This window comes from Mirounga angustirostris, unplaced genomic scaffold (assembly GCF_029215605.1).
Source record: "Mirounga angustirostris isolate CCGP_5_RB_7025 unplaced genomic scaffold, mMirAng1.0.hap1 SCAF_1, whole genome shotgun sequence".
NCBI classification, from domain to species: Eukaryota; Metazoa; Chordata; class Mammalia; order Carnivora; family Phocidae; genus Mirounga; species Mirounga angustirostris.
Window position 1 is genome coordinate 122,787,344 of NW_026991709.1, and position 938,242 is coordinate 123,725,585.

The window sequence follows — 938,242 nt, forward strand, 5'->3', positions numbered from 1 at the left end:
TAACCTTAGGGAGAACTTTTAGGATCTAATATCTCTGTGGTAAAAAAACATTATCTGAAGTTCCATAATTCCTTTGGTTTCTCTTTCTTCTGTTAAATTCAACAAAAATTCAATTTAATGCTTTTTTTCTTTTTCTAAAAATATAGAGTAAGATCCAATTTTTACAAAAGTATTCTGCATTTTTCATTCCATTTACACATATAAAGAGCTACCTGGAATGATATGCACCTGAAGTTACTAGGTTACCTCTTGACAGGATGAGGTGATATTTTTGTTCTTTTTTTTTTTTTGCTTACATATTTTATATTTAACATATGTTACTTAAGTAAGAACAACAAAGTCATTTAGTCTTACACACTTAAATACTAGATTGCAAAATTAGTCACAAAATCCTCCCATTTCTATATGCATGCCCCTTTGCAATATGACTTTGCAGCTCCATCATTAAGGGGCAGAATCTACTTCCATATCTCTGAATCTGAACTGCTCTTATGATTTGACTTGTGCTAATCCAGTAGAATGTGGCAGAAATAACATATGACTTCTGAACATAGGCTTCAAAAAGCCTTGCAGCTTCTTCTCTCGCCTTATTAAGATTACTTTCCTGAAACTGCCATATGAAGAAGCCTAAACCAAATTACTGGAGAGGCCAAGCAGCAGAGTTGAGGAGTCAAAGCCCCCTAGACTAGCCAGCTGACAACCAGCACCAACATGTGTGAACGAGGACATCTTAGACCAGATATCCCCCAGTAGAGCTACCAGATGATTAAGGTGACTGAGTGACCCCAAATGAGGCCTGCAGAAAAGCTGCCCTGCTGAGCCCAACATAAATTGCTGCCCCCACCAAATTGTGAGCAAATAAAACAGCTATTGTTTTAAGCTGCTAATTTTGAGGTGGTTTGTTATGCATCAGTAGATAACGGATCCATGTCAACACAGGTTCAGTGTGCTAAAACATGGTCAGGCTTTCAATTTAAATGGAAGACTAAGCACATATATTTGTCTCCCAAGTCCACTGAGCCAACATTAAAATAATACAAAAGGAATAAAGTCATAAGAACAAATTCCAACTGGACAAGACTGAGTCATATGCTCAGGGATAAACCAAATCTCTGGCCAAGAGAATGAGACCACAGTGCTTGGCTTGTAATACCATGATTTACCCCCAGGTCTGAGAGGGGATCAGCATAGGGCTTGGCAGATGCTAAATACCCAAAATACTAGAGGTCTTCCAGAAAGGAAATAATGAGGGTCACTCACATCTACCGACCAGTTAAATTATGAAAACCATATTCCACCAAAAATTTTTCTAAGCAATAGCTGAACCCTGAGAAGTGAGATCTACTTTACATAGAATCAAATATCAAATCCATATCTATAGAGGAAAGAAGTGGAAAAGGGACCAAGAAAAGAGACATATGCGGAATAATCATAAAAACAGAAGACACTAGCAGCAGTGTATTCATTCAACCACAAGTATTTATTGAGTGACTACTATGTGCTAGACACTATAAATACACAGAAACCAAAGGAAAACACTGCAAGAAAAAGACAATGCTAAGGTCGTCAAATGCTGTAAAGAAGTCAAAGAGAGTGAGGTCTGACAAAGGGCCAGCGGCTACAATGAAGGATGGGAGTCCTTGATTACTCTGGAGAGTACAATTTTCGTAGACAACTAAAGGTGGATGAAGATAGTGAAAGTTATGGGGAGAAAGTGAATACAGAAGTTATAAGACTACATATTTAGAAACTTGGGGGGGGTGATAAAAAGGTAAGGAATAGGATAGCAATCACAGGGAGCAGCTGAATCAAGTAAAGGCTTTATTAAGGTAGCAGATTTGTTGAAGACAGAGAACTTGAGTTTGAATAGAGGGAAAGACAAGCAGATGTATATAGACTTTGATGTCCTTAGGTGAAATGGAGAGAAAACAGGGCCATCTTATTAGAATGGTCCAGATCTCTCAGCAAAGAAGGAATGATCTATTTCAGTAGATCCCTCTGTGTGACCAATTCAGAGAATCTGAAGCCTAGAGGGTGGCTCTTGGATGTTTTCCACCTTCCTCACCCCCAATAGATAGAAAACTTGGCCCAGAATAACAGCTTGTGGCCACCTAGTGTTGTGCAATCAGAGGTATTGCCTATCCCAATCCCCAACTAGGAAACATCTAAAATGATTCCAGGGATCTACATCTCCTGGTATGCATGCCCTTGCCTAATGCCCTCCTCTTGAGTGTGGGCTAGCCTACTGAGTCACTCTTTATGAATAAAATATGACAAAAGTGATGAGATGTCACCTCCAGGATTACGTTAAAAAAAGACTTTGTCTTTCTGTTATGCTTGTCCTCTTACTCCAAAGAAGCCAGATACGACGTTCTTATCTGTCCTAAGGGAAGGACCACATGTGAAGAGAAGGGAAGGTTCTAGGCAACAGTGAGCAAGGAACTGAGGTCACTCAGTCCAACAACCCATGAGGAACTTAATCCTGCCAAAAGTCTTGTGTGCAAACTTAGAAGTGAATCCTTCCCCAGTCTGGCCTTGAGATTACTGCAGTCTTAGTCCACACTAACTGCAGCCTGGTAAGAGACCCTGAACCCTGGAAAATCACATGTGGATGACTTAATGTAAACTTTGAGACAGTAAGTATTTCTTATGTTACTAAATTTGGGATAATTTGTAACATACGGATAGATAACAAATTACACCTGATATCACAGTTCTAACAAGATCTAACAAAGCATCTCAACAAAGGGTTTCACTGGATCCCGGGATGATAGCCCCTAGTATTACAGATAATCTCCAAAATACCATTTTTCCCTCTCAAGAATATAATAGAGATACTTTCTAAGACTAGAAATATACTTTACTTAAGCTCTGTCATTTTCCATGTTTCTAAATTCTCAGAACCACCTTACTCATCATCCAAAGACTAGTTCCTTCCACAGGGAAAGTGCTTCTCATGTGAGGTCTCCTCCTATTCCCCATCTCCATACTCCTGCCCCACTTGAATACTGATTGCCCCAGCCCCCGAAGCCCCTTATTTCTTTCGTACTCTCCAATGTCAGCTATCTATTACTGTGTAACAAACCACCCCAGAACTTAATGGCTTAAAATACCATTAATGTATTTTTTTTTCACAATCCTGTGCCTTGCTGGTCTCACCTGGACTAACACATGCAGCTGGAGGGTCTGCTTGATGCTCAACTCAGCTGGGGCAGTGAGGACAGCTGGGATTTCTGGGCTGCTCTCTTAACGTGTGTCTTAGCCTCAAGGAGACCATGCCAAGCAGGGCTTACATACAAGGTGGAGGCAGCACTCCGAGAAGGTAAGCCCTCATGCACAAGCATTTTATCAAGCTTCTGCTTGCTTTATGGATGCTGATGTCCCATTGGTCAAAGCAAGTCACATGACCAAGGCCAGCCTAAACGTGGAAGGGAACTACAGGAGCATGGGTAGTGGCTGCAGGTGCTGGGATGCAAGTTATTCACTGAAGGGGAATTCGGAGGAGCAAACTACCCCAATCTCTTAACTCAGTCCTAACCAGCATTCCTAGATTAATCTTCCCCAAACACCTGTTCCATTATTCCACACCCTTGCTCAATCCTCTCCTGGATTCCATGAGGCATTGAACAACTTCTCTCAAACCCACCCTGTGGATAAAATGTGGAATAAATGTTACATTTAGGGAAGAAGCAGTCCTGCTGTGTGTGTTATATGCTATTCATTGATCACATCTGAAAATTACAATCAACCAGGTAACCAGAGGATAGAAGATGGGAAGGGATCTCAAAACCAACTCGTCTGAGTGTACAAACTGTCCTTCATGTCTTTATTCCTAGTCCCAGTCTACAGTGTGTTAGGCCTATAAATATTGATGGGTGGATGGATGGATGGATGGATGAGTTAAAGTGGGAGCACTGAATGAGGATTCTTAGAGCAGTTGTTCTCAAATTTAAGCATTAATCAGAAGCACCTGGAGGACTTGTTGAACCACAGATTTCAGAGACCCATGCCCTAATTGAGGGAAGGAAGGCTGAGAATTTGCATTTCTAGCAAGTTTCCAGGTGATACTAACATTGCAAATCGGGGGCCACACTTTCAGAACCCCTGACCCAGAGAAGAGATCAAGGGAAGACATACTATCATTCAAATATCTGAAGAACTGCTGTGGCCCAGAGAAAGCTGATTTGTTCTGGGTGGCTCCAGGATTTGGAAAGTTACCTGGGGGTAGATTTCGATTCAACATTAAAACATGTTTTCTGATAACTAGAGTTAACAATGGAATGGTTCTCCCCACCCTCTCCTGCCTCTTTTCCTGCCTTCCCTTAACTTCCCTCCTACTACCATACTCCTGTTTCAATAACAAGTTTACAGCCCTAGCTGAGAGTGAGGATCTCACATTTCCACAATCAGAAATGTCCCTCTCCCAGGAACAAAATGTCAGCAATTTTTCTGAATACAATCTTAAGAGGGGAGAGAAAGAATCAGGCTCTAAAATATCCATTTGTCTCATTTTGTGCTGTAATATTATCATGAGTTTTGGCTCAGGTAAGCAAAACAATCTACATTTGGCCATTTCTGTATGTTTATCCCATGCAGCTAATTTCTAATAAAAAATCCAATCCCATTTTAACATGACACCATTTTGTTTCCCTGTGGAATTATACGAACATTTGTAACAATTTTGCTTTTGAACAGTGTGCCAAACAGGAAATGCTGATAACACAATTTCTTAACACACACCAAGTACACAGGTTACACAAAAGCTGATTCTGTTTTAGCTCTTTTGAGAGGCTGTTTAAAAGTTAAGTTCCCCTTAATGAAACAGCAAGAAAAGGGGCTTTGCTTTTCTTCTCTCAGCATACCGGCTTTCCTTTCTTTGTGAGCTTATGTTTTCCTTCTTCCTCGTGTTATCTCTGTTTCCTGCTCATCTCAACTTGATGACATGTTGCTGAGACAACTAAGTCGCTAACCTTCTTAACTTGGCTTTTGTTCTGTGCTTGAGTGTGTTTAGGAGGGATATTTTCATTTCTCTTAGAACACTCTGTGTGTGCTCTGAGGAGGGCTGTTAGACCTGAAGGCGGAGAACAAGGGAGTCTTTTTAAGTGCTTGCTATTCAAATCGCCTTTTTACTTCCTTTAAGCCCATCATTTGTACAGGGTAGGGCACTCGTGGAAGTCTCCCTTGCTGCCTATGGTCAGGATTAATTTACTCAGTGATGTCCTGTGCATTCCAGCCCAGACTCCTTTAGGGGAAGGGAAGGTCTGAAGACAAGCAGCATACAAGTGGCCATCACCCCAGTTCCTTTATTTTCTCATCGCCTTGCCAAAAGTGGGGAAGCAGCTTAACTTTAAAATAATTACTCTGCAGTGCCTTTATCTATTTGCTTATCAGATAAAATAAGAATGGATATAAACAAAACCCTCATTGGCCTACCTCCACACTGAGCTGTCTGTAATACTAAAATAACCCTTTGTTTATTTGCCTGGGCTCCCTCCCTCCCCCACACCACCCTGGGCTGCTCTCCTTGAGGTCTAACCTCTGTCTTTTCTACCTTTGCCCCCCTGGAGTTAATCTTCCCGCTCACATAGTGAGTGCATAACAGAGAGCTCCTCCTGCTGCAGAAGTAAATGGATAGGAACAGCAGATCCTAGAAAGTCATTTCTTTTTTTTTTTTTAACGATTTTATTTATTTATTTGAGAGAGAGAGAGAATGAGAGAGAGAGAGCACATGAGAGGGGGGAGGGTCAGAGGGAGAAGCAGACTCCATGCCGAGCAGGGAGCCCGATGCGGGACTCGATCCAGGGACTCCAGGATCATGACCTGAGCCGAAGGCAGTCGCTTAGCCAACTGAGCCACCCAGGGACCCTAGAAAGTCATTTCTTAAGACACAATTACTGAAAGGTAGTTTTCAAAGCTCAAGTTTAATTCTGTTGATACAAACTCACCTCACTATATTGAAATTGAGATGGAGAAAGAATATTGAGTTTAGGAACAATGTTTAAACCACCTTCAAAATATCTTACTTGTCTAAATCACTTTTCAAGCAGATTGTGATGTTGTTTGTTCATTTATTTATTTTACAATTGTAATTTCAGGTGTCACCTCCATAGATGTCGCCAGATTTCCAATCTCTGGAGTTTCCTTTCCCATATCCAGATGTCTAGTGACTTCTACGACAGTGCTCACAGCCACCTCTGGCTCCTCCCCCTGCTGAACTCTCAAGGTCTGTTTATCTCTCTATTGCCAATGGTAGGTCTCTTAACTAAGCTTCCAGTTGATTTAAAGGTGGAGCATAGGCCCTTTATCTTTGCTTCCCCAAGTCAAGCACCAAGACGGGTATATACAGGTGACTTAGAGAAGTTCAGGCTTGGGCTCAGCTAGGTCACAACATATACAACAAATACTTTTCACTCCTTTCCTTCCCAGGAACAATTACCTGACCCACTCTGGAACACTGAGGTAGTTCCAGCCCTCTGTATGCACTCAGGGAAGGGCTGGAGAAAGAGGCAGATTGTCTTTTGAGCAGCTAAAGAAGATCTTGAAGTTCCTACAAAGAGCTGAGCTTTCTGGGAAGGAAAAGGAATTGTGATTTCCAAGATCTAGAACTTAGAACACTTCCACACTATCTGTGAAATAAATTCAAGAATGGGGTAGAATGCAATACTGACATAAGAGCCATTTTCCTGCCTGACAATAAAAAAAAATTTTTTTAATAAAAATAAAATACCTTCCTGGTCTTGGGGAAAAGAGCCTGGAAGAAGAAGGGACCCCAAAAGAAAAAGGGACCAGTGCCACACTTTCCAGAGCAGAGCCTGGGAGAGACTGCCAGCCTCATAGAGAGGTTCTGCATTTGAAAGGCCATAGCATGACCAGGGGAGCCACATTACAAGGTAGGAACATGGCTGCAGGGACCTCCTCAGAGGGAGGAATACAAGCCTCAATGAAGCAAGAGCTTGAGTTTACAGGCACTCCAAAATGTGCCCACTCCAATTACAATCAACCAATCAATTGATAACCTTTTCATTGAGATAAAATTTATATAGCATAAATTCACCGTGGTAACCATTTTTATCAGATATTGTTGGCTACCTCCCTCCTAGATCCTTATATGGTCCCAGAGAAACTGAGATTCTTGGACACTAGGCACAAAAACACTGAGAGTAATTTCTACGTATCAATGTTCACTGCCCTAGTGAGAGCTACTGCATCTCTCCAGTAGCCCTCTCCAAATACCCAGGATGATAAAGCTTTAGCTTCTCCTTTGACATCACACCAGAACACACATCTCTGGCCTGACTCAGTCAACCCTTCTTCTATTCACTAGATTAGTCAGTTTTGCTACATCATGCCTCAGTAACAAATAGCCTCTAAACTCAGCAGCTCCTCAAGAAAGTTTCTTTCAACATGTGAGAAATTTCAGTTGATGGTGGTGATAGTTGGAACTTAATCAGAAAATATGTGAAAAACATAGTACTATCTACCTTGTCACTTTATTCTTCCCTATAGGTAAGTTTATTTCAATACTAGATTTTAAGTTGTTTGAAGGCAAGGATTCGAATGTGCCTACTCCTCGTGTTTCCTTCACTTTACCTGGAGTGTGCTTAATTAAATATCTGTTGAATGAACCAACGAATAAACGAATCTATTGGAGAACTGTGAACAGGTATGTGAGTTAATAGGCATGAGACTTTACATTAAGCTTTCTTGTTAAATGGCAATTAAATGCATTGACATTCATTATAGCCTGAATATATTGAGAATCTAATTGCTCACATGTTGCCCATCCAATCTCTAGTTATTTCAATGACAACTTGATGTCTTTCTGACATACTTATTGTACCTGGATCAATGGCTATTTAACTGCTAATTGATCTTTTATTAACATATAATAACTCTTATTAAATCTAAATTAAAGTCTTAATTGAGACACTTTATCTGCAGTGTTTCAACATACAATCCTCGTAACATAATGGATAATCGACAGAAAAGCTAGTAACATATTATCTGTCACCTTTCTCATTGACCTCAGAACAGATTTTCAGCTTGAAGATTTTTTTCACTTCATTAAGAACAGAGTGGCAACTACACCCAGGAATGCATCAACAACATCAAATTTCTCAGTTTCCACACACAGAACTAGTTCCCCAGCCTCTGCTTTCTTCCTCACCCCTCAAATGAGGCCACTTGGCCACCAACAGCAATCAATGCACACTATTCCTTTAAACACAAATAGGGCCAGCACACAACCAAAGAGGCTGCTGTAAGTAATAATGACACCCTTCCCTGCTCCCGAACTACCCTTTCCTTCACCCCCAAACTGACCTGCTCTTCTTACCATGTGACTCTGCCCAGTCAAAGGGATAGTCCTATCCCTTGGTCTGCCACTTGGGCAACAGCTAACCTTGCTGAATCAGCCCAATTTCCTCCTCTTACTTACCTTTGTCTAATCTCTGCAGTAATGTTCCTAAATTCTACTGCCCCACCAGGGCCAGGCAGCTAGCCCTGATAAGATACATTATCTGAGGCCAATCCTGACCTCAGCTATCAGTTCACACTTGTGCTGATCTGTACCCAACCTTGAGTCCTGGTTCTCTTGACTAGGTTTCTGGCTGATCACCCTGTCCATGGAGTATGGTTTTAGTATCTTATCTATTTTCCATTCCCTGAATAATGCCAGCCCTCTTCTGGTGTCTAGGACTTCACTAGCTGCAGTCACACTTCTCTGGTGCTCACAAGATACCTACATTTTTAAGGGCCACTTGTTTCTGGATTCCCCACTATTGTGGATACCAGATAGCCTACACAGCATCCTCTCCCCACATCATCCCCAACAAAAGCCCCTCTCTCACATAGCCCATGATGCTCAGGGTAAGCAAATGGCTCCCCCCAACTCCAGTAATGAGCCTGAGCATCCAAAGGAAACCTCATCCTCCTTGCTAGTAACTGGTTCAAGAATGAGCCAGTGAGGATCGACTTGCTAGAATCTTCTAGAAAAGTGCTTCCTTGTTTCTCTGGGAGACCATCCCATAGGGACACTCTCACACTTCCTCTGGACATTATCATATCCATACACAATGCCATACACCTGTCTCAGGATAATGCTGGCGTGCAGGAGAAGCAGAATGAAGAAAAAACATAGAAATGCAACCTAAACCACTGGATAAATCAACCCTGAAGCCAGACCTGCCTGTGGGGTTCCAGTTATATAACTGAATAAATTTCCTTTCTGTTTATGTCCATTGCACTGGAGTTTTTAAGGTATGTACACTGTTTTTAGACATAATGCTATTGCACACTTTATAGACTACAATATAGTGTAGACATAATGTTCATATCTGCTGGGAAACAAAAAAATTCATTTCACGTGTTTTATTGTGATATTCATTTTATTGTGGTGGTCTGGAACAAAACCCACAATATCTCTGAGCTATGCCTTTACTGTAATAAAAGCTTTATGAGCCTCTCTCTCTCTCAAAATATCTCTGTACTGCACTCACCCTTCTACTTGTGATGATGTGAGATGACAAAATGCCCACGTGGAGATGAAGTGAGGGGAATGTGATGTCAGAAAGAGGACCATCAGCTTCCAGACCATGGTTGACCTAAGGTAACTGAAACTGCAGAAAGTGAAAACGCAGATCAAGGGGAGTACTGTAGAGATTATTTGCTTTTTTTTTTTAGTCCATTATATTTTTCTATCCATAGTAGGAACAGGTGTCATTATGGGCTAAATTTAATTGTGAAACAAACTAAGTGTCTTAGTTGTCACAGTGTCCTCATCTGTGCTGTTATCCTATCTTTCAGTGCCCACTCCCCCATTCCTCCACCCATTTCCTAGCCCTACACTACTTTTTTTGCCACTCCCAGTGCCAGAAACAGTCCCTGACGCTGTTATCCATGGCATTATGTGTTTGCATGACATTCGTCCAACAAGTCTGCTCACTTCTCTCATAAAGAATATGAATTTTTATTTTTATTAAGGTGCTGTTCTTTCAACTAGGTAAGTGACCAGGTGTACCCTCCTATTTAAACATTTAAAAATCACTAGTCGTAGAGCCTTTCATTTTCCAACTCCCTCTCCTGCACTCCTCCTCAGAGTCATGACCACAGGCAGACACATCCTCTATGCCAGGCCAGCTCCCACTTACTTTAAACAGCCAACCAGTTCATATGGTGCCCCACTTGCCTACCACAAAATCCTCATAACAATGAGTTGTACAACATTTTCATTCTCATGTCCAACTCCTCTCACTCAACTATGAGCTCCTCATGAACAGAGACCATGGATTATTTCTTTGTATGCCCAGAGACCACCACAGTGTCTAGCAGGTAAGAGCTCCTAATAATTAAATGAATGGATGGGTAGATGGACTTTTGTATAAAAATGGAATAGTTGTAAGGAAAGCATATATTTTCTAATTCACTAATTACTATCTTTATTTGGCAACATGATCCAGATATAGAATAAGATTTCTTATTATTATATCATTTGTTATTTTGGTATAATTTACATACCAAAAATGCACCGGTTTTAAGTTTACAGTTCAATGAATATTGATAAATAGATCAATGGAACAGGATAAAATGTCCAGAAATAGGCCCACATACACGGGCAATTAATTTTTGACAAAGATGCCAAAGTACTTCAACAGGGAAAGAAAGTCTTTTCAACAAATGATGTTGGAACAATTGAATATGGGAGGAAAAAATGAACAAAACTCCCACCTCACACCGTACATAAAAATTAGAGATGGGTAACAGCTCTAAAAGTAAAGTTTAAACTACAAAAGTTAAAAAAAGGAAACAAATCTTCATAACCTTGGGCCAGATACAAAATGCCTTTGTTATAAAAGAAAAAATAAATTGTTCCTCAACAAAATTTGTTAATTCACTCATCAAAGATACTATTAAGAAAATCAAAAAGGATAGATGATTTTTAAAACTTCAAAAATACGCAGTTTTTTTTCTACAGGTACTTTTTCTCCTTAAATTTCAACTTTCACTCTCAGACCCAATAACCTTCCATTCTGACTCCATCTGTAAATCATAAATCCAAGCCCCCATATCTTCCAGTCTCTCTCAAGACCCTTTTGGCTAAGGGCAACCATTTTCTCCTTCCTTTGACTTTGGAGATTAGAGGATGAAAGTAGAGTAGAAAGATAATCTCTGCCATTCTCTCTGACTTCTTAAAATCCATGTTTGTCTTTCTTCCAGTCAGATAAAAGGTAACACTTGGCAATTGTAGTTTTGCACTGCTACCTCCTCTAACTCATTGGACTGTTTCACCTCCTTTGCAGATTCCTATATGAAAACAAAATGATTCATACAGACAGCTCAAAATCATTTTTAACTAACTATGCTCATAAAATCTCTACATCTTAAGGGATATGGATGCTTCCTTTTGAATATTTAGTTTGAAAAATTCTGAGCATAAAAGAATTGCTTTACAGCCAGAATCTTAGAACACGTATCTTTAATATGGATGAAATTGAATGTTTTGATTTTAAAAGTTGTAAGGATCAAAATAGATCTCACATGTGAAAATGAGTTGTAAACTGCAATGCCTGAGAGACATATATGGCATTTCAGACTTCAATTTCTGAAACATGGCACAGTAGATACTCGAAGTTCTCTCATTCTAAAATACAACTAGATCCTGGATAAACTATAGCAAATACACTTTTTAGTTCATTACTAGACTCTGTAGAAACATAACCTCAATGAGAAGGAAAAAAGACAGCAAGTTGAACCTAGTGCTGGAAACTTGGGCAGTAAGTAAATACAAAAGGATTTCCCTGACTGAAAATGTTCACATTACTAACTTCATATCTGCTATTGGAAAACTGAGCCTGGGCCCTCACTGAAGTGCTGAACCTGTATTCCGGCATTATCCCAGGACACTCAAAGGGAGTTAAACTATTTTCAGTTCGATAATTCTCCCTGGCTCCCAGCAGATATAAAGAAAAAAAATACTTTATGAAAAAGACACGTCCATATATTGGGCCCTCAGAAGTCTTACAGATTAGAGACAACAAAATATAAGCTCACAATAAAAAATTTCAAAATTCACACAAAGAAACAAGCACATATAAGAATCAGCAGAAACCCAAAAACATAGTTGTTACCCAAGTACTTTAAATATTCTCAAAAGTAGAATTTGAAATAACTCTTATGAAATGATGGAAGAAATAAAAGGTAAAACCAAAAGGTATCAAAAATGACCTAATAGATTTTTTTAAAGGCCAATTTTATTACTTTAAGAACTAAAAACATAATCATTGAAATTAAAATTTAATGGATGGATTAAACATCGGGTTAGCCACATCTGAAAAAACAACAATGAACTGAAACATGGAGCTGAAAAAATAATCTCAGTTATAGCACCAAAACAAAGGAGATGAAAACATAAGAGGTTAAGAGATGTGGGCAAGACAGTAACAGGCATCCAGAGTATACCAGAATAAAAGAATAGAGAGAATGGTGGGAAAGAAATATTGAAGAGAAAATAGCTGAGAATTTTCCAGAACTGATGAAAAACATTACCCTTCAGAATTAAGAAGCATATCATATACTAAGCAGGATAAATAAATATAAATCAACAGAAACATAATGGTGAAACTTGGACCACCAAAGACAAGAAGAAGATCTTGAAAGCATTCAAAAAGCAGAAAAACAGGTGACCTACAAAAGACAGAAAATGGACAATACTGATTTCCCAACTGCAACAATGAAACCTTGAAATTAGTGGAATAATGTCTTCAAAGTGCTGAGAGAAGATGACTGTCAATCTGGAGTTATGTGCAGCAGAACTATCATTGAGATAAACAAAAATTGAGGATGTATCACCAAGAGAATTCAGTAAGGAACTTCTAAAATATGTGCTTCAGGGCTCAAATGCTCTTTTATCCAAGGCATGCATTCTCAGTGAGGTTATATCACCCTGTAGGGAGAGGAAATGTGTTCTTAGCAGGCAAAAGAACAAAAACAGTCTTACTCTACTTATGTATAAAGCACAGGTAAACCTAAGACAAATATACAGTATACCTATGGTATTAAAATTGATTGGGGGAGGGAGAGGGAGCAATAAGAACAAAAAATCTCAAAAGTCTCCTTGGCAGTAGGGGCAATAATGAAAAGAAGGTTGAGAATTCAGTTTTAGAATTAATAGGAGAATTTCTTAAGGTGGCTAGACTTAAGATCAATATACAAAAATCAGTTGTATTTCAATATACTACCACAAGAAATTAGAAAATGTAAGTCAAAAAAACATAATTTATAATAGCAACAAATAATATAAGTCTAACCAAATATATGTAAAAACTTGATGGAGAACTGTACAAAACTTTACCAAAAGTCATTAAAACAAGCTAGATGAAATGGAGAGATACCCCATGTTTGTATTTAAGAAAGCTCAAAATCTTAATGTTAATTATCTCCAAAAAGATTTATGGATTCACTGTAAATTCAAATCAGATTTGGGTGTTTTTTTTTTATGTTTTCTCTTTTTAGTTAGTTTTTATCTGAGTTTTTATTTGACACACAATGTTAGATTAGTTTCAGGTACATAACATTAGGGATTCAACATCTCTATATATTACGCTATGGTCATCACAAGTGTAGCTGTCACCTGTCACCACACAACATATTATACTATATTCTCTATGCTGTACCTTTTATTCCTGTGACTTATTCATTCAATAACTGGAAGTATCTTCCACTACATTTCACCCATTTTGCCCATTCCCAACGCCCACCCCTCCGGTAACCATAGTTTGTTCTCTGTATTTATGGGTCTGTTTCTGCTTTTTGTTTGTTTGTTCATTCATTTGTTTTGTTTTTTAGATTCCACAGGTAAGTGAAATCAGATGGTATTTGTCTTTCTCTGTCTTTTTCACTTAGCATTACACTCTCTAGATCCATCCATGCTATCACACATGGCAAGATCTCATCCTTTTTTATGGTTACATAATATTCCTCTGTGTGTGTGTGTGTGTCAATTCATCTTCTTTATTCATTCATCTGTTGATGGACACTTGAATTGCTTAAATTTATATGAAAGAGTACAGTGTCCCAAGACACTCCTAAAGAATAAATTTGGGGACATTGTGCTATCCAAAAGCATGACATCTCATAAACTAGAGTACTGAAGGTAGGGCAGTGTTGGCACAAGGATCAAAAAAGTGATTGATGGAATAGCATAGAGAAACCCAGAAACAGCCCCTGCATATGTGTGGATAGAGAATGCTTTATACCCACATTGCCAGTAAAAGCATCATTGCTTCTCGCTGGTTTTCCTGGACCAATTGCTGTGGTCTGCACTATCTGTGGATCTGATGGCTTATGTGTCATGGCACCACCTCTAGATTCAGAGAAGAGTCAGCCCCAATCAAGCCACAAGGACTGAGAGTGGGGAAGGGAGAGCCCCAAAAAGGAAAAAGAGGCAACAATAAACAAAAAAAGGGTAATGGATGCAAAGAGGAGATAGAAAAAAAAAGTCCAACCACACATGCTACAGACCAGTCCTCATAAAAGTGACATCCTTAGTTGATAAGAGGAACATGGATGTTGGCACGAAGTACTCACAATGTGCCACACAGGCCCACAGACATGTGCATAAGTAAGGGGGCTGTTAGTTTCATTTGTGCCCTTGTTTGATTACCATCTCTTTTGCTTTCAGGTGAATTCTTTAGTCCCATTTTGGGTCCTTAAATCAGCATCTTAGAAAGCATCTTTTTTTCACAACCCAGGCCTCTGGCTCATTATCTCCTAACATTTTCTCAAAAGAACATATTTTCTTCTTACTGTCCTATCGAAGCATTTCCCAAAGTATGTTCTGCAGAATCCAAATGCTTGAGGTGTTTCTGGGTATTCGATTTTTTTAATCCATTATAAAATAAGACTGGGAACAGTTTACTCATGTCTTGACTGCCATACCACTAGACCCTGAATCTCTTAACATGACAATGGGCATTGAGAATCTCCTAGAATGGGACCTGATGTCTGAACTCCTACCACTCACATCCCCTCACAGCAGTGACCCAGGATACCCTCTCTTCTTCAGGTGGTGATAACCATTAAGAATGGAACTTCTTTAAAGATTCTAGGGAGCAGCTTCCCCTTGGATGTTCCCCCATGCTGGAGACATTCCCAAAAAAAACATTCCCTGGAGCCATCAGCTCCAGGTCACAGAGTCTGCCCCATCACAGCAACATATCTGGCCATCCAGCTGTTTCTCAGGCCTCATGTGACCTGCCTGGAACAATAAACCTACTGAAGTACTTTCTCAATTTCTCTACTTTCTCAATTTTCTTTGATGGGGTTATAGTTGTTTTATAATAAAATTTTTAAGTATTTCTAAAACTTAATCTTAACATAGTTTTGAGTTAAGGACTATTATTCCAAATAGACATCCACATAGAATTTTCATGAGTAGCCTCTTTAGGAACTATTAGTTTGGAGTAGAAAGAATACAGTATTAAAACAAAGGATCTAGGTTCCAGTTCTGGCTTCTCCAATCCTATCAAAGTGAGCTTTAAGAAGGTGCATTAATTGCCAAACCTCAGTTTTCTCATCTGTACATGGGGATAGTGTGATGTACCTAAGGCACTGTTGTAATTCTGTTATCTATATAAACACATTCGATTCTCACAACAACCCTCGGAAGCTAGGACCATCTCCAGGTAATTATTACCTCCTTTTTACAGAAGAGGCTGGCTGAGGCATAGAGAAAATAAATAACTTGCCCAAGGTCACATACCTAAATGGGTGGCCCAGCCTGGGTTTTTTGTTTTGTTTTGTTTTGTTTTTTTATTCTTATGTTAATCCCCATACATTACATCATTAGTTTTAGATGAAGTGTTCCATGATTCATTGTTTGTGCATAACACCCAGTGCTCCATGCAGAATGTGTCCTCCTCAATACCCACCACCAGGCTAACCCATCCTCCCACCCCCCTCCCCTCTAGAACCCTCGGTTTGTTTTTCAGAGTCCATCATCTCTCATGGTTCGTCTACCCCTCCGATTTCCCCCGCTTCATTCTTCCCCTCCCGCTACCTTCTTCTTCTTCTTTTTTTTTTTTCTTAACATATATTGCATTATTTGTTTCAGAGGTACAGATCTGAGATTCAACAGTCTTGCACAATTCACAGCGCTTACCAGAGCACATACCCTCCCCAGTGTCTATCACCCAGTCACCCCATCCCTCCCACCCCACCCCCCACTCCAGCAACCCTCAGTTTGTTTCCTGAGATTAAGAATTCCTCATATCAGTGAGGTCATATGATACATGTCTTTCTCTGATTGACTTATTTCGCTCAGCATAATACCCTCCAGTTCCATCCACATCGTTGCAAATGGCAAGATCTCATTCCTTTTGATGGCTGCATAATATTCCATTGTATATATATACCACATCTTCTTTATCCAGTCATCTGTCGATGGACATCTTGGCTCTTTCCACAGTTTCAGCCTGGGTTTTAACACAGAGAGCTGTTTGGAGCCTATACCCTTGACCACACTTTCTGCTGCCTCCTAACTGAGACTGTACACAAATGAAGTAAGACAGTGCATGTCATGTCCCGGCCCAACTTCCAAACTATTAAGTGCCAAGTAGAAAGGGATGATTTACAAACTTATATCCTCTTTACTGGGCTTGGTCTCTGACAATACTCAGTTAAAACACTGCACTACCAAAATACATCTGCATGGTTGGTAACAAGCCACTGCCTCAAACCCTTTCCCAAGATTTCCCCTGATCTCCTTAGATCCAGAAACTAGAGGGTTTCCCCTTGTCCAGCAAACAATGTCCAGATTCAGAACAAACATTTGAAACATCACCCTGCACAGGAAATAACAGAAGACACCTGGTGAGTGAGTGGAGCTCAGGAAACCAAACCCAAAGTCATGTCCTTGGTAGATAGTAAAAATTTAACTTGGACCGCGGTCTGCCTGATTACAAAGCCGTGGTCTGTGCTCCAAGCGACAGGGCACCCACGAGCATCAGTATCTGCGGCACTTGAAGCCTGAGAGCCAGAACACAGACTCAAGAGCCTAGATGAAAATCCCAACTGCTTACCTGGCTTGCAATTTCCCCCATCATCCCATCTCCCTGACCTCATCGCTACCTCTTTCTCCACACTCCAGCTGCAATGGCTCCTTTCTGTTCCTTGGCCATACTTGGTTTCTATGGCTTGGAAAGCTCTTCCAGCAGACTCTCACATTCTGACTTCTCATCATTCAGGTCACATCATAAATGTCACCTCCTCAGAGAGGACTTCTCAGGCCACCACACCTAAGACTGCTATTCTCCCAACCACCACACCCTTCTCACAATCATCTGAAGAATTATCCCTTGTTTTTTGTTCTTTGTTTTGCTTCACTCTCACTAGCACGTAAATACCATGAAGCCAGGGACCGGGTCTCTCTTTTTCATCCTGTATCCACAGCTCCTAGCACATTTTTGAATAAATGAGTGTGGAGCAAGTATGGATATTCAGGAAGTGATATCCCACTGGCTAAAGCAGGCCAAGGCCAGACACCTTTAAAATACAGCAAAAAACACCCAAAAAATTCTGGCAGAGGTTCATCCTCTTTCCAACATTAAGTAAGCACCTGCTATGTGCCAGGCACTGTCCTAAGTACTGGGGGAACAGAGGGAAACAGCAAAAATCCCTGCCTTCATGAAGTTTATCTAGTATGAGAATTCAGGTAACAAGTATACACCTGAGTAAAACATATCAAATGGCAGATGGTGACAAGTGCTAAGGACAAGAATGAAATATGAAGCAGAATTAGGAGGTATAGGGTCCTGGGAGTGTACAACACTAAGCAGAGGAGTCATTTAAAGCCCCGGAGGCTGGGAGCCATGTGGGTATCTGGAGAAAGAACATTCCACATGGAGGAGACAGGAAGCACAAAGACCCTGGTGTAAATATGCCTGGTATATTCAAGGAAAAGCAAGGAGACTAGAGTGGAAGTGGATGCAAGGCAACCCTGAGTGAGATGGGAATCACTGGAGGGATTTGAGGAGAGGAGAGACATGCTCTGCTATTAGAGTATAGACTGAAGGGAACAGCAGAAGGCAGCTGAAGCACAGAGAGCGGCTCAGAGACTACTGTATTGCAATAACACAAGCAAGAGATCCTGGCAGCTTGGACCAGAGTGATAGGTGTGGAGGTAGAGGGAAGTGGTAGAATTCTGAGCATCTGAAGTTGGAGCCAATAAACAGATGTGGTGAGAAAAAGAGAAGACAGTAACAATTGGCAGAGATACTTCTGAATCTTTTTGTTAATAATGACACAGGCTTAGGAGCAAGAAGAACTAGACCTGCCAGTGGGGGAAAGGAGCAGGTAGAGAAAGATGGGACTGGGACTAAGGGCAGGAACCCCAGAGGCCAGGTGGGGAGACACAGCACCACCAGACAAGATGGGGGGCGGAGCATGGAAAAAGTCTTTCTGGCCGCCCCTGCCTCAGAGAAGCTCTATCTCTAAAGCATCTTTTTGAGAAGGCGAACACCCTGACATTCAAAGCTGACTTCATGGGCATGTGGCCTGTGCAGCCTCACAGGGACCTCCACTCAGAAGGCGCCCTGCATTTGATTTAATGCTCTGTGGTCACTGTCCTGAAATTCATGATTTTAATAAGGAGCCCCACGTTTCCATTTTGCACTGGACCTTGCATATTATACAGCCAGTTCTTCTAACAGTGCCCTGCACTTACTTGCTACCACATTTATAAAGTCTCCCGGTACGACATTTTTTGGGAAAAGCTGAGATGACGATGTTGAAAGAGCCTTTGGAAACTCCCGGGAAAGGAAATACTATGTTGGTCTGTTCTCTGAGCAGCACACTGACGACTCCAGGAACATTAGCACACAGCCCTGGACCACTGGGCTGGACCATTAGCACACAGCCCTGGACCAAAGGGCCTCGTTGGCCTCTTTAAAAGAAAAAAGGACGGGGCGCCTGGGTGGCTCAGTTGGTTAAGCGACTGCCTTCGGCTCAGGTCCTGATCCTGGAGTCCCGGGATTGAGTCCCGCATCGGGCTCCCTGCTCAGCAAGGAGACTGCTTCTCCCTCTGACCCTCCTCCCTCTCATGCTCTATCTCATTCTCTCTCTCAAATAAATAAATTAAAAAAAAAAAAAGAAGAAGAAGAAGAAGCTGACCGGGGCGCCTGGGTGGCTCAGTTGGTTAAGTGACTGCCTTCGGCTCAGGTCATGATCCTGGAGTCCCGGGATCGAGTCCCACATCGGGCTCCCTGCTCGGCAGGGAGTCTGCTTCTCCCTCTGACCCTCCTCCCTCTCATGCTCTCTATCTCATTCTCTCTCAAATAAATAAATAAAATCTTAAAAAAAAAAAAAAAAAACTTAAAAGAAAAAAGGACAAGAACGATACAAACAATGTCTCTGGCGGAAAAATACAGCATTCCATCTTTCCACAGTTCATCCCTGCCCTCCAGAAACAAATGAGTCAAGGAATGGTCCCAGCAACCAAGGTTGTCATTTTGATTGGTGCCAAAAATTGGGACCCAGCCATGGTCTTATGATTGAGTCTGCAGAAAGGAAAACAGTAATACTGATTTATCTGTTCATTCTCTTTACTCAGTCTTCATCCATTTACCCAGACTGGCCATAGCAACTAAACACTAGAAAATTAAATTTAAAACAACTCCTCTACTCTAGGTACTCATTCTCCTTTCTCTGCTGCTAGGGCTATGGCTCCAACAAGCTAAAGCCTCTGTTAATTTCATTTTTTAAATATTGTGCAATCCACTAAGGAGTGGGGGGAAACGAGTACTCACAAAAATAATGTTGGAATATATAAACCCCAAAACTGCAAGATTGACAGAATTTTTTTCTTTAAGGATGGTTGTTTTGGCACCACTGTGGAGCATTTCAAAAAAAAAAAATGGCAATGGCAGCTTATTAAGCAGGTAGACACATCTTACAGCATCAGAATAATAAATATCATTTCATCCTCATGCAGCATCCTGTGGTGCAGCCCAGCCACTCCCTCCACAGGACAAAAACATGGGGCAGAACCTCTCCCTGTGACCTATGCTAAGATTCAGAAAGCTAGAGTGTTTACATTTATATTGGGGTCTCTTTAATACAGAGCCAATCAATTAATAACCAAAAAGATATTGATTACCTACTAGGTACAAGCACTATACTCATACTATTAAAAAAGGAAGATTAGGGCTTGTTCTCCAAGGGCATAGCACTGAGCTGAATTTTGCAGAACTGCTCTGATGTACAGAACCCATGATGGACAAGTCATAGAATGTTTTCAGTAATTACTGCCTTGGTTATATCAGTGCCCCAGACACCCAACTCCAAAGCTCCTAATATGAGATCCTTCTTTACATCACATTTCTAAACCCTATTGTAAAATGATGCTATGACCTTCTCTCTCTCTCTCACACACACAGATATGCACACACCTAGGTGTGCACACATATACACAGTTGAAAAGGGAAAAAATGCCAGACATTGGAGAAAGAGCTGATAACTGGCACACTAACAAGACAATCAAATTTTAAAGTCATTCTTAATGGAAAGGATTCAGGGTTTTGTGCCTAGAGTAGAACACAAAAGAGCACGGACACAGGTTACACTAACATTAGCAGCAAAAGCTAACTTGGTCCAAAGGAGGACACTGGAACCTCTTGCAATTAACTGTGTAAATACCTCCTGTTGCCTTGCATTCAGCATGAGATTTATGGTTGTCTCTGAATAAGCCCATCAAGATGGAAATATTCGTCTATCTGAACAGAAAGATGTCATTAGAGTGCTTTCATTTGAGGTCACTTATGCCTAGTTCCCCCATGGAACTGGCAATCCATATTGGGGTTTGGGAGCAAAGCCTGGCTATTAGCAAAGTACCATTGTCCCCACCTTGCTACTCGTGTCTATCCCACAGAAGGTCAGATTCTTCCTTTTCTTCTGAAACAAGATCCAAGAAACCCAATCATGTCACTTTACATTCAGAGTGGGTAAGAAAAAAATATTAAGAATTAACTTATTTGCTTATAAGAATTAGTTCTCCCTGGGTTAAAATGACAAACTAAGACAAAAATCCAGCTTTCCTTGGCAATTAACTAATGGGACTTGAAAGGATGCCCTTCCTCCAGCAGGTGTTTTTGGCATACTGAATTAACAACAGGAGATAAAGTTAGTGTTTTTATGACCCAATTTTCAGTGCATACCCTTGTTTTGAGATAAGACAAATGATACACTTTAAAAGACTTTCCTTCAATCAGATCTGTACCTATGTTTCTAAAATAAGAGGTTATATTAAAGGAAATTTATGTCCCATTGCCACTCCTTTATAATACATTAAGTACTTTGAAAGTCATTACTTGTTTCTCTTCAAAAGAGAATTGAATTTAAGAAGGAAGCTTATCTAAGTTCTTTAAGATTTGGAAAGTAATTACGGAGATAGGCCTGTATTCATTTCAAGTGAAAATTTTACTTAAACACGGGAAGCCACATGATTAAAAATGAAGGTTCTTTAAAATGCTTTAAATTTTACTTTGCAAATTAAAAAAAAAAAAAAAAAAGGTGATCCCAGAAAAGTGTAGCTCCTCTTGAGACTGTTTCCAAAAACAACCCTCTGACCCAACGCTGACTATGTCCTTCCATAATCACAGCTCTGGAATCAACTTTGTTTGCAAGACAACCGAATAATCTCCCGAGACTGCAAAGGACATTAGAGAGTGTTGCATTTATTACCTTAAAGGTTGTGAACTACAGATGTCCAGATGATACACAGTGTTATTTTTTTTAAATAATGCACATTTAAATTAGAGAACAAACAGCATCATTTGGGGTCCATTGTAAGTCGTTGACATTTATTAATATCTTTCTCCTCTTTTCTATGGTACTACTTGTTTTTTAGTACATTAAAGCCAACATACTTGAAAAAGATGTACATGATAACCTCCAGGACTGCCTGGTAAAGAGTATCTTCCTCTTGGTGCCTGGCTACAGACCTATTCTAGTAAGTTTAGTCAACTCAGATGGTTAACTGGCCTCAGTACATCACAAAGCAGTCCTTTCAGGGTCTTGCCAGAAACTGGAAACAAGAAATGGAATCAGCTATCAAAATTTTGGCCTACAAAAGCCACCAGGGTCCATTTTAGTTTATAAACCATTTTTACCAGAACTTCAAGGAAAGGAAACGTTCTTACAGAAAATGTTTCAAGGAGGGAAGAAAGGAAAGCCACCAACTAATTTTACTAAGTTTATAGCAAATTTGATAACAAAACTAGAGAAGTACAGTGCAATAAATGACAATTATAGAATAGTCTTACATAATTACTAAAATAGATGAAAGAGTCCTAAAATATTAACAAATTAATTAAACCCAATAGTATATTTTCTTAATGACATCATAATCTTTTGGGGCTTATCCCAAGATGCAAAGAAAGTTCAACATCAGAAAATCTATTAAGATAGAACTCCCATTGGGGGAAATCAGAGGGAGAGAGGAACCATGAGAAACTATGGAGTATAAGAAACAAACTGAGGGTTCTAGAGGGGAGGGGGTAGGGGATGGGTTAGCCCGGTGATGGGTATTAAAGAGGGCACGTATTGCATGGAGCACTGGGTGTTATACGCAAACAATGAATCACGGAACACTACATCAAAAACTAATGATGTAATGAACGGTGACTAACAACACAATAAAATAAAATTTAAAAAAAAGATGTAACTCCCATTAATAAGTGAGGTGGGGGGGGACCTCAGTACGTGCTAACAAGTCATTTGTCAAAATTAAACATTCATTTGTGACTTTTTAAGCTCTGAACTATGAATAGAAGGGAATTTTCTTAATATGATAAGAAAAAAGGTATCCACCAAAAACCTAGAGCAGACATAACACATAATGATGGAAATTTAGAAAGACTGTCATTAAAGTCAGAAATACAATAAAGATACCTGCTCTCCCTGCTGCTGTTCATTGTTGTGGATGTGCTAGGCAATGTAGTAAGACAAAGGAGAGAAAAATAAAAGTTTGGAAAGAAAGATACCAAATTGCCACTATTTGCAACTATTATTTTCCATGTATAAATGCAGGATAATCTACAAACCAAATATTAGAAGCAACAAGAGAGTTTTGCTGGCTACAAAATCAATATACTAAAATCAGTAACATTCCTAGCAAAAACAATAACCAGCAACCAATAACAACTTTTAAATACAATAGGGTGTATATGCATTTGCAATTCACAATAGCAGCAAAAATTTTAAGGAAACTAGGAATAAATCTAACAAAGGATTTTAAGAAACAATTATAAAATGTTATGAAAGGATAAAAGAAGCCTTGGATAAATAAGATACACCTTGTTCATGGATGAGAAACTGAATAAAGATGTAATTTTTTCCAGTAAGATCAATGTGATTCTAGTCCCAGTTAACAGAGTGGAACTTAGCAAGTTAATTCTGAAGTTCATGTAGAAAAAGTAAAGTTCTAAAAAGAGATAATACAATTCTGAAAAAGAGCAAGAGTAGTGGCGCTGGCAGATACCAAGATATCATAAACTTTATAGTAATTAAAACAGTTGGTACTAGTGAAAAGATAGAGATTAGTGAAACAAATAGGAAGCCCAGAAATATGGTAAATGATAGATTGGCTCACTGGTAGGAGGGAAAGGATAAAATATTCAGCTAAAAATGCTGGAAAAGGGATGCCTGGGTGGCTCAGTTGGTTAAGCGTCTGCCTTCGGCTCAGGTCATGATCCCAGGGTCCTGGGACTGAGTCCTGTATCAGGTTCCTTGCTTAGCAGGGAATCTGTTTCTCCCTCTGCCTGCCGCTCCCCTTTCTTGTTCTCTCTCTCTGACAAACAAGTAAATAAAATCTTTTTTTTAAATGCTGGAAAATTTGGCTTTTTATCTGGAAAATGAAAACAAACAATAACATTATACTACACATAAAAATAAATTCCAGATTAATTAAAAATATGTGAAAATCAAAAATTTAAACTGTAGAGAAAAATAAAGCAAAATTGGCTTCCAATTAAAGATAGAAAGTCAAATGCATATGTTAGTATTTGCTTCCTCCTTAAATTGCAGTAAGATAACAATCAATGGACTTCCAAGACATGAAACCACAAAAATAAAAGGAATGGAAAGATTAACAGCAGCAGCATAAGTCGTAATCTGAAAAACAGATGGGTAAGCAGTAATTTACTTAACAGACCCCAAGAAGCCAAATTCTAAACTGGCAGTGAAGACATCAAGAAGCAACCTGATTTACTGGATAGAATCTCAAAAAGTTTATCAATTGGCTTTACCAGTACCACTAGATGTGAGAGTAACAATGAGTTATAAACAAGAAAACTGGTTAAAGTCTTTTTAGGAAGCATTTAGACCCTCAAGTCCCCATCCTCACTCTGCCAGCAAGGGAAACGGCCCATCCCTGACCCTGTAGTTTATTTGTGGAGAGGGTAAGATTAAAAGTCTATGGATTGAGGGACACCAGCCTAGTTGAGGAAAAGGGTACCTTATGAAAACAGGAAGATTAAAGTAAACATTTTAATTCTGAAGGTTGAGACTCTTGGCTTATTTTCTCCATTTAGTTCCCAGAATTCTGATAGACAGCCTTATATATTATGTTCCAGTCCAGAACATAAAAAGCTCTTCTAGGGGAAAGTCCCACAAAAAATATCTAAAGAATATTACACTGGGAGTTTCTAAATACAATTTCCCAGTCCGTTCTTCCTATAGTGATGCCTAGTTAGCAAGTCCCAATCAGGTTTAGTGCCCCATTCAAATACAAGAGTACAGCCAAGGAGCCAAGGATCCCCAGCTGTTTAAAGAAGTCCTAATTGAAAGACCGAAGCTAAAAAGGCAATTTGAAGGAAACAGACTCTATGTGAGAAGAATAACACTTTTAAAACTATTATTAGTATCATTACAGACATAAGACACTATATATATCCATGAACTAATAATAAGATGCCATATTTTTAAATGAGAAAAGAAGTTTTTTTAAGACCCTTGGAAATTATAAAAATAGCAAAAATGAAAAACCTCATTTTGAGGGTTAAAAGATAAAGTTGAAAGATCATCCCTTAAAGTAGAACAGAGAACTAAAGAGATGGAAGATAAAAGAGAAACTATAAAACCTTGAGAGGAAATTATTACAGAAATAATTCAAAAATTTTCAAGGAACTGAAGAATATGCATTTCCAGACTAAATGTACCCTGTAACTGCTCAGAACAATGGATGACAATTAACACACATCAGGACACACCATCATGAAATTTCAGAACACTAGAAGATCCTCTAAACTTCCATAAAGGAAATACAATAAGGAGAGGTGTCAAACAAAGAACAATTATCAGAATAGCTTCACAGGCATAAATAACAACACTCTAAAAGTAGAAGACTGTGGAGCAATACTTTTAAATTTTTTCTGAAGGAGGGGCGCCTGGGTGGCTCAGTCAATTAAGCGTCTGTCTTCAGCCCAGGTCATGATCCCAGTGTCCTGGGATCGAGTCCCGCCTCGGGCTTCCTGCTCAGCAGGGGAGGCCTGCTTCTCCCTCTCCCTCTGCCTGCCACTCTGCCTACTTGTGTTCTCTCTCTATCTCTCTGTCAAATAAATAAATAAATAATCTTTAAAAAAAATTTTTTTTCTGAAGGAAAATGATTTTCAATCTAAAACTATATATTCAACAAAAGTATTATAAGTATGAGGGCAAAATAGGGCATTTTTAGACATTCAAGTTCTTGAAAAATTTCTCTCCCATGAATTAGTTTTCAGGAAGCTACTGTAACATGGTCTTTGCCAAAACAAAGAAATAAACAAAAAAGAGGAAGATACGGGATATAGGAAAGAGGAAATCCAATACTGGATAGGCACAAGGAAAATTCTTAGGATAACAGATGTGCTGCCAGTATAAAGGTAATCGGTGCTGATTGGAGGAGGTCTCCCGGGGACGCTTCTTCAAGAAGATGACTTTGGCAGAATACCTGATATATTTGAACAAATCGAGAAGAGAGTTTTATATATTCATACAATTAAATACTATACAGAAATTCAGATGAATCAACATACACACATATCTCAATATGGGAAGATTTAGAAGACAAAATATTGAGTGAAAAAACAATAAGAGTACCATGAGCATTGTGACACCATTTGCATTTTTTTTTTAAATAATTCATGGTAGGGGTCTGGGTGGCTGTCTGTTAAGCGTTTGCCTTCAGCTCAGGTCATGATCCCAGGGTCCTCAGGCTCCCTGCTCGGCTCTTCTCCCTCTCCCTCTGCTCCTCCCCCTGCTTGTGCTCTCTCGCACGCGAACTCTCTCTTAAATAGATAAAATCTTTAAAAATAATAATAATAATAATTCATGGTACTAGAAACACTGTAGGCTTTTGTTGGGGGGGTTGGGGAGAACCAAGGTATAAAGTTCATTTTTCTATGGGAAGGGGAATGTGAATGGCACTGGGGAGGAAAAATAAAGGGGACCTCAATTTTAACTGTAAGGTACCATCATTGCTTTTAAATGGTTTTTAAAACCTAAAGCAAGAATATCTATGTGTTACTGTTAGTTAATTCTGGGTACTGAGTATACAAGTATTGATTTTACATTGATCTTCCTATTTTTTCTGTATTTTTCTTTTCCAGAAAGGAAAGGAGGAGGGATTAAAAAAGAAGACAAGTGCTACGATCACAGCCTTTCCAAGGGCCTAGGCTGAAGGGCCAGCAAACAGGGGCCAGATAACACGGGCCCATTCCCACTGCCCTTCCTAACTTAAGTCTTCTCTTCATCTTGTTCAGTACCTTGCTTACAACAGAACACAGCTGTTCTGCAAGGTGCATGTTTCATTTTTCAAATAAAATCCCTTTTTAAATCTCAGCTTTTTGTTGTTGTTGTTGTTGTTTTCTCAACATAGCCCATTGAATTGTGCCTCATCAACAATCCATGAGTAGGAAGGGCGCCTCACTCCCTTTAACAGCAGAAAACTGAGACTCTGCAATGATGGTTTGGGAGAGGGCTTGGAAATTAAAACATAGTTAACCATTCATATTATTACTTAGTATAGCTGTTACTTTGATGGAAAAAATATCAATAGCCATCGACTCTCACTTGCTTGCTCTCATCTACATCTAGCAAAGTACTGCCATGCTTAAAGATTCTACCCAAACCTGGTGGCAGCTACCTCAAAGACAGGTAAGTACCTAGGAGGAAAGCAACATGACTTGAGGTTGCTCTTTCAATATCACCTAAAAAGTGATAGGAAATATCATAGTGATCAAGGGGCTTGGGAGAAGGTAATGCAAAGAAGGCATTTGTTCTGTTTAACATAGAGATTTGCCCTTGGCCATGAAAGGGTCTGCTAAATACTCAGCTTCAAGTGTATGTTCACAGCTTCTACAGAAAGCCAAAAAGCTGAGCCTACAGATACCAGTGCATATGGTCTCAGATATACTCGAAATAGTTCATCATCATACTCTTTCATTTGATTTGGAACTGGAAGAATTGCAAAGAAGACAAAATGAAAGGTACTGGACAGTTATCCTTTCTCCATTAAAAAAAATAATAACTTTGAAGTTTGGTGAGAATGTTGTGTGCCTGGGTTCAGGTCGTGCTTATATTCACGGACGCTTGATGGATTTCTGGCTTCAAATGTTTTATCAAGACAATCCACCTTGTAGCAATCTCCAAAGAAGACTGTGTGGCTCTATTAAGTCCGCAATTTGCTTTTTAAAAGTGACTAAATATGCCTTTTCACAACAACGACAAGTCATCTCCCTCCTGGAGCCAACAGAGTTTGTCACCCAGCTTCCCCTGCTTTTCAAAACCAGCCATCAAAAAGCAAAGAAATGTCATGACTTTGGAGCGGTCAGAAAGCTCTTAAGCCGCAGTGCAGGCTATTTCTCCTTTTGTGGCACAGAAAAGAGTGGACAGACACAATGAATAAATAATCCCATTGTACTTACAAATGTGTAACAATCCTTCAAAATGAGGTGAGGAACAAAGATAGGAGATTGCAAAGCAGCCCTGGTCTTAACAGCTTGCAATTCCAGGGCCTAAACTGCTTTTGCAAACACAAACACACACACAGCAACCATGAGAAAATAAAAATTAAAAATGGCATCTGATTCAGAATGCGAAGAGGCTCAGCCTAAATGACCTTCTGTGTAATTCACTTTGGACACCTTCAGCCTCAGTGGCTAAAGGCAGCCAGTCTGGGCCAAGGTTAACACCTTAAACTATTCAAAATAACTGACTTTGAAATAATCATCAGGGTCAACAGTTGTTGCTAAAAACACCTCTTCATCATTTTTACTTCACCGCAGCCTTTCCTTTCCCTTAAAAGAAGACTTGTTGTCGGATGTTCTAGCATTTGTGCAAGGCCTCCATTTTTCATCTCTGGTGCCTACATCCACCCGCTCTCCACCTTGAACTGCAGAATCCAGGGCAAGAGCAGGTGTGAGGTCCCAGTAGAGAAGGTCTAACACTGGGTGGAACAGCCACTACTGGAGACACAGATGGCGGAAGCTCAAGCCAGAGATTCAAGGGTTCACAGAAAACACAGGGAATCTCAGGAACTCGGAACTTCAAATGGCCTTAAAGAATTAACAACTGCAAACTTTTTTTTAAGATTTTATTTATTTATTTGTAAGAGAGCACACATAAACAGGGGGAGAGGCAGACAGAGGGAGAGGGAGAAGCAGGCTCCCCACTGAGCAGGGAGTCCAATGTGGGGCTCGATCCCAGGACCCCAGGATCATGACCTGAGCCAAAGGCAGATGTTTAGCTGACTGAGCCACCCAGGAGCCCCCAAACTGCAAACTTTTAATTGTATTTTTAAAGAAAGTGGGTGGGATGATGCAGCTTGGCATAAACAAACAAAAAAAAAAGAACTCTACATTAAGATAGATTTTTGTACAAAAAAATGAGTGTTTTATTCTCTTTTCACAAGACAAAAAAAAAGTGTTTTCTTACTTTGTAGGCAAAGTATAAGTAGAATTTGAAAACTAGAAATGTTAGGTATGGAAGCAGGATTGCCCGGTGTTCATCTCCATGATGGAAGGGGATGTGGGCTGGCCTCATTCCCGCCCCGCAGAGCTTGGTGCTCTTCTTAAACCATATCTGGGTACCAAATTTGATACTCCCATTCATGTAGAAGAATATCTGTCCTAAGAAAACGTAGTAACACTATGTCTAAGCACTTTTCTTCAACAAAGAAAGTTCAAAGAATTGTATTTAGTACTGCATACAATGTATGTTTCTTTCTTCCATTGATTCACTGATTTTTAGATCAATAAATATTTACTAAGTAACTTCTCAAGTCCAGCCACTGTGTTGGGCATAATATAAAATTATATGTAATTTTAGGTGTCCCATATAATTTTGAAGAAGACATGGCCTTTGCCCCCTCAGAATTTATAATTTCAGACTGCATTAGAAGAAAGAAAGGATGTTGCATGTGGCAATGTGAAAATCCTTAGCAGCTAGTCAGGATTAGTGGCCTCTCAAAATTAGATACACAAATGGCTGTTTGTCCCAGTGAAAGGCTATCACTGAGCCCAGGATTTTTCCTTGGTCTATTTTTGGCTTCTTCTTTCCCCAGCTTCATTAAGTTTTCATCCCCAGCTGCTGCCAGAGTCCTAACCACCTCAGGGAAACCAGAAAGCCTGAACTTCATTAAGGCAGCAAAGAAGATTAAGAATACGGCCCATAGTTGTGGTTCCCAAACTGTGTGCTGGGGTACCCCAGGATGCTACAATAAACACATATGGATGGTTTGAATTTTCAAGGGAAACAGGGATATGTGTTAGGCCCTGTGCAAACTACTACTACAGATGTGTGTATATATAGAGAGAGAGAGGTTTTTTTAATTTCCTATACCCTTACAGTTCTAAGTATTCACATTTTTCTTCTGAATTACATTATCATTGCATTTACCATCACACAATTATATGAAGCAATATAAATTATCATATATTTTGATATCATATATTTTGATATATGATTATTAAACATATTGCATTTCACTGAATCTACTACATCACTGATTTTAGAATACATTTTTTTTTTTAATATATATCTCTAGGGGGAAAAAGTCCTGCCAATTAAACCATGATGTAATGCTTTCTTATCATTTTGGCTTTTTTTTAGATATATTGGAAGAGCTCTTTTAACTTTAGACATAGATTTTAATTATATATTATTCTTATGCATTCATAAAAAAGGTAATATAAATGAAATAAATTGGCTACAGTACTCCTACAACATCTTCACAGTCAGAATTTAGGTCTTCTGAATCAATTTTCAACTAAGACATTAATGATCACAGTTTCCTATCCGTTTCATCCTCTGTGCTGTCAAGAACATTGGAGAAGCAACATTTCTCATAAGAGTGCTCCACTATTGTCTCTGGGATTTTCTTCCAAGCCACAGACACCATTCCATAAGTTTTTATTCTGGAGCTTTCTTACTTGGAATTGTCAGGCTATTTATGGCATATGAATAGCATATAACAACTTCATGACTGAGATCTACCTGAAAGAATTATAAGATGCCACTGACTATGAGACACATCTTGATTTCAGACACAGTCAATGTTATCATAGACATAATAATTATGTCTGTAATGCTACCCTAGGTAAAAATGAAGGTGGAGGCCAGGGACAAGGGGCACATATCAATTTTGATGAAAGTGAAGAGTCATTAACCAACGGAGTAGTGAAAGGATTTTTAACCCAGTCACTAAAGCCTGTCACTTTTTCAACCAAAAACCTTTTGTTTGTTGCCACCAGAGATTTATCCATCATGAAACAAAGCACCATGATCAAGAGAGAGGTATGCCTATGTTCTCTAAAGTAAGAGGAAATGAGAAAGGAGAATCTGCCGACCTCAGTTATGTTACCAGGCAGATAAACATTAGGAAAGAAGATACATGGAGTCTGGGCACCTAAACTCTCCGTGTGTCCTCTTGCTGCATAGAAAGTCACCAGCTATCCCCAGGAGTGCACATTCACCGGTCTGAAAACTACAACACCAGGGTGACTTGATGTCTAAAGTGCAAGGCAGCGAAATCTCTTAGAGGTCTGGCCTGGAATGGGTAGACTACCTCATTGCTCCTACATACCTAGGACTCCCTCATGGAAGGCACGATGTCTTAAGAGAGGCCTCAATTCCCAGAAACACCATGATCTACAAAGTTGAAGTAATGCCAGGCTCTCCCTCCATCCCATGGGCCAAGAACCAAAACTGAGACAAAAGAAGAACCCCTCCTGGTACTTTAGCAAGACAAATATTGGTATTTTCCCCCCACATAGAGCTCTCCTGCTTCTGTCACAGTTTTTGTTCCGAAGACCCATCACATAAACATCTAGCCAGGGAGAGTGCCTAGATGCTTATGAAAATGCATGATGTTTTAAAAATGTTCTTCTGTGCTTTAATCCCCCTTTAAAATTAATGTTCCTAATTCCTGAGGCTGCTGAGATAGGATCTCAGCCATCTGCCCTTGCTGGTTCCTATGGCATCCTCTGATTAAACAAAGGGGGCCAGCTGAAGGTGCAGGGGTTTTATTTTACAGGAGCCCACACATTCTCCACAGGCCTCATTGAGGAATATAAGATGTTTTTTAAATTGATTTTTTTTTTAAACTAAATGAACAAATTGTCTTCTTCATCTCCTCTTGGTTAGAGAACTGGAAAAGAGACTCCCAAGACTTCTGGTATTTTCCATATTCACAATTTCAGACATGACTTCCCCCCAGCAGCTCCCTGTCTCTGTAAAAATGGTGTTTCCATGATTGCACAATCCTTTGTCCACTCCCTTGTCATCTCTCTGATACTATATTCTATAGGTACAGTGATGCCCCTGACCTTTCCCCTTCTCTGAGAATTCAAACAATAGTACTGTAAAACATGATATAAAATAAATAAAACCATCCTATAGAATTTACAAAGTGAATACTCTATTCCAGGGAGACATCTGATCTAACTACTTTAGCAGATTCAAGTTTTTACAAGCCTCAAAATCATATTTACCAAAAGAAATGTAACTTCATTTTCTGTAACTCCATTCAATTTGATCTCCCATTTCCATCTGACAGCAGCAAACAATTTAGTCACATCCGAGTAAATTCAAATTAGTGATCACTCATTTTAAGCTTAACTCAAATTTTGTGGGTCCCTTGTCTTCCACCCCACCCTATCCCCCATTTTGTATCCCCTTTTTACTGAGGGTAGCTGCAAAGTTCCCGAGATAGCCCCAGAGCTCAGAGTGTGGGAGTGAGCATGGAAGGGGCCTCTGGGCCATGGCCACCTTCATCCATCTGTCAGCATCCACTGGCATGAGCTCTTCACCTTTTATCAGCCATTAATATGCTTCTCCTGGGCACATGGGGACTTTCTGATGCTCCCCCAGTGGCAATCTATTCCTAAGCCATTGTGGCCTGGGGAATATTAGCAAGGCTGCCACTTCTAAAGTTCCAGATGATAAATAGGTTACAAGTCATTACTATTTTTGGAAACCCAAATTTATAGGTGTTTCTAGGTACCCCTCCTAGATCCACCCCAAGGCAGTGCACAGGGGAGGAACCTCACTCCCACTTCTAACTTCTTCCTTCTTTCCCAACTCCATCTCCTTCCCTCTGGACCTATCACCTTGGGTACCAGTTCTCAGTGGGAGTGGTACTGCCCCCACATGGCAATTTCGAAAATTTGTGAGGGCATTTCCCCAAGAACATTTTATCTTGAAAGCTTTCAAATCTGTAGAAGAATTGCAAGAATAGAACAGTAATTACCTTGATGATCAAGAAATGTGACATTAATACTATTATCTATTACACAATTTGTTATTTAAATGTCCTCAATTATCCCAATGTAGCTGGTTTTGAGTTCCATCCAGGATTTAACTAAAGATCATAACTGAATTGAGTTATCAAGTCTCTTTAATCTCCTTTAATCTAAAATAGTTCTGGCACTTCGTGGGCAGGAGCCATGAATAAAGTCATCTCACAATGCATGGGATGGTCCCACCAATAGGATATTGTTCTACATCCCACATGACTTTTTGAAGATTTCCCCCAGACATTCATATCAGTTTAAAAAATCATTTATATGGTGGGAGGAAACTTTTGGAGGTGATGGATATGTTTATGGCACAGATTATGGTGAGGGTTTTAGGAGTTTATACTTATCTCCAAACTCATCAAATTATAAACATTAAATACGTACAGCTTTTTGTATGTCAATCATACCTCAATAAAGTAGGGTTTTTTTAAAGCAAATAATAATAATAAACAAAATGTAAATGAAAAAGTAAAAAATAATTTATAATTATCTGTACTTAGAGATTAATTCCATTTTACATATAAACACAAAGTAATTTTTATACACTGAATTTTCAGGAACAGCAACAATATAAATTAAGAGAAGGCTATACCTTGTTTTGTTAGAAATTTTTTCAAGTTTATTTCCCAAAAGTATGTCACTAATGGCAGTGTCATTCATAATAATTAAGTCACCACATGATGGCTCTGTATCAGTCTGTGTTCAAGTCTGTCACTTTCACAGCAGTTCTGTTTCCAAGTTCAAGCATCAAACTACGTTAATACATCTGCTAGTGTAGTGGTGTCCAAGCACTTAAATGTTGAAATGTATGTTTAATTTTATGTTGCTTTTACTTTATTTCTCTTTTGTGTTCAGTTAGGGCATTGTATTGGTTTTTGCTTTTTTTTTCTTCTAGGTAGGCGGTACTTACCTATCATTTTATTTCAGGATAATAAGGGGGACTTCACAAAGTACCACTTATAGAAAGAGATTTCAAATGAATTGCTTAAAATGTGTAAGTTAATCAAGGAAATGTGTACATAGTAATTAAGGAATTATTAATTATATTTAAATGTAATGCTCATATTAAAGTCATGTTTTCTAAAACAGTCTTTTTTTTAGCTTTTATTTATTTATTTTTTATTTATTTATTTTTTTGTAGTGCTCAATGATTCATTAGTTTAGAACATTGCATACAGAAGTGTTTGCGGATAAAATGCTCCCCTGCCTGGTCTGCACTCCTTCACCTACTGCATCAGCAGCATCCCTGTCTGGCTCCTCTCCATGGAAAGCTTCACCTCCCTAGTGGAGAAGATGGAGCTAACCCAGAGTGAATCAGCTCAATGCCCACCTCCAGCACCTATGAATCGGGCCAGATGGCAAGACATGAGGAGCTCTTCCCTCCTACACAAAGCCAATCCCCTCCTCAAACCTGGGTCTAACACCCTCCCCTCCAGGACCCTTCCCTTTCTGCATCTCCAGCTTCACTAAAGGTCCCACTCCCTCCGTGCCCTCTCTCTAGCTCCTCTCAAGCCCTGCTTGCCCCTTAACTACCCTCAAGTCCTCCCCTTTTGTTCAGTCCGTCAGACTGTTTCATTTATTTTCACTTCTTTGCTCCCCACTTACGCTGAAACCTGCTTTCTGCCCCGTCATGTCACAGACCTGCTCTCACAAAGCACACCAATGGCCTTGACTGCCAGATCCCACAGGTTCTTTCGAGGCCTGAGTGATGACCGAGTGGAACTTTCTGCCAAGTTGCATGCATGTTTCATGTTTTCCTGCAGTGATCCCTCACATTTCCTCACCTGCCCACCTCTTCCTCCCCCTCCAGCTCTCCTAGAAGCTTTCCCTGAACCCTCAGGTACATCCGTGTGCCCTTCCTTTGGCCCTCACTCCCATCTTAACAATTATTATATGTTAAAAGTACTTCCTGGAGGGCAGGGACCAGCTCTCATTTACCTCACCAGGGTCTGGCGCTAGGTAGGCCAGGTGTTTCCTGGGCTGAGCTGAATGTCTGAAGGCAACACACCCGACAATGTCCTGGCTTGCTCTGGACACCTTGCGGTGCTACAACCACAAGTTTTTGTCACAGTTTGGCGCCAGCACACGTGAAGAGTCATTACAGGCTTTGGGACCCCCTCAACGTGATCCACTGAACTAAGAGATTCGGAAAGAAACAAGTCTGTTTCATCATCTGTGCTCAGGTGACATTTCAGATAGCTTTGAGTCCCCACTCCGCATATACACTCGCGGAGGGTGTATGTGTGATGAGGCAAGGAAAGTTGAGGCAATCTCACTTAGACCACATATAAAAAGAGCACAAAAGACCTATCAATTCCCTCTACTTGTGCCTGAACATTGCAGTTGAGAGTAAAAACCAAGTGCATTTTTCTCCACCACATATGCCTCCTCTACCATTAAGGGTCAAGGGGAGTGGATAGAACCCATCCAGGGCAGAAGCTTTTCTTCTTTCTCTCCCAATGCCCCCAACAACTTGCTTATTAGCTCCTTGCTCAGAAGAAACACTCAATAAATAAAATGAAATTTAAACCAAAATCATGAAGATTTACACCTCATTGTTTTGTTGTTGTTGTTGTTTTTCCCTCTGAAAGAGCTGGAATTTTCAGGGAATAAAATCATATATATCTTCTGATTAGTAATTAATGACAGACAATTCACAATTCCTGTATTAAAATTGTACTTTAAAATGCAAAATTAGTCAACTCTCTCACTTAGGGAGCAGAGGGGTTTTCTGGAATCCAACCAAGTCTGCCTCTCTCAGTACATTTCCCTGCTAGCAATGCTCTTAGGAATCAAATGTGGTTTATTTCATTTTAAGTCACCTTTTTTTTCAATTCAGGAAAATGAATGTTGGAGCCAGATAAGAAACTATAGTCTGCTTTCAAGAAGGTTACAAGAAAACTGCATCTTGCATTACTAATCCTTTATCTTCATGTTAACAAAAAGATTACTGACACATTTTTGAATGAAAGAAAATAAAATAACAAATGCATCTTAGGAAATGTGTAACTTTCGTGCAACACACAAATCAGTTGTTAAATATTTTTTAAATGAAGGAAAATGCATAATAAATTTTTCCTTTGGAAGTAAAGAAACCAACTTTTGGGGATAAAAGAGAAAAAAAAGAAAACTAAGATTGGGAATCATCCTTTCATAGAAAGGAGGATATGAATTAAATGACTATACCTATAACTTCTTAATCGATATCATGTTTCCTAGGAATGATTTTATTAGCCCGCATTAAGTGTTTTGTGAGGGGAAACGTTTCAGAGGCTGTCTCTGTGCTTCTCTCCTACAAAGTCAGACTCCATCTCCCAGAGTTCCCTAAAGAAGGTTCTAGAAGACAGAAGCCAGCCAGATACATTTGTCCAAGAACCTCAAGAACAGCGCCAGAGATAGAGAGGTGACTCAAACCAATTAGCAATGCTGACCAAATTGGCCCCACAGCATGGGGTCCAGTTAGGACCTCCATCTTTGGCAGCAGACAGATCTGCCCTCACTCTCACTCACAAATTGGACGTCTTCAGCAAGTTTCCTAATCTCTCTGTGCTTCAGGCTCCTTACCATTTATAAATTGGAGATAACAATATACCTACCAACAGAGAATTAAATGAGTTAATAGTCATTCTTAGAACAGTACCCAGTGCCCAGTAAGCACTATATAAGTATTTGATAGATTAAATAATTAAATAAAGAAAACACAATTGCACGCAATAAAAGATAGTCACTATTTTTGAGCAAGGAAAAGAAAGCCTGAGAGCTGCAGATGACAGGGTGGAGGAATGTTGAAGGAAATAGGATTGGCCCCTCCCTCAAAAGATGACACATGCCACCGACAGGATTCAGAAGATCTGGAGGGGCACCTGGTTGAGGGGTTTGTTTTTCTTTAGAGGTGGTCAAAGATGCTTAAGTCCACTTTAAATGTTAGTTTTTCAGTGATGGCATGATAATCTAATAAGAAGAAATACTTTATACCAAAGTTGTTCTGAGTACTTTTTATATCATCTCACTTGATCTTACAACAAGGTAGATATTATTATTCCCATTTTACAGATGAGGAAACTGGGGCACAGAGCATTTAAGTAACTTTTCCAAGGTTGGTAAGCAAGTTATAAAATCTCATTACCAAATATATGCATGATAATTTGTCATTTATTTAAGTTTTCACTGTATTATCTCATTTAATAACTATGAGATAAATGTTCTTTATAGATGAAACTCAAAATAACTGTGAAATACGTATTGTGTATGTGTCTCAAAAAAATACGGTATGTTCTTCTACAACTCAGGTTTCTGTAATGCAAATTAGTTCATACAAGACTGGAAAATAGAGAAACGATGTTAATTTAACATAGAAGTCATGTTAGTTCGTGCACAATTTTTGCCAACATTTTCATGTTTCTCAGCGAATATAGCAAGCTAGGAAGAAATATGGTATATCTGATGCCCATCATTCATCCGAAGCTCTTTCCAGCTCAGACTACCTCCTCTGTCTCAGATGTGCTATTGCACGCTTCTTTCCAGCTTTATTTTCCCTTGTTTCTGCAACCCATCATCCTTAACACTTCCTTATCTGTACTTCCACTGAGCATTTTTTTAGGGTAAGGCCCAGATTTGCTGCAGTATTTTTCATCTATCAGGGATTTAGCATGTCTTTTCTACTGTGCTAATATTCTTACAAGATTGCAGTTGATTTTCAGTGTTATGGTGACAAAGTTGTGAGTGGTCTGTTTTTCACCCCATTTTCCTACAACCCCTGTTATTTCTAGTGTATGATTTTGTAGAATGTGGGGTTTTTCAAGAATGCTCACATTATTACAGAAATGCCTGTTAAAAAATGAAATGTTTGAACTAGCTCACTACTGTCTTTTTTTTTTTTTAAGATTTTATTTATTTATTCATGAGAGATAGAGAGAGAGAGAGGCAGAGGGAGAAGCAGGCTCCCCGCAGAGCGGGGAGCTCGACGCGGGATTCGATCCCAGGACCCTGGGATCATGACCTGAGCTGAAGGCAGACGCTTAACCGACTGAGCCACCCAGGTGTCCCTCACCACTGTCTTTTTTATGTATGTCATATTCTAATCAACAACAGCAGTGGGTAGATTTGTAGTTAAGGTTTTTTTTAAAAGATTTATTTACTTATTAGAGAGAGAGAGCATAGGCACATTCACAAGCGGGGGGAGGGGCAGAGGGAGAGGAAGAATCTCAAACAGACTCCTCACTGATCACTGATCACAGAGCCCAACGGGAGGGCTCAATCCCCCTGAGATCATGTCCTAAGCCAAAATCCAGAGTCAGGTGCTTATCCGATTGAGCCACCCAGGCGCCCCTGTGGTTAAGTTTTTAATGGTCTGAGATGACCAACAAACCAATATTGTTAGATTTTTTAATTAGGCCAGAAGATGGAACAAAATAAAATCCTGGGGAAGAATTCTTTCAAATGCCTCTCCCTTGTCAGATCTAATTCTGCTTTTGTGGGGTCTCAGCTATCCACTCCCCTCCAAGAAGGGGGTAGCGACATGATTTGTTACCAGTCCACACATTGATTGGGCCATAATTACCATGGGTGAGGCCACTGAATCTCAAAAGGCTGCACTCACTTTCCGGCATCCTCCTCCTCTTAATGCAAAAGAAATAGAAATCCTGCCAGGACCACAGAGGAGCCCTATTGCTTCTTTGTCTCTTCCTTCTCACACACACAGCTGGAAGAGGAAGTTAAGTTCCAGGCTGTTCTACAGATATGACTATATCCATCCCTCAATACATCTATTTCATTTCTCCACATGACCAACCAGAGGGCAGTAAGAATTCCAAAATTTTGATTCTTGGAAGATATGGGAAAACCCACTTAGGTCTCAGGCCCATGCAATATGCTTTAACCCAGGCTTTTCCAGAGAACCTGAATGGAAATATCAGCATAAACAGCTGATTTTAACAGGAATTGGGAGGTAGGGCGGTGCGTAATATTACCCAAAGGTCTCCAGAGGAATGGAACCAGCAGGATGGAGACCTGGAGAGAGGAGGAGGGGAGAGAGAGAGAGGGAGAGAGAGAGAGGGAGTGAGAGGAAGGTAGATAAAGACAGAGATTACGAGGAATTGGCTCATGATCGTGGAAGCTCAGAAGTCCCACAATATGCTGTTTACAAGCTAGAGAACCAGGAAAGCTGGTGATGTAATTCAATTTGAGTCCAAAGGCCTGAGAACCAGGGGAGCCAATGGGTTTAAAACCCAATGGGCTTAAATCCAAGGACTGAAGAAGATAAGAAAAGATGTCCCAACTCAACAGTGAGGCAGGAAGTTAAAGGGGTAAATTTCTCCCTCTTCCATGTTTTTGTTCTGAGTCCTCAATGGATTGAATGATACCCATCCACACTGGGGAAAGTAACGTACTTTACTGAATCCCCTGATTCAAATGTTAATCTCATCCAGGAACACCCTCACATCCATACCCAGAAATAATGTTTCAGCTGGCACCCCTTGCCCAGCCAAACTGACACACAAAATTAACCATCACAAGGAGTGGCTGGCAGGGCAGGACTTAGGCACATTTGGGTCTCTAGTCATAGTATCAATATATACCACAAAATCGGACCCATAACAACAAACCCAAGACTGGAGCCTTACCAGGTTACCATTATAGAATGATATGTATATATTACTGGCCTTCCAGCTAGGTTACCAAAACACAGTAGCATGTCTTTAAAGTCACAGCCTCACCACCAGCTCCCCAGAAGCAGCAGTGCTTGTGTCCCTTACTACCTGTGTGAAGGCCGAAGCTTCACCACCCAACATACTTTTTCAACCCTGGAAAAAATGCTTAGGAAATGAGCAACTAATCATCCTAATAGTTCAGATGATGTTATCATATTCATTATTTCCTTACAGAGACATTCCCAAGGAATCCGCTGAGTGTTCACCATTTGAACCTACATATTGGAGAAAGGTTAAGAGGTCTTTTAATTCTAATTAAACAATCAGTAAACTCTGAGTAGAAAACAACAGTGGAAAAAAACTGTTTTACGTGTGAGGAAAACACTTAATGAAAGGAGCCCTCTAGAGAAAAAAATAATAATAAGGGGCAAGGACTGTGGAAACTGAGATGTTCCATATAATAAATCACCATATTTATTTGCCTGGCTAGTCTCTTCCTCTGGAGACACCCCTTCCCTGGCCTATGTGGACCTGAGAGGCTGTCAATCACAGGGAACTCTCTCTTCCTCCCCCATCTGCATAGGCATGGGCTTGAAACATAGTCTGGTCAGTCAGAATTCCCACCCACCTCCCAACCCACAACTGTGATTTTCTCAGGGACAGGCATGTGACACAACTCAGACCAATTAAATTCTTCACCAGGACTTTCCTGGTAGAGCCACTAAGAAAGAATGTTTCTTGCCTTGAGGGTCATAGTGCTGGAAGGAAGTAAGATTGGAACCTCCACCACCTTATCTGAGAGGAGTAAAGGGGAAAATATGTCTATTAAAAGAAGGGGGGAAAAAATGAGGTCAAGAGAGAAAAGAAGCAAAGTTAAGAAATTCCATCTGAAAAAGTTCTGCTGACAACTAATGGTCACTTGGATCCAAGTGAGCCTTAATCCAGGTCTCTACCTCCGACTTCCAAGTTCAATGGGCCAATAAACTCCCCTATCTGCATAAGCCAATTTGAATGTGGCCCCTTCCACTTATAATTGAAAGACTGCTGGCTAATACAAAGACACTTCTGCTATTGTGCAAAGAAGAATTTATCAGAACAAGAAAGACCCCACACCCAGGAATTTTCTGGATAAAATGTCCTATTAAAATAACAATAAATCACCTTTTACAGATGCCCAATGCAATCCACCTAAATATCTTATTGTCATATATTACTACTCACTAATGGGCTCAGGTATGAGGTTTAGGGCTGCCTAAAATAGATAAAAAAATGAAAAAGGATTCTACAGAATCTCCAAATATCCTTCTGGGGAAAACTGCAAGGCTTAGGTGTTCTAGAATATCTCCTCTATAACCTGTGAGAGACTACATTCACTCAGCTTCTAATCCTGCTTTCCCAACTGGACTAATTAAAAAACAAAAGGAGCTAGCACTAACTGGCACATGAACTATGCCAGACACTACGGGGGGTTTGACCCATGCCATCTAGTCTTCATAGCAAGCCTATAAGATAAGAATTACCTATTTGGCAAAGGAAACCAAGACTCAAAGGTTTAGTGACATGCCTAAGGCTACACAGCTAGTACATGGCAGAGCCAAAAATTAAAACTTGTATCTGTATGAATCCAAATCCCATGTTCTTTCCAGTTCAGGAAGCCAGGATACCCAGTTCCACTACCATTTCTTGGAGGATACAATAAGCATGACAATGGATATAGCAGGAAAGCCTCAGTACAGTTAAACCATCATTTACCAGGCTTGCCAGTTGTTGTGAAGAAAGACACATGCATCAGGATCTCTACCCTCATGGAGAATACAATACCGTAGAGGGAAACAGACCATTACACAAACTACTGCACTTCAAGTATGAATGAGTGCAAAGTCATGTGGGATCCTGAAGAGGGAAAGACAGATTCCAACTGGGGATGGCAAAGGAATACTTTAGGGCGAAGGAATTTAACCTGAACTTAAGAATGAGTGGGATTCCAACAGGCTGATAGAATACAATAGGGAGGCTTTCTCCTTTGACTAAAGCATCATATGAAGTTGGCTAAATGTACCCTTGTACTGTCTGGATGGAACAAGGGGCTGAAGGGGATGAGACAATGTATTGATCAGAATGGGCTAGTTTATGCTACAGTAACACACAACCCCAAGATCTCAGTATCTTGAAACAATAACATATATCTTGTTCAACTACATGTTCACCATGGTTGGCTAGAGACTCTTCTTCATGTCTCTTTCATTCTACGATGCAAGCTGATGAAGCAGCCTCTATCAGGAATGTTGCTGGCCATCACAGGAGAGGGCAAGAGATCTCTGGAGAGTTTCATGCCATCATTTAAATGCTCCAGATTGGAAGTAACTCCTATCACTTTTGGAAGTCAGACCAGCAAACATGAAAACATTGATTAAGCAGCTATTACATGTTAAGCATTATACCAAGCACTAAGGATTCAAAGGTGAATAATATAGTGTCTCATCTTCAAGGAGCTCACAATCTTATGGTAGTGAATGGTACATATTATGGACTGAATTATGTCCCCCCAAAATTCATATATTGAAGCACTAACCCCAAATATAACTACATCTGGAGATAGGGCCTTTAAAGTAATAATTAAGGTTAAATTAGGTAACAAGGGTGGGGCCCTAATCCAATAAACATGGTGTCCTTATAAGAAGAGAAGGAGACACCAGAACTCTCTTGCTTTCGGTGCACACAGAGGAAACACCATGTAAGGACATAGTGAGAAGGCAGCCATCTGCAAACCAAAGAGAAACATTTTGCCAGAAACCAATCCTGGTGCTTCACCAGCCTCTAAAACTGTGAAAAAATTAATCTTTGTTGTTTAAGCTACTCAGTCTGTGATATTCTATTATGGGAGCCAACCAGACCAATACAATGCGTAAGCAGATAATTATAACATGATGTGGTAAGTACAATGATCCATATACACATATGGGCACGTAGGGGAAAAGGCCCCTTCAGTGATGACACAATAACCACAAGTCACCCTGATCCTATAACCTCACACAGAGCCCAGGAGCAGAGCCCTGCCTCTACTTGGAGGCAAAGATTCAGGAACATCAGGTAGCTTCAACAACCAGTCGTGGTTTAGCAGGTCCTCCTGTGACTCAAGGCAAGCACTAGGCAGAAAGATTCTTAAAAAGATGTCCAAAGTTTACCTCCTTAAGGATAAGCATGAAAGAGAACATGCCAAGGCTGATACTATTGCCGACTGCCATATTATCCTCTTTGGTCGTCAGCCTCTTCACACTGCAGCCCTATAAAAGCAATAATTTTCTGAGAGACTCAAGAATTCCACTTTATATTGGATAAAAGCAATATACAGAATAAGCGCAATTCATGGAATGCAAGCATTTCTATTTTGTCTTTCTGTATCCCTTTAAAATTTATTCAGTAGAGTAAGTACTTCCGCCCCTATATAAAACTCATGCTGGTTCCATGACTTTTCTAATGATTTGTGAGAAAAAAAGGCCTACAGGTACAGTTTCAAAAGGGCAGTGAGAATATCTAGTCCCATGTATAGTCAAAACTTCTAACTTCATTTGAAGTTACAGCTGTTCTTTCCCTCCTTAGCACTGGCTCGCTACCTCAGAAGAGGGGATAGTTGACTTCCATCTTTCTTGCTCACCTCTCTTATTTTCCAGCTGCTGTTTCTGACTTTCAAGACTGGGGGCACAGGGAAAGAAGGGTGAGGGGAGCAGAAAGGTGTTACTTGACTGACACTATCCTAAGTTCCATAGTTATTACTCATGGCATATCCTACCCCGATTCCCCTGTGAAGCACTTTTACACATATTCAGAGTTTCCCACTGATTTCTCACCTACAGTGTCCACCTCTAGTCCAGTTGGTCACTTTCCTGTGTCCACAAACCCTGGGCAGTCTACCTCCAATTTCTGTCACTTGGGTCACATTGACCCTTCCAGAAGCCCCTATTGGATGGGATTCAGCTCCTTCATACACATACAGTCATCTAGCCCTTAGGAAACATTCATGCCCCTCTGTCCTGACATGGGGTGATCCCAACACAGACACTGCCTCAAATCATCCATCAGTAGTTAGACAGTCCATGTCTCACTATTTTAAGACTTACCCAGTGGGAGCCAGACAGAAAGCCACTGTCACTGGGTCATAGAAAGTAGTCCATTGACATGCCTCTTTCTAGGCTTGAGGCAAAGTTAGGCATAAGTTACCCCTCCCATGGTGAGGACAGGGGCTACTCACAATGAAGATCTTATCAAAGAAATTCTCTTCAGAAATTCTCTCTAATCTCCAAAAACCCAATTGTTTTCATCCCTAATGTGAATGTATATTTAAGAGACAGAAAAATAGCTTTTAATATTTTCTCCAAAAATTTGCATCATAGTTTGGCCCCTTGCTATGGTATCTGTCACTCACAGTCTTTGAGTTTCAGTTAAAACTTCCAATTTAATATTCAGTTACTCAAACTGTGGTGGGCAGAATTGCCTGCATCCCTGAAGAACCACACCAGGAAGCCAGGTGTTTCAAACAAGATGCCCCCATGAGACCTGAACCCAGGTTCACTACTGAATTAACATCACAGAAGGACTCCTCTTTCTTTGTGGGGCTTCATTCAAAGAACTAATCCTGTCCAGTCTCTTCACTCTCTTTGGTCTCACTAATCCTGATTTTGAAGTGTTCGGGTTCTAGAGTCAAGGGCTGATACCTGTGTCATTCAAATCAATGCAAAGCAATAAGATTAGAACTCATAAGAAAAGATGACGGCACCCCAAAAGACCCATGAATTTGGAAATTTATAAAAGACACTTCTAAATAAGCCATGGAACAAAGAAGTCACCAAAGTACAGAACATTTATAATTGAATGATGGAAAAGCTCCATATCAAAATTTGTGAGATATACCTAAAGAGGTACTTAGAGGAAAATTTGTAGTCTTGAATGCATATTTTAAAAAAAAGAAAAATAGAAAAGCAACAAAGTAGGCATCCACCACAAGAAGACAGGAGAAGAAACAAGTAAAATCAAAGAGTAGAAGGACAGAAATAAAAAATAATAAAATAATAATAAATAAAAGAAGAAATTAATGAAACTGACGACAAAAGAAAGTAGGAGCTGGAGCACTTGGGTGGTTCAGTTGGTTAAGTGATTTCGGCTCAGGTCATGATCTCAGGGTTGTGAGATCAAGCCCAGTGTTGGGCTCTGTACTGGGCATGGAACCTGCTTGGGATACTCTCTCTCCCTCTTCCTCTGCCCCTCCCCCAGCTCCACACCTGCTTGCGCTTGCACTCACACACTCTCTCTCTCTTTCTCTCTAAAAAGAAAAAAAGAAAGAAAGAAGAAAGAAAGAAAGAAAGAAAGAAAGAAAGAAAGAAAGAAAGAAAGAAAGAAAGAAAGAAAGAAAAGAAGGAAGGAAAAGAAAGAAACAATAAAATAAATCTCTGGCAAGACTGACCAAGGAACTAAAAATAAAAAAGAAAGTATACAAATATAATACTAGAAATTCTTTGAAAAAAATAATAAACACAGATTCAGTAGATATTTACAAATCAAAAGGAAATGATATAGAAAACTTTACGCCAGTCAGTTGAAAACTGAGAGGACATGAAAAAGCTAAATTGCCAAAATTGTCTAAAGAAGAAATAGAATATTGAAATAGAACCATAGTCAGTAAAAGCATCAAAACCTGACAGTTCTACAATTAAATTTGATCAAACTTTTTTTTTTTTTAAAGATTTTATTTATTTATTTGCCAGAGAGAGAGAGAGGGAGAGTACAAGCAGGGGAGCAGCAGGCAGAAGGAGAAGCAGGCTCCTCGCTGACCAGGGCGCCCAATGTGGGACTCGATCCCAGGACCCTGGGATCATGACCTGAGCCCAAAGCCCGCTTAACTGACTGAGCTACCCAGGCGCCCCTGATCAAACTTTCAAGAAGCAGATAACTCCTACCTTATCAAATTGTCCCAAAGCATAGAAAAAGGGGAAGGGTGCTCAACTCATTTAACGAAGCTTGTATAACCTTGATACAAAACAGGAAAAGGAGATATCAAGGAGGAAAAATTGTAGGTTAATCTCTCTTTTGAATAAAGACTTGAAAATAGTAAATAAAATATTAGCAAAGTGAATAAAGAAAAATATGAAAAACTTAGGTGATGACTAAGTAGTTCATTCCAGTACACAAGGATGTTCTAACAGTCAAAAATCCTTTAAGTACTTCACAAAATAAGTTATCCAAATGGCCAATAAGCATACAAAAAAGGTGTTTAATATTAGTCATCAGGAAAACGCAAATTAAAATCACAATGAGATACCACTCCATACCCACCAGAAAGGCTAAAATTAAAGACTAACAATACCATGTGTTGACAAGGATATGAAGCAACTGGAATTCTCATTTGTTGCTGATGAAGGTGAAAAATGGTAAAACTACTTTGAAAGGCTATTTGGCATTTTCTTACAAAATTAAATATATTTCATAGTCCAGAATTATGTCTCACGTCACAATTACATAATTAACATAATTTATTATAAAATAATTAATCTAAATATTAATTTTCTAATATACCATAGTTTAGAGAACATGTTTGCAATATAAATAACCAACAGATAAATATTATCAGGATATGTAAAGAGTAATATGTAAAGAAAAATATGAGAATAATCTAACAGAAATAGATGAAAAGTCAATTCTATAAAAGGAAAATTCAAATGCACTGTTAGGAAAATGTAAATTAAAACAACAAATTTCACCAAATAATCAAATTGTCAGTTGCACAAGTGGGAACAGGCCATTCCAGGTAGGAAAAATAGCATGTGCAAAAGCATCTAACAGTATGAGAACATATTTATACCTCCATTTACGTTTCTGTCTGTAGAGAGCAGCAAAAATTTTACATGCAAGTAAACATCAAATCTGGACAAAGAAATACCTTTCTCTGCATTCCCTGGGACAAAGCCACATGGAAGTCTAGTGGCTCAGCTAACAGAGGCTCCCCAGTCACAGGCATGCGTAGGATTCTGGAGGTCTGTCTCATGGGCCGTGCCTATCTCTTCCCATATTAACAAGTGAGTTCCAAACCATTCATCCATTTGTCCTGTGGGATGAAAGGACTGAATCAGACACAACCAGCACATGGGATTACTTCTTGCCTCCCTCTTGCAAAGGCTGCCCCTTCCTGGCCTAGTTCCAGGAACATCTGACTTTCAGAGGATCCTTGTGCCGTGTCCTCCGTGCTGACCTTCTCCAGCATTAGCAGTATATTATAGCTAAGGCTGTATTATCTCAGAAGTCCAAAACACAGACAAAAACAACTTGTGAAGAAAGTAGAAAGCATACAGGGGAAAGTAAAATTATACATCCCCAATGTGTTGCCAAACAAAAAAAATTCTTTCTTTTTTTTTTTTTTTTTAAGATTTTATTTATCTATTTGAGAGAGAGAGAGAATGAGAGACAGAGAGCATGAGAGGAAGGAGGGTCAGAGGGAGAAGCAGACTCCCTGCCAAGCAGGGAGCCCAATGCGGGACTTGATCCCGGGACTCCAGGATCATGACCTGAGCCGAGGCAGTCGCTTAACCAACTGAGCCACCCAGGCGCCCGTAAAAAAATTCTTTCATTATCTACTTGTTCATCATTATATTATTGTCTCTATCTATCTGGTTAATTGCAGATTTTCTAAACTTCACTGAAATTTTACTAGTTAAAAAAAGTACAGGTAATCATGGAAATGGAAATATGTTAGCCCAAGAAATGAAGATTTAGGGCCATGTGTGACTTTTGGCATCACTTGCATACAGGGGGATAAGAACAAAAATATCAGAGGCCTAAGTAAAATCCTGTGGTGGAAAGAAGGAGAGCAGGATCAGGTCTGCATGGTGGTGGGGAGGGAAGGAACATTCAGCACCAGCCCCACAGGCAGCAACTAGTTCCTTTGCCTGTGGAGCCCAGCCCTGGGTGAAGTTGACTGTACGAATGGAAAGAACAGCCTATAATGTGGATTAACACAGGAACTCATCCACCCAACTAATTATATCTTGTTTGAAAGTTAAGAGTCATAGGGTCAGGGGCAAAACTGAGATTCACCCATCAGCGGGACCCTCTCTCTCTCTTATTTTAGAAATAAATAGCAACAGCAGGAGAAGTATAAAAGGGATAGGTTTTAAAGGCCAAGTTGAAGAGCAGAAAGAAAATGAGGTAAAGGCAGCTGTTGCAAGCGGGCTCATTAAGGCAATGTGTTTATGAAATATAAAAGCTGCTGGAGGATTTTTACTCCAGGACCCTCCACGCAGAAGCCCTGGTGGGGGAGTTGAGTACATCTGGGGGGCTCCTGAGGAACGCTGAGAGTGACTGGGCCTAGAGAGCCCTCACTTCACCAAACCAGAATCAGCCCAGATGAATCACATGAAGCGAGACCATGTTCCTCAGCCTTTTTCCATTATCATCCCTCGATGCAGCCATTTTAGGTATTTTTTCCCTATTGCTCCCCCCATTAGATTTTAATACCACAGATAGGCTATAAATCTGTTTATGTAATACATACATATTTGTACTGTATACATACAAAAAGTCAGATTTCTTCTTTTTTTTTCTTTTTTTTTCCCCAATCACCAATTTTCACCCCCTTCGGAGCAAAGAATGTGTGCCCTAGCCCCAACTGACTCTTTCCCTCCATCATGCCTTGGATAGAATTTTCTTATAACCACAACCAATAGAATAAATTAAATTATATTTTTATAGAACAAGCACAACAAGCAAATTAGCCAGGAATAGATTTATTATCCTGATCTAATCATTTCAATACTTAATGACACTCACATGCATCTAGTGGCAGGTAACCAAATTGCAGAAGTACAGGTGAAATGGAGAATCAATCAGCTCTAAAGTAGTTTTGTGTTTATCATAAAAATCTCAGAGATAGCTGTCTCACCCCACCTTGAAGATCACCCTTAGAATCTATATTCTGCATAGCCTTACCAACCAAGAAGATTTTGTCATACTTTCTGACCACAGTTAGGAGTGTGGAATAAAAATAAGTTTTGTTTTTATAAAATTTTCCAAATGTAAATCATAATACAAAATGTAATACGATTTTGGGGGGCCATATTTTCTCAAAATCCTGATACAGCATTCCTAGTGGTGGGGGTAGGGTACCCATTTGAAAATCGCTCTTCTGGAAAAATTGACTTAATGAACGTAAGGCAAACATCTCAAAGTTAGCCTGAAAACAACTGGTTAAAGTCAACTACACAACCAACTGTTTCCCAAAGGATCCACTTGCTTGATTCAACTATATCTTTCCAAATTGGTCTGCATTATAATAGTTGTAATAATGGTTACCATCATTCCAGTAACAGAGAAGTTAAGTGCTGCAGCTGTAGAAAACGAGGCTTAAGGTGATCGTACCTCGTCCAAGCCCACAGGGCTAATTAGAGTGATTGAGTTGCAGTTCGAATCTAGCTCTGCCTAGCCAGAAAGCCCACATTTAACCACAGCAGTCTCTGCCTTTGTGTAGACAAAGCCTTGGTAGATTGAAGTGTTAAATGTTTCTGCTAAAATATAAGCTGTGTCACTCAACTTTGTGGATTTTTGAAAAATCTGGACAACAGCTCCATCCTTCTAAAATCAAGCAGGTTGGAAAAGCTGCTGGAAAGATTTGTTCTCAAATCTGAGACCCACTCCAAGAGGGTGTGCTCAGAGTTCAGCAGACAATGAAAAATCATCCCTAGCTCGACCCACTAACAATCGGTGCGCACAACTCCGGCTCTCTATCAACCTCCCGGCTCCAGCCAGCTAAGAGGACTCTCTGCTTTGCATGCGACTGCACAGAGGCAATTTATTTTCTCATTGGAAATGGTGAAGCTGAGAGAGCAGAGCCGTGTCACACATGGGGGAGCCACCACTATAGGGAACAGAAGCTCCTTCCAGCTTGGCTTAGCTGCCATCTTCTAGGCTGCTGTTGATAGCAGCGAGAATGGTGCATACCCAATCCCTGTCTCAAGCAGGATTGAGAGTGTCTCAAATCCCTGCCTTCTTAGAGAGAATAATGGCAAGGGTTCGTGGGGGAGAATGGGAGGGGAACCTCTCCCTTGAAACTCTGACTATTGGGCTCCTTAAAGATGGATTAGCATTTCAGAGATTTATTCAGTTTCTTGGGTAGAGAAGCTGACTCACAGATACTATAAGTTTGGGTGTGATAGCTTAAAGCTAAATCTGTGTCCTCAAACAGAATCTCAAACCAATAATTAAAGGAGGCACAATGGAGTGCTGTGATAACCCCAAAACTCCATAAATAATGAAGTCACACCCCTCTTATCCAACAGTCAAACATCAAACACCCTCAGCCATCCAGAGCATCTGAAAACACCCAAGTATCCCCAGCAGTCACCCTGCACAGACAGAAATTAAAAGCCAGAGAGAGCTTGAGAGGAAAGATTAGAGGAAGAATGACATGACTGGTGAGTTTGCAATGAAAGGCGCTCCTTCATAGGTAAACACTGGCTCTAAAAACCAAGTGCCATTAAGAGCAAAAAGAAGGAATGGGAAAGAAAATGAGAATACACAAAACCCAAATCCTAGAAACACACTAAGAGTAACACTGCCTGATAGAAGTATGTGAGCCACAAAAGCAAGCTCTGTGTGTAATTGTAAATGCCCAATATATCCAAGATACACATTCCAACATATAATCAGTATTTTTAAATTATAGATTTTACATTCCTTTTTTTAATACTAAAAACTTCCAAATCCAGTATGTATTTTACACTCACAGGACAGCCCAGTTTGGACCAGCCACACTGCAAGCACTCAATAGTGCAATGTGACAAGCATCTCATATACTGGTAGAAAATTCTTAGCCATATGCTCAAGGGAATCACAAAGAGTGACACAAGGACATTTCGTTGCAGCATTGCATGTAAGTAATAAAAAATTGTAAAGAATCTAAATGTCCATCAAAAGGTGACTAGATTGTCTAATTTTACTGTATTAAATAATGAAATACAAAGGAGTCATTAAAATGAACAAATTGAATCTAAATATATCACCATGACATTTCTTCAAAACATAACAGTGAATGACAAAAGCAGTCTGCAGAATCATGCATATAGCATACCTTTAGGTAAAGTTTTAGAAATACCCCCACATGATGGGTATTAAGGAGGGCACTTGTTATGATGAGCACTGGGTGTTGTATGTAAATAATGAATCACTGCATTCTCCTCCAGAAACCAATATTGCCCTGTATGTTAACTACCAAAAATTTAAATCAAAAAAAATTTTTATTGAAAATGATTTTTAAAAATAAAAAATAAAGTAATTAACCTTACACTTTTTTTTACTTTTAATAAAAAAATACCCCACAAAAGCAATATATTATTTTTGAAAGATATATAATGCAGTGAAAATATAATATCAGAAGGAATAGTCACAGACTTTAAGAAAGTGGTTAGTTCTGGGCAAGGAGAAAGGAAGGAAGGAGGGAGAGAAAGGAAGGGGTTTTAAGATAGCTACAAAGAGTCCTCCATTGAATGTGTAATGTTTTATGTATTTAAAAACTAATCTGGGGTGCCTGGATGGCTCAGTCGTTAAGCGTCTGCCTTCAGCTCAGGTCATGATCCCAGGGTCCTGGGATCGAGTCCCACATCGGGCTCCCTGCTCTGCAGGAAGCCTGCTTCTCCCTCTCCCACTCCCCCTGCTTGTGTTCTGCTCTGGCTATGTCTCTCTCTGTCAAATAAATAAATAAAATCTTAAAAAGTAAAAATAATAAAAATAAAAAATAAAAAAAATAAAAAATAATCTGGCACAAACATAACAAAATGTTAAAATGCTAAATCTCAGTGGTGGGTACAAAAATCCTCATTAAGTTAATTTCAGTTCTTTTCTGTAGGTTTCCTATGTTTTGTGAAAGAAGGAAAGAGGAAGGGGGAAAAAAGGAGAAGACACACGATCACAACAACAACAAAAAAGAGACAAAATAGTGTGAACAACCCAGCGCAGGATTCAGGGTCACATTCTACCGGCCTCCTGCAGACAGCAGGACCCACTTGACCTTCACTAATGATGCCAAGTATCTGTTGCACTGCAGCCAAGTGCAAATGAAGCTGGGCATTCAGAGATACTCCTGAACCTACTGAAAAAGAAAATACTGTCTAGTTTTTTACACACTCTAACAAGGCAGAAAAGCATTTTCTTCAAAAGAATCTATGATAAAAGATTTACACAGAACTTTCAGCACATAAAAGGGTTAACTTGACCTTCAGCCCTCTGGAACCCAGGCCTAGCAGATCCCCTATTTGGCAACAATGTCTAACTGATGAGTTAGGTTTTCACACAGCCCACACAGCCACTCCCTGGCTTTATCACACCAGGCTGCACCTCCTCATTCGTAACTTTGCACTTGGCGCATCTACTCCTGGTCCACAACACAAATCTATAATCAATCTCTCTCTCTCTCCCCCACCTGCCTTCTTTCCCTTTCTTCCTCTCTCTCTCCCCATTTGATTCTGCCTCTTTTCCTCCCTGCTGAGCGTGTTTGACTCTCAGGCCAGCGAGGATTCTGTGGATTTGGTGTCCTCCACAAATCTGAAGAGTTCATTGTCCTTCATCCCTTTCTGGTCATCTATTACAGATGCATCAAAACACTGACCCCACGAGGTCCCCACTTTTAGCACTTCTGTATCCATGAGGTCCCCATTTATCCCTAACCTTGTTTATTATCTCTGTGCCTGGTTCTTCTCTTGGATAAAAACGGCTTCCTCAGTTCCATGGAAACAGCATTCAGTGTTAAACACTATCAGAGATTTATTGTTTAGTGGGATCTTTTTAAGTTTATGCAATTACCACACCACACAACTTTTTCTGACAACCTCACCAAAAAGGAAAAGGGGGAAAAAAAAAAAAAAAATATATATATATATATATATTCAGTGAGGCACAAGCTTTTACTCTGGAAACCAGTTTCCCAATCTGACAAATTAGTTTGCACTCTCTGGTGAATCTATTTCAAGTTTTCTGGGTATCCAAGGAAGACCAGCCAGCATAAGGTTTTCAGGGTCTTTTGGACTTTCTAAGGAATGGTTATTTATAAGCTGAATTCCTCTGCTTTCATTGGGAGATGTGGCATCAGAGAAAGAGCCCCATTTCCTTAAAGGAGCGGTTCTTACTTTATACTCCTGGTTTTAAAAAATTTTTCAAGACAAATTCCTGTGTTATTTAATAAACATTCCAAATAGCCTGTCATGAATCACAGAATTCTTTGAAATTCGTTTATTTTAATAAAGGTTAGCATTTTAGCTGTTCATAAATATAAACTACTAGGAAAGGAGAGGTAAAACATTTCATTTTTCACCATCCAAACAGTCATTTTTAAATGATTCGAATAAGTCTTTAAATCCTATGATTCTATTAGAGCTTTCAACTCAGGGGCATTGCTCATACATGATAGCGCCACAGAAATAAAAGCAGAAAAGCCCTAGATGTGCTTCACTAATTCGAAAAAACAAGTATGACCGTTTAAGGGGCTCCTGGACAATCTAAATATATCGAAATAGAATTTCATCTTTCCCCTAGAAGCAACCCAGGACGACACTGCAGGAAGAAATGTCCTGCGTCTCTCAGCCCTTCCTTTCCCACAAACTGGAGAGTTTATCTTCAGTGGAGCCCAGAGAAAGACAGACATTGTTTTCAAAGAGGAGAAGCCTATTCACCCAAATGCTTTCAGGGTCTGGAGGCAAAACACAAATTGTATTCTGGGGGAAAATAAATAAATAAATAAGTCCCTTTCTAAAATCTTTTAAAGCAGACTCTAGCTGAATAGTGGGTAGATTTTGTTTTGTTCTCTATTTTCATACTTTGCTACCAAGAACATAAATGAATCTGTAACCCTCTGTCAGTGAGTTTCTCCTTTCTTCCTCTCCTTGCCCTCTTCAGATCACTCTTCTTCCCTTTTATGCCCTATTTTCAGATAGCCTTCTTCTGAATTTGTTCCTCCAGAAAAATAGCAACATATTTGTCTTTGGCGCCCTCTTATGGTTACTTTATTATTATAACGGCATGTTGCAGTATTTTAGGGAAGAGTAAATCCTCAACAAGGAACTTTGCCATTTTAAGGCTGAAAAGCCATAAACAAATTCACTTTAATCTGTTTGTACAGAATGCCAATAAACCACTCATCCAACCAGTCAAGGACAAAACCTCAAGCCCAAATAGGCCCAAAGGATACGCCCTCCATCTTAGGTACTGCTCCTTTTCCCCATGCTGTGCAAAGGATGTGAGAATTCCATGTTGTTCACTGTTAGCCAAGTCCCAGAGACTAATCCTAGCTTCACGCCTCCATATTTTTCACTCATTCCTGTCTCAGACGTTTTCTTCCACAGGTCCAAAGCCTTTTCATTCACAGCAGTGATTCTCCTCCCAGTGAAACAAGCCCTATGTGATGTGTGATTGTGCTCCTGTCTCTGAGCCAATCACAGCACCTGGCGCACACTCCACCCCTTCCCCAACTGTCCCCAGCGCTGCGTACCCGCCAGCAGACTCCAGCACGCTTTGCAAGTTGCAGCTGAAAAGCCATCTTCTCTGACCTCCCAGGATGGGGTTGGCTGCACCTTATCTCGCGGTTACTTCATAATTCATACAGAGCTCCATGACGGTTATTGACCAGTTGGGGCACATTTCCCAGAGTGAGTTCTATAGAACTTACCTCCCATTCTGTGAGATGTTCCATGAGAAAAGGGCTCTGTGAACAAATACATTTGGAAATGCAATGAAACATACTATGTCCCCTTCTTGAATAGTATGCACAAAACTATACTTTGGGACACATTGCTTTTTCGTCACGCTGGCACACCAGACTCCTCGGTAGGAGGCCAGCACTCTGTGTGACACTCCTCCCTTCACAGAGAGCTCAGAGAACCCTCCTACGTCAGAAGCATGAATCAGCACCAAGGCTACCTCATGCTTCTAAGTGGCCTGAACTGATTTTCTTGCCAACCACCTGAACTCCTGACACTCTGCCCCCCACCCCACTGCTGTCTACCCAGGCATCAGAAACTTGTTCAGCTCTGGGCCTTTGACACACAACTCCCTGATTCTTCTGTTTACATGGGTAGAGACTCCTAGGAACCTTGACCTGCAGCACTGTGTGACTCGGTGACTCCTTCTGCCTGGTCACTGTCCCACCATCCCTGTCCTCTCTCCCTCTGCAAGCCTCAGCCACTCGCCCCCTGTAGAAAACACTCTCTTTCAGGAGAACAGAATGGCACTTTAGTCAATTTTGTCTTCCTGTATCTCCAGAATCTTCCCACTTCCTTCTGACCCCACCAACATATATTCAGGCCACCTCATCTCTCCCCGGATGACTACAAGCTTGTTGCCTGCTTCCACTCTTTCTTCTATCCATAAAAGGCAAATCTGATCATGTCCTTTCCCCTTCACAAAACCTTGAAATGATTTCCTGTTACTATCAGGATTAAGACCCAATCTCTCAAAGGTTGAAACCCTGCTGAACTCCTCAGCTTTGTCCCACCATCTCTTGACCCACATGGTACAGCCACAAGGAAAATGTTTAGGTCCCTAAAATACCACTTTTCTCTCATGCCCAGCAGACACTACTCTGTCTGGAGCTCTCTTCCCCTCCTGGGCACTCCCGCATGGCTCATCCCACCCATTCTTTACCCTTGTCTGAACCTCACCTCCCCTAGTGGCCTGACTCATATGCTCCCTTGGATTAGGTCTGACCACCTCCCCCAGTCCTTCCCATTGCCCCTTGCACTCTGTCTGTTATAAAACTCATCTCACTTTAAGTAACTGCTTAATGTATTCTAATTTGTTAATGTCCATCTCCCCCCACTCAGAGCAGACACCAAGAGGTCAGAGGCCAGGTCTGTCTGGCTCACTGCTCCATCCCCAGAATGCAGCACAGGACCTGTCGCATGACAGTGGTCAGTGAACATTTGTTGAATGGATTCTGGATCACACGGTTTCCTTGTAGCCACAGAACATGCACTTTACCCCAACAGTAATATTATGGCCTATTTCAGTGTGAAGCCTCCTTAAATATCATGCAAAGAAAGCCGTTTCTCTATGCTTCCTTAAAATGACTATCCCAGGGGCTCCTGGGTGGCTCAGTCAGTTGAGCATCCAATTCTTGATTTCAGCTCAGGTCGTGATCTCATGCATCTGAGATGCATGCACTCTGAGGCTCTGCACTCAGCGGGCAGTCTGCTTGAGTATTCTCTCCTTCTGCCTCCCCCAACTCTCTCTCTCTCTCTAATAAATAAATAAATCTTTTTTTAAAATGACTGTCCCAAATTTGAATCAAGCCTAAAATAAATTGAATTCTACATCAGCAGAAGGGTCTTCCTCTTCCATATTATCTAACCCCCTCCAGTTGAGGTCAAAATTGTGATAAGAACATTTTTCATATCTAACATTGCAGAGTTTAAGTGCTTTTACGTGTATTATTGCACAATGTAAAATCACATTATTTCTGTGTAATTTTATACACACAATTGCCAGCTACTGTTTTTTTAAGTGGATTTCTCTTTGGATCTGAAAGTGACTCCTCATCTATATCAATTCAGGTAATCAGATCATCAGAAAGACCCTGAAGCTTTCAACACTCGGTGACAGAATATGGTAGACCAATAACTTCAAAAGTTCTGAAGGAAAAATTATTCTTTATGTCAAATTATTTCTACTTGACCAAACTATCAGTTGAGTGAGAAGGTACAATAAAGACATTTTCAGAGATTTAAGGATTCAAGATTTGTCTTCCCATATATTGTTCTCAGACAATTACTAGAAATTTTGCTTTGGCAAAAGGAGGGAGTAAACCAAAAAGAGGATAACATAGGATCCAGGAAACAAGTGATGCAGACAAGAAGAGTGGTGAAGGGGAGCCTGAGGATTCCAGCTAGGGACTGGAGAACAAGACTACAGACTAGAACAGGAAGACAGACGGGAGGGCATTGAGCACAGTTGTATGGGTTGTGTCCACCCACAGGCGCTCCACCCAGAAGATCACCGGGGCTGAGATCCAGTGCGTGCTTGACTCTCCAAGTCAGGTATTCTGAGGAGAGCTGAGGACCCAAGTTCTCTATTAGCTTGTGGCATCCCTGAAAGGCAGCTGTGGGAGGAGAAGGGAGGAGAAGTGGAATTGATAGAATGTTTGGAACTCTTAAGGGTTTGAAAAAAATTATTGGTAAATTCGTTGGACCATTTGGATGGCTTAAAACTACAGAAATTTATTTTCTCTCAGTTCTGGAGGCTAGAAGTTTGAGATCAAAGTGTTGGTAGGGTTGGTTTCTTCTAAGGCTTCTCCTTGGCTTACAGATGGCTGCCTTCTCCCTGTGTCCTCACATGGTCTTCCCTCTGTATGTGTCTGTGTCCTAATTTTTTTTATATGGACACCAGTTATATTGGATTACAGCTCACCTTAATGACCTCATTTTTACTTAATCATCTCTCTAAAGGTCCTATCTCCAAATACAGTCACATTCTACGGTCCTGAAGGTTAGGGCTTCAACATATGAATTTGGGGAGGGGGCCATAATTCAGCCCATAAAAGTCACGTAGTAAACTAAATAAGTGAAAAAAATAAATAAATAAAGCAGCTATCAACTCAAGGAAAAATAAAGTTGTAGTAGAAATGATCACAGTAGACTATCTGGTCAGTAGCAAACAATATTTACATTGTCCTTACAGTGTAAACACTAAGTTCTTCTTTTTAGTTATTGAAGTACAGTTGACACACAATGTTAACACTGACTAAACCAAAGTTTGTACTACTGAGAGAATGAAGGGTGGCGAAAGTGTAGGAGACAGAAGAAAGTAGGGACTTATAAAATCCTCATTCAACGTAAAGGAAAGGTAACATAATATCCCAAACAGGTTATTCAAGAAAGAGTTGAACAAGATTATTGAGAGATGTGGAGGTAAACACTCAAATAGCTCAAGTGGTTGAAAGTAGCTGTATTTGGTGAGAAGGAATCAGGGTGGGGAGGGCTGGAGAAAGGAAACTACTATATTTTATTATAAGCATTTTGTGCTATTCAATGTTTTAACTATGTGAAGATAGATATGACTGGTTAAAAAATAATTTGAAGTTTATGGGGCGCCTGGGTGGCTCAGATGGTTAAGCGTCTGCCTTCGGTTCAGGTCATGATCCCAGGGTCCTGGGATCGAGCCCTGCATTGGGCTCCTGGCTCAGCAGGGAGCCTGCTTCTCCCTCTCCCTCTGCCTCTCTCCTTGCTCATGCTTTCTCTCTCTCTCTCTCTCTCTCTCTCTCTCTCTCTATCTCAGATGAATAAATAAAATCTTAAAAAAAGAAAGCTAAAAATAAATAATTTGAAGTTTAGCTTTTAAGTAACTCAGATTTTAACACATTTGGGAGGTTGCTGAAACAGATTCATGCTACTGTGTCAATTTATTTGTGTGGCAAAATTCAGAATAGTCACCTCTCACCTCTGTTTAATTGAAATACATTCTAAGCTGCAAAAGCTGCTATTTAAAATCTTCTACTGTTTGCAACTACTTATTTGTGTGGGTTGGAATTTTCTCAATATTTGCAGCCAAAACAAAATTCAGAAATGAACTGCATTTTGAGTTTGTAAAGCCACACTAATCACCCAGAACCTGATTTCATATGTATGTGTTCATGGAAACCGACCCATTGTTCTTATTAACTTTGTAATAAATAAATGTTTTATGTTTTTCTTGATATAAATGTATTATAATAAAATGCTTTTTCTCTTCCATTATTTTTTATTTCAAATAATGATAGGAAAGACATTTAGGAAGGCTGATCTTAGCTGGGAGCCCCTTTTCCCTTTATCCACTTTAGATTCCCAACATAGATTGAAATTTCCAAGCATTTCATCACTGCAACAAGATGCCAGCAAGTGGGAGTGCAGGTGGGGACAGTCCCTGGAGTCCACCGCCTATGCCAAGGAAGGTCTGTAATCGTCCATCTCTCCTAGTTTCAGTAAGTCATACAGCTTTGAAATTCCAAGCTTTACGCCCATTTTTACATAAATGATACAATGAATGATCTTTTCAGCTCCTTTGTAATACTCACATGCAAATGTAAAGGCAAGATACTGACCCAGGGTCAGCTGGGTAAAAAAAATTCTTTATAGAATTATGCTCAAACAGTTCTTAAAATCTTAGTAGCAAAGCCAATAATAACTTTATGCTGATGTGAAGGAAAGCATCTTTGAAACAGTTTCTAATCAAAGTTCCTGCCCAGTTGCAAGTTGATTTTTGAAGTTTCTTAGAATTCAGGATGGTCACCAAGCTATTGCTAAGTGTTTCTATAGTTACTTATTTACTAAAGAAACAGGATAGAGGATTACACATATCTGTGATCCTTCTCTTCCCTGTAAAGATGTGCAGAGACTAAGACATTAAATATCCAGGAGTTGAACATTAGACCCAAATTTTTTAGAAACAAACAAACCTCCACTAGTATGACATTTTGTTTACAGGCAAGAGCTAATTTTTCAGGGCTAGAGAGGATTCTTTTTTTTTGAGTCCATAGTCTAGAGAGGATTCTTTTTAACTGAAGTGTAGTTGACATATTAAATTAGTTTCAGGTGTACAACAATTATATACATTATGAAATGCTCATGATGATAAGGGTATTACAATATTATTGACTATATTCCCTATGCTGTTCTTTTCATCATTGTGGCATATTTATTTTATAACTGGAACTTTACCTCTTAATCCCCTTCACCCATTTCCTCCATTCTCCCAACCCTCTCCCCTTGGACAACCACTAGTTTGTTCTTTATATTTATGAGTCTTTTTCTCTTTTTGAGGAGAGGGGGTTGTTAATTGTTTCATTTTTTAGATTCCACATATAAGTGAAAATATATGTCTTTCTCTATCTGGCTTTTTTTACTTAGCATAATACCCCTGAGGTCAATCCACGTTGTGGTGAATGACAAGATTTCATTTTTATATGACTGAGGAATATTCCAGTATATATATGTGTGTGTGTATATATATGTGTGTGTGTATACACGTGTATATATGTGTGTGTGTATATATATATGTGTGTATATATATGTGTGTGTATGTGTGTGTGGATACACACACATCTTCTTTATCCATTCAACTATTGAGGAACATGGCTTGCTTCCATATCTTGGCTATTGTAAATAATGATACAATAAACATAAGAGTACATATATCTTTCTGAATTGGTGTTTCCTTATCTTCAGGTAAATACCCTGAAGTGGAATTACTGGATCATACTGGTAGTTCTATTTTCAGTTTTTTGAGGAATCTCTATACTCTTTTCCACAGTGGCTGCACCAGTTTGCATTCCCATCGATGGTGCATGATGGTTCCCTTTTCTCCACATCCTCACCAACACTTGTTTGTTTTTGTTTTGTTTTTCTTTTTAAGATTTTAGTTACTTAGTTAGTTAGTTGAGAGAGAGAGAGAGAGAGTGAGCGGGAGGAGAAGCAGAGGGAGAGGGCAGGGGAAAGAATCTCAAGCAGACTCCGTGCTGAGCACAGAGCCCAACACAGGGTTCAGTCTCATGACCCTGAGATCACAACCTGAGCCAAAACCAAGAGTTGGACTCTTAACCAACTGAGCCACCCAGGTGCCCCTAGGCTTGTTTTTTCTTGTCTTTTGGATACTAGCCATTCTGACTGATATGAAGTGATATCTCATTATGGCTTTAATTTTCATTTCCCTGATGATTAGTGATATTGAGTGAGAGTTTTAATATCTTCCCAGATGATCAGTATTCACCTCTGGATATTTCCACCTGCTGGTTAGTATTTCCTTCACCATTATCATAATCATCATTGTCAGTATTACTTCTCACTAGGGCACATAAACAGTAGTAAATTGCCTCAAGCACAAATAAACCTCTGTTCTCACATTTTTATGAACTTACAAATTAAAACTTTACAAACTTATAAACTAAAAATGTAATGGTATATTAAGACCAGCAGTGGTAAACTCAAATGCCCATAGAGACCAGGCACATAATGTATGTGTGGAAGATACATATGAAAAACATATACTCTGCCTAAATTCCGTTCCCACTATACTTCTTCCAGCTGACTGTTGCCACATTGGGATTAGATTCCAAATTTGCCCAATATTCTGACTTTTCAAGAGACGGTGGAATTTTTTATTTTTATGTGAAATATAACTTTTATATTTGGCAATCAAGTCCAAGTTTTTTAAACATTTAAACTCTTGGTTTTGGCCCAGGTCAATGATCTCATGGGTCATGGGATCGAGCCCTGTGTCAGGCTGCATGCTCAGCAGGGACTCTGCTTGAAGATTCTCTTCCTCTGCCCCACCCCCCACTCATGCATGCACTCTCTCTCAAATAAATAAATAAATCTTTTAAAAAATTTGTAAGTTTTGCAAAATAAGTCTGTTGACTTGACTCATCCCTGGGGCTGGAGTTTCAGCTTCAGACTTAGACAGTGATAATAGAGTCGCTTTCCACTGATTAAGTTATAAACTATATCATAGACAGTGTTAACAAACACTTCTAAGTAAAATGGACCCAAATGTTACCAACCTAAACTCTTACCAGTCTATACTTTGAAGAGTGACTTGGGGTTTTTTTTTTCTCCTACCTACAGACTGCTTCAAGCTATGACCTTGTTTTGACTGGACCCTCTGGCTGGTTATATTTTGTCTGTTGGTCCTCAGCTCCATTCCCACCATTTATGTTCTGCTTCATATCACAGAGGACTAAACATCTGCAGACTACAATTCCCACACTCATTTCCCAGCTGAATTCCAGTCAAGTTCAGCCAATGGGAAGCACTGGAAGAGAGTGAAGAGCAGGAAGAGAACAGAAGCCAGTGTTCATTTTCTCTCCCTCCCTCCCTCCACACCTCTTCTCCTATCCACACCACCACTTTTAGCAGTCTACCCCAGCGGTGACTAAGCCTCAGAGTAGCTAAGCCTGGGTATCAACTTCAAAGCAGGAGCCTCAGGAGTCTTCTGGTTCCAGATCACCCTATTTCCCCTTTTTTTCCTCCAGCCATGCCTCTTTGAGTAACCTCACCTTCCCCTGTTTTGTTTTTCTAGCCCTTCCAACATCCTTATTACCAATTCCTAGGTAAATTTTTCTCTCTTGAGGGGCACCTGGGTGGCTCAGTCATTAAGCATCTGCCTTTGGCTCAGGTCATGATCCCAGAGTGCTGGGATCAAGCCCCGCGTCGGAGTCTCTGCTCAACGGAGGGCCTGCTTCTCCCTCTCCCACTCCCCCTGCTTGTGTTTCCTCTCTCGCTGTGTCTCTCTCTGTCAAATAAATAAATTAAAACCTTTAAAAAAAAAGAAAGAAAATTTTTCTCTCTTGAAATGCCTGAGAATTTTTTTTCCTGTGTTAAGCCTGACTATTCAAGTACTCACATTTTTTTGTGTACATTCAGTTGTATAAATAACATTTAGTCATGAAATTTAGTTACATCTGCAAGGCATACTTTGCACCCCTGCCATTCTTCCTAAAACTCCAGGAAACTTCTTCTTCCAAAATCAACTTAGCTGCCACTCCATCAAAAGTTCTTGAAGTGGAAATTAAGGCAGTTTTCCCAATTTTGCCTTATGATACAAATTGCTTGGGGTGTTTGCTTAAAAGCAGTTTCTCAACCCTTCTGTAAACCTGATGGCTCAAATTTCCTGCTGTAGAAATCTGCACTTCTTACAAGCACTCCAGGGGATTCCAACCCTAGACAAGCTTGGGAATCTCTCGTAAGGACCACACATTCTATGGGTGATTCCTATGCCCATTCATAATTAAGACCCAATGTTAACTAAACTCATTGTGATAATCATTTCACAAGATATGTAAGTCAAGTCATTATGCTGTACACTTGAAGCTTATACAGTGCTATATGTCAATTCTGTCTAAATAAAACTGGAAAACAAGAGAGGCAATAAGTGTACTGAATGTTAAAGAGTGAATGGTAAATCAATGAAATAATTTGTAGAGAGCAAAAATTAAAATTAAATAATTAATACCCTCTGCCCAGACAGTCATCTTAGCTTAAGTGGGCAATTCAAGGCATCATCTCCCTGCTGGGCACTTTTCCAGATAAAAAGCTAATGGCCACTGACAGCTTTACTTTTTTAAGACAAAATTAATCTACCAAAATTATGTAAATAGCAATAAAATTATCTAAGAATTTAAAAACTGGGACTATGTCATTGAAATGAATGGGTTTAAGAATTGGAAAGACTTGGATTTAAAAAGCAATGATTATCGTTTAGTAAGTATATAACATACAGCAAGCTATTTAACCTCTTAGAGCTATAGTCTTCTGTAAAATGAGAATAGTACCATCTACTTCACAGAACTGTTCTGAGGATTAAGTGAAAATGTGTATAAATTACCTAGCATGGTCCCTGGCCCATAAAATGTAGCCAATAAATATCTGCTCCTTTCCCAACCCATAAGAAGAATGCCGGATTTGTGCTACATCTGTGTTGTGTCAACCTACCTGAGCTAGAACTACATTTCCCCAAATCTCCTTTCCTGCATAATCCTGAGTAAGCATGGAACTCAAGAGACATTGTACTGGAGATTTGGAAGATGGGAAGGAAGAAGCTATATTGCCTGTACACAATAAACAATATAAACAGATTGTGGTAAGTGAAAGGGGGCAATGTGATAGTAAATAAATGGGAGAAGGAGAGTATGGAATTGTTACCTTACACAGGATGGTCTAGGAAGCCCACTCTAAGGAAGTAACATTTGTCCCCTGATGCCTCAAGGATAAGCTGATGATCAAGCTGGGAACAGAGCAACCCAGGCAGAGAGAACTGTGAATGTAAAGACTTAAAGGTAGGTCAGACCATGGCTGGCTTAAGAAACAGAAAAGGGGGGTACCTGGGTGTCTCAGTCAGTTAAGCATCTGCCTTCAGTTCAGGTCAATCTCAGGGTCATGGGATAAAACCCCACATCAGGCTCCCTGCTCAGCGGTGAGCCTGCTTCTCTCTCTCCCTCTGCTGCTCCCCCTGCTTGTACCTCTCACCTTTCCTCTCTCTCTCTCTCTCTGAAATACATAAATAAAATCTTAAAAAAAAAAAGAAAGAAAGAAAGAAAGGAAACAGGAAAGGGTCCAGTTTGCCCCCAGCATCTGAAGTAAAACAGAGAATGGCACTAGGGGACGGTGGAGATTTGGGCAGAAGCCAGCCATGTAGAGCTTTATTAGGCTGTGTCTTTTTTTTAAAGTTTAGATTTTATTCTATATGTAAGGACCCCTGATGTGTTGGGGGTAGGGATGGCATAATGTGACATAATCCTTTTAATGTTTTTTGAAAGATCACTGCTTTCATGTCTTTTAGACTACCAAATATTTTTTAACTTAAATAATAAATATCAAGCGTTAAAGAATATAGGGAAACAAGAACAGTCATAGTGCTGGTGGGAATGTATTTCCATTTTAGAGAGCAGTTTGACAGTTTCAGGTAAAATTAAAAATGTATTACCAAATGGTCCAGCACTTACATTCATTCCTGGAATCTGACAGAGAAATTCTCAACTATTGCACAAAAAGACATGTCTAAGGCTGCACATAGTAGCACTCTTGAAACAATCAAATATTAAAGGCAGTGAACTATTGATCAATGAAGAAATAAAATGAGGCATATCCAGCCAATGCAATTCTATTCAATAATTAAATGAATTTGATCTCTATCAATATGTAAATGTTTAAAACATGCAAAACAAAAAAAGGCAAAAAAATAATTAAAAAAAATAAAACATGCAAAGCAATACTAGACATAGACATGCTAGACTTTGTATACAAATATGGGAAATAAACGTATAAAAATGTGGACAAGCAAGACACATAACAAGTACATCATTGTGGTTGCATTAAGAAAAGAAGAAAAGGGGGCGCCTGGGTGGCTCAGTCATTAAGCGGCTGCCTTTGGCTCAGGTGAGGATCCCAGGGTCCTGGGATCAAGCCCCACATCCAGCTCCCTGCTCTGGGGGAAGCTTGTTCTCCCTCTCCCACTCCCCCTGCTTGTGTTCCCTCCCGCTCTGTGCTCTCTGTCAAATAAATAAATAAAATCTTTAAAAAAAAGGAAAAGAAGAAAAGGAAGATGAGTGACGTCAGCAAAGATGGCCAAATAAGGCATCCCTCACTCATATTCCACCTCAACAATAATTTGGCAACCATCCACAGACAAAAGCGCCTTTGCAAGCATCCAGATCAGAGGAGTAAAATTGTCTTTGTTTGCAGATGACATGAGATATATAGAGAGAGAAAACCCTAGAGACTCTACAAATGAACTATTACAACTCATGAATGATTTCAGTAAAGTTGCAGGAAAGAAAATCAACATTGAAATATCAGTTGCATTTCTACTCACTAAAAACAGAATATATGAAATAGTAATAAAGAAAACAATCCTATTTACAACAGCATCAAAAAGATAAAAATATTTAAGAATAAATGTAACCAAGGAGGTAAAAGATCTGTACATGGGAAACCACAAAATTTTGATAAAAGAAATTGGAGAAGAGATAAATAAATTGAAAGATATACTATTTGTAGAATTAATATTGTTAAAGTGTCCATACTATTCAAAGCCACTTACACATTCAACATAATCTCTACAAAATTCCAATGGTATTTTTCACAGAAATAGAAAAAAAAATTGAAAATTTATATGGAACCACAAAAGATCCCAAATAGCCAAAGCAACCTTGAGAAAGAACAAAGCTCGAGGCATCACACTTTCTGATTTTAAACTACACTACAAAGCTACAGAATTAAAATAGTATGGCAATGGCATAAAAACTGACACACAAACCAATGAAATAGAAATGACAGCCCAGAAATAAACTCATGTACATATAACCAATGAATATTTGACAAGGAAGCCAAGAATACTCAATGAAGAGAGAATAGTCTTTTCAGTAAGTGATACTGGGAAAACTGGATAATCACATGCAGAAGAATGAATTTGGACCCCTATCTTATACCCCTTACAAAAATTAACTCAAAATAGACTAAGGACTTAAACATAAGACCTGAAACCATGAAACCCCTAGGAGAAAACATAGGGAAAAAAGCTTCTTGACATTGGTTTTAGCAATGACTTTTTGGATATAATACCAAAAACACAAGCAACAAGAGGAAAAATAAATAAGTGGAACTACATCAAACTATGGAGTTTCTAAAAAAAAAAAAAAAAAAAAAGGAACAATCAACAAAATGAAAAGGCAATCCATGAAATGGGAGACAATATTTGCAAATCATATACCTGATAAGGGACTAATATCCAAAATATATAAGGAACTCATATAACTCATTTGCAAAAATAATAATAATACCTTTTAAAAATAATCTGATTTTAAAATGGACAGAAGATCTGAATAGATATTTTTCCAGAGAAGATACAGATGGCCAATAGGTACATGAAAAGATGTTCGACATCACTTATCACCAGGGAAATAGAAATCAAAACCAGATGAGATGTCACTTCACCTCTGTTAGAATGGCAATTTTCAAAAAAAAACAGATAACAAGTGTTGGTGAGGATGTGGAGACAAGGGGACCCCTGTTGGTGGGATTGTAAATTGGTACAGGGATTATGGAAAACAGCATGAAAGTTCCTGAAAAAAAGCAAAAATGAACATATGATCCCATAATCCCACTTTTGAGTGTATATCCAAAGAAAATGAAGTAACTATCTTAAAGAGGTATCTGTACTCCTGTTTTTATTATAGCATCATTAACAATGGCCAAGATATGGAAGCAACCTAAGTGTCCATTGATGGAAGAATGGATAAAACAATCATACATACACACAATATACAATGAAATATTATTCAGCCATAAAAAAAAGAAATCTTGCCATTGGTGACAACATGGGTGGACCCTGAGGGAATTATGATAAATGAAACAAGTCAGAGAGAGAATGACAAATACTATACGATGTCACTTATATGCAGAAATCTTAAAAAGCCAAACTCATAGAAACAGAGTAGAATTGTAGTTACCAGGGCTGGGGAGTAGAGGAAATAAGGAGTTGTTGGTCAAAGGGTACAAACCTGCAGGTCTAAGATGAATAAGTCTGGCTGTCTTTCTTTTTTAAGATTTTATTTATTTTTTTTAAAGATTTTATTTATTTGAGGTAGAGAGAGAGAGCAAGAGAGAGAGCATGAGCAGGGGGGCAGAGGGAAAGGGAGAAGCAGACTCCCCGCTGAGCAGGGAGCCTGATGTGGGGCTCAATCCCAGGACCCTGGGATCATGACCTGAGCTGAAGGCAGACGCTTAACCGACTGAGACACCCAGGCGCCCCAGGATTTTATTTATTTATTTGAGAGAAAGTGAGAGAGAGAGAAGGATCAGGGGGAGGGGCAAAGGGAGAGGGAGAAGCAGACTCCCCGCCGAGCAAGGAGCCCAACGTGGGGCTCAATCTCACAACCCTGAAGTCATGATGTGCCAAAAACAAGAGCTGGATGCTCAACTGATTGAGCCACCGAGGGACGCCACCATAGATGGGTGGGAGAGGGCTAGATGGGGGATGGGTATTAAGGAGGGCCCTTGTTATGGTGAGCACTGGGGGTTGTATGTAAGTGATCTATCACTGAATTCTATTTCTGAAACCAATATTGCACTGTATGTTAACTAATTAGAATTTAAATAAAAATTTTAAAAAGTGGTTGAAATGGTAAAAAATTTTTTCTAATGTGTTTATTCTTTTTTCCCAGCTTTATTGAGATGTGATTGACAAATAACATTATGCAAGTTTAAGGTACAATGTGTACCATATGATGATTTGATACACATATATATTGCAAAATGATTGCTGCAATAAGGCTAGTTAAAGCATCCATCAATTTGCATAACTACAATTTTTTATTTTGTGGTGAGAACATTGAAGATCTTCTCTTTTAGCAACTTTCAAGTATATAATACAGCATTGTCAACTATAGCCACCATGCTGAATATAAGATAGCTGGAACTTTGGGGCACCTGGGTGGCTCAGTCCATTATGTGTCCGTCTTCGGCTCAGATCATGATCCCGGAGTACCAGGATTGAGCCCCATATCAGGCTCCCTGCTCAGCAGGGAGTCTGCTTCTCCCTCTCCCTTCAGCAGTCTGCTTGTCTCTCACCCTCGCCCCTGCCCCTCCCCCTCTCCCACACTCTCTCTCTTTCTCAAATAAATAAATAATTTTTTTTTTTTAAAAAAGTCTCAGGGTGCCTGGGTGGCTCAGTCGTTAAGCGTCTGCCTTCAGCTCAGGTCATGATCCCAGGGTCCTGGGATCGAGCCCCACATCGGGCTCCCTGCTCAGTGGGAAGCCTGCTTCTCCCTCTCCCACTCCCCCTGCTTGTGTTCCCTCTCTCACTGTGTCTCTCTCTGTCAAATAAATAAATAAAATCTTCAAAAAAAATAAAAATTAAAAAATTAAAAAGTCTCTTATGATTTGTTTCCCCCTTTCTTTTCCCCTTCCCATATATTCATCTGTTTTGTTTCTTAAATTCCACATATGAGTGAAATCATATAGTATTTGTCTTCCTCTGACCGACTTATTTCACTTAACATAATCCACTCTAGCTCCACCCACGTCATTGCAAATAGGAAGATTTCATTCTTTTTGATGGTTGAGTAATAAATAGTCCATTACACACACACACACACACACACACCATCTTTATCCATTCTTCAGTCAATGGACAATGGACATTTGGGCTCTTTCCACGGTTTGACTATTGTTGATAATGCTGCTATAAACATTGGTGTGCATGGACCTCTTCAAATCTGTATTTTTGTATCCTCTGGGTAAGTACCTAGTAGTGTAATTGCTAGGTCAGGGGTAGTTCTATTTTAACTTTTTGAGGAACTTCCACACTGTTTTCCAGAGTGGCTGCACCAATTTGCATTCCCACCAACAGTGCAAGAGGGTTCCCCTTTCTCCACATAATCACCAACACCTGTTGTTTCTTGTGTTGTTAATTTTAGCCATTCTGACAGGTGTAAGGTGGTATCTCATTGTGTTTTTGATTTACATTTTCTTGATGATGAGTGATGTTGAGCATCTTTTCATGTGTCTGTTAGCCATCTGGATATCTTCTTTGGAAAAGTGTCTACTCATGTCTTCTACCCATTTCTTAACTGGGTTGTTTTTTGGGTGTTGAGTTTGATAATTTTTTGTAGATTTTGGATACTGACCCTTTATCAGAAATGTGGTTTGCAAATATCTTCTCCCATTCCATAAGCTGCCTTTTAGGTTCTTTTATTGTTTCCTTTGCTGTGCAGAAGCTTTTTATCTTGATGAACTCCTAATAGTTCATTTTTGCTTTTTTTCCCTTGTCTGTGGTGATGTGTCTACTAAGAAGTTGCTATGGTCAAGATCAAAGAGGTTGCTGCCTGTGTTGTCCTCTAAGATTTTGATGGTTTCCTGTCTCACATTTAGGTCTTTCATCCATTTTGAGTTTATTTTTGTGTCTGGTGTAAGTAAGTGGTCCAGTTTCATTCTTCTGCATGTTGCTGTCCAGTTTTCCCAACACCATTTGTTGAAGAGACTGGCTTTTTCCATTGGATATTCTTTCCTGCTTTGTCAAAGATCAGTTGACCATATAGTTGTGGGTCCGTATCTGGGTTTTCTATTCTGTTTCTCTGATCTATGTGTCTTTGGGCTAGTACCATACTATCTTGATGACTACAGTGTTGTCATATAGCTTGAAGTCCGGAATTGTGATGCCTCTAGATTTGCTTTTCTTTTTCAAGATTGCTTTGGCTATTCAGGGTCTTTTGTGGTTCCATACAAATTTTAGAATTGTTTGTTCTAGCTCTGAAAAATGCTGCTAGTATTTTGATTGGGATTGCATTAAATGTGTAGATTGCTTTGGGTAGTATAGACATTTTAACAGTGTTTGTTCTTCCAATCCATGAGCATGGAATATTTTTCCATTTCTTTGTGTCCTCTTCAATCTCTTTTGTAACTGTTCTATAGTTTTCAGAGTACACATCTTTTACCTCTTTGGTTAGGTTTATTCCTAGGATTTTGGTGTAATTGTGAATGGGAGTGACCCCTTCATTTCTTTCTCTGCTGCTTCATTATCGGTGTATAGAAATGCAATAGATTTCTATACATTGGATTTATATGCTGCAACTTTGCTGAATTCAGGTATTAGTTCTAGCAATTTTTTGGTGGAGTCTTTTTGAGTTTTCTACATAGAGTATCATGTCATCTGCAAATAGTGAAAATTTGGCTTCTTCCTTGCTGATTTGGATGCCTTTTATTTCTTTTTGTTATCTGATTGTTGAGGCTAAGACTTCCAGTACTCTGTTAAATAGGTATGGTGAGAATGGACAGCCATATCTTATTCCAAACCATAGAGGAAAAGCTCTCAGCTTTTCCCCATTGAGGATGATATTAGCTGTGGGACTTTCATATATGGCCTTTATGATGTTGAGGTATGTTCCATCTATCCCTGCTTTGTTGACAGTTTTTGTCAAGAATGGATGCTGTATTTTGTCAAATGTTTTTTCTGCATCTATTGAGAGGACCATATGGTTCTTACCCTTTCTTTTATTAATGTGGTGTATCACATGGACTGATTTGTGAATACTGAACCACCCCTGCAGCTCAGGAATAAAACCCACTTGATCGTGGTAAATAATTCTTTTAATGTACTGTTGTATTCGATTTGCTAGTATCTTGTTGAGAATTTTGCATCCATGTTAATCAAGGATATTGGCCTATAATTCTCCCTTTTAGTGGGGTCTTTGCCTGGTTTGGGGATCAAGGTAATGCTGGCCTCAGAGAAGGAGTCTGGAGTTTTCCTTCCATTTCTATTTTTTGAAACAGCTTCAGAAGAATAGGTATTAACTCTTCTTTAAATGTCTGGTAGAATTCCCCCTGGGAAGCCTTCTGGTGCCAGACTTTTGTTTGTTGGAAGTACTGATTCAATTTCTTTGCTAGTATGGGTCTGTTCAAATTTTCTACTTCTTCCAGTTTCGGTTTTGATTGTATGTTTCTAGGAATTTGTCCATTTCTTCCAGATTGCCCAGTTTGTTGGCATAAAATTTTTCATAATATTCTCTTATAATTGTTTGTATTTCTGTGGTGTTGGTTGTGATCTCTCTTTCATTTGTAATTATATTTCTTTGGGTCCTTTCTATTTTCTTTGGGATAAGTCTGGCTTGGGGTTTATCAATTTTATTAATTCTTTCAAAGAACCATTTCTTAGTTTCATTGATTTGCTTTACTGAGGTTTTTTTGTTTCTTTTTTTTTTTAAGATTTTATTTATTTATTTGAGAGAAAGAGAGAGAGACAGAGAAACAGCATGAGAGGGGAGAGGGTCAGAGGGAGAAGCAGGCTCCCCGCTGAGCCAGGAGCCCGATGTGGGACTCGATCCCAGGACCCCGGAATCATGACCTGAGCCGAAGGCAGTTGCTTAACCAACTGAGCCACCCAGGCGCCCAAGGTTTTTTGTTTCTATATTGTTTATTTCTGCTTTAATCTTTATTATTTCCCTTCTGCTGGCTTTAGGCTTTATTTTTCTCTTCCTCCTCTAGATTCTTTAGGTTTAAGGTTAGGTTGTATATTTGAGACTTTGCTTGCTTCTCGAGGTAGGCCTGTATTGCAATATACTTCCCTCCTAGGACTGCCTTTGCTGCATCCCAAAGGTTTTGGACTGTCATGTTTTCGTTTTCATTTGCTTCCATGTACTTTTTTATTTCCTCTTTAATTTCCTGGTTAACCCATTCATTATTTAGTAGGATGTTCTTTAACCCCTATGTATTTTTGGTCTTTCCAAATTTTTTCTTGTGGTTGACTTCAAGTTTCATAGCATTGTGGTCTGAAAATATGCATGGAAAGTCTCAATCTTTTTGTACTTGTTGAGGGCTGATTTGTGACCCAGTATGTGATCTATCCTGGAGAATGTTCCATGTGCACTTAAAAAGAAAGTGTATTCTGCTGCTTTAGGATGAAATGCTCTGAATATATTAAGTCCATCTGATCCAGTGTGTCATTCAAAGCCATTGTTTCCTTATTGATTTTCTGCTTAGATGATCTGTCCTTTGCTATAAGTGGGGTGTTAGAGTCCTCTACTATTATTATTATCAATGAGTTTATGATTGTTATTAACTGATTTATATATTTGGGTACTCCCAGGTGGGGGCATAAATATTTACAATTGTTAGATCATCTTTATAGATAGACCCCTTAATTATGATATAATGCCCTTCTTCATCAACCCAGGGGATCCTCAGTCCTGGTTCCTACTCCCAAGTCTCTGCCCTCCTTTCCCACCAGAGCACCAACAAGCCCACCAGTGACCCTGGCAATGGTGCTGACCTCTGAAACTTGAGACTCTGCACTCTGCTATTTTAAAAAAACTTGGAGTATATAAACCTTCTTTTCCCAGTCAGTGGTTTTGGGGAAGTTTTCCTTGTGCAATCCCCTATGCACGTTTTCACTCTTCCTCTCTCTTTTTTTTCTCACTCCTCTCTCTCTGATTAGGACTCCCTCCCCTCCCCAGACCACGGCTCTTTTCTCTCCCAAACCAACTTTCTGCAGCTCCTACCTTCCATGAAGTAGTTATTTGTTCTGCTTGTAGACATGCAGCTTTGTTCTCTCAGTCCTTAGATCAATTTCTTGGGTGTTTAGAATGATTTGATATTTATGTATCTGTGTTCAAGGGAGGCTGCAAGCTTAGGGTCACCCTACCCCTCCACCATCTTAACCCTATCCCCTAAAATTTTTTTAAGAAAAGGAAGGAAAGGGGGAATGGCCATGGGAAGAAGACATGAAGAGGTTTAACTTAACTGATATTATTTTACTTCTTTAGAAAAATAAAGTTTGAAGTAAAAACGCCCAAACATTAACATTTGTTCATTCAGGTATCATGTTGTTATTACCGTACTTTACTGTGGTTTCAGTCTTTTTATATATTTAACCTAAGACTCTGGTTTCATAGAAGAGCAAGAGTAGAAGCAGAAGTCACAGAGAAGGCTATGAACAGTGGTCCATGAAAAAGTGATGGTGCCTTGGATTAGGGTGGAGATATTAAAGATGGAGAGAAGCCAAAACATTCCAGATGTATTTTAGATTATTTGCTAATGGTTTGGATAGGGTGAGGGACAGATAAGATTTTAAATGACTCCTAGGTTTAGAGCTCAAACAACTGAGAGGATGACATTTCTGAAGATTCAGAAAACCTAAAGAAGAAGGGGTCATAGGGAAGGATGTTAAAAATCCAGAGTTTGGGCACCTGGGTGGCTCAGTTGGTTAAGCGACTGCCTTCGGCTCAGGTCATGATCCTGGAGTCCCTGGATCAAGTCCCGCATTGGGCTCCCTGCTCAGCAGGGAGTCTGCTTCTCCCTCTGACCCTCCCCCCTCTCATGTGCTCTCTCTCATTCTCTCTCTCTCAAATAAATAAATAAAATCTTTTTAAAAAAAAATCCAGAGTTTAAGTAAATTGTACCTAGTAAGTCTGAGAGGTGAATTAAACATCTAAGTGGAAATGTCAAGCATGCATATCTGAACCTGGTGTTCAAGGGAGAGGTCAGGGATGGAGATCCAACTAGGAAGTTATCAGTATATAGTGGTATCTAAGCTGTAAGACTGGATGAGTTCATGAAGAGAGAAAATGTGGAAAAGGAGAAAGGCAGGAACAAGCCCAGTGGCATTTCTATACTATCCTAGTAGTCCTGGAGGAGCTAGTGAAGGTAGGGCAGAAACGCTAGAAGTAAAACCAGAAAACGAGGAAAAGGTGGTATCATAGAAATGAATATAGGAACAAGTTAAATGAAAATAAAGGTAAATTAGATTTGGCAACATAGTCATTGGTGACCTTGATAAGAACAGTATATAACAGCAGAGTAGAGGCAAAAGCCAGTAGAATGATGAGTGAATGAACTTCTCCATTTATTTGAAAGATTTCATAATATAACTTAATTTTTATTTTAATGTTAACTCTTACATGGGAAAAAAGAAAATGGAGACAGCAGGAGTAGACAACTCAAAAAGTTTTGCTCAGAAAAGGAGCACAGATGGGGTTGTGACTACAAAGGAAATTGGTATCAAGGAAGGTGTGGTGTTTGATTTGGCTCTGTTTCATTTCAAGATGGGAGATATTTACGCATGTACTTATAGGCCTTCAGGAGTGATCCAGTAGTATGGGACAGATTGAAGATACAGGAAGGAAAAGAAGGATTGCTGCAGGAACAGAGGCCTAAGGAAGATGAGAGGGGGGAAGGATTCTAGCATTCATTGAAGTATGCTTCTTCCACTGTAGCAAAAGACAGAGAATGTCAGTACAGGAGCAGAGAGACTTGAATATTTGGCTCTGGAGAAACAAGAGTGTTCCCGAAGGATGTAGTGAGGTCACTGACCAACCAAGGAGGAAAGGAAATGAGGCAGGAGGTTGGAGAAGGAAAACTAAGAATTTGTCACCATAGACCTCTTAAAAAAAAAAAAAAAAAAGATTTATTTATTTATTTTTAGAGAGAGAGAGTACAAGCAGAGGGAGGAACAGAGGCAGAAAGAGAGAGAGAATCTCAAGCAGACTCCCCAGTGAGTCCAAAGCCCAACGCAGGGCCCTATCTCACAAACCCGAGATCATGACCTGAGCTAAAATCAAGAGTCTGACACTTAACCAACTGAGCCATCCTGGCACCCCATCCACAGACCTCTCCTTTTAAATAAAAAAAAAAAAGGCTAAAGAAAATTCTCCAAAGAGAAAGGAAATGATAAAGAAGGAAACTTAGAACATCAAAAAGGAAGAAAGAACATGGCAGCTAAATTGTGGGTAAATAAAATAGACTTCTTCTACACTGGAATGGTCTAATTTATCATTGATAGTGAAGCAAAAATTATAGAATCATGTGGTTCTAATATAGATTCCTCTAAGAGGAATATATAGAGGAAATATTTAAATAAGTGGGATAGAGTAAAGGGACATAAAAAGAGGCAAGGTTTCTAAGCTCCCCTCAAACTGGTAAAATAACAACATCAATAGACTGCAATAAGTTATGTGTATTTATAATGTAATATCTAGAGCAGCCACTAAAAAAATCTATACAAAAAGATACACTCAAAAACACCGTACATAAATTAAAACGGAATTCTAAAAAATGTTCAAAAAACCCATAGGAAGGCAGGAAAAAGAAAACAGAATAAAGAGGAAACAAAAAATAAAATGGGAGGCTTATTAACATATCAATATTTACATATCAATCATTACATTAAATATAAATGATTTTAATGTACTAATTAAAAGACTAAGATTGGCAGAGTGGATTTAAAAATCTGACCCAACTATATGCTATCTACAAGAAACACACTGCAAACATAATGATATTGGCAGGTTGAAATAAAATAATAGAAAACTATATATCATACAAACAGTAACCAAGGAAAGCAGGAGTGGACTTCAGGCAAAGAAAATTACCAGAGATGGGGAAGGACATTATATAAGGATAAAAGGGCCAATCCACCAAGAAGACAGCAATTCTAAACATGTATACACAAAACAGGAGTGCTGCAAGATATGTAAGACAAAAACTGAAAAAAGAAAGAGACAAATCCTTAATTATTATTGGAGACTTCAACAACCCTCTTTTAGCAATTTATAGAACTAGACAAAAAATAAGATATAAAGGAACTCAACAACACATTCAACCAACAAGATCTAATCAATATTTATGGAACACTCCACCCAATAATGGCAGAATACACATGTTTTTCAAGGGCTCATGGAACATATACCAAGACAGATCATGTCCTGGGCTATAAAATAAACCTCAAAAATCTAAAAGAATTAATATCTTAAGAGTGTACTCTACAACCACAGTGGAATCAAACTAAAGTTCAATAACAGAAAGATAAAGGAAAAATTTTAAAATACTGGGAAACTAAATAACATACTTCCAAATAATCCTTAGATCAAAGATGAAATCTCAAGGAAATAAAAAAAAATTAATTGAGCTGAATGAAAATAAAAACACAAACTATCAAAATGTGTGGGACGTAGCTACAACAGTGCTTAGAGGAAATTTTATAGCACTAGGGGTAACAGTCTAAAATCAGTAATCTAGGCTCCCAACTCAAGAACCAAAACAAGAAAAGCAAAATAATCCCAAAGCAAGTGGAAGAAATGACATAATAAAGATAAGAGCAGAAATCAATGACACTGAAATCAGTAAAACATTAAAGAAAAATCAATGAAACAAAGAGCAGTTTCTTTGAATAGACTGATAAAATTGATAAACTTCTAACAAGATTGAGAAGGAAGAAAAGAGAATACACAAGTTACCAATATCAGGAATTAAATAGGGGATATCACTATAGACCATGCAAACATCAAAAGAAAAGTAAAAGACCACCACAAACAACTCCACACACATACATAACAATAGATGAAATGGCCCACTTTCTCAAGAAACACAAAGTACCACAATTCACCCAATATAAAATAAGTAATTGGAATAGCCTTGTAATTGTTGAGAAAATTGAATTCATAATTTAAAAACTACTTAAAAAAAGAAACTTTCAGGCCCAGAGGATTTCACTGGAGAATCCTACCAAATATTTAAGGAAGAATTAATACCAATTATACACAATCTCTTCTAGAAAATAGGAGGATACATTTTCTAATTTGTTTTATGAAGCTGGTATTAACCTAATGCCAAATCCAGACAAAAACAATACCAAAAAATAAAACTACCAACCTATATCCCTTATGAGAACAGATGCAAAAACCCTTAAAATAATATTAGCAAATAGAATTCAACAGTTTGTTAAAAGAATGATATATCATGATTAAGCGGGATTTTTTTCCAGGGATGCAAAGCTGGTTCAATATTCAAAAATCAATGTAATCCACCACATTAGCAGGTTAAAGAAGGTAAATCATATGATCAGTCAGTGCAGAAAAAGCACTGGACAAAATCCAATACTCATTCATGATTTTTTTTAAATCTCAGAAAACTAAGAATAGAGGAAAACATCCTCAAATTGATAAAGATCATATTAAAAAAAAAAAAAACTACAGTTAACATCATATTTACTGGGAAAAAACTGAATGTGTTCCCCTTCAGGTCAGTAATGAGATGAGGATGTCTGCTCTCATCATTCTTACTCAACATAATGCTGTAGGTTCTAACCAGGGCAGTAAAGCAGGAAAAGGCATACCTATCAAAAAGGAAGAAATAAAACTATCCCTATTTGCAGATTACATGATTACCTACATAGAAAAACCCAAGGAATTAAAAAAAAAAAAGAAAAAACCTTCTAAGAACTAACAGGTGAATTCAACAAGGTCACAGAATATCAAATAAACAGAAAAATCTCAGTTGTGATTCCATATACTAACAATGAACACATGGACACCAAATTTAGAAATAGAATACTATTTAAAATCTCTCAAAAAAATTAAATACTTAGGTGTAAATCTAATGAAACATACAGGACTTGTATTCTTAAAAATATACAATGCTAATAAAAGAAATTAAGGAAGTCTAAATAAATGGAGAGGTATACCATTATTTATGGATTGGAAGATTCAGCATGGTAAAGATGTCAACTCTCCCCAGGTTGATATATAGTTTAATGCAATTCCTACCAAATCCCAGCAATATTTTTTGCAGATATAAACCAGATTATAAAATTTACATAGAAAAAGCAGAAGAACTAGAATAATTAAAACTATTTTTGGAAAAAAGAAGACATTGGGAGGAATCAGTTTACCCAATTTCAAGACTATTATATAGCTACAATAATCAAGACCACGTGCTCTTATACAGAAAGAGATTCAGTGGCATTGTCCTAGATAGGGTGGATGAAAGAAGAAAGATCACACACATGATATTTTAGTTGACCTTGGCCAAAAGTTTGAAATGCTCTAAATGCAGAATCCTTGGAGATGTTTCAACAGTGTGATATACATTCAGTGAGTCTATATAACATGGTATACCTGAATAAAAAACAAAACATCAAGTCTCTCATTTATCTTTGAAACTGAAGGACAAATATCTGAATTTTTCATTTGCTCTTACTTAAATTGTTCATTAAGTTTGCTTTAAGAAAAAAAAAAATAGAAAACATGAAATTCCATAGAAAAGAAAAAGCTAGTTGTTCTGCAAATATCCAGATGGATGAGTGTGCTGATTTCAATAGAGAAGATAAATGTAAATGTACGTTGTGGGGAATTAGAAATTTTGATTAGATTTACTGGATGTAAATTAAATTTCTACCTCTAATAAGATGGTAAGGCACATATTAAGGGAGAAACTGCAAGGAAATTACACTGGTTATATTTTACAGGGTATTTTTCCTAACAATACTGACAAAGATTTGCAGCTAAAAAGGCAAAAGTGCATTTATGTTACATCACTACAAGTCTGAAAGGGAAAAGAGCTGATGGAGGGCCAGTCTTTCTGTCCTTGGTGGTGCTAAGGAACTAGAATGAACCAGAGCACTCCTGTGGAGGTTAATGAGTCAGAACCATACCCAAGTCAGTTAACCAATCCCAGATTGAACCACCTGCTCCAAATCTAAGGAACATGGCAGCCAACAGCTTGTCAGCGCCCAAAACCCCTCACTGTTCTTCAGGAGACTTTTCTCAGGCTCACCCACCCCTGAAACTTGCAAATCACCTACGGCCTATGACCCAGCAGGTCACCTGCCTGCGCATTAAAATCCTGGAGGAGAGTGAAGACAGCTTCTGGAGGAGACACCCAGATCCGGGCAAAGATTTTCCCTCGGGCTTCTCTGCAGCCAGCAAGCATGAGCCTGAGTCTGTGACTGGAACCCTCCTCCAGAGCATCAGTTTTTTCATGGAAAAACGGCATCAATGGCTAGGATCTCAGCTTTCAGCAGCTTCTCCTGACACTAGCCATGACTCAGGCAAATCAGACCAAAATTTACCTAATGCCTCAGCAGACTCCTCAGGCAGTAGCCAAGAGATGGTGCAATAGCCCGGGCCCCACAAGAAACAAGCAGCTCCAGATCTGCCTACAACAGACACAGAGTATGATTCCCAGCCCCAGGATGTCCTGGGCATCAGGCAGCTAGAAAGGCCCCTGCCCCTCACCTCTGTGTGTTACCCCCACACCTCCCCAGAGCTCTCAGGTCCTCTCAGTTTGAACGTCAGAGGTATCCAGTATGTGCACAGATGCTGCCTCCCAACCCTCCCCTGCATGTTCAGTGAAACTGTCATTACCATTATTCTGGAGTCCCTATCAGCAGGTGCCATGTGGCCACGACCACCCCCAAGCAGCCTACCAGCAAGTGGTCCAGCCGGCTGTATGTGGGCAGCTCCTACCTGGAGCCAGCATGACGGGCTTGCACCCTGTGCAGAAGGTCCTGAACTACCCCAGCCCCTGGGACCAAGATGAGAGGCCTGGACAAAGAGACCACTCCTCCCCAAGGCTCCCGAGGGACCAACTATATAACCAGCCACCTAATCCAGCTGGAGTTCCTGAGGAGTCCTTGGGGTATCCTGCAGAGTTGAGACCACCAGATCCCCAGGCTCCATCCCCAGCTGCTGTCCCTAGACCCCCTAGTAACCTTCCAGCCAGAGGAACTCTGAAAACAAGCCATTTGCCAGAAGAATTACGGAAAGTCTTTATCACTTATTCTATGGACACAGCCATGGAGGTGGTGAAATTCGTGAACTTTTTGTTGGTAAATGGCTTCCAAACTGCAATTGACATATTTGAGGATAGAATCCCAGATATTGATATCATTAAGTGGATGGAACGCTACCTTAGAGAAAAGACAATGATGATAATTGTAGCAGTCGGCCCCAAATACAAACAGGATGTGGAAGATGCTGAGTCACAGCTAGGCAAGGATGAGCATGGCTTACATACTAAGGACATTCATTGAAGGATGCAGATTAAGTCCATAGAACAAGGAAGCATGACTTTCAGATTCATCCCTGTGCTCTTCCCAAATGCTAAGAAGGAGCATATGCCCACCTGGCTTCAGAGCACTCACGTCTACAGCTGGCCCAAGAAGAGAAACACCGTGCTACTGCAGCTCAGAGAGGAAGAGTACATAGCCCCTCCCTGGGGGCCTCTGCCCGCCCTTCAGGTGGTGCCCCTGTGAGCCCCTCTGTCCCCAGACCCCTGGGGCCATGCCGCGTGTGGGGCCCTGTTCCGACAAGCACTCTTCCAGCAGAGGCTGTTTGCCATCCCCCTCAGAGGGCTCCTCCCTACCCCAGAAGACCTGTCCTGCAGAGCACTCTTGCTGTGGAGACCTTCATAGACCCTGCCTTTCAAACAGAGGCCGTAGCTGCTCTGTATTCCCTACTTCTGACACCCCCAGCATGTTGCTCCTAACAGTCTGATGTGTCCGTTCTGGGCCTCTCCCTGCTTAGCAAGTAGATAATATAAATGATGTTGCAATAAATGTAAAAGACCACAAATACCATCCCAATCCTTAAAGCTACTTTTATGAGTTAGCCAGATACTCGTGTGTCCTCAGACCAACCTGATTCATGAACAAATAATAAAATGTGTAAAATATAAAAATAAAAAAAAAAAGCTGATAGAAATGTGTCTTTCAAAAATAGCCATCATCTTCCTGAAAACAAGCTGGGATTGAATAAACCTAGTGACAGACAGTCTGGCCTCCCTATTCCAGTGTTATACAAAGACCGTAAGTATGGGGAAGACCAAGAAATGGGTCACCTGCTTTTGCAGATTGCTGTGGACATGCTAAACAAGGCATCAAAGTAATCAGTAGCACCTGGCCCCTCTTTAAACATTAAGCACATTTAAAACAGTGGTTCTTAAATTTCACATCCTTCCGGAAATGCCTAGTAGGTTTGGTAAAGCTCAGATTGCTGGGCCCCACCCCCAGAGTATCTGATTCCTAGGTCTGGGGTAGAGCCTGAGAGTCTGCATTTCTAACAAGTTCCCAGATGCTGCTGACCCAGGGACCACACTTGAAGAGCCACTGATTTAGAGGAATTTACACACCTGTTTGGCACATAGGGACATTATAACAAGAAAAAGTTTCTCTGGAGATGTGCTGGTATGCTTCCCTTTATCAAATACAATGTGTTTCCCTTCTAGGAAGCCCAGAACTATATTTTTAAGATCAATTATATTAAAATATCAGCTAAAGTTTGAGGTACATCTGTAGTCCTGTCCCTCAGTGGCTTCTCTCTTTATTGAAAAATACTTCTGTTTCTTTTAAGAGGAATACAGGGTAGAATGAATGAATGAATGAACGAACAAACTAACGAATGAATGAACTAATGAACAAACTCTCATTGCACTTTAATTTCTGAGCTAGAAAAATAGGACTTGGAAGCCAGCAGTACTAACTATAAGCCTTAAAATTTGACATTACCTTGATAAAGTTCCAGCTGCCAACCAACTGTCCCACAGGCTTCCGCTATTCCCCTCTGCTAAGCTAGAGAAAGGGCCAATGAAAGAAGTTCAGGACATCCCCTTGGGCTTTGATTTGGAGCCGGTTCACCCTGCCAATCCCACACACCTGGCTTGCAAGTATGAGGCAGACGATGCATTAATGCATAGATGACATAGCTCTGGACCAGTACTTAGCTCGTGAGCCACAGAGCCAGGTTCCCACTGACTGCCTTTTATTGCTCTGGCTGCTGCAAGGCTCTAATCAAAACCAGCTTTTGAATTCTCCATTGAGACATTTTCTCTGGGCCTACTCTACTGCAGACAGCCACAGCAAAAACAGCCTCGAGTGAGAGTCAAGCAAACCCGTCAGTCACTCCCCAGGAACAGTCACAGCTTTGGCAAGGATCCTACCACCTGCCAGGGACTTCATCAGCCTCTGTTCCCAGATGCATGGTCCCTTCAGCAACACCACTCTTCCTCTCATTCACACAAAACACATATGCACACAAATGCATACACACACATACACAAACACTCTTTCTAGGGCTGCTTTACAAACTGCTGGGCATAAGGTTTTAGAATGTCACTTATAACAGGAGTCAATAACCACATGCACAAACTAATCTGGAAAATAAAAAGACTGAATTTTGATATATGTTTTCTCTAATCATAATCAGGCTATTTTGGCTAATTGTTAACTTGCTATCAGCTGAATTCAACCTATAGTTTTTCAAAGTGTTCCTTGTCAACCGATTTCAACCAAGGGTTTTCTTTACCTGGAGTTGGCAGGGTGTAGACTCAGGCAGAGCAACCCGACAGGGAGTTTGAAATAATCGGGTGTGTGTTGCCTGAAGGGAGGAGGATCTTGGAATGCTGAGCCACATAGCCTGGAGGGAGGCTCCTGATAACAATAGCTACCATTAGTCAGCACCTCCCACGTGCCAGATATTTTATCTTGCATTTAACCCTCACCAACAGCACTACAGGATGTGTATCACCATCCCCATCTACAGATTCTGAAGCCCAGAGGCTAAATGACTGAAGCTGGTAAATGACAGAACCAGATTCTACCCTTTCAACTCCAGAAACTACCCTTCTCTTACACACTGCTGGTTTCCTTCTAGGCTCATCATGAACCTCATTTCCTATTACCTTCTTTTTTTTTTTTTTTTTTAAGATTTTATTTATTTATTTGAGAGAGAGAGAATGAGAGACAGAGAGCACGAGAGGGAAGAGGGTCAGAGGGAGAAGCAGATTCCCTGCTGAGCAGGGAGCCCGATGTGGGACTCGATCCCGGGACTCCAGGATCATGACCTGAGCCGAAGGCAGTCGCTCAACCAACTGAGCCACCCAGGCGCCCCTTCCTATGACCTTCTAATCATGGTGCCACCACCTACATCAAATTCCAAAGCTATTTTGAAAGATAAAAAAAATAATAATGAAAACAGATTAAATGTATATTGGCTTCTGAACTGATTCTTACTAAAATTAAAAGATGCATTTGTGTCCAGATAATGGCTGTGTTTTTGTTTTTTCTTTCTTATCTAGGCTCCTCATCTCCTAGTGGCTAGAACTAATGGAGGCATTTAAATGCACAAGCACATACACATGAGGACACACTGACAGACTGCTAAATTTGCCTGTCTAGCATCTACCCTCAATCTTATCCTTGCAGTTGAACAGGGCTAGTCCCACCAATCCACTAGGTATTAACAGCCATGGGGATTTGTTCAGGGACAGGTCCCTAATTCAAGTTGACCTAATCCTCATTCCCAGGATTTTTTCCAAAGCAACCAAGAAGACACCCTATGTCCATAGGATATAAACCTGGAGAGGAGACTGCCTGAAGACCACATAAAGAAGGACAGTGCAGAGACATGGGGACACAGTCCTAATGACATTGTCCAAGGCCCTGAAGCCAGCATGCCTCACGCTAACTACCCCTGGACTTTTCAGTTATATGAGATAACACAATGCTATTTGGTCTTAAACCAAACAGATGGGTTTTCCGTCACTTAGAATTGAATGAGCTCTGATGGGGCGTTTATCTAAAAGCCCCAGGTCTTAGCAGACAGCACCCACTGGGGTCTGGTCCCTGCTTCCCTCTGTGCTTGCTTTGGTTGGGTTCTTTCAGTTTAAAGAATTCAAATAGGTGAATCACAGACCTGTACCTCTGAAACAAATAATACATTATATGTTAAAAAAATGAAGAGGAAGAAGATAGCAGGAAGGAAAAAATGAAGCAGGGGAAATCGGAGGGGGAGATGAACCATGAGAGACTGTGGACTCTGAGAAACAAACTGAGGGTTCTAGAGGGGAGGGGGGTGGGGGGATGGGTTAGCCTGGTGATGGGTTTTAAAGAGGGCACGTTCTGCATGGAGCACTGGGTATTATACGCAAACAATGAATCATGGAACACTACATCAAAAACTAATGATATACTGTATGGTGATTAACATAGCATAATAAAATTTTTAAAAAAACATAATTCAAATACGTTTGAGTCAGAGGAGGAGCACTGTAAGGCTATCGGTGGAGTGCTGAGGAGGAGGAAAGGATGTGAACTCCAGGAAAAAAGATTCTGGTTGAATCAGTCTCTACCCACAGAAAAAGAGGAACTGCAGGATTGAGTGATTTCCACTTTGCCACTCTGCCCTTAGAGGAGTCAGCTATTGTCAAGTATCTTCTCTCCCTGGGGTTTGTCTATTGAAGTCACCCCACTGCTTATTCCTTCAACCTGCCATTTCTCTGCCTTGAGTCCCCATAACTTTGTCCACGATCCCTCTTGACTACCAGTCTTCCTCAAGGCTCCTCTTCACACAGCGTTTAAACTTCAACTCTTAGCCCCTCAAAGCCTCTTTCTCTTGGCATTTCCTAGTCCACAATCCTGAAAAAAAAAAAAATCGGATTGACCCAGCTCCTCTTTATGTGCAGGACAACCTCACAGGTTGCTGACCAGCCTACAAAGTGGCTGCCCTTTTGGGTCAGTAAGCACTTCTGATCCAATCAACTTTGGACAGGGGTGAAATCCGTTGCTTTTACTTAAAAGGAACTGTGAGCAAGACAAGTACCATGACTGACTTCTCTAGTGTACCCTCTCCTCCCCCAGCTCTGCCAATGGGTGCTTTTCTTTCTACCTATAATACCTTTTCTTCCCTCTCCCTCTTTTGGTGAAAAAGTCATCTCAATCACCTCTTCCAGGAAGAGGCTGTGTTAGGTTCTCCCTGCACAATGCTACCTCCATCATAGTACCAATCACGTGCTAATATTGTACAGATAACCGGATAATGATTTAATATTGTAATTTTGATATCATTTTCTCTAGGACTACCTGATATCTCAAGGTTCCCCTCTCTTTGAGAAGCTAGACTTCAGGAACATAGGAAAAAATAAATAATGTATTCTTGGCTTTTGTACTTCAAAAATCCATTTAGGGCTCATAAATCTGGGTTTCATATACTGAGAAAGAAAAAAGCAGCCCCTGACATTTGGGAGCTGGCTTAATACTTTCAGCCTGGCCTTGGTTTTGCTAGGAGCTGGCCCGGCACCCAGAGATAGGTCTGGGTATTCTCCTGTAAATCATAAAAAGTTTCATAGAATGTCAGTATCAGACAAGGCTACTATGAAACCATAATGGATCAAGACAAAAACAAGACCAGTCCATACTCATGTCTGAACACAGTGAAAACACAAATCTTTCCAGGCCACAAAGATACCCAATATCTCCCTCCCCCAGTTAATATGAATGACTGCTGCTTCTTTACCAATTATAGCTTTAGTCTCTGTCTAATCTTCCCTCCTGCTAGATAAAATATATTAAGATACCCAATCATAGAATTACCCTACTTCCTGACAGCATCCAATCCAGAGCAAAATCCCCATTTTCTTAAACCCTTTCAAAATCTCTTAACACAAGCCCAAATTCTATAATAAGTCCTTTCTAACACCCTCTTACCGACAACACCTTGATTCTTTACGGTATGTGTTCTCCCTCACTGCACCAAATAATAAGCCAAATTTGTTCTACTACAAGTATGTTCCTCCTGGTCTTGGCTGGAGGGCATTGACATTCTAAGCTCTGAAGAAGTCAAGTCATAGTTTATGCCATAAATTAAAAGATTTGAAAGAATGTGTGTGGTCAAAGACATTCAAAGACAGTTTTTTCCCAATCCCCACTCATAGTAGACTGCATAATATTCTATAATCTGTGGAGCTGAGTCAAAGGGGAGAGAAGGTCAAAGGGAAACACATTGTCATTATGCTACTGAAAAATAAGTACACTCTGTGGGAATACTGGGACATCAAAAACCAGTACTGTAATGACCAAGTAGAAAGGAAGAAACGTGGACCCTCTTGGGTCCCTGAGAGGGATACCCATGCCATTTACTCTACCACCTCTCCCCACCTACCTCCACCAACCCCCACACACACCAAACCAAGTCTTTTGGAGGCAGCGTACATAATAGAATTGCCAGATCGATCTGGAGATCCAAGAGTAAGAAGGATTGGGCTCAGTTACCAGGTTAAGTCCCATAATTGGCAAAAACCATGGAATTTCCCAAAGCTCAGCATCAGGGCTCTCTGAACCCAGCCATTTAGGGATTTTTATGTAGATTTCATTATATAGGTGATTGATAAAATTACTGACCATTAGTGATTGAACTCAATCTCCAACTGAGATGTCTGGGTATAGCAATGGACCTGGAAATTCCAAGCTTCTAATCAAAGTTTGGTCTTTCTGGTGAGCAGCCTCCATCCTAAAAGATGATGTCTAAGGACCTGCCAACAGTTGCCTCATTAGCCTAAACTCAGGTGTAGTTGAAAAGGGCTTGTTACAATTAACAAAAGATGTTCCTATCACTTTTATCTCTCAGGAAATTCCAAGGAGCACTGTGCCAAGAACAGAGACAAAGATAAAATATATATTTCTTATTATACCATACCAGCACAGCACATGGAACAGCCAACTGTCTGCGGATAACCAAGACTATTGTGAGAGCAGCTAAGACCCAGATCTGAAAAGGCCTTGTGGTTAGGATAAAGAATTACAGCCGCCATCTATGTGGACCAGCCCTTATGGAGGAGACAGAAATGAGATGAGATGCTCATCAGTTGCAGGGTGGAAGATAAAATTAATTTCTCCTCGGCCTGGGCATTCTGATGCCCCCCAGAACTCAATTCAACCCCATGGAAGGAGAAGGGCCAGGAAATCCTGAAGTGACCAAGATTACTTACATTGACTGAAATAAAGTATCATTTGTTGTTAGAATAAAAGTTCAAAATAGAAATTAAGTTCTGTTCTGGAAAAATTAAAACAGTTTCACTTCTGGGCACCTGAGCTTGTTTAATGAGATCAACTCACTATTATCACTGCTCTAGGCTGCAGGTATTTTAAGTCTATGGACTAAAAGTCATGTCCACAATACTTGTCTGTCTCCCTCACTAAACTCTAAGTCCTTGGAACATTAGAACCCATATTATTTGTATTGACCCACCAGTGCCTATCACGGTGCAGGTTTTGCATTTGCCCTGGATCAGCCATTTGCCAGCTACACATCCTTAGGAAAATTGTTTAATTGCTTTGAGATCCTATTTCCTCACCTTAAAATTAAGGGAATCTACTGGCAAAAATAAAGCACGTGTTTTCACCAATTATAGCAAGGACTAGTATTACATTGATAATAAGTATGCATTGTAGAATATTTTAAGAAAATGTGTTTTTCTATTTTATAACTATATACTAATCAGAACTGGGTTAACTAGATTCAACTACTCCTTTAATCCAAGGGATTCGGAGTAGTCCTTAGGGAACCTAATTTAATGACTAGATAAGGCAAATTTGTAATTAGTGTATCAACTGCTTATATGGAATTAAGTCTTTCCAAAGTGCTTGAAGGTACTTGAAACAGTTTATCTTTAGTAGACCAACTGTTCCCAAACCTGGCTCATCATCAGAATCATATATGGAACTTTTTAATCACAGATATCCCTGGGCCCACCATGGAGATTTTGATTCTGTGGGTCTTGGTAGGCTCTGGAAACTTCCCATTTAAAAAGTTTCCCAGGAAATTCCAGTGATCAGCCAGGTAAGAGAATTACTGCTTTAAAAAAAATTCACTAGACAATGGAAACTCCAACCATATTTGAATTATTATAGATTTCATATTAATTTCTCTTTTTATTTTCTATTAGAACATGTTTCTTTTTTCAATTGGCACACTACCAGTGAATGCTATGTCTGGGAGTTGTTTCAAAATAAGCTGGAGAGTTGAGAAATGGGCTGGGGGAGTAGGATAAAATGAAACAATATGGGCCATGAGTTGATAATTGTTGAACCTGGGGCAGGTATTTTGTTTTGTTTTTATTCTCTCTACCTTTGTATGTATTTGGAACGTTCTATGACAAAAAGTTTTTACAAATAAAACTGAGGTATATGAATGAGTAAAGCCTCCTGCTTCCCTTCTCATAATTTCATTCCCCAATAATAACTACTATAAGCTGCTGTGTATCCTTCTAGTTACTTTTGGTGTGTGCTCTATATGAATTTCCTTTTTTTATTATTCCACTTATATGCCAACCTTTTGCCAGATCTTGTAATGAAACTGGTTCGAGAGATGTGCCTGAGAACTTTTCACAGGGAAATCACTGCAATCCCATCACCAACCTTCCTCCTGTTTTTCTCACTTCCACCATCTCCTGTTTCTCCCATGGCAAACAAGGCGGCCCTTTAAATCCCAATCTACCTGCCTGGGAGCAATTACTGCTTTTTTTTTTTTTTTCACAGCCCATAGGACCGGGTCTCCTCTAATTCTCCTCTCCTTGGGACCTATAAGATGGATGAATGGATGGATAGATAGACAGATAGATGATAGATAGATAGATAGATAGATAGATAGATAGATAGATAGATAGATAGATAGATGATAGAAGAGGTGAAATGAGAAAGAGAGCGAGAGAAAGAATGCTTCCAAATACTTAGGTCATCACCTGAATTTCTCCCTTATAATCCAGATATATTTGGCTCCATGTATTCACAGGCAGAGAAACATACAATTCTATGTGCACATCCTAGCATGAGTGCACACACACACACACACAAACACACAAACACACAAACACACATATAAATCTCTTTTGACCCTATCGTGTACATACTTTGAAAAGTTTGTTAGAAGAACCAGCCTGGTAATAATTCACTGCACCTCATGTATAATAAGCAGAAATGCACCGGCCTTTATGATGAATTGCCAGGGTAACACAGGGACATCTTGTTTGCATTTCAATGCACCAAGTGTCAGATTCTTATTTCATTACTCGCTGGCACATTAGTGGACGGTTTTTAATTTCTTTTTTTTTCCCCTTTAGCAAAGCTCCATGGAGACCTCTCGCTTTTGCCACTTGCATCAGGAGCAAGGTTGCATTATTTTTAAATGCTATAGTGTCTGGGTCTCACTTGAAATGTTGCTGAATTAACAAAATAAATGATAGCATATTACCAGCAGTTCTATCTGGCTTTTTTTTTAACACAAAATTTCTCTTGCTTTTATTGAACTCATTCTATAAAAGGGGGTTTGGAAGATTTGTGGCATCTTCTTCGTATTTTAAACTGGAAGGTATTGTTTTTAGTAATTTTTTTTTTCTTTTACCCAGGTTCACACTGTTCCTTCTACAAGAAGCTATTCTCGGAGGAACTGTGGTTCTGAATTACCTTGTAATCTGCTGGGAGCTGCTGGCTGTTCAGACCTACCATGAAGTCCCTTGACCTGCCCCACATTCAAGGCAGCAGTCTAAATGTGGATGCCATATAGACTAAGAGCGTTTGGTTTGGTTTTGTTTTTTCAAAATTCTACCAAAAATGTGAATGGAATTTTCTTCCTAATATCTTCCCATATACATAATGAGATTTAATGGAATGTTCTTTAGAGCAGTGATTCTCAAGCTTTAGGGGCATCAGAATCACCTGGAGGGCTTGTTAAACTACACATGGTTGGGCCCCACCCCCAGAGTTTCTGATTCAGTAAGGTCTGAGGTAAGATCTGAGAATTTGCATTTCTAATAAGGTCCCGGTTGATGATGATACTACTGATCAGGAAATATACTTTGAGAACCACTCTAAGGTTATAAGCCCAGTTCTATCATTTACCTTCTGCATGGTCTTGGGAAAGTTACTTCACCTCTCTGAGATCTAAGAGTCCTCATCAATAAAATAGAGATGGTAATGGCACTTTCCTCTAAAGCAACTGTTAGAGAAAATGAACCAATAAATATAAAGCACCAAGAACAATGCCAGGCACATGGTAAGCCCTCAACAGATATTAATTCTTTTCCCTTCCTCTTCTTCTCCTCATGGAAGGGAGATGAGAGGTCCTCTAGTCCAATTCTCCACACGATGCAGGAGTCGCTCCTCCAACCTGCCTGCTGTAATCACTTAGCTCCTATCTGGTCACCTCCAGATATGGGGACCTCCCTATTTCAGGGAAATCTTCTGCTTTGTGGCCTGCTGTCATTGGTAGAAAGTTATGCTGAAAGTTGAAACATATTTCTCTGAAATTACATGCTCCTGCCCTCCTGAGTCACAGAGAATAAATCTTGCCTATAATCTTGAAGTTTTTCATTCGGGACATCCTACAGGCTTATCAATCTGATAAGTGGGCTTCGAACAGAAGCAGGTCTTAAACGGCTTGGTACCCTCTGTTGTGTTTATTAATGACTTCAGTGATGGATTCATTCATTTATTCATTCTCTCACTAGGCAAAGTATGTGAGAAGAGCTCTGCTAAAGAAAAGCTGGCAAAATGGATAGAAACTGGACTGTGCAACTCAGGGAGGCCAGACTAAGAGGTTTAAGCTTTATTGTTTGGTAGTGGGAGGCCTTTGACTAGTTTCAAACCAGAGAGGGAAATGGTCAGATTTGTATTTTATAAGATCACACTGACAAGAGTTTGAAGAATACGTTGCTTGTGGTGAGACTGGAGCCGAGGAGACTAGGTTATAAAGAAGAATGAACAGGAGAGATGTCAAAATGATAGAAAGAACAGGACTTGGTCATCATTTGCATGGGAAGGTTAAAGGAAAGGGGGTGTCTAAGATGATGTCCAAGGCCCTGGCGGCTGAACAAAGGGTTGACATTTACTGATAAATGTAATACTTAAAGAGTATCAGGTTTTCTAGGAAATAATCAATCCAATTTGGGACATGTTAAGTTTGAAACACTTCTAGAACATCCCATAGGCAGTTGAACACATAGGTATGAAATCTCAGTACATCTATAATACAATATGAACTACAGATGTGGGAGTCAAGGATTTATATTTTATAGCTAGTATAGATTCCTATAATATAGAATATAGAATTCTAAATACAGGATAATAATTCCATAATTATAGGAATGGGAAAAAAAAAAAAAAAACACTCAGGGTCAGAGAGGAAAGAAGAGGACCAGGACACAACTTTGAGGAACAGCAACATCGGAAGGGCAGAGAAACCAAAAGGAATCCACCAAGGACAGCCGAACAGATGGAAAACACAGAAGAAAACAATAACACAGAAGCCAAAGAAGAAAACCAAGAAGAGCTATGTGGTCAACAGTATCTGTTACCACAGTGAGAACTTCAGGTAAATACTAAAAGAGGCCCATTGGATGTGGCAATCCAGAGTGGATCTTGGTGAGCAAGTGTTTGTGGAGTAAATGTGGTAAAAACTAGGGAGTTGAGCTCATGTGAAAAAAAGAGGGAATGAGAAACTTGAGACAGAGTATACTAACTTCAAAGAGCTTGGAAGGAATGGAGAGACAGAATAGGTCAAGGAAGAAATTTTTTAAGATTTTATTTATTTATTTATTGAGAGAGAGAGAGAGCACCCAGATGTCCATCGACTGATAAATGGATAAAGAAGATATATATATGTATGTATGTATATATATACACACACATACATTATATATACACCATACACTATACTATGTATCTATACATTATATATATCTATACATACATGTATGTATATTATATATATATACACATATATATATAATATTACTCAGCCATCAAAAAGAATGAAATCTTACCATTTGCAATGATGTGGGTGGAACTAGAGGATATTATGCTAAGTGAAATAAGACAATCAGAGAAAGACAAATATATGATCGCACTCATGTGGAATTTAAGAAACAAAACAAATGAACATAGGGGAAGGGAGGGAAAAATAAAATAAGATGAAATCAGAGAGGGAGACAAACAGTAAGAGACCCTTAATGCTAGGGAACAAAATGAGGATTGCTAGAGGGGAAGTGGGTGGGGGGATAGGGTAACAGGGTGATGGGCATTGAGGAGGGTACTTGATGTAATGAGCACTGGGTGTTATATGAAGTGATGAATCACTAAACTCTACTTCTGAAACTAATAATATACTATATGTTAATTGATTTTAAACAAAAAAAAAAGATTTTGTTTATTTATTTATTTAGAAAGAGAGCACCCATGAGCAGGGGGAGGGGCAGGGGGGAGGGAGAGAGAGAATCTCAAGCAGACTCCATGCTGAGTGTGGAGCCAGACATAGGGCTTGATCTCATCACCCTGAGATCATGACTTGAGCCAAAATCAAAAGTCAGATGCTTAACCAACTGAGCCACCCAGGGGCCCCAGAAAGAATTTTTTAATATCAGAGAAAAATTAGTGAAGTGGAAACCAGCAACCGTGGCCAATACTTCTTGTGAGTTCATGTATGTGTTTATGGCTGAACCTTTGTGACTGACAGACATTAGTCACAGCAAAGTCAAGAATAATAAGATGATTTGGAGCAATGGAGAACTGAGCTTTGACTTGATGCCCAAACTATGCTGACTTGTAGGAAAACAAAAATACTGTTAATTTTCAGGTTACTGCCTCTAAACTCAGGGTTTCCACAGTTCGTGTCTAGAAAATCTAGCCATGCCTTCTTAAGAATACTAATGTTCAAGCCTGGAGAAGGAAGAAGGAAGATGACTCCCACATCAGGTGATAGGCATCTGCTCCATCGCTTTGCCACAAGCCATGCCATGAGAGTAAAGCCAGCTCTGGAGAGCAGCTTCTCTGCCAAATATTCACCCATGACCTCTTCACATCTATTCTCTTGCTCTATCTCCCACTCTCATCCACCAGCAATCTTTCTCCCTGGCTCCAGTAAGTGTCTCCCACCTTCCTCATTTTGTTGACCCATTTTTGTTGACCCCATTTTTCATCTCCCCACTCCTACCTTTAGTGTACCCCCAGTTTTTAAAACATTCTTAAGTTTGGCAACCAAACCAACTCCAGGTAAAGGATAAACTCCCTGGCCTGTTACCCCCACCAGAGCACACCACCGCCAGACCAGGCACAGCTCCCATCAGGAAAGGGGATGAGAGAGCTTAAGGGTATATATTACCCTAACTACACCTCTACACTTATGTCCCCTACAGCTCAGAACAATGTCTTATACATGAGTCCTTGATAATTATTTATTAAATTGAAATTACCTGGTGGTCCTCTCCTTTACTGTATTCTCTTCCAGTTCCCCAGGACAGAAGTGATTCACACTGTCCTAGGACTCTCAGAGCACCCATCTCATGAGTAAAGGCCGTAACTAGACCTTTAGTGAAGCAGACTCCCAACAAAGTGGCATGCATAGCTCACTACTCCCCAACAGAGGAATTTTCATGTAGGTGCCCAAGGCCACTCAACTAGTATATGACAGAACCAGCATTTGGGCCTGGCTCATCTGGTCCCATAGTCTGTTCTCTTCAAGACTTACAGACTGTGCTGTCTTCATTTATCTACATGAGATGGTACACAGAGGGGAATGTCCTACCCCCAAAGATCTCCCATACTCTGCAGGCATTATGCACTGTCCCTGAAGAAGCTTTCAGGACTATACTCATCAAGAGATCCCACTGATCTGCCTAGGCCTGGGACTAGGGTGAAATGAGTCTGACTCTGCATGTGCATGACCCTGTGAGTAAATGCCTCCTTAAATTTTGCACCATAGAAGTCTCAGTCACCTCACCCTGGTCCTGGCCCTAGATTCTCCTAAGGATCTCCTTTTTGTTATCTTTCAAAAATACTATTTGAAGATACACAAAATTATCTCATTTCTGGAGTGACACCACCCACATGACTAAGACATCCCTCAGTTGTGTCCCCCCCACCCCACCTCAACAACAATTTGGCATTCATCCACAGACAAAAGTGTCTTTGTGGTAGCTGTCAGATCCAGCACCCATTTGCCAAGGGACCTGGGAGGAGCATACCCACCCATGCATCAGATAATAGGCATAGAGACCTCTTTCCTGACTGCGTACCCTGTAGTGACCCATAAACCAGCTCCAGTCGGTCTCAGCTGTGGTCTGGGAACCCCTGGAAAACAGTCTTTGACAATTACCCAGGGATGAAAGAGCCTTTGTGGAAGTCCAGGTTTCCAGTGAAGGCGTTCCAGCATACCACTGGAGGAAAAAAAAATACTAGTTTGAATGCACTGGAAAGGATAAGAGGAACAGTTTGCTTTACCTGCATCATCCTTTACCCAAGACAGCACAGTTCAGGGCCAAGAGACATCTCGGCCTATGATTTTCCTTTGGGGAGAAATGAGAGCATGTGAGTGAACACCTGGCCTCCCTAGCTGTGCAGGATGCTGCCAAGTAGGCCCATTCCTCTCACTTCATCCAAAACCTTGAGTCATGAGCTTCATGAGTAAAGGGCAGAAAGACAGTAGGAAAGCAGGAGATAGGAATCCTGGAGAACATTAAAGGGATGTGTCAAGGACTCCATCAAACCCACCCACAAGTGCTGGAACACCTGGCCCACACATCCCCACAACTGGCACATGGGCATCCTCAATGTTCTGTGAGCCTCACCCACACATACCCCGACCCAGTGGCCAACTCTCAAGGCATGCTACCAATGGCAGTGAGAGCAAGCTTTGGCAGATGCCTAGTAAGTAGGCATAGAAAGGCAGCCCAAACCTACAGGCCTGGGAGGTCCATAAACTTGAGATTTCATGCCACCTTCAGTAAAACAAAAGGGAAGCTATTAGCACTTGATCCTATCTGTTGCAGAGAAAAGGCATACAAGGTTAAGAATTCTGCCACAAGACCTACACTGTTGGTGGGACTGCAAGCTGGTGCAGCCACTCTGGAAAACAGTATGGAGGTTCTTCAAAAAGTTGAAAATAGAGCTACCAAACGATCCAGCAATTGCACTACTGGGTATTTACCCCAAAGATACAAATGTAGGGATCTGAAGGGGTACGTGCACCCTGATGTTTATAGCAGCAATGTCCACAATAGCCAAATTGTGGAAAGAGCCAAGATGTCCATCGACAGATGAATGGATAAAGAAGATATGGTATATATATACCATGGAATATTATGCAGCCATCAAAAGGAATGGAATCTTGCCATTTGCAACAACGTGGATGGAACTGGAGGGTATTATGCTGAGCGAAATAAGTCAATCAGAGAAAGACATGTATCCTATGATCTCACTGATATGAGGAATTCTTAATCTCAGGAAACAAACGGAGGGTTGCTGGAGTAGTGGGGGGTGGGAGGGATGGGGTGACTGGGTGATAGACATTGGGAGGGTATGTGCTATGGTGAGTGCTGTGAATTGTGTAAGACTGTTGAATCACAGATCTGCACCTCTGAAGCAAGTAATACATTATATGTTAAAAAAAAAGAAGAAGAAGAAGAAGATAGCAGGAGGGGAAGAATGAAGGGGGGGAATCAGAAGGGGAGATGAACCATGAGAGACTATGGACTCTGAAAAACAAACTGAGGGTTCTAGAGGGGAGGGTGGGTGGGAGGATGGGTTAGCCTGGTGATGGGTATTAAAGAGGGCACGTTCTGCATGGAGCACTGGGTGTTATATGCAAACAATGAATCATGGAACACTACATCAAAAACTAATGATGTAATGTATGGGGATTAACATAACATACCAAAAAAAAAAAGAAGAAGAAGAATTCTGCCACAAGAGGGAGCAAGAAGTGTGGAATAGGTGTATCCCTAGAAGGTCTAAGAAAGCCTCAGAATCCCTAGCAGGACTAATGAAAGGTATTCCTCTCCTGAAGTCAGTTAGTAAAGACAGGTGGAGATGACTGTGACTTCAAATACAAAGACAGCAACTCAGAATTCAAGGAACATGAAAAATCAATGAAACATGACACCACCAAAGAGTCACAATAATCTCCTAGTAATTAACCCCCAAAATACAGACATCTGCAATTTGTCCAATAAAGAATTCAAAATAACTGTTTTAAGGAAGCTCAGTAAGCTACTAGAAAACAGAGAAAGACAATTCAATGAAACAAAGAAAAAAATTCTCAGTAAGGAAAGAATAGTCTCTACCATAAATGGAGTTGGGGAAACTGGAATGCAGGAGAATAAAACTGAACCGCTATCTTACACCTCTCACAAAAATTAACTCAAGATGGATTAAAGATTTAAACATAATATCTGAAACCACAAAACTCCTAGAAGAAAACATAAGGAAAAATCTTCACATTGGTCTTGGCAACAATTTTTTTGGATATGACACAAAAAGCACAAGCAACAAAAGCAAAAGTAAGTAAGTGGGACTACATTAATCTGAAAACTTCTGCACAGCAAAAGAAACAACCAACAAAATGAAAAGGCAACCTAAAATATATTCGCAAATCACATATCTGATAAGGAGTTGATATCAAAAATACATAAGGAACTCATAGAACTCAGTAGCAGTAATAATTTAAAATTTAAAATAATCCAATTTAAAATGAGCAGAAGATCTGAAGAGACATTTTCCCAAGAAGACATACAAATGACCAACAGGTACTTAAAAGGATGCTCAACATCACTAATCAGTTAATAGAAATCAAAACTATAATGAAGTATCAACTCACACCTGTTTCAATGGCTGTCATCAAAAAGACAAGAGATACACAAGAGGTAAGTGTTGGCAGGATGTGGAGAAAAAGGGAGCTTTTGTGCATTGATGGTGGAATGTAAATTGGTACAGCCACTATGGAAATAGCAGGAAGATTCCTTAAAAAATTAAAAATGGAACTACCATATGATCCAGAAATACCACTTCTGGGTATATATCCAAAGGAAATGAAATCAATATCCCAAGGGATACCTGCACTCTCGTGTTCATTGCAGCATTATCACAATAGCCAAGATATGGAAACAACCTAAGTGTTCCTGTACAGATGAATGGATAAAGATTTTGTCTCTATTCCTATCTATCTATCTATCTATCTAGATCTATTTCTATCTACCTCTCTATCTAGATAGATCTCTATCTAGATCGAGAGAGAGAGAGAGAGAGAGAGAGAGAGAGATACACAGAGATAGTAGAGATAAAAATTCAGCCAGGAGAAAGAAGGAAATCCTGCTATTTGCCACATGGATGGACCTTGACGGCATTATGCTAAGTGAAATAAATCAGAGACAGAATGACAAATACTATATATTCTCACTTAGAGGTAGAATCCAAAAAAGCCAAACGCATAGAAACAGAGATTAGAATGGTGATTGCCAGGGGCTGGGGCGGGGGGGGGGGGGGGGATGAAGAGATGTTGGTCAAAGGGCATAAACTTCCAGTTATAAGATTAATAAGTTCTGGGGATCTAGTGTACAGATTGGTGGCTATAGTTAGCAGTACCATATTCTATACTGAAAGTTGCTAAAAGAGTAAGCTTCTGTTGGTGGGAATGCAAGTTGGTACAGCCACTTTGGAAAACAGTGTGGAGGTTCCTCAAAAAAATTTAAAAATAGAGCTACCGGGGCGGAGCAAGATGGCGGAGGAGTAGGAGACTTGGATTTCGTCTGGTCCCAGGAATTCAGCTGGATAGGGATCAAACCATTCTGAACACCTACAAACTCAACAGGAGATCGAAGAAAGGAATAGCAACAACTCTCTGAACAGAAAAGCGACCACTTTCTGGAAGGTAGGACGTGCGGATCAGTGAATCCGAGGCGATATTCGGGAGGATAGATGGTGGGGGAGGGGCCTCCGTCCGCCGCTTCTGGCAAGTGATAGAGCCGCGGAGCACAAAATCGGAACTGTTAAAAGTCTGCTCCGCCGAGGGACGTCACTCTGGTGGCTAAGCGGGGGGTGGAACCCTCCGGGACAGTGTGGTCTCAGGACCCTCGGGGTCACAGAAAGACCGGGGGTCCCTGAGTGTGGCAGAGCTCCCAGGTATCGGAGAGGGAAGCCGGCTGCAGAGGCGGAGCCCAGGCGCGGGCTCTCAGCTCGGGGTGGCCCTAAACCGTGATCCGCGGCACCGTCGGGCCCCTGCTCCTCCAGCAGGGACCCAACAAGCGGCAGATCCGGGGAGACTCACCTTCTTCCCCGGGGAGGAGCCGCGCGGGAGCGCACTGCGGGGATCTGCTGGGTTTGGAGACTCCACCCGGGGTCGGGTGCCAGAGATAGAAACGCGCAGTCACAGGCCGGGTGAGCATGGAGTGCGGCTGGAGAGCGGGGAGACGGGAGTGACTGACTGCTTTTCTCTGGGGGCGCACTGAGGAGCGGGGCCCTGAGTTCTTGGCTCCTCCGGGGCAGAGATTGGGAGGCCGCCATTTTCACTCTCCGCCTCCAAAGCTGTACGGAAAGCTCGCAGGGAACAAAAGCCCCGGAGAGCAAACCCGAGCAGATGACTTAGCCCGGAGGGGGCAAGGGCGGGGCAATTCCGCCTCCGGCAGAGACATTTGGAAACCACGGCAACGGGTCCCTCCCCCAGAAGATCAGCGAGAACAGCCAGCCAAGACCGAGTCTACCGATCAATGAGAACGGCAGAACTCCAGAGCTAGGGGAATACAGTGCATAGAATTCATGGCTTTTTTACCATGATTCTTTAGTCTTTCAAAGTTAATTTTTTTTTAACTGTCTTTTTTTTTTTTCTTTTTGAATTTTTCTTTTTCCCTTTTTCAACCAACATCTTATCAATCCCTTTTTTTAAAAAAAAAAAAACATTTTTATTTTTCATTTTTCGAGTCATATTCTATCCCTTCATAGTAGTTACCCGTATTTTTGGCTTATATATATAAGTTGTTCTCTCTTTAAAATTTTGAGATAGTTTCTTCTAACAGATTAAAATATACCCTAAATCTCTAGTATATGGTGTTTTCTATTCCCCTGCCTGATCACATCCTCTCCCTTTTTTTTTACTTTTTTCTTTTTTAAATTCTCTTCTTTCTTTTTTCAAACAACTTCTTATCAATTCCTTTTATAAAATTTTTTATAATTTCCATCTTTACAGTCATATTCCATCCCTTCATCATATCAACCCTTATTTTTGTATATATATGTTTTTCTTTCTTTAAAATTTTGGGAGGCACTTTCTCCTAAAAGACCAAAATACACCCCAAATCTAGTGTGTGGCACTGATCTATATACCAGCCTGATCATATTTGATCACATTCTGCTTTTTTTTGTTGTTGTTGTTTTGTTTATTTTTGTTTTTATCTTTATCTTTTTCTTTTTCTTTTTTCTCTCTTTCCCTTTCTTATCCCACTGCTTCAGGTCTTTTCTGATTTGTTTAGAGTATATTTTCTGGGGACGTGGTTACTCTGCTAGCATTTTGTTCTCTCATTAATCTATTCTCCTCTGCACAAAATGACAAGATGGAAAAAATCACCTCAACAAAAAGAACAAGAGGTAGTACCGACTGCCAGGGACCTACTCAATACGGACATTAGTACGATGTCAGATCTAGAGTTCAGAATCATCACTTTAAAGATACTAGCTGGGCTTGAAAAAAATATGGAAGTTATTAGAGAAACCCTTTCTGGAGAAGTAAAAGAACTAAAATCCAACCAAGTAGAAATCAAAAAGGCTATTAATGAGGTGCAATCAAAAATGGGGGCGCTAACTGCTAGAATAAATGAGGCAGAAGAGAGAATCAGTAATATAGAAGATGAAATGATGGAAAATAAAGAAGCTGAGAAAAAGAGAGATAAACAATAACTGGATCACGAGGGCAGAATTGGAGAGATAAGCGACACCATAAGACGAAACAACATTAGAATAATTGGGATCCCAGAAGAAGAAGAAAGAGAGAGAGGGGCAGAAGGTATAATGGAGCAAATTATAGCAGAGAACTTCCCTAATTTGGGGAAGGAAACAGGCATCAAAATCTAGGAAGCACAGAGAACCCCTCTCAAAATCAATAAAAATAGGTCAACACTCCAACATCTAATAGTAAAACTTACGAGTCTCATAGACAAAGCAGCTCGGGAGAAGAGATCTGTAACCTACAATGGTAGAAACATTAGATTGGCAACAGACCTATCCACAGAGACCTGGCAGGCCAGAAAGGACTGGCAGGATATATTCAGAGCACTAAATGAGAAAAATATGCAGCCAAGAATACTATATCCAGCTAGGCTGTCATTGAAAATTGAAGGAGAGATAAAAAGCTTCCAGGACAAACAAAAACTAAAGGAATTTGCAAACACAAAACCAGCCCTACAGGAAGTCTTGAAAGGGGTCCTCTAAGCAAAGAGAGAGCCTAAAAGAAACATAGACCAGAAAGGAACACAGACAATATACGGTAACAGTCACCTTACAGGCAATACAATGGCACTAAATTCCTATCTTTCAATAGTTACCCTGAATGTAAATGGGCTAAATGCCCCAATCAAAAGACACAGGCTATCAGACTGGATTAAAAAACAAGACCCATCGATATGCTGTCTGCAAGAGACTCATTTTAGAACCAAAGACACCCCCAGATTGAAAGTGAGGGCGTGGAAAACGATTTACCATGCTAATGGACACCAAAAGAAAGCTGGGGTGGCAATCCTTATATCAGACAAATTAGATTTTAAACCAAAGACTATAATAAGAGATGAGGAAGGACATTATATCCTACTTAAAGGATCTATCCAACAAGAAGATCTAACAATTGTAAATATCTATGCCCCTAACATGGGAGCAGCCAATTATATAAGGCAATTAATAACAAAAGCAAAGAAACACATTGACAACAATACAATAATAGTGGGGGACTTTAACACCCCCCTCACTGAAATGGACAGATCGTCTAAGCAAAAGAGCAACAAGGAAATAAAGACTTTAAATGACACACTGGACCAAATGGACTTCACAGACATATTCAGAACATTCCACCCCAAAGCAATGGAATACACATTCTTCTCTAGTGCCCATGGAACATTCTCCAGAATAGATCACATCCTAGGTCATAAATCAGGTCTCAACCGGTACCAAAAGATTGGGATCATTCCCTGCCTATTTTCAGACCACAATGCTTTGAAACTAGAACTCAATCACAAGAGGAAAGTCAGAAAGAACGCAAATACATGGAGGCTAAAGAGCATCCTGCTAAAGAATGAATGGGTCAACCAGGAAATTAAAGAAGAATTAAAAAAATACATGGAAACCAATGAAAATGAAAACACAACTGTTCAAAATCTTTGGGATGCAGCAAAGGCAGTCCTAAGAGGAAAGTATATAGCAATACAAGCCTTTCTCAAGAAACAAGAAAGGTCTCAAGTACACAACCTAACCCTACACCTAAAGGAGCTGGAGAAAGAACAGCAAATAAAGCCTAAACCCAGCAGGAGAAGAGAAATAATAAAGATCAGAGCAGAAATCAATGAAATAGAAACTAAAAGAACAGTAGAACAGATCAACGAAACTAGGAGCTGGTTCTTTGAAAGAATTAACAAGATTGATAAACCCCTGGCCAGACTTATCAAAAGAGAAGAGAAATGACCCAAATCAACAAAATCATGAATGAAAGAGGAGAGATCACAACCAACACCAAAGAAATACAAACAATTATAAGAACATATTATGAGCAACTCTACGCCAGCAAATTAGATAACCTGGAAGAAATGGAGGCATTCCTGGAGATGTATCAACTACCAAAACTGAACCAGGATGAAATAGAAAACCTGAACAGACCTATAACCACTAAGGAAATTGAAGCAGTCATCAAAAATCTCCCAAAAAACAAAAGCCCAGGGCCAGATGGCTTCCCAGGGGAATTCTACCAAACATTTCAAGAAGAATTAATACCTATTCTTCTGAAACTGTTCCAAAAAATAGAAATGGAAGGAAAACTTCCAAACGCATTTTATGAGGCCAGCATTACCTTGATCCCAAAACCAGACAAAGACCCCATCAAAAAGGAGAATTACAGACCAATATCCCTGATGAACATGGATGCAAAAATTCTCACCAAAATACTAGCCAATAGGATCCAACAGTACATTAAAAGGATTATTCACCACGACCAAGTGGGATTTATATCTGGGCTGCAAGGTTGGTTCAACATCCGCAAATCAATCAATGTGATACAATACATTAACAAAAGAAAGAACAAGAATCATATGATCCTCTCAATAGATGCAGAAAAAGCATTTGACAAAGTACAGCATCCTTTCTTGATCAAAACTCTTCAGAGTATAGGGATCAAGGGTACATACCTCAATATCATAAAAGCCATCTATGAAAAACCTACAGCGAATATCATTCTCAATGGGGAAAAACTGAGAGCTTTCCCCCTAAGGTCAGGAACATGGTAGGGATGTCCACTATCACCACTGCTATTCAACATAGTATTGGAAGTCCTAGCCACAGCAATCAGACAACAAAAAGAAATCAAAGGCATCCAAATTGGCAAAGAAGAAGTCAAACTCTCATCCTTTGCAGATGATAGGATACTTTATGTGGAAAACCCAAAAGACTCCACCCCAAAACTGCTAGAACTCATACAGGAATTCAGTAAAGTGGCAGGATATAAAATCAATGCACAGAAGTCAGTGGCATTCCTATACACCAACAACAAGACAGAAGAAAGAGAAATTAAGGAGTTGATCCCATTTACAATTGCACCCAAAACCATAAGATACCTAGGAATAAATCTAACCAAAGAGGCAAAGAATCTGTACTCAGAAAACTACAAAATACTCATGAAAGAAATTGAGGAAGACACAAAGAAATGGAAAAACGTTCCATGCTCATGGATTGGAAGAACAAATATTGTGACGATGTCAATGCTACCTAGAGCAATCTACACATTCAATGCAATCCCCATCAAAATACCATCCCCTTTTTTCAAAGAAATGGAACAAATAATCCTAAAATTTGTATGGAACCAGAAAAGACCCCAAGTAGCCAGAGGAATGTTGAAAAAGAAAAGCAAAGCCGGCGGCATCACAATTCCAGACTTCCAGCTCTATTACAAAGCTGTCATCATCAAGACAGCATGGTACTGGCACAAAAACAGACACATAGATCAATGGAACAGAATAGAGAGCCCAGAAATGGACCCTCAACTCTATGGTCAACTCATCTTCAACAAAGCAGGAAAGAATGTCCAATGGAACAAAGACAGTCTCTTCAACAAATGGTGTTGGGAAAATTGGACAGCCACATGCAGAAGAATGAAACTGGACCATTTCCTTACACCACACACAAAAATAGACTCCAAATGGTTGAAAGACCTCAATGTGAGACAGGAGTCCATCAAAATCCTAAAGGAGAACACAGGCAGCAACCTCTTTGACCTCAGCCGAAGCAACTTCTTCCTAGAAACATCGCCAAAGGCAAGGGAAGCAAGGGCAAAAATGAACTATTGGGACTTCATCAAGATAAAAAGCTTTTGCAAAGCAAAGGAAACAGTCAACAAAACCAAAAGACAACCGACAGAATGGGAGAAGATATTTGCAAAGGACATATCAGATAAAGGGCTAGTATCCAAAATCTATAAAGAACTCATCAAATTCAACACCCAAAGAACAAAGAATCCAATCAAGAAATGGGCAGAAGACATGAACAGACATTTTTCCAAAGAAGACATCCAAATGGCCAACAGACACATGAAAAAGTGCTCAATATCACTCGGCATCAGGGAAATCCAAATCAAAACCTCAATGAGATACCACCTCACACCAGTCAGAATGGCTAAAATTAACAAGTCAGGAAATGACAGATGTTGGCGGGGATGCGGAGAAAGGGGAACCCTCCTACACTGTTGGTGGGAATGCAAGCTGGTGCAGCCACTCTGGAAAACTGTATGGAGGTTCCTCAAAAAGTTGAAAATAGAGCTACCATATGATCCAGCAATTGCGCTACTGGGTATTTACCCCAAAGATACAAAAGTACGGATCCGAAGGGGTACGTGCACCCCGATGTTTATAGCAGCAATGTCCACAATAGCGAAACTGTGGAAAGAGCCAAGATGTCCATCGACAGATGAATGGATAAAGAAGATGTGGTATATATATACAATGGAATATTATGCAGCCATCAAAAGGAATGAGATCTTGCCATTTGCAACAACGTGGATGGAACTGGAGGGTATTATGTTGAGTGAAATAAGTCAAACAGAGAAAGACATGTATCATATGATCTCACTGATATGAGGAATTCTTAATTGCAGGAAACAAACTGAGGGTTGCTGGAGTGGGGGGTGGGGTGGGAGGGATGGGGTGACTGGGTGATAGACACTGGGGAGGGTGTGTGCTCTGGTAAGCGCTGTGAATTGTGCAAGACTGTTGAATCTCAGATCTGTACCTCTGAAACAAATAATGCAATATATGTTAAGAAAAAGAAGAAGAAGGTAGCGGGAAGGGCAGAATGAAGCGGGGAAAATCAGAGGGGTAGACGAACCATGAGAGACAATGGATTCTGAAAAACAAACTGAGGGTTCTAGAGGGGAGGGGGGTGGGAGGATGGGTTAGCCTGGTGGTGGGTATTGAGGAGGGCACATTCTGCATGGAGCACTGGGTGTTATGCACAAACAATGAATCATGGAACACTTCATCTAAAACTAATGATGTAATGTATGGGGATTAACATAAGAATAAAAAAAATAATAAAATAAATTAAAAATAGAGCTACCCTATGACCCAGCAATTGCACTACTGGGTATTTACCCCAAAGACACAGATGTAGTGAAAAGAAGGGCCAGATGCATTCCAATGTTCATAGCAGCAATGTCCGCAATAGCCAAACTGTGGAAAGAGCCAAGATGTCCATTGACAGATGAATGGATAAAGAAGATGTGGTCCATATATACAATGGAATATTACTCAGCCATCAGAAAAGATGAATACCCAACTTTTACATCAACATGGATGGGACTGGAGGAGATTATGCTAAGAGAAATAAGTCAAGCAGAGAAAGTCAATTATCATATGGTTTCACTTATTTGTGGAACATAAGGAATAACATGGAGGACATTAGGAGAAGGAAGGGGAAAATGGGGGGGGGTATTGGAGGGAGAGATGAACCATGAAAGACTATGGACCTGAGAAACAAACAGGGTTTTAGAGGGGAAGGGGGAGGGGGGATTGGTTAGCCCAGTGATGGGTATTAAGGAGGGCACGTACTGCATGGAGCACTGGGTGTTATATGAAAACAATGAATCGTGGATCACTACATCAAAAACTAATGATGTATTGTATGGTGACTAACATAACATAATAAAATTGAAAAAAAAAAAAAGAGTAAGCTTCGGGGCGCCTGGGTGCCTCAGTCATTAAGCGTCTGCCTTCGGCTCAGGTCATGATCCCGGGGTCCTGGGATCGAGCCCCACGTTGGGCTCCCTGCTCCGCGGGAAGCCTGCTTCTCCCTCTCCCACTCCCCCTGCTTGTGTTCCCTCTCTTGCTGTCTCTCTCTGTCAAATAAATAAATAAAATCTTAAAAAAAAAAAAAAGAGTAAGCTTAAATGTTCTTACCACAAAAAAAGAAATGGTAATCATGTGAGGTGATGGAGGTGTTAACCAATCCTAATGTGGTAATCATTTCACAGTATGGAAGGTAATCAAATCACCATGTTGTATACTTTAAACTTACACAATGTTGTGTATCAACTATACCTCAATAAAGAGAGAAAAAATTAGCTCATTCTTATAAACTTATTTCTACTTTTCAGCAGTCTTGTGTATGTACATAGAAGCCCCAAGGTAAGTAGCAGAAGATACTCAGCATGCTGCTTGAGCCAAGGTGCTGTCAAAGGAAGGAAGTCAAACCTGTGTGAAGCCATTTGTTGTGGTTGATCCTATAATAAGGAATGAAAGTAAGAGAATATGAAGTGTCCAAAATGAGAGATTTTTTCACTTTCCTTTATCATACCATTTAATTTGCAGGGATTTTTTTTTTAATAATAAGCATGTGTTATATTTATAATGATAACATATAGTGAGGATTTTTTTTTAAATAAATCTCTATTTGCAATGGAGGAGTCCCTTGCCAGGTACTCTACAATTCTTTTTGAGCTAATTTCTACATTATAACTGACCTTGAGGACCAACTATGTGGCAGGCCTGAAGACATGGGCCATAGCCTTGTAGAGGGAAGAATTTCTGTGGACTTCCATGGGATTCAACTTAGATTCTTTGTTCCTTGTATACAAGTGCCCTTCCACACACACACACGGGGCCAATTTTCATGGCTTTAAGTAAATTTTAAATTTGCCAACAATTCCTAAATTTGTCTCTGCAACCCAGACCTCATCTCAGAGCTGCAGATTCTGTATATCCAACTGCCTGCCTGACATTTTCTTTCTTTTTTTTTTTTTAAGATTTTATTTATTTGACAGAGAGAGAGCACAAGCAGGGGGAGCAGCAGAGGGAGAGGGAGAATCAGGCTTCCTGCTGAGCAGGGAGCCCGATGTGGGGCTCGATCTCAGGACCCTGGGATCATGACCTGAGCTGAAGGCAGATGCTTAACTGGCTGAGCCACCCAGGCGCCCCTGGAGATGGGATTTTTAAAGAGATAATTAAGTTAAAGTGAGATTATTAGGGTGGGCCCTAATCCAATATGACTGGTGTCTTCATAAGAAGAGAAAATGTGGTCACCAACACTTACAAAGAAAAGACAATGGGAAGACACAGGAGTATATGGCCATCTACAAAGCAAGGAGAGGCCTGGAACAGATTCTTCCCTTAGAAGAAACCAATCCTGCCAACACCTTGATCTTGGATATCCAGCCTCTAGAACTGTAAGACAATAAATTTCTGTTGTTTAAACCATCCAGTCTTTGGAACTTTGTTACAGCAGCCCTAGCCAACTAATACACCTTATAAGCAGTTGGTACCACCAACCTCCAGTAGCTGAAAGCCAGGAATCTGACAGTCCCGAAATGCCTTCTTGCTCACCCCCAAAATCCAACCTATAACTGAGTCCTGTTGTGTCAACCTACAAAATACATCTCAGCCTGTCTACTGTTCTCCATTGCCACCATCTGGCCCAAGCCACCGTATCTATTGACAGGAACTGTATCAGCAGCCTGATGACTCAGCATGGTTCTTGGCAGTCACCCCTAGCAGAGTAGGAATGGACCTTTGAGTGGAAACGTGAAATTGCCTAAAGTTAGCTAAACAGGAGAGGGGTGGTTAGGGGCAGATGGTAAAGAGGCAGGGGTCACAACTTTTGACAGGTCCTGTGCCAGCAGCAGAGTGGGCCTCTGGCTTTTGGCCAATTCTGACCTATTTAGGCTTATTCTGACCCTCATTACCTGCCTCATCCTTTGGGCTTGACCTCACAGGGCAGACTTCGGATCCAGGGCCCTCAAGGCCTGTGGACCCATTGGTTCTTCCAAGACCCTCAGCACTTGAAGGTGTCTAGCACCCTGCTGCCAGCTTTCGGTTCTGCCTCTACCACCAGCTCCTTCCCAGAGCTTCTGGGCCTGAGCCTCACCCCTCAGGACACTCCTCAGGCTCAGCCCCTCCACCGATGCTAGGCATGCCCTTATGTTGATGGTTCCCCAGCACCTATAAAAGAAAGGCCAATGCCCTCCCCTGTGACACAGTACACAACCAGCTGGGCCCTGCTTACTTCACCAGCCTTGTCTTCTATATTCCCCCCTCCTCTCTTCAACACTCTAGCATCTACTTGTCTCCCAAATAGGCCACTCAGTTTCATACTTCCATGGTTGGTTCATGCTGTCCCCTCTGCCTCGAATGCTTTTCCTCTACTTTTACTCCTGGCTTCTCCAGTTTGTTCCTTGAGACTCAGATCAGATGACTACCCTCCTCCATATTCCATCCCTCACCCTCCTATGCCAGTTCTTGATGTCTCCTCATCCTGCTCCTGGATTCCCTTCGCTCTCTGACTTGACCCGTTATACCTTAGGTATTTATTTTTTTCATCTTTGACACTAAATTGTGAGCTCTTTGAGGGCACAGACCACCTCTTATTGACCGCTGTACCCCCAAGCCTAACATAATTGCTCCCATACAGTAGGTGTCGAGTAAGTGTTGGTTGAGCCAGGCTGGCCCGATTCCCAGACCCAGCGTACCCCGTGTCCCAGGCACCAGCGCACAGCCGGGTGACATGTTTCACCCTCTCCACAGTGGGGTGTCTGACTGCTGCCTTTCCTGAACCGAGTCACATGATAGCTGCTCTAAATGAAGTACACAGGTAGCGTAGCCTAGATGGCTTTTTAAAGTTTCTCAAGGAAGAGAAAATTGTGAAATGCCCCACTGGGGCCAAGAAGCAATCTCTCCTAGTCCAGACTTGCGCCCAAAGCCAGCTGCTTGGGCCGGGAGATAACGGGGCCCCATGCTGAGCTGCCACCAGCAGACTCAGAAAAGTAACAAATTGACAACATTCAGGAAGAAGAATCCTCATTTCCAATAGTATCATCTATACCCTGTGGCATAAAGCACCTCCTGCCTTATTAACGTCTTTTACATTTTTTAGTGCTGAGTCCAAGGTGAAAGGGAGGAGGGGGAGAAGGTACGTCTGTACCGGAGTCCTTTAGGAACCAGGAAAATGCCGTGGCAGAGATGAATTGTAGACCCAGAAATAGCATTTTTTGGATGAAATGTATAATGTTCACTCTTTTTCAAAAAAAAAATGTTTAATACAGCCCAAATGACATCATATCAGGTCAGACAGAGCAGAAGGAAGGAAGAAAAATACTGAGCATGAGAAGGATTTAATATAGACAGGAGCTTTCCAGAATGGATTCCACACTGCACACACAAAAGACCAGAAAGAAAAATCTTCATCAAAAAAGGAATCTCCCCTTACCTCTGTTAAATACCAGCTGGATTTACTTAGGGTTTTTAACTATCTGCTCCAAATCCTCAAATACTAACATCAGAACTTGAAGGAAAAGAATGTTTATCTAGTCAAGCTTCCCCCACCCCACAGGTATGCTTGTGAAGTAGGGTGGTTCCTTATCATATTCACTAAGCCCAGTGTAATTCACTCACCCAGAACCCCTCCAAGTCCCTCCCCTGCCTTCCTCATTGCCTAGGACTCTGGTTCCCATGTTCCCCACCCCTGAAATCACTAGCAGTCTTATGTGTCACTGAATTATAGAATTCTAGAGATGAACATGTCCCCATTAGTATTCTCTTGGTCGCAAGTAACTGTAGCCTACTCAAACTAGTTTAAGCAAAGAAAAGCGAGGGGGAGATTTTATTTACTTTAAGGCCACTAAGCTGTCTTACAGAACCCAAGAGGGAAAATGTAGCCTTTCTCAGGAAAGAACTGGAAGGTGGAACTGGAAGTCATCATGATTTCAACTCCATCTCTCATCTCTGATTCTCTCTGCAAAGCTGCTTCACTGTCCTGTTTCTGCAGACTGGCATTTCCTGATCCTCAGCCCACAGGGCAGACTGTGTAACCCACAGCTCCTAAGGCATCATGTTGCAGCTCCTTAACAAAATAACTGGCTGCCCCCGCTCTCCAGTTCAATTCCACATTCCTGGAGAAGGGAACCTAATATGGCCTAGCTTGAGTTAGGTACCATTTCTGTCCCAGTCAACTGTGGCTAAGAGGAAACAACCTGCAGTGCATACAGCTGCCTTGGGCTCACCCAGAGCATCTGGAAGCAGTTCCCAGGGCAGAGGTGTTTGTGTGCTAAGGTCCAGAACCAGCACTGTACCGTGTGGACCACTGTGTCTCACCTAACTCTAACACGGCACTAATCCTGTCCAGTCTCTGCCCAGAAATCTGAACCAAGTGAGGAAAGAGAAGGTGTTTGGGAAAGGGATTCAAGAGACAGATACAGATAGATAAAGTATAGGCATCAAGAGATGCCAAGGAATGAAAAAGCAAAACAACTGTTTTGGCATGGTTTTCAAATAATCATTTATGAAGAAAGAAACCATAATCATGGCTGAAATTTCAGACAGCTAAAGAAGGGAGATGCAGCACTGTCGTCAAGAAACAATTCACACACTGACATGCAGAGCACTAGAAGGGCAGAGATGGTACAACTGAAGTGTTTTCATCCACTGAGTTATACAAAGGTGCTTATAATTTTGTTTTCCTTTTTCTATCTTGATGAAAAACTCTGGATTTTCTTAATACTATAGAACTAATAAATCCTGATATGCATAGCATTACTGTTAAGGATTCTTTCACGTTTCTATTTTAATTAAGTTGAACCATGTATAAGTGCCATTTTCATAAGCCAAAACTGACAAATATCAGCAATTGCAAAATAACATTTTTCAAAATAATACAGACACATCCTTTTAAACAGAACTACAGACTTACCAGTCTTCAGTATTACCACTACACCCATGATCCCAGCTTCCCGGAGACAACCATTTTCAGCTCTTTCAACCAATTCTTCTGATTGCTTATTTCTAAATAATATTAATATATTCTTATTTCTTGATATTTCTATTTTATACTTTATATGTCAGCCTCCTGCTGTGGATGATATGAACCATCTCAATACCACCAAACACATCAGATAACATACCAGTTCCAGTAGTTTTCTTGGAGACATTCCTACCGGAGACTTCCAACCTTCTGCTCAAATTTCACCTGGTGCTCTCTAGACCTACAAACCAGCTGCAATGCTGGAACTTCTCTTCCCCATCATCTGGGAACTCCCCTTGCCTCTCTCCTGTGCTGCCTCTCCCCACATTGACTTGATGTTCTCCTCTTTCTTGGTTTGCAGTCTCGCTCTGTGGAGCACACACCCAGCAGCACTCTGAACATCATGCAAAGGAGATTCATTTGTAAGAACTTGCATGTCTGCAAATGTCCTTCTACCTTCAATCTTGATTGATGGTTTGGCAGAATATGGAACTCAGAATATTGAAATGTATCTGTCCTAGAATTCTGAAAGCACTATCTTCCTTCTTCCAGGGTTTCTACTGATAAGTTCCATGCCATTCTGATTCCTGTTGTATGTAACCTACCTATTCTCCTAAGATGATTTTAAACCCTTCTCAACTCTGTTCCTTCATTTTGCTGAGCCTATAAATCCAGAAGTTCCTGTCCTGGAAATTATCTTGTATTATTTCTGCAAATTTCTCTTGCATTATTTCTTTAATAGTTTCCTCTCCTCCAGTTTCTTTCTTCTCTCTTTGGGGCTCGATCTAGTCAAATATTGACGTCTTGAACTGGTTCTCCAGTTCCATCTTTTCTTTCCTATTTTCTCTTTTATTTTTTTATTCTATTTCTAAGAGACTATCTTCCATGTTACCTTCCTCAGTGTTGTCATCTGACTCACTAACTGAATATATCATTTTTATCATATTTTAAATCCCAGGAGCACATCCATGTCATATCCCCTCTTGTCTTTCTAAGGATACCTCACATAACATTACCTCTTATCTCTCTGAGGATATTTAATTAAATTATAGGGAGTATTTTTTTTTTAAAGCTTTCTTCATTCTTTCTTAATTGTGTTTCTTCAGAGTTACCTTTTCCTATTTGCTTGTTTGGGTCACTATCTTTTCTATGAGAGATTTTTTACAAATGTCTGATGATCTTTAGTTGTCCATCTAAAAGTGAAGTCCTAAAAAGCTGACTGGCAGTTCTGTGTGTTTAGGAGCAGCTTGTTGACTTCTGGGCTTTACAGCAGGGGATCAGGCAATGACCCAGGCACTTTGTGTGCGGGATTCCAAATACCAATGTCTGGAGATCTGGTCTCTCTTGTATTCTTTGTCCTTGTGGGTTTGTACCTTCTTAATTCCTTCTGGCATTTCAGTGAGATTTGAGTAAGAAAAAGAAATAAGCATACAGACCCATCACCTTGAGCTGCAAGTGCTGTATTACACTTCCGACCATTAATGTTTCTTTCTAGGAAATAAGAGTTCACATGCCTCCTGTGTGTCTCCAATACCGTGTTTCTGCCTGCTGGTGAATCAGCCCTCAGAAGTTGAGGATGTCCCCTTAGCTTTTCCTCCTGTGTCTCTGCAGCCATCTCACTGGGTAGAAACCACTTATGGATTCTCACTGGTTTTTCTAATTCCTTGAATGCAGAAAACAGTCAGCATTTTGGGGAACTGACTCACCATCTCTTCCTCCTTCCTGCTTTAGCTGAAGCAGCAGGGATCTCTTTGCCAGAATGCATTTATTTATTGCCTGTATAGTTAACCTGGTTCTCACAGCCCCACCTAGTCACCAATCCAGTGTGACTCTGGGCCTGTCATGCCTTATGGGGCCCTTCTTTGCCGCCACCCAGACCCAGGCAAGGAACATAGGCTTCCTGTGGGAAGTAGGGTGATTTGGGGGAGGGGGATTAGAAGCATCTGCTTTAAAACAACTCTGGGTTTTGCCCCAGCTTGATCAAATATTCAACCTCTCTAGACTTAATTTCTTCATGTGTGAAATGGAGATAACATCAGTAATACTGAAATAATATTTCAAAGCATTAGTTGATACGTGGCTGTATAGGATACAGTGACTACTCTCCCACCCATGTTTTGCAACTAAAGGGAAGGACATCCACTGATGTAGCAACAGTTACCTTTGAGAACAAATGTGCTGCATTCTTTATCTTTTAAGGTCAAAGGACACTTCCTGGGTGTAAGACAAGAAAACTTGTAAATGGAGATGCAATAGAGAAAGCAGATTTGGCCTTGTACTTCACAGCAAATGAAAGAGTTCCAAGATGTAGAAGGAAAGAGTTTGGGAAGAAAGAAGGAGACACCCTCTAGGAACCTAACTCCCTGCCTCTCATCCCTGGGGCAGGCCCAGGCTGGGCAGAGAGGCTCTGAGAGTGGAGGGGCCTGTGCCCTGCTCATCCTAGAGCTCTGAAAGGTGGCCAGCAGCCTTGTGGAGATGACAGTGAGGGGCTATAGGTGTGGCTGTAGAAGTCCCAGGAGTTTCCATGGGCGTGAATGGAAAGCAGAAGTTTGATGGAAAGAATGAGCACCTGAGAGTTAGCCTGGGAGTAACCATATAGCACAGGGAAATGGGACCCATGGCTGAGGCTGGGGAGGACAGATCAGAGGAAATTCTCTACAATTAAGCTCAGGGTGACAAGGCCAGAAGTAGGGCCAAGTCAAAAGAAGAAGATAACCCTACTCCCAGACTAAGTACAAACTCAGATGGGAAGAGAGACAAAGAGGAACATCTGTAGGAGATACTTCATCGGTGAGGCAACCGCAGGCCAGATGCCCACCAACTCGATGCCACCAGGTCCTAAAGGCTCCCTTGAACAAAATGCATGAGTATGGGTGCAGGGGGAGCAGCAGACCTTGAAATGTTTACATTTTAAACTAGAAGTGGGAAAAAAATTAATATGTTGGGTTGAAAAGGCTTAAAACTATACTACATTACTTTTTTTTTCTAGCAGCAGGAATAAAGATTTGCAAACTGAGTTCAATGTTAGAGAAATCTTTAAAGTTTAATTTCTTCTCATCCAAGTCTTAGAAGCTGTTGTGACTATAAAAGTCATGGCCATTGTGTTTGCTTCATGTAGGTTCTAACCATGATTAAATGGGTTCTGTCTATGAAGTCCCTAACACTGGGGCTGGCACATAAAAAGAAATCAAAAATGTTGGTAACATCCATTAGCCTTTGTCTGCCTCTTCCAGAGTTAAGACTAGTGCGCCTAGAAAAATAATGCAGGGAGCAAACACTCTCAGCCTGGGAGCGGTGCTCAACCCTGCTTGCCTGTATCCTCCAGGCAGAGGAAGCTTCCCAGACACTGATAACCCTACCCCCATATTTTTTTTCTGCAGAGCAGGCCAAGCTGGGCTTCTGGCTCTGACCCCTGTGGCCTAATGCTTTCCCTCTGCCAACCACACTCTGAGTTCTCACTTTGCCCAGAACACCACCATTTAGAGGTTCACCGAATCATCCTCTTTTTTCCAACTTCAATATGAAGCCTACTGTACACCCACAGTCACTCTGCTAAGAATGTTAGATAAATAATGCAGTTTACCCAGACGCTGTGTGTTCAATTCAGCTTGCTTTAAAGAGATGATGTGGAAAGACCGCAACTGCAGAAGGACAAATTCAAAATGGCCAGAATGAGCCGGTCCTGTTGAGAAGTTCCTTCTACCATCAGGAGGGTCCTAATTTCATACCCAGGTAACGGGTTGCTTCCCTCATTTTATAGGCCTTCGGCTAGGTCTGCAATCTGATGTATCAATTTCTTTCTTCTAAGAAATGATGAGCTACTAGGCAGCAGAAGATGAGATTTTCAGGAGAAAGTTAAAGGAATTTTATAGCCTGCTTTTGTCATCCATACCACCCGATGACAGCTGGCCTCCATAAATACTTATTAAAATTAATATTGTTTGAGCAAGTCAAAAGAGAAGAAAACATTTCTGCAAGCCTATGCATAACATAACTCTCCCCTGCACAGAGCCTGGGACCATACATGATAGCATCGCACGATGGGTTGTAATGCTGTTGTGATGGAAAGACCATTGTGCCAGGCATGAATAAACTCTGTCCAAATGGCCTTTTGGACTAACACTCCCAGTTTTAGGATCTGACAGTTCATATATTCCACCTCTGTGATTTACCAGAAGCATCCACACACGTAATATTACCATCTGGTTATTGTGCCAATGATTTGGTAAAATCTCAAGTCAAACCAGCCCTAGCCCAGGACACAGCTACAAGTCTTCGGTCAGCACCTGCTATTACCTATGTAATACATCAAAGCCTTTGGTCCCTGATCCAGAACTACAAAGAAGCCATGTCAACATGGACTGTCTACAATCAGTTAAAGTGCTCTCTGGTGCACTTGTCAACTAGAATGGTAATGCTCACATATATGGTACATCATAATTTACAAAGGCACTTTGCCCAACTTTATTCCAATTAATCCTCACAGCATTATAAAAATAAGTATCTTTATCCCTATTTTATAGGAAACTGGGGCTCATAGAAAATAAGTGATTTGCTCAAGGTTGCAGAGTTAGTCAGTGGTAAAGCCAGAATTTGTACCAGGTCCCTGATGTTGTATCTGCGCTTGTTCCAGCAGACCCTTGTGGATTGCAGCAGGGCATAGTGATGTCATTCCCAGCCATTCGCTTTTGCCCATGACCTCCCCCATCTTTCAGGCAGTAGTTAGGGCAGTCTTGGCCTACTGCATTGGAAAGGACGGGCATAAAAGAAAAGAACAAAAAAGTGAGTTTCCAGCTTTCAAGTTGAAAATAGAATTTTGGAATTTTGGCAGCAAAAATAGCAGGCAATCTCCAAATCCTGCCTTTTGAGTACAAAAAGGCAGCATTCTATAAACAGTAGAATTAAGAAAACATGCCTGAGGAAGAGCAAGTCAATTCCCTACCCAAAACCCCACAGGCCAGAAGGAGGCAGAGAGACAGAGGGAGAGTCACAGATAAATGCAGAAGTGGGGGCCCAGCACCCCAGGCGGGTGTTCTAGGTCGAGGAGCTAGACCTCTCCTGTGGATAGACTCTGAGGTCTCCACCTCCTGGCACTCATGCCTCTGCACAATCCCCTCCCCTTGAGCGTGAGCTGGATCTGTGACTTGCTTCCAACTAATAGAATATGGCAAAGGTGACCGAATGCACATGATCATGTGGATGTGATTGCACGGCCTACCATTTTAGTGCCGATCTCTTAAGGAGACAGTCTCCCCTGCTAAATGAAAAGCCAACTGCCATGCCGTGAGCATCCCTGTGGGAAGGACTGCATGACAAGAAACTGAGCGCACCCTCCAACCAACAGCCAGCTGTTGGCTCAGTCTGGCAGCCTACAAGGAACTGAGTGCTTTCAGAGACCCTGTGAGCTTGGAATAAATGTTCCCCTGACTGAGCCTCCAGTGAGCGAGAGCCCAGCCCTGGCAGCGCCTCCACGGCAGCCTTACAAAGGACTCAGCTAAGCCGTAGCCAGACTCCTGACCCGCAGAAATCAGGAGCTAATATCCAGGTCTTGTTTTAAGCCTCTAGGTTTGTGGTAATGTTTGTTGTGCAGCAACCGAAAACTAACACAGATTAGCTCAGGGGCCTGTGGGAGCAGGGATGCATGTCACTCCCAACTAAGGCCCAACAGGGCTAAGGGGGGTCCTTGAGAGCTTCACAGCCCCACTGTGGTACAGACCCAGCAGAGGGCAATGATGGAGGGCATGTCTCAGCAAAAAGGGCCTGGCAGAGCTACCCCGGAGTCCTCCTCAGCCCTGCAGAAGTTCCAGAGTTCATGTAAGGGGCTCAAGGATATAACTGAAGAGGCACAGCAGACAAGGAGGAGCTTTGCGGTCAGAACAAAGGAGGCACAGGCCAATGACACAGACATCTCTGCATGTGCCAATAACCACAGCAGAGGGGTTAGAGTTACATACCCCAGATGCAGCATGGACTCTTGCTGTGACCAGAGACCAAGAGCTCATCTTCAAGCTGAGACATGTCCAACTCCCTGGACTTGGTGCCACTCCAGGGACAGGGTGGGAGGTGGGGCAAGAATGCTGAACAATTCTGTTCAAACTGGGAATGGCTGCGGTTACCTGGAAATGACTAGGATGCATGTTCTGCCCTCAGGGGAGGAGGAGGACCGGTAAACAACCTGCTATTGCAGACTGAGGAGTGCTGGAATAGCAGGAAAGGCAGCGGTCTTGGGGATGTGCAGGACAGGTCAGTAAAGGCTTCCTGGAGGAAGTGACACCTGAGTTGAGATTTAGAGGACGAATTAAAGTGAGGTTCTATGAATATAAGATTCCAAACTTTTATGGCTCTATGAATTTAAGTTTTCAAAGTTCTACGATTCTTTTTTGCTGAAGTCTGAAGATCAAAGGCTCCCTGCCGGCGCTGTTATCTCCTGGGCCCCGCTTGGGAGTGGAGGAAACACAAACTAATATATCTGAAATGTAGCTGAATCAGACTCCTAGTCCTCCTAATTTCCCACATCTCCGTCATCTCTGCCTGGAGGGCTTTCCTCCTTTTTTAATTTACTCTTTTATTTTAATAAAAGTTTCACACGCACACAATTTCAAGTGTCAAATCATTTTTGTAAAACTTGTATGAAAAATAGCAGTTGCACACACTGCCCCATCCCACCCCCCTTTCTCACCACCCAGGGGAACCTGCTTTCAACTTTTAGAAGATTATTTTGGACTTTTCTCCTCTCCATCTGTAAGTAACATGCTGATGTTGCTAGTTCTTGATTTTTCAGATGCACCATCCACTGTTTCCTAACATGGAAACTGAGACTTTTTCTGCCACTCTCTCCAACCCCACCACACACACACCTACTTCCTAGTCCCATTTACCCAATATTGTTGATATATAATTGTAAATTCGATATATTCAGTGTTTACGTTATTATGATCAGGTAACACTATCCACAACTGAGTCATGGGGCTTATGAAATATGGTAACTTTACCTTTTTTTTTATTATTGTTATGTTAATCACCATACATCATTAGTTTTTGATGTAGTGTTCCATGATTCATTGTTTGTGTATAACACCCAGTGCTCCATGCAGAACATGCCCTCTTTAATACCCATCACCAGGCTAACCCATCCCCCCACCCCCCTCCTCTCTAGAACCCTCAGTTTGTTTCTCAGAGTCCATAGTCTCTCATGGTTCGTCTCCCCCTCTGATTTTTCCCCCTTCATTCTTCCCTTCCTGCTATCTTCTTCTTTGTTTTTTTTTTAACATATAATGTATTATTTGTTTCAGAGGTACAGGTCTGTGATTCAACAGTCTTACACAATTCACAGCACTCACCATAGCACATGCCCTCCCCAATGTCTATCACCCAGCCACCCCATCCCTCCCACCCCCCCACCACTCCAGCAACCCTCCATTTGTTTCCTGAGATTCAGAATTCCTCATATCAGTGAGGTCATATGATACATGTCTTTCTCTGATTGACTTATTTCTCTTAGCATAACACCCTCCAGTTCCATCCACGTCGTTGCAAATGCAAGATTTCATTCCTTTTGATGGCTGCATAATATTCCATTGTATATATATACCACATCTTCTTTATCCATTCATCTGTCGATGGACATCTTGGCTCTTTCCACAGTTTGGCTATTGTGGACATTGCTGCTATAAACATTGGGGTGCACGTACCCCTTCGGATCCCTACATTTGTATCTTTGGGGTAAATACCCAGTAGTGCAATTGCTGGATCATATGGTAGCTCTATTTTCAATTTTTTGAGGAACCTCCATACTATTTTCCAGAGTGGCTGCACCAGCTTGCATTCCCACCAACAGTGTAGGAGGGTTCCCCTTTCTCCGCATCCCCGCCAACATCTGTCGTTTCCTGACTTGTTAATTTTAGCCATTCTGACTGGTGTGAGGTGGTATCTCATCGAGGTTTTGATTTGTATTTCCCTGATGCCGAGCGACGTTGAGCACTTTTTCATGTGTCTGTTGGCCATTTGGATGTCTTCTTTGGAAAAATGTCTGTTCATGTCTTCTGCACCTTTCCTGATTGGATCATTGGTTCTCTGTGGTTACTTTACTTTCTAATACATTTTGTTTTCCCTGGAGTTTATGACTGTCTTGGTCTTTCATTTGCTTTGTTTTCTATACCCTTAGCATTAATTTATCTGTAAACTCTCCTTCTCAATATGTTCAAGCTCATTAGGCATTTTATCATTTTTATCTTCTTGAATAATTCTCTGCCAGTCTCCTGACCCACTCCAGTAATCTGACCGGTTTGCATGACCATCATCTAGGGATTTTTCTTCACCATCAACCTGGGGATTCCTTTGTTTCTCTCCCGTGTTGGAATCTCTGTTTCCTGTATCCCAGTTTGTAATGCCATATCCCATTTCACCATCTTTTGTACACACACACACACACACACACACATACATGCTTTCTGGCTTCAGTGTGCTTTTGCTTCTAACAACCAACACCTGCAGCTCCAGAGAACAAAGTGTCTTAGAATTTTCATCCCTTACCCAACACTCCCCAGAGCAGCTCTTATCTATTGATAGACAAGTATGAGAGCATGCAAGCCAACTCCTTTGTTCAGGTTGGGACAACTCTAAAGTAACTTATACTCCAGCATTCTCCAGCAGGATCAGACTGATTTCTGCCTGGAATCACACCTTGCCTGGCTTCCTCTATTTCCTTGTCCTGCTTTCTCCACTCCCTTCTAAATCTCCTTAATAAATCACTTGCACGAGAATCCACACCTCCGAGTCTTCAAGGCAGCCCAATCTGAAATACACATCCTGCTTTTGCTTGGTTTAATCTCTTGGTTTGTTGGAGTACAACTTCCTGTAGCTTCCTGAGAAAGAGCATATGGTAAATAAACATTTTTTTTAACCATCTCTGTTTGAAAATGTCTTATTCTACTGGCACACTTAACTGATGGTTTGGCTGGTGTGTTAGTTTTGTGTGTCAACTTGGCTAGGCTGTGGTACTCAGTTACTTAATCAAATGCTAATCTAGATGTAGTTGTGAAAAAAATTTTATAGATGTGGTTAACCTCTATAATCCTTTGACTTTAAATAAAAGAGACTGCCCTCAGTATTGTGGGTGAGCCCCATCCAATCCATAGAATGGCCTTAAGTGTAAAAACAGGCTTCCTGAAGAAGAAGAAATTCTGCCTCAAGACTGCAACATTAATTCCTGCCTGCATCTCTAGCCTGCCTACAGAGTTCAGACTTACCAGCTCTCCCACAGTCACATGAGCCAATTCCTTAAAAGAAAAATCCATTTATATATTTCCATAAATATGTACAATTATACACTTATATACCCAATAGGATATATCGTGCCCATTGGCTCTATTTCTCTAGAGAACTCTGATACTGCTGGGCAGCAGAGTCCTCTCATTCTAATGTTTTGATGGGATTATTTCAGCATCCTATGCTACCTCCCAGTGCTGCTGTTGAGAAGTCCAGTATTATTCAATTCCTGATCCTCACTATAGAACCTGATTTTTCTCTGAATCTTTCTTCATCCTTATTGTTCTGAAATTTCATGATGTGTCTTAGAGTCAGTTGATTTTCTTTCATTGTGTTTGACACTCAGCAGGACCTCTCGATTTAGATACTTGAATTTTTAATTCTTCAAAATTCTCTCGTTTCTTTAATGATACAGTCTTCTTTGTTGTCTCCATTCTCTTTTTTCAGGGACTTTTATTATTTGGATGTTGGACCTCCTATACTCGTCCTCTAACTTTCTCGTATTGTCCCTCCTATTTTCTATCACCAGACTTTTTCTTCTATCTTTGAGAGATTTCACCATAGTTTTCTTCTAATCCTTCTATTGAGTTTATAATTTCATCTCACATTTTTAACTTCTAATAGTTGTTTAATAATTATATTTTGTTTCATTAATGAAACAAGCTTTTGGCTCTCTGAAGATATTAGAGGTAGTTGTTTTTCACACTTTTGCCTACTACAGACTATTTACTCAAAATACTTGTATATTTTAGTCTCTCTCTTACATGTAAGATTTCTTCACAGTGTGGATATCCTAGACTATCTGCTTAAGAGTATGACCCTAAAAAGTTGAGTGGAAGTCCCAAGTATGTGGCAGAGTTCATGAACCATCATCTTCATAGTAGGGTGATCTGGCTGAGCTGTTTGTCAGAGGACCCTGGTTTCAGTGTCTTTAAGTCTTTCCACTTATCTGCCAAGCTTACATTCTGAAATTTTGTATATCCCTAACACAGGCTATTTTATAGATACCCTATCTGAAATAGCCCTGACCGAAGGCAGAGGGCTGAGATTAATGACCTGTGATGTTCTCTCCCTCCTATGTATCCATAGAATGTGTTATCCAATCAATGACAAATCCCAAAAAGGTGATAAGGGATGTAAGAGATACATCTCGTCTCTGTAGAGTCATACCACATGACAAAATGAGCCTAGAGAAAGGAAAGATAGAGTCTTCAAGCATCTGGGATTCAGAACCAATCCTGATTTGAACTCCAGTTCATGCATCCTCCCCCTCTAGCAACATCATGGTGTAGTGGGGGGAAATATGGGCTTTGGCTCCATAGACCAATGGTAATTCCTGTTTTAGCCACTTCCCAGACATGTGAGCCAAGACAAATTACTTAGTGTCTCTAAGAATTAATTTTTCCTTTGGAAATCCAGGTTGGGAGTCAATCCCATTGTCCCCCAGGACCCTAGACATCCTCTGCCATTAGCCCAATCCATACCATGACTGTCTGCTTACTTGCCTCTCACCTTATGCTGACCATATGCTTGTGAATGACAGGGGCTGGGGCATTTATCACTGGGCTACATAGGCAGCCCAAGACCTTGAACTCAATGACTGTTGGATCAATGTTCATTCTCTTCCCTTTTATTTCCCTCTATAAACTAGGAACCAGAATCTCTGGAAGACTTGATTTTTCAGTTTGCTTATAGGTAAAGAATACTGAGCACAGGAAGAAAATCAAGAAGAAAAATAGAGAGGAGGTGACAGACTGAGAGGAAGAAGCAACCAACTGGAAGAAACTTAAGAAAAGACAAAATTTAGCATATGTCCAAACCATGATTTAAAAAAAAAAAAAAATGAAGGAGGATTGGGAGAAAAGAAGGACAGAGGATACAGGTAAATTTGGATTCTGGGAAAGAAAAACAGAACTATATGATTACAAGGCTGTAATATCTAAGCTGGCTGAACGCGAGCTTCGACTTTATGCTGTCATATTGGTTTTGCCCAAAATTCTCCTTTTCACTTAATTGGTCCTACCCCACATTCCACCCATGTGATTTCCTCAATTGTTGCCATTTCCTTCCATGAATTTACCTTCCTATCTCTGCCACAGTTGATTGAGTTAGTGGTAGGCACCCATGGTCTAGGCCAATGACAGCCCTTCCTCAGAATGTTATTCATCAGTGCATACTTAAAGAAACAAAACTCAGGTGCTCTCAGAAGCTGTTTCTCACCATGCGGAGAAAGCTCATTCACAGAAAGAACCAGGGAAGGAACACTGGCCATGTCCAAGACCACAAATTGAATTGTTCCTGAAACCCCACTGTTCTCCTTCCCTTTCAACAGTATAATAGTCCAATCTTAATTGATGTGCAAGAGCCAATAAGTCTCTCCATTTGCCTAAGTCTGCTCAAGATGAGTCCCCATCACTTGTAACCAAAATTGTCCTAGTTAACAAGACATATATAAAGAAAGACTGTGATAAAAGCCTGTACTCTTCATATACTTAGAAACATTTATACATGTGCAAATATCTTCAATCTTGCTAAGTCATTAAAGCAGGTCTAGGAAGAAGATGCTACTTATCTCTGTTTGTTACCAGGGACCCGCAGGAAATTAAACATAGCAAAAATCCCTCCTCTAAGTGTCCATGTTTCCAACTTCAGACTGTCCTTCCTTTCCATTAATCCCTCCTTCAGTCTCCTGCACCACCAGTTCAAACCTTAGATAGCCTGTGTCTTTTGATTGGGGTATTTAGCCCACGTAAGTTAACTATTGAGAGATATGAATTTAATGCCATTGTATTGCCTGTAAGGTGACTGTTACTCTATATTGTCTGTGTTCCTTTCTGGTCTATGTTGCTTTTAGGCTCTCTCTTTGCTTAGAGGACCCCTTTCAATATTTCTTGTAGGGCTGGTTTCGTGTTTGCAAATTGCTTTAGTTTTTGTTTGTCCTGGAAGCTTTTTATCTCTCCTTCAATTTTCAATGACAGCCTAGCTGGATAGAGTATTCTTGGCTGCATATTTTTCTCATTTAGTGCTCTGAATATATCATGCCAGTCCTTTCTGGCCTGCCAGGTCTCTGTGGATAGATCTGTTGCCAATCTAATGTTTCTACCATTGTAGGCTACAGATCTCTTCTCCCGAGCCGCTTTCAGGATTTTCTCTTTGTCTCTGAGACTCGTAAGTTTTACTATTAGATGTCGGGGTGTGGACCTATTTTTATCAATTTTAAGAGGGGTTCTCTGTGCCTCCTGGATTTTGATGCCTGTTTCCTTCCCCAAATTAGGGAAGTTTTCTGCTATAATTTGCTCCAATATACCTTCTGCCCCTCTCTCTTTCTTCTTCTTCTGGGATCCCAATTATTCTAATATTGTTTCGTCTCATGGTATCGCTTATCTCTCGAATTCTGCCCTCATGATCCAGTTATTGTTTATCTCTCTTTTTCTCAGCTTCTTTATTTTCCATCATTTGGTCTTCTATATCACTGACTCTCTCTTCTGCTTCATTTATCCTAGCAGTTAGCGCCCCCACATTTGATTGCACCTCACTAATAGCCTTTTTGATTTCAACTTGGTTAGATTTTAGTTCTTTTATTTCTCCAGAAAGAGTTTCTCTAATAACTTCCATGCTTTTTTCAAGCCCAGCTAGTATCTTTAAAATCGTCATTCTGAACTCTAGGTCTGACATCATACTAAGGTCCGTATTGAGTAGGTCCCTGGCAGTTAGTACTACCCTTTGTTCTTTTTGTTGAGGTGATTTTTTCCATCTTGTCATTTTGCCCAGAGGAGAATAGATGAATGAGAGAACAAAATGCTAACAGGGTAACAACGCCCCCAGAAAATATACTCTAAGCAAATCAGAAAAGAGCTGAAACCGGGGGGAAAGAAAGAAAAAAGATAAAGATAAAAACAAACAAAAACAAAACAAAACAAAAAAAACAGAATATGATCAAATATGATCAGGCTGGTGCATAGATCAGTGCCACACACTAGATTTTGGGCATATTTTGGTCTGTTAGAAGAAAGTGCCTCCCAAAATTTTAAAGAAAGAAAAACTTATATATGTACAAAAATAAGGGTTGATACGATGAAGGGATGGAATATGACTGTAAAGATGAAAATTATAAAAAATTTTATAAAAGGAATTGATAAGAAGTTGTTTGAAAAAAGAAAGAAGAGGATTTTAAAAAAAAGAAAAAAAGGGGGAGAGAATGTGATCAGGCAGGAGACTAGAACAAAGCCATACACTAGAGATTCAGGGTATATTTTAATCTTTTAGAAGAAACTGTATCTCAAAATTTTCAAGAGAGAACAACTTATATATATATGCCAAAAATAAGGGTAACTACTATGAAGGGATAGAATATGGCTCTAAAAATGAAAAATAAAAATGTTTTTTAAAAAAGGGATTGATAAGATGTTGGTTGAAAAAGGGAAAAAGAAGAATTTAAAAAAAAAAGACAGTTAAAAAAAATTAAGAGAGACTTAATTAAAAATTTTAAAAAATTAAGAAAGACTAAAGAATCATGGTAAAAAAGCCATGGATTCTATGTGCAGTATTCCCCTAGCGCTGGAGTTCTGCCATTCTCATTGATCAGTACACTTGGTCTTGGCTGGCTGTTCTCGCTGATCTTCTGGGGGAGGGGCCTGTTGCCGCAGTTCCCAAATGTCTTTGCTGGAGGCGGAATTGCCCCTCCCTTGCTGGCTCCAGGCTAAGTAATCTGCTCGGGTTTGCTCTTGGGAGCTTTTGTTCCCTGCAAGCTTTCCGTACAGCTTTGGAGGCTGAGAGTGAAAATGACGGCCTCCCAATCTCCGCCCCAGAGGAGCCGAGAACTTGGGGCCCCACTCCTCAGCGAGCCCCCGGAGAAAAGCAGTCAGTCTCTCCCGTCTCCCCGGTCTCCGGCCACACTCTGTGCTCACCTGGCCTGTGACCAAGCATTTCTATCTCTGGCACCCAACCCCGTGTGGAGTCTCCAAACCCAGTAGATCCCTGCAGTGCGCTCCCGCGCCTCTCCTCCCCAGGGAAGAAGGGGAGTCTCCCTGGATCTGCCGCTTGTTGGGTCCCTGCTGGGGGAGCAGTGGCCCGACTGTGCCCTGGATCACGGTTTATGGCAACCCCGAGCTGAGAGCCCGCTCCTCGGCTCCGTCTCTGCAGCCGGCTTCCCCGCTCCGATACCTGGGAGCTCTGCCGCACTCAGGCACCCCTGGTCTTCCTGTGACCCCGAGGGTCCTGAGACCACACTGTCCCGTGAGGTTCCACCCCCCGCTTAGCCACCGGAGCGACGTCCCTCAACGGAGCAGACTTCTACAAGTCCCGATTTTGTGCTCCGAGGCTCTATCACTTGCCAGAGCGGCCGACGGGGCCCCCTCCCCCGCCGTCTATCTTCCTGAATATCACCTCGGATTCACTTCTCCGCATGTCCTACCTTCCAGAAAGTGGTCGCTTCTCTGTTCAGAGAGTTGTTGCTATTCTTTTCTTCGATCTCCTGTTGAGTTCATAGGTGTGCAGAATGGTTTGATCCCTATCCCGCTGAATTCCTGAAACCAGACAAAATCCAGGTCTCCTACTCCTCCGCCATCTTGCTCCACCCCAAACCTTAGAGATTGTTTCTTTCCTCCTCTTTGACATCACATCCAAAAAAATCATCACTTCCAGATTCTACAAGTTTTGAAAGACTATTCCTTCTCTAAAACTGATACCCATCATCTGTCTTCCAAATATTGGAAGTTAAAAAAGGATGTTTCCAGTTTCAGTCAAGAAAGAGTAAACATATTCCAGCCTCTACCTCCCACTAAATGCAATAAAAAATCCTGGCCAGAATGCACAGAGCAGCTATCGTCTGAGAACTCTGGAAAGTAAATGGTGGCAGGTAGATTGGGGAAGGAAAGCAGAACTCAAAGAACCACCAAAAAGAATGGTGAGTTTTCTGGTTTTACCCTTCAGTGTCTCTGAGCCCAGATTCAAAGGCAGTCAAAAGCCTGGAACTGTGCACCAGATGAGGACAGAAAGAACTCCAAAGAGAAACCATCTATATTTCTGTTCTGGGGCATGAGAAAGCAAATCCCTACAGATCTGATAGAGTGGGAGAAATCCCTTGGGTCAGTGGGCTTTGTTCTTTCCACTCTCTCACTCCCTAGCCCCTAGGCAATTTCATGGCAATACTGTAGATGGAAGCAGTAGCCAGGTAGGCACCTAAAATTGTGAAATAGAGCCCTTCTCTCTGACCAGAAAAACTGAGGTCTCCACAGTAAGGGGAGAATCCCCACCGCTTTCTCTCTCTCTCTCTCTCTCTCTCTCTCTCTACCTTTTCCCTCATTTCATGGTTCTGGACAGACACAGTCACAGGAAGTACATGGCAGAGTGGCCCAGCTCACTAGCCAGAGGACCAGGAGTGGAGGACCTTAGGAGCCAACAAGTGTCTAGGGAGACCCAACCCCCAGCCACAGGGACAAGTCCTGATAGGCCTAACTTCAGCAAGCCATTGGTCTCATTCCCCTTGACAGTGATTGGTTTAGGAATGACACGGAATGCAATTCTGGCCAATGAGAAATGAAAGGAAGGCTACTCATCGTGAGGGCACAGGCAGGTTTTGGTAACGGTTTCTCTTCAAAGGAGAGAGGAAAAGTCCTGATCCTAGGTGTCATGTCCATGGACTAGAGCCACAGCAGCTGTGTTGGAACCACCATTAAAGTTGATACTCTGAGACTGGCAGAATGGAAAAATGGAAAGAACCTTCAGCCATGAAATTAACCAGTCTGGAGCTGCCCTGCCTGTGGGCTTTTTCTTATAAGGAATAATCATTTTTTTCTGTTTTCTGAGTAAACTGAGGCAAGACTTTCTGGAACTTGCAGTCAAGTTACCTAAGAGTAATACCTTATAAGACACATCATGGCAAAAAGATTGCTAGACCAGGGACATAAAGTCAGATCTTCACCCAAACCTGCCCTCATTCTATATTGTTTTAGGTTCATTCTCCAAACCCTGGAGCAGAGGATCACTTGATCTTCCTCAAGGTTCACAGGATATATTAACTTTAGGGAAAAGCGAGAAGTTTGTATCTGGAACAGAGTGGGAAACTCCCCTTCTTCCAGGCCATTCACAGATATTTGCAGCATCCTTACACTGGCTTTCTGTGCAGGCAGCAGGCCCTACCACAGGTGATGACCCAACTACAGTAATAGGAGCAGTACAGAAATACTGAGGTCAGCTCTCCAAGGAAAGGTGGAAGCACCCTATGTGTTAGAAAAGAATTCACTACTGGATTATGCATGTAATGAAGTTTTAACCACCAGTTTTTTGTTTTGTCAAATAGATGTTTGACAAATGTTTAAATAAATAATTTTATAGGAAAAAATATCCCAGGAATTTAAAACACCCAGATATTTACATCTATCTATGTTTTTTCCAGACTCATCAAAGCACAGACACCATGTATATGAAGTTTGTAAGAGTGGCTAGTCTATTCTGCATTCTGTTTTGCTTGCAGGTAGCACTGTGATGTATACACATTTTCACATATGACTCAGTTCACATGTGTCTCAATTTTAGTGGTCATGGGGAATTCTGATATACTGTGGTTCTCTTAAGCATTCCCACTTACTAGGCATTTTGGTCACTTTCCGTCTTTCCATATTATGAACTTGATGCCATAAATATCTTTGTATAAACAACTTTTCTTTTCATTTGGATTACTACCTTAGGGCGCATTCTCAAAAGTGGGATTACCAACTCAAAGGATATGAATGCTTTCATAGTTTCTATTACAAATTGCCAACTTACACTTCAAAAAAATAGGAACAAATTACAGATTGGCCACTAATGTGTGTGGGTTTCAATGGAGAATCTAATATAACAGGTTTTATCTACCTTATTTTTTTTGTTGGCACTCAATAGCTGTTCAAACCTGCATTTCTTCAGTTATGATTCAGGTTGAACATCTTTCATGTTAGTTTCCTATTTGTAGACAATCAAACAAACAAACAGACATTTTGATAGAGCAAATCTATCCACTAGGATGGTATGGCAACATTATAAATTGTAAAGGCAATACTAATGAAAGATGTTACCTGTCATTCTTTGTATGTAAACAATATCTGCATATTTTTTTATACATTTTCAAGTAGAGTCTGGGTCTTAACCATAAATTTGCGTAATTCTGTTTCTATTTTGGACCATAAGCTTTATTCATAATGCTTAAAATAATTTTCTAAGTTATTTCATTTAGATCTTCTTTTGCTACCAAAAGTCAAAATTCTTTTGTAGTTGATTTGATTTGCCTTGTTTCTGATGATATCTTCTATTGCTTTAAATATCTGAATATATTTCTCCTCCATTGTAGAAATAAATATGCTATTTCATCCTCTCTTGATTTTTTTATGGCTTGTTTCACGGTCATTTGTAAGATGCAAACCTGAGGTAAATTTCATTACTGCCTGGACTTCTGACTTACACTGCCAAATTCTTCCATTACAACATTAACTGAGGATAAGAACACCCAGACATTTAGTTCTGTGCATGGTGGGTTGGGACAGAGCAACTCAGAGTTCAGGATGCTACAGTACCATATGCTTCACCCTTTTACAGGATTCCTTACAAACCAGAAAGAATAAGTAAAATGGTGTTCATAAGCATCTTGAGATGAAAAAAATGCGCACGCACACACACACGTTTTAACGCATGTCTTTCTGCATATTTCTTACAACTGCATGTGAATCTACAATGATCTCAAAGCAAAAAGTTTAATTGAAAAAAAAATTTTTTAATTCATGCAAACTTAGTAAGATATTTTCTTTTAAATAAATAAATTTCCAGATTCACACCCTGACTCTCACCTAAAGTCCAGAAGCTTGCAGTATGGCTATTCTTTATCAGTTTCTGTACTCTGGGCGAGAGCCGCCAAATACTAGGGTCTTTATCCTCAACCTCCCATTATTTGAAGAATCAGCTCTCAAACACTACAAGGTTAAGGCCAAGGCAGGTTTAAAAGTGTTGGGTGTTAACCAAATTGCCAAATATTTATTAAGGACCACACCAATCTTGATTGAAAGTTGGGCACCAGCTTTCAAGTAAACAACTTGTAGCAGAGAAAATTAATATTTTAAAGCTGCCAACAGCTTCTTCCCCCTGCTACAGGTGAGGCTGGGGAACTGTCATTGTGGTAACCAAGTGGCTTTTGCATCCTAAAGTTTAGGTCGGAATTTGTCCTTGGGCAGGTCTTCCCTTTCTTCTTTCTACGGTGACCTTTTTAGTCATGCAGACAGAGATAAAGCAATTTCTTACCCGTTTTCCTGCAAACAGCCCTGAACTAGTCAGGGCTTCGGATGTTAAGCATTCTGTTCGCTAATGAAAATTCGGTTTATATTTAAGCAGGACTGTGCCCTTGCAAATAAATTATTTTAAAATATGAATTTAAACTGTCCAGTCCCTTAAAATTATTGCTTGTTCATGAGCGATATTTCCTTTCTTATCTATCTCCAGGGGTTTTCTTCCCAGTAAATTGCCAGACCAGCTCCTGCCAGGAGAAACATGGGGCCTGATAGTCTTCTCACAGTGAGGAAAGCAGACCTGGGCTGAGCCTGGCAACCGCTCCCAGACTAGCCAGTTGGGACCCCACACCTGGGGCTGCCTCTGCTGCTGTTGCTGCCTCTATCCCAGAGGCCCCTGGCCCTGAGCCAATCCAGCCATTAGGAGCACAGGTCTGGGTTTGAATCCCCCAATGCCACCACTGTACCCCCATGTGACTTTGGGCAACTCACTTTACCTCTCCTGACTCAGTTTCTTCATTTTCAAAATGGAGAAAGTAATACCCACTAGTTAGTTTCCTCCCCCTGTCCCCGACCTTGGATTGGTCTATGGCTCTGCCATTCTGTACATAGGAGCTGAAATCCAGTTGGCCAAAGGGGATGAACAAGAGAAATGATCCCTCTAACCACCCCACCACCACCCCAATATACCAGCAGAACCAGTTCTCTGTGGCAGCCACCCAGAAGCTGCTAAGTGTGGGGAGAGCCTAGGACTACCTGCAGCAGAGGGATATTGCCTTGTGCCTAGAGCCTCAGCTTGTCTGCCTTCCTTGTGATCCGCCTCTCCTCCTAGGTGCATGGAATTACAGCTGACTCCAAGGCTGACCCTTGGTCTTCCTCACATCCTGGCCAAGGAGGCATGAAGATCCCTGGGGGGCAAATAGCCTCTGCTCAGTGGGCCGCCCTCTCTGAGCTATTTGTTCCAGCCCCTGCTCAGGTGGACTTCTTGCGCCAGGACTCATACCTACAGGCTCCCCACCTCCCTATCTTGCTGGATCATCCTTCTGCTCCTTGAACGAAATCTCCCCACACCCGTAGCTCCCTGCAGTCCCCTCACCATACACACACACACACACACACACGCGGGAGTACTCTGCCCAGATCCCCTCTACCAGTACTGTCTGCCATTACCAAGATTCCTTCCCTGTGTGCTTTGCTTCAGAAAGCTCTCACCCTGCAGTCTTCAAAGAATGAGCCCTGGGCTACTGAAACCTTTCCCCAGGCACAAGGATAGACAGAGTGCCTGGGAGTTTATGCCCTTGGGGTACCAGTGCATGACTGGGGCAGTATGAGAGCCACTTTCCTTGCCTCAATGAGAGACAAAATGAGAGGTGATTTGCGCTCCAGAGCAGCACAAAGGATCCTGCCAAGGCTGCAACCTCGCCCAAATCACATTGTGTAGCTTCCTCTTCTTCCCCACCCCGCTTCACCTACTCCCTTACATGTCTCCCCTGGGAGCACTTCCTGAATAAATCACTGGCACGCTCCCTTTCATCTCAGGATCTGCTTCTGGGCAACCTAAGACACAAAACTAGCTTGTCACACACTCTGATGAGATGCAAGTCCAACAATGCGAACCCACTCAACTGTGTGTTCTCAGGTTTGCGTGTATGGGCACATGCATGTGCATATTCACGTGGGAGCGTGAGAACAGCCATGTTGGCACGGAAGTATGTAAGCGGATAGGTGTGCTGCTTGAGTGAGTATAGGCATATTCTGGGGGACAATGGTGTTTGCCTGTATTTGTATGTGTGTCCAGATCTGTGTGTGTTTCTCTTTGCAAATGTGGATGTAACTGAGGAATGTGTGTGTACCAATATGTGTGCATACTGGAAGTGGTAGGGGTATATACACACCGTGCGCACGTGTCTAGCTCCCCTACCAGGGGGTTACAAGCAAAAGTAACATGCAGCTCCTGAACATCTCCACAGCCGACAGAGCCTATATCCTTCGAACAGGGCAGCAAACAGCTGGGTCTTGGGCCCTTTCACATGTCCAGAAACGCAGCCTCAGTTCTCAGTTAAGCAAACACAGGCTCCACTTCCATACAAAGTCCACTGACACAGCAATGAAAGACTTGGGAAAGAGGGGAATCCTGTGGTAAATGAAACCCGGACCCCTAGGACTGAAGATACCCACTCCATTTGACTATTTTTAGTATAATTGGGTGCTTGGGGAGCTAGGCCCACCCCCACATCCTCCCAACGTGCTTGGCAGACAATCTCCCACTTAGTTTTGTAAACTTAGGCAAGTTTTCATCCTCTCTGTGCCTCAGCTCCCTCATCTGAAAATGAGGATAATGGTAGCATCATTAGGTAATAATAGTATATTTACTGTACTCATTTATTAGGGTTGCCAGAACACTATACCACAAACTGAGTAGCTCAAACAACAGAAACTTACTGTTTCCTAGTTCCCGTGGTTGGAAGTCTGAAATCATGGTGTCGGCAGGGTTGGTTCTTTCCGAGGCCTCTCTCCTTGGCTCGTAGATGGTCATTTTCTCCCTCTGTCTTCACCTCATCTTCCCTGAAAGCATATCTATGTGTCCAAATTTTCCCTTTTCATCAGGACACCAGTCATCTTGGATTAGGGCCCATCCTAGTGACTTCACTTTAACTTGATTATCTCTGGAAAGACCCTATCTCCAAATAAGATCAAATTCTGAAGTACTAGGATTAGAACTGGGGACACAATCCAATCCCTAACATTTACCTTATAAGGTTGTTATGAGGTTAAAATGAGGTAGTTTTTGGAAAGGGCTTATCTCGGGGCCTGGCATATAGTAAGCCCTATGATACATCTTGCTATGATAATGATGATGAATTATATCAACTTCAGAATTTTTTTGCCCTGTAATAATAAGATGTAAAAGTGGTTGCATAATAGTTGTAGGACAAAATATAAAAAGCTTTATAATACAAAAGGTGAAAGAAAAAACAAAATCCATCAAAAAGAGTTTACTCTGGTTATTATGAGACCAATTTCCAACAGTTTGTGGAGTATTTGAGCCTAGTTTATGTGCCACAAAACTGAACATTCCAGGTGGGCAAAATGGACCCACTATTCAAGAACTTTTGTTTTAAGATTTTATTTATTTACTTGAGAGAGAGAGAGAGAAAGTGGGCACAAGCAAGGGGAGGGGCAGAGGGAGAAGTAGGCTCCCCCTGTTCAAGAACTCTTAAATGTTTGTCCAATCACCTCTACAAGGTACACTTTCCCACTGCTGCTCAAGATAAACAAGCAAAACCAACCCAGACTGAAAATCATCAGTAAAGAGACAGAAAATGGGTCCTTGCCTCAAGACATCTCTTTTTTTCATTAAAATTTTTTCTTTTTTTTCAGCCCTGAGATGACAGAACCCAAGCAAAAAGAGAAGAGATCTTTGAGTGCATTGTTGAGTTTCAGGCTCAGGGGAGCTTCTGGGATAAATACTATAATGGTGTGTTTATATTGTGTGGGCCACTGAAAGCCCTGCATCTACTGCTGGCCAGAAGGAAATGGAAATTACTTCCTCCAGGACCCCTGGCAGGAACACAGTGGCTGGGCTTGCGGAATGAACCACACAGTGGTAGTGTTCAGTGGAAGACCCCTGAGCTGAATTCCAGTGTGCATCATCCCCAGCTCCACTTCCAATCACTGACCAGCACCTGCAGTTTGCCCCTGTGGCTTGGGGTGGCATCTGCACCCACAGGCCAGGCGTGGCCATCATTGCTGCCTCAGCCAGCCAGCTAATGCTTCAAAGGGCTGGGTGAGGGGCATCTGGGTGGCGCAGTGGGTTGAGCATCTGACTCTTGGTTTTGGCTCAGGTCATGATCTCAGGCTCCTGGGATTGAGCCCCACGTCAGGCCCCATGCCCAGCATGGAGTCTGCTTGAGATTCTCTCCCTCTCCCTCTGCCCCACCCATTCATGTTGCTGCCTCTCTCTCAAAAATAAATAAATAAAATCTAAAGAAAAAGAATAATCTAATGCAGTTATTAATGTAAACAGGTCATTTAAGACTTGGATAAATATTGCATCAGATGTATTCAGTTATAAGTAAAAGAAAATCTAGCTAACTAATTCAAACAAATACAGGCATTTATTTTTTTTGCTAACAAGAAAATGGAGAAAAGGTGATCGTAGAGTTGGTTTGTCAACCTAGTGATGCCATCAAGGAACCAAGAATGTCTGTCTTTCCATGTTCCCATCTTTGGCTTGTTGGCTGTTGGCTTTATTGCTTGCAGCCTGACAGTTGCAAGATGGCTGTCCCTAGTAACACCACCTCCTCCCTCTGTTTCTCCAACCAAGGAGTGGGAGCAGCTTCCTGCTATTGCTCATTTCTGGGTTGTTTCTTCCATCCACTGCTTGTCTTCTCAACAACTCTACCTCCTGCTGAAACAATTTCCTGCATTAAATTCTTTCTGTTGCAATAACCAAAGTGATTTTGTTTTCTCAATTAAAACCTGACTGGCCATGTAGTTAACACAGTAACAAACTCATATCCCTAAGGAGCAACACTTTAAAAGCACATACTTATGGAGAAAAAGGAAGATCATTTTTAGTAAAAGTTAACAAAACTCAAAGTAGGCAATAAGAAAATAATATTGAAAATGAGTCATGTGATCATATGACGATGGTTGTACCCTCGACAAATGAGAAGGTGGAAGAGGCCAGCACCCCTTCTAGCTCATTCCATACAGGGCACTGGGACAAGGGAAGGACTGCAGCTCAAATTCAGCCTGTGCTTCACTCACTGCATTATATACCCCACATGGGGCTCTTCTCCCAAGGAAAGGGCCCTTTTTTATAACTTGCACAAGGGTTTCCTTAATTTTCATTGGCTAGCCTTGGTGCTCTCTAGAGTTGCCAAAAGTTATGGCAGGCAGGACAATGAAGAAGAACACACACACACAAAAAATCAACAGAGCATAAAACAAGGCCCACCTGAACCCTACAGTTTTATTTTTCATTTTTTTTAGTTCAATTAATTAACATATATTTTTGGTTTCACAGGTACAGGTCTGTGATTCGTCAGTCTTATATAATACCCAGTGCTCATTACATCGCATGCCCTCTTTAATGTCCCCTCACCCAGTTACGCCATCCCTCCACCCACCTCCCTTCAGGCAACCCTCAGTTTGTTTCCTACGATTAAGACTCTCTTATGGTCTGTCTCCATCCCTGGTTTCATCTTGTTTTATTTTTTCCTCTCTTCCCCTATGATCCTCTGTTTTGTTTCTTAAATTCCATATATCAGTGAGATTGTATGATAATTGTCTTTCTCTGACTGACTTATTTCGCTTACCATAATACCCTCTAGTTCCATCCATGTCATTACAAATGGTAAGATTTCAATTTTTTGATGCCTGCATAGTATCCCATTGTGTGTGTGTATGTATATATATATATATACACCACATCTTCTTTATCCATTCATCTGTTGATGGACATTTGGGCTCTTGGGAACATTGCTGTTATAAACACTGGGGTGCAGGTGCCTCTTCGGATCACTACATTTGTATCTTTGGGGTAAATACCCCAGTGCAATTGCTGGGTCATAGAGTAGCTCTACTTTCAACTTTTTGAGGAACCTCCATACTGTTTTCCAGAATGGCTGCACCAGCTTGCATTCCCAACAGTGTAGGAGGGTTCCCCTTTCTCTGCAACCTTGCCAACATCAATCGTTTCCTGACTTGTTAATTTTGGCCATTCTGACTAGTGTGAGGTGGTATCTTATTGTGGTTTTGCTCTGTATTTCACTGATGCCAATTAATGTTGAGCATTTTTTCATCTGTCTGTTGGCCATTTGGATGTCTTCTTTGGAGAAATGTCTTCTGCCCATTTCTTGATTGGATTATTTGTTCTTTGGGTGAAAATTTTATTTATTTATTTGAGAGAGAGAGAGCATGAGCAGGAGGAGGGGCAGAGGGAGAGGGAGAAGCAGGCTCCCCACTGAGCAGGGAGCCCTGATGCAGGGCTTGATCCCAGGAACCTGGGATCATGACCTGAGCCAAAGGCAGACACTTAACCGACTGAGCCACCCAGGTGCCCCTAAAGAGCTTTGTTTAAAGTTTTTAATACTCCAAGAACACAAGGGGAAAGGACTTTTAAGAAGGAGGCTCCCTGTCCAGAGGCAAGGCTGTGGTAGTAAAATATGTAAAGTCCATCCTCTGGAGGGGCAGAGAGAGGCAGTGACTACAGCCGGCCCCTGCTGGAAGGCACCTTGTTAGAAGGAGACCCACACTTTTGACAAGTGGCCTATTCCCCATAGCTGCAGCCTTCTTTTCTTATCTCTGTCATTTGAGAGGGTGGCCTCAGAAATTAGAAAATCAGCTTTGACCTCTGATGGCCCTAATAATTCCCCCTATAAAACAGCAGGACTCCAGAGACCGAGACAGGCCTAAAGTACACACAGTTATTTGTGGGCATCCTCAAGGGGAGCCTGCCAGGTACTTGTAAGTTGGTCTATGCATTTGCCACCAAGCATCAGCCCTCCCTTCGTCTGGACCCCACATCTAATTTGTCCCTATCGCCCTGCCCACAAGGAGCCTCACCTATGCCAGCCCAGGGAGGGATGCCTTCATCCAGGCCACAGGTGCTCTGACAGGTGATTCCAAAGCCACCCTCCAGAGGTGCCCTCATGTGCTGAGCCCCATGCAGAAGTGGGGAAATGGTCTCTTCCCAGCTCTATGCCTCTCCTTATCACCTGGGTCCCAAAGCAGCTTTGTCAGCTCCCAGGGTCTCACCAGGTAAGCCCCATCAACTCCTAAAACACCTCCACCCCCACCCCCAGGCCTGGGCAACCTGGAGGAAACAGGCACCAGCAGGGACCTCTGTGTCTTCCAGGGGTCCCCCACTCTCAGCCCACGGGGCCTCATGCCCAATCCACTGAGCTGAACTTTAAGCAGACACCAGGCCACCCACCCAGTCTCCTCCTGTTCCTTTTTACATCTCCTGCCTCCAAAAACACCTCTATGCTCTTCCAGTTACAAAGCAAGAATTCCCAGATACTGATGTGTCTGAGAGAGAGACAGAGAATGCTATCTACATCAGTAGTCGACAGAAGACACTCTGGTACACTTGGCAGAAGTAGGCCAGGGAGGTCTCTCCTCAACAGGGGAAGGCATTAAGCAGGGGCTATGCAGAGTTCAAAGAAATCCTGGCATTTACTGCCTCCTGTTTGACCTGCAGTCCTGTTGGTGGCGCAGCAATGTCCTGGAGCAGCGGGTACTCTGGCAGGGGGCAGAGAGGCAGACAGCCTCCACGGGGAAAATGGGGTCTGGGAGGTTGCTATCCAGCTCCCTTCCCTCTCTGCTCCTGTCTCTCCTCTCTTTCTCTCTTCTCCTTTTCTTTGCCTTAATTTTTACCTGCTTCTCCTTCCTGCTCCTTAGCTTCTAACCATTGCTCTTCCTCTACTTCCCTTCTCATTCTACTTTCTCTCCAGCCCCTCTGTTGGACAGAGCACTTTTCTATATGCTGTTGGAAGTGAAAAAGAATTAAGTAACACTGGCCCCACCCTTAGGGGTTAGTGAGATTACCAAAGGGGGGAAAAAATCTGCTTGCAGAGCCAAGCAGAAGGGTAGGACCGGGTCAGATATGCCTTTGACCCTCTGAAGTGTTTCTTCGGCATCCACCTGTTAGGACAGCCTTGTGGGAAGACATGGCCCAAAGAGATAGTCCCATGGGACCCTTCTGGATCAGTTCAGCTGACAAAGGAAGAATTTTAGAACACTTGCAGTTGTCTGCTCAGTGACACAACTGAATTTATCTAATAAAAAATAAGAGAGCAAAGAATTTTCTGTAAGGGACTCTTCTTTTTTAAAATATTACAGAGTCCTGCTTGAATATGTTTTTAAAGAAAAGTCTTTTTTTTTTTTTTTTAAGAAAAGTCTTTTGAAAAGCCTCACGTACCTTATTGTCAAAAGCACTATCAGAGACAAGGCCCAAAGACTATAAGGAAGACCACAAACACTATAAATAGGAGTTTAAAAATTCATTCAACAAATGTGATCAACTTAAGTTTTATAGTCAGACAGAAGGGAGCTAGACATTAGAAAAGTACTCCTTTCTAATTGGGAAAGGTCCATCCCCAGGATTTCTGAGGTCAACATAGAGGAGTGCTTCTCTTTTGTGCCAGGGAAGATGGACTCAGGCTTATGGAGCATAGAGTTATTTTCTCCCTTATATGAAGAGGCAGAGATCTGGGCTCTCAGGGAAAGCTAAGCCCTGGAGGAGGCACAAAACTTCCCACGCTGTCTAAATGTGATAGACCAATGTTCTGGCACATCCCAGACAAAACGAGCAAGAACCAGGGATGGGTAAACAGAAGCAAATTGGTTCTTCCTATATTTTTGTGTTTCTTTAAATCTTACCCTAAACATGGTAGTGTATCTAAGAGTTAACTCTGTAGTGTTTGGAAAACACAAAAACTTTGGAAAAGGAAGCTAAATTCTCTCTCAGCTTCCCAAGGCCATGGCAAGCCCAGCCAGCTGTGGACCCCTGCAATTCTCAGTGGGCACCTGAACTGGAAGCATCCAGCTTAGGAGGATGCCTAGAATTGTCTGGCTAACCTAAAAGTTAACAGCAAATAGCACGACTCCTACCTACCGGAGGCATGGGGGGCGGGGGTCAAGAAAATGGCTGCCTAATCAGACTAAAGACTTAGACAAAGCAAAGGGGAAATGGAGAACAGCCCACGTTTTCCTGTTGATAGCCAATAGCTGCTTCTACCACGCCTTTGGATTAAGATTGATGGACAGGAGAACTACCTTCTGCCAATTAATTCCAGAGTATAATTTGTAGCCTGGTCCCATCCTGGAAGATCCTGGGCTGCTAACAAACCATGACACTGCTTTAATTTCTCCTTTGCCCCCACACTTTATTAAAACCTGGAGTGGGTTCCATCAAATATCCCTTCAAGGGAAAAACAGAGAGGCAGAGAAGTGGAGCAACATTTGTCTCGATGCTATATGAAAGATTAGAGTTTGCTGGATAAAGAGGGAGAAGGGAGGGGGTAGGAATTCTTGTGAAACACACGCACGCACAGGGACACACACACACGCACACACACACATTTCTCTTTTGCAATGACCTCCTTATGCCCCATCCATCAGCCTGGGGTTGGCTTATTCTAACTAGCAGATTCCTTTATTCTGTATAACAGGCCCATCAGACACAATCTGCATGCCAATTACTGGCACAGACCCCTTGATACCAAAAAATGGAAATTAGCTGTCAAGGAAAGGCTTCAGCCGGCCAGGTCTCTTTCTTGCTCTCTATTTCCAGCTCATATACACACTCACTCTGCTCAGCGCCTGGCTCTCACCAGGGAGTCCCCAGTGGAAAAAGTCATCTAAAAAATACAAACATATTTTATTGTTATTAGTATTAGTTGCTGACTTTCTCAGTACAATGTGAAATTCACCAGTGGGCAAAAGCTGCTTAGGGCAGAAATGGGTGAGAGAGGTTGATTTCTGATAATTGCATTTCTTTGGGAGCAGATCAAGGCGTCCCATGAAAGGACATTCAAAGAAATGTGAGGATAAGGGCAAAAGAAAACAGACAAGGAATGGGATTCTGTAACCAAGATAACAATCGGAACTTTCACACTTAGGAATGGGCCTAGGCAGAGTTGAGAGGACAGAGGTGAGACAAGCTCCATGAACAAGCCTGCATGACTGCCTTGCATCCTAATAAGCTCTCACAAAGCCAGGCTGCGGCCAACCTGGAGAGCTTCCTATGGACACAGAATCACTCCCGTGTGTTTTCAACCCAACCTAAGCCTGCTGCCCCCAAGGTTTCTGTCCTTATGCTCCCAGAATCTCCAAAAGAGCACATTTTATTATTGTTCCTCTTCTCTTTTTTCCAAAGTGAGTCACGGAGGGAGGGAGTTTATTTTCCACTGTCAAAGGTCAGGGGTCCATGTTGAATCTCATTTGGTGGGACAATGGAATCCATCTGGATTGCTGTGACCTCAGAGTTGTACCCTGGAAAATTCAGGGCACCCCCTTCATTCAGGGATACATCCAACCTAATGTCAGAGAGGACTTTATCCTTAAAATTTTTAATAAGGAGTATCTTTGTATTAAAAGTTTAGTTGTATGGATCCATCCAACAATAATATGTTTCATGAAATATTTTCATTATCACACAATTCAATACTTGCTCAAAATCTGGATTCCTTCATTGGCAATTTGAAACTGTCTTTACTTCTAAACAAATTGTCTCTTCCTCCCATGCATTCTTAGAGCTAAAGTTGTCAGCCAGGAAAATCTGGAGTTTTTTAAAATGCACATAAAATAAAATAAAATTTTCAGAACATGATGTAAAAACAGCTTAATTTGTCCACCTGAATTCCTACTACATTCCTCACACCTAAATGTTCAATATGTGGAAACAATGAAGTTATGAATGCCAGGAGCTCAAGTGGCACTACAAATAGGTTGGTGAAGATACATAGTTTGACCTTGAGGAGCTCAAGGTCAGACCTAGTCAAAATCCTTCATCACTCATTTCCTGTCCCTATATGTATTTTTGTAGTTGGTGTTAACAAATGAGTTTCCTTGGCTTCCACCAGAGGATGGCTTATGTATTCCTGCACCCAAATGCTCTTCTTTAAGCTCCCAGTCTTGAGTTACTGGATTTACAGAAAGCTATTTACTTTCTCATCACCCAGAGTGCTCCTTTGGAGCAATTTGGTTTAGGATCTTATGACATTTAAGGCTTCTAACCACATCACTTCAGGGATGCTTCAGGATGCATTTCTAGTTTTCCTCCTACTTCTCTGACTGCTCCTTCTCATCCTTCTTTGAAGATTCTTCTTCCATTCCTTAAACATTGGTATGCCTCTGGATCTGTCCCAGGTTCTCCTCCTTCTCCTTCTTCTCCTCCTTCAGTCTCTAGGACAACAGAAGCAAGGAGAGGGGCACCTGGGTGGCTCAGTCGGTTAAGTGGCCAACTCCTGATTTCCACTCAGGTCATGATCTCAGCTTCCTGGGATTGAGCCCCATGGTTTCAGTGTTGGTGTTGGCAGGGAGCCTGCTTCAGGATTCTCTCTCCATCTGCCCCTCCCCATGCTCACCCACACTATCTCTTTCTCTCTCTCTCAAATAAATAAATCCAAGAAAGAAAGAAAGAAGAAAGAAATTAAGAAAGGAAGGAAGGAACGAAGGAATGAAGGAAGGAAGGAACGAAGGAACGAAGGAAGGAAGGAAGAAAAGGCAAGGAGAGTCAAAGCAGACCCCCAGGTTTCTGGCTTGAGCAACTGGACAAATACAAGTCATTCTAGTTAGGCATCCTTGGTTGCAAGGAACAGAAATCCATTTAAACTAGCTTAAGAAAAGGATTTTTATGAGGCCATGAAGCATCTCAGAGAAATGCAGAAAAGGGAAGGTGAAACCAAGGCCACTCCAAGACACACTCTCACCTCCTCTCCCATTAGTGGCTCCTCAACTTCTCTGACTACCTCCACTCCCCTTCCTGTCCTCTAATCAGCTACCTCTAAGTTGCCCCCTTTCCCAAACTTCATCTAGCCCTTCACTGCCACCCCAGACACGGCTCTCCCATAGTCTTTCTGCTCCAGTGCCTACCATGAACTGAAAACTTCCTTGGTATCACTTAGATTCCCCTGAGTGGCATCTGACCAGCCCAACTCACATTTTGTGTTCCAGGCAAGCTTAGCAACGAACTCCCCTTAGATAAGGTGCACATCCCTGTGCCAATCAGCTATGACTGGGGCAGGGCCAGATGGCCTGCTGCCTATGTAGGAGGGACTATGGGTGGAGGAAGATTCTCTAAGAAGAGAGTCTTAGTGAGACAGTTATCCCCAAATGTGCCAAATACAGCGGTATCATTAAACAGAGAGACTAATTCTACAAATATTCATTGTGAAAATGCTAAATGCTCAGCAAGAGAAGACAGCTGAGGCTTATGGCTCTGCCATTTTGGAGGGGATAGACTCAAAAGGACCAGCAGAAGAAGCAGAAGTTTCCATTTGGGAGAAGAGAGTTTTGAGAAGTGTATTGGTTTTTTTATTACTGCTGTAACAAATTACCACAAACTCACAATGCAAACAATGCAAATTTATTCTCTCATAGTCCTAGAGGTCAGAAGTCTGAAATGGGTCTTATGGGGCTAAAATTAAGATATTGGCAGAGCTGTGTTCCTTTTGAAGGCTCTACAAACAACTCCATCCCTTGCCTTTTCTAGCTTCTGGAGGCTGCCAGCATTCCTTGGCTCATGACCTGGCATTACTCTGGCCTCTTTTTCCATCATTTTGGGTCCTTCCCTGAATTGGACTCTTCTGTCTCCCTCTTTTCCTTATAAGAAGCCTTGTGATTACATTGGGACCACCCAGATAACCCAGGATGATCTCCCCATCTCAAGATCCTTAACTTAATTACATCCGCAAAGTCCTTTTTGTCATGTAAGGTAACATATTTACAGGTTCCAGGGATTAGGAAGGACATTATTCTGTCTACCAGTTGAAGGATATGATGGTCACAGAGGACCAAGCCTGTCACTGGTCTGAGGAAAAGCCCCCGAGTCTAGACATAGCCTCATCTGTATCCTTCAAAATACTGGTTTTCACAAAATGGGAGGAGAGGAAATTAAATGTGAAAAGATTAGAGGTATGCAGGTGGTAGAGAAAAGGAGGCAGAAATGCTGCTCACTCAGAAAAGTCCAGCAATGGAAGATGAAGAAAGGACTATAGTCTGGGGGAGAATCAGGCCAAAGGGAGATAAGGAATAACAGAGTCACTGACGTATGAAAGGTGGAGGCAGAGACCCCTCTGAGTCATGGGGAGATAGAAACAGACCAAGCCTTGGGGTGTCCAGGATCAAAGGCACCTCTATGGAAATGCTATAGAGGGGCCCCAAGAGGAAAAGTTCAACATGACTCTTAGCGTATCCAGCTGAGGTGAGATGTTGACTCAACCTCCTTTACTCTCATGAAAAGGCCTGGAGGTCTGGATAAGGAACAAGAAAGCAAACAGTGGAGATGGTGGGTTGGCAGCTCAGCAGGATGGTTTCATGGTGGATCTGGAAAGTGATCAATGCAGGGCTGCTAGAGACAGAGAGGGTAGAAAAGACGGAGAAGCCAAGGAAGGCTGGGGAGTGGAGAACTGAAGTGGGAAGGGGAGACAGCAGCCTATGTAAGCATTCCACTCAGGGAGGGATGGAATGCATGGAAGAATGAAGAGCACCATAGGCATGGTGCTGCTGGTCTGCTGAGTGTTGTATAGGACGTGGGGCTGAACAGGTGGCTGTGATTAGATGGGGGAGGCTGGAGATGAACAGTGTCACATCACTAACCATGCCACACCCTTAAGGCGCACAGAGTTGCATGGATGAAAGTTACTGGCTTTCCTAGATGATCCACTTGCTTACCACAGTTCAATTAGCCTCCCGCCACCAGGAAAGAAAGGACTCAAGGTTATCCCATCAACTTCAATCATTATGTAGCCCTATATCTTTCTTTGGTGGGGTGGGGGGTGATTATAAAAAACATCTTGAGTGACTCAATTCAAGAAAACCTGAAATACACCGTCTCCACTTGCCATGCAACTGTTTATCCACGCTTGTCAGATGGACGTTGGCAGAAAGCACACTTCTTCCCCAGAGAAAAGAAAGATGTCACTAAAATTATCTTGGACTCCATAGGTAACATTAGTATAGCCAGACTGCAAAGCATCAAGTGCCAATTTACATGGTAGCTTCTGTTGTGCTAAATGAAAGAAATCGTACCCTTGTTGCGCCAATGATGTAGGTAAGAAAACTACCCCCACCGTGGGCCTGGAGCTGGGCTGCACATGGGCCCAGGGGCCAATTATCTGCTCATGTAGGTGGATTCTTTGCTGCTTGGCTCTAGAGGAAAATGCATCTTACATAAGGTGCTGCTCCATAGATAAGTCTGTTGTTAATATGTCTCAGACTGCCTTTGCCATGGCTATTATCACAGACACATGCGACGTACATCTTTTTTATCGGTGTGCATTGTACTTGTGGTAAAAAAAACAAATAAATAAAAAAGGAAAAGAGACCACAGGTCATTTGTTATTTTTAAAAAAAGAAAAAAAATTTCGCTACAGATTCAACCCATACCGCATATTATCCCCGATGAATAAAACTGGAACATCAAACATGAATTAATCAAATTTGTGGGTTTTTCAAAATGGACTTTTCCATAGTTTAGCGTGATTCAGGAGGTACTTGCAGGGCATTATGGCCAAGTTGAATGAACTTGTTAAATGCTACCTGTTACAATTCTACCCCTTCATTACTGTTTTAAAATGTACAGAGTAATTTCCTCCCCCACTGCAAAAGAAAAAAAAAACAGAGGATTTGGTACTACACTTTTTTCTTTTTTAAGATTTATTTATTTATTTGAGAGAGAAAGAGAGTGTACACGTGCGTGTGAGCGAGTGGGGGGAGGAGCAGCGGGAGGGAATCCTCAAGCAGGCTCCCCATTGAGCACAAAGCCCGATGTGGGGCTCAATCCCAGGACCCCGGGTTCATGACCTAAGCTGAATTCAAGTTGGCTACTTAACCAACTGAGCCACCCAGGCGCTCCTGGTAATGCACTCTTAGCTGAGAGAATGGAGGCCCAGTGTGAATCTGGGCCATTTCTTCTTTAATATCCAAGAACTGATCAGTCTAGGGAAACTGAGGCAGTTCAACCTGACGTTTGTTCCAATAGAAGCCAATTGTGCAGCAGAGTGGACCCCAGCTGCATTGTTAGGGAACTTTTGACCCTCCTCTGAAGACCCTGACCTGCCTGGGCAGGCGGGGGTGGGGGGGCGTCCAGAATTGTGGGAAACTATTTGAGGGTGTTCAGGCAATAACACATTTCCCCATTTTCCTGGACCCAGGAAGGCAGATACTTGAAGGATAACTAGTGATGAAACCACCCAAGGCAGCCAGGGCCAGGAGCCCCGGAGGCTGAAGAAGCCCCAGTGAGTTAAGAGTAACCATGTCTCTGGGCCTCCGTATCCCTATCTATGAGAGGCCCAGAGTGGATTCAATGCGCAGTGACATCCTCCATGCCGACTGTATGCGTCCAATGCCTAAGGGCCAGGTTTCACAATCACTATAGCGTGTCCTCTCTATACATTTCTGGGCTTCCTTCCTCAGCAGGGAGCAGCTGAGGTGCTAGCTGGGGATCCCACTGAAGCTCTGGCTGAGCCCTCATCCCCAAGCAAAGCCCAGATCCCAGACTGGAGTTGATACTAAGAGGAAGGGATCTTCTATGAGGCACAGAATCTCCAGAAAGTTGGGTCTGAGGACATGGGTAGAGACTGGAGAGTCGGGCCTCCGAAAGGAAGATGAAACCGCAGTGTAGTCTGGCTGAGAGTTTTGTTCATCACTTGCCCAAGAGGGTGGGCACTGATGGCTCCAGTTTCAAACAACACGCACAAGGGCTGAGGGAGGACCTGTGGAGGGGACACTCTCAATGCTCCACACAGATCCTCTAGGATCTCTTTCAACATTCCTGTGCACCTCTCTCCCGGCTGCACTACGCTTTTGCCCTAATGGCCCGCATTGCCCTTCTGGAACTCAGATCCTCCAAACGGACATCAGTTTACAAGTCCTAGACAGGACTGAATGCTAGGAAAGAGTCTTAGATATTTTCCAGAGCTTGATCCAGACCACCAGAATTCTCTCTAGCCTCTAACTCCTGTATTCCCAGCACTCTCTAACCCCCTCACCTCTTTGGTGATACCATGACCCAACTCATTGCCTGCCAATCAGTGAACCATATTTATGTTGCCTTCTACATACCACTGAGCATAAAATGGTTAAATCAGAAACCCCAATATCCCCACCCCAACCCCCCCACACACACACATACCCCCTCTTCCTTACCCTCAACTGCTAGCGCCTGGGGGCATATTTAATGGTGTCTGCCATATAGAAAGTGCCATGGTACCTGAGTTTTGTCCCAGACCCAAGAGGAAGACTCTACCCAATGTAATTTAAAATGCCCCTCCCATTGTAGATTGTAGCAGAAAGAACACTAAGCAGGGCAAGGTACCCAACCTCCAGACACCAGAAACAGGCTGAGTGCTCATTCAGGGAGAGAGGCCAAGGAATGAGAGAGAGCAAAAGAATGAGAGAATGGGAGGGGGCAAGGCCCACACAGCCCCTCCACTCACCCCTCCTGTCAGGCTGACAACCATTCATTCCACACTGTCCTGAAGCAAGAACTCTGCATTCATTCATTTGAAAATAGAGTAATTGCCTATGTGCCTATCCATAGAAATCAACAAATAAAGAGTTAATATTTACAGATTTACTTTGAGTATCTACAGATACAAAGGAGCTTTCTGTCAACAATAAAAGTAACTAGGTCCAAAGTGAGTTCAAAATTGAACACATTATACCACTGGCCTCTTAGTCCATTGGATAAGGATAGCAAGTCAGCTTGGGGCCCTTGAGGGGACCCTACTTAGTTATGCAAATTAAGGCCTTCTATAATATAATATTTTATATTTGGAAAGAGGATGCTGAGGCCCCATAGGGATATAAGGTGTATAGTACCTGATGCCCTGGAGGAGTGTAACAGGGCTGTATGGCCCTGTGAAGGCATGCCTCTGCTAGAGACCCCTAGATCTGCAGAGCTCAGAAGGAAGATGGACTCACGGGGTAGGTAGAAACATTAAAGCAAGAGGATAGAATTTTTTTTTCAAGATGGTAATCAGACTCCCACATAAGAATCTTAAAACAAGAAATCAACATTTCAGTCTAAATAGAGTGGACCATGAAAGAGGCTTGGCACACACTGGAAGAGAGAAGTAAGGCTATTTTATTGGCAACCCTTGGGGTGGGGGGGGAGTGGAGAGGGGGATCTACAAGTTCCCTCAAGAGCTTCCTACCAGCCCTGCACCCACTATCCTTAGAGGTCAACTGCAGAGAACGTCTACTGAGACCACATTCCAGAGTGCCTGCTCACTCCTCCATTTACTCTTATCACTGCATAAAGTCCTGGATTGAAGAGCTACCCTAGATATGTTTAATACTGATTCAGTCAAGATTCTGGAGTCCAGAGTAGCAACCACTTGTTAGACCCTCTGCCCCACTGACTTGCCCCCGGACTGAGGAGAAATGCTCCTCCGGGTCCGGCCTCCCCCTGCAGCCGGGGGAGAGGCCCAGTCCCCAACTGCTGAGAACGAACTGAGAGAATGCCTGGCCCTCCATGGCAGTCCTGGGTCCCTGGCGGCCCCCATGGCACCTCTCTCTCCCCACCCCGCCCCCTCGTCGGCATGTGAAGCGACCATGTCTGCTGCGCCAGGCCTCACAATTCACACAGGAATCCACCTCGCAATCCAGCGCACAGCATCACTCGGTCTGCGTTACCTCTCCATAATAATCTCATATATCAAAGCTGGGAGAGACCCCGGCTCTGCCTGTGAGCGACTCCGTTAGACGCTGAATATCATTATCAGAGCCCCTCGCTCCCTCGGCTTCGTATGCAAACTCCTGAGCTCCCTGGAGTCCTTCCCGAGAAAAGTGCCCTGCTCCACGGACATCTGTTATTTTGCAGGTGAGGACGCTGAGGCTCCACCGAGACCGAACCAAATTAACGGCAGCCACGAATTGGCGGCAACCAAGACCTACATTGACACCTAGTGGCCTCTCTGGGAACTACAGGCGCTCTGGCGGGTTGCTCGGGAAGGGGCTCGGAAACCTGAACAATGCCACTGGTCTAGATACTAATATCCAGGAAAAGGACTGAATGGGAAACAAATATTTACTTTCAACACCGCTGTGGTGATAGACAAACCCACACGTTATGCTTAAATATCTTAACTTGGCAAGGAGAGGGAGAAATTGAAGCCATGACTCTCTCATCCCATCTCAGGATAAAGGCAGGTCATTGAGAAAGAGAAATGGAGGAATTGAATCGAACACGTAAGTGGAATATGTCCTACATATACTCACACAAATGTGCAAAGATAGTCACTGCAGCAGTGTTTGGATTTAAAAAAGAAAAGAGGGCGCCTGGGTGGCTCAGTCAGTTAAGCGTCTGCCTTTGGCTTAGGTCATAATTCCAAGGTCCTGGGATGGAGCCCCCCCAACCATTGGGACTCAGCTCTTCAGGGAGTCTGCTTCTCCCTCTCTCTCTCTGCAGCTCCCCCTGCTGCTCCCCCGGCTTGTTCTCATTCTCTCTCTCTCTGTCAAATAAATAAATAAAATATTTAAAAAATAAAGAACAGAACCTAATAAGACCATATACACATATGTAACAATATATAACAGTATATATGACAAGTCATACATATATACACATATGTGTGTATATACATACATTATACATGATACAACTTTTTTGTTATTGTTACATAGCTCAGTTTTACCTTTATTTGGAGTTTCCTTTCCTCCCAATGGCAGAAAGTAGAATCGTGGTCTGTCCGGGATGAAGTCAGGCATTTTATATTTAAACTTAGTCAATGCATAAGTTTTCTTTCCTTACCTCCGCCCTTAGATTTAGGGGCCTATCTCATATCACATTTTAAGGGGAAGGTGTCTGTTCCCCAAATCTCCAAATGAAGGTTTATCACTGACCCCTCAGTTCCTGAGTCCCCAAACTTTATCTCGAGAGTTCTAGAACACCTTGTATGTGATATCTAACCCCCTTGTTCATATTTAATAATCTCTTGGTCTCATTGTAAAGATGCTATTCCCTCTTTACCTCTTCAATATGTAACATGATGTTAAACTTAAAAGTAATATCCAAATATTATAACTGTCACCCATTGAGAAGCTATAAAAAGGGTTGAGTTGTTGGAAATTTCAAAGGATTTGTGAGGAAGATGTCTCTGGAGAGCTGCTGGAGTGCTCTGAGTTTCACTGCTGGGGAAAGGTGAAGTGGGGGCAATTTATCTCTAAAGCCCAACTTTAGAATTCCATGCAGAGAGGCTGAAATGTGCTCGCTGCTGTTGGGGAACAAAGAGGGTGGGTGCCTGGCTCACTCTGAGGAGGTCAAAGGGCCTGTGAATCCAGAGTAGATGGCAACATCTGGGAAAACCAGATGCCAAGGAGGAAAGTGTTGCTGTGTACTAGTTTGGGTTCTCCACAGAAACAGAACTAGATAGATAGACAGATGATAGATAGATAATACGGAAATCGGTTCACATGATTATGGAGGATGAAAAGTCCCAAGATCTGCCGTTGGCAAGGAGAGCAATGTTGTAAGTTGCAGTCGAGTCCCAGTCTGAAGGCAGAAGGAGACTGACATCCCCGCTTGAAGACCGGCAAAGAGAGAATTCTTTCTTACTCAGCCTTCTTACTCTCTTCAGGCCTTCAGTGGATTAGATGAGGCTCACATACCCTGGAGAGGGCAATCTGCTTTACTCAGTCTACCAATTCAAATGTTAATCTCATCCAGAAACACCTTCACAAACACACCCAGAATGTTTATCCAAATATCCGGGTACCCCATGGCCCAGTCAAGTTGAAACAAAATTAACCATCACAAGCCCACTCCTTGTCAATTTGTCATTCATATGCCTCTCCTTAAAACATGCTTTATCTCCAAATAAAGATTATAACAAGGTCATAATGCCACCCAACATGATATAACTATCCCGCATACAACTAAAACCGCACTAATTCTCAAGGAGATAAAGTCCCTGTGTACTGTTTACTTCTCTCTGATATCCCATAACTTAAATACCATGATATAAAGTCAATATATCTTATGTTGCATGATAAAGGAATAAAAGAGGGAAGAAAACAAAGATATTTGCTTTATACACTCATACACACCTATAAACATATCCATAACACAATAAGGAGGAATACTTGAGACAGACTCCTCATTTCTGTATCTGGTCATGTGGTATTTATAACATCTTCTTCTGCTACCCGTTTCCTTTGCCTTCAACAAGTACCTCACCTGGCGCTTTACCTGCTGAAGTGACTCAAACGCTCATTCCTGAAAGATCTGGGCCATTAGTGGTCCTGCCTGGGTTGGACTGTTACGGTTTTCCACTGAGCTTAATCACAGCACATGGTAATAGTAGGAGATACCCTAAGGGATCTCCTGTATTCCATACACTTTGTTACCTCCACTGTGGAGTAGGAGTCCAGTTTCCCTTGGTGGTCAAGATCAGCCAGCACAGTAACTCCTTCCTTTGCCTGTTGATTCAGAGATATGAGGACTATAAAGTAGCCACACAGTGGTCTTAACTTCCAGTTCAATAGTGGAGGCTTTCCTCCCTCTGTAACTAAGTCCTCTAGGCCAACAGAGCATAAGGTCATGAGAACAGGAAACACAAAAATTTTGCTATTGGGTCACTAGAGGTAATAATGAGTGGTGCCACTCCCATTTCCACCTCTTGATTCTTGGGCCCTTGAATGTTGGCTTGGGAAAAAAGGTACTACTTTATATGGGACACTGATTCAGAGAATAAATAGTCTTGTGAAGAGCCTTACCCTAGTCCTGCAAAGGTATTGCCATCTAGTTGGTACCATAATTGAGTCTTCAAAAGGCCATTCCATAGTTCCATCAAGCCATGTGCTTTGGGATGGTTTAGAACATGGTAAGATCAATGAATTCCACATATGCATGGGTTCATTGGCAGCACTTTTTTTGCTGTGAAGTTCCTTGATCAGAAGCAATTCTGGAGGCACCTGGGTGACTCAGTCAGTTAAATGTCTGACTCTTGATTTCAGCTCAGGTCATGATCTCTGGGAAGTGAGATGGATCCCCGAGTCAGGCACCATACTCAGCACAGAGTCTGCTTGAGATTCTCTCTCTCCCTCTGCCTCTGCCCCTCCCCCTGCTTATGTTTTTTCCCTCTCTCTCTCTCCCTCTCTCTCTCAAATAAATGAATAAATAAAATCTTAAAAAAAAAAGAAGAAGAAAAAGAAGCAATACTGTGTGGGATACCATGACAGTGGATAAGGCATTCTGTAAGTCCATGGGTGGTTATTTTGGCAGTACACAGGGAAGGCAAATCCATAAGCAGAATAAGTGTCTATTCCAGTAAGAAAAAAGTTCTGCCCCTTCCATGATGGAAGTGATCCAATGTGATCAACCTGCCACCAGGTCACAAGCTAATCACCCCAGGGAATAGTGCTATATGGCATTCAATGTTGGTCTCTGCTGGAAGACTGAGCACTATCAGTGGCCAAAGCAAGGTTGGCCTTGGTGAGAGAAATCCATGTTACTGAGTCTATGCATAACCTCTATCCCTGCCACCATGGCCACTTCATACATGAGTCCATTGAATCGTGACAGGAATGACTGGGGAAAGAGGCTGAATGGAATCCACCTAATGGATCATCCTATCAACCTGATTATTACAATCTTCCTCTTCTAAAGTCACCATTTGGTGAGCATTCAGTGGGACACAAATATCTTCATGTTTCTTGCCCATTCAGAGGCAAGAAACACATATCCACATATCTCTTCCCCAAATTTTTTGTTACCAATTTTTCAATCATGTTCCTTCCAAGTCCCTAACCATCCAGCCAAACCATTGGCTACAGCCCATGAATCAGCATATATTCACACATCTGGCCATTTCTCCTTTCCAAGCAAAGTGAACTACCAGGCACACTGCTCAAATTCTGCCCACTGGGAGGATTTCCCTTCACCACTGTCCATCAGGGATGTCCCAGAGAGGAGCTATAGTGCTACAGCTGTCCACTTTTGGATAGTGCCTGTATAATTATAAACCAGGCCCAAATCTTCTCTTCTTCTGATCATAGGGAACTCCCCATGAGGCCAAAGGTACAGGCTGAAAGGGAAAAGTCAATGTAGCAAGAGTGGGGATCATGGACATTTGGGCTACTTCCTCATATAACTTGTGTCTTCTGCACCTGCTCGGGCCCAATCACAGATATATATGCCACTTCCATTTGATGATGGAGTACTGTTGTGTCCAACTTTATGGCTTGGGGTGTCAGATAACACCCAGTTCATGATTGGCAGCTCAGCCGTGTGGTAAGTTTGTTGCCCATAGTTAAGCGTTTAATCTCTACTAAGGCCCAGGAGCAGGCCAAGAGCTGCTTCTCAAAAGGAATGTAGTTATCTATTGAAGATCCAGAACTTTGCTCCAAAATCCTAAGGGCCTGTGCTGTGATTCACTTGCAGGGGCATGTAAAAAGTTCCAAACAGCATCTCTATCTGCCGCTGATGGTTTTAAGCCCTACTGGATCTGCAGAAGCATATGGCCCAAGCAGCAGAGCAGTTTGCACAGCAGCCTAGCCCTGTTGTAGAGCTTTCTCTTGTCTGGGCCCCACTCATAACTAGCAGCTTTTTGGGCCCCTGTAAGTGGGCTAGAGTAACACACCCAAATGAGGAATATGTCGCCACATGTGAGGCCAGATGCCTTGGAAAAGATATCTCAACATGTCCTACACTACTGGACCCCTAGAAATTTCACTGAGATAGAAGGCCCCTGAATTTTAATCAGATTTATTTCCCACCCTCTGACACACATATATTTGACCAATAAGTCTAGAGTAGTTGCTACTTCTTGTTCACTAGATCCAATTAGCATAATGTCATCAGTGTAATGGATCAGTATGATACCTTATAGAAGAGAAAGGTGATCAAGATGTCTTTGAATTAAATTATGACACAGGGCTAGAGAGTTGATATACCCTTGAGGTAGGACAAGGAAGGTGTACTGCTGGCCTTCCCAGGCAAAAGCAAACTGCTTTGGTGATCTTTACTAGCAGGTATTGAGAAAAAAGCAATGGGAAAAATCAATAGCTGCACACTAGGTAACAGGGATGGGTTGGTTTGCTCAAGCAATGAAACCCTGTCTGGTACAGCAGGTGCACCTGGAGTCACAACCTGGTTAAGCTTACGATAATCCATAATCCACTGTCATTCTCCAAGATCCATCTGTCTTCCAAATAGGTCAAATAGGTGAGTAAAATGGCGATATAGTGGGAATCACCACCCCTGCTTCTTTCAAGTCCTTTATGGTAGCACTAGCCTCTGCAATCCCTCCATGAACTTGGTATTGTTTTTGATTTACTATTTTCCTATGTAGGAACAGTTCTACTCAGCCTTTCCCATCCTAATAGTCTTCATTCCACCAATTAGGGAACCAGTGTGGGGATTCTGCCAGCTGCTAAGTATATCTATTCCAATTATTCATTCTAAAACAAGGGAAATAAACACAGGATGTGTTCAAGGTCCCAATGGGCCCACTATGAGTCAAATCTAAGTTAAAACTCCATTAAATCACCTGACCTCCAGGGATGCCTGGATGGCTCAGGTGGTTAAGCAGTTGCTTTCAGCTCAGGTCATGATCCCAGGGTCCTGGGATCAAGTCCCATATTGGGCTCCCTGCTCAGCAGGAAGCCTGCTTCTCCCTCTGCTTGCTGCTCCCCCTGCTTGTGCTTGCACTTTCTCTCTCTCTGACAAATAAATAAATAAAATCTTTTAAAAAAAAAAAATCACCTGACCTCCATAACTCCCTATCCTTGACTAGTGGACCACAGTGACATTTTGGGTCTCCTGGAGTTAATGTCAATTCAGAGTCATGTCCAGTAGTCCCCAACAGCTCTGATTATTTCCTTTTCCCCAGTGCACAGTTGCCCTCCTAAAGGCTATAAATCCCTTTGGGGAAGACTGGGAAGAAGATTAACAGTGTACATTTTTGGTTGTGTACCAGGGTCCTTCCTAAAGGAGACCTAGCCTCCCCTTCATTCAAGGGGTTCTGGGTTTATAAACTGGCTCAAGTTTGGGAATTGATTGAGGAGCTATGACTCTGTTTTTATGATTCAGGTTAAACTTGTTCACTTGACTTAGAACTTTTATCATACAGACCAAGTAAAAATTTAGTAGGTTTCCTGTCTACTTTCACTTCTACTTTCACACCATGAGCAACTAGCCAATGCCATAGGTCAGTCTGAGTTGGACTATTCTTGATTGCTGCTTGCTTTTTTTTTTAAGATTTTATTTATTTACTTGACAGAGAGGGACACAGCGAGAGAGGGAGCACAAGCAGGGGGAGTGGGAGAGGAGAAGCAGGCTTCCCGCCGAACAGGGAGCCCGATGCGGGGCTCGATCCCAGGACCCTGGGATCATGACCTGAGCTGAAGGCAGATGCTTAATAACTGAGCCACCGAGGCACCCCTTGATTGCTGCTTTGACTCTGCTGTCCACTGCAGTAACTACACTCACCTTGCCTTTGGCAGCTGAGTGCCACCACTTTTGCTCACTGTGAGCCACCTTTTGGTCCATGTTTATGTTAACAAACAAATTGTTAGAGCCCTTCCTAACTCCTTGAGCTTGCAGCATAAATGCAGAATCTCTGTTTAGTGAGCCTGTATCAATAAATTCGACATGATCCAAATTAATGTTCCTTCCACTATTACCACACACCCTCAACATCCATTCCCACGTGTTCCCCAGATTTCTGTCTACACAAATTAGAAAACTCAAGTAGTCTTTTGGAGTGTAGTGCATCTCCTCACGGGTCACACTTGGTACCTCACCTTTAGGAACTGCTGGGATTTGAGTCTAGTTATAGGTCTAGAAGCCAAGGTGGGAGGTGGCTATGGGGCCTGAGAAACTCACCATTGTCTTGCATGGCAACTGCCTCAGGGGTGGCCATTATAGCTTCCTCAGCCAATGCAGAGTTAATTCTCTGAGTAGGGAATCACTACCACTAGGGGTGGGAAGGCAGCTTCTACTGGGGGTAGGGAGGCCTCTTCCACAAGCAAAAAAGATTCATCAACATTTGGGGGCTCAAGGTCCCCAGCTTCATCAGGAACTTCCTAGACACCTCCAATTCAACCTACAGGATCCCATTCTTTCCCAGTCTATGCCCTTACTTTAATACCCTACAAGGCTGGGTGTTCAATTTACATTATAATTCAGCCAATTGCAGGGTAAGATTCTGCATTTGATTTTCAGCAATTTCAACTCTTCCGCTATAGTAGATAAGAGTCTCCTTCAGGGTACACATAGAAGCTTTCAGGTGATTTATGTGGCATTTGAGCTGGGAATTCAAATCCCTGAGCTCATCCTTTTCTTTTGACACTTTGTCCAGCAACATTAGAAGCAACCAGCCAACCTCATTAGATTTGTTATTTTTCAAAAAAATGTTAGAAAATACTAAATACACAGTTACCCAACTCCTTGTTTATTAGTGGTTGATTAAGAATGTCCAATAATGATATTTTGCACATCTTTATTGGCAAATTATGCCATGGATTGTCAGTGTCCTCTTTACTATAGGAAATAGAGTCATTAGCATGTTTAAACCTAATTAGAGAACCAATTCCAGAAACCCCCAAACCGATTCAGAAAATTCATCCTTAAAATTCTGTTCCTCTAGAACCACTCTCAGTACCAAAATCTGTATTAGTGTGGGAGTTAGAGATGGATCAATAGATAGATAATAAGGAATTGGCTCATGGGATTATGGAGACTAAGAAGTCCCAGGATCTGTACTTGACAAACTAGAGACCCAGGAGAGCAATGGTGTAAGTTCCAGTCCGAGTCTGAAGGCAGGAGAAGACTGATATCCCAGCTTGAAAACAGTCAAGCAGAGAGAGAATTCTTTCTCACTCAGCCTTCTTATTCCATTCAGGACTTCACTGGATTGGATGAGCCTCACCCACATTGGAGAGGGCAATCTGCTTTACTCAGTCTACCAATTCAAATGTTAATCTCATTCAGAAAAACACTCACTGACACAACCAGAATAATGTTTATCCAAATATCTGGGCATTCCCATGTCCCAGTCAAGTTGACACATAAAAGTAACCATCAAAAGCTGGAAAAATTAAATTCATTGCCTATATCATGGACTTACAGTCTGAGAATTTCAACAGAAAAGCTTACAAAGAGCTCATGAAAGCGTCCATAGGAGAAGGAAATCAGCTTTAAATCTCAACCAGTCCCAGGGAACCCAAACTGAGCTTTCAACTGTTCCAAACAAGTAAGTCCCTTCCTGAGCCCCCTTTCCACTCTATCCTTCTTGAAATCCAATCTCAGATGGGCCCATAATGGCAGCAGGTGCAGGAAGAGGAGGTAAAAAAGAAATGGAAACAGACCACACACTTCCCTGAAGTAAGGAACCCAACCTGCTAAAGACAAAAGCAGCTTTCTCTCTCATAAGAGTTCAATGTTTTTAATACTGGGAATAGGCAGTTTTAATTATGAATTGAATTAAAGTGACTGTGTTAAAGTGACTATAGAGCTTTCTATCACCTAAGAGTGACCCAAGAAGTCATCAACTGACAAGGAAAAAAAACTGCCCACCCAGGTAAATTTTAAGGGAGGATGGAGATACCCCATGAGTCAGTAGATTTTCAAAGTATCCATTATTTCCATCTCTTGTGTTATGAATTTTTCTGGTTGCTGAGTCTGAAATATGCCTCATAATGAATTTCATCATGCCCTTTGTCATTTTTATATTATAGCTCATTCTGCATGGCAGTGTTTTCCATGAAAAAGTCCTTCTATGGTAGATACTTCTGCAGCTATCTTAGCCTATTCCTCCTAGTTTACACACTCGGGACTAGGTCTTATGGAGTTTCAAGTGTTTTCTCTAAGCCAATAAAATTCCTGATGCTTTTCCCCTGTGCAGAACTAGGTCAGACAAAGATGCCCCTTTTTCTTCCCGCACCATGGGCAAGCAGCACACTTCTGGAGTGTTTTCAGTCCCCGTTCACTAAACAGACAAGACAACCAGCCCCAACCTCAGCTTAAGGCAGTGAGCATGGCTCCATTCTCCTGCCAAGCTTGGGGTATACTTATTTCCATTCCCACATGAGCTTTGAAGCCCAACCTATATCTACACCCAGTTCCTTCTACCCTTGGGCTATCCTTATTCAGCTTACTCTATAGGTTTATTCTTCACTATTGGTCCACAAAGATTGTGAGTGTGTGTATATGTGTGTGTGATCTATCATTCCTCTGTTTGGAGGAGGTTACAGAGAGGGTTTGATGTGTGCTCACTCCATCATCTTGATCAGATGTCTTCCAGTCATGCCTCAGACACTAGTGAGCTAGACAAGCAGGATATATGCCCCAGCCCCAAGTCACCTCAGTTTTGCAACAGAGTGAACAAGCCCATCTCTGCAAGTAACTACATTTTCCCTCAGTGATGGGAAGAACTTGCTTGCTTTTTATTGGCTTTGGCAGAAATCCCTCCCTCTCTTGTCCTGCCTGCCCAGAAGAGGGGACACCTCTCCATGAGAGCTGATGGAGGACAGACTGTTCCACATTCCGGAGAGCCCCAGTGCCAGAAGCTTCCTTAAGCCCTCCCTCTCACAGTGGGACACTTCAGAGATGATTCAGGACTTTCAGATAAAATCTCAGGTGCAAATGCTGATACCACATATGTGAGCCTGCTACTCCCACAGGCTCAGAAGGCTCTGTGCCTCCAATGTGCTGCTCTCACCAGGCTCCCATTCTTTCCGGGGGCTGCATCATCAGCCCAGCCTGGCTTATCAGCCCAAACTCTGAATCTCCAACAACGAATTAGGGTCAGAAAAACAAGAAGAGGGGCCTGAGCACTCCCACTGGGGCAGGTGGAGAGTCCAGACCCAGAGAGGCAACATGGATGGCTCAGGAACTACATTTGCTTAGGAGAGAAGCAGCCCATACAGCCACAGCCCTCCCACCTCGGCAGCCGTACGTCACCCTCCCCGAGAGCTGAGCAAGTGGCCAATCAGCAAGAAGCTCAGCTGACTAGAACCACTGCGAACCAACTGTACACCAGACACTGCGCTAAAAACTTTACATATGTTTTCTCATTTACTCATCTACCCATCCTGATGGAAAGTAATGTCAGTTCCATTTTTCAGATGAGTAACTGAAGCTCAGAGAAGTTAAGAAATTCGCTGAAGATCACACAGCTATTAAGTGATAGAGCCATAATTCAAACCCAGGGGGTCTGAAGCCTGAAGCCGCATTATTGGTCCCTCTGCTCCCAGTGCCTCTGGCAGTGGGGTTCTCCAGGATGTTAAGCTGGTCCACCCCACGTCAGCTCCCACAGAGTGGTGTCCACCTTCCTGGGAGGGACAAGAAGAACGTGGACCTCAGTGTAGGCAAGGGGGAGGGAAGGAAGGCTGTATCATGGAAGGAGAGAGCAATCCCCCAACGCCACAGAGGCAGAACAAGAGGACCCTCAAGGACCCCATTTGGACTTGCTGTCTGATGGGGTCCCAGGGCTCACCCGCAATCAAAGCTCCCAGGTGTCTCTTACTGGAGGGTCGCCCAACGGTCCCGTACAGCCCCACCCTGGAAAGGCAGTCCAGATGCCTCCAGCTCTGCCTTGAGGGAGATTACGGGCATTTGTGTCATTTAGGGCTTGGCATTAGGCAGACGCCGAGTAACCCCAGCAGCCCGCGTCTCTGACCCAGGCTCTCCTTACAGTTGCCTGGTGCAGCTCCCTCGCTCCTCTGACCTGCACTGTGGCATCTGCACAGCCCGCACTGGGCCAGGCAGCCTTTGGCTGCTGGGACCTCCGGGCCTTTTGGGTTCAGACCAGTCCCAGAAAGGAAGGTGATGTATGGCTGCTGAGGCCTGAGGGGCGGGGCTGACGGGCTACTTCTGTGTGGTTCCTGAGCCATCCACGTTGCGTGCATATCCCTGGGTATAGAGAGTGCCCACTCCCTGAAAATCTTTCTTTTCTAGTAGTAGCTTTATACCAGCACCAGTCAGTCCCCACTCAGAACGGCTACCTGACATGGTTAGGGCTCCTGCAGAAAGCAAGGCTCCCAGGTGTCTGTCACTGGAGGGTTCCTGGCCAGCCCATGTGGGGCCCCACCCTGACAAAGCAGCCCACATGCCTTCAGCTCCACCCCCCGGGGAAATATGCACACTTGTGTAGGTGAAGGCGTGGAGTTAGGCAGATGCTAGGTAGTCCCTGAAGCCCCTTCCTATAAGCAGGCCTCACCCGACAGAGTTCTGTTCCAGGGCCCTGGCTCCCCTGTGCTGCCCCCGCATGCAGGGTCCCAGTTCACACACTGCACCTTGTTAGCAGGCCGTGGGCTGCAGGGGACACCCCCAGGCCCATGGGACACTGGCAGGACCCTCCCCCCACCAGCTGAATGGCCTCAGGGTGTAGAGAGCTCACACCCCAAAGATATTTCCAACACTCCATTTAAAACTGGTCCCTGCTTGGACCAGCTGCCTGCCTGGTCCGAGGCTCCTCCCTCAGTCAAGGCTCCCAGGTGTCTCTTATTGAAGGATACTCTGACCTTCCCACGCAGCCCCACCCTGGCAAGGGAGCCCATATTCCTCCAGCTCTGCCCCCAGGGGAATATGCGCATTTGTGTAGGTGAGAGCTGGCAGCCTTGAACCCCCCACAGCTCGCAGCAAATTTGTAGGGCATCTCCGGACACTTGCCCTGCACCAGGTCCCTGGCTCCCCTGACATGCATGGTTCATGCATGCCCAGCACACACCCTGTCGGCCTGCCCGGGGCAGCCCGGGGCCTCCAGGCCTGTGGGGTCAGGTCGGTCCCAAACCACCTGCGCGGCCTCCTGAGTGAAGGGAGTCCAACCCCGCAAAATTTCTCTGAGGCGGCTGCTCTAAAGGGGCAACAGTCAGTCCCCATTTGGACAGGCTGCCTGCTAGGGTCCCCGGCTTACCAGTCATCAAGGCTCCCAGATGTCTCTAGGGAATGGTACCTGGGCAGCCCACCAGGCCTCGCCCTGGCCAGGCAGTCCAGACTCGTCCAGCTTCTCTTTCAGGGGGATTATGTGCATTTCTGTAGCTAGGGCTTGGAATTAGGCATTGCCAGGTAACCACAGTAGCTCCCTCAGGGAACCCAGCCTCTTCCTCCAGCTGCCGTGTTTCCGGCGCTGGCTCCCCGGACCTGCGCGGCTCCCGCCTGCGCAGTACACACCCCATCGGCCCACCCAGTGCAGCTGCGGCCCTCCGGGCCTGTGGAGCGCAGCCAGGTCCCAAACCACCCGCACAGCCTCCTGTGTGGAGGGATCCCACGCCCCGAACATCTTTCAGAGGTAGCAGCCTTTAACTTGCAACAGTCAGACCCCATTTGGGCTGCCTGATGGGGCCCAGGGGTTTGCCCACTTTCAAGGCTTCCAGGTATCTCTTGTTGGGTGGCACCTCAACCGTCCAGCACAGCCCCACCCTAGCAAGGCAGCCCAGGTGCCTCCAGCTCTGCGTTCAGGGGTGCATGCACATTTATGTAGGTTAAGGCTTGGAATGAGGCAGATGTCGCGGGACCCCAAGTACCTGCTCCTGTGATCCAGCTTCTCCCTGCAGCTGCCCTGTTCCAGAGGCTTGGCTCCCCGACCTGCAAGGCCTCGCACGCTCATTCCGACCCCATCAGCCTCGGGGAGCTTGGGCACGCAAGGCCTGTGGCACTCGGGCCGATCCTCAACCCCTTGTGCCCATGGTCATAGCAAGGAACCAGCTACATTAGGACAAAAATGTATCTAAACAGGAGCAGGCTCCAGCTCAGTGTTCTGAATCCTAGCAAGCTTCTGAATAATTGCAGGGTTTTGTTCTCCTTTTCTTTTGTTGTTGTTTTTTCGTTTGTTTTCTGAACAGCAGATTACCACTGACCCCCAACCTGCCCCAGGAGATCCTTCTTCAAGTCGTCTGAGGACCCCACATGCGTCCTTGTTAACATTCCCCGAGTCAGTCTGGCATGCTGCATCTGCTACCCCAGCCACTGCTGACTTTCTCTCCTTGATTCTTTCCTCCTGGACCCATGCTTTTGGAAGGAGTAGGCTGCCCCGTCCACTCCTTCCCAATTCCTTTCGAAGCTCTGGGCAGTGGAACCCTCAGCCCCCACATTTAACACAGCCGTCCTGCCAAACCCAATGGCCTCTTCCCTGTATGGCACAGGAGGCTGACAATCAACCCCTCCCCTGCTCCCCCGCTTGCAGTTCAGCTCCCTCGAGTTCCAGGAAACTGCAAAGCTGAAGAGACAGAACAAACTGACGGACCCTCAATCCTCTGCTCACACCTCCCAACCTCCCTCCACACAGCCAGCCCCTCGTGCTCTGGGACTGCTGCTCCCACTGCTTTCTGGGACATGTAGCACCCCAAACCTCCTATATTCCAAAACACAGTCATTATCCTTGCCCCAAGCACAGGCCACTCCGCCTTCCCAGTCTGTCATTCTCCCAGTTTCTCAGGCCCTGGACTCAGGAGTAATTCCTACCTCCTCTGTCTCCTTCATTGGTGATGCACATTGACTACAAACAGGGTCAACCGCATAATTTGTGGGGCCCCTTGTGCATGAAGCAGAAAAAATGTCATTAAAGGCATATAAAAAGTTTTTCCCTTTCTTCTGTGATCTTTTTCTATGCCTGTCATGGTGGTTTTTATTTGCTGTTTAATGTGTTCTAAGTAAAAAAAAAAATTTTTTTTAATTTTAATTAGTACAAATTTTACCTCTCATTTTTACACTGCAAATATCAGAGCATTTAGCTGTTGCATGGAGTCACCAAAACTACATAATTCCTATTTCCTGCCTTGTCCCCAGAGAGTGCCACAAGCTGGCCAGAAGAGACAAACACAAGCCAGACTCAGGAAGTTTGGAAGGCCAGGATCCATTAAACCTTAATTACTAAACATCAACTTTATGGGTCTTCTTAATACATGAGTATCATCAAAGATACTTCCGTTGGATTTTGATATTTTTATGTGGCCCTGTCTGACTCAGGGTTATAACTTACAGGGTCAATCCACTTCTGTTCCCTTGAAATAGAAAAATTCCTCCTGACTGAGACATTCGTGCTTATTAGTCTCTGTTTTCTATGTCTATGCAATCGAGAAGACAGTAATCCAACAAAACACTTTTTTTTTAACCTTCTCTTAGTCTACATGATTTAGATGCACTCTGAATTCCATTTTATACCCATGACTTCAGGTTTACTATATGTCAACGGACCTCAGCCAATACTCTTATTTCTGATGTTCAAGTTGTCTCAATTTTGGCAGTGGGAGCCCCTTCTAGATTGGTTCTTATGTCCTTTTGATTCCATCAATCCGTTTAAACTCTCCTGCTTCCTGTTCTTGTTGTTTAGCTGTTCAGTTTCATCTTGAACTTTCGGAATCTGCCATTTCTCCCAAGTGCTTTCAATGGGAAAAGAGAACTACAGGCTGGAATGAGTGTGCTGAGATGCGCTGTCGGGTGACACGTTTCCCTGGCCACTTCAACAGACGAAGAGACAAAACACATGTTTTCAGTTTACAATTTTTGTTCTTTTAAAAGTATGAGTTCATATCGATGTTTCCAGTTCAGTTCTAACAATACAGTATTCCTACTCAAATCCTTGATTCTACAATGGTACTTCCTTCTCTTTTATGCCAAAAAAAATCTAGAATCCTAACAAAATAAATACAATCGCCTATTTTATTTGTCTGAAAAGAAAGTAATTCTAAAATAGCTTTACAACATTAATGCAAACTATCTAATTACCTAACAAAGGTTCAATTTTTCTAATACTTATTTTTTGTTTGTTTCTAGGTGCATTCCACTAAGGATTTGCCAAAAAAAAAAAAAAAAGTCTTTGCTCTAGAGTCACTTATAATCTCTCACATTTGGCTCTGTGAGTCCTTATCTGGCATAGAGTTTTGGTTCGACCATTTTCCTTCATTTTCAATCTGAGAGCCCTAGCATTACAACAGCCAACCAACCAAAGCTCTTAGGAGCTGGAGACTGGCAGCCACGAGGAGAAAGAAGGCCCTCTGTGACACAAGATGATGGCGAGAACTCCAACACTATAGTGGCCAAAATTCTGCACGATGGTTGCATTTCACCATTATCTGCCCATCTACCATGGCTTAACCCAGAGGTATAATATCAAGAGAGGTACACATGAGTTCTGCCTCCTGTTAATTAACCTATCCAATCTATATTACTTTCATGTATTCGGTTGTTTTTTGTTTGTTTGTTTGTTTTGTAAAATCCTGTTCTAATCTTCTAAGCTTTTTAATTTATCTTCCTCCTTTTATGAACTATAAATCCACCCTTCTTTTATAATGTTCAACATTCCCTTACCAGTCTAATATACTGTGTTATGTATTGTTACCTCAAGGTTAGCAGTGAAGAATCAAAGTCAATTAGCAGTATCTTAAGTCCAGTCAAAGCTCTTAATTTTCTCACAAGGGGATCAAATTATTTATGATTATCCAACAGTACCTATAAATGCTGTATATTAAGATTTCACCTGAAATTCCTTTTGACTCATGGATCAAAATTCAGATTTTGCTTCATATACATTATCATTGCCCTTATTTTAATTATTGATCAACAGAGAGTAAAACTCCAAATTTTCTGAAGTCTCTGGAAAATACAATTACCAATTACCTTCACTTTATACAAAATTCAAACTTGCCAAAGCCAAATAAGAATGTCATAAAATACAACCAGATATACTTCACTAAAGTTTCAATTAAAAATACATAACCATAACCAGGGATGCCTGGGTGTCACAGTCAGTTAAGCATCTGACTCAGGTCACCATCTCAGGGTTGGGAGATCCAGCCCTGTGCCTGGCTCTGCGCTCAGCATGGGACTCAGCGCACAGGACTCTCCCTCTCCCTCTGCCCCTACCCCCCCACACTCTCTCTCTCTCTCTCAAATAAATAAATAAATCTTTAAAAAAATAAAAATACATTACCAGATATATCAAATTATATCACAATCTTTTAGTAACTGAAAAAAAAAGTTATCAGATTATTTCACCTTTAAACCATTCTCAGAAAGTTCAAGAAGAAAATTTTACAAATTCATAAAATTTCCAGATTATGTGGGTTCTCAAAGAACCTTTCATAAAAGCTATCAGTGTTTAGAAATCATAGCACACTGCCTCATGGGACACAGCTAGTTAATGTTAGAGGAGACATCCAAATTCTGCCCCAGAATCAAATAAGCCATGCCCTAAATTCCTGACTTTGCATTCTGTAGGAGCCGCATTTATGACTTCAAGTGAATCACAAATTGAATTTAAGGTAAAATTATTTGAATTTAAGGTAAAAAGATACATTATCTGGTTTCAATTATCAAAATCGTTAATACCTTTTAGAAGTTTTAAATGGTGTCTAATTCAAAAACTCTGATTTGGGAATAAATGTTTTTGGGGGGATGTGATTTTTGGGGGGGGGGTGTGATTTTTTTAAATGAGTCATTAGCCAAGGAAAGAGCGGGCCCCACCTCGGGCACACACCCTGCTGATCCCATACACATCCCTAGCACCTGCATGGTTAGAACCACACCTCAGACCCAAGCTGCTGACTAGCAGTTCTTCAACTTGCAGCGAGGTAGGGAGGGAAGGAAGGAAGAAGGAAGGAAAAAAAATGAAGGGAAAGGAAGGAAGGAGATGAATCCTTTTTTCTGACAGTTTTTCTCAGGAACTGAAACGGAACTGCTTACAGTTACACATATTTAAATTGTAGCATCTACTCGCTGCCATCTGCTAACTTAAAACTCTTCATTTAAAATACAGTAATTCTTCACCCCACTGGCAATCCTCCATAATCTAGGCTTAATCTGAGGAGAAGGCGCTATTCCGTTTTGATCTAGTTCCAATTGCAAGACTCAGACGTGAAGGCGAGAGAGTGGAGCGTTAACTTCCTGACACGAGCCTCACCTGCGAAGGCTCTTCGGCCTCACTAATGTAGGCGGGATGATATCCGAGGGCCCTAGTTCTGGGGTAGGATTTCCTAAGGCTAGAAACCTAAGGTGGTGTCTGTAGGCTTCATCTTGCACCGAGGCAGTTTGGCAGAGACGTGACTCCGGCATGTCCAGGAAATGAGGAGCCATGGGGTCCCTTCATAGATGAGTGGCTTAAAATACAGGAGCAAAATGTAGCAGTTATTGACGTTTGTACAGACACTCATTTTTCTAACAGCCAGGAGTTTTTCAATAGTTTTTAAAAATTTCCCCCAGGGGGTCCAGTGAGGGACCAGGGACAAGTGCCACCTTCACAGTAAGAGCGTTTGTGCTTTTGCTCTTGAGGCTTTTTGCAGGTACCCAAGAACACTCCTACTCAGTTTTCCCTCCAGGATCCTTAATGGTTTTTTGTTTTGTTTTGTTTTGTTTTGTTTATTTATCTGTGAGAGAGAGAATGAGAGACAGAGAGCACGAGAGGGAGGAAGGTCAGAGGGAGAAGCAGACTCCCCGCCGAGCAGGGAGCCCGATGCGGGACTCGATCCCGGGACTCCAGGATCGTGACCCGAGCAGAAGGCAGTCGCTCAACCCGGGACTCCAGGATCGTGACCCGAGCAGAAGGCAGTCGCTCAACCGACTGAGCCACCCAGGCGCCCCCCTTAATGGGGTTTTACAAACTCTCCTGGGCTTGCAGCTTCTCACTGAGGGAGGCAGGAAGGGCTCTATCTTCCTTTTGGGAGCCTCCTGCTCCCACTTCAGGCAAGAATGGGCTTTTTCCAGGCTTTTTTGTTAGATGCTTGAGGACCTCGGGGCCCCTGGAACCCACAAGACAAACTGTAACTTGGGGTCAGATCTTGTATGCCAGGTTCAAATTTTACAGGGTAGGTGCCACCGTGCCAAAGTTTGATATGACTACCCTCTCGTGAACCATGGCCTGAGGAACACCCCAGAAAGTCAGTCTAGTTCAAGAATAGGCTAGAAAGATGACACACAGGAAAAATAAAAATTCAGAAAACTCTTTTTTTTTTTTTTTTTTAAGAAATAAGGAAGGATAGCACAGAGGAAAAACGGACACAGAGTGAGGCCGAAGCAAGGGCCGAGTAGGGAGGGAAAGCCACGCGGACAGAGCCCGAGTGAGGATATGGCTGCCACTAAATTCTGAATCCACTAATGACAGTGGAGGTTTGTTAGGGGCCAAGCCCATGGAAGTTCTGTAATTGAGTTCTCGTTCTAGGAAATGTGTCTGAGTTTTTCTTTCTCCATCCCTGAAACTTGGCTCCCAAGGAGGGAGGACTTTTTGCAGAACTCAACACAAGGTGGCGCCAGACACCCGCGGACTTAATGAGGTCCCCCTTCCAGGTGGGCGCCAGAAGCTTTGCGAAAGTTCCCTGAAGGGATCAATCAAGTCAGTCCAGATTCAAAGGAAATGGAGAGCTCTGAATCCACAGAGAATTAGCCTACGGATAAAATAAGGCACACAGAAATAAGATATATATATACGTATATTATATATATATATATGATATATATATTATATACACACACATATATATGTAAAAGATGGGGAGAAGTAGCACAGAGGCTAAACAGACAAACTGAACCTACGAAACCTCTGTAAAAGGAAAATAAAGGCACGTCCCTGCGAATCCCTGGCAGGCCAGGAGACGGGCAAGTGCAGAAGGCCTGGAAGTGAGGAGCAGCCAGTAAAGGGGCTCTTGCAGATGTCCTGAGGGGATAGAGTCGCAGCTTGGGCCAGGGACTGGTGGCAGTGGAGAACAATGCCTTCTGACTGAGGTATTTACATTCACCAGTATTCTTCATTGACATGGTGAGTCAATAAACCCAACATGACTGCATAACAAGACTCAATTGAAATGCATTCTATTCGTCTTTTCTGAGAATTCACTGTACTAGCTTTGCTCTTTTTATGGGTTATTGTGGGCTCATGACATTTCAAATGTGCTGATGTCAGCCAGTATTCTCATTTTGATGCTCACACTGGCCCAACTTTGGCCGGTGGGGACCCTTTTAGCTTTCAAATGCCCCGGTTATTTCAGGGTTTGCTTCTGGCCCAGCAACGTGTTAGGTGTTCTGAGATTGCCTCATAGTCTTCTGCCCCAGACCAGACATGGGATCAGACATTGTTCCAAGAAACCCTGGTTCCTTTTGGGAGAGAAATAGCATTAAGAACCATAATGTAGGCATGAGGGTGCATTATGTGCGTTATGGGGTAACATTGCTACTGGGCCATTTTGATGGGGAAAAAAAGCCAGAAAAGAAATATATTTTAATTACATGTTTTACAAAGGCATGACTTCATATTGATATGCTCAATTCAGTTCTAACAACACACTGCTCCCACTCAAATTTGTGCATCTACAGTTAGCCTTCCCTTTCACCAATCTTGAAATCTAGGTTCCTATCAAAATAAACATAATTATTTACTTGCTCTGACAACTTAAGAGAATAGTTCCAAAAACAAACAAAAATACACTATCAATAAAAATAGTACAAATACTAAATAAAGTTTTTGTTTTGGACTGCAGACTCCTAAAGATTTGTTGCCAAAGTACTCGGTTCTAGAGCCACTTGTAATCTCCCCACCTCGTGTGGCTATATAAGGATGGAACTGAGAGATAGTTGTGGTCCACTCGTTTCCATTCACTTGCACTTAGAGGAAGCTGCAACCTGCCCCCACCCTTCATTTTCTGCTCTACCTTTTCATTTTTCATAGGACTTGTACACTCCCAATATACCAGATCATTCACTTTTAAAAAGTAATTGCTATCATTATTTGGTTTTGTATTATTTTGCTGTTATTCTTTCCCCTTCCCCCGGTGGAAATGTAAACTCCATGGAGCAGGGGGGTTTTGTTCAACTGGACTCTGAAAGCTGTTCCCTGAGGACAGGGCTGAGAGAGCTGGGCTTGATTCTGGGGGCAGGGGTTTTCTACAGGGTTGAGTGCAGAGATGCGCAGTCTTCCTGTTCTGTTGTAGTTATTAACTGTGCCCCTTTTCACTCCTTAAAGTGTCATAGTTTAAAGAGCCAGGTGATGTGGGTAAAAGGAGAGGAGGCCTGGGGAGTCAGGATATAAACACTCCAGGAGGGAATAACCAGCTGCAGAGGAGGGAGCCCCTCTACTATGGGGAACTAGCTCAATCTCTAATGCATGGCTGGACCTCAGTAAATGCATGTTTAGGAACTGGGAAGACAACAGAATAATAGAGAGAAATTTTTATATACATATATATGCCAGCAGGAATGGATAAGCATTGGGGCAAATTGTGAGAGGCACTCAAGCAGAGGGAAATCAAGGGTGATTTCTGGGTTCTAGGCCTGGATAGGTGACAGAGGGATAGCAGTCCCAGGGCGGAGGGGCAAGGAAGTGGGATGGGGGAGAGTGATGACCAGGATAGTGGTATAGCCTTTATTTTTGCACACTGAAAATATGTTCCCAGTTTAGGCTAAATATAAAATTAACACATACTCTTCATGAAAAAGCCCAACAACACAGAAGCATACATGATGGTACTAAGGAAAAGATCTTCAGCACTACCATCCTTCTGGAGAGCCCACCCTCTGGCTACTTGAGACCCCACCAGGAAGAGAGGGGGTTGTAGGCCTCTATCTTACAGGAGAAACACCTGGTTGAAGTAGTTAGATTGTCCCCACCTCTGGGCTGGCTGGAAGGGGCCCAGGAAGTTGGTGTGGAGACAAACCAACTCAGAGGCCCCAAAGCTGGGGGCTAAGAAGGGAGGCACAGGCCTTGCCCATCAATCCCTTCACTTCTCAAGAAACTTCCCTCTCCATTCCTTCTCTAACCCTGATTCTTTTCCTCACCTGGTAGGGAGAGGGGAAGGAAGAGGCTTCCAAAGGTGGGTCCTGGATGAACATGCTGGAAGGGGCTGAGGACAGACACCCTGAGTGAGCTATCTTAAGGAGGAGAGGTACCCAAAGGGATTTCCTGTGGAGCACCGTGACCAGGTGAGGCTTTGGCCAGCTGCACCGGTCAGGGTTCTCATGAGGCCAGAAGCTGCCTGCCACTCTTTCCCTGTCCCATCTCCTACGTCCTCTACCTGGGGTCACCCCCACAACTCCTGACCAATGGTGGCCTTCAGGAGCCTCTCACTTTGATGATGTAACTAGAACACCAAAGATCACTTTTTTGGAAGAAACCAAAAAGATTACCCAAGGTGACCCCTTTCTCTTTTTAATTCTATACTTTAACAACTCTACAGGTGAAAGGAACACAGCAAACACCACATTTATTATCGACATCCTTCTGTATTCTCTCCTCGAACACACACATTCTACCTGCTGCCTTCAGTGGGCATATGTTATTTACCCTTTACAATATCTCATGTATGCACAGCACGTCCCATTTTCCACGGGCCTGTGGCCTCCTTCTAGGGCATGTATTGTAGAGCTGGCTGAGCCATTAACCCCCGCACAGGCATTTGGCTTGAAGTGAAGTCAACACTGTTGTAGCCAGCCTTCCTTTCCTCATCAAGGTTTCCTCTAGGAAAGTGGGCTCTCCAAGTCAACTGGTGGAAAGAGTTTTTATCATTCTCATTACAATTTTTATCCTGCTCTGCAGAAAAGTTGAACCAATCACAATGTACAGTACTGCCAGTTTCCCAAAGCTCTGCAAGTGCCAGATATATATAGTGGTTTCACAGTTGTATGGTTAATTCCCCCATTTTACAGATGAGAAACTGAGGACCAGAGAAACCAAGCTACTTTCTCCAGGGTCATTCAGTCAGTGAAGGGCAGACAGACCTAGTTCTAGAGGTCTCATCTCCTGACCCCCCTCAGTGCTGTGTCTGCCAAACCAGTCTGCCTCTGACAGTCGCCTCTAGACATGGACACAGCAGGCTCTTCTTGCTTTCCTTGTCCTTTGTTGGTGGTGGAAAACAGCTACAGGGCCTTCCCCCTCATGGCTCCTGTGCCGTGCCAGTCAGATTCTCAGTTTCAATGGAGACCTTCCCCAGCCTGCTAGAGCCAGACCCTGAAGGGTTCCTCAGAAGACAGCACGGCTGTGGCACAGGCTTCCACCTCTTCCCTCCTGCAGCTGATTAACTTCTGGGGTGAATTGGTTATTTTCTGGAAAAAAAAATAATTTTCATCACTATTCATTAGAGGAATGGTAGCAGCAATAGGGTAGTAGCCACAATTACAGAGAATGTCACAGAAATCCCAGCTACTTGGTTAACTTTCAAGCAGCAAAAAACCCCAAAGGCAGTTCTAATCCCTGGTTCAGGGGCTTCCAACATTGACTTTGATCATCCCCCAGTTCAGTGACCGGCAGATCTCTCAGGGCCCTGATATGTCAGTGTTCCTCTCTCTGGGACGCTGCCCCACAAAAGCCCAGAAGGTAATTCTGGTCAAAAAAATCTAACCTTCCAGCAGAGAACTCTGAAAATAATGACCTGGGGTGAGATGCTCAATGTACAGCACATGGCAGTGTGCCCAGTCCAGAGATGGGACTCCATAAACAGGAGTCCCTTCCCACTCATATTCATGTTCCTACCATCTTCTCTCAGCAACCCCAATAAAAGGCAGGTGTCAACATTTCAGAGAGACTCTCCCCACTGTTGCTAGCCTGCTCACCCCCACCAAATTCATTAGGTTCTTCTACAGTTCTTTCCCATGGCCCTTCCTGTCATCACTCCAAAGAGAGGCACATGGACACAGCAAATAGGCACAACGGGTTCCTCAACCTCTGTCCTGGGAAACATTAGCTTCATGGAGCCAGGGGCCCTTGATCCTTGTTTGTAAAGAGGCGGCTGTGGAGCTCAGGCCTAGTGTTCATGAGCAAATAACAGGGAAGGACCACATACACACAGGGTTCACTGAGGGGGAGTGTCAGTGTGGAGACCATAACTCACTGCTGCTGTTCTAGTCAGATCCTTAGGATACCAGCCACCTAAATCTGCAGTCATCCTATTTGATTATTTTTTTAACTTTAGAGAAGTACTGTCCAATGGAAACATAATTTGAGCGATATAAACAATTTAAAATTCTCCAGTAGCACATTTTAAAAAGTAAAAAGAGGGCGCCTGGGTGGCTCAGTTGGTTAAGCGACTGCCTTCGGCTCAGGTCATGATCCTGGAGTCCCAGGATCAAGTCCCGCATCGGGCTCCCTGCTTGGCGGGGAGTCTGCTTCTCCCTCTCCTGCTCCCCGCTCTTGTGCTCTCTCTCTCACTCTCTCTCTCAAATAAATAAATAAAATCTTTAAAGAAAAAAAAGTAAAAAGAAACAGGTGAAATTAATTTTAATAATGCATTTTATTATTAAAATAGTATTTAACTTATGATCTATATAAAAACATTAATGCTTTTTTTAAAATCCGTGTGTACTTTACAGTACATCTCGATTTGGACTAGTTACATTTCAAGTGCTTAAGAGTCACCTACGGATAGTGGCTACCATATTGGACAGTGTAGTTCTAGAACATGAAAGTAAGACACATAATCTCAGAAGTTCAGAAGATGTAAAACTATTGTCCCATAGGTTAGAATAAACTTTCAAGCAAGGTTCAGTTGATTTTTTTATTTGAATTACTTTTCAACATTTAAAAAATCAGGAGATCTCTCATAAATGTTTGGATTTCTGGCTTCTCATTTAAAACTTGGAGATCTGGTGGGGTGCCTGGGTGGCTCAGTCAGTTGGGCATCTGACTCTTGATTTCGGCTCAGGTCATGACCTCGGGATCATGAGATCAAACCCTGCATCAGGCTCTGCACTCAGTGGGGAGTCTGTTTGGGATTCTCTCCCTCTCCCTCTGCCCCTCCCCAACACACACACACTCTCTCTCTCTTTCTCTCTATAAAATAAATAAATAAATCTTAAAAAAAAAAAAAAAAAAAAAACCTTGGAGATCTGGTAGCATTGGCTCACATTTCCTATTAGCAACATGCTAGAGCTGAAAAACAGCTGCCTTCTTCAGCTGAAACATGTTTGTCATGGTCCCTACCATTTCCCCCTATCCAATTATGTTCACTGCGGTGCACGCTTTGTGTGTGTGTGTGTGTGTGTGTGTGTGTACCTCTCTGGGCCTCAGAGGCATCAGAGCTCACAAACTCTACTTTCTATGAAGTACACAAAGCCAAACCTGGGATGACCCACTGAAGAATGACTAACTTGGAGCCGTCTTTATACTTGCTACCTACATTATAATGGAATGTGACAGCAAAAAGAGAAAGAATAAAGTGAGCCACAGCAAGGAAAGGGAGACCCTTTAGTACCAAAGCCTCCATCCCCATAAAGAAATGATGGATGAAAGACAATGAAAAGAAATAATACTTTAAAATAGGGACTATACACTGAGCATTCTTGATGTAATTTTCTTTGCATATATATCTTTGCTCTAGACTATTACTTGGTAATATAAATTTGAATGGAAAGAAAATCTTAATGGTGTATTTCAGAGTGTAACCATCACCAACCGTGAAATTATAGATGTAGACATAAAATGTTTAATCCAAACAGATAAATTAAACACACACTCAATAGGGATTTTTGAAGAATTGTCAAGGATTTCCACTTGGTAATTTCCCATGGTTTAATTGGAAAGATGCATGGGTTTTGCAAGGATGGCTGGAAGTTACTTTTTAATACTTTGGAGGATTATCTATAACTAAGGTAAATGTTGCAGTGCAGCTAGGCTATGCTAAAGTCAAGGCTGAGGCAGAGAAGGAGTAGTGGTGACATACAGCTCCAGAATCTGTTTGGGATTTAATGGACACTAGTGATCAATTTCTCATACAGCATTGTGGGAAATACATATACTCAGAGAAATTGTCCACTTAAAAAATTGAGGGAGAAACAATAAAAATTAAAAACCTTATGGAAAGAAATGCACATAGAATAGACACTAGAACAATGTAGGGAGGATGGTAAGGAGAACAGAGAAGCAAAAGGTAGTCAAAGGTAGTGGTATCTATCTCCAATGGATGAAAGTGGCCACACACTCTTATAGAATATCCCTATTTCTGGTCCCCTCTAAAATTGTTAGGTTTTCTCCAAAAGCTATGTATAGGGTGTGGCTCATAATGTATTCGGATCCCTAGGAGCTCTTGCCATTTAAGGGCTCTTCTTGTGCACCTGAAATTCTATAAGCAACTGACCCTTTACATGGTTCTCTCCCTGGCCCTTTGCTCTGTCACTCACTATGGGTCCTGGAAGGATTCTACTGCCCCTGACCCTGAGGTAGGGAGGAACTTCTGCTGAGCTGCTGAATGTAGACCCAGAAGAAGAAAAATGAGAGAGGGTGTTAGGAATGGAATACCCTGTGAATAGAGGGTAAGCATGAGGAACAGAGTTGAGAGGAAAACCATAAAAGGTGACTAATTGATGGAGTTCAGCTAAGGAAGGCTGAATTTTTTTTGCCACATGTGGAAAAGAAGAGCTGTGACCACCTCAGCCAGGGATGCTCCACTCCCATTATCATTTTGGGTTGGTCCAGGACCTCTTCTTTGACTCCAGGGTGCTGCTTCTACTTACAGTGGAGGAGCACCAATCAGACCAATCCTCCTACAGATAATAACTTTAAAAACTGATCAAGGGGTGCCTGGGTGGCTCAGTTGGTTAAGTGTCTGTCTTCGGCTCAGGCCATGATCCCAGAGTCCTGGGATCGAGCCCCGCATTGGGCTCCTTGCTCAGTGGGGAGCCTGCTTCTCCCCATCCTCTGGCTTGTGCTCTCTCTCGCTATCTCTGTCTCTCTCAAATAAATAAAGAAAATATTTTTTATTTTATTTTATTTTTTTTTTTTAAGATTTTATTTATTTGAGAGAGAGAGAATGAGAGACAGAGAGCATGAGAGGGAAGAGGGCAGAGGGAGAAGCAGACCCCCTGCCAAGCAGGGAGCCGGATGCGGGACTCGATCCCGGGACTCCAGGATCATGACCTGAGCCGAAGGCAGTTGCTTAACCAACTGAGCCACCCAGGCGCCCCAAGAAAATATTTTTAAATAAAAATAAATAAAATAAATAAAATAAAAACTGATCAGAATATAAAATTAACTTCCTTAAGTCGCTGGCAAGCAACCAAAAGTTGGCACTTGGTAGGAGGTAACATCACTGGGTGAGTTTCACAGTTCCTTGTCTGAGGGCAAGTCTGAGGTGCCACAAACAGTGACAGATACAGGTACAAACACAAAAGTTAGAAAGTGAGAGGACCGGGGTTAAGTGTTAATGAACCAAACATTCCAATTAAATGGCAGAGATTATTGGAATGGATTTATTTAAAAAAAATTTTTTAAGACCAACATATGCTGCTACAAGAGACATACTTTAAATATGAGGACACAGATACGTGTCGAGTAAAGATGTGGAAAGAAGATATGCCACACAAACAGTAAACAGTGCAGAGCAATACTGATAACAGGATAAGGAATATTGCCAGAGATAAAGAGGAACATTTCGTGATGATAAAAGACTCAATTACTGAAGAAGACATGTCAACAATGTATGCAACCAAAACAGAGCATCAAAATACATGAAGGAAAAGTTGACAAACGTAGAAACAGACACATCCACACTCCTAGTTGGAGATTTTGTTGTCTCCCTCACAATGACTAACAGAACCATACCAAAATATCTGAACGGGATTATCAAACACTTTGACCCGACTGATATTTATAAAACACTACTCCAACAAGTGCAGAATACACATCCTTTAATGGTCCTGGCAATTTTTAGCCCTGGGGTTCTTGGCTGAAGGGGAAAAGGCCCGCCCTGCCCCGCTGTGTTCACACCATGGTGCCTTCATGGTTAGCAGTGAACCATTTAATCATTCAGAGTGGCTGGCAGGGCGCTGATGAAATGCACATTGGTAAGCAATTATGCAAGAGGAAAAATGAAATGAGTCAATGTACGTAAAGCCTTAGAACAATGCCTGGTGCTTAACTCTGCCCTAGAGTCGGCTAAAGTTAGGACTACATAGAAGCGCTGGAAAGAAACAGAGAAATGACATTAGGATAACAAGGTGAAGGGGTGTCCTGGAGAATGGGTCACAGGGAGGATTACTCCCCCATGCAGCAAGAACATGGCACTCACTCTCAGGGCCATGCGGATATCACAAGAGTGACTCCTTCCAGCGTGACTCCAGGCTGATAAGGAACTACAGGCAGTTCTGAGTCTAGTTGCCTCTGAGACGCCGACTGCTACCTCCCTCTTCCCAGGAGAGAACTGTGAGAAATCCCTGAGGTGACAGGGATGGGTTTGTTTGTGTTTGGTTTTGCTCAGTTTTGTTTTGTGCTGCTTTATGTATTGAGGTCTAGGGGTGGGTAGAGGGCACAGGAGGTAGGAAAATGGAACAAAGGGAGCTGCTGGAGGCCTGCTTTTGCTTTTCTCCCACCCTGGGGTGGGCACAGGACCTACCTGCACTGGAGACTCAAACGTGTGGCCCAGTGCCCACAGTTCATGCTTCACACAATACACTTTGCCCTGGGAACCAATGAGGCTCTTGGCGTATGAATTGAATATGTTGGGCTGGAACATACTACTGGATGTAGCTGCTGTTTTAATTATGGCAAGGAACCAAGAGTCCTTGCAGGCCAGTCTAGAACAGTAAGGCTGCGCGTGACTCTCGAAATGCCGAGCATCCCGGCTGGCGTAACACACCTGCTCTCCTGGCTGTGCCAGGTCCTAAGGGCAAGCATCAGTGGCCTGACGGGAGCCTGAGGACGGTCACCACTCCCTGGAGAAGGGGGTTCTCTCCCAGCCCCACTGATTAGAAGTGAATTTCTATAAATCCTCTTCTCTTCTCTTCATGCAAAAGCTTGTAAAGCCACAGACTAAGGCTCAAACCGCATCTGGTCAGCGTCATGCCAAAAGGAAAAAAGAATACCATTACCAAGGTGTCGGGGAGCACCACCACGGGGCAACAGGAGTTCCGGAGCAGCCGCCCCATTTTCCAGACGGAAAGGGGCACAACCACAAGGATCAGCATGAAGCCAACAAACGCAAACAGGGCCAGCACCAGGGGGAGGGTCTCTCCTAGAGGTGAAAAGATGAGGGCAATCTTAGGAGACAACAGTGAAGATGAACTCACCAGTCCTGGCCTGTCTCACTTTCCTGGAGCTGGCTCTGCATGTCGGCTGAGATGGCAGATGCCAACATCCTGAGATTTGATATATGCCTTAGTGACTAAAATTACCACCATTAAAGCCATTTTTTTTTAGAATTCAGAGGAAGGCATTGTTTCCAGAAAGCCCCAGGGGAGACTGAACTCTTGTTCTTGGGAAGGGAAAGGGAGTTAAGCCACTGGCTGTGTTAGCATGAACCTCGGTGCAGCTGCCAGGAGGAAGGCAGAGGGCCAGGGCCCCGGCAGGATGAGGGGGAGGGGCCGGAAGAGAACAGCACCGAAGGGAGCTGGGCGGTAACTGAAAACAAAATGTGTTTCACAATTTGCTCTTGGCATTGACTCACATTGTGGAGGAGAATCCTGACTTCGGAAAACAGTCACGTGGTAACTGCGAGCCATCAAGCCCCTGCTAATTGTTATGTGACTTACCCCAGGTCACACAGGCAGCGCTGGCTCCAAAGCCCAGGGTCATTCTACTAAGTAAATGTATCGGAAAGTGCCAGGTGTGAGCATCTGGAGATGCAGAAGGGGTGACCGCTTACGTCCCCATCTTGCTGTTCTATGTAACGTGGAGCAACTCCTGCAGCCCCTGTAGGTCAGACTACTCACCCACCATGTGAAGGGCGCACGGCCAAGGAGGCCGCAGAGAAGATGGTGGTATCACATAGTGGCCGGGGGCACTGTGCTTTCTCTCAATGCTTTTGGAAGATACTTCGGCAGTACCCATCAAGAGATAAACAAACGTTCGCACCCTTTCATTTACTCCTCTGAGTGGCTTCCAAAAAATAGTTTCAAGGAAGGAAACAATTATATGCATAAAGCAGTTCCTAGCAACATCTGGATTAGGGCAACAGCCTCCCAACCAGTCTCTGTCCACCCACAGCGGCATACCTCCACCTCCAGGCATGCTCTGGTGTGTTTTGTTCATAGCACGTCCCACCAAGTGAAACTATCTCATTTGTTTACTTGTTTGTAGCCTGTCTCCCCAGCGAGAGGATAAGCTCCTATGAGGGCAAGGACTTCCCTGCTGCATCCCAGTGACCAGGCCAGCATTTGGCACACAGTCAATGCTCAATAAGTAGTCACTGAATGAATGAATCAATCAACCAAGGAACATCATCATCATGACCTAAAACATAGAAATGATCTAAATACCCCCAAATAGGAGATGATTTAATATCTTATAAGACATCAGCACGGTAGCTCAGGAAGTCAGCTATTAAAATGGGAATTGGGATATAACCCAATTTGTTCACCACGGCATGATATAGTGGCAAGACTGGAAAGCACAGAATATATCTGTTAGTAGGAGGATGGTTGCATCTATTTTGGCACATCGATAAATTCACTTATTATGCATCTTCTTTAAAAAATGAGGTAGATCCACATGTACTGATATGAAAAGATGATCCCAATATACTTCTAAGTGAAAACAAGTAAGGTGCAGAATGGTAAGCACAGTACAGTCCCATCTGTGCCTGTGAGCATTGGTATCACACAACGACGGGAGGATTAAATGTCAAACCTGTCAGAGGAAACCTCCTGCGTGGTGTGGGGGAGAATGGAGAACATGCACCTCTCACTTTACATACTTCTGTGTTGTCTGAATTATTTTTTTAAGATTTTGTTTATTTATTTATTTGATAGAGAGAGAGCACAAGCAGGGGGAGCAGCAGGCAGAGGGAGAAGGAGAAACAGGCTCCCCGCTGCACCCCTGTGTTGTTTGAATTCGCTAACAAACTTGACCTAAATGATTTTTTTTAATTTTTTTTTTTAAGATTTTTATTTATTTGCGAGAGAAACAATGAGAGACAGAGAGCATGAGAGGGAGGAGGGTCAGAGGGAGAAGCAGACTCCCTGCCGAGCAGGGAGCCCGATGCGGGACTCGATCCCGGGACTCCAGGATCACGACCTGAGTTGAAGGCAGTCGCTTAACCTACTGAGCCACCCAGGCACCCAACCTAAATGATTTTTAAAAGTAGCATAAAATAGTAATCAGAAAATCCATGTGGAAATATGATGGATGTGATATTTGTGAAAAAGCAAGCACAGAGTGTGTGTGCAACATGACTACAGTGTGTGTCTATACATGGACGGTGATGGAACAATCACACCACCTTGCAGAGCAGTCTGGGAACAGCGGTCCAAATTCAAATGTGCATGCCTCTGACCAGGCAGCTCTACTTCCAGGAATTTATCCTTCAAATATATACACACCAGCAAAATGATCCATATACAAGGTAATTAATTAAAGCATTGCCTGTAAGAGCAAAATATTGGGAAAAAAAGAAACGCCCACCAATGAAAGACTAGTTAAATTTGTTATCCATCCATACAACTATATACTGTGAGGTTGTAAGGAAGGATGAGAAAGTTCTTTATCAATATGGAAAAATCTATAAGATATATAAAGCAAAAAGGACAAGATCCAGAACAATGCATAGAATATGGTACCATCTGTGCTAAAAAGAAGGGAAATATATATATATTCTCTCATTTATTTCTTATGCATTTAAAAAGCTTTAGAAGGATGGGGCACCTGGGTGTCTCAGTCAGTTAAGCATCTGCCTTTAGCTCAGGTCATGATCTCAGGGTCCTGGGATTGAGCCCCGCATCAAATCCCACATCAGGCTCCCAGGGAGTCTGCTTCTCCCACTCCCTCTGCAGCAGCCCCTGCTTGTGCTCTCTTGTTCTCTCTCAAATAAATAAATAAAATCTTTTTAAAAAATAAAAATAAAAATCTTTAGAAGGATATACAAGAAGCTAATGGGGGGGGTGCTGGAATTGCAAGGATTGGGGAAGAATAGAAAGGAGTTTCCACATGTATCTTGTATTTTTTGAATCATATGAAAGTACTAAATTTTTTAAATAATAATTCTTTAAAGATGAAAAAGTTATACACAAAAATGTCAGTGATATTTGAGTAGCAAAATCGTGGGATGTGGGGTTTTGTTTTGTTTCTTTTCAGAGGAATTTTTAACACTGTAGGGTTTCAGACTATAAAAAATTCAAGGGCTGTGGTGCCTGGGTGGCTCAGTCGGTTGAGCGTCTGACTCTTGGTTTCAGCTCAGGTCATGATCTTGGGGTCCTGGGATCGATCCTGTGTCAGGCTCAGCTCTGAGCGCGGAGTCTGCTTAGGATTCTCTTTCCCTCTCCCTCTGCCCCTCCTGCTCATGCTCTCTCTCTCTAAAATAAATAAATCAAATAAATAAGTAAATATTAAAAATTGAAAGAAGAAATATTAAGTCAAACAGAACTCTGTAGACTTTCCACCATGTCCCTTCCAGCGGAAAGCAGCGGTGACATAGAGCGGGGGGCCTCCTTGCAAGGTCTGACTCTCATACCCCTGGCTGCTCCTCTGGCACCTCCAGCCCACTCTGGTTCCCAGGCCATTGCCATCGGGGTAAACCAGACTTTCACCACACCTTCACCACAGACACCCACCCGGCTGGGGGGCAGGTCAGTGAACCCTAGGGGAAACTCAGAACCAAAGGACCCCAGCAGGCAGCCAAGCATCCACCAGGAGGGGCTGTGGCCTGTGCAGGACTCCAGGGAACAGGCAGGCCATCCGTACCTTGCACCTTGACACACTCTGCCTGGCTGAAAGGACTGTGCCTCCTGATGGCCTTCACGAACGTCTGGACCTTCACACAGTATGCAGCCCCTGGTTCCATGGTTTCCAGGTGCACCGGAATGCCCCTGCTCCTCACCACTTTGACATGTTCCTTTAGGAGACCAGAAAACAATTACAGCCTGGGGGGAGCAGAACAGGAAAGGGCAAGAAGAGCCAAGGAAGGAAAGTTCTAGATACTTCCTTTCTGGGATGCATCGAGAATGTTCCCTCTCATTCATTTATTCAGTCATACTTATTTATTTATTTATTAAGCACCTCCTACATGCCAGTTTCTATTATAGGCCCTGAGGTATATAGCACTGAACCAAAAAAGTGCCTGTTCTTGTGGAGCTGATGTGGGGGGCGACAGACAATGTGTGACACATGTCAGGGGGTGATGGGGCTGTGAAACAAAAGGAAGCAAGGCAAGGAGGTAGGAAGAGGAGGAGGCACTCAACAGAGTGGTTAGGGAAGTCCTCTCTCATAGGGTCACATTTGCACAAACACCTGAAGGTCAGAGACCTGATGAGCCGGGGGCGTGGCATGGCCAGTGCTGCCTCAGTGCTGCATAGGAGCAGGGGAGCTGGCGGGCTATGTCTGCTCCCGCGTTCATCCATCTACCCACCTGTCCATCCATCTGTATTCCCCTCCATCTCCACCCGCCCACGGAAGCCTGGGCTCCACGTTTGAACCTGTGGAGGCTTATCTGGGCCAAGCCCCCGTGACTCAGGGTACATGTTCCTCTCCCGGCCCTGGCCCTGCCTGTTACCGAGGCTGAGGAGTGGGCTCCATCCCAAAGAATCTGAGGGGGCTGCATGCCTCCTCCTGCCCAGGTCCCGATCTGTCCGTCATACTACTCCATCTGCCTGGCTGGCAATGTCCTGTCCTACCGCTGGGCCCTGACCCAGCAGGAATAAGTACCGGAAACCATTGTTATTGCTTGCCCCACCTACACGTATCACCTTTCAGGGGATCCTCCCTGTCGAGTAGGTGGAAGGACATGTGCTTTGCACCCCAGATACTGCTATGAGGTCAGGGGTAGCCTAGGCCAGCTCTGTTCACAGATTCCATGAAAGCCCCTTACTACATCCTATCCAGACTTATAATAAAGCCCGTTTTCCTTGTGCTGGCAGGAATAGCCTTTGCAAATCATCCCGGACAGGGTGTCCAGCAGGTCTGACTATCCCTCAGTTCCTGCTCAAGCTCTAGCCCTTCTGTTCGTTTGGCCAATCACTCTGGGAGTGCGGACATCCCACCCAACCCAGTCGGCAGCCAACTATCCCACAGGAGGATGGGCAGTGCCCCACCTAGGCATTCTGGGTGGCCAATTAGCTGATAATCAGACAGGTTTATTCACAAGCCAGCTCCTGGCTCTCTGCCCTGACTTCTGCACCCTACCCAGATACACACCCTTGAGAGGCTTGTGCCAGTCTCATACACTTTTGAAATCATCTAGATGACCTGGAACACCCTGGTCTGCTCCACCTAAACCTGCCAGGGAGAATGGCTGAGAAGCCAGGCTGAGGAGGGAGAAGAAATGCACTGAGAGGTACTGTAAATCGTACTATGTTTGAGTTTAGGGCAAAGAGGCAACGCCCATACTTCAGCAAGTCTGACCTGAGCCTGCGGCAGACCCACACAATTCTTTGAAGAGGAGGCTCTAGGATTGTCAGTGTATTCACATCTCTCCTTTCCCACCCCCCGCACCCAGGCCTGCTCGTGCTCAGGCCACCCCTAGATAGTGAGCACTTCAGGGGACAGCTTTCCTCACCCACCTCTCAGAGGTCTGTGTCTCCTTCCCTGAGGCCTGACTCCAAGGCCAAGGCTGGAAGTCTCACCTTGGCACCAGGCTCCCTCCTCCAGTAAGCCACAAGGAACTCAAACTGGGGCCCCAGGTCTTCCAGCTTAATAACCAGGTGGAAGCCATCCTTGGTGACCTCCATCACAGGCGGTGTGAGGGTGGCTGTTGGCAAGACAAGGGGAGAATCAAAGCCAGTTCCAGACAGGGCTGGTTTCTGTCCTGAAAGACCAGAACCAAGTCATCAATAGAAACATGCTGGGGTGTAAGGAAGGGGGCGGGGTGTGGATGGAACTCCCCAGCATGCAGAAGCCATACCATCATCCCCCTTATCTGAGATCTCGCTTGCTGGGGTTTCAGTTACCTGTGATCCGGAGGGAAGCCCATGGTCCTCCTTCTGATATATGCTCAGAAGGTCAATACACAGTGCCTGAGTCATTCCCTTCACTCCTCCCCTAGGCATTTTAGCATCTCACATTATCACAAGAAGGAGGAGGACCAGTCTAGCACAATAAGATAACTTTGAGACAGGAGACCACATTCACATAACTTTTATTACAGTGTAATTGTTATAATTGTTCTTCTATTATTATTGTTGTTAATCTCTTACTGGGACTAATTTATAAATTCGACTTTATCCTAAGTATGTATGTACAGGAAAAAGCATAGTATATATAGGATTTGATACTCTTCTCAATTTCAGGCATCCACTGGGGGTCTTAGAATGTATCCCCTGCAAATAAGGGGGATACTGTATACCAATACTCTCTTGTATTTAGCAGGTACTCAGTAAATGCTTTTTGAATGATGAGCAAATTTTTTTTAAGTGACAAAGACTTAAAATACAATTCTCTTTTTTCACTCCTCTCCTTGACCATAGTAAAGTCTTCTGCTCCTTCTTCAGGAGGCACACATACTCAAGAAAAGTGACTGAATACTCAGGTAAACATCTCTTTCTGTTTTAAAATTTTATAACCCGTGCTCCTCTTTTTACTTTTTTGGCAGAAACTGTTCCTCACCCTGACCCATCTAAGTGAGCAGATGCTATTTCTTAATGCTTGCCAAACACCTGCATGAGCTGAGGTCTATATTGAACAGTTGGGTCCTTTCTTTGCCCCTTAGGAATGAACATTACCTGCAGGGACATGTGTATCTCTGTAGCTCAAAGAGATCAGTAATATATACTAGCTGCTGATGACTTTCAAGCATTAGGAAATCAGCAGCCTGTGGATGGATGGGCCATTCTATTCTCAGTCCAAGAATTCTTCACTTCATATTTCTAAGGGGGATGTTAGAAAGTCAGAGGGCTTTACAAATTCCAATAATCAACTCTAGAAATTACAGCTTAAGCACAAACACCCATATTTCACATTGTTGGATCCCATACAGGATGGCCAGCAGCCGCTGTGGATCCTTTCCCATCAGCAGACCAAGAACAGAAGGGCACACACAGGCAGCCTCCAGTCCCTGGCTACTGATGACGGATCCATACTGGCCTGTCAGATCTAAGCACTGCGGGACCAGAAGGGTTACCCCAATGGTTGGCCTTGGCTTGGGAAGTGCAGTGGGGTGTGTTCTGGGTTAAATCCCCCTGCACTGGGGTCAGGGGGGAATTTAGAGGAAAAGCAGTTCCTGGGGGGAGTTTTTGGAGAGCAGAGCATTTCCTGGCATTTGAAGAGCTGCCTGGATAGGAGACAGGAGACCTGGGGAAGTCATAGACCAACTGTGCAAAACATAACCAGTTCAGTTCAGAAGCTTCAGTTTTAAGTAAACATGATTAAAACTGGATCCTCTCTTCTCCAAATTTATTGAGAGTAGAATTAGAGAAAAGGGCCTAACATCATTTCAGTTCAGAGGAAAATTTCTGATGGCATTGTGGCAGGAACCTCTGTCCTGTGACTCTACATACTTATTTCATCCATCCAGCAGGCTTGGGAAGGCACACACTATTCCTGTTGTTCAGATGATGTAACTGAGCCTCAGAGAAGTTATGTGACTTGCCCAGAGTCACACAGTGAACAGCCAGAATTTGAGCCCATGTCTTTCCACACTTGTAGACTCTGCTGTCTGGGGGTATTTAGCCTCCATAGGAGTGGATCTCAAATCCAGCTATATATGAGAACAACCTGAGGAAATTGTAAACTCCCAGTAACAGAATGCACACAGATCATTTAAATTAGACTCCCTGGGGATGGGCCCCAGACAGGTGGTTCTAAAGCTCTGCTGTAACTGGGGAATGTGTAATCAAGGTGAAGAACCTCTGCTCTCAACAAGGCTTCCCCTGAAGAGGAGAGCCTTTTCAGAAGAGCCTTAAAACAAGATTTTTCACATGCCTGCAGAGAAGTTGGGGTGGCCTTTTTCAAAGACAAAAGAACAGATGTAATGCCCCTATAGGAGTCAGGACTCCATCCTCACTCCGTAGCTAACTCTGCCTGCACAGGGATCACATAGGATGACATCTTCTACCTTCTGGTGCAGATCCAGAGGCTCCTTCCTGTTCCTCAGCTTCTCCTGCAGTAAGACCCTGTTTATACTGGTCTTCTCAGGCACAAGTTATTACTGCACGCCCCTGCCCATGTAGTTTTACAAGCACTTTAGCTCCATCTGACCTGTACCTTCCTTTCCAACAATAGCTGCCAGTTCCCAGCAATGGTCTTGACTAGAGACCCAGGCTCCTAGGAGCTGAAGAGAGGTGGTGCTGGGTGCTGCCTGGGCACTGAACCCTCCAGTGCCCCTCAGCCTCCCCCAGTGCCTTGCACTGGGATCCCACTGCCTCTGCTGTATCCTCTCAGTGACTGGGGAGAGACGCCTGGGCAGAGAAACCCACATTTTGCACCAAAATTCCTATCGGTATCCCATTCTGGTGGTCCCACTCTGCCCCCACCTCTTCCCTCCTCTGCTCTCTGGCTCTCGGCTCCAAGCATCCATTGGGCAATAATAATAGAACACTCACCAATAGCTGAGTGCTATGATAGGACAGCACTGCCCTGAACATTTACACATCTCACCTTATATAGTCCCCAAAACCACCCAGCGAGGCCCTACCTACAGGTGAGGAGGCAGCGAGTCAGCTATCGAGTGGCTGAGCTGGGATTTGAATTATACCTGTCTGACTCAAGAGGGCCAACTGCCCCTTCAAATCTGTCTTCACCTTCCTCGGCCCCTTCCAGCTTGGGCTCCCTGACCTGCTGAATCCTCCTGATTTCTACCCAATCTTATATACTCCTCAGTAACGTTTGACTCATCCTATTACAATAGATGCTGCCCCAAAACTTTCTTTGTCCTCACTCACAGCAGAGGATCTTCAGCTACATCAAGAAAACAGAGATCACCAAAGGCCTTTTCCCTTGCCTTTCCCCCAGCTCCAACCTGGTCACATTATTGCCTGTGCCTCTCAGAGGAGGAGCTACCTTCTCCTTGCCCCCTCCACTCAATCCTCCACCTAGCAGCCCCACCGCCATCCCTAATATTCCATGAAGCCATTTTCCCAAAGACCCATTTAGGGCCCTCCTTCAGACCTATCAGCAGCCCTTCTTCCCTCCATGATGCTACCTGCCATTCCCTCCATTCACTTTTTAAGCCCCGAGGTTTCCCAGGATCCTGTCCTGGGTTCTCTTTGTCCTCATATCTTCTCCCTGGACAATGTCATCTGTTCCCAAGCCTTTAGCTATTAATTTTGTGTTGTATCTGATCTTGGCCTGCCTGAGCCCCAGGGCCTGATTTCTAGCTGCCAATCAGACATCTGTGGCATCTATCTTATAGTAGCCTCGATCTCAAAGAGCCCAAGGCCAGGAGTGTCTCCTATTCCTCCTAGGTTTTCTGTCTTGGATGATGTTCTCACCAACCACAACTGGAAGCTGGACAGCATCATCGTCTCTCCCCACTCCATCTCCCAATAACTGGTTCCGAAGCTCTGTCCTTTCTAACTCATCCATGTCTCTCAAATGTGTCCTCTCCTTCCTGTCCTGTCCCTCACTTCTAGGATCAGGACCAGCCTTGGCTCAGCTGGAATGACAATGCCCTCCTCACTCTTCCCCTGCCCTGCAGACTTGTCCCCAGTTCACTTTCCACACCTCATTCAGAGAGATTGGTGTAGAAAACAGACCTGGCCTAAACCCCCTCTTCTTCCATGACTCCCCTCTACTGATTTTGAAAAGTTTCATGTCAAAGCCCTTCACCACGTGACCAGCCCTTGCTCCTGCTGTTCCCCAAACAAACACACCCTTTTATACACTGGCCATTAGTTGCACTCTTGCCATATTTGGCCACGCATCTGGATTCTTCCCATAGTTTTTTCTCACTCATTCTCCAGGTACTATTACTGTAGAAAAGTTATTCATTTCCCAGTGACGGTTTCTGGTGAGTCTGATAAATGTATAGATCCTATTGCACGAAGAAGCTGTTCACACAGGCAACAAAGACAAGGTTAAGGAGGCACCAGATGGGAGGCAATGTAAGATGTACTGAGGCATGATCAAGGTAGGAAGAAGCAGTGCTAACTCTACCTCCCCACTTCAGAACAGCTTTCTTTCCATGTTCCCCACCACCTGCAGACCCCGACAGAGACAGTCAGGAATGACTTCCAAAGTCTCTTTCAAAATGAGAGGGTGTGTGGGAAGAAGTTGGTAATTTTTTAAATGGACCCATTAGGACTGTGTGTGTTCATGGTACTCTGGCTTTGCAAGGCCAATTTGAGGCTAACAAGAATCCTGACAGTCTCAGTGAATTTGGTTCCTGAAGATGAGGCCAATGGGAGTGGGAGAGTAAGAAGAGAAGCGCCTTACTTGAGTTTCGGTTAAAGGGATGCTGCAGGGTGCTCCAGGCTGAGGTCTGTGAGCCCAGGGTGGCCCTGACACGGAGCTTGTACGGCACAGTGGCAGTGATGTCATCGGTGATGTCACACTCAGGACCTTCAGTGGGTGAGCACCAGCTGCCGGGGATCCAGATGTGGCTCATGTACAGGCTCTCATACTCTCTGGCCAAGAAGAGCAGGGCACAGCGTCACACCAGCCCCTTTTACACAGGCTCAATGACAGGTGCAAGTAACTGCTTCATTCACCTACTTTTTATGGGTCAGCAAAGCAAGCATTTGCTCCACACTCCAGTTCCTCCACTCTCATCCCTCACCAACCATCCATTCTTTCTTAGTCCTTTTATCACCAACCAAGGGAAACATAGGCGTAAACCCCAGTCTGTCCTGGCTTCTCCATCTCTGCAGCACCCCCTCAATCTCAGCTGCTGTCATCCCTGGCCTTGCTATGGTCTCCTGACTGATCTTCCAGCTTCGACTCCTGCCATTCTTCAAACCATTCATCACTCAACAGACCGTGACATTTCTCTCCTTACTGGCTTCCAAAGCACTCAAAATGGAATCCAAACTCTTTCCTGTGGCTGGAAGACTCTCTGGCCTTCTCTCTCACTCTGCCCCTAAACATGATGCTCCCTCTACACTGGCCTCCTTGCCATTCCTCCCACATGCCGAGCTCTTGTTACTGTAGGACCTTTGACTGCCTGTTCACTGTCTCAAATGTTCCATCCCTGCTGTTCATTGGTTGGCTCCTCCTGTCCTTCAGATACCAGCTTAAACATCACCTCCTCAGAAAACATCACCTCCTACCTTCCCTGACCACCTAATTTTTTTAATTTAAATTCAATTAGCCAAGGTATAGTACATCATTAGTTTTTGATATAATGTTCAATGATTCATTAGTTCAGTATAACATCCAGTGCTCATCACACCTGAACCTAATTAAAAGGAGCCTCAGAGTCGACTCTCTATTGCATCAGCCTTTAGCTTCCTCTAGCACGGAATACTATCTGAGGCCACCTCGAGCAGTGCTGCCCAATAGAACACGTTCTATATCAGTGTTGTTCACTGTGGTAGTCACTAGCCACGTGTGGCTATCAAGAACTTGAAATGTGACTGGTATGAATGAAAAACAGACACTTTAATTTAATGTAATTTTAATAAATTTAAATTTAAATAGCTCTCTGTGTCTAGTGCTACCACACTGGACAGTGCAGATCTAGTGTATATATGTCTTTACCCTTCTACTGTCTGTCTCCTCTTCTAAATGTAAGCTCCCCATATCTAGAAACCTTGTCAACTGTACCCCTGAGTCTAGAGGAATGTCTACACACATAAGTGCTCAGTTTGTATTTACTGTTCATGAAACAGATTGAGCGCCTTCTGTGTCCCTGTCCCTCCTCAACAGCTCTCAGAGCCTGGACACCTGGAGAAGAGCAGAGTCCTGCTTGGCCCCAGGTCCAGCTGACCTTTAGGGTCATGATTTATTTTGGTTCCTACGGGCATGCTCTAAGTCAGGAAAACTGAGGTCTCCTCCCACTTCCAAAGGATCTGCATCTCCAATGATTTATCCATCTCAAGTCAGAATCAAACTCATTTCTTAAGATTTTCTTTAGCATTGGACAGTTGGCTCACTGTTGAAAAGAAGCTCTACCAAAATGTGTTTATACACACTTATATTCCCAGAGAGTTCATGGTCAAATCCACAGGACAATTTTCCTTGCTTCTTCAACTGTCCTAATGCCCATGCAGAGGAGGAGACAGTTCATGGGAAATAACCTATCTCTGGACTCACAAAGTCTCCTTGAGCTCTGGAATGAGGACTGTACCTCCAGGAATCAACTACTCTTTAAAGGGAGAAAAATTAGAAGCAAAAAAACTCACCCCTGGTACTCGACAAAATAGTATATTATTTCTCCAGGCACAGTCACTGGGCTCCACGTCAAGAGATGCTTCATGTTGGTTGATTGTACAGAAAGGTTCTGAGGGGCAGGCAGGACGGTCACTCCATCTGGGTTTGAGGCATTTAGACAGGCTGACATGTGGGTTCGTATCAGAGGAATGTCACAGCTTCAAATTAGTTTCTAATGAAAGGCCTCACATGTTAATGAACGAGAAACAATTCTAATTTCATCATACTTATGTTGATGCTAAATTTTTGCTATCGTCATTGTAATTCTGCCTTTGGTGATAAATGGCATATTAACATTAATAATAATAATGGCTAATATTATGAGTATTTACTATGTTCTATCTAGGCCACATGGTAGATTGTTACATGATTATCTCATTTAATCTTCATGATCATATGGGGAGGTAAGGACCATTGGTTTCTCCATTGTACAAATGAGAAAACTGAAGCACATTATTTACAACTTCTATGTCAGATCCACCTAGATGCAGGCCTTGGCTCTGCCACTTACTAACCATGTGACCAAACCAATGCAGGCTCCTGCCACTTTCTCATTACCTCCTTCTCCGCTACTGCCATCCTCGGGGACGAAAACACATCCCTTCACATCCCCCAAGAAGCCAAATGGGGCATCAGCTGCCAGCTGGGAAGTGCAGGTTCAGGTCTGCTGTGGAAGGAATCCAATCCAGAAGGGCACCAAGCCAGATCAGAGACTCCACCAGGCAGACCACAGGCCCTAAGCCAGGTGGGACCCACACATCTCCTCACACAGGTGTGTGTGGTGTGCCCAGAGTGTGCCCAGAGTGGGTCTGCAGTTTTCACGCAGAATCAAAGAGACCTGTGGAAATGAACCTGCACTCCTAAGGAGGTGGGCAGTCCTGGGGTCCATCCTTGCATGCAACCCAGGGTGCAATCTGGATCTTCTGTTATGGCCCTTCTCCTCCCACTTTTACACACTTCTCTTTTAATGCCTAACACCTGCCTCCCTTTGCTGTTACAACTGCAGTGATAACATCGATAACAGTGTGGGAGGAATGGGGGCCCTCACCCGGGGTCTTTTCATCTCTGTGCCTGTCTCCAGATTGGCACCTGTTGTTCGTTATCAAGCCCTGTGACCACGAGGGGATGGGGAGCTGCTGGGGACATCCTGCCTGATGCCCTTGCTTCTCTGATGTAGGACCCTGGTGATACACCTCCATCTCAGTCACAGCATCCATAGCCTGCCCTGCAAGGAAACACCTGGGGTACCCATAGGGAGGCTTTCTACCCTCCCCACTCAACTTTGCAATCACCCAAGGGATGAAAAGGAAAAGAGCCAGCTGCAGTGGGATGGCACAGGAGGGTGGAGCATGGTCCTCTCCAACATCCTTCCTCTGGTAAAGTATACAACACATTTCTCTGGTCAGATATATGGGTATTATATAGCTATGTCAATGTACAACTATAATTAGTGATTTTTAAACTCTCAAAAATTAAATCTCCAGGCCCAGATGCTTTCACTGGAGAATGCCACCAATTATTAAAAAATAAATAAATAAATAAACACCAATTTTACACAACCTCTTAAAAAAATAGAAGAGAAAACCTTTCCAACTTATTTTATGAAGCTAGCATTACCCTGAAACCATAATCAGACAAAGATAGTGTGTGTTTTTAAAAACAAAAACAAAACCCAACAGAACAATGTATCTCATGCACTTAGATGCAAAAATCTTCAACAAAATACCAGCAATACAAATTCAATAACGTATAAAAAAGATCATACACCATGACCAACTGGGATTTATTCCAGGTATGCAAGGTTAGTTCAACATTTGAAAATCAATTAATGTAATCCACCATATCAATAAACTAAAGAAGAAAAATCATACAGTCAATAAAATCTAACACTCATTCGTGATGTAAAAAAGAAAACATCTCTCTTCAAGTTAAGAACAGCAGGGAGTTATCTCAATTTGATAAAGACCATCTATAAAAAACCTACAGCTGGTATCTTACGTAATGGCGAAAGACTAAACGCTTTCCCCCTAAAATCAGGAACAAGGTAAGGATGTTTACTCTCACCACTTTTATTCAACATAGTACTGAAAGTTGTAGCAACTGCCATAAGGCAAACAAAAGATGTAAAAGGCTTTACAGATTGGAAATGAAGCAATGAAACTCCTCCTGTCTGCAGTAACATGATAGGCTATATAGAAAATCCCAGGGAATTGGGGTACCTGGCTGGCTCAGTCAGTAGATCATGCAACTTTGGATCTCAGGATTGTGAGTTTGAGCCCCACATTGGGTGTTAGGTAATACTTAAAAAAAATAAAAGCAGAGGGGCGCCTGGGTGGCTCAGTTGGTTAAGCAACTGCCTTCGGCTCAGGTCATGATCCTGGAGTCCCGGGATCGAGTCCCGCATCGGGCTCCCTGCTCAGCAGGGAGTCTGCTTCTCCCTCTGACCCTCCTCCCTCTCATGCTCTCTGTCTCTCATTCTCTCTCTCTCAAATAAATAAATAAAATCTAAAAAAATAAAAAATAAAAATAAATAAAAGCAGAAAGAAAGAGAGAGAGAAAGAAAGAAAAAAGAAAGAAAACCCCATGTAATCTACAAAAAACAAGACAAAACAAAAACTTCCTAAAACTAATAAGTGAGTTCAGCAAATTCATAGGATACAAGATAAACAAAAAATTAATTGTACTTCTACATATTAACAATGAACACTTATACACCAAAGTTAGAAATACTATTGACAATCACTCAAAAAAAAAAAAAAAAAAAGAAATACTTAGGTATAAACCTAGCAAAACATATCTAGGATTTGTATGGAAAAAACTCCACAATGCTGGTGAAAGATTTCAAAGAAAATCTAAATAAATGGAGAGACATACTGTGTTGATGGATGGGACAATTCAACATAATTAAAACGGTAATTTCCCCCAAATTGATATACAGGTTAAATGTAATTCCTATCGAAATCCATCAAGGGTTTTTGTAGATATAGACAAGTTTTTTCTAAAATACATAAGAGGTAAAGGAACTAGAATAATTAAGACAATTTTGAAAAATAATAAAATGAGAGGAATAAATCTACCCAATTTCAAGACTTACAGTAATTGAGACTATTATGGTTTGGCAAAAAAAAAAAAAAATAGACATTTAGATCAATGAAACACAATAGAGGTCCCAGAAATAGACCTACATAAATATGCTCAAATGATTTTTGGCAAAGGTACAAAAGTAATTCAGTAGAAGAAGGATAGCCTTTTCAACAAACAATACTAGATCAATACGACATCTGTAAGACAAATAATAATTCTAATAAATCCCAGCCTAAATTCCACACCTTATTTAAAAATGAACTCAAAATGGATCATAGACTTAATGTAAAATGTAAAACTCTAAAACTTTTAAGAAAAAACATTAAGAAAATTTTCAGGGCCAAGCAGAGTTGATACCAAAAGCAAGATTCATAAAAGGAAAAATTTATAATTTAACATTATCAAAATTAAAACCCTTTGCTCTGCAAAAGAACCTATTAAAAGAATGAGAAGAGAGGCTACAGAGTGGGAGAAAATCTTTGCAAGCTACGTAGCTCACAAAGGACTCATGTCTAGAACATATAAAGAACTCTCAAAATTCAATAGTATAAAAGCAAATAATAATTAGAAAATGGGCAAAAGACATGAAGAGACATTCCACTGAAGAGTACATACAGATGGCAAAAAAGTACATGAACAGATGTTCAACATCCTTAGCTATTAGGAAAATGCAAATTAAAACCACAATAAAATAGCACTATACAGCTATCAGAATGGCTAAAATTTAAAAAAAAAAAAAAAGCCTGGTGAAAATGCAGAGAAACTGGATCACTTACACATTGCTGGTAGGAATGTAAAATGGTATTAGCCACTCTGGAAAATATGTTAGCAGTTTCTCATAAAACTAAACTTGTGATTACTATATAACCCAGCAATTTCACTCTTGGGCATTTATTCCAAAGAAATGAAAACTTATATCACAAAAGATCTGCACATAAATGTCCATAGACAAACTGGAATTAGCTCATATGTCCTTCAAGAGCTAAATAGTTAAACAAACTATAGTATATCCATCCATGGAATACTATTCAGCAATAAAAAGGAACAAACGAATGATACACAAAACAACTTAGGGAATCTCCAAGGAATTTTGCTGAATGAAAAAAGCTAATCCCAAAAGTTACATACTATATGATTCTATTTATATAACATTTTTGAAATGATAAAATTTTAGAAATTGAGAATAGATTAGTGGTTACCAGGGGTTAGTAACAGTGGGGAAGGGAAAGCGGTAAGAGGGAGGTGGGTATAGTTATAAAAGGCAACAGAAGGTATCATTGTGATGTTGGAAAAGTTCAGTATGTTAACTGTGGTGGTAAATACACAAAGCTATATACACAAATGAGTACAAGTCAAACTGGAGAAATCAGAATAAGATGGGATTATATCAATGATGTCAAAATCCTGGTTGTGATATTGTGCTATCATTTTGCAAAATACCACTGGGGGAACCTGGGCTCCCTGTATTATTTCTTATAATTTCATATGAATCTAGATTTTCCTCAACAAATTTTCAATTAAAAAATACAACTATGAAGTCATCACACTAAAAAAAATAGTATTAATTATGATTATCTGAATGACAGGATATATTTTAAAAGATCATGATGGGATAAACTCAGTATGAAATGTACCTAGGAAAAACATAAAGTTCTACAATTAGATCCAGTCAATTAAATCAGTGAGGGTGACCTGTTTAGGGGGAGTGACCTGATGATTAGGGCACTCAAGGATTTAAGCAACACACCCTGAGGTTGAATTACTGGGTATGTCTTTCTTCATGGGGGGCGCCCAGGCGGGAAAACAGCAAAAGATGTTCCAACTTTCAGGTGGCCCCATTATGTTAATGCAATAATTTGCACTCGCGTTACTCTCTTCTACTTGTGAATTTCCAAATCTAACTTGATTACGGGCAAAATACTCAGTGTCATTCCTGTATCAAAATGAAAACTGCTGCTTCTTGAGGCACCTGGGTGGCTCAGTTGGTTAAGCATCTGCCTTCAGCTCAGGTCATGATCTCAGGGTCCTGGGATCTCAGGTCCACTTATACACAGATCTCTTTTGATAAATACAGTACAATACTATAATGTATTCTCTCTTATGACTTTCTTAATGACATTTTCTTTTTTCTAGTTTACCTCATTATAGAATAGAGGATATAATACATATAGCATTCAAAATATGTGTTAATCAATGGTTTATGATAAGACTTGGTAAGACTTCTGGTCAATAGCAGCCTATTAGTAATTAAGTTTTGGAGAATTCAAAAGCTATATGGGAGGGCACCTGGGTGGCTCATTGGTTAAGCATCTGACTCTTGATTCTGGCTTAGGTCATGATCTCAGGGTGGTGAGATCAAGTCCCAAGTGGGGCTCCATGCTCAGCAGGGAGTCTGCTTCTCTCTCTCTCTCTCTCAATCTCTCTCTCTCTGCTCCTACCTTTGCTCATGCGCTCTCTAAAATAAATAAATAAAATCTTTTTTAAAAATCTAAAAAAAAAGTTATAATGGATTTTTTATTACACCAGGATTGGTGTGTTGTTCAAGGCTCAACTGTATAGTCAAGGGGAAAGAGGAGAGTAAACTTCAAGGGTGAACAGGAAAGACAGATTAGCCGCAGTAAGGAGGGTGACAAACCTGAAAGAATTAGATCTTCAGCCACATTGGATGAGGGTTCTCACCAGAGTTGGAGAGAGATGCTGGAACCCTCTGTATAATCTTTTGGTTCCTTGTAAATATTTGTGCTCTTGTTTCTATAGAACATTGTACTTTTCTCATTCTAGCAGTCTGACTCAAGTATCTTAAGAAAGATCATTGGGTGGAGCTCCTTTGGGTGTTTCCAACAGGGACTTGAGCCTGGTGACAGTGACCTATTAAGATTCAGTGCGGGCAAAACTAAGCAACATATTTTGCACAGAGCTTCATTTACAATGCTGATCTCTCTCTCTTGCAGCTTATTAAGTGTTCTACTGCTGTTGTAACAAATTACCACAAATTTAGCATCTTGTAAAACAACACAGATTTATTATATTACAGTTCTGTAGGTCAGAAGTCTGACACAGGTCTCCAGGGGCCTGTGAGTTGGCAGGACTGCATTTCTTCTAGAAGCTCTGGGGGAGAATCTGTTTCTTTGACATTCCAGCTTCTAGAGGCCGCCTACATTCCTGCTCAAGGTCCCCGTCCTCCATCTTCAAAGTCAACAATGGCTGATTGAGTCCCTTTCATGCTTCAAATTTCTCCTGCCTTCTCTTCTGTCTTCCCATCTCTCTCTCACTGCATCCAGAAAAGGTTCTCAGTTTTTAAGGACCCATGTATTAGATTGGGCCCACCCTGATAATCCAGGATAATCTCCCCATCTCAAGATCCCATACTTAATATTAGTCACATCTTTAAAATTCCTCTTTCCAGGGGCACCTGGGTGGCTCAGTCGGTTAAGTGTCTGCCTTTGGCTCAGGTCATGATCCCAGGGTCCTAGGATCGAGTCCTGCGTCAGGCTCCCTGCTCAGTGGGGCCTGCTTTTCCCTTTCCCCCTGCCCCACCCGTCCCCCACTCCACAGCTCATGCTCTCTATTTCTCTTCTCTCAATAAAATTCCTTTTTCTGGGGCGCCTGGGTGGCTCAGTCGTTAAGTGTCTGCCTTGGGCTCAGGTCATGGTCCCGGGGTCCTGGGATCAAGCCCCGCATCAGGCTCCCTGCTCAGCGGGAAGCCTGCGTCTCCCTCTCCCACTCCCCCTGCTTGTGTTCCCTCTCCCGTTGTGTCTCTCTCTGTCAAATAAATAAAATCTTTAAAAAAAAATTCCTTTTTCCATGGAAGGTGACATAGCACAGATTCCAGTAATTAGAGCATGCACATCTTTGGAGAACCATTTTCCTGCCTACAACGTGGGGCTTGCACTATAGAGGATACTGGTACTATAAACTGACACTATGCGCTCAAATTTCTTCCTCAAACATCGTCAATTATTGCAAGAGAATTACTTTGTATGTGACCAGAAGAAGAAAAGACCAATGCTGAACTAGGACATGGCTGCTAAGCAGGCTGCTGGTACCACTTGCTGCTTGAGTAACTGATGTCTACATCCCAGCTTTAAAAGGTGTGTAAATTCATGCCTCAGGAAAGTGATAGAATACTTCATGGTCTTAAAGTACAGTCTTTGGATCAGCAGCATCACATTACCCAGAAGTTTATTAGAAATACAGACTCTCTTGGGGCACCTGGGTGGCTCAGTCGTTAAGCATCTGCCTTCGGCTCAGGTCATGATCCCAGGGTCCTGGAATCGAGCCCCACATCGGGCTCCCTGCTCAGCGGGAAGCCTGCTTCTCCCTCTCCCACTCTCCCTGCTTGTGTTCCCTCTCTCGCTGTATCTGTCAAATAAATAAAATCTTTAAAAAAAAAAAAAGAAAAAGAAATACAGACTCTCAGGGTGCTTGGGTGTCTCAGTTAGTTAAGCATCAGACTCTCAATTTCAGCTAAGGTCATGATCTCACGGTTGGGAGGTCAAGTCCTGCGTCCAGTCCCCCAAGTCGGGCTCCATGCTCAACGGGGAGTCTTCTTTCCCTTTCCCTCTGCCCCTCCCACCATCCTCAAATAAATAAATAAATCTTAAAAAAAAAAAAGAAAGAAAGAAATCTAGACTCTGAGGTGCAACCTATGCCTTACTGAACCAGAATCTGCATTTTAACAAGATCCCCAGGTAATTCATATGCACATTAAAGTTTGAGAAACATGGGTCCAGAAGCCATTCTCAAACTTGGCTGCCCATTAGAATCACTAGAGAAATGGTTTTGTTTGTTCCTTAAGTCTTATTTTATTTTTTAAAAGATTTTACATATTTATTTTGAGAGAGAGCGAGCACGGGGGGAGTGGCAGAGGCAGAGGGAGAGGGAGAATCTCAAGCTGACTCCACACTGAGTGCAGAGCCTGATGCAGGGCTCGATCCCAGGACCCCAAGGTAATGACCTGAGCCGAAATTAAGAGTCCAATGCTAACTGACTGAGCCACGCAGGCTCCCCTGTTAAGTTTTATTTTTAAATAATTTCAGACTTAGGGGCACCTGGGTGGCTCAGTCGGTTGGGCATCTGGCTCTTGGTTTCAGCTAGGGTCATGATCTCAGGGTCATGGCATTGAGCCTCCCAGTGGGCTCCCTGTTCAGCGGGTAGTCAGCTTGAAAGATTCTCTCCCTCTGCCCCTCCCCCCACTCGTTCACGTGCTCTAGCTCTCTCTCAAATAAATAAATCTTAAAAAAATAATTTCAGACTTAGAGAAGAGTTGCAAAAATAGTACAGAGAGCTCCCATATACCCTCTACTTCAGCTTTCCATGTATACATAACCATAATATAATATGAAAATTAAGATATTAACATTGGTACACTATCATTAATGAAGCTTTAGTCTTTATTTAAATGTGACCAGTTTTCCCCTAACGTCCTTTCTTTTTTCCTAGGAACCAATCCAGGATCCCACATTTGGTTATCATATCTAGTTAGTCTCCTCCAATCTGTTCTCAATCTTTGTCTTTGTGACCTTACCTTTAAGAGTACTAGTCACAGGGACACCTGGGTGGCTCAGTCGTTAAGCGTCTGCCTTCGGCTCAGGTCATGACCCCAGGATCCTGGGATCGAGCCCCGCATGGGGCTCCCTGCTCAGCGGGAAGCCTGCTTTCTCCTCTCCCACTCCCCCTGCTTGTGTTCCCTCTCTCACTGTCTCTCTCTCTCTGTCAAAATAAATAAAAATCTTAAAAAAAAAAAAAAAAAAAAGAGTACTAGTCAGGGAGAAGAGTCCAAAATCTCGGAGGAGGAGGAGACCTTAATTTCATCTGGTCCCAGGGAATTCAGCTAGATAGCTATCCAATCATTTTGAACACCTGCTAACTCAATCGGAGATCAAAGAAAAGAACAGCAGAAATTCTATGAACAGAAAAGCGACCACTTTCTGGAAGGTAAGACGTTCAGAGAAGTGAATCTGAGGTGATATTTGGGAAGATAGACTGATGGGAGAGGGAGCCAGCTACGGGCAAGTGATAGAGCAGCAGAGCACAAAATCGGAACTTTTAGAAGTCTGCTCCAGTTTGGGACATCACTCAGGCAGCTAAGCGGGGGGAGGGGGGGGCTCGCTGGGACAGTGGGTCTCAGGATCCTCAGGGTCACAGAAAGACCAGGGGTGCCTGAGGTGTGGCAGAGCTCCCGGGTATCAGAGCAGGGAAGCTGGCTGCAAAGAGTGAACCCAGGAGTGGGCTCTCAGTTCACCGTAGCCATAAACCGAGATCCCTGGCAGAACCGAGGAGACCCTACTTCCTCCCCTGGGAGGAGCAGCCTGGGAGTGCGCTGCAGGAATCTGCTGGGTTTGGAAACTCCAAGGGGTCACGTGCCTGAGATAGAAACGCTTGGTCACAGGCCAGAGAAGCACATAGTGTGGCGGGAGACCGGGAGAGAGAGAAAACTGAGGGCTCACTGAGGAGTGGGGCCCCGGGCTCTTGGCTCCTCCAGGGCCAGAGACTGGGAAGCCGCCATTTTCATTCTTGTCCTCTAAAGCTGCACGGAGAAAGCCTTCAGGGAACAAAAGCCACATAGAGCAAACCAGAGCAGCTTACTTAGCCTGGCCCCTAGCAAGGGTGGTTCAGTTCCGCCCAGGACAAAGACATTTGAGAATCACTGCAACAGGCCCCTCCCCCAGAAGATCAGCGAGAACAGCCAGCCAAGACCAAGTTTACTGATCAATGAGAACGGCAGAACTCCAGCACTAGGGGAATACTGCATATAGAAGTCATAGCTTTTTCCCCATGATTCTTTAATCTTTCAACTTTAATTTTTTTAATTTTCTTTATTTTTTTTAATTTTTCTTCTCCCCTTTTCAACGAACTTATTTTATCAACCCCTTTTAAAAATCTCTTTTAATTTTCATTTTTGCATTTACATTCTATCCCTTCATTGTATTTAATTTTATTTAAGTTTTTCTTTCTTTAAAATTTTGGGATGCAGTTTCTTCTAACAGACCAAAATACACCGAAAATCTAGTATATGGCTCTGTTCTATTCACCCGCCTGATCATATTCTCTTTTTTTCTTCTTCCTTTTTTTTGTTCAATTCTTTTTAATTTTCATCTTTACAGTTACATTCTATCCTTTCAATGTATTTAATTTTATTTTTGTATATAGAAGTGTTTCTTTCTTTACAATTTTGAGATGTAGTTTCCTCTAACAAACTGACCAAAATACACTCAGGAGTTAGTGTATTGCTCTGTTCTGTTCACCTGTCTGTTTATATCCTTTCTTTTTTTTATTATTGTTGTTCTTTTTCTCTTTTGATTTTCTTGTCTTTTAATTTCCATTTTTACAGTTACATTCTATCCTTTCATTGTATTTAATTTTACTTTTGTACATATATAAGTTTTTCTTTCTTTATACCTTTGGGATCTAGTTTTCTAAAAAACAGACCAAAATATACAGAATCCAGTGTATTGCTCTATTCTGCTCAACTGTCTGATTAAATTCTCCTTTTTCCTCCCAGTTTTGGGTCTCTTCTGATTTGTTTAGTGTATATTTCTCTGGGGTCGCTGTTGCCATTTTAGTATTTTGTTCTCTTGTTCTATTCTTCTCTGGACAGAATGACAAGATGGACAAACTCAACTCAAAAAAGAGAAGAAGAGGCAGTACTGACTGCCAGGGACCTAATCAATATGGACATGAGTTCAGAATAATGAACCAGAGTTCAGAATAATGATTATAAAGATACTAGGTGGGCTTGAAAAAAGCATAGAAGACACTAGAGAATCCTTTTCTGGAGAAATGAAAGAACTAAAATCTAACCAAGTCGAAATCAAAAAGGCTATTAATGAGGTGCAATAAAAAATGGAGGCTCTAACTGCTAGGATAAATGAGGCAGAAGAGAGAATTAGTGATACTGAACACCAAATGATGGAAAATAAAGAAGCTGAGAAAAAGAGAGATAAACAACTACTGGATCATGAGGGCAGAATTCGAGAGATAAGTGATACCATAAGATGAAACAATATTAGAATAATCGGGATCCCCAAAGAAGAAGAAAGAGAGAGAGGGGCAGAAGGTATATTAGAGCAAATTATAGCAGAGAACTTCCCTAATTTGGGGAAGGAAACAGGCATCAAAATCCAGGAGGCACAGAGAACCCCCCCCCTCAAAATCAATAAAAATAGGTCAACACCCCAACATCGAATAGTAAAACTTACGAGTCTCAGAGACAAAGAGAAAATCCTGAAAGCAGCTCAGGAGAAGAGATCTGCAACCTACAATGGTAGGTTCATTAGATTGGCAAAAGACCTATCCACAGAGACCTAGTAGGCCAGAAAGGACTGGCATGATATATTCAGGGTGCTAAACGAGAAAAATATGCAGCCAAGAATACTTTATCCAGCTAGGATGCCATTCAAAATAGGAGTGATAAAAAGCTTTCAGGACAAACAGAAACTAAAAGAATTTGTGATCACTAGACCACAAATACAATAAATATTGAAAGGGGTCCTCTAAGCAAAGACAGAGACCAAAACTAACATAGACCAGAAAGGAACAGAGACAATATACAGTAACAGTCACCTTACAGGCAATACAATGGCACTAAATTCGTATCTCTTAATAGGTACTCTGAATGTAAATGGGCTAAATGTCACAATCAAAAGACGAAGGGTATCAGACTGGATAAAAAAGCAAGACCCATCGATATGCTCTCTGCAAAAGACTCATTTTAGACCCAAAGACACCTCCAGATTTAAAGTGAGGGGGTGGAAAATCATTTACCATGCTAACAGACTTTATCAAAAGAAAGCTGGGGTGAAGGGGCGCCTGGGTGGCTCAGTTGGTTAAGCGACTGCCTTCGGCTCAGGTCATGATCCTGGAGTCCCGGGATCGAGTCCTGCATCGGGCTCCCTGCTCGGCAGGGAGTCTGCTTCTCCGCCTGACCCTCTTCCCTCTCATGCTCTCTGTCTCTCATTCTCTCTGTCTCAAATAAATAAATAAATAAAATCTTTAAAAAAAAAAAGAAAGAAAGAAAGTTGGGGTGGCAATCCTTATATTAGACAAATTAGATTTTAAACCAAAGACTGTAATAAGAGATGAGGAAGGACAGTATATCATAATTAAAGTGTCTATCCAATAAGAGGATCTAACAATTGTAAATATTTATGCCCCTAATATGGGTGCAGCCAATTATTTAAGCCAATTAATAACAAAATCAAAGAAACATATTGATAATAATACAATAATAGTAGGGGACTTTAACACCCCAATCACTGCAATGGACAGATCATTTAAGCAGAAGATCAAGGAAATAAGGGCTTTGAATGACACACTGGACCAGATGGACTTCAAAGATATATACAGAGCATTCCATCCTAAAGCAACAGAATACACATTCTTCTCGAGGGTAAATGGAACATTCTCCAGAATAGATAACATCCTGGGTCATAAATCAGGTCTCAACTGGGACCAAAAGATTGGGATCATTCCCTGCATATTTTTGGATCACAGTGCTTTGAAACTGGAACTCAAGTCACAAGAGGAAAGTTGGAAAAAACTCAAATACATGGAGACTAAAGAGCATCTTACTAAAGAATGAATGGGCCAACCAGGAAATTAAAGGAGAGTTAAAAAAAAAAATTCATGGAAACAAATGAAAATGAAAACACAACTCTTCAAAATCTTTGGGATGCAGCAAAGGCAGTCCTAAGAGGAAAGTATATAGCACTACAAGCCTTTCTCAAGAAACAAGAAAGGTCTCAAATACACAACCTAACTCTACACCTAAAGGAGCTGGCGAAAGAACAGCAAATAAAGCCTAAACCCAGCAGAAGAGAAATAATAAAGATTAGAGCAAAATCAATGAAATAGAAACCAAAAGAACAGTAGAATAGAACAACGAAACTAGGAGCTGGTTCTTTGAAAGAATTGATAAGATTGATAAACCTCTGGCCAGACTTATCAAAAAGAAGAAAAAGGACCCAAATAAATAAAACCATGAATGAAAGAGGAGTGATCACAACAAACACTGAAGAAATACAAACAATTATAAGAACATATTATGAGCAACCGTATGCCGACAAATTAGGCAATCTGGAAGAAATGGATGCATTCCTAGAGACATATAAACTACCAAAACTGAACCAGGAAGAAATAGAAAACCTGAACAGAACCATAACCATCAAGGAAATTGAAGCAATCATCAAAAATCTCCCAACAAACAAGAGTCCAGGGCCAGATGGCATCCAGGGGAATTCTACCAAACATTTAAAGAAGAATTAATACCTATTCTTCTAAAGCTGTTTCCAAAAATAGAGATGAAAGGAAAACTTGCAAACTCTTTTTATGAGGCCAGCATTACCTTGATCCCCAAACCAGCTAAAGACCCCATCAAAAAGGAGAATTACAGACCAATATCCCTGATGAACATGGATGCAAGATACTACCCAATAGGATCCAACAGTACATTACAAGGATTATTCACCCTACCAAGTGGGATTTATTCCTGGGCTGCAAAGTTGGTTCAACATCCGCAAATCAATCAATGTGATACACTACATAAATAAAAGGACAAGAATCGTATGATCCTCTCAATAGATGCAGTAAAAGCATTTGACAAAGTACAGCATCCTTTCTTGATTAAAACTCTTCACAGTGTACATACCTCAATATAAAAGCCATCTATGAAAATCATTCACAATAGGGAAAAGCTGAGAGCTTTTCCGCTAAGGTCAGGAACGTGGCAGGGATGTCCAGTATCACCACTGCTGTTCAACATAGTACTATAAGTCCTAACTTCAGCAATCAGACAACAAAAAGAAATAAAAGGCATCCGAATTGGCAAAGAAGAAGTCAAACTCTTACTCTTTGCAGATGCCATGATACTCTATGTGGAAACTCAAAAGACTCCACCCCAAAATTGCTAAAACTCATACAGGAATTCAGTAAAGTGGCAGGATATAAAAATCAATACACAGAAATCAGTTGCATTTCTATATACCAACAATGAGACAGAAGAAAGAGAAACTAAAGAGTCAATCCCATTTACAATTGCACCCAAAACCATAAGATACCTAGGAATAAACTTAACCAAAGAGGGAAAGGATCTGTACTCAGAAAACTATAGAACACTCATGAAAGAAATTGAGGAAGACACAAAGAAATGGAAAAACATTCAATGCTCATGGATTGGAAGACAAATATTGTTAAAATGTCTAATGCTACCTAGAGCAATCTACACATTCAAAATACCCTCAACTTTTTTCAAAAAAATGGAACAAATAATCCTAAAATTTGTATGGAACCAGAAAAGACCCCGGATAACCAGAGGAATGTTGAAAAAGATGGTGGCATCATAATTCCAGATTTCAAGCTCTATTACAAAGCTGTAATCATCAAAACAGTATGGTTCTGGCACAAAAACAGACACATGGATCAATGGAACAGATTAGAGAACCCAGAAATGGACCCTCAAGCTCTAGGGTCAACTAATCTTTGACAAAGCAGGAAAGAATATCCAATGGAAAAAAGACAGTCTCTTCAATAAATGATGTTGGGAAAACTGGACAGCCACATGCAGAAGAATGAAACTGGACCATTTTCCTACACCATACACAAAAATAGACTCAAAATGGATGAAAGACTAAAATGTGGGACAGGAATCCATCAATATCCTTGAGGAGAACACAGGCAGCAACCTCTTCAACCTCAGCCGCAGCAACTTCTTGCTAGACACGTCTCCAAAGGCAAGGGAAACAAAAGCAAAAATGGGACTTCATCAAGATAAAAGCTTTTGCACAGCAAAGGAAACAGTCAACAAAACCAAAAGACAACTGACAGAATGGGAGAAGATATTTGCAAATGACATATCAGATAAAGGGCTAGTATCCAAAATCTATAAAGAACTTATCAAACTCAACACCCAAAGAACAAATAATCCAATCAAGATGACATGAACAGACGTTTCTGCAAAGAAGACTTCCAAATGGCCAACAGACACATGAAAAAGTGCTCAACATCACTCGGCAACAGGGAAATCCAAATCAAAACCTCAATGAGATACCACCTCACACCAGTCAGAATGGGTAAAATTAACAAGTCAGGAACTGACAGATGTTGGCGAGGATGCAGAGAAAGGGGAACCCTCCTACACTGTTAGTGGGAATGCAAGCTGGTGCAGCCACTCTGGAAAACAGTATGGAGGTTCCTCAAAAAGTTGAAAGTAGAGCTACCCTATGACCCAGCAATCGCACGACTGGGTATTTACCCCAAAGATACAAATGTTGTGATCCGAAGGGGCATGTGTACCCCAGTGTTTATAGCAGCAATGTCCACAATAGCCAAACTACAGAAAGAGCCCAGATGTCCAACAACAGATGAGTGGATAAAGACACACACACACACACACACACACACACACACACACACACACACAGAGGAATATTATGCAGCCATCAAAAATGAAATCTCAGGCGCCTGGGTGGCTCAGTTGTAAAGCGTCTGCCTTCGGCTCAGGTCATGATCCCAGGCTCCTGGGATCAAGTCCCACATCGGGCTCCCTGCTCGCAGGAAGCCTGCTTCTCCCTCTCCCACTCCCCCTGCTTGTGTTCCTGCTCAGGCTATCTCTCTGTCAGATAAATAAATAAAATCTTTAAAAAAAAAATGAAATCTCACCATTTGCAACAACATGGATGGAACTCGAGGGTATTATGCTAAGTGAAATAAATCAGTCAGAGAAAGACAATTATCATATGATCTCACTCATGTGAGGATCATAGGGGAAGAGAGGAAAAAATAAAACAAGACAAAATCAGAGAGGGAGACAAACCGTAAGAGACTCTTAATTTCAGGAAACAAACTGAAGGTTGCTGGAGGGGAGGGGGGTAGGGTAATGGGGTAACTGGGTGATGGACATTGGGGAGGGCACATGATATAATGAGCACTGGGTATTATATAAGACTGATGAATCACAGGCCTGAACCCCTGAAACAAATAATACATTATATGTTAATTTTAAAAAGAATAGTAGTCAGTTGTTTTGTAGAATATTCCTCAGTTTGAGTTTGTCTGATATTTTCCCATAATTTGACTGAGGTAATACATTTTTAGCATGTATTCACAGGGAGTACATGATGTTAATGTCTTATTGCAGGTGATGTTAACCTTGGTCACTTGGTTAAGGTGGTGTCTCTACTATAAAAGTTACCATTTTCCCCCTTTATAATTAATAAATAACTTAGGGGACATACTTTGACACTGTGTGAATATTCTGCTTCTCAAACTTTTATCCATTAATTTTAGCACTTACTAGTGGCTATTATTTGCAACAATTATTGCTGTGATGTTCTAATTAACCATGATTTACTATTTATTAATTGGAATTCTGTAAGGAAGAGCTGTTCCTTCTCCACTATTTATTCACTCAGTCATTGATTCATTCATTCATTCATTCAACTACTTATATTAGTATGGGGTCATGAATATTTATTTTATTCTATTGTTACTTTGTTACTCAAATTATTCCAGCTTTGGCCATTGGGAGCTCTTTCAGATTGTTGTTCTGTTTGTTTTTTGTTTTGTTTTTTTTTTAAGATTTTACTTATTTATTGGACAGAGAGAGAGCACAAGCAGGGTGAGTGGCAGAGGGAGAGGGAGAAGCAGGCTACCCGCTAAGCAGGAAACCCGATATGGAGCTCTATCCCAGGACCCTGGGATCATGACCCGAGCCAAAGGCAGATGCTTAATGGACTGAGCCACCCAGGTGCTCCTTCAGATTGCTTCTTGTGTCCTTTTTATTTACTCCCACTCCTCAATCTCTTTTTACATGTTATTTTTATTAATAGAATTTTTATTTTTGGAATAATTTTAGATTTACAGAAAAAACTTCAGACAGTACACACAGAGTTTCTACATATCCTTCACCCAGCTTCCCCTAATACTAACATCTTACATAACCATGATGTATTTGTCAAAACTAAGAAACCAACATTGGTACATTACCATTAACCAAACTCTACACTTACTTGAATTTCGTCTGTTTTTCCACTAATGTTCTTTTTTCCAATCCAGGATCCAATCCAGAATACTCATTTCATTTAGGACTCCATCCTTTTTTGAGTACTTTCTTACTTCCCACAAATGCTCCAGACTTGTCCTGTATTTTCTCTGCCCAGTCCTGGAATTAACCACTTCTCTAAGGAGCCCCAGCCAGGAGTTTTGAAAAATTCCAATGCCCAGGAAGCACCCTAGATTAATTCAGAATCTCTGGCTGTGAAACCCAGGCATTCAGTTTTAAAAGCTCCCCAGGTGATTACAATGTGCATTTGAGACTGAGTACCACTAATGCAGACCTTACCTCTCATTGCCAAAGAATAGCTGAAACTATAATGTTAGGTTCCCAAATGTCAAAGACTTAAATGTATTTCCCAGCAGGCTCTATGTTCCCTGAAGACAAGGGACTCCAATTTGTTCTTCTATAATCAGCCCCTAGACCAGAATCCAGCACACAGAAGGTACCAGAAATACCAAATGAATGAAAACTAAGTAAGTGAATCAGGTCTTGGCTCCCTTAGTGAATTTAGCCTCAGCCTGACTTCCTTTTTCCTAATCCCCTATCTATCTTACATTAGACAGTTTTGCTGCTAAGTAAAGGCTACCCACCTCAAAGCCCTTGGGCAAATTTTCCAGACAGAAATCCTTGTATCTCCTCCCTAGAATGATGCCAATGCTGGCTTCCTCCCACTGGGTCTACTATCAACTCCTTCATTTGGGTCCCCTTCTGCCACTTCTACTTCTAATAGCCCTTATAGCAAATGCTCAGAAAAGGTAGCAGCATCTTTATTCCCTGTACTTCGTCTGTCCTCCCTTTTCCTAGCCTGCTTCAGTGTCTCAGCTTCTGCAGAGAGCACAGGCTCTGGAACCAGCCAAACCAGAGTCAAATCTCAATTCTCCCACTTACTAGATGTATACATTTGGGCAAATTACTGAACCTCTCTGAATCTCTGTTTCATAGTATGTAAAATGGTGATAATACCACATACTTTGCAGGATTGTGAGAAGTCAAGAGAACATTTTTGCTAAACTAGAGCACAGTGTGAGCTCAGAAATGGCCACTGTGATTGTGGTTGCTGCTATTGTTATTGATGTAGTGGGTAGTAGTAGTAGTGGAAAGAGTAGTAGTGGGAGTGGTGGTGGTGGTAGCAGGGATCAGTTTCCTGAATCACACACTATCATTTGGGAGGGTCAGGGCAAGGCAAATGAATTCTATAAAGGTGAGCAAGAACTTCTACCCGTCTGTCCAGGGATCTAGAGTAACTAACAGAAGTTCATTTAGAATTTGCAGAATTCATTGCAATCACCTACACCATCCAGAGGAAATAGTCAAAATTGCACAAAGGCAACCTCGGCTAAAGCAATTATGTGCTAAGAACACCACCTGTTTACGTAACCCACAGATAATAATTAACATGGGGGGGTGGCACACATTGACATCTTCAGAGTGCTTTTGTTTGCATCACCTCATTTAATTAAAACACCTCCCAATTTCAAGGTGGCTTTTTTTTTTTTAACCATTTCATTGATGAAGAAAATGAAGTTGTATGATATAGTCACTGAGCTAGCAAGCGATGGAGTCAAAACTCACACAGGCCTCTCTGGCTCTGACATCCTTGTGGTTTCCTCTACTGGTTTGTTTTTGTTTTTTTCTGTATAGGTTTATAGGTGGCAGAAGAGCACACTCATTTCCAGGTCTGTTTGAAACAAGAGTTTCAGAAAAGGCTTAAAAGACTGGACTGCCTCACTGAAGAAATGTCAAATTTAAAAATGGGTGAAGGGAGTCAAAATGTAAAAATTTCCAGTTTTAAGTGAAATCGGTTAAGTGCTAGGGATGTAATGTACAGCATGGTGACTAAATAATACTGTATTGCATATTTTGAAGTATTTAAATAGTACTGTATTGCATCACAAGAAAAAAAATGTGTAACTGTCACCAGCTAGACTCCAAGACCTGCCATTTACTGCCCACCTGCTTATACTCACTAACCTTCGTCTTGTATTTTTCCTTAAGCTCTCTTTCTGGCTTACCTCTTAACTCAGGCAAATGAAACCCAAAACCACACCCAGGGGATGGCGACTGCCCTGACAACACCTTCCACTGCCCCAGACCACCCAGACTGTTTGAGCTAAACCCCAGGCTAGTGCCTACGGAGATGGACCATGGAGTGACCTCTGGAATGACCAGCAATTACCTTTACTTCATTGTGATACTAAAATCTCTGCCCAAGGAGGAGCACTTGCCTCATTTATATAACATACAATGTGGGCCTAGGCATGTTTCCTTAAGGCACATGTGCAACCTTATGCCCACCTCTATATACCATGACAGGGCTTTCCTATCGAAAATATTCATTCTAACTCTAAACAAAAAGAACCCATTCACCCTGGTAGAGTAACCGCTTTGGAAGCCATTCACCATGATCTCCTTATTTGCTGCAAATAAAAGTTTTCTTTGCGCAACAAATTAACTTGGTGCAGTTTCTGACTCGTCAAGGAGCCAACTCACATTGGTTCGGTTACACAACTCTGTATGATGGATGTTAACTAGATTTATTATGGTCATCATTTTGCAATATATACAAATACCAAATCATTATGGTGTATACCTGAAAGTAATATAATGTTATATGTCAATTACACCTCAGTAAAAGAAAAAGAATCCGGGAAAAAAGTGTTGAGCCTTCCCCTTCTCATTTAGCCTCCCCATATTCTCCCTCTGGCTTACTGGGGGTGTGTTTTTCTGGCAACTTGTTTCACCAATAGTCAGTCAGCTAACTAACCAAATAACCAACATGATTAGCCTATGCTAGGAGCTGTGAGGACACCAGAAAAGATGTCCAGGCCTTTCCCTCAGGCCAGTGCAGGAAACAGAAGTAACCCACCTAAGCAGAGTATGTGGGTCAAGGGTCAAAGGAGAGAGAAGTCTGGGAAGAGTCTAAAGGGGGAGGGAATGATGATGGGAGTATGGGCTCGAGATGGGGAAAGGAACTGGAGATGGTGCTTTGGTAGGAAATAACAATCATAAAGCTGGGAGGAAGAAATGAGGGTGTTACAGGTCAATTGTGAAGACAGCAGCTACCTGTGGTTCCTATTTGTTGTCAAAGAACAGTGGGGAATAGAGTTGAGGCCTGAATAGGCTGGGTCATGAAACAAACAGCAGATTTGAATGCCATGTGCTGAACAATTGGGAGCTGCGAAGTTTTTGAGCTAGGAAGGGACATTATAAATTTGATGTTAAAGCCATTCTAAACATTTGCAAATCGCTTTAGACTAATTTGTTGCCTGATTTAAACTAAAACAATTAGTCCTCAGTGTTGAAAGAAAGAAAGAAAGAAAAGAAAAAAGAGAAGACAGAAAGTACTCAAGGCTCCCACCAACACTGCAAAGCGCCCAGTAACTTGGAGCATTAAAATTAGAAATTTCTCTTGAAAGTGTTTTGACATGAAGAAACATCAAAGACTAAGGAGCTTCAATTTTGGAACAACAAAGCATGTAGGTACGCAGCCAGGAATGGAGCAGAGAAAATTATATAATCTTACTGGTAGGGAAAATACTCCAAACCAAATTTTTAAAAATGCTATGGAGTACCTAACTGCTACTTTTTCTGCAGTGACCAGGAGAAATCCAATTTTTGTAAGTCTTATACCCAATACTAAGGTTGCAAATTAAGCCTTTTTATTCATATATATTTTGTTAGAATCTTTATTTTACTTTAACCTGTCCTTACAGTTAACATCTCCAAGGCACACACAGAGAAACCAAGATAACCATGTTGTACTTTTAAAACCAGATGAGATAAATAATAAAATGCATGGAGCTCTGCTAATCTTTAGACTATCTGTTTTGATACTTTATCTTTCCAAATTGTTCTGTGATCATTAGGAAAGAGATTTTCGAACAGAAGGCAGGCTTTTGCTTTGTGAGTGGGGATGAAGGTTTAAGATGTGAGAAACATTCTTAAAAACAGACATAAGATGTTCTAAACATATATTGAAACTCCAAACTCTGCTAAAGCATTTTTCACCTTCTTAACCTATATTTGAATCCCAAGCTATTGGCTATATTCTAATTCATACTTACCTATGAGTAAACAAGGTATCAAGGCGTAGAAAAACCACATGATAAGACTTGTCAAGATTTCTTCTAAAACCACAGAGAGGGTCTGTGTTTGGCAGATTCAGCTCGACCTGGAACACTGTTTCCTTCCAGAATGAAGCATTCTGTCCATCTCAGCCATCCTTGCTTCAGAATGCAGATGTTGGAGCTGAGGTCTGAGTTGCCATGAAGACTGAATTGTTCTAGAAAGAGGAGCCAGCCCAGACAGCTCAGAAAAGAGGAGCCAGCCCAGACAGCTCCCTCCTTTCTGTCCAAACCCAGATATTACATCAGAGGGAGTGGCCTAGGAGAGTTCCAGAGAAAGGGTAACTCTGAGGAGCTTGAGAATCTGCCTAGGAGAGATAGCTGACCAAGGCTCTGTCCTGGGGGACCCTGGATGTCCCTAGAAGCCTCATGGCGGTGAGCAAGCAAGATTATTTTACCCTCTCCTCAAATAGCTATCCTATCTTCTTCCAAGTCTCCATCTTGTGAGTTCATTCAAACTGGGTACTTACTAGCTCCTTTTGCTACATACTCCAGAAAAAGTAAAGAAGTTAAAAAAATATATCTTTTAAAAAGTCAGAAGGTGAATATTATAGCTTTATATTTGTTTATATTTGCAAAAAGAAAACCTGGAAGGAGATACAGAAACTACCAAGATTGGTTACCTTGGAGCAGAGTGGGAATCAGCAAGATGGAGGAGAAAAATGGGACCAAGACTCCTTGCAGTATATCTTTGTTTGGGGATTTTTTTGAAATTTGTTTTTTATTTTGGTAAAATACACATAACATAAAATTTATGTTCTTAACTATTTAAAAAAATTTATTTAAATTCAATTTAATTAACATACACTGTATTATTAGTTTCAGAGGTAGAATTTAGTGATTCATCAGTTGCATATAACACCAAGTGCTCATTACTTCAAGTGTCCTCCTTAATATCCATCACCCAGTTACCCCATCCCCCACCCATCCCCCCTCCAGCAACCCTCAGTTTATTTCCTAGAGTTAAGAGTCTCTTATGGTTTGCTTCCCTTTCTGTTTTCATCTTATTTTATTTTTCCTTCCCTTCCCCTATGTTCATCTGTTTTGTTTCTTAAATTCCACGTATGAGTGAAATCATATGGTATTTGTCTTTCTGACTTCCTTCTTAACCATTTTTAAGTGGTATTAATATATTCAAATTGTTGTGCAACCATCACCACCATCCGTCCCTATAAATCTTTTCATCTTGTGAAACTGAAACTCCATACCAATTAAACAGTAACTCCCCATTCTCCCCTCCCCTTAGCCCCTGGCAACCACCATTATACTCTCTGCCTTTATGATTTTGACTACACTAAGTATCTCATATAAATGGAATCATGCAATTACTTGTCTTTTTCTATGACTGATTTATTTTGCTTAGCATAATGTCCTCAAGATTCACCCACGTTGTAGCATATTACAGAATTTCCTTCCTTTCTAAAGCTAAATAATATTCCATTGTATGTACATACCACATTTTGCTTATCCATTCATTGACCCATCAATGGACATTTGAGTTGCTTCCACTTTTTAGCTATTGTGAATAATGCTGCTATGAACATGGGTGTACAAACATCTCTTCAAGACCTACTTTCAATTCTTTTGGGTGGTGCATATCTTTTTGTACTGTTTGATGTAAGCATTAGTGGGGTGCATTAGTGGGAGAACATGGGTTTTAGAGTGCCACAGATTTTGGTTCCAGTTTCAGAATTTATTTCCATTATACCCTTTGGGAAAATTATTTATTCATTCAACAAATATTCACTAACGGCCTACTGTGTACTAGAATCTGGGAATTCAATAGACCCTGTCCTAAACCAATAACTTTTCAACTGGTGGTGAATATAGGTATGGGAATAATCATAAATCAATACTGAAGATAAAATGACAGAAATATCCACAAAGAAATATAGGAGCATTAAGGAGAAATACCTAACCTAGCCTGGAGGATTAGAGAAAGCTTCCTGAAAGAGGTGACTTTTAACCTGAGTGTTAAATGCTGAAAAAAATTAGCCAGGCATGGTGTACTTAGGAAACCACAAGAAGTTTCGTTCAACTGAAGAGCAAGATTGGGTGGCAAGAAATGAGGCTCAAAGGCAGACAGAACCAGGATTCCAGACAGCTTTGAATGCTTTGTTGAAGAGGTTAGAGTTTATCCTGAGAGCAATGAAGGTCAAAAGAGGGGTTAAAACCTCAAATCTCATCATGTTATTCCCTGAATTGGAGGTTTAAAAAGTTTATGACTAGAGTGGAGAAAACAGTGGAAGGGACAAAACTGGAGGGAGGAGGGCAAGGAATAAACTATGCTGGTCAGTGAGGTGAGAGATACTGTTGGCTTCCACTAGGCTTTCCCAGGTCTGTAGAGAGAAGTGACTAAATTCAAAAGATGAAGGAGGTAGAATTGATAGCTCTTAGATATAGAGTGGATTAGGAGGGTGGAGGAGGAAAACATGACTTTCAGGTTCTAGGTTTGAGTAACTGGGTGGATGGCAGCACCTCAATCAAAATAATGGAAAGGACGGGCGCCTGGGTGGCTCAGTCATTAAGCGTCTGCCTTCGGCTCAGGTCATGGTCCCAGGGTCCTGGGATCGAGCCCCGCATCGGGCTCTCTGCTCCGCGGGAAGCCTGCTTCTCCCTCTCCCACTCCCCTTGCTGTATTCCCTCTCTTGCTGTGTGTCTCTGTCAAATAAATAAATAAAATCTTTAAAAAAAAAATGGAAAGGAGGAGGGAGAGGTGAGGTCAGGCTAGGTAGGGTTGGGGGTGGTACAGAAGGTTTCATGTGTTCACCTTGATACACTTCAATTTGACATGCTTCTATGGGCAGCAGCAGTCTCTAGTAGTTAATGATCTTTGCCTCAACTCTTATGGGTGTCAAGGATATGGCACCATTTCCCCTACCTTCAGCATTCCAGCGGTAGCAGAGACCAGGAAGTGGGTGAAAACATGCAAGGAGAGTATGTAGATTAAGGAGACACGTGAACGTGCTCTTGGAGAAGACCTATATATAAGGACCAGCACAGGAAAAAAGATATGGAGATATAGGGAGAAAAAATAGGTCAGAGAGTTAGCCCTGGAGCAAACTGTGGTCCTGGAAATGATGAAGGATGGGGAAATCAAGGAGGAGTGCGGAAGAGTCATTGAGTTGATCACTGAAAAATGTCCCCTCGATTTAGCCCCTGGAAGGCCATTTGTAATCTCAGTAAGAAGAGTTTCAGTGGAGAGACTGGCTCATGGGATAGTTGTAGGTTGAGGAGTGAATAGGGAAAGTAGTACTCCTTTGATGTGAATGGGAAGAAAGCAACTCCATGAGCCTCATTGGTTCATTTACAAAATAGATAATGTCTTACATAATAGTTGTGGGATTAAAGAATGCAGGCAAAGCGCAATTAGCCCAGTGCCAGGAACACAGTAGTCTTCACAAATGCTGTATTAACCATGTTAACAACAGGGGCGCCTGGGTGGCTCAGTCGTTCGTTAAGCATCTGCCTTCAGATCATGGCTCAGGTCATGATCCCAGGGTTCTGGGATCGAGCCCCGCATTGGGCTCCCTGCTCGGCGGGAAGCCTGCTTCTCCCTCCCCCACTCCCCCTGCTTGTGTTCCTGCTCTCGCTGTCAAATAAATGAATAAAATCTTTTTTAAAAAATGTTAACAATAAATACACAGGCCCCTGGCTGGCTCAGTCAGTGGAGCATGCAACCTTGATCTCGGGGTTGTGGGTTCGAGTCCCACGCTGGGTGTAGAGATCACTTAAAAATAAAATCTTAAAAAAAAAAAAAAAACAATATATACATTGGGGATTATTCACTTTGGCTGGTCCTTTGCAGGCTCCCCATCTTACGGTTCGGCCCCTGGATCAGCAAAGAAAGGCTTCCAGTTGAAGATAACTATTAGAGGGTAGTTAAAAGAAGGCTCTGGAGACAACTGTCTGGGTTGGCATCTAGGCTCTGCCACTTACTAGTTGTATTTTTTAGGAAAGTCATTTAAACAGTCTGTTTTAGTGTCTTCATCTGTAAATTGGAGACCATAGTACCTAATTCATAGGGCTGTTGTGAGGACTAAATAGGATGGTATACTTAGAATGGGATCTGGCAAAGTAAGTGTACAGTAAATATTACCTGTATATTTTTTACTACATCATGGTCAAGAACACTTGGTGCATGTTCTCCTTGATCCCAGCACTGAGTCAGTGGCCACATCTGTGCCTTGACCTCTGGTCACCAGCTGCTTCTACACAGTCTCTCACTGCTCTCCTAGCTTCTGATCCTGGCCCCCTCTGCCTTTGGGTCTGGACACACCCCAGTTTGGGGGTGCTTCATACATACTGGTGTTAACACCTGTCCCCACTTTTACTTTTCTTCTCCCACTCCTGGCTTCCTGATCCCTCTATCCTAAGTCCATTTCTGCCCACAATTTCCACATGTTAAAAGCTAACAATAAAAGTCAATGAGTACTGGGTATCTACTACCTGCCAGGAATTGTCCCTGAAGGTTTTCCATAATTATAAAGACATTATACAAGAGACAATTCCGACTTTTCAGATGAAGACACAGAGCTCAGAGAAATTTATTTATTGTAGATCACAGAGCTAATCAGGGATGGAGACAGGAATTCCAACTGAGGTTTGCCTAACTCCAAGTCCTTTACACTCACCTTACTGCCCCACAATGTGTCTAAGGAGCACAGTGGGGTAAGTGATCCCGGAAATTAGCAAAGGTTTTAGGGAATAGACAAATCTCAATATGGAATCCTAAGGATCTACCAATTTAGATTTGGGTAGGAGAGATGCATTCAGTTTAGCCACTGGGCCAGTGGCATGAGCCAGGCTCAAGGACCGAAAAGTTAAAGGGAATACAGACTGAGGATGGAAAGGAAAAGGTCCATAAACAGAAAATGACAGACAGAACAACACTCATTTACTTATGCTGTAGGGGAAGCAGGAGAGTTGTTCAACAGAACTTGGGTCTTAGGATAGTTAGCTCTACTTGGGCATGGGTTCCTGTCAAGATGCCCATCTGCCATGCTGACAAGACAGTACTACTGAGTTTTCACAAGCCACTGCAAGGAGAGCTTCCGTCTTGGGCTCAGCATACCTCAAGGGACACTGAGGGGTAATGCTACCTGCCTGCCACAGCTTTTGAATGACAGTCCCTGTCAGGACTGTTTCATGACTCAAGGAATTCAGATCATCACCTCTGCCTGCCATTGGGTGAGAACTTCTGGAGGGTTGTGCCTCACCTTCCCTTGCCTAGACACCCCCACTCTGATCTTGCCTTCCTCTTCTGGCTCTGAGGTACTTCTTTCTACACCTCCTCATCAGCTGGTTGTGGTCTCTTGCATGCAACATGCTCAAACTATCCGCTAACCTGTTTCCTGCACTTCTCAGGTTAATTTCCACTGCTTTCCAGAGTTGAAGGATCATCTATATCTGAAGATGAACTGCTGGAAGAATGGACCTATTTCCTACTATAAGCAAGTGCAGTCTAGAAATAGGAATTTTTTTCCTATTACACTACTTGACACTTAAGTATTTGATATTTAATTATGGAAGAAAAAGCAAGAAGAGAAAAGGTTTTTATGGAAAGGTAAAGACGCAGTGGGGAGGGATAAGGAGGTTGATGATCAAAGAAGAGATTCCTAAGCTCTCTGAGCTCTGTAGGGCTGGGACTAGAAATGAAGCAAGGAGGGGGGAGGGGGCAGTAGGGCCACCACTCTTAGGGTTGTGCAAGTGCAGGATAGGTCCTGGTGCTCTGGCATGGACTACATGGTCAATTACTCCATTCCAATAACCATTCCTTGCCCTACTTAGCACAGAATTCCCTTCCCTTTACCAAGATTCCTAACTTGTGTCCTGTGTTTTTAGCACATCTGACAGTTGTAATCCAGTCTCAATTTTTCTTTCCTTCCTTCCTCCCTCCCTCCGTTTGTTTTTGGAAGTAACACAGGGTATTCCCCTTGTCTTATACTTTTTTTTTTTTTTAAAGATTTTATTTATTTGACAGAGAGACAGCAAGAGTGGGAACACAAGCAGGGGGAGTAGGAGAGGGAGAAGCAGGCGCAGGGAGCCAGATGCGGGGCTCGATGCAGGGCTCGATTCCAGGACCCTGGGATGATGACCTGAGCCGAAGGCAGACACTTAACGACTGAGCCACCCAGGAGCCCCTGTCTTAGACTCTTCTAACTCCTGCTTCCACTGAGTCTGCTCCAGATGTAATTTCCACTTTCAAGCTCTGGTTTTCAGGGTTCTTATAGCCCTTTTTCACCTCCTCTGAATATACTTTCCAATTTCCTAAGTTTATTGTCTGGCCACCAGCAGAGAGAACCAGGAATTTAACCTTCCTTAACCTCAATTCTTTCCTTTGGGTGTGATCAATTAAAAACTTTGTCAAAGTTCTTCTTCCTGTAGTTAGAATTGATTTTTTTTCAATGTGACATCCCCCAACAACTTCTCTTAAGATGGAGAATCAAGCTTTATTCAGAACAGCCCTTTGAGTTGAAAGTTCTATACTTAAATGCCATTTTACTCAATTTTAAAAAATTGAAAACCAGAAACAATGCTCTGCAATAGTGAAGATTGTACTATAATTTTTAAATGGCTACAGTTGCTGTATTTTCACTCAACCACCGGTTTAATCCTGGTCAGTCATCAGTGATTCTATTAAGTGGAGCACACAATATGCTCAAAGGTCAATTTTTTTTATTAGAGGCGTCCTTTGATCACCCTATATAAATTAACACCCCACTTCTCACTCTCAGCCTCCTCAACCTGCTGCTCTATTCTTTCTTTAGAGCACTTCACTGTTAGGCATCTCTTCACTAGCAATATAAATTTTATGACAGCTTTTAGACAGATTTGTCTATTTTCTTCAGTATCATATTGCTAGCTCAAAACTCTGACACGTGAGCATTCAAATATTTGAGGTGAGTTGGTTGGATGGCTGGATGATGGATAAGTATCTCCAAAAGCTAAACACTGACACATAATCATACATATATAATAGTTCAAATAATATTCTTTTCATCTTGGCACCAAGTGATTAGCATATACCCTGAGGAAATCAGTATTTGTTTTCTGTAACATTCCTCTTATCTATAGTCTAGAAAACATATCAAAACAAGTAAAATTTGGCATTACATACTCCTAGAAACAACGTGCTTATTCAGGGATTACAAATTTCTTCCATAAGAGCCCAAGAAAATCAATTCAATAATCGTTCTTCTAAAACAGGTTAACACTTCAGTCTCATTATGGAACCCAAATATCTCCATAATTATCCAAAGGCTATCTGCAACTTCTCTATATAGTCTCAGATACAAATCTTCTTAGAGTCAGCCCAGAGATTTATTTAAAACAACTAGGTATCTTTACCTTAGATGTCTATTTTTAATTGTCTATTTATATTTTCCTGCTTGAAAGTCATTATTATTCCAAAAGGTACCAAAAAACTGGACAAAAGGAAATTGACTACTCTCTCTTCTGTAGTTATAACTAAAAATGAAATTTACATTATTCCAGAATACTGAGCCCAGTTTTACCTAGCCTTAAAAGCTAATTTGAGTGAAACATTTAAAAATCAGCCAGACCAGTAGATAAATTAAATGTTTGTGCTAAGCCACTGTGAGCAACAGACCAATTCTGAAATATTCGATAATAAAAGTACTCTGGCCAGCAAACATAATCTTAAAAAGACACTTTGGTTTAAAAATTTACCTCTGTGAACATGGCCGATTGTAACTGAAACTCCTCCCGTTCTTCAAAACCTCACACACTCAATTTAGGTTCTACTCATTAAACAAAAAAGTCTCAGCAAGCTGTATACTTTCAGATCAAAAAACACCTCAGTGGTAAACTAGAAAAATATATTTCGGTTCCTTTCGGTTACATGACTTGGTTTAGGTCATGTAACAGCAAGAAATTAGGGTGTGGAGTATGCATAGTATGCTGGTCTGCACGTGTTTAGAAGATGACAGAGTTGAGTCATATAAACTCGCTAAACCAATAGAACCAGCTTATCAGAAGAGAGGAGCTTCCTACCTTGCTTCACAGTAGAATCAAATAATGGTTTTCCCCAGCAGTGTTGCATTTTTTAAAAAGTCCACTGGATGCTGTTCAGAACATAAAATGAAGATGTCATCTTATATCAAATGTCCTTTAAAGAAGAAGTGACTACAGTTGTGAAGCCATTTGGAAACAGTTAAAAGATCTATCTGATCTATCTATCTATATACACAATACAAAGGGCCCCCTTATCGTGGAGCAAAATATTAAAGTGGAAAGGCTAAATCATGTTGTAATGCTACATTCCTAATTTGTTGATTTGGACATTGCATCTGAGGTGTTTCTGAAAAATAAGTTTCCAGATTCTAAACCAAAAACTCCATGTTACAGGAAATAGGGCCTAACAACGACTGCATTTGGAGATGAGAACTAGGGAGATAAGGGTTGGAAAGGAGACTTTTACACTTTTTTTTTTTAACCATGTACATTAATAAACATAAAGGGACCATTCACATTAGGTTCCATCCAATAGTCACCTTGTGGGAATTCAATTCCAGTACTGTCAGCTTATTACTCAGGGGAAACCAAAACTAAATTTTATGTTAAATTCCCCAATTTTTAAGTGTGAACAATTCCTTTTTTTGTACAGTGTGGGCTGAACTGTATTCCTATTTGGTTGTACCCTGAACAGGGCACCTAGCCAAGATGTGGGAGGGGGCAGTGGTGAAATTTGGACTTTTCTACAAGGAAAAAGGCTGGTCGTGCATTTGGGCAGGGGGTGAAGGGTAAGAGGTGCCTTTTCCTAATTCTCACAAGTTACACTGACAGCAGTGCCCCTGCTTCTTTGCAATCTCTGGAGTAGAAGACAGGATGGGAGCATTAAAGCTGGAGATAATTTATGTACCTGTATCTATAAGGATGGCCTTTTTCTACCAACCCAAGTTGCTCATCTGCCAGCAATAGCAATGGATTAGTTAGCCTTCCTGTTTTTAGTGATATATCTGTGACACTGTCTTTAATTGTGCTTCATACCTGTGTTACTGTGTATAGTAAAAGATACATTGTATGTGTTCATACACATTCAGCTGAATCCTAAGTACCTATGACCAATTAATAGATACTGCAACAATAGCCTTTCATTACTGAACTTATATAAAGTTCTCAAATAACTTCTTCCAAGATTTTGGAGAAGTTATTTATAGAAGTGGGTTAGGCAGGGTTAAGTGTGTTATCTGTGTTCAAATTGATAGCTAAGTGTCTCCTCGTTATGTAGAAGAAAATTTCTGTAAATATGCTCTTCCCCAGAACTCTTTACCTGTTTTTTTTTAATGTAAGACTTAATTTATTTTAGAGAGAGAGAACGAGAGCACAAGAGGGAGAGAATCTCAAGCAGAATCCCTGCTGAGCAGAGCCCAATGCAAGGCTTGAGCCCACGACCCTGAGCTTATGACCTGAGCCAAAACCAAGAGTTGGACACTCAACTGAGCCACCCAGGCTACCCCCAGAACTCTGAGTCTAAAACAAGCAGACAGATGGCAGTGTGTCACCAAACAGAATGTATCAGGCTGGGAATAAGGAAACCTAGTTTCTAATACAAGCCCTGCTACTCACTAGCTATATAGATGTTTTTTAAGGTTGTTCTGATTCTTAAGAAAATTGCTTCGAGTAAAATTAGGGTTTATAAAAACAGTCATTGATATAAGGGTTGGTTGAAGACTTTTTAAAAATCGATAAAAAGTTTAAGTACAAAATTCCGTAGTTCCCAGTGAGGTTTTTGTCCCAGTATAATAACAGCACACAATAGGTATTACTGGCTCATCAACTCCCTGGCATTTTGCAGCCCACCTGTGCATGCACAGGAGAGGGACTAAAGAAGGACTTGAGAAACTACAGGATACCTGAAAGAAGAAAAATGTGGCAACAGAAAAAGAAAAGATGAGTGATGACACCTTTTGTATCTGTGTGGAATACATTTTCTCTTGCTTGATTTAACAAATGTTAAAGTTCTATAGCCTGGTTTGCCTGCCTCACTTCCTGGATGCTGTTCAAGCTTTGTTTTGTTGAACAACCAGATGGCCAACTTGTGGAAGATAAGTAAATGCAGTGCTTGTTAAAATGGTCGTGTGGGCTATCTGGGAACTCTCTAGTTATTATGAATCTAATTATGGCACAGAAATGTGCAATCTACTTCCAGTGCTACTCCATTCCTAGCTGCTTTCTCAAAATCCTTAACATAAGCTCAGTGGGGTTTGCTATAAATACAGTTCATGTCTGTGATACAAAAGATTAATTGCTTTTTTTTTAAACAAACCTCTTAAAAAAAAAAAAAGGAAGACTGGGGGGGAAAAATGGAGAAAAAGAAAGCATCATCAAATGTTTGTTTAAATAAAAAGATGTTTACTACCTAGTCATATTTTAACACTTTGAAACTATTTTCTTCAACTTATATTCAAGTGATTTTACAGCAAAAAAGGTAAGCACACGACTTTTATTTCTATTACAGTCTACTAATAATCATTTCAATAAACAAAGGGAGACTGACAAAGATAATGAAATATGAACTAAAAGGCTTTAAAAAGCGGATGTAATGAAAATGAAAAATTGTACATCAAAGTCTTAATTATATTTGCTAACTCCTGTTGCTTAGTGGGAGAAGCCAGGGCTGCCACCCAGTGGCAATGTCAGTCTTAAATGATTTTAAGATTTAAAGAACTAAATATTTAATATTAAAAAAAAAACCCAAACTAAAAACCTCAGGAATTAGACAACTTCAATTTTAACATCAGTAATATTGGTATATTAAATACTTATCTATAACATATTAAAGAACAGAAAACATTCATTTGCTTAGGCAGCACTGGGGAAATTTTTGAAAATACCATATGATTTCCTACTAAGTTATATGGTTTTAGTAAGTATTTTAATTAATATATTGAAGGTTACTTTGCTTAAATTTAAATTCCAGAATTAATAATGGGGGGGGTTCACAAAATACAGTTGTTTTCTTCTATGACCTGCAGAAGTAGATTCAATACTCCATAAAAGCCTCTCATCCATACACCCAAACTTCTGCTTAGTAACAAAAACATAACAGAAACCCTCCAAAAAGTAGATTTTAAAAATAACTTTCTCTAACCATTTGGCACATCCCATCTTTTCCTCAGGTATAATCCATTTTAGTGTCTTAGTCAACAAAACCCAAAGCTGAAAGGAGGAAATGAAAATAGTAGAAATACTACTACGCCTGATAATTACTGACGTTTAGAGGTGGGAGGGAAACCAAGTATCTCACGGCCTCCTATTTCCCCAATATCTGGCCACAGCTTTTTTCACACTGACACAGATATACCCCAATACAAGATGCTTTGGTAAAATAACACTAGGGGAAAAAGTAATATATAACACTAGAGCATCCATTTACAGTTTGAAAAGCTAAGTATCTCAGAGACTGCTTTATTCTCTTAAATAACCAGATAAGAAGCACCCCCCCAAAAATCCTAGAAATTTAGAGATTTTTGTTTCCAACAGCTGTAAATTAAAAGTGTACAAGATACGTTTTTAAACGTATGTCCTATTTGTTTTGCTTTACAATGAAGACAATGAATAAATTTTTTAAAATGGCAGACACAACATACTTGATATTTACAATGGCTTACAACAAATACCTGAAAATAATTTCTAATTTTCCATTTATTATTGCTATTTAGTCAAAGAAAAAAACATTGTCCAAGAAATTTATTTTAGCATATGCCATATACTGATATAATAATTTTATATGAAGAGAAACCATTGCAGAAGTGACAAATACGGTGCCCGTACAAGGAAATAAAGAAAATAAACCAATAAATTCTTCCATGTAAAGACTTTTGATCTGCATTATTTTTTTCAAAATATAAAACCTTAATATTAGAAGCAAAGAGAAAAACAGCAAAGAAAACAATAAAACAGAAGACCAAGGATAAGGAACTGCTTTGTGCAGATGCTTTGCATACGTAGTATATATGTATGGGCTGAGTTATAATAAAAATACTTATGTATTATAGTCAATTCTCATGTAGGGTCAGAAAGCAATTTCCAATCAAACATGACTGGACTGACATTTTCTCAGTCTTTAATTACATGACGAATTATAGCTGTGAGGCAGTCACTTCTGGTCAGCATTATCATGACAAATGCTTGATAAGATACAGTTTTTCTCCTTGTTCACTTGTGAAAATTGGTGCCTTTTTGTAATGTTCTACAAGTTCTTCCATGGTGCTGAATTTACGCTGCCCAATGCAGTAGACAGTCTCTTTTAGTTGGACTTTAAAATGCTTGTTTTTCCCTTGTGCTTTTAGTGATACAGAGAAATCATTTGGCTAAAAGAGAAAAAAAACACATAGGGTAAACATTTTTTTTTTTTTTAAGATTTCATTCATTTATTTAGCAGAGAGAGAGAGCGAGAGCAGGAACACAAGCAGGGGGAGTGGGAGAGGGAGAAGCAGGCTTCCCGCCGAGCAGGGAGCCCGATGCGGGACTCGATCCCAGTACCCCGGGATCACGACCCGAGCCAAAGGCAGACGCTTAACAACTGAGCCACCCAGGCGCCCCAGGGTAAACATTTTGAAAGACATCCATTTTATATTAGACTATTAACAGTAAGTGCTCAAATTTTAGCTAAGTACTAGGCACTATGCTAAATTATTTACATAGATTATCTCCTTTATACCTCCAACCAACCCCTTTCAGAGATGAGAAAATCCAGGCCAAGAGAAGCTAAGTTGCTCAAAATCATCCATCTAGTTAATAAGAGAGCCAGGATTCAAACTCAAGCAGTCAGACTCCAAAGTCTCTCTCTCTTTTTTTTTTTTTTAAAGATTTTATTTATTTATTTGACAGAGAGACACAGAGAGAGAGGGAACACAAGCAGGGGGAGTGGGAGAGGGAGAAGCAGGCTTCCCGCTGAGCAGGGAGCCCGATGAGGAGCTTGATCTCAGGACCCTGGGATCATGCCTGAGCCGAAGGCAGATGCTTAACGACTGAGCCACCCAGGCGCCCCAACTCCAGAGTCTCTTAAATAATATGCTCTAACACCCACAGCAAATCCTTTAGTTTAAAGTTTAACATCTGAAGCACAACAGCTATCTTCTCTCCTGCCAGACAACTGGAGAAACACATGAGAAAACATAAGCTAATGTGAGCTAATAGTAGCTATCTTACAGACTAGCTGAGACAATGTTCTGAATTCTCAAAGATGATAGACACTAATGAGAGGTCATAAACTCAAATGCCTACAAGGGTAAAAAGACATGTAAACAAGTGACAGGGTGGATAGAGAGAAGGAACAGTGCATGGCCAATCTAAAGGAGGTGGCCACTTAGCTGTGATTGTTGCCTTGTAGGAATAGGGGCAATGCTGGCAGGCCTTCCAATTTTAAAAGGAAGTCTGTCATCTGAATTTTTATAATAAATCTCTCAGTATTTAAATACTGGTAACAAATTCGAATGTTTAAAAAACATTGCTCAGGGGCGCCTGGGTGGCTCAGTCGTTAAGCGTCTGCCTTCGGCTCAGGTCCTGGGATCGAGCCCCGCATCGGGCTCCCTGCTCCGCAGGAAGGCTGCTTCTCCCTCTCCCACTCCCACTCCCCCTGCTTGTGTTCCCTCTCTCGCTCTCTCTCTGTCAAATAAATAAATAAAATCTTTAAAAAAATAAAAAAATAAAATAAAAATAAAAAACATTGCTCAGGTCAAACACAGTATGCCTGTTTGAGATCTTTACTTTAAAAATTCTACTGCTAAAAATAATGGTGTATTTTGGATAATATCTATGCTCAATTACCCACCACAAGAAAAAACAGTGTTCTGTAATCGAGCTACTTTCTTAGGTTTTTTGTTTTGTTTTGTTTTGTTTTAAGATTTTATTTATTTATTTGAGAGAGAGAATGAGAGACAGAGAGCATGAGAGGGGGGAGGGTCAGAGGGAGAAGCAGACTCCCTGCCGAGCAGGGAGCCCGATGCGGGACTCGATCCAGGGACTCCAGGATCATGACCTGAGCCGAAGGCAGTCGCTTAACCAACTGAGCCACCCAGGCGCCCCTGTTTTGTTTTGTTTTAACCTAATACTTTTCTGAACAGTCTAAAAGTCTCCTTTTATATAATTACTGACAAAGTTTCAAACAGTGGGCTTCTTGGAAACATCCTATACCTATGGTTACTCTTACCACCTGCTCTGAGGTCACTCACTTCCTAACCCCTCTTGCCCATTGCTTGTCCTGGAAAGCAGGGTTAAGTCAGGCATCTAACAGAAAACAAATCCCACCACTCTTCCCTATCATCGATCCTGCTCTTCCTTAGGGGTTATGTATAGGCCCCATTTCCTGAACTTCATATCAAGCAGTTCAATTAGCCTTGGTTTCTCCTTCTCTACTTTCTTCCCTCCCTCTTATAAACATATATACACCATATGCATGTGTACACACACACACACACCAAACAGATAGGTTTTCTTCCGACTTTCAACCTTTTACACAATCACACGTTCACTTTTGTACAACTCCATACACAGAAACAAAACCAATACTAATGTTTTGAAAAGTGGAAAAGTAGTGGTATCCTTTTAAAAGGAAAAATAAAGACCATTTTAAAGGGAAATAAATATCATCAAATTCTAATATCCTAAACATTAACCAAAAGAGCCCATATAATTATTATTCAATTTTTATGGTTTTATACTTTTACTGTTTTACTAGTATTGGAAAAAATGTATCTTTTATTGCAAATGCATTTCAAATACAGTGAGTATTAAAATAGGTTTTTGAGGTAAATAATTTAAGGGTTTCCAACTTCCAAACAACCAATCTATGAAGAAAGTTAAAACTTAATTTTTTTAATTTAGGGATTTCCTTTACTAAGCATGACAGCACATCCAATATGCATTTAAGAAATGTTTTCCCAGGTGTGCCTGGATGGCTCAATCAGTTAAGCGTCTGACTTAGGATTTCATCTCAGGTCATGACCTCATCTCAGGTCATGATCTCAGGGTTGTGAGATCAAGCCCCACATTATGCTCTGCGCTGAGCGTGAAGCCTGCTTAAGATTCTCTCTCTCCCTCTGCCCTTTCCCCCACTCATGCTCTCTCTCTTTTTCTCAAAAAAAAGTATTTTCCCAGTTTAGTTCATTGTGTTGTTTTACTCTGAAGAAGCCATGGTTCAGTTTTCTCCATCTTTCAGTTTAACGCAAGAGGAGGTATTTCAGAAAGGCAAGACAAACAGAATTAAACAAGGCCAAATAATCCAGTGTAGTTATCACTGCTAGGGCTATATTTTATCCAAAATAAATACAAGTGTAAAGAACACTGATTTCAGGTTCAGAACATCTAAATGTATGTCCCAACTTATCACCTGGTTAATTTTAGGGAAGAAACTTAACCCTTCCAATCTTCTATTATTTTTTTAATACTCAGAGCTCTATTTCCATTTATTTGAAAACCAACTTACCGAAGATTCACTATCACGAATGAGGAAATCACCTTCATGCCCTCTTTCATTTAATGCCATTTCTGCTTGATGCCTGGTGACTTTCCCATAATACCATGGATTGCCAGCAAACTTTCCAGTGAGTGAAGGCCTAATGTAATCACACTGCGGAGGTGATGGTTCCAAACCTGAGGTTAATGGATTATTCTGCATAATGGTAACATAGTTTTTTGGCACCAGACCAACCATTCCATTGATCTTCCTGCATTTCCACCATTCAGGGTCATTTTCAGGCTTTTCAATAACATCCATTACATCTCCTTTCTCAAAATTAAGTTCTTCATCATTGGACGAACTGAATGGGTAAAGAGCCTGTACCACATGCAACACTTGCCCGGTATTTAGGTTATTGACAACTGCTGCTAATTTCTCTGACAGAGAACCCACATGGTCACCCAAAGGACTGTCACCTTCCTCAGTTACATAGTTTGAAGGGAACCATCCAACTTGTCCATTGTAGCTACCCCGCCACCACCCATCACTGCATTTCTCCATGACGATCACCTTTGTCCCTTTTATCAATGATAATTCATCCTCTCTCTCTGCCATGTAGTTAAATTTCACATAAGCAGGCATGTTGAGGTCATAGAGACGTTCCCCTGGGTCAACAAAGCTATCATCAGCAGGAGATGCAGAATCTGGCACACTATGTTTTCTTTTCACTTTTCCAATGCCTGTTCACATAAAAAAAGAGTAATAAGAAGAGAATATAAGATAATGAAAACCAAAAAACCCAATTTATTCATTCTTTAAAAAGGATCTTCACCTCTGGAGCTCTTTCAGCCTTTAAACTTGTAGATAACAAATTTCTTTTTTTCCTTTATTTTACATCTTCATGACTTATTTTATAATTGGAAGTTGTACCTTTTGACTTCCTTCACAAATTCTTTTCATAACCAAACATGTAAATGCAGTTATTACATGACAGTTTACCTTCTCACTTTTCTCTCAAAGGTGTTGAAATAATTGTATAACATAATGATAGTTTTCCTAAATTTAACAAAATTTCTTCCAAATGTAAATATAGATTATTTCTCTCATATCTACAATCTAAGTACATATTCTTGTCTTACTTTTATCAACCTAATTTTGCAATTAGCTGTATGGAAACAGAACAATAAATTATAACTTGATATGTAATATAAGATTGTAGTTATGTCTGGGTAATCCTTCCATTTGCTTTCTTAGTTCCCAGGTTCATGTTGCTCTATTTTCCTCATTATGTTTATTTTAAAATAATACATTATTTCCTTGTTTGTCTACCCTCACCCTGTTCACATGCAAGCTACAGAAGAGCAGGGATTTTTGTTTACTTTGTTCACAGATATAACACCAAGGATCTCATACAGTGCTTAGTATACAGTAGATGCTTAATGTATATTTGTTGAAAGAAATGAGAAAAGCACCACATGGTACTACCATCATAAATGTATGCTACGTCAATTTTTGTCATGTGTTTTCACTACTGATCATTTCTTAGCACATGATTTTGTGTTCTGCTTTTACTGAGAAAACAGAGGCATTCCTAGATAAAACTTCTTGTACCTTCCCACAATCTCAAAACTCTTTCTTATTACCCTCACTCTTTTTCTTCATGCAAGTTTCCAATCTCTGATCCTCCTGGGTTTTTAAATATCACCTTTCCTGCCTCTTTTGGGACTCTTGGCCATCCTTGTTTCCCTCCTACTCAGTCCCTTCTACAGTCTAAAATCATACTCACAGATCACTTCTATTCCAAAATAAAGTTACATCAATTCTGCTACTCCTTTTGAATTACACCATTCTTTAAAAAGCTGCCTCTTTTTTTCCTTCAACCTCTTCACCATTCATTCACTCCTAACTCCTTATGATCTGGTCCTTTAATCTCTACCATTCTACCAAACTACTCAATTAAGCCATTCTTATAAAAACTGTGTCATCTCTTTACTGCCAAATCAGTACCTTTAGAGCCCTCATTCTTTTTAAACTCTCTATGCAGCAACTAAGATCATAGATTATTCTATTGTTTTCTCCTTTAACTCCCTTGAGAGTCTCCTGTCTTACCTTTTTAGATATTCTTGTGTATCTCTGTCTGGGCTCCTCTAAACCTTGTTATAAAATTGTATTGTACTTATTTTCTTGCCTTCCTTAATATGAGAGTGAGTTTCCTGGCAGAAAATTGGATATTAATACCTTTGTTATCTCCAGCACCCACACAATAGGAACAAGTGAATGTTTGCTGAATGAAAAGGTGAATAGATTCCTCAGTTGAAAGTGTTTCCCAAGATATGATGCCTGGACTTCCTTTCTACTTCAAGGATATCTTATACTTTTATTTTCTGTAACTTCTGTATAGAAGGTTCCAAGGTCTCTTTGCAGGTCTAAGCTCTTTCTGGAATTCAAGCACTACAATTCCAACTGTCACTAGACATCTACAGATTGTACTATTAGCACCTCAAATACAACACACATGTCCAAATAAAAATAACCTCTCCCATGCCCATAAATCAATTCCCTGCCTCCCAATTTCCTTACTAGTGGTTAATGATATCCTGAAAAATCTCCAAATCAGGGATTTCTGGCAGAGTAGGGAATTCTAGGGCTCCATCCATCCAAAAAAAAAACAATTAATATGAGCTGGCAGATAATGTCAGAATCAACTTTTACAGAACTCTGGAATCTAATAAAAAAAAAAAACCTTACAAAAACTAGGGCAAGGATTAGTGAAAAAAGAAGTTGCTGCTTTGTAGTAAGAGAATGCTGTGGCATTTTAAATTGCCTGTCTACCATCTCTTACATCCCAAATCAGTAGTGGCTTTGAGGACAGCAACTGGCAATCCTAATGCCAGAGAAAGCAATACAGATCTTATTCTCAAAGAATTGTGATGCTGGGTTTCACAACCTATCTGGCAGCCACGTGAAGGATTGGCACAAAGGCTTGCCTTGGTTTCACTGGACCTGGAACATTCTCATTCTTTTACTGCAATCATTTAATTGATGCAGCAGCCTGGGGCAAGGGACAACAACTGGGACAAGGAACAGACAGAACGAAAACGCTGGGAAGGAAAAGACAGAACACCCAACTTCAGAGGCCACACATGACAAAGAATACAGACTTTACAAAAATAGCTTAGAAAACTCACTAAACAAGCAAACAACAACCTATAATAAAAAGCAACAAACCCTAGGAAGGGCGTAGAATCTGATGATAGAAGAAAAAACTGTCAACCAAGAATTCTATACCCAGCAAAACTGTCCTTCAAAACCAAAGGAGAAATTAAGACACTCCTAAACAAAAACTGAAGGAGCAAGAAATGCTACAGAAAGTTCTCCATGCTAAAATGAACAGACATGGGAGCCTGGGTGGCTCAGTTGGTTAAGCAACTGCCTTCAGCTCAGGTCATGATCCTGTAGTCCCAGGATCGAGTCCCACATCGGGCTCCCTGCTCAGCAGGGAGTCTGCTTCTCTCTCTGCCCCCTTCCCCCTCTCATGCTCTCTCTCTCATTCTCACTCTCTCGACTAAATAAATAAAATCTTTTAAAAAAATAAAATAAAATGAAAAGACACTAAACAGTAACTTGAAGCCATATGAAGAAATAAAGAACAATAGTAAAGGTAGCTTCATTCATAAATATAAGAGTCAGTAATATTATATTTTTGGCTTATAAATCCTTTTTTCCTATATGATTTAAGATACAAACGTATAAAACAGTAATTTTAAATCTAGGTTAATGGGCATACAACGTATAAAGATGGAATTCTAGGGGGAGCCTGGGTGGTGCAGTTGGTTAAGCATCACCCTTGTTCAACATCAGCTGGCAACATGTGCATCAGGCAACTCAAGATTTTTGCCACTTTGTACATGTCCACAAAAGCACCACAATTATCAATTTGGGCTTAGAAATAAATTTTAGCAAGTAGGCAAATTCACAAATATGGAACCTGCAAAAAATAGGGATCATCTAAACTTTTTTTTTTTAAAGATTTTATTTATTTATGTGACAGAGAGAGAGAGATAGTGAGAGCAGGAACACAAGCAGGGGGAGTGGGAGAAGGAGAAGCAGGCTTCCCGCTGAGCAGGGCTCGATTCCAGGACCCTGGGATCATGACCTGAGCCGAAGGCAGACGCTTAACGACTGAGCCACCCTGGTGCCCCCAAAATAGGGATCATCTATACTAACAAACAATATAGCAGCATATTCATAGGAATGTATATCATGACAAAGGGTATTTGTCCTGGGAATGGAAGAGTAGTTCATCTATTCAACAATATGAAAATCAATATTATATACCACATTAATATAAGGAAGGAAAAAAACACACGTGACCATTTCAAATGATGTAGAAAAGCACTGGATAAAATCTAACATTCTTTCATGATAAAAAGTATCAGCCAACTAGGAATACAAGGGAATTTCCTCAACATCATAAAGGGCATTTATTAAAAAAAAAAAAAAAAAAACCTGAAGTTACCATCACACTCAATAGTAAAAGACTGAAAGCTAAGATCAGGAATAAGACATGGATACCCTTTCAGCCACTTCTATTCAACAGTGTACTGGAAGTGCTAGCCAGGGCAAGTAAGCAAGAAAAAGAAATAAAAGAGATCCAAACAAGAAAGGAAGAAGTAAAATAATCTTTATTTGCAGATGACATGACCATATATACAGAAAATCCTAAAAAAACCCACACCAAAAGAACGTTAGAGGAAACAAATTTATCAAGGTTGCAAGATACAAAATCAACACACAAAAAACAGTTGCATTTCTATACACTAGCAGTGAACAATTTGAAGAGGAAATTGAGAAAACAATTCCATTTATAATAGCATTAATAATAAAATACACAGGTTAAGTTTTTTAATCAAGGAGGTACAAGACCAGTATACTGAACACTACAAAATATTGCTGAAATTAAAGTAAATCTAAATAAATGAAAAGACATTGTGTTTATGGATTTGAGGGTTCAATATTTTTAGATGGCAATACTACCCAAAGTGATCCATAGATTCCATGTAATCCTTATCAAAGTTCCAATACTCCTTTTTTGCAGAAATGGAAATGCTGATTCTAAAATTCATATGGAATTGCAAGGCACACCAAATAACCAAAACAATCCTATGAAATGAAAACAATGGGGCACCTGGGTGGCTTAGTTGGTTAAGCAATGACTCTCGATTTCAGCTCAGGTCACAATATTAGGGTTGTGACATCGAGCCTCGTGTTGGGCTCCATACTGGGCATGGAGCCTGCTTAAGATTCTCTCTCTCTCTCCCTCTCCCTTTGCCCCCAACCCCCGAAAATGAAAAAATGAAAACAAAACTGGAGGATTCACACTTCCCAATTTCAAAACTCACTTCTAAGCCACAGAGTAATCAAAACAGTATGGTACTAGCACAAAAGGACAGACCTATAGACCAAAAGAATAGAGCTGAGAGTCCTGAGATAAACTCATACATCCATGGTCAATTGATTTCAACAAGGGTGCCAAGACCATTTAATGGAGGAAACAACAGGCTCTTCAACAAATGGTGCTGGAAGAAATGGATATCCATGTACAAAAGAATGAAGCTATACTCCTACCTCGCATGACAAAAAAAAATTAACTCAAAATGGATCAATTACTCAAATATAAGAGTTAAAATTTTAAAACTATCAGGGAAAATCTTTATGACCTGGGAGTTAGCAATGAATTCTTGTGACCCCAAAAGCACAAGCAATAATAATTAAAAAAAGATTACAGTCTAAGGTCTATATCCAGAACATATAAAGAACTCTTAGAACCCAGAAACAAAAAGAACCTACTTCAACAACAGGCAAAGGACTTGAACAAACACTTCCCCAACAAAGATATACAAATGCCCCCAAAACACATGAAAAGATGTTCACCATCTTTGTTGAAATGCAAATCAAAACACAATGAAATACCACTTTACACCTATCAGGATATCTGTAACAAAACCAAACCAAACTAAAAAAAAAAAAAAAGAAAATAACAAGTGTTGATGGGGATATGGATAAAACTGGAACCCTTCCTACCCTGTTGACCAAAATGTAAAATGGTACAACTGCTGTGGAAAACAATTTAATGTTCCCTTCAAAATGTTAAAAAACATAATTACCACATGATCCATTAATTCCACTCCTAGGTATATACTCAAAAGAACCAAAAATACATATCCAAACACTTGTACACAAATGTTCACAGCTTCACTATACACAATAACAAAAAGGTAGAAACAACCCAAATGCCCATCAACAGATTAATGGATAAACAAAATGTGGTATATATCCATATAATGGAGTATTATTCAGCCATAAAAGGGATGAAGTACCGACACATGCTACAACATAGATGAACCTCAAAAACAGGATGCCAACTGAAAGAAACCTGACACAAGAGATCACATATTGTATAATTCCATTTACATGAAATAGCCAGAATGGGTAAATTCATATATACAGAGAGCAGATTAGCAATTGCCAGGGGATGAAGGGAGGGTATAATGGGGAGTGACTGCTTAATTGGAATAGGGTTTTCTTGGGTGATGAAAATGGTTTGGAATTAGACAGATGTGATGGTTGCACAACACTGTTAGTATACTAAATACCACTGAAACGTACACTTTAAAATGATTTTGTTATACGAATTTTACCTCATAAAAATTTTTTCTTAGAAGATTCCCACATAAAATCCGTATTTCCTTTCTGCCAACACTTTCCATTCCCACTATTCCCATGCTATTTCAGGCCCATTTTGTTGTGTTTGAGTCTTCAATAACCCTCTAAACTAGTTTCCTTACTAATCCAATCTGTCCCACTCCAACCCATCATCCATAAATACAGTTGCAATCACATGACATTATTGCTCAGAAGTCAACAGTGGCTCTTTATTGACTATCAAATTAAGAGAAATACTCTTCCTAGAATCTATAGCCCTCTCCAGAATGTCCTCACTCTTCCTTTCTAGGCTTATGGTATAGAGTACTGAAAAGAGCAAAGACTTTGTAATTCTTTTTAAAAGATTTTATTTATTTGACAGAGAGAGAGAGCACGCACGCACAAGGAGGGGGAGCGGCAGGCAGAGGGAGAAGCAGGCTCCCCGCTGAGCAGGGAGCACGATGCAGAACTTGATCCCAGGACCCCAGGATCACAACTCAAGCCAAAGGCAGACGCTTAACCAAATGAGCCGCCCAGGCGTCCCAAAAAACAGCATAGACTTTGAATGAGTCTTTGGGTTCAAATCTCAGCTATACCACTTACTGTGGAAACCTGAGCAAACTATTTCACTTTTCTGAGCTTATAAATGGAGAAAACACCACTTACTGTCACAGTGTTATAAGAAGTGAATAAATTTTTAAAAAGTGAATGTAAAATAATAGCATATTACATATATTAATTGTTAAATAAAATATTCTTTCTGTAATAACCTGCAATGAAACTATGCTAAATCTCAATAAAAATGGGCCACTTAAAAACCCAGGAATAAATAATATTTCAACCTTCAAGATTTTGTTTGCCTTGTTTGCTAGTTTCTTTCCAAAACCTATTAAAACTTCTGCCTGGGGCGCCTGGGTGGCTCAGTTGGTTAAGCGACTGCCTTCGGCTCAGGTCATGATCCTGGAGTCCTGGGATCGAGTCCCACATCGGGCTCCCTGCTCAGCAGGGAGTCTGCTTTTCCCCCTGACCCTCCCCACTCTCATGCTCTATCTCATTCTCTCAAATAAATAAATAAAATCTTTAAAAAAAAAAACAAAACAAACAAACAAAAAAAACTTCTGCCTATTGGGGTACCTGGGTGGCTTGGTCGGGTAAGCATCTGCCTTAGGCTCAGGTCATGATCCCCGGGTCCTGGGATTGACCCCCCGCATCAGGCTCCCTGCTCAAAAGGGAGCCTGCTTCTCCCTCTCCCTCCCCTCCCCTCTGTTGCTCCCCCTGCTTGTGTTCTCTCTGTCACATACATACATACATACATACATACATAAAATCTAAAAAAAACAAAAACAAAAAAAACTTCTGCCTATCAAAAATCTACCCATTCAAGAAGCGCCACTTCAAATAACAATTTTATTTTATTCACTTCCCATTTTGTGTTTTCCAACATCCTTCATTTCCCACCATCATCTCCCAATAATGTAAGCTCTCCTTTTTAAAGCACTCTAGTACTTTGTACTTGTGAGGTACTTGTATCATAACATTTCTTGTGTTTGTCTTTTAAGCTTATCTACTATAGCCAGCAGCTTCCAGAAAGGAAGAGCATTCCATGTCTCACTGATTTTTTTTCATTTCCTATACTATTTAGAACTGTGCATATACCAGATGCTCAATAAATGTTAGGTTGATTAAAACTGAAGAGTGATATAAGCAAATACAAATTTAAACTTGAAGCTAACGGCTAGTTCCAAAATGTTTTTTTTTAATTCTGAAAAAGATGCCTAAGACTAATTATATATTGTCAAAAAAAAGAATGAAGAATTTTTGGACAGACCCACCCATTAAACTTCCAAGTGGAAAAACACCAAAAACAACCTATTTTAATTGCAGAGGCCAGAAATATTTCAGGGAAAAAAACAAAAGCTTAGAATATTTGTTTCCTATGCAGCACAAAGCCCTCTCTGATCTCATGAGCATTTCTTTAACCTCATACTAATGCTAAGACATATAAGCTCCTCAGTACCCCAAAGCCCCAGACCTTTTCAAGACTCTGAGTCTTTGCCTAGGACGTTTTTTTTTTTTTCACCTCAAACACATGCCACCCTCATTCTTCAAGACTCAAACAAGGTATCTTCTTCTCACTGGAGATTTCCCTCTCTCCCCAAACAGAACAGATGTATTTCTCTTTTGTGCCACTACTATTCTTTGTAAATATTTTTAATGTAATGTTTGATCCTCTGTATACCAATATTTACTTCTTTGAGAACAAACACGTGTTTAATCACTGCTCCATCCCCAATGCCTAGCCCATATTAAGTGTTCCATTAGTGTTTATCATGTGACTGACAAATATATGCATAATCAATAGGCTGCTTTTCTCTCCCCTACTTACAATTCTTTGAGAAGAACCTGTTTATTGCCCCTTTGTCTCTACTGCTACAAAATGGTCTTTCCAATTTCCTGTTACCAATGAGAGAATCCATGGAAAAGTACTTTACAAAATTATGCAAATGTAAAATATCAGTATCTCTTAATTTCTCAATCAGCAACAATGAGATCATCAGCAACAATGAGATCATTCACAACAAGCAGGCGCCCCCCCCATCAAGGTATTAACTTTTCTAAATTCTTCTCAACTTCATAGTTAGTTCACAATCCTCCTAATCTTAGTCCCCCTTGCATCAAATCTTTCTAATCCATTGCTTATCTGATTCTAATTCTTTCTCTACTCTTTAGTCATAATGGGTACACTAGGAAAACTCTAACAAAATTTTAGTCCTGCTACTTACTGGTTCATCTGATCTTCATTGAGTTATTTAATCTTCATTTAACTCCAGTTTCCAGGTTTGTGAAATGGTGGTGTGTAGAAAGTACCTACCTTCTAACATTGGTTTAAAGAATATACGTAAAGTCCCCAGCACATTACATAGCACAGAGCTGTTAATCAATGGTAGTTATTACTCCTAGTGCTTCTGGCATTTAATTTTTCAAAAACACTTAAAATCTTTATTATTGCATTTTATAGCTAGACTTGGCCAGGGTTGGGAGGGAATGCTCAGGTCTGAGCACTGAAGATGTGCTCACTCAACAATGAGGTAGTCATTTTTATCATTAGCTTTGTTCAAAGAAAAACCAAGTGTTAGTATAGCTTCCAATCTGCCCCTCACTCCTACCCACTGATCTTACTTCTTTCCTCCTATAACACTGTTTCTTGACCAAAACAATGTATTATTAACTCCTCCAAGTTTTTAAGAATCTGTTTAAGCATTGTGAATATTCCACTCACATGACAGTTGTCTTTTTCCTAAGGCAAATCTTTTTACACATAACTACTTTTATATAACCTGGTTTCCAAATCCTTGATATGCTGGACGCCAGTATTTGGAAGCATCCAAGTTTCTCAATACCACTGTTAAAGTATACCTATCCAAAGTGGATAAACTATGTCATGTCTCATTTGGCCAGCACACAGAAAAAGTAGCTATTTGCATCCTTTCACTTGAACGACATAGATCTATCATGCACTGCACTGAAATTCTTTAGCACCCACAATATCATAGCAGTCTTTCTTTTTTTTTAATTTTTAGAGCGGGGGGAAGGGCAGAGGGAGAGGGAGAGAGAATCTTAAGCAGGCTCCACACCTAGTGTGAAGCCCAATGCGGGGCTCAATCCCACGACCCCGAGATCATGACCTCATAGCAGCTCTTACTCATATAAAATCCTGCCAGGCCAGGTTCTCAGTTATCTTTTCAATTCCCTTTAAAAACTTAATGTAGAGGGGCACCTGGGTGGCTCAGTCGTTAAGCATCTGCCTTCAGCTCAGGTCATGATCCCAGGGTCCTGGGATCAAGCCCCACAACAGGCTCCCTGCTCTGTGGGAAGCCTGCTTCTCCCTCTCTCACTCCCCCTGCATGTGTTCCCTCTCTTGCTGTGTCTCTGTCAAATAAATAAATAAAATCTTTAAAAAAAAAAAAAAAACCTTAATGTAGAATTTTACATTATAATGTCTGTCCCTATTCACCTTATTTATTTCTATCTCAGTTTCTACCTTTCTTTTTTTTTTAAGATTTTATTTATTTATTTGACAGAGACACAGTGAGAGAGGGAACACAAGCAGGGGGAATGGGAGAGGGAGAAGCAGGCTTCCTGCCGAGCAGGGAGCCCGATGCGGGACTCGATCCCAGGACCCTGGGATCATGACCTGAGCCGAAGGCAGCTGCTTAACCGACTGAGCCACCCAGGCGCCCCTCAGTTTTTACTTTTCAAATATATATCTGAACTAAATTTATTAGTTATTCTTTTGGCCTCAGTCTTCTTTTCTTTAAGCATGTCATCTTCCCTCCATCTAAATCACTGACTAAATAAATGTTCAACAGAATGAGGCCAAAGAAAGTATTACTGATTCTAATTCTTTAAGGAACTGTAGTTCTGGTTTTTACATTCCTACTTCTTCAAAACCAGCTTCTCCCTCATGGATTTTCCCTTGATTTCTATCACATGTTAAGACTTATCAGTTTTTTTTTACCAGGACTGTAAGACTTTTAGAGTTAGAAGGGACATTCCATGATCATCTAGTCTTGCCCAACTCTCCTTCACAAATAATAAGAAATCAGGAAAGTTTAGTTATATACCCCTTGCCACATGGTTAAATAAGTGGTACATCTGGGAGCAAAACTAGGGAATTCTAAATACAAATATATGGTGTTCTTTCCATTACGAGTTTTTATTTAAATTTTTGTATTTTTATCTGTTCATTTCATCTACATGAAATAAGATAAATTATTATTATTATTCTGTTTTATCTAAAATACTGTACCTCTTTGTTTACTCTAGCCACCACACAAGGAGCACATTTACTGTATCTTCTACTGCAAAGCAAAATAAATACAAATTTTGGGTTGCTGCAGGTAATGAAAAAAGGAGTATCTTGGTTGCAAATCTCAAACCCTGACCCTCAGGTCTACAAATGTATGTAAGATTATCGACTTTCTGAGACAACAGAGAGAATGATAATTTTATCACTGTATTGATGGTATATAATGAATCACTGTATCAATGATTCTTTTTACACCATTTCTGGTTGATTTATGGTCACTTATGACCACCAAGTGACCATCACTTATGACCAAACCAAGATATGAAATCCACTGTATTAATATTAAATAACAACCTCCATCTACCTCCTCACCATGTAAATTCTATGCAAGTTAGTCTTAGTTTTTCATTCTATGATTTTTGTCTGGCTTGCAGTAGGCTCTCAAGAAAAATATGTTGATAAAACAAATGAATAAATTAATAACTTTCCAAAAGGAAAACTAACCCAAAAAGTGGATCTAAAAATGTATTAACTTGGGCACCTGGGTGGCTCAATTGGTTAAGCAACTGCCTTCGGCTCAGGTCATGATCCTGGAGTTCCAGGATCGAGTCCCGCATCGGGCTCCCTGCTCGGCAGGGAGCCTGCTTCTCCCTCTGACCCTCCCCCCTCTCATGTGCTCTCTCTCTCATTCTCTCTCTCTCAAGTAATAAATAAAATCTTTAAAAAAATTTAAAAAAAATAAAAATAAATAAAAATAAATAAATAAAAATGTATTAACTTTCCAAAAAGTAAACAAAAGAGAGATATTCCAGGATTCACTTGGCCACCAAAGTTAACTAAAGAAACAAATGAATCTTAATATTACAATTACATATTCTTTCTCAACAAAGTACTTGCTCCTTTTCCATTCTGACTGAAAATGAAATCTCAACAGGTTACTCTTTGTTTCCTTAGATTCCTTATGCATGAGACTTCTACAACAACTCCTCTGTTCATTTTTCTAGAAACACCAAACAAATGTTCAAAGAGATCAAATCAAGTTCACTATCATAAGATCATAAAAAGGCCATTAGCAAATATACACATTAGGCTCTGGTAAGTTAGTATCAGTATTACATTATGACCTGGACTCAAAACAATCCCAATAATTCACTAGTTTCTTTCAGTGTTTTCATTTTCTTTGTATGCAGCTGCTCTCAAGACTCATTTCAAAATATCAAATCTCACAATTACCAAAAGAGCCATTTCTAGCAATCCTACATTAAATCAAAACATTCTCTTTACTGCTTTATCTTCTATATTGTTCCTCTAAAATCTAAGTAAAAAGTACTAAAACAATGTTAATTCAAATACTGAGGATGAAGGAACTTGCTCACGTAATACTTTCTTTCCTCATATTTTTAATGTTATAATTTAATTCACTTCAAACGTCTATGCTAAGTTCAAAGTTACCAAATTAAAACTGCAAACTCATTTATATCCTTTTTCTCTTTATTTTTAAACACTGATACTAAAACATTTTAAAACCATATTACTTATCAAGTCAAAACTAATATTATTTGAAGTATCACCAATCATTTAGCTTATGTTTCATAAACAGTATAAAGCACCAGTCTATTATATAAACATACCAGGTTCCATACAGTTTTTCTTTAAATTCTTTAAAGTAAAAAATCGAATTCAAAAACTACAAGAAAACTATGGATTTAATAAACAGATGAACTTACTGAAAAAATCTTTAAAGACGTTTAACCAATCCATTTTGAATAAAAAGCCCGTGTTCCTTTTGTCAGTTTGTTAACACAGCTCAGGATAATTCTCAGTGAGCTTCCTGGTCTGTTCTGCAACACTGAAACTCCCCACACCCAATCCATGTGACTTGGCCTACACCCAGGCAATAGAAAGTTTTTCTGAGGCTTCTCTCTTTCTAAAACTTTCCCCCCACTGAACTTTAACAGAACCTGTAAAACAAGTATATCATCATGGCCACAAATGTGACCTTTATTATTCAAACTTATTTTGGAAGACGTTTTAAAGCATATATTTTCAATAGTTGAAAATATATTCATACATTCACTCTCTCCTTTGTTTTCTCCTTTTCTTTCTTATTTTTCAAACAATGTCTCCACCAGCACAATCATTGTAAAACAAATCCATTAACCACATAGGACATTTAAGTTATCAAAAAGGGGTTCAGAAATTCTGAGAAAAAGAAGGCTATCTGATACAAAAGCTGGAATTACATCATTATATAGGAGAACTAAAGATCATTAACTTAAAACAATGTTTTCAAGTATCCTGCAATATAGGCAGCAATAACTATAATACAGTAATAAAGTTAACAGAGATATTCTAGGACTTAAATGGATATAGTCTTTCCAAAATCGTCTCAATAATATCAGAAAATAGTATGGAAGGTTTCCCAGGCGTATTAACAAATAATAAAAATTCTATCCAGTTGGGCTTTTTAAGTTTATATGCAGTAATATCTAAAACTGGGATATATTTCCATTTTGCTCTATGATATTACGTTTTTCATGATCTTCTGTTTAAACATTTGCTCTAGTCCCAGGAAACTAGTATCCTTTTAAAAAGGAACAAAAAAGTCTACCTAAGTGTAGCCCTAATCCTTTTTGTGCCTTCATCACTATGAGGCATACTTCCTTCATAGAAGTTACCTTAATTTTCCCTAATATCTCTGATCTACATGCTTTAAATAAGTGTCCAATATTTACAAAATCAGAAGTTCCTGGCTCTAACTATGGTCTCTTCAGCTTGTCAAGGATAATCTCTTTCTGATTTGTCCTTCACTTAAAAACTAATAATAATGGTCTTATTTGCTAATTATTAAAATCTTAATAAAAGGTAACCTCAAATACAGCAGTTAAAAGTCATGGTGAAAATCAGATTAATAACTCCCTTTATTAAACTACCTTTAGAATACTAGAAATGTTATTCACTCACAAACCAATATTAAAATATTTTATATTTGAGTCGTACTATATTTTGGTTTTGGCTATTTTACAGTGTTAAAAATAAAAGACTGGTCATCTATTGCTGGTATCTGAAAGAACACTCTAGAATAACAATAATGCTGAATAAAAAATAAAGCTAATATAAAGCAGTTGGTCAATAGTATTTCATATTTGTCAGTCATGCCACATTACTCCCAAACTATTTCTGCAAAGAGAAATTTTACTTTCTCATCCACATATATACAAAGAACCATTAAGTAACAGCATGTTTGCCTGAATACCAAAAATGAAATTCTGTCCCTCCCATTCCTTCCTGTCAGCCAAGTAGGAGTTTAATTAAAAGAAAAAAGAAAGAGGCCAGTCCTCATCTGTGCATATTTCCTTCCTATCAGCTCAGCCAAGCCCACTGTGAAGCAGGTTCCATTATCTCTGGCCCTAATGGAGAGCTAGTAAAAACAAACAAACTTTACACAGTTAGAGGAAGAAAAAGGGGGAAAAAAGAAAAACAAAATAAGAAATCAGCTTTGTAGATGGTAATCTACAGTAATAATGCACAATTTAAAACTCTCTTATCAAATGCAAAAACAAAATGATGGTTTGTTTTTAAAAGCAAAATTCAAAATGTAAGCTATTAAAGGTTAAAATACAGCAATGTGCCATGTTAAAAAAAAAACTGCCTTAATGCCAAGGAGGCAATTCTGAATCTCCCTCATTTATCCCTGTCTCAATTAGATGCAGAATTTACCTAAACCCCAACAGGCACTCACAGTTCAAGGGGTCCCGGCTAGAGGATCAGATTCAGTCCGCTCATGGGCACCACCCTGGTCTGGCCCTTGAACACCAGCTAGATTTATAGAAACTGCCCACTAACACTTATGGCCTTTACTGCTCTTCTGACTTGGCTGAATCCCTGCTATGAGCAAACCTACCTGGCCTAGCTGAAATTCTAGTCTTGGCCTTTTCTAGTCAATTCTGCCCAATGCTGCCAAAATTCTATACAAAGAACCAAGCTCTAGCATCCATTTAAAAGAAAGTATTATTGGTGTTTTAATACAAAAATAACTTACCTAAGGTATCCTTTAGATTTTTTACAATAGATGCTTTCCGAGCACTGTTTTTCCTCTCCACATAGTTAGAAGGCACAAAACCCGTTTTATTCATGGAGTTTCGAACTCGCCACCAGGACTTAGAGTCATCCAGAAGCCATAATCTCTCATTCTTCTTGATGTCCAGCTCTTGTTCTTGTTGGGCCACATAATCAAATTTGGCTACTACCACCACTTCTTCTGCCATCTTTCAGCAGCTTCAGCTACACTGTAACCACATATAAAACATTTTTATAAGGTCTAGGAGTGGTCTAAATGCTTTTCAAAAAAGATACACGTAAAAACCTAAGAGAACTGAAAGGTTGAAAGGAAAAAATATGAAAAAAAACAAACAAAAACAGGCAATACTAATACTAATAAAGACAAAACTGCTGTAGCTATATTAATAATACACAAAAAGAGCAAACCATTTAGGCAAACCATTACCAGTAATAGAGAAGTTCACTACACAATTGAAGGTTTTATTAAATATACATAACAGCCAAACTTATATGTACCTATTAACATAGTTCCAAAATAGACTGACAGAACCACAAAAAAAATGTGACAAATCCATTATCACAGAGGACAATTTTTAACCTTATCTCAGTAATAAGGATACAAAAAAATTAGTAAGACTAGATAAGAACTGACATCAAAACCATTGAGTCTGATCTAATAAATAGACACCAATATTACTTCTAAACAGAATACAAATGGAACATATATAAAAATTACCAATGTGAGGTGATAAAGTCTCAGTAACTTTCATGTACTTGGTATCCCACAACCATATTCTCTGACAATCATTATAAAAAGAGCTTGTTAAAAACCTCCTGTTTGGGAACTTCTAAAACTTCATGTGTCAAAGAAGAAATTATAATAGCATTGTGAAAATACTTAGAGGACTAAAATAACAAAAAGACTTTATATAATCAAACTTGTCAGATGCAGCAAAAGGAATATATAGAAAGAGATTCTAGTTGTAAATAGTTACATCAGAAAAGAAAATCCTGAAATAAATTAATGAACTGAATGTCTTAAGCAGTTAGAAACATAGAATAATATAAAGTAGAAAAAATGAAATAATACAAATAAAAGTAGAATTTCATGAAACAAAACGATATAGAAGAAAGGCTCAACAGAACAAAAAGGTAATTCTTTGTCATGACTAACAAAATGGACATAGTTCTGGCAAGACTTATAAATGAGAAAAGGAAAAAACACACCCAAATACTAGTAATAAAAAGGGAGCCATAATTAGAGATGCTGCAGACATTCAAATCACCTGGCAATATTAAAAATAACTTTATCAATAAATCTGAAACTAAAATATACAAATTCATAGAAAAATAAAAATTAAAAAAGTAGTAACATTTAATCAGTCATTAAGAAATCTTCCCATAATGAACATCAGGACCACTCGGTTTACACGCAAGTTCTATTAAAATTCAAAGAACAAGGGCACCTGGGTGGCTCAGTTGGTTAAGCGACTGCCTTCAGCTCAGGTCATGATCCCAGGGTCCTGGGATCGAGTCCCACATCGGGCTCCCGGCTTGGCGGGGAGCCTGCTTCTCCCTCTGACCCTATCCCCTCTCATGCTGTTTCTCTCTCTCTCTCTCTCTCTCTCTCTCTCAAATAAATAAATAAATAAAATCTTTTAAAAAAAAAATTCAAAGAACAAGTAGTTCCAATTTATACAAACTCTTTCAGAAGAAAGAAAGGAAAATTACAAGCCTAACTCACTCTTGAATTTATTAAGATGAGCTCCCTGCTTTCTTCAGAGATTATTTTACATAAACAGCTACCCTGGCTTAGCAAGCAAATCAAATAGTTTTGGATCTTGAATTGCATTCTCTTTTCTTTCTTTCTTTTTAAGATTTTATTTAATTTGTCAGAGAGAGAGAGAGCACACATGCACAAGCAGGGGGAGCGGCGGGCAGAGGGAGAAGGCGGCTCCCCCTGAACAGAGAGCCTGATACAGGACTCAATCCCAGGATCCTGGGATCATGACCTGAGCTGAAGGCAGAAGCTTAACCAACTGAGCCACCCAGGTGTCCCAGCATTCTCTTTTCTCAACAAGGAAGCAAGTTGTTCAATATTCTCAAAGAAATGCATTTTAATCTACAATTCAACATCCACTAGTATTAAAGTGTAGATACTTTGTGTTTATAAGGTAGATGCTTTTTGGGTGGCACTGCAAGGCCTCAAAACCTACCACACATTCTTCTGTAAGAATGGCTCAAGTACGTACAGCAGTGAAATTAACTAATGCTAAAATAAGAGGATGATGTGGTATTCAAAAAAAATGAACAGAGAAACCAGAAAAATCAATTTGTATTCTTGCATTTTTTTCTGTTTGAAATTACTTGCAAATAAAAAGTTATAATCAAGTCTTAATTATTACTAGCACATGATGCAAAAAATTTACAACAATGAATGATGACTTTCTGAGGCAACAGAAAGCAGAGAGGGTTTTTTTCCAGGCATACTTGAACACTGACTCTGATTCCTTCCCTGTGGGAACCTGCACACACACACCCTTATAATTAATCTATAAATTTAATCCTAGGCCCCAAAGGAATTTATTTTGAAACTTGACAAAACTGACTTTAAAATTTACCTAAAAGAGTAATCACATAAAACCAGCAAATGACATTCTATAGAAAATTAGAGTTGATATGACACTGAAGGTTGTATACCCAGAATTTTCTAGTTTCCTATCAACATCCCAATGATCCTTCCAGTTGTCACCTTACTATTATTGTATTAGCCATGCAACTTGTGGGGACTGACCCTAGTTTCTAAGCTGTATTTGGGTTAGTCAAAGCTGTCTCCTCCAATCATAAGGATAATAAGGGAATGCTACAAACAATCCACACACACGAATTCAACAACTTAGAAGAAATGGACCAATTCTTCAAAAAACACAAAGTACCAAAACACACTCAATATGAAATAGATAATTTGAATAGCCCTGTCACTATGCAGGAAATTAAATTCATAACTTGAAAACTCCAAGTTTTCCCCCCAAAAGAAATCTCCAGGTCTAGATGGCTTCTCAAGAATTCTACCAATTATTTAAAGAATTTACACCAATTCTACATAATCCCTTCTAGAAAATAGCAGAGGGGAAATACTGCCCAATTTATCTTTGAAATTGATATTAACTTATGTCAAAACTACACAACAGTATAAAAAGAGGAAACTACCAATCAATATCCCTCATTAAAACAGATGCAAAAATCCTTAACAAAATACTAGCAAATAGAATTCAGCAGTATATAAAAAGAACTAATACTCCATGACCAAGTAGGGTTTTTTCCAGGGATGCAAAGCTGGTTCAATATATAAAATTAATCAGTATAATTCACCACATTAACAAGCTAAGAAAAATCATATGAGCATATTACTCAATGCAGAAAAAGCATCTGACAAAATTTAACCCCCATGATAAAAGTTCTCAGAAAAACAGAAATAGAAGGGAACTTCCTCAACCTGATAAATAGGATCTACAAAAACCTACAGCTAACAACATACTTAATGGTAAAAGACAGATGCCTTCCTCCTACAATCAAGAACAAGGCAGATACCTGCTCTCACTATTCTCACTCAACAAAGTGCTGCAAGTTTTAGCCAATTCAGCAAGGCAAGAAAAGGATATAAATGGCATACAGATCAGAAAAGAAGAAATAAAACTCTCCTTATTTGCAGATGACATGACTGATTACAGAGAAGATTCTAAAAGCTACAAACCCCCCCCAAAAAAACAACCCCCCCCAAAACCCTCCTAGTACTAACTAGTGAATTCAGCAAGGTTGCAAGACACAAGATGAACATGCTAAAATAAATTGTATTTCTATATACTATCAATGAACACATGGACACCAAAATTAAAAATGCAGTACCATTTATAATTACTAAAATAAAAAAGGAAAAAAAATGAAAGAGGTGCAGGGGCGCCTGGGTGGCTCAGTCAGTTAAGCATCTGCCTTTGGCTCAGGTCATGATCCCAGGATCCTGGGATCAAGTCCCACATCAGGCTCTCTGTTCACCTTCTTCTCCCTCTGCCTGTGCGTGCGGCTCTCTCTCTGACAAATGAAAGAAAAGAAAAGAAAGAAAGAAAAGATAATGCTATTCAATATCCAAAACTAAAAGCTGAATTTATTTGCTCCCTGCTCTGTGGGGAGCCTGCTTCTCCCTCTGTTTGTGTTCTCTCTGTCAGATAAATGAATAAAATCTTTAAAAAAAAAAAAAAATGAAAGAGTTGCAAACCTAACAAAACATGAAGGAGACTGTATGTTGAAAACTATCCAATGCAGATGAAAGAAATTAAAGATCTAAATAAAAGTGTTTTTGAAATGGAAGACTCATAAGGATGCTATTTTTTCCCAAATTGATACATAGGTTTACATAATTCTTATCAAAGTCCCAGCAAAAGTTTTTTGTATATATAGACACTACTATTCTATAACTTAGATGGAAAGGCAAAATAACTAGAATAGCTAAAACGTTTTAAAGTTAAAATAAAATGGGGGAAACTTATTATATAACTAGAGTAGTCAAGATTGCATGGTATCAGCAAAGAAACAGACATGTGTATCAATGGAAAAGAGAACCCAAGGGGCGCCTGGGTGGCTCAGTCAGTTAAGCGTACCTTCAGCTCAGGTCATGAGCCCAGGGTCCTGGGATTGAGTTCTGCATCAGGCTCCTTGCTCAGCAGGGCATTTGCTTCTCCCTCTGCCTGCCACTCTCCCTGCTTGTGCACCCTCTCTCTGGCCCTCTCTCTGAATTACAAAAAGTAATTCAGTGGGGTGGAGGGAAGCTTTCTCAACAAATGTTGCTAAAGTAAAACGACATCAATAACCCCTGCCCCTGCAAAAAAAGTACAAGACCTAATCTCACACCTTATACAAACACAAACTCAACATGAATGACAACCTTAAATGTAAAACTATGAAACTTTAAGAAAAATATATAGGAGAAAATCTTCAGGATACAGAGCTAGAAAAAGAGTTCTTAGACATGACACCAAGAGCAAGATCCATAAAGGAAAAACTCAATAGTAGAAAAACAAATTCAGTTAGAAAACGAGCAAAAGACATGCAGACATTCACTGAAGAAGATAAAATAGAGATGGCAAACAAAGACATAAAAAGATGTTCATCGGGGCGCCTGGGTGGCTCAGTTATTAAGCGTCTGCCTTTGGCTCAGGTCATGATCCCAGGGTCCTTGGATCGAGCCCCGCATCAGGCTCCCTGCTCCGCGGGCAGCCTGCTTCTCCCTCTCCCACTCCCCCTGCTTGTGTTCCCTCTCTTGCTGTGTCTCTGTCAAATAAATAAATAAAATCTTAAAAAAAAAAAAGATGTTCATCAGCAGCAGCTATTAAGAAAATGCAAATTAAAACCATGTTGAAATGTCACTACACACCTATCAAAATGGCTAAAATAAAAGAGTAATAATACCAAATGCTGATAAAGATATGCTGAAACTGGATCACTCATACACTGCTGATGAGAATATGTTAAATGACACAGATGCTCTAAAAAAAGTTTGGCAGCTTCTTATAAAATTAAACATGCAACTACCATACCAACCAATTGTATTCCTGGCATTTATCCCAGAGAAATGAAGACTTTTACTCACACAAAAACTTTTACATAAATGTTTATATCCACTTTATTTGTAATAACCAAAAACGGTAAACCACTCAGAAGTCCTTCAACAACAGAATGGTTAAACATACTGTGGTATATTCCATACCAAGGAATATCACTCAGCAATAAAAAGGGAAAAAATGATAGATACACGCAATAACCTGAATGTATCTCCAAGGAATTATGCTGAGTGACAAAAAAAACAAAAACAAAAAAACCCCCCGAAATAATAAAAAAACAAAAACAAAACACCAATCCCAAAGTTTATACACTGTGTAACTCCATTTATATGACATTCTTGAAATGACAAAATTATTTTGATTGCCTGGGGTTAAGGAGGGAGTTGGAGTTGGAGGGAAGCGGGGGTGGTTATAAAAGGGCAACATCAGGGATTCTTGTGGTGATGAAAATGTTCTGTCTCGACTGTATAAATATTAATATCCTGGTTGTTATACTGTACTATACTTTTGCCAGATGTCACCACTGGGAGAAACTAAGTAAGGGAGACACTGGATCTTTTTAGTTAAGTTGTAAGATTTCTTATGACGGCATGTAGATCTATAATTATCTCAAAATTAAAAGTTTAAAATAAAATACACTGATTCAAGATAAAAAAGCAAAACAAAAAATAAAATACAGAAATAATATGTTCACATTCCTGAAGTAAGGAAGTCTTTTAATACCATGATTTCAGTGTTAGAAACTATAAAATGAAAAATGTTTAACTTTTATACAGCAAAGGATATTAGTACCTACTGCTGCTGTTAACAAATTATCACAAACTTAGTGACTTAAAACAACACGAATTATCTTACAGCTCTGGAGGTTATAGAGGTATGAAATGGGTCTTATGGGCTAAAATCAAAGTGTGAGCAGTGTTGTGTTCCTTCTGGTGGCTACAGGGGAAAATCTAATCCTTGCCATTTCCAGGTTCTAGAAGCGGTCTACATTCCTTGGCTCATGATTACATCACCCTGACCTTTAGTGTGATCCTCCCATCTATTTTGCTCACTTTAACCCTTCTGCCTCCCCCTCATAAGGACCTTTATAATTTACAGTGGGTCCATAACAATAATACAAAATAATCTCCCCATTTCAAAATCCTTAACATATGCAAAGTCTCTTTAACTACGTAAGGTAACATATTCACAGGTTCTGGACAACAGGATGTGTACATCTTTGGGGGAGCCTTTATCATACCTATCACCAACATCAACAAACAATGAGACTAAGTTTAAAAATTGGCAAAGAACAAAGAGCAATTATGTAAGAGAAAGGACAAAGATCCTGAATGTTCTTATATAATTAAAGAAATGAAAACGAAAATCAAGGTTTTATTCTTTGTCAGAGTAACAGAAAAAAACCCAAGGCTTATTTTGTAAGAATGTACAAAATAAGCCTTCCACTACATACATATTGGCATTATTAAACTAAAAATTGATATAAAGCTTAACTTTTTTAATTATGTAAATTTTCAACACATACAAAGTAAGGAATAGTATAATGAACCCCGTATCTATCACCCAACTTCAATTATCAATAATCTGACTTTGCAATTCACTGGAATCCTATGATTTCACCTATAAATACAAACAGATAAGAACACATACCCCACAAAAATTGACAAATCAAGGAGTCTTTTACCTTTTTTGCCATGGACCCCCTCCCCATAGCAAAAAGGTTAAGTCTGGTAAAACCTATAAATCCTACTCAGAATGAGGTTTTAAATGCATAAAAATACATGACATTGCAAATAAAATAAACTATACTGAAATTCAGTTAATATATTTTTTAAAAACTTGTACTGTTAAAAATATAAGTACTTCTTTATTAAGAGCACCTGCAACTATTCTTTCATTTCATCTGAGTGTATTTAAATAAAAAGTCTTTTATAGTTGGTCTGAACCAGGATCTAAACTAAGTCTGTATATTAATGTTTTATATCTCCTTAATCTATATAACACAGTTCTCTTTCCCCACTATTTTCATGCCATTTATTTGTTGAAGAACCTGGCTTCATTTGTCCTGTAGCACTTCCCACACTGTGCATTTGATTGAGGTGCATCCTCATGGTATTCCTTTATCTCCCCTATTTCCTGTAAATTGGTAATTTTATCTAGAGGCTTTACTGCCCCACTCTCACCCCAGATTCTTTTGTTGCTGTTGGTGCAAGAAACTTTAAAGATGGGGCGCCTGGGTGGCTCAGTCAGTTGAGCATCTGGCTTTAGTTCAAGTCATGATCCCGGGGTCCTGGGACAGAGCCCAGTACCCCGCTCCCTGCTCTACAGGGAGCCTATTTTCCCTCTCAAACTCACTCTCTCTCTGTCAAATAAATAAAATCTTTAAAAAAAAAAAAGAATACTTCATAGATATTCTTGAGAACTACTTACTGCCGTAATACAGGAAGCACCCTATGTCTGGCTGATATTTAAAATGAATGGTGGATACAGTAGTATCAAACTGATTCACCTACCAAGTTCCCCATCAAACCTTCATCTAAGGGTTTTATCAGCCACTGATGATCACTGCCCAGATCTACCATTTCCAAAATGATTTGCTAGCTGTACCTGCTTTTAGAAATTGCGAATGTTTTACTAAGAACATTTTGATTACACTAATACACAGACCCTACAAGAAAGGCAGAATATATGTTTCTGTGTTTAGAACACCAAATAACTAGATAAACAGCTAGATTCATTTGTTTCCACTTTTTGGAGCTCACTTTATTTTTCCTTTTAAAAATTTAATTATTTTTAAAGTTTATTAATTTATTTAAGTAATCTCTACACCCAATGTTGATCTCACAAACCCAAGATCAAAAGTTGCATGCTTTTCTGAATGAGCCAGTCAGGTGTCCCTAAAATTTAATTTTATTTCATTATTATATAAAGCATTTAGACGGTTCTAAAAGTGTATCAATCAAACAAGGTACATTCAGAGAGTTCTGCTTCCATACTCACCTTCTCTCTCTTTTCTCTCCCTCTCCCTAGAGGATAACCATTTTTTATTGGTTTTGGTTTATTGTTGCTTTTCAAATATGTAAAAGAAAACACATGTAAATTGGAAATTCTAATTTTCACACCCCCTCACAACAAAACATGTACACACACAAAGGGAGGGGCACACTATGTATTGTCTGAACCTTGCTTTAGGCTTAACAATATATCCTGAACATCATTCCACAGCAGTATGAGTTCTTTTCTAATATAACTACTGCACAGTACTTTATCATCATGGAAGTATCTCAGTTCCCTCAACTAGACCTTACTGATCGACAATGAGTTGTTTCCAGCCTTCTGATAAAAACCAGTGCTGCAATGAATAGTCTAATATACATGTCATTTTGTTTTTCTGTTGGTGAACCTTTGGGTTAAAGTCAGAGAAGTAAGAATGCTGAATTAAAGCTTAAGGTTTACATAATTTTGTGAGATAGTGCCAAATACCCTGTCCATAGGTTCTTCAACCTTTTATATTTTCCACAATATATGGGAGCGATTATTTCCTCACAGCATTACCAACAAACTATAGATTTTGGATTTCTGCCAGATAAGGAAGAAATGATATTTGAAAGCAGTTTTTAATTGTATTTCTCCATCACAGTGAAATTAAGCACCTTTTCCCAAATTTAAGGGACATTTACTTTTGTTTTTCTGTGTGGACTACCTGTTTACATCTTTTGCCCATTTTCCCAAGGTATGGCTTTTCTTTTCCAATTTTTAGAAGCTCTTTATATAGTAGGAATACTTGCCCTTTGTCTTTGATATAAATTTTTTTCAGTCATATGTCTTTTTAACTTGGTTATTATATTTTACGTACAAAATTTTTGAAGACCAACTTGACAATAATTGTCAAAATCTTACATGCACATTTCTATGAATCAGCAATCTACATACTACAGGAAAAAATAATGCAAGTATCCAAAGTCATGTATGTAAGAATGTTCGCTGGGGCAATGCTCATAACTGTGAAAAATAAGGAATAAAATGTATACCAAGAGTGTCTAAACTGTAAGTACTGGCATGGTAAAATGACCAATAAATACTAAGCAAAAATGCAAATTCTAAAGCAACAGGATTATAATTCTATTTTTTAAAAAAAACTCCCATTCATGTATTTCTATGTGCATTAAAAAGTTCTGGGAGGATGGGCGCCTGGGTGGCTCAGTCGTTAAGCGTCTGCCTTCAGCTCAGGTCATGATCCCAGGGTCCTGGGATCGAGTCCCACATCGGGCTCCCTGCTCCGCGGGGAGCCTGCTTCTCCCTCTCCTGCCCCCCCTGCTGCCCCCCCTGCTTGTGTTCCTGTTCTCACTGTCTCTCGCTGTCATATAAATAAATAAAATCTTAAAAAAAAAAAAAAAAAGTTCTGGGAGGATATACATCAAATTGTAAAAGTCGCAGCCTCAGTGAGTGGTAAGACTGGTAAAACTTAGTCCATACTCCACAGATATGTGTGGTTTGAATATTTTACAAAAATATTACTCTACTTTAAAAAAAAAAATTACTATAAAAAGAGAAAACCAACTGAAAACTATAACTAATAGGAACTGGAAGCCAAAACACAAAGTAGGTGTGAGGAAACATGGAGAAAGTATGAGGAAAAAGAAATGAGAGGGACCGGAGGGAAAAAGAAATGAGAGAGAAATAAGGGTATAAAGTAAATCTGTTTTATCACAGAATCACAACTAAAACCTATACAATTAGAACCTAAAGCAAAGCAAAAAAAAAAAAAAAAAAAAAAAACCCACAAGAAACAAAAACATACAAAAACAAAACAAAAAACACTAATAAATTAACTTTCCTTTGATGACTATTTCTTCAGTTAAGTAGCAGATAAAAAAGCTAACGAATTCAGAGTCCAGATAATAGGGAAAACTATCTTTAAACAAAGAAATAGGGATATGACATGCTTACACTACAAGAGAGACAGCAACTGAGGCCAAATTCTTTTAACAGCCATTTCCCTACTGATCTTTTAGTCAAGCTTAGTTCAAATTATATAAATTGAATATGGTATAACTGCACTATTCTTTGATCCAGCCAAGAGGCCTGGTTGTAAAGGTGGTCACTTAACATTCTATATTCTCCTACAAAAGTTTCAGCTCCATGTTTTCAACTACACTCATGAAATTTATAGTTGGATGCTCCTGGACCCTACTCTTGCTTTCAGGAACTGGATTCCTGGCCTTTTGTTTGTGTCCTTGTACCTGGCACCTGAACCCAGGAGCCTTACCAACCAGTGCCCAATTCCTGCCTGATATCAAGTATCAGCTTTCTTTGCTAGAACGTGAACTGCCTATTTTGATCCCCACTGATTGCCTGCCCTGCTCTGATAATACAAATATCATGGACCCTGGAATTGACATCAGTCCCTTTACAGTACTCACATCCTGCCTGCCTTTTCTTCCTGGGATTATTTCCTGATCTCAGTTTGTTTTTCAAATTCACCTCCAATCTCATTCCCAAACTAGACCTATACACACTTGCTGATCATACTCCTGGCCTTTCCTGATCTGGATATTACAAGAATAGGACCAAACTGAAAGTAAAGAACTCAATTATTTCAGTGTCACTAAGGACAATACAGATTTTACTATTCTAGAGACCTGCATAAATTATCACTCTTTATTACTGGAAAGGGATCAGCAGATTAAATTGCAGAATACCTACTGGCTTACAATCAGAGGTCTTTATAACCTTTCACAAAGGCTGGGAGTTGTTAAAAATATGTAACTCTACACCAACGAATGTTTACTGAATGTACATAATTCAGGTATTAACCTAGCATTCCCCTCACAATAATCCTTTGAAGTATTATCCTCACTTTACAAAATATGATATAAAGAAGTTAAATGACTTTTAAACCTTAGAAAATAAGTGGTGGAAACTGGGAGAAAATGCATGTTCTTTTCACCTCCCCAAAATTCATGTGTTTGTTTTTTTTTTTAATTTTAATTCCAGTACAGATAACACAGTGCTACATTAGTTTCAGGTGTACAATATAGTGATTCAACAGTTCTATTCATTACTCAGTGCTCATCATGATAACTGTACAAGTCGGTGTACTTTTGATTACCATGCTGCTTTTTTTTTTTTTTTTTTTAATACTTGTAGCAAGAATTACTATCAAACTCCACTCACTGGGCCAGAGACCCTTGTGGTGTTAGTGAAAGACTTGCCTCTCATGTAGCACAATATCTACACTTGTGAGTTCACTGGCCAGCCAGTGGCCTCAACTCCAAGCTCTAACAATGTGTAGTACCATGCTGCCTCTTAAAAACCAGAAAATAAGGGTACAGGTTATAAATGCATGGAAACCAACTGCCTACTAAATCAGAAATTCTCAAACTATTTAGTCTCAAAACCCCTTTACATACTTACAAATTGAAGACCCAAAAAGGTTTTGTTTATGTTGGTTACATCGATCAATATTTACCACACTGGGAATTAAAAGTGAAAAAATGTTTGGATATTTTTAAATTCAATTAAATATAATATTTAATGCAATACAGAACATTTTTATGAAAATTATATTTTCCCAAACAAAAACATTAGTGAAAAGAGTGCTGCTATTTTACATTTTTGCAAATCTTTTTAATGTCTGATTTAATAGATTCTCGTATCTGTTTCTGCATTTAATGTACTGCAACATACTATTCTGGTTGAAAAGAAAACTTGGTACCACACAAATGTGTAGTTGTAAAAAGAAGAATAGTTTTAAGAGTCTTTTCAGATAATTGTGGATATTCTACACTAAAACTTGACAAGTGGTACAGTTTCTTAAACACTAGTTTGTAATGTGGAATCTAAAACTTTACCAAGTAAACTTTCCCACACAGTTATGTTAAAATTCATTGGCCTAAGTATTTTTAGTTCCAGGGGAAATGGGTATAAGCCCACTGCAGCCTCTCTCTCCAACTGATTACAACTAAAATCTCCAGAAAAAATACAAAGAATCAGCTCCTGAGGACTCTGAAAAGTAAATAATAACAGGAAGATTGGGAAAGGAAATCAATCTGAAAAAAGACCAATACATCAACAATAAATTTCCTTTTGGTTCTCCCCTTCTGTTTTATTTTCTGGCTTTGACTCAAAGGTAGGCATAACAGGAAATTTAATAGCAGGTACAGTCAGGAAAAAGCTCAAGAGAAGCTCATTAGGCCAAAAAACAGGGGGGAAAGGCTCTTGAAAGTCAGAAGACTGGGTTAAATCCTTGAGGTTTTATTTCTTCTTTTCTCCCCCTCTCCCAGTGCTGTCCCCAGGCTAGCCTCAGTTATGGATCTGCACCACTGCCACAATGGTGGAGATGTCACATACAATAAGACCCCAAGAGAAAACCTATCTTCTGGATAAAGGAAGATTAAAAGTAACCAGCTGGTAGTGGGAAATAACCACTATCTCACCAATTCACCCTGAAGTTGAGCACAGCCATACCCAGAATTGAGTAACAACATGAAAGACTAAAACTCAAGAAAACCCAACCTTTCTGGTAAAAGGAACCAGGAAGAGGATTGCTGAGGATAGGTAAATATGGGGAAAACTGCCATGAGAAAAGAGCTGGTGAAGGTAATCTATGACAAAGACTCTCTTCTTGAATAGTCAGGCTCCTCTAAGCCCTCTTCTTGACTAGGCCTCAATCTTGGCCTATTAAAAACTGCAGGCTCTTAGCATAAAGACTTTGTCCACACTCCCACACTAAGAGACTTGAACAAACACTAGCATCGTTTCTAATGGGTTAAGGCCACATGCCTTGGATGACAACTCCAGTCCATAAGTCCCTGCATGAGGAAGCTTGATATTACAAGAATTTACTGTTTGCTCCAGCCCAAACTTGGTGATAGGAAGAGAGGTACCTATAACCCCCTTAGAGCAGTTACTTTAGAAAGCTTGAAATTATAAATATTTCCACTGCCCCTTTGAAATATAAATCTTCTACCACCTAAAGATGTCTTCTCAGAACTGAGAGCCATCTCTTTAAAATGTAAACATTCAATGGGGCACCTGGGTGGCTCAGTTGGTTAGGTATCTGACTCTTGGTTTTGGTTCAGGTCATGATTTCAGGGTCATGCGATCAAGCCCCACACTGGGCTCCACACTGGGTGTGGAGCCTTCTTGGGATTCTCTCTCTCCCTCTCCACACACACTCCCTCAAATAAGTAAATAAATAAATAAATAAAATGTAATAAATAATCAGATAAATAAATAAAATGTAAACATTCAATGAGATATGACTCATTCTTGCTCCCAGTCCCTGTAGAGGGCAGGGGCCCAACTTTGGTGGACACCTTGCTCTAATTTGTACCACATCTCTTGTCATAAAGATAAGTTTGTTTCTCCTCTGGGTAAGTGTCAATTACAAATCCAGATGGCCTAGTCAGGCAGACTAATTAAAAAAACATGAAAACTTAAGTACAAAATAACTACCACCCAAGTTCCAGGCCATCCCTGACTATTATAGATAACACAGAGACTCAAACATTACAGCAAAGGTTTAGAAAATGAAACTGATGCTGGCACTACTGCCCACAAAAAGCAAAAAGATTGGTTTGAATCTAATCAGATTGATGCCTGCTAAAACAACAGCAAAATAAAAATTCTCCAAAGGATTTTAACAGGATCCAAAGTCTCACAAAATTGTATTTAAAATGTCCAGTATACAATCTAAAATTATCCAAAATACAAAGCAGCAGGAAAATCTGGCCAACAAGAGTTGGAAGAAAAAGACAACCAACAGATGCCAACCAAGAAATGACCCAGATGTTGGAATTATCAAAAGACTTAAAAGCAGCTGTTATAAAACAAACAACAACAAAGCAGCTGTTCATGTCCCAGAAGGTAAAGTGAACACTCTTGAAACAAAGATAAATCTCATCCGAGAAGGAGAAGCTATTAAACAAAAACAAATGGAGGAAATTTAGAACTAAAAATCACAATATTTGAAATAAAAACTTCACTGGAGAGGCTGAATAGCAGGGTCAAGACGACAGATGTATTAATTTCCTACAGCTGCTGTAACAAATTACCACAAACCAGGTGGTTTAAAATAACAAATTAATTGTGATAGACCTAAAGATATCAATCAAGGACTCAATCAAGGAATCTGAAATCAAGGTGTTAACAGGGCTGTACTACCTCTGAAGGCTCTAGGGAAGAATGTGCACTTTACCTCTTCCATCTTCTGGTGGCTGTGAGCATTCCTTGTAGCTACATCACTCTAACTCTGCCTCTGTGGCCACACTGCCTCTTCCTCCTCTTCTATTAAATCTCCCCCTGCCTCGTTAGGCCACATGTCACTAGATTTGGGGCTCAACAGATAATCCAGGATATTCTCTACCTTTCAAAATCCTTAATGTCATTAATCACACCTTTTGCCATGTGAAGTAATATTCATAAATTCCAGGGATTAAGAAATGAATATATCTTTTTGGAGGTTGCCATTCAGCATACTACAACAGAAGAAAGATGATATGAACCTGAAGACAGATCAATACCAATTATCCAAGCTGAAGAACAGAGTAGGGAGAATATTTGGAAAAGGAACAGGGCTTCAAGGACCAAAGGGACAATATCAAAAGAGCTACTATTCATTCTGTGAAGTCCCTAAAGAAAAGATAATGGTACAGAAAAAAATACTTGAAGAAACAGTGGTGGAAATTTTCTGAAAGTGTGCGAAGGACTTAAATTTATAGAAACTAAGCAAACTCCAAACAGGACAAACTCAGACCATGTCCAGGCACATCATAATCTAACTGCTAAATACCAAAGGTAAAAGGAAAAATCTTGAAAGCAGCCACAGAAGAACAACATAGTATATACATGGCAGTGGTTCTTAATTGGGGATTATGTCACATCCAAGGAGATATTTAACAATGTCTGGAATCAATTTTCATTGTCACAACTATAGAGAAGGGGACAGGATGGTGCTAGTAGGGAAGGCCAGGAATACTGCTAAACATCCTATAATAAACAGGACAGCCCTCCACAATAAGGAATAATCCAGTCCAATGTGCTAAGGTTAAGAAAACCTAATACAGGAGCAATTTGAATGACTAAGGATTTTTCATCAGAAACCATGACCCGTATCTGAAAAATGCTGAAAGCAAGCAACCAACAACCCAGAATTCTATATGCAGTGAAAATATCCTTCAGGAATGAAATGACATAAAGACATTCTCAGATGAAGAAAAACTAAGCCATTCTGTTGCCCAGTGGATTGCCTCTAATAGAAATGTAAAGGAAGGTCTTAAGGCTAAAAGAAAAGTGATTATCAGAGGGAAACATGAAACTTCAGCAATGAAGAAAAAGCAAAAAAATGGTAAATATCTGGATGAATATAATAAGATTCTTTTTCATCCCTTAAATTCTTTAAAACACACAAAGCTCTTAAAAGGGAATATTATAATACTAACACGGGGGGTTTCACAAATGTAGAATTCATATGACAATTATCATATAAAGTGGGGAGGGCAATGGGACCTATATGGCTGTAAGGTTTTATGTTCTATTTTAAATGGTAAAATATAAATTCTAGATATACTGTGAAAAGTATATTATAATCTTTAGGGCAATCACTAAAAAAAGGTAGGACAAAGAGATATAACCAAAAACCAGTAGATACAATAAAATGGATACTGAAAAAAGTGCTCAAATAATCCAAAAGAAGACAAGAAAAGACCAGAGGAACAAAAAAGCCCACAAGAAATAGATAACACATAATTAAGCTCAAATATATCAATAATTACATTAAATAAATGATCTTACATTAATTAAAAGACAGAGAGGTGATCAGACAAATTAACAAAGACTCAACTGTCATCAGAAACCTATTTTGAATATAATGATACATAGCATAAAAGTAAAAGGATCATACAAACAGGAATCAAAAGAAAACTGGAGCTGCTATATAAATATACGACAAAGTAGATTTCTGAACAAGGAAAATTACCAGGTAGAGACACATGAGATAATGATAAAAAAGTCAATTCATCAAGATGACATAACAATTCTGAATGTATATATACTTAATAGAGCTGCAAAATATATAAAGCAAAAATGATCAATATGGAAAGAAGTAAATAAATCCACTATTCTTAAAAACTGCAACTACTTTCAGTAATCCATAGAACAAGTAGAAAAGCAGCAAAAAAAATAGATTTAAACATCATCATCAACCAACTGAATCTAACTGACCTTTATACAACACTGAACTCTACAGCAGCATAAACGTCTTTTCAAGTGCACATGGAATATTCACCAAGACAGATATATTCTGGACCATAAAATAAACTTTAATGAATGTGAAAGAATTGATATTGCACAGCATACGTTCTCTTGACTGTGATGGAATTAAACTAGGAAGTCAGTATCAGAAAGATAACTAGAAAATCTTTAAGTATTTGGAAATCAGACAACACACTTCTAAACAACTCATGTATCAAAAAGGAAAACTCAAGAGAAATTAGAAAATATTTTGAACTAAGTAAAAATGAAAACACAACATATAAAAATTTGTTAGATGCAACTAAAGTAGTACTTATAAGGAAATTTATGGTATTAATTGCCATTAATAAAATGTTAGAAAACAAGTCCCAAATCAATAATGTAAGCTTCTAAGGGGGCACCTGGGTGACTCTGTCGGTCAAGCATCCAACTCTTGATTTCAGCTCAGGTCTTGATCTCAGAGTCATGAGTTCAAGCCCCACACTGGGCTCCAAAATAAGTAAATAATAACAATAACAATAATAACATAAGCTTCTGTTGTAAGAAACTAGAAGAAGAGCACATTAAACCCAGAGGAAACAGAAGGAAGGACATAATAAAGATCAGAAATCAGTGAGACTGAAACAAAAATTAGAGAAAACCATTGAAACCAAAGATGTTCTCTGAAAAGACCAAGAAAATTGATAACTCTGTAGCAAGAATGACTAAAAAGACAAATTTACCAATGTCTGAAGTGAAAGAAACATAAAACATAAAACATAAAAACATAATAAGAGAATACTATTGGTATGGTCTGAATGTGTCTCCCCAAAATTAATGTTGAAACCTTAATCCCCATAAGGTGATAGTTATTAGGAAGTAGGGCCTTGGGGCGCCTGGGTGGCTCAGTTGGTTAAGCAACTGCCTTCGGCTCAGGTCATGATCCTGGAGTCCCGGGATCGAGTCCCATATCGGGGGGGGGGGGGGGGTGTCCTTGCTCAGCAGGGGGTCTGCTTCTCCCTCTGACCCTCCCCCCTCTCATGTGCTCTCTCTCTCTCATTCTCTCTCTCAAATAAATAAATAAAATCTTTAAAAAAAAAAAAAAAAGGAAGTAGGGCCTTTGGGAATGCATTAGTCCCTAAGGCTGGAGCTCTGAACAATGGGATTAGTACTTTTGTAAAAGAAATCCCACACAGATCCCTAGCCCTTTCCACCATGTGAGGATATAAGAAGCCTGCAACATGGAGGAGGGAGGGACTCACATGACCATGCTGGCACCCTGATCTCAGACTTCCAGCTTCCAGACCTGTTTTCTGTTCCAGAAATAAGTTTCTGCTATTTATAAGCCACCCAGCCTACGGTATTTTGTTTTACTAGCTCAAACATAGTAAGACAGAAAATTGGTACCAAGAATTGAGGGTGTGGTTGTTAAAGAGATACGTAAAAATGTGGGAGTGGCTTTCAACTAGATAATGGGCAGAACCTGGAAGTACACACTAGAAAAATTCTACATTGCCAAGAACAGACTGTTAGGTGCAAATTCTTCTGAAGGCTCAGAAGTGGAGAGCTATAGGGAAAGCCTCAATCCTCTTTTTTTTTAAAGATTGTATTTATTTGAGAGAGAGAGGGAGTGCACACACACACAAGTCAGGGGAGGGGCAAAGGGAAAGGGAGAAGCAGACTCCCCACTGAGCATGGAGCCTGATGCAGGGTTTGATCCTGGGACCCTGAAATCATGACCTGAGTTGCAGTCAGATGCTTAACTAACTGAGCCACACCCAGGTGCCCCAAGCCTCAGTCCTCTTAAGAGAATACCTAAGTGCTCATGAACAGAATGTTGGCTGAAATACAGACAGTGTTAAAAAAGAGACAACAGGCCCAAATTGGAGTTGCTCCTGCTAAGCCCCACAACAACAAACTAAGACTAAGGCTCAATACTTAACATAACTGCAGTTTCAGTCCCTCCCAGATATGTAACCTTTAACCAGTCAATCTGGAATTACCTGGTCAGCACCAGTGAGGTAATCCACCCAACAGACAGACCGTTCCATCCTCCAAAAGGAAGGTGACCTTATCTGAAACAATCCACTCTTTGCTAGAAACTTCCTTTTCCTGCCTCTCTCTGCCTATAAAAATCTTTAATTTTGTATAGCTCTTTGGAACTCCTTTCTATCTGCTAGATGAGATGCTGTCCAATTCATGAATCGTCAAATAAAGCCAATAAGATCTTTAAATTTACTCAGTTGAATTTTGTTTTTTAACAACAATAAAGGCCAATCTGATGATGTCTCAGAGAGAAATGAGGTACATGTTATTGGAAACGGAAGGAAAAGTGATCCTTGTTATAAGATGGCAAGGCACTTGGCTGAACTTTAGTCATGTCCCAGTGTTTTGTGGAAGGGTAGAACTTGTAAGGATGAAATGACTGAGGCCATTTCTAAGCAAAGTGTTGAAACTGTGGCTTGGCTTCTCTTGAATGCTTATAGTAAACATGGAAAAAAAAATACCTTAAAGATGGAATTGTTAATCAAAAGGGAAATTAATTTAAAAGGTAGAAAATTCTCAGCCTGCTATAGTGCAGAAAAAATGAGAAACACATTCAGAACCAAACACTAAGAGTGTTCTAAGAGGCAAGATCCTTTGATAGAGATTAGTATGGGTATGAACATCAGATTCAATTAGCCGCCCCAGCAGGAAGCAGCCAATCTGAACTCGAAAGAGACAAGAAGGAATTAAGAAAGACTGTCAAGTTTTCTTGATTGTATAGGATGCAACCATAGAGCTATTCCACTGCAAACATGAGCTATTCTTCAAGACAAGGGAAGAAGGACCCAAAAGGTGGCTCAGAGATCATTAAGGCTGCTTCCCCCATTTCAAAAGAGGAGGCTATCACCTGGGTTTCAACAGGCTGGATGACTCCCCGCCCAAAGCTGTGGCGGCCAGGCCAGTAGAGCCACTGGTATATTATTCCGCCCTAGGAAGCACTGCCTCAAGCTGTGCTCAGAAAAGCCATGGAACAAAAATATTTAAATATTTAACATTTTTAAACTGTCAAATACTTGAACAGATACTTCACCAAAGAAGACAGAGGTTTCTCCCACTATCTGAAAGTAGAGCATTCCTATGAAACCTTCCAGAAGCCAAAATGACATGAAGTGAAGCATATCCCCTGCTTTCTTAAAGTTCAAGTCACACCACTTTGCTTTTACTAAAGACCTACATTAGTACCTGTTTTCACCAAACAAAAGAAATCTGAAGAGGATTTTCACTTTTACCAAAAAAAAAAAAAAAAAAAAAAAAGCCGTTACCATACTAATGTACGTCTTAAGTGGCATAATGTGAACTTTTGGAAAGAGGGGATACTGTACAAGGATGAAATACAAGCACATGTGAAGATCTTCAACATCATTAGTCATTACAGAAATGCAAATTAAAACCACAAAGTGATATCACAACACAGCCAATTAAATAGCTTCAAAAGATAAGAGAGGTAGTAAAGAGAGAGGGGAAGGGAGGGAGGGAGGGGAAAGAGGTAGAGGAGGAGGAGAGAGAGGTAACACAAACAGTACCAGGTGCCAGTGAGGATGCAAAACAATGGGGGAACTCATACATTGATAGTGGGGATGCAAAACAGTATAGCTACTGTTTTATATAGTTACTAAGGGTAACAGTTTAGCAGCTTCTTATAAAGTTAAACATACATTACCATATATGATCTCATCGAACCAGACTCAAAAGGCTATGTATGACATTCTGGACTACAAAGCATGAAGGGTGAAGAATTTAGATGTGGTGATTACATTAACTGTGTCAAATCTCAATCACACTCCAAAAAGTGTCAGTCTTACTAAATGTAAACTAAAATATATAGCAAAAATATTCACTGCTCAGTCTTGTACTTTAAATGGACCTGTTTATACTCACTTATGATTTTGTAGCATCATGCAATATACATTCACTAAGTTTTGCAGATCTTCAAATGTTGACATCTAATTTATTATAAAATATCATTGCATTCATACAGCCTCTGGAAACTCCAGAGTGAAAATGGAAATTAATATCTCAGTACAATGAAAATAGTCTGGCTTTGTAGACTCCTTAAAAGGTACTTTAAGAACCTCTAGAGAATTGCTAATCTAAATACAGAAATCATAACATCAGGCCAAACACCTAAAAACATATTCTTCCCCAACCTACTTTTACAAATTCATTGGGTATATCTATATATTAAATGACACTAAGTTTGTCAAATCATTTTACCAAATCATATTGTGTATGATACGTAAACTATAAGGAAAGATATAGTTTGCTATGTATATAGGCCATGATAAATATGACCATTTTTGGCAAGCCAGATGTTACATTGGAAAAGTAAGGAACCAGCTAGTGACAGAAAAAAATTCTAAAGAGAAATCTCTCATGCTAACACAAAGGCAATTTTAGATTCTTTTATAGTTTAACACATAACTTGACAATTTCCTGTTTCTGATTAAAATCAGCAGAGTGACAATACCCAAGTGACTAACTCCGGAAGTTTGGTTGGGTTACAGATCTTTCGGTAAACAATGAAGGGGGAAAAAAATCCCCAAATAACTAACTTCAATGTACTGTAAGTAATGCAAAAAAGACAAGGCAATTCATAAGATGATTTTATTCTATTCAATGTTTTAAACCCTACTATCTTATCAAGTAATTTTAATTGTTAAACACTCTTAGAATGAAACAACATGGGTAAGAATCCATCATGGGGAAAATAAAAAATTATAGGCTAGTCTGAAATAAAGGCTCCTTTAAAAATCAAGCTTTTTTTTTTTTTTTTTTTAAAGAATAGGTCAAATAAAATGCTATCTATTTATTTTTGGAAATATCACTTTGAAAATCCAATATAAGCAAACACAAAATACAACACAGGCAAAAGTCCCGTGCATATCAAAATTTATTCATTTATTCCTTCAACAAAATGTTTACTGAGTAGTTATAGACTAGGAGGACACAGAGCTACGGCCTTAAAGTAAAAAAAGGCTTATCAAGCAAAACATGCTCTCAAAAAATATCAACCGTAGGGGCGCCTGGGTGGCTCAGTTGGTTAAGCGGCTGGCTCTTGATTTCAGCTAAGGTCATAATCTCAGGATCCTGGGATGGAGCCCTTTGTAGGACTCCCCGCTGAGTGGGGAGTCTGCTTCAGGATTCTCTCTCCCTCTGCCCCTCCCCCCTAAAATAAATAAATCTTTAAAAAATATCAACTTTAATTCTATTTTTCAACAACTTATTAATGCCTTACATACATAAAGCATTAAACCCTATATGATTATTTTGTCAGGTACCAAAAAATTTTACTTATTACTCTGAATTACAGTAAACTGTACCAAGATCACCTTAAGAACATATCACCATTCTATAATCTGAAGAATATTACATTTTATATAATCTAAAGAAGAAGACATTATATGTTACCACTGAAGTAAAAGAAATGAAATAATCTTGCTAAAATTGCTAAATGATGAGCAATTATTGTATAATCCACCAACTATGAAAAAATAACATAATAAAGAATTTAATGTCATAATTAATACAACAAATGTAAACCATTAACTGATTTAACCCTTACTGTACTACATGGCATTTAAACATAAATGGGTGGATGACTGACTGTACTCACTTTTTTTTTCTTAAAGATTTTATTTATTTATTTGAGAGTGAAAGTGAGAGAATGGGCAGGGAAAGCAGCAGAGGGAGAGGGAGAAGCAGACTCCCTGATGAGCCTGGGATCATGACCTGAGCCAAAGGCAGACGCTTAACCGACTGGGCTACCCAGGCGCCCCTGTACTCAGGTTCTTAATGTATATTTTTACAACTGTGGTACATGTGATGGGCTGAATTTTTTCCCGTCCAAAATTCAGATGCTGACATCCTATCCTCTAGTACCTCAGAATGTGACTCTACTTGGAGATAGGGTCTTTAAAGAGCTAATTAAGTAAAATGAGGTCATTAGGGTAGGCCCTAATCCAGTATGACTGGTGTTATTATAAGAAAAGCTGATTAGGGCACCTGGGTGGCTCAGTTGGTTGGGCGACTGCCTTCGGCTCGGGTCATGATCCTGGAGTCCCGGGATCGAGTCCCGCATCGGGCTCCCTGCTCGGCAGGGAGTCTGCTTCTCCCTCTGACCTTCCTCCCTCTCATGCTCTCTGTCTCTCATTCTCTCGCAAATAAATAAATAAAATCTTTAAAAAAAAAAAAAAAAAGAAAAGCTGATTAGAATACAGACACACTCTGTGGGAAGACCATATGAAGACACTGGGAGAAGACAACCATCTACAAGTTAGAGAGAGAGGCCCTCAGAAGAAACCAACCCCGGATGACAACTTGATCTTAGACTCTAGCAACCACAATTTTGAGACAATAAATTTCTGTTGTTTAAGCCACCCAGTCCATGATACTTTGTTATGGCAGCCCAAGCTAACTAATACAATACAAGTAAAATTTACCATCTGAGCTGTTTTCAAGTGTCCAGTTCAGTGGCATTAAGTACATTCACAATGTTGTACAACCACCACCACTATCCATCTCATGAATAACTCTCATCTTGCAAAAGTGAAACTCAATACACTTTAAATGATAACTTTCCAATACAGCCCAACTACCAATTAAAATTAAGTGTAAGAGATGAATAGTTGTTTTTGGGCAGGCATCCTCAAAATATTTAATTCCAATTCACTTTGACTTAAGAAACAACCAGAGGATATGTTCCAGCAAATCAAAGGAGTAAAACAAGAAAAAAGAAGACAAAGGATCTAAGAAGCAGGAAAACCAATGAAGAAAAGCAAAAGGAATTTTCAGAATGCTAGCAAAAGTAAATTAAGATCTGAAGCAGATTAGAATAAATAGTCCAACCTGGAGTAAGATTCTGGAAAAAAAAAAAAGAAAAAAAAATGGTAAGATTATCTGACAGGACTATGTGAAAAATTATATACAAATACAAATTTTATAGAACTGCTGGAGAGTGTGGGAAGACTTAGATATAAATTCAAAAACAATGAGGAAAATTCTAAATGTGAACCATATAAATTTCTTATAAATTTCAGAAAAACTAAATTACACAAGAAAGACAATAATAGGAGGTGGGTCAGCTATAAACAATATATGTTTATATAGTCATAATGATAAAAATGCTGAATATGAATATATAATTTTATTAAGACAATGGGGCTAAGAAAGATTAAGAAAATAAATGGAGGCACCTAGCTGGCTCAGTAGGTAGACAATTTAATAATAGGAGGTGGGTCAGCTATAAACAATATGTTTATATAGTCATAATGATAAAAATGCTGAATATGAATATATAATTTTATTAAGACAATGGGGCTAAGAAAGATTAAGAAAATAAATGGAGGCACCTAGCTGGCTCAGTAGGTAGAGCAAGTGACTCCCAATCTCAGGGTTGTGAGTTCAAGCCCACGTTGGGTGTAGAGATTATTTAATAAATACATACATGCATACAAACCCTCATTTATCTTAACAGAAAATCAGTAGATGTCTAAAATTAATGAATCAGGAGATAATACTAACAATTATATGCTTTTTATTTATCAAAGTAATACATGAATGTAGTTTAAAATGTCAAATAATGCTATAAGGCCTATAACAAAAGTAACAGTCCTTTGTTCTCCTCCCGCTTTTTCTTCCTGCTTGTCTCAAGAAGTAATCACTTTCAACTTTTTAAGCTATTGCTTCTGGAACAGCTCAAAAAAGTTTAAAGTGATTACTTCTTGAGGCAAGGGGGTAGAAAAAGGAGAGCAAAGGACTGCTGTTTTTGTTACTAGGCCTTTTAGCACTATTTGAAACTTTAATCTACATTCATATATTACTTTGATAATTTAAAAAATTAATTTAGAAAACCTCACTGATCCCTTAAAAATCAAAATTAAATCAAAATGTTAAATAGCTAGCTGACTTTTAAGCTGTACCAGTATCTATTTTCTCTTCTTTTCATAATAGTGTCTCAACTTCGTTCTCAGAAACTATCCTCTCCATCCCCACCCCCAATTCTATTTTGACATTCTTTAAGTGGAGTTCCAAGACCTCAGGGGTACTTACTATATGCAATTCATACATGGCCAATCAGAATATTAAATTCCCTTAATTCCTGAGACTAGTGACAAATGGGCTTAAAACTCAAGTTGTTCATTCAGAAAGACTCCTGGGATGTATACAGGGGTTACTGGTAAGATACTCTCTCTTTTCCCAACAGACTTAAACCTGAAAGCAGAGTAAATGTCACCATATAGAACCTGACAATGAAGGAGAGAGGTGCACAGAGATTAGATTCCATTTTTTAAGCCTCCGAATCTAATTATTCCTCAACCTAGAACCTATCTCTGGATATTTCATTTCATAAGCCAAAATTACTTTTCTGTTAAAACAAACAAATAGGGCCAATATATGATAACAGGTACCTGAACAGACTATCAAATTTATTTTTTTGAAGTTTATTTAAGTAAGCTCTTTATTTAAGTAAGCTCCAACTCACAATCCTGAGATCAAGAGTTGCATGCTCTTCCAACTGAGTCAGCGAGGTGCCCCTAGAGTATCAAATTTAAAAGAAAAAAGAAAACTGTGTAAGGAAGATTTCAGACAAGGGTGCCTGGGTGGCTCAGTCGGTTAGGCGTCTGCCATTGGCTCAGGTCATGACCCCAGGGTCCTGGGATCAAGCCCTGCATCAGGCTCCCTGCTCAGCGGGAAGCCTGCTTCTCCCTCTCCCTCTGCTGTTCCCCCTGCTTGTGTATTCTCTCTCTCTCACTCTGTCAAATAAATAAATAAAATCTAAAAAAAAAGACTTCAGACATAAGAAAAATGCAAAAACAAGAATAAAAAAAATGATGGAGATTAAGGAAGCCCAAATACTAGCAAGTATAAATATTCCCAAATTTAACAACTGTGTGTGTGTGTAAACACTCTGGAACAGGTTTAATGTAAGCTGATACTGAACACTATGTGGAGCTTATAAACAACCAAATAACTGATTTTACCAAGCTTTCAACTTGTTTATTATTCATCTTTGGGCCCTACTATGTGCGAGGCACAGTATGAGCTATCCAGCTTACAAAGCTAAATCTTACCCCTAACCCTCATAAACAAACATGTCCTTTACTTAAGGGGAATAGAGCTCAACTAGGTGACTGCACCCTCAAAAACAAAATGGAATTCAGAAACTAGAGAAAAAGGCCATGACAGTAAAAGCAGAAGATTTGGGTTAATCTCTTAGGTCTTTGTTACTATTACCTCTAAAGTGTTTCCATATTTGGCTGTGTGAGTTATAAAAGAGAAGGAATGAGAGGTATGTCTAGATTCTCTAACTAGCCAGCCAAGTTGAAAGAACCCCCAAGGGGTTGTGGATGAAAACAGCTTTAAAAGCACAGAGGAAACTACAGCCTCTGAGATCTGATTGAAGGAAAAAAAGGAGTACAGGAACCAATCCAGGCCTGAAGACAGAACACCCCACACTGTTCTCACAAAACATGAGGTAATGCTCCATAGGTACTTGCAAACCGTTAGATTACCACATACCGAGGGCTAGGTCTTAAGGGATAATTCTCTTCTACATCACTCCATCTAGCTTCCTCAGGCTATCCTTAATCTGCAGGGCTGGGAGGTGTCTCCTAGGATTATTTGACATTTTAAACCATGTTCAAATATTACTCTGATAAATAAGGATCTTGCAAGTGCAGGGTCTGCATCTAAGAGTGACTGCCTCCTTCAATTTTGTACCCTAGGCAACTTGCTTGCCTCACTCTAGTCCCAGCCTCGCTTCACTGTTCCTATAAATAAAATATGCTTAACAAACTGGGGTTGCCATTAAACTGCCTTGCCATTAACTATGAGTCAGGGAATGTCATATTAACTGAAACTCCATTTTCTTATTTGTAAAATAAGAGAACTGATTAAGATTATATCAAAAAAGTCTCTTGAGTTATATCAAAACTACAATCAATATCAAAACTATCTCCTTAAATTATCTGGACTTTGTACTGTGTTTTCTAATTTTTTCATCATCTTAATCCTTTGGTATTCCAGTCCTTACTCTTTAATAGACTCTACTTACTGTATTTCTTTAAAGTGTTGCTCCAAGTTGTACATATTTCCAAAAGAAAACACAGAGCACAGGGGACAGTGGAACTATCATTTCCCCATGCTGTACAGTATAAATAGGGTTCAGATTATATCATCACATTTAGCAACCATATTCTCCTAACATACATACACTAAACTTGTGGTAACCTGAACTCTCAGACATATTTAATATGCGATTAATCATGACATTTGAGTATTTTTCACATTAACTGCTGTGCTTAAATCTATTTCCCCCTCATGCCCTCCATGTTAATTGTACTTCCTGTTACCTTTTGGCTTATGCATGCAATAGGACCTATGAGTTACAGGGAACTAGTACACTATTACTTATAATTCCTAGGTGTGAAAATGCTTTCTAAAGTACTGTACTCATCTACCCCATAGGCACTTCACACTTAACTACATTTCCCTTTGGAGCTTCTGCTTCTGCGTTTTATAATTTGGTGAACAGTACCACCATTATAATCCAGCTATCTGGATTAATGAACCCCAACTCAGTCAATCCCCGCATTTCAAGTCATGTCTTTTTACCTCCTTCACAGGACTCAAATGAATCCATGTATCTCCACACTCACTACCACTACCTTAGTAGTAACGAAAGCAATTGCCTCCTTAAGGGGTCTCTCCATTTCCATTCTCACACTCTTCCAGCTGGAAGCATTTAGTTTTCTTCTTAGGGGAAAAAAAAGAGGATCAGAAACAAGAATCCCTCCTTTAAGTGTCTGCTATCTAAACTTGAAGGTCTCAAATGTATTTGCTTTGAGGTATAATCTGGAAAACAAGGGGGAAAAGATTAAGAACTCTTTGAAACTATAATGAAACTTTCTTTTGTAAAGTTATGAGAAGATTCTGGGAAGATGGTGGAGTAGGAAGCACCAAGAATATGTCTCCCCACCTAGACAACAATGTACTAGCAGAATCTGTCTGATTTAATGATTTTAGAACTCTGGAGTCTACTCCAAGGCTTGAAACTTCCAGAGGAAGTTATGAGCTGTAAATTTTGGTTAATTTCAGCTCTTAGCTCAGCAATGGCTACACATCTTCCACTCCCAGGCACCTATCAGGTAGCTGTGCATTAGTTCGAAGAGCAGCTTGCAGGGAACTAAGGTGAGCAGTAAGGATCCTGTCATCCAAATATCAGGGATCTATGCTGACAGCTGCCTGATGCGTCTGATCACTGAGGTGCTGACAAAGAGGCAGTCACTGATGTGTCTGCACACACATACACACACACACACACCCCCAATTACGTAAGCCCTTCTCCCTCAGGCTGAGGGAAATCTAAAGGGCTGGTGCCTTTTTTAACTTTCTCCTTTCAGGAGCTAGACAATAAAGAACTAGTATTAGGGGAATTAAGAAAATCACCACACATATCCAGAAAAAGGCACAAGTTCTGTGAAGATCTGAGGAAAGTTTAAGTTTATACCTCAAAGTGATTCCTGGCACAGAGACCGCCTACGACAATAAAAACAAAACCCCAGCAAAACCTGGGGAAGAGAGACAATCTGATTTTCAGATATAATTTCAGATATATATTTCAGACATAATACTAGATATAATTTCAGATATATATTTCAGACATAATACTAGATTCAAGCATCCAGTTTTCAACACACACACACACACACACACACACACACACACGGGATTCAAAGAAACAGGAACATTCCCATTCAAAGGGAAAAACCAACAGCAACTATCCTGGAGAAAGACCAGCTAACAAACCCACTAAACAAAGACTTTAAACAAACATCTTAAAGATACTCTTTGGTTAAAGAAAGATGTGGAGAAAATAAAGAAAATGATCTAAAGAAATAGAAAACCTAAGAAATTCTCCACCTGAAAGGTACAATTACAAAAATGAAAAATTCACCAAAGGGATTTTAAGGCAGATTTGAACAGGTGAAAGAACGAATCAGAGCATGGAGACACGGAGAAAATGACTTAAGTAAACAGAGAATAAAGGATCTGTGGGATACCAGGAAAAGAACCAACAGATTGTTGTGGGAGTATGAGAAGAAAAAGAGGGAGACTAAAAGGCCAAAAAGATTATTTGAAGAAACCATGGCTGAAAATGTCCCAAATTTGATGAAGTACATGCATTTAAACATCCAAGAAGCTAGGGGTGCCTGGCTGGCAAGGTCAGTGGAGCATGAGACTCTAGATTTCCAGGCCGTGAGCTTGAGCCCCACGTTCAGTGTGGAGATTACTGAAAAAAATAAAATTTTTAAAAAAACAAACAAAACATCCCAGAAGCTCAACAAACTCAAAGTAGGATAAATTCAGAGATCTATACTGAGATACACTATGAATGAAAATACTGAAAGACAGAGAATCTTTTTTTTTTTTTTAAAGATTTTATTTATTTATTTGAGAGAGAGAATGACATAGAGATAGCATGAGAGGGGGGAGGATCAGAGGGAGAAGCAGACTCCCTGCTGAGCAGAGAGCCTGATGTGGGACTCAATCCCGGGACTCCAGGATCATGACCTGAGCCAAAGGCAGTCGCTTAACCAACTGAGCCACCCAGGCGCCCAACAAAGAGAGAATCTTGAAAGCAACAAGAGTGAAGTGAATCATTACACAAAAGGGATCCTCAGTAAGATCACCAAGAAATTTCTCATCAGAAACTTTGGAGGATAGAAGACAGTCCGGGTGACCCTTGAACAACTCAGGGATTGGGGCCCTGACCCCTGCACAGTCAAAAACTTGACTCCCCCAAAATTTAACAACTAATAATCTATTGCTGACCAGAAGCCTCATTGATAACATAACAGTTAACACTATTTTGTATATTATATGTATTATATACTGTATTCTTAAAGCAAACTAGATGAAAAAAAATGTTATTAAAAAAATCTAAGGGGGGGCGCCTGGGTACCTCAGTCTGTTAAACGTCCGACTCTTGATTTTGTCTTAGGTCATTATCTCAGGGCTGTGAGGTCGAACCCTGCGTCGGGCTCCATGGCCAGGTTATGATTCTCTCTCTCCCTCTGCTCTTCCCCCACTTTTTCTTTCTTTAAAAAAAAAAAAATTCATCAGAGAAAATACATTTACAGTACTGTACTATAAAATATCTGCATATAAGTTGACCCACATGGTTCAAAATCATGCTGTTCGAGGGTCAACTGTAGGTTGACATATTCAAAATACTGAAAGAAAAACTGTCAACTAAACTCCAGTGTTCAACAAAACTGTCCTTCAAAAGTGAGGGAAGAAATTAGGATATTCCCAGATAAACAAAAGCAAAGCAAGTCTGTTACTATTAGACCCGCCCTGCAAAAAATGTAAAGGAAGTACTTCCTGAGTTGAAATGAAAGGATACTAGACAGTAATTCGAAGTCATATTAAGAAATACAGATCTCAATAAAGGTAAATATATGAGCAATTATAGAAGATGGAATTACTGAAAATTCAGTATGTAACTCTATTTTTTGTTTTCTCTATGACTTAAGACACTAATAACTTTTAAAAACACTTATTAGTCTAAAGGTACTATTATTGTAACTTTGGTTTATAACTCTACATTTTGCTTTTTACACAATGCATTAAAAAATACAATTATTGGGTGGCCTGGGTGGCTCAGTCGGTTGAGCATCTGACTCTTGATTTTGGCTCAGGTCATGATCTCAGGGCTGTGAGATCAAGCCCCGCGTCAGGCTTCGTGCTCAGTGCAGAGTCTACTTGTCCCTCTCCCTCTGCTCACCCCCCACCCCTGCTTGCACATGCGCACTCTCTCTCTCTCTCTCAAATAAATAATTAAATAAATAAAATCTTTTAAAAAACCACACAATTATTAGTCTATGTGTTTGGACACCTAAATGTTTAAAGATGTATTTCTGTGACATCAATAACTGAAAGAGGGTGAGAATGGAGCTGTATAGGAGCAAAGTTTTTCTGTTATCTAAATTAAGCTGGTGTAAATTCAGCAAAAGTAGCAGGATATAAAATCACACAAAAATCAGTTGCATTTCTAACACTAACAATGTTGGTAAACACTGTCAATGAATAATCTGAAAAGGAAATTAATTAAACTACTTGACCATTTACAAAAGCATCAGAAAGGATAAAATACTTAGGAATAACCTTAATTAAGGAAGGGAAAGATCTGTACAATGAAAACTACAAAGCACTGCTGAAACAAATTAAAGAAGACCTAAGTATACAATACCAAGAGTGAACCATAATGTAAACTATGGACTTTGGGTATTATGATGTGTTAACATAGGTTCATCAATTGTAACAAACGTACCACTCTGGTGGGGAATGTTGATAATGGAAGAAGCTATGCATGTAAGGGGTAGGGAGTATCTGGGAAATCTCTATCTTCCCCTCAATGTTGCTGTGAAACTAAAACTGATCTAAAAACAAACAAACAAACAAACCTCAATTGAAAAAAAAAGGAAAGAAAAGACATAACTAAATGGAAAAACATCCCATGTTCACAGATTGGAAGACTTAAAATTGTTAGGATGTTAAGACGTCAATACTATCTAAAGCAATCTACAGATTCAATACAATCCCTAAATTTACAAGAAAAACATTAATCTTCAACCACCACATGAGTCTCTAATTTAGTTATATTAAAAACTGAAAGATCAAGAAGTCAAAACATCAATAAGGATATAGAATACTTGACCAGCAAAATTAGTAAGTTTAATCTGACAGTTACATAGAGAACCTTCCAACAAACAAAAAAAGGATATAATTATTTTCAAGTACACTTGGAACATTTTCAAAAACTGATAATGACAAAGAAAGACACAAAATAATTTCAAACAACTTATACCTAGGACTGCACTCTCTGTCCATAATATAATGTTGAAATCACCAATAAAACATTTTTAAATGTTTAGAAACTTAAAAACAGACTCCTAAACAAAAAGAAAATCACAATAGAAATCATAAAGAAGTGAGTGACAATAAAAGTACAACACTATCTAAATGTGGAGTTCAGCTCAAATAATAGCCTCGTTGCATTTGTAACTAAACATTAAGAATGAATATGCTTAACACATTTTTTAAAGATTTATTTATTTGAGATGGAGACAGCAAGCACATATGCAAGCGAGGGGGGCAGCAGAGGAAGAAGGAGACAGAGAATCTCAAGCAGACTCCCCACAAAGCCCGACGTAGGGCTTGACCTCACGGCCCCGAGATCATGACCTGAGCTGAAATCAAGAGTTGGACCTTTAACTGACTGAGCCACCCAGGCACCCCTTAATTAACACTTTTAATCAAGAAACTAGAAAAAAGCAACAAAGTTAACCAAAAGAAAGCATAAGTGTATTAATCATGTTTTTAATTTTTTTCTATATTTATGATGGTCTGACATGGCAGGGTCCTTTGAACCCAAGGAGGAACTGTCCTTCCCAGGGTTACCTAATTCCTAGAGAGAGAAAAACAACTTGCCTGAGAACACATCTCTGATGCACAATCAACCTATCCAAAGCCTATACCCCCTTAACCAACATCTCCTTTCAAAAAAATTCTCACATACCAAACTGGTATGCCCACTAACTCATCCTGCGGCCAGGTACTAGAAAACTAAAGATCACCCGTATCACCCAGAACTATAAATTATTCAAACTATCCAAACCTCAACTTGCTCAGGCTTGCCTGTCCTTCCTCAATTCCTTCCCACTTAACCATAATCAAAGCTCTGGACATGCTTTTCCCTTGCTCCTTCTGCTTCCTCGCCAACCCTGGTGCTTCCCCAAGGCAACTGTGAGTAAAACCTTTTCCTTCTGACAGTCATTCCCATTCTGTGTGTCTTACTCTCCCTAATTAAAACAAATCCTGGATATATTTCAAGACAATAAGGGAAATAAAGAACAGAAATTAATAAAATGGGAAAAATCAGAAAAAAAAAAAATCCCAGAGAAGGGAAGAAGAGTTTCTCAAACCTAGAAATCAAAATTTAACTATAAAGGAAAAAAACTAATATGGAAAAGGTTAACAAATGAGTACATTAAATCCTCTTCTTTCCTTGAATTAAGTTATGAGATGTAATCTATACGTAACTGATTTTAAGTGTAGAGTTTAATGAGTCTTGGCAAATGTATAAAATTGTGTAACCTATACCACAATCAAGCTCTAAAACACTTTTTATCACCCCCAAAAGTTCCCTTGTGCCCCTTTACAGCCAATTCCCTCCCCACTGGCAATTACTGATGAGCTTTCTGTCACTATAGTTTGCCTTTTCTTGAATTCCTTATAAATGAAATATTAGCTGACCATATTAAAATTTAAAACTCCTGTTCATCAGATTCCCCATTATCAAAAACATCAACTTACTTTTGAAAAATGTAATTAAAAAGTCTTACTAAAATTGACTGATTTCTGGGGTGCCTGGGTGGCTCAGTTGGTTAAGCAACTGCCTTCGGCTCAGGTCACGATCCTGGAGTCCCGGGATCGAGTCCCGCATCGGGCTCCCTGCTCAGTGAGGAGCCTGCTTCTCCCTCTGACCCTCCCCCCTCTCATGTACTCTCTCTCATTCTCGCTCTCTCAAATGAATAAATAAATCTTTAAAAAAAATTAAAATAAAAATAATAAAATAAAATAAAATTGACTGATTTCTAGCAGGATTAGGATCATTACAGAATACCAATAGCAACTTATCAGACATAGAGCTGAACAGGTGGCATGATGGGAATGGGACTCTTGCATTCTGAAAGGCAGCAGAATTTACACTCACTTAAATGGGACTGCATTCTCTGTCCAAAGTGTCCCTCAACATTCATAGTACCTCTGCCCAGCAACATCATCCAACAGCTTCAAAATGCTTACCAAAATCCATCACGACATCACCCCAAACCAAAAGATCTATTTAGTGGTGAAGTATTTGATCATGGCATCCACTGGTCCTACACATATCACATCACCAGGAAACTGACTAAAAGAATGATGGAATGTTATACTAAAAGTTCAGCTAAACAGTCACCTTATTGGTCCCCTAGGATGCAGTATATGCACTGAAACAATGGCTATGGTGTTATATCCCTAATATCTAGAATGCATGAGTCCAGAAACCAAGGCACAGAAGTTAGACTGACTCTTCACCATCAATCCCAGTAACTCACTTGTGGAATGTGGGTTACTCATTCCAATGATTTAAAACCTCTCCTGTATTAGAGGTCCTGAAGGTAATGCTTCCACCAGAAGACACACTGATGGTTCCACTGAGCCTGAAAGGTATGACCACTACTTGGTCACTTTGGGTTCCTTGTGCTGACAGACAAGCAAGCATAAGGGAAATCTAGAATGGGTGGTGAAAGAAGGAAATGATTAATATTTATTCCTGCTTCAATACCAGTTGCAGCAGCAGGCAGCACTAGTTTGCACCTTAACCCTGTTAAGAGCCTGCAGTGACTCAATGATGGATTAGAATTAATGCAGGGTCCAAGCAGAGCTGAGCAGAGCAAGAAGTAGATTTGTGGTAACTTGCTAAATAGCAGTAGGAAGCTAATACAGATAGAATCAAAGAAGAGGTCAACAGCAAGAGGTAGATTCTATCAGAAATCTCTTAAATTTCATCTTCATGCTGTCCACCTGTCCTTTGATGCTAGCTGTAACAGTAGTTTCCTACTGCTGGGTAACAAATTGCCACATATTTAATGGTTTAGAACAACACAAATCTGTTATCTTAAAGTTCTAGAGATAAGAATTTCAAAACAGGCTTTACAGAACTAAAATCAAAGCCTGCATTCCTTCAGGAGCTGTAGGGGAAAATCCATTTCTTATCTATTCCAACCTCTAGAGGCTGCCTGTATTCCTTGGCCCCGTGCCACATCATGACTTCTGCTTCCATTATCACATCTCCTTCTTGGACTGACATTCCTGCCTACCTCTTATTTAAAAAAAGAAGCTCTTTGTGATTACACTGGACCCGCCCAGATAACCCAAGAAAATCTCACTATCTACAAAATCCCTTTTGTGATGCAAGGTAACATATTAACAGGTTTAGAGGATTAGGATCTTTGAGAGACCATTATTCTGACCCCCACACTTGTCATAAGCTAAAGCTATTGCTTTCGGGTAAGTTTTGACTTATTTCCCAGGCCAAATTCACTGTGATTCATTTGCTTTCTGCCCTGTGCTTTTCTGAGGCCATGAAGTAAGACACCACAGGGAACCAACGCACTTGTCTGGCTCTTATGTGGAGTCCTAAAGTGTTAAAGTGAAGGTGAAAGAATTTACATGCCACTAGGGCAATGTGAACTGATGGAGAACAGGAGCAGACAACAGTTTCTCCTGTCCATCCATAAGCAGACAATTAGAGGAGCATCTAGATCCTCAGAAGTTCCCACTAGGATGGAGCCCTAGTTGCCATAGCAGTGAGTAACTCAATAATATATTCTTGTACTGGCTTTTCTTCTTTTCCTGTTTCCCATTTACTCTGGCCCCTTATTCTTATTTCCTAGGATCACCTGCCAAATAAATTACCTACACACAACTCCTTGCTTTTAGACTAATTTAGGGTAGATGTTGGGGAGGAGACATAGTTAATACAGATAAAGAGTTTTAGACACATAAATGAGAACACGATGATTTAATAAAGTGAAAGCTACATTCAGAGTAGGGTATCTAGTGTTGACAATGTCACTCTATAACTGGGTCAAATCTCTTCCTCAAATTTTATTTATCAACTGAAAAATGAATGGCTTAACTTCCATGATTATAGTTCCTTTCATCTCAAATCTCTTATGACACAGTGAACAGTATTAAGAATTGGTGCAAGAGGACTGGAGAAAGACAGAGTTGAGAGATTATCACCAAAGAGGCCTGCCAAGGAAATTTTTCAAATAAGTCAGTCAGAAGGTAATGTGGTCTAGATTCAAAAAGCAATAGAGAAACCAGAACCCTCATACACTGTTGGTGGAATGTAAAATCATAGAGCCACTTTGGAAAACAGTTCAGCAGTTCTTGAAAGGCGAAACATAAGTTACCCTATAGCCCAGGAATTCCACTCCTAGTTATACGACCAAAATAAATGAAAACATATATTCACATAAAAACTTAGAAAATGAAGTTGACCCTTACCTTACACTATATCCAAAAATAACTTAAAATGCATCAAAGACCCAAATAAGCTACAATCATAAAACAGAAGAAAACGAGGCAAAAGCATCACAACATTGGATTTGGCAATAATTTCTTGGATCCGACTATAAAAGCACAGGCAACAGAAGAAAAAAACAGATAAACTGGACATCATCAAAACTAAACTTTTTTGTGCATCAAAAGACATTATCATGGAATGGGAAATAATATTTGCAAGCCATATAACTGATGCGGGATTGATATCCAGAATATATAAAGAACTCTTACAACTCAACAACAAAAAAACCAAACAATCCAGTTAAAAAATAGACAAAGGACCTGAACAAGACATTTCTCCAAGGAAGATACACAAATGACCAATAAGCACAAAAAAAGATGTTCAACATCACTAATTATTTAAAAAATGCAAATCAAAACCACAATGAGATAACACCTCACACACAATAGGACAGCTATTATCAACTATTGTCACTATTATCAAAACACAGAAAATAAGTATTAGAAGACATGGGGAAATTAGAACCCTTGTGTATTGCTGGTAGGAATGTAAAATGGTGCAGCCACTGTGGAAAACAGTTTAGCCTTTCCCCAAAAAATAAAAAGCAGAATTATCATATGATCCAGCCAAAAAAAAAAAAAAAAAATGAAAGCAAGGTCTTGAATAGGTATTTACACACCCATATTCAGAACACCATTATTCACAATAGCGAAAAAGCAGAAGCAACCAAGCGTCCACCAACAGATGTATGGGTAAATAAAATGTGATATATACGATCAGTGGGATGTTACCAGCCTTTAAAAAGAAGGAAATTTTGACACGTTACAACATGTGTATGTCTGTGAAGACATTACATTAAGTTAAATAAGCCAATTAATAAAGGACAAATATTGTATGACTCTATTTATGTAGGGTTCCTAGAGTAGTCAAATATGTAGAGACTGAAAACAGAATGGTGGTTGCCAGGGGGACTGGAGGAATGAAATAGGAACTTAGTGTTTAATGGATAGAGTTTCACTGAGGAAGATGAAAAAGTTCTGGAAATATATGGTGGTGATGGTTGCACATCAGTGTGAATGTACTTAAAGCCACAGAACTATACACTTTAAAAAGGTTAAAACGGTTAATTTTATGTTATGTATATTCTACCACAATTATAAAAAAAAACATAAATGTTCATATCAGTATTAGTCTTAATAGTCAAAAGGGAGAACCCAACCCAAATGTTCATCAAATGATGAATGAATAAATAAAATGTGGTATATCCATACAATGGAATATTATTCAGCAATAACAAGGAATGAAGTATTGATGCATGCTTTAACATAGATGAACCTTAAAAACATACAGTAAGGGATAGAAGCCAGTCACAAAGGACCACATATTGTAGGATTCCATTTATGTAAAATGTCCAGAATGAGCAAACCCATAGAGACAGAAAATAGATTAATGGTTGCCTAGGGCTGGGAACAGGAGAGGCTAGAGGGTGATGACTAACAGGAAGGGGATTTCTTTAGGGGGTGATGTAAATGTTCTAAATAGTGATGACGGTTGCAAAACTCTGAAAATACTAAAAGGCACCGAATCATATACTTTAAATGGGTGAATTGTATAGTATGTGAAATGTAACTAAATACAGCTTTTTTTTTTCCTTTAAGCCAACAAGCCAACAAGTGACTGAATGGAATTGTAACATAAAGCAAAGGGATGAATAAAAGGTAACTATGAGAGGATAGAAACACCAGTTTAAATTCTTGCTCTGAAAAAAATAAATATATAAATTCTTGCTCTGCCATTTATTATCTGTGCGACACTGAGCAAGGTATTTAACCTTTCTGTGCTTTAGTAACACCTACCTACAGGGTGGCTAAGAAAATTAAACAAAATAATACATAAAACACTTCCCACCCTTACCCTCCTACCTAATGCTAAAAATTCCACCACCAGCTGTATGGATATAAATTCAGTGATAATTATATCTGAATTTTACAATCAGGAATTTATGTTTCTCCCAGGTAGCAAATAACCTAAAAGTCACAAATTATATGCTGTCAAAGCAATTTATTTTAATTTTAATTCCAGTACAGTTAACATACAGTGTAATATTAGTTTCAGGTATACAATATAGTGATTCAACAATTCCATACATCACCCAGTGCTCATCACTACAAGTGTACTCCTTAATCCCCAACAACTATTTCACCCATCTCCCCCCCACCCCCCCTCTGGTAAACATCAATTTGTTCTCAAGAGTGAGGAGTCTATTTCTTGGCTTGTCTGGTTTTTTTTCCCTTGCTGGTTTATTTTGTTTCTTAAATTCCACATGTAAGTGAAATCATATGGTATTTGTCCTTCTCTTTTTTTCACTTAGCATTATACTGTCTAGCTCCATCGATGTTACTGCGAATGGCAAGATTTCCCTCTTTTTTATGGCTGGATAATATTCCATTATATATATATATACCACATCTTCTTTATCCATTTATCTATCGATGGACATTTGGGTGACAAAGCAATTTTCAACTGTTAATTCACTGCCAGCTGAAACCTGATACAAGGGAAAGATAAACTTAAGTAGCTCTTTTCACCAATTATCTCTCAACTTCTTTTTCTCTCCCCTTGCATCTTCTTTCCTTACCTACCTGCCTTTTTACCTTATCCTTTATTCCAAAGTTATATTCTTACTTAGACTGCTAATGATCATGAGAAAGGCAGCAATAACTTATTTTTTCCATTATAATAGATGTTTAGGAAAAAAATTATCATACAAGATACAAACCGCTACCAAACTCTACTCAGCTAACCCACCAAAGTTCCGTAAACAAAAAGATGAGCAAACTTTAAAAGATGAGAATAAAAAGGAATGTAACAAGCTCCCACTTTCCCTTGTGTAAATGACTCTCATACCTGTTTACCTGGAGATAGAAGCCTGTGGCAACTGGAATTTCTCCATACTACCCAAAACCAAGTTCCACTACCAAAAAAAAGATTCTTTAAGTTGGTGTTAATGCAATTTGACATATTAAACTATGCTTCTAATTTAAATATATTCTCATTTCATTTCAATGTTAAATAATAATTTACTCAAACTATTTTAAAGGACAATGACTTTCAAAAGGGCACGTACATTATAAATGCTTCCGGAATAAGATTCAGTAGGATATGGTTAAGCAGCATAAACAGATGAACTGCCATTGTTTTGCTATGATTCTGCATACTTTCAGATCAGAAAATTCCTACTAAAAACACTTCAATAAAAATTAATAAATGTTCTCTCTATATAAGCTTTTAGTACAATTCTAACTTACTGTAACATTTAAAAAGAACATACCTCTAAAGAAAGTTGCTACAGAAGCCCAGAAGCCTTTTCTCCAACTACAAACTTAATACCTCCTTAATCCCTAACTGTATTGTCTCATTGCATTTCACTTCAGAAGTGTTTACGGGACACAGTACAATAAGTATGTTAAGTGCTTTTAATATAATATGTTAATAATTCTCACAACAATCTTACGAAGCAGATATTAATATCATCATTTTATAATCTCCATGAAAGATAACACTTCAGAACCTTCAAATACATATCACAGTATGTGTATGTATTTGTAGAAGCAGCCAAGCTAACCATCCCTCTTTCCTAAAATTCTTTCTGGTTTCCTTAACCTATACTCAACAGGTTCACTTCCTTCTTCTCCACCCACTCCTCCTGGTCTCCATTTGTGGCTCCTCTTTTTTCTCCCCTTAAGTCATCTGTTCTTCTCAATGTATACCCTTTCTCTCAACAGATCATACATTTTTATGGCTTCATCTTATCCCTGTTGGCCGGCTGACTTCCAAATCTATAATTCCAAGTGTGTTCTCTAATTCAAAGTACTTACTATTCCTCAAAATTTCTACACTGAATACCACAAATTCAACATGCATCAACCCTAACCCATCATTATCTCCAAAAAGCCAACTCTTCTAACCTCCTTACTAATCCCGGTTAATTACAGACCACTATCATCCCATTCTCCCAGACTCCCTGCTTAAGTCACACAGCAATTTGTGTTGGATTTTCCTTTGAAATGTCCCTCGTTCATTCTTTTCTGTTCCACTGATACTGCATCCACTAAAACCCAAACCCTCAACAATTCATCCAAATTACTGTAAGAGCTCTTGGTTATTACCCACTCCAGTCTCTTTACTTCAGTTTGTGTATAATAGTCTTTCATTCATACAACACATTTACAAAATGACTAGCATATGCTAAGTACTGACTGGGTGCAGCAGGGATAGAAAAGTGACAAAGAGAGATATCTCCTTCTAGGACACAGCAAAGGCAAACAAAATGTTCAAATAAAAAAATTATATATTGTGATAAACACAGTGCTTTCAAAAAAGAGAAAAGGAGGGCTATTTTAGATACTTGAGTTAGAGATGGATTTTAAGCTGACATTTTAAGATGAAAACGAGGCAGTGATGTAAATATTTAGAGTGGTCCAAGCAAAGGAAACCACAAAACACATAGGTTCTAGGAAGGAAAAAGCTTGGCACGTTTTGGGAAATGACCTAGTCTAATGTAGCTTGAGAATAATAATGGAGAAAGTAATACAAAAGAAGGATGAAACAGACACAGGCTAATTTTATTCCATGTATTAAAAAGAAGTTATTAAAGAGTTTTAAGCAGGGGAGTTCTAATCCAGTAAACACTGTGAGAGACTGCTAGTGCTCCTTAAGGTCTCTGTTCTCCTCTCCTTTATTAGCACACGGCTATACTACATCTTCCAGCCACCTGTGTAGTTAGGTGGGATCATGTGACTCAGTTCTAATCGATGGAATGTGGGTGAAGGTGATATATGCCACTTCCAGCCTGGGGCTAAAAGCTTCTTCCATAACATCTTCTCTTTTCAAAACAACCCCAAAAGCTATATGGTAATAACAGTGATGACTTAAAAAAGAAAGAGGAGGGGCGCCTGGGTGGCTCAATTGGTTAAGTGTCCAATTCTTGATCTCGGCTCAGGTCTTGATCTCAGGGTTTTAAGTTCGAGCCCCACGTTGGCCTCCACACCCGACATGGAGCCTACTAAAAAAAAAAGAAAAAGAAAAAGAAAAAAAAGGATAAAGAGCCTGTGTCCCTGAATGACTGCATGGAACAGAAGTATCCCAACTCCTACTCCATCACACACATACACTGGGCTGTAATGTGAGAAAGTATTATAAACTTCCATTGTGTAAACCACTAAGATTTGTTAATTAGGGCTGTTAGCATACCATCACTAATACAGAAATCTTAATTTCCCTGCCTGCTCTATCAAGAAGGAGTCAAAAGGAAAGAGAAAAACAACAGAAATTTAAAAATCAGTTAAGACTCAACAATCACCCAATGAAAAAACAAAGAACTTAAATAGACATTTCTCCAAAGATATACAAATGGCCAACATAGTAGAGGATGCTCAACATCACTAATCATTAAAAAAATGCAAATAAAAACCACAATGAGTTAGTGCCCTATATCCACCCATTACGATGACTACTATCAGAAAGAGAGAGAAAAAAAATAACAAGGGTTGGTAAGGATTTGGAGAAATTGGCATCTTTGTGAACTATTGGTAGGAATGTAATGGTAGAGAGATCATTCCTAGAGACATGAATTTGTGAAAAATCCACCTATCAATACTATTTAAAATCACAGGACTGAATGGGATCACCTATGAGAGAGTACAAGAGAGAAATAATTTCAGGACAAAGTTCTAAAATGCCAATATAAAAAACTAAGCAAATGAAAGATAACACTAATTCAACTCCAATTTTTCTGCCAATTGCCTAAATTAGATATACAGCCACCAGGTATTCTATTGTTATCTTTCACTGTCCTAAAACTGGCAACACCTTCTCACCTGCTCAAATCTGGACTCACTGCTCTTTTATCAGATAATCAGCATTTGGGGAGTCCTTTTTACTATGACCTTAGGGATGCCCTTTATCTCTCTAGAATGTGATTTCCGGTTTTCTGTATCTTTCACCTTCTCTTTTATGGAGGTTTTTTCCTTCCTTTTGTGGGTGGAGCAAATCACACAACAGCTTTCTGAAGAAGTAAGGAAGAGAAATTTTTGGAGACCTTGCATGTCTGAAAACGTCTACACTCTAAACTTATGCTTAAAAATTTGGCTGGGGGGTGCCTGGGTGGCTCAGTCAGTTAAGCGTCTGCTTTCAGCTCAGGTCATGATCCCAGAGACCTGGGATCAAGCCCCATGTCAGGCTCCCTGCTCAGCAGGGAGTCTGCTTCTCCCTCTCCCTCTGCTCCTTCTCTCTCTCTCTCACTCTCAAATAAAATCTTAAAAAAATTAAAATTAAAATTAAAATATTTGGCTGGGAACAGAATTCTAGCTTGGAAATCATTTTACCTCAGATTTTGAGAGCACTGCTCACTATCTTCTGGCTTGTGAGGCTGCAGCTGAAAATACTCAATCTCTGCAATATGACCCATTTCCCCCACCTCTGGAAGTTTACAGGATCTTCTTTGTCTTACGTATTTCAGACTTTAAGGACATACCTCAGCATCTATACGTACTAGTTAGTTATTGCCCCTGGCTTCAAACCTACTTCTCTACTCTGCTTTGTAACGCTGGGTGGCTGGAACCCTCTAAATCACATTTCTCCTTTGCTAGCTGACTCCCTATTAGACTTGGAGAATCATATAAGGGTCACAAGAAAGACATGAGAAGACTAAAGAGGGAACAGGAGAGATACTCCTTCAGTTCAGCATCAACCATCAACAACAACCTTCACTCTGGCAACAGCAAAGATTCCAGCAGCAGCAGTTGGCCCCAGTTAGCAATTTTTTGCTTTTGTGTTTTTCCTGCCATTCACAGAGCAGCCCCATCAAGGCAGAAGTCGGAGTTTCAGCTCCTTGGGGCCACTCTTCATGTTTCTAAATTAATCTCAGTATCTTTTCTTTGCTCTCCCAGCCCTATGGGGCTAGTAATTACTTCCTACAGTTACTATCTCTATGAGACCTGAGTGCTCCCTTATCACATTTTCAGTTCTCCAATTATCCAGTGTATTGGTTTCTGAGGGCTGCTATAACAAAGAAACACAAACTGTGTTGGCTTAGCACAAAAATCCATCTCACAGTTACGGAAGCCAGTAGCCCAAAATCAAAGCACTGGCAATGCCCTCTCTAAGGCACTAGGGAAGGATCTGTTCCAGGCCTCTCCCCTAGCTTCTCATAGCCTCAGGTATTCCTTTGCTTGTAGATGGCCATCTTCTCTCTATACTTGTGTCTAAATTCCTCTACTGTTATTTAAGAATACCAGTCACATTGGATTAGGGCACACTCTACTGAGCTCACTTTAACTTGATTACCTCTGTAACGACTCTATTTCCAAATAAGGTCACATTCTGAGGTGCTGGAGGGCTAGGACTTCAACACATCTTTTTGGGATAACACAATTCAACCCATAAGATGGCTAAACAATTCTTTGTATTAAATTCTGTTATAATAGGTTGTGTGATCTCCAGTTTCCTGACTAGTCCTAGATTGATAGTATACATTTATTTTCATCCATTTTCCTGAGTACCCAAAGGCCTCTCAATCTGCAAAATGATGTTCTTCAACTCTGAGGATTTTTCTTGTTTCGCTAATATTTCTTCTCTTTTCTCTGTTCTCACTGGCACTTCTGTTAGATGAAGTTGACCTCCTGGACTGACCTTTTATCTTTATATAACCTATTTTCCTCTACTTCAACTTCCTTTCTTCTATGGAATGTTTTTTCTTACTATTATGCTCTAATTTTCAAGAATTCTTTTTTATTCTGAAAAAAAAAATTTTTTTTTTGGTCTCTTATATTAAAAGCTTTCTTCATGAATCCTGATGATCCTTGATTGTCTGCTAATATTTAAAAGTAGGGCCCTAGGGGCAGCCTAGCTGGCTGTTGGTAGAGCATGTGACTTTTGATCTCAGGATGGTGAGTTCAAGCCCCACGTTTGGCATAGAGATTACTTAAAACAAATAAAATAAAAGGTCCTGGGCTAGAATTGCTGCAAGCACAGAAATCATCATTCAGATCATGATCTAAGGCCAAAAATCAAAACAAAACAAACAAACAAAAACTTGCTTGGATTGAATTACAATTATTAAAAGTAATTATGGAAAATGAACCAGACCACAAAAATGTGGAACAGAGCCTCTGTGCCAAGACTGTTGAAGAAGAGCTGAATAAGTCTTTCAATCTTGAAGTTTTGCTTTCAAAATTCTCTTACATAGATCTAGACAATGAACTAGAGTTCAAAAATGATCTGATTGATGACACGGACTTTGATATTCCTCAAGATGATACTCCTCCAACACTGGAAAGCATACTCAGACTGATGATGAAGAGGAGTCTTTTGTTCTTGAGGATCCTACACTGTTAAAACATTGATACTATTGATTCTCACTCCTATGATACTTCGTCTATGGCAACTTCAGATAGTGGGGATAGTACCAACTTAAAAAGGAAGAAAAAATTACCAGATTCTTTTTCATCCCATCAGTCAGTTACGTGACACTCATTTTTGAAGGGAAATTCTGACCAGGTAGTGTTTGCAGCTGACAAAGTGGATGCTGGCTTGCCTACTGAAATTGCAGTGTCCAGTCTGATAGCAGTGGGTACATCTCCTGGATTGGCTTTAATATGTGATCAGAATCAAGCTTTGCAACTGTCTAGGTAACACTAGTGTTGGAGGTCAGTATGGACCCATTTCTGCCTTCAGTATCAGCAATGACTACTCAAGACTTCTCTGTGGCTTTGCTAAAGCAAATGTGGGATTTGGCCAATGGAAAACTTCTTCTAAGATCAATAAGAGATGTTCATCCTCCAGGAACAGCAATATTGCATATTAAGTTTACAGATTATACAACTCTTACAATTTGCAATGACAGCAGAGGCTCTGTTTTTAAATTGACGTTTAAAGACATATTATTATTATTTGAGAGAGAGAGAGAGAGAGAATGAGCGAGTGAGAGAGCAGGAGAGGAGGGAGGGGCAGAGGGAGAGGGAGAAGCAGACTCCCCGCTGAGCAGGGAACCCAACTCAGGGCTTGATCCCGAGACTCCGAGATCATGACCTGAGCCAAAGGCAGACGCTTTGCCTTTGGGCCACCCAGGCACCCTTTGAATTGACATTTAAGAAAGTGATGGGAGTGAGAACATGTGAATGCAGGGTCTGTTCAGTGGTTCCAAGGGTGAAGTTCGCTGTACTGAGCCTCTCCCCTCTAAGCCTAAGTTGAAAGATCATCCCATCACACAGTTTTCCTTGGTCAAGGCATTCTTAACAAAGATACTGATCATTGGATTGAAACAATCCTTGAAAGTGTAGGTGACTTTTCCCTATGGACAGATTGTCCCAGTGTTCCACTGCTGGCGTGACACTTCATGGCAGTGCATAATTACGTGAATCCCATGCTTGACTTTTGCAGAGATGTTATTCATCTGCTACTGGTTAAAAGATGAATCTGGAGCAATTTACTTATAAACAAAAGCATCTTCACCTATACCATGACGTGAATAAACTCACGTACAGTTGTGCTCTTGGACAGTGTGAAGAAGTTCCATGTGACTGATCAGCAGACTCCAGAGGAACTGGAAACAGTGGAGATCTCAGAAGTTCAGTTGGTCTATAACAGCAGCCATTTCAAATCACTAGCCAGCAGAGGAAATGTTAACTAGGCATTGCCTACGGTTGGAAAGAAGGCTTATCAATCCACTAGTAGCTATGATTGTCAAATCTTTTCTTTAGGGACAAAATCTGTTTATGTGATGATGCCGAGAAGGTGGAGAGAGTGGATCATCTCCTGAAACAAGACTGTCTTACAGAAGCCCTGGCTCTTGCATAGTCTTTCCATGAAGGAAAAGCAAAAGCAGTAGTGGGATTATCAGGGGATGCCAGTAAGCAAAAGCAAAAGCTGTGGTTACAGATCAGATGGTAGAAATCCTATTCCAGTATGCAGATCAAGCTCTGAAAAAGTATCCAGACCAGGGAAAAATCTAAGCAATGGAGTAGCATTTTTAGGACAGGGTGCCTGTCATAGTTGCTTACTGCCTGCTACTACAGCAGAAGAATCTTTTATTTAGCTAGATGTAAGACAAATTGAGAATTCAGTGTCCAAAGGAGTGTTTCTGGAGTGCCCTGAGCCATGTATTTTAAGTGACAAATTGGTGGGGATGACCCCCCAGGTAACAAAAGACTGACTGTTAATTTCCAAGATACAAAGTTAATGGAAAATGTGGAAGCCCTCATTGTACATATGGATATCATCAGCCGATTCAGCAAGTGAATTTATAAAAAATTTACTAATATACAGAATATCATTTCTTTATTGATTATACTTACCTCACTTGCCTCCCATCAACCCCAATTATTTACTGAGCACTTTTGGTAAGACATCTCTTAAATCTGTTTTTGTTGAGTATATTTCTTAGGACTGTTCTTTAATGAATGCTAGATTATAAACTCCTGCAAAACAAGAGTCTTCTATTTCTTTGATATCCCCCACAGCACTAAGCATAAGGTTTACATCTGGTAGTTGCTCAATAAATGCTTATTGGTTAAAAAAATAAAATAAAGTAAAACAAAAGTAGGGCCCTAAAAGCTGATTGTAAATAACTTACAACTTATCCCCTTGGGCTGGTTAAGAGAAGCATCTTCTAAGTTGTTACTTGATTGCCAGAATCCTGGGAGCAATACAGGAGAAGAGGCCTTGGTAAAAGTCCCAATATTGAGTACATTTACTTAATTGAGATGTTTTCTATAGGACACCTGGTCTTCGATTGCGTCTAGTGCCCACCCCTCTCTCAGAAACACTCTGTTTTGTCCTCTCAGAGGATAATCTTCAGTCTTCTGCTGGGACAATAAAGAAGGCAAGCACTTATTGCTGGGACAACAAAGAAGGCAAGCACAAATTGATGAAGAGATCTAGGTTTGAGCGCCTTTTTTGCCTTTTTTTTTTTTTTTGCTTGAGATATAACTCACTATACAACTGACCCATTTAAAGCATACAATTCAATGGTTTTACTATATTCACAGAGTTGTGCCACAATCACAATAGATTTTAGAACATCTTTATCCCACCAGAAAGAAGCCCATACCCTTGAGCAGTCATTTCCCATTTCCTTCTAATCTCCCCTACTCCAATCCCCAGGCAACCATTAATTTACTGTCTGTCTCTATATATTTGCTTTTTCTGGACATTTCATACAAATGGAATCCTAAATCTGTGGTCTTCTGTGACTGGCTTCTTTCACTTAGCATGCCTTCAAGGTTCATTCATGTTAAAATATGTATCAAAACTTCATTCTATTTACTCCAAATAGTATTCCATTATGTGGATTTGCATTTTATTCATACATTTACCAGTTGCTGGACATTTGGAAATCTTTCTACCTTTTGGTTATTATGACTGAGCTGCTACTTAAACAGACTTTCAAGCAATCTTTCTATTTTTAGCAACACTCTCACCCCCTCTTCAACAAAAGTACCTGATGCTGCCAATTCATGAGCCTGAGTATTCTTTTCCATTTTTTCTATTTCCAGTTTAGGACTGAACATTTTTAAGCCTACTAGGAAGTTTCTATCAGTCTGTTTGCTTTCCAGCTTCCCAATTTTACTGTTTCTTCCATTCTCTTTACCTGTGTAGTTCAATTCTTTGCCTGGGTGGCTCAATCGTTAAGCATCTGCCTTCGGCTCAGGTCATGGTCCCAGGGTCCTGGGATCAAGCCCACATCGGGCTCCCTGCTCGGCGGGAAGCCTGCTTCTCCCCCTCCCACTCCCCCTGCTTGTGTTCCTTCTCTCGATGTCTCTCTCTGTCAAATAAATAAATAAAATCTTTAAAAAAAAAAAAAATAACCTTTATTATCACCTTGGTGGGCTTTGGAGGGGAGTAAATGCACTTTCACTCATCCATCTTTACCCACAAGTCCTTTCAATTATTTTTATCCTTTATTCTTACACATACATTTTAAGGCTCTGCACTTTGCTTTAACTATGACTTACCTATATATCCCTTAAGTTATATCATATTTTCATCACTCAGTTCAAAACAGTTGCATGTTATTTCTTTAATTCCTGGGTTACTTACTTAGAAGTATACTGTTTAGTTTCCAAATAGCTGACAATTTTCTAGTTATTTTTTATAATTAATTTCCGGCTTAATTCCAACATGTCAGAGCACATACTCCAGAATTAATTATTTCCATGTTTTTTTATGGTCCAGCATATGTCAATTTGGGGAAAATTTCCACAGGCACTGGGAAAAAAATCTGTATTCTGCAAGTGCTGGGTGAAATGTTATATGCATATCAATTAGACTCATTTGTTACTGATGTTGTTCAAATCTGATTTTTTTTTTTTTTGTCTTAGTGTTCTAGTAATTACACAGAAGAGGGTATGCTAAAATATCTCATATGTTGCTTATGGATTTATTGAATTCTTTTAGTTCTGTCAGTTTTTTGCCTACATGGTTGGCAAAAATTAGAATAATAATGCTGTTAAGGAACACTATTTGTCGTTAAATGTGTAAATTGATGTTTTTCTGAAGAGCAGTCTGGCAACGGCAACATCAAAAACATATTCTGAAACCAGTTATTTTACATCTAAAAATTGATTCTAAAGCCCTTAATGTGCACCAAACACTACTTAGCAGCCAAATGGATTTATGAATCTTCATTTAAATCTTATAATAATCCTTTGATTAGGTATCATCCCCATATTACAGAGGAGAAAAATGAGGCTTATAAAGGCCTATGCCCAAAAAACAGTGATGAAGCCTATACTGGAATTTAAGCTAATTCCAGAATCTCTAAAGTAGAAAACAAGATGTAGCATATGATCCTATTTTTTTAAAGTGAGCATGAGTCTGTATATTCCCTGAAAACTCTGAAATACACGTATTAAAAAATAACAGCGATAAATACCTGAGAAGAGACTGCTCATACAATTAAGACTAAACATAACTGAGTTTTTTGGCAGCCAGAAATTAAAAAGACATTTTATTTTTTTTCCTATAACAATGTAATCCTGTTTCTCCCACTGTGACATGTGGCTTACATTAATTTTCCCTCTCATTTCTGACATCAGGTAGAAAAATACAATTTTACATATATCTGTATATATGTATAAAAACACACACTTACACATGTATGTGTATGTGTATTACTGCCTAGAACAGCTTCCTGCCTAGAACCAAAATTATTCTGCCAGTTATGATTTACCAACTACAGAGAGGGCTCATGAAAATGACTCATTTAAAGTATGACTTGAGCCTGCTGTCAATGTAACAACTGCCCTTTCCCCATTCTTCACAATATACATGCCTAAGTTCTGCACTTACATGACAAGACAAAGAACAATGCATCCATAAATATATATATTCTATGTTCCATGACTCATTTCTTCAACATTTTGCTTATCCTACTCTTTGAGATTTTTTTTTTTAAGATTTTATTTATTTGACAGAGAGAGACACAGCGAGGCAACACAAGCAGGGGGAGTGGGAGAGGGAGAAGCAGGCTTCCCGCACAGCAGGGAGCCCAATGCAGGGCTCGATCCCAGGACCCAGAGATCATGACCTGAGCCAAAGGCAGACACCCCTCAACTCTTTGAGATTTTACTTTAAAAATCTCCTATCTCTGATAATTGAGTATAACCTACCAATTCTTAGTCATAACTTCCACAATATGCACTAGGCTAAATTAAAACAAAGAGCTTCAGGGGCACCTGGGTGGCTCAGTCAGTTAAGCATCTGCCTTTGGCTCAGGTCATGATCCTGGAGTCCCGGGATTGAGCCCTGTATCAGGATCCCCACTCAGCAGGGAGTCTGCTTCTCCCTCTGCCCTCACCCTGCTTGTGCTCTCTCTCTCAAATAAATAAATAAAATATTTAAAAAAACAAACAAACAAAAAAACCCCAAAGAGCTTCAGGAAGTTCCAAGATTACAAACTAAAGCCTGAGTTGGAGTAAAGTAGTAGTCTAGAAACAGCCTTATTAAAGGAAATCAGAAACTTTGTAACAAGGACAGGGTAAGGCAACTTTTTCTCTAAAGGGCCAGACAGTAAATATTTTAGGCTTTGTGGGCCACACACAGTCTCTGTCACATAGTCTTCTTTTCTTACAACCCTTAAAAAATGTAAAATCATTCCTGGCTTTGGGCAGTACAAATAAGGTTTTTGAGAGGTTCCAATTAAAATAGTGGATTTAACACATTAGTTTTTTTTTTAAGGAAATTAACACAGTAGGCAAAATATACAGGAAAGCAAGCAATAGCAACAAATTTTTGTAACCTAAAAAGACAGATGGACAACTAGTTACTACCTCAGTGAATTCCAGAAAGGTGAACCCTACCCCAGGAGTTGAAAAACCCAACTTATACCCTGGAATCCTCAAGAGTCAGGAATTGGCAGCACCTGCTACTGCTTAAACTGAGAAAAGAGGGGGTTAAATAAGGAAGACCGGGTGAAAGCTAAGAAGTGGTTAAATCCTTAGAAGTTTCCTCCCCAAATATACCTAATGGTAGGCTACACAACTCTGAACTGGGATCACCAGATAGAACTAAAAATCTGTGTACCCTACCAAAAGTGGGGAATGAGAAATCCAGTCCCTCACACATACACCCCCCCCCCCCCCCACACACACACACACGAGGGCGGCCAAACCTTCAGCCGTCAAGAAAATTGTTTTCCCTCAAGAGGAAAGACCTCCCAGACATCAGGGTTTTCTCAAAAAAAAAAAAGGCTCACTTGGACCACCATGCAATGAAGTTTAAGACCCCATCAATTCAAGCTTTCAATCTCAAGATAACATCCAAGGATTACTGACACCTCAAGCAACATAAAAGTTAGAAACCAATTTAGAAGAGAGTCCCCAAGAAGAAACAAGGGCAAAAAAAAAGTCATTTTTATACCCTCGGAAAGTAGAGAAGAAAATGTATCCATGAAACTAGCAAAGGATACTCTCTATAAAAAAAGAATTTTTAAAGAATAAAGAGTTCTTGGGAAATCAAAATCTTGCTGGAAAAAATGAAAAATTCAGCAGAAGGCTTAGGAAATAAAGTTAACAAAACCTCTCATATAATATAGAGTAAAAACACTAGGAGATGAAAACTAAAGAAGAAAAACAAATACCAAAGGACTAGTCTGAGATACAAACAGAACTAGCAGAAATAACAAAATTATCAGAGAGAGAAACAAAAGGAAGGAGAGGAAACTATTATTATAGACTGAATTATGTCGTCTCCCTGCCCCCCCCATTCATGTTGAAGCCTCAACCCCCAAAGGGGAGGATGAGGAAGAGAGAGGTAACTCCCTATACAGAAAGGCTTTGTAAGGACACAGTGAAAAAGCAGCTGTCTAGAAGCCAGATAGCACCTTGATCTTGGACTTCTTAGCATTCAGAACTGTCAGAAAATAAGTTTCTGTTGTTTAAACCACCCAGTCTGTGTTATTTTGTTATGGCAGCCCTAGGTGACTAATATAATCATCAATGAAATAATTCAAGAAAATTTCCCAGAACTAACATAATTTTGCAGGTTTGAGGGGCACAATGAGTATGCAAGAAAACGCACAAAAATAGATGTACGCCAAGTCACACCATCATGAAATTTCTGAATACAAGAGATACAAAATTCCAAAAAAGCAAAAAAACATTAGGATCAGGAATCAGAATGTTTTCAAAATTCTCAAAAGGATCACAAACCAGAAAACAATGGAGAGATGCCTTGCGAATTCTGAAAGTAAATTATTTCTGAAAGTAAATTATTTCTAACCCAGAATTCATTACCCAGCAAAATCCCATGGGAAGACCAAAAAAAAGAGGGCATTTTATTAATACAAGATCTCAGTCTTTCACAGGAATCTACTATGGGATATATTCCACCAAAGGAGGGGTCAAACCAAAAAAAGAACTACATGATTCACAGGAAATAAGAGATTTAACACAGAAGAAAGGCAAGGGGAGTCACTAGTCTTATGGTAAAGGGAAAAATTCCAGAAAACTACTATGGAGACAGAAAGCTGCTCCCAGCAGGTTCAAAAACTGCTAGACAAGAAAAGAGTAACTATACTCACAGGTATACATACACAAAAGAAATGACTGTGTATGTCCACTGGAACACTTATAAGTAAATGTATATATAACAGCTTTATTCACAATAGCTTAAAAACTAGAAACAAACCAAATATCTATTAATGGTGAATTTTTTTTAATTGTATATTTCATCCAGCAGAAAACTACTATCAGTAAAAAAGACCAACTATTGCTATACCCAACATCACAGGTGAATCTCACAAACACAATTATTAAGCAAAAGTAGTCACCCACAAGAGTGTATATTCTATGGTTCCATTAAGTTCAAGAACAGACAAAAATGATACAGGTCAGAACAATAACTTTTGGGGATAGGAAATAGTGAATGAGAGGACACATGAGAGAGCTTTCTGGAGCACTGGAAATGTTCTATACCTTGATCTGGGTGATGGATAGGTGTCTACAAATACAATGAAATTTGTGTACTTTGCTATTTTAAAAAATTTAAATGATACTTTAACAAGTTTTTAAAGAAATCAATGACATTTTCAATTGCATCATCCCACAACAGGAATTAATCAAAGGGAAAAAAAAATCTAAGGCTTTATGTACAAAGATCTTTATTTCAGAATTATTTTTACAAAGAAAAAAACACCTGGAAATATTATTTAAATAAATGAGTGCCATGCAAACCCTGGGTTTTTCTGGTGTGAGAAATTATCTGGCCTTTATTACCAGCAGCCAAAAGGGAGCCATCTGCCCAGTGGGAAGAGCATGTTCACAGGTTCTAAGGCAAAAAAATCTTGGCTACTGAAGGGAAAAGGGGGGGAAGGGAGAATGGCAAGAGATGCAGCTAGAAGTAGCCAAATCATGGAAGGCCTTTTTAAGAATACAGAGGGGTGCCTGGCTGGCTCAGTCAGTGCACGCAACTCTTGTTCTCAGGGTTATGAGTTTAAGCCCCAAATTAGGTGCAGTTATTACCTAAAAATAAAATCTTTAGAAGAAAAAAATATGGAAAAGAAATGAAAAAAAAAAAAATCCATAGAAAAATTAAAGTAACTGACTTCCCAGGGCAGAATTCTGGGGGAAGGGGCTGTACACAAAGTATTCTAAATGTTTCTAAAAATAAAAAATGTTATCATGCAAGAACATTTAGTACCTGGAAGCGATCAAGAATTTCTAAGGAAAATTTTCCAAAGTCTCATTTAATTAATAGAATGTTTTTGTGGTAAATATAAATTTTTGTTTTGCTGGAATGCTCAAAAAATACAGGGCATATTAAATTCTTTGTTATATCAATTATTTGAGTTTATCTAAATACAACATGATTTGGAAATATGTACTGAAATTTTTGGAAGGCTGATTGTTAAAAAGCAACAAAAAAAGCTCTTTAGATGCATCCGTTTTTTAAAAGCCATAATCTCACTGCTTTATTCGATTGGTCTGTTTCAAGAAAAGTAGAATTATCCATACCATACTTACGTCCAACTCAGCAATCCTTAAATACAATTTCAGGAATAAAGAATGAGAGAATCAGTGTTTCAACAGTTTATTTTAGCAGATTATTTACTTAAACAAAAAACAAGCCATTATAAACAACCCAAAAATAGAAAAACAGCTTCTAACCTGTTTAAAACCCAAAGGGTAAAACATTTCTTCCAGAAATATTTCACCTGATAGTTTTCTGTGCTATCTTCCACTACTCAACTCTTGCTACGTAAGTGTAAAAAAACAACAAAAACCAAGGCAACCCTATGTTGCCACTATAACAGAAACTTTAGAGTTAAGAGGAAAAAAAGGTCAAGAGCAAATATATAAAAGCTCTCTGACTTCCCAAAAGAACAAATGTTTTCAGAATATTTTGCTCAATAAACAGATTGCTCAATAATCAGGTTTCTGACAGATGAATAAGAGGGCAAAGTAGCAAAATGTAAAAGTGTTGCTGTTCTAAGAATCTAAAAGAGAAAAAGAACATTTGGCTGGATCATTAAATTTAGTTATGGGATAAACCCTGCAGGTTTCCTCCAAACCACTGCAATGTTCACATCTACTTTGAAAGTACCCAAATATTCAGTCTCTTTGAACTAAGAGATTCAAACAAACTAAACTCCAGGAGTAAAAATTCTAAGAGATCCATTCACTTTTTAATGAATCACGGACTCCACTATAGAGATGAGAATATTATTTTTGTTAATGCTGTTAATACATCTAACAAGCAAAGAAAAAGACTTTAAATCAGTTTTAATTATTTAAACAATCCAAGTTATGAAGATCCCACTGCCCTCACATACAAGTTTTGAATGTATGGAAGGTGTAAAGATACAGAATGCAAAATAACGTGAAGCAAACAATAAAAAAACTGCATTGCAAGAGATGAAAAATAGTATAGGGGCGCCTGGGTGGCTCAGTTGGTTAAGCGTCTGCCTCAGGTCATGATCCCAGGGTCCTGGGATCGAGCCCCGCATCGGGCTCCCTCCTCAGCGGAAAGCCTGTTTCTCCCTCTCCCACTCCCCCTGCTTGTGTTCCCTCTATCTCTGTGTCTCTCTCTGCCAAATAAATAAAAATCTTTAAAAATATATATATATAGTATAGCTTCTTAGGAAATACATAGGAAAAAAAAGTTTTTTAAAGAATACACAGACCAAGGGGCACCTGGGTGTTTCAGTCAGTTAAGCGTCTGCCTTCAGCTCAGGTGATGATCCTGGAGTCCCAGGATGGAGCCCGTATTGGGCTCCCTGCTCAGCGGGGAGTGTGCTTCTCCCTCTGCCCCTCACCCTGCTTGTGCGCTCACACTCTCTCAAATAAATAAAATCTTAAAAAAAAAAAAAGAATACACAGACCTTGAGTTAGGAAATCAAGCTTTGAGTTTCAGCTCTGCCACCATCATTAGATGTGTGAATTTTTGTGTAGTTATTCTGTATGGCTTTCATTTTCCTTACCTATAAAACAAAAGGTTGTAATTCCAATGTTCCCACAGTATTGTTCCATGATATTATGACACAAGTCCACATAAGCTTAAAAAAAAAAAAAACCAAAGGAATGATAAAACAGTAAGGGCAACAGGCTCAAAGGAAAGTAACAATACAGAGAACAGAAAGATCTGGAAGGCTGCACTGAATTCAGGACCAAAAATGAAACTTCAACAAAATATGACTTCATTTGCTACTTTGGAAACTTGGGGGCGGGGGGGAAGGGATTTCTTTTAAAGAATAGGCAGGCTATGCATAGGCAATCAAATTCTCAACAGACAAAGGTAGAAAAACAAACTCTAAATGAGAATGATAGACTGGTTTAGGATGGTCAGCTCTCATAGAGAAACAGTGCTGTCATAAGAAAAAAATAGGTATTGAGCAGACTTTTAGAAGACTAGGAATTCTGAGGTATACTCTATAAATAACAGGGAGTTATCGCTGGTTTCACAGTGAGGGACATGGGGAAACATAATTTTAAGATTAAGATGGAAGGCAGGGCATAATGAGTAGAGAGAAAAGGTAGGCAGAAAACCCAATTACAAGCTAGTGGAAAGGAATATATCTCAAAGAAATTTCCAAAAAATGGCTGACAAAAATTAGCCAATGATATGTGGATAGAGGATGTCAAAGACAAAACCAAGGTTTGTGTCTGGGTAGCTGCAAGTGTAATGTTACCAAAACAAAGTCAGCCTATGGAATCAGTAAAATGAGGATCATCCAGATAGAATTACTGCCTTAATTAAATAATCTTTAAATATCAGCTGTCTTCCCGAGGCGCCTGGGTGGCTCAGTCAGTTGAGTGACCAACTCTTGGTTTTGGCTCAGGTCAAGATCTCAGGGTCATGAGACCCAGCCCTAATGCCCAAATCACACTCTGTGCTCAGCAGGGAGTGTGCTTGAGATTCTCTCCCTTTCACTCTCCCTCTGCCACTCCCGCCCCCTCACCCAAGTGAGCAGGCCAGCACTCTCTAAATATTTTATTTTATTTTTTTTAAGATTTATTTATTTATTTGAGAGAGCGAGAATGAGAGAGAGTACATGAGAGGGGGGAGGGTCAGAGGGAGAAGCAGGCTCCTCGCCGAGCAGGGAGCCCGATGCGGGACTCGATCCCGGGACTCCAGGATCACGACCCGAGCCGAAGGCAGTTGCCTAACCAACTGAGCCACCCAGGCGTCCTGTAAATATTTTAAAATAAGTATCAGTTGTCTTCCTAAAACAGCACACCCAAGTATTTATGAAGAATTTCTTAAATGCTTATAGTGATTTCACGAGTTTCCTCCAATTTTACTTATTGACTAAATAACAAATCATTCAGTCTTCTGATGTAGGTACAGAATATTTGGTATTTTTCCATATTATAAAGGCAAGTAAATTGTAAAAGTTATTAAAGTATGATACTATGATAAAAAATGGACTGCATTCTGTATTTATTAAATGAAGTCCTCCTGACAAGTGATTTATAACAATAATCACATTAAATCTACCTTGAGCTTTTGGCAAGAAAGTCCTCAACGGTCCAAAATAAAAATAAACCCAGAAGCATAAAGTACCATTCAGTATCTAACAAAACATTCTGTGTATGCTTCAAATTTTATTTATATGGACCTGAAAACACTGGTAAAATCTGCACTAAAAGATAATGCACAGAAAAATAAAGCGAACAATTTAAAATTTAATATGTGAACAAGCACAGCTGAGTCTCCAGCACTCTGCGAATAGGGTTTAACTGATATTATAGCTAATTCCTCCAAATCACAATTTTCCCAAAAAAGAAAATTCCACAGTCCATGATCAAGATGGAATGAAAACTACTATTAATCAACCAATGCATATTCCTTGTAGCTATCAAACTGTGAATGGTATTCCTTGTTACTATCAAACTGTGAATGGGAGCCTACTTAAGAACTGAATATAACTGACAATTATCAAACAAACAAAACCTTCTTGGATTATTTCCCCATTTCACCTCGCTGAAGATTAAGATTTTAGGAACAGTGCTTTCCAGATGCTTAGTAAATTGTACAGTTCGTTTTTCATCAATCTACCAAAGTAAGACTTTTAAAAATGAATACCTCTTGCAACATTTACCCGTTTTGACCAGACACTGAGCTTCTTTGCTCACCACCCAAGATGGGATTCGAAATTCTCAACTTTTCTTTCCTAACTCCTATGTTTTCTTACCAAATCTAACGGGTGAAATTATTTTTAGGTGACCAGCTCATCCGTTCGACAATAACTAAGCGCCTATAATGTTACAGTTCTCAGCCCTAAAAAAATCCAGCTTCCCGAGCTTCTAACGGCAAATTTAACTTTTATGAAAACACCACAGAACGTCACAAAACCATTACTTAGTTTTTGTTTTTTGTTTTTTTTTTTTTACCGGATATATTACACTTAAGTCAAAAGCTCACAGCCGAAGCAACAAGCAAGCGTACGAAACTACAGCAGGTCCGTATGATTAAATTAACCTCGATTTCCCGAGAACGGGGGAAACTGCTGGGGCTGGGGGGAGGGGCCCAGGGAGCATCCCAAGGACGTCCACCCTCAGCACAGGTTACGGCCCCCTCCCCTCCTGCAGGGCTGGAGGTGAGTGCGCCCGTCCCCTCCTCTACCACGTCCCTACCTTCCCCCGCCTCGGATTACGCCACAACAGACAAGAGGACTTTTTAGGGAGAGAAAGAAACGGGAGCGCGAGCGCCGCACACTCGACCTCCCAGCCTCGCAGGAGCGGCCGGCCGGAGCGAGGCCTGGGGCTGCGCGGTCCCGGGCACTGGCCAGAGGATCGCGCGGAGCCGCGATGCAAACGCCCAGGCCCGGCCAAGCGGCCTCCCCGCCCCCTCCGGCTCAGCTCAGGGCCGGCAGACGGCGCCCAGGGGGCTAACTTCGCCGGAGAAGAGGAAGCAACGCAGCGAGTAACAGGCTATGTGGACGCACGGGGAGAGGAAAGGCTGTCTGTGCGTCTGCCTACTGGCAGGACCGTCTCACCTTCCCTCTGCCGGGCCCGTGCGGCCCCAGCTCACCTGAGGAGGGCACCGGGAGACCGCCGCGGCCGCCGCGATGGCCGTTACGGCACGAGGCCTCCGCTCAGCCGCCGCGTAGCTCTCGGGAGAGGGGCGGGACGCGCGCGGCGGGCGGGCGGGGCTCCGGTGCCGACTGGCCGGGAGGCCGTGGGCGGATCCGCGCGGGCAGGAAACCCCCTCCCGGCGCAATCCGATAGGTTCAGTCGCTCCTTTTTCTCCTATCCCTGAAGCGAGAGCTGTCTGCGCCGCGCTCGGATTGGGCCGGCCCGCCTGTCAATCAAGTGCTGTGCTGGGCGTGGATCAAGCTGAGGCTGTCCAGCGGAGAGTGAGCGAGAGGGTGAAGAGTGCCTGGCCTGGCCTGGCTCTTGTCGTTTTTGCCTCTCCGGTTGCTGTAGCCGATTACTTTGGGCCTTCCTCCTCAGCGCCACATTAGACTCCGCAGCAGAAATTACTGCTTCCCTAGTTCAGCCCCAGCTGTTCTGGGAGCTTCTTCCTGGTTTCTGCATTAAAGAGGGTCTTGCCCAACAGAAGGTTTTTAGGGGCAGGGAGAGAAAATGAAAAACAAACCAAAAGGCCTGGAAATGGGAACCTGAGAGAAAAATGTAAGATGTACGGTTAATTTGAGCCACAAACCGAAATAAGATGACTCTAAGGGCCTTCCAGGTGCCCTGGTGCGTGGATAGCTTCCAGTCTCAGCTGTGGTAGCCATGCTGTGAGGAGGACAATGACCTTCGGTGCCAAGTGTGCCCATTCTTAGCGGCCCAGTCCCAGCCACCTGCCCGGTCATCACTAAGTTGGTTCTCCCCACTCCAGTACTGCAGCCCCCCACCTCAACCTGCCTCATGCCTTCTGAACCATCTTTGTGGCTCGGCTCCGCTTAGGCGTCGCCTCCTCAGGGAAACCGGCTGGGTTGGATACTTTTCATGGAGCACAGGTATTTTCCCCAAACAAGCTGTTGAGTTGGTCCGTATCCCCACGTAGATGGTAAACTCATTAAGTCAGGAACCATGTCAGTATTTTTCCCTACTGCCAACTACATAGATGGTAAGTAAATATTGTTTAAGGTGTTAATACAGCTTCCTTTCCCTTCTTTAATCCTGGCCTAACTGTAAGTCCCAAGGGTTCACATTCTTCTGCATTTAACTTCAAAATTATTATTTTTTTTAAAGGATTTTATTTATTTATTTGAGAGAGAGAGAGAGGATAAGAGAGACAGCACGAGAGGGGGAGGGTCAGAGGGAGAAGCAGACTCCCTGCCGAGCAGGGAGCCCGATGCGGGACTCGATCCCGGGACTCCAGGATCATGACCTGAGCCGAAGGCAGTCGCTTAACCAACTGAGCCACCCAGGCACCCTAACTTCAAAATTATTCATTTGAGTTCTGAGGTATGTGGTTTGGTTGCCATTATTTAGGACCACAAGGTCAAGCACAGATCACCTTCCACCCCTTCCTGGCTTCAAGTTGGCTCTGGCAAGTAAACCATGAAACTCTGGGCAACAGCTACTGTATGTCTATATCCCATTATTAGCATCCAAAGTGAATAATATAAGTGAACTTCAAATTTATTCTAATGGTCTAAATTCCTTTGCATATTTATAATGGCTACTATGGACTGAGTTTGTCCCCTCACAAAATTCATATGTTGAAGCCCTAACCCCTAATGTGACTGTATTTGAAGACAGGGCCTTCAGGAGGTACTTAAGGTTGATATAAGAGTGGGGCCCTACTACTATAGGATTAGTGTTCCTGTAAAAAGAGACAGCAGAGAGCTTGCTCTCTATCTCCACCATGAGAGGAGTGAGAAAGGGCCATGTGCAAGCCTGGAAGAGAGCTCTCACCTGTAATTGACCATGATGGCATACTGATGTGGGACTTCAGCTTCTAGAACCAGGAGAAATTAAATTTCTGTTGCTGGTATTTTGTTATTGGCAGCTCAAGCTAATACAATAGTTTTATTTGTTGATACATCTTATAAAGTTTATGGATTGAGATGCTATTATATTCATTTTTTAAGCTGGAGAAATGATTGTCCAGAGGTGAAAACTGTTTCTCCAAAATCATACAACAAACTGTTAGCAAAACCTGGCTCAGTTCAATTCGACTTATATATTTAACATGTGATGGGTTGGGGGTGTTTATACAAATACAACAGGTAAAGTGGTTCCTGCCATCAGGTAGCTTATACCACTGCCGTAAGTGGGGAAAATAAACCCAGAAAAATATGCTGAAGTTGTAAGTTTAGATTTTATTTTGTAAGTGAATACGTATTTTGAATGAACCAGTGGTCTGAACAGACCCTTCACAAGATTTTGATCTAGATCTCTTGACTACTGTGTGCCACCTATTTAAGCAATAGAAGAAATAAGGGAAAGAGCTTTCTTTTAAAAGGGTTTTTAGTTCCCTGTAAACATGTTTTTTCCTTTTAGTTTTCCTTCTTTAAGTTTCCTCATCACCCATTCTTACCAGGAAATTTAAAAAAAAAAAAAAAAGAAAGAAAGGGGTGCCTGGGTGGCTCAGTCTTTAAGCATCTACCTTCGGCTCAGGTCATGATCCCAGGGTCCTGGGATCGAGCCCTGTGTCAGGTTCCCTGCTCAGTGGGGAGCCTGCGTCTCTCTCTCCCACTCCCACTGCTTGTGTTCCCTCTCTTGCTGTGTCTCTCTCTGTCAAATAAATAAATAAAATCTTTTAGAAAGAAAGAAAGAGAGAAAGAAAAGAAAAGCTCAAAAAACATATGAAAAGGTGAAGGAATTGAAGGAAAAAAAGAAATAGCGATGAAACAAGAAAGCATTGGGTAGAAAGTAGATAGGCAAAAGCCACATATGAAATTGCAGTATGGTAACTTAGAAGGAATGGAGTTACATGTTCTTATGGGGTGGAAGTTGTCCCAGAGACTTCCTTCCATACACCCTGTCTCCCCAACTTCCAAATATTAACATTCACATGGCTTCTTCTTCCCCTCTTTTAGCAGAACTCAAACCAAAAATGGGAATCACCCCTGCTAATTATTGCTGAGTGGCCCAGGGACTAGCCAGAATCATGTGACAATAATATTTAGACCAAAACTTATGACCTATGGACTGGAAACGGGGCTTTGGATAGGGATAGCTAATCTGTCTAGGATAAAAACATGTAGGCAGCTCACTTTATTAATCCTGAAGGAAAGGATTTGGGAAGACAGGAAGGGGAAAATAAGCCTCCATGTCTCAAGATCTTTCCCAGGAAACTTGATAGCTTATAGTTAGAAATGATTAGAGGATGATCTGGTTTAGCATCACTGCCAGGTAGGACTGTTTAGGGCAACAACAACAAAAAAGCCCTACTTACTAATCAACAAGAAGTAACTAATCACAAGCTTGACTGTGAAGTATAGAAATTAGTGGACCCTGGTAACTAAATTTAATTTCTGGACTGAGTATTGTTATGCTTTTATGGGAATTAATTCAACAAAAATTTATTGAGTCCACTCTGTGGTAGGCACTATAATAGGTGCTGGAAATCTAAAGATCAGTCTTAACTGAAAGGAGTTCAATCCAGTGTCAGAGAATGAGATTTAAATATATTTATTATTAATATAGTTAATACAGCTATAAAAATGTATAGGGGGACATTAAACCACAGGGGGATTTGTATGGTCAGGCTAGTCAGGCAAATAAGTAGGCAAAGAAGAGATGGGTTTTCCACATAGAGGGGCCTGCATTTAAAAAGGTATTACACAATTGAAAAGGTATTACACAATATTGCTGAAGGAAGTCTCTGGGACAACTTCCACCCCATAAGAACATGTAACTCCATTCCTTCTAAGTTACCATACTGCAATTTCATATGTGGCTTTTGCCTATCTACTTTCTACCCAATGCTTTCTTGTTTCATCGCTAAAGATGACTAGAAAAGTAAGCAATAGCAGGTTATAGGAGTTAAGGACCTTAGCCTTTATCCTATGGGGGATAAGAAGCCATCAGAGCGGTATTCTTCACCACTTTATTTTTTGTTTTGTTTTGTTGTTGTTGTTGTTTTTTAAGATTTTATTTATTTGAGAGAGAGAATGAGATAGAGCATGAGACGGGAGAGGGTCAGAGGGAGAAGCAGACTCCCTGCTGAGCAGGGAGCCCGATGCGGGACTCGATCCCAGGACTCCAGGATCATGACCTGAGCCGAAGGCAGTCGCTTAACCAACTGAGCCACCCAGGCGCCCTATTCTTCACCACTTTAAAATGTCATTCTATTCTTTTCTGGCCTCCAGTGTTTCTTCTTTTTTTTTTTTTTAATTTTATTTTATTATGTTATGTTAGTGACCATACAATACATCATTAGTTTTTGATGTAGTGATCCATGATCCATTGTTTGCGTATAACACCCAGTGCTCCATGCAGTATGTGCCCTTCTTAATACCCATCACCAGGCTAACCCATCCCCCCCACCCCCCTCCCCTCTAAAACCCTCAGTTTGTTTCTCAGAGTCCATAGTCTGTCATGGTTCATCTCTCCCTCTGATTTCCCCCTTTCATTTTTCCCTTCCTTCTCCTACTGTCCTCCATGCTATTCCTTACGTTCCACAAATAAGTGAAACCATATGATAATTGACTTTCTCTGCTTGACTTATTTCACCTAGCATAATCTCCTCCAGTCCCGTCCATATTGATGTACAAGTTGGGTATTCATCTTTTCTGATGGCTGAGTAATATTCCATTGTATATACGGACCACATCTTCTTTATCCATTCATCTGTTGAAGGGCATCTCGGCTCTTTCCACAGTTTGGCTCTTGCGGACATTGCTGCTATGAACATTGGGGTGCATATGGCCCTTCTTTTCACTACATGTCTTTGGGGTAAAGACAAAGACACTACGTGTCTTTGGAGTAAATACCCAGTAGTGCAATTGCTGGGTCATAGGGTAGCTCTATTTTTAATTTTCTGAGGCACCTCCACACTGTTTTCCAAAGTGGCTGTACCAGCTTGCATTCCCATCAAGAGTGTAAGAGGGTTCCCCTTTTTCCACAATTTCTCCAACATTTGTTGTTTCTTGCTTTGTCAATTTTTGCCATTCTAACTGGTGTAAGGTGGTATCTCAGTGTGGTTTTGATTTGAATTTCCCTAATGGCTAATGATGATGAACATTTTTTCATGTGTCTGTTAGCCATTTGTATGTCTTCTTTGGACAAGTGTCCGTTCATGTCTTCTGCCCATTTTTTGACTTGATTATTTGTTTTTTGAGTGTTGAGTTTGAGAAGTTCTTTATAGATCATAGATACCAGCCCTTTATCTGTAGTGTCATTTGCAAATATCTTCTCCCATTCTGTGGGTTGCCTCTTTGTTTGGTTGACTGTTTCCTTTGCTGTGCAGAAGCTTTTTATCTTGATGAAGTCCCAAAAGTTCATTTTTGCTTTTGTTTCACTAGCCTTTGGAGATGTATCTTGAAAGAAGTTGCTGTGGCCGATGTCGAAGAGGTTACTGCCTATGTTCTCCTCTAGAATTTGGATGGATTCCTGTCTCACATTGAGGTCTTTCATCCATTTTGAGTTTATCTTTGTGTATGGTATTAGAGAATGGTCCAGTTTTATTCTTCTGCATGTAGCTGTCCAATTTTCCCAGCACTATTTATTGAAGAGACTGTCTTTTTTCCATTGCACATTTTTTCCTGCTTTGTCAAAGATTATTTGACCATAGAGTTGAGGGTCCATATCTGGGCTCTCTATTCTGTTCCATTGGTCTATATGTCTGTTTTTGTGCCAATACCATGCTGTCTTGTGATCACTGCTGTGTAATATAGCTTGAAATCGGGCAACATGATGCCCCCAGCTTTGTTTTTCTTTTTTCAACATTTCCTTGGCAATTCAGGGGCTTTTCTGATTTCATACAAATTTTAGGATTGTTTGTTCCAGCACTTTGAAAAATGTCATTGGAATCTTGATCGGGACGGCATTGAAGGTATAGATTGCTCTGGGTAGCATAGACATTTTAACAATGTTTATTCTTCCGATCCATGAGCATGGAATGTTTTTCCATCTTTTTGTGTCTTCTTCAATTTCTTTCCTGAGTATTCTGTAGTTCCTAGAGTATAGATCCTTTACCTCTTTGGTTAGGTTTATTCTGAGGGTCTTATGGGTTTTGGTGCTATTGTAAATGGAATCATTTCTCTAATTTCTCTTTCTACAGTTGCATTGTTAGTGTATAAGAAAGCAACTGATTTCTGTGCATTGATTTTGTATCCTGCCACATTACTGAATTGCTGTATGTGTTCTAGTAATTTGGGGATGGAGTCTTTTGGGTTTTCCACATAAAGTATCATGTCATCTGCGAAAGGAGAGAGTTTGACTTCTTCTTTACCGATTTGAATACCTTTTATTTCTTTTTGTTGTCTGATTGCTGTTGCTAGGACTTCTAGTACTATGTTGAACAATAGTGTGAGAGTGAGGCCTCCAGTGTTTCTGATGAGAAGCTGTCTTACTGTTTTCCTGTATGTCATATGTCTTTTTTTCTTTTTCTTTTTTTTTTTTTTAAAGATTTTATTTATTTATTTGACAGAGAGAGACATAGCGAGAGCAGGAGCACAAGCAGGGGGAGTGGGAGAGGGAGAAGCAGGCTTCCCGCAGAGCAGGGAGCCCGATGTGGGGCTCGATCCCAGGACCCTGGGATCATGACCTGAGCCGAAGGCAGACGCTTAACGACTGAGCCACCCAGGCGCCCCTTTTCTTCTGCTTTTAAAGTTTTGTTTCTTTATCTTTGTTTATCAGCAGTTGCACTATGTTTCTAGGTGTGGTTTTCTTTGTATTTATGCTGCTTGGGGTTCACTTATTTCCCTGGATCTGTGGATTACTGGCTCATATTGTTGTTTCCTTTTATCAAATTTAGAAATCTTTTGGCCAGTATTTCTCCAAATATTTTTTTCTGCCCCTTTCCCTCTCTCTCCTTTTCTGAGACTACATTTACACTTACGCTAGACTTCTTAGTCCTTAGTACAGGTCATTCCAGGCTCTGTTCATTTTTTTTCAAAACTTTTTCTTTCTATGCTTCAATTTGGATAATTTCTTCAGTTTGGATAGTTGAGAGCCAGTGTCTGGTAATTCCTGGAAAATCTGAACATTAACATCTTCCCAAAAGCACAGATACCCTACTAATGATTGTGGGCTATTTGGGGAAAGGTTTAGAGACATATTAGTCAAGAAGACAGAAATCACAAGATATTATAACAGAAAGAATCTAGTATTGGGTATTGATGGACTGAAAAAGCAAAAAGGGAGCACTGCAGTAGCCCAGAGGTGATAACTGTACAGAGCAGCTACCACCTTTAGGGCAAGTGAAAAAGAGAGGTCAAGGTTGGACTATAAGCTGTCTGAAGCTCAGAGGAATGACCCAGGTGAGCTATAGCTCAGATCCCAGAAAGGATGCTGTTTATCTGGTCCTCCTCCTACTAAGAGGGATATGATGAGGCTGCTGGGGGATGGAGGAGTGCCAAAAGAAGCTCAAGGCTGAGATCAGTTGCTGCTGCTGGAGCAAAGGGATATTGCTTATTGCTGGGGTAACATTGACAGAAACTGCAAACCAATGGAAAGGAGGAAATCCTTTCTCCCCTTCTCCTGTCTTCTAGTCTCCCTCTAATGCCCTTTATTGATGGAACCTAGTGAGACACCAGCCAGTATAGGAAAAATATAATTTGCAAGGTCTGAGCCATAGCATCACAGAGGTTAGTACAGAAGAGTGAATTTGGAGTTAAAAAAACTCAATAACAATAACAATAGCTTAATAACCATATCAACATTTGTTGTGCTAAATTAGTAAAATTGCCCAAATTAGACCCAGATTAATGCTACCTGATATGCTTTTACTGACTTTTATGCCCTTTTGAAAAGAATTTCAAGTTACCATGTTGTGTCAATTTTCTGCTATACCGTGATTCCTGTTAGTGTCTTTTTTCAGGGGTAAGGATTACCTTTACTGCAGCTCACACATATATTTGCTACAAAATCATAAACAAGGGCAGTTTTGGAAAAGATCTGTAAAACTGAGGGTAAGTAGATCCTGCCCCAACATTAAGTCTCCCACCATCAGGCACAAAATGTCATGGACCGTCTAGAATCCAATCTTCTCCCTACTTCCATTTCCTATGCATTACCTAAGGTAGCCATAGCAAAGGGAAGAGCAATTTCCTGTTTGAAAGTAGGACAACCACTATGGTCATTGAAAAACCAGCTGTTTTCCTTTGTTCCCTCTTTCTTGCCTCAACTCAGGCTCCCTTACCCAACCTAGTCACCTCTAGTTTCTAATGTAAATAGATGACAAATCAGGGCTTGGTATTAAGCATTTCACCCTATTGTGTCCTTTTCACCAATGAAGATTTTTGAATATTGAAAGATTTTTATTAAACATTTGTAGAACATTGTGCATGAACATTTTTTTAAGGCCACAGAAGTTCCATTGGAAAGGGGTCATTTCCTCAAGTATTATGTTTTTTAGTGATGAAAGTTAACATTATCCTACCACAATTACCTTTTGTTAATAACAGTAGAGACACTGGGTTCATGGTGTTTCACATATTTAATATTTGTTTTTTAACATATTAGACTAGAATAAATTTTCTACATCTGCATATATTAATTTTATATGCCACCCTGTCAGTTATACAACACAAGACATTTATAGGTAAACATTAAAATGGCAGTGTACCTATTAATAACTAAATGTTAACAAGATAATAATCAAGTATTCATTTAATGGGAGAGTCTAAAATTTCCTGATAATCCTGCCTTCTTAAATTCCTCCAATAAAGTTTATAACCAGCAAGGACAAAAACACTAATCATAATGATTACCCCTCCAAAAACATCATAGACACTAGGAAATATGTGTAACACTAGAAGCTGCAAGACCATAGCTACTACAATCTCCAGGTGTTGTACTGTGCTGACCAAAGCTGGATGGAATTTGTCCAAAGCATAATAAACTCCTAAGAATGCTGCAGTGGAACAGACGCATATGGCAATGAGATAACTCCAGGTTTCTCCATCTAATGGGATGATGGGTTCTTGAAGAACAAACATAGTAGATATTCCCCAGATTGTCCCAGTCCAACCAAAGGTAAACAGTGCAGTCCACATGCTGATCTTCTCCTTAATAGATCTGTATACTATCATGGAAAGAGCAGTGGTCAGTCCAGCCATCACGGTCATAGTGTACCCAAAGGCTTCTTTCCAGGCATTTAACAAAGAATTGTCTTCATCAACAATGTTGGGGATCATGACAAGACAAACACCTAAGATGCTGCAAACAACTGTAGCCATGTCAACATAAGCCATTTTCTCATCTACAAGTAAAAAAGCCAGAATGGCACTGAAGACTGTGGTTGTGGCTCTCCACATAGTGGTCCCATTGCTGGGAGGAACTATTGAAAATGATGTATAAGCACAGGTGATAGAAATGACATTGCATACGCCGTAAAAGAAGAGTCGTAATCTGTATCCACTGGGTCCAAAGGGGGCCTCTTGGTAGTAACATACAACTAGCACAGATAAGACCTGCAAGACAGAACGGATAAAAATCAGCTCTAGAGACGGAACTTTAGAACGATCAGAAACCAGCCTAGTGATAAGAGCTACACATCCATGAGCCAAAGCAGATCCAAACAGCACTATCCACATTTTTCTGGATTGAAAAATATTTTTTTCTGCAAAGCTCTGGAATTGTCCAAAATCATTGGTCATTGGGTCTTCTGTTGGCGGAGGTCGAGTATCCATGGTTCCAAAGAAAGTTCTTCCTTTTCTTTTCATTTCACTCAGCAGGCCTTTCTTTGGATTTTCTTCCATAAAATTTCCATAGTCTTCATTGATTTCTTCATATCCGTCATCCCCAGGCTGGGGATAATGGGAAGTATATTTCACCATCACCGTGTTGGGATGTATTTTCACCCGTTTTTTAACTGGATATTTTTTGGAGGGAGAAGTATCCATTTCTTCAGATAATCAATTCTATGTAAGAAAAAAAAAGAGATAAATGTACATACTCAGTTGAAATTTAGTTTTGATTTCTATTACAATCATACGCACCAATTTAATCATAGAAAGTAGAGGTTGTAAAAAACCTGCATTTTTCACTCTCATCTGACACCTGCCCCTACTTCTCCTTCTGCTTATTCTTTGTCTCATTCAGCTGTTACTTATCTTTGCACTACAAACAACTGAAATTTTTCATTCATCTTTTCATTCCTACCTGTTTCCCCACTCATCCAGTAAGAAAAACACAGAAAAGTAAATAACTTAGATAAAACCTTTCCTTTTCATTGTGTTCCTCTATCTATATTATAAATTTTAAACAGGTAAGTCCAAAGTTTTTTGTATTATCACTTCTGTATAATATCACAGTTAGCTTTATAGTACAAATTACAGTCTTTTTAACATTTATTCTGGACTCCTCATACATATTTATATATATAGATAGATCAAAATAAGAAAATAAGTAAAATGGATTTAGTGACAGTCATGCATTGTTGGTGTGTACTACCTTTCTGATAAGCAATTGGTCAATATATTTTAAGATTTTAACTGAAACTACCCTTTAATTTAGCAATATCACTTCTAAGAGTTTATCCTAAAGATATGATCACTTATGTGTTTTAAAAAAAGGAAAAAATAATATATTTTTATATATGCTTATATAACATAAAGGAATTATGGAAAGATAAAAATAAACTAATAATTGTTAGGGTGGAACAGGGAACAAGAGTGGAAGAAAACATTTATACTATATACATTTTTGTATTTTTATTTTTGAATCACAATATTGTTCAAAAAATGAAATTACAAACTAAAACAAGATGTTCATCTGTTAAGAAAAAGCATACAAAAAAGTGTAGAAAAAATGAGTAGGAGGGTTCACTGTAGCTTACCACAATGACCCTTCATACAATGGAATACTATGCTATACATCCATTAAAAATGACGATGCAGATCTTTATTGACACAAATGTCCACGACATTTTGTTAAGTGGGAAAAAAGCTTGTTGTAAGGATTAAATGAGATAATGCATATAAAGAATTTGCCACCGTACTGACATATCATGAACTCTCAGTAAATGTTAACAAGAATTCAGCTTCCTTTCTTTCACCTTTCACCCTTCTTGAAACACTGGGTATCTTCTACGTTGTTATTCTTTCTCCAAGACTTGTATTTGTTCACTCAGTTCTCTTTCCTGTTTGTTCTTTTTTTCTAAGAACAATTTCTTCTTTGATTCTTCCCCTCCCCTCTGAAAAAAAAAATTTTAAAAAAGGACTAAACCTTTTTGTTGTTGTTGTTTTTGTCCTTATGACATACTTCCTGTCCTTGCCAAGAACTCACCAGTTCCAGGATCTTAAACCATGGTCTAGAAATCAAATCCTATTTAGTTCTTTGACACCATCTGGGTAGCCAACTGTTTCATTCCTCTTTACTCTTTTTTCTTCTAAATGACACTATCTTCAGGTGGAAGAAATCATTTTTAAAAAACACCACCTGTGCCTCCAAATTCTTCATTTTCCTAACCTGGACCTCCCACTTGCAGTCCTTCCTACATATTACTATCAAGCTAGTCTGATGTTTTTTTATTCCAATTTGTATCAAATTGTGACTTCAGCTTCAATAATCCCAAATTGAATGTCTTGGTCTCCCAAATAGATTTTCCTTCCCTAACTTAAAGTGATTTTCTCAATACCTCACTGAATTTATGTTTGCAATACCACCATTTCTCCAGTTCCCCAAGTTAGAAACCAAGGAATATTCTGAATTATCCTTTCTGCTATCACACTTCTATTTGGTCATCAATCTTATTGTTCTTGTCTTTGAAATATTTCTCAGATTTTTCCTTCTCCAATTCCATTTTACCTTTGTAATTCTGGATCAGGTTATTGTTAATTCCTATTTAGAATATTGCAATAGCATCCTAACTAGCCCCAATCTTTCTCCCTTAAAGTCCATCTATGTTATACCACTATCACTTTAATCTGTCTTTTAAAGATTCAAAACAAAAAACTTCCCTTAAGCTTCCCCATTTATTTTTTTTCTTCCTTGTCTAACATCTGCAGTAGTTCTAATTTTGTAATCTAATCATTTTTTTGTTTAAAGATTTTATTTATCCATTTCACAGAGGGAGAGAGAGAGAGCACAAGCAGGTGGAGCGGGAGGGAAAGGGAGTAGCAGGCTCCCCGCTGATCAGGGAGCCCAATGCAGGCCTTGATCCCAGGACCCCAGCATCATGACCTGAGCCAAAGGCAGACACAACCGAGTGAGCTACCCAGGCGCCTCTAATCATTTTGTTATTTAGGTGTCTCAACTCAGTGCTGAGTTTCGTCTCTAGTCATTGTACCCAAATTTACTATGTTAAATCTCCTTTCCTTGCTAGTCAGTGTCTTGCTGACATCTCTGTTAGAACCCATAACTTCTGATGTGCTGTCCATTGTTAAAATTTTGTCTTATATCCATTCAAAGCTTTCCCATTTCCGATTGCAGGCCAGATTTGTAGCTCCAGGGTCATGGATAGGGAGAGGATGTGGTCTGCCATTTTACTCCTCTCATTCCCTCCCTTTGGAGTCTGCGGGAGGGCGATGTAGTCTGCCTCTGGGACACCTCCTCCATCTCTCTATTCTAGGCTCCAGCTCTCCTGGTGTATTGGCACAGGGAAGAAGGAAAAAGAAAGGGATGCATGTTTTATATTTGCTGTTGTTGCGTGATGGCTTTTTGATGTGGAAACTTGGCTGGCTGAACTACATTCCCCAGTTATTTAATCAAACATTAATATAGGTGTTGCTGTGGAGGCATTTTGCAGATGTGATAAAAGTCCTCAATCAGAGGCATCTGTGTGGCTCAGTTGGTTAAGCCTCCAACTCTTGATTTCAGCTCAAGTCATGATCTCAGGGTCATGAGATTGAGCCAGCGTCCAGCTCTACACTGGGCATGGAGCCTACTTAAGATTCCTCTCCTGCTCCCTCTGCCCCACCCCCCAACCCCCACCACTCACACATGCCCTCTCTCTCTAAAAAAAAAAAAAAAAAAAAAAAAAGTCCCTAATCAGTTGGCTTTAGGTTAATCAAAATAAAGTCTATTCTGTATGGGCCTGACCTGATTGGGTAAGCCCTCTGAAAGAGGGCTTAGGCCTGGGGCGCCAGGGAGGCTCAGTCTTTAAGCTCAGGTCATGGTCCCAGGGTCCTGGCTTAGAGCCCCGCATCGATCTCCCTGCTCAGCGGGAAGCCTGCTTCTCCCTCTCCCTCTCCCTCTCCCTCTCCCCCTGCTTCTGTTCCCTCTCTTGCTGTGTCTCTCTCTGTCAAATAAATAAATAAAATCTTAAAAAAATAAAAATAAAAGAGGGCTTAGGCCTTTCTTGAGCTTGGAGATTCCAAACAGTTGATGCCCTTGGAGTCCCAGGCTGCTCATGATCTTCTCCTTACTGTTTGTGGGCAAGAAGCTTCAGCCTGTGCTTATGGGGTTCCAACATGCTCTTGATCTTCTCTTCCTGGCTGTCTGCCCTAAATACCTCAGACTCTTTTATTTAGCCCCCACAATTATATTAGCCAATTCCTTGTAATAAATCTCTTACTGGTTCTGGACCTCACTCTGATAACATGTTGGAAATCACTCCTTCATTGTTGTCTTTGTTTCTCTGTTAACTCTGATAGATCACTGATACTCTCTAGGTTATAGGTATCCAAATGCAGGCTATCTTGGGTAAATTTTGTAGGGCCCCCCTAATGCATAAATCCCTGATGTGAGAGCACCTCCTGCCATAGGGCTTATGGCCCACAGATTTTTGTTGTTTGGTCCTCTTCCTTGTTGGACAGCTCTCTTGGGCAGGCACCAACAGTATCCACTTGGTCCCAGGAAATTCACATATCCTTACCACTCCAGTGAGTGTCCGGACCATTTGCCGCTGCCCCCTTCTCTCCAATTTTATTTCTCTTTGTTCAGGCAAGCAAAGGGCAAATTAAAATGTGCTGTCTAAACAGACTTCCAAATGGAGAATGAGAAGGCACACTCAATCATTGCACATAATGATCTGGTAATCTTCACAGCTAGAAGGGGGGACTTGCCTCTCCTTTCTCCCATCAGGAAAAAGCGTAACATTTTTCTTAAACCAAAGACCCATAACAGATAATATGATCGCTGTAACAGACTGTATTTTTCCAAAGAGAACCACAAATCTAGTATCTCCCATACTTGATGTTTGGGATTTTTTTAAATGTGAATTTAACATTATTAAATAGAGAGGTGGAGTCTATATTCCCTCACATTAAAAGTAAGTAGGCTTTTGTGACGATTTCAACCAATAGAGTATGGCAGAAGTGACATATTGTGACTTCTGAGGCTAGGTCATAAAAAGTGATATAGCTATGCCTTCCTAGCTGCAATACTTTTGCTTGGAGCTCTGAGCCAACAGATAAGCAGTCTGACTGCTCTGAGGCTACCAAGGTATGAGGAAGCTCAAACTAGCCCATGTAGAGAAACCACATGGTAGTCCTTATGTAGTCCTGAGACTATATAAAGAGAGAAATTCCTGGCCAACCCCCTCCAACTGCTCCAACTGTAGCCACCCATCTGACTTCAAGTATATAAGAGACCCTGAGTCAGAATCTCCCCGCCAAGTCCTTCCCAAATTCCTGATCTACAGAAACTATGATAGATAATAAAATGATTGTTGTTTTAAGCTACTCAGCTTTAGAATGATTTGTTACCTACAGTAGATAACTAGAATACCCCACTGTGCTTCCCAGTATTTTAAGGAATGGGAAGGAATAGTGATCTCAGTGATAGTTAAAGTGAAAGGCCTCTTATTTCTGGCCCTAATTGATGCGCTTTAGAAAGTGGAACATTTTGGGGCACCAGGGCGGCTCAGTCAGTTCAGTGATCTCTACTGGGGTCTCCATCTCAGGGTCATGAGTTCAAGCCCTGTGTTGGGCTCCACACTGGGCGTGGAGCCTACTTAATAAGAAAGGAAGGAAGGAGGGAAGGGAAGGGAAGAAGGAGGAAGGGGGGGGAAGGAAGGAGGGCAGGAAGGAAAGGAAAGGGAAGGGAAAGGAAGGGGAAAGGAGAAAGGAAAGGAAAGGGGTACATTTTGCCCTTCATTTTAGAATCATGGATGTTTATTCCAAAGTAAGAGAAAAGTTTTATTCTACATCCTGTTAGGCATACATTAGTATATTTAATCCTAGTCCAACTGCATACTTTAAACTATTCTTTGCACTGTGCAATTTCTGTTCTTTTCTGTCAATGGATTAGTCTATGACAGATATATTCCAGGTATTTCTAAGCACTATTAATATTATATTGTGCCCCACTGATTCAAAAATAATCTTATACTGAAGAGATACATAAAAATCTTCTTCAGTCTCTCTAGTTTTCATTTAATTTCAGGTTTCATGAATACAGTTCTTAAACAGAACCTGAAATCCTAACTAGTTCTTACATTTTTGCACGTGTAAGTCAATGTATGTTCATTTCAATAAATATTAATTGAGGTACCATAAGCCCAGCACCACGCTAGGCTCTATAAATATGAAGATAAAACAGGCATGGTCCCTGCACTCATAGAGCTCACAAACTGTGGAAGAGACAAAGTCAAAATTTAATATTTTAATAAGTTTATAATGCAATCTACATGAAATTCAAGGAGCTGCTAGAGCACATACAAAGGGCATCTAACCCAAACAGGGGAGTCTTAGCAAGTTTCCAGGTGAAAAGGATACCTGAATTAACTATACACATATGTAACAATTTATCAAGTATAGAGGAGAAAAAAATTTTTTTTCTAGAGATAATAAATTTAAAAGTCAGAAATGTTGGTTTTGAGTTCTGGCTCTGCCACCAACGAGAGTAATAATCATGTCTATTTTAAGAGTTTTAAATGGTAATTATTGGGATCCTTTGATTCAGCTCTCTTCAAAATCAGTTTGTCTTTTTAATGATTTCACACTTTTAGTATTTTGATATATCCCATGCAAGACCACTGTGCAGTTCAGTGATCACAACTTTCTACCCCCTGTTGAGAGTTGTTCTGACCAATGCGCCAATTCTACTTCTTCCTCACAGAGACAAAGAGTCTCAACTAATCTCACGGCTCCAAGCTCCCCTAACAAAGATTTATGTGAGAAGGTGCCCTCCAAGGCAGAAGTGTACATTTCAGTTGTGTAGAACAACTCAGCTGAGTAGAGGGAATATGAAACAATAGGACCAGAGGACCAGCCTGCCTGGCTACAAATGTACCAACCCGAAATGCTCAACACAAATGGATTAAAAGGACACATAATTTGGTGTCTGCTTGAACAATGGGGACAATTCAGTGTGGCAAGCCTGAAAACAATATTTTTGTCCAAAAGAGGCACTGTTTCCTAAGCTACATTCTACAACACGAGGCCCATGATCAATTCTCTCGTAAGGCTGAGAAACTTAACACTGATGAGCCTACTGTCTTGGTAGGAATCCATGGGAAAATCCCCTCATGATACCTAAAGCAAATGCTACTTGATAGTGAGTTTCTTTCTTTAGTTACCAGAATGATCCCTATAGTGGTGAAAAGTCTTAGCTATAGGGGTGACTGGGTGGCTCAGTCAGTTAGGCATCTGACTTCAGCTCAGGTCATGATCTCGGGGTCCTGGAATTGAACCCTGCATCAGGTTCCCCACTCACTGGGGAGTCGGCTTGTCCCTCTCCTTCTGCCCCTCCCCCTCCCCATTGGTGCTCTCTCTGTCTCTCTTTCTCAAATAAATAAAATCTTTTTTTAAAAAAAGTCTTAGCTATAAATCTGGCTACTACAATTTGATTATAATATAGTGGTTTAAATGTAAGTACTAACGTGATAGTTAAAACATAAATAAAATTGGCTTTTAAATAAATATAAAGAACTGATAGGTTACTACCTTATACCCGAGCAGTCTAGCCCTAAGATACCTTATTACCTCAATTTGCTTGGACAGTCTTGTCCCTGAGTGAAAATGAAAAGACTTCACCTAATTGATCACCTAAAAGGGAGGACACAACAACCACCTTTCCAGGATATCATGAGACATCAGGACATGCACAGGGTCTGTACTGTTAAATATACCTCCTGAGACCTGCTGAGAGAAGCCATTCTTCCCTCCAAGTTGATGAAAAGGGGCCCACATTCTAACGCTCCAAAGGCTATCAGCATGATTCTACCCATCTTTAGGCTAAGCCCTGGCTGGCATAACCCTTGACACTCCTCTTTGAATAGGGATTCTTCTCTCTTCCCCACTGCAACTCCTAAAGATCAGGAAGGACTAAAGGCAGCATTTAAGTTTGCTTGTACTTTATTAATACTCTTTGAGCCTGTATCTTTATGTAAAGGTACACTGCTTTAGAGGAAAAAGAACTTGTTTCTAAACTCTCACCTCTCTTACTAGAAAATCACTTCTTAAGTAAACTAATAGAGTTTGAAAGACAGGAATATTGATAATAAGTGAGAAATAACAGAGTAGAAGGTAAAGGACATGTCCTATCTTGTATCAGGCACACTTAGGATGTGAAGAATTTATCATGAGGAATTAAATTTCTTAGAAGGTGTGATAATATTCATGTTGCATCTAAGTGGCAAATAATCAAAATGAACCAAGTATATAATCAAATCATGAAACAGAACAGTTGATGAAGATAATAAAAGAGGGACTACAGGAAAAGCTAATGGCACATCAATCAAATACTTAGATTATATATATATAGGAACCCATCATAGGCAAATTTGACAGAAAAATAAATAATAAAAGAGGAGACATACAGCCTAGTAGTCTCCTATGGTAAGCCAACTGAATATGATATGACCTCTATAAAAATATAAAATGAAATTTCAGAGCAAATTCTGGACAGAATCATTCTAAGTCAGATGTATTACTTAGGACATATATACCATATGTAATTGCAGAACTTTCGATAAAAACATCACTCATATTGCATCAGATTATTGCTTGACAAAGAACAGTCCATTTACATCTCTCTTAGGAAAAAAATGTAAGGCAAATAATATTTCCCCTTTTGTAACACTTAGATTAAAGCATTCTTGCAATGAGCTATCAGAAAGAGACTAAGGAGACAAAGAAGACCTTGATTTAGCCAGACATTGTGACAATACTTTCAGCACTCTAACAGAAACAATCAGAAATAGGATAAAAAGCAAGAATAGGAAATCAAATAGAATAAAGAAAGGCAAAACTAATAGCTCTAAAATCCAGTGAAAACAGAAGGAAAGATGAAGAAAATAGTAGCAATACCATCAATAGCCAGACATATTGATATTTATGATATTGTGCTAAGCACTAAACATGGGCCAACTCAGCTTTGTGAGGAAGTGAAACCTTAGGAGGCTTAGGAGTAGGGGAGCACTGGGGAGGGGTGGAACATTCAAAATTTGGAGAAAGCCAATTGCCTACCTCACTTTAAACTGACAGAACTTAAAAGGAGATAAAAGAAAGTATTCACTTTAGGAAATTAATTTGATAGACATTATTGAACACACTCTATGTGAAGGGCATCAGGTAGGCAATGTGGAGCAGGTTAGTAGGTTCTATTGTTGAAAAGAATTTCTTCCAGTGGTTGTCTAGAACTTTGTAACACAGTACCCTAAATTAGTCTCTCCGCCCTACTTTTCTTTCCTTTCCTCTTCCCAAGCCCCTCCCTCTTTCCCTACTTTACCTTCTCAACTTTACTCCCATCCCCCACAGGAGCTCTGACATTCTAGCCCAGGAGTAGCTACCACTTACTCATGCAAATGATCTCACAAAAAATATTTATTTCATTGCCTTAAACAAAGCATTATCACTGTCAGAATCACATTCTGCTTTCAGAATAGCCAAAACTATTTTCATTTTCCTGAAATCATAAGTTCTCTGACAGGTGATAGGGGTGATGATGACAAAATACCTGTATAGGAAGTAGGAGAAAAATCTCAATCACATGACCACTCCTGCCACTGAAAATCTCATCCTAAAACCTGGCTTCCTGCCATCCAAACTAATTGTACACATTTTCATCCTCTGGGACTTTTCCCTGTGCCACTTGGTACTCAGCCTCTGCCTCCTCTTAATCTCTTTGTGTATGACAGCATTAAGTTTTAGAAAGTAGTGGTTCCTGGGTGCCTGGGTGGCTCAGTTGGTGAAGCGTCCAACTCTTGATTTCAGCTCAGGCTCAGGTCATGATCTCAGGGTTGTGAGATGAGCTCTACATCATGCTCCGTGCTGAGTATGAAACCTGCTTGGGATTCTCTCTGTCCCTCTCCCTCTCCCCCCTCCTCCTTTCTTTCTCGCTCTCTCTACCCCTCTCTAAAGAAAAAGTAGTGGTTCCTCCAGTATGTGTTTGGTGAGCAGGGGTTGGGAGTAGGGGAGGACAACCTATGTGCCTCAACAGATGAATGAATAAAGAAAATGTGGTATATTCATACAATCAAATATTATTCAGCCATAAAAACGAATGAAGTTCCAATATATACTACAACATGGACAACCCTTGAAGGCATTATGCTAATTAAATAAGCCAGACACAAAAGGACAGCTGTTGTATAATTCCACTTAAATGAGGTATTTAGAATAGGTAAATTCATAAAAAGAGGAACTAGGTTAGAACTTACCAGGTACTGGGAGGAGAGGAAATGGGAAATTATGCTTAATAGTTATAGAGTTTCTGTTTGGGGTAAGGAAAATGGTTTGGAAATAGTAGTGATGGTTGCACAACATTGTGAATGTAATTAATGGCATTGAATTATACACTTAAACAAGGCTAATATGGTAATTTTTGTGTTATGCATATTTTACCACAAGTTTTAAGTTTTAAAAAGGGGTGGGAGGGGCACCTGGGTGGCTCAGTTGGTTAAGCGACTGCCCTCGGCTCAGGTCATGATCCCGGACTGCCAGGATGGAGTCCCGCATCGGGCTCCCTGCTGTCAGCAGGGAGTCTGCTTCTCCTCTGACCCTCCCCCCTCTCATGCTCTCTCTCTCTATCTCATTCTCTCTCTCAAATAAATAAATAAAATCTTTTAAAAATAAATAAAAATAAAAAGGGGTGGGGGGCAGAGTTGTGGTTTCTCCTGCGTGGCTTGGGGGAGAGGGGGAAGCAATGCTAGGCACTGGTATTTTTTAAAACCTCCCTAGTAATCCTAATGTATAATTTTCTTGTGTAAGAACCACCTAATAGATTATCTAAGGGCCCTTCCGGCTTTAAGATTTAACAATTCCATGTGCTGCTGCATGACTGAAGAAGACAGAGTAGCACAGAGCTGGAAATTTAAAACAAAACAAAACAAAACAAAATGAATACTGAAGCCAGACTGCCTGGATTTGAATCTTAGCTACAGAACTTATTAAATTTGTGTAACTTCTTTGCCTATTTCCTCTTCTATAAAATTGCGATAAGGATAATATTACCTCATAGGGTAGAATGAGACTACTAAATTAGTTAAAACAGGGATGCCTGGGTGGCTCAGTTGGTTGGGTGTCCGACTCTTGGTTTCAGCTCGGGTCATGATCTCAGGGTTGTGGGATTGAGCCCCACGTCAGGCTCCATGCTCAGCACCGGGTCTGTTTGAGATTCTGTGCCTTTCCCTCTCCATCTGCCCCTCCCCCTGCTGGCTGTCTCTCTCTGTCTCTCTCTCTCTCAAATAAATAAATAACATCTTTAAAAATAAATAAATAAATAAATAAATAAATAAATAAATAAATAAATAAATAAATAAATAAATAAACAAACAAACAAACCAGTTAATACACACAGAACATTTTGTATCTGGCATCTAGCAAGTGCTCAATATATTTTAGTTTTTCTTTCACATTATTCTATCTGTCTGGAATGACCTGGTCCTCCCCCTTTTTGTCCTTGTCTCTCTGTTGAGCTCACATTTGTGCTTTAGTGGTGTGCTCAAGCATTACTTCCTCCTTTGCACTCTTCCTTGGCCTCTCCCATCTTTGTGCCCCCACTGTCCCTGAATTCATTTGTTTATATCCTGTCTTTCACACCAGATGGCACACTTCTTGATAGACTTTCTCACCATTTTATCCTCAGCCCCTAACACAGTACCTGGAACATACTGGCACTCAATAAATGTTTGTGGACAGAATATTTCAAAACCAAGAGGGAGACATGGAAAAGAATAGGGAATGATGTTAAGACTACTGACATCCCGGGAATGCCTAGGTGGCTGTCGGTTAAGCATCTGCCTTCGGCTCAGGTCATGATCCCAGGGTCCTGGGACCGAGTCCCACATCGGGCTCCCTGCTCAGCAGGGAGCCTGCTTCTCCCTCTGCCTGTCGTTCCCTCTGCTTGTGCTCTCACTCGCTCTGACAAATTAATTAATTTTAAAAAAACCTACTGATATCTCAAATAGCAAAAGCAAACTTGAGAAAGAAGAACAAAGTTGGGGGTGTCATGCTCCCTCCCAGCTATAAAATAAGTAAGTCATGAGGATGAAGAATACAGCATAGGAATATAGTCAATAATATCGTAATAACTTTGTATGGTGACAGATGGTAACTAGATGTGAGGATCAATTTGTAATGTTTAAACTATCAAACCACTATGGTGTACACCTGAAACTAATATGATATTGTATGTCAATTATACTTCAATAAAAAAGAAAAAGAAAAAAGAATACTGACATCTGTATAGGATCTTACAGGCCCAGATAGTATCTCTTAGTATCTCTCTTAGTATCTGCTCAGTCATTGGTAGTATTAGGTAACTGAAAACCTTGTTTCCCTTGATAATTAAAACTACAGAAATGTTCAGAAGAACTTTCCCTATTTTCTGCCTTTATCCTCTGTTTTAGTGAAACTTCTCCAGAGAAACAATCAATAGGATATGCATATACAGGCATACCTCAGAGAAATTGCGGGTTCAGTTCCAGGCCACCACAATAAAGCAAATACCGCTATAAAACAAGTCAAATGAATTTTTTGGTTTCCCGGTGCATATAAAAGTTATGTTTACACTGTACTATAGTCTATTAAGTATGCAATAGTGTTATATCTTTAAAAATGTACATTCCATTAATTTTAAAATATTTTATTGTCAAGAAATTCTAATCATCATGTGAGCTTTCAGCAAGTCATAATCTTTTTACTGGTGGAGGGTTTTGTCTCGAGGTTGAGGGCTGCTGATAGATTAGATGGTGGTTGTTGAAGTTTGGGTTGGCTGGGGCAATTTCTTAAAATTAGACAATGAAGTTTGCCACATCAGTTGGCTCTTCCTTTCACAAATGATTTCTCTGTAGCATGTGATGCTGTCTGATAAGCATTTTATCCACAGTAGAACTTCTTTCAAAATTGGAGTCAAGGTGCACTGGGTGGCTCAGTCATTTAAGCGTCTGCCTTCGGCTCAGGTAATGATCACAGGGTCCTGGGATCAAGCCCCACATTAGGCTCCCTGCTCAGTGGGGAGCATGCTTCTCTCCCTCCCTCTGCTGCTCCGCCTACTTGTACTCTTTCTCCCTGTCAAATAAATAAATAAAATCTTAAAAAAAAAAAAAACTTGAAACCCCAAAAAACAAAATTGGAGTCAATCCCCTCAAACCCTGCCACTGTTTTATCAGCTAAGTTTATACAATACTCAATCCTTTGTTGCCATTTCAACAATCTTCACATCTTCACCAGTAGTAGGTGCCATTTCAAGAAACCACTACTTTGCTCATCCTTATGAAGCAACTCCTCATCCATTAGTTTTATCATGAGATTGCAGCGATTCCATCACATCTTTAGGCTCCACTTCTAATTCTAGTTCTCTTGCTATTTCTACACATTTGTAGTTAACTTCCTCCACTGAAGTCTTGAACCCCTCAAAGTCATCCATGGGGGTTAGAATCAACTTCTTCCAAACTCCTGTAAATGTTGTTATTTTAACCTTTTCCCATGAATCACAAATGTTCTTAATGGCATCTAAAATGGCAAATCTCGGGCGCCTGGGTGGCTCAGTCGTTAAGCGTCTGCCTTCAGCTCAGGTCATGATCCCAGGGTCCTGGGATCGAGTCCCGCATCGGGCTCCCTGCTCGGCAGGAAGCCTGCTTCTCCCTCTCCCATTCCCCCTGCTTGTGTTACTGCTCTCGCTATCTCTCTCTCTGTCAAATAAATAAATAAAATCTTTAAAAAAAATAAAAAAATAAAATGGCAAATCTCAGGGTGCCTGGGTGGCTCAGTTGGTTAAGCATCTGTCTTCGGCTCAGGTCATGGTCCCAGGGTCCTGGGATCCAGCCTTGCATTGGGCTCCCTGCTTAGCGGGGAGCCTGCTTCTCCCTCTCCTTCCCACTTGTGCTCTCTCCCGCTCTCTCTCTCTCTCAAATAATAAATAAAATCTTTTTAAAAAAATTAATAAATAATAAAATAGCAAATCTTCTGAAGCACTTCAATTTACTTGCCCAGAGAAATCACTATGTATGTCACCTATAGCCCTATGAAATGTATTTCTTTTTTTTTTAAGATTTTTTAAATTTATTTGAGAGAGAGCTCGAGTGGGGCGGGGGGGAGGAGAAGAGGGAGAGGGAGAAGCACACTCCCTGCTGAGCAGGGAGCCCAATGCAGGCTCAATCCCACGACCCTGAGATCATGAGCTGAGCTGAAGGCAGATGTTTAACTGACTGAGCCACCCAGGTGCTCCTTGAAATGTATTTCTTAAATAGTAAGACTTGAAAGTTGAAATTACTCCTTGATCCATGGGCTTCAAAATGGATGTTGTGTTAGCAGGCATGAAAACAACATTAATCTTATACATCTTCATCAGAGCTCTTGGGTGACTAGGTACATTGTCAATGAGCAATAATATTTTGAAAGGAATCTTTTTTTCTGAGCAGTCGCTCTCAATAGTGGACTTAAAGTATTCCATAAACCATGTTGTAAACAGATGTACTATTGTCCAGGCTTTGCTGTTCCATTTAGAGGACACAGGCAGAATAAATTTAGCATAATTCTTAAGGGCTCTAGGATTTTTGGAGTGGTAAATGAGCATTGGCTTCAACTTAAAGTCACCAGCTGCATTGGCCCTAACAAGAGGGTCACTCTGTCCTTTGAAGCTCTGAAGCCAGGCATTGACTTCTCCTCTCTAGCTATGAAAGTCCTAGATGGAATCTTCTTCCAATAGAAGGCTGTTTTTATCTACAATGAAAATCTGTTGTTTAGTGCAGCCACCTCATTAAGATCTTCTGGATAATTTGCTGCAGCTTCTACAACAGCACTTGCTGCTTCACCTTGCACTTTTATGTTATGGAGATGGCTTCTTTCCTTAAACCTCATTAACCCACTTGTGCTAGTTTCAAGATTTTCTTTTGAAAGTAGCTTCCTCACCTCTCTCAGCCTTCACAGAATTGAGGAGAGTCAGGGCTTTGCTCTGGATAGGCTTTGGCTTAAGGGAATGTTATGACTGGTTTGATCTTCTATCAAGACCACTAAAACATTCTCCCATATCAGCAATAAGGCTGTCTTGCTTTGTTATCATTTGTGTGTTCCCTGGAATATCTCTTTTAATTTCCTTCAAGAACTTTTCCTTGGCATTCATCATTTGGCTAACTTTTTGGCACAAGGGGCCTAGCTTACAACCTATCTTGGCTTTCAACAGGCCTTCCTCATTAAGCTTAATCACTTATAGCCTTTAATTTAAAGTAAGAGACATGTGACTCTTCCTTTCACATGAACACTTACAGGCCATTGTGGGGTTATTAATTAGCCTAATTTTAATATTGTATCTCAGGGAATAAGGAGGCCTGAGGAGAGAGAGAAAGATGGGGGAACGGCTAGTCAATGGAGCAATCAGAACCCATACAATATTTATTGATTAAGCTTGCCATCTTCTATGGACATGGTTCATGGAACCCCAAAACAGTTACAATAGTAACATCAAAAATCACTGATCACAGATCATCATAACAAATATATCAATAATGAAAAAGTCTGAAATATTGTGAAAATTACCAAAATGTGACACAGACATGAAATGAGCAAATGTTGTGGGGAAAAAATGACACCAATAGACACAAAGTTGCCACAAACCCTCAATTAATAAAAAATGCACTATCTGTGAAGCACACTAAAGCAATGTGCAATAAATGAAGTATGCCTCTATACATATACAGAGATTTATTTTAAGGAATTGATTCACGTGACTGTGGTGCCTGACAAAACCAATATTTTCAGGGTAGGCCAGCAGGCTGGAAGCCTAGGGAAGAGCTGCGGTTCAAACTCAAAATATCTGAATTCCCTTCTCAGCAGATATTAGTCTTTTCTTTTAAGGCCTTCATCTGATTTGTTGAGGCCCACCCACATTATGGAAAGCAATCTGCTTTACTCAATTCTAGGGATTTAAGTGTAAATCTCATCCAAAGACCCCTTCATAAAAACATGTAGAATAGTCTTCAACCAGCCAAGTTGACACATGAAATGAATTATCACAGCCTCATCCTCTTCTTGTCCTCCACATGCACAAAAGTTCTGGCTATTTCAAACTATAGGAAACTCTTCCAAAATGTCATGGTATTGCATGCCTCTGGGTTTTTACATATGCTATTCCTTCTTTATGGAATACTCTTTTCCTGCTTTTTCACCTCGTAAATTCCTGCGCATTCTTCAAGGCTCAGATTAAATATCACCTTCTCTGGAAAATTTCCCTAGGCCTACCTCTTATCTCCATCTAAGTTAGATGCCCACCCTCATTCTTTCATTATACCTTCGATCATAGAATTTATTGCTTTGAACTATAACTGTGTTTTTGTCTTTCTCTCCCTCTAAACCTGTGAGAGTTTTCACCCCACATGTATTAAAATTAGGTATTATCGATTTTTATATCTTCAGCACCTAGCACAGTGTTTGGCATGAGACAGGTGTTCAGTAAGTGTTTGTTGAATCAATGAGTGGACTATTTTTTTAATGAAGCAAATTTTGTTAAGAACAAAATTAAGTAATAATATAAACGAATTTAAATGGCTCAAATAACTCAAGTAAGGAAACTTATCCACTAAAACACTTTAAAGTCCTTAATATTTCAATAATAATAAGACATTATAGTGTGCAGTTTGGCTATTAAGAGAATTTGTTTAGAGACGATGGGCTCTGAAAGACTAAGGGTTCTAGAGGGGAGGGGGATGGGGGGATGGGTTAGCCTGGTGATGGGTATTAAGGAGGGCACGTTCTGCATGGAGCACTGGGTGTTATGCACGAACAATGAATCATGGAACACTATATCAAAAACTAATGATGTAATGTATGGTGATTAACATAACAATAAAAAAATTTTTTTAAAAAGAAAATTTGTTTATTTAGCATCTCTACCTCTGGCTCTATTTCTGCTGATAGATCTCCCATATTTCTTTCTTTTAATACTAAATTTCTCAGACTTAACTGGAGGTGTTCCTTAAGTAATGTGTATCTCCTTTTCTTAATTAAACCACTGTCAATCAAAGAGGAAGGGTGCTGGAGATACATATCTCAGCATTTCCAGGCTGAACTTAACTGCTATGTCCCTGCTTCCCAGTGCACGCCTCACAAATTGGCCAAGTCAGGTGAACCCCACCACCACAAAGTCACAGCAGTCCCTTATCAAGCTTCCCTAGGCCTGCTCAGAATAAGCTTCTGACTCAGGAGCTATCTACCACCATCAGATCTCTACATAAAAAATTATTTTTTGTTTACTCCTAGTACAAAAGCAATATATTTTTATTATAGAAAAATTCAGAAATGTGGGAAAGCAAACAAATAAAATAAAAACTATTCATAATTCTACCACCCAGAGATAACTACTGATCCTTCCAAGCCTTTTTCTATTTGTGAATATTTTTTCCAAAAATGGCATCAAACACCATATCCCAGTTTATAACTTCCCCATTCTATTTATCAATACATTGCAAATATTTTTCCATGTCACTAAATATTCTATAACATCATCTTTAATGGCTAGTTAATAAGGGCTTTGAACACAATAGGTCACTCATTAGCTTTCTGAGAGCTAAAAACACAAATGGGATGACCAGCTGCCACTGATCCTTTGTGCAGGGATAGATCCATAACCATCATGGGAAAAGCCACATATGTGAAAATGAACAGATAAAAATTTTGAAGTTTTCCCACTGAATATAAATGAAGAAATGGGTTTTGGTGGCCAGGGGAAAATTGTAAAAAAAAAAAAAAAATAGGAGATAAATCAAGACTATTCATGTTTGTCTCTTTGTTCTCCATTCAGAACATCACTTATGGAGAGAAACTAGCTGAGACTAAAAGTAAAATAAAGTGCTTCTTCATTCATATTTTGTGTGTTTATTTAGGATCGATACACTGTTTGGTTTTGAAAGGATTTGAGGCAACCATCAATTAGAGTTAAAGGAAAAATGAAACCACAGGAAATACCAAGAACAGATGCTTCCATGCACCTGGGACATACTCTTTTGGATTGTTTGGCCCTGAATATGGCTCTAGATTCTCTAATTATAATGATAGCTATATTTATTTAGCCCCATCTCTGTGCCAGGCGTGACTAAGAACTTCGTTTCCTCATTTAAAGGTAGAAAAGAACTCTGTGCAGTAGGTATTATAATCTCCATTTTACATATGAGGAAATAGGTTCTGAGAGTTTGGGTGACTTGCCAGTTAGTGAGTGACATAACCAGTTGATGGTATGGACAAAATTCAGATCCAGGTCTGCCTTCCCAAGCCCTTTCTTCTATACTACAATGCAAAGTAATCATCCATGGTAGGCAGAATAATGCCTCCCCCATACACCCCCACCAAAATATCCACATCCTAATTCCCAGAAGCGGTCAATATATTACCTTATATGACTAAGGGGAATTAAGGTTGCAAATGGAATTAAGCTTCAAATCAAATGACCTTAAAATAGGGGACTTTCCTGGATTATCTGATTGGGCCTAATGTAATCACAGGTGATTAAAAGTGGAAGACAGAGACAGAAAAGTCAGAGGAGATGTGACAACAGAAGCAAGGTCAGAGTGATGCAATGTGAGAACTCAACCTGCTGTTGCTAGTATTGAAGACAGAAGGGGATCATAAACCCAGGAAGGTGGACAGCCTCTGAAAGGCAAGGAAATGGATCCTTCCCTAGAGTCTGCAGAAAAGAATACACCCTGCCAACACTATGTGATATCTATACTGGACCTCTGACTTACAGAATTGTAACATAATACTCCTGTTGTTTTAAGCCATCAAGTTTGTGGTAATTTGTTATAGCAGCGAACAGAAAACTCATACACCATCATTCTGTGAATGTCTAAAGATCAGATTTGTATTCTTAGAAGACCCACATGCTTAGTACAAATATGGACAAAAGAACTGCCTGCATGTAAAACCATGAGTGTTCCTAGAAAATAATTTTTGATCTTCTTAAGGTCTAGAAAAATGTTGGATAAGACTACAAAGTTCAAGTGACATGGACAAGATTATTTTTGCCTAAGATAGAAACTACTTGCTGGCTTGCCTGCCCCTGAAATACTGTTTGAATGTCTGCTTTTAAGAACCACATCCTCATGGATCATCTAGAAAAAAAGTGAATTATAAAGCATCTCTTAATGGCTGAGCTAACTGGCCTGGTGAATATAGTTATTAAATATTGAATCAGAACTTTGGTTAGATGCCATCAAATAGGATTTTGGATTAATAACCAATACTGGACAATAAATTTAACCAATTCAGGAGGCAGCAGATCTGAATTTTAATTCTGTCTCCATCATTTTCTACCTGTGCATACATCACTTAGCCTTTCTAAACCTTAGTTTCTCCATCTGCAATATTGGTTGATACTACCAACTTGAAAGGGTTATTAACATGGATTTAATGAAAATACAGATCAAAAGTACATAGCAGGTGCTCAATAAATACTAGCTTGCTTTCTTCCTATTGGTCAAATACTGTGGAGATTTTGACATTAGCATAGAAGAAAGACTTCTTTTTCTCTCTGCTGTGTCTATAGCAAGAAGGTTATTATACACAGTTTATGAATTGCTAGATTAGGAATTTTTTAAAGGATAAAAAAAATCATGCATTCAAGGAAGTATGCCTGGAGGCCCAACTTGAAATCTGTTCCTCCAGCTCTTCTTATGATTTTGGAAACTTCTGATTTCTTGTATTATATCTTTCTGATTCAAAGAGGTAGAGTGATTTTTGTTATCTGTAACTAAACCTTGTCTGATACACAGATACATTAGTGTACCATGTAATATTTAAAATTGAATCCCACCAATCAAGGAACCTTTCCTGCCTACTCTGCTTGTCACAATATTATTTTAATACAGATTCTAATAAAGCATTAATATTTTGAAATTTATGGAAAAGTATTCATACAATGCTGGTCTAATGAATCAAAAACTGAAGATAATTCCTTAAGTTGCTCTTAATTCTTTTATTGATGGGATAGGATGGTGTATAACAGTAATTCATAGCAGACAATTTGCCTACATTTTGTTCCTCGTGTAGTTGTTGTTTGGGGAAAATAGCCTACAATTTATCAAGAAAACTAGAGTAGACTTTTGAAAGAATCAACCAGAATTGGTTGGCAGTCTAGGGTAATAATAACATAAGATTTCCTTAAAGATGAGTAGACAGCACTTTGAGCTCATACTGAAGAAATACATGTCAATTGTGGTAAACGAGGACTTAGGGCTGCTAATTAGAATAGAATCTGAATAATTCCTTCAAGCCATTTTCTACTGGGACCTTTTAAATTTTATGTGATTACTTAGATAGCTCTCTGGAAATGCAATTATCAAGGCAATTTGTTTTCTTATAACTCCCTTGCACACTCTGTCTACTCTCCCAAACACTTTTACTCAAATCTTCATCTAGGCCCAGCTAGCAAATTCCAGGACAAGGGACAAGTATTAAAAATCACCGAGACCTCTAATTTTTAAAGTGCTTTTTCTGAGAAGACTCAGAGCCACGGAGAATTGGGGAGCTGCCACAGTATGACTCCACCTCCTCACACATTCACGCTGGGCAGGACTTGTCAACACATCCCAAGTTTTCTGGTTTGTGCACAGCCTAAGGTGGCTCCTTTAATCTGCAATGTCCACTCCTTCAACAGACTCAGACACCATCTAAAGGGTCACGCCAAAGTCAGAATCTCCCTTGTGGCCTGTGAGTTCCATGAAGACAAGAGAGTTCTCATTCCTATTTATGTTCCTGGCACATAAAACACATTTAATAAATGTTGATAGAACAAAACAAAGCTCAGTCCTGAACTGCATTCTACAGCTGCTCCTTGAACTTTTTCCCATCATGCTATCAGTTCTCATAAGTTATGCTGTTCATTCTCCTATTTCTATTCTGATTTCACCTTTGAGATGGTCCTTAGACCGTTATCTTTGTCACTCAGCTGCAATTTTGACTCTCTGAGCTGGGGACACTGGTTCCAGATCCCTGAGGAACCCATCCTGATGTGGGCTGCCCCTGAAGTCTCTGTTGGCCCCATGCTGGCCCAGAATTGTCAGAATAAAGCAGCAAGGATTCACCTGCGACAGGGGTCAGCATCTCTGCAAATTTCTTGGGTTGAGAGAACTTTCATTTGTGTTACATCATCAAAGAATTTTCAATCTAAAAATAGGAAAGCCCTTGAACCTCATTTTTCATATCTCCTTGTCATTTGAAGCTGATCCTGAACTCTCCAGCAAGAAAGAAATAAGAAAATGGCAATAAAATCAGACTGAATGAATGGAGTGAGGGTATTTATGAAAGGGTGGCATTGAGTATTTGGAATATAAAAGACAAAAAATTATTGGTGTTACCATTTTTTCCATTCTCAAAATGTTTTGGTGGCTATACTTTGAATTCTCTTAAGAGTAATAAATACTGGGTGCCTGAGTGGCTCAGATGGTTAAGTGTCTGCCTTCGGCTCAGGTCATGATCCCAGAGTCCTGGGATCGAGTCCCGCATCAGGCTCCCTGCTCCGCGGGAAGCCTGCTTCTCTCTCTGCCTCTCTCTCTCTCTCTCTCTGTCTCTCATGAATAAATAATTATAAAAAAGAGTAATAAATATTAATATATTAGACATAGCTTTATGAAATAAGGGTTCTATCTTCATTTATTTCAAAACACTTCAAAGTCATCATCCGAATATTTACCAGAGTATTAAGACATTTTATTAAATGGTGTTAAATATGATTGCTTAATTACTTAGTACTTTTCATTTATACTAGCCAAAAGAGATTATCTTCCACGATTTTGATTTTTTGGAGTCAAAGAATACAATTTTAGTTTTTATAATGTTTTAAGTTTTTATTTAAAAATAGTTACTTAACATATAGTGTAATATTAGTTTCAGGAGTAGAATTTAGTGATTCATCACTTACATATAACACCCAGTGCCCATCACAGTAAGTGCCCTCCTTAATACCCATCGCCCATTTAGCCTATCCCCTGCCCACATCCCTTCCAGCAACCCTGTTATAATTTTAGAATGGACTTTAAATTGGCTATAAACTTGAGTTTTACCCCCATGATTTGTAGACATGATTGTAGGTGGAAACTCTTGGGTATTTACCCTGAAAATGTTATTTGGGGGGTTGCTAGGGATGAATTCTGACTTTTATGTTCACATTACCGACCAGTAAGAAACATCTCGGCTCAAAAATTAGTAGGATATGAAGTCTTTCACCCTACTCATAAGCATCTTGTTATTGAGGGAAAATAATTTACGCCAAGTCTAGAATCTGGTATTGGTGCTCTGACCCTGTTAGTCCAGCCCTTGGATAGGGTTCAATTCTGTATTGCTGTAGCAATAGCTAGCTTTCATTTCTGTAGCCATTGACTGCACCTCCTGACCCTGCTAACCATCTCACAAATTCATCTTCTTGCTTAGAAAAATCAAGGGAGGAATGTGGAAGAATAAGTCCAAATCCACCATCATCACTGTACTTTGCTGATGACAGGTCAATGAGGTAACATCCTCTGTGAGGGTCATTGCCTGCAGTGCTAATAAATGCACAACAGCACCAGAACTGCACGACAGCTCGCCCATTCCAGGCTAGAAGAGATTTGGGGCACATGGGCTGAATGATAAGCTCCTCAGCATGTTAGCTAACATAAGCTTAAAAGAGGGATACTTAGGTGAGAAAGAATCCTTATTCTGGGCTGAAAAGCAGAAGCTGCCCAAGAGGGGGTGGGTCAGGGCTGCTTTGATAGGGCTGAGCCAGGCTACAGCCTGTGGCACAGCAGGCTGGGCTGGGGATGAAGGCTGCTTAGTTGATCTAAGAAAGGCAGTGAATATCGGATGCTGAGTGGGCCAGGCTGTGAGGAGTGAGGGAGCTGGGAAGAGTTGGGCTAAGCTGGGATACAAGAGTTTAGGAGAGAGACCTGAGGATTTTGCTGGGCTATGCCAGATTGGGTTATAGGAGAGGAGAAAATTGCCGCTAAGAGACGTGGAGATGAGGTGAAGTAAGGAGACAGATTTGATGGGATGGACGTGGGGTGAGGGGAGAGGTAGGAAGGAGAAATGGGCCAGATGCACCAAACAGGAGGCTTAGCCCAAGTGTGAGCTGGAGACTCAGCTGACAGTTCTACAGCGAAAAGTTAGTGAAGGGATAGTCAGAGGTTATCAGCTGTTTTGAGAGCCGCTGGGAATCAACAGCTAGCTGTGGGAGGGACAAAGACCGAGGGGGGAAAAAAAAAGAACTAAATGAAAGCAAAAAGTGGAAAAGGGAAAGCGGTGGAAAAGGGCAAGTTGGGAAGGGAGTTATCAGTTTGGTTAGAGCTAGGCTGAACATTCTCTCCTGCCATCAGCTTGGGGGCAACTGTGCCTGTTGCTGTGTAGGCAAAATCAAGGTGAGGAGCCTGGCTCCCCTGTGCTCAATTGTGGTTGATGACTTTGGTGGACTGTAATGAACCATGCACACCAGGAAAGGAAAAAGTTAACTGAGGTTGAAAGAAAGCCTTATTTGGCCGTTTTCAAACAAGCAGGTTGATTTAGCTTGTGTGAAGGCAATGATGCCTGATTTGGAGCAAAGCAATTTATGTTGTACCATTTTAAAATCCATTCTGGCACACTGTGATGAATATGTCGGCTGGCAGCTAAGAACTTGCTGGAATGTAAGAGTCTTTCACCATTTATAATAGACACTTCCCTTTCCAGGAAAGAGCTTTTCTAATCTCTGAAGCAGTGGACCTATCAATTTGCATAAACTATGACATTCTCAGTGAACACATATTTATCATCTACCACTTACTTTCCTCCTGTCTTTTAAAAAAAGGCAGAATCAGTCAGCAGTGAATCAGCACCTTTAAAATCAGTTGTGCTGAGTGAATCCGTTAAGAGTGGCTGGGGGCCATTGTTAGAAGGGGAAGGGGCAGGAATAAAATGATCCTTTTCTATTTCCATGATCTTTTTTATATGTACATAAATAATGGTTAAGCCACCAATTAGGTTAGATGCTAATTAAATGTAATGTAAAACAGATTATAGGGCTGTTCTGATATGCTTGTTAAAGTATGATTGATTGCTTATTCCTTACCTAATTCTCATGAGAAAGGATCAAACAGCCCAGGTGAGTTCAAAGAAGCCTACCAACCCCCACCCCCAGGACTTGCACCAGTCCCTGAACAAAAAAAGGAACACCGAGGATCAATAGAGTCTACTCTCAAATCCCTGAAACGCTACATGCACCACCTGCTCACATTTACCCTGTTCTTGCTGCTGTTTATCCATGAGAAAGCCAAGCCTGAAATCCCTCTTGAGGCTAAGACTTATGGAAATGCCAAATGAATTAGATCAAAATTTTACAAATTTGGTTTCTTTTAATCATAACTGAGTTTTCATACTATAGACATCACTCAGTGAAATTACAACTCAGTCACATATACCATATACTATAATTCATTAAACTCAAATGAGAAAAAACAAGAAACGGACCAAATGTCATCTTGCTTCAAACCAAACCATAAATCATATTTTGAGTAAAACGTGACAACACCTGGTTGGTTAAGGTGCATACCTAGATTTATTAAAATCACTCCCTTAAAATTAGAGAATATACACACATATATATAATGCTACTACAAAGTTGAAGAGACTTTGCAAAGTCCCATCATTGGCAGGGACATTGTATATGAAGGACAAGCATTGTATATATAATCCATCTTATTAAGAGTTACTTTTACCAGCAACATGTATCAAAATGTTAAATGTGTGAACTCTTGACCCAGCAATGCCATTTCCAGGAGGAATATATCCCAAGGAGATCACTAGTAAAGTACATAAAGATAGCATGCAAGGATATTCATCATGGCTTTCTTCACACAATAAAAAAATTGAAAATAGCTTCATTACCCTCTAATAGGGGACTGGTAAAATGAAAACATCAATGCAATATTATGCAGTCATCCAAAAAGTTAATATATACGTAGACATGATGACATAAAAAAAACTTCATGTCACATTGTCAAGTAAAAAGAAAGGTATAAAAGAATATTCATGGTATGATTTTTTAAATATAAAACAATTTATACTGTGGATGGCAGAATTTCCGTTTTTCAGTACTTTCTTCTTATTACTTTTTGTTTCATTTTCTACCTAAGTATGTGTTTATTTCATATACTGGGGGGTGTGGCGGGGGGAAATCAAGCAATTTTCATCAGAGGGAAAAAAAAAAACATTACACTGTATTTCAGTCAGACCAGAATAGTCACCCAGGAAGCCAAATATAGCTCTTGTACGTCTGTCTGTACCTTCTGTTGGAAGCAAAACTGTGGATAAACAGTATCATGGAGCGAATTTGAATGGATGATGTCTAGAACGCAAACCAAAACAGAGGTGAAATACTACATAAACTAAGGAGGATTCCTTTATCACACTTGGTGTTTGAATTAATTCATTGTGCACGTGTGTGTTTATTACTATATTTTCATGGCTAACAAAAAAATAATGTCAATTCAAACGGCAGCAAATAATATAACTACGATTGTTTTTTCTTACATAAGTTTACCACCCCATAAATCTTTGTGTTAATGTGGGAAAATGTGACCTGAACAGATGGACCTCATGCTGTTTTCTAAAATACAAACAGATTTCTGATCTTCTGGACCAGGAAATGAAGTCAGCACTAAAACAACATACAGTATCATCCATCTCCTAGAATTTCAATTTAAGAAGCTGCTAATAAAAGCAGTATTTCCCTCTTTACAAATACAGCACAGTGATAAGTTTGTGTCTTAATGGAATGTGTTTTAGACATAGTAACAAAACACAGTGGGATATTAGTGGTGCTGGAGAAGGCAGTTGACTGAACCCTGAACCACACCAATTTCGGAGAATTCCTTCACTGTGGGTCTTGGCAGGTGGCAGCATCTGGCTCCCTCCACCCTTCATTCTCCAAGTTTCTCACAGAAGGGACATCCCTGAGGACTGCTACTCAGCCTGCTTAAATCTTCATCTCATTAGCCCAAGGGCCCCTTTTCCTTGTGCCTCTTCACAGGAGCAGTTTCACAAATAGATGCCCTTAGGCTTGAAGACCCAATAAAAAGCTCTCTGTCAAATAACTGGCAGGGTTTTTTTTTTTTTTTTCCTGCTCTACCACTTTCTAGCTGTGTGACTTAAGGCTGGGAGGAGGCTGAGGGGGCCAGCAGGACTGGGTCTGAGGAGGAGTTGGGGCCAAGGAGGTGGCCCATGAGGCCAGGGTATTAGTTATATAAAGGGAGAATGAGCTGATAATTAAATATTGAAGATAATGGAGGGCCAAATTTCTTATCATCAGAAAGGAAATTTCAAATAGAAAAAGAATGAAGACTAGAAGGAGCCTTGTGGTATTGTAGGGGAGGTGAAGATATTAAACTCATGGGTTTTAATATGAATAGATGACTAGGTATAGAAATAGATATAGATGTATGTGCATATGTGTTTGTGAGTTTCCTGGCTCTGTCTGCTAAAATGGTCTAAAAGCAATGACATCCCATTATTAATAACCACACCTAGCACCCAGATCTTGCATTGTCTACTAAAAGGAACCATGGCTCCCTGGAGAACTACTTTTGAAATGACTGAAATGGTTGGGTAAGAATAAGAGAAACAAGATAAGCCTGAAACATCTTACACCAGAAAGTACTCCAAGAATAAAATAGAGATGTCAGAAGAACACAAGAACCGGCTTGAATGGGACTTGAACAGCCAAATCTCTGACAATTTTAGCATCAAAATCAATAATGACAGTGGGTTAAAATCCAATGAATAAAACAGAAATCTACAAGTCCATGCTTATGTAAATAAATGAATTAACAAATAAATAAAAAGAGAAAACTCTTCCTTATAATAAAATACCAACTAATAAATGTAAAATAAATGTGGACCTGGAAAAATTGCCATTTGGCAATCATCATAATAATAATTTTTTCAAGCAAGAATCATAAAATAAGTGACTGAAAGTTTGTTGAAGAACAGGATGTTTACATAATCTCAAAGAATCTTCCCACAAAATGCTTATTAATTACCAAGGGAAAATTAATAACTTTACAGTGAAGAAGTTATCACCTTAACCAGATCATCAAAATTAACATCAACTGCAAATCTTTATTAATTAGATACACTGAGAACACAAAATCTCTATCATATTCCTGCCAAAATTGCATAACTTGCATCTAATCATGAAGAAACATAGACAAACCTAAAGTGAGGGACATTCTACAAAATGGCCTGAACTTTGTTTTGTTTTGTTTTAAAGATTTTATTTATTTGAGAGAAAGAGCAAGAGAGAGAGAGAGTACACCGAGCACAAGCGGGGGCGGGGCCGGGGTGGGGGAAGAAGCAATCTGCCCGCAGAGCAGGGAGCCCGACGCTGGGCTCTATCCCAGGACCCTGGGATCATGACCTGAGCTGAACAAAATGGCCTGAACTTTCAAAAATGTCAAGATTATTAAAGACAAGGAAGGAATCAGGAACTGTCACAAATTAAAGATTAAAGATACATGACAATTAATGAAACTCATAATCCTGGATTTGATTCTAGACCAGAAATAAAAAATATTTTTCCAAAGAGTAAATTATTGGAGGGGCGCCTGGGTGGCTCAGTCAGTTAAGCGTCAGACTCTTGATTTCGGCTCAGGTCATGATCTCAGTGTCTTGAGATGAAGTCCCGGCAGACTCCACGCTAAGCAGGGAGTCAGCTTGAGACTTCTCTCTTTCCCTCTGCCCTGCTATCTCTGCCCCCCCCACCACAACACACACACTCTCCCTCTCTTCTCTAAAATAAATAAATAAATTAATTAATTAATTAAATCTTTTTAAAAAGGTAAATTATTAGAACAAATGGAAAATTCTCAATAAGGTCTGTGGATTTGATGGTAGAATTTTAACGGTTAAATTCCTCATTTTCGTTATAATACTGTGGTTATACAGAAGTGTCTTGTTTTTAGGGAAAATATTTAAGTATTGAGGGTTAATTAGGAATCACATCTGCAACTTTCAGTCAGTTCAGAAAAAAAAGAGAAAGAGAATATGAATGAATGAAAAAACAAATGTTGTAAAATACTTACAAGTGGAGAAAATGGGGTGAAGGATATATGGGAGTTATCCTTCACCCAGAAGTTCCTTGGGCTACATGTGCAACTTCCTTATAAGTTTGAAATTATTTCAAAGTAAAATGTAAAAAAATAAATTGGGGATTACAGTATCTATCTCATAGATAAATAGTTGTTGGGAGAAGTACATGAGTTAATACATGTGGTATGCTTAAAACAGCTAGGTACATAGAAAATGCTAAATAAATGTTAGTAATGATGGTGGTGGTGATAGTCGTGATGTAGTCCTGAACTCACAACTCATTTGAATCAGGACAAGTTGACTCTGGGTCACTTACTTCTTTCCTCTTTTTAGATTTAATTTAGAAACTGAAATAATATTTATTTGCTTTTGAGATGCTAACAACATTTTTTTTAAAGATTTATTTATTCATTCGAGAGAGAGAGAGAGCACGAGGGGGAGGAGCAGAGGAAGAGGGAGAGAGAATCTCCAGCAAATTCTGCACTGAGCATCTGCACTGAGCATGGCGCTCCATGCGGGGCTCGATCTCACAACCCTAAGATCATGACCTGAGCTGAAACCAAGAGTAGGATGCTTAACTGATTGCACCACCCTAGTGCCCCGAGGTGCTAACAACATTATTAAACTTGTTTATTGCATTTAAGTACATAGTGTTCATGCAGAATAATATTTTACAAATTGGTGTCCTCAAGCAAAAAACATGTTAGTAATATTTTTTAAGTAATCAAGATCAAGTTTTTGAAAAGTCATTTTCACCCTTCACTAATTTAGGCATTATTGTGATAATGAGAATATATATCTTTATATATCTACATATACAATGTATACATTAATGTATATATTTAATATAGGGTAACCATATACAATACTATAATAATATACATAGAAGTAAAGACCATGAGACTTGAAAAAGATTTGGGGAGTCATCTACTCCAATTCCTTTGCAGGTACATCTTTCTCCACTTATGACGGTGTTACATCCTGATAAACCCATCATAATTTGAAAATATGGTAAGTCAAAAATGCACTTAATACACCTAACCTACAGAACATCATAGCTTAGCCTAGCCTACCTTAAATGTCCCTGCATTAGCCTACAGTTGAGCAAAATCATCTAACACAAAATCTATTTTATAATCAAGTATTGAATATCTCATGTAATTTATTGAATACTGTACTGAAAGTGAAAAACAGAAGAGTTGTAAGTATCAGTTGTTCACTTTCATGATCATGTGGCTGACTGGGAGCTGTGACTCGCTGCTGCTGCCCAGCATCACCAGAGAGAACCATACCACATATTGCTAGCCCGGGAAAAGATCAAAATTCGAATTGGAAGTATGGTTTCTAATGAATGCATATAGCTTTGCACCATCAGACAGTTGAAAAAATAATAAGTCAAATCTGTATATCCTCTACAGCATCCCCAACGGATAGCACCGAATCTGTTTGAACACCTACAATGACAGGAAGCTCACTCCCTTTCAAGGCAGCCACCTGAGAGTCATTCTAATTGTTAGAAAATTATTTTTTTTTAAAGATTTTATTTATTTTTTGACAGAGAGAGACACAGCGAGAGAAGGAACACAAGCAGGGGGAGTGGGAGAGGGAGAAGCAGGCTTCCCACGGAGTGGGGAGCCCGATGTGGGGCTAGATCCCAGGACCCTGGGATCATGACCTGAGCCGAAGGCAGACGCTTAACAACTGAGCCACCCAGGCGCCTCTAGAAAATTATTTTTTAACATTGTGTCAGAATCTTTCTCCATATAATTTCCAGAGGCTGTTCCTATGTATTTCCTCTGGGGTCACTAATTAATTCCCTCTTCCACATGACAACGTTTCAATATCAGAACTATTTCCTACCTTCTACATTGCAGGTCCCCCATTATAAGTTTTTTTCTTCTCCAAACTGAAAACCTTCTCTTTTTTTCAATTATTCCATGTGTAATCGTGGTTTTCCATCTTTTCACCATCTTAAACACTCTTCTCTGAACATACACCAGGTTTTATAATCTCTCCTATTCTAGAGATTGTTTCTATGGGAGCAGCCTAGATCACAGCATCTATTCTGGAAGCTTCATGCATCCACATTTATTCCTTCATTCAGTCAATATTAACTGAGTGCCCATGATGTGGAAGGCACTATCTAAGACATTATGAGAGATAAGATTAAGAAGACATAAGCTTTCTCTTAAAAAATGTACATGTTCAGGGCACCTGGGTAGCACAGTCGGTTAAGTGTCCGACTCTCAGTTTCGGCTCAGGTCATGATCTCAGGGTTGTGAGATCGAGCCCCATGTCGGGCTCTGCACTCAGCCCAGAGTCTGCTTAAGACTCTCTCTCTCCCTCCACTCCTCCCCCCACGCATGTACACATGCTCTCTCTCTCAAATAATAAATAAATAAATAAATAATTTTTAAAAAATAAAAAAATAAATAATGTACATGTTCATTTGGGAGAAATAATATATGGTTACAAGTGCCACAAAACAGACACAACAAGTTCTATATACATAAAAGGAAGGAAATTATACAATTAAATATGTATTTGCTTTAACATCAGAGTACTAAAGAACAAAGCTACAGTCATGACAATGCCAGACTGGGCCTATTTTGTTTGTGGATAGTATGAGAATTGGTAAAAAACAGAAGGTTGGGATTTAAACTATATTAAAAGAGAAAATTCCAAATTAGGAGAATTATACAGATTCAGAAGACAGAGAGTTTATATAGTCCATTTACCACTGAAAGCTCTGACAATAGAATGAATAATCATTTGTCCAGAGTGATTTACATGCAATTCTAGAAAGGCAAAATAAACAAACTAGACTATTATACACTAGGCTTATACCAAGTGCTTTACATGTAATGTTTTACTTAATCCCACAACAACCCTAACAAGGTAGGCACTAATATTATTCGCTCTTAAAATAAGAATTCATGGGATGCCTGGGTGGCTCAGTCGGTTAAGCGTCTGCCTTCGGTTTAGGTCATGATCCCCGGGTCCTGGGATCGAGCCCTGCATTGGGCTCTTTGCTCAGTGGGAAGCCTGCTTCTCCCTCTCCCTCTGCCTGCCGCTCCTCCTGCTTGTGCTCGCTCGCTCGCTCTCTCTCTCTGACAAATAAATAAATAAAATCTTAAAAAAAAATTCAGTGAAACTCAGCCAGGTACAGTGACTTGCCCAAGCTTACAAGGGTGCTAAACATGGCAGCCAGGCTTCAAATCCAAACCCTCAGCCTCCAGCCCAACTTGAGGCCATCAACTACCCCACAAAGAAATCTCTGGCAAATCTCCAAACACATCCTCACAATGTTCCTAGTGACTTATTTGGAGAAGCCTCTCACTGAACAATCTGTTTCTCCTTTGGCTTTAAGAACACTTTCTACAGGATTCTGTTATAGTCCTTGACATATGGTATCACTCTGAGTTGTATACGTAACACTAACCCCTGAAAAAGTGTTACATTCCAAGAACAGAGATATGTCCTTATCTTTTTCTCCGTGTCCCCAGGTCCTAGGGGCAATACCGGACTCAACAAACGCTACAAGTCCTCTGGCATAGCTGGCCTGCTTTGGAGAAAATCACCCTCTTAACCAGAGACCACTAATTCTGGGTCTAATTGGTTGTGGTGCTGAGCTCTGGTTATCACATTTCTGCAACCTGACTCTCTCTTCTATCTCCTAACCTTAAATTTAAGGGAATCCAAGAAATAATTTGAGTATCTGGCTTTGGTTCACCACTAGCTTCAGCAGCCTTATTCACCATTGGGATTCTCAACCCTATTTAGAGCAATGGCTCAGCCAGAGTTACAGAGAGACCAGGGCGAAATAAATGGGAAATTACCTAATATTTCTACTTTCCTTCATCAAGTTCTTAAAGTCAAAGTCAGAGTTCAGTAAAGCTGCTGCTATTTTGGGTCTTAAATAAAAGGAAAAAGATACCAAATGATTTTGATACAGTCAGGAAATGATTAAATGAACTTTAGTAAAGATAGGCATATGAATTGAGTTCCTATATAACTATCAAATAGTGTTAAGTGCACATAAAGTGCTACATATGCCTACTGGTCACATATAATTCTATTACAGCAATGACTATAAGAGAAAGAGTGAATAAACAATTTAACCTGTGGTAATGTCATATAAGCCAAAATTTTAAAATTACATATGTATATTAAAATTTATAGGGCAAAATAAAGTTTTAGTCCACAGAAGAAAAAAAAACTCTGTGACCTCAGCTCATCTTTGACATTTCCTAAAAAGTAGAAGGCTATTTCCTGTGTCTAGACTAGAAGGCAGATGGATGAAAAGTGAGAAAGGAGAGATACTGGAGTGATTATCATTCTCCTACCCACACCCAAAACAGTGACCAGCAGACACTGACTGTTGGTGTAACACTTTAGTTACTTGGAGAATCATTGCTAAGTGCAGAATGGCAGCAAAAAATATGTGTGGTGATAACAAGGGTACTTTGCCTGATTCTACAATCAAAATTATTCAGGAGGAATATGAAATAAGAAGGAAGATATAGTAGTGGCCCACAACATCCTGGAACTGTGATTTATCAGAGTGTTTAAGAAATATCATCCATAGTGCAGGTGGCCTTAGCAAGGAAAATGAAATAAAACTCTCCTCACCAATGAAATGTTTAAAAGTGCTCAGAAAAAAAAAAGGCCTGGTTAATGCCAACATCTTTTTCCTCACCAACAAATTCTAATGCCAAACTGGAAAATTATATTTCTACTCAGGTCACCAGGAGGCAAAAACTCTTCAAGCATCTAATAATTGGGGGGGGGGGGGTGAGAGGGGTGTCTAATCCTCATGATAACCAGACTGTCAGATTGCTAGATAAGTCAAAAACTGCTGAGATCAGCTAGGAAGTCTGAAGCATGGATAGCAACGCTATCCAAGTTAAAAGGTAATTGGGGGATTCAGCTATCCATTTGAATTAAAAATATTGTGAAAATTAACTTTACAAGCTCCCATTAAACTTATATTTAATAAGTGGATTATTTACATCTTCACATATTCTCATTAATTTTGTCTTTGAAAAGACTCTAATTTATGTTAAAGTATGAAAAAAAGGTATGATTAATCAGTCAATCTCCCTTCCAATCTCCCAAATACTATTTTATCTTGTGACTGAATTTACTAACTCCCATTTCTAATAGGTAAAACAAAAATGTTAGACATATTAATTAAATGAAACCAGGGTGATCATTGCCCCTCTTCAGTTCCTTCGGCCCCTCTACTTACAACTACCCACCCCCTGCTGGAGCTGATTGATAGATCTACCAACACAAATAGACAAAACCTATTAGATCCTATTAGAAGCAGAATTGGTGACTATCGAAATACAATATGGTTCTAAGTTCTACTCCTTAGTAAATTTAATTGTGCTCTCTCACTAGAGAATATTTTTATAATCTTGTGATGGGGAACTAGGGTATTGTTCTAAATGTAATATCAAGGTGAAAAATCACAAAGATGGACAGATTTGTCTCCATGAAAATTTAAATCTTCTGTGCAGAAAAAAGAAACCGTAAAAAAATTTGTGACTAAAAACAATAGCAACAAAGGGTCAATAGCTTTCATATAAAATGGACTCTTAAAAACTCAAAAAAAATTGGGCAAAGGCCATGAATAGGTAATTCACAAAAAAAGAAATATAAATAACCAACAGACATATGGAAAGATGCACAATTTCTATAAAAATCACAGAAACAAGGGCACCTGGGTGGCTCAGATGGTTAAGCGCCTGCTTTCGGCTCAGGTCATGATCCCAGGGTCCTGGGATCAAGTCCCGCATCGGGCTCCCTGCTCAGCAGGGAGCCTGCTCCTCCCTCTGCCTCTGCCTCTCTCTCTCCCTCTCCCTGTCTCTCATGAATAAATAAATAAAATCTTTAAAAAAAATCACAGAAACAAGAGTGAGATATCTGTTTTGCCCCTTAAGTGAGGAAAATGGAAAAGTTTGATTATCTCTAGCATGAATGAAGAATCATGCGCTATTTTCTGCAGGGAAAAATTTTACAGGAATTTTGGAGAACACACAACATGTACCAAAATGCAAAGTGTGCATTCTCCCTAATCTACCAATTTCGTTTAGGACTTTATTCTAAGGAAATAATACCATTACACAGAGGTATATTAAAAGAATGTTCAATACAGCATTGTTTTTATTATTAAAAAGTTGTAAAGAATCTGTACTTAAGTGGGATGTTGATTAATTCAATACTTCCATGTGTCAGATGGGAAGATAGTTATGTCTTCTGTGGAAAAAATAACAGAAAAATAGATACAATATGATTCTATTTATGATACACCAAATTTAAGATGCACAATTTTTCACATTTCTAAACTTAAAATGTATCTTACAATTGACAACATCTTACATTCAATGAAATGTGTCTTTATTTATGAATTTAATAATCTGGAAGGTTTTTTTAAAAGATTGTATTTATTTGAGAGAGAGAGAAAGAGAATGCGTGTGCGTGAGGGGTGAGGGGGCAGAGGAAGAGGGAGAAGCAGACTCCCTGATGAGCAGAAAACCCCAGGCAGGGCTTGATCCCAGAACCTAGAGATCATGACCTGAGCTAAGGGCAGATGCTTAACTAACTGAGCCACCCAGGTGCCCCAATAATCTAAAGGTGTTTATTCCAAACTAATATTCATGGTTACCTGTGGAGAATAGCCTACTAGAGGGCTTTATTTTCTACTCTGGTATTGATCCCAATTTTTTTATAATCAGCTATATTTTAGAATTTATTATATAAAAACAATAAAATTATTCCCATTTGGCTGTTCTAAAATGTTTTTAAAACCCAGAAAGAAAATAATATAGGATAGCTCATCAATACCCCAATAACCATTCTTTTATTTTTGTGGAAAAAGTTACTTTGATCCATAATGGATACAAAAAAGTAGTATGTGGGTTTTTTTGTTCTCTTTAAGGTATTTGACCAACCTTATGTGTGCACATTCTTATGAACTTCAATGACATGAATTCCTAATTTGGCTAAAAAGTGGACTTTTGTCATATTTTCTCTATACAAAAAAATACTCTACAAAAAGAATAGCTCCTTTTTAAAAAGATTACATACTAACTAGTTTAAAAATACTACAGACTCTACAGCATTTTAAGAAAAAACACATTCATTAAGTATTTAGAAATTAAATATATCATGTTAAAAGGTTCAAACTGAGGGCGCCTGGGTGGCTCAGTTGGTTAAGCGACTGCCTTCGGCTCAGGTCATGATCCCGGGGTCCTGGGATCGAGTCCCGCGTCGGGCTCTCCGCTCTGCAGGGAGCCTGCTTCTCCCTCTCCCACTCCCCCTGCTTGTGTTCCCTCTCTCGCTGAGTCTCTCTGTCAAATAAATAATAAAAATAAAAAAAAATCTTTAAAAAAAAAAAAGGTTCAAACTGAGTAATGTGTTACCTCTCATAGAGGACGAGCCTCTGTAAATCTGAGTTAAAAATAAATAACTACTTCTTACAACACGATCTTCAATGGAATGTTACATCTAGCAATGAATTTACTAAAAAAGGAAGATGGGAGTATAACCTAGAGTTTAAAAAATAATCTTTTATAAAACCATAAAATATGGTAGATTATCTTTCAATAGAGAGGGGTGAAATACTGAAATAAATGCCAGAAACTAAAGAAAAAAATACATATATATATTTGACTACATAAAAATTGAAATTTTCTATACAGCATAAAATACCATAAAGTTTAAAAATAAAAAAAATCAAGAAAAAATTGCAACATATGTAACGAAGTCCTTACTATACAAAGAGCTCCTACAAATAAGAAACAATATAAGCACACCAAGAGAAAATAAGGCTGGAAACTCACAAAAGAAGAGATAAGTATGACCAATATATATATGAAAACATGTTCTTTTTTGCCTATCCAATTGGAAAATACTTTTAAAAGACTGATAGAATCTAATAACCTAATTTTGGTGATAGTATAAGGACATTGACATTCTAATTCAGTATTTATAGTGGTATATATTGGTACACATTTTCTGTAGCACAATCTGGAAATAGTGTTCTTCCAATAAATATTTCATTAATACTTATGTTTAAAATGTACCTACCCATTGAACTGACAATTTCACTTCTAGGAATTTGTTCTAAGAATACAATGAAACAAGTGCACAAATGTTTGTTCAAATATGTTATTTGCAGAATTGTCTGTAATAGCAAAAAACTGGAAATACATAAATGTTCATTATTATGGTATTGTTTAAATAAATTATGTTCTATCCATGTAATGCAATATTATGCAACCCTTAATAATGACATTAATGATAAATTATATAATGCAAATGCAAGATCAATCCACTTAAAATGCATGTATGTTCCCCTAAAAGAAAATCTATTTACAATGGTTTTCTCTGGTTTTATGCATTCCTCTATTACCTAAATTTCTTACGATGAGCATACACTTTATGAGAGAAAAGCCATAGATATTAATGTTTTGAAAAATACATATGTAATCTTTAAGGAGTCCACAAACCATATACCACCAGTATATTTGAAACTACCGGCATTATGATATATCTTAGTCATATTTTCTTCAGATTATAACTTTCTATAAGATTGTTATCTACATATTGTTCTCTTTAAATTTTTCATTAATTCTTTCTGTTTAAACTTCCTTCCTTTATACATATTAAAATATGTATAAACACTTAATTGCTCAGCATAATACCAAACACTTTAATCCACAGGTTCTGTGGCTTTGGAACAGATGATTGTGAAAATGAATGGTTCTGAAGAGTTCAGAAAAACCAGAGGTGTCCAAAAAAAAAAAGATGAATTACAAATAAGTTCTGGAAAAAAGTGTAACTTTTAGCACATGATGGTGTTGAAAACGGATGAGTGTATTTACATGTAAATTATATTTGTGTGCATATACACATACATGTATCCTAGATGTATACATGAGAGTTTATGTTTCTCACCGTGAGTACTTGCATGTAGGTAATCAAACCTATTATATATATGCTTTATTTGCACCCCCAAGGGGAGCTACATTTTCCTTCACCTTATCTTCAGTAAACTAGCACCTAACCCATCTACAAAGGTTTTCAGTGTCTGGCAGGCTCTATTCTGGCACCTGCTTTGGAGATGGGCCATTTTTGGCAAAGGTTCAGGGCAGAAGGGCAAGGCAGGCCCCAGCCGGGGAAGTGAACCTACGAAGGCGCTTTAGGCACTTACTTCAGCACCAAGGACACGGGCAACCCCAATCAAAATCATTTCAGGCGGAATTGCCCTCGGAAACTGCCTCTCTCATGCCGCCCCCAACCGTCTCCACCCAGTGCTATCTCCGGACCCTCAGTCGTTACTCGGACGCAATCTTTCCATCTCGCTCTTCGCCAAGCCCGGCGAAAGAATGGACGGAGATGCAGGGCCCCACTCGCCCCAACACGAGTCTCCTTCCAGCTGGTCCGCGCGACCCTTCCATCCCCTTCCTCCTCCCATAAGAGTCCAAAGGGGAGCACACAGTGTAGAAACTCTTCAGCGCCCAGAGACCGGTCAGGGAGAGTTCCTGTTTCCCTCCCCAGGCCTGGGGAAGCTGAGTGCACTTGCCCTGCGCCTCTAGCCAACACACCTGGCAATAATCGGCCCTTCCACCACTACTCCTTGCCCCCGGCTTTCGTCGAGGAAAAATTTCTACAAAGCATTTATTCTCCATGAAAATCTCAACCCATATAGACGGGCGTACAAGAGTCATAGACATAAGAAAGAAAAATACTAACTCTCGGCTGTTTCTAAAACCAGCAATTTTTAAAGTTTGGATTTGAAACCGTTCTCATGACGCTGCAGGGATTCACCCTTGTTTGGGTGGGCTCCTGGGCCAGAGGAAAGCAACAACCCTAGCCTTTATCATGGAGGCTGGGGAAAGGCCTATAGGTGCTATGGTGGCAGAAAACGGGGGCGCAGGGGCCCTAGTTGATGCTAACCCTGCTGACCCAGTGTCCCGGTTCTCCAGGAAAGCAGTGCAGGGAACTGCGGGGACCGCGGCCCTTCTGACGTCCAACAGAGCCCCCTACGAAGGTTTGTGAAGGGGGCGGGGTGCTTCGCCCCGGGCCCCCACCCAACCCCAAAAGAGGGGCTCTGCCCCTTAGGTGCCACGGCTAAAAGTGGCTATGTGGGGTTCGGGGTCGGCTCTCACTCCTTTCGGGTGGGGCGGCCCGACAGGCAGCGACAAGGTGCCAGTCTGCCGCTGCCGCCTGACTCCGGGGCCCGGTTACCTGTGTGTCACGGCGAGGAAGGTGCGCGCGGCGCTCCGCGGCAGGGAATGCCCGCTACCGCGCGCCTAGTCCAGCCTCTACCGCGACTGCGGCCGCCGTGCGCTTCGCCAGGAAAAACGCGGCCAGGGCTGCTGAGGCCGCCAGGCGGGGCGTGGAGGGGGCGCAGCGGGTGCGGACACTGCGCCTGCGCTCTCTGCTGCCCGCCCCCCAGCGCTGCCCCGGCCAGCGTCGAAGACGGCCAGGGACGCCCAGGATTTGTGCCTGAGCCGAGCGACTTCCCCCTACCCGCGCGATGGGAGGGTCTAACGCTCCAGGAAACTGCCTGCCCCGGACCCCTTTAGCCTACGCCCTTTGGAGACAGCAGGATTGAAGCAATTGATTGTCAGCCAGGGTGACGTGGTCTTCTGGAAGGGGGCAGGGAGGCAGCTTCAGTCCATTTCAAGCGGTCTGTTCGTGTTTAAAAGTCGCAAGTCGATGCCTCGATATTTAAAAATATGTCTTGCGTCCGTAAATCGTGGCTGGGGAAGGGCTTTGGGCATCCCCAAGTCCACCTGACATTTTACCGAGGAAATCTCTGACGGAGGGGTCTTGACATTGCAGAGCTGGTTCCTGGACTCAGGTTTATATACCGCAATCCCCTACTGAATGAATATAGTCTCTTGGAAACAGAACTGGTCATAAAAGCAATGGTCTAGATAGGTCAAGAGGACAGGCAGGGAGGCTGTTACTTCCCTAGGCCAGGTAAGAAAGAGCGAGGCCTGAACCAAGGTGCTAGCTGTGGGAAAAGATAGAATGTGACTGCTGGTTTTTCTTCTGTCTCTCCAGATCCACTCTCCACCTTGCTCTGACTCAGGGCTGACCTTTATGGACTACATTAGTTGTTCTATGACTTTCACTTGGTTTTGGCCAATGGGAGGCATCTGCAGGAGATCGCAAGGCAGGATAGTATTCAGGACCTCCCCCTGTGTCCACCCAGGGCCAGCTCTGTTAGCAGTGGCTATATTCTTTATCTGGAAGCCATTACTCCAATCCTGCGGTCCTCTCCTATAGTTCTCTCTGGTTCTGTACCACTCACACTGCCCTTGCCCCCTCAGGAATGGGGCTGGTAATGGCTCACAGAAGTTTCCTTTAACCCTTCCCACTTCTTTTAAAAAGTACCTTCCTTAAATTCTCCTCAACCACCCCCTGGGTGTACCATGACATCTTTTCCGTACCATCTTTTTCCTACCATTCCAGGACACTATAATAGATTTTACTTCACTGTGGTTGGGAAAATTCATGAGAAAACAAAACAAAAAATGTGAAAGAAAAATGGGGCTTTTAAAAGGTGAGATGTCTCCCAAAGTCATCTTGACAGTTCCCTGGGCTCTAGGCAGCCAATCATACAAGGTGGTCTCCCCGATGGGTTCCCCAGTGTGAGTGACAGTTTGAATAGACTCAAGAAAGGAATTCAGACCCCTTGTAACCAGTGTGTTCACAAAGGAGCTAGAGATCATCTGAGTGTCCAGCATAATAGAACTTTTGGATGCCTCTTGATGTAAAGAGACAATCTAGATCTTTATGGAGCAAGTGCTGGTGCTTTCCCAACTGCAGCTGGGCTGCTTTTGAATGAGTCAATATTCTTAGGACACTTAAAAGAGCCCTAGGCACAGTGTCTGAAAAATGTGTTTATGAAGGAGTTGCTGAGTGAAGCAGTTGTCGATGAGAGTCTCTGGCTGTTTCTGTAGAAAACCCAAAGAATATTCCCAAAGCGGCAGGGGGGGAGGGGGGTATATAAATGGCAATAGAGTAACCCTAGCACTCCATATCAGCTTGGACCTAACCATTACTCTGGCTTGTAAAAACAATCAGATTGGTTTAACTAGTTTCTTTCCCCACTCCCCTTCAAAAACCAAACAGACAAAGCAAAACAAGGCACTATTGTAGCAAAACTTAACCAAAGGGAACCCTAGGAGTAGCTGTTTGCAAACAGAATTAACATTCAAGCAAACACACTATTTGTACTGAATACAAATGACACCAGAACAGAAAATTTAACATGTATTTTCAGTCTTTCACCCTTTTGAAGAGAAAGGCTCCTTTGTTGTTCAGAAAACAGCCTGGGCATTAATTGCACTGATCTAGATAAGGAAAAGAGGTACAGAAGCAGAGGAGCCTCAGAAGGCTACAAAACTCAGCCAGATTTTATGTTTCTCTCGGAAGAAGGGGTTGGGGGAAGAGAGCCAGAAAAGTTTTGAGTCTGGAAGCGAGAAAAACAAAGATGTAGAGTGAGCCAAGTTTAGGAGAGAAGGTTTCTGAGAGATTTGAGAGAGTAAGACTAGGGAGTTAGCATAGCTGCCATTCTGAATGACACTGAGAGACACTGAGAAACAGGGGAAAGGATTTTTAGATGTTTTGTTATAGGTAATAAATGGAGTTCTTTTGTTCATTGAGGGATTTTTCTTGCAAGTGTCAAAAACTCAAACTGACTTAAGAAAAGGAATATTTGTAGCTTAATAATTGAAAAATCCAAATCTGGATAGATGCTTCAGGTATGGCTGGATCCAAAGTACAAACAATGTCATCAGGATATGGTCTCTATTCACTTTGACTCAAAGAGTTTATTCTCATTTAGTGATTTCTTCCTACCTGCCCACCTTTCTCCAGTGTTCAATTTATGTCATCCTTATAGCTGACCATTCCAGTAGAAAAAAGAGCATTTACTTCCATGTAGTCCCAATAAAATCTTGGGATTATGTCTCATTAGCAAATTCTGGATCATACACCAACCAGATGCCTTAGTCTGGGGACAAAGAATGTGGGACAGCTTGTTCTCCAAAGGAAAATCAAGGTTCTGTTATCAGAAAAAATCATATAGTGATGAGCAGGTGAAAAAAGGACATGTATACTACATGTATCTCTCAAAGAAACTTCAGTTAAGATTCATATTGTTTTTCAATTTTTTTTATATTAGACAAGTGCTTCTTTTGAAAATGACATCATGTTGACAGAAGAAAGTAGCTGAAATGTTCTTTCAACCTAAAAAATAAAGTGTAATGTCTTGCTGTTCCTATAGAAAGAGGTACCAGAAAAGTTTTTTTTTTTAAGATTTTATTTATTTATTTGACAGAGAGAGAGAGAGCACAAGCAGGGGGAGTGGCAGGCAGAGGGAGAGGGAGAAGCAGGCTCTCCGCTGAGCAAGGAGCCTGACGCAGGGCTTGATCCCAGGACTCCGAAGGCAGCCACTTAACCGACTGAGCCACCCAGGCGCCCCAAAAAAGATTTTTTAATGTATTTTGTTCTGAGTTTCCATATACACACAGCTTTTATGTGAGTAAAAAGGCCCATTTTTAATCTGAGAAAACAATTCAGATCCCTTAAAGCCCAAAGAAGTTCCTAGAGTTTCTGATTACCATTGTGGAAATACTTGCTTCTCCCATCAGCACCACTACAACTTAACTCTCATAATCAGACATAAAGCTCAGTACTTGTAGCACTTTGGCCTAAACAACTAAGATTTAGTTTGTATACCCATACAGGAAGGCACAGAGTAACACCCTATTTTAGGAGCTTTCAGACTTTTATCAGCCTCAGGTACCTGGCACATCACCACATATCTTGAAATAAGTGAGGCAACTTGCTATCACAAAGTATAAGCACTTGCCTTGGTCTTCAAATTATGTATAAAATGAAAGGCACCAACCATTAAGCACAGCTATCTGTTTTTCCCCAATCAATTCTTTGTTCACTACTATTTACTACTCTAGTACCACATTTTTTCACTTCACCACTTACTAGCTCTGTGCTTCAGATTTTTATCAGGTAAGGGGATAATAATTACTACACAGGGCTATTGTATGGATTAAATTCATTAATACATGCAAAAGGCTTAGGACAGTGTCAGGCACCCATAAGCACTAAATGAATGTTTGCTATTATGATAACAGAGGTCAAAAAGTAAATCCTTCTAGATATGTAAAATGAGTGGAAAAGTCTAGATGGTGGGTATGTCTGAAGAACATGCTGTATAGGAGAAGAGTTGCTAATTCAGCTTCAGAGACCATAAGGAAATGTAAATTCAGTGTTAAAAGATTTTAAGATTTTTTAAATGGGGGTAGAAATCTTGATTTTTTTTGTGTTAAAATTTCTGATTATTAAAAATGCAAAATTGTAGGGGCGCCTGGGTGGCTCAGTCATTAAGCGTCTGCCTTTGGCTCAGGTCATGATCCCAGGGTCCTGGGATCGAGCCCCGGCTCCCTGCTCGGCAGGGAGTCTGCTTCTCCCTCTGCTTCTCCCCCTGCTTGTGTTCCCTCTTTCACTGTCTCTCTCTCTGTCAAATAAATAAATAAAATCTTTTAAAAAAATACAAAATTACATTCATGATAAAAAAAAAAAAACCAACAAACTAGGAATAGGAGGAAACTATCTCAACATAATAAGGGCCATATATGAAAACCCACAGTTAACATTATACTCAATGGTAAAAGACTGAAAGCTTTCCCTCAGGAATAAGACAAGGATGCCCACTGTCACCACTTCTATTCAGCATGATACTACAAGTTTTAGCCAGAGCAATTAGGCAAGAAAAAGAAACAGTATCCAAATTGGAAAGGAAGAAGTAAAATGATTTCTGGTCACAGACAACATGAGTTTATATGTATAAAACCTTAAATACTCTACCAAAGAAAACTGTTAGAACTAATAAATGAATTGGCAAAATTGAAGGATGCAGAACGAATGTTTAAAAATCAGTTGCATTTCTATATACTAACAATGAACAATCTAAAAAAGAAAGTTAAGAAAACAACTCTACTTACAATAGCTTCAAAAAGAATAAAATCGTTAAGACTAAACAACAGTTAAGACAAAAGGTTTATACACTAAAAATTATAAAACATTGCTGAAAGAAATTAAAGACACAAATAAATGGAAAGACATCCCATGTCCATGGACTATAAGACTTAAATTTACTAAGATGTCAATACAACCCAAAGTGATCTACAAATTCAATGCAATCCCTACCAAAATCTCAATGATGTTTTTGCAGAAATAGAAAAATCCATCCTAAAATTCATTATATTTATATATATAAATATATATATATTTATAAATATATATATATTTATATATATATAAATTCAATATATTACATATTATGTGTAGAAATAAGGAGATGTGGACGCACAGGAAACTTAAGAAATCCTGAATAACCAAAACAATCTTGAAAATGAAGAACAAAATTGGAGGTCTCATATATCCTAATTTCAAAACTTACCACAAAGCTACAGTAATCAAAACAGTGTGGTAGTAGCACAAGGAAGGAAATTCTGATCCTTGCTACAACATGGAAGAACCCTAAGGACATTAGGCTAAGTAAAATAAACCAGTCACAAAGGACAAATACGGCATGAATCTACTTACATGAGGTACCTAGGGTAGTCGAATTTATAGAGACTGAAAATAGAGTGGCAGTACCAGGGGCAGGGTGGGTGGGAGAATGGGGACTTAATATTTAAGGGGTACAGAATTTCAGTTGGGGAAGATAAAAAGTTCTGGAAATGGAGTGTTGATGGTTGCACAACAATGTGAGTATACTTAATGCCAAACCAAAAATAAAAAATTACAGGAGGAATCGCCAATAGGGAGAGCAAGCAGATGCAACAGGGAAGATTATCTTTGGCCCTACTTGGTTCTCACTGGCACTATGGATCCCCATGATGTCTCACTATGACCCCCAGAGAACACCCAACCAGGTAATTTGCCTGAAGCTTTCGGCTACAAGGTTACTTTGCTGCTACCATGACAACCCTCTAGCCGGACCAACTAGCACCATCAGCTACTTTCTGTATCCCTCACAGTGCTTGCAGGAACCTCTAGATACCTTCCATACCTTATAGGAGTATCAATAGAGTCACAGTGTCAACTTAGCTCTCTCTCTATCTTGTCTATGTCACACTGTATTTGGATTTCACTCTGTTTTCATCATCCTATGTTGGTGCAGAGCCACCCTGTGAAGCCTTCTGCTCCCACATTTTGAAATAGAGTGTAGAACCCAAGCCCCTCTACTTTCAGCTTTCTCCACAGTCTATTTAATAATAGCCATACTGGAATTTCTGCCAGGAAGGTTAAAGTCACAATACAAGAGTCTGCCTGCTTACTCCCACTTTCTCTCTCTCTTTCTTCTCTTTTGTGCACTCAAGTAGAAAATCGAACTTTGACTCTTTTTTTTTTTCTCATTAAATTCCTTTTTTAAGAATCCTAATCCTCCCCGCCCTCATAGTTGGTAGATACCTTTGGCTGACTAGAGAGGTCATAAACATAGAAATGCAAAAAAAAAAAAGAAAAAGAAAAAGAAAAAAATTAAAAGAGTATTGGGTATATTCTTTTAAATTAAGTAAAACAGATGATTTGGGCAAAAGGGAATATAATTGCTCATGTAGCTGAACAGTCTGGAGTTTCAGGCCAGACTTAATCCAAATGCTGAAATGATGGAGTCAGGTCCCAGTTTCTCACTTTCTCAAATCCACATCTTCATCATTGGCTCTATTTGACAGCCTTCTCCCCTTGAAGTTTCAAGATGACCAGCAGAGATGCCAGGACCCATATGGTTCCCTGTTCACGTGAAAGGAGGAAGAGCACTTTCCTTGTCCAACTTGCTGAGCCAAAGTCCTCATCTTAGTCTGATTGCACCTGTGTTTATTACCTTAAGATACACACCATATCCCATATCTTATATCCCATTCCTAAAGCAGAAAAGCAATGCGTCAAGTCCCCCTGAAGCCTGTGGACCATAGGAATAAACATTAGATACTATTACCAAGAAAAGGGGGAATGTGTGTTGAGTGGCCAAAGACAGCAATGTCCACTACCAATGATATCTTCCAGATCTGATTCGACCTGCTGCTCAACAAGTACTTATTGAACAAAATATTTTTTAAAATGCAGAACAGACATAACTTAATCTTAGCAACTCTTCCTCTCAGTACAGATCATTTCTGACTCCTGATTCTTGTTCTGGGAAATTTCTTTCTAAATAATATCCTAGGGTCTGCACTTCATACACCCAAACCCACCTATCTCCTGGGAGTCCTGGGCCACTTCTCCCATCAGTTTCTGTTCTTGCCCTAGGCCTTGGTCTGAAACCTGGGTGGTTCCTAATCAGGAGCCAGCACCCAGCACCACCTGTCGTGTGTGCAGGCTGCCAGTCTGTGTGTCCACGTCTCTTTAATGATCATTAAATGGTTCATAAACCACCTTACAGCCCAAACAGAGTTTACTCTAATTTTTATCACATTGATTATTATTACATATAAAAATATATGTAATATATTATTATAATATATAATATATATTATTTATTTTATATATTAATGTATAATAAACATATGTTTATTGATATATGTAACATATTAATAAAAATATATATTGTATGGGTCTCTGCTTAGATTTGACGTGCACACCCTCACAAACAAAAGGAGTGGGTCTGCTGGGAGGAGGGAGTCACCAAGGCTAGGCCCCATGGAAGTACTGAAGGTATAGGTGGGTCGCCTGGCTTCCCATTGATCGTTATCACATATATTTTAAATACCTGTTGTAAGCAATCACACCTCAAGTTTTAAAATGAAAAATTCTTTGAGGATTAGTGAAGAGAGAAAAGAAGTTATTTTGCATATATTTCTCAGAAGAGAGAAAAGGAAGTGTAGTGGCAGTTTGCTGTTGTTCTTTGTGTTTAGAGAGGGACTAGAGGGGTGAGCTGACAGAGGGGCAAAAGTAGGAAGCCAGGGTAAGCCACCTCTACCCCTAGTATTTCCACTGGGCCTAGCCTTGGTGACCCTCACCTTCCAGCAGACCCCCCTCCTCCTTTTGTTTGTGAGTGTTTTCACAATCAAATCTAAGCAGAGAGACCCATATATTACATATTATGTGTAGAAATAATCAATGTGATAAAAATTAGAGCAAACTGTGCTTCAGCTGTAAGGTGGTTTATGAACCACTTTAATGATCTTTAAGGAGATGTGGACGCACAGACTGGCCATCTGCCCACACAGCAGGTGGTGCTGGGCAGGACTCCTGACTAGAGGATGGTAGACTTGAATTCTATTGTTAGCTCTGCTCCTCGGCAGCTGTTTGCTTGAACAAATCAATTAACCCCTCTGGACCTACCAGTTCCTCAACTCTAAAATAGCAGGGTTAAACTTGACGTTCTCTAAACTCTTTTCACCTCCAGCATTCTAAAATTTTCTAAGAAATCCATTTTGTTTTTAACAGTTCCTGAATGAGAAGTTATCAGCTCCTGCTTTTCTAGAGCAGGAAAGATCACAAAGAAATACTCCTTCAGGCTGAATGGGATTAAGGAAGAGATGTAGTGCAGATAGGGGGCTGCAGAGTGATCAGGATCATGAAGGACAAGTTCCTATGGTGGGTCCTGACTCTCCTCTAAGGAGTCTTCATGTACAGCCTCAAGAGGCTATGTGGACTGAACTGCAAGAATCCCCATGCTCTTTGGCTGAGGAGAGGTTGCATTTTCCAGGTTCATGGGATTCCCTTCTTCCGAAGTTCCTCCAAGGATCTAGGCCTCACTCCCACAACCTCTGTTTTCTGGAGGAGAGCTCTAACTAGGGTGAAGCATCCAAGGTTTTCTCCTATGACATCTAAATTAAGATGACAAATAGAAAGCATGAAGTAACCTCCACTCTCTCTCAAAATCTCATGAAAACAAGTAGGAAGGGATTTTTTAAAAAGGCATAAATCCACAAAGACAAAGAGAAAAAGAGACAAAAACAACTACATTTTGGAAGTTAGAAAACCCTTGAACAAGCAACAACTGGCTTAACAGTCTCTAGTAAAATAAATCCTAAATCAATGATGAAAGATAAGAAGCAGTCTGATTTACACTGTAAAACCCAAGGGGCTCATGAATTGACAGCTCCAGGTACCTCTGGAAGTGGGGCTGAAGTAAGGAGTTGAGATAAAAGAGATTGACTGAAAGTTCTTTTAAGAAGCTGTTAGCTCCTCAGATGCCTTTCCCAATCCACACAGCAGGAAAACTACCTCTCTCCAGCCCTAGTGGGAGGCTGGAGGCCTTTCCTCCAAGAGTGAAGAGGAATGTTCTCTGGAGAAGGAAAATCTAAGGGTCTACACTGGCAGAATCAGGCACAACTGAGGATAGGGTAATCCATATGGAAAACAGGAGGATAGGAACATTTACATACTGAATAGTGAAACTACCAGGCCTCTTCTCCCTCTCGGCTCCCAGAATACTGGCAGCCAGGCCTGTACCATCCAGGAGACTGGAAGATCTTCCTCTGATCATTTTGAAAAGCTCAAGAGAAAGACTTCAAAATTCTGACATAGGGATTTGCTAACCAATTGGCCCTGCTAGCCTGTTTAACAGTGAAATCCACCATTGACAAGCCCCAAACCATGTTCTCAGAGGCTCCAGTCAGCTTTTTATGCCCCATCTTAAATATGAGCAGAGGCCAAGGATCACCACACATCTAAAGAAAACCTCAGAGAGACCAAAACAAACAGATAAAGATAACTTTGAAGAGGGCGCCTGGGTGGCTCAGTTGGTTAAGCGACTGCCTTTGGCTCAGATCATGATCCCGGAGTCCTGGGATCGAGTCCTGCATCGGGCTCCCTGCTCGGCGGGGAGTCTGCTTCTCCCTCTGACCCTCCTCCCTCTCATGCTCTCTGTCTCTCATTCTCTCTGTCTCAAATAAATAAATAAAATCTTAAAAAAAAAAAAAAGATAACTTTGAAGAAACAGAGCCTATTCAGGGGAGGAAAAAAGTTTTTTGATTATCAAAGTTCTCAGATGGATATTACATCATTGAAAGAAGAAAAGAATGTATTTATCAAAAGGGATTTAGGGGCACCTGGCTGGCTCAGTTGGTTAAGCGTCTCACTTAGTTTTTGTTTTTTTTTTAAGAATTATTTATTTATATGAGAGAGAAACAGAGAGAAAGAGAGAACGGAAGCAGGGTGAGGGCAGAGGGAGAAGCAGACTCCCTACTGAGCAGGGAGCTCGATGCAGGTCTTGATCCCATGACTCCAGGATCATGACCTGAGCCGAAGGCAGACACTTAACTGACTGAGCCACTCAGGCGCCCCTTAATTTTAGATTTTAATTGATTTCGGCTCAGGTCATGTTCTCAGGGTCCTGGGATTGAGACCCGCGTCCTGCTCCACACTCAGTGGGGAGTCTGCTTGAGGATTCTCTCCCTCTCTCTCCCCTCGCTCACATGTTCTCTTGCTCTCTCTCACTCTCTCTCCCTCTCTCTCTAAATAAATAAATATTTTTAAAAGGGGATTTATCAAAAGGAAAAGGGTGTACTTATACAAAGGGAGCCTTAAAATTTTAAATGTGATAGTAGAAATTTTTTTTAAACTTAATAAAAAGACTGAAAGAGCCAGTCCCCCATGATATGGAAACAAAAGGACAAAAGATGGAATACTGGTAAGAAAAGATAGGAAAATTAGAAGGCAAGACAATCTGAAAAGGTAAGAAAATTAGAAGACCTGCTCAGGAAGTCCAATATCCAAATAAAGAGTCCAAAAAGAGAGAACAGAAAGCACAGAAGGAAGGGAATAATTCTTGAAATAATTCAGGACAATATTCTAGTTTACAGATTTAAAGGGCCTATAGAGTACCCAGCACAGTACTCTAAAATAGGCTCTCATCAAGGGATATTTTAGTGAAATTTCAAAACCCTGGGAACAAACAGAACATCTTCTAGCTTCTAGAAAGAAATGAATAAAAAAATTTAAATAGGCCATATAAAAAAAATCAGGAATCAGAGTTTTTGAGCTTCTTAACAAAGCAGCTCTGATGTGTTCAGAGCTTCCAACCAAATTTTCAGTATTCCACTCTTAAATATGAGTTAAAGACAGAAGCCAAAGAAAAATTGTAAATGATGATAGCAGAAGACTGATCCCAATCTAAAAGTCTAAAACTCCCTCCCCTCTCCACCACTCCCTGAGCAGCCACTGGGATCTTAGATGGATCCAGAGCCAAAGACCTGCCTGGGAGCCTTCCCTTTATTCTTCCCTTAGGCTCCATCTCTGCAATAACCACCCTTCTGTGTTCGTTGTCCCATTCTCTCTCTCTCTCTCCCACCCTCCCTCTCTTTCTCTCTCTCTCTCCCTCTTTCTTTCTCTCTCTCTCTCTCTCACTAGCTTGATTTGAGGGGTTCAATCATGCTGCTTTTCTTGATAGCAAACATTATTAATTATGGCTCTGTCTAGGAAATGGGCAAAGATCCCAAGAGCTCAGGCTTTGACAGTAGGGAGCTGCACTTCTTTGTGGACAAAGAATCAGACTGGATTTAATGACAAGTTCTAAATTGGTATAAGACTTTCCCATTTCCTTGAAACATAATGCTCCATTGATTGCAAGCTGAGTCATATATTGAGCCTGCTTCTCACAGTCAGCAGGAAGTGTAATTCCTGAATGACTCCCAGCAGACATTTATAGATTTTTCAGTCTGTTGAGTTATAAAAAATACCCAAAGTCTTTTTTTTTTTTTGCCTGAAGACCTTTAAATAAATTTTGATCTCAACAGCTAAGTCATTGAACATAATTATATGCAACACACTGGGAGTAATCTGCATAGAAGCAAGAGTTGAGGTAATGAGGTCAGAAGAAATATCAAGTGTGAAAGAAACAAAGAACAGAAGACTGAGGACTAGAGTTTCACCTTCCAGTTTGCTCTTATTTAAGAGACAGAAGAAAGAACCATTCACAGAAAGAGAGAGGGCAAAGATGGGAATAAGAACTTGGTTAGCATACCAGGACAGAAATTAAAGAGATTACATGAAGAAAGGGTGGAGGGCAGAGTAAAATATGGTGAGGAGGCCAAAAAAAAGGGATGTGGCAGACCCAGTCAGTGCTCTATCCAGATAGCCTCAGGTCTTATAGGATAGGATGCCTGACTCCAATTGTCTAAGGGCCTTTGGCTGCCCCAGCAGTGTCTAACCAGAAACACTGGGGAATTGATGCTTTCCTGTCCTCACTCCAATGCAGCAACCTCCAACCAATGACTGACTAGAGTTTATGTATAAACATCCCAATCCCACACCCCTTAGGATAACTCTGAGCCCATGCTCTATGCTGAGTCTCAGAATGCCCAGGCAAGATTAAGTTCTAGTTACGGTGGTAACTGACTTGAGAGGGCACCATTTATTGACTTCCTTCCTTTTTCTTTCTTACTTCCCTACACTCCTACTGATCCTTCCCCACATCATCTCCAAAAGACTGGAATGAGAAAAGGCCATTGATAAGATAGCATGCAGGTCCTTGAAAGATCAAGGTCAGTAGAATGGAACAGGCAGAAGTCATACTACTGGATTCTGAGGGGACAGTTGGAAATGAGGAATTGGAGACAGAAATAGAAAATAACTCCTTCCTGAAGTTTAACATTTAGTTGAGGGAAGGAAATGGAGAAATTATTAATGGGGCAATGGGATCGGGCCAAAAAAAAAATTGGTGTTTGCATCTATCTAGGAGAGATCCAATGCATATTTTTTAGACGTTTAACTCTAGGGCCATTTATGTCTTCCTGGAAGCTTCCCTCCCTTTCTAGTTTCACTTTCCACCTCTCTTCTATTTTTATCATCTCTTTGGCCAGCTTCTCTTCTTTGCCCAGACTTAAGTGTTTGTTTTCCTAAGGATTCTGCACTTGGCCCTCTCCTCATCTCTTTCTACACTATCTCTTTGGTAATCTAATCCTCTACCATGATTTGAATGTCCACCTATACAGTACTGATTTCCTAAATTTGTATCTTTAACCCAGACCCTTTTCCTGGGCTTCAGACCCATGTACTCAACAGCCTACTTTATAATTATTCCTATCTATCCAGCAGGCACATCAGATTAATCATGCAAAAATTGAACTTGCCATCTTCTCAATTTCATTTTTTCTTTGCATTTGATTGGTAGAGGTACTACCATTTATCCAGTTAGGCATATCAATCAAATGCAAAGTGGGACTCATCCTGAACCTGACTCTCTCTCTCTCATCACCTTAATCCAATCAATCATTAAGTTGAATAAGTCCTTTCCTTTTCTTTAACATCTGCCAAGACTACCCATTCCTTCTATCTCCACTGTTCTTGCCTGAGTTCAGGCCATTATCATCTCTTGCTGGACCATAAAGCTCTCCTAAATGGTCTCACTGCTTTTAGTCTTAACTCCTTCAGTACATTCTTCACACTCCTGCCAAATTTTTCCTGCCACATAAATCATTTCCAGGCCTTCGTGGTGTGTGTGTGTGCGTGCGTGCATGTGTGTGTGTGAGAGAGAGAGAGAGCCTCTTTAGAGGGGTGAGAGATGTTCATGGTCAGAGTTAGGGAAAATTGTGCTAAGGACCCAGTCTGAAAAATATCAGACTTCTGGGTCCATTTGCATTTCCCTTGCAGTAAGTTCAAAACAAGAATCTGCCCACTATCACTAAAGATAATGACTCCATTGGAATTTTTCCCTGGGATCAGCCCCTGTGAATCAGGATAGAGATAAGGAAAGACATCCCCTGGTATTTTTCATCTATTGGTGATAGCCACCAGCAGAGGGCCTAAGGTTAAGAAGTAGAGCTGAATGAGGGTCATGATATAAACACAGAAAGTTCAAGGTACAAGAGCCCTTCTAAGACAAACATCTTCAAGTTTAAGGCAAAGGCCAACGTGGCAAGCCACAAGAAGGGGATTTCTTTCTCTTAGAAAATTCTTACCTAGAAAGTTTGTTCTGGACTAGGGAGGGAGACATTCCCATCCCAGCTCCCACACAGGTCAGCAATTACATCTCCTAAGACAGTGGTCTTCAACTTGAGGCATGTGCAGCCCTAAAAGCCCATGAAGACTTTACAAGGGGTTCAAAGTCAAGATAATTCTAAGAGAATCAATTTTCAGATCCTCAACTTTCTTATTTCTTTTGTTCTAAATGATTGCTGTGGGTTAGTATCTTGCAGGTTCTCTTTTCCTACCTACTGTTTTACAGTTATCCTTCTCCCTCTTTCCAAAAGAAAGGCACATTCCTCACCCATCTTGGATCTCACAGTGGTGCACCAAAAAAGAGTGTGCATGTGTTGTGGAGGATTTGATGTTTTGGTTTTGGAGCTGAGAAAGTGAACCACTGGATAACACAACTTTCTGTCAGCCAGGTGTTTCCTATCCTTCCTTCAACAAAATTCAAGTTATCAGCTGATCATCTCAACAAAAAATAATTTTGTATATTATACTGTTAGTTTTGGGCCTATAACTTAAGAGGACTTTGAAGCATTGAGTGATATTTGCTTATAACAAATGCTTTCCATTTCCATCATCTTATTTATATAAATAAGATTTCCCAATTCTTACTTGTATATAAACAAAGAATATGATTGATGCTGAATGCTGTCTTATTCCAGCAATAAGTAATTTGCAGCCATGCATTTCTGAACCAATTTTTTAAATAGCCCTCCACCTCATTAATAAACTTATTCTGATAAATTTTAATTTTATGTTTAATATTACTTATCAAAGTTTGTGATATATTTTTGTTGTTTTGATCAATTATGTACTTATATTAATTGTAGTGATAACTCAATCCAAAAGAAATGTTTAATTAAAGTCTAATGGTCATAGCAAATGTTTTTAAATTCCACTTCAACTTATATACATGACTTTTGTCACAGGGAAGTATAAAATTGTGATCAATAAAAGCCTTTCAAGAATGAAATATATTAGAATAAAATTCTGTGGAGGAAGTAAAATGGAATATAAGTTAAAGGAGGAGAAAAAGAATGATGTAAAATTTCCTGCTGAAAAAGAGGTGAATCATATATTTTAAGTGGAGATTGGTTGAAGGAGGGGATTGCTTTGGTATTTAGATTCCACTGGATTCATTTTAAAAAATTATGTGACAGTTTATTTTAAAATGCCAATATTTACAAAGTACCAGAAAACATATCCTTTGCAATGATTAAACTTACGATAAACATTTTAAAGATCAACTTAAAAATATGCAAGGGGATACACAGTTTTCAAATTCTTTGGGGGAACTTACGAGCAAAATTGTTTGAAGACCACTGAGTTAGGATTCTGCAACTCAAGCCAATTTTTGTTCTGTTTTGTCCTAAATTAACCGAGACCACAAAGGCACCACGGTAAAAGGGCTCCTGGTCCTGATAACTGCTCATTAGTCCTGAGGATAAACTTCTTAGCATTGAGCCAGGCTCATAAAGCTCTATCTGCCTATTTCACATGCAATCGGCTTCATATTTGGCCAGCCACCTCTCTTCCCCCTTACTTTTCACTCTGCCTCCTCCGTGAAGTCCAAACCAGAGCTATACAAGATCCTTGCAACTCCCCAAAACCTCCGTCACATTTTATACCTCAGGGCTTTGCTCAAGCTGCTCCCTCTGCCTGGAATGCCCTTCACCTCTCCCCTCACTTCCTCATCTCCATCCAACAGTAAATTTCTCCCACAAACTGTCATTCATAACTGACCCTTAATTTAGGATGACCTACCATCCAGTTTGCTCAGGACTGAGAGATTTCCTTGGAACGAGGGACTTTCAGTGCTGAAACCAGGAAAGTCCCATCCTGGTTGGCCACTCTACTATTTTATGTGCAAGGGACTCACCGTTGGGCTTGGGCAAAGTGACCCCAACTTTAGGTTGTTAATTTATGTCTTCTCCCTTCTGACCGATTTCTCACCTGGGGAAGACAATCACTCTTCCATATTCCAAGAGCACTTTCTCAGGATAATACAATTCAGATGCTGTAAGCATTTAAGTTACTCGATTCCCAATTACCAATTCACACTTCAAAAAGCAGTTCTTTTGCGATCTTAAATTAATTAATTGAACTCTTTAAACTTGCATATTCAATTCCTACCAGTGCATGCATGCCTTAGATCATCACTTCAAAATAATTTATCTACAAAGATTGGGGCTCCTAATCTCCTAAAAATAAGTTCAAGAGAAACATTGTAAATTTTCTGTGAATATATGAATGTGTGTTTGGGGATGTGGAAGATAGAAGTTTGAGTCTAACCCTTAAGAGAGTTTCCAGAATTCCCCCAGATCAGAATGTGGTCAGGAGAGGAGAATCCATAGAGACATGTTACCTAACTGAGCCTCAGTATCCAATCTGTACAGTAACCACAGTAACACCTATTTTATTGAATTATTGAAAGGATTAAGAGAGGCAGTGTAACAACGTGGTTAGGAGCACAGATTCGGGAGCTAGGCAGCCTGGGTTTGAATTTTGTCTTTATGGCTTACTGGCTGTGTGACCTTGAACAAGTCACTTAACATCTCTGTACCTCAATTTATTTATCTGTAAAATGGGAATAACAATAGAAGCTGCTTCCTAGGCTTGTTATGAGGATTAAATGAATGAATGTGTGTGAAGTGCTTAGAACAGCGCCTGGCACATAGTAAGTGATCCATAAGTGTTTGTCAAATCAGTGCGTGGTAAGTGCCTGGAACATTAATAGGCACTGAGGAAATGGAAGCTATTATTGTATTTATAGGCATTCTTTCTTAGAATAACTGGATTCAACAGAAGTTCAACAGATTACTGAACCGTGAGAATAGATTTTCTAACTCTCCACTGAGAGTCCTTTGTTCAAATTATTTAGGGCTCACTGAGAAAAGACTTTGAGAGGACAGTTGTGTTTTGTTTTCATTTTTGTTTTTTTGCATCACTAAGAAAATCTGACAATTGACAGCAGAATTATTTTAAATAAATTGTTTTATATTTACAAGGCTATTCCTGAAGTTTTCACTGCAAGTGTTTTATTTCCGTCAATGTTCTGCTTGCCCAGGAAGGAAAGCCAGCATAGGCAGCACGGTTCAGGGTCCAGGTCAGCGGCAGCCTTCCCCAGCAGGGCTCCCCTTGGTACACAGGACGGTGAAACCAATTTTGGATTACCATGGTAACTAAGGGAGCGTCTAGAAAATTTTCCAAATGAAACATTCATTCAGGGCATCAACAGGCATGGCCCTGGGGCAGGGAGGTGGAGCGGGGAGGGGTGGGAAGATAAAAATGTAGTGTCCCTGACCCAACCAAGTTCACAAGTCTGTGGGGGAGAAAGAGTGCAAAATAATCATTACCTTGTTTTCCTTGATTTAAAGATGCTTTTTTTTTCCCCTTCACATTTTAAAGCTTCTGAAATTATGTGTTGTTGAATGAGTTCATTTAATGTTATGAGGTCCCCTGACCTAGATATCTATTATTAACTTAATAGAATCAAAGACATCTTACAATCTGTAACTTTTTGGAACTGAAAAAATGTGGCATATTAGTGTGCCATGTGCTATAACTGAAGCTCATACAAAGGACAGAAGGGGCCAAGCAGTCGGGGGGAGCAGGGAAGCTGCCTGAGTGGAGTGGAACTCTCTAGGAAGCTTTTCGCAAGCTTCTCTCTTGGTTCTGAAGTATTTGGATGCAGAAAAAGATACAGGATTCTATCAGCAGGATGCAAATCAAATTGCCTTCTCTTCTCTCTGTGTCCCCTTCTCTATTAAGTAAACATGGCACACCAGCCTCACCTTATAACACACAGATGACAGAGAGACGGGAGAATCAGGACTTGGTGGTGGCAAGGGAGCACTGCCAAGTTTTCAAGAGAAGGCAGAAGTTCGGAGTTCTATGAAGCATCTCTTGATTTGGTGGTGCTGGCATTTAAGTGAAACTTTAAAACCATCGAGCAGGCCAAACAAAACTTACTTGTGGGCCAGATTTGGCCCAGCAGCTAACAACTTGCAGCCTCCGCTCAGAAACTTGGGCATTAAGCTCTGAGTTTCAGCAAGACCTAGAACAGGAAAAAAGGTGTGGGGCTATTAGGAACCTGAAAATAGGCAAATGGTTCATCAGACTTAGGGGTCATTCATCTTCCTAATTGTACAGATGGGGAAACTGAGTCTTGAGAAGAGAAGTGCCCAAGGGCACACAGTTTCGGGCAACAGGTGGCACTTGCAGCAAGAACAAGGAGACTCTTGAAAAGCGCACTCACCAGCAGGCCTGCCGGGCACTCACTCCTCTCCCCTAGGTCTCCCTTCTGCTTCTGTGTTTCTGTCCTCTAGTTTGCCACTGTGACTGATTGGTATGTCCTCTATTGAACTCTGGATACTCCCCATTGGATCCCTGGGGACTGTCCTGGGCTTCATCTGGAGTCTCTACACTGACTTCTTGGCCAGGAGCTGGTGCTATTTCTGAGCCTGCTGGCACTGTCGTCCCAAGGCTTCCCGCTGGGCCTGTCTCAAGCCCCACCTGCGCTGGCTGTGACACGCAGGGAGGAAGGGCCACAAATAGGGCTTGATCTCAATCTGCCTGAGTCCCGTGCTCCATCCACTCAGATACACTACTTCCCAGGATTAGCATTTCCCTGTGGAAAGAAAAGGTGAATTTGAATGTCATTTTGTGTCTGTGAACTATAAAGTGAATTTGCGAGCATTTCGATTTTTGCTCTTTTTTTGCCATCTCATAGTCAGGGCCAATCCTGGCCTTACCATTAGGCCCAGCAGGTAGAGCCCATAGGGTCCATGATACTTTTTAGAGTCCATGAAAGTTTTAATTTTAATTTTCTTGATCTTAGCCAAAAGGCCGAGAAGCGATTTTTTTAAATTTTCTTTTAAAACCAGAATAAAAATAAATATAATAATAATGATTTATACAAACATACATAGTGCCATTGAACTGTATACTTAAAAACAACTAAAATGGTAATTTTTGGGCGCCTGGGTGGCTCAGTTGGTTAAGCGACTGCCTTCGGCTCAGGTCATGATCCTGGAGTCCCGGGATCGAGTCCCGCATCGGGCTCCCCGCTCGGCAGGGAGTCTGCTTCTCCCTCTGACCCTCCCCCCTCTCATGCTCTCTCTATCTCATTCTCTCTGTCTCAAATAAATAAATAAAATCTTTAAAAAAAACCAAACAAACAACTAAAATGGTAACTTTCATGTTATGTATATTTTACCACAATAAAAAAAAAGTGAATCCAGCCTGGATTATATTAACCTTTTCACCAACACAGTCTTTTTTTGAAGTATAGTTGACGCACGATGTTAAGTTTCAGGTATATAACATGGTGATCGGACACCTCTATATGCTGTGCTGCGCTCACAAGTGTAGCCACCATCTGTCACCACACAAGGTTATTACAATACCATTGACTATAGTCCCTATGCTGTACCTTTCATCCCTGTGGCTTATTAATTCCATGACTGAAAGCCTGTACCTCCCCCTTTCCTCAGGCAACCACCAGTTTGTTCTCTGTATTTATGTGTCTGTTTCTGTAATTTGACAACACAGTCTTAAAATATAATTTTTGATAGTTTTTAAGGGAGGAAGGGGTCCCAAAATTCAGAAGTGCCCAGGGCCCATGACAGTCATAAGTCAATCCTGCTAGTAGTGAGTGGTTGGCTAATTCATATCAATGATAAATTTAGTATTTAAGGACCAAATCATGTGGACTGAACTTTCACTGGCTCATGGTTTCGAGGGCCTAATCACGAAGGTTACACACCATGACCCAGGTTCCCAACATCTGCTCCCTGGTGACAGCTACAGAGCTTGTTCAGGTGAAATGCTGAATACTGTGGCTCTGAGAGCCCGATTAGTTCCAGTCTCCAAAGTATAGTTCTCCCACATCTTAGCACAGCAAGACAGACAGTTGGAGGCAGTCAGTTTTACTCCAAATGGCATTTTTGACACTTTTTAAAAATTAACAGTCTCTCTCTTGGACCAGCAAAACAGTCTTTGGTGGCTATTCCTGACTTGACTTTGCTCCTATCCAACCCAGTGTGACCTTTGTCAATATGTATCTCCCTGGAATAAGATTATTCACTGACTCCCAAAATTTTCACTATGTCATAAGGCTTGATGGAAATCCCACTTTTACTCAGGACAAGTAAAATAAACTAACTAAAACCTTCTTTACTTTGGGCTGGAATTGTACCAACATGCTTAGTACAATTAATATATTTTGAGAAAACAAGTGGGTTTTTCTTCCAGATGCATAGTTTGTGTTGCAGTGAGGTCGTTCACACAGTCCCTTGGGGGAGAAATCATGAATATGCACCTGGAAAGCATGGGGGGGGGGTGTCCCTGGAAGTGTCTCGGCAGAGTTTGTCTGATCCTTCTGGAAGGGCAATGTCACTCCAGCCACAGAGAAATTACTGACTGGCTGAGAGCAGGAGAAGGGGTGGGGGACAATGAAGAAACATCACATTAAAATTCAATGCAAAGTGAAAGCTTGTCTTGAGCAAGGGTGAATGACTCAGCAAGAAACCTTTTTCCTGGATTTTAGTTACTGCTCTCTGCAATTCCTATATTAAATAAAAAAGCAGATTCTCATTATCCACTTGAAGTAATTCCACCACTCACCAGATGGCAAATAAGCAACAAACACATTTCTTAGAATATTTTTTAAATCCCAAAATGAAAGCACTGCTTAGGATTACAAATACTTGGCAGATTTGGTCATTGAGAGGGAATTGGCCTTTGGCAGAGTGAAAGAGGTTTTGGTTCTGATGTCTAGTTCTACTTGTTTGTTCATCTCTGTAATGCATAGTTATCATTTCACATTCCTACACTCAATCCCCTTTCCTCTGGTAACAGTTACCAACAACCACCCTCACCCCCAATTTTTCTTGGGAAATAATAAATACACACACAGTCCACTCAATTTATTTATAGGCTGTGCTATTCTGGACATAGGGGTTTACAGCAGTGAACAAATCAAAGTCCTTGATGAAACATCTTCAGGAATTCAGGTTTACGTGGTATAGGTGGGCATGTGGTCTGGATTATCCCTTAGCATAATCTCTCCCCTTAAGCATTCATTCGGTAACTGGTTCAGAAATGTGCATGTGTCTTAGATGGGGTTCCCTAGAAGCAGAACCTGAGGCAAGGATTCAGACATAAGAAAGAGAGTGCTCTCAGGACAAACATGCAGGGGTCTGAGGGAAGCAAGGTAGAGAAGATAAAGGAGCCAGGCAGAGAGCTGATTTCAGGTAACGCCCATATTTAGCCTGATTTTGTATATGGAAGGGGAAGCTTGCCTCTGGAACACAAATTGTGTTAGAGTTGTTTCTGCCTTGAGGCAAGGGAGCTGCCCCTTTATAACTTGTTATCTGTTAGTAGTTGGTCTAGAGATAGAGGCTGTGTAAACTTCCAGGCATCCCTGGGCTAAGAGGTTCTTATCAGCCCAGGGCAACTCTCATTAAGTCAAGGTCACAGGTTTAAACTGCCGGCCACAGCTCTGAAACAGCTGTAGGTGGTGGGAAGAGGGGTAAGGAAGGGAAGAGGTACACCAGCTGACAGAGCGATCTGGGTGGAGCACCAAAAGCCTCTCCTACTGCATGTGTCCCAACCAGGCTAATCTTAGTGAGAGTCTGTTCTGGAACTTCTGTTGGAACCACTGGGAAAATAATCTCTCCTTTTGCTCGTTGTGAAATCAGTAGGATGCATGCCTGCAGCTGCTTAAGCCCACAAAGAGTCAACTGAGAGGAAACAAGTTTAGAGAAATAGAGACAGGATTCTGATAACATTGTTTGAATCTCACAACCAGCTATACAATCAGGCACACGGCCTTGGCTGCAATGTCCAGTTAGGCAGAGTGTGAAAGGTGATGAGTCCCAGGAGCACAAATATTTGAAGGAAGAGCCAAGAAGCTCTTATGGAGGATGCTGAGAGGTCAGAGGAGTAGGAGCCAAATACAAAAAGAGGTTTTGAGCCTGTGTCCGTAAGACTTGCATAAATTCTTTTGCAGAATTAGTTTTGTGAAATAATTCCAGGTGGCACATTCCCCCTTTTTCAAGATCTTTGGGACTATGAAATGGACACGTGTGTACTTTTGCCTCCATGCTAATACCCCCTACTTGGAGATTCTGATTGTATAGCTCCTGCTCATCCTGTAATCCCACCTCCTCTGGCCACATTTTCTTAGAACCAATGAAAACTAGGGGATGCCTGGGCGGCTCAGTCAGTTAAGCATCTGCCTTCAGCTCAGGTCATGATCTCAGGGTCCTGAGATCGAGCCCTGCTCTGTGGGGTGCCTGCTTCTCCCTCTACCTCTGTCCCCCCTTCCCACTCGTGATCTGTCTCACACTCTCTATTGCAAATGGATAAATATAATCTTAAAAAGAAAAAAAAGAACCAATGAAAACTAACCTAAAGGCAACCAAACTCTCTGGATAATTTAAGCTGAAAAGCCCAATGATTGTCTCTGATGGACATTTTTTTTTTAAAGATTTTATTTATTTATTTGACAGAGAGAGAGATAGCGAGAGTAGGAACACAAGCAGGGGGAGTGGGAGAGGGAGAAGCAGGCTTCCCGTCGAGCAGGGAGCCCAATGTGGGACTCGATCCCAGGACCCTGGGATCATGACCTGAGCCAAAGGCAGACGCCTAATGACTGAGCCACCCAGGCGCCCTCTGATGGACATTTTAACTAAAAAAGCCATAGAGTGTGGGCCTAAATCAGCACAGGGAAAAGCCAGCACCACAGCCAGTAGGAAGGTAAAATAATGGGAGAAGAGGCACCTTGGAAAGACAGAAGAAACGGTCCTCACAGAGAAACAGGTTAATAAAGCAAATACAAAAGAAGCAGAAACCAAGACTCATGCAACTTCATGTGAACTAGAAGGGTAGCTTTGTGTCCTTTCTATTTTCAATCCTGTGTCACCGGCACAGCCTCATTTCCTGCCCCCAGATGCATAAGACATTGTCCATTGGCCTCTTAGAATAATGCATCCTTCTCAGAAGCTACTTCAAGTGGCCTTCTGTTCTATTACAAGTCCTGTCTGAAATATGAGACAGAATGCTTATCGCATCTATGTGGCCTGTTAAATGGATGTATATTACATTTAGACAGTATCATAGATTGATTTATTGGCAACAATTCTTCACCTTCGCCTGCATCCACACCCTTTGCCATGTGACTTTGACGTCCCTCTCATTAGAAGCAGAGTGTATTTCTCCTTACTGTATGACTTGCTTTGATCAAAAGGATATTAGCAGACATTATGCAAGCAGAAGCTTCAAATATGCTTATGCTGTTGGCCTGCCCTCTTATTACCTCCGCCATCACCATGAGAAAAACTGTCCCCCGGTAGCTATTGGTACATCAGCCTGAGCCCCAGAGTGAACACATATGCGGCATATCTGAACCTGACTCTCGATGAGCAGCCAAGCACAGGTGAACCCACAGCTTGAAGCAGAGCCAGCCACCTAAATCCAGTCTTGATCAGTCAACTCCGAGACACACAAGCAAGAATAAACGAGTTTGGGATGATTTGCTACACAGAATTACTGTGACTATAGCCCACTGATAGGTACACTGACAATTCCTGGAATATCCCAGCCCAGCAATGCTATTATACCTTTCCTAGACATACTGAAATTTCCGTGGCCTTCCCCCTCAGTTCCCTGGGGTACCTGTGTGGTGGGCTCAGGTTTGTGCATCAGGCCTCATAATATCCCAGCTGTCATGAAGCTCTGCTGGACACATGACCATTGGTTCTCCTCAGGGCTCACTCTAAAAAAACATCATTCTTGGGGTGCTTGGGTGGCTCAGTTGATTAAGCGTCCAACTCTTGGTTTCAGCTCCAGTCGTAATCTCAGAGTCATGGGATCGGGCCCCATATCCAGTTCCATACTCAGCACAGAGTGCTTATCCTTCTCCTTCTCCTCCTCCCCCTACTCTCCCTCTCTCTCTCAAATAAATAAATAAAATCTTTAAAAACAAACAAACAAAACCCCACATCATTCTTCAAGCTCGCAGCTGAACTCTAACAAGCCCTCATCTATAGCTAGTGCTGAATTTTGGAGCCTAACAGTAAAGCAGTGCCAACTACCTTCTTTCTGCCACAGCCAGGCCAAGAAAGAGTTAAGAAGACCACCAGATACTCATAGGTAATTTACATAAATTATTTCATTTAATCCTCATAGTAAGTCTTAAAATATATATATTTAAAAATGTTATATTGTCGGGGCGCCTGGGTGGCTCAGTTGGTTAAGCGACTGCCTTCGGCTCAGGTCATGATCCTGGAGTCCCTGGATCGAGTCCCGCATCGGGCTCCCTGCTCGGCAGGGAGTCTGCTTCTCCCTCTGACCCTCCCCCTTCTCATGCTCTCTCTCTCTATCTCATTCTCTCTCTCAAATAAATAAATAAATAATCTTTAAAAAAATGTTATATTGTCTCCATTTTCCATTAGAGGTTGAGAGAACTTGAGTGGTGTGACCAGGGTCATCCAGCTGGTTAATGGAAGAATGAATCAGGACTCAGTTGGTGTTCTTTCCTCTGTATAGGTCCTAAATCCCAAAGTGTCCAGTGCCCTTCAGGACATATCAACTTAACCTAGCTTAGATTTTCTTACTTCAGAGGAAAGATTAAGTGAGATTAAGGTGGCAGAAGACTGGGGATTAGAATCCAAACTTCATGACTGAAATTGAGGACATGTTCAGGGCACCGGGCTGCCCCAGCTCTTGGAAGGGACTAAAATTCTTTGGCCAAGGAAAGAGTATTTATTTAACAAGGTCAGCCACACTGTAAGAGAAACACAAAACCTGCCTGGTGATTGTCCAGTGCATCCCAGTTTATGGAGCATTTTCACATCTAAGATACTCTTCAAGACTCACACCAGCCCTGGAGGCCACCAATTCCTGTGCCCTCTGCCAATTCTCCCTGGACTCTCATGACTGAGTGTCCATTCAAAACAGAATTGAGACGGGAAGAGGGCCAGTTTCCGGGCTGACCTGTCAGTTTTGCATCTTGGCTACATGCAAGCCGAGAGAGGCTCTTCTCAGAGGCTGCAGCCGCATTCTGCATGCCAGCTAGGCTGCACTCAGCCTCTGTGGGCTCTGAGTGCCTTTCATTTCAAGGAGCTGCCAGCAGGCTGAGGGCCAGAAGATCCCATTAAGGAATATGAAACATATGCTTCATGGCTTCTTTGTTGCTGTTAAGAAGACCAAAGAATTAACCGTAAGTTAGTTTCTAGAAGTGAACAAAGGTGGTACCAGAATCAAGAGCGCAAGAGAAAACACCAATTTAAAAAACTTACAAAATCCAAACTTGAAGAGATTGTAAAGTTTCAAGCTGTTGGCCAACTGGCAACCTTACAATGACTTTTCTCTCCCTTCTTCATACTCCAAAGTTTGGAAATGTTATTTTTGAGACATATCTTCCAAGCATTAGCAATATTTTTGCAAGACTAGTTAGTGATGCATGAGAAATTCCAATAGAACTTTAAAAAATTGAAGCTAAGATTCCCCAACTGTATTTTTACTTTACTTTTTTTAAAATTAGTTTCAGAGGTAGAATTTAGCGACACATCAGTTGCATATAATACCTAGTGCTCATTTAATCAAGTGCCCTCCTCAGTGTCCATCACCCAGTTACCCTAATCCTTCCACCCTTCTCCCCTCCAGCAGCCCTCAGTTTGTTCCTTAGAGTTGAGCATCTCTTATGGTTTGCTCTTCTTAAATACAATGTCAAAGGCTACCTCCTTTCATCTGGACAGCTGGGCCATTCAGCTCTGGTGAGTTTCCCCTTTGTTAATGTCATGGATATGCCATGGTGAGCACTACTCAGATCCCCTTCAATGCAGGGTTGCAGCCCCAACTGCCAGATATGCTGTTGGCAGACAGTCTTAGACAGTCTTTAGCCATCAGTCCCTTCAGGGATGGTCTCATCTGTAGAGATTAGCCTCAACCAGGGGCAGTTTTTCAGGCCTGGCCATACCCAGTGAATAAAGATGCAGAAAATAAAATTCTGGCCCCTTCAACCTAACTTTGGCAAACTTTGAAGGGCCATTCTCACTCTGCAACTTCCTTTGAGGGAGCCAAGGCAACAGTTGGGCTTGCATCACAGGTTGATTTCTCCCTCTGTCAGCTTCCTTCCCTTTCCTTCAGCAGGAATTGATCTCAAGGGCACTTCCTGGTAAACACCAGCACACTAAACTCCCCCTCAGATCTGCTTCCTAGAAAATATAATTTGAGATAGTAAACTGTTTCCATATTTTTTCAACTTTTAAATAGACAATTTTTTAGAGCAGGTATAGGTTCACAGCAAAATTGAGCAGGAGGAATAAGGGTTTCCTCTATACTCTCAGCCTACCACACACATTGCCTCTCCCACTATCAAAATCGCACAGAAGCATGGTTCATTTGCTGCAGATGATAAGCCTACACTGACATCATTATCACTCAAAGTCCATAGTTTATATCGGGTTCTATAGGTTTTGACAAATGTTTAATGACAGTATCCACAATTACATTGTCATACAAAACAGTTTCATTGCCTTAAAAATCATTTGTGCTTGCCTATTCATCCCTCCCTCCATCCTTTATCCCTGGCAACCACTGGTCTTTTACTGCCTCCATAGTTTTGCCTTTTCCATAATGTCATATGGTTGGAATCATGCAGTATATAGCCTTTCAGATTGGCTTCTTTCACTCAGTAATATGCTTTAAGCTTCCTCCATGTCTTTTCATGGCTTGATTGTTCATGGATTTTTTAGTGCTGAGTAATAATCCGTTGTCCAAATGTACCACAGTTTATTTATCCATTCATCTTCTGAGGGATATCTCGGTTGCTTCCAAGTTTTGGAAATTATGAATAAAGCTGCTGTCAACATTCCTATGTAGGTTTTTTGTGAAGATAAGTTTTCAACTCATTTGGATAAATACCAAGGAGTGTGATTGCTGGATCATATGGTAAGAGTATATTTATTTTTGTAAGAAACTGCCAAATTGTCTTCCAAAGTGGCTGAACCATTTGCATTCTAACAAGCAATGTACGAAGGTTCCTGTTGCTCCACATCCTTGTCAGCATTTGGTATTGTCAGTGTTCCAGATTTTGGCCATTCTACTAGGTATGTAGTGGTATCTCATTGTTGTTTCAGTTTGAATTTCCCTGGTGACATATGATGTAGAGCATCTTTTCATATGCTTGTTTGCCACTATATATTTTCTTTGGTGAGGTATCTGTTAAGGTCTTTGGCCCATTTTTTTATTTGGGTTGTTTGTCTACTTACTGTTGCATTTTAAGAATTCTTTGTATATTTTGGATAATAGTCCTTTATCAGATGTGTCTTTTGCAAGTATTTTCCCCCAGTCTGTGGCTTGTCTTCTAATTCTTTTGACATTGTCTTTTGCAAAGCAGAAGTTTTTAATCTTAATGAAGTCCAACTTATCAATTATTTCTTTCTTGGATTATATCTTTGGTGTTGAATCTAAAAAGACGTCACTATACCCAAGGTCATCTGGGTTTTCTCCTCTGTTAACATCTAGGAGTTCTGTACTTTTGCATTTCACATTTAGGTCTGTGATCCATGTTGAGTTAATTATTTGTGAAAGATGTAAGATCTATGTCCAGTTGTTCCAGAACCATTTACTGAAAAGACTATATTTTGTTTGTTATACCACCTTTGCTTCACGTCAAAGATCATTTGACGATATGAGAGTCTATTTCTGGCCTCTCTATTCTGACCTATTTGTCTTTCTTTTGCCAATATCACATTGTCTTGATTACTGTAGCTTTACTCTTAGGTCTTGAGGTTGGGTAATGTCAGTCCTCTTTGTTCTACTCCTTCAATATTATATTGGCTACTCTGGGTTTTTGCCTTTCCACATAAACTTTGTTTATGGTTTTAAATTCTTAATTGTATTTTTTCCACCTTTATTGAGATATAATTGACATAAAATACTGTTTAAATTTAAGGTGTACAATTTGATGATTTGATATACGTGTATATTGCATATTGTGTGCCACGATAATACACCCTTTGCCTCACATATTTACTGTTTTTGTTGTTGTTTGTTGAAATATAGTTGACACACAATATCACATTAATTTCAGGTGTACAACATAGTGATGTGACAAGTTTATACATTATGCTATGCTCCCAAGTGTAGCTACCATCTGTCACTATACAGTGCTATTACAATATCATTGACTGTATTCTCTATGCTGTATGTTTTATTCCCATGAGTTATTCATTCCATAACTGAAAGCCTGTATCTCCCAATCTCCTTCACCCATTTTGCCCATCCCCAACTCCCTCCCCTCTGGCAACCATTAGTTTGTTCATTTTGTTCTCTGTATTTAAGGGTCTGTTTCTGCTTTTGTTTTGTTTTTTAGATTCACATATAAGTGAAATCATATGGTATTTGTTTTTCTCTGTCTGGCCTATTTTACTTAGCATAATACTGTCTAGATCCATCTATGTTGTCACACATGGCAAGATCTCATCCTTTTTATGGCTGAGTAATATTCCAGGGTGTGTGTGTGTGTGTGTGTGTGTGTGTGTATCTTCTTTATCCATTCATCTATCCATGGATGCTTGGGTTCCTTCCATATCTTGGCTCTTGTAAATAATGCTGCAATAAACATACAGGTGCGTATATCTTTTTGAATTAGTGTTTTTGTTTTCTTTGGGTAAATACCCAGTAGCAGAATTACTGGATTATATGGTATTTCTATTTTTAATTTTTTGAGGAATCTTTATAATGTTTTCCACAGTGGCTGTACCAATTTACATTCCCACCAACAGTGCATGAGGGTTCCCTTTTCTCCACATCCTCACCAACACTTGTTATTTCTTGTCTTTTTTATTCTAGCCATTCTGACAGGCATAAGGTGATATTTCATTGTGGTTTTGATTTGCATTTCCCTGATAATTAGTGATGTTAAGCATCTTTTCATGTGTCCGTTGGCCATTTGTATGTCCCCTTTGGAAAAATGTCTATTCAGGTCCTCTGCCCATTTTTTAATTGGATTATTTGTTATTTTGGTGATAAGTTGTATAAGTTCTTTACATGTTTTGAATATTAACCCCTTATTGGGTATATCGTTTGCAACTATCTTCTCCCATTCAGCCAGTTTGCCTTTTCATTTTATCTATGGTTTTGTGTTGTTGTTCTTTTGATGAGAACATTTAAGATTTATTCCCACTGCACCTTTCAAGTATACAATGCAGTATTGTTAACTATGGTCACCAGGTCCCTGGAACTAATTCATCTTACAATTATAAATTTGTACCATTTGCAGGATGCCTGGGTGGCTCAGTGGGTTAGGCGTCTGCCTTCGGCTTAGGTCATGATCCACAGGTCCTGGGATCAAGTTCCACATAGGGCTCCTTGCTCAGCAGGGAGCCTGCTTCTCCCTCTGCCTCCCATTTTTTAGAGTACCTTTTCATTTTATTGATTGATTCTTTTGCTGTACAAAGCTTTTTCTTTCTTTTTTTTTTTTAAGATTTTATTTTTAAGGAATCTACACCAAACGTGGGGCTCAAACTCACAACCCAGAGATCAAGAGTCACACACTCAACCAACTGAGCCTGCCAGGTGCTCCTGCAGACGTTTTTTCATTTGATGTAGTCCCACTTGTTTATTTTTGCTTTTGTTCCTTTTGCTTTTGGTGTCATAGCCAAAAAATTGATGCCAAGACTGATACCAAGAAGATTTTCTCTATGTTCTAGGAGTTTTTCTAGGATTTTTATGGTTTCAAGGCTTATGTGTAAATCTTCAATCCATTGTAAAGCAGTTTTTGTGAGTGATATAAGATAGGGATCCAATTTCATTCTTTTTGTGTGTGAATATCCAGTTTTCCTCGCATCTTTTATTGAACAGATTATCCTTTCGCCATTGCATATTCTTGGCTCTCTTGTCAAATAGTAGTTGACAGTATATGTGTGGGTTTATTTCTGGACTTTGAATTCTGTTCCACTGGCTCATGTGTCTGTTTCTATGCCAACCATATTGTTTTGATTACTATAGCTTTGTATTATAGTTTGAAATCAGGAATTGTGATTCCTTAATCACAATTAAAGATTAATTGTGATTCCCAAAGGATTGCCTTCGCTATTATGGAGACTTTAATACTTTCAAATTAATTTTATGGTTGTTTTTTCATTTCTGTGAAAATACCATTGGAATTTTGATAGGGATTGCTTTGAATCTATAGGTGGCTTTGGTTAGTATGGACATCTTAATAACTCTTTTTTTTTTTTTTAAAGATTTTATTTATTTATTTGAGAGAGAGAATGAGACAGAGAGCATGAGAGAGGGGAGGGTCAGAGGGAGAAGCAGACTCCCTGCTGAGCAGGGAGCCCGATGTGGGACTAGATCCCGGGACTCCAGGATCATGACCTGAGCTGAAGGCAGCCGCCCAACAGACTGAGCCACCCAGGCGCCCAATAACTCTTTCAATCCATGAACATAAGAGATCTTTCCATTTGTTTGTATCTTCTTCAATTTCTTTCATCAATATCTTATAGTTTTTGGTGTACAGAACTCTTACTTCCTTGGCTAAATTTATTCTTAAGTAGTTTATTGTTTTTGAGACTATTGTAAATGGGACTGTTTTCTTTATTTCTTTTTCAGATAGTTCATTGTTAGTATATAGAAATGCAACTGATTTTTTTGTATGTTGACTTTTGAGATTTTAGTGAATTAGTTTATTAGTTCTAACAGGTTTTGGTGAAATCCTTAGGGTTTTCTATATATAAGATTATATCATCAGCAAATAATGACAGGTTTAATCCTTCCCTTCCAATCTGGATTCCTATTATTTCTTTTGCTTGCCTGATTGCTCTGGCTAGTACTTCCAGGACAGTGTTGAATAAAAATGGTAAGAATGGACACTCTTGTCTTGTTCCTGATCTTAGAGGGAAAGCTTCAACCTTTTACCATGGCGTTTGTTGTTAGCTGTGGGTTTGTCATTTACAACTTTTACATTGTTGAGATGTTTCTGCTATACCCAATTTTCTGGGAGTTTTTATCATAAAAGTATGCTGAATTTTGCCAAATGCTTTTTCTGCATCTCTTGAGATCATTGTAAAATTATTGTCTTTCATTCTATTTTTTTTTTTAAGATTTTTTTTATTTATTTGACAGAGAAAGACACAGCGAGAGAGGGAACACAAGCAGGGGGAGTGGGAGAGGGAGAAGCAGACTCCCTGCCGAGCAGGCAGCCCGATGCGGGACTCGATCCAGGGACTCCAGGATCATGACCTGAGCCGAAGGCAGTCACTTAACCAACTGAGCCACCCAGGCGCCCCTGTCTTTCATTCTATTAACGTGGAGTATCATATTTTTGACTTGTGTATGTTGAACATTCCTTGCATCTAGGGATAAATCCCACTTGATCATGATGTATGATCTTTTTAATGTGCTGCTGAATTTAGTTCGCTGGTGTTTTGCTGAGAATTTTTACATCTATATACATCAGGGATATTGACCTGTAGTTTTCTTTTCTTGTAGTGTTTTTATCTGGCTGTGGTATCAGAGTAATGCCGGTCTTGTAAAACGAATTTGAGAGTATTCCTTCCTCTTCAATTGTTTTGGAAGAATTTGAGAAGCATTGATATTAATTCTTCTTTAAATATTTGGTCATATTCACTCATGAAGCTGTCTGATCCTGGGCTTTTCTTTGTTGGGAGGATTTGATTATGGATTCAATCTCTTTTTAGTCTGCTCAGATTTTCTATTTCTTCATGATTCAATCTTGGTAGGTTAAATGTTTTTAGGAATGTGTCCATGTTTTCTTGGTTGTCCAATTTGTTGATATAATTTTTCATAGTAGTCTCTTTTGATTCTTTGTATTTCTTTGATATCAGTTTTAATGTCTCCTCTTTCATTTATAATTTTATTTGAGTCTTCTCTTTTTCTCTTGGTAAATCTAGCTAAGGTTTGTCGATTTTGGTTATTTTTTCAAAAACCAACTCTTAGTTTTACTGATACCTTCTATTATTTTTCTGCTCTCTATTTCATTTGTATCTGTCCTGATCTTTGTTATGTCCTTCATTCTGCTGACTTTGGGCTTCGTTTGTGCTTCTTTTTCTAGTTCCTTTAGATGTAAAATTATGTTGTTTATTGGAGATCTTTCTTTTTTTTTTAATGTAAGCATTTATTACTATAAACTTCCTTCTTGTCACAGCTTTTGCTATATGCCATAAATTTTGGTATATTGTGTTTCCATTTTCATTTGTCTCAAGGTAACTTTTTACTTCCCTTTTGATTTCATCTTTGACCCATTAGTTGTTCAGGAGTATGTTGTTTAATTTTCACATATTTGTGGATTTTCCAGTTTTCCTATTGTTATTGATTTCTAGCTTCATACCGTTATGGTCAGAAAAGATATTTGGTATGATTTCAGTCTTTTTAAATTTGGTAAGACTTGTTTTATTTTTATTTTGTATTTTTAAAGTGTTTTTTTTTAGGATATTTATTTATTTGAGAGCGAGAGAGAGAGAGCAGAAGCAGGGGTAGTGGCAGAAACAGGCTCCCCACTGAGTAGGGAGCCTGACGCAAGGCTCAATCCCAGGACCCTGGGATCTTGACCTGAGCTGAAGGCAGAATTTTAACTGACTGAGCCATCCCGGTGCCCTGCTAAGACATGTTTTATGACCTAACATATGATCTCTCCTGGAAAATGTTCTATGTGCTCTTGAGAAGAATGTGTATTCTACTGCTATTAGGTGGAATGTTTTGTATATGCCTGTTAGATACATTCGGTCTAAATTAGAGTTCAAGTCCAATGTTTCCTTATTATTTTTCTGTTTGGATGATCTTTCTATTGTTGAAAATGGGGTACTGGAGTTTCCTATCACTATTGTATCATTATCTATTTCTCTCTTCATGTCTGTTAGCAATTGCTTAGTATATTTAGGTGCTCCAATATTGGATATAGAGTGAATGAGTGGGAGGGACAGAGGGAGAGAGAGAATCTGAAGCAGGCTCCATGTCCAGCGTGGAGTCCTAAGAGGGGCTTGATCTCATGACCTTGATATCATGACCTGAGCCAAAAGCAAGTTGGACAGTTAACCAACTGAGCCGTCCAGGTGCCATTCTTGTTACAGTTTTGGATTTATCAGTACAGCTATCCCTGCTCTCTTTTGGTTTCCATTTGCAGGGAACGTCTCTTTCCATCCCTTCACTTTGAGCTTACATGTGACCTTGAAGCTGAGTGAGTCTTTTGTGGGCTGCATATAATTGGTTTTTTAAAATCTATTCAGGGGCACTTGGGTGGCTCAGTCAGTTCAGCGTCTGCCTTCAGCTCAGGTCATGATCCCTGGCTCGAGCCCCACGTCAGGCTCACAGTCTGCTTCACCCTCTCCCTCTGCTCCTCCCTGCCCCACTCGTACTCTCTCTCTCTCTCTCTCAGAAAAATAAATAAATCTTTAAAAATCTATTCAGCCATTCCATGCCTTTTGATTAGAGAATTTTATTTATTTCCATTTAAAGTAACTACTGATAGGCAAGGACTAACCATTCCCATCTTATTAACTGTTTTTTGTAGTTCCTTTGTTCTTTCTTCCCTTTTTGCTGCCTTCTTTTGTGAATTGATGATTTTCCATAGTGGTATACTTTGATTCCCTTGTCTTTATCTCATGTGTATCTGCTATAGGTTTTTGTTTTGTGGTTACTCTGAGGCTTACTTGAAATATCTTATATCTATAATAATCTATTTTAAGTTGGTGACAACTTCAACCATATACAAAATCTCTACCTTTTTACTATCCCCTTCCATTTTATGTTTTTGATGTCACAATTTACATCTTTTTATATTGTGTTTCCATTAATAAATTATTGTAGCTATAGCTATTTACAATACTTCTGCTCTCTAGCCTTTATTCTAGAGTTAAGTGGTTAACAAACCACCATAGTACAGTATTAAAGTATTCTGAATCTGACTATATACTTACCTACCTTTGCTGGTGTGTTATATATTTTCATGCTAATAATTAGAATCCTTTTGTATCAGTTTCAAGAACTCCTTTAATCACTTCTTGCAGGTCTAGTGGGGATGAACCTTCTCAGTTTTCGTTTTGGGAAAGCCTTTATCTTGTTTTCATTTCTGAAAGACAACTTTGCCAAGTAAAGTATTCTTGGTAGCAAGTTTTTTTTTTCTCCCCACACTTTGAATATGTCATCCTGCTCTCTTGGCCTGCAAGGTTTCTGCTGAGAAATCCATCTATAGCTTTATGGGGTTTCTCTTATATGAGAGAATTATTTTTTTCTTTTGCTGCTTTAAAAATCTTTTCTTTGTCTTTGATTTTAAGCAGTTTTATTATAATGTGTCTTTGAGAAGGTTGTTTTGGATTGAAATTTTGGGATGACCTATTAGCTTCATAAACTTGGATGTCCAAATTTCTCTCTAGGTGTGGGAAGTTCTCAGACATTATTTCTTTGAATAAGCTTTGAATAAGCTTTCCACCCCTTTTTCTTTCTCTTCTCCTCCTGGGATTCCACTAATGCATAGATTGTTTATTTTAATGATGTCCCATGGGACCCATAGGCTTTCTATCGTCCCTTTTTTATTGTTGTTTTCTTCTAACAGGATAATTTCAGATGATCTGTCTTTGAGAACACTGATTTTTTTTCTTCTGTTTGGTCCAGTCTTCTGCTAAAGATTTCTATTGAATTTTTCAGTTCAGTCATTGTTTTCTTCAACTCCAAAATTTGTGAGAATTTTTTATGTTTTTTATCTCTTTGTTGAAACTTCTTATTTTGTATTGTTTTCCTGATTTCATTAAATTGTTTTCTGTGCTCTCTTGTAGCTCTCTGAGCATCTTTTTTTTTTTTTAAGATTTTATTTATTTATTTGAGACAGAGAGAATGAGAGACAGAGAGCATGAGAGGGAGGAGGGTCAGAGGGAGAAGCAGACTCCCTGCCGAGCAGGGAGCCCGATGCGGGACTCTATCCCGGGACTCCAGGATCATGACCTGAGCCGAAGGCAGTTGCTTAACCAACTGAGCCACCCAGGCGCCCTCTCTGAGCATCTTTAGAAAATTATTTTGAATTATTTGTCAGGCAATTCATGTATCTCTATTTCTTTGCGGTCAGTTACTAAGAGTTTATTTTATTTATATATTTATTTATTTTTTTGGATGTAGTGTTCCATTATTCATTGTTTGTGTATAATACCCAGTGTTCCATTCCACATGTGCCCTCTTTAAAACCCCAAACCAGGCTAACCCATCCCCCTACCCCCTCCCCTCTAGAACACTCAGTTTGTTTCTCAGAGTTCATAGTCTCTCATGGTTCGTCTCACCCTCTGATTTCCCCCCCTTCATTTTTCCCTTCCTACTATTTTCTTTCTTTTTTTTAAAATATATAATGTATTGTTTGTTTCAGAGGTACAGGTCTGTGATTCATCAGTCTTACACAATTCACAGCGCTCACCATAGCACATACCCTCCCCAATGTCTATCACCCAGCCACCCCATCCCTCCCACCCCACCACCATTCCAGCAAACCTCAGTTTGTTTCCTGAGAATAAGAATTCCTCATATCAGTGAGATCATATGATACATGTTTTTCTCTGATTGACTTACTTCGCTTAGCAAATACCCTCCAGTTCCATCCACATCGGCAAGATTTCATTCCTTTTGATGGCTGCATAATATTCGACTGTTTGTGTGTGTGCGTGTGTGTGTGTGTGCATATACCACATCTTTATCCATTCATCTGTCGATGGACATCTTGGCTCTTTCCACAGTTTGGCTATTGTGCACATTGCTGCTATAAACATTGGGGTGCACATACCCCTTCGGATCACTACATTTGTATCTTTGGAGTAAATACCCAGTAGTGCAATTGCTGGATCGTTGGGTAGCTCTATTTTCAACTTTTTGAGGAACCTGCATACTGTTTTCCAGAGCGGCTGCACCAGCTTGCATTCCTACGAACAGTGTAGGAGGGTTCCTCTTTCTCCATATCCTCGCCAACATCTGTTGTTTCCTGACTTGTTAATTTTAGCCATTCTGATTGGTGTGGGGTGGTATCTCATTGAGGTTTTGATTTGGATTTCCCTGATGCTTAGCAATGTTGAGCACTTTCTCATGTGTCTGTTGGCCATTTGGATGTCTTCTTTGGAAAAATGTCTGTTCATGTCTTCTGCCCATTTCTTGATTGGATTCTTTGTTCTTTGGGTGTTGAGTTTGATAAGTTCTTCATAGATTTTGGATACTAGCCCTTTATCTGATATGTCCTTTGCAAATATCTTCTCCCATTCTCTCGGCTGTCGTTTGGTTTTGTTGATTGTTTCTTTTGCTGTGCAAAAGCTTTTTATCTTGATAAAGTCCCAATAGTTCATTTTTGCCTTTGCTTTCCTTGCCTTTAGCTATGTTTCTAGGAAGAAGTTGCTGCGGCTGAGGTCGAAGAGGTTGCTGCCTGTGTTCTCCTCTAGGATGTTGATGGACTCCCGTCTCACATTTAGGTCTTTCAACCATTTTGAGTCTATTTTTGTGTGTGGTGTAGGGCAATGGTCCAGTTTCATTCTTCTGCATGTGGCTGTCCAATTTTCCCAACACCATTTGTTGAAGAGACTGTCTTTTTTCCATTGGACATTCTTTCCTGCTTTGTCAAAGATTACTTGACCATAGAATTGAGGGTCCATTTCTGGGCTCTCTATTCTGTTCCATTGATCTATGTGTCTGTTTTTGTGCCAGTACCCTACTGTCTTGATGATTAGAGCTTTGTAATAGAGCTTGAAGTCCGGAATTGTGATTGTTGTTTCCTTTTTCAACATTCTTCTGGCTATTCGGGGTCTTTTCTGATTCCATACAGATTTTAGGATTAATTGTCACATTTCTTTGAAAAAAGTGGATGGTATTTTGATAGGATTTCATTAAATGTGTAGATTGCTCTAGGTAGTATAGACATTGTAACAGTATTTGTTCTTCCAATCCATGAGCATGGATCGTTTTTCCATTTCTTTGTGTCTTCCTCAATTTCTTTTGTGAGTATTTTAGTTTTCTGAGTATGGATTCTTTGCCTCTTTGGTTAGATTTATTCCTAGGTATCTTATGGCTTTGGGTGCAATTGTAAATGGGATTGACTCCTTAATTTCTCTTTCTTCTGTCTTGTTGTTGGTGTATAGAAATGCCACTGATTTCTGTGCATTGATTTTATATCCTGCCACTTTACTGAATTCCTGTATGAGTTCTCGCAGTTTTGGGGTGAAGTCTTTTGGGTTTTCCACATAAAGTATCATATCATCTGCAAAGAGTGAGAGTTTGACTTCTTCTTTGCCAATTTGGATGCCTTTTATTTCTTTTTGTTGTCTGATTGCTGTGGCTAGGATGTCTAGTACTATGTTGAATAGCAGTGGTGATTATAGTTCTGACCTTAGGGGGAAAGCTCTCAGTTTTTCCCATTGAGAATGATATTCGCTGTGGGTTTTTCAGAGATGGCTTTTATGATATTGAGGTATGTACCCTTATCCCTACATTCTGAAGAGTTTTAATCAAGAAAGGATGCTGTACTTTGTCAAATGCTTTTTCTGCATCTATTGGGAGGATCATATGGTTCTTGTTCTTTCTTTTATTAATGTATTGTATCACATTGATTGATTTGCAGATGCTGAACCAACCTTGCAGCCCAGGAATAAATCCCACTTGGTTGTGGTGAATAATCCTTTTAATGTACTGTTGGATCCTATTGGCTAGTATTTTGGTGAGAATTTTTGCATCCATGTTCATCAGGGATATTGGTCTGTAATTCTCCTTTTTGATGGGGTCTTTGTCTGATTTGGGGATCAAGGTAATGCTGGCCTCATAAAATGAGTTTGGGAGTTTTCCTTCCATTTCTATTTTTTGGAACAGTTTCAGAAGAGCAGGTATTAATTCTTCTTTAAATGTTTGGTAGAATTCCCCTGGGAAGCCATCTGGCCCTGGGCTTTGGTTTGTTGGGAGATTTTTAATGACTGCTTCAATTTCCTTAGTGGTTAAAAGTCTGTTCAGGTTTTCTATTTCTTCCTGGTTCAGTTTTGGTAGTTGATACATCTCTAGGAATGCATCCATTTCTTCCAGATTATCTAATTTGCTGGCATAGAGTTGCTCACAATATGTTCTTATAATTGTTTATATTTCTTTGGTGTTGGTTGTGATCTCTCCTCTTTCATTCATGATTTTATTTATTTGGGTCCTTTCTCTTTTCTTTTTGATAAGTCTGGCCAGGAGTTTATCAATCTTACGTATCTTTCAAAGAACCAGCTCCTAGTTTCATTGATCTGTTCTACTGTTCTTTTGGTTTCTATTTCATTGATTTCTTCTGTGATCTTTATTATTTCTCTTCTGCTGGGTTTAGGCATTATTTGATGTTCTTTCTCCAGCTCCTTTAGGTGTAGGGTTAGGTTGTGTATTTGAGACATTTCTTGTTTCTTGAGAAAGGTTTGTATTGCTATATACTTTCCTCTTAGGATTGCCTTAGCTGCATCCCAAAGATTTTGAACAGTTGTATTTTCATTTTCATTTGTTTCCATGAATTTTTTAAATTCTTCTTTAATTTCCTGGTTGACCCATTCATTCTTCAGTAGGATGCTCTTTAGCCTCCATGTATTTGAGTTCTTTCTGACTTTCCTCTTGTGATTGAGTTCTAGTTTCAAAGCATTGTGGTCCAAAAATATGCAGGGAATGATCCCACTCTTTTGGTCCCAGTTGAGACCTGATTTGTGACCTAGGATGTGATCTATTCTGGAGAACGTTCCATGGGCACTAGAGAAGAATGTGTATTCTGTTGCCTTGGGGTGGAATGTTCTGAATATATCTGTGAAGTCCATTTGGTCCAGTGTGTCATTTAAAGTCTTTATTTCCTTGATCTTTTGCCTAGATGATCTGTCCATTTCAGTGAGGGGGGTGGTAAAGTCCCCTACTATTATTGTATTGTTGTTGATATGTTTCTTTGCTTTTGTTATTAATTGGCTTAAATAATTGGCTGCACCCATGTTAGGGGCACAAATATTTACAATTGTTAGATCTTCTTATTGGATAGACCCTAAGTAGGATATAGTGTCCTTCCCTATTTCTTATTACAGTCTTTGGTTTAAAATCTAATTTGTCTGATACAAAGATTGCCACCCCAGCTTTCTTTTGATGTTCATTAGCGAGGTTTTTCCACCCCCTCACTTTCAATCTGGAGGTGTCTTTGCATCTAAAATGGGTCTCTTGCAGACAGCATATTGATGGGTCTTGGTTTTTTATCCAATCTGATACCCTATGTCTTTTGATTGGGGCATTTAGCCCATTTACATTCAGGGTAACTATTGAAAGATATGAATTTAGTGCCATTGTATTGCCTGTAAGGTGACTGTTACTGTATAATGTCTGTGTTTCTTTCTGGTCTATGTTACTTTTAGACTCTCTCTTTGCTTAGAGGACACCTTTCAATATTTCTTGTAGGGCTGGTTTCGTGTTTGCAAATTCCTTTAGTTTTTGTTTGTTCTGGGAGCTTTTTATCTCTCCTTCTATTTTCAATGACAGCCTAGCTGGATATAGTATTCTTGGCTGCATATTTTTCTCATTTAGTGCTCTATTAAATATATCATGCCAGTCCTTTCTGGCCTGCCAGGTCTCTGTGGATAGGTCTGCTACCAATCTAATATTTCTACCATTGTAGGTGACAGAACTCTTGTCCCAAGCTGCTTTCAGGATTTTCTCTTTTTCTCTGAGACTCGTAAGTTTTACTATTTGATGTCGGGGTGTTGACCTATTTTTATTGATTTTGAGGGGGGTTCTCTGTGCCTCCTGGATTTTGATGCCTGTTTCCTTCCCCAGATTAGGGAAGTTCTCTGCTAATATTTTCTCCAATATACCTTCTGCCCCCCTCTCTCTTTCTTCTTCTTCTGGGATCCCAATTATTCTAATATTGTTTCATCTTATGGTATCACTTATCTCTCAAATTCTGCCCTCATGATACAGTAGTTGTTTATCTCTTTTTCTCAGCTTCTTTATTTTCTATCATTTTGTCTTCTATATCACTAATTCTCTCTTCTGTCTCATTTATCCTAGCAGTTAGAACCTCCATTTTTTATCGCATCTCATTAATAGCTTTTTTGATTTTGAATTGGTTAGATTTTATTTCTTTTATTTCTCCAGAAGGGAATTCTCTGGTATCTTCCATGGTTTTTTCAAGCCCAGCTAGTATCTTTATAATCGTCATTCTGAAATCTAGTTCCAACATCTTACTAATGTCCGAATTGATTAGGTCCCTGGCAGTCGGTACTGCCCCTTGTTCTTTTTTTTGAGGTGAGTTTTTCCATCTCGTCATTTGTCCAGAGGAGAATAGATGAATAGAGAACAAAATGCTAACAGGGTAACAACGACCCCAGAGAAATATACACTAAATAAATCAGAAGAGATCTGAAACCAGGGGGGAAAGAAAGGCAAAGAGAGAAAAAAAAAAAGAAGAATATGTTCAAATATGATCAGACTGGTGAATAAATCAGTGCTGCACACTAGATTATGGGTGTATTTTTGTCTGTTAGAAGACACAGCCTCCCAAAATTTTAAAGAAAGAGAAACTTGTATATGTACAAAGATAAGGGTAAATATGATGAAGGGATGGAATATGACTGTAAAGTAGAAAATTATAAAAGATTTTATAAAAGGAATTGATAAGAAGTTGGTTGAAAAAAGAAAGAAGAGAAATTTAAAAAAAAGAGGGGGAGAGAATGTGATCAGGCAGGAGACTAGAACAAAGCCATACACTAGAGATTCAGGGTATATTTTAGCCTGTTACAAAAAACTGTATCCCAAAATTTTAAAGGGAGAACAATGTATATATATATACCAAAAATAAGGTTAACTAAAATGAAGGGATAGAATATGACTCTAAAAATGAAAAATAAAAAAGATTTTTAAAAAAGGGATTGATAAGATGTTGGTTGAAAAAGGGAAAAAGAGTAATTAAAAAAAAAAGAAAATTAAAAAAATTAACTTTGAAAGACTAAAGAATCATGGGGAAAAAAGCCATGAATTCTATGTGCTGTATTCCCCTCATGCTGGAGTTCTGTCATTCTCATTGATTGGTAAACTTGGTCTTGGCTGGCTGTTCTTGCTGGTCTTCTGAGGGAGGGGCCTGTTGCCTTGGTTCTCAAATGTCTTTGCTCGAGGTGGAATTGCCCCACCCTTGCCGGGTCCTGGCTAAGTAATTGCCTTGGTTTGCTCTCCGGAGCTTTTGTTCCCTGCAAGCTTTCCATACAGATTTGGAGGATGAGTGTGAAAATGGAGGCCTCCCAATTTCCACCTCAGAGGAGCCGAGAACTTGGGGCCCCACTCCTCAGTGAGCCCCCAGAGAAAAGCAGTCAATCACTCGCTTCTCCATGGTCTCCAGTTGCACTCCGTGCTTACCTGGCCTGTGACCGGGTGAGCTTAATAAATGTCTCCATAAGTGTCATTGACAAGATATTTGTAGTCATTGATTGCTTACATTGATTCAGAAAGAAAAATATGCAATTCTGACCCTGATAGCTTGCTATTAAATTTTTATCCCTAGAAATTCCCTATTACTCAGATTAAAGAGAATATCCAAAAGCTTCTGGAAATGGATAACTGTGGCTGCCTCTGGAAAGGAGAAATAAGATGTCAAGGGAAAAGGAAAGGCACATAACTTTTACTTTTTTAATTGGTTGCATGCCTGTAATATTTCTCTTAAAAAGTTCTTTTTTAGAAATAACTTGGTTATAAAAAACATGCACTGAAAGATTATAGGAAGTGATTTGAATATGTTTTCATTATATATATAATGCCCCCCAGTTACCAGCTGGCAAAAGAAAGAGAATCTCTGTAAAAGAGTAGAAAAGATGAAAAATTTTTATGTGATAAATTAGGTATAATACACAGTGGGGGGGAAAAAGGCATTTTGAAACTCTAGGAAAAACAAAGCCATATAAGTAGTTTATGGCCCAAATATGAAGCATAAATATTTGGGCAATTGATAGTAAGGGAAGAGAATCCATTTGATCTTCATGTTCTGCACATTTTCCTTTGAGTGACTTTCTAGTGGTTCTGACAGAAGTTTGTTGAGAAGAAAATGTAATCTTGGCACTCTTCTTAGCCTGGAAGTTGGCTGTTAACTTTGCGTTACCCAGAGGACAGAATAGAAAAGACTTATTGATTATGTTTAAGGGAGGTGAGTGGAAGGTGAGAAGGAAGAATGGCAGTAGTAAAATTGGAGAGTTGAAATACTTTCTATCTATGGTTGAAATATTATCTAGAGTTTCACAGTATATTATTAAAAGTTTCAAAGATAACCAACAAAAAAGCTAAAATGACTGTAACTGTTAAACTTTGAAGTGGATGTTAGCATAATCCTTACCTTTTATAGCTAGGAGTCATTAGATATTGTGTAAAGCTGATATGAGCATATTTAGAAATACTTAAGTAATCACAAACAAACAAAAACATGTAAAAGAGGTTGGCCCTGGGGATTGATCCTAGAAGTAGAAAGGGTTATAATATTTGTTGCTTTTCATCATAAATTCTTTTGTGCTAATGTTCTGTTACAATTTAATTTGTTTCCTTTTATTTATTGCCATGTGTGCATTTCTTTGGGAAAAAAATAGATGCTGGTTTAAACTGGGTCAGGCTTCATTTCAGATCTTTTAAAATAAGCAATGATTTGGAAATTCCAAGTACACCAAGAAACTTGGAGTAAGCAATTGGTTGTTCTACTGATATTTTATTCTCTACCTTAAGGATTATATAAGAATCCTTAGCTCCTATCCACATTAGCTTTAGCCCTCTGCTTATGAGATTTCTTTTTTAAGTGTCTGAGTAGTTCTGATCCTCCATTTTGGGGGGATAAGATTTTGCCTGCAACCAGGTTATTGATTCTGAAGGAGGAGGTATTCTGGTCCCTCTTTTTTTAAAATTTTATTTTATTATTTTATTTATTTATTTGACAGAGAGAGAGACACAGCAAGAGAGGGAACACAAGTAGGGGGAGTGGGAGAGGGAGAAGCAGGCCTCCTGCTGAGCAGGGAGCCCGATGCGGGGCTTGATTCCAGGACACTGGGATCATGACCTGTGCCAAAGGCAGATGCTTAACAACTGAGCCACCCAGGCACCTCTATTCTGGTCCCTCATATTACCAGCCTTGGTAATTGAGTGCTCATGTTTAGAAGGAATTGTGTTTTTAGTATTAAAAAAAGAATGGAAGGGGTACCTGGGTGGCTCAGTTGGTTTAGTGTCCGACTCTTGATCTCAGCTCAGGTCTTGATCTCAGGGTTGTGAGTTTAAGCCCTGTGTTGGTCTCCATACTGTGTGTAGAGCCTACTTAAAAAAAAAAAAAAAAAAGGAATGGGAAAACCACAGGTTAATCTGATAGTTAGGCCTTACACATTATTACCACCAGTTGGTAGCACACCTTAATTGCAAGAGTAGGAAAGAAAGGAAAACCATTTCTGATTTTTGCAAAGGTCTAGCAATACAAGTAACAGCAAATGTCCTGTAGCCAAGTGAAAATGTGAAGGAAGAATACTTCATTTTGGGAGAGTAAAATGAGGCAGTGATCATGATCCCTAAAATACTGTTACAAATATTCACGTGGTTTGTAAAAGTAGTGAAAGTGAAGAGTGAGAAAGCATAATCAGGAGACCTCTCTTTGGTCTAAATATCTAATAGCTGCACCTAGAACTCTGTAAAAGGGTTGGAGAAGGGAAGAATCATGAATAAAACGTTACTTTGAAAAGTCTTTCTTATAAGATCTATATGAGGGGGGCGCCTGGGTGGCTCAGTCAGTTAAGCATCTGCCTTCAGCTTGGGTCATGATCCTGGAGTCCTGGGATCGAGCCCCACATTGGGCTCCCTGATCAGTGGGGAGTCTACTTCTCCCTCTGCCCCTCACCCTGCTTGTGTTCTCTCTCTCACTCTCTCTCAAATAAATAAATAAAATCTTAAAAAAAATCTATATGAGGAAAACTATAAAACTCTGATGAAAGCAATCAGAGAAGAACCACATAAATGGAGAGATAGTCCATGTTCATGGATAGGAAAATACAATATCATCAAGATGTCAGTTCTTCCCAACTCGATCTATAGATTCAATGCAATTCAAAAAAAATCCCAGCAAGTTATTTTATGGATATCAGTACACTGATTCTAAAGTTTACATGGAGAAACAAAAGACCCTGAAAAGCCAGCACAATATTAAAGGAGAAGAACAAAGTTGGAAGACTGATGCTACCTGACTTCAAGACTTACCATTAAGCTACAGTAATCAAGACAGTATGATATTGGCAAAAGAATAGACAGGTCAATGGAATAGGGAGTCCAGAAATAAACTCCCATAAATATAGTCAACTGGTCTTTGACAAAGGAGCAAAGGTAGTAAAATAGAAGAAAAGATAGTCTTTTCAATAAATGGTTCTGGAACAACTGGACATCCACAGGCAAAAAAAAAAAATCTAGACAGAGATCTTACATCTTTCACAAATAATTAACCCAACACACATCACAGCATCACAGACCTAAATGTGAAATGCAAAACTACAGAACTCCTAGATGTTAACAGAGGAGAAAACCTAGATGGCCTTGGGTATAGCGATATCTTTTTAGATTCAACACCAAAGATATAATCCAAGAAAGAAATAATTGATAAGTTGGACTTTATTAAGATTAAAAACTTCTGCTTTGCAAAAGACAATGTCAAAAGAATTAGAAGACAAGCCACAGACTGGGGGAAAATACTTGCAAAAGACACATCTGATAAAGGACTATTATCCAAAATATACAAAGAATTCTTAAAATGCAACACTAAGTAAACAAACAACCCAAATAAAAAAATGGGCCAAAGACCTTAACAGATACCTCACCAAAGAAAATATATAGTGGCAAACAAGCATATGAAGAGATGCTCTACATCATATGTCACCAGGGAAATTCAAACTGAAACAACGAGATACCACTACATACCTAGTAGAATGGCCAAAATCTGGAACACTGACAATACCAAATGCTGACAAGGATGTGGAGCTACAGGAACCTTCGTACATTGCTTGTTAGAATGCAAATGGTTCAGCCACTTTAGAAGACAATTTGGCAGTTTCTTACAAAACTAAATATACTCTTACCATATGATCCAGCAATCACACTCCTTGGTATATATCCAAGTGAATTGAAAACTTATGTTCACAAAAAAAACCTACATAGGAATGCTGATAGCAACTTTATGCATAATTTGCAAAACTTGGAAGCAACCAAGATATCTCTCAGTAGTTGAATGGATAAATAAATTGTGATACATCTGGACAATGGATTATTACTCAGCACTAAAAAAACCCATGAACAATCAAGCCATGAAAAGACATGGAGGAAGCTTAAAGCACATTATTGAGTGAAAGAAGCCAATCTGAAAGGCTACATACTGCATGATTACAATTACATGACATTCTGGAAAAGACAAAACTATGGAGACAGTAAGATCAGTGGTTGCCAGAGGTCAGGGAGAAGGAAGGATGAATATACAGAGCACAGATTTTTTTGGCAATGAAAATACTAGTATGTTATTATAATGATGGATGTATATCATTACGCATTTGTCCAAACCCACAGAATATACACCACCAAGGGTGAACCCTAAGGTAAACTACATACATTGGGTGATTATGATGTGTCAATATAGGTTCATCTTTGGTAACAAATGTATCATTCTGGTGCATAATGTTGATAATAGGGAAGGAGGCCATTCGTGTGTGGGCAGGGGGTATAGGGGAAATCTCCATTCCTTCCTCCTTCCATACCTTCCTTTATTGTACCTAAAACTGCTCTAAAACCATAAAGTCATTAAAATAAAAAAAGACTTTCGTGAAAGCAATACCATCATTATCATCATGAAAACAAGTTGGCTGAACATCTTTCACTTTAAGCAGAACTCTAAGGTCAATAGAATAATTTGGAAATCTTCATGCTAAAATTATCCAAAGTGGAAAAAGACAAATTTTAAAGTTACTCGGCCATCTAAATAGTCACAAACTAGGGATGCCTGGCTGGCTGTCAGTAGAGCATGCGACTCTTGAACTTGGTCATGAGTTTGAGCCCACATTGGGTGTAGAGATTACTTAAATAAATAAATAAATAAATAAATAAATAAATCTTTTATAAATAAATAAATAGTCACCAACTAGCTCTTTGTATTAAAAGGCAAAGTTCTTCATGGTATTCGTTAATAAATGTTAACCATTTATTCTGCGATGCATTTATATTACACTTACAATACATTGATGTGTAATTCTATAAATGCAATTTTTAAATATATAATATTAAGTATCTACTTTTGTACCAGGTTGGCTAAGAATTGAGTTGAAATAAAACTAATGGGTATGTGTCTTCCTTTTTAGACATCTAACCTACCAAGGATGAAACTTCAAAGTGGGCCCGGGCTCATTTCAGATCATTTGAAATGAGCAATGAGGTAGAATTCCAAGGTCACCAAGAAATATGGACTAAGCAAATGGTTGCTCTACCAATACTTTATTCCCAACTCTAAATAATTTTTTAAAAAGTTTTTTTTTTTTTTAAAGTAGGCTCCATGCCCAGTGTGGAGCCAACATGGGACTTGAATTCATAAGACCTGAGCTGAGATCAAGAGTCAGAAGCTTAACCGACTGAGCCACCCAGGCACCCCTACCCTAAATAATATTTAAGAATCTTTAGCTACTATTCACACTAGTTTCAGATATCCCTTTTGATATTTTGTTCATACATATAGCTTGAAGCTGTTCATGAAAACGGTGGTATTTGAAAATCTTTGCCAAGAATTTTGGAATCTTGATTAAGAATTTCACAAAAGCAGAGGCTCCTGGGAGATGTGTGATTCCGGAACAAAGTCAACACATTATAACCATTACTTTATCAAATAGCTAAACTTTAAATGTACCTATTGTTTGCTTGCATTTATTATTTTTCAGACTAAATCAACTAATATGAAGAATTTGTGAAGAAAGAGACAGAAATCGGAAAAAGATTAAGTCATTTCTTGCATACCATTAAGTATTTCTGATTATATTTTGTGAAACATAGGAATCACAGAAAGCTTTTGTGCATTTTTAAAAGGGTGGTGAATGAAAGACAAAGACTTTTTAGAAGGCTATTTTACTTGTTATGGTATAAGATAATGGGATTTGGTGGTAGTGGGGGGCAGTAACAGCCTTGAATGAGATTAAAGCAGTGGGAGAAAAAGCAAGAAATCTGAATGAGGATATCATGGGAGTTGGGCTATTTTGAAGGAAAAGAGTCAAGTCTAGCCCTACAATTTAGAACCTAGGAGACTAAGTAATTATTTATAAACACCAGCTCAACTATTGAGTTAAGTGAGAGGGCAAAATAAAGAAAATTTTAGATTTCTCTAAACTCAGAAAGTTGACTACCCATGCCCTTGGATATTTTTAAAAATTGCTAAGAAGTTCTTAGCAAGATAAAAACAACACGACAATAATACCAATGACATTTCTATATAATTGTTAATTTGTTTAGTACTCATAGCAACTCTATGAGATAGGTACTATTGTTTTTTCCAACAACTGAGGAAACTGAGGCACAAAGAGATTTGTCCAAGGTCACACAGCTTTCTAGAGCAGTACAGTTCCAAAGTCCTTGTTCTTAATTATTACACTGAGATTACAATGTTAAGAGAAATTAGGAAATTTGAATTTTAAAAAAGCATCATTTTAAATGTTTAAATTTTGAGCTGGAGCTTCCTGGCAAGTAAGCTGAACATGAGGAATCTTAGTTGAGGAAAAATCAGAAACAGTAATTTTGGGAGACTTTTGAAGTGAAAGAATGTAGTGGAGGACAGAGAGTTAGGAGTTGAACCGTGGGATGGAAGAAAGGAGGAGGAGCTAGCAAAGGAATAAGACCAGTAAACCAGGTAGGTTGTAGGTACCAGGAATTGTCTTAAAATAAAGGGAAATAGGATTTTAAGGAGGGGCTAGGGATTGGGTATGTCAAGAAAATGAGGAATGAGAAAATGGTTGGAAACTAGTAGAACTCTGTTGATCTTTTTTTTTTTTTAATTTAAAGATTTTATTTATTTATTTGAGAAAGAGCATGAGCCAGAGGAGGGCCAAGCAGATACCCTCCTCAGTGGGGAGCCCAATCCCAGGACCCTGAGATCATGACCTGGGCCTAAGGCACTAAGCCACCCAGGTGCCCCCTAGCCACACTTTACATACTTGGTTGTCAAGGGCCATTTCTTTCACTGCAGAAAGTTCTGACAGTGCTATGCATGATCTGACAGGTGGGGAATTCAGTACTTCACAAATCAGAAACACAACAGCAGTAGAGCCAAAAGATCTCACATTTATTATTGAACCAACCTACTGGTGCAGAGGCATAGTCACAGAGAAAAATCATTTCCATGATAAGACAAGTCTATGGCCAGGTAGGAAGGATGTTTACAGAATGATAGAACACATGATCTTCACACAGCTTAATATGTGTGCCAATTAAGTGTGTCATCTCATGATGTGTGACGCCTTATAGACCCAGCTTGGTTCTTCTCCAGTGCCTCCTCTTAGAGTTGTACCTGATCTTATTACCAGTTTTCATCCAAATCCTCTGGGGAATGGGGCGATTCTGCTTGTTTCTTGGCCTGGAATCTCTTGATTCTGAAAGTCTTGTGAGAAGACATGGCGAGAAGCAGCCAGCCACACACAGCAGGATGGCGGCGAAAAAGAGAAAAGTAGAACTCTGTTGATCTTAAAATGTAATTTCATTTTGCTGTTATGAAGTCTGATTAATACAAGGTAAGGAATAAAGGGTAAATGAAGGCGGTGACTGCTTTTCAGAAATGTGACTGGGAAAGGAAGGTTGATAATACAGTAACTGGAGAGAATAGTAGCACTGAAATTTTAAAAAAAGACCATGGAAACTGTGTGCTGAAAAGCAGAAAGGAAGAAGCTGGTGGATAAGCACATTGAAGATACAAGACCTTACAAAAGTAGTGGTGGAAGGAAGTGGGAAGGGATAGCATACATAGTCCAAGAAAGACTGGCTTTGGAAAGGGGAGAACAGGTTGATTTGGTGAGAATTTTTCAGATCATGAACAGAATGTGACTACAGATACTTCAAGATGGAGAGACTATCAAACTGGAGAATTTGTAGTCCCATAGATTTGATCCCTGGAAACTAAATGAAGTTATCTATTAGTATGGATTGCGACCGGCAATAATAACAAGGAAAGCTGGAAATAGTCTTTGCAAAGAATATAAAAGAAACCAACCAGAGATGTGTGTGCGTGTGTTTAGATGGGTTGCGACTTCCTCCAGTGAAATAGCCATACACTTCGTGACCTTTTGAGAAAGAAAACAAAAACGGGTAATTTACTGGAGATGGGCTGAGGACTGTAAAGGAATCGAGCGATGCTAACGCAATATTAAAAGAGCTGGCTCTAGCAACAGAGAATTTAGTCACAAGTGGAGCTGATGACCTGGGAGATTAAGGATTCACTTTTGTATTGAAAAGTTGTGAGCAGGTGAAAGGTAGGAGCCACAGCCACGGAAAGGCGGGTAGGAAGAGGCGACGTTCAAGGGCGTATTTTGGTCATGATCTCACGTTAGTCAATTCTCACGTCCATTTCAGAGCCACTGAAAGTAGTCCTGTGCTGTGGGAGGAGAGATCGCATTCCAAAGCTGAGGCTCTATTTTCCCAGTCTAGCTACATTCCTTTTTCACTAACTAGCCAATGCTGCCGCCTTATGCAAAGCCGGCACTAAGGAGTGAACCTGCTTTACAGAGGCAGGGACGACGCCAATCGGCCTGGGGCAGGCACTGTAGCGTCTAAAGCGACATGGGATGGCCTAAACAGTTCTCGAAACCTTTTCACTCTCACTCGCGAAAACGCCTGGCCAACAGTCAACAATAAATAGCTAACACAATGCTAAGCTCGGAGACCCTCTTTAAACCCAGGAGAGGCGGGAGAAGGGTTTGGCTCCTTCACTGCCTTCCCGTTTCCGCAAAGCGCGTCCCGGACGTGGGGTGGGGACAGCACGAGCCAGGCGGAGCTGCAGGGAAACACCAGTCTCCAGCCCTGAGGAGGGGCCTCACTGAAGGGGCCGGGGGCGGGTCTCCCTCCCAGGTCTCGGAGAAGCTCCGAAAATGGCGGGCGGCAACTCGGCTAGCCGGGCGCGCAGGCGCCACCGTGGCCGTCCTTCCGCCAGCCTCGGGCGACTCAAGAACCGTCCACAACGTCCTCACCGAGAGGTATCCGCCGATTGCGATTGGCTGAGCTAGGCTACCGCTCCGTGCGGGGGCGGGGCCTCCACGCAGCGGCCACGTTTCCCGCCCCGCTGGTGCGCGTGCGTGCAATCCCCACAGGAAAGCGTTTGCGCGCGTCCCCGCCGCGGCCCCCAGCTCGCGCCTCAGCTCCCTCCCTTTTCCGGGCAGGCCCGTCCCGTCAGCTAGGCAGTAAGCGTCGCGGCCAGCAGAGGGCGGTCCGGACCCAAGTCTGCAGCGGCGCCATTGGCGTGTGGAAAATGCCACCAGATGGCGGGTTAGGATTGCAGCTCCGTTGAAGGCGCGGCCCCCGCTCCCGAACCCCCGGCGACCACCCCGTAACAACCCCCCCACATCGGGAATAACACACCGGAGACTTTTGGGGGGAAACTAGGTCGACGGCCGGCGGCGCCCGGCTGGGCAGCTGAGGTGAGTGCGGGCGGCGGCGACGGCGGCGGGGGGCGGGAAAGGGGGAATGCGGCGGCAGCGGCGCGGGGGCTGGAAGCGCGGATCCAAGATGGAGGCCGGGCGAGAGCGAGGGAGCGAGGGAGCGAGGGAGCGCGAGCGAGGAGCGGGCGGGCGGGCGGGCGGGCCGGGCGCGGGCCCCGCGCGGGGGAGGGAGGCCGCGCGGGCCTGTGCGGGGCGCGGCAGTCGCTGGCTGTCCGGGCGCCCGGGGGGGGCGCCTGTGGGCGCGGCGGGCACCCCGGAGCCCTAGTTCCTCCCCACCCCTCCCGCGGGCCCCAAGATTCTGCCCCCGCCCGCTCGGGCACTACGGCGACGGGCGCGGAAGCCTTTGTGGCGCGCTCGGGCCCGCCGCCAAGCCCGCCCTCCGCCCCCCGCCCGGACTCTCGGGACTCGTCCGCACCCGGCGGGGCCGGGCCGAGGCGGGCTGGTGCGAATGCCGTCCGCCGCCCGCCGCCCTGCGTTTCTGCGGTGTTTTAGCGGCGGCGGCGTCACATGACAACGAGCTCGCCTCAGCGGAGGGGCCTGGGGGTCGCTCGGCGTGGCGGCCGGCCGAGACGTCTTCTTGGTGGGGTGGGGCAGGGGGCTGGCGACTGGGGGAGAAGGGGCGTCGAAGCCGGGCTTTCCCGCTGTCTGCCCTCCCCGCCCCCGACGGAGGCCTCCCTGTGAAACGTGTTCAGGCCAGAGCACTGCCCCGCTAGTTTGCCAATTCCCCGGGAGAAGAGGCCAATAAAAGTTGTTTTCCCTCCTTTCTCGGGGTGGGGGCGGGGTGAAGAGCTGGGAAACTGGAGTGCCTGGAGTTGGACCGGGGCCTCGATTGGAGGGTCTGAACTGGGTGCTTCTTGTGTGCTTTAGGGACTTAAAAAAATTTTCAGGTCTTAGGATTGTCACGTCACCCTTTCTACCCACATTGGAAATGTTATCGATTCTCTTCACATTGTAGAGAATCGTGCCCGGGGCGTATAAATCATGGGATGGTTTGGAAGCTTATAGACCCAAAACAATGTTGTTTGTGACGATAGCGAATTATTTGCTGTTAAAGCTCTTGTTAAGATGATGAATATAGTTTATTCCTAATCGTGGTCGTGACTAGAAAGGACTATATTTCCCATCTTCTTAGGGAAATACAGTGTTTGTGAAAGTATTTGAATTGGTGTAGAGAAAGTTCTCTGATCTGTGATTTATGTGGAATTTGAATATGACTCTACCTTTTAGTTTTCCGTGTGTTTTTAAGAAAATTGCAAATTTTGATGGTGAACTATACCTAGGGAAGCATACACAACAGTGAAATTAAAAACGTTTATTGTCTGATATATTGTACTGTATTTTCATATTTATAGTGATTCAGATTTTAAAAAATTGCAGAAGGGGGGAAATACTGAAAGATCCGGAAAGGTTGTCTGCTTGCTTTTGATTTTTGTGAACACTTGTAACACAAATTGCTTGTTTTCTAAATAAAGTTCTGGAAAACCTACAGGTGTTCTAAATTTTTTTCTTTGTATTTTTCAAAATTATTTTAAATTTAATCAAGTGGTTTACCAATGGTCATTTTTACAACCAAACTACTTTGAGTGGAAATTTCTCAGTATCCACTTTAGTTTTGGTGTTCTGACAGAGCTAGGAGATACTGAAATGGATGTGAAATGTGGGAAATTATGTTACTTGGATTCATTCCGTTGAAGACCATAATATAATTACTGTTGATTTGAATGGCTCTTTTAAAGCCTTAAGGGGGGCTGTGGTGTAGGGGAAAGAGCCCTGGACTGAAGTTACTTTAAACATTCCCTAGGTTTGTCATCTTTGGGGTGTCACTCTTTGAGGTTTACTTATCACTAAAATGAGGGTACTAAATTGTAGTTGTTTAACAAGATGTGTATGGAAAGAGCCCTTCTTAATAGTTAAAGCTTGAAACATTTTATGCAGTTTTAGCCTTTTCCAAACCTTGATTCTGGATCAGTGTAGCTTCATAATCAATGCTGTGAGGCGATCTAAGGCACCCTGAGGAAAAAGGTACATTTCTTTGTAGCCTGGGTGCAGGGGTACAAGAGCACCTGGCTCTAGGGGTCCCAAACAGACTAGGTCCAGCCACTTGCTGCTGACAGAATCCAAAGGCAGAGAGACGAAAGGTGGTGAAACAAAGTTTATTTCGGTGAGGCCAACACTGGAAGAACTGTCTCTCCCAAATGTTCAAACTTCTAAGTTTATATAAGGCAAATGTGGATGAAAGATGGTTGAGTACATGCAGGTGGGCAGTGAAGGTCAGGTCAGTCATTGTCTTAGGGTCCGTCTCCTGCGGTCTTGGTGGCTCCGGGCAGTCCTTATTGCTTGTGGGTGTAGTTTTGGTTCTTATCAGGAATGCTTTGCCAGTAGGGTGTTTTGCTTGAGTTAAGAGATAGCCAGAAAGAGGAGCTTAATTAATAAAGTACAGACTGAGGTTAAAATGGAGGTAGCTAAAGCCCTGTTTCATCTTCCCCTTTTTTTCTTTGATGTTTAGTCCTGTAGTGAGGGAGTGTATTCCTTTTCTTTTGATGTATAGCAAAGTACAACAGATTTAGCAGCTTAAATAACACCCAGTTATTGTCTCACAGTTTCTGGAGGTGAGAAATCTGGGTACTTTGTAGCAGGACTTTGTACAGCATCTCACCAGATCATCTCATCAAGATGTCAGCTGTGGCTGACAGTTTTTATTTGAGGTTCAGGGTGTTCTTCCAAGCTCAGTACTTGTTGGCACAGTTAATTTCCTGAGGCTATAAGTCCCTCTTCTTAATAGCTTTTGGTTAGGTTACCACCAGTGCACATAGCAGTTCACGTGTGACTACTGTTGCTTTTATTCAGACAAGCAGGAGCCAGTCTCCTTGACTTCCTCTGTCTGTGACCTCTAGACTCTCCTTTAAGACCCCCTTTTTAAAGCTCATCTGGTTCGGTCAGACCCACCCAGGATAATTTCATTTTGGGCCACTCGACTGATTAGGGACCTTAAATACATATGCAGAATCTATTTGCCATATAACAACCACTGCAGTGATGCTATCCCATTATATTTACAGGCCTCCCCACAGTCAAAGGGAGGGGAATTTATAGGGTGTGGCTCATTGAGGGTTCTTAGAATTTTGTCTGCCATTGGGAAAGAAGTATTTTTACTTTTGCCTTCTTAGAATCTGGAAATACATAGGAGAGAACAGAGGGAGAGCAATAACCCACTTGACAAGTTTATTCATATGTCTTTAAACCTTTTCTTTCCCATATTTCCTGGTATCTCACTTTAAGTGCCTCTATGAAAACATTTTATTGTATTTAGAGGAAATTAAAAACTAAAATTAAAAATAAACTTTAGGTAATAAAAAAGGCAATAGATTATGTAATTATCATTATTCCTTGTATTGTTTTACCCATTTTAGAGATGAGATTGAGTCTTGTAAGATTTTAATGCTTAAAATCACACCTCCTATTAAGTGACAGGTAGATTCACACTCATTGCACCTTAGTTCACAGTTTGTGAGGAAGAAATTTTTATGAAAAAATTATTTGAAAGGATTAGAGTAGGGATATTATTGGTGAACAAAGAATGTAGCAGAAGTTGGGTCATGATATGTGGGATGTTTTGAGTCTAAGAAGAAAAATATTTTCAAGAGGAGGCAATTAGTTTTAGTTAAGGATATCAAGCTTTAAAGAATATAACCAAGGAGTTAAAATTGTGAGGGATATACAACTTAATTTCTTTATAGAGAGGGGATATAGTAGGGGCTTGGTAAATCTTTGTTAGCTGAATAAACATATAAATCTTTAGAATTAAGATGTCTCTAGCTACTGTGACACTCCTTAGGGAAAGGTAGAAAGCAGAGACCTAAAAGAATGCTCTTGCATAAACTCTAGAATGAGATGAGTCTTGAGATGGGAATTAGGGTAATGTGTCTAGAGAAGGAGGGGTCAGTTTTCTGTCATTTCAATAGTTAAGAGTATAGGATCCCAGCTTCCTGTCTTAGTGCTGAGAGAAACTTGTTTTATTGAGAAATGTGATTCTTTTAAAGTGAGCTTTAAGTAGGTCATAAATCAGTTGGTTTTATAGAATCTTTTCTTCATATAATTCACCCCTTATTGTTTCCTTCAGGTTTTTTTTCCTTCCCCTCTTCTAATTCTGTTTTTGCCAGTTTGTGCTTGAAGGACATCTCAGGTCCTACTTTCATAAAATACATTCCTTTGTGCTATGGGCCTAAATGGTGCCCAAATAAGTTGCCCAAATGTCTCTTTAGAGTTTTGCTGTAATGAAACAGCTATAAAAATGGCTTTTAACTTGCTAGAAGCTCACAGTTAACAAAAACATTTTATATCGTGACCCAGTACAAACACATACACAGTGGAAATAAAAGTTTCAAGAAATAACATTTAACCTTTATGTAGTGCCCTCTGATATTTTCTGATTTTGTTTTTTAAATTAAGAATGTTGGTTGCAACTCACCTAAGTGATACCATGACTCAAAGTTGGAAAAGCAGTGAATCTTGGTAATCGGAGTAGTACAAAGTAAAACCATAAGAAGAAACCATTTCACTTCTATCAAATTGGCAAACATTAAGCATTCTGATAATATCAAGTGTTGGTGAGATGTGGAGAAATTATACTCCCGTTTTTGGCAGGAGTCTAGACTGACACAATCATTTTGCACAAAAATTTGTTTTATCTAGTAAGTTGAAGATAACGTGAATAAAAATGTTCACAATAACCTTGCTTCCAGTAGCCAAAATTTACTTTTTATTTATTTATTTATTTTATTTTTATTTATTTTTTTAAAGATTTTATTTATTTATTTGACAGAGAGAGAGCAAGAGCAGGAACACAAGCAGGGGGAGTGGGAGAGCGAGAAGCAGGCTTCCTGCCGAGCAGGGAGCCTGATGTGGGACTCGATCCCAGGACCCTGGGATCATGACCTGAGCCGAAGGCAGACGTTTAACGACTGAGCCACCCAGGCGCCCTTATTTATTTATTTTTAAACATTTTATTTGTCAGAGAGAGTGTGCATACACACAAGCAGGGGTAGTGGCAGGCAGAGGGAGAAGCAGGCTCCCCGCCGAGCAAGGAGCCTGTTGTGGGACTCCATCCCAGGACCCTGGGATCATGACCTGAGTGGAAGGCAGACGCTTAACTGACTGAGCCACCCAGGCATCCCAGTAGCCAAAATTTAGAAACAAAGTGTCCATCAGTGGTAGAATGGATAAATGGTGGTTTTCAAAAGTTAAAATAACCTTGATTCGTAGGTTAATTTCACGTGGTCACAGAGTATTATACTTTTTATATTTAATGTTAGGGATTTGGGGATATTCATGAAGGGTATTGCTTTGTAGTTTTCTTTGGTTGTAATGTCTTTGTCAGGTTTCAGTGTAACAATTATGATGGTGTCAGAAAGTAGATTGGGAGGTGTTCCTTTATTTACTGAAAGAATTTGTTTAACATTGATATTAATCCTTAATGGAATGTTTACTAGAATTCACCAGTGATACCATCTAGACTTGGAATTTTCTTTGTGGGAAGGTTTTTGGTAATAGTCAAATTCAATTTTGTTAGTAGACCTATGGCTATTCAGATTTTGTTTCATCTTGTCAGTTTTGGTAAGTTGTATTTTTAAAGACATTTGTTCATCTCATTTCATTTATTGATATAATTATTTACATGGTTCCATTGTTATCCTTCTAATGTCTGTAGGATCTGTAGTGATATCTCCTCTTTAATTTCTTGTGTTGTTAGTATGTTCTTTCTTTTTTTCTTGACTGGTATCATTCTTGGTTTACCAATATTATTATCTTTTCAAGTAATAACACTCCTAGTTTTCTCCATTTATTTTCTCTATCTCATTTGTTCTTTTCCTTGTAATTTTCTGTCTTCCACATGTTTGCTCTTTTTTTCTAGCTTAAAGTGGAATCTTAAGTCATATATTTTAGACATTTCTTGTTCTTTATTTTTTTTTTTATTTTTTTATTTTTTAAAGACTTTATTTATTTATTTGAGACAGAGAATGAGAGACAGAGAGCATGAGAGGGAGGAAGGTCAGAGGGAGAAGCAGACTCCCTGCCGAGCAGGGAGCCCGATGCGGGACTCGATCCCGGGACTCCAGGACCATGACCTGGGCTGAAGGCAGTCGCTTAACCAACTGAGCCACCCAGGCGCCCCATTTCTTGTTTTTTAATTTAAGCATTCAGAACTGTCACTTTTCCTGTAAGCACTGCTGTATTCCACAAATTTTGATATGTTGTATTTTTGTTATTCAGTTTGAAATAATTTCTAGTCTGCTTTGTAATTTCTTCTTTGACATATGGATGTTTAATTTTCAGGGTGCCTCGGTGGCTCAATTCGTTGAGCAACTGCCTTTTCAGCTCAGGTCATGATCCTGGAGTCCCGGCATTGGGTCACGTGTCAGGCTCCTTGCTCAGCAGGGAGTCTGCTTCTCCCTCTGACTCTCCTCCCTCTCATGCTGTTTCTCTCTCATTCTCTATCAAATAAATAAAATCTTTATTAAAAAAGTGTTTATGGGGCGCCTGGGTGGCTCAGTTGTTAAGCGTCTGCCTTCAGTTCAGGTCATGATCCCAGGGTTCTGGGATCAAGCCCCACATCGGGCTCCCTTCTTGGCGGAGAGCCAGCTTCTCCCTCTCCCACTCCCCCTGCTTGTGTTCCCTCTCTCGCTGTCTCTCTGTCAAATAAAATCTTAAAAAAAAAAAAAAGTGTGTTTAATTTTCAAGTACTTGGGATGATTTTAGATATCTTATTATTGATTTTAACTTAATTTCTTTTTGAGGTCAGAATATATTCTGTGTGATTTTAATTCGTTTAAATTTACTGAACCTTGTTTCATGGTCTGTCTTGGTAAATGTGCCTTTCACAGTTGAAAATAATGTATCGTGCAGTTGTTGGGTATAGTATTCTGTAAATATCAGTTAGATTAAGGTGTTTTGGTAGCATTTTCAAATCATTTGTGTATTTGCTGGTGTTTTTTGTTTGTTCTGTTTTGTTTTGTTTGGAGGGGGATGTAGTTTTATCAGTTGCTGAGAGGTTAGAATATCCAACTGTGACCTCAGTCATAGTTGCCTATTTCTTGCAATTGTCTTTTTCTCCTCTAATTTTGTCAATTTTTGTCTCATGTGTTTTGAAGATGTGTTATTAAGCACGTACAATATATAATATGTCTTCTTGATGAATTGATCTTTTTATCATTTGAAATATTTCTTTTTCTCTCTGGTAATACTCTTTTTTTTAGGTCTGTTTTATGTGATGTTAATATAACCACTTCAACTTTCTTGAACTTACTATTCCCATTATGTATCTTTTTTCACTGATTTACTTAAAAACTCATTTTCTTCGTGTTTCACTTGTACCTCTTAAAGGCAGCATATGGTGGTTTTTTCTTTTTTTAAAAAAGATTTCATTTATTTATTAAAGAGAGAGAAAGCACAGGCAGGGGGAACGGTAGGCAGAGGGAGAAGCAGGATCCCCACTGAGCAAGGACCCTGATGCAGATGCAGGACTTGATCCCAGGACCCTGGATCGTGACCTGAGCTGAAGGCAGACGCTTAACCAACTGAGCCACCCAGGCATCTCGTGTTTTGCTTTTTTCTGATAATATGGAAGAATCTCTCTTTCATTTATAGTAAGCATTGATTATGTGCTAATGCCTGTCATGAATGGTTAAAGGCCTGCGATTTTATTGTACTTGAAGGCTAACAAGTTAACCTGCCACAGTTTAATGGATGCTGGTGGGAGCCATGAGGCTCCCTGATCAGAGAAGAGAACAGCGCACTACAGCAATAGCAGTAGTGGTAAGTGGTGGTGTTCATACTGTATAGTATCCTGTAGTGTTGTAGACTAATTGTCCCAAGACCATACAGCTAACAGATGACAGAATCAGCATTTGCATCAGATCTCTGAGCCCCAGTTTGCACACACTAGTGTGAAGATATGACATCTGCACATGCAGTAGGTTGGTTACAGGAGAGGAATCTGAGGCTTAGGGAAACTTGAATCCTTATAATGGATAGTAAGCATGTCTCTTTCCAACACTGTTCATTATGTAGATAATCTTGAAAGGTTTGGGACACAGGCATTCAGTGCCTCTGTTTTCAAGACATGTAGAAAAGTAAAAGACCCATGGAGAATTGCCTCCTAGAACTGCCCATTGAATTTTCTTAGTTTTCCCTATGTTGTTTGTGATTAAGGTTTCCTTATATTTCTCACATGGCTGCAATGCAGCTTTTCAGCTCTATATCTGTAGTGTGCTTCTCTTTGAGTTTTATGCTTTCAGCAAATTGGATTACATTCTTGTATCCTAGTCCATCTCCCCATGTCTTTGTTCTGGTGTTATATGTGTATAAGAAAATATTCATTGAGTATTTACTATGTACCAATAAACATTTTACAATAACAAAGCAACAAAACAAACTAATAGGAATAACACATGAAATGCTGTGGAGGGGGTTAGATTCAAGATACTTTGGAAGCAGAACTTGCAAAATTAAGGGGAGATGGCCTTCTCCCTGTCAGTTCCCCCCCCAAAATAATAAATACATTATGTTTTGGAAGTGATAAGAGTCAGAAGAGTTTTTCAGCAGAGTCCCTTTATTTTCTGATTAGAATAATGTTAATAATTAAATATTCCCTGTACTGTTTTTAGGCTTTTTGGGAAAATTTCTCTTCATAGTTGTTGAATTGTTTCAAAGTCCAGGTAGATGTTTGAGACACCATTGCCTATCTTCTCAATCTTAGGCAGACAAAATATGCTTTATACATAGTCAGGCATAAACATGACCTGATTGTCTCTCTTGAGGTACTTCATTCCTTCTTTTATTCTAAAGCTTTGTTGACCCTGATTGTATCAGGTTATTATTTTTCCTGTCTCAGTTACAGCACTGAGAGGTAGGTTTCTTCTGTTCTCTAGTAGTGATAGTATAAAGTAGCAAATGTGCAGAAATTTTTATGACATAACACAGGATATAAAAGCTAAAGTTGTCGTAAGTTGTGTTGTACTTTATTGTTCAAGCTTAAATTACAGTTTGGGATGAAAATGCCTTAGCGTGTATCTTGTGTTGCAAGGGATAGTGAAAAAATTCATATGTTTACACATGAAGGAAGCACTGTCACATGATAAATGGCTCAGAAAGCCATTGTTCAAGAGAGTTCCTGGCACCTGAGTCACACTGCTTGTGTTAAATTCTGATGCAGCCCCTTCCTAGGTGTGTAAACGTGGGTGAGTTCTTTAATAACCTCTCTTATCCTCATTTACAGAGGGTACAGAGAGGTACTACAGAGCCTCTCATCTCTGAAGTGGGAATAAAAGCATACTTCTGTCATGGGTTGTTGTAGAAGTTAAAGAGTTAGTTTTTAACTATTAGACTGTATTGCATTGCACATAAATTCTAAGGACATTAATCTTAAATTTAAAAGGTGAATAAAATTATAGATAAATAATGAGGTTACTTTCCAGAAGCAAAGCATTTTAATTAATTGGTTCTTATCAGCACATAGAACTAGCAGTAGATTAAAACTTTATTAATGAGAATGGTCAGAGGATGAGATATTCTGGTTAATTGAGATGAGGGTTATAGCCAGAGTTTTCTGCTTATTGTTAAACATATTTCAAAAGTTGAGCTCTTTTTTTCTTTCTTAAGAAAGTACTACATCTTGGAAAGGTATTATAATGCCTTCTTGGTAATTGAGAAATTTTGATGGCTGTATCAGTATTATTATTTATAAATATTAGTTTTGCATGTATAATTTTGCAAACAGACTAGGAATGAATTTTATCGAGCAGATTATGTTTAAAGTTACTGCTTTGAGTAAGTTGCTAGATAAAATGATAGATGACTACTTTTTCCTCTCATAAAAGTGAGGTACAGGTACAAAACCCTGGTTAATCTATGTTTTTAAGTTATGGATATTTAGTATTTTATTTAGGTTTTTTTGGGGGGGCTTGAACTATGACCCTGAGATCAAGACCTGAGCTGAGATCAAGAGTCAGACGCTTAACTGACTGAGCTACCCAGGTGCCCTGTTTAGTATTTTATTTTATAAATGTAAAGGAAGCATGGTGTAGGGGAGAGAAAGACCTGAGTTTTAATTACAGCTCTACCACTTATTGCCATGTGTCTTTGAATCATTACTTCTCTGGACCTCAGTTTCTTCATTGTAAGCTTAGTGTCTTGGACCTAGTTTCCAAAATTCCTGTAAATTTTTTAGTGCCTACGGAAATAATCAGGAAATCAGCTCTGAATCAGATAATGCAGAGGTTTTTTTGAAAGTCTTTAATTTTGGAAAACTCAAGTGCATTTTCAGCAGGCTCCTTTTGCCTTCAGCAGGCTCTTTTTGCCTTTGATCTCCCATTGGTTATTAAAAAAAATTGTGCTTTCTCCTAGCTGATAAGTATATAGACCAAAACGTTAATATTTAGATAGTATTTATAGCTTTTGGTGCCAGCTATGGGTGTGTGTTTACTTCTTTGTTTGGAAAGAGATAGATTAGCAAGTGTTTTCATATTTTATCCATTGTAAGTCACTCATACATTTATTGAAATCTACAGTGAGCCATACACTGTATGTATAAAGACATTGTTGTTCTGTGTACAGAGAAAGCAGTGTATGATTCAGAACTTAGGTGATACCTTCTCCAAAAGTCCTTTCCTGATAACCTGATTCCTCCTTCTTTCCTCTCCCTCCTTTCCTGATATCCAGGGTTGGTCTAAGTGCTCTTCATTTGTGTTTTAGTAGTAATGCTGTGCCAGGGCTATCATGACTGTGGAATTGGTGCTCTACATAAAGGTACCTGGCTAAGATGGTGGGTGGTGGCTGAGATCCAGATTTTATTCTGCTTGATAGACTGTCCATTTGCTTTTTTCACCTTTTTAAATTCACCTGTCCAAAAGAGGCCTTTTTCCCTAATTCTTACAGAGTCTATGTGTGCTAGCATTAGTGTACCATTAAGAACATTCTATAGTGGTTTTTTTTCTAGCCAAGTTTTATAGTAGGTAATAAGTGCCTCGAGGTGATTTGTTGAAGTGAGCAAGTACTTCCTGAAGGTGAATTCTTATATCAGTTTTGAAAGAACAGTGAAAGTTAGCCAGTCAAGAATGGTATGATGGAGATAGGAATGCCATTTTAGGTGAATATAAAGGGACCAGGTTGTGATCTAGTGTTGACCAGTGGGTTCTCAAAGTGTGGTCCATGCACCAGCAGTGTCACTATTATCTGGGAGCTTGTTAAGGAATGCATGTTCTGGGGCACCTGGGTGGCTCAGTCGTTAAGCGTGTGCCTTCGGCTCAGGTCATGATGGGATCGAGCCCCACATCGGGCTCCCTGCTTGGCGGGGGGCCTGCTTCTCCCTATCCCTCTCTCTCTCCCCCTGTTTGTGATCCCTCTCTCTCTGTGTCTGTCAAATGAATAAATAAAATCTTAAAAAAAAAAAAAAAAGAATGCATGTTCTTGGACCTCTCCCCAGTTCAACTGAATTAGAAATTTTGCAAAGCCAACAATTTTTTTTTTCCACATTTTTTTAATTTTATTCTTATGTTAATCCCCATACATTACATCATTAGTTTTAGATGAAGTGTTCCATGATTCATTGTTTGTGCACAACACCCAGTGCTCCATGCAGAATGTGCCCTCCTCAATACCCACCACCAGGCTAACCCATCCTCCCACCCCCCTCCCCTCTAGAACCCTCAGTTTGTTTTTCAGAGTCTATCGTCTCTCATGGTTCGTCTACCCCTCCGATTTCCCCCGCTTCATTCTTCCCCTCCCACTACCTTCTTCTTCTTCTTCTTTTTTTTTTTTCTTAACATATATTGCATTATTTGTTTCAGAGGTACAGATCTGAGATTCAACAATCTTGCACAATTCACAGCGCTTACCAGAGCACACACCCTCCCCAGTGTCCATCACCCAGTCACCCCATTCCTCCCACCCCACCCCCCACTCCAACAACACTCAGTTTGTTTCCTGAGATTAAGAATTCCTCATATCAGTGAGATCATATGATACATGTCTTTCTCTGTTTGACTTATTTCACTCAACATAATACCCTCCAGTTCCATCCACGTGGTTGCAAATGGCAAGATCTCATTCCTTTTGATGGTTGCATAATATTCCATTGTATATATATACCACATCTTCTTTATCCATTCATCTGTCGATGGACATCTTGGCTCTTTCCACAGTTTGGCTATTGTGGACATTGCTGCTATAAACATTGGGGTGCACGTAGCCCTTCGGATCCTTGCTTTTGTATCTTTGGGGTAAATACCCAGTAGTGCAATTGCTGGATCATATGGTAGCTCTATTTTCAACTTTTTGAGGAACCTCCATACAGTTTTCCAGAGTGAAAGCCAACAATTTTTAACAGGTCTTTCTGGTGTCTTTGATACAGGCTGAGGTTTGAGAGGCACTACTATACCCCACTTGTTGATGAAGCATTAGTTCAGTGTGTGTTCAGAGCATTGGTTCACGTAGGAGTGATTAAAATACAGAGCTGAAAGTAGTGATGAGAGTTCCTAGTGTGCCAAACTGAAGAGTTTGAACTTTGTCTGTAGGCCAGTGGCTGCACATTAGAATCACCTGGGAGCTTAAAAATATACCAGTGGCTCCGATCTACCCCAGATCAACAGACACCAAATCTCTGAGTTTCTGATGCATAGCAAGGGTTGCGAACTATGTAATTGTCAGATTTGGTTACTGATTATAATAGTATATATGTTTATTGAGGATGTGTCAAAATACTTAGTAGCATAAAGTAATTAAATAGCACAGCAGTCTTATTTTGGTATTATTCCCATTTCACAGATGAGGTAGAGAGGTTAAGTACCTTTTCCCAGTCTTACTTAGCTAGAAAGTGGTGGGTTTGAATCCAGGGTTTTGTGACTAAAGTCTAATCTCCTAAAACAAATCTTTTTTTATTATTCTATTTTATTTTATTTATTTTTTTAAAGATTTATTTATTTCAGAAAGAGAGAATAAGCAGGAGGGGCAGAGAATCCCAAGAAGACTCTGTGCTAAGTGCGGAGCTGGCTGCAGGGCTTGCCCATGACTCTGACCCCGAGATCATGATCTGAGCTGAAACCAAGAGTCCGAGGCCCAACTGACTGTGCCATCTTGGTGCCCCCAAAGCAGATCTTTTTTTAAACCAGGCTTCATGCACTTAGATTGGAAAATATCACATCTTTATCTTCACTAACCTGTAAGTGAGATTTGGCATTTTGTTTGATTTTTGTATGTGAGCAGCACATCACAGTTGCGCTAGCAGTACCTGTACTTTTGTTACTAATAGAAATAACTATTTTCATATTAAATTACAGATGTCACAGATGTCCCAAAATACCATTTATCATAATCTGTACTTTAAAATCAGGCTAATTGTTAGATACAACTTTAGATCTTTTATTTACTATGTTAGAGAAGCTTATATTAGTTTGCCACAAATTTGCTTTTTTAATTTGTTAATAATATATTAATAATTCTTTTTCTAAGCGTGGTACCATTTGCTGAGAGAGAGTTTAGTGGATAGCTTGATGTGTAGGGTGGACAGGGAATGAAAAAATCCCATGTTTGGTTATCTCTCAGAAGGAGATCCTTAGAGATACTCTCCTCTTTCCCACTCTTCTTTGACTTGTTAAATAGGACTGAACCCCAAGTTCTTCATTACACATCAGAGTTAGTAGATTTAAAAAATGCCTTGGGCCTAGAGAGTGCTTTTTCTAACACTTCTTAAAAAATTAGAGAAGAAAATGATATGCATTATCTCACCAGGCATTTTCTCTTTTTAAAGGTTTTATTTATTTATTTTTGCAGGAGAGAGTATGCGCATGCACACAAGCACGAGGGGGGGGGAGGGGCAGAGGGAGAAGCAGACTGCCTGCCGAGCAGGGAGCCTGTTGCGGGGATCCTAGGACCCTGGGATCATGACCTGAGCCAAAGGTAGACGCTTAACTGACTGAGCCACCCAGGCACCTTTACCAGGCATTCTAACTATGCTGTGGTCTGATACAGTGTTGTTCAGTAGAACTTTCTGCAGTGGTGTGTATGTTTTGTATGTGTGCTGTCTGGTATGGTAGTTATTAATGAAAATGATGCAAAGAAGCAAAATAGTGTAACAGTAGCTAACAGCAATGTAATATTAAATAATAGCTAATAGGTTTTCTTATATAACAGACACTGTTCTAAGCATTTTAATATGTTATGTAATTCTTACAGTAACCCTGTGAAGTGGGTACTATTGTTAAGTCTCAGCTTGTAGATGAGGAAACTGAAGCACAGAGAAGTTCAGTGATTTTTCAAAGGTCACATAGCTAGTAATTAGCAGAAAGAGGATTCAGACCTTGGCAGTTTGGCTTCCTTTATGTTCCTTTTGTAATACACTCCTTTATCACTTTCTTCAAATCCACAGATGCAAATACAGAATATTGTCAGAAACAGTATTTTAGAGGGTTTAAGATAAATCATTTTGTTCTAATTATTAACTAAATATTGTGTAATACTTTGTAGTACTTTGCCCTTTGTTATTTGAATCTAATCATGAACTCAATTTACTATTTTATTTCCTATAAGTAGATTTGTGTTAGATGTAGTAGGTGTTTTTAGTAACTAACACTGATATTATTTAAACAGCAATTTAGATCTCCCCCTGGGTTAATTTAAAGCTAGGTTCAAAAATGAACGTTAATATGGTTATTCTGTTTACTGACACTAATTGCAATGTACTTCTGAGGTCATTTTGTGATGAATTGGTTTTGTTTAATGGATATTGGGCTTTCCCTAATCAATGTATGTGAATAACTTAAGCTGTGTTACACCCAGTATGTTATGTCTGTGGAGGTTCAGAAGGGGGAAGGTATCTTTTAGGGACAGAGTTCTATTCTTAACCATATTCAGAGCAAGCTGGTGGTAGAATGAGATTAAAAGGGGCAAGAGAAGTGGCTTTTTTTGTGGCGCCTGACTGTTCAGTCAGTAGAGCATGCAACTCTTGATCTCAGGGTTGTGAGTTCAAGCCCCTCCATTGGGCATGGAGCCTAATTAAAACAACAACACAATGAAGCGGCATTTTTCGTTTATCTGCTATAGGCATTGTGCTTGGTGCTCTACCTGCATAGCCATCATTTATTGAATACAGGCTGTTTATCACACCTTTCTAGTGCTTTAGGTTTATTACATATGACATTTAATCTCTACATAATCCTTCAGAGAATATAATGTTGGTAAAGATATTTTACAAATGAGGGCTTTGTTAGGCTCTTCCTTTCCCTTCCATTCTCCTTCCCTCCACTTCAAAGGGAAATGATGGTAAATACAGGTGGGGAATGAGTTGGGGGTGGTGCTGAAATTATCATTGATGCCAACTCACCTGGTACTTAAGGTTCTCCAGTTATAAGTTTGTTCATATCATTTTGGCTAGGTATTAGAAATAAGACAGACAAGGTGTTTGTGCTCATGTGAGATTATTATTAAACATAATAATCATATACTGATTATGCTATGTTGATGCATATACTAATAAATGCTATAAAGGGAATACGTTAGTTACTGTCATGGGTAATAATGGGATACATACATAATACAGTCAGGAAAGGCATTTTCCAGGACATGAAATTTGAGCTGAGACATTCAAGAATGGTCCAGGCACAAGGCAGAGCAGAAGCAAAGTCTCTGTAGCAGAAAGGGCTGTGGTATTTTAGGAAGTGAGAGAAGGTCATAGTGACTAGAGGGAGCATAATGCAGGAAGGGTGTTAGTGGCATCACATGAGGCTAGAGAGGTAGATCAGAATCTGGATTATGTAGGGTGTATTTGGGTTAGTAAGGGCTCTAATGAGTGCAGATTTTATTATAAATAAGGAGAGCAACTATTGGAAAGTTTTCAGCAGAGGAACCACTAGAGAACCACTCTAGTTCAGTGGTTCTCAACAGGTATTTTGTTTCCCAGAGGACATTTGGCAATGTCTGCAGACAGTTCTGGTTGTCACAACTGGGGGTGATGGTATATGCTACTGGCCTTAGTGGATAGAGGCCAGGGATGCTGCTAAACATTCTGCAGTGCACAGGATGGCCCCCTACAACAAGGAATTATTACCCCAATATGTTAATAGTGCCAAGGTTGAGAAGTTATGCTCCAGCTGCTGTGTGAATATTAGATTGCAGTGGCGGTGGAATGGAGGAGAGAAATGTTAGGTTGTATTGATGTCCAGGTGACAGGTGATAGTGCCTTGGACTATGGTTATAATAGGGGTAATAATGAGATGTGTTCTGATTCGATATGTGTTGTGGAGGTAGAGCAGGTGATGAGGGAAAGGAATGAGTCAATGATTTCCAAGTTTCTGACTTCAATAATTGAGTGAATGGTGGTGCCATCCTAAGATGCGGAAGACTGGAGGGAAGACCAAGAATGAAGAGTTCTGATTTTTAAAATCTTATTTCACAGAATCTGAGTTACTATTAATAGAAGACACAACACTATTTTACATACAATGAGAAAAAAACATAAGCCATAATGCCTGTACAGCCTGTAATTGGTCACAGCAGCCACTCATTTGTTGAAATTTTTTATCTATTCTCAGAGATTTGACAGGTTCTTTTGCCTTCATTTGCACTGCTTGGCATGTGATAGCTTGTCCTTTTGTGTGTATTTTGCAACAAAATACAATCAGGTACATCTACGTGTGGCTGTTCTCATATCCCATAATTCACTTTATTGTTGCTTTACAAGAAAACATGGAGTTGGGATTACTGCTAGCAATAATGAATGTTTGATTTGCTAATCTCTGTTTTTGTACTTTTGTACATATTAACTGTTCATTTCAATGCCAAATTATAGAATATTTTTAAGACATTTTAAAGGTATTTAAAGTCAGCATGCATGAAACTAACAATGCACATAACTCAGATGATGACATGGTGAACATCTATGACAGTTCATGTTTGAACAATGACAGCTCTATTTACTGTCTAGCACACTTATAAAATGCCATTGATTGTGAGATGTATTTTTACCTCAAAGATGTTAAAATAAGGGGAAAAATTTACACATAGAATGGGTGAAATATACAAGATGGTATGAAACTTCCTATACCACTCTATTTTACATATGATATGGGTAGAAATGGATGAATAGTACCACTGATGGTAGTAGTGTTAATAGTATGAATGGTTTTTGTGTTAGGAAAACTTACCTTGTAAGGAAATCCCTGGGAGGTGAAGATTTGCATTTGCAATGAACTGTTCAGACAGTGTTAGAATTTGTTGAATAGGTAAAGAGGGCAACAAGTAGATAGTTCTTAGGCAATATTGTATAAGCTAAGTGATAAAATTAAAGGAATGAAACTGTGTACATGTGTGTTTTGAGGGGGTATGCCAGTACTAGCAGAACAATTAGTACAGAGTAAAGTTGTAGGTGGCAAACGTATCTTAATTTTGGCCAGAGAACCTAACCTCCATTTTTTCACACTACACAGTAAGTTCTAGTTTAATTTACATAGCTTTGAAAAACCAATTGCTAATAGTTTTGCTGCATTGTGTTAAAAGGATGGTAACCATCACCTAAAACAAACATACTGAAATTTTATTAACCAAAGCAAAGTTCCTATACCTAAAATGGTGCATGCATGCATGTGTGAGTATAATTTCTTTGATGTACAAAACCCAAATCTTTTACCACTACTACCCTTCAGCAGGAACATAGCTGTGGCACTCTAGTCCAAGCCATAGCCAGACATCACAGAAACATGAGGTACTCCTGTCATGTCTGATAGTAATTTTTTTTTCTAATTAATTTCCCCAAATGATCATGGTTTTTTTGTTTGTTTTTTGAGATTATCTGTTGAGAGAAAAATAATTGATTTGTTAAGTTGCATATACCCTACTATGACTTTATTTTACTTGTTTGGCACTTAATTAGGTACTACTAGTACTGTGATAAATTATGATAATTCAGTAGTGGCTTTCTTTACTATTCCATGTCTTCAGGGAAGGGACATGGCTTTTGTGTGGTCCATAGCAGCAGAGCACAGTGCCGGGCAAAGTAATAGACATTCAATAAATAGTACTTAGGTTCATCCAAATTGAGCAATTTAGATTTCTACCAAAGACTATGCTTGACGACAGATGTTGGCGAGGATGCGGAGAAAGGGGAACCCTCCTACACTGTTGGTGGGAATGCAGGCTGGTATAGCCACTCTGGAAAACAGTATGGAGGTTCTTCAAAAAGTTGAAAATAGAGCTACCCTACGACCCGGCAGTTGCACTACTGGGTATTTATCCCAAAGATACAAATGTAGTGATCCAAAGGGGCACGTGCACCCCAGTGTTTATAGCAGCAATGTCCACAGTAACTATGGAAAGAGCCTAGATATCCGTCAACAGATGAATGGATAAAGAAGATGTGGTATATATATACAATGGAATATTATAGAGCCATCAAAAATGAAATCTTGCCATTTGCAATGACATGGATGAAACTAGAGGGTATTATCCTAAGCGAAATAAGTCAATCAGAGAAAGACAATTATCATATGATCTCAATGATACATGGAATTTGAGAAAGAAGGCAGAGGATCATAGGGGAAGGGAGGGAAAAATGAAACGACGAAACCAGAAAGGGAGACAAACCATAAGAGACTTTCTTTTTTAAAGATTTTATTTATTTATTTGACAGAGAGAGAGACAGCAAGAGAGGGAACACAAGCAAGGGGGAGTGGGAGAGGGAGAAGCAGGATTCCCGCCGAGCAGGGAGCCTGATGCGGGGCTCGATCCCAGGACGCTGGGATCATGACCTGAGCCGAAGGCAGACGCTTAATGACTGAGCCACCCAGGCACCCCAAGAGACTCTTAATCTCAGGAAACAAACAGGTTTGCTGGAGTGGAGGGGGGTAGGGAGGGATGGGGTGGCTGGGTGATGGACATTGGGGAGGGTATATTCTATGGTGAGTGCTGTGAATTGTGTAAGACTGATGAATCACAGACCTATACCTCTGAAACAAATAATACATTATATGTTAATTAAAAAAAGAAAAGAAAAAATATTTTTTAAAGATTTTATTTAAGAGAGAGAGTGCGTGCACACATGAGTGGGGGTGGCGCAGAGGGAGAGGGACAAGCAGACCCTTGCTGAATGGGGAGCTGCCTGGGGTTGGGGAGAACTCGATCCCAGGACCCTGATATGATGACCTGAGCTGAAGTCAGATGCTTAGCCGTCTGAGACACTCAGGCACCCCTACTCCTTTTAATTAGAGATTATCACATTATAGCTTCAGATATGCTGATATCTTTCTTTCCTGAGATTCTTTTATTGTGGCTGTTTGTTTCTACATCTTTTCAGTCACCCTTTCTCAGTCTGCTTCATTCATTCATTTATTATGTGCTGTTACTGACCAGTTTCATTCTAAGTTCAAGCTAGACAGAACTTGGAAATAGGGAATAATTTTGTCATATGACTTCACTTTAAGCAGATACACATGCACAAATTCTTGTCTGTTAAAGGATGTTATATTGATGTGTGGGGTGACTGATTTGATTATAGTAAGGTTTTTGGTTAAAGGTTCACTGGTTCACTAAAAAATTTGGAAGCTTTTGGAGCGCCTCGGTGGCTCAGTCGGTTAAGCATCTGCCTTTGGCTCAGGTAATGATTTCAGGGTCCTGGGATTGAGCCTGGTGTCAGGCTCCCTGCTCAGTGGGAAACCTGCCTCTCCCTCTGCCCCCTTCCCCTGCTCATGCTCTCGTTGTCTCTCTTAAAATGAATAAATAAATAAATAAAAAATCTTAAAAAAAGTTGGAAGCTTCCTTTGTTGATTCAAAATATCATTGGATTTACTTAGAAATGTTGAGGAACATATAGATTTGCAATTATAATACTTCAAACATTTGAACTTTTTTCCATCTGGAGACCTTTCTAGTTCTCTCAGAAAAGGAAATTTGAATTGTTAGGAGCAATTCATTTTCTAAAATAATAATAAGAAATAGTACTTGGCTGTAAAAGACCTCTTCATGAATTTTTGCATATTTTGAACTTTTGAAAAATTAAAAAAAATTATTTTAGAGTGCATTTGTGTGAGTGGGGGGTGGGGGGATGGGCAGAGGGAGAGAATCTCAAGCAGACTCCCTGCTGACCATGGATCCTAAAGTGGGAGGAGGGGGCTCAATCTCATGACCCTGAGATCATGAACTGAGCCGAAATCAAGAGTCAGATGCTTAACCAACTGAGCCATCCAGATGCCCCTTGAAAAAAAATTTTTTTTTTTTAAACGTGGACACTGATAGTTTCTTTTCAGTCTCCTGGAGTCTTTTAGTCCTTTGATAGCTTTTGTCCCCCTTCTGCTTTAATTTTCTTATCTAGCCTGGAACCTTACTTAGCTTTTGAAATATGTTGAGCTGCTTTGCACTTTTGTCTCTTTATTGCCTTTGTCTAATAGCCACAGATCAGTTCATCTTTCTTATTTCTATGTACCTGGTTCTGAGCTACTAAGGACATCTGGAGAAAATTACAATTTTTCAGCCTGGAGCCACTAAATATTCATGCTCTCTAATCTTAATTGGACCCTCAGTATTACCCAGTAATCCTTTTTTATTCCTAGTTGTTTCTCATTTCTCATAGCAGTTATTAAAACATTTTTACTATAACAGAGTACTTCATTTCTCTTTCTCAGTAGATGACCATATCTATTCATTGAGAAACTTGGATTTTTTTTTTTTAAGATTTTTTATTTATTAATTTGACAGAGACACAGTGAGTGAGGAACACAAGCAGTGGGAGTGGGAGAGGGAGAAGCAGGCTTCCCGCGGAGCAGGGAGCCCAATGTGGGGCTCGATCCCAGGACCCTGGGATCATGACCTGAGCTGACGGTAGACGGTGAACAACTGAGCCACCCAGGCACCCCAAGAGAAACTTGGATTTAATTATTATTTTAGTTCTGGAAGATGTTGAGATGATTGAAATGAGGTTAGATAGAGATTACCCTGATGTTTGCTGTGCCCATCCTATGGAGGCATACAGCAAACCAAGATATAAATTTTAGAACAAAATTTAAAATACGTATCTTTGGGGTAATTTTGGTTGACGCTACTGTGGGCTAATTTTAGTATAAAATCACTTTTTCAATTACAGTTACATTCTCAGAGTAGTTTTGTGTTTGAAATTTAAGATTAAAGGACGTTCTTTGTTGTGTAAGAGGTTCTAAATATCTTATGCTAACTTTTAAAATTGCAGTACAACATATTAATACATAAAGTACACTACTTATAAGCTTGGTGAATTTTTACCCATGTAATCTCTTAGATCAACATATAAAACATTTCCAGCACTCCGGGAAGTTTTCTATATCTCTTCTCAGTTATCTTTCCCTCCAACCCCCCCTACCTGTTCCAACTTTTGTAGCCACCAGTTAAGTTTGTACTTTGTCTAGCTTCTTTTGCTTTAACATGTTTTTTGTGAGATTCATCCATATCGTGGCATGTATCAGCAGTTCTTTTTTTATTCCTATGTAGTATTCTGTGTGAATATACCAAAATGAATTAATTTATTCTTTTGTACATGGACATTTGGGCTATTTTCCTTTTTTGGCTATTGTGACAAAGCTTTTGTGAACATTCTTGTTCAGTTTTCTTGGTGAACATAAATCCTCATTTTTTTTGTGTAGTTATACCTAGAATGGAATGTTTGGAAAGTTTGCATATGTTTAGAGAAATATACTTCTCGATATCACTTTTATAGTGGAACCAAACATTAGCTATCTATTATCACCCTGCCTGTCTATAAGCAGTGTCATTCCTTTTGATAAAGAATATAAAAAGAAAAAAAAAAAAAGAATACAAAAAGAGCATTAAATAGATTTTATAGCAAGATTCTGAAAGAAGGCACTTCTTTGTTTTCATTTACTTATGAAATTAAAATTCTTCATTTGGTTCTAAATTAAACTACTTATTTCTGTTAGTACTTCTTTCCTTATTGCTTATAAATCTTCTATTCCTTTATTAAAATTTGAACATTTTTCTCTGTCATGGTCTATTTGGATCCCTGTGAGATTATCTTTCTTATTTATTAGAGGATTTCTCTGACTGCTCATAAGACCAGAAAATAATCATTGGTTTTCCTGGCAGAAACATACGCCTTCTTGGTTTTATTGGGTTGGCCTTTTAGAGACTTGCAGTGAATGAAGTAGAAGAACTGTTGGATTCAGAGACTAAAGACCTGGATTTTAATCCAGGTCCGTGTTTATTAGCAGCATGTCCTTTTATAAATTACTTTTACCTCACTTCCTCACTTGTATTGGGAATAAACATGTATGTCCTGGTCATTTCAGAGGATGTTGGCTAGTAAATGAGCTAATGTAACAGTGCTCTGTAGACTATGAAATATGAATATAAGCAGTTGTCTTTTTGGGGGGACATTTTGTACATTCGCGGATTTCTAAGCATTCATTTAGTTTGTAAAACAAAATACAAGTTTCAGAGGCATAGAGCAGGACAGTATAGAGTGTCTCTCGGGAAGGCTTACTGCCCGATGAGTAAGTTCTAAGTGTGGCAGGTACTGATGAACTATGTACCAAATTCTGGTTCTCAGAATTGGTATGCTCAGAAGTTCAATTTATTATTTACATCTAGGAGTGATGTAGGTTTCAAGTGATTTCAAGTCCGAAGAATAAACCAGGGTATCATATTACTGATATGCATTGAGAAATGTAACTTTCCAGTGAAATAGTCCACCTATGCTCACCTTTCAGTGTCTTCTCTTGTAGGAAGACCGGTATCAAACACAGATTATAATCTGAAGATTCACCAGTAAACCTGGAATGAACCCAAAGCGAGTTGGATCATTTTAGTTGTCAGTGTTATTGAGCTGTGATAGCCTGACAAATCTGTCTGCACTGTAGCAGATCTGGGTCAGTACACTCTATCCAGGGACAGTGTTGGAGACAAACTGCCAAATTTAATTTGTTTGAACACTCCTCACTATTCAGTTAATTCAGTTTCAGCTTTCATTATAGTCATGGACAAGATCTGGGTCCTGCTTCCCATGCCACCTTCTTTGGATTTTGTGTATTTACTTTCTTCCTTCTGCAGATGATTTATCTTATGTTTAAGTCTTACTAATTTAATTCTCACCATAACTTTCAGTTTAAAGGAACCTTTTCTGTGTGTCCATATACTGCTTCACTAATGAATTGAATGTATCCTTGCAAAGTTGAGTAAGATACATGTAGCTTCTAGTGCACCCTTCTGGATGTAGGAAGAATACGGATTTTGTAGTCAAACCTGGATTTCAGTATTGGCTCTGTCATCTATTTAGCTGAGACCTTGGTCCAGTTACTTCTTTAAGATCCATCTATCTATTAATCTATCATCCTAGAGGCATGATAGTCCTCCTCCTCCTCATTGCCTCTTTCCCCTTCTCCATCACAGTATGTAATTTACATAACATGAAATACTCTCATTTTTAAATACATAATTTAGGGATTATTAGTTAATTTGCAAAACTATGCAGTCATCACCACAATTGACTTTTACAATATTTCCATCACCCCGAAGAGAAACTGCACCATTTGCAGTCACTTACTGAACTAAGCTATTTTTTGTATCTATAAATTTGTCTTCTTGGGACATTTCATATAAATGGAATCATACAATATGTTGTCTTATGTTTGGCTTCTTTCATTTGACAGTGTTTTTAAGGATGGTCCATGTTATAGCATGTTTCGGGACTTTACATTTTATTGCTGAAGAGTATTCCATTTGTTTATTCACCAACTGACAGACATTTGAGTTTCCACTTTTTGGCTCTCGGAAGTAATGCTGCTATGACCATTTGTATACAAGTCTTGGTGTAGACCTATTTCGTTTCTCTTCCCTTGATACCTAGGAGTGGAAGGAATTGCTGGGTCATACAGTAAATTTATGTTTGGCATTTAAGAAGTTGCCAAACTTTTTAAAAGGGTATATATATACTTTCTAAAATGTAAAGTGATAACTTTACATGTCTGCTTACCATTGTATGAGGGTTTTAGCTTTCCTATTCTTTTTATCAGAATATTTAGGATGTTTATTTGATTAGATTTCAGTATCACACATGACAGTAACTGCTGTCAGTGAATAAGAATCATAGCATCACAGGATTTTACTACTCCAGCTAGGGAAAAAAACCCCCAAATTCCACTTATATCAATATAATGCTGAATATTTTAAAAACCTAGATTTTCTACTAGGTGAATGTGATTACTTGAAAAATTTCAATACAGAAAAAAATTTCAATACAGAAAGAAAAATTTCAATTCAGGAGAAATTTAACTTTTGTTAAATTTCAGTAAAGGACTCCATAGAACAGTGGTAAAAATTTATCACTTTATTAAAAACAACTTAAAATAAAACCTTTCAATTATAGAAAACTTAAAACATGCAGATGAAGATAGAAGAGTTTAGTGAATCCTCACATACTCATCATCCAGCTTCAGAATTGTTCTCATGTCCAGTCTTCTTTCATCTATACCCATATCAGCAACCCTCTCCCCCATATTATTTTGAAGCAAATCCTAGACATCTTAAACATTGCCATTGTCATATCTAAAGCTATTAGTAATTCTTTATTAATAAGAATTTATTACTTTTGAAAAGTGAAATGGAGAAAGAAAAATTTAAATATGTCTATTTAAAAATAGAAACACTTAAAAAATAGGTTCCCAATCTCAGGAATTGGAGTGCTTTTATATAAATATATGAGGTTTTTTTTTTTTTTTTTTTTTTTAGAAATCTCTCTCTCTCTTTTTTTTTTTAATTATGTTGATGCAGTGTTCCATGATTCATTGTTTGCGTATAACACCCAGTGTTCCATTCAGTAAGGAATCTCTTCCTTTTTAGGGGATTTTTAGGTTGTGTATCTTTCTCTCCTCCTCCAGAGTGAGGCTGGGTTATATTATCATTTGGTCCATTTACATGAGAATAAATGTTTTTGGAACATGGGATGAGGTTAGAAGGAGTTTGGCACTATTGTTTATTATTTAGTAGACTCCACACTGGGCGTGGGGCTTGAACTCACTACGGACTCTGAGGTCAAGAGTCATATGCTCTACTGACTGAGCCAGCCAGGCGCCCTGAAATTTGCCATTTCTTTCTTTTCTTTTCTTTTTTTTTTTTTTTAAGATTTTATTTATTTATTTATTTGAGACAGACAGAATGAGAGAGAGCATGAGAGGGAGGAGGGTCAGAGGGAGAAGCAGACTCCCTGCCGAGCAGGGAGCCCGACGCGGGACTCGATCCCGGGACTCCAGGATCATGACCTGAGCCGAAGGCAGTCGCTTAACCAACTGAGCCACCCAGGCGCCCTTTTTTCTTTTTTTTAAAAAAGATTTTATTTACTTATTTGACAGAGAGAGACACAGCGAGAGAGGGAACACAAGCGGGGGGAGTGGGAGAGGGAGAAGCAGGCTTCCCGCTGAGCAGGGAGCCCAATGAGGGGCTCGATCTCAGGACCCTGGGATCATGACCTGAGCCGAAGGAAGACGCTTAATGACTGAGCCACCCAGGTGCCCCAAATTTGCCATTTCTAATAGGAATTCACTTTATTGCTGCTTTAAGGAAATTATTTTTATTATTTTCATTCAAAATTGAATTGCTTTAAAAATTAATTTTTTTTTTTAAAGATTTTATTTATTTATTTGTCAGAGAGAGAGAGAATACAAGCAGGGGGAGTGGCAGGCAAAGGGAGAAGCAGGCTCCCTGCTGAGCAATGAGCCTGATGCAGGACTCGATCCCACATGACCTGAGCCAAAGGCAGATACTTAACTGACGGAACCACTGGGGCATCCCTAAAATTTAAATTCTTTTTTTTTTTTTTAATTATAAGCATTTTTTTTTTTAAAGATTTTATTTATTTATTTATTAGAGAGTGAGCGAGAGAGAAACAGCATGAGAGAGGAGAGGGTCAGAGGGAGAAGCAGGCTCCCCGCTGAGCCGGGAGCCCGATGTGGGACTCGATCCCAGGACCCTGGGATCATGACCTGAGCCGAAGGCAGTCGCTTAACCAACTGAGCCACCCAGGCGCCCCCTAAAATTTAAATTCTTAAGTGTTACTTTCTATAACATGATTCCTGATTTAGATTATAGATTCGCTGGATAGTCTCAGATCCATGGTCTGTTTTTTTTGTTTGTTTGTTTTCTGAAAACGCTACAGTTTTTCTTTCCCTGACATGTAGAATTGATTTCTTATTAGTACTAAAGTGTCTATAACATCAAAGTCAGTGGTACCTATTTGTGGTAAATGTGGGCTTTGATTTTAGTTTCACTACTGACCCAAATGGGCTACTCTGCTTTTTTGAGCCTCAGTTGACTTGTGACATGGAGGTATTATAATATCTGTTCTTTATTCACTCATGATTGTCCGAAGGATAAAATGAAAAGTTAACTAAGTGCATGTAGATTATTTTTTGGGTGTAGGTGTTAGGTTAGGGTTAACAATACTCTGTGGCTTTATGCTCCATGCGTTTACAAAACAGAAATGGAGACAGTGCAACTATTTATTAAGTGCCTGTTATGTACAATTGTGATAAGCCATTTAAACAAATTCCCTCTTAATCTGAAAGGACAATGCTGGAAGGGATATATTATCTTTTTTCCAAACCAAGGCTCAGAAATGTGAAATAATTTGCGGAAGGTGTATATTGTTTCTTCACTTTATGTATGAGGAAACTAAGGCTTGGAAAAGTGTAATAATTTGGATAAAGTCTTACAACTAGTTAGTGTCAGAATTTGAGCCCACAGCAGCTTTAATTTGAAAGTGTATGCTTCTTTCTACTATGGCCGGTTGTATAGGAGGGAGGGAATGAACAGATGTTTTAACACTCCCCCCTCCCCCACATGTTGAAATGTTAAAAGCTGCTTTAGCTAATTACAAGATAGTTTTAATATAGCTATATTTGTGGGTTTGGTCAGTAATTTATTTAGGCTTTACAGAAGAGTAGAACTTGTTTGAGTCATATTTTGTTATCTACATGGCTAAATTGGGTTTGTAGGATAAGCATCATAGAAGCAAATGGTCAAAGTTACGGGTAATAGCATTATTTTCAGAATTTCAGTTATTCAGGTACAGATGTCATCAGTTCTGCAGTATGTATTTACCACTATTGTTATTTACTTAGTGTCTTTTTATGTTGTAGTTTTCCCCCTGAGTTCATTTCAGAAGGAAACTAGAGTGTGTATTATAGTGAGTGGGAAACTAGTGTCACTTGCCATAAATAGAAAGTAACTCTTAAAATCAATAAACAAGGGGCACCTGGGTGGCTCAGTCGTTAAGCGTCTGCCTTCGGCTCAGGTCATGATCCCAGGGTCCTGGGATCGAGCCCCGCATCGGGCTCCCTACTCCGCGGGAAGCCTGCTTCTTCCTCTCCCACTCCCCCTGCTTGTGTTCCCTCTCTCCTGTGTCTCTCTCTGTCAAATAAATAAATAAAATCTTTAAAAAAAAAAATCAACAGCTATAACAAAAACTTGGTTAGTGTAGCACCTGTAACTGTTTCATTTAGCCACCAGTGGTTTGCATTATCACTCTTTGGAAAACTCAGATTTGGAAGATTTAACCTTAAGGATTTTATCATTTTCCAAGATAAAACAAACTGATAAAGATTGATCAAAAGAAAGTGCAGGCATTCATAGTGTAGCAGATCTGAGCAATGGTCAAGAAAGAATTCTTGAGATATTGTATGGTGCAACTTAGTAAGTTTATTTAAGTAGCATGGGGAGAGGACCCGTGGGCAGAAAAGGCTGCACTTTTTGCTATATGAAGCTGGTGGTTATATGCTTATTGCTCAAGGGGGAGGGGATGTGCAGGGAGTATTAAATCATAAATGTTTCTTTGATTTTCTCCTGGTGAAACTACTTTAGCAAGATTTCTCTGGTGCTTATCATTCAGTTTGATATTAACTAGTGGTGAGATAATAACAGGAAGTCATGAGATGCCTTAAGGATGTAGCAGCCAGCATGTATTTGATCTTTATTCAAACTTGCGGGTTATAGGTCAGCCTTCCGGGCTAAAGGTGAACATTTCTCTACTTCCATGCCTCATCAGTACTAAGTAAGAGGAAGACCAGAGCAGAAACCATTTGTGACTAGACCAAAAGTGACCTCTTTAAGTGATGGGAACCATCATAAGTGGTTCATGTCAACTTATATATACCTTTCATATATTTTTTAGCTATAGTAATTGTCTGAAATGTCTAGTACACTTTTCACATTTATATGCCTTTTGAGAAGAACTTTGTGAAATAAAGCACATAAAATGCATTAAACATAAATGTACTATTTAAATATTAATTAATTATATATTATATATATTATATATTATATATTAATTAATATATAAATATTAAATTGTAAACACTGAAATTCTAATTTGGTCAAGGACAAGAACATTGTCAGCACTGAAGAAACTCCTCCACTGCTTGCCTATTTGCATTAAAGCTCCATCCCTTTCCCCTAAATGAACCATTAGCCTGACTTTTGTGGTTATAATTTTCTTGTTTTGAAAAAACATTTCTACCTCCTAAGTCTGTATCTCTAAATACTATATAGTTTGGCTTTGTCTATTTTTGAGTTTCATGTAGACAGAACCACTCTCTATTATTTGTGTATTGTTTCATTCAGTAGCACATTTGTAAGATTTATCATGTTTTGTGGATCTCTAGTTCATTTTTATTAGTTTAGTATTAAATTGTGTGATTATACCACAGTTTATCCATTTTACTGTTGATGTTTATTAGATAATTTTCATTTTGGGGCCATTACAAATAATGCTTCTTAAAACACAGCTGTGTATGTTTTTAATGCACATGTGTAGCCATTTCTGTTGGATCTGTGTCTAGGAGTAAAATCTCCTGGTCCTAAGATATGTCATCGGTAGAAAATACCAGGTAGTTTTCCAAAGTGGTTTTACCAAACTTTATTTTGTTTTTTTAAAGATTTTTAAAAATCATTTGAGAGAGAGAGAGTGAGTGAGAGTATAGGCTGGGGGCCGGGGGAGGGTCAGAGAAAGAAGCAGGCTCCCTGCTGAGTAGGGAGCCCAATGTGGGACTCCATCCCAGGACCCTGGGATCATGACCTTAGCCAAAGGCAGATGCTTAACTGATGGAACCACCCAGGCGTCCTGAAACTGGGATACTTTAATCAGGAGTTCTATAGCAAAATTTTTGTGAGCAAAATTTTTTGTAAACAAAATTTCATTCTAGTTCCAAGTCAAACTGTCCAAGTCGTCTCCAGCATTTATAAAGCCTGAGAGATCCAAGATACTACACAAAATAATTGTTTTTGGTAGTGTCATCTTCCTTTTGTTTTTAAAGGAAGCTGGACAGTGATTATTATGTATTGAAATAGAAATGTATTTCACATGGCCATTTCACTTATTTCAACTTGGTTGAGTTGATTATATTTTTCTGTATTTGGCTTTTAGTTGCATTTATGTTTTTAGCTATTATAAAAATAGTTTAAGCTTAAATAATATGGTTTATTTACTAATTTTTAGTTTTAGATTTATCTTGGCAAACTTTACTTTGCGTTCATTTCTTCTGGTTCATGCTGTGACTCTTTACTACACATTTTTTGGGGGGTTGTAGGGGTGAATTAACAATAATATATATACCAATATAGGAAACAGTGAAACTGTTTATTTCATATTAGTGTTTGATAGTTTGTATTGGTTTTCCAGCAATTAAAAAAAATAGAGGTGAAATTCATACAACACAATTACTTAAAGAATACAATTCCCTGGTATTTAGTCTGGTGGTACTGTTGTAGATCACTATCTTTTTCTAGTTTCAAAATGTTTCCATCACATCAGAAGAATATCCCCATATTCATTAAGAAAACATTCCATGTTCCCCCAACCCCTGTCAAAAATCAGTCCTCTGGCAACCACTTACCTGCTTTCTCAGTGGATTTGCTTATTCATGATACTTTATATAAATTGAATCATTTAATATGTATCTAGCTTCTTTCACTTAGTATAATGTTTTCGAGATTCATCCAAGTTGTAGTTTGTATCAGTATTTATTCCTTTTCCTGGTTGAATGATAATCTATTATATGTATATACCACAATTTTATTTGTTCATTTGATGTACATTTTGGCTGTCATCAATAATGCTGTGATAAATACTTGTGTACAAATTTCTGTGAACATATTTTTTCATTTCTCCTGGGTATATACTCAGTAGTGGAACTGCTGGATCATATTATTAATTCTGTGTTTAGGTTTTTGAGGAACTGCCAAACTATTCTAGACAGTGCACCATTTTACATTTTTGCCATCAATGTAGGAGTCCTGTTGCTCCACATCATTGCGAACGCATGTCATTTTTATTGTTCTGATGAGACCAAAAAAAAAAAAAAATCACTGTTTAGATTATGTAGTTATATAGTAAGTTTTCAAATTGAGACATATGAACCCTCCAACTTTTTCTTTTTTAATATTGCTTTGACTATATAGGGCCTTTGCAATTCCATATGAATTTGAGGATTGATTTTTTTTCCCATTTCCTCATCCTAGTGGATGTGACATACTTGTAGTTTTGAATTTCATAATGACCGATGAAGTTGAGTATTTTGTTATGTGCTTGTTGGCCAATTGTACATTTTTGGGGAAAAAAAAGTCTTTTCAAATCCAGTGCTCATTTTTAAAAGTTGAATTTTTTGTCTTTTTGTTGTTGAGTTAAAAGAACTCTATCTGGGTACTAGACCCTTACCAGATACATGATTTGCAAATGTTTTCTCCATTTCTGTGAGTTATCTTTTAATCTGCTTTGTAGTTTCCATAGTTTTTAAGTTTCATGAGGTACAGTTAATCTTTTTTTTCCTTTAAGTACTTCTGCTTTTGGTGTCATAATCTAAGAAATAATCGCTAACTCCAAGGTCATAGATTGACCCTGTGTATTCTTCTAAGAGTTTCATAGTTTTAGCCTCCATGTTTAGGTATTTGAACTATTCTAAGTTTTATATGTGGTGTGAAGTAAGAGTCCCAACTTCATTCTGTCCCATGTGGATATTAAATTATCCCAACATCTTTTGTTGAAGAGACTGCTAGGAAGCTTCCTTCTATTCTTAGGTTTCTGAGTATTGTTTTTAGCATGATAGAGTGTTGAACTTTGCTCAATGCTTTTTTGGGCAAATGATCATGTGGGTTGTTTTGTTTTATTTTGTTTTTTCCTTTTCTGTTAATTTAGTTTATTACATTGGTGATACTGTGTTGAACTATTCTTGCATTCCTGGGATAAGTCTTACTTGGTCATGGTATATAATTCTTTTAATACGCTATTGTATTTGGTTTGCTAATATTTTGTTGAGGGTTTTTGCATGTATATTATATAATATACTTTATACATATATATTATGTTTTTTGCATGTATATTTATAAAGAACATTGGCCTAGTGTGTGTGTGTGTGTGTGTGTGTGTGCGGTATCTTTGTCTAGCTTTGGTATCAGGGTAGTGTTGCTCTCATAGAATGTGTTAGAAAGTACTTCCTATTGTAATTTATGGAAGAGTTTGGATAGGATTTGTATTAGCTCTTTTTTAATTTTGAAAACTTACTAATTTTCTATTGAAGTATTATTGACATACATTATATTAGCATCAAGTGTACAAAATGATTAGATATTTGTGTAGATTGTAAAGTAATCACCACAGTAAGTCTGGCTACCATCTGTTACCATACAAAGTTAAAAAAAATTTTTTTTCTTGGGGCGCCTGGGTGGCTCAGTTGGTTCAGTGACTGCCTTTGGCTCAGGTCATGATCCTGGAGTCCCGGGATCGAGTCTCACATCGGGCTTCCTGCTCAGCAAGGAGTCTGCTTCTCCCTCTGACCCTCCTCTCTCTCATGCTCTCTGTCTCTCATTCTCTCTCTCTCAAATAAATAAAATCTTTAAAAAAAAAATAAAAAAAATTTTTTTTTTCTTATGGGAACTTTTAAGATTCACTTTCTTCACATCATTTAAATTTGCAGTACAGTATTATTGACTATAGTCATTATGCTATGCATTATATCCCCATGTCTTATTTTATAACTGGAAGTTTGTACCTGTTGATCTCCTATACCCACATTGTTTACCCCCAACATTTCTCGCCTCTGGCATCCACCAGTCTGTTTTCTATATGTATGAGTTTTGCTTTGTTTTGTTTTGTTTTTAGATTCCACCTAGGAGTGAAATCATATGGTATTTGTTTTTCTCTGTTTGACTTATTTCACTTAGCATAATAACCCATAAGGTCCATCCGTGTTGTCACAAATTGCAAGATTCCATTCTTTTTGTGGCTGAGTAGTATTCCATTGTGTGTATCCACATTATTTATTACTTATTTCTTTATTTAATGTTAATCCTGTATTTTTTTAGTGTGGGGGGGTTAGGGCCAGAGGGAGAGGGAGAGAGAGAATCTTAAGCAGGCTCCATGCCCAGCGTGGAGCCCGATGCAGGGCTTGATCTCACAATCCTGAGATCATGACCTGAGCCAAAATCAAGAGTTGGATGCTTAACAGCCTGAGCTACCCAGATATGCCTATACCACATTTTCTTTATCCATTCATCCATTCGTGGACATTAGGTTGCTTCTGTATTTTGGCTATTGTAAATAATGCTGCAGTGAACACAGGGATGCGTATATCTTTTCCAGTTAGAATTTTCATTATCTTTCGGGTAAATATCTTTATCTTCCACAGAGGTAGAATTACTGGATTGTATGGTCGTTCTATTTTTAACTTTTAAAGGAACCTCTGTACTGTTTTCCATAATGACTGTACTGGTTTGCATTTCCTCAACAGTGGATGAGGGTTCCCTTCTCACCAAACCTTGTAATTTCTTGTCTTCTTAATAACAGCCATTCTGACAGGTGTAAGATGGTATCTCATTGTAGTATTTTTGTTTTTTGTTTTGTTTTGTTTTACCATCTTAACAGGTCAGTTGTATTAAAACAATATGCACCTTGTAACTGATCTTTAGAACTTCTTTTATCTAACAAAATTAAAACTGTACACATTGAACAACAATGTCCCCTTCTCCTATTCCCAGCCCCTGGTAACAACCACTGCTCTATTTTCTCTCTCTGATTTTGACAACTCTAGGTACTTCATATAGGTATAATCATACAGTGTTTGTCTTTTGTTTTAACTTAGCATAGTATCCTTAAGGTTTATCCAGGTGGTAGCATATAACAGGATTTCCTTCATTTTTAAGAATGGATATCATTCCATTATGTGTATATACCATATTTTCTTTTTTTTTAATTTAATTTTTTTTTAGTCATCTCTGCACCCAGCGTGGAGCTCAAACTCATGACCTCAAGCTCAAAAGTCACATACATGCTCTATGGACTGAGCCAGCCAGCCAGCCAGCCATCCGATACCAGATTTACTTTATTCATTTGTTGTTGGATATTTAGATTGATTTAGATTGATTCCTGCTTTTGGCTCTTGTGAATTGTGTTGCAACATTGGTGTGCAAATATGCTTTGTAGTTTTGATTTGTATTTCCCTAATGATGAGTGATGTCTTGAGCAACTTTTCATGTGCCTTTTAGCCATCTGTATGTCTTCTTGGGAAAAATGTCTTGTCAGCTCCTCTACCCATTTTTATTTTTAAATAAAAATTTTTTTCCATCCCATTTTTTTTTTTTTTTTTTAAGATTTTGATTTATTTGAGAGAGAAAGCAAGTGCACGAGCAGGGGGAGGGGCAGAGTGAGAAGCAGGCTCCCCTCTGAGCAGGGAGCCTGATGCAGGGCTCGATCCCAGGACCCCAAGATCGTGACCTGAGCTGAAGGCAGCCACTTAACTGACTGAACCACCCAGGTGACCCCATGTCCATTTTTTAATAGTTGTATGAGTTCTTTAGGATATTAACCCCTTTATCAGATACATGATTTGCAAATATCTTCTCCAGATCAGTAGTTACCCTTTTTATTTTGTTGATGATTTTCTTTGCTGTGCAGATGCCTTTTAGTTTGATATAGTCCCACTTGTTTATTTTTGCTTTTGCTGCCATTGCCTTTGGAGTCAGATCAGAAAAATAGGCAAGATTGATATCAGGGAGCTTAACACCTATCTTTTCTTTTATGGTTTTATGTTTTTTAGTCTTACCCTTCTGATCTTTAATCCACGTGAGTTAATTTTTGCTTATAATGTAAGGTAGTAGTCCAGTTGCAGTCTTTTGGCAAGTGGCTGTCCAGTTTTTCCAGCTATGTTTATTGAAGAGATTTGTACTTTCTCCAGTGTATATTCTTTTCTACTTTGTCTTGAATTAGTTGAACATGTATATATGGATTGATTTCTGGGCTCTCTTTTCTGTTCCATTGCTCTTTGTGTCTATTTTTATGTGAAAATTACACTATTTTGATTACTATAGCTTTGTAATATAGTTTGAATTCAGGGAGTGTGATGCCTCCAGCTTTGTTCTTCTTTCTCAAGATTGCTTTGGCTATTTGGGATCTTTGCGGTTCCATACAAATTGTAGGATTTTTTATTCTGTTTCCGTGAAAAATGTCATGGGAATTTTGATAGGGATATATTGAATCTGTAGATTGCTTTGGGTAGTGTGGGCATTTTAACAGTATTCTTGCAGTCCATGAGCATGGACCATCTTTCCATTTATTTGTGTTTTCTTTAGTTTCTTTCATCAATTTCTTAAGTTTTCAGTGTATGTGTTTTTCATCTCTTGCGTTAAATTTATTCCTACCTATTTTATTCTTTTTGATATAATTGTAAATGGGATTTTTTTCTTAATTTCTCTTGCTGGTAGTTTGTTGGTGTATAAAAATGCAACATGTATGTACCCTGCAGTGTTACTGAATTCATTTATTAATTCTAACAGTTTTTTGGTGGAATCTTTAGGGTTTTCTTTCTTTCTTTTTTTTTAAAGATTTTATTGAGAGGGAGAGAGCACAAGTAGGGGGAGGGGCAGAGGGAGGGAGAGAGAGAGAGAGAGAGAAGCAGACTCCCCTGCTCAGTGGGGAGCCCGATGCAGGACTCAATCCCAGGATTCTGGGATTATGATCTGAGCCAAAGGTAGCAGTTTAACTGACTAAGCCACCCAGGCGCCCCTTTAGGGTTTTCTATATAGGAAGTGTCTGCAGATAGTTACAGTTTTACTTCTTCTTTTCCAATTTGTTTGACCTTTCTTTCTTTCTCACATGTAATTGCTCTGGCCAGAACTTCCAGTACTAGTGGTGATTGGGCATCCTTGTGTTCCTCATCTTTTTTTTTTTTTTTAAGATTTTATTTATTTTTGTTTGAGAGCAAGTGAGAGAGGGAGACAGAGCACAGAGGGAATGGGACAGGGAGAGGGAGAAGCAGACACCCTGCTGAATAGAGAGCCTGATGCGGGGCTCAATCCCAGGACCCGGAGACCGCGACCTGAGCTGAAGGCAGACACTTAACTTACTGAGCCACCCAGGTGCCCCCCCCTTCTTAAAACGATTCATTTATTTATTTTAGAGAGAGAGAGAGAGAGTGAGAGCATGAGCCCGGGGAGGGGCAGAGGGAAAGGGAGAGAATCTCAAGCAGACTCCCGGCCAAGCACAGAGCCAAACACAGGGATCCATTTCATGACTCCAAGATCATAACTTGAGCCAAAATCAAGAGTTGAATGCTTAATCGACTGAGCCACCCAGTCACCCTATGTTCCTTATGTTAAAGGAAATATGATGTTAACTACGGGTTTGCCATATATGGCCTTTATCATGTTGAAGTGTGTTCCATCTGTACACGCTTTGTTAAAAGTTCTTATTATGAATGGAAGTTGAATTTGTCAAATACTTATCTGCATCTGTTGAGAAGATCATAAGATTTTTATTCTTCATTTTGCTAATATGGTGTCTCTCATTGATTTGGGAATGTTGAACAATCTTTGCATCCCTGGAATAAATCCCACTTAATTATGGTGTATGATTCTTTTACTGTGTTGTTGAATTTGTTTTGCTAATATTTTGTTGAAGATTTTTACAACTGTGTTCATCAGGGATATTGGTTGGGAATTTTCTTTTTTGTGTGTGTGGTGTTCTTGTCTAGTTTGGTATTAAGGTATACTGACCTCATAAAATGAGTTTGGAAATGTTCCTTCCTTTTCAATTTTTTGGGAAATTTGTGAGAAGGATAGATAGTAAATCTTTGAATGTTTGCTAGAATTCACCAGTGAAGTTGTCTGGCTCTGGACTTTGGTTTGTTAGGAAGTTTTTGATTACTAGTTCAATCTCCTTACCCATAATTGGTCCCTTCAGATTTTCTGTTTCTTCATGATTCAGTCTTGGAAGATTGTATGTTTTTAGGAATTTATGCATTTCTTCTAGAATGTCCAGTTTGTTGGTGTGTAATTGTTCACAGTGGTCTCTAATGATCCTTTTTATATTCTTGGTACCAGTTGTAAGTCCTGTTTAATTTCTGACTTTATTTGAGCCCTCTTTTTTTGTTGGTAAGTCTGACTAAAGTTTTGTGAATTTTCTTTTTGGAGAATCAGCTCTTAGTTTCATTTATCTTTTTTCTTTTTAGTCTCCATTTCATTTATTTCTGCTCTGATCTTTATTAATTCGTTCTTTCTACTAACATTGGGCGTCACTTGATTTTCTTTTTCTGATTACTTGAAATGTAAGGTTAGATTGTTTATTTGAGGGTTTTTTGTTTCTTGAGGTAGGCCTGTATTGCTATAAACTTCCCTCTTAGGACTGCATCTGCTGCATTCCATAGATTTTGGTATGTTGTACTTCAGTTTTCATTTGTCTCAAGGTGTTTTTTATTTCTCCCTTGATTTCTTTGTTGACTCATTGGTTGTTCAGTAGCATGTTGTTTAGTCTACACATATTTGTGATTTTTTAGTTTTTTTTCTTGCAGTTGATTTCTAGTTTCATATCGAGATAGGAAAAGATGCTTGATATAATTTCAGTCTTAAATTTATTGACAATTATTTTGTGGTCTAACATATGATTTATCTTGGAGAATGTTCCATGCGCACTTGAAAAAACTGTATTCTGCTGTTGGATGGAATTTTCTATATATGTTTATTAACAAGTTTTTGTGAACTAATATGTTAAGGCCATTGTTTCCTTATTGATTTTTTGACTGGATGATCTATCCATTGATGTAAGTGGGGCATTAAAGTCTCCCACTATTGCGTTGCTATCAATTTTTCCACTTATTTGTTTATTTTAATTTTTATTAAACAGATTTTATTTATTTGAGAGAGAGAGCGCACGAGCGAGACTGGTAGGAGAGCACGAATGGGGTCAGGGAGGGGGTCAGGGAGAGGGGCAGAGAGAGAGAGAGAAGGAGACTCCCTGCTGAGCAGGGAGCCCGATGCTGGACTCTATCCTAGGACCCTGGGATCATGACCTGAGCCAAAGGCAGCCACTTAACCGACTGAACCAGGGGCCCCTCAGTTTTTCCATTTAGATATGTTAATATTTGCTCTCTATATTTAGGTGTTCCTATGTTGTGTTCATGAATATTTACAAATGCTGTAAATATTTCTTCTTGCTGGATTGACCCCTTTATCATTATATAATGCCTATATTTGTCTTTTATTATTACAGTCTTTGTTTTAAAGTCTGCTTTGTCTGATATAAGTAATAATTATCCCAGCTTTCTTTTGGTTTTCATTTGCATGAAGCATCCTTTTCTATTGTTTTACTTTCAGTTTGTATCCTTTTCCATTTCTTCACTTTCAGTTTGTGTGTGTCCTTAACATCTGAAGTGAATCTCAGGTAGGCAGCATATAGATGGGTCTTGTTGTTTTTAAAGATTTATCTATTTATTTTAGAAAGAGAGAGCAGGGAGAGGGACAGAGGGAGAGGGAGAGAATCCCTAGCAGATTGCCCCCCTCCCCCAAGGACAGAGCCTGATGCAGGGCTTGATCCCAGGACCCTGAGATACGACCTGAGTTGAAACCAAGAATCAGATGCTTAGCTGACTGAGGACAACCCCCCCCCACACCGGGTCTTGTTGTTTTAAATCTATTGAGGCACTTTTTGTCTTTTAAAGTATTTAGTTCCTTTAGGTTTAAACTAGTTATTAGTGGGTATGTACTTATTGTCATTTTGTTGTTTCTTTGTTTTGTGGTTCCTCTCTATTCCTTCTTGTCTTGTTTTCTTCCCTTTTGGTTTGATGACTCTCTACTTAAGGGATAGCAAGTTAATTTTCTACTTTCAACCTAATGATAGTTAAGTTTGAATGCATTCTAAAGCTCAGTATTTTCACTTCTCTTCCCCACATTTTATGTTTTTAATGTAACATGTTGCATTTTAAAATTTTGTGTATATCTTAACTATTATAATTATAGTTACTTTTACTACTTCTGCTTTTTAATCTGCATACTAGATTAATAAGTGATTAATCCACTACCTTATCTTATATGTACCTTTATCAGTGAGATTTTTGCTGTCATATGTTTTTTTTTAAAAGATTTTATTTGATGGGGCGCCTGGGTGGCTCAGTTGTTAAGTGTCTGCCTTCAGCTCAGGTCATGATCCCAGGTCCTGGGATTGAGCCCTGCATTGAGCTCCCTGCTCTGCAGGAAGCCTGCTTCTCCCTCTCATACTCTCCCTGTGTTCCCTCTCTCGCTGTGTCTCTCTCTGTCAGATAAATAAATAAAAGATCTTTAAAAAAATTTATAAAGATTTTATTTGAGAAAGAGAGTGCACGAGTGTTGGGGGAGGGGCAGAGGGAGAGGGAGAAGCAGACTCCCTGCTGAGCAGGGAGCCCAGTGGGGACCTCGATTCCAGGACCCTGAGATCATGACCTGAACCAAAGGCACACGCTTAACCAACTGAGCCATCCAAGTGCCCCTCATATGTCTTTTTCTTACAGTGTTTTTTTCTACTTGTAGAAATGCGCTTTGAATATATTATGCATCTCCCTTTTGGTATGCAAAGATTCTGCTGAGAAATGTGATAATAGTCTTATGGGGGTTCCCTTGTATATAATAAGTGGTTTTAATGCTTTTAATATTCTCTCTATATTTAACTCTGGACATTTTAATTGTAATGTGTTGTGGTGTGGGTCTCTTTGGGTTTATCTTGTTTGGAACTCTGGGCTTCCTGGATCTGGGTATTTGTTTCCTCCTACAGGTTAGGGAAGTTTTCAGCTATTTTTTAAAATAAGTGTTCTGCCGGTGGGTGCCGTGGCTTAGTTGGTTAAAGCGCCTGTCTAGTAAAATAAGTGTTCTGCCCCTTTCTCTCTCTTCTTTCTGGAATCCTTATAATGTGAATGTTATTTTGCCTAATGTTGTCCTATAGGTCCCTTAAGCTAGCTTCAATTTTTAAAATTATTAATTTTTTTGGTTCTCTCTTTTGGTGAATTCCACTGCCCTGTCTTCCAGATCATGGATTGCTTCTTCTGCTTCATCTAGTCTATTGAACCTTTCTGCTATAGTTTTCAGTTTGCTTATTGTATTCTTCAGATTTGAGACTTTGGTACTTTCTTATATTTTCTGTTTCTTGCTGAAGTTTTTGCTGTATTCATTGATTCTTCTCCTGAGTTCAGTGAACATCATTATGAACATTATTTTGGACTCTTAATCAGGTGAATTACTTAATCTCCATTTCACCAATGTTTTTCTCTGGGGTTTTATCTTGTTCTTTTGTTTGGAACATATTCCTCTGTCTCCTCCTGTTGTCTGACTCTCCGTGTTTGTGTTTGGGTATTAAGGAAAACAGCTCTCTCTCCCAGGTAAGGAGTGGCCTTGTGTAGGAGATGAACCTTATCCTTTAAACAAAATTGCCATAGCTCTTGGCTTTCTCTTCAGTCTTTGTAATTGTCTAAGCAGCCTGATTTATTCTTCATAGGTCCAGTTGTTGAGGAAGTGCCAAGATCTGTGAGTATTCCAGAGGGAGGGATCTCATTCTGCCTCTAGTTTCAGGCTATGTAGAAACTAGACCTGTAGGCAGCAGCTTTTAATTTATCAGAGATATATACAGTCCAGTGGGATGGCATTCACAAATCATGCTGGACTCCAGACCAGGCAGTCTGGATGTGTCCCCTTGGTGACAGTTGCAAAAATCAGGGCTCCTGGAGAGTATGAACTCTTGTGGGAGATACCAGCAAGCTGTAGCAAGGCCAAGCAGGAACGCAAAGGTGGCATCCACTGGCCTACATTCCCTGAGAGCACATTTGTAGCCTCTTTGTGACTGGTAATTCTGAGTCATTCTCTTTAGACTGAAGCTTCAGTACAAGTAAATAGACCTCTGCACAGGAAGACTGGAGATATGTCTTGTTCTGCTGTCTCTGCACTGCCCTGTGGGTGGTAAAGTGCCAAGAACTGTGTCTCTGATTGTTTCAGACCCATCAAGGCCAGAAGCACAATCCTCTGTGGCCATTAGGACAAGGCATTAAAGGGCATACGCTGTGTGGGCTGTGCACAGCTGCTGGCATTGGCAGGGTAGTGAGCGTCGTATGGGAGCAGAGTGTGCTTAACAGATGTTAGCAGGTTAGAGGGAGGAGAGTGCAAATACAGCTCCTGCCAGAAGTGGCGCTAGTAAGGTATGAGGACTGTGCAAAAATGGTGCCTGTCAGTGCTTCTGTCCCTGAAAGGAGTTCTAACAGGCTCCTGCTTCTCTGGCAGGTGCTTTAATATTAGCAAGTGAATCTTCAATTATGCTCTAGGAGTTTTTCAAACTGCCTCTTTTGTGCTGGCCCCTCGGGCAAGTGAGTCCTTATGTGAGCCCTTTAATAGTGAAATCTCTGTTCCCTACAGCCCCTATGGTCCTCTCGGATATACCTCATTGGTTTCAGAGCTTGACATTTTGAGGGCTTATCTCTGGTGAAGGTCTCAAGAGTTGAGGTGCCTGATGTGGATCACAAACCCCTCGTTTCTCAGAGAGCAACTCTGTATTTGTGAGAAGATTGTATTTTGTCATGCTCAGGGTGGGATTTTTGAGGAGACTCTGCTTATCCTTCAGGTCTTGATGTAGCCCTTTTATCCTTTGTTGTGGAGGAGCAGTTCAGCTAGTTTTTGGATCTTTTTCAGGGGTAATTTTATATGTAGCTGTATATTTTGTGTGTCTGTGGGAGGAGGTGAGTTCAGATCTTCCCACACTGCCATCTTGAACCACCTCCAATGTTCTTTTTACAATTATTTGGTAGAATTCACCAGTGAAGCCATCTAGACCTGAGCTTTTCTTTGTTTGGAAGTTTTTGATTATTGATTTTCCTGTTATATAACGGCATGTTGAGGTTTTTTTTCTTCTTGAGGTAGTTTTGGTAATGTCTGTGTTTTTACACATTTGTCCTTTTTCATTTAGATTAGTTTGTAAGCGTATAATCATTCATAGTGTTCTCTTATAGTCCTTTTATATTCTGTGAGATTAGTAGTACAGTAGTCCTTCGTTCCTTCTTATCCATGGGGATACATTCCTAGACCCCCAGTGGCTGCCTGAAGTTACAGATAATTCCCAACTCTACATATAGTATGTTTTTTCTCATACATACACAGCTATGATATTCCTAGTTTATAAATTAGGCACAGTACGAGATTAACAACAATAAATGTAAAATAGGACAATTATAGCAGTTTACTCTAATGAAAGGTATGAGAATGTGGTCTTCCAGAATACATTATATTATGCTCATCGTTTTTCTTGTGATGACATGAGATAAAATGCCTACATGATGAGATGATAAAATGCGTACATGATGAGACGGGGTAAGGTGAATGACATTGTTTGTGACATAGCATTAGGCTACTATTTATCTTCTGATAAGTCAGAAGGAGGATCACCTGCTTTTGGACCATGGTTGACCACAGGTATTTGAAACAGCAGAAAGCAATAAGGGTGTGGGGGCTAGGGGGCTGTTATAATGTCCTTACTTTCATTTCTGATCTTATTTATTTACATTTTGTCTATTTTTTCCATAGTCTAGTTAAGGATATGTTAATTTAAAAAAACTAATTTTTAGTTTGTTGATTCTATTTTTCTTTTCTCTATTAACCTTTGCTTTAGTTTTTATTATTTCCTCCTTTATGCTGGCTTTGGGCTTAGTTTGCTCTTTTTCTAGTTCCTTAAGGTATAAAGTTAGACTATTGGTTTGAGATAGTTATTCATTTTTTTTTTTTTTTAAGATTTGATTTATTTATTTGACAGAGAGAGACACAGCAAGAGGGGGAACACAAGCAAGGGGAGTGGGAGAGGGAGAGGGAGAAGCAGGCTTCCCACTGAGCAGAAAGCCTGATGCGGGGCTCGATCCCAGAACCCTGGGATCATGACCTGAGCCGAAGGCAGATACTTAACGACTGAACCACCCAGGAACCCCAAGTTCTTCATTTTTAATGTAGGCATTTATAGCTATAAATTATTTTCTAAGTACTGCTTTTGTTGTATCCTAATGTTTTGGTAACGTTTGTATTTTCATTTTCATTAGCCTCAAGTTGCTTTCTAATTTCCTTGTGATTTATTCTTTGAATTATTTCTTATTTAAGAGTGGATTCATGTTGCTAATTTTCCAGTTTTTCTTCTGTTATTTCTAGTTTCATTCCATTGTGGTTGAAGAAAATACCTTGTTAGGTTTCAGTGAATTTAAATTTATTGAGGATTGTTTTGTTGCCTAACGTATAGTCTATCCTCGAGAATGTTCCATGTATACTTGAGAAGAGTGTGTGTTCTGCTCCTGTTGGGTGGGATGTTGTGTACATGTCTGTAATACCTGGTTGATTTATAGTATTGTTCAGGTCTTTGGTTTCCTTATTGATCTTCTGTCTAGATTCTCCAGCCATTGCTGAGAGTGGGCCTTTTGAATCTCAAAGTATCAAAATTTACATTATGATTCAACTGTTTCTCCTTCCAGTTCTCATTGTTTGTGTTTGTATTTTGGGGCTTTTTGCTTGCTTATAATTGTTATTTTCTTGTCATATTAATCCTTTTGTCAATATCCAGTATCTGTCTTTCGTAACACTTTTTGGCTTAAAATGTATTTTGTTTGCTATTAGCATTGATATGCCAGTTCTCTTTTGGTTATTATTTGCATGAAAGATCTTTTTTTCATTTTTATTTTCAAGGTATTTGTGTTTTTGGGTCTATAATAAGTTCCTTATAAGGAGCATATTATGGGATCATATTTTAAAACCAATTTTGGCAATCTGTGTCTTTTAATTGATGAATTTAAGGCTTTTACATTTACAGTGTTTACTGGTAAGAACTACTTCCACTTTGCTATTTGTATGTGGTCACTGAAGCTTCTGTTTTATTATCTTTGTGGTCAGGCAGTGACCCAGTAGTTCCTTGAGTGCTTGGATCCCGTAAAGAAAGAAAAAAAAAAGGGGGGCGCCTGGGTGGCTCAGTTGGTTAACCGACTGCCTTCAGCTCAGGTCATGATCTTGGGGTCCTGGGATCGAGTCCCACATCAGGCTCCCTGCTCGGCAGGAAGCCTGCTTCTCCCTCTGACCCTCCCCCTGCTTGTGTTCCCTCTCTCGCTGTCTCTCTCTCTGTATCAATTAAATAAATAAATAAAATCTTTAAAAAAAAAGAAAAAAGTCTGGGGCACCTGGGGGGCTCAGTCGGTTAAGTGTCTGCCTTGGCTCAGGTCATGATCTCAGGGTCCTGGGATCGAGTGCTACATCGGGCTCTCTGCTCTGCGGAGAGCCTGTTTCTCCCTCTCCTCCTGCTCTTCTTTCTCTCTCTGTCAAATAAATAAATAAAATCTTAAAAAAAAAATGCTCTAAACTCTTAAAAAAAAAAGTCTTAAATTTCTTTGACAGATGTTGCCCAGGAAGCCATGTAGCCCAGTGGAATTGAAATAGTGGCTGGCCTCTGTACTAGTCCCACAGATATCTACCAGGCAGATCAAAACACATAACCCCATTTTTTGGGAGAGATTAGGTCCTTATTGTCCACCCTGGCACTGGTAGGCTTCACCAGGAATGTAAGCTGCCATACCTACAGATTTTTTGCCTCCATGCTGGTAGTTGGGGAAATGGTGGCTGCTACACAAAATGCAGAAATTCACCAAAGTTTACCAGCCTCTTTCTTCATTAAGCACTCTTGTGTTATTGCAGTTGTTTGACTAGACTCCAGAGTTCTGAAATAATTGATTCTAATAGTTCTTGCCAGCTCAATATTGTTTCAGTGGGACTGATTCTTAGAGCTGCTTTCTCTGCCATTTTCTGTGACCTTGGCCTTTACTTTTATATGCGGTTGACCCTTGAGCAATAGGAGTTTGAACTGTGCAGTCCACTTATATGTGGATTTTTTTGGTAAATATGATATAGTACTGTAAATGTATTAACTATGACTTTTTAAATATGATTCTTAATATTTTCTTTTTTTAGTTTACTTTTATTGTAAGAATACAGTAGGTAATAATACAACATACAGAATATTTATTAGTTGACTGTTTATGTATGGTAAGGCTTCTGATCAGTACTAGGCTGTTAGTAGTAGTAGTTAAGTTTGGAGGAATCAAAGTTATATGTGGATGCTTGACTGTACAGGTCAGTGCCCCAACCCCCATGTTGTTCAAGGGTCAGCTGTATTGACATTTTATCTACACAATATACTGGCCAAAGTCTGAATGAAGCTGAATAATTGAAGTGAATTTTAAGTTTAATTGTAAGTGAACATATAACTATTTATAAAGTTATATTTGCTGATTTAATTTAACATTTAACTTAATATTGGCCAATATTGGGTGGAAATAATTTCAATGTATTAGTGATTTTTATTTTAAATAAATGTAAAAGAATAGCCATATTAGATTTGAATCAACAATGAAAATCTAACTTGTATAGTAAAATTATGAGGGCAAGGAAGTGGTTCTTCATATTTTATGATGTTAATTAATAGACTTCATTTGAAGTTTCAGTGGGTAAAAAGAATGTTTTTGTAAATTGATGATAGCTACTTTTTATTGAGCTACTGCTGTATTCTTAGAACATCAAAAGATGCATTAGGTGGTCTGTTTTTATCCTCATATCATCCCTACAAGGTAGGTATTTAATCTTTCCAGTTGAGAAAGTTGATGCTTAGGGAGGTTAAGTGTATTTATTTGGTGGGGGAGTGGGGCGGGAGCAGCATACCAGGTGTTAAGTCATAGAGGTAGGAAACAAGTTCAGGTCTTTCTAGTTTTTTGTACTTTACTGAGCTGCTTTTGATAATGGCATATAATGACTTTTAGGACTTATCAGAAAAGGTTGAATGAGAACTACTTATTGTGGGTAGGACAGTTTTCCTATAATGAGATGTTAGGTACTGATGTTTTCATTGAAGGAGCGATTCTTTTTTGATAGTTTTTTTTTTTTTTTTACACAGTTGACCTTTGAACAACATAGGTTTGAACTGCATAGGTACACTTATATACTGATTTTTTTCCAGTACAGATACTGGAAAACTTTTTAGAGATTTGGGACAATTTAAAAAAACTTGCTCACAAACCACAAGCCTAGAATTATCGAAAAAGTTAAGAAAAGATAAACCTTAAGAAAGGTCTGTATGAATGCATAAAGTATACGTAGATACTCATCTATTTATCATTTGCTACCATAAAATATGCACAGATCTGTTATAAAAAGTTAAAATTTGTCAAAACTTATGTATACAAATACTTATAGACCATACTTGGTGCCATTTGCAGTCAAGAGAAATGTAAATAAACATAAAAATGCAGTATTAAGTCGTAACTGCATAAAATTAACTGCGGTACATAACAGTACTATTGTAGTAATTTCATAATGACCTCATGTTGCTACTGTGGTGAGCTCAAGTGTTGTATCTACTTAGAACACCAGGTGACATTAATCATCTCTGCGTGAGCAGTTCATCTTTCCAGTAAATTGCATATCGCAGTAAAAAGTGATCTCTTGCGGTTCTCATGTGTTTTTCATTGTGTTTAGTGCATAAACTTTGAATAACACCGTGGGACCCATATGAAGTGCCACTAGTGATGTTGGAATTGCTCCCAAGAAGCAGAGAAGAGTCATTACATTACAAAAAATATTTGAATTGCTTGATATGTACTGTAGATTGGGGTCTGTAGCTGGGTTGCCCACCATTTCAGTATAAATGATTCTAGCATAAGGGCCACTGTTTAAAAAAATGAAAAAAGGAAATTCATGAAGTTGTTGTAGTTAGCCAGCAGGCATAAAAACCTTGCACTTTTTGCAAAATACCTTATTTCGTATTGAAAATGCAGCTTTTATGAGGATGCATGATTGCTGTAAGAATGGTGTACCTGTATAGATTCTAATATGACTTGAGAAAAAGTGAAGTCATTACATGACATTCTTAAGCAAAAGGAAGGTAAAGGCTCTGAGGCTGGAGAATTTAATGCCAGCAAAGGATGGTTTGATAGTTTCAGAAAGTGGTTTGCCTTAAAAAATGTCAAGAGAATAGGAGAAGCAGCTTCTGTTGACCAAGAGACAGCAGATGAGTTCCCAGATGCATTAAAAAATACTTGAGGAGAAAGGATACCTGCCTGAACAGGTTTTTAATGCAGACAGAAATGCCTTATTTTCGGGGCGGGGGGTAGCCACAAAGGACATTTATTAGTAAGGAAAGCAGTGAGCACCAGGAATTAAAGCAGGAAGGGATAGGCTAACTTAACTGATCAGGACTGTCCTTCTCTGTAAAGCCACTAACACCCAAGCCTTGAAGGGAAAAGAGCTACCAGCTGCCAGTCTTGGTTGTACAACAAGAAGGCCTGGATAGTGAGAATCCTTTTTCTGGATTGGTTTCATCAGTGCTTTGTCCCTGAAGTGAGGAAGTACGTTTGCCGGTAAGGGACTGCTTTTGAAAGTTCTTTTAATATTGGACCTTGCCCGTGGCCACCTAGAATGCCATGACTTGAACACCAGTGGCACTGGAGTGATCTGCTTGTCCCCAAACACATCTCTAATTCAACCTCTAGATCAGGGGATCATAAGGACCTTTAAGGCTCATTACACACAGCACTTTGTGGAAAGAATCAATACTGTGGAAGAGAACCGTGAAAGAGAGAACATGAAAGTCTAGTCTAGAAGGATTACGCCGTTGAAGATGGATGGCAAGAACTGTGTGAGATGCTTTTGTGTCATTATCATTTCCTAAGGATTCATTGTGTAGAACATTGTGTGCAAGACTTGTATAGAAATGGATAGCCTATCCTTACATAGGTATAGGGTGAGTAATATTTAATAATAATTTAGTAATGTGTTAGTTTTCCCACTGTTTTAAAACTTTGCTTTTGAAGAATTACATTACTGTAAAATAATGCTTCTCTCGTAATTGGAGAAATTGCATGTCAGCATTATCACAAGTAAGTGTTTTTTTTTTTTTAAAGTAACAATGTTTCCAGTGCTGTGTTATGAACATGACTAATATTGTATGGTTTAACAGTTTTATAATGATTTTGTTAGTGTATATATGTAATTATATTAGTGTATAGTATATTAGTGTATATTTGTTAGTGTATAGGCTAGGCTACCATGAAGCAATTGCACTGACTATGCTAGGCTTTCATAAAGAAAGCATATTGTTGGGCGCCTGGGTGGCTCAGTTGGTTAAGCGACTGCCTTCGGCTCAGGTCATGATCCTGGAGTCCCGGGATCGAGTCCCGCATCAGGCTCCCTGCTCGGCAGGGAGTCTGCTTCTCCCTCTGACCCTCCTCCCTCTCATGCTCTATCTCATTCTCTCTCTCAAATAAATAAATAAAATCTTTAAAAAAAGAGAAATCATATTGTTGCTTCTTTGTTATCAGTGATGAATTGTTATATCTGTAAATAAATATGAATTTCTTTTTCATATTATCTTTTCATTTTTGATGTCTAGTATTAATATGTAAAACATTTATAGTGTTTTGTATCATATAAGACGATATTGATTTAGGTATTGACAGATGATTCATCTTGTAAAGAGATGACATAAACTTACAGTATCGATTAATACAGCATAGTATTATGAATGTATTTTCTCTTATGATTTTCTTGACATTTTTTCTTTAGCTTACTTTATTGTAAGACTACAGTATGTAATACATATAATGTACAAAAAATGTGTTAATCAGCTCTTTATATTACTGGTAAAGCTTCAGTTCAACAGTTCAGTAGGGTATATGTGAATATTTGTACAAGGAGGGTGAAAGGTTTGCTGCCTCTAACTCCTGCATTGTTCAAGGGTCAACTGTATGTATACACACATAGACATTTGAGGATAGAATATCGCTGGTGGTGTGTCAACTAGAGGTTAGGATTTAATCAGGAACCAAAAAGTTAAAGGATAAATATCAGTTTTCACAAAAAGTTTAATATACCTTTTTCCAGACAAATTGAATATTTTATTTTATTATTAATATTATTTTAAAGATTTTACTTATTTATTTGACAGAGAGAGAGAGAGCACAGGTAGGCAGAGTGGCAGGCAGAGGGAGAGGGAGAAGCAGGCTCTCTGCTGAGCAGGGAGCCAGACATGGGGCTCGATCTCAGGACCCCAGGATCATGACCTGAGCCGAAGGCAGCCGCTTAACCGACTGAGCCACCCAGGCGCCCCCAAATTGAATATTTTAAAAATAAAATATACTTAAACCTTTTTTGAAGATGTAGTCATTCAAGATAGGGACTGTTATATCTACTTAAAATATTTGAGATAGCACATTTATTTTTTTTTTAACTTTTTCTTGAGAGAACTTGTTTCAGTTTCTTGCTTGTAATCCTGTTGTAAATAACAGAAACATTGGTTCATATATTCTGTAGCTGGAAGGGACTTTAGAAGTAATTTAGTTCTGTATGCCCATTTTACAGATAAGAAAACTGAATTTGAAACTCAGTTGAAAACTGAATTTATTGAGGTTAGATCACAGATCCTTTTTCTTAAGTCCTCTAAATTGCTCAAGATTAGGAGTGGAGGTTAGCATGCGCACCCAGAAATCATTTTCTATAAATAACAATTCTAGTCAAAGCTTTCTAGACAGGAAAAAAACATTTTGGGAAGTATGTCAAAAACAAGGACATTGTCATATTATAGGCATGTAGGAGAACATAGTAGCATGTCTGAGAAGGGGAAGAATAAACTGTTCCTTTTTAACAGTGCAATTTTGAATATTCCAAAGTAGATTTATAGGCATTAGCAGGTAAGAGGAAGAATGGAGGAGGATGTAACATGGTAACAAGCATAGAATTTTGAAGTTGGTCATATGTAGACATGGTGTGGCTGCTTGATAGGGTCCTTATTATTTCTTAGGAATAATCAAATCTATTTGTTATTAACTTCTTACTGGTTCCTCTGAAAATATTTTTCATTTAGAAAAACCTGAATATAGAGATTTAAAGATTATGAATCACAAGCTGTAGTTGTTATTTTGTATGTTTTAATTCAGTGGTTGTCAGTCTAGTGATTGGGGTTGTATTACATCAGAAATGTCTAGGGAGGAGCATCTGGGTGGCTCAGTCATTAAGCGTCTGCTTTTGGCTCAGGTCATAATCCCAGGGTCCTGGGATTGAGCCCCGCATCAGGCTCCCTGCTCCTCAGGAAGCCTGCTTCTCCCTCTCCCACTCCCCCTGCTTGTGTTCCCTCTCTCACTGTGTCTCTCTCTGTCAAATAAATAAAAAAATCTTTAAAAAAAAATGTCTAGGGAGGTTCTTTTGAGAAGCATATATCCATTTATGTCTCCCTCTGGTAAATCAGAATATGTAAATGTGTATGGTCAGAGTAGAGAGGAAGATACTATTTATGTTTTGGAAAAAAACTACCCAGGGACTTAACTCTGCATCAGCTCCCTACCTGCTTACCAAAAAAGGGGTTAAAAAAGAAAAAGAAAAAGAAATAAAGTCTTCTGTCAAAAAATGAACAAACAAACAAAAAATAGAAACAGACCTATAAATATGGAGAACAAACTGAGAGTTGCCAGATGGGAGGGGATTGGAGGGATGGGCAGGATGGGTGAAGGGGAGTGGGAGATACAGGCTTCCAGTTACGGAATGAATAAGTCATGGGGATAAAAGGTACAGCATAAGGAATGTAGTCAGTAGTATTATAATAGTGTTGTATGGTGACAGGTGGTGGCTACACTTGTAGTGAGCATAGCAAAATGTATAGACTTGTCATATCACTCTGAAATTAATGTAACATTGTGTGCCAACTATAATTCAATTAAAAATTAAATTATTCTATATAATCACTTTACTTATTAAAGTATTTAATATAAAAAATCTTCTATAGAAGAAAGTAATTTGGCTGGGGTCTGAGCAAGAAAGTTTTAAAATAAGGATGAATAAAGATGAAGGATGGGAGCTTTAAGATATGTTTACTTAAAACTGAAATGGATTGTTTTGGAGAGGAGATGTGATGTGGAATGATGTATTGCAGAGAAGGAGTTGTCCAGTTATCTTTAGGAAAAAAAAATAGAAGTGGTCCGTGAATCTTATAGGTACACAGAAGTGAAATTTGGGTAGCAAACAAACTACAAAAGATAGAATGAGGGGACTGGCCTTTTTATTTAAAAAATTTTTAATTAAAAAATGGATTCAAATACGTGTTTACCAGGTGACAGGCTCTGTTGTAGGTAAATCAGTAAACAAAGAAGGCAAAGATCTCTGTCCTAATGGAAGTTACATTTCAGGTTGGGGAGGAGGGCACAGTATAAACAATAGGTAAGCATAAATAAATGAGAATTGATAAGTATTCTTGTGAAAGAAAAAAGTAGAGCAAGGTAAAGGGGATGGAGAGTGTTGTTGGGTGGTGGAAGGTTGCAAATTTGATTACAGTGGTAACAATAAACCTATTGAGAATGAAAGACCTGAAGGAGTAAATGTCTGATGTAGGTATCTGGTGGTGAGGAAGGAGCTTTGCAGATATCTGGTAGTGATATCAGTGTAGGAAGTTGAATAATACAAACCAAGAGTTTAGGAAAGATTTCTAGGCTAGAGATATAAAAATGAGGTCATCATTTTAGATGATTTTGAAAACTTTAAGACTAGGGGTTATCTGTAGGTACTGAGTGTCCTTAGAGAAGACACAGAGAAGCAGGCCATGTGATGACAATAGACATGGGGAGAAGATGATGTGAAGATGAAAGCAGAGATTAGAATGAAGCAGGCCGCAAGCCAAGGAACACTTGGAGCCAGCAGAAACTGGAAGAGGCAAGGAAGGACTCTCCTCTAGAGCCTTTGGAGGTAGCAGGGCCCTGCCTATATCTTGATTTTGGACTTCCTGCCTCCAGAACTGTGAAAAATAAATTTCTTTTGTTTTAGCCACCAAATTTTTTTTTTTTTTAAAGATTTTATTTATTTATTTGACAGAGAGAGAGACACAGCGAGAGAGGGAACACAAGCAGGGGGAGTGGGAGAGGGAGAAGCAGACTTCCCGCGGAGCAGGGAGCCTGATGCGGGGCTCGATCCCAGGACCTGGAATCATGACCTGAGCCGAAGGCAGATGCTTAACGACTGAGCCACCCAGGCGCCCCTTAGCCACCAAATTTGTGATCATTTGTTATGGCAGCCCTAGGGAACAATAAAGGCTCATACTATACATCTTTTTCTACATCTTTTAACTTTCTATTTTGAGCATCTTTCATGTTATTGTGTATGGATAGATTTTGTTCTTATGTAACAATTGCCTCCTATATCCATAGGATGGATCTATTATGCATGGCATGTCCATGCATTGTGTAGCATGGACATTTAGTTTATTCTAATTTCTAATCCTTGGGTGCCTGGGTGGCTCAGTCTTTAAGCATCTGCCTTCGGCTCAGGTCATGATCCCGGGATCCTGGGATCAAGCCCCACATCGGGCTCCCTGCTTGGCGGGAAGCCTGCTTCTCCCTCTCCCACTCCCCCTGCTTGTGTTCCCTCCCTGGCTGTGTCTCTCTTTGTCAAATAAATAAATAAAATCTTAAAAATAAATAAAAATATTCTAATTTCTAATCCTTCAATATACAATTGTGGTGTAGATTTGTGTTTTTCAGGTATATTTCTGTCAAAATCCTAGATCTGCCAAATACGCCCTCATAAAAGACTGTTTCAATTTATATTCCCACCTTTAGTTTGAGTGTTGCTAACACTGAATATTATGAATCTTTAATTTATGGATAAAAAATAGTATATTACTATTTTCTTTAGCTTATTACCTCTAATTACCTCTAATTAATCTAAATTAAATATTTTGTCATGCTTGACCATTTGTAAAGCTTCCTAAAAATGAAGTTCATTGTTTAAAAGAAAATACCAGGGGCGCCTGGGTGGCTCAGTTGGTTAAGAGACTGCCTTCGGCTCAGGTCATGATCCTGGAGTCCCGGGATCGAGTCCCGCATCGGGCTCCCTGCTCGGCAGGGAGTCTGCTTCTCCCTCTGACCCTCTTCCCTCTCATGCTCTCTGTCTCTCATTCTCTCTGTCTCAAATAAATAAATAAAATCTTTAAAAAAAAAAAAAAAAAAAAAAAATAAAAGAAAATACCAGTTATTTAATAGACTTTTTTAAGAGACATGAATAACTTTCTTTTCTTTGCAGTTGGCAGTTATCTTCCTTCATTAGTTTAATCAAATTCAAGGATAAGCCTACTCTAACATAAAATGCTGGAAAAAAAAAGAGGGCTTTGTAACCTAGTAAGACAAAAGTAGAACTTGTGAATGTAGTTTGACGTGTTGAACTTAAAATATCAAGTAGTCTTGCAGTGATAAAATTGTTTACCTCACAGAAGACTGGTACCTTGTGACCATTAGAAAACCACTTTTGGCATGAACTGCAGCTCTTACTACTTAAAATCGTGAGTTCTAGATACAACTTTCTCACACCACTCTTCTTTGAACCCTATGCCTAGATTTCTGATTTTCTTTCTCTTCCTCCTCCTCCTTCATCATCTTTTTTTTTTTTTTTTTGGTATTTCAAACTACACTCTTGTATGTGTGTGTAGATTTAATGCATGAAAGATAACCTTTTATCTTTTTCTCACAGTGTTGGGAAATTATCCTGTATCTTTTCTTCAGGAAAATTATGGCTTAGTTTATCAGTGAAAGTATGGATGTAAACCATGACAGGGACCTTTCATAATAAAAATCCTGTATCTTGTGAAAGTAAAAGAAATCATCATAGTGATCTTAATTAAAATATATTCAGGGCATCTTAGATTATTTTAAATGAAGATAACTGAAGAAGAAAAACTTACTGTTCCTATCTATAAGAATTGATTTAACAGAAAATATGAGTACTGAATGGAATTGCCACTTGATACCCACTTTGAAACTAAGTAATGAGTTACTTAAGAAACTCCTATATAAACTATTTCTTCCAACACTGAGGATTTGATTCATCCCATGGCTTTTCTTTTAATAAGTGTCCTATTGTGCTAGACTGATGTCTTTTGATTCATAGATCTCTGAAAGATGGCCCAGATTTAGTGTGTTCTGTCTAAAACTATTCTGATATATTTATTTAATTTAGAATACTTAGTAAGTTTTGTACAACTTTGTTCAAATTTACAAAAATTTTTATATCCTTATTTCTTTCTACTTTTTCTTAGGTCTGCCAGAGAAAATAGGGTGAAAAACGGCAAATTGTCATAACGTGAGGAAAGGCTAAATAGCATTTTGGAAATGGTACATGATAAGGCAAGTCAACAGCGTTTAGGAATGAATGTGAATGAAGGAGCTTTTAAAGTTCTTGTCTTGTGAGATGTGAACATAGTTATGAAGGACACTTAAAAACATTGAAGGAAGTGAAGAGCATCAGGCCAATATAGTCAAAGTAAGATGAGAAAATGCAATTGACTAATTCTCTAAAAAGGAGCAATTAGGTTTATTCACTGCAAAGACAAATGGTTAGCAAATCTAGAGGCTGTGAAAACTGTAAGCACCAATAGACAAAGTATTTTCTAAAACAGGTAGTTCACTTCTGTTCAGATGTTTATGTGAACAAAATAGGAAACAACTTCTTGATTCTTCAGAAAAGCCCATGTAATTGAATTGTTAAATACAGAAGGTCAGGAATGAAGATTTTTTTGCCTAAGTCTCCATGGGACCAACATCTTTGTCAGCATTTATTATTCTCAAACCTTCTAAAATCCCTCACAGATTTTTACAAAGAGGAACCCCAATTTTACAGGAGACTATATTTCCTGAAGCAATGATTTCCATGCTTTATGTAGGTTAAAATAAGAGCAAAGTGTGTTCTCCACATACTTATTTACTATTTTATGGTATGAAAAAGTATTCTGAGAAAATTATATCTTCAGGAAGGGATCACCTTAAGAATTACTTTGCAACTATTCCAGGAGTAGATCTTAAAAAGTGGGGGAGGGGGTCAATCACTGCTCTTTAGGAATTAATCTAATAAAATAGCATTGAAAGGTAGGAGGGTAGGGCGCCTGAGTGGCTCAGTTGGTTAAGCGACTGCCTTTGGCTCAGGTCATGATCCTGGAGTCCCTGGATCAAGTCCCGCATTGGGCTCTGTGCTGGGCGGGGAGTCTGCTTCTCCCTCTGACCCTCCCCCCTCTCATGTGCTCTCTCTCATGCTCTCTCTCTCAAATAAATAAATAAAATCTTTAAAAAAAAAAAAAAAGAAAGGTAGGAGGGTAAAGGCTTACGTCTTGACTTTGTTGCTTTTTACTTGATTTTTGAGCAAATCATGTTGCTCCTTTAATTAGTTTCCTGTTCTGTAAATTGATTAGTGATGAGTGTTAATAGGGCTAAGAGAATGTATCTGAAAGTGATTTGTAAACTATCAAGTGATACATATGTAAAGATGCTTTGTTACATATACACATATAGTCTGCTTTTAAAGATTCTAATTGGAAAGCCAGGGGGAAGTAGAAAAAAGGAAAACAAATGTTTAGGGGCACCTGGGTGGCTCATTTGGTTAAGCGTCTTGATTTTGGCTTAAGCCATGGTCTCAGGGTCATGAGATTGAGCCCCAAGTCCAACTCCTGTGCTGCACATGGAGCCTAAGATTCTCTCTCTCCCTCTCTGCCCCTCCCCCCTCTTAAAAAAAAAGGTTTAAAAGTGGAATCTTATACTAAAATTTCAAATAAAATTTTATCTTAGTTTTTAAGTTTTACAAAGAGTGATGCCAAGATGAGCTGTTTATAGCAAGAGTTGGCATTTGGCTCAATGATCATTTACTTTTCTTCAACAAATGTTTTAAAATCAAAACAAGACCTGTGTTAGTGCTAAATGTCTAATGATTATTTATATAGTTATGTGTATATCATAAAAGAATATATGACTGCAGATACCTGACTTGCACTAAATGTACCTCATGTTTATTTAAACATTTTCTGTGTAGTAATTTCTATAAATATATGCTACAACTCTTCTATTAAACAAGATACACATCCAGGGAATGCAGTCAACCTGAGGAAGTTTTTGTCCCTTCATTTTCTATTCCTCCTTAGTTGCATAATTCCACATTTTGAAATGTCTGGGTTGTGTCTAATTTCAAAGAGTTCATGTAGATGAAGTTTACCACGGTAATAAAAAAGTACAGTGCATTGTGGTAGCAGGTGGTAGTCAGTATTTGTAATAGAATGCTTATTTTTCAAACCAGAGGTCCTTGGGTTACTGACATTAGAAACAACTGGAGTGCTTGTTAAAAATCTCTGATGCCTATCTAAGACTTACTGAATCAGAATCAATCTTGGTTCTACATTGGAATTTATGGAGAGTTTTAAAAATACTGATGGCTGGGGGCGCCTGGGTGGCTCAGTCAAAAAAAAAAAAAAATACTGATGGCTGAATCCCACCCCAAGAGAATTTGATTTAATTGTCTGGGTTGTGGATAGTGTTTCTTAAACTGTATTAAAATTACCTGGAGAGCTTCTTAAAATGGAGATTGTTGGGCTCCAAACTGAGAGTTTGTGATTCAGTTGGTCAGGGGTGGGGCCTTGGAATTTTGCAATTCTTGTAAGTTGCCAGGTGATGTTGTTACTAATCCTGGGACCACACTTTGAAAACTGTACTCTGAGGATGTAAACCACCTGTTTAATTTGGAGACTATGTAAAATAAAAGGAAGAAACTAGTAAGTCCACAAGGAACATAGGAAATGTAATAGATTTCAAAGTAAAAACTGTTAAGTTTGGTAAACTCTCAACTTCAATTTATAAAGCAAGAATATTACTATATTCATTATATTCATAATCTAAAATCTTCAGAGTTCATTTATAATGAAAAATCCTAAATATCATAAATAATAACTTAGCAAAAAGAATATCCTCAGAGATGTTAAAGCAAACAAATGTTATCTCAGTCAGGTTTATTGAGGTAAACATACAGTAAAATTTACTCTTTCATGAGTTTTGACAAATGGATCAATTGTGCAACCATCAACAGAATCAAAATGTAGGAGTTCTAATTCTGTCATGTCCCTGTATGGTCAGCTCCTTCTCTAACCTCAGTTCCTGAGAATTCCTCATTTCTTTTCTCACTTTAATAGTTCTGCCTCTTTCAGAATGTCATAAAAATGAAATCATCTAATATATAACCTTTTCATTTAGGCTTCTTTCACTAAACATAATGCATTTGAGATTCACTCACGTTGTTGTGTTTATCAGTCCGTCCCTCCCTCCCTTCCTTCCACAGTTCAGATTCACAGCAAAATTGAGCTGAAAGTGTAGAATTCACATACAGTCCCTACCCTCATACATACACAGCCTTGTCATTAGCAACAGTGGTTCATTGTTTCTAATCAGTGAACCTATGCCGACATGTCATTTTCACCAAAAGTCCATAGTTTACATTAGGATGAATCCTAGTTCATTCTTGCTATTGTACATGCTGTGAGTTTTGACAAAAGTATAATGGTATGAATCCACCATTTATAGTGTCATACACAATAGTTTCACTGCCCTAAAAATCTGTGATTTTCCTATTCATCCCCTTCTACTCCTTTAACCCCTGACAGCCACTGATCTTTTTAATGTTCCCCATAGTTTTGCCTTTACCAGAATGCCATAGAGTTGGAATCACAGTATGTAGTTGAATTTCAGTTTGGCTTTTTTTTCTCTTAGTAATATGCATTCAAGCTTCCTCCGTATCTTTTCATGACTTGATAACTCATTTCTTTTTATTGTTGAATAATACCTTGGTTTATTCACCTGTTTAGGACATTTTGGTTACTTATAAGTTGTAGCAGTTATGAATAAAGCTGCTATAAACATCCATGTGTAGATTTTTATATGAACATATGTTTTCAGTTCATTTGGATAACTTTCAGTTACTGGATTATATGGTAAGAGTATGTTTAGTTTTGTAAGAAACTGCCAAATTATCTTCCAGGTGGATGTACCATTTTGCATTCCTGCCAGCAGTGTAAGAGAGTTCCTATTGCTCTACATGCTCGTCAGCATTTGATGTTGTCAGTGTTTTAGATTTTGGCTATTCTAATACATGTGTTAGTATCTTGTTTGATATTCAATATCTTTTCATATGCTTATATGCCACCTATATATCTTCTATGAGGTGTCTGCTCAGATCTTTTGCACAATTTTTAATTGGATTGTTTATTTTTCTTACTGTTGGGTTTTAGGAATTTTTTGTATATTTTAGATACAGTCCTGTATCAGATATTTGTTTGCAGATATTTTCTGTCAGTCTTGGCTTTGCTTATTTTCTTGACACTGTCTTATGCAAAGCAGAAGTTTTAAAATTAACAAAGTCCAACTTATTTTATTTTATTTTTTTTTCCTGAACTGTGCCTTCGGTATTGTATCTAACATGTCATCTCCAAACCTAATGTCATCTAGATTTTCTCCAGTGTTAACTTCTGAGAGTTTTATACTTAGGTACTTTACATTTAGGCCTGTGATCTATTTTGAATTAATTTTTGTGAAGGCTGTATGTGTCTAGATTCTGTGTGTGTATGTAACTGGGTATGCACATGTGTGTGTATTAATTTATTCCAGTACTGTTTGTTGAAAAGATTCATTTTTTTTTTTTCCATTGTATTACCTTTACTCCTTTGTTAAAGATTGGTTGATTATATTTGTTGGTCTGTTTCTGGGGCCTCTTTATTGTTTTATTAATCTAGTTGACTGTTCTTTTGCCAATATCATACTGTCTTGATTACTGTAGATATATATTGTTTTAAAGGTGGGTACTGTCATTTTCTTGAGTTTGTTCTTTTTTAAATGTTGTTGGCTATTTAGGATCTTTGGCCTCCTCATTGAAAACTTAGAACCAGTTTGTGGTATACTTGCCAAATTACTTGCTGGGATTTTGGTTGGGGTTGTGTTCAATCTCTAGATTAAATTGGGAAGAGCTGACTGACATCATAACAATATTGAGTTTTCCTATCCATGAACATGGAATAATTCTTCATTTATTTGGTTCTTGGAGTTCTTTCATCAGAGTTTTATAGTTTTCTTCATATAGTATCTTGCCTATAGTTTTAAAGATTCATACCTAAGTCTTCCTTTTTTGGGGGGGTGCTAATGTAAAAGGCGAAAGATTTATGCGATCTGAAGAGAAACCAGAGTATTGTGTAAATGGTATTGTGTTTTTAATTTCAAATTCCACTTGTTCATTGCTGGCATATGGGAAAATGATTGGCTTTTGAATATTTTTTTTTTAAAGTTTTTTTTTTTTTTTTTTTTTTTTGAGAGAGAGAATGAGAGACAGAGAGCACGAGAGGGAAGCAGGTCAGAGGGAGAAGCAGACCCCCAGCTGAGCAGGGAGCCCGATGTGGGACTTGATCCCGGGACTCCAGGATCATGACCTGAGCGGAAGGCAGTCGCTTAACCAACTGAGCCACCCAGACGCCCTGGCTTTTGAATATTAACCTTGCATCCTGCAACCTTGCTGTAACTGCTTATAAGTTTAGGGGTTCTTTATTCTTTCAAGTTTTCTACATAGACAGTCATGAAATCTGCAGATAAAGACATTTGTTTTATTTTTTTTCATTCTGTATACCTTTAATTTCCTTTTTTTGGTCTTACTGCATTAACCAGGACTTCTAGTACAGTGTTGAGAAAGAGTGATGAGAAGGGACATCCCTGCCTTGTCCTGATTTTAGCGGGAGAACTTCCGGTTTCTCACCATTAAGTATGAGTTTAGCTGTAGATTTTTTTTTTAATTATGTTAAAATACATGTAACAAAAAATTGGTCATCTTAAATTTTTAAATGTGAAAATACTAAATACTACTGAAATGTACATTCTTGTACAACCAATCTCAATTCTTTTCATATTGTAAAACTGAAACTATACCTATTAAACGACTCCCTATTTTCCCTTTCCCACAGCCATTGGCAGTCTACCATCATTTCTGCCTCTATGAATTTGATTATTCTAGGTACCTTATATGAGTAGAGTCATATAATATTTGTATTTTTGAGATTGGTTTATTTCACCTAGCATAATGTCCTCAAGGTTTGTCCATGTTGTAGCATGTGTAGTTCATTCCTTTTTAAGGGTGAATAGTATTCCACTGAATGTATATACCACGTTGTTATCCATTCATCCACCCGTTTGTGTTGCTTCCACATATTGGTATTGTTAATAATGCTACTCTGAATGTGGGTGTACAATACCTCTTTGTTACCCTGCTTTTAGTTCTTTTGGGTATATACTCAAAAGTGGCATTGCTGGATATTTTATGTCATCTTTAATTTCTTTCAGCAGCATTTTGTAGTTTTTAGTGTACAAGGCTTTTGCCTCCTTTATTACATTTATTCTTAAGTATTTTATTCTTTTTGTTGATACTATAAATGAAATTGTCAGTTTAATTTCAAATTATTCACATTTAGTGTATGGAAACACAACTGATATTTCTGTGCTGATATTGTATCATACAACTTTACTAATTTTTTTATTAGTGCTAAAATTTTTTGTGTGTGGAATCTTTAGGATTTTCTACATATAATATGTCATCTACAAGTAGAGACAGTTTTAGTTCTTTTCCAATGTGGATGCCATTTATTTCTTTTTCTTGCCTAATTGCTGTGGCTTTTACTACTTAGGACTTCTAGTACTGTGTTGAATAGAAGTGGTGAAAGTGTAGGCATCCTTAACCCCTTCTAGATTTTAGAAAAAACTTTGAGTCTTTCACTATTGAGTGTAATGTTAGCTATGGGTTTTTTTCATATATGGTCTTTTTATGTTGATGTATCTCCTTCTATTCCTTATTATTGAATGTTTTTAATCATGAAAGGGTGTTGAATTTTTAAAAATTCTTTAACTGCATCAGCTGGTATGGTCATATAATTTTTCCCTTTCATCCTGTTAGTGTAGGAGGGGCTCATGGCTGACTTAGTACAGCGTGTGACTCTTGATCTCAGGTTGTGAGTTCAGGCCCCATGTTGAGTATAGAGATTGCATTCTCTTAGTGTGGTGCATTACATTGATTTTCGTATGTTGAACCATCTTTGCTTTCTGGGAATAAATCCTATTTCGTTATGGTGTATAGTTCTTTTAATATGCTCTTGAGTTTAATTTGCTAGTGTTTAGTTGAGTCTTGAGACTTTTTTTTATTAAAAATTTTTTTAAAGATTTTATTTATTTGTCAGTGAGGGAGGAGAGCATGCGCACGCATGCAAGCAGGGGGTGTGGCAGGCAAAAGGAGAAGCAGGCTCCCTGCTGAGCAAGGAGTCCGATGTGGGGCTTGATCCCAGGGTTCTGGGATCAAGACCTGAGCCGAAGGCAGACGCTTAACCATTGAGCCACCCAGGCGTCCCAAGTCTTGAAACATTTTAAAAAATAAAGTTATTTTTGTTTATATAATCCAGTCTTAGTAAATGCCAGGGGTTATGTTCAGTTTTTAAATGGAGAGTTTGTATTGCATGGTATTTCTTATTTATGACCTCATGCTATATCCTACCTTATTTGGATTATGCCTGAGTTAAGTGAATTTATTGTTACCCTAAAGCTACAGGCAGCTCCATAATATAACTGAAGGGCTTAATTTCACATTTGAGCAACAGGGATTAATTTCACATATGCTAGTTTAAATCATACAATTAAATATTGGTGAGTTTGATACTGTTTTCAGTTCTGGTATGTAAGATGCGTATTCTGGGGTACCTGGGTGGCTCAGTTGGTTAAGCGTCTGCTTTTGGCTCATGTCGTGATCCCAGCGTCCTGGGATCTAGCCCCAGGTTGGGCTCCCTGCTCAGCGGGGAGTCTGCTTCTCCCTCTCCCTCTGCCTGCTGCTCCGCCTGCTTGTGCTCCTTCTCTCTCAAATAATCAATCAAACAATCAGTCTTTTAAAAAAAGATGTGTATTCTGCAACTAGGGCATAGGTAAATTGTCATCACATTCTGAATTATAATTCTTAGATTAATATAATTTTAGTCTAAGAGATATCATAATTTGAAAAGATTTTATTTTCCTCAATATAATTCAATTGATACTTCATATTCATTTTTCGTATTTGTGTATTAACACTAAATTTTTAGTGTATGTGCTACAACCAATGTTTGTGTGTTTTTTTTTAAATTATATGTAAGTATTTCTTTCATCTTTATATTTGGCAAAATTTATATCTTGATGTATCTGCTTAAGATGGAAAAATACTGGTTTATAATTTTACATAAAGACATAAATGAGAATTTATCCCCTGTGCCATTCTTTTTGGCTTGGTTCTCAACTTTTGCTTCCCACTGCATCAGATCTACCCCCACCTCAAACTAAATCTGGTAAATAGCATAGTATTCTATATTGCTCCGTATATTTATCTTTCTGTTCATATAATTTTTTTTTTTTTTTTTTTTTTGTGCAAAAAGGTTTTATTAAAGCATGGAGACAGGAACCATGGGCAGAAAGAGCTGCTGTCCTCTGTTCATATAATCTTATACAAATAATTGTATTCCCAATTATATATATATAGGCTTGTTGTCATGATGAGTTTAAAAAAATGGAATCATACATACTTGTTTGCAACTTTCTGTTTTTATTAATACCTCAGAGAAATTCCCCATCTAAGGTATAATTCTGCTGTCTATCTAATGTGTAACTCTAATTATGTTATTTTTACGACGCTATGTTAAATGTTTCGTGGTGTGTTGTGTAAAATTTATTTAAGCATTCCCACATTTATGGGAATATTATTTCCAGTTCTTTGGTATTTTAAACAAGGATGCATCTTTGAATATGTTCTTACTTCCAGATGCTTACATTTCTGTGGGATAGATTTGCAGTAGTAGAATTGCTGGGTTGAAGGTAGGTGTTGCCAAATAGCTCTCACAAAAATTTTCTAGTAGCAATGTGTGAGAACACTTTTTCCCATATGTCTCTGCCAGAAATTGGACTATAGTTTTTAAAACATTTGCCAGTCTAATAGGTGTAATGTTGCACTTTTAATCTGAATTTTCCTGAGTATTAATGATTTTGAACCTCTTTTCTTGTGTTTGTGGACATTTGTGCATACTCTTTTCTGAATCAGTCTTTTCATATCCTTTGCCGAAATCCTTTTTCAAATTGTAGGAGCTCACTGTGTGTTAAAACATTAATACCCTTTACCTGTGTTGCAAATGTTTTTATTTTTCCCCAGATATAAAAACTTTTAATTTATATGAATTCCTTTATACTTTCTAGTTTCGAGTTGTGAATAAGATGTTGCCCCTACTCTTCTCCCACAGATTTTTATTTACAATTTTTATTTTCAATTTTATTTACAATTTCTTTACAATTCATGTTCATCTTGAGTTTATTTTTGTAAGTCTTACAACATTAGGGCACTCAGGTTTTTTCCTACAAGATTACTAGCCCTCTTTAAAAAATTAAGTAGGTCATTCATTTCCCACTGATTTGAGTGATTGCCCTTACTTTATTCAAAATTTTCATTTTTGTGGTATTCTTTTTCTTGTCTATTGTTTTATTGATAGTATTCTGTTTTTATATTAATACTGTATTGAGTTTTCTTTGATGACCTGTTTTGATACTTGAAGCAGGTTCAACTTACACTTTTTCATCTTTGGTTGGTCTGCCGTTAGTTCTTAAATATAAATGTGATAATTTCTTCCTTAAAAATAGAACAAAACCCTTTGGATTCTAATTTGAATTACATGAAATATACTAATATAGGGGACAACTGACATTTCTACAGTAGTCCTTTCCAAATATATAGTGTTTATGCCTTTTAGAGTGTATAGGGGTACCTGGGTGGTGCAGTTGGTTGAGCATCCGACTCTGGGTTTCAGCTCAGGTCGTGATCTCAGGATCCTTCAACTGAGCCCCTTGTTAGGCTCCACACTCAGCATGGAGTCTGTCTGAGATTCTCTTTTCCTCTCCCTCTCTCATTCATGCGTGTGCGCGCGCTCTCAAATAAATCCTAAAAAAAAAAAAATGTATAGTTTCTATATATTAGTGCCAAATTAATCATTCAGAAAGTATTATATAGGTCTTGTTGTAGTGAGAACATTTTAATCTCACTTCAATTTCAGTGATTTTTTTCCTTTAATATAGAAGCTGTTGATTTTGTGTTGCTCTTTTCTCCAGCCACTCAACTAGTGAATGGATAAACAAAATATGGTATATTCATATGATGAAATATTATTTAGTCATAAAAAGGAATGAATACTGATTCATGCTGTAGCGTGGATGAACCTTGAAGGCATTAACGCTAAGTGAAAGAAGCCAAGCCCAGAAGTTCATATAATGTGTAATTCCATTTATATGAAATGTTGAGAGTAGGTAAATCCAAGGAGGCAGAAAGTAAATTAGTGATTGAAAGATTAATAGATTAGTGATTTGGGATGATGAAAATATTCTGGAATTAGACAGTGGTGATGATTCAACCTCGTGAATACACTAAAAACTACTGAATTGTATACTTTAAAAGGATTTTATGGTATGTGAATTATATCTCAATTTTTAGAAAGAAGTAGTGACTGTGTAATTGTATGTTAGCGTTGAATTTGGTGTCAGATATCAGAAAACCAGATGGCACTGGCTTGATAAAATAGGACTTTATTTTTCTTACATAATTGTTATTGATTGACTAGTACAGTGATATCAGGACAGATATTTCCATGATTAAATCTTGGCCTCTCTTTCATGTTTGCATATGGCTTTTATGGCTCCAGGGACTGGGTTATAGAGGAAAGGAAGCAACAGTGACTGTACCAGGGACTCCAAAGCAGTCTTCATGTCCCATTGGCTAGACTTTTTAAATGGTCACTTGTGGCTGGAAGTTGGTTGGGGAAAAGATGGTGGAGAGTGAGAATTAGGTCAGAACCTTCCTGAGACAGTGAGCTTTCCTGTCTAGATCCTTATTTTGACTAATGTTATTTATTGTTTCACAGTTGGAAAAGGACATTTGTTGTTGGTTTCTAGTCTCAGTTATATTTAAGTGGTTTTCCCAGCTCACTCAGTTTCTTCTTTTTTAAAGTTCTCTACATTTTCAGGGGTTGTCTGTAGCAATTTATGAAAAAGGGAAGAGGGAACGAATTATTCAAGACTCCATTTTGGCTTTTTTTTTTAAAGCTTTATTGAATTAGAATTGACATACCATAAAGTGTACATATTTACAGTGTATAATTTATTAAGTTTTGACATAAGTGTACACCTATAGATCATCAATCACCCCAATCAGGATACTTTTTAAAAAATTAGTGTCCTCTTTTAAATTGAAATATGATTAATATATAACATAATGTTAGTTTCAGGTATATTATGTAATGATTTGGTATTTCTGTATATAGTTTAAAATTGGGAAGGGTGGTCCCTCCTTTTTTTCTTTTTTTCTTTGGCTATTTAGGGTGTTTTGTGGTTCCATTCAAATTTTAGGATTGTTTGTTCTATTTCTGTGAAAAATGCCATTGGAATTTTGATAGGGATTGCATTGAATCTGTAGGTTGATTTGGATAGTATGGACATTTTAATATTAATTCAGTACGTGAACATGGGATATCTTTGCATTAATTGTGTCTTAAGTATCATTCATCAGTGTCTTGTAGTTTTCAGCGTGCACTTGGTTAAATTTGTTCCTAGGTATTTTACTTTTACTTTTTTTTTTTTTTAAAGATTTTATTTATTTATTTATTTGAGAGAGAGAATGAGAGAGAGAGAGCAGGAGAGGGGGGAGGGTCAGAGGGAGAAGCAGACTCCCTGCCGAGCAGGGAGCCCGATGCAGGACTCGATCCTGGGACTCCAGGATCATGACCTGAGCCGAAGGCAGTCGCTTAACCAACTGAGCCACCCAGGCGCCCGGTATTTTACTTTTTCTAATGTAGTTATGAATGGGATTCTTCTCTTGATACTTCTTACAGTGAACTTTATTAGAGAAATAGTGTTATACCATGTGTAGATTTTAAGTGTATGTTTTTTTGTTTTTATTTTTGAGTATATTTGACATGCAATGTTACGTTAGTTTCAGGTGTACATGTATAATTTTAGTTTTGACAAACATACGCATTTTTTATTTTTTAAGATTTTATTTATTTGACAGAGAGAGACAGCGAGAGCAGAAATATAAGCAGGGGGAGTGGGAGAGGGAGAAGCAGGCTTCCCGCCGAGCTGGGAGCCCGACGTGGGGCTCGATCCCAGGACCTTGGGATCATGACCTGAGCTGAAGGCAGATGCTTAACAACTGAGCCACCCATGCGCCCCCAAATGTATGCATTTTTATAACCACCACCAGCATGGTCAGATGAAAAACATTTCCAGCACTCCGGAAAGTTTCGTCATGCTCCTTCCCAGTCCTTTACCCCACCATTGCCCTTATCTTAGCTAACAACAGTTCTGTTCTCACTATATTGGATAAAATTTTTAAATAGAATTTCTTTTAGATAGAATCATATTGTGTGTACTGTTTTGGCTTCTTTTGGTGAGACAGTGTCTTTTAAGAGTCATTCATGTTGTTGCATTTATCAGTAGTTCATTCTTTCTTTATTGGTGTATAGCATTCCATTGTATGGATATACTCAGTCTGTTTATTCATTCACCTGTTGTTGGACATTTAGGTTGTTATCAATTTAGGGCTATTTTGAATAAATCTCTTTTTGAACACTTGTGTGCAAGTCTTTTTGTGGGTTTAAGTTTTTATTTCCACAAATAACATCTGTTTATGTTACCTAAAATGGCTCTGTATGACTACATTACCATTATTATATTAGGAAAATCACAGTTATATTTTACTGTAATATTTATTCCGTATTCATATTTACCCAGTTGATTCCAGAAGTCTTTCATCGTGCCCCTCCCCACTTGTGTGTGAGGGTAATGGACTACATCAAGGCCCATAGTTGTTATGTCTTTGTTTTCTTTTAATATAGAATAACTCCCTCCCTTTTCCCTCTGTGATACTTTTTATTTTAATTTTCTAAAGATATATTTTATTTATTTTTGAGAGAGCGAGAGAGTAAGAGCGTGCTCAGGTGGGGTGGGGGGCAGAAGGAGAGGGAGAAGGAGAGAAATCTCAAGCAGACTCTCCACTTTGTGTGGAGCCTGTCTTGGGGCTCTATCTCATAACCCTGAGATCATGACCCAGGCCAAAATCAAGAGTCGGATGCTTAACTGACTGAGCCACCTGCTTGCCCCAAGATACTGACTTTTAAAATAGATAAGGCTGCTTATTTTTAAAATGTCCTAACCTGGTTTTTTTTTTTTTAAGAATAAGGAATTTTTTTTTTTTTTTTAAAGATTTTGTTTATTAGAGAGAGAGAGAGCATGAGCTGGGGTAGCGGCAGAGGGAGAGGGAGAAGCAGGCTCTCCACTGAACAGGGAGCCCAGTGCAGGGCTTGATCCCAGGTTAAGCGGATGCTTAACCTACTGAGCCACCCAGGTGCCCCGTTCCTTTATTTCTGTATTTCTCATGAACTGCAAATTCAGTTCAGGCTAAATCCTTGATTAATTTATGGTCAAACATTTTTCTTTTTGCAGAGATAGTTTATGGATGATGTTGTATACTTTATATTCCATCACTTCAGGGGAACATGAAGTCAGTATTTTCCCACTGTGATAATGAATCTGATCACTTATTAGTAAGATGGTAAGATTTGCCAGATCTTTCCCTTTGAAATTTGTAAAGTGATATTGACGATATCTTTCATGTAATGGTATTAGAAACCATGGGTGATCCTTACCCGAATCAGTTATTTCATTAAGGAATGAAAAATGGTAATTTTCTACTTCTTTTATTTTGTCTACATTTATTAGCAGCTATTCTTTTATTAACAGATTTTTTTTTATTAGCAAAGAATTTTTTCTCTACAACCAGGGGTGAACGATAGCTCTGCCTAAACATGCAGGGAAAATGGTTAATTCCTTACCTTTAATTAATAATTTCTTCAGAATAAGTTTTTCTTCTGTACATTCTTATTGTAGCAAATCAGTTTCTCTTTGTCTTTTTTGAGTACCTTTGTGGATTTATTTACATTTTCTATAATCAATTATGGTTATTACTTTTGATGTTAAAATTATTTGAAATTTATGGGGCGTCTGGGTGGCTCAGTCGTTAAGTGTCTGCCTTCGGCTCAGGTCATGATCCCAGGGTCCTGGAATCGAGCCCTGCATCGGGCTCCCTGCTCCGCGGGAAGTCTGCTTCTCCCTTTCCCACTCCCCCTGCTTGTGTTCCCTCTCTTGCTGTGTCTCTCTCTGTCAAATAAATAAAATTTTTTAAAAAATTATTTGAAATTTAGCCAGTGGGTTTCTTTTATGCCCGGAGACAACAAAATTGGAGACCAAGAAGCAGTGTCATCTAATGGGTAGGCTTTGAACAAACGAAATCTTTTCTCTCTTCCTAGGTATCGGTTCTAATAAAAGATGGAAATACTGAGGTAGTGACATTATATATATACATACAACATACTATAGGGCTGTTGGGCCCAATTATATTACAGTTTTTTAAACTTTTTATCAGGCAGTCATTTCTGATGACCTAAATTCATCTTTGTATAACCTTCAACCTTATTTTAGATCTTATGACTTATGTGTCCTATTTGTATTATAATTAGTACTCCTTTTCCCTCCCCCAATAAAATATAGGATAAGAAAGGAAATATGTAATCATCCTGGGCTCAATACATACTCAACTTTAAGGGTGAAGAGATTTTAAGGTAAAAACTAGGACTAAGAATCTCCAGTAAACACAGTCATTTAGTCTGTTTGAAAGCTAGTATTAGTTTTATTGCAGCTTATCTTTTTGCATTTATTGCAGTTATTTATAATAAATAGATAAAATAAATGCAATGTATTTATTGCAGCTATTACATTTATCTGTTTATCGTCTAACCTTTTGGTACGTTGCTAACTCTTGTGATTTCCGCCCCCATTTCTGACAGCCCAACTGTGCAGCTTTAACTGGTCTAAATACAATTTTGCTGTTTCTAGAAGTTTAAGAGTAAACTGGTTCACCCTCTGTCTTTAAGGTCACCTACTATCTTATCTTTCTTATTCCGCTTTCCAATTTGGTAGAAAATAGCTATCTCTTCATTGGGATGTACCATTTATTAGGATAATGCTCAAAGTGTAATGACAGTGGTGAAGCCACTATTAAGAGTAGATAACATCATGTTTTGATTTTGGGAGTCATGTGTTCTTCCATCTTCTTTCTTCTGGGTTGATGAGCTTGGATACTCCATGTTGGTATGCTCTGTGTAGTCTTGTTTTTCTTAGTATCTGAACTACCAGTTTAGGTCACCTCTTTACTATGACCTTTGTCTAACAATATACTTGTATTTCAAGATCTGAAGTTTACCTGCTATACTAATTCTCTTTGTATCCTGTGACTAACTTGTGGGTGTGTGGGCATGTGTGTGTGTATATGTGTGTGTGTGTGTGTGTGTGTTGGGGTTGGGATGGAGTGGTTGGTACTTTTTGCTAAATGCTTACCTTGTTCCAAGTTCTCTAGTTTTTTATTTTTACATCACGATGCAATGCTTTATTAATTTCTGTGTTTCATTGTAAACTTCCAGTGGATATGTGTGGATGTCAAAAATAGAAAATAGCAAGATTTTGTTAGTCTTTTTCTTTCTCTGAATTGCACTGTTTTAAAAATGTACATCCAATATATACATATACACCTATTTAGGCATATTATACATCTGGAAAGATACAGACAAAATTGGTCACAGTGGGTCCACTTGCCTCTGGGGTCAGGGATTGTAGAAGTTTTACTTTTCACTATATATCCTCATATACCTTTTAACCCCCATTCTCCAAATTTAAGATCTTCTGTCATGTCAAAACACACGTATCTGTGTGTGCACACATATCCATTTAAAATGCTGTTTCCACCTTAACTAATGCATCATAGCAGGAGCAGTAATTTTTCACTTTGTAGGTTTTATTTTTGTGGGATAGTCTAAATTCTCATGACATTTCTGTTATTCTAGTTGGGCACATGTGTGTTGTTTACAATACCAGCTATGGCTCAGGGGAATCCTTGCTTTGGTAAGCAACCACCACAACAACAAACAGAGAAGTATTTCTGAATATTTATTTGAGTGAAATTATAGAAAAGTGTTTTTTTGGTGAATGGGTTATGTGAGTCAGCTCATGTTTCATTATCTTGTAAGTAAGTCACTCAGGTGAGAACATTAATTTATTCCTTTATTTCTTTCGTTCTGTACTTAAATCAGTGAATTCATTCCTTCTATTTTTCCAGTCTTTCTTATTTTATCTTTACATTTTTCTTAATGCTATCAAAGGCGTATCTAGAGATATGGTAGGTTCAGACATTAACTTTTAGCCTTTATTTCCTAATTGTCTACATTTGTGAAGATAGTAGGCTATATTGAGAACCAAATAGAATATGAGATATACTGCCTGTCATAGGTATATAAAGCATCTGGAAGAGAAAAGATACTAGCTATCTTTTTTTTTTTTTTGTAATTTATTTTAAAGAGAAAAAAATCTCATTAAATATTAAGAGTTTCTTTGTTTTTGTGTTGTTTCTGGCATAGTCTTTATAGATGTGAAACAAAAACATAAAAAATCCACCAAGAGCTGGAATATACATCCATTATTGAAACCCTTAACTATGGATCAGTTAACATGCCAACATGTATTGGGATGTGTGATTTTTCTTGAAAATACAGGTTGATTAAAAAAATTGAGAAATTGGGGCACCTGGGTGGCTCAGTCGTTGAGCGTCTGCCTTCGGCTCAGGTCATGATCCCAGGGTCCTGGGATTGAGCCCCGCATCGGGCTCCCTGCTCTGTGGGAAGCCTGTTTCTCCCTCTCCCACTCCCTCTGCTTGTGTTCCCTCTTTCGCTGTGTCTCTGTCAAATAAATAAATAAAATCTTTAAAAAAAAAAAAAATTGAGAAATTTTTTTTAGCTCTTCAAAGTGAATGTACTTTTGTTCTGGTAAATTAGGGTCTTAGTAGAATGTGTGAATCTTGCAGTATCATCTAAAAATCACTTAATTATGAATCAGTGTTTTTCCCTGGCTTAGCCACTTACTCTCTTGGTGACCTTGACCTCATACATCAAATTCTGCATTTATGAAATGGTAATACTAGAAGCTTTCTTGGCTACAGGGTTGGGAAAACTAAGAGATAATACGTAATTACGTGTTTTTAACCACAGACGTTGCTGGTAATTTTGAATGATTCTATAAAATTGAAATGATAAGTGAATAACTTGACTAAGTTATTGCTGACATTTATATATAGAAATCATTGAAAATTTCCTGAAAATTATGTGATATGTTTTATTTTTGTGCTAAGTCCCATGATTTCATTAGTCAAATGTAAAGATGTTATAGGGAATAAAGGTATATATTGTGTCTTAACAAAGAGAGTGCTCTTTGAAGTAAATATTACGATTTGTAAATTTTTTTGTTACTAGTTAATAGAAACTAAGTAATTTTGTGTAGTAATATAGCACTGAAGTTTTGAGAAGACTCAGTTTGTCAGTTCAGGGCCTTTTAAAGTTTTTAATTAATATAAGGATTTACTTATTTATTTTATTTTAGAGAGCATGAATGGAAGGGGCAGAGGAAGAGGGAGAGAGAATCTCAAGCAGATTCCACACTGAGCATGGAGCCCAATGAGGGGCTCGATCTCAGGATACTGAGATCACGATCCCAGCCGAAATCAAGAGTCAGTGGCTTAACCAACTGTGCAACCCAGGTGCCTCAGGGCCTTTTTTTTAAAAAAAATACAAAATTTTAAAAGAGTTTAATTTTCCTACTTACCAGAATCTCATAATGTGAGTTGTAAGTAGTAAATACAAGTAAGCAAAAAGAAAAAAAGTTAAGCTCTTACCACCAGTAGGTAGCCATTATTAAAACATTTTGATGTTTATCCTTTTAAACTTCTTGGTGTGTGTTGCAGGCTCAGGCTTATACACAAACGCAAAAGTTAATTCTAAACATGTTTGTTACTTTTTTCATTTAAAAGTTAACTTCTTGTGGGGGGCCTGGGTGGCTCAGTTGTAAAGTGTCTGCCTTTGGCTCAGGTCATGATCGCCTGGGTCCTGGGATCGAGCCCCACATCAGGCTCCCCACTCAGCGAGGAGCCTGTGTCTCCCTCTCTCTCTGCCTGCTGCTCTCCCTTCTTGTGCTCACTCTCTGTCAAATAAATAAATAAAATCTTTAAAAAGAATAAAAGTTACTTTTTGTGACAGATGATTTTTGGATTCTTTTTAGCATTATGGTCCTCAGTTCAAACAGATCTTACGGAGAAATGCAGTAAATTAAATAGATAAATTTGGATCTGCTTTGGTTGAAGGCAGCATGGAAATACAAAGCCTCAGTGTTTGGCTTTCTTCACTAGCCCAAAGAGTCTGCCTTGGAGGTACCTCTTCTGAAGAACTCTGTGCTTCCTATAGGATGCATAGTTGAAAATTTCTGCTAAATATTTTTAATGGCTGCAGAGTATTCCCTTCTGTGACACCTGTGTTTCTTGAAGGAAACCTGCCTTGAGGAATGTTGTTAGCTGACACACTCCAGCTAGAGAGTCTTTGGGATTTGGTGCTGTACTGAGCCATGCCACCACCATTCTCCCTGGGCAGCTCCTTGCCATTTCTTCTGAACTTGGGACTTCTCTGTGGGCAGTCTTTGCACCCAAATTCCTTATTGGGCTGGCAGACAGAGCTGCAGTGATCTGAGGCTTAACACAGTCATCAAACCTGCATTGCAGCCATATGCTCTCTCTGCTTATTCAACTTATTCTCCCTAGGCATTTCTCACAAAGAAGTTCTTACACTTCTAACTCCATCTTGGTTCTACTTCCCAGACAACCTGACCTGACACACATCCATGTGTATGTGGTGTTTTTTTAATACATATTTTTAAGAGTTACAGATAATAATGTTCATGGTTTTAAAAAAGCAGAGAAAGGCACAGAATGAAAACTGCAGTACCCTCCTTTCTCCCAACCCTCATTTTTATACCTAAGTCATATTCTCACTTATATCATTATTTCCTGATTTATCATCATTTTCTTACTCTTCTGAAATATAAGGGGATTAGTGTATCTAGCATTTCTTTTATCTTTCCTCCCCCATCTTTTAACTAGTGATATTTTTACCTTGTCAAGACTTTATTTATATTTAATATCTGTAATTTGGACTTTGACTATAAATTGACTTTAAAAATTGAAGTTCAACAATAGTATTAGCCATATTATAATTACTTAAATGTAATTTAGTCCTGAACCAAATGATTTGGTGAAACTTTAAAGGAGGAATTATCTTAGCTCTGCCAAGGAAAATTCAAATTTCATTCTAGATGCTCAACTTTTTCTGTTCCTTTTGTTCATGTTGTCTTCTTCAGTGGGTTAAGAACACAAGCCATACTACTTGGGGTTGAATCCCAGCATCAACAGTTACTGGTAATGTGATCTTGAATAACTTAATTAAGCTCTCTGCATTAAGATTTGAATTGCAAAATTGGTATAACAGTTCTTATTATTAGTTTTCTATTGCCATTGTAACAAATTACTGCAACTTAGCATCTTTCAGTGCTTATATGCCAGAAATTCAGTGCGTTAGGCTGAGTCTCTGTAAAGTCTTACAAGGCCCCAATCTGTTGGTAGGGCTGGTTTCTTTTTGGAAGCTTTAGGAGAGAATCTTTCCTTGATCATTCAGATGGTTGGCAGAATTGATTTATAAGAAGTTGTAGGACTCAACTCCCATTTCCTTGTTCACTGTTAATGTGGGGAGGGGAGTCATTCGCAGCTTCTAGAGACCAGGGTGAGCGGCAGGCAGGGGAGAAGCAGGATCCCCACTGAGCACGGAGTCCGATGTGGGGCTCAATCCCAGGACCCTGGGATCATGACCTGAGCCAAAGGCAGCAGCTTAACGGACTGAGCCACCCAGGTGTCCCTAATCTCCCTATTTTTAAATTCCCAACTCTTTTGCGATATAACGAGAGATTGTGGTGGGGCCAACATCTTGCCTACCACAGTCCTCCCTCAGGCTTCTGTGCTCCATATCTAGCTCATAAAAAATACATTCACCTCATCCCATGGTCTCCAAAATCTCAACCTATTACAGTATCAATTCAGAGTTTAAAAATTTCATCTAAATCTCATCAGCTCCTAAGTCCCAAGTCTTGTATCTAAATCAGCTATGGGGGAAACTTTCTATCTGTGGATTTACCTATGAAACTAAAGAAACTGTTTCCTCCAAAAATACAATGGTGAGACAACTTTAGGATGACAGTTATAGACAATTTGGTTTAAAAAGGGAGATAATAGAAAAAAGGAGTCACAAGTTTCTAGTAATTTCAAAGACCAGCTAGAAAACACTAGATTTCAAGGCCTGGGAATAATCCTCTATAGTTTGCAGCTTTACCTTCTGGGCTTACCCTCTCTTGTTATTTTTGTAGGTTTTTCATCTTTTGTTTTTCCTCAGATTTGGTAATTCTTGGTTGTCTATGCATATTTATGAAAGATTAAGTTGGTTAGTTTATGGTAACTGACTGGCCTGAGTTTGTCTGCTGTAGGTTTGTTTCATTCATAGGTCTCTTTCTAGACTGTGGCATGTGGTAGGTTTCTTTATTTACTGTAAGACATGCATTCTCAAAGGGGTAAAAATTGGTTGGGGGGGTAAATTTTTTTATGGATAAGCCACAGATATACATACAGTATGCAAACAGATACACAGTGTATCTGTGGTACTAAAATTTTATGGAGGTTATGTTTGAGGGGTAAATGTCTAAAAAAACTCCATGGAGGTCAATAATGGAAAGAAAGGTGGGGAAATAGTGCTTGTATGATTGAGGAGGAGGCAGGCTGTTAGGTACCCACAATTGTCAAACTAATCATGGCTTATCTGGGAGAATGGGAATGCTTCAATGCCTCAAGTGCTGCTCTGCTTTTCTTTCAGGCCTCGACATCCACCCTAGGCGCCCTCCACTGAATGGCACGCTGTATTTAGAGCTTTAGCTTTCTAACTTTAAAAACTGTGATCCATAGTATAAAATGTTTTACATTGTTAACTTAGTACACACATATATATGAATTTATAAATACATAACTGAGCAAATTTTCATGAAACAGTATATATTCTCACTTTGTATTTTCTGTTCTATCTGTTCTAGATCCTTAAATTGCTAGTTGTACTCACCAAAATTATTTCAAACCTATAGTTTGAAGAACACTTTAGATTAGTACTTGGGCTTAATCCTGAGGCTGACAGCCATTGCTCTCAGCCCTTTCTCTTTAAGCAGGGAGAGGAGAGGCCTAGTTAAGTCATTTGGAATGCAGTTCTTTAATTACTGATTTACTTAGTTTATATCCTTGATGAAATCCCACCTCCACCTCTTGCTCATTATGTTTTAAGCTTAGAGCCTCTCTTTGGCTTTGTTGGGAAGACCCAAACTACTATCTTGGTTTCAGTTTCCTTTGTTCACTTTTTTTTAATCTGATCTCATTCATTATATTTTCAAGGTGTTACCCAAAATTTCTGATCTGTTGATAGAATGCTTTTTCTCCCATACATTTATAATTTGATTTATTTTCTTTCTGAGTTTGTTAAAAATAGAACAAAAATAGAATAAACAACTTCCTGTTGTTACTGGAAGACCAGGAGTTGGAGAAAAGACAGATTTGTGTACTCAGTCTGCTATCTTGAATTGGAAGTCCTATGGTTTAACAGTTCTCAAGTGTTATATTTTGGTGTTTCCCAATTTTTCTAAAAGCTTATTATTAAACTGCATGCATAGCCATGATTATAATATCTTGACTACCTTTGTGACATATATCTAGCTACATGTAAAATCTTTAATTCCCCTTTTCACTGGTACTAATTGATTGGGTCATGGTTAAGTGAGGCTGTTTCTGGTGAAGCTGTCAGAGGTCTTTTGAATTCCAGTTCTGCCACTTATTAGCTCTTTGCCTTTAGGCAAATTATCTCATTTCTCTGTACCTGTTTGCTTATTCTAAAGCAAGGATAACAGTATGGACTTCATAGGGATGTGAGAATTAAATGTTAGGGCATGTGAAGAAAGCTCTTAGGACAGTGCTTATCATGTAATAAGCATTTAATAATTGTTATTTGTCTATATCATCATCATAGCCATACTCATCCACACACATATATATCCTTTTGCTTAAAAAGAAAATCACAGAGTTAGCTAAACTAAGAGAAAGGGTGAGATGTGACTAGAGAAACAGGAGTTTGTTGGGATGAATCGTTGGAGATTACAAACCATATTCACTTACATGTGCTTCATGGATAATAATAGTTAAAGGTCAGGAATATAGAGTCAGAGTCAGTTAGAACATTGATCCTACAACTTACTGGCTATATGACCTTGGGTAAGTTTTCTATGCCTCAGTTTCACCATCTTTAAAGTGGAGAAAATAAGGGATATTTTGACTGTCCCATGAATTAACACATGCAGATTGCTTAATTGTACTTAAGGGATATTTTGACTATCCCATGAATTAACATGCAGATTGCTGAATAATGTACTTAGCTGTTAGTAGTATTAACATTTTGTGAGGATTTTGAATTCAGTGTTTGGTCGTGTTCAGAGTTTGTGTAAGTATTAGGAATGCAGGGTTGAATAAAGGGTGAGATTTTTATATGGAAAAGAGAAAGGGAGAGATTTTTATATGGAAAAGAGAACAGAGATTTTTATATGGAAAAGAGAAAGAAAAGTACTATGTACTTCCACTGTAGAGATGGACTAGAATTTAGGACAAAGGAATTATCTAGGTTAGAAAATACTTCGTTAATAAAATAATACTTCAGTCATTGGGCCTTCTAGGGTTGTTCGGAGGTCTTAGGAGCCACACCTGGTTATTGCGATGGTGACTTGTTGCTAATTCTCTCACTTAACAGCCTTTCAATCAATTTCTGTCTTTCATCCTTGTTATACCTTATTTTCTGAATTTCTGCTTTAGTTAAGAGTAGTTAGTACTCAGTTTTTTAATCCTTCCTTTGAAGTTGTACAAAATTTAAAGTTAAAATATGGAAGGAACAGTATCTTATGTCATGCAATTTATAGTTTCTTTAAAAAGAAGTTTTTAGTCAAAATATTTTCCTTTCCAGCTTTTGAGTATTACATAGGTTAGTAGCCATTTCAGTATGTTTTATCCAGTAATCCTATTTGTAGCAATTTTTTCTTAATTACATAACACTTTGAATAATACTTTTTATGCATTGTTTATTTACATGAGTTAAATGTTTGAGTATAGTTTAAGAAATAGATTTCTTAAGACTGCTCAGTTTTGTTTATTTTTCCCTTTAATTATGGACATTCATTTAGTATCAATTTTGAGGTTTACAGAGAGAAGGTTTTTTTTGAAAGTTTTTTATTGCAGAATTGCACACTGTTCAAATGACTTCACTGGTTAACCATGGCTAACTGTGCCATCTCTTTATGAGAAGGAATTCCCCCAGGATAATCTTGGAAGAAGAGAGATGTCTGTTTATCTCTGATAAATTGCTAAAATAATGATTTTTCTTGAAAACAGTAGATTTTTATGTTTAATATTTGCCTGTACATCTTTTCATTACCTGTGAAGTGTGTGTTTGACACACACACACACACACATACATACATACACATGCTATATGTATGTTGAAAACATTTTGGTCTACCATATTTAGGGCCAACTTTTTCATTGGTAAAATTGCATGAAAATTTGGCAGTTTATTACAGCATATGGTCTTTCATCCATTACTCTTGATGGTCCACTGCCGAATGTAGTTCTGATCATTCTTTACTATATCAATTTTGTGTATTACTAAACAATGGTATTCAGTCATTCTGTGTTACTAATTACAGGCTTGCAAATTTTGAAATTTACAACCACAATAGCATTTGGTTCAAGAATATCAAATACCCCTTTTGTTATGAAGTAGTTGCCCTGTTAAGGTAGTTTTTTGTTTCATTTGGGTAATATGCTATGCTGAGCTTTGGTTGTTAATTGATAGATGTGGTATCCTCTCTGTGAGAGCTTTTAAAATGCATAACACGTATTTCGGAAAGCAGCTGTTGCTATGGCAACTCTCGGGTCACTTGCAGCTCAGCTTACATGATTGGCTGTTAATGGAGTCTAATATGCTTGAGAAGAGAATCGAGCAAATGAAAGAGGGTTTTGAAGGAATTCCCTTAAACCTCTTGAAGTTTAACTGAAAAGCACATGAAAATTTAACACTTATATTACTGTTTTATACAATTGTATTGGAAGTAGTTTTATGAATAATGAAGGTGAGATAGGACAAATTTTTGGAAAAAATAATTTTCTGAACCCTTTGAAGAATGTTGGAAGCTTGTGCTGTCACTTTTTTCCATTTTACTATTGTTTAAAGAAATGTTCTCACAGCTATCAGTTACATTTTGTATTCTACCCTCTGTAGCACCTACCTCAGAGGAGTTAATTAGATTGAGGCATGAGAAGGTTGTTAATTGTGCAGGGTCAGAAAGAATGGTAAAACCAGGAATCATGTGTAAATTCACTCTGGTTGTGTGAGTTAGAGTCTGCTCTGACTTGAATTCTTAAAGTAGTCCCATGAATCTGCCTCTCTTTAGGGGTATGTGAATGGTGTGAAACGGGAGTGTGGTGTTATGTACTTTGGATTTTGAGGCCTATAAAGTAACTAAAATGAAGTCTAATTGAGAACCACCATAGTAAAAATTAATAGAGCCATGCAAAATGACATAGTAATATCTATCTTGTTAAATGATGGCATTTTCATCAGCATCTACCACCTACTTTGTAACTGTGGTACTAGAATGAGGACAATTTTACTAATTTTGGCAGTTAAATAGTATTAAATGTAATTAAACTATATTATGGAATTTAAAGTTTAGATTAAATGCATTAAAATAGTAAATTAACATCATTTTAGAGTGATTTTACTTTGTAAAACCCATGTCAGCTGGCTAGCTCAGCAAGCGTAGGAAATAGGACTATGACATATAGTTTATTTTAAGTATCTGCTGTTTCTACTTTATATTAGGGTTTTAAAAGAATTATTGATTATGGTGGTAGTGTTGAAATTGATACACTAAATAAATTATAGCTATTGGTATGTATAGTTCTATTAGATTTTCTGATTTTGTTAGCAAAAATAATTGAAAAAAAAAAATCAGCGTGGGTCACCTGGGTGGCTCAGTCGTTAACTGTCTGCCTTCGGCTCAGGTCATGATCCCAGGGTCCTGGGATCGGGCCCTCATCAGGCTCCCTGCTCTGCGGGAGGCCTGCTTCTCCCTCTCTCGCTCCCCCTGCTTGTGTTCCCTCTCTCACTGTGTCTCTCTCTGTCAAATAAATAAAATCTTAAAAAAAAAATTAGCGCTTACTAACACCCTAAATTACCTTTGATTTATTATTTTCTTTATTAAGGAAATACTTTGAAATATTAAAGAAAAACTTTTCATAATAGACTGCATATATAAGTATAGAGTATCCTCAATTCTATTTTGATAGAACACTTTAGTCGTTCAGGAAACACCTTCTAGACACTAAAATCTGTAAGTTCATCATCATTTTGACCTTTGGAAATATATTTAAATAAAATTTTATTTTTAAATGCTTTGGGCAGTTCTGGTAGTACTGGATTATTCTGTTACCTAATGTAATTATCGATAGTGCTTGCATTTTATATTTAATATCAGGAAATATAAAGTAGAGGAAGTTACATATAAATCTGTAATTCATAGTTAGCCACTGTCAACATTATAGTGCATTTCCTTTTCAATCTTTTTTTTTTTTAAGATTTTATTTATTGTGCTCACTTCGGCAGCACATATACTAAAAAAAAGATTTTATTTACTTATTTGACACAGAGAGAGACAGCTAGAGAGGGAACACAAGCAGGGGAAGTGGGAGAGGGAGAAGCAGGAGAGGGAGAAGCAGGCTCCCTGCCAACCAGGGAGCCCCATGCAGGGCTCGATCCCAGGACCCTGAGATCATGACCTGAGCTGAAGGCAGACACTTAATGATTGAGCCACCCAGGTGCCCCTCCTTTTCAGTCTTTTTGTGCACATGAGCATATATAAAACATATATAGTAGAGGCCATTCTTTACATGTTTTCCTTCTATATCATAAATATTTTATGTTTAATTTTCTACAAATACCATTTTTAATGATATATAAAAATGTTTCATAAGTAAATGCTCTCCATTTGTAGGGCGCAGTTTCTTTCAGGGTTTTTTAAATTGTTTCTGGGTTTTTTTTTGCTAGTTCAGGACAGATAAACACCTTTGCTACATGTAAATATGTTTACATTTATTTTTATTTTAGGATAGAATGATAGGATAGGAGTCATTGAATCAAAGATTATAGAATTTTAAGGGTTTCAATATGTATTATTTGTTTTGTAGAACTTTTAATATTTTTGACTTTGAAGTTTTTAAAAATTTACTTGTTGAACTTCAAGTGCAGAGGATTGAATTAATCTTGTCCTCAGCTCATGAAATATGGTAATTCTTGAGTTGTTCAAGGTGTTGCTTTCATTTTATTTTTTATCTGCATTATCCACTCTTTTTTGTCTTCTCCCGTAGGCATTCATTTAATATGTTTGATATATATATATATATATATACATTTATTTTTATGCATTCTTATAAAACTTGTGGATTTTTTTTCAAGTTCTTGTTCATTGAATCTAATATCTTCCATAGTGTGTATTAGTATTCCATAGTGTGCATCTGCCATGTTTCACTTAACCATTACCCCAGTGCAGTGATGAACACCGTGATTCCTCCAGCTTCCTATTTCAGACAATTCTGAAAAAGAGCATCCTCATATCATCTGCTATGGATATGTATTCTCCAACTGAGTTAGGTATATATATATATATACATACACCCAGTTTCACTAAATACTGCCATATTACTCCTCTGAGTAGTTGTACCAATCTTTACTCCCAGTAGGGGTATATGAGGATTCCTTTATTTCTACTACAGATAAATCCCAATACCAGTATGCTGTGTCCTGTCAAAATTAGTAGGAAAGGTAGGTAGAATTTTTTTTCATCTCACTGCTTACCTCCAGGTTCCAGAAGTGTAATTGTTTTCCAGTAACTTCTTTTCAGACTTTCCAGGCTTGTATCATTTCAGTGTTTTGTCAAGTATAATAGTGAAGTGTTTAAGAACATGTACTCTGGATCCAGTCAGCTTGGAGTTGAATCCTGGCTCTGTTGTTTAGTAGTTGTGTGACCGTGGGCCTTGCATAGGGTTGTTTCAGTTTTGTAATTTGTAAAATGAAGTTAAGAGAAGTTTCCTGCCTTTGTAAATATATGTATAATGTTAGAATAGTGGTGGGGCATGCAGTAAATGCCTTATAAGTAGGTTACTGTTACTAAGTTAAAAATCCAGCTGAAATTTAGAATGAAATTGCATTAAAATGATACATTTGAGGGAGAAATTACATCATAAATTGTCCCCTCCAACAGCATGGAATAGCTCTCTGTTGATCAAAACTTTCTATGTATTTTAATGAAATTAGATCGTCTTTTGTTTCTTCATGGTAATCATTCTTGATCCCTAGTTCTTAATCACTAGTTCTTAATTTTGTCTTGGGGGGGCAAAATTTGATATTGTCTGAAGATATATTCAGAGCTTGGGAGATGCTCTTGCATCTAGTGGGTAGAAGCCAGGGATGTTGCTAAACATCCTGTAGTACATAGGCTAGCCCCCAGTTATCCAGCTCAGTGTTAATAATGCTGTGGTTAGAAATCCTGTTTAGATACATGGTTTTGTTGCTGTTGTGAATGGTGTTCATTTTATTTTCTAATTGATTATTGCTATTTGAGGTAAATGTTACGGATTTTTCTGTTACCTTGTGTCTGGCAGTCTAGCTGAACTTTTCTCATTGTCTGTAGATTCTGATAATTTTTCTGTGTAGATGATATGGTCTCTTTCCTTCTAATTTCTCTTTCTTCCTTTCCCTCTTCTCTATCTTTCTTCTCATAGTATTGACAAAGACCTTTACTTACTGTTAGGTTAAATGGTAGCAGTGAGAGTGGGCATATTTGTATTGTTCCCAACTTGGTGGAATGAGTTTAAAGTTTCTTAACATTTAGTAATACCAGAAATATGAGGGTATCAATCTCATTTTACTTTGCCATTATTATTACCACTTAAGGTGTGTTCTTGAGAGAAGAATGCTTAACTTCACTATTGAACAAAGACATGCGGTAAAGCAATAATGAAATGATGTTTTGTATTTCACTAGTGATAATCAAGAATATTTCTACAAGTGCTTTAGTCATTTTTCCTCTGTATCTTTGTCTTTTACCAGTTTTTTTGTTTTGGTGTTTTTATAAGTTATGACTTATTCAAATGTTAACACTTTGGCTTTTTTGGGGGGGATAGTTTTAGCTTGCTTATTTGTTTTGACGTGCAGAAATTTAATTTTTAAAGAAGTCTAATCTTCTTATCTTAATCCTTGATAAGATCTTTTATTGCTTTTAGGCACAAGAAGATCCTTAATTTCCTGAAACTTTCTTCTGTCTGTGACATTTTCCTGGTTAAACAAGGGTATACTTATCGGTCCTTTTTCCTTTGTTCTAAATCGCTCACTACCTGACTTCCATTGTTACTTTTTCTCCTGAAATGCTAGATTCCCTTGTTCCATGCTCATTGGTTTACATAGAGCTCGGGATTTTTTGGAGGTACCTCAGGCGCCATTGGAGATATGGCACTGAGGTTTCAGCTTGATAAATGGACAGGGCTTCAGACTTCCTACCCAGATTATTTTTGTGTTGGACATTCCTGACTGAATGATCCACTGTTAGAATGATCCAGTTCCTCTTCTAAGACCGAGCCTATTATTGTCACCCTTTCTCCTGCAGGGGTGCTTCCTTCCCCAATTCTTTATTTTGCTTCCTTTTTCCTCCCTTCTTCTGTTTCTTCCACCATTCTCTCATGTGTAGAATTTGAAATATATTGCTTTCAGTGGCACTTTTTGATCCACCTCATCCAGTTCACTGCTAAGAGTTACCAGTTTGGTCTTTATATTATTTCTTAAACTTACCTCTGTTTGCTTGCTGCTAGCACCACGGTTGAGTTTCTTCACATCTCCTGCCAGTATTATCATAATTGCTTTGTAATTGGTTTTCTTATATCTAGGCTTTAATCCCTCTAGTCTTCCCCATACCCTGCCTGAAATTAATATTTATAAAATACAGCTTCATTGGACAAAATAAAGTCTTGAGTTTCCTGAACTGACATTGAAGGCCTTTCACAGCTTGGCTAGGCTGTAGGAGGTGTGTATATGTAGGTATATGTATATGTAACGCCATAGTAATGTATTCCTAACAAGTTATATTCAGGTCTGTATAGATATTCAAAAAATATCTTATATTTCATTCTTATCACATATGTAATATTTATTTACAGTAAGTACAGAGAAACAAAAGCAAGGAATAAAAGTTGTCTATAATTTTACTATTCAGACATAATCATTAGTCAGGTCTTATTTAAAATTGCAGAAGAGTTGACTTTATTTTCGTATTTATCCTATATATGTTTTGTTAAGTTTGTGTATAACTTTTAATTTTTGTGTTATTATGAACTCTGGAATCTTTATTTTTTATTGTTTTCTTTGTATAAAAATTTACTCATTTTTCTATATTTTATTGGCTGTCTTACTGAAGTTCTTATTAACTCTAACTGGACTCTTTAAATTTAACATACAAAATGGTGAGTAGAATGTTTCAGGGAGGAAATAGTTTGATCAAAGGCATGAAGGTATGAAACAAAGGTGCTTAGGGTGAACTACAGGTAGTTTGGAAATAAGGCTAGGAAGAGCCAGATTGTTAAGATTTTTGCTTCCTTTGCTTAGGAACTTGAATTTTATCCTAGAAGTGATGGGAAGTTATTTGAAAAATTTTAAACAGAGGTCTTGTTGATTAAATTAATATTTCAAATAATCCAGTCAGATTATAGGATGGAGGATTGAATTGAGGGAAACAAGAAGACTAGGAGACTATGGGATACTGGGAGCCTTTATTAGTGCAGTGTGAGTAGGATTAGAGAGGAAAGGATAGATTTTAAGGTGCATTTTATTGGTAAAGTGGGCAAGATTCAAGGGAGTCAAGGCTGATCTCAGGGTTTCTGATTTTCCACCTTGTGTGACAAGATGGTGAGATGAATAATTTTAAGGAAAAACATAATTTTAAAATTTAATTTTATGAAATTAATGTTTTTTTTAAGGGAGGTGAGTTACTATTCAGAAGAAAAGCTCATTTGATGGCATGTCGTGACAAAAGTCTTAATTTTGCAGCTAAGAAAATGTACATATGAAGCAATAATAAAATCCTATCTGAAAAAAAGATTTTGCAGTTTAGATACTTTAAAAGTTAGCATTAACAACCTTTTTTTAAAAAAAAGTAATCTCTACACCCAATGTGGGGCTTAAACTTTGTAACCCAAGATCAAGAATGGCATGCTCCAACAACTGAGCCAGCCAGGTGCCCCACATTAACAACCTTTTAAACTGCCTGACATACCTAAAGGATTCATTACTTCCACATCCCATTTAATGTTGCCAGGGCAAGTGTTGGGGAATGTTTGGGAGGTTGGGAAGGGGCGTCTGCTCCCCACCAACCTAGGTGACTTAATGACTTCAGTGGTGGTTAAAAACTATGATCTACAGACAAGCAGATTCTTAAATACAGAGAACTGTGGTTGCCAGAAGGGGGGTAGGTGGGGAAATGGGTGAAATAGGTAAAGGGGATTAAGAGGTACAAAATTCTAGTTATAAAATAAATGAGTTATGGGCCCCTGGGTGGCTCAGATGGTTAAGCGTCTGCCTTTGGCTCAGGTCATGATCCTTGGGTCCTGGGATGGGGCCCCATCAGGCTCCATCAGAAGCATCCCTTCAGAAGCAGTGGGGAGTCTGCTTCTCCCTCTCTCTCTTTCTCTCTCTGTCAAATAAATAAATAAATCTTTTAAAAAATGAGTTACGGAGCTGAAAAGTACAGCATAGGAAATATAGTCTGTAACATTGTAATTACGTTTTATGGTGACTACACTTATCCTGGTGAGCATTGAGGAATGTATAGAATTGATGAGTCAATATGCTATACACTTGAAACTAATATAACATTGTATATCAGTTATAATTTAATAAACGTGTCTTACAATGTAAAAACAAACCATGGTCTAGTTTAAAGGGGTCTATGATAAAGGTAGAGATCTGTGTTTTTTATTATTATGCACTTTTTATTAAGGAAAATTTCAAGCATATGCAAAAGTAGATGGAATTGTATAGTGAACCACTGTATAACTATTACCCAGCTTCAATATTTATAAACTCAGTATTTTTTCATGTGTACACTTCCAGTTCTTTATTCATTTGAACCAAATCTGTGACATCATATCATTTCATCAGTAAATAATTTAGTTGGTATCTATAAAAGATGGTAACTTCAAAAACCATTAAAAGCGTCAGTAATAGTTTTATAATATCATAAAATATTTCCTAGTGATTTTCTTGTAATGGTAGTTTCAGCAGAGAATTAGAGGTAAGATAAGATTTTTTTTTAATTTTAATTTTTATTTATTTATTTATTTATTTTTTAAGATTTTATTTATTTGAGACAGAGAGAATGAGAGAGACAGAGAGCACATGAGAGGGGGGAGGGTCAGAGGGAGAAGCAGGCTCCCTGTCTAGCAGGGAGCCCGATGCGGGACTCGATCCCGGGACTCCAGGATCATGACCTGAGCCGAAGGCAGTCGCTTAACCAACTGAGCCACCCAGGCGCCCAAGATTTTTTTTTTTAATTTTACAGCTTTTTTTTTTGTTTCTTTGTTTTTGTTTTTTGAGTGAGAGAGCATGCAAGCTGGGGGCAGGGTTTGGGCAGAGGGAGAGGGAGAGAGAGACTCCTAAGCAGGCTTCATTCCCAGCACAGAGCCTGATAAGGGGCTCAATCTCACAACCTGAGCTGAAATCAAGAGTCAGACGTTTAACTGACTGAGCCACCCAGGCTCCCCAAGATTTTTTATTTTAAACTAGGGGAGGGACTGAGAAAATTTCTCTCTCTAGGAAGGAAAACAGGGAGTGTGGTACCGACAAGGATGGGGGGCTACATTCTTTATGTTTTAAGTGATAGGGGACACTTGAACGGTTTGTAGGCTTGGGGAAAGAGATAGTAGAAAATGAAATACTGATATTGGGGGGGATGGAGCAAGAACAAGAGGAAGGAGATCTTATTTATTGTGATAACATTGAAGGACAAAGAATAAATGAGGGAAAGGCAAAAAGTTGAGCAGATAGTTCATAACTAATGACCTTATTTTTTGTTTTTTTAAATGAACTTCAGGGAAGGTGGAGGTTGGCCATAGGAAAGGGTTTTAAGATTGGTGAAAATTTGTAATAGTTATTGAAGAGAATGGGAGAGGGAGTCCATCATAGACAAATAAAAAGATTGCTTTAGAAGGATTAAGATTCCACCTGAAATTGGAGATCAAAATTTAGAGTAGTATAAATTTTCATGTCTCTGTGGTCCTTTTTCCAACACCCCTCAGTCTCTTGGTTGTTAAGAGAAGATAGTTTGTGGGGTTATTTTAGGCTTAGACTTTTACATGAAAAGCCCTACAGAAGAATCTGGGGGTAAAACATGTTGATGAGGAAGTGGCTTAGGAGATCATTCATGTATATGCTTACTAAGGAAAGGATATGACAAAGGGATAAGTAGTCAGCATAAGGAATGTATGAAATTGAGGTGCAGATACAAGGATTATGTGGGCACAAGAAAGTTGTGAATATTGGAAGATAGGCTGTGTGAAGTCTTCAGAATTGATAAGGTTCAGGAATCTTGAAACATGGGTTTTAGATAACTGTTTCCCATGGTGGTAGGACATATGGTAGGACAGAAATCTGACCAAGATGCAGACATCTTCAGTGAATGTGAAGAGCAGTGCTAGGTGATCAGGAAGTGAGTAGATGACACTGGTGAGGAAGATTAGAAGGTGGTATACAGATAGAGGGTGGGAGCAATAATGGTTTAGGAAAGATGGTGGGTAACTAAGAGAATTCAGAGTGTGGAATAATATTTGTCCTAGTTTTCAGCTGAGTTCAAAATGGCTAAGATTTTTCTATATGAAGATGTCTGAGACCTTTGCCTTACCATAAAGCTCAAGATAGTCATGTATAAATATAAAACGGGGCAATTTTGTAAATAGGTGCCATGAATGCCAGGTCAGTATAATTCTAGGAAACTTTTGAAGATTTATCACTTCATTCTGTGAATGTAACATTTGAAATGTTAAAGAGATACAGAAATACACAAGAAGAGGGAAATGTGGTGGTGATATAGGTGAAACGGGGGTCAGGCGTGGTATGAGCACTGGAAATTGGGGCTGAAGACAACAAAACTTCCCATTTTACCTATAATAGAGCATGTGGGTAGGGGTAGTTGGAGAAGAAAGATAGTAAGTTTTAGCACCAAAAAAGCCTACTACCGGCATATGTTTAGCCTTTTCACTAAATTGTCCTAAGTAACACCTTGCTTTCCCATAAAAGAATATCCCTTATAGCCCTTTTGGGGGTGGGGAGATAACAGCAATGTTCCTCTGAACAGTGAAATCAAGGGAGACTTTAGTATAATTTAGGTTTACCATTCAGTATGCTTAAGTATTTTGGAATTTAATGTAAAACATCAATTTTCCTAGACACTTATACATGGACTCATTCATACTCTGCAGATTCTAGTTAGTAGAGGTTTTTCTGTAGTCTCTGGAATGCCTAATGTTTAATAAGAGCGTGTGACTGAAATATTTCATGTTTGTAAGAACTGAGACATAAGAAATGAGTCTAGTAAACTGGTAATGAAATATAACAGACTGATTAAACCTGATCATTGTGTTAAACTATATTAAGCTACAACAATGACAATATCCTAGAATTTTGTACTTAGTACAATAGTTTTTGTACCTTCACCAACTCCCTGAATCACTATCATGGATGGTAGTAAGCTTGGCAGTGGGGAATGCTAGAGAAATAAAGAGAAGAAACCTGACCAGAGTCATCCCTGGAGTATATTTAATCAAGATGATTGCCTGGGGCAGCTGGCATGCATGGTGCTTCAGTGAGTAGTGATGAAAGTGTATGGCTATGATTGTTCTGAGACTTTTATACATACACATCACCTAACTTTCTGCTGTACCCTCAATTTTACAGTCAATGGGATTCTGAGAAACTTTCTATTGGAATGATTCAATCTCCTTGTAACTTTTTTTTCTCCCTCAGGTCAATTTTCCCCTAATTGTGAGCATAGTATTTACTTCACAGTAAATATACAACTGTGTAATCTATAGTTTCATATCATAACAGTACATTATCTTGACTTAGCTTACAATTATTAAGTTAGTGTTTTTTGTATTTCATGGTTTGTGATCAGCAAACTCTCATGATATGATTATGGGCTATACAAATTTAAATTATCCACAATGAAATAGCATAATATAAACATTAAATGTCTAACATTTTGATGTCCAAAAACAATTTTTTTAAAAGATTTTATTTATTCATGAGAGACAGAGAGGCAGAGGTGGCAAGAGAAGCAGGCTCATGCAGGACTTGATCCCAGGACCCTGGGATCATGACCTGAGCCGAAGGCAGATGCTTAACCGACTGAGCCACCCAGGTGCCCCAGATGTGCAAAATTTGATCAAAGAATCACGTAATTTCAAAGTTGTTATGTCTAATAAATTGTCAGCTCTCTGTACCATTGCCACGTATGTAGCCATATTACTTAAATAAACAGATACTTTGATTGTCAAGAATAATCACTACCCCAACCTTCTACTTTGGCCATTACACTTGTATATCCTTCAAGTCAGTCCAGTATTACCCCCTTAGAGAGTCTGAGACCTCCTTTTAAAGTACTTTATAACCTCATATCACTTCTTACAATCTGAAATTGTCATGTTTATCCTTTCATTTATTGTCTGATTCCATGAACTAGAAACACTATCTTCTTAAAGACAGATTTCATCTCATTTGTTTACTATTTTGTTCAGCACTTAGGATGTTGCATAGCATATAGGAGTTGCTCAGCAAACATTTTAAAGTGGTTTTGAGTAAGTAATTTCTGAACAGAACTCTTATGGGGGCGTCTGGGTGGCTCAGATGGTTAAGCATCTGCCTTCAGCTCAGGTCATGATCTCAGGGTCCTGGGATTGAGCCCCGCATCAGGCTCCCTGCTTGGCGGGGAGCCTGCTTCTCCCTCTGCCTCTGCTGTTCTCCCTGCTTGTGCTCTCTCGCTCTCTCTGTCAAATAAATAAAATCTTAAAAAAAAAAAAATTCTTATGAGATAGAGGAGTGTTGTGGGCTAATTTGTGCACCCCAAAAGGTATGTTGAAGTCCTGTGGATATGCCCATATTTGGAAATAGGGTCTTTACAGATGTAATTAAGTTAACATGAAGTCATACTCAGGGTGGGCCCTAATCCAGTAGACTGGTATCCCTATAAAAAGGGAAAATGGAGACTCAGGGAGGAGAACTATGTGAAGACATAGAAACACACAGACATGGGGGAAGACAGCCATTTAAAGATGGAGGCAGAGATTGGGGTTATGCTTGCAGCAGGCCAAGAAATGCTGGAGGATATCAGAAGCTGGAAGAAGCAAGGAAGGATTCTCCCCTAGAGGCTTCCAAAGGGAACATGGCCCTGCCAACATCTTGATTTCGAACTTCTAGTCTCCAGAATGTGAAATAATAAATTTCTGTTGTTTAAAACCACCCAGTTTATAGTACTTTGTTGTGGCAGCCTCAAGGAACCAATACAAGGGAAGGGCCTTAGAAATGCAAATGTAAGCATAAAGGATAAAAGAACATGCTCCTATTGTTGAAGCCTCTGGCTTTTAGCATTCTTTGGTTAGTAATATTTTTTTTTTTTTAAAGATTTTATTTATTTATTTGAGAGAGAGAATGAGATAGAGCATGAGAGGGGGGAGGGTCAGAGGGAGAAGCAGACTCCCCGCCAAGCAGGGAGCCTGATGCGGGACTCGATCCTGGGACTCCAGGATCATGACCTGAGCCGAAGGCAGTCGCTTAACCAACTGAGCCACCCAGGCGCCCTGGTTAGTAATATTTTTAATGGCTTTGAACATTTTTGGCATTTTGAGGCATGTAAAAATATTGGATTTATCAGATGGTTTCTTTTTTTCCCCTGAAAGGACTTATTGAAATTCCATTTGTTCCACATAACAGTCTCATGGAACTCTATGAGATATGAAAATAGTTTTGTTTAAATATTATAATTTGATTATAATTAGGAAAAATAGTTATCATAATCTCGATCTTAAAGAGATAGAGACCAAATTGAGTAGGGGAGGGGAGGAGTAACCTACATAGCACCAATGCCCAGTTTTTGTTAAGTGAATTAGGGCGCCTGGGTGGCTCAGTTGGTTAAGCGACTGCCTTCGGCTCAGGTCATGATCCTGGAGTCCCGGGATCGAGTCCTGCATCGGGTTCCCTGCTCAGCGGGGAGTCTGCTTCTCCCTCTGACCCTCCCCCCTCTCATGTGCTCTCTCTCTCATTCTCTCTCTCAAATAAATAAAAAATAAAATCTTAAAAAAAAAAAATAAACATAAACGCATGTTTTGAACCTGGAGAGAAAGTGGGAAGATCATATGATAAAATGTTACCTGGTTTTTCCTTCATGTTCTTGGATGTTTTAATGTGTTTCATTTTAGTATACAGTTTGGCAGTTTGGATTCTTATTCTTCCCTCCAGAAATAATTTTAGTCTTTAAGTTGCAAAAATAATACACAAGTTTCTCCTCTGTACCCTTCACCGGCTTCCCCAAATGCCAGTATCTTTCATAACCACAGCATAATCATCAAACACAGAGAATTAACCGATACCACACTGTTAACTAATATGCAAGCGTTATTCATATTTTATCAGTTGTCCCATTGATGTCCGTTTTCTGATCCAGGATCCAGGCTGGAATCACAAACTGCATTTAGTTGTCATATCTCTTCTCTAACATAGCACAGTTCCTCAGCATTTCTAAGTCTTTCATGATCTTGACACTTTTGGAGAATACTGGCCCGTAATTTTGTAGCATGCCCCTCAGTTTGGGTTTAAGTGAGTATCCTGTGGTTAAATTCAAGTTTTTTTTGGCAAGAATACCACAGAGCTGAAGTTGTACCCTTGTTTGTTCTTAATATTAGCGGGAGCCCCTGCTGATATATCTCATTATTAGTGGTGTTAACTGTGATCCCTTGGTTAAGGAGGGTTTTGTCAGATTTCTCCACTGTAATATTACTATTCTCTTCTTTGTAATTAATTAGTATCTTGTGGGGAGATACTTTCAGACTGTATAAGTTTTTTACTATACTTTTGCCTATCAGTTTTAGTATCTATTTAATGACTCCTGCCTGAAAAAATTACCTTTATCAAGCGTAAATCTTTATTTATTTATATATTTTTTAAAGATTTTATTTATTTATCTGACAGAGAGAGAGAGAGAGAACAAGTAGGCAGAGAGACAGGCAGAGGGAGAGGGAGAAGCAGGCTGCCCGCTGAGCAGGGAGCCCGATGCGGGGCTCAATCCCAGGACCCTGGGATCATGACCTGAGCCGAAGGCAGACGCTTAACCAGCTGAGCCACCCAGGCGCCCCAAGCGTAAATCTTTAAAATAGTACTTGTTGGTGGATTAGTAGATTTGAAGAAAACTTAACACATAGCTCTCCCTGGATTTCAGGTAACAACACAAAATTATATATTTTATTATTTATTAACCAATATTTGTTCAGACTTTCCAATTGTAAATGAACTTTCTAAACCAGTCCACAAAGTAACAAACCACTACAATTTCCTATCTTTCATCTGGTTTGGACCTCAGTCCTTAAAGTTCATTTAGTCATAGGGATTAAGAACCCATTTCTTCCTAATCATGGTCCCATAGAATTTGTTTTTACACTTCTTCATCAAACTTAATAGGCATATATTCTTTCTCTAGAAATTTAGAATCTGCCTATTATGGTCTCTGTGTATTTTTTCTGTCTTTCTGAATTTTAAGTTCCTTAAGAGTGGGTACCATAATTTGAACATTTTTGGGTACTAACATTGTCTAACACTGACTTACATTTAGTAGATTTTAAGTACCAGGGAGGGTATGGAATGGAGGGCTCCAAAACAAGATGGCGTTGGCTTTTTAAGTTTGTGGGTGTTTTTTCCCCATGAAACTAAGCATATAGAAAACTATTTCAGAATGTCTCCTGAAGACTACAGATTCATCTCTAGCCCAGAAAACAGAAATGTGCATGCTGCAGTGAGAAAGGTTTATTATGGTGTTCTTGTTTCAAAATTAGAATTAGTATTATAGAGCTTAGTGTTGAATTAATGTTGTACAGAATTAATGTTGTACAGAGTTAATAAAAGATGGAGACAATGATTATATGGAAAGTGGATAAGGCATTAAACTTGAGCTATAAATTATGGTTCAGATTTTAATTTTTAACTTTTGTTTATTTAAAGTTTTATTTACTGGATTAATATAGTCACATATTTTGAGGGGAGCTGGAAAAAAAAAGGTTGGCTTTTAGTGATGTTTTCTTCACCAGATTAAAAATAATTACCATTTGTGCTTTTGTTAAATTTTATAATGTTTTCTTAGGACTGTAGTAAGACAATGGTAGTTTCAACGGTTGAAATAATTAGTTTAAAAATTTATTTATTTATTTTAGAGAGAGAGTGCGTGTGAGAGCAGGAGCGGAGGGGGAGGGAGAGAACCTCAGGCTGACTCCCCGCTGAGAGCAGAGTCTGACTCAGGGCTTGGTCCCATCCCTGAGATGATGACCTGAGCCTAAATCAAGAGTCAGACACTTATCCGACTGAGCCACCCAGGTGCCCCAACTTGAAATAATTTTTATATGAAAATCATGGGGCTTTACAAGTTAAGTATTTTGATAAGTTTTTTTTAAGAAGTCTTTTTCCTGTAAGTATTTTTGTTTTTGCACTCATTTCTTTAACAGTGGATGTTTATTTGTTTTAGCCAGAGGACATGTTTGGAATATTTTTATTGTTCTCCATCTGGAGTCACTAAACTGGTTATATATACTGTTTTTCATAATGAAGTTGTTAGTTGTCAGACAATTCTTATTTGTATGAGTCAGTATATCCATTAGGAAAATATTTAAATGAATGTAATTTTTTGCTGGGGAGAAGTTAAACGGTGGTGGTTGAATTTTAGAAAAACTTTAAAGGATCACAATGCAGTTTTCATATAAAGCACATGGAAATACAAGTTTCAGTAATTTTTACAAACAGGCTGTCAGTTTTCTATTTCCACGTATTTTACATGTGGTGCAGTGTGGTTTAGTATGAGGGAACTTTATTTTCTTGGAGTTCCTTTTTACTTGCTGGTTATTTGAAAGGCTGATGGTACTTTTTTTTTTTTAAGTTTTTATTTTAATCATCTGGTGCTCATCTCCATCAGTGCACTCCTTAACCTCCATCACCTGTTTCACCTCTCACCTTGCCTACCTCTCCTCTGATAACCATTAGTTTCTTGTCTGTAATGACAAGAAGAGTCTGTTTCTTGGTTTGTCTTTCTCTTTTTTTTTTCTTTGTTTCTTAAATTTCGAGTGAATGAAATAATATGATATTTGTCTTGATCTGACTGACTGACTTCACTTAGCATTATACTCTCCAATTCATCCATGTTGCAGATGGCAAGATTTCATTCTTTTTTATGGCTGTATTAAATTCTGTTGTGTTTGTATAACACGTCTTCTTTATCCCCTTATCATGGACATTTGGGCTCTTGGACATTTGGGCTCCTTCCTATCTTGGCTGTTGTAAATAATGCTGCTATAAATGCAGAGGTGTGTATATCACTTTGAATTAGTGTTCTTTGTGTTTTTTCGGTAAATACCCAGTAATGTGATCACTGGATCATAGGGTAGTTCTATTTTTAACTTTTTGAGGAACTTCCATACTGTTTTCCATAATGGCTGCACCAGTTTGCATTCCCACCAGCAGTGCATGAGGGTTCTTTCTCCACATTCTTGCCAACACCTCTTGTTCCTTGTTTTTTTTTTTTTTTTACTTTAGCCATTCAGACAGGTGTGAGGTTATATCTATTGTAGTTTTGATTTGCATTTACCTGATGATGAGTGATGTTGAGCATGTTTTCATATGTCTATTGGCCATCTCTGTGTCTTCTTTGGAGAAATGTCTGTTCATGTTTTCTGACTCCTTTTAATTGGATTATTCATTTTTTGGGTGTTGAGTTTTATAAGTTATTTTATATATTTTAGATACTAACCCTTTATTGGTTATGTCATTTGTAAATATCTCCTTCCATTTTTTAGGTTGCCTTTTAGTTTTGTTGATTGTTTCTCTTTTTTTTTTTTTTTTTTTTTTAAGATTTTATTTATTTATTTGACAGAGAGAGACACAGCGAGAGAGGGAACACAAGCAGGGGGAGTGGGGGAGGGAGAAGCAGGCTTCCCGCCGAGCAGGGAGCCCGATGTGGGACTCGATCCCAGGATCCTGGGATCATGACCTGAGCCGAAGGCAGACGCCCAACGACTGAGCCACCCAGGCACCCCATTGTTGATTGTTTCTCTTTGGCATGCAGAAGCTTTTTATTTTGATGAAGTCCCAATAGTTTATTTTTGTTTTTGTGTCCCTTGCCTAGGGGACCTATCTAGAAAGAAATTCCTGTGGCCACTGTCAGAAGAATTACTATGTGTGTTTTCTCTTCTAGGAGCTTTATGTTTTCAGATCTCACATTTAAGCCTTTAATCCATTTTGAATTTATTTTTGTGTATGGTGAAGAGACTGTTTTTTTTTTCCCCATTGGATACTCATTCTTGCTTTGTTGAAGATTAATTGACCATATAATTGTGGGTTTATCTCTGGATTTTCTATTCTGTTCTGTTGATCTATGTGTGTGTTTTTGTGCCAGTACCACACTGTTTTGATTACTACAGCTTTGTAATATAACTTGAAGTCCAGAATTGTGAAGCTTCCAGCTTTGCTTTTCTTTTTCAAGATTGCTTTGGCTATTTGGGGTCTTTCATGGTTCCATACGAATTTTAGGACTTTTTTTTTTTTTTTTTTTAGTTCTGTGAAAAGTGCTCTTGGTATTTTGAATAGGGATTGAATTAAATGTGTAGATTGCTTTGTGTAGTATAGACATTTTAACAGTATTTGTTCTTCCAATCCACAAGCATGGAATGTTTTCCCATTTGTTTGTGTGGTCTTTAGTTTCTTTCATTAGTGTTTTATAGTTTTCAGAGTACAGGTCTTTCCTTGGTTAGGTTTATTCCTAGGTATCTTACTATTTTGGGGGGCAATTGTAAATGAGATTATTTTCTTAATTTCTTTTTCTGCTGCTTCATTAGTGGTGTATAAAAATGCAGCAGATTTCTACACTGATTTTGCATCCTGCAACTTTACTGAATTTGTTTATCAGCTCTAGCAGTTTTTTGGTGAAGTCTTCTTTCAGATTTTCTATATATGGTATTGCGTCATTTGCAAATAGTGAAAGTTTTACTTCTTATTGATTTAGATGCCTTTTATTCTTTTTATTTCTTTTGTTGTCTGATTGCTGAGACTAGAACTTTATGTTAAATAAAAGTGATGATAGTAGACATCTTTGTCTTGTTCCTGACCTTAGGGAAAAGGCTCTCAGTTTTTCCCCATTAAGGATAATGTTAGCTGTGGGTTTTTCATATATGGCCTTTATTATGTTGAAGTGTGTTCTTTCTAAACCTACTTTGTTGAGGGTTTTTATTATGAATGGAAGTTGTACTCTGTCAAATGCTTTTTCTGCATCTTGTGAAATGATCATATGGTTCTTACCCTTTCTCTTGTTGATGTAATGTATCGTGTTGTTTGATTTGTGAATAATGAACCACCCTTGCAACCTAGGAATAAAACCCACTTGATCATGGTGAATGATTTTTTTAATGTATTGTTGGTTTCGGTTTGCTCGTATTTTGTTGGGGAATTTTGCATTTGTGTTCATCAGAGATACTGGCCTGTAGTTCTCTTTTTTTGTGGTGTCTTTATCAGGTTTTGGTATCAGGGTAATGCTGGCCTCATAGAATGAATTTGGAAGTTTTCCTTCCTTGTTTATTTTGTGGAATAGTTTGAGAAGTATGGTTATTAACTATTCTTTAAATATTTGGTAGAATTCATTTATGAAGCTATCTGGTCCTGGTTTTTTGTTTGTTAGGAGTTTTTGATTACTGATTCAGTTTCATTGCCAGTAGAGTTGGTCTTTTGAAAATTTCTATTTTCCTCCTGTTTCAGTTTTGGTAGGTTATATGTTTCTAAGGATTTCTCCATTTCTTCTAGGTTGTTTAATTTGTTGTCATATAGTTTTCCATAGTATTTTCTTATAATTGTATTACTGTGGTATTGGTTGTTTTGTCTCCTCTCTTATTTGTGATTTTATTTATTTGGTTCCTTTCTCTTTTTTTCTTGATAAGTCTGGCTAAAAGTTTTCTCAATTTTACTGATTTTTTCCAAAGAACCGGCTTCTTGTTTTATTGGTATGTTCTAATGTGTTTTTAGTTTCTATATCATGTATTTTTGTTCTAATCTTTATTATTTCCCTCTGTTGATTTTAGGTTTTGTAATTTTTCTAGCTCCTTTAGGTGTAAGGTTAGGTTGTTTATTTGAAATCTTTCTTGCTCTTTGAGGTAGGCCTGTATTGCTATAAACTGTTTTAGAACTGCTTTTGCTATGTCCAGAAGGTTTGAAACCATTATGTTCATTTTCATTTGTTTCTATGTACTGTTTTATTTCTTCCTTGATTTATTGGTTGACCTATTCATTGTTTAGTAGCATGTTATTTAACCTCTATGTATTTGTGGTCTTTCCACATTTCTTCTTGGGTTGATTTCTAGTTTCATAGCATTGTGGTCAGAAAAGATGCACAATATGACTCTGATCTTTATAATTTGTTGAGCCTTATTTTGTGGCCCAATATGTGATCTGTTCTGGAGAATAATCCATGTACACTTGAAAAGAAGGTGTATTCTGCTATTTTTTTGGTTTTTGTTTTTAAAGATTTTATTTATTTGAGATAGCGAGAGAGAGCATGAGTGGAGGGGAGGGCAGATGGAGAGGGAGAAGCACACTCCCTGCTGAACAGGGAGCCTGATGCGGGTTTGATCCCAGGACCCTGAGATCATGACCTGAGCCAAAGGCAGATGCTTAACCAGCTGAGCCACCCAGGCACCCCTATTCTGCTGTTTTAAGATGAAATGTTCTGAATATATCTGTTAAATCCATCTAGTCCAATGTGTCATTAAAAGCTATTGTTTCCTTGTTGATTTTCTGTTTAGATGATTTGTCCGTTGATGCAAGTGGAGTAAAAAGTCCCCAACTGTTACTGTATTACTATTGATTAGTTCCTTTATGTTTCTTATTAACTGTTTTATGTATTTGGGTGCTCCCATTTGGATGCATAAATATATTTACAGTTGTTAACATTCTCTTGTTGGATTGTCCCTTTTATTATTATATAGTGTCTTGTGTCTTTTGTTAACAGTCTTTGTTTTAAAGTCTATTTTGTTTGATAGAAGTATTTCTACTCTTGCTTTCTTTTGACATCCATTTACATGATCAATGTTTCTCCATCCCTTCACTTTCAATCTGCAGGTGTCTTTAGGTCTGAAATGAGTCTCTTGCAGGCAGCATATAGACGTGTCTTTTTTTTTTTTTAATCCATTCTGTCACACTATGTCTTTTGATTGGAGTGTTTAGTCCATTTACATTCAAAGTAATTATTGATAGATATGTATTTATTGCCATTTTATTACTTGTTTTGTTATTATTTCTGGAGATTTTCTCTGATCCTTTCTTGTCTTTCTCTCATGGTTTGCTGGGGTTTTTTGTGTTTGTGTGGGTTTTTTTTTAGTGATATATTTGGATTTATTTCTCTTTATTCTTTGCATATTTATTAGTGTTTTTTTAATTCCAGTAGGTTGGTATATAACATCTTCTGCATAGAGTAGTCTTTATTTATATTAAGTTGATGGTTAAATGCGAAACCCTTCTATATTTTTCTCCTCCCCATGTGCAAGGTATATTGTATCATATTTTATATCCTTTTATTTTTTTGAGTTCCTTGACTGATTTTTTTCACAGAAACGTTCATTTTTGTTGCTTTTCTATTTCCTACCCTACACTATCATTTTTGGTCTTCCCTTTCTACTGAAAGAGTTCCCTTTAATATTTCTTGGAGGACTTGTTTAGTGATCATGAATTCCTTTAGTGTTTGTCGGGGAAACTCTCTATCACTTCTTCTATTCTGAATGACAGCATTGCTGGATAGAGTATTCTTTGTTGTTGTTTTTTTCCCTTTCAGCACTTTGAGTATATCATGCTACTCCTTCCTGACTTGGAAAATTTCTGCTGAAAAATCTGCTGGTATCCTTATGGGATTTCCTTTGCATGTAACTGTCTTTTTTTTTTTTTTCTTTTCTTGCCGCTTTTAATATTTTTTCTTTATCAGTATATTTTCCTTTTAATTTACAATATGTCTTGGTGTATAGATCTGTTTTTGTTGATTTTGTTGGTGGTTCTCTGTGCCTCCTGGATCTGAATATCTGTTTCTTTCCCCAAATGAGGAAATTTTCAGCTATTATTTTTTCAAATAAATTCTCTGCCCCCTTTCCTCTTTCTTCTTCTTCTGGGACTTTTGCAATATGAATATTATGATGTTTGATGAAGTCATTGAGTTTCCTAAGTCTATTCTCATATTGCCTAATTCTTTTTTTTCTTCTTGTTCAGCTTGAGTACTTTCCATTAATCTGTCTTCTAGATTATTTATTCATTCCTCTGCTTCTTCCAGCCTGTTGTTCATTACATCAAGTGTGTTTCTCATTTTGTTTATTGGACCGTTTATCTCTGTGTTATTCCTTATCTTCGTGTTAATGGTCTCACTGATGTTCTCTACTCTGTTCTCAAGTTCAGTGAGTATCCTTATGATTATTGCTTTAAATTCTCCATCAGGCATATTACTTAAATTTGTTTTGCTTAGATATCTGGCTGTGGCCTTGTCCTGTTCTTTCGTTTGGGAGAAATTCCTCTGTCTTTTCATTTTATCTAAGTCTCTGTGCCTGTTTCTCTCTGTTAGGAGAGTCAGCTGTGTTTCCTGTTCTTGAGCGTAATGACCTGTAGTGCCCTGCAGTGTAGTGTCCCCTGTTCTCCAGGGCACTCCAGTGTGTCCTGGCCACTTTATCCTTCAGGCCTGTCATCTGCAGAGGTTCTCTCAGCCTGTTGTGGTCAGTGTTTGGTTCCTGGCCTGAAAGTGGCTTGTTTTAACTAACTATCTAACTCATCTTCTTGTTTGAAATGAGACCTGTTGCTGCTACCAATGGAATGGAGGCTTCACAGAACTCCTAGACTGGGAGATGTGGTGTTGGTAGGGGTTTGGGCCAGTCTTCTGGGGGAGTGGGTCCACTGTGCTGGGACAGAGGCAAGTGTGACTGGGAATGGTAGTTCTTCCAGAGTGCTGGGAGGTGGGGTGTGGTGTAAAGATAGGTAGCAAGTGTCTATGCTGTGGTGGTTCCCACAGGTGGCTCTGTGTTTTTGCTGCAGGATGGAGGGCAGGAAGTGGCACCTGCCAACCCAACAACCCCCCCCCCCCCCCCCCGCCAGGGTTCTCCCTGTGAATGCTGCCTCTCTGGGACACACTTGGAGATGAGCAACTAACCTCCGCACTGTTTCCATGCTGTAAGTCCATGGGCTGTTTATCCCTGCCTTTTCTCCAAGAGCAGCACAATGCCCTTAGAACTTTCTCAGAGCCAAGCTCAGTGACCTTTAAAACTCTAGTCTTTAAGCCCTGCTGGCTGTAAGAATTCTTGAAATTTGGGCCCTCTCACTTTCCAAGCCAGTTGTTATGGGAATTCATTTTTTCTGTGTGCTCCTCTGTGTGTTAGCTTGTCTCTCTTCCTGTCCACTGCAGCAGCCACAATCCATTTCTTTCCCAAGCCATGTCTCCACACTTCCCACCTTCTTTGATGTGGCCTCTTCTCTACCTTTTGTTCTGCCCATTTTCAGATTGATTTCTGGGGTATTTAGGATTATTTGATAGTTATCTAGTTGTATTAGTGGGAGTAGGCAACCCGAGGGCCCTCTTACTCCTCCACAACCATCTTACCCTCTGTTCAAAGAAAAAGTCTGGTGGCATTTTTAATGCTCTTTAAATTTAGAGCATGCTAATCAATGATTTATTTATTTGTGATCAATATTTGTATGCTTTAACATGGTATAAGATAACTTTGGAAGGCTTTATATTTAAGTACATTTACTTAAGCTAAACTTTTTTTTAAAAAATGCTAATGAATATATATTTGTAATGGTTTCTTAAATTTTGATTTAAGAGGTGGATTAATAATAGAGATATGAGTGAATGTTGACTGCCACAAATCTGCCCCTGCAGTCTTTGAACTTTCATTCTTTCCAACCTGCTGTGGTGTTTGATACAGTGTTTTATATTTGATTCTTTTCTCTTGCTTCCACTTTGTGTTTATAATTTTACTCCTTTTTTTTTTTTTTTTTTAAGATTTTATTTATTTATTTGAGAGAGTGTGAAAGTGAGAGAGTACAAGGAGGGGGAGAAGCAGGCTCCTTGCTGAGCAGGAAACCTGATGCAGGGCTCAATCCCAGGATCCTGGGATCATGACCTGACCCAAGGCAGATGCTTAACTGACTGAGCCTCCCAGGAGCCCCAAATTTTATTCCTATTTGTTAGATTCGTTTTTTTGTATCTCACTTCTAATCCCTCATCAAAGCTCTAGTTTGGATCTATCCAGTTGATGCTTTTAGATTTTTCTGCCTTTTTCACATAGTATACCTGCCCTAGTTGTATTCCTGAAACCCAACTCATTACCTTGGCCAGGATGCAGTATTCCGTAGAGAGAAACGAGGTATGGATCTTGCCAGAACCTGACTTCCTTTTGTGGTTCCAGTGTTTTACAGATTTCTGGAAGTCAGACATTTCAGTTAGATTAAAAGGTAAATTATATAATAGCTATGTAACCAGTTAGAAATCATAATGAAAAAAAATCCCATACACAATAGCATTAAGAACAAACTTACTAATGAATTGGTATATCTTTATGTTTTACAGTTTTTAATTATCCAGCCCCTTTTCTTTTTTCTTTTTTCTTTTCTTAAGATTTTATTTATTTATTTGAGAGAGAGAGAATGAGAGAGAGAGAACACCTGAGAGGGGATAGGGTCAGAGGACGAAGCAGACTCCCTGCCGAGCAGGAAGCCCGATGTGGGACTCGATCCCAGGACTCCAGGATCATGACCTGAGCCGAAGGCAGTCGCTTAACCAACTGAGCCACCCAGGCGCCCTATCCAGCCCCTTTTCTGAGTGCCGGGTACTACACAATTCTTTAGGAAAAGAAAGAGAGGATAATTCTTTCTAAAAGATCAGAAATCTCCTGAAGAGCTAGAAATGCCAATGAATCACTGAAAATACGTTGCAAATTGCCGTGAACTTAAAACTAAATAGTTTTTAATTAAAAAAAAGACTAACAGAGACTGATAAAAGTAGGGAACTGGGCTGGGGGCACCTGGGTGGCTCAGTTGGTTAAGCGGCTGCCTTTGGCTCAGTTCATGATCCCAGGGTCCTGGGAATGAACCCCACAAAGGGCTCCCTGCCCAGTGGGGTGTCTGGTTCTCCCTCTCTCTGCCCCTCCCCCTGCTCCTGTGTACGTGCCTACTCTCTTGCTCTCTGTCTCAAATAAATAAAATCTTTTAAAAAGTAGAGAACTGAATGAAATTTGTAACACTCCTAATTACAAAATAACACATGTACACACAAAAAATATGTGGCAAAAAGTACTCTCAGTTTTATGTACAGAGTGGTGTGAAACCTTATGAGACCTAACTCTGCCTAGGTTTCAAGGTTAGAGATTCCCGGTTTACTTCAGGAAGAGTGGGTTACGTGGCATGAGGTAGTATGTACACATACACAGAAACAGAAGAGAGTGATCTTGTAAGAGAGATAACAAGCACTTTGGAATTAAGACTAGAGCAATGGAGGAGGAGCACTAAAGTTGAGATGTTAGAGTGTTAAGGTTCTTGGTGTAATTTCATGGCATTGGAGTGTAAGAAGATAAAATAGGGGAATACCTAAAGTAAAGGAAAAATGTGAGTAGATGAGAAGATGTGGAGGCAGCATTTTTGGGAAAGAAGTTGAATATGTTATCATGGAATTAGATTTTCAGAGCTTAATGTGTAAAGCTTTGGGAGTGATTGGTTAATACAGAAAAAATTAAAAGCTTTTTATTTTCCTTTAATCCAGAGACATTTCATCTGAGTTGTGGGATCATTTGTAGGGGTTTTTCAAACTTAACCCTCTTCATTCTGATATACCTTACTCTTTGGTCTCATCCTCTAGCCCCTGCTTGGTCTCCCACTTTCCCACTCTACCAGCTTTAGGTGCTAAATGAGAATTCAACCCTGACCTGTTCTTTTTGGTTTCCTTTTTCTTTTAAAGAAAAAGCTCCTATCTTTGGTTAGTTTGTTAACTTTGGGAGTTCTCCTCATGTCCAGTTTTGCATTCTCTGCGTTTAAAAAAAAATATATATGTGTGTATATATACACATATGTGTATGCATACACACTTCTTGTTAATTCAACAAATAATTACTAAGCTTTAGGCATTAAGAATATGGCAGTGGAGGAAGGAAAAGGAAAAAGGAAAAAAATATAGTTGCGCTCACTGACATTCCTTTATATTTTTATTTGATCCTTTCTCCTGTAGCTAGGAGTTAATATTTATTAAAGAGATGGGCATTCTTGTAATTACTCCTCTCAACAATCATTTGAATTTTTCTTCTTTTATTATTCCTCTGAGAAATAGAAATACTGAGGCAAAGTACATTATAGTTAGAAAGCATATCTGTTAAGAGCCCAAACTCTTAAGCCACTCTGCTTTTTCCTTCTGATTTTTAAAGTTAATATTACTCAGAAATGCTAAGAAGGATAGCTTTTTGTAATACATTATTAGAAGAGAAAGCAGACTAATGAACCAACTTGCTCTTACTGATGAACCTTTTATACTCTGTCCCATTGAGCACATAATTCATTTTTGGTGTAAATTATCCTTCTCTCTCTTTAGTATTTGAAATTTTTTAGATTAGTATTTCCAAAAGGTTACCACTTCCTCATTTCTTGTGTCTTAATGCTGCCTGTTTCCTATTTGGGCCATCTTGTAGTGTGAATTGATATGTATCTTGGAGGATTAATTCTATTTTGGCATTCTTTTTATTCAGTAAAGTAGGTAAAAAATCTTTCTCATTTATAGTTGACCTTTGAACAACATGGGAGTTAGGGGTGCAACTCCTCTCATAGTTGAAAATTCTGCATGTAACTTTTGACTACCGCAATACTTAACTACTATTAGCCTACTGCTGACCAGAATCCTTACCAGTAAGATAGTCTAACAAATTTTGTATATGTTTTCTGTACTGTATTCTTACAGTAAAGTAAGCTAGAGACATAAAGTGTTATTAGGAAAATCATAAGAGAAGATACATTTATAGTACTGTTCTGTATCGAAAAAAATCCATGTGTAAATGGACTTAATGCACTTCATACCTGTGTTGTTCAAGGGTCAATTGTATAGGCCACATTTTACTGGGAAGAGAGATTAGAACTTTGTTTTCTTGATTAAATGCTACTTAAATTCTGTATAGTATGAAGTATATATTCATGTGTGTTAATACTGGACAAAATTTTTTCCCTTAATATCTTTAATTTGCAATTATAAACAAAGGTAAATTTCATAATTTAATTCTAGTAAAAATAGTAAATGAATATCTTCCTCTATTTTGGTACAGGGTAGTACTTACCAATTGTTGAAAAGCAGTTTTAGAAATAATATAATTGTCATTTTAGTCATTGCTTTGTAAATCGTGTGTGTGTGTGTGTGTGTATGCCTGCAGATATATATACACACACATTCACTGCTAAGAGATTCTCTCTCTCTCTCTCTCTCTCTTTTTTTTTTTTAAAGATTTTACTTATTTGCACGTGCACGAGAGAGGCAGGGAGAGGGACAAGCAGACTCTGTGCTTAGCGTTGGAACCCAGTGCAGAGCTTGATCCCATGACCCCAAGATCATAACCTGATCCAAAATCAAGAGTCGGCTCCTTAACCGACTGAACCACCCAGGTGCCCCCACTGCTAAGAGATTCTTTAAGACAACTCAGATAATTAGGAATGATAAAAGGGTCTGAATTAGATTGTATTATGTCTTTACAGAATGATTTTTCTGATTAAAATAGGATCTTGTACTATGCAGGTGAAAATGCATGTAATTGGAAAGAAACTACAGATACTTCTCTTTAACCTTTGTTCTTCATTCAGGTAATAAGAATTTATAAAACAGAGTTTTATGCTAGGAAATGAACAGAGTAGCAGTTATATTCTGCATTTTTCTTCCTCTCCTCATTTGTGGCAGTGAGTGCAGGACAAACAGATGGAGATACCAAATATTTAAGTAGAAAGGGCATTGTTCCTCTGTATCTGTGAGTACACATGCACTCTTGCATACATGTTCTTAAATCCACATAAAATTATAAGATTGTCCAGAGAAAAAGATATTACAATATATGGACATAAATTAGCATATGCTGAAAACATTAAACTGCTGATAAGCTATTTAATTTTTTTTTTTAAGTACACTTTATTTTTAAGAGCAGTTTTAGGATCACAGCAAAATTGAGCAAAAGACACAGGAACTTCCTAGCCCTTTTGTCCCCACGTACATACAGCCTCCCCAGGATCAGTATCTTGCATCAGAATAGTACATCTGTTCAGTCAGGGTACCTACACTGACACATCATTATCCTCCAAAGTCCATAGTTTACATTAGGGTTCACTCTTGGTGTTGTATATTCCATGGGTTTTGATAAATGTATAATGACATGTCCATTTTTATAATATCATATGGAAAACTTTCACTGACCTAAAATCCCTCTGTACTCTTTTCATCCCTCTTGCCCCCTAACTTCTGGCAAATACTGATCTTTTTTACTGTTTTCATAGTCCTGCCTTTTTCAGAACACTGTGTAGTTGAAATCATATAATATGTAACAGTTTCAGATTGACTTCTTTCAGTTAGTACCATGCATTTAATATTCCTCCATATCTTTTTCATGGCTTGATAGCTAATTTCTTTTTAGGGCTGAGTAATATTTCATTGTCTGCATATACCAGTTTGTTTATTCACCTTCTGTAAGACAGTTTGGTTGCTTCCATGTTTTGACAGTTACGAATGAAGCTGCTAAAAATACCTATATGCAGGTTTTTGTATGGAGATGTTTTCATCTCCTTTGGATAAATACCTTAGGAGCATGGACTGCTGGATCATGTTTTAAGAGTATGTTTAGTTTTGTAAGAAACTGCCAAATTGTCTTCCAAAGTTGTTGTATCATTTTACATTCTTGTTGCTTCACATCCTCACCAGCATTTGGTTATGTCAGTGTTCTGGATTTTTGCCATTCTAGTTGGTGTGTAGCAGTATCTCACTGTTTTGTTTTGTTTTAATTTGCAGTTCCTTAGTGACATAAGATGTTTGAGTACTTTTTGTATGTTTATTGCCATGTGTGTATCTTCTTCATTGAGGTATTGGTTCAGAAATTATGCCCATATTTTAATAGGTTGGTTGTTTTCTTATTGTTGGGGTTTAAGAATTCTTTGTATATTTTGAATGACACTTCAGAAGTTAGAAAGACAAAAATATTTTTGCAAATATTATTTCCCAGTTCTTGAGTTGTCTTCTCATTCTCATGATAGTGTCTTTTGCAGAGGAGAATTTTAAAATTCTCTTGAAGTCCAGTTTGTCAAAAAATTTTTTCATAGCTTTGCCTTTGGTGTTGTATCTAAAAAGTCCTCATCATACCCAAGGTCATCTAGATTTTCTCCTATGTTATTTTCTAAGGGTTTTATACTTTTGAGTTTACATTTAGGTCTTTTATCCATTTTGAGTTAACTTTGTGATGAATATAAGATCTGTGTTTAAGGGTTTTTGTTTTTTGTTTTTTGTTTTTTTGCATGTTGATGTCTCGTTCTATATGTTGAAAAGACTGTCTTTTATCCATAATATTATCTTTGCTCCTTTGTCAAAGGTCGATTGACTATTTGTGAGGGTCTATTTCAGGTCTCTCTATTCTGTCCTATTGATCTGTTTTGTTTTTTGGTACAGTCTTGATTACTATAGTTTTATAGTAAGTTGGGTAGTGTCATTCTTCCAACTTTGTTCTTCTCTCTTAACACTGTTGATTATTCTGGGTCTTTTTGCCTTCCCTATAAACTTTAACATCAGTTTGTGATATACACAAAATAATTTGCTGGGATTATTATTATTATTATTAATCCCATTTGATTGGGATTGTGTTGCATCTATAGATCAATTTGGGAAGGATTGATGTCTTGACAATATTGAGTCTTCTTATCTGGGAATGTGAAATAGGTATCTGTTTATTTAGTTCTTGGATTTTGTTCATCAGAGTTTTACAATTTTCCTTATATAGGTCTTGTGCATATTTTGTTGGATTTATACCTGTTTTCTCTTTTTTTAGTGCCAAGGTAAATGTCATTGTGTTAATTTCAAATTCCAGTGATTCATTGTTTGCTTATGTAAAAGGTATTTTATATATTAACCTTATATCCTGCATCCCTACTGTAATTGCTTATTAGTTCCAGGAGGATGGGTTTTTTTGGGGGGGCTGGGGGCCCTCTTCTTTCAGATTTTCTGCATAGACAGTTGTGTAATCTGTGTACAAGGAAAGTTTGATTTCTTCTTTCCCAGTCTGTATGCCTTTTATTTCCTTTTCTTGTCTTAATGCGTTTGCTTGGACTTGAGGATAGTGCTGAAAAGGAATGGTAAGAGGGAGTTGTTCTTGTTTTGTTCCTGTTCTTAGTGGGAAAGTTTCTAGTTTCTCACAGTTATGTAGGTTGTTAGCTGTAGGATTTTTATAGATGTTCTTTATCAAGTTGAAGAAGCTCGCCTCTATTTTACTTGCTGAGAGTTTTTATTAAAATCACAGATGTGTGTTGGATTTTGTGAAAATGCTTTCTTTTCATTTATTGATACCACCATGTGATTTTTCTTCTTTGCCTCTTGATGTGTGATAGGTTACATTGTTTGATTTTCATATGTTAGTAGTTGTGCATACCTAGGGTAAATCCTGTTTAGTTGTGGTGTACAGTTCTTTTAATACATTTAAAATTCTTGATTGGCTAATATTTTGCTGAGGATTTTTACATCTTTGTGAGAGATACTGCTCTGCAATTTTCTTGTAATGTCTTTGTTTGGTTTTGGTATTAGGATAATATCCTCGTAGAATGAATTAGGAAGTATTTCCTCCACTTACATCTTCTGGTAGATATTGTACAGAATTTGTGTAACTTCTTCCCTAAATGTTTGGTAGAATTCATTAGTGAACCCATCTGGGTCTGGTGTTTTTTTGTCTTGGAAGGCTATTATTAATTCGGTTTCTTAAATAAAATAGGACTATTCAGATTTTTTGCAGGTAGTGTCTTTCAGGGAATTCGTCTGTTTCATCTAAGTTAATAAAATTTGTGGGAATAGGGGCGCCTGGGTGGCTCAGATGGTTAAGTGTCTGCCTTCGGCTCAGGTCGTGATCCCAGGGTCCTGGGATCGAGTCCCACATCGGGCTCCCGGCTCGGCGGGGAGCCTGCTTCTCCCTCTGACCCTTGCCCCTCTCATGCTGTTTCTCTCTCGCTCTCTAAAAAATAAATAAAATCTTTAAAAAAAAAAATTTGTGGGAATAGTTCACAGCATACCTTTTTTTTAATGTCATGGGATTCTGTAATGGTATTTCTTCTTTGATTTCTCATTTTAGTAATTTGTATCTTGTCTCCTTTTTTTCCTTAATTAGCTTGCCTACAGGTTAATGATTTTTTTTTTATCTTTTTCAAAAAAATTTTGGTTTCAGTTATTTTCATTGTTGATTTACTGTTTTCAACTTCTTTGATTTCTGCCCTAATTGTTATTTTTCTTCTGCTTGCTTTTGCTCTTTTTCTAATTTCCTAAGACGAAAGCTTATTCAATGATTGATTTTAGATTTTTTCTTTTCTATTGTATGCATTCAATGCTATAAATTTTTCTCTAAGCACTGCTTTTGCTGCACCTGTAAATTTTATTAAGTTGTATTTTAATATTCATTTAGCTCAAAATATTTTAAAATTTCTAGTGAAATTTCTTTGACTTGTGTTGTTTGATCTCCAAGTGTTTTGGGATTATTCAGCTTTCTTTCTGGTTATGATTTCTAATTTCATTGTAGTGTGAAGCATACACTGTATGATTTTTATTCTTTCAAATTTGTTAATGGCTCATAATATGGTCTGTCTGATCAGTGCTCTAAGTGAAGTTGAGAAGAATGTGAATTCTGCTGTTAATAGATGAAGTAGTCTATAGATAGTGTCAATTATACCCAGTTGATTGGTGAAGTTACTGAGTTTACCTATGTCCTTAACTGATCTTCTGCCTGATACTTCCTAGTTTTGCCATTAAAAAAAAAAATCTCTTAGAATTTTTACAAAATGAGAGAAACAGCTCTCTTGCACTTTATTTTGAGAGAGAGAACTGATTGGAGAAATGGAAGAAGAAGTAATCAGGTCAGTGTAGAGAACAAAATTCCTCATCATGGGAAATGTATTTGATATTAGAAAAACTTCCAGAGAGAGGTGGGGGTGGGGGAAAGAGGAAGGGATGTTCTTTTATGTAGAGTATCTTCAAAACCAGGCTAACTCTGAAAAAATGGGGAATTTTCATTCTTGAAAATAAAAATTAACACAATGCCTAGCGTGTAGGCAGTATTCAGTAGATACTTATTTAATTAATGTTGGCATTCTGAATATTAAGAAAAAAAGGAAATCTAAGTGGTTACAGAGCAATACCAGTTTAAGGAAGATGACCTATAAAAACAGAATAGATTCATATGTGGCCAAGGAGGATTTATAAAATTGAGAGAACATAGGAATAATGTTAGGATGGCTTCTGAAAAATACTAAGGATAAATAAGGCTTTTAAAGCTATGATTAGAACAAAATAGTTAGATTAAGAGTTGGCATAATGTTAAGGGAAAGAGTGGAACTCATCATTTATTTATATCTTCTCCACTGAGGGAAATATTTCTAAAGCTGTACAGAGTACACAGGCAAAATGTACAGATTTTTAAGACAAAGTTGGATGTGCTCAGTAAAATAAGACACTCAGTGAGAAAAGTGAGTAGAGAATAAGAATGCACCAGATTATTTTTCTTAAGTAAAATATCCATGAATTGAAAGTTTCAAAATCTTGTAAGTGTCCCCAAATCATCATTAGACATCTTGGTATATGGTCTAAAAGCCTGGTGTGGACTTTGTTTTCAAAGCAAGGTGGTTACAGGCTAGAGCAGAAAAGGTGTACTGATGTGTTCTACCTTTAAAGGTGTATTGGTATAAAGCTAAAACTGTAATACTTTAAATAGTGTAAAGATATAGTGAGTATATTTTTATACTTAACTAATTCAACATATACTGGTAAGAGGAGTGTATATTGGCACGGTATTTTTAGGGAGAAATTTGGCAGTAAAAATTGTATGAATGTTTTATAAATGTTCATCACAAGGAATGTGTCCTACAGATATGTTTGTGTAGTTGAGGAAGGATAGATGAGAGCATTGTATACAGTAGTAAAAAATTAGAGACATGCTAAATTTTCACTAAGGAATGGTTTAAATACTTTTTAAAAATACTTTTAAATGATCACTTTAAAGCATATACGTATTAAAAAGCAATAAATGAAACAAATGAGGTAGAATGTCCACAGTGCTTTCCTGAGTGAAAAATACAAGTTGCATGGGAATATGTAAACCATTCCATCTTTGTGTTTCTTATATAAAGTTTTGTAAGCTTGTATGTTTATAAGAATTAGGTAATATGAATCTTCTGACTTTGTTTTTTCCAGATTGTTTTGGTTCTTATAGTTCATTTTCCTTTTCCTATTTATTTGAGAATTATTCCAGTAATTTCTACAAAAAATTCTGGTTGGATTTCAAAGAAAAGTGTTAATTTGCATGCAACATTTACGCCCAGTTTTTACTATGCTGTCTCTTTTTAGTCAGTCCTCTTCTCACTCCAACCTCTAACAACTACTGATCTGTTTTTTGTCTTTGTACTTTTCCATAATATCTCATAAATGGAATTATATAGTATGTATATAGTCTATGCACTTGAGATTCATCAATTTTGTGGCATGTATCAATCAGTAGCAGCCTTCCTTTTAATTGTTTGAAAGTATTTAATTGTGTGCATGTACCAGTCATTTGCTTTAGGCCATTTTGGGGGATGTTTCCTGTTTTTGGGAATTATGAATAAAGCTGCTTATAAACATTTGAATATATGTTTTTGTATGAATGTAAGCTTTCTTTTCACTTGGACGAATACCTAGGAGAGACATTGCTCAGTCATGGTTAATGTATATATAACTTTTTAAGGAACTGCCAACCCTTTTTTGAAAGTATATGCTATTTTTCATTCCCTTTAGCCATATGTGAAATTTCCTGTTGTTCTGTCTCCTCACCAACACTTGAAATGGTCTTTTTAATTTTAGTCATTCTAAACTCACACACAACCCCAAGATCACAACTTGAGCTGAAAGGAAGAGTTGGAGGCTTTAATCGACTCTGCCACTGAGTGCCCCTCCTTTGCTTTCTTTTTTACTCTCTTGATAGTGTCCTTGGATGCACAGAAGTTTCTGATTTTTTTTTAACATTTATTTGAGAGAGAGAGCACAAGTGCGCTTGCAAGCGGGGGAGGGGCAGAGAGAGAATCCCAGGTAGGCTCCCCACTGAGTGCGGAACCTACTGGGGGCTTGATCCCATGACCCATGAGATCAGGACCTGGACCGAAACCAAGAGCCGGACGCTCAACTGACTGAGCCACCCAGGTGCCCCCACAAGTTTCTGATTTTGATGAAGTCCATCTTATCTATTTTTTCTTTTGCTGCCTATGCTTTTGGTGTCATATGTAAGAAATTAATGCCACGTAGAGTGTCATGAAGCTTTTGCTCTATGTTTTCTGGAAAAGAGTTTAATAGTTTTAGCTCTTACATTTAGGTGTTTGATCTGTTTTGAGTTAATTTTTATATATGGTGTATGGTCATGGTACAGCTCCATTATTTTGTGTGTGAATGTCTACTCTTCCTAGTATCATTTGTTGAAAAGACTGTCCTTTCCATGTTGCATGGTCTTGGCATCCTTGTGAAGATTCATTTGACAGTATATGTGAGGGTTTATTTCTGGGATCTTTTCCATTGTTCTTTGTTTGACTTAATGCCAGAAACATAGTCTTGATTATTGTCACTTTGTGGTAAGTTTTGAAATCAGGAAGTATGAGACCTCCAACTTTGGTCTTCTTTTTCAATATTGTTTTGGCTTTTAAGAGTCTCTTGAGATTCCAAACAAATTTTGGATGGAATTTTCTATTTCTGCAGAAATGTAATTGGGATATTGATAGCAATTGCATTGTATCTGTACATTGTTTTGGATAGTGTTGACCTCTTAACAATAAGTTTTCCTATTCATGAACAGTGGATGTCTTTCCATTTATTGGTGTCTTCTTTCATTTCTTTCAGCAGTGTTTTGTAGTTTTCAGTGTACAGGTCTTTCACCCTGGTTGTTTATTTTTTACTACTATGTTTTTAAACTTTTTTTTTTTAAGATTATTTATTTAGTTGAGAGAGAATGAGAGACAGAGCAGGGGAAGGGACAGAAGGAGAGGGATAAGCAGACTCCTCGCTGAGCAGGGAGCCCGATGCGGGACTTGATCCCGGGACCCTGAGATCATGACCTGAGCTCAAGGCAGACATTTAACCAACTAAACCACCCAGGTGCCCTGGTTGTTTATTTTTAATTGTTTTATTCTTTCTGATAGTATTACAAGTGGAAAATTTTCCTTTATTTCCTTTTTGATTTGTTCATTTATAGTATACAAAAACACAACCAAACTTTTTGTATTACTTTTTGTATCCTGCACCACTGATACATTTATTAGTTCTAATAAACACAATCGATTTTTGTATGTTATTTGCACCCTGCAACTTTTCTTTACTAGTATTTTGTTGCTGTTGATTCTCTGAGATTTTCTGTATATAAACTATTATGCCATCTGTGAATGGAGATAACTTAATTCTTTTCTGTTTGGATGTAATTCGTAACTCTTTCTTGCCTAATTGTCTCTTGTCTTTTGCTAGAACATACAGTGATCATTTTCAAGGTGTGGTGAAAATGGACATTATTGTTTTCTTCCTGATTTTGGGGGGGGGGGGAGCTTTTATTTTAGTCTTTCACCATTGATGAAGCTACCTATGTATTCTTCATAAGGGCCCTTTATCATATTAAGAAAGTTCCCTTTTTAGTTTTTAAAATGTTTTTATTATGAAAGAGTATTTGGCTTTTTGGTTTCCCTTGAGATTTTGCCAGATGCTTTCTGTTGTAAATTGAGATGGTCATGTAGTTCATTTTCCTTTCTTTCTATTAATGTATTAAATTGACCAGTGTTTTTAAGTTGAACCACTCTTGCATTCCAGGAATAAATCCCACTTGCCCATGGCATATATTACATTCGGTATGTAGTTGGATTCTGTTTGCTAGGTTTTTGTTTTTGTTTTTAGGATTTTTACATCAGTATCATCTGTTCAGATTTTCTATTTTTCTTGAGCCAGTTTTGGCAATTTGTGTGTTTCTAGGAATTTGTTCATTTAACAATGGGTTATGTAATTTATTGGCATACAGGTGTCCATTCTAATAATCGTTTTATTTCTGTAAGGTGGATAGCAATATTCCCACTTTCATTTGTGAGGTGATGGATATGTTAATTAATTTGATGGGGAGAAGTCCTTCACAATGTATACATGTATCAAATCATCACATACACTTTAAATATTGCACAACTTTGTCAATTATACTTTAGTAAAGCTGGAAATAAAATAATTGTCTTTTTTTTTTAATTAACAGGATTGACTTTGAGGTTATTTAAAAGGTTTTGAGTTGTACAGCACTTGATTCTTTTGCTGCATTGTGGAAAGACCTCTTCAGCAATGATTACTTCAGAGCTACCAGTGTTACAGTAAGTATTACAGTTTTCTTATTTTTTTTTAAATGACATTTTTGTATATGAAATGCATAGGTTTTCTGATAGTTGAGCACAATGTCTGAAATCAAACAACTGTTAGATTGTATAATTACTATATCTGTGCATGGCCCTTGCTATCATAATATCAATATTTTTGTGGTATTGAGTGAAGATGTTATTCTCCTTATCAGGGGTCAGCACGCTGTGACCCATAGACCAAATCTGGCATGCTGCTTGTTTTTTATAAATAACGTGTTATTGGTACAGAGCCATTTTTATTCTTTTACAAATTGTTTGACTGCTTTTGTGCTACAAGTTGTTATAGAGAATGAATTGCCTGCAAAGTGTAAATATTTTGTTGGGCCATTTACAGAAGTTTATAAACTCCTATCCTATATCATACTGTTTCTCCAACACATACCCTCCCACTTCCCCCACCTTCTTTTCCTGAGATTGTGATTGTTGGACCATTCTGGTTCCATTAGCATTTCTGGTAGCATCTCATTAGATTTGTTGGAGTTGTAGGACGGATCTAGAATTGGGTCTTATTTTGTATTCTTTGGGAAATACAATCAGTGTAGTAGCAGATACTTTCCCTTTTGTAGGTTTCATCAAGATGCAAATTAGGAATCTGCATACTGTGATCCTGTATGAGAACAGTGGTTTAGATATAATGAAAGTGATCAACAGTTTATGGAATTATTTATATTTTTATTGCCCCAGTTCATTTATATACCTCTTTCCCAAGAGATTGCAGGCACCTTTTAATTAGTTTCCTGGCCTTGTGTTTTTCCTTCTGTCTGAATTTCTTGACCTGTTTGAAAAACTATCAATACCTATCCTCCTTCCCCCCCCCCAAATATAGAAGATAAAATGTAAGCCCTTTCTAATTAGTTAACTCATGTATCTTAATACTTTTTAATTTAAAGAATTTTGGAGGTCTTCATGTAATATTTTCTTCCTTCCTTCCTTCCTTCCTTCCTTTCTTTTTCTTTCTTTCTTTCTTTCTTTCTTTCTTTCTTTCTTTCTTTCTTTCTTTCTTTCTTTCTTTTTTCTTTCTTTCTTTCTTTCTTTCTTTCTTTCTTTCTTTCTTTCTTTCTTTCTTTCTTTCTTTCTTTCTTTCCTTTCTCTCTTTCTTTCTTTCTTTCTCTCTTTCTCTCTCTCTCTCTCTCTCTCTCTCTCTTTCTCTCTTTCTCTCTCTCTCTCTCTTTCTCTCTCTCTCTCTCTCTTTCTCTCTTTCTCTCTCTCTTTCTCTCCTGCCAGCAGTCCTGCTCTTACCTGGCAAGCTCAGTAATCCTATAGGTCTTAGCTGATGTGTCATGCCTCCAGCACAACTTTTCTTTTCCCTTAAAGTTGGGGTAGGTTTCCTCCTGTGGTCCTGTAATGTTCTTTGCTTTTCTTCTAGCACCATACTTAACATAATGTTTTATAACCCTTGTTTCTGCCTAAACTGCACTTTTTTGTCTTATACTATTAGGTATTAGATTAGGCCCATTAGAAATATCTTTGATTAAATATGGAACAGAGGTTGTATTTAAATACATGTTGTATTTAAAGAGAAGTTGTATCGACACAATAGTATTTAACATCATTTTTTGGTAACTGAATTTTTTTCATTAAAATGTAAACCTGTATTATTATGGGTAGTAGATAGTGGTGATCTGTTAGGTGGGTAAATGAACTTTGCTTTCCTTCTGTCAGTGGGAGATTTTACTCTCGGTCATTTGAGATCTAAGGAACATTTATTGGGGGCATACATTTCTCTCAGGATTTTGACATATATTTTAGCAGCATATGTTACCTTCTTTAATCCAGCCAGCCAGCAATACCATGTCTGCATTGTAATGAAAGGAAATACATTTTTCAGTATTTGTAAACTTCAGGTTCCGTCATTTGTAAAGTGAAGACAGTATATGAGAAATTGATCTCAGTGCACCTGGGTGGCTCAGGCGGTTGAGTGTCTGACTCTTGATCTCAGTTCTTGATCTCAGGGTTGTGAGTCCTAGCCCTGTGTTGGGCTCTGTGCTGGGCGTGGAGCCTACTTCAAAAAAAGAGGGAGAAAAGAAATTGATTCTCTACAGTCTCCTCAAAAACAAAAATATTTTGACCCATCAGTTCTTAATGTTTAATTCAGTAGTGATTATTATAAGTAGACACAAGAAAGGTAATTCCAGTGAGTGACCTTTTTTTTTTTTTTTAATTTTTTTGTGACCTTGTTATTTCTTTCTTTCTTTCTTTTTTTTTTTTTTTAAGATTTTTATTTATTTATTGAGGGAGAGAGAGAATGACAGAGAGCATGAGAGGGAGGAGGGTCAGAGGGAGAAGCAGACTCCCTGCTGAGCAGGGAGCCCGATGCGGGACTCGATCCTGGGACTCCAGGATCATGACCTGAGCTGAAGGCAGTCGCTTAACCAACTGAGCCACCCAGGCACCCGACCTTGTTATTTCTTAGCTTACTTAGATATTATTATCACTGATGAATTTGTCACCTTAATGATGTTTACTATTAGGCACTGTAAAATATCATCAGTTACCACATATTTTTATATTCTGCTAACATAGTACAGTATCTGAAGGTATGTTAGGTTCTGGGGCGAAAGAGCATGTAGTAGAGATTCATTCAGTCCGTGTTGTCATGAAGCTTATATAAATAGGTATTAATGAAATAATCACAAATATATAGATCTGCCATTATGGGTGCTAGGAAGGTACATTAGAGAATTTTGTGAGAATTTTACCACATGCCTTGATTTAGTCTACTTTTCTATGGACAAGACAGTTGAGCTTAACTCTGAAGCAGAGGAAAGGTTTGGAAAGAAGAAGAGATAGCGTATTAATTTCAGGTTGAAGGAATGGCATGTACAGAGACCCTGAGTTAAAAGGAATCATGGTATGTTTGAGAGACTGAAATAAAGCTGTTCTTCCTCTTTTTTCTTTTTTCAGGGTTGGGGATGGAGAGTGACATGAGATTAAGGCTTGTGAGTAGAGTGGGGCTGTATCATACAGGGACCTGCCTAAATGATATTAGGAATTTTGAGTTTTTCTTTGTAGGGACAGGAAGAAGTCACTTTAGGATTTTAAGAATGGAAGAGATGCATGGGAGAGATTTAGAAAATCACTCTCAGAGTAGTATAGTGATTATTTGGGAGGGGCACCAGTAGAAGCAAGGAGACCTATTAGGAGGAGGATATTGCAGTATGCAAGCCAGTTATGTTGACAACTTGAACTGGAGTGATTACAGTGCAAATGGAGAGAGATAGAATTTAGAGAGTTTTAGGGAATAAAAATTCATTCTTACAAGATTTGATCTTGTTCTTCCATTTTCTTAACTTCTGTCTAGTAGTATTGTAAATGTGAACATCAGCCATTGGTAGGGTTTTTGTAGTTTTTTTGCAGCAGTTGGTCAAAGTTTGAATTTTTGATCAAGCATTCTGTGTCTGTTCTAGAGAGAAATTTGTTACTATGTAATAAGAGTTACTGTATAAGGACAATTATTTTAGCTCTTTAATAGTTTAAAGCTAGAGATAATCTAAGTGCTCACTGATAGGGAAGTAATTAAATAAATTTCATATGTATGATGAAGAGTACTATTCCAGAATTCTTTGTACTTGTATGGAAGATTCCTATTAATTAAAAATTTTAAAACTGAAATATAGTTAGAAGAAGAAAGTAAAACAAATAAGCAAATAAATCATATTTTGATATATATTTTTATGTGTAAAAATATAAATAATTATGGCAGGGTAGTGGTCAAACTGTTATTCTTCAGATTGGGATTCAGAGTTAGGGAGGGTGTGATAATATGAAACTCTTCCTTGTATTCTTATATCCTCTCTATTGCTTGAAGTAAAAAAGATTATATATGTATTCTTGTATATTCTAATAAACACACATACACACATGTACTAATTGTAATGTATTAGTAATTTGTTGGTAATAGCCATCACCTTTTAAACTGGCTGCAGTTGGCAGAATTAGAAAATAAATTGTACCTTTCTCTTTTATCAGTAAAGTGTAGTGCTCAAGGATAAATTATTTTCATGAATGGGTTACATATTATATGCTAAAACAAACATGTTCCTATAGTTGCTTTCTGACTTAAAGCATCAAAAGCACTAGTAGATTCTGTCCACACAAGAGAAAAAGAAAACATAATATTTGCAGTCTAGTATCCTGACATGGAGATAGAGAATTCAGGTTTACCTTGAAATCTAAGTGGACTGTGCCACTTACTAGGTATGTGACTATGGACAAGATTATCATATTTTCAGATCTTTCATTTGTTTGTATTGATATAATATCTTTTCTTATGAGGTTTTTGTGCATGTTTATTGTAGATAATGTATATAAATAGCACACAGTATATGTAAACATAATCTGTTTGGTCTAAATTGAGGAAAAATGCAGTATGATTTATTATTCTTTAGTGGAGATGAATAAGATGAACTAGATCAGGAATTGACTACTACTAGTGGCTCAGATTCCTGCTTTTCTGAATATTATTGGACTGCAGACATGTCCATTCACTTACATATTATATATGGCTGCATTCAGGCTATGATGGTAGAGTTGAATAGTAGACAGACTTGAAGACCCCCAAGCCTAATATATTTACTGTGTAGCCCTGGACTAGATCAATATTATTTATAATTTTAATTTTATTTTTTAAAAAGTTTTATAAAAACTTTCATTCCAGTATAATGAATATACATTGTTATAGTAGTTTCAGGGTAAAATATAGTGATTCAGTGCTTTGTGAATCCCTTGACTGATTTTTATAGACATACTTATTTTTACTGCTTCCTACTTTTATTACTCTTGCTTTATGGTATTTCCTTTCCAGTCAAAAAGTCCCCTTTAACATTTCTTGTAAGGCTGGTGTAGTTGTCATGAACTACTTTAACTTTTGTGTGTCTAGGAAACTCTTTATTTCTCCTTGTATTCTGAATGATAGCCTTGCTGGATCGAGTATTCTTGATTACAGGTCTTTTCCCTTCAGCACTTCCTTTCAATGGCACAGTATATTGTGCCACTCTCTTTTGGTCTGCAAAGTTTCTGATGAAAAATCAGCCGATTGCCTGATGGGGTTTTCCTTGTATGTAATTGTTTCCTTTTCTCTTGCTGCTTTTAAAATGCTCTCTTTATCACTACTTTTTACCAGTTTAATTACTATGTGTCTTGGTGGGCACCTCCTTGGGTTGATTTTTTGGGGAACCCTCTGTACCTCCTGGATGTGGATTTTTGTTTCCTTCCCCATGTTCAGGAATCTTTCGCTATTACTTTTTCAGATAAATTTTATTCCCCCTTTTCTCTCCTTTCTTTTTCTGGGATCCCTATAATGCAAATGTTATGCTTATTGGTATCACTGAGTTCCTTATGTCTTTTTTTTTTTTAAAGATTTTATTTATTTATTTGTCAGAGAGTGAGAGTGCATAAGCAGGGGGAGTGGCAGGCAGAGGGAGAAGCAGGCTCCCTGCTGAGCAAGGAGCCTGATGCTGGACTCTATCCCAGGACCTCAGGATCATGACCTGAGCCGAAGGCAGATGCTTAACCAACTGAGCCATCCAGGCATCGTGCTTGAGTCTGTTTCCATTTATTATTATTATTTTCTCTCTCCTGTTCAGCTTCATTGCTTTTCATTAGTCTGTCCTCCAGTTTGCTGATACATTTGCTTCCTCTAGTCTACTGTTTATTCCCTCTAGTGTATTTTTAATTTCAATTATTGAGTTCTTCATCTCTGATTGGTTCTTTTTTATATTTTCTATCTCTTTGTTAAGGCTCTCTTTGAGGTCCTCTACTCCTTTTTCAAATCCAGTGAGTATCTTTATGACTGTTACTTTAAATCTTCTCTTCAGGCATATTACCTCCATTTCATTTTAGGTCTCTAGCTGTGATTTTGTCCTGTTCTTTTATTTGGGACATATTCCCCTGTCTCCTCATTTTTTTCTAACTCTCTGTGTCTTATGTTTTGTCTCTGTGTTTTAGGAAAGTCAGCTACATCTCCTCCTATTGAGTTCCCTACAGTGCAGTGTCCCCTGTTCACCCAAACCTTTGGTTTCAGGGGTGTCTCCTGTGAGTGTTTTATGCAGCTTGCTTTTGTGGCTGAGCTGCATTTGCCTTCAGTCTGGTCCTCTGTAATGGCTCTTTCTGCCTGTTGTGGGCAGGGTTTGGTTCTTTGTTATTAGTGTGCCTGTCTGGGTGGTCTTGGGATTTAGTTAGGTCAGGACAGGCATTTGCCAGAGCTGCAGTAGCACCAAACTGCAGGGTACTCTCCCTGTGTTGACCCATGAGAAACTTTCATTGGTGGGGAGTGCCTGCGTCAGACCAGCTGTCTGCCTCCAGCCCATTGCCTGGACTGCAGTCAAACTGGTATGTTGATTTTCTTCCCCTTTACCCAGGGCAGGAGTCATGTTAGTCCCTGTTGGGACTGCTTGCACATTTCCCTACTTGTGGCACAGCTTTGGATAGACTCCTGTAGAGGCAGGGCTGGAGGGGGTGGGTCCATAGGAAAGCATGAGAGTGAGAGAGCTGTTTTAGCAAGCTAGATGGAGAGTGTGTTTGTACTGGGTCTGTATGTGTCCATGTATGTAGGCTGAGTGATGGGGAGGGAAATGGCACCTGCCAGCTCTTTTGTTCTTGGAGAAGTTTCCCAAAGATCCCTACCCCTCCAGCATATGTTCTGAGGTTAGTAAACAAATCTCCCTTCCGTAACCCAAGTCGTTTTTCAGACTGCTGCTTCTGTTCTGTATCTCCTTGGGGCTGTTTGTTATGCTATTTCATGCCTTTTTTTTTTTTTTTTTTTAAAGGACAGGGATTCTGTTTTGTATTGCCCTCTAGCTCTCCCAGAGGCAGCCTGCTGATTTTTTTTAAAGTTCTTGGTGTTAAGCCCCAGTAATTGTAAGAACTTGCAAAGTTAAGCCCCTCTGGTTTTTAAAGCCAAATGTTATGGTGATTAGTCTTCCTAGTGGGGGTCCTCCATGCATGGGGTGCCTGGTGTGCCTGGTGTGGTGTCTGTTCTACTCTCCTGTCTGTGCCTTTGGCTTTTCCTGCCCTCTCAAGGACAGTCCTGTGGGTCTGTTTGGCTCCCAACAAGTCTTTGTCCTTCCTCCCCTCTTTGATGTGGCCTCTTCTCTGCATTTACCTGTGGGGAGTCTGTTGGTGACAGTCTTTTGGTTGTTTTCGGGGTTATATAATCTTGATGTTGGTGTTATCTAGTGTATCTGTGGGTTGATGTGAGCCTAGGATCCTCCTACTGTGCCATCTTCCTCGGAAATCTCAATCTTTTTTCTGTTTACGGTTTTAAATACCAGATAACCTTTGAAGATTTGCAAGTAAGGAAATAATTGTGATAAGAATGTTACTGGCAATATGTCATATAGAATGCCTTGCATGAGGGAAATAGAAATAGATAAATTGAGATTAATTCAGGGAGTGGTGATTATGGTACTCATCATGGAAAGAATTGGAGAATTATTATATGGAGGGTAACTTGGGAGCACTTGTTAGCTAATGGCACAAGAGGAAGATTGATATGATTCTAGGAATATGAGTAAGACAGGATAACGGTGACCATAATAAATTTGCATAACAACTTAAAGTACACTCATGCATTAACTAAATAAATCAGTTAATTATATTGCCATGAGCAGAGAGCTAGAAATAAGTCAGTGTTGGACTTAATTTTTATATGTGGTATTTGGTGAATTTGATGTGGCATTCAAAGAAGCATGTTACATGTGACTTAAAAATCTCGAATTATAGATGATCCAGGTCTATTTAAAAAATTTTTTTAAATTTAAATTCAATTTAATTAACCTAGTGTATTATTAGTTTCAAGGGTAGAGTTTGTGATTCATCAGTTGCATATAATACCCAGTGCTCATTACATCATGCACCCTCCTTAATGCCCATCACCCACTTACCCCATCCTACCACCCACTTCCCCTCCAGGAACCCCAGTTTGTTTCCTGGAGTTAAGAGTCTCTTATGGTTTGCCTTCCTCTCTGTTTTTATCTTATTTTTCCTTCCCTTCTCCTATGATCCTCTGTTGTGTTTCTTAAATTTCACATATGAGTGAAATCATATAGTATTTGTCTTTCCCTCACTGACTAATTATTTCGCTTAGCATAATACCCTCTAGTTCCATCCATGTCGTTGCAAATATAAGATTTCATTGTATATATATATGTACCATATCTTCTTTATCCATTCATCTGTCAGTGGACATTGGGGCTCTTTCCAAACTTTGGCTATTGTGGACATTGCTGCTGTAAACATTGGGGTGCGTGTGCCCCTTCAAATCACTAGTTTTGTATCCTTCTCGTAAATACCTAGTAGCGCAATTGCTGGGTCATAGGGTAGTTCTATTTTTAACTTTTTTGAGGAACCTCCATACTGTTTTCCAGAGTGGCTGTACTAGTTTGCATTCACATCAACAGTGTAAGAGGGTTCCCATTTCTCTGCATCCTCTCCAACATCTCTTGTTTCCTAAGTTGTTAATTTTAGCCATTCTGATTGGTGTGGGGTGGTATCTCAATGTGGTTTTGATTTGAATTTTCCTGATGGCTAATGATGACGAACATATTTTCATGTGTCTGTTAGCCATTTATATGTCTTCTTTGGAGAAATGGGCGATCAGGTCTGTTGATAATGTATTGAAGTGAAAGAAGTTATACATCAACTGGATGAGATCTCCCAGAGACTGGTAAAAAGGGAACAGTAGCTGACACTAAAGAATTGAGCTTTATGCAATTGACACAAAGAGGAAATGATAGTGAGAGCATTCATTGAAGCAGATGGAGAAATAATAGATTGTGTGTTGGACTCCCCTTTGCTGTATTCCCTTTGTTGTATTTGCAGTTTTATGCATATCCTTTATACTGTTAGTAACATAAAATTTAGTGAAGAAGTTGTTGTTCGTACTATCTGTATCTTTTCAGTGGTGTGCTAGAGCCAGCCTGTACTGTCCTGGAGAGCTGAATATTAAATTTCCAGGAATTTTGTGACCCAGTTAAATTAACATTGTCATTATAAAAATATAATAAAATATACTAATTTTATGTACTTAAAATTAAATCATATTAAAAATAAAAGTAACAAATCCTCAAAACTCACCACTTTCTATTTATTTTATGTGTTATTGTTTTCTACATTTTTGAATTTTTTATTTACACCTATTCTATTTATATGGTAGAAATACTTTTTAGTGGTGCACTACTACTGTTCATTACTTCTCAAGTCTGTTGATATCACTTTGGCAGTTTGAAATTGTGGTAGGAATATTTACATTATGAAAAGCAGTAAACACTACAGATCAGGGCTCAATTTATTGTTTTGTCATTTGTCTCTAGACCTAAAGTGATGAAGTTATTGTTAATAATGCAGATTAAATTTAAAGGTATATCAGGTTTATAGCTATTATAATATAATATATAATATACTTCCTCTGATAGTGAGGAATGTCCTTCTAGTATTTGAGAACTGTTACTGATTCAGTAAGAAGTTGCCCACACCACTGGCCAATGAGTGAAGTTCTAACAAATGTCTTTGTCATTTCACTTGTATCCTATTCATTAAGTGAATAAAATTATCAGTGATCTTTCATTTCAAAACTGTGTTTGTTCATCACTTGCAACAGAAGGTTAGGTAGGGACACAAGAATGGCAAAATTATCATTTTATGTGAACTGATTAGTTGTATGGAATTTACAATAAGAATATCGTGTATTTTTGGGCGCCTGGGTGGCTCAGTTGGTTAAGTGACTGCCTTCGGCTCAGGTCGTGATCCTGGAGTCCCGGGATCGAGTCCCACATTGGGCTCCCTGCTCAGCGGGGGGGTCTGCTTCTCCCTCTGACCCTCTTCCCTCTTGTGCTCTCTGTCTCTCATTCTCTCTCTCTCAAATAAATAAATAAAATCTTAAAAAAACAAAGAATATCGTGTATTTTTTTATTGTCAGTAAATTGTTAAATATCTGTTATAACATTTTTAATCATATTTTTTTTGAAGAGCCAGTTTTTAAACTTTTACTAGCACACTGTTGACTTTCATGATTTTTAAAAAATGAATACAATTCCTAAGACTTAAATTTTTGTATTGATGAATTCATCTTTTACAACTGAATTTTCATTTATATTTTGTATAGCAGCTGCCATTTCCACAATCATTTCCTTCTTGTTTATCTATCATTTGGGGATTCATGTCACTTAGTGTTATGTGATACAGTCAGGAAGGATAATTCAGTTTCCTAAAGATTTTTTCTGGAAGTGGAAGAAAAAACACTTCTTATCAGCCATATTCCAGGAGGTAAGGAAAGTAGTGGAACAGAACTGCATTGTATATATGAATTAATTTGTTCGCTAAAATAATATATCACATTTTCTAGGGACTCAACTAATGAAACTACTGCCCATTCTGATGCTGGCAGCGAACTTGAAGAGACAGAGATCAAAGGAAAAAGAAAAAGGGGTCGTCCTGGTCGGCCTCCAGTATGTATTATACTTGTCTTTGTTCTTGTAATGGTTACTGAGTAAAGGGGCTTGATATAAGCTGTTTGTTAATTCTCGTTCTGTTAATACTTTTTAAAAATTTTGGTGGCATATTAGAGATTCTTGGAAACTTTGCTTCATGAATTGGATTGACAGTGATCAGAAAAGGAATTTGATTTTAGTATGTTTTCTGCTCTCCATGCTTCACTTATAAATAAATTATGATCCATATAAAGACATGGAGAAGATGATTGGTATGAAATCAGATGTAGTTAGTTATGACTTCCCTGCGTTTTAGATGCAACTCTGATTTCTTGTGAACTCTTAAGTGTGCATTTTGGTAGTGTTCAGTTTGGGATTTTGGCCCAGTGTCAATATATTCTCACTGATACATGACTGAGAAGTTTAGAAGAACTCTGGGTATCCATACTTTGAGAGGATATCTTTATATATTTTTGAGTACACCAGTCATCATTCAGTTTAAGGTAGCATAAGCTCTCAGAGACAGTATCACTCACCATGTCAAGGGGTAAGGTTTGTACTATTCTGCACTCATTTTTATGATATGATTTGGTATTAGCAATTTTTTTTCTATTTTATGAAAGTTCTTATTATGGAAAATTTCAGTCTCCTTTTGTGAGAAGCATAATACTATAATGAACTTTCCATATAACCATTGCCCAGCTACAGCAGCTATCAAGTTATGGCTAATCTTTCATTTCTCCACCCCGTATTTCCTTCCCATTTTATTTTCAAGTTATGTAGACATCATTCCATCTGTAAATATTTCAGAATGCATTTCTAAAAGATACGGGCTTGCTTTTTCTTCTTAAAATTTTTATCATTGAAGTATAGTTGACATAGAATGTTTTATTAGTTTCAGGTGTACAACATAGTGATTTGACCATTCTGTGTATGATGCAGTGGTCACCATGATAAGTGTAATTACTACCTGTCACCATACAGTGTTAGTACAGTATTACTGACTATATTCCCTAAGCTGTATTTTTTTATCCTTGTGACTAATTTAGTTTGTAACTGGAAGTTTGTACCCCTTAATCCCCTTTACTTATTTTGCTCACCCACCCCTTCAACCCCTCCCCCTGCCCCTTTGGCAGCCACCACTTTATTCCCTGTATTTATGAATCGCTTTCTGTCTTCTTTGTTTTGTTTTTTAGGTTTCACATAAATGAAATCATATGGTATTTGTCTTTCTCCATCTAACTTATTTTACTTAGCATAATACACTGTAAATCAATCCATGTTGTATGGATGTCCATCCATTTGCTATACAGATAGAAAGATTTCAGTTTTCTTTATGGCTGAATAATATTCCAATATATATGTGTGTGTGTGTGCACGTGCACACGCCGTGTGTGTGTGTGTGTATCTCCTTTATCCATTTATCTATCAATGGACAATTTAGGTTTCTTCTGTATCTTAGCTATTTTATTTTATTTTATGTATTTATTTATTTATTTTTAAAGATTTTATTTATTTGACAGAGAGAGAGACAGAGAGGGAACACAAGCAGAGGGAGTGGGAGAGGGAGAAGCAGGCTTCCCGCGGAGCCGGGAGCCCGATGTGGGGCTCGATCCCAGGACCCTGGGATCATGACCTGAGCTGAAGGCAGTCGCTTAACCAACTGAGCCACCCAGGCGCCCCATGTATCTTAGCTATTTTAAATAATGCTGCAATGAACATAGGGCTGCATAGATCTTTTTGAATTAGTCTTTTCATTTGCTTTGGGTAAATACCCAGTAGTGGAATTACTAGGTCATATGGCATTTCTATTTTAATTTTTTGAGGAACCTCCATACTGGTTTTCATAGTAGCTGTACCAGTTACATTCCCACTAACAGTATATGAAAGTTCCCTTCCTCCACATCCTTGCTAGCACTTGTTATTTGTTTTTTTTTTGATACTAGACATTCTAACTGGTGTGATGTGATACCTTATTGTGGTTTTGATTTGCATTTCTTTGATGATTATTAATGTTCAGCATCTTTTCGTGTGTCGGTCATCTGTATGTCTTCTTAGGAAAAATGTCTATTTAGGTCCTCTGCGCAGGACTTGATTTATCTTTATTTTACAATAAATATCATTATCATACTCAAGATAAAAATACTGTATAAATATCACCAAATAACAACTTTAAAGTTTATAATCATTTCCTAAATATTATCATTTTTAAGGTATAGTTTGTTGGTTTGAATCATGATGCAAATAAAATCCACTGGTTGCAATTGATGGTAATGTTAATGGTAATATTAACCAGTTATTATAAATATGTCCTTGCAACTTTTTTTATGTTATTGCTATTCTATCCATGTTTCTTTGCCTCAGTTTTTAGTTAGCCTCAGTGAATCTTGATAACCTTTAATTTTCTAGCACAATCTTAAATTTAAAAAAAGGTTAGAGGGATGACTTCTACCATTTTCTCTACACTCATATATTCCACCTTTATTTAAAAGGAAAAAATTGTGGGGGAAAAACATACATTAAAATCACTCTTTATAATACTTCTCAACTTTGTTAGAATATTTGGTGGTAGAATATTCCTTATGAAAGCAGTTTGGGAAAAGTGAAAGAGTTTTACACTTGGATGCTGGAGACTGTTCTCCTTACTATCACTGTATGATTTTTCTGAGGCTGTGGGCAAGTTACATTGTTTTCACTAGGATTCAGGAGTTATATGTGCAAATTGGAAGTAAGACTAAACTTGCTTGAAGGTAGGAGAATGAACTGCCTGTATGATTACTTACTTGAATTTGTTTTCCTCCAACTGAAATGCTTAACTTCATAAGATTCAGATTAAGTGCTTTCTTCTTCAAGAACGCCTTTTTTTTTCCTAAAGAGAATTTATCACCCCTTCAACAAGCTATTATGTTATTCTTTAGAACATGTCTAATTTTGATGTGTCTATAGCTGCATTCCTATAATATTTTTGCTTTTCTTGTTGAAAAGGAGTATGCATATCCAAATTTAGCTCTTCTGTGGTTAGAAATATGATTTAATTTTTACTAAAATTGCTACTCCATAATCTAATAGGTAAATAGTACATTTCCATCCCATGTTTATAGAATTGAAGAAGAGTTTGCCAGGATAGGATAGTGCATTCTAAAGACTTGTGTTAGACTTTAGTCCATATTTTCATATGTATCTACTCAGTTTATGGGTATCTATACTTACTTCCACCTGACTCAAGCCCATTTCTTGATCTTGAAAACAACACAGCTTCCTGAATTTCTGCCCTGGCTTTGCACTAAGCTGATGCTATTTATGTCATTTAATTGTAACATCAATACTATGAAATAGTCTTATATGTAGTTTACAAAGTAGAAAACAAAAGTATGAAGTGGTAATTTGACTACGGTCACACACAGCATATAAGTGGCCTAGCTAGGGTTTCAACTCGTATCTTAAACTCCCAAAGTCTTTCTATCAAGAATTCCAAAATGCCAAGCTATTAATTTATATTGAGAGGTATAGTTGTCAGAATAATCAGATTTGCATGTTCTCCAGTATCTGTTCTGAAGATTGCTTAGACAGTTTTAGTCAGCTGGCTCCATTTTGGACAATTCTAAGTTTTGATTGATACGTGCTTTGTTTAGCTGTTTTAATACTGTTTATATTTTTTAAGAAGACTTCATGATCTCTGATTTTATTTGTTTACTGAGCCATATGAAAATAAATAGTATAAGCACTTTCTGTTACAGGTAGTATTCTTCTCACTTTTAAATTCTTATGGGGCATCTCATTATTGGTATTTCTTTTTGGTATACTATTATTTCAGAGACTTTTGTTTGTTTTAAACCACTCTTATTTTGTAGTTTCCTAATTCATACTCGTAATTGTAGCTTTCAAATGATTAACGATCTCTAAACATACACACTTTCATGTTTATACTAACCCTATGATTATATTAACAAATAATAGACATCATTTCCTTTGTCAACACACACTACTCCCTTGGTGATCACATCCAATCTCATGACTTTAAATACCATGTATAAGTTTATGTCTCCCAGATTTATGTCTCCTGGCTGGACTTTACCCTGGACTCCAGAGTCATTCAAATGTCTGTTTAGTTTCTTCCTTTAGATATTTAATGGGGCCACAATGTTTAAAAAACCAAACTCCCAAGCTGCCTATCTGCTGCCCACCTCTTTTCAATAATGGTGGCTTCCACCCTTTAGTTGCTCAGGCTTTAAACCTGTAGTTATCTCTGACATTTTCTTTCTCACCGGTATTCAGTATATCAGCAAATCTGTCCAGTCAATTTTCAAATTGAGCCAGGTGCCCTGAAGCATTTTTTATATACTGTAGTTTACTGTATTATATTACAGTTATTTGTGTTTCTGGTTTTCTTTTAATTATTTGTATGTAACGATTTTGTATTGTTATTCCAAGTATCTTTATATACACTATTGTGAAAGGGTAGGTGTTATTGCACATTTAGAGCTTATGAACAAATTCAGGTAAGGCACAAAGCTAAAAAGCAATGTTGATATATCTGTGTCTCTTAAGTTTCTAGGAAAGTCATTGCACATTCAGACTGCAATTCATTTTATATAGAGCATGGGGATAGACTAGTTTAGGATGGTTAATTTTCCTACACAGCAGTGCTAACTTAAAACAGTTTACCAAAGGGCGCCTGGGTGGCTCAGTTGGTTAAGCGACTGCCTTTGGCTCAGGTCATGATCCTGGAGTCCTGGATTGAGTCCCACGTATGGCTCCCTGCTCAGCGGGGAGTCTGCTTCTCCCTCTGACCCTCCTTCCTCTCATGCTGTCTTTCATTCTCTCTCTCTCAAATAAATAAAATCTTAAAAAAAAAAACAAAAAACCAGTTTACCAGAAGTGTAGGTACACATTTAAGTAATAGATACTTTCAATAAAGCATTTGTTCTAGACTCTGACATTTGATTACATCATTTTCACAAAGATGCAGTGAATTGTGTAAGACTGTTGAGTCATAGACCTGTACCTCTGAAACAAATAATACATTATATGTTTAAAAAAAAAAAAAAGATAGTAGGAACGGGAAAATGAAGGGGGGGGCTTCGGAGGGGGAGACGAACCATGAGAGACTATGGACTCTGAGAAACAAACTGAGGGTTCTAGAGGGGAGGGGGGTGGAGGAATGGGTTAGCCCGGTGATGGGTATTAAAGAGGGCATGTGTTGAATGAAGCACTGGGTGTTATATGCAAACAATGAATCATGGAACACTACATCAAAAACTAATGATGTAATGTATGGTGATTAACATAACATAATAAAATAAAATTTAAAAAAATTTAAACTACAAACAAAAAGATGAGGTGAAGGGTGTATAGATTTATTAATTCATGAGCATGTTTTCTGTAAAAGTCATTACTTGATAATTTTAGTCAGGCTTTGTTTCGGGTAGTTTTGTTTTCCTACACGTGATCATTAGCATCTTTTCCCCCCACTCTGTCCCTGGAATATCTAGCAGTGAACACATGACTCTGGTTTTCTTTATTAGTAACCCTGTGGACCATGGACATCTCACTTACACTATTTTTAATGGGATTTGAAGCATGAGTCTTCCTCCACCACCAATTAACGACATTGTATTGGGATGTTGGAAAATATATCTTAAATACTGTAAGTTCTTTGAAAACCATGTGTGGTAGTGTATGGAAGGATCAACTTTTTTAGGTATCTGGTACATAGTAACTGCATGATGAATAAAGAAATAAGTTGTGTTGAATTGTGGAAAAAAATCTCTTTTTTCATACCTTGTGTTCTGTAGATTGAATCAGTTTGAGTTTGTCTTTGCTAATGGTTAGATTCAGGTTCTGCATATTTGGCAATAATACCACATAAATCTCACTTAAGCTCTTACGCAGGAATTCTGGAAGGTAGACCAGGTGAGGTGAGACTCCATAAGACGACATAGAAACTAGACATTCCCACTACATTGAAGCAGGTATTTGGGAAGAGATCCACTTGATATTAATAGAAGAAAGATTTCCTATCGAAGAAGTAGTTGGGGTAGATGGAGTAAGTGGATCATGTTCCATCAGGGAGACTGTGTGTGACCTGGATCAGTAAGCATTTAGAGATGTCTTCTGAACTAGATCTGTGCCATATATGTGGTCTGGTAGCCTCTTGTGGGAGACCCACCTAATGGCCTGGAATTCAAGGATAGCACTTCAGTCCCTGGGATAGACTGATAATTGTAGGACAGGTCTATAGCTCTAGAGGTGCTGATTTATTGGCTGGGTTACTAAGGTATTAGTAATGGTCTCTGAATTAAGGCAAGGACTCAGTTCTTAAGATGGCACAGTGTCAGAACTGAAACAGCTAAGCAAGTTTGATGTGGAACATCGTCCATTTCTTTCATTTGAGAGCACCTTGGATCCTTGTTTAGGAATGGAAATACACTTACAGGTGGCCTCACCTATGTGGCAGAAATGTGTAGGGAAGGGAGCCTGTCAGGTCACAAGTAATTAAAGGTTTATATATATATTATTACCCTTTAAAATAACTGTCAGAATTCTTAATTTTTAAATTCCCCCTACACCTTTGCCCCCCCTTGCCAAATTCCAAACAAACATATGATTTGAGTGGGATAAGTGTAGTTATATGTCTGAGACACGGATTATTCTCAGGACTGCAAAATTGTATCCTTTGTGTATAACCTAAAGATCATATGTATCCTGTTGCATTATTATATTCTCTCTTCTTACTCCTTTTATTAGGGTCAGTCTTTCTGAACATCTTTACTCTTTATTACTGTCTAGATTTGGGACATGGAAAATCACTCTTGGGATAATAGGGATAAAATAGATAGACCTTAGATAAGATCAAATGGATTTTTATGTTTTTACCTTTTCCCCCCTTTATGACCCATGCTAAAGGTTCCCAGGTGTGAGATTTCTGGTTTATTTCCCCTTTATTCATGGAGTTTAGTTCATACTATCTATATACTATGTATGTATAATAATGTATGTGTGTGTGACACACACAAACTTTTCTACGCATATGCAGGCTTACTTGTCATAGTGTTACTTGTAATTGTAAAAGATCCAGAATAAAATAAATGTCAATCAGCGGGTTAATGTCTAAAAAAAATTAATGTACATCTGTGCAATGCAACACTGCAGCTTTCAGAAAAGAATGAAGGTATTCTCTAGAACATACTATAGATTGACTAAAATATGTGAAAATAGAATGGTGCAGAATTGTGCGTAAGTAACATAAAATATAATAGATATGTGGAAATACACATATGCATTTAGGTTTTTTCCAATTTTTTTTTATTCTGGTGAAATACACCTAAGATTTGCCAACTTAACCATTTTTATGTGTATAGTTCAGTTGTATTAAATACATTCATAATATTGTGCAGTCATCACCATCTCCCGAACTTTATTCATCTTTTAAAAGTGTAATTCTAATAAAATAAATAAGACATGGGTATGCAATGTTGGGCATAGAAAATATAGTTAGTAATACTGTAAGAACTTTGTACAGTGACAGATGATAGCTGGATTTATTGTGGTAATCACTTTGTGAAATACATAAATATTGACTCATGTTGTACACCTGAAACTATTATAAATTACTGTACTTCAGTAAAAACAAAAACTCTCTATTTCTGTTTTCCCTAGCCTCTGGCAAACACTTTCTGTCTCTGTTTTTGACTATGTACCTTATTTAAGTGGAGTCATATAGTATTTATCTTTTGTGACTGGCTTCTTTCACTTAGCATAATGTCTTCAAGGTTCATCCATATTGTAAATTATGTCAGAATTTCCTTCCTTTTTAAGGCTCAGTAATATTCCACTGTGTGTATATACCACATTTGCTTATCCATTCATTCATCAATGGATACTTGGGTTGCTTCCAAGTTTGAGCTATTACGAATAATGTTGGTGTTTTGATGGGTGTACAAATAACTTTTTGAGACCCTGCTTTCAGTTCTTTTGGGTATATATGTATGTATAATTGGTTGATCATATGGTAATTCTTTTTTTAATTTTTTGAGGAACTGACATACTGTTTCCCATAAGGCCTATACCATTTTACATTCCCATCAACAGTGCATAAGAGTTCTAATTTCTCCACATCCTCTCCAAGAATTGTTTTCTCTTTTTAGATAGTAGCCATCTTAATAGGTGTGGGGTTCCATCTCATTGTAGTTTTGATGTGCATTTCCCTAATGATGAGTAACATTGAGCATCTCTTCTTGTGCTTAATGGCCATTTGCATATCTTCTTTGGAGAAATGTGTATTCAAATTATTTGCCAATTTTCAAATCAGGTTCTTTGTTTTGTTGAGTTTTAGTAGTTCTTTATATATTTTGGATATTAATCCCTTATCAGATATATGATTTGTAAATATTTTCTCCCATTCTTCCAACCTTTGCTCTTTACCCACTGAGTGGTTTGGGCACCCTTGCCAAAATCATTAAACCATATATGTGAGGGTTTGTTTCTGGGCTCTTTATTATATTCCACTGGTCTGTATGTTTGCTTTCATGCCAGCACCATGCTGTTTTCATAGTGTAGCTTTGTAATAAGTTTTGAAGTCAAGAAGTGTGAGTCTTCCAGTGTTTTTTTTTTTTTTTTTTCCGAGATTGTTCTGGTCATTTGAGATGCTTTTGAGATTCCCTTTGAATTATAGAATGGGTTTTTCTATTTCTGCAAAACAGATCATTGGGATTTTGATAGAGATTGCATTTAATCTGTAGGTTGCTTTGGGGAGTATTGACATCTTAACAGTATTGACTCTTCCAATCCATGAACGTCCATTTATTTATTTATTCTTTAATTTCATACACATTTCTTTGTTTATATGACATATAAGGAATGAGTAATAGTGTTTGTCTCTTAGGAAAGTAGATTGTGGATTGAGGGCAGGGGTGTGCAAGTTTTCATTGTATAACTTTAATCACCTTTTGACTTTTAGGCCATGTGAGTATGTATTACTTATTTAATAAAGAAAAGTAACATTTTGGCACCTTTCTTCAGATACACACATACGCATGCATACACACACACACACACACTTGTGTGCATGCACAATACCTAGAAAATACCTGTTCCTCCAAAGAGTGAGCACAGAAACAAGACTTACTAGGAGGAGCCAAAATCAAGAGTCCAGCTATAAAGAATGAATGCATGAAATGATGATGTTTTTAAGCGACTTTAAATTTATCAGTCTGTAAAGAGAGATCTGGTGTGGTAGATGACTGAACAGGTAGTAAATGATCGCCTTACTTTCCATGCTTAGGAATTTGGATTTTATTTTATTTTATTTTATTTTTTTAAAGATTTTATTTATTTATCTGAAAGAGAGAATGGGATACAGAGAGCATGAGAGGGGAAGGGTCAGAGGGAGAAGCAGACCCCCCACTGAGCAGGGAGCCCGATGTGGGACTCGATCCCGGGACTCCAGGATCATGACCTGAGCCGAAGGCAGTTGCTTAACCAACTGAGCCACCCAGGTACCCCAGGAATTTGGATTTTAAATTGATGGTTACTGAGGGTCACTAAAGATCAGAGATTAAACAAGGAAGTAATGGGATTATGTTTATATTATAAGAATTACTGTGGTTATAGTATTGGAATAGTGTGGGATCGTTTAGTAGAAATAGGATGTGAGCCACATCGGCAGCTTAATATTTTCTACTAAATTACAAAAAATGGGTAATGAAATTAATTTTTATATATCTAATGTTATTTCATCATGTAATCACTATAGCATTATAAGTGAGATATTTAATGTGCTATTTTTCATTGTAAATCTTCACATCTTCACAATCTTGTGGATATTTTATGCTTACTGAACATTTCGTGTTTGACTAGCCATATTTTATATGCTCAGTTAGCTACATGAGAGTAGTGCTGCCATGTTAGATAGTGCAAGTATAGAGAATCAGTCAGTGTATAGTCAGGAGACAATATGTATTCTAGTAATTGGAACAGAAAAATTTTTTTTTTTTTAAAGATTTTATTTATTTATTTGAGAGAGAGAGAATGAGAGACAGAGAGCATGAGAGGGAAGAGGGCAGAGGGAGAAGCAGACTCCCCGCTGAGCAGGGAGCCCAATGCGGGACTCGATCCCGGGACTCCAGGATCATGACCTGAGCCGAAGGCAGTCGCTTAACCAACTGAGCCACCCAGGTGCCCCGGAACAGAAAAATTTAATGTGAAGAATTATTAATTATTTAAAAGTCCTTAATCATTTGTCATCCAGGAATCACAAATTAAGACAACAATAAGATAACAACTCTATACCTATTAGAATGGCTGAAATCCAAAAACGTGAGAAGGTTACAAAGCTGTCAAGCTTACAAAGCATCAGGGCTCTTATTCATCACTGGTGGGAATGCAAAATGTTATATCTACTTTGGAAGACAGTTCGGCAGTTTTTTTTACAAAGCTAAACATAGTTTTATCATATGATTCAATAATCATCCTCCTAGATGTTTACATAACTCATTTGGAAATTATGTCTGCACAAAATGCTGCATGTGAATGTGTATAGCAGCTTTATTCCTAACTGCCAAGAAATGGTGACCAAGATGTCCATCATTAGGTAAGTGGATGACAAAATGTGATACATTCATACAATGGAATATTATTTAGAAATAAAAAGAAATTAGCTATTCAGCCACTAAAAGACATGGATGAATCTTAAATGTATATTGTTAAGGTGAAAGATACAGTCTGAAGAGGCTGCATACTGTATGATTTAATTGTATGACTCTTTATAAAAGTCAAAACTATAGTTATGATGAAAGAATTCATTGTTTGCCAAAGAGAAGTGGGAGGGTTGAATGGGAGAAGCACAGGGATTTTTTAAGGTGGTGAAAACTCTTCTACGAGATAACATATTTACATACATGACACTGTGCATTTGTTTTGTTTTTTTTTTTTAAGATTCTATTTATTTGATAGAGAGATAGCGAGAGCAGGAACATAAGCGGGGGGAGTGGGAGAGGGAGAAGCAGACTTCCCAATGAGCAGGGAGCCTGATGTGGGGCTCAATCCCAGGACCCTGGGATCATGACCTGAGCCGAAGGCAGACGCTTAACGACTGAGCCACCCAGGTGCCCCGATACTGTGCATTTGTTAAAACCCATTGAACTTTACGGAAAAAGTGAATTTTATAAGTATAGATTTTATAAAGTCATTTAGGAGGTTAGGTGGATACCAGGATGGAATGTAGAATTTAACAAAGCAGTCTACCTCTGAAGTGTTTGAAACAATGTCACTGAAGGGAATTGGGCAGGAAGTTGCTGACTTAAGTAACTTTGGAAATGAATCTGTAAGACTAAAATCAAAGAAACTACATTGTATATGTAAGCATTGTAATCTAGTTAATAAAATTGTTTCTGCTGGGGTATGATTGAACAGTTCTAATATTGCTATACTTGTATACTAGTGGGTGCCAGGTTTGTCACTGTTGGGGTGGGACCATATCGATTAGTAAGGGGAAGATGCATTCATATGGTAATGGATTAAAGTTGGAGATACTAATATGAATTTATATTTATCTTAATACAGATAATAGATTGTTACAGACAGCAGTATTTATAGTTATTTATATGTATATGGGACATGTATTTCTTTGTCTGCTTAAGAGTCTAGAAGCAAGGACACTCCATATCAAGGAGCAAAACCTAGTGCCCAGATCTTCATCTCTAATATCATTCTCCAATAAAAGGAACCAGAGCTCCTTGGAGTATTGGATGGTTCCAAAAATTGAGGAAGGGAATATACAAGATGAGCCTGCAGAATATTGTGCTGCCAGAAGGTAACCAGTAAGACATACACATACACACACACACACAGATGGGTATATGTGAAATGGATGCAGGAGCCAACTAAAAGATCTCCCAATGGCCAGAGTTGAAACAGGTTGAACAACAGAACTGTGTTGAATTATAACTCAGGGTATAAAAGAAATTTTGATGAGTCCACATTTGTTTAAATGATTGAATGAATGAAAACAGACATATCTCCCTTACGAAAAAGTTCTAAATCTGTGTAAATACTCCCCTGTGAAAGAGGTGGAGAATAACTCCCCACCCCTTAAATGTGGGATATATGTAGTATCTTTCTTCCAAAGGTACAGTATGGAAAGGGGTGGAAAAGTAACTTTACAGTGGAGAAACCTGACAAACACTATCTCAATCAACTGATTAAGGTCAACATTCACAGTGATAAATCATGTTGATAGTATATACCTTTGATATGAGGTGAAAAAAAAATAACACTTTATCTCTTACATCTTCTTCTCCAAACCCTAAATTCTGGTGTAGTGGTAAGAAAATCCCATCAGACAAAACCCAGTTGAGGAACATTCTATAAGGCCGGAAATCCTCACAACTGTCAAAGTCACCAGAAAACCAGGGAAAGCCTGTCAAAGCCAAGAGGAGCTTAGAGAGACATGACATAAATGTAATATGGTATCCTGGATGGGGTCCTGGAACAGAAAAAGGCCATTAGGCAAAACTAAGAAAATCTGAATAAAGTAGGGACTTTTCGTTAATCTCTCAATATTGGTTCACTAACTGTAACAAAAATGTACCATACAAATGGTAAGGAGTTAATAATAGGGTAAGTGGATGTGATGTATGTGGGAATTTTCTGTACTGTCTTTACAGTTTTTTGGTAAATCTAAAACTGTTCTAAAAATAATGTGCTTAAAAATAAATAGTAAATTTATTACATATTAATCCACACACAGAAATGATTATAAGATTGTTAACCAAGAGGAGTTGAAAGGGTACTATGAAGAACACAAGAATAGAAAGTGAAGGGAACAAGTATAATAAGTAGGGAGGGAAGACCCTACATACTATACTATACTTTGTAGTATTCCTTCGGTGCCGTCTAGTTACAAAGCTGAACACTGCAGCAGAAAACAAAAATGTTTACAGATCCAGCTCCAGGATCACAATGTGGGACAAACAAGGGTAGATGTGGAGATGAGGAATAAATTGATTAAGTTGATAACCGAAACAGGCTATTTTGAGATTAAATTAAATCCCTCAAAAGAGAGTATAAAGATTGAGAAGAAAAGATGTTGAGCAGAGACTGAAGATAACCCTAACTGGTAAGAAATACAGGGAGGGGAAAAGATATCTGAAAGGAAAGGATTTCATCCTGTGGCCTATTGATAGAGTTTCAAGACATGTCTATTACATTTAGCAACACTATCATTGGTAAATTTAGTAAAGCAGCAACTGTGATGAGTTTATAGATGAATGAAATTTATGGGAATAATAATAGTGACTGCAAGCGATTCTATCAAATTACCCTTGGCTGAAAGGTTAGACATAGATAAGGTGGTAGCTAGTGTTGACTTTTTAAAAAAAAAATTGAGGGCATGGGATGGGATGTTAATTGAAGAGTGTAAATTCCATCAAAGGCAGGAATGTTTGTTCAGTTTGTTATATTTCTAGTACCTAGAACAGTTTTACATATGTTCAACCTATTTTTGTTGCATGACTGGATAAAAAATATTTGAGGACTTCTATAGAGAGAGAAGTTGAATATGCAACATTTCCAAGTAATGTTTTATTGAATAAGGTTTCTGAGGGAATAGTATTGAAGAAGGTATAAAGAAAATGTCAAAGAGGACATGGTTAAAATCTTCAGCATTGGCATTACTGTTGTGCAAAACACTAACTTTTTTTTTTAATTTTCATGCATTATATATAAATTACACTTTGCTGTTTGCAGTTTGTTTTTAATTACTGAAAACAAACTGTAAAGCTTCCTTTGGTCAGGAATTACATCTCTTAACCTGTAGTAGTGCTAAGTACTTTTCACAGGATGAAACATAATTGAGGTATTCTGCATAAAGCAAAGTGTACCTGTATTTAATTTAATTTTTTTCCTCATCTTTTTATTCAGTCTACAAATAAGAAACCTCGAAAATCTCCAGGAGAGAAGAGTAGAATTGAAGCTACTGTTAGAGGAACAGGCCGTGGAAGAGCTAATGGGCACCCTCAACAGAATGGTGAAGGGGAGCCTGTCACACTATTTGAAGTGGTGAAATTGGGGAAAAGTGCAATGCAGGTAAATTTTAAGTGTTTTTGTTTTGTTCTGTTTACAAAGCAGTACTGTCAGTAATCTATGTGGAACCTGTTAAGTGACATTTATATATTCTTGCTGATTTGTAATCAAGAAGTTTATCTTTAAAATTTTTCTTTGTTTTACTTACATACAGTATCAGGAAAGGAATTTTGTTTAATGGTAAAATGCACTTTACAGTGTACTGAGTAAAATGACTTGTGTATAATAGCTGCCTGAGAGAATTTTTATTGCCTTAATATATTTTTTAGAATCTGACGTAATGTAAGTAACATATGTGTACTGAAGAATATTTCAAAGAAAGGGTATAAAAAAAGGAGCCTTAAGTAATAGAACTAGGAATAACCACAGTTAATACTCCATGATTATTTTCTGTGTGTATGTGATCTTTTATAACTTTATTATTCTCTCTTCTCTCTCCTCATTCATTTAATAAATATTATTAAATATTCTGCAAGAGCACATAATTATTGGCTTCTTACTAATTCATTATAAGGATAAACCACTATTATTTTACTATTCTTTTAGTGTATCTTTTCATTTTTTTACTGTTACAGAATTTATTCATTATTTGTGTTTACTTCTCTACCTCTTTTTTTCATTTTAAAACACTAGAGGTAGGGGCGCCTGGTGGCTCAGTTGGTAAGTGTCTGCCTTTGGCTCTGTTCATGATCCCAGTGTCCTGGGATTGAGCCCCGCATTGGGCTCCTTGCTCAGTGGGGAGCCTGCTTCTCCCGCACCAGCTCCCCCTGCTTGTGTTTCCTCTCTTGCGGTCTCTTTCTGTCAAATAAATAAAATAAAATCTTTAAAAAAAACCCAAAACACTAGAGGTAAAATTATTTGGTGAAAGGGTATTTCTTATGAGTGTGATACATAAATCTATTACTCTCCAAAAAATTTTACTAGTATATCTTTCACCAGAAGTGTGCCTAGCAACTGGATACTTTATATTTAGGAATTAATTGGTAACATAGGTGAAAAATTGGATTTATTTATTTATTTATTTATTTATTTATTTATTTATTTATTTGGTGGGGGACGGGCAGAGGGAGAGTGAGAGAGATATCCAAGCAGACTCCACAGTGATCATGTAGCCCAACTCGGGCACTTGATCTCACAGCTCTGAGCACCACCTGAGCTAAAACCAAGAGTTGGAGACTCAAAGGACTGCACCACCCAGGTGCCCCTGTAATTTATTATTTTAATCTGCATTTCTTTGATCACCAGTGATTGATAAAAGTTAAATATTTATATTCTCTATTTGCTCATTTTGATAGTTTATTTTCAGTTTCTTTAAAATTCAGGTAATTTATGAAACAGGTTTACTTTTAGAAATTTTCATTAGTATACTTTTTATTTTTAACCTTTATTTCCTTTTGCATTCCTTAAGGGAGTTCAGTGTTTACTGCCTTTTGTGTATGTTACCAGATTGATACGTTCAGGGGCCTTAGAATTCATGTGGGAAGGGAGGGAGGTGGGGCAGTATGATGATGCTAATGGTAAAATAAATAACGAAATTTCCAGTTATTTGAAGCAATGGACAGACTGTAAGTTATGTAAGTATAATTTTAAAATAATGACCCTTAGCCACAAAGTTTGACAGGTTCTTTATTATACTTTAGTAGAAAAATTGTTACCAAGTTATAGGTATCTTATTTTTGAGGTTTACTTTATGGCTTTCCACCTTTAAGTGGATACACAAACAGAAAAATAAAGGAAGTTTATTTTTTATTTTAATTTTATTTTATTTTTAAGATTTATTTATTTATTTTAGAGAGAGAGCATGCATGCTAGCATTAACAGGGAGAGGGGCAGAGGGAGAGAATCCTCAGACTTCTGCTGAGCGCAGAACCAGACAAGGGTCTTGATCCCGGGACCCTGAGATCATGACATGGGCCGAAACCAAGACTCAGATGCTTAACCGACTGAGCCACTCAGGCACCCCAAGGAAGTTTGTTTATTTATTTATTTTGCTTTTATTATTTTTAATTTTTTATTATTTATTTATTTATTTTTATTCTTATGTTAATCCCCATACATTACATCATTAGTTTTAGATGAAGTGTTCCATGATTCATTGTTTGTGCATAACACCCCGTGCTCCATGCAGAATGTGCCCTCCTCAATACCCACCACCAGGCTAACCCATCCTCCCACCCCCCTCCCCTCTAGAACCCTCAGTTTGTTTTTCAGAGTCCATAGCCTCTCATGGTTCGTCTACCCCTCCGATTTCCCCTGCTTCATTCTTCCCCTCCCGCTACCTTCTTTTTTTTTCTTAACATATATTGCATTATTTGTTTCAGAGGTACAGATCAAGATTCAGCAGTCTTGCACAATTCACAGCGCTCACCAGAGCACATACCCTCCCCAGTGTCTATCACCCAGTCACCCCATCCCTCCCACCCCACCCCCCACTCCAGCAACCCTCAGTTTGTTTCCTGCAATTAAGAATTCCTCATATCAGTGAGGTCATATGATACATGTCTTTCTCTGATTGACTTATTTCACTCAACATAATACCCTCCAGTTCCATCCACGTCGTTGCAAATGGCAAGATCTCATTCCTTTTGATGGCTGCATAATATTCCATTGTATATATATACCGCATCTTCTTTATCCATTCATCTGTCGTTGGACATCTTGGCTCTTTCCATAGTTTGGCTATTGTGGACATTGCTGCTATAAACAGCGGGGTGCACGTACCCTTTCGGATCCCTACTTTTGTATCTTTGGGGTAAATACCCAGTAGTGCTATTGCTGGATCATATGGTAGCTCTTTTTCAACTTTTTGAGGAACCTCCATACTGTTTTCCAGAGTGGCTGCACCAGCTTGCATTCCCACCAACAGTGTAGGAGGGTTCCCCTTTCTCCGCATCCCCGCCAACATCTGTCGTTTCCTGACATGTTAATTTTCACCATTCTGACTGGTGTGAGGTGGTATCTCATTGAAGTTTTGATTTGGATTTCCCTGATGCTGAGCGATATTGAGCACTTTTTCATGTGTCTGTTGGCCATTTGGATGTCTTCTTTGGAAAAATGTCTGTTCATGTCTTCTGCCCATTTCTTGATTGGATTCTTTGTTCTTTGGGTGTTGAGTTTGATGAGTTCTTTATAGATTTTGGATACTGGCCCTTTATCTGATATGTCATTTGCAAATATCTTCTCCTATTCTGTGGGTTGTCTTTTGGTTTTGTTGACTGTTTCCTTTGCTTTGCAAAAGCTTTTTATCTTGATGAAGTCCCAATAGTTCATATTTGCCTTTGCTTCCCTTGCCTTTGCGATGTTTCTAGGAAGAAGTTGCTTCGACTGAGGTCAAAGAGGTTGCTGCCTGTGTTCTCCTTTAGGATTTTGATGGACTCCTGTCTCACATTGAGGTCTTTCAACCATTTGGAGTCTATTTTTGTGTGTGGTGTAAGGAAATGGTCCAGTTTCATTCTTCTGCATGTGGCTATCCAATTTTCCCAACACCATTTGTTGAAGAGACTGTCTTTGTTCCATTGGACATTCTTTCCTGCTTTGTCAAAGATGAGTTGACCATAGAGTTGAGGGTCCATTTCTGGGCTCTCTATTCTGTAAGGAAGTTTATTTTTATGTATAAATTTAAACATTGCATTTCAGTACTTTGCTTTCATTTTTTCATGTAAGATTTTATTTTGTAATGTATTTATATAAAAATAATTTTAATGTATACTGTATTAAAGCTCAATACCAGCTTTTTAAAAATATGAAAAATACCTTTAATATTTAATGTGAACAAAATCTCATCTAGTATTTGAAACAAAGCAATTACTAATACAAGTTTTTTCTTTTTTGTCCACTGTATTCTCTATTCTTCATTCAGATTAGTCTTCCCTAATGCTATTTCATACTATCACTCATTGCTTAAATTCTTTTGGATTCACATTTTGTGAAAGGTAAAGATAAGTAGTTCAGACCCTCGTGCTTTCCATTATTTGGTTTTAACCCACCTTTTCAGCTTTTACTCTCTATTCTGTGGAACTGTGCCCCGAACATTTTCTACTTTGCAATAATTTTTTATTATTCATATTATATTTTTGTTTCCTAGCTATATTCAAATGTATAAACTTCTCTCTCTATATTTTTTTCATTCAGCATTCTATTATGGGCATTTTCCCTGTGACTTTAAAAAGTTTTTAATGTTTTTATAGTGTTTCCTAACATGGCTGGGCCGTAACTTATTTAAACAGTTTTTATTTGGGCTGCTTTAGTCTTAAAAGAAGTAAGGTATAAAGTAAACTACTAAAACTAGTTTACTATTCATATAAAGTAGAATAGTTTTATTCTATTAAAAATAGTACTTCTTTGAATACTCAGATATCCATCTAAAATGTATATATGGGAGTGTTTTTGTAACATAAATTCCTGAAAGTAGTCGCTGAGTAAAGGGGAATGCATGTATAAAAAAATTGATGTTTCTTCTACTGAATTAGCACACTAATCTCACTGTTTATTACCTCCTCATTTCAAACGTAAAGTAATGATAGATAAAATAATAAAAAGAGAATACAGACAATGAGTTTAGAAACTAAATCTTTCTGTGCTTAAAGTCTAAGATAATCTACAGTGATGAAGAGGATTGGGTTTAGCGTAGAGAAGCAGATACTTGTAGCCAAGAATTTGGTTCTTGTATGTTAAAAGGACTAAAACTGCTTCATGAAACACAGAGGATTAGAGTCAGGCTTTTTTTTTTTTTTTAATTTTTTTTTTTAAAGATTTTATTTATTTATTTGAGAGAGAGAGAGAATGAGAGACAGAGAGCATGAGAGGGAGGAGGGTCAGAGGGAGAAGCAGACTCCCCGCCAAGGAGGGAGCCCGATGCGGGACTCGATCCCGGGACTTCAGGATCATGACCTGAGCCGAAGGCAGTCGCTTAACCAACTGAGCCACCCAGGCGCCCAAGTCAGGCTTATTACTACATGAAGCGAGGGCCTAATATTAGTCTCCATACTTGTAAAGGAGACTGAAGAAAGACACTGAAAACTGCTGCATAGGCTAAAGCTTATGTTTAGGGTGATCATATAGCTCAGGTTACCTTTGAGACTCCCAGTTTATGCTTATTATTTATGTAGTTATTAGTAGAGGCTCTGTAATACTTAAGAGGGTCCTCATTTGGATAATAAATCTAAAACCTCATTTATGGGAAATCAAGGAAAGGGAGGGATAGGTGGAAAAGGAGGAAAGGGAGAAGACAGACATAGTTCTTAAAACCAGGACCCGAATTGAAATGTCTGCTTAACTAAGTTTGTGACTGTGTTTATAGAAATCCATAATATTATCTTAGAGCAGGAAGTTCTAAACCCTCATTATATGATCTAGTTCTGCAGTGGAGTGACCAGGATGAGCAGAGATAATCACAAAACTTTAGATGGAGAGGGATGAATAATAAAAGAAATAAATAGCATATTTAAGGTTCTGGAGAGATGAAAGAAGAAATTGTATCTGGCACAAAAAAAGGGGATTAATTTAATAAATTAGTTTTACTGAGGGAAAGAAACTCTTGTAGATGCCATCAAAGGGAGAATTTAAGAATTGACATTCATTAGGCATTCATTTAGAATGTAGTCCAGAAAAAAGTAAGTATGAAAAAGCAGTTGCATGACTTTGGCATGGATTGAAGGGTTCCAAAATATGCCAGAGGAAGAAATCAAAGGGACTAGAAGAGACATTTTTTGAAGAGATAATTTTGGAAAAATTTCTCAGTCATATTTCCTCAGATCCAGAGTTTGTTCTCAGGAGTGAGCAGGTAAGTAAAAATAATTACCTAGGTTTGTTTTAAGATTTTATTTATTTGACAGACACAGTGAGAGAGGGAACACAGGCAGGGGGAGTGGGAGAGGGAGGAGCAGGACTCTCACCGAGCAGGGAGCCTGATACGAGCAGGGAGCCTGATACGGGGCTCAATCCCAGGACCCTGGGATCATGACCTGATCTGAAGGCAGACACTTAACAACTGAGCCAACCAGGTGCCCCTATTACCTCGTTTTTAATAGTAGAGTATAACTGCAGAACATGGAGGATTAAAAGAAAATTTAAAAATATTTCATCAAGGAATACTTGATCCTATTGTCTGACTACAGTGCTAATGTATGTTGAAATACACAGAATAAATTCCCGTTCTGAATTATACTTAAAAGTGTCAAAAGGTCCTCTTAAAATGTAATAAAAAGGAAATATACAGAGTTGATATGTGAATGTTAGTGAAAGTACTGTTAGTAAAAGTACTGGGGCTAGCTAAAGCACTACTTGGGTAAATAATACAGTCTTAAATGTATTAATATCAGCAAAAGCAGTAGAAACTAGAAAAACAGCACCTAAAGTAATTAGGAAGAAAGAAATTAGGAAGAAAGAGATAAAGTAGAAATGGAAATTACATAGAGAAAGAAATTTTAGAAAAGGTCAACTAAATAAACATATTAGCAATTGGAAGTCAATACATTTTAAGACCTAGAGGTTTTATTTGGATAGATAAAGAGGTTTACTATCCAAGGATAGTTTACTACTAGGAAATATTGTACTATAATATACCAGATAGTCATGTTATGGTAGGGGGAACCTATCCTTATCTGAAATGTGAAATATTTAGAAAAATCATTTGATAAAGTTTAGGTGATATTTGTGATGAACAATACTCTTGGTGAATTAGGAACAAGAGGGAAGTTTCTTAGCTTGGTAAGGAATATATAAAATTATCCATATTTACAGAATATATAATTGTCTTTGTAAAATTTTCAGGATAAACTATTCAAAATAATGAAAGTGTTCTGCAGAATTCCTAGAGAGAAAATTGACATTAAAAAAATAATCAGCCTTAAAAAAAAATCAGCCTTCTTTATAGCAGTAATACTCTATTAGAGCATGTACTAGGAGACGACCCATTCAAATAAAGTGCTAAAGATGAAATAACAAAATTTTGGCTGTAACACTATAAAATACTGCGTCTCACTCATCAGAGAGAATAACATTAAAATGGCGGAAGATACAAAGAGTCAGTAAGATTGTAGAGTGCCACTGTTGGGAGTATAAGTCTGTCTAACCCCTTTGGAAAAAAAATCTGACAGTATCAAGAAAAGTTGAATGACCTGTCCAATTTTCATTCATTTGGTAAATATTTAATGAGTGAAAGTGACCTTTTTCTTCTTTGTTTCTTTTTTTTTTTTTTACTGAGAATACTCTGAAGAAAAGCAATTCCATTCCTAGATGTAACCTCTAGAGAAATTTTTGTGTATATAAAGAGGCAAATACAAGAATTTTTATTGCTCTTTTGGTTATAATAGCAACAAAAGAAAGAAGAACCTGAATGTATATGAATAGGATAATTGATAAATGTGGTATATTGAAACACTTAAATTTTCTATAGTGATTGAAATTGAGTGAACTAGAACTCTAGGTACTGTTATGAGTATATTTCAGAAATGCATTTTAAAGGACAAAGCAAGCTACAGAATGATACATAATACATTGTACCACTTACATGAAGTATAAACATACATAAGAACTTAAAATCAAGTTTATGATATTGTTTACTTCCCTATCAGAATTGTAAAGAATCAGTTTCACTAGCTAAAATAGGTACTTATGCACCTCCTATAATCAGAGGCTGTATATTCAGAACTAAAACCACAGTTCTATCTTCACGATATATAGTTTCATGGGAAACAGATGTTATAGAATACTTTAGTAAGAAGATATACAGGGTGGGTTGAAAACATGAAAAATTCACTTAGGCCTGTCTCGAGAACAGGGTCATGGAAGGCTTGCCTAAATAGATAAAACTTGAACTGAGACTTGAAAGATGAGTGGTAATTAGCTAGGCAGTGGCAAAGTATTTCTTATTGTAGAAACAAGACATGTAAAGATGAGATTATACCTCTTACTGTAGAGGACATACGATACTGTAGTAAAAATAGAGCTAAAAGAAAGGTTAAATTTTGAACATTGAGTGTTCTGATAGGGAAAAAAGACCAGAAGACAGAAAAGCCATAGAAATCAAGGGTTTGTGAGATGCTGAATAAACAAAAGAAATCAGGTTCTTTAATACAAATCTTATCAAAGGCTTCACATTTTGTACCTCTCCATAGAGGAAGGGATGTAGTAACTTTACAAATATATTGAATACAGAAGATCTTCTTGTGAAATTGATGGCATTTTAGAAAGAAAAGGACTTCATCGATGAAAATTTATTAGCATTTTTAGAAATACTTTCTGGATGCAGTTTAGATAATGATTTGGAGATTGTAGGGCTGGAATCAGACTTATTTTACTGATTCAGTTTTTTACTGATCCAATTAGGAAGAAACAATGTTTAAATTTATAGTGTCAGTGAGGATGAAGAGGAAGTGACAGAGTCTACAAATATTAAGGCTATGGAGTGATTCTGAAAGATGAGAAAGAGGAAGGAATCTAAGGTGATTTCTAGTTTCACTTGGCGGTGTTCACCAAAAGAAAATTTGCATGAACATAGGTGTTGGAGGATGGATATGGGAATAATTTGGTGTGGACATTTTGACTTTTAGATACGTGACACTGAATACATGTTGAATTTTGTGACATTCATGTTATTTACTTAATCTAACTGGTATTTGTTGTTGTAGTTATGACTTAGTAAGCATTTAAATGAACTGTAATCCATTGGCATTGAATTTTGTACCCTCAGATATCAACTAAAAAAGTTGGATTATAGGGCGCCTGGGTGGCTCAGTTGGTTAAGCGTCTACCTTCAGCTCAGGTCATGAACCCCTGGTCCTGGGATCGAGTCCCATGTCGGGCTCCTTGCAAGGAGTAAGCTTCTCCCTCTGCCGCTCCCCCTACTCATTCTCTCACTCACTCTCTCTCAAATAAATAAATAAAATCTTTAAAAAAGAAAAGAAATTCTTTAAAAAAAAAAAAGTTGGATTATAGTTTATTCATTCAAAATTCATTAAAAGCCTGTTGTTTCAGGCATTGAGTTAGGTGCAAGAGATATAGATGAACTAAATTTGCCTGATCCCTTGCATTCGTAGACTTTCTAATCATGGGATGGAAGGGAAAGTCTCCTACTAATCAAATGATCTGTTAATATGCCATCACAAACCATTGATTAATAATAATTGTTTTAGTGTACTACTACTACTACTAACTTCTGTGAATAGGAATTGGAGTTAGACTATAAATGAGATATACCTAATGACACAATTTAGTCTTCTGTTTGATTTTGATAGGTGACTCTGAAGGGAAAACTGGTTTTGTCCTTTTCAATATGATTGGAAAAAGATATAGGTATCTTAGAGGATAGTTTGTGATGAGTCATTCTCTCTCCCTTAGAGAGAAAGCTTTGTTCAGATGTAAAGGAAACTTGAACTTTTATTTATTTATTTATTTATTTTATTTTATTTATTTATTTTTTTTAAAAGATTTTATTTATTTATTTGACAGAGACATAGCGAGAGAGGGAACACAAGCAGGGGGAGTAGGAGAGGGAGAAGCAGGCTTCCCCGCGGAGCAGGGAGCCTGATGTGGGGCTCGATCCCAGGGTCCTGGGATCAGGACCTGAGCCGAAGGCAGACACTTAACGACTGAGCCACCCAGGCACCCCTATTTATTTATTTTTGAAAGATTTTATTTATTTGACAGAGAGAGACACAGTGAGAGAGGGAACACAAGCAGGGGGAGTGGGAGAGGGAGAAGCAGGCCTCCCACGGAGCAGGGAGCCCGATGCGGGGCTCGATCCCAGGACCCTGGGATCATGACCCGAGCTGAAGGCAGACGCCTAACGACTGAGCCACCCAGGCACCCCAAACTTGAACTTTTAAAGGACATTGATTTCTTCTAGTCCCCATCTTACAAATGGGGTTGTTGCCAAATCCCAACGTATAAAATACAGAGGAATTCTTTCTCAAGATTTAGCTGGGTGCATTTTACTCTATGACTACACCAAAGAAAGTGAAAAAGCACCTGTGAGTTTATTTAAATCTTACCTGTTAACTTGTGTTTGAAATAGTTATATAATGACATCACAGAAATTGCATACATTACTGAGTCGTTAATAAAATGGGTAAAAGTGTTTCATAATATTTGAATTTCTAAATGTTCATTGCAAAGCTTAAAAGGTTTAATAAGTATTAAAATGGCTGAAGAATGTTTAAGAAGTATGAGTAATTGTAAAAGAAATTCTAATGAGATATTAGGGGAGAGAACAAGTATATCATTTAAATGAATAAGACAAAGATGGCCAGAAAAGAAGGAAGGAAATACTACAATGAAGATGAGGAGTAAAACCTTACAGAATTAAGCAGATATAAATACTTGAATAGAATTAACATAGGAATGTAATACAAGAAATACGTGTTTATAAAGCTGCAACCACTACAGTGTGGGATATTGGGTATGGGATTTAATATCATATAATACAATACTAAAACACTTATTTTGATTTTTAACATCATGATGAAAAATTTAAAGTTAACAGACATGTAGATTAAGTTTAGCTGAAGTAGAAAACTGTAAATAGTAGGTGTTTAAACAAGATAGAAGTTTATTTCTCTCTTATATAAAATAGCATAGATATGTGATCTTTTCCATGGCTGCAGGCAGTTGTCAAATAATTGAAATTGTTAATTTTTTAACAGTCAAAATATACATACTCATAACTTCAGCTATATATTTCCACGTCACTCAGAAATGAATTTTGTACATGAAAAGGAAGAATCTGCAGGCAACACAGTTGTAGATACTCACCCATGCAGCAGATGTTGGGTCCTGTTCCAAAGCCCTATGAGTATCTTTCTATCCTGTCCAGTTCTCATTCCTCTGTCTTGACCCTGGTGGGGAGTCTGGACTAATGGTGGCAGTCAGCCACATCACATTTCACATGTCCCATGAATGAGCTGATCATTTAGGGTTGGTGTAAGGGGAGGAGTGCTACCGGTGCCAGGCACTGGGCTCTTGAGGTGAACTCTCCATTCTAGACCGCCTAGTTCCTACAGATAAAGGCATGCATGAGTGGCCACAAGAATGGCTAGAGCCTGCTAATGCCTAGCCAAGTGTACCTTTGTGGACATTGATTGCCTGTACAACCCCAGATGTGACAGAAATGATGTTTGAAGGCCCACTACTACAACCAGATGTTATCATGCTGGTGGATGAACCTGATGGGCATCCATGAATTGGAAAAGGAAGACCTGATCCTACAACACAACACCCTTGTTGCAAAAGCATCACTGCCAAAATGCCTTTGCTTTTAAACTCAGACTGGGAAGCTGAGCTGCAGTGGCTCTTTTGTGACTGTTACTTGATATATTTCATGGACATGCTGGTGGTACGCTACAGGCAGCTCACTCTATATTAAGCAGCAGTAGAACACCTCTTGGAAGATCCTTGATGAGATGGACATTGCTAGCTCTGACTATCTTGAGAGGAGGGTTGGGGTGAATTACTCTCCCAGGATGATAGCCTTCCCAAAATGCACTTCTGTGGAGGTCATCCCCTGCTGGTAATTTTTACATAGATAAGAAATCCACTCCCACCCACCATGGACTTTTGACAACTAGCCCCAGTGTTGTCATTGTGGTGTCCTAGTGGTCATTGTTGGTAACATTGAAATCCTGGTGATCACGATCAGTAGGAAGAAGGGGAAGGTAGGAATCAAGGGCTGGGGGAGTTAAATATATAGTCCAGCATAGGTTTCCTGTAGGGTGGGTAAGAGGATAGGATTCAGGAGCACTTCAGGGTAAAACTTGATCCTTGGCCCAAGGCAGGTACTTCCGCTATCACCATTCTTCCTTCTCTCCCCACCCCCTCCATCTGAACAGTTGTGGTCCCAGGGCCATCTCTCTTTCTGGTTTATGTCCCAACCTCTTTTGAAGAATTATTCTAATATTCCTCTTTCCTCTTGGTCCAGAGAAAAGTAATCTGACTGTAAAGTAAAGGCAGACACAAGAGGTTTTCATTGAATGGTATCTTTGATTATGTGTAAAATAAGATGACATCCAGTATCATTTAAAAGTGGTGGAATACCTTTTGAAGGCTTAAATGAAATTAGATGAGGAACAGTACTTTTCTTTTTTGAGTTTAAGTTACTTTTATTGGCTATATCTCATTACAGAGGGAAGATTAGCAACTTAATCCTGAATTATGTACTAGTTCGTTGTGGTCTTCTTGATGAGCAGAAAATTTGGCTTTATTTGGACTTGCATAATAGCCATATTACTCTCTGTTACACCACCACCAAATCTGCTTCTCACTTAAAGGGGATCTTATTTTAGTGGCCTAAACACGTTTTTTTTTTTTTAGAGAGCAGACTATCCAGAAACTGTTAGTATTTATTCTTTAGCTCACCTTTACTACAGCTGATATTAGTACTGTCTTATTATGTTTGTACAAATGGTCTTTGGTAATTTGGGGGATTTAATATAACAGATTTAATGGAATTTAAATAATAAAGTATGAAGAAGACATAAGGCAAAAAAAGTTGAATTTGTGTCAAACAATGCCTCTCCCCGCCCCCCCAACCCCCCAACTCAAACAGCTTGTTTTTTTGATCCTGGAGGAGGATGTACATAAGAGGCAAATAAAATAAATAGAACTTTACAAATATTAATTGGATGAATGAAATAGTTAAATGGGGTATTATCAGACCAAGGCACATACCTTAGAATCACATCTTAATTTGATCTTTAGAAATGTTCAGATTTTATAGCCCATGATTTTCGGTAGAAATGATTATATTTTTATACAGTAATCATTATTGATCCCTTTTAGTGATTTAGCTGAATTACCTTTAAACTCCTTCATTGTTTAAGTACCATGGTCATGTCTCATCATATGCATATTTTAAACTGAGATTTGGAACTGGTCCAGGATATTTCAGTCAGCTTAGTGCCTTAAAACTCTTTGATTATTTGAGAAGAAGAGTAAGGAAGTTCTGAACATAAACTTTATCTCTCCCAGTTTTTTTTTTCAAAGATTTTATTTATTTATTTGAGAAAGAGAGAATGAGAGAGGGCACATGAGAGGGGGGAGGGTCAGAGGGAGAAGCAGACTCCCTGCTGAGCAGGGAGCCCGATGCGGGACTCGATCCCGGGACTCCAGGACCATGACCTGAGCCTAAGGCAGTCGCTTAACCAACTGAGCCACCCAGGCGCCCTCTCTCCCAGTTTTTTTGTGTTTGATATATAGTATTTGAATTACTAAATTGTTTTTTTTAAGCACTTTAGTCCTGATTTCTTCCACTTTCTTAGAATGAAAAGTAATATATAGAATATACAGAATGTTTTAGGACAGAAGATATAAACTGCTTATTTCATTTCAAAGTTATTTGAAAATCTTCAAATGATAGGTTAATATTTACTTAAAAGTGGGTTTTGGGTTTTGTTTGAGGTTTTTACATAATTAGTGTCTCTCTGAAATTAACTTTGTGGATGTTTTAAACTGTTCTCAAAAATTCTAGCAGCTACATAGAGTAGCTATAAAAATTAAATTTCAAATACTGGTGGCTTATCATGATAGACATTAATTTCTCATTCTCTAACCATTCTATACCAGAACTAGTGGTACCCATCTTCCCTTCATATGATTCAGGGATCATGCTCCTTCCATTTTCTGGTCCTTTTTTCCTCAAGAGCCTCAGTGTTGTTTGCATTCAGTGGGTGGAAGGGGAGAGAGAATGGAGCAGTACCTACTTCTTAGAAGCTTTTGGCCCCTTTGTTTACATTCCGTTGATGGGAATTTACTGCATACTAAGGTGATCTGGGTAATGTAGTCCATGGCTGGGTACTTGCTTTCCCATTTTAGTACACACTGTGGAAAGGAGAACACAAATTTACATGCCACAGTTACTTTTAGATGATTAGAGCAAAGATGCAGTACATGTTTTAATTTTTTCAGAAGACACTACATTATAAAAGCTGCTGCTAAATGCTAGGATAAGAGCATTAACTGCCTATAAAGTATTTAGAACTAAAGTCCAAAGGAAGCTAAGAACTCTAATTAGGAATTTTCACAGCGTCTATTCAGTTACATCCAAAGGTAACTACTATTTTTCACATGTTTAGCTTCAGGAAAAATACATTGCTGTATTGTTCCCAGTACTTGTTGATGTCAAGCTGTGGCTTTAACTTGGGTGTTTCAGATATTATTTTCTTCATGATATCCCCTAATCTTCCAAAGGCATCATCCATGTTATATCATCTTTTATACAGATGTTCAAGGGCTGATCAACTAAGTAAAGATAATGACTGCTACTATCTGTATGTATATATTTGATTATATATATCAATATAATAGTTTTATGAAGTCATTTTTAGGAAAAATGGCCTTTATGTACATACTTGTATGTATTTGTGTTACTGTTTATAATTGTTTAAATACATGAAATACGGTGTTTTCTACTAGTTTTATTATCAAAGAGGGGACCTAACTTATTTTAATGCTTTTGGCTAAAATACCTTACTTATACTTTCAGCAAAAACTGAAATAGAGAAAACATGCTTGAATAAAGGTATTGAGGTATCAATGAGATTTCTTCCTTTATTTACTGCAGTAAATTTGGATTGAGTGTGCTTGTACAGTTTCTTACTCTGTATCCTAACTTTAATCATATGTAGAGCAGAATCCTCCCCCACCAACACCAAAAAATTTTAAAATTTCTTTTCATACTGCTGCATGTTGATATAATTCCTTATTATTTGATAGGCTTTGGTCCTAAGCCTTTGAGATAGGAAGACAGAGGAGATTTGTTTCCTTCTGGTGAGGACCTTTGATCTAGTACAGGATTTCTTAACCTGGAGTCAGTGCTAGAATTTTTGGCAGGCATGAACATAAATGAGAATGGTAAAAGATTTGGAATTGATTTTAAAGAAATATGAGGAAGACAATCTAAGATATTTAAAAGGATTGTTAATGACATTGAAGACTAAATTTGTAGCAGTATCACTTCATGTAACTGTTGATTTTCCTCCTGGAGCTCTGTAACCAAATATTAGAAATACAAATTTACTGTTCAGTAAAAAGAACAAAAACATAAGTTGTGATTGGTGCAAGGAACTCCTTTTCAGTAGTTATAGTCCTTTGAGGGTTCTGAGTTAGTTGAAACAAGACAAAGACTGATCTGGCATAGATAATCTTAGAAAATATATGTAGATGTTATGCTGTTTTCAGCATAATTAGGGTAGGATATGAATGTCTGTTAACTGGCTGCAGAAAGGACTCAGCTGAGCATACTTTAAGAAAGATAAAAACCCCATATCCCCTCTTAGAACTCCAACCTTGACCCATCACTCAGAGATACTTACCTTGTTACATTTTTTGCTAGCTTCTCCTTATAAACTCCTATCATCTCGTGACATTAAACTTGATTGTGCTTAGGTCTTTTCTTTCCATCCATTTTAAATAGATCTGACAATATTTTTTAAAGATTTTTTTTAAAATTTTTATTTGCCACAGAGAGAGAGAGAGTGCGCACAAATGGGGGACGTCAGGCAGAGGGAGAAGTAGGCTCCCTATTGAACAAGGAGCCTGATGCTGGACTCGATCCCAGGATGCTGGGATCATGACTTGAGCCAAAGGCAGATGCGTAACTGACTGAGCCACCCAGGTGTCCCAGATCTGACAAATATTAACCTATATTTTCACTAAGAAATAAATATACAGATAAAGATTGATTTTATTTATTTATTTACTTATTTAGAGAAAGAGAGCACAAGCAGGAGGAGGGGCAGAGGGAGAGGGAGAGAGAGAGAGAGAATCCCAAGCAGACCTTGTGCCGAGCACAGAGCCTAACTTGGGGCTTGATCCCACGACCCTGAGATCACGACCTGAGCCAGAACCAAGAGTCAGAAGCTTAACTGACTGAGCCACCCAGCTGCCCCTATTTTATTCCACATTTCAACAAGGAAGAGTATAGTTAACAGGACTTGAACGGGTTATTGTGTGTGATATGATAGGAACTCATTTACCTACTATACTCATAGCCTAATTTTGTTTTTCAAGAGTATACCAGTATTTTGTAATATAGGTATCTTGATCTCAGACAACAACATACTAAGGAGAAATATTCAATGCTTTGAAACAGGTTTGCCAACTTTATGACAACAGCTCATGCACTAACAGCAAGATAAGCACATTTACACTACAATTGTCATAATAGTCCATGCCATCATATACACCCCTATTTCATTAAAAAAATTTTTTTAATTTAAATTTAATTTACTTAACATACTGTATTATTAGTTCCAGAGGTAGTATTCAGTGATTCATCAGTTTTATACAACGGCCAGTGGTCATTACTTCATGCACCCTCCTTATTAGCTCATCACCCACTTATCCCATCCCCCTATCCAGCTGCCCTCCAGCAACTCTGTTTGTTCCCTATAGTTAAGAATCTCTAATGGTTTACCTCCCTCTCTGTTTTCCTCTTATTTTTCTTACCCTTCCCCTATGTTCATCTGTTTTGTTTCTTAATTCCACATATGAATGCAGTCATATGGTATTTATCTTTCTCTGACTAACTTATTTCACTTAGCATAATACCCTCTAGTTCCATCCACCTTGTTGGAAATGGCAAGATTTCATTCTTTTTGATGGCTGAGGAATACTCCATTGTATATATATATACCACATCTTCTTTATGCATTCATCTGTCAGTGAACATCTGGGCTCTTTGCATATTTTGGCTATTGCTGCTATAAACCCTGGGGTGAATGTGCCCCTTTGAATCATTATGTTTGTATCCTTTGGATAAATACTTAGGAGTGCAATTGCTGGGTTGTTGAGTGGCTCTATTTTTAACTTTTTGAGGAACCTCCCTACTGTTTTCCAGAGTGGCTGGAGCAGCTTGCATTCCCACCAACGGTGTAAGAAGTTTTCCCTTTCTCCACATTCTCACCAATATCTGTTGTTTCCTGAGTTGTTAATTTTAGCCCTTCTGACCGGTGTGAGGTGGTTATCTCATTGTGCTTTTGATTTGTATTTCTCTGATGCCAAGTGATGTTGGGCATTTTTTCATGTGTCTGTTGGCCAATTGGATGTCTTCTCTGGAGAAATGTCCGTGTCTTCTGCCCATTTCTTGACCGTTTTTTTTTTATTTTTTTGGTGTTGAGTTTGATAAGTTCTTTATAGATTTTAGATACTAGACCTTTATCTGATAAGACATTTGCAGATATCTTCTCCCATTCTGTCAGTTGTCTTTTGGTTTTGTGGACTGTTTTTTATCTTGGTGAAGTCCCAGTAGTTCATTTTTGCTTTTGTTTCCCTTGCCTTTGATGACTTGTCTAGTGGGAAGATGCTTTGGTGAAGGTCCAACAGATTTCTGCTTTTGTTCTCCTCTAGGATTTGTATGGATTCGTGTCACATTTAGGTCTTTCATCCATTTGAGTTTATTTTTGTGTATGGTGTAAGAAAATGGTCCAGTTTCATTCTTCTGCATGTGGCTATCCCAGTTTTCCTAACACCATTTGTTGAAGAGACTGTCTTTTTTTCGTTGGATATTCTTTCTGCTTTGTGGAAGAGTAGTTGACCATAGAGTTGAGGGTCCATTTCTGGGTTCTCTATTCTGTTCCATTGATCTGTGTGTCCTTTTTTGTCCCAATACCATATTGTCTTGATGATTACAGCTTTCAGTATAGCTTGAAGTCCAGAATTGTGATGCCACCAGCTTTGGTTTTCTTTTTCAACATTCCTTTGGCTATTCGGGGTCTTTTCTGGTTCCATATGAATTTTAGGATTATTTGTTCCAGCTTTGTGGAAAACGTTGATGGTATTTTGATAGGGATTGCATTGAATGTGTAGATTGATTTGGATAGCAGAGACATTTTAACTATATTTAAACTTCCAACCCATGAGTATGGAATGTTTTTCCATTTCTTTGTGTCTTCCTCAATTTCCTTCATAAGTTTTCTCTAGTTTTCGGAGTACAGATCCTTTACGTCTTTAGTTAGGTTTATTCCTCTGTATCTTACGGTTTTTGGTGCAATTGTAAATGGGATTGATTCCTTAATTTCTCTTTCTTCTGCCTCATTGTTTTTTATTTTTTCTTTTTAAGATTTTATTTATTTTTTTTGACAGAGAGAGACACAGTGAGAGAGGGAGCACAAGCAGGACGAGTGGGAGAGGGGAGAAGCAGGCTTTCCATGGAGCAGGGAGCCCAATGCGGAGCTCAGTCCCAGGACCCTGGGATCATGACCTGAGCCGAAGGCAGACGCTTAATGACTGAGCCACCCAGGCACCCCTGCCTCATTGTTAATGTATAGAAATGCAGCTGACTTCTGCGCATTAATTTTTACATCCTGCGACTTTGCTGAATTCCTGTATGAGTTCTATCAATTTTGGGGTGGAGTCTTTTGGGTTTTCCACATAGAGTATCTATCATCTGCGAAGAGTGAAAGTTTGACTTCTTCTTTGCCAATTCGGATGCCTTTAATTTTTTTTGTTGTCTGATTGCTGAGTGTAGGACTTCCAGTACTATGTCGAACAAAAGTGCTGAGGATGGACATCCCTGTCGTGTTCCTGACTTCAGGTGATAAGCTTATCAGTTTTTCCCTGTTGAGGACGATATTTGCTGTGGGTTTTTCTCATGTGGCTTTTATGATATTGCGGTATATTACTTCTATCCCTACGCTGTGGAATTTTAATCAAGAAAGGATGCTATATTTTGTCAAATTTTTTTTCTATATCTATTGAAAGGATCATATGGTTCTTGTTCATTATTTTGTTAATATGGTGTATCACATTGATCGATTTGCAAATGTTGAACCACCCTTACAGCCCAGGAATAAATCCAGCTTGGTCGTGGTGAATAATCCTTTTAATGTACTGTTGGATCCTGTTAGCTAGTATGTTTGTGAGAATTTTGGCATCCATGTTCATCAGGGACATTGGTCTGTAATTCTCCTTTTTTATGGGGTCTTTGATTTTGGGATCAAGGTAATGCTGGCCTCATAGAAAGAGTTTGGAAGTTTTTCTTCCATTTCTATTTCTTGAAACATCTTCAGAAGAATTGGTAATAATTCTTCTTTAAATGTTTGGTAGGGGAACGCCTAGGTGGCCCAGTTGGTTTAAGTTTCTGCCTTCGGCTCAGGTCATTATCCCAGTATCCTGGGATTGAGTCCCACGTCTGGCTCCTTGCTCAGCAGGGAGCCTGCTTCTCCCTCTGTCTGGCACTCCCCCCCCCGCTTGTGCTCTCTCTCTGACAAATAAATAAATAAAATCTTTTAAAAAAATAAATGTTTGGTAGAATTTGGTGGGAGGTCATCTGGTCCTGGACTCTTGTTTGTTGGGAGATTTTTATTTCTGGTTCAATTTCTTTGCTGGTTATGGCTCTGTTCTGGTTTCCTGTTTCTTCCTGTTTCAATTTGGTAGTTTATACATTTCTAGGAATGCATCCATTTCTTCTAGATTGCCTAATTTGTTGGCATATCGTTGCTCATAATATGCTGTTATAATTGTTTGTATTTCTTCGGTGTTGGTTGTGATCTCACCTCTTTCATTCATGATTTTATTTATTTTGGTCCTTTCTCTTTTCTTTTTGGTAAGTCTGGCTTGAGGTTTATCGATCTTGTTAATTCTTACAAAGATCCAGCTCCTAGTTTCTTTGATCTCTTCTGTTGTTCTTTTGACTTCTTTTTCATTGATTTCTGCTCTGACTTTTGTTAGTTCTCTTTTTGCTGGATTTAGGCTTTATTTGCTGTTCTTTCTCCAGCTCCTTCCATGTAAGTTTAGGTTGTATATTTGAGGCTTTTCTTGTTTCTTGAGAAAGGCCTGTATTGTTCTATACTTCCCTCTTAGGACCAACTTTGCTGCCTCCCAAAGGTTCTGAACAGTTGTATTTTTATTTTGTTTCCATGAATTTTTTAAAGTCTTCTTTAATTTTCTGGTTGATTCATTCATTCTTTAGTAGGATGCTCTTTAACTTCCATGTTACTTGTGTTTCCAAATTTTCTCTTGTGATTGAGTTGAAGTTTTAAAATTGTGGTCTGAAAATATGTAGGGAATAATCTCAGTCTTTCGGTACTGGTTGAGACCCTGTGTATGATGTATTCTGGAGGATATTCCATATGCACTCGAGAAAAATGTGTATTCTGTAGTTTTAGTATGAAATGTTTTTGTGAAGTCCATCTGGTACAGTGTGTCAAAGTCCTTGTTCCTTTGTTGATCTTCTGCTTAGTTGACCTGTCCATTGTTGTGAATGGAGTGTTAAACTCCCCTACTATTACTGTATTATTATCAGTGTGTTTCTTTAATTTTGTTATTAATTGGTTTATATAATTTGCTGCTCCCACATTACAAGCATAGAAACATTCGCAATTGTTATATCTTCTTGTTGGATAGATCCTTTTATTATGATATAGTGTTTTTTGTATCTTATTACAGTCTTTGATTTAAAACCTAGTTTGTCTGATATAAGGATTGCTACCCCAGCTTTCTTTTGATATCCCATGAGCACGTTAAATGGTTCTCCACCCCTTCACGTTCAATCTGGAGGTGTGTTGGGTCTAAAATGTGTCTCTTGTAGACAGCATATTGACAGGTCTTATTTTTTTAATCCAATCTGATACCCTGTGTCTTTTGATTGGAGCATTTAGTCCATTTACATTCAGAGTTATTATTGAAAGGGAATTTAATGTCATTTTATTTACCTATAAAGTCACTGTTTCTGTAGATTGTCTCTATTCCTTTATGGTCTTTGTTACTTTTGGGCTCTCTTTGCTCAAAGGATCCCCTTTAATATTTCTTGCAAGACTGGTTTAGTGATCATAAATTCTTTTAATTTCTGTTTGTCCTTGAATCTCTTTATCTCTCCTTCAATTCTTAACAACAGCCTTGCTGGATAAAGTATTTTTGGCTGCATCTTTTTTCACTTAATATATTTAATATATCATGCCAGTCCTTTCTGGCCTGCCAGGTCTCTGTAGACAGGTCTGCTGCCAGCCTTATGTTTCTCCCCTTATAGGTTAAGGACCTCTTGTCCCGAGCTGCTTTCAGGATTTTCTCTTCATGTATGAAATTTGCAAACTTCACTATCATATGTCGAGTTGTTGACCTATTTTTATTGATTTTTGAGGCATTTTCTCTTTGCCTCCTGGATTTGCATGCCTGTTTTCTTCCCCAGATTAGGGAAGTTTGGGAAGTTTCAGGTATAATTTGTTCAAATAAACCTTCTGCCCCTCTTTTTTCTTTCCTCTTCGTCTTGGATGCAATTATTCTAATACTGCTTTGCTTTATCGTATTGCTTATCTCTTAAATCCTCCCTTTGTGATCCAGTCGTTGTTTATCTCTTTTTCTCAGCTTCCTTCTTCTCCATCATTTTGCTTCTGTATCACTGTCTCTTTTACCTCATTTATCCTAGCATTAGGGCCTCCAATTTTTATTGTATTCCAGTAATAGCCTTTTTTATTTCAGCCTTATTAGATTTTAGTTATTTTATTTCTCCAATAAGTGATTCTCTAGTGTCTTCTGTGCTTTTTTCCAAGCCTGGCTACTATCTTTATGGTTGTTGTTTTGAATTCTGTTCTGACATCTTACTTATATCCATATTGATTAAATCCCTTGCAGTGAGTACTGCCTCCTGTTCTTTCTTTTGGGGTGAGTTTTTCTGTGTGCAGAAAATAATAGATGAAAGGGAGCGAAAATACAAAAATAGAACAACACCAGAGAAACACACAGTAAACAAATCAGATAACAGAAACCAAAAAAAAAAAAAAAGAGAGAGAGAAAATCAAACCATAAGTAGAATGGAACACAGCTATAAACTAGATCCTGGGTGTATTTTTGTCCATTTGTTAGAAGAAACTAGATCCCAAAATAGGAAAGAAAGAGAAACTTCTGTTTATACAAAAATAAAATTTAATACAATGAAAGGAAACCAAAAATGAAAAAAATATATGTAATGTAAATGTAAAAATAAAAATTAAAAAAGGAATTGATAAAATAAGAAAATAGCTGAAAAGTAAAAAAAAAAAATAAATTGGAAAGACTAAAGTATTATAAGAAAAAACCACAAATGCTATGTCCTGTTTTCCTTGATCAGTAAACTTCGTATTAGCTGGATGTTCCTGCTGGCCTTCTGGTGGAGGCGCCTGTTGTGCTGATTCTCCTCATGTCTTCCTGGGAGGCATTGCATCTCCCTTATCAGAGGGCTGGGCTCAGTGTTAAGTGGCTCTGGATCTCATTATGTGGCCCTTTTTTGCTCCCTGAGGGCTTTCAGTGCTTATGGGGGGCAGGTGATGAAAATGGCAGTGCCCACTATCTCTAGTCCGGGATCTGAAATTTCACACTCCCCCTCTCTTAAGTGAGCCCTCAGAGAAAAGTAGTACATCACTCTTGTCTCCCTGGTATCCCTCTGAACTGTGTGTTCACCCAGCCTGTTACCTAGCATTTTTATCTTAGGCATGCCACCTGTTTTTGAATATCCAAACGTTATGCACTCCTGCAAAGTGGACCCGTGCTGTTCCTTTCTGGGGTTGGAAGGGGGTCTTGTAGCACTTCTCTCTTCTGCTCAGCCCCTTTTGGGAGAAGTCGCCCGACATACAGTGGTTTGTGGTTTATGGCAGCATCAAGCAGAAAGCTGGTGCTTAGACTCGGTATTTGCAGGCAGCTTCCCTCTTTTGATGTTTGGGAACTTTCCCATACTTGGGCACCCTTGTTTGTGACCCCAGGAATCCTGAGCCCATGCAGTCCCATCTGGGATTCCACCCCCCTTGCCCCCTGAGCACTTTTGAGGCCAACTTCTAAATGTTTTGATTTTGTGCTTCGCTGCTTATAACACTTTCCAGGAGTCTGCTTATGAAGGCTCCCTCCCTCCATAGTTTATCTTCTATAATATGGCCTCAGATTCACATCTCTCTACCTCATACCTTGCAAAATGTCGTTGCTTTTCTGTTTGTAGAACTGCAGCAATTCATTGTTTTCTCAGATCTCTGGTTAACTTTGGAGGTGTTCAGAATGATTTGATAACTATTTAGCTGAATTCTAGGGACCAGATGAAATTAGAGTCCCCTACTCCTCCACCATCTGAACTCTTCCCCTGGAAATATCTATTTTGCAATGCCAAAAAATTGGACAACCTAGAAGAAATGGAGGAATTCCTAGAAACATAAAACCTTGAAACTGAATCTGGAAGAAATAAGAAAATGTGAACAGACTGATTGCTAGCGATAAAATTGAGTCGGGGGGGCGGAAAACCCCAAAACTCCCACCACCAACAAGTCCAGGACCAGGTGGTTTCTCAGGCAAATTCAACTAAACATTTAAAGAAGAGTTAATAACTGTACTTCTCAAACTATTCCAAAAAATTGATGAGGAAGAAAAGCTTCCAAATTCATTCTGTGAGGCTAGCATTACTCTGATTCTACTACCAAAAAAAAAGGAGGGCGGGAATACTACATCTCAATATCTCTGATGGACATAGATGCAAAAATCCTCAACAAAATATTAACAAGCCAAATCTGATAATACATTAAAAAACTCATTCACCATGATCAAGTGGGATTTATTCCCGTGATGCAGAGTGGCTCAGTATTCACAAAGCAATGAATGTGATACATTACATTAATAACAAAAAAGATAAAAACCGTATCATCTCCACAAATGCAGAAAAAGCATTTGACAAAGTACAACATCCAGTCATGATAAAAACCCTAAGAAAAGTAGGTTTAGAGGGAACATATTTCCAACAAAAAAAAGCCCATATATGAATAACCCACAGCTAACATCATACTCAGTGGTGAAAACTGAGGCCCTTGCCTTTAAGATAAACAGGACAAGAATGTCCACTCAACCACTTTCATTGTACTGGAAGTCCTAGCCAGAGCAATCAGTAAAGAAAAAGAAATAAAAGACATCCATATTGGTAAAGAAGCAAAGCTTTCAGTATCTGCAGATGACAAGATTCTATATATAGAAAACCCTAAAGACCACCCCAAACCACCGGAACTGATAAGTGAACTTAATATAAGTCCTAAAATAAAAAATTAGTATACAGAAACCTATTGCATATCTTTACACTAGTAATGACGTAGCAGAAATTAAGAAAACAGTCCCATTTACAGTTGAACCACAAAGAATGAAATATTACAGAATAAACTTAACCAGGAGGTGAGAGACCTATACTCAGAAAAGTATTTAATATTGATGAAATAAATTGAAGGTAACAAACACATGGAAAGATCGTGGATTGGAGGAACTAATATTGTTAAAATGCCTGTACTACCCAAAGCAATTTGCAGATTTAATGCAGTTCCTATCAAAATACCAGCAACATTTTTCACAGAACTGGAACAAATATTCCTGAAATTTGTATGGAACTGTAGAAGACCCAACATAGCCAAAGTAATCTTGAAAAGGAAGAACAAAGCCAGAAGTAATCAGAATCCTAGATTTCAAGGTATTTTATAAAGCTGTAGTAATTGAAACAGTATGGTACTGGCACAAAAATAGATGCATAGATCAGTGGAACAAAAGAGTCTAGAAATAAACCCATGCTTATATGGTCAGTTAATCTATGACAAAGGAGGAAAGAATGTACAATGGGGCAAAAAATTCTTTTTAACAGATGGTGTTGGGAAAAGTGGACAGCTATATGCAAAAGAATGAAACTGGGCCACTTTCTTACACCATATACATAAATAAACTCAAAATGGATTAAAGTCCTAAATGTGAGACCTGGAGCTATAAAATTCCTAGAAGAAAACATAGGCAGTAAATTCTTTGACCTTGGCTATAGAAACACTTATTAGATATGTCTCCTCTGGCAAGGGAAACAAAAGCAAAACGAAACTGTTGGCACTACACTGAAATAACAAGTGCTTGCACAGCAAAGGAAACCATCAACAGAATAAAAAGAATAAAAAGAGAACCTACTGAATGGGAGATGCAAATGATATGTCTTAACTAGCGGTCAATATCCAAAATATATAGAAAATTTATACACCTGTACTCCAAAAGAACAAATAATCCAATTAAAAATGAGCAGAGGACCTGAATAGACATTTTTCTAAAAAAGACATACACAGGCAAAAGACACATGAAAAGATGTTCAACATCACTAATTATCAGAGCACTGCAAATAAAAACCACAATGAGATACTATTTTATACCTGTCAAAATGGCTAAACAAAAAAGTACAAGAAATAACAAGTGTTGGCAAGGATGTGGAGAAAAAGGAACCCCATGCACTATTGGTGGGAATACACTTCTGTGTATTTGCCCAAAGAAAATGAAAACATTAATTTGAAAAGATATGTACATCTCTATGTTTATTGCAGCATAATTTACAACAGCCAAGATATGAAAGTATTCTTAGTGTCCATTGATAGATGAATGGATGAAGATGTGGTACACACACACAGACACGCACACAGACAATATTTCCCAGCCATAAAGAAGAGTGAGATCTTGCCATTTGCAACAACATGGATGGACCTAGGGTGTAATGCTATGTGAAATACAGAGAAAAACAAATACTGTATGATTTACTCAGGTAGTAGTTATTAAACAAAACAAGTGAACAAAGAATGGTAAAGAAATACAATAAAAAAAGACTCAAAAACAGAGAACAAACTGGTGGTTGCCAGAGGGCAGTTGGGTTGCATCAGGGGTGTGAAATAGATATAGGGGAGTAAGTCTACACTTACCTTGATGAGCACTGAGAAATGTATAAGATTTTGAATCATTATATTTTATACCTGAAACTAATATAACACTCAATGTTAATTTTACTTGAATTAAAAAATAGGGGCACCTGGGTGGCCCAGTCATGCCTTTGGCTCAGATCATGATCCCAGGGTCCTGGGATCGAGCCCCGCATTGGGCTCCCTGCTCCGCGGGAAGCCTGCTTCTCCCTTTCCCACTCCCCCTGCTTGTGTTCCCTCTCTTGCTGTGTCTCTCTGTCAAATAAATAAATAAAATCTTTAAAAAAAGAAAAAGAAAATATATATTTTCCAAAGCCCTGGTAACACTAAGACTTACTATTTTATAATAGTATTTATCATTTTGAAAGACAAAAATGGTGGCATTTTGAATTCTCAGGAACTTTTTTCTTTGAGTAGAAGTAACTCAGGTTACATTTTTCTGAAATATTTATTGTCCATTTACATTTCCTTTAAACGTCTTTTAAAATTCATTTATGTATATAAGGCAGAAACAATAAAAATTTAAGAATTGTTTTTGGTATTGCTGAAGTGATTGAAAAGTACGAATTAATTAGCTAAGAAAATTCTGAAGATGAGTAATGAGAGGCTCACTCTACTAGTTGGTAGACTGTATCATAAAGCTACAGAAAATATTAATGTATGTCATTGGTTCAGCAACTGGCAGATGGATCAGTTGAACAAAAGCAGACCTAAGTATATGTAATAATTAATGTTAAAAATGATGTTCTGCCTTTTCCTTTCTCCATAATTCACCACTGATTAACAACTTGAAAAAAACGTATGTTACATCATACCATCCCCCAAAATCTAGATGTAATAAACAATAATATAATAAAACAATTAGAAAAAATGTAGATGAAATACTGTTGGATTTGAGAATTCTAAAAGTATAAAAGCAAAGTAAATATTTTACTTGTTTAAATCCCATGAATACTTAGCCTTTTACCATTATATATTTATTTCCTGTTTAGTGCTTCTTATCTTTAATGTCAATTTGATATTAATATTGCCACTTCAGTGTTTCTATTTTTGTTTATCTTTTGTTCTACATCTTTATTTTCTTCTTTTTATAAACCACATTTTATTTTTATCTAAACAATACATGCACATGATAATAAAATGATACAATGACCAAAATAGCAGCCCCCTCCCCTTTCCTGCCCACCCCAGTCCTGCTTCTTAAATTTTTCATTTCTTTTCATTTTTTTCTTACGGTATTTATTTATAGGATGATCAGGAAGTAGCAGACACATTTAAAGCCTTACTAAGATATATACGAAATAGACGTTGGAAGATAACCCCCTAAAAGTCTGGGGGCCAGTGGCTATCTCACTAAAATATCTGGCCATTCAGTGGTCCTGGGCATGTCATCAAAATAGTGGAGGAGGATGGTGTTTTCTGGAATGTAAAGATGATGGAGGTGTCTGTGGATTGTTGTGGTGGACAGACTCAAATGTGGCCCCTAATGACTGCCACTTCCTGGTATTCATGCTCTTGACCCCTTCTTTCGAGTGACACTTGCGGCTTGCTTCTAATCATCAGTTACAGCCACGATGATATAGGGCAATTCTGTGATTACATTACATTACGTATGATGCTGTCTTGCTAGCACACTTGCTCTAGGGTTTTTTTTGTTGGTTTGACAAAGTAAGTGATGTTGGGGAAGCCTATATGGCAAGGAACTGTTCATATCTTCTTGGACTGGAGAGTTGTCTCCAACCACTTGCTAGCAGGAGGTCAGGGACCTGTTCTACAACCAGTCACAAGGAAATAAATTCTTCCAACAATGTAAGTGAGCTTGGAAGTGGATTCTTTTCCATTTGAGCCTCCAAATAAGAATATAGAGCAGTAAACACCTTGACTGGAGTCAAGTGAGACCCTAAGCAGATTTAGGTGAGCTGTGTTTAGACTCCTGACTCACAGAAATTGTGAGATAATAGATGGCCAAGACAACTACATTGTGGCAGAGAGCAGGTACAATAACATAGTGCAGAAGCAACAGTGGGAAAGTATCCTTATTCGCAATCCTTATACTTTATGCACAATAACGACTTAGAGAGGTCCTTTTTATTTGGAGAAAAAGACATTAGCTTGGTCAGTAGCTGCATTATCAGGAGCTAGGAATTGCAATTAAAGTGAAAGTCACCACCTGATTAAGTTTATGATAATCCATAGTTCTCTAGGATCTGTCTTTTATGTAGGCTGAACTGACTGGTAAGTTTAATGGGGATGTAATAGTTTTCATCACCTCTGTTTTTTGAAGTCTGATTAAACTCTGCACCTACTCCAGGGATATAACATTGCTTCTAGTTTATTGTTTTGATAAGGAGAGGAAATTCCATGAACTTTAGATATTCCTACCATTATGCCCCTTACGTCATGGGTCAGGAAGGCCAAATGGGGTTCTTCCAGTTGCCAAATGTGTCTTTTCCAAGTGTATATTTAGGAACCAAGGAAATAATCACAGAGTGGGTCCCTGGACTATTTATGTTCAGTATCAGTTAGACTTGATTTACAACCCTATGTATCACCTGACCACCATAAGTCCCTAATTTAACTGGTGGACCACAGTAGCATTTTGGATCCCCAGAAATTAAGGTCAGTTCAGAGACTGTTTATTTATACACAAAATGTCTAGATAATTCCTTTTCATAGTGTATTGTACCTCTAATTAATAGCTGCAAATCTCTGAGGAAGGATTAGAGGATGTATGGTGTGTGCTTGTAATAGTTATGCAAGGTTTTTCTTCAAGGAACCTACCCGGTCTCCATGTCTTTTAATGTTCTCTGGGTCTGTGAACTAACTCAGGATTGTCAACTAGTGAAGGCTGTAACTTTTCCACCATGTTGGTTGATATAAGTTAAACTTTTGGCTACCAGATCTAGAATTTTTTCTGTTGCATAAATCGAACAGTATTATGGTAGGCTTCGACCTTTTTTGTTCCCAGGGGTACTCTAATCATTATCTATTGCCAAAGATCTCCGTAGGGCAAGACATTCTGATTACCAGTACATCCCTGCTGCCCTTAACAAATAATGTTCCCATCTTATCTTTCATGATTAGATGTGGCTACTTCGGCTGTGTTACCTTGGATGCCATCATCTCCCTTGAAACCTGGAAGGTTTTCTTAATGGCCACATACCCTATAGTCATACCTGACTTACATAAGAGACTAGTCACAGACCTTTATAAGGATGTAGATCCTCCCTTTACCAGTGTGGTTCTCATTGCTTTCTGGACCCTCTTGTAGAACATAGTTGAGGAGGAATAGGGGTATGAAATTCTTACAAGATAAATCCAGTCCCATATTCCTAGATCATTAGAGTCTTTCTCCCTCCATATGCCAAGGAAGCTTGGTCATCTCACCCTTTAAAGGCAACTTTTATCTCACTAACCAGGTAAGGTATAACAGTCATTTCTAGCTACATGAACTAACACGTTAAATCTGGAGTCTCCAGTAAGTGCACTCCTATCCATTAGTTTGGCCTGATGTAGCATTATATTTCATCCCCCTTGGTCAATTGCTTTTAGAATTCACTATCACATGTAGCTCTTGAGTTTCTGTTGGGTATTTAAGCTCTTTCCTGCTGGGTCATTGTGTGTACTTGTCTTTCTGGAGCATATTGAGATTTGACCCTAGTTATGGATCTAGAGGTAATAGAGATGGTTGTGGGTCTTAATGAACATTCCCCTTCAAGGTTATCTGCCCACGTGAGATTATCAGAGATTTTTCAAGCCAGAGAAGGCTAGTGTTCTCAGACACTGGAAAGCAAGCTACTTTCACTGGTATTGGAGGCTCCCAATTATGAGTAGGGTGTGGGGAGGGAGGAATGGGGATAGGTTCAAAATTGTTAAGTTTCATGTAGGACAAACCAGATATCTCTCTTCCCAGTTTCAGGATTCTATTCTTTTCCTGATCCAGGTCCTAATTTTCAAATGAGAAACTTGATGAGACCGAATTCAACTGTTGTTGTAATTCAGCAACCTACACAATTCAATTTTTGCCTTGTTTGGGGCACCTGGGTGGGTCAGTCAGTTGGGCGTCTGCCTTCGGCTCAGGTCATGATCCTAGGGTCCTGGGATCGAGCCCCACATTGGGCTCTCTGCTCAGCAGGGAGCCTGCTTCTCTCTCTCCCTCTGCTGCCCCCCCTGCTTATATTCTCTCTTTCTCTCTGTGTCACATAAATAAATAATAAATTTTTGCCTTGATTTTCAGCAGTATCAGCCCCACACCTATAAGAAAGAAGATAATTCTTCTAGGGGAATCCTGGAAGCTCTCTGGTTCTCTCATTGTGACTGAGAGTTAATGGACTGAGCTTGACATTTTCTAAGTGCTCAAGTATACACAAAAGGATCTGTCTTATACTACTGTCCTTATAGTTATCATTACTGCCATAATGACAAATGCAGCAGCCACTTAAGCTTTCAGAGATATGCTTGAGTTGATGCTTCATCACAATGTACCACAGGTGATACCTTGATTGGTTTTCTGAAACTACTGCATGTCATAGATTACTAGTATCCCTTTTCCTTGGCGAGGAGCTCAGCCCTGTGCTTAATCCCAAGAGCATGACCAAACCAATCCCCAAATCTAATCTTGTTTATCTTTTGGAACCACTCCTGGGACCAGTTCTGAACCAATCTGGATTTAACCCAGAATCAGAAACCACACAGTTATTTGAATTGGTAAAATTATATGTAATTAATAAATTATGATAAAGGAATAACTATAAAGATGTAAAGATAACACTAAATGAGACTCTAGGGTTCAAAGACATTTCTCAAGGGAAGAAAGACTTGGATGTGCCCGTCCTCTTCCTCATAGTTGGGTTTGGACCTTGTTGGAGAAGGTGGTTTTGCAGCCTTTTGAATGACAGAGGGGTTCACTGGATTGCCTTAGCCAGAGCTGGTTCACATTTGCTAGGCAGCAGGAAGCAACATTCTGAGATATAGTCATGTTGACTATGGTAGACAGTATTACAGTGGAAGATGAGGCACTGCTGCCAGATGAGACTTGGAGCATGCCAGTGTCTGTGTTGGGAGGGCTGCATCAAGAGGGTAATCACCAATCCCAGGCTGGGGCACAAGAATACTGAAGAACTGCACACTCTTAGCATGAGGTTAAGATAGACCACCACTGATGGATTATGCAGCAAGAGTAAAAAACACAAAACTCTTAACATAGCAAAACCAGGAAGAGAAGTCCCCCTTCTTCCTTGAGTGTCCTTTCAAAGCCCTGTGCTAATAAAGCTTAACATAGTATTTGAAGGAGAAGTGCTTGTAAAGTCTAGTCCATTATTATAGAGCAGATACTGGTGGGGTAACTTTGGTGTTGAGGCACAATAAATTGGTAATTGTTGCGCAGAGGTTTTCCTCAGATGTTTGGTGTTTGCAGCTATTTGCTTATCTTAAGAGAGAGGCATTGAATGCAGATGGATGCTTTGTCTGTGGGAGTAGAGTTTGTATATGTTGTGTTTAATTATTGGTCCTGGTATTTATAAAATTTTCTCTTTTTCCTTGGAATTCATGAATTTTACCTGGCTATGCTTATATGTGTCATTTTCCCATTCTGTCAGAACTAGATAAGCCATGTTTTTGTTCAGATTTAAATCTTTTATTGGTCAGGTAGATTTTCCTCTTAAAATGATCAGCTTAATTGTGTTTCTTTTCATTCCTTGTTAAACACGTGTATATTTTATATCTCCTGTATACATCTGCCAAGTATTTTACCCCTTTCCTTATGAATTCCATTTGTATATTTTTCTTTTATCTTGAGATTCCCCCCCCCCCACCAAACTTCCAGGACATTAAATTCATTTTCCATAGTGATTATTCTTTCATTGAACCAATGAGTATTTAAATTTGAAAGTTTTTTATTTTTTAAACTTCGAGAATGTCCTTTCCATTCTTTAAATTTTCCATCTGTTTCAAATATACCCATCTTGGCTGATGAGTGAGTCTTATTTTGCTTTGACTTCTTAAGGCTTTTTTCAATTTGGATGGTCAAGTCAAAAATTAGGATCCCTCCTTTGGCACAAATTCATGTATAATAGGTGTTGTCATGGTCTCCATTCCTGTGAGTGTCACATAACCAACAGTTCTGTTAGTTGGATAGTACTTTTCCAGCCTTAGGTATAGGAGGCAACTCAACTTATCCTAGTGTAGTCCCTTGCAGTTCCTCTGAGGCCAAGAATTTATAGCAGGCCTTCCTAGGACCACATACCTCAGGGCTTCTGCTATCCTAAAGAAGATTAAGTAATCTCTGAAGCCTCCAGTTTTTGAAGGAAGAAGAAGTAGCAGTCTTTGCAGGCTTTTGTTTTTTGCTTTTTGGTTTCCTTTTGGCTGGTATCTACCCATCTGACGCTTAGCTCAGAAAGTACTTAATTTTGTACTGTTTCTTTTATCTAACAACCCCTGCAAGAATCCATAGCCTTGATTGCATACTGCAGGCTTTGCTACCTTACTTGCCCTAGCAGTTGTTTTGTCCTAAATGGAAGTGTGATGACCATTATATCAAGAATTCATATTCAAGTTGTCATCTGCAGAATTTCTCAGACGAGAACTTCTGCAAGATAAATATCACAAATGCAAAGACATGTTATGAACCGGAGAAAAATATTACAAAAGCTTGACATTAAGAGGAATGATACTTAAAGTGTCATTTTAATTTTTCTCTACCATTTTATTTAGACATAATTATTACAGTATTCAGGCTTATATACTTGTTGGTAGTGTCTTTCTGTTTCAGAGCAGATAATACAAAACAAAAGAGAAAACTAAGATTAGTGTCAAGTGAAATTATGAAATATGCTGTGTATGGGACATAGTGTTTATTTGTCTGAAAAATGGCATTGAAGTAATATTATAATCTGTGATTCCATTCCTAACTGTGGAATAAAATCTGGCCTGTCATTAAAGGTCACACCATTTATCTGAGCTTAAAAACAAATTTCTCTGAATGTATGCAATAATATAATTGTGTAAAAGGGCAGTGATGGGATCACATTGGCCAGAAACTGCAGTTAGTTAATATAGTAGGAATAGGAGTAGCAGTGAAAGAAATAGCATTACATGTGTAGGATCAGTCTGGTTTTTTCCCTTGAAGTGTTTACTTAAAAAAAAAAAAAAAAAGTCTTTGGAGAGCTCTGAAAACCCAAGAACATTTTAGCTTATACCTGAGGGTAAAATAACAGTCTAGTCTCATGGTGTAATAAAGAACTCTCAGTCTACCTGTGTAATATTTACATTTACATTCACAGAAAACATGTATATGATATTGCTAAAAGCTACATGGAAAAAATCATCTAGGTATTAATTATTATATAGTCATTCTCACTTTGGAAGAGGGAGGGCCCTTCATTTAAGATTTCTAGGTAGGGTCTTTAGTTTACAATGTAGCGTGTTATCTTTGCCATCTGCTTGTCTTCCTCTGAAGCAAATGAATCTACTCTTAAGCAACACTATAGAATACTAATTCTCTGTGTCCTTGTCTGCTTAACCAAGGTCTTAATCAAATGGCCTGCGGAAAGAAGTATATTTATCTCCTAGAGTTTGAAGAATATGCACTCAGTGTACTGTGTAGAGATCCAGATTGAATTGATTGAGTTTTCTTTTAGTAAGTTTAGCTTATAAAAAGCTTAGAAGAAGATTTAAAACTCACTTTTAACTACAACATTGACTATTTTGTACCACATATTTGTATTTTCTCTTTGAACCTTGACTTTTGTTGTTGTTTTTGCTTTAGTTTTTCTTTCCCAGTTTTTAAAATGTTATTTTTCTAAATACCTCGAATTCTTTATATTATACTCTCCTCTATTATAATATGATAAAATTGTTACAGCAAATGTAATAATTTTTCTCATTTTACCCAGAGTGGTGATGTATAACTACCAAGCCTGAATTATAAAAATCTGCCATGTTTTTCTTTGTTTTCCTCTTTATCAGCTGGATATTGGTTTCTCAGGGTCAACCTTGGAAGCCTCTTATAGGGAATCCTAGAGCTTCTGTCAGCTTAGGTCCCAGAATGATTGTGTGACTTTAACTTATAATTCAGATATTCAAAAGCTGTGACCTTCTCTTTGAGAGACTGTAGGTATGTTACCAGAAGTGTTCTTTGTGGGGTGCCTGGCTGCCTCAGTCAGTAGAGTATGTGAATCTTGATCTTGGGGTTGTAAGTTCGAGCCCACGTTGGGTGTAGAGATTACTTAAAAAAAAAAAAAGGTGTTCTTACTGGTAATCTTGAAATTGTACTGCTTATCTTTCCCTACTCCTTAAATGAGGACAACTTATATTGAAATGTAGTAGGAGGGTGCCTGGGTGGCTCAGATGGTTAAGCGTCTGCCTTCGGCTCAGGTCATGATCCCAGGTCGCTGGGATTGAGTCCCACATAGGGCTCCCTGCTCAGCAGGGAGTCTGCTTCTCCCTCTCCCTCTGCTGCTCCTCCTGCTTGTGCTCTCTCTCTCTCTGTGTGTATCAAATAAATAAATAAAATCTTCAAAAAAAAAAAAAAGAAACGTAATAGTTTCTTAAGGTGGAAGCTTAAATCATTGAATTAGACCTTTTTTTTTTGTAAATATTTAAAGCTATATATTTCTCTCTAAATACTGTTTTAGACTAAGTTCTAAAAATCTGCATTCTACAGATTTTGATAATGTATTTTCTTCATAATGTGTTTCTTCATGATAAATTTACCATTTTATTATTATAAAATGCTTCTTTTAATATTTGTAATACTCCTTGTCTTGATTTCTACTTTTGTATGATAGAAATATAGTCATAATAGCTTTATTATAAAGTTTGCATGATATGTATTTTTTTCATTCTTTCAGTACAATCTGTCTGCTTCTATATGTAAAGTGTGTCTCTCGTAGATACTGTGTGATTGGGTCTTTTTATAGTCTGGATGGTCTTTGTCTTTCAAGAGGAATGTTTAGTCTATTGCTTCGTTTTGTTTTAGTTTTCTTAGTCTGAAAAGTTTTCATTTTGCTTTTATTTGAAAGATATTTTTTGCTGGATAAAAAATTCTGCATTTTTTTCCCCTCATTTTTATTGCGATACAGTTGACATATAACATTGTGTAAGTTTAAAGTGTGTAACTTTGATTTATTTGTATATTGCAAAATGATTACCACTATAGCATTAGCTAATAACACACCATCCCTTTGTATTATTTCCATTTGTTTTTTGTGGTGATAACATTTAATATTAAAGAGTACAGTATTATTAGCTGTAATCATCATTCTGTACATTATCCCCAGAACTTGTTAATCTTATAATTGGAAGTTTATATCTTTTGACTGATTCCTTCCCATTTCCCCTATCTTCCAGTCCCTGGTAACCACCACTCTATGTCTGTTTCTCTGAGTTTGGCTTTTTTTTAGATTCCCTGTATAAGTGAAATCATGCAGTATATTTTTTCTCTGTCTGACTTATTTCACTTAGCATTATGACTTGAAGGTTTATCCAGGTGGTTACAAGTGACAGGATTTCCTTCTTTCTCTTGGCTGAAAAGTATTCCAATGTATATATACTACATTTTCCTTATTCATTCATCCATTGATAGGCACTTAGGTTGTTCCATATTTTGGCCATTGTGAAAAATGATGCAGTGAACATGAGAGTGCAGCTATCTCTACAAGATCCCCCCACTTTTATGTTTATGTTTTTGATGTCACATTTACATTTTTTATATTGTGTGTTCATTGAAGTGATAGCTATTTTTAATATTTTTGTCCTTTAACTTTTATACTAAAGTAGTTAACACACTACCATATTATAATATTAGGGGTTCTGAATCTCTCCATGTGCTATGTGTGTCATATATTATCATGGTCTTTTAAAAAGATTTTATTTATTTATGTGAGAGAGAGTGAGAGAGAGAGAGAGAGAGAAAGAACAAGGGGGGCGGGGAGAGGGAAAGGCAGACTCCCCGCTGAGCAGGGAGCCTGACGGGGGGGCTCAATCCTGGGACTCCAGGATTGTGACCTGAGCCGAAGGCAGATGCTTAACCAACTGAGCCACCCAGGAGTTCTGTATTTTGTCATGTTTTCATGTTAATAGTAGAGTCCTTTTGTTTCAGCTCAAATCTCTTTTCAGCATTTCTTGTAATGCAGGATTAGTGGTGATGAATTCCCTCAACTTTTGTTTAGGGAGGGTCTTTATTTCACTTTCAGTTTTGAAGGACAGCATTACTAGGTAAAGTATTCTTGGTTGATAGTTTCTTTCTTTTAGCACTTTGAATTTATCTTTCCATTTTCTCCTGGCCTGCAAGGTATCTGTATCTTGTTTTGGGATCAGGGTAATGCTTGCCTCTTAAAGTGAGTTTGGTAAAGTTTTCTCCTCTTCTATTAGAAAGGATTTGTATTAATTCTAATTTGAATGTTTGGTAGAATTCACCAGAGAAGCTGACTCGTCCTGTAATGTTGTTTGTTAGGAGGCTTTTCATAACTTATTTAGTCTCCTTACTGGTAAGTGCAGGTGTTCTATTAGATAATGGTTCGGTCTCGGGAGTTTTTATTTTCTAAGAATTTATCCATTTTTTCTAAGTTGTCCAATTTCTTAGCATATGATTATTTATAGTAATATCTTAGGATCCTTTCTATTTCAGTGGTATCAGTCATAACATGTCTTAGGTCTGATTTTGAGTCATCTTTCTTCTAGATGAGTCCAGAGGTTTGTCAGTTTTGTTCATCTTTTCAAAGAAGCAGCTCTTAGTTTCATTGATCTTTTCTATTATCCTTTTAGTTTCTATTTCACTTATTTCTACTCTCATCTTTATTATTTCCTTCTAACTTTGGGCTTTGTTTTTGTTTTTTTTTTTCTAGTTCCTTTATGTATACAGTTAGGTTATATATTTGAGGTTTTTATTGTTTCTTGATATAAGCATTTATCACTGTGAGCTTCCCTCTTAGAACTGCTTTTGCTCCATCCCATAAATTTTGGTATGTTAAATTTACATTTTCCTGTGTTTCAAGGGAAGAAGAAAAGAATAGAGAAGAACTACAAAGATAGCCAGGAAATAAACAAAATGGCATTAAGTACATACTTATCAGTAATTACTTTAAAGGTAAATGGACTAAATTTGCAAATCAGAAGACATGGAGCAGCTGAATGGATAACAATAAGAAGATCCATCTACATGGTGAGAGACTCACCTTAGATATAAGGACTCACATGGCCTTAAATCAAAGGGATGGAAAAATGTATCCCATGCAAATGGAAACTATAAGAAAGCTGGATTAGCTATATTTACACCAGCCAAAATAGATTTTAAAAACAAGGATTGTAATATGAGACAACAAATCCTGTTACGTAATGATAAAGGGGTCAATCCAATAAGATGATACAGCATTTGTAAATATTTATGCACCCAACATAGGAGCACCTAAATATGTAAAGAAAATATTAAAGAGACCTAAAGGGAGAAATGTACAGCAGTCCAATAATAGTGGGGGACTTTAATACCCCACTTACATCAATTCATAGATCATTTATACAGAGTCAGTAAGGAAACCTTAAATGACAGGTTAGACTAAATAGTCCTAACAGATATTTGCAAGACATTTCATCCAAAAGAACAGAATACACATTCTTCTCAAGTTCACATGGAACTATTTTCCAAGACAGATCATGTGTTAGGCCAGAAAACAAGTCTTTTTTTTCTTTTAAACTTTTTTTTTAAGATTTTATTTATTCATTTGAGACACAGAGATACAGAGAGAGAGAGAGCATGAGCAGGGGGAGAGGCAGAGGGAGAGGGAGAAGCAGGCTCCCCGCTGAGCCAGGAACCTAATGTGGGGCTCGATCCCAGGACCCCAGGATCATGACCTGAGCTGAAGGCAGACAATTAACCATCTGAGCCGCCCAGGTGCCCCCTGAAAACAAGTCTTAATGATGATCAAAATCATATCAAGCATATTTATTTTACGTCCACAATAGTATGAAACTAGAAATTAATTACATGAAAACTGGAAAATCCATAAATATGTGGAGATTAAATATGCTGTTGAACAGTGTGTCAAAAGAAATCAAAAGAGAAATAAAAAAATAACTTGATCCAGGGCGCCTGGGTGGCTCAGTCGTTAAGCGTCTGCCTTCGGCTCAGGTCATGATCCCGGAGTCCTGGGATCGAGTCCCACATCGGGCTCCCTGCTCCGCGGGGGGCCTGCTTCTCCCTCTCCCACTCCCCCTGCTTGTGTTCCCTCTCTTGCTGTGTCTCTCTCTCTCAAACAAATAAATAAAATCTTTAAAAAAAAAAAATAACTTGATCCATTATTTTTTAAAATAAGCTTTCTATATTTTCTTCTCATTTCGTTTTGGGACTCCAATGATGTATATGTTATTTCTTTTGTCAGTATGCCATAATTCCCATAAGCTTTCTTCATTCCTTGTCACTCTTCTTTTTGCTGCTATATTTAGATAATTTCATTTGATCTGTGTTCTAGCTTACTAATTCTCCCTTCAGCTTATTCAAGTTCATTGTTGAAACTCTTATCAATTCTTCATTATACTCATTGTATTCTTTAGCTCCAGAATTTCCGTTGTGCTTTCTTACATTTTCTTTCTTTAACTTTTTATTTTGTTGTTATATATTTTTTCTGATATCTTTGTTTATCTGTGTTCTTTTGGACCTCTCTGATAAGGTGTATAATTTTTTTTTTTAAATTTTGGAATGCTTAATGAGTTTGCATGTCATCCTTGCATAGGGGCCATGCTCATCTCTGTATCATTTCAATTTAGTATATGTGCTGCAGAAGCAATCACCAAAAACTATTTTGAATTCTTTGTTCAACAGTTTCTGGATCTGGATTTCTTTGGGCCAGTTACTGGAGGTATACCTCATTCCTTTTGTGGAGACAAAGTTCCTTGATTCTTCATAATCCTGAAGCTGTGCTTTCATGTCTATGCATTAAGAAGCAGTTACCTCTTCCATAAGGGGAGCCTTTTACCTGTGTGTGAGGGCACACTTAATCATGTGGTGACCTTTGGTCTACTGGTGTAGGGTAAGCAATGTGGCATGTGGGTCCAGGAAGGTGTGATGTCTTTTCGGTTCAGGCCACCATGTTTCACTGCATTGACAACCAGGTGGTTTTTAGTGAGCACTGTGGAAGATCTGTACTGGCTGCAAGGGCTGTTTGGGTCCTAAGCAACACCTCCAGTTTGTAACTAGGGACCAAGGCAGACAGTGATCGTGGCCAGAGCCAATGGGGTGCACACACTCAGCTGTGGTGGGTAGCTGGAGCTGTCTATGCAGTGGAAGAGACCTGCCTCAGACACAGTTATAGTAATAAGTGTCAGTGCAGGTAGCAAGGACTAGAGCCAAATATGGGCTCACCGGTAGCTGTAGAGGCCCTGGCTGGCAGTGTGCTCTCCTGTGGTTGCATACTCCCTCCAGGCAAGCACCCTGTGGTGGAGGCTGTGGGTGGGGCTTGGTGGGTTGCAGTTGTGGGTACACAGCCTAGAGGAGCTGTACCTAGAGGTACAGATGGGCAAGGTGGACCCAGACAGTGACAGAAGGTAGGGCCTCCTGATCTGAGCCTACCAGCAGCTGCAGGGTTTCTTGGCTTTTGGTATACTCATCAGTGGCTGCCTATTTCGCTAGCCTTGTGCATGCATGCTGCAGTGGGAGGCCAGTGATGAGTGTTAGGTCAGTGGTACACAGCTAGAGGGGCTACCTCTGAGTGTGGGAACAGTGTTCAGTGATGGGGAAGTTGCACTAGGCTGGAGTCTTATACTCACCTAGCTGTAGAAGCTCAAATTGGTGGCTTATGTGGCTCATTGGCTCCTGTGGGGCTACAGAGGGACTCAGGTGACTGGTGTCTTACACTTCTGCAGCCATAGAGATGCTGCATGGGTGTGGGGCAGATCTGGTGGTGGCAGGGAAAGGTTTCAGGGAGAGACTCAGGCAGCTGGTTTCAGCCTACAGAAATACCTGTGGGGAGAAATCTGGCAAGATCTGCAGGAGTCCACAGTGGCTGTGCTAACCTTTGGCTTTGTCAGTGGTAAAATATGCCGAGTTTGTCTGTAGAGTAGGTCTCTGAACCATGATTGCTGCTGGTGCTTGTCTGCTATTAATAGCTTCTGCTTTTATTCCTTGTTCCTAGCTAGCTCAGTACATCTGTGGGTTGCTGATCTAGGGGTGAAACCAAAGGTGGGCTTCTGCACAGTGTCCTGCAAGGCTGGGGAACTGGTTGCTCACCATATTCTTCCTTTCCTAGCAAGAGGAACTCTTTTTAACTGGGAAGTTCCTTCTGAGCACTGTGAACTGGTGTTAGTTTGGGGGATGGGATTATGCATGCAAAATGAAGTTGCCTTCCTTCTCATGTGATGATTCTCATTTTTCTTATTGTTAAAATGTCCTAAGTGGACTCTAGAAGTCTCCTGGAGTTGTTCGTGGATTGCTGTCCATTTGTGGATCTTTGTGGGATCACAGGGAAGCTGGGTTTTTTCACCAAGTGATGGGCAGTTTTTTCTTTCCGTACTTTAAATACGTCTTTTCATTATCCCTTGGCTTTCATTCTTTTTGATGAGACATGTGCCATATTTCTTATCCTTTGGTCCCCTGTGTGTGTACCGTATGGCTACTTAAAAATATTTTCTCTAGTGAAGATTCCCTACAATGTGTCTTATGTGGTTTTCTGTTTTATCCTGTCCCCTAGGCTAAGCCAAGGCCTTATATATTACGAAATACTGTATAATCCAGCAACCTTGCCCATACTTGGCAGTGCCTCTAACAATCACCAATGTCTGCCAATTCAAGAAGGATTTATCTCTCTGGAGTTTAGTTCTTTAGATTCTTTGGCTTTTACCTTCTCTTTTAAAATGTTTCCTTTCAGGGCGCCTGGGTGGCTCAGTCGTTAAGTGTCTGCCTTCGGCTCACGTCATGATCCCAGGGTCCTGGGATCAAGCCCCGCATCGGGCTCCCTGCTCAGCGGGAAGCCTGCTTCTCCCTCTCCCACTCCCCCTGCTTGTGCTCTCTCTCTCACTATGTCTCTCTCTGTCAAATAAATAAATAAAATCTTAAAAAAAAAATTTAAAATGTTTCCTTTCAGAAGAATAACAGATTATACCAGAATCATTTATTAAATTAACCACTCCTTTTCCTCAAAAATTGAAGTATCTCCTTTGTCATAGCTTAAGTTCTGTATATACCTGGATTTATTTCTGTGCTCTATTTTCTTATATTTTCTAGTCCTACATTAGATTTGATCTATATTAATTTTCAGTACTTTTATGTTAAATTTTAACATTTATAATGCTCAAGTCCCTGTTAACTAGTTTTATTCAGACTGTTTTTGGACTCCTCACATACAGCTGGTGGGATTATACATTCGTACTGTCACTTTGGGAATTAAAATTTGTTCACCATCTTCAGAGTGTTTTCACAATTATGGGCCTCATGTAGAAGTGGAGAAATGGCTTCCTCTTTAGCTTTGTGCCATACTTCCTTACCTTGGTCAGAAAGCATTTTTGCTTGAGCTGTGAGTTTTAAAATCACTTGACCTGCTTTATCCATTCCTTGTCCTCACCACCATTCTTAGCCAACATGTCCTTGACACATTATTCAGCAGAACTGAACCTTGAACAGATATCATGGTATTCTTTCTTTTTCTTTTTACCCTCTTCTACAACTGTAATATTCTTTCTAAAAATTTTCTGTTTACCTTCAAAGTAAAACCTTCCAGACACTAATGTGATGAGACAGAGAAACAGAGTGTTATATACATTAGCAATTAAAAAAAAGTCCTCTCTTTCACATGGAAGAAGGGAATGTGGTTGCTCTTCAGTAGAAGAGGTTATTAAAGAAGGCATATGCTCAACCAGAATGGTTAAATTAATAGTATTGATGATACATAGTATTGGTGAGGATGTGGAACACCCAATCTCATACATTGATAGATTTCATAAATTGCTGATGGAAGTATAATTTAGTACACTTGTTTTGGAAAATTGTAGGGCATTGTCTACTAACCATCTACACACATATGTTCTATGTTTTAATAAGTTTGCTACTGGACATATACACAACAGAAAAAAGTTTATGTCCATCACAGTATGTGTACAGTCATGTTTATGGCAATTTTATTCGTGATAGCCTTAAAATGGAAACAGTAGTCCTGTCCTTAAATAGTATAATGGATAATAAATTATGGTATGTTAATACAATCAGATGCTACCCAGCAGTGCAAAAAATTAAAGTACTAATACACATAACAACTGATAAACTTTGATTAAAAGAAGTCAAACATAAAAGAGGATACTATTTATATGAATTTCAAAAACATGTCCATTGTTAAGGAATAATAGTTAAACCCTTTGAGCTGGGGATGGTTTTTGACTGGAAGGGAGCATCAGGGAGCCATTTCAGTTTTGGAAGTGTCTTATACTTTCATCTTGGTTAGGATTACACAGGTATATGTATTTGTAAAATTTCATCAAGGTGTAACTTAAGTTTCATACATCTTACTGTATATAATTGTATTTTCATATAAAAGTAAAAATTTATTTTAAAAGTGTTTAAAAATTGTCATACATTTTCTCTGATACCCTACCCCCACCCAGGGAAACCTCAAACTATATTGTCTACAAGTATGCTATATGGAATCACATTAAATCTGCCTAACAGTTTAGAAAGACTTTATTAGTAGAGCTTTAAGGCTTTTTTTTTTTAAACTCCATATATGAAACTTATTTACGTGGTTTTCTATATCGAGTTTTTATAATTTTCCTCAATAATATTTATACCTTTCTTGAATTTATTCTTAGATAATTGTAGTTGTGAACACGCTGCTTATCCATTTATGTTTTTTATATATTGCCAATATCTAAAAGTTATTTTGTACAAGGCGCCTGGGTGGCTCAGATGGTTAAGCGTCTGCCTTCGGCTCAGGTCATGATCTCAGGGTCCTGGGTTCGAGTCCCGCATCGGGTTCCCTGCTCAGTGCAGAGCCTGCTTCTCCCTCTCCCTCTGCCACTCCCTCTGCTTGTGCTCCTCTGTCTATCTCTCTGTCAAATAAATAAATAAAATCTTTAAAAAATAAATAATAAAAGTTATTTTGTACATTTATCTTTTGTCACCTGTCTTGTCAAATTTTTTCCATTATGAATCTTTTGAGTCACTTTAGTAGAGATTGTTAGCTATTTTTTTCAACTGTTGGGAGAATTTTCTTTATTAATATTTTACTCATTTTTGCTTTAACTAAAAACTTAAAACATCCTTGCCTTGTTCCTTTTTGAGTTGAAATGTCTTGAGCATTTCAACAAATATCTTAATCTTTATCTTCACCTTGTTTATGTATATTTCATCTAACTAGTTTTTGTAGGAGTTGTTCATTAAGCTTGGCTGCACAGTTTTATCAGATACCATTTTGAGATCTAGTAATATGATCATTTAATTTCTCTCCTTTACTTCATAAATTGAATTACTTGATTTCCTAATATTGACTCAGTTTTGCATTCTGACAAAAATGCATTTGGTTATATATGGTGTGTATTCTTTTTATGCAGTACTAATGGAATAGGTTTTTTGATATTTAGAAACTTTCTGAGTGTGTAAGTGTAATTAGCTTAGCTTTTGTGTTATTCTCACAGTGTGGTTTGAATATTGGTATCTATAGTTGCTTAATAATTATTGGACTTGTCAGATTTGTATTGTGGTCTAAACAGAGATTTCTTTAAGTGGACACACACAGATAAAATCACAAACTTTAAAAAAATTTATTTGCTGTTGTATTAGTTATTTTGAAGTTTTCATTTTCATATATTTTTTTTCCCTACAGTCCGTGGTGGATGACTGGATTGAATCATATAAACAAGACAGGGACATCGCACTTCTGGATTTAATCAACTTTTTTATCCAGTGTTCAGGATGTCGAGGTACATAATGTTGGGATAAATAATTACATTGAGTCTGTCAGTCCAACAGTGTCAAATTTACTTCACCTTTCTTTAGTTGTATGTAATCCATCCTAGAACTATGACCTAATCTTTTTCTGATAAGGAAAATTATTGCTATTTAAGTATGTTTCATCTTGTTTTTGTTCAGTTTGGCTATGAAATAACAGATTTCTAAAAATTTATGAAATTTGAAGGAAATCGAAAATTCGTTTATGAATTTGTGAGTTGACTTTAGATCATAAGCTTTTATAAGTGATATTTACTGGTATTATTTGTGCCTATGCTCCATATTAGGAATTTTACTAGTTGCTAACATTCATTATTTTGTATCCTTGTCAGTGTTTTGGTCCTCATTGTATAGATGAAGTACTTGAAGCTTCAGTAATTTGCTTTAAGTAACATAAGTACCAAAATCAGGTTTCTTAAGGTTATCATTCATTGAAAGTCTGTAGACAGTATTTTTAAATAAAATACAATTTTGTTTTTATCATATTAATAGATAATTGATAGATATTTTTCTTCTCAGGAATAGATAAATCTGAACAGATTATAATGTGTTACATGGGGGAAATCAGTTTGTAAATCAGCATTCTTTGCCTTTCAGCGCAGAAAGTACAGTGATCTTTTATTAAGATCACTAATACAGTTGATTTCTTGAAGGCTTTCTTATTTCTTTTTTTTTTTTTTTAAGATTTTATTTATTTATTTGAGAGAGAGAATGAGATAGAGACAGAGAGAGCATGAGATGGGGGAGCGTCAGAGGGAGGAGCAGACTTCCCGCTGAGCAAGGAGCCCGATGCGGGACTCGATCCTGGGACTCCAGGATCATGACCTGAGCTGAAGGCAGTCGCCCAACCAACTGAGCCACTCAGGCACCCAAGGCTTTCTATTTCTGTTTGTCACTCACAGTATTGACAAAAGTAGTTTATCAAATATTTACAGAACACCTATCTTGTACTAAGCATGTGCATTCCTCTTCAGAGTATACACATGTTATCAAGACAATCTCTGCAATATTAGAGTATTTGTAATTTTCAAAGGAGGCTTAATTACAAGGAGCAGAGAGGGAAATATACCAGTAGTTCAGTAAAGTGCTCACCACTGCCATCTTAACAATAACAGCACTGGTTATAATTTAACGACAATTTAATAAGTGTTATGCTTTGTGTTTTACATGCATTTGCTCATTTAATATATTGGTTACATAGTCAGATCAGGCAGTTCGTGATTTTTATAGATCAGGAAACTGAGAATAAACTGCTGAGGTAAGTTTTTGGACATCATACAGTTAGTTTAAGTGCCAAACTCAAGATTCAAAGCCAGGCTTGTCTCAATCTGGAGTCTGTGTCCCTAAGGACAAGATACTATGGTAGTAGCAAAGAGGGGCTTCTGATTTAGCGCAGGCTTTGTATCTCTATGTATGTGTAAATGTCAGAGTATTTGTAAGAAAGTGCATCTCAGGGGAAGAAAGTCTGTGGTGAGACTGAGGCTGAGGAAGAGAAAGGTAAAGGGGACGAGAAAGGCCAAAGTTAACAGATCATGTATAAATGCTTCAAGACAAGAAAGCAGGGTACACTCTTGGACATAAATAGAGGTTAAACATGAATCTGAGAGCATTGAGATTGGTGGAGAGTGGCAGGAGATTATGCTATTTGGAGGAAGGTGACTTTGTTAATTTTGTAGCCTTAAAATGGGTATAAGGCAATCACTGAATGATGTACTTTAAATGTATTATCTAATCTATGTTAAATATTCTCTTGGATTTGGTTTTGATTTTAAAACAACTGGTAATCTTTAATTTTTTTCCTTTTTTAATTCATTCCCAGTTTTCAAAAGACCAGAAAGCTTTAGAATATCTAAAGCAAAAAGTCTTTACCACTTCCTGCCTTCCCATCTGTCTCGACAGAGTTAACTGCGTTTAACTACTTAGTTGTATATTCATCTGTCTGTTGTCATTATTTATCTAATTTCTGTATGTATAAGTAGGAATATATATTCTTTCCTTCCCCACCACTCTCATACAAAAGATACTTATGTATAGGGAGCTTTGTTAACACAGCATCATAGCATTCCTTTGTGTGTGTTGTGTGTATAATAATTTAGTTAAACTAGTCTTCTATTAAAAGACCATTGCATTATTTGTAGTCTTTTGCTGTTACAAACAGTACTGTAATGAGTAATTTTGTGTATACCTTATTTGCTCTTTGTGGAAGAATGTCTGTGGGAAAATGTATTTGTAAAATTATATCAGATATTGCCTAACTTCTATAGGAATTGTACTCATTTTTGCTCGCATTAGTAATACATGAGGATGTTGCTTCTTGGTCTTTTCAACAAAGTGTTTTTATCAAATTTTGGGGTCGGTCTTATGAATGATGTAAAAATGATGTGCCAGTGTGATTTTTTTTTTTAAATAGAGGTGAAATTCACTTAACATACAATTAGCCTATTTATTTATTTATTACAGTTAACCATTTTAAATTGTACAGTTCAGCAACTTTTAGCATGTTCACAATGTTGAATGTTGTGCAACCACTTCTCTCTAGTATCAAAAGTTTTTATCACTCCAGGAGAGTACCTCGTATTTATTAAGTTAATCATTCCCATTTTCTTGTCCTCCTTCAGTCCTTGGCAAATTCTAATCTGCTTTCTGTTCCTATAGATTTGCCTGTTTTGGTCATCTTAATTACAAAAGTAGTTCTACAACATCTGACCTTTTGTGTCTGATTTCTTTAACTTAACCATAATGTCTTCAAGGTTTATCAAGGTAGTACCATATATCTATAATTCATTCCTTTTAATGGCTGAATAACGTTGTGGCATAGATCACAATTTTTAAATTTATTCATCTGTTGATGGATATTTGGATTATTTCCACCTTTTGGTTATTGTGAATATTGCTGCTCTAAACATTTATGAACAAATTCTGTTTGAGTACTTTTTTCTTGAGTTTGGGGGGTAAATATGTAGGAGTGGAATTGCTGGATCCTATGGTAATTCTATTTTCCTTTTTAGGGAACCATCAAATTGTTACCCACAGCAGCTGTAGCATTTTATGTTCTTCCAAAAAATGTTATAAGGATTCTTATTTCTTCACCTCCTCTCCATATTGTTTCCCACAGTGGCTGCACCAGTTTATATTCCCACCAATTGTGCACTATGGTTCCCTTTTCTCCACATCCTTGCCAACACTTGCTATTTTCCAATTTTTTTATTTTAAGTGTCCTAGTATGTATGGAGTGGTATCTTGTAGTGGTTTTGATTTGTGTTTCCTTAATTATCAGTGATCTTGAACACATTTTCATGTGTCTGTTGGCCATTTGTAGATCTTCTTTAAAGAAATGTGTATTCAAGTCCTTTGTTCATTTCTAAATTAGTTTTCCTTTTGTTGTGCATTGTTTATAGAGTTCTGTATATATTTTGAATACTAAGCCCTCCTCAGATATATAACTTAGAACTACTTTCTTCCCATTTTGTAGCTTGTCTTTTCACTTCCTTAAAGATGTCCTTTTGTGCTCAAAAGTTTTAAATTTTAATTTAGTCTTTTCCATCTGTTTTTTATTTTTTTGCTCCTGCTTTTAGTGTCAAATCTAAGAATCCATTGCTAAATAAAAGGGCATGAAGATTTATCCCTATATTATTTTTCAAATAGAGACAGTCCCCAACTGATTATGGTTCAACTTGTGATTTTTTTTTAAATCTGTTTTTAAAGATTTTATTTATTTTAGAGGGAGAGGGGCAAAGAGAGAGGGATAGACAGTCTTATACAGACTCTGCACTGAGCATAGAGCGTAACATGGAGCTTGATCTCATGACCCTGAGATCACGACCTGAACTGAAACCCAAGAGTTCCATGCTTAATCTACTGCGCTGCCCAGGCACCCCTCAACTTGTGATTTTTTTTAACTCTACAATGGTACAAAAATAATATGCATTCAATAGAAACTGTACTTCGATTTTTGAATTTTGACCTTTTCTTGGGCTTAGAGATATGTGATAGGATGCTGTCTCCTGATACTGGGCATAAGCAGTGAGCCACACCTACCAGCCAGTACACTCACAACCATTCTTTACCTCTACAATCATTCTGCTTTTCACTTTCAGTACAGCATTCAGTAAATTACATGAAGTATTCAACACTGTATATAAAATAGGCTTTGTATTAGATGATTTTACCCAACTGTAGGCAATGAAGTGTTCTGAGCACACTTAAGGGAGGCTAGACTAAGCTGTGATACTCAGTGGGTTGGATGTATTAAGTGCATTTTTGACTTAATATTTTTAACTTATGTACAATGGGCTTATCAGGTTGTAACCCCATCATAAGTGAAGGAAAATCTGTAGTTTTACAGTTTTAACTTTATAATTAGGTTGTTGATTGTTAATTTTTGTATATGGATGATTTTAATTTATATTTGTCTTAAAAGTGAGGCTTGAGAGCTATTTCTGTTACTTTTTCTTTCAATTCTCTGTTCCTTTCCCTGCCGGTTTCCCTTTCTAGCATCTTCTTTGTTTCTGAAGAGGCATTTGAAAAAATGGATTTTAGAACATTTTGATAAAAGTCATAGAATGGTCTTTTCTTAATATGATTAACGAAGAAGGCACACTGTCCTTTCACATCAGTGGAATATAATAAAAATCCAGAAATATACCCAAACACTAATGAAAATTTAGTGAGTGTATCTTAAAACATATGAAAGAAGAGAAAGGCAAATTGCATCTACACTGAGATATCATTTTTCACCTATCAGATTGATAAATTTAAAAATTACAAAAATACTGTGTTGGTTAAGCTATCAGAAAATAGACATTGTTACATTGTTTCCTGGAATAAAAATTGATACATCTCTGATGGAAAGAGATTTGGCAGTATCTACCAAAACTACATTTGTTTTTATCTAGCCATCCTACTTGTGTAAATTTGCCATGAAGATATACCTCCAGAACTAAGAAAATAAAGGCACAGGGTTACTTAATACAATATTATTTGCTATTGTAAAATGTTGGAAACAACCTAAATACTCATATATAGGAGAATGATTAAATAAATTGTCATAGAGGTACACAATGGAATTTTGTAAAAATTTCCATTGTAAAGGGGTGCCTGCGTGGCTCAGTCAGTTAAGCATCTGCCTTCGGCTCAGGTCATGATTCTGGGGTCCTGGGATTGAGTCCATGTCAGGCTCCCCTCAAGGCTCCCCTTCTCCCTCTCCGTCTGCCTGCTGCTCCCCCTACTTGTGCTCTCTCTCTGTCAAATAAAATAAAATCTTAAAAAAAAAATTCCAGGGGCAACTGGATGGCTCAGTCATTGAGCGTCTGCCTTTGGCTCAAGTCATGATTCCAGTGTCCTGGGATCGAGCCCCGCATCGGGCTCTCTGTTCAGCGGGAAGCCTGCTTCTCCCTCTTCCACTCCCCCTGCTTGTGTTCCTGCTCTCACTCTCTCTCTCTCTGTGTCAAATAAATAAATAAAATATTTAAAAAAATAAAAATAAAATAAAACGAGTCTCTTGCAGGCAGCATATCGATGGGTCTTGTTTTTTTATCCAATCTGATACCCTGTGCCTTTTGATTGGGGCATTTAGCCCATTTACATTCAGGGTAACTATCGAAAGATAGGAATTTAGTGCCATTGTATTGCCTGTAAGGTGACTGTTACTGTATATTGTTTGTGTTCCTTTCTGGTCTATGTTGCTTTTAGACTCTCTCTTTGCTTAGAGGACCCCTATCAATATTTCTTGTAGGGCTGGTTTTGTGTTTGCAAATTCCTTTAGTTTTTGTTTGTCCTGGAAGCTTTTTATCTCTCCTTCTATTTTCAGTGACAGCCTAGCTGGATATAGTATTCTTGGCTGCATATTTTTCTCGTTTAGTGCTCTGAATGTATCATGCCTGTCCTTTCTGGCCTGCCAGGTCTCTGTGGATAGGTCTGCTGCCAATCTAATATTTCTACCATTGTAAGTTACAGAACTCTTGTCCTGAGCTGCCTTCAGGATTTTCTCTTTTTCTCTGAGACTTGTAAGTTTTACTATTAGATGTCGGGGTGTTGACCTATTTTTATTGATTTTGAGAGGGGTTCCCTGTGCCTCCTGGATTTTGATGCCTGTTTCCTTCTCCAAATTAGAGAAGTTCTCTGCTGTAATTTGCTCCAGTATACCTTCTGCCCCTCTCTCTCTTTCTTCTTCTTCTGGGATCCCAATTATTCTAATATTGTTTCATCTTTTGGTATCACTTATCTGTTGAATTCTGCCCTTGTGATCCAGTAGTTGTTTATATCTTTTTCTCAGCTTCTTTATTCTCCACCATTTTGTCTTCTATATCACTGATTCTCTCTTCTGCCTCATTTATCCAATGCATCTCATTAATAGCCTTTTTAATTTCGACTTGGTAGATTTTAGTTCTTTTATTCCTCCAGAAAGGGATTCTCTGGTATCTTCCATGCTTTTTTCAAGCCCAGCTAATATCTTTATAATCGTCATTCTGAAATCTAGTTCCAACATCTTACTAATGTCCATATTGATTAGGTCCCTGGCAGTCGGTACTGCTTCTTGTTCTTTTTTTTTGAAGTGATTTTTTCCATCTTGTCATTTTGTCCAGAGGAGAATAGATGAATGAGAGAACAAAATGCTAACAGGGTAACAACGACCCCAGAAAAATATACACTAAACAAATCAGAAGAGACCCGAAACCACGGGGAAAAGAAAGGGAAATAAAAAATAAAAAAAAAGAATATGATCAAATATGATCAGACTGGTGAATAGATCAGTGCCAAACACTAGATTTTGGGCGTATTCTTGTCTGTTAGAAGACAACGGCCTCCCAAAATTTTAAAGAAAGAGAAACTTGTCTATGTACAAAAATAAGGGTAAGTACAATGAAGGGATGGAATATGACTCTAAAGTTGAAAATTATAAAAGATTTTATAAATGGAATTGATAAGTTTGTTGAAAAAAGAAGAGAAATTAAAAAAAAGGGGGGGGGAGAGAATGTGATCAGGCAAGAGATGAGAACAAAGCCATACACTAGAGATTTAGGGTATATTTTGGTCTATTAGAAGAAACTGTATCCCAAAATTTTAAAGAGAGAACACTTACATATATATATAAAAAATAAAGTTAACTACAATGAAGGGATAGAATATGACTCTAAAAACGAAAAATAAAAAAGATTTTTAAAAAAAGGATTGATAAGTTGTTGGTTGAAAAAGGGAAAGAGAAAAAATTTAAAATTAGGATAAGAAAAAAAAGAAAATTAAAAAAATTAACTTTGAAAGACTAAAGAATCATGGGGAAAAAAGCCATGAATTCTATGTATTGTATTCCCCTAGCACTGGAGTTCTGCCATTTTCATTGATCGGTAAACTTGGTCTTGGGGGCTGTTCTTGCTGATCTTCTGGGGGAGGGGCCTGTTGCCGTGGTTCCCAAATGTCTTTGCTGGAGGCGGAATTGCCCCGCCCTTGCTGGGGCCAGGCTAAGTAATCTGCTCGGGTTTGCTCTCGGGAGCTTTTGTTCCCTGAAAGCTTTGCATACAGCTTTGGAGCATGAGAAGGAAAATGGAGGCCTCCGAATCTCCGCCCTGGAGGAGCAACGAACTCGGGGCCCCACTCCTTAGTGTGCCCCCAGAGAAAAGCAGTCAGTCACTCCTGTCTCCCCAGTCTCCGGCTGCGCTCCATACTCTCCCAGCCTGTGACTGAGAGTTTCTTTCTTTCTTTTTTTTTTTAATTTTTTATTGTTATGTTAATCACCATACATTATATTCATTAGTTTTTGATGTAGTGTTCCATGATTCATTGTTTGTGCATAACACCCAGTGCTCCATGCAGAATGTGCCCTCTTCAATACCCACCACCAGGCTAACCCAAGCTCCCACCCCCTCCCCTCTAAAACCCTCAGTTTGTTTTTCAGAGTCCATCATCCCTCATGGTTCATCTCCCCCTCCCATTTCCCCCCCTTCATTCTTCCCCTCCTGCTATCTTCTTTTTTTTTTTTTTTCTTAACGTATATTGCATTATTTCAGAGGTACAGATCTGTGGTTCAACAGTCTTGCACAATTCACAGCGCTCACCATAGCACATACCCTCCCCAGTGTCTATCACCCAGCTACCCCATCCCTCCCACCCCCCACCCACCCCCACTCCAGCATGACTGAGAGTTTCTATCTCAGACACACGACCCCATTTGGACTTTACAAACCCAGTAAATTCCTTTGGTGCGCTCCTGCGCCGCTCCTCCCGGGGGAGGAAGGGGAGTCTCCCTGTATCTGCTGCTTCTTGGGTCCCTGCTGTAAGAGTAGTGGCCCAGCTGTGCCACGGAGCACGGTTTATGGCAACCCTGAGCTGAGAGCCCACTCCTTGACTCCGTCTTTGCAGCTGGCTTCCCCGATCCGATACCTGGGAGCTCTGCTGCACTCAGGCACCCCCGGTACACTGTTCCAGGGGGGGTTCAACCCCCCGCTTAGTCACTGGAGCGACGTCCCTCAGTGGGGCCAACTTCTAAAAGTTCCGATTTTGTGCTCCGCTGCTATATCACTTGCCAGTAGCTGGCTCCCTCCTCCCATGGTCTGTATTTCCAAATATCGCCATGGATTCACTTCTCTGCACATCCTACCTTCTAGAAAGTGGTCGCTTTTCTGTTTAAAGAGTTGCTATTTTTTTCTTCAATCTCCTTTTGAGTTTGTAGGTGTTCAGAATGGTTTGATACCTATCTCGGTGAATTCCTGGGACCAGACGAAATTTAGGTCTCCTACTCCTCTGCCATCTTGCTCCTCCCCCCTCTATTTTTAATTTTTTGAGGAACCTCCACACCATTTTCCTAAGTGGCTGTACCAACTCGCATTCCCACCAACAGTGTAAGAGGGTTCCCCTTTCTTCACAACCTCTCCAACATTTGTTGTTTCTTGCCTTGTGAACTTTTGCCATTCTGACTGCTGTAAGGTGGTATCTCAGTGAGGTTTTGATTTGGATTTCCCTGATGGCTAATGATGAACATTTTTTCATGTGTCTGTTAACCATTTCTATGTCTTCTTTGGAGAAGTGTCTGTTCACCAAACATTTTAAGAAGAGTTAATACCTATCCTTCCCAAATTATTCCAAAATATTCAGAAGGAAAAAACAAGCTTTCTAAATTCATTCTCCAAGACCAGCATCACATATATACCAAAACCAGACAAAGACACTAAAGAAAATTACAGGCCAATATCCCTGATGGATATATATGTAAAAATCCTGATCAAAATATTAGTAAACTGAGTTCAAAAATATATTAAAAGGATCATTCACTATAATCAAATGGAATTTATTCCAGGGATGCAAGCATGGTTCAATATCTGCAAATCAATCAATATGATAGGTCACATTAACAAGATAAAAGGATAAAAATCCTATCATCATCTCAAGAAATGCAGAAATTGCGTTTGGCAAAATTCAACCTCCATTCATGATAAAAACTCTGAACAGAATATAGAAGAAACACACCTCAACATAATAAAGATCATTTATGACAATCAGTTAACATCACAATGGTAAACAGCTGAAAGGTTTTCCTTTAAGATCAGGAACAAGACAAGGATGTCCACTCTCACCACCTTTTTTCAACATGGACTTGAAGTCCTAGCCACAGCAGTCAGACAAAAAGAAAGAAAAGGCATTCAAATTGTTAAGTATGGAGTTAAGCTGTCACTTTTTGCAGATGACATGACACTATATATAGAAAACCTAAAGACTCCATCAAGAAACTGTTAGAATAAACAAAAATCAGTAATGTTGCGGGATACGAAATTAATATTAAGAATCAATTATGTTTGTATACACTAATAAGTAACTAGCGGAAAGAGAAATTTATAACTGCAGAAAAAGGATAAAATACTTAGGAAGAAATCTAAGCTAGGGGGGTGAAAGACCTATACTCTGAAAACTATTAAGACACTGAGGAAAGAAACTGAAGACAACAGAAACAAATGAAAAGATAAACCATGCTCACTGATTGAAAGATTTAATATTGTTAAAATGTCCATACAACCCAGTGCAATCCACAGATTCAATATAATCCCTATCAAAATACAAATAGGCTTTTTTTTACAGAATTAGAATAACCCTAAAATTCATATGGAACCACAAATGACCCCGAATAGCCAAAGCAAACTTGAGAAAGAAAAACAAAGCTGGATGAAGAACACAGCTGGATGTATCAAGCTTCCTGATTTCAAACTATACTACAAAGCCACAGTAATCAAAACCGTATGGTACTGGCACAAAAACAGGTACATAGAGTGACAGAACAGAACACAAGAGTACAGAAATAAACTGATGCATACATATATGGTCAATCTATGACAAAGGAAGTAAGAATATACAATGGTGAAAAGATAGTCTTCAATAAACGATGTTGACAAAACTGGGTAGCGACATGCAAAAGAATAAAACTGGACCACTTTCTCTTTTTAAAAATTTTTTAAAGATTTATTAGAGAAAGCTGGACCACTTTCTTATACCATATACAAAAATAAACTCAAAATGGATTAAAGACCTAAATGTAAGACCTGAAAACATAAAACTCCTAAAAGAAAACATAGGCAGTAAATCTCTGAACACCAGTCTTACCAGTATTTTCTGGGTTCTATCTCCTTGGGTAAGGGCAGCAAAAGCAAAATAAACAGTTGGGACTATATCAAACTAAAAAGCTTTTGTACAATGAAGCAAACCATCAATAAAACAGAAAGGCAACATAACAAATAGGAGAAGATATTTGTAATCATATATCTGATGAAGGATTAATGTCCAAAATATATAAAGAACTCATAAAATTCAATCCCCAAACAACAGATAACTTGATTTAAAAATGAGCAGAGAATGTAAATAGACATTTTTCCTACGAATACATAAAGATGGCCAACAGACACATGAAAAGATGCTCAACATCACTAATCGTCAGGGTAATGCAAATCAGAACCACAATGAGTTATCATTTCACACCAGCCAGAATGGCCAGTATCAAAAAGACAAGAGTTTGGAGAAAAGGGTAGCCTTATGTACTGTGAGAATATAAATTGGTAAGTCACTAAGGATAACAGTGTGGAGGTTCCTCAAAAGATTAATAACAGAAATATCTTATGATCCAGTAATTCCACTTCTGGGTATTTACCTGAAGAAAATGAAAACACTAATTTGAAAAGATATGCACACCTATGTTTACTACAGCATTATTTACAATAGCCAAGATATAGGAGCAAACTAAATGTCCATCAGTAGATGAATGGATAAAGAATGTGTGTGCACACATACTCAATACAATATTACTCAGCCATAAAAAAGAATGAAATCTTGCCATTGGCATGGCAAATTGATGGACATCCACATGACATGGTTGGACCTAGAGGGTATAATGCTATGTGAAACAAGTCAGACAAAGAGAAATACCTATGTTTTTACATATAGCTGGAACCTAAGAAACAAAACAAATGAACAAAGAAAACAGAAACAGAGTCGTAAATATGGAGAACTGATGGTTGCCAAAGGAGTGGAGGGAGGAATTAGGTGAAATAGGTGAAGGGGATTAAGAGGTATAAACTTCCAGTTATAAAATTAATAAGTCACAAGAATGAAAAACACAGCATAGAAAATGTATTCAGTATAACTGTAATAACTCTGTATAGGTGAGAAATGTAACTACACTTATCACGGGGAACATTTCATAATGTATATAAATGTGAAACCATTATGTTGTACACCTGAAATTAATATTGTATGTCAACTATACTTCAATTTAAAAGAAGGTATATTCAAATTAAGTATCATCCTTTCATCCCTATTCCCTCTAGATTTTCCACCTCCTTTACATACACACACACACCCTGCAGGTAGCCAGTCAATACTCTGTTTGGTCTTCCCTGTTTCCATTTGCTCTAGAGAAGGTACATATGTATATTCCATTTTCCCCTTTCTTCCCAAGAAAGTTGCATACTGTAGATACTGTTTTGCACTTTGCATTTTGCCGTTAAAAATGTATCCTGAAAATCTCCCTGCATCAGTCACAGAGATCTTCCTTGTTCTTTTTTACAGTGGAATTTTTTTTTTTTTTAAGATCCTATTTTTTGACAGAGAGAGACACTGAGAGGGGAACACAAGCAGGGGGAGAGGGAGAGGCACCCCAAGAGACTCATTTTAGACCCAAAGACACCCCCAGATTGAAAGTGAGAGGGTGGAAAACCATTTACCATGCTAAGGGACATCAAAAGAAAGCTGGGGTGGCAATCCTTATATCAGACAAATTAGATTTTAAACCAAAGACTATAATAAGAGTTGAGGAAGGACACTATATCCTACTTAAAGGGTCTACCCAACAAGAAGATCTAACAGTTCTAAATTTCTATGCTCCTAACATGGGAGCGGCCAGTTATATAAGCCAATTAATAACAAAATCAAAGAAACACATCGACAACATACAATAATAGTTAGGGACTTTAACACCCCCCTCACTGAAATGGACAGATCATTTAAGCAAAAGATCAACAAGGAAACAAAGGCTTTAAATGACACACTGGACCAGATGGACTTCACAGATATATTCCGAACATTCCATCCCAAAGCAGCAGAATACACATTCTCCATGGAACATTCTTCAGAATAGATCATATCCTAGGTCACAACTAGTACCAAAAGATTGGGCTCATCCCCTGCATATATTCGGACCACAGTGCTTTGAAACTAGAACTCAATCACAAGAGGAAAGTCGGAAGGAACTCAAATACATGGAGACTAAAGAGCATCCTACTAAAGAATGAATGGGTCAACCAGGAAATTAAAGAAGAATTTAAAAAATTCATGGAAACCAATGAAAATGAAAACATAACTGTTCAAAATCTTTGGGATGCAGCAAAGGCAGTGCTAAGAGGAAAGTATATAGCAATCCAGGCCTTTCTCAAGAAACAAGAAAGGTCTCAAATACACAAACTAATCCTACACCTAAAGGAGCTGGAGAAAGAACAGCAAATAATGCCTAAACCCAGCAGAAGCAGAGAAATAATAAAGATCACAGAAGAAATCAATGAAATAGAAACCAAAAGAACAGTAGAACAGATCAACAAAACTAGGAGCTGGATCTTTGAAAGAATTAATAAGATTGATAAACCCCTGGCCAGAGAAAGGACCCAAATAAATAAAAGCATGAATGAAAGAGGAGGGATCACAACCAACACCATAGAAATACAAACAATTACAAGAATATATTATGAGCAACTACATGCCAACAAATTAGATAATCTGGAAGAGATGGATGCATTCCTAGGGATGTATAAACTACCAGAACTGAACCAGGAAGAAAATAGAAAACCTGAACAGACCTATAACCACTAAGGAAATTGAAGCAGTCATCAAAAATCTCCCAACAAACGAGCCCAGGGCCAGATGGCTTCCCAGGGGAATTCTACCAAACATTTAAAGAAGAATTAATACCTGTTCTTCTGAAACTGTTCTGAAAAATAGAAATGGAAAACTTCCAATCTCATTTTATGAAGTCAGCATTACCTTAACCCCAAAACCAGACAGAGACCCCATCAAAAAGGAGAATTACAGACCAATATCCCTGATGAACAAGGATGCAAAAATTCTCACCAATAGACTAGCCAAGAGGATCCAACAGTACATTAAAAAGATTATTCACTACAACCAAGTAGGATTTATTCCTGGGCTGCAAGGTTGGTTCAGCATCTGCAAATCAATCAATGTGATACAATACATTAATAAAAGAAAGAACAAGAATCATATGATCTTCTCAATAGATGCAGAAAAAGCATTTGACAAAGTACAGCATCCTTTCTTGATCAAAACTCTTCAGAGTATAGGGAGAGAGGGTACATCAATATCATAAAAACCATCTCTGAAAAACCCACAGTGAATATCATTCTCAATGGGGAAAACCTGAGAGCTTTCTCCCTAAGGTCAGGAACATGGCAGGGATGTCCACTATCACCACTGCTATTCAACATAGTATTAGAAGTCCTAGCCACAGCAATCAGACAACAAAAAGAAATAAAAGGCATCCGAATTGGCAAAGAAGAAGTCAAACTCTCACTCTTTGCAGATGACATGATACTTTATGTGGAAAACCCAAAAGACTCCACCCCAAAACTGCTAGCAGTAAAGTGGCAGGATGTAAAAATCAATGCACAGAAATTAGTTGCATTTCTATGCACCACCAACAAGACAGGAGAAAGAGAAATTAAGGAGTTGATCCCATTTACAATTGCACCCAAAACCATAAGATACCTAGGAATTAAATCTAACCAAAGAGGCAAAGAATCTACTCAGAAAACTATAAAATACTCATGAAAGAAATCAAGGAAGACACAAAGAAATGGAAAAACGTTCTATGTTCATGGATTGGAAGAAGAAATATTATGAAGATATCATTGCTACCTCGAGCAGTCTACACATTTAATGTAATCCCTATCAAAATACCATCACCTTTTTTCAATGAAATAAAACAAATAATCCTAAAATTTGTATGGAACCAGAAGAGACCCTGAATAGCTAGAGGAATGTTGAAAAAGAAAAACAAAGCTTGTGGAATCACAATTCTGGGCTTTAAGCTATATTGAAAGCTGTAATCATCAAGACAATATGGTATTGGAACAAAAAAGATCACACACATCAATGGAACAGAATAGAGAACCCAGAAATGGACCCTCAACTCTATGGTCAAGTAATCTTTGACAAAGCAGGAAAGTATGTCCAATGGAAAAAAGACAGTCTCTTCAACAAATGGTGTTTGGAAAATTGGATAGCCACATGCAGAAGAATGAAAGTGGACCATTTCCTTACACCATACACAAAAATAGACTCAGAATGGATGAAAAACCTAAATGTGAGAAAGAAATCTGTCAGAATCCTTGAGGAGAACACAGGCAGCAACCTCTTCGACCTCAGCCGCAGCAACTTCTTAGAAACATCGCCAAAGGCAAGGGAAGCAAGGGCAAAAATGAACTATTGGGACTTCATCAAGATAAAAAGCTTTTGCACAACAAAGGAAACAGTCAACAAAACCCAAAGATAACCGACAGAATGGGAGAAGATATTTGCAAATGACATATCAGGTAAAGGGCTAGTATCCAAAATCTACAAGAACGGCTCAAACTCAACACCCAAAGAACAAAGAATCCAATCAAGAAATGGGCAGAAGACATGAACAGACATTTTTCCAAAGAAGATATCCAGATGGCCAACAGACACATGAAAAAGTGTTCAACATCATTCAGCATCAGGGAAATCCAAATCAAAACCTCAGTGAGATACCACCTCACACCAGTCAGAATGGATAAAATTATCAAGTCAAGAAATGACAGATGTTGGTGAGGATGCAGAGAAAGGGAACCCTTCCTACACTATTGGTGGGAATGCAAGCTGGTGTAGCCACTCAGGAAAGCAGTATGGAGGTTCCTTAAAAAGTTGACAGTAGAGCTACCCTATGACCCAGCAATTGCACTCCTGTGTGTTTACCCCAAAGATACAAATGGAGTGATCCGAAGGGGTTCGTGCACCCCAAGGTTTATAGCTGCAATGTTCACAATAGCCAAATTATGGCAAGAGCCTACATGTCTATCAACAGATGAATGGATAAAGAAGATGTGGTATATATATATATACAATGGAATATTATTCAGCCATAAAAAAACTGAAATCTTGCCCTTTGCAGCGGTGTGGATGGAACTAGAGGTTATTATGGTAAGCAAAATAATCAGAGAAAGACATGTATCATATGGTCTCATTGATATGAGGAATTCTTAATCTCAGGAAACAAACTGAGGGTTTCTGGAGTGGTGGGGAGTGGGAGTCATGGGGTGGCTGGATGATAGACATTGGGGGGATATGTGCTACGGTGAGCGCTGTGAATTGTGTAAGACTGATGAATCACAGACCTTTACCTCTGAAACAAATAATACATTATATGTTAAAAAAAAGGAAGATAGTAGGAACAGAAAAATGAAGGGGGCGGGAATCGACGGGGAGACGAACCGTGAGAGACTACGGTCTCTGAGAAACAAAATGAGGGTTTTAGAGGGGAGGGGTGTTGGGGCAGGGGTGAGCCCAGTTACGGATATTAAAGAGGGCACGTATTGAGTGGGGCACTGGGTGTTATACGCAAACAATGAATCATGGAACATTATATCAAAAACTAATGATGTAATGAATTGTGACTAACATAACAAAATAAAATTTAAAAAACAACAAAATTAAAACTAGGGCTACCCTATGACCCAGCAGTTACTCTAATGGGTATCTACCCCAGAGACACAGATGTAGTGAAAAGAAGGGCCATATGCACCCCAATGTTCATAGCAGCAAATGTCCACAATAGCCAAACTTTGGAAAGAGCCGAGATTCCCTTCAAGAGACAGTGGATGAAGAAGATGTGGTCCCCTATATACAATGGAATATTACTCAGCCATCAGAAAGGATGAATACCCAACTTCTGCATCAACATGATGGAACTGGAGGGGATTATGCTAAGTGAAATAAGTCAGTCAGAGAAAGTCAATTATCATATGGCTTAACTTATTTTGGAACGTAAAGAATAGCATGGAGGACATTAGGAGAAGGAAGGGAAAAATGAAGGGGGGGAAATTGGAGGGTGAGATGAACCATGAGAGACTATGGACTGAGAAACAAAGTGAGGGTTTTGGGGGGGGTGGGTGGATGGGTTAGCCTGGTGATTGGTATTAAGGAGGGCATGTTTTGCAACGTGTTTTGCAACAAGCACTGGGTGTTACACACAAACAGTGTGAATCATGGAACAGTACATCAAAAACTAATGAAGTAGTGTATGTTAACTAACATAATATATTAAAAAAATAATAAAAAATGTTTGGTGGAATTCGTTTGTGAAGCCATCTGATTCTGGTCTTTGGTTTTTTTTTGGAGTTTTTGATTACTGATTCAGTTTCATTAGTAGTAATCTGTCCAGATTTTCCTTTTTGTTCCCAAGGCATTCTTAGAAGATTGTGTCCAGGAGTTTATCCATTGCTTTTAGGTAGTCCAATTTGTTGGTTATTATGTTTTGTAGCAGTCTCTTACTCTTTGTATTTCTATGGTGTTAGTTTTAATTTGTCTTTCATTTCTGATTTTTTAAAGTCCTCTCTCTTTCTTTTGATGAATGTGGCTAAAAGTTTATCCATTTTCATGATCTTCTCAAAGAACCAGATCTTAGTTTTATTGATCTTTTCTATTGTTCATTTTTTCTGTAATTTTTTTCCACTCTTCTTGTTCTTATTTTTTTCTTTTTACTAACTTTGTGATTTGTTTATTGTTCTTTTTCTGTTTTCTCTAGGTGTAAGTTTGGATTGTTTATTTGAGCTTTTTTGTTGTTTGTTTCTTGAGGTAGGTTTGTATTGGCATAAACTTCTGTCTTAAAACTGATTTTTCTTTTCCAAATATTTTGAACTGGTGTGTTTCAACTTCATTTGTCTCAGGTATTTTCTGATGTACTTTTTGATTTCTTTGTTGACCCATTGGTTGCTTAGTAGAATGTTGTTTAGCCTCCAGGTGTCTGTGTTTTTTTTAAGTTTTTTTCTTGTAATTGACTGTTAGTTTCATAGTGTTGTGATTGGAAAAGATGCTTGATATGATTTCGGTCTTCTTAAATTTATTGAGACTTGTTTTGTGGCCTTTCTTGTGATCTATCCTGGAGAATCTTCTATATGCACTTGAAAACTGTGCATTCTGCTAAATTTTGATGGAATGTTCTGTATATATCTGTTAAGTCCATCTCATCTATTGTGCTGTTCAGAGACAGTGTTTCCTTACTGAGTTTCTGGTTGAATGACTTATCCAGTGATATAAGTGAGGCGTTAAAGTCCTCTACTATTTATTGTATCAATGTCAATCTCTACTTTTGTATCTCTAAATATGTGCTTAATGTATCTAGGTGCTCCTATGTTCGGTACATAGATACTTAAAATTGTTATATTTTCTTGCTGGATTTATCCTTTCATCATTAGGTATTGTCTTTGTTGTTTTAGTCTTTGGTTTGAAGTCTATTTTGTTTGATCTTTTGGTGGGGTGGGGGGGCTTCTATTTGCATAGAATATCTTTTTCTTTTTATTTACTTTCAGTGTTAGGTGTTTTTAAGTCTGAAGTGAGTCTCTCGTAGTCAGCGTATAGATGGGTCTATCTTTTTGTTTACATTTGCCCTGTCTTTTGATTAGATCATTTCAGTCTATTTACATTGAATGTGGTTATTGATAAGTATGTACTTAATGATGTTTTGTTAACTATTTTTGGTTGTTTTTGTAGTTTTTTTTTTTTCCAGATTTTTCTTTTCTCCCCTCCGCCTTTTTTTATTATGTTGTATTAGTCACCATACAGTACTTGATTAGTTTTTGATGTAGTGTTCCATGATTCATTGTTTGTGTGTAACACTCAGTGCTCGTTGCAATACATGCCCTCCTTAATACCCATCACCAGTCTAACCCATCCCTCCACCCCCCCTCCCCTCTAAAACCCTCAGTTGTTTCCCGGAGTCTATAGTCTCTCATGGTTCATCTTCCCATCTGTCTTCCCCCCCTTCATTTTTCCCTTCCTTCTCAATGTCCTCCATGCTATTCCTTATGTTCCACATATGAATTAAACCATATGATAATTGTCTTTCTCTGTTTGACTTATTTTACTTGCATAATCCCCTCCAGTTCCATCCATATTGATGCAAAAGTTGGGTATTCATCCTTTCTGATGGCTTAGTAATATTCCATTGTATATATGGACCACATCTTTATTCGTCTGTTCAAGAGCATCTCAACTCCTTCCACTGTTTGGCTATCGTGGACATTGTTACTATGAACATTGGGGTGCATGTGCCCTTTCTTTTCACTACATCTGTGTCTTTGGGGTAGATACCTAGTAGTGCAATTGCTAGGTCATAGGGTAACTCTGTTTTTATGTTTTTGAGGAACCTCCATACTGTTTTCCAAAGTGACTGTACCAACTTTCATTCCTACCAACAGTGTAAGAGGGTTCCCCTTTCTCCACATCCTCTCCAACATTTGTTGTTTCCTGCCTTGTTAATTTTTGCCATTCTAAGTATATGGTGGTATCTCAGTGTGGTTTTGATTTGAATTTCCCTGATGGCTAATATATCTAATCTGCTGTTGATTCCCTCTAGTGTATTTTTCATTTCAGTTATTGTATTCTTCGGCTTTGATTGCTTTTTTTTTTTTTTATATTTTGTATTTCTTTGTTGAAGTTCTCACTGAGTTCATCCACTCTTGTCTCAAGTCTGGTGAGAATCTTTATGACCATTATTTTGAATTCTTTACCAGGTAGATCGTTTATCATCATTTCATTGAGTTGTTTTTCTGAGATACTGTCTTGTTTTTTCATTTTTCTGTTTCTTCATTTTGTCTTATTCTGTGTGTTTGTTTCTATGTGTTAGACAGGTTAGGTACATCTCCTGGTCTTGAAAGTAGTGACCTTATGTAGAAGACATTCTGTGGGGTTTATTAGCTCAATTTCCCTAGGTCACCAAAACTAGGCACTTTAGGGGTTTCTCCTACGTGGACTGTGTGTGCCTTCCTATTGTGACTGTGCTGTGTCTGCTGTGGTTGTGCTTTTTGGTGTGGCTGTCCTCTAGCCCAGGTGGCTGCAATTAGCATTTTTAGCTACTGTGGGCACACTAGTGGACAGGGTTGTCCCTTGACTTGGCTGGCTTAGTGTTCTGGCTGCAGCTTCTGCAGTTGTTTTTTTGGGTGTGATTAGCCTCCAGCCACAGCTGGCTGTGCGACCTAGCTGCAGCTTCTGTGTTAGTTGTAGTTGGGGGTGGGGGGGCTGTTTCCCCTTTCCCAGGGCAGGAGTTGCTTTGGAAGGGTGCCAGTCCTGGCCAGGGCTGCCTGTCAAGTGTGACAGGTCAGTAGTCACTTTGTGGGGATGCTGGGTGTGACTGAGCAAGAGCTGCTTTGGTGGATGCCAGCTGATGCCAGTCCCTGAAGGATCATTAGGGGATGACAAGGGGTGCCAAGAAGACAGATGGATAGTGTCAGAACTGGCTCTTGTCATTTCATTGGTCTACCTAGGCTGAAGGAGAGTAGAAAAAATGGTGCCTGTCATGTCAGCCTTTCCAGTTCTGATGAAAGTTCCTACAGATTCCTGCTGTTTTGGCACATGCCCTAAAATTAGTAAGTCGTTCTTTGCATTGCAGGTGCTTTGCAAACTGCTTTCTCAGTGCTCGATCTCAAAATTAGTGATATTGTGTACTATCCCATTACAGCATTGTCTCAATTTCCTGTAGCACTCTTGCTCTTCTAGAGTTAAGCCCTGTTGATTTTCAAAGCCAGGCACTAATGGGGCCTCATCTTCCTTGTGTAGAGGGCCAGGGTGGGGATGGTGCCTGATATGGGACTTGATCCCCTCACACCTCAGGTAATACTTCTGTGACTGTTATATCCTTCTTGCTTGTTGGGCTGTTTCACTGTTTTTTGTTGTTGTTTGTTTCTGATTGGATCTCTGCCCATCCTCCCCTTCTTGAGGTGTCTTTTTCTTTATTTCTCTAACTCTGCAATAGCTGTTCAGGCTTTCAGTCGTTTTCAAAGTGAGTTACAGTATATATAGTTGTAGCCTTGGTATGTCTGTGGGAGATAGTTAGCTCAGGATCCTCATACTTTGGCATCTTCCCAAGCTCCCAGAATATACTTTGGAATAGTCCTGACTTTTGGAGTTACCTTAATGTTTCATATACTCAAAAAAGCAAAAACAAAGTTGTAAGGAAAATCCTAAACTGTATGCGAATGAAATAGATATACCATGCCATACCATAAAGAACATACTTACACTGAAGAGCCTAAACAGTAGTAAGTAAAGTTAACTTTTGAATTCAGTTTTTGGGCTTTAAAACTAGTAGGAGAATGTTTGAGGAAGAACACAGTATTCGCCTAGTCTCAAAATGTCTTCTTGCAAGATGTCTATTATTTACAGTGGGTAAAATAGTAACGTACAGTGTATAAACATAGATTCCACCATAACCAAATGATGAAAGCAAATATTTTCAGTTATTGACCTAGTTGATAGCATGTGCTTCCTAGAGTGCACTTAGAAGAACTCACTTCACTTGTATAGTTTTCTTGCCCAAAGTGCAGAAGCCTAAATCTACTTGTGGAGAAATATCAGGCAAGTTCAAATTTGGGTATATTCTTTAAAATAACTGTTGTGTACTCCTTAAAAAAATCAGTTGTGAAGTACAACTTAATGACTCAGAAATTTTTCCAGATTCAAGACTAAAGAAACATGACAGCTCAATGCAGTGTGCCATATGAGATTTTTCTTTTGACATAATGGACATTATTAAGACAAATACTGACATCTGAATTAGTTCTGTGGATTAGAACATATGTATTGTGTCATTGTTAATTTCATGATTCTGATGATTATGCTATGGTTGTGTAAGAAATTGTTTTTTTGGGGGGAAATACACACTGAAGTATTAAAGAATAAAGGGATACATGAAGAGTGAAAGAAGGATGAAACAAATATAAAATATTTACATATGGGAATTTAGAAATTCTTTGTACCTTTCTTACAACTTTTGTGTAAAGTCTGAAAGTCAAAGTAAAAAACTGAAAGGGAAAAAAGTTTTTAATCACAAAACCAACGCTATGCTCAAGGGAAACTGGTGCAGTTATTTTCACAAAGTCAGACAAGGCAAAGTAGCCCCCTCTCACAGCTCCTCTTTAATATTGTTAATACAAGTCAACACATTTAGACAATGAAATGAAGTAAGTATGATACCTAATTCAAAATACTACTGAATGTTTGTTCAAGAGATTTTGCAACACTAATACCAACACTAAAATAATTCAGTAAATTATTGGCTTGTAGAGTCAATATAAGTAAATTAATATGTTTTGTTTATATAAGAATAGCCAATTAGGTAATGGAATAAAACACCCCCCCACACTTTTTAAGTTTTTATTTAAATTCCAGTTAGTTAATATTCAGCGTAATACAAGTTTCTGATGTACAGTATAGTGATTCAACACTCCCATACAACACCCAGTGCTCATCACAGTAAGTGCACTCCTTAATCCTCATCACTTATTTCATGAACACACCCCCACCTCCCCTCTCATAACTATCAGTTCTCTATAGTTGAGTCTGTTTTTTGGTTTTCTTTTCTCTCTCTCTTTTACCCTTTGCTTGTTTTGTTTCTTAAATTCCATGTATGAATGAAATTATATGGTATTTGTCTTTCTTTGACTAACTTGTTTTGCTTAGTGTAATACTGTGTGGCTCCAATACATGGTGTTGCAAATGGCAACATTTCATTCCTTTTTATAGTTGAGTAATACTCCATTGTATATATGTACCACATATTCTTTATCCTTTCATAAATCGATAAACACGGGCTGTTTCCATAATTTGGCTATTGTAGAAAATGGTGCTATATGCATGTATCCCTTTGAATTTGTATTTTTGTATTCTTTGGGTAAATACCTAATAGTGCAATTCCTGGATCCTAGGGTAGTTTTATTTTTAACTTTTTGAGGAACCTCCATACTGTTTTCCAGAGTGGCTACACCAATTTGCATTCCTACCAACAGTGCAAGAGGGCTCCCCTTTCTCCACATCCTTGCCAATACCTGTTGTTTCTTTTTTTGTTAGCCATTCTGACACGTGTGAGGTGGTATCCCCTTGTAGTTTTGATTTGTATTTCCCTGGATGAATGATGTTAAGAATCTTTTCATGTTTCTGTTGGTCATCTGCATGTCTTCTTTAGGAACATGTCTATTCATGTCTTCTACCCATTTTTTAATTGGATTATTTGTTTTTTGGGTGTTGAGTTTTATAAGTTCTTTATATATTTTGGATACTAACCCTTTATATCTGATATGTCATTTGCAAATATCTTTTCCCATTCCATAGCTGCCTTTTAGTCTGATTGTTTTCTTTTCTGTGCAGAAGCTTTTTATTTTGATGAAGTCCCAATAGTTTATTTTTGCTTTTGTTTCCCTTGCCTCAGGAGACATATCTAGAAAGATATGTCTGATGTCAAAGAAGTTATTGCTTGTATTCTGTAGGATTTTGATGGTTTCCTGTCACACATTTAGGTCTTTCATCCATTTTGAATTTATTTTTGTGTATTGTGGGAGAAAGTGGTCCAGTTTCATTCTTTTGCATGTTGCTGTCCAGTTTTCCTAACACCATTTTTGGAAGAGATTTTTTTTTTCCCCATTGAATATTCTTTCCTGTTTTGTTGAAGATTGACCATATAGTTGTGGGTTCATTTCTGGGTTTTCCGTTCTGTTTTGCTGATCTGTGTGTCTGTTTTTGTGCCTGTACCATACTGTTTTGATGACCAAAGCTTTGTAATATAGCTTAAAGCCCAAAATTGTGATGCTTCAAGCTTTGCTTTTCATTTTCTTTTTTTTTTTTAAGATTTTATTTATATGAGAGAGAATGAGATAGAGAGAGAGCATGAGAGGGGGGAGGGTCAGAGGGAGAAGCAGACTCCCTGCTGAGCAGGGAGCCTGATGCGGGACTCGATCCCGGGACTCCAGGATCATGACCTGAGCTGAAGGCAGTCGCTTAACCAACTGAGCCACCCAGGCACCCTGCTTTTCATTTTCAAGATTGCTTTGGCTATTCAGGATCCTTTTGGTTTTCCTTTCTCTCTCTAGAGAAAACTTTAGGATTGTTTATTCTACTCTGAAAAAATGCTGTTGATATTTTGATTGTGTTAAATGTGTAGATTTCTTTGGGTAGCATAGACATTTTAATATTTGTTCCTCCAATCCATGAGCATGGAATGTCTTTCCACTTGTTTGTGTCATCTTCAGTTTCTTTAATCAGTGTTTTATAATTTTCAGAGTACAGGTAATATCCCCCCCCCCCGACCTTTTTTAAGATTTTATTTGTTTGAGAAAGAGTGCACGCACGAGCGGGGGCGGGGGGAGGCAAAGGGAGAGGGATAGGCAGACTTCCTGCTAAGCAGGGAGCCTGATGTAGGGCTCTATCCGATGACCCCAAGATCACAACCTGCGCCAAAGTTAGAGCTTTAACTAGCTTTGCCACCCAGGCGCCCCTAAACTCCTTTTTTAAGATAAAAATGGCATAAGTGTTGGAAATTATTCAGTTGTACTCCTCACTTGATTGTATATATGAAGATGAATTTCCAGTGCATCAACAGTTTAAATATAAAGTCAACAAATAGAAACAATAAAACCAATAAGAAAGAAGAAAAGCACCAGAAGTAAACATGGAAGAATTCCTTTATTAAGTGGGAAAATCTTTAATTAATGTGACTCAAAATTAATTTTGATTCAATCTGTAAAAGAAAATAAAAAAATATATATAAATATATAAATTAAAAATTAAAATAACACTAAAAAGATACTGCAAACTTTACATGGAAGGCACAGTATAGGGAAGGTCAAAAGTTAGAACAAATGGGGAAAAATTGTTTTTTATTACAAAAGCCAATCACTCTGTTATATATTTGAAGTAAGACTTGCGTTGAAATCCTTGTGTTGGACTCCTTGTGTTGAAAAGCGTTTCTCAAATCTAGATTGGTATTCTGTTTTATCAGTCCATTTTTTTCTAAAGCTGTGTAATAATCCAGAACAAAACGATGTTAAACAATCCACTGAAGAGGGAAGAGAAGCAGAGAAGGGAAGGAAAAAACACAAACCTTTTTTTCTAGTTCCTGGCTAGAAGGGACACCCCCTCCAGTGACATGACAAATTTTAATGTCATGTCATGAGTAAAGAGTCTGGGCAGCCCCTCTTTCTTGTGGCTCTAGTATCATTATTTTCTCATCTTTACCCTGGAGTCTAGTGGATGTTATTGGCTTCCTACTTTAGCTATCTTAAGTTGCATCAGCACCCCTATTTGTTTCCTTAACTCTGCCCACACATCTGTGGTCTCCTTGTTAAAATCTCTTTATTTGAACCATCTGGAGTGAATTGTATTTATTGCTGGGAATCCTCAGTTAGAATATAGTGACTAATTCAGTGTGTAATAATAGGATGTATTCAGTATCAGTGGAGTAAGATCGATGAGGATGGAAAAGTTGATTTAAATAATATTAACTTAAGGGCACCTGGGTGGCTCAGTTGGTTAAGTGTCCTACTGTTGATTTCGGTTCAGGTCATGATCTCAGGGTCATGAGATCGAACCCCACATTGGGCTCCATGCTCAGCAGAGTCTGCTTGTCCCTCTCTCTCTGTTTCTACCCCTGCCACACACACTTGTGTGCACGCTCTCTCTCGCAAATAATAAGTGAATGAATGAATAAATAAATAAGTAATATTGACTTAGGATTGCATTTTAATGCTATATAACTTTATAAACTTCATAGGAATAAATTCTGAAGAAGCTAAGACAACACAGATTGATGGGATATATTTATGATGTTATGCATGACAAAGTAAAGATATGTTATCCCTATATTTAAACTATTATTTTTTAATGTATCTTTGGTACAGGCATATGTATTTGGGTATATGCTAATGCCAGTATAAAACATATTTCAGAAATATATATCAGGGATATTGATAGTTTTTTTAAGACAAATATGCTTGTTTTTACTTCAAGGGTACATTTATGAAATTGTGATTTGTAGGTTAGAAATACCTTCTCTCATAGCTGCTTATAACAAGTAATGGCTCCATTTTGTACCTAACAGTGGGCTTCCAAATGCATGAGGGTCCTCTAGGAGTGCAGGATTGCTAGAGTGTTACCAGGGATCATCTAAGGTCCAGTGATCCTGGGGTTCCTTGAACTGTCCCATTTTGTGGGCCAGTTAGTGTCTCAGTAATATTTTCATGGTATCTGTACCCAAAAGAAATACCTAACAGTTCCTTTTTGAGGTAGTTAGTTCTAACCAATTTATTTATGTCCTAACAACTTAGGAGCTAGTTGGAAAAATAAATATAATGGAAATAATAATAAAAAGTATATGTTATTCTTAAATAACCATGATTACTTGCTAAAGGATATATGTACCCATTGGGCACTGTACAATTTCTTAAATTTTAGAATCACTCCTTTCCTGTTCTGTATTGGTTTTCCAGCAGTATTTGTGAGAAATCAAAGATAGAATATAGTCATAACAAAGTATGATCTGATGTTGAAACTGTGAATTACCTCATGCTAATAATAGTTTCTGTCATGCTTGACAAATATTCAACATTGCTGTTTTCCCTTTGAAAAATTAAAATTAAAATTAAAATACCCCACAGTTCCCATATGAGTTTGCTTCAATGACCAAGGTCATCTCAGTACACAATTTGGGCACTATAACTTTAACCATTGACTGCTTGAGAGCTAGTATATAGATACCCCAACTCCTTTGCCCTTCAGGTGAGATAACTTTAAAGTGCATGGCCTACTGAGACTTTGAGAGTTTCCCAAGGAATTTAATTAGGCTTCAGTTATCCATGGTAGTGATTGGCTACATAACACACTTCTTATTGTCTGCCTTTCTTAATTTGTTTCATTTTCCCACTCCATTACCAGTGTTATAGGGGATCTCTCCCCCAGATAAATTACTTTTACTGGTATCCTAACAGTCTCAGTCCCTTTAGAAGATAGGAACCAGTGTTTGTTATATGTTTGTTATATATTAATCAGTATGCTGTTTCAAAGTCTGCTTTAATGAATTCTTTGTCTCCTTATATGCACAGTGTATATATATAGATAGATAGCTCAGTACTATAATTCTTTGGTGTGGTGGGCTTTCCCACGCATTGTAGCATGTTTAACAGCATCTCTGGTCTCTACCCATTAGATGCCAGTTGCACATCTTCTCCCACACCTGCTTCTCTTCTTTTTACAACCAAAAATGTCTGCAGACAATGCTGCATGTCCCCTTGGGTGCGAAATTTCTGTACTGTGAGAACTGTACTAAAATATTTACTATGTGAAAATACCAGTTTATTTAAATTTCCCACACTTGAAGGAAATTGGGTTGTTTCCAGCTTTTGGATAGGATGAACAATGCTACTCTAAGCTGTCTTTGGCAGATGTTAATTTAGTGTCCATGTACACAAGATGCTGTACTTTGTGTAATGAGAAGTGAAATTGCTGGAGTATAAGAGATACAACTTTTCTAGGTAATGCCAGACTGTTTTCTGAAGTGGTTGTAGAAATTTCTTGTCCTTTTGTATTTTCATGTATATTTTAGAATTAGATTGTCAAGTTCCACTAAAAAAAACTTGTTGGAGTTTTGAATACAATTAAATTTAATTTGTATAACAAATTTCGCAACCTCCATAATGTTGACATTGGGGCTGAATAATTATTTGTAGTGCTTTCTTGAACTGTAGAGTATTTAGCAGCATCTCTGACCTCTATCCCTAAATGTCAGTAGCATCCCACCCTAACCTTCAATTATTCGTATCTGTGGGGAGTGGGAAGCAAAAGTTAAGAACTACTGCTATATAGAAGGAGGGGTGAATTTACATCTTTATAAAATCAAGTCTTCAAATTCATGATCTTTGCATATATTTCTCCATTTATTTAGATCTTTATGTTTTTCAGTATTTCAGAGGGTATTTTTATGCATGAGTAAAAAGGTTTTATACACCTGTTAAAAATCTGTATTTTTGGACTTAAGCATTTTTAAAAATTATTATAAATAATGTCTTTTTAAAGTAGGCTTTATTTTTTTTAGAGGATGTTTAGGTTTACAAAAAAATTGAGCCAAAATTATGCAGAGTTCCCTCTTCTCTCTGCCAGTTTCCCCTATTGTTAACATCTTGCATTAGCTTGGTACATTAGTTACAATTGACAAACCAATACTGATACATTATTAACTAAAGTTTATAGTTTACATTAGGGTTGTCTCTTTGTGTTTCAAAGTTCTAGGGTTTTTACAAATGTATAATGTTATCTATCCGCCATTATAGTATCAAACTGAATAGTTTCATTGCCCTAAAAATCCCCACTGTGCTCCTTTTGAATATCCCTACCCACCCCCAAGTCTCCACCCCTCATTCCTGGGTACCCCTGATTTTTTTAATGTTAAATCTCACATACCTTCCTGAAATGAATTCACCTTGATCATGATGTATTTTATTTTTTAAATTATTGGTTGCTTTGGTTAGCTGATATCTTATTAGGATTTTCTGTATTTGTATTCATTGATGAGATTGGCCTGCAATTTTAATTTTCCCTTTCCATTCTTTCCATCTCAGGTTTTATTATCAAGGCTCTGCTAACCTTATAAAATGGATGGTAGAGAATATCCTTTTCTTGGGGGGGGGGCTGTTTCCTGGAAGAGTGTATGAGATTGGAATTGTTTCCAGAACATTTGGTAGAATTTGCTATTGAAACCATATGGGCCTAAATTTTTTGTTGTTGTTTTTGTTGGAAGATTTTAAACTACTGATTCAGTCTCTTTAGCTGATTTAGCACTATTCTGGTTGGTTTGTTTTTGACAAGCTGTGTTTTATAGGAAATTCTCAATTTCATTTGAATTTTCAAATTTCTTTAATATGGCTATTTTTAATAGCACCTTATATTTTTTTAATTGTATAACTTCTTGTGATACTCCTTTTCATTAGTTCAGTTCAAAATGTTTTAATTTTTTTGATTCATTCTTTCTTTCCTCTTTCTCTTTTTCTTTCTGTCCTTTCCTTTCTTTTCTTTCTTGTTGTGTTCAGTTAGCCAGCATATAGTACATCATTAGTTTTTGATGTAGTGTTCAACAATTCATTAGTTGCATATAACACCCAGTGCTCATCACAATATGTGCCCTTCTTAATACACATCACCCAATTACCTCATCCCCCCACCCCTCACCCTTCTGTAACCCTCAGTTTATTTCCCAGAGTCCAGAGTGTCTCATGGTTTGTCTCCCTCTCTGATGTCTTCCCATTCAGTTTTCGCTCCCTTCCCCTGTGGTCCTCTGCGCTATTCCTTACGGTTCACGTATGATTTGAATTCAGAAGAATTCATTTTCCCCCATCTATTCATTTGGACATTTTTGTACTCTTCACATGCATTTAATGGTTACCCTAAAGATTATAAAATTCATACTTAATGTAGCACAATCCAAAGGTAATTACCACCTCTATCCTCTTCCCAGACAGGACAAGGACCTAGAGCTATAATCCCATTTACTTCCTTCCTTGTGTTGCAATTTAAATCTATTTCATTTTCCCATAGTCATTATTATTTAAAAAAATAAAGTTATTACTGTTTTAGCTTTACCTATATACATGCCATTTTATTTGTTCTTTTTTTAACATGTCATATATATCTGAGGTCACTTCTGTCTAAAGTGCAGCATTTAGAAATTCCAATGAGGTTCTGTTGGAGATTCTGTAGACTCTGTTGGACTTTAAGATTTGTTTAACTTGTCTTTATTTCTTAAAATATATTTTGATGGGTATATTGTATAATATTGGCAGTTATTTTCTTTTAGCTCAGTGAAGGCATTTCACTGTCTTTTGGCTTGTGGTGTTCTTGAGAACTCAGGATAATAATTTTCTTCTCTTTCAATACTTGTTTTTCCCAACATTTAAGGTTTCTGTTTGTTTCTGGTATTCTGTAGTCTGACTATATTATGTTCTATAGAACATATTTCTTTGGATTGGTGTCTTTCATCAGTTACCTTTTTAAATATTGCTGCTTCTCATTTTATTTCTCTTCCCTTTCAGTAACTTTGTTTAAACCTTGCATATTGTCTTCTATGTACCTGTTTGCATTTTTTAACTTCTGTGCTGCTTTCTGTACAATATATCCCCTATCTTTGTTTACTTACTTTTTTTAAATCTGTGACAATCTATTTCAGTTACTGTACTGGTCTTTTCTAGAAATTATAGTTAACATGGGTCTTTCTCTCTCTTTTTAAAGATCATTTATTTATTTACTTATTTGAGAGAGAGAGAGCACAAAGGAGCAGAGGCAGAAGCAGACTCCCCGCTGAGCAGGGAGCCCGATGGAGGGTTCGATCCCTGGACCCAGAGATCAGAAACTGAGCTGAAGGCAGACACCTAAACGACTGAGCCACCCAGGCACCCTGTGTGGCTCTCTTTTACAGAAAAAGAAGTCCATCGGATTGTTCCCTATGGATATTCATTCAGTCTTGTATTTTCCTTTTTTAACATGGGGAATTTGTTTTACAATCTATATCTGATAATTCTAATACTTTAAGTCTTAGTCTGTTTCTGTGGTCTTCCTTTTGCTTTTTCTTTTGCATATCACCTTTCTTGGTGATATGTTTAGTTACTTTTTAATCCAAGCTTCATGTTTTCTCTCAAGTTTATTTGAAGCCTAGGATAAAGGTACTTTTCCTCTAGAGAAGATTTAAGATTTGCTTGACAGGTGCCCAGCAGTACTTCCAGTTGAGGGCTATTTGCAACTAAGTACCATCTGAAGTTTTCTGTATCAGATTAAGTGAATTTAGGATATTTGTGAGAGCACCAGTGTTTGATTACTACCTCTCAGGTATCTGTCTCCTTCTACATAATATTAAAAAAAGCTTTCTTTATAGACCACAGAGTATGAGGTGTTAGATATACTGCTGGTTTAACCTTAACTTACAAATGAAATCCTTTGAGCCCCCACTTCATAAAAGAGTTATTCTTTTAGACCCTTTACCTAGGAAGTCCCAACTTGTGCACTGCATTGTAGTCTCAGTAAATATTATCAAAGAAGAAGTGATTTTAGTGCTCTTTTTGTATTTTGGTTTCTGCTTTTAGTTTGTTTTTATTCTACTAATTCCCACTACTTCATAAGGTTTCAGATGCCTTTCAAAATGTTTTTCATATTTTCATTAGCATTTCAGGAAGAGGGTTTATATAAAAATATTGTTTATAATACTACCCTAATCAAAACTTCTATATATCAATTTAAAGTGATTTCTTCCCTTGGATAATTGTGTGTGTGTGTAAATGTAAGTCATAATTTTGAAATTTCCACACTTTGGACATATTTTGCATATTTATGTTTTTTATTGCTGTAAGGTAATTTCTACTTTCATGGACTTCTAGTCTCTTGGGACTAATTAAAGTCTCAATTTCTCATTATTTTTATATTTTTGGAAGAGCTTTCAAATGTAGAGACATATATATAGCTACTATTTTAGAGAGAGTGCAGTGAAAACCACAGATAATCCTGATGGGTTTATCATTTAGGAAAAACTGTTGGATGTGCAGAGTATAGGATAAAAATTATTAAAATAAGAGGAGAATGGAACATGAAATATTTTGTTATATTTTATCTTCCTTTTTCTAGGTCCAGTAGGTTTCTGAAGAGTTGTGTGTATATGTGTGTGTGTGTACACACACACACACACACATATATATATACATCAAATTTGTGTACCCTAAATTTTTCTTTAAAAAATATAAGAATTACATATAGTCAACTGATTTTTTTTCTATGAAGATACAAAGGCAATTAAATGGAGAAATAATCATCTTTTCAACAAATCGTACGTGAACAATTGGATATCCATGTGGAAAAAATGAACTTAAACACAGATCTTAACCCTTTGCACAAAACTTAACTCATGTAAAATGTAAACTCTAAATTTCTAAAATAAAACATAAGAGAAAGTCTATATGACCTTAGGTTTAGTGATGAGGTTTTGAGGTTTTTAAAGCTGTAACAACCAAGAGCACGATCCATGAAAGAAGCAATTGGCAAGTTGGACCTTACTGAAATTAAATTTTTTTCTGCTCTGCAAAAGACATTGTTAAGAAAATTAGAAGAAAAGTCACAGACTGGGAGAATATATTTGCAACACACATGTATGATAAAGGATTTGTATTCAAAATATACAAAGAGCTCTGTAAACTGATAAGAAAATAAATAGGCCAATAAAAAAGTGGGCAAGGACCTGAACAGACATTTCACCAAGAAGATATACAGATGGCATATAGACATGTGAAAAGATGCTCAGCATCATTTGTCATAAGAGCAGTGCAAATTAAAACAGTAAAAAGATATTACTACACAGCTTTTAGAGTGGCTAAAATACAAAAAACTGGCAATACCAATCACTGTCAAGTATGTGAAGGTATAAGAAATCATGGTTGGTGGGAATGCAAAATGGTATAGCCACTGTGGAAGACAGTCCTGACAGTTTCTTACAAAATTAAACATAGCCTTACTGTATAATACAGCAAAAATAAATAGGTATTTACTAACTGATTTGAAACATGTCCACACAAAAACCTGCATGTATTTATAGTAATTATATTCATTAGTTACCAAAAACTGGAAGCAATCTAGATGACCTTCAGTAGATGAAATGATAAACTGTGCTACATCCATACAGTGGAATGCTGTTTGGTGATAAGAAGGAATGAGCACTCATTTCATGCAAAAAGCATAGACACAAAAACATTCCATACTCATGGACTGGAAGAACAAATATTGTGAAAATGTCAATGCTACCTAAAGCAATCTACACATTCAATGCAATCCCTATCAAAATACCATTAACTTTTTTCACAGAAATGGAACAAATAATCCTAAAATTTGTATGGAACCAGAGAAGACCCTGAATAGCCAGAGGAATGTTGAAAAAGAAAAGCAGGGCGCCTGGGTGGCTCAGATGGTTAAGCGTCTGCCTTTGGCTCAGGTCATGATCTCAGGGTCCTGGGATCGAGTTCCGCATCGGGTTCCCTGCTCAGTGCAGAGTCTGCTTCTCCCTCTCCCTCTGCCACTCCCGCTGCTTGTGCTCTTCTGTCTATCTCTCTGTCAAATAAATAAATAAAATCTTTAAAAAAAAGAAAAGAAAAGCCGGTGGCATTACAGTTCTGGGATTCAAGCTCTGTTACAAAGCTGTAATCATCAAGACAGTATGGTACTGGCATAAAAACAGATACATAGATCAATGGAACAGAATAGAGAGCCCAGAAATGGACCCTGAGCTCTATGGTCAACTAATATTCAAAAAAGGAAAAAATGTCCAATGGAAAGAAGACAAGTCTCTTCAACAAATGGTGTTGGGAAAATTGGATAGCTACATGCAGAAGAATAAAACTGGACCATTTCCTCACACCACACACAAAAATAGACTCAAGGTGGATGAAAGACCTAGATGTGAGACAGGAATCCATCAAAATCCTTGAGGAGAACGCTGGCAGCAACCTCTTCGACCTCAGCCGCAGCAACTTCTTGCTAGACATGTCTCCAAAGGCAAGGGAAACAAAGGCAAAAATGATCTATTGGGACTTCAAGATAAAAAGCTTTTGCACAGCAAAGGAAACAGTCAACAAAACCAAAAGACAACCGACAGAATGGGAGAAGATATTTGCAAATGACATATCAGATAAAGGGCTAGTTATCCAAAATCTATAAAGATTTTATAAATCTATAAAGAACTTACCAAACTCAACACCCAGAGAACAACTAATCTAGTCAAGAAATGGGCAGAAGACATGAACAGACATTTCTGCAAAGAAGACATCCAAATGGGCAACAGACACATGAAAAAGTGTTCAGCATCACTCATCATTAGGGAAATCCAACTCAAAACCTCAATGAGATATGCCCTCACACCAGTCAGAATGGCTAAAATTAACAAGTCAGGGAATGACTTGGTATATTTTATCTTCCTTTTTCTAGGTCCAGTAGATTTCTGAAGGTCGGTGAGAATGTGGAGAAAGGGGAACCCTCCTGCACTGTTGGTGGGAATGCAAGCTGATGCAACCACTCTGGAAGACAGTATGGAGGTTCCTCAAAAAGTTGAAAACAGAGCTGCCCTACGACCCAGCAATTGCACTACTGGGTATTTACCCTAAAGATACAAATGTAGTGATCCAAAGAGGTTTGTGCACCCCAAGGTTTATAGCAGCAATGCCCACAATAGCCAAACTATGGAAAGAGCCAAGATGTCCATCAACAGATGAATGGATAAAGAAGATGTGAGAGAGAGATATACACACACACATACACACACACACACACAAACACACAGTGGAATATTATGCAGCCATCAAAAAACCAAACGTTCCCATTTGCAATGATGTGGATGGAACTAGAGGGTATTATGTTAAGCGAAATAAGTCGATCAGAGAAAGACAAGTATCATATGATCTCACTGATATGAGGATTTTGAGAAGACAGAGGATCATAGGGGAAGGGAGGGAAAAATGAAACAAGACAAAACCAGAGAGGGAGACAAACCATAAGAGACTCTTAATCTCAGGAAACAAACCTAGGGTTGCTAGAGTGCAGGGGTGTGGGAGGGATGGTTTGGCTGGGTGATGGACATTGGGGAGGATATGTGCTGTGGTGAGCACTGTGAACTGTGTAAGACTAATGAATCCCAGACCTGTACCCCTGAAACAAATAATACATTATATGTTTAAAAAAATTATTTGTTAAAAAAAAAGCATAGATGAATCTTAATAGGTATTGCGGAGTGAAAGAAGCCAGTTTGAAAAGGCTACATACCATGATTCCAGTTTATGTCACATTCTGGAAAAGGGTAAATTGTAGAGATGGTAAACAGATCAGTGTTTGCTAGGGTTTTAGGGAGGAAGGAAGGTTGAATCACAGGGGATTAGGGTGCTGAAACTATTCTGGATGATGCTGTAATGATGGATATATGATACTATGCGTTTCTTAAAATCCATAGAACTTATAGCACAAAGAATAAACACTGATGTTTGCAAATTAAAAAAAAAAAATCCCTTATGAGGTCATTCCAGGATGAATTTCAGACTGTGACAAAAGAATCAATCTATATTACAAATACATGAAATAACCTTGCTGTGAAGGGGTTTAGGGAAAAAGTACTGTCCTAAATAACTGAAGACTGGAGACTATAAGACTAAAGGCAAAAGGAACTGTATAAAAGAATGGTACTCTAGTTGCAGTTATTTTCCACTAGGGAATGGGCTACCAGTTCTGAAGTTACATTATACATGTGTGTACTGGAATTGAAAAAATTAGTAAATAGATGGTTTGTGGTGGAAGCAGAGTTTTCACTGTTGGAGATTTCACTGTAGGAAATTATGGATAAAAGAAAGGGGAGGACTCTAGAATATTTCATGTGGTAATGGAGTTAAAGATATTATAACTTATATATCGCTTAATACAGATACATATATAGAAATAGCTATGTTTGTATACACACACATATATTGCCTGTTCTTTAAGCTGAGAGGGCCTAAAAGAAATGACATTCCACTAGCAATGAACACACTTAGCACGTAGATCTTGGTTTCTAATTCCATTCTCTAGTAAGGAACTATTCTTTACTGTCCCCATTTAATTTTTCTCTTCAATTCTCTAAGACTAAAAATCTTTGATATTTTTCCTCTAATGTGTAGTTTTTACCTTTTGGAGTTCTCAGTTCCTTTAGTAATAGCCTGAAAATTTGGGTCTTTCTCCACAAAGTGCATAGACCTAAGTTTTCATACAGTTTCAAAAGGTCCATAGATATTTAAGAATCTATGTGCCACAGATTAAGAAGCCCTCCTCCTCTTGAATCATAGTAGTAGTAGTGTCTGAGGTAGCAGATGGATGTTTCAAAAAGTAAATTTATTTTTCTCTTCATTCTTTCCTTTAATTCTTGTCTTATGGACTTAAGATGAGGTTATTTTAATAGTTGTTGAAGATTTGGTGAAAGTGGTTTGAAAGATTAAAGCCCTAGGACAATGCTTGCTTTTGGCACTGGGCTATACTAGCATGGCTCAACCAAGCTCTAAATTTGAAATTCTAATATTTAGTAAATTTATCTGCTCTTGAAATGGATGAAATGTACCCTTTGCGGTCTTGAAAGACTAGTCAGTTGGTACTCCCATATCACGTGCCAAAATATGAGTTTTCTTTTTGAACATTTAGTTTGATGTTTCACTTATCTTTTGTTTTTACAGAGGAAGAAGTATATAAGCTTTTTATAAGGAATGTTACCAAGTGCAGTTTGACATTTAGACACAGACTCATCACTGGAGATATAATCACAACAATTTCCTTTTCTTATTCATGCGGGGTACCTGTGGAGGCCTATACATTTCAATATATATTTTTTTAAGTAGGCTCCACATCCTGTGTGGAGCCCAACATGGGGCTTGAACTCATAACCCTGAGATCAAGACCTGAGCTGATTCATTGGATGTTATATGCAAACAATGAATCATAGAACACTACATCAAAAACTAATGATGTAATGTATGGTGATTAACATGACATAATAAAAAAAATAATGAAATTTGGGGGGTAGGGACTTAAATTGACCCAATTAAAAAATACGGAAAACTTGAATTCTCTTGTAACCATTAATAATTGAAGTAGTATTTAATAAACTTCTAATAAAGAAAAAAAAGAAAGACCTGAGCTGAGATCAAGAGTCAGACACTTAACCGACTGAGCCACCCAAGTACTGCCAACAATTTTTATTTTAATATATTCTAAAAGATCTAGGTTTCCCAAAGTGTATATTTATAATAACCTGTGAGGTAATTTTTTCCATTTGTGTACATACTACCTAGACAGACTGTGTGTATCACAAGATATTTATAATTAGGCGTGAAATGCTCATTAAAAAGCAACCAAAGTATCTGTTTCTTTTTCTATGTTTCCCTCATTCCCTCTCCTCAAATCTTGAGAAAGACTCTTACATGTATGCAGTCACTGAATCTTAGGTAACTGTTAAGTTCTGTATTCTGGTATGCAGTGTTTCTTTAGTAAATACTTCTCACTTTGAGTAGCCCCAGCATTTCTTCTCCTTTTCTGACTTAGATTTTCCCTAGTAATTTATCCATATTTATTTTCAGTCTTTCTCCACTTTATTTTGATGTACAACCTGCTGTCTAGTACTTAAAATAAAAATGAAACAGAAAATGAGGCTACCAAAAATTGTTCTGTTATATGCCTGGGTTTTTCTCTTGTTCATCACCAGATTAGATTTCATTTATTAAGACTTTAGAATCCAATCTTTTTTTGATAGCCTGATCTTTATTATTTTTGTAAATTTTTTATTGTTATGTTAATCACCATACATTACATCATTAGTTTTTGATGTAGTGTTACATGATTCATTGTTTGTGCATAACACCCAGTGCTCCATGCAGAATATGCCCTCTTTAATACCCATCACCAAGCTAACCCATCCTCCCAACCCCCTCCCCTCTAGAACCCTCTGTTTTTCACAGTCCATCGTCTCTTATGGTTCGTCTCCCTTCCGATTTCTCCCCTCATTCTTCCCCTCCTGCTATCTTCTTTTTTTTTTTCGTAACATATATTGCATTATTTGTTTCAGAGGTACAGATCTGTGATTCAACAGTCCTGCACAATTCACAGCACTCACCATAGCACATACTCTCCCCAATGTCTATCACCCAGCCACCCCATCCCTCCCACCCCACCCCCCACTCCAGCAACCCTCCGTTTGTTTCCTGAGATTAAGAATTCCTCATATCGGGGGGCGCTTGGGTGACTCAGTCAGTTAAGTGACTGCCTTCGGCTCAGGTCATGATCCCAGGGTCCTGGGAACGAGTCCCACATCGGGCTCCCCGCTCTGTGGGGAGCCTGCTTCTCAACCTCTCCCACTCCCCCTGCTTGTGTTCCCTCTCTTGCTGTGTCTCCCTCTGTCAAATAAATAAACAAAATCTTTAAAAAAAAAAAAAATTCTTCATATCGGGGTACCTGGGTGGCTCAGTCGTTAAGCGCCTGCCTTCGGCTCAGGTCATGGTCCCAGGGTCCTGGGATCGAGCCCCGCATCGGGCTCCCTGCTTGGCGGGAAGCCTGCTTCTCCCTCTCCCACTCCCCCTGCTTGTGTTCCCTCTCTCACTGTGTCTCTCTCTGTCAAATAAATAAAATCTTTAAAAAAAAAAAAAAAGAATTCCTCGTATCAGTGAGGTCATACGATACATGTCTTTCTCTGATTGACTTATTTCGCTCAGCATAATACCCTCCAGTTCCATCCACGTCGTTGCAAATGGCAAGATCTCATTCCTTTTGATGGCTGCATAATATTCCATTGTATATATATACCACATCTTCTTTATCCATTCATCTGTCGATGGACATCTTGGCTCTTTCCATAGTTTGGCTATTGTGGACATTGCTGCTATAAACATCGGGGTGCACGTACCCGTTTGGATCCCTACATTTGTATCTTTGGGGTAAATACCCAGTAGTGCATTTGCCGGATTGTAGGGTAGTTCTATTTTCAACTTTTTGAGGAACCTCCATGCTCTTTTCCAGAGTGGCTGCACCAGTTTGCATTCCCACCAGCAGTGTAGGAGGGTTCCCCTTTCTCCACATCCCCACCAACATCGGTCGTTTCCTGACTTGTTAATTTTAGCCGTTCTGACTGGTGTCAGGTGATATCTCATTGAGGTTTTGATTTGGATTTCCCTGATGCCAAGCAGTGTTGAGCACTTTTTCATGTGTCTGTTGGCCATTTGGATGTCTTCTTTGGAAAAATGTCTGTTCATGTCTTCTGCCCATTTCTTGATTGGATTCTTTGTTCTTTGGGTGTTGAGTTTGATGAGTTCTTCATAGATTTTGGATACTAGCCCTTTATCTGCTATGTCCTTTGCAAATATCTTCTCCCATTCTGTCGGTTGTCTTTTGGTTTTGTTGACTGTTTCTTTTGCTGTGCAAAAGTTTTTTATTTTTGTGAAGTCCCAATAGTTCATTTTTGCCCTTGCTTCCCTTGCCTTTGGTGATGTTTCTAGGAAGAAGTTGCTGTGGCTGAGGTCGAAGAGGTTGCTGCCTGTGTTCTCCTTTAGGATTTTGATGGACTCCTGTCTCACATTTAGGTCTTTCATCCATTTTGAGTGTATTTCTGTGTGTGGTGTAAGGAAATGGCCCAGTTTCATTCTTCTGCATGTGGCTGTCCAATTTTCCCAACACCATTTGTTGAAGAGACTGTCTTTTTTCCATTGGACATTCTTTCCTGCTTTGTCAAAGATTACTTGACCATAGAGTTGAGGGTCCATGTCTGGGCTCTCTATTCTGTTCCATTGATCTATGTGTCTGTTTTTGTGCCACTACCATACTGTCTTGATGATTACAGCTTTGTAATATAGCTGGAAGTCCAGAATTGTGATACTGCCGGCTTTGTTTTTCTTTTGCAACATTCCTCTGGCTATTTGGGGTCTTTTTCATTCCATACAAATTTTAGGATTATTTGTTCCATTTCTTTGAAAAAAGTGGATGGTATTTTGATGGGGATTGCATTGAGTGTGTAGATGGTTCTAGGTAGAATTGACATCTTCACAATATTTCTTCTTCCAGTGCATGAGCATGGAATGTTTTTCCATTTCTTTGTGTTTTCCTCAATTTCTTTCATGAGTATTTTCTAGTTTTCTGAGTACAGATCCTTTTCCTCTTTGGTTAGATTTATTCCTAGGTATCTTATGGTTTTGGGTGCAATTGTAAATGGCATCAACTCCTTAATTTCTCTTTCTCCTGTCTTCTTGTTGGTGTATAGGAATGTCACTGATTTCTGTGCATTGATTTTATATCCTGCCACTTTACTGAATTCCTGTATGAGTTCTGGCAGTTTTGGGGTGGAGTCTTTTGGGTTTTCCACATAAAGTATCATATCATCTGCAAAGAGTGAGAGTTTGACTTCTTCTTTGCCGATCTGGATGCTTTTATTTCTTTTTGTTGTCTGATTGCTGTGGCTAGGACTTCTAATACTATGTTGAATAGTAGTGGTGATAGTGGGCATCCCTGCCGCGTTCCTGACCTTAGGGGGAAAGCTCTCAGTTTTTCCCCATTGAGAATGATATTCGCTGTAGGTTTCTCATAGATGGCTTTTATGATATTGAGGTATATACCCTCCCTCCCTATACTCTGAAGAGTTTTGATGAAGAAAGGATGCTGTACTTTGTCAGATGCTTTTTCGGCATCTATTGAGAAGATCATATGATTCTTGTTCTTTCTTTTGTTAATATATTATATCACGTTGATTGATTTGCGGATGTTGAACCAACCTTGCAGCCCAGGGATAAATCCCACCTGGTCATGGTGAATAATCCTTATTTATTTATTTATGATTTTATTTATGATTTTATTTATTTATTTGACAGAGAGAGACACAGTGAGAGAGGGAACACAAGCAGGGGGAGTGGGAGAGGGAGAAGCAGGCTTCCTGCTGAGCAGGGAGCCCGATGTGGGGCTCGATCCCGGGACTCCAGGATCATGACCTGAGCTGAAGGCAGTCGCTTAACCGACTGAGCCACCCAGGCGCCCCTTTATTTTGCTTTTAATACTAGTTTCTGTTTTGTTGCCTTTGACTTTATGATACTAAATTAATACAGCAAAATAGTCCTCCGTTTATGAGTTAACTTGCTAGTTCATTGAAATTATAGTTAAGACTCCACTGTATATGAAAACTGTCATATTAATCATGGAAATAGAATTGAACGTTATTTATACTCATATTTAACAATGATACATGTAACTTTTTAAGTAATCTCTAAACCTACTGTGGGGCTCAAACCTACAGTCCTGAGATCAAGAGTCACATGCTCTACATACTGATCCAGCCAGGCACTCTTGACATTTGTAACTTTTTACTGAACTACTATGATTAATGTTGTCCTTTTTCTTGATTTTTTAAAAATCAGTTTTACCAAGATATAGTTTCCAAATGCACACATTTTAAGTGTACAGATGAATGACTTGAGAAATGCATATAGCCATTTAGTAATGCTACTCCATGCAAAATATAAAATATTTCCATCTCTCCAAGAACAGCTAATTCTTCTTATGTTTAATAACTTGAAAATCTAATTTTACTTCTTTTGCTTACTGAGTACTTAGTGAAGATAATTTTACTTACCAAGAGTACCATGAAACAACTCTTGAAATTACGTGCTTTTTATATATGGGACTCTGTTTCAGGTTGACATAGTTCATGACCCAAACAAGGTTAAATACAGTTAAAACAGTTTTGTGTGATTTGAGTGATTTTTATTTATTTTTTGGGAGGGGGAGGGCAGAGGGAGAGAGAGAATCCCAAGCAGGCTCCATACTTGATGTGGAATCCGATGTGGGGCTCGATCCCACGACCATAAGATCATGACCCAAGCTGAAATCTAGAGTTGGACACTCAACCAACTGAGCCACCCAGGCGCTTCTAATTTGAGTGATTTTTAAAGAATGTTTGACAGAAAGTTAATTTTACTTGAGATAATTTATAATTAGCAATTCAGTACATTTTTTGTTTAATTTTTTTAAAAACCTCTGAAAATAAAAGCTGTATTGTAGTGCGTAAACAACCTGTCTTCAGTGCTTTTAAGTACTGTCAATGATACTGTTTTTCCCATAAAAAAATAAAATCACAATGTAAAAGTTTCACCATGTGTTTAGGAAATTGCCTTTTGGGGAGGAACTCTTAAAAATATTTTCCCTTTTCACTCACCTTCCAATCTAGACTCTCATCTCTACAGCTGGGTGTGGGATACCTGTTGGAGGTACTTAATGAATTCAGCATCCTGAAAATAAACAAGAGAGCTGTACATCAAGTAATTAAAACATGCTTAGAAATGGTTGTTATTAAAAATATAAGGGAAATACCATTTTTCTCATTTTATAGATTAATAAAAACTAAGTCAAGTTTGATATGCCAAATGTGCCATTGCAGTTTTTTATTGGGCCTCTGAATTAAGAGTACACTTTGATGACTTTTAGTGGCTCTCTACTGCTTTATGCTTTTTCCTGTAAGAGTACAGTACACTTTAGAGACTTTTCCCTCTTATATACCTAAGTGTGGTTTGAATTGGAGCTGGTAATCACTGGCAAAGAACCTGTTAGAGATTATAAAGTATTTTCTTATTGATTCATTGAGTCTTATTCTTGTGATTTTTAACTTGAATATTTTACGTGTATACAGTTGAAACTGAACCTCATGTAATTACTCTGCCAGTATTCTCTGTAACTCCAGATTGATTTTGAACCTTATTTTAATTTATTTAAATTATGTTAATTTTAACATGTTTTTTGATATAAACCACTCATTATTTTTAGAGTGATAATATTTATATAATCATATTTGAGATAAAAATTATGTAGCTAATATAAAAGTAGTACTAAAGAAAGAGATGAGAAAGGGTGTTAACTTTTTCTTTGTTTGATACTTATGTTGAAGTTACCAAGCTATTTTTCATGTTCAGATAAAACAGATTTAATTGACAGGTGTTAATAGGTTAAGGAACATTTAGTTTTAATTTATAGAAGAATATTCTGTTGGTAAAGACTATCAGAAAAAAGCATGAAGAGAGATAATATTCTCTATACTTGGGTGTTTTTCATACTAAGTCAGTCAGCTTGTATGCCTGGATAGCACCAGTCAATCCTTAGGGCCCTCCCTACAATATAAATTTATTATTTTATGCCTTCATCTTTTCCTTCCCCAACACTCCTCACAGTTTTTTCCCTCATACTTATCTAATTCACAGAATATTCAGGTTTTTAAAAAATGTCTAAAGAACTTTGAAGTTCTTAAACAAGGGATTCCTTTAGGTAGGAGTTTGGGGGAAGAAAAACCCCCAAAAACTTTGATACAAAATTTTTCAAACAGTGGCCAGGTTAAATTTAATGTTTAGCATGGGATAGAAAATGATTAACTGTAAAATCTGTTGTTCCACAGGTACTGTGAGAATAGAGATGTTTCGAAATATGCAGAATGCAGAAATCATCAGAAAAATGACTGAAGAATTTGATGAGGTATAGCATTTTAATATTTATGCAAATTGCCTACTTATACTTTTAAAATGGTGAATATGGTGATTATTTTTAGTTTTATTTTGATTTGGGTTAGTTTAAGAGAAGATAAACTATTTCTTCATTTATATAATAATCCATGTTACTAATTCTAAAGTTAACGATCTTTGGCAATTTCATTTCATTGCATGGAGGTATCACTTAATAATGACTGGTAACTGATAAGGATAATAAAATTAGTGGTATGAAGTAGAAGTTGATTCTTGACATTCATTCTTGAAGACCACCTAAAATTCCCAAATTTATAAATGCATCGCCAGTAGTTTTATGTTCTGTGGAATTAGTCATGTTAAATGATTTAAAGAAAAAAGGGTTTGGAGGTCAAATAAGTGTGAATAGGCTGCATATTATACCTGTTTTAGAGATTGCCAAAGCTCGTTATCTTATTTAAGGTTCTTAGAAATCCTGATGGAAAAATAACCTGCTTAGCTTCATTTAATCCACAGTTCCTTAAATTATGTTTATCTCTTCCTACTGCCCCCTCCCCAACCCCACCCCCATTTTGTGTGTTTGTGTAAACTTAAACTTCTATTTGGGACAGTCTAGTTGAAAATATTCTGATTTCTACTTAGAATACATGTTTTCTTTGCTAGTCTTCACAAATTAATCAGCTTTACACTAAGTGTTGAAACACTTTCACAGTTTTATTTCTGTATTCTGTTTATGGTAAACTCATTTTATGTCATGCTTTAGACCACCATTAATTTTAGTTTTAATATTCTGCCTTTTGATTTAAATAAGATTTCTATTTTCTATAGATGTTCTCTTTTCTTGATTTTCAACACTAACAACAAAGATTGTTTTTTTTTCCAGGTCCACTCTCTCAGTGGGGTGGGCTCAGGCCTATTTTTATTAGTAGTAGTAGGAGTATTTATATTTAATTGAAAAAAGTACTACAAATACATGGTAAAACAAACACATGCACACTATATATTTTTTTCATCAGGTGTTCACCTTTATTCTAGTGGCACACATCAAAACATTTTCATGAGCATCTTTTTTTTTTTTTAAGATTTTATTTATTTATTTGAGAGAGAGAGAGAGCATGAGCAGGGTGAGGGGCAGAGGGAAAAGCAGGCTCCCCGCTGAGCAGGGAGCCTGATGTGGGGCTCGATCTTGGGACTCTAGGATCATAACCTGAGCTGAAGGCAGATGCTTAACTGACTGAGCCATCCAGGCGCCCCTCATGAGCATCTTTACAGAAACATTCTGTCATTGGCTTTCAAACTATTTAGTCACATTCCATGGGAGGTAGGGGAGACCTTACATTGTGACCCATGTATATAATGTTCACAATTACTTGTTTTCATTTCTGTAATTCAAAACATTCTGAAATTCCAAAGGACTTTTTCCCCCCAATTTAATGGTGGCAAAACTGGCCCCAGCTAACCTAAGGCTATTAAAATTTTTATTTATCTCAGTCATTGTGAATATTTATATGTCTTGCTGGTGAAATAGTAATGTTCTTAATGACAGGGGGCTGCCCTAGATTCTCTTGGACTGTGATGGGATATAAAGTATATGTACTATATTAACTTCTAAAATTCAAAAATTTCTGTATTCTGAAACATTTCTGTGAAATTACTTTTAATTAAAAAAAAGGTTTTTTTGTTATAACTTCATGAGTTTATATGTGGCAAATAGAAGATAACGAAGCCAAATTAAGGTGAAAGTGGTAGGTTTACTCACCAACTACTGTACTAACTACCATGCCAGGCTTGCAACACAAGTGAATGAGATCGCAGATTAAAAAGTAGTATGCATCTTGGACCTTCAGGAACTACTAGGAGTTTAAGACAATAGTTCCCAAACTTTGCTGCATATTAATATCACCTAGGGATATTTAAAAACTGACGCCTGGCTCTCTCCCTTATCCCCAGACCTTCTAATTTAATTTGTAAGGCATGTAACCTGGGCTTGGGATTTTTAAAAGTTCACCAGGTGACTATGTACAGACAAGTTTGGGAGAAACTTTGAGAGAAAACCGAGATTTAAACTATAAAAACACTTTATATGGGAGAAAAGAATGAGAGGAAATACAACGTGAATACACAGTGAAATTTCAAGACAGGATATCATTGCTTTGTAGTAAGATTTTGAGATAAGTAGGGGAAGATGAGGAATTCAGCAAAATGAAGATCATGATGTGTCTAAGAAAATATTCCTGTGAATATTGTCAAATATTCAGGTATATTAGAAGAATAGTAAACTGTTACAAAAAAAAGTTAAATGTAGCAAATGAAAATTATTCAAAAGGTGTTTATTTCATAATCTTAAATATTCTTTTCCTGATACTTGAGAATACTGACTAAATCAAAAAAGAATGTTTTAAAAACCATCACTTTATGAATAAGTCCTGAGAATAAAAGATACAGACATCATAGAGAATATAGTCAGTTGTATTGTAATAATGTTGTATGGTGACAGTTGGTAGCTACACTTATGGTGAGCATAGCATAATGTCTGAACTTATTGAAACACTGTATTGTACATCTGAAACTAGTGTAACATTGTGTGTCAACTGTACTTCAAATAAAGAAGAGAATCTAAAGGAAAACATTCTTTTTTCCTTGTTTGACAGAAAAACTAACACAGTTTTTTATTAGAATATATGCATTTAAAGCAGAATTACATTAATTATTTTCTAAGGCTATTTTATCTTTAAGCACTTTAGCAAAAAACTGCATTTAAATGCTTACATATTGTTAAATATACAGTATCTTATTGTTTCTGTTTCTTCAGAATACTGTACAGGTCTTTTAGTCTCCAGGAGTGGAGGAAGGTTAGTTTTGGTAAATTGTATTTTGTGGTAAAATTCAGAAAGATTTGATGACAGGATCCATTGCATCCCAACAGTTTAGAGCAATGTCTGGTTCATAGGGAATAGCCAGTAGATACATTTAGTTCCTGCTGGAGCCAGCCCGTGATATATAAAGCAAAATGTAATAGTATTTCTTCCCCAGATTATTAGAGTCACATCTCCAAATGTAAACTCTTTAAGTATGTCTTCCAAAGGTCAGTTTGCACAGTTTTCATATATTGAAATGTGACATCTATGAAGGGAAGCTTTGCAACACAGTACATTTAATGTATTCACATAGTGCCTTTTATTCTTTTTTGTTATGTTAATCACCATACATTACATCATTAGTTTTTGATGTAGTATTCCATGATTCATTGTTTGCATATAACACCCAGTGCTCTATGCAGAATGTGCCCTTTTTAATACCCATCACCAGGCTAACCCATCCCCCCACCCCCCTCCTCTCTAGAACCCTCAGTTTGTTTCTCAGAGTCCGTAGTCTCTCATGGTTTGTTTCCCCCTCTGAATTCCGCCCCCATTCTTTTTTAACCCTATGATTAATAAATGCTCAAATGGATAAACAGTGAGAAGTTCTATATTTAAGTTTAAATAAATTCATAGAAGCACATACGATTAGAAACAAGAAGAGAAAAAAGCCATTGGGTAAGATCTAATCATTACAGAAGAGCACAATGTATAAAACTTTTAAGTTTTATAACCATTGTAAAAATGGTTAAATATTATACAAACTGAGAAAATATGAAAAAAATGTGAAAGATATGGTAGAAGAAAACTCAAATTATCTCCAGTCCCAAATTAAAGTTAAATATTTTTGATTTTATATTCCATTGATAAAACATTTTTCAGCCTATTGTCTTAATAGTGAATATCTATGATAAAGCTAAAAAATTATTCTCTTCTCTTCCTCTCCCCCATGCTCCTTCTCAGAAGGCTGGAGTGCTTAAGAAGTAACTGCCTGGTGATTATTTCAGACTTCGAAACTAAATCTTATTTTCTAAATATGTGATAAATAAAAATAGACAAAAGGTTTTTTTCCTCCTACCTTTGGTAATCAGACCAAATAATAAATAAATCAGATAAATAATCATTTATTATATTACATTTATTATAAATAATTATTCTATTACAGTGTAATTATATTTATTTTTTCTTTATATATTTATATTTATAATATTTAATTCTATTTATTATCTTAGAGTGTAGTTTGTAGCATATGTTTATTTATAGGGTAAATGCATACAATACTAGATCAGTTTCTTCTCAGATGTCATTAGATTATCATGTTTTTTTTAATTTAATTTAATTTTATTATGTTAGTAACCATAAGTACCTCATTAGTTTTTGATGTACTCCATGATTCATTGTTTTCGTATAACACCCAGTGCTCCATGCAGTACATGCCCTCCTTAATACCCATCACCGGGCTAACCCATCCCTCCCCCCGCTCCCCTCTAAAACCTTCAGTTTGTTTCTCAGAGTCCATAGTCTCTCATGGTTCATCTCTCCCTCCAGTTCCCCATCCCCATTTTTCCCTTCCTTCTCCTAATGTCCTCCATGCTATTCCTTATGTTCCACAAATAAGTGAAATCATATGATAATTGACTTTCTCCACTTGGATCATCATGGCTTTAATTTTTGTAATGGTCTAAGATGAGCTTGTGCAAGAAGTGTTAGTGCCCCCATATTTATTATTTACTTGTGATTACATACTCAGATTTTTCTTTCTGTTTCTGTTTTTCCCCAAAATCTTTGTGTTAACACTTTATGAAGAGTTAAAAATAAATATTTTAAAATATATTTAAATCTATTGCATTGGTCAAATGCAACTTACAAAATGAATAAACCAGTGAAGAATGCCATTTCTAATATCAATCCCCTTGAGCATTGAGCTCTTCTAATTTTTCTCTTGGGATACCTCAGATACCCTTTGTGATACAATACGGTCTGAAATATGGACCTAGTGAGGGCATACAAAGCTTAGTCTATATACTAAATATTACTAATAATTTATTTAATTAAAAATAAAGAGATGTTTTAATATTTTTTTTTCTGTACACCACTCAGTTGGTGTTGTACATGTCACTTTGGAAACTTTCACATTGAGGAAGGTAAACAGACTATTAAAGGAAGCAAAGTTGGAAGTGAGAAGTGCCAAAGGACAAAGAAATAATCACATAGAAAAAGACTCAAGAGGGCGCCTGGGTGGCTCAGTTGGTTAAGCGACTGCCTTCGGCTCAGGTCATGATCCTGGAGTCCCAGGATCGAGTCCCACATCAGGCTCCCTGCTCAGCAGGGAGTCTGCTTCTCCCTCTGACCCTCCTCCCTCTCATGCTCTCTGTTTCTCATTGTCTCTCTTGCAAATAAATAAAATCTTAAAAAAAAAAAAAAAGGAAGAAAAAGACTCAAGAAATTGTAATCATTTGTAATGTGAAAAGGTACAAAATAGGAAATAATATTACAACTGTGAACTTAGCAGTGCAAAATATTAGAGACAAGAGGAAACATGTTGAATGATGATAATAGCCAATATTTGTCTTTGTGCACTGTTGCACATTCTTTACATATATTTAATACTCATGACATTTTTATGAGGTAGGTCTTTTGTATTATTATTATCATCTCCATTTTACAGATGAGAAAATGGAGGCAAAAGGGTTTAAGAAACTTGCCTGAGGTCACACAACTAGTAAATGATAAAGTCAGGAATGAAGCCCAGAACATCTAGCTCCTGAGTTCATACTCATAACCACTACCCTTTTGCCTAGTATACAACTGCACGTGTATAATCTGAAGTAGCTTGGAAAGAGTCACTCAGGTAACAGTTGTACTCTCTCCACTTGGTGGACACCTTCAGTCATGTAATAAATTTCTGGCTATTTTTATTACCAAATGTCTTACGGCTGACCAAACAAATCATGGAATTAAATTAGTATCTTTTTTTTTTTTTTAAAGATTTTATTTATTTATTTGACAGAGAGAGACACAGTGAGAGAGGGAACACAAGCAGGGGAAGTGGGAGAGGGAGAAGCAGGCTCCCCGCAGAGCAGGGAGCCTGATGCGGGACTCGATCCCAGGACCCTGGGATCATGACCTGAGCTGAAGGCAGTTGCTTAACCAACTGAGCCACCCAGGCGCCCTAAATTAGTATCTTTTTGAAAGGACCAGTTATATTCTACTGATATATTTTGAATCTTTTTGAAGTTAATCCATTCCATTATATTGTTTAAGACATCTACTCTCATTATGAGAGATGCTTAAATGAGATACTCATAAGCCAATAATAACATTATGAGAGATGCTTAAATGAGATACTCATAAGCCAATAATAACAGACATAATGGATACTGGCTTAAATCCCCATCTGATTTTGATTAGATATGATGAACTACATATTTAAGTTGTAATTAACACCCTGGTCGTTTCAAGATTTTTATTTTTCAGTTTTAAAATATATTTATAAAACATGATTTTATAGTGATATGAAATCACATTTATATTTGCTAATCATTATGAAGAGCTTTTAAATTAGCTAAAGTTAGGTATTCAGTATCTTTTATGGATTTTTTGGTATAACTTTTTAACAACTGTCAAATGAACTATTAAGTCTTTTTTTTTTTAAGATTTTATTTATTTGAGAGAGAGAGAGAGACCAAGAGAGCACAAGCAGGGGGAAGGGCAAAAGGAGAGGGAGAAGCAGGCTCCCGGCTTAGGGAGCCTGCTGCAGGGCTCGATTCCAGGACCCCGGGATCATGACCTGTGCTGAAGGCAGCGTTTTAACCGACTGAGCCACCCAAGGCCCTGAACTGTTTAGTCTTTCAAAATTATTTATACAGGATTTACTTTTGTGTTCATTCAGTAAACATTATTGGACACTTAATGTTTGTCTAACTTTTAGTTAGAGATTAACAAGGTTATAGCTCTAGAAAATGATTTCATGTTCTAAATGGAGAAAGAGCTTTGTGAACTAATTGCACTAATACCTTGACAAGTTCAATAGTTGAGAAATACAAGACCCTGTGAGAACCCAAAGGGTGAGTTAATTATCTGAGATGTGAGAGCTTCACAAGTTACTTAGCCCTAAAACTAGGTTTTTAAAGATGAATAGAAGTTCACTGGAAAAACCAGGAAAGAGTTTATAGGGAAGACGGTGTTTAGGATTATAGGAGAAAACATTGAGGTACGAAGCTGGAGAAATTAGACTAATTGCATTTAATACTTAATAAATAAGCCATCCCCAAACCATTGTTGTCCTCCTAAGCATATTAGACAGTGTCCTAGATAAATGCTGGAGATACAGAGATAAGATAGGGGTTTGAAAAATACAACAGAATTTTTATAGCATTGACTTGTGGAATTTTTCTTTCCAAATGTATTTAATTGGTGTATATATGCCAGTTGAATTTCCTGATACTTTAAGGCTGAGGTTTGTCAGATTGAAAGTTACCTTAGACTTAATTAGCAGAGGTCTGATAGTAAAGAGCATTTCCTCTTTAATTGCCTTATGGCAGTCAGCCAAAATGATCTATCTAATTAATCTTTCTGGCTATTTTTAACTTAAAAACAAAAGTTCAAACAACATATTTAATAATAAATTTTATTTAGCCCACTCAGAATTTTGTTTTGTAAAGATAACTCTTTCACTGGATCTTTCCAAGGATAAGGCATATCGTTTTCTTTGTTCCCTTGACACACGGTTCTTATGCATTCTGACTTTTTGAGGAAAAATAAAAATAACTCTTCCAGTCACTGTGATATAGAAATGCATAGATGTGATTTTACATCTTACATGCTGACTATAACATTGTGATAATTTAGATAATGGTATTCCAGAAATTGGAATTTCTCCTAGTGATTTCAGGAACTTGGTATCCTCAAGGATGTAAATTTGGTAGTTTCAAATACTTTTTAATGTACTCATTTTTAAAAAAATTGTGTCATTTGATAGAACAAAAAATATATGTAATATATATATAAAGTATGTAAATCTGCCATCCCCAACTTAAGAACTGAAATATTACTGAAATACCTGTGTGTTCCTCCACTCTCCCATTCTAAGCCTTCTCCTGAGAGGTAATTAGTATCTTGAGTTTTGTAAACTTTTCTTTTTCTTATTGACAAATTATTTACCACTCTTAATGAAATGTTTGTGAAGATTCATGGATGAGTAGGGACCAGACATTTGGTGGTACTCCACAACTTATTGATGCCGATTTAGGGGAAAACATATTTAAAAGGACTGATTGGCAGCCCATTGCTGTTTTGACTTTACATATTCTCCTCATTTCTGTTTGTGGCTAAGGAAACACAAATTGTCAAAATTTATGATCGATTCAAGAGAAAACTTTAGGGATCATTTAGATATCCTTCCCAATATTTCTGACCCATATTGACAGTATCATTTTTGTGGTGATTCATTCATTTGATGAAGAAATAGTTGAGTGTTAAACATTTCAAGCATTGAGGACAAAGCACTGAATAAACCAACCAAAAATCCCTTCCCTCATGGAATTTACATTTTAGCTGGGAGAGAAAGCCAGTGAATAAAATACCTAGGCAAAATATTGTAGTATGATAAATGACAATAAATGCTATGTAGAAAAATAAAGCAGAGAAGGGGGAAGAGATTGGGAATGGAAAGATGATTTTAAATAGGATGGTCAGGAAAACCTCTCTGAGACTGTGACCTTGAGTAAACACTTGAAAGAGGGGATGGAGCAGCCATGCGTATATCTAGGGTAAGAGAAAATTTAAAGTGTGCAAATGGCCCTGAGATAGAAACATAACCTAGGGTATTAGACAACAAAGAAGCCAGTGTGGCTAAAGCACCCTGATTTATATATTGCATTTGATTGTTTTGTTGTCAGTACTTTTTCAAAATATAAAACACTTCCTCCACATTTTTTTCTTTGCATGACATTAACTTTTAGTTGACAACCTAGTCATCAAGTATCCCACATTTTTGTTTCTCTGACGTTTTTCTTCATGGTTATCATTTAGCTTGTTCCTAAATCTCCTGTATTTTGTAACTGAAAATTAGGTCTAATGACTTCATTAGATTACATTTACACATTTTTCGCAAGATTTCATAGGTGGTGCTGTGTACTTCATATTGTGTCACAGTAGATAGTACATAATGGCAGGTTGTCCGTTTATTGGTGATGCTGCAATTGATCACTTATAAGGTGATGACCATTGAACCTTTGACCAAGAACCTTTGGTCTCTTATGGGACATAGTAATTAAGCATCCCTAAACAAAAGAGTTAAGCCTCAAGAGAGTGAGGGGCAAACAATTTTTTTTTGTTTCCTATTGTGAATAAACCTACCAGTAAATCAAACCAGAAACAAGTCATTTTTGTCCAGTAGTTGTCACTTCAGTAGATTTTATTTTTTCAATATTTGAGTATATATCCCATCTCTGTTTTGTCCATCATCATCATAACTATCTTAGTTAGGTGCTCTCTGCATTCCCCCTTCATATTTGGATCTGTTGCAGGGATAAGTCTCCTTGCTCCATTTCCTTCACCTTTACCTCTGATTATTCTCCATGGTGGAACCAGAAATATTTTTTAAAGCTTACATCTGTTCATGATCCTACTTGCTCAGAATTTTTCAGTGGCCACCCATTGCCTCCAGAAAAAAGCTTGGCTTTATTATAATGAAGGCTTTATATAAAAAGAAGGTTCCCTGTGATCTGGCCCCATCTTTTATCTTGGTTACCACCACAAAATCTGGTTTAGGTTGCCAAACTTAAAGCAGTTCTATATTCTCATTGTATCTTTGTTTTATAGGAATTTGCTAATCTTATTGCTTAGAATGCTGTTGACCCTATTTCTCCTGCCCAGTTCCCTCTGCAGAAAATTGACATTCCTTCCTAAGTAGTACTGTCTACCCTCATAACATTCCTGTCATTGTACTTAATTTACTTGTTTATTTTTTATATGTCCTTCTTTTCAACTAGAAGTTCTGTGGAGGATGGGGGAAACAGGAAGAAGTTGGCCAAAGAGTATAAACTTCCAATTATAAGATGAATAAGTTCTGAGGATCTAATGTACAGAATGGTGATTATAGTTAATAGTACTGTGTTATATATACGAAAATTGTTAGGAGAGTAGATCTTCAGTGCTCTCACCAAAAAATAAGAAATGGGTAATATAATAGGATGTGTTAAGCTAATGCTCTGGTGTTAATGATTTTACAGTATATAAATGTATTAAATCAACTTCTTTTATACCTTAAACTTACATAGTATTATGTATCAATTAAATCTCAGTAAGTCTGAGAAAAAATAAAGTAGTTCTTAGAAGAGGATTCTTGGTGTGCTCATCTTTGTATGCCAAGAACTAGTGCCTGGAGCATATTTATTGCTCAGTAAATACATGAGTAGATGAATGGTTGGGTGGATGGATACTTTCTCCAAATAAGTGTTTACAGATCTCTGTTTTAAGCAATAGTAGTATATATCCTTGGGTAAGTCTGTTGAAACTAGGTAACCAAAAGCCAATGTTTCACAAAAAATAGGTGACATTTTTTTGTGACATTGTCCATCAGTTGAGTTAAACAGTTCTCTTGGATTTACTCTTAAAGAGTATTTTATCTCTTTTGATATCTATAGTTTGTGACCAAATTGGGTTCCCAAATATCAAATGCTTAGGGATTATGCAGTTAGCCTTCCACCTCTATCACCTGCATGAGCTCTGCCTTGCAGTGGACATCTCATAAGATTGTTGTTCTCATCTCAGAGACTCTAAATTTTGTAGTTTTTGTTGCTGGCTCTTATCTCTGAACTGTGGTACCCTTTTCCTTTTATTCCTCCATCAATGTCCCCAAAACCTCTAAAATAAATTTTTCCATTAGTTGCTTGTCAGTCTATTTGGGAATAGAACCCCAAAGTTCTTCCTTGGAAGAACAATCACTAGACACTCCTTCTGTCCCCCAAAGTTCCTGTGGTAAACCAGGTGAAGCTCCATTATAGAGTTAAGAATTCATGGACTTTACAGTCCCAGAATCAGAACCCTGTAGCTCTGTGATTTAGGACAAGTTGTTAAGATCTTATTTCTCTCATCTTTATACACACTAGTAGTCACCACAGTATATAGATAATACAGAATTATGGATTTGAAAAGTGCATGCCATATAAATGCTGGTTATATTATCTTTACATGAAAATTTCTCCCCTTGTATTCATCTTTGGAGGTATTTGTAGAAGTTTCTTTCTTACTGGATCTTTTTGGTTTGCTCTGTATTATCCTAGCAGATTTCTGCCTGATATTCTTCCCACCCTGAGCTCTGTCTGCCTTTCTATACCTGTTTGTTGGATATGGTTTACCTTTGCATTCGTTTATTCAATAAATTCCTTGTGCAAAGCATCATAGTAAGACTGCACTCACAGAATTTAAATATTAGTTGTGGATAAGCTCTTTAGGCTACTTGATTATTATCTTTATTTTACTATTATTATTTTCTTAGCTCTCCTAAAAAAAATTACTGCTTTGTGAAGAAAGTTAGTTTTCAATATCCCACTACCCTTCATTAACTAGACAGTTCTTTTCTCCCCATCTCTCTCTCTTTTTTTTAAGATTTATTTATTAGAGAGAGAGAGAGCATGCACAAGCAGGAGGGGCAGAGGGAGAGAAGAGTTGGCTGCTTAACTGACTGCGCCACCCAGGTGCCCCACTAGACAGTTTTTACATGACATGTATAAATGTGCCTAACAAGGACAGATTTATAACTGGTATTAGAGTAAAGCAAGAAACTGCCTTTTGAGGTAGATACAGGAGATACTTCTTTTTTAAAAGGGTTTTTTCCCTTTTGAAAAAAGATTTATTTATTTATTTTAGAGAGAGAACTTGTGCACACATGAGTATGAGCAGGGGGGAGGGGCAGAGGGAGAGTGAGAGAATCTCAGGCAACTCCCCGCTGATTGTGGAGCCCAAGCGGGGCGGGGCTAGCTCTCAAGACCCTGAGATCATGACATGAGCCAAAATCAAGAGTTGGATGCTCAACTGACTGAGCCACCCAGGCGCCCCCAAAAGGGTTTTTTCTTTTAATCATAATATTTGCACATGGTACAAAAATTGGAAAGGATAAAATGGTATACATTGTTAGTTTGGTTAGGAATTGAGGTAGTTTTATGTTCTATTGTTGATGTCATTGTCTTTAGTGAACCACAGTCTTCAGATTTCTCTAGTGGTGGGCTGCTGTTGCCTTATATGTAGGATACCCAGAGGGGTTTTCTCAGTGTTCATGCTGCACCCTCAGGTTTCAGCTCTCTCTGTTCTCCTGTGACACAGAATACTCCTACGCCATACTCCTCCCCCTCCTTCTGGTGGTAGACTGGTATTGCTTATTGCCTGGTACTATAATGAGGGTATGGGGATTCTTTATTGTCCTAGTGCTAAGTCTTAAGCATGCCTTTTGTGCCTGGAGCTACTGAGGGACCTTCTTTTTCCTGGCCATTATGTCTGTGGCTGGCCTCAGGTGGAGTTCTCTGTCTCCCAATACTAGCAGATCTCTGTTTGATATTAGTATTAGGATTCAGGGTCCAGGACAGTGTTTTGTCTTACTCTCTTCCCCAGGTGGAGGATTTTTTCCTTCTCCTGGCTACAGTGCATCTTTGCCTGTGCTGTGGTGGTGATTCAGTTTGCTGACCTACCTCCATCAGATTAAGTGTTTTAATTTGCAGGGGACAAAAGTCTGGAGAAGTAAGCTGGGCTTCTTACCTTTCCCCCAGCAATTGAAAATCATCCCCTGCAGGTCTGCACCATCAAGAGAGGTGCTCTCTGTTCTGCTCTATCTCAGAATTTGCTTAAAATACCCAATTGAGGCCCGTGGAAAAGAGCTTAAGTTCATTTCTTACCCACCTTTGTGGAGACCACCTTTTCCTCTTAGGCTCTACCACAGATGATATAGCTTATTTGTTTCATGTCTTCTTGGAGGGGCTTATTCTTTGGAATGATAGCTAATTCAGCTCAAGATGGGCTCAAGAAAAGTTTATCTTTTTTTCTATGGATTCAGCTTTTTCTCATTGTTGGTAGTCTTTTACATTCTAAATGGAAGCCAAACCCTATTGTTATGCTTTCAACTTGCTTTTAATGTTTTTTTTTTTTTTTTTTTTTATACAAGAGTTGCTTTTATGTGGGTGAATCTGTTGGTCTTCTATGACTTCTGGTTTTTGTATTGTATTCAGTAAAAGACTTCCTCACCCTGAGAATATCCTCCCATGTTTTCTATTTCTTTTTTCCTGAATGTTTTTAAGTGTTTTGATTCATTAGGAATTAACTTTGGGGTAAGGTACAATCTAATTTTCTTTCTAATGAACCGCCAATTATCCCAAAATCATTCACTGAATAATTCATTTTCCCACTGCTTATAATTCTACTGTAATAGTAGGACTAAAATTGTCTGTGAGTAGCAGAAAATCTGCCCAACAGTGGCTTGAATTCACAGGAGTAAATTTGTCGTATGCAAAATAAATTTGGGAATAGACAAAACACGGTTGTTACTGTGTCTCAGCAGAATGAAGACCTAGACTTTTTTTCATCCTTCTCTCATTTTTATCTGCATACTTGTCCCTTTGTAGTTGCAAAATCACTGTTGAACATCCACATGAGTTCTAGATCACTGAGAAAGGAAGGGACTAAAGAGGTCATATTTGCCTAGTCTGGCCATTTTAAAAGGCTTTTCCAGAAGGCCCATCTAGCAAGTTACATGTTTTTTCCTCAGATATTTCTTACACATTATTTTCCAGACTACTAAGGTATCTCCTGTCTTTAGTAGGACTGTTCTTTCCTTCAATTCATCAACTGAATTTTTTAATTATGAAAGAAAATATTAGATGTATTCAGCTCCATGTTCATTGCACATTACCCAAGATGTGGAAACAGCCTAAGTGTCTATCAGTGGATGAGTGGATAAAGAAAATGTGGCATATATATATATGATACACACAACAGAGTATTATTCAGCCATTAAAACAGGAAGGAAGTCTTGCCATTATGACAACACTGATGGACCTTGATGGTATTATGCTAAGTGAAATAAGACAGAAAAGGACAAATACCATATGCTCTCACTTATATGGGGAATCAAAAAACCTAAAAATAAAGCAACAAAAAACTCCACTGAGCTCATAGATAGAACGGATTAGTGATTGCCAGTGGTAGGAGGTTTGGGGGCAGGCAAATGGGTCAAAAGGTACAAACTTCAGTTATAAAATATGTTAAGTCATAGGGATATAATGTACAGCATGATGACTATAGTTAATCATGCTGTTTTGCATATTTGAAAGTTGCTGAGAGAGTAGCTCTTAAAAGTTTTCATTACAAGAAAAAGAATTTCTGTAACTGGTGACAGATGTTAATTAGATTCATTGTGGTGATCATTTCACAGTATATACAAATATTGAATCATTATATTGTATACCTGAAACTAATACAATGTTATATGTGAATTATACCTCAAAAAATAAATGGGTAAATAAAATGTTTTAGTTCCTTAGAGTTTTTTTTATTTTGATTTGTTTTGTGTTACATTTGAATCTTCTGAAGTATATTTAGTTTTTTATTATTTACTTCTGAGTGCTTATTTTTCTGCCTTTCCTCTTGCTTGCTGTTGGCTTGTTTAGATGGGTTATTGAGATAAATTTTATTCTTTGTTGTTGTGGAGGAGTACTAAATAGCTGAATCTCACAGTTGGTATAAAGCAGGAGAAGCTCTACCCTAATGAGCTTTTATGATACAGAAGCAGCAGCAGCCTGTTGAGATACCTTTGAGAAGAAGCATCTCATCTTTCCACTCTTTTACCCTCTCCCGTCTACCCCTGACACTCCCAATCTCAAGGACTAGGAAGATTCAGCCAGCTGTTCCTTGCTCTTGGAGTTTTCTGTTATTCTAAGTATTAACACTAATTCTCTTTCCTGAGATACCAACACAGCCCAAGCCTTCCCTCTAGCAGCAGTTTGGTCTAGAAAAAGCATACAGCCATAAATTGAGAATATTCAGATACCGTGTTCACAGAATTTCTCACTCTCTGCCTTGTGAATTTATATTTCTCCACCAAAATGTTTTAGGCTAGAGTAGGAAACCTCTAACTAATTGTGTTCAGTGTCATTTTCATGTTGTTTTTTGTTTGTTTATTTAGTGTTTCATCTGTTGCATATAACACCCAGTGCTCATTATATCAAGTGCCCTCTTTATTGCCCATCATCCCATTACCCCATTCAGTTTCATGTTTTAAACAAGATGACACAATCTGGTAATACCAAGAGCCCATATTAGATTTCTTTTCTTTGAAAAGTTAGTAAGTCTGCTCTATAAAAGAGAGTTAATAGAACATTTATAGTAAAATTGGAAGAAATAAGGTTGCAGTTTCAGATGCAAAAAAATTAGTTTTGGACTTCTTAATGAAATACTTTTGAAATTCTCAATTCTTAAAAATTCTATTTTAAAGAATTGAAAGACGCTATGTGGTACTGAAATCCTGATTACTCTGATCTGAATTCAATCACAAACATCCTTTCTAGTCTAAACTTCTTTAATTTTTTTTTGTTTTTACTTCAAACTATCTCAGCTAGGACCCAAATATAACAACATGGGAACTATTTTTTTTGAATGTTGGCTTAGAATAATGAATTAAATACTTGTTCTGAATAACAGATTTGAGCACTTCATGAATTATTTAGTTGTGGAAGATCAAAACAAACAGTAAATAAAAAGCTATCAGTAAATAAAAAGTACCTGTGTAAGTCACCTTCAATATCTGTCCACATCTACTTTTGAGAAGAAAATGTTCCTTTATAGTAGGAAAGAAAACTTTGATCAAATTGATATCATATGTCAAATTTAATATGTTCTTTTTATTCCTTTTAGGACAGTGGTGATTATCCCCTTACCATGCCTGGGCCTCAATGGAAAAAATTTCGTTCGAACTTTTGTGAATTTATTGGAGTCCTGATTCGACAGTGTCAGTATAGCATAATTTATGATGAGTATATGATGGACACAGTAATCTCCCTTTTGACTGGTTTGTCAGACTCCCAGGTCAGAGCTTTTAGGCATACAAGTACCCTTGCTGGTAAGTAACCAACGTTTTATTTCTTTTTCATTTAGTTATGTTAAATATGTTCTATTGCTGTTTAAATGTATTTAGATTAAGTATTAACTTAATTACTGTGCTCCTGAAAAAATACCATCCCTCCCCTCCCCCAAATTCATCTGAATGGCTTTTGTTATCTGTTTAGGTAAGATGTATGCCGATTTTGATTACTGGCATTTGATTGCCTTGAGAATGAAAATTGAAAATTTCTGGCAAATTTCAGTAAATCTCTCTCTCTCAATGTTTAATTATTTTAGTACATCATTATATTATAATCCAAGAAATTTTAGGAGTCCACTAGGCCATATTCTTTGGTAAACCCCAAAATTAGTAGTTGAAATGCCAAATTCATAGTATTTTTTTCACTTAATTACATTGCTTTTATTGCTCATTATTATACATAAGTATGTAAATGTTTATATATTTGAAACAATTCTACCTAATTGCAATTGCTATATAGCCAGCATTCTTCCTCTTCCTGCTGCTGTAATAACCTGAATATATCTAGATGTAATATCTCTGAAATCAGTTCATTTAGGGAGGCTAGCTGATCTGAAGAATTGATGGATTAGTTTTCACTCTTTCATTTTATAATTATCTAGAGAACTTCTCAGTCAAGTGCATTTATTTTTTTCTTGTTTCTCCATAACAAGGCAATTTCACTAATTTAGCAATTGTTCTATTTTCCCTCAACTACTTTAACTATGCTTACCTAAAATGACTGTTCTTTTTCATCTCTAATGTAGAGTGTGCACACGTGTGTGTACATGCACATGTGTGTAAATACTCCCAGATTACATCCTTTTTAGTAGCAGTAATTCTGTATTCATCTTACACATTACAATGACAAACACCAGATTTAATTTCATTAATTGCATTTCATCTTGCACTTAAATTAAATTTCTAATTTATCAAATATACTTAAATCATTGGTTCTCAAACTTTTGCATGCACCAGAATCATCTGTAGGGCTTATTGAGACAGATTGCATGGCCTTACCCCCAGAGTTTAACAGATTTTAGGTTATGCTGATGCTGATGCTTTGGGGAATATACATTGCAAACGCGTGGTTTAAAATCTTGTCATTTTCTGGCTTAATCTGTTGCTTAAAGCCAAAATGATAATATTACCTAGGGTCATCCATGTTTTTTTCCACTCCTCTTTTTTCATTTCCTTTTTTCCCCCCCTACTTAATGTAGTTGATCTATATTAGTGTCCATTATTCTCTTAGTTACATATCTATATGAAACACAGTTTATTTTCAAGAGTAACATTTTCCTTATTATTAGGAAAAGAGAAAGATCTACCCAATTTTATCTTTTTTAAAAATGTAAAATAAAAATACAGTTTATTGCTGAAAAAATTTCTATACAGAACAAACACCAAACAGTTTAAATTCTGTGTTTTTAGAGTATCTTCTTCCTCATTATTGGGAAGGAGAAGAGATCTTTTAAAAGGTACTGCAAATACACTATTATTTTTAAATTATCTGATTATTACACATTTTTTCTTTCTAATTTCATGACTTTTAGTATCTTAATTTTAGTTTGCTTTTTTTCTTTTTTTCTTTACATATTCCATTTAGTTTTGAACTTATTTTCCTCTATGTACAGTAATGCCCATTTAGCTGGTTGTCAGATGCATAGTAAATGTAGCAGTTTGAAATAACAGAACTTAAACATAAGATAGAAATTGCTTCTGAATAGCCAAACTTGCTCTCATAAAAAGTTAATTTTTGTTTCATAAGACTAGGAGAGAAAGAGAAACAAGTGAATAGAAGGCAAATGTGAAATGCTCTCCTGCTGATAGAATTACAAAATAATAGTTCATACCAAAAAGAAGACAAAACATTTTGCTTACAATATCGAGAGAGAGCGAGAGAACAATCTAGGGCTTCTCTGTTGGGGCAGGGTACTTATTTATTTTTCAGGGTACTTCTCTTAAATCCAGAAATCTGTGTGCATTCTGTATAAAAGATTAAACATGTGCCACATACTCTAAGAACACAAGAGAAAGAATAATGTAGAAATAAGCAGAATAGTTTTACTTTTAAAATGTCTCAGTTTCCTGAAGAATGCATTTTAATTCATTTGCATTTGTCCTCCACTAGTAAATGAAGTATTACTGTACTTTACTGACCTCATAGTGTATTTTATTGACTTCATTTCCCCTCTCTTTTCCATTGGCCCATTTTCAGTGACTTTTATTATTGTATTGTTTTCCCTGTATTTATCCTTCTGGCAATCTATATATGCTAATTTTACATATACTTAAATATATTTTAATTATAGCTTTCCTCCTATTCTTTTTGAGTTGAGTCGCTTCGTCCTTCCAGTGCCTTTCTGCCTTTCTTTTCCTACAATTTACCTGTGATCATGATAGCTTTTTAAACTAGTTGATAAATGCCATTTTGTTTTCACCTTTGCTGTTTGTATATCATCATCTAGCCTATTTGAATTTGAAATTATTTTTAAAAATCAGATATCAAGAAAAATGGAAGGAAATCAACATTTTTTATTCTGATTTTTTAAAAGTGGAAACTTATTTTTCAAGTCATTTTCAAATTTACTTCAAAATATTACTATAATTGCTATATGTCTGTATTCATGATCATATCTTCCAAGGCTCAGTTTCATAAAATGTGGGACTTATCAATCACCTACCCTTCAACAAAGCACAGATCTTGCTGAGCACTTAAAGTCCAGATTGGATAGTAATTATCCATATTTTCAAGGATTTTTTTTTTCTCATCTTTGTCCTCCTCTCTGTTTTTTTTAATGGTATGTATGCAAGGGGTAGATTAAAAGATAATCATTTTTATTCACTTTGCAGGACGAGTCTTGGGGACTAGATAAAATGGGCAGGAACATTTAATCCTCTGCTTCAAAGACTATGTGCATGGACAGTTACAAGGCAGTTATGGCCAGATATGATTATCGGCTTTGGAATAAAATGCTCCTTCACATTGCTTATATCTTAGCTGAGAAGAGAGACAATCAGGTTAGTTGTTCTGTAGGGTACAGATGTGATGAGTTCCAGAGCTTCATAAGTCATCAGAGCGGTCTTATCAGTAGTACTTTTAATTCGTTTTCCAAATAACTCATTTTCTTATACAGTTATATAATGTATCCCTATTGTCAGTGTTTATGCATTGCATTTAATTGTGTACTTTTACCATATTTTTATTAAAAATTTTCATCATTCGGTAGTTCTTTTAGGTCTGTTTATTCTACAGTTAACAGTAGTCTCATTTTTCCATTGGAGGTAAACTGTGTTTCCCCTTTTTTTGGAATTCTTTTTGTCATTAAATTGAAACAGACTGTTAGCTGTTATATCTTATATTTTCCTTACTTTTTTTCTGTTCCCTTAATTGGAATTTTAAAACATACTCTCCCATTTGTTTGACCTAGTGTTTTACATTGTAGTATAATTTTCATTAACTATTAATCTTTAGAATTAAATGCCCCTATTTCTATTCTAAATAGCTACCTCAGTTGTACATACTGCAAATATAATTTATATAAGTAACATTTTGTCATTATTTTGGTGTATTTAGAATTTGAGACTGAGCGTATTTATTTATTCCCTAGTTCGATGAAATTTTCATGAGGAAATAGTCTCTTTTTTTCCCCAAGGTAAAATTAGATAGGATTCCCTTTGTTTTACCATTTTGTTGTTTGGTATTATGAAGATAATTCTACTCTCAAAGAGTCTATTTTTTAGATCTGTAGTTAAATTATATTTAGACGTTTGCTTTAAAAATGTATGCCAATACTTTACAGAGTGTTGATTTTGAATTTTTGTTAGATGGTAATTTGCAGGATAAGTAATGTTAATTTAACTTTTTTATTTTTTGCTGTTTTCTCACCTATATAATTTTCTATGATGTTACAAATAGATTAATATTGACTACCACTCACTACTAAGGTGAAAATGCTAATTTGAACAAAGGGGGATTAAGAATACAAAATTTGTGTTAATAGTGTGGTGATTGATTCTAATTTTTGCTAAAGTGAATTCTGGAAAAATTAGAAAATGTGGTTAAGATCATCATATGACAGTAAAGTGGCGTCAGTATGCTGGGAGGCCAGTCTTCATATAACAGTAGTTAATAATAGGTCACTCTCAGTCCCTTGAGGGAGTAAACTTTTCTTTATACCTTATTGTTTAACATTATCATGTTTACATATAGTTGATTTTATATTGACATATGATTCATTGTTGATTAACATTTCTAACCAAGTCAGAATCTCTGGACTTTTCTAGTCTAAGGAAAGATACTGTATGTGAAATTGCTTTGTTCGCCAGTCATGGACTGAAAATCATTTTGCTTTAGTAAATTGACATCTTTTCTTTGGCTCTCAGTTGCTGAAACTGTAAAATATAGTGGTTCAAAAAATGGGTTCTGTGCCAGACTGTGCGGATCCATATCCCTCACTGCCTTTTACTAGTTGTGTAACTTGGACAAATCCTTAATTTACCTGGCCTCATTTTCTTTACATGCAAAGTGAGGAAGATCATGACAGTTATCTCATTAAAAAGAGATTAGGAGAGCATGGACTAGTGCCTGACATTTAGTAAGCTGCTCCTAATATTCTGTAATGACAAAAAGAGCTAATAGTGTTGGCAATGTTTCACTTCATCCTGTTTTTACTTGGAATATGTTGAACACCTACTCTTATTTTAGTAGTAAAAGATACCGCAAGTGGGGAAATAAGAAACAAATTACATCTTTCAAAAACTGCTATTAAGAAAACTAATAGCATGCGTTTTCATTTTACTTATTTTTTAGCTCTTAGGTCCCAAATTCTATTTATTAAATTCAATTAAGTATTTTATAACTCTGGACCTCACAGAATATTTTTGGGTTCTGTGGTTGGACTTGAAAAATTTAGGTCAGTCTGGCATCATCAAAAAGTAGACTATAAAGTGTAAGTAATTTCTTCTTCATATTTTTTGTTTCTTTTTTAATTCTTCTAAAGTCTTACTTTCTCATTGCTTTATACTATTACTATTGCTTCTTTTTTCTCTTTATCATTTTTGTTTTTCTTACCTCTCCTCTAGAGATAACACTTTCCAGTTTCCCAGGATTTGTATAGAGTAGACTTTAGGGTTCTCATGGGATTAATGCCCAATAATTACCAAATTCATGAGTGCCATTATATATATAACATTACCCATAAAATACAATAAACTTAAAAATGGAATTATGGGGGGTGCCTGGTGCTCAGTCATTAAGCATCTGCCTTGGGCTCAGGTCATGATCCCAGGATCCTGGGATCAAGCCCCACATCAGGCTCCCTGCTCTGCAGGAAGCCTGCTTCTTCCTCTCCCACTCCCCCTGCTTGTGTTCCCTCTCTCACAGTCTCTGTCTCTCTCTGTGAAATAAATACAATAAAATCTTTTTTAAAATGCAATTATGTAAATTTGTAAATAATTTATTTCCAATATGTAAATGTAAGTATCAAAAGTAATGTGTTAAGTTTTCTAGTTTAAAGAACCTTCATTTTCTTAGATTTATCTCTTTCTTAAGTATGAAAATTAGCTTTCTTTTGGGGGCCAGTTTTTGTAAAGAAATCATGATTTTAAAATCACTTTACAAACATTGCATATCTTTTATTCATTAGCTTGGTGACCTTAGACAAACAACTTGTGTGCCTCACTTTTCTCATCTGTATGCTATTAATACTAATAGTCCCATCTCATAGGAATGTAAGGCTTAAATGAATTCATATTAAATGTTTAACATATATAAGTCACTCAGTAATTGTCTGATATTCTAACTACAATAGAATGACAAAGCTTACTTGGCTTAGTTTTAAAGAGGGCAGAGAAGATCCCATTTACAATTGCACCCAAAACCATAAGATACCTAGGAATAAATCTAACCAAAGAGACAAAGGATCTGTACTCAGAAAACTATAAAATACTCATGAAAGAAATTGAGGAAGACACAAAGAAATGGAAAAACGTTCCATGCTCATGGATTGGAAGAACAAATATTGTGAAGATGTCAATGCTACCTAGAGCAATCTACACATTCAATGCAATCCCCATCAAAATACCATCCACTTTTTTCAAAGAAATGGAACAAATAATCCTAAAATTTGTATGGAACCAGAAAAGACCCCGCATAGCCAGAGGAATATTGAAAAAGAAAAGCAAAGCCGGTGGCATCACAATTCCGGACTTCAAGCTCTATTACAAAGCTGTCATCATCAAGACAGCATGGTACTGGCACAAAAACAGACACATCGATCAATGGAACAGAATAGAGAGCCCAGAAATGGACCCTCAACTCTATGGTCAACTAATCTTCGACAAAGCAGGAAAGAATGTCCAATGGAACAAAGACAGTCTCTTCAACAAATGGTGTTGGGAAAATTGGATAGACACATGCAGAAGAATGAAACTGGACCACTTCCTTACACCACACACAAAAATAGACTCCAAATGGTTGAAAGACCTCAATGTGAGACAGGAGTCCATCAAAATCCTAAAGGAGAACACAGGCAACAACCTCTTTGACCTCAGCCGAAGCAACTTCTTCCTAGAAACATCGCCAAAGGCAAGGGAAGCAAGGGCAAAAATGAACTATTGGGACTTCATCAAGATAAGAAGCTTTTGCAAAGCAAAGGAAACAGTTAACAAAACCAAAAGACAACCGACAGAATGGGAGAAGATATTTGCAAATGACATATCAGATAAAAGGCTAGTATCCAAAATCTATAAAGAACTCATCAAACTCAACACCCAAAGAACAAAGAATCCAATTAAGAAATGGGCAGAAGACATGAACAGACATTTTTCCAAAGAAGACATCCAAATGGCCAACAGACACATGAAAAAGTGCTCAATATCGCTCGGCATCAGGGAAATCCAAATCAAAACCTCAATGAGATATCACCTCACACCAGTCAGAATGGCTAAAATTAACAAGTCAGGAAACGACAGATGTTGGCGGGGATGCGGAGAAAGGGGAACCCTCCTACACTGTTGGTGGGAATGCAAGCTGGTGCAGCCACTCTGGAAAACTGTATGGAGGTTCCTCAAAAAGTTGAAAATAGAGCTACCATATGATCCAGCAATTGCACTACTGGGTATTTACCCCAAAGATACAAAAGTAGGGATCCGAAGGGCTACGTGCACCCCGATGTTTATAGCAGCAATGTCCACAATAGCCAAACTGTGGAAAGAGCCAAGATGTCCATCGACAGATGAATGGATAAAGAAGATGTGGTATATATATACAATGGAATATTATGCAGCCATCAAAAGGAATGAGATCTTGCCATTTGCAACGACGTGGATGGAACTGGAGGGTATTATGTTGAGTGAAATAAGTCAAACAGAGAAAGACATGTATCATATGATCTCACTGATATGAGGAATTCTTAATCGCAGGAAACAAACTGAGTGTTGTTGGAGTGGGGGGTGGGGTGGGAGGGATGGGGGGACTGGGTGATAGACACTGGGGAGTGTATGTGCTCTGGTAAGCGCTGTGAATTGTGCAAGACTGTTGAATCTCAGATCTGTACCTCTGAAACAAATAATGCAATATATGTTAAGAAAAAAAAAAAAAAGAAGAAGAAGAAGAAGGTAGCAGGAGGGGAAGAATGAAGCGGGGGAAATCGGAGGGGTAGACGAACCATGAGAGACGATGGACTCTGAAAAACAAACAGGGTTCTAGAGGGGAGGGGGGTGGGAGGATGGGTTAGCCTGGTGGTGGGTATTTAGGAGGGCACATTCTGCATGGAGCACTGGGTGTTGTGCACAAACAATGAATCATGGAACACTTCATCTAAAACTAATGTTGTAATGTAAGGGGATTAACATAAGAATAAAAAAATTAAAAAAAAAAAAAAAGAAAAAAAAAAAAGAGGGCAGAGAAATTGAGAACATTTTTTTGTATATTTTTCATTAACATTTCCATGTACATTTAAACATTTTCTGTGCATATAAAATTACTGTACAGAGTATTCAGAAAAGGAGAAAAGTACAAAAGTAAAAATTAGCCATAATTATACCACCTCATCATTGTGCCCAGAACATGTTGGTATTTCCTTTAAGTTGTTTCTCATATGCATATTTATGAGGATTTTTTGTTTTATTTTAAAACAAATAATAGGATCAGTTTTGTAGCATGCACTTTCTGTGCTTTTAATTATTTATTATCATGTCTGATATGGCCGGTTCATTTTCTACAATCTAGATGCCCTTTAAATTATTTAGCTTTTTTACCATTGTTTGGATCCTTTGTCTTTTTTTGGAGTCCCTATCATCTTTTGCTTTCCTTCTTAATTTATTTTCTCCTTTTTGGTTAGCTTATTCTTTGATAAGGGGTTTTGGGGAAGTATGTATTTGAGACTTTACATGCCTGAAAAGTATATTACATCCTCATGCTTAATTTTCTTCAGAGTTTTTCCTCTAGCTTCCAGTGTTTCTGTTGAGAAGTCCAGTGCTGTTTCAACTTCTGATTCTGATCCTGTTTCTTGTCTTTGGAAGCTTTTAAATTTTTCTCTTTATTCTTGGTGTTCTGAAATATCATGGTGATAATACCCTTATGTGTATGTATATTTTTTCCCATTCATTATGCTTGGCACTCTTTGTTGAATATCTGTTGCTTGGATGTTAATCTCTTGAGGTTTCTCATTTTCCAAGTCTTTATTTTTTTAAAACACTGTTTCATGGATTTAATGTCTTCTCTTAATCTCTTTGATAATGTTAATTATCACTCTGAAGTTTTTTTCAGCTTCCTACTCTTTTCTTCTGATTCTCTGCTCTTACCACTCTCTTTCATGTTGGAAACTTTCCTCAAATATCTGTTTCTTGGTTCTCTACTCTGGCTAAGAGTGAGATACTAAAAAGGCAGTACCAGAGAGGGAGGGTGTGTGTGTATGTGAGACGGAGAGAGGGAAAGAGAAAGAAGAGAACATGTTTGACAGGATGAGGCAGGGGCTCTGTCTTCTTTGATGAGCATCACTGTAGGACAGTCCTGTGGTCAGCTAGCATTTTCATTGTAGATTCTAAACTATTGGTATTGATAATTTTTTTCCCTGGGGAAGTTCAGCTTCTTTGCAGAAGAATCTTTCAATCTACTTAAGTTTAGTTGCTTTCTACCATTTGGGAGTTGGACAGGATGAAACAGCATCTAGAGCAGTCTGCACTTCACATATATCCCTCTTCTGTGTCTGATGATTCCAAATCTCTGGCTCATTTTATTGAGGGAATTAAACTTTCTGGACTTCCAAGATGGGTGTGTGGTGGAGAAATTGCTTGACTGTCTAAGTTGGAGTAGAGGCTTAGAATTTTAATTACTTATTGTACAAACTTTGAAATAATACTCTTTTCAGAACTTACCTCCCTCCATCTTCTGTGGAACCTAGTGCTTGTAATTCCTGAACGCTTCTGGGTTCTGCAGAGCAAATAGTTTTTTTATTTTTCTTTTAGGTACACATAGTTGTAATTCCTTTTTTGACCATTTGGTTTGATTTGTACACTCTGCTCATCCTTCTGCTTTCCATGTACATATATTAATATATTGTGGTTTGGGTTAACAAGTATTTTCTCAATTAATTGAAGATGAAATTTGTTATTTTGGTTGGGTTTTTAAGAGATAAAGGGATTGGTTAAATCTCTATCATTTTTCGGTACCTGGCTGGCTCATCATAATGTCTGGGCTTTAGATTTTTCTCACAAGTGGGCCTTTTACCTAGCAATCCAATTAAAGTATTCTACTACATAGATATTCCTACTTACTTACAAGGTTACTGTAACACCTCCTATTCTTTTTTTCACACTTAGCTGATTATTTTTGCTTGCTTAATAGAGACAACAGAGAATTCTTCAAGGATTAAACCTACTTATCTAGGTGCAGCTATACCCCTATACTCTACTTTTTCTCTTATTACAGTTACCTCTAAGGTTGGTCCTTGCCCTTGTGCAGTAGATCTGACCCCTGGTCTCCGCCTTAAGAACTTTGCTCTTCAAATTGTTTTCTCTCTACTGACTTCAGTTTCCCCACTTTTATAAGATAATTCTTACCATTATACTAATATGCTGTGATAGCTTTTATCTTTTAGAAACATTCTTAGTTAAGGCACTTCAGAGACCCGGAACCAATAGGAGATACACTTGCTTACTGATACACACACAAATACATACCAAGATATGTCTATCTTGTATATATGTATATACCAAGATATATTTGGGGAGAGGGAGTTATTTCGAGGAGTTGGCTCTCACAATTGTGGGAGCTGGCAAATTTGAAATCTGTAGGGTAGAACGGCAGGCTAGAAATAGGCTGGAGTTGTACAGTCCTGAGGCAGAAATTGCTTCTCCAGGGAACCTCAGTATTTTGTTCTTGAGGTATTCAAGTGACTAGATGAAACCCACCACATTATTGAGGGTAATTTCCTCTGCTTAAAACCAACCGATTGTAGATGTTAACCATATCTACAAAATACCTTCACAGTAACACCTGGATTCGTGTTTGATTAAATAACTGGATACTGTAGCCTAGCCACGTTGACCCATAAGACTGACCATTATATCCTCCCTTGTTTCCTCATGCCCTTCTAGCTACATTCCCTACATTTTCTTTACGGTAAATCGCAACTGTTTCTATTCACTGTCTTTACCTACTGTCCTCCTCTTCTCTTTTAAACCCACTCCAGTCAGTTTTCTATTTTTGCCACATTACTGTCTCTGCTTTTGTAGTCAGCAGTTACCTTCTTACTGTCCAAATCACTGGGAAGCTCCCAGATGTCATCTTTTCTCTCTCGATAGACATAGCTACTTCTTCCTTCTTGAATTACTGTCTTCACTTGTTTTCTGGAATATACACTGTCATAGTGTATCTTAGAAAGCTAAACTGTAAATATTGAATTATCTCAGAATTCAATTTTTAGACCTTTTAATCTTTTGTCTTTATTCACTCCTTAGTGAATAAAGTGAAAACCAATTCCATAGTTTTATTATTTCTGTCAAAAAATAATGATAGTGGAAGAGGTAATATAGTCACATGATTTAAAATTCAAAATAAAAAACTGTATGGTAAAATGTCATTCTTCCATCCATGGCTCTCAACCATCAAATTCTCTTCCTTGGAGGCAACCAAAGTTGCTAGTCTCATATATTTTTTCCAAAGATTATGAGTATAATAGCATATACATATTCAGTGAGAGGCAGTATGATGTAGTGCTTAAGAACTTGGACAATGGAGCACGACTGCCTGTAATCATATTCTGTCTCTGCCAAGTCTCTTAGCTGATCTGGGACTCCGTTTTCTTCTCTGTACAAAAGGAACAATTAAAATAAAATTACTTGATAAATTGTGAGGTATATGATGAGTAGGTATGTATAAAGAGCTTAGAAGAGTGACTGGCACATAAAAATAAATAGCACATTCCTTTTTCCATAAATGATAGCATAATATACATACTGACAGGCATCTTGCTTTTTTTTTAATCAACAAATATCTTGGTGGGCTTTTTAGCACATAAATCATGCCTCATTTTTTCTAATGGCTGAATAGTTATTCATTGGATGGATGTACTGTCTAGTTTTAAGGCTCTAAATAACAATGTCTTTGATGATGGCTTCCAAATGTATAGCTACTGGATATTTCCACTTAGATACCTAATAAGCACAAAGCTTTCTAATTACCCTTGCCTTTTCTTTTCATCTTATTTCCTACATTATAACTATCATGTTTTTTTTTTTTTAGCTCTGCCTTCATTATCTCTCTACCTATTGCGACCACTTTAATCTAAGCCAACATTGCTTTACTGAGCTGCTCAAAGCCAACAACTTGAGAATCATTGCAAACTTTTGGCAAAATATTTTCAGCTCTCAGTGTTCTTCTATTTGGTCTCCTTTCTTCCAGTTTTACTATAATCTGTTCGCAGTTTTAAATCTAAATCAGACTGTTTCCCACTCACACCATATTTTCTAGTGGGTCTTACCTCATTTAGATTTAATTCCTGAGTTCTAACTAGATCCTACTAGAACTCTTGTAACCTGGCCTCTTGATTTCTTCCTTAACCCTTATTTCCTGCCTCTACCTGTTTCTGTGCTTCAGCCACACTGAATCCCTTGCTCTTTTATGAGTTCCCTCCTCATAACAATTTATCTCATAACCTTTGTACTTTTTACTCCCTCTCCCTGGGACACTGTTCTGTCATATGATCACATCTTCATTCCCTCACTTAATGCTCATATGTGAGCTCTGCAGAGAGGCCTTCAAGCTGCCTGACTACCCTGTTTACTCTCTAACTTTTTTACTATACTTTTTAAAAAATCATACTATATTTTTCTTTATAGAGTTTTCATTAACTGACATACTTTTTTTCATTTGTATATTCTATATTTGTTTATTGTCTGCTCCACACTAGAATGTAGTAATCATGAGGGTAGATACTCTGTCTCATTCCATTTTGTACTTCTAATATGTTAGAACAGTGCTAAGTACATGTTGGATTGATAAATGACTGAGGAAGCACTAAATAAGTGTTTATTGAATTCTCTCTGATGAAAGACTAGTTTTTTTTTCTTTTTCCAATAGCATTGACTTTTGTTCATTCATGTTTTTTTTTCCCCAATAGCATTGAAAGACTAGTTTTTTAATTACCAATCTGTCACAACCTAATACTTTTGTGAAATGCAATAAAATGAAGTATATGTTTCTTAGTGTCATTTTAATATTAAAGTCAGTAGACATAAGATCACTGTCAGATTGTTATAAAAATTTCTAAAAACTTTCAGATTTGTACTGATAATAAACTGTTAACAGACTATTCGTGGTCATCACCCATTTGCAGACCATATTATGGGTAGCACAGCACTAAACAATTTAGCCATTCTGTTGCTGGCATTTAAAATTTGAACACTAAATTGAAGTATTTTTCTCTTCGGTAAACAAGGAGAAGCTACTTCAAAGCCAGTGGCACAGAATCCAGGCTGAATTCCTGTAGGATTATTAATTTATAAAATAGTTCCTTTAGTAATATCAGTAAAATTTAATTAGTGCTCCCTCTGTGCAGGAAGGAGTCTTTTTCACTGGACTCAGACATCACAATCCCCATGTTATATCTATGTCATTAAATTAGAAGTCTCTCTTCAGTAGGTATTTATTTGCTAATATGTTGGTATCTAAAATGAAAATTTCAGCTAAGTTTAAGTTTTATAGATCAATAAGCATTTATCTCAGTAAATAATGCTCTATCCTATCTAATACTTCTGTGAAAATTATTGATCACTTTGCATTTTTGTTTTAGTGTGTTGATTTTTTATGTTTATATATCTAGATGGGGGAGGGTCATTACACAATGGCAGTTGGAGTTTGGGATCTGGATTCACAAGGAGATATATATAGCTAAAAGTAAAAGTCTTTTAAAAAAAAAAAGATTTTTTTATTAGAGCGCACGTACATGTGTGCGCAAGTTGGGAGGAGGGGCAAAGGGAGAGAGAAAAGCAGACTTCCAGCTGAGCAGGGAGCCCAGTGCAGGGCTTGATCTCAGGACTCCAAGATCATGACCTGAGCCAAAGGCAGGCACTTAACCGACTGAGCCACCCAGGTGCCCCAAAAGCAAAGGTCTTTAAATTGAAGAAAATCGGTGTCTTAGCTTCCACTAGTGAATTCTAGCCAGGCTTGGTATTAATTTTAATGCTTTCTGACTCCTTGATCTACAAGTTGTTTTGTTTTGGGGATCTAGAAGTATATACTGAATTAAGCTCCATTGGGTATGATTTTGTATACTCAGGGCAAACTCTGTTACACTATTATCCCTGACTTGGGCAGTGTGAATGCCCCATATCCCTCCTATCTTTGAGCTGTTCTCCTTTTTTATATAGATTAATTTAAAAAGTACTTTTAGCTTTCATAGTATCATCAGATATCCTATTGACAATGTGTAAAATATTGTAAAATGACTAGCCTGTATTTTGAAACAGGAATATTTCTCAGTTTACTGTATTGAGACACTGTATATTAGAAAAGAAGTATTTTCGTTAAATATTTTTCTCAGTGGTCATTAACTTAAATACATTTGTTTACATCTTATATTTTAGCTTAAGGGCAGTAATCACTATTAATATGGAGTTGGCAAATGCAGATAGTTTCAGGTTGACAAATTGTGTGTGTGTACAGATAATAGATACAGGTAGTATTATGTATATTTGTATGTAATTAAAGGGAAATAGTGAAGTTTTAAGAGAAATGCATGCTCATATATAGTTACGGATATGTTTGCAGATAAATAGATCAGTATTCCAAAACACTGATCGGTTCATTTTTTATTAATGTACATTCATTCATATTTGCAGATAAATAACCTAGAAGAAAAAAAAAAAGGAAGTTATTTTACCTGCACAAACTCTCTTATTCTTTTACCGATATTTTCTACACTATCACCATTTCAGTAATGAAAATAAATATGAATAGAGAAAAGTTTAAGGTTTGTGTCATACCTGTTTCTCAGATGACTTGAAATAGAAGTTTGAAAATACTTAAAGATTTGCAAATATAAGTGAACATTTAAAAGTACATTGACACTGTGGGGAAAATAGGTCAATCAGAAGTTCACAGGATACATTTTTAATTAATGAGTTTGGTAGGGTCTGTATTTCAGGGTTTGGAGGTTATGCCATTTACTGAGGTGAGGAACAGCAGGCAGAGAACCATCTTTCTTGGGTAAAGATCATGAATTGATTGTAAACATCGAAGGCATCTTTGAAGTGTCTGAGTTAAAGATATTAAAGAAGCAATTGTGTATAGTGGTCAGAATAGAGTTCTAGTAGGCTTGATTAGTATGCCCTCACTAAAGTATGCATACTTGAGGGTGGGGAGGAGGGGTTGTTAATCTTTCTTCTGATAGTTAGGATGAGGCAGTTTTTAAGTGGGAAATGTCAATGAACCAAGCTATAGGGACACTGAGGCACAGAAAATTATGTTGCAGCCTAAGATGATGACTTTATTTCTATAAAATAAATTTCTTTTTTAATGTATGACTGAGTTGTAAACATAGAAACTGACTAGTTTCTTTCCTTCATCTGTTTCCATTATAAATTTGTAATCTTATGGATGAAGATCTGATTAATGGGTGAATACCATAATCTTCCTTTATTTCATAGCCATGAAGCTCATGACTGCATTGGTGAATGTTGCCTTAAACCTCAGTATTCATCAGGATAATACACAAAGACAGTATGAAGCTGAGAGAAATAAAATGATTGGAAAGAGAGCCAATGAAAGATTGGAGTTACTTCTTCAGAAACGCAAAGAGGTAAGTTTCATGTTTCATATTCTCTGTAAAAAGATGTATGTGTATTTTTAAATTTATTTAAGTTAGATTATATGATCTCAAACTTTTCAAATTAACCTGGAACATTCAGCCAGTGATTATCTGAGTGCTGTCTGAGTGCTTTCTCCATGACTTCCATGTGTGTGTCTCTAAATTTCTCCTTTCTATAAAGACACCAATCATACTGGATTTGGAGCCCACCCTATTCCAGAGGGACCCCATCTTAACTAATTACATCTGCAGAAGAGAATCCTAAAACAATCCTCCTTTTGAAAGAAAACAGTCTGGGGTTAGGTAATTCAGAAGGATTATCAGGCTTTGAGTTCAGAAAGCATAATAAATAGTAAGGTCAGAGCTGGGAGTCAGCGAAGCTGCATTTCCAGAAGGAAGCCAAAGACTAGCTAATAAATAAGGCATTCCTGTGAATAAAGTTGGTTCAAGGTTTACACTGAAATGTTCACATATATACTGAAAGTGTTTTAAACTGGCTTTTTAGTAGGTAACATTTTTATTTGCCCATTAGGAAATTTTTAAATCTACAGTATTAGTCTGTATTTTAACTTGAAAAAAGAATAATATATTGCTGCAAATAAATTATCAATAAATAATGGGCTATAATAGGCGACAGGAAGCAGCAAACTTATGCCTAAATTATTACCCATATTGTATTAGGGTGTTAGAGCTGCTATAACAGATAACACAGACTGAGTGGCTTAAAGAACAGAAATTAATAGTCTCACAGTTCTGTAAGCTAGAAGTTGAAGATAACTCCAATTTCTCCATGACTTCCATGTGTGTCTGTCTCTAAATTTTTCCTTTCTATAAAGACACCAGTCATACTGGATTTGGGGCCCACCCTACTCCAGAGGGACCCCATCTTAACTAATTACATCTGCCACAGTCCTATTTTCAAATAAGGTTTGAGGTGTACTGGGGCATCAGGACTTTGTGATATGAATTTCTAAAGAACACAGTTAAAATCATAATACATACCATACTTGAAATATTGTGAAAATAAATTTTGGAACTGTGCATCAGTAAGTACTACTTACCAAAGTGTATGCCTCTTATAAAGTAATTTTTTATATAATAAATGCAGCAAAGGTAATTTTTAAAACTTACAGTAAGTTGCAGTAATTTGAATGATTTACTGTGTAAGTATTCCCAATCTTATTTCCGGAAACCTGAAATAAAGCATACAGCAAAAGAGTAAGTCAGAAGGAATTTTATTCTCACATTCTTGCATGTAATAAAAGCAAATATTTCACTGAGTATTACCACCGAACAAAGTATAATAAGAATTATCACTTAGAATATAATTTTGTATCAGTGCTTTTATTCCTGTTGAGCAGTGAATAAGCTCAAGCTTTAACTCTAATCAGTAGTAATGCCTGAATTTTTTATCATTGCTGTACTGTTTTATTTTGTTGCTGCATTCTACCACTAATGGCAAGGATCCTTCCTATCTTCTACTATGCCTTCTATACTGGGAACTTGGCCTACTCTCAGTTATGGACTAAACAGATGCAGAGTAATATTTGGATACTTTAGGTAGAATATTAAGTTTCTTCTACAGTGGCAAAAATAATCAAAGGCTGGCCTGTTACCAAGAGAGGCAAAAGAAGCCAGGGACCTGACTTTGTTGGAAGAGGTATAGAAATTGAGGCTTCTTCCCAAAGCAGGCAAAATTTTGGGGATTGGAATCTTGCCACAGTTAGCCACACCACTCCTTGTTAGTCATTGTGTGTATATGTAAAGAGAGACAAAGAGGTTCTAAAGTCAGTATAGTAAAGCTGTTGAAGTAATGCAAGAGTAACCGTAATTTCCGACATCTGTTGAATAAGTGAGAAAAAGGATTGACAATTACCAAGAATGAGAAGAACCAGGAATTAAAAATAACTGAACTGTACATTTCAAATGAAATCAGGATTTAATTTTTTTTCTTTTCATTTCAGCTACAGGAAAACCAGGATGAAATTGAAAATATGATGAACTCTATTTTTAAGGGTATATTTGTTCATAGATACCGGTAAGGGATTTTATAAATCACCTTAGATTTTTAACTTAAATAATTTATTGCTTCTTTGTAGTCCTAGGTAATTATAAAAATATGAAACTCTCTATTTGTTTTGTTTTCTGGAAAATAGCTTTGGCTTTAAAGGCTAAATAAATATCATACTGTTGTTGTGGAGGAGATTGTACCACTGCCACACTCTTGCAAATTTAGAACATATACTGTTAGAGGAATTCAGTGTACATACATTGGTACTTATCGAATATTAATTAGTATGATATTATTAAATTAATATGGCCTTAATAAAATGTGATTGTCTTGATATTTGAAAAAAAATTTTTTTTTTAAATTTTTTTATTCTTATGTTAATCCCCTTACATTACAACATTAGTTTTAGATGAAGTGTTCCATGATTCATTGTTTGTGCACAACACCCAGTGCTCCATGCAGAATGTGCCCTCCTCAATACCCACCACCAGGCTAACCCATCCTCCCACCCCCCTCCCCTCTACAACCCTCAGTTTGTTTTTCAGAGTCCATCGTCTCTCATGGTTCGTCTTGAAAAAAAATTTTAATGTTCTACTTCCTACCCTGTGATACTCATCTTGTTCTATGGTCAGATTAACCAACAGTCGTAAAAATACCTCTGTGAAGATAAAAGTTGACAGAAAAGGGCACCTCTGTAAATAATCAACAGCTCTTTTTTACCTTTAGCTATATAGATGAAAATAGAAGCAAAGCATTTGCAAAGTATTTTTGTCATATTCCATGACAAACAAGCTTAGTTTGTCTTTCTCTGAACTTTTAAATTACTAATACATTATTGAACAGCATATTTCAGAGAATTAATGAATCATATACATATACTTGTTACTTCTGTTAATTAGGCATGATACGATATGTTTAGGTAGATAGACACCAATAATAGAAGAACTGTTTTTAGACACATTTGAGATTTTAATTGGCCAGTTAATTTAGAGTTAGTTAAAACAGGGTAATCTGTTTTTTAAAAAAGAAGAAATATAGCTTTGATATTTTAACTTAAACATTTTGTTTTAATTCAAAACATAAAAAGATCTTTTGATCTTCTTGATATTAATTTAAAAAAGAAGAGAAAAACTAACTCAAAAAGATATATACACCGGGCGCCTGGGTGGCTCAGTTGGTTAAGCGACTGCCTTCGGCTCAGGTCGTGATCCTGGAGTCCCAGGATCAAGTCCCGCATCGGGCTCCCTGCTCAGCGGGGAGTCTGCTTCTCCCTCTGACCCTCCCCCCTCTCATGTTCTCTCTATCTCATTCTCTCTCTCAAATAAATAAATAAAATCTTTAAAAAAAGAAAAAGATACATGCACCATGTTCACTGAGCATTATTTACTGTAGCCAAGATATAAAAACAACCTATAGATGGATGAATGGATAAAGAAATTGTATATATATATGATGGAATATTACTCAGCCATTAAAAAAAAAATGAAATCTTGCCATTTGCAACAATATGGATGGACCTCAAGAGCATTATGCTAAGTAAAATCAGTCAGGCAAAGAAAGACAAATATTGTGGTGATATATGTGGAATCTTAAAAAAACAAGCTCATAGATACAGAGAACAGATTGGTGGTTGCCAGAGGCAGGATGGGTGGGAGAAATGGGTGAAGGGGGTCAAACAGCAAGAAGAAAAAAAATACGGTGCACTACTGAACAACCCAGAGAATAGTTTATTGTTATCTAGTAATTTGTGGTTATATTATTAGGAAATTTAGGCAAGTTTAATAAACTTGCACTTAACTTCCTTAATGGGTAATGGAACTTCTAGAAAAAAAACTGGAAGATAAAAATACACTGGGAAAATCTGTTTAATAGCTGATTAAAAAAAGATACTGAAAGAGACTGTACAGCCTGATAGGGACACATACTACACATACCACACCACACACACACACACACACACACACACACACTCTAAAGTTGGAGATATTTTGGATTTGGGGAACTAGTTCAACCAATTAGAAAAATAAAAGCCACCTGTCTTTCTAGGAAACTTAAAAATAAGAAAACAGAATTGTTTATATTTACAAATTTACCATATCCAGCTCTCCTCATACCTCAGTTTCTATCTGTTACCATTTTACTTCAGCCTGTTTTTTAATTTTTGTTTATCTGAAAAACACTATTTCACCTTAAAAAAAAAGGGGGCCAAGGCCTTTACTTCGAGTATGGCGTGTTTGGAGTTTATATCCTCTTTTTTGCATAAACTACACATTCAGTGAAGTATTGAAAAAGTCACAATTTTTAAAATTTTTTTTAAAGATTTTATTTATTTGAGAGAGAGTGAGTGCACATAAGCAGAGGGGAGAGGGAGAAGCAGACTGCCCATTGATCAGGGAACCTGATGTGGGGCTCAATCCCAGGACGCTGAGATCATGACCTGAACCAAAAGCAGATGCTTAACAGCCTGAGCCACCCAAGTGCTCCCTGAAAAATTAATTTTTAAAAAAGCAAGAACTTCCACATACCTGTCATGCAGTCTTTTTTTTTTTTTAATTACAGCTTTATAGAGGTATAATTTACATAAAACAAATTACACGGTGATACAGTGATTTATAAGAAATACATATTTGGTCATTTGGAACTTTCAGTCCTATCCCCCAGCCTCTGGGAAGTGGAGGGGGGCTGGAGTTTGAATCAGCTGACTGCAATGACTTCGTTAATCATGAATATGCAGTGAAGCCTCCATAAAAACCCCAAGGGTGGGGTTCAGATAACTTCTGGGTTGTTGAACACATGAAGATGCGAGGAGAGTAGCACACCTGAAGAGGGCTTGAAAGCTCTGCTCCCCTTTCCCATGCATTGCCTTACTTATCTCTTCATCTGGCTGTTGATTCAAATTCTTTATCATATCCTTTAATGAATTGGCAAATGTAATTGTTTCCCTGAGTTCTTTGAGCCGCTCTAGCATATAAAAAGAACCAAAAGAGGGGGTGCCTGGGTGGCATAGTTGGTTAAGCATCTGACTCTTGGTTTCAGCTCAGGGTGGTGAGATTGAGTTGGGCTCCGTGGTCAGCACAGAGTCCGCTGGTGATTCTCTCTCTCTGTCTCTCCCTCTCAAATAAATAAATCTTAAAAAGCAAAAAAGAACCTAAGGAGCAGGTGATTGGAACCTCCAATCTGTAGCCCATGGGTTAGAACCACAGGCAACAAAAAGCCTGGGACTTGAGACTGCCATCTAATGTGGGGGGCAGTCTTGTAGGACTGAGCCCTTAACCTGTGGAATCTGATACTGTGCCCAGATAGATAGTGTCAGAATTGAGCTGAATTCTCAGAAACTAACAGGTATTGTTGGTGTGTGTGTGTGCAGGGGAAACCCATGCCCCACATTCAAATTGGGCCCAGGAATGCAAAGTTGGTATCAGACACAGTTAAGAGCATAAGTTGATGAGTTTTGACATATATACAACTGTAGAACTACGACAGGCAAGATAATGAATATATCCATCCTCCTCAAAAGTTTTCTCTTGCCATTTTGTAATTCCTCCCAACCTTGCTTTCTGCCAGTCTCTCTCCCACCTCCATCCTCAAGCATTATTAATTTGCTAACGGATTTGTTTACATTTTTAAGGATTTCGTAGAAATGGAATTATATAGTATTTGCTCCTGATTTTTGTTGTTTTTGTCTCTATCTGACTTTTTTCACTAAGCAAAATTAGTCTGTCATCATTAAGACTGTTAAATGTAAGTTTTTCATAGATGCCCTTTATCACGTTGAGGAAATTTCACTTCTATTCCTCATTTTCTGAGACTTTTAATTAGAAATGGATCTCGGATTTTGTCAAATGCTTTTCTACACCTGTTGAGACCAGTATATGCAGTTTTTCTTCTTTAAGACTGTTAATATGAATTAAATTGGTTGAATTCTTGAGATAAAACCCTCATCGTCCTGATATGTTATTCTTTCTATATATTGCATATGATATCCTGAATTTTCCTAAGAATTTTGCTTCTTTGTTCAAGAGAGATATATCTCTTAACTTTTTGTTTTTATCAAATGTCTCTGACTGCTTTTGAACCAATGTAATGCTGGCTTTGTTGAATGAGTTGCAGTATATTCTCTCCTTTTTAATTTTTGTGGAAGAGTTTAATAGTATTGTTAACTATTTTTCTTCAGATAGGTATTATACCATCAGGGCCTAGAATTTTCCATATAGGGATTTTTAAAGTACAAATTAAATTTAATAGATACAAGGCTGTTCATTTTATATCTTACAAGAAAATGATACATTGATCTACGTTATTAAATTATATTCCACAACTATCAGCATAAAGTTGTTCATAATATTGGTGGTTTCAGGGACCCCTGGGTGGCTCAGTCGGTTAAGCGTCTGCCTTCAGCTCAGGTCATGATCCCAGGGTCCTGGGATCGAGCCCCGCATCAGGCTCCCTGCTCAGCGGGAAGCCTGCTTCTCCCTCTGCCTGCCGCTCCCCCTGACTTGTGCTCTCTCTCTCTCTGCTAAATAAATAAATAAAATTTTAAAAAGAAAAAATACTGGTGATTTCACATCTCTTGTATCAATTGTATTTATTTTTCTTAAAAATTGAGAGTTGGGGAGGAGGAGTTAAGATGGCGGAGGAATAGGGGGACCTTAAGCTTACCTCCTCCCTTGAACACAGCTAGATAAATATCAAATCATTATGAACACCTAAGAAATTAATCTGAGGACTGAGAGGACAGAACTGCAAGTCTTTTTTTTTTTTTTTTTTTAAGATTTTATTTATTTATTTGAGAGAGAGAGAGCACAAGAGGGGGGAGCGGGAGAGGGAGAAGCAGACTCCCTGCTGAGCAGGGAGCCTGATGCAGGACTCGATCCCGGGACTCCAGGATCATGACCTGAGCCAAAGGCAGTTGCTTAACCAACTGAGCCACCCAGGCGCCCCAGAACTGCAAGTCTTAAAAGTAGAATTATGGAAGGTAGGAGCTGTAAAGAGTTGATTTGGGGGATATAAGAACTAGGGGTGCTGCAGAGGGGAGGGATCCCTGCTTATGGAAACTACTGCAAGGTATTATAAGCAGCAGAGCATAAAATCTAATATTTTAGAAGCCTGTCACCACAAGAGTAATGCGTGCCTTTGTGGTGCTCCTGTGGGGAAGGAAAGTGGAGACCCATGAGCAGGCAGCATGATCTGAGGATACCCTGGGTCACACAGGGAGAAAGTTTCCCTACTTGGAGTGCATTTGGTAGAGGTGCCATTGAGCTGCCCCCTTCCCCAGCATAGGAACAAAGACACCAGTCAGCAGCAAACCTTGGCTTCAGATTTGTGCTCCGATTTACCATAAATTCCTAATTGCTGCATGGGTCAGCCGACTATTTTCTGGGATAATCCAGCACTGGCCACAGCACAACAAGACCTCCCACAGAGGATCAGCACAGGTCTCTGTGGGGGAGGGAGGGTGGTCTCTGAAGTTTGGAGTTCTAAAACACAACATCACCTGAGGTAAAACACAGGAGTGTGGTGCCACCTGGCATGTGGAGAGCTCAGGCACAGACAGGCTGATGGGATCTGATGGAAACTGGGGACACAGGAGGGTGATTTGTTTGCTTGCCTATAAGGGCTTTCTCAGGAGTGGATGGCATGAGCTCCCCTCTCCTGAAACCAGAGAGCAGGGTAAAGCCATTTCCACCCCACACCAACAAGCACTGACCAACCTCAGCGAGAAAAACAGCGCCACCAAGGGGAGGCCTGAGCCATGTAAACCAAGCCCTGGCCCCCTGCATTTACAAGTACATCTCCACTAGGTCAAGTCCCCTTGAGAATCAGAGTATCGGGCCTCTCCCCAAGAAGAACAGCACAAACCCCTTCTTGCACCAAGTCTACTGATCATAGAGTGCTGGAAAGCATCAGCTCTGGGAGAAATAGGATCGACCGCTTCCTTTTTTTTTTTTTAATTATTATGTTAATCATCATACATTACATCATTAGTTTTTGATGTAGTGTTCCATGATTCACTGTTTGCGTATAACACCCAGTGTTCCATGCAGTACGTGGCCTCTTTAATACCCATCACCAGACTAAGCCATCCCCCCATGCCCCTCCCCTCTAGAACCCTCAGTTTGTTTCTCAGAGTCCATAGTCTCTCATGGTTCATCTCCCCCTCCGATTTCCCCCCCTTCATTCTTCCCCTCCTGCTATCTTCTTTTTTTTTTTTTTTAAACATATAATGTATTATTTGTTTCAGAGGTAGAGGTCTGTGATTCAACAGTTTTACACAATTCACAGCACTTACCATAGCACATACCCTCCCCAATGTCTATCACCCAGCCACCCTATCCCTCCCACCCCCCACCACTCCAGCAACCCTCCGTTTGTTTCCTGAGATTAAGAATTCCTCATATCAGTGAGGTCATAGGATACATGTCTTTCTCTGATTGACTTATTTCGCTCAGCATAATACTCTCCAGTTCCATCCACGTCGTTGCAAATGGCAAGATCTCATTCCTTTTGATGGCTGCATAATATTCCATTGTATATATATACCACATCTTTATCCATTCATCTGTCGATGGACATCTTGGCTCTTTCCACAGTTTGGGTATTGTGGACATTGCTGCTATAAACATTGGGGTGTACATACCCCTTCAGATCCCTACATTTGTATGTTTGGGGTAAATACCCAGTAGTGCAATTCCTGGATCGTAGGGTAGCTCTATTTTCAACTTTTTGAAGAACCTCCATACTGTTTTCCAGAGTGGCTGCACCAGCTTGCATTCCCACCAACAGTGTAGGAGGTTTCCCCTTTCTCTGCATCCCCGCCAACATCTGTCATTTCCTGACTTGTTAATTTTAGCCATTCTGACTGGTGTGAGGTGGTATCTCATTGAGGTTTTGATTTGGATTTCCCTGATGCCGAGCGATGTTGAGCACTTTTTCATGTGTCTCTTGGCCATTTGGATGTCTTCTTTGGAAGAATGTCTTTTCACATCTTCTGCCCGTTTTTTGATTGGATCATTTGTTCTTTGGGTGTTGAGTTTAATAAGTTCTTTATAGATTTTGGATACTAGCCCTTTATCTGATATGTCCTTTGCAAATATCTTCTCCCATTCTGTTGGTTGTCTTTTGGTTTTGTTGACTGTTTCTTTTGCTGTGCAAAAGCTTTTTATCTTGATGAAGTCCCAATAGTGCATTTTTGCCCTTGCTTCCCTTGCCTTTAGTGATGTTTCTAGGAAGAAGTTGCTGCGACTTAGGTTAAAGAGGTTGCTGCCTGTGTTCTCCTTATTTTGATGGACTCCTGTCTCACATTTAGGTCTTTCAACCATTTGGAGTGTATTTCTGTGTGTGGTGTAAGGAAATGGTCCAATTTCATTCTTCTGCATGTGGCCGTCCAATTTTCCCAACACCATTTGTTGAAGAGACTGTCTTTGTTCCATTGGACATTCTTTCCTGCTTTGTCGAAGATGAGTTGACCATAGAGTTGAGGGTCCATTTCTGGGCTCTCTGTTCTGTTCCATTCATCTATGTGTCTGTTTTTGTGCCAGTACCATGCTGTCTTGATGAATACAGCTTTGTAATAGAGCTTGAAGTCCGGAATTGTGATGCCACCAGCTTTGCTTTTCTTTTTCAACATTCCTCTGGCTATTCGGGGTCTTCTCTGGCTCCATACAAATTTTAGGATTATTTGTTCCATTTCTGTGAAAAAAGTGGATGGTATTTTGATAGGGATTGCATTAAATGTATAGATTGCTCTAGGTAGCATTGACATCTTCACAATATTTGTTCTTCCAATCCATGAGCATGGAACGTTTTTCCATTTCTTTGTGTCTTCCTCAGTTTCTTTCATGAGTATTTTATTGTTTTCTGAGTACAGATTCTTTGCCTCTTTGGTTAGGTTTATTCCTAGGTATCTTACGGTTTTGGGTGCAATTGTAAATGGGATCGACTCCTTAATTTCTCTTTCTTCTGTCTTGGTGTATAGGAATGCCACTGATTTCTGTGCATTGATTTTATATCCTGCCACTTTACTGAATTCCTGTATGAGTTCTAGCAGTTTTGGGGTAGAGTCTTTCGGGTTTTCCACATAAAGTATTAACTTCCTTTTTCTTTTTCTTTTTTTAATTATTTTGGTTTTTGTTTTTCCCTTTTGTAAAATTTTTTTGTTTAAATTCAGTTAATTAACATATAGTGTATTATTAGTTTCGGAGGTAGAATTCAGTGATTCTTTAGTCTTACATAACACCCAGTGTTCATTATATCACGTGCCCTCCTTAATGTCTATCACCCAGTTACGCCATCCCCCAATCCCCCTCTCCTCCAGCAACCCTCAGTTTGTTTCCTGTGAGAAAGAGTGTCTTATGGTTTGTCCCTCTCTCCGATTTCAACTTGTTACATTTTTTTCCTCTCTTCCCCTACGATCCTCTGTTTTGTTTCTTAAATTCTGTATATGATTGAGATCATATGATACTTGCCTTTCTCTGATAGACTTATTTCACTTAGGATAATACTCTCTAGTTCCATCCACGTTGTTGCAAATGGGCAAGATTTTATTTTTTTGATGGCTGAGTAGTATTCCATTCATACACATAAACACACACACACACACACCACCACACATCTTCTTTATCCATTCATCAGTTGATAGACACTTGGGCTGTTTCCATAGGTTGGCTACTGTGGACATTGGTGATATAAACACTGGGGTGCAGGGGCACCTTCAGATCACTACATTTCTATGTTTGGGGTAAATACCTAGTAGTGCAATTGCTCTGCCAGAGTAGGTTAGCTCTATTTTCAGCTTTTTGAAGAAACTTCATACTGTGTTCCCGAGTGGCTGCACCAGCTTGCATTCCCACCAACAGTGTAAGAGATTTGTCCTTTGCCCCCAACTTGGGAGTACCCAAATATATAAATCAATTAATAATAAACATAAAGATACTCATTGATAATAATACACTAATAGTAGGGGACTTCAACACCCCACTTACAGCAATGGACAGATCATCTAAGCAGAAAATCAACAAGGAAACAAGGGCTTTGAAAGACATACTGGACCAGATGGACTTAACATTTATTCCTAGAGCAGCAGAACACATTGTTTTCTAGTGCACATAGAACATTCTTTAGAATAGATCACATGCTCACAAATTAGCCCTCAACAAGTACAAAAGGATCACGATCATTCTTTTTTTTTTTTTTTAATGATTTTATTTATCTGAAAAAGAGAGACACAGCGAGAGAGGAATCACAAGCAGGGAGAGTGGGAGAGGGAGAAGCAGGCTTCTCATGGAGCAGGGAGCCCGATGCGGGGCTTGATCCCAGGACCCTGGGATCATGACCTGAGCTGAAGGTAGACGCTTAACAACTGAGCCACCCAGGCGCCCTGGATCACGATCATTCTATGCATATTTTCAGACCAAAATGCTATGAAAGTTGAAGTCAACCACAAGAAAAAATTTGGAAAGACCACAAATACATGGAGGTTAAAGAATATCCTACTAATGAATGAACGGGTTAACCAGGAAATATAAAAAAATTTTTTTAAGATTTTATTTATTTATTTTTGAGAGAGAGAATGAGAGAGAGCACATGAGAGGGGGGAGGGTCAGAGGGAGAAGCAGACTCCCTGCTGAGCAGGGAGCCCGATGCAGGACTCGATCCAGGGGCTCCAGGATCATGACCTGAGCCAAAGGCAGTTGCTTAACCAACTGAGCCACTCAGGCGCCCTATAAAAAATTTTTTAAAAGTACGTGGAAACAAATGAAAATGAAAACACAACAGTCCAAAATCTTTGGGATTCAGCAAAGTCAGTCCTAAAAGGGAAGTATTCTGTAATACAGGCCTACATGAAAAAGCAAGAAAAGTCTCAATTATACAACCTAACCTTACACCTAAAGGTGCTAGAAGAGGAACAGCAAATTAATCCTAAAGCCAGCAGAAGTAGGGAAATAGTAGAGATTAGAGCAAAAATAAATTATATAGAAACAAAAAATACAGTAGAACAATGAAATTAAGAGCTGGTTTTTTCAAAGAATTAATAAAATTGATGAACTCCTAGCCAGACTTAAAAACAGAAGAGACAACAAACCCAAATAAAATCACAAATGAAAGAGGAAAGATCACAGCCAACACCACAGAAATAAAATAATCATAAGAGAATATTATGAAAAATTACATGCTAACAAACTGGGCAATCTGGAAGAAATGGACGAATTCCTAGAAACACAAATTACCAAATCTGAAAAAGGAAGAAATAGGAAATCTGAACATAACCACAAAGAAATTGAATCAGGTAATCAAAAATCTCCGAACAAATGAAAGTGTGGCATCAGATAGCTTCACAGGGGAATTCTACCAGAAATTTAAAGAAGAGTTTAATTAATCTATTCTTCTCAAATTATTCCAAAAAATAGAAATGGAGTGGGCGCCTGGGTGGCTCAGTTGGTTAAGCATCTGACTTAGTTTTGGTTCGGGTCATGATCTCAGGTTCCTGGGATCTTGAGCCTGGCATCAGCCTCCACGCTCAGTGGGCAGTCTGCTTCTCTCTCCCTCTCTCTGTCCTTCCCCCCACTCATGTGCTCACTCTCTCTCTTTCTCTAAAATAAAAAAATAAATCTTTTTTTTTTTTTTAAAGATTTTATTTATTTATTTGACAGAGAGAGAGATAGCGAGAGCAGGAACACAAGTAGGGGGAGTGGGAGAGCGAGAAGCAGGCTTCCTGCCGAGCAGGGAGCCCGATGTGGGACTCAGTCCCAGGACCCTGGGATCATGACCTGAGCCGAAGGCAGATGCCTAACGACTGAGCCACCCAGGCGCCCAATAAAAAAAAAAAATAAATCTTAAAAAAAAAAAATGGAAACTCCATTCTAAACTTCTTCTACAAGGCCAGCATTACCCTCATTTAAAAACCAGACAAAGACTCCATTAGAAAGCAGAATTACTGGCCAATATACCTGATTAACATGAATGCAAAAATTCTCAGCAGTATACTAGCAAATCACATCCAACTACATCAAAAGAATTATTCACCATGATCAAATAGGATTTATTCTTGGGCTGCAGGGGTGATTCAGTATTCATAAATCAACCAACATGCTATATACCACGTTAATAAAAGAAAGCATAAGAACCATATGATCCTCTCATGCACCTGGGTGGCTCAGTTCTTAAGCGTTTGCTTTCAGCTCAGGTCATGATCCCAGAGTCCTGAGATCAAGCCCCATGTCAGGCTCCCTGCTTGGCGGGAAGCCTGCTTCTCCCTCTCCCACTCCCCCTGCTTGTATTCCTGCTCTTGCTATCTCTCTCTCTCTGTCAAATAAATAAATAAAATCTTAAGAAAAAAAAAGAACCATATGATCCTCTCAATAGATGCAGAAAAAGTATTTGACAAAATACAGCATCCATTCCTTTTTTTTTTTTTTTTTAGATTTTCATTTGTTTGAGAGAGCACATAAGCACAAGAAGGGGAGGGGCAGAGGGAGAGGGAAAAGCAGGCCCTTGCTGAGCAAGGAGCCTGATACAGGGTTTGATCCCAGAACCCTGGGATCATGACCTGAGCCTAAGGCAGTCACTTACCTGACTGAGCCACCCAGGCACCCCAACAGCATCCATTCTTGATAAAAATCCCTCAACAAGGGGCACCTGGGTGGCTCAGTGGGTTAAGTGTGTGCCTTCAGTTCAGGTCACGATCCCAGAGTCCTGGGATCAAGCCCCACATTGCCCTGCTCACAGGGAGTCTGCTGCTCCTTCACCCTCCGCCCCTCCCCCCCACTCATGCACTCTCTTGCTCTCAAATAAAATCTTAAAAAAGAAAAAAACAACAACAAAGTAGGGATAGATAGAACAAACCTCAATGTTATAAAGGCCATATACAAACGACCCATAGCTAATACCATCCTCAATGGGGAAAAATTGAGAGCTTTTCTTCTACAGTTAGGAGTAAGACAGGGATGTCCACTCTTATCATTACTATTTAACATAGTACTGAAGGTCTTAGCCTCAGCAGTCAGACAACAAAAAGAAATAAAAGGCATACGAATGGCAAGGAAGAAGTCAAACTCTCTTTGCAGATGACATAATACTCTGTATGGAAAGCCCGAAGGACTCCACCAAAAAGTTGCTAGAACTCATACACAAATTCAGCAAAGTTGCAGGATATAAAATCAACGTATAGAAATCTGTTGCATTTCTATACACTAATAATGAACACACAGAAAAAGAAATCAGGGAGTCGACCCCATTTGCATTTGCACCAAAAACAGTAAGATACCTAGGAATAAACCTAATCAAAGAGGTAAAAATGTGCACTTTGAAAACTATAGAACACTTATGAAGGAGATTGAAGAGGACACAAAGAAATGGAAAAATATTCCATGCTCATGGATTGAAAGAACAAACATTGTTAAAATGTCTGTTCTACCCAAAGCAATCTACACCTATAATGCAATCCCTATCAATATACCAACAGCATTTTTCCTAGAGATAAAACAATCTTAAAATGTGTATGGAACCACAAAAGACCCCATATAGCCAAAGCAGTCCTGAAAAAGAAAAGCAAAGCCAGAGGCATCATGATTCCAGACTTCAAGCTATATTACAAAGTTGTAGTCATCAAGATAGTATGGTACTGGCACAAAAATAGACACATAGATCAATGGAACAGAATAGAAAACCCAGAAATGGACCCACAACTATATGGTCAATTAATATTTGACAAAGTCAAAAAGAATATTTCCAGTGGATAAAAGTCTCTTCAAATTTTGTTGGGAAAACTGGACAGCAACATGCAAAAAAATGAAATTGGACCACTTTCTTATACCATACTCAAACATAAACTCAAAATGGATGAAAGCCCTAAATGTGAGATAGGACACCATCAGAATCGTAGAGGAAAACACAGGCAGCAACCTCTTTGGTCTCGGTTGTAACAACTTTCTACTAGACACGTTTCAGGAGGCAAGAGAAACAAAAGCATAAATGAACTATTGGGACTTCATCAAGATAAAAATCTGCACGGCGACGGAAACAATCAACAAAACTAAAAGGCAGCCTATGAAATGGGAGAAGATATTTGCAAACAACATAACTGATAAAGGGTTAGTATCCAAAATCTACAAAGAACTTATCAAGCTCAACACCCAAATCCAGATAACCCAGTTAAGAAATGAGCAGAAGACATGAATAGACACGTTTTCAAAAAAGACATCCAGATGGCTGATAGACACATGAAAAGATGCTCAACATCACTCATCATCAGGGAAATACAAATGAAAACCATGATGACATACGACCTTACACCTGTCAGAATGGCTAAAATTAACAACACAAGAAACAACAGGTGTTGTTTAGGATGCAAAGAAAGGGGAACCCTCTTACACTGTTGGTGGGAATGCAAACTGGTGCAGCCACTTTGGAGAACAGTATGGAGGTTCCTCAAAAAGTTAAAAATAGAACTCCCTACAATCCAGCAATTCTACTACCAGGTATTTAACCAAAGGATACAAAAATATAGATTTGAAGGGGTACATGCACCCTGATGTTTATAGCAGCATTATCAGTGTAGCCAAACTATGGAAAGAGCCCAAATGCCTATTGACTGATGAAGGGATAAAGAAAATGTGGTATGTATATATACAATGGAATATTACTCAGCCATAAAAAGAATGAAATCTTGTCATTTACAAGGATATGGGTGGAGCTAGAGTGTATCGTACTAAGTGAAAGAAGTCTGAGAGACAAGTACCATATGATCTCGCTCATATGTGGAATTTAAGAAACAAAACAGATGAATATATGGGTGGGGGAAAATAGAAAAAAAAGAGAAACAAACCATAAGAGAGTCTAAGAGAACAAACTGAAGGTTATGTATGGAAGTGGGTGGAGGATGGGTTAGATTAGTGATGGGTGTCAGGAAGGTACTTGTTATGATGAGCACTGTTTGTTATATATTAATTGATGCATCACTGCATTCTACTCCTGAAACCAATATTGCGCTGTATGGTAACTAGAATTTACATAAAAATTTTGAAAAGAAAGAAAAAATGAGATTTTGGTTATAATCAACTTCTCTCTTCTGTTTTCTGTTACATTGATTTCTCATCTTCTATTTATTATTTCCTTTTTTCTGCTTAATTTGGGTTTCATTTGCTCTTTTTCTCAAGGTAAAAAGTGAGGCAATTGATTTAAGGCCTATTTTCTAATATTAGAATTTACTCCTATAAATCTCTCTGTTAGTACTGCTTTAGCTATATCCCCTAAATTTTGGTATGTTGTGTTTCCATTTTTATTCATCTCAAAATGCTTTCTAATTTCCTTTTTGACTTGTTTCTTTGACTGTGGTTTATTTAGAAGTGTATTTAGTTTACAAGTATCCGAGATCTTTCTGTTACTGATTTCTAATAATTCCATTGTAGTCAGAGAATATCCTTTGTATAATTTGAATGCTTTTAAACTTGTTAAGATTTGTTTTATGACCCACATTGTGGTCTATCTTGATAAATAGGAAAAAAGTGCATACTGTGCTTTTGATTTTAGGTCAAAATCATTTGGTAGTGTTCAAGTCTTTTCTATCCTTTACTGACTTGGTCTATTCTTACCATTATTGAGCGGGATTTTGTAGGAGTACTTTTGTATGCTTGATACAAGTCCGTTATTACATAAATGATTTGCAATTTTTTTCATGCCTTTGGCTTTGTTTTCATTTTCTTAATGATACCTTTTGAAGAGCAAAAGATTTCAATTTGAAGTCTTTCATCCATTTTTCTTCTATGTACCTGCTTTTGATATTATATCTGTGAACATTTGCCTAACCCCAGATTTTCTTCTGTTTTATTCTAGAAGTTTAATAGCTTAATATTTTAAGTAAAAGTATATGGACCATTGTTTTAAGTTAATTTTTGTGTATGTTGTGATATAAGGTATACCTCTATTTTTTACATATAGGTATTCATTTGTCCAGGCACCATTTGGTGAAATGCTCCCTTCCTCCAGTTGAATATCCTTGGAGTTTTTGGGTTTTGTTTTTTTAAGTAGGCTTTCAGGCCTGGCATGGAGCCCAACAAGGGGCTTTAACTCCCAAGCCTGAGATCAAGACCTGAGCTAAGATCAAGAGTTGGACATTTAACTGAGGCACCCAAGCACCCCCCCTTTTTCTTAAATAATCTCTATGTCCAACGTGGGGCTCAAACTCACAAACTGTAGATTAAGAGTCCCATGCTCTACTGACTGAGCCAACAAGGTGCCGCTCCTTGGAGCTTTTCTTTAAAACCAAATGAACCCAAATGCAAAGATTAATTTATGGAATTTCTGATTTGTCTGTCCTTACACCCAGACCATCTATATTGATTATAGTAGCTTTAGAGTAATTTTTTTTTTTTTTAAGATTTTATTTATTTATTTGAGAGAGAGGATGAGAGGAGAGAGAGAGCACATGAGAGGGGGGAGAGTCAGAGGGAGAAGCAGACACCCTGCCGAGCAGGGAGCCCGATGCGGGACTCGATCCCGGGACTCCAGGATCATGACCTGAGCCGAAGGCAGTCGCTGAACCAACTGAGCCACCCAGGCGCCCTAGAGTAATTTTTTTAGGCTTTGAGATATAATTGATGGTAGAATATGTAAGTTTAAGTTGTACAGTGTGATGATTTGATTCACATATATATTGTGAAGTGATTACCACTCTAAGGTTACTTAACACCTCAGTCATCGCACATAAATACCTTTTTTTTGTTTTGGTGATTACATTTAAGTTTTACTCTCTTAGCAACTTCCAAGTATGTAATAAATACAATTTTATTAACTGTAGTCACAATGCTATACATTAGCTCTCCAGAATTTATTCATCTTATAAATGGAAGTTTGTACTTTTGAACTAACATCTCCCCATTTCTCTCACCCCGCCGCCTCTGGCAACCACCATTCTACTCTATTTCTATGAGTTTGGCATTTTTAGATTCCACATATAAGTAGAACATAACAATATTTGTCTTTTAGAGTATGCTTTTAAAATTAGGTTGTGTTAAATCCTCCTACTTTGTTTTTTTTTTCAAAATTGTTGTGACAATTACAGATCCTTTGCGTTTCTGTGTAAATTTTAGGGTCAGCTTGTCAATTTTTACATAAAAGTTTGTTGGAATTCTGATGGATAATATAATGACTCTGTAGACCAATTTGGAGAGAATTGAATTCTTCACAGTATTGAATCTTCCAACCTATGAATATAGATTGTTATCTCAATTTGTTTAGATATTCTTTAATTTCTCTTAGCTGTTTTTATGTTTTATGCAAAGTCTTTCACTACTTTTATTAAATTTATTTCTAAGTGTTTTCATTTTTTATTCTATTGTAAATGAAATTATTTCCTTAATTTCAGTTCTAGATTATTCCTTATTAATATATAAAAATGCAGTTCTTTTTTTATATTCCTCCAGAATTACAAGATACTTTCATTTGTTGTATCGTTTTGAGATTTTATTTTTACAGGTTATTTAATATTTTGCACATACCGATCATATGTGAATACAGACTGTTTTTATTCTTACTTTCTAAGTCTAAAGACTTTTTCTGTCTTTACTTTCTTTTTTTAACCTTATTGCACTGGCTATAGAATCTCCAGTACAAAACTGAATAAAAGTAGTAAGAGAGGACAGCTTTCCATTTTTTCTGATCCTGAAGGGAAAACAATCAGTCTTTAATGTCATTAGCTTTTAAGTTTTATATTGATATCCTTTAGCAGGATGAGGAAATTCCCTTCTAGTCTAATTTTGTTTGTTGTTTTTATCATGATTGATTGATTTTATTTTTTTGTTTCAGTTAAGATGAAAATACAGCCTTTTTCCTTTGTTCTATTAATTGATCTTCAGATATTAGACCAGTTTTGCATTCTGGGAGAAATTCATAATATCATAATAACATAATCTCTTTTTTTAATGCTGCTGGATTCAGTTTGCTAATATTATGTTAAGGATTTTTGTGTCTACAGTCATAAAGGGGGTTATTAATATAGCTACAGGCCTTATAAAATACTCTGGGAAGTGTTCCCCCCTGCTCTATTTTCTGAAAGAATTTATTAAAGATTGGTATTATTTCTTTTTTATAATTTGATAGGATTCACCAGTGAAGCCCTTTAAGCCTAAGAGTTTTTTTGGGTGACAATTTTCAATTATTGATTAAACATCTTGTAACAGATCTATCCTAGTTTTTCTTTCTCTCTCTTTAAGATTTTATTTATTTATTTGACAGAGAGAGAGACATCGAGAGAGGGAACACAAGAACAAGCAGGGGGAGTGGGAGAGGGAGAAGCAGGCTCTCCACTGAGCAGGGAGCCCGATGCGGGGCTCAGTCCCAGGACCCTGGGATCATGACCTGAGCCGAAGGCAGAAGCTTAACGACTGAGCCACCCAGGCGCCCCCATCCCAGTTTTTCTGTTTGTTGATTCCTTATGGTAATTTGTGTCTTTCAGACTATATGTCCATTTCATATGTATTGCAGACCTGATGGCATAGTGTTGCTCATGGTATTTCCTTACAATCCTTTTCATTTTTTTAAAGATTTTTTTTCATTTATTTATTTTGGAGAGAGAGAGCATGCAGGAGCAGGGGGAAGGGGCAGAGGGAGAGAGATTCTGAAGCAGACTCCGCACCATGGGGCTCAGTCTCAGGACCACAAGATCATAACCTGAGCTGAAACCACGAGTCAGACACTTACCGACTAAGCCACCCAGGCACTCCACTATCCTCTTCATTTTTTCTGTAGGATTGGCAGTGATGTTTTTATTTCTTGTTTCTAATTTATGTCGTCTTTCTTTCTTGTCTTAGTCTAGCTAAAGGTTTATCGGTTTTATTGCTCTTTTTTAAAGATTGAACATTTGTTTCATAACAGTCTTTATATATTTTTTATTTCATTGATTCTTTTAATCTTTATTATTTCCTTCTGTCTGATTGCTATAGTTTTAATTTATTCATCTCTTTCTAGTTTCTTAAGATAGAAACTCAGATTACTGATCTTATATCCTTCTTCCTTATCTAGCATTTTAAGCTGTGAATTTCCCACAAAGCACTGCTTTGGGGACATCCCAGGACTGTTGATATGCTGTATTTTAATTCTTATTCCATACAAATTATTTCCTTATTTCTTTATTGTGATTTCTTCTTTGATGCATGGGTTGTTAATATTAAGTCTTTTAATTTTCAAGTATTTGGAGCTTTCCCTTAATTTCTGTTGTTAATTTCTAATTTAATTTTGTTGTGGTTACTAAACAAACCTTAAGGGATTTCAATCATTTTACATTTAATGGGACTTGGTTTTCCCCCAACCAACTGAATTATTGAAAAAAAAAAATTCCATGCCAGAATGCCATAGATTCCTGCCATTTTAACACAAAGATTAATAACTTTTTATGAGTAAATGCTTCTCAGTTATTTTTGATTGATTGCCAGAAAACTGTGAACAAGTTATACTCTTAGACTGTTGAAGGGACATTTAGTGAATTAGAATATAATACTGAGGAATTAATCCAGGTAAAGGAGATATGTAATAACATTTCTAATACATGGGGCATTGTTTGAGAGCCTTCAAGTCCTTTACGTAGGATGTCAAAAGAAAAGAGAAGTATTGGAAAGAAGTAGTATTAATGTGGTAACTGAAATTTTATAAAACTGGTTAAAAAAATAGAATTGTCAGATTGGAAAAACTTAACAAGTGTTGAGGGTAAGAAAAATATTTCATGTCTAGACATACCGTAATCAAAGTACATAACAACAAAGATTATGAGAAAGTCTTAAAAGCTACCAAAAAGGAAAGAGTGTCTGTTATTTCAGTGATGGTAAAGAGTTAAAAAGTTATTAGGCCATAAGAATGAATAATGGAAAAAGAGGTAACGTAGGAAAGATTTTAACAATTTTGAAAAACGAAAAATGTTGTTTTCTAGTTGTCTTTCATCTTTTTATACTATAGTGTAACATTTTAGAATTAATGTCTTCAGAGCAATTCTTACACAATACTGTGGTATGAATTATTATGAGCAAATGGCCATTTTTAAATTTTAGTCATCTTCCTTATATTTCTTTTTTGACCTAACCTGTGTGTCAGGTTGATAGTTAAATGTGAATATAAATTAAAGATATTGTTCTTGTTAATGTATTCTTGACATCCAGCTTTTAATTTTATGCGTCAATTTCTGTTAATAGTAAAATATTAAGGGGTAATGCAGGGTAGCAGATAGCCATGTCACCTGCTCTGTATGCGACTCAGTGAAGCAATGCCTTTCTGTGTGTTTTGTCACTATTTTCACTAATAGATAATGCAACAAAAATGAGATGGAAAACATTTCCAATTGTTTATTATAAAGCTATTACATGCTAATGCATTTTAAGTAACTGATTATTCTGAAATAATTAAGTAAAAGATCTGGATTTAACTAGCAAACAGGAGAATTTCAGCGCTTCAGGTCTGCTTTTAAACATGGGCTGCCTTGTGAAAGATCTGGATTTAACTAGCAAACAGGAGAGTTTCAGCTCTTCAGGTCTGCTTTTAAACATGGGCTGCCTCATAGAAGCCTTCCTTGACCACATCTTCTTTCCTCCATCAATTTGTGTGCTTCTGTGTTCCCTGTACTGCCCCTTTTTAATATTTAACATTTGCTAAAGATATTTATTGTAATCATCTTTCTATAAGTTAAGGTCTTTATTCTTAAGTTCTTGTTCTCAGTCTAATAAAGGATACAGTATCTTTTCACTAATTCTTCAGCTGTTCTTTTCTCCCGTGGGCTATTTTTAAAAAAATTCTCTGTAGTTCTGTTTCGGAAAATGTAATTTTTTTAGCCAAATATTAGTGACAGAATTGGTTGAGACATAAATTCATTTTTGTGCTACAATTTAGAAAGCAGCCTTCTTGGCACTTGTAATTATTTTTCACTCTAGAGCTCTCGTGAGATTCCTTGTACGTGAGAGATAATTTTAAGTGTCAAGCGCCCATATTAGCCAAGAGGTACTCTCCAAAATTTATATTGCAGTCAGTTTAGTCTACTTCCTTACTAAGAAAGCATCTGTAAGAGTAGTACAAGAAACATTTCATTAAAATTCACTAGACTTAAATTTCATTTTGTTGGAAGCAGAAAATAATTTGAATTCCATCTGCCAAGAAAGTAACCCAAAATGAAAATTTAAAGTCCAGATATTAAATTAAAGGGTCATATCTCCCAAAAAGGCACACTAACTCTGAGGATCAGTAAATTAGATAAGTTTTTCATAGAATGAACATAATCATTTTTTATGCTATAAAGTAGAGTTACAACAAAGGATTAATTACCACAGAATTATTATTTTCTAGGTTTTTTTTTTTTCTTTTTGAGTTCAAAAGTAAAGTGTATCCTGACTTCAATTTTAGTTATTCATTTCAAGGCCCCTATGCCAGAATTAGGAAAATTAGTTCATCTTATGATTGCCTTTATACCTTCACCCTGTTGTACCAACTTTTTTTGCCCCCTACTTTAATCTTTGCTTTGGAAACTCCCAAACATCTGCAGGTTAAACATTATTTTTCTAAATGGACTGAGGCTGTTGGAAATAGAGATTAAGGTGTTAAAAAGAAATTTAATATGAAAATCAAGGATTAGAGGAATATTTCAAAACATATTGCATTTTTATTTTACACTTCATCTACTGAAATAGAATATTAGTTCATAGAGGGCAGGAAAGCTGTATCTGGTAATAAAAGAATATGACAGAACTAATAGCACAGGAGCTTGAAAGAATGATCATTGTTTGTATTTAGAGCAAAAGTCATTGTAAGCATAGAGATGACCACAGATATGTAGTACTGATGCACTTGAGCTCTTTGGACTAAGGAAGAACTCATTGATGGACCACACTAGAAAAAGATTAGTTATTGGTATGGGCCTTCAATAATAGTAGAAAGTAATAATATCTTTTGCCATGTAACAAATTAATACAAAACTTGGCAAAACAGAACAACGAACAGTTACTATCTCATAATTTCTGTGGGTTGGGAATTTAGGAACAGCCTACCTAGATGGTTTTAGCATCATTCATCTCATTGGATTGCAATCAAGACTTTGGTCCGGACTACAGGCCTTTGAAAGTTTGACTTGGGTTGGAGTACTTTCTTATAAGATGGCTTACTCATATGGCTGTTGGTAGAAGACCCCAGTTACTGGGATGCCTGGGTGGCTCAGTCGGTTAAGTGTCTGCCTTCGGCTCAGGTCATGATCCTGGGGTCCTGAGATCGAGTCCTGCATCGGGCTCCCTGCTCTGCGGGGAGTCTGCTTCTCCCTCTGCCTGCCGCTCCCCCTGCTTGTGCCCTCCCTCTCTCTCTCTCTTTCTGACAAATAAATAAAATCTTTAAAAAAAAAAAAAAAAAGACCCCAGTTACTCACCAATGTGGAGTGCTCTATAGGGCAGCTAGAATGTCCTCAAGACATGGCTTAGAGAGAGTGATCCGAGAGAGAACAAAGCACAAGTCATAGTCTCTTTTTTGACCTAACTTCAAGAGTCGAAATCCATCATTTCTACCACATTATGTTTGTTAGAAACAAATTACTAAGTATACCCACATTTACAAAAATAAGAATTTGTCTCCATAAAAACTATTAACAAAGAGTGTGTGGACGTATTTTAAAACTACCACAAAGGAGTTCTACTTTTATGTGTTATCTGTAATTACATAATATAATTACCTATAGAGAATGATGAACCTCATAGGATAGTATCAGAAGGCAAAGTGGATTGGAGTTTTAGAACCTAAGCAGGAGATAAATCACCTAGGGATTTTTAATAGTAGCAGAATGCGTTATCTGACCACACATAGTCAAATTATAAGTCTAGAAGGGATATTAAAAATTTTGAAGTTAGGGTGGGAGGGGTCAGACTGGCATCTGAAATAGACAAGGAGTATGATTCCAAAAAGACAAGTTGTATCAGAATGTTGGCAGTGCGAACAGGATCTAAGAGCATAGCTTTTAAGAGTCTAGTAAACAAGACTAAAAGTCATTAGAAGTTAGGCTTAAACATAGAGGTGGTTATAAAGATTTTGAACAAGATTTCTCTACTGAAAGCTAAGCCTTTACATTCTCTAGCCTTAGGAATTAGACACTCATAATCTCAGTTCCAATAGTAATGGTGTTTGTAATGGTAATACCAGTGGTAATGAGAAGAAGAATGATTGAACTGTGTTTAAATGCAGTTAACATGCTTAGTAGTCTCTGTAGGTTTATTTATTTATTTATTTTAGATTTTATTTATTTGCCAAAGAGAGAGAGAGCAAGAGCGAGCACAAGCAGGGAGAGCAGCAGGCAGAGGGAGAAGCAGGCTTCCTGCTAAGCAAGGAACCCGATGCGGGACTCAGCCCCCTGACCCTGGGATCATGACCTGAGCAGAAGGCAGACGCTTAACTGACTGAGCCACCCAGTCAGTTAATAAAAGGAAAAACATGGAAATAACTTAAATGTCTGCCAGTGAGAGAATATATAAATGGTTTATAATTTCTCTATATGCAGATAGGAAAACTGAACATCAGTTAAAATTAATTATTGGCTCTGGAGCTATATAAATCAGTTTGTATGAATTGCAAAAACATGGTTTGTGAAAACAAGTTGGAGAGGATATCTACAAGACACTATTTATGTAAAGTTTTAAAATATGTAAAACTATACATAAGTTTAAGCATAAAGATAGAGAAGAGAATGGTAGTCATTGAACCAAGAATAGTCATATACTCTTTAGGAGGGAGATGCATCGGTAAGAGGTATACAGGAAGTTTCAACTATAATATTTTATTTCTTAACCAACTGAGCCACCCAGGTGCCCTATAATATTTTATTTCTTAACTGAGTAGTGGATACACATATATTCATTATATTGTCTTCTGTATATTCAATATTATTGTCTAAGAACATTCTTTCACAGTTGTAGTAAAGCAATTTTTTCTGCTGTATTATCTGTAAATGTTTAGATTGATGGCATTTAATTAGAAGATTATAATAGTAAACATTTATGGAAGGTTTAGTAGGTGCCAGGCATAGTTCTTAGTATTTTACTTTTATTAAATGATTTCATCTCTGTGAACTCTAGGCTAGGTACAGTTATTATTCCTATTTTATAAATAACAAAATCAAAGAGGGAAGTAACTTGCCTGAAGCTACACAGCTAGTAAATAATGGAACTAGGATTTGAACTTAGTATGTTTTGCTCCAGAGCCATTAGCCTCTATACTATAGAATCTCTCCATAAGAAAAAGGTATTGGGGGTGCTTGTGTGGTTCAGTCAGTTAAGCCTCAGATTCTCCGGTTAAGCATCTGCCTTCAGCTCAGGTCATGATCCCAGAGTCCTCAGATGAAGTCCTGCATCAGGCTCCTTATTCATTGGGGAGCCTGCTTCTCCCTCTCCCTCTGCCGCTCCCATTGCTTGTGCTCTCTCACTTTCTCTGTCAAATAAATCTTAAAAAAAAAAAAAAAAAAGAAAACTTCTGACTCTTGATTTCAGCTTAGGTCATGATCTCAGGGTCATAAGATTGAGTCCCTCATCAGGCTCCACGCTCTTCCTTTAAAAAAAAAAAAGGTATTAAAAAATGTAGGAAATCTAAAGATTGTGATTTAGTAGTATGGCTTAGAAGAGAAAATTTCTCACATTTTTAGTCTTGAGCAGTGACAGGGACTTAGAAGGAACTGAGATTTATAGAGAATTAAATACCAGAATGCTAGCACCTTACCTGTTTTGTCACAAAAGAGAAACTAAGAAAAGCTCCTTAATTAACATTAAAATTCTAGCTAAATTATTGCCAGATTAACAATGAATTGACAGACGATTGCCTTATATAAATTGGAGAATTAAAAATTCCCTAAAATTTTAACTTATTTATGTATGGTAAATCAGAAACTTTGAAGATCGATCTGCAAAAGAAAGTTAAGATTTACCTTATATTTAATAGGATTTTTTTTAAAGCTATAGGTAATAACCTGTTGAAAGATCAGGTAAAAATATTAAAATTGTATTCGTTCATGGTTCACAGATTTTAGAGTAGGAAAATCATCCCAGGAGGGTTATAGTAGATGCTTATAGTGAGATGAAAAGCCATCTGGGCATGGTGCCAAGAACCTGACTTTTGGTACACTTCACAGTATAGTCACCAATATTATTCCCATTGTGACTAAATGTGAATTATTAGTACAATTACTTTGAGGTTTTGGTTTTGTGAACTGTTGTATATTTTCAAATAATACAGGCTTCTGTCATTTTCCCTTGTAGATGCTAATTTGTGTTTTGGTCATATTTATTTTCTCTTAATTCAAAAGATGTGTGCTAGCTTAAATTCACAATTAGAGGGGCACCTGGGTGGCTCAGTCGTTAGCTGTCTGCCTTCGGCTCACCGAGCCCCATGTCAGGCTCTCTGCTCAGCGGGAAGCCTGCTTCTCCCTCTCCCACTTCCACTACCCCTGCTTGTGTTCCCTCTCTCACTGTCTCTCTGTATTAAAATAAATAAAGTCTTTAAAAAACAAATTCACAATTAGAGAAACAATTTTTGAGTTCTATATTATTCTGTATTTGGATGGTGGTATGCTGGTTTCCTCAGATTTAACATGTTTGTTGACTCCATAATTGTTGTAAGGCTTTCAGAGAGCTCCAAGTGCCATTTCCTAGTCCAATGAAAATAGAATGAAAGCTAGATGATTTCCAGAATTGTTTTTCAGTTTGATACTGATAATTTTTATTTTATAAAAAAAATCTAGGGGCACTCAGTCAGTTAAGCGTCTACCTTTGGTTCAGGTCATGATCCCAGGGTCCTGGGATCAAGCCCCACATCAGGCTCCCTGCTCAGTGGGGCGTCTGCTTCTCCCTCTTCCTCTGCCCCTCTCCCTGCTTGTGCTCTCTCTCTCTCTCAAATAAATAAATAATATCTTTAAAAAAAATAGAAAAAAAGAAAACACCTAAAAAGAAGATATTCAAATTGGAGGACTTTTGAGAGTGTAGATATAAATACAGCAGTAGGAATAATATTAGTATTTATTACTTGCTGAAAAAATACTTATTATTTGCTGAAAAACTAGAAGTACATTCTAGTTTTGGATGTTAATCTGAGGTTTGTCTGTTATTTTTCTCCTCTAGTGATGCTATTGCTGAGATTAGAGCCATTTGTATTGAAGAAATTGGAGTATGGATGAAAATGTATAGTGATGCCTTCCTAAATGACAGTTACCTAAAATATGTTGGCTGGACTCTTCATGATAGGGTAAGTTACTCTGTTTTAGACTTTCATGAAAGATATGCTTGTATGAGGTACTAGAATGCTAGGAATTAAGATGGCAGTGTTGGTTTTTAAAGAGTTGTAATAATATGGAAATTTAAGATGATACAGCTGAATAACTGTTCACTTGATGGCCATGACAAAACTTGAGACATTGGCCCATGTAGAAACTCTACTTACTTAGTTGTAATACTGTCTTAAACCAAGTTGACAACCTGGTACATCTAAAGTTTTAAGAGAATATAACATCCTAAGAAACTAATTACAATCTTTTTCTAGTTTGGAGTCAAAAGAAATTCTTTGTTTCTCTTAATATATAACAAGAAAAACACTTTTTTCTTTTGAATTTCTTAAGGTCATACCACAGTGTTTTATTAGAGTTGAATAGATTTATTGGATTCTAGAATAGTTGATCTAAAAATCTATTTTTATTTCTATGCCTTTAGAAAAGGTTCTGATTTTAAAAGGAATCCCACATTATCAAATCCTGAATAAGTAATCCTCAAAATACCCAAGGGTAGGAGTGACTAATTATTGAAATTTTTATATTGAATGACCTGACATTCTATAACTTAAATTGCCAGATACTCACAAATATAGAAATCTTAAAATTTATTTTAAGCTGTGTATTCCATTATTTGAATTGTTAAAAGTGTCATAGCTATTAGAAGACATTTTTTTAATGCAGTTATAGCCTTAGACTTTTAAGTCAATTTTGGTAATATTCGAAGACTTATTTTCTATGTATTACCACTAACAGCCTGTAAAGCATTTACTTTTTAAATAGCACCATGGTAGGGGTGCCTGAGTGGCTCAGTCGGTTGAGTGTCTGACTCTTCATTTTGGCTGGGGTCATGATCTTAGGTTGTGAGAAGGAATCCTGTGTCAGGCTCAGTGCTAGGCAGAGAGTCTGCCTGAGATTCTCTCTCCCTTGACCTCTGTCCCTCCTCCCAGGCCCCCTCACGAGCACACCCTCTCTCTTTTTAAAATAAATAAATAAATAGCAGCATGCTAAGTATTATCAAAAATATTTTGAAAATGACAAAATTATGTATATTATAATAAAACAGCCCTTGGGAATTCTACAGGCCATTTTTGCTGTAATTGTTCAGAGTGTAGGGAGATCATCACAAGTTAGCTGTTTAACTTCACAATTACTTATTTTTAATTAACGGTTAAAAGGGGCTCTTATCCCCTACTTTATTTGGAGGAATAGTAAGTTAGTACATAGTGAATTTTTTCCTGAATATTTATCTTCCCTAACATTTCAGAATTCTTTTCTCTACACTAATAAACCCCAAGCGTGATCCTAGGTTTTCTTTTTCTAATCCTCATGTGGAATTCGGGACTTATATGGTTAAGCCTTTTCTCAGGTTTATCCAATTAAATTTTACACGTTGTGAGAGAAAGTAGAATTATACAGCATGTCCTCACAGGTGTACACACATGGCTAAATCCAACAAGACAAACTTTTTAGTAGGAATACATTTAAAGTTCTGCATTTTGTTCCCCACCACTACCCTACCAGTTTTCCTCCTTGGGAAAAACACGTATTTTTTGTGGCTTACCAAAAAACAAACCACCATTATTTTAAAATCATTAAAGTCTATAGAAGCTTTCTGTCCAGATAAAGGAAGAGGGAGGTAGGTAGGTTTTGTTTATTGTTGATAAAATGATATAAGGATACTGTTTTCAGTAGAATGTTTTTATAAACCTCTTTTATAATCTCCCATTACTTCATTTAGAAAAGCTGTATTAATCCCTTCTCAGCTTTCCTTTTTGTCATTCTAATATCACTGCAATCTTGTACTTTTTTTTTCCTCTGAGGGGTATAGTCATTTGCTTTCTCTCCTTTTAATCATCCATTTGAAACTGCTTATTCTATAGGCTATGGCCTATGCCTTCAAACTGTCCTGTGTCTTTTCAAATGAGCTGATAAAATTCTTGTCTTTTTTTTTTCTTAAGATTACATTGTAATTGTAAATTGTAGTTTTTCAGTTTTATTGAGATATAATTGACATAACATTATATTAGTTTGGTGTACAAAATAAAGATTTGATACTCCTGTGTCTTGAATTTAGAATATCAGTCTACCGTCCTCACTAAGACAGACTTTTTTTTGATACTGCCAATTTATATAAATTTTATAGTGTAAGTTTTAGTAGTAGAAAGTAATAGACAGCAATTTCTAACAACTAAAGGAGTTATTTATTAGAAATTCAGTTTGTTTTTCTGTTGACCAAAACTTCTTTCTAAATTTTCTACCCATTGGTTTTTTAGTTCTTTCATTGTTGGTGACACAGAATAGGTCTAATTTTTTTTTTTTTTTTTATGTTATGTTAGTCACCACACAATACATCATTAGTTTTTGACGTAGTGATCCACGATTCATTGTTTTTGTATAACACCCAGTGCTCCATGCAGTACGTGCTCTCCTTAATACCCATCACTGGGCTAACCCATCCCCTCAAGCCCCTCCCCTCTAAAACCCTCAATTTGTTTCTCAGAGTGGAATAGGTCTAATTTAAACACAACTATAGTAATCTCTGTGTTTTAGACTAAATATCTTAATCCTTTTATATTTATGCTCATGACACTAGATTACCTTTCTCTTTCCCTTACAGTTTGTCAGTATTGCTCTGTATTGCTTTCACTTTTAGCTTATGTGTACAGTTCTACTTTGTAAATTTTCATTTATTTTTGAGGGGGTGGGTAGAGGGAGAGAGAGACTCTTAAAGCAGGCTCCACACCCAGCATGGAGCCCGACACAGGGCTCTGTATCACAACCCTGAGATCATGACATGAGCTGAAATCACGAGTTGGACACTTAACGGACTGAGCCACCCAGGCACCCCCAGTTCTTCTACTTTCTTATATATGCTTGATTCCTCATATCAAAATCTCTTAGAGCTTGGGTGGGGTCTATTTCTCTTAGTCCACCCCATTTCATCTTTCTATGTTGACACTTTCCCTGCATGCACCTCTCTTATGCTACAGAACTAAGGACCCTGTCCCCTCCCCTGAGGAGATAGATTTAATAGTGAATTTCGCCAGATGCCATATGACTCAATGTGTATAAGCAGGACAAGAAGACCCACACTGAGTCTGAAATAGGAAAGATATTCCCACACAAGGCAGTTACCCCAGCCATGATTGCAAAGGCTCATCTCTTGATAAGGAAATGTTCCAGGCCCATGGACCATTCTTAGAAAAAGACTATATACAGAGGACTGCCTTTCCCTACAGTCCACACCTCACCTCTACTTGGCCACTGAAGTGGCAGATAAAGCATATCAAATCCTGTAGGACCATTGCCCACCCCAAACTTGGAGCTGGAGTTGGGTCCAATAGGGTCCTTGAACAACCTATATGGATGTGGATTTCTCAGAAAGCTTCCCTATCATTTGGAGATGGGCACTTTACCAGGGTGATTAAGAGAGCCACACCCAGGAGGATGATTAGGCTTCTCTGGAGAATTATTTTGAAGTAGGAACCCCAGGTATCTGGATTAAGCCAACTAAAAAGTTTAAAAAGTGAGTCTGAGGGGATTGTGAATGTACTGCTAATAACCATCCCACCTGTGTATGGATATTCACCAGCTCATTTTTTAACTTAACCTGAATTGTTGACGTATACACAGCAAGAAATGCTGGCAGTTACAGAAACACCACCCTCTTCTGCCACCAAATGATTGAGGGCTGTCTATCACCATGTAGGCTAGTGAGTTCACTGAGTCCTGTTGATCTTCTATGGCTTAGATAGTAGCATTAACTACTTCTGCATGGTTAAGGACAGTTGTATACAGTTTTTTTCTAGAGCCTGTATACCTGTACCCAGTATTAGAATTTGGGTAATTGAATGAAACCAGTGGTTAATTTGTCTTCCCGGGAGGGAACTGTATACCACTCTGTGGTGTGTTAGCAAAGTGGGTCCTTTCCAGCCCTCTGTGCAGTTCCTGACATGGATAATGAGGCAATAAAATCTTTCCCTTGGAGGCATACAGTCTGTTGTCCATTGGAGTCCACAGAGAAATATGTAACCCAGAGGGATGCAGGTGATATCCGCCAGGGATTTGTTTTCCTAATACTGACTAGTTCAGTCTACTTTTGCCTTGTGGTTGCAGAGAGAGAAAAGTTAACGTATTGGACTTCCAATTCCAAAATGTCAATATAGATCAGTAATAACCATTCTGGTACAGGGGTCTTTTTCTGTCACATCATAGATAATATTAAAGTAGGGGACTCTGGAGTATACCTGCCTCTGGACCTGTCTTGAAGGGCTCACCTGGTAATTTGACCCATTGATAGCTTAAGGAAGGTCTGAGTAGTTGTATATTGACCAGGCCCATTACAGTGGGAGTGCAGGGTAAGAGGAACTTTATTCTGGAATGACAAATCCAGCATTGGTTAAGTTTGCCTTCATTCACTATGGCTGTACTGATTTTTATCAAAGTGTTGTTGTACCAGGCATTCTGTATCAGAGGATTCTGCAGAAATGAGAAGAGTAATATTCCTACCTGTCTTCCACTCCATGAACCTCCTGAGGCCAGAGATGTCCTGGTCTGCTACTTGGGGTGCTAGCTTCCTGGGTATTGCAGCCCAGGCTGTCTGTCCCAATCCTGATGCTACTGCCTTTTTGAGCACCAGTGCACTGTTGCTTGACCCAGACTTACTCTTCTCAGTTCGCCAATCCCCAAAAGGGAGGTCATGTGCTGTACAAACTTGACATGTCCAGTAACGTCACCCACCTGATTTGAAGGGTCAGATATTCCCAACACTACTAGAAGGACCCTAGCACCATGGTACTTCTTGGTTTTGTCTCCCACCCTTGTGGTTTCCCACAGAAGGGAGGTGCCCAAGGGAAGCATCATATCCAGATTAGAGTCAGGAGGCCATGTCTGGTGTGCTGTGACAGTGGAACTACAAACCACCCCAGAGACATACACTCCAAGTGAAAAAAAGAATGATTGGTATACTGAGATTGGGATTTTGTAGGCACAGCCTAAACACATATCTGCCTACTCCACCCCTACCACATCTAAGCTCAGTATTTCGCAGTATGCATTGTAGGGCCATGTTTCCCTTGCACTGCAGTGCATTGTTTAGTAGCCATACAGCCCTAGTCAGATGAGGGTACCAATCCACTAGTGGGGCTGTCTTGGTAGTCTTTCTTTAGTTGTTGTGTAAATCAACCAGTCAGTGGCTCCATTCACATGCTGGTGATAGTGTACATGGAAAGTACATTTCCATGAGAATATACCCATTTGTTGTCTTACTTGGGTAATGAAGGATATTCCTTGGTTAGAGTGAAATCTTACAGGGTATCCAAAAATATGACAAGTTTTGTTCAAGGACAGCTATGACAGTTTCAGCCAGCATCCAAATGTCAGACTGGAATAGCAGTACTGTAGCCTGAGTATGTGTTAATGGCCATGAGGCATCATTTGTGCCCATGGCTGTGGTTTGAGGGTCCAGTGTAATCAATCTCCCAGACCCAGGTGGGTCCCAGTCCTTGGTTAATATGTCCCAGTTCTCCTCATGGATGATATGAGTATATTGAGAAGAATCACAAGATTGCACTGCATCATTTTTCTTGGTGTCTTCCAGGGTCATCTCTTCGGCTTTATCGCATTTTTTGGGCATGGACAGGGACTTTATCACATTTTTTGCATCAGTAATGGACTCCCATGTCCAGTTCATAGATGGACCCAGTGAGAGATTGTTGCAGCCTGCTAGGCACAAGCTGGATTGGCACAGGAGTGCTATTTATGTTTTTATTTTAAAAGGTCTTTTACCATGAGTATCCACGTGAGTGACATATGTTTTCATCCCAGACAGCAGGCTGCTGCCTTAGTTCTTTTCCACATATGGGACATCCCTTAGTAGTCCAGTCGTTTAGTTGCCATTCTCCTGGCCATTGGTAATAGCCCATGAGTTGGTGAAAATGGATCAAGGCATGGTGGTAGGGGTGACCTGCATGGCCATCACCATAGCACAGATCTTGGCCCATTGGGTAGAATGTCCACATCTTGTCTCAGTCAGAAGATGGCCATCCGTTGTTGGCCAGATGGCAGCTGCAACCCTGCAAGACCCTATCTGCTTTTAGTTTCACAGAGTGGTCAGTAAACCATGGTTTACTGTCAGCAGGCACATTTTTTAATGTTGTGCCCCAAGTAGCTCTAGGAGGGGCCAAAGGATTCCCTGTGGGTTGTTTGCGCCTTTCTGATAAGCTATTTGCTTCTGGAACCTGCTAGTCCCTTGGGATTTTGGCCAGGCCTGATCTTGGATGTACCATTTCCATTTTATGATTGAACTTTTTTGAGCCTTTTTAATTTTATTGGTAAGCTTTGTAATCAGCCAAGTGAGAATGGGTAGTTCAGGTTGTAGTGTCATATGTGGCATTCTGGGTGTAAGGTGCCCCATCTCTGTTAGTGCCCAGTACCAAGCAAGGAAATGTCATTCAAAAGGGGTGTATTTCAGAGCTCCTGGATGACTCAGTCGATTAAGCATCTGACTCTTGGTTTCAGCTCAGGTCACGATCTCATGGGTTGTGGGATCGAGCCCCACATTAGGCTCTGTGCTCAGTGGGGAGTCTGCTTGAAGACTCTCTCCCTCTGCCCCTGCCCCCCTCAAATAAATAAATCTTTGGGGGGAGCCTGTATTGGGTGGTAGCTTCTGGAGGTTTTTAGATCCAGAGTCCATGAGACCAGTGCCACCCCAGTGACAATTTCCTGCTGCCACAGACCAATCAGTGTGTTAAGGTGGTTGTGGAAACCTGCAGTTCCATCAGACTAGCAAGTTTCAAAGATCCCAAAAGCTGTGCCTGGCCGATGGCTTGTTGAACAGCTTCTAAGGCCTGCTGCTGCAAAAGGCTTCATCTAAAATTGGCTGCTTTGTAGGTCATCTCAATGAAAGGAGCCAAGAAGGTCCCCTTGTGGGACACATGCTATTTTAACCACCAAAAGAGGCCCTCTAGCTGTTCAGCTTCCTTTTTATTAGTGGGTGCTGCCAGGGCCTATATTTTTTGTTTGATTGTCTCTGGGTTACTTCTTTGGTTTCCTACCCAAGTGGCCCCTAGGAATTGCACCTGCTGTGCCAGGCCCAGGACTTTATCTGGTTGTATAGCCAAATTGGCACTAATCATTCTATCAGTGACTAAGTACAGCACTATAGCCACATGTTTTTCAGTTAGCCCTACTGTCAGGATGTTACTAATGTAATGAATGACTAAAATGTCAGTGGGGACTTAGGTTTATTGAAGATCAAGCCCACTCAATAATGGCATATTGCAGGCTGTTTTGTGTGAATGCAAATTGGTCCTGATCCTCATCCTGCAAAGGGACCAAGTAAAAGTCATTAGCTAGATCAGTAACAGTGTACAAGTTTCCCGTACGGATTGCCACCACTGCAGTAATGTTGAAAATGTCAGGGGGCTCAAGCAGGAACTTCTATGTTTAACCTGTGATAATCTGTCAGCCTCCAAGCTCCAGAGGCCTTCCTGACTGGCCAGACTGGGCTATTAAATTATGATAGGGTGGTTATTAGCATCTCTGCTTATCTTAAGTCTTGAATTAACAGAATAATGTCCTTTTCAGGATTTTTGTTGAACAGTGTGCCATGGTTTGGGCATGGAGTTGGCAAGGAATGTACCTCATCCATTATGCTTGAGTCTGTCCTTGTTGTGGTGCCTACCCCTTGAGGTAGTGATGGTGTTCAGTACTGCACACAGCCAAAAAGTTAATACCTATTTATGTACTCAGTGGTGGGAACCACAATCATCAGGATCCAAAATGGTCCAAAGGACCCCATCCACAAACACATGTGGAGTTATCTATCATGAGTAACTACACCCTCTTCAAAACTACCCAAAGCTGCTGTTTTAATTGTACCCCTATGGGGACCTAAAATTATTGTCATTGGGGCACTAATACCCAAGGACCCCCAAATAAATAAGTAAAAATCTTTTTAAAAATTATTTATTGAGGAGCCGGTATTGTTAGGCACTGTGTTAAGCAGTATTCACATTTCAATCAGATTTTGTGTAATGGAAAAACAACAAAGCTTTTAGATAGTATAATAGAAATCACTTGCAGAATATAGTTGAGCCCCAGAAGAGAGCAGTTACCAACTGGAGTTTTCATCTAAGTTATTTTACAGTTTTCTGAAGTACTGTCACGTGTACCATCTTATTTAATTGTTAAGTTCCTGTAATGTAGGCAGGGCGTGTTATAGATAAAGAACCAAGATTTTGGAGGGGAGGTAGTTGATTGGGAGGCATCACTGGACAAAGTAAAGATAAAATTCAATTAATGTCTCTCCTCTACCTATAATTGGCTGTGTGAACTTGGATAGATGGAGTTATTTCATCTTTGAAGGCCTTATTTTCAAATCTGTAATTGGAGAGAAGTGAGGAAACTGTTTACATGCTATCTTAGATCTGGGGTTGTGATTTTACCTTGGGACAGCTGTCCTTAGTCTTTGGATCATCCATTGTTGATTTCTTGTGAGTATATTTATCACGTAATACTTTTATTGGCTTTCCCCCGGCTTGCCTCCTGGAAGATCATGTCCTGTGAGCCATTTCCATAGATCTCTGTGGACTGCCCTTTGACTTTGCTGCCCATTAAAATTACTTTGCCTGCCCCCACCCCCCCAGCATCTAATAGTTATGAGATTCTATCTTGTCTCTGCTATTCTGTGCTCTTATGTCCATTGCTATCAGAAGCTAAATTTTATTTGAGTGTCTTCTGTCAGTCCTAGACTATAGAACACAGTTACTGTGGATCTTCTCAGTAATGTCTGTGCCCCCATCACCAGTATTTTCCTTACTGCCTTGGTAAACAGTATTCTCTGAGCCCTCATGAGGAACATATTCAACTGGTAGTTCTTCTGAGCTTTATAATAGATCCTTTCTGGCATGCTTTCCTGTGTCTTTAAATTCCTTCCTTCACAGTCTGCCACAGTGATTTTGGCATCTCTATTTCATTTAATATGCACCATTGCTTTTTCCTAGAGCTATCCAGCAAGATGTTAGGCCATTTCCAAAGGCCCTTACAGAGCCTTACATCCTGTTTCAAAGGATAGTGCCCTATATCCAAGAACTCTCCCATATCCTGTTTTCTCTTCCCACACCCTCAGCAACCACCAGCATATTTTCCTGGTTCTTGCTGGTTGAAATTGGCCCATTCCTGCAGCACTCTGTAGCATGTATTCAATTACTAATTTCATATTAAAGGTTATCTTAGAGGTTGTCCTGCCCTGAAACAAGGAGGTGAGGCTGTTTTATCCTGTATCATTCTCCACTGGCTGTGGATCTCACCCTGGAGGGAGGGAAAGGGTGTAGACAGGAGGGTAGTGTGGAGCATAACCTTCCAGGAATCTCTGTGCCAGGTGATTCTTTTCAACCATGGTCAGTTCTCCAGAGAAAGGTGCAGATATGAACCATTAGCAGTCAACACAGGAGCAAGCAGGAAGATTAGCCTTGTATAGTAGAATATGGGGACCCGGTTTGGGCATCAGGAGCATCTACTACAGGTATCCCAGGTTGCCTCCTATATGCTAGTGACTTTACCAAGAAACATCATCTCATTCAGTGGTGTACTAGAGATAACTTGAATCAGGTTGCAAGAGAGTTATTATGCACATCCCTTTGCAAATGTGAGTTCAATAACATCTCATTGGTAGCTCAAAATTGTGGATGGAGTATTTACATCACAGAAATATGCAAATGAAACAATTCAGGGCCCCACCCCTCAGAACTGGTTGTTACAACTTTCACCAGCGGGCCATCTGGGCAGCTCAGTCACTTAAGTGACTCTTGATTTCAGCTCAGGTCATGATATCAGGGTTGTGAGATTGAGCCCCTTCCCCCCACACCCAGCATGGAGCCTGCTTAAGATTCTCTCCATTCCCTCTGCCCCCTCCTCCCTCTCTAGAAATAATAATAATAGTAATAGGGACGCCTGGGTGGCTCAGTCGGTTAAGTGTCTGCCTTTGGCTCAGGTCATGATCCCAAGGTCCTGGATCAAGTCCCACATGGGGCTCCTTGCTCAGTGGGGAGTCCGCTTCTCCCTCTGCCTGCTGCTCCCCCTGCTTGTGCGCTCACTCTCTCTCTCTCTCTCAGACAAATAAATAATAAAATCTGTAAAAATAATAATAAACCATGACCAGCATACATCTGCATTTAATCCTTGCTACAGCCTTATGAAGTTGGTTATCACCATTTTATAAAAGTGAAACTGACTATCAGAGTGATTAATATAATTGCCATCTTTCTTGTTGCTAATAAACTATGGAATTGGAAATAAAATCTAGTTTTGTTTGATTCTAGAACTTGGACTTCTGTTATAGCACGTTGCTTTTTTTTTTTGAACATAGAAATTTCAGTGTCCTTTGAATACATTGAGAGAATTGGCTAAATTTCCAATGATTCTGAATGTACTTTGACCACCAACATTTTCTACTCCAGGTTAATGACTTTATTAAAGATACTCCACTAGGGGCGCCTGGGTGGCTCAGTCGTTAAGCGTCTGCCTTTAGCTCAGGTCATGATCCCAGGATGCTGGGATTGGGCCCAGCATTGGGCTCCCTGCTCCGAGGAAAGCCTGCTTCTCCCTCTCCCACTTCCTCTGCTTGTGTTCCCTCTCTCGCTGTGTTTCTCTCTTTCAAATAAATAAATAAAATCTTTAAAAAAAAAAAAAGGTACTCCACTAATAAATAGCAGCCTCAGGACATTTCACTCTATCAGTTTGCCTCTGTTCTAAATATTCTTCCCTTTACCTGTTGTCCTAACTCCTTTTTCTGGAATGTAAAAGGCACCCAGAAAATATTTGTTAAATGAATAAATGATGACCCTATACTATGAAATTAGTTTTTTCTACAGGATTATTTAGTAGTTATATAAAGGGCAAACCAGCATATCCTTCTCTAATTAAAATCATAGGTTAAAAATTTTCTCAGAATGCCACAGTACAACATGGGAAATACTCCGTGTTGAATCAGAGTTGACAAATACTTGAAAAAGGTGTAGCTTACTCTCAAGTAACTAAGGGGTTGTCAGTACATTTTTAATTAAATAGAAGTACAACACACACTGTACAGTTGCTCACTTCCACCCTGTGTTGAATTACAATATGATGTAAATTGGATGGATAAGCTGAAAATTGCTTTAGTCTTCACATAGCCTTAAATCTTTTCAACTTTTGTGGCATGGAACTGACTACTTCTGTTGTGTTTTTATTTGTATTTCTGAAGCAAGGAGAGGTCAGACTGAAATGTTTGAAAGCTCTACAGAGTCTGTATACCAATAGAGAATTATTCCCCAAATTGGAGTTATTCACTAACCGATTCAAGGTAAGCATCAAGAATACTTAGTTTATTTTGTTTTTTACTTTTAAAATGCGAGTTAAAGCTACTTTAGCAAATAACATTACCATAACAACTGTTTTGTTCATATTCTTTATTACATATTCTTTAAATAAACCTGTATTAAATAGATGAATGAATTTTTTTTCAAAAATTTAATCTTGGTATTTTAATGTCTTACAAAAGATATTACCAACATGAGTTCTTATTTATTGCCTTCAATAGAAGGCGCTCCTGCTTAAAAGAACATTTTCTTTATAAATAGCTTTTTGTACTTATATTAATTTTGCACATTAAGGTCTATTTGTCTCAGTGTTAGGGAATGCTAGTGGATGAGAAAGATTCTAGATATGAACATTTATACTAATACCTCCTTTGTATGAGTAGGACTATGATAATACAGGTTTAAGAGTAAAGCTTTCCGGGGCGCCTGGGTGGCTCAGTTGGTTTAGCGACTGCCTTTGGCTCAGGTCATGATCCTGGAGTCCCTGGATCGAGTCCCGCATCGGGCTCCCTGCTCGGCGGGGAGTCTGCTTCTCCCTCTCCCACTCCCCGTTTGTGTTCCCTCTCTCGCTGTGTCTTTCTCTGTCAAATAAATAAATAAAATCTAAAAAAAAAAAAAAAAAAAAGAGTAAAGCTTTCCATTTAATCTACCATTAGTCTTGCATGTACTCCCCAAAGATACTGCCTTAGTCTGTCCCATCTGATTTTCTGCTCATGTTTGGTTTGATCCTTAATTTTTTTTTTCAGGGGGCGCCTGGGTGGCTCAGTCGTTAAGCGTCTGCCTTCAGTTCAGGTCATGATCCCAGGGTCCTGGGATCGAGCCCCGCATCGGGCTCCCTGCTTTGGCGGGAGGCCTGTTTCTCCCTCTCCCACTCCCCTTGCTTGTGTCCCTCTCTCGCTGTGTCTCTCTCTCAAATAAAGAAATAAAATCTTAAAAAAAAAAAAAAAAATTTTTTTTTTTTCAGGATCGCATTGTATCAATGACACTTGATAAGGAATATGATGTTGCTGTTGAAGCTATTCGACTGGTTACTCTGATTCTTCAGTAAGTATAATATTTGTTAGTAATTTAATATTGGGAGCACCTGGGTGCCTCAGTCAGTTAGGTGTCCAGCTCTTGATGTCAGTTCAGGTCTTGATCTCAGTGTCGTGAGTTCAAGCCCTGCACTGGGCTCCATGCTGGGTGTGAGCCTACTTAAAAAAAATTTTTTTTGGGGGGGTGGCGCCTGGGTGGCTCAGATGGTTAAGCATTGGCCTTCAGGTCAGGTCATGATCTCAGGGTCCTGGGATTGAGTCCCACATCTCTTCTCCCTCTGCCTGCCACTCCCCCTGCTTGTACTCTCCCTCTCTCTCTCTCTCTGGCAAATAAATAAAATCTTTTAGAAAAAAGAAAAAAATTAAAAATTTTTTTTCCCCCCAAAATTTAATCTTGGTATTTTAATGTCTTTATCCTGGCATTATTGATGTACTTCACATATATAACACTAATGTATATCTTATCACTTCAGGTTCTACTTTTACACTTTAAAGTTAGGTTTGAAACAAAATGTTCTCTGTTTTTCTCTTTTTTTTTTTATTATGTTATCTTAATCATCATACATTACATCATTAGTTTTTGATGTAGTGTTCCATGATTCATTGTTTGCGTATAATGCCCAGTGCTCCACAGAGTATGTGCCCTCTTTAATACCCATCACTAGGCTAACCCATCCCCCCACGCCCCTCCCCTCTAGAACCCTCAGTTTGTTTCTCAGAGTCCATAGTCTCTCATGGTTCATCTCCCCCTCCGATTTCCCCCCCTTCATTCTTCCCTTCCTGCTATCTTCTTCTTCTTTTTTTTTTTTTAACATATAATGTATTATTTGTTTCAGAGGTACAGGTCTGTGATTCCACAGTTTTACACAATTCACAGTGCTCACCATAGCACATACGCTCCCCAATGTCTATCATTCAGCCACCCCATCCTTCCCACCCCCCACCACTCCAGCAACCCTCCATTTGTTTCCTGAGATTAAGAATTCCTCATATCAGTGAAATCATATGATAATTGTCTTTCTCTGATTCACTTACTTCCCTCAGCATAATACCCACCAGTTCCATCCACGTCGTTGCAAATGGCAAGATTTCATTCCTTTTGATGGTTGCATAATATTCCATTGTATATATATACCACATCTTCTTTATCCATTCATCTGTCGATAGACATCTTGGCTCTTTCCACAGTTTGGCTATTGTGGACATGGCTGCTCTAAACATCAGGATGAACATACCTCTTCAGATCCCTACATTTCTATCTTTGGGGTAAATACCCAGTAGTGCAATTTCTGGATCATAGGGTAGCTCTATTTTCAACTTTTTGAAGAACCTCCATACAGTTTTCCAGAGTGGCTGCACCAGCTTGCATTCCCACCAACAGTGTAGGAGGTTTCCCCTTTCTCTGCAACCTGTCAACATCTGTCATTTCCTGACTTGTTAATTTTAGCCATTCTGACTGGTGTGAGGTGGTATCTCACTGAGGTTTTGATTTGGATTTCCCTGATGCTGAGCGATGTTGAGCACTTTTTCATGTGTCTGTTGGTCATTTGGATGTCTTCCTTGGAAGAATGTCTGTTCGTGTCTTCTGCCCATTTCTTGATTGGATCATTTGTTCTTTGGGTGTTGAGTTTAATAAGTTCTTTATAGATTTTGGATACTAGCCCTTTATCTGATATGTCCTTTGCAAATATCTTCTCCCATTCTGTCGGTTGTCTTTTGGTTTTGTTGACTGTTTCTTTTGCTGTGCAAAAGCTTTTTATCTTGATGAAGTCCCAATAGTGCATTTTTGCCCTTGCTTCCCTTGCCTTTAGCGATGTTTCTAGGAAGAAGTTGCTGCGACTGAGGTCAAAGAGGTTGCTGCCTGTGTTCTCCTTATTCTGATGGACTCCTGTCTCACATTTAGGTCTTTCAACCATTTTGAGTGTATTTCTGTGTGTGGTGTAAGGAAATGGTCCAGTTTCCTTCTTCTGCATGTGGCTGTCCAATTTCCCCAGCACCATTTGTTGAAGAGACTGTCTTCTTTCCATTGGACATTCTTTCCTGCTTTGTTGAAGATGAGTTGACCAGAGAGTTGAGGGTCCATTCCTGGGGTCTCTGTTCTGTTCCATTGATCTATGTGTCTGTTTTTGTGCCAGTACCATGTTGTCTTGATGATTACAGCTTTGTAATAGACCTTGAAGTCCGGAATTGTGATGCCACCAGCTTTGCTTTTCTTTTTCAACATTCCTCTGGCTATTCGGGGTCTTTTCCGGTTCCATACAAATTTTAGGATTATTTGTTCCATTTCTGTGAAAAAAGTGGATGGTATTTTGATGGGGATTGCATTGAATGTGTAGATTGCTCTAGGTAGCATTGACATCTTCACAATATTTGTTCTTCCAGTCCATGAGCATGGAATGTTTTTCCATTTCTTTGTGTCTTCCTTAATTTCTACCATGTTCCTGACCTTAGGGGGAAAGCTCTCAGATTTTCCCCACTGAGAATGATATTCGCTGTGGGTTTTTCAGAGATGGCTTTTATGATATTGAGGTATGTACCCTCTATCCCTATACTCTGAAGAGTTTTGATCAAGAAAGGATGCTGTACTTTCTCATATGCTTTTTCTGCATCTATTGAGAGGATCATAGAGTTCTTGTCATTTCTTTTCTTAATGTATTGTATCACACTGATTGATTTGCAGATGTTGAACCAAGCTTGCAGCCCAAGGATAAATCCCACTTGGTCGTGGTGAATAATCCTTTTAATGTACTATTGGATCCTATTGGCTAGTATTTTGGTGAGAATTTTTGCATCCATGTTCATCAAGGATATTAGTCTGTAATTCTCCTTTTTGATCGGGTCTTTGTCTGGTTTGGGGATCAAGGTAATGGTGGCCTCATAAAACGAGTTTGGCAGTTTTCCTTCCATTTCTATTTTTTGGAACAGTTTCAGAAGAATAGGTATTAATTCTTTAAATGTTTGGTAGAATTCCCCTGGGAAGCCATCTGGCCCCAGGCTTTGGTTTGTTGGGAGATTTTTGATGACTGCTTCAATTTCCTTAGTGGTTATAGGTCTGTTCAGGTTTTCTATTTCTTCCTGGTTCAGTTTTGGTAGTTGATACATCTCTAGGAATGCATCCATTTCTTCCAGATTATCTAATCTGCTGACATATAGTTGCTCATAATATGTTCTTATAATTGTATTTCTTTGGTGTTGGTTGTGATCTCTTCTCTTTCATTCATGATTTTATTGATTTGGGTCATTTCTCTTTTCTTTTTGATAAGTCTGGCCAGGTGTTTTTCAATCTTTTTAATTCTTTCAGAGAACCAGCTCCTAGTTTCGTTGATCTGTTCTACTGTTCCTTTGGTTTCTATTTCATTGATTTCTGCTCTGATCTTTATTATTTCTCTTCTCTTGCTCGGTTTAGGCTTTATTTGCTGTTCTTTCTCCAGCTCCTTTAGGTGTAGGGTTAGGTTGTGTATTTGAGACCTTTCTTATTGCTATATATTTTCCTCTCAGGACCGCCTTTGCTGCATCCCAAAGATTTTGAAGAGTTGTGTTTTCATTTTCATTTGTTTCCATGAATTTTTTAATTCTTCTTTAATTTCCTGGTTGACCCATTCATTCTTTCAAGTAAGATGCTCTTTAGCCTCCATGTATTTGAGTTCTTTCTGACTTTCCTCTTGTGATTGAGTTCTAGTTTCAAAGCATTGTGGTCCGAAAATATGCAGGGAATGATCCCAATCTTTTGGTACGGTTGAGACCTGATTTGTGACCTAGGATGTGATCTATTCTGGAGATTGTTCCATGGGCACTAGAGAAGAATGTGTATTCTGTTGCTTTGGGATGGAATGTTCTGAATATATCTGCAAAGTCCATTTGGTCCAGTGTGTCATTTAAAGTCTTTATTTCCTTGTTGCTCTTTTGCTTAAATGATCTGTCCATTTCATTGAGGGGGGGGTGTTAAAGTCCCCTACTATTATTGTATTGTTGTCTATGTGTTTCTTTGCTTTTGTTATTAATTGGCTTATATACTTGGCTGCTCCCATGTTAGGGGCATAGATATTTACAATTGTTAGATCTTCTTGTTGGATAGGCCGTTTAAGTATGATATAGTGTCCTTCCTCATCTCTTATTATAGTCTTCGGTTTAAAATCTAATTTGTCTGGTACAAGGATTGCCACCCCAGCTTTTTTTTGATGTCCATTAGCATGGTAAATGGTTTTCCATCCCCTCACTTTCAATCTGGGGGTGTCTTTGGGTCTAAAATGAGTCTCTTGCAGACAGCATATCAATGGGGCTTGTTTCTTAATCCAATCTGATAGCCTGTGTCTTTTGATTGGGGCATTTAGCCCATTTACATTCAGGGTAACTATTGAAAGATATGAATTTAGTGCCATTGTATTGCGTGTAAGGTGACTGTTACTGTATATTGTCTGTGTTCTTTCTGGTCTATGTTACTTTTTGGCTCTCTCTTTGCTTAGAGGACCCCTTTCAATGTTTCTTGTAGAGCTGGTTTTGTGTTTGCAAATTCCTTTAGTTTTTGTTTGTCCTGGAAGCTTTTTATCTCTCCTTCTATTTTCAGTGACAGCCTAGCTGGATATAGTATTCTTGGCTGCATATTCTTCTCATTTAGTGCTCTGAATATATCCTGCCAGTCCTTTCTGGCCTGCCAGGTCTCTGTGGATAGGTCTGTTGCCAATCTAATGTTTCTACCATTGTAGGTTACAGATCTCTTCTCCCGAGCTGCTTTCAGGATTTTCTCTTTGTCTGTGAGACTCATAAGTTTTACTATTAGATGTTGGGGTGTTGACCTATTTTTATTGATCTTGAGGGGGGTTCTCTCTGCATCCTGGATTTTGATGCCTGTTTCGTTCCCCAAATTAGGGAAGTTCTCTGCTATAATTAGCTCCAATATACCTTCTGCCCCCCTCTCTCTTTCTTCTTCTTCTGGGATCCCAATTATTCTAATATTGTTTTGTCTTATGGTATCACTTAGCTCTCGAATTCTGCCCTCGTGATCCAGTACTTGTTTATCTCTCTTTTTCTCAGCTTCTTTATTTTCCATCATCTGGTCCTCTATATCGCTGATTGTTTCTTCTGCCTCATTTATCCTAGCAGTCAGAGCCTCCATTTTTGATTCCACCTGATTAATAGCCTTTTTGATTTCGACTTGGTTAGATTTAGTTCTTTTATTTCTCCAGAAAGGGTTTCTCTAATATCTTCCATGCTTTTTTCAAGCCCAGCTAGTATCTTTAAAATCATCATTCTGAACTCTAGTTCCGACATCTTACTAATGTCCGTATTGATTAGGTCCCTGGCAGTCGGTACTGCCTCTTGTTCTTTTTGTTGAGGTGATGTTTTCCATCTTGTCATTTTGTCCAGAGGAGAATAGAGGAATGAGAGAACAAAATGCTAACAGGGTAACAACGGCCCCAGAAAATATACACTAAACAAATCAGAAAAGACCTGAAACCAGGGGAAAAGAAAGGGAAAGAAAGAAAAAAGAAAAAAAGAAAAAAGAAAAAGATAAAAACAAACAAAAACAAAACAAAAAAAAACAGAGTATGATCAAATATGATCAGGCTGGTGCATATATCAGTGCCACACACTAGATTTTGGGCACATTTTGGTCTGTTAGAAGAAAGTGCCTCCCAAAATTTTAAGGAAAGAAAAACTTATATATGTACAAAAATAAGGGTAAATATGATGAAGGGATGGAATATGACTGTAAGGATGAAAATTATAAAAGATTTTATAAAAGGAATTGATAAGATAAGAAGTTGGTTGAAAAAAGAGGACTTAAGGAAAAAAGGGAGAGAATGTGATCAGGCAGGAGACTAGAACAAAGCCATACACTGGATATTTAGGGTATATTTTGGTCTGTTAGAAAAAACTATATCCCAAAATTTTAAAGAGAGAACAACTTATATATACCAAAAATAAGGTTAACTACTAAGAAGGGATAGAATAGGACTCTAAAAATGAAAAATAAAAAAGACTTTTTAAAAAAGGGATTGATAAGATGTTGGTTGAGAAATGGAAAAAGAAAAGTTAAAAAACAAAGAAAAAGAAAGTTAAAAAAAAATTAACTTTGAAAGAGTAAAGAATCATGGGAAAAAAGCCCTGAATTCTATGTGCAGTATTCCCCTAGTGCTGGAGTTCTGCCGTTCTCATTGATCGGTAAACTTGGTCTTGGCTGGCTGTTCTTGCTGATCTTCTGGGGGAGCGGCCTGTTAACTGTGGTTCCCAAATGTCTTTGCTGGAGGCGGGATTGCCCCGCCCTTGCTGGATCTGGGCTAAGTAATCTGCTCGGTTTTGCTCTCCGTAGCTTTTGTTCCCTGCAGGCTCTCCCTACAGCTTTGGAGGACAAGAGTGAAATGGCAGCCTCCCAATCTCCTGCCCTGGAGGAGCCGAGAACTTGGGGCTCCACTCCTCAGTGAGCCCCCAGAGAAAAGCAGTCAATCACTCCCGTCTCCCCGGTCTCCGGCCGCACTCTGTGCTCACCTGGCCTGTGACCAAGTGTTTCTGTCTCTGGCATACCACCCCGTGTGGAGTCTCCAGCCCAGCAGATCCCTGCAGTGCTCTCCCGTGCCGCTCCTCCCTGGGTGAGGAAGGGGAGTCTCCCTGGATCTGCCGCTTGTTGGGTCCCTGCTGGAGGAGCAGTGGCCTAACTGTGCCGCGGATCATAGTTTATGGCAACCCCGAGTTGAGAGCCTGCTCCTCAGCTCCGTCTCTACAGCCGGCTTCCCTGCTCCAATACCTGGGAGCTCTGCCACACTCAGGCACCCCTGTGTTTCTGTGACCCCGAGGGTCCGGAGACCACAGTGTCCCAGCGAGGGTTCCACCCCTTGCTTAGCCACTGGAGCAATGTCCCTCAGCGGAGCCGACTTCTAAAAGTTCCGATTTTGTGCTCGGCGGCTCTATCACTTGCCAGTAGCGGCTGCCAGAGGCCCCCTCCCCTGTCACTTATCTTCCCGAATATCGCCTCGGATTCACTTCTACGCACATCCTACCCTCCAGAGAGTGGTCGCTTTTCTGTTCAGAGAGTTGCTGCTATTCTTTTCTTCGATATTCTGTTGAGTTCGTAGGTGTTCGGAATGGTATGATCCCTATCTAGTTGAATTCCTGAGACCAGGCGAAATTTAGGTCTCCTGGTCCTCTGCCATCTTTCTCCTGTGCCTGTTTTTCTCTCTTTTTGTTTTTATTTTGACGTTTGTTTGTGCCATGTAAAAGTTCTTTTATGCAGTCCAGAGAAAATATCAGCAAAGTAACATACCTTTCTATTTAAAAAAAGAGAGAGAGAAAGAGAAGGCCTCAGAAGGGATAGGTTTTTCAAATAGGCTCCTTTAGAATGGTGTAGAACTATGAGAAAGGAAATAAGGCATTTAAATTGTGTCATTCATATGATAGAAATTTTTAAATAGCAGTAATTATCTGTAGAACTTTGACTAAAAACCGGGAAGAATGTATGTGAGAATGTAGGTCTTAGCAGTCATTACAAATCCTCCTCCCAATTTGTTACGTTGTATCTATCACATTCCAAGTATCATCTATGTCAAGCTGTTGTTTTGATCTTTTTTTACCCCTTTCTGCTCTAGTACCTACTTTTTATCATTGTAACTTGATAATACAGCATATGTTATAATAAATAAGTCCTCTTCTTTTTGGTTGGTTCCTTCTTTGCCTTTCTTTTTAAAATCCACTAGCTACTTGTGGATTACTTTTCTTGTATATGAACTTTTTTTTTAAGTATGTCTGTCTAATTCCTCAAAAACTTTTGCTGGGATTTTAAATATTAGGACTGCATTTGTTATTGAACGATCTATCATAACCACTAACTCCGGAAATAAACAGGCAAACCTTGGTGTGCTGCTATAGCCAAACTACTCCTTCCCAGGGAATAATGAAAGCGCTGGACAAATCAAAAGCATCACTCCTGGCTAGGCTTGCCAGCTATTGCCAAACAAACTCAGATAAACTCATTACAACAGAGGCCATTAACTCAAGAGATGAGGGTTTGGAAAAGAGAAAAACAGCTAGGGGACATGGCAGACTGAAGTCTTAATAACCAACCTCACCAGCAAATGGAAACCTAGAATTCTATAGAGAGAGGTTCAGGGGGGTATGTGCAAGAGAGCAGGCAGAGAGCACGCAATCACGGGTGAGGGTCAGTATGTGTTTAGCCCACCATCTTGGGCAGGGAAGGGGATGTGTGGGATGTGATCTTCCAGGCATTCTGTTGCTACCAGGGCTTTTTTGGTCTGGCTGTAAGGGATGTTCCAGTCATTGCAAAACACCTTCATCGGTGCCTCAAGAAAGTGTGATAAATCAGCACAGTGGGTTTTGGTTATTGCATGTTTGGTTAGAGTTAGGCTGTCTTGTTTGTTTCTGGTTTTTAACTGTTGGGGTATGTGGATGAGGAACAGGGCTCTCTAACACAATGAATTTTATGATAGATTTAGGAGAGAATTCAATTCTTCATAATTATATGTCATTTATGCATATAAACGATGCATTTCTCTATTCATATCATTAGATATTCTACACAAGGTTTAATTTTTTTCATATATTAGGTTAATTCTTAAATACTTTATTGTTTTGTTATATGATTAGTATTTAGTGTTAAAGATATTTTCTACTTAATTATTGCTGGGACATAGAAATGTTTAATTTTTATGTTAATCTTATATGTGCAACCTATTAGAAGTCTCAGGTATTCTGATGGTTTGTCGATTTACTATGTAGATTATTATATGTCACCAGCAAACAATTTCAGTTTTGTCTTTTTTTAACCTTAAATTTTTTGCTTCATTCTCTTGTCTCATTGCATTAGGCAGGACTTTTTACCACTGAGAGTGGATCTTTTTGTTCTTGTTCTAAGAAGGTATTTAAAGTTCTTTGTTGCTGTGATTTCTGAGATAGGTTTTTGATATAAGTTAGAAGTTCCTTTGTATTCTGAGTTTCCTGGGAATTTCTTTTCATATCTTGATGAGCCTGAATGAAATTGATAATTTGTCTAATGGTATACCACCCTTGTATTTCTAGAATAAATCCTATTTGAACATAATACATTTGGTTTTATTGTGTTTTGCTTAAATACAATGTTATATTTAAGATCTTATTTAGGATTTTCTCTTCTGTGTTTATGTGTAAATTTGACAGAATATTTTTTGTCCTTTATCCAACTTCAAAGTCAAGGTTATATTTTCTTTGAAAAATTTATCTCCAGTAGTTTCTTGCCCTTCTGTCTGAAACAATTTTTCTGTGGCAGAGATTAAGTCTTCCTTGAAATTTTAAGAGAATTCTCTTGTTAAAGCCATGTTAGTTTTGAATTTCTTTTAAGGAAAAGGTCTTTGATTACCATTTTTACTTCTTTAGTGGTTATCTATCTAAATTAACTTTAATTTCTTACTGTACTATTTTTGGCTTTTTATAAACTTTTTTAATATATCAGTTTCATCACAGGTTTTAAATTTTGTAGTTGATATTTTTATTACTTCATAAAATTGTGCTATTACTTATTAATTTCTCTCTTCTGTCCTTTATTTTATTTGAATCCTCTTTTTCTTGATCATCATGTCAGAGGTTTGTCTGTCTTACTCTTCTTTTTAAAGAACTAGCTTCTTTTGGCTCATTTGTTTCTTGTTTTCTAATAATTATACTTAAAGTAATAAATATACTTTTAAACACTACTACTTTCCAAAATATTTGAACATAAAGTATTTTCATAGACCTTACATTTATGATTACTGGTTTAATTATGCATTATTCAGTAGTATGTTTTTGTTCTTTACAAATCAGATTTTTTTTAAGCTGTGGTTTTTTATTTTATTGTATTGTCTGAGAATGTGTTCTGAGTGGTTTGGCCAATTTCTAAGTTTTCTAAATATGTTTAAAAATAACTATCTAGGGGCGCCTGTTTGGCACAGTTGGTTAAGCCTCCACCTCTTCGTTTTGGCTCAAGTTGTGATCTCATGGTGGTGTGAGATTGAGCCCCGCATTGGGCTCTGCGCTCAGCACAGAGCCTGCTTAAGATTCTCTCTCCCTCTCCCTCTGCCCCTCCCACTCATGCGCTCACGCTCTTTCTGTCTCAAATAAATAAATCTTTAAAAAAAACTCACTAATGGCGTATATAGTTCTGTATTTACATTCGTTATTTTGAATTTATTTAAATTACCTATACCTGTGAAGTGTTTTCCTTTTCAAGTCTGTTTTAAAGTATTTGACCCCCTAGTTACTCTTTCCTGTAAATTTCACAAACTTACCAGGATATTTCCCTCAAACAAACAAACAAAAAATACTTGACACTCCACTTACCCACCTGTTTTGTTGGAACAGTCTAGAGTTTAAGATCTGTATTGTTAATGATACACGTGTCCTTGTTTATTTCGTTTTAATACTTATTTAGAGAGGAGTAAACTTTCCTTTGATATTTCTTCTTTTATTTCTAGGGAAGAGTAGTTATCTCACAGACTTCTCCAAGATTATTTCTACTGCTAATTTCTTTCCTTAAAGAGCATTTTCAAATCATCTCAGACCTTGTTGGCTAAAAAATCCTACTTTCATAACAGTTTAGAAAATGGTTTGACTGGTTTCAAAAGTTTTAAGGTTCCTTTCTACATTTTCATTGGAGGAGATACAGGCAGAACATGTCTTATTTAGGAGGTACAGTTATGGCCCTCCAGTTGTGTCAGATATCCTGATTCATTAAGTAGATTCATCAGAGATCTTTCCCCGCTCTAGGTACTTGTGACTTTAGTTCCCCAGAGCAGACAGTGCATCCTCTGGCTATTTACTTTGAGTCTCAGTCCCCGACGTTCAGGTTTCCTCTGTTGGAGTTGCTTTCCCTATAGGTAGTCTTGTTGGGCAGTCTTTTAAAACTATATTCAGACTGGCTCACTTTAAGTATTCCTTATCTTGTCTACAGGATACACATTCATGGATAGTGCCCTTCTACCCCTTCTTTTTTTTTATTATGTTCAGTTAGCCAGCATATAGTACATCATTAGTTTTGATGTAGTGTTCAGCAATTCATTAATTGCATATAACACCCAGTGCTCATCACCACATGTGCCCTCCTTAATACCCATCACCTGGTTACCCCATTCCTCCACCCCCCTCCCTTCTGTAACCCTCAGTTTCCCGGAGTCCAGAGTCTCTCATGGTTTGTCTCCCTCTCTGATTTCTTCCCATTCAGTTTTCCCTCCCTTCCCCTGTGGTCCTCCACGCTCTTCCTTATGTTCCACATATGAGTGAAACCATATGATAATTGTCTTTCTCTGCTTGACTTATTTCACTTAGCATAATCCCCTCCAGTTCCATCCATGTTGATGCAAATGGTAGGTATTCATCCTTTCTGATGGCTGAGTAATTTTCCATTGTATATATGAACCACATCTTCTTTATCCATTCATCAGTTGAAGGGCATAGCAGCAATGTCCACAATACCCCTTTTCTTCTTAATTTGCTACCATGGGTTGCTCCAGTCAGCTTTTCACATTTATAGTCTTAAGCTCTGCACCAGGTACCATTTCGTAAACCTCCTCACAGTTGTAAGGGATGTTTATAAAGTTTTTATAGTAGTTCTCTGAAACTTTATGCTCCAGTTTCACTTGGGGAGGTTTCAGAGTTACACAGTACTCTGACATTTTCTCTTGAAACAAATTCTCTATCCATTGTATTGCTCAATCCCCTAATTTACACATTATTTTGGTGAGTAATGAGCTAAGGATCACAAAACCAGCTTTCTAGTCTTTTCCAGCATTTGCATGAAATGATCTGGCCTTATTTCTCTTGGCTTATGGGATCTCTGTCCAAACAACAGGTAAAGTCACATGTAACATCCTGTTGTATCTCCTTTAAATTCTTTTTCTGTCTATCTGTTAATTTTCCTTCTTTTGGCATAGATTATTTTCTTTTCACTTATAAGTTTGGATTCCTGAGACATCTTGTTAAATTTTGTTTCCTGTGAGTTTAACTTTCTCCTGAGGGTATTAGCTAATTTAGCTGATGATGTATAATTGGGTGAAGGAATAAAACTTAGGCCTTAGCTTTGTGCCCCTCCTCATAATTTAGGGGTATGAGTTGGGCATGGACAAAAACACTTCTACTTCAGGACAGAAAGTGTAACTCCTCCTCAGCAGTCTTAAAACTGTCTCCTTCAGGGGCCCCTGGGTGGCTCAGTCAATTAAGTGTCTGCCTTCGGCTCAGGTCATGATCCCAGGGTCCTGGGGTCAAGCCCTGCATTGGGCTCCCTGCTCGGTGGGGAGTTGTCTTCTCTCTCTTCCTCCACCCCTCCCTATGCTCTTGCTCACTCTCGCTTGCTCTCTCTCTCAAATAAATAAGTAAAATATTTAAAAACAAAACAAAACCTGTCTCCTTCAGTGGTAATTTCATGACTCTCAGGATATGGAAGGGAAATACAGGGACAGGAATGTAAGTCATGGGCTAGCCAATCTACCTATACCTATTCTTAATTTCTCAGTGTTTCTTCGTTCCAGCACAACCCTATTGTCACACACTATATTTGGATACTGTTTTTGCTTTACAGTAGAAATAGAACATGCATTGTTGAGAGCAAGGGAAGAAGTGTACTTTAAAAAAGTGCTCTAACCTGTGTCCCATCCTTGATAGCCAGGTCTTTTTCATTCAGAACTATAGTCCCTTAAACTGTGATGCAACTACCTTCTTTTGCTTCATAGGTCACTCTGATTTTATGTTTCTTGGAGAGATCCCTCAACCTCCTCTTCTGAGGCATCTCTAGGATTGAATTCTGAGGAATAAACTTTATACCCACCCCTACATCTTGTCAGGCCCTGTACAGCCCAAGAATTCTATACTTTATCTAGTCATTGTTAATCTCTAATCATATCAGACATTTTTAAGCATGTTAATAGGACATAGATGTTCCTTTTGGGGCGAAAAAACTTAACACATTCTGGCAAAGTAAGAAATGACTCAAACTAAGAATACATGAGTGGAAAGATGGGAAATTTGTGTTAGCAAAGGAATGGCTGTGACCTCTGAATCCATTTTATACAGAAAGAAGACTAAATGGTATTGTAAGTATGGTGATAAAATATAATTTAAAATAGACATTTATCCAGGACTTGTGGCTGACTCAGTTGGTGGAACATGTGACTCTTGATCTCGGGTCGTGAGTTTAAGCCCCACATTGGGCATAGAACTTACTTAAAAATTAATTAATTAATTAAAACAGACAATTCTGTAAAGAAGAATTACATACTATAATAATAATTTAACTGTGAAACAGATATATTCCCAGGTCCTATCAACAAAAATCTTATGCGCCTTTAAAGAAATTGAACTAATTTGGGCTATATATATAATCCCAGCGTACCATGGGCATCCTTTGTGTGGGAAGAAATGTGGACATTTTATTTTCTTATTTTATCTGTATTTTATGAATTTTATATAATGATTAGGTACCTTTTATAATTAGAGAAATGTTACTTTCAAAGTAAGATTAAAAAAATGAAAATAAGATCAGTATGCCTTGAGCTTTTATAATGAACTTTACAAAATTTAAATGAAGATAGAACTGAGAGTAAACATTTAGTTTGGCTCAGATGTTGCTTTGTGAATTTTTCAGTGGAAGTGAAGAAGCTCTTTCCAATGAAGACTGTGAAAATGTTTACCACTTGGTGTACTCAGCACATCGCCCTGTTGCTGTGGCAGCTGGAGAATTCCTTCACAAAAAGTGAGTTAATTATCTCTGAAACCAGATTCTACTTTTGTATTTTTGTTTTGTTGTTGTTTTATAGTTAATAGAAGGGAGTAATAGTAAAAACAGTGTCGGACATGGCCACTTCAAATTCTGGGGGCTGTAATATCCTTTAAGCCTAGGTGCACATCATGAATCAAATCCCTGAGAACAATGTCCCTTGTGACATACTCCTTTTTCCTGAAATCTAAAAGGATGGTTCTCAGCTAGGGTGTGAGTGGAGATTGGGGAGGTACATGAAGTTTATAAAAGCTTCCACAAATAACTTGTATTTCATTTCATCAGGTTTTTTTTTTCCCTTTTAAAATTCTTAGTTCTCATCTTACCTTCTCAACATTTGTAATCTAAAATCACTTTCAAAATGCCTCCCAACCTTTCATGTTTTTTTTTTTTAACTTTCTATGGGGATGAGGATTATTTTAATCAGTAATCTGTAGTGATTCTGAAAGCTATATATACAGTCACAGTTTAATTAAAAAGCAAAACCTCATCTCTTTTTTTTTTTTTTGACAAAGCATAGAGCTAATGAGAGTTTAGAATATAATTAAGTGTTCTTATGAAATATGTTTTGATGTTGGTCTTCTGTATGGTCTGTAATTTATTAGTAAATTAATTTGTTCTTCAAGTTTAAACATACCTGGAGGGTTGTGTTTTACTTTGGTTTTGTTGTTGTTGTTGTTTATAGATTTAACCTAGTGACTTTGATTGTTGGCAGGTGAACCCAAAAGTCTACTACATGTAGTCATTTGTGATTATGCTAAGCACAGATATAAATCATGCATTGGGCAGCTGTGGTGCATGGGTGATTAACTTTGATAATGACCTGGCCCTCCACTCAGCATCTGCATCTCAGTGCTGCAGCAACAAACTGGCTTTACTTGGTGGTACCTCCCAAAGTGGGAAAAGTTGTTTCTATGTGAAAAATCTTTCTTTAAGAAGGAAGCTGGCTACTTGTGAGTGCTGGTAATGAAAGTAAGGAAGAAAGTCAAGATTTTCAGGCATGACTTTTAAAGTAATATATTGAATTTGCCACTGACTCTGACATCTGTGGCTAATAGAATAGTGCTATTTCCATATTTATCTTGAGTTGTTGACTGTCCCAAATATCAAGGGTGTACTGTAGTCTTAACTTCTCTTCCTTTTTCAGGACTGTTCTGTTCTAGTTAGTCTCTCTTCTCTACTTAACTTTTCAAAAAGCTATGTGTTTTTAGAATTTATTGTTTTTATAGTTTCAATGAAGAAAATAGATTACAGAGGGTGGTTCTCTACAGAATAGAGGCCATAAACTGGCAGCACTTGCATCAGAAAGACCCTTGGATATATCTTATTTTCTCTGCATTGTATTTTTCTAAGTTTGAAATACTTGTTAAAAAGTTTAAAATTGGAATGTTTTATATAAGAATCCATAAATATAAGCCTTTGTTATTTCTTTGTGAAAATGAAGCCAATTCCTATTCAGATAGAAGGTTTACTCCATAAGCTTGTTTTATGCCCTTGCTGTGGAGATACTCACAGTTTGAGAACTTTTGATTCCTAATGATGTCTTTGAGAATTCTTCCATCATTTAATATTGTGATCTTTTCAAATATTAACAAGTAAGTTTTAGAATAGCCTCAGGAGTTCTATGATTAAGTTTAAAAGAAAAACATGCAAGTGTGCACATACACACTTAGTCTGTTTTATAGTCTAATTTGTAAGCTGTACACAAGCTTAACTGCACGTCCATAAAGTAGTAAATGTATCTGAAATGAGTATTTTAATAGTCATCAAAAATCTACAATTAGGTTTAGAAAAATTAGGTTGATTCTTCAGTGTCTTACATTTATATACCGTAAATGTGATTATCGATTTTTGTACATTTCAGTTATAAAGGACCCTCATTTTCTCCCATTTGTTCCTTCCTCTGAAAGCCATCCAAGTAAACAAAATTTTCTCTTAAACCAGTCTGATAGCTATGCTGATGTAGCTTCAAAGTAATGCTCTAATCTTCTCCCCTTGCCATATGGTTTCCCCTGCCCCCCAAATACTCAACTTCTCTGTATTCATTTTCTGCTTGAGGTTGGCTTATTTTTATGTCACATGAAATTGTTCTTACTTTATTCAGTTATTTAGCCTCCAATCTGAAGGACCCACTGTAATTTCCATATCTAAACCAGCACACACTATATCCCTGTTCCTACTTCTTTGTTTTTCCTTACAATACCTGAGATAGTATATATTCATCTACTATTTATTTCTGTCCCTTAGAGAGAGAGCTCAATGAGAATAGGGATTTTGTCTTTGTTCACTGTTATATCCCATTTACCTAGAGCCATACCTGGGAATAAGGCATCTATAGAAGTCCTTAAAATTTTTTTAGAATAAATCTTCTTAGCAAATTAAAATTCCCAAGTCACGTCTTTGTCATATTTTAGAAGTTTTGTCACTAAGTGGTATTTTTTAAAATTTAATGTTTTTGTCATTTTATTCTATACTGGTTAGTGAGTACTGTTTTTAGGGAATAAGCTGAAAATGCTAGAAGTGATCATTAGAAGTATGAATTTTTAGAATTTTTTTTAAGATTTTATTTATTTACTTGAGAGAGAGAGAAGAAGGAGGAGGGGCAGAGGGAGAAGCAGACTCCCTGCTAAGCAGGGTGCCCGACATGGGGCTTGATCCCAGGACTTTGGGATCATGACCTGAGCCAAAGGCAGACGCTTAACCAACTGAGCCACCCAGGTGCCCCAGTTTCTTTAATTGTTGATAGAACATATGGTTAAATTCTTTAATTACTTGACTTTGAAATTAATATTAAGAAAATAGAACTCTATTTAAAATTATATATATTCTAGTAGCTATCATATAGGATAAAAAGTTTATTTTTTCATAAATATTTGAACACTGATTAGTCAAAAGGCTTCCTTTTACATTGTGTGTATGATTGAATTGTACAAAATTATTTAGATCTAACCATTTTTTAACCCATAGAAACATCAGTTACATGGTTTGAAATAAATCAGTGATCTCTGATATCTGATACTGTTTTTTTAAACACTAAAATAATTTGTACAATGAAGGAAAAGACTAAAATTCATATCCGTGCAAATTCATAATGCTCTGGTGTTGTTACTTATTTCTAGGCTGTTTAGCAGACATGACCCACAAGCAGAAGAAGCATTAGCAAAGAGGAGAGGAAGGAACAGTCCAAATGGGAACCTCATTAGGATGCTGGTTCTTTTCTTTCTTGAAAGTGAGGTAAATTTTAACATAACTCTTTATTTTTTTGTATTAGATTACCTTTTAAATAAAATTGTCATTTAATTCATTGTAATTAATTGATATTTTTCAATCCAATGAAAATAAGCCTGTTTCTTACAAAATTGCCTTCACGGATTGTCTGATTATTGAATCTGTATTCTGCCTTTTGTGGGAGTATATATGCAGGTATGGGTCAACACTGAGTATAGGCTAGCAATTTTTAAACTTTTGCAGTGTCATAGTACTACATAATTGTTTGTTGTTGCTTTTTTTTCTTGAATTTTTGTCTGTAGCTTTTAAATTATATAAAGAGCTTGTTAAAACCATTAGTTCTAATAACTTGCTTGAAAATTACATTTTTTAAGGAGAAATAAAATATGAATTTAAATGTTTTAATTAGTAGATGTACAATCTCCATTAGCATTTCCATGTGACATTTTGATGTCAGTTATCACTTAAATAATTTTGTAATTAACATTCATAATGTAGTATCTTTCAGAATCTGCTTGCGCAAGTGAACTTTGGTTTACCCAGAAAAAAATCTAGAGTTCTTGGACCCTGAATTTTACTCAGAAAAAGATTTTTGGTTTGTGTTGGAATGTCCAGGAAGGTGAAAAACTTCAAAGATTCTGATTGCCCAAATTTGAAAGTCCTGGAGAAACTCTGTAGGAATGAGAAATAGACAAACAGGCAGCCTATATGAAAATTGAAATCAGAGAATTAGGAACTGTGTCAGTAGAACAAGTGGAGTTAGGACAAAGCAAGGCAGAAGAGTTACTGATATTTTTTAAGCAAATTGGAAAGAACAGAGAATAAAGTCAGAAACAAAACTGTCTGGAGAGTTGCGTTTGAGTAAAGGATGTGTTTAGGAAACAGTGTTTTAAATACGTATACAGATTACATGGGGATTTTGTTAAATAACGTGCCAGTTCTAATTCAGTAGGTCTGGGTTGTGGTCAGATGTGCTGCATTTCTAAATGCTCCTAGATGCATTTTATGATGTTTCTGCCTCCAGTCCAGGGACCAACCACACTTTATATGTTTTGAAGGTTTAAAACATTATTTTCTTAAAAAGCAAGTGTGGATATATTATGGAGTAAAATACAAAATGCTTGTGAGGTTTAAGATAAAACACTAAATACTCTGTAAATCTCACACTTGTGATAGACCGTTTCAAGTTATACCTTTAGCCCCTTAGGTTTTAGAGGAACAGGATTGAAAGTATTATGCAAAGTCAAGTCCTGTATGAAAATGTAACTTTAATAACAGTAGTTTCAAAAATTGATAGAGATGAGACATGCAAATACTATTTAAACTATTTGTTGAAAAGTTTAAAGAATATGATGATCTAGACTAATTGAACTTGATTGGTCATTGAAGGAAAATTTTTTGGATCTCTGAAAGCCCAAGACTTTTCTTTTTGATATAATAAAAGACCATAAGTACTTAGTTTTACACAGTTTCATCTTTTAATTAAAGCAGTAATTTGTAATGTTTACTATTAGTGTATTCTTGTGTTTGCTGCTATGTACTGAAGTGTTATAAGAACATTAAAATGTATTTCCCAGTTCTCCTCTATGGCATTCTTGTCAGCTGTAGAAGCAACTGCAAATCGTATTTAAAAGGTTTTAGTTGATTCGTGATAATAATGCTCTTTATAGTCTCCTATGTTTCACAAGAAACATTCTTTGTTTAAAATCTCTTTTCTTATCCTCTAAAACTAGTGTACACCTGGAGCTGAATGCTTATTAAAGCCATATTCTTATGGTGGGATTCTGATTGTGTTTTACTCCGAATTCCTCTTTATTTTACTATGACATATGTTAATTACAATATTTTAGTAATAGACTCATAAAAAGTTGAATTGCAAGAGACCTTAGAGGTCATAATATAGAACAAATCCAGTTTACAGATGAATTACCAATCAGTTGGATTAACTGAAGTGATTATCATCTTTCTTGGTTTTACTGGGTTTTAAGAGTAACATTTTAGTAATAGAATTCTACAATACTGAAGTAAAAGAGGTTTATAGTCAATAGAAAAGAGTTTCCCTCTTTTATATATGAATTACATGTGAAATAATGGAGATTAAGAGATATATCTAAACTAAATTTCTTTTTGTACCAAAAAGTGACATTTTAAAGCCATCACAACCTTTATAGCAGTCGTTGATTTCAGTGATAAAATACCTTGTGTATTTTAGATGTATGACAATTGGTAGGATAAAAGGGACTTGAATGTGATGAGTTCAGATTTCCCTATAGCTTATGTGACCATAGAACTTACCGTACAAACGGATGCTTTTCAGAGTGACAAAGATACTATTAATAATTATTCCAAAGCAATAAGCATAACCCAAAACATTGCTAATGATGTAAAAACATGGTCACCCTCCTTCTAGGCATATGAAATGAAGAAGTTAATTATATGACAGTCATATAAGATGGAAGATTAATAGATATTATTGACATATCCAAGAAATCTCCCCATAATGCTCATGAGTGATAGTACATGAATGATAACTTTTTTTCTTGTTTGTTTTTATATGTTCTTCAAGATTCACCAATGACTGACTCTGTTTCAGCAGAGAATAAAACCCAATATAGGAGTATTTAGAATTTTAAGCTTAGTAACTTGAGGTGATTTTTTGCATTGTAAATGATTTTTAATAAAAAGAATCAAAGTAAGGTTTCATTATACAGTCATCTCTGTTAGTGTATTTAATTGCTCGACGGAGAAGTCAGCAGGCAGAGAGAACCGGTAAAATATTATGAGTAACTTTGAAGCCAATTAAAAATGAATCAGAATGTACCCAGAAAATTGTAATTAAAGTCACCAGGAAAATGAGCTTAATTTGCCTTATATACAAGTTTAGGGGAGACCCTATGAATATTTTACACTTAGATATAGCAGAGTAAAATCCACCTAGATATAATTTTAATCTATATGTTTTATATAATTTGTGAATAAATTTAAATGTAATTTTATCTATTTTGCTATACAATGACTCTTTATCTGTTGAGTTACCTTTTTCATCTAATTCCTGAAGAATGCTTGCAGATACTGATTTTCATGCTGTTTTTATAAAATTATGATACCAAAAACTGTTCTTAGAAAATTTATTTTTGTTTCATTTTTAGGGTTCCAGGTCCTTTTTATTTTTTTTATTTATTTATTTTTTATTTTTTTTAAGATTTTATTTATTTATTTGAGACAGAGAATGAGAGACAGAGAGCATGAGAGGGAGGAGGGTCAGAGGGAGAAGCAGACTCCCTGCCGAGCAGGGAGCCCGATGCGGGACTCGATCCCGGGACTCCAGGATCATGACCTGAGCCGAAGGCAGTCGCTTAACCAACTGAGCCACCCAGGCGCCCAAGGGTTCCAGGTCTTTTTTAATCCCAGGATTTTCTATAGCCATTGAGAATGCTTCAGGGCCTGCCTTCCTATAGCTTTATCTTTCACTACCAATAGAAGGTCGTTGGTATAAAGTGTCTGAAAGACAATTATAACCTTTTACCCTTACTGGCCATATTAGAATTTTTTTTTTTCTCAAACATGGATTTACATGGTATTCTTACAGAGATTTGAGACTAGCAAGTTATGTGATCATCACATATACCTCAAGACAGACAGAAAGACTATATATCATAAATATTATGTCAAGCTTATTTCTGACTGACTGTGTTATAATGATTATTGTTGCTCATACTGGTGAATTTGAAACTCATAATCAGAAAATGGGCCAACACATTATCATGTCCTTCTGGTATACACATTTGAAAAAACTGGTTACTGGTGTTAATAGAATGGATTCTACTAAGCCACCACCTTAACTAATCAAAAAGATGAGGAAATTGTCAAAGAAGTTAGCATCTACATTGACAATATTGGCTATCACACACAAAAAAATTTCTGGAACTATGACAACATGCCTGAGCTAAATTTTAATGTGCCTTGGTTTAAGGCATAGAGAAGTTATCTTTTAAAATGCCAATGATCATGGAATTATACTATTTAAAGCCTAGAATTGTGCCAACAACTCATTCACCTGAAAACCTCATGCTGAATAAGTCGAGATGAAAGAGAACTGTGAGGAATTTGTGGAAGCTATAAAGTAAATGACTAATTCCATTAGAGTTAAATAACCCCTAGCCCTATATAAGGCAAAAAATAGCAGGACGTTTTTTTGAGATTTTCTCGTAGAAATCTGAAATAAAGATCTGAGCAGCAGGATTAAATTTTAGGTAGTAATTAAGTGGCTGCCTTAGCTGAGCTTATTCTTCCCTTTAGAAATGTATATGGGATGTGGACATTGGTCTAAGAAACAAAGGAGTGGATGAGTGCCCCAGATAATTTATGGCCCCCAGGAGGGGAAACTTTGGCATTCAAAAGACATTGCATACCTACATGTTAGAGGAAAATCCTGCCTGATTAAGATTCCCTCTTTCCACTTCCGTGCACAACCAAGGAACCCAGGACCTTGCATTCAGACTTAAGAAAGGCATTCTCGCTACCAGTATTCTTGAGTCTAGAATATTAACATATGAACTAGCAACCAAGAATCACTGAAACTTGAAGCACAAAACCCAACATTGATGAAAATTTTTGATTAATTCCCCCGGATGTAAGAAGCTATCATGAAAGAGGAGGGGTGTTCATAGAAATTAGAAACATGATTTCCAAAATTTAGGAGTGAAGCAGATCATTAAATGGCCTGAGTGGACATAACCAAGGATTGGCTGTAGATTAAGCCAAGGGATTTTTCCAGAAGGTAGTACATAAGTAGTGTGAGAAGGAAAGTAAAAGACAGGAAGTACAGATTAAGTTTTATTATCTAGTAGGAGTTCTGTAGAGAACAGAGAATAGAGAGAAGGAACTAGTCAAAGGACATGCAGTTAAAATGTTTACCACCCATGTATCCTATATAGAAAGTATTACTTGAGGATGTTTTCTAGCAAAATAAAAAATGGATACAATAAAAGGAAAACGGAATATAAGTAACATTGGTGAGCAAATAAATCTGAAAAAACTTAAAACTAAGCCTACATACTGTGGCTATGAAGCTTAAGGCAAATACCTAAAAATTATTCTTAAAATATAAGAGTGGCAATGTAAAATTAAATGAAGTAAATAAATGTGTTAGTGACCTTAGTGATAGAAAAATATGAGTTAGAAAATAAACTGAAGAAAGCACAGATAAGAAAATGTCAATAGAGCATAGAGAATCAGAATCCAGGAATATTTCCAATATCAGTTATCCCAGTAAATGTATAAATGGATTAACATGCTTTATAAAAGGCAGATTGTCATTTAGGGTGAAATAAACAGATGAAAATGTTTATAAAACACATCAATCAAAACACAGGAAATTTATACACAGAAAATAAACAACCTGGGTAAAGGCTAGATATAATTAACAAATGCTTACAGAGAGTTGAGGAGACGGTATCATATAAGATAAGACAGAATTGAGGACCAAAAATATTAAGAGAAACAGAGAGGGGATATTTTATATGTATAGAAGGTCTAATCCACCAAAAATATAATTGTGAACCTTTTTATACCTATTTTACAGACATACTTAACATGTACACAGAGTCAGGCATAAAAGCAAGTTTATTTAACATTTAACATAGGGGTTTATTTAATTGTGATGAAATAAATGACAAAATCTGTCATTTTAACTGTTTTGAAGTATATAGTTCATTGGTTTTAAATACAGTCACATGGCTGGGCAACTATCCATGCCATCCATCTCTAGAACTTTTTAAAAACCTTCCCAAACTGAAACTCTATACCCATTAAATAATAATTCCATTCTAGCATAGGTTTTAATAGCTCCAACTTTGAAACTATTTGTTTTTCTGTTTTCTGCTGCTAATTTTCATTTTTGAAAGCAGGTTGTACACCACTTATAGGTGTCATTGTTGGAATGATGTTAGTGAAGACCTGGCAGTAGTTTCCTAGGATACGTAAATTTGGAAAGTTTGAGTGTACCTTGCTATAAACCTTTGCCTGTGTTCTTTCTAAGTAGAGATGCTTATCAATATTATCTACTCTGGAGAAAATCATTGGAAAACTCTCTGTGTGCATATGCATGTGTGTGTGGTTTTCCTGAGGCATTTGAGGAACTAGAATGTAAGATTTGAAATGCAGTGGAAATGAAGATAAAATTAAGGAGTGCAAATGAAGCAGAGCTTTAAATAGATCATCAAAATGCACATAGAAGAATTAATGATAGAATTAGGAGCAAGGAAGAAAACCAACTCACTTATCAAATATGCCAGTATATCAATAAATAACTAGTAGGTCTAGAAAGGAGACTTGCATACATTTTGGGGCCACTATTCATGATGCGAAAAGTATTTTCTCTCACAAGTACAGCACATATAACTGAAATCAGAGTTGTATAAAGTAGTACTTAACTTTCTGTGTGCTATATACTCTTGTTTTTGTTTTTGTTTTAACTTTGGTTTCAATGCATTAAATTAGTTTAACAACTAATGAATGGGTTGAAATGTATAGTTTGAAAAACGCTGATCTAGAAACTGGTTTATCTGGATGGCATGAACCTCAAAGGTGGAAGAACTTTTATATAAGGGTGGAGAAGTTAGTTGTAGTAGCAGAAACTAGAACAATGCCAACATTTCTACTTACCTTCTCTGAAGAGCTTTTTGAATAAATCTCTTCATGGTGTAATGACTAATAGGTGGTAGAGAGAGAGTTTGGTATAAAGTGTTTAATGAGGAACATGAGAGTGTTTGTTACTGTGGGAACATGGGTTCTAAAGAAAATTGTCAAGAGTAATGAGCAGCAAAAAAGGTGAGGGATGGGGTAGGGGTGGGATAGGGAATGCAGTGAATTAAATGGAAATGAGAGTAACCTTAACATTTTGACCTTGACCAAGATGACAGAGATGTAAAGTAAGTAATACTGGTACCAAATTTTCAAAGGAATTCTGGGAGAAAGGAATTGATTTCTTTAAAAAAAAAAAAAAAAGCTAGTTATAGAAACAAACCAAGAATAATGAAAAGTGACCATGATCCAATTTGTAATTTCAGGAATTCTGTTAACTAGTTATACTCTCCTTTTCCTTATCTATAAATGATGTCACTGGACTGGGAGATCCTTAACCTTACTACAGTAAAAAATAAAATAAATTTTTTATTAAGTCTACATATTGCATCCCCATTATTTACAATGGCATACAAATATATTTATTGTTTTTGAAGTGGCTCCTGTAAATATTGTGACCAAGCCATATTAGTTATAAAGAAAATGGCTTATTAAATTGAAATATTAATGGTTTCTTCATTAAATATTCTTCAGTCATAATTGATTTGTTATTTTTAGTTACATGAACATGCAGCCTACTTGGTGGACAGTTTGTGGGAGAGTTCTCAAGAACTGTTGAAAGACTGGGAATGTATGACAGAGTTGCTTTTAGAAGAACCTGTTCAAGGAGAAGAAGGTATAGTATTTTGACAAGTTGATTTACATATTATTTTGGATTTCCATAAATAATCATACCATCCTGTATAGGTCACCTCTTAAAATTAAATATATATAAATATGCTGTGTCTTTTTGCAAAGAGAACAATTTGTTTCCTGTAACAAGTAAGGATGTCTCTATAGTTTATAACATCTTTCTAGATTAAGACTGCTACCATGCTGCGTATTTTTAAAAATTTATATGTGTTGTATAATACTCAAAAAAGTTTTCTTTATGCTGATTTGAGACACAAAATACTGATGTACCTAATGTAAAAAATAATGTGCACTCAGAATTTTATTATATTTATGTGTGAGCTTGGAAAAGCCTTTGACACTCAAGGATTTAATTAGACCATAACCGTCCCCTTTTGTTATGTTTCTTAATTATTAAAACCAGGAAATAAAAAATAAATTCATTTACTGACCTTCAAGAAGTAGGGGGAAATAATTGTTATATTATTATTTCTGAAGTATGTGTCTTACCACATTTTAAATAATAACATGAACAGCAAAATGGATATGTATATTTAATAAAATGCTTATATTCTAATTCTAAATGTTTATATGAAAATGAGTTCCTTAAAACTAGGAATGCTTTTTCCTAAATGGTTTGTTTTTCAAACTAACCCATAGTAGTTCTTTAAAGAACTGCTGTTTCACTTAACTCCATACAACAAACCTGGAATATAGATAGTTTGATGTAAGCGACAATTGTGAACTAAACCTGGACTTCAGAATCAAAAGAAATACATTCAGATTTTTAACTCTCTAAACTTTGTGACTAGTATCCTGATTTTTTTGATCCTTAGCTTCCTTTTCTTTATACTATAGAGGTTATTTTCCTTACATATCTTACATTGTTTTTGTGAGAATTAAATAAGATAGTATACTGTTGATTCCCTTTTCTGTTTCCCCTACTTTTCTGTGTGACTCAACCCTCTGGGGTTCAACAGAATGAGCCATCTCCTGCAGTAGACTTCCCAAACAGGTCACTATAGGAGAGAGATAATCTCCCAGTGTTCTTTCCAAGCAGTGATGCTAATTGGTATTATCTACTCTGGCTTTGACAAATTCAATGAGAGAAACAACAGGTATGCATCATACACAAATATACTCCAGTAAAGTGGCCCGAATTGCCTCTTTTATTTTATTTTTTATTTATTTTTATTTTTTTACTCAATTCATTTTATTTTTTTAATTATTATTTTTTAAATTAACATATAATATATTATTTGTTTCAGAGGTACAGGTCTGTGATTCATCAGTCTTACACAACACCCAGCGCTCTCCACAACACATACCCTCCCCAACACCCATCACCCAGCTACCCATCCCTCCCACCCCCCTCCCCTCCAGCAACCCTCAGTTTCCTGAGATTGAGTCTCTTATGGTTTGTCTCCCTCTCTGGTTTCATCTTGTTTCATTTTTCCCTCCCTTGCCCTATGATCCTCTGTCTTGTTTCTCAAAATCCTCATATCAGTGAGATCATACGATACTTATCTTTCTCTGATTGACTTATTTCGCTTAGCATAATACCCTCTAGTTCCATTCACATCATTGCAAATGGCAAGATTTGTGGGGGTTTTTTTGATAGCTGAGTAGTATTCCATTGTATATATATATACCACATCTTCTTTATCCATTCATCTGTTAATGGACATCTAGGCTTTTTCCATAGTTTGGCTATTGTGGACATTGCTGCTATAAACATTGGGGTGCAGGTGCCCCTTTGGATCACTACATTTCTGTCTTTGGGGTAAATACCTAGTAGTGCAATTGCTGGGTCGTAGGGTAGCTCTATTTTCAACTTTTTGAGGAACCTCCATTCTCTTTTCCAGAGTGGCTGCACCAGTTTGCGTTCCCAGCAGCAGTGTAGGAGGGTTCCCCTTTCTCCACATTCTTGCCAACATCTGTCATTTCCTGACTTGTTAATTTTAGCCATTCTGACGGTGTGAGGTGGTATCTCATTGAGGTTTTGATTTGGATTTCCCTGATGCTGAGTGATGTTGAGCACTTTTTCATTGTCGGTTGGCCATTTGGATGTCTTCTTTGCAGAAATGTCTTTTCATGTCTTCTGCCCATTTCTTGATTGGATTCTTTGTTCTTTGGGTGTTGAGTTTGGTAAGTTCTTCATAGATTTTGGATAACTAGCCCTTTTTCTGATACGTCATTTGCAAATATCTTCTCCCATTCTGTCGGTTGTCTTTTGGTTTTGTTGACTGTTTCCTTTGTTGTGCAAAAGCTTTTTATCTTGAAGTCCCAATAAATCATTTTTGCCTTTGTTTCCCTTGCCTTTGGAGACGTGTCTAGCAAGAAGTTGCTGCAGCCGAGGTCAAAGAGGTTGCTGCCTATGTTCTCCTTAAGGATTTTGATGGATTCCTGTCTCACATTTGAGTCTTTCATCCATCTTGAGTCTATTTTTGTGTATGGTGTAAGGAAATGGTCCATTTTCATTCTGCATGTGGCTGTCCAGTTTTCCCGATACCATTTGTTGAAGAGACTGTCTTCTTTCCATTGGATATTCTCTTTCCTGCTTTGTGGAAGATTAGTTGACCATAGAAGTTGAGGGTCCAGGGTGCCTGGGTGGCTCAGATGGTTAAGCGTCTACTTTCAGCTCAGGTCATGATCTCAGGGTCCTGGGATCAAGTCCCGCATCGGGCTTCCTGCTTGGCGGGGAGCCTGCTTCTCCCTCTCCTTCTACTGTTCCCCCTGCTTGTGCTCTCTCACTATCTCTGTCAAATGGATAAATAAAATCTTTAAAAAAAAAAAAAGTTGAGGGTCCATTTCTGGGTTTTCTATTTTGTTCCGTTGATCTATGTATCTGTTTTTGTGCCAGTACCATACTGTCTCAATGATAACAGCTTTGTAAAAGAGCTTGAAGTCTGGAATTATGATGCCACCAATTTTGGTTTTCTTTTTCAACATTCCTTTGGCTATTCAGGGTCTTTTCTGGTTCCATACAAATTTTAGGATTATTTGGTCCAGTTCTGTGAAAAAAGTGGATGGTATTTTGATAGGGATTGCATTAAATGTGTAGATTGCTCTAGGTAGCATAAACATTTTAACAATATTTGTTCTTCCAAAAAAGAATGGTTTTTCCATTTCTTTGTGTCTTCCTCAATTTCTTTCATGAGTATTCTATAGTTTGCTGAGTACAGATCTTTGGCTCTTTGGTTAGATTTATTCCTAGGTGTCTTAGGGTTTTGGGTGCAGTTGTAAATGGGACCAACTCCTTAATTTCTCTTTCTTCTGTCTTGTTGGTGTATAGAAATGCCACTGATTTCTGTGCATTGATTTTATATCCTGCCACTTTACTGAATTCCTGTATGAGTTCTAGCAATTTTGGGGTGGAGTCTTTGGGGTTTTCCACATAAAGTATCATGTCATCTGCAAAGAGTGAGAGTTTGACCAAATTGCCTCTTTTAAACTCAAAATATTCGCCTCATAACCTCATTCTTAATCTGTAACACAACTCTTTCCCCAAGTTTTTATAGACCTTCGCTTAAGGTAGAGGTTATTATAGTATATTTGACCCTACTTTATCATTTACTTTATTTGCATGTATTCTTTTCTCCATGGATATCCTTGGTAAGAAGACGGCTCTATTACTAAGTTGATGGGGCCTTCTGCTCACTAGGTCAAACTCTCAACATTACTCCAAATCTTTTGTGATCACAGGAATATGAACATACATTCTACATTTTCTCCTTATTTTACTTATACATGCTCACAGCTAAGTTCACTGACTTTTATGCATTCTTTTTCTATTGAATCTTAATATTTTCAATTTCAGTAAAATCAGTTCCCCTTCTAATCACTGCAGCCCAGTCAACACTTGAGTAAAGTGTCTGGCATAGTATTTAGTAGTACATTCCATTCATTTTTTTTTTTTTACCCTTGGCTGTAACCATAGAATCAGCATATTATTAGAACTTGTTGTCATGATTCCATGCCATTTTTCTTTTTGTCATCCCATGCTCTAGAAGGTTATTTCCAATGAGAAGAAGGGAGGCAAGAGATATAAATTAAGGGGAAAAGAGCCAAAGTGCTATGCTTTGGTATTGTTAACTTTTTACTCATTTGAATAAGATGTGCCAGTCAGTAGATAGTAATTACTAAGTCTGTCAGTTGTCAATGTGTTGTGCGTGAATTTACCTTGTTGAAATAACTGTGTACTATTAGGTGTTTTGTTAATGATTTAAATTTAGTTGACATTGGGTTTAACTTCAGTTAAGAAGTTAGTTTGGTTTGGTTTGACTTGGTTTGGTTGGTTTGATTTTAGTTAGAAAAGTGAGTTATAAAATGGGAAAAAGTTCTTAAGTGAACCACAGTTTTAGGATATGATTGAGTCTGGGAAAGCAAGGCTGAGGAAATTATGAATAACAAGTACAGAATTGTATCTACATCATGACTCAACTTTTTTCACACATTTTTTCGTATGCATGCTGTACCATGTATTAGCTCTGGCATGGAATGGCATCCAAAGCAATTTTCTGTGCTATTATTTTGCTGTATTTTATGGTAACAAAATGCCAGCAGTAACTTACTTATTTTTGAGACTGATTAGAAATTAAGTTACATTTTATTTAGGTGGAGTAGAAAAGATATTGCAGGGGATGAAAGTTTAGTTAGCAGTTGGAAATAGGACCAAAATTTGGGGAAACACATTGTCAAAGACTTATCAATAGCAACTTAAATCACAGTAGCCTAAAGACTGCCTCACAGTGTTTTTAAGGGACAAGGTTTTGTTGTCAGTGGTCGTGGTGGTGGTGGTGAGTGTGTGTGTGTGTGTGTGTGTGTGTGTGTGTGTGTTCTGTAGCAAAATCAAATTATTGGGTAAATTTTTAGTATAATATGAGGGCGTCGGTAATAGGTAACCAGGTAACAAGACCATAAGTAAGTCATTTAATTTATGTGGGTCTCTGCTTCTTTATCTATAAAAAAGGAAATCCCCCAAATTTAGTGTAGATAATCTTCTGTGGTCATTTCTACTGGTAGAATTCTATGATCCACATACTGAATAAAGTAAATGTGGATAAATGGAATTCCTCAAAGCAAGGAATCATAAATTTATTTATAATTTAAAAATATTTATTGATCACTTTCTATATGCTAACTGTTCACACTAAGCACTCAGGGTATAGTCCTAAACAAGGTCAGCTCACAGCCCATATGAAGTTTACATTCTCATGGGGAAGGCAGATAAAAACCAAGTAAACAGAATAATTTCAAGGGTTAATAAGTGTGATGGATAATAATAAGGAGAGGAGTCTGTTTTTAGATTGAATCCTTAAAGGAAGATTTCTCTGAGGAGGCCACCTATGAGCCAAGAATCTGAAGGATGAGGGAGGTAGCCATGGGAAGTGTCAAAAGAGAGCCATCTAGGTAGAGAAGATAGCAATTGCAAAGATCTGAAGCATGAATGATATTGTTATGTTCTAGGAGCTGCAATAGCCAGAGTGCAGTGAACCAGTGGCACAAGATGAGATAGAAGCAGAAGCCAGATAATGTAGAACATTTTAGTTTGTAAGTAGATTTATTTAGTTCATTCTAAGTAGTACGAGAACGTGGAAGGATTTTAAACAGGAGTGATATGATCCAATTCATATTTTAAGAAAAGTGCTATTTGTAAACATGACCTGGGATAGGCAGAAGGCCAGTTAGATAACTGTGGCAATGGTCTGTATGGGAAATGACAATACAAATATGGACGAGGAAGATGGATTATAAAGAAAGGGCCCATAGCCACGTTTTAAAGATTATGGATAGGAGACAAAAGCAGGAAGAGCAAGAGAGAGTCTCTAGCAAGCTGTATAAAAAAGATGGTAAGAGATAATTATAGCCTATAGAAGTTCAGTAAAGAGGATGTTCAAGAGATCTATGGCTAATAATATCATATACTGCAGAGGAGGAGAAGGATTATGCAAAGATTATTAGCTTTAGTGATGATTTAAGTTGTTGGTGACTTTTAAGCATTTCTTTTCATTGGTAGGCAAAGAGAAAAGCCACAGTTCAAGGTGATGTGAATAAAATCAATAATGAGGAAATGGAGGTGATGTGCAAAGAGGTTTCTGAAGGTTTAGAAAGTTGTGTAGTTATCTGATAATTCATAGTGCGAACAGCTACCCATTTCTTTCTGTCACTGTGGCTATTCGGCTCTTGTTTGTGGCTTACGGCTTGTTTTGCTTTCAATTTTATTACTTGGTTTTGCTGTTGTATCTTAAAGGGGATTTCAAAACAGTTGAAATTTAGTATTTACCATGTCTAAATAGATGTTTCAAAATTATAAAATAACAAAATTAATGGCATTGGACACTGTATAAGGTTTGGTTATTCTTCAACAATAAGAAGGATTTTAAGAGTAGGGGAAAGTTTCCATACTTGATAAGTTGTTCTCTCTCCTCACTTTCCATAGAGCAAGATTTTCTTCATAAATAAAAGAAAATGCATTTAGTTCATAGACAAACTTGTCATTCCTTTATCTGCAGCCAAATGTGAAAAATTAAGAAATTCTAGAATCATAAAAATAGAAACTTAGTTGTTTTATTGAGTGGGATGCTTTTTCCTACTATTAGGCTTTAGATCGAGGAGTATAAATGGAAAAGCTGAAACTATTTCATGTGGCTTTCCTAAGACAGGCTGACATTCATGTGTTTTTCTTAAGACAATCAAAATGTTAAAACCAAAGAAATGATTAAATTAAGCTGAACATACATATTCTTATGCAGGATGATTTGAGAATAAAAAGGACAAGATTTTATTATGTCCTTGCCTTTTATTGCTGTTGCCCAATTTTTTAAAAAATAATATAAACTTCTGAAGCTTAATCTCTTTAATTTATACCTAAGTCTGTCTCTATAATCCCCACATCTATTGGCCTTTAACATAAATAAGTGTACAGAAAAAGGGGGAGAGAGAGAATTAAGCTGGTCAAATTAGCGCTAAAAATTTATCTTTAAAAAAATATACAGGAATGAATTCAACAAGGAAAGCACAAAACAGTGTGAAGAAAACCATACATTTTCTTAAATGACATTGGATAAGATCTCAAAAATAAAGGGCTATCTTATGTTCCTGGCTGAAAATGTTACTAAAATGTTGGTTTTTCCCATGTAAAGAATAACTTTTTAAAAATACCAGTTTGGGGGGCGTCTGGGTGGCTCAGTCAGTTAAGCATCTGATTCTTGATTTCGACTCAGGTCATGATCTCAGGGTTGTGAGATCAGCCCCATGTCAGGCTCCGTGCTGGGCCTGGAGCCTGCTTAAGAGTCTCTCTCCCCCTCTGCCCTTTCAGCCCCCCTCGTGTGTGCACGCTCTCTCTCTCCCAAAAAATCAATAATTAAGCAAAATAAAATAAAATACCAGTTTAAATCCAGTGGATTTGAGAGAGTTCTGGGAGGTGAGATGAGAGGAAGAACTAAAGCAAAATGATTTCAAAGTTTATATAGAATTTTTTTTCCTTCTGTTTAAAAGGTAGTATAGCGTAGTGTTTAAGAGAACAGACTCTGGATCAGACTACCTGGGTTCATTTCTTGACTTTACCACTAGCTGAGTACTTTGAAAGTTACTCAACCTCTCTGTGGCTCATTTTCCCTATCTATAAAGTGTGAAGATATTAGCTCCTATCTCTTGGAGTTGTTTTGAGGATAAAACAAGTTAATACATATAAATCACTTATAACAATACTTTACACATAAAAAATGCTTAATTGTTTGCTATTAGCATTATAGAAATTAGAAAATATTTAGAAAAAGGAATAGGTAAAGGAATCTTGTTCAACTAAATGTTCAATTAGTTTAAGTTATATATTAAAGTACATTATATATTTTAAAGCAGCTATCATCAAAACAGTATGGCATAAGAGGAATAGACATAGAGATTAGTGAAACTAAATAAAGAATTCTGTATATGAGAGCCTAAAATATTTTTAAAATGTTTAAATTGGGGCGCCTGGGTGGCTCAGTCATTAAGCGTCTGCCTTCGGCTCAGGTCATGATTCCAGCGTCCTGGGATCGAGTCCCACATCGGGCTCCCTGCTCAGTGGGAAGCCTGCTTCTCCCTTGCCCATTCCCCCTGCTTGTGTTCCTGCTCTCGCTATCTCTGTCTCTGTCAAATAAATAAATAAAATCTTAAAAAAAAAAAAAAGTGTAAATGTGATATTTAAATTCAGCAGGGAGAGCTGGTTTACTTAGCAGTGGTGGAGGCCTAATTGGCTGTTCATTTGGAAGAAATAAATAGGCCCATACTTCATATTTTCAGCAGAAATAAATTCCAGACAGATTAAAGATGTAAAACCTAGAGAGAGAGAAAAAAACGAATTAGAAAATATATTTCTGTAATCTCTAGGATAAGGAGATCTTTGAGAGCAATACAAGAAACCCAGAAGCCTTTTTGTATCTATAAGAGATGATGGATATTAGTTAACTTTGTGATAATCATTTCACAATATATATGTCAGATCATTATACTGTACAACTTAAACTTGTACAGTGTTATGTCAAATATATATCATTAAAACTAGAAAGAAAAAAAAAGCCAGAAGCCATGAAACAAATCAGTACAGATGTGACTTTGTAAAAATTAACAATTGCTATTAAAAAGAATTTCTGTCTGACAAAAAAATACCATGAAGAGTCTGACATCAAAAGGACAAACTGGGAGAAAATATCTGCCTCATTCAAAAAACAGAGTTAATACTTCTTGTATACAAGAGTTCAAGAAAGGTGAGTAACAGTAGAAAAAATGGGCAAAGAATAAACAGACAAATCTCAGAAAAAAATTCTAAGCCAATAAGAAAATACATTTCACTAATTAGTAGGAAGGAAGAAGCAAAATGACAGTGAAATACCATTTTTCAGTCAATGAATTGGGAAATATTGAAAGGATTTATGATATCTAGTGCTAGCCAGGGATATGAGGAACCAAACATCATCGTTGCAGTTGGAGGTTTGGATTGCAATAAATAGGCTTATATTTATCAGTGTCAAGATTTTAACCTTTGACCCATTACCCTCTTGGGAATTTATTCTACAGAAATAAAAGTATCAGTTACATAAATATATATGTGTTAATGATATTTATTACTGCATTGTTTTTAGTAACAAAAATTAGGAGACAATTTGAGTAAACAGTAGAGGTTTGACTAAATTGTGGAACACTCATTATGTAATAACTTGTAATTATTTAAGAAAATTATTATTAAAGAGGGCACATACTACATGGAGCACTAGGTGTTATGCACAAACAATGAATCATGGAACACTACATCAAAAACTAATGATGTAATGTATGGTGATTAACATACATAATAATAAAAAAATTATATTGTATATATAGTGACTTGAAAGATAATCAAAATCTATTGTTACTTTTTAAAAATATGTATAGCACTTTTTTTATTTTAAAAAAGATACCCTATTTTATGAGCTTTAAAATGATCTGGAAGGGAATACAGTAAAATTTTGGCATTGCTAATTCAGAAATATGGTCCAAGAAGAGACAAGGTATTAGAAGAAACCAGAGTGTATGCTCTTTTTACTTTATCTGTTGTTTGACTTATGGTAAGCACATACTGCTTCATAAAAAAAGAGAGAAAATACAGAGCTTAACTTCAGTCTTTAAAATAACTAGTAATAGAGTATGTTTGCAGCTTTTTATAATTGTGTTCTCTTTAATACATGATTATTGTAAAACTATCTACTCATACTAATGCGTTTTATTTCACTTTAGCAATGTCTGACCGTCAAGAGAGTGCTCTTATAGAGCTAATGGTTTGTACAATTCGTCAAGCTGCTGAGGCACATCCTCCAGTGGGAAGGGGTACTGGCAAGAGAGTAAGTCATATTAGTGAGAAATCTACAGAAAGACTTTTAATGTGTTTAAGTGTCTTAAATACTTGAAAATTTTAGTGGTATATTTATCCCACTAAAAACATGGTATTTTTGTAAATGATATATGCTGTGGTACTTTGTCTTTATATCCTATCTACTAATTACACTTAGGTTTCAAAAATAGATTCTTCCATGTTCCCAAAGCACCTGTACCTGCTTCTGGTTCTAGTACTTTAATCATTTTCACATTCATATCTGTTAAAAATGCAGAAAGGTCTGAAAGCAAATGCCTATTTTTACTCCATTTAGCAACTGTTTAATCTTTGGATAGTTGATTGTTTTCTTTGTGTGTTAATTCCCTTATTTGTAATATGGGGCTAATACAGGTTTTAGTGGTATTAAAGATGAATTGAGATAATCATTGATAGACCAGCTCTGGTGGTATGCAGAGGTAGGTAATTCTTCTCTACACCGAAAAAAAAAAAGAAAAGAAAAAGTATAAAACTGCAGAATTTGTCCAAAAACCTTATCAAAGGGTTCTGGGAATTCACCAAAGATAAAAGACAAATTGAGAAGCATTTATTTTTGAAAAACCACCAAAGCTTCAGGTAAAAGCAACAGGAGTCTGCTGCCTTTTTGCCTGGCATTATAATTTACACATATCCACCCACAAACTTGATGTAGTTTTACCAGAGTGGTACGTCTGTAAAAACCAGCAGCTTTGCTCTCAGAGGGGCAGACTCATGGTACAAATGCCAAAAGTCCAGAGCTTTGTGAGCCAGAAATGGCAAACATGGTAGAAACAAACAAGGAAAAACCCACAGCTGTGATATTCAGAGGTTGTGGTCCCAGATGGGAAGAACAGTTGACTGACCAAGAATCTAACTAAAAAATCCTGGAAATGAGAAAGCCATAAAAAGGATTAGATGAGCTCTCCTTACATCACTGGCTGACTGAGAAACCTGAGATAACCCAATGGAAAATAAAAGTCAAAAAGCAAACTTACTGGACTTTGTTTTTTCTTTTTCTTTTTTATGTTTCTATTTTTTATTTTAATTCTAGTATAGTTAACATACAGTGTTATATTAGTTTCATATGTACAGTATAGTGATTCAACAGTTCTGTACATTACTCAGTGCTCATCATGATAAGTGTACTCTTAGTCCCTTTACCTACTTTATCCATCCCCCACCCACCTCCCCTCTGGTAACCGTCAGTTTGTTCTCTGTAGTTAAGAGTCTGTTTCTTGGTTTGTGTGTGTGTGTCTCTTTTTTCTTTCCCTTTACCTGTCTGTTTCTTAAATTCCACATATGATTAAGATCATATGCTATTTGTTTTTCTCTTGACTTACTTCACTTAGCATTATACTCTTTAGCTCCATCCACATCATTACAAATGGCAAGATTCATTCCTTTCTATATATATATATCACATCTTCCTTATCCATTCATCTATTGATAGGACACTGGGCTGCTTCCATAATTTGACTATTTTAATAATGCTGCAATAAGCATAGAGGTGCATGTATCCCTTTGAATTAGTGTTTTTGTATTTTTTTGTATTTTACCCAGTAGTATAATTACTGGATTGTAGTATAGTTCTATTTTTAACTTTTTGAGGAAACATTGCCCTGTTTTCCACAGTGGCTCCACCAGGTTGCATTCCCACCAACATATGAGGGTTCCTTTTTCTTCACATCCTCACCAACACTTCTTGTTTCTTGAAGAAGTGGCTGAACTTTGAATATGCTTTCTAACCCAGGTCTCAGAGGGGCGAACCCTTATAGATTTGAAGTTTAAGTTAAAGATTACTTTTTTAAATATAAAAATTAGAAAAATAAGTTAAAAATCCATAATTACTGTGTTACCTAAAAATGTTGACTCTTCTAGAAAAATTACAGTCAAGCCAAGAAACAATAAAACATGAGCATACTTGGGGGGAAGCAGACAATAGAAATGGCTTCTCAGTAGGCCTAATTGTTGGATTTAGCAAATAACTTCAGAGCCCTTTTTATAAATATGTTGAAAGAATCAAAGGAAAATATGTTCAAAGAATTACAGGACAATATAATAACAGAAATAAGGGAAAAAATGGAGATTCTAGAGTTGAAAAGTAGCAAATTTGAGATGACAAGAAAGAAACATTGAACTTCATGAAGGTAGATTAATAAAAATTATTTATTCTGAAGAACAGAGAGGAAAGAAGATTGAAGAAAAATGAACAGAGCCCAAGAAATGTGTGAAACAACATTAAATGCATCAAATTTTTATAATGAGAGTTCCAGAAAGAAAGGAGTAAGAGAAAGAGACAGGAAAGAAAAACATTCGAAGAAATACTTGCCAAAAACTTGCCAAATTTGATGAAAAACCTTAATCCAAAGAATAAGCTTAACAAAACTCAAGTAGTATAAACGTAAAAGATTTATCTCCAGATAACGACAGTCACTGTCCAAAGCCAAAAACAAAAAATCTTGAAAGCAACAAGAGAAAAACAAGTCATACAGAGGGCAATTATAATAAGATTAGCCGTCAATTTTTTATTAGAGACAGTGGAGGCCAGAAGACTGACAGAGTGACATATATGCTGAAAGAAAACAAAGTTGCCAACCAAGAATTCTAAATCCAGTAAAACTATCTTTCAAATATGAAGGTACATTAAAAACATTCCCAGAAAAACAAAAATTGACAGGCATGTTGCTGGAAGACCTTAGAAGAACTACTAAAAGAAGTTCTTCGAGCTGTAAAGAATAATACCAAATGGTAATTCTAATCCATAGAAAGGAATGAATAGTATCAGAAATGGTAAATATGTGGGTGGATATAAAAGGCCATGTATATTATATATATTTTTTTCTTTTAATTTCTTTCAAGGGACATGAGATTATTTAAAGCAGTAATTATAGCGCTAAAGTACTAAGATTATAAGATACATAGATGTATATGACAGCAATAACAAAGAAGGGTAAAGGAAACGGAATTACATTGGAGCAAAATTGCTGTATTTTGCTGTAATTAAATATCAGCCTAAAATTGATTATTATAAATTAAAGAGTTTATTAGAATCCCCAAAGAAGGTAGTAAAGAAGGAACAAAGAAACAAAAAGACATGAGATTCATAGATCGCAGAATGGCTGACATAAATTCAGTCATATCAGAACTTAATATGAATATACAGAGGGGTGCCTGGATGGCTCAAGTCAGTTAAGCGTCCAGCTCTTGATTTTGGCTCAGGTCATGATATCAGGATCCTGGTATCAAGCTTCATGCTCAGCAGGGAATCTGCTTCAGGATTCTCTCTCCCCCTCTCCTTCTGCCCCTCTTCCCACTTGTGCGCTCCCTTTCTTTCTCTCTAAAATACGTATTTGTATATATACAGAAATCCAAAACATAGAAATTGGGAAAACTATGGACTGGGTATGAAAAGATACTAAGAAGTTATTGTTTCATTTTGTTGGAGATGCCAAGTTTTATTGTTTTTTAAGTCTTCACTGTTAAAAATACACACTTAAATATTTATGGGTGAAGTAAAATGATATACCAAGAATTTACCTTAAAATGTTACAGGAAAAAAAAACTAGGAATTAATGAAGCAGTAATGACAAATGAATAATTTTTAGATTTTCCAAAATAAAAGTTATAAAAATATGTGTTGTCCGAACTTTGAGATGAGAGCCTATTCAGACTAAGCATTTCTTATCCTTTTGACATATCTCAGTCATTTTTTGTGCACTTTCTTGCTTTCTCATCAAGTTCACTTTCTACCTTTACTGTTTATATTAACTATTGCTATGTAAAAAATTACTTTAAAACTTAGAAGCTTAATACAGTAAGCGTTCATTATCTCACAGTTTTTGTGGGTCAGAAACTTGGGAGTGTATTAGCTGGCTTTTTTTGGCTTAAGGTTCTCATAGGGTTGCATTTAAGATGTTAACCAGGGCTTTAGCCTCTGAAGGTTTGGTTGTTAATTTACTACTTCCTAATGGCTTACTTACATGACTGGTAAGTTAGTGTTGATTATTAGGGGAGGCTTTCGATCCTCACCTTATGGACCTCTCAGTAGGACTGTTTGAATGTTTTCATGACATGGTTGCTGCCCCTTCCTCCCCACCCCCAGAGTGAAGTATCCAAGAGAGAATAAAGCAGAATGAATGATCCAAAGGAGAGTAAGGTGGACTTCTGTGTCTTTCATGAGCTAGTTCTAAAAAGTCACATAACATCATTTCCACAGTCTCCTATTGGTTAACACATGTCAACCTTAGTCATTGTGGGAAGAGACTATAAGAGCATGATACCAAGAGGCAGAGGTTACTGGAAGGCACTTTGAAGGCTGATTCTTACATTACTCTAGCACAGGAATCTCTAACAAGCCATGGTGCCTTTTAATAGAGTAGTATTTAAAGTTAAAATCTTGTCACGAAGAGTATTGTCATTTGGTATTTTTTCTGATAGACACTTTGAGTATACAGAGCTAAGAAATACATGTATATATTTCTCTGTATATATCCATATATATTTATTTACATATTCATATTGATATTGATGACTTAAATTTAGCATAACAAGGTTTTTGCCTCTTTGGTTTTGTATTTTTTTCCTTTTTTTTTTTTTCTTTAGATTTTATTTATTTGTCAGAGAGCAAGAGAGCACAAGCAGGGGGAGTGGCAGGCAGAGGGAGATGCAGGCTCCCCACTGAGCAAGGAGCCTGATGTGGGACTTGATGCTAGGACCCTGGGATCATGACCTGAACGGAAGGCAGCCGCTTAACCAACTGAGCCTCCCAGGCGTCCCTTTTTTTCTCATTTTTATTTTTTGGAAATAGATAAAACATTTACATAGTTAAAAGGTCAAAACCATGTAAAAATATACATTCAGAAAAGTCTTTCATATATTTATATCTCCTTTTACACCCCGTTCCTACTATATAGTCAGAATATCCTTCCAGTGTTTCATTTTACAAATATAGATAAATGCATGCACTCCATCCTCCCTCTCCCTCAAAAGATAGCATATTTTGTAGTGTTCTGTACCTTACATTTTTATTTAACAGTGTATCCTAGATATCACTCTACCTTTATTTGAAGATCTTCATTTTCTTATGGCTACATAGTATCCATTATCTGGATACACGATTGAGGGTCTTTTGGGTTGTTGCCAGTCTTTTACTATTAGAAATAATGTACTATTAGAAATAATTCACTACGCAGTGAATAATTTTGTATCATTTCATACTTGTACCACATGTATTAGTGGGGTAGATTGCTTAAAAGTAGGATTATTATGTCAGAAGGAAAATGTGTATACAATTTTGTTAGATACTGGCAAATTCCTCCTTCATAGGTAGTATGCCATTTTTGCCATCCCATCAGAGGTTTTGGGGATTGAGTCCATGCATATAGACTGCCTAACATAATGATCACTTAATCAAAGACAGCTATTTATCTAAAATCAGTATCTTTAGACCTCTCATACATTGCCAAATGAATTTCAAGACTTCTCAATACCCTGAATACATTCCTGGACTTACATTCCACATAATATGTGGTCCCTTATATTACTTTGTGAAGAACTAAACACAATACAGTAAATCATTCCATATGATTATTTTGTATTTTAAGAAGTTGAAAAGTTCTGGAAGAGGAATTAGATGGGAGACCTTACTACTTCTTTCACATACTCTCAAACATCTGTGAGAATGAAGACCATTCTCAGCACTCAGACTATTGACATTCCAGAAAATGTCGACATCACTCTGAAAGGATGCACTGTTACTGTGAAGGGCCCCAGAGGAACCCTGGGAAGAGACTTCAGTTACAGCAGTGTAGAACTCAGTCTCCTGGGGCTCCTGGGTGGCTCAGTCGTTAATCGTCTGCCTTCGGTTCAGGTCATGATCCCAGGGTCCTGGGATCGAGCCCTGCATCGGGCTCCCTGCTCCGCAGGAAGCCTGTTTCTGCCTCTCCCTCTCCCCCTGCTTGTGATCCTGCTCTCACTGTGTCTCTCTCTGTCAAATAAATAAATAAAATCTTAAAAACAAAACAAAAAGACCTCAGTCTCCTTGAAAAGAAAAAGAAGAGGCGCCAACTTGAGAGAAATAGGAAAGAAATGACTATTGTTTGCACTGTCTGTAGTCACATACAGAACATGATCAAGGGCATTAGACTGGGCTTCCGTTACAAGATGAGGTCTGTGTATGCTCCCTTCCTCATCAGCGTTGTTATTCAGGACAGTGGTTCTCTTATTGAAATCCAAGATTTCTTAGGTGAAAAATACATCCACGGGGATCGGGTGAGGCCAGGTGTTGCGTGTTCAGTATCTCAAGCCCAGAAAGATGAGCTAATTCTTGAAGGAAATGACAATGAACTTGTATTGAATTCAGCTACTTTTTGATTCAGCAAACCACGACAGTTAAAAACGACTATCAGAAGATTTGGGGTGGTGTGTTTCTGAAAAAGAAACAGTTCAACGAGCTGATGAATAAGATCTACGTTGTCCAGCTACAGAAACAGCAAGATGCCAGACGATTTTTTAGAGTTATTTGTGATATTTTAAAGATGCAATAAAAGCTGTATTGATTTAAAAAAAAAGGGTTGACATTTATAAAGTGGTAATTTATATTGGAATGAAACAGTCAACCATTCAACATTATGGTGCTAAATTCCTTCAAGATAATAACAAAATACAAAATACCTTGGGGAAATGATTATCTTAACTTGCATTTTAATGTTTTATTTTTGGAACCACTTATGGTTTAACTAGTTGAATGCGGGACAAGGTGATGGGCATTATCAGCTTCAATTGGTTCAGTGATGACAGGCTACACCTCTATGTCTGGATTATTGCCTAACAGACTTATGAACTTAGAAGGACAACTAAATATAAATGAGTCCAGAGACATTGTTAGTATATGCTTTAAAAAATAAATGAAAATTTGGGGTGCCTGAGTGGCTCAGATAGTTAAACGTCTGCCTCTGGCTCAGGTCGTGATCCCAGGGTCCTGGGATCAAGCCCCACGTTGGGCTCCCTGCTCATCGGGGAGCCTGCTTCTCCCTCTCCCTCTACTGCTCCCCCTTCTTGTGTGCTTTCTCTCTCTCTCTCAAATAAATAAATAAAATCTTTTTAAAAAATCAGTGAAAATTTATTTAACTGCCGACAGTAAAAAAAAATTACTTTCTGAAGTATTTTTAGAAAAGTGTGTTTAACATAGGGGAGATTACTGTTAACATATTGAGGTTAAAACTGGAAAAATTATTTCACTTGCAATATTTTTATATTCATAACTGGTTTTATAGAAATGTTTTTGTTTACTAAACAAGTAGTAATTTATCTAAACTTTAGTGATTCGTAAGTAGCTATTTAATAAAGTAATATTGCATGTTAACTAGAAATAAGCATAAAACTAGAGATATTTGTTTTAGTAATTAGTTTGTTAACCTCCTCTGAAAATTCTCGAGTACATTATCTCCAATACTTCATCATTCTGTGTAACATTCTAGATTTATAAATTGTGACATTATATTATTTGCCCATTTCAACTTATTTCTAGGTGCTAACTGCCAAAGAAAGAAAAACTCAAATTGATGATAGAAACAAATTGACTGAGCATTTTATTATCACACTTCCTATGTTGCTATCAAAGGTATAATTTCATTTACATTTCTGTGATAATATGCCACTGAGTTTGCTTATAACATTGAATTATTAAAGTAGTTACTTCTTTTTTCTTTGCTTCTCCTTCTTCTAGTATTCTGCAGATGCAGAGAAGGTAGCAAACTTGCTACAAATCCCACAGTATTTTGATCTAGAAATTTATAGCACAGGTAGAATGGAAAAGGTAAGACACTATGAAATCAAAATTCTGTTGTAGTCTGTTTAAATAACTGGATTATTTCATTTTCATGTAATCTGTAGGCTTACTATTTGACAGATGCTTATTTTTATTAATCTAATAGTTTTTCTTTTTTTCCTCCTCAGCATCTGGATGCTTTGTTAAAACAGATTAAGTTTGTTGTGGAGAAACATGTAGAATCAGATGTTCTAGAAGCCTGCAGTAAAACCTATAGCATCTTATGCAGTGAAGAGTATACCATCCAAAACAGAGTTGACATAGCTCGAAGTCAGCTGATTGATGAGTTTGTAGATCGATTCAATCATTCTGTGGAAGATCTACTGCAAGAGGTCTGTTTTAAAGTAAACACTTGTATGTGATAATTTTGGCTAATATTCAAAGTTGAATGTACAAATCATTTCCATTTTAAAATAAAATCTAGTGGAATTCTCTTTTTCAGATCTTAGCAGCATTATTACAAGTGTTCATCCTGTAATTAACTTTGGTTATACTTTATTTTAAAAACCTATTTTGGAGTGCCTGGGTGACTCAGTTAAGCATCTGAATCTTGATTTCAGCTGAGGTCATGATCTCAGAATTGTGAGATCCAGCCCCACATCTGGCTCCACACTGGGCATGGAGCCTGCTTAAGATTCTCTTCCTCACTCTTCCCCATCCCCCACCTAAAAAAAAAACAAAACAACTTCTTTCACAAAAGCTAATATTTTTTTTGTTTAAGAAAAATCTTTTAAGGGGCGCCTGGGTGGCTCAGTTGGTTAAGCGACTGCCTTCGGCTCAGGTCATGATCCTGGAGTCCCGGGATCGAGTCCCGCTCGGGCTCCCTGCTTGGCAGGGAGTCTGCTTCTCTCTCTGACCCTCCTCCCTCTCATGCTCTCTGTCTCTCATTCTCTCTCTCTCAAATAAATAAATAAAATCTTTAAAAAAAAAAAAAAGAAAAACCTTTTAAGGTCTGGCTTTTCTTAATTCATTTTTTCGCTTTCTTTTCCTGGGGCCTAATTTACAAAATATTTTAATATTACTGAACTATTTATGATGTGCTAATGAATAGAACATAAAAATTAAGTGTGCTTGTAAGGGACAGCCACTTGCCAGTGGTATGCCCAGGATAACAGCAAACATCTCCATCTGGTTATTTTTATAGTTATTTTTATGATTCCCGCCTCTTGCCTTCTCCCTCCAATCAGTGTTACCAATTTGGAACCCCCACGGTTTTCTGTGCTCTGATGGCCAGGCTGATAGGATTTTCTTTTTAGTCCATGTAACCAATTTTTTCCTACTTCTAACTTTTAGTTTTAACTTTTAATTTTTTTCAACCATTTTTGATTTTTCATTGTGATTTTGAGCTACAAAAGTAACAATAAAATCTTTGAAATAACCATTAAAATCTTTAAAGTACATACCTTTTCACTCAGTTTCAGTGAACTTATCCTAAAGTATTAATCAGAAAAGTATACGATGTTAATGTTTACAACATTGTTTAAAATGCAAAAATGGTTCTCTCAGTGTAACAGTTATGGGTGTTTTTTATTTTTTGGTTTTTTGCTTATTTGTACTTTCTTATTTACCAGCAGTGAATATGTACTCTTTATATAATAAAAATGAATGCTTTTAGGCAGTAAGTATTAATAGACTTTCGTGTGAATATCAGGATAAGTAAAGTTATGGTAATGAAATAATGTCTTTTATTTATAGGGAGAAGAAGCTGATGATGATGATATTTACAATGTTCTTTCCACATTAAAGCGGTTAACCTCTTTTCATAAGTATGTCATTTTATTTAGATTTGGTTAATAACATTATATTAGCCAACATAAAATAGGCTGTTTTTGTAATATTTAACATCCTTGTAACAATGGGAAATTTTAAACAAATATCAAGATGTGATTTTTTTCTTTATTAATCAGATTTTCTTCAAATAAATTACGGTTTTTTATTATCATCTGATTTCTTAAGGAGTTAGATTTATCATTCAGTGTAACAAATATACTGTACACCGTACAAGTTTGTTAATCAGTATCATTGCTGGGCTTACTCTGTAAGCTGGAGTTTAGGGGTATAATTTTTATTTGACAGTTTTTAGAAATCTTAACTAAATAAAAAAGATTTTGGGGGATGCCATGAAAGTTATTTCTATGAGCTTTTTTTCCTGAATTGTTCTTGTTTGTCTATTTATTATTGTGCTCTTACTGTGTAGACAAAATAGCTGGACTTGAATAAGGAAAAAAGGCTCAGATTAATGAAATAAGTGTTACTTTTAAATTGTAATTTATATGTCCCTTGTTAATGGGTATGTTTATCTTCTCCATAAAGAAAGGAAAATAGAGATCTTTGTTGTTAAAAGAATGTTTAAGTGTAGCCCTTACATTAATGAATACTTCAGAATTCAAAAACTGTCTAAAATCGAAGACATTTCTTTATACACAAGGACACTGTTTGGAATTCTGTGGAGAAATAAACTCTTAGTTTTGAAAATATTTTGACATTTGGAAATAAAAGTTGACAGCTAGTGTCAAAACTCCTTATTTTAAAAAATATTTTGATGTTTCAAAATCAAAGTTAATGGGCATTGATCTACTATTTTAGTAGTAGAATTCATGAGAAAATAAAATGTCTGCCTATTGCAATTAAGAAGCCTGTAGCTACACTAAAGTTTTTGAGCTTTGACATATTTCTTTTCCCCTGGTTTTGTCTTTCTTGTGAATGCAGATCTCTTTCAAAAATACACATGTATTTATATTTTGAAATTGTGAATGGATTTTTTTTAATGTATTTTAAAAATACTAGGAAGAATGAAATGGAATACAGGCTTAGGTTGACTGTGTAGTAGTAATCTTCATTTAAAGGGATGAATTTTTATTGTTAATTGGTTTCTTTTAATTAATTTCTAATATCAGCTTATGTATTCTCTGTCTCCGCGCCCCGTCTCACTTTCCCGTTCTCTTTCCCTTTTCCCCTTTTTCTTTCTTACTTTTTATTTCCCTCCTTCCTTCCTTCCTTCCTTCCATCCTCTCTCCTTGTTTTTCTTTCTTTCTAAGTTTGAGTACTTGAACATTTACCAATCTTTTTCGATTCTGCAAGAAATTGAAGTTATTTTATACTTCTACCCACTGAAACTGAGCTCAAATTTAAATTTTCTTCTACTCTAGAATAAAGTTAATGCATTTTTGTTTATTTTAGTGCTCATGATCTCACAAAATGGGATCTATTTGGTAATTGCTACAGATTATTGAAGACTGGAATTGAACATGGAGCAATGCCAGAACAGGTAGGAGTTTATTGATATTCCTTCTTTGTCATTTTAGAAAGCTAAGCTTCTCGGAAATCACACAGGATTATCAAAAACCTTACATAGAAAGTAGTTGATAATTCTTAAATGCAGCTGCTTCCTTTGATAATTATTGCCATAGTGATTAAATATTATTAATAGATGTTAGTGATTGAATGTTACCAATAGGTGTATAATATCTTCAGGTTTGAGCCGGAAAAAAGTAGAGAATCTTTGCTATATTGTATTTCAAACATTTAATACTAAAGTAAACATTATTACTCTTTTAGGAAAAATACCATTAATTACTATAGTAGCAGTTTCAGAACTTGATTAATTCGGTTTGATGTAAATTCCTAATTATGGCTGTATTCCAGGCACTGTTCTAGATATTGATAATAGTAAGCCTTAGGTATGGCTTACTTTCTGTAGTGGAACCATAATTAAATAAGCTTGAGACCTTTAGCAGATTTTAGACCTTTTTGCATTCATGTATAAGTTGGAATGGAAAGAGCAGGATTTCACCAAATTTCTCTAGTCTGGAAGAGATTTAAAATAGTTGATTTAATTCTATGTAAGAATTAAGTTGTTAATTAATTGTTACTTAACAATTATAATTATTACAGTTATTAATGGTTACATTTATTAGTTAATTTTAATTGACACATACAATTATGCTACTTAGCAGTAACAATCTTTTGTAAGAATTAAAGTTATTTTGTATACTCCATATACTCATTCATTAGACCAAGATACCAACCCATAGTTAGGTATAGGTGGTGTTTAGAGGTGGTCTCATCTAATCCCATTTGGTAATATGGACACTTCATTATACTAAATGACACTTTATTATACTAAAGCAGTAAGAATTTCAACAGATATAACAATTGTGATATATTAAAAGTTAATCACAGAAGCAGTGCTTTATCATTGCTATTATTCTTTTAAGTTGTTTTAATTCATGGTTTTGATCCCTACTAAATGTAACAGCCACTCTTAAGAACAAATGTCCTTGATTATAAGTGTTTATTATAGTTTGTGGAAAGAAGCTAAATATTTAACTTTGTTGTTTTACTTCATTTTTTGCTGACTCTTCAACTTCCATCCTCTGTTCATCTCAAACTTTTCAGTAGCCTAAACACTATTCACTAATAGTCCCAAGCTGTTCTTCAAAGTTTAAAGGGAATGATAAAGATATTTCTTGTTTTGGTTTCCTCATTTTCCTCAAGAAAATAATGAGGATTGCACATCTCTGTTTCATCTGGGGATTATAACTATGTCAAAATTTCATTTTTAATTCACTACACCATCATTTATTGTCATAGAACTTGTGACTTTGGTTATCTTGGTTTTCTGTTACTTATTTTCACTGCATATGTATTATTTCCCCCGTTTTATTTTAGTTTCTTAGAGTAAGAGAACAGATAATGTGACATTTGCTTGAACTTTGTTAATCTTAGACACATACTCTTTTTTTTTTTTTTTTTTAACACTACTATAGCTAACATACAGTGTTAGTTTCAGGTTTACAATATAGTGATTCAACAGTTCTATACATCACTCAGTGCTCATCATGATAAGTATACTCTTAATCTCCTTCACCTCTTTCACCTATCTCCGCACTCACCATCAGTTTGTTCTCTATAGTTAAGAGTCTGTGTTTTGGTTTGTCTCTTTTTTTCTTTGTTCATTTGTTTTGTTTCTTAAATTCCACATCATACGGTATTTGTCTTTTTCTGACTTATTTTTCTTAGCATTCTATTCTGTAGTTCCATCCATGTTGTTGCAGATAGCAAGATTTCATTCTTCTTTATGGTGAAGTAATATTTCATTGTGTATATATACATACATATATATCACCTCTTCTTTATCCATTCATCTTATCAATGGACACAGGCTGCTTCCATAATTCGGCCATTGTAAATAATGCTGCATTAAACATAGGGGTGTAGGGGCGCCTGGGTGGCTCAGTTGGTTAAGCGACTGCCTTCAGCTCAGGTCATGATCCTGGAGTCCCTGGATCGAGTCCCGCATTGGGCTCCCTGCTCGGCAGGGAGTCTGCTTCTCCCTCTGACCCTCCTCCCTCTCATGCTCTCTGTCTCTCATTCTCTCTCTCTCAAATAAATAAATAAAATCTTTAAAAAAATAAATAAATAAAATAAAATAAACATAGGGGTGTAAATATCCTTTTGAATTAGTATTTTTTTATTCTTTGGGTGAATACCCAGTAGGAGAATTACTGGATCATGGATCATTTGTAATTTTTTGAGGAACCTCCAAAATGTCTTCTACAGTGTCTACACGTTTGTATTCCCACCAACAGTATACAAGGGGTTCTTTTTTCTCCACATCCTTACCAGTGCTTGTTGTTTCTTGTGTTTTTGGATGGATTTAGCTAATCTGACAAGTGTGAGGTGGTATCTTAATGTAGTATTGATTTGCGTTTCCCTGATAATAAGTAATAATGAGCATCTTTTCATGTGTCTTTTTGACCATCTATGTTTTCTTTGGAGAAATATCTGTTCCTATCTTCTGCCCAGTTTTTAATTATATTATTTGTTTTTTAGGTGTTGAGTTGTATCAGTTCTTCATATACTTTGGATACTAACCTTTATCAGATAAGTCATTTGCAAATATGTTCTCCCATTCAGTGGGTTGCCTTTTAGTTTCATTGATTGTTTCCTTCACTGTGCAGAAGGTTTTTATTTTGGTGTAGTCCCCATTGTTAATTTTTGCTTTTGTTTCCCTTGCCTCAGGAGACCTATCTAGAAAAATGTTGCTATGGCTGGTGTCGGAGAAATTATTGCCTGTGCTCTTTTCTACAAATTTTATGGTTTCCAGTCTCACATTTAGGTCTTTAATCCATTTGAGTTTATTTTTGTGTGTGGTGTAAGAAAGTGGTCCAGTTTCATTCTTTTGCATGTTGCTGTCCTGTTTTCCCAACACCATTAGTTGAAGAGACTTGTCTTTTTCCCATTGTTTATTCTTTGCCTCTTTATTGAAGATTAATTGACCATACAATTTTGGCTTTATTTTTGGGCTTTCAGTTCTGTTCCATTGATCTACATATGTTTTTGTGCCAGTACCATACTGTTTTGATTACTGCAGCTTTGTAGTATATCTTGAAATCTGGGATTGTGACACCTTTAGTTTTGTTCTTTTTTTTCAAGACTGCTTTGGCTTTTCGAGGTCTTTTGTGGTTTCACACAGATTTTAGGATTGTTTGTTCCAGTTCTGTGAAAAATGCTCTTGGTATTTTGATAGGGATTGCATTAATTCTGTACCTTGCTTTGGGTAGTATGGACATTTTAACAATATTTGTTCTTCTAATCCATGATCATAGAATATCTTACTATTTGTGTCATTAGACACATTCTTAAAACTGTAATCATGTGTATGAAGTTTTTGTGCATCACTACTAGATTATGCTCTTGTTTGTTTTAGCAGTTAGAAACTATTTTGCATTAAGCAGCTCCTAGAAACATGTCTTTAGATACCCATATTAAAAATCCAAAAAGTATACAGGACTTGACCAATTCTTCATAGGACCATGCAAGCTCGCCTTTTGGATTGCCATTCTATACTTTAAATTAGAATTCAAAGAAAATACCATTTTAGAGTAGGTATATTAAAATTTATTGTCTAGCTGTCTAATTTTATTGTCCATATGCTTGACTCTTTGTTTTCCATGGTAACCATTAACTAGAAGTTTCTTTGTCCCACCCTTCTGAGTTAACTGACTTCTTTTTTTTCTTTCCTCTTCCACTGATCTATCTTTTCTCATGCCAGTACTGTTTTAACTATTATAGCTTTAGAATATGACTGAAGTTTATAAAATTTATCTGTTTTTATAATAATTTTTTGAAGTCATATTATAGAAAAGTTATAGTAGAAAAAATAACTCTTACCCCTTCACCTGATTCACCTACTGTCACAGTAATTTTCCACAGCTGCATACTTGTATGTTTTCTCTATATAGATGTTTTTATTTTTATATAAATATGCATATATAAAACATATTAATAATATTCTTTATAGCAGGTTTTTCCCAGCCCAGGAGTCAAGGAATAATACATTGCATTTAGTTGTTATGTCTTTTTTTTTGGTCTCTTTTAATCTGGAATTCTTTCTTGTCCTTTTCTTTGATGACGTTGACATTTTGAAGAGTACAGGCCAGTTATTTTATAGAATGTACTCAACTTAGTTTTGTCTAATCTACATGTTTAGATTCATCCATATAATGAATTCTTGGTAGGAATGCTACAATAAATGACATTTGTCTTCAGTGCATCACATCAGGAGGCACATGATATCAGTTTTTTGCTGTTGGTGATACTAACTTTGATCACTTTAGGAAGGTGGAGTCTGCCAAGTCTGTCCTGTGTAGTTTCCATTTTCATTTTTAATGTGGAAAGATTCCTTAAGACTGTAAATATTCCTGTTTCTTATCAAACTTTGATATAATGTTAGCATCTATTTGATTCTTGCCTGAGTAATTTTTTTCTGTCATGGTCACAAAATGGTAAATTAAATGATGATTTTTTAACTGTCATTTATTTATGTCATTTATTTGTTGGCCCTCTGCTATATAATGCCCATCTCCATTCATTCATTCATTTTTTAAGATTCATATGAACTCACGGATTGCTACTTTATTCCTATTCTGTCCAGCTGGTTAAAATTTAGTCCTTTTGTTATTTATTTTGGTGCTCAAATTGTTGCAGAATTAGCCAGAAGGAAATTCTTTCATACCTCCTCCTGTGTGCTTTTTGATATTTTTTTGAGCATTTCCATTCTTTCTGGAATAAGAATATGGCATCTGGTGTCTGTTTGTGCCCTCCCATATGCTAATGAATTTTTAACCTTATAAGTATTAAAAGTTACTACAGTTCCATAACACAGTGATTATTAGCTGGTAAACAACCCACATTTCAGAATTTATTAATAGTATTTCTTCATACAATTTTCTGTAAAATAAAGACAACAAATATTTAAATTCTCCTTTTTTTGTTTTGTGATTTTGTGCCTATTTCCTGTTGGTATATTTGTAAGTTTTATACCTTGGTTTTAGCTAACATCTAAGAAAAATGAATATTAAACTTCTGCTTTAATATATAGTTTCCAGAATTGTCTGAATTGATTCTAAAAATTGAATATCAATAAAGAACATTTGTAAATTGTTTTGGTTAAATTTGCTATATAACAAAACAGTCTGAGTAAACCCATAAGGAGGGAATTGTAATCATATGTCACTAACTTTGGGCCTCTCGAGGCATCAGTAATAAAAAACTTTTGTGGGGCGCCTGGGTGGCTCAGTTGGTTAAGCGACTGCCTTCGGCTCAGGTCATGATCCTGGAGTCCCGGGATCGAGTCCCGCATCGGGCTCCCTGCTCGGCAGGGAGTCTGCTTCTCCCTCTGACCCTCCACCCTCTCATGCTCTCTCTCTATCATTCTCTCTCTCTCAATAAATAGATAAAAATCTTGAAAAAAAAAAGAAAATAAATAAAAATAAATAAAAAACTTTTGTTTTGCACTTAACTATGTTCCAGGTAATATTTTAATTCAATTCTTTATGTGTATTTATTTGTTTAAGCCTTAGGACAACCCTATGAAACACATATATCATTATTCTTTTTTTATTGGTGATGAAACTGAAACATAGAGATATTAAATAACTTGCCTAATGTCACGTAGCTATTGCATACCCACTCAAACCAAGCTTTTAAATTTTGTTCAATGTCTCTTCACATTTTTTGTACTAATTTGCTACTGCTCTTTATGATATCCCACCCCTTCTGATGTTTGCCCCGTGTCAGACTCTTTTTTTGTATTATTTTTCCTAAATATCTTTTGAATTTTTTCAGTGACAATTGTGGGGAGAGATTAAATACTGGTACTTAATCTGTCATCATTAACTGGAAATCAACACATTTCTTTAAACTGAACATAATACAGGAGTTGAGTTTAACTTCAGTCGCATTATTGCTCTTGGGTAGATTATGACTTCTTGTGTAAATAATGCAGTCACACTTTCTTTAGAAGCATTTTGATGCTTTCCTTAGAAGACTACATACTTATTTCCTTGACTGAGCTTAGAAATTATTTCAGTTACCCACTTCTGACTCTTCTTGGGCATGCCATATCAAAATTTTGCCACCATTCACACACACATCCAGACAACCACCTACATATTCATTATTGACCAAAATGTGTCTGAGTGTCAGATCCTCAGGACATAAGGGTATATTAGAAGCAGTACTTAATCTCAAGAGATTTTTATCTTTTTTTTTAATTCTACCTCCTCAGTGTCTCTTTTGCCATCATTCTTTTTAGCCCTACTATCACTACCTTAGTTTAATCTTAATCATTTCCTTAGTTTAATCTTCATATTTTTCTTGTGAATCACAGTAGTATTTACCTCTTGTCTTAGTAACCTTAGTTTCAGCCTCTTTCCAATCTAGGTTCTGTTCCAGTAATTTTCAACTGTATGTATGTATCTGAAAATCTTATGGAGCTGTTGGTTTTTTGTTTTTAAATACTGACATACTCTCAGATACCATTGTAAGAATAAATTGGTGTAATCACTTTAGAAGTTTGTCAATCTGTCAAAATTAAAAGTAGACATATCCTTTTTTTTTTTTAAAGATTTTTATTTATTTATTTGAGAGAGAGAGTGAGAGAGAGAAAGAGCACAAGAGGGGGGAGCGGGAGAGGGAGAAGCAGGCTTCCCGCTGAGCAGGGAGCCCGATGCGGGACTCGATCCCGGGACTCCAGGATCACGACCTGAGCCGAAGGCAGTCGCTTAACCAACTGAGCCACCCAGGCGCCCCAAAAGTAGACATATCCTTAACTGACATTTATAATTTAGGAATTTAGAATACAGATACATACTTGGACATGTGTAAAAAGATGTAGGTACAAAGATGTTCAGTGTAGCACTATTTATAAAAACTTAAAACTAAAAGTAATCTAAGTGTCAATCAATAGAGGACCGTTAACTTTGGTAGGATAGTTTTGATTCTATGCAATGCTATGTAACTATAAAATTAAAAATGAGGTTAATATTATTGATGTTAAATATTCTGTGTGAGAAGAAATTTAATGAAAAAGGCAAGGAGCAGAATGGTATATAAATTTAAAGGGATGATAAAATCTCCATATATGGACATCTATTAGTTGACAGATTATTTCTGGAATGATACATGAGGAGCTGTTTGACAATAACTTTTCTCAGTGGAAAATGAGATCTATAGTGGTCACGAAGCTTAGTTTGAATAGAACACCATTATGCCGTTGGCTATTTTACTATGTACATCTCTTGCTTTTTAAATTTAAAAATCACTTGCTTAGTAACTGAAAATTGAGATTTTAAGAACATGTGCCATTTACAGTAGCACCGAAAAATATTAAATACTTAAGGTAAATCTTAACAAAATATGTGCAAGATCTGTATGCCAAAAACTACCAAACACTAATGAAAGAAATTGAAGATCTTAATAAATGAGGATATATCATGTTCATGAATTAGAAGACTTAATACTGTTAAGATACCAGTTTTCCCCAAACTGATCTTAGATTAACACAGTTCCATTTAAAATCTCTGCAGGGTTTTTTGTAGAAACTGACAGCTTGATTCATAAAAATTATACGGAAGGCCAAAAGAAATAAAATAACCAAAAGAATTTTGAAAAAGAACAACAAAGTTAGAATGTTTACACTACCTCATTTCAGGACTAAACAGTAACTTTGATAGTGTGGTACTGAAGAAAGGATAGACATAAAGGTCAAAGGAGCAGTATAGAGAATCCAGAAAGAAATACACTCACATATATGTGGTCAGTTGATTTTTGACAAAGGTGCTAGGGCAGTTCTTTGGGAAAAGATGATCTTTTTAACAAATGGTGCTGAAATAGTTGAATATATATATGAAAAAAAATCTCAACACTTCACACCATATACAAAATTAACTCAAAGTAGGCCATTTAGACTATAAACCTAAGTGCAAAACCTGCGAGTATAAAACATTTAAAAAAGAACACGGGAGTTAAAATCTTTGTGACCTTTAAGTTAGTCGAAGATTCCTTAAATACATCGGAAGCATGATCCATAATTGAAAATTTTCAAAAATACACATTCAGCAAAATTAAACACTTCTCTCGAAAGACGGTATTAAGAGAATCGAAAAGACAAATATAAGACTAGGAAATAATTATAAATCACATATCTGATAACAGACTTGTATTCAAAAAGATGAAGATCTTTCAAAATTCAGTACTAGGAAAAGCAACTGATACTTCACCAAAGAAGATAGATGACAAACACATGAAAAGCAACTTATTACTAGTCATTAGAGAAATGCATATTAAAAGCACAATGAGCTAATACTACCAATCATTTCAAGAGCAGTGGAACTCATACGTTGCTGGTGGGAATGCAAAATGGCACATTCACTTCAGAAAGCAGTTTGGCAGTTTCTTAAAAAGTTACATAGATACTTCTCTGACCCAGCAGTCCCTCTCCTGAGTAATATCCAGGAGAAATGAAAATTCTGGTTCACGTAAAAACCTATACTAGAGTGGTGTCTAGGTGGCTCGGTCGGTTAAGCTTCCAACTCTTGATCAAGTCGGGTCATGATCTCCAGATCTTGAGATCAAGCCCTGCTCTTAGCTTCATGCTCAGTGGGGAGCCTGCTTAAGATTCTGTCTACCTTTTCCTCTGCCCCTCACCCTGTTCATGCTCTATGTCTCTCTAAAATAAATAAAATTAAAAAAAAAAAAACCCTCTACCAGAACGTGTATAGCAGGTGTATTCAAAATTGCCCCAAACTGCGAACAACTCAAATGTTCAACTGATAAAGGTATAAAAACAAATTGTATTGTCATCCATACAGTAGAATAATTCTTAGCAATTAAATGGAAGGTGCTACTGCTACATGCAACAACGTGGATGTTTCTCAGTAACATTATACAGAGTAGCAGAAATCAGATACACAAAACTACATGCTGTACAATTTTATTATATATTCTGGAAAACACAAAACTATAGGGTCAGAAAACATACCCAGAATGGGGCAAGAGACTTACTACAGAAGGGCATGAGGGTATTTGAGGGTTGGTGGAACTCTTCTATTTCTTGATTGTTTTGTTGGTTACCTGGCTATACATTTGTCAAAATTGCAGAACCTGTATATTGAAAATAGTAGATTTTTCTTTATATATAAATTATACCTTAATTTTATCCAAATGCAAAAGGGTAAATATAAGAGTAATTATTTCTCATACTTATAAGGCTGTTTCAAAGCCTGACCAATATATATTTTGAGGTTTAGAAAGCCCCAGACCAAAACACAAGAACAAAAGAAAACATTTATCACATGGTGGAAATTTCAGAACTAAGAGCCATAGATTGATATAATCTTTATTCTTGTTTTTCAGCTCTCTAGCAAAGGTACATAGAATGATTGTAAATATTATTTAAATTAATTGTTTAAAAAGGTTGTTGAATTGTTTCTGTTGATTCTAAATTTTAAGGGGTGGAGCATGAAAATTTGCATTTTTTTTTTAATCTTTATAGATCCTTCAGAGGCAAGGCTCAGATGTACATCTGTTCCCTCAAAAGACAACATACAGTGTTACACCATTTTTGAAAAGCTCAAAAACTAGAAAAATTAAAGTGTATTTGTCCAATGATATGTATATGTGATAAAACTGTATTTTTCCAAGAGCCAGGACATAATATACATGAAATTTAGTAGAATAGTTTATCAGCCCTAAGGAATGGGGAAGAGATCATACATAGGTGGATACAGTGTTATTGGTATCATACTAGTTCTTAAATTTGGTTGTCTGTTCATAGGTTAATCTTATTATTACGCTTTATACATCTATTTTGAAGCATCAAATATTACTTTAATAAATCTTAAACAGAAGCACTTCTCTTTGCTTTTGTGAATGGGATATTTTTGAAACACCTGATCATGTTACTCTTCTCTTCAAATATGAACATGTTACTATCTGTGCATTACCTAGTATTCTTAGGATAACATCCAGATTTTTTTTGTCATAGTGAGTTGACCTTGTTATTGTCCAAACAAGTGTTCTTCTGAAAGTGAAAGCGGGAGGTGGGAGGGGGTAGGTTACTCTTAATTATTCCAAGACATAAGCATAAAGCAGGATGTATAGTCACCCTCCTATAAGGTCCTCTGTGATTTGGTTTCTGCTGATCTAGCTTCAGTATATGCTTACACTTATCCTGTACCAGCCTTTTGAGTTATTGGTGAAGCTTTTTTTTGAAATTTCTATTCCTTCAACCTCCACTTTCCCTTTGTTGCCAGATTAAATCTTACATCTTTCTTTAAAGATTTAGTATACACTTTTGCTTCTCTAGAAAGTTTTTCCTAACCATTATCACTCTTCCTAGCTAAGACAGAGTCCTTCTTGCCCCTCAGCATCTGACCCTGTGTGTGTATTCTTAGTCAAACCAATTACTAAATTGTTACAGTTGATACTTATTTATGTTCCCATTAGATTCTTCTCTGAGATTCAGGGAATATATTTGTTTTAAGCTCTTACTCTAGCAGAAGACTTGGATACTGAGTAAACGTCTGTTTGAAAAACGGAGTTCATATAGTGAACATTTGGTAACTGTTATTTTTTCAGATTACTATTTTAAATTGTCATACAGTTATATCTCTAGTTATTATTTATATACCTCTGTAAAATTACCTTTCTTTATGTTTCCCTATCTTTTTGTTGTATTATATATTTTGTTGTAGTAAAAAACACAATGTAAGATTTACTCTCTTAACAAATTTTTCAGTGTACAATACAGTATTGTTAGCTATAAGCATGATGTTATACAGCAGATCTCTAGTTCATTTTAATTTATAAGCTCTTTTCTATGTTAATGTTCTTAGCCTTATGTCATTTGTTGCAATAATTTATCAGTGGGAATCTTTTTAATTTTATATATCTTGATGCCTGGATTATAAATGTTCTTTATATAATCAGGATTATTAGTCATTTTCTGTTGTTTTCTCTCTTTGATGTGTTACGTGGAAAGCCTTTCCCCACATTTTCAAGTCATTTAAATATTTCTTTTTTCTTGTATTTTAATAGTCTTTTTTTATATTTAAATGTTTGGAATCTATTTGCATAAACCATTTATTTCACTTTGAATATGTCTTTAAGTGACTGTTCTTCTTTTGGAATTATGGATGTTCCCTACTTTCACCCTTTCATAAGGACCATAATTCTATCTCCACTAAGAATTATGTTACAGTTTCTTAATGATTTCTGAATGGTTGTGATGCTGTATATGTTGTTTGGACAACTGTTTGCCTGTATTACTATACCATTTCAAGGTCATCAGCAGAAATTGTTGAGTCTTTTAAGCAGATCACTGAGATGGAAAGTGGCAAGATCTTTTTGATGTTAAAGCCTACATTATTTGAGGAGAAAAGGCTAGTACACATTGTTAAAGAGTAGGCCTAAGATGGTATGTTGTGAATGCGTAGTCCAATGTGCTTTCCACTATATACAAAACCCCCTTTTGGAGATTAGTATGAAGAGATATCACTAAAAAAGACTATAATATTTCACACTGGACTTACTGTTGACATACTGCATTTTTCTTTACACTCTTCCTTGTTTTAAATACTGCTTGGAATTTATAAGAAAGCTTAACAGCAAAATTCCAGGGTCCAAAACTGCCGAGGATTAATGTGCATTAGCCGGCTATGCAGTCCATTCCTTGGGAAGTTTTAATTTTTTAGTTACAGAAGTTAACTTTTAACTATTTGAATTTTTTACCTCCGTTTTTTACCCTTCTAGTGATTTTTTTTTTTTTTTATAGTGTACTATGCCCACTGGTAATACAACACATTGGATGATCCTTCATTACCAAAGCACATGTAGAATTTAGGAATATTTCCTCTTTGTTAAAGAATTGTTACTTCTTTATCACTATGATTTGTCTTAATGTTTGTGCTTTTCTTAGCATTTGCTTAAGAAAAATACTACCGCAAACTCTGCTCTTTGCCATATTATTATTTTTTAATTATCCAGTAAAATTGACTTATTTTCCTTTTATGTAAAATTATGAATTTTAACATGTGTCTAGATTTATGTAGTCACCGCCACAATCAAGATACAGAACAGTTTTCATCATCCCTTTTTAAAAATACCCCTTTCATCATCCCACTTTAAAATATCCCCTATAAAAAAAGAAAACCTTTTTCTTCATGTTGTCCCTTTATAGTTAGATGCTTGCCCTACCTACATCTCCTGGAAACTACTGCTCTGTTTTCCATCACTGTGGTTTTCTCTTTTTGAGATTTCCAAATAAATGGAATCATAAAGTATGTAACTCTTTAGAGCATAAAGTCTTTGGTAAGCATAATGTCTTCACTGACCATAATGCCTTTGAAATTAATCCAAGTTGTTTGAATCAATAGTTGGTGCATTTTTTAAATTAATCAGTTCTCCTCCATTGTGTGGATATACCAGTTTGTTTTATCCATTCACCTATTGACAGGCATTTGGGTTGTTTCCATATTTTGGCTCTCACAACTAAAGCTGCTGTGAAAATATGTGTAGAGCTTTTTGTTTGAACATAAGTTTTCATTTTGCTAAAGTAAATGCCCAGGAGTGCAGTTGCAGGTATTAGGGTATAAGTGTGTGTTTAACTTTATTAGAAATTGCCAAACCATTTTCCAGAGTGTCTATATCATTCTGCATTCCTGCCAGTAGTGTGCGACTCCCAGTTCCACATTCTCATCAACACTTGATACTGTTTTTACTTTAGCAAACTTAGTAGGTACGCAGTTGTATCTATTTCATTGTGCTTTTAATGTACGTTTCCTTAATGCTAATGATGTTGAACATCTTTTCTTATGTTTATTTGTCAGCCTTACATTCTTGGTAAGCCATGCTGATTATTAATTTGCATCTAAAGGCTTTTTTTTAAAAGGGGATATTAATTGTCACTCATACTAACCTACTCTAAATATGATAGGCCAGTATTGGATATGAGAAGCAGACTAGTTTAGTTTAGTTCACTCTTTTGTCATGTACTTATCCACTAAAAAATTTGATCCTCGGGGCACCTGGGTGGCTCAGTCGTTAAGCATCTGCCTTCGGCTCAGGTCATGATCTCAGGGTCCTGGGATCGAGCCCCGCATCGGGCTCCCTGCTCCAAGGGAAGCCTGCTTCTCCCTCTCCCACTCTCCCTGCTTATGTTCCTCTCTCGCTGTGTCTCTCTCTGTCAAGTAAATAAATAAAATCTTAAAAAAAAAAAAATTTGATCCTCCATTCCCTTAAAGTCTCTTGCAAACAGAAAAGTGAAAGAGCCCTATCAATATATCCCACAGCTATTATGTAGATTCTCAGTATTTTATTTTATTTTTTTTAAATATTTTATTTATTTATTTGATGGGGGGAGGGAGGGAGCACACAAGCAGGGGGTGTGGCAGGCAGAGGAAGAAGCAGACACCCTGCAAAGCAGGGAGCCCGATGTGGGGCTCGATCCCAGGACCCTGAGATCATGACCTGAGCTGAAGGCAGACGCTTAACCAACTGAGCCACCCAGACGCCCTGATTTCAGTATTTTAAACATAGCCTATATATGTAGATGATATGTATCTACACATGTATATATTACATATGCATAATCATTTTTTCCTTATTATATAGTCTTATTTTCCATAAAAATTCGGTTTTTCTTTTTTTTTAAGATTTTTATTTTGTTTTTTTAATATTTTATTTATTTGTTCATGAGAGACAGAGAGAGAGAGAGAGGCAGAGGGAGAAGCAGGCTCCCTACTGAGCAGGGAGCCCGATGTGGGATTCGATCCCAGGACCCTTGGATCATGACCTGAGCCGAAGGCAGATGCTTAACCATCTGAGCCACCCAGGTGCCCTTTTTTTTTTTTTTTAAGATTTTTATTTATTTATTTGACAGAGAGAGAGAGACAGTGAGAGAGGGAACACAAGCAGCGGGGAGTAGGAGGAGGAGAAGCAGGCTTCCCGCAGAGCAGGGAGCCCTATATGGGGCTCGATCCCAGGACCCTGGGATCATGACCTGAGCCGAAGGCAGACGCTTAACAACTGAGCAACCCAGGTGCCCCCAAAATTCAGTTTTTCTAAACATAAACATTCTAGGAGCTTATCGTTTGGACTTTATTTACATGGAAAGTAATCTTCAGTTAATCTTCAAGATGTGTGATACCATTAGCCAGAGGTTGAATGATACTCATTAATTCAATCTGTTAATCAAAGATGAGAGCTATGGTTCCTTTAAATAGGTAAAAGTAATTATTAAGGGAAAGGACTAAGCATTTTTATGTTGATTAAGGTAATGCTAACTGCTATAATAGATTAATCTCAATATCTTAGTGGCTTAACACAATAGAAATTTATTTCTCACGCCCATACCTATAAAGTGCAATTAAGGGAAGTGGGATGTCACTGCACCACCCATTTACTCAAGGACCGAGGTTCTCCTGGTCATTGATATCCTGCAGGTAGGTAGGAGAGTAAAAGATGGAAAAGGCACTCCTGCTTCTTAACTACTTTTGCCCAGAAATGTGCAGTACACATTATCATGTCCTCCCAGGAACAATGTTAGCTAATGGAAACAAGAGGACAGAGGGGTAGGGTCAAAAGAAATTCTTTGTCATCAGCCCAGTATTTGCTATAATTATCAAAGATCCTCTCTAGGGTCAGAGTATTAATCAAGGAAAGGCAGAAGGACTTTGGTCCTCATTGGTTAAAACAATCTCTTTTGGCTTTTTCAGTTTGTCCTTGTTTCATCTGTCTATACTACAGAAAGATGAAGTTGCTGAATAAATGACTTCTGGACAAGTTGGGATAACATCACTTAGTATGGAGGATATACAATATCAGTATGACTGATGTGTAAAGCCCAGAAGGAAGTGTTCTAAATTTTCTTTTCAAATGTGATCAGCTGTATTATATAATTATACCTGTGAGAAGGCAAAATGCTTCCTAGTCAATGAAAGTGAGCTTTTTATTTTAAAATAATGCAGTGGATCCCTTAAAGTAAATGCATGATGAACGCCAATATATGAAACAGATGAAAATGGGGATGCTCTGTTTGAAATAAGTATTGGAGTGATCAAGTGTCTCCTTCCCTCATAATCACCTCCAAGAAACTTCTGCAAAACTTTGGGACAGTTTGAATAAGTTCCTAGTATATAGATCAGTAGAAATGTATAAGGAAAGGAAATTATATTGGTGATGATTAGGAGAAATGGTAACTAAAATTAAGCAATTCTTCAATATTACTTTTTTCTATATCTTAATTTCCCATTGATAATGTTAATTTGTATATTACTTTTCTAGTAATTTAACAATTCGGTTGTTTCAAACTGAAGATAATTTTTTTTTTAATATTCTCTTTTCCTTCCACACAAATCACTTTATCAGTGTACCTTATATTCTAAATTAGAGGTTATCAAAATTTGTCTCAGTACTAATACGTGTACTGTACTGAGCATCTTCTATATAGTAAGGTGATTTCTTTAGCATTAAAGTTCTTAACTTGACAGTGTTTCAGTAGTCTTGTTTCTGGCATCCTGACATGAGTCAATCATTTATTATTATGTTTGATAAAACCCTGACATCATCTCACTGGTGTTGCATCAAAAGTAGCACTACTCATTCCTCTAACTCTGATTATTTATTTTTAGTGCTGAATAGGGACATTGGAGATATCTTTTGCTTATGTGATTTGAAACCTAAAACTTTTGAAGTAAAATCAGCTAAAATTCTAACCACTTCCTTCAGCATTCTATTTACTGATTTCTTTTGATTTATTATCTACATATATTTATTCTTACAGTTTTTAGTTTATCAAGTGGGGAAGATAATAGAGATATTATAATAATGGAATATACTATTAGTTATGCTTTATTGCAGTAAAGACATGTATTCAAACAAAAATGTAGTAAAAGCCCTATCCACAATGAAATTCTCCTGTAGTTATAATTCTTAATCAGTTTTATTTTCCTGAATTCTGTTATTTGTCTCTGAAAAACAGAGACAAGTTTTCACAAAACAAGAATTCAGTGCCAGTAAAAAAATGAAAACCTGCCCATCTCCATTAGTGAGAGAGAGATATAAGTTAATGTAAGTTAATACTACATTAAAATAGTGCTCTTGGGGGCGCCTGGGCGGCTCAGATGGTTAAGTGTCTGCCTTCGGCTCAGGTTGTGATGTCTAGGTCCTGGGATCGAACCCCACATCGGGCTCCTGGCTCAGCAGGCAGTCTGCTCCCTCTGCCTCTACCCGCCCCCCCCCCACTCATGCTTTCTCTTTCTCTTCCTGTCTCTGTCTCTCAAATGAATAAGTAAAATCTTTAATAAACAAATAAATCCATAAAGTTAAACATACACATACTATATAATCCAGCAATTTATTCCTAGAGCAGTGGCCCTCAAAGTGTAGTTTGGAGAGCGCTGGTGATTTCCAGGGCACATCTATGAGGTCAAACTATTTTCATAAGAAGAGGAAGATGTTATTTGCTTTTTTCATTCTCATTCTCTCACAAATGTACATTGGAGTATTGGTGTCGTGTCAAAGAATATCCACATTTACCTGCAAAGACTATTAAAATATGCCTTCCTTTTCCAGCTAATCAGTGACACTGGATTTCTTCATATATTTCAATCAAAACAGCATATTTTAATAAAATGCAGAAGCACATTTGAAACCCTGTTTTCTATTAAGCCAGACATTAAAGAGATTTATAAAAATGTAAAACTATCATTCTTCCCACTAAATGTTTTTCATTTTAGAAATTTAGTTCTTTTTCAGAAATACATACTTTATTATGATACAATTACTTTAATTTTTAAATGAATTAATACGTATTTGAAACATTATTTTTAATTTCCAATATGATAAATCTGTTAAATAACCCACATAAACAAAAGCAATGTAGTTTTTTTGAGAGTAATTTTTTAGTAATTTTTAAGAGAGAGGTCCTGAGAACTAAAAACTTCAAGAACCTCTGAGCTAGACAAATGCATGCATGGACACCAGGAGACATATATAAGAAAGTTTGTAGCAACATTATTCATAATGGCCTAAAACCAGCTAATCAACAATAGAATGAATAAATAGGATATTCTAAATATAGTTCAAGACCAAAAAATAATGAACTACAGCTACATGCAACAGTTATGTATAAATCTTAACTATAAATGTTAAAATGAAAGAAGTCAGATTCAAAGTAATTCATATTGCATGATTCCATTTGTGTAATGTTCACAACCAGGTGTATAATAAACTCAGTATTTAGAGGTGCAGACTTGGGTTGTTAAAATGTACTGACTGATAAGTCAAAATGACTATTATCTTTAGAGGGGGGAAAAAAGACATTTTATTGGGAGAAGGTGCTAGCAATGTTCTATTTCTTGATTTGGATGGTGATTACAAAGGTATTTTTCTTTATATTAATTTATTAAATATTTTATGCACATTTCTGTATGAATGTTCTATTTCATAGTAAAAATGCTTTAAAATCATCATTTAATTATAAAATCTGCATAAAAATGATTTCTTCAACCTCCCTTTAAAAACCTAAGCAAAATATTCATAACAGTAGATTTTTGTTTAAAGCGCAGTGATATTTGGGTCCATATTTATCAACATACATTATATCTTTATTCTTTAGACTGATATGTTGGTTTGTCTTTTTTTAACCAAATACTATTTTACACATTCTTATTAATGCTACAAAAATTTGGACTTGAAACCATATTATAAGAAAAAACTGTGATAAACATTGTTCTCTTAATACTATGCAAACATAAATTATGTCTCATTTGTTTGAATTTTTTTATTTGATACAGATAGTCGTACAGGCACTGCAGTGTTCCCATTACTCGATACTTTGGCAGTTGGTGAAAATTACTGATGGTTCTCCTTCCAAAGTAAGTAAGAGTTTCTGAAGGCAGAAGAGTTATTACTAAAATAAAATAACCTTGCTTAAATCATTATTTAATAATTTGTTACCAATTATTATAATAAATTATAATTTTAATGAAATATATAGTAATTATTGTTATCAACTCTTGCTTTCTCCTATGAGTAAGTATATTTTACCTCTTTGAAAGATAACCAGTTCTTCAAGCAATAGATGTAGAGTTGTATAGATACACAAAGTTAAAAGTCTTACAAGAAATAACTGTAGTAGAAACCACAAGAGCTTGGATAGGTGACATGCTATTAAAAAGAGAATAATATTGAAGGTAATGCTATGTAGCTCTTAGTTATGGAATTATGGCACCTTGGGGCCCAAACTAAATAACACTCTTGTTAAAAACAAATTGTTAGATAATTTTTTTTAATTTTAATCTCGCCATGACAATTCAAAACAAAAAGGAAAGTACAAATCAGAGATTAAATGAAACTAGGATCCAAGAGAGTCAAAGGGAGCCTAAAGCCTACTATCCTTGAGGATATTTTCTAATGTAGACAAATCCCAAGGCCCTTCAGGGGTGGAATATCTAACAGGTAGCATATCTCTAAAGTTGGAACCCTAAAGAGCTACTTCCAGCACAAGGGTAAATTAGAAATAAACCTACAACAGCTCCATTTATGGGGGAATATAAGGAAAATAGCCTGTCTTAAAATTTGTCATTGAATAAAGGGGAGAAAATAGGTCTTTCATGAAAATTTATAACCGTGAGTGAGCTTTCATGTAGGTTTCCACCCTAAGTCCATCCTACTTCAGTGGTCCATTAAAAAATTTAAAAAGCAAGTTAGGATTTTGATTTAAAATATTCGTTGGTGGTATCTCCAAGCACCTAACACAATCAAATGTAAATCCTTTCTGAAGGAATTTGCCTCAAAGAGGCAAATAAGGGGCGCCTGGGTGGCTCAGTCATTAAGTGTCTGCCTTCCACTCGGGTCATGATCCCAGGGTCCTGGGATGGAGCCCTGCATTGGGGCTCCATCCAAGGATCCTGGTATCGAGCCCCGCACTGGGGCTCCCTGCTCTGCGGGAGGCTTGCTTCTCCCTCTCCCACTCCCCCTGCTTGTGTTCCCTCTCTTGCTGTGTCTCTCTGTCAAATAAACAAAATCTTTAAAAAAAAAAAAAGGCAAATAAAATTTTAAGAAAAATGAACTTATAGTAAAAATTACTCAACTTAAAAGTAAACAAGAAACCATGAACAGAACCATGAAGAGAAACAGACCCAAAAAGTGCTATTTATACCTTGGAATTATCTGATACAAACATAATTATAAATAAATATATTTCAGTTGTTTCATGAAATGAGAGAGCTTGGACATATGTTTATAAAGAGCAAACACTTAATAAAGAACCAAGTAAATATATTACAGTGTTTACATATCCTCATCTTAACAAAACAGAGGCTGTTCAACTAGTAAAGAAGGTTAATACATTATAGAACCACCAGCATGATATGGAGCATTCTTTTCTTTCCTGACTAATAATTTGAGGATATCTCTGCCTTTAGAAAGTAATTGGGGTTTTTATTTATTTTCAGTTAGAGCAACAGTAATGTATTAGTTAGCCTCCTGGTTTTTATATTTTATTGACAATTTTAGTCTTGAAAAGCAAAAATCAAAGTTAACCTTTTATTAGTAACTAAAGTCACTTTAAAGTGTATTATGGTTTCGTGTTTTTGAAATGTTCCTTAATATGGTAAAATTAAAGGAGATTGAATATATATGTTAAAATTTGATAGTTTATATATTACACATAATTTACTTTTATTTTGATTTTTTCATCTGGTTGCTTTTGGTATTCCATTTTTTTCTGAGATCATTTAGGTTATCTGAGCTGTTTGTTATTTGGCTGAATATTGATTCTTTGCATTTATTAAATTTGGACTATATATGTGCCCAAAAAATTAGCATAATTAAATGGTTAATTCCTCTATTAAATTTAATTTCAGTTTTGTTCTTTTGCAACTATATTCCATAATTGGAGTGAGAATCTCTGTTCTTGACCCCACTTCTTTGAATATTTTCTATTTTTTTTTAGCCCTCTTACAGTAGAATTATTTTGAAATTCCTTAGCTTTCTGTTTAATTTTGGTCTGACTCATTCTTCTAATAAAAGATATCTTCATTTTTTATCATTTCTCATAATGCAGATTTCGTAGTTGTCCTTGCCAAGTGGCAATGCAGCTCTTGTGGTCAACACTGATTTTCTTTATGTCAGAAAATGCTGCAGCATCTTTTAAGTGCTTTATTGTTCAGTTGATTTCTGTATAAAGCTTTGTGTGCATTTATATCATACGTGAAATTCTCCTTACTAAAGTGTCTCTCAAATTATTTCTTCTCATTTTGAAGTTGTTGGTAATTTTTTTTAACTAAAGTATATTCAATAATCATTGGGTGTCATTTATAGCTGTCATTTAAAAGTGGTTCTCTAAGTGATAATCTTGAAAAGCATGAATTTGCAAGACACAAGCAAACTTTAAAAATTAATCTCTCATTGCTAAGATTTTTCCTTTTAAAACAATTATTGTAATGACTCTTTTATATAATAATTACTAGATCAGTAATTGCCGAACTTTCTAATCCCTTTTGTGATGTAGGATATCTTTGAAAATTTAAGATCCATATACATAAGCTTTGTATGAATTTAATCTATATTATTAATATTCCCCCGATAAGATATCAACTTCCTAACTATAGTTCCAGCCACATCATTAGTTTGTTATGTAAATAACCTTAAGGCAAGTCGCTTGAATAATTTTAAAACAGATAAGGTATGTCAAAGCATTTTATCTATTGTGAAATGCTTTCCAGATATTAATAACAACTAAAATCCACTTATCTGTGTCAGGTTACTTATTTACAAAATTGAAAGTTGTATTGGGCCAATCATTTCTAGCTCTAAAATTCTTCAATCTGAGGTGCCTGGGTGGCTCAGTTGTTAAGCACTTGCCTTCGGCTCAGGTCATGATCCCAGGGTCCTGGGATCGAGCCCCGCATCGGGCTCCCTGCTCCGCGGGAAGCCTGCTTCTCCCTCTCCCACTCCCCCTCCCCTGCTTGTGTTCCCTCTTTCACTGTGTCTCTCTCTGTCAAATAAATAAATAAAATCTTTAATAAATAAATAAATAAATAAAATAAAATTCTTCAATCTGCTAAGGTTAATAACTGCTATAATTGCAGATGTCTGGATAGATATATGAGAATCTTAACAGTGGTTAACTCTGGGAAAGAGAAATTCTTTGGGGGCAAGAATACGAAGGAGAGAAATTCATTTTTGCTTTATACCTTTTGATACTGTCTGAGGGGTTGTTTTTGTTGAAGACTATATCTAACAGTGATAATTTTATCACAAAAGCTTCAGAAATATCCTGATTCTCCCATCCTAATCTTAGGTTTTGATTTATTACATATAACTCAGAGTTGTTGAACTTGGATGAAAACTGGAAAAATGCATAGTGTGTCCTGTATCTTATTTGCTGTAGCAGTATTATTCTGTTGTTTATAAATGTGAGCTATAAGGAAATTTGAAAGTGATTTGATGAGACCTGTTTGTTTTAGATAAGGCCTAGAAGGGGACACTGTTGTTATTATTACCTTGTTGGTATTTTATCACTTGAATTAAATGCCTTAACTTCATTAAGTCTTCCTAATAATTCTATAAAGTGGATGTTATGATAATCCCATTGTACAGATAAGGAACCTGATACTTAGAAACATTGGAACGTGATTAAGATCTGAAACTTAGAGCACAAGTCTTTTGAATCTCAGTCTAGTAGTTTTTCTGTTAGCACTTTTTAAATTCTTCCATTATTAAGCTTTTAATACAACTAATTCTAGAGTTTCATTGTTTTTAAACAAATTTTCTAAGGGCACATCGGTTGACTCCTTGCTGAACACAAGCTGACAATGTCTGTTAATCATTTGGGTACTGAAAAGTTAGGTAAATTATGTCACATAGCCAGGTTTTTTTTTCATCATTTGGTATCCCCAATGGAATACGTTTAATGAGAAGTTACTGTGATTTTAAATACCTGTTTCTAATGCCAGTGAGTTACAGTTAAAGTATACAGAAGACTTTGGTAATGCATTCTATCCTTTTTTTCCTTTTAATTTGTTTACTGAAAATTAAATTTAATACACTAGCCTCCTGGGGTCTATATATTTAACATGTATAATGTTGGTCATTTAGAGACAGCTTGAAAGTGTTCTTACATGAATTGTTTTTGGTTTTTGTCGTTGAGCAATTACTATGTTAATGTGAAATGAACCATTTTGCTAGTGAGGAATTAGACAGCTAACTACTGTTTTTCTCTACTCACATTTATAGAAATTCATTTAAACCTCTGAGGGAGGTCACTTATGTTTTTAATTAATTATACTTACTAGTTTGGGGTATAAAATAGATTGGTTTTCATAAATTCAGGCTCTCTTACTTAAGTACTTGTTCATTGTAAAAAATATATAAATAAAATTTCTGAATCTTACCACCTGTGGATAACTATCACTGTTAATATTTTGGTGTGTTTTCTTGCAGTACTTTTTCTGACTTACTTCAGTCTTACCGTAATGTATTTACAGTTTACAAAATTTTGTGTCTCTTCAATCAACATTTCCTTCAGTTTCTAAGACGTGTTTGTAGATAGTATTTTTAATGTATGCATGATAGTCCATTGTGTAGCTATACTATAATTTATTTTACAACTCTTGTCTCTTGGATATTTAGGTTGTTTAAGCATTTTAATGAATAAAATTAATGCCATGATGGGCATTCTGGTGCAAAAGCTTGTTCTGTGTTACATTGTTTCATCTTGTGTTATATTCTTAGAAATGGAACTGCTGGGTCAAAGATGGTACATACTTTTAAGCCTTGGTATATATTGCCAAATTGCTTTTAGAGAGTACTTTCTGAAATTTATTTTTCTTCTCTATTGTCATGAACACTGTCATTCAGAAAATTATGAATGGTAGTTATATTTGGTTTAAATTCAAGTTATAATTTAACACAACAGTGAACACTTTCATAAGATAAAGTATATGAAAAGACTATATCAAGAACAGGATTAGATCTTTATTTGAATTAGAAGTGCATTGGGTTTTACCAATGGGTATTTCCTCTGTTCCCCTAATTTCCAGAGTTGAAGCTCTTTGGCAGTCCCACAGGTCATGCTCAGTATACTTTGCTCCGGTGCCCCCTAGTGCTGGTCCTGTAGAAGCAGCCTTCAGTTTCTCTTCTCTAACAGAAAACATCCTTCTTCCTTCAGCTCCTTCTGGACAGATACAAAGACATTTAAAGAGCCAGGTAAATAAGAGTTAGGGCTAATATAATGCCCCTATTGCCGTTTTTGGCCTGGGGATCTAGAATTTATCCTCAATATTTGTTTTCCTCTTGGGAGGAGCTGTCCTACTCTCTGTAATCTTAAATTTGTAGCTCTCTGCCTTACCCTGCATGTTCCTATTATAGACAGCAGTAGGGAGGGCCTGGGGCAAACATCCCTGCCTTCTGGACCCTGGCCCTATTCCTAGTCTTCTAAGTTAAAGAAAATCAACATCCCTTGGGTAGCTGTAAGTTATTGAGGTATTTAGCTGCAAAACTTATTCCTCCATTACCCTCTTGACTGAAGTGTCTCCTCTGAAAATTCCAGCTTGTTTACCTACAAAAAGACTGAGGAAGGGAAGAGTTAGGATGAAGATGGGACTGATGATGGCCAAGCCCAGTGAAGAGACATGTATAACCTTGCTATTCTTCATAAAAATGTACATTTTTAGAAGTGTACTAGAAATAGGCTCAAATGTGTAAAAATCTACAGGCTGCTTTCTACACCTCTTTCTTTTCTCCCTACCTTATATTTCATGAGGATTCTATCCTCAGTAACTATGTAGTTAATTTAAAGCCTTTCCTTTTGATTGTTCCATGACTTCAGAGTCATTCTTTGATAGTTACGTTTCTATTAATATTATGTCCTATCTCTAGTGTCTGATTGGCTGGTCTAGGAAAGTTAGGGGAGAAAGATCCAGGTCTTGTTTAAATCCATTTCTTGTTCAACCCTCAGAATGTTCTTTAAAAAAAAAATCTGGAATACTGAAGAAGGTGGCTGTTTATACCAAATTCTAAACTTCTCCAAAGTTTTATCTAACTCTAATATTCTAAAAACCTCCGAAAACCAAAAGTTAAATATGTTCAATTTAGAAAAGAACTTACAAGTCATGAGTCTAACATTCCATTAAGAATTATGTGTTGTTTGCAACCCTATTCCTGGGATTCCAGTTTTAAAAATTGCTGTCTGGTAGGGAAAGACAGTATAAGGCTTCCTTAGCTTTACTAGCCTATTTAGTCAGATGCTGTTTTTACTTACTTACCCAGGGACAGTGGTCTTTAAAGGACCCATTTTATAAATACTGAAACTCCTTAACATATTTAATACTTTATGATATAAAAAATAAGCCAGGACTGAGAAGATCTGTTCTAAGTAACAATTATTATAATGTAAGAGTGTATTTAAACTGAGCTTATCAGAAGTCTAAAGCAACAGTAAGAATATTTAAACAAAACATAACACTTCCCACTTTCTAGTACAAAGATTGGAGATATGCCTGACCAAAATTAATGATAAAAGTTTACTTTCCTGTCTGTCCATTTATTTGAATAGAAAGGAAATGTGTGTTTCATATTGTACTTAATATCCTCTGATACCATAATGCCTTTTCCTTCCTAAAGTAGTTTTTTTGTTTTAAAAATGTTTTTTTTTTCCCCAGCAGCCATTCTAAAATTACTAGGTATTTGTTAAATGACTTCTTGTTACAGACCCAACTTATATATATAAGGAGCTCCTAGTTTATAAATAGGGTATATTTCCAGCATTTTTTGTGTTGGAGCATGATCTTTGAAGTTAAATCTAAGTTCAAATTTTGGTGCCATCTTTGACCACCTGTGGCAAAGATAAGCAAGTTACTTCATCTTTGAACTTCAGTTTCCTAATGTGTATGTGATATTCACTGTTGGATAGGGTTTTGAGGAAGATTGAATTGAAGGAAATGTTTTAGCAGGCAACAACTGTTGTTTTGATGGCATTAAATTGAAGTCCTAGTCTATGCTCTTCTAATCTCCCCTTTCCAAACGAAGAACTGATACTAAATGAACTGTTATCTAAGGCTGTGGGAGTATGTAAACATGCTCAATAGCTAGTGTAGATTTGAGAAAGAGCATGGTAGATTTTTGTTCTCTATCTGTATCTTGGAATAATTCGGGAATTCAAGCCTCTCAATTTAGTCCTAACAGCTACTACTTTTCCCCTACCCTTCTGACTCCTCCTTTAGCTTCCTTCATCTTTGTACACTATAGAAAATAAGGCAGGTGCTTTGGAATTATAGTAGGCAGCTTAAGGGTTCCTGGATCATAAGTAGATTAGTCTGAGGCAAAGGCAGGAGTCAGCAGTTGGGGATTCAAATTACCAAAAACAGCAACAACATTGAAAACCAGGCATTACATTTGGGGTTTAAATATTCAGTAGTTATTTTATTTTTTTTTAAGATTTTATTTATTTATTTGACAGAGAAAGAGACAGCAAGAGAGGGAACACAAGCAGGGGTAGCGGGAAAGGGAAAAGGAGGCTTCCCCCCAATGCAGGGCTCCATCCCAGGACCCTGGGATCATGACCTGAGCTGAAGGCAGATGCTTAACGACTGAGCCACCCAGGTGCCCCTCAATAGTTATTTTAATGTGTATTCACAAAAGTGGCATACCCACCCCCCAAAAGAGAGGCTAGTAGCAGTGATTCATACAAGAAAGCAATTTTTAAGGTATTACATAGGATTTACCCCATCACAGTGGTGATGCTTTTTACTATGTCTTTTGCTCACTGATGTGTCCCAAGTGAATGAATTTAGTTCCATTTGTTTTTATCATATTTAATGTGGACAATGACTTAGTTGGGCTGAAAAATAATATAATGAGCCTCATTATGTGTTAGTAATGGTGCTAAGTACAGGTAAACATAACACAGTTTATGCTCCAAAGAGCTTTATAAAGCCCAGTATAGACTGGGCACACTATAGCTTATGGACCAAATCTGGCCTGACCCCTGTTTTTATAATAAAGTTTTTTTTTTTTTAAGATTTTATTTATTTATTTGACAGAGAGAGACGTAGCGAGAGAAGGAACACAAGCAGGGGGGAGAAGCAGGCTTCCGGCTGAGCAGGGAGCCCGATGTGGGGCTCGATCCCAGAACTCTGGGATCGTGACCTGAGCCGAAGGCAGATACTTAACAACTGAGCCACTCAGGTGCCCCTTTATAATAAAGTTTTAATGGAACACAGCCATGCTCATTCATTCATGTACTATCTAGGGCTGCTTTTATACTACAATGACAGAGTAGTTGGGACAGAGACTGTATGACCCATGAAGCCTAAAATATTACTGTCTGACTCTTTACACAAAAAGTTTGCCAGTCCCTGGCCTCACAAGGTGTAACCCCTTGCTCTTGTTTACCAGGCTTTGTCAATAATCCTATTTGTCTATTCTGGGTAACTAGTTTTGTGCCCTTTCTTTATCATGAAAGTTGATCACTAATTCTTCACAGGCTTTATTTTCATATTCTAACATCTTTGACCTGGTCTTGGTCCTTATTTTACAACATTTCTGTTCTATTCCTGCCCATTCTTAAAATGTATATTTGCCAGATAATGTTAAACTAGTTTTATGTATATACTATTAGTTTTCCCATGGCTTCAGTCTCTGGCTGTGATTATCTTAATGGTATTTCATAACTGTAGATAAAAAGACAGCTAAATTTTGTCTTTCTCTAGATACATAATGTGATACATAATAAAAATGTACAAAGATGAAGGAAGCTAAAGGAGAAGTCAGAAGTACAGGGGGGGCATAGTGACTGTTAGGACCAAAGTAAGAAACTTGACTTCCCTCATTATTCTAAAATACAGAGGGAGGACAAAATCTGCCATGCTGTATCTCAGACCTACATTAGCTACTATATTTGTGTGTGTAGGAACTAAACTCTGACCTTTCTTCACTGATTATAGTCATATTGAGATACTTGGTTCTTAAGGGGCGGTTCTTAAGGGGCAGTCTACATTTAAGATCTGTTTTTCTTCTTAAGAGGTTAGAGTAAGTCAGCTTTGAGCCTTTGTGCCTTTGAGAAAACGTCTTTCAGATATGGCTTATATGATAAATTCACCATCTTAATTATGCCAGCCTTATTCAGAGTTTTTCATTGTTGAGATTTTGCCAACCAGGTGTAAAACATCTTAATTCCTTGAAGTTCTTGGTTTCAGTAGATCTACCAGGAAGAAAAACAGAAGAAGCAAAAAACTTTGGCCAGGCTAGTGAAACAACTTCCAAAACGGATACAAAAGAATCTAACCCAAAGATATTATAACTTAAATCTCAGGAAAATCTTATCACCTGACCCATTTGAATTCCTTTCCATAGCTACTTGGGAAAAGTGTTCATGATGCCAAGCTGCTTTCTGAAAAGAAGAGAAAACACTGGTTTCATTTAGGAAAAAGCATTTGAAAAGAAGTACCATATAGTTAGTTCATATATAGCTTATACTGGCCTAAGAGAGAGTAGTAGATTACTCTTCTTTTCGCTCTGTGTCTTTAGTTCTCACCTCTGTAATTCAGGTACTCTGGCTAGAAAGGGGATTTATAAGTAAAATAAGTGTTCAGAGCTGTAGAGGTACTCCCTAAACATTCTAGTTTCTTAAAATTGCAGTCTAGATAATCAGCATATCTTGTTCTTAGCTTGTTTTTCAGTTTCAGTGTCCATTGGGTTCACTAGCTTTTTTGTTCATATATATATATATATTTAATTTGAGTTTCAAATTTCTTATCTCCATAATGTCTATTTCCTCAACATATTAATTTTCTCACTTTATAGAAAAGATCATTATAGCAAAATGGTTAAGCTGCATTTAACATCTCTGTGCCTATTTCTTCGTATGTAAAATAGGAGAGTGATAATAATATCAGTACCCATCACAGTTATGAGGATTAGTTGAGTTAATTCACGAAAAGCTTAGAGTAGTGCCTGGTACACGGTAAGTGCCAGTAAATGTTAACTTTATTATTATTGAATTCTAGCCCAGAAAAAAAGCTACATATAAAAATGTTCCTGTTTATTCAATGTAAGTTAAGCATATTTAATTTTTTTCATAATGACTACAGCTATTACAGTAGGAAAGAAAGCTTTTCATTCCAGAATATATGGAATGTAACAACTTTCCTCAAATTTTAAAACAGCCAATGGTTTATATTTTAAGAGTTCAAGTAAATGTGCTAACTTTAGTAGTTTAAACTAAGTTCTTATTATTGGCCCTATTTAAAATGTTTTTATATTTCTTTTTCTTACTTTTTCTTATCCTTTTGAATATCATCTATTATTGTTTTTCAAAGGACATTAAGAACAAAGCCCACTCTATGAAACTTACCTTAATACTGGAGTTTTAAACTGGCAAACCCTGAACCTCTTTTAAAATTTTGATTTAACATCTGGAAAATTTCTAAAGATATTTACTACCATGTATCCCAATAGTGGCTGCCTGCCTTAACTTGAGCACAATCACAGTCTTGGGAATTATTCTAACTATTTAAATCAAATGAAATATAGTAAGATGCCCACATAATAAAGTGGGAAATTGTAGAGTGAATAAAAGTACTATATTCTGAAATCCACAAGAACCTAAATTCTATTCCCAGCTGTTTAAAGGGATTTGCCATATAAGATTAGTTAAAATATACAGTATCTCTGCACTTTTACCTAAACCTGTTGGTGTTTATTTCTTCTAATGGAATCTAATTGACTACAATAAAATTAACTTTCTTGAGCACTCAAATAATATTTAAGTTGCATCCAAATCTAGTCCAAACTTCACTGCTAAAGGCCTTTAGCTTCCATTTTCTTGGTTGCTTCCCATTTCCAGTTTCTTCTTAAAATAGTTCTGATTAGTCATCGGTAGGTTGCTTACTTAGTTGCAATGTTAAATTTACAACTCTTCAAATGAATTGGCAAGTTATCATTTTACATAGACATATCTGCTTTATGATTGACCTTTAAAGGAATACTTTGCCTCCAACTCCAAAGATAGCTGATTCCCTAGACTGCTTCTTTGCACACTAACCAAGAAATTTAAGGAAGTAAAGGGGCATTAATACCTCCTAGCATCATTTTTTAAAACTTCTGTTCATAGTTTAAAATGAACACATGACACATTTGACCCTAGGATTGTAGTATCATCTGTATTATTTATACTTGCATTTCATTCAGTAAATATTTATTAAACACCTGCCATGTGCCAAACACTATTCTAGGTACTAGCAAGGGAACAGTGAACATTCATCCTTTGAATACTAGGAGGTTTACCAGTTAGCACCTATCTCTTCTCATCTGAATGCCTAGGATTTAATTCAACAGAATCACAGAATGCCATAGAACCTCATAGTTCAGATTCAGTTACAGATTTTTAAGCTCTGTAATCCTGAGACATAAAATAAGTTTTCTAAGGTCACATAGCTAGTCAGTAGCCTGGCTTGCTTTTTGTTTTTCTTTCAGTTATTCATTCAGAAAACATACTCAAAATTTTTCTATTAAAAAGATCAACAGGGGCACCTGGATAGGCTCAGTGGGTTAAGCGTCTGCCTTCACTCAGGTCATGATCCCAGGGTCCTGTGATCAGGTGGCATCTAGCTCTCTGCTCAGTGGGGAGTCTGTTTCTCCTTCTCCCTCTGCCTGCCTCCCAGCTCATGTTCACTCTCTCTTGCTCTATCTCAGATAAATAAAATCTTAAAAAAAAAAAGTATCAACAAGACCCCCCCAAAAAAATCCTCCATCAGTCCCACAAGACCTCTCTAGAAGCCATCTTATTTTTTTGACTCTTGACAAACTTTTTTGAAAGAGTTGCCTTCTTCTTTTTCTTCCTTTGAACCACTGCAGTCTGACTTCATCCCTTTTATTCCATTAAAAGTGTTCTCCCAAGGTCACTCACAACCTTATCATTGCTTTATATGGGATACTTTGTCTATTTTTTTTCTTTTTTTTTTCTACTTTTTTTTTTAGTTTGTCTTTTCTCTTGTGGCATTTGTCAATTGTTAAATTATTACAACCATTTTTTAATTTTTTTTCCTCAACATTTTTTAATGTTTTCTTTCCAGAAGATGCCATATTCTTCTGGTTTTCCTACTCAGACCATTTCTTAGATTTCTTGATATGCTCTTCTTTCTTAGCCATCCGTTATATATTGGTGTTCCCCAAGATACTTTGTCCCCCTTCTCTGCATATCCTCCTTGAGTAATCTCATTTACTTCCATCTCTTCTATTGCCATCTAAATGCCGAGGGCTCCCAGATATTTATTCTTGCTCAAATTCTTTCCCATGGGCTTTGAACTCCCATATTGAACTGCCTACTAAACATCTCCAGTAGGATATTTTTCAGGAATCTCAGATCATCATCTCCAAAATTGAACTGCTATGTTAGCATTTTTTTGTGTGTTAACTATTTCAGTGATTTACACCGTCATGCACCTAGTAGGTGACTACCTAAAAATTTAGGATTAATCAACAGCCCCCATTCTGATTAGTTCGTAAATTCTGTGCTGCTGCTTTAATTTCTCTTCAGTCTATTCACATCTTTATTGCCAACATTTTATTTTCAGGCCCGCATTCTAAATTATCCCCATGGCCTTTGTTTTCCTTCTGTAAGGAAACAGAATAATGAGTAAGAGCATGGACTTTAGAGTCAGAAGAGTCAGATAACCCCATATTTGGATCCGTACTCTATCACCCAGAATGTATGGGTGTTCTGAAGTTCAGTTTCCTCATCTGTAGAAAAGGAATATTAACACTTACTTCATACAGTGATTGTGAAATTTAAATTTATGGCCCATAGAACACAGTACTGGGTATATAATAAGCATTCAGCAGAAGATTGTATTTACCATTAACTAGCCTCCCTATTCACATCATTCTCCATCGGCTTAGAATATGATTCTTGAAAACAAAATTTTAGCACTCTCCTGATAAATATGCTTCTTCAGTAGTTCTTTATTTCCATTAGGATAATATCCAGGTGATTTAACATGGAATTTTAAATGATCTTCCATTTAAATGGAAATGGATCCTGTTTTCCTCTTCAGCTTTCTCTCTTGCTCTCTCCTCCCTATTTGTGCCCCAGCTACAATAAATTAACAACCTCTCAAAAGCACGTTCAGGCTTTTCAACATTTTGTGCCCTCTGGGATACCTTTTCCTATAGCTAGATAATTTTTAGTTGTTGTTCAAAACTCAGCTTACATGTTATCTTCTTTGGAAACCCTTTGTGACTACTTTTGACTCTGGATTAGGCTTTCCAACATAGTGCTCCTTATATTCTATTGCAGCTGCCTGTTCTCGTGTCTGTTTCCCCTAATGTATAATGAATCTTTGAAATTAGAGAAGGTCAAAGAACGTTGAGTTTTGGTTATTGGATGTTCATCTGCAGGAACAATAAAAGTTTTTGAGACTGTTCTTTTTACTGTCCTGTACAAAGAGCTTATTCTTTCTTCCAAATACTACATTCATGTTAGCAAAAGGAAATGTGTATAATTTTTTAAGTTTATCTTTATTTGGGATGTGAAGATCCCAAAAAGGAGTAAGTACTGTTACCTGTACAAAAAAAAGTAGCTTCAAGAACTTTAGTTTAATAGAGTACTTTTTAAAAGTGATTTCTACATCATCAGCCTTTGCTAATTTAATAACTCTTCCTTACTATTTTAAATATCGATGTAATACTGAATTATCTTCATGTGTCTATCAGTGAGAATCTGATATCAGACAGTCCTGGTTTCAAACCCCTGCTAACAATGACTACTTCTAATCGATATAAATATTAAAGTATGTGGCAACACACCCTCAAACCAGTGTCTGACACATTTAGGTGCTTGATAAATTTAAATTTTCTTTTATACTTTTCAAATGTTTCAAATTGAATGTCACATGACCATCAAGTTAAATCCTGTTCACTCATTCAATTTTAAATTAAAGACCATCCTATTATGAAGGTCCCTCCAGCTCAGCTTTCTCTGCTACAGTTAGAGTTAATACAAAAAAATTTGAACACTTAATACTCTGATTGGTCTAATTCCCTGCTAGGATGTTAACTCTTTGAGGGCATGGACACAGTCTTAAAATTATTTTTCTTCCCTTGACATTTTGCAGAGTACTGAGAATATGGGAGAAATTCAGGACATACTTGTTGCTTAATTGATTTTTTTCAGTGTGCTGCTGTGCTCCCTCATCTTATTACCAACTAGCATTTATTTAGGAAGATTAATAATTTTAATATCAACCCAAGTAAACCATATTTATGGAGGAAATCATACTGAGCATTCCATAGCTAAATAGAATTGAGTGTTTGGGATTACCAGTTTTGCTGCCCTTTCCATTAGGATAACTAGGAAATAACTATATAATTTGATTCCTAAAAATAAGTTTGGATTTATGAATTTCCTTAACAATAAACCAATTGGCTATTTTCCATTTATTTTTTTCTTTTGGATTAGTTTTCTAGGATATTGTAATTCATGTTTACAAATTTGAATGTGTCTTACAGGAGGATTTGTTGGTATTGAGGAAAACAGTGAAATCCTTTCTGGCTGTTTGCCAACAGTGCCTATCTAATGTTAATACTCCAGTGAAGGAACAGGTAAGAAATTATCAGTTAAGAGCTCTCAATAAAAAAATTACTAAATATACTGAAGAACAATAAGAGGTAATTTTTTATGGCAGTTCTTAGCATACAGATCTATCCCTAACATTTATGGAACCTGGGACAAGAGTATGGATGTCTGAATATTTAACTTAAAAAGGCGAGTTAACTAACTTGTTATAGGTCTTTTTACCTAGACAAATACACTGTCATGATGACCTGGTTCCATAATTCCTGATTCCTAAGAATTCTGTCCTAAAACTGAGAGGGTTGGGGAGCTGGCCTGTGGTCCACCCTCTTCTCATCACACCAGGAAGAACTTCTCACACACACATAAACACTCCAGCCCACATGTCCAAACTCTGTCAACATTATTGCCTTAAACATCCGCCCTGGGACCTAGGAGTATGCACACAGGTGATACAGTATGCCTAGGGAAGAGACCTGTGCAGCCTTTGGTAGCAGAATCAGGTCTCTTAGGGCAAGGAATCCCTGAGTCCCTGCATAGTCCCTGAAGAGTAGGGGTGCAGGTGGGTATATCACATTGGTTCAACAGACTTCTCACTCCTTGGGTAGGGGCAGCATAGCCCAAGGCAATACCATTTCCATGAGGTGATTTTGTAAACTGTTTAATTATATTATTCTATTGGGAAGTACTTTTATTTTAGTTCAGGTACTATTATATAAAACAGGATACTTTTTTCCATACTGTTTTGTTTTTTTTTATCATAATGTTGGGCTAGAAAATACCTAGTCTAGTTAAAGAGTACTATAGTACTTACCCTTTGCTATCTCTTCTTACAAGTAGGTTATCACAGTTGTCTATTAAAGTTATCAGCATCTAACTTAAAGTGGGAACAGAGATGGTCTTCCCTAAACCTTATTCTCTAAACCTTCTGAACCCTATCAGTGCTATCTAAAAGTACCTGGCTCAGGGCATTTAAACCAAAAATTCATTGTTTCTACGTCATCACTGGTGATATCTAAAACTATGGCCTGAATAAAAAATAGATATATTTCCCCCTGGATTCTCTTTATCCTCCCCTTTTCAAATGGCTCTTTCTAAATATATTTATGTAGTTCATGATTGTGTAGTCAGAGAATGAACTGCCATGATTCTTGCTGGAGGTGGACAGCCAAGTATACAGCCATCTCCAAATACATACCAAAATAATGTTTTCCCATAGAAATAAATATTTAGAAGGGGGTAAGTGAATTGTTTTGAGTTATGAGAGCCCTCAGTTATCCCACAGCAAAATCATTCAGTTACAGTAAACTATTGACACGGGCTTATTTCATAGTATCCATTAAATAGGGCAAATTTGACAAGAATAACTATAATACTTTCTCTTTAGGGAAATGTATTGAAAGTTCCTGTGATTAAATTTGTTGGCAAGCTTTCAGATACTGATTTTTATGTGAATGGTCTTAAATTCAATTTTAAATCTATTGTTAGGGATTTTTTTTTTTGCATTAGATTTTTTAAAGAAGAATCCTAAATAATAGCTTTAAGGTTTAGAGTACTGCATTGTAATTTGTTGGATAATACAGTTTACCTTAAGATTTATGCTTCTAAATTTAGTTAAGCAGTATATAATTGATTTCTAACCTCTGTCATAATTTATTACATTAATTTCGTATTTCCAGAATTGGCCTTAAGTCATTTTTTTAAGTTCAAGTCAAAATCTCTTAGTCAATTGTTTTGAATTAACACAGCCAAGTAAAAGAAATAGATTATATTTAGGGGGGGAAAGTCTTAAATGGAACTAGTATTTAATGAGAAAAAGTAATTTCATTAAGTTTGGAAATTAAAACTAAATAGTTGAAATTTAAATACTCAATTTGTGTTATGGTATTGTTATTGAAGTGCATTTAATTTAGTATGTTTTCATTAACATTGATCTGTAGTTGTAGTTATATATTACTGATGAATTCCCTTTGCATTGCAGGCATTCATGTTACTCTGTGATCTTCTGATGATATTTAGCCACCAATTAATGACAGGTGGCAGGGAAGGCCTTCAGCCTTTGGTGTTTAATCCAGATACTGGACTCCAGTCTGAACTCCTCAGTTTTGTGATGGATCATGTTTTCATTGACCAAGATGAGGAGAACCAGAGCATGGGTATTTGTGGCTATTATTTTGTCAATTTGATCTTTTTTAATTTTTTTTAAAGATTTTATTTATTTGAGAGGGAGAGAGAGACAGCATGAGTGGGGGTGGGGGGTATAGAAGGAGAAATAGATAAGCAGGCTCCCCGATGAGCTGAGAGTCCAACACAGGGCTCAGTCCCAGGACCCTGGGATCATGACCTGAGCTGAAGGCAGACGCTTAACTGACTGAGCCACCCAGGTGCCCCAATGTTGATCTTTTCTTTTCTTTTTTTTTTTACCAACCCCAAAAGATATTATGAAATAATTCAAATTCAGTCCTAAAAAGTAGTAGAATTTTAAAAAAAGAGTAATGGGGGGCCTGGATTGCTCAGTTGGTTAAGTGTCTGACTCTTGCTTTTGGCCCAGATCATGATCCCAGGGTCGTGAGATCGAGCAGCGCATCAGGCTCCATGCTAGGCAAGGAGCCTGCTTAAGATTCTCTCTCTCCCCCTCTGCCCCTCCCCTCACTCTCACATGCTCTCTTTCTCTCTTTCTCTCTCTCTCAAAATACAAATAAAGTTAATACATGCATGTAGTTCAGAAACCAACAAGAATAAAAATGTACACAGTGAAATCTCCCTCCTTCAGAATAGTACCTTTACAGGTCTTTCCCTATCACTACATATAGAGCTTTATTCTTTTTCAACAGATACGAAGTATTTCATTGTTTATAGCATATTTTATGTTATCCATCTCCTATTAATTGATGTTGGCTCATTTCCAATCTTCTATTGTATATTATGCTATAATGGATAATTGTGTACATTTGTCATTCCCCACATGTGTAAAATATATATGTAGGATAGATGTGTTTCTAATTGAACTGTGTCCAGGTTCACAATTTCTCTAAAGGAAAGCCCCTAAAGGGTCCTGGGATTGAGCCCTGTGTCAGGCTCCCTGCTTTTACAAAAGCGTAAGCTTTTCCCTCTTCTCCTCACTTGTGCTCTCTCTCGCTATCTGTCACTCTTATCTTTGTCTCTCTCTCTCAAATAAATAAATAAAATCTTAAAAAAAAACCTCACCAGTCAAAATTGTGCTCAACCTGCATAATGATAATGTGTAGCATAATTAGACCAATATAAATAATTATAATAAGTATTGGATAGGTTATATATGAAATAGATGATTTAAGGTCTGTAGCATATCTGATCCGTGGATCTATTTGGTGCTATTAGAGTGTTTTTTACTTAACAGAACATTTTAGAAAATACTAAATTGTAAAACAAAGTCTGTATTTAGAGTCCATTTTAATCCTAGGAGATAAAATTTACTTATTACTTGTCTTAAGCAAAAAGATTTCCAACTTCTCAAAGCAGTGGTGCTTCACAGCAAGACCAATTAGTAGAAAGGAAAGAGAGAAGTTGAATAAGTTCTTTCATTTTTTGTATATATGTAATACACACATAGGCAGGCCAAGACATGAGAGAGTCAGTACAGAGCCTAAAACAAATGTGTCAACATCTGGAGCCTTGTGAAGAAATTTTTTCTAGGATTAAAAAAAGACAAGCCAATGGGGCCTGAGAATTAAAAAACTGAGAAAGAAATATTACTCGTTTTGAAAGTATTTAGTAGCAAGCTTTGTTTAAAAAATTGTATATGTATAGAGGCGCCTGGGTGACTCAGTCAGTTAAGCGTCCGACTCTTGATTTCAGCTTAGGTTAGGTCTTGATCTCAAGATTGTGAGTTAAAGCCCCATGTTGGGCTCCACACTGGGCGTGGAGCCTACATTTAAAAAAAGAAAATGTGGGGCGCCTGGGTGGCTCAGTCGTTAAGCGTCTGCCTTCGGCTCAGGTCATGATCCCAGGGTCCTGGGATCGAGCCCCGCATCGGGCTCCCTGCTCCGCAGGAAGCCTGCTTCTCCCTCTCCCACTCCCCCTGCTTGTGTTCCCTCTCTCACTGTGTCTCTGTCTGTCAAATAAGTAAGTGAAATCTTTAAAGGAAAAAAAGAAGAAAATGTATATGAGCATAAATGGTTTGCAAAATATATTTCATGCTGATAATGTAACCATGTTTAAGACAAGCACTGAAACCTAACATCTCCATATATTTCCATTACTCCCCACATATTTCTTTCTAAAAGAAAACTTTTCCCTATATCTTTAAAATTTCCAGAAATTTCTTCTCTGTTGAAATATAGCTAATAGCATGTAAAGAATATTGAAATGAGAAGAGATGGCATTTTTAAGGTAAACAGACAAGAGTATTATGATAAAAATATCAGAAAAAATTTATGTATGGTTTGCTTATCTTAATCTTTGCTATGACAGTTTCCTAGAAGATAGGAACCTTGGTAACTACTAAACATTTAATAAGCATATAACTAAATATAGCACCCTAAAATAATCAGTGTAACTAACAGTTTCACCCAAAACTGAATTGTACTATTTGTAAAGTTATAAGTTGGTGTTTGATTATACAGATTGTCTACATTGTTTTACCTTGGATAAAGGGCCAAAGTTCATAACCAATTTATTTTCTGTGGTAGAGGGTGATGAAGAAGATGAAGCTAATAAAATTGAGGCCTTACATAAAAGAAGGAATCTACTTGCTGCCTTCAGCAAACTTATCATTTATGATATTGTTGACATGCATGCAGCTGCAGACATCTTTAAACACTACATGAAGGTATAGTTTCATAGTCTTATTTTTTTCCTTCCATCTAAGTGGCAGAGAAATTTGCACTTAAAAATGAAAAGATAACAGAAGCTAAATTGCCAGGTAACCATATATTGTTCATGATTTTCTGATATATTTAAGGTTTCTCTCTTTTATAGAAGTATAAACTTTTCTCAATCTATACCATTGTATCAACCCCATAAAGTAGGAGATCCTCACATTTATTGAAAGAACACCTTATTTTCATGAGATATATAGACTCTCTTGATCAACATGGAAGAAACCTAATCTCTCTTATGACATCTCTTTAAGACATTTTTGTAAGTATGCATACTATGTACCATGCCACCTGCCAGGCACTAAAGTTACAAATATTTTTTTAAATCCTGCTCTAGGGGCACCTGGGTGGTGCAGTCAGTTAAGTGTCCAAATCTTAGTTTCGTCTCAGGTCATGATCTCTTGGGTCCTGGGGTCAAACCCCGTGCTTGGCAGGGAATCTGCTTGAAAATTCTCTCCCTCTGCCCCTCCCCCTACTTGTGAGCTCTCTCTCTCAAATAAATAATTCTTTAATAATAAAGTAAAATTCTTGCTCTAAAGTAGTCTAAAGCTGAAGACTGTCAACATTTAGACAATTGCATTATATAGTATAATAGAGGTATGTATAGGGGTTTTTGGAAATATATGAAACAGACACCCAACTCTAAAGAAATATGAGGGTTAATGGAAACTTCTTAGTAGTGACTTCTGAACTAAGTCTAAGATGATAAACATAAATTAGTAAGCAAAGAAGTAGCAGGAGGACTTGGGGTAGATTGAACTTCATGTACAAAGATACAAAAGAATGTGAATTATTTGGGGGAAATGCAGGTCATTTGATGTAGCAACATAGATTGCTTATGAGAAGGGAGCCAGAGGTAAGATTTTAAAAAGTGTCACTAGTAACCAAATGCTGTGTGAGAAGCCTGGATTTTTTTCCTGAGGGAGGTAAGGAGATGTTGAAAGGTTTTAAACCATTCTTTATATGGCAGGATTTTGATAGGTACTCACCTTTCTGGCTGTTTGCTCTGCTTTCCTTAAGCTCCATTTTGTTTTTGACACACAGAAGTCTTTATGATAGGCACACTTCTCAGTTTATGTATTTTTGCCTTGTTCTCCTGTCACAGATAGTGTTTTGTTTTGCCCATGTTCAGAATATTGTGTGTGCCATTGATCCATTTGTGTCTTTATCCATGTTTAGTTATGGTCCAGTTCTAGCTATGACATAGTAACTAATTCATCATATTTTGCTGAACAACTGCAGTATGAGCACTGTGCTGATAGAGATTTAAGTAAAACATGATTTCTGCACCAAGGAACTTACAGATTAATAGAGAAACTGAAATGCAAGCATAACATAATGTAGCATGGTAATAGTGGTTGTCTGTGTTCTGTGCCATTTATATTTTAGACACTGTTCTAATGCTTTTACATATGTTTGTTGATTACAGTCATCCTATGAGGTAGGAAATAACATCATTTACAGATAAGGTAATTAAGGCTCTAAGAGGTTATGTAACTTTCAAAGGTCACATTACTATAAGTAGCAAAAACTGGAATTTATGATTCTAGGTTTGTCTAGCTTCAAAGCTTAGCTCTTCCCATTAGATCATAAAGCCTCAGCATCATTATTGCAATGATAAATGTACAAATTACAAAGCAAACATGGAATAGAGAGACTTAAGTGAAAGAAACCCAAGACAGCTTCCTGAAGGAATGTCTAAACAGTTTGAATGGATGAATATGAGCTTACCATGGTTTTTCCTTTTCATCCTTTAACAATACTATATTGGTTTCAAGAATTGAGCCTTAACCAAAACTTATTATCATCCTTAGCAATTTTTGCACCTCTGCTCATTGTAAGCTTTAATTTTTTTGAGAGGATTTAATAGTTATTTGCTACTCTTTATTACATATCCTCAGTTATGTGTCTTTTTGCCCCAATTCCCTATGTGACTATTACAAATATGAATTTATTGGAGATCTGCCTATTGAACCACTTTAGTATATTAATATATCTTTCTCATTTTTTCATCTCACATCATGGAAGCATACCCTTCTTTTTGAAAATTATGAAAGTCCAATTGCCAAGCTAATACACTCACTTCTTCACATAGGTTGTAAGTTTTTAGGCATTGGCTTAGAAATAACATCCAGATTTAGTGGTTTTAAATAAGCCTTTTCTTAATTATCTACTCACAAGGAAAATTCTTAAAATCCTGTATCAAAAAAACTTGAATTATAAAGCAATTAAATTTTTCTCAGTCACTATTGAAGAAGTCAGTGTTTTTATTTTTTATATTACAGTAGTAAAATATAAACATGTTGGGGGAGCAGAGAATGCCATAGTACAAAAGTATTAAATGAAAAGTCTGTTACCCTAATCTGCCCTTCCCTGTTATTTAGGCCCACTCCCCAGAGGTAAGCAATTTTAACTGTTTTGGTTTTAGTTCTTTGCGAAGTTTCTACCAGAGTTCTATTTCTTGATTTGTCACCTTTTAAGTGGTGTCTATTGAATCCATGTTACAAAGAATAAGGAATTTTGGTTACCTGTGTCACTTCCTCTCTTCCTGAAATTCCCAGTTTTTCAGTTAACGTTAGTTATTTCATAATCTTATGTAATTAACATCAAATGTATATTCCTTTAACTTTAGAAAATATCTTTTATCTCTCATTATGTTTAAGATGAAAAAATTAAACACCCTTGAACTCCCCTTTCCATTTCTTTTACCATTCCACTGTTTGTCTCATGAAATTTCAGTAATTTTAAAGCTGTGTTTTCTTTCTTTTTCTCACAGTATTACAATGACTATGGTGATATTATTAAGGAAACACTGAGTAAGACCAGGCAGATTGATAAAATTCAGTGTGCCAAGACCCTCATTCTCAGTTTACAGCAGGTAAGAAATCTGAAAGAGATAAAGAGTAGAATTAATGTTATTGAACACTTTTATGTGCTTAGTATGTACTAGGTATATCTTACCTCATTTAAACTAGGTCACTGTATCAGTACATTAGTATGGATACTTTCTGGTCCAAAGATGTGTTATATGTCTTTTGGAAAATAATCTTACAGTTCACATTTCAAATAGATGAAATCCTAATGTGATCTACTCTTGGACCAGATGAAATGCCAAACAGACATTTAAAAAGTAATCATTTAAAAAGAAAAATATAAAAATATATTTTAAAAATATTTAATGAAGACAGGGCAAAATAGTATTCAAATAAGAAAATAAGTCACATATGGGGGCGCCTGGGTAGCTCAGCCAGTTAAGCGGCTGCCTCCAGCTCAGGTCATGATCCCAGAGTCCTGGGATCAACCCCTGAGTCGGGCTCCCTGATCAGCGGGGAGTCTGCTTCTCCCTTCCCCCGACTGATGCTTCTCCCTTCCCCCGGCTCATGCTCTCTCTCTCACTCTCTCAAATAAATAAATAAAATATTAAAAAAAAAAAAAAGTCACATATGTTATATAAATAAGAGTCCCTAATAAATGCCTACTGAATTAATACAGAGATTTCAGGGGGTGGGTGGAGCTGTAGGTATGTGTATATAAACTTAAATACATTTCTACATCAACCAGCACCCTAAACAAAGTTTAAACAAATGACAGGTTCAGGGAAATATTTTCAGTCATACATAACAAATCCTACAAATCAGTAACAAAGATAAATCCCATAGAAAAGTGAACAAAGGATATGAAAAGCCACTTTTCAGAAGAAATCTTAAAAACCAATAACCATATGAAAAGCATAATTTCATTAATAATTAATGAAATACAAATTGAAACAAAGAGATATTTATCACTGATGGGCAGATTAGCATGAATTTAAATGATGGTTAATACCAATGATTGATAAAGATGTGGAGAAAAGGGTCCCTTGTGAAAGAAATTGCCATTGCCTTCTTGAAATATAATTTTGCAGGATATTTCAAAATTGAAGATAGATATTCCTTTTAAAAGTCACTATTTTTGCTGCTAGGTATCTACATTGGTACATGCAGGTACACACAAAGATGTACGTAAAAGATGTTTATTGTAGCACGTCTATAATATTGAAAAATTGAAGATAGTCTAAATGTTCCATCAACAGAGGAATGATTAAAGTGTGATACTCTGAAGTAGCTAAAAGATTTTTAAGACAAAACATTAAGTGAAAAATAGCACGTTTCAGAGAAAGGGGAACCCTCTTACACTGTTGGTGGGAACGCAAACTGGTGCAGCCATGCTGGAAAACAGTATGGAGGTTCCTCAAAGTTAAAAATAGAACTACCCTACGATCCAGAAATTGCACTTCTGTTTACTCAAAGGATACAAAAATACTGATTCAAAGGGATACATACACCCCAGTGTTTATATTCTATATATTATATATTATTATCAACAACCAAATTATGGAAAGAGCCCAAATGTCCCATCGACTGATGAATGGATAAAGATGTGATATGTGTGTGTGTGACACACACACACAATGGAATATTACTCAGCTTAAGGAGGAATGAAATCTTACCATTTGCAACGACGTGAATGGAGCTAGAGATTATTATGCTAAGCGAAATAAGTCAGAAAAAGACAAATACCATATGATTTCTCTCATATGTGGAATTTAAGAAACAAAACAGATGAACATAGGGGAAAAAAGGAAAAAAGCGGGGCAAACCAGGAAACAGACTCTTAACAATAGAGAACAAACTGAGGGTTACTGGAAAGGAGATGGCAGGGGGATAAACAGGTGATGGGTATTAAGGAGGGCACTAGTAATGAACACTGGGTGTTGTATGTAAGTGATGAAACACTAAATTCTACACCTAAAACTAATATTACACCATACATTAACTAACTGGAATTTTAAATAAAAACTTGAAAAAGGAAAAAAGCAAGTTTCAGGACCAACTATATAGATCAGTATCATTTATGTTAAAAGTTTCGTATCTGTAATACATTAATGTGTCTAAACTGGTCTAGAAAACCTTGAAACTTTAACATTGATAACCTTTGGAGAGAAGAATGATATTCAGTGGGAAAGAGGAAGGAGAATGCTTATTTTTGTATTCCTTGAATTTTGCACAGAGATATATTCTTTGCATTTAAATGTAAATTTTAAAATTTAAGGCAATTGTGTACAACCATCTCTGGAAACATTTTGAAGTTTAAGAATTTATAAATAATTACCTGTGGATTCATTTGAAAATGTTTGGAAGAACTGCTGTTTCTAGTTATGATACTGTAAGTAGTAAAAAGTACTAGTAGAGCGATGTTGAGCACTTTCTCATGTGTCTGTTGGCCATTTGGATGTCTTCTTTGCAGAAATGTCTGTTCATGTCTTCTGCCCATTTCTTGATTGGATCATTTATTCTTTGGGTGTTGAGTTTAATAAGTTCTTTATAGATTTTGGATACTAGCCCTGTATCTGATACGTCATTTGCAAATATCTTCTCCCATTCTGTCGGTTGTCTTTTGGTTTTATTGACTGTTTCTTTTGCTCTGCAAAAAGCTTTTTATCTTGATGAAGTTCCAGTAGTTCATTTTTGCCCTTGCTTCCCTTGCCTTTGGCGATGTGTCTAGGGAGAATTTGCTGTGGCTGAGGTTGAAGAGGTTGCTGCCTGTGTTCTCCTTTAGGATTTTGATGGACTTCTGTTTCACATTTAGGTCTTTCATCCATTTTGAGTCTATTTTTGTGTGTGGTGTAAGGAAATGGTCCAGTTTCATTCTTCTGCATGTAGCTGTCCAATTTTCCCAACAGCATTTGTTGAAGAGACTGTCTTTTTGCCATTGGACATTCTTTCCTGCTTTGTTGAAGATGAGTTGACCATAGAGTTGAGGGTCCATTTCTGGGCTCTCTGTTCTGTTCCATTGATCTATGTGTCTGTTTTTGTGCCAGTACCATACTGTCTTGATAACGACAGCTTTGTAATAGAGCTTGAGGTCCGGAATTGTGATGCCACCAGCTTTGCTTTGCTTTTTCAACATTCCTCTGGCTATGCGGGGTCTTTTCTGGTTCCATACAAATTTTAGGATTATTTGCTCTATTTCTTTGAAAAAAGTTGATGGTATTTTCATAGGGATTGCATTGAATGTGTAGATTGCTCTAGGTAGCATCGACATCTTCACAATATTTGTTCTTCCAATCCATGAGCATGGAACGTTTTTCCATTTCTTTGTGTCTTCCTCAACTTTTTTCATGAGCATTCTGTAGTTTTCTGAGTACAGATTCTTCGCCTCTTTGGTTAGGTTTATTCCTAGGTATCTTACAGTTTGGGGTGCAGTTGTAAATGGGATCGATTCCTTAATTTCTTTCTGTCTTGTTGGTGTATAGGAATGCCACTGACTTCTGTGCATTGATTTTATATCCTGCCACTTCACTGAATTCCTGTATGAGTTCTAGCAGTTTTGGGGTGGAGTCTTTTGGGTTTTCCACATAAAGTATCATATCATCTGCAAACAGTGAGAGTTTGACTTCTTTGCCAATTTGGATGCCTTTTCTTTTTGTTGTCTGATTGCTGTGGCTAGGACTTCTAATACTATGTTGAATAGTAGTGGTAATAGTGGACATCCCTGCCGTGTTCCTGACCTTAGGGAGAAAGCTCTCAATTTTTCCCCATTGAGAATGATATTCGGTGTGGGTTTTTCAGAGATAGCTTTTATGATATTGAGGTATGTGCCCTCTATCCCTATACTCTGAAGAGTTTTGATCAAGAAAGGATGCTGTACTTTGTCAAATGCTTTTTCTGCATCTATTGAAAGGATCATAGAGTTCTTGTTCTTTCTTTTGTTAATGTGTTGTATCACATTGATTTGCGAATGTTGAACCAACCTTGCAGTCCAGGGATAAATCCCACTTGGTTGTGGTGAATAATCCTTTTAATGTACTGTTGGATCCTATTGGCTAGTATTTTGGTGAGAATTTTTGCATCCATGGTCATCAAGGATATTAGTCTGTAATTCTCCTTTTTGATGGGGTCTTTGTCTGGTTTGGGGATCAGGGTAATGGTGACTTCATAAAACAAGTTTGGAAGTTTTCCTTCTATTTCTATTTTTTTGGAACAGTTTCAGAAGAATAGGTATTAATTCTTCTTTAAATATTTGATGGAATTCCCCTGGGAAGCCACCTGGCCCTGGGCTTTTGTTTATTGGGAGATTTTTGATGACTGCTTCAATTTCCTTAGTGGTTATAGGTCTGTTCAGGTTTTCTATTTCTTCCTGGTTCAGTTTTGGTAGTTGATACATCTCTAGGAATGCATCCATTTCTTCCAGATTATCTAATCTGCTGACATATAGTTGCTCATAATATGTTCTTATAATTGTTTGTATTTCTTTGGTGTTGGTTGTGATCTCTCCTCCTTCATTCATGATTTTATTGATTTGGGTCATTTCTCTTTTCTTTTTGATAGGTCTGGCCAGGTGTTAATCAATCTTGTTAATTCTTTCAGAGAACCAGCTCCTAGTTTCGTTGATCTGTTTTACTGTTCTTTTGGTTATTATTTCATTGATTTCTGCTCTGATCTTTATTATTTCTCTTCTCCTGCTGGGTTTAGGCTTTATTTGCTCTTCTTTCTCCAGCTCCTTTAGGTGTAGGGTTAGGTCGTGTATTTGAGACCTTTCTTGTTTCTTGAGAAAGGCTTGTATTGCTATATATTTTCCTCTTAGGACTGCCTTTGCTGCATCCCAAAGATTTTGAACAGTTGTGTTTTCATTTTCATTTGTTTCCATGAATTTTTTAATTCTTCTTTAATTTCCTCGTTGACCCATTCATTCTTTAAAGTAGGATGCTCTTTAGCCTCCATGTATTTGAGTTCTTTCTGACTTTCCTCTTGTGATTGAGTTCTAGTTTCAAAGCATTGTGGTCCGAAATATGGAGGGAATGATCCCAGTCTTTTGGTACTGGTTGAGACCTGATTTGTGACCTAGGATGTGATCTATTCTGGAGATTGTTCCATGGGCACTAGAGAAGAATGTGTATTCTGTTGCTTTGGGATGGAATGTTCTGAATATATCTGTGAAGTCCATTTGGTCCAGTGTATCATTTATAGTCTTTATTTCCTTGTTGCTCTTTTGCTTAAATGATCTGTCCATTTCAGTGAGGGGGGTGTTAAAGTCCCCTACTATTATTGTATTGTTGTCGATGTGTTTCTTTGCTTTTGTTATTAATTGGCTTATATACTTGGCTGCTCCCATGTTAGGGGCATAGATATTTACAAATGTTAGATCTTCTTGTTGGATAGGCCGTTTAAGTATGATATAGTGTCCTTCCTCATCTCTTATTATAGTCTTTGGTTTAAAATCTAATTTGTCTGGTACAAGGATTGCCACCCCAGCTTTTTTTTGATGTCCATTAGCATGGTAAATGGTTTTCCACCCCCTCACTTTCAATCTGGGGGTGTCTTTGGGTCTAAAATGAGTCTCTTGCAGACAGCATATCAGTGGGGCTTGTTTTTTAATCCAGTCTGATAGCCTGTGTCTTTTGATTGGGGCATTTAGCCCATTTACATTCAGGGTAACTATTGAAAGATAGGAATTTAGTGCCATTGTATTGCGTGTAAGGTGACTGTTACTGTATATTGTCTGTGTTCTTTCTGGTCTATGTTACTTTTTGGCTCTCTCTTTGCTTAGAGGACCCCTTTCAATGTTTCTTGTAGAGCTGGTTTTGTGTTTGCAAATTCCTTTAGTTTTTGTTTGTCCTGGAAGCTTTTTATCTCTCCTTCTATTTTCAGTGACAGCCTAGCTGGATATAGTATTCTTGGCTGCATATTCTTCTCATTTAGTGCTCTGAATATATCCTGCCAGTCCTTTCTGGCCTGCCAGGTCTCTGTGGATAGGTCTGTTGCCAATCTAATGTTTCTACCATTGTAGGTTACAGATCTCTTCTCCCGAGCTGCTTTCAGGATTTTCTCTTTGTCTGTGAGACTCATAAGTTTTACTATTAGATGTTGGGGTGTTGACCTATTTTTATTGATCTTGAGGGGGGTTCTCTCTGCATCCTGGATTTTGATGCCTGTTTCGTTCCCCAAATTAGGGAAGTTCTCTGCTATAATTAGCTCCAATATACCTCCTGCCCCCCTCTCTCTTTCTTCTTCTTCTGGGATCCCAATTATTCTAATATTGTTTTGTCTTATGGTATCACTTAGCTCTCGAATTCTGCCCTCGTGATCCAGTACTTGTTTATCTCTCTTTTTCTCAGCTTCTTTATTTTCCATCATCTGGTCCTCTATATTGCTGATTGTTTCTTCTGCCTCATTTATCCTAGCAGTCAGAGCCTCCATTTTTGATTCCACCTCATTAATAGCCTTTTTGATTTCGACTTGGTTAGATTTTAGTTCTTTTATTTCTCCAGAAAGGGTTTCTCTAATATCTTCCATGCTTTTTTCAAGCCCAGCTAGTATCTTTAAAATCATCATTCTGAACTCTAGTTCCGACATCTTACTAATGTCCGTATTGATTAGGTCCCTGGCAGTCGGTACTGCCTCTTGTTCTTTTTGTTGAGGTGATGTTTTCCGTCTTGTCATTTTGTCCAGAGGAGAATAGATGAATGAGAGAAGAAAATGCTAACAGGGTAACAATGGCCCCAGAAAATATACACTAAACAAATCAGAAAAGACCTGAAACCAGGGGAAAAGAAAGGGAAAGAAAGAAAAAAGAAAAAAAGAAAAAAGAAAAAGATAAAAACAAAACAAAAAAAAGAGTATGATCAAATATGATCAGGCTGGTGCATATATCAATGCCACACACTAGATTTTGGGCATATTTTGGTCTGTCAGAAGAAAGTGCCTCCCAAAATTTTAAAGAAAAAACTTTTATGTACAAAAATATAAGGGTTAATATGATGAAGGGATGGAATATGACTGTAAAGATGAAGATTAGAAAAGATTTTATAAAAGGAATTGATAAGATAAGTTGGTTGAAAAAAGAAAGAAGAGGACTTTAAAAAAAAAGGGGAGACAATATGATCAGGCAGGAGAGTAGAACAAAGCCATACACTAGACATTTAGGGTATATTTTGGTTTGTTAGAAGAAACTGTATCCCAAAATTTTAAAGAAAGAACAACTTATATATAGATACCAAATATAAGGTTAACTACTATGAAGGGATAGAATATTACTCTAAAAATGAAAAATAAAAAGAATTTTTTTAAAAAGGGATTGATAAGATGTTGGTTGAGAAAGGGAAAAAGAAAAATTCAAAAAAAAAAAGAAAAAGAAAGTTAAAAAAAAATTAACTTTGAAATAAAGAATCATGGGAAAAAAGCCATGAATTCTATGTGCATTATTCCCCTAGTGCTGGAGTTCTGCCGTTCTCATTGATCGGTAAACTTGGCCTTGTCTGGCTGTTCTTGCTGATCTGGGGGAGGGGCCTGTTGCCCTAGTTCCCAGATGTCTTTGCCGGAGGCAGAATTGCCCCGCCCTTGCCGGTCCGGGCTATATAATCTGCTGGGGTTTGCTCTCGGGAGCTTTTGTTCCCTGCAAGCTTTCCATGCAGCTTTGGAGGACGAAAGTGAAAATGGCGGCCTCCCAATCTCCACCGGAGGAGCCAAGGACTCAGGGCCCCACTCCGCAGTGAGCCCCCAGAGAAAAGCAGTCAATCACTCCCATCTCCCCAGCTCTGGCCACACTCCGTGTTCACCTGGCCTGTGACCAAGCCTTTCTATCGATGGCACACGACCCTGTGTGGAGTCTCCAAACGCAGCAGATTCCTGCCGTGTGCTCCCGCGCCACTCCTCCCGGGGAGGAAGGGGAGTCTCCCCGGATCTGCTGCTTGTTGGGTCCCTGCTGGAGGAGCAGTGGCCCGATTATGCCGTAGATCATGGTTTATGGCAACCCCGAGCTGAGAGCCCACTCCTCCGGCCGTCTCTGCAGCCGGCTTCCCTGCTCAGATACCTGGGAGCTCTGCCGCACTCAGGCACCCCCTGTCTTTCTGTGACCCCGAGGATCCTGCGACCACACTGTCCCTGCAAGGGTTCCACCCCCCACTTAGCCACTGGAGCGACATCCCTCAGCGGAGCCGACTTCTAAAAGTTCCGATTTTGTGCTCTGCTGCTCTATCACTTGCCAGAATCACCGTCGGAGACCCCTCCCCCACCATCTGTCTTCCCGAACATCGCCTTGGATTCACTTCTCCACATGTCCTACCTTCCAGAAAGTGGTCGCTTTTCTGTTCAGAGAGTTGCTGCTCTTCTTTTATTCCATCTCCTGTTGAGTTCGTAGATGTTCAGAATGGTTTGGTCCGTATCTAGCTGAATTCCTGGGACCAGACGAAATTTAGGTCTCCTACTCTCTGCCATCTTGCTCCTCCTTCTCAGAAGTGCTATTTCAATGGGACGGTATGATAAGAGTGAATTGAGAGGTGGGGGTGAGGAAGTGAAAAAAACAAATGTAAACAATACTTCTCAGGATCTTTGCCAAAAAAGAGAGTCAAAACAACGTTTTGATACTGGCACAGGAGATTGAGTTAAGAAGTTATGGTTTTTTGTATTTTGGGGTTTTAAGATGCATGTAGTAGAGGGAATAGGTAAGGATGCATGACAGAGCAGTAAGCATAGGAGCAAAATTACCGAATATTCAGGTAAAATGGAGTGAGATCTAGTACATACAGAGGGAGTGGCTTTAGATGAAAGTCCTGGACTATTCATCTCTCCTAATAGGAGGGAAGACAGATGTGTACCGATAAATTTAAGTTTCTAACCTTGGTGGTTAAAATGATGATAGCTTTTATATTCTTTAGTACTTCAGGATTTATTTGGTGGTTGTTACTTTGATACAATATATGTAATGTATGTGTAATTTATAAAACCTTTTCATACAGCTTAAGAACTTTTTTGTATGTATTGTTGTTGGGTAGGAAATATCACCCCATATATCCAAATGTCTTCTTTTACATAATGTTCTTGTCTAAGATATAGTAAGTGAAAAAAAAAAAGTTCTGAACCCCATATTTCATATACGGTCATCCCTATTAAAACACCAAAAAACTACATAGATGTGTATGAATACAAATATATTTCTATAAACATGTTTCCTTTCCCCAGTCCAAAATATATTATTTTTTGTTAAAAAGAAGTAAATTCCTGTCTGCATTTAATCACACAGCTAGCATGAAAATGAGCTCAAGAAATTATTAGTAGATGACTTGAAGAAGGGGAACAATGTGGCTACAGTTCAATGCAAGGAGGGAAATATATATTTTACCATATGCCTTTTAAATATTTTTAAATTATATTACCTATTCTAATAATAAATAAAATAAACAAATTTTTCTTAGCTGTAGGTTTTTTCCTCTTTTTTTCTTTCAACCAGTTGTTTAATGAACTTGTTCAAGAGCAAGGTCCCAACCTAGATAGGACATCTGCCCACGTCAGTGGCATTAAAGAATTGGCACGTCGCTTTGCCCTTACATTCGGACTGGATCAGATCAAGACACGAGAAGCAGTTGCCACACTTCACAAGTGAGTGAGCTAAATAAATACTTCCTGTTATACAGAATCTGGTTTACTGGAATTTAACTGAAATAACTGTTATTTGACCCATTTTTAATGACAAATGATTGAATTTTCAAGTTATAAGAACTTTAGAGATTGTGTAGTCTAGTGAGTCTCAATTAGGAGGGCCTTTTTAATTTGAAAAATACTTCAACTGCCTGTTTTTTCAATTTATATAGTATAGAAAGTAAAGTTTAACAAAATACTCTGGTCTGGTCTGTCAGTAAGATGATGATATAGGGCACGTGGATTTAAAAACACTGTGCAAATGCTGATTTGGCAACCTTATTTCATAACTGAAAACTGAATGACAGAAAATGTTAAATACCTCACACATCTGCTTGATACCATGATCAACTCTGAGAACTAAGTTTTCTGACTATCTAGTTATCTTTCCAGGGTATTGTGCTATCCCTACAAGATACACATAGGAATTTAGCTTTGTTTCACAGCTTATAGTTTTATACTGTAAATAGGCATATATGTCATACAAATTAACATTGTTTTACGCTTCAAATTTATCAGATTTTACTATATTCAGTGATGATTATCCTGCCTTCCCAACTATTTTGAAATTTTAGCCCATTGAGAGAACTATACTCCTTATCTGGAAAAATAAGGTGATACTTTCTTTTACTTCAGGGATGGCATAGAATTTGCCTTTAAATACCAAAATCAGAAAGGACAAGAATATCCACCTCCTAATCTGGCTTTCCTGGAAGTACTAAGTGAATTTTCTTCTAAACTTCTTCGACAGGACAAAAAGACTGTGTAAGTTGCTTTTATCATGATCCCTTGTAATTTTAAATGTTTCATTTTTTAGAAAAATGTTAATCATCTAGATATAATTACTGTTGATAACATAAGCTCTGATATTTGTTTTAAGGAACTATAGTTTTTTTTAAAGCATTTATATAGTTCTTTTCCTGCTTGCTTTTAGTACTCTGGAATTAAATAAGTAAGTGGGAAATGATTTCTTATTCCACAATTCAGAGAAGTAGGGACATTGGCTTAGCCATTGTGTAACCCGTTCTTTTTTCCTTTTATATTAATTATATTTTAGTTTTATAGGGGACCCTTGAACAATACAGGTTAGGGGCATCGACCCCCTCACAATCGAAAATTGTGTATAACCTTTTTTTTTTTAATTCAAAATAAATGAAAAGGATTCATTAGATTTTAAATTTCAGACTTTTTTTAAATTTTTATTGAAGTATAGTTTATATTAGTTTCAGGTGTACAACAGTGTCTCGACAATTCTCTACATTACTCAGTGCTCACCATGATAAGTGTAGTAACTGTCACATACAACATTATTACAGTATTGTTGACTATATCCCCTATGCTGTACTACATACAAGTTTTGACTCCCCAAAAACTTAACTATTAATAGCCTTCTGTTGACTGGCAGACTTACTGATAATAATCAATTAACGTATTTCATGTTACATGTATTATATGCTGTATTCTTACAATAAAGCAAGCTAGAGAAAAGAAAATGGTAAGTCATAAAGAAAAAATATATTTACAGTACTGTGATGTATTTACTGAAAGAAATCCAGGAACGCCTGGGTGGCTCAGTCGGTTAAGCGTCTGCCTTCGGCTCAGGTCATGATCCCAGGGTCCTGGGATCGAGTCCTATATCAGGCTCCCTGCTCAGTGGGTAGCCTGCTTCTCCCTCTGCCTGCCGTTACCTCTGCTTGTGTGAGTGCTCACTCTCTCACACTCTCTTTCTCTCTGACAAATAAATAAATAAACCTTAAAAAAAAAAGGAAAAGAAATCCACATATAAGTGGACCTGCACAATTCAAACCCATGTTCAAAGGTGAACTCATTTTTTATTTGACTTGTTTCAAGAAGAGTGATTTCTTTTTCAACAGTTTAAAGAAATAATAGATGCAATTTTCATAAAAAAATATTGATGGGATCCTGAATTTTATAAATTGGTAGGAAGGTCTGTCAGTTTTAGTAATAGGCTAAATGAACAGAAATTTGGAGAGACAGTTAAAAATTTTATGAATATGAGTGTAATTCTAAGGAAAGATGTTGACTTCCTATTGGTCAGAAAATATTTATTTTATTATTTTTTTAAAGATTTTATTTACTTGTCAGAGAGAGCACAAGCAAGGGGAGAGGCAGGCAGAGGGAGAAGCAGGCTCCCCGCTGAGCAAGGAGCCCGATGTGGGACTCGATCCCAGGACCCTGGGATCATGACCTGAGCCAAAGGCAGGCACTTAACGGACTGAGCCACCATTACACGGTTTGTTTTCTATAGATCTTTGTTTTTTCCTCCAATAAAGCAATAAAGCTTTATTTTATATGAAGTGGATGTTTTCTAGTGTAACATTTTACTTTCTTCAAAATATTATACTTTTTTAGTTATTTTCTTAGTGTTTTCTTATAGGCCTTAAAATACGCATCTTACCAAAATTTCTTCAAATTTATTCTAAGGAAATATAAAAACTTTACTCCTATATAGCTACATTTCAGTTCCCCCCCTTTGGTGCCATTATTGTTACACATACTGCAGCTAAATATGTTACAACCCAACAATACATTATTATAATTATTACTCGATATAATTGTATGTCTTTTATTTATTTTTTTAAGATTTTATTTATCAGAGAGAGAGAGACAGAGGCAGGCAGAGGGAGAAGCAGGCTCCTTGCCGAGCAAGGAGCCCGATGTGGGACTCAATCCCAGGACCCTGGGATCCTGACCTGAGCCGAAGGCAGACGCTTAACTGACTGAGCCACTCAGGCGTCCCTCTATTTTTGTCTTTTAAAAAAAGTATTATTGAGATAGTTCACATACCATATAGTTCACCCTTTAAAGTATGCAATTCACTTGTTCATAGCGTATTTTTTTTTTTAGATGCTGTTAACTTTTTTTTTTAATTTTATTATTGTATGTCTTTTAAATACACTTAGAGAGGAAATGGAGCCTAGTATATATTTATTATAGTGTTTGTTTTAATAACCTTCTTTACCATTTCTGGTTCTCTTCATTCCTTCCTGTGGATTTGAAATACCATCTGGCATCATTTCCTTACACTAATACATCTTTACTCCCACCTACTTCTTTTGTGTTTATTATCAAATACATTGCATTTCTATGCTATTGACTCATCAATACAGTAATACATATTGTTTTATACAGTTGCTGTTTAAATCGGTAAAAAGAATAAAGTAAATATGCAATTATATTGTCCTTTCTAACTACCTCGTAATTACCTTTCAGCTCTCTTTGTTTTTTCATGTGTAGATTATACTCTGGCATCATTTGCTTTCAGCCTGAAGAACATCTTTTATTTTTTCTTGTAAGGCAGGTCAGCCAGCAACAAATTTTGTTTTTATTCCATCTGGGTGTGTCTTTATTTTATCTTTAGCTTTGGAATATAGTTTTGCTAGATATAACTATTCTTGTTTGATATTATGTTACTTTCAGTACATTGTGTTATCCACTGCCTGCGCCTCCATTGCGTCTAATGAGAAGTCATTGGAGTTTAAACTTAATGGATCTCCCTTGTATGTAATGAGTTACTTTCTCTTCTTTCAAGATTTTTTTCTCTATCTTTGGCTTTTAGCTAAAATTTTGCCCGTAATGCATCTGGGTATGGGTCTTTCTGCATTTATATGCTTAGAGTTTGTTGAGCCTTGAGAATGTGTAGATTAATGTTTTTCATCAAATTCGGAAGTAATTAGCCATTATTTCTTTAAGTTTATTTCTACTCCTTCTTCTCCTGATACTCCCATTACACCTATTAGCGCACTTAATGATATCCCACATTTCTGTGAGGCTCTGTTCATTTTTGTTCATTCTTTTTTCCTCTGTTCTTCAGAATGCATAATCTCTACTGATATAGTTTCAAGATTAATGATTATTTATTCTGCCAGCTCAAATCTATGCCCCTATGGAGAATTTTTAATTTTTGTTATTGTACTTTTCAACTGCAGAATTTCCATTGGTTCTTTTTTCATCTTTTTTTTTTTAGATGTATTTATTTATTTATTTATTTGAGAGAGAGAGAGAGAGAGAGTAGAGGGGGTGGGGAGGGACAGAAGGAGATGGAGAAAAGAGAATCCCAAGGAGACTTCCTGCTAAGCACAGACCCACCCCCCCCCAACACAAGGCTCAATCTCAGGACCCTGAGATCACGACCTGAACCAAATGCTCAAGAGTCAGATGCTCAACTGACTGAGCCAACCAGGCGCCCCCATCATTTCTTTTTATTCATATTCTCTACTTAATGAGGTAGTGACATCATATTTTTCATTCTTTATGGGTTTTTTTTAGTTCTTTGAATATTTTTAAATAATAGCTTTGTAATATTTGTGGGCCACTGTTTTTATTGCTCACTTTTTTACTGCTATATGTAGGTCACATTTCCCTATTTCTTTTCATGTCTCATAATTTTTTGTTGAAACTGAACAGTTCAGATAATAATGTTGCATATATGATACATTGTGAAATAACTTAGCTACTCTTGATACTGATTCACTGCACCCCTAGATATTGATGTTGTTTGGTCATTTGTTTAAAGACTTGGATGAACAAACTCTGTGATGTCTATTTCTCTTGCAGTGTGCAGCCTCTGCTGTCCCTACTCAGATTTTTTTTTCCCCTTGTTTTTTTATCATTTGGCTTGAATACCTAGGAGTCACCCCTATATCAGCATTAGACTCATTAATCAAAGATTGTGATTATACCTCCTTGGCCATTTAGATTTTTACTTATTACTCTTTGATATGTGTGTGGCTTGAAGGCTGCCATCACAGTTCAGGGGGTTTACTTTGTCGCACGGTCAGCCAGAGGACTAGCAGCTGGAAGTTCCCTCTCTGATTGCTCCTGAGGAAGGCAGCCTCGGTTATGCACAGTTTTACAGATTAACAGAAGTGTGTGATTTAATTTAATTTAATTCAGTTTGATTTTATTTGATTTAGCTTTATTTTTAGAGAAGTTTTGGTTCACAGGAAAATTGAGGGGAAGGTACAAAGAATTCCCATATATCCCCCTGCCCTTATACATGCATAGTCCCCCATTATCAACAGCTACCACCAAAGTGATACAGTTGTTATAATTGATGAACCTATCTTGACAGGTCATATTCACCAGAGTTACATTATAGTTCACTCTTGATGTTGTACATTTTGTGGGCTTAGACAAATGTATAATGACATGCATCCATCATTATGGTATCATACAGAGTATTTTTTTTCACTTCCCTAAAAATCCTCTGTGTTCTGCCTGTTCATCCTTCTTCTCCTCCCCTAATCCCTAGCAAACACAGATCATTTCAATGTTTCCATAGTTTTGCCTTTTCCAGAATGTTATACAGTTGGAATTATAGGGTATGCAGCCTTTTCAGATAATCTTCTTTCACTTAGTAATATACATTTAAAGTTCCTCTGTGTCTTTTCATTGCTTAGTACCTCATTTATTTTTCATGTTGAGTAATATTCCATTGTGTAGAAATACCACAATTGATATAGCCATTCACCTACTGAAGGACATCTTGGTTGCTTCCTCGTTTCTGCAGTTATGAATAAAAGTGCTATAAACATCCCTGTGTAAGTAATTGTGAGGACTTAAATTATCAAGTCTTTTGGGTAAGTACTAAGGTGTGTGATGCTGGGTCACATGGTAAGCATATGCTTAGTTTTTAAGAAACTGCCTGTCTTCCCAAGTTGCTATACCATTTTCTGTTCCCACCAGTAATGTATGAGTTTCTGTTGTTCTGCATCCTCACCAGGATTTGGTGTTGTCAGTGTTCTGGATTTTGGCCATTCTAATAGGTGCATAGTGGTGTCTCATTTTAATTTGCATTTCCCTGATGACATATGATGTGGAGCATCTTTTCATGCTTATTTGCCATCTGTATATTTTCTTTGGTGAGATGTCTATTCAGATCTGAAGCCCATTTTTTAATCAGGTTGTTTGTTTTCTTATTGTTGAGTTTTAAGAGTTCTTTGATTATGTTAGATAGCAGTTCCTTTATGAGGTATGTATTTTGCAAATATTCTCTCCCAGTCTGTGGTTGTCTTCTCATTCTCTAGACAGTGTCTTTCGCAGAATAGAAGGTTTTAATTTTAATGAACTCCACCTCAACAATTATTATTCCAGAGACCTTGCCTTTGGTGTTATATCTAAAAAGTCATTGCCATACCCTGGGTTACCTAGGTTTTCTTCTATATTATTTTCTAGGAGTTTTATAGTTTTACATTTTACATTTAGGTTTATGATCCATTTTGAGTTAATGTTTGTGAAAGATACAGGGTCTTTGTCTAGCCTAATTTATTTGTTTATGGACATCCAGTTGTTCCAGCACCACTTACTGAAGAGACTGCCTTTGTTCCTTTGTCAAAGATCAGTTGACTGTATTTATGTGAGTCTATTTCTGGGCTCTCTTTTCTGTTCCATTGATATATATGTCTAATCATTTGCCAGTACCACAGTCTTAATTACTAGAGATTTTTCTTTATTTTTCCAGACTCAGTGAGATAAATTTGACATAGAGCATTGTATAAGTGTTTAAGATGTACAGTGTGATGATTTGATAAACATGTATATTGCAAAATGATTATACTGTAGCTTTATAGTAAGTTTTCTAGTTGGATAGTGTCAGTCTTCCAACTTTGTTGTTCTCCTTCAGTATTGTGTCTTTTGCCTTTCCATATAAGGATCCACCTGTCACTATCCACAAAATAACTTGTTGAGATCTTGGTTGGAATTGCATTGAATATAGATCAAGTCAGAAAGAACTGACTTAACCATACTGTCTTTGTAGGCATGAACATGGAATTAGTTCTTTCAATTTCCCACATGTATTTAGTTCTTTCATTTCATTCATCAGAGTTTTGTAGTTTTCCTCATATATCGAACTTGTATATTTTCTGTTAGATTTACACCTTAATTGTTTTGGGGTTGCAAATGTAAATGGCATTGTTTTTAATTTCAAATTCCACTTGTAATTTTGTATCCTGAAAACTTGCTACAATTGCATGTTTGTTCCAGAAGAGATTTTTCTGTCAGTTCTTTAGGATTTTCGACAAATAATCATGTCATCTGCAAATAATAATAGTGATTTCTTCCTTCCCAGTCTCTATACTTTTTATTTCCTTTTTTGTTTTATTGAATTAACTAAAATTCCCAGTACAATGTTGAAAAGAAGTGGTGAGCAGGGACATTCTTCCCTTATACCTGATTTAGTGGGGTATCTTCAAGTTTTTCACCATTAAGTATGTTAGCTGTACAGTTTTTTGTAGATGGTCTTTATCAAATTGAGAAAAATCCCTTTTTATTTCTAGTTTACTGAGAGTTTTTATCAAGAATGGGTGTTAGGTTTTGTCAGTTGCTTTTTCTGTATTTATTGATGTGATATTTGATTTTCCTTTTTTAGGCTGTTGATGTAACGGAATATATTAATTGATTTTTCAGATGTTGAAACAGCCTTGCATACCTGGGTTATATCCCACTTGATCATGCTGTATATACGTCTTTTTCTATTTTGTTGAGGATTTTTGCTTTATATTCATGAATTATTAGTCTATAGTTTTCTTGTAATATCTTTGTCTGGTTTCGGTATTAGGCCTCCTAGAATGAGGTAGAAAGTATTGCCTCTGCTTCTGTCCTCTGAGAGAGATTGTAGAGAATTGGTAGGTTTCTTCCTTAAATCACCAGTTAACTCCTCTGAGCCTGGTGCTTCCTGTTTTGGAAGGTTATTAATTATTGGATCAATTTATTTAATAGATATAGGCCTATTCAGATTCTTCTTGTGTGAGATTTGGCAATTTGTGTTTCAAGGAATGGATCTCTTTCATCTGGATTATCAAATATGTGGGCATAAAGTTATTTATAGTATTCCTTTATTTTCCTGTTAATGTCCATAGGATCTGTAATGATGTGTTCTCTTTAATTTCTGGTATTAGTAATGTGTACCCTCTCATCCCCTCGCCCTGACCCCCTTAGGCTGCCTAGAAACTCATCATTTTTATTGTTCTTTTCAAAGAACCAGCTTTTAATTTTGCTGATTTTCTATATTGCTTTCTGTTTTTAATTTCATTGATTTCTACTCTAATTTTTATTATTTCTTTTCTTTCACTTTGGATTTAATTTGGTCATCTTTTTCTAGTTTTCTAATGTGGAAACTTAGATTTGGTAATTTTGGATCTTCTTTTCTGGTATGTGCATTCAGTGCTGTAACTTCCTTCTAACCACTGCTTTCACTGCATTGCAAAAATTTTGATGTGCTATTTTCATTTAGTTCAAAATACTTTTAAATTTCCCTTGGGAGTGCTTCTTTGTCTCATGTGTTATTTTAAAGCATATTATTTAATCTCTGTGTATCTTTCTGATAATGATTTCTAGTTTAATTAAATTTCTAATTTTAAGAGCAGACACTGTATGATTGCTCTTCTTTTAAATTTGCTAAGATGTGTTTTACGATCTCTGACTTTGATGTTACAGGTGAGCTTGAGAAAAATGTATATTCTGCTTTTGGATGAAGTCAGTCTGTAGATATTAATTCTATCCACTTGACTCATGGTGTGTAGTTGAGTTCAACTATGTCCTTACTGATTTTCTGGCTGCTGAATCCATTTTTTTCAAGATTTTATTTATTTATTGGAGAGAGTAGAGAGCACAAGCCAGGCGGGGTGGGGGAAGGCAGAGGGAGAAGCAGACTCCCTGCTGAGCAGGGAGGCTGGCACCCCAGGATCATGACCTGAGCAGAAGGCAGACGCTTAACTGAATGAGCCACCCAGGCACCCCTGAATCTGTCCATTTCTAATAGAGGGATGTTGAAGTCTCTCCAACTATGATAGTAGATTCATCTATTTCTAATTGTAGTTCTGCTTGTAGTTAGTTTTTGCTTTACACAGTTTGATGCTCTGTTGTAAGGGACATACATGGTAAGGATTATTATGTCTCTTGAATTGGCTCCTGTATCATTGTGTAATGCCCTTGTTTATTCCTGATTACTTATTTTAAAGTCTGCTCTGTCTGAAATTGATGTAACTATTCCTGCTTTCTTTTGATAACTTTTACCATCCATTTACTCACTTTTAGTTTATATGTGTGTCTTTACACTTAAAGTGGATTTCTTATAGATAGCCTATACTTGGGTCTTTTTTTTTTTAATTTAATTTTATTATATTATGTTAATAACCATACATTACATCATTAGTTTTTGATGTAGTGTTCCATGATTCATTGTGTGTGCATAACACCCAGTACTCCATTCAATATGTGCCCTCCTTAATACGCATCACCAGGCTAACCCATCCCCCACCCCCTGCCCCTCTGGAACCCTCAGTTTGTTTCTCAGAGTCCATAGTCTCTCATGGTTCGTCTCCCCCTCCGATTCACCCCCCACTTTCATTTTTCCCTTCCTACTATCTTCTCTTTTTTTTTTAACATATAATGTACTATTTGTTTTAGAGTTACAGGTCTGTGATTCATCAGTCTTACAATTCACAGCGCTCACCATAGCACATACCCTCCCCATTGTCTATCACCCAGCCACCCCATCCCTTCCACCCCCACCACTCCAGCAACCCTGTTTCCTGAGATTAAGAATTCCTCATATCAGTGAGACCATATGATACATGTCTTTCTCTGACTTATTTCGCTTAGCATAATACCCTCTAGTTCTGTTCACGTCGTTGCAAATCGGGTTTTTTGATGGCTGCATAATATTCCATTGTATCTATATATACCACATCTTCTTTATCCATTCATCTGTCAGTGGACATCTTGGCTCTTTCCATAGTTTGGCTATTGTGGACATTGCTGCTATAAACATTGGGGTGCACGTACCCCTTCGGATCACTACATTTGTATCTTTGGGGTAAATACCCAGTAGTGCAATTGCTGGGTCGTAGGGCAGCTCTATTGTCAACTCTTTGAGGAACCTCCATACTGTTTTCCAAAGTGGCTGCACCAGCTTACATTCCCACCAACAGTGTAGGAGGGTTCCCCTTTCTCCACATCCTCGCCAACATCTGTCATTTCCTGCCTTGTTAATTTTAGCCATTCTGACTGGTGTGAGGTGGTATCTCATTGAGGTTTTGATTTGGATTTCCCTGATGCCGAGCGATGTCAAGCACTTTTTCATGTGTCTGTTGGCCATTTGGATGTCTTCTTTGGAGAAATGTCTGTTCATGTCTTCTGCCCATTTCTTGATTGGATTCTTTGTTCTTTGGGTGTTGAGTACAGATTTTGGATACTGGCCCTTTATCTGATATGTCATTTGCAAATATCTTCTCCCATTGTGTCAGTTGTCTTTTGGTTTTGTTGACTGTTTCCTTTGCTGTGCAAAAGCTTTTTATCTTGATGAAGTCCCAATAGTTCATTTTTGCCCTTGCTTCCCTTGCCTTTGGCGATGTTTCTAGAAAGAATTTGCTGTGGCTGAGGTCGAAGAGGTTGCTGCTTGTGCTCTCCTCTAGGATTTTGATGGACTCCTATCTCACATTTAGGTCTTTCATCCATTTTGAGTCTATTTTTGTGTGTGGTGTAAGGAAATGGTCCAGTTTCATTCTTCTGCATGTGGCTGTCCAGTTTTCCCAACACCATTTGTTGAAGAAACTGTCTTTTTTCCATTGGACATTCTTTCCTGCTTTGTCGAAGATGAGTTGACCATAGAGTTGAGGGTCCATTTCTGGGCTCTATTCTGTTCCACTGATCTATGTGTCTGTTTTTGTGCCACTACCATACCGTCTTGATGATGACAGCTTTGTAATAGAGCTGGAAGTCCAGAATTGTGATGCCGCCAGCTTTGCTTTTCTTTTTCAACATTCCTCTGGCTGTTCGGGGTCTTTTCTGGTTCCATACAAATTTTAGGATTATTTGTTCCATTTCTTTGAAAAAAGTTGATGGTATTTTGATAAGGATTGCATTAAATGTGTATTGGGTCTTGTTTTTTGATCCACTTTGACAACCTCTTACTTGGTACCATTGACATTCAAATTGATTATTGATGTAGTTGGATTAATACCTACCATATTCCTTACTGTTTCTATTTGTTGCCCTTGTTCTTTGCTTTTATTTTGTCTTCCACTCTTTTTTCTGCTTTTTGTAAAAAATTTTAATTGAGCATTTTATGATCCCATTTGCTTTCTTTTCTTAACATATTGATACTTTTTTTTTTTTAAGTGGTTGCCTTAGAGTTTGCAATATATATTTACAGGAAATCCAAGTCCACGTTTAAATAATACTGTATCACTTCATGGGTAGTATGAGTACCTTATAATAACAAAATAATCACAGTTCATCCTTCCTATCTCTGGTATCATTGCTGTCATTCTTTTACTTACATATAAGGATATATAATCAAAACATATGCATATATGTGATATATACATAAACATACATAATCAAATACATTGTTGGTATTATTTTGAACAAAAACTTATTAGAGCAGTTTAGAAAAATTAAAGTTTTTATTTTACCTTCACTTATTCCTTCTTCAGTGCTCTTCCTTACTTTATGTAGATTCATGTCTCTAACCTATATTATTTTCCTTCTCTCTAAAGCACTTTTTTAAAAGATTTTATTTATTTATTTATTTGAGAGAGAAAGAGTGCAGGTGGGAGGAAGGGGCAGAGAGGTAGGGAGAGGGAGAGCATCTCAAGCAGACTCCATGCAGAGCATAGAGCCCAACACGGAGCCCGATCTCCTGACCCCGAGATCATGACCTGAGCCGAAACCAAGAGTCAGATGCTTAACTGAACTGAACCACCCAGGAACCCCTCTAAAGCACTTCTTTTAACATTTCTTGCAAACCAGGTCTATTGGCAAAAATTCTCTCAATTTTTAGTCTGAGAAAGTCTTTATTTTTCCTTCACTTCTGAAGGATAGTTTTGCAGGGCACAGAATTCTAGTCTGGTGGGGTTTTTCTCCTAACACTTTACTCCACTCTCTTCTAGCTTGCATGGTTTCTGAGGAGAAGTTAGACATTATTCTTATCATTATTTCTCTGGAGATAAAGTATTTTTTTTCCCTCTGGCTTCTTCTTTAGTTTGAAAATGATATGCTTAAATGTAGTTGTTTTGTCATTTTATCCTGCTGGTGTTCTCTGAGTGTCCTGGATCTGTGGTTTGGTATCTGATGTTAATTTGGGAAAATTCTCTGTCATTTCTATTTTAAATTATTGTTATTATTGTCTTGCTTCTCCTTCTCATATTCCCATTATATTAACACCTATTGTACTTGTATTATAGTCAGATGTTCTGTTTTACCTCCATCTACAATATCTTTGCTTTTAAGTTTTTGAGGATTCTCTTGCTGTGTCCCCTAGAGCAGAGGTTTTTTCCTCAGCTGTGTCCAGTCTACTTTGTTTCTTTTACAGTTTTCATCTCTAGCATTTCTTTTTGGTTCTTAGGATTTCCATCTATCTGCTTTCATTGCTTATCTGTTCTTGCATGTGGTCTACTTTTTCCATTAGAGCCCTTAGCATATTGACCATAGTTTTATTTTTTTGAAATTTTATTTGTCAGAGAAAGAGCACATGCACAAGCAAGGGGAGCAGCAGGCAGTGGGAGAAGCAGGCTCCCTGCCGAGCAAGGAGCCTGATGTGGGACTCCATCCCAGGACCCTAGGATCATGAAGGCATAAGACCCTGAGCTGAAGGCAGATGTTTAACTGACTGAGCCACCTAGGCATCCTGATCATAGTTGTTTTAAATTGCCAGTCTGATAATTCTGATATTTCTGTCATGCCTGATTCTGATGTTTGCTCTGTCCTTTACACTGTGTTTTTGCCTTTTGGTATGCCTTATAATTTTTTTCTTGATAGCCAAACATGATGTACTAGGTAAAAGGAACTGCTGTAAATTACCTTTACTAATATGGTAATGAGGTATGGGAGGAGGGGAAGCATTCTTTAGTCCTATGATTATAGGTCTCAGTCTTTTAGTGAGCCTATGCCTCTGGACTATAAACTTCACAAGTGTTTCTCAGTTTTTTCCTTTACCCATGGTTGGGACAAAATGGGTAGAGTTGGCTGGAGTTGGGTATTTCTCTTCCCCTAGATCGGTTAGGTTCTGATAATATCCCAGCAAGTTGTGCTCTGCCTAACCAGTTTCTCCTGAGGAGAGGCTTTGTTAAGAATAACATACTCTGGCAGATTTCAGAGTGGTTCCTTTTCTTCTCCCCCTGCCAAAAGCACAGGGGAGTTTGCTCTAATATTTTACTGTGGAAACCCAGTTGAGCTTCTGGAGGTAAATCTCACAGTATTATGCGGAGGTCCGCCTATAACTGGGTCGCTCTGAGTTTTGAACTCTCAGACTTGTCACAATGAATCTCCAACAGTCTGTGAATTATGGCTCAGGTTTTCCTACCCCAGCAATGGTTCTCAAGGTGGTTTTTGTTTCTGAGTCTGCTCCAATAAGCTCTTACCTCCTCTGTCTCCCAATCTTGGGGACAGCTATTTTCCTCTCTATGGCTCCAGGAAGTTGTTGATTTTTTAGTCTGTTGAGCTCTTTACTTGTCAGGATGCAGTAACAACTTCCAAACTCCTTACATGCAGAACTGGAAACCAGTCTACTGTGATTTTTACGCTTTCTAGGAGTCGTTCGTAGGTCAGAGCAGCTTATTTTTTAACCAGTGTTTGGTTAGAGGTTGTGCTTAAGCCCTTGTGCCAGTGAGGCTTCTTCCCTGTGTTGATAGATCGATGTGGGGCATGGTGAATGATAACAAAATACCCTCATCCCGTTCTTTTTGCCCACGATTGGGTGCAGCTTAAGCATATGTGCAGAGCCTTGCCAACTTCTAGGATCATCTATGATCCCAGGAGGGCTTTTCTTGGCTGTCTTTCCCTGGTTCTCTATTAAATTTCTGGCTGCTCTACTCTTTCTTTGGTTGCTGGGCAGAACTTTTATGCCACTGAACAGGAGCTGGGGGTGGGACAGCATCCCTGTTCTCCCAGAATAACACCCCTTTTCTGTGAGCAGGGGGCCAGGGGTAACCCCTAGTTTTTAGCTTGTCCCTCCAGGTGGTCTTAGCCTGCTGTGCCTGGGAGAGAGTTACTACCTGACAAGTAGGGGATGGAAAAGAAGGGAGCCTTCTTCCTCCCAGCTACTGTCCAGAACAGAGCTTCTGCAACCTACCAATGGCCTGCTTCTTCCAAGGTAGCTGTAGATGAGGAGCTAGAGAAAGAGGGAACGCCCATCTTCTTACCCATGTCTGCCCAGAATAGAGCTCCTGGAGTAGCAGTGGTGAGGGAGAGGGGACAGGGGAAGGGAACAGGTTGTGGTTCAAATGCTACAAACTCACTGTTTTCCTGAGATTTGGTAGATTTTCTTGAATAAATGTTTCTCCATTTGCTGTATGCCCTTAGGACAATTTCTGAAGACTTTAAATGATTATCTTTTATTAGTTTCACCAGTTAAAAAGTTGTAATGCCAAGCTCCTCCCTCCACCATTACAGAAATCCTACCCTGGTTGAACACTTTAAAAGAAAGTTCAATAAACTTTTGAGCTAAACTTCTGATTTTTTTTTTTAACATTGATATAGGAAGGACCACACACACAACCTTAGTAATACATTCACCTATTTAAAAGCATTCCAGTGCTCGCTTCAACAGCACATATACTAAAATCAGAACAGTAAAAGCATTCCAGAAATATATGAAGGAAAACCTTACATTCTCCTCCCTCTTTTTCCAAAGGTAACCACTGTTAAAAGTATAATGTGTGTCCTAGGGGATTCTTCAGAACTTTCAGAGAGAGAGCCTCACTTTATGAAAGAATTAAATAAGTAATACATGAAGTGCTTCCATGAAAATCACTGTTTCTTCTATTGTGTTTCTAGTCATTCATACCTAGAAAAATTCCTTACGGAGCAAATGATGGAAAGGAGAGAAGATGTATGGCTTCCACTCATTTCCTATAGAAATTCGTTAGTCACTGGAGGTGAAGATGATAGAATGTCTGTGAACAGTGGAAGTAGCAGCAGTAAAACATCCTCAGTAAGAAATAAGAAAGGACGACCCCCACTTCACAAAAAACGAGTAGAAGGTAAGTCTGCCTTTAAGCTGTGAGACAAGTAGTTTGCTTACTATTGCAGAGGTAAAGTGGCAAATCTGTTGAAGCAAGGAAATACTGTTAAGCATGTTATTTCCTTGTAGATTTGACACATACTGAGAGGTTAAGGCAAAAAGGTTGGAATAGACAAAGTGGAAGAGAAAAGGGTCAAGGAAAAAGAAGTTGGAAGAGCATGAAACACAGAGGAAGATGGTGCAGAGAAAAGTGGAAAGTTACAAAGGTTTATAAAATTGATCCCCATATCATAGACCCTCTAATACATTAAAAATTAAAATAAGGTAGTTACCAAAATTCATCCTAATGTAGGAGAGATTCTGATAAGTTGAAGGTAGACCTCTGCAGCAAATTGAATATACCAAAACAACTTTCCATTTCTACCCCATGGATGAGTAATTTATTTTTGTGCATTAAAATAATGATAGCCAACTCTGGTTTTATAACCCTTATGGACTGTAGGAACCAGGGAGTTGAATTGTCATGAATAGGGCGCCTGGGTGGCTCAGTTGGTTAAGCGACTGCCTTCAGCTCAGGTCATGATCCTGGAGTCCCTGGATAGAGTCCCACATCGGGCTCCCTGCTCAGCGAGGAGCCTGCTTCTCCCTCTAACCCTCCCCCCTCTTATGTACTCTCTCTCTTTCTCTCATTCTCGCTCTCTCATTCTCTCATTCTCGCTCTCTCAAATAAATAAATCTTAAAAAAAAAAAAGAATTGTCATGAATATGTGATCATTGGTAGTTAATTCATGTATCCAAAAAGACTAAAAATTTCTTTATTAGAGCATTACTCTTAAACTAAGACAATTCAAAGTACAAATGCTTATTTCCTCAAATAACCTTCCCCCATCTCCATGGTTTTCCTAATAAATATTCTCCAAACCAAGAGAGAGGAAGGCAATGATCTGAATCCTCCTCTGCTCCCTTTTACAACCTTCTATTACCTTTCAGTATCTCACCTCTGCTGCCTAAAAACTAGTAACTCATGAAAGATTTTGCTACAACCTGTAGCAGAATTAATTAGAATTTAAATCTGTTTCTTTCCTCATTGGGGAGGCAGTATTGACTATTGGTGACGAGCACACACTCTAAAACTAGAGTTCTAGAATTCACACCTGGCTTTCTAGTTTTAAACTGTATGACTTTTGAGCATGTTATTTAACCTCTCAGCCTCAATCATTGATCACACAAAGGATGATCAGAGTACCTATCCTGTCTGTCAGCTATTGTAAATATTAAATGAGATACTCCAAATAAAATACTTAGTATACACACAGAGGTTACTTAGCACAGTGCTTAGCACATAGGCACATGCAGTAAATGTTAGCTGCTATTGTCAGAATGTCAGTATTTCAAAGAGAATAAAAGATATGAAAATATTTACAGAATTAATGTTAAAGATTTTCTTTCAGTTTTTATTTTTGGGACTTAAAGTCTTTTTGGTCCAGAAAATGAAAATACTAAGTCCTGTCTTTGTAGTGTAGGATCCTAAACTTTTCTCTAAATAAAGACTCCAGTCACTTCCTTTTTAAAATGTCTTCTAGAGCAGCCTCTATCAGGATGCCCCTGCCACATCCATCTATCCATCCATCTATCCAGTCTGTCTGTCTGGATATAGATCTAGATATACAGATATTTTTACTCACAGCTTTTCTTACATGTAATATTCCTATTAGCCAACATTCATTAAATTCTTGCTGTGTATCAGGAATGTGCTTTATATGCATTATTAGCATTTAATCATTTACTTGACTAACATTTGTAAAGCATTTAGGTCAGTACGTGGCACAAAGTGAATGCTGTATAAATGTTTTATAAATGAACTCTTGAGTAAACATTATTATCTGTATTTCACACAGAAGAAACTAAAGCTTAGAGAATTGAAATAACCACATATAATTCCTTCACTAATGGGGCAGTCAAGTATTATCTTCAGGACGAAGAAAAGCATATATAAACCAGATAATTTGTTGTTAAATTGCAAAAAAGAAAACTTGCTGTTGTGTCAGTTTGAAATTTACCAGAGACTGAGGTAGGTCGTGTGCCCAGAATCCTTAGGCAGCAGTTTCATCTGTTTGGAATAAAGATGAGAAAGCTTTGCAAGAAGTGTTTTTATTGAGGAACCCTTAGGGGTTAGGAGAATCTCTTCAAGAAGAGTGAGTTCTTCCTGAAGTTATTCATTAAGTCTTTACCATACACCTTTCTAAGAACTGTGTGAAATGCTGGAGATTAGGTATTAATAAAAATGCTCATAGTACAGATGGAAAGACAGAGAAGCAAGAGAAGCAGGCGATTTCAGTTCCACATGGGCAGTGCTCTGATGGGCGAAAAAGGTTTTCTGGGAACATAAAGGGGAGTGATCAAACTCTTAATCAGGAAAGATTTTCTGGGAAAGATGACATGTAGTAGAGCTGAAAGATGGATTTACCAGGTTAAGAACCTAAATGATAACCATTCTTATAAGTGCAGCAAAAAATAAAAGTTAGGAATTAAATGTTGAATGAAAAGTGGTATGAATAAAAGAAGATAAAACCTCTTTTTGCTGATTAAGTGAAGAGATTGGTGAATAGTGAGCTTCGAATCAGTGGAATGACCTTAACAAGGCAATAGCTAAATATTTTCCAGGAACTAAAAAGCTTATCTAGAACATACACGTGTCTGATAATTTTTGAAACACTGAGAGATGGAATGTTTGATAGCAAGTGAGGAACCTAACATGCTGCACAAATCTGAGACTTAATGGAGGAAGAAAAACAATGGGATTCATACTGTGTACTTTGTGATTTAAATTTTTTTTTTCATTTAAATTCTTCAGAAGGAAAAGCATAGCAGTAATACTTTTAAATCTTCCCATATTAAGAAAATAGCTTAGGGGCGCCTGGGTGGCTCAGTTGGTTGAGCGACTGCCTTCGGCTCAGGTCATGATCCTGGAGTCCCGGGATCGAGTTCCGCATCGGGCTCCCTGCTCGGCGGGGAGTCTGCTTCTCCCTCTGACCCTCCTCCCTCTCATGTACTCTCTCTCATTCTCTCTCTCTCAAATAAATAAATAAAATCTTTAAAAAAAAAAAAAGCTTAGAATGTTTATAGTAGAAACTTTATGTAACATTATACCAGCCTGTAGTTTAGATACATAAATAATGCTATATCTGCTCACATCTTTGTAAATGACCAGAAGAAGGAAGAAACAGCTCCTGGTCCCTTGAAGAAATTTAATTCTAATTACAGAGATAACATATACAGTTGACAAATCACCTGCCAATGCAGACCACTGTATAATTAAATCCTAAGTAAGTAGGAATGATTCTGTTTCCTCTAGAAGTTAAAAGAGAATGGGAAGTCGGGGCTGGGTAGGGTGATTAAGGAGGGCTTCCCTAAAGAGGTAGAACTTAGAAGCATGAAAACAGTGAGCCTCTTAACCCATCCCCGCACATACAGCCTGGCAAAAAGTTATTTCTCTGGTGACCAGTGTCCCAGTTGTGCAGTGGGATTTGCTGATTTTCCGTAAAGGTCTGCCAGGCTTTAAGTGCTTGTGCCTGGGGCCCCTGTAAGGCCCAGCAAATAGGCCCTTTATTGCTTGAGCAAAAGAAGGTTAGAGGGGTCTCTGGCTGGCCTAATTCTTCCTCTTCTGCAGTGAATTAATCCTTAGAGAAGGAGGGACTTGGAAGAGAGGATAAGGTAAGGATAGCTGACATTTGATGGTTACATCCATTACATCATTTAATCCTTAAAACTCTTTGAGGTTGGGTATTGATATCCTTATTTTGTATATGAGAAACCTGAGTTTTGGAAGTTTAATAACTTACAGAAAGTCACACAAGTGAGTGGTGTAAGTAGGATTCAAGCTAGGCAGTCTAACCCAGGAGCCATGTTCTGCAAGTCTGTGCTGTAACTTCTACCAGAGTTTCCTCCACTCATGACATTTTGTGAATCTAACTGGAATTTTACAGATGAAAGTCTGGATAATACGTGGCTAAATAGGACTGATACCATGATTCAGACACCTGGCCCCCTTCCAGCACCACAGCTCACTTCCACTGTACTGCGAGAAAATAGCCGGCCCATGGGAGAGCAGATTCAGGAACCTGAGTCTGAACATGGTTCTGAACCTGACTTTTTACACAAGTAAGTAGTAAAAATTCATTTTCTTGGTATAAAATCTTTAATTGTTGGGCGCCTGGGTGGCTCCGTTGGTTAAGCGACTGCCTTCGGCTCAGGTCATGATCCTGGAGTCCCGGGATCGAGTCCCGCATCGGGCTCCCTGCTCGGCAGGGAGTCTGCTTCTCCCTCTGACCCTCCTCCCTCTCGTGCTCTCTGTCTCTCATTCTCTCTCAAATAAATAAATAAAAATCTTAAAAAAAAAAAAAAAACTTTAATTGTTAAAGAAAAGTTATCCAAGAAAAACTTTGTTAAAACATATTATTGGTTAGTTCATGAGAAAAAAAACCACAAGCAGAGATAATTTGTATTAGAAAATATATAATAAGGTCTGCCAACACTTATAGATATCAGTTAATCGAAGTCCAGAGACCTTTAAAGCATGGTGCCTCACTAAGTGCTGAGCTCAGTTGGATTCATTGGGCAGGTCTGTTACTTCTCGGGGACTTGTGAAAAAGACATGCAGGTTATTATAAGAGTCTCTGCTAAGGTTGTTACTAGTCTGAACACCAAATAGACTACTCCTTTTATCATCCATTTAATTAATAGTACTTTGTCTTGTCAAGTTTATATTTTAAACTTAAACTGTTATGGATTAAGATATTTGTCAAGATATTTGATAAATTCTCAGAACAGTTGCCCTTTCCCTAAGAGAGAATCAAAGCGTTACCTTTTCCCACACTAGTAATTAATATGTTTTCTAGTACCAGGGCCCCAAAAATTTTGGAAAAGGCATGATGTTGGTATGACTTTTGCTATAAAAAAACTTTTTCTTTGTTATTTTCCATTCAGCTATGAAGTTGTCCTATCTCCTTGTGTTTCTATTCATATTGGGGTAATGCTGTGAATTACTCTGAGGGTGAGAGAGAATTCTCAGTTGAACTCAACAGATTTAGCAGGTTGAAAATGGAAAGAGGCAGTGTTAGAATTATTCAAATCCTGAGTTTTCATAAAGCATCTTTGCCCAGAGGATCTGCCTTTCTTCAAAGCTAAAAGGATAATCATTGTCAGCCACTACAAAACAGCATTCGTAGAGGGTAGTTTGCCTTATGACCAGCATTCCCATCCCGCTTCCTAGAGGGTGAATTCTTCCTTATTTGAGCAGCCTGCCTTACTTCCCTGACTTTACCACTTGTTAGTTCCTCCCCTCTGTGGTCTGCTTTTCCCTGCTATAGGTTTATCAGTTTAATCAAGGTGGTAGCCCCACATGATATAAAGATAGCTGCTTAGAGAGAACTTCATGTGACAGATGTTACCTACTAAAAAACCATTAAGGTTTACGTCCTGTAAAATCCCCAAGAGGCATGTTTATGCAAGTGTCATGTGCCAGTAAGTGTACAGGGGAGAGGAAAATTTAGCCCAGCATGCACCTGACTCCAAATCTCTTCAGAAGGACTGAGAAGAAAATGTGTTAATACCTTTCCTTGTTCAACTCTGGAGAGCTCTGAGCCACAAGACCAGCATCATTTCTGCCCCTTAGGGGACTGGCTGTCCAAGTAGGAACACTTGTGAGCAGGGCAGCAGCTGGATACAGAGGTCTCCGAAGCACTCTTGTTTGACAAAGATTCGGGGAACAAACCTGATAAATTAAGCACCTGTAGGGGAGGGAAAGGTTTTACCCAACCCTCTTAGGATCCCTGACTGGGTCTGAAAATTTAAATGGACAGATCCAAGAGGAGAAAAGCATACACATTTTACTGATTTCTTTACATGTACATGGGAGCTTTTACCATAGAATTAAGACCTGAAGAAGTTACCAAAGCAGGGAGCTTTTATACCTTTTAGACAAAGAATAAATCTGTGAAGAATTGACAAGACAAAGGAATTTGGACTAGGAGTAGTCCAACTGAGACTATGTAGTCCGTATCTTCCTTAATTAGGAAGATAAGGTTTAGTTTAACAAGGTGTGTTTATAGTTTCCTCTGGTGCCATCTCTAGGTTAAGAGTCTGTCTCCCATAAAATGAGAATTTGTTTTCTGCCTATAGGCAGAAAAGGAGGAGCTTTTTCTTCGTTCCCTGCTTCTTAATTGCCTTCAGCTTAAAATAACCTTTATCTCAGAGGCAGTATTTTGGGGTGACATAACTTTGGTTTCCTTTACACCTACCAACCAACCACAGCCAGAATCCCTGGAGACTTAGGCATCTCTTTGGGCAACTTACTGCCATTTCTGCAAAGGTAGATCCTTCGATAATGATCTGTCTCACCCTTAACTCTATAATAAATCCAGCTAATTCCCCATACATGGGGATAAGGCCAGCCAACTATGGCCTTCTTGGCATGGGACTGATTAGCTAAATTCATCTTTTGCCACAAAGTGAATAATGTATTCTCTTAGTCCTCAGATGCAGATCTCTTGGTTAGGCCAACCAAAATTAGAAGATTTAAATCGGAAGGACAGAACAGGAATGAACTACATGAAAGTGAGAACTGGAGTAAGGCATGCCGTGTAAGTGTTAACATCAGGTAGCACAAGAACATAATGACTATGTGATGCTGTTCATTTTGTGGAATGATGGCTCTCCTCTGACATTTGGTCTCAGGAGTTAAGATCATAATTCAGGATATGCTGTGCAATGTAGGATAGAAATAGAGGGTGTGGACTTTTGATGCTTTCACCATTTAAATCCTAGTGCTGCCACTTGCCAGCTATATGGCCTTGGGCAAGCTCTAAACCTCAATGCCTCAGGTTCTTCATTTGTAAATTTGGGATAATAGTACCAATCACACAGAGTTTTGTGGGAATTGATACATAGCTAAATAAATGTTAACGTCTACTGTTGTTATTGCATTTAAATTACGCTTCCTTTTGATGAATTGAGATGAAATCTTGAATGAAACAAATGACCCTTAATTATCTTAGTTCAGGATCATAATTTGTGCAGCCTATGGGTTGTGACTGGAACATGTGCTTTCATTGGTTAGAAGACCTACTGTAAGAGCGAGCCAGGACTCCAAATTCAATGAGTCTGAGCAGCTATCTGATCATGCTTTTTCCTTATCAGTCGGGGCCTAATGGAGGAAGACGCTGAGCCCATCTTTGAAGATGTGATGATGTCCTCCCGGAGCCAGTTAGAAGATATGAATGAAGAATTTGAAGACACCATGGTTATTGATCTGGTAAGGAAATTGCAGTACATTTTCTTTTGTTAAAGTAAGTGAAAATGTTGGTGTAAGATGATGCTCTTGTTTTCAGAACCCCATGGGAAGGAGAGAGAGGTGTGGAGGTTGTAAACATAGCAGCAGGTAGGACCAGTGTAAGGCTTAGCACATTTGGATGAGCTTGTGTTTTTCAAGCCTGCTTTCCAAGCAGTCAGATTTTAAATTCTGCCAGTAACAGGAACTGGTTCCTTATTAACTTCTTGAGAAGGGGCTCACACTAGATCTGTCTCAGTATAGTGTGTGCATTTGGTCTCTTAAACTAACTTGGAATCTGATGATACATACAGTGTGTTCTGCACAGCAACCAAACATAGAATATGGACCATATTTGTTCAGTGTGAAAAAAAAATCTTTGAAGTAAGGAAACCTGAATATAGACTAGGTATAGGTGATATTAAGAAATTATTGACTTTCGGGCGCCTGGGTGGCTCAGTTGGTTAAGCGACTGCCTTCGGCTCAGGTCATGATCCTGGAGTCCCGGGATCGAGTCCCGCATCGGGCTCCCTGCTCAGCAGGGGGTCTGCTTCTCCCTCTGACCCTCCTCCCTCTCATGCGCTCTGTCTCTCATTCTCTCTTTCGCAAATAAATAAAATCTTAAAAAAAAAAAAAAAAAGAAAGAAATTATTGACTTTCAGGGCCCCTGGGTGGCTCAGTCGGTTAAGTGGCTGCCTTCGGCTCAGGTCATGATCCCAGGGTCCTGGGATCGAGCCCTGCATCGGGCTCTCTGCTCAGCGGGAAGCCTGCTTCTCCCTCTCCCACTCCCCCTGCTTGTGTTCCCTCTCTCGCTGTCTCTCTCTGTCAAATAAATAAAATCTTTAAAAAAAAAAAAATTACTGACTTTGTCAGGAATAGTAATGCATGGTGGTTATGTTGTTTTTTTTAAATTTCCATCAGAGATACATTTTGAAACAGTTATAGGTATAATGACATAGAAAAAAAGTGAGACGACTAAATGAAACAAGATTGGCTGAAGGTTTGACAGTTGATGAAGCTAAGTGATGGATACATGGGAGTTCAGCAAACTATGTATTTGCTAGGGCTGCTATACAAGTACCAGTGACTGGTGGCTTAAACAATAGAAACTTTCTCACATTTCTGGAGGCTAGAAGTCTGAGATCATGTTGTCAGGGAGATTGATTTCATTCTGAGGCTTTTCTCCTTGACTTGTAGATGGTCATCTTCTCCCTTTGTCTTCATATGATCTTTCCTGTGTGTCTCCTCTTTTTATAAGGATATGAATCAAAATAGAATCCACGCACATGACCTCACTTTACCTCAATTATTACCTCTTTGTAGGTCCTCTGTCCAAATAACAGTCACCTTCTGAGGTACTGGGGTTTAGGTCTTCAATATATGAATTTGGGGGGATGTAATTTAGCCCATAACATTCTGCTGTGTAGGTTTTAAATTTTCCATAATGAAAAACTCTTCTAAGAAATGTAAAGGAGATCATGTCACTGCAGTCTCTCCCCTCCCTTCAATAGCTTTCCATCTACAGGCTTTGGGGAATTTAGGGATGAATTTTAGTTTGTAGGCCCCAAAATTATTTATATGCATTTCCATATTCAGTTTATTCATTTTTTTTTAAAAAAGGATTTCAAATTACAATGTATGCTCCATGTAAAAGCCACATTCTTTTCCTTTCAAATTTTGATCCTCAACAGCTCTATTTTGTGATGCCATCAGAATATTAGCTGCTTACCATCTTAATGTATCTCAGGAAAACATTTTGGCTTCTCTTTCCAGCCCCCATCAAGAAATCGGCGAGAAAGAGCTGAGCTGAGGCCAGATTTCTTTGATTCCGCAGCTATCATAGAAGACGATTCAGTAAATGTTAAATTATTACTGCTTTTTACTTACGGTTTCTGGATCTTGTTTATGCATGAAGTTAATTGTGTCTCTCGTTTTTCTAGGGATTTGGAATGCCTATGTTCTGAAGTCTGAAGAAAATTTACAAATATGGAACTCTATTATTTAGAGCTAGAGGCCTATATACTGTGATAGCTTGTATGGGGGAAAAAACACTTTTGATGTGATCTGATTTGTTTTTTAATCAAATGATTGAGGTCAATCCCTTTTTGCAGTGACAGAAGAGGAGCATGTAAATTACCCAAGGGAATGTTGGTGAATGTCACCTCAGAAAGACTGACCTGAAAAATCATTTGTGTCCTAATATTGGACTTATCCCAATACAGATGTGTGTGTTTTTCTGGAGGGAGGAAAAAATTTTAAATTTTTAAAACAGCTGTCAAAATAAACACTGTTATACACCTGTTTTATGAAAACTCAGCATTGAGTAAAAAAAAAAAAATATTTTTAACTTTATTTTCCTGTTGTACAATTTAAAAACCGTTTTAACATTTTGCCTTTTTATGTTTTAAAAGCTAACCATTTTTATTAAAACTATGAGTAAGCAGCTCATCCTAATTGCCGAAGAGTGTTTTGGAGCTCACTGGATTTGGTTGACCTTGTGGAATACAGAAATACGGAGGAGCAGAATATTGACAAGCTAAGATGAAATTCTGACAGTGCATCTCTGCCAAAAACCACACACCCTCTGTGGATATGGATTCCCAGATTTTATATACTCTTGAATAAAAAGGTTTATTTTTATTTATAAGGGGGCATAAAATAAGAAATGTCCATGCAGCCATTTTCCAACAGATGCTGTACACCATTCATTTTATATAGAATAGGGAGATTCAAATACAGTACATTTTCTATTGGTATTTGTTCTGTGCATTTTTAGCAACTTCTACCAGCAAATAAAGTATTCTCAGAAAAACAAAAATGGTTCTCAAGTTATCGGTTTGCTGTTTTTACTACTTATTTCATGCCCTGCCAAATTCAAGTTACATAGACTTCCGTTTTCTTAAAAAGATAATCATGAAGAACTTCTTTGCCATTCAAAAGTAATTTTAAGTGTAACATAACTGTGTCTACTTCCCATGCACTTAATACCTTATGCGCTAATTTTGTGAATTAAGTTTACCAATTATAGAAGTATGTGCTGCATAGAAGTCTGTGCTTAGAGGGTGAAGTTCCTAAGCTTACCTTGAAATACAGCTACATTTCAGTGTTAAATGTGCATTTTAATTATTTTGGGGAAAGAAATTATGAATCTTCAGGACAGCCTTCAATGGTTTAGAGTTACATTCTGCTTAGACTTTTATGACTTGCTGCTATTCTTTTAAAAAGCCCACTTAGTTTCTACCTTTCTGATTTTTTTAAAGTAAGCCTCAATTCCAAACCAATCCATCCACAGCTGTTTGTGGGCTGGTTTTTAAAGTAGCTGTAACAGAATCATGAGGCTTTCCCTTCTTACCAAAAATGAAAAGCATTTTTTTACTAATCTGTGCACCCAATGATTATTTTTTGTTGGGAAAGCAAATGGATTATTCATTCTTTTAGTAAACACAAAACAGAATTTTCTCAATATTTGTACAGTTCTGAAAAAACCTGGTCACCAAAAATGTTATATCTGCTAATTTAGCAATTCCTGGGCTCCAGTTTGAGGGGCTGGGGTCTCACTTTCTTCCAGAAATGTGGGCCTCACTGGACATGAAGGGGCAGGAATAACTGGACTATCTACCACTGCCAGCCCTGCCTATGGTTCTGGCCAAGGAGGAAGCTGGGAGGTGCCCTGGCACATGCACAGAGTGATCCTTTGCTTGACAGTTTCATGTGGAAAACAGATGCTTAGAATTGTAGACTACCATGCAACAAAAAAAAAGGCTTAATATCTACTCCAGTGGGTTTGCAGTTCAGTTTGAAGTCAATCGAATTTTTGTATTTTCAGTGTCTCCTTGATTGGTTTTGCTAGTAATTCTGTAAATTGTACATTTGCAATATGAGGTTTTTTTCCTTTTGTACAATTTGAAATTGATGCTTCACCTTTCCTTTAATAAACTATTCAAAATCAGGCTTGTGGTAGTCATCCTATTCTTTCTTACTAGGTAAAGTTTTAAAAAGATGATTTTCTGCACTTGAGAGTTTGCTCAAAGTTTGCTCATTCAGGTAATTTGTTAACTGTATCAGTGAGTTTTGTTTTTGTTTAAGGAAAAAAATTAAGGACTAGTTCATTTTCTTTCATTCCCTGAATTTCCCTGGAGAGATTGTCTGTGGTTCAAGAGGAGGTCTCTTGCAGGCTGTTTTCAAGGAGGCATTCAGGGTTTGTAGCCTAGATCCTTCCCCTGCCTGAGATCTAGCCCCTAGGCATATCTTTAAAGATCACTTGGCTTCTACAGGGCTGTGTAAGAGTTTCTCTTGATATTGGTGCCAGATATCACTCTTAAAAACTCATGCACTACACTTTATGGTCCTGGCCTTGTTCTCTGGGCTGTGTTCATTACATGGCCTGAGATGTCTGTGCAGAAAAGACTGGGATGCAAGGGCTAAATCAGCAGGTGAATTCTCTAGGCAGCCAAGAAGGAAGGTAATAAGGAAGGTCTCTGTGGCAGCTCATCTTTGGAATTAAAAGCTGATGAGACTAGACCAGAGCTTTACCCAGTGTGACTCTACCCTGGGACAAGATTGAAACCTCCCAGATGTGACTTGACTGTGACTCTGTATTTGCCCTGCTTCCAGAAAAGAAACCATCAAACAAGGAACAGTGTCTTCATGGAAAATAAAGGCTTAGTGTCCCCCACCTCAGGCTTTTGATACCAAACCAAACTCAGGTAAGGTTCCATCCATGCCCTCCTAAATACCTTACTCGGGGTCTTTATTACACATCACCTTTTGAAGGACAGCTTTGTGCTCTCGAGGACACATAAAGGAGGCATTACTCACCATCCAGGAGAGTAGGTACATGGTCAGAACCTCCCTACTAAGGCTGCCACATCTACCCAGATGTGCAGCTGGACTCCACAGAGGCCCCAAACTGAGGCTTTGCCCAGTAAGTGGCCATAGCTCCTGTTTGGAATGGTGGAGATCCCATGCCCACAGACATGCAACAGCATGAGGACCAGTGGTTCTCCCTAAAAAAAAAATAAAGCCACAGTCTCTAGAAATCCTTTAGAATCAGAAGGACATAAAATACTCGTATCTGTCAAACAGGTAAAGTTTAGGCTGGTTCAACAACTCCATTAAAAGTGTTAACTCAGTGTATGGGTGAGTGTCCTTCACAGGCTTCTCTGACTGGGCAGACCATATCTAAAGCACCAGCAGCAGCCAAAGCATCGGTGCATCCAGAGGCAGAGAACTCACTGAGGAGACCAAGACATAGTGAGAAGAGGACCTGGAAGAACTTTTCGTCAACACAAGCAACTGGAAGGCTGCATTGTGAATGTGCTCCCCGCTATTCTAGCAATTCAAAAAGAGGACTGACAGGTCGTCATGCGTGAGGTAGGAAAGCTTTCCAAATTTAGTAGCTCTTTGGGTTGAGACAATCCCTACTCACTACAACCTTTCTCACTTCACCCGTAGGAGTTCATCCCACCTATTTCATCAGTTGAGAAGCAGTGCTCTGAATGGTTAGAAGACAGGCTTATAGTTCAGACAAACCTGCCTGGGTTCAAATCACCGTTCACCACTCTAGCTGTGTGGCTCAGGAAGAATTGGTTTACTTAAGGCAAGAGGAACAGGAGCAGGTCTAGTAGGTCACTCGCAGTACCTCTTAAACTTCACCTCAATTCTCACCACATTACCTGCTCTCAATCTAGAGACAGACACTTGCCACTGCTCTGCTCAGTAAACCCAAATTCTCTGGCTACGAGACTCCACGGTTTTCTTTCCCCCTTAAGGAGAGAATACCAGTTGGGAAAGGCATTCCTAAACAGATGCCACTGGAGAATACTCTGCCACCATTCTCAAGGCATTTTGTCATCCATAGATGCTGGTCTACTTGCAAGGTCTTGCAGCTTTGTGTTTCCTTAGCCACCAGGCTTGGTTTATTGGATGGGATTTTCCCCACCATCTCCACTTCGAGGCTTCCCAGAAGCCTCTTGCCCAAATGCTTTAGTAGGCTGCTGCTTCTACCTCTTAGAGCAGGCCCCAAACTAGCCCTTCTCAGTGTCCAGATTTCCAACACATCTTGGACACCCTTCCTCAAAAACGAAAAACACACAAGCTTGTATATGTATTATTTTCAAATGGACTATAGCAGTCATCCTCCAAATAGTCCAAATCCTAGGTTAGCTGACCCCAGAAATTGGGACTAGCTAATCAGTTTTAAGCTGTTGAGCCACATGCTAACCAACCTGCATGACTTAAGAGGCCTCTAAAAGCCCAGGAGTCAGCTGTCACTCCTTTCCCATGGTTTATAATCTTTCTGCTGTACCAAACAGGAGTATAAAGAACCTCGGGCCAAACAGTCTCTACCCACTAGAAACTCATCATCTACTTATGAAGACAAAAATACGTATACAGAAAAAAAAAATGCATGGTCAGATGCTTTAAAAACACCTGCAATAAGCAAAATCAGTTCAAGCTTGCAGGTCAAGATGAACCAAGTCAGTCAGGTCTTTCCTTGAGCATGAGCAAACTGGAGCTATTCAACAAGAGGGTGTTCCAAGGGGGAACTGATGGGGCTGTAGGCTTAAGCTCACTTGGCAAGCAAGGGAGGGACACAGAACCTTCTGTGTGGGCTAAAGACTGTAGAGCAGAGCACTATGCACGGGAAATGCTAGAGCAGATAAATGCAACAAAATTGACCTGGAATAAGTCTATTAGCTCAGAAGATTTCTGGCTTTGAGGGTAGGACACACACAAACACCAGTGGGGATACCTCCACTTAGAGCCTGCCTAGAATGGGAGATTCCCAATCACCTGGAAAGGGAAGAGAGACACTCAAGAAAAACTCCAGAGGCATAAGCCTGGCTACCTGGAATGATGGGGTGGCTGGTAGAAATGGGAAAAGTATATAAGACAGTCACATACTGATATAGCTCAAGTTGAGCTTGAAAATGACAGAACATTCAAGCTCCTTTGGAGCTAAGGATCTGGGACAAGGGAAAGTCATCAGTGGTGGGAAGACCCAGGGCTCTCACCACAGAGAAAAGCACACCCCATGGGGCACTCTGAAACAGCACTCCATAGTTGACCTTTATGCTGAAACCACTTAAAATCTCCCTTTCTAATATAATCGTTAATGCTTTACATCCTCAGCCAAATAAAGTCAACAAAGATGGGGGCAGGGACTAAAATGGTCCACAAACATAAAAAAGGACTCTCTTTCAAATGGGTAACATAAATACAAATAACTTGACCATGTACCTTCAGTTTAAAGACAAAAGAACTACAAGAGAGTCTTGAACTTTAGAAGTTCTCAAACTTCTGTATTTAGTGTAAGATTGAGCAAGTGAGTAAATTATATTGAAGATAATGGGACCCAGTTTTACCCCTGTGAGATAAATACGTAAATACAGAATAGGGGAAAGCAAAGAAGAACCTGTATGTTGGATTGGGATTTAAAGTTCCAGTATGAACTCATGATTTTAAACATATATATAATAAGTACATAATATACATACATGTTCCTCATATACTTTATATTTACAAATTTGTATAAATATTTCCTAGTCTGCTGAAAATACCTAGAAGCAATGACACCCCAGCATCAATGTGAACATCTGCCAATTTTAGCTTCTAAGTGACATCTACTAAAACCAGGACTCGGGAGAAATCACTGAATCCAGGGCGGGGCAAGGGAAATAAAAGATGAGCCTGGTACATTATTCTGTGTCAAAAAATAAGGAATTGTGCCAAAAATTATTGGGACATATCAAAAGGGTCAAAGAGCCAGCTTTAAAGAAGCTCCTGTTGAAATTTTAAGTGTCAAAATGAGTAACACGTTAAATTTTAAAGGAATCCATGAGTTTGTTCTTTGATACATTCATTCACTAAAACATTTATGAAACACCTACTATATACCAAACAGATTTCAACTATAATATATGCTTCCCAATCTCATCTTTTGGGGGTGGAGTAGGGATGGACAGGGAGAAAAAAAATGTAACGAACTAGTTAATGTGTGTCTGAAAATTTGACAGGGTGATAGCATACTAAGAAAAAGTTATTTTAGGAAAACATGTTTTTTAAAAAAGAATGAGTCTAAACAGATACTGAAAATTTTTAAACAGAAAAGAAAGCTCTTCCAGGAGTCTAACAACTAACAAATGCAGACAATGATAGGGTTAGAAATGCAAACATTTTAGAATCAACACAAGATAGCTGATTGAGGCAAGAATCATCAATGGATTACTAAAAGTACTGGATGAAAGTTTGTTGACAGGCTTAAAGAATGTCCCCAGATCAGTTATTAATTACAAAGAAAAAATGGTAACCTTCGCAGCCACCACTGTAACCAAGTGATGAGTCCATTTCATCAATAATGGAAAAAACTAGCATAATGTGCTTCCTAATGTGATACAGAGAAAGAACATTCTTGTGTATAACTCTTACCTAGATCTGAACATCTGGAAACAATCAAGACAAACCCAAATTGAGGGATATTCTACAAAATAATGGGCAACCACTCTTCCAACAAATGTCAATGTAATGAAAGACTGTAAGACAATGAGCCTTGGTTCCTGGGAAATAAACACTGATGTTTGGTGGTGCAGGGGGATAAAGTGTCATGATTCTGCAAATTACTCTCAAATGGGTCAATAAAAATAATAATTATATATTTATGAAAGAGATGTACCAAATGTAGACAATTAACTAGATAATCTAGGTGAAAGGTATACAAATACCACTCTTGCAACATTTCTACAGGTTTGAAAATTTCCAAAATAAGTTTTTTAAAATGTGAGAACACATTTCTAAAAAGCACCTAATATAGAGTACTACAGCTTACCTAGCATCCATTCTGCCAGACACAACTGCAAACATCTCATTTAATCCTCAACAATGCCTAGAGGAATTAAGGGCACATTATTAAATATTTAAAAGTAAGGAAACTGAAGCCTAAGCAGTTAAGTACTCTGCCCTAAAAGCTGCTTATTTCACCTACAGAGAAAAAAAAATCTGGGGAAAAAGGAAAAAAATACAAGAGGTGTCAAATAAGGATCAGCTCTAAGTGACAATACTCTACTGTTTTCTTGATTTTTCAGATTTCTACCATAAAAAATGAGATTTGCTCAAAAAATACCAGTTAAAACAAATTTTTAATAAAGCAAATAATTTTACAGTAAGGCATAAATGAAATCTTCCTAGAATTTAATAAACAGCCATTTCAAGTAATTACTGGTATTTATATTTCCAGGTATCGTGATTGCAAAAGGCAGGGATGGGTACGAATGGCCAGGCAATAATTGGCTCTTGGTTTATTATCCTTTGATTCGTTTACAATGGAATATTTGCATGTTTCCTCCAAGGGCGCTGTACCTTCTTGCTGGCCAAGACATCCAGGTCACAGCAGATTCGGGCTCGTGTAGAGGAAGGCTGGATGATGTCATCCACAAATCCTGGTGAAGCACAGAAAAGGAAGAAGATCATCTGCATCCCCAGATAATGCCACCCCCCAGTCTGTGTTCAGCCTGGGCACCATCTCTGGGGCCAACAGTGTGAGCAGGACCCAAGTTACTATAAGAGGGCAAGGACCCTGTGAACCTTCCCCTGCATCCTAGGAGCATCCCTGTTCCTCTGGCAGGGCCCCAACTTCTGGCCTAGGAGCACTTGGCAAGAAAATGAAATCTGATCCCCTCCCTGCCAAGATGAAGTCAACAGGAAATAAAAGTTAAGAAAATACATTTGTATTTTCAAAAATCACTACACTTCCTCCTATCCCTGTAACACAAGCCCCTCTGAGATGTGATTTCACAACAACTCCCATCAAGGATTCAATTTCCTCACTTGACCTTGTGATTTGCTTTGGCCAACAAAATGTGGCAGAAGTGATACTGTGCAATTTCGAAACCTAGGCCTCAAGGTGCCTTGCAGCTTCCCCTCCTACCCTCTTGCTGCCCTCAGGACACCACCAAGTGTGAAGTAACCTCCTTAAGAATAAGAAATCATGTGCAGAGTCTAGCAGACAGCCAACAGCAGCCATGTAAGTGAAGCCATCTTGGACTATCCAGCCCCAAACTACCAATTCGCTATCTTTGCATGATTGATCCCAGGCAAGACCAGCAGAAGAACCACCTAACTGAGCCCAGGCCAAACTGATGACCCTCAGAAACATGAGCAAAAAAAAGGGGAGGGGGTGCCTGGGTGGCTCAGTTGGGCATCTGCCTTTGGCTCAGGGTCCTGGGATCGAGCCCCATGTCAGCCTCCCTGCTCAAGGAGCCTGCTTCTCCCTCTCCCTCTACCTCGTGCTCTTTCTCACTATCTCTCTCAAATAAATAAATTCTTTAAAAAAAAAAAAGTTGGTTGTTTAAGCCACTTTGTTTTAGATTGGGTTTTTACACAATACTTAGGTAACTGGAACAACACTAAGAAATTTAGCCATTTCAGCAATGTTGTTTTGATCCTGGTTACCAAAGCAGCATATATACCGTCCTTAAGTGATGACTGCCCAGGGACAAGCCCACCCCTCACTCGTCTCCAGATTCAACTGTAAGAGCAAAGGACAGTTATGTGAGATTCTGGGAATCAAAGAATGACCAAGTGACCCAGCAAATGACCAATGCTGCCCTCCCCACCACAGTCCCTACCTCTCACTGCAGCAGGAAAGGGGTTGGCAAACTTCTCGATATACTCTGCCTGAGCAGCTTCCACATTCTCATGCCCTTTGAAGATGATCTCCACAGCACCCTGTCATGAGAGTAATGAATTTAACTGGCAGTCCCAACCTGGGTAGACCTCCCTCAACTCACTATCACAGTGTGTGGTTGTGAACTTCGTGGTAAATCAAAGTGCTCTGGAGAGAAGGGCCTAGAGGTAAGCACTGTTGGAGTCAACCATCATGATTCTAGGGGCTATGTGATGGGACGTTCAGCTGTGGCCCCAACGACAGGCAGCCAGGCAAAGCCAGTAGCCTGTGTACCCAATTCCATCCTACTCCGTCCACTTGAACCTATCCTTCTTTGAGGCCAAGATGTTTGGCCTGTTTTCCACCGTTAGATCCATGGTCCCCTGCATCAAGGGAAGTCAAATGCTGTTTTCCTTTTTTCTTATCCTGAGTACACAATTCAGTGGCCAAAGGCAGGCAGACTGGACTGCAAATATAGAAACAGAGAGGACTAAAAGATGAGCCCTGACCTCAGAACCCCTAAAAGTCAGCTATGGGGAGAGTCAAGGGAGTTATCTGGTACAATCCCAATAGCTGTTTCAAAGCAGGAAAGGAGTGGAGACCAGGCTACTACGCAACAGAAGTACAGTAGTCCCTGCTCATCTGCAATTTCAGTTACCCAGGATCAACCACACTCCAGAAGAGGACAGATAAACCTCCTGACATCAGTGCCTATGGTCTTCACCTCACTCCATCTTACCATCTCACATCACAACAGTGAGTACAAGATATTTTGAGAGAAAGACCACATTTCACACAACTTCTATTACAGCATATTGTTTTAATCATTCTATTTTATTATTGTTAATCTCTTACTGTGCCTAGTTTATAAATTAAACGTTATCATAAGTAAATATGTATATGAAAAAGCAACATATATAGGGTTCGGTATTATCCTGGTTTCAGGCCTCCACTGGGGGTGTTGGAGCGTGCCCTATATGGATAAGGTGGAGCACTGCTATACCTTGCCCACCAGGGCAAGTCACCAGGGGTCACCAGGGGTCAGAACTACGGTTCAGCTTCTATGGGCTAAAAGGAATGGCTCTAGCCACCCCACTCCCCTACCCCAAGAGAGAAGATGGAGTTACAGGCAATATCCAATCCTCCCAAAGGCTAGTTCAGCTTACTCAACCCTTTCCCCTTTACTGATAATCTCAAAACCCCCTCAGGGGCCTCTCACCCTGAGCATGAAGATACCAGCATGTGCCTGAAGTGCAAGTGCAGGACAGGAGCCAGAGCTGGCCCTGCGGCTCAAGATGGGAGACTTTTCAAGGTCTAGGCCCCAACTCCGTGGAATCCTGGCCCATCCGAGGGGTCCTAGCCTCTCTCCAACATTTCCCACCTATGAGCTCCTGCTGGGACAGTGCAGTACCCGGACCCAGGCAAAGGGAAAGCTAGAAGCCCTCACCTTTGCTCCCATGACTGCAATCTCTGCTGTAGGCCAGGCATAGTTGATATCACCACAAAGGTGCTTGGAACTCATGACATCATAGGCACCACCATATGCCTGGAACAGACCCAAATGCTGAATGTTAGAGCCTAAATCAAACAGATCATGCCCTGAAACATTCTAGGAAGCCAAGTGAAATGAGGACAAAAAGAGAAGAGCCTTCCTGGGCTACTGAAGGCCCAATGTCTCTGAGGCCAGGAAGCCAGAGCTGAGAATACCTGGACACACCCAGAGGCCTTTCACAGTTTATGTTCACTGTCTTTTCTGGCTTTTTCCCACTAATGCTTTCAGTTCCCAGACTGAGCAAGGTATACTCCTTTTCCCAGCCCTCCTGAAACTCTTGGCCAGACCTCCAAACATGGCCAAGCTGCCAGGAATGGCCTCCCAGCCTCTGACACAAGTTCCTCACCTTCCTGGTGATGACTGTAACTTTGGGTACAGTTGCCTCCGCAAATGCGTAGAGAAGCTTGGCACCGTGCCGGATGATGCCTCCGTATTCCTGGGCTGTGCCTAGATCATGAGGAAGAGTAACTAGATACAGAAGTCCTCACAAGGTGTGACTGCCACTCTCAGCTATGAGGTCTTCCCCTGCTCCCCAAAGGGCCGAGAGCCACCCCCACCCCACAGCCCATCTTCCAGACACCTAGAATACAGAGATGTCACAAATCCTTAGAGAATTTTCCAAGAAAACCTCCAAATAAAGTGGGTGCCTTACCAGGCAAAACCACCTCTCCTAGCCCCCAGTTCTGTCAATGACTTACCGGGCAGAAAGCCAGGGACATCAACAAAAGTGATGAGTGGAATATTGAATGCATCACAGAATCGGACAAAACGAGCCCCTTTCACAGATGAATTAATATCCAAACATCCTAGAATGAGAGGGATTATCCATGCTGAGCTTCTGGGCAATTTCCAGTTCCACCCACATGGGATTGTACCCTCAGCAAGCATCCAGAGCTGATTTTTATGGAGGCATCAAAGTTTCCTCATCAGGGAATGTAAAGGGGAACGCTTACACTCCAGGAAAAACAGGGAAGACAGGAGAACCCATCCAGGAGTGGCCTTGGCTCTGAGGGCACAGGCTCTCTTGCTGGGAGCACAGCCTATTGCAGGCAGCAAGACTCTGCCTCATAAGCTGAAGGACTGCTGCCACCTGGGGTACAGCCTGACTTCCCCACATGGAACCAATAGTGGGAGGTATCATTCAAGGGCTGTTCTTCTTAGAGACTCCCCGTAGCTTGGAATCAGATTCTGGCTTACCAGTTATACCTATGTGCCCTTGGGAATTTACTTTCCCTTTCTGAGCCTGAGGTTCCTCACCTGCAAAGTTGGGATGTTACTACCTCCTACCATAGTTGTAAGGATTAAAGGAGATGGTATCTGTAAAGTGGCACAGATTAAGAGCTCAGTTACTAGTGTATCTCCTCTCCTAGAATAGTTCCCAACATACTGTATAAAGCCACATTACCCTGATACCAAAACAAAATAAGGACATCTTAAGAATAGAGACCAAACTCCCTTATGAACACAGATGCAAAAATTCCTAAGATATTACCAAATCAAATCCAGCAATATATAAAAACACAAACACATCCTAATCAAATGGGGTTTATCCCAAGAAGTCAAAGTTGATCTAACACATGAAAACCAATGAAATTATACTAAATAAAGGAGAAAAACCATATAGTCTTCTCAATAGAAAGAAAGATCTGACAACATTCAATATTCAGTCATAACTCAAAACTAGCAGTGGGGCACCTGGGTGGCTCAGTCGATTACGCAACCAACTCTTGGTTTCAGCTGAGGTCATGATCTCCAGGTGATGAGATCAACCCTGGTGTTGGCTCCACACTGAGCACGGAACCTGCTTGAGAGTCTCTCTCTTTCTCTCCCACTGCCCCTCCCCCTGCTCACGCGCTTGCTCTCTAAAATAAATAAATCTTAAAAAAAAAAAAAAAAAAGCTAGCAGTAACCTAGGAGTACAGTGGAATTTTCATAATTTGAGTATCTACAAAAAAAAACAAAAAACAAAAAAACACTTATACACCCATGGATCAGAAGAATGGGTAAATTCCCAAAGTGATTTATACCAGTGCTGGTCAAAAGAACTTTCTAGGAATCTTCTCTGACTGTACTATTCAACATGATAGTCACTAGAGCTATTAAGCACTTGAAATACAGCTACTACAACCAAGAAACTAAATTTCTAATTGTCTTCAATTTTAATTATATACTATTAAATATTACTAATTATTAATGGATATTAATATATTATAAAATGATATATAATGAATAAAATATATATTGTTATATAATAATTGTATACTATTAAATATTATATACTATTTAATTATCTTAGATTTAAAGTTTACTAAGCTAGCATACTGAACAGACCTATATTTTCAAGCAATTACTATCAAAATCATAGGCATTCTCTTATAGAAATTGATAAGCAGATTCTAAAATTCAAATGGTAATACAAAGGAAACAATAGTTAAAACAGTTTTTTTTTTTTAATTGGAAGACTTACACTAGTTGACTTTCCAAGACTTACAAAGCACGGTTTCTCAACCTCAGCACTAACAACATTTTGGACTGGATAATTCTTTGTTGTCGGAGTTTGTCTTGTGTGTATAGGATGTTTAGCAGCATCTCTGACCTCCACCCACGAGATGCCAGTAGCACCCACTCCCCCCCCCAGAATCCACACCTGTGACAACCAAAAATGTTTCCAACACTGTCAGATGTCCCCAGGATCCTGATAGTACCCCAAGTTGAGAACCACTGAGAACTACAAAGCTGCAATAATCAAGGCAATATGGCAAAGGCATAAAGGCAGACAAAATGACAATGAAACAGGATACATTGTGAAGAAATAGAACCACACAACTGATTTTAGACCAGACACCAAAACAATTCAATGTGGAAAGGAAGTCTTCTTAACAAATGGTGATGAAACAATTATCTGTATCTTAAAACACACACACACACACACATACACACGAAATTAGACTGTTTCACACTATAAACTATATACAAAAATCCATTCAAAATAGATCACAGACCTTAATATAAAACCCAGAACTACAAAACTAGGCAATAATATTGGACTATCTTTGCACCCTTGTAGTAGGCAAAGATTTCTTGGAAAAGACACAAAAGCTCTAATCATAAATAAAATACACTGATAAATGGGGCTTCATCAGATGTTTAAAATAATGTGAGTCAATGGGGCGCCTGGGTGGCTCAGTCGTTAAGCATCTGCCTTCGGCTCAGGTCATGATCTCGGGGTCCTGGGGTCGAGCCTCGCATTGGGCTCCCTGCTCAGCAGAGAGCCTGCTTCTCCCTCTCCCACTCCCCCTGCTTGTGTTCCTGCTCTCGCTGTGTCTCTCTCTGTCAAATAAATAAATAAAATCTTTAAAAAAATAAAATAAAATAAAATAATGTGAGTCAAAAGACACCATTAATTTACTGAATAAATAAGTCACTAATCAGGAAAAAAATATTTGCAATACACATATCTGACAAAGGACTCACATTCAAAATATATAAAGAACGCTAGAAATCATGAAAAAGAAACAACTCAGAAAAGAAAAACAGGTAAAACTTCTCTCTTGCTAAATGCATTTCCTGAGATGACAGAAATGTTCTATATCTAGTTCTGGATGGTGATAACAAGGTTGTATACAATTGTCAAACTGTCAAAACCTATCAAAATGAGCATTTGAAAGCTGTATATTTTACTGTGTGTAAATTATAACTCAATAAAAGAAAAATGTTTTAAATCTCCTTTCTTTCCTTTCTATTCAAAATCTATGTTAATGATCTGAAATAAAGAATCTGAGTGATAAGTCCTAGAAAAAAAACAATTCTAAATTAAGAAACTGCAAAAAGTACCCAGAGGCTACACTCAAAATCAAACTGAAAAGAAAGATGAGCACTGACAAGCAAAACAATACGTAATCATTGGGAAAATGAACAGAAATGGAAAACCTGCAGCCCCAAGCTGCCACGGAATGGGCCCCATGTCCAGAGGCCTGGTCTTAGCATCTTAGGCCTAGTCCCAGGGCTGTACAGAGAGCCTGGCACCCAGAGAGTGTCCAAAGAGCCTTGGCTAATTCCTATAAGAAAAAATGAGAACCAGAACAGAAGCTCCCTATCTGAGCCTCTGAAGTGGGCTTTTAGTACAGGGAATGAAGAAGTCAATAAAACAAAGCTTTCTTCAAAAAAGCAGTAACCTACTGAACTTCCACATCTTGCCCTCCATAAACATCACAAAGAATTTTTAAGCCAAGAAAAAGAGAAGTCAAGGAACCACAATGGAATCAAGTGTTCAGGCTCCAGCCAGAGCTGGGGAGGGCCCCTGGGATAGATGTCCTGGCTATTTATAGAGAAAATTTCCAGGACAAGCAAAGCAGTTTCTTAAAAAGTGAGCCTATGAAAGTCAACCTATACCTGCAGAGGTAGTCACGGGTTGAGAAAGATCTTAAAGCAGACACAAGAAACCATGTGAAGTCTGTGCCAGGGACTGACAAAGCTAAAAGGAGAAACTAAAAGAATGTATGGACAGTTATGAACTTATTGGAGGAACAAAATACAATTTTCAACGGGTGTGAATTCCTGACTTTAAACACTTTTTTTAAACAAAATGGCGGAGTGGGCAGCTCCACCCTCCTATCCTCCAACAGAAACATAACAAAACAAGCAGAAACTCTGGAATAAGTGAAGGTTTACAACAATCAAAAGAAAATCAAGAAAAAAGGCAACTTAGAAATAGTAGTAAAGCCTTGTTGGTGTTCTTAATTACACTTGCCCCACACTCTCCCTAGTTCTAGAGAAGACCTCAGTCACAAATTATCACATAGGTCTGTTTTAACTTGTCTGAAAGACGGACTTTCATCTGTTTCACCTAACCTGGAATTCACCCAGGCCAGAAAAGTAGCAGACATTGTTCAAAAACAAAGGAACAATCTGCAGATATCTGAGGCAAAAGATTATGCTTCAATCACCTAAGGCCTAGGAGAAAAAAAAACAAAAACAAAACAGTTTCTTTGGGAAATTAGGGCACTCAAGAACATCTATGTATACAGGGGATTTCAGAAAGACACAGATATGCCCAGAACCAGATGCATGCTCAGAAAAGACCTGAGAAAAGGAAATACCTGAAGATGAATAAAAATGAAAACACATTACAAAACAAATAACCTACAAAGATCTTAAGAGTTAACCTTGGGCTGATCCCTAAGCTCAGTTTAAGTCCGGCTAAGTGTTGAAGAAGAGCCCCAGCACAGAGCCAGTTCTCAAAGACTAGAAGAGGTGTTTTGTTTGTCTGTTTTAGCACCTGGTGTTCAAGGATATCTCTGTCAAAACGCCAGCTGGATACAAGCTAAGGAAAAGAAACTTCAGTGACCACATACAGCAAGGAATATAGTCTGCAAAAATAATCAGGAAAAGTGACTAGACAAATGGACTACTACAGCATTCAATGATCAACCACAACAAAACCTAGGAAAGAAAATATGATTTCCAGAGTTACCACAATATTCAAATGTCTAGTTTTCAACAAAAAATAATAAAGCTTACAAAGAAACAGGAAAACAGCCACTCAAACAAATTGACAGAATCTGTCCCTGAAGAAGCCCAGACACTGAACTTACTAGACAAAGACTTTGTTTAAAATTTATTTATTTATTTGACAGAGAGAGAGAAAGAGCACGCGCACGCACAAGTAGGGGGAGTGGCAAGCAGAGGGAGAGGAAGAAGCAGGCTCCCCAGAGAGCAGGGAGCCTGACTTGGGGCTCAATCCAAGGACCCTGGGATCATGACCTGAGCCGAAGGCAGACACTTAACTGACTGAGCCACCCAGGCACCTCAAGACTTTATTTTTTTTTTAAGATTTTATTTGAGAGAAAGAGAGACAGAGAACACGAGAGAGCACACGCACAAGTTGGAGGGGAGGGCAGAGAGGGAGAAGCAGGCTCCCCGCAGAGCAGGGAGCCCAGCATAGGACTCGACCCCAGGACCCTGGGATCATGACCTGAGCCGAAGGCAGACACTTAACCAACTAAGCCACCCAGATGCCCCTAGACAAAGACTTTAAAATAACTGTCTTAAATATGACCAAAGATGCAAAGAAAAACATGAACAAAGACATTTAAAAATCAGAAAACAATGTATGAACAAAATGAGAATATCAAAAAGAAAGAAATCATAAAAAGAAACCAAACAAATTCTGGGGCTGAAAACTACCATAATTGGGGGAAAAAAAAATTACAGGGGTTCAATAGCAGATTTGAGAAAACAGAAGAAAGGATCAGGAAACCTGAAGATAATTTAAATTATCCAGTCTGAGCAAAAAGAAAAGAAAAAATGAAGTTAATAGAAACTAAGAGACCTATGAAATACCATCATTTGAATCAACATATGCAGCAAGGCAACACCAGAGGGAGAAGAGAAAAAAGGAACAGAGATTATTTGAAGAAATAATGTCCAGAAACTTCCCAAATTTTATGTAAAACATGAAGCGACAAATCCAAGAAACTAAGTAGAACACAAACAGACCCCCCACTGAGCCACATTATCATCAAATTACTAAAAGATAAAGACAGAATCTTGAAAGTAGCACCATATACAAGAGATCCTCAGTAAGATTATCAATTGATTTCTAAGTAGAAAAACCATGAAGGCCAAAAGACAATGGGATGACTTAGAGCATTGAAAGAATAAAACTGTCAACCAAGAACTCCATGTTTGGCAAACTGTCCTTGAAAAATGAGGGACAAAGTAAGACATTCCAAGATCAAAGCTGAAGAGTTCATCACCACTAGGCCTCCCCTACAAGAAATGGTAAAGGGAATCCTTCAGGTTGAAATGAAAAAAATACTAGACAGTACCACACAACTGTATGAAGAAATAAAGATCTCTAGTAAAGGTAACTACATGGGGAAATGTAAAAGCCAGTATTATATATATATTTTTTTTTTAAGATTTTATTTATTTATTTGACAAAGAGAGAGCGAAAACAAGCAGGGGTAGATGCAGGCAGAGGGAGAGGAAGCAGCAGGCTCCCCGGGGAGCAAGGAGCCCAACATAGGGCTCGATCCCAGGACCCTGACATCATGAGCCAAGCCGAAGACAGACACTTAACCAACTGAGCCAGTCAGGCACTCCACATTTTTGATTTGTAATACCATTTTTTTATTTCTTATGTGATTTAAAAAACAAATGCAGCCCAGAAAGTTTTACTGGTGAATTCTCCAAAACATTTAAGAAATTATACCAATTCTCTACAATCTCTCCCAGAAGACAGAATCAAGAGGGAATACTTCCTAAGTAATTCTATGAGGCCAGCATTACGCTATTACCAAAACCAAAGACATTACAAGAAAACTACAGACCAATGTCTCTCGTGAACACAGACATAAGAATCCTCAACAAAATATTAGCAAATCAAATCCAGCAATGTTATAAAAATAATTATATACCACTTCCAAGTGGGATTTATCACAGGTAGGCAGATTCAACGTTTGAAAATCAATTCATGTAAGCCACTGATCAACAGGCTAAAGAAGAAAAATCACACGAACATGTAAGTAAATAGAGAAAAAGCAATACTAGGACTATAAGGGCAACTTCTCAACTTGATAAAGATCATCTAACCAAAAATCTACAGCTAACATCATGCATAATGGTGAAAAACTAGAAGCTTTCCCACTAAGATCAGGTACAAGGCAAAAATGCCCCCTCTCCACTACTTTTCAAAACTGTACTGCAAGTCCTAGCTAATCCAATAAAACAAGAAAATATACAAAAGGTACACAGACTGGGAAGGAAGAAATCAAACTGTCTTTGTTCACAGATAACCTAATAATCTATGTAGAAAACCCTAAAGAATTGCAAAAACACTGCTGAAACTAATAAGCAATTATAACAAGGTTGCAGGATACAAAGTTAATAAACAAAAGTTAATCACTTTCCTATATACCAGTAGTGAATTTGAAACTAAGAACACAGTACCATTTACATTAGCACCCACTAACCAAAAAAGAAATACAGAGGCATAAATCTAATAAAACACATTATAAGATCTATATGAGGAAGACTATACAACTCTGATGAACAAAATGGAAGAATTAAATAAATGGAGACATATTCCATGTTTATGGATAGGAAGACTCAATATCATCAAGAGGTCAGGTATTTCCAACTTGATCTCTAGATGTAACACTATTCCAATCAAAATCCCAACAAGTTATTTAGTGGATGTTGACAGGCTGATTCTAAAGAGTATATTGAGGGGCAAAAACCCCAGAACAGCCAACACAATATTGAAGGACAAAATATAGTTGAAGGACTGACAATACCTAACTGCAAGACTTACTATAAAGCTAAGTAATCAAGACGTGTGGTACTGGTGAAGGAACAAACAAATAGATCAATGGAACAGAACAGAGAAACCAGAAGTAGACCCACATAAATGTAATCAACTGATCTTTGACCAAAAAAAATAAAAATAAAAAAACAAAGGCAATACAATGGAAGAAAGATCATTTTTCAACGAATAGTGCTGGAACAACTTGATGTCCACAAGCAAAAGAATTAATCTAGACACAGACCTTACACTTTTTATGAAAATTAACTCAAAATGGATCCAGAGACCTGAATATAAAACACAAAACTCTAAAACGCCTAGAAGATAACATAGGAGAAAAACAAATAACCTTGGGTATGGTGGTATCTTTCTACCAAAGGCATGATCTATGAAAAAAATAACTGATAAGTTGACCTCATTATAATTAAAAACTTCTGCTCTGCAAATGACACTTTCTAGAGAAATGAAAAGATAACCACAGTCTGGGAGAAAGTATTTGCAAAATATACATGTGATAAAGGAACTGCTATCTAATGTATACAGAAAGCTCTTAAAACTCAACAATAAGAAAACCTGATTAAGGGGCGCCCGGGTGGCTCCAATCGGTTAAGCGTCTGCCTTCGGCTCAGGTCGTGATCCCAGGGTCCTGGGATCGAGTCCTGCATCGGGCTCCCTGCTCGGCGGGAGGCCTGCTTCTCCCTCTCCCACTCCCCCTGCTTGTGTTCCCCACTCTCACTGTGTCTCTGTCAAATAAATAAAATCTTAAAAAAAAAAAAAAAAAGAAAGAAAGAAAAGAAAAAGAAAACCTGATTTTAAAAATGAGCTAAAGATAAAAAGGGGGGGGGAGGGACTAAAGATCTGAACAGACACCTCACCAAAGGAAACAAAAACATACAGATGGCAAATGAGCACATGATAAGATGCTCGACATCATGTCATCAGAGAAATGCAAATTAAAATGAGATACATCTATGAGATACATACATATATCTATGAGATACATACACATCTATGAGAATGGCCAAAATCCAGAACACTGACTGACAAGACCAAATCCTGGTGAGAATGCAGAACAAGAGAAACTCCTGGTGTGTCAATGTACATTCATCAGTTGTAACAAATGTACCCCTCTGGTTCCACATATTGATAGTGACGTAAGCTGTGCATGTGTGATAGCAGAGCATACTATATGGGAACTCTGTAGTCTTCACTTAATTTTTCTGTGAAACTAAAGAGCTCCAAAAAATAAAATTTATTTTATAAAAAGGATTATATACCATGACCAAGTCGGATATACTCCAGTAATGCAGAAGTGGTTCAACATACAAAATATCAATCAACATAACACACCACATTAATAGAATGAAGGACAAAAACTACACTATCATTTCAAATGTCACAGAAAAGGGATTTGACAAAATCTATCAACCTTTCAAGATTAAAAAAACAACACTCAGAAAACTAGGAAAGAAGGAAATTTTCTCACAACGAGGAAGGGCATTTATGAAAAACCCATAGTTAACATATTCAGTGGTGAAAGACAAAGTTCTCCCCCTAAGATCAGGAACAAAATAAGGATGCCTGCTTTCACCAATGCTATTCAACAGTGTGCTGGATATTCTAGTCAGAGTAACTAGACAAGAAAAAAATAGTCAAAGGTATCCAAATTGGAGAGTAAAAATACCTTTTTTGTAAAAAAATATGATCCTATATAATATCCCAGAGAATCCACAAGAAGGCTAGTAAAGCTAATAAGCTCTGCAAAGTTGCAGGTTGCATGATCAACAAAAAAAATCAGTTGTGTAGTTGTCTTTCTAATAACGAACAATCCAAAAAGGAAATCGAGAAAGCAATTCCATTTATAATAGTATTTAAGAGAATAAAACATGTAAGAGCAAATTTAACCAAGAGGTGAAAGACTTGTACACTAAAGACTACAAAACATTACTGAAAGAAATAAAAGACCAAAATAAATGGAAAGATACCCTATGCTCACAGGTCGAAACATCTTACTACCTAAAGTGATCTGCAGATTCAATGTAATCTCTATCAAAATTCCAACATCCTTTTTTTGCAGAAATCTAAAAGCCAATCTTCAAATTCATATGGAACTGCAAGGATCCCAAAAAGCCAAACCAATCTTTAAAAACAACTTGAGAAGGCTCACAGTTCTCAATATTAAAACCTACTACACGAAACTACAGTAATGAAAACCAGCATGTGGATAAACCTAAACAGACCAATTTAATAGTATTAAGAGTCCAGGAAAAAACCCACACATCTACAGCCCACTGATTTTCGACAAGGATACCAAGATATTCAGTAGGGAAGAACAATCTGTTCAACAAATGGGTGCTGGGATAACTGGATTTCTACATCAAAAGAATAAAGTTGGACCCTTAACTCACTTCATATGTAAAAATATACTCAAAATTGATCAAAACAAAATGTAAAAGCTAAAAGCATAAAATTCCTAAAAGAAAACATAGGGAGAAAGCTTCATGACACTGGACTTGTCAACAGGTACCCTGCCAAGCATAAACAACAACAAAGATATATTGGACTTCATCAAATTTTAAAATTTTTGTACACCAAATGACATTATCAAGAAAGTGAAAGACAAACTACAGAATGGGAGGAAATATTTGCAAATCATATAGCTGATAAGGCTTTAATATCCAAAATATAAAGCACTCCAACAATTCAGAAACAAATAATTAAAAATGCACAAAGGAGGGGCGCCTGGGTGGCTCAGTCGGTTAGGCGGCTGCCTTTGGCTCAGGTCATGATCCCAGAGTCCTGGGATCGAGCCATCAGGCTCCTTGCTCAGCAGGGAGCCTGCTTCTCCCTATCCCTCTGTCACTCCCCCTGCTTGTGCTCACTCTCATTCTCTCTCTCTGTCAAATAAAAAAAATTAAAAATGCACAAAGGAATCTAAGAGATATTTCTCCAAAGAAGACCTACAAATGGCAAATAAGCACATGAAAAGATGCTCAACATCACTAATTATTAGGGAAATTTAAATGAAAATCACCCATTAGGATAGCTATTTATCAAAACATAGCAGAAAATAAGTGCTGGAGACAGTGAGACGTAACTGGAACCCCATGCATTGCTAGTGAGAATGTAAAACAGCGCAGTCACTGTGGAAAACAGTATGGTGTTTCCTCAAAGTAAACATAAAATTACCATATGACTCAATAATTCCACTCCTAGGTGTATACCCAAAAGAACTGAAAAAGGAGATTCAGATAGATACTTGCATACCGATGTCACAACAGCCAAAAGCTGGAAACAAACCAAGTGTCCATCACAGATGAATGTGGTATACACGTACAATGGACTATTACTTAGCTGTGAAAAGTTAAAATGAAGTTCTGATACATGCTACCACATTGATGAACCTTGAAAACATTATGCTAAGTAAAATAAATTAGACACAAAAAGACAACTACAACATGATTCCACTTACACGGGATACCTAGAATAGGTAAATTCATAGAAAGGAGATTTACAACAACATCTATCGGAGTTTCTTCTCTGGCGATGGAGGGCTCCTCTGAGGAAAAGGCATTATCAAGGTGTGTCGGTAAGGTGGAAAGGGAGTCTTTTTCTACTTGAAAAATTTCTGGAAGATAGTGGTAATGGCTGCAAACAGTGTGAATGTAATTAATGCCACTACATTATACCCTTAAAATTGGTTAAAAAGGCAAACTTTGTTATTTATACACACACATATATTTTTTTTTACCGTGATAAAAAATATTGTTAAAAAAAAAATACACTTTTTTCTAAAGACAACGTAAAATTGCCATGACAGAAACAAAAGATGAAGCTGGGCCAATAAGGGAGGGTGTATTTCTCCTACACAGGGATTCAAAACAAACCTAAGAAGGAAAATAGGAGAAAAGCAGTGTCTACAGTCCCCATGCCACACTTCCAACTGTACCCAGAGCACAGCCATGGACGAGTCCCCATGACCTGGCTGGCCATAGCTCAGCTCTGGCCATCTCCCCAGAAGGCTGTGGGGCACAGACACGGGAAGATGCTGTTAACTCATCACCCACCAACTGTGTCCTGGACACCCCTGAAGACACTGGAGGTAAAATGATGGCTAGTACACCCTGCCCTCATGGAGCTTAGAGTTTAGTGGGTGAGACATAAATCTAACCAGCAGGAGACAGAAAGCAGACCTCTGAAAAAGTAAAGACCTTCTGAACTCGAAAAAAGAAAGTTATCTATAAGTCTTAAAAAAATTAAAGTATGAAAGAAGCATTTTGAGATATGAACATTAAAAGAGAAAAGAGCTTTTATAACAATATCTATCGGAGTTTCTTCTCTGGCCATGGAAGGCTCCTCTGAGGAAAAGGCAGAAGACAGACACTGTGAGCCCAGGCAGCCCCGGCCCCCAGCTGCCACCCGAGGTTGGTGAGAGCCTCTCCCGCCTACCTGAGGCCACCTTAGGTTGGTTGCCAACAATTCCAACGGTCCTCCCATTCATTCTTGCAAAACCAACAACGATGTTCTTGGCATAATTGGGCATGATCTCAAAAAATTCTCGCTCATCAACAACCTGCAGGGATAAATTTACACCTGAGCTCAAAATGATAAAGAACGAGATACAGCTACATTACAGAATGACAGAGGTGGAGAGCCCTCACCCACTGCGGGGTCTGCAAGGATGCAGGCATGGCAGTGCCTCCTCCCTGCTGGGGAGGAGAAACCAGTGCACCCTTTTTTAAAGGTTCTATTTGAATTTGGCATTATTTTATTCTTTTAACCTTATTTTGAAATCATTTCAAACTTACATAAAAATTTCCAGAACAGCAAAAAAAGTGTATCTCCATTTAACATTTTACCACATACGTTTTACCATTCCCTCTCTGTCCCCACCTACATCTCCTCTCTTTCCTATTTATATATATTTATATATATATATGTAAATTTATTTATATATACACATATATATTTTTCTCTCTCTACATATGTACGTCTATGCACACAATTTTTCTCCTGAACTATTTGAGAGTAAGTTACAGACAAGATGCCTCTTTACTTCTAAGTACCTCAGTATGTACCTCCTAAGAACAAGGACATCATAAAACTGCAGTGAGATTGTCAAAATCAGGAAACTAATACTACTAGCTACTATAAAACCTTGTTCAAATATTGCCAGTTATTCCAGTAACACTCTTTATAACAACAAAAATCTGGTTCTAGAATCTAACCCAAGAGCAGCAGTTGCTTCTAGTAGTCACGTCACTTAGCCTGCTATAATTCCCCCCTCAGTCCTTTTCTTCATGATCATGATGACATCTTTGAAGACCACAGCCTGGTCATTTGGTTATTTGCCTTCCATTTGGGTTTAATGTTTCTTCATATTTAATGTCAGGGTAATCGTTTTTGGCAGAGTATCACAAAAGTGACCCTCTCAGTAAATCACATCAAAAGGCACATAATGGGGGCACCTGGTTGGCTCAGTTTAGTGTCTGACTCTTGATCTCATCTCAGGTCTTGAACTCAGGATCATGGGTTCAAGCCCGGTGTTGGGCTCCATGCTGAGCATGGAGCCTACTTAAAAAAAGGGGAGAGGGTGCACATAATGTCAATTTGGCCATTAATGGTGGTGATATATGCAGGTTTCTCCCCTGTAAAATAAGTATACTGTGGGGAAATATTTAGAAATTATGTAAAAATCCTATTTTTCATCAAATTTTCACCCACTAGCTTTAGCATTCATGATTCTTACCTGACGCAATTATTGCCATGATAGCTGCTGAACGGGGATTTCCCTCACCCCATTTATTAGCTAGAATTCTACTATCAGAGAGCTCTCTTGTCTTTCCCATTTATTTACATCATCCACAAGTATGAACTTAGGAATTCTTGTTTTATTATGTGGATTGTAATCTTTGCCATCATTATTTTATGTTTAAATTGCCCCATATTTGCCAGAGAGAGCTCATTCAAGGAGGGTCCTGTGCCACTTGATGTTTCTCCATTGCTCTTTGAGCACTATGTTACATTCTGGAATTACCTTACTTGCAGGTTCATCTTGTAATTTTTCTTGGCCCAAGCCCAGAATCAGCCATTTCTCCAAAGGGCTCAGATTCCTTGGGGGAGGTGGGGGGGAGGTGCAGGTAAGCTTGCTTCTAAAAAGCTGTCCTAGAGGGCAGAGCTAGGAAATCCACACACACACACACACACCCATTTCTAAAAGTAGTATGAAAACACTGAGTTCATATTAATAACTCTAATTCTACTCCAATTCAACCATGGGTTTCATTCTAATTTGCCCCTTACCATATTCAGAACTCCTTTCTCCTACAGTAGATATTAGACTCCCATTATCCTCAAAATGAACTTACTTAATCCTTAAATACAGAGTAACTGGTTTCAGAAAACCCCCTATTACTGCAAACAAAACAAAAACTAAAATTCAGTACTGCTTTACAACTATTCGTCGCTGGACTAAAGGTATATAGTCAAAATACTGTCTTTAAAAGTTATTCATTTGAAACACAGGTTCATTTGTTTTTATTCCATCTTAAAGGTTTTCCCTCAATCTTTTCTTTAATATGTGAACATTAACATAGACTAATGTCACTCCCTTCCACCCTAATTCTACTCACCCTGTCATTAATCTCATTTTCTGATTTATCTCTCATGTGTATATTACAGAAATGAGTAGATACATGTGTATCTTTTTAATTCCCACTTCTGTCTAAGAAGGAAAGTAACCTACTACAAATACTCTTTAGCACTTCAGATTTCTTCACTTAACAATATATCCTGAGAATTGCTTCCCATCAGTTCATAGAGATCACGCTCGCTCTTTTTCCTGCCTAGGACTCTACTGTGTGGAGGTCCCAAAGTTTACTCAACTTATCTCCCATGTGTTGCCTACATTAAATTCAGGCTGCCTACATTATTTTGCAATTGCAAATAACACAACAGTAGTAACCTTGAACGTCTATAATTTTGAATGATGAGAAGTGTATCTTCAGTATAAATACCTGAAAGGTACACTGCTGGGTTTACATGTAAATAATACCCACTTAGTCTTAGAAATTACCATATGCCCTTCCCAGCAATTTATGAGACAGTCTGCTTTGCCAGACTTACCAATGGAAAATGTTTTCAAGTTGTTAATTTTTTGCCAATCTGCCAGATGAGAAATGATGACTCAGTGTAATTTTAATTTGCATTTCTAACATAATGAGTCAAGTGGAAAATCTTTCCATATCTTTAAGGTCCATTTTATATATATTTTTGTGAGCTATCCATGGTTCCTGCCTGTTTTTCTATCAATTTTGGTCTTCCTCAATTTTTAAGAGTTTTTTTTAACGTATGAAGGATATTAGTCTTTTTTTTTTTTTCCAGATTTATTTGAAAGGCAAGATGGTGGAAGAGTAGGAGACCTAAATTTCATCTGGTCCCAGGAATTCAGCTAGATAGGTATCAAACCATTCTGAACACCTACAAACTGAACAGGAGACCGAAGAATAGTAGCAACTCTCTGAACAGAAAAGTGATCACTTTGTAGAAGCAGGGACGCAACAAGCAGCAGATCTGGGGAGACTCCCCTTCCTCCCCCGGGAAGAGTGGCGCAGGAGCACACCGCAGGGATCTGCTGGGTTTTAAGACTCCACACGGGGTCGTGAGCCAGAGACAGAAACGCTGGGTCACAGGCCGGGTGAGCACAGAGTCACAGAAAGACAGGGGGGGCTGAGTACAGAGCTGCCAGATATCGGAGGGGGGAAGCTGGCTGCAAAGACAGAGCCGAGGAGTGGGCTCTCAGATCGGGGTTGCCATAATCCGTGATCTGCGGCACAGTCGGGCCACTGCTCTTCCAGCAGGGACCCAACCAGCGGCAGATCCAGGGAGACTCCCCTTCCTCCCCTGGGAGAAGTGGCGCGGGAACGCACCGCAGGGATCTGCTGGGTTTGAAGACTGTAAACGGGGTCGGGTGCCAGAGACAGAAACTCTTGGTCACAGGCCATGTGAGCACAGAGTGTGGCTGGAGACCAGGGAGACGGGAGTGACTGACTGCTTTTCTCTGGGGGCTCACTGAGGAGTGGGGCCCCCAGTTCTTGGCTCCTCCGGGGCGGAGACTGGGAGGCCGCTACTTTCACTCTTGTCCTCCAAAGCTGAATGGAAAGCTTGCAGGGAACAAAAAGCTCCCGAGAGCAAACCTGAGCAGATTACTTAGCCCGGCCCAGGCAAGAGCGGGGCAATTCTGCCTCGGACAAAGACATTTGAGAACCAGGGTAACAGGCCCCTCCCCCAGAAGATCAGCAAGAACAGCCAGCCAAGACCAAGTTTATTGATCAAAGAGAATGGCAGAACTCCAGAGCTAGGGGAATACAGCACATAGAATTCATGGCCATTTTTCCCATGATTCTGCAGTCTTTCAAAGTTAATTTTTTTAATTTTCTTTTTTTTTCTATTTTTTTTCCCTTTTTCAACCAACATCTTATCAATCCATTTTTTTAAAATCTTTTTTGTTTCATTTTTAGAGTCATATTCTATCCCTTCATAGTAGTTAACCTTATTTTTGGTATATATATATATATATGTTGTTCTCTCTTTAAAATTTTGGGATACAGTTTCTTCTAACAGACCAAATATACCTTAAATCTCTAGTGTACGGCTTTGTTCTAGTCTCCTGCCTGATCACATTCTCTCCCTTTTTTTTTTTTTAATTTCTCTTCCTTCTTTTTTCAACACCATCTTATCAATTCCTTCTATAAAATCTTTTTCAATATTCACGCTTATAATCATATTCTATCCCTTCATTGTATATACCCTTATTTTTGTACATAGAAGTTTTTCTTTAAAATTTTAGGGAGGCAGTTTCATCTAACAGACCAAAATACGCCCAAAATCTAGTGTGTGGCACTGATCTATTCACCGGCCTGATCATATTTGATCATATTCTTTTTTTTTTCTTTTTCTTTTTCCTTTTCTTCCCCTTTCTTTTCCTCTGTATTTCAGGTCTCTTCTGATTTGTTTAGTATGTATTTTTCTGGGGTTGTTGTTACCCTGTTAGCATTTTGTTCTCTCATTCATCTATTCTCCTCTGGACAAAATGAAGAGATGGAAAAACTCACCTCAAAAAAAAGAACAAGAGGCAGTACTGACTGCTAAGGACCTAATCAATACATTAGTAAGATGTCGGAACTAGAGTTCAGAATGACGATTATAAAGATACTAACTGGGCTTGAAAAAAGCATGGAAGATACCAGAGAATCACTTTCTGGAGAATAAAAGAACTAAAATCTAACCAAGTCGAAATCAAAAAGGCTATTAATGAGGTGCAATCAAAAATGGAGGCTCTGACTGCTAGGATAAATGAAGTAGAAGAGAGAATTAGTGATATAGAAGACCAAACGATGGAGAACAAAGCAGCTGAGAAAAAGAGAGATAAACACCTACTGGATCACGAGGACAGAATTCGAGAGATAAGTGATACCATAAGATGAAACATTAGAGTAACTGAGATCCCAGAAGAAGAAAGAAAGAAAGAGGGGGGCAGAAGGTATATTGGAGCAAATTATAGCAGAGAACTTCTCTAATTTGGGGAAGGAAACAGGCATCAAAATCCAGGAGGCACAGAGAACCCCCCTCAAAATCAATAAAAATAGGTCAACACCCCGACATCTATTAGTAAAACCAGTCTCAGAGACAAAGAGAAAATCCTGAAAGCAGCTCAGGACAAGAGGTCTGTAACCTACAATGGTAGAAACATTAGATTGACAGCAGACCTACCCACAGAGACCTGGCAGGCCAGAAAGGACTGGCATGATATATTCAGAGCACTAAATGAGAAAAATATGCAGCCAAGAATACTATATCCAGTTAGGCTGTCACTGAAAATAGAAGGAGAGATAAAAAGCTTCCAGGACAAACAAAAAGAATTTGCAAACATGAAACCAGCCCTACAAGAAACATTGAAAGGGGTCCTCTAAGCAAAGAGAGAGCCAAAAAGTAACAGACCAGAAAGGAACAGACACAACATACAGTAATAGTCACCTTACACTCAATACAATGGCACTAAACTCATATCTTTCAATAGTTACCCTGAATGTAAATGGGCTAAATGCCCCAATCAAAAGACACAGGCTATCAGATTGGATTAAAAAACAAGCCCCATTGATATGCTGTCTGCAAGAGACTCATTTTAGACCCAAAGACACCCCCAGATTGAAAGTGAGGGGATGGAAAACCATTTACCATGCTAATGGACATCAAAAGAAAGCTGGGGTGGCAATCCTTGTACCAGACAAATTAGATTTTAAACCAAAGACTGTAATGAGAGATGAGGAAGGACATTACATCATACTTAAACGGCCTATCCAACAAGAAGATCTAACAATTATAAATATCTATTCCCCTAATATGGGAGCAGCCAAGTATATAAGCCAATTAATAACAAGATCAAAAAAACACATCGACAACAATACTATAATAGTAGGGGACTTTAACACCCCCCTCACTGAAATGGACAGATCATCTAAGCAAAAGATCAACAAGGAAATAAAGGCTCTAAATGACACACTGGACCAAATGGACTTCACAGATATATTCAGAACATTCCATCCCAAAGCAACAGAATACACATTCTTCTCTAGTCCCCATGGAACAATCTCCAGAATAGATCACATCCTAGGTCACAAATCAGGTCTCAACCAGTACCAAAAGATTGGGATCATTCCCTCCATATTTTCAGACCACAGTGCTTTGAAACTAGAACTTAATCACAAGAGGAAAGTCGGAAAGAACTCAAATACATGGAGGCTAAAGAGCATCCTACTAAAGAACGAACGGGTCAACCAGGAAATTAAAAGAAGAATTAAAAAAAATTCATGGAAACCAATGAAAATGAAAACACAACTGTTCAAAATCTTTGGGATGCAGCAAAGGCAGTCCTAAGAGGAAAGTATATAGCAATACAAGCCTTTCTCAAGAAATAAGAAAGGTCTCAAATACACAACCTAACCCTACACCTAAAGAGCTGGAGAAAGAACAGCAAATAAAGTCTAAACCCAGCAGGAGAAGAGAATTAATAAAGATCAGAGAAGAAATCAATGAAATAGAAACCAAAAGAACAGTAGAACAGAACAACAAAACTAGGAGCTAGCTCTCTGAAAGAATTAATAAGATTGATAAACCCCTGGCCAGACTTATCAATAAGAAAAGATAAATGACCCAAACTAATAAAATCATGAATAAAAGAGGAGAGATCACAACCCACACCAAAAAAATACAAACAATTATAAGAACATATTATGAGCAACTATATATCAGCAAATCAGACCACCTGGAAGAAATGCACACATTCCTAGAGATGTATAAACTACCAAAACTGAACCAGGAAGAAATAGAAAACCTGAACAAAACTATAACCACTAAGGAAATTGAAGCAGTCATCAAAAATCTCCCAAAAAGAACCCAGGGCCAGATGGCTTCCCAGGGGAATTCTACCAAACATTTCAAGAAGAATTAATACCTATCGTTCTGAAACTGTTCCAAAAAACAGAAACGGAAGGAAAACTTCCAAACTCATCTTACAAGGCCAGCATTACTTGATCCCAAAACCAAAGACCCCATCAAAAAGGAGAATTACAGACCAATATCCCTGATGAACATGGATGCAAAAATTCTCACCAAAATACTAGCCAATAGGATCCAACAGTACATTAAAAGGATTATTGACCACGAACAAGTGGGACTTATTCCTGGGCTGCAAGATTGGTTCAACATCCGCAAATCAATCAATGTGATACAATACCTTAATAAAAGAAAGAAGAAGAACCATATGATCCTCTCAATAGATGCAGAAAAAGCATTTCACAAAGTACAGAACCCTTTCTTGATTAAAACTCTTCAGAGTGTATGGGCGCCTGGGTGGCTCAATTAAGCAACTGAGTCCTGGGATCGAGTCCCGCATCGGACAACCCACTCGGTGGGGAGTCTGCTTCTCCCTCTAACCCTCTCCCTTCTCATGCTCTTTCTCATTCTTTCTCTCTCAAATAAATAAATAAAATCTTAAAAAAAAAAAAAAACTCTTCAGAGTGTAGGGAGAGAGAGTACATACCTCAGTATCATAAAAGCCATCTATGAAAAACCCACAGCAAATATCTCAATGGGGAAAAACTGAGAGCTTTCCCCCTAAGGTCAGGAACATGGCAGGGATGTCCACTATCACCACTGCTATTCAACATAATACTAGAATTCCTAGCCTCAGCAATCAGACAACAAAAAGAAATAAAAGGCATCTGAATCAGCAAAGAAGAAGTCAAACTCTCACTCTTTGCAGATGATAGGATACTTTATGTGCAAAACCCAAAAGACTCCACTCCAAAACTGCTAGAACTCATACAGGAATTCAGTAAAGTGGCAGGATATAAAATCAATGCACAGAAATCAGTGGCATTTCTATACACCAACAACAAGACAGAAGAAAGAGAAATTAAGGAGTCAATCCCATTTACAACTGCACCCAAAACCGTAAGATACCTAGGAATAAACCTAACCAAAGAGGCAAAGAATCTGTACTCAAAAAACTATAGAATACTCATGAAAAAAGTTGAGGAAGACACAAAGAAATGGAAAAACGCTCCATGCTCATGGATTGGAAGAACAAATATTGCGAAGATGTCAATGCTACCTAGAGCAAGCTACACATTTAATCCAATCCCTATCAAAATACCATCAACTTTTTTCAAAGAAATGGAACAGATAATCCTAAAATTTGCATGGAACCAGAAAGGACCCTGAATAGCCACAGAAATGTTGAAAAAGAAGAGCAAAGCTGGTGGCATCACAATTCCAGACTTCAAGCTCTATTACAAAGCTGTAATCATCATAACAGTATGTGCTGGCACAGAAACAGACACACAGATCAGTGGAACATAACAGAGAGCCCAGAAATGGACCCTAAACTCTATGGTCAACTCATCTTCGACAAAGCAGGAAAGAACGTCCAATGGAAAAAAGACAGTCTCTTCAACAAATGGTGTTGGGAAAACTGGACAGCCACATGCAGAAGAAGGAAACTGGACCATTTCCTTACACCACACACAAAAATAGACTCAAAATGGATGAAAGACCTCAATGTGAGACAGGAGTCCATCAAAATCCTAGAGGAGAGCACAGGCAGCAACCTCTTCAACCTCAGCCACAGCAAATTCTTCCTAGAAACATCGCCAAAGGCAAGGGAAGCAAGGGCAAAAATGAACTATTGGGACTTCATCAAGATAAAAAGCTTTTGCAAAGCAAAGGAAACAGTCAACAAAACCAAAAGACAACCGACAGAATGGGAGAAGATATTTGCAAAGGACATATCAGATAAAGGGCCAGTATCCAAAATCTATAAAGAACTTCTCAAACTCAACACCCAAAGAACAAATAATCCAATCAAGAAATGGGCAGAAGACATGAACAGACATTTTTCCAAAGAAGACATCCAAATGACCAACAGACACATGAAAAAGTGCTCAATATCGCTCGGCATCAGGGAAATCCAAATCAAAACCTCAATGAGATACCACCTCACACCAGTCAGAATGGCTAAAATTAACAAGTCAGGAAACGACAGATGTTGGCGGGTTGCGGAGAAAGGGGAACCCTCCTACACTGTTGGTGGGAATGCAAGCTGGTGCAGCCACTCTGGAAAACAGTATGGAGGTTCTTCAAAAAGTTGAAAATAGAGCCACCCTACGATCCAGCAATTGCACTACTGGGTATTTACCCCAAATGTAGGGATCCGAAAGGGGTATGTGCACGCCAATGTTTATAGAAGCAATGTCCACAATAGCCAAACTATGTTAAGAGCCAAGATATCCATCAACAGATGAATGGATAAAGAAGATATGGTGTATATATATATAATGGAATACTATGCAGCCATCAAAAAAGGGGAAGAAAGAAAAACAAACGAAATCTTGCCTTCTAAAAGTTCCGATTTTGTGCTCCGCTGCTCTATCACTTGCCAGTAGCCAGCTGAGGAGGATCCCTTCCCCCAAGGTCTATCTTCCCGAATATCACCTCGGATTCACTTCTCCGCACATCCTACCTTCCAGAAAGTGTTCACTTTTCTGTTCAGAGAGTTGCTGCTATTCTTTTCTTTGATCTCGAGTCTGTAGGTATTCAGAATGGTTTGATACCTATCTGGCTGAATTCCTGCGACCAGACGAAATTTAGGTCTCCTACTCCTCCGCCATCTTGCCCACTTCAATAACCGTATTTTTTCATTTCAATCAAGAATAGATTTGCAAGTGAAACCATACTTTTGTTTCTGTCGCTATAAATTTATAGTTTTGATCAGTGTTTGTGGTATTTTTGCTTTATGGAATTTAACAATGCTCTCTTTCTGGCCTAATATGTAATCAACTTTTGTGAATGTTCCATGCATACTGGAAGTGATGATTTAATGCCTATTACAAGGCTGTAACATCTGAAATAGATCCTGGAGATCTACCTATTAGTGTGACTGAGATCTTGTATATCTTTTTTTTTTTTGGTCCATTTGACCTGCCTTGTATTAATTATGTGTTTAAGTCAAATATTTGTTTCTACCTATGGCTCCTTGGATTTCCCATAGTTTCTGCTTTATAAAGTTCATGGTTTTATCATTTGGGACATAGTTTTTTTTTTTTTTTATCATCAGTATGAATTGTGGCTTTTACCATGTGAAAATGTCTTTCCTTGCCATAATTAAAACTTCAATTTTATGTCATCCAATATTAGGATCACAAACACTGCTATGTTGTTTCCGTTCTCTGGTATACCTCTTGCCCATCCCTTATTTTTAACTTTTCTGAATCATTTTAAGTGTCTCCTATATATCACACATAGTTGGTCTTGCTTTATAAGACAAATTAAACCTCTTTTTCTTTTAATAAAGGAGATAAGTGAGTTTAATAAGCTAATCCATTCATATTTATTCACATAAAAGACATCTGGTTTTTACTCTTTATAATTACTCTCTATGAACCATGTTGTATTTGCTGTTGTGTGTTTATACTGTTATTTGTGAATTTATATTTTTGATCTAGTGGGTACTTTTGTAATCATACCTATTTAATAAACCTTCAGCTGTTTATTATTTCCTGTTTTATTAACTGGGTTGCCTATTTGTAATAGTATCTGTTGATTCAACAATCAGTGAACTTATGCTGCTATACTCTTTCTTCTTCCTTCTCCCATTTTTTCAGCTGCATTTTTTCTGCAACTATAACAGCATTTATACATTGTCCCCCATCCTCATTTCCAGCCCTGCTTTAGTCTTAGAATTATAATTAAATAAGCACCGCCAATTCTTTCATTGAAATTTCTCCTTGAAAACCTCTTACTTGGATGAAACTCATCTGCTAGAAGATTCCTCAAGAAAAGCCTGGGAACACAGTATTCCCTCAGTTCTTCCATAGTTAAAACTGGTTTTCTCTAGTCTTAATATATGAATATCAGGTTGGCCAGATATAAAATCCTTAGTCTCATAATCTCTCCTCCAGTCTCCTGAAAGTGCTTTTCCATTGTTGCTTGTTTTATGTATTGCTTTTAAGAAGTCCAATGCTACTCAGTCTCTCATCTTTATAAGGTACAGGAAATTTTTGCCTCCAAGTCCTGAAGATTTTTTACTTTAAAAATCTAATGGTCACTCGATATTTACTCAAGTTTGATCGCTCTAGGTTAATTTTTCCAGGTGCTCAGTGGGCTTTTTCATTAGGTAGCTCTAGGTCTTATTTTATATGTGCTTTCTTAGAACACAGTTTAAACATTAATTCAGGTCTTGATTTTTCTTCCTCAGACATTCCAATTACATCTATGTGCACTCTTTGCTTATCATCTACTTAAATCACTTTTTTACTTTTTTATCTTCAATTTCTTGGTTTTTCTACTTTTCTTCAGTGTTCCTTATTAAATTTCATTCAAGTGAATTCTCCCTAAAACACTTTCTAATTCTGTCTTCATGTCTGATAAACAATTTTGGGTCCCCCCCACCATTTTAATTCAATCAGCTTTACTTTACTTCTATTTCATATCAATTTTGTCATGAGTTTCTAAGTTTATAGTTTTCATAACCTCAAATACTAACTTGAAGCTACTGAACTCAGACTGCAGTATGATCATCTACTTCATGATTGACTTTATAGCAAAGGGTGTTTCTCAATTCAAGTTTTTTATTCTCATTTTTTATTTTAAAAAGCTTTATATAAACTACTTGTATCTGTGCATTTTGTTCACAGAGTTGGCAGTGGGATGGCAAACATGACCCCCAGTTCAAGAGCCCCCTTGTCTGTCAGTACAGCAAAATGCCATTTAGTTAATACACATCTTGATTTTAGGAAGGTGTATTGAAAGGGGCAATAGCTCCTTCAATATTTGTGGTTTTTATCTTGTAGACATAAATCTACCTTGCTTCATTTTTCCTTCACGTCACAATTTCCAAAAATGCCTCTCCCTTCCTTCTAATAGGTCTTCACCGGAATCAATGCCCTTCCATGACTGCCTTCTTTATACCTGTGTGCATGTTTAAGTTCCTCCCCTGAAGTCATTGCTGACCTAACAGGACTCTTTTCCAGTATTTTCACTCTTATAGTGAACTTCCTCTTCCTTAGAGTAATTTTACCTAAATTCCCTTCTCTTTCTTCTGTGCAATTTCTCAGCACTCCAACTCTCCACAGAGACCTGTAGTGGGAACTCAAGAAACAGACCAACTAGAAATTGGAGTTGTTCTTATTGTTAATTGAAGTTTGTAGTTTCCTGTCTCTGGGCTATATTAAAGCCATGAAAATGATAGTTTTAATTGTTGTTCTTATTAACCTATACAGTTCTTGAAGCATATGTAGAGTTCTCGACTTAGGAGACCACCACTAAGCTTGACTATCCAGAAAGCGCTCCTTTTTAAAATTTTAAATATTAATACTCACTGACCAAATTCCATTGCTGGGTTCCAATCCAATGAATATACTCATAAAAATATACTAATATACACACTGATGTTTATTGCAGTACTGCTTGTAAGAGCAAAACCTAGAGGACCTAAATGTCCATCAGCAGGGCAATGTTCCATCCACAAAATGGAATACTATACAGTCATTACAATAAATGAGGTAAATCTGTATGATAGGATACGGAAAGAAAGTGAAAAAGAGCAAAGTGTGTAAGTGTATAATACAATGTTTTTTGAGTTAGAAGTAAATATATGGATATATCGTTTGGCATGTAATAAATTTTTTTGGAAAAATAGACACAAAACTTAATAGTGCTTACCTCTCGGAAAGAAGACTGATATGAAGGAAGGAAGAAGGAAAAGATGTGCATTTCATTTTACATGTTTCTGTAATTAAAGTATCCCTATGTACATGTTACTTGCTTGATTTTTAAAGCATTAAGAGTGTAGCAGAGTCTGCTAAGTATTGATCTAAAATCCAACTTCCATTTCTACCACCGTAACAGAAATGATGGGCAAATGACTACATTTTTCCAGCCTCCCTTGCAATTAGATGTTACTATTTGTGTTCTCTACAATGGACTTAATTACAATATCACAAGTGCAAAAAACAAAATATATGTATTAAACTACTAGCTCAAAAGTTTGGGGGGGCGTAGGAGATAAACTGAAAGAAAGCAGAATATAAAAGCAGATAATAGGGCTTTAAAAAAGAAACAGAAAAATTAAAATGAAAAAGTTATTCTCTGAAATAGATTAACAGAATAGATAAACTACTAGGTAACCTATCAGGAAAACATAAAACAGGTTCCAGTCCAAATGGCAATGCAGGAAGACCCTGAACACAACTCCCCCATAAACACACATATCTACACCCACCTCTACAGCAATTCCTCTTGAAGAACTGAGGACTAACTGAACACCTTCTGCACAACAAAAGATAGATTACAGAGAGAAAGGCAAGAGAGAGACTTGGGAATAAAGGGAACCTCCACCCCCAAATGATGTGAACTGCAGTGGGGAGGGAAATGTGGAGGGACCCTGAGCAGATCTGTCTGCCCTGGGGCACAGAAAAAAAGCTAATAGTCTAAAAGGGCAACTAGAATATAAAGAAACCAGCCCTAGAACCCTGCCAAATGGCAGAGGAGCTCCTGGAACTCTCTCCAGATCAAAAGGGCTGGCATGTGTCACAACTGAAGTTCCCTTCCACTCTGATAGCACAAACCAGAGCAGGGTCCGGGCACCATAGCTGGCCTGCTGGCTCAGTGAGCCCTGGATGTCCTGGCACAGAAAAACAGCCACAGTTTAAAAGGAAAACTGGAATATAAAAGATCCAGCTCTAGAACTCTAGCAAACAGTGGGGGAACTGCTGGAACTCTCTCTGGGACAGAGGGGCAGGCAAGCACCATAGTTTATATTCCCCCTCCACCTTGACAGCATGGGCAAGAGCAGGATCCATGAGTCCTAATGGCAGCATGATCTGTCCCATCAAGACAGCCCCAGCACAGCATACACCAAAACACCCCAGGTCAGCAATCACTACAGCTCCAGCCATCTCACCAAGGTGACAAAGGTGTAAAGTACTGCAGAACACTCCCAAGCCCTCAACATGTTGGCTGCAGATTACTTGCTAGGGCACCTCCAATGCTGAGTACTCCAGGAACACCAACCAACACCCCATCTCGTCTGCAGGTGCCCTACCAGGATGCATTCCGGCACTGAACACCCCAGGACATCCCAGCTCACACCCACTTCAATGTCAGCTGTCCTGCCAGGGAACCCTCTGGGTAGAGAACCCCAGGACCACCCTGGCCCACATCCACTTCAGCTCCAGCCATCCCACCAGGGCAGCCCCAGAACAATGCCCTGGGACCCCCAGCCAATGCCAGCCACATCTCCAGAAAGTCAGCCAAAGGCAACAGGTACACACAGTCTATACATGGAATGACCATACACAAGACTATTCCTTCAAGTGTAGAAGTAGCTGTTACAGAGAATTCACAGAAACAAACACAAAAAGTCAAGCAAAATTAGGAGAGGAATGTCCCAAATGAAAGACCACCAACAAACCTCAGAAAAAGAGGTAAATGAAATACAGATAACCAGTCAACCTGATAAAGAATTCAAAATAATGGTTATAAAGATGCTCACCAGACTGGAGAGAAGAGTAGTTGAACTTGAGAACTTCAACAAAGAGAAAATTTTAAAAAGGACCAATCAGAGTTGAAGAATACAAAAACTGAAATGAAAACACACTAGAGGGAATCAATAGCAGATCAGAGGATGCAGAAGAATAGATCAGTGAAGTGTAAGACAGGGTACTGGAAAGCACTCAAGATGAACAGCAAAAAGTAAAGAATTTTTTAAAATGAGGACAGTTAAAGGGATCTCTTGGAAAACATCAAGCAAATATTCAGATTATAGGGATCCCAGAAGGAGAAGAAAGGGAGGGGCAGAAAACTTATTTGAAGAAATAATAGCTGAAAACTTCCCTAACCTGGGGAAGGACACAGACATCCAGATTCAGGAAGCACAGAGAGTTTCAAACAAGATAATCCCAAGGAGCTGTACACGACAACACATAATAATTAAAATGCCGAAGATTAAAAATAAAGAGAGAATTTTAAAAGCAGCAAGAGACAAGCAACTAGTAACATAAAAGGCAAACTCCATAAGGTTATCAGCGGATTTTTCAGTAGAAACTTTGAAGGCCAGAAGGGAGTGTCACGATATATTCAAAGTGCTAAAAGGAAAAACCCTACAACTAAGAATACTGTACCAGGCAAGATTATCACCCAGAATTGAAGGAGAGAGAAAGAGTTTCCCAAACAAAAGCAGCCTGACAAGAAATGTTAAAGGGACTTCAAGTGGAAAAGAAAAGGCCAAATTAGAAGAAATTTACAAAAGTAAAAAATTTCATGAGTAAAAGCAAACACACAGTAAAAGTAGTAGGGCAATCATTTATAATGAAGGTTAAAAGACAAAAGTAGTAACATCAATTATATCTAAAAAGTTAGTTCAGGGGATTCATAAAATAAAAAGATATAAAATATCATATATATAAAACATGGAGGGAGACAGTAAAAATGAAGCTCTTTTAGAATGTCTTCAGACAGACTACTATATACTTAGGATGTTATATATGAACCTCATGGTAACCACAAACCAAAAAACCTGTAATAGATACACAAAAAAAAAATAAAGAGAAAGAAAGTGAACCAAAACACTAAAGAAAGTCATTAATCACAATAAAAAAAAGAGAGAGAGAAGGAACAGAGAACTATAAACAGAAAACAGACAACAGGCAACAAGTACATACCTACCAATAATTTCTTTAAATGTAATGGTTTAGGGGTGCCTGGGTGGCTCAGATGGTTAAGCGTCTGCCTTCAGCTCAGGTCATGATCCCATGGTCTTGGGATCGAGCCCCACATTGGGCTCCTGGCTCAGCGAGGAGCCTGCTTCTCCCTCGCCCTCTGCTCTCTCCCTGCTCATGCTTTCTCGCTCTCTGTATCTCTGTGTCTCAAATGAATAAATTAAAAAATCTTAAAAATGTAATGGTTTAAATGTGCCAATCAAAAGACATAGGTGATGGAATGGATTAAAAAAAAACCAAAAAGCAAAAAACACAAGGCCCATCTATATTCTGTCTATAAGAAACTCATTTCATACCTAAAGACACAGACACTCTGAAAATGAAAGGATGGATGAAGATCATTCCATGGAACTGTTAGGAAAAAAATTAAAAAAAAAAAAAAAGCCAGGGTAGTAATACTTAGATAAAATAGACTTTAAAACAAAGACTATAACAAGAGACAAAAAAGACCATTACATAATGATAAGGGGACCAATCCAACTAGAAAATATAACATTTTAAATATCTATGCACCGAACACCAGAGCACCTAAATACATACAGCAAATATTAATGGACATCAAGAAATTGACAATTACAGTAATACTTTAACACTTCACTTATACCACTGGATAGATCATCCAGACAGAAAATCAATGAGCAAACAGTAGCCATAAAAAACACATACGAACAGACATATATAGAACATTCCACCCAAAAACAGGATACACGTTCTTTTCGAGAGCAGAGAACATTCTCAAGGAGAATGAAGAAGACTGAAATATCCTTCATCTTTTCCAACCACCACAGTATGAAACTAGCAATCAATTACCAGAAAAAGAAAATAAAAAACCCACAAACACATGGAGGCTAAACAACATGCTACTAAACAACCAATGGGTCAATAACAACAACAACAACAAAGGAGGGGCGCCTGGGTGGCTCAGTTGGTTAAGCGACTGCCTTCGGCTCAGGTCGTGATCCTGGAGTCCCGGGATCGAGTCCCGCATCGGGCTCCCTGCTCAGCAGGGGGTCTGCTTCTCCCTCTGCCCTCTTCCCTCTCGTGGTCTCTGTCTCTCATTCTCTCTCTCTCAAATAAATAAATAAAATCTTTAAAAAAAAACAACAACAACAACAACAAAGGAAACCCACACACAGAGAGAAAAATCAAAAAATACATTAAGAAAACTGAAAATACAATGATCCAAAAACCTTTGGAACACAGCAAAAGCAGTTCTAACAGGGAAATTTACAGGGATACAGTCCTAGCTCAGAAACAAGAAAAATGTCAAACTTTCTAACCTTACACAGAAAGGAGCTAAAAAAATTAAAAATAATAAAAAAAAATTAAAAAAGGAACAAAGCACAAAGTTCATAGAAGGAAAAAAAATGGCAAAGATCAGACAGAAATAAATGGAGACTTAAAAAAAAAATAGAAAAGATCAATAAGGGACGCCTGGGTGGCTCAGTTGGTTAAGCATCGGCCTTCAGCTCAGGTCAAGATCCTAGGGTCCTGGGATCAAGTCCCACATTGGGCTCCTTGCTCAGCAGGGAGCCTGCTTCTCTCTCTGCCTGCTGCTTCCCCTCCTCATGCATGCACACACGTGCTCACTCTCTCTCTCTCTGACAAATAAATATTTAAATAAAAAAAGTAAAAGATCAATGAAACCAAGAGCTGGTTCTTTGAATAAACAAAATAGGTAAACCTTAGCCAGAGTCATCAAGGAAAAAGAAAGAGGCCCCAAGAAATAAAATCAGAAATAAGTAACAACCCACACCACAGAAATACAAAGGATTTTAAGAGACTACTAGGAAAAATAATGTGCCAACAAATTGGACAACCTAGAAAAACATGGGTAAAAAAAACATACGATCTTTCAAAACTGAATCAGGAAGAAATTAAAAATCTGAACAGACCAATTAGTAATAACAAAACAACTGGTAATCAATAAACTCCCAATAAACAGAAGTCCAGGACCAAATGCATTGACAAGAGAATTCTACCAAACATTTAAAGAATTAATATGTACTCTCCACAAAATACTCAAAAAACAAACAAAAAAAAAAAAAAAGAGGAAAGCTTCTAAATACCTTCTACACACCCAGCATTATTCTCATATCAAAACCAAAGACTTCACCAAAAAAAGAAAACTACAGGCCAATAACCCTGATCAACATAGATGCAAAATCCTCAACAAAATATTAGGAAACTTCATTCAACAATACATTAACAGGATCTTCGCCACAATCAAGTGAGATTTGTTCTGGGCACACAAGAAGGGTTCATTATGCACAAAATCAATTAATGTGAAACACCATATTAACAAAATGAAAGATAAAAATCATATGACCATCTCAACAGATGGAGAACAGGCATTTGACAAAATTCAACATCTGTTCATGATACAAATGCTCAAGAAAATTAGTTTAGAGGAAACATACCTCAACATAATAAAAGCTATATATGAAAAACCTACAGCTAACATCATACTCAATGGTGAAGGACGGAGTTTTTCCTCTAAGATCAGGAACAAGTCAAAGATCTCTACTCACACTTTTATTCGATGTAATACTGAAAGTACTAGCTACAGCAATCAGACAAGAAACAAAAGACATCAAAATTGGCAGGGAAGAAGTGAAACGGTCATGATTTGTGGATGAAATGATACTACAGAGAATTTCCTAAAGACTCCATCAAAAAACTATTAGAATGAATTCAGTAAAGTTGCAGAATACAAAATTAATATTCAAAAATCTCTATTTCTATATACTAATAACAAAGCAGCTGAGAAATTAAGAAAACAATTCCATTTATAACTGCAACAAAAAGAATAAAATACACAGGAATAAACTTAGCAGGAGGTGAAAGACAAGTACCCCTGAAAACTAAAACACTGATAGAAAAATTAAAGAGGTGACAAACAATGTAAAGATATTCCATGCTCATGGATTGGAAGCATAAATATTGGTAAAATGACCATATTACCCAAAGCAACCTAAAATTTCACTGCAATCTTTATCAAAATACCAATAGTAGTTTTCACAATACTAGGACAAATTATCCTAAAATTCATATGTAATGGCAAAAGACCCACACCCAAAACAATCTTAAGAAGAACAAAGCTTGGGCGCCTGGGTGGCTCAGTTGGTTAAGCGACTGCCTTCAGCTCAGGTCATGATCCTGGAGTCCCGGGATCGAGTCCCGCATCGGGCTCCCTGCTCAGCAGGGAGTCTGCTTCTCCCTCTGACCCTCCTCCCTCTCATGCTCTCTGTCTCTCATTCTCTCTCTCACAAATAAATAAAATCTTTTTTTAAAAAAAAAAAAGAACAAAGCTTGGGAGTGGCACAAAAACAGATTTCAAACTACACTACAAAGCTATAATAATCTAACAATACAATACTGGCACAAAAATAATGGAAGAGAAATAATAATAGAGAAATAAATAATAAAATAATAAATAACCCAGAAATAAACTTTCACTTACATGGTCAATTAATCTATGATAAATAGGGAAAAGACAGTTTCTTCAATAAGTGGTACTGGGAAAACTGAACAGCTACATCCAAAAGAATGAGACTGGACCACTTTTTACATCATAGACGAAAATAAACATAAATAAAGACCTAAATGTGAGACCTGAAACTATATAGCTACTAGAGAAAACAGAGCCAGTAATTTCTTTGACATCAGGCTTAGCATTATTTGTCTAGATGTGTCTCCTGAGGCAAGGGAAACAAAGCAAAAATAAACTATTGGGACTACCAAAATAAAAAAGCTTTTGCAGAGCAAATGATCAACAAAACTAAAAGGCAACGGGAGAACACATTTGCAGGGGCGCCTGGGTGGCTCAGCTGTTGGGAGTCTGCCTTCGGCTCAGGTCATGATCCTGGGGTCCTGGGATCGAGCCCCGCATTGGGCTCCCTGCTCCGAGGGAGGCCCGCTTCTCCCTCTCCCACTCCCCTCTGCTTGTGTTCCCTCTCGCTGTGTCTCTGTCAAATAAATAAATAAAATCTTCAAAAAAAAAAAAGACATTTGCAAATTATATATCCGACAACGGGTTAATATGTAAAATATGAAAGAACTTACACAACACCAAGAAACCAAACAATCCAATTAAAAAAGGGCAGAGACCTGAATAGACATATTATGAAGCAACATACAGATAGTTAACAGACACATGAAAAGATGCTCAACATCACTAATCAGGGAAATGCTAATCAAAGCCAAGAAGAGATACCAATTCACATTTCTCAGAATGGACAGTATCAAAAAGACAAGAAATAACCAGTGTTGGCAAGAATGTAAAGAAAATGGAACCCTTGTGCATTGTTGATAAAAATGTAAATTGGTGCAGTCACTGTAGAAAACTGTATACAGGAGGAGGGAGGAAGATGGAGGTGGAGTAGGGGACCTTAGTTTTGTCTGGTTCCAGGAATTCAGCTAGATATCAAATCATTCTAAGCATCTGTGAACTCAACTGGAGATCTAAGAAAAGAATTGCTGCAATTCTACAAATACAAAAGCGACCACATTCTGTAAGGTAGGAGATGCAGAGAAGTGAATCTGAAGCGATATGTCAGAAGATAAACTGAGGGGCGAGGTAGCCTCCATAAGCTGGCTACCAGAAAGTGATAGAGCAGCAAAGTGCAAAATTAGAACTTTTAGAACTCCTTAGGTGAGGGACGACCCTGCCTGAAAGGCAAAGGGGTGCAGAATCCTAGGTGGGACAGCGTGGTCTCAGGATCCCTGGGGTCACAGGGAGACCAGGGGTGCCTGAGTACAGCAGTTCCCAGGTATCCGAGCAGCAAATTCGGCTGCAATCAGGGAGGCCAGGAGTGGGCTATCAGCTCAGAGATGCCATCAACTGTGAACTACGGCTTAGTTGGTAGACCGCCCTCCAAGCAGGGGCCCAGCAAGAGGCAGAACCTCAGCAAGACCCTCCACTCCTTCCCCCGGGAGGAGCAGCACAGGAGCATACCACAGGAGTCTGCTAAGTTTGGAGACTCGAAATGGGTCCCATACCAGCGATAAAAATGCTCAGTCACAGGCAGACAGGAGAGATTGACTGCTTTTCCCTGACGGTGCAGTGAAGAGTGGGGGGTGGGAGCTTTCGGCTGCAGGCTGGAGATTGAGAGGCTGCCATGTTCATTCTCATCCTCTAAAGCGACTCAGAAAGCCTTCAGGGAACAAAAGCAGCATAGAGCGATCTGGAGCCATTGACTTAACCTGGCCCCATGGCAAGAGCACTGGGACTCCCCTAGGACAAAGACACCTGAGAATCAGCACAACAGGCCCCTTCCCCTAGAAGATCAGCAAGAACATCTGGCTAAGACCAAGTTTACTGATCACACAAAACTGCAAAACTCCAGCACTAGGGGAAAACAGTATAGAGAATTCATGGTTTTCTCTCATGATTCTTTAGTCTATCTTTTTTTTTCTTTTTCCTTTTCAACCAATTTCTTATTTTATCAACTTTTTAAAGTCTTTTTTAATTGTCATTTTTACAGCTAGAATCTATTCTTTCATTTTATTTAATTTTATTTTTGTATATACATAACTTTTTATTTCCTTACAATTCTGGGGTCTGGTTTTCTAACAAACAGACCAAAATACACCAAGGATCTCATGTATTGCTGTTCTGTTCAACTGTCTGATAATATTCTGCCTCTCTTTTTTTTTTTTATTTTCTTTTCAGTTTCAGGGATCTTCTGATTTGTTTAGTGTATATTTCTCTGGGGTCATTGTTGCTATTTTAGTATTTGTTCTCTCGTTCATCTATTCTTCTCTGGAGAAAATGACAAGAAGGAAAAACTCAACTCAAAAAAGAAAACAAGAGGCAGCACTGACAGGCAGGGACCTAATCAGTATGGATATAAGATGTCGGAACTAGAGTTCAAAATAACGATTATAAAGATACTACCCTGGGCTTGAAAAATAGCATAGAAGACACTAGAGAATCCCTTTCTGGAGATATAAAAGAACTAAAATCTAATCAAGTTGAAATCAAAAAAGGCTATTAATGAGATGCAATAAAAAATGGAGGCTCTAACTGCTAAGTAAAATGAGGCAAAAGAGAGAATTAGTGATAAAGAAGACAAAATGGTGGAGAATAAGGAAGCTAAGAAAAAGGGACATAAACAACTACAGGAGATAAGTGATACCATGAAGTGAAACAATATTAGAATAATTGGCATCGCAGAAGAAGAGGAAAGAGAAGGGGGGCAGAAGGTATACTGGAGCAAATTATACCTGAGAACTTCCCTAATCTGGGGAAGGACACAGGCATTCAAGTCCAGGAGGCACAGAGAACTCCCCTCAAAATTAATAAAAATAGGTCAACACCTCGACATATAATAGTGAACCTTGCAAATCTCAGAGACAAAGAGAAAATCCTGAAAGCAGCTCAGGACAAGAAGTCCTTAACCTACAAGGGTAGAAACATTAGACGGGCAGCACACCTGTCCACAGAGATCTGGCAGACCAGAAAGGACTGTCATGATATATTCAGGGTGCTAAATGAGAAAAATATGCAGACAAGAATACTTTATCCCACAAGACTGTCATTCAAAATAGAAGGAGAGATAAAGAGCTTCCAGGACAAACAGAAACTAAAAGAATCTGTAATCACTAAACCAGCCCTGCAAGAAATATTACAGGGGATCTTTAAGTGAACAGGGAGACCAAAAGTAGCATAGACCAGAAAGGAACCGAGACAATCAACAATACAATGACATTAAATTCATATCCTTCAATAGTTACTCTGAATGAAAATGGGCTAAGTGCCCCAATCAAAAGACACAGGGTATTAGATTGGATAAAAAAGCAAGACCCATCGATATGTTGTCCGTGAGAGACTCATTTTAGACCCAAAGACACATCCAGATTGAACATGAGGGGGTGGAAAATCATTTATCATGCTAATGGACATCAAAAGAAAACTGGGGTGCCATCCTTATAACAGACAAATTAGATTTTAAACCAAAGACTGTAATAAGAGATGAGGAAGGACACTAGATCATAATTAAAGGGTCTATCCAACAAGCAGATCTAACAATTGTAAATATTTATGCCCCTAACTTGGGAGTAGCCATGTACATAAACCAATTAATGACAAAATTAAAGAAACACATCAATAATAATACAATAATAGTAGAGGACATTAACACCGCACTCACTGCAATGGACAGATCATCTAAGCAGAAGCTCAACAAGGAAACAAGGGCTTTGAATGACACACTGGACAAGATGGACTTCACATATATATTCAGAGCATTCCATCCCAAAGCAACAGAATACACATTCTTCTCAAGGGCACATGGAACATTCTCCTGAAGACATCACATACTTTGTCACAAATCAGGTCTCAACAGTTATCAAGACTGGGATCATTCCCTGCGTATTTTCAGACCACAATGCTTTGAAATTGGAACTGATTCACAAGAGGAAATTTGGGAACAACTCAAATACATGGAGGCTAAAGAGCATCCTTCTAAAGAATGAATGAGTCACCAGGAAATTAAAGAAAAATTAAACTGTTCAAAATCTGTGGGATGCAACAAAGGCAGTCCTAAGAGGAGTGTATAGCACTACAAGCCTTTCTCAAGAATCAAGAAAGGTCTCAAATACACACCCTAACCCTAAAGGAGCTGGAGAAAGAACAGCAAATAAAGCCTAAACCCAGCAGGAGAAGAGAATTAATAAAGATCAGAGCAGAAATCAATGAAATAGAAACCAAAAGAACAGTAGAACAGATCAACGAAACTAGGAGCTGGTTCTCTGAAAGAATTAATAAGATTGATAAGCCCCTGGCCAGACTTATGGCCTGCAAAGCCATAAGCAAAGCAAAGCAAAGCAAGGAGAAACAACCCAAATAAATAAAATCATGAATGAAAATACAAAAAATTATAAGAACATATTATGGACAACTATATGCCAACAAATTAGACAATCTGGAAGAAATGGATGCATTCCTAGAAACATATAAACTACCAAAACTGACACAGGAAGTAATAGAAAATCTGAAGAGACCCATAACCAGCAAGGAAATTGTAGCAGTAATCAAAAATCTCCCAACAAACAAGAGCCCAGGGCCAAATGGCTTCCCAGGGTAATTCTACCAAACATTTAAAGAGTACCTATTATTCTGAAGCTGTTTCAAAAAACAGAAATGGAAGGAAAATTTCCAAACTCATTTTACAAGGCCAGCATTACCTTGATCCCAAAACCAGGCAAAGAACCCATCAAAAAGGAGAATTACAGACCAATATCCCTAATGAACATGGATGCAAAAATTCTCATTACGATACTAGCCAATAGGTTCCAACAGTACATCAAAGGGTTTATTTACCAGGACCAAGTGAGATTTATTCCTGGGCTGCAAGGTTGGTACAACACCCACAAAATCAATGTGATACAGTACATTAATTAAAAAAAGGACAAGAACTATATGATCCTCTCAAAGGATGCAGAAAAAGCATCTGACAAAGTACAGCATCCTTTCTTAAAACTCTTCAGTGTAGGGATAGAGAGAACATACCTCAATATCATAACATACAAAAAGCCCACAGTAAATATCACTCTCAATGGGGAATTGATGTCAGGAACGTGTAAGGTCAGGAACACAGCAGGGATGAATACTATCACCACTGCTGTTCAACATAGTACTAGAAGTCCTAGCCTCAGCAATCAGACAACAAAAAGAGATAAAAAGCATCCAAATCAGCAAAGAGGTCAAACTCTCACTCATCGCAGATGACATGATACTCTATGTGGAAAACCCAAAAGACTCCACCCCAAAATTGCTAGAACATATACAGGAATTCAGCAAAATGGTAGGATGTAAAAATCAATGCACAGAAGTCAGTTGCATTTTTATACACTAACAATGAAACACAAGAAAGCGAAACTAAGGAGTTGATCCCATTTACAACTGCACCCAAAACCATGAGATACCTAGGAATAAATCTAACCAAAGAGGCAAAGGATCTGTACTCTGAAAACTGTAAAACACTCACGGAAGAAATTGAGGAAGACATAAAGAAATGGAAAAACTATCCATGCTCATGGATTGGAAGAACAAATATTGTTAAAATGTCTATGCTACCTAGAGCAATCTACACATTTAATGCAATCCCTATCAAAATACCATCCACTTTTTTCACAGAACTGGAACAAATAATCCTAAAATTTGTATGGAACCAGAAAAGACCCTGAATAGCCAGAGGAATGTTGAAAAAGAAAAGCAAAGCTGGTGGCATCACAATTTGGACTTCAAGCTCTATTACAAGGCTGTAATCATCAAGACAGTATGGTATGGGCACAAAAACAGACAAACAGATCAGTGGGACAGAAGAGAAAACCCAGAAATGGACCCTCAACTCTATGGTCAACTCATCTTCGACAAAGCAGGAAAGAACGTCCAATGGAAAAAAGACAGTCTCTTCAACAAATGGTGTTGGGAAAACTGGACAGCCACATGCAGAAGAAGGAAACTGGACCATTTCCTTACACCACACACAAAAATAGACTCAAAATGGATGAAAGACCTCAATGTGAGACAGGAGTCCATCAAAATCCTAGAGGAGAACACAGGCAGCAACCTCTTTGACCTCGGCCACAGCAACTTCTTGCTAGACACATCTCCAAAAGCAAAGGAAACAAAGGCAAAAACAAATTATTGGGACTTCATCAACATAAAAAGCTTCTGCACATTAAAAGAAACAGTCAACAAAACCAAAAGATGACCAAAAAAATGGGAGAAGATACTTCCAAATGACAGATCAGATAAAGGGCTAGTATCCAAAACCTATAAAGAATGTATCAAACTCAACACCTGAAAAACAAAAAATCCAGTCAAGAAATGGGCAAAAAATATGAACAGACATTTCTCCAAAGAAGACATCCAAATGGCCAACATACACATGAAAAAAATGCTCAACATCACTCAGCCTCAGGGAAATACATATCAAAACCACAATGAGATACCACCTCACACCACTCAGAATGGCTAAAATTAACAAGTCAGGAAACGACAGATGTTGGCAAGGATGCAGAGAAAGGGGAACCCTCTTACACTGTTGGTAGGAATGCAAGGTGGTGCAGCCACTCTGGAAAAGAGAATGGAGGTTCCTCAAAAAGTTGAAAATAGAGCTACCCTATGACTCAGCAATTGCACTACTAGGTATTTACTCCAAAGATATAAATGTAGTGATCTGAAGGGGCACCTGAACCCCAATGTTCATAGCAGCAATGTCCACAATACCCAAACTATGGAAAGAGCCAAGATGTCCATCGACAGATGAATGGATAAAGATGATATGGTGTACACACACACACACACACACAAAAGAATATTACTCAGCCATCAAAAAAATGAAATTTTGCCATTTGCAATGACATGGATGGAACTAGAGGATATTATGCTACGTAAAATAAGTCAATTGAGAAAGACAATTACATGATTTCACTCATATGTGGAATTTAAGAAACAAAACAGTGGAGCAGAGGGGAAGGGAGGGAAAAATAAAACAAGATGAAATCAGAGAGGGAGACAGACCATAAGAGATTCTGAATCATAGGAAACAAACTGAGGGCTGCTGGAGGGGAAGTGGGGGGATGGGGTAACTGGGTGATGGACATTAAGGAGGGCACGTGATATAATGAGCACCGGGTGTTGTAGAAGACTGATGAATTACTGAATTCTGCCTCTGAAACTAATAATACACTATATGTTAATTGAATTTAAATTAAAAAAGAAAAAGAAAACAGTATAGAGGTTCCTCAAAATATTAAAAATAGAAATGTCATATAATTCAGCAACTCCACCACTGGATATTTACCCAAGGTAAACAAAAACACTAATTCAAAAAGATACATCCAATTCTATGTTTACTGCACCATTGTTTACAATAGCCAAGATATGGAAGCAACCCAAGTGTCCACTGATAGGAAGAATGGATAAAGATGTTTACAATGATATGGATGGAACTAGAGGGTATTATGCTAAGCGAAATAAGTCAATCAGAGAAAGACAATTATCCTATGATCTCACTGTATGTGGAATTTAAGAAACAAAACAGAGGATCATAGGGAAAGAGAGCAAAAAATAAAACAAGACAAAACCAGAGAGAGAGACAGACCATAAGAGACTCTTCATCACAGGAAACAAACTGAGGGCTGCTAGAGGGGAGAGGGGTGAGGGGATGGGGTAACTGGGGGATAGACATTAAGGAGGGCACGTGACGTAATGAGCACTGGGTATTATATAAGACTGATGAATCACAGACTTGTACCTCTGAAACCAATAATACATTTTTTGTTAATTAACTGAATTAAAATAAAAACGATAAATGAAAAAAACAAATTTAACCCCCCCAAAAAGAATGGATAAAGATGTGGTATATTATATACAATGGTATATTATTCAGCCATACAAAAGAATGAGATCTTGCTAGTTGTGATAATATGGATGGACCTAGGAGGTAAGTGAATTAAGTCAGAGAAAGTCAAATACCGTAGGATTTCACTTATACATGGAGTCTAAAAATTTTTTTTAAGAAGTCAGAAAACTATAAATACAGAGAAATGGTAGTTACCAGAGGGGAGGCATGTACAAAATGGGCCACATAGGTGAAAAGGAGTGGGAGGTACAGGCTTCCAGTTACAGAATGAATGAGTCACAAGGATGAAAGGTACAGCACAGGGAATATAGTCAAAAGTACTGGAATAGCGTTCTATAGTGACAGATGGTAGCTACACATGTGGTGAGCACAGCATAATGTACAGAGTTGTCCAATCACTGTTATACACTGAAACAAATGTAACATTGTGTGTCATCTATACCTGAATAAAAATGAATGAAAAATACCTAAACCAAGAAATGTCAGAGGAGAAAACCACTCTAATAGATTTCACTCATCTTGTGAGATTACTGTGCATAACCCTATGCAGATAAAATTGAAAACCTGGAAAAAATAGACAATTAAGAAAAAATTACCAAATCTGACCCCAAGATAAAGTTTAAAGAGCCAATAACATTAAAGAACAGAGGAAGCTATAAAAAGCCACTCCTCCCTGACAAAAAAAGCACTAGGTCCTGACAATTCAATTTCACAGGAGAATTTCTACCAAATCTCTGAGATCAAATAATTCTAACGCCATTCGAATTATTTCAGAGCATAGAAAAAGAAAACCTGCAAATTTTCTTTATGACACTTAACTGACTTGTGACCCATCACCCCAAATTCACAGGTTGAAGCCTAACCCCCAATGTGAATACATTTGGTAATAGTGCCCTTAAGGAGCTATTTAAAGTTATTTAAATGAAGTCATAAGGGTGGTGCTCTAATCTGTTTCTGTTCTTATGATGCCACCAGTTCTATCAGACACTAGAGAGTTCTTTCCTTGTACACACAGAAGAAAGGCCACATCAGGACACAGCAAGAAGATAGCCATCTGCACACCAGGAAGAAAAGCTTCACCAGAAAGGAAGCCTGCTGACACCCTGGTCTTGGATTTCTTGCCTCCAGAAATGTAAGAAAATGAGTATCTGTTATTTATGCAATCCAGTCTCTGGTACTTTCTTATGGCAGCCCCGACGGACTAATACATGAAACAAGCACACCATGGACACCAAAAACTGAGTTTAAAATATCTAAAAAAAAAAAAAAAAAAAAAAAGGCTAATATCACATGATATTGATGCAAATATCCAAAATAAAATAGCAACAAAATAGAATAGAGTTTACTTCAAGAATGTAAGTATAGTTTAATATTAGTAAATCTATTAAGATAGATTTATAAACAGATCCAGGGACAAAATCATTTCCATAAATGCTGAAAGGGCATTTAAAGATATTCAAAATGCAACCCTGATTTAAGAAAAAGCAAGTAAAAAAAACAAAAATTAAAATAGGAACCAGTTGAAGCTTTTTTAACATGAAAAAAAGATAAAATTAGAAAACACTAGTTGCAGGCTCTCTGAAGTTAGGAACAAGACAAATATGCCCACTATCATAACCATTCCTCATCACTGCATTTGATAAAATATGGAGCTATAGACAATACAGTTGGACAAGAGAAAGAAAGGGCAAAAGTAACTGCAAAGGAAAAGATAGAACTATTTTCATGTAATTATTATTTGGAGAAGACAGCAGTCAAAGGACCCTAAGCTCACCTCGTCCCATGGATACAACAAGTAACACATGAGTGTATGTAACCCAGAAAACAATCTGAGGACTGGCAGAACAAACTCCACAACTAAAGGTAAAGAGGAGGACACATCAAAGAAGGTAGGAAAGACAAAGACACAGTTGAGAGAGAAAGAGACCATGGCCATCCATGGTGGGGAAGACACTAGTGGCTGGGGAAGGGAGAAAAACAGACTTTCACGCTGAGGAACCCACAGGGAGGACGAATTCCCATAGTATTTGGCTTTGAAATTGAAAGGGGCTGAATTTTTTTGAGTTCTTACAACCGGCAGAACTTAGAGCCTGCAATTTTAAAAATTGGAGGGCTGAGCTCTATGAGAGCCCAGAGGGCCTTAGGAACCAGAGTCCCCACCCTTAACAAGACAGTATGACAAATAGCTGATGCATATACAGCTTGGAAGCAGCAGTTTGAAAAATAGTGGGAACAGACAAGAGGGAGAGTGATTTACTCATCTCAGAGCATGGCCCAGAGAGGTAGGGATTAAGGGGAGACCGCTCCAGGGACAAAGGAGCTATCACGAACCATTTCCCTCCCCCAACCCCCAGCATAAACACAAGGCCACCTGCAGGGACCAGCACAGTGTGGATGCTAACTTGCTTATACCAAGCCCTGTCCCCACCATGCTTCAATGGACTCGCCCATCCTAGTCAAACTTGCTTCAATCCCCAAGAAGACTGGCACAAACCCCACCAACTCATCTCCCCACCAGCACATTTTCCAGGACCTCAGTTCTGGCAACAACGGCAGGTCTCAGTTTGCAAGCAGACTAGCACACACCTGGTTAAAATACACCCCACCCACTGGGGATGAAACACCACCCACAACAGGCAAAGACAGCTTCTGCAGACATGTGGACTGAAAGAAAAAGATGTCAGGGCTCAACAGAAGAGCACACACAGCACACATAGGAGACACTCCTTGAAGCACCAGACCCTGGGGACAGGGGACACTACACTGCAGGGCACTATAGGACCTCTTCTTCATAAGGCCATTACCTTCAAGACCATGAGACAGAGCGGACTCCAAACACACAGAAACAGACAGAGTTAGACAAAATGAGGAGACAGAGGAGTACGTCCCAAATGAAAGAACAGGACAAAACCATAGCAAGAGACCTAAGTGAAACAGATATAACTAATATGCCTGATAGAAAATTCAAAGATTGTAAAGATACTCACTGGACTTAAGAGTGGAGGACATCAGTGAGACCCTTAACAAAGAGATAAAGACCCAATCAGAGATGATGAACATAATACATGAAAATAAAAATAAAGATGATGGAATAAATAGGCTAGATGAAGTAGAGAAATGAACTAATGACCTGGAAGACAGAGTAATGAAAAGTAACCAAGCTGAGCTAATGAGAGGGGAAAAAATTATGTAAACTGAGAACAGTCCTTGAGAACTCAGTGGTTCCATCAAGCATAATAACATTCACATTACAGAGACCCAGAAGAAAAGACAAAAGGGGGCAGAAAATTTATTTGAAGAAATAATAGCTAAAAACTTCCCTAATCTGGGGAAGGAAACAGATATCCAGATCCAGGAGGTACAGAGAACTGCCCCCCCCCCCCAAATCAACATAAGGCAGTCTACACCAAGACACACAGTAATTAAAATGGCAAAAATGGCAGTGACAAGAAAAAATTTTAAAAGCACCAAAAGAAAAGAAGACAGTTATATACAAAGGGAAACCCCATAAGGCTATCAGTGGATTTTTAAGGAGAAACTCTGCAGGCAAGAAGAAAGTGGCATAATATATTCAAAGTGCTGAATGGGAAAAATCTGCAGCCAAGAATACTCTATCATACAAGGCTATTACTCAGAACAGGAGGAGAGATAAAGAGTTTTTCAGACAAACAAAAACTAAAGGAGTTCATGACCACTAAACAAGTACTGCAAGAAATATTAAAGGGGACTCTCTGAGTGGAAAAGAGACCATAAGTGAGAGTATGAAAAGTAAAAAAGACAAAAGCAATAAAAATGAGTAGTTCTGTAAAAATCCATCAAGGGATTCACTAAATAAAAGGATGTAAAATTTGACACCATATACCTAAAACATGGGAGGCAGAGGAGTAAACAATGGGTTCAAACTTAAGTGACCATCAACTTAATATAGACTGCTATATGCAGAAGATGCTGTATACAAACCTAATGGTACCCATGAATCAGAAACCAGTAATACACAAAGAATGAAGAGAAAGGAGTCCAAATATATCATTAAAGAAAGCCAGCAAACAGTGACGGAAGAGAGTGAGAAAGGAAGAGAAGAATGACATAAACAACCACAAAACAAGTAACAAAATGATAATGAATATGTACCTATCAATAATTACTTTGTAAATGGACTAAATATTTTCATCAAAGATCAGGGGTGATGGAATAGGTAAAAAAGCAAGACCTATCTATGTGCTGCCTATTAGAGACTCATTTCAGACCTAAAGAGATCTGCAGATTCAAAGTAAGGGGATGGAGAAACATTTATCATGCAAATGGATGTCAAAAGCAAGCTGGGGTAGCAATATCTATAAGCAGATAAAACAGACTTTAAAAAAAGGACTGTAACAAGAGACAAAGAAGGACACCTCTATAATAATAAAGAAAACAATCCAACAAAAGGATATAACAATTGTAAATATTTACACACACAACATGGGAGCACCCAGATACATAAAACAGTTACTAACATAAAGGAAATAATCAACAGTAATACAATAATAGTAGGAGACTTTGACACCCCACTTACATCAATGGACACATCATCCAAACAGAAAATCAACAAGGAAACAGTGGCTTGGAATGAAACACTGGACCAGATGGATTAAATAGATATATTCAGAACATTCCATCCTAAAACAAAATACACATTCTTTTCAAGAGCACATGGAACATTCTCCAGAACAGATTTCATATTAGGCCACAAAAGAAGTCACAAATTCAAAGACTGAAGTCATAGCATGCATCTTTTACCACAATGTTATTAAACTAGAAATCAACCACAAGAAAAAACCTGGAAAGAACACAAATACATGAAGGTTAAATAATATGCTACTAAACAATAAATGGGTCAACCAAGAAATCAAAGAAGAAATAAAAAATTACATGAAAATGAAAACACAACAGTCCAAAATCTTTGGGATGCAGCAGTTCTAAGAGGGAAGTTGATAGCAATACCTCAAGAAGCAAGAAAATCTCAAATCAACAACCTAATATTACACGTGAAGGAGCTAGAAAAAGAAAAAACAAAACCCCAAACCAGCAGAAGGAAGGAAATAATCAAGATTAGAATAGAAATAAAGGATATAGAAACTAAAACAACAATAGAACGGATCAATGAAACTGGGAGCCAATTCTTTGAAAAGATCAACTACTAGCCAAATTCATTTAAAAAAAGGAGGGGGTCCCTGGGTGGCTCAGTCGGTTGAGTGTCCAAGTCTTGATTTTAGCTCAGGTCATCTTCTCAGGGTGGGGGATTAGCCCCATGTCAGGCTCCACACTCAGTGTGGAGTCTTCTTGTCCCTCTTCCTCTACTCCTCCCCCAACTCACGCACGCTCGGGCCCGCTCTCTCTCAAATAAATAAATGAAATCAATAAAAACAAAAAAAGAGAGGGATGCCTGGGTGACTCAGTTAAGCATCTGACTCTTGATTTCAGCTCAGATCATGATCTCAGGGTTGTGAGATTGAGCCCCACGTCAGGCTCCACGCTCAGCGAGTCTGAGATTGAGCCCCATATCAGGGAGTCAGCTTGAAATTCTCTCCCTCCCTCCTTCCCTCTGTCAAATAAATAAGTCTTAAAAAAAAAAAAAAAAAAAAACAACAGAGAGAGGTCTCAAACACGGTAACAAATGAAAGAGAAATAACACCCAACACCACAGAGATACAAACAATTGTAACATAGTATTATGAAAAATTATATGCCAACAAACTGGACAACACAGAAGAAATTGATAAATTCCTAGAAACTGATAAATTCCTAGAAACCTATAACCTACCAAAAGTGAAGCAGGAAGAAATAGAAAATTTGAACAGACTGATAACCAACAAAGAAATTAACTCAGTAATCCCAACACACAAAAGTCCAGGACCAGAGAGCTTCACAGGTGAATTCTACCAAACATTTAAAGAAGAGTTAAATACCTGTTCTCAAACTACTCCAAAAAACAGAGGAGGAAGGAAAACCCAAATTCATTCTATGAGACCAGTATAACCCCGATACCAAAACCAGATAAAGACACCACCAAAGGGGCGCCTTGGTGGCTCAGTCATTAAGTGTCTGCCTTCGGCTCAGGTCATGATCCCAGGGTCCTGGGATCGAGTCCCACATCGGTCTCCCTGCTCGGCGGGAGGCCTGCTTCTCCCTCTCCCATTCCCCCTGCTTGTGTTCCTGCTCTCGCTATCTCTCTGTCAAATAAATAAAATCTTAAAAAAAAAAAAAAAAGACACCACCAAAAAAGAGAACTACAGGCCAATATCCCTGATGAACATAGATGCAAAAAATCCTCAACAAAATATTAGCAATCCAAATCCAACAATACATTAAAAAAGAATCTAACACCACGATCAAGTGGGATTTATTCTCAAGATGCAAGGGTGGTTTAATATTAGTACAACAGTCAGTGTGATACATCACATCAATAAGAGAAAGGATAAAAACCACATGATCATTTCAACAGATGCAGAAAAAACATGTGACAAAGTACAACATCCATTCATGACAAAAGCCCTCAACCAAGTGGGTTCAGGGGCGCCTGGGTGGCTCAGTCGGTTAAGCATCCAACTCTTGATTTCAGCTCAGGTCATGATCTCAGGATCATGAGATCAAGTCCCACGTCTGCGTGGAGCCTGCTTAAGTTTCTCTCTCTCCCTCTGCCTCTGCCCCTCCCCACTCGCAAACATGCTCTCTCTAAAAGAAAAACAAACAACAATAACAAAGTAGGTTCAGAGGGAACATACTTCAACATAATAAAGGTCCTATATGAAAAACCCACAGTGAACATCATACTCAATGGGGAAATATTGAGAGCTTTTCCCCTAAGGTCAGGAACAAACAGGGATGTCCATTCTCACCACTTTTATTCAACATAGTACCGGAAGTGCTAGCCATAGCAATCAAACAACAAAAAGAAATAAAAGGCACCCAAATTGGTAAGGAAGAAGTAAATTCTATTTGTAGATGGCAAGATACTATATACAGAAAACCCTAAAGGCTCCACCAAAAACCTACTAGAATTGATAAACAATTTCAGTAAAGTCGCAGGATTCAAAATCAGTGTACAGAAATCTGATGCATTTCTATACACTAATAAGGAAGCAGCAGAAAGTGAATTGATAAGAGAACAATCCCACTTACCACTACACCAAAACCAATAAAATACCTAGGAATAAACTTAACCAAAGAGGTAAAAGACCTATACTCTGAAAACTATAAACCACTGATGAAAGAAATTGAAGAAAACACAAAGAAATGGAAAGACCTTCCATGCTCATGGATTGGAAGAAGAAATATTGTTAAAATGTCTATTAAGGAGGGCATGCAATGTACTGAGCACTGGGTATAAGACTGATGAATCACTGAACTCTAACTCTGAAATAATACACTATATGTTAATTAATTGAATTTAAATTAAAAAAAATTTATGTCTATATTACCCAAATCAATCTACAGATTTAATGCAATCCCTATTAAAATACCAATAGCATTTTCACAGAGCTAGAACAAACAATCCTAAAATTTGTATGGAACCAAAGAAGACCCCAAATCTCCAAAGCAATCTCAAAAAACAAACTGGAGATACCACAATTCCATACCAAGTTATATTACAAAGTTGTCATAATGCCACTAGTAGTATGGTACTGGCATAAAAATAAAACACAGAGATCGATGCAGAATAGAAAACCCAGAAATAAACCTACAATATGGTCAATCTTCGATATAGGAGGAATGAATATGCAATGGGAAAAAGTCTCTTCAACAAATGGCGTTGGGAAAAGTGGACAGCTACATGCAAAGCAATGACTACTTTCTTGAGGCACCTAGGTGGCTCAGTCGGTTAAGCATCCGACTCTTGATTTCAGCTGAGGTCTTGATTTCAGGGTCGTGATTTCAAGCCCCAGACTGGGCTCCCTGCTGGGTGTGGAGCCTACGTTAAAAAAAAAAAAAAAAAAAAAAGACTATTTCTTTCACCATACATAAAAATAAACTCAAATGGATTAAAGACCTAAATGTAAGAATGGAAACCATAAAAATTCCTAGAAGAGCACAGGCAATAATGTCTCTGACATTGGCCATAGCAACATTTTTCTAGATAGGTCTCCTGAGCAAAGGAAACAAAAGCAAAAATAAACTATTGGGACTTCATAAAAATAAAAAGCTTCAGCATAGCAAGGGAAACCACCAACAAAACTAAAGGCAACCTACAGAATGGGAGAAGATATTTGCTAATGACAAATCTGATAAAGGGTAAGTACCCAAATGATATACAGAACTTAGACAACTCAATACCCCCAAAACAAATAATCCAATCAAAAATGGGCACCCTCTCTCTCTCTCTCATTCTCTCTGTCTCAAATAAATAAATAAAATCTTTAAAAAAAAAAAAAAAAAAAGGGCGCCTGGGTGGCTCAGTTGGTTAAGCGGCTGCCTTCGGCTCAGGTCATGATCCTGGAGTCCCGGGATCGAGTCCCGCATCGGGCTCCCTGCACGGCAGGGAGTCTGCTTCTCCCTCTGACCCTCTCTCTGTCTCAAATAAATAAATAAAATCTTTAAAAAAAAAAAAAAAAAAAAATGGGCAGAAGACATGAAGAGACTTTCACCAAGAAGACATCCAGATGGAAAACAGACACATGAAAAGATGCCCAACATCAGTCATCATCGGGAAATACAAATCAAAACTACAATGAGATATCCTCTCACACCTGTCAAATGGCTAAAATCAACAACACAAGATACAGATGTAGTGAAAAGAAGGGGCATGTGCACCCCAATGTTCATAGCAGCAATGTCCACAATAGCCAAACTGTGGAAGGAGCCAAGATGCCCTTCAACAGATGAATGGATAAAGATGTGGTCCGTATATACAATGGAATATTACTCAGCCATCAGAAAAGATGAATACCCACCATTTGCATCAACATGGATGGAACTGGAGGGGATTATGCTAAGTGAAGTAAGTCAAGCAGATAAAGACAATTATCATATGGTTTCACTCATATGTGGAACATAAGCAATAGTCCAGAGAACCATAAGGGAAGGGAGGGAAATCTGAAGGGGGAGGAATCAGGGAGGTAGATGAACTAAGAGAGACTATGGACCCTGGGAAATGAACTGGGGGTCTCAGGTGGGGGGGGCGAGGGTAACAGGGTGATGGGTATTAAGGAGGGCACATGTTGTGATGAGCACTGGGTGTTATACATAACTGATGAATCACTGAACACTACATCAAAAACTAATGATGTATTATACAGCGGCTAACTGAACATAATTAAAACAACAACACAAGAAACTACAAGTGTTGGTGAGGATGTGGAGAAAAAGGAACCCTCCTGCACTACTGATAGGAATGCAAACTGGTGCAGCCACTGTGGAAAATGGTATAGAGGTTCCTCAAAAAGTTAAAAATAGAACTACCCTACAATCCAGTGATCACACTACTGGGTATTTACTCCCAAAATACAAAAACGCTAATTCAAAGAGATACATGCACCCCTATGTTTATAGCAGCACTATTTACAATAGCCAAGATATGGAAGCAGTCCAAGTGTCTGTCGATTGATGAATGGAATCTTGTCATTTGCAACAACAAGGATGGCTAGAGAGTATAACGATAAAAATAAGTCAGAGAAAGACAAATACCATATAATTTCACTCACATGTGGAATTTAAGAAACAAAACAAATGAGCAAAGGGAAAATGAGAGAGAGAGAGAGAAGCCAAGAAAAAGACTGTTAACTATAGAGAAGAAACTGATGGTTACTAGAGGAGAGGTGGGTGGGGAATGAGTGAAATAGGTGGTGGGGATTAAGAAGTGCACTTGTGATGAGTACCGGTGACATATGGAACTACTGAATGACTATATTGTATACCTGAAACTAATATAACACCATATGTTAACTCTATTGCAATTAAAATTAAAAACTTAATTTAAAAAACTATATTCAGGGGCGCCTGGGTGGCTCAGTCAATTAAGCATCTGCCTTCGACTCAGGTCATGGTCCCAGGGTCCTGGGATCACGCCCCAGATCAGGCTCCCTGCTCAGAGGGGAGTCTGCTGCTTCCTCTCCCACTCCCCCTGCTTGTGCTCTCCCTGTCAAATAAATAAATCTTAAAATAAAAAAATAAAAAACTATATTCATGTAGATAGTATACTATTACACTTCAAAACCCCCAAAAAATTAACAGTAAAAAACTTTTACAAATAATGAGAACTTAATAGGCAATAGGTTAGAAAACTGATAGCAGAATCAGTAACTTAAATACACCTTAAAAAATGTTTAGAAGATAGAAAACACTCCCTTTATAATAAAAAGATAAGATACTTAGGAATAAACTTAAAAAATATGAACAACCTATATAAGGAAATCTTGAAAAGAATCCTCAAGGGGGAACAAGTACAATTTTTTTTTTTTAAGATTTATTTATTTATTTGAGAGAGCGAGAATGAGAGAGAGAGAGAGTACATGAGAGGGGGGAGGGTTAGAGGGAGAAGCAGACTCCCCGCCGAGCAGGGAGCCCGAATGCGGGACTCGATCCAGGGACTCCAGGATCATGACCTGAGCCGAAGGAAGTCGCTTAACCAACTGAGCCACCCAGGCGCCCGGGAACAAGTACAATTTAACAAATAAAAATACAACCTATGTTTTTAGATTGTTCCAGATACATAAGGATGTCAATTATCCCAAATTAGTGCATGATTTTAACAGGACCTCAATAAAAACAACAGGATTCCCTATTTCCACCACCGCCGCCCACAAAACAAGACGAACAGATTCTAGAATTCATATGGAAAGGCAAATAAGCAAGACCAGGCAAGGAAACTCTGAAAAAATAGTCATCAAGGGAAACAAACTGAGGGTTACAGAAGGGAGGGGGATGGGAGTAACCGGGTGATGGGTATTAAGTAGGGCACGTGTTGTGATGAGCACGGGGTGTTATACACAACTAATGAATCATTGAACACTACAACAAAAACTTATGATGTACTATATGCTGGCTAACTGAACATTATGGGGGGGGGAAAAAAAGAACTATTCCTACCAGATGTAAAAGCATCCTGTAAACTCTCAATAATGAGGGCACCATGGTAGTGGCTGAGTGTTGAAGAGAATGTGAAGCAACTGGAACCCTTAGATGCTGCTGATGGGGGTGCCAATTGGCATAATCCCTTGGAAACCCCTCTGGCAATATCTAGTAAAGTAAACACATGCACACCCTATGATGTGGTACTTTCACTCCAAGGTATGGATCCAAGAGAAATGTGTAATTTACTTACCAAATTATACAACATATTCATAACAGTCCCAAACTAGAAACTACCCAAATGCCCACGAACAGTAGATCAACTGTGGTCTGTTCATATAAGAGACTAAAGAGACCAATGAGAACAACATGGACAAATCTCACAAACACAATGCTGAGTCAAAGAAGACACAGAACACCATAGGATTCCACTTATACAATGGATTAAAACAAACAAACAAACCTAATTTACACCGTCAAAAGTCAGGATGGTGGTTTCCCTCAGAGGCTTGCGTGGAAAGAGTGACTGGCCTGAGATCACCAGGGAGGCAGGCTTCTGTTTCTCTATGTGATGCACTGCATTTGATCCATTCAATACACTTTTTTTTGTTACTCAAGAAAAGTATTTCTTCATAATAATTACCTCTGTAACCATATTTAATACCTTAGTCCCCTGGACTTCGTAACTAGAGAAGTCATTAGCAGGTCTGTCATTCAAGAGGGAGAAAACCAGAGGCCAGATTCCAGTGAGGAGGAAAGAAGAGACAAGAGGGCTTTAAATGAAAAGGGAGAGAAGAATTCGGGCAGCAATTAAACTGGGTTAAGAGGGGTTTGGGTTAAGAGGGGTTTTGTTTTTCTTAAAAAGCAGACCAAAAAAAAAAAATCTATGCATGTTTATATATTTATTGCTAGAGGGAGGAGTTAAAAGGAGAAGAAATTAAGAGATTTACACAAACCGGTCAAGAAAGCAAGACACCAGATGGGGAAGGATGGCCAGAAGCCCAGGTGGAAGCATCTCATTCTTTGAGTCTGAGGAGACATGGAAGGATGGTGAGATGGAGAAATGGTCACCTACAGGGAGTAAGGAACCTTATACTCTCAATTTTCTCCATGAAGGAAATGCCCAACTCATCTGACCAGAGTGGAGAACAGAAATGGAAGGGATTAGATCTAGCCTTAGGAAGTAAAGAAAATAAGAACAGGTGCTGAGGGGAGGTCAGACAGGCACACTGAGGGCCCAGCCCAGCTAGAGTAGGGCTCTGGGGCTTTCCTCCAGTAGCCACAGGCCCCACAGACAGCTGGGGCTCCAAAGAGCAAGGAGAGAATTAGGGGAGCTGATGACAGAGACCCTACCCTATTTTTACCTTCTTTGGGCCAAAAACCTTTTTTTGGACCTAAAACTACCCATGCCACATGTACTTTTGCTCTCCATCTCTCTAGAGAAACAAATGCCCACTGAGCGTAAGGTTCCAAACAAAGGTACCTAACAAAAAGTCTCCCTGGCCTCAACTCCAGACTTTGGGGGCATGGACCCTTCTCTATGCACCTCTCAGTGCTGTCTGAAGACCCCTGAAATCTACTGGTCCAATTGGCTCCTCCTCCCTCCAGCCTTCAAGGACAGGAGAGCTGTATGATGGCTACCGCCACTAGCTCTTCCTAGAACACACTACTGAGTGGCCCCTGTCCTGCACCCACCGCATGCTCTGCCTGTGTTGCCCAATGTTAAAGTCTGTGGGTTTGGCACTTCCTCCCTACGCCAAACACAAGGACCACGGACGTGGCTGAGCTAGCACAGGCAAGACTGGCAGATGTGGCACTTACAGAGTGTATGATGTCCACCATGTTGTAGGCTTTGGTCGATTCCAAGGGGACAATTGTGTCAAGCTCTGGAACCATACGGCCACTTTGGATAGAAAAAGAAGGAAATACAATCAACACAGGAAGAGCCAGTGGCTGGGGGATGGGAGAGACATCATGGAGAGGGGAGGAGTGAGAGGATTCTGTCCCCGCTGGGCTTGCAAAGTATACTGAAAGATGTATTCCTTTCTTACCACCATGTCAAACTGAACCTGAGTTTGATAGTAACCCAAAAGAGCTTTGTTTTGACTTACAGGGGGGAAAATGAGCTTATTCTCCTGAATGTGGTTCCCTCATTTATCCTCTCTGAATACCTCCTATAGTGTGGGGCACTACACGACATTGCAGGGAAGACGACACTGTTTTAGCAAGTCCTGCTCTCACTTCCTGAGACATTAAAAATAAAAAAACAAGGACTTGGAAATGCAAAGTCAGAGTTCTGCTATTGAAAACTGTGGGTTCACATTCCCTATTGGAAAATAAACCTGCCAGAGCTCCTTTTAAAAAAAAAGAAAAAGAAAGAAAAACTGCAGGCCCTCTGGTGGGGAGAATCACTGAGGACTAACCAGTCACCTAGGCTCATGGCTCTCTGCTTCCTCATGCATCTACATGGCTGAGCAGGGAGCCCGCCAGGGCCCACTCCCACACCACAGGAGGACTCAGCAGCAATATGCCCCTCTCCCACATGCTCTCATCCCCTCCTGGCCCATGTGGGCAGACAGGGGTTGTTCTGGCCCTGAGGTGTACACCTGGGCTGAAGTTTGGCCTTGGTAAAGCCACATACCCCATCAAGCCCAACTTCCCAGAGAACTCTACACTAGGGTATCGGAGCATAGCCCCACTGGATTAAGTCCTCCCTTACTTTTTATTTGCTACTTATATATATAGCTACTCTGGGATCATATGGGAAGGAGATATGGCTGGGCCTAAGCAGGATATTTAGTCATTCCTAGGCCTCTGGGCCCTAATACCTTCAAATGATGTCCTAAACTTTTCAAGAACCCCAAATAGGATAGATTCTCAGAAAAGGAGGCTGTGCCCATCACTCTGGGCCTGTGACCACCCTCCATTTTGTGACTACACATAATATGCCACTGGTTAGGTCCTCTGAGAGGTGGGGCTGAGGCAGGTAAGAGCCCAGGTCCACCCCACAGAGCAGTGTCTAAAAATGTCTTCTTCCTATGAGCTAGAATTCTAAATTCCTTCCGCAAAACGAACTCCAGGCCAAGTGAGTTTGAACTAGTTTGAATCTGAAGTCTGCACCTCAGAGTGGAAACAAAATGGAGAGAAAGCAGCCAGAGATCTGGAGAATAGTTCCCCAGGTGAACCTCTGGCTTTCTCAGTGGTGCCCCCGTATCAGGCAGTGGCCCCAATAGCAAGAAGGAGAGAAAGTCTTCACTAGGTGGCCAGCAATTCACCCTTCCCCTGGACTGCCACAAGCAGACGTATACAGGCACGTTTCCTAAAGGGCATGCTGTCTACACCATTTCACATTTCATGTCAAAACAAAAAATACTTCCATATCCAATTCTGGACAAATCAAGACTCAGATGTCAACTGGGGTGGGAGGGGGGGCACTGTTTACTCCCAAGCTATTGATCAGATTTTTTTTTTTTTAAGATTTTATTTCTTTGACAGAGAGAGCGACAGCGAGAGAGGGAACACAAGCAGGGAGAGTGGGAGAGGGAGAAGCAGGCTTCCCACTGAGCAGGGAGCCCAATGCAGGGCTCGATCCCAGAACCCTGGGATCATGACCTGAGCTGAAGGCAGACGCTTAACGACTGAGCCACCCACGCGCCCCTATTGATCAGATATTACAGAGAGGAAAAAAGTGAATAGAAATAAAATTTTTCTTTGCTCCTGTATTCAGACATGCCACCACATGCCAACACCTGAGCACCTCGCTGGCTCCACTCCAGTCTACTCCAAGCTGCCCCATAGGGTGGGCCCTGGAGGTCCTGCCAGGGCAGAGGAGCCAGAAAAGGGCAAGCCAACCTGCAAAATGAGAGTTGGTGCTGCCTCCTGCAACTTACCTGGGATCATGGCATTCGCAGATGGGAGCTGGGTCCTGATTGCTGAGGGGCAGGTAGTTGAAGAACTCCCGGAGATTACACAAGGCATCAACATCATTTTCAAAAGCTCTGTGGGCAACACCTGAGAAAACAGAGAGGCTATAATGGGCCTGGCCACCTGTCAGCCCAAAGATGCTGCTCCACATCCACTTGTCCGTCCAAGGGCATGTGTGCAGAAGACTGTGCCAACAGCTCTGCAAGGATGGGACACCACAGACCCCCCACCTTCAGGATGACCTGCAGTTTGTGCAGCCTGTTCCCTCGGCTCTGCACCCACATCTCGGCAGGGTCACGTCTTTATTCCCCACGGCCCTCATGTGCCATCCCCATCCTGTGCAGGAGTTTTCTTCACACCCTTCCCTGCCACACCTGTCTGTCCATTTCCCTGTTTCCTGCATGACATCTCCCCTAGAGTGTCAGTCCTAACAGGGGAGAGCCCAGGCCCGTCTCAGCCACTGTAGTCCCACATCAAGAATTACACCTAGTTATAGGTCACTTAGCTTTCAATAAAGCTGAAAAATAAAAAAAGAAAAGACTAATGGCCGGCACATGTCATGGTATTCAGGAATGGTGGAGGGCAAGGAGGGGAACCACCTGGCCCTAGTGAGGAACGAAGCCATCATTCCTCAAGAACATTCTGAAATCACAGAACCACCAAACAACGCCCCAGACATGACAGAGAAAGTAGGGCCAGAAACTCTCTCCCAGACTCCCTACTCCCACCATTTCCCCTACCGCCTCTTTTCCACTCAGCAGCCAAACTGAGCTTTTTAAGCCAGATTTATGCCATGTCTCCAATCACCCTCCTTGCTGTTCACTGAATATGCCAGCCACCCTCCCTCCTCAGGGCCTTTGCATCGGCTACTCCCTCCGCCTACACTGTTTCTCCCCTAGATGTTCATGCCGTTAACACCAGATCTGCTCGACTGCTACCCTCACAGTGAGGCCTGCTCTTACCCTATTTCAAACCACAACAATCCCAGGCCCCCTTTACCCTGTTCTACTTTTTCAATAACACAGATTACCTTCTAACATACTGCACAATGTCCTTATTTATCAGGTTGTTTATGGTCCATCTCCTGTGCTAAAACATAAGCTCCACAGAGGCAGGGGTCTTTTTTCTTTCACAAAGGTATTCCCAGCACACAGAACAATGCTTGACACATAGGCACGCAATGAATATCCGCTGAATAAAATGTTTCGTGCTCAACACAGAATTCTTTTATTCAAGAAATACTTAAAAATTGGTGCAGCCGCCTTGAAGGACGGCATGGCAGTTCCTCAAAAAGTGAGTTACCATTTGACCCAGAAATTCCACTCCTAGGTATATACCCAAAGGAAACCAAAAAACCTGTCACACAAAACTTGCACAAGAATGTTTACAGCAGCATATTCATGACAGCCAAAAAGTGGAAATAATCCAAATGTTCAACTGATCAATGAATACATAAAATGTGGTACAGTTATATATGGAAATATTATCCATGCTGCAACATGGATTAACCTTAAAAATGGTATGCTAAGGACAAGAAACTACTCACAAAAGACCATATATGACAGGACTCCATTTATTTCCATTCCATATATATTCAGAATAGACAAATCCACAGAAACAGAAGGTAGATCAGTGACTGCCTAGAGGTAGACTGGGGGGAAATGGGGAGCAAATGCTAATGGATGCAAGGCTTTTTGAGGATGATGAAAAGGTTCTAAAATTATGGTGATAACTGAAAAACACTGAATACATAAAAATCATTGACTTGTATACTTTAAATGAGTATGTCACATGTATAATACATAAATTATATCTCAATAAAGCTGTTTTAAAAACAAGGAAAAATATGTATAGAGCACCATTTAGCCTTGCTCGGGAGATACAGCTAAATATATCAGATGTCACCAATATTCAACACTATTTTAGATCCCAGTACAAAGAAAAACTGCAGCCAATTAAACCCTGAGACAAGGGTGTGAGGACCAACTATGGGGCAGTCAGCAAGGAGGAGTTCTCCTTCTAGCTGTATGCTGGAGACAGAGCTGAGCAGAGCTGAGGGCAAGGAATGAGTCAAAGCTGATGCCAACCTGAGGTGGAAAAGGAGCAACTTTGGTGGGTAGGAGGAGTCAAGAGCTCTGACTTAAAAAAAAAAAAATAAAAAGTCAGGGTGCCTGGGTGGCTCAGTCAGTTAAACATCCAACTCTTGATTTCGGCTCAGGTCATGATCTCGTGGTCTTGAGATCAAGCCCTGGGTCGGGCTCTCCACTGTGCGCGGAGCCTGCTTAAGATTCCCTCTCTTCCACTCCCTCTGCCCCTCCCCGCCATCTCTTTAAAAAAAAAAAAAAATATATATATATATATATATGTATTTCATCAAATGGAAGACTTCACACATGTAAGAGAGATGTAACTTACTAAGAAAGAAATGCTGACATCTAAGTGATGATCCAATGCCTTAACCACAGTACACTGAAGTGTGTAAATTGGTCATAGCAGCTTCTCATAGCTTTGAAATCTTTCAAAGAAGCAATTTCTCCTGCCTTCACTTACACTGCTTATTTTGTCATAGACAATCCTTTCACAACCTGAGGTCTTTTTCCAAAAATATATGGAATTCCCATCACTACTCCAACAACAAAGTCTTCATTAATGTCAGATTCATGCGCCACTCCCAATTCTATGCCTCTGTATAATAGTAACCTTTGTTTCAGTCCAAAGAACAGAATAATCTTTATACATTTTGAACTCTGCACGTGTGGCACATAACCTCGAAAAGATGAAAAGCTATGACCAAGTTTGTAAAAATGTGGGCCATGACCATCACATTATGACTATACCTAGCCAAGGGCAATTGGTAATACTGCCATCTAAGACATACCTCAACTTTGGATTAAAAGAAAGTCACAATACAGCATTTTTTTTTTTAAAGGTTCAACAGTGTGTGTATTTATATATGTATATATATATGTATTTACATGTGTATATGTGTACTTACATGTGTTCATATATACATATATTTATATATCATATCTCTTGTAACCACCATTTCAGTTAGTTTTAAAAGCTTTAGTAGTAGCCTGTTTTTGTTTCATTTAACAAATTTGAGCTACTAAATCTATCTTTATTATTATATCTGTAGTAAATATACCACACTACAGTGATATTTATAAAAGATTGTCACTATTCTCTTAGGATGCCAACTGATATGAAGCAAATGGTAGAGCTGGTAAATACCAATTTTGTAAAAATTGGTATTTGTCATACAATGTTGAGTATGACGTCGAGAATGACGTCGAGAATGACGTCGAGAATGGCGTCCAGTATGGCGTCCAGTATGGCGTCCAGTATGGCGTCCAGTACATTACTACTCAATGGTTAAAAACAGTAAGGTGAGGGGCGCCTGGGTGGCTCAGTCGTTAAGCTTCTGCCTTCGGCTCAGGTCATGATCCCAGGGTCCTGGGATCGAGCCCCGCATCGGGCTCCCTGCTCTGCCGGAAGCCTGCTTCTACTTCTCCCACTCCCCCTGCTTGTGTTCCCTCTCTCACTGTGTCTCTCTCTGTCAAATAAATAAATAAATTAAATTAAATAAAAAAAAAAAAAAAAAAACAGTAAGGTGAGCCTCAAGGCCTCTAACCTGACATGGTGGTATGGGTCCTGGCACCACCAAGCTCCTCCTGAGTAACATCCTCATTGGTGACAGACTTCACAACATCCGGGCCAGTGATGAACAGGTAGGAGGTGTCCTGAAATTAGAATTACAGAAGGATCAATCTCAGGCACCTTAGAGTTGACATAGCCAAGACAAATGCAGAGAAGTTAGTGATGTAGTGACAGAACCAGGTTAGGATGCTGCTCAAAGATACCTATCCAAACTAAAGACCCAAGGTTTCCCTGCCTCACTGTCTACTAAGAAAATTTCCACCGTATGGTTCTGTCTCAGCAAAATGATTTGCAGCATGCCTAACATTTCAGGTCATTCATCTGTAAACACCTTAACTGGGAGCCCTTATTCAGAGCTTGCTGTGCACCAAGCATTTTTCTAAAGCACTTCATGGGATTGTGTAAGTAAGCCTCAGTACTATTTTCACCCCCATTTATAAACGGGGAAACTGAGTCACTGTGACAGTATATATAGTTTACCTAAAATTAACCAGCCACCTTAAGCCATTTGGAGAACATGACAATCAATGCTTTGGGGTTTTAAGAGGGTGACATTTAATTTTTAGTTTTTAAAGATAAAGGCATTTCATAAAACATTAAAAAAAGAATAGGAGATACAGTAGAATGTAGGTCTATATCCAAGCTCTTATTTCCAGGCCTCCAAATTCCCTCCCCAAAGGCAACCACTGTCAGTTTCTCTCCTTGAAAGACATCCATGCATATGTAAGCATTAATATTTATCATTAAATAGTAATATTTAATAATATTGTCCTCTTGGGGCACTTGAGTGGCTCAGTTGTTAAGCGTCTGCCTTCGGCTCAGGTCATGATCCCAGGGTCCTGGGATCGAGCCCCGCATCGGGCTCCCTGCTCCACGAGAAGCCTGCTTCTCCCTCTCCCACTCCCCCTGCTTGTGTTCCCTCTCTCGCTGTCTCTGTCAAATAAATAAAATCTTAAAAAATAATAATAATATTGTCCTCTTATTTTCTTTCCAGCACAGTGTCCTACAAAAATTGTTCTGAAACTTCTTGAGGACCATACTGTATCAGGACAGTAGGATATGTATAATAATTTAATAGTCACCTACTGGTGGTCCTTTAGGTTATTTCCAGTATTTTGCTATAACAAGCAATTCCACAGTCAATATCTTACTACAGTCATCTCTGGCAGCTCACTGTTCATCTTCTTTGTCCACTTTTCTATTGGATACTTATTTTTATGTACTGAGGAAATTAGTCCTTAGACTAATATGTGTTTTATTAGTCTATTTTATGGATCCTTGGCTTGGAACCCTGCTAGAAAGGTCTAGCTAGAAAGGTCTTTCTTTCCCCACTCCACACAGGCTCATAAACAAATGTTCACAATAGCTTTATCTGTAACAGTCAAAAACCAGGAAATAACCCAATGTCCAATCAACAGATGAAATCTCAAAATAATTATCCCAAGTGAAAGGATCCAGCACCCACCCATCCTACCACCCACCAAAAAAGAAAAGTATATACTTTTTGTATGTGTTTTACACATAGAAAATGTCATTTTGAATAATTCTCTTTATATAACATTCTAGAAAATGCAAATTAGTTTATTGTGATAGGAAGCAGATGAATAGTTACCTGAAGACAGGGTTGAGAGGGAGGGAAGGATGGATTACAAAGATATATGAGGAAACCTTCGGAGTGGGGGTGGCTATGTTCATTATCTTAATTGGGGTTATGGCTTCACAGTTGTATACATGTGTCAAACTCAAACTACACAACTTAAATATGTGCAGATCATAGAATTATATCTCAAAGGTGTAAAAAAAAAAAAAAAAAGTGGAACTGCAAAGAGCCAAGAATATCCCATACCACTTGAAGAAAAATAAAGAGGGACAACTTGCTGTACCAGCTCTCAGTATGTGTCATTCAGCCCCTGTCACGAAGACAGTGTGGAGCTGGTACAGGGATAAGCGAACAGAACCCAAAAGAGCTCAGTGAAACATTGATATATGGACGCTTGATTCATGATACAGGTGGCATTACACAGTAGGAAAGGATGCGCTTTTCAATAAAAGCCTCTCAGTCAACTAGGTAACTGTACTGAAAAAAATTAAACTAGCCTCTATTTCATATTATATGTAAACTTCAATTCCAACTAGATTGAAATGTAAATGTAAAAGGTAAAATAATAAAGCTTTTAGAAAAGAAAAATGATCTTCATGACTTTGGGGTAGAAAAAAGTTCAAGAATTAAGATACACTACCCATAAAGTACACATTTCACGGTGGTTCTCCTATCAAAAGAGCATAGAAGCCAGCCTGAAGGGACTCCCACTGGCTAAGTGAGGACAATTTGAGCATGAAAACAAATAATGCTAGTAATGGATTAGAAACACCTGAGTAGAACAGGAAATCCAGGAACCCACTTAATAACAAATCCGCAAAATAAACAAATGCCCAAGGAAGCAGGGCTCTTCCTTAGGGTAGGATGCCAACTGATATGAAGCAAATGGTAGAGCTGGTAAATACCAATTTTGTAAAAATTGGTATTTGTCATACAATGTTGAGTATAACATCAAGAATAATGTCGAGTATGACATCACGAATAATGAGTATGACGTCGAGTATGACGTCGAGTAGCCTCCTGGCATGGTCTCTATCTCCCAACAAGTATTAATCAGTTACAAAAGGAAAAACAATAACTACACAGCAGAGAAACCAGACAACACCTTGAACAGTGATCATATATCACCGGTGAAGGGCAGATGGACATCACTTGCCTCTAGATGTGATCATCTGAGCAGGATACATCACTTACATGGTAGACACACTGGGATACCTACTCTGAATCTAATCATGAGGAAACATGACGTAAACACAACTGAGGAACAATCTAATAATTTGTTTTGTAGCCTTCAAAAATGTCAGTATCATGACAAAGTCTGAAGAGCTGTTGCAGATTAAAGGAAGATTAATAGGATAGGACAACTAAATGTAGTATGTGATCCTTGAATGGATCCTTTAATGGAAGGAAAAAAATGCTATAAAGGACATTATTGGGACAACTGACCAAACAGAATCTGAATGGCAAAGAGACTAAAGTATTATACAGAATAGATTATATATTGGGCACACATAAAACAAGTCTTAATAAGTTTAAAAAGATGACAAAAACAGTTTGTATTTACAGTGGGATGAAACCAGAAACAGAAGGAGAACTGGAAAATTCAAGTATGTGGAAATTAAACATCACACTCTTTAAAAAAACCACTGTGTCAAAGACAAAAATCGGATGAAATTGGAAAATAACTTGAGACAAATGGAAGTGAAAACACAACATAAAAAAACTTATCTGATACAATAAAAGCAGTGCTAAGAGGGGAAGTCATAGCTGTAAACACACTAGGAAAGAAGAAAGATCCCAAATAACCTAACTTTGTACCTTAAGAAAAAAAGAACCAACTAAACTAAAGTTAGCAGAAAGAATAAAATAAAGATCAGAGCATGAAAAAAAGCTAGAAAAGCAAGATATAAATAGACACACACACATACACACACACACATCCCGCAATGGAACCAAAAGTTCATTCTTCAAAAAGATTAGCAAAATCGACATACCTTTTGCTAGATGGACTAAGAAAAAGAGACTCAAATTACTAAAATAAGGAATGAAAATGACATTACTACCAATTCTACAGAAATAAAAAGAGTACTATGAACAATTCTACATCAAATTGGATAACCTAGATGAAATGAACAATTCCTAGAAACAGTAACCTTTAAGACTAATCAGTAACAAATGGCTTCACCAGTGAATTCTACCAAACATTTCAAGAAGGATTAAACATCAATCCCTCTCAAACTCTTCCAAAAAAATTAAAGAGTATGAAACACTTCCTAAGTGTTGGAAGGTCCACCATTACCTTAATGCCGAAGCCAGACAAAGACAGAAAAGAAAGCTACAGATCAATATCCCATATAAATACTGATACAAAAATACGCAAAATACTGGCAAACCTAACTCAACATTTTAAAAGAATTATACAAGACCAATTGGAATTTTTTCCTGACATGTATGAATGGTCTAACACACAGACAGGAATGTAATACCTCAATAAATAAAGGGGAAAAAATTACATGCTTATCACAATTGACATAGAAAAAGCATCTGACAAAATTCAACACCCTAGCATGATAAAAATACTCAGAAAACTAGAAATAGAAAACATAATAAAGGCAATTTATGAAAAACCCACAGCTAGTATCATAGTCCGTGGTGAAAGACTGAAAGCTTTTCTTCTAAGTTCAGGTAACAAGGCAAGAATGCCTACTTTCATCACTTCTAATCAACACAGTACTAGAAGTCGAGCCAGAGCAATTAGACAAGAAAAAAGAAAAGACATACAAATCAGAAATGATGAAGTAAAATGATCTGTCTGCAGATGACATTATTTTATATGTAGAAAACTAAAGATCCCCCAGGGGGAAAAAAAACAAATGAACAAACAAATTAATCAAAGTTGCTCGATACAAAATTAGCTACACTGTAGACACCCTCTCAGTTGCCTGAATTGCTTGGACTGGAGGAGGGCTATTAGCTCTGGGTCCAGCACCCTTATTTCAGACTAAGATGAAAAAGGAGGCAATGACCACTGTCCTTTAATGCAGAGCTGAGAGTGGAGGTTTGGTTGCATCTAAATTCAAAAGCAAACTGAAAATTACATTCAACCACTTTTTTCTAGGAGAAAGAGGAGTCCAAGATGGTGGAGGAGTAGGAGACCTTAATTTCGTCTGATCCTAGGAATTCAGCTAGATAGCTATCAAATCATTCTGAACACCTGCAAATTCAATTGGAGATCAAAGAAAATAGCAGAAATTCTATGAACAGAAAAGCGACCAGTTTCTGCAAGGTAAGAGCGTGGAGAAATGAATCTAAGGCAATATATGAGAAGACACACCGCAGGGGATTGGGAGCCTCCATCAGCCGGCTACCGGCAAGTAAGAGAGCAGTGGAGCACAAAAATCGGAACTTTTAGAAGTCTGCTCCCACTTGAGACATTGCTCAGGCAGCTAAGCGGGGATAGAACCCTCTCTGGGACAGTGTGGTCTCGGGATCCTCAGGGTCACAGGAAGACTGGGGGTACCTGAGTGCGGCAGAGCTCCCAGGTATCGGAGCGGGGAAGCCGGCTGCAAACAGCGAGCCCAGAAGTGGGCTCTCAGCTCGGGGTTGCCATAAACCATGATCCGCAGCACAACTGGGCGACTAGTCTCCAAGCAGGGGCCCAACAAGCAGCAGAACAGGCGAGACCCCCCTTCTTCCCCCAGGAGGAGCGGCACAGGATCTGCAGGGTTTGGAGACTCAAAGCGGGGTCGCATGCCTGAGATAGAAACTCTCGGTCACAGGCTGGGTGAGCACCGAGTGTGGCCAAAGACCAGGGAGACAGGATTAACTGACTGCTTTCACTGAGGGCTCACTGAGGAATGGGGCCCCGAGCATTCAGCTCTGGGGCCAGAGATTGGGAGGCCACCATTTTCATTCTCGTCCTCTAAAGCTGTGCATAAAGCCTTCAGGGAACAAAAGCCTCATAGAGCAAATTTAAGAAAACAGAGGATCATAGGGAAAGAGAGGAAAAAATAAAATAAGAGGAAACCAGATAGGGAGGCAGACCATAAGAGACTCTTAATCATAGGAAATAAACTGAGGGTTGCTAGAGGAGATGGGGGTGGAGGGATGGGGTAACTGGGGGATGGACATTAAGGAGGGCACGTGATGTAATGAGCAGTGGGTTTTATATAAGACTGATGAATCACAGACCTGTACTCTGAAAGCAGTAATGCATTACATGTTAATTAATTGAATTTAAGTTTTAAAAAATATAAAAAAAACCTTTTATATATATATATATATATTTTTTTTTAGGCACTGAAGTGAGTTAAGTATTCTGTCATTGTTAGCTAGCAGTTTCCTTAGGTCTAATTCGGGTAACTAAAGGTGACCCAAAGTTCCTCTGGGCTTACAGTATCATGCTGTATCATGATATGGTAAGTGCCAAGGAGGCCGCCCCAAAATGGGCCACTTTGACATAAAGATTATTTTAAGCTAAAAAGCAATCAAAATCCAGCAGATTCGGGAAAAGCTCTTTACCTCCCCTACAACTGCCTGAAAAGAATTTAGATAGAGGATCTGCTCCAGAAAGAGCTATCACCATGGATAAATACATTATACCATGAACTAGGTATGGTAGACAGGGAGGAACTTAACAAGGCCTGTTTGATCAAAGGCTTCAATGTCCCATTGTTTCTGAGTGGCCCAGCAAACATTTGTTTACCAAACATTTACTCTTTTAAATCTTCCTGCTCCTTAGCTCAGGACTATATATATATACCTCATTCTGCCTGTCTTTGGAATTTCCATGTCTGTGTGGATTCCCTGTAGGTCTGAAATTAAATTTGATTTTCTCCAGCTTAAAAAAAAAAAAAAATTAGCTGCATTTTTATACAGCAACAATAAACAATCTGGAAAGGAAATTACAAAAACAATTTCATTTACAATAGCTTCTAAAAGAGTAAAGTACTTAGGAATGACTTAACAAAAAAGGCACAAGATTTGTACACTGAAAACTATAAAACATCACTGAAAGCAATTTAAAAACTCACAAATAGAAAGACATCTCCTATTCACGAGATTAAAGACTCAATACTGTTAAGACGTCAACACTACCAAAAACAATATACAGACTCAATGCCATCCCTCTCAAAACCACAATGACTTTTCTTGCAAAAATAGAAAAACCCATCCTAAAATTGATGAGGAATCTCAGAGGACTCTGTATAACCAAAACAATCTTGAAAAAGAACAAAGTTGGAGGTCTCACATTTCCTTGATTTCCTTGACTTCAAAACCTACCACAAAGCTACAGAAATCAAAACAGTGTGGTACAGGCGTGAAGACATATAGACCAGTCAAACAACATAGAGAGCCCAGAAATGAACCCTCATATATATGCTCAAATGGTTTGGCAATGATATCTATACCATTCAATGGAGAAAGGACAGTCTTTTCAACGAATGGTGATAGGAAAATAGCATATTCACACGCAAAAGAATGAAGTTGGACTTTATGTTATACCATATACAAAAATTAACTGAAATAGGATCAAAGGGCTACAAGTAAGAGCTAAAAGCATAACACTTAGGAAACAGGGGCAAAATCTCATGACACTGGATCTGGCAAGACTTCTTAGATATAGACAAAAACGCAGAGGCAACATAAGATAATAAACTACACTTAATCAAAATTACAAGTTTTTTTAAGATTTTATTTATTTATTTGACAGAGAAACAGCGAGAGAGGAAATACAGCAGGGAGAGTGGGAGAGGGAGAAGCAGACTTCCCAATGAGCAGGGAGCCTGATGTGGGGCTTGATCCCAGGACCCCGGGATCCTGACCTGAGCTGAAGGCAGACGCTTAACAACTGAGCCACCCAGGCTCCCCTCAAAATCACAATCGTGGGGGGCGGAGCAAGATGGCGGAGGAGTAGGAGACCTGGATTTCGTCTCCTCTCAGGAATTCAGCTGGATAGGGATCAAACCCTTCTGAACACCTACAAACCCAACAGGAGATAGAAGAAAGGAATAGCAACAACTCTCTGAACAGAAAAGCGACCACTTTCTGGAAGGTAGGACGTGCGGATCAGTGAATCCGAGGCGATATTCGGGAGGATAGATGGTGGGGGAGGGGCCTCCGTCCGCCGCTTCTGGCAAGTGATAGAGCCGCGGAGCACAAAATCGGAACTTTTAAAAGTCTGCTCCGCCGAGGGACATCACTCTGGTGGCTAAGCGGGGGGTGGAACCCTCCGGGACAGTGTGGTCTCAGGACCCTTGGGGTCACAGAAAGACCGGGGGTGCCTGAGTGTGGCAGAGCTCCCAGGTAACAGAGCAGGGAAACCGGCTGCAGAGGCAGAGCCCAGGCGCGGGCTCTCAGTTCAGGGTTGCCATAAACCGTGATCCGCAGGACAGTGGGGCCACTGCTCCTCCAGCAGGGACCCAACAAGCGGCAGATCCGGGGAGACTCACCTTCCTCCCCCGGGAGGAGCCGCGCGGGAGTGCACCGCAGGGATCTGCTGGGTTTGGAGACTCCACCCGGGGGTCGGGTGCCAGAGATAGAAACGCGCGATCACAGGCCGGGTGAGCACGGAGTGTGGCCGGAGACCGGGGAGACGGGAGTGACTGACGGCTTTTCTCTGGGGGCTCACTGAGGAGGGGGGCCCCGAGTTCTCGGCTCCTCCGGGGCGGAGATTGGGAGGCCGCCATTTTCACTCTCCGCCTCCAAAGCTGTACAGAAAGCTCACAGCGAACAAAAGCCCGGGAGAGCAAACCCGAGCAGATTCCTTAGCCGGGAGGGGGCAAGGGCGGGGCAATTCCGCCTCCGGCAGAGGCATTTGGAAACCACGGCAACAGGCCCCTCCCCAGAAGATCAGCGAGAACAGCCAGCCAAGACCAAGTTCACCGATCAATGAGAACGGCAGAACTCCAGCGCCAGGGGACTACTGCACATAGAATTCACGGCTTTTTTACCATGATTCTTTAGTCTTTTAAAGTTAATTTTTTTTTAACTCTTTGTCTTTTTATTTCTTTTTGAATTTTTCTTTTTCCCTTTTTCAACCAACATCTTATCAATCCCTTTTTTAAAAAAAAAAATTTTTATTTTTCATTTTTAGAGTCATATTCTATCCCTTCATAGTAGTTACCCGTATTTTTGGCTTATATATATAAGTTGTTCTCTCTTAAAAATTTTGAGATAGTTTCTTCTAACAGATTAAAATATACCCTAAATCTCTAGTATATGGTGTTTTCTATTCCCCTGCCTGATCACATCCTCTCCCTTTTTTTTTCTTTTTTCTTTTTTTAAATCCTCTTCTTTCTTTTTTCAAACAACTTCTTATCAATTCCTTTTATAAAATTTTTTATAATTTCCATCTTTACAGTCATATTCCATCCCTTCATCATATCAACCCTTATTTTTGTACATATATAAGTTTTTCTTTCTTTAAAATTTTGGGAGGCACTTTCTTCTAAAAGACCAAAATACACCCCAAATCTAGTGTGTGGCACTGATCTGTATACCAGCCTGATCATATTTGATCACATTCTGTTCTTTTTGTTGTTGTTGTTTTGTTTGTTTTTATCTTTATCTTTTTCTTTTTTTTCTTTCTCTTTTTTCTCTCTTTCCCTTTTCCCACTGTTTCAGGTCTTTTCTGATTTGTTTAGAGTATATTTTCTGGGGACATTGTTACTCTGCTAGCATTTTGTTCTCTCATTAATCTATTCTCCTCTGCACAAAATGACAAGACGGAAAAAATCACCTCAACAAAAAGAACAAGAGGTAGTACCGACTGCCAGGGACCTACTCAATACGGATATTAGTACGATGTCAGATCTAGAGTTCAGAATCATCACTTTAAAGATACTAGCTGGGCTTGAAAAAAATATGGAAGTTATTAGAGAAACCCTTTCTGGAGAAGTAAAAGAACTAAAATCCAACCAAGTAGAAATCAAAAAGGCTATTAATGAGGTGAAATCAAAAATGGGGGTGCAAACTGCTAGAATAAATGAGGCAGAAGAGAGAATCAGTAATATAGAAGATGAAATGATGGAAAATAAAGAAGCTGAGAAAAAGAGAGATAAACAACTACTGGATCACGAGGGCAGAATTCGAGAGATAAGCGATACCATAAGATGAAACAACATTAGAATAATTGGGATCCCAGAAGAAGAAGAAAGAGAGAGAGGGGCAGAAGGTATAATGGAGCAAATTATAGCAGAGAACTTCCCTAATTTGAGGAAGGAAACAGGCATGAAAATCCAGGAAGCACAGAAACCCCTCTCAAAATCAATAAAAATAGGTCAACACCCCGACATCTAATAGTAAAACTTACGAGTCTCATAGACAAAGAGAAAATCCTGAAAGCAGCTCGGGAGAAGAGATCTGTAACCTACAAGGGTAGAAACATTAGACTGGCAACAGACCTATCCACAGAGAACTGACAGGCCAGAAAGGACTGGCAGGATATATTCAGAGCACTAAATGAGAAAAATATGCAACCAAGAATACTATATCCAGCTAGGCTGTCATTGAAAATTGAAGGAGAGATAAAAAGCTTCCAGGACAAACAAAAACTAAAGGAATTTGCAAACACAAAACCAGCCCTACAGGAAATCTTGAAAGGGGTCCTCTAAGCAAAGAGAGCGCCTAAAAGCAACATAGACCAGAAAGGAACACAGACAATATACGGTAACAGTCACCTTACAGGCAATACAATGGCACTAAATTCCTATCTTTCAATAGTTACCCTGAATGTAAATGGGCTAAATGCCCCAATCAAAAGACACAGGCTATCAGACTGGATTAAAAAACAAGACCCATCAATATGCTGTCTGCAAGAGACTCATTTTAGACCCAAAGACACCCCCAGATTGAAAGTGAGGGGGTGGAAAACCATTTACCATGCTAATGGACACCAAAAGAAAGCTGGGGTGGCAATCCTTATATCAGACAAATTAGATTTTAAACCAAAGACTGTAATAAGAGATGAGGAAGGACATTATATCCTACTTAAAGGATCTATCCAACAAGAAGATCTAACAATTGTAAATATCTATGCCCCTAACATGGGAGCAGCCAATTATATAAGGCAATTAATAACAAAAGCAAAGAAACACATCGACAACAATACAGTAATAGTGGGGGACTTTAACACCCCCCTCACTGAAATGGACAGATCGTCTAAGCAAAAGATCAACAAGGAAATAAAGACTTTAAATGACACACTGGACCAAATGGACTTCACAGACATATTCAGAACATTCCACCCCAAAGCAACGGAATACACATTCTTCTCTAGTGCCCATGGAACATTCTCCAGAATAGATCACATCCTAGGTCATAAATCAGGTCTCAACTGGTACCAAAAGATTGGGATCATTCCCTGCCTATTTTCAGACCACAATGCTTTGAAACTAGAACTCAATCACAAGAGGAAAGTCGGAAAGAACGCAAATACATGGAGGCTAAAGAGCATCCTGCTAAAGAATGAATGGGTCAACCAGGAAATTAAAGAAGAATTAAAAATATACATGGAAACCAATGAAAATGAAAACACAACTGTTCAAAATCTTTGGGATGCAGCAAAGGCAGTCCTAAGAGGAAAGTATATAGCAATACAAGCCTTTCTCAAGAAACAAGAAAGGTCTCAAGTACACAACCTAACCCTACACCTAAAGGAGCTGGAGAAAGAACAGCAAATAAAGCCTAAACCCAGCAGGAGAAGAGAAATAATAAAGATCAGAACAGAAATCAATGAAATAGAAACTAAAAGAACAGTAGAACAGATCAACGAAACTAGGAGCTGGTTCTTTGAAAGAATTAACAAGATTGATAAACCCCTGGCCAGACTTATCAAAAAGAGAAGAGAAATGACCCAAATCAACAAAATCATGAATGAAAGAGGAGAGATCACAACCAACACCAAAGAAATACAAACAATTATAAGAACATATTATGAGCAACTCTATGCCAGAAAATTAGATAACCTGGAAGAAACGGAGGCATTCCTAGAGATGTATCAACTACCAAAACTGAACCAGGATGAAATAGAAAACCTGAACAGACCTATAACCACTAAGGAAATTGAAGCAGTCATCAAAAATCTCCCAAAAAACAAAAGCCCAGGGCCAGATGGCTTCCCAGGGGAATTCTACCAAACATTTAAAGAATTAATACCTATTCTTCTGAAACTGTTCCAAAAAATAGAAATGGAAGGAAAACTGCCAAACTCATTTTATGCGGCCAGCATTACCTTGATCCCAAAACCAGACAAAGACCCCATCAAAAAGGAGAATTACAGGCCAATATCCCTGATGAACATGGATGCAAAAATTCTCACCAAAATACTAGCCAATAGGATCCAACAGTACATTAAAAGGATTATTCACCTTGACCAAGTGGGATTTATCCCTGGGCTGCAAGGTTGGTTCAACATCCGCAAATCAATCAATGTGATACAATACATTAATAAAAGAAAGAACAAGAATCATATGATCTTCTCAATAGATGCAGAAAAAGCTTTTGACAAAGTACAGCATCCTTTCTTGATCAAAACTCTTCAGAATATAGGGATCGAGGGTACATACCTCAATATCATAAAAGCCATCTATGAAAAACCTACAGTGAATATCATTCTCAATGGGGAAAAACTGAGAGCTTTCCCCCTAAGGTCAGGAACGCGGCAGGGATGTCCACTATCACCACTGCTATTCAACATAGTATTGGAAGTCCTAGCCACAGCAATCAGACAACAAAAAGAAATCAAAGGCATCCAAATTGTCAAAGAAGAAGTCAAACTCTCACTCTTTGCAGATGATATGATACTTTATGTGGAAAACCCAAAAGACTCCACCCCAAAACTGCTAGAACTCATACAGGAATTCAGTAAAGTGGCAGGATATAAAATCAATGCACAGAAGTCAGTGGCATTCCTATACACCAACAACAAGACAGAAGAAAGAGAAATTAAGGAGTCGATCCCATTTACAATTACACCCAAAACCATAAGATACCTAGGAATAAATCTAACCAAAGAGACAAAGGATCTGTACTCAGAAAACTGTAAAATACTCATGAAAGAAATTGAGGAAGACACAAAGAAATGGAAAAACGTTCCATGCTCATGGATTGGAAGAACAAATATTGTGAAGATGTCAATGCTACCTAGAGCAATCTACACATTCAATGCAATCCCCATCAAAATACCATCCACTTTTTTCAAAGAAATGGAACAAATAATCCTAAAATTTGTATGGAACCAGAAAAGACCCCGCATAGCCAGAGGAATGTTGAAAAAGAAAAGCAAAGCCGGCGGCATCACAATTCCGGACTTCCAGCTCTATTACAAAGCTGTCATCATCAAGACAACATGGTACTGGCACAAAAACAGACACATAGATCAATGGAACAGAACAGAGAGCCCAGAAATGGACCCTCAACTCTATGGTCAACTCATCTTTGACAAAGCAGGAAAGAATGTCCAATGGAACAAAGACAGTCTCTTCATCAAATGGTGTTGGGAAAATTGGATAGCCACATGCAGAAGAATGAAACTGGACCATTTCCTTACACCACACACAAAAATAGACTCCAAATGGTTGAAAGACCTCAATGTGAGACAGGAGTCCATCAAAATCCTAAAGGAGAACACAGGCAGCAACCTCTTCAACCTCAGCCACAGCAAATTCTTCCTAGAAACATCGCCAAAGGCAAGGGAAGCAAGGGCAAAAATGAACTATTGGGACTTCATCAAGATAAAAAGCTTTTGCAAAGCAAAGGAAACAGTTAACAAAACCAAAAGACAACCGACAGAATGGGAGAAGATATTTGCAAATGACATATCAGATAAAGGGCTAGTATCCAAAATCTATAAAGAACTCATCAAACTCAACACCCAAAGAACAAAGAATCCAATTAAGAAATGGGCAGAAGACATGAACAGACATTTTTCCAAAGAAGACATCCAAATGGCCAACAGACACATGAAAAAGTGCTCAATATCGCTCGGCATCAGGGAAATCCAAATCAAAACCTCAATGAGATACCACCTCACACCAGTCAGAATGGCTAAAATTAACAAGTCAGGAAACGACAGATGTTGGCGGGGATGCGGAGAAAGGGGAACCCTCCTACACTGTTGGTGGGAATGCAAGCTAGTGCAGCCACTCTGGAAAACTGTATGGAGGTTCCTCAAAAAGTTGAAAATAGAGCTACCATATGATCCAGCAATTGCACTACTGGGTATTTACCCCAAAGATACAAAAGTAGGGATCCGAAGGGGTACGTGCACCCCGATGTTTATAGCAGCAATGTCCACAATAGCCAAACTGTGGAAAGAGCCAAGATGTCCATCGACAGATGAATGGATAAAGAAGATGTGGTATATATATACAATGGAATATTATGCAGCCATCAAAAGGAATGAGATCTTGCCATTTGCAACGACGTGGATGGAACTGGAGGGTATTATGTTGAGTGAAATAAGTCAAACAGAGAAAGATATGTATCATATGATCTCACTGATACGAGGAATTCTTAATTGTAGGAAACAAACTGAGTGTTGGAGTGGGGGGTGGGGTGGGAGGGATGGGGTGACTGGGTGATAGACACTGGGGAGGGTATGTGCTCTGGTAAGTGCGGTGAATTGTGCAAGACTGTTGAATCTCAGATCTGTACCTCTGAAACAAATAATGCAATATATGTTAAGAAAAAAAAAAAAGAAGAAGAAGAAGGTAGCGGAAGGGGAAGAATGAAGTGGGGGAAATTGGAGGGGTAGATGAACCATGAGAGACGATGGACTCTGAAAAACAAACAGGGTTCTGGAGGGGAGGGGGGTGGGAGGATGGGTTAGCCTGGTGGTGGGTATTGAGGAGGGCACATTCTGCATGGAGCACTGGGTGTTATGCACAAACAATGAATCATGGAACACTTCATCTAAAACTAATGATGTAATGTATGGGGATTAACATAAGAATAAAAATAAATAAGTAAATAAATAAAAGAGCGAAAAAAAAAAGAGTGCACTTATTTTGAAGAGCACTGAGTGATATATGGAATTGTTGAATCGCTATACTGTACACCTGAAACTAACACTGTATGTTAACTACATTAGAATTAAAAATTTTTTTCAAAGAAAATGAAATCAAGATCTCAGATATTTGTACTCCCATGTTCACTGCGCCGTATTTACAAAAGCCAAGATACAAAAACAACCTAAGTGTCCAGCAACGGATGAATGGATAAAGAAAATGCAATACAGACATTATTCAGTCACGACAAAGGAAATCCTGCCATTCGGAACAACATGGGCAGACTTTGAGAGCATTTTACTCATGGCTAATTACCCATGTATAAATGCATGTGCTAAGTGAAATAAAATCAGAAAGAGAACGACAGATAATGTATGATCTCACTTATGTGTGGAATATAAAAAGCCGAACTCATAAAAACAGTAGAATGGTGGTTACCAGGGGCTGGAGACTGGAGGAAATGAGGAGGTGCTGGTGAAAGGTGTAAACTTCCAGTTATAAGATGAATAAGTTCTGGGGATCTTATGTACAGCACAGTGATTCCTACTGGTAATGCTGTATTATATACTTGACAATTGCTAGGTGAGTAGATCTTAATATGTTCTCACCACAAAAAAGAAATGGTAATCATATGAGATGCCAGAGGTGCTGGCTAACTAACAGTAGGGTTAGCAAGGGACACCAAGAAGGCTGGAGAGGTGAGAAGAAGTGCCAGAGACGACAGAGTGGAAGCAAAGGAAAACGAATGTTGCTAATATTCTGAGGAAAATGCATGTTAAAGATCATTTACAGTGACACAGAAATCACTGATGACCTTAAAAAAAAAAAAGGTTTTAGTGGAGTGAGGGGGTAGAGCCAAATTGGAATATGTTAAGGAGAGGATGGGAAGATAGGAATAGGGCAATAGCCACAGGGAGACGCAGACTAGGGGAGGGCTTTTGCGGTTGTTTTGAAGATAGGAAATACCTGAATAGGGGATAGTTCTGATGGGAGGACCCAGTACCAAGGGAGAGGCTGAAGATGGTAGATAGAAGAGAATGGACAGGGGCGCCTGGGTGGCTCAGTTGGTTAAGCGACTGCCTTCGGCTCAGGTCATGATCCTGGAGTCCCGGGATCGAGTCCCTCATCGGGCTCCCTGCTCGGCAGGGAGTCTGCTTCTCCCTCTGACCTTCCTCCCTCTCATGCTCTCTGTCTCTCATTCTCTCTGTCTCAAATAAATAAATAAAATCTTTAAAAAAAAAAAAAAAGAGAATGGACAGAAGGCTGGCTACTGACAGGGTGTCAAGAGTCGCAGTACATGATAGGCACAAATGTAGGAAGAGGGGTAGAGAAGGGACTTAGCCAAAGGAATTGCCACCTCTGTTCCCGGCAGGAAGAAGAGGACTGGGTGAGCTCAGGGAGGTACTGTATATATCAATTTCGTAGGCAAGGTAGAGGGAGTTCTGCTTTGTTCAGGAAGAGATGTGGTCATCTGAATTCTTAAAGATTTTTTTTTTTTTAATTCATTTGAGACACAGAGATACTGAGAGAGAGAGTGCATGAACAGGGGGAGAGACAGGGGGAGAGGGAGAAGCAGGCTCCCCGCCGAGCCAGGAGCCGGATGTGGGGCTCGATCCCAGGACCCTAGGATCATGACCTGAGCCAGAAGCAGACGCTTAACCATCTGAGCCACCCAGGCGCCCCGATCATCTGAATTTTTTTTTTTTTTAAGATTTTTTTTTTATTTATTTATTTGACAGAGAGAGACACAGCGAGAGAGGGAACACAAGCAGGGGGAGTGGGAGAGGGAGAAGCAGGCTTCCTGCCGAGCAGGGAGCCCAATGCGGGACTCGATCCCAGGACCCTGGGATCATGACCTGAGCTGAAGGCAGTCGCTTAACCAACTGAGCCACCCAGGCGCCCCGATCATCTGAATTTTTAAAGCCCACCCCTGTTGAACATATAGGTTGCTTTCAGTCTGTCACTAAGAACAGAATATCTGGATCAAAGAGTAAGCACTTTTCAAAATTTCTCAATTCCTACTGCCAAACTACGCTCAAGAAAAAGGTGTTCCCTATTTACATTCCCTCTATTTACAGCATTCTCCTCATATTGGAGGACTACCTTTACCTCCCCCTCCCCAAATCTGTCTTGGCGTTTATTGCTCATTATTATTAAATATATTTTATGAGGAAAAGACTAATTTTTTAAAAAGGTATCAAGTTAAAGTAATTACCCATGTATAAATGCAAGTAGGCCTCATTTAAAATTAGAAATCTCATTCTATCAAAATTATGTACTAAAGATAAAGCACCTCTCAAAATGAAGTTAGAGATCAGATTTACCATTACAGACAATATGTAATGAAACGGCAAACAGCCGAAGAAATAAAGGCAGGACATAAGAAACAACTTCCCAATAAAGTAGATTACAGAAAAGAATCATTTGCAATCCAAATAAACAAGTAAAATCACCCACCAATGAAGTACACATTCTGCCACAGAAGTCCCACAAGCTACAAATTTCATGCCAAAACCTTCTCTCCATTAAGACTTTTATCATTACTATGCTGAGAGCACTGATAATGCAGATAACCCAGATCTAGGTCAGGAACTATTTTTATTGCATGTGAGTTACTACACAATTCTCAAAGGGCAGGAGAAACAGGCCCTTCTTTCTTACCTTTACCATGAACGTGAAATCAGTTAGAGCAGGGGAATACACAGCCCCACCAGCACACGGGCCCATGATCAGAGAAATCTGAGGGATGACTCCAGATGCCAGGACGTTCCTCTGCCAAAAGAGAAAGGCAAGGCATGTGGTTACAGAGGTGTTCAAGGCACTACCTACAGAAAGATAAAGGCAGTAATAAAACTACATTTGGCTTTTAGTCACAGAATTCTGTGCTGGAGGCAAGAGACCTAATCAGCACAGGTTCTCCCAAAATTATATACAGTTTCTCCCCATAACAGGTGGGATGGTTGGCTTATTACTTTCTGTGGCAAATACCCTCTTTCCACTCCTTGGCAGTAGTTTCCCAAAAGTTCCAACAGGACATAAGCTCAGAGAGACTCCGTTCACTCTTACCCCAGCTCCAAACACAACTCAGGCCCAGCACCCCTATCTGCACAAAGCTGGCTGAAAAAATGAATGACAATCTTAGGCGGAATATACAGGGCCAACACTTATCCTGGAGCCAGGACCTCTGTTTAGAGCCCTTCACACCCACCAGAGGGTACCCAGCAATTACAAGGCAAGGCAAAGAGGTGGGTGCTACTTTACTCTGAGTCCTCAATGTCTGCCCACCTCTAGGCAGGACATATGGGGAAAGGGAGGTAGCAGGAGCCAATGGGGACAGAGGTATGTGAAGGGCCAAGCCTCAGGCCACCTCCTGGGAAAGAAAATGGGGTCTGGAGGACCCAGGCAAGATGAAAAAGTCCAATGACTCCTTGCCCAACCCCCAACTTTTTTCCTTCCCCTGGGTTCCATCAGCATAAGAGAAGTATGTCCACTTTTAGCCATTTCTTGGTTCTGAGTCCAATTTCTATAAATCATAGGACATAGCTGAGGACAGTACAAAAAGCCAAAGCCATCTACAGAGGATTCTGGGAAGATGGCAGAGAGGGAAGCACCGGGAATCTGTCCTCAACAGATTGTCCTAGACAACAACTGCACTGACATAATCTGTCTGATAAAACTTTTTGAAACTCCTGGGCGCCTGGGTAGCTCAGTCGTTAAGCGTCTGCCTTCTGCTCAGGTCATGATCCCAGGATCCTGGGATCGAGCCCCGCGTCGGGCTCCCTGTTTGGCAGGAAGCCTGCTTCTCTCACCCCCGCTCCCCTGCTTATGTTCCCTCTCTCGCTGTGTCTCTCTGTCAAATAAATGAATAAAATCTTAAAAAAAAAAAAAAATCTTTTTGAAACTCTAGTCTATTGAAGGCTTCCAACTCCCAGCGGAAAATCTGGAGAATAAACTGTGGCTAATTTCAGTCCATTTTAGCTCTTAGCACAATAGCAGCTACTCATCCACTGCCCCCTAGCCACAAGGCAAGCAGCTGGACATATATTGCTGGAGCAGGCACACAGGGCTTTCAGGAGCCAGTGTAGGCGAAAAGCACTCCGTCCTCCAAATACGAGGGATCACCCACTGGTGATTCTGGTTACAGAGATGTAGTTAGAGAGGTAGGTGGCCATTGTTGTACCTCCTTAACCAACCGCTGCAAGCCCCTGCAAGCCCCTGCCCCTGCAGCCCAGTATCACTAACCATTAGGTAAATACAAATCATAACTAGAACGAGGTACCACAACACAAACAACTGGGATGGCTACTACCAAACAGAAAATAAGTAATATTGGCGAGGATGTGGAGAAATTGCAACTTTTGCACATTATTGGTGGGAATGTAAACTGGTACAGCCACTGTGACAAACAGCATAGAGGTTCCTCAAAAATTTAAAAATTATCATGTGATCTAGAAATTCCACTTCTGGCAATATACCAAAAAGAATGGAAACCAGGATCTCAAAGAGGTATCTGTACGCCCATATTCACAGCAACATTACTCACAATAACTGAAACACAGAAGCAACCCAAGTGCCCATCGATGGATGAATGAATAAGCAAAATGTGGTATACATACAGTGGAATATCAGCCTTAAAAAGGAAAAGCTTCCTGTCACGTGCTACAACATGGATAAACCTTAAGGACATTAAGTGAAGTGAAATAAGCCATTCACAAAAACACAAATTAATACAGTATGATTCCATGAAAGCTGGTATAGCCACTCTGGAAAACAGTATGGAGGTTCCTCAAAAAGTTGAAAATAGAACTACCCTATGACCCAGCAATCGCACTACTAGGTATATACCTCAAAGATACAAATGTAGTGGGGCGCCTGGATGGCTCAGTTGTTAAGCATCTGCCTTCAGCTCAGGTCATAATCCCAGGGTCCTGGGATCGAGCCCCGCATTGGGCTCCCTGCTCCATGGGGAGCCTGCTTCTCCCTCTCCTACTCCCCCTGCTTGTGTTCCCTCTCTCTTGCTGCGTCTCTGTCAAATAAATAAAATCTTAAAAAAAAAAAAAAGATACAAATGTAGTGATCTGAAGGGGCACCTGCACCCCAATGTTTACAGCAGCAATGTCCACAATAGCCAAACTACGGAAAGAGCCCAGATGTCCATCAACGGATGAATGCATAAAGAAGATGTGGTATATGTGTGTGTGTGTGTGCGCGCGTGCGCATGTGCGCGCACACACACACACACACACACAATGGAATACTACTCAGCCATCAAAAAGAATGAAATCTTGACATTTGCAACGACGTGGATGAAACTAGATGGTATTATGCTAAGGGAAAATAAGTCAATCAGAGAAAGACAACTATCATATGATTTCACTCATATGTGAAATTTAAGAAACAAAACAGAGGAGCATAGAGGAAGAGAGGGAAAAAAAAAACAAGATTTAATCAGAGAGGAAGGCAAACCTTAAGTGACTCTTAACTATAGGAAACAAACTGAGGGCTGCTGGAGGGGAGGTGGGTGGGGGGCTAGGGTAACAGGGTGATGGCCATGAAGAAGGGCACATGATGTAATGAGCACTGGGTGTTATATACAACTGATGAATCACTGAATGATACCTCTGAAACTAACAATACACTGTATGTTAATTAACTGAATTAAAAAATACAGTATGATTCCACTTATATAAGGTACTTAGTCAAAATCACACAGAACAAAGTAGAATGGTGATTGCCAGGAGGGATTAAGAGGGAGAAACTGTTTAATGGGTATAGAGTTCCAGTTTCTTTTTCTTTTCTTTTTTTAAATATTTTTCTAAGTTTATTTATTTTTTTTTTTTTTAGTAATCTCCACCCAATATGGAGCTTGAACTCACAACCACAAGATCAACAGTCGCATGCTCTTCCAACTGAGCCGGCAAGGTGCCCCTAGAGTTCCAGTTTTGCAAGATGAATAGAGTTACACAGATGAATACTGGTTATGGTTGCACATTATGGGTGCATTTAATACCACTAGATGTACACTTAAAAATAGTTAAATTGGTAAATTTCATGTGTATTTTACAACAATAAAAAATGCTGAGGGGTGCCTGGGTGGCTCAGTCGTTAAGCGTCTGCCTTCGGCTCAGGTCATCATGATCCCAGGGTCCTGGGATTGAGCCTCGCCAAAAAAAAAAGTTGAAAAAGTTATCTATATGTGCAAAAAATATCAAGGTGTGTGGGTGAACTTCCAGCTATGGCAGAGAGTTCAGGAAACTCTCCCCCCAAAGAAACAACTATAAAACTGGACAAAATTGTCAAAAACAAACATTTGGAGGCTTAGGAATCAGACCAAATATTAACAAATTGAGAAGTGCTTATCAATTAAAAAAAAACAAAACAAAACTGCTAAACTTGAGATAAGAACAGTGACATTCCTAACTAAGGCTGCTATCATTACCCACACCTCGGGATGTCCTTCACGGTGAAAGAAAATAACACCAGACAGTAATTAAAATCCACAGGAAGTAATATCACTAAAAATGTTAAATATGTGATTAAATATACAATAGTGTATATAGTTCTCTCTTAATACAAGATTGTATAAAGCAATTATTTTAATACTTTGTTGTTAGACTTATAAGGTATATAACAAGAACAGAACAAAGGAAGGGGAATAAAATGGAGCTATATGGGATCAAAGATCCTATATTTTAACAGAATTAAGTCAGTTTTAGAGTAGACAGTGATCAATTGACATACATATTGTAACCCTTAGAGCAACTACCAAATAACTCAATAAACACAGTTTTTTAGAAAAGTGAGAGGAGGGGCGCCTGGGTGGCTCAGTTGGTTAAGCGACTGTCTTTGGCTCAGGTCATGATCCTGGAGTCTCAGGATCGAGTCCTGCATCGGGCTCCCTGCTCAGCAAGGAGTCTGCTTCTCCCTCTGACCCTCCCCCCTCTCATGCTATCTCTCATTCTCTCTCAAATAAATAAAATCTTAAAAAAAAAAAAAAGAGGAATTAGAAAACTACACTAAAAACATGTGTTTAACATAAAAGAGTTGAGTGATATCATAGAAGATGCTGGAACAAGAAGCTCTAAGAATCCATGCCTCAAACTAAACATCTATTAAGTTCACAGGAACAGTCTAAAGCAACTATTTTGGAACTCTGAGTCTAGTGGAACCATCTGGCACCCTGCAACCCTGCAGCAGGCAGCCATGGGGACTGGCAGCTCATGTTTCTAGTGTGGCTAGCTGATGTCAGAGTAGGCAATAAGGACCCTGTCCTCCAAAAATCAGGGTTATGTGTACTGATTACTGATCATGGCTTTTGATCAATAAAGGACCAGTACAGAGGCTGGTAACTGTTTTAACCCTGACAGGTTCAAGTAGCTCTACAGCTGAGATGGGATTTAAAGAAACAGTTTCTTGGGACGCCTGGGTGGCTCAGTCAGTTAAGAATCTGCCAATGGCTCAGGTCATGACCCCAGGAGCCTGGGATCTAGCCCCGCATCGGGCTCCCTGCTCGGCGAGAAGCCTGCTTCTCCCTCCACCTGCAGCTCTCCCTGCTTATGCACTCTCTCGCTCTCTGACAAATAGATAAAATCTTTAAAAATAAAAAATAAAAATTAGACCCATCATGTTTTAATAAATAAATAAATAAAAATAAAGAGATAGTTTCTCTTCAAGGAGCCAGACGTTTAACGAAATCTTTGTCAGGTCACTGGTTGACTACCAGAAACTTCAGTGACCACACTCGACATGTAACATATTTTTGCAGAAACAGCTCAGAAAATCACAAATGAATAGATTTAGCCCCCAACAAGCAAAACTCCACAATCTCTGACAATGAGTGATTTAGATTTCCAACATTACCAGAAATACACATAACTCCCAGTACTCAACAAAAACAAGAATTTACTAAACACATAAGGAAACAGACTACTACAGACCATTTACAGGAATCAAAGAATTTTTTTTATTTATTTATTTTTAAAGATCTTATTTATTTATTTGAGAGAGAGAGAATGAGAGACAGAGAGCATGAGAGGGAGGAGGGTCAGAGGGAGAAGCAGACTCCCTGCCGAGCAGGGAGCCCGATGCGGGACTCAATCCTGAGACTCCAGGATCATGACCTGAGCCGAAGGCAGTCGCTTAACCAACTGAGCCACCCAGGTGCCCGGAATCAAAGAATTTGACAGAAACCATCACTGAGGAAGCTCAGACACTGGAACTGTCAAAGACATTATAGGAACAGTCTTTTTTTAAGATTCATTTATTTTAGAGAGAGAGAAAGAGAGTGTACCCACATGTGTGTGCGAGCTGCAGGAGAGGCAGAGGGAGAGAAGGAAGCCTGACACAGGGCTTGATCTCAGGACCCTGAGATCATGACCTGAGCCGAAACCAAGAGTCAGACACTCAACCGACTGAGCCACCCAGGTGCCCCAGCAATAGTCTTAAATATAGTCAATGAGCTAAAGGAAATCATGAGGGGGGGAAAAAAGGAAATCAGAAAAACAATGAACAAAATGAGTATGCCAATAAATAGAAATAGAAAGAAACGAAGTAGAAATTCTGGAGTTGAAAAGGACAATAACTGAAATGAAAAGCTTACTAGAGGGGTTCAACAGATTTCAAGCAAAAGAAAAATTCAGAGAACTTGAAGACAACTGAACTATTCAGTCTAAGGAACAGCTAAGAAAACAATAAAGAAAAATGAACACCCTGAGGAACCTGTAAGGAAGCAGACATGTACCAACATACACATCATAGTACTCTCAGAAGAAGAGGAAGAAGACCCTCAACTCTGTGGTCAACTAATCTTCAACAAAGTAGGAAAGAACATCCAATGGAAAAAAGACAGTCTCTTCAACAAATGGTGTTGGAAAAATTGGACAGTCATGTGCAGAAGAATGAAACTGGACTATTTCCTTACACCATACACAAAAACAGACTCAAAATGGATGAAAGACCTAAATGTGAGACAGGAATCCATCAAAATCCTTAAGGAGAACACAGACAGCAACCTCTTTGACCTTGGCCATAGCAACTTCCTGCCAGACACATCTTCAAAAGCAAGGGCAACAAAGGCAAAATGAACTACTGGGACTTCATCAAGATAAAAAGCTTTTGCACAGAAAAGGAAACAGCTGACAAAACCAAAAGATGACCAACGAAATGGGAGAAGATATTTGCAAATCACATATCTGATAAAGAGTTAGTATCTAAAATATATAAAGAACTGATAGAACTCAACATTCTAAAAAATAATCCAATTAAAAACTGGACAGAAGGGGTGCCTGGGTGGCTCAGTTGTTAAGCATCTACCTTCAGCTCAGGTCATGATCCCAGGGTCCTTGGATCAAGCCCCGCATCAGGCTCTCTGCTCAGCAGGAAGCCTGCTTCTCCCTCTCCCACTCCCCCTGCTTGTGTTCCCTCTCTCATGGTCTCTCTCTCTGTCAAATAAATAAATAAAATCTTTAAAAAAAAAAAAAAAAAACTGGGCAGAAGACATGAACAGACATTTCTCCAAAGAAGACATCCAGATGGCCAATAGACACATGAAAAGATGCTCAATATCATTCAGCAGGGAAATGCAAATCAAAACCACAATGAGGTATCACTTTACACCTGTCTAGTAGTGAAAATCAAAAACACAACAGGGGCACCTGGGTGGCGCAGTCAGTTGGGCATCCGACTCGATTTCAGCTTAGGTCATGATTTCCAGTTATGAGGCTGAGCCCCACATCGGGCTCCTCACTCAGCAGGGAGTCTGCTTGGGATTCTCTCTCCCTTTCCCTCTGCCCCTCCTGCTTATGCATGTGCACACACGCTCGCTCTCTCTCAAATCTTAAAAAAAAAATCAAAAACACAACAAGTGTTGGCAAGGATGTGGAGAAAAAAAGAACCCCTGTGCATCACTGGTGGGAAGACAAACTTGTGCAGCCACTGCAGACAGTATGGAGGTTCCTCAAAAAGATTAAAAATAGAACTACCTTACGATCCAATTATCACACTAGTGGGTATTTACCCAAAGAATACAAAAACACTAAATCCAAGGGATATATGCACCCATATGTTTATTACAGCACTATTTACAATAGCCAAGATATGGAAGCAATCCAAGTGTCCATCAATAGATGAACGGATAAAGATGTGATATATATGTATATACATAAACATATCAATCACACACACACACACACGCTGGAATATTACTTAGCCATAAAAAAGAATAAAATCTTGCCATTTGCAACAATATGGATGGAGCTAAAGTATAATGCTAAGTGAAATAAAAGACAAATACCATATGATTTCACTCATATGTGGAGCTTAAGAAACAAAACGAACAAAGAAAAAAGAGACAAAAAAACAGACTCTTAAATATATAGAACTGATGGTTACCAGAGGAAAGGTGAGAGCGGAGATGGGTGAAATAGGTGAAGAGGATTAAGAGTTCACTTACCATGAGAAGCACTGAATAACTTATAGAATTATTAAATCACTATATTGTATACCTAAAACTAACACTGTTGTTAATTTTATTGGAATTTTTAAAAAAGTCATTGAATTACATGCTTACAATGGATGGATTTTATGGTTTGTAAATCATACCTCTTATAAAGCTGTTCCCAAAAATGTCAAGGTCATGGAGGACAAAGAAAAACTGAGAAACTGCTCCAAATTAAAGGAAATTAAGGGGATAAAACAATTACAGACAGTACTTAATCCTGAATTGGATGGGGCATAGGGGAGTAAGGGAATAGCTATAGAGGGCTTTATTTAGGATAGTTTGATGAAATCTGAGTAAGTACCATAGATAAGAATAATATCGATGAATCAATGTTAAATTTCTTGATTTCTATTATTGTTCTCACTTTATTACAGAATGTCCTTGTTCTTAGGAAACACACAATGAAGGATTTAAGAGCTATCGAAGGAACAATATCTAATTTATTCTCAAGTGTTTCAGATAAATATAACCTGCAAATATATACATATGGAGAAAAATGATAGAGCAAATGGGCAAAATGTAAACAAGTGACGAATCTGGGTAAAGGACATATGGGAGTTCCCTGTACTATTTTTGCAATTTTTATATGAAGTTTGAAATTCTATCAAAATAAAGTTACAAAAAAAATTTTTTTTAAATAACAATACAGGCAGAAGGAAGTGGCTGGAGGTGTAGAAGTAACAAGCAGCATTAATAATTTTTTTTTTAAGTAGGCTCCAGCCCAACACAAGGCTTGAACTCATGACCCTGAGATCAAGACCTGAACTGAGATCAAGAGTCGGACACTTAACTGACCGAGCCACCCAAGCACCCCAGTAAATAATTTATTAAAGTCACTAAAGCTTACTTCCTGAAAACAAACTAAAACCCAACTCCTGCAGCCTGTATTCCTAAAGACAGGTTAGAGTAGGAGATATTCTAAAACCCTGACAAGCTCTAAAATGTGGTGATTTACTGCCACTTCTCTTAGGGCCCTGCTTCCTTTCCTTCATTTCCAATACAGGCATGACTTCCAGGCTAAAGGCTAAAGGAGAACTTCCAGGCCTAAATCGTCTGACCACGCCATCCAAAGAGCTAATTCACCCCAGTAGGTTATTCCTGGAGCTCAAGGTTAAAGATTAAAAAGTAGGTTTAAGATCTACAAAGTGGCTTCTCAATGAACGTAAGTACTCCCACAACTAGCAGAGCATCTTACACAAATAAATACACATTGTTCTGATGGATCGTAAAGGGCAGCAGACAGGGACAGAACACTCATAAGCCTGCACCCCAGGGGATGACAACAACAGCTGGCCTGATTAGAAACAATGTCTGCCTGTTTCTTTCCTGCCTTCTCCCTTTTTCCTCCCCTCTCTAGAAATGTAGATCTGTCTCTTTTCTCAAGTTTCCATCTGGCAGTCTCTCTCTCCCTCACCCCAATCTCCCTTACTTTCTTAGAATATACTTCCTACTTCAAATGACACATTTAATTTATTTTTGTGTTTTTCATTTCTTTCTCTGTAATTTTAGTAAGTAAGCAGAAAGATATCTGAAATGATATTCATGGAATGTTTCTGAATGGTGGGATTTGGCTAATTTTTCTTCTTTGTACTACAACTTGAACTTCATATAATGACCTTGTGTTTTAACCAAAATAAGAAGCACTGCATTTTTTTAAATTCCTATTTCTAGCCAATCAATTCATTTTAACCTTTTATATTCCATGTCCTTTGCTTTTGAAAAAAATAATCAGGTGTATTTCCCTAATAAGTGATCTTTAATTTTCCCCTAGGAGTGGCCCTCTGTGAGAAAAAAAAAAGAAAACCCTCTCCACCTACTCTTCTTGCTTTTCATCCACCTTCCATGCCTTCCATGTGACACAGGAAGAAGCCACAGAACAGACATACAGCAGAGAACAGTAGGGATAGGGAAGCTCTGACCAAGACATAGCTTAGAAAACTAAGCCTTGTACTATTTTACTCTCTGTATTCTATTAACAGGTTTCTCACCAGAAAGATGTCTGCATAGCCAGCCAAAGACTCTACTCCCTCTTGGATCCGTGCTCCCCCGGAGTCATTCAGTCCAATCACTGGAGCCCCCACTGTCATGGCCTGGTCCATGATCTGAGACAGCAAAGAAACCTTTTATGAAACAACTGATCCTGTTAACAAAATCAGAATTTATAAAGCACCATGGTGTTTTCTGGAAAAATGTTCTAAGTGCACTTTTCAAAACAGGCGTCATTTACACCAGCTTCATTCCCCAGGATGACTGGGTACCTTCATGGAAGATAGAGAACCAAAATTTTAAGGGCAGATTAAAGCCCCTCAGGCATCCAAGAGCCAAAGCACTTCCCAGTAGCAGGTGGGAAGACTGCTCATGACAACCATTTCTAGAGCCACAGGTCTAGCTGTAATATTTTTCCAGTAGCCAGTTTTGTTCCCATTTTTTTTTTTAAAGTAGGCTCCATGCCCAACATAGGGCTTGAACTCATGGCCCTGAGATCAAGAATCACATGCTCTACTGACTGAGCCAGCCAGGCGCCCCCGCCGCAGCCACCACCACCACCCCCTCCCCGATCCCATTACTCTTTTGAAAGAAATGACAGTACATAATAGCAAAGTAGTATTTTCGTGAAAGTACTTGTAGACCCATCTGTTAACCAGAAGCCAGGCCCAAGCCTGCTTTTACTTGTAATGAGCCATATTTTCCTCATGGGTCAGTGGCTTGAGAGCCTAATAAGTAACATTCCTAATAGCTCTTGTCAGTTCACAAAGCCCTTTCACTTCCATATTATCCATTTAACCATGATAACAGAGGCAGTAAAAAGAAAAATTAGGAAGGTTTAAAAGTTAAGTGATTGGTCCAAGGTTTCAGAAATACATGACAAAACCGTGTCTAGAATACAGGTTTTCCATTTTACAGGGAAGCTCTCCCCAGCTACTAACAGTTAACCCTACCTTTAATTCCAAAGTTCTCCAAATATGATCTATACTTTTATTCATCTCCAGAGCATCTCATCACTAGCAGTGTTTTTAAAATACCATCATGTAATCAATCCTTGCACTGCTCTTTATCTTTTAGTACTTGGGACTCTTCACCTGGACCATGGGCTCTTTACCTGGAGTCTTCAGAACCCCAAGCAGTCGATAAATAGATTTCATCCATGCCTTGGATGGGAAAAAACTTACATCTTTATCTTTACTAACTTTAGCTGATATTTAGCCTTTCCTTTAATAATGAACACAGGCAAAAAAACCAAACACACACATTAGAAATACGTGTAACTTTGTCATTAATAGAAGCCACGGATATTTTTATATCACATTCAAGTTGTTGCAGATATCTTGAAATAGCATTTTTACTCACACCTACTGTGAAATTATAGTATTGGATCCACAACTAAATCTTGTTATTTGACAAATTAGAAAGCACATATATTACAAATGTGATTTTTTAAAATATTTTTAATCTTTGTAATCCTACATATTTTATGCATATAAATCATTACCAGCCTGCCAAAGGGATCCATGATACAAAAAAATGTTACAAACTCCTGCCTTGGACTGAAGGGACCTTTGGGTCAGCACCCACCCCACATACAGTCCTGCACCCCAATACTCAACATGTACCGCGTGACTGATGAAAATACTGGGTTTTCAATATTAAATACTCACTTTGCAGATCTTTTGGGCATGTGCCCCGGACAGACTACCTCCAAAAACTGTAAAATCCTAAAAAGAAAACAATTAAATCAACAAATAGAGTGATTAGCCAGGGACAAAGAGCCAGGAGGAGGAGGAGGAAATGAAAAACTCTTAGCCAAAAGTTTTTGAAGGATTTTTAGAAGTTCAAAAAATTAGGAATAGTCTTCTTTTATTCACTATTCTGTGAAATAATTTGTATCTTAAAGGGAGTTTATGTATTGTCAAGAGCAAAAGACTTAGTCTTTGCTCTACAAAAATGAGTCATAGCTCTAAGGAAAGGAAAACTTTTCATGCAGAATTAACCTAAAAAATCAGATTCTACAGATATCAAACAGTCAGGCATTTCTAGTACTAGAAAGTATCTGTGATTTTGACAAGGGAGGTGAAAAAAGTCAATCAGAGCCCTCACTGCTTCCTCTGGCTTATGGAGTTTCATTACCTTCTGATGTAAAGGGCTTCTTGTAGGAAGGACCTCCTTCCCAAGACCATCTCAAAAAGACAGCGGGGAATTAAAAAGAGATTCAGCCCAAGAGGACAAAAAAGGAAGAGGAAACACTGGCAGAGGAGAGACTGAACAAACTGGAGGGGATATGAAAGCACAAGAAGAATACCTAACTTAGAACAAATGGAAGCCTATATACTGCAGGGGGAGTAACCACAAGGAGGGGACAAGGCAGGAACCATGGAAAGTAGGGGGTGAGGAGGGGTGAAAAACAGACTGATACAAAGTCTCTGTTGGGAGCAGCTGGACTCACAGGACCTCTCCTTCACCTGGAGAAGGGGAAAGGTTTATTCTCTAAAGCAACTTCATCAGAGGGGCTCTGGATTCAATCACCAGCAGCAAAACAAAGCAAAAGTGAGGCTAAAAACAGACGAGATTAGGAACCTGTACACTAAATAATGAGCCAGCACTGGCCCCTCCTTTCCCCCTACTTCTCTCCCCCAGAACATACCTATGGCCAATTATCAGGCAAGAGACCGAGGCTGCTTCTCTGGAAAAGCAGAAGTTCCCCCAGAAAAAGCAACTGCAGATATTAACATTTGGGGGATCACTACAAAAAAGTGGCTCATCACTCCCCACCCTCAGTATCCTTCAAGGTCCATTTCAAATGCCCGATTTTCCCTAAAACATTCCTCAAGCCTGAATGTGATCATCCCTTGTCCTGAGCCCACAGCATTTGGCCAGAACCTCTCTCACCCTATCTGTATGGAAGACACTCCTGTCCTGCCCCATTCTATCTACAAAATGATTAGCGTCTTTGGGGCAGAAACTCTGGCTCAGTTTTTTCCCTTTCCCTTGCCCCCATCCCTATCCAACCCTACCCCATGGGGATAAAAGATGATAAAAAGTATCAATTCAATGAATTTTTGTATCTGCTCAGTAGTTAGAAGGTTGAGCCCAGAAAGCACAGTAACTTTCTTTGTTCTAGCTATCTTATTAATGCTTCAGTACAAGCTTTTGCCTAGCTCTCATAAATTACAAAAAGGAGAGATCATTTCTTCCAGTTAAGCATTTGGTAGACCCACTTATAACACAGTTTTAAAACATTTCAAAGGTAATTCATTAAGTAAATGAGTATTGTTTAAGTACAATACATTTTAAATTAGGCATAGTTACTTTAATATTAGACCCATACTTTATAACTTTAGATCTATAAAAGGAACTACACATTTAGAATTATATGCATATTTCTACCTGGGGGGGGGGAATCAAACCCCAAATAGTGTAGTGTTAGTTTACTATTACCTGCTCTAACAATTACCACAAATGCAATTTATTCTCTCACAGTTCTATAATTCAGAAGTCCTACATGGGCCTCACTGAGCTACACTCAAGGTTAGCATGGTTAGGCACCTTTCTGGAGGATCCAAGGGAGAATCTTTTTTCCTGCCTTTCCAGGTTCTGGAGACCATCTGCATTCCTTCATTCATGACCTCCTTCCTCCATCTTCTTAGGCAGCAATGGCAGGCCCCTCTCACAACACATCGTTTGGAACTCTACTTCTGCCTCTCCTTTTAAGGACCCTTGTGATTATATTGTGCCCACCTGGGTAACCCAGCCTTCTTTATTTTAAGGTTAGCTAATTAGCAACACTAATCCATCTGTAGCTTAATTCCCCTTTGCCATGTAAGTTAACATATTCATAAATATCAGGAATTAGGAGTTGGACATTTGGGGGGGCCATTATTCTGCCTCCTATACTATATTCTCCTATAGTCTCAGTGTGAAGAAACTATCTGTTTTTATGCAGCCTAACAAAACTTGTTCTAACACTTTCATTAAAGCCCAAAACCTACAGTTCCTAGAGTCTAGTCCCTTTCACCCAGGCTGCATTCACAGCACTCTCTCAGTCCACACATTGCCTAGAACATGGCTGTCCTCCAGGCACACACCCAACTTGCCAAGAGGAATCTCACTCGGAATAAACTCCTGGTTCCTGGGAGTTTTTACATGATTACTGCCCTGCAATCATCCCTCAAGACTAAGGATTCTTTCTCCCTAAGAAAAAACACATACTATAGTATAAAACTCTGGACATATGCCCCTCATCTGCCCCCACTACAAACAAGTTTTCATTCCCCAAAACTGCTTTCTTCTCATGTCTTTTGCTCCTGGCTCTTCCCTCCAGGAAAGCTCGGCCTATTGGAGTTATTAAATACCTGACTGAAGACATAAACCAATCTTCCATTGATTCGGCCCCGTCCAGTGACCACACTGTCTCCAGGAAACTACCAGAAAAATAGAAAAATGTAAGTTAAAAAACCCAAATACGTCTTTTAATGAATTTGACAATGAAAGACCAAAAAAACCCAGAACAACTGCCCACCCTAAATTTCTTAAAATTCAGTATGAATCAGGAACATGATGGAATCTCCCCTTCCCCTGCTCAGCTCTGCAACAGCAAGCACTAGGCTACTGCTTCATCAACAGAAGTGAAGGGCACTATAGTTAGATTTCATCTTCCTTCCTAAAAGCAAAATAATCAAGACTCCCTAGAGCTGCCACTACCAAATGCCACAGGAAGGAGAAGGGCATAGAATGACACATGGCAACTCTACAAAGCCACACACCCCACCCCCAAACCTTAAGGCAAACCCATCATTTTGCTTGAAATCCTGGAATACTGTGTGGCCCATAAGGACTGAAATGGGGCCAGCTGATTTGGTGCCAAGTTCACAAATCTTTGGTCACTAACAGCATATATGCAGACCTGAGGAAAACTGATCAAAAGTGAGTCCAAAGAATTCTGCATACCCGAGGAGAACATCCAATTAAAAAAGAAGTATTGGTAACTCTGACCTCAAAAACTCCATAAAGTGTCAAAACAGGCAAGTGGTCCTGCTTTAGGGGGTCTCTGGTGCCTAAACAAACCAGAACACAACTAAAAGACATTCTCATCTTCCCTTCCAAGTTCGTCAATGTGTATTTGTGAGAACTCCGAACCCACAACCAGAGCCCTGGAAACCGGGCCAGAGTCACACTGCAAAAGATATGAGCAGTCCCACTCACATTCCTTCATCTGCAGACAAAGGTAAGTAGGAAAAGCTGGAGGCCCAGTAATACTTCTCCCAAGGCACTCCTGCAACTTCAGGCCCCAAACCTGAAAACTATTAAATGTATACCTTGAGTTCCAAAAGGCCTTCATTAGTCTAGTGGGTAGGCCAGGAGGGCCACAGCTGGAAAGTGCAACTTAGAGGCTCATATCACCATGTGAAAAGATACCTTATTCTTCTCAGCAGCCATTCCAAAATCTGCACATCTGTGTTCCACAAACATGTCACTCTCAACAAAACTGCCAGGGTCCAGCAAAAGACTGATCCGCTCTCTGGTGGTTAGCTTTCCCTAAAATGCAACAAAAAACATTCAGTGAGGTCATCATAGGCAAAGTAAGCAAGGAGCGTTCATAAGAAGGCAAGACAGCGTTTGCCCCTTCACCCCTCATGAAAGCCTCTATTCCATCAACCTGCCCAAAACACAGGTATTATCAGTAGATTTCAGCCAGTAAGGAAATCAGGGCAGACAGGGTGCTCCAGGAGCCACCAACCAGGGAAGGCAAATAAGGAAATGGGAGGAGGAAAAGGTGAAGAGAAGTGGGGGTAAGGAGAGCCTGACTGTGGAACAAGATAACTAGTTCCACATTTACTGGAGACTTAATGAGCAATAAAAAGGAGAATGGAAAAGTAGGAGGTGGAAAACTAAAGTAGGTTTAGTGAAGAGTCTGAGGCCACATCTCCAGATTCACAAGCTTCTTCTAGGGAACCTCACACAAACTCACCTCACTAGGGTCCTACCAGACGGACACTTCCAGGACCACTTCCTGGTTCTTTCTCCTGCCTCCTCCATGGGCTTCTCCTACCATCCTACATTAGGGGCTTTGCTTAGGGACCCCACACCTAACAGTGACACTATGATACCAAGACAACCCCACAGCAGGTAGTGGCTAAGAAGAAAAGAAGTGGGACAGGGAGCAGTAAAGAGCTCACTTGAGAGGAGTAAAAAAAAAAAAAATTGCTTCTTGGAAGGGGTGAGGTTGGAACCTTCAACTTATCAAGAGCCTCTGATGCTTGGACTCTCAAGCCCTTAGACCAAATCAAACACCCAGGCCCACTGTCTTCCAACCTCCCTCCGCCCTGGGGAAAAAAAAAACACCTCAAACTGGCTTTTTTTTTTCCCCCATAAGAAAGTAGCCAAAGCCAGTGAGGTCTTTTTAAAACAAACAGGCAATCGTTTACACTGTTATGTAAAGTAGAATTAAGTTTTCCAGAAAGCAATTTGGCAACATATATTAGAGTGTTAAAAAGATTCCTATCTTTGACCCAGTAATTCCATTTCTGGGACTCTGTCCTATGGAAGGAGTCCAAAAAATTGTTTCAAAGGGGGTGGAGTGAGGGATTTAAATCAAGTCAGCCTCCTGACTAAGTCAGCTCTGGCAAAAGAAAAAGTGCTTCTTGAGCCTGCATCTAAACCCGCTGGGTCTACCCAGGAAGAAGTGGGGTGATGTTCCAGGGAGGAATTCAGCAATGGGCCCCAACACTTAAGAGTACACAGGAGCACTGAGAGGCCTTTCCAAAGGATGATGTAAAGGTTCCTTCAACCCAGACAGAGCCACCCCAGGGGAGGCAGGGAAAGCACTCCTGGCACCACATACTCAACCAAAATTTGTTTTAAGATTTGTTTATTTGAGAGAGAGAGCACACACAGGATGGGGGGGGAGGGGCAGAGGGAGAGGGAGAGAGAGCCCCAAGCAGACTCGCTGCTGAGTCTGGAGCCTGACTTGGGGCTTGATTCCACCACTGCAGATCACGACCTGAGCCAAAACCAAGAGTCTGAGGCTTAAGGACTGCACCACCCAGGCGGCCCCACACTCAACCACCAAATTTACATCTCACTCCCAAGGGTCAAAAATAACTATCTTCCCTTTAGAATAAACTGACTTCTAGGGATTAAGTAACTTGTCAAAAAGGAATGGTAACTTATCAAAAAGGAATGGTCACCTTCATGTTCCTGTCAAATCGGAATTTATAACATCTAAATCAACACTCAAGGGGTGTCTGGGTGGCTCAGTTGGTTAAGCAGCTGCCTTCAGCTCAGGTCATGATTCTGGAGTCCTGGGATGGAGCCCAGCACTGGGTTCTCTGCTCAGCGGGGAGTCTGCTTCTCCCTCTCCCTCTGCCTGCCGTTCCCCCTGCTTGTGTTCTCTCACTCTTTTTCTGTCAAATAAATAAAATCTTTTAAAAAAATAAAAATAAATAAATCAACACTCAATTTAGACTTCAATAAAGAGCTAGTTCAAATCTCACTGAAGATCCCAGCGTTCCACCCCTCAGCACCCCACTTGACAGTTGTGCCTCGATGCCCTTCACCTCTAAGAATTTCACTTCTGCATCTTCCAGATTGGTTATTTAACTCATCCAGCACATCAGTCCAGATTCACACACGTGTCAGTGATGCACTGCGTGAGTCTAGTTTCAAGTCCCAGGTCATTGATCTGAGCCTCAGTGTTTCCTGCTGCTAAATGGTCCACCCAGCTTATCTCTGAAGGCCAGTTGTCTCGCCTCAAAAACCTCCCTGCCTCTGACACGTACCTTTCCTACCCAGCATGTCGATGCACGCTAAGATCCTAAAGGCGTTCAGCCAGCATTGTGGGGTCAGAAGTTCCACAAGTTCCCCGTGCACCCCCCGCCCCAGATTAATGTGAGAATTTGCCCACGTTACTTCCCCTGCCATATCCTTCGACTTTCCTGCTTCCATAATGGAGCAAGAACTTACCACGGTTTCACGGGGCAGGAGAAGAATAAACATTTTTTTTTCCTAATTAAGTGCCTATCATCGCTTCCGTAGCTCTACCGATAAGATTGTGAGGGGAGAAGTACTACTATCTTCTTCTTAAAGTAAACTGACTCCCAGTGATTAAGTAACTAGTCCAAAAGTTTATAGCTGTTAAGCGGTGAGTCATCTGGGACCCGGCCAACTCCCTCTAAAAATCCAGAAGCAAAGTGGAGAGTAGTAAAGTACAAGGGTGCTTATCGTCGTTTTCCCCGCCTCTTGGTGCAAGGCAACAGGTACTCAAGGCGAACCTTCTCGCCCCCGCCCCCGCCCCCCGCCGCTCCCCGGCATGGCGCTGATTGGCTGAAAGGACTGGGGCGTCGCGAGCTGGGCACGCTGTGATAGGTCGCGAACGCCGAGGAGGTGCCCCGAACGCCGTGGGGATGGCCGGACCTCCGCAGGACTTACGCGCTTATGCTGCGCATCCACGCGGCGCTGGCCTCCTCCCGCCAAGGCGGCGCGGCGCTTGTTCTCGACGCGTTCGTTAACGGAGACGGGCTGGCTACACAGGTTGCGGACCGCGGAGCGGAGACCGCTCACCACAACGCTGAGTCTTGCTCCAGCCGCCACCGCGCGCATTGCCGCCGCCATTTTTGCTCTGCCGGCCAGCCCCCAACCAGTGCGCCTGAGCGCGCATATGCGTCAAGCGAGGGCACATCGGGTTCTGCGCCTGCGCAGCATCTGTGGGACGTAAGGAACCTGTGGGTTGGACCTCCGCGCGCTTTTGGAAGGGCCGGAGATTTCAAGACCCCAGACCCCAGTAGGGCGTTACTCTGAGAAGGATAGTACTGGTCCTCAGCTCTTGTGCCTTCCTTGCTGCACGGAAGAGAGACTTAGTTCTTGCTCTTCTCTGGCCACCTAGACCTCTAGTTTGGTCGTCCCACCACCCCCAGAAAATGAATAGATAAGAGAAGCTAACATTTGTTAAACACTGTGCCAGGTGTGGCTTCAAGCACTCGCTTGCAATCCCTTATCCTGATTTCACAGATGTGGCAAATGAAGTACAGAGAGGTAGAGGATTAGATCAAGAGCCAAGACTAAAGATGTGGTGGAGCCAGGATTCGGAGACCCGCTATGTGCTGCGTGTTGAGCACAGGGCTCCTAGCCTCTAGTGGGTAGTTCCCAAAGTGTGGGCCCAGCAGTTTCACTATCACCTGAGAGCAAGTGGGAAATGCAGACTTTCAAATTCTCATACTGCACCCAAGGCCTACTGAATTAAATTCTGGGGGTGTAGCCAGCAGTCTGTTTCACCAGATGACTTCTAGGTGATTTTTTGATGCTTGCTAGGGTTTGAGCACCACTGCTCTAGGAATTTTGAACTGAACTCTTGGGAGGTTGTCCATCTGTTTCCCCAGCTAATAAGCAGGTCTTCGAGGCAAAGAACAAGGTGTATATTTTGCATTCTTAGCCACAGAGAAAACTGCTAAAATTGATCATTAACCCCTCCAAGCTCCAGCTCACAGCCAGAGCCTTCATAAAGTCCAAATTCTGGCCTGAGACTTTAATGTTAATGCAATTAAATTCAGCAAATATTTTTGAGCACCTACTATGTGCCAAGAACTAATCACCAGTGTTTATTACATTTCCTTGAGTAGGAGTTGTTCACCTGGATATGCAGGGAAGTTGAGGGTCCAAAGCCTGAAGTCATGTGGCTGAACAAAGCCCACCTCACTCCATAGTAGATATTGTTGGCCCTGCATTTGGGTCCCTGCTTTATGAACCTCATCAACCGGGGCACCTGGGTGGCTCAGTCCGTTAAGCGGCTGCCTTCAGCTCAGGGCATGATCCGAGGGTCCTGGGATCAGGCCCCGCATCGAGCTCCCTGCTCAGCAGAGAGCCTGCTTCTCCCTCTCCCTCTGCCTGCTGCCCTGCCTACTTGTGCTCTCTATCTCTCTGTCAAATAAATAAATAAAATCTTAAAAACAAACAAACAAAACGCCTCATCAACCTAGAGAGATGGACAAAAGACTGGCCTGGTAGCACGGGAGAATTTGGGCAAGCTGGATGCGTCAAGGAGAGTATCTCTGAAAAAGTAACTGCATGCCAGGAGTAGTGGCATAGTCAGATTCACACACAGTTGTATCCCCAACTTTTGGGGAATGGTGGTAAATGAGACTGCAAAGCAGTAATGGAGTTAGAATGTGAAGAATTTTACCATGTTCAGAAATTGGGGCTTGAGATTTCTTTGTCCTAAAGTGCTTTGCAGATCCTCTCCTGTGGCACATCTCATACTGTGGTAAAATTGTTTTGCTCTGTTCTCAGCTAGATTCCCAAAAGCCAGAGGGCAGAGACTGTGGCCAGCTTGCTCACCACTGTAGCCCCTGCACCTGGAACAGGGCCCAATACATAGAAGCCTTCAGAATGTATTTGTGGAATTGAATTGAGCTAGCAGATAGGCAATTACATATGGTTCAGGAGGTTTTTCTCCTACACCTGTGCATCCTTCCAGGCTCTGCTCAGATATCATCTCCACCATCCTCCTGCCTAGGTTAGGGAAAGTATCAGTCCCTCAGGGAAGCAAGGAAGTTTTTCTTATTTAACTTTCAATAAACAGTGCTTAGCAGAAAGCCCAGAAAGGAAAGATCCATAAACAACTGTTAGACTGAACCTAAGTGCTCCCTCCAAGTAGTTCTCTTCCTCTACGTGCTCTTTCTTTCCCTTCCTCTCAATTCTTCCTCCTCACTGTTCTAGTGCCCTACCACAGGTATCGTATATATGGTCCTATAGATCTATACTGTTATTCTTTACCTTGGGTGCAAGTCCCAGCCTAGGATGGGTGGAGGTGGGGTATGAAGAGGGTTTAACTACCCAGTAACTGCCTTCTGGAATCCTAGCATGCTCCAGGCTGTTTTAGTCCTCCTTGCTGGATTGCTGTACTTGAGTTATTTCGCCATTTTGAGACAGGAGTCATCCCGATCTGGCCATTCTATCCCAGTCAGCGATCACCATCAGCAAAGCTGGGTGAAATGGAAGGAAGGAGTAAATTTGGAAGAGGTCACACATATTTGGGAGAATGTGTGATCTGAATCTTCTGAGTAGCAGCTGCCAAGAGAGGAATTAAATGTGCAAGGAATCAATTAGGGGAACAACCTGTGAGAGAAAATGGGGCAGCAGCTGGGAGAGGCTGGGAGAACTATCAGATTGCAATGCAAGTCTGAACCCCATTCAAGGAGAGAGAGAAGGAAGAAAGGTGACTGGGGGCTCCTTAGTCCACTGTGCACTTTTAAGGCAAGTTCAGCAAGGCTATCAAGGAGTCCTAGAGTCAAAATATTCCTGCCCCTGTTTGGTGGGGGGCAGCCCATGAGAGGTGTGGCCTCAGTACAAATTCAGCAATTAATTTCAGAACAGCTGGGGCCCTCAGTCAATTACCCTTAATGCAATCCAGCTGTCTTGTCACCTTAGCAAGTTTGGGGTGGTTGGAAGTAAGGGGTGTGAGAGAGGAAATTTTGCTGTCATCCACATGGGAAGAGAGGATTTTTAAGATGCTCCTTATGCATTATGGATGTACTTCTTTCCTTAATGTTTTATTTTTTTAATGAAAAAAATGAAGTACTTTAAATTTACTTTTTTTTTCTCTGGACCATGTCTCTTTGACTGCTAACATTGGGTCATAAGAACCCTGTCTTAAATTTCAGTTAAAACTGTTATTAAGAACTGGAACCTGGTTATCCCCACACCACACACATTTTCCAAGCCATCTTGGAAAATCCTTATCTTTTCTGACTCCTTGGACTCTGTGGTAAATGAGCAGAGCTCTTCTGTACCTTTTTCCAGAGGCACTTTCGGACCATTCTTCCACCCTTGCTGAGCTGCTCTTCTTTTGAAGTTTTGGCCATGTGTTGGTACCACCTTTCAGCATTCTCTGACCTCCACAACACACCCTCCTCTCCCTTCTCCTGTGATTTCCACATCAGGCTCACTTTCCTACTCTTCCCTGCTGTATTATTCAGGGTTCTCCAGAGAAAAACAACCATTAGGATATATGTAGATATATAAAGAGATTTATTACAAGAATTGGCTTATGTGGTTATGAAGGCTAAGAAGTCCCACAATCTGCTATCCTGCAAGATGGACCAGAACAAGTAGCCAAGAAAAAAATAAACATATAAGAGGCATCTAAATTGGGAATAAAAATAAAACTGTCACTATTTGCAGATGACATGGAAGTATATAGAGAAAACCCTAAAAACTACACTGAAAAACATTAGAACTAATAAACTCAGCAAAGTTGCAGGATAAAATCAATATACAAAAATCTGCTATGTTTCTATACACTAATAATGAACTATCAAAAGTTAATAAAACAAACCCATTTACAATTGCATCAAAAAGAATAAATTATCTGAGGGGCACCTGGGTGGCTAGGTTGGTTAAGCATCTGCCTTTGGCTCAGGGTCCTGGAATCGAGCCCCTCATGGGGTTCTCTGCTCAATGGGAGTCTCCTTCTCCCTCTCCCTCTTCTCCTCCCCCACATTTGTGTGCTCGCTCTCACTCTCTCTCTTCCTCCAATAAATAAATAAAATATTTAAATAAAATAAAATATCTGAAAATAATTTTTTTTCAAGTGCTCCACACCCAGTGTGGGGCTTGAATTCACAGCCCTGAGATTGAGAGTTGCGTGCTGTACCAACGGAGTCAGCCAGGCACCCCTGAAAATAAATTTAACCAAGAAAAAAGACCTGTACACTTTAAACATAAGACACTAATGTAAAATTGAAGAAGACGTAATAAGTGGACAGATATTCCAAGCTCAGAGGTTGGAAGAGTTAATATTTTTTAAAGATTTTTTAAAATTTGTTTAAATTTATTCATTTGAAAGAGCAGAGCAAGCAATATTATTAAAATTTCCATACTACTCAAAGCAATATACAGATTCAGTGCAATCCCTATCAAAATTCCAATGGCATTTTTCATAGAAATACAACAAACAATCCTAAATTGGTATAGAATCACCACCAAAAAAAAAAAAACAAAACCTAGCCAAAGCAATCTTGGCAAAAAAGAATAAAGCTAGAGACATCATACTCCTTGATTTCAAACTATATTACAGAGTTATAATTCTCAAAACAGTATGGTATTGGAATAAACACAGACACATAGCTCAATAAAACAGAATAAAGTACCCAGAAGTAAGCCCCCACACTTATGATCAATTAATTTATAACAAAGGAGCCAAGAATATACAATGGTAAAAGGACAATGTCTTCAACAAATGGTGTTGGGAAAATTAGACAGCCATGTGCAAAAGAATGAAACTGGACCACTATCAAATACCATACACAAAAATTAACTAAAAATTGTTTAAATACTTGAATGTAAGATCTAAAATCAGAGGGGGAGATGAACCATGAGAGACTATGGACTCTCTGAGAAACAAACTGAGGGTTCTAGAGGGGAGGGGGGTGGGGGGATGGGTTAGCCTGGTGATGGGTATTAAAGAGGGCACGTACTGAATGGATGTTATACACACACAAACAATGAATCATGGAACACTACATCAAAAACTAATGATGTAATGTATGGTGAATAACATAACATAATAAAAAAAATAAAGTAAAATAAAACCATAAAGCTCCTAGAAAAAAACATAAGCAGTAAGCTTTTTGACAGAGGTCTTGACAATTTTTTTAATTTGATGCCAAATGCAAAGGCAACAAAAGCAAAAATAAGTAGAACTACATCAAATTAAAAGGCTTCTGTGCAGCAAAGGACATGATCAACAAAATGAAAAGACAACCTACTACATGGGAGAAAATATTTGCAAATCATATATCTAATAAACAGCTAATATTCAGAATATATGAAGAACTCATACAACTCAATAGCCAAAAAAACCCCACCCTAATCTTGTTTAAAAATGAGCAGATTTTAATAGACATTTTTCTAAAGACATACAGATGACCAACAAGTACAAGAAAAGATGCTCAACATCACTCATCATCAGGAAAATGCAAATCAAAACCACAATGAGGTATCATCTTCCACCTGTTAGAATGGCTAATATCAAATAGATAAGAGATAACAAGTGCTGGTGAGGATGTGGAGAAAAGTACACTGTTGGTGGGAGTGTAAACTGGTGGAGCCAGTATGGAGATTCCTCAAAAAAAATTAAAAATAGAACCACCATATGAGGGCGCCTGGGTGGCTCAGTTGGTTGAGCGGCTGCCTTCGGCTCAGGTCATGATCCTGGAGTCCCTGGATCGAGTCCCGCATCGGGCTCCCTGCTCAGCAGGGAGTCTGCTTCTCCCTCTGACCCTCCTCCCTCTCATGCTCTCTCTATCTCATTCTCTCTCTCAAATAAATAAATAAAATCTTTAAAAAAAAAAAAAAAGAACCACCATATGATACAGCAATTCCATCTCTGGGTATTTAACCAAAGAAAATGAAAACACCAACTCAGGAAGGTATATGCACCCCCATGTTCATTGCAGCATTACTTATAATAGCCAAGACATGGAAACAACCTAAGTATCCATTGACAGATGAATGGATAAAGAAGTTGTGTAGAAATATTACTCAGCCATGACAAAGAATGAAATCTTGCCATTTGTGACAACATGGATGGATCATGAGGGCATTATACCAAGTGAAATAAGTTAAACAGAGAAAGTATGATCTGACTTATATGTGGAATCTAAAAAAAGAAAGAAAGAAAGAAAAATGAAAAGAAAGGAAAGAAACCAAGCTCATAGATACAGAGAATAGATTGGTGGTTTTCAGCGGTGGGGAGTGGGGAGCTGGGGAGTGGGTGGAATTGGCAAAGGGGGTCAAAAGGTAAAAATTTTCAGTTATAAAATAAGTAATTCATGGGGATGTAATGCATAGCATGATGACTATGGCTAATAAAACTGTATTGTATTACTGAAACTTGCCAGGAGAGTAAATCCTAAAAATTCTCATCACAAGAAAAAAAATTTTGTGACTATGTGTGGTGACTAGACTTGTTACAGTGATCATTTTGCAATATATACAAATATCAAATTAGTATGTTGTACACCTGAAACTAATGTCAATTTTACCTCAATAAAAAAGTGCTCTGTAATATTTATAGTTTATTGCATGTTTTTCATATGTATCAATGAATATTAAAGGTTATATGTTTTGTTTTGTTTTTTTAAAGATAGAGGACCATGAAAGCCTCTGGTGCAATTTAGTCAGAGTCCAAAGGCTGGAGAAAGGGCGGCTAGAGTGTTAATGGTGTAAGTCTGCATCTGAGTCCAAAAGAATTAGAACTAGGAGCATGGATGTCCTAGGGCAGGAAAAGATGGATGACCACCACCATTCCTAAAGCCATCATGCTGACATGTTCTGACTCCCTGGCCTCAGAATTCCTCAGCTTTCTCAACATGAAGGGCCTTCAACTCTGTTCCACTTCAGCCACCAACACACTGGGCCTTGTAATCACTAAGAATTATTCCACTTCTAGGAGCTGGAACCTGGCAGTCTTCTCTACTAATGTTCCTCCTACCATCCCCACACCTTTTCTTCACACTGCACCTAGTCCATCCCCTCAATATAACCCTTTAATTCCCTCAGTTTAAGTATTTAAACTCTGCCCACTCTAGCACTACTCCAGCCTCTCTCAACCCCTTGAATTTCCATCAAGATCACCATGCCAAGGCCCAACCCTTGTTTTGGATTACTCTGATTTTATTCAGAGACACCCACAGTTGCTGGCACAAGTCACAAAAGTCATACCGGTTATATCAGTTTCCTAGAGCTGCTGCAACAAATGACCACAAAATTGGTACTTTAAAACAACAGAAATTATTCTCACAGTTCTAGAGATCAGAAGTCCAACATCAAATGTTGGCAGGGCCACTCTCCCTTTAAAAGCTATAGACAATTTCTTTCTTTCGTTCTTTCTTTCTTTTTCCTTTCTTCCTTTCTTCCTTTCTTTCTTAAATTTCTTTATTTGACAGAGAGAGCGAGCGAGCACAAGCAGGGGGAGCGGCAGGCAGAGGGAGAAACAGGCTGCCCGCTGAACAAGGAGCCCACCGCAGGGCTCGATCCCAGGACCCTGGGATCATGACCTGAGCCAAAGGCCTACGCTTACCAACAGAACCACCCAGGTGCCCTAAAGAATACTTTCTTGCCTCTTCCAGCTTCTAGTGGTTCCTGGTGTCCCTTAGTGTGGGGCTGCAGAACTCCAATCTCTCTTCCATCTTTACACAGCCTTCTTCCCTGTGTCTCCATGTTGGTGATCTCCCTCTCCTTTTTCACCATTCATTGGATTTAGGCCCTGCCCTAAATCTGGGATGGCTTTATTTTGAGATCATTAACTTGATTACGTCTGCAGTACTATCCTATTAAGGTCACATTCACAGGGTACCAGGGGTTAGGGACTAAAACCTATCTTTTTTTGGTGGCGGCGGGGATGGGGGGGACACAATTCACTACACTATACTAGATCACTGCTGATTCTTGCCATTCCTTGCTGTTCCCCTCAACCCCATCTCTGTGTGTCCAAATCTAATGTTATCCAATTCTGAACATCACCTCTTCCATGAAGCATTTCCACAATTTCCCCTTAGAAGCAACTTCTCTTTTCTCTAAACTCCCATCTGCTCCCCCCCCAATTTATAACTTTTATCAAATTCTAACTTAGAACATACTTAAAAGCATCTTTTGTGGGTGCTATGTAAGAGAGGTTTATGCTTTCTCTGGTTACCTGGATTACAGAAAGTGCTGCCCTCGTGTCTTATCAGCAAACTTCGCTTTGGAATCTTTGGTCAGGCTGGAATCATTTATGTTGCTCCTGCCATCACTGAACATGCTGCCCACCCTGCCCCTCTACCTAAAGGTCCCTGTCTTTCTTAACCAACAGAGCTCTAGTGATTCTTCTTCCCTAATCAGTTCCCTATGTTCCTGCCTCTTAGCTTCTCCTTTTCCCCCATCTTCTGCTCAGCAAGCTGCCCCTTCTCTACCTCCACCTCTCAGTCTCCCACCTTGTTCAGATCTGTGAAGCACAATTCTGCCCCTCAGGTCACCAGGTACCTCCTTACTCTCTTCTCCACCAGTTCAGTACTTCCTTGGAGGCTTTCTCCAACCTTCTGTACCTAGCCAACTAGAAATCCTTCACTTTCTCCAAGAACACTCTTCACCTTCTTTGCTTTTCCTGAGGTATTAGTTCACTTCCTTCTTATACCCAACAGCTTTCAATCCCCCCAAAGTACTGCATTCTTCTCTTTTTTCCATAGTTTGTCCCTACTTCTATGAGTACCTGCTGGATATGTTGCATTAAAATTGCTTATTCAGGTTTTGCTGACCTCACCCTTCCCACTCACATTGCACTCAAATTCAGTTTGTAGTTATACCCGGTGATGGGGTTTGGATGTATGTGTTCAGAACTGTGATACACTGGGTACACCTAGCTGGCATGGTAGAAGATATGAAAAGGGATGGAGATTCAAAGAAACAGTCTTTGAGCTCACAAGAACAGTTCCAATATTGCCTTTTGAATATAGTGATTCTGCCACCCTTGAGGATGCCCTTTCCCTTTCCCATCTCAACCAAAAGAGTCTTAGTGATTTTCTTCATTTCTGGATACTGGATTTTGCATTCTGGATACTGTATATTGCATTTAAGCTAAAATGCAGCCATGATACTACAAGTACTCTTTCTTTTTCTCTCACCCTTCTCCTTCCTAGCCCTCTTTCAACTGCTTAGAAATTCTAAGAGTCATGGTACCAGATCAAGAAATGTTTCTTTTAGGGTGTGTATGTGGCTCACTCATTTGAGCGCCTGACTCCTGATTTTGGCTCAGGTCACAATCTCAAGGTCCTGAGATTGAGCCCCTTATTGGGCTCAGCGCTGGGTGTGGAGCCTGCTTAGGATTCTCTCTCTCCCACTCCCTTTGCCCCTCCCCCACTGCTCACATGCGCATGGGCTCTTTCACTCTCTCTAAAATAATAATGCTTGGGCGCCTGGGTGGCTCAGTCGTTAGGCATCTGCCTTCGGCTCAGGTCATGATCCCAGGGTCCTGGGATCGAGTCCCACATCGGGCTCCCTGCTCGGCAGGAAGCCTGCTTCTCCCTCTTCCACTCCCCCTGCTTGTGTTTCTGCTCTCGCTATATCTCTCTCTGTCAAATAAATAAATAAATAAAATCTTTAAAAAATAAAATAAAATAAAATAATAATGCTTCTTTTAATTAGTGACTTCTCCTCCTAACTTCTTTTTCTTTTATAATTCCTGTTACAATTCTAAAAGGCTCTATGGATTATGCTAATTTCACAATTATTTCTATTACAGTGGATGATTTTAATCATTTGCTATGAACTATGCTATTCTAAAGTAATTAAGATTAACATCTAGAAACTGGAAAAATTAACTATATATGACACTCTATTGGATTATAAGCTTGTGTAGAATAAGGATTTTATAATATATATTTCTATGTTTCTACTGCCCAGTGGGTCCTGATACATGAAAGATATTCGATCACTGAATGAATTTTGTTTCTCCCTACTCCAGTTTCTCTGGAAAAATGAAATTCTCTGACCCTCACCTCCATCACTAGAGGCAGCTTCTTTCTCATGGAGCTTAGGAAACCTAGTTTCCTGAAGGTATTGTGGACATTTGTGGCATACTTACTGGGGAACATCAAAAGTAATGAAGATCATCAAGGTATAGTTCATACCACCCCTCTCCCCCCAAATTCCAACCTTATAATCAATGCAAGTGTGACCCTGAGTAAATGAGAGAAAGAAGGAAAGAAGGTTGGGAAGAAGCATCTTAGATTGCAGTGCAGTCTGAGGAAAGTCAGCAAGAGAACTGATTGCCACCATGTACTCTGCTATCACACATGGTTTGTTATTTTGTCAAGAAGTTAGGAAAGAAGGAAGGACAGAGAGAAGGAGGGAAGAAAAGAGAGAGAAAAAAAGCAAGGAAGGAGGAAAGGGAAAGGACTAAGTATGTGTTGATGTAGTCTTCACTTACAGAATCAAATGGTCATAGGCTAAAAAAGCCCTACAAGGAAGCACTGCAGTAATTACAAGTTGGTGAAGCATTTCTCGTGCAATGTAAAAACATGCTTTGATGCCATCAAAACTGAATTCCAAGTGACACTTAAAAGAGCATAACTGGGAAAATCAGTTCATCTCTGAGCTACAATTGCCGTATTTATAAATGGCAATAGTAATACCAACCCTATAGAATACATGGAAGAATTAAATTAAGTATGATAGCAGATGTAAAGTGCCTATCACAGTACCAGGTGTGCATCAGGTGCTTAATAAATAGTAATTCTACTGACTTTAGTTTGGGAGGAGAGTCCAGTGCAGATGGGAAGGATAGTGTAGATGGAAATTGATTCTGGATATCTAAAGAAGAAAATTAACTATTGGAAGGAAGAAACTGTCAAGAAAGCTGGAAGAAAAATGTCGAAAAGCAAGCAAATCTAGAGGCAGGGAAACACAGCCAAGGTCATACCACAAGAACAGTCTGGTTAGGACATCGACCTAAAACAACAGTTGCTAGCCCTTGCTGCTACTACCCCTAGATTCTCAAGGCCATACCACCACTGTGAATGGTTTCTATATTGTCATGTATCTTTGCATTGCTCCCACATTCATAGTCTTGAGTGGGAATACATCAGATTCTTAGAGACAAAGTAACAGACTCCACAGTGTAGCCTGAGAAGGATCTAACCCATTTGGTATCACAAGTCCCATAATAGGAGACTTCCTCTAAATAAAAGGGAGTTAAGATGGGAGTAGCCAAAAAAAGGGACAATGATTTCTGTATTATTTAGGATAATGCTAGCAACTGTAACAAACGAACCCCCACATTTCTGTGACCTAACATAATAGAAGCTTACCATTCACTCATGAAACATTCCAGTGTAGGTGCTTCTTTGAATGGTGGGCAGCTTTCCTCCATGTGATGGTTCAGGGTCACAGGCTTTTCCATCTTGTGGCCTCATCATCCCTAGAGTCCTCTGTATTCAACTGGAGAATGTGAAGGAGACTGGTAGAGGAAGAGTTCTATTTCTTAAAGACCCCAGCTACCCCCTGGATATGGGGTCAAGTTTGGGAATGTAGTCCCTGGCTGACCAGCCACCTTCTAGCAACGACTTCACACTATAGAAGGTATGTGTGTGGGGGTGGGGGTGGGGGTGGAATCCACAAACTTTGGGTGGAGGGATAGCTGTCTATGCCACAGCCTTTGCTGGGTCAATATATGTGGTAAAATATATGGGGAGTGGGGCAGGGACCTGGGGATTAAAGGACCCTGAGAAGATGGGGAACCATTTTGAGTAGGTGACTGGGGAGTGGGAAATGAGATAGTACACTGAGAAGTTGAAGTAGGTGCGTAACATTAATTCTGGAGTTCAGGATTGTCTAAACAACTCAGCACCCTTGACAGCTCTTTTCCTATGATGACTGAGCTGAGCTCCTTCTATGTACAGGGCATTTGGTGAAGTGCAGAGGTTAGCAAAGGTGACATAATGGTAACTATCTCCAGGACACTTCTAAACTAATTGGGAAGATATATACATAGAAACATAAGTTTTGTTTTCTCGGTAGCATCTGGGAAATGTCAGGTAGGTGGGAAGTACTATAAGAGTTCAAAGTGAGAACTTATCACTGACAGCTGGGAGCTTAGGGCATGGTTTAGTCCAGGTTCTCCAAGAAGCTGATGCCAAGATAGGATTGAATGTGTAAGAAATTTATTAGGGTAAATGCCCGTGAAAGAAAATGGGGAGGGAGCCAGGGGAGAAAGGGAGACTTTAGACTGCAAACATAAGATAAATCTGACCCTGAGTGAAAGAGAGAGGAAAAAATGGAAGGCAGGCTGAGGGAAAGCATCTTACACTGTAGAGCAGGTTAAGGAAAGTGGAGCAAGACCATCAAGGACTCCTTGAGCAAAGTCACTCATCAGATGAGTCCCATATCTCTCAAGAAGGGCCCGCTGCAGTTTCCCTGCCACACTCAGGCATTGGCTCAGTGCAGCCTCCAAGATGTGTAGCCTCAGAGGGAACCAGCCATGAATTTCAGAGAACAGCAGCTGGGGCCCTTGGTCAATTACACTCCTTGCAGGTGGAGATCTGAGAGGTACATTCTCATGGCCATCATAGCCTACCCTTTGCCCCACACAGATCTACCTCTTCCCACAGGTTTGGGAAGCAGTTCCTCCATGCTTCCTGTGGGCCTTTCTTCCCAAGGGGAAATTCAGAAAAGAGCGTTTAGTGGAATGAACTATAGCTTCTCTTGCTGCAGTTGATTTCAGGGCCATAACTCATACTCATTCTCTCCTTCCCTCACTATCCATTCTCAAATCCCCTCACCTTGGCAGGTCTTGGTGACTTACCTGGTGATGTGACCCAAACTTTCACTCTGGAAGGGTCTGAGCCATTGGTAATCATGCCTACCTTAGGCCAGAGTTGCTTCCTATGTCCATTCATGGTTACAACAAAGCAAGAGAATACCAGGAGGCACCAAAGTGGAGTATCTGGCATATGTGTTCCTCCTTGTCCTCCTTGTGCAAAAGCAGTCCTCCTGCTGATCAGGGTCAATTACCCTTGCTAGATGGTAGTTCTTCTCGCCTGTTGGTTCCTGGACACATGGTGTTCAAAGTGTTCTGGCAGCAGCTGTGGCTTGTGATTCAATGGGATCTTTGCTATATCCCCTGGAAAAGGATGCTCTCTTTGAGCCTAGGACTTCTAATCCTGCAGAGTCAAGAGTTGTGGGGACAGGAAGCACAAAATTCCTCAGTGGGGCATCCGGTGTGATATAAGTAGGGTCACTCCTGCTTCTATCTCTTGGTTCCCAGGCTCATGTATTCTTACTATTGAGGACATAGCAATATATAGAGATCTGTGATTTAAAACATACACTGTGTCCTGTAGGGGCCTGCTCCTCCCTCCAGACTGCTGCCTCTGTGCTGTACTTCAGTGCTGTTAGGTCATTTTAGACCTGCCTTGACTGAACATTTTAATGTCTCTGGGGCTCTGCTGCTCTAACAATTAGGTCTTCATCCTGCCACTCAGCTGTGCATTCCCTTCCCCTGACAGAGATAAAGGTCTCTTTGTAAGCTATCCCAAAGGCCCTGTGGCTCTCTCACTTAACCAAAAACTGCTTATTAATGGCCCTCAGTCCCTCATGATTTCTCTGCAGGACATCAATACAACTTAGTAGTGATCACCCAATTTTACTATCTTTGTACGCATTGTCCCTCCCCCTGCTCCATGTTTTTCAAATGCCTACATCATCACATCTGCCACAGCATTCCTCTCCACTGGGACATTTTCCCAGGTTAACACTAGTGAAATCTTTAGCAGTTGAGCTACCACCTTGTGCCAGAAACTATCTATGTCTCATCTACTAACCAGGGTGACATTCTCTTTGCCTGATGGGCAGTAGACGAGGCAGTCCAAATTCCTATCTTACCACCTTTCTTCTTGGGCTACTCCCAGTACCACTTGTGTTTGTCTGGGTCCCTAAGAAATGGATGCCAGACAAGATTAACTATGCAAGAAATATATTAGAGGAAATGCCTATAAGAGAAAAGGGGGAGGCAAATAAAGGAGGCTGGGAGAGCCAAGAGACTGCAATGCAACTCTGACCCTGAGTGAAAGGAGGAAGGCAGGAAGGAAGGGAAGAGGGAAGGAAGGAAGTTTGGATGGAAGCATCTTATGCCCCCATGCAATTCTTTTTTTTAAGATTTTATTTATTTATTTGACAGAGAGAGACACAGCGAGAGAGGGAACACAAGCAGGGGGAGTGGGAGAGGGAGAAGCAGGCTTCCCGCCGAGCGGGGAGCCCGATGCGGGGCTTGATCCCAGGACCCTGGGATCATGACCTGAGCCCATGGCAGACGCTTAACGATTGAGCCACCCAGGCGCCCCGCCCCATGCAATTCTAAGGCAAGTTTGACAAGGCTGTTTGCGGTTTCTCAGTCACTTGTCAGAGGACTCTGGTTTCTCCCAGGAATGGGCCTGCCTTAGTATCTCTGCCATGCTCAGTCATTGGCTAGGAGCAGCCCATGGGAAGCAGAGTGCAAACACAGTGACGAATTTCAGAAGGTAGTAGCTAGGGTCTTCAGTCAATAATTCTCACTGCAATCAGAGATCTGAGAGGTGTATTCTCATAGCCACCACATTAATCTTCATGGAGGAGGCAAAATAGGATTAGGGCCTAGAAAATAGGTAGGATTTAGCTAAGTGGTGATGGGCAGAAGATACATCCAAAGATGATAGGTCAGCAGAGTGTACTATTGTGTTCTAGATAAAATAAATAGGGCATCTTATCTACATGGCACCTTATCTAAAAGGCTCATTTTAGCAGTGTCATGGGACAAAGTATTGGAAAAGTAGGTACTGATAGTATACCTTGAATATCAGGGTAAGAAATTTAGATTCTATCCTATAGGTATTGGGAAGCCATGGATATTAAATCTACATTCTACCTAATCTCTCCGTAGCATTGAATACTAATGATCATTCTGCTCTGTTTTACTTCCCCCTTCCAAAAAAATTTTACCGGTTTCTTTGATATAACACATTCCTAGTTTTCCTCCTATATCTTTAGCCACTCATTGTCAGTATCCTTTGTGCAGTCCTTCATGACTTGAAAGTGAGTGATTTGTCCAAGCAATATGAGTGGAGTAGAGCAAAAATCTACAGGTAGAATTAATTAGTTATTTAGTTAATTAATCCACCCAGGCACATATTTCATGATTATGCCACTCTCAAACCTGAACTCTTTAATGGCTTCTCAATGTTCATAAAATAAAGACAAACATTCTTAACATGGCCTATAAGACCCTGCACAACCTAGTCCCTACTGATCTCTCTGACTCACCTAGTACCATCCCCCAATCTCTGCTCCAACCACATTGGTCTTCTGTCAGCTCTTCAAAATGACCATGTTTCTCTTTCTGATGGGTCTTTGCCTTCACTGGGTGGAAGGTTCATCTCTCCCCTTTATAGTAGTTAATCTCTACTCATCCTCATATTTCAGTTTGACACTTGTTGGAGAAGCCTTCCCTGATTTCTTTATCTAAATTAAATCCTTCTTTAATATGTCTCCTAGCACCATGCTCCTTTTATTTGTAATTATCACCGTTGTCATTTTATATTTATTTGTGTGAATATTTGAATAATGTCAGTCTTGTCAATCTCTCCAACTATGCTGCAAAGGCACATGAAGGTAAGGGCTGTGTCTATACTTTTATTCTTTTTATATCACTTCAGACAACAACTAAAACATACCTAGCATAGTACCTTAAATAATGAATGCATGAATGAATAAACAGTAGTTCCTGAGCAGGGGAGAGTGGTGATGTTTGTGCAAAATACAGTTTCAGATAGCTTAATAAGAAAATACTGGTTAAGGGGCGCCTGGGTGGTTCAGTCGTTAAGCGTCTGCCTTCGGCTCAGGTCATGATCCCAGGGTCCTGGGATCGAGCCCCGCGTCGGGCTCCCTGCTTAGTGGGAAGCCTGCTTCTCCCTCTCCGACTCCCCCTGCTTGTGTTCCCTCTCTCGCTGTGTCTCTCTCTGTCAAATAAATAAATAAATAAAATCTTTAAAAAATAAAAAAAATAAAAATAAAAAAAATAAAATACTGGTTAAGATGAATCATACATCTGAGAGACTTAGACTACGGAGTCTGGCTAGAAGTCAACTGTAAGTTAGAGGTAAAGATGGTATATTAGGGTATAAGCTAAGTTGCTGTATAAAAGAACTCCTAAATACAATGGCTTAAATGAAGTAAAGGTTTATTTCCCTCTCATGGATGTCTTCAAAATTTACCTGCAAGAATATGCACTAGAGTATTATTTAAATAGTGATAAATTAATAACCTCAATATCCAACAATAGCAGTGTACTTAAAAAGATTATGGCATTGCTATTCAATGGAATAGCATCACCCGTTAAAAGTCACAATTGTAAAACGGGGTCTCTCACACTTATGAGTATGTCAGAATTAAATTAAAACAACCTACTGAGCTTACCCCAGAGTTTCTGATTCAGTAGGTCTGGAACAGTGAGCAAGAATTTGCATTTACAAGTGCTTAGGTGATGCTGATTCTGCCAGGGACCACAATTTGAGAATCACTGTTGTAGGAAGAAATTTAACAACATGGAAAAATGCTTATGGCATACTGTCAACTGAAAAAAGCAGACTCCAAAATAGAATTATATTCGTGATCTCATTTTGGTGGAAAAATATATGTATTTATGTACACATCAAGAGAAGTCTCTTAAGACAAATTGTTAACAGGTTTTAGATGGTCTTTTTTGTGTTTGTAAGTTGTTGACAGTTAACATTTATAATAAAGTAGCTTGTGGTTTCACTTTTTTATTGTGGTAAAATACACATAACAGTTACCATCTTAACCATTTTTAAGTGTACAGTTCAGTGGTATTAAGTATACTCATACTGTTGTGCAACCACCACCACCACCTGTCCCTATAACTCTTTTTTATCTTGTAAAACTGAAACTCTATACCCATTAGACAATAACTCTCCGACATCCCTTCAACCACTATCATACTTTCAGTCTTTATGAGTTTGACTCTTCTAAATACCTCATATAAGTGGAATCATAATAATTGTGATAAGGTGACTTTTTTTTAAGTTTTTATTTTGTTTTTTAGAGAGGAAGGCGGGGGAGGGGCGGAGGGAGAGGGAGAGAAAGAATCTTTTTTTTTTAAAGATTTTATTTATTTATTTGACAGAGAGAGACACAGTGAGAGAGGAACACAAGCAGGGGGAGTGGGAGAGGGAGAAGCAGGCTCTCCGCTGAGCAGGGAGCCCGATGTGGGGCTCAATCCCAGGACCCTGGGATCATGACCTGAGCCAAAGGCAGATGCTTAACGACTGAGCCACCCAGGTGCCCCAGGAAAGAAAGAATCTTAAGCAGGTTCCATGCCCAGCGAGGAGCCCAACATGGCTTGATCTCATAACCCTGAGATCATGACCTGAGCCGAAATCAAGAGTTAGATGCTTAACTAACTGAGCCATCCAGGAGTTCCGGGTGATATGTTATTGTTTTAAGAAAAAAAATTGGTAAGACTTGAGGGGTCAAAGTGGTAACTCCAAGGTTATACGCTTTAGAGAAAGAGAGTGACAAAGGCATGGACAAGAGTAAAGTGAGATCTGGATATTGGAAAAATGATCATGAGTTTGGTTTTGGATATATAAATTTTAAGGTGACTGCAGGACATCTAGATGAAAATGGAAGCAAGAAGCTAGAGATGCAAACTGAAGCTCAGAAGAGATATCAAAGCAGAGATATTGATATAGTAGTTATTTAAGAAAAAGGGATAGCTTGAACCATTTGAGTGAATGAGTTTCCAGAAGGAGAGTATGAAATAAGAAGGGTTAATGCCTGTGTCCTGAATTCATTCATTCAACTACTCATTCATTCACTGAAAAATAAATGAACTAATACTTTAGGCTCTCAAAAAAACTTACAGTCTAATAAGTGAGACAGAGATGTAAATAGCTGATTTCAATTTAGGGGTATCTTAAATATCAAACTGAAATAGGAAGAAATAATCTGCAAATGAGAAAGAGAAAGAGAATACACAGAAATAGGAAAACTCAGTACAAATCACAGAACAAAAGAGAATGTTTTCAGAAGAGAGATGTAATAATGATAAATTTTTTTCAGACAGAGCAGTGAAGTAAGGATCAAGGTTTGGTAAATTAGGTTGATATTGTTGAATGCTACCTACCTCTCCTTTGTTCCAGGATTGGAGATAACAGCCCACAGCTAGGGACAATGAAGCTGAGGACCTCAATTTTTGCAACCATCTTCCTCAGGACCAAGAGCCAACAATACTAGCCCTGCCAGCACTAGCCACCACCCCAACCCTCTCTCTCTTCCTAGTTCACAGAAAAAGAGGGAGGAGATGGAGAGCCAGAGTCCAGCCTTGTGGCCATGTGTTCCTCTCACAGGGAAGCCGTGCTTTTTCTCCATTCTGAACATCAAGAAAGGCTGGAGGGGGGGTGGTGGTTGGGAAGGGAAGCTGATTTCCTGGTTGAATGTATTCTTGGGCAGGGGACTCAATCTGAGCAAAGGGAAAGAAACCGGAGAGAGATATCAAGCAGAGATTGGGGTTATGCTATGGAGTAGCCTAAAGTCCCACTATTTTTTCATAGCAGAGATGAGTATTTCCTGTTAGAAGGGCCCTGAAGAAAGTAACTGAGATTGAGCCATTTTGGCAATACCCCACTTAAGGGAGCTATCACCACCAAGAGGGGTCTAGCATCAAGAGACCATGGGATGGAGTGTTGAGAATGGGAACAGAAGAGGCCCTGGAAGTGGCCAAGCCAGAGGTGTTCCCCCATGTGAGGGCACATGTGAGTGAACACTCAGAAGTAGTCCTAGGAAAATGCAAATGCATACCCAAAGAGACACCCTGCACTTGGATGCCTGCCACTCAGAACTTCAGTTGCTAGTTAACGTTAACCAGAGAAGCAGTGACAGCCATTAGTGAGAGCTACAGTCCTTCTCATTTGAGCAGACAGTTATAATGTCCACGAGATCATTTGCAGGGCCCAGGGCAAGAGTACAAATGGCAGCCCGCAGACCCACATACCATATGTCTCCAAATCTGCAAGTTATAAATCAAACTAACAAAATTTTAAATAAAATATGTTTCAGCCTCTTACTCTAACAAATAAATTTGCAGAACAACATGAAAGATCAGCTTTGAATTTAGAATTTTTGAAATCCTCAGAATTTCACACCAGATTGTGGCAGAATTTGTCTTCCAACCATGAATCCTGGCTCACCTCCCCTCTCTTCCTACTGACTTTCTCATTTTTCCAGGATCCTGACTGGCTCAGCTCAACCCAAACATCTAATCTCTATTATCAATTGCTGTCTCTTGACCACTTCTCAGCTCTTGGGCAAATCTTCTTTGTTCTGTGGACCCCTCAACCTGACAGGAGGAGAGGCATTACCAGAGTTGCCCTTCTAGTCTGGGCCTAAGAGTGCTACTGCACTTGTCCCTTTTCCTCTCCTCTTTATACCAACAGGTCAGAGGAGTTATATCTTGAAGAGAAAAAAAGGAGGAAAAGATGAAATTTTAAAACATTTTGAGGGCGCCTGGGTGGCTCAGTTGGTTAAGCAACTGCCTTCGACTCAGGTCATGATCCTGGAGTCCCGGGATCGAGTCCCGCATCGGGCTCCCTGCTTGGCAGGGAGTCTGCTTCTCCCTCTGACCCTCCCCCTTCTCATGTGCTCTCTCTCATTCTCTCTCTCAAATAAATAAATAAAATCCTTAAAAAAATTTTTTTTCAAAAAAAAAAAAAACATTTTGAAATTGTAGTTTGTGGCCGAAATTTCAAGTGGCATCCAGATTCTATTCTCTCCTTCTTCCTTAATAATAGAACTTCTTCCATTTTACCTGGCATGTCCATGCACCTATGAAAGGACTATATTTCCAGACTCCCTTCCATCTGGGCATGGCAAAGTGCCTAAGTTATGGGCCAAAGAAATGCGTTACGTGGGATGCTAAAAATTGGAGGCTGCTTAAAAGGCATTGACTCAGCTGGGAGGTGGTCCCTTTTGTTCTCCCTTCCTCTTTCCTATTGTCTGAAGCGTTGAAGCTTCAGTAGCTGTCTTGGGCTATAATGAACTTGAAGGTAGATGTATTTGGATGGTGGGTCACAAAGACAGAAACTGGGTCCTTGATGACAGTGAAACTGTCATGCCAGCTGTGCCTGGCCTACCTCCAGACTTTTTTTTTTTTTTTAAACACGACAGAAGTAAATTTCTGTTTTGTTTCAGCAGTGTTACTTCAGGTTTTCTGTGATTTTAGCCAGACTTATGCCTGATTCAGTTTTAAATTAGACCAGACTTAATTAACCAGAAAGTGAAGGAATCTACCCAAAATGTAATACAAAGAAAGGAAAGGACATTTTATTTTATTTATTTTTATTTTTATTATTTTTTTAAGATTTTATTTATTTATTTGAGAGAGAGAATGAGAAAGAGAGAGAGCATGAGAGGGGGGAGGGTCAGAGGGAGAAGCAGACTCCCTGCCGAGCAGGGAGCCCGATGCGGGACTTGATCTCGGGACTCCAGGATCATGACCTGAGCCGAAGGCAGCCGCCTAACCAACTGAGCCACCCAGGCGCCCGGAAAGGACATTTTAATATAACATTATTGAAAGTAATGATTGGACAATAAGTCAAACAGTGGGGCCCTCTCAGGTTTTGAAGAATATAGTTTCAGCAGAGTGGTGGAGAAGGAAATCTTATTTCAAGAGGTCAAGAAATTAATGGTTAACTAAAAAAAGAAAAAAAAGAAATAAGGTTGAATTCTACCAAAAGTTTGACAGGTTAGAGAAAGAGAGAAAAGCTGTGAAAGATGGTTTTTGAAGCATATGGCATAGCTAGACAGAACTAGGGAATATAGCAAGAGGGGTGGCAGGCTGAAGAAGTAAAATTTGGGAAAACCATTGAGGAAAGTCCTGGAGGAAGCCAGAAATAGAAGGGAAGAATGAGAGATAGGGAATTATGGAATATTTTGATGTAGAGAAGAAGATCTTGATTTTCTCCTAAAAATAGAGATAAGGTCCTCTGCAAAGAATTGGAAGGCAAGGCGAGATGGGTGTTTAAAGACATGGGAATGTGGAAAAGATTTGGAATAGCCCCAAACCACAGCTAAGAAAGAGTTAGACCTTTCAAATAAGATTTTAATAGTAAAAGGAGCTACTGTTTATGATGCCAGTACTGCTTATTATGCTGGATACTTTACGCACATTACATCACTAAACATGAGAAATCGTCTCAGTTTGCTACCTACCTCTATGACTGCTCCTTCTCAGTCTCTTTTGTGCTGTTTATTAAATTTTGGTGGTCATCAGGGTTTCATTCTTAGTCTTCTCTTCTTATTCCCACTGGGTAACCTGTATCTCTCCCATGATTTCTATTGCCGTGTGTATGCTGCTGACTCTCAAGTCTATATCTCAAAGGTAGACTCCTCTCCCCTAAACACACAGCACCAGACTCAATGTCCAGAACTGCCTACTGGACATTCACTTGGACGTCCCAGACGACTTTTAACTATACATGTCCACAACTTGCTTTCATCATTTCCCTCCAAACCTATTTTTCCTGCTGAGTTCCCCCCCTCTGTGAATTTTTGGAATAGTTTTAAGAGTAGGGATTCTAGGGCGCCTGGGTGGCTCAGTTGGTTAAGCGACTGCCTTCGGCTCAGGTCATGATCCTGGAGTCCCTGGATCGAGTCCCGCATCGGGCTCCCTGCTCGGCAGGGAGCCTGCTTCTGCCTCTGACCCTCCCCGCTCTCATGTGCTGTCTCTCTCTCATTCTCTCTGTCTCAAATAAATAAAAAAATCTTAAAAAAAAAAAAAAAAAGAGTAGGGATTCTAGAACCAGACAGCGTGGATTCAATTCTCATTTCTATTAGATCTATGACTTTGAACAAACTACTAGACCTCTGTGATTCAGTTTCCTCACATGTGAAATGGGAATGGTAAGAATAGCATTTACTTCATAGGATTGTAGAGCAGAGTAATGAGTTAATATGTTAAAATACTTAGATCAGTGCCTGGCACATGGTAAGGCCATGGAAGTGTTCATTATCATTGTCACAGTTAGAGAACTTGGATATCATATCATCTTTGTCCCTCATTCTCACATCCCAACATGCCCGAAGTCCTATTGATTCAGTCTCGTTATCTCTCATCCCTCACTGCCACCACCTTAGTTTGATGCCCAAGATCAAGGGTCAGCAATTTTTTTTTAATGTAAAAGGCCAGAAAGTAAATATTTTAGGCTTTGCATGTCACAACTACTCAAATCTGTTGTAGTTATGCAAAAGATACCCTAGACAATTCATAAATGGTTGAGCATGGCTGTGTTCCAATAAATATTTATGGACACTGAAAATTAAATTTCATATAATTTTCATGTGTCATAAAGTGTTATTATTTTCATTTTTAAAAACCATTTTAAAATGGAAAAAAAGCATTCTTGTGCACCATGCAAAAATAGGCAAGGTGCCAGATTTGGCCTTTGGACTATAATTTGCCAACCTCTGGGCAAGATAAGATCATCTTTTGGTAAAATACTGCAGTAGCTTCTTAATTGGTCTCTCTGCTTCTAATCTTGCCCCTGCACACCAAGTCAATTTTTTATGATGCTCCATTAACCTCAGGATGACCCTGAGGTTCTTTGTAATCTGGTCTCTGTTTATTATTCCAACTCATTTCTCAACACTTTTCCTCTGTATTTACTGTATTTGCTACTCAACTACATGAAGTTTCCCAAATATGCAAACTTCTTACTCTAGGCCTTTTTATATGCTCTCCTTTCTGTTTAGAGACTCTTCCTAACCTTCTTCTGTTTCTCCCATTGGTCCCTCAGGTCCCATTTTATAAATCACTTCCTTCATATTTTCCTGAGCTTCCATATCTTGTTGTGTCCCTTCTCATGTTTATGTAGGACCATAACTGAAATACTGTCTCATTGCATTACAATTGTATATTCATTTCGGTCTTAACCTGTGGACTAGAACTGAGACTGTCTTTTTCACCTGTATATCCATACTGCCTGTGTTAGAAACACATTTTTTAAAAATATTTTATTTATTTATTTGACAGAGAGAGACAGCCAGAGAGAGAACACAAGCAGGGTAAGTGGGAGAGAGAGAAGCAGGCTTCCTGCCGAGCAGGGAGCCCGATGCGGGGCTCGATCCCAGGACCCTGGGATCATGACCTAAGCCGAAGGCAGACGCTTAACGACTGAGCCACCCAGGCACCCCTAGAAACACATTTGATGAAGATATGACTCCCCGTGGTAATCCTTCAAGGAAAGTATTATTGTCCCTATTTTATAGATGAGAAAACTAAAGCTCAGAGAACATGAATATTTTTTCCCAAGTCTACACAGTATGTATTGGAATAAAGATTTGTTCATGCTCATTCCACTACCCCATGCTATCTCCCAAAGTTCAGGAATAACAAGGAAGATAATTGCCTCATAAAGTCTAGTTTTCTCAGCATCAGATTAGAAATCTTCATTCCTAGTCCCTAGTCTGTCTGCGAGTTATAAAGACCATTTTGAAAATCTTATTGTCCAGGAGTGTATATTTAGATATTTTTAGGGATCCTATTCTACCCAAGTGATGTACCCTTTTTGACATTGTTCCTACAATCCCTTTCCCTGTCCCTAAGCAGCTCCCTTTCTCATTTTATATAGCAGCAATTCCAAACTCTCATCACTCACTTGATGAACTTTTCCTACTACCTTCCCTAATAGGAAAATGTTGAGCAAATTAAGGATTGAGGTTCCTTTAGTCCTACCTGCTTGACTCAACCTGCTTGACCAGAGGACTATCTCGGTTGTGTAGCGCTGAGCCCTGTAAAGTAAGTTGGTGACTAGCAACCCTCAGCTAGCACCATAGACCATATGGAACAGGTGGGAGTTGTAAAAAGATATACATTGTCCTAAGACAGATAGGGATCTCAGATAAAGGAGAAATAGACAGCCCCCAGGGACGAATGGGCTGTGTTCCAAAAATTCAATTTTAAATTGACTGTTTGGAATGCAGAACACATTTTCCCTTAGACACGATGCTATGAATAATTGCAGTTATTTTCCCAGGAAAGTCCACACAAGCTGTTTAACCCATAATGTTGCAGAAATATCTGCTAAGACATTTTGAATTTACATCGAGTGCATCCCTTAAATCCTTACGACTCTGAATTATAAATTAGCTACGTGCATAGCTGCCACTTCAACTAAACTGTGAACTCTTTGAGGGCTGGAAACTGTTGAATTATTCATTTTTGTATTCTGAATGCCTGGCATATAACTGACAATAAATGTTGGTTGCATAAATTACTGAACAAATTTAATAGGCATTTGAATAGATTTGAAAGTGTGTTAGGGAATAAAAATAGTAATATTTAGTGGCTACCTTCATATGTGTCTGGCACTGTACTAAGCAGATGACCAATAAAGTAAACTGCTTTGTTTGGGCTAGAGGTAGGGATAAAGAAGCTGAAGGCAATTTAATATTTGAGATATAAAATAAATGGGTGCTAGACTTGCTAAATAAATGTTTTGGATAATACAAATGGATAGATGTACTGATTTGAAAGAAGTCACAGAAAAAATATCACCAGGAGTTGATATCCACATGGAAGCATTTCTTTTTTTTTTTTTTTTAAAGATTTTATTTATTTATTTGAGAGAAAGAGTGAGAGAGAGAGAGAGCACAAGAGGGGGGAGCAGGAGAGGGAGAAGCAGACTCCCCGCTGAGCAACTAGCCCGATGCGGGACTCGATTCTGGGACTCCAGGATCATGACCTGAGCCGAAGGCAGTCGCTTAATCAACTGAGCCACCCAGGCGCCCTAAATGGAAGCATTTCTTTTTTGGGGGGCTCTAAGACTGAGTGAGAAGGGGTGAGGTAGGACCACAACTAAAGAGCAGAAGATGGAAGATAAGGTTTGATAACACTCAGAGAGCAATGGTCAGAGAAGAATGGAAGGATTGGTTTGGATTAGGCCCTGTTTTAATTTCACCTGGTTTATTGCTCCTTGTAAAGAGGTAATTGCTCTGGCCGGTCTCTGATTTGTTAGTTTAGATTAAATTATTATCACTCTCCCATAGATTGAGGTTAATCAGATTGATTTCTTTCCACAGTGACAGTCTGCGCTAGTTAAAATTTGGTAGGGATGGTGTCTTAGTTTGGGCTGCTGTAATACAATACTATAAACTGGGTGGCTTAAACAGCAAACAATTATTTCTCACAGCTGTGGATGCTGGAAATGTGAGATCAGGGTGCTGGCATGGTCACTTGGTGAGGGTTCTCTTCTGGGCTGAAGATGAGGCTGATTTCCCATTGTATCCTCACAGCAGAGAGAGTGAGGGAGGTCTCTGGAGTCTCTTTTGTAAGGGCACTAATCCCATTAAAGAGGGCTCTATTCTCACGACCTAATTATCTCCCAAAGGCCTCCACCTCCTGATACCAGCTTGTAGGGGTTGGGATTTCAGTACCTGAATTTGGGGAGCCGGTGAGGGCGCACAAACATTCCATAACAGATGAGTATAATGCTGAAGGCAGTGGAGTGGAGATACTAGGCGGTCAGGGAGATATGCAACCTGGGAAGGCGGGAGAGCATCTCTGTATAGTTTTTGGTGGAGAAAGAAAAAGTGGAGGGGTGGCAGAGAAAGGAGGGTGAAAGAGATGGGCAAAGGGAGGCAAACAACGATTTCATAATTTTATAAAGGGCCCAACCACTCAGAAACTCCCTCTCACTTAATGCCAGCCTGATCTTTGTTCTTTGAAAGTATAACTACAACTACTTACGCATTTTCTTTATTGTCCCCAAAGTGCTGGAGTATAATCAATAAATACTTGTTGATTGATTATTCTGAGTGTTTCAAATCAATCCACACATCTGGTTTTATTAAGGATCTTAGAATTGACATTGATTAAGCTGAGATAAGAACTG

The 938,242-nt window shown here is 38.5% G+C and overlaps 5 protein-coding genes, 1 long non-coding RNA gene, 2 other non-coding genes and 2 pseudogenes across 27 annotated transcripts; 4 read left to right on the plus strand and 6 right to left on the minus strand.

The window, feature by feature from the left end:
• Nucleotides 1-77,899: 77,899 nt before the first annotated feature.
• LOC123834669 (E3 ubiquitin ligase TRAF3IP2-like) lies at nucleotides 77,900-79,546 on the plus strand (annotated as a pseudogene).
• An 87,117-nt stretch (nucleotides 79,547-166,663) lies between these two features.
• On the minus strand, nucleotides 166,664-207,844 carry IL20RB (interleukin 20 receptor subunit beta). 3 transcript variants are annotated; one of them, XM_045903706.2, is made up of 7 exons: nucleotides 206,889-207,844; nucleotides 185,660-185,786; nucleotides 183,753-183,943; nucleotides 179,009-179,133; nucleotides 177,132-177,282; nucleotides 173,327-173,469; nucleotides 166,664-167,572 (listed from the first exon to the last, which is right to left on the minus strand). In XM_045903706.2, the coding sequence occupies exons 1-7, from the start codon at nucleotides 206,926-206,928 to the stop codon at nucleotides 167,465-167,467; spliced, it is 885 nt and encodes a 294-aa protein (XP_045759662.1). In that variant the 5' UTR covers nucleotides 206,929-207,844; the 3' UTR covers nucleotides 166,664-167,464. The 3 variants fall into 3 exon arrangements, with proteins under 3 accessions (XP_045759662.1, XP_064443499.1, XP_064443500.1); XM_064587429.1 differs by having other exon boundaries at nucleotides 185,660-185,859; nucleotides 206,889-207,843; XM_064587430.1 differs by lacking the exon at nucleotides 173,327-173,469.
• Nucleotides 207,845-217,304: 9,460 nt separating this feature from the next.
• Nucleotides 217,305-296,180, minus strand: NCK1 (NCK adaptor protein 1). 8 transcript variants are annotated; one of them, XM_064587428.1, is made up of 6 exons: nucleotides 295,989-296,113; nucleotides 284,625-284,687; nucleotides 283,535-283,689; nucleotides 237,933-238,179; nucleotides 222,403-223,115; nucleotides 217,305-219,286 (listed from the first exon to the last, which is right to left on the minus strand). In XM_064587428.1, the coding sequence occupies exons 4-6, from the start codon at nucleotides 238,156-238,158 to the stop codon at nucleotides 219,092-219,094; spliced, it is 1,134 nt and encodes a 377-aa protein (XP_064443498.1). In that variant the 5' UTR covers nucleotides 238,159-238,179; nucleotides 283,535-283,689; nucleotides 284,625-284,687; nucleotides 295,989-296,113; the 3' UTR covers nucleotides 217,305-219,091. The 8 variants fall into 8 exon arrangements, with proteins under 8 accessions (XP_064443498.1, XP_054360374.1, XP_045759668.1 ...); XM_054504399.2 differs by lacking the exons at nucleotides 283,535-283,689; nucleotides 284,625-284,687 and adding an exon at nucleotides 267,812-267,947 and having other exon boundaries at nucleotides 296,024-296,117; XM_045903712.3 differs by lacking the exons at nucleotides 283,535-283,689; nucleotides 284,625-284,687 and adding an exon at nucleotides 292,872-292,970 and having other exon boundaries at nucleotides 296,024-296,113.
• On the minus strand, nucleotides 249,710-249,863 carry LOC123835028 (small nucleolar RNA SNORA62/SNORA6 family). Its single transcript, XR_006788588.1, has one exon. It is a non-coding gene; the product is annotated as a small nucleolar RNA SNORA62/SNORA6 family (small nucleolar RNA).
• An 8,195-nt stretch (nucleotides 296,181-304,375) lies between the features above and the next one.
• On the minus strand, nucleotides 304,376-343,961 carry SLC35G2 (solute carrier family 35 member G2). 3 transcript variants are annotated; one of them, XM_054504403.2, is made up of 3 exons: nucleotides 343,731-343,961; nucleotides 339,673-339,734; nucleotides 304,376-305,981 (listed from the first exon to the last, which is right to left on the minus strand). In XM_054504403.2, the coding sequence occupies exon 3, from the start codon at nucleotides 305,961-305,963 to the stop codon at nucleotides 304,725-304,727; it is 1,239 nt and encodes a 412-aa protein (XP_054360378.1). In that variant the 5' UTR covers nucleotides 305,964-305,981; nucleotides 339,673-339,734; nucleotides 343,731-343,961; the 3' UTR covers nucleotides 304,376-304,724. The 3 variants fall into 3 exon arrangements, with proteins under 3 accessions (XP_054360378.1, XP_045759672.1, XP_045759670.1); XM_045903716.3 differs by lacking the exon at nucleotides 339,673-339,734 and adding an exon at nucleotides 307,118-307,255 and having other exon boundaries at nucleotides 343,731-343,960; XM_045903714.3 differs by lacking the exon at nucleotides 339,673-339,734 and having other exon boundaries at nucleotides 304,377-305,981; nucleotides 343,731-343,958.
• A 49,817-nt stretch (nucleotides 343,962-393,778) lies between these two features.
• STAG1 (STAG1 cohesin complex component) lies at nucleotides 393,779-809,755 on the plus strand. 7 transcript variants are annotated; one of them, XM_064587431.1, is made up of 35 exons: nucleotides 393,779-394,120; nucleotides 447,564-447,651; nucleotides 506,360-506,471; nucleotides 516,859-516,961; nucleotides 530,864-531,028; nucleotides 574,461-574,557; nucleotides 617,124-617,200; nucleotides 632,949-633,153; nucleotides 648,307-648,458; nucleotides 650,432-650,505; nucleotides 675,585-675,708; nucleotides 686,976-687,074; nucleotides 688,055-688,134; nucleotides 701,719-701,826; nucleotides 704,970-705,084; nucleotides 712,441-712,558; nucleotides 722,311-722,414; nucleotides 729,951-730,043; nucleotides 730,149-730,238; nucleotides 730,379-730,582; nucleotides 731,946-732,016; nucleotides 733,431-733,518; nucleotides 751,394-751,474; nucleotides 766,113-766,205; nucleotides 768,158-768,332; nucleotides 770,847-770,986; nucleotides 773,812-773,913; nucleotides 783,303-783,451; nucleotides 784,127-784,255; nucleotides 798,293-798,498; nucleotides 802,466-802,640; nucleotides 805,010-805,120; nucleotides 805,677-805,791; nucleotides 807,580-807,660; nucleotides 807,747-809,755. In XM_064587431.1, exons 3-35 carry the CDS (start codon nucleotides 506,443-506,445, stop codon nucleotides 807,768-807,770), a joined length of 3,777 nt encoding a protein of 1,258 aa, XP_064443501.1. In that variant the 5' UTR covers nucleotides 393,779-394,120; nucleotides 447,564-447,651; nucleotides 506,360-506,442; the 3' UTR covers nucleotides 807,771-809,755. The 7 variants fall into 7 exon arrangements, with proteins under 7 accessions (XP_064443501.1, XP_045759674.1, XP_064443502.1 ...); XM_045903718.3 differs by lacking the exon at nucleotides 447,564-447,651; XM_064587432.1 differs by lacking the exons at nucleotides 447,564-447,651; nucleotides 751,394-751,474.
• On the plus strand, nucleotides 522,072-528,687 carry LOC135363953 (uncharacterized). Its single transcript, XR_010410388.1, has 2 exons — nucleotides 522,072-527,534; nucleotides 528,583-528,687. It is a non-coding gene; the product is annotated as an uncharacterized LOC135363953 (long non-coding RNA).
• Nucleotides 569,343-569,445, minus strand: LOC123834996 (U6 spliceosomal RNA). The gene has a single exon (XR_006788567.1). It is a non-coding gene; the product is annotated as a U6 spliceosomal RNA (small nuclear RNA).
• Nucleotides 722,430-729,942, plus strand: LOC135363950 (large ribosomal subunit protein uL6-like; annotated as a pseudogene). The gene is made up of 2 exons (XR_010410387.1): nucleotides 722,430-728,256; nucleotides 728,451-729,942. The product of XR_010410387.1 is annotated as a large ribosomal subunit protein uL6-like (transcript).
• Nucleotides 809,756-814,924: 5,169 nt separating the features above from the next.
• PCCB (propionyl-CoA carboxylase subunit beta) lies at nucleotides 814,925-912,427 on the minus strand. 2 transcript variants are annotated; one of them, XM_045903721.3, is made up of 15 exons: nucleotides 912,204-912,427; nucleotides 909,192-909,311; nucleotides 908,129-908,197; nucleotides 905,438-905,494; nucleotides 903,770-903,883; nucleotides 893,945-894,055; nucleotides 876,648-876,756; nucleotides 872,980-873,100; nucleotides 870,911-870,992; nucleotides 830,779-830,902; nucleotides 818,720-818,827; nucleotides 818,368-818,468; nucleotides 817,917-818,015; nucleotides 816,432-816,531; nucleotides 814,925-815,243 (listed from the first exon to the last, which is right to left on the minus strand). In XM_045903721.3, the coding sequence occupies exons 1-15, from the start codon at nucleotides 912,384-912,386 to the stop codon at nucleotides 815,122-815,124; spliced, it is 1,620 nt and encodes a 539-aa protein (XP_045759677.1). In that variant the 5' UTR covers nucleotides 912,387-912,427; the 3' UTR covers nucleotides 814,925-815,121. The 2 variants fall into 2 exon arrangements, with proteins under 2 accessions (XP_045759677.1, XP_045759678.1); XM_045903722.2 differs by lacking the exon at nucleotides 912,204-912,427 and adding an exon at nucleotides 911,739-911,890.
• Between the last annotated feature and the right edge of the window lie 25,815 nt (nucleotides 912,428-938,242).

Excerpts from the sequence above, each read along its gene's own strand:
- IL20RB (XM_045903706.2), bottom strand. The coding sequence starts at position 206,928 with ATGTGGTTTTTCTACGCCTTGATACCTTGTTTACTCATAG. Across the intron at positions 177,283-179,008 it reads GGAGGGAGCCTGGTGCCAAG|GAACATGTCAAAGTGGTGAG; the intron begins GTGAGACTTCCA and ends GGTCTCCTAAAG. Across the intron at positions 173,470-177,131 it reads AGAGTGTGTCAAGGTGCAAG|GAGAGACCCTCCCCCTGGTG; the intron begins GTACGGATGGCC and ends TTTCACCTCTAG.
- NCK1 (XM_045903709.3), bottom strand. The coding sequence starts at position 238,158 with ATGGCAGAAGAAGTGGTGGTAGTAGCCAAATTTGATTATGTGGCCCAA. Across the intron at positions 223,116-237,932 it reads AAATCTAAAGGATACCTTAG|GCATTGGAAAAGTGAAAAGA; the intron begins GTAAGTTATTTT and ends TTATGTGAACAG. Across the intron at positions 219,287-222,402 it reads TTCGTGATAGTGAATCTTCG|CCAAATGATTTCTCTGTATC; the intron begins GTAAGTTGGTTT and ends TTTCTCTTTTAG.
- SLC35G2 (XM_054504403.2), bottom strand. The coding sequence starts at position 305,963 with ATGGATACTTCTCCCTCCAAAAAATATCCAGTTAAAAAACGGGTGAAA.
- STAG1 (XM_064587431.1), top strand. The coding sequence starts at position 506,443 with ATGATTACTTCAGAGCTACCAGTGTTACA. Across the intron at positions 617,201-632,948 it reads TGACTGAAGAATTTGATGAG|GACAGTGGTGATTATCCCCT; the intron begins GTATAGCATTTT and ends TATTCCTTTTAG. Across the intron at positions 730,044-730,148 it reads TTCCTATGTTGCTATCAAAG|TATTCTGCAGATGCAGAGAA; the intron begins GTATAATTTCAT and ends TCCTTCTTCTAG.
- PCCB (XM_045903721.3), bottom strand. The coding sequence starts at position 912,386 with ATGGCGGCGGCAATGCGCGCGGTGGCGGCTGGAGCAAGACTCAGCGTT. Across the intron at positions 908,198-909,191 it reads TGGCTGCTGAGAAGAATAAG|TTTCCTGGAGACAGTGTGGT; the intron begins GTATCTTTTCAC and ends TTTTTCTGGTAG. Across the intron at positions 873,101-876,647 it reads GACCCATACCACCATGTCAG|GTGTTGCCCACAGAGCTTTT; the intron begins GTTAGAGGCCTT and ends CTGTTTTCTCAG.